Below are 1,092,917 nucleotides of genomic sequence, written 5' to 3' on the forward strand. Positions count from 1 at the left end.
CTTTTTTCGAAAAGATTTAATAGGAAGTCAGATCGACTGGAAGCCGATGAGTTATATACAATGTATGTGTATGTCTATTAAACGAATTGTAATCATTTCCGGATATTTCCGTTTTTCTACCCTGAACAGGGTATATTCAGTTAAGTTTTCCACGAAGTTTGTAACACCCAGAAGGACACATCGGGGACAATATGAAATATACATATATACACATAGTATGAATGATCAGCAAGACGTCTGTCCGTCTGTCTATTTGCATAGAAATACGCGAACTAGTCCTCAGTTTCCGAAGTATCGCTCCGAAATTTTCCATATGTATGTATGTCTTTTTCATCTGCAGAACTTACTCATTTGTCAGAACCGTCGAAAACGGACTAATATAGCATATAGCTGTCATACTAACTAATCGATCGCACTCAAGCCCTTCTATGAAAATCTTTAAAATTTAAAAATGTTTAAATTTAGCATGGAGTATTGTCCAAGGCAATGCTAAAATCTCCGAACGAATTGTTCAGATCAGATCACTACAGCATATAACTGCCGCAGAAACTAACCGAAAGTGATCAAAATCATCAATCAAGTTCTTCAATATTTAACCTTGCTTATCATAACTTGAACAGTGTCGACTCGAACAAACAACTGGTATAAATTTTATAAAATAACATGATCTAAGAGAGATGGGAAGCCACTAGTATAATTGACATAATCTAATGAGATAAGAAACCACTGGTATGATATTCCATAGACTGGCATAATCTAATATACTAATAGCGATATAATTCACTAGAATATGCCACTATAATGGAATAACAAACTAGTCTCATGTATTGAATTTAACTCTCTAACTTTATTGTCGCTTTTACTTGCGTTCAAACATAGCGAGCAGAGAAATTGTGAATCGATGATGACTTTTTTTTGCATTCACGCGCAAATCTTTTGAGAAGTAAAGTCTAATTAATAACAACAAACTGATTAGACGTTATCAGTGTGGCTTAAGACCTGTAAAATCTCATACCGACCAGATTTTCACCAAACCTTAATGCCGCTTTGTGAGAACTTGGTATCCTCGCAAAGCTAATGCCGAAGCCGAAGAGTGACTATTTGAAGGCTACTATTGAAATTTCTAGGCGATTTGTTACAGTTAAATAGTGAACACTGTACGTAAAATAAGAAATAAAAATCAAAATTTCGTTAATTAAAAAAATTTCATGTTTGCAGTGATAGACAGACTCTATGTCATTATCATATAACCTTTACCATGACATTCAGTTTTTGCCAAGTCAGTACTCTAATTTATGAGCCTACGAAACACACAAATATATGTACATATGTGTTTAACTTGCCGTCTAAATTAATGTTTGCCATTAAAACAATAAAAACTTTGTAAACAGATAAGAGTTTTTTTTTTTAATATTTTATGATTGTTACAAAAAGTTTGAGATCTCTATCAGCGCATTTTTCATTTGGCCACAAGTATATACGATTACATACATAAGTACCATTAAATATAAGTACGTACAAAGGTATGTTTGTATATAGTAAATATATTGTTGAGTATTTGTTTTGTATGTATATATGATTTAGATAAGAGTTTTTGTATAAATACATATGTATGTATGTATGTATGTATATAATGTAAAAGCATTATAAAAAGCTTAGTAGCCACGCATTCGAAGCATGAAATGAAGCTAGAAATACACGTTAATTTACATACACATAGTATAATTAAATATAATTATATATATGTAGGTGCAAGATATAATTTGATAAAAAATGAGCAAAAAGTGAATAAATTTATAATTAAGTCGTAATAACAAATACGTACATACGAGCTTATTTATTGTGAAAGCTTATTTAATTACTTTAAAGGGAAGAAACTAGCCCCGAAGTAATAAATTTAATAAAAAAAGCAAAGCTCTTTTTCAACAATTGTAAATTGCAAACAAATACACGCAGAAAGTTATATTCTAGATATTTTGTAATACAGGGTGGCCTAAAAAATCTTCAACATTGGAAACAATAGGTATGTAGACCTCGTTCGTCGAAGTTGCGTCGTGTGAAGTTTGATCTATATACATATGTACATATGTATATCAATTAGTATGCGTTTGGCGGCTATTTGTTTACGATCCGAAAGCTTTGCTTTATGCTTCCAATTAAAGTTACGGAATCGATCAGAAAGATAGTAGAGGATTGCAACATCACTTTTGGTTGATGTTTTGGGTGTGAAGCGTCTTAATGCTAGATTCTTATCAAAAGACTTGAATCATTTGCAAAAACGACGTCGGGTTGAGGTCCTAAAAGAGATGCTTAGGACCCCATTGTCATCAAACACATTAGAATCATTTGCAAAAACGACGTCGGGTTGAGGTCCTAAAAGAGATGCTTGACAACATAGCTTAGGACCCCATTGTCATCAAACACATTACTACTGCTGACCAGACGCGGGCTTAGCACGTCGAAATTTTGTAATCATATAGCGAATGGCACTTCAAAAATGTACCGAAACCGAAAAAAATTAAAATTAATTGAAGGCCCTGAAGTCTATCCCAGGCGTGGCTTATAACATAATTATTAGGGGAATTTTGATTAAACATTCGCATGCCCGTATTGGCTCAAGAACCCATTTTGAAGGCGATAATTACGAATTGTATTAAAATACGTGAAAATGTACGATTTCAGGCACCAATTATAAAAAGTATCAATATCACATTGAAGTTTGATTACATCTTCGGAGTTTTTGATTGAATTAATCTGCATATAGCAAAAAGTTAGCAAAAGAGAAGCAACAGGAAATGTCATTGATAAACGGCACAAAGAGAAGTGGACCCAAAAGCGCTTCCTTGTGGCACTCCCGAAAACGCAATGAATGAATCGGATGACACTTCATCGACACTAACAACACATCGTCTATTGTGCAAATATGACTAAATCCACTGCAAGAAGTTAGAGTGAAAACCTGAAGATGATAATTTTTTAATTAATTTTCAAAGGCTTCAGAAATTCAGAGAAGCAAAAATACCAAGTTGGAAATTTCCAGCCAGAAAGAAGGCTTAATATCACTTATCAATATCATCCTGTGAAAACACAGTGTGCCAAAATTTATGGATAAAGAATTATTAGGAAAAAGTGGAACTAGCCGAACACGCTCTTTTCTAGATTTTACAAAGTTCCAAAAGAACTTAGGGTTCGACTTAATGTTAGACTCCGTACTGTCAATAAAACTTTTATAGAGAAACTTATCCAATTCATTAAAAAGAAACATGGAGATTTAGTTGAAGAGAATTTTCTATAGTATTTATTTCTAAGATTTTTTAAACGTTTGAGGTGCTTAGTCTACCATGGCAACTTACGACGTGTGTTTAAAAAGTATCGCGACAGTTTGCTGACAGTTTTCTTCGATTGCATGGGCGTGGTGCATCATGAGTTCTTGCCACGAAGAAGAAGAAGAACGGTCAATAAGGAATATTACCTGAAAGTTATGCGCAATTTGCGCGAAGCAATCCGCCAGAAACGCGCGGATCGTTGCTTGTGCGCGACTTTTTGGCCAAAAACAACACACTAATGATGCCGCAGCCACCGTATTCCCCAGATCTGGCCCCCTGTGACTTTTTCTTGTTCCCTAAACTGAAGAGGCCCATGAAAGGACGACGTTACGCTTCTCTTGACGAGATAAAGACGGCATCGAAGGAGGAGCTGGAGAAGATAAAAAAAATGATTTTTTGAAGTGCTTCGAAGATTGGAAAAACCCTTGGCACAAGTGTATACTATCTCATGGGGATTACTTTGAAGGCGACAAAATAGATATTCATGAATAAATGATCCTGAATAATTTTTGAAAAAACACAAAATTCGCGATACTTTTTGAACACACCTCGTATATGGTTGTATATGATTAACCGTTGTTTAATTAAATCTCAGATTTATTCATACCTCTAAAAATATTTTATTTTTAATTCAGAAATTGGTGATTTTATGGTACCTTATTATCAGTTTAGTTTTAGAATAGGTCAATCCTAAGAAATTCGAAATTTTGTTTTTTATATTAACTTCCTTCCTAATAAAAGAACATTAGAGAAAATCTTGGATATGCATATCAGGGCCGCAGCGCCTACTGGAAGCTTGTCCAAAGCGCAAAACGCATACACTAAAGGCAGATCTACAGAGTTAGCAGCCCTTACGCTAACATTAAACATCGAAAAGAGTCTAGAGTGGCTTGGAGTGATCCTGGACATCTCTGGAGAATTCGATAATGTTTCTACGGAATCCATCTTGCATAGTATCAAGTCAATAAGTGCTGATCCTGCTATACAACGTTGGGTCAGAAGTCTCTTGATATTTAGAAGAATAAGAGCAATTAACTAGGAAGTCTGTTGAGGCATTTTGCAAAGTGGAGCGCTATCTCCACTTCTATGGACATTAGTGAAAAGGAATTAGCCGGCAAAGCCCCAAAGATAGTGGCATATGGAGACGACATCGCCATCTTAATAACAGGAAAAACCTGCACACCGTTACTAGTATTATAATCAACACTCTCAAAACAGTCCAGAATTGGACAACGCAAGCAGGTCTGAGGTTGAATCCAGAAAAAAAAACGGATCTGCTTGTTTGCACTAGAAAGTACAAAAATTGGGACACAGCTATCTCTCAAGGACCGCAACAGGAGAATTTACACATGGAACATTCGGGTGTAGCTCGGTTGGTAATGGCGATTTGACATAATCCTACTTTTCAATTGGGAAAGAAAGTTCAGAGTAAACATAGAAAAGATAGTTGGCGTAAAAGCATGATAGATTCGCGCAACACATTAAACATTTATACGGATGGCTCAAAAATGGAGGTCGGAGTTGCTACGACGATATATTGTCCAGAGTTAGGCATAAAACAGTATTTAAAGCTGCCGGAACACTGCAATTGACGAGTAATTCAAGCAGAGGTCTTTGCTTTTAGGAAAGTCACGTAGCTAGCAATTAGCTGGGCGGAGGTCGAGAGTGTCGCCAAAACCAAACGTCTTCAATACTGAGTGCCAGGCCCCAAAGATATTAAAGACAATGAGATAGTGGTCGAGATTGCCAAGAGTGGTGTACGACTGTCACCCAAAAACGTGAGCAACATTGGACAACTTATGCATTGTCTATACGACGTTTTGAACAAAAGCATGGCAAGGAAAATCAAAATGCGATGGAACGATATAGCCGGGTGCAAAGCTGCAAAAGTCATGTGTGGATCAGAAACACACAAAGTTCCTGCTGGCACTCGATAGAAGGAATGGATTTGAATACACACTGCCCACAGTCTGGTGGCGGCACACGCCTTCAAATCGAGAAAACTCCAGGAAATGTCAATAGCAAGGCAATAAGAAAACAATGGAGCATCTTTTGAGCATTTGTCCTGCATTCGGGAAACTACGCTTTAAGCATCTGGGGGCCTCAAGGTGAAGAGGTATCTTGGGTGAGGCTACAGATTCTGTTTAAAATTGCGTCAAGCAGAGGCATCCTAAAGAATGACCACTCTCATGGATTTCGTAACGGAACTCCAGCTGGTATCGCAAGGCACCGAAACTGATGTATGCGTAACTCATTTGCCTACCAGTCTAACCTAACCTACATAGTATATGTATAGTATGCAGAAATTTAACATTTTTTGGATTTCTTATTAATGACTAGAGGACCCGTCCACGCTTCACTGTGGCTGATACATAGATAATACAACTACTACCATCTATATGATTTCTATAAGTTGGATTATAACTATTAGTTAGTAATTATTTTTGTGCAGCAACTTGTGTTAGTTTACAAAAAAAAAATGGATCATATAGCATTTCGTGTTAATAAAACATTGCTTTCTGAATACTGTTGAATATCCGTATGGGCTCAGGAAATCCACCGTTGAAAAAATATTTGCTAAACTGGAAACAGGCGAAATGAGCAAAGGCACCTGAAAGTTCATAATCCAACAAAAACAACGAATAACTGATTCTGAGAAGTGTTTGAGTGCTCTTCAATCGTAATAAAACCGAATTCTTGCGTCGGTGTATGGCATAAGAAGCATGGCTCCATCTTGTCACACTGGAGTCCAATCGACAGTCATTCTAGTGGACTGCATATGATGAACCGGTTCTAAGGTGTAGAAAGACGAAAAAGTTGGCTGGAAAGTTTATGACATCAGTCTTTTGTGAGCACGTGAACGACTGGTTAAGCCAGTTATAATCTATTCTAATGTGTATTTTCTTCTTCTTAATTGGCGTAGACACCGCTTACGCGATTATAGCCGAGTTAACAACAGCGCGCCAGTCGTTTCTTTTTTCGCTACGTGGCGCCAATTGGATATTCCAAGTGAAGCCAGGTCCTTCTCCACTTGGTCCTTCCAAGGGAGTGGAGGTCTTCCTCTTCCTCTGCTTCCCCCGGCGGATACTGCGTCGAATACTTTCAGAGCTGGAGTGTTTTCGTCCATCCGGACAACATGACCTAGCCAGCGTAGCCGCTGTCTTTTAATTCGTTGAACTATGTCAATGTCGTCGTATATCTCGTACAGCTCATCGTTCCATCGAATGCGATATTCGCCGTGGCCAATGCGCAAAGGACCATAAATCTTTCCCAGAATTTTTCTCTCGAAAACTCGTAACGTCGACTCATCGGTTGCTGTCACGTCCATATAGCAGGACGGGAATTATGAGCGACTTATAGAGTTTGATCTTTTGTTGTCGAGAAATTCAATTGCCTACTCAGTCCGATAGCACCTGGGCAAGAGAATTCCTGCGTTGGATTTCCAGGCTGACATTGTTGGTGGTGAATACTGGTTCCTAAATAGACGAAATTATCTGCAACTTCAAAGTTATGACTGTCAACAGGTGAAAGCCAAGTTACGAATGTTTGTTTGTTTGATGACAGGAGATATTTCGTCTTGCCCTCGTTCACTGCCAGACCCAATACACCAACAGCTGTACACTCTTATAGAAGATGGTACCTTCTCTATTTAGTTCTGCAGCTCGAACTATTTTCTCCAGAAGCAGGTTGAAGAAGTCGCACGATAGGGAGACGCCTTGTCTGAAACCTCGTTTGGTATCGAACGGCTGGGAGAGGTCCTTCCCGATCCTGACGGAGCTTTTTTGGTGTTGCTCAACGTCAGTTAACTCATTTGCCGTAAAGGCCTCCTTTTCCTTTTTTCCACTGCGTATTTGTTGCAGTTATTTTCTAATTCCAAATACTTAAATTGTATTATTTTTGAGGAAGCATCTGTTAAAAATGGTACGCGTATATTCAAATGATTCCTACAAACATGAATTTTGAACAAATGCTTATATTTGAAATATGAGTATTTATGAGTTGTATTAAATTTGAACATAAAGAGATAAAAGGTATTTTTGGATTAATATTACAAATCGGCCTAGCCATTCTTCAGTTATAAATTCAACTTTCTTTAATTACATTAAAATAAACTTTTCTTCAACCGCAGTTTTCAATTCTTTAAGAAAGTTAGATGTCTGTTGGCGTTATAAAAGAGATTCAAATGAGAATTTAAAGAATTGCTTTCTTTCTTTTAATGTTTGTATGTTCACCCATTTCTTGGTACTCATTCAATTCTAAAATCACAATCTGTTTGTTAAAAACTTGAAGATGAGAAAGCTGGCTTAGTTGCCAAATTTTTAATTAAAAAACATGTAAGTAGGTCAAGGATGCAAAATGGCTTCATACATAAATACAGAGATTGCATCATGCATTACATAAAGATCAGTTTCAGATTATTTTGCCTCAGTATTGATTTTTCATTTTTCATTCATCTTATAGGTTAAAGTTTTTAAAAGTTAGTATGGCTTATATAATTAAGTAATGCAATGTATTTAAGTGATCACTAGTTTACCTTACACAATTTAGTAAAATAATGCTTAAAGATAATTTTGTGAAAAACTTAGTTTTTTGCAGATCTGGCAACATCAAATACATATAAACATATGTTCGAAAAGAGAGTCAAGTACATATAGAGAGGTATATTTTTAATCCGTATTTTGTATACTTATGTACATATGTAAGAGTGTATATCTACTTACCGAGCATCATGATGCAATGTCGCATCATTGATGACGTCACACGTAAACCCATTACACCGTGTAGCATACGAGAGTTTTTCTTCTTGCTAAACTTGTCGAACTTAAACTTATTGATCGTATTCACTTTGTGAATAATTACCGCTATATTGCGCCAATAAATGTTCATACGCTTTAGCAAGTGCTTTTGAATGTTCAACATAAAATATTGCGTATGCGCTTGTATGGTGGGTGTGTGGGTGGGCGTGTACGTACCGCCGCCGACGCCGCCGGTTATGCCTACTACGGAACGATGCCGATAGTATGCACACATACGAATGTAGGCGCGATAGTCGCGCTGCCAAGTACGGTGTTGTTGTTGTTTTAGTTGCGCCACCGAACGCGAATGGTGCATAGCACTAACGTAGATGCGAATTACAGTTACAGCGGAACCCAATCGAACTGTGGGCTGCAGTTGTTTAGCAAACCTTTACGTGTGGTTGTTATAATCAGATGACGAGCTCACGGTAAGTGCCGTTAACTTTTGTCGTATTATAGTGTGTTTGTAGGCGCGTCTATAATGTTTGCAGCCAAAAAGTATGCTACAATTTTGCGCTGCTAATGTTTTTCACTAACGTATATATATATGAATATATGTGTGTATGTGTGTGAGACAGTGGGCTTAACAGTCAATTTCGGTACAGAAAATATTGTTACGAGCTTGATTTGTAGCTGTTAAGCATCTAGGTATTTTTATCTGAGATACTTGCTTTAGCACAAACAAAATTTGACATTAAAATGCGTCTATCGCAGAGTTTAAAACACGTTTCGATATATAACACTTGTAACTGGGCTCTCAATATATATTGAGAGTTTTGTTGTTGTTTTTATAAACGGGTATAAAGACAAAATCTAATAACTTATGAAAATGAAATCCTTGTAGCGATGTTCACAGGCCGGTGATGCCATTGAGACTTTGGATTTATTACTGGAGATTCACTTGGTATATATTCTTAATGACAACGCGGGGTGTGGTAAATATTTCCACACACAAAAATTGTTAAAATTAACACTAAAAAGCTTTCAGTTAAACACTTTAATATTGTTATTCGAGCATTAAGATCACATGGAATTTTTTAAGCGATTCAGAAAGCTTTATGACGCTGTGAGGGCATGAGATTTGTTATCTAGCTTTTATTGCTGTAGGATTGATTGGATTAAATTCAAGAATTTCACTTTGTAAAACGGTTGCGCTTTTATTCGATGTAATATTAGACGAAGTCAGCAAATGCACAGCACAGCTGATCCGAATATTCCACGAAAACAAACTTTGTTCTTACTGCAATTGACACTGCAGTTGTCGACGACCTTTGTACGAACTAAACTTCGCGTTTGATTTTGGAATTTTTTTATTTAGATATTTAGCATTGATTTTTGATTGATCCACGTTGCCTTTGGTTGAACGATTTTTTGTTTTTGTAAGAAGCGAGCGAGCTTGCGTATGATTTGCCTTTTGCGATTTGAACACTTTGAACGTAAATATGATACTAAGAATATTGCTGGGAACGTACTCGCTGACAATGGCTGGCTGGTGATAGTGAAATACGAATTCCGAATTCCGAATATTGCGCGTGAATATGAAAGTGGGTTTGCTGTCGTCACTGGGTATAGTTATGCCATAGACAACAAAGTGGTGGGGCTGAAGGCAGCTGAGGCATGTTTGTGCTTCAGTGTGTGCGTGTGTGTGTGATTAAGGTCGCAAAGAGTAAAGACAATATGTGAGAGTCAGTAGACAAGTCACTCTCTCGTTCAACTAAAGGCTTGTGTATGAAAACATATATATATACATATGTATGTACATAGTCACATGCATATAAGCTGTTTATATATCGGCGAATGGTGTGCCACACGAATGAAATTTGTACTTGTCAATTCTAAAAACGTAGTTTTTGAAACAGCAATTGTTTTAAGCTGACCTTGAATCAAACTTTGTTGCTTGGAAAATTTTTTATTCAAATATTTGATATATTTTGACATTTTTGAAAATTTTCAAATAGTAAATTAATTCATATGAAAACAGTTCTTGCTGTAGATTCTATTTTAAGCTGGGATGCAAATCGGGAGTAAAAGTTTCTTTCGAGGAAAGAAAGACGTCATATGTCTTTTAGCCATATATCAAAGAAAAAAACCTTCCTAAGTCTTCTAGCTCTCTATCAAGGAAAGAAATATATCATAAGTATTTTAACATGCTCATTCGTACATAAGATACAGAATCCAAACAACCGATGAGCTTGCTCTTGTGGAGACGTCATTTTCTTTGAAAGGTTTTCTAATTAGTGGTTCGGTAATTTAGGTTCAGCTCTAGAGAAAGTTATTTAAAATGATATTCTAACTCTAATCACCATAATCCACTACAGACTTCAAGTTATGGAAGTAAAATTGTATGAAATTTGACTTGTATAGTCAATTCAAGAGTTTGAGCTACGGAGAGCTTAGAGTTACAGAAGTTAAAATTTTGGAAGTTCAACTGTATTTTCAAATTGTTTTCAAGTTATTAATACTTTTTTTTAAATTTCATGACAATAAAATATTATATGAGAAATCTAAGCTTAGATAATACCGACAGAATTGCGTCTGCTATTAGAAAAATAAGTCTCTGAATCCGAATTGCCAATAGTTTCGGCAATTTTATTTTATATATAATTTATTAATGTTAAAAGCAGATTTCCCTTCTGTATTTTTTACGATTACGGTATTACATAATAGAGATTTTCTAACTTAAGTGGAGCTATCATATGTAGTTCTTCAAATATTCTCTGAGTGCATAGTACAAAAGTACACGACTCGGATTAGCAATGTCATTGTTTGAGCAGACACACTTCAATATCTGCGAAGTTTGCACTTTACTATCCAATTACAATGTATTACCGCAAACATACATATGGATATAGTATATCGATGCCGGAGAGCTGATTACCTGATATTTTTTTTTCAGTAACCCACATTTATTCCTTTGTAAAGGCTAAGGGCATACTATAATGAATAACCAACAAAGATAACAGAAAAAAAATTAAAGCTGGATAAGCTGTAATTGGTTGACCTTGGCACCTTATGGAATATTTTCAATGTTGCCAGCTAAATTTAATTTTTCAAAAGTTTTATAATTCTCGAAAATAGGTGGATTTTGGCAATATACATACATACATATGTATCTGCATAAGTTATAGTTCGGAGGGAAGTTCGAAAAATGTCTTAAACATAAATACTGTCTTTATAGTGGAAGTAGTTTTACAATTCGTAACCGGCATGTTTTATAAAAATTTCGTGGAATTTCGTTATCCCACTGAATTCTTATCATTATTAATTATTAATTTATTAAAACTGTAAAAATCGACAACAAGTATTATCGAAAAATATTAGTATTTAGTATTACAGAATTCATACAATTTGAACAGAACGGTTACCCTAAGTATTGTTGTATAAGTTGAGAATAAATCGAATATTATGCTATGAAAAGTAAAAAAAGGTCTTTCTATCTGTTGAAAAAAATTTATGTCTTAAAATGGAAAAACATATTTTTGATAAGTTGGTAATTAAAGAAAGTACTTTTATTTATATTTTTATCCTAATGTGGCAACATAATTACATATTTATCTCTAACTGCTCATATACCATCTAATCAAGTTCTCACTACTTAATACCAGCACAAATATATGCCATACACATGTTTATTTGTATTCTCATAGAAACACTGCCAAAGTGTTACTCTCCATTGAGAGTGCGAAAGTACGAATTGGAATATTGACTTGCTACTTTCGTGTACCGCTTTGGCGTACTCGTGTTGCTGTGCGAAATCTTTGCGCTTCACGCTTTTAAGTTTTTTCAAATTGTTTAACTTGAGAAATTCAAAGTTTTGTCTTCGTAAAATATCGATACGAATATTCTTGTTTTGGCAGCTCCATACATATGTATGTAGGATGAGAAAATTCGCACTTTTCGGCTGTCGGCGGATAAAGTATAGTATATTGATGATGAAATCGTTTACTTCATTACACAAGACTTGTTAAAAATGTACCTAAAATGTTACATTACACTCTCTATCAGCTGACTACCCATGAGTCACTTTGCTTCGTTGCGTTCGCTGCATTAAAGGCCGAGTGACAATCCGTCGCATTATTGTTGCAGACATTGCAAATATTGAAATTGTCAAATGACGGCAACGAAATACATACTTACATATGTACATATACATATGTATATGTATATAATATGCATTCGTACCGAACTCACGTGGGTTTTGAATTGAAACTCAAAATGTGTAGTGCTCACACAGCCATAAGCAAATAGTATGAGAAAAAAGTGTTCTAGAAAACAGACGATGGCCAACCACTGAAATTAATTAGTAGTTTGGAGAGAACAGGTTTTTATAGTTCGCTGGAGATTTTCAAACCGATTTTTTTTTCATTTAAATATAAATTTAAGAAGTAGGGTAAAAGCTAGTTTAAGTGTTTCTGTCGCAATGGTTGATATTATTCGTATCTTAAAAAAATAATTAAAATAATAACATAATTTTTGAACTCGGAAATGACAGTTAAAGCTAGCTTAAGTGTTTCAGCCGGTATGGTTGATATTACTCGTGTCTAAACAAATTTCTGAGACATAATTTTTGAACTCGAAAATGAAAGTTAAAATAAAGTCATTAATTTTAATAAGTATTTTTGATTTTTGATGTTAAATGGAAATAAAAGTAGAACTATAACTTTTTTATAAGGAAATGTGTTTCCTAATATTTAATATCTTTCTAAAATTTCAATGAAATAAACTTCAACAAATTTATTACAAATCCCTCGAGTATTGACGATAAATGGCTTTAGTTTTTTGATAATTGATTGATTAATTAAACTAGCAATTTATACGAATACTTCAAATTATTCTATATAGGATTTGTTTTCCTTCAAAAATAAAATATTCTAATCATAACGATACCTTTTTTCAAGTCAAATGTAATTTTTCTACTTTCTGCTAAACGCCATACAATCAAAAAGTGAATTCTGAGCTTTGCTATATTGCTGGATTTGAATTTCATTAATGATATTTCATGTTTTTGATTAAATTAAAGGTTAAGCGATAAAGTACTTCTAACACTTATATACTTCTTACTTATATCTACATTAACAATTTTCTTATTTCCATTTGAGTTAATTGACCAAAATTTCATTAAAAAATATTTTTACTTATTATATAATATAATAATATGCATATATGTATTATAATGCAATATATGTCAATATTATATTATAACACCACAATTTTTGCCAATTTGTTTTTGTTTTCTAAAGCTTCATGCAGTGAAGGGTTAAGTTTCAACTTTATTAGCTCGCAAGATAACGAGTTGTATATGTCATGGTATCTTTTGTGTTTTTGTTTTTGACTTTCTACCTTATTTTCTTGAAAGCAAGCTACAACTTTTAAGTTAAAACGCACAATCGCCAAAATTAGTCAGCAAACGCTTTGTAATAAAACAGTGGGCCAGGAGTGTAAAAAATATTTCTAGAATTTTGTGTGTGAATTTTAAAGCACACTGAAAGAGAATTGTAAAACGGTTGTATATATTTGATTAGTGAATAAAGTATAAACATTAAATTAATAATGGAATACCCATGTATGGAATATGGTGTTAAAACAGAAAAAAATTACTGTTTTCCGGCGAAAATTTGTAAAAATCAGAAAAATTCATTTCACCACTGCGCCTACTAGTATAATGTTTTAGTAAAAATAAACATTCACATATAATTACTCAACTCAAAAAACCCTTATACATTTTGACCAAAAAGTTACCCGGAAACTCAAAATATTTTATTATTCATCAATATTTATTCGGTCGCCTTCAAAGCAATCATCACCAGATGTAATACATTTATGCCAACGATTCTTCCAGTCCTCGAAACATTTCTCTTAATCACTTTTGAGATGGCCTTCACCTCCTTCAAGGAATTTTGCTATATCTCTTCGATCGATTGAAAACGGATCCGGATAGGAAATTTTACTTTGAGAAACAAGGAAAAATCACACGGAGCCAAATCTGGTTAATACGATGGTTGCTCGATGGTATTATTGCGTTTTTGACTTTAAATTCGGTCACAATCATGGCTCGATGCGATGGTGCAATATCATCGTGTAAAATCCATGAATTGTTCTTCCACAATTTCGGCCATTTTCAACGTGTGTTTACATGCAAACGCTCAATACGGCAAAATAGAACACTTCATTGACCGTCTGTCACTTCGAAACAAATTCATGATGTACCAAACTACGAATATCAAAAAAAGCAATGAGCATCCTCTTGATTTTTAAGTGGCTTTGGCGTGGTTTTTTTGGAATCGGTTTGTTTTTTTCCATTCCGATGGTTATTGACTTGTTTATATAATAAACTCATAAACCCATTTCCCTTCGGCAGTTATAATGCTCTCCATGAATGTGGGATCGGAAAATTCAGCTTTATCGGGACGATTTCTCGACCGTTTTTGAAGGCTTTGTACCACTCGAAGGCTTTGATAAAACTGAATCATCGAAAACCTTTTCCAACATTCCGCACACGAAATTTGGTTAGAAAATACAATTTGAGACAAATTCTTTGTTCTATATTTTTATCCATCGTACGATAGTCGTGTTCCGACTTAAGCAGCTGCTGTAAATAAACGTGGAGACAGATCGTGCTCATTTTGGGCATAGTAATTAAGGACAATCTGAAAAACTTAGAAAAATATATATTTTTATACCCTGAACAGGGTATATTAAGTTTGTCACGATGTTTGTAACACTCAGAAAGAAGCGTCGGGGACCCTATAAAGTATATATATGTATAAATGATCAGTATGTTGAGCTGAGACGAGTTAACCATGTCCGTCTGTATGTCTGTCCGTCCGTCTGTATATATACGAACTAGTCCCTCAGTTTTTAAGATATCCTTTCGAAATTTTGCAAACGTCATTTTCTCTTCAAGAAGCTGCTCATTTGTCGGAACGGCCGATATCGGACCACTATAACATATAGCTGCCATATAAACTGAACGATCGGAATCAAGTTCTTGTATGGAAAACTTTCACATTTGACAATGTACCATGACCAAATTTGGTATAGATTATTTTCTAAGGCAACAATGTAATCTCCGAAGAAATTGTTCAGATCGGTTAACTATAGCATATAGCTACCATACAAACTGAACACATAGTTACTAAAAGAAATGCACCTGTGAAGGGTATATTAGCTTCGGTGCAGCCGAAGTTAACGTTTTTTCTTGTTTAAATATCATTTATACTTATAATTGTTTGATAATAAATTGAGATTTATAGGCTTGCTTTTGAGATTTTGTTTACTTTTGCTTGGATTTGTTGCAAATAATAGATTTTTCCGAGATTTTGAAAGATTAGATTGATTTTCTACTCACAATTAAAAAAAACATAAATAAATAACAATAAATAATTTTATGAAAATATTCAAAGCTTCGTATTTTGAGGAATAGTAGGAAACGCTTTATTAAATATATAATGAAATAAAATAAATAACAAATAAAAAAATAAACAAACAATAAAAAATTATATAATACATCTTTCAATAAAGTGAAATACTGCATTAGAAAGAAAGAAAAAACTCATTTCACCAATAACTGATGGTACTCGTGCCACTGTAATACATTCTCTTTCTCAAAGCGCTTTTTATTGAGCACAGCTTGGCATTGTATGTAATTTCGTTTAACTGGCGCAGCTGGAGATTGACTCCAGCCACGAATAGTAGAGCAAACGGGATAAGAAACGTGACCCCTGTGCACTGGCTTGCAAGCATGTACATATGTATGTATGCACACATGCTGTGTAAATGTGTGAAACTCAGCTTTAAGTCATAGCTGGATAAATGGACTTGAGTTAGTACGCCGGCGACTCTTGTTGCAGATGGCGAGTGTCGCTCTACAATAGTTGTTGTTATTAAATTTGTAATTAAAATTTATAAAATTGCTGAAATTTTCACTTAAAAAACTAGAAATCAATTATCTTTAATCAACAACAAAGTGCAACAACTAAAGTAAACAAAACAACCGGGCGATTACGTATGCAAAATGTCGCTGACCACACGGCGTGTAATCACATTGCTGGCGCTTATCAACGCCTCGTGCCTGATGCTAAGTGTAAGCGCGACGGCGAATGATGAAATCAAGAATGTTTTAATACTGCTAGCGGATGACGCGGGCTTCGAGTCGGGCGCTTATCTAAACAAGTTCTGTCAGACGCCGAATCTGGACGCTCTGGCCGAGCGCGGCTTGCTGTTCAATAATGCTTTCACTTCGGTGAGCAGCTGTTCGCCCAGCCGCGCACAACTCTTAACCGGTCAGGCGAGTCACAGCAATGGCATGTATGGATTGCACCAGGGCGTGCATAACTTCAATGTGCTGCCCGGCACCACTTCGCTGCCAAATGTGCTCCGCGAAAAGTCCCAGGGACGGATACTTAGCGGCATCATCGGTAAGAAACATGTTGGCGCTAGCGCCAATTTCCAATTTGACTTTGAGCAGACCGAGGAACAGCATTCAATCAATCAAATTGGACGCAACATAACGAGAATTAGACATTATGCGCGTGAGTTCTTTGCCAAGGCGAGCGAGGAGGCGCGTCCGTTCTTCTTGCTTGTCGGCTTTCACGATCCACATCGTTGTGGACATATAACGCCGCAATATGGTGAGTTCTGTGAGCGTTGGGGTTCCGGTGAAGTGGGTATGGGCATTATACCCGATTGGAAACCGATTTATTATGATTGGCGCAACTTGGAAGTGCCGCCGCATTTGCCGGACACGGATGTGGTGCGTCAGGAGCTGGCCGCGCAGTATATGACCACATCGCGCTTGGATCAAGGTGTGGGTGTCGTGCTGAAAGAGCTCGCAGCGCATGGTTTTGACGCCAATACTTTAGTTATTTACACATCCGATAATGGACCACCATTTCCGGGCGGACGTACGAATTTTTACGAGCATGGCGTACGTGAACCAATGATCATTGCGGCGCCAACCGCCCAGGCGCGCCATCATGAGACTACTGGCGCTATGTCTAGTCTACTGGATGTCTTCAATACAGTGCTGGATGTGTTCCACTATTATACACCCACGGCAAATGCGTCCAAAGATGATGCTACGAAATCGTTATTGCCAATACTTTACAAAGAACCGCAACCGGTTGAAAGTGATGCAGTGTTTGGTAGTCAGAATTTCCACGAGGTCACAATGACCTATCCAATGCGCATGATACGCACGCGTCGTTATAAACTAATACACAATTTAAACTTTTGGTCATACTTCCCCATCGATCAAGATCTGTACACATCGCCCTCCTTTCAGCAACTTTTAAACGCAACGATCGCCAAACAATCATATCCATGGTATAAGACGCTGCTATCATATTATGAACGACCGGAATGGGAGTTGTACGACGTTAAAGCGGATCCCTTGGAGCGCTACAATTTATTCGGTAAATCCAAATATCAGCGCGTATTCGAGGAGTTAAGTGCTCGTTTATTTAAGTGGCAAGTGAATACGGCGGATCCTTGGCGTTGTGCGCCGCATGCAGTTCTCGAGGCACAGGGTGTGTACAGAGACAGTCCAGTATGTTTGACTCTAGGCCATGAGGCACTACGTCGCCCACTCACACAATATGAGAAGTATGAGTTGCTGTAATTACACTTATGAAGTTACTGTGAAGTCATATTATATTTATAATACTTTTATATCATAATGTATTTATAAAAATTTCATATCATTAAAAAGATATTATATTATAGCTTATCCTCTGTTTCTATGAAAATTAAATATAGTTGTATATTGTAAATGCCCTAAAATTTGAATTCGCTGCAGCGTTAAGCTGCTTCCAAATTGTTATTTTATGTTAGAATATCATCATTAATTTAGTAAAGTAGGTCTTAAAAATTTTTTGGTGGTGTTTGGTTGTTTGAAAAAGGAGGCGCAAGAGCTTCACGCGCGTCCATCATTAGGTGCATTGCGCTTTTGGTGTTAGCCGGAAATTGGGTTCCAACAAAGGTCCAGCACTACTTTTAGCATACCCTTAATTACTTTTTCATGGTAGCAATCTCATTTTATTTAGAGTTTAGTGAAATTTTGAGTGAACGGGTTCAACACACTTCTTATGATGATGATGAGAAATAGTTTGTTGTTATATTCGAGCTGAGTGATTTTTATACCCTGAATAGGGTATATTACGTTTGCCACGAAGCTTGTAACACCCAGAAGGAAGTGTCGGAGACCCTATAAAATATATATATAAATGATCAGTATGTTGAGCTGAGTCGTTTTAGCCATGTTCGTATGCCTGTCTGTCCGTCTGTATATATACGAACTAGTCCCTCAGTTTTCAAGATATCGTTTTGAAATTTTGCAAAGTTATTTTCTCCTCAAGAAGCTGCTCATTTGTCGGAACTGCCGATATCGGGCCACTATAACATATAGCTGCCATATAAACTGAATGATCGGAATCAAGTTCTTGTATGGAAAACTTTCACATTTGGCAATGCACCTTCACGAAATTTGGTATAGATTATTTTCTAAGGTAATAATGTAATCTCCGAAGAAATTGTTCAGTTCGGTTAACTATAGCATATAGCTGCCATATAAACTGAATGATCGGAATCAAATGCTTGCATGGGAAACTTCCTCATTTGACGATATATCTTCACGAAATTTAGTATAACTTATTGTTCATAGATATAATATAATATGGGAAGAAATTGTTCAGATCGGCTCACTATAGCATATAGTTGCCATACAAACCGAGCGATCGGAATCAAGGGCTTGTATGGAAAACTTTTGCATTTGACGTGGTATCTCTACGAAATTTGGTATAGATTATTTTCTAAGACAACAATGTAATCTCCGAAGAAATTGTTCAAAATTTGGTTGTTTTAGATTAAGTAGTTTAGGAAATATGTACATTAAACTTATTTGAGGGCCGGGTAACGCCCACTTTTTCAAAATTTGTTGGCCACAGATGCCCGTTTCTACTGCGATCCCCTGTGTTAAATTTCAGTTTAATATCTTTATTTATGGCTGAGTTATGGCACTTTATAGGTTTTTGGCTAAAGGCGTTTTGTGGGCGTGGCATTGGTGCAATTACGCCCATCTATGAACTCGTAATTTTTTTTTGTACTAAGGAATCTGCATACCAAGATTCATAAATAAATCAAATCCAACAAAAACTGTTCAAGCCTCTAGATACCAAATATTTGGATCTCAATGTGTGAGATATATGATTAAAATTCAGGGATAGTTTTCTCTGACAATGGTATGTCTGTATGTTAAAACTTGCTTCAATCAGGTTAATATTTGCCTGAGCTCCCATATAAGTAATATAAAGATTTTCGAACTTCCGGGTGACTTTGTACCGCATATATCGGCTAATATTTGAGTTATCTCAACAAAAATTACATAGCATGGTTTACTCATAACATTGTGTCTTGGTGTCTAAAATAGATAAATTTCAGCGAAAACTTGACTTACCGCCCATATAACTAATATCAGGATTTTCGAACATCCCGCTGGCTTTACTCTATATGATTATTTGTTTAGTATATACTAACATGTCAATAGTATTTCCCTGGCTTTGATTCGTGTAAGTTGCAAGAGTATAATATGTTCGGTTGCACCCTAACTTAGCCCTTCCTTACTTGTTCTTAACTAAAAACGGTAAAAAAAACTTTGATAACCTGTGTATATGTGTCTATCTAAGGAAAGTAGAAATTTTAATACGCCTACAAGTATGCTATATTTTACCATGGAGTTACTAATAAGTAAATATATGGTTTATAAAATGAAGTTTACAAAATTTAAGCTGCGAACCGACGGAAGTGTCATACTATTTTATAATTTTCTTAGTTATCTATTTCCCAACAACAAATGTGTTTGTAAATTATAATTGCTAAATATTAAAAAGTGAATCTGCTAAATTAATTATGTTAAATCACCACCTTACTTCAAAGATTCAGAGCTTTGTTAGCAGGTGCCAACGGCATATCCCCAAGGTGTGGTGGCCTAACGTCAACAGCAATGACGACTTATATAATAAATGCAATTTAAAAGTCATAGCTAAAAATATGAAATTTCGAAACACATTTAGGAGATCCCTACAAAAAGAAATCGTTGAATGCGGTTAATCGTTGAACGAACTTAAGATGCCAAAAAACAGGAGCTGATGGAAGATACCGGAAAGGCTGATGATTACTTTCAGAACTGATTAATTCAAGTGCCTAAACGAGTAATTTTCATGCAACAATGAAATCTGATTTATAACTAATACTTTGATTAAAGTAAGAAGAAATACAATTGTACTTAAATATTATTTCAATACATTGTTTTTGGTTTTTATTTCAACAAATTCTGCGTCATTGGTTTAATTAATTCTAATGTTAATATGTTAAGGGGTAATTATTTGAGACGTCATAGGTAAGGATTTTGATACTCTAAACAACTGTAATTAAATAAAATGCATTTCATAAGGATTACTGTACATAAGTTCATCTATATCGAGCCGACGATTCAGACCCAACTGCTCGTTCCAGAGACTGAAATCGGCATCTGCCATAAATGACTTGTAATCCACCGGTGTCCAGCCGCCTAACGATATTTCCGGTGGCATAAACTCACCACTAGTGGTAGAATGTGGTAAGTCAGTATCGAAGAAACCATCAGACATTGCAGCATTGAAGGCACTCATGTCCACCAAAGTGGTGGACGGCAAAGCATCGCTGCTGCTGTCCGAAACATCAAAATCATCCGAGCGCCGCAGTGGCATTGAATAGCCACCAAAGGGCAAAGGCGTAAATGGTGGCGTCAAATCAATTTTCTTGAGTGCCGACTTCGACGGTGCTGTGTGGTAGGAACGCCAGCGTGGGTAATACGACGAGGCCAAGTAGTAGTTCGAGGGCAATGCGCTGGACATATGGGTGGGCCACTTTGAGGGCAACGGATGATAGTAGTTCATTTTCGGGTTACGTTTATGTGGCGCTGCGTGATGTTTCGGCATTGTTGACTTGCGTTTCGGTGGCACTAAATATGAGAAAGGAGGAGAGCTTATTTATGAATACAGTAGCAAATGTTGTCGTGTTTAACTCACCTGTGCGGAAGGTGGCTGATATTTTGGGTGCATTACTCTTCTTCTTAATGTGCGATCGCCACTTTTTGGCATCGCACTCCGCGCAAACGCAAAGCAATACAAGAAGGAGTAGCAGTAGCAGTGAGCTCCGTTGGCAGTTCATCTTACTCCTTGTTTTCGTGATATTGTTAGAAATTTGCACTCAATTTTAGCGACTTACGTGCGTTGGTTTCCTACACTTTTATGTGCGTCTTTATTGAATCCTTGTTATTGATTTATTCATTATAATTGTAATTACTATTTGCAATTCAATTTTATTTACCGCAACTCACGTGTGCTCCAATGCTACGGTCAAGCGCAATTAGTTTTATGATCAATTTCGGCGTGACTTTACACCTGCCTTGCCATGCGCTCCATGTATGAGCCGCTCTGTAGTTGTAGGCAACGGTAAAGCAAATTGTTATTCAAAGGGCGTCAACAATAAATTGGCTGGAAGCCATCGAATGCTTGCCAGAAATTGTGGTGGGTGGATAAACTTTTGTTTTGATGCGTTTTTGCAAATATTTAACTTTCTTCTGTTAATTTGTTCGTGGTAGTTAGACTGCAGGTGCAGTGGGGTGCTTTATGTTAGATAATAAGTTTTTTCTTCTGTTTTTATATAATTTAATAAATAATTCTCTTAAAAAACTTTTCAATTTTCGACTTAATGAATCAATTTTGATGTATAAGTATCCGAAAATCTGAATCTCATGAACTCAATCCTATGTTGAAGGGCTCGCTTGATAGTTGGTCCTAAACGAAACTAATGTATTCATCTTTGAAAATACTGATATTATTAGTCTACTTTTATATCTTCATATTTCCCAAGCATTTATTGAGTTCTAGGCCTAAAACACACTTAAAAATAAATATGCATCTAGTTTGTAATCCCAATTTTAAAGTTAGGAACATTTCTTAGAACAAAATGTGATAAATTTGAAGATATTTCGGGGTTGTGGTATTCGAAGAACTGATAAGAATATGGACGGACGTAAGCATGCCTGTCGAATGAAATTTAAGTGTGCTCTGTCCAATCCACAAAAATGGAAACCCACCAATCTGCGCCAACTACCGTGGTATAAGCCTCGTCAACATCGCATATAAGGTTCTATCGAGCGTCAACAAATTGAGCGGACCTTATCAGTGTGGCTGTAGGCCTGGAAAATCAACAACTGGCCAGATATTCGCCATTTTTTGAAACAGATCCGTGAAAAAAGGAAAGAGGATCGACACACACCACCTCTTCGTCGATTTCAAAGCTGCTTTTAACAGCACGAAAAGCAGCTGCCTTTATGCCACTATGTCTGAATTTGATATCCCCGCAGAACTAATGCGGTTGTGTAAACTGACGTTGAGCAATACCAAAATCTCCGTCAGGATCGGGAAGAACTTCTCAGAGCGGTTCGATACAAAACGAGATTACAGTCAAGGCGACTCCCTATCGTGCGACTCAATCTACTGCTGGATCAAATAGTTCGAGCGGTACTATCTTCTACAAGAGTGTACAGCTGCTGACGTACGCAGATGATAGTGATATCATTGGCCTCAACTTCAGCACCGCTACAAATGGGTCTGGAAGCGAACGAGGGCAAGACGAAATATCTCCGGTCACCAAATAAACAGTCGTCGCACTCGCGACTTGGCTCCTGTTGGCTTGGAATTCGTAAAACCAACGATCCAACGCAGAATAACTCTTGCCAACGTTTGCTACTTCGGACTGCGTAGGAAATTGAGAAGAAAAGTCGTCTCTCGATGAATAAAGACCAAACTCTATAAGTCACTCATTATTTCTGTGCAAAGGCAAGGACGATGACAACATCAAACACGAGTTTTCGAGAGAAAGGTTCTGCGGAAGATTTATGGTCCTTGGCGCATATGGCAATATCGCATTCGATGTAGTTCACGAATTTAGACACATCGGATACCCTGGACAGGTGATGTTGACCGAAAGGATGAATACACTCTAGCTCTGAAATTATTCCACGCATTACGCGCCGGGGGAAGCAGAAGAAGAGGAAGACCTCCACTCCGTCGAAAATCCAGGTGGAGAAGGACCTGGCTACACTTGGAATCCCCAATTTGCGCTAAACAGCGAAAAGAAAGTACAACTGGGGCGCTGTTACTATAACTGCGTAAGCGGTGTCTACGCCAATAAAGAAGAATGTTTTTAAAAAAGAAATAAGTCAAAATTAATTTAGTGTTATGGCCAAGAACTTAGCTTTATTATAAACATAAGAGCTTGCCATATTCCTCCATGACGTCAGTCGTATTGGGCTATATAGATAAACGACCACGAAATTCCACGAAAAAATGCGTTCATAAAAATTTTACTTCAATAAATCCGTCTTGTAGAAACGAAAGATCGTTCACAGCAACATCCACCAATTCAGCTACGAAAAAGTCATTAATAATGGAGCTTTCCCCACTGCATTTTTTTAAGAAATATGAACCATATCCCTCTCTTCATAAGCACACCGCACAGTGACTTTTTGACGATGTTACGACGTCTCAACAATGGCTGGATTATTATCACAACAAATGCGTAAACTATGTTTATTAACGGACCTTTTCAACCAGAAGTGAGTTTCATCGTTGATTACAAATTTCTGATGAAAATAAAAATCTCAGGTCAGCTCCTTTTGAGCCTTAATGGCCATTCGATTTAATTTTTTGCACGAGATCCTTCCGCAAAATCTTTCATAAAGTGGATGGCTATAGTGCCCGCGATGGCGGATAGATTCATTCGGGACTTCTGCTTCACAGCAGCAATAGCGTCTTTGGTGCGCATTATCCACTAGCGAAACCGATTCGACTCTGCTGGGCGATTATGTCAACCAAATATTGGACGCAGCGCGAACCGAACGTTTTGTTATACTCTCGCAACAAAGTTGCTAAGGAGAGTATTATAGTTTTGTTCACATAACGGTTGTTTGTAAGTCCTAAAACTAAAAGAGTCAGATATAGGGTTATATATACCAAAGTGATCAGGATGACGAGTAGAGTTAAAATCCGGATGTCTGTCTGTCTGTCCGTCCGTCCGTGCAAGCTGTAACTTGAGTAAAAATTGAGATATCATGATGAAACTTAGTACACGTATTTCTTGGCTCCATAAGAAGGTTAAGTTCGAAGATGGGCAAAATCGGTCCACTGCCACGCCCACAAAATGGCGAAAACCGAAAACCTATAAAGTGTCATAACTAAGCCATAATTAAAGATATTAAAGTGAAATTTGGCACAAAGGATCGCATTAGGGAGAGGCATATTTGGATGTAATTTTTTGGAAAAGTGGGCGTGGCCCCGCCCCCTACTAAGTTTTTTGTACATATCTCGGAAACTACTATAGCTATGTCAACCAAACTCTATAGAGTCGTTTCCTTCAGGCATTTCCATATACAGTTCAAAAATGGAAGAAATCGGATAATAACCACGCCCACCTCCTATACAAAGGTTATGTTGAAAATCACTAAAAGTGCGTTAATCGACTAACAAAAAACGTCAGAAACACTAAATTTTACGGAAGAAATGGCAGAAGGAAGCTGCACCCAGGCTTTTTTTTTTTTAATTGAAAATGGGCGTGGCGTCGCCCACTTATGGACCAAAAACCATATCTCAGGAACTACTAATCTAATTAATTTTACAGCAAAATAAAAAAATATGTAAATGACGGATAATGAAATCTCGATTATCATGCGAGAGTATAAAATGTTCGGTGACACCCGAACTTAGCCCTTCCTTACTTGTTTTAGTAATAAATTTGCACAATCAAAGTAGTTCTATTAATTATAAAATGACAAATCTAACTTTTAATTAAGTAACAGCTGCCGACTTCGAAAAAAGGATTGCTTCATTGAAAACCACAAATCCAAAAACACACGTTAGTTTGAAAATGAATAAATCGCGGTGTAAAATTGGCTTATATCCCTAACAAAAAAATAATATGTTCAAAGTTCGGTTTTCCGCTGATAAGGTCTTATAGAAGACACCCAAATAACGAGATGGAATTATTTGGGTTTTAGTAACAGTTCAATCTTCTTCCTCGATTATAGGCTGAATCATTTATTTATTATTTATATATATATCAAAGCTTTTTCCAGGTTAGTTTCGACTTCATAATTTAGAATTTGTAGCAAACTTCAAGTAAAATAGATTAGCCAAGATTTATATAATAATACATATATTTTAGAGCTAGGAATGTATAATTTTTAAATATATCAAGATTTAACTTCTCTAAAGACTTCTGGTAGAATTTCGTGTGATACCCCAAAAGTTCGTTTAGAGAAAACTCCGGACAATTGAGTAAATTCTAAAGCTTGTTATTTAAATTTGATTTTCGCCGGACAATATTTGATTGTTTTTGCTATGCGTTATCAAAGTCTTCAACACAAAAACTTTAATTGAAAAAAGTTGGGTAAAGTTGGTAAACAATTTATAGATCCGCATATTACTAAAGCTCTTTTTAGCACTTTGATCTATATTGAAATCTAGTTCCGTAATATAAAACCCTACTTACGAAATCCCAACATCACGACACTCGGTAAATTCCGTTCGTAACGGTTTACATCTCTCACGTCGGTTCGGCGGGAGGGGAGTATTCGTTAATATAATTATTAATATCTAAAACAGTTTTATATCACCTTCAATGTGAATAATAACTCTCCAATTCTATAAATACAAGTTAGTTTATAGAAATATTTGATCATTTTATTAAAATATAGTCTTTTAGTTTCTCTAAATTCGCTCATAATACTTTTAAAAATCAGTTCCAATGCTGCACTTAACGCTTTTGCTCCTAGTAATATGCCGAATTTGAGTAGAGTGGATTAAAATTGTTCGGCAATGTGTAGATCTCATCCGGACGTCCGTTGAAAAGGAAGGGTCGCTTTAGTAACGTCATTTTCGAGTCCTGCTGAAGCGACTGCAAAGCAGACTGAGGTGCTGTCGATGGGCCAAACGCGCCATGTGACGAATAACTGCTCGCAATATTCGCAGCCGTCGGTCTATGAGCGCCGACAAAAGCAAACGCTGAAGATAACGGTGACGGAGGGCGCATACCGAACGGATTAACATTATTAAAGTTAGCGGAGTTTTGAAAATCATTTGGGGTGCCACCCATTTGATAAATATTTGTAGGCTTACCATTCGCCACAAAATTCAGTGGTATATTCAAAACCGGGCTAATAGCAGGTACTGTATATGGTTGGAAAGGGGGCAGGTTAGTATGAGTCGATGTAAAGCCTAGGCCCGGCATGAGCATGTAAGGCATTGGAGCGAAACGCATAAAGTAGATTTGTGAATTACGCGCGGTAGCTGCACTGGGACCACTTGACGGTGTGGTGTCGAAATGTGTAGATTGCGCTCTGTGATCGCCAGCTGCACGGGGCATTGGTTCTTCGATTTCATTACCACTAGGGCCGGCATAACCTGAATAGAACAGGTCTGTGGGTGCGAAATACATCGGAAACGGTATGAAAACTGGCTGCGGATAGCTGAAGAACGGCATCAGTCGAGGTGTCACCAATGGTGGTAGTGCGCCGCCACCACCACCGATTGCACCATAAGGGTTGTAAGGAAAATTAGTCAACATTCCTGGCATATGGGTAAATGGCGGATTGGTTGTCACATATGGATTCCATGGCAAGTTGTTGCCAGTGGTTAAACGTGGTTCGGCCTTTAAGTCACTCAAATATTGATATGGATCATTCAGCTCCTCATCTACGCCAACGTCTTTCATGATGTACTCATGATTGACTGGATTGTTGCTGCCACTTGTTGTTATTGTTGATAGTTGTGATAGTGTTGACAACATTTGTTCCGGTTGTTCGTGTGGACGCAGCTGTGGGTTGGTGTTCTGTTGATTCATGCTGTGATGAATTTCTGCTGCTTGTTGTTGTTGTTGTTGCTGTTGCAGTGGATGTTGTTGTTGCATATGTGCTTGTTGTTGTGCGGCTATTTGCTGTTGTTGTGCTGGATTTTTATGCGTTGACGGTATACTACCGCCAGCAACCTTCGTTGGATTGAGCAGTGAAAGCAAGGTGAAGGATATGAAGAGCAGTGCTCTCAGCGTATAACTGTTTCTTTTAAGTTGCAGGAACATCTTATCGAATTCCCAAGTAGCTGGAAGAAAAATAAAATTTTTTGTTGTCAAAATATCTTTTTTAAAATTAAATTGATTTAATTAAAATTATCGAAAGGTGATGCCGATCAAAATTGCCTTACACGGAAAATTAAAGCGGTTTGGTCAGTCGGGGGCGCTGAAAAAAGTCCTTCCACTGAGGATTTATATGGGGAGAAAGGAAAGCGGGCTCGAGTTTGTCTATGTCAGGCTTTATTATACATGTATTTAATTGGGGAGTTTTACAAGATGTCATCTATAGACGACGGTCTTTCTAAGAACTCGCGCTTCAATATATTCGGCAATTGCTGAATTGCCTTGAATCCAAACGCCGAAAATAACCCATGCCCAATTTCTTGAAGCTTCTTTATTACATAAAAAGTATTCCATATAAAACTTGATTTTGATGGGTGAATTTATATGACAGATCTTTATTACATTGGTGCGATATTGGCGGTTACGAGAAATGCGTAGCTGCTTAGGGCCAAAAGGACGTTTGCAAAAGTTCAGATCGATATTTTAAAAACTGAGGCACTAGTTCGCGAAAAAATAATACGGCTGTGTGAATTGACGTTGAGCAATACCAAAAGCTCCGATCGGGAAAAACCTCTCCGAGCCGTTCGATACCAAACGATGTTTCAGGCAAGGAGACTCCCTATCGTGCGACTACTCTTGGAGGAAATAATTCGAGCTGCAGAACGAAATAGAGAAATTACCATGTTTTATAAGACTGTACGGCTGCTGGCGTAGGCCGATGATATTGATATCATTGGCCTCAACAACTACGTCGTTAGTTCTGCTTTCTCCAGACTGAATAAGGAAGCGAAGCAAATGTGTCTGGTAGTGAACGAGGGCAAGACGCAATATCTCCTGTCATCAAACAAACGTCGCACTAGCGACTTGGCTCCCACGTTACTGTTGACAGTCGTAACTTCGAAGTCGTAGATAATTTCGTCCATCTTGGAACCAGTAACAATAATGTCAGCCTCGAAATCCAACGCAGAATAACTCTTTCCAAAAGATACTACTACAGACTGAGTAGGCAATTGAGAAGTAGAGTCCTCTCTCGACGAACAGAGACCAAACTCTATAAGTCACTCTTTATTCCCGTCCCGCTATATGGTGCAGAGACATGGCCGATGACATGATCTGATGAGTCGACGTTACAGGTTTTCGAGAGCAAGGTTTTGCAGAAAATTTATGGTCCTTTGCGCATTGGCAGATAATGCTAGTGTGGAGATAAAGTTCAAATTTGAAATAGTTTTAAGGTTTAAAGTTTTACTCGTCGAAGATGATTGATCTAAAACGGAATGAACAGGCAAATCAAATAACCAAATTTATACTATTTTTAGAAACCTATAAACCAGTTAAAGTATATTATCTACAGGCACATTCCACATATTACTTAAAAGTAAGATCTGATTGTGGCTCAGATCAGCCCCAGAAAAAAGTTATACTGGATTTCCATACAATACTAATAGTAAAAATACCCGCTTAGCTTTTTTTTATTATTATGTTTACAGTTTTAACTTAAATGAACCTCGTAATTATTCGTATTTAAGTAGTTCAGTCGAAATGCGGAAAATTTTAGGACAGTTCAATAAAATTTGGAATATGTATATACATATATGTAAATGAATGTCAATCTCAATCTATAGTTATACAATATATTGATGACCATATCCCCAAATAAACCATACAAAAACTAAACCCATCTTTTAATGCAATAGCAGCATTGCGGTTTGCAAAATTGCGTATTAAGCAATCTCGTCACGTGACGAATGCATCTGCAGCGATAACCGTAAACAATGATTCTGCGAGCACATTTCGATTAGCCATTGCGTATACTACGTCAGTGCAGTCAAGTCAGCATTTCAATGGCCTGGCCGTGACTTAGCACTTCAAACGGCCCATCAGTGCAAGTAGAGTAATCCTCGATGCTTAAAGCGCGTAAGTCGGCTGATTAATATTTACGAACGTTACTTTTATTTGCATAGATTCGCTGTCTAGTATTCGTGTTTAGACAACTTACCATGTATGCTATGTATGAGTGTGTATGTTTCATATCAGCTATGAGATAATACGGCGAGTACATGTGGGTATTAGCTAACAGTTCATTCTTTACCGGTACAAAATTCATTGCTCTAGTAGACCCGCAACTTTCCTCTGCCTCTTTACGCGTTTCTTTCTCTTTCTCTATGTTTTCTTTGACTATAAGCAAATATGTACATATGTGGGCTATGCGTTCATAATGGCTTGCTGTAATATTTGCTTGATTCCCCTTACGTTTTTACGGTTTTGTGATTATTTTTAGCGCCAGCTATTCTCGAAATTGCCTCATGTAGTGACAAGTGTTGTCACCTGCTTAAAACTAATGCTGTTATATGAGCTGCAAACTTATCATTTGTGCACTAGGGTTGTTCGTGCCTTAAATGTTTGATATCAATATATGTTTTTCTTGCTAAATTGAAGCCTACCATACAGAATATGTGATTAATTATGATTGTTTAAAATTACCAAGTATCTCTTGATTTCCCGAATAATTATTCTTTATATTTCTGTTAGCCATGGTATACGGAAGAGTTTTCTATAAACTTACTAGATTAAGGGGTTATATTCATTTATGACTCTCAAAAAAAAAAAAAAATTTTTTGCACATACATATATCGAATGTATTATATATAAATACTAATACTAAAATGGCTAGACCGTTCGGCTCGAAAATTTTCAAGCCACCATTTTAAAACTATTTGTCAGATAATAAAAGAAGAAATAATACTTTGATCATAATATGGATTTTTTAATTTTTTCCTAAAAAAATGACTTTTTTTGGAAACCAAAATGTGTCAAAAATTAAAATTTCAATAGTTCCTCAAACATTACTTGTATTCACCTATATGTAGTTATAATATTTTCTTTTTTGGTTTTTGGCTTTGAGACAGTTTTAAGTAAAAAGTGCGCGCTCGCCGACAGATGCCTTTTTCAGAGGCCCTCTTGAAGATCAGCTAAGTAAGCGAGGGTATCCAAAATTGTTTCAAATTAATCTACCATTATTAAAGTACAGACAATTTTGTAAATTCAATATCCTTTATTTATATTTTAAATAGAATACCAATTCAAAAAAAAAATAATAATAATAATAATCACACAAAAAAACCCATTTTCCCGACTTGCAAGAATTCAATGAGCAGAATTATTTGCGAATAAAAAATTAAAAACACTTCGTTGGCATATGTGCACCCCTAATGCACTTTAAAATCACGGTATACGACCAATGCAAAATAACTTGCGTGCATGCAACATTTATAAATACATTGCACTGTATCACATAACGACAGTTGCATGTCATTCCTTAGAAAGCTATGTAACCAATTTATTTATTTTAACAGTGAAAATTATTTTTGAGCAATTCATCACATATGTATGTATGTACATAAGTATATCGTCACCTAAAATGCAAAATACCGTCACACCACTTTTCATAAGTTTACATAATAGAAACCACTCATTTTGAAACAAAATTTCAGTTTTGGTTAGAAAATGATTATATATTGGTTATAACTGACAGCGGAAGCTAAAAATTTTATGCATACATGTATGTAATATGATGTAGTGAGTCGTAAACAATAAAAAACTCGTTTTCGATTTTTTGATGAATCGTTGTTCTGCATTTTTGGTAACGATATGTATGTATTGCTTTATAATAATAATAACGTTCGTTTTGTTATAATGGTTGAATATTGTACTACTACCACGGCAGGGGTTGAAAAGCCTTTGACCCAATCAGGAAAGAACTTTTTTGAGTGAAAATATGACTTTATGCAACGAAATCATCTCCTACTAGAGTAATGCATTTGTTTTAACCTTTTCCAATACATCGATGCGGTTTCAATTGCGTGAAGCTTCGAGGCCTTCAAAATAAGCTTTTGCTTCCATCTCGACCTAATTTTAGTATTCTCAAGTCTCGCAAAGAAGAAATAGTCGCTTAAAGCTAAATCTGTTGAATTATGCTCATAGCGAAATTCCATTTGTTTATAGGTCGTGTTAAATGCTGGATAAGTCAGGGGCAATGAGCAATGCAGCAAAGTTTTTTTTTTCATTTGTAAAAAATCTTCAATGATAGCAGCTAGACGTTACTTGAGATGCCAATGATATTTACTAACTCACACATTTCAGCTCATGCACGTGCCAGGAAATAGCTATAACTATTCCAAATCGACTTAAAACTTGCAGGTCTTTCCATTTGAAAGACAACACTTGGGAGTACACCACATATTGTACCAAATCCTCATATAATTACGTACATACGCTAGTTTGGAGAATTAGATATAAGAATCGCACTGAAAATAATTATGAGGGTCGCACCAAGAGACCATCTAAAAACTTGTATATTGTCTATGCTTTGTTATTAGATTATTAGTAATGATTCCTGACGTTTTCACTTTGATTAAGTCTTTTTTGGAAATTGTTATATAGGGTTCCATTATTAACGGGCGGTATTTTCGGAACTCTCTAGAAACTTTTAAGTAAAATTTTTCAAATATATGATCAATTGGAGGCGTTCGTTTAAAAATACATATTATATAAGATAAAATTTTAAACTTGCTATGATATGCTCTATTTCATAATTGATAGTAAGTAGAATAAATGGTTTCGAAAAATCGAATATTTCGGTTTTTGTATTCTAATTTTTATACTTTAAACAGGGCAAATTTTGCCATGAAGTTTATAATACCCAGAAGAATGCGAGGCTTCTATAAAAAATATGTAAATTGTGTTAAAAGAGTACCCCGAAATTATAATTTAAATTCCACGGATAAATGAAAAGTATTTTGCTAAGTTGGTAGAACTGTCCTTAATTATTATGCCAGATATGAGTGCGATCTGTCAGCCAGTACGTTAACACCAGCTACTTAAGTCGGTATACCTCGCTAGTGCGTTGCGATTTTTACATTATATGAAAATATCGAACAAAAAATTTGTCTCAGTGATCCAGTTTAATCAAAAACACAAGCATATGAGTGGTACAAGGCCTTCAAAGATGGTGGAGAGAACGTTGAAGACATGCCTCGTTCTAGACGAACTTCAATCTCTTCAACTGATGAAAATATTAAAAAAAAAGTGAAGGATATGGTGCCTAAAAATCGTCAGGCAAGTGTTAGAGAGATTGCAAGAGAGCTCGGCATCTCTTGAGTCCGTACGAATGATTTTGGGTATGAAACGCGTTCTTGCTCGACTCGCCCCGATAAAGTTGATTTTTTTTTCAAAAAGAGTACCGCAAACGGGTCTCTTTGGACATGCGAATTCCGATCGCTTATTAATGGAGAGCTTTATAACTGAAGATAAGACATGGGTTTATGAGTTTGACATGCAAACAAGTCAACAATTATCGGAATGGAACCCATTTTCAGTCGATCGAAGAGATAAAACAAAATTCACTGAAAGAACTGAAGGCCATTCCAAAAAACGCTCATGAAAAGTGTGTCGAGGACTGGAAAAATCGTCGACAGAATAAATATTGATGAATAATTAAAAATTTTGCGTTTTATTGACAATTTCCGGGTATTTGTACCAGCACGACCAGCAGAAGTCGATTTAGCCATGTTCGTCTTTCCGTTTGTCCATCTGTTGATACGCGAACTACCTCAGTTTTTTGAGATAAAGATCTAAAACTTTAGATATGCTCTTTTATAGCCAAGAAGCTGTGCATTTGACATAACCACCGTTAACAAACAAATATAAAATTTAGCTGTCATACACACTGATCGATTAAACCTAAGTTCCTGCATGGTAAACTTTTTTATTTGACAAAATAATTTAAAAAACGTTTTCCCGTATTATTATCCAAGGGAACACTACAAACTCCGAACACCTTGTTTAGATCAGACCACGATTGTATAAATGTGACATACGAATACACACTGATCGATCAGAACCAAATGCTTGTATTGAAAGCGTTTTTAAATTACGATATATCTTCAAGAAATTTGGCTAGGATTATATTTTAAGACAACGGTGTTTTCTCCAAACAAATTGTTTAGATCAGACTGTTATAGCAATTGGTTGTCACACAAACAGAACGACCCAAATGAAGTCCTTGGAAAACTTGGTTATTTGCGAAGAGTATTAAAGCTTATGCCAGGTGCAAGCAAAGTCAATGTTTTTTCTTAATTATTATCTCTTATCGTATACTTAGTAAAATAATCTTTAAACTTTAAAATATACACACATCCTTCCCCCTTCATAAGATTATAGGCGAAGGAAAAACGATATATTAGAAAGCACTCATATTGAAAAAAAAAATTTCTATTTTGGTTATGAAATGGTTATACATATATTGATTAAATATTGGTTATATCTGATAACAGAAGCTTAAAATTTAATGCATACATATACATATATAATAAGATGTGGTGAATCGAAAGCAATAAAAATCTCAATTTTAATTTTTTGTTGACACATTGTTTTGCATTTTAGGTCACATTATATAAAACCTTTAAATATAAAAAATAATTTTAGAAGAATTTTAAAAACCAAAGTTATGTAAATGTATTTTTCTTCGAATAAAAAATTTATTTCAAAACATAACATTTGAAAAAAAACTTATATTTCATTAGATAAAGGATTATTGTTTCTTTGAATTGTTTAATATTTAGTAAAACTTGTAAAAATTATCACAATGAAATATTTTTGTAAAACACATATTTTACAAATTGCACTAAAATGTTAATTAAATTTTTCAAACATATTAAATTATTTTGTATTTAAAATATAATTATAAACACATTATTTATTTCTCTTCGAATATTCTTAATTTTCATAGAATTAATTGTAAATTTTATTCACCTTTCTTGTAAAGAAAAATATTCCAACTTTCAACACTTATTTGTACACTCGAAAGTACTGCGCACTGCAAACCGCGAAATTAAAATGACTTCACATTGGCGCTGAGACAGTTCTTTATATTTGCGCAGAGGCGCATGCGCAACGTCATCGTGTTAGCACGAAAGGAAAACAGCTGGCCGTAAGATGTGCCCACTTTGATATTAAGACGCGTATTCTTGTAAACACAAATAAACAGACCAATCAAAAGCTCATTTACATGTTTTTAAAGGCAGAAAGCGTGGCTTGTGGTGGTCAATTATGAGGAATTGGGTGGTTATACTGGTAAGTATAAGGTAGAAAATTCTATAAATACAGCTACATACAGGTAGTTGAATGTCATGCGTATATCTGATTACATATACATATATTACACAATATTTTTCTGTACTGATTCCGCTTGATTATTGCAAAATGAGTATTGTTTTCTTTCTGTTGAATATTTATGAAATTTATTGTAAATCTTTGCGAAATTCCTCACCGACAGCGCTGTCGAACTTAGTATAGCTATTAGGAGAAGTTATATTCAGGCGCTCGATTTGATCGTACTTCTTTTCTTCGAATTGCTTCGATCGTCATCGTGCTTTTCCAATCTATAAGGGAAACCTTTCATGTATATCAAACAGCCCTCGTATATTTTCTGGCTTCTGATGGCGCTACAGTGTTCCGCCTCTTTTCTGATTAAAAATGCAATATGATAATATTTCAAATCAAAGGGAGTGACAGCAAATGATTTCTAAGCCTCTTCTTGTTATTCAAAATGTGAAATTAGTGAAAAGCAATTATCTGTCACGAAGGTGTAAAGTCTTTTTATAGCCCCGATACTTTTGTGCATTTCTACGATTTCGTTAGATTATCATGCCATCTTTATTTGATCTTAGTATGCACATGATATTCGTGTTGTCTAAGCCTTAAGTGCAATAAAAAAATTTAAGATGTTGTTGGCGCTAATGAGCTGAAGGTCATTGGCTCTGCTTCGGGCTTTGACGCTTTCCATTAGAACTAGGGCTCTCAAGGTATTTAGTTCAGTGTGGGATTAAAGTAAGAGTGCACGTATTTAATGCATATTGCCAACATAATTGGCATAATTTGCTTTTAATTGGTCTAGAAATGCAAGCCTGGTCATATTTTTATTATTTAAGAAGATATTCTGGTAGTAATTTTTATTCTGTGGTTCTCACAAATTCAGTTAAATTGTTCGCAAATTCCTCATTTTTATCATTATTATTAAGTTTTTGCATTTATTATGAAAATTCGTTTATTTAATTGAATTAGTAATGGCAATGGGGACAGCAAACGACGCCATATTCTCTTCCGCTCTTTTGACATTTCTATTCAATAAGGCTTGCCATTTCATCATGGAAAGATATACGATCCAACAACGAGTCGAAATTATAAAAATTTTCACCGAAATTCGGTGTCAGTGGTCTCCACTTTAAGAGCCCTACGTCCAATTTATGGTCGTCACAATCATCTTGACAACAACAATTGAGTGTCTAATGTAAAAATTTTAATTCACAAGCACAGAAAAAATTTTCCTGTGCCAGTGGGACTAGGAATTGCCCATAGTGTCAAGAATATTGCTGCTACTAGGGAAAGAATTCAGGAAGACCCAAATCTCACACATCGTTCTCAAGCGTCGGGCGTCGTCTGTGACGTCGTTGTGGCAAATTTTGCGTAAAGATCTTGGCCTGAATCCTTATAAGATCAAATTGACGCAAGAACTGAAGCCGCTTGATCACCAGAATCGTTTATGTTCGTGAATTAGGCTGTGTAACAACTTGAAAATGATCCGGATTTTCATCGAAAAATCATCTTCAGCGATGAGGCTCATATCTGACTGAATGGCTTCGTCAATAAGCAAAATATGCATTATTGGTCAGGCAACAATCCACACGTACTACATGAGTCACCATTGCATCCCGAAAAAATTACGGTTTGGTGCGGTTTATGGGCCGGCGGGGTCATGGAATCGCTACCGCTCAATGATGATCGCATATTTTTGGCCCGAATCGGACGATATGGACTTGGACAATCTGTGGTTCCAACAAGACGGCGCCACAAACCACACTGCGAATATCACAATCGACTTTTGGAAAACCAAGGTTGGTGAACGTGTTATCTCACGAAATGACTTAGTCAATTGGCCGCCTCGGTCGTGCGATTTGACGCCGTTAGACTACTTTCTAAGGAACTACGTCAAGTCTATGATCTATGCCAACAAGAAACCGTCAAAAATTGGGTTCAGCGACTGGACTTCTTCTGCAAGCGTACCCTTGGTGGCTACTTTTAGAAGAATTTCTTTTATATCCCAAACCATTGTTGTTTTATTAAAAAATAAACTTTTGTACCGCTTATTGAAAAACCCGTTGTATTAGCTCTAGTAAGGTTGAGAGAGTAACACGACTTAGTCATATTTCATTCCGAGCTATACCAATCGGTCCGATAAGTATTTACCCTATAAAAAAATTTACAAAGTTGAGATTTTTTTCTTAACAAAATCTCCATTTAGCGCGATACATTTGACCCATTGGTGCTCCACCTTCTCTAACACGTCTAAAAAAATACGTGTTCTGGCGGTATTCGAAGTAGGCCTCTGTGGCGGCTATAACCTTCTTATTCGACTCAAATTTCGGTCGGGTAACAATGAATTTTTCAAGCTTGGCAATCAAAAGATCGAAATCTGGAGGATATAGGACAGCAGCTCATATTGTAATTCGGCCAATTTGGTAGTAGCAACGTTCGAGGTGAGGTTGATGCGTTGTCAGAGAACTTTATATATTTTTCAAATGAGATTGTTAATCTAATTATTTGGTATAGTATACATATCTCTATAATCGTTTTTGCCTTTGCCTTTTCCCTGAATATGGTAGCCATTACGTGCCTGTTTTTTCAGAGCAAGTTCGCCGTGTGAAGTCTGCTGGTTAAGCTTTTGTTCAGTCTCTGGTGTATTTCTGACGTATTTCAGAGGGTTTATTTTTCGTCAACGGACAAGAAACTCCTTCAGATTGCGCTTAAACAGCTTCACGAACTACTGTGAAGTGGTCTCACTTTTGTTTTTCTAATTTGGAGTGAGAAAACTCGATATCCAACGCGCCGATGCCTTTTACGTATACAATATTTCGCTATCTTAACTAACTTAAACGGTGCTCTGCGAATACGATCTCGCGGGCTTTTGTTTCGTTTTTTTTTTCAAAGTTTTAGGGACATCTAGACGTCAATAATCAAATACGAAGTACGATCTCGCTGAATCACCGAAAACAGGAATCAAATTACATACCACCGTTGACATTTTTCTATTTTTCTAAAATTCGCCGACATGGTGACATGCACATATGGTCTTAACTTAGCCATGAGTTCGATTCGGTAGGAATCACCGGTCTACGAGATTGTAGTACACGACAGTAAATTTGTTTTGCGTTAGAGCGCCATCGGGTGGTGAGACTAAGTACTTACCAGTCGCTGTCGTAAGATTGTGCTCTAGAACTAAACTCAAAGTCTCGTCGAAACGGGACTACTACGAAGAACTTTTTCTTCGAACCCAGTCGTTTTTATACGGACTGGCAGAAATTGTATTTCCTTTAAGTAAACCATTTCTTAAAGTAAGCGAAAAAAATATAATAATTAACAATAAATAATTTCAAACCATTAGAAGAACACTCGACTCTAGCTGTCAGTGTTCACCACACCTCTCCCCACATTAGATAAAATAAAATGCAATGCCTACGATGTGTCAACGCTCCGCTCAGTGTAATTAGTTGTAGAATGTCCTTGTCCTTGTTATAATGTTAAAAAGCGGCTTGGCATATTTGTATGTATGTATGTATGCTATTGTTTATAGTCAACGTTCGATGCCCTTAAACACACATAATTGCACCTAAATTCCCGCACAGTTAACAATCTAAAAATATCAAGTCGTTTGGAGTGCCTGCTATTTGTGGCACTTCTGTCAAGTCACAACCAAACACACACACGAACATACATACGTATATATGGTACATAAGTATATCACAAACATTCTAACTACATAGCCGGGAGTACGGATACTCAGTGAAAGAGCACTTTTCTAAGCAGAAACCTTCGCACGTGTAGCATTCAGTGAAGAATTTCAATTATCCTGTTTGGTAAACAAGTTCACACAGATCGTTCAAGTTCTTTTGTCAAGCCCTCACTGCGCCCCTCACCAGCGCAGCGGCCCACATATAGTATATGTATATGCCATAAGTACTATAAAGCATGTATGTATGTACATATGTACATATGTTAAGTAGTGCTACAGCAACACCTTATCCTGTCCTTCTGCCTAACGCTTGGGCTTTCTGACAGGTCGGGCGCTCAATAATGAATGAAACATGTGTTGCTTTAATTAAATAAAGTAATTGTCTAAATTCCTAAAGCGAATGATTAATTGACCGTTGCCTCTATTTGTCCTTCTCTCATTAAGAAGCTGCGAAAATATTCTGGATGTGAGTATTATTTGTAATTACTTGGAAGAGTTGCGCTAAATTGCGGCGCAACACGCAGATTTCCATGGTACTAATGCATATGCATATGCATAATTCATTGCACAATCTTATCTGGTTTCTATAAATGTGTTATTATATCACAACTTTGTTGGAAGTCCATAGTATTTGTTAGGTTTTATTAATTGGAGTATTTAGCAGCGAGTATACAATTTGCTGTAGTACTTATAGTATATCAGTGCGCTACAGGCATTTTTGTACAATTGTTATACCCTCGCAACTTATAGCAAAATGTATAATACTTTTGTTCAACTAACGGTAGTTTGTAGCGTCTGTAGTAAAACTGCGTGGCTGTCACTTACGTTAGTCTGTTCGTCTAAGTGTTAATCTGAGTAAAAGTGTTGATAAATTGATAAAACTTAGTAAACCAGATTCTTGTTCTTTTCAGAGATTGTTTTTGCAAATGGGCGAAAGCGGAACACGTCTACTTCCTATATGACACGACTTTAATATCTAGATGATTCTAACTATTGCTTAACATTTTGATAAAGCACTAATGGTGACTTTCATATGTAACAACACGCTTCTAAAAAGATGTAATTAATGAAGAATTAAGTTAAAGCCAGGGAAATACCTTTAGGTGCAAAACGTCAATCAGAGAATCGGCATCCAAGCATTTAAATAAACAAACAACTTACATAGACACTGTCCGACATATTCGACATAAGGTTTGTTAGAAAAACGAAATTATTGGGTAGTCGAAAAAGTCTTTTCGTATTTCCATCAAACTTCAACTTATTTTTTTTTTATATTTATAATGAAGTTTAATGAACCAAATATGTACCATTTTGGTCGACCACTGTTGCCATTTTTCCGCTGGAGACATTATTCCATCAGTGTAAACCTTTTCTGGTTTCTCGGCGAAAAACTGTGACAAGTAATTTTCACAGGCTTCTCCTGAAGCCTGAACTTTACTTCATTACGGGAGTTCTGCATTGATCGAAACAGATGTTAGTCCGATGACGCAAGGTCAGGGCTATATGCTGGATGCATCAAAACTTCCCAGCCAAACTCTCCCAGTTTTTGCCGAGTCATCAAAGATGTGTGTGGTCTAGAATTGTCCTGATGGAAGACGAAGCCCTTACTGTTGATCAGTTCTGGCTGCTTTTTTCGATTGCTTGTTTCAATCTCATCAGTTGTGGACAGTCAAATATATAATCAATCGTTCGACCGGGCGGAGCAGCTCATAGTGGATGATTCCTTTCTAATCCAAACAAACACTCAGCATAACCTTTCGAGGCGTCATTCCTAGCTTTGCGACCATTTGTTGAGCTTCACCACGCTTGGACCATGATATTTTTCGCACATTATTGTCGTATTTGATCCACTTTTCGTCTCATGTTACCATTCGCTTCAGAAATGGTTCGATTTCATTTCGTTTCAGCAAATAATCGCAGATGTTAATTCGGTCTATTAAATTTATCGCAGGCAATTCATGTGGTACCCAAACATCGAGCTTCTTTTTGTATTCTGCCTTTTTTAAATGGTTCAAAACTGTTTGATGATGAATGTTAAGTCTTGGCGATGCTATGGCTGCTAAGTGACGGTCTTGGTCAATATATTCCATAATTTCATCGGCTTTTTCAACGATAGGTCGACCAGAAAGATATGAACTTGGACAATATGTAGTTCCAACAGGACGGCGCCACAAGCCACACAGCGAATGTCACAGTCGATTTATTGAAAACCAAGTCGAAATTTGGGTTCAGCATCTGGACTTCAGCAAGCATACCCGTGGTAATCCAGACAAAAGAAATCGAGTTCCGTACATAATGTCAAAAGAAAAAGTTGTGCATATACATAAGTAGGCACCTAATTCCAAACATTCAGTTCATATCGGCCATTCCGACAAATGAGCTTCTTGGTGAGAAAAGTACGGGTGCAAACTTTCAGATTAAAAACTGACATACTCGTCCCGTACGTATAAGTATATACAGACAGACAGACATGGCTAAATCGACTCAGCTCGTTACGCTGATCTTATATACATATATACACTTTAAAGCGTCTCTGACGTTTTCTTTTTGGTATTACAAACATCGTGGCAAACTTATTATGGTAACATGTTGCATGAAGCTGCAATCACAACAGACAGCCGAACGATTTTCTACTCGGCTTGCACTCCTGCTCTCTGAGAGCATTCGTCAACAACTCGGTATAAGGGAACTGTGGGACAGCATTTCAAACTCCTTACGTACGCTGCAACCGAAACCATTGGTTTTCAGAAAGTGCAAAAGAACACCTGGTACGACGAGGAGTGCTCATCGCAAGTTGCGGAGAGAAAACAGGCTGCCTTTACCTCGCAACGTTACGATCGATAGATACCGAGAGTTGAAGAGGGCAGCGAGACGCATTTGTAGACAGAAGAAGAAAGAGGCTAAAATGCGTGAGTACGAAGAGCTTGATAAGCTGGCCGACAGGGGTAATGCTCGAAAATTCTACGAAAAATGCGGCGGCTTTCGGAAGGTTTCAAGACCGGAGCGTACTCTTGTAGAACCCCCAAAGGTGATCTAGTCACTGATGCCCAGAGCATACTTAAATTATGGAGGGAACACTTCTCCAGCCTGCTGAATGGCAGTGAACGCAGAACACCAGGAGAAGGAGAACCCGATTCCCCAATCGATGACGATGGAGCAGACGTTCCATTACCCGACCATGAAGAAGTTCGAATAGCAATTGCCCGCCTGAAGAACAACAAAAGCGGCAGGGGCCGACGGATTGCCGGCCGAGCTATTCAAACACAGCGGCGAAGAATTGATAAGGTGCATGCATCAGCTTCTTTGTAAAATATGGTCGGACGAAAGCTTGCCCAACGATTGGAATTTAAGTGTGCTATGCCCAATCCATAAAAAAGGAGACCCCACAATCTGCGCCAACTACCGTGGGACTAGCCTCCTCAACATCGCATATAAGGTTCTATCGAGCGTATTGTGTGAAAGATTAAAGCCCACCGTCAACAAACTAATTGGACCTTATCAGTGTGGCTATAGACCTGGCAAATCAACAACCGACCAGATATTCACCATGCGCCAAATCTTGGAAAAGACCCGTGAAAGGAGAATCGACACACACCACCTCTTCGTCGATTTTAAAGCTGCTTTCGACAGCACGAAAAGGAGCTGCCTTTATGCCGCGATGTCTAAATTTGGTATCCCCGCAAAACTAATACGGCTGTGTAAACTGACGTTGAGTAACACCAAAAGCTCCGTCAGGATCGGGAAGGACCTCTCCGAGCCGTTCGATACCAAACGAGGTTTCAGACAAGGCGATTCCCTATCGTGCGACTTTTTCAACCTGCTTTTGGAGAAAATAGTTCGAGCCGCAGAACTAAATAGAGAAGGTAGCATCTTCTATAAGAGTGTACAGCTGCTGGCGTATGCCGATGATATTAATATCATCGGCCTCAACACCCGCGCCGTTAGTTCTGCTTTCTCCAGGCTGGACAAGGAAGCACAGAAAATGGGTCGGGCAGTGAACGAGGGCAAGACGAAATATCTCCTGTCATCAAACAAACAGTCGTCGCACTCGCGACTTGGCACTCACGTCACTGTTGACAGTCATAACTTTGAAGTCGTAGATAATTTCGTCTATCTTGGAACCAGCGTAAACACCACCAACAATGTCAGCCTAGAAATCCAACGCAGGATAACTCTTGCCAACAGGTGCTACTTTGGACTGAGTAGGCAATTGAGAAGCAAAGTCCTCTCTCGACAAACAAAAACCAAACTCTATAAGTCACTCATAATTCCCGTCCTGCTGTATGGTGCAGAGTCTTGGACGATGTCAACAACGGATGAGTCGACGTTGCGAGTTTTCGAGAGAAAAGTTCTGCGAAAGATGTATGGTCCTTTGCGCGTTAGCCACGGCGAATACCGCATTCGATGGAACGATGAGCTGTTCGAGATATGCGACGACATCGACATAGTTCAGCGAATTAAAAGACAGCGGCTACGCTGGCTAGGTCATGTTGTCCGGATGGACGAAAACACTCCAGCTCTGAAAGTATTCGACGCAGTACCCGCCGGGGGAAGCAGAGGAAGAGGAAGACCTCCCTCCGTTGGAATCGGACCAAGTGGAGAAGGACCTGGCTTCGCTTGGAATATCCAATTGGCGCTACGTAGCGAAAAGAAGAAACGACTGGCGCGCTGTTGTTAACTCGGCTATAATCGCTTAAGCGGTTTCTACGCCAATTAAGAAGAAGAGTTGCAAGAGTATAAAAAGGAGTAATAAAATAATCATTTGATTTTTTCCAATTGCCAAAAACCGCTCAAAATTCGGGCTTCTAGAATACTCCACTTGAGGAGAGTAATGGAGCATCTTACCTGGACGATTAAGTGACTGGTGCTAAAATCAATTAAAATCGATAGTCGTTTCTTCGTTTTCCAAATTCTTGCTATACAAGTAGAATTCTTCTGATTTTTCCAACATGGAGGTGACTTATTTGTTTTTCTACAGCCACAAGTTCCATTTTATGCGATATTTGTCATTGTCAACGTTAATCCCCAAAAATGCTTTGGCAAATTTTTTCTTCATATCAGTAATTTGCTTCGTTTAGCCTAAGTATTTATTGCAGTAGTTTAAAATCGTGGCGTGACTTCGCCAAATGTATCTGGTGCTAACTAGTTCTTTTCGTGTAGTCCCGAAATGTATCCATCGTATTAACAGAATATCGTTTTTGTGGGATCTGTGTCCGTTTTAGTCCACAGCCCTTAGTTACAAAAAAAAAACAATTTTTGAAAAAATTGCTATTTATTTTTCATTATAGTCTTGTTTTACACTAGTCCTAACGATGTACCATCTTCGCAGTCATCGTAGATGCCTATAGCACCTTAGATCCACGGTCTGCTAATACGATATTGTGGACTTTTTTCATGTTATCTACATACAAGGTTGCGGTTTTCGAAGCTCCAAGAACAGGAATCGAATCACCAACCTAAATTGATATTTTTGCATATTTTTAAAACCAACAGCTGCTTCCGCACTTGGTCAAAGCACAACGACAAGTCCGCTTAGGCTGAAATTTTGACAGTAGCAGTCTACGATAATATAGTATATTGTCGTTCCCACGACAGTCGGGTGTACATAACCGGAACAGACCCGGATTTTTATCTGGCCAAAAACTGTCAACTCGACAGAATTCGGCCGCTGCAACAACAACAATAGTATATTGTACGATAGTAAATTTTTCTTGCGATAGTGGCGCCATCTGGCGTTGGGGGAATACTTATTATTTATTTATAATATTGGTTGACCCACACTCGTATTTTATTCTATTGTGCCTTAAGAATCAAGAGGGAGTGCTATCAATACAAGTTTCAGTTGAATTTTAGACCAGAAAAAATAAATAATTAATTTCTCAATGTTTTAAGAAATCACCAACTTGACTCGATGAGTTTTTCAAGGGTCACTCTTCGGACTGCATGAAAACGAAATCGGAAATAGGTCAGCTGAAATGAGAACCACCAAATATAAGTAAGTATGTGTGCTTATAATATTTTTATTAGTTCATTTACCAGCGGCTACCGGCGCTTATTGAACTCAATGGGTTTTTAAATGTTTGTGTAAACACTTTTGAACAATTACAGATATATCAACAATTATGTATGAATTTATGTATATATAGAGACTTTTAAATATATACATATATTTGTGCTAATAAGCAAGTACAATACACATTGAACTTACATATTTGGACAGAAATATAAGAAAGTAACAAAATGTAAATAGCTGACGCAATTGTTAAATAAAGAAGTAAAGAAAAAAAGCTGAAAATAAATAACAAAAAGCAGTTCATGTCAAAACCTCCGAAAGTTACGCTTAATGTCATTTGTTGCTTTAAAAAGCATTTAGAACAGTTATGCAGAGCAGAGTAGTAATTGCTTGCGAAAATAAGTACTTGACAAACCACATATGTACATATGTACATATATATGTATGTATATATGTATTTGTGTATTGTTTTTGTATATAATATTTAATTAAGTTCAAGTCCTTAACTCGTGGAGATATTCATACGAAATATAAATTTAACCTTACTATCTTCTTCTTATTATCAGTTAACTAGAACACTTGATAACACCGCGCGTCCATCTACTTGGGCAAAGATCAGCAAATGCAAAAACAAATTGAAGTTTAAAACAAAATTTATATTTTTGCGCGACTCTTTGAATATCTTTTAACTTTTTGTTTATTAATTGTTGTTATAATTTGTTGTTTACTGATTGTAGGGTGCATAGATTGTGAAACGGTTTGCCGGCGAAAGTTTTCCAAGAAGACGAGGTGGCCGAGTGGTTAAGGCGTTGGACTGCTAATCCAATGTGCTCTGCACGCGTGGGTTCGAATCCCATCCTCGTCGAATATTATTTTATTTTATTATTAAAAAATTAGTGTATATAAAAAAAAATATTTAACAGTTTATTTCTCTATTTAAATTATGCCAATCGAAAAACAGTAATTTATGTCATAATGAGACAACTTTAAACTTGTAGAAAGCTTATACATGCACTAAAATATTATAAATATCACTATAGGCAAGTTATTTTTTATTAAAAAGCATTCAAAATCTGGGTTTTACCATAAAATAGCTTTGAAGTTATCACCAAATTCAAACCAATTGTGTTGTTGTCTTCAGTTTTTAACTACAAACATTCAATACATATTTACATACATATGGTATGTACATACATACATACATATATACAGCATTGTATAAAACTTCCGAGCTTTTATCAGCATTATTACTTTAACGACATTAAAGTTGGTTTGTTTTAGAAAACCTTTCTCTTAAATTTTTAATTCTCAAAGTTAAATAAAAATTATTCGACGAGGATGGGATTCGAACCCACGCGTGCAGAGCACATTGGATTAGCAGTCCAACGCCTTAACCACTCGGCCACCTCGTCGTTGTATTCTATTTGACTCGTGTGATTATTTCACAGCAAGCACTGCTTTACCATCAGAAAGTCGGTAAAAGTGGAAGAGATCGTTTATATTATTATTTTCAAAGCAAATAATCATTTTTATATCGGTTATACTATACAACTAAAGCTGCAAGTTTATAAAGCATAAATTCTCAGTTAGTGTTATTTATGTGCAGAAGTGTTAAAATCAGTGATTCTTGATACCTTATGGGAATCAAGGTTTTATTAAGTGTCTCTAAGTTGCACCAAAGAACTTAAAAACAAACACAAACTTCTTCTATGTTCTCTGCTTGCACCGTAGTATACAAGGTGCCTTCCAAAGTAAACAGGACTTAAAAAAATCAGAACAAATGGTTTTTTCGGCAAAATCAATTTATTTCATTTAAAACAGTCTCCTTCAGCTTCAATACAGCTTTTTGCACGGTCCAAAAGCATGTCGAACGAGTGTTTTAGCTCGTTGGCCGGTATGGCCGCCAGTATGCCGGTGCAAGCCTTTTGAATGGCCTCTATGTCTGCATAACGCTTTCCTTTCATGGGCAAATGCATTTTTCCGAAAAGGCAGAAGTCGCACGGTGCCATATCAGGTGAATACGGAAAGTGGTTAATGGTTAAAATGTGATTTTTGGTCAAATAATCGTCTTTCGAATGTTGGATTTCGAACAATTTTTATCGGCAGTCAACTTGTGCGGAACGAACCGTGCACACACCTTTCGTAAGCCCAAATGTTCGGTCAAAATGCGATAAATCGATGGTTTGGAGATGTTCAATTCAATTTCCATGAATTTCAATGATAATTTCGGCTGATTTTTGATGAATTCACGCACAGTTTCGATGGAATTTCCGGTGATCACGGATTTTGATTGGTCCACATGTTGATCGTCATTTATGTCCTCACGACCACTTTGAAAACGTTGAAACCACTCGTGCACTCTGCTACGGGATAGGCAATCATCGCCATAAACTTGTTTCATCAACTGAAACGTTTCGGTAAAAGTTTTACAAAATTTAAAGTTGGCTCTTTGTTCGAAACTCATTTTCGCACCGATAACACAAACATACTGACACTTAAAGCGCAATAACTTCACTTCCAATCAATGAAATGTCATGAAATTCTCACTGGACAATCGATAAAGATAGCAGATTCTAACGCACCAGTCGACATATAGATGGCGCCACCAGGTGGCACTAGAATCAAAAAATCCTGTTTACTTTGGAATGCACCTTGTAATATGTGCTATTGTGGATCATAAGAACCCTTTTTTAAGGTTTCAATATTTTAAAAACAACAATGACTTCGTCACTGAAATTTATCCTAACTTTAAGAAAGTAACGTTTATTATATCAATGATCTGATTTATGTTCATATATTTGTTGTTTCATTTGAATTTTTGTGACCACTATAGACCGCGATATTGTCATAGTTTTAACAATACAGGAGTCTAAAGTCTTGTGGTAGAGACAAAGAGAGAGAAGCATCAATTCCCACTACAACTTGTTCTATGTTACCGGAATTGACCCGGATTTTATTCCGCCAAAACTGTCTTTTCGAAGAACTCTATCCTGTTTGGATCGGTGAGTTTTAGATTAAGTTTGTCATCAGTGCAGTAGGGTTACTCCGTATCCTCCTGACTCGTGCTGGTATTGAGTCCAACTGGGGCCAGGAATTTTTCTGCTGCGTCTTCGCGAGAGAGAAAGAGAAGCATAGATTCACGCATATGAGTGAACTATGAGAATGATAGAGTTAACATAGAGCACACCTAGTGTGAAATTTAAAAAAAGAAAATGCTTTATAATTTTCGATATTTTACATCTTTAAAAATGGGTCTGGGTTTCAAAAATTTTTTGAATTACAGCTTTCCGAAGTGTAGCCGCTCAGTTCTATCAGCTTTAACAGTTGTAAGCATGTTTTCCTCGAAACAGCTTTTACTGAATTTTATGCAGTGATAACGGTAAGACAAATGCTCCGATCATCATGAAATTTACTTTTGCCTGTTTTGTATATACGATCGGATCAAAAATCCTATAATGTCAGGGCAAAAGCGACCAACATGTGACTAACATTCAATTTTTTCTTAAACGCCGCCATTTTGTAAATTTTTTACTTTTTTTTTAATTTTAAGTCATTGTATGAAAGATATTTTCTAGTTTGCCGGCAGTTTTTTATTTTTATGTTTCATTCACAGCCGGAATCGCTGCAGCAGTGGATGAAGAGATCTTTGGAGATATCGTATATCTGAAAAAGTATTTTATTCCGTCATACTAGGAGTGCCCCTTAGCTGAATGCTTTAAGTCAGTTTCTTATATGCAGTCACAATAGTTGGAATTTACTGGAATTCGGAAGTTACAAGAAAAAATAATAAATAAGGAGACATATTTTTATACAACCGAAAGGCTGTAAAGCTCGTATCGCTTGAAGAATTACATATAAAGTATTTTGTGTAAATTTTATTTTATGACGAAAAAGAAGTTGTTATCGAAGGCGTTACACTGATTATGGCGATCTTCCAATTTTTAGGTACTTTTGTGTTTAGGTGCAAAATGTGGCTCAGTTTCGCCGATTTCTTTTCAGCGACTAATATGTTGGGGTAGAAATGGAGAGTATATAGTAAATGACTACGCTATGCGAAGCTCAAAATACGCAGTTTCGCAATAATTTTCTTTGATTTGTAAAACCGAGCATCGGTCGCCGTTGAGTTCACATGGCAACCATTTGGTCGCAATTCCAAATATTCATGAAATACTAAACAATTGTTGTATTAATAATTAATATTTGTTGTAAATTTTATTTACAACTTCAAGTACATGACGTTCGGGTTTTCCTAATTGTAACGATATAGGGTTTTACAAATACTAAATTATAAGTAATAATTTATTTAACATTTAAATATTTAATAAATAAAATAAATGGTGAATAAAAAGTAATTCGACGAGGATGGGATTCGAACCCACGCGTGCAGAGCACATTGGATTAGCAGTCCAACGCCTTAACCACTCGGCCACCTCGTCCTTGTAACAATCATGTGCAAAGTTTTATTTTGTTATTAAGCTGTCAAGTGGCACAACATTGCCGACAACAACATTTGCAAATTCGAATGCTTGTTCAGTAATGAACTTTGTAAAAGCTTTGGTAATAAAATTTAAAATATTCTTTTTCTTGGAAATATTTTAACAAACTTAATCAAAATTGTATATATTTGCTTTTTTCATTCCTACGTATTTGAAGTTTCCACTCTTTCTCAGTTTTTTGTGCTACTGAACAACAAATAAAGTTAGTTCTTTTTAGAAAACTTTAATCAGTTTATTTTATTTTGTTCGATAAAAATATTTCCTATTGGACTGCAAACTATTTCACAATAAATAAACTTATACCATTTAAATTAATGAAAACGTATGAAATGCAATATTCTTATGGCAGTTCAGATCTTCTCCACGTTCTATTTATATTGGGGCAAAAGTACAATGATCTGCTTTGTACAATAAAGCTAAAACAATTTCTAGTCATATACATATGTACATACACATATAAACAAGCTTGTGTTATTTCCTAATTCACTGCTACCGAAACAAATGCCAATGATATTGCCAAAACCAGTACAATCACTTTCCCTTGAGTGCGTTGAGGATCAATCGGAATGCGCTATTGCAGGATAATGCCCAAAACGGCACAGATATTGCATTGGGGACACCTGTTGGGAAGCTCAATAGCCCGCCAAGTGGTTCAAAGCTAATATTTTCATTAAACACTATAACCGGTGAGTAACGATTGCGTACTGTAATAATGAAGAGTGCCAGTGAAAGGATACCTTTCAGTAGATAGCCCACCACAAGTTCAACGGAGGCACCTTTTAAACGCTGCATATTATCTTCACTGCGCAATTTGGACTGAATGGTTTTCAATTCATTTTCGGCACGCATTAATTTCACAGTGTAAGTGTAGTGACTTGTTCCAGCCGAACCTTGGCGAATGCGTTCAACCTTTTCACGGGCCTCTTTTAGCTGCTGTTGCAACTCATCACTGGAGGCAGAACCAGAAACGCATCGGAAAATTTTTGACAGCTGTAACTGTAATAAAGAAATATAGTCTTATTTGATGTATATTGCTGATTCAATGCCGGTGGCACTTGGTTACTCACCAATTTAACCAGGTCGCCTACAATGGTCAACAACAGGCACAGCACAGCAATGGTTACGAAGAGGAACATTATAACAATTTGTGGTTTTGAATGCTTTGGACAGATAGCGTTTATGGCCAGGTGGGTAAATATCGTTGTACTGTTGTTATTTAATTAATAAACGTGATTCCTAAAAAAATATTGAGTATTCTCTTTTGTCTGCTCTTATTTCTGTTTTGGTCACGAAAATTCAATGAATGTTGCCATACTGTAATAATTTTGTTTGGTAAATTTCTTTTACATTTAAAAGCAAATCCAAAAAACGTTTAATTTAATAATATTGTGATTGTAATTATATCCAGCATTCACTAATGAATTGCATAAATCCTGAAAAGTCATTTAAAATTGCAGTTCCAATTATAATTGTATATGTATTTGAAGCATCGCTATGAAATATTGTCTGAGCAACATTTTAAGACCTTGTACAACACTGCAACATATGGTTTTTGTTCGTTTTTTGCAAAACATGTAGACCACAACAAACGTGAAGATTGGGGAAAATTTCGTTGATTTTAGCATAATGACGGATCAAGTGCGCGCGGGTTTAGGTAATTTACCAAAGAAATTTGAATTCTTAACAGCGCCGATTTCTCGGGGATCACTACGTGGTGTGAGGCGGTGCGCCGGCTGCGGCCAGCTGAATGGTGTACGCAGTTCTATTTGTCGAAATCAATTTTGTAAATTACGAAAAGAGGCACTTCGTACGCATATACCATTAGATCCAGTGCAGCTGCAATGTCTGGATAAACAAAAGTCACTATACTCACTACGTAGAAAGGAACAAAACGCACAACCTCGCAACTTTGTGTTACTTACTGCGTCAAGCAAAAGCGACGCGACAAAATACGAATGTTACACCTGCAGTCCAGGTGTACCAACAAACGCAGATCTTTGTAAGCATATTTTAGCCTGTACAACCAAACCAGATTCGCTCCAAAAAGCGGAAGTCTTTACTATTTCCCGTGATGTCTTGTGGAACCTGAATGGCTTAGATAATGAGCATAAGGAACGTTTGTGGAATACATATCAACAAGAAGAGAATAATGTGCCTGCAGTGCAACGAATTTCCAATTCCTTATTTGTAGTCAAATGTGATGTATCAAAAGTATTTCCAGCTGGAAGATTACATGTCACAGCTATCAGTAATGGCTGCTCAACGAAAAAAGGAATATATTCCTGTGCATGCAAAAAACTGAAAATCATTGTTGAACCTGATAATTCGGTTGTAATGCAGGAAGAGGTGTGCGATCACATCTTGTTAGTGCTGGTAGCGGTTTTAAGTAACCGCAAAGGAAAAGCGTTATTTGGAAATTTTGCAAGCGCATTGAAATCGTATTGGATGCCGACTTATATTGAGACGCCAATCGTTGATTCAACACAGGAGGACGCGCTGTTTGGTTTGAGCATAGATATAGGTGGAAACTTTGACATGGGCGGTGGTGATAGTCGACCAGGCGATGATATTTTTATTTATAATAATGATTTCATGTCTGGTGAGGTGAGTCAAAACAAAATACCATGGATCTATATAATTAAATTAAAATATTTATCTTTCTTTAACTACCACGGCAGAATATTCCTGACTTCGAAGACATTATTCTGAGTAATCCCACCAACCCTATAGAACAATTACATAAAAATAATATAATGGATAGTTCTATAGCAATAAATTCTACTACCAATCACAACGATATACTACATCCTGGTGATCCGAATTTAGGTTTAAGCTTTGCTATTACTGCAGAGGACATAGAAGATATCAAATTTCATGACGCTCCATTCATCAATGGCGTAAAATCTCTGTCATCTTCAGCACTATCCAACAATGTTACTACTGCACATTTGGAACTGAGTGATTGCAAAATCGAACTAATGGACCAATTTGAACTAACCGATCAAATTGATCTATCGACAACCGATGACATCACGTTGCAGCAGGACCATACATGGCTAGGTAATGGTATAAGTATATTGGAAGCGCCAATACTAAATAATACCACATCGATCGATAGCTGCGCTACAGAGCCGACAACTCTGGAAACCGCAAATCTAACGCATTCTACAACCATTTATGATAATAATTCGTTATTAAAGTCCAATCACGTGGTCGAGGCACCACCAATCGAGTTACCCACCATTGCAGTGGTCAAGAAATGTCCAGTTAAAGCTTCCGATTTGGTGAATAGTGTAAATACGCGTAAATTTCCACCACTACCGGAAAAGAGATCGATAATTGTTAATGGTGTAAAGCCTTTGGAACAGCATTCAGCACATGGGGCAAGTATAGTTTCAAGTGGCGACGAACCATCGCTAGCCTTTTCATCGTGGTTGGACTATGTCATTGAAGTAATCAATGAGAGTGTTGGTATTGTGGAAGAAAGGAGTGTAGAGCATACGTTCCATGTACATGAGGTTTGTTAACCCCATATGCAATTCAAATAATTTTTTAATTCGGGGTTTTTACATTTTGTAGGAAATATTTGCACACTTTAGCAAAACCTTCTGTACCGGCGTAAAGCTGCGCATGCCTAGCAGCACAACGGTCATAAAAACGGGAAAATACAAAGGACTTATAAAGTACGTTTGGTACTTTACAACTGCATCGACTGTGCGTCGCATTTTCTCCACCAAAAATGTAAGCACCGCTGATAGCAACGAAGGAAAATGAAATAGTGTTACTAATTACACAAATAAAATTTTAATATACAAGTAAAATTTTTTTTCACATTAAATAAATTTTTTTTCACATTAATTAAATTTTTTTTTTCACATTAATTAAATTTTTTTTCACATTAATTAAATTTTTTTCACATTAATTTAATTTTTTTTCACATTAATTTAATTTTTTTTTCACATTAATTTAATTTTTTTTTCACATTAGTTAATTTTTTTTTCACATTAATTTAATTTTTTTTTCACATTAATTAAACATTAATTAAATTTTTTTCACATTAATTAAATTTTTTTCACATTAATTAAATTTTTTTTGTGCTTACATTTCCAGATTTCGCTAGAGACGGAACGCATTTTTGAATACAACTCCGATGGCGATTTTGTGCCATATGTTATAAAACCTATTGCGCCCACTACCGACGGCAAATACAAGCGGGTTTTTCCCAAAATGTCGCTATATAAGACACATATTTGGTTTGAAAGTGGCAGCAGCGTAAGTTTGCAATGTTTTCACAAAGTCCTTGGTCTAGGGTGTTCCATAAAAAGATCATTTACCTTATTTCAGGAATATAAAAATAGTTTTAAACTTGAGTGGCTACCCAGTGCCTTTCCAAAGAGTCACCATGGCATACTGAAACTGGAATTCACAGTGCGTGTACAGGATCCAGAGGAAATGCAAAGAACGATTGCGGGAAAATAAGCGTAGTTATATAGCAAAAGTGTTAAATAATTACCTCAGCAAAGCAAGCTGATAAGTTACGTGATACTCTTACTTCTATATGTATATGTACATATATAGTATATTGAACTGAGTGAAAAATACTAAAATAATAGTTAATAATTTTTCATAGCGCGTTATTTATCAATATCAGTTAATTAATTTCGCTGCTAACATTGATCATATAATTTCCTTTTGTAATTGAATTAAGCAAATTGCGTTATTACTAAATGTTATTGTTAATTTATTTATATTTAAGCGTGAAGAACTTAAATTTTTAAAGACTTTAAAAATAAAGAATATATTAAAACTTAATTATTAATTATTAAAACAACATGTTTATAATGAGTTCCGTTGGCCGGATGCCTTCCTTATGAAAACTGGTTTTCAGAGTTTTTTTTTTGAACTTTAGTAGAAGTAGTTTTCATATATATATATTTTTTTTTAATTTGCTGAATACATATACATATGCAATCCTGTCTATACGCGAACTTGTCCCTCAGTTCTTGAAATAACGACACAAAATTTGAACACATCATTCTTTCTAAAAACTAAGCTCTTATATGAAAAACTGTTTTATTTGAGTAGATATATTTAAGAAACTTGGAATGCATTATTTTTCAAAGCAACAATTCAATCTTCGAAGAAAATGTGCGATCGGCTAACTATAGCATATAGCTTTCATACAAATTGAATTATCAATATGCAGTTCTTGTATGGAAAACTTTTTTATTTGACAGTATGTCTTCACTAAATTTGGCATGGATTCTTCTCCAAGGCAGCGCTACAATCTACGAAGATATTGTTCAGATCGAACTACTATAACATATAGCTGCCATACAAATTGACCGCTCAAAATGAAGATAATAATCTTTTTCATCAATTTTATGTTATAAGAAATGCACCTGTGAAGGGTATTAAAGCAGCGCTGCAGCCGAAGTTAAGATTTTTTTCCTGTTTTAAATAAAAATCACGAAATTTTTCTGATTTATTCTTTTTTAGTTTATTTCATACTTTTATTCATTTCAATTCATGTTCTGTTTTCATTAATATAATATATTTGTATATATACTATATTTATAATGTATATATTTTTATAATTCTTATCTCCTTATGCTTAGCAGCTAAATAATTTCATATTTCAATTCTGTTCCCTCTTTCATCTCTTTATAATTATGTATGTCGCCTGCATTTTGTTTAGTTATGTATATACGTATGTATGTATGAATTCATTTATGCATTTTCGCACAATTTACAAACTATTTCACATCAATACATAAATACATATGTGTTGTATGCATGTATGTACATGGTTATACATAGTTTGAAGCTGAGCAGTTGCAACAGCTTTAAAAGCTTTGCTTTGCTTCGCCAGTCAGTACAGAAAAATAGGCATTGCATTGTAAATGTGTTTGTGCAGAATTTTCATGATTTTTATAAATTTTTTCAATATTTTACAAGTTTTGGTGCGCACACAAGAAACATTCTAATTGTAACTGAAAGAAATTGTGACAGTCGCAGTTGTTTTTGTTGTTGTGTTATGAATATGCTTTATGCTACTAAATCGCTTAGCCTATACATATATATGTTTGTATGTATGTATTTTACATCGACATGTAGATCACATTTTTCTCAATTTTTTAATTACGTTGAATAACCATTTTTTTAGTAATCTCATCCGTATATGAAACTTATTTGTATTATCTGCTAAATAAAAATGTGTTTTCTGTTTTTTTTTTTTACTTTCATTTGTGAACACTTAACACTTATGTATGTACACCTGTATGTGATTATTTTCATAAATGACACGAAAATTTTAATTTTTCACCGTTATTATGATTTAGTGTTGTTGTTGTAGAAATATCAAATTGAGTTTTTATAAAAAATATTTGGTTAAAAAACTTTATTATGCCAAGCTAATAAAAAGCTGGCTTCTGCAGCCCTTTAAAGTTAATTTATTTTTAAATATTAAGCTTTTAAGAAACTTAGTATACATTTAGGATCAAATTGTTGACAACTGGAGCGTTAAGAACTTCCTGTTCAGTAGTTTTCGATATCAAAAGAAGCTGTTTGTGTTTTCAAAAGTTTACATTGCGTAGTTCTCGCAATGAAACTGAACGATGGGCCTCGAAAAGATTCAAAAAAGTTATAGTTTTTCGAAAAACAGAAAAATTAGATTGCATAAACAAAAATCTTATAGTTAAAGAAAGGGTATGGAAGGAATCTGCTTATATTTTTCTTTTACTTAGAATTTCGAATTTTTTTGCTATTATTTATGCGCCGCACAGTATTAAATTTTTGAAAATTCAAAATCTTTCACTTTTAAATTCATATAATAACGGGTGATCCAAGTAGATGTACTTTTTCAAATAGCCTGTTTTTGCCAGATCACACGTGAGTCGCGTCAACTGTCGTGCTATTTTTGTTTAGTATTGCTTGGCATTTCATCATGGAAAGACTTACGCCCAAATAACGTCAATTTTATTACGGAAATTCACGATCTGTGCAGAATGTGTTTCGAGCGTTTTGCTCAACTTATAGACAAAATAATCGGCCTACTGGGCATACTATTGCAACATCATCGCATACTTTGAGACCCAGCATGCATTATTGATAATATTCGACCGAATAGACCACGTCCAGCACGCAGTGAAGAAAATACAAGTATAGCAGCCGTAGCTGAGAGTCTACACGAAGACCGTGTGGAGTCTATTGGGTGCCGTTCGCAGCAACTCTGGCTGACGTATGGAATGACTTGTCGAGATCTTAATTGAAAGCGCACAAAATATAGCTCGTGTAAGAACTGAAGCCGAACTTGACCATCCCAAGCGACATTGCTTTGCTCTAAGGGCTCTTGAAAAGTTCCAAGAAGATCCGTTGTTTTCGAGCCAAATTTTTTTCAGCGATGGCGTCCATTTCTGGCTCAATGGGTATGAAAAAAAACTAAATTGCCACCTGAAGAGATTCAAGAGCTGCCATTTCATCCAGCAAACACAACGGTTCGGTGTGGTTTGTGGGCTGGTGGAATCATCAGTCCTTATTTCTTCAAAAATGATGGCGGTGAGAACGTAACTATCAATTGCGACGGTTGTCGCACCATCATAACCGACTATTTAATGCCTGAAATTGAAGCTCGTGATCTCGGCGATATTTGGTTTCAATAAGACGGCGCCACTTCCCACATATATCGCATCAATCAATGGATTTATTTATATTGGAAGTGAGCAGATAATTTCATGTTTTGGGCCGGTCGATTGGCCACCAAGATCGTGTGATATCACACCATTAGACTTTTTCCTGTAGGGTTATGTAAAGTCTAGAGTCTAAGTATGTGGACAATCCCGCTGCGATTCAGGCCTTGGAGCAAAAGAGCACGCGTGTCATTCGTCAGTTACCAGTCGAAATGCTCGAACGAGTCATCGACTAATCGGACTCAACGGATGGACTATCTGAGACGTAGTTGTGGCCAACATTTGGAAGAGATTATTTTCGAAAAATAAATGCCAAAAAATGTTCCTTCGAATGATAATAAACGTTCCACATTAATTTTTTAGTTTCTTTATTTTTTCTTTAAAAAAAATTAAGGAACCTCGAAATGTATTACCCTTTATCTTGTTTTGTTTTTTTTTTATTTAAATTTGAAAATTGTTTTGCTTCAACTACTAGTTAAAAAAATATAAAATTTTTAAATTATTTTATAATTTATAATTAAACAATTTTTAATTTTTTTTATTTATAATTAAAAAATAAAATAATTATTTATAAATAATTTTTATATTTAATTTAAATATTTTTTTAATTAATTTCAATTTAAAAATTTCGGCCTGTATAAAAAAAAAAAACAAAAATAAAAACAACAATTATTAAATTAAATAAATTAACTGTTAATAATACTCTGCAGTGTTTTATAATATTCTCAAGCGAAAATGAGCTGCAATTAGCTTTAATAATCAAATAATTTTTAACATCTGCTTGTTAAAATTCGCAGTTATCATTACATACATACAAATGCTGACCGTACATTGCCACATACATATATGCATGTGTGTCTGTGTATCTTTAAGCTTTCTGCACACTTGCGACTTGCCAACCATAATTAATGGCCTGCACATTTTCAGTTTTCTTTGCACTTAGCTTAACTTTTTTTTAGTTTTTATACTCCATTTTACAATACATACACAATTACTCTGCTTAATTGCATTCTTTTTTTTACTTAGAGTGTATTTTTTTTAACTTTTTACAAATTCGTTAATTGAAATTGAATTCACACCATTCGTTACGTTACGTTACGGTATCTACGCGCATATATCTACGTGTATAGCTAAGTGTCGGCTATAGCTATGGTATGTATGTATGTATTTACAGTGGTGATTTGCATTTATGCCATCTAGTTATGTATGTATGTATAGGTGCAACTAGAATTAGCACGCAGGCGTGATTGCCTGCTTACCGCGAGTTGATTAAATTTATTTAATTTCATATTTCTTCTTGTGCAATTACTATTTAAATATTTATTTTATTTAATTTTTTTGTTTTAATTTTCTTTTAATTTTTTTGTTTATTTCTCTTGTGCAAAACTACAAAAATGCAATCGCTCATTATTCCATATGTCAACGCTTCTTTACTCACTACATTTTGCGCACTACACTTACATACATACATACACGTTAATTACAATTATGCTTAACCTATGCATTAGTGTTTATTATTTAAACAGCAAACTGCTGCAGTTGTGTAATTGTGTATGTGCACACATATACATTTACATACATATATGTATATAGTATATAGTACATATGTATATGTATAGTATATATGTCTGCTTATGTGTATATTTCCTTAGTAGCTTCTAGTTTACAGTGGTCAAATTTACAATTGTACACATGATTCCGTCTTCGCTCTCTTTATAAATAATTTACTTATACTAAATATCTGTCTGTTTACAGCTTTTATCGTCTAGTTTTACTTTTCCTCTAATTTTTTCTTTTAGTATTTGCTAGTTTTGCGTGACTTTTTTGTGCATTGAGAAACACTACTTTTCGAATTTTTTGTTTTGTTTTTTTTTCTTTCTTTGTAAATATGCCTTTGTGCTGAAAGGAAAAGTATGAGGACGGACGAATATACACAAATGAGAAACAAGACAAGGACACTCAGTAGTTTGACATTTATGTTTGTTATGCAAAATAGTTTTTTTTACTTTTTATTTTAATTTTTATTTTTTTAAGTAGAAAATATTTATGATTCTTATGCATAGCTCCAGGTGAAAAAAGTGTAAATTGTGAAAATAATTTTTGTTGCAATACATTTTTATTGCTGGCATGTGTTCTTCATTTCATTATCTTTTGTTAATGTTAATACTATTTTCATCACACACATAAATTAAAAAAAAAAAACAAAAAATATTAAAAATTCAGAATTTTTTAATATAAAACCAATTTTTGTTTTAATTTTTTAAATGCAATTATTGGAAAAATGTGAAATATATTGACACGAATTTCCCAACAAGCTCATAAATTAATATTTAATAATAAATTATTATTTAATAACAAATTATTATTTATAATTTTTGCACAAAAAGAAACAATTGCCATTTTTAAGACGGCTACAACACTTATATAAAGTAGATAGAAAATAATTATCATAATTAAATTTAATTATTTTAATTAATTATTAATATAATTATATATATTATATTATAAATAATAATTATTGGTATTATAAAAATAACTACAAATAATCAATAATTAACAACAAAATAAAACTTAAAAATGTTTAATATAAAACCAAAAAAAGTAAAATTATTTTAATTATTAAAAAAAAAATACTAAAATAATAATTATAATAATTTAACTTTTTTTAGTTTTATATAATTGAAATTGTGATTCTTATTTTAATTATTAATAATTATAATAATTATTATTTTTATTAAAATATAAATTCTTTTAATAATTACTTATAATCAATAATTATTTCTTTTTTCATATCTAAAAAAATAAATGAAGGTAACACAAAAATATAGATATAAAATGAAATAAGTAAATTATTTAGTTATCTCGTAAAATTTAAATGAAAACAAAACGAAATCAGTTATTCTTTAATTACTGAAGCCTTTGGAAAATATAAATATATTTATTAGCATAGTCATGGCATAAAGAACACCTTAAGTTAAACCTCAATTACGAAAATATAAAAATTAGAAAAAAAAAATTAATTAATTAAAAAAAATAATTAATTAAAAAAATTTAATTTAAAAAATAAATAAATTAATTAAAAAAAATATAATTAATTTTAAAAATAAATTAATAAAATATAATTAATTGAAAAAATATATAATTAATTTAAAAATAAATAAATAAAATAAAAATTAAAATTAATAAAAAATATAAATGAATTAAAAATAATTAAATTATGATTTTGCGACATTCTATATTTAGCAATAAAAGGTGTTTTCTAAATTTGAGTACCGGGCAATAAAGTTTTTATTCAGAGTACCGGGCAATAAAGTTTTAATTCACTTTTGCCTGAGCTTGATATTTTGAGGTTATGCCTTTCATTTTATTTCAATAAGGTTTCAGGTTCGCCTTTTCATGCTGTGATTCTGTATAGAAATTACTTCACGCAGAATGGAAAGTAAGATGTATTGAAAGCCGGAGGCCAGCATAAAGTATTCGTCTCCCTATCATGGTCCAACCTATGTAGAGCTTACTTCCATTGATCATTTTAAAGCAATTTTTATGACTAACCGAAAACCGGAATATTTTAAGCTAAAACTGCTCGACGCTAAAAAAAACCGCTTCAAATGTTTGGCTACGCATACAAACGGAAATTCGAGTCATTTTCGAAATGCTGGCAACATTGTTGTGCAACAATTTACTAAAATATTTTTTTTTGCTGGCACCACAACAAACATATTTGTGTTTGTTCCTTTTTTCAAGATATAAAATAATCAACTGTCGTTTCTGTAAAGAAAATCGTAAAAAGTATTGCGCAATATTTTTTTCAGCAATATCTATTACTGCAGTATATTCTTAATATTCTTATTATATTTAAACAAAAAGTTAGTTGGCATACCGCAATTGAATTGAAATTTGTTTACAATTAAGCAAGATTTTTTTTTTGCCAATAACATGTTAGAAGAAATGCCGTGCAACATTTTCTACTGCAACCTTTTGGCGATATTGATGAAAATAATTCTCATTCTAATTAAAAAAAAAATCCAATAGCTCAAACAACCGTAAAAACTATTGCAATGGTATTTCTTTAGTAAATATTATTGGTAAATGTTGCGCAAAATTTCAGTGCAACATGTTGCAGTTAACAGTAAAAAACTGTAAGTAGATTATTAATAAATGATGTCGATACAATTTTTTTGTGAAACATGTTGCTAGCAAAATTTACTCATATTTTTTACCAGAAGCTTTGAATACAATTTTCCACTTGCTTCCTAGCAACATTTAGCTACATTTGTCTTAAATTTTTTAAAACGAAATCCCTCACAAGCCAGCAATATTTTTATTATTTATTACAAATATGCTGCTAGCAACATTTATTCCATCAAAAGTTTATTTGAACAAAATCTACCAACAATATTTTGATATTTATTACAAATAATTAAGTTTTTGTGCAAAATGTTGCTAGCAACATTAAGTAATATTTGTCTGCAGTTCCTTTGAATGAAATCCTCCATATGCCAGGTATATTTGACTATGTATAACACATTATGAATTTTTTTATGCAACATGTTGCTAGCAACATTTGTAAATATTTTCCTGCATTTTCTTTGAACAAAATTTTCCAATTTCCAAAAATCAAATGACTAATTATTGTATTATAATGAAAGTTTTTTTGCAACATGTTGCTAGCAACATTTACTAATATACGTTTGTAGTTTTTTTTTTTAACAAAATTTTTCATATGCCAGCAATATATGATTATGTATAACTCTTAATGAAAAATTTTTGTGCAACATGTTGCAAGCAACATTTACCAATATTTGCTTGCGTTTTTTTAAACATATTTTTTCACATGCCAGGAACACATAATGAACATTTTTTTATTTCACATAATGAAAGCTGTTTGTGCAAAATGTTGCTAGCAACATTTACTAATACGAACTGGGCGATCCAAGCCCAAGTTGACAGTGCAATCTCGGAAGAAATTGTTGGGATCAAACTAACATAAGATATAGCTGCCGTACAAATTGACAGATCGAAATAAAGTTAAATTCCTATCCTACATTCATGTTTGCGTTTTTTTTAACATATTTTTTTACATGCCAGCAATATTTTGCCTATTTATTATACATAATCATATGAAAGTTCACGAAAGCGGTAAGTGAAATCAAAGAAATTATAATATTTAGAAACACATTCATATAAGATGCAACATATGTATGTATGTGTATGCATTTGGTGGTTACTTACGAGTACTTAACACACAGAAATCAATAAAGTGCATGCATTTAAAGTTGTTGGATAATCATTTTTTTTAATTTGCATATATATATATTTTTTGTATTATTATTTATTTAACATATGAGATGGATTTTATTTTATTTTTGTTTGTGTTTTTTGTTTGTGAATTATGACTATACAATGGTAGGCGTTCAAACGCTTGTGATGTTGATAATTAAATATAAATATGTTAATTTATTTTTTAATAATTTCTCTTTTGCATTTTGCTCGGTATACATTCGCTCATAAGACTAAGACTGGGTGTGTACGAAGATACGGGATAAAAATCATTTGTAAGAAAATTTCCTTGACAAAACTTAATTTTAACACATGCTTTGCTTAAATATATTTAAAATTTAAATAATATAATTAATTTGCAGCAATTGGCTGCAGTGCGTAACACAATAATAAATACGTGGTATAAGTGACCTTAGTTACTTTATTTTTTTAACCATTTACATGGCGAAAGAATATTTAAAAGTTTGCGACAAACTTGTAGGACAATCCCATTGCGTACATAATAAATTACTGAAACTAAATTTATTTATTTTATACATAAATATATGACAGTTGGACAGTTAATTGTAATAAATATAGCATAAAAATATTTTTAGAAAATTTCTAACATAAACAAATGCTTATACATAAACAGTAATTACTTAAAAATATTACTCAAAATAAATATTTAGTAAATGTTTACTGCTCACTTACGCAACAGTGTTGCTCATGTGGAGTACAACTCTATATACTGTTATTTAATCAGCAGTTGACTGCCGTGTTCGTTGAAAAATTTACAATCACGCCTAGATGGGCTCGCGAGCATTTGCGATTTTTCTTTTTCTTTTTCATTTTCATTCTCTTTGCTGTTTTTATTATTTTTTAATTGTAATTTGCATAAAAATAATTTGTTAGTCTATTTATAAATTTCACTTGTTGCTTAATAGCTACCACTTAACTGCTACGCATATTTATACGTACGTTTAATTTAATATATTTATACATATATATTTATATTTAATTTTTTTGCTTGTTTACTTTTTGTAATTCTAACCTACAATATCTAAACTTTGAGCATCTGTAACAGTCGCTGCTTTAGTTGTTGTTAGAGTTGTCATTTGTTTCGTATTAGTATTAGTAGCATTTAATAAACCGTTACCATTACCATGCAAATGGATTTGATTATTATTCCCGTTACCATTACCGTAACCATTACCATTGTAATTAATCGTTGCGTTTGCAGAAGATACAGACGTGTTGGATGAGGATTTTGTTAACGGTGTGGTGGCGTTAACAACACCCATGTTGCAAGTGTTATTTGCATAGGCGTTGTTGGGGTATTGTGGCGGTGGAGGGGGTAACAGTGGTGTTAGGCCATCAATTATGTCATCCGAACAGGGCGTTGATATGATTGAAGCGTTCACGTCAGCGTTCGAATTTAGCGGATCCAGTTGGTGGTCGTGTTGTAGTTGTTGCAGATGTTGATGCATTTGTTGTTGTTGTTGTTGTAGAGCCAAATCCGTTTCATTGCCGAAAGCAGGTGGCGGTGGCGGTAGTGGCATTGTTGTTGCGTAACGATCGATGCCATTAGTTGTTGTTGTTGTTGTAAGGTTTGAATTACCATTCGTGCCATGCAATTGCAGTTCGTCGACGGCGTCAGTTAACGAAGTTAGTTGTGATGGTTGTTGTTGTTGTTGGTTATGATGATGGTGCAGATGAGTTGGTTCATATTGGTGTGGTTGTTGTTGTTCATTAAGGTGTTGGTGTTGTTGTTGTTGTTCCAAATTATTTACAAGAGAAAACCGTTCACCATTAGTGGAAATAGCAGCAATGGAAGTGGGTGTTGTTGTATTTGTTGTATAATGATTTGTGGAAACGGAATCGGTGTTGGTGGTGATAGTGGTATTGGTGTTGGTGTTGGTATTCATATTGGGGTTTACACAATAGGGTATTGTATTATGTTGGTTAGTGGTGTTGGTGGTGGTGGCAGTAGTGTAGGCATTAGTAGTAGTATTAGTATTAGCGAAATTTTCATTATAATTAGCATTACCAATTAGATTAGCATTACAATTGTTAGTGTTGTTGATGCTGTTGCTGTTGGTCGTCATATTGGTCAAATCGGGTGTTGTTGTTGTAAACATAGCCGTACTATTATTGTTTGCCGTTATTGATGCTAGTGGTGCGGCTGGTGATGTTGAGATTGTTGGTGTTGTGCTTGATGCAAATGATGATGGTAATGGTGTTGGTGTTGCTGTCTGTGAGTTTGATGTTGCTGGTGTGTTGTTTGTTGTTGTTGGTGACTGTACTGAATTGAGCGACTGCATGTGTTGTGATGCATAATGAGGTTGTTGCTGTGATGATTGTTGGTGTTGTTGTTGTTGTTGTTGATATTGTAAACTATTTGCGCTCGTATTGGGCGTCAGCGTTGTTGGTGGTGTTATGTTGCCACCACTAGTATCAATCGTTGTTGGTGTAGTGGCTGTAGCAGTCGTTGTTGTTGTTGTTGTAGTGTTTGTTATATAATTTGTATTCAGATTGTTTGTGGTGGTGTTGTTGGTATTGTTACAAGCATTTGCATTTGCATTTGCATTTGCATTTAGCACATTTGTATTACTAATACTATTACTATGGTTTACGCTACTACTATGATTATGATAGACCAAATTATTACAATTTTGTTGGGCATTTATATTACCATTGCTACAGATTTTGCTGTAGAGATCCGGCGTGGCCGTTGTCACATCCTCGAATTCCGTGCGCAACGCTGTGCGTTCGAGCAGTTGCAGGTTGCGTGGCAAAAACGAGAGTATATTGTAGATTAGGCGTATGTCCTCGCTGGATGTCCAAACGCCCGGCCGCTTGTTGTGGTACAGCTTGGCGTACTGGTAAATGCTCGCCGTGCTGCAGTATTCCATTTCCATCGCCAGGGACGAGATGGCGCAGAAGGTGCACGCCTGTGCGCCGCCATATCTGTTTGTGTTGAATTTTATGGTGTTCGTGGTGAGTTTGGTGTGCGATATTTGGCAAAGTTAAGATGGATTCGGCGCAATCGGAAAATAAGGAGAAATCGATTTTAATAAAACAATTATGAAATAATTGATATTCTTTCATCTCAGAAATTCAATTCCGAAAAAGTATAAAACATTTATTACTCCCTATTGTTTAAGGCGCACAATTCTGGTGGGAAATTTTGAAAGCTTTTTGGTCTAATTTTTGTTTATTTCGTTAGTATGTATATGTGCTTTTATAAAAATACGATTGAAATGTGCTCTACCCAATCCACAAAAATGGAAACCCCACAATCTGCTAATCCAACTACCGTGGGATAAGCCTCCTCAACATCACAATAAAGTTCTACCGAGTGTATTGTGTGAAAGATTAAAGCCCACGGTCAACAAACTCATTGGACTTTATCACTGTAGCTTGGAGAATACCCTTGAAAAGAGGATCGATACACATTACCTCTTCGTCGATTACAAAGCTGCTTTTGACAGTATGAAAAGGAGCTGCCTTTATGCCGCTATGTCCGAATTTGGTATCCCCGCAAAAGTAATAAGGCTATGTAAACTGACGCTGAGCAATACCAAAAGCTCCGTCACGATCGGGAAGGACCTATCCGAGCAGTTCATTATTAAATAAGGTTTCAGAGAAGGCGACTTCCTATATCTACTGCTGGAGATAATAATTCGGGCTCTAGAGCTGAATCGAGAAGGTACAATCTTTTATAAGAGCCACCTATTAATATTGATATCATTGGCCATAACAACCGCGCCGTTAGTTCTGCTTTCTCCAGACTGGATAAGGAAGCAAAGAAAAGCGGTCTGGCAGTGAACGAGGGTTAGACGAAATATCTCCTGTCATCAAACAAACATTCGTCGCACTCGCGACTAGGCTCCCTCGTCACTGTTGGCAGTCATATCTTCGAAGTTGTAGATAAATTTGTCTATCTTGGAACCAGCATTAACATCAACAACAATGTCAGCCTCGAAATCCAACGCGGAATAACCCATGCCAACCGGTGTTACTTTGGATTGAGTAGGCAATTGAGAAGTAAAGTCTTCTCTCGACGAACAGGAATCAAATTCTATAAGTCACTTATCAACCCCGTCCTGCTATATGGTGCAGAGGCATGGACGATGACATCTGATGAGTCGGCGTTATGAGTTTTCGAAAGGTAGTTTTTGGTCCTTTGTGCATTGACAACGGCAAATACCACAATCGATGGAACGATGAGCTGTACGAGATATACGACGATATAATACTACAATGGCTAAGCTCATGTACCTTAGCAATAACAAATTTTTCAGTGTGTTACGTTACCGAAACAGACTGAAGAGAATTATGTAAATATTAAAAGCCTAAAGGTTTTGTGGTTAAGCCACCTCTTGCGCACATACTACAAAAGCAAGTTCAATAATTCAACTGCAGTTTGTAATTTCTCACTATACTAGAGTTTCACGAGCATAAATATATCTAAATATTGGCTGAAGAGTGATTCTACATTTATTTCTGTGATACAGTGTGCTCAGAAGGCTTCATCGAGTTTATATAAATATACTGCGCTTATTGAAGTCTTACCTATCCACAACGACGATTGGTCCATTGCGATAATCGGCACAACGTTCGTGTACATCAACAATGAAATCGTAAATACTCTTCGGATTCGTCATCTCCGGCCAACTGGGACAGTGTAGCATTTTCACATTTAGCTCGTAATCATCTTGTATCGATTGTATGACAAAATCACGACTAACATAATCGCTTTTGTTCGTTTTACGTAGAAATTTGACGCGATAGTAATCGCTTTCGATGGGTTGCGTGTCATCTGGCCAAAATTGTGCGAAATTCTGCAAAGCGAGATAGTATAGTATATAGTAGATAGTATAGTATAGTAAAATAAACTCCAGCTAACAACTTACAATCTCGTCCAGCGACGACAGCAGTACAATGGTCTGCGCATTATGGTCCCACACCATTTGCCAGAAATCTTTCATGGTATGCGACATCGGATGTTGTGTGACGATGAAGTCACGTAAACGCCGAAAACCGTGGAGCCACGACGCATTTATATAATCGCTACCCTCCTCGCCCGGTTTGGGCGTCAGATGGACACGACTACTCTCAATGGGGAATATGGCACCACGATTTTTCACCGAATTCACCTGCTTCATCGCAGATGCAATGTGTATGTCTTTCGTTTGGAATTGTATAATATTTTTGTACTGCTGCTCCAGATATGGTGTGCAGTTCTTCAGTTCTTCGATTTGCTCGGTACGCAAATTTGTTTCGCCCGAGGCAATCGCCTCGACGAGCGCATCGTGTATGAATATATATTGCTCCTCGGTTTGTACGAGGAAATTACGCTGTATGCGTATGTGTCGTAAGAAACCGAATACGTTTACGACTAATTTCTGTTGTATTTGCTTAAGCATGGCGTCCAAGACGATGTAGGTGCCGGTACGACCAACACCGGCACTACGAGCGCGCAATAGAAATAAATAATAAAAATTGTAGTAGATTCTGATTGGTTTTATATAGAAGCGTACTCACCTGCAGTGCACCACAATGGGACCCGCATCGTCCGGATTCGCAGCGGAGGATTTCTTCACAAAGTCCAACACTGGCAGTGGATGATCGGGTGTGCCGTGATCGGGCCAATTTGTGTAGTGGTACTGATACACGATTTTCTCCGCATTGCATTGCTTCTTTTTCTTTAACTATAGAATATATTAAAATCTAATTTGAGCGAAAGAACTTTCAAGCGTTGTGTTCATACCTGTTTTACCTTCAAGTGCTTGATTTGTAGCGTACGCACAGTGTAGGTGGACATAACCTCCTCATCGACCATTTTCACTTGTATAACACCATAGGTCTCGACGCCGTCCTTCGGCCAATACATATCGCATTTTCGACGACCGCGCTCCACCAAATTGGTAATCATAACAATTATGGACACACGCTGCTCCCAAATCATGCGCCAGAAGCAGTCGAATGTGTCTGGCAGTGGACCCTGCGTGCCGATGAAGGCGCGCGATTTCTGATAGCCATCAATGAAATTGGCATTAATGTAGTCAAGATTCTTTTTCTGTCCGGGCGTGGGATGCAGGTGTACGCGACTGTGATCGTCTGTGTGTTAGAAAGAAGTATGTAGTTTTGTTTACTTCATAAGAGTTAAATATTGCGACTTACAGGCTGTTATATTGAGATAGCGATTCTTGCGCTTGTTCTCTGGATGCTGGGAATGTTCGCAGGGTAAATCATCAATCGACTCGTTTTGGATCGCCTCGTATTCGCGACTAAAGCCGATATCGCCGTCGGCATGCAGCGAGGCCACATGCTTGGCGAATTCATTGACCGGCACAGCGGCGCGTATCTCACCGGCCACCTCGACGGGTGCCTCCCAGTCGACTTGCGGCAAGTTGGGATGGTGTGGCGGGTCGTCCAAGTAGTAGTAGGCGGCATGGAAGCATTTCCTGCTGGAAGAAAGAAAATGGCGAGTAGACAAAAAGTGTTAAAATTATTTAAATTATTTAGGCGAATCTAATGTAAAAGTAATTAATAATGTTCTTAGTAATATTTTTTATTTTTTTATTTTATATATCAAGAAATAATAAACCAGAAGAATGAAATGATAGTTTATGTTGAATCACACTACTGTCCAAGAAATACTTTGCCTCTTACATTCAGATGAATCGGATTCGATATTTCGTTTTGACCTCACGTGGAAAACTACGTGTCTGCGGGTTTTAGAAATATGCAAAAGAGCAATATCGGTCGGTGAATTGACTCTCTGTCAAAAAAGAAATCGCTACGTGGCATCACAGCAGACTTAAATGCTATATACGGTGATGGCTACCATGGAGAATAACGGGACAAAAGTTTACAACCTCATATTAATGGACTGCCGACTGCTCAAAAACCCTGGACAAAAAGCGCAACCGTCCGCCCGCAGTGTGTGACGCTATTTAAGCGTAATCCCGAAAGAGTTTCTGCGTAGTTTTGTTATCACTGACAAAATATGGATGCACTGATGCACGCCAAATTCCAAGGAACAGTCGAAACAGTGGACTTCACCGGTCGAACGTTCACCGAAAAAAGACGAACACTAGCTTATAAACCAGAAAGTGGATGTCCTCCGTTTTTGGGGCTCATAAGGTGTGAATTTCTTGAACAAGGCCAAAACTGACTCTATTATGTAGAAATATTGGGTAAATTTAGGTACTGAATTGCAGAAAAAACCGTTCCATTTGGCGAAGAAAAAAGTGCGCTTTTGCACTTCTGCCAACGACACTACCGGATAGCTCGAACTAGCTTATAACCTGCTACCTCATTCACGGTACACTTCAGATTTGGCCAAGCGTTATATTTTTTGGTTCCAAACTTGAAAAAGTCACGGCCGGAAGGAAATATGTGTCAAATAAGAAAGTGTTTGCCGTCACGGCTTTCTTTGAAGATCTCCAGAAAACATACATATCTCTTAGACCAGTTAAAAATTTTTGTTGCAGAATCGCTGCATTAAGTCTAACGATTTAAATCTGAAGTACACAATTTTCATATTGGTACTCGATAGCACAGACTGTAGGAACATTATGGCAATACTAACCGGTCACTGTCTGATGGCGACACACGCCCGCAAAATGGAGCTGACAGACCGAGAAGACTGCAGGAAATACCTAGAGCAGGGCAGCAGGGAAACAATGGAGCATCTCTTGTGCACTTGTCCCGCATTGGCAAGACTACGCTGTAAGCAGCTGGGGTCCCCACAATATTAGCCTGCCAAAATAAACTAACCTAACGATCTAAGAGGATATTATGTTGAGAAAATATATCAGAATTTTTCAAACATTTTCGACTTAATTTGTAAGCTGAATAAATATGAGACCAGTCACCTATTTAAGACCGAGTTTTCGTCTCTTGGCCTTACTTCGATCATTCTGGAAATTTGGCCTAAAAATATTGGAGTGCCAACATCCTGCACTCAACGCACTCCTGAAGTGAATAACCTCTACTCATGTTTATTATACTCATATTATGTAAGTACGAATATACAAATTGATTGATAATTATTGCTGTGTCTGTGATTTTTTTTATCTTTATGTGAGTAATTGTGTTTGTTTTTGCACTCAAATCGATTTGTATGATTCTTTTTTAATTAATTGCTTATGCGCGAGGTTAATGTAGCGCATTTAATGGCTCGCGCAATGGCAACATGATGAATGCAACATCAAAGTGCGAGCATTTATGCAAATATTTATATTGCGACTGAAAGGCTTTGAGTGTCTCGTGCAATTTCATAAGTAGCCAATAAGGCAATGAACCAATAAAGGCTTGACTTAGTTTATTAACCGTAATATTTAAAATAATAAAAAAAGTAACGCGGTAGATATGTATTTGCGCAAGCATACACACTTACAGACTTTGATAGCTGTACTTAGAGCAGATTAAATGACATTAAATTGCCTGTAGAGCTGCAAGTGCGCCTCAACAAATGCTGCCATTCAGCGAAATATCATAAAATAAAATATATATGTATATATGTATGTAATGGAGTGTATGTGTTTCGGTGTTTGTGCAGCCACCTGTTTGCCAGCGCGCTAATGATGGGCAAATGCACGCAAAAAAATATTAAAAATCATACTTGGGGCATCTAAGTAGTAGCTGAATGCATATAACTGTATAAATATTAAGGGGGTATTCTGGTCTAGAAATTAAAAAAAATCGAAATTTTTTTTTATGTTTTCAAAGTTTAACTATTCAAGAATATGTGTACAGTAGGATTTTTCAAAATTCTAATTATTTTCGGAGATATAGGCATTCTTCTGACCCGGCATCCAAACTGGTTCGGCCGGAACTAATCGAACAAAAGACTTTACGCGAAACTTTAAACGCGTTTTTCTCAAAACTGACTTTTTCGGAACGATACCCACGATTTCTCAGGTTCTACCTGACCGATTGACTTAAAATTTTTATAGAGTCTTCTTTATAGGCTTGTCTATGGTTGGAACTAGCCCCATCCCCAAATTTTAATTTTTATTATTTTTAAAAAATTCGAAATAGTCAGAAAAAGTGATCCAAAAAAACTTTTTTTTTAGGCAGTCGCCATTTTGTGAAAAAAATTTTTACCATTTTTCCGTAGTTCCGGCCATTGCGACATTATTCTAGATTAATAATCTTTTTTTTTTTTGGTTTCAGATAACTAGGAGGGTTGAAATCATGGGTATGGTCACGTGGAAATTTTTAGAGACCCCCCACTTCGTCAGCTCATAATTTTTTAAATTTTTTACTTTTTTTAGTTTTTAATTTTTTTCTGCACTTTTCTAAAAATAAAAAATAAATAACAAAAAAAATTTAATGTAATGTAAATATTAATTGCCTTTTTTTACGACACTTTAAAAAATACCTGAAATGCATGCTTCTAGACCAGAATACCCCCTTAATGTATGTAAGTATAACGGTTTGTATATATTAAGTTGTGGTGAGTTACTAGAACACAAAGCTGGCTGAATAAATGCGCTTTTAGCAAATGAAGTGTAATTTTTTATAATCTGAATTGAAATAGCAGCGTTGAGATACAAGAGATGAGCAAAAACAAGGAACAAAACAAAAAGCAACAACAAAAAGCTAAATAAAAATGTATAAACGCAATTATTGGGTAAAGCGCTCCCTAAGCACTCAATTAAATGAGGGAGAAAAGCGCTGATAATGTGGAAAGTGGATTGAATGGCGTTTCATATTTTTTTAATAATCTTTTTCAGCAAGCGCATAGCATAGAAATAAAAGAAAAAATAATAAAAAATAGTTGCAATTAGTGTAGTTCAATTTTTATAATGCCCACAATGCGCATTATATTTCCCATTCATGTAAAAGTCATTATGCGCTAAAATGGTGTAACGGTGTAAGCTGCAAATTAGACCAGAACGAAATAGGACTCGCGAGGATTCAGACAGGGTGCGCCAGAGTGGTAACCAACCACCAGCGCCACCAACAAAATGCTCAAATTAATATTGCTGATTTATTGTGCTGCTTAAAATTTGCCTAATTCCTCATGTCATTGTGCGTGTGTGTGTGTGTGTGTGCGTGTGCTATGTAAGCCGAGTTGAAGCCGTTTTTTGGGTTTGACAATTTGATTATGTTAATTATGGGTTGACGTTTTCAAAGCAGCCATTTTTGCTACACTCACTGTAATTAAGTAATAAAAATTACTAAATGTAGAGCAGCCATTAGATTTTTAGCTCATTACAAGCGCCAAAGCGGGCGTATTAAACCTGAGAGAGTACACTAATTTGACAGGCATACATAATGGTTTCTGCTGACTTCCGGTGCAGGCATATATATTTAAAATATGAAATGATACTTATAATTACTTCCTTTTTGTTAGATGTTTCAGCTGGATAACTATGTGTGTGTCTGTCAAATAAAATTTGAGAAATGCTCTAAAGGTGGCGCATATGCATAAATCACTAATGAATTCCGTTAGTTTATAGTGGAGTTCAAGTTTAAATTGTACTTCAAAGTTTTTACAGTTAATTTATATTACTTTTAATGATGTTTGCAAGGCATTAATAATCTTAAGTTTAATATTTATAGCACGTTGTTTATGTTTTATAGTTGTCGTTGACTGAATGTTACTCATGCGACATGGCGCACCTTCTACATATACAGCTGTTGACAGCTAATTAGAAACGCTCCCTTTTTTGTAGGTGGCTGATGAGTATATTGATACAAATTTTTAATATACCGTTATTTATATTCCTAAAAGTCTTGCATTCTTCGTGTTGCTCTATTTACTACTAAATTCACTTAGTTTTTTTAGTTGTTAAGTTAAAGTTCTTTTATTTTTTCCCCAAATAGCAAATGCGTTACGATTTATAAGGTGAATTAAGTGCGACAGCTAATTAGAAACAGTTGTTTAAGGAATTAAAATTCCTCAAGATGTTAATTTTTACAAATAATATTATTGATTTCTGGTAAGGGTGTGTTTCAAAGTTCTGGTTTAAAATATATTAAAATAATGGGTTGTCAAAAAAGTCTTGCGGTATTTTTATTGATTTTTTTTTTTTATTGAAATTGAAATGAATTTTTGATGACTCATGCCCAGCTCTTTGACCGATGCTACGGCTGCTACTATGCCGGTCTCTTTCGACCAATTCAGCGATTTTATCGCAATTTTCGACGACAGACCTTCCGGAGCGTGGCGCACCTTCGACCACCTCTACACCAGAACGTAAACGTTGAAACCATCGTTGTGCGGTGGAAATGGAAACTGTATCGGGTCCATGAACTGCACAAATTTTATTGGCGGCTTGAGATGCATTTTTGCCTTTATCGTAGTAGTACTGTAAAATATGCCGTATTTTCTCTTTATTTTGCTCCATGTTTGCGACACTATAACTCACGAACGACTTAAAAGAAACGACAATCAATCAAACACGTGTTAGCGCGTGAAATGAGCTTTCAAAAAAGGTATAGCATGAGCCGATGCGACGAATAAAACTAGAACTACGCGCTTTCAGCGCCAACTAGTGAAAATACCGCAAGACTTTTTTGACAACCTAATATATTATTCAAGTTTATTAATGAGGATAAGCTGCAGCTGTACACCTGCCTTACGTAGTTACATTTTTGACTTTCGTCATTCTGGAAAGACGTACAAACATTTTCGAATCAGGTCAAATGCTCAAAAGAAATTGTTTTCAATGCCCATAAGCATTGACGGTATTTTTTCCTGGAATGGTATAGGTTCGCTCCATATGACTGATGGAATTTTAAATAAGAAGAAATATGTCGACATGCTGAAAAATTTCATTCTGCCATGGACTAAGGACAATTTGCCTGTTATATGGAAATTCCAACAAAATAACAATCCAAAGCACACGGCAAATTCCAGGAATGTTTTGAAGTGGCCTGAAGAGAACACATCTGGGTCGATGTCAAAAAAGCTGTAGGTATCAAAAATATCACAAATATAGATGTTATTTTTGATGAAATTAGGACGGCATGTCAAGCAACACTAGTGGTGCGCTGTCAGAGTCTTATAACGTCAATTCGCAGTGGATGTGAAGCAGTATTAAAGTAAAATGGTTAAGCAACAAAATACTAACTGAAAGTAAGCAATATTTTTTAATAGTAGAATTTTTTGCTGATAAAAAATGTTCGTTTCTAATTAGTTGTCGCACTCAAATCGTTGATTCCACACAATTTTGTTAAAATCTTCAAAAAAAAAAACGGATTTTTAATTAAAATTTTTACTATTAGAGTTTAAGTTTAATGTAAGTTTCAATAAAGTGCGTGAAAAACGGTAAAAATAAGTAATTTATTCGAAAATAATTTCATTTACTTCAAAATAAGTCGCATTTCTAATTAGCTGTCAACAGCTGTATATGTATATAAATTATTATTTATTAATTAATTTAATAATTTATTATAGTGCTAGATTTTGATTTTAAAACTAATAAGCGCCAAAGTTCGTAAATAAATCAAAACTGATTAACTATTTCAATATTATCGCATTTAGTATAAATGTAGGTGCCCTACATGGCGTATGAGTAACATAAAGAATAAACTTAATTTGGAAACTCTATGCAATAAATTTTAAATGCATACAAAAATGAAGGTTTATTTGTCTTTTGGATGATAACATATACGAATATGTATTTATTAAATAAAAAGAATTTTGTTATGTTTGCTCTCCAAAGATTCCCTAATTTATTATATTTCATTTCATGGAATCAAAAGCTTCCTATTCCTGAAATTGTAAATGGACAAATACTGTGTGAGAAGAAGAAAATACACAACAGTTCAGAAAATAACTGTTTTATGGAGTTATATTCACTTGTGAATTAAAAAACAAAAATAATTATTTGCATGAATGTACATATTCTCTGCAAATAAGAGGTAGATCCGGCAAATAGTTTCGAAGACATGAGCGTATTTTTAAAAATTTTGGAAATTATTAGTTCCCAAATTTTATACGGGTTTTTTCGCGAAACTCTGTTTTTAGAGTCGGTAAGGAAAATATGGGGCAAATAACAGATTTCAAGACCAGAGCATACTCCTGTAGAATCCCCAGAGGTGATCTAGTGACTGTTGCCACGAGCAAACAAAAATTATAGAAAGAACACTTCTTCAGCCTGCTGAATGGCAATGAAAGCATATCATAGGAGATGGTTAACCCGATTCCCTAAACGATGACGATAGAACGGACGTTCCAGTCCGACCATGAAAAAGTTCGAATAGCAATTAGCCGTCTAAGGAATAACAAAGCGGCGGGTGCTGATGGATTGCTGGCCGAGCTATTCAAATACGTCGGCGAAGAACTATTATATCAGCTTCTTTGTCCACACAAAAAGGAGACTACAAACTGATTGGATACCGAGCATATCAGATTATAGTCCACAGTTTACAAATTGATGGGACCTTATCAGACCTGTTAAATCAACAACCGACCAGATATTCATCATGCGCCAAATCTGGGATGAGACCCGTGAAAAGAGAATCGATACACACCACCTCTTTGTGATTTCAAAGCTGATTTTGACAACACGAAAAGAAGCAGCCTTAATGATATGCCGATATGTCTGAATTTGCTATCGCCGAAAAACTAATGCGGCTGTATAAACAGACGTTGAGCAATACCAAAAGCTCCATCAGGATCCTCTCAAGACGTTCGATAAAATAATTCAGACAAGAGACTGCAGACTTCTTCAACCTACTTCTGAAAAAATAATTCGAGCTGCTTAATAGTGAAGGTACCATCTTTCACAAGAGTGTACAACTGCTGGCGTATGCTGATGATATTGATATCATTGGCCTTAACAACCGGGCGGTTAGTTCTGCTTTTTCTAGACTGGATAAGTAAGCGAAGCCAATGGGCTTGGTAGTGAACGCGGGCAAGACGAAATAGCTCGTCAAACAAATAGTGGTCGCACTCGTGATTAGGCTTCCACGTCACTGTTGGCAGTCATAGATCCGAATTCGTAGATAGTTTCGTCTATCTTGGCACCAGCACTAATATCAACAACAACGTCAGCCTCGCAGAATAACTCTTGCCAACAGGTGCTACTTTGTTCTTAATAGGTAATTGAGAAGTGAAGTCCTCTCTCGACGAATAAAGAAAGTTACTTATCATTCCCGTCCTGCTATATAGCAGAGAAAGGTTCTGCGTAAGCGGTGTCTACGCCAATAAAAGAGAAGAAGAAGAAGTATCCAACTAGTCTGCAACTAGTGCTTTGGCTACTGTTATAACTCGTTGTCAAGCCACATGTTCAAGTACTTACGAAACATTTCATATTTAAAAGTTGGTAATACTATGACTAAGCTCGAGCACTAGAGTTGTGTGATAGCTGTTTTTTCGGAAGCGTTTAAATAATGCATAGCTTGACTCAACATTCAAATGTGCGTTACAAGCGCACACATACACGTACAGGGTCTTTGCAATGTGGCAAATTTCGCATTTAAATCGCTCTATATGTGCATACAGTTATGTACGCCGAAAAATGAAAGCTTAATGTGCATACTTAATCGCAGGTACGCACACACACATACACACGTATGAAAGTTTCTCTCATTGCTAGTGTGTGTGTGTGTGTAGGTGGCTATGAATATTTTTGCATATGTTGTTGCTGTATTTGCATGTGCATATAAACGAGCGCAAAAAATCCACTTCCACACGCTGATCTGCATATCAGTTTGCCAAGTTGTAATTTAGCATAAAAATCGCTTTCATTTACTTTTTCCTCACCACTTGCCACTGCAGCGCAACGTTTTATCCTCACTCACACACACGCATACACACATGTGAATATGAGTTTTTCTAGCAATTTGCTTTTGTGTGGTGCTCGTCTCCGCTGAATATACTTTCATTCATATTTTGCATTTTAATTTGCGCCATTATTGTGCGCTTAAAAAATATTATACCTGTGCGTGTGTGTGTGACTGCTTGCAATGCAGCGCTGGCTGACAGATAAAGACGTTCGTCAATGCGCTTGGCTGTGTGTGTGTGTGGTGCTTGGTGAATTTTTGTCATTAGCATTTTTATTCCAAAAATTATGTTGTACTCAAAATTGGGCAACAAAAAATTGTAAGTAACAAGAAGCGGCGAGAGAATTGGAAATTTTAGATAATGCATACATATTAGACTTTAGAAGAGAGGGGTCGGTCAAAACAATCGATTACTATTTCTTCATTTAACACTCTGAAAAATTGGTGGCTAGACTCCTCAGGAAAATTCTCTTCAAGTAGGCTTTCTAAATGTTAATAGAATAGTCGTTGTTGTTGTTGTTTTTCTCTTTTTATTTTATCCTTATTATTGGAATGAAATTTTCATATCTCAGTTTCAATTATTTGAAAAAAAAATATGTTCTTCCTTATATTTCTAGGAAATTGAATTCTCTACATTAAACGTACAACGAAGTTTGTAACACATAAAAGGAACGTCTGATAAATGTATGTTTATATGTATATAAGCTGAGTCGGTTTAGCCATGTGTGTCTGTCCATCCCTCAGTTTTTGAGATATCGAACTGAAATTTTGCTTACATAAATTTCTCTTGGCCAAACCGCCCGTATCGCACCACTACAGCCTATAGCTGCCAAACAAACTGAACGATGAAAACCAAGTCCTTGTATGGCAAACTTTTTTCCAAACAATATATCTTGAAATGATGAAAACCAAGTCCTTCAGTATGGCAAACTTTTTTTCGGAGATTATTTGAGAAGATATATATCTTTCGTGAATATATCTTGTCAAATGTGAAAGTTGTCCAAAAAGAACTTGATTCCGATCGTTCAGTTTGTAAATTATTTTAGTGGTCAAATCGGCCGTTCCGACAAATGAGCATAATGACGTTTGCATATTTCAATATATATATAAAAACAGAGAGACTTGTATATATACAGACAGACGGACAGACGGACAGACAGACAGACGGACATGGCTAAATCGACTCAGCTCGACAACTGATCATTTATATATACCCATCAAAATCAAGTTCATTTATGGAAACTTTTTCAAAAAAAAATATTATCCAATAAATAAAATAATATTAAAAAAAAAAAATTGGACAATATTATAGCTTCATGTAACGTTTTTTCTTGTTTTCGTAAACTTAAGTTCTTAAAGAAAAAAGTTTCTTTAAAAAAAGAAAAAAATAATCAATTTTTTTAATCCACTCTACATCTTATTTAGGAATTTTTCAGATTATTTGTCAAATGATTTTTTATCGTTGATTATAATTTATTGCTATACATATCTACTTCATATGTACAAGTATGTTTCATTTATAATATTATTATATTCATATTTATAACTAATTACTTTTTGTGTCTCTTATTTCCTACACGGCCTCAACTCGTTGCACTTTATTTTGACAGATAAGAAGACAGTAAATGCAACTTGTGTTAAGAAATATAGCAGCTATCTCAGTGTTACCTCAGATTAATGATGAAATCATTTGATCATACAAATTAGTTCTGGGAAATATACAGTACAGCTCGCAAATGATTTTTAAATTATGAAGAAATACTCATTGATAAATATCATTAGCTTGATTGCAGCACTCATTTGGTTGCACCCGTTAAATAAATATAGTTGTTATGTAAATTTATTATAATTTGTTGCCTTACTGATTTACTTTTATACATTTTCCTCGGAAAAGTGACATTCATAATTTTAAACTGGTTTTCGTGTGTAAATCGGCGATTGAAAGCTATGAGACAAGTAGATGAAGGCTTAGAAATTTATAAAATATTAAATCGATTTGCGAAATTTATGTATATACGAACTTCTTAAAGCTCCAAACTTGTTCGTAGTGGTAATGTTGAATTAAATATTTTCTAAAGACAATTTTTATTGAATCTTTGAACTTTGACATCATATTTTTCGGAAAAATCAGGTTGAAAAAAAATTTTTCAATATTTTAGGAAATGTTAAAATTTAAATTTAGAAAAAAAAAATAAAAAATTACATACTTTATTTCTTCTTTTTTGCTTATATTTTTACGTGTAAAATATTTACAAAGAAAAAATGTAAAGTAAGGATATGCTAAAAGAATATTAAACTTGTAAACTATAGTTTTTGTAATATTTTATAGTTTTATTATTTTAAATTAACCATTTTTATATTTTTTTTTAAATTAGAGAAATTATTAAAAAATTATTTAAATTAATTTTAATTAATTTTTTTTGTAATTTTAGTTTTATTATTTTTTTTTAACGAATATAATTTTTTTATTTTTTAAATACTTTTTTAAACAATTTTTTAATTACAAGTCAGTCTATTTTTTAATATTCTCCAGTAAAAGAATATTAAATTTGTAAATTTTTTTTAATATTTAAAATTTTCTAATTTTTGTATTTTTTGAAATAATTAAAAGAAACTTTGTAATAATAGAGTTTTACTTTTTTGTAATGTTTTTTTTGTGTAAAATATTTTGTTGTTGTTGTTTTTTAAATCAGAATTTCGCATTTGTTTATTTTTTATATACTTTTCTCTTATAATTTTTTTATGAGAAGTGACTATGTTTCCAAATTTCTAAAGCAAGCTTTTATAGAAAAAATATTTAACTAATATGTTAAAGGAACATTAAATTTGTTATAATATTTTAATTTTTGAGTTAATTAAAAACAATATGTAATAATACATTTATACTAATGGAAGATTTTTTTTATATAAAACTTTTTTTTTTAATTTTTCTTATTATTTTAATTTTTTATTATTATATTTTAATTTAATTTTGTAACTTTTTAAAATTAAAAATTTTTTGGTAAAAAATTCGCTATTTTTAGTGTTTTAACAAAGCTATTATTTTAATTTTTTGAATAATAAATAAATGTGTAAAAATATACTTTTACTTAAATTATAGAGGTTTGTTTTAATTAATATTTTTTTAAATTTTTTTTAATTATTATAATTAATATTTAAACTTTTTTTTTTAATTATTATAATTAAATTTTTTTCGTAATTTTTAAAAATAGTTTTTTGGTTATTTTAATACATTTTTTTTTAAATTAATATTTTATTATTTGTTAACATATTTTTCACTTAAATTCAGTATATCTCTTTATATGCAATTAAGCAAGTTTTTATAAAAAAAATCAAACAGTACTTTTATAATCTACTATTCCTGTATTAGAACTTTTTTTAAGTGTAAGTCAATGTAGGTTTATAAGAAAAACCATATTATAATCCAATTATCCGCAAACTAAAATTTTTTTCCTTTAATAAATTAAGTAAAGCCCTCAAATGTATGCTATGGTTTTTAAGGCATGCTAATAAAAAACTTAGCGATTTCAATAAAAAATATAAATAAATTAAAAAATTCGCAAAATAAAAAAATTAACCGATCAGCCGATCATCCGAATTACTTTTACATCTCAAAAATTATTCTCACCAAGTTAAAAAAACACACGCTTGAAGTGCAAATAAATAGCTCATATCTTCCCTTACTAGGTATTTCAGTTTACTTAGTGAAAGTGCACTAAGATACCGTTAGCAACATTGTTTCATTTGCAGTCATATTAGCGTGTCTAAGTTTTATTATTTTGCTGCTTAAAACCAAAGCCGTAGTAAGCTCATAATCTTTTAAGCTCAACAATTGATGAACTAATAACTGTTAAGCTGTTTAACAATGGAATCTAAACTTTTACTTCGCACCATTTGGCTTAAAGTTTCTTGAGGAAGCAAAGTTTTTACATAAATATTTATATAAGAATTATGAAAAAGATAAGAACAGTTGGCTTAGAAGGCAAGCGCAAGCGGGTGTTTGGCGGTTAGTGACTGTGCGGGAGGAATTGTATGAGAAAACACAGGGTTAGGTGGAAAACTTAAAGCCATTTACCATTGCCAAATGAAAGTATATGAAAATGCATATTTCGGTTAGAGTTGAGGTTTTTCGATACTGCAGCAAGTATATATGTACATACATATATAGTATATAAATTTATACGCAAATCAAAGTAGTAATCTGCCGCAGTTTGCGGTTTTTGTGCTGGGAAGCGTCAATGTGGTTGTTTTTAGGAACTTCCAGTTGCCGGAAAAGTAAAAGATTGGGTTTCAAGTATTTAGGTGTGGTATATAAAGAAATTGTTCTGCGGCTTGGGAGTACTTAAGGAAATCATACTTGTCAGCCATAAGTTTTGGAGATATAATACTTGGTTTATTTTATATGTATGCGTGTATGTGCATGTACAAAAGTAAGGAACGTAATTTGTGCATAAATTCGTTCATATTTGTTTGCAATCCTTAAATAGTTTAGGGTCTTTTGCTATTAGTTATCAGTTGACAGTTATAGGGAATAAGTGTGGGTCGCAGAGCATAATAAAGCTGAATTATTTTCTATACTGATATATATGGCATGGAAAATATTTTTTTTCATCTTTTAATATTAAATAATTAATTAATTAAAAAAAAATATAAAAGAAAAATTAATTAATTAAAAACAAAAATAGAGAAAAAATTTAAAAGGCAATTTAATAAATTAATTTTTAAATGTTCATTTTTAAAAGTTTCCTTAAATTAAAAAATAAATATTTTTAATTAAAATTAAATTAATTAAAATTTAAATTATTTTTAAAAAAATTTCATAATTTATTTTTTATTTCATAATTTAAATATTCCAAAAATTAAATATTAATTAAGAAGTTAAGTACTTAAAAAAAATATATACATATAGAGAAAAAAAGTAAAATAATTTTTATGAAAAGAAAATATTTTTCATAATTACTTTTTTTTATTATTTTAAAAATCTTTCATGATTTATTTATTTATCGTTATTTAAAAATTCAATAAATTAAAAAAAATTAAAAAATAATTAAGTACTTAATTAATTAAAAAAAAATAAATTGAAAAAAATTAAAAACGTAAAAATTTAATAATATATTTTTTTAATTTCCCTATATGAAAAACAAAAATATTTTTCATAATTTTTTTCATTATTTCAAAATTGCAAAAATTAAAAAAATTCAAATATTATAAAAATAATTTAAAAAAAATAGGAATAGCTGATATTTATAGGAGCTTTTTATAGTTTTAAAAGAATAAAGAACAGTTATGACAATCCTGATGGGAGAATGTATAACAGCTCATATATTTTGAATATTGAAAAAAAATCCTCTGTAGTATACTTTTTGTCTGACATACATATGTACATATATTAAATAATTTCTTAATTAACCACAAATCCCGCCATATACAGCACAATTTATGATAAATTAGGATGCATTTGAACCCTTTTAAGACATTTACGATTAAATTTTAATAAATGTAACACTTTCATAAACATTTCATCCCGAAAGTATGCAATGATATGCACAAAAAAAATTTTTTTCTAAATAAAATTAGCAGTTTGCTTGGACATCAATATTTATTGCATTTCTAAAGGTTAAATAACCAATTTTTTATATTTTTGTTGATAAATTTTGTTGAGAAAAAATTAATTTAATTAAACTTTACAAAGATAATTATGAAGAAAATGCTGTTGCGCGCTTAAGTTGTTAAGCAAATCTTCGGGGGAGGAATTTGAGCTTAAAACATTTTTCACGTCGCTTGTAAATGCCAAAGGGAAACCCTGTCGGTGCCGTATAAGATATATTAATATATGTGTATATAAACTGTCAGCGTGAAGAGCTGAGTCGATTTAGTCATGTCCATCTACCGATCGATCTGAAATTTTTTACACGTCCTTTTCTACCCAAGAAGCTGCTCATTTGTCGGAACCGCCGATATCGGACACTATTCACATAGCCCTTGTATGAAAAACTTTTTTATTCAACACGATATCTTCACAGAATTTTGTGCAGACTATTTTCCCAGGCAACATTACAATTTCCAAAAATATTGTTCAGATCAGACCACTGTAGCATATAGCTGCCATACAAAGTGAACGATTAAAACATGAAATGCAACTAAGAAGTGTATTATTGTTTTTTTTTTTTTAATTAATTCCATAAAAAAGGCTATTAATGACCACCCTAACTTCTTCAAACTTCCTTCACATTTCTTTACAATTAAAAGTATTTTTTATTTACATTAAAAATACATACTCTCCAGTAATCATTTCCGAAGAATTACAAAAACGCATTAAAAAGCACTTTAATTAAATTTTTACAAGAAAACTTCCCCAGAAGATACGAAGAAAAGAATAACAATTGTTGTCGTTATCAGCGCCGGGCAAGGTAAGCGTTGGAACAAACATACATATATATACATATATTTATGCGTATTTATATTTTGTATGTATAGATGAAAGTGAGTTAGCACACCAATGTGTGTGTGTGTGTGTTGATATGCCTGATGTTAATATATTTTTATATGTTCAACATTCGTACCTACAAGACAGCCGTAAACTTTTATCTACGCATATTGTCTGATATTTGTTGTTTATTTTTGTCTGTTATTTACACATATTAACACACATGCATGCATACATACATATGTATATGGTATATGCAAATTATATGGAGAGATAAGAAATCGTATGGAGAGAGAGACTGTGTGATTTTGCAAATGCGTATTTGATAACAAAACTCACGAAATATTGACATAATATTTTAGTTAGTGTAAGTATAAAGTATATATATATATATTATGTATATGCTTAAAAATTTCATAAATTATAAACTAATTTCACCAGCTATGCTTTTGAATGTCTTGTTTTGCTATTAAATGTTTTTTTAGTTACTGCGCATTAAAGTTGTTGTTTTATTCTTAGAAAAATAACTAATTGCAAAAACAAAATTACGTAAATAGTGCTAATGACAAGTAAATAAGAATATAATTTTACAAACGTCAATACATAAGTATATATGTATGTTTAGTACCTGACAACAATATGCAATAAGTAGATTCAGTTATATGTACTTACATACATATATAATATATACTTAATTATGTACATAACAATGCATTATATATACATACATATATGTATCTGTACATAATAATTTTCGAAAAATGCGCATTTTCGCAAATATACATACAAGTATTTGTATGCGAGTATTTATTTAGTTTGTTATCGCCAAGCAGCGATAAAGACTAAGCGTGTGTATATGTGTGCGAATGTAAGTAAAAATATATGCGATTCTTTCTAGTTTATTAAAAAAATAAACAGCTTATCATATCTGCTTGAGTTGCCTTAATTAATATTACAACTCTCTAACCCTACTTAGCGCGCACCCTTGCCTTAACGCGCTGTATTCAATATGGGTTAGCCCCACACCTGGCGAAATGTTGCCATGGAAATTTTATGATTTCATATAACAATATTCAGTTGAAGCTTTAATATCGGCATGCTAGCTAAAATAGCGTAGTTAAGAGGCACATTATTGACCGCTTCGCTGTCACGTGACACAAGTTAATACGTATGCGCTGCATTTAGTGGATATGAGTCACCGAAAAGTACATACAACTGCGCGATTTATTACCGGAGGAGCGGATATTTTAAATTGCCTTAGGAAATTGTGAAAATACTTGGAAGAGAGTGTATAAGTAAACGATAACTAATTCTGCCTGGTATCCCTGGAGGTAACTTCATCACAAAGGTGGAATTATACGCGTACGCAGGCAGGGATATACATATACATACATGCATGTATGTAAATATATAATATGTTTTTAGCGGGGAAAACGTTCAGTCTCGTTCTGTTAATATGCTCTGCATGTAAAAGTCATATCAATTCGCTTTTTTATAATTATATAATCAATAAAGACTTATTGCTTTGAAAAACTATAGGTAAATACACATATGTATATGTATATGTATGTATATTTTTATATGTTTATAATTGGATATATTTTCAATTGCCAATTACGAAATGTATGTCAGTGCTGATATCGATAAATACCAAATATTTTTTTTTGTATGATATGTAGATAGTATGAGAAATAACTATATAACCGTATAAGTTCCCACTGATATCGAAAAGTGTATTTTCAATGACTTTCGTTTGGTGTTAATAACTTAATGATGAATTATGGCTATTAAAGGGTGCGCAGCAGAGCGTATCGTGTTATATATGATAGGCACAATCAACAATAAACGCAGATGGAGCGCCATTTAAAAGCGATCAGCGCCACTTAAAGCGGTCGACAGTAAAGCAAGATCATTTTAGGGCGTTAACCGGCTTACGAGTATAATTGAGCTTACAGAAGCAATTGTTGCACTTGAACGCCTTTATTAGACAGTTAATAGGGAAATTTGAATTTTAAAAATTAAGTCAAAAGCTTTTATTAAAAAATTTTATTTAAAAAAAAATTTATGCTATTAATCTATCTATTATTACGTACGAATTATAATTTAAAATATTATAATATAGCTTACATTTTGCCTAAAATACTTTGCATTATATGAAAAATATACACTTTCCTCACAAGTTCTAGTTAGTTCATATTCTGATATAAATTCAAATATATTTGAATAAAAAGGTAGTAATATATATGACAATTAAATACAAACCCTAAAGGTATGCTATGTATACTTGACAATGAATATTTTATTTCTTAAAAAAATTGGTGCGATAGTTCAATTTTGATTAAAGAATATTGAAGTAAGAGTATTGTAACATAGCTCAAGTGAGTATTTGATAAGGCAGTGATTGACAATATTTCGAAATTGGTAAAAGTATGTTAATAAAAACTGAAATCATTAATACTATGTTTGGACCGACATTGAAAACATTTTGAAAACACATTTGTATGTTGTGAAATCTAAGTTGTTCGGACCGACAATGTGTGTTTTCGATCAGTTTTCACTGACAACTATCAATAGCGGCATTCTCCTGCTCTTGTAAGATTGCACGATGACACAAAACGCAAAAATCCTATACCGAAATTTGTAAGGCCAAGAGAGCACCCATTGCAGAATCTAGTCATATAAGTATGACGGCACGAAAATAAACGTGGGGTTTGGTCTGACATATTTATAGCCATTGCAAATAATTTTCTGCGTGTGTTTGTTGTTGTGCCGTTGCATCAAGAGGAAAATTCTGCAATTTCTGCACCGTGCAAGGTTTTGCAAGAGCAAGAGAATTCCCCTAATTTTTGTATATGGAATGTAAACAAATATCAAGTGACAATTTAGGGCCGGCAAAATATGTTATCCAAAAACATCGATTAAACTAGAGCAGGCACCGATTATAATGAGTGGAATGTAAATTTTCAAGTAGTTTTCAGCGAAAACTGTGTTTTCGTTTGACAGATTTTACATGGACAAAAACACAAGTTTTCTTGCGAAAACCAGTTTTTCCCACGAAAACATGTTTTGAGTTAAGAAATCAGCTAGTATCTGTTATCAAGTGAATGTCAGACATTCCATGCTCTATTGAAGCAGTTTTAAAAAATACCAAAAAATATGGAAATAAAAAATACTTTGTATACTCTTAGGCTGACATTTATAAAATCTAGCAATATAATGATCTGAAGCCAATTCTCATTTAGCTATAAATTTATAAAATAAATTTTATTTATTATTTTTTTTAATCTACTCTTTTTTCTCCCTTTTTTAATCTCTTATCTGTGTTTAGTCTAGTAAAATCTGCATAGCTATGTTTGTAGGTTTAGTGAGCACCCATGGCATTTACATAATACATAATAATAGTAATTGATGACAAAATTAATTCAAAATTCTACGGCTGAGCAACGACAATGTTATAGTTTTATGCTCTAATAAGCGCATTATGACCCTTGAGTATCAAAATATGGCTAGAGTGCCAGACACAGCAAAAAAAGCAAAAAAAAAACGAAAAAACAAAACAAAAGCTAATAAAATGCAAAAAATTAAAAAAACGACAAGCAACAAAAGAATATTTGTATGTAAAAATATAAAATTGGGTAAAAACAAAACTCAAAAGCTAACCAGAAAACAAAAAAAAAAAAAAATAAAAAACAAAAGCCTAATGTATGTAAGAATAAACAATTGGGTAAAAACAAACAAAAACAAAACAAGAAGAACAAAAAAAAACTAAAAAAGCAATTAATAAAAAAACCAATAAAAGCATAATTATATATACATATATAAGAATAAAAAATTGGACAAAAAATATATACATATGTAAATTTAGGAGTACATGCGCACTCAGGCGGGCAACGAACGACACACTTACGTGAACCAATTTCCGCGCTTCTTTTTCTTTTTATGCTGCGTAGCTTCTAAAACAGACGCACGTTTTTCCGTCATTTCGCGGCAGCCGCAAGTAAATTGCGAAGATTTGAATGAGTGTCTTACGTTGACTGCACTTGCGATGCTCAAAAACAGCAATTTATATATACACACATGTATGTATGTAAGGGCATATGGATGCAAAAATATTTAGGTCTCCGAGAGTAAATGCTTTGAGGTCTAATACATATTTTTTTATATTTTGTAATTTGAATTTGACTGCATATTGTTTGTATGCACTGTATACATTTTTGATAAGTATTTTTACGTTTTTGGTTTTTCAATATTTTGTATTTTTTTTTATTTTTTTCAAACTTTATTTTAATTTTTTTTTAAGTTCAGTTAATTTTTTTATGTTATTTTTTGTTTCAAATTAGTTGCACATTTTTTACATGCACTGTATGAACTATTTACGACAACTTTTATGCTTTTTTTAAATTTATTTAATTTTTTTATAATTAATATTTTATTTTTTTTCTCATTTTGCATTTCACTTTTGAAGTTTTTTATGCATTTTACCTTGCATAACACTTTTCCAACTGATATTTGCACCCTTATATATATACATATATATATATGTATATATTATTTTTGGTTTTCTATTGCACTTGCATACAAAATTTAGAACAATTTTCTTCGGAAATTTTGTGTATTTTTACAGTGAAACATTGCGTCATTCGCACAACGTTGCACGCCCAGCAAACACTAACAATAACAATAACAGTGGGTTGTGAAAAACCCAGGCAACTCGCAGCGCTCGTATAAACAATAAATAAACAGCAAAGTTTACACGACGCGTTCACAATTCTAAATGCTGGCTGCCATTCGGCGAGCAAAAGCGAAAAGTCACATTCAGTTTCGTTGCATGTGTGCGAAAAAATCCACCCAAAAAAAAAAAACGGGAAAAAGATATAAACAAAAGCCACAGAACACGCAATAAACCAACAAATACAACAAAAAGTCAATATAATAGTAATAAACAGATGCACGTCAAGAAAGAAATGTGCGTACACACTTTTTACAACAACAATTTTGACTTTCGACGCCAAGTTGGGCGCGGACCACTGTGGGTGGCTTCGAGCGGCGGTCCTACAATTTGCGCCGTTTCTTTGTTGGTATATCTGACGAAAAGTGTGTCATTTATTACAAAAGTCAACACAGCACTAACACGCTCCCACTCGCGTATTCAAGTGTCACTACAAACGTCCCTCAGACTCAGATGGTCAGGTAGTGTTACAACAAAGTGACAATTGGCGCGCACAAATATTATTATTAAGCGTAGAAGTTTTGATAGTGCACACGGCGCAAATTTCAATTGTTAACTAATAAGCACGATAAAGATTTGAGAAACGATCACCAGTGGCTGCGGTGTCTCGCTAGCTGATTATCAGCGGACCAGAAAATTGCTGAAGAAAAGAGCGGACCGGCTGGGAGCTTGTGAGAAAAGTGCGCCACTCATTATGCTCCCTATATTGGAGCATTAAGAAATGAGCACAACGAAATGATTACTTGAATATACCGCGATTAATAAAGATTTAGAGGCAGGGAGCAGGTGTGGGTGACTAAACTAACTGAAGAAGTTTGTTATTCCAATAAGACTATTCAATTACTTTACTACAAAGGTGCTAGAAATATTTATACAAGTATCTACATAAGTGTACGAGTGGTAAACGCTCTTATTCTCGTACTGACGTACATTTAGTCACTCTCACGACAGCGTTTGGTGCTCTTTGTTTCTGCTTGGCGGCGTGAAAAAATGCTTTGCTTGTCGGCTCGCTAAGTGTAAGAGTGTTCTCGTTTGTTTGTATACTCATGTAAGTTAATATGAATGACGTCAGTGGCATGGGAGGTGAACTGTTGGCGTTCGGGCGGCTCGTAAGATCAGCTGTTTCAAGAGAATGGAGGGCAATCCGCAAACAATGCTGCCGACTTGTTTGCTTTTTTGTTTACTTGAAACGTTTAACAATAGTTATTGTGGAGAATGAAATTTAATAAATATGTGTGCTATTTTGGGGAAATAATGGCTAAGAGAATGAAAATATATAAAAGAAAGATTAACTAGTATGTGTAAGTGTATAAGAAAGATAAAATAAATTCATACAAAACTGAAATGGGGACGAATCAATAAAGTAATGATTAGTTTCAATTATAAATGACAATAAAAAAAGGTTAAAGTGAAAAAAACAAGAAGAAATGTGCACCGAAGCTATAATACCCTTTGCAGTGACATTTTTCTATAGCACAAACTGAATAAATATGCTATAGAATCACGATCTGAAAAATCTCTTTGGAGATTGTCTCGCTGCCTTAGACAGAAATCTATGCCTAATTTCGTGTAGACATCTTGTCAAATCAAAATTTTCCACACAAGCATCTGATACCGATCGTTCAGTTTGTATATATGTATGCTATATTTGATCCGATATGAGTAGCTTCTTGAAGAGAAAAAGTCATGCACAAAATTTCAAATCGATATTTCAAAATGGAGCGATTAGTTCGAGTGTATACAGGCCTAAAACTCTCCGCCATTAAATCCACAGCGACCATATTCACTAATTGGATGAAGGAGTACAGATTTGACCTCAATATTGTAGTCCATGGCGTTAAAATTTCGATTCTCAAAAACTCTAAGGTTTTAGGTGTGTCATTCGACAGCCTGTGCTCTTTCACTTCTTACACGAACGCGATTATTGCCAAAGTACGAAGCCGAAACAAAATCCTCAAGTCGCTAGCTGGCGGCACATGGGGAAAAGATAAAGAAACGTTGTTGGTAATCGGCCGCTGCTTAACTACGGCGCACCAATATGGTCGCCTGGATGCAGGGAAACGCAGACGAGTAAGAAGAATGGGATGCTTCTTGATGTATCTCATCGAACACCTGCACAGTGAAGCCCGCATGCTATCAGTTAAGGAGCATAATGAACTCCTCTACAGCAGTTTCTGCTGAGGTACTTTCGTAAAAATCATCCCGGCCTGTAGCGGAACCGTCTCTTAGGACTATCAAGAGGTCCTTCCTCAACTACGTCGGCGACATAAAACTATACGCCGACCAGACTTCGGACGCAACAAGCTTCAGACATGCAATGGCCGCAAATCACTGTGAAGCCATAAACACCTTCACCGGCTCTTTCTCAGTGAATGGGGTACACAGAGTCAAACTAGCACACATTGCAGACGACGAGCTCGAGTTATAGAGAGAATCGAGAGTAACCCTTGCGCAGCTTCGTTCTGGATACTTTAGCAGTATGACATATCAAATATATGTCCAGCGTGCAATGAGTCCCCGCATGACATTAATCACCTCTTTGCATATGAAGCTAACCCTACACATCTGACACCCCTATCTCTATGGTCTGACCCCAAATAGACCAACCCCGGAACGCAGTAAAGAAAATATGGCAGCCGTAGCTAAAAGTGTACACGAAGGCCTTAGAGAGTTTATTCGACGGCGTTCGCAACAACTCGGACTGACGTATAGAACGACTTTGCGCATTTTACTTAGAGATCTTAAATTGAAAGCGTACAAAATACAGCTTGTGCAAGAACTGAAGTTGCTAGATGTTCTTAAGCGATAACGCTTCGCTCTACAGGCACTTGAAAAGTTCAAAGAAGATCGACGCTTCATCATTTCAGGCTCAATTGATATGAACAATCAATCGGTTCGGTGTGGCTTGTTACAGCATCGGTCCACATTTTTTCAAAATGACGTCGGTGAGAACGTAACCGTCAATGGCGACCGTTATTAGTCATGATAACCGACTATTTGGTGCCTGAAATTGAAGCTCGTTATTTCGACAACATTTGGTTTCAACAAGACTTCATCACTTCCAATACAACGCATCAATTAATGGATTTATTGAGAGATCACTACGCATTGAGCAGATCATTTCACGTTTTGAGCCGGTCGATTGGCCACCAAGATCGGGTGTTATCATACCGTCAGAGTTTTTCCTGTGGCGACTTTTGAAGTCTGAAGTCTATGCAGACAATTCCGCTTCGTTTCAGGCCTTGAAGCAAAACATCACGCGTGTCATTCGCTTGTTACCAGTCGAAATGCTCGAACGAGTCATCGAAAATTGGACTCAACAGATGAAACATCAACGTTCGAATTTTCTTTGGAATTATAATAAGCATGGGGAATTAATGATAAAATTGAAGTTTCTGTGTTTCTTCTTTAAAAAAGTAGGGAACCTCGAACTGGATCATTCTTTAAAATTTCAAATCGATATCTCAAACAGTTTTTGAGTTACAGGCTTCCAAAGTGCAACCGGACACTTGACTTTATTTTCGACCTAGGACCTTTCGACCTTATAGTTCCTATCTTATAGTTTAACGTTATAGTTTAACTTTGCGCATTTATACCATATAGGGTAACACGCATTGTGTTTGACAAAATGATATGAGAAGTCAGATCTAACGAGAAATATTGCTAAAATAAAATTTTTTAAGTTTCAAACGAATAAGGAACACCTTAAACCAAATTTCCTTCATTAATGTAAGTCAGGCGGCTTAATTCTCCAACGAATATCTTAAATTTGCTAGCTTATTCCAATTGTGAGATTTAGCACAGTAAACAGTTATTCCTTTTTGAATCTTGTTATTATGTTATCATTTTCTTGTTTCATTGACATTCTTTCATTACAAATTCTACTATATTTGTTTCATTTACACGCTTTTTCTTCTGCTTAACTGAAGCTGTCAATGTCAATCTGTGTAAAGTCTTTTGCTTGAAAATTTGAACCAAACAGAAATTTTGCAGATATTCGTATTTTCACACAGTTCTTTAACTTTTCGCCGATATTTTTTTCACATACAGACACGCGCACTCACGAATATGTGCGCTTATATGTGTGAGTGCACATGTGTGCTACTTTGAGTTCCCAACTTTCGCAACTTTTTTGGCGCGCTTATCTCAAAGCAAGAATACTAAAAGTACCTCAAAAAAGGAAAAATATATGTATATGACAAACTTCTTTGATAAAAGTTGGGACTGTGGAAAAAATGTAATATTTACCACCTGAAATGGAAATGAAAAAGTTGGCAGCAGCCATTTTTGTGCAATGACGTGAAGAAAATAAAGTTGATTGGGTTTTGTTTTCGTTTTTGGTTTGTTTCTTTTGAGGTAAATAACTTTAAATGTAATATGCTTGATGAAGTGGTTACCGTTATAGGCATGTGGAAATGTCTGTATGAATGTATGGTTTTTAAATTTGTTCGGATATTGGCATATTAAAAGTAGTTGACAGTATTTTATAAATATAAGTGAAATTTCGAAAAATTTAAAAAAAATTTCGAATTAGAAAAAAAGTTTTACAAAATACGGGCTTTGATATTGACGTATCGAATTTTATTCTATATAAAGTGAATTTCACAACAAGCACATTGTGCCCCATCGACGTTCATGCCTATGCGAAAACACCACTTAAACGACTCGTAGCTGGTAGAAATCCTGGTGAGTCGGTCGGCTATGGTCAGGGATAGGAGGCTACTCCATTGTGCGTTCTCCTAGTGGATAGCTGGTCTTCAGAGGAGATTGGTTAGCGTTGGGCGACTATTATTTCATGCGTTGTCGTAATATCTTCTAGTGAATTATTCGCTCTTAGCAAGTTTAGGTTCTTTAGGGTCATAACTAGTCATTGTGGCATTGGTGTGCATGCGGCAAGTTTGAAAATCTTATGTCTGATATATATAAATGCAGACGCGGTAGAAACCGTTCTACAATTCCTTTTTGATTTTACTGCCTATGCGAAATCACCACTTATACGACTCGGCGCTGATAGATAACCCGGGAAGCTAGTAAGAATACGAATAAAACGTTTAGGCAGTTTTGTAATAGCTCCAAGTCACTTTGTCGACTTTAAGATCTGATATATCTGCATATTGCAGACCTAGTGCGTTCTCCAGCTTGACGATCTGCCATAGAACTCTTGCAGATATCCCTGTGGGTCAGTTGGAACACAAAAGCAAGTGGAACACAAAGAAAATGTCTTAATAGATTTAAAATGGCCTCAAGGCGCCTTGTCGTTTTATAAGATCTCTTGCATCCGTATAAAGTACTCCAAGAGCGATCTCCTACTTGAGGATCAAAAATAGAACCTAACATTACTTAATCTAACGCAGACCATATTGCTCTCATTGCTAATATTAAATAATCTAAACTAAAATATTAAACTGATATACGTATTTTTGTCTGCTTTCACTTGAGTTGTATAACGATTCTACATTCAATTCACTAATTAGACGACTACCGGCATAACAGAAGATACATATTTCCCATTTAATATTTACAGAAGTGGCTTTCATTAAAACTTAAGTGTATTTTATCTACACAAACGTAAGTACGCAATTGCCTTTTCTCGAAGAAGCCTTTAATGTAAATTCCCGCATTTTCAAAGCTTATGCAATATTTTCCCAACCTCTTCGCTGACCAGCAGCCACTTGCTTTTGTTTAACCTTTTGCCGGAGCAGCTGTCTATTTACAGTACACTTCTGAGGCGAGCTTAATTTTCTTATTTTATCCTTTTGAAAAACTCACTTATGTATATACTATACCTATGTATATGTACATATATATATATATTTTATATATAAGCGTCTATAAATATGTATTAAAATATTGTAATTGTAAAGTATTTAATCAGTAGGAGTAATGCAATTAGTTGATGATTTTCAGTTTTCTTTGCCACGTCCACCAATTTACACAGCAATCAACGAGCTGCAACTTCGAAATGTTGTTCAAATGCGCTTCTTTGAACTAAAGAGTTAAATGAAATGTTTTTTATTATTTAGTTTCCATGCTGATTTCATATTTTTTACTAATATTTTACGAAAACGCAATTTAGTCAATTTGAAACGCCACGTTGGAGTGCAATAAAAATAATGAAACTGTAATAAAGAAGCAAGTTTTGAGAAAGTTGCCATAAATACAAATAGCACTTGAATTGTTGAAGTGAGTGCGCTTTGCACTGGTTTTGCCTGAACGCTTTGGCTTTGTCGGCGAAAGTGCTGTGTACAAAGGAAGTCTTCTATACGGTTACATTTGGATGAGAATAATTTGTGGGGTCAGCAAAGTTAAGTTCATTGATTTGTTGGAAATAAATTAATTTTGGAAAAGATAAGTATTTGAAAAAAATAATTAACAATAATAATATTAGGCACTACATATCGAGAATATATTATTAAAAATTTATGAACATCTGAATATCAAAAAAAGAAAAAAATCGATGCTTTCATATAACGGGCGATCCAAGTAGAGGTACTTTTTTCAATAGCCTTTTTATGACTGATCACGCATGAATCGTGTCCAGCTGTCATGCTGATTTTATTCAGTCTTGCTTGGCATTTCTTCATGGAAAGACGCCTTACGCCTGAACAACGCTTAACATAATCGTCCTACTGAGCGTACTATTTAAAAAATCATCTATCTTGAGACCAAGCATTCATATTTGAATAATCTTCGACCGAGTAGACCACGCACAGCACGCAGTGAAGAAAATATAGCAGCCGTAGCTGAGTGTGTACACAGAGACCGTGGAGAGTCGATTCGGCGCCGTTCGCAGCATATCGGATTGACGTATGGAATGGCTTGGCGCATTTAACGTCGAAATCTTAAATGGAAAGCGTACAAAATACATCTTGTACGAGTACAAGAACTGAAACTAATCGCCCTTCCAATTTGACATCGCTTCGCTCTATGAGCTCTTGAAATTTCCAAGAAGATCCGAAGTTTGGATCCAAATTTTGTTCAGCCATGAGGTCCATTTTTAGCTCAATGGGTTTGAAAAACTAGTTTATTGTGCTTTGTGGGCCAGTGGAATCATCGATCCAGGCCTGGGAGCAAAATATCACGCGTGTCATTTGCCAGTTACCAGTCGAAATGCTCGAACGAGTGATCGGAAATTGGACTCAGCAAATGGACCATCTTAGACGTAGCCGCGGATAACATTTGAAAGAAATAGTGTTCGAGAAATAAATGCCAAAAAATGTTCCTTCGAATGATAATAAACATGGGGAATTAAAATTGAAGTTTCTGCTTTTTTTCTTTAAAAAAAAAGTAGAGAACCTTAAAATGGTATACATTGGTTGCTTGTTATATTTCGTGATTGGGCAACACTAGTGTTATAATCTGGCTACTCACAATCTCACAACTTTATTGTAAAGTTTGACCTTTTTGATGTTATACATATTCACAATGTTTTGACATACGGGCGCTATTTGTGTTGTTTACAGTAACTACAAATATTCAACTCGGTTAAAAAAATTTAATCAAAATGCGAAAATTTGCTCGCGATTAATTTTTACAACTTTAACTCATCAACAGTGCATCGATGAATTATATTAAATTTTTGGCGAAGAAGCTCCATCAAGGACTAGTGTTTGTACGTGGTATGGTGAATTAAAACGAGCTTGTAGATCACTTCAAGGCAAATTTCGAGAAGGTCGTTCAAAATAAGTTGCGTTCTGGAAACTATTGATGCTGTGCTCAAGCTGACATATTGAAAGATTGTCATGTGATCCGTCATGAAATTGAGAAAACTATAGGCATTATTGGGATTCAATATCGACTGGAAAAACGTAATTTTTCATCCTGATCTTGATGCAATTTAATTTAAGTTGATCTTCAATTTAAATTTATTTTTAAAATGGTAGAGCATTACTTCCTTTAGGGTTTTTGTTGTTGATAAATGCAACTATTTCGGTGTGCATTACAATCTCCAAAATTTAATGGAAATTATCAATAAAATTTGGCTTTAGCGGTGGAACAAAAATTGAGACTTTCTGACATTTAGTAATCCAAATTAGAATATTAAATTAAACCCATTAAAATTTTAAGTATGGCTTTACCGTCACTTTGACATTTGTAACCCTATTCAGTTAATGAGAATGATAACTGACATTTAGCACTTTATTCAGCTAAATTTAGCACTTTATTCAGCTAAATTTAGCACTTTATTTAGCTAAAATTCAGCACTTTATTCAGCCATCATTCTCACGAGCGGAATTAGCGCAAAATGTGAAAACGTCTGCTTAATTTAATTACTTATCACTTTTAGTGAATTATTTATGTAAATATATATGTACGTATATATACAGGAGCACCACTTACCTCCACAAGAAGAATGCCATTACGATGAGCACAATGCCGAAGCAGCTGAATATGATGCCGACAAGTACAGCGAGATTATAATCATTGTGGGATTGACGTAGTAGTGATTGAATCTTTTCACAGTTGGGATGTAAGGAAATCTGGAAAGAAAAAATTTATTTTGAATTATTTAAAATTGGAAAATGTTAAAATCGCACTTTGTGATTAAATCGATTAAATCGTTTTATATCGATCTTGGACATTTGTGCCAACATTAACCCAACAAAATATTTGTAGAGATCTGTTTGCATCCAAAATTTATTCTTAACTGAAAATGTCACTTTTTTAAAAAGCCAAAAATTGGATTGATACTTGGATCGACTCGAAAGATGATTAGTTCTTTCGTCACGGAATACGCATGCTGCCAGAAAGATGCTCAAAAGTAGTAGCTAGCGACGGCCAATATTTTGAATAACATTTTTATAACTGTTTTTATACAATAAAGCCTGAAATTTACAAAAAAAAAAACGGCGGAAGCAAAGTTGTAGACCTAATAGTTAGTATTTTTATAAAAACCATTACTAATAATCTTGAAAGTTTTATAGTTTAACCGTGGTTAATTCGACATATTTTATTGATCTAGAACAGATTTCCTTGGAGTAAAGAAAAATTTAAGTCACCACTTGTGCATTATTTTCATAAGTAAACATTTTCTGCTCAGTAACTCATTAACAACTGAATTTTGTGGAAGCGAGCTGATGAATTCTATGGTTTTCGATACCGAAAGCTTTCACGCCTTTCTTTAGTCCAGAGTTCTTGCTTAGCGATAAATTAAAACAGAAATAGTTTTTGATATGGATCTAAAAATATAACATAAATGCTTAAAAATAACAAACACAACCATATGGAATGAGATTCTAAATATGACAACTAATTATCCATGATCTGGTAATCAAATAAATTCGCCTCCACTATTTTCGTTGTTCCCATGAAGGCGCTTAAAGCAATTCCAGGTTAATCGCAAATGTCAACACAACTGCCACAAATTTGAATCTGCAAGCAAACTGTCACCACAACCACCAACCGAAAACAAAGCCGAGAGCGCTATTTAAAGTACGAAATTGTTGTTGTAAATGCGAAAGAATAAATTAAATGAGTGCGAGCGCAGGCGGCGAGTGAGTTAACTGCTGTTTTTGTTGGCTTCAATGGCGGTTACTAAGTGAAACGGAAACACAACACGGCGGCGGAAGGCTACCATGACCGGAAGCGGCAGAGATTTATGCGCAAGAAGGTTGCCAGCAAAAAACCATAAAAAAAAATTAAATAAATAGAGATGCGCGTGTGATGCCGAGGAAGAACCCAGCTCCCTATTAGCAACGAAGCAGGAGCGCAACTGCTTCTATATAAACATCATTAAGGCATATTATTTGGCTTTTTAGCGGAACATGTTGTGGTTTTACCGTTTGTTCCGTTAGATGTATGAGTCATACATAAGAGAAAATATTACTACGACCATTAGACTGCGGACGCAACCGACCAGCAGCCAGCGATCATCCCGGCAGTTGGGAAGCGCTAACGGTTGCAGCAGCTGCGGCTGAAACTATGGCAACTTCTACGAAAGCGCTAAAGCGGTTGTAGGCGATGTGCCGTCGCTTAGCGCCAAAAGAGAAAGCAAATAGAGATAGCAGTAGCGCGTAGGAAATGACGTGCCACACAAATGGGCAATAAAACAAGCAAATGCAAAAAGGCGAAGAACAATAACTACACGAGCAACGCATCCCGGCCATAGCTTACCGCTCGCTGACAGCAATAACGGTAACAACGGCAACAAAACTGTATAAATTTGTACAAGTGGCAGTAGCAGACGGTCGCGTCAGGTATGCTGAAGGATTATGATGAACTTTTGGTTGCAAAAAAAAACTAAAACAACAACCACAAAAATATACAACGACTAGATTACATATTTGCAAGGCGGAGTGGAAGCCCAACTGCGGCACAGCTAACAGGATATGAAAGCAGTTGTAGCGGTTATAAAAAATTGCTCGCTTCATGAGCATAACTGTAAAGGTGTGTGTGTGTGTGTGTGTGGGAGGAGTGCTACATCGTTACGGTAACCGCTACGTGGGTTGAAATAAAATAAATGTGAAAAATGTGGAAAATTACGCTTCAAAATATATTGCATGTTCATAAGTTGTCAGCGGCAGAGATGCGGTGCAGAGTGGTGATGTAAGACAACTATGGAGGACTTAAAAAAATATGAAATGAATAAATAAATAAAAAGTTGTATGATCGTGAATTTAAGGTTTTATATACATAACTGTTTTGTGCATATAGATTTTTATATATATGCACATTAGGGTGGTATATAAGAGTATGAAAAAAACCGAAAAACCGCAAATAAAAAAGTTTTTTATACAAGAAGTTGATATTGATGGCATGGGAGTTAGTCAACAAACTATTTTAAACCACCTGCAGAAGGCTGGCGATGTTTGGGTGCGAAAAAAAAAAACCTGGATCAACGCCTGCGATAATCTGAAACGGAACGAACTCGGCCCAATTTTGAAGCGGATGGTGATTGGCGACGAAAAATGGATCACATACGACAATATCAAGCGAAAACGGTCGTGGTCGAAGGTTGGTGAATTGTCCCAAACAGTGGCCAAGCCGGGATTGACGGCCAGGAAGGTTTTGCTGTGTGTTTGATGGGATTGGAAGGGAATCATCCCATATGGCCAGATGCTTAATTCTAACATCTACTGCGAACAATTGGACCGCTGAAAGCAGGCGATCGACCAGAAGCGTCCAGAATTAGCCAACAGGAAGGGTGAGCGTTGCACCAGAACAATGCCAGACCACACACTTCGTTGATGACTCGTCAGAAGCTACGGGAGCTCGGATGGGAGGTTTTATCGCATCCACCATATAGCCCGGATATAGCGCCAAGTGATTACCACCTGTTCCTGTCCATGGTGAACGCCCTTGTTGATGTAAAGTTGAACTCAAAAGAGGCTTGTGAAAAGTGGCTGTCTGAGTTCTACGCAAATAAGGAGGAGGGCTTCTACGAGGGTGGTATTGTGAAGTTGCGTTCTAGATGGAAACAGATTATAGAACGAAATGGCGCTTAGTTGAACTAAGTCCGATCACTATAACACTGCTTATAAAGCATTGAATAAAGAGCAAAAAAGCGGATGGGAGATATTTGACAACCTTATATAACAAGATTTATTAATGATATCTGCGATCATAAATATACTATATGGGAGCCAAAATTTTCATGTAGTATCTCTATTAAGTAAGGATGGATGTATAAGGTAAGGAGGATGGAGTCATGTGTAGAAGTTCACGCAAGTGAGGAAAGTTCTCTGATCGCCTTTATCTTGGGAGTGGCCAGAAAGGATTCTTTTACATATGACTAAAGCAGCTCACGACTTCCGGTCTTTGACCAAGTATCCTCTGGGTAGCCTAAGAACATCCGTTTGAAGGCCAGGTAAAGTGAGAAGGCGAAACAGCCCCTACATAGGGTTGTGCGCTGGGTTTGGGACCCGCCACGTAAAAAACACCCCCAATGAAAAGTAGCAACCAGCCTCGGATGAGAGACCCCTCTTTTGATGACGACCATGGCAAACGAAATAAGGACTACGAATTGAGGGCATGCATCTGGAATGTCCGGTCCATTAATTGGGAAGGTGCCACTGCCCATCTGGTTGATGTCCTCACGAATATCAAAGCTGCTTTCGACAGCACGAAAAGGAGCTGCCTTTATGCCGCGATGTCTGAATTTGGTATCCCCGCAAAACTAATACGGCTGTGTAAACCGACGTTGAGCAACACCAAAAGCTCCGTCAGGATCGGGAAGAATCTCTCCGAGCCGTACGATACCAAACGAGGTTTCAGATATGGCGACTCCCTATCGTGCGACTTCTTCAACCTGCTGCTGGAGAAAATTATTCGAGCTGCAGAACTTAATCGAGCAGGTACAATCTTTTATAAGAGTGTACAGCTGCTGGCGTATGCCGATGATATTGACATCATCGGCGCCAACAACCACGCCATTAGTTCTGCTTTCTCCAGACTGGACAAGGAAGCAAAACAAATGAGTATAGCAGTGAACGAGGGCAAGACGAAATATCTCCTCATCAAACAAACAGTCGTCGCATTCGCGACTTGGCTCTCACGTCACTGTTGACAGTCATAACTTTGAAGTTGAAGATAATTCGTCTATTTAGGAACCAGCATTAACACCACCAACAATGTCAGCCTGGAAATCCAACGCAGGATAACTCTTGCCAACAGGTGCTACTTCGGACTGAGTAGGCAAATGAAAAGTAAAGTCCTCTCTCAACGAAAAAAACCAAACTCTATAAGTCACTCATAATTCCCGTCCTGCTATATGGTGCAGAGGCTTGGACGATGGCAACATCTGATGAGTCGTCGTTACAAGTTTTCGAGAGAAAAGTTCTGCGAAAGATTTATGGTCCTTTGCGCGTTGGCCACGGCGAATATCGCATTCGATGGAACGATGAGCTGTACGAGATATACGACGACATTGACATAGTTCAGCTCTGAAGGTATTCGAGGCAGTACCCGCGGGGGAAGCAGAAGAAGAGGAAGACCTCCACTCCGTTGGAAGGACCAGGTGGAGAAAGGCCTGGCTATGCTTGGAATATCCAATTGGCGCCACGTAGCGAAAAGAAGAAACGACTGGCGCGCTGTTGTTAACTCGGCTATAATCACGTAAGCGGTGTCTACGCCAATTAAGAAGAAGATCTCTATTAAGTAATACCCGCGAAGAGTTTGAGATAAAAAATTCTATGTATACAATATTTTAACTATATTTAACGACCACCCTCATGCGCTTAGTCCGCATAGAGGTTAAATCTCACCATAATGAGTGCCTGTCAGCCTTTCTGTTTAAAGCTAATATGAACAATCACAGGTCATTTTGTGCAACAAAAAAACAAATATTTTTATTAAATCAACTGCACTTAACATTTGTCTGCAGCTCCTGTGCTATATTAAGTAGAATAAATTGGTCGGTCGTTGCCATAAAAATAATTCTTTCCAGCATGACACCAGTCTGTAGTGAGCTTTTTCTACCCCCAGTAACTCTTAACTGCTTTAGTTTATTTTATATTCATTTTCTAAGTTTTTCTGTGAATTTGATAATTTGTTTGTAAGAAGTAGTTATTATACTTATATTATATAACCACTCTCTTCTCTGCTTATTTCCCTAAAATTTCCCTGTTTTTATGTATAAATTTTTTGAAAGCTTATTGCTGATGACTCTTTTAGCGTTAGCTGCGTGATTGTACGGTTTATTAGCGTCAACTCATAAGCGACAACTTAAGCGACTGCCATTGCCGCAATTTCCTTAGAAAAAAAGCGTTTAAGTGTGTGGAATGGTTTGATGATTGATGTGATGTGTTGTGATGACATGCTGTGGAGCTAGCGGTAGTTTATTGCCATTCAAATTTTTCCACTTTCATACCTGAATAAATGCGAGCATTATGGGGCACACACAAATTGTTGGAAACACCTATGAATATACTAGTATATGCAGACATATCTAAACATATTTTCCGGACATTTGAAGTTGATGTGTTTTTGTAAAAATTATTGCATAATATTCCATCGAATAGACCCCATCCAGTACGCAGTGAAGAAAATACAGCAGCCATAACTGAGAGTGTACGCGAAGACCGTGGAGAGTCGATTCGGCGCCGTTCGCTGCAACTCGGACTGGAACGACTTGCACATTTTACGTCGAGATCTAAAATTAAAGTCATATAAAATACAGTTTGCGCAAGAACTGAAGCCGTTCGACCTTCCCAAGCGACATCTTTTCGCTCTTCGGTCTTTTAAAAAGTTCTAAAGAGATCCGACATTTTCCATCAACTCATTTTGCTGCCAGTTCATTCAGAAAAAATAACGGTTTGGTGTGGTTTGTGGGCCGGTGAGAACATAACTGTCAATGGCGACCGTTATTGAGCTATGATAACCGAGTATTTCATGCCTGAAATTGAAGCTTGTGATCTCGTCTACATTTGGTTTCAACAAGACGGCGTCACTTACCACCCATTGCATTAATCAATGGATTTATTGTGAGAACACTTCGGTGAGCAGATAATTTTACTGTAGAGATACGTAAAGTCTATGCGAATAATCTCGGTTCGATTCAGTCCTTGGAGCAAAACTTCACGCATGCCATTCGCCAAGCTTGAACGAGTCAAGGAACATTGGACTCAACGGATGGACCATCTGAGACATAGCCACGGCCAACATTTGAAAGAGCTAATCTTCTGAAAATAAATCCAGAATAATGTTCTTTCGAATGACAATAAGCATTCCTCTTTAAATTTGAAACGTCTTTGCTTTTTCTTTAAAAAATAGGGTACCTCGAAATGGATCACCCTTTACAAGAATTCTTCTTAGGAAAAGAACTTCACTCAAGAGCTCGAATATATGCTTTGGTATATAAAATGTTCAATTATATTTGATGGATTCCTTGAGATGAAACTCGAGATTTATTTCATTTTAATCCGAAACCTGAAATCTATCGCAAAATAAAGTATTAAACTTTTGGCCATACTGTATACTTCCGGATCAAGAGTACCGCAAAAGTCTTTGAAATCACTGACATTTATTTAGCTTCATCTGAGAATAAAATATACATATCCAAACAAACACAAACAAATTGAAAGGCTTGGCACAGAGCAGTGAAATATCCGAAACATCCATTGAAATGGGTTAAGGTCAATCTAGACTGGCATGGGGATGCAGTGAGAATGCCTGGTTTTTCATTTTAAAGTCCATTTGTAAAAATTGCAAAAACTTATTCGAACTTTTCAGAGGCTAAGCCAAAATTTCGCGATTATTTAACACTTGAAAATATCGTAAGCCTGAAAATATAAAACTATAGGGTATGACACATATTCCCATACATAGTAACAACTAGAAATTTGTACAGTCCGAACGAGTCGTTTTCATTATAAACAAAAAAAACTAATTAATTCTAAGACTGGATAAAATAGAGCAAAAATATAAATTTTTTCGATCACAGCGCCATCTATCTTCTGAACACTTGATTAACGGTTAACTTTGATAAGCTTTAAATGTTAAGTTATTAGATAAAGAATTATCATCATTTTGTCTGAATTGCATAATATAATACAAAAACTTCACAAATATTTATCCAAAATATATATTCAGACACATATTTCAACAGTTTGAGTCAAAATCTTATAACTTAATCATACTTGTCTTCGAATATTTGCCTCTGTACGAAATTGAAATATTTATCGAAAGCTTACGCCCGCTGACCCAAATATGTTGACAGGTTTCGTGAGTGTGCAATAACAAATTCTTTTTTTACCATATGAAATTCAGATATTTTGCACCATTCACCGACCATTTCGCAGATCACTTATTTTTTTGCAACATAATCCAAGGAAAGCACACAAGTTATAACGGTTACAAACAAAGCCAAACGAAGTTTAGTTGGCGTGACATTTTATCCATATTTTTGCCAACTTTATGCCGCCTGAGTTGCACTTTTACACTTTCATCCTTTATTTGGCCCTTTCGTGCACATTTTTCTCACACTTTTTTCTTACAGTTCTAGAAATTGTGCAACTTTTTCATATCCACACACCGTTAGCGGAGTTTTTCAGTGAAATTTATTTTAGACAAGCAGCTGATATCTCAGAGAGATAGCAATATGTCGGAGCATGTGAGTAGAAAAACAAAAACCATACCAAAGAGTGACGAGAAAGACGGAGCCTTGGTGTGGCAAATGGAAATATTTGTGGCGCATTCTTTTATATATATAGTTTTCGTTTCCTTTTTTTGCTTTTGCAAGTTATAAGGTAAGCTCGTATAAGTTAAGTTTCAGCATTTCGGTGTGCCTGACATTGTGAACTCTTCTAAGTGCCGTAACAAACGTGTAAACATGGCTACGTATGTATATTATATTTATTCATAACTGTTCTTTTTTGTTCGTTTTTCACAGTACTTACCTTTCTCGGTTCGGAATATTTGCCCAGTACGATTTTCTTTGGATTTATTATGCTTAGAGTTGCAGCTGCAACTCTGACTTCATACTCCGTGTGTGTTGTTATATTTTGTAGTATCATCTGCAAAATAAATCCAAAAAGAAAGAAGAAGAAGTATCAGTAAATCAGAAAATATGAGTTGAACTCTCCAGAAGATATGGTTGTGTATGTGCATATAGAACATGTGAAATGTGAGTCGGTGGCGCAGGCAAGAGTTACAAGTAAAGTATCGCTCTTTATTTATATACATATATGTGTGTGTATGTTGAGGCAGCATAGCTGCAAGCTTACAATATATATAGTAGCACTAATTTTTTTGGCATATTCACTGCTTTTGCTGAAACCGCAGTGAGAGAGATAGTCGTCAACATTGGTGAGACTTATTTTATTTTTATTTTATCACTTTTATTTGCTTAGGAAAAATGAATAAATATGATATACATACAAAATTCTGTGAATAAAGCAGTTATTTGGTTTCTGCGCCGAAAAATATGCAATGATCTTTGCACAATCACAAATAAATATACCGATGTGCGCATGGAATCAGTACATCTTACTGCGCGTGTGTGTGTCTGGTTGTGGCTTAAAATTTAACCGCAAAAGATTTCCAGAATTTAAGTGAGTATATATATATAAGTGAGGAAATATATATATATATATATATATACCTGTATATAAATATGTGTCGTTTTGATATACTTTTATAAAGCGAGTCGAACTGAAATCATTTTTGATATTTACTCTGGGTCTCAACTCTCGGCTGAAGTAATATTAAATTTTATAGAAAAGCGATTTGCTCCTACTAAATTGAGCGAAAAAACTCGGCCAAAATATTACATTGAATTCTTCACACACTGATATAGTGAGTTATGCTCGCTTATTGACGTTAGTAAAAATAAATTTTGTATTTATAAAGCTTCAATGCAGTCAAGTGCCATATTTTTAGCAAATATAAATCTGTTTTGTGGTTTTTGTGGCTGCAAATAAATTGTTTATTTATGTTTGAAGGATGAGGATAAAGGATTTTCTAAGGTCGATGTTTCTTCATGTTCCTGTTTGTGTAAAATAATATGGTTTTTGTTGCAATAGAAAGTTTTAATTGTTATCATACATATACCTATGTATATATAAACATAGAGACATTGAAAGAAATAAATAATATTGCATTTTATATTCTCTGATTTTTTTAACTAAAAATTTGAGGTACCCTTTTTGTAATGGAAATTTATTTATTTTAGTGGAAATTGCATCAATAATGTACGTTCAATTAATCAATAATGATGGCAAAGAAAAAGGTTTGTTTTATATATTTTCTTTAAAGAAAGAAATAAAATAAAATTTATTTACTAAAAGGTATTCTGCCAAACTATACAATATATTTGTGTTGATAGCAAATTTACAGGGCCCATTGTGGCAGCATTATAAATCTGTATATCAGGTGACATAAGGTTAAGTGTGGATTTTAGTAATAAGAGGGCTGCTATATATATTCTGGCCTAGGGCAACACTAAGTGTTGTCAGGTGCAATCTGACATTTCCATTGGAAAGTTTGACATTTTTTAGCATAACATCACTCAGAATGTTTTGTCATTTAATAGTGAATTGTTTTATTTACAGTGAATTAAAAAATTCATCTCGGCCAAAAAATGGAATTAACTCGTGAACATTTTTGTGCGATCATTTTTCACAACTTTCGACGTGGATTATCACGACAAGAGTGCATCGATGAACTAAAATCTTTGTATGGCTATGAAGCACCATCCTATAGCACTGTGAAAAACTGGTACAATGAATTCAATCGTGGCCGACGCTCGCACAAAGACGAATTCCGTGAAGGTTGTCCAAAAACAGCGGTTGTGCCAGAAAACATCGATGCCGTACGTGAACTGATAATGCAAGACCGTCATGTAACATACCTTCAGATAGAGGCATGCCTATGCATTTCTCCCACCAGCATACATTCGATATTGCATGCACACCTGGCCGTAAAAAAGGTTTGTTCTCGTTGGATCCCGCACAATTTGACAATCGCTCAAAAAAAGGCTCGTGTGGATTGGTGTAAAGAAATGCTGAAAAAATACGATCGCGGTGCTTCAAAAGACGTTTATAAGATCGCCACAGGTGACGAATCATGGATCTATGCGTATGAACCCGAAAAAAACAGCAATCGACAAAAAAAAAAAAAACAAAAAAAAAGATTTTCGTTGATAAATATGCCTATTTACATTATTAGGCCAGAAATATATATAGCAACCTACGTATGAACAAGATAACATTGAAATATAAGTATCCTTTCCCTCCTATTGATGATTTTCTAGATAGGCTAGCAAATAAAAGTATTTTCTCGTTATTGAATTTAAAAAGTGCGTTCTATCTCGTAGAAATGGAACACCGAACAAATTTTTACCGAACATAGAGTATGTTGTAAACAATACGATGCATTCTAGTGCACGTACAACTCCAAGCGAACTATTTGACACGTATTTACTTAGAGATGTCGAGGGATTTCAACTTAGCCAAATTCCATATGAAGGAATATGGGAAGTAGCAAACTTGAAGCCTTGGTTAAAGCATAGTATTTCTAATGAAAGTGTAATCGGGATGATTACAAGTCAGGACGGTCGAACTGTGGCAGCGTTATATGTGCACCAATACGACGCTAAGTAAAGGTGTCGAGAATAGCTAATCGCGAGCGGTGCTCTTGAATGAGAGCTAGATACTACGGCAGTGAATACAGCGGATAGCAACCGAAAAACCCATAGCACTATTATGGAACACTCCATCTCTAAAGCAGCCATGAGTACCCACCAAAATACAGTGGTTGCTAAGGGAGAGGGTCAATGTAAGCAAAGAAAGAAATAACTAAATCAAGTGAAGAATAGCCAGTACCAGAGGATAGTCTTTCTATTGGGTAAGATTGCTAAAGACCAGGCTATGGAAACCTCAATTGACAATGAGAAATTAAAGCGCCAGAAGCAGATAGTGGAGAAGTACGAAAGCTTCCTGAAAAGAAAAGAATAGAAATTGCTTACAGAATAAAGCGATGGCAACTCTGCCAAGAAAGTCGAAGCAAGAGGGAACAGAGCAGTACAGTGCAGCAGCAGCAATGCACTTCTGTGTTATGATTAAAGATAGTGTGCAGATGGCCAGCTCTACTTTAGTGGCTCATAATCACAACAACAAACATTTTTAAACCACTCAAATTTTAAATTCACTATTTATATATGGACATAATAGATGATGCATGCTGTAGTAAAAAAAGGAAACAAAGATAATTTCTCTTTATTTCTGAAGTTAGTTCTCGTTGCATTTGCTTGACATTTCATCATGGAAAGCCTTACATCTGAACAACGTTAACAAATCGATTATTTTTATTATGAAAATTCAAGTTCTGTAAAGAATGTGTTTCGCGCGCTTCATTCTACTTATGGTCAACATAATTGGCCTGCTGAGCGTACTATTCGCAACACCATCACCCGTCTTGAGACCCAGCATTCATTATTGGATAATATTCGACCGAATAGACCACGTCCATCACGCAGTGTAAAAAATATAGCAGCCCGTGAGAACGTAACCGTCAATGGCGACCGTTATCGCGCCATGATTAGCGACTATTTGATGCCTGAAATTGAAGTCCGTGATCTCGGCGACATTTGGTTTGGTGCCACTTCCTATACTACATCGTATCAATCAATGGATTTATTGAGGAAACATTTCGGTGAGCATAAAATTTCACGTTTTTAGTTGGTCAATTGGTACCTCGAAATGGATCACCCTTTAGATAATAATGAATACTCGTGCCAGTCTTTTAGGAACTCAAATATAACAACCTAAAATATCAAATAGAAATTCTTTAAAAAAACTGTTAAAAACATGTAAAAATTCAGAAAACGCTTGCTTCATAAAAAAAACGGCATTTCTTTTCCTTTCTTATATCTTTCCAATAATAATTTCAATTAACTCCCTACTTTTCGACTATCCATCGCCCTGCTTAAGACATCTGTATCACTATCAGCACATAATGCATTAAATTTGCCGCATTTAACTCAACACCATTGACTTACCGCTGTTTCCAGCTCCTTTGCCGACGCATTGATGCGTATGTCGCGATGGTTGTCTTGGCCCACCACACGTGTTTTAATTATATAAAAATCGATGGTGTTGTAAAATTCGTGCGGTCGCCGCCAGCGTATGGCTATGGCGTCCTGCGAGTGACACGTCAGGTTAACCACATACGGTGGACTCGGGCCGGCGACATCGGTGCGCTGTACAATTTGGTCGGAGGGGTTGCCTTCGTTTTTCATGGTGAACGCCTGGACAATGACACGGTAATCGGTGAATGGCTCTGCAATGAAACGGCACGAAGGGGAAAAGAAAAGCGTTAAAAAAATTATATAATTACAATTACAAGGGGAATATGTAAATGGTTGCAAAGCCATTATTATTAAATTGATATTAAACTATTTTTAATATTTTCAATGCGAACAATGGAGTAACGAATAACTTTCATATTTGCTGTGTATGTAAATTTAAAATTTTTTGTATGGATGTGCGGTTGAGAATTTATTTCAGTCAATGGAAAAAGGGTAAAATATTACATGTAAAGTAAGTGCCCAGAAGGGATTTGTTTCTTTTTCAAACGTTTTAAAGCAATAAAAATAAAGATGATTTAAATATAAATAATTACTAATTTCCGAAAATTTTTATTCTTTGGTTCATTCAGGCTTCTCTTGAAGCCAACTTTACTCCACTAAGGGAGTTCGACATTGACCGAAACAAATGGTAATGCGATGGTGCAAGGTCAGGGCTATATCGTGGATGCATCAAAATCAAGCCAAGCTCTCCCAGTTGCCGAGTCATCAAAGAAGTTTGTGGTCTAGCGTTGTCCTGATGGAAGTTGAAGCCCTTTCTGTTGATTAGTTCTGGCCGTTTTCGCTTGCTTGAATCTCATCAGTTGTTGACAGTAAAATGTAGAGTTAATTGTTCAACCAGGCTGGAGCAGCTCATATTCCTTTCCAGTCCCATCAAATACCCAGCATAACCTTACGAGGCGTCGACCCTGGCTTTGCGACCATTTGTTAATTTTCACCACGTTTGGGCCATGATCTTTTTCGCACATTATTGTCGTATTTGATCCACTTTTCGTCTCCTGTTAGCATTAGCTTCAGAAATATTTCGATTTCATTTCGTTTTAGCAAAGAATCGCAAATGTTAATTCGGTCTATTAAATTTTTCACAGACAATTCATGTGGTACCCAAACATCGAGCTTCTTTTTGTAGCCAGCCTCTTTTAAATGGTTCAAAGCCGTTTGATGATGAGTGTTCAGTTCCTTAGCGATATCGTGGCTGCTTATATGACAACCCTATTCAATCTTTTCCATAATTTCATCGACTTTTGAACGATAGGTCGACCAAAACGAGGTGCATCTTACACATCGAAATTTCCAGAACGGAAGCGAGCAAACCATTGTTGTGCTACACGAACTGATACAGCATCGTCTCCGTAAACTTTACAAATTTCATTGGTGGCTTGCGTGGCATTATTTCCTTTTTTAAACAAAAATGTCAGAATATAGCGAATTTCTTCAATACTTTCACTCATTTTTGAACAGCTGCAACTTCTTTTCGACTTCCCCGAATTAATTTGCCAACTTTGTAGAATATACTTTTTTTGAAATATTGTATACCCGAGGAATTTAATTACAATTTCCGGATGCTTTTTGTCACAATGTACATATATCGAAACTGATTTCTTGCATTTAATTAAGCTTAATTTAAATTTAAACACATATGTTGGTTTGATAAATAGCTCATAAACCTAAAGCTGTGCAAGTACTGAATCGTGCTTTTTCAACTTGGGTTGTGGGTTGCTGTTATAGGTTGTTGCCTTAGAGGAAATATTTATTTGCAAACTTTGAAATTTTTTTTTTTTAATTTTATTTCTGTCTCTTAGAACAGCTTCCAAGCTTTTTTTGAAATATACATACATATAATGGGTTGTCAAAAAAATCTTGCGGTATTTTTATTGAATTTTTTTTTTATTGAAATTGAAATGAATTTTTGATGACTCATGCCCAGCTCTTGACCGATGCTACGGCTGCTACTATGCCGGTCTCTTTCGACCAATTCAGGGATTTTACGCAATTTTCGACGACAGGACTTCCGGAGCGTGGCGCATCTTCTACCACCTCTACACCAGAACGAAAACGTTGAAACCATCGTTGTGCGGTGGAAATGGAAACTGTGTCGGGTCCATAAAATGCACAAATTTTATTGGCGGCTTGAGATGCGTTTTTGCCTTTATCGTAGTAGTGCTGTAAAATATGCCGTATTTTCTCTTTATTTTGCTACATGTTTGCGACGCTATAACTCACGAACGACTTAAAAGAAACGACAATCAATCAAACACGTGTTAGCGCGTGAAATGAGCTTTCCAAAAAGGTATAGCCTGACCCGATGCGACGAATAAAACTAGAACTACGCGCTTTCAGCGCCAACTAGCGAAAATACCGCAAGACTTTTTTGACAACCTATTATATTTTTTATTTGAATTATATAATAGGTGTTTCAATAGGGATGTCACAAAAGTAGTTCGATAAGGACAGCAAACGACGCCATAGTTGTTCGCGCTCTTTTGACATTTATCTTCAGTAAAAGATATACGTTCCAAAAACGAATCGAAATTATTAAAATTTACTACAGAAATTCGAAGTCAGTGAAAAAATTTGAATTCACAGGCACAGTACAAAATGCTCCCGTGCCAGTGAGACAAAGAATTGCTCATAGTGTCGAGAATATTAATATATAATTGGATGATATGGACGGCGTCACAAGCCACACAACGAATGTCACAATCCATTTGAGATACAATGAGGTACACTTGAGTTCGGACCTGATTCATATGCGGTGTGTAAGAATTTTCTCGCAACCATGAAAACTACGTCCTCTGCATAGGCAATCACTCGGCAGCCAACTTGTTAAAGTTTGTTCAGAAGATCATTGACAACCTTGATCCAGAGAAATGGCGGTCAAAATTGTTCAACTACTCTTACAGACGCATCGACTTTCGGCAAGAGCCTACAGTAGCATTGATTATATTGACTAGATGTAAGCTTAATTTTTGGTCTTGCTTCCGGTAACATGATTATGTGTACAAATGACGTACATATGTACATTGTACATTAAGAAATTAGTTTCAAAATTTGATGAATTGGACGGAAATTTTATTAAAAAAAACAATATAGATATGTATTTGCTCTCACAAAGAGTCGGACATGACAATTTTGTAACTGTGCACACATGTTTACGTATGAATTTACACATTTGCTCAGAGAGAGAGAGAGAGAGAGTGTGAGTACAATGAATTATTAAAGAGCAATAAATTCAGAAAATGTTGTATTTCGGGTTAACCGTCAACTTTATGAATTGTTGTTATGCTTAAATATGCATTTGCTATTGTTATTGTACAAGTTTTGCACCTGCTATTGTTGTTGCCGGTATTTCTCCATTTCCCACTGATTTTTCCCATTTGTTTTTTAATTAAATGAAAATTTTAACAACATAACAGTTAATGCGGTTGCAAGCATGCCGCCTGCAATTTCGACTCAACAGTCAACACAGCAGTCAATGGAATTCCTCATGCGTACAACAGCAACAGCAAAAATTACAACAATTACTCGTGCCGGTGAAAATGTCAGCGATAATAACAAGTCGCAATTAATTTAATGTTGAAAAATGTCACTCGTTTAATAAGTGTTTATGTTAAGTAGCCAAACAAGTAAGCAATGAGTGGCTAAGTGGATGTGGCTAAAGGGAAGTCAGTCGATGGACGCGCACGGAACAGGCGTATGGGTAATGAGTGTCAATGTACGACAGGGCGTATGAGCGATTTTTTAATAATTTATGCGGCGAGTTTGCAGTTGTTGCTGCAGCGAATGGTGTGTGTGTATAACATGTATATATATATATATATATAGATATATATATGTGTGTGTATGTATATTTTTTTGTGTGCGTATATATGTATGTATGCATGTATATGTATGTATGAATGCATGTATATATTTACATGTATATATACATATGTGCATGCCATTGCATTTATTGCTCAATAAAGCTATGCTTGCGCCATTCGAGCTGCCAATGTGGACTGACAGCTTTTGCAGCAAATGCAAAAAGGTTGTCAAATTAAAGTGCATAGCGCGCAGTGCCGCCAACCAGCGCGCGGAAATGTGGCTGCGCGTGTCTGCGTGTTCGCGTCGTGTCAACAATACCATGTCCTGTTAATTATGGCAGTGTATGAGTGCAGTTGTCAATGAAGATAAAGTGTTGCATGCGCAAATAACTCAACTCAAGCAATGTTTGCATGACAGAAATATTTAAAAGTTGTTGCCGAGTATGCGCTTGCATGTGTGTGTGTGTGTGCGTTTGCGAAATGCATGTTATTGCACTATTGGAGTGCCAACGTTGCCACATGCAACTTAATGTAATTAAAATATGCGCGCGCGGTTTGTCACCTATAAAATCCGGCGAACATGCGAAAGCTGACAAAGTATAGCGTAAATATACATAAAGCAAAAACAACAAAGACAATAGATGTGAAAATATTTAAATGAAAGCAATACTAGGCAGGCGGCAGGTATTTTAATTTTAAAAAGGTAGCATTTAATAATTAAAAAATCTCTGTGCATTGCGGCAAAGATAGTTTCAATTTCAATTACAAACGCGAATGTGCATATTTACATACATACATATATAATGCGTACACATTGACGCTTGTGCGCGCGCATACATGACAGCGCTGGGCGTAATTAATTTTGATAGCGCCGAAAAGCAGACTAAAGCAGCACAAGCAAGGCAAAATGAAAGCGGAGTGGTAATATTTTATTAAATTGCAGGCGAAAAAAGTTGGCAATGTTGAAATTATAAAATTGCATTGCAGCATAAGTGCATGTGGCAAGTTTGTGTTTGCTTGTTTGCCACGCATAATGTGTGCCCGCATGCGTGTGTATGTGTGTGTGCGCAAATATATGCTGTCTTGATGAATGCAAAGGCATGCCGTTAGTAATTAATTTCACATTGCATCAGCGTTTGCTGGGCGCAAACACACGCATGCAAACATATATACAAAAGCATACACACACATACATATAACATATACAAAAGCATACATTTACATACAAGGGTAGACAAACACATACATACAAGCATATACAAATTTACATATACCACTACTACCATGCCCCCAACTCCTCATATGCAAATTACATAAGTGCTTGCCTTTTCACAATAGTTGCACTTGAGCGCCTTCACAGCCGCCATTACTGCCAATGCGCCCCCCCACTGTCACTCACACCGCTTTTGTTTCCTTGTTGAACTTTCCAGCATCTTTGCTTTGTCGCAAATTTCGTTAGCAATTTTTTAAACTCCCGTTTTCTCCGCTGCCGCGCTGCTGTCTTGCAGCTGCATGAAATTGCATATTTTTCGGCAGCGGGTGCTGCACCACACTCACACACACACACACATAGATGCAGACGCAACCGCCCAGTAACAATGCATACAGCGTGACTTTTCTTTATAAGCGCTTTCTTTGCTTATTTTTGCGCTTTCTGGCGAGGCAAATTAATTACTAGCATCGCGCTCCAAGCGCCGCGCGCCGGCAGACAGCGGATATGTACATCACTTATGCAAATATGCTTTGACAAGCGGGCGCAGCACGAGCTGCATATTCACTCATGTATATGTGTGCGTTTGAGTGTGTGCGTGGATGTGCGTCGCATGCTGTTGTGCATGCAAATTTGTCAGTTGCAAATTAATTTTATTTTTCTTTCACATAAAAGTAAATTAAAACGGCTGAGAAGACTGACGGCTGCCGTTGGTGTTGAATGACGCCAGCTTTGTTGTTGCTGCTGCTGTTGCAATGTGCGAAGTTGGTGGCATGACGAAAAGTTGCGCCAGTTGTAGTCGGCTTTTGGGGGCTGGGGTAGCTATTCGTTGGGTGGCATTAATTATATTCGAGGTTTTCATTTAAAATTGCATGAGGCCTCATTATGAAAATCTTGTAAACTCACTAATAAAGTCTAAAGAGTGTACCGGCAGAATTATAGTTCTTCAACCGTTTCAGCAGTTAGAGCTGTAAGACCATATAGGTTCTCAACAAAAACTTAGTCTAAAGCATCTTATCGCTCGTGAGCGAAAAATTTGTGAAATAGAGTTCGGAGTACCAAGTCATATCCCTTGGCACCAGATCAGGAGTATTAGTTCAACTGAACTATTTAGAAAAGTTATTCTGAATAAAAGCCACAAACACACAGTCTAAAGCACCTTATCGCTCCAGAGAAAATATTATTTAAATGTAACAAAACTTCCGTTATAACCTTGACAGACGGCAGTGTAATCCGGATTAACTGCGCACTTAATCAGATCCAAATTTGTAGGTAACAGACGGCAGCTATGCGAGTTTGAAACTCTCGTAAACAGCTCATTGTCATTTTTATAATATTTTCAATGAAAATGGTTAGAAGATAAACATTGCGCTTGTTAGCCGACAACTTTTTACTAAACCATTTTTTATTAAAAAAGCATATCAACACGTTATTTTTAAAACTGCAACATAATATAATATAACATAAAACTTATCGTTTTATTATTGAAAATTTGAAATTGTTGTCAGTGTTGCTTGTTTTTCATTCACAATGGTCATTTTTAACAATGTTGCCAACGACAATGCAGCTAACTCTGTAAAGTTTTGAAGATTAAATGGGATTTAGCAACGGAATTATCTTAATGTAGTTAATCCGGATCAAAGCTGCTGTCTGTCAATGCTATTAATGAATACAGTTTGATGACCCGCCCGAGCCTTGAGCAATATGATCTGTTTTGTCCGGCGAAGAGTTGCATCGAAAGGCATGTGCATGAAGAGAGTTTTTTAAGTTGAAGAATATCGCGAACCTTGAACAAATATTAGCTTGTTCGTACTGTCTAGAGATCTGTAAGAGTATTAACTCGAACTTCTTCGAGCATCAAACCATCGTACGGAAGCCAAATTTATAACCTCCGGTCTACTCTTCAATGAGTGCTTAATAATCGGATGAACTTTTCGATACACGAAATTTGTAAAAATAGTAAGAAATAATAAAATAATATAAAAATAGTAAGGAATTGTTACTGAAAAAAACTGATGAGTACTAGTCTATATATGATAGAATGTAAGTCTAATCGGATGAGCTGTTTGAAGAAGCAGATCTCATCTGCGTTCAGTAGAGCTCATATTCTAGAATAAGTATACTTATAGGGATACTGATAGATGGGCAGCGCTCTTGGAGAGTTCGAAGTGCAAAAGTTATTTTTATTTTAACACAACTAGGGAATTTTCTTGCTGTTGGTGTAGCGTGTACCTAAGCCCTGTTTGGAGGACAGTGCAAACAAAATCAACTGTTATCGAATCACTTAGTCGTAGATGCTGGAAACGAGCTGTTTCGAAGGAGACAGATGAAAAAGAATTAATTGAAATCATTCTTAATGGGACATGCAAAAGTATGGTTAGTGTCATAGGTGAAACAAATGTTTAGTGTGTCGGGGTATACTCTGCACAGGTAGGAGTTCAACATGCCAAAGTATACTGAGCAAAGCGAGGCGCTTCTAGCGACTTAAGAATCTTGTTGCGCCTTTATAATTTGCTAATGACCGCGGTCGTGTTGGGAACGAAGAAGTGTGAACTTATCAAACGTAACACACAAATTCTTGAGGTTGTTTAGTGTCTGGATTTAACGTCATCGAAAAAATTGTTGACATGAATCCTTTGTCCAGCTGGTGAATATGGTTGGGAGAGTTTTAGGCTCCTTTAAAAGCAGGGGTCTAAGCTATTTTGAGAATTTTAATATCCGTTGCTAATAATAAATTTCTCATTCCTCTCTTTAATGAAATAGAACTTTATAGAGATTTTGGCAGATAATATTATCCCCCCACAAACCACATTTTAATGATGTTCTGCAATAGCTATTGCCTAAATACATTTAATTTAGTTTAATTGAGTAATTAAATTAAATATTTAAGAGACTTAAAGCAAAGAACTTTACTGAAATTTCAAATTACTTCATACTATATTATGGGTCGAAATTTAATGCAAGGAGTAATTAAGTCAGAAAAATATACAAGCTCAACTTTGCACATAAATATTCCAAATAAATCCAAGGGTTTCTCCATTGGGCTTTTATATCGCACTTCATTTTATATCACACTTGTTACATAAACGTCAACACTAACATTCAAGTGTAATAGTAATATCCAGATCGACTTAGAGTCAATTAGGCGCAAACGCTAATCGACTTAATGTAGACTTTTTCCATACCAAGTTATAATTACATCAACGTCAATAAAATCCCGAAATAACAGCAGAAAAGCAAAAAAAAAACGGCAATTAAAGAGCCAAAATGTCGCCTTCAATGTCACTTCAAGCAATAATTGCAAAACTTAGCACGCCTAAAAGTAGGCACTTCGACATGGCAATACAATAATACAATTCTCGAGTATAATAGTAGAGGCTTCAACAATAGCAAAAGCAACAACAACCACAGTAGAACACCCAAAGCATCAACAATATCCGAAAAGTTATAAGTATTAAGTGTGCGGCTTTCGCTTGCTATTTTACATATTTTGTTCCGAACTTTCAAAGCATGATGGCTGAACAGGGTGCTGTTGAGGGGTGCCGCTTTTAACAATTTGAAATTGGTGGCATTTCTGGCGTCATTAACAATTCATCACATAATTGCCTACTTGAGTTGTGGATTGTCGGCGAAAATAATAGCAAATCGAAGTGAAATATTGGTAATTAACAGTGAAAGCTTAGGGAAAAGTGCTTTTACAGGCAGTCGAAGTTGACTAAGAGCCGCCTTAGCGCACAGCTTTTGTGACTCGTCAGTGAAAAGTTAAATTTTGACAAAGAATATTTTTTAAAGTTTAAACGTTGGTTGTTGGGAGATTTGTAGGAAGTCGGTTAGTCTAAGCGCTTAAACTCAATTACCATTTGGGTGATATATCTGAATATTTTCGAAATTGCTTTTGAAATGAATAAAGAGAATGCTGAATGTGTTATTATATGCGATATTAACGCTGAATGTGAAATTGCTGTGATAATCTGTTATTAACATAAGCTACCTGCTGAATAAGTGCTCCACTTACTATGTGACATCATTCATATGAGTTCTGCTATTATATTTAATATTGGAGATTAAGCCGCATAAACTGTACTATATCGTTAGCAAAGTAAATATATTTATTATATGCACGAAAACGCAATGAGAATTTTTCCGTTGATCTATTCTTTTATGAGTCACAACATTATAATATGGTTGCGGATTGCTTGCGTTTGATATTCAGCGTATAATATTCACTCATAAAAATACAACTATTTACATTTTAAGTAGGAAACTTGACCAAAAGTAATGCTGAATTATATTCAGCGCTTGCTGAATTGATATTTTGGCACGGAAATTGAATGTTATATTGGAAAATTAAAGTATATTTAATGTTCGTACATGATTTTTGTTAATAAATAATAATAATAATTTTCTATAGTAAAAAAGTACTGCTAAGTAATACGCAGCGCATGCTGAATTGGTATTTTGGCACGGTAAATTAAAGTTATTTAATGCTCTGATATGATATTTGTTCCTAAATAATAATATTCGGAATTTCTGTAGTTATAAAGACAGGTAAATAGTTTTTTAAAAATTAAAAACAAAACTAAATTATATTCAGCGCTTGCTGAATTAGTATTACTTATATTCTCATTTATTTTTGGTTGGTAAATACTACTCATCGGACTATGAAGATGTTTAAGAAGCAAAGCTGAATTATATTCAGCGCTTGCTGAATAGTTTACTATGTAGTCTATTAGTTTTTTGGGGCTGCAAATTTCTTGCAAATGAAAAATGCAAATTGCATTCTGTAAATAATATTCATTTCAAAGTAAAAGTCATTAAATAATATTCACAATTTAAAAAGTCACTTACTTAAATTAGGCAGCTCGAAAATGATGAGCGAGTCCTGCGAGTTGCGTGAGTTCTTCATAATTTCCACACCAGTCTGATTATCGTGTATGTGAAAGACATGGTAGCCAGCGATGGCGCCATTTTGATTTTTTGGTGGATACCATGACATAGTGATGCTGGTCGATGTTACATTCAAAACGGTTAAATTCAATGGTTTACTTGGCACTGGAATGAAAAAAAAAAATAGTTGTAGTAAATAATATGTTAAGAAGTAGATTTTGTGAAGGTAATATCATTTAGCTGAAGTATACAAAATCTCAAGTGAAATGTGCTCATTTAATGAGCTTTTAACGGCTGCTTAAGATATGTAGGATAAATATTGTAATAAAATACACCCATAGCTTTTGGTTCAGAAAATCTTTTATAATTCAGTAAAACAAAAAATTCATTCATTACCATCGAATTTTTTGAAATTCTGAAACGTTCATATTGTATATAGTATTTACAAAGCTTTTTCAGATCCGACCTGAAGTCTCTGGCTCAGGTTAGAGCTTTTAGTAGGGAACATCTTAAAATGCTTTTTAATTTTGCTGAAATTTATGTACCAATTTGTATCTAATGAAAAGTTAATAAAATCAATTCGATATTTTTTTGACAGCATGAGAAGCTTTCACTATTTTTTAATTCAACTGAAATTTCAAAGTTTTTATTTGTAATAGAGTAGGTTTTGTGTGAAAGCTTTCAGGGGGACATCTTAAGCAGCTTTCAATATTTGCTGAAATATGCCTCATAATTTTTAATAATCTAATGAAAAGCTCATTAAAGCACTATTCTTAAAAATTGTGCTTCGTATGTGCTTTTGGTAGCACGAAAAGCTTTTACGATTTTTTAATTCAGATGGAATTTAAAATTTTTTTATTTGAAATAAGTAAGGGTTAAGTATTGTTTAATTTTTTAAACTCATGTACATATTTTGTGCGAAAGCTTGCGATCATATTTCTCTTATGGTTTTTAATTGGGTTTTGCGTCACTGAAAGACGTTTCTTAAGCTTTCAACGGTTGTCCAGAGATTGGTTACTGTCGCTATAAATAATATATTAAATGATTTTTAAGAGCTTTTAACAGAACATTATTATATATTTAAGCGGGCTTTGAGTGTTCAGCTAAAAGCAGAGTATATTTGTGTGAAAGCTTGAGAGCAAAAGCTTTTAAAGCGATTGTCCAAAGCTTGATTACTGTAACAGTAAATATTAATTTATTTGACTTTTCTGAAGTTTTAACAAACTAATGTCATATATTAAGAAGATCCTCTAATATTTGTTTAAAATTATATTTAAAATATTGTACTATATTTAAGAGTTTGGTAAAAAAGTTGTTTTTGTAGCACACCCTATGGGGATATGCCTTAAAACAGAAACAAAATATTTTCTGTACATTGTAAATATCTAAATATTTAAGTACCCAAGTTCGTATACAATATCTTGATAACATTTGTTTATGCTTCTAACAAAAACAAAGCAGCTTCAAAAAGCTTCAAATTTGTGGCTTTTGAGTGCTTTAGGCCTTTGAACAACAAACGAAAGAGAAGGCTTGACTAAAAATACTTTAAAAAGCTTTGTGAAAAAAATCATAACAGAATTTAAACAAGTGTCCTTTCGTACGAATATGAATATATACATGTATTTATTATATATGTATGTATGAGTGTGACTGTTTGAGCAGCTTCCTCTTCAATTTAGTTTGACTGCATCGCAATAAAAGTCAATAGCATTTGCTTAAGGTCAGCGGCTGTAAAGGTTATAGAGCATTGTAAACAAGATAAGGACGCACTTGACTATTGAGTTAAAAGGTTAAAGCGACACACACACACACGCACACACCAAAGTGTGCAGCAAAGTCATTTCCAAAAGCCTTAAGTAAACGAATAAAGCGGCCAAAGATAACAAAGCACTGACAAGTGACTAAAATATTTGAAGGCAGAAAAGAGAAATAGAAAGAAAAGCAAAATTACAAGAGAATTTTAAACAATTCACTTTATATGCTTTGAATTCAATTCTTTCCGTCGCTACTATTTTGGGGAAGCTGTTACTGTAGATGTGAGCTTGTGAGCTGCTATTTGGTGACTGGTTAAATAGAACACGCCCAGCAACAACAACGATTTCATTTTGAAAGCGAGTGGAAAAATCATTGAGTTGACATGGAAAAGGCTGTTGCCAGAGGAATAATAATGAAGTGAGACGGGGAAGCGTGCAGAGTGGTCGAGGGAAGCTGCTAAGGAATTGTGTAGGCGTAGGGTTAGAAAGCGCAGCGGCACAAGGTCGTTTACATGGTTTGTGGACAGTTAGCTATAGAGAGAAGACTATACGGCCTGAAGCCACTTATGTACATATATACAGATATATGTATGTGTGTTCGTGTAGGCTGGCAAGCAGTCAAGCAAACAGCCAGTTGAATTGATGAGCGAATGGCATAATAAAATATTACTGAATGCCATTGCATATTTTGTGGCGTTTAAGCGAGGCAAGCGCTTGCAAGTAGTGCTTGTGTATGTGACAGTGTGTTTGCTCAAATGAAATTGCGCATAAGGCGGCGATCACAAAACGAAGCAGCAGCAGCAACAATTGTATATTTGAAGGCCGTCAATGAGCTTTGGACACATTTCGTAGTTGGAAATCAAAATTGAATTTTTTTCCGGCCACGACACAACGAGTTTGCTTAGTAAGCTATCAAATATTTAATCAGTTCAAAGTGAGTGTGTGTGTGTATGTGAGTGCGAGAAAGAGTATGAGTGTGTATAGTGTGCAATTTTCAAATTAAATTCCAGTCAACTGCAACGAATGCTTAGCAGAAGGCGGCGGCGTGGAGGCGAAGTGAGGGAGCGAGTGCTGCTACAACAAATATTTAAATAGATAAATGCTCAGGGATATGCACAAGCTTAAGTGTGTGTGTGTGTTTATGAAGCCAAGGCAAGGTTTGGCAATACGGCTTTACTTGCGAGCGCACTTCTTTCAACGAAATTGATGAAAAGCGGCAACGTGAAGAGTTGTAAGCCCTGGCTGAAATGGCTCAAATGGAAATGGCCAATTATATTTCCTTTGTGCAAGGATCAAACGAAGTCAAATAATCGAAGTGGTCATCATTTACAGCAAGAGGCTACTGTAGAGAAGGGGCGGGGAGGGGGGCGCAGGCCGTGCGGCAGGAAACAGAATATGTTGCATAAGAGGAAAAGGCGATTTTAATCAATATGTTATTGTGCACATGAGCAAGCATACACTCATGTATATATACACATACATATGTAAGCCTCATGCACTTGAGCCAGCGCTTGGCGGTGATCAGTGGACAATATCGTAAAGGATAAAATACGTTTTTATAAAATTGAACGGAAGCGACGTGTGAAGCAAGCAAGCATTCGACATGGAAAAACTAAAGCTAACGATTTCAATGCAAAAACAACAAGAGCGCTAGTGTTTTTTTATAGTCTGTATGAAAGCTTATGCCGGTGAGCACTTTGACACACACACATATATGAGCTTTCACTGCGCGCATGTACATGTATGTGTAGGTGGCGTAGATGTAAAACTCTGAGTGCAAATCCAATTCCTTTGAACGAAATATACCTATATATACATAAATATTGGATTTCTGCGTCCTATATACATATACATATAAATATATATTTATATATATATACAAATATATATATAGACAAATTCATTTATAAGCTCGCGTGTAGTTGTGTACCGCTGTATTGGCACCATGCCACGGCGGCAGTTGCTTGAATTTCATTTATATGACAAATGAGCGCTGCTCCGTAGCCGTTCTGCAGGCGGGTCAGTGCACCAACACAAATACAGCTTCGGAAACACCAATAGCCATTAGCATGTAGATGTGTTTGTTTGTTCATGAGATATTTGCTTCGATTATGCATATAAAAACGGTATAAAGAATCTATCCGCTGTTCTTCTTTGAAGCGCTTACATGGGCGGCAGCTGATAAAAGGAGCAAAAACTATGCCAACCAGGAGAAGATAGGTATACGTAATAGTATTATGATTCAATTTCTGGTTTTTTCACAATTATGAACTGTAATTAAAGCATGGTCCTATGACAGGCACGAAAATGATACAGTTCTCGACTTCAGCGCAAAAAAATAATAATTAAATTTCTATTTGGACCAAATTATGTATTTCTGTCTTTAAATTAAAAAAATATACATAATTTTTCCAATATTTCGACATTATGTTGAAAATACACTGTCCTTTTGCATCTTTTTCAGTATATAGTAGTATGTCATTTATTTGAAGCGCGAAAAATAATAATTTTTTCACTCAAATTATTGAACTCTGGGTTTTCAATAGTGTTTTTGTGAGCAGTTCTTATTCTTACTTAAGTATGAAGAAAATTTCCGCGGAAAGCCATCTTTTTTGGTGGAAGTTTATGGTGAATATGCTCTAGCTGAGCGAACATAGGTATTTACAGGACTTAAAATTTGTGATTTTGGCTTGGAAGTCGAATAACGTCTAAAGCGATCCAAAAAGTTTGAGGATCAGAAACTGGAAGTTTTAGTCGTTTCAGATTGTTTCTTAACAGAAAAAGACTTTGCAGAGTCTTTTGGAGACAAACAAGTAACTATTTCAAAACGTTTCTTTAAAAAGGCCATCTAGCGTTCGGGTGCCATATGAATTTAAGCAAAGACACTTTGAAAACTGATTTTGCATGTCTGTAATGTTGCTGTAATGGTGATGAAGAATGGATCTTGCAAGCGACTTAACCCTAAATGCAAAAAATCATATGTGAAACCTTGCCAACCAACCAAATCAAAGACAATGCTGAGTACCTAAAACGCCAAGGCAATGCTTTGTATTTGGTGGGATCAGCAAGGGCTGCTGTAGAAACCCAAAAAAACTGGGTAAAACTATTTATCAGAAACGCTACCGATACTAATTCATCATATTGAAGCGAGCGATTGCCGAAAAATGAACGGAATTTGCGAATAGACACGAGGTAATAATTTTCCATCATGATAACACTCGGCCTAATGCTGTAAGAGCAGTTAAAAACTATTTGGAAATCAGCGACTGGGAAGTTGTAACTCTCCTGCCTTATAGCCCAGACTCTTTTGATTACCTTTTACTCCGTTACATGCAGAACGCCTGCACTGGAATATATATGCGGTTGACCCTAGCACATGGTATCAAAAATTGGCTTGATTCATGCTTGACAGTCTGGCAGGTACGAGAATAGTTATAGACCGAATATTATTTTAGTTAACTTATTAGATTTCATTTTTATACCAGGCTACGTAGTTTCAGAAATGTCCGTCTGTCTATATATACGCAAACTAGGGCCTCAGTTTTTGAGTCGCCAAGAAGCTGCGCATTTGTCGGAACCGTTGATAGTGGACCACTATAGCATATAGCTGCAATTCAAACTGAACGATCGGAATCAATTGAAGAGGTATCTCCACGAAAGTTGGCAGGAATTATCAAAGATAGCAGCGTAATCTCTGAAGAAATTGTTGTGATCGGATTACTATAGCATATAGCTGCCATACAAACTGAACGATCAGAACTAAGTGCTTGTATGGAAAACTATTTCTTTTGAGAAGATATTTATTATCAAAAGTATCGGTGCAATCTCCGAAGAAATTGTTCGGTTTGGATCACTATAGGCTATAGCTGCCATACAAACTGAGCGGCCTAAATTAAGTTCTTTAAGGGTGTATTCTCATGTAATCACTTCGAAAAATCGATTTTTTTTTATATTTTGACAGTAAAACCTATTGAAAACATGCTGTGAAAAATTCAGTATTTGATAAGTTACAGCTCATAGTCGCCGACGTGTCGTAAGCGACTGTCTACCAGGCGCCATGACAAGTCTGCATTTTTCTCGAATCATCGTTTTCTGAAACTGTCATGGCCCTAAAAAAAAAGTATTCAACCGATTGCTTTAAAATTTACATATGTGCTTCTACTCATTTATAGTTATCGTCCCTATCAGAATTGTTTATTTTCGAAAATATTTTGATATTTTTTAAACGATTTTTAACAAAAAAAAAATAAGATTTTCGTGACTTTTTTTGAAGTCCGACATTTTTTTAATGAAGTTGATTATATTTGGTAAGGACGATAGCTGCAGAACTACTGAATAATCATCCGTTCGACTTTTTTATTTCAGTCAGCATGAACAGCCGCTATCACCATGACCAGTGAACTACTGTTTTTTGTTGGGGACTACTTTGATTTAAAAAAAAAATATATATTAAAAATGTAAAAAACGAAAAAAAAAATTTTTTTTGTACAATTCAAAATACAAATAAAAAATATATTAAAAAATTAAAATGATTGAATTTTGTTGTGGCATAAAAAAAATTTTCCTAAAAAGTGATAAAATGTATGCGTTCAAATTTAGATGAGAGGTTTTTTAATTAATTTTAATTTATTTAATTTATTTTAATTTAATTTAATTTATTTTAATTTAATTTATTTAATTTAATTTTATTTTTGTTTTATAGCTTACTAGAGGTGGAACCGAAGTTAAGATTTTTTTTTTAATTTAGATTAAGTAGGTTTTTTAATTAATTTTAATTTATTTAATTTATTTTAATTTAATTTAATTTATTTTAATTTATTTTATTTTATTTTAATTTAATTTAATTTAATTTATCTTACTTCGTTTTCATTAATTTATTTTTTAATTACCTTATTTAAATTATTTTACTCATATTTAAATAAAAATGTGCTTCAATAATGCCCATTCTCCGCCCACTGTGCGCTAACTGGTATGGACAACTTTCAATAAACTGCCATTGCTAGTAATCTAAGGAAGCGTAGAATAAACGAGCAATGGCAGCGCACAGTCGGTTGATCGCACAGAAATAAAAGAAATGCATTTTTTATATGCAATTCAATAAATCCACAACACACAACGAATGCGAGAGCAATTGAAAGAACAGGATGAAAGAAAAAGAAAAGAATTAATTTAGCACAGAAGGAATGAAAAAATGTGGCAAAAACTGCAAAGCAACGGCAGCTTAGCTCGGCTCGGCGTCAGCGATGGCGAAAGGAGTGGCAAACACGTTATAAATGCAGCACACACACACACACACACACGTGAACATATATGCACGCGGGTGTTTGCTTCTACTCGTTTGCGCTTGAATGGAACGGAAACGGATGTGCAAATTTATAACGGCAACAGGAAATGGTATTGAATCAGCGCGTCATTTGTGCACAAGTGTTGCAGCAAAGTGGCTGTTTGCTCGTAGCTTACAGTTCGTGTGGCAGCGTGTGGCATGCGGTGTGCGGCAAGTGGCGCATACGTGGCGTTCGTACGTGGAGCGACCAATGAAAAATGTATCAATGTATGTATATGCGGCTGTTGTTGGTCTCGAGCTGACTAACGGTCAGGCACTCAGCGGCATCCTTGGCACAAACGCACACATGCTTAAACAAACGTAACGATGCGGACGCACAAACTCATACACACAAGAGAAGGTAACACGCCTTTATACAAGTACACCAAAGAGCGTATATATATATATATATATATATATATATGTGTGTGTGTGTTTGTTTGCATGTGTATTGATACAGTCAAATAAACATTGGCGTTGCAACAAATGACAGCTATATTTACCTGGCTGCCGTTACACACATACTTTCATATGTGTATGTTTGTGTTGGTTCTTTGGACCGTTGGGGAAAGAAAAATTGAAATTAAAATCAATTAAGCAATAAATGAAGCACATTTGAATGCTGCACATGCCGCATACACTACTTACCCTCCCACCCCAGCCATTTGTGTTTTTGCATGTTTTTGCTGCACTTCTTCGTTTCTTTTGCTGTTTTCTTGCTCCGCCGTTGCCTCTTATTTGATAACCACTCTTAGAACAAACATACATGCATACTGTGATATAGCAGCGAAAGCATTGTGGGAAAAAATCGCAAAAATACGGGCAACTTAATTTCAGCTGCCCCACATGCCACAACAATCGAATGCATTACTAACGGCGATTACGACTTGGCCATTCAACCAATCAATTGCAGGCAATAAGCGCTGACCTCAAGTAGCAAAACTACTCACACACATACATATAAGATTATGCATATGCTATGTGACTTTCTCTAGCGCTGCTGTGGCAAGCTCTATCTGTTTGTGCTTAGCAAGCGATTTTTTTTATTATTTTAAAATTCAATGCGTTGTGGCAGCAAGGATATCCTTGGTGCTTTTTCATTAATTTCTTTATTCTTTACTGTTATCTCTCTTTATGCTCCTGTTAGTTGATCATTTATCTCAGTTTCTCATAAATATTTTCGAATTGCTATTGGCAATAATTTTCTGAAGCAGTTTTAATTTTATCATTTTACTATTTCATAGCTTTTAATTAAATTAAGTGATATTTAAAGCAAAAATTGAAAGAATTGCCAATCGCCAAAATTTTTATTATTTTCGTTAACAGTTTTGATATAAGCAATTATGTATGCTATTTGAAGATAGCTGGTCAATAGAAAAGTCTCGGGCTGGCACGTATGTATATAGATAGCACTGCTAGAATTAAATTCATATGAGTTTTAGTTAGCCCTAACCTTCAAAAGGCGCGTTGGCAGCTGTCGGATCATTATTTAATAAATTAAATCTTATTGAGGGAAGCAACTTTTGTTATTGTGAAAAAAAAAAAATTAAAAAAAAGAAAACTCGCGGAAAAAATACAATTGAAGCAAAAACTTGACTTTATGACGATTTTCCGGACACTGCTCCAAGGAAACCAATCATCAAGGTAAAAAAAAAGTACAATGAGCATCGAAGAGAGTGAACGCAGTGGCCGCCACAAAGAGGTTGTTACCGACGAAAGTAACAAAAAGTCCGCAAAATAATGTGGGATAACCGTAAAGTGAAGTTGTTCGAGATAGCAGACACTCTAGATATAATAAGTCAACATGTACATCATATTATTCACGACTATTTGGGTAAGAGAAAAGTCCGTGGAAAATGGGTGCGACTTGAGCTTACTTTTGACCAAAAACAACGAGGAGTTGATGATTTTGAGGAGATGTTCTGATATAATAAACCGAGTTTTGGCGTTGATACGTAAAACGGAATGAAACATGGCTCCATAATTTCACTCCGAAGTCAATCGACGGTTATCTGAGTGGACTGCACACGATGAACCCGCTTCAAAGTGTGAAATATCATAATAGTTCCCTGGCAAGGTTATGGCGTCGGTATTTTGGGATGCACATGGAATAATTTTTATTGAACACCTTGAAAAAGGAAAGACTATTCCATAGTTTTACTGGATCATATGTAAGGCGAAATCGCCGAAAAACGGCAGCAGTTGAAGAAAAAGAAAATGAAGACAATACACCGAGTCACAAGGAGTCAAAAGTTAGTGAAAACGATGTCACAATTCCATGAATTGGACTTAGAATTTCCTCCGTATTCCCATTTTCACCAAATCTGGTCCCCAGAAACTATTTTTTGATCACAGATCTCAAAAGAATGCTTGCTGGCTAGATTTAATTTTCGTCGAATGAAGAGCTGATCGCCGAAATTGAGGCGTATTCTCTTCTCTTCTTTATCTCATCTTTTGTGTACTTGTCTCGCATTGGCCACGCTATAAGCATCCGGGAACCCCACGGTATGATACACGGCAGAAGGTATCGATAGTGAGGCCACAGAGTCTGTTGAAATTCACGTCAAGCGCAGGCATCGCGCAGTATGACTACTCCTCATTAGCCTAGTAACTGAACTCCATCTGGTATCGCAGAAGACCAAAACTGGTCTATGCGTGGCTCATTGGCCCACCAGCTTAATCTAACATAATCTAGAATTATAAAGTAAATTCTTTTACTTTCTTGAACCCTTTGAGTCAGTACTCGAAAGTAGTTTTCTCAGTTCTTAATTTCTTTTCGAGAAAGATGGTATTTTTTCAAATTGTTTAAGAAATTTATTGCTATCGAAAATACTGTTTCAGAACAAATAATTGAAACTGAATATAGTGAACTAATAACTAATAATTGTATTATATTGGCGAATAGCACATCAACCGAGACATTTACATACGAAAACAAATGTTTGCAAAAAACAAGAAAAACGTGAAAATGTTGCACAAATTACAAAGTTTCATACAGAAATATTATTGGTGAACCTACAGTTTGAGCTGAGCATACTATTGATGATAATATACGATTCTAATTAACTTTTAATTTATTAATTATTTGGTTTTAATTGGTTTTTTAATTAATAATTAAAAGTTATAACTTCGATTTGATTTTTAATAAATTTTGAAGGCAATTAATTTAACAGAATTGTAAAAAACAAGCTCATTAATGATATATATTACATCATTACATAAGTGTTTGTATGTACATCAGGGTGTCCGTTAGGTTCCAAGTTGATTATTTTCCACTTTTTTTAATTTAAACCGTTTTTACTTTACAAATATATATTTAACATGGAAAATTTTTGATATTTTGCAATACATTTTTTAATTTCAAAGAAAATAAATCTGCAACCCTGAAAAATGATATTCTACTAATAATTCTCTGCTCTACAAACAAGGTCTAAATGATTTTTTCTATATAAAATATGCCTTTAAGTGTTATACATCAAATGCACTGCGCCTCAGTAAATCATCAACTGAGAATTCACCCAGTACACCAGGCCGTATGAGCAACATAATATTTATAAGTCACTTGTATGAGTGCTCAGTACATTTAAAAGTTATAAGCGGTACAAGTTATACGTCATATGTACTGAGGGTCAGTAATTCAGTAATGGAGAATTTATACGGTACACCATGTCGTATGAGTAACATAACATTTATAAGCCCTTTGTATGAATGGTCAGTACATTTGACACATAACTTTGACTGAGTATAACTTAAAAAAAAAAAATTTTTATGGGAAAAATCACCAAATTCTGTTCTGTAGAATGAAGAAGTTTGTATTAGAATATCAATTTCTCAAAGTTGGCGAGTTTCTACGCTAATGAAAAATAATAAAAAAACCCATGTTATATACATACATCTATGGAAAGGGAAGTATGATTAAAATTGAAAATAAAGCCAGAAACTTTACGGGTCGTCTGCAAAACAAAAGATCAGCTTAGAAAATAACTTATACCCTAATGTACATATGTGTATGCATACTAGTATATATATATACATATATATATGTGAGTGTGTAAATGCGTTTGTATTGAATTTGTCTGTATAAATATGAATACTTCAGCGAATGTGAGTGTAACAGCACAATTACACCGATAATGCGCTCAAATAATAAAGAGACAGAACAGAAGCAACAATAACAACAATTAGCTGTCATTAAAGCTAACAAGCTAACAACAAGGCTGACAACTCAACAAAGTGTCACTCAGCTTGCACCAGCATTTATTTAGACCACACCGCCTTAATTTATATATGGTATAATATGTATCCACACACACTCACACATTTCTTTCGTTTGTTGTACGCATTTTTGTTTGTCCGCTCGGTTGACGGCAAGCGTTTTACGTGACATTTTAAAGTGTTGCTTGGGTATTAATGTCACAGCGGCTGACACGCAGCGAAGCAGGATGATCGCAATCAAATAATACCACGGCGGAACAGGGCGGGAGAAGTAGAAGTAGTAAAAAGAAAAGCGGGGCATTGAGTTGAGCAAATAAATTCGAACAATAAGAACAATGGCAACATTTTAATCGCCGACAAGTGAGCAAAAAGCACATAAAAACATTAAGACACAGCTACAAGTGCAGATAACGGTAATATTAAGAAATGAAATAACGGTACATAAGAATACAATAAATGCATGCAATGTAAGAGAGTATGGCTGTTGGTATGAAAATAAAGGAAATACATTGTTAACCGGTTGAGAAGTACAACAGCAAAATGATAAGCTTATATGTATGCAGCGGTAGCTGACTGCTAACGGCTAACGGTAGCTAGGTAGCAACAACTCCAGCTCATACAATAGAACGCACATTGCAAGCAACGCATCAAACAGTAGTCCATGGCAACTGCAGTTGATGCCATCGTGACATTTGTTCGCCTCCCAACTGGCAACTCTCAACTGACTCTCGACTGTCATGACACATTGTCATTGTTGTAGAGATGCTTTTAATTTGCCTGCGACAAGCTATGGCAATGCGAGCAGTATTGTGGCTGGACAAAGCTGCTGCTGGAGGGGAAATACGTGTATAAAGTTAAGAGGACATGCGAGTGAAGCGAGAGTCGGTGGTTGATGCACTGGTAATAGGAATGACAATTACACTTTAGGGCTTGTTACATTGTCATTGTACAATTTGCTTTGCTATTGCACTGCACAGTGGTTGTGTGTGTGTGTGTGAGTGTGGGTGTGGGTGAGCTTAGTAGTCAAACAGCTTTAGTTAGCTGTCTCACATAAATGACAGAAGTTATGACTTTACAAAAGAGCAAACAAATTAACGAGCAGCGAAAAGGGTTTGATGGCGAAAGCTGAATGATGGAATGTGCACAAAGAGCTGCAAGAAACTGAAATTTCTACCGAGATTTACGGTTTCTTTAGAAATTGCGCAATAAAATAATTTCTTAATTAATTAAAGTAAATGATAGATTTGATAGCAAAATAACCCGTGCGAAATTTTGTAAAGATGTCTTAACAAAGAAAAAAGTTTTTCATACAAGAACTGGATTTTGAGCGGTCAGCTGTATGTTGCAGTGATCCGATTTCGGCGATTCCAACTAAGGAGCAGCTACTTGGATAGAAAAGAACATGTGAAAAGTTTCAAATCGATATCTTTAAAACTGAGTGACTAGTTCACGTACATACAGTCAGATCGTTTGGCGATTCGGCTTTTCACGCTTACTATATATTATAGTATCTCATATTTTAAATCAGAAGAGAGTATAAAAAATCTAAATCTGAGTGACTTTTGCATATGTAGTATACGAATTAATAATATGGGAGCTACTAGGCGCATGAGTAACTTTTCATGTATAGGAAGTAAATTCATAATCAAATATAGTCTAGATTTAGGCGTTCATAATTCAGTGAGGTAAATCACAGATTCACGTAATCACAAACGTTCTAGAACGAAATGTGTTAAAATTAAAGAAAAGTGTATCAAAAGGGTAAAAAAGGGTAAATTACAGACTGCTCAGTAAATTATTGTGAAGGAGCTAGGCTTTGAGAAATAAAAACAATATGACCTTAGTGAAATACGGTTGCAGTAAGAACTCGCTAGAACATATTTTTGTAGAACAGATTTCATGATTAATTTTTAAGTTATTGAAAATACTTTCTCATTGCATCTTATCTGAAAGGAGGGGAGTAGGAATAATAAAAGCAAGTATACTAACAACCCACAATACGCTAACAGGTCTCAAATGGTTAAAAATAAGTTAGTGATTTCTTATAGTAGCTATATTAATCTATATTAATCTTTTTCTCCACACCAAAACGTACCAGTGGAAGTACTAGGTATGGACCGGGTTTGTGGAACACTATAAAAATTTCAGATAGCTGTAGTATTCAGACCACTTGCTGGAGGAATCTATTTAAAGTTTATAAGCACACAATTTTAAAGATAAAAGCAACAACAAATTGGCTAATATTGAAGCATTACATATTTATTGACTTAACAGGTTTCCAAGAACGGTATGAGTACTCTCTAAAATGTATTTTATAAAACTATATTTTCGGTAAATTTTTTTTTAAGGCAAAGGCATTACATTTTTTTATGTTTCCTTGAGAAAAATATAAAACGAACACTTTCTTATAATTTTACTTCTTCTTCTTTATCGGCGGCGCACCGCTTACGCGATTATATATAATTTTACTTAAGACACTTATATTTCTAGCATCTTTTTACTAACCAGCCATCAGTTTGTTCCTTGAAAATACAAAATTTTTATATGTATACTATATGTGACCTGGTCTTAGGTGTCAAAAAATCAATTTTCACTTTTCAGTTGATTCGGATGGAAGATGAGATGCTTTTTCACGTGATAGAATTCAAAAAGTTTTCGCACGTTAGCTCCCTTTTCGTAGACCAGGTCACATATATCGTCAAAATGGAAAACAACGTATCAACAAAAAAATCGAAATCGAGTTTTTTATCGCTCACGATTCACTAAATCACATCACAAACATGTAGCATAAAATTTTCAGCTTCCGCTCTCATATATAACCAATATATAACCATTTAAAAAAAAAAAAAAACTTTTTTTTCAATATGACTGGTTTCTATTACATCGTTTTTTCTACGCCTGTAAACTTATGGAAAGTGATGTTACGTTATTTTGCATTTTAGGTGACGTTATAAAAGAACAAACTGTCATCTTGTTTATCTGCTTTTTGGACAACAAACTTTACATTTACTCCTTACCTTTGCCTTTTCCTGTTATTTTACGAGGCACTTATGACAGCGCGTTTCCACTTCGTTTGAATAAATATACATAAAAACGCGACAGAACCTTTTCCAAACGTTCACAATAAAGAAACTGCTTATCGGCGTGAGCACACATACATACATATGCACACACATGCCTACTCCCAGCTGTATGGTACATAACACTTGACAAGCTGAGAAGGCTTGCTTGTGCTCAAAACTAATTAGATTTGTATTTTCTTTAGCTCGCTCAAGCGATAAGTCGCGTGTTTTTTTACGCTACACGTTTGTTGTTTTTGTTCTTTTGTTTTTTTTTTTTGTTTTTGTTCTCTTTTGCTTATGCGCATACTGCTTTTGTTCGAGTGAATCTTATGGCAACACCTTATCCCTTGGCAATAGCCACTGTCACGGTTGTCATGGAATTCTTTAACGCTTTACTCATGTGTATGTGTGCGTGTGTGCGTGTCATGTGTCCTTAGCTGGTGTTATTTGTATTTATTACATTTTAGATTTGCTTTTGGCAATTAGCTGTCTCCAAGCAACAATTTTTCTGTTCATGTAGATGACTACCGCATTTCTTTTGAATTTCTCAAATAATTGAGAAATGGCCCAATTTATATTAAGTCAAAAAATATTTGTATGCGCGATTCTTTTATTATTGTGTTCTTAAATAAGAAGAAGATAAGCGTTCTTTTTATTTCTTTATGAATTTGTTTACTATAGTTTATCCCTTTTTTTACACTCCTTTTGATTTTTTTGGTTTTTACTACGAATTGCTATTTTGATAGCTTTGAGGGGTGCAGGTGTGTTTCTGATCGGATCACTATAGTATATAGCTGCGGTACAAATTACCCGATAAAAATTAAGTTCTTATGCGTAACTTCTTTGTATGTGAAGGGTATTATAGTTTCGGTGCAAGCAAGCCGCTAACGTCATTACGTATTCATAAAATATTAGGTAGTCGAAAAAGTATTTTCGTATTTTGTTAATAGATGTCTTTGCAGTCGTATATCTCCAGTGCTACCAAGCATATTGTATAATATAATATAATGAAGGAAAGGTGAGCCTTTAAGCTTCATTTAAATAAAAAAAATTAAACTCGATGAAGTTTACAACTGTTCAAAAATGAGTGAATATAATGAATAAATTCGCTTTTTTTTAAATTTTTGTATAAAAAAGGTAAGAATGCTATGCAAGCCACTAATGAAATTTGAGAAGTTTACGGAGACGTTGCTGGATCAGTTCGTGTAGCACAACAATTCGTTCGAACGCTTCCGTTCTGGAAATTTCGAAATTTCGATTTACGTTAAGGAAGTTTTACACTGATGGAATAATAACTCTAGCGGAAATTTGACAAAAAGTGTTCGCCCGATATGGTACATATTGGTTGAGTTATTTGTTAATATAAGTATAAAAAATAAGTTGAAGTTTGAATATAAATACGAAAAGCCTTTTACGAAATACAAACACGTCGCTCTCTCTCCGGTTTCGGATGGGTTTCAACCTGCTATGAGTTTCTCTATTATTTTATCATTTTTAAAGGCTACTTCACTAGTCTATAATTAATTTTTGAGGCAAACGTTATGAGCGCTTACAATTAAACTTTCTATAAATAGACTTTTACGAAAATTTTTTTTACAAACGATTTGAGTTAGGCTTTCGTTATGACAATAAGGCGATTTGCTTGATCTCGGCTGATTTTCGAATCCCCTACCCAAATGAATGTCACATTCACGAGTGATGCCCTTTACATATAAGCCAATTTCTCAAAAATAGAAATTTTGAAATTTTGTACTCTTCATAAAACACATATACGCACACATAGCCATGTCGGCAAGACAAATGCCACTGCAGGAGCATTCACATCAACAAAAAGCCATGATTTATTTGCAATTTTAAGAGCAAAGACGCCATATGTGCAAACAGCTATGATCTATCTGCAAACAGCAAGTGTGCTTCAAAAACATATTCAAAAATTCCGAGTAATCTTAAGCACAAAGATGCAAAGCCAGCGCAGCAAGGACGCAGCATGCAACATTTTACGCTTCAAGGTGGCAAGCGTCAAGACAAACGGGACAATGGCACAGAGAAGATGCGGAAGCGCCAAACCAACAGTATACACAAGTAATTACATACAAACAAGTGCAGGCGGCCTTTGAACACACACATCGTTCATACATATAAAGGCGTGTGAGTGAATGTTTGCTGGAGTGCTTAGCAGTTTTGTCTGTGTGCGTGTGTGCGTGTAGAGGATATGCGCCGGATATCACTGGCAGCATTAAATTTCATCAATGTCACGTACGTTGCACCAGCGGCCATAAACACACTCACACACACTCACAAACACACATGCAAAAGTCGAATTGAAAGAGTCTTTTTCTGTGTGTTGTTTTTTCTAACTAAAAAGCACTCCTGCAGGAGCATATGTCCTGGCGGCAGTCGAGTGTGACATGCAGAGCTCGGTTGACAAGTTTACACACACACACACACACACACGCATAAAATACTTGGTAAATTTCAGCAGTGTGCGTGTTTGTTGTGTTTGTGCGCTGATGCAAACGAGGCGGCAAACAAAAAGTCTGCCACTAACTAACCGGCTGGCTACACAGTCTCGAGTTGCTGGCTCGCCGTCCGTCCGTCTGGCTTGCTCTTTGACTATTGCTCTGTTTGGCTGGTGGCTTCATGCAAACTTAACAAGTCTCGGTGACTAAACAGCACCGCATACTCGTAAATAGTGAGTGAACAGCAAAACGCTGAGCCAAACACCAGCTGACGTCGCCACATTTGCCTGCTGATTGCTGCCGTCCTCTGTTGCCGGCTGCGACGCGCTGGTGTGGGATTTGTCCTTTTTCCGGACTTTTACTATATTTTTACAGCGACTTTTGTTATTGTTGTCGCTAGTGGCATTGTTTTTGTTGTCATTATTTGTTTACTTTGAGGCAAGCATGCGTGGAGGGTTATAGCGACTCGGAAGGTGCGAGGGACAGAGCTTTACTTTGTTGTAAAATATTTGGATGTGAGTTGTAATATATGTATGTGTGTATGTGTATGTAGTTGTAGTGTATATGCAGCGCTAGGGCGGAAGTTATTTCCATCAACATGTCACTGAATTTCTATGTAACGGATATGTCATGATCCTCAAGCCTCGGCAGTAGCAGCGGCAGCATCAGCAACAACAGCGCTAGCGTAGGCGTGGTAAGCGTTGACAATGTGGGCGCTATTTTTCAATCAACATGAGTTGAAACTGCAACAACAACAACAACAATTCACTTTATTGCCAACACTCAGTGTCCGTTGTAGGTGGCGATATGGTGCTTTCAACTCATACATATATATATATGTCTACATGTGTGTGTTTGCGTATGCGCGCGTGTGTGTGCTGTCGTTGTGACAAATTCGTTGATTGTTGTTGAAAGCAGTATAGACAATAAAGCATGCTTACTCACACATACACACACACATATACTGGCTAAAACATCCTGTACATATTTTCGAACAATTACGTCGCTAGCTGACTCAAGTGGACCTTTGCAAAGTTGCAAGCGCTTTGTTGTTTTTAAATTTATTTTTATTCTGCGAAAATTGTAAGAGGTTCATTTTGGGTATCAAAATAATTGCTTTTGATTTTATTAGAAGGGTAAATGTATTTTGGAACATTAATCTAATAAAAACATTTTCGAGAGAGAGAGAGAGAGTTGAAGAGGGGTAGAGTAAGAGCAATATTTAAGACGTAAAGGCACATGATCACTCAGTTATTGTAAACGTTTTAGGTTTCTTTAAGGCTGAATACTTAAAATAATTTTTTTTTTTGTGGAAGAATTACATAATTTGTGTATAATTTATTTGCATGGTCATACGAGTCATTATTTTGCAATGTTTAAGGAAAAAGTAAACAAAAGCAAGACAAAAAGGTTATTTCCGGTTATAAATATATGGGTAAAAAGTACTTTATCTACGTTTTGATAAGTCACTTTCTATGCCAGCTATATGCTATAGTGGCCCGATCTAAAAAAATTCTTCGCGGATAACACCGCTGCCTTGGAGAATAATGCATGCCAAATTTCGTGAAGATATCTTGTCAAATGAAAAAGTTTTCCATACAATGACTTGTGTTAAATCTATCATTTTGTATGACAGCTATATCGTATAGTGATCCGATCTGAGCAATTAATATGTATAATGTAACATTGCTTAAAAAAATAATCTGTACCGAATTTCTTGAAGATATCTCGCTAAATAAAAGAGTTCTCCATACAAGAACTTGTTTTTAATCGTTCAGTTTGTATGGCAGCTATATGCTATAATGGCCCAATAACGGCGATTTCGACAAATGAACAGCTACTTGGTGAGAAAAAGCCATGTGCAAAATTCCAGGTTGATGACTTAAAAACAGAGCGACTAGCTCTTGTTTAAAAGATACAATACTTCTCATCAATAATGTATCTTTAAAAAATGTAGTATACAATTAGGCGGATTTCAAATATTAGATATCAAAGACACACACCAAAGAAAGATTAATGTCCGCGATATTTCGAGCAGTTTTTGGTTCTATTAAACATTTATTTTCCTGAAAATGATAAAATTTACTGCCGAGTTTATTGTGAGGTCCTTTCGAGCCAAAGTATTTACCTAAAAAGGATGGTGTGTGCTTTTAAATTTACTCTAGAGGGGCTTATATCGCTTCACTTTTTAACATAAATACCAACGCATGGAGGATAATTGATAGCTTTATTTAATGTTTTGTCTTTACCTGTAACTTTTTTAAAAAATCGCTTCTTGATGTTGGCTTTTCATTTAGTATTGTTTAATGTATGTGGTTTTTTATTTAATTTAACAAGTTTGTACTTTCATAGAATAGAAATTCACCCCGGGGGTATGCGTGTCATGCATATAAATCGTCATTGCATTCTGTGGAAATTCAAAACCTCAAAGCTGCCCTTGAAGTTTCAAAGAAATATGCCAAAAGTTGAAATTTATTAATAATTCGGATGAAATGAATTCTTCGCAATTTATTAGAAGGCTCTTGGAAGAATATCTGAATTCTACATAAATGATATGTTGAAAACAACATACATATAAGCACTCGTAGAAGCGTGACGAACACATTCGAGGAAATTAACTCGGCAAATACTCGGCACAAATCAGCAGCAGTTGAAACCGCAGACATCAAATGGCGAGCGATTTGTATACAAATAAACCTACATACATGTTACATATAGTCATATATATTATATATACATAAGTATATTTACCTCCAATGCAAACATCAAATCCTCAAAAGATGTCTTCTGCAGATAGCTGCCTCTTGTACTCAAAACCACAGCCTACCGCATAGAAGCAGCGACGCCAGATTAAGCAACAAAGTTGTAAAAATTTAAAAGTTTCTATATTATACGCGTGTGTGTGTATGCGTGTTGTTGTAAAATAATAAGCATTCTGGAAAGTTGAGTTTTAGCAATGGCTGCAAATGACAGTGAAATAAATGAGGAAATGATGACATGACTTGTGGGTGGAGTGTTTTGCTGGCAAATGCTCTGTTGTGAACGTTTGCAAAAGCGCAACGGCTGACCAAGTGCCACTAAGTGGGTGTAAGTGTGTGCGTGTGTGTATGTGTGTGGGTGATAACTTCTACGTGTGAAGTGATGCGTTCACTGAAAATGAGATACAAGCCGGCTGGCAAGTCGATTCATAACTTTCAAGTTGCATGCTGCAGATGTGGCATAAGACACATGCTTATCAGTGTTGATGTAGCATTTTCACTTGAAGCATACTTTAAGGCGTACGAGCACAGTGTTGCTACAGCAAACAAATTTTTGATTAATTGTCTGTATGCCGATGTTTGTGGGAAGCTATAGTGTTATTTCAGAGAATTGCTTGTGGCGTGTCAATTTATGCGCCTAAAAGTAGATTGTGTACTTAAGAAGAATTGTTATTGGGCTCAAAAAAAGCATTGCTGAGTTTATAAAAAGGTTTAAAAATTCAAAATATTGTATGTTTCGGTCCTCAGTTCTAATATTTTAAATATTTTCGTTTATTTTTTTAATAATTATTTTTAAATTTTATTGCACTTATTTTTACACGTAAATCGATTTTTTAGCATTTAAAAAATTTATATATTAACATATAATTCAAAAATAATTAATTTGGATTTGTTGCAGTTTTTCCGATTGATTTTTTGAGATACCAAAACTTGATCTTTTGAAATTTCCACTTCGAAATGAAATTGCGCTAGAGTTTTGAATTTAATATCTAACCTCTAATCTCATTTTATGTTTTGATTGCAACTATTCATTACAGAAAAATCGATATTTTATTAAAAATATTATCGAAAAAATCGAATGTCTGAATATTCGATAGAAATATTACACTAATACACTTAATACTTAATTTTCATTTTTGGAAAAAAATTGTATTTATATCGTTAATGAATTTAAAATTTTCGAATATATCACAGTGTCGAGAAAAATTATACATGTTATTTCCGCAAAAAAATATGTTTTAAAAAATAGGAAAAGAAAAAAAATTCCATCAAAACTTTCGTTAAATCGCATATATAAATGTAAATAATACGAAAAAAGTATCGATATAATTATCGATTTTTTTTTCTTGAATAATCAATTTTTTTAATTCGAAATTCATGTTGTACGGAAATTTTCTGAAACCAAAAATAAATAAATCGGTCAATATATCTCTGTTCTCTAAAGCTATATGTAGGGAGAAAAAGTATCGATAAAATAATCGATTTTTTCTTGAATAATCGAAATAGAAAAAATATAAAGTTGAAATTCATGTTTTACTGAAACCTCTTGAAACTAAAAAGAAATAAATCGGTCATAAATAAACCATTTGATAGAAAATATATCTCTAAAACTGTACATATTGTTTAGCTGAAAGTGTATGTAATAAGATATATATACTACTTATTTATTTTTATTAGTTTTTTATGCCATTCGTTCCACTGTATGCAGCACCGCTGTAATAGGCAACTCATAAAATGTCTTCTTAACTTTATGCTTAGACTTTGTTATGCAATTTACGGAGTGTAACTTGCCACGACACTGCATCGGCCACAATTGCAACTTCAACACGTACAACAACTTGCCGCAAATCTTTGAAAAGCCGTTATTTCTTCGAAGCATAGCACATGCTTATATACTGCGGAGAAGAATGGCTGGACTTAAGAAGTCAACTACTTCAACGTTCGTCTGCTGAAGACAACACCAACACATGCAAACACACACACACATTCAAATACACAAATCACACCAGCTATGGAGGGATTTTAAAGTTTTTGCTACTAAACTGGCGGCTAACTGACTGTCCATCAGAAGAATTAGCATCTGCTCGGTTGCACGCATTGCTCGCCAGCTGCCACGGCTGACTGCCGTTCGCTACTAAACTTTAAAGTAACAACAAATTGAAAACGCAGCATTTAATTAAATTTTTGTTTTTTGGTGAAATTCATAATTTCCGCACATATTTTTCTGACACGCCTTCCAACATGTGCGTTCTTCATAAATTAGTTGCTAAGCACTTTATTTTGTTGGCATACTTTTCGCTCAAAACTGTCAGCGCGCAGCTGGAGAATGGACGAAAAAAAAAGATTGATTGCAAACACAATTATACAGCGATGATGGGGCAAATAACTACGCCGACAAAGCGCTCAAGAAAAGTGTGCGAAAAATTCTGGAAATAAAATTTTATTAAAATTAGAAATTTGCTATTTTTTTTGTACGAATTTCGACAACTATTTCCATTTATTTCCACTCCCAGTCCTTGCCATTTGACCTGAATCGCTTGTGTTGACGTGTTGCCGAGCTGGCATTGCATGAATGAGTCGAGTAACTTAACTTCTGACACGCTAGCATTCTCTTCATTATTCATTCTTCTAAGTGAAATATCAAAAGAACAAAACAACAACAAAATGTTGAACGCCAACTTTCCATAATCGCTTGCACACTTCCACAGAAAGTGATAAACAGAATAGAGTTGCCAGCATAACTTTTTATTTTTCCACTAAACGCTTACTTTTGGAACTTTTTTGATATTTCTCGGTTTGTTATTTTGTAGAATTTTTGCCTCAGTTCCCCAGCAGCGGTTGTTACCAACTTTAGTCTTAACTTTTTTTTAGGAATTTTTATACTTTTTTATTAGGACCAAGCGAAAGCTTCGGTGGTCCCTTGTACTTATGTATGTAGGTCCTGCGCCTTTCTAGCATTCTCACCCCAGCCAACGCCTAAGTTTCTTAATCTCTTTGCTAAATCCTCCATCCACCGCGTTGTTGCTGTGGCAATCATTTGTCAAATATTTAGCACAGTTTGTTGTTGACAACGCAGATGAGTCTCTCAAAGTTTGTTCTTTTGTGTACTTTACTTTTTTTACAGTTCTAAATGTGACAATTTATGTATTTATGCGGAACATGGTCATTAAGGCACATACATATATATATATACAAGTATGTAGGTATACATATTTAAAATGAAGTGGAAACAAGTTTGAAAAGAACCCTTAAAATCCTTTCCCAACATTATTTTATAAAATAAAAATTTTACATTTGTTATGTTTGATTTGTATATAGATATGCACACAAAAAATTAATCGATCTTTATTTGTTATCGATTTTTAACTCTAATCGAAAACTTAATATCTGCTTGATATGCGTATAAACATATGTATATATATGTACGAACAAATTAATCGATATTTGTTTCTTATCGATTATAAACTCTAATCGATTGTTTTCGCAATATATTGTATAGACATATTTTTTGTTTAGTCGACAAGAAAGTGTAACAAAATTTAATTCTAGAACCCTCAAACACAGTGAAAATGCTGTCCACAAACAAGGGATGGGTAACATATCGTAGATTTAATATCGATAATTATAGCAAAATAAATAATCGCTCTAAATACATTCCGAGCATTCTGTAAGAACCAACTTTATACACGACAGCAAAGAAATTACAAAATAATTTTATCGAAATCGAGTTCGATAAACTGACAACAATAAACATCGAATATCGATTTATAACTATTTGAAATATTTATGAGTTATTGGCAAATTTCTACGATTTATTTAAAAGTATTTACCTGATTTTATGTTTAAGGAAAATAAATGGATATAAAAAACTTATTTAAGCACAATTTGTGAAAATAATCAATAGTGCTATACAACTAATACACTTGATGTTTACTATTGATTTCTGTAAATAACTTTACTTGATATTTTTAATAAATTGAGCGTTTGCGAATATTTTGCAACAATGAGAAATATTATACATGTTATTTAACTGAAAATATATTTCTCAAGCCATAGAAAGAGAAAATAATTTCGATAATACAATCTACAAAAAATATCGATAAAAATAATCGACTTTAAATTATCGAAAGAGAAAACATAAAATAAAAAAATTACGTTAAACTGAAAGTTCAAAAAATTTAAAAAATTAATCGATAAAATAATCGACTTTTATTTGAAATAATCGAAAGAGAATAAATATTAAAATGGCAAGTCATGTTAAAATGTAAGTCTAAAAAAATTAATCGGCCAAATAATTCACTTTTCTTTTGAATAATCGAAAGAGAAAAATATTGCGATAAAAATTCATGCAAACTGATTGTTCAAATAATATAAAGAATTATCGATAAAATAACACAGTTTTCTCAGAGTAATCGAAAGATAAAAATATTGAATTGAAAATTCATGTTAAGCTAAAAGTTCAAACAATATAAAAATTATCGATAAAATAATCAAATTTTTGCTTAAATAATCGAAAGAGAATAAATATAGCGATGACAATTCATGTTAAACTGAATGTCCAAATAATCTAAAAGAATAACAATAAACACTTTTATGGAAAATATAGCCTCAAACAATATGTAGAGACATTTTTTTTTGTTTAAATTCTTGTTAATCGGAAGAAAATGCCATGCTTAGTATAAATCTGTGATTTTTTTCCTTAATAGTACATGCAGAGAACGTACATTTATAGAGAAGGTTCAGGGTGTGCCGATTGTCAAAATGTTCCTCTTTTTGGAGGGGTTGAGTTTTCTATTAGTGGATTTCACCGCACAAATATTATTAGCGGATTTCACCAATATTTAACATGGAGGGGTCGAAAATAACAGAATTGATGTTCTCTGGTACATGGCGAATTAGTTTTGCCAGAAAACAATTAAAAAACTATTTCTTATGAATTTTTCCAATTTATGTATATTGATATTTTTATTTTTTTGCAAAGTAACACAATTTTTCACATTCTTTGAGAACAATGGGTGTATGTAATTTAACGAGAAGTATAAAAATGTTTCAAATAAAATTTATAATGTTACTAAGTTTAACAAATTAGTCAATATTTTAGATATTAGAAGACGTTGTGATCAATATTTGGTAAAACAGTTTGCAAAAATATTCTTCTTTCGCTGTCTACATTTCTGTGTCACAGTCGAGTTTCAGTAAACATATTGAAATTGATGTATTGTGACACTAAGCGCACAAGAACACTGATATAAATAAATAAATGCATATTGATGTTGCCCAAAGTGTGGACTAAGCCCGCTTTCGCACACTCATAACAGACAAAATTGACCACTCTTTAAAAACAACAAATAAATAAAAAAAAAACGTTACCAAAATACACCGTTACAGCTTACAGCGTTGTCACAAGTGTCTCGCAACTTCATCTGCACTTCAAGTGAAGCCAAGTAAATCGCTGATTGCACCCAACGACTATTGTGGACAAACATTTCGCTGTCAACTGCAATGGCAACATGTTACTCTTCAAGTAGATGCCGGCCAAAATAAAACTAAAAAAAACTTACAAAAATAAAGAAAAAATTATAAAAAAGTAACAAAAGAGAGAGAAAAAACTGACGAGTGCCAAAAAAACACAAACAAAGTGACGGCGAACGAAAGTTGTCAGTACTGAAGTGCCATAAGCGTCAGGCACATGTAGTAACAAAGTGGGAGTAATGAAAATTTGGCAACTGCAGACACATACGCACATATACTCATGCACTACCGGGCATGAACTTGCTAGCAAAGGCAGTCACAGCTTTGCCGGACCATCAGCGCTGAAGTGTCAACATCATTTTTCAAAATATTGCAGACAAACAGCCACTTGTGTGTGTAGTATATATGCAGTAGGAGGGTGTGTGGCGGCAAATAACCGGTGGAAATCAAAGAAAAAGTAATGCTAAAAAAATAAAAAAAAAATTAAATAAAGCACGTAGCGGTGTGAGGCAAGGCTGCCGTTATAGTGGCGCCACAAACACTGCGTGGAAATATTATATACATATGTATAACTATTGCATCAGTGTTTGTGTGTGTAAGTTTGTGCTGTTAATGACCATTACAATTTTTTTTTTTTAGACAAATCAGCTGCGTTGCCTTAAGTCGACACTTGATTTTCTCGATGTCACTATTTATAGCTGGAGTCTAACATTGGTGCAACTGACATTCCGTTGTATCATTTGTATTTATGTATGTAATTACGAAAATAGCTGTAAAAATCAAATATTTGTCTCAGTCTTATGTCATAACACTTCGCTTTGGCGCGCTTTTTAATGCAAGCAAATAGTTTCATATCATACATATGTACGTACATATATACGTGCGTGTGTTTGTGTTTGACATAATCGCTTATGCTTTGTGCTGTTTTTGTTTTTCTAAATTTTCCCTATCACTTGCCACCTCATATGAACGAAAGCTGCTCGACGAACGCGTGAAAATTAGTAAAAATAGCATGAGAGAAATAAAATTATCGCAGCTACAGCTGCAGCTGTTTGTGTGCATATGTGTGTATGCGCATATTTTTGTGTGCTTTCTGCAATGCAATTGGGAAGTAACGGCAATTTAATTAACTGCATCTTAAGTGTGTGCGACGAAAAAGCGCAACAACACAGCGATTTGCCAGTAACAGCCATCGTTTGTGGTTTTTGTAATTATATGACTTTTAACTAATAGACTGCAACAACAAATGTTATATATATATTAGCACATCTGTAGAGCGCGCACTTCTGCAGATGTTAGGTCTCGATGCATTTCCGCCTTTCGTTATAATTATTTGTTGTTGTATTTAATTTGGCAACACAGGGTGCTCATTGGCATCTGATTTTTTACAAAATAAAGTTATGTCATAAATTCGAATTGAAATTGAAAATGTTTACTAATATTAAAATTTTAGTATCTGTATAAATTTTATTTCACTTGAATTAATTTTTTAATTGAGTGTGTAACTACAATGAAGAGCATTGTATATTAAAATTCGAAAATCGAACTAATGTGGAAATTTAAATTAAAATTGGTGTTTAAAAGTCTTTTGTTATTTAAAACTGCCAACAAAAATTAAAAAAAAAATCTGTCAATTTAATCGGTAAAAAATTTAAATAGGTGGCAACACTTTTCAAAAATATTTTCAGCTAAAAGCCTCATTCGCTTTAGCCAATGAGCGCAGCAATGTTAGTTTATTAATTTTATTAACGGCTTAAATTTTTTTGAACAGGTGGCAGCTCTTTTCATTTTTATTTTTATTAGTAAACTTGTGGAAAAATCTTAACTTGTTACTCGTACTTTAATAATTTATATAACTCAAATATTATATTGGATTATATTAAAAAAAGAAAATTGAAAGGTGGCAACCCTTCCCAAAAAGTTTTGTAATTGCATGCATTTTTACAAAACTTTAATTTTAAATCCATACAGTAATAATCACTAAACTTATTCAACATTATGTATATAAAATTTTTGAACAGGTGGCAGCCCTTCTTAAAGGTATTTTTAACAGTAAGTTTGTGGAAAAATTCCTAATTTGTTACTCATACTATAAATATTTATATGTATAACTCAAATATTATATCGGATTATTGAAATTATTGAAAGAAAAAAATTGAAAGGTGGCAACCCCTCCCAAAAATGTGTGTAATTGCTGGCATTTTTACACAACTTTAATTTTAAATCCATCTGTAATAATTCGTTTCTCATATATTATTGAGGAATTATAATATTTCAACTGGTGGCAACCTTTCGCCAAAGTCTTTTCAAATATTTTCAAACATTCGCTAAATTTTTATATTAAGCTATACTAATATACACATTGAAATAAGCAATTAATTTCTATGAATTGAAATTTGTAATTTTAAAATTTTTATTTAAAATATCATTTCAAAATCTTTGAGTTATAATTTTGAAATAGGTGGTAACCCTTCTGAGCATTATTTCAAATGCTTGCACCTGAATCTTTTTATTTATATTGTTATTTCATAACTCATTTATCATAATTATTTCAGTGAATGGAGATGTTTAAACAGTTGGCAACGCTAACGTAAAGGCTTCCGTTAACATCCGTTGATTAGAACCCATATTGTAGTATATTTTTATATAAAATTTTTTATGGCTACAAGTTTTTAATTTTTTCTACAAAAATTCACGAAAAAAGCTTTTCAAAAACATGCCGCTATATTTTTATATAAACATTTTAATATTTTTATGACAAGTTTTTAAAAAGCTCTTTCAAAAATTTGGAATTTAAGTGGCTGGAAGCGGTTTTCAAAATTCTATTTCCGATCTAAAAGTAGCTTTCATGCATGGATATACCTTTATAAATTCAACCCTCATTAAAGCCTCAACCTTTCAGGCAACCCGCAACTGTTAATTAGGAGCAAAAGCAAAGCAACATAAAAGAGTGATTAAAAATAAGTAATTGCTATTTGAGTAACACTTTCCGTAAATAAAACGCTGCAAACACGAAAGCGGGTAGACATTTCGTTAATTGCTTTGTGCGAATGTCAACATGAATTAAGCGAGGCGAAAACCGAGAAAAAAGCTCAACAAAAGCACACGGGAAGTGTAAGAACAAAGAGCAACTGCCGTTATAGGCAAGTACATAAATAAATAATACGATTGGTGTTGTTGTTAATGCTGACAAGTTCATCGTGATCGCTTACACCCGATAGCGTAGCCAGCCGCGCGGCGCTCGGCGGGTGTTAGCGTGTTGGAGCGTACGCAAGGACCAAAGTTTGTCAACGCTATCAAAATCATATTTTATGTGACGCGTGTTGTTGTTGTAACTCAGATTTTGTTAACTTCAACATGTTGTAGCGCACTTTTACGCATTTCGCGCCCGCAAGTATGCAACGACTATGGAGAATGGCATGGAACGACGCGGCACGGCATGTGGTTTAGTTGCCGTTGCCACTATGACAGAATGTCAAATCATTTACGCAAATATTTTGCTGGCATTACGAAGCGGTGCACGCAGAACTTACGGTTATTTCACCAGCATTTGTTGGTCGCATTTGCGGCTGCTAATTGGCGCACCGTTCGGCGGGCGAAACCGTTAATTAAGTGTCGCTCGTCGTGAATCATGCGATTTGCGTGGAAAGCGTGAGCGTGGCAGCAGTGCGGTAGCCCAGGCAGCTTTTGAGTTGTGGCAGCTGATAAATATTTGGCATACCGCAACTCACACGCACATAGCAATACACTCATTTGAGTGTAGCATACTTTAGGGCGCCGGTTTGTTTTGCATTTACCATATTATAAACGAACTTTTCAGCCCGAAAAATCGACACGATAGAGGTGGAGTTGGCGTGCGCTATAATATACTCGCCTATACACACACATATACAAGCACACAGACATACACTTCAGCGAAAAGTTGTTAACAAGCCTAAAATTATGTTATATTTTGCTGTATGTGGAGGCTTTCCTCCGCCGGCGCGCACAACAACGTTTTACGTTTGTTTGCTTTCGCTTTTTCTCATGCATATTAGCTAGTTAGTGCCGTTATTTACCGTTAAACACATGCATGTAGTACTTGTGTGTGGGTCTGCATGTGTGCGTGCGTGCGCCGCAACTTTCTGTTTACCCTTTAAATTTGCGCTTTATTTGTGGGAATTATTATTGTAGTTGGCGCAGGCATAAGCGTTGTTTAGTTTTCAAAGTTGCTTGCTTGGTTTATGCGCTGCCGCAACTTTCTTGCTGAACATGCAAATATTTTGGTTTGGTGTAAATTTGATTTACGGAAATGTGTACCTGCATGCCGCTCGCGCCAAGCAAATTAGCATACAAATAGGTGCTTGGAAGGAATATGGTGTGTAGTTAAGCATAGATTAAGGAAAACGTTGAAATGGAAGGGATTTTTTAAGAAAAATAAAATAAAATTTCGCGTATTTTACTTTTTGTACTCTTGTAACCGGTTGCCACAGAGTATTATAGTTTTGTTCACCTAACGGTTGTACGGTTGTATCATCAAAGACTAAGCGAGATAGATATAGAGTTATATATATATGTATATATAAATGATCAGTATGGGATTGCGGTATTAGGGGCATCTGTGGGCGAAAATTTGTTGAAAAAGTAGGCGTGGCCCCGCCCTCTAATAAGCTTAATGTATGTACATATCTGCTAAACCATTAAAACTACAATAACCAAATTCGCCCATCACAAATTATAAGAACTACTACCGAAGTAGTACTACTCTACTCTACTCTACTCTGCTTACTACTCACATAACGGTACAGTACTAAAAGCGCGAAAAATCAATAACTAAATTTGCCTACGACATTAAATTTTACTACCGAGATGAAATGAGAAGGCTTTATGAGAGCCGGGAAAAAAGTAGACAATGGGCATGACACCGCCCACTTTTAGATGAAATCACATATCTGTGGACCCGAACGACCGTTTTTGACTGCATTTAGTCGTGCCCTTCCCCTCACATACTCATGTCATAGTACGAGAAAGGGTAGAATCGGACTAAAACCACGCCTACTTCCCACATAACACAATTTTAAAATCCTTTTAAGAATTTAACCTTTCGGTATACAAATCAAGAAGTAATAATTCCTTAAAAGTTTGCCAACTTATAACCAAAAATTTTTCAAATCCAACCAAAACTGCTCAAGCCCTTAGGTACCGAATATGTGGACCGCAGTATCTATGGTTGACTTTTGACAGAAAATATCATTCAATATGTGAGATAGGTATACAATTGAAATTCAGGGAGTATCCTTTCCTGATGATAGGTGGTAGTATATTTATCTTAAATATAATAGGTTGTCAAAAAAGTCTTGCGGTATTTTCGCTAGTTGGCGCTGAAAGCGCGTAGTTCTGTTTTATTCGTCGCATCGGGTCATATATTTTTGGAAAGCTTTATTTCACGCGCTAATATATATTTGATTGATTGTCGTTTCTTTTAAGTCGTTCGTGAGTTATTGCGTCGCAAACATGGAGCAAAATAAAGAGAAAATACGGCATATTTTACACATTTTGATTTTTAGATAAAATTTGTAATTTATGGACCCGATACAGTTTCCATTTCCACCGCACAACGATGGTTTTAATTTTCGTTCTGGTGTAATGTCGAAATGCGCCAGCTCCGTGGCCTGTCGTCGAAAATTGCGATAAAATCGCTGAATTGGTCGAAAGGTAGTGTATTGTCAAAATGAGTCATCAAAAATTCATTTCAATGTAAAAAAAAAAATTGAAAAAATACCGCAAGACTTTTTTGAAAATATATAAAAAATGCAATATTGATTTTTAATTTTTTGAATTAGCAAAAGCATGGCGAAGTTTAAATTTTGTTCATTATAAAAAAGCATTAAAAAAGGATATAAAAAAATGCAATATTGGTCATTTAAAAAAAGCTGATTTATAATAAAATTAAAACAGGATATAACAGTCATATAAAACTGATTTATACATATTTATTGTACATATATAATTGATATAAAGAGTATGTCTCTAAAGACCATTCCAGATTCAAGCATCTAGTAATTCCACTTCCGTTAAATTCGAAACTAGTTGATTTGCTTGAGTCAGGATGCTATTTGCAAGGATGTTTCAGTAAAGTTTAGGACAAATCGGCTGCTCTACTGTGTTCCAACTAGAAGTGAAAGTCATTCAAATGGAGGTAGAGCAAAATACAGTCAAATAGGTGTCTAATAACAATGAATTTTAAGAAAAAATAGTTGAGCTGAGGACTTGATGTCTCTCTCTGTCAATAGCAGCAGTATATTTTTTTCGCTTTCTCCTCTCGCTATTGATAAAGTCACAATATACACATTTGGCAGCAAACTTCGTCAGGTGTCACTCTGAAGCTGATTCCAGAGATTTCTGGTCAGCTTGTTACAACATATACGACATAAAGTAACATGAATATGTGAAAGTTTGATGAACAACTATTTCCATGCATTTACAATTGCATTTTATTGAAATTTTGGTTTTTTACTGAAATTTTGGTTTTTTGCTAAAATTTTTGGTTTTTACTGACACCGCAGCTCTTGACGTTACAAAAGAGTTGCTCCAAAGCTAAATGCGCACCTAACTTTGACAGCCATTTTTAACTTTACCTAGTCTCTAGCATTTCCAACGAATTACCAAATCGCATACCTTATAAATGTATAATGATCCCAAAAGCATTAAATTCAACGCCGTTGCTATTTTTTTTTCAAGTATTATTCTTAATTGTTATTTTTTTTTTAAGCACAGCCTTCAATCAAAAATTTATTTCATAAACAACCGCTAATCGTCACGCCGCATATTAAAAAAGTAATAATAATAATTAAGTATAGTGATTAAAAAATCTAATTTATTGGCAAATGTGTGAACAAAAAGTGTGAAAGAAGCGGTAGTTCCTCAATAAAGCAATTGAGAGCTATAAACGGAAGTGTACATATGTATGTAATCGCGAGTTTGTATACAAATACAACGCCGTTGTTTCTCAAACGGCAAGCCAAATATTTGCATAAACAAATGGTAAACAAATAAGCAACAAAAACAAATCGCAACGCAATTATGGACACTATACTCACAACGGCACGCCCCACTCTAGGAAAGTTCACTAACAAAAATGGCATAAATAATAAAAAAATATATATTTAGCAAATTAACTGAAATAAAAAACAAAACTATATATTGCGTTGAATATTAGTGAAAGAGAAATTAGAAAAAAAGTTATTGTGAAATGGAATAATCGATAAATAGAAACAAAATCGATGAAATGGCTGTGAGCTTTATCCGATCTCAAGTGTTGGTTGGTATTTTTGATCTTGATAAGACATTAATCGCACGCAAATGAGTTGTGTATATATGTATTTTTGTGAAATTAAGGGTTTTTACATTGCTAACTTAGTTTAGATGCAAATGAGTTATTTAGGCATTAGGCATACAACACCGCCCTCGAGTATAATTTATGAATCAGAAAAAATGCGTTTTTTGCTAAATTTTTTCTAAAGAGGCATATTATTTAATAAATAAGTACAACTAATGTAAATTAACGGAATTTAAAGAATTTTATTAATCGACGATTTCTTTAAATTTGGATTTCTTAAAGACCACAGTCGATCTACGAAAACGGGTTTTTGGGGATGTGGAAGAATTTTTTGCTTATAATTATCTCCAAACCAACAAAATTTATTATTATTATAGATGAATGCGGGAAACGATAGAGATACTGGTAAAATTTCTAATTAAAACGTAAGCCACTCACTTACTGCTGAGTGGCTTCAAATCGAAATTTTTATTGAAAATCTTATTCCAGCGATAAGTACCTAATGAATCTATCTAAGATGATCGTGATCGGAAATTTCAAAACGAGCAATTCAGCCGTTTCTGTGAACTATTACACCGAAACAATGAGATATTCGATATATATAAGGAGCGTTCCAAAGTAAGCAGGACTTTTTGAATCTAGCGCCCCCTGGTGACGCCATCTATATGTCGACTGGTGCGTTAGAATGTGCTATCTTTATCGATTGTCCAGTGAGATATTCATGACATGTCATCTATTAGAAGTGAAGTTATTGCGTTTTAAGTGTCAGTTTGTTTGTGTAATCGGTGCGAAAATGAGCCTCGAACAAAGAGCCAACTTTAAATTTTGTTTTAAAATTGGTAAAACTTTTTTCGAAACGTTTCAATTGATGAAACAAGTTTATGGCAATGATTGCCTATCCCGTAGCAGAGTGCACTAGTGGTTTCAACGTTTTCAAAGTGGTCGTGAGGACATAAATGACGATCAACATGTGGGCCAAACAAAATCCGTGATCACCGGAAATTCCACCGAAAGTGTGCGTGAATTCATCAAAAATTAGCCGAAATCGTCATTAAAATTCATGGAAATGGAATCGAACATCTCCACAACATCGATTTATCGCATTTTGAAAGAACATTTGGGCTTACGAAAAGAGTGTTCACGGTTTGTTCAGCACAAATTGACTGACGACCAAAATTGTTCAGAATCCAACACAAAAATCACATTTTAACCATTAGCCACTGGTTTACTGTCAGAAGCGCTCTATCAACTCCAGCTTCAGACTTCTTTACTATTGCACAGCTTTCCAAGCCGAAGTTGCAGCCATTAAGGTAGCAGTAGATTTACTACTCCTGAGTGCAGTCTCCTTCAGAGTAGTGACCATGCACTCAGATAGCAGAGCGCCCAGCCTTGAACTCATGAACAGGGCCAAGCAGTGCCTAACCTCGCTCTCAATAGCATCGAGCGTCTTTGTTATAAAATTGGTATAAGTGCCAGGCCACAGCGTAATCGCACGAAATCGTAGAGCTGATGAGCTAGCAAGAAAGGCACCCTAGAGGCGCTATCGGTAGAATGGATGTGGATCGGTGCTCCCGTTTGCTAACTTAAGTAAAACAATTTTCTCATATGTAATTTATGTTATTTTATGTTAACTCTGTCATGTTATGTTACGCTATGTTATGTCATGTAATGTTATGTTGTATTATGTCTTTGTATATTAAATTATGTTGGGCTATAAAGTGTTGCGTGTTGTAGTCTTTTATTTTGTATTAAATTATGCTATGCCGTGTCAAATGTTATGCTATGCAATGTAACCCTGTGTTATGTAAATTCGGTTGTTTTATTTTAGATTTGTTTATTTGCATTCTTATTCTTGCAAATTTCGTCTCACACACTTATTTCAATAACCCTTCTGATATCTAGTATTCCACTAGTTTCAAACAATTCATAGACTGATTTTAAACATCGAAGTTTTTACTGCTGAGTATTATTCAGTTGAACAGTATAAGTGCAGTACAATCATTATGCCTGCGGTAAGCCTTCAAACTAGTTAGGAAATGTATCATTTTGTAACTAGAAACAGAATTGGACTGAATATCAAAGCTTTATATCTAACATAGAAGTATTTTCGTTTCGTTATATTACGTATTAGACCAATGGCTTTGCTTCATAATCTAACTAGAAATTTGCGCACCAACATCTTGAACTGATTTGCATGGTTTATACTTTAAACCGATGTCTGACAATTGCCATAATAAAAATTAACTGGTTATTACCTGGTAATTACCTAGAAAAAATGCAGTCGGTTGATTAGTTGCACTTGCAGTTCAGCTGGAAACTAATACTAGTTCTAAAGTAAATTATTACTCGCTGGCTTGACTGTCGGGTTCATAAGAATTTCAAATGTGATGTATGCTCAAGTCTAAGTTTTTATATAAAAAAAAAAAACATAAAAATATATTTATTTCATGCACTTCATTTGTTATGCAAATTAGAAGCGCGGCAGCAATTCGAAACGCTTGAGAATCTCTATTGTTGCGCGCGTCGCAGCTATTTTATATGCGTTATGAGTTGACGAGCTTTATTGACAATCCATCTAAAGTGCATAAATCAATACTCGTTTGCTGACTACATGTTAAATTGTTTGTGTGCTTGTTTATACAGGAGAAGAGTGAAAATTGTTTATATATATATATATATATATATATTATATACGCTTACATACATGTCGATATAAATGTGTAATGAGCAAATGATAAATGCATGTAACAGATTTCATAAACAACTGACAGCTTCAAGTGCACTTCGGAGATCAAAGGCGATGTTGTAATGATTCCGAAGGCGGTTTAATTGTAAATTGTACTTTACGTAAGATATTCGATAGTAATTTCAAAGCGTATTTACGTGCATATACATACATACATATACCATTTTTGTAATTATATGTATATGTATGTGAAATTATAAATAAAAAAGTTCAATGCACAAAATTTAAAGCTCAAAGCTCAAAAAGCTTTTAGGAAATTGTTGATTTCGTAATTACTTATAATATATTTTTTAATATTTTGATATTATATAATTTTGTTTACGTAGTATTAGAAAAAAAACAACAACAAATTAATTAATTTTTTTTTGCTTATGTAAGGACGTTTATCACAATTTTTCAACCATTTTAGCGTTTGAGATCTAGAAAAATATGGAAAGTCGTTGTTGTTGTTGGTTTAGCGGCTTAAAATCAACTCTTAATCTGTTAGGAAGTTACCGGCGAGATGTAAGCTTTTGAAATCTTTTATTGTTTGTCGTTGGAGCGGCTGAAAATCTTTTTTATTACTTTAGCAGGATACTGGTGAGTTGAAAGCTCTTGAAAGCTCTTATTTTTGTTGTTTTAGCGGCTTAAAGCCATCTCTAAACATTTTAAGAGGATACTGGGGAGGTGAAAGCTCTTGAAAGCTCGTATTTTTGTTATCATAGCGACTCAAAAACCATCTCTAAGTAATTTGGAAGGATACTGGCGAGATGAAAGCTCTCCTTCGGACATGTAGCAGTATGTACATTGACTTGGCGGTATGTATCTGAGTCGGTTTCGATTATAAAAACTGATTGTCGTGGTAACGGATATAAAAGTTGTTATTTCGCAACAGCAACTATATATTTTTCAACTATCATTTATGACAGCGAAGCGTCAAATTTAATTAATTTAAACTGATTATGCTAAATGACAGCAAAGTAAACGCTCTTTGTTGCTTCCAACTAAATACCAATGTCTAATAAAATGAAACCACCAATGAAATAAAAATGCAATAAATTTAGGGAAAAAACTTATTTATGACGCTTTGCAGCTTGACACGTAGTTTAGACCAAGAAAAAATATACAAATAATAGCGTTCAGAGAAATACATATGTTGAAAAACGTTTGAAAAAATTCGCATTACAAGCCCGTCGCGCTCACAGCCTTGAACTTGATTGTAAATTTGTGCAATTGAAATTTTTATTATTCGAGCGTATTACGTGTTTACACTTTTTACGTAGACTGTTAATTCAAATAATTGCTTGTTTGCCTTTTTCTTGCCTTTTTGATGTGTGTAAAATATGCTGTTGTTGTTGCTTTTGTTTTCACATTTTGGGCAATTCATCAGCCTTTGTCAATAAACGTTGCGTTCGCTCATCTGTTAACGTTGCCGCCAAGCGCGACGGCAAAGTAAATTACGCGACATGCATGGCGCACACACACGCACACACGCATATGCATACATGTGCGTATGTATGTGTGTATATAGTAAATATAAAATCGAAATGTTTTTCTTCATTTCGGTCATGAAAACGTGCTTTGAAAGTTTAAATTGCTGCCAGCCGGTGGGTTAGTATGACACGGCTGTGCCCAGACGGCTTGTGGCATAGCCACATTATATTTTTATTTGAAGAAAGGAAGTAATAGAATTACACAGCTATACATATGAAGACGGGCCGTTAAATATTATGGCGTATAAATGCATTTATAAATCTTTAAAAGATCCAATTACTTATCTTGTGGGTAGTATACTTACCCCCTCTACATGAAAGAGAGCAATCAACTGTTTAAAAAGTAATCAATTAGTGGATTTCGAGATGCAACATTAACAGTTTTCATTGCATGTTGCAGTAATAAATATAGAAAATTCCAAAATTTGCACAAAGTCCTCTTTTTCCTAATTTCGTAGCGATTTTGCGGTTGAGCATCGAACTTTACTGCTAATAAAAATTCGAAATAATACTTTATCTGCTGTAACCCGGTGCTTATTTTAGATAAGGACATAAGAATTTATATTCAAATATTTATATTTCTTGGGAGCAATTTACAGCTAGGCTATTTCTCCAATCAAAAATCAGTGAAGCTATAATGCCCTGCACAAATACAAAAATTTCTTACAAAAAACTTGATTTCGATTGGTAGCTTTGTATGGTAACTATATGCTATAGTGATCCGTTCTAAGCAATTTGCTCAGCTTCTTGGTGAGAAAAGGAAGTGTGAAACATTTCAGCTCGATATCTCAAAAATTCAGGGACTGGTGTGCGTATATACAGACAGACAGAAGTGCATAACTAAATCGATTCGCCACGTACGAAAAAAATCATCCTTACCAAACAAAGTACTTTCGTCTTATATATTGCTTTTAGAGATATATCTATTCCCCAATGGATTGAACAATAGAAACACTCTCTGATCAGTTGACAGATTGTATTAACACAAATGTCTAATATTATATTATTAACACACTCCGAGCTATAACATTTGATGTTTTAAGAGGATCAACAACAAAACTAGAGAGGACATTCTCATGGAACTAGGGAGAATACAATCTGAATACCTGTCTGAACTAGCTAAAAAGTCATGACTCTCGACTTTGGGAGACTTTTTAAGATAATAAATGATATGACAGCTTTCGATGTATAGTATTTCAATAAAAAGAATTTATTAGCCAATGGTTAAGAAACAAAGTTCTTGTTATAACGGGTGCGCCAAGTATAGGTACTTTTTTTAATAGCCTTTTTTCGACAGATCATGCGTGAGTCGTGTCAAGCTGTCATGTTATTTTTGTTCAGGATTGTTTGGCATTTCATCAAGGAAAGACTTACGCCTGAACAACGTTTACAAATCGCGCTTCGCTCAACTTATGGTCAACATAATCGGCCTACTGAGCGTACTATTCCCATAGCATTCATTATTGGATAATCTTCGACCGAATAGACCATGTCCGGCACGCAGTGAAGAAAATATAGCAGCCGTAGCTGAGAGTGTACACAAAGACCGTGGAGAGTCAATGCGGTGCCGTTCACAGCAACTCGGACTAACATATGGAACGACTTGGCGCATTTTGCGTTGAGATATTGAATTGAAAGCGTACAAAATACAGCCTTTGCAAGAACTGAAGGCGCTCGAGCTTCCCAAGCAAAATTGCCGTATTTGGTACAAAAGGTACCATGAAGAGTTTGAAGAGCTGCCACTTCATCCAGAAAGTAAAACGATTTGGCGAATTGGTAACCGACTTTTTGATGTCTGAAATTGAAGCTCGTGATTTCGGCCACATTTGGTTTCAACAAGACGTCACCACTTCCCACAGATCGCATCAATCAATGAATTTTTTGAGTGAACTCTTCGGTGAGCAGATGATTTCACGTTTTGAGCCGGTCAAATGGCGACAAGGTCATGTTATATCATACCGTTAGACTCTTTCCTGTGGGATATGTAGAGTCTAAAGTCTTTACGCACAATTCCGCTTCGCTCAGGCCTTGAAGCAAAACATCACGCGTGTGTTCGAATGAGTCATCGAAAATTGGACTCCACGGATGTACTATCTCAGACATAGCCGCGGCCAACATTTGAAAGAGAAAATCTTCAAAAAATAAATGCGAAAGAATGTTCTTTCAAGTGGTAATAAAGTTTCTGTGTTTTTTCTTTAAAAAAGTAAGAACCTTTGCATATATTATACAGTATCCAAAATTCGAACGATATATCTCTCATCACTTTTGCTTACTAAAACTCAGTAATACAAAGCCATTCTGTTTTTTATTAATTTTTTTTTTTTTGGGAAATTGCTGAAGTCATATTTAAAAGATTTATCAATAATTTTTCCTGCGGCAAAGTTAACACACCCTGGCTGGTTAAAAATTTAATTAAGTCCTGGACTGACTGTCGTGGAATTGCAATCGGAGGTCTATGGTGTCAAGAGATGGCGGTCGCTTTGGTATTTGAATCTCTTATGCCTATCACTTTGGTAGCTTACGATATCAGCTAAGTATGACAAAGAGTTGGAAATAATAGCGCTTTGTGTACTTAGTATTAGTTCTAGTTTCAATTCAGGGATCTTAGAAAACAATTATCTGATTGCTGGCAGAATTCTTAAAGAATATAATTTTTCTTAAAGGCGCTCTCTGAGTTGACCTTTAGTATAATCTATAAGAAGTTGCGAGTTTTACTTTTTTTGACTTTTAAATAAGTGAACTTAGTGTTACATATTAGAACGAATTTTAGATAAGCATGTATGTATGTCAAGGTTAAGAATATAATTAGTATGTTTGCTTTAGTGACCAAAATTTTAAGCCAATATAAATTTTTGCGATGAAAATGTAGACCAACATTCACAAGGTCCATAAGCCGGACTCTGTTTGTTGAATTATTACTCGCAATTATTTTCTATATTTTACTATTTTTTTAAGAAACTGGCGCAGAAAACGGGCTTATTGTTCTTACTTAAAATATATAAAAATCACTATGAAATTATATTATAATTTAGAATCTAAATCTGCCAATTCAGTTAAGGAGTTGGAGTGTGTTGTCATCTCAAAAAGTTGCCTTCGTACACTTTTAAACAAGTTAAAACGGATAACATTTTTCAGTCGAAATAATATTTATTCATTTAATGTATTTTATGACAGAAATGCCTCCTCAAAAATTCACAGCATGCGTTATATGTATGTGTGCAGTTGCTTGTAATAAAATCGTTGCGGCAATAAACTTGACCTCTACTCCAAACGCATTAAGCTTTATAAATGGAAAAAAGTCATTGGTGTCTAAGTAATTGACTCTGAATATGATATATGTACGTAGATATATGTATGTATGAGTAGGTATATTGATGCATTTTTGTACATTTTATGGCGTGCATATGTTGGTGGGCAATCACTCTGTAATACAACTTTGTTTAATTGGCTATAAATCACGCAGCCAATTTGTAAAACCAAAACCATGAAAAAAAGAAAAATAAACAAGAAAAAAATACAAAGAATTAAACATTAATAATTCATATGTCTAAACAATAAAAAATACTAAAAATTTTACACAAATTGCGCAGCCTAAGTGCAACGGCTGTTTCGCTTGAGTTTAGTGCAACAGAGTTGAGGTTATACTTATATAGATTTTTTTTTGTGCCTCGGCGCACTGGCTACATCTGTGCAAGCTTTTTTGCCCATTTTTATTTGTTTCTGCTTTCGATTTGTAAACGCGCCACTAAAATTTAATTGCTTGGAAGACCCTAAGCCGCTCGTACAATAAATAAAACACGCTGTCGATGGCTGTGCGATGACATTAAGCACTTAAACCTAATGACTTCATAGGCGCGCTCACAAACAAATACAAGTATATGTATGTATAAACGGTACTATATGTACGCTCTCATATATATATTGGGTATATAAAAAAAATGGGTCTATCGTGTCGCACACGCCACTCATGCCACACATTACGACCCGACCACAGCCAGCAGCATGAAATTGAATTGAGTGCATCCGAAAGGCTGAGCTGGTGGGTTGTATCAGTGAATCACAACACTAGGCTACACTACATTTATTTATTTAGTTGCTGACATATTAAGTCGCAAGTCAATGCTCATGCGAACATACACACATTCATGCATATACATAGTTATATACATATTTATTTAAGTGTTTATATTTTTAGTAGCGTGTAAATTAGTTAAATTGCCTTTTGTGGTCGCAATAAAGCTTATCTCGCTGCTCGACGAATTTTAGCGTTAAATTGAGTAAACCGGGCGAATGTGGGGTTCACCACATACTTATTAGTGGGGCAGCGTAGTGGATTTGCTTATCTATAAACAAAACAATTTGGGTTATTCTTGAAGATTTGGTTGTTTTGTGCAAAATTAGTAATTTCCCATATCTCTCAATAATTCTCCCACTAATTTTTTCACTGTAGCTGACCTTGGTGTTAATCGTTCAGTTTGTATGACAGCCATATACTATATATGATATATGTATATGACAAATGAGCAGTATTTTGAAGAGAAAATGACGAAAGCAAAATTTTAGAACGTTGTCTCGAAACTGAGGGACTAGTTAGTATATATACAGGTAGACAGACATGGCCTAGCCGATTCAGCTTGTCATGCTAATAATTTTTATACCGATATACTATACATACTATACTTTATAGGCCATCCAAAGTTTTCTTCTGGGTGTTACCAACTTCGTGGTAAACTAATATATTATGTTAATCATATGACGACTTTGTCATCACTCAAAAGTCTCTCTCAGATCTCCAGGTCTACTAAAAAAGTGCTTATTATACCGAAACGTCTCACTGGAAAAGCATTCAGTTAACTGTCTCACAACACTACTGTGTATTTCCTAGATGACAGAATAGAATTAGTTATGACAGAGCAGTATTTGTTGTGCTTGAAAATGTCAGTTAGGTGCGACATTGCATAATCGTAGTATCAGTTATGTTGAGTGTTTATGTTCAAGCGCTTCAGTTATTTTTAACGAACATAGTTTCGATATTGTAACGAAGTTAGTTATACGTAAAGCGGTTTTGTAGGACTTGAACTCTAATCTAGTTCCTGAACGATATAGCAATGCACAACCGATTATAAGAACTAATATATAGAAAACTAAATTCTCATAAGAGCCATAAACCCTTTGGAGACAGGTAGCACCATCCAAATATTTGATGATATCAAGTTGACAAGAAAACTGGCTGTCATTTTAGATCAGTAGGCTTCTAGATGCGTGCCTGTTCGAAGCAGAGGTTGTTTAGACTGTCCTGTATAGAACAAACCATGTAGAAAATGTTATAATTGTTGGAGTGAGAATTATGAAAATAATAACTGACGGTGAAAATGTAACTTCGTCGAAGCTGTCAACTATAATTTGAATATTCAGTTGCTTAATAATAGTATATTACAGAACTAAAAACCATATTTAAAAACTTTTGAACGAAAAAATGCTAGAAACCATAGATCTGATTACTGGAACAATTCTACAATAATCAGAGGAGTTCTCTGAAATTAATTTTGGTATAATCCATTAGAAATTGCGACAGCTTTACTTTTTGTTGACTTTTAAATAATCGTTATTCAAAAACAGTTTTCATTAAGAACTCATCCAGTTCCAAAAGCGTGTTTAGATAGTAAACTTAGTCAATTATTTTTATTTCGTATTATTAGATGCCAACGGAAGTTCTGAATGTTTTGATTGTAAGGGTTAACTAAAAATAATGACAGCACCAAGAGATGACTTTTGGAGAGCTCGAGTGCTTTTTTTGGAACAAAATAAATATATATTGTTGCCCAAGCATTCATCTAACAGAATAAAAGGGCTGCTGTCATGTTAGTAAAGTGGTCACTGACAGTTCGGTGACAATACGTTATAGAAAAGAATAGTCATAAAATATGTTCTATAAAAATTATCCAATCCGCTGCCTATGTATTTTTGTATATTCAATTAATAGAGCAGCAAGTTCTTAAAAATCTTTGAGAAAAGAGATTATTTTATTGTAGAGAGCATTACTTGCAACAACTGACACAAAAATTGCGAGAAAATAATTACGTTTGTAATTATAATAGGAATTAAAAAAAAATGTAATTATAAAAGGAATTAATGCTTATACAAGCAAGCTAAGCAAGTAAGAAAAGTGAGTATAATCTGTAGAAGAATCTACTAGGTAAGCATAGAGCGGCTTTATCAATATTCTCCATTGTGTATAAGCTTAAAGTCAATAAAATAAATTGCAGATAGTAGACTTGCATCCGCCAGTGGAATTGAGTGACTCAGTAATTCTATCAACAATTGTTGTTTTGTTAAGCAACAACAGAGCGATTACAAATGCAACGATTTATTGTACGTTGAAAGGCAGCGAATGCACTTTGAATGCACATATTTATCAACTCAGAACAAACATTGTGTGCATATAGGTACTTATGTATGTGGGTATGTATGTATGTATATAATGGTATATTTTAATGCAACAAAGCTTATGGAAAAATAAATTATAATAATCAATTGAGTATAATGCAAATTCTAGAACTGTTTGTGGTGGCGATTGCAACAGCTGCTGAATGACATGAGGATATGTATACCATATACTATACATATGTATGTATATCTATCCTCACCTAAAATGCAAAATAACGTAACATCACTTTTCATAAGTTTACAGGCGAAAGGAAAACAATATAATAGCAAGCACTCTTATTGAAATAAAATTTGGTTTGGTTATAAAGTGGTTATATATTAACGTTACATATTAGTTGAAAGGCATATTGGTTATATCTGACAGCAAACATTGTGTGAAATTTTTATGTGGGTAGTACATATGTATATAATGGTATATTTTAATGCAACAAAAAAAAATAAATTTAAAAAATACTGAGTATAATGCAAATATATAATTTTGCTACCTAAAAAATCCTGGTTCTTACATACATTACAACCTCACTAAAATGCAAAATAAGTAACATCTTTTTAAGTTTTACGGCAAAATTGGTTGTGAATAAGACCACATCTTTTGAAGTGACCATTGGTTTGGTTATAAAGTGGTTATATATTGGTTACATATTAGTTATATATTGGTTATATCTGACAGCGGAAGCTGAAAATTTTATGCTACATAGTACATAGTACATACTAGTAAAAATATTTAAAAAATACTGGAAAAATATAATTTTCTGCCTGAAAATCCTGGTTCTTTCAGTTTAAAGCCGACTGAAAGCTTGGAAAATTGATTGTGAATAAGACGACATCGCTTGAAGTGACCATAAATGATTTTTGGTAAATATCTTTTATAGTTTACCAACTTACTCCCCAATATAAAACATTTTTCCAAACTATTTTTTACAGCATCATTTCTGGGGACCTTAAAATCTATAAAAGTTTATAGTGACATCTTTTCTTCCGCTACTTTCTGCACCCCATGAGCATCATTACGAGGTTTACGAACAATATTTCAATGCTTAAAATTCCAAAATATTGTAAGTACTGCGTGGTTATAGCACACAACCACTTTATATGTACATATATAGTCAGTAAGTAATTTTATATATATCTAGGTAACTAGTTACATTCCTGTCCATATAAAAAATTAAAGCTTTATTGATAAATTGTTGCGCTTTGCATGTGAATTTGCATATTTACCGTATTTATCATCCACAGCCGCATATGGCGGTGTTGCATCACCTGACGTAGTGGCCGTCTTGGCATCCTCATCGCTAAACTCGAAGCCGGTAATGCTGCCACCACCACCACCGCCAGCACCGCTATATAAATCGCTATCCAAACCGCTGGCGGGCGCAATATTGGCAAAAGACAGCGTAGTGGGTGGCACAAGCGGTTGATCCTGCTGCTCCACGGAAGCGGGCGAGGTGGGCGCAGCAGCTGGAAGTCGATAATCAGTCTCAACGGTTTCGCTATTATCGTCGGCGACAGCGGCGAGCACATTTTTGGCGTCCAAGCCGACGCCATTCACCGCATAAGCATTCACATCCAAAATATTGCTGATGGTCGTTGTGCTGCCGTCCTCATAGGCTAGTTTGCTGTCAGCAATGCTGGAATTTGGCACTGAATTGGGTGTTGTTGGTGCTGGTGTCGGTGCTGCCGTTGGTAGCGCAGCTGTGGGTGCGATGGTGAATGGTGATGGTGACGACAGTTCTGGGTCGATGGCGATGCCTGCAGCGTTGGCGCCGCGATGTTCGGCGATAATGGCGGCAAAGAGCAGCGAATTGAGTAGTAGGCGTAGGCGCGCAGCATAACGTGGGCGTGGCATGTTGAAATGCTTAATTGCTGGCTGAATGGCTGGCGGTTTGGTGTGCGTCTAATGTGTCGTTTGTTGGGTGGGCGCTTGAGTTTGTGCTTTCGTTGCAGGTTGTGACGGTTGCTATAGTGTGGGTGTGAGTGATCGTGCTGGCGTGTTTAAGGTTCGAATGCGCACGCTGCTCGTTGTAAGCACTCGTTGAATTCGTTGCGTTTTTAGTAGCGTATCATTTTGCACTTGAACTTCACTTGAGTTTGATTTCTAGGAATTATTTGCTATATTTTACTGTGTTTTTATGTAATTACATATACATATGTATATATGTAAACATTTACTGCCGGCTTTCTGCTTGCAACTGTAATGTTGATAAACACAAACTAAATTATGCACAATTTTTAAAAAACGATAAAGCAAACACGGAACGCCGAACGGAAGCGTTTGTTATTTTATAGTGCATCAGTGTCAGCGGAAGAAGAAAGAGAAGAAGTAAAATAAAAAAAAATATACAAAACCACCGCGCATTCGCGACACTTTGTCACTGCGCGCTGCATGCGCTTTGTAATACGTTTTTCTTGTTGCGCGTTCACGTGCGCGGCGACGCGGCGCGGCGCTTTGGCGAGTGTGATGCGTAACCGCCATCAGCGCGAAAGCTAACTGCGCCTGCTTGTGCACATAAAAATATACATTAATACGTTTCAGTTATCTGCGCTTATGCTGCTTGCTCATTAAGGCGAGCGCGACCGCACACTTGCCACAGCGCGATTGTGCGCCGCGATGCGCGCGCTGCTAGTTCGTCTGATTGGTGTTTTGTCGGCAGCGCGCGTGACTCACTTGGCTAATTGCCCTTTTTACGAGCGTTTCGCTGCGGTTAAATTCACTACAGTTCCAGTCGCTTTGATAATTTCTGCTTTTTATTGCGGTATATGTATGTATGTATAATCATTTTTATATTTCTTCACTTCTTATATGCGTGCTTTTGTTGGCGCTTTTGTTGCTGTCGCCTTCCGCGGCAGTTTATTAGTTAGTTTTATTTAGCAACTTTTCTCTTTTGTTATAATATTTCACAAAGTTTTTATTTAGCTTTTAAAGTTCGTTTGGGTTCAATGGCAGCCAGGATCGCAGATATTTGCACATGGGGTCTCATACGCATTTTTAATATATTTTTCTTTGTGGTTAGGTAGAAAGCTACGCTCAGCTAAAGAACGTATGCATCCGCTGCAAAAAGTGGCATGACGCTTCCGAAGATAAAATTATTATAAAGAAGTAGAACGGGCCATGTGTGTAGCAGATGTGTTTCGAAAGTCGTGTGCCCGCGCATTATACTGCTATTTTTGGCTTGCTGTTTTATTATTTATGCTCATACCTCTTTTCGAATATTTTCGCCCAACTTGAAATCATTGCAGCAAAATTGTATGTATGTCAATATTCAAGCTCATATTTTTAATTTTTAATTACAAATATAGTGTCCGGTTAACACTAGACCACAACATATTATTAATGAGCATGAAGTTATTAACACGTTCTTACTAAACCGTTTTTATATGTAAGAGACTCAATGCTTTCGTGTAGTAAATTAAATGTCTCGATATCAAAACTTTAATTCTGATCATCGATATATAATGTCTCATGCAATTACCGTCCGAAGAATACCAAAGCTGCGGAGCCGGCAAAGCTAATCAAATACTGCGGCGAAGAACTGATAAGGAGCATGAATAAGCATCTTTGGTCAATATGGTCGGCCGAAAGCATGCCCAACGATTGGAATTTAAAAGAGCTCTGCCCAATCGCCAAAAAAAGAGACACCACAATCTGCGCCAAATACTGGGGAATAAGCTTCCACAACATCGTATGTAAAGTTCTTCAAGCGTATTGTGTGAGCATCAAGCATCGTCAATAAACTGACTGGACCTTATTCGTGTGCCTTCAGACCTAGAAAATCAAAAACTGACTAAATATTCACCATGCGCCAAATTTAGGAAAATACCCGTGAAAGGAAGATCGATGCACACTACTCTTCGTCGATTTCAAAGCTGTTTTTGACAGCACGAAAAAGAGCTGCCTTTATGCCGCGATGTCTGAATTTGGTATCACCGCAAAACGGCTATGTAAACTAACGTTGAGCAAAACCGAAATCTCCGTGAGGATCGGAAATGACCTCTCCGAGCCGTTCGATACCAAACGAGGTTTCAGACAAGGCGTTTCACTATCGTGCGACTTCTTCAATCTGCTCCTGGAGTAAATAATTCGCTCAGCAGATCTGAACAGAGAAGACACAACCTTCTACAAGTGTGTACAACTGCTGTCGTACGGCGATGACATCGATACCATTGATCATAACAACCGCGCCGTTAGTTCTGCTTTCTCCAGTTTGGACAAAGAATCGAAGCAAATGGGTCTGCTAGTGAACGAGGACAAAACGAAATATCTCCTGTCATCAACAAACAGTCGTTGCACTCTCGACTTGGCTCCTACGTCACTGTTGACGGTCGTAACTTCGTAGGTGTAGATAATTTCATCTATCTTGGAACCAATATTAACAGCAAAAACAATGTCAGCCTCGAAATCCAAAGTAAAGTAACTCTTGCCAATAGGTGCTACTTCAGACTGAGTAGACAATTGAGAAATAAAGTCCTCTCTCGACTATTAAAGGCGAAATTCTAGAAGTCAGTTCAACGAAGTAAGACACAGCGGCTACGCCTGCTAGGTCTTGTCATTCGAATGTATGAAAACGCTCCTGCTTTCAGAGCATTCGACGCAGTGCCCGCGGAGGGAAGCACTCCGCTGGAAGGACCAGGTGGACCTGGCTTCACTTAAAATCTCCAATTGGCGCCAAACAGCGAAAGGGAAGTTCGACTGGCGCGCTTTTGTAAACTCGTCTATAAGCGCGTAAGTCTACGCCAATAAAGAAGAAGTTGTCACGCAAAGACGGAGTTTAGCGGAAGCAGGATATTATTTTTCGCAATTGCTACTCTTGGTATGCTCTAATATACTGAATTATTGTTCTTCAATAATATAATATAATAATATAACCTAAAATTTCATATATTTTCATTAAAGGCTTTTCGGTTGGCATTTGAATCTTTTTTGTCTATTTTATTTAAACATTAATTTATAGCGGATTTTATATCAAAATCTAGCGAACTCTTAGAAGCTTCCAGCATTCTTCATAGAAAAAAAATATTACTAAGAAATAAGAAACTCAGAAATAAATATTTTGCTCGAAACTTTTAACAAATTGTTCGACACACCTTACAAATACTGCCTTCATAAGTATAAATTTATAGCTTTAATTGCTTTTTCGCGCCAAATAATATATAACATATAAAAGTATATATGTCTGTCTATACATAAGAACACAGGTGATTTGCCGGCCTTCTTCATTTAATGCGGATATGAAGAAGAATTAGTTACACAGTAGCTTAACAACAGCGTAACTGATGGGACATGAGTCGAATTTTAATTCCACAAAATAAATGGCGAATGGCGAAAAATGCGACTCAAATCCGGAAGTGTGTATATATTCATAGAACAAAAAATTGTAATTGTATGTTACACTAATGATGTTTAGTGCTACGCAATTATTTTCCTAGAACTATGTAATTATGTTCCAAACATTATGTAAATTAACATAACATAGTAAGTAAAAAAGTTGAAGCAGCTTAGTAAGAAGCAAGCAATGAAACACTTTCGCTTCGCTTTTCGCTAGAATTGTGATCATTACCTGACGCATCGCACATTGTTGTGATTAACGCTAAAGCAAACCAGTTACGAAAGCTTGTTTGTAGCATTATTTTTTGCATTTGTTGTATTTATTTTCATTACAAACTAGTTGCTCTTTACACGCTCTATAATAAGCGCAACCGCAAGTGTCTTCTTTGCATATGAAATGCTCGTCAAATGAGCTTATGTAAGTCAAACCTGTTTTTAATTTGTTTCAATTCTCCGTGGAACGTAAATCACGCGCTAAACAATAAAAGGTTTCTTTATTACGCGTTGCGTGGGTTCAAAATTGCTCGTTAAAAAAAAAAAAAACTATTTAAATGAGCATTTAAAATTGATTGAATGGTATTAGATTTGCTGTAATCATTGATACAAATATACCTTGAGGGCTTCATTAACTTGAGAGCTAACTTGAAATCGCCAGTTTGCAATGACAGATAGCTGTCAAAAACAATTGATTTACAGACAAACAAAATTGACATTCATTATGACTGTTAATAGGCAGTTTAAAGTTTATAGACAATATGTACTAAGTATATAATTAAAATTCATTATTTATGTACATACAACTGTATTTACGGCTCATACAAAATATGGTGTACTTTGAGGTATGGTGTTTCCTAGAGGGATAGCCGTCAAACCAGCTGTCAAAGTAAACGAATTCGCTTGACATTCAGAGTAATTGTGCAAATTATTGCGCAAAAAAAATACAATCAAACATTAAATAAAAATTATATCTGAACCATTGTTTATGTGCACAATGGTTAAAAGTATCCAGTGAAACCGTCGACTTAATTCAACGATCCTATTTGGTACTCGATAGAAAAGACTATAGGAACATGATCGGAAAACTAACTGGTCACAATCTGGTGGCGGCATACGCCCGCAGAATGGGGTTGACAGTTCGAGAAGACTGCAAGAAATGCCTAGAGCAGGGCGCCAGGGAAAGAATGAAGCATCTCTTGTGCACTTGTTCCGCATTGGCAAAACTACGTTGTAAGCATCTGGGGTCTCCACAGTATGATGCACTGGAGTAGGTCGCAGACTCTGTTACAATTCGCGTCAAGCGCAGGCATTCTAAACGATGACTACTCTTCTTGGACTTAGCAAGTGAACTCCTTCTGGTATCGCAAAGAACCAAAACTGGTCTTTGCGTGGCTTATTGGCCAACCAGACCTAACCTAACCTAATTCAACGATCTTTTGGAGGTGAACTTGGTAATTTACCACTAAAGTTACATGTTTTCATGCTTTGCTCTGTGTGTTACTTCAAGTCAAGAGATCAGATTTTAATGTTGGTAACTGTGCCATAGCACAGGAGTCTGCATAATCCTTTTTTGTTGGCCAAATGTGTACGTGTTCGACTCCGTTATGGAGTAGTATTTGCCGTCTACTTCCAAGGCATTGATCTCGTCGTATGAAGTAGCTAAAGTGAGTTTACTCAGATTTTCACATTAGACTTATTGATAGACCAATTATACTGGAATCACGATCCTTGGCTGTAAATAATTTTCATCGGATTTCTTGAATTGATTTATAGGACTCTATTAAAACAAAGTAAAGCGATAAAAGGTACTGAAAAGAGCCCAGTAATCTGTGGAAAGAAAATATGTAGTCTTAAAAGGTCAGCAAATTGTTGAGGAGCAATAAAAGAAGAAGTAGATTATGTCAAGTTAAGGACGAAATGAGCTCTTTCTTGGAAACATTGTACGAGTCTATGGTAAGCCACTTTAATATAAGTATTTGTTTACAAGAAAGATATCTTGCCTTGGAATTTAAGATCTGTCTTTTGTGTAAACCGCTTTTCATTTTCAGTTTTAACAACCAAAATGTCGTAACCTTTGGAAAAGATTGGGTGCAAAGAGTTTATTTAGGAGCTTCCTCAGAGGGGTTTATAGACTAGCAGTAGTCGCTGGAGTAGAGGCGCAGTGAGCTTTTTCACGAATTGGTGGAAACTACGAGGGAAAGTTGGAGGGCGAGTCTTTTGTAAGAAGGAGCTTTAGACTACTGGACTACTGAAGTGTTTTTTAGGCAGAAGTGGTAGCTTTTAAGGTAGCAGTAGATTTACTGCTTTGGAGTGAGTTTCCTTCAGGAAGGTGAGCATACACCACGACTGCAGAACGGCGATATTAGCAATGAGCTAGCTATTTATGCGCTCGAAGTTAGTCAAAGAGAGTTTGCCCTCACTGGAAATGTGATAGCATCATGCCTCCTTATCAATACACTCGTTTCGGTGCATGATCACAGCGGAATCGCTGGAAACAGGATATCCGATGCACAAGCATGATACCCGTACCTAGCTTTCTTCGGAGTTGGAATGCGTCGGATCTCCGTTGTCAACTTGAGCTCTAGCACTGTACCTATGGACCTCACGTGCGCTTCGCATACGTTGGTCTATGACCAGCTCCTATGCGACTGTCAGATCTTTCTGACCTAGAGTAGAATGTAAGGGATAAACAAAGTTCCTTTTGCAGCAATGGTAAGAGTTCTAACTGTACATTGTCCAATAATAATAAGAATCTATTCGGATGCAAATTAGAAAAGTTGTATGGAAGAAGATGAGATGGAAAATCCAGTAGCTTTCTCCTCAACAGTGTAGCCCTTGCGAGACTGAGACTGAGACAGCTCGGTACTCTTACCTGCAGAGAACCAGAAGGCATTAGCCGTGTCAACAAATTTGTGATCGGTTCAAAGAGCTTTGTCTATGGCGCTATAAGGGTCTTTAAGACAAATTTTTATAAGAATTCTAAGTATCATTATGGACCACCCAAGTAAGATCTCCTTTTTAGGGGTGACCATTTAACCTAACTCCAACATAAGCTAACCTCATAGACGAAATCGCGGAGGTATATTTCAACAGACAATCGACTATCTATGAATTATTGCTAAATATAATATTTGTGCTCTTTCAGGCGAAGAGCGGAGAGCAGCGTCTCAATCAGAGAGTCTTATGTCTTAATCTCGATTAAATGAACATTATATTGATTTGTGGTCTAACTAGAAACAAACGAATGATAACAGAGAACTGACGAATAAGTATTATTGAGTTGAAAGATGAAGGAAGATAGAGATTAGAAAAAATGAATATGGAATTTCGATTTCATAATAAGTTTCTTTGCCAAAAAAAGTTTTGCCAAAAAGAATTGGACGTCGTTGAATGATCTGCAATTCAACTTGGTTAATTTAATTGAGTTCAAATTTGATTTGTCATCAAACTTGCCACAATATGGAAAAACCATTTCAGTTTATTAAAATAAATTTAAATTAGCCACACTTTACCCCTGCAGCAATGTTTATCAGCTCAACGATTGATAATTACTTGTCATGTGACAGAATTTGCGCGAAGTACCCCACAACAAAGGAAGCGCCACCACAATTGGGCGGTGATTGGGGCATGAATGGCAGGCCAAAACTGTCAGTCGATTGATAAAAATCAAATTGCCTAAATTAAATTTAAGCGGCAACAAAATGAAATTAGTCGACTTGACATGTTGATTTTAGTTTTAATGTTTGAAAATGCCATTTGTTTTGTTGTTGCCCGCATTTATGCTATTATATTAATTAATAATAACAAAGTGACTTGCTGTTTTGCCGTTTATGGAAATTGCATTAAAAGAACGAGCGCAATGTTTATGGTTTGAATTATTTTAATGAAAAATGAAATTCAATTGTTTGCCATGGAAAAACAACGGCAATAATTGAATAAGCTTATGAGCTGAGCCGGCTTTAAATGGAAATTGCAATGCGAATTTAAACGAAATTCAATTAGTTTTGTTAAAAATGAAATTTGTCTTTTTATGCAAATTGCTGGCATAGAAGTTGACTGCAATGGCGTTCTTTGAAGTTAACTGCAAATTAAGTTTGTTTTGCGTCTATAAGACTTGTCAGCAATTAGTGCACATATTGAGCTTTCTGATTGGCTATGTGCGTATGTATTTAAAATATAGATATACAAATATAATTACATATATACATATACATATGTTAGTATATTCGTAACGGCTCATTGAGAATTGTTATTTCAAAAATAGAAAATAGTCTCTTGCATTATAATTATTTTTGTTGTCCAAAGCTCGCCGCGGTTGTTGTTGGTTTTTGGGCATTTTTTCCATCCGCTGATTGTTTTGAACTTCTTTATTGTTTTTGAATATTGACATAATTTCTTCATTGCTTTCGCCATTCGCTTTTGATTATTTGCTTTCTTTGCGCTTCGCTTTAAAATACAAATTTTATTTACTTCGCTTTGTTCGCTTTCTACATTCGCACATACTCTGACTTCACGCTTTCTTGTCTTGCATTTGTTTACGAAAGTTGGTGGAAAATATTTATAAGCATTTAGTTTTGTTTAACAGTAGTTTTTGTTGTTCTTAAATTTGTTTATGTATTACACATATGAAGCAAAAACATCAAAAAACTGACGTTTTAAGTTCATGCACTCGATTAGCTTTGTACTTTCTGTTTGTATACATACATGTATATGTTTATATACAATGCATCCATTGTTTATAAATATTTTATTTGAAACCGGAATATTTGGTCTAATTTTTAACCAACTACGGAATTTACTGAGATATTGAAAATCTTTGTTTTTTCATAAACTCATTTACACAATGACGACAGACTGCAAACTTGAAATATTAAAATACTTCTTATGGGCAGTGTTTTTTGACAGCTGCACGACTAAACTGCATTTATCCTCCTATTTTTGCCAGTGACGTGAGTTGACAGTAGAATGGAAGATAGAGAGAGGAGGTATTGTAAAATTATTCACAGCTCAAACTTGAATTTATTTTACAAATAAAAGCATAAAATAGCTATATTATAGCTCTAATATCATTTGTAATAACAATTGATAATTTAAAAAAAATATTGACCTATTTACGTGATAAGAAATTTCACTTTGAACAAAATATTAAAATTTCATTGAAGTGGAAGGTATTAGTATGGCGAAATTGTGTACATGCAAAATGGACAACTGCGTTGTTTTGTGTACATGCCGGCCATTGTGTTGTTGTTGCTTCTCAAAATGTACATGTAGTAAGATGAACAACGACGTTTTCAGTTCACTGTCGTGCCGCTGCAGTCTGTCGTAGCCATTGTGTTTGCACTTTGAGTGACCAGATATTCATCATGCGCCAAATCTTGGAATAAAACCCGTGATGAGAGAATCGACATTCAACGTTTCTTCGTCGATTTTAAAGCTGGTGTTGACAGCACGAAAAGGAGCTGGCTTTATGCCGCGATGTCTGAATTTGGTATCCCCGCAAAACTAAGAAGGCTGTGTAAACTGACGCTGAGCAATACCAAAAGCTTCGTCAGGATCGCGAAGGACTTCTTCGAGCTGCTCGAAACCAAACGAGGTTGCAGACCAGGGCAGACAAAGCGACTTCGTCTAGTGAGATTTCTTCAATTTACCTCTGGATAAAATAATTCCAGCTGCAGATCTGAATAGAGCAGTTACACTCTTCTATTAGAGTGTACAGCTGCTGTCTTACGACGAAGATATTGATATCAATGGTCTCAACACCCGCGCCGTTAGTTCTACTTTCTCCAAAATGGATAAGGAAGCGAAGCAAATGGCTCTGGTAAGGAACGAGGGCAAGTCAAAATATATCCTGTCATTGCGACTCACGACTAGACTCCCTCGCCATTGTTGACTGTCATAACTTTGAAGTTGTAGATAATTTCGCAACCAGCATTAACACCAACAACAATGTCAGCCTCGAAATCCAACGCAGAATAACTCTTGCTAACAGACTTCAGACTGAGTATGCAATTGAGAAGTAAAGTGCTCTCTCGACGAACAAAGACCAAACTCTACAAGTCACTCATCATCCCTGTCCTGATATATGGTGCAGAGGCATGGACGATGACAACATCTTATGAATCGGCGTTACGAGTTTTCGAAAGAAAGGTTCTGCGGAAGATTTATGGTCCTTTGCGCATTGGCAATGCCGATTACCGCAGTCGATGGAACGATGAGATGTACGAGATATTGACGACATTGACATAGTTCAGCAAATTAAAAGACAGCGGCTACACTGGCTAGGTCATGCCGACCGAATCGATAAAAACACTCCAGTTTTGAGAGTATTTGACGCAGACACGCCGAGGAAAGTTGAAGAAGACCTCTACTTCGTTGGAAATACCAGTTGGAGAAGGCGCTGGCTACACTTGAAATCGCCAGTTAGTGAAAAAGAGGAACGACTGGCGTGCTGTTGTAAACTCGGCTATAACCGGTAAGCGGTGTATACGCCAATAAAGAAAGGAGACTGAGATACGCAGATGTTACTGAAATCGTAGGCCTTAACAAAACGGCCGTCAGCAGCCTTTTCAAACGTAGAAAAAGAAGCAAAAGCGGTTGGTCTTGTGGTGAATGAGGGTAAGACAAAGTATTTGGCGGCCACATACAAGATTTCATCTTGGGAGCTACGTCACTCTTGACAGCTATAAGTTCGATTAAGTCAAGGCAATTGAGAAACATATCCCTTCTTCGCCGAAGAAAAATTACACTCCATCCTATGGAAGGAGAACGAAACTATTCTTTCGTGCTCTCGGCCCAGACCAACCCTCGGTTATAGCGTCAAAGAAAATGATGAATAAAAGTTAATTGGCACTACTTAACTGTTTTTTTTTTATATTAAAATATTACACAATAGCCGTTTCTGACAAATGAGTAGCTGCTCTGGGGGGAAAGGCAGATCGATATCTCAAAAACTGAGGGACTAGTTCATGCATATACCGGCAGACGGACATAGCGGAATCGACTCAACTCGTCAAGCTGATCATTTAGATATATGTTTTATAGGGTCTCTCATGTTTCCTATTGGGTATTACAAACTTCGTAATACATATATCCGCTTTTGAGTGTAAGTCTAGTGGTAACGGCGAAAATACCAACACAGTTAGAAATTGCTTTGGTAAGTAGGTTCATTAAGTCATGACAATTTTGGGTAATTAAGTCTGCTGTCTGCTTGAAATACATAATTTACTATTTTGTACTATGAAGACTTCTCACCAAGATGTTTACTTTGACAGCAGAAACTTGCATCGAACTGTTTCAAAATTCGTGATTGCTTACTAGCTTATGATTATATGCTAACTGTAGAGATCTAGTGATTTCGTTTGAGGCTGCTTTAACTGCTTCCTACTACTACTCTACGTACGTAGTTCCCCAATAAGAACTGAATTTTAAAACTTAAATCAAGACCTCAACTTGTCTCAAGTTTTTTCGAGTAAATTTTCTTATACTGTTTAAGAAACTCAATTTTGTCTATATGTTAAAACTGAGAGCCTTATTCTTCAAACACTTTGAGATATTTCTTCACATTAGACCAACTTCATAAGCAGGAACACAATATTGCTGCTGTGCCTCGTTCCAATTGGAAAGCCGAAATTTGTAGTTTTTGTCTTACAAAACTTTTTGAGTTTTTAATGAACTTCATGGTAAGCTCTCCAAAACTTTGGGGCACACAAATAGCGAGACTTTTCGCCAACAATTCACGTTGGTCTTGTGTCTGTTGGAAAGGTCGCCAGAGGCTGAAAATATGTCAAAGGTCATGCAACCCATGAGGAGCTATTGTGCGCACATAAACTCGTGCTCACACATACACTAGCGTCCATGTGTATGTGTGTATATGCATTAGTTGCTGCTGCAGTGCATTGCCATCAGATTTGCATGCCTATCGCCAGTATCGCAATGCGGAAAATGCGGTCGAACGTGGAAGTAAACTGCGTGTGAGTGCAGCTGTGTGTCTGTTTTTGTCGCTGTGTAGGCTGTGATGTGCAAAAGCAAAAAGGACTCAACAACAAGGATACCGAATTTGACAGCGAGCGCACAATTTGACAGTTGTGCTGTGGCAAAGAACGTGAGAGCGCGAGCAAGTGTGAGCGCAAGAGCGCAAGAGCGCGCGTGCAAAGTGAAATGTCAGAAATTAAGGCGTTTGCCCTTTGCAAGCTGACTAAATTTAACTGTGCGAATCTTGCTTTATCATTTGTTGTTTTTTTTCTGCTTGGGTTGCCATTGTTCAATGCAGCTGTTATATGAGCTATAATTTCGCACACAAATGTTTTTTCAATTATTTTTTTGCTTTCGAACTTTATTAATAATCTCTTTAAATATCACATTTGCAGCTTTTTTGCTTTTACTGTCGGTCGCCGACACTTAATTGATGTCAACTAATTGACATACTCCACTTTGTATGAGATTTTGCTTTTTATCAAAGTCTCGCCTAACCTCAACTGTCAGTTATGTGTATGTATGGCTGTGTGGACTTTGGCGATTAATGTCAATAAGCGATTTTCCTCGATACGGACCAAAAAATTATTGTGATAAAAACAACAAAGAATGGCAGTTATTTATAGATATGTATGTATATACATACATATGCATATATATGTCAGTACATATGTATGTATACGGTATATATGTATGTATTTTTATATATTATATGCCAATCAGAAAACGCTTGAATGGTAAAGATAAACAAGAAAGAAAGCAGCAAAGAACATAAGAAGACTAGTATGTCACTAAGAAGAGCTGAAAGCAACAGAAAAATAAGTTGAAGTAGTAAAAGATACTAAGCAGACTCTGACAACAATGCGAAGAAGTAGCGGCAAACGCATTCTCAAGTTAATGATCAAGCAAAAATAATTGCATGAAACATTTTGTAAACATAAACCAACACCAAGCAACAACAACAATAGCAAAAAGTAGACAATTGCTGCTTCCAATGACTTCGCTTGCAGAGCGAATTCAACTCTAAACTCTGTATGAGAGCACGCATTGCAAGAGATAGAGAGAGATGACAACAGAGCACGTGCAACACGCGGCATGCGGCAGCTGCATGCGTTAGAGCAAGCTGTATGCGAACTTTAATTATTGGCGACTCTTTTATAACATTGTGTGTGTTTTTTGTTCCGGACTGCAGTATTACTGGTGCCAAACTGGTACTTTTCGTGCCCGGAGTTGACAGTTCTTTTTATTGATTTCTTCAAAGGTACACAAAAACCCACTGAAAATTTCGTGCAGCGGCAGCGACTGTTAGGCGACAGCGCCGGGGCAGGGCAGCGCGTTTAGGTAGGCAGACAGCAGGAGCGTAAGAACTTTTATCAACAACAGCAACAACAGGGCACATCGCCTGACCAGCCGTCTGCCAATTGCTAGCCACAAACAAAAACAAAATGAAAATCGACAATAACAACAACAACAAAATAAAGCTGTGAGCTGCATCACTGAATTCTGGTTACCAAGCGCCAATTGGGCGTGCAGTCCCACAGGCTGCTACACAAAATTCGAAGTTTTTTTCGTTGGTCCAATGCAGCGTGTGGGCTGCGCGTTGCAGTTGCTAACGGAAATTGAACACTTTATTGCTTTACTTTATTAATAGCAGTACTTAGCGCGGCTTTTCATTTACTTTTCACTTATTTTAAGCACTTTCTTTGATAACTTTAGCATTTTGCTGCTTCACTGTGCTTCACTCTGCCTCACTGGCCGCAGACAGCACCGAAAGCAGCCAACAAAAGCATTCGTAAACGCACACACACGCAAACTTTTGTTGAAATCTGCATTTATTACCATTTGAATTGACTTTTGTTTCGCTATACCGTTACTATTGGCCAGCTAATTTTCACATATCCATTTAGAGCTGCTCTTTATTCACATAAATTGTGTGTATTTTAATGAAATTCTTTTCGCCTTTGTCTTCTAATGTGTACACTTTAATGTTTCACACTCATACGCGCACAACAACAACAACATGGGCACAAGCGTTGCTATAGCGCACACTAACGTTCTCTCTGTGTTTGTGTATGTGGGTGTGCGTGTATGGGTCTCTCTGTGACAGCTTCCTTAAATTGCTGGTTGCAGGGCGGCTGATTAAGCGCACGAGAAAAAAGTTGACTGCATGCACCTCCTGCTGCTTGGGTCGCTACACAACAACAACAGGCCTAGCAAAAACAACAACAATCTACACTAAACTTCACTTTTCACCGTTAATTCACACACTTTTCGCTACTTTTCTGCACTTTATCACCGAATTAATGAAACATTTGCCTCAATTTTACGATTTTCACATTCATCCAAACTGCGGATTTTGCTCGATTCACTCGAATTTCGTGCACACAATGCGAAAAACGCCTTTGGGAAGAATTCATCCACGAATTCTATATACACAATCCAGTCCTCCGCACACAATTCTTCACTTCACTTTGTACAATTGTACGACAAAACAAAAAAAAACACGATTCACTTCTCTTCGCTTCCTCGTTTTCGTATGCTATGTATGCGCTGCGCAGCGTTTGTGAGGCACTAAACGAGTCACTCAGCAGCGAACATGTGCAGATACACTGTTGAGCGGTGACCGTAGTCCAGCAGCGCGGCGAAATCAACTGTGCGGTTAATTCGCCGCAACCGACAGTTATTTATTTGTTGCTCCAGTGCCTGTGCGTTGTTGCTGTTATGTATCTTCTGTGTTTGTGTTGGCTTGTGACTCTCTCTCTCTCGCTGTGTATCTGTATCTCAGCGTGTTAGGTGAGAAGTCATGGGCGATAAATTCACTCTCGCCGTGACTGGTCTAATCGGTTGTGCGTTGAGTTGATAACAAATTTGTCTGTTTACAAACTTAACGAAACGAGGCGAAACGTTTGCACTGTAGCAGCTGTGTTTAGTTGGCACACCGAATTTTCTTTTACTAAGCAGTTAAGATATCAATAAGAAATAATATTGTATAAGTAGTATGTACATATTTTTGGAAATAATAAATACTAGCGGTACTTATTTGACTTTTTCCTATTACCTCGTATGTGTTTTGAGGTGAAAAATCACTATAATTTTGGGTTAAAAGTGCAAAAATCAATAGATAAACGATCGAAAAGTAAACATTAAAAATAACATTTAAAATTTTTTTAGTAGTTTTTTGTTAAGACTTTTTTAAATCACTATTTATGTACTTATTTATGTAAATGTGTGAATTTCGAGGGAGTATTATTTTTAAAAGCAAAATTTAGTTAATTCAAAATAAAAAATTCTAATTAGTTAATATTTTTAAATAAATTGATTTATAAAATACATTTTCCTACTGCTTTACGAAAGAAGACCTTTTTGTAACTTTTGTGAAAGTGATTCCGGAAACACACATAATTAACATGGCCAAATTAGTGTTTAATGATATTAAATTAATACAATGTTTCGGAAATATAAGCAAACTTAAGGTTTTTTTTAATAAAAAATGAGTTTTAATATCCGTTTAAAATGATTTAAATATTCGAGTATTGCTTCGTGGTTATGTCTAATTTATTTTATAATTATATTTTATAAGCAATTTTCAAATGGTTCTTAAACTGTCTATTTACTTTGTTTCTTATACAGTGCTTTAAAGTAAAGAACTTAATCTTTCAACTTTGAAAAAACAAATTACATTTTATGTTTTATTGCAAAAATCGAAAATTGAATATTTAAATTTAATTAAAAATTTCAATTAAAATTCTTTATTGCAAAAATTTAATATAATAAATTAATAAAATTAAAATTAAAAATTTAAAACTAATTAAATTAAAAATTAATTTAACAAAAATTAAATTTTCAGTTTTAGTTAAAAATTAAATTGTAAATTTTTGGAATAAAAATTTTTAATTCAAATTTTATGCTTCTATTGAAATTTTTTATTTAAACTTAATGTTTAAAAAACAATTTCAATTAAAAATTTATTTTTTAATTAAACTTAAATTTTCAATTTTTGGTTTTCGCTGTAAAAATTTTTGATTCAATGTTTTTTTCAAAATTGGAAGTTATTTATTTATACCACGGTTCATTTAAATTAAATCAATTTTTATTCAAAAATAAAATTTTCTATTTTTCTATTAAAATTTTTGAATTAAATTTAAACTTTTTTTAATAAATTTTTTTATTAAAATTAAAATTTACATTTAAAAAAAAAAATTCAATTAAAAATTTATTTTTTAATTAAACTTAATTTTAAATTTTCGGTTTTCGCTACAAAAATTTTTGATTAAATTTTTTTTTCAAAATTGGAAGTTATTTGTACCACGGTTCATTTTAATTAAATTAATTTTTATTCAAAAATAAAATTTTCTATTTTTAGAATACACATCTTTAATTGAAATTTTTTAATTAAATTTAAAATTTTTTAATAATTTTTTTTATTAAAATTAAAATTTTCAATCAAAAAAAAAAAAATAAAAGTTCAATTAAAAATTTAGTTTTTAATTAAATTTATATTTTCAGCATACAAGCGCGAAATAATTTAAATTTAATTTCAAAAACATATTTTTTTCGTTTTAATTGTAAATTTGCTATTCATTTATATAGATTTTTTGATATTTTTCAGTTCGTTCTTCAGAATCAACATTTACATTTTTAACTTTGTATTCGATTTTTGGGTTTAAAAAATTGTTTTTAATTTTCCCCAAAAGGTATTTGGTAAAGGAATTAAAACTTCAATTAATTTTTTTTTTATTGTAATCCCAAAAATTTGAATTTAAAAAAATTAAAATAAAAATTAATTGAAATTTGAATTAATTTATATTTTTAATTAAAAGATTTACAAAGAAAGATTTCGAGATGGATGTTATCAGTATCACAGAAATTTGCGTTTCTAGAGGTTTTGAGAAATCTAAGTCACCATGTATCCAATTTCCTAAACTTTTTGTGTTTCCAGTGGTCCAGTGGAATAACGGCTACTGAGTAGTTTTATGGGGAGTCTACTCTATCACGTACACCGGTATTTGAATGGCATAAAGCGGTCGGTGCCGGTCACGAAGTCATCGAAAAAACATGCCAATTTAAAAAATTAAAGCAACTTTGTTTGAAAATCAACGAGATAACATAGGATCTCAAAATCTCTTATGAATAGACTGAATACATTTTGGTTAACGTTTTGGGTATGAAATGTGTCAATGCTAGAATCCTCCCAAAAGACCTGAATCTTTTGCAAAAAACCTTTGAGTAAACATCGCAAAAGAGATGCTTGATATCGCAGCTGCGGGTTCTACATTCAACAAACGCATCATCAATATTAACGGCACTTCGGTTTAGGAATATGACGTCGAAAATGTCAATAATCTAGCCAATGACGACTTAAAAATGAGTCAATAACGAATAAACCTAGCCAAAGCCGCTCAAAAATCAAGGTGATGTTTATCGTTTTCGTTAATTACGGTGGTGAGGTTCACCATAAACACGTTCCACAGGGAGGCATCCAGGTATCTGGACAGTAAATTCATGGATTTTGCACCACGAAAATACACCGTCATATTATGGTATGATTGGGATTGATTTTTTGGATAAATATGAAACGAGCGTCCTCGCACTGCATTTGAATTTTTCAGATTAAGTTCTCGGCAATTTTTTTGTTTTCGAAACTGAAAATCTTCTTCTTGAAATGCGTACTGAAGCCATTTAAAGGAAGGTATTGAAGACCATATAAAAATATATGTAAATATATTATAATAAAAATTTTATAAAAAAAAATTGCTGAAACTTAATCATTTTTAAGATTTTTGAGTTTCCGCATTTCTCTTAAGCTTTGAAAAACTTAAACATTTGTACTACATTTTCAGGTCTGATTCTACATCTTTGATCGTTTGAAATAATAGTTTATTTCACCATACTCATACTTCTAGAACTCGTATACTGGAACAGCGCTGACAAAGTTAAACTAAGAACCAAATTGTGCTCAAATCTTCATATTCGAGATAAGTCACTTTCCATAAGCGCATGAACACAAAGGTGACAAATAATTGCTTCCAAAAATAAATGTCTGCATGTTTAACCGGTATATATTATAGCTCCTGACTAGGAGAATTATTAATAAATTATGCAGGGCAGGGATATTAGGCAATTAATTTGTTATCAACTAACAAGCCAGCTTTCTTTTACACCAATTTCATTTCTACAACTACATGGCAAATCTACGTAAATATTACAGGTGCATGCAATATAATCGTTTGACACCATGGCATATCGATTTATGAGCATGTGTTTGGAGTAGTGTGTGGGAATAAAAACAAAAATAAAGCTGAAAGTATTTAAGTGGTTATTCACGTCACCATTGCACGCATTTTCATTATCATTTCATGTGTTTTCTACGCTAATGGATTGCGGAAGTGATTAAAAAAACCCCATTTAGGTAGGGGTTAAGTTCGGAAGCAGTCGAAATATTGTAGATATCGTAGGTTTTTATAGTCAGCCAAGAGGAAACTGTAATATTCGGCGTATGGAACAGGAATAGGAAAAGTGAGGACCGATTTCGTATATATTTGAAATCATATATTCAAAACAGCTGCCCACTTCTTACCTATAAGTTGATATATGTACATATGTATAAAGTCTACAGGCAGGACGTGCGTCGTCATATTCGTTAAATGCGAGCTAATAAACTTAATCATAGCTTATGGTTGTTTTTGGATTAAAGTTGACTCAAATGATGACCAATGCTTCAGTTATCTATTCTGACTCAAAGTATGCTGATGGGATTCAAATTGACCTTCTTTGGAAAGTAGGACCTGATTATAGTCCAAATTCGGTCATTTTAAATAAATATAGTTAGAATTTGTTGAATCGAATTTGGACCAAACCCGATTAAATATTTTATGACATATTAAATTTAATCAAAAAGAAGACGCATACCATAGCATTAATTCGAAAACCAAATCAACAAAGTGCCCTGCAGCCATTACGAATCGGTTTTGGCGTTTAATTTCTATTCCCAGCTCAGTGGGATATCTGCAAGCGTGAGCTCTCAAGTGTTTAATTCTTGCTCTCACAAAGGCGGGTTAATCAAAAAGGAAGAGTTGAGATGTTTGTACCTCATCTTCTTTCAAACAGTTTCTACAACTGTCATACAATAAGATGCCCAACTATATCGCGTGGGCGAAATAAATTCTGAAGCTTTTGATGGCATAGCCTTACCATGCTTCATTTGCTAGCCTTGAGCGTACGGTTAATGAACTTAGGTAGAGTATCACTGTTCTACTACTAAAGTGGATAGTCACCTCTCTGAAAGTGACTTTACTTCAGAGCCGTCGATCTACGGACACTGTAATGTTTGAAAAAGGCTGCAGTAGTAAGGAATCCTGAATCCAATACTGATGGATAGTTGCCTGCAGTAGACGCTGTCACCTACCTGCAGCTCTGCTTTAGCGGCTTCTACCTACCCATAGATATCATCCAAAGGTATGTGAGCGGAAATCAAATGATCCAAAATATCTCTTATGAAATCAAAGCGGCTGATATTTCTTAAGAGTTCTGTCACAGGTTTACTTAGAAAGCCAAGTCAATTTATGGCTATTTCTATGGGCGCTAAGTGCAAAATGACATTACGTGACATGGTTGGTGTGTACCTTGGTGCACGGTTCAGGCAAGCTAAGGCAACTATATTACCTTAGCCACCATAAACCAACATAAAGTGCTTTCGAAAGTATTTTCGAATTTTCAAAAAACTATTTGTAACTAAATCACACAATATTAGCTGTGCTTTTGAGGTCAAAAATATATTGTAGTACTTCCTTCTTGGCATGACTGTCTAAACCGGCGCTAAACTTATACTCATGCTTGTCTATGTGTGCGTGCATAATTGTACTATTAGCGTCATATTGGTTATTAACATGAAAGTCAACATACACAAACACATGAGAGAACGGAGCTACATAATGTCGCCTGTATGTTGTTGCTGCACTTTAACAAAGTCTCTTTGGCGCATTTATTAGCTTTTAATGGTGGGACAGTGCGCAGCTGGTGAATTAGCGTACTGATGGTGACCAGACATGACAAAGTCTAACAAGTGTCTTTTATTGGGTATTTAGTGCTATTTAGCAGTTATCCACATAAACTTAGAGCATTTTTAATTTTTATATTCAAATGGCGCAAAGGACTTTGTGAACTGTCAGCGGTGAAGTCCGTTTCGAAATATGTATGATGTGTGTTCTCAGTGCAGTTGATTTGCTGATGAAGTCTTTTGCGACAATTAACTACGCCAGTTAATGGTTTATTATTGATTGTGTGAGCGCTTGGTGCGCAGTTAAGAGCGTTGCCCCAACACGACAACTAATGTAATATTAATGATAGTCTGGGTGAGGACGCTAAATGTGGTACCATAGTCGAAAAATTAAGCTGGCAGTGAGGAAAATCTCTGCAGCGGGTGGAACTGTTCAGATTGACACCGAATTGTAGTCTTCTGTTCTTACAATTTGTAGTAAACGGTCTTAATCAGCTCACTGGTCAATTAGATATCTGTCTTTGTGAACTATTGTGATTTCAGTGATCGTCCAAGAATAATTGGTTCAATGAACGTGAAAGATTACAACATGTGAGTCAAAAAGATTTGACATACCGATGGGCGGAAAAAATTCCCGGTAAATTTTCGACTATATTAAGGAGCTTTCACACATTTAAACATGTGTGAAACTTGATCCCATATGTCAAAACGACGCGAAAAGTTCGTCTGGTATTTTTTACGATGGACGTAACTTTGAACAACAAGTTCGCTTGAAGTTTTGTTGTTTCAATTTAAACACGGCTACAGAATCATTGGAAATATAGCAGAACTGTTTTGGGGAGTCTACTTTATCAAGAACACAATCGTTTGAGTGGTAAAAAGCATTCAGTGAAGGTCTTAAGGTCAACTAAATCTTGTCTCTTGCGAGTCGTCCATATCTCTCCGATAATTATTGAATAAGTGAAAAAAATAGCACTTGAAAATGCCATCAGAAAAATAATAGAGGATCTCAACAAGTGTTATGTATCGAGTCATTACATTTTGCTTAATATATTGGGTATTAAGCGTGTTAATGCTAGAGACGTACTAAAAGACCTGAGTCTTTTGCAAAAACAACGTTGACTAGATAACGGAAAAGAGATCCTCAACAGCGCTGCTGGCATCTCAAACGCATCGTTACTGGTGACTAAACGTGGCTTTAACATAATATATCCAAAAATACAGCGAATAGCGCTCCAAAAAAAAACCGAAACGCGAAAAACTAAATTTCGTATCCCTCTTTGAGGGTCATCCCAGGCAAGGCTATTTTTGTTCGAGCGTATTTGATCAGCTTTAAAGGAGAACTGAGAGCTGGCGACTAACGTCCTGAACTTGTGTGGTTGATTTCAATGATATGATATGACTATTACCATTCTATGCAACTAAAAGTTGGAAGAATATTAATATAGATCAATAATGGAAAAGAATAAGAAGGGTAACTTTGGAGTAGCCTTCTAATTATATAGGCTACTACTAACTGTATTGCATCTACCGTGAATTGTCAGGGCAATTTCAATTAATATTTATGAGCCTGGTCATTGCAATAGAGACCTCGATTTTTCAACTTGGACAACAAAACTACCGGACTTTTTTGATGCCCAGCAATACTGAGAACAAATCGCTTTCAATAATCGACGAAGCATTTCGACCATATAACAAATTTGTTATGCCATCTGTCGGTACTGCCTGTACTAGCAGGACGGGTGTCACTAAAAGCGATAACGATATACAAAAAAATTCATGAAACGACTGATAGACGGATAAGGATGAGATGGAATGTCATAAGACTGTGCAGTATCACTGAAATCATGGGCAAGAGCACCGAAGGAAAACCCGCATGCTTTTTACACGGTCTCGAAAGGACTGCAGGACGATTGTTGGTCTAAAGACAGGTCACAACCTACTGGCATCACATGCGAGCCGGATGAGCCGTTCCCACGATAGTCGGGTCTAAGTAACCGGAATGGACCCGGACTTTTTTCTGGCCAAGGATTGTTAACTCGGCACCATTCCTCGAAATTGCTTCAGGAATGTTTTGTGAAGCTACAAGAGCAACAACAACCGCCGGATGAGCATAAATAACGATGACGCATCCGGCAAATGCAGGTCAGCAGATATGAGAGAAAAGCTAAAACTCCTCCTATGCCTCTACCCAGTATTATCTACAACTCGTATTAGATATCTAGCAGCTTCGTAGTTCAAGATTCCAGACAAAATATCAAAAATTGATATCAAGTCACACTTAAAGTCCCTAAAAAGCGTTGACGTACTGTTTGACGAATATTTCACCTCAAATATAACTGAACCTCTATCTGACATTACTAAGGACCAGTAGATCTATGTGTGGCGTGACAGCCGGCCAGTATAACGTAACCAAACCTAATATCGATTCTAGTCAAATCGCCTGGTTCAGTGAAGATTTGACTACTGAAATGTTTCAAGCTTAGTCTAAGGTAAGCTGGACACTGAGAAGATACACCGAGCAACGGAATATAATCTCAATTTAATACTCGCGTTACATTAGCAATGTAGCATATGATCTTGGGGTCAATAATCTCTTGTATGGATCAAAAGTACTCAAGAGAGATACTTTCAAGGTGTTTTTAAATTTTTATATTGGAGAGTATTATAAACCGAAAAATAAAAATGAAAATAGATGATATGATAATGAAATATAATTACAGGTATCCGAATAAATCGAAAAAGTCGTTTGAGTTAAAAAATACTAGATTAAACTAAGCGTTATTTTATTTTAAAAGCATAAACAAAAAATTATAATAATAAAGCAACATTCTACCTGCCATAAAATCAGGGTTCTTAAGAAAAGAAATAAATTTTCCTTACAAAGAAAGTAATAAGAATGAAAAATATACCCCTCAAATAAGCAAATCATTTTTGTACACCTTTCCAAACACTAATTAATTGCGGCATAGCAACACAGTTATTGCTAAAAATAAAGAACCTGTGAAGGAGGGTGTTGGCCGCAAACTCCAGTAATTTGCCCAAGGTTGAAAAATCTAAGTGAGTCTAAGCGTCATTATGCGTTTGGGGGCATTGCGGCGAACCGCAAAGTAATGTTGCAGCGCTTGTCGCCGTTTAGGGGTTAGCTAAATAGCCGTTAAAATGCAATAAAAACAACAACAACAACAACAGAGAATTCAAGATAAAAATAGGCCTACACCAAGGTGCGAGCAGCCATGCAAACTCATTAAAATAAACGTTAATCCAAGAAGTGGTAATGGTAATGGAGAAAGCCAGGTGGAATGGCAAGGGAAAAAAGTAATAAAAATAACAACAACAATAAAATGTGCTAGTACATGTTGTGTAATAAAAATATTTGTTTCGGAAACGTGAAAATAGTCAGAAACATTAAAAAAACAACAACAGCGCAAACCAGAAGTATTGTAAATGTGAAGGCGCAACGCCTTAAGGTAGGCCACAAAACAGGCAGCAAGTACGGGCGCTGAAAACAAGGCAGGCGAAGTCAGCATGAAATGAGTGGCGAAAATGCAGTCAAAATGTTTGATTGTATTTTTATGAGACCGGCGCTACATAGCGCCAACAACAACAACACACAAAGTAAAGCTCATTTCCTCTCATTTACATCGTTACACCTCAACGGCGTCATCGTTTGGCCCAACATTTGTACGACTGCGGTGAGACGCGTACACTTTGACGCTGTTCAGGAAATGTTATATTGCGTAAGCGCAGCTCGCGCAACAACAATAACAATTAGTGTACACAAAGCTGTGTTGCTTGTGCGGCAGGTAAAATTGGTAATTAGCGTACTTTTATGGCAGACTGTGCGAGTGTGCTTTAAGCGGATTTTCATTGCAGTTTCGGTAGGTTACTGAAATTTCCTTCCTTTGCCTTCATCATCATTTTCGTGTGCCTTGTATACCGTTCCGTTTGGTGTGTGTGTGTGTTATGTGTTTTATTTTTTTTTCAAAGCTTAAGTTCTTTCCGCCGAGAGCGAAAATTTATAAACGGGTATATTTTGATATAATAAATTGAGAGGCCAAAATAGCTTTGAATGTGTTTGCGTAGGCGGTAAGGTAATTTAAAAATTTTAATATTTATTTTACCGTGCGCTTATAAAAGTATTATTTAAGAGCAAAAACCAAAAAAAAAAGAAATATTTCGACTTTTAAACTTAGATTTTTTATAATTTTTGCAAGGTGTATCCGATATAGCATGGATGGTGTGTGACTTAGATAACCCACACACACCACGCGCCTAGTTGTATGCTTTTATTTTTAATATAATTTGTATACTAACTGCTTGTTTTTAGTCTATACTAGAAAAAAATTATATATAAATATGAAATGATGCTTTGGATGTCTATCAGCGCTTTATGCGGCTGCATGTTTTTAATATTTCTGCAAAATTGTAAAAAAAAAAACTGTGGTCCTTCACTGTGCGAATGAAATGATTAATTAAGTAGTAGCGATTTTAGACACACGTTAATTTTGATATAGATTATCTTACTTACTAGTGAAAAGCTTATTCCTGGAAAGGTTGAATGAATGAAAAGTAATTATTTTATCTTCACTTACGGAAAAACACTGTTTAAATTCAACTACGTTCAACTACATTTCACTGATAGTATGTAGAATTACTTAATTTATCTTTAAAAGATTGATTAACAAGGAAGAAATTCTAGCTCTTCTACACTATTTAAAATAATGCTTCAATGAATAATGGAATCTCAAACCTCTACTAAAAATAAGTTATAATGGTTTAGAAAAAATAAAATTTAGTACTGGTACGATGGGCAGTGCAGTGTCATAGTGGAGAGAAAACACATTGCCTACTCTGCATCGTTACAATGTATCGTACAGTACGTACGGGATAGAATAGATACCCAGAGTTGTAGAGAGAAGCGAGACGCAATTGCAGAAAAAAATGAGAGGGGCCAAAATGCTTGAGTACGGAGAGCTTAACAAGCTGGCACAGGGGTAATGGTCGAAAATTCTACGAAAGATGCAGCGAATAACAGAAGGTTTCAAGACCGGTGCATACTCTTGTTGTATTTGTTGACTGACGTCCAGAGCATACTAAAACTATGGAGGGACCTCTTTTAAAGCCTTGCTGAATGACAGTGAAACACCAGAAGATGGTGAACCCCACTCCCCAATCGATGACGAGGGTGCAGTCGTTTCATTGCCCAACCATGAAGAAGTTCGAATAGCAATTAGCTGTCTGAAGAACAATAAAGGGGGCCGACGTGTGCGAAAGATTAAGGGGCTATACCAGTGTGACACTTTCAAAAAAATTTTTTTTTTTGCTTTTTCGATAGTTTATATATTCAGAAATATCCTGTGAAATCGGCGAGGTCGTATCTTAAATAGTTTTTGAATGGCAGCGTTCTAAATAGCGACCGCTCAGAGGTGCAAACATATATAAGTGAAACTTTAAACGCGTTTTTCTCGAAACGACATTTTTCAAAATTGCTGACATTATAACTCAACGAGAAATTAACCGATCGACTTCAAATTAAAACTGGATATAGTTGAATACATTTGCTATACAATAGACTACGATCTTTTTGATTGGTTGAAAATTGTCAATTTGGCATTAAAAAAACGAATATTTTTTTCGTAAAAAACTATTTTTTTTTTCAAAATTACGCAATTTTCTTAATTTTTGATATTTTCCAAAGATCGTAGTTCATTGTATAGAAAATATTTAAGTTTAATAAACATTTTGAATTTTTTTGTTTCAGCTACTCAATCGACCGGAATCATGCCAGCAGTTGAGGCACTTTTTTTTCGGCACTTCCGCAGACAGCACATAACTCCGTTATTTTTCAATATTAAAAAAAAAAAAATTTTGATATAGCTAAAAATATACTTTATTACGTCCATAGAATGTCGAAACATTCAATCCAGTACTTTTTTTTTTTTAAATTCACGAAAATCGCCTAATTTTTCATGCGTCACACTGGTATATCCCCTTAAAGTCCACCGCCAAAAAACTGATTGAATCTTATCAGTGTGGCTTTAGGCCTGGAAAATCAACAACTGACCAGATATTCACTCTGCGCTATGAGGATCGACACACACCACCTCTTCTTCGATTTTAATGCTGGTTTGACAGCACGGTTGTATAAACTGACGTTGAGCAATATCAAAAGCTCAGTTGGGATCGAGAAGTACATCTCCGAGCAGTTCGATACCAAACGAGGTTTCAGACAAGGAGACTCCCTTTTGTGCGTCTTCTTCAATCTACTCCTGGAGAAAATAATTCGAGCTACAAGTGCTGTCATACGCCGATAACATCGATCGTAACAACGGCGCCGTTAGTTCTCCTTTCTCCAGACTGGATAAGGAAGCCAAGTAAATGAGTCTAGTTGTGAACGAAGGAAAGACGACAAACAGTCGTCGCACTCGCGACTAGGCTCCCACGTCACTGTTGACAGACATAAGTTCGAAGTCGTAGATAATTTCGTCTATCTTGGAACCAGCATTAATAAGAATAATTCTTGCCAACAGATGCTACTTCGGACTGAGCAAGCAATTGAGAAGTAAAGTCCTCTCTCGACGGATAAAGACCAAACTCTATAAGTCACTCATTATTCACGTCCTGCTATATGGTGCAGAGGTATGCACGACGACAACATCTGATAAGTCGACGTTACGAGTTTTCGAGAGAAAAGTTCTGCGGTCCTTTGCGGATTGGCTGTACGAGATATACAACAGTATTGACATAGTTCAATGAATTAAGAGATAGTGGCTACGCTAGCTAGGATATGTCATTCGAATGGATGTAAACACTTCAGTTCTGAAAATAATCGACGCAGTAATGGCCGGGAGAAGCAGAGAAAGAGGAAGACCTCCATTTCGTTGGGAAGACCAAGTGGAGAAGAATCTGGAAAATTCAATTGGTGGCAACCAGCGAAAAAGAAGAGGCTGTAACCGCGTAACAGTTGTCTCGGTAACAAAGAAGAAGAACTAAGGATTCAAAAATTTACATTCGTACTATCATGGGATTATAGTTCCTCTTAGTTGAGTAATCAGTATCAGGGTCAACGATCCAAAATGGATTAAATATTGCTTTGTGTGAACCGGGTTATCTTATTTAGATACTTTTGCTAGAGTGTAAGCAAACAAAGTGATTATCTTCAAAGTTTCAGTTTATTGCATTTTTTGGCTTGCAATATCCTCTAATCCTCGAGCGATTAAAAGTGCTACAAAAACCCTGGGTACAAAACGAAATAAATAAATCGCTTTTAAAATCTCCTTTAATTTTAAGACTCAAAGAAGTCGTGAGAATTAGTGAAAAGAACAGCCACTTACCAGAGTTAAAGTAACTTAAAAGTAATGTGTGAAAAGTATGAAATTGCATTACTGAATACATCCCAACAAGGACTGCGTTTCGGGGGTGGCATTCAACTCACAAATGCCTTTTTTTAACTTTAAAGCCTATTAAAATTATACAAAAACAAATAAGCACTCAGGGAACAAATAACTGTAGTAATAAAAAGGGAAGTGAAGTGAGAACAATGGAAATGGTGTATGCGATAGAGAAGAGCTTTGTTTGTGTTTGTATGTGTAGGACGTGGGGGAGTGGCAGCGAATTGCCGCTGCAAGCTGCTGATATGACACATATAAAAGGAAATTACGACAAAAATTAACAAGCAATATATTAGAGGGAAAATATTTTATTATTTGACATAATGGACGAAATTTTATTGTGCCCGAAGCGGCGCAGTCGCTGTCGCAGTCGCGTTTTTATGATAAACTCGTCATGTGCGCTGAGACAAAAGGCTGCGTGTGGTATGTTGTGGAAGGGGGCAGGCGGGTGTAATGGAGAATACACAAATAACATGCACATGTTTCGCTAGCACAAAGATGAACACACACACACATGCACACAAACGAATCATTGCGAAAAATTTATTAATAAAATATGTAATTTTATCTCATTTGGCGCACACATTCCGCTTCCCAGCAGCGCCTGCTTGCCCACCAACCCACTTGTGCACTTAACGACCCATTATTTAATACCTTCTCGTATTCGTCAACGAAGGCAGTGAATTTGTTGTTGCTGCAATATATGAATTTTTACGACGCATAAGTAACGGACTGCCAATGTGCAACTTTATAGATTCGACTGAAAATGTTTATGTTTTTATTAAAGGCGAAGTAATAAAGCAAGCAACAACCAACAACAATATCAAGTGAAAGTATGGCGCCAGGGAGCGGGCGGTATCAGCAAAGTGTGCAGTGCTGGCGGCAAGGGAAAAGTCAAAACATAAAAATACCGTTATGTCGAAAACAATCATGAGCCATCACTGACCATAACCACTGCAAGCAAAACCTTCCTTGTTACGTGAAATCAGTGAGCGCGGCGTGTATCAAACATTCGGTGGCATGTGCAGCCAATCATTCAGTCAGCAATGCTGGCGTTTTCTCTGCGCTTTCGTAAGCTATAAATCAGCTGGCGCTTGGCTTGCAGCTGTCAGCACTTTTATGTTTATAACTCCCACCACACAACGCCCGTTTTGCAGTAAAGTTTTTTTGCGCTTTGATCACTTTATGAAGCATGATGGTGGGGACTACTCCCACTATTCAGGGTAGCGGACCAAGCTGTGTAGCTTATTACCACTTTTACTTTTTCAGTTTGCCTTGTAAAGATCATACATATTACTTTTTCTCTTAAGCAACCATTTGGTCAGGTGAAAAGGACATTAAAACTGTTTGCTGTCGTTTCAGAATTGGTTCGTAATGTATTTATAGCGTTATGTAAGAGCAATGTAAGAGCATTTTATTGCTTCATTACACACCAAAAATCGAGCCTGTAATCTCTAAATAAGTAAGTTTTGCTAACGGTACACATAATTTGCGCTTTCATTATTATTTTCGTACTTGATTTAAGTGGGTAACCACTATGGGCAAAAAATAGTAAGACTTTTTAATTTAAATATATGAATATATAATAATAATAATTTTAAGATATTTTTCAAGCTTGGTATGACTGTCAGTGACATCTATTCCAAATCTCATTTCGGACTAATCATTAGTGTTTAGTATACGTTTGTCTTTCCCAAGTACATTAATTGCAATTTTTTCGAATTTCTGGTGCCGAAAGATTTAGAATGTTGGAAAAGACCTTCGGTGATTGTTTGTCGCGAGTAAGTGTTTTTGGTTGGTACAAATTATTTAAAGAGGGTCGAGAGCAGTCGTTGACGATGAACCATGTCCATGGTGGCCTTCAACATGAACTGATGATCAACAAAATAAAGAAATTGGTGCTTGAGAATCGACGATTAATAGTCTGGCATCGTTGAAGCACTGGAAGGATCACTGAAAACCATTTTGATTGAACATTTGGACCTAAGAAAAGTGAAATCACAATCGCTTTCAAAATCACTAAATTTCTTCAAAAAACACCATCGCGTTAACCTCTTTGAAACAATGCTTTCGGAATACTATGATGTCCGCATACACCCTGGAAACAGACGATCCATCGGCAAAATATCGTGGCAAAAGTGAGTCGATGACGAAAAGCTGGTCAAAAATCCAAGTTATGTTGACAGTTTTCTTCGATTATCGAGATGTGATGCACTCCGAATTCCCTCTGACTGCCCAAAGTATCCACAAGGAATATTATTTGAGTGTTGTGCGTCTTTTGTACAAAGCTATTCACAACAAGAGGCCAGAATTATGGGCCGACCACTCTTGGTTTTTGCACCACGACAATGCAGCGTCGCATACTGCATTAGTTCTTCTTGAGTTTTTCGCAATTTTTCAATCAATATCGTGCCGCAACCACCGTATTCGTTTGATATAGCTTCGTTTGACTTCTGGCTATTCAGCAAACTCTAAAGACTGCTTCGGGAGAACCGTATAGAGTCAATTGAGGGCCATTAAACGTAAATCGCCACGAGAACTAAAGGCTGTTCTAGAAATTGACTTTAAAAATTTTTCGAGGAAAAAACGTTAGCGCAATGTGGCAATGTGGATTTGACCCCGTGAGAGTTTTTTTTATTCCTCGAACTGAAATTGCCGCTCCGTGGAACCCGTTTTCAGTCGATCGAAGAGTCCGAATCCGAAAAATTGCTTGTGAAAAGTGTTTCGACGATTGGAAAAATCGTTGGCATAAGTGTATTATATCTGGTGGGAATTACTTTGAAGGCGACAAAATAAATATTGGTGAATAATTAAATTTCTTGCGTTGTATTAACAATTTCCGGGTACTCACATGTTTTACTCCATTATTTTGCGATCTTACTAAGGCAGTTCACAAACCTGAAATCTTAGCCGCGAATGTCAATTAAGGGGTTATATGGATTATACGGTTAAAAAAACTATTTGGCTTTTTAATTCTATAACATCTCTAGACTATTGTCTTTAATTCTTTAATTGATACGTTTGCAAGAAGTTCTGCTGTCAACTCGGGAGTACCTTTTTTCCGAGAGCTTGCCGGATTTGACATCGCAATGACCGAGTTTGGCATAATTTTCTTTGAAATTTCCACAAAACCTTTGTAATATATAGTAAGTATCTTTCGAATAATTATAAACAAAACTCATGTAAGCCTTAATAAATAAGCTTAATATCACAGTATTGCTGTGGGTTTCTATTATTTTGCAGCACAAAGTTTTAAGTAGAAACGAAGATATAAACTATATAAAATGATAAAAAATAAATGGCATTATCGCCAACAATTTTCCTTAACTGCTTTTGTCAATATATAATGCTTATGAAATACATATGTATATATGATTGCATGAGACTCAGCTACTACTCGTTGCCAATCATGGTTATTAATCAAAGCAAATACTCGTTATCTGGAATTGAATCACATAATTAGTATGACAAATTGAACGCTTAAACTATTCAAACCGTTTTAGCTCGCTCATAATTCAATTGTATGATGTGAGCACTTTTATGAGCATTGTGACCGATGACTTATGGGAACTAATCATTGCTACGATTGTGGCAATGACTTGGCATTCGAAATGAAATTTTCTGTGAGCAGAGTTAGTATCGAAAATATGCGTAGGAGTGAAGTAGATAGGGTTTTGACGCTTCAGGGACATAAAATATTTTATAAGAATGGAAAAGCTTCGTTCGGATCGAGAAGCACCTATCAGAGCCGTTCGATATCAAACGAGGTTTCAGACAAGGCAACTCCCTATCGTGCGACTTCTTCAATCTACTGCCGGCGAAAATAATTCGAGTTGCAGATCTGGACAATGACAACATCTGATGAGTCGGATTAAGGATTGTTCGAGAGAAAGGTTTTGTGGAAGATTTATGGTCCTTTGCGCATTGGCAACGGCGAATACCGCAGTCGATGGAACGATGAGCTGTACGAGATATACATAGGACATAGTTCAGCGAATTAAGACACAGCGGCTACGCTGTCATGTCGTCCGAATGGATGAAAACACTTCAGTTCTGTTGGAAAGATCAGGTGAAGAAGGACCTGGCTACACTTGGAATATTCAATTGGCGCCAAACAGCGTAAACAGGTCTAAAGCGGTGCCAATAAAGAAAAAGAAAAGTTCGGTTTGATTCTACGTTCTCTTTGGGAGCTTGGCTGAAGTAGTTGCGTGGCCGAGGTTGTGAGAGCAAACTTTATATAACCATTGAACAGAAAAATTCCATTTCCGAACATTAGATAATAGACATATTAATTTTAAATAGAATAGAAATCGAGCGGTATAACTAATCAACAACAAAATTACATTTAATAATGCTCCTAAATACGTTCACTGTGAGAAGGCTGAAGTGATCTGAGCCCGAACCAACAAGCAACATATAATCATATAACAACACTAAAACATATGTAGGCACAATACCGCCAACACACACACACACACACACACACTACTACAACAGCAGCATACAACATTGCTTCCGTAGAATCGCATGTTGTTCTCATTTACTGTTACATTTATGGATTCTGTGGCATTGTGACAGCTTTAAGAATTATGATGATGCTTTCTGGACAAAGATCGTACGTTTCCCGCTTATTCACACACACACTAACACCAACAACGCCACAAAAGCGGCATACTAGTTGAAGCGCCGCTGGGGAGTGGCTGGGTCGCAGGTTCCTCGCCGCAGAGCGAAGGCTTGAGCCGCTTATGAACTGAGCTAGAATTTTAAGTAATACCGAAGCAACAACAATGCAAAAACACGCGAGCGCCAGTAAACCTCAGGGACTGTGCCAACGCGCAGTTGAGCGTTGTGGGCGCGCGGGTATCTACGCCAGCGTATTGGTGTGTATGTGTGTGTGTGTGTGCGCTGACGGGTGTGTGTTCGTGACTATGTTTGCAAACTGACTTTTGATTTACGTTTTGTCATTAATCCAGTGCAACATAACGGCGCGAGTTTTGTGTTGCACTCGCCAGCTTTGCCAGTTCTTAGCGTCCACATTTCATTTTGCCCGCATCGTGTGGCATGTTGCTATTAACTACTGTGTGCCACCGCTGCTGTTGCAGGATACTGCCTACATTGTTGCTGTGCTGTTCTCCTTATTGTTGTTGGTACTTACATGTGCTTGTTGTTGTTGCTGCGCAGGGCGCGCTCTGAAATAAACACACGAGTCGTTACCCATACATTTGCAGTTGTGTAGCAACGGTAATGTAACGTTACTTGCGCCGCATAGCAGGTATGTTGCATGCAACGCATACCTGCAACATAGCATTTGTGAAATGAAGTGCGCGCCGGGGCAACCAAGTGGATGCGCGCCAAGTTTTGCGTGCGCTGGTATGGGTGTGCTTGAAATGGAGCGCACACCGTTACGAACTGCCATTCTTGTGCCTGTAAGTGTATGTATATGTATGTGAGTTTGTGTAGGTGGATATGCTGCAACAAATATTTCTTGTTGTTGTGGATACTGCGAGTGCCTTAGCGCATATTTTCAGTTCCATTGCGGGGAGTGCTGGCAGCTGCACTTCTGTTGGCAGCGCATATATTTACCTGTGTGTGTGTGTGTGTATGCCGTTGCAGGAAATTATGAACACACCTGCAAGCCGTGGCAATTGGAGTGCAGTTCACCCACTGTTGTTTTACTCCGAATGTATGTTTGCCGTTGTTAGTGTGTGTGTGTGCGTGTTTGTGTGCTCGTTTATTTGTGACTCGATCTTTGCACCAAGCCCGCATCCGCTCCACCCCCATTGATGCTCCAAGATTTACAACTGAAATTGCTCTGTCGGTTTAATTTTCCTGTTGGAATTTATGGTCGGTGGCTTAGTGGCGTTACGCCAGGTAAATACAAATTAAAAGTGCAGCCGAAAACCCGAGGCGCACACTCAACGGTACACAGCACGGCAGTGCATAGCGGAAGTGGCTACAAAGCCACACATAACTGTATTTATACATAGGCAATAAGTACTGCATATTAACGCATAAATTCAATACCCTCAACACACACACACACACTCACGCATATTTTCTTTTCTGTCTTTACACGCTCACACTAATGCACTTAGCATTCGCATACTTTACTGCTGCGTTTATGTGTGTGCTTGGCGTATTATGCTTAAGCACTGCGAAAACTTGTTGGCGCTCAACCGCTCACCCCACATGCTCCGCAGCTGCCTGGCATTTAAAGCATTGTTCAATTTTTATGAGATTCCCAAGTTGTAATTACTTATTGCAGCGTGAAGTATGGGAGAACTTCGCCTGGTCAGTGGCAATGTAGTATTCATTCCTACATATACACTGATATACTTATATATATAAACACATACATAAACACATACTTCCTTGTGCTTATAATGTTTAGCTTACCTATTGGCGTGTAATTCACTTAAAGTGCTTAAATTAATGCTGGTTTTTTACTCTCCTACTGCCTTGACGTTAGCTGGCTTAATGAAATTGCCGGCACAAGCTCATATTTAAGCGCTTGCTGCGAACTTTACAAATAATTTAATGGTTTAGCTACGTGATGTAGCGGCTATCTACCGCTTCTGCTTATTAAAAGTATATATTGAGAGCTTTTTGTCTTTCCTTGTCTAATAAATAAATGGAAACGCAATCCTTTGGGAGGCACACGCGACTGTGAAAAAAATCCCAAGACACTCATGGGCACAATTTTATTTAAAACTGAAATGATTACATTTTTATACTCTCGCAACAAAGTTGCTAAGGATAGTATTATAGTTTTGTTCACATAACGGTTGTTTGTAAGTCCTAAAACTAAAAGAGTCAGATATAGGGTTATATATACCAAAGTGATCAGGGTGACGAGTAGAGTTGAAATCCGGATGTCTGTCTGTCCGTCCGTCCGTCTGTCCGTTCGTCTGTCCGTCCGTCCGTGCAAGCTGTAACTTGAGTCAAAATTGAGATATCATGATGAAACTTGGTACACGTATTTCTTGGCTCCATAAGAAGGTTAAGTTCGAAAATGGGAAAAATCGGCCAACTGCCACGCCCACAAAATGGCGAAAACTGAAAACCTATAAAGTGTCATAACTAAGCCATAAATAAAGATATTAAAGTGAAATTTGACACAAAGGATCGCATTAGGGAGGGGCATATTTGGACGTAATTTTGTTGGAAAAGTGGGCGTGGCCAGGCCCTACTAAGTTTTTTGTACATATCTCGGAAACTACTATAGCTATGTCAACCAAACTCTATAGGATCGTTTCCTTCAGGCATTTCCATATACAGTTCAAAAATGGAAGAAATCGGATAATAACCACGCCCACCTCCCATACAAAGGTTATGTTGAAAATCACTAAAAGTGCGTTAACCGACTAACAAAAAACGTCAGAAACACTAAATTTTACGGAAGAAATGGCAAAAGAAAGCTGCACCCAGGTTTTTTTTTGAAAATTGAAAATGGGCGTGGCGTCGCCCACTTATGAACCAAAAACCATATCTCAGGAACTACTCAACCGATTTCAATGAAATTCGGTATATAATATTTTCTTAACACCCTGATGACATGTACGAAATATGGGTGAAATCGGTTCACAACCACGCCTTCTTCCAATATAACGCTATTTTGAATTCCATCTGATGACTTCTCTGTATAATATATACATTAGGAACCAATGATGATAGCGGAATAAAACTTTACACAAATACGGTATTTGAAAAATATGTAAATGACGGATAATGAAATCTCGATTATCACTTTATCATGCGAGAGTATAAAATGTTCGGTGACACCCGAACTTAGCCCTTCCTTACTTGTTTTATTACTTATTTTCCTTAAAATTACATATTTATGCGTAAATTTCGAGGCTATTGTAGATATCCGGCTTTAGGAAAATCTAGAGTTAACCGAAATTGTCATAACGTTATGTTTGTATACATAGACTCAATCAAGGCGTTTGAAAGAGCTTTTGGATTTTTTTCAGTCAAATTAATTATTCTCTCTTTAAATACAATATTTTAAATAGGGATGTTATTTTAACGACTTGCAGTGCCTAGTTTATGGCTAGAATTTATCTGAAAAGCAAATTTGAGATTTATTAAGAACTGGAACCACGCTTCACTGTGGCTGATACATAGATAATACTACTACTACCATCTATATGATTTCTATTAGTTAATGAGATATAGCATTTTTGTGAAGCAACTTGTGTTAGTTTACAAAAAAATGGATCATATAGCATTTCGTTTGTTAATAAAAATTGCTTTCCGGGAAAATACTGTTAAATATGGGCTCAGGAAATCCACCGTTGAAAAATATTTGCTAAGCTGGAAACAGGCGGAATGAGCACCGGGGACAATGATAAAGAGGCGAAAGCTCTGCGCAAAGTGGGTGCCTCGCAAATTCATAATCCAACAAAAACAACGAACAACTGATTCTGAGAACAGTTTGAGTGCTCTTTAATCGGAATAAAACCGAACTTTTGAGTCGGTGTGTGAAAATAGAAACATAGCTCCATCATTTCCCTCTGGAGTCCAATCGACAGTCATTTTAGAGGACTGCACATGATGAACCGGTTCTCAGGCGTGGAAAGACGAAAAAGTCGGCCGGAAAGGTTATGACCTCAGTCTTTTGGGATGCACGTGGTATAATACATACTCAACGACTGATTACTGAGCCAGTTATAATCTATTTCACTGCGTATTTGGTTGCAGTTTTTTTCTACTATTCCAAATACTTAGTAATTACATTGTTTTTGAGGAAGAATCTGTTTAAAATTGTACGCATATATTCAAATGATTCCTACAAACATGAATTTTGAACAAATGCTTATGATTTGAAATATAATTTTTGTATTTATGAGTTGTATTAAATTTTGTCATAGAGAGATAAAAGGTATCATATGTCCTTATACTGGTTCTAACCTACCTCTCCACCAATCTTCAGTCAAATCGGTTCAGCCGTTCTTGAGTTATAAATGATGTAACTAACACGGCTTTCTTTTATATATATATATATAGATATGCTGAAGATAATAGAACTCAAGTCATTGATACGACACACGTAAGAGAGAGCTTTGTACATAATTTAGAATCAGTAATGCTAATGCTAATCCTAAGCCAGCTGGACTGAAATTGAAAGCATTTTGAGAGCTTTTTGAAGCATAATTTTTCAACTTGGTTCATTTTCCTTGATATGTACAGAACTTTTGAAGAGGGTGGCACTGGTATGCTACTTTCGCAACGCATGAACAGCTCTCGTCTAATTTTCAAATCTATATCATGTTCCGTTTCTTTTATATCATAAGAGCACCGAATCTTCTGAAAAAGATTATTCGTGGACACAAAATATAAAAGTAATAAATAAGGAAGGGCTAAGTGCGGGAACATTTAATACTCTTGCAATAATCAAAGCCAGGGCAATATTTTAAGGTACTTTAATATCTAAAACCACACCATATCATATAGATTAAAGTCAGCCGGATTTTCAAAAATCTTGATATTAGTTATATAGGCCAAGTTTTCGCTCAAATTTATCTATTTTAGGCACAAAGATACATTGTTATGAGTAAAACACGATCTCTTATTTTCAATGGGTTAATTCACATATTGGTCGATATATGCTTTGTACCGCATGCCGCACCGTCAGCCGGAAGTTCGAAAATCTTTATATTATGTCCGATTTTATATTAGGTGCGATTCAACCCATTTTTGACATACAGACAAACCATTATAAGAGAAGGATTATCCTTTAATTTAATTTCAGTTAGATATTTCACACATAGACCGACATTTTCGGTCAGAAGTCAACTATAGGTACCGGGGTATAAATAGAGGGACTTGAACAGTTTTTATTAGATTTGAAAAATTTTTGATCACAAGGTGTCTTTAGCAAAGTTCGTGCAAAGTTTTATCCCGTTATATTCATTGCTTATTGATTTGTGTACTGGAAACTAAACAAATCAAGTAGAATTTAAAATTGTGTTACATATATGGGAATTAGGCTTGGTTGTTGTCCATTTCCACAATTTGATATAAGAATGTAAGAAGAATGCCTCGTACTAAATTTTGTCAAAATCGGTCAGTCGAGTCCCGAGATATGGGATTTCACCAGAAAGTGGGCGGTGCCATGCCTATCGTCCAATTTTCGCCCCAACTCCCACAAAGCTCTCTCATCTCCTCTCGGTGGTAAAATTTAATGTCTCTGGCATATTTAGTTATTGATTTATCGCGCTTTTAGTTGTTTGTAACAGTACAGTTATATGATGAGTGAGCGGGTTATCCCCCGATTTCATCTACTTTCAAACTGTCGTTAGAAATTCTTATTGTACTCAGCAAATTTGGCTGTTGTAGCTTAAGTTTATATATAGCTATATATATATATATATATATATATATATATATAGTATATATTATGTGCTTAGTTATGGTACTTTATATGTTTTCGGTTAATGGCGATTTTTGGGCGTGGCAGTGGCCCGATTACGCCCATCTACGAAGTGGAAACAGATATCTAAATTTTTACTCAAGTTACAGCTTGCCTCGGACGGACGGTCAGATAGACAAGATTTCAAGTCTCTCGTCATCCTGATCATTTATATAGTATAAATGTATATAACCTTATATAATATGTATGTATATAGTATAACTCGTTTAGTTTTAGGTGATACGTACAACCGTTAGGTGAACAAAACTATAATACTCTGTAGCAACTGGTTGCAAGAGTTTAAAGATAAACCCAACACACATTTTATAGACAGTTAACTGTTATCAAAAAATAAGAAAAAATGTTAACTCGACTGCACGGGACTATTTATAACGGTTGATCGCGCTTCGCTCAATTTATGGTCAACATAATCAGCTTACTGGGCATACCATTCGGAACACCATCATTCATCTTGAGATACAGCATTCGAGAGCAACCTTAAGATATTCAAGAGCTGCTATTCCAGCACGAAAAAACAACGGTTCGGCGTCGGGCCGGTGTAGTCATCGGTTCATATTTCTTCAAAAATGATGCCGGTGAGGACCTTTAAAAATACAGAACCATTACCTAAATATCAAAAATGGTGTCTATTAGAGTAAATTGTTCAACATTTAGCAATTCATAATTTTAATCATTGATTTGTTCAACGAAAGTGCTTAAAAACAACAACAGTTGAAGCATAATCCTTTCCAGAAAGTTTTAAAGCCATTCGATGGTCCATGCAATCAACCTTCAGCGCTTTGTATACCAATAACCCCTTTAATACCTTTAAAATTAGCACAGCGTTGAACCATGAGTTCATCTCACTGAAGAAGAATTGGTGTCAGCATTAGGAAAGTGCATTAAAGGTGTCAAAAGCTGTAAACAAAAAAGTGCAGAAAGTTTCCTAAGAAAAAAGAAAATAATTTCAAAACAAGAGAAAGTACAGCCATGTAAAGCGAAACAGCGTTTAGGAGCAGCGAAGAATGCAAACTTTTGACCAGCAGCGAGAAAATCACATTAGCCCCAGATTTTCCACAGCAACGTGCAGGAGATAAAGACGTAGAGTAAAAATCGCAGAGGCAGATATTTACGAGATGCGCCATTATTTGTTGTAAAAAAAAAAAACAAAGAAGGATAAATAAAGCAAAACTCGGTAAGGTAGCACATTGTTCAGATTGAGTCGGAGTTTCCGTGTTAAATAATTTTGCTGGTGATGTATTTAGTAGTGTAATAATGGTTTCTAATCAAAAAGTTAATGGCTACATGAATACTTAATTTAGAAAGAAATTGAGTACAATTTTTATGCAAAGGCGTTTTGTGTTTATTTAGTCGTAAATAGCTTGAATTAGCTCTTAATTAGAAACTCAGAATATTTGGTATTCGTTGTTTCGATTGAAATCTTAATTGACTCCATTAGCTACACCAGTTTCTTTTGTATAATTTTTTTAAGATTTAAAAAGTGTTAAATGATCTCAATTATATGGTAAATTAACCAATAAATTACTTAATAAAAGCTTAACTGGATGTAAGACGAGTTTCAAGAAAACACTTTACGAAATTATTTTAATCGCAATAAATTGATTTCACCTCTCAGTTACGATTGAGTCAATTGAAATCCTAATTTTTAATTTTTATTGAATCATTTAAGCCTATTTTTGTAAGTGCTGTTAAGACTAACTCAATTGAAAGCCACTCAATTAGGGATATTACTGAATACTCAATCAAGATTAACTTAATTGAGTCTTTTTCTCGAACAATGGACTTGATTACCAAAAGTAAATTAAAAAGCATGATTAATACAATCTATGATACTATTTGTAAGGTCTTTTAAAACTGACTCAATTTAAAAATTAATTTATACAATTTGGACTTATTTTTCTAAGTTCATTTAGGACTAAACCAATTTACTCAATTAGGAATGTTATTTGAACACTCGTTTAAGATTACTTTAATTATGTTTTACTTTGTAACAAAGTCCAACAATATTAACAAGTTCTATTAAGATTGACTCAATTAAAACTTAATGTACTCAATTAATAATAATGTTACTTTAATTAAGGTTTATTCTAGACTTGCTTACCAAAACGTAAGTAGAGACATAATTGACTCAATTTAGATCGATATTTGTAAGTTCAATTGCGACAAACTCCATTAGAATATTAATTGATTCAATTTAGGCTGATATTCGCAAATAGCATTAATACTAACTCGTTTATAATCTTAATGTACTAAATGAGGAGTATTATTTGAGCACTCAGTTAAGATGAATTTAATTTAGTTTTACTCTTTAACAAAGGATTTGCCTACCAAAAGTTAAATAAACCCTTATTGACTCAATTTGGACCGACTTTAAAAAGTTAAATTGAGATAAACTCAATTAAAGTATTAATTGACTCTATTTACACCGATATTTGTAAATTAAATTAAGTAAATGTCAATTTAAAACTCAATTTAATCAATTAACTCAATTAAGAATTGTATTTGTATATTCAATTGTTCAAATTAAACTATAAAACGAAGGAGTTTCTTACCAAAACTTTTCAGAAACACAACGCCAAAGTACCGTAATAGAAGAGGCAATGTGTGGACACAGCGCAATATGGGGCAAAAACTCTTATGCAAATGCATGGAAGCGACATCCAATGCAAAGCTGAGCTGGCCTCACAGAAAAATGCGCCAGAACATGCTGCCGCTGTCGGCTGCTGCCCGCTGCCTGACAGTCTTTTATCCGTAGCAGATAAGTGATCGCTGACCCCCCACATCCGCAAGGTGCATACCATTTGCATAACCTTAAGCGGCACAGACACGGCGACAAACACAGCTGTCGGGCGGCTAAGCGGCTGAGTGGCTGCGAGTGTCGTGCGCGTCGACGCCGGAAAGCGAAATCTGTGACACGACAAAGATTATGTTTGCCCTAATTTCGTTGAATGCGCTTTTCTTGCCGCTCAAAGCTGCTGCTGCTTGGCATTTTTCTTGAAATTCTCGCTGCTTTTGTTGTTTAGATTCGCATCTTGTGAAATTTGTTTTGCTTTGTTTGTTGTAACTATTTTTCCTTGTGTTTTTTGTTTAAGTTTTTTTTTTTGTAATTTCTACGCTTACTCGCTATTTGTGCGGGAATTTCTTTGCTTTTCCTGCATTGCACTCTCGACATTAAATTCAATTCACTTGCCTCTTGCTTTGGATATTAGACCAACTGGCGTTTTCTTCAACCGTTTTTCTAGTTGTCGCTTATAAATACGCATACATACATATATGTAATATACAGTTAGGGTTGGGATGCAAACGGTAAACGGAAATCCGCCTTGGTTCGCCAGGGTTGCAATTGGAGCAAGGATGGCCGCAAATTTGACGTGGCAGCTCATATGCCTGTATATTGTATGTGCGAGTGTGTGCTTTGCTTGGCTGGTGTTTTAAGAGAATAATAACAGTTATAACAATAACGGTTCAGACAAGTAGCGGTAAGTATGCTTACCTAAACACATATTTCTCTGTGTGCTCCTTCATGCTGCAGTGCGTGCTCAGCAGGTTGAAGGTGAATACCAGAAGAAGGTCGCCGTCGCATGCATTTCTTACACACACACACACACACACTCGTATGCTGGCGCACGCAAGCACATGCTGGGTAATCTTCACATTACAGTGTAGCAGTTAGTTCCTCTCTTTAACCGCCACGCATAGTGAAAAAAGCGCTTTTTTGCCTCCAACATTTGCCACACACACGCACAGCAATTTCTACTTTCACCTTTTATTGCAACAGCTCTTCGGGTAAGCGCCTCCAGCACTGCCATGCAGCGTATTAAGTTCTCTGCTTCACTTGATATTTCTCCGTTTTAGTAAACAATTTTAATAATAGTCTCAATGGCTTCTAAATTGTTGGTTACATTTTAAAATGTATAAACACACCTTTGGTTTCAAGAAAAATGTGTGTGTGCCTTTGTGTGTATGTGTGTGTGAAAGGTTAAATGCGCTGCTTGGTACTGCCAGTTGAAAGAAACGATTGGGCGTATGCGTGAACACAGCAGGATGCACGCGATGAGCAGCACATTTAACCGATTACAACACGAACACACATACACAAGTATGTACTCATATATGCTTATATATTTACTTATATTCACTTCGTATGTACAGCAGGAAGTGCTGAAAGTACAAGGAAAAGTGTTTAGGAAATTGGAAGGTATTTGCAAGTGTTCAAGGTTATGATCTTCTCAGAAAGTGTTATTATTGAACGGTATAATTTTAGCTGAACTTAAAAGAAAATTTGTATGCTAATGCGGGCAAGGAACGCAAAAGCAATGAAGGTGGACATATGGTTCAGTGTTGGTTTAAAGTATTCATTATATATTGGTCTAGTGGAAAATACAACATTTTATAGTGAAGTAGGAAGCAATTACTAAATCGAAAACACTCACTTGAAACAGACGATTTTATGCCTTTTACTACGAGTTTGATCAAAAACAATTATATTTCTCTGAATTTTCTTTTAATATTATTTATTTTCTTTAAATGTTATTCTTAATCCAAAAACTTTATTTTTAAAGCAGTACACTTATATTAAAGTTTATACTACAAACATATATTTATAGAATTCAAACTTAGGCAAACTTTTTTTTAAACGAAAATTTAAATGTTGCCTAAATTTAGGAGAAATTTCATACAGCTCAAAGAATAGTGTACAAAGTAGACTAAAAACATGCACATAACAATTTTGAATGATTTGGGAAGGACATAATCACATTAGAAAATATATTGCACTATATTGGGTTGCTAAAGAGAAGTGGGACACTTCTCCAGACTACTGAATGGCAGTGAAAGCATAACACCATGAGGTGGTGAGTCCGACTAACCAATCGATGACGATCGAGCAGACGTTTCATTGCCAGACCATGAAGAAGTTCGAATACAAAGCGGCGGACCGATATATTACCGACCTAGCTATTCAAACACAGCGGCGAAGAACTGATAAGGAGCATGCATCAACTTCTTTATAGACTATGGTCGGTTGAAAGCATATGCTCTGCCTAATCGACAAAAAGGGAGACTCCACAAGCTTAGTCAACTACCGTCGAATAAGCCTCCTCAACATCGCATATAAGGTTCTGTCGAGCGTATCGTGTGAAATATGAAAGCAAACGTCAGCAAACTGATTGGACCTTATCAGTGTGGCTTTAGATCTGGAAAATCAACAACTGACCAGATATTCACCATGTGCCAAATCTTCGAAAAGATCCGTGAATAGAGGATCGTCAGACATCACCTCTTCGTCAATTATAAAGACGTCTACGACAGCACGAAGAGGAATTGCCTCTATGCCGCTATGTTGTGCAGCACCAAAAGCTCCATCAGGATCGGTAAGGACCCGATATTGATATCATTGACCTCAACAACCGCGTCGTTAGTTTTACATACTTTCTCCAGACTGAATAAGAAAGCGAAATGTATGAGTCTGGTTGTGCACGAGAGCAAGACAATATCTCTTGTTATCAAACAAACAGTTGTCGCATTCGCGACTTGGCTTGAAAGTCACTGTTGACAGTCACAACTTTTAAGTCGTAAATAATTTCGTAAATCTTGGAACCAACATCATCACCAACAACAATATCAACCTTGAAATTTTGCCAATAGGTGCTACTTTGGACTGAGTAGGCTATTGAAAAGTAAAGTGATCGGTAACGTGCAGATTATTGTCAGGTCTTTTTCGAGATGATCACTACATGCAAGCCTACCTCGGTCAGCTGGCCAACATCTAATAAGGCGCTTGAAGCAAATTTAGCTCCAAAGATGCACGCGGTCAACGAACATGAGAGTATCACAAATGAAAATCTGATTTGGTCACCGTTGAAGAAGTTTTTAATAAGCAAAATTACAAAATCTCCACCAAAGCTATTAAATGGATCTTCCAGCAAGATTCTGTTCCAGCTCATCAGACAAAAACCACCCAGCAGTGGTTTAAAAAATCAATATTCCTCGTTACACAGCTGCAGACGATTAGCCGTCTGAAAGTCCAGATTTTAATCCAGTCGACTATGGTTTGTGATCAGAGCTGGAGAACATGGCCTGTTGAATACCCCACAGATAACTGGAGAGTCTCAAAAATATTACGTTCGAGTAGCGTTGTCAATATTAACAGAAACTGTGCATGCTGCTGTTGTTCAATGACTGAATCATTTGAGGGCAAGATTTGTGATAGCCAAAGCTAAATTAAATTAGCTTTAATAAATAATTTATTTTAGCTTAAATTGAACGTGTAACAGAACTTTTGGCAGGGCTAAGAATAACACTTCTTATTGATGTAAATCTATGTACACACATAGTACATATAAAGTAAAATTTTAAGCCTAAGCCTAACAGTCTAAATCGTTTGTTCAAAATATTTAAAATAAACAATTTCCTGAATTAATTAAATAAATTTTCATTAGGAATCAGTAATTTAATTCTTCGAACAATTAACGACGTTTTTTTTTTAAATAAAATGAAAAGAAATAGTGTTGGACTATAACCGAGTTTCAATTTTCATGGAAAACGCGCATGTCTAGCATATGCACAAACCTACAGCCACGCACAAAAAACGCTTCAAAAGCGATCTGCCACATCATAAATATTCCCCTAGCTCTTCGCAGCAATCGGCGCTGTTCATAAAAAATAGTTCCGTGGTTTTTTTTTGCAGCGCGGGCGATAAACGAAGGGGATGCGCATGACAATACTTATACTTCCTTTAATGTATGCTTGAATGCATATGTGTGTGTTGTGCTGCTCATACCAATATGGCAACGGATGTGCCGTCAATGCCAACAAAAGCATTACAAAATCGAGAATGGCGTGTAATTTTAAATTTCAATGTAATATTTTGTGCTTACAAACGCCGTGACGAGCAACACCAGCGAGGAAGCTTCCTTGTATGCACACATATTAGAAATGCCATGCTAGAGGTGCCAAGAAAAATTGCGCAAACCTACAAATTTGCTTACAAATGTAAGAATTATTATTTTGTTAGCATTTCTAATAAAAGCGCTTAGTATTTTACAGCTACTTGCCTTATTATTGTTAGATTTCGAAGTATTATTGGAGCACTTGGAAATCTTTACTTTCGCTTACAGCGACACAAGAAGGATCGCATTGAGTTAAAGTTTTTAGTGCAAAGAATGGCATAACGTCATTTATAGTGACGAAAAAAAGTTCAGTCTAGATGGCCCTGATAGTTGCAAAAGATATTGTAGAGATATACGCCAGGATCGGCGATGCTGTTATAAGCGAGGTTTGGGCGGTGGAAGTGTGTTGGTATGGGCTGCGTTCTGCTATAGGCGAAAGTGCTATATCTCTACCCTAATGAATGTTTAAATGTGTGTGGGTCTCCTAGAGAGTGAGTTAATAGAGTTTGGTGGCAATTTGTATGGCGACGACAGGACTTTTCAGAAGTACAATGCATCAATACAATCAGCTCAGGTCACCAAATCGTTGTTTACAGAGTGCAAAATACCGGTATTGGACTGGTGCCTTAAGTCCGGACCTGAATCCGATTGAGAACCTTTGGGGTATCCTGTCTGCCAAAGTGTTCAAGAACGGTAGGCAGTATGAGCCAACAAGGAACCTTAAAAAGGCAATAGACCAATAATGGGCCAATATTGATACAGTTCACCTTAAATCCTTGTTGGATACCTTGCTTTCCCGACCTAATTCCGTAGTACTGAATAAAGATAACAATATACATATTTGTACATAACCATTAATCATATTAAATAAGGAAAAAATCGAATATTTTTCGATTAAACGAAGCTTAAAATATCACCTTTCCAACACTATATGATGACACAATGTGACTCGTAGGACTGGAGTTATACGACTGCAACGACATTTATTGACAAAATACGAAAAGACTTTTTGGACTACCCAATATATTTGTAATCACGAAAACACAAGATGCACATATAATTCTTTTTATGAGGTATTAAAATGTTTTTCCTTCGCCTCTAAACTTAGGAAATGCGAAGTTACGTTGTTTTGCATTTTAGGTGACGATGTACAATAAACAATATATACAAACCATACTTTTTATTTTTTTTTATTTATGTTTGTCTATTTGTAAACAATTTTATGCAGCGCATTTTAAACGCTTCGATAAAAAGCATATTATTTTCCCGAATGTCATTTAAAGCGTAATAAATCGCTTATAGCTAACGGAATGTTACAGTTGATGAAGCGCGTTCGCGAAAAATGCATTCAAATACCGGAAATATAAAAATAACGCCAAGATATTGATGGCATGCTGATGGACTTTCGAATCGGTGTATGAAATGGTGATAATATAAAAGAAATAATATAAATAAATAAAGGAAATAAATAATAACAAAAAAGGGTAGAAAAAGCAAAAAACGAAAAATTAATAATAAATAAATATAACATTAACGAAAGTACTATATTATTAACAAGTAAGGAAGGGCTAAGTTCGGGTGTCACCGAACATTTTATACTCTCCCCCACGCCACGCCACGCCCATTTTTAATTTTTAGAAAAAGCATGGGTGCAGCTTCCTTCTGCCATTTCTTCCGTAAAATTTAGTGTTTCTGGCGTTTTTTGTTAGTCGGTTAACGCACTTTTAGTGATTTTCAACATAACCTTTGTATGGGAGGTGGGCGTGGTTAATATCCGATTTCTTCCATTTTTGAACTGTATATGGAAATGCCTGAAGGAAACGACTCTGTAGAATTTGGTTGACATAGCTTTAGTAGTTTCCGAGATATGTACAAAAAACTTAGTAGGGGGCGGGGCCATGCCCACTTTTCCAAAAAAATTGCGTCCAAATATGCCCCTCCCTAATACGATCCTTTGTGCCAAATTTCACTTTAACATCTTTATTTATGGCTTAGTTATGACACTTTATAGGTTTTCGGTTTTCGCCATTTTGTGGGCGTGGCAGTGGGCCGATTTTGCCCATCTTCGAACTTAACCTTCTTATGGAGCCAAGAAATACGTGTACCAAGTTTCATCATGATATCTCAATTTTTACTCAAGTTACAGCTTGCACGGACGGACGGATAGACGGACGGACGGACAGACAGACAGACAGACATCCGGATTTCAACTCTACTCGTCACCCTGATCACTTTGGTATATATAACCCTATATCTGACTCTTTTCGTTTTAGGACTTACAAACAACCGTTATGTGAACAAAACTATTATACTCTCCTTAGCAACTTTGTTACGAGAATATAATAATATGTCGTACAAAATTACCCGATGTTATATTATTTTCCATGTATATATAACGGGTGATCCAAGTAGAGGAACTTTTTTCAATAGCCTTTTTTTGACAGATCGCTCATGAGTCGTGTCAAGCTGTGATACAATTTTTGATTATCAAGGAAAGAGTTACGCCTGGGCAACGCTTACAAATCGATCAACTATATTACGAAAGTTCACATTCTGTGAAGAATGTGTTTCGCGCTTCCCTCAACTTATGGTCAACATAATTGGCATACTGAGCATACTGTGCGCAACACCATTTCCCATCTTGAGACCCAGCATTCATTATTGGATAATATGTATTCGACCAAACAGACTACATACAGCACACAGTGAAGAAAATATAGCAGCCGTAGTTGAGAGTGTACACGAAGGCCGTGGAGGGTCGATACGGCGGCGTTCTCAACAACTCGGACTGACGTATGGAACGACTTGGCACATTTTACACGGAAATCTTAAATTGCAAGCGTACAAAGTACAGCTTTTGCAAAAACTGATGCCGCTCGATCTTCCTAAGCGACATCGCTTTGCTCTATGGCCTATTGAGAAGTTCCAAGAACGACGCGGAGCAACGTGAAGAGATGAAAGAGCTGTCATTTCATCCAGAAAAAACGGCATATTTCTTCAAAAATGATGTCGGTAAGAACGTAACCGTCAATGGTGACCGTTATCGGGCCAAGGTAACCGATTATTTGATGCATGAAATTGAAGCTCGTGATCTCGGCGACATTTGGTTTCAAAAGGACACATCACATTAATCAATGGATTTATTGAGTGAACTCTTCGGTGAGCAGATAATTTCACGTTTTGGGCCAGTCGATTGGCCACCAAGATCATGTGATATCATATCGCTAGACTCTTTCCTTTGGGGATATGTTAAGTCTAAAGTCTATGCGGACAATCCTGCTTCGATTCAGGTCTTGGAGCAAAACATCTAGCATGTTATTTGCGAGTTACCAGTCGAAATGCTCGAACGAGTCATCTAAAATTGTACTCAATGGATGTACAATCTGAGACGTAGTCGCGACCAATATTTGGAAGAGATAATTTTCAAAAAATAAAAGCCCAAGAAAGTTCTTTCGAATGATAATAAAAGATAGGGAATATCGAAATGGATCACCCTTTATATTATAAATGATCAGTATGACGAACTGAGTCGATTTAATCATGTCCATCTGTCTGCCCTTTTCTTCGTCTGTCAGTGTATGAGGGAAATATTGATTAGTCTTTGAGATATCGATCTAAAATTTGGCACTCCGTTGAAAAAATCTGTTAATTGTCGGAACCGCTGATATCGGACCACTGTAGTATATCAAGTTTTCAAAACTTTTTTATTTGAGACGATATCTCCACGAAATTTAGTGTCGATTATTGTCCAAGGCAAGGATGCAAGCTCCGATTAAATTATGCAGATCAGATCACTATGTCTTCTTTGACAACTTTTTATGTTGTGAAAGATATTCTAGCTTCTGTAACCCAAGTTCAAATTGTTTTTTGTATTGTTTATTCTTGAACAAATTACAGAGCACTTGATCTTCTTTAAATATTTGACGTTTTTCAAAAGGGATGTAACTTTTTTCGGGTATGAATTTACCTGAGTCCCAAATAACAGATTTTTTATTCATGTTTTATTTGTTGTTTAGCAAACTTTTCAGATAACAATATGACTCATTGAGGCCTCATCAATTCTACAGAAAACTGTGAATTTTAAAAAAATTTTGAAAAGAGCCCATAAAATTCTACTTGCATCAATATTTTTGCCCACAGCAATATCACAGGATTTTAACAAGTAAGGAAGGGCTTAGTTCGTATGCAACCGAACTCTTGCAACTTGCAGTAATCAAAGCTAAGGAAAAACCTTCCTAGACAATGGTAATTTTGTGTATCACAAATGGGTTAAATGGGGTCAATACTTCTCTGTGCCCCCAGGGCACCTGCAACTTGCCATGAAATTTTCTTTTAGAAAAATAGAAAATATAAACGAAATTTCTGAAGAAATGGGAAATAGATACTATATTCATCTATAGTATTTACTATCTTTACACAAATATTTTCCAGCTGAAACTCCAAGCACGTACATCACACCAAATCGCCGACTTGCCATCACCGCGCAAAGTTTCAATTGCTTTAAGCGCCACGTAGCCTACAAAGGCGTCAATAAATGTTAAGAGCAGTTTGCAGGCGGAAGGCTAGTAAAAGTTATTGAAAAAAGGGAGAATCGAAAAAAAGTAAAAGAAAGAAGTGTTAAAGAAATATAAATAGGAAATTAGTGAAAATATAAAAGTTAAAGAGAAGCAGGAAATGCGCTTTATTAGCGAAAAGGGCGCAAGTGCAAAATATAAAATGATTGTAACCTTGGGTGAAGTTATATTAAACTTGCTGAGCAGACCCGCACACACACGCATATATCTTTCAGAGCAAAGAGCACGAAATTCTGGCGTGATTCTGATTTTATATTTTATAATCTATTTTTAAATTTTGTTTTTGGTTCGGGATTTCAGCGTAGTTTTGTGTTGATTGCTTGGTCTAAGAAAGTTTCAGTGCCAAACTTCAACACACTCGTGGCGTCATGAGCACTCTACCAGCAAGCGTATATAATTTATGTATATGTGCGTGTGTGTGTGTCGCGCACACGAAAAGTAATTAGCCAGCACTGAAGTTGTGGTCCGCTGCGGGTATATATGCAGGTCTGGTTACTTTTGTGTGCATGTATGTGTGTGCATCTATTTGTGGGTAAGTGTGCATTTTACTCTGCGTTAGCGCTATTTGCCAACTTTTACATCGGATGTGTTCTATGTCAGCCGCAAGGGTGCAGGAAAAAAGTCAAAAGTTATTGGGCGCTTAGCAAAAGTTTTAGGTGCTTATGGCTTTCTAATGACTTATTTCTAATTTTTGTGCTTTAAAGTGAACGGGTTGAATTTGGGAAAGTGTGCGGCAATATATGAGCTTAAATATTTTTGTTGTAAATAATACTTTAATGATTTTTTTAGGAATTTTTTCTGTTGTACAAGAGTGCTTAAACGTGGCATGTGGCCTTTAAAACCTTACGTTTTCGGTATAAAGTATTGAAATTTATACTCTTTATATTCAAATTGTTGAAGATAAAAAAAAATATTTTGAAATATACTAAAAATTATATTATAACTATTACATAATAATTTCTAATATTTTAATATTTTTTTACATAGTAATAAAAAAGATGTTGTAAAAATTACATTCGATTTTAAGAAAAATGGCAAAAATATATATTAATAATTTTTATTAAAATTAAAAAAGAAATATTTATTAAAAAAATTTTGAAACCGTTAAAACTATTTCGATGTACATATATATTATTTATATACATATATAACTATTTGCAAATAGTGTTTTTCTACATTTATATTGATTTCATCTGCAAAACTTTTTTTAATTTTTTCGAAAATGTCTTAAATTTATTAATATTTAAAATTTTAATATATTTTTTTTATAGAATATTAAAAAAAAATATTCTTTATTATTAAAAAAAATTAGGAATAAAAATAAAATATTTTTGTTAAAAAATATTAGAAATGGTTAAAAAATATTTTAAAAATTTTAAATATTTCAATACTTAAATTTAATTTAAATACTATAATATGAAAACCTAATTTTTAGAGAGCTCTTGGTTTTGAATTTTGTTTTTTTTTTACATACTTAGATATATATTTCCTTTTCTTTACAACTTTTAATTAAAAATAATAAAAATGCTTAAAAAAATATAAAAAAAAATTAATTTTTATAATTTTAATATTAAAAACTTTTATTTTTTTTAACCAAATTTCTGGAACTATGAAAAGCTAATTAAATGAACTCTACCTTCTGAAGACTTTTGAAACATATTTTGATTTTTTTAAACCTTTGTACAGGTTTTTGAAAATGTATAGTTCTAATAACTAATTTAGTTTTCTACAGAAAAATTATTATAATTTATATAAATTTACTATTAAAACAAAAAAAATTAAAATTAAATTTTTTTTTTTTTTGTTAATTCTATATTTTTTCTTCACAAAGTTCTTAAAACTGTGAACTAATAATTATAAAATTTATTATTAAAAAAAACTTTTAGTTATGATTTTTTATACATGCTTATATATTTTTTTAATTAACAATTTTTATTAAGACATATTTAAAACATTTTAAAATTTCAAATTTATAAAAAAATATTTTTATTATAAAATATTTTTTTATATTAAATTTTAAAAATATTAAATTTTTTGATATATTAAAATTTATAAATAATAAATTATTTTTAATACTAAAATTGTTATTAAATTTTTTTATTATATTTTTATCAAACAAAATTTTAATATTAAATATTAAATTTTTTAATATTTAATTTTTTTGTTAATATTAAATTTTAGAAATATTAAGTTATTTTTATTTAATTTTTTTTTTTTAATAATAAAAAATTATATTTTTTCTAAACTAAATTTTTGAAACTCTGAAAATATTTTGAAAAGAACTTTAAGTTTTGAATTTGTTATTTTTTACACTCATATCTATTGTTTTAAAATTTTCTTAATTGCAACATATTTTTGCTATTTTACTGCTATAGAAAAGAGATTGACTTTGTTGAAGTGTGACGAGAAACATAAAGTGAATGATATACTATAATATATATGTATGTATGTAAACATTTTTTATTATAAAATTTGTTTGTAAATAAAATTATTAATTTCTTATTAAGAACACCATAAGAGTTGCCTACAATAACTAAAAAATTATTTCAAAATCACGCTTAGTATCCGCAGCAATCAATTGTATTTCAACAGGTACATACTATAAGTGTGAATCTGTACGTTTCATAAATTTAACGGCATATGCAAGCGCTCCCAAGGCCTATCTAACAACTTAGCATACGAGATTGGTTACTAAGGGGTTTTGCCTAAGACATTGCGTTGAGCATTAACTGTGTGTTGGCGCGCTCACCCTAGCTTGACCCAAAAACACTTAACTACAGCTGAACTATACTCGCACACACGCACACGTTCGAACAAATGCATTAATGAGTGCGTGCATGTGTGTGTGTATGTCGTGAGTAAGGCAAAAAAAAGTTCTCAAAGCAATTATGCAACGTACAACGGCCAAGATTTACCTACTTCTGCCAGCTAACACCCTAGTAACTGTGTATGTGTTCGAGCCGTGCTGCCATCACGCATACGCACCGTGGCACCAACACCATCTTTGGCACGCTGTTAATGACAGTTTTATTACGATGCTGACCGAAAGTGGTAGCTGCTGGGTGGCAAACACGGAACGTGCTAAGTGCACACACACACACACACTACTACGGAAATAAGCGAAATTGCAAACATCTAGATATGTTCTGCTTGTGTGGTTGCAAGTGATGCTGCTGAGTAGCAGAGTTGCTGCTAAGTGAAAGTGTCGAAGTGTGAGTGCGAGTGCATATATGTATGCCTATGCGTGTGTGCTTGTGTGTGTGTGGTTACACCTGCATATGCTCAACGAATCGTGTTTGCGAATTTCAATGCGAAATGAAAGACTAAAGAGCCTCAAAGTAAGCCTGTAAATGTGTCTTTCAATATGTGCTGGGCGTGTATGTGTTTGCGCATCAATATTTGCTTGGCCGAGTCTAGGTAAATGATTGAGCGAGGCATGTCGTCGCAATGCGTGTGCCATTGGCAGATTGGCAAATCATCGGCAAGTAAGATTAAAGCTTTCAATTGCCTAAGAGGCTGGCACAGGCCTCTGCATGCATTGCCGTGCAAATGCTGAGGTGTAAACAAAGCACACACACGGGCGCGCACGCATATCGACACATATTAGACCGTGTCGTCGCTTGAGAATGGGGCCTTTGTTTCGCACAATCAATGTATCGGCAGTCACAGCAATATTTCCATTTTCGATTTCTTGCTCCATTTTCGGAAGTGCACCTCAGTGTTTGTGTGTTTGAAGGTGAACGCAGTAATATGCCATAGTGTTGGTTCTGGGAATTTTGTGTTGTGTAAGGCGTCGAAGAATAGCAAATTCCATTTCCTTCTGCGGACTCGTTTCGGATAGCGTATTGCATATGAGTTTTGAAGGGCACTCTGGATAAAATTAATGCGGCTGGGCGGTCAATTAGCTTTTAGGGAAATTTTTACATATATTTCAGTTAGTTGTGTCGTTTGGTGACAGTTGTGGGCTATGGAGTTAGTAAAAATACGTAATTTGTTGGCTCATAATTGCGGAAAATATCATTAAATGGAATTTAATGGAATGCTCTCACCGCTTTGCACGAGTATTACTGTATGCTCTGAGGTTTCTATGACAACTCTTTTCGATAATGTCAAGTTTTTGGAACGCTAGTTAATTTACATACTCGATATTGTTCCATTAGTTTTTAAAAAATTACTAGTTGTTTCTGAAAATTGTTTTAAAAACTTTTACATGAAATTAGTAGCACCATATTTGTGAAAAAATAGTGATCAGAATAATTTGATGCTAAAAGGGAAGTTAAATAAGTTAATGATATTTCTTTGATTAATTCTTATCCGGTTCTTGAGCGCAGTTCAAATAAACTGGCATTTATATCAAATTAGAATCGCTTTTAGAATGATTGAATCCCTGATAACGTCAAATTTACGTGACGTAAATATGATATGTAACTGACTGACATTTATCGTGATAACTGTCAACGAATGACAAATGCTACGTGTCACTTGTGATCTGTCATGTCAAAATTGATATGGTAGATATTAACGCCAGCTGTTCTTTTTCATTTGTCAGTTGTCATCTGTCAATGATTGAATCCTTGATAAAGTTACCTGGTGTAAATATTTTATGTTAATTCTGGAAATTTGTCATCTGTCATATCTTAGCTATCATATATTTACTGTCAAATCTCAACTGTCAAAATTCAGATGGTAGATATCAAGTTTTAATTGTCATCTGCATATGTGAACTTTGAAATATTATATCATTAACACCAGCTGTTTTTTTTTATTTGTCAGCTGTCATCTGTCAATGATTGAATCCTTCATAAAGTTACCTGTTGTAAATATTTTATGTTAATGACGGTCATGACAACTGTCAAAGAATGACAAACGCTACGTGTCACTTGTCATCTGTCACTTCTTAACTATCATTTAACGTCAACCCTCAACTGTCAAAATTGATATGGTAGATATCAAGTTTCAGCTATCATCTGCATATGTGAACTGTGAAATATTATCTCATTAACGCCAGCTGTTCTTTTTCATTTGTCAGTTGTCATCTGTCAATGATTGAATCCTTGATAAAGTTACCTGGTGTAAATATTTTATGTTAATGACGGAAATTTGTCATGACAACTCTCAACGAATGACAACCTTACATGTCACGTGTCATCTGTCACATCTTAACTATCAGATATTTACTGTCAAATCTGAACTGTCAAAATTCAGATGGTAGATATCAAGTTTTTGTTGTCAATTGCATATGTGAACTTTGAAATATTATCTCATTAACGCCAGCTGTCATTTTTCACCTTTCAGCTGTCATCTGTCAATTTCCAGCTGTCATTTCCAATTTACCATATTAGCTTTTCAATATAAAATAGCACATATGTAGACTTGAATTACATCTCTTTGACAATCTCTTTTTTACATCAAAAGTGGCTTAAACTCAGGAAAAAGCTTTCCAAGCAAATTCATAAGCTGGTAAGAGAGAGTTGAAATATTTACGCTCCGTTACATCGGGCACACGCTTAGAAATAAGCACAATTGAAAATTCAATCAGCTCTAGAGAATATGCAGGATGGAATAACTAGTCACTTGGCACAGTCGGCAACAGCATGAAGCAGTGCCACTGCATATGTAGACCATGTGAACAGTGACAGAGCACAATGTAGACAATTTGAGTGAAAGTTCTGAAAACTGTGGTTGTTGTTGTCTTTAACAAAACCGTATAAAATCGTTTTCGATGTGTAAAATTGCTACTTGCTGTGCTGTCATTCATTTAGCTCCCTCGATGCCGGTTATGCCATCGAGTTTGTCAAGACTTTAGTCTGATCCACACACACAAGAAAACTAAGAAAACACTGACGAATTGTTTGTTGCATAATCGGTTTGTTGCATGTGTGTACTGGTCAGTCATCAGTTGACAATTCCTCAGTTTTGTTCTGTGCTCACCACTCAGATGCTAATACTGACATAGCTTTTCCTGCATTCTCAGCTCACCTTAGTGCCACTATCTTGCTTTGTACTGGTACTGTTATTCCTGTATTGCTTTGCTGCGTCTTTATTAAATTGCTGCAAAATGTCTACTACTACTACTGCAATTCTCTATTGCTACAATTGCCAGACATTGGATTGCGGCAATTTGTTTGTTCTCGGAATTGGCGTGGTCCACTATGATGGTGATGGTGCTCAATCTACAATCACACTTGTCGTTGAATTCATAAAACACTGTCGCATGCGTCATATATGTAACGTGCAGCATGCCACATGCAGTTATTGCTCGTACTATCTCCGTATAGTGTCGAAATGTGAAGTGACCTTTGGCTTTTGGTAAAATGTTGAAAAATTGATATGCAAATATTTGGCATAAATGTTATGTGAAAAAAGTTTACAGTTATGTTGGCTGTTTTGGTGTTTACTCGCCAGTTAACTCATGCAAATTGGCATTGGTATAGGAAATGTTATGTTAGAAAACATTTTTGTTGTATGATACGATGGCGAATAATTGTACAAAAAATATCGCCGGAGCAATATATATGAGAAAAATGTTGGAACTTAGAAAAAATGAAACTAATTTAAATACGAGAGTAGCGGAAAAATATCACCAATATTATGATAAAGTTGGAACTTAGAAAAAATGTCACTAACATCACACTTTTGAGTCAAAGTTGACTCCTTTTTAGGTTACATAAAAAAAATGTGTTGTCAATGAATTTATAGGCTGATTATCAGACCCCATGACACCCTCAAATGTAATGTGGTAATGTCGAGCTTTTAGTTACATGCTTCTTTGGAGCAGCCAAACACACTATCGAATCATAATTCATGCAAAAAGTGATATTTTAAATATTGAGAATTTGGTTCAGTATAAAGCTTTTTAACTGTTTGTACTTGAGGAAGTGGAAAAGAGCAGTTGTGCAAACTAAAAATATTTCAATCCATAACACTCAATTGCGGTGTTACTTTTCTACATATTTTTGAATTATATTGTATAAAAGTCAAATTACTTTAAAGAACTTAAAGCTTGGATATAGTTAAGCAAAGAGACTTTGTGAAAACTTTTTTGAAAAATCCTAGAGTAATAAATGAAAGCAATTTATATAGAAGAAAATAATGATTACAGTATTCAATAGATGAGATAAACACACGCTTGATGTGATGGAATATTGGTGATCTACATTCAAATATGATGCGACAGCATTATCGTCATTTGGATGTCTTCACGACCGCTTTGAAAACGTTTTTCATAGAACCACTAGTGCACTCTGCTACGTTTATAGGAACATAAACTTGTTTCTTCAATTTGAGGGCAACTTCGATAAAAGTTCAAGAATTTTAAAACATCCAAAGCCCACGTCTTTCGAGACTCATTTTCTATATAACACCTAAACAGGATAGTTTAGCAACAAAATTCACCACCACAGTCACTAGATATAGAAAAGAAAATAATGGAAATATGACAGCAGCAGCCTATTAAATGTTGTTCCAAAAACTGCCGCGTTTTTTGAGACTGGCTTGAATAATTCCTCCAGACAATGAAATTTCTTGCATGGTATAACTGAATATTCAGTTGAACTTCAATGACCCGACGTCAACAAGCAGTAATCAATGCCGGAAATGAAGCAGCGCAATAACAAGATTTAATAAAAAAATATATTTGCAGAGCAATTTTTCGATTTTTATGGTTGCTGTATGGAGAATTTTTCGAGGTGATTTTTATGTTTTCGCTTTCTGTTTTTGTTATTGCAATGAATTACTTTTTCTGTATCGCCAATTGGCTTCTTTAGCAATGTCTTCAATATTGACAAGTCACTATTTGGTTTTTGTAATAGATTTAATAAACTCGTAGAATCGAAATCTTCAGATGACACAATCAGCATATAAATGAATGCTTAGTGCGACGATTTGAGTTGACTTAGCCAAGTCCGTCGGCGGTGTGTATAGTATATATACTCATACGAACTAGCCTCTGGAAATTTGTACACATTCTTTTCTTTCCAAGAAACTGCTTATTTATCTGTACCTTTGAAATCGGTACAGTATAGGATATGGCTACCATATAAACTGAATGATTGCCTTGTATGAAAAACGTCTTCATTTTTCGAGATACCATCATAAAACATGGCATGTTGGCTATAGCCGAAGGTAAGTATACAATCACCAAAGAAATTGTTCGGGTTGGATCACTAAAGGATATAGCTGCCATACAAGCTGAACGAGCGGAATCCAGTGCTTGTAAGGAAAACTTTTTCATTTTATGAGATATCTTAATGAAATTCGGCTTGGATTATTGTCTAGAGCAAGGGTAAAATTCCAAAAGAAATTGTTTAGATAGGACGACTATAGCATAAAGCTGCCCGGTAAAAATCAAGTGCTTGTATGGTAAATTGTTTTCTTTGTGAAATGTGTTATAGCTACGGTGCAACCGAAGTTAACGATTTCTTTTGTTTGTTGATTTTTACTATTTTTATGGTTTTCTCATACCAATTTATTTCACATACTTGTTCATGAATAAATATTTTACCCAATTTAGACGATCTCTAATGAATTTATACCAAATATTCGAACTTAATGCAGAAATTGCATTGAAATTTCCAAGCTCTTTTATTAGTTGCAGCCGAACACTTTCTCTGTTTATTAAAAAGTACAGTTAAGCTGATTTCCATGCCCACTTCACAATGTACATGTGTCTGTGTGCAACTTCTCTTGTGTTGCTCATGCGAAGCTCGAAATTTATTTGGCAAAATAGCTTACGATCATATGCCAATTCTCCGGCCAATAAACAAAAGAGCCTCACACACATACACTCAAACAGCAAAAACAAAAAAAGTGAAAAGCAAAATTTGTGTGCAAAAAAATTGCAAATGCATTAGCACACAGAAGTGTTCATCAGAATTCTCATAAGTATTTTTGCCAACGCCGCAATATATGCAAATATTTCCTGCATAAAACTGCAATTTCATACGCTCCCCGGGTGGTGTGTGTGTGTGTGTGAGTGTGTATGTGAAGTTCTGGTTGTTGCAACGTGATGTATGAGAATTTTCGAATTTTTTTGCCAATCCCTTCACATTTGCGTGCAAAGTACTGCCGCTCATGCACTAAGTGCATAAGCAGTGGCCTGGCGCCGATACGCAAGTTGGGGGCATAAAAGAAGCGAAGTGCAATGTGCGAATGTGTATGGGTTAGGGTGAGTGTGTGTGTGTGTGTGAGTTTATGAATGTGGCAAGTACTTCATGCATTCAGTAACTTTAGAAATATACCAAATTTTCGATATTCTCTCTCGCAGCGCCAGCAATGGTAAACACATACCGACAATAACAACAACCAGCAAGAATAGCAAGCACAACAAGTACAACCAACTTAACCACAACTCGATAATACAAGTTGAAGAATTTTGCATTTACTGCTGGCAATGCAAAGCAAACCACCGTTACGGTGGATGCTACCAACTTGCGAAACATTTTACGAGAATTCACAAAAATCCATCATCCAAAATTCTTTTTCCTGCTTGCTTCCCTCTTTTGCGTGCTGCTTGACTTTCATGCGCCCTGTCACTTGTTCTACACGCACTCAACTATTTATATATACACACATACATATACACGCACACATACAAGCATACTTGCATTCATATTTTCGGTTACTTTTGAAGAGTATTATGGCAGTGCATTGGAAATCATAAGCATGTGCTCACAACTAAAACTTTATAGCGTGCATGTGTGGGTGTGCATGTGTACCAGCGTTTATTGTAAGCATGTATGTGCGTGTGAGTGGGAAACAGACGCAAATGCATCATTAAAGTTCAGCATTCCGGCCACTGCTGTTATGTTAATGCTTTCGCATACTTTCGCATAACACAGCTCAGCATAGCAGACGAACATGATTTTTTTATATATATATAAATATAAATATGTATATGTTTGTGTGTGCGGGCAGATTTCACAGCATTTGGTGTTGCTGGCTTGCACTTGGTTGGCTGCCGTCGATGGCTAAGCGTTGAAGCAACACAGTTTGCTGTTTTGAAGTCATACGTCAAAATATGAATCGGTATTTATGCAATGAGCTGTAGTTTTCTGTGTGATGTGTCACAAAACTTCAATGGCAAATGGGAATGCATATTTTCAGATTTTATTTTTCGAGATTTATGGTTTAGGCACGTGGCAAAAACAACAGTAATGAAAAAAATAAAAACCAATGAAGGAAAATGCAACGTCGAATCTTTGAAAATGGTATACCTTTTAGGTATTTGTTTTAAGAAATTTTTTATTAATTATCCTTAGGTCACCAAAACCGTCTTTAGTCACTAGTTTTTGAATAAAACACTTTGCGAACAATCTATGTCGAATTTCTCTACTCTAATTTGTCGAATAAAGAAGTTTTCCATACAAAGAATGACTTTGAATCGGTTGTTGTTGTTGTTGTTTTAACGGTCATCTAGTCCCCGTTATTGTGGTAATAATTATTTAAGTTGTCGTCGACGTCATCTAAGGGGAGGCCCAGGAAACGTGCTGTTTCGACGTGAAAACCCAAACGGAAAAGGGTGTCAGATGAGTGGAGTTGGCGGGGCGTACAAAGAGGTGGCCAATGTCATGCGGAGACTCATTGCAAGCAGGACATATGTTGGATATGCCGGAGTCCATTCTGAACAAGTAAAAGTTTAACCTGCTAAAATATCCAGAACAAAGTTGCGCAAGGGTCTCTCGCTTTTCTCGCGGTAACTCGAGCTCTTCGTCTGCAATGGGTGGTTATTTGACTCCAAGAACGCCATTCACTGGAAAGGAGTCGGTGAAGGTGTTGTTAGCTTCACTGTGAATGGCGGTCAGTACCTGTCGGAAATTAGTTGCGACAGAAGTCCGGTCGGCGAATTGTTCGATGTCGTCGACGTAATTGAAGAAAGGTCTCTTGATGTTTCTAGGAGGCGGGACCGCTCCAAGCAGTTGGCGGCAGGGGTGATTTTTGCAAAATCATCGCAGCAGGAACTGCTTGGAGAGGAGTTCATTATGTTCCTTAATTGCGAGCTTAAGCGTCTCACTATGTAGATGGTAGACATCAAAAAGCATTCTGTGGTCGTCCGGAGTGCAGTGTTCTGGCAGGTCTGCAGCTTCCTCATCTGCGTTTCACTGCATCCAGATACATAATTTGAATCGGTCAGTTTGTATGGCAGTTATATGCTATGGTGGTTAGATCTGAACATTTTCTTCGCAGATTATAGCGTTTCCTTTGAAAATAACTTTTGCCAAATTTCAGAAAGATATTTTATTAAACAAACAAGTTTTTCGTACTAAGACTTGGTTGGGACCGGTCGGTTTGTTTGACAGCTATCTACTATAATGGTTTGCAATCAACAGTTTCGAGAAGTGAGCAACTTTTTGTACAAAAAAGTCAATATCTCAAAAACTGAGCGAATAGTTCAGTCACATATAGATATATGGACATAAGGTCATGGCTAAATCGACTCAGCTTGCCACGATGATCATTTGTCTATATACTTTATAGAGCCCTGATGTCTTTCTGGGTGTTACAAACTGAATGTAAAATTTAATATTACCTTTACAGGTTATTTGAATTTGAGTGGAGTTTTAATTTTGAGTAGAATCTGACACCTACTTTTGGTTTTACGAGGGCTGCTATATATATTCTGGCCTAGGGCAACACTAAATGTTGCCAGGTGCAATCTGACATTTCCATTGGAAAGTTTGACATTTTTAGCATAACATCACTCAGAACGTTTTGTCATTTAATCGTGAATTGTTTTATTTACAGGGAATTAAAAAATTCATCTCGGCCAAAAAATGGAATTAACTCGTGAACGTTTTCGTGCGATCATTTTTCACAACTTTCGACGTGGATTATCACGACAAGAGTGTATGGCTATGAAGCACCTTCCTATAGCACTGTGAAAAACTGGTACAACGAATGCAATCGTGGCCGACGCTCGCTCAAAGACGAATTCCGTGAAGGTCGTCCAAAAACAGCCGTTGTGCCAGAAAACATCGATGCCGTACGTGAACTGATAATGCAAGACCGTCATGTAACATACCTTCAGGTAGAGGCATGCCTATGCATTTCTCCCACCAGCATACATTCGATATTGCATGAACACCTGGCCGTAAAAAAGGTTTGTTCTCGTTGGATCCCGCACAATTTGAAAATCGCTCAAAAAAAGGCTTGTGTGGATTGGTGTAAAGAAATGCTGAAAAAACACGATCGCGGTGCTTCAAAAGACGTTTATAAGATCGTCACAGGTGACGAATCATGGATCTATGCGTATGAGACCGAAATATGAATTCAGATTTATGTTAGCAAAGTTCTTTGAAGCTTATGGTTTACTTTTATTTAAGCTTGAGTCTATTTTTTGTTGAGTTTGAAATTATTCTTTAGTTGAAGTCTAAATATGTGTATTTCTCGAATTTAAAATGATTTGAAGTGAAGTTGGATTGAATTGGGATTAATATGATATTTGGGTTGACTTTTGGGTGTTAGGTTGTATTCAGAGTAAGAAACTGCGTGAAGTTAAGTTTTGGTTTCATTTAAATTTTTCATTTGAGTTCAAACTTGAGTGGTATTCTGTACATTAGTCAAGTAATACACATTTGAGTATTGAAGTGTAGCGTTTAAGTTTATATTTCTGAGTTAAGCTTTAGTTGGTATCTTATTTAAATAATTTGTTTGCGTTTTTTTATAATTTTGACAGTTAATTCTTCCACAAGCAAGGTTCAAGTTACGTTTGAACTTTGTATGCAGTTAAGCTAGAGCTTTAATACTAGTCTATATTTGAGTTAATGTCTGAACAGTTGGTTTACTGTTTTTAGTCAGTTTTAATATTTCATAAAATTTAATTGAATATAAGTTAAAGTTAACTCATTCACTTTTGAGCTTGAGTTGATATCGAGTTTACATTAATTTGGGTTTTTTCTGTAAATAAATTGATATTTTATTTTCATTGTAACTATTTATCTACACCAGCATAAGCATTTATGCCACTCATATCCAACACATTAACAACCCTCAATCACCAGCGTCAACCGAATTGTCAAGCAGGAAAATTGCAAATAACTTATGAGGGATGAGTGTGCACAGAGCCGGTGATTGACATGTGTTGAGTTGCAGAGACAAATTCCTCAGAAGCCAGAAGAAGAGATAAACCCTCCTAAGAGTCCCACAGGCCAACTGGGTGGCTGCAATGATTGTCATGTGGCTTGCTTGTTGGTCAATCATTTATTTGAAATTCCAAACCGAAAGTTATACAACTACTCACACACACACAAACACACTGCTACATATCAAGCGTACAATAACTTTGGATATATGTCTAGATTTGGCAATTTCAAGCAAATATTCAAGAATTTTTTTTGGTTGTTGCATATTTGTTATGAAGGCGCTGCACATTGGCAATTCACTGCAATAACTGAAGTCATAATTAACTCTGCTGCCAGGAATGCATCCAACGTAATCAATAATCGAATATTGCGAGAATACCAGACATTATTAGAGCAATAAATAATGCGACTAATTGACACATACGCATTTGTCTGGGTGTAGGAAGTTGCCGCCAGCAATTGTTGTTGCTGGCAAAGTGTGTAGGTGTCAGGCGAGAATTATTGTTCGAAAGTAGCTTTTGTGGAATAACATGGAATTAAGAAAAGTTGTGTGTACTATGGCAGCAAAGTCATTGAAACTGGTTATTAAAATGAATATTATATTCTTCCGAGGAAATTCTAAATGATTGTTATTATATGGAAGAGAAGATTGCTTAGTTGGAAACAGTTATTAGTTATAATTAATTAAATGTATAATATTTTACAGCAAGAAAAATTATATGTATATACATATGGATATGAACGTGCACCATATGCATATACATACTTATACTTATGTAAGTTGAAAAATATCCAAGAAACAACATCTAAAAACAAAATGAAAAAAAGTGTTATAGGAGGTGTCATTATAAACGACTGTTCCCTTAAGTTAATTTAACTTATATATTTTAAAGGAGTGTATTCGAAAAATTGAGCAAAATGTTGTTTATAGCACTTATATTTAATTTTCTTATTAAAATTATTAAGAATTTCTAAACTGAGATTTTCTTAGAAAATCAATTAAGTAGTAGTTTATATGGAATCGTGTATTTTATAAAATTTATGGAGAAGTCAAATGAAAATTTTGTATATTTCTTCAACATTAGACACTTTTTTAAAGATGTAGATGCTTAAAAAACTGCCACAGGCAAAGCTTTTTTTTCTTTGTTACTTAAACATGACTTCGTTGTGGATTCTGTTATGAACGAACTTTAGATGAAAATGCTTAGTTTTAAGAATGTTAACAAATATAAATCTCCCAGAAAAATGTTTCATAGGCGCCATTAATTTTTATTTCGATTTTCGTAGAAGAATTTTGCTGTATATAAAGAATGTCTTTAAATCTGAGGAAAATTGTTTAGTATGCAGTTAGAAATATCTTATTTAAGTTATTAAGAATTTATAAATAAAAAGAATTTTCTTAGAAACAAAAGTGAAGAGTTTATATGGCAAAAAAACATTGAAAGCTTCGAACAAATAATCGGGAATGACGAAGTTGGTGTTCACTTACTTTTGAGTAGAGTAGTCCGAACATAAAAATATCGCTAAGATTTTGATCTTTAAAGAGGTCATAGAATATTCCGTTTAAACTATGCAACCCCAAAAGCAAATGCCTGTTACATAATTTCTATAACATAAACAGGGTATATTAAGAAGTTACATGGGTTTACGGGTTTCAAAAAATCGATTTCTATTCATTGCCTTATTAATTTCTACAAAAACCTCTAGAATATTGTCCTAAATTTTCAAATGTCGATCCGTTTGAAGCTATTTGGCAAGATTTCCTCGAGAACCACTCAGAAATTGTTTAGAAAACTTTGAAATTTTACAAATGTCTTTAATACGAACCTTGGTGGACTTAGATGAAGGATTATTTTCGATACAACTATTAAAAAAAATGCCTCGAAATTTGAATTTTTTCAGTTTCATTTGTTTTTCCTTCGTCCAAGTTCTAAGTTAAGGTTTAAACTAAAACACGTATTTTTTCACTTTAGATGATCCTTTATAAAGTTATCCCGCCAACGCGGGTGCATTTTTTTCCGAGGTATCACCGGAAATATCGTCGCAATGGCCGAATTTTTTTAAATATTTTTTTCCAAAAATTTCAGAATTTCTTTGTTAATAGTATGTGTTTGCAACAGTAAATAATAAAATTTCATTTTTTATATGAGAAAAAAATTTGTTAAAATGGCTGTTTTTTACCTTTCAGGTTGCCATGATGTTTGTATATATTTAAATGATCAACTTGACGAGCTGAGTAGATTTAGGCGTGTTCGTTTGTCTGTATATATTTCAGTTGGTGAAACTTTGCAGCCATCGTCTTCTCAACAAGCAGCTCTTCGTTTGTTGGAGTGTAAGATATCGAAATCACACAAATTAATCGAACAAAGTTTTTAAAGGAAACCTTTGAGACCGCAAATGAGAAAGCTCGTTCTTTGCGGGAATAAGACATTCCAAAAATTAGAAAAAATTGATGCAGTATCTAAGCTACAACTGCTGAATTGTAATCACAAATTGAAGATAGTGCCGATAATTGGTAAACAACTTTATGCAAGGCAGCATTTTTTATGGGGATCAAGCGAAAATTTTAGCCGAAGTTTTTGCGCAAGTTTGCTTGATGCTTCAATATGGATAGTTTTCGCAGATTCTTGTTTCAGTTTACTTTCCCCGTAGCTTTTTTTTTGAAGTATCAAGACACAAATTATTTTTTTTATATCTTGTTGGACATGAAGTATTCATTTACAGCAAAGTTCAGCCAAAAAAGACGCACTTTTGGAAGAGACAGTGTAACTGCATACAAGTGGCCCTCAAACATGCACAAGCACATATGCAGATTGGCCTTAATATGCGGAGAGGCTATCTAAAATTGCCAGCTTAATTGTTTAATTAAATTTTAGCTGCAAGTTTTCGAGATGTCACTTGCCAATAACCGGTTGCTCATATAAAAGCCAATATTTAGTATTTATGTGTGTGTATATAAGCGCTTCCGACACGGCGGCAAATGCTTTACAGCTACACAACGACAACTAAAAGGTGTAAAGACGCTGACAAAATGTAGTTGTCTCCCAACTCAAGCTAAACGCCTTGAAAGTAGATTAAACAGCTTAGTTGGCTGTTTACACTAACACAGACGTACATATGTATTTGAAATTATATGTGTGTACCAGATGTAATTTTGTGTCTGCATGTTTGTTTCGTTGAAAGCGAGGGGGCATATGAGCAGCTTGTCGTTGCTGCTAGTTTTTTTCGAGATAACTAAATTTGTTGTTGTTGACATTTTATGTAATTCACTTTGCTGTGACTTCAGTTGTCTGCTGTCTGTTGTCGCCTGTCGTCTGTTAGCTGTCATTGCATGTATGCCCACATATAATTATTGTTGTTGTCGTCTGCTAAGTTGTTGTAACTTTCGTCAAAGTTACGCGTTGACAGCATTGATTGCCGTTGCGAAAATTTTGTCGCCACTTACACGGGCTTAAACGCTTAGATAGACACAAAAACAATATAATATCTTTATATGTATGTGCGCATGTATATATATTTACATATATTAGGGTGTCCGTTATAGTTCAAATTGTTTTTATTTTCAGTTTTTGCCTAGCTTAATGCGCAGTCAAAGTTATACATGAAATCTAATGAGCATTCCTATAAGTGATTTATATGTACATTTAGTGTTGCTCATACGCCATGGTGTACTATATGAACACGTTACCTTTGAAGGGATAACTTTAAATCTTTAGAACGGAAAATTTTGTTGTAGAATATAATTCTTTTAAAGTTGTAGAATTATTTGCTTTGAAAACAAAAAAATCTTTGCAAAATATGAAAAAAATCCGTATAAAAGGAATTGGGTTTAAATTGAAAATAATAAGTTTGTCTACTTTGCTTAAATTTATAAGGGCTTAACTGAAAGTTCAGGCGGCTTTTGTAAAAACAAGAAAAATCATTGACTTTGCTTACAACGAAGCTATATCACTCTTCGCAATTAAATTTTTTTTACAAAAACTTAATTTTAATCGGTCAGTTTGTATGGCAGCTATGTGCTATAGTGATCCGATCTGAACAGTTTCTGCTGAGATTGCACCATTGCCTTAGGTAATAAGCAACGCCAAATTTTTTAAAGATACCTCGTCAAATGTAAAAGTTTTCCATACAAGCACTTTATTCCGATCGTTCAATTTGTATGGCAGGTATATGATATATTGGTCCGATTTAAAAAAAATTTTCAGAGATTGGAGGTTGGTTGCTCAGGACAAAAATCATTGCTAAATTTCGTGAAGATTTTTCATCAAATGAACAAATTTTTCATATAAGCATTTTATGCTGATCGTTCAATTTGTATGACAGGTATATGCTATAGTGGTCCGATATCGGTTGTTCTGGCAGATAAGCAGCTTCTTGAGGAGAGAATGACGTGTGTAAAATGCCAGATCGATATCTCAAAAACTGAACGAATAGTTAAAGTATAAACAGACAGACGGACATAACTACATAAATAAATTATGCTCGTCATGCTGATCTTTAGTTATACATTTTATAAGGCTTTCAATGTTTACTTCTAGGTGTTGCAAACTGAAGTCAATTTGTGAACTAACGTACACCCTAATACACACATACATACTTGTGTGGGATGCTCGTCGATTGACAGCATATGTGCGTATTTCACACATAGAAAATAACGCCCGCAATGTCTTTATAGATATATGTATCGAGACTTAGTTATCTATGCTTATATGTAAATACGTATGAGAAGAGACATGCATATTTCACGCATACGTTGCAAATTATATGCGTGCTGCTGTGAATGCTTAAACAGTTGACGCCGGAAGAAGTCACAAAGCCACCGCCACAACCCGAAGTTACAAAAGGATAATAGCAAAGTTGAGTTCGAGCGACAGATTTGCGCACGACAGATTTAGTTGCGCTAGGTTAGCAAGCAAGCAAGTAACTTGAAATGTTTTACTTTTCACTTTGTTTCGTCAAACTGTTTCACTGGCTTGACATCTGGACAAGAAACCTTTTTTCTATGCAAACATATATACTTGTAAATACATATATGTTTACGTACATACAAAAATAGACTTAAGTGTGTACAGCAATCCATCAAACTTGCATAGTTTTTGTCAATCACGCGCCGCCACTTGCTCTCATTTGTCTTCTTCGCTTCATTCTGTATTTCTTTGTATGCTGGCCCCACCACATGGCGTATACGTAACATATGAGCAGCGTTTGCTGGGCACCGCCTAAGTGTTGAAAGTGTTGTGTGATAATTACTTACAGCTTAGTTTCGCTTTAACACAATTTGATTTCCGCTTTAATTGATTGAAGTCGAATTCATTAAAAGTTTAGTTTCATAAATTAAAAGCAGTGCGGCGCGTTTAATCAAGTGACTCAGAAGGCACGATGCAAGATTTTGGCAATTCATTTAGTCGCTTGTTTGTCTGGAAGTTGGGAACACCATTAATTAAATTAAATTTTGACATAAAATTAAGATATTCACAATTTCAATTAAGCACCAATATGTAGGTGTGCGTGTGTGAAATGTTTGGAAGTGTGGTGTATTAAGTCTAAAAGGAAAATTAGTAGGCACTAAATAGTTAAATTGGTGAGAGTATGTTTTAGTAGAGCTCTAGTCACTGAGGTTGCCTAGCAAATACTGAATAATTACTAAATTATTTATAGAAGGTGTATTATCTGATCAAATTTGAATCGGACTGATCCATTTAAACTGCGGTGCAAAACGATTCTCTAATTTTTTTGCTGACACATATCATTTAGTTCGTGAAGTCATCGAAAACTTCCAAGCAATCCATCCACACCTGTTAATGACGATTTATGGTAAATGTTTTGGGTATGAAGACCTGATAATATTGCAAAAGCGACGTCGAGTAGAGGTTGCAAAAGCGATGCTTAACAACGTTTCACTGAAAACCATCTTAGCTCAAGCTTAAGGGGGGGGTACACCTCTAGAATTTTCAAAAAATGAAAAAAACAATTTCGCTCTAATCAATTGAAAACTTATTCAAAAATATAGTCCTGAAGTTTAATAGGTTTACTCCGAATATTTTCGAAGAAATATGCCCCGCAACAACTGCACTTCATGCAGCGGCTGTATAGTAGCAAAACTTTGTGGCTCGTCTCCACGAAACTAGCTGTTTTTATCTGGCCGTCAGAATTGCGAGCGAATTTACTTGAACTAAAGCGTATTTTATAGACAATTTTATACTGAAGTGCGTTGTTTAACTAACTCGAAAAACACAAGTAAACACAGCACTTTTTTTACAAAATCCAGGCCCACATCCAGTATTTTTCGAAATTCTCAAAACCCTCTACTATGTACTTAAAAAAAGCTTTTAGATTAGAAAAAAAATACTTTCTTCGTTTCAGATAAGAAGCCTAGCAAGGAAGCTGAAGCCCACAAAAAATGTCATTCAATGGGATCGTTGATATTCGCGCCATTTTGTTTATTTTTGTTGCATAAAATAATTTTTATTTTGTATAATAATAATTTCTCTTAATATATATGAAAAAAAATCGGAGGTGATCTGTTTGGTCCCATAATAAAAGTGGAAAAAATGGAATGAAATGTGTCAGTCCGAGTCATATTTGATCAGAAGCTTTTTTGAGGGCATATTCTTATTGAATTGAGTATATTTACACCAACAATGGTGATACTGCTTTAAGTGAGTAATCACGAGTTTTTGTCATGAAAAAAATTATGACCAAATAAAATTCGGTAATTCGAAGTTGTTTGCGAAAGAAAAATAGCCCAGTGAATTCAAAAAGCGCTTTGATGTTGTATATAATCTTCTTCATTATAAATTGCTCTAAGAAGTTTCAGGCCCATGTGCTCCGCCGAATAACGTCAGAAAAGTGTGAGATTTTTTATTAGGAGACCGCTGATTGAATGATGTGGGGAGTTAGCTAAGACAGTAGGCGTCTCAAACGAACACCTGGGCTAGTCACGAGAGCCAGTGAGCACGATGAGTGATACCTTTGCCTAGTTAAGACAACATGCGCAACTAAGAGATCACTTCCAGCATAAATAAAAAATAAAAATATACCTTAGCTGCCGAATATGCTTCGAAGAAGGCAAAGATTTTCCTATTGGCTGGAGGAAGGGAGGTGACTACCGAGTTCAGAGAGTCAAAAAAGTGTTGTTTCCCCATGACTACTTATCACCACAGTAAAATCATTTGAATTAGGCTACGAACTGCTGCCTCAACCACTGTTTTCTCTTGATATGACCTCGTGCTGTTCATTTGTTTTGTTTGCCAACTTGTAAAAGTCTCTTGCTGGGTAAAAATATGAATCAAGCGAGGAGGTAACCTACTTTACCGATCTCTAGAAGTGGTGTAAAGAAGTTAGAGCATGAGTAGGTGTGTATTGAAGACAAAGTTGAGGAAAAAAATTACAGTTTTACCAAATTGACCATCTTTTTTGTATTTTAAGTAATTATTTATTATTTTTAATGTGCAAATGTGTGAATAAGTGGTAAGGGATAAGAAGTACTAGGTAAAATGGAGTAAAGACTGTTTAACTATGTTGTTGTTGAAAAAATTCATTTTGAAATATGGAATTAAACAATTTTCCAATTTGAGCAAAAAGTAAAGAATTCTAAAAGAAAAGTTAATATTTATTTAACCAGATCTTAGAAAAAAATACATTAAGTGATACAAAATTCTATAAAAGATATGTTTTTACGCTATATACTGAACAGGGTATCTCAGGTTTACCGCGAAGTTTGTAACACTGACTGAGCCGAATTGATCGCTTTTTTCTGTGTCAGTTTGGAAAAGAAGTTCATTTCTCCGAACCACTAATATCGGACCATTACAGTTTGAAATAAAAATAAATCAGTCGGATTGGCATCAAAAAAGTTTGTTTTATTTCAAAAAAATACTGGAAATTAATGTATCGGACGGAATAATTGATTCTGAAACGTGATATCAGTACACCTAAATCCACTTTCTTTAGTTACTCGGTTCCATGGGGTTATGGGTTTCAAATAATCGATTTTTTTTTGTCTGTCTGTCTGTCTGTCCGTCTGTCTGTATATATACGAACTAGTCTCTCAGTTTTTAAGATATCATTTTGAAATTTTGCAAACGTCATTTTCTCTTCAAGAAGCTGCTCATTTGTCGGAACGACCGATATCGGGCCACTATAACATATACCTGCCATACAAACTGAACGATCGGAATCAAATGCTTGTATGGAAAACTTTCACATTTGACAAGATATATTCACGAAATTTGGTATATGTTATTTTCTAAGGCAACAATATAATCTCCGAAGAAATTTTTCAGATCGGTTAACTATAGCATATAGCTGCCATACAAACCGAACGATCGGAATCAAGGGCTTGTATGGAAAACTATCGCATTAGATGTGGTATCTTCACGAAATTTAACATGGATTACTGCTTAAAACTGTAATAAAAACTTAATATAATCTCCGAACAAAATTGTTCAGATCGGCTTACCTTATAAAATATAGCTTCCATACAAACTGTTTTACACATAGTTAATAACATGGAAATGCACCTGTGAAGGGTATTTAGCTTCGGTGCAACCGAAGATAACGTTTTTTTATGTTTTCTTATTAAATTTGCAAAAATCTTTAGAATATTGTTCTAAATTTTCTAGCTGATTCGAGTATTAGTTTCGGAGATACAGTTTTGAGAACTTGTGCGCTCGAGGCTAGTTAGGCTAAGTGCGCCGTCTTTAAACGCGTTTTTCTCGAAACTGTGGTTATGCAGTCGATTGGCAAGATTTTTCGAGAACTGCTCAACCGATCTTCATGAAATTTTACACATATCTCACATGGGTCTTTGAGATACAATTTTTAAAGACATGGATGAAGTATTTTTTCATTGGAATACAGTTATTTAAAAAACTATCGTGAAATTTTAACTGAAATTTGCATTTATTTGTCAAAATGTCTGTGAAAACTCCAATTTTCATTTTTTTTCTGTCGTCCAAGTTCTAAGTTAAGGTTTCAACTAAAATACGGAATTTTTTCACTTGACATGATACCGTAAAGAGTTATGCTTCCAACGCAGACGCATCTTTTTTCCGAGGGGTCAGCGTAAATGACTTCGCAATGGCCGAGTGTTTAAAATAATTTTTTCCATAAATATCACTAATTTTTTTTCAATAATGTATGTTTGTAACAATTAAAAATTCGAATAAAATATTTAGTTTTTTATATCAGAAAAAAACTGTTTAAAAAGGCTGTTTTTTTACACGAAGAAGCCCATGTAACGCTTTAAAACAAAGCATGTATTGATCAGCTTTATCTATGTTTAATATTTACCAAAGTCAGCTTACTTTATAAGAAAAACATTTTACAGTTAGAAAAAACTCAAAATAAAACGCTTTAATTATTATTAGCGGTCCATTGTTTGTATATATTTTTTTAGCTGCAGCCACTAATGAAACTAGATGTGCTTAACATTAATTAATGTGCACTTTCTGAAAAGCTTAATTTGTTTTTTGTGCGAAAGCCAGAAATATTAATTAATATTAATTTTGATATTTTGTACGCTTTAAGTGCGGAATACATTGAAATAATGAGCACAATGTATTTCAAGCTACAAATCTATGCATATGTGTTAAATATGCTGAAGGAAAACATGCATAGCTTTCAATTTGTGTGCGTGTGCGTCGTTTTTTGTTCTTAATTAAGCGTTAATTTTATAATTTATGTTTATAAATTGACTTTGTGCGGGTGAAATTTTCATAATAACTGTGTGCGTTGTTAGTTGGGTGGATGTGATGATGTAATGCCAACGTTAAGCTAGCACGCACGCAGCAACACCAACAACTATATTAAGTGGAGCAATTTATGGAAAATATGTGACTGCCACGCCACGAGCCTTTCAAATTAAAGTTATTATTATTTCGTATATCTGCATATATGGAATGTTTACTTGCATGTGTGTGCGTTCGCTAGCTTTCTATGCAACGGGAGCGCACACACTACAAAACGACTGCTCAAAGCAATAGGGATAGTGACTACTTAGCAACGCTTATTATTATGTTCATTTATAATTATTAGTTATTAGCTATTTTTTTCTTTACGGCCGGCCTCTGCAGGTGAATTATTGCCTGACGCCCACATTTTTATTTGCGCTCCTACACCTGATACATGCATTCACTGTCAATAACTAATTAAATACTTGTTGTGGTTGCGTGCGCCGGGGCGTATGAGTGTTCACTTTTTCGCCATTCTTCGCTTGCCGCGTGTTTATCTGTAAGTGTGTGTGTGGATATGTGTGTTGGTGGCGCCGGCCTAGCAGCGCGTAAATCATTTAATTATCATGTTGACATTTGTGGTAGCAGCGTTTTTGCCACGCACTACACACACACACATATATATATTTACACAATTTTTTCCACTGATTATGCGTGCACTTGCAGTTGTTGTAGTTGTGTGCGCCTATGTCAATATTGATGTGTAAACATTTCTTACAAATTAGTAATTCAAACCGCAATTTTTAGGTTTGAGAGATTTGGGTAAATGTAACAACGCTATGTTCATGCATGTATGTGTGTATGTCTGTGTATAATGTGTGTGATGATACTAAGTAAATAAATGCTGGCGCAATATTTTTTAGTTATTTGATTTTACGCCTATATACCCACATCGCACACATATACACTTATATGCTTTCATGCACACACACACACGCATATATAATAACACACATACAAACACTGGCATTAAAGTTGCACGCACAAAAATTGCTTTAATTAGAGTTTAGAATATTGCTTTGTCATTAAGTGTGCGTCAGAACGTCATTAAGTGTGCTTAAAATAAAACCGACTGACAATTAATGAGTAGATTACATAGTAAATATTGTATGTAAATCACCTAATTAGTACTTAAACGGTAGTGATGCGATATGACACATTAACTTATGAGGATGGCGTGCAGCAGCAATCAATTTGGTTTTAATATTGGAATTTTAACATTTTTTTTTGTTTTCGAAAGTTCTAATTTTTTTAATGGAAAATAGAAAAATCGATTTAACATGGCGTCATATTGTAATCATATGGTCATATAGGGTGGTCTTTTCGTATTTCTCTTTAAACTTCAACTTATCTTTTTATACTCCCGCAACAAAGTTGCTAAGGAGAGTATTATAGTTTTGTTCACATAACGGTTGTTTGTAAGTCCTAAAACTAAAAGAGTCAGATATAGGGTTATATATACCAAAGTGATCAGGGTGACGAGCAGAGTTGAAATCCGGACGTCTGGCTGTCCGTCCGTCCGTCTGTCCGTCCGTCCGTGCAAGCTGTAACTTGAGTAAAAATTGAGGTATCATGATGAAACTTGGTACACGTATTTCTTGGCTCCATAAGAAGGTTAAGTTCGAAGATAGGCAAAATCGGCTCACTGCCACGCCCACAAAATGGCGGAAACCGAAAACCTATAGAGTGTCATAACTAAGCCATAAATAAAGATATTAAAGTGAAATTCGGCACAAAGGATCGCATTAGGGAGGGGCATATTTGGACGTAATTTTTTTGGAAAAGTGGGCATGGCCCCGCCCCCCACTAAGTTTTTTGTACACATCTCGAAATCTACTATAGCTATGTCAACCAAACTCTACAGCGTCGTTTCCTTCAGGCATTTCTAAATGCAGTTCAAAAATGGAAGAAATCGGATAATAACCACGCCCACCTACCATACAAAGGTTATGTTGAAAATCACTAAAAGTGCGTTAACCGACTAACAAAAAACGTAGGAAACACTAAATTTTACGGAAGAAGTGGCAGAAGGAAGCTGCACTCAGGCTTTTTTTAAAAATTGAAAATGGGCGTGGCGCCGCCCACTTATGGACCAAAAACCATATCTCAGGAACTACTCAACCGATTTCAATGAAATTCGGTATATAATATTTTCTTAACACCCTGATGACATATACGAAATATGGGTGAAATCGTTTCACAACCACGCCTTCTTCCAATATAAAGCTATTTTGAATTCCATCTGATGCCTTCTTTGTATAATACGATAAACATTAGGAACCAATGATGATAGCGGAATAAAACTTTACACAAATACGGTATTTGAAAAATATGTAAATGACGGATAATGATATCTCGATTATCACTTTATCATGCGAGAGTATAAAATGTTTGGTGACACTCGAACTTAGCCCTTCCTTACTTGTTTATATAATATTTATAATTAACTTGAATGAACCAAATACGTACCATTTTATCGACAACTTTTGGCCATTTTTCCGCTAAAGACATTAAGTAATTTTTACAAGCTTCTCCTGAAGTCAACTTTACTTCATTAAGGGAGTTCTTCATTGACCGAAGCAAATGGTAATCCGATGGTGCAATATCAGGTTTCTATTGTGTATGCATCAAAGCTTTGCAGCCAAGCTCTCCCAGTTTTTGCCGAGTCATCAAAGATGTGTGTGTGGCCTAGCGTTGTCCTGATGGAACACGAAGCCATTTCTCTTGATCTGTTCTGTCCGCTTTTTCGATTGCTTCCTTAAATCTCATCAGTTGTTGACAATAAAATGTCATCTTTTTCTTTTTCGTTGTAGTTGATCCACTTTTCGTCTCCTGTTACCATTCGCTTCAGAAATGTTTCGATTTCATTTCGTTTTAGCAAAGAATCCCAGATGTTAATTCGGTCCATTACATTTTTCACAGACAATTCAAGTGGTATCCAAACATCTAGCTTCCTTTTTAAGGCAGCCTTTTTTAAATGGTTCAAAACCGTTCGATGATGAATGATAAGTTCCTTAGCGATGTCACGGCTGCTTATGTGACGGTCCTGGTTAATCTTTTCCATAATTTCATCGACTTTTTCAACGATAGGTCGAGCGAGGTGCACCTTTCACATCGAAATTTCCAGATTTTTTTGATTAAATTAAACTTAAAATCTTACCTTTCCAACACTATACGGATTGTGGTTGTTAACACTGGAGATATACTACTGCAGCGACATCTATTTACAAAATACGAATCGACTTTTTCGACTACCCCATATATAATTATGATTATCAATATTTAGAAAAGCACATGTAAGTAGAAGCAGTTTATATGGGCCATTCCATCAATTGGCGACATGGTTTTGTACCCGTGGGTCTCCGATTTTGACGAAACTTTTGAATATCATAATATAGACCAAACTAAGAATATCTGTAAACTTTTTAGTGGTCAAAGTTGCTCCATTGTTTTTTGGCGCGCAATTCAAATTGAGATCAAACAAAAAAAAATGACTATTTCTTTTATTTTTTAACGACCTCAAAATTGAGTGAAAATAATTTTGAAGTTATTATATATATATTATATATATTATAAACAATCAATACACAAATGGTCTAATTTGTTAATTTTTGATAGAAATTACAAAAAAGGAAGTGACATCAAAAGTTATGAAAAAAGTAAGGAAAAATAGTGAGAATTTTTTTCTTTAAGAAAAAATAAAGTAATAATTAAGAGTTGCTAATTCTTAATTTTAGAGCCTTTTTGGCTATCTGCTAATGGTTAAACACTTTAGTCACGTTACTACACATTTTTAAGCTTGAAGTTCCTCTCATAATTTCATTAGAATGTTAACGATATACATACTTGTATAACAGGCTAAATGAAAAGCCCCGGCCTGACATATACATAGATGATGCTGCTAGATTTAAATCTGTATGAAGAGTGCTAAATCCATATGATTTTAAGTTAGCCATAACCTTCAAAAGGCGCTTGTATAAATTTGTAACTACTCGGCTCATTATTTTGGGAATGCTAACATTTTGAATAAAGCAACTTTTGTGATTGTGGAAAAAATGGATAAAAAGGAATTTTCTATAATATATGAAATATAAAATATTTTTTGAAGGGAAAAAATGCAGTTGAAGCAAAAAATTGTCATGATGACGAGTTTCTGGACACGGCCTCAGAAAAAAATCAACCACCAAGGATTGTTGTGCTAAGTTTAGACGTGGTGAAATGAGCATAAAAGACTATGAATGCAGTATATGTAGAGAAGAGGTTGCTTCCGAAGAATACGTCAAAACAGTTCACAAAATGATTATGAATGACCGAAGCTAAAGTTGTTCAAGATAGCAACTACTCTGAAGATATCAACTGAATATGCGCATCATATCATTCACAAATATTTGGATATGAGAAAGCTTTGTGCAAAGTGGCTACCGCGCGAATTAACGTTTGACCAAAAACCCCGAGGATTTGATGATTCGGAGCAGTGTCTGGAGATGTGCTGGCGTAATAAACTCGAGTTTTTGCGTCGATATGTGACAATGGATGAAACATGGCTCCATTATTTTACTCCGAAATCCAATCGATAGTCATTCGAGTGAACTGCATATGATGAACGCCGCTCCAAAGCGTGAAAAGACGCAACAGTCGGTATTTTGGGATGTGCATGGAATAATTGTCATTGACTATGTTGCGTTGGAAAAGGAAGGACCATCAACAGCGACTATTACATGCATTTATTGGACCGATGAAGGACAATTCAGCAAGACAATGCACAGCGTCACAAGTTAGGGAAAACGATAGCAAATATCATATGAATTGGTCTTCGAATTGCTTCCGCATCCATCTTATTCTTCTGATCTGGCCCCCATTTACTATTTTCTGATTTCAGATCTCAAAAGAATGCTCGCTGGGAAGAAATTTTCATCAGATGAAGAGGTGATCGCCGAAACTGAGGCATAGTGTGAAGCAAAAGACAAATCGTAATACAAAAATGATATCAAAAAGTTGGAGGGTCGCTGTAACCAATGTATCACTATTGAAGGGAACTACCATAAGGTGAGTAAAGAAAATGAATTTTGTCAAAGAAATATGTTTTACTATGGTCGTCCGGGGACTGTTACACACGTATAAATTTAATTCTTTATAATTTCGAATTTTACAAATATTTTTGTAGTTAAAAAAAAATATTTATTTTATATCGTAGGGTAAAGTAATATAAACATCAAATAGGGGACCTCATCTCCAGTAGCAACAGACCCTCTGGATTCGGTAGAGGGCATTCCTAGCTAACGAAAGAGCGGCTGGTCAGTTCTCTCCGAGCACCTGGAGAGTCAGAACAAACATTTGTGACGTGTTTCTGTGAGTGGTGCAAGCCGAAAATGCAGCGTTAGAGCAGAGGTACGCGATTAAATTCTGTGTGAAACTCGGTAAATCAGCGACAGAGACGATTAATATGATCAAGCAGGCTTACCCAGATGTTGCTTTAGCAAGAAGTGGTGTGTTTCGGTGGCACCAGGCCTTTTTGGGAGGCCTGGAAGAGGTCGCTGATGAAGGCCGGAAGAATGAGTAAATCCAAAGTGAAAACGATGCTCATTGTCTTTTTTGACATCAAAGGCATCGTCCACCATGAATTTATTCCTCCTGGACAAACCGTCAACGCCAAGTTTTACGTGGAAGTCCTGAGACTCAAACGAAGGGTCAATCAAGTCCGACAAGACATCGCAATTTAATTGAAGTAGCACCACGACAACGCCCTGGCTCACGCCGCCTTTATTGTTAACAGTTACCTAACCAAGGCCAGCATCCCAAAGCTCCCGCAGCCGCCCTACAACGCAGATGTGGCTCTCCCTCACTTTTTTTGTATCCTTGCCTGAAAAAGCCGATTAAAGGTAAGCATTTTGAGACGACAGAGGGGATCCAAGCAGAATGCACCTCGGCTCTCAAGTCCATTCCGGAAAATGCCTTCCGTGAAATCCTCAATGCTTGGAAATAGCGCTGGCAGCGCTGCATCAACGCAGAAGGAGCCTTTTTTGAAAGTCTTTGAAGAATTGTAACGATTGGTTGAATACATTTTTTTAAATCGACTCAGTCCAATTACTTTCCAACAAACCCTGTATTATTGAGAAAGTCCAGTAGAGAAATATAATTTACTACAACGTCCTCCCACAAATGGAATCTCGTCCTATGATATTAAGGCGTCACTAAGGGAAGGGCAATTCTCGACAGCTCATATATTTTAATTGGGTCCACCTAATTTAGATAGACACAGAGGCATAGCCTAAGATGATATATAACCAAGCTCTTTAAAGAAGAAAGAGTGTAGAAGCCATGTGTCCTCGCTAAGCTGGATAATTATTTGCCTTTAAATGTTAAAGAAAACCATTCACTTAAGTTATGCGGTAGGATTCTTGAGGAAAGTCATTACAGAATAAGTAGACATTTATATAATATGGGAATCATACCTTCTGCTACATGGAAGAAACTCCAGATGACCTGATTTTCTTGCTTTTGTCTAATGGTTGGTTCGATGTATTAATTCAGCGGGCTGATTACCAACATCGAAGGACCGGCAGAGAAGAAACAGAAACTTTTAATGTCGATAACACTGAATATCTATCGACTTACTAGCATTTGAAAGGAAGACAATGTAGGCGTTGTAAGAACAAGGAACAAATTGTCACCACCACAAAAGAGAATGAATGATGTCATGCTTCAAAACGAGGAAAACTGGAAGAAAGTGAGCATTGATATAGAAAACGTTCTATTGGTAAAAAAATAGGACTTGGAGGCAGGCTTTAAGACAAAAAATATGCAACGACAACTTAAAGAAATAGAAAAGCGTTACCAGGATGAGCTACGGTCCTTTAGAGGAGAGTTTTATTGACTTGCCTGTGGCACCTGCCATTGATATAATGATACAATGATGATGAGAAAGGCATTTTTCTCACCATCATCCGAAAAAAACCAAAAAACCTATCTTTGAAGTAAAAAAATGATTTTGATGACATTATTTAAAAACAATTGAAAAAATTTTCCATTTGTTGATGATTTTCATTGTCGCTTAGCCGTTTGAGTGTTCATAAATGTTAAAATATCATAGTTATAAAAAATTAGAGATAATTTTTGCTTAGAAGTGCTTAAAAAATATTTTTAGAATTACCAAAAGCGATTTTCTTTCACGAATAAATCCTGCTTTGTTGTACACAAGCAAGAAAAGCAGCACTCAACAGTGAAGACTTACCTGAAAATATAAGAAAAAACATGGAAATATTAGTAAGTAAATAGAAAATACAACAAAAGACAATAAAAGAAGTGAAGTAGTTAAGTGAAACGAGCTCAGAATCTTTTATTTGAATGAAATATATATAAGTATTGGCAAAATCCACTTAGGCTTTTCTTATTATTTTCCAAAAATAAAACGGCAGATGCCGACGCGCTTGCCAAAAACCAAATATTTGAGTAGAAGAAAGCAACAGCGTAAATGCCCAAAATCAAATAAACAAATACAACACAGTCACACGCACACAAACATACATATATGTACACACGCAGCCGAAGCTAAAGTGGCGATTCTTGTTACTTGTTTGCTTGCTTGTAAGCGTTTATGGGTGTGAGCTTGTTGTGCTTATTTGCTTGTTTGTTTCTATATTTGTATGTGTGTTGGCGTGCATGTATGTTAGTGTGTGGGTGTGTGTGTCCTTGCAAATTCTTTGAGAGTTTACGTTCGAAATGCGATATTTTCCAATTTATTTCACTTTTTATGCGATTGTTAACGCGCACGTGTGCAAGTGTGTGTGGGTGTGTGCGTATGTAACGGTATATTTGGAAAATTTCGAAAGCACTGAAATCAAAATGAGAAAAGGCACATGAAAAGAATTTCGAAAGTAAAGCGCACAAGAAACTCACTAGCTTATGGCAACTGAGCAGAAGGCGCGGGAGGAGCGACGACGCGGCGCGGCGGTGAGTAAACGAAAAGTTGAGCCGACATATAAGTGCCAAATCAATGGCATAGTAAATATTTGCACAACTTAAGCGGATACTGCAAATAAAAAAAACTCAACTAACAAGAAGTGAAAACAAGAAAAAAAGAAGAAACGAAAAAAGTATGAAAAACGAGAAAATAAAAAATTGGAGCAAACAGAGAAAATCGCAGAAATGGGAAATATTGGCAGCAACGCGACGCAGCGCCAACTTTTTAGTGGCAACAACAGCACGCGCGGTGCAGCAGTCGCCAGATCGCTATTTGGCTGTGTAGGCGGCATCAAGAGATGAAGAAATCATATTGGAAATATAGTTTAACTGTAAAGCGCATGGAACAGGCAATTCGAGTAAGCAGTTAACGGTAAGGAACGTGTAGCGGAATTGTAACTTTTTAAATTGTGTAGCAAAATGAAGAGGCATACATACAAACACGCAACATATACATATATTCATGAATGAGAATGTTTGGGAAAAATGTTGAAAACAAAAATTTTACGGTAATTCTTAGAGCTTCAAGCTAGTTATTGCCTACTAACTCATCTGCGTGCATTAGCAAGCCCACAAACTCATATATACGTATGTACGCAATATCATTCCAGCGTTTGTCATGCTAAGCCACAGTACACAAGTAGCACAAGCAGAAAGCAGGTCTCTAGCACACACAGTTTCCCACATATGTCCATATGAAGCTTTAAAGCACATCACTTACATATGTGCATGCAATTGCAAGCCGCCGCGCGTGCTCTTTGCTTCAAGTGCCGCAGCTCATTTTTATTGCTCGTCGGGGAATATTTCTTCGCTGGCGCTTAGTTGCCGGAAGAAATCTATTGCGTCAGTGGCTAAGTGAGCGTGGCAAATGTGTAAATTTTCTCAAAAGGAGGCAGAAAAAGAGTATGTATGTGTGTGAGTGTGTGAGCAAGGATGCTTCAGCGCGAACGCATGGAAGTGGGTGAAACGGCAAACATATGCGGATACAAGTCGGTGTGTATGCGTATGTATGTGTGTGTCTTAATTTGCGTGACAGCTTTGCGGCTAAAGTGACTTAATGCGAAAGTCGGAGAGTTAAAAAAGTGGTATTTTCACAAAGACTTTGCAAACTGTTTCAAAATAATTTGGATGTGCAGACTTTTTTCAGCTGATGTTAGCGCCAACTGTGTGTTCAACAATACATTTGAACACTGTTTTTATAATCTCGAAGCATTTTGTCCAAATCTTAACAATATTGTTATATTAGAAATTGCTAAATATAATTGATATGGATATAGAGTTAAAATGATCAAATTTTGTATTTCTTAACAAATTTCGTGTGTGGAATTGTTTCGAATGTTGCGTACAAAGCCTTCAGAACGATCGAGATATCGTTGAAGACATGCCTCGTTCAGAATGACCTTCACTCACTTCAACTGATGAAAATATTTAAAAGGTGAGGGATTTATACTTGTAAGTCGTCAGGCAAATGTTAGAGAGATGGCAAGAGAGCTCGACATCTTTCGCGAGTCCGTGCGAATGATTTTGGTGAATGTTTTGGGTATGAAACGCGCTCTTACCTGACTCGTCCTCGTAAAGCTGAAGTTTTTTCAAAAAGAGCACCGCAAACGGGTCTCTTTGGATATGCTTGATCGTACGAATTCCGATCTCACCTTCATGGAGAGCATTATAACTGCCGATGAGACCTGGGTTTATGAGTTTGACAAGCAAATAACCCAATATTCAACTGAATGAAGGGAAAAGACGAGCCGAAACCAAAAAAACCACGCCGAAGCCGCTCAAAAATCAAGGTGTAATTCATTGGGTTTTTCGATTTCGTGGTTTGGTGTATCATGAATTGGTTCCGGAAGGAAAGATGGGCAATAAGAAGCTCACTTTGGCCGTATTGAGCCGTTTGCGTGAGAACATCTGTCCGAATCTAAAGTCAAAAACGCAATGAATATCAACGATCACACACCATATTCACCAGAATTGGCTGCGTGTGATTTTTTCGTGTTCTCCAAACTGAAATTGCCGCTCCGTGAAACTCGTTTTCGGTTGATTGCAGAGATAAAACAAAATTCGTTGAAGGAGCTGAAGTCCACCCCGAGCCGGTGGCAGCTTTTTTTTAGTAATAGATAGCTTTAAGGATAATAAAACGCGATTTTCGTGTTTTTTTGGGAGTCACGTTGTTTAAGAAATAACTTAAACAGAAGTGTGCCGTTCTTCGAAATACCTCCTGAGAACCCCCGAAAAAAGGTCTCTAGCGGTGAAGAAGATTTATTTGCTTAAAGTTATCGCAAATTCAAGAGCCAAACTCATTTATTAAAACAAAAAATAAGTATATAAAGATGATGATGGAATGACTAGACACAATTCTGGTTTTTGACAAAGTTTCAGCTTACCAATACAAAGTCGTTTTTTTTTTAATTTTACACTTCAGAGTGGCTTAGAAATCGAAATTATTATAAAAAATTTTATTTTTTCGATAATTACTTGACAACTGTATCTAGAGAGGTTGTGTCAAAATTTCAGTCAGTTGGTACAACTGTTTCGGAAAAACTTTCTTCAACAACTTTGATGGCAGCGTTTCGAGTGAAACGTATTTAGAATTGGAGAACTGTTTACAATAAGTTAATTTTTTTATGTTTTTAGTTATATTGAACATTTTAGCTTTCCTTTTGTATAAAAATTGAGGAAGTAATATATTATTATGCCCTTTTACAAAAAATTTTGCAATTTATATATAGCTTTTAAGCATTTATATTAGCTAAAGGGGAAAATATGCAAGATAACTTCGGCATTTACTTATGTAAGTCACATTTCTCTTATGAATTATTATTTTAATACTCCGCAGCTTCAATAAAACACCTTAAGTGTTAATAGGTTATGCATATGCATGTGTTGTTTGGCTGTTTATGTCATATAAACACACACAACGTTAAACTGTCGATATGCAAATAAATACATATATATACATCCACACATATGTGCATGTGCACACACACCTTAAAAAACACATTGCCCGGGGTCAATAATAACACCATTAAAATATAATCTTTTACGGCGCACTATCGCATTGCCCATCACTCCTCACTCAGTGAGTTTGATTTATTAAGCGTACATATAAATAAGCCACGTAAAATATGCCTGCAACAGCTATACAACAACAAATAACACGCATAAATAAACTAAAATTCGACAAAGCCTCACAGCGGTGTTTCATGGTGCAGCGCAGCGCACTCCACACTTTTTAATGTTCTGCCTGCCAGCACGTATACGCCGTGGCGCACAAGCATGAATCCCCGAACCAACGTGCCTCCGCAGCGCTGGAGTTTTCGCTCTTGCGCCACATTTACACATTGAACTTTGATTTATGGCATTTTATGCTTTATTATAAGTGATCAACTCATAACCATTAACGAAATGTGAGCGCCATGAATACTGGTGGGAGGGCATGCAGGGTATTTGTATGCGCGAATTTATAGTTGAGCGCATACACATGCAAATGTTTAGTTATTTGTATATATAAAATACGCAATTCGCATGCAGAAGGTTTCGTATTGACGCAGAACAAATCTGGTTTGGCGCATCCATCTGATGTGACACAACAATATATGTATGGATATGCAATGAATATATTTACGTATGTAGCGGCAAACGCGTATGGTAGCTTCAGCTGCGTAGCGCTTGAGCTTCATGCACTTATTTGTGGTTTTGAAATACTTTTGAATTTGAATTTTGGCTGCTTCAAAACGAGTTTTATGTGTTGCTCTGCGCGCGGGTGTGGGAAGCTAGCAAGTTTCTAACTTTGAAGTTACGTATACGCCGTGTATTGCACAGAGTATAAGTACACAGTCATTGGTAGTATTCATAGTTAGTTTTTGTTATTGGTATATAGAAATGTTGCATAATCATATATATATCCGAGGTTGCTGAAAAATATTTAGTGTCGATTTTTTTTTTCAAACGTTCACTCAGAATTGAATATTTATACCTGATACGAGTACTCTAGCAGTTATCGCGTATTTTAATGAATGCTTCGAAGAAAGTACGTTTAAGTAGTCACATCAAACAAATTAGTATTACTTTGAAAACAGAAAACTTTCCAAGTTGTGTCTATGGCATGTCTTAGACTGATACAGCAACAAAAAATATAAATAATAGCAATGTTTCGCGTTGATATATAATATTAGCCGAGATGAACAGAAAAATATTTCCCAACAAATTCCGTTTTTCAGCAATATAAAGCAGATAGACTTCATTTGAATTTAATTAAACTATTTAATACCGACTGAGCTAGATTATGTATACAAATAGTCTAAGAAAATACTAAAATGTGCAGATATTAGACTGTTTAATACAATATATACACTCAGAAGCTCATGTTCAGCTTCCAAGCTCTGCCACAAATTACTTATGAATTTATTGAGTAATTTTTTCATAATTATAATTTTATAATTTTGACGTTTTCCTGCTAACTAAAAAAGTTTTTGAGGCAAGAACTTTCTTTTGATCGTTTAGTTTGTATGGTAGCTATATTATATTAACCTACTCCCAACTCAGGACTCTCCCACGGAACCACCGGCTAGGTATTATTACTTCGTGGGATGGACAAGACTTTTAAGTCTCCTCTATTGCGCGGACTGACGGACGCCTAGTCTGTTGAAAAGATCTCAGTTTGGTCATTATGAACGCTGATGCTTCGCTGACATCTTTCCATTTATCAGTCGACTGACTCATGAGTGTCGTCAAGTTATCGACGGTAAAACTATCACCGAGTGTGGTTTCTAGCTGTTCCCTTGTATTCGAAAATCGAGGGCAATGAAATAATACATGCTCAGAGTCTTCTATATACTCTGTACAAGTCGGACAGTTCGGACTAATGTCATTGTGGAATTTGAAAAGGTAGTTTCTAAAGCATCCATGTCTACTAAGTATTTGGGTCAGATAGAAATCTAAGTCCCCATGTCGTCTGTCTATCCACGAGTGGATGTCCGGTATAAGTCTATGGGTCCAGCGCCCTTTGAATGAGAAATTCCACCGCTCCTGGCACATTTAGTACTCTTGTTTGTCTCCTCTGTCTTTCCCGATACTGTTTTAGGTGTTGATAATTGATTTAGAAGCTCGAGTTCATCTCCCTGGGTCAATGGGCTGCATACTGGCTAATACTTCAGCAGCGTCGGTTGATATAGTAGTCCCGAAAGACTTATTATCCGAATTGCAGAAAGCCTATGCACTGCAATTATTTGTTTTGCCTACGCTTTTATATCCATTGCCTGTATCCATACTGGTGCCGCATACAGTATTACGGAACTGATTGCTTTCGCTATTAAGAATCGCCGGCTGGAACGCACACAGCCTCTATTGGCCATCATTCTCGATAGGGCATTATAAATTCTTTTTGCCTTGGCGGAAGTATACTCCAAGTGTACTTTAAATTTTAATTTGGAATCTAATATTACCCCCAGATACTTCAATTGCGGCTGCGAGGTAATCTTGCATTCCCCTATGGTGAGCTCTATTCGTTTTTTCCTCCGTCAGTTTCAGACTCATAGAAGAGAACCATTGGCGTAGGCTATTTAAGCACTCATTACATTTATTTCTCAGGTCGGCTGATTGTTTGGCGACTGCTACCACCATGAGGTCGTCCACATAAGCTACTAGTTTCACGTCTGTTGGTTGCTGTCTTCTTAGAACCCCGTCATACATAAGGTTCCATAATAGTGGGCCTAACACTGAGCCTTGTGGTACTCCACTTGAGATAGAGTAGCTCTTGGTGCCTTCGTCCGTCTCAAAAATCAGCTTTATGTTTTTAAAATAGCTCGTTATTATGTTTATGAGGTATTCAGGGGCCCATATTTCATCCAGTGCTTTAATTATGTCTGCCCATTTGCTGAGTTGAACGCATTTTTGACATTCAGGGTAATCAGCGCACAATACTTTTAGATGCCACCTTTCCATCTTTTGCCACTTACTGCACATTTCGCAATATCGACGACTTCTCGTAGTGCGTCAATAGTGGATTTCTTTTTTATGAAGCCGTATTGTCTCTCTGATAATCCGCCGGCTTTTTGGATTGCTAGTTCCAAGCGGTTTCTTACAATGCTTTCGTACACTTTCCCAATCGTGTCGAGCATGCAAAGAGGTCGATATGATGAGGGTTCTTCTGGTGGCTTTTTTGCTTTGGGAGTAGAACCAGGCGCTGAATCTTCCACGGATCGGGGAACACCTCTTCTAATATACACGCATTGTGCATGTTAATAAATAAACTGGGTCTAAGAGTTATGGCTTCTTTAAGGGCTCTATTTGGTATACCATCTACTCCAGGCGCTTTAGAGTTTTTGACGTTTTTCGCAATTGCCAATAGTTCGTCTTCTCTGACTAATAGGGGTGGCTCCGTAGCTTCTTGTGCAATAATCTGCGCTAAGTTGTGTGCAGATATTTTGCCAAATAAGAAAGCTTTCCATACAAGAACTCGATTTTCATTCGTCACTTTGTATGGCAGCTATAGCTTACATTGGTTCGATTTTAACGGTTCCAACAAATTTGCAGCTTCGGGTCGAGAAAATAGCCTATGCAATATTTCAGATCGATAACTCAAAAACTGAGCGACTAATCTCATCTGAAACCTGTTGGTGCTTAAATTTCAGTTCTCTGTAATTTGAACCTGCATTACTACGTAGTATATTAATTTTATTAATTTGTTAATAGCGATAGCCTATAAAATGACGACGTATATGAAATTTAAGCAGCTTAGTCAGCTTATGAAATACGTGAACATATTATGGCGGAAGGGATTACCTTGGAAAAGTTTAAAAAAATAACAGTATTTTTATTACATGCAAACCACAAACCTGATAATAACGGTATATAAATATTTTAAAAAAATATCGAAGTGACTGATTAATAAAAAAAATTATTTAAATATTAAAAAACAAAAAAAAAATTTAATATTAAAAAAGCTTTGTTTTTTATTTATTTTTTTGAGTGTAAAAATTTTATTATTTCGTTACTCATCAATTTCCATAACAAAAATTATTTCATTGGCTATGTAAACTGTTGCCTTAAATTCACTTAAATATTTCCACAACGCTGCTTTTCCATACCCCGTCAACCAATAAACATACACACACACACATATACATACACATGCTAACTTCTTTTAGCTGCGCGGACAGCCTGCCACTTGTGGCGAGACAAATTAAATTTTCACCGATAGCCAAATATGATAACGATTTCACAACTTTTATATTTTAATAGGAAAACAGTAGGTGCAGGGCGGGGTAAGGGTGCTGTGGTGGTATATATTACATAGTGGTTGTTGTTGCATGCATTGTCTGTGATTTTTGTGTAATTTGTTTTTTATAACTTTTTGTCCCGAACTTTTTGAATATTTTCAGTGCACACGCCCACAAACACAGAAGCAGCGCCGGTGTAACAAAGTTTTGAAGGCTGTTGAAATAAATGTGAACAGAAAATAAAATCAATTTTTGACACGCAAATTATTTTTATTTTCTTCCTTTTTGCTGTTCACCCATATACTTGTATGTTTGCTACATTTTCAAAGAGTTCGTTACCACAGCAAGGTGAATGAACAAAAGCGAGTGGAAAAATGGAAAAAAAAATTTAAAAAAATATATATAAAAATTGGGGAAAAATACCGCTATTCAAGCTCAAATTTGGTTTTATGAAAAGTCGTATGGCAGCCGACAATTTTTTCCAATCATTTCATCAATCAATGCAACCTGGTGTGGTGGTATGAAAGTGCGGCGCAAAACTTTTTTAATTTGAAGATGTATTTAGTGGATGTGTGGGTGTGTTATGCATGTAAGAGTAAGTGTATGTATGTATGTATGTATGTATGTATGTATGTATATGTATGTATATTTATATGTATTTGTAAGCATAAAGGCACCGCTATTTATATGCACCTTTGAGCAGCATAAAGTGGAGGTTACCTTCCGTTATTGATGCCACGGTGCCATACTCTACTTACGATGCTACTTCGGCTCGCTTGCACCTGGTGAGTTGAAGGCAACTCGCGGCGCTCGGCTTAAAAGAGGAGTGAGTGGCGCTGCTGGTTTAATGAAAAGTCGAAAGCAAGTTCACAGCAAGTTGAAGAGCAGTACACACTAACACACACCCACAAATTACACACCCACGAACTATACACCCACAAACTACACACACACACACACACACACACACACACACATACACACCAAGAGCATTGTGAAAAAATCAGTAATTTAAATAACAAAAGCGGCAAATTCAATTTGAAAAGTTCATTGGTGATTTCGAGCCACCTCAGCGGCAACGAGCGCCGTTGACGTCGACGCTATTGCCCCAGTTTTCATGTTTGCAATTTATCGTCGTGTGCGGGCTTCCTCTGTACCGCCTTTATCTCACCGTAGCAACGCTGCGCATATCTATTTCGATTTCTTGCCGTCTTTGAATTCATTTGAGCTGAGCGTAATTCGCTTTTGTAAGGAAACAAGTAGGCAAATCGGATACAATAACAGAAACAAAAACAAGTGCAGGGAAGAAATCAAAAAATAGCGCATGAATGCCAATCAAAAGAAATATTCTTGAATTAAAGCGGGGAAAAAAGCGAAATTTTTCATACTGATTTCAATGATTTCAAAAAGTGTCTTAAATAAGATTAAAACGCGCACAGCTGCAAAGCTGAACATATTTTCTCACTCCACTGCTGATGTTGCTGATTCTTCTTTACTTTATCTTTTCCATTTTCAAGCATTCTTTCACCTGCTTGCACACGCACACGCCACCAATGGCAGTCAAAGTCCAAAGAGGCAGCCTGGTAAGCGGAAGAGGAAGGTACATACCATACATATGTATGATGTGTGTGCGTGCGCACATGTATGTGTATTAGTGTGCCATTGTTGAATGATGACAAATCGAAAATTAAAGCCACACGCTTTGATTGAAATCGAGTCAGGTTAATGTCAGGGAAACTGAAACTCAAGACTTCAATGAGGCGACGAGAGCGGCGTGGTAGAGCATGTGTGTAAAATGAACGTGTGTGTGTGTGTCTCAAATATGGTACACACACATAAATATTGTACTGCGCTTGTGTTTGTTGAAATAAAGCTGTCAAAAGCAAGCCAATGTAATTGTGAATTTAAATATATTTGAAATATATTATTCTTAATTTGTACAGTTGCCATTAGTGATGCCACCATGCTGCGTTTTTACTTTTATGTTTGCGAAAAACATTAGGTTTGTAAAGCACTTGTTTATTGAAAATTAAATTGCTGCTTCAGCTTCGCTTCGGTTGCAGTTCAAGTAATAGAATAGTTCCAAGAAAGGTTGTGTTCAAAGCAATGTTACTCATACGCCATGCTGAGCCACTTGAGTTATGGGTTTGAATTCCATGAATAGGAATTTCGTGAAAGTTTCCGCACAATATAAGGTATTTGCTCAAAAGTTCGTAAGCAATTTTTTTGTTATTCATTTGGTTGGATTCGTGGAACTTTTTCATTAAGCATCACTGCGTGTCGCTTTTGCTGAAGTGTGAAAAATTATGGCTTAAATTGATTGAAACAAAATGCCATACCTTGAACATAGTGCAATTAATACAATTTCTTTTAAGAAAAATTTTCCGTATTATCGTTTGAAGTTTTTAAAAATATGCAAAATAAAATTCTATTAAGTTTTATATTGAAATTTTTTTCTTAATAAAAGCTAGAAATTAAAAAAAAAATTAACTTTGATTTGAAAGCTATATGTCAAGCTTTTCTTTAATACTATTCTTATGTCTGCCATAAACGAATTATAAATTTTCTTACAACAATTTTCCCAAACAATCCAAAAGTAGAACTTCATACCGCAATTATATATCAATTACATAAACGACTTTTAGCAGAGAATGAAGAGTGAATTGGTTTAGTAGTGAATGACCAACGCAGCTCTACTTACTTTTAAACTAATGACGATAGTTAATATTAATCAATAATGTTCAACGGTTCAGGGCGCTTGAAAAGCCTACACTTGCTAAAAGTCTTGAACCGTTAATATTGCCAATAAATGTATGGCAGAAAAGTGTGCTCTAAGGCTCAGAGAAACTCGGTATGCAAGGAGCATTCCAAAGTAAACAGGACTTTTTGCATCTGCTACCTTTATCGATTGTCCAGTGAGAATTTTCATAACATTTTATTGATTGGAAGTGCAGTTATTGCGTTTTAATTGTCAGTATGTTTTTGTTATCGGTGCGAAAATGTGCTTCGAACAAAAAGCCAACATTAGATGTTGTGTTAAGATTGATAAAACTTTTACCGAAACGTTTCATTTGATGAAACAAGTTTATGGGGGTGATTGCCTATCCCGCAGCAGAGTGTACGAGTGGTTTCAACGTTTTCAAAGTGGTCGTGAGAACATAAATGACGATCAACATGAGGGTCAATCAAAATCCCTGATCACCGAAAATTCCATCGAAACTGTGCGTGAATTCATCAAAAATCAGCCGAAATCATCATTTAAATTCATGAAAATGGAATAGAACATCTCTAAAGCATCGATTTATCGCATTTTTACCGAACATTTTTGCTTACGAAAGGTGTGTGAACGGTTTGTTCCGCACAGATTGACTGAGGACCAAAAATTTATCAGAATCCAACATTCAAAGGATGATTATTTGACCAAAAATCACATTTCAACCATTAACCACTCCCCGTATTCACCTGATATGGCACCATGCGACTTCTTCCTTTTCGGAAAAATGCATTTGCCCATGAAAGGAAAGCGTTATGCAGACGTAGAGGCCATTCAAAAGGCTTGCACTGGCATACCTGCCAATGAGCTAAAATACTCGTTCGACATGCTTTTGGACTGTGCAAAAAGCTGTATTGAAGCAGAAGGAGACTATTTTGAATTAGTAAATTGATTTTGCCAAAAAAAAATTTCTTCTGTTTTTTTTTTTTAAGTCCTGTTTACTTTGGAAAGCACCCTGTACAATACGTCAAGAGCGTTACAATCGATGAAAGACCGCAAGCAGGCAATACAATCGCAGAATTTATAAATATTTTGAGTCAAAAAGTCTGTTGAGTTGACAGGCCATGCCAACTGACCAGAATAAAACTGATTCGTTAGAGAACAATGTCACAACCAGTTCTCTGCATGGAGCTGAAACGTGGACTATAAGCAACAAAAAAAATACCAAATTCGTCAGATATACTTTTGGGCCACTTAGAAGCGTGCCTGATGGAAAGACGAACTTGAGCAAATAATTAGAAGCTAATCATTAAAACACTAAAAGGAAGATGTCAAGCTTATATGACAAGAATGGACGTTTAAAGAGCTCAAAGGAAAGTGATGGGTGCGCAAGCATTGACCAGAAAAGTAAGAGGGTGTCCAAGGTCGAAATAGATGGAGATGGAGATGAAAGAAATTCCATCATGAAAAACTGTAGAAAGACGATGAAAGACAGAGTAACATGGAAGCATCGTTCAGCAGTTCGAGAACCACAAAGCCCAGTACAGCCAAATGGCAGCGATGAATAATAATTGGGTGAATTGAGATTACTATTTAATAACAAAATAAAAAGCAAAGCTGCATTTCCGTAATTATGCTCCAACACTAACTATCTTAAACAAACATAGTATCGAATAACCAATAAGCATCTTATTATTATTATTTGCATAAACTTTATATAATTATTTGATGTCCGAAGTGAGAAATTGACGCCATATATGAACTGAACTCGTGCATAGAAATATACTATATACGTAGTTGTTGTTTTTGTTGAACTTTGTGGCCACAAAACGAATTACAGCATAATTGCGGCCAATCACCAAAGGGCTGACTGCCAGTGTGGCAGCACAACAACAAGAACAATAGGCAAAAACGAAAAAGAAAAAAAGAATCGCTAAGGAAGTGAAAGCTTAATTTTCTCGCCTCGCAGCAAAGGCATATATGAGCATGCGTGTGCGTGTGTGTGTGTGAGGAGAGAAAAAAAGGAACATAAATTCAATTTGCCAGTGAATAACAGTAAACGAACTTATATGCGCTTGTATGGGTAATCACAAAATAGCAAACATACGAGTCATTTTGTATATGTAGCGGATGTGTGTGCATGTATGTGTGTATATAAGCTTACATGTGTATGTGTATGGTTTCGCTGGCGCCTTTAATTGAATATTTCTCGTTTGAGTTTTTGTCCTGCTCGGCTGGGCATTGTGTGAAAACTCAATTTGCAGTCAACGAATCGAGCGCCGTAGGCCAAAACCCGCACACACGTATACACGCACGCACACATGTACGCAAGAAGAAATAATTTCGAGCATTTTGTAAAATCAGTTTCAGAGCGTGCATGCATGCATGGAAATACATGTGTGTGTGTGTGTGTATGCATGTGGGCCTCGTATGCATGTGAGCTTCAATGGGTGCGTTTGTATGTTCACGCATTAACTTTGTGAATTTATGCGAATTCTGTGTCAAGGACAATTGTGATTTTGTATGCTTTTTTATGCTTACGCAGCTTTATAGCTGTATTTGCTGTAGTAAGCCCGATGAAGCGTCGTTTTGTCGAAAATTTCAGTTTATGCCGAACACTTAACTTTGCTTACGCTCTTAGTTGGCTCACAAATTAAGGTCAACTAAAGTGCGGGCATTGATTGAGCTTTAAGCTTTTAAAGTTTATCAACAATAAATGCAAAAATCTTATGAAAATGAACCATTTCAAAGAATTTTAATAATAATAAGTCAATATGTTCATTATATTTCCAGATTCTTTAGTATTTCGTTGAGCTTAAAAGCTTTCAAAAGCTTAAGAACGTTTAAAAATATATATACAAATTAATTTCATATATTTGATATGAAAATCAAATTTAACTTACAGTCTGTCGTTGCCGCCAATATATTTTTAAAATATTTTCAATATTTTCTAAAAATGTTTTCCAAGAACAACAATTAAAAATATGGAAAAAATAATCAAAATATAATATTACTGCACTGCTTTGATAATATTAAGAATTTCACTCAAAAACACATTCGCATTTGTATTTGTCTATCCGAATTTCCATTTATGTTCGCCAAAATCCTTGAAATCGTATAACGTTAATAAAATATTTTCATATGTAGTCGACTTTATGACGCTTCACAACGTTTAATTGAGTTTTGCGATACCTTTGACTGTTTATTTATTTAAAATACAGCAGCAAAGCTGGCGCGTTTATGTGACTTTATTTGTTTTGAGCATTTTATTTATTTACTCTATCCGATTTACAAATTCAATGTGCTTTATTATTAAAATCCTGGCTGTTATGTTGATAGAATTTCCAAAAATACCAATTCTATTTATTTTGTTAGGTGTAATATTTTTCGGCAGTGAAAAATTGCAGTGTTGCATTTATGTACGATAAAGAGGCTGGCGATATTGAAAACGGACAGCAACTCATACACATATGTAAGTATGTATTTAAAATGTAGGTATATATAAATTGTAGGTCAAAAATGTATTTCATTTAACGGCCTGAAAGCACGCTAAAGGAATATTACATTAACAACTGCGGCTATATTTACTGTTATCAGTATAGTTTTTCTTTTTTGACAACGTGATGCGTCCATATACTCGTATACATGTATGGGATTTAAATTTAATATCAGTTAAGAGCATCCCCAGAACTAATATCAATGCAAAAATCGACTTTTATAACCTGAAAACTCTTCAAGCATTTTTGAATGCTTGTCATTCGAACCTCTGGAAATATAAATAACAAAACACAAATCACAAATTAGAACTAGAAATTAAGATTACAAATTACGAATTACAAATTACGAATTACAAATTACAAAATTACAAATAACAAATTACAAAGTACAATTTACAAATTATAAATTATAAATTAAGATTACAAATTACAAATTTATAAATTACAAATTACAAATTACAAATTACAAATACAAATTAAAATTGAACAATATTTTTATTTTTTTTATTTAAAATTTTGGCCCTTGTGTAAAACAATTTACTCAATTAATGTAGCATACCTTTAGCTTGCACGGACGGACGGACGGGACGGACAGACAGACATCCGGATTTCGACTCTACTCGTCACCCTGATCACTTTGGTATATATAACCCTATGTCTGACTCTTTTAGTTTTAGGACTTACAAACAACCGTTATGTGAACAAAACTATAATACTCTCCTTAGCAACATTGTTGCAAATTACAAATTATAAATTACAAAATTACAAACAACAAATTACAAATACAAAATAAAATTAAACAATATTTTTAATTTTTTAATTTAAAATTTTGGCCCTTGTGTAAAACAATTTACTCAATCAATGTAGCATACCTTTAGGCGCTAACGTAGTTTTCACTCATTGTGCACTGCGAAAATTGCGTTCCACACATTCTAACGAATTAATTCGCATATTTTGTAAATTTTAATAAAAATATTTTGCCACTTCGTTGATTGCCTGAATTCTAAAAAGCAAACAAATCCCAGTAACCACACATACACACAGGCGCATATTGCACGCCGCGATTATCAAATATTCCGCGAATCATTCACATAAATGCCAACACTTAGTCAATGAATTCACCACTTTGCAATTGTGTGGCAAGTTCCGGTCGTGCAATCGCAGCTGGCGCACAGGTGTGGCATACCCGCACATGCGTGGGTGTCACCTGCTCTGCTGCTTAAGCATGCTACTGGCTGTTGCAGGCAGCAAATTTGAAATTTGAATTTGCTTGCCAAAATTATGAAAAAATAAGTAAATAAACAATAAAATAATAAATAAATAAATAAACCATCGATAGCTTTAAATTTATTTTGCAAATACAAAATACAAAGCTGCGCCGTCACGCCGGCAGTAAATGAAATATGCAAAAATTGAATAATCTACGCCTGTCGCGCATTGTCTCGCACGCCTGTTTCTAACTGTATTGTCGATCTATAAGCAGACTGCTGCCTCAAGCTATTGTCGCACATATGTTGTAACTGTGTCTATTTGGCTGTGTGTGTGTGTGTTTTTGAATTTGCATTTGCGTTTGTTTGCGGTGGAAAAGACCGCGTCGACATCTGTCAGCAGCTACAACAATAACAATAATAACATATAGTTATTTGTTGTAGGATTCTAGCAGCTTTCGTGTTTTCTCGGCTACAGACGTGAAGACACGAAATTTATATGCATATACGATAAAGCAACCGCTTGAAGTGCTGGTTTACCACAAAGAACGCCACCGTCAGCACGCTGGTGACTTGAGTAGCAAATCTATACGCAAAGGGATGTGTGTGGAGGATTTAGGTGTGCAAATATTTGTACAGATATATATATAGTATATATTTATATGTATATGCGAGTACCCGAGTAAGAAAAATTAGTTAATATTCCAATGTAAAAATGAAAATCGGTGTATTCGAAGTGGGTGTTTCAAAGAAAGCAATCCGTATATTCAATCCAATTTTGCTATCATATCAGTTTTGAATTGGAGGTCTTATGTTTTATTGAGATTGACTACAAAATCTTCTTTTTATACTGCTATATTGGGTTAGGTTGTGTTAAGAGGTCGTTTCTAACAGAGATTCCACTTGGAAAACTTGGAATGCGGGTCCTTTGACCATAAATTCAAAAAGTAGAGACGCTAGTCAATATTATGTCTCACTGAGTACTATCGAAGACCTTGGTCGATTTCATGCCACCTTAGCGCAAAAAAGAATATCTTAATTTTCATAATCTTTACATAGATAGCTACCAAGTACTGTTCGACATATGGAAGAACAAAGCAAAGCAAGAGGAAAATCAAAAGTTTCTTGGTAAAAGAAAAGAGAGGGTTTTTGATTTGATTTTTCGATACTTAAACGGATGTAAAAGAGCACGTTGTGGTTTATGAAATTTGGTCTAATGAAGTCATATTAAGGTTTTTGAGCAATATGTGAAGAACTTGTAACGACGATTAAAGATAGAGCATCCTTTCCTTACTGTTTAGGAGCGGAATCGTGCTAAGAATATTGGTAAAGGCCTTCGGTGATAATTGTATTTCGCGAAAATAAACTATATCCAGGAAGGCCATCAACATCAACTGACTGAACACGTCAATAAAATAAAGGAGCTGGTGCTTGAGAATCGACAATTAACTGTCAGAGATCTTAATGGCATTGTTGGAATATCGGCAGGGTTAGTGAAAATCATTTGAACATAAGAAAAGTGAAAGCTTGATTAATTCCAAAATCTCTTAATATTTTGGAAAATCAGCGTCGCCTTAACGTCTGTGAAACAATACATTCCGAATACTTGGTTATCATGTGTTATTATTGGTCATCAGCCTATGCTTCCGACTCGAAAATAGATGATCAATTAGTGAGTTGAAGTCGAAGAAACCATATCAAAGCTGGTCAAAAAAGAAGATTACGTTGACAGTTTTCTCCGATTATCGAAGTGTGCTGCACTCCGATTCTCCGCCAATCGGCTAAACTGTCAAGAAGGAATACTATTTGAGTGTTATGCGTCGTTTGCGCGAAGCTATTCGTAAAAGGAGTACGGAATTATGGTCCGAGAACTCTTGGATTTTGCACCACGATAATAGATCGTAAATTTTTCGACCAATATCTTGCTGCTATCACCGAATTCGATTGATTAAGCTCCGTAAGACTTCTGGCTATTCAGCAAATTCACACGACCGCTTCGGAGAAACCGTTTTGAGTTGATTGAGGACATTAAACGTGAAGCGCTACGCGCATTGAAGGCTATTCCGGAAACTGATTTTAAAAATTGTTTCGAGGATTGGTGAAAGAAGTGTATGTATTGGGCCCATGGAGAAGTACTTTGAGGTGGTCGACATAGATTTTGAAGAATAAGTTAAGAATCTTAAAATTACAAACAATTTCTTACTAGTTTTTGCTCATAGTACCTTACGAACGTTTCAAAGCGCTCGATAAACCTTTGCTTATTATCGAGTAGATCAAAAATTTTTTGTCGGATGTACTTAAAGTTTTCTGAGAATGTCTCTAAGATATGTATTACGCTTTAAGAAGATGTAAAAAAGTATTTTTTGGAAACTCTTATTACGCGGCAGGACTTTAAGTCACTTGGAAAGTTCCGACTACTGCGAAAACTTTTAATTCATTTTAATAGTTTTGACTGATTCCGATATTTATTTTCAAGTTATCAGAATTTTGAATAGGTTTCTATGTAGCAGCTACAAAGTTCTTGGGTCACTCCGATCTTGTGAACTTATGTTCCGTACAAACTTTAAATAATCATTGGTTTACTAATTCCAAATTGATTTTTAAATTATGTATTCATTTAAATAATGTTTTTTTATGAATCAAAGAAATTCCCAAAATAAATCTAAATATTGAACTAAATGAACAGTAGTAAAGAAATAATAAAAAATCAATATAATTTTAGCACAATTTTGAGAGATTGAGTCTTAAGTAAAATTACGAATTCTTCGTTTTTCGTAGTTAGCTTTTAAAATGGAAATAGTTGCCCTCATATTCCGAATTCGATCTTACTGAGGAGGTTATTCATTATAGTATGTAAGTTTTAAGAAAAGCCAAATACTAATATGATAATACATAAAATCTTTCTCTGGGGTTTATATGTATGACCGTTGCTATAAGCGATCAAAGGCGAATTTTTGAAGAAAATAAAAATTTCCCTACTGGGTATTTTACATACAGAAATAACCAAATGCTCTCAAGAACTGTGTGTCTACGCTTTGTCGCGTAGCAGCGCGCAGCTAAATAAACAGCGCAAACGCCATATTGTCATATGTTTTATCATGAATTTTGTATGATTTTTTGTCTCTCTCTCTCCTTAGCCATGCACACATTTCGCACTGATTGCCGTTTGCATTGCTGTTGCTTTTATTTTTGTTTGCACAAAATAATATTTGGTTTGCATATTTTTCTAAAATCAAATTCCAAATTTGCGTTTATCAAATTTTTTGCTTTCTTTTCATTTTATTTTGGGTTTTTTCACACACAAACAGTATTGCCAGATTGCTTGCTGCTCGCCCACACGTCGCGTAACGGATGCGATTGAAGTGTTTTTGCATTTTGTTGTATTGAATCTGCCGGCGTCGTTATCATTGTTTGACGCAGCGTTTTTGTCGCATTAGCGTACGTGAGCAAGGCCAAAAATACGGAAAGGAATGGTGGAGAGATTTGACAAAAAAATAAAAAACAGAAAAACAAATAACAAAAGAAAATAAATCAGTGTTAAAATGAAATAAGAAAAGTAAGGAAGGGCTAAGTGCGGGTGTAAGCGAACATTTCATACACTTATACACTTGCAACTTGCAAGGATTAAAGACAGGGAAGCATGGAAGTACTTTCAGATACAGAAGGCCTGTTAGTTATATGGGGTCTAGGGCAAGATTTCACCTCATTTTTTCACTCTCTCAATTTTATTCTTCTCTGCTTTTACACTTCTCTCAATTTTATTAAGATAACTCACATATTGACTGTCATATTTGGTAGAAAGTCACCCGGAAGTTCGAAAATCTTTATATAAGATATATAGGGGACTCGATCCAAACTATTTTTGATACACAGAGATACTATCATCAAGAAATGGCTTCCTCCAAATTCCAATTTTATATCTCACACATTGACCGACACTTTCGGTAAAAAGTCTACTAAAGGCTCAGTATTCGCTACCCATGTGCTTGAACGGTTTTGTTTCCGTTTCAACAATTTTTGTCATTAAGGTGACATACTTCGACGGCATTATTTGTGCAAAGTTTTATCCCGTTATATTAGTTGCTTCTTGATTTATACACAGGAAAGTTAAAGAATCAAATGGAATTAAAAATGGTGTTACATGGCAAGTAGGCGTGGCTGAAATCCGATTTCACTCATTTTTGCACTGTAATATGGAAATCTCAGGAGTATGTCATGCACCGAATTTAGTTGACATCGGTCGAACGGATCTCCAGATATGTGTTTTTTCACCTAAAAGTATTTTCCTACATTGACCATCACTCCTTTAAAGGCCTGCTTTTAGCAGTTTTTAACAGTACCGTTATATGGAGAGTCAGCGGGGTTACCAATCGATTTCATCCAACTTTACGCTGTCAGCAGGAGTTCTTATCACATTTGCGCTGGGTGAACCTGTTTGTTGTATATTAAGTGGACATGTACATCTTAAAGAGCGAACTTTTGTATAACTTTTAAGCTCTCTGTAATTTTTTATAGAGTCCATAGGCGATTTTCAAGCTTTTCATTTAAAATGTAGTCTACTCTAAGGCGCGTAGTGCAAATTATTAATTATTCAAAATTTTATACATAGGAACTGCTTTTCAGTTTTTTCTCTGAAAAAGATATAATCTTTTCAGTAACCCCTAAAACTCTCTCTCCTGCAAATTTAACTAACTCACTTTTTGGATATAAAAAATCAAATATATATAGTCAAATTCCTAACCTCCTCATTTTATATCTGCAAAAATAAAATTCAGGAAAAAAAAAAAAACAAAGAAAGAAGACCTAAAAACCTCGTCAACAAATATTTCCCCAAAAGAAATGTAAAAGAAGCCCAAATGAAATGAAGAAATGCTCAAAATTGTCAAAGCTAAGCACATTTCGTGTGAAGTGCGGAAAACGATATCTTCGGCAAGTTAAAATAACGCCGCAACACACCAGCTGCTGTCACCGCGCAGCCATGTATTATGTGTGCGCTGCTTCGCCTAAGCGTATGCTTCAATATTTTCTGCTTCTCCTTGTCTGCTTATTGATTCGGCAATATGGCAGTGTTACAAGTGATTGCTTTTGTTGTTGCTATCTTAGTTTCTATGTCACCACAATTGAATTGAAATTTGAATATCCGCGAGTTTTGGCGCGTGTCTACACTGTCATAGCAGGGCTGCTTTGAAATCGCATGCGGGGTAGGGTGCTCCTTCGACTATTTGCTCGTAGGTTTTTATGTTTTCTTCTCGCAATTTTCGAAACACATATACGTAATAGATATATATTTAGTGCGAAGATGTGTAGGCTGCTATTCTACAATAAGTTAAGGCGAATACTTATATAATAGATGCATGTGTGTGCTTATTTGCCGCAATCTGTTTTATTAAATTTTGTCTTGAACAAAAATGTGTTTGAATTTCACTTCAATGCTTTTTTTATTTATTTGAGATTTGGCTTCGATAAAATCGTATAAAGTTGAGCAGTGTCTGGTTGGCAGGTGCAAATATTTATGTCTACAAGTATTTTTTGGTTGTTTATTTGCTTATCTGTTCAGCGTGTTTATGTGTAATCTATGTTAAAAGATGTGTGTTCCACTGATAAGAAATTTGAGTAAGATATCTTACTTTTAATTGAACTCTAATATCAAGCCAAGAAAGATTTCTTCTGAAACTTATCACGTTAGCTTTGGCCTTCAAGAGCAATTTTATTTATTAAATATGCTTTGGATAAAAGTTCTCAAATAGTTCTTAAAGTAAATTTGGAAAAATTTTTGTATACTCTATCATATTATAAGTCATTTTTAGCAAGTATGCATTGTGAAAAAACAACAAAAAATTGTAACTAAATTGCCCAGGTAAATAATATTTAAAAAATGTATTTTGCGAAGTTGCTAGGACTGTCCTTATTTGCTTTGACCAGACTGACACCACATTCATTGAGAGCATTATAACTGCCGATGAGCGTTGGGTTTAGGAGTTTGACATGCAAACAAGTCAACAATCATCGGAATGGAGGTGGAAAAAATGAGCCGAAACAAAAAATCCCATGCCATGGTTTCGCAACGGAGAGACAGGCGGCCGTATTTAGGCGTTTGAGTAAGAACATCTGTACAAAACGTCCGGAATTGTGGAAAAACAATTCATGGATTTAACACAATGATAATGCATCATCGCATCGAGACACGATTTTGAAGGAAATCAAAGCCAAAAATATCATCGGTGTGTTTCTTAGCTAACTACTAGCTAACTACTAATACTATTTTTTAACTAACTTTTAATCCAACGCCCAGCTTTAGGCAACGGCAAACAGCTGGTGAAACCAACTTTTGCAGGACAATAATAAACATTTGAACCAATCCATGAAAAATATACTACTTCCGAAAATCAGAAACTATCATACTCAATTTGTATATAATTGTATCAATAATTAATAGTTAAACAAGTTTGTTGTAGCGAAAAGGTGCGTGGCTTAGCTAACTACTTACGCAACGCCCAGATGTAGGCAACGGCAAATAATTTTTGAAGTTATTTGGTAAAATTACACGAAAATTTGAAAGAAATCATGAAAAATATGCTACTTTCGCAAATCCAAAACAATATCAAACTCAATTCGTATTTAATTGTACTCATTATTTGTATGATTACATGCGATATTTATATGCAACCATAAAACATAGCCAGCTATAATTTATCTAAATATATTCGAAATGTACGATTGCTACTCCTGCATTCACAGTTCTCATTGCATTCCTTTGGCATCCGTCAAATTACTTTTGCTAATTACACATTGTATTGCATTACAGAAAAACATTTGTTGTATTAAATGGCAAATGGAAGAAGAAACAGCAGCTAAAGAACTAGTGGCTGCAGAGGTAATAGCGGCGGTAGCAGCAGCGGAGTACAAGCAAAAGCAGAAGGAGGAGTATAATAATACACAGTATTGTTGTAGAAGAATAAATGCATTCGCATTAAGCTTTGCGCGTCGGATTTCAGCAGCTAAGGAATGTAAACCACCGAAGTAGCCAATAAAATCATAGCCATTGCAATTTGCAGGCAACCAGCACATGCACACACACACACTCATACATGCGCAGACAAACGCATACATTGGCAGCTGTAAAAGGACGACAACAATGCCACTGCGTTGGTAACAAGAAACGCTACAAAAACAAAAACAACAACAGCAACAAACAACAATAATGTGGAACAATGAGTAATAATCGGCAGCGCTGCTAGGTAACTTGAGTGAAACTAGCGCTGACGGGGGCAGAGGCAGGATCTAAGGGGAAATTGCACTTAGCGGCAGTGTCGCTACACATACATTTACAACCATACAATGTTGCCACACACGCTGTGTGTGAATTGTGCGCTTCGTGCATTGGTATTTAGTGCATTTTTATATTTATTTGTTAGCTACAAATCTTCGCTTTCACGAAATAAATTCCAATTTCAGTCCGCTGCCTTCCTAAGGTCCGAATTCCGGCAGCGCAGCAGCGGAAATGCATCAAATGAGAAAGTGCAACAAAAAGCTGCAGTGTGGCATACACGCACAGCAGTCTATATTAGTGCAACACTAAAGTTGCGCAGCGCAAAAGTGCCGCCCAGCAACAAATATTTCGGGAAATCCAACATTTCTGCCCAGTGAAGCATCTCGGTCCATTTGCTTTTTCATTTGATCGTAAAAGATTTCGCTCAGCCACACCCCACCCACCACAATGCAGCAGAGCTGCGTGCAAAAGCTGAGCTTTTGCTTGTTTCGATCACAGGTTTTGTTGCATTGTTAGGTATGTTGGCGTACGAATGCTCGGTTGGCAGAAAATTGATATTAAGAGGTGAGCATATTAATTTTCGTATATCTTTTAGTGTGAGTTTGGGCCGGATTACCATTGTTTGTATTGCCTGTATCCCTGAAATAAGTTTGTTTTAAAATATTTGATAAAGCTCGCAGTGACCTCAATTGGCTGCACTAGCCGCTTTGAGGCTTTGTAATGGATATCCTTGAGGGGAGAGCAAAAGTGTTCCTGTTTAGAAAGCAAGATTTTGAGTTAAAAATTACTAAAATATTAATAATATTGTGCTAGCTTTTGAATTTGTTGTATTTTAACAGATTTTTTTACTTGAACTAAAACGTCTGTAAAGAGATAATAGTATATATATGTATATATATATATATATATGTGTGTAGAAATTTTGAAAAAAAAAACACAAGTAATTGAGAGCTAAGTCACCCGGTAGTTTGAAATTCTTTTCTGATTCTTATCGATTTTCTGATTTTCTCATACAAGGTACATGGGGGCTAGATAATATTTCGACCCAATTTTTTTCTCTTTCGGCATTAGAACATATCTTTATCAGAAATAGAGCTCTCTGAATTTCATTATGAACCCTCACATATTGACCACTATATAGGTTATAAAATCAAGCGTTTTAGGTGCAAGGGAATTAAACACTAAGTGTTGCCAGGTGCAATCTGACATTTCCATTGGAAAGTTTGTTTTGTCATTTAATCGTGAATTGTTTTATATACAGGGAATTAAAAAATTCATCTCGGCCAAAAAATGGAATTAACTCGTGAGATTTTCGTGCGATAATTTTTCACAACTTTCGACGTGGATTATCACGACAAGAGTGAATCGATGAACTAAAATCTTTGTATGGCTATGAAGCACCATCCCATAGTACTGTGAAAAACTGGTACAACGAATTCAATCGTGGCCGACGCTCGCTCAAAGACGAATTCCGTGAAGGTCGTCCAAAAACAGCCGTTGTGCCAGAAAACATCAATGCCGTACGTGAACTGATAATACAAGACATACCTTCAGATAGAGGCATGCCTATGCATTTCTCCCACCAGCATACATTTGATATTACATGAACACCTGGCCGTAAAAAAGATTTGTTCTCGTTGGATCCCGCACAATTTGACAATCGCTCAAAAAAAGGCTCGTGGGGATTGGTGTAAAGAAATGCTGAAAAAATACGATCGCGGTGCTTCAAAAGACGTTTATAAGATCGTCACAGGTGACGAATCATGAATCTATGCGTATGAGCCCGAAACAAAACAGCAATCGACAAAAAAAAAAAAAAAAAAAAAAACATTTTCGTTGATAAATATGCCTATTTACATTATTAGGCCAGAAATATATATGGCAACCTACGTATTAGGTATACATCTCGTTTATTGCTTTTACATCTTAAATTACTGGAAAATCGACGGTCCGTTCTCTGCCTTTCGTTTGTTTTCAATGCAATTAATGGAGATATTGACTGCCCCTATTTATTAGGGAAAATTAATTTCAATACTCCTCAGCGTTGTCTCAGATCTATTTCCCCATTTAGTTATAAAAAAAAAGTAAAAAGCTTGGGGAATATGCTCCTCTCAAGCGTGCTATGCGTGAATTCAACTCGATTTCTCACTCAAGGGTTTCACTCATTAATATCCTTAATTCTGTTTTTCAGTTTAAGTTATCTACTTGTGTAATTGTAATATAATTAGTTTAGAACTCTAATTTGAAACCTAATTCTCTTTTAGTCTGTAAGAATTAATGTTCATAGACTTAACTAAATAAAATAAATAAATAAATGGGAGCTAAAACGCAAACACTTGTTATTAGAGCAAAAGTATTCTCCCTGAATTTCGATTCATAGACAACCGTTAGATTAACCGTTAGTAATATCACCGAGTTCCACATATTTGTTGTCTGGGTTCTAAAAATGTTACAGTTCGATTTCGAAAATTTTGGGACGTAAGATAAAATACTTATAGGGCATTATTTGTGCAAACTTTTTCTCTGATAACTTCATTAATATTTGTTACGGATAACAAGTAAAGAAATCAATTAAATGTTTGTTATATGGAAAGTAAACATCGCGATGTTGTCAAACGATTTAGCCCATTTTTACAGTGTTTAATATATACACACCAATTTGGGTTAGAATTGGTCGGGTAGTTAATGATATATATGTAAGATTTCACCTAAAGGTGGGTGCTGCCTCGCCCGTTGTCAAATTTTTCCACTTGCTGCGATTAATCCTATTCTAACAGCTTGGATGTACAATTTAATGCTTTTGGCGCAACTATTCAGTGAGTTATCGCACTAATAGTAGTTTTGAACATAATCGTTATTTGCAGTGGGCGTGAATTAGGCTACACGCAACTACAAAGAAAAAATTTAATATTAATATACAAGGTCTGTCGCAAAAGAAACAAGACTGTTAAAAAAACAACAAAAAATTAATATTTTTCAAAAGTTATATTTTTTATTCAAAGTAGTTTCCTTGTGCTTCGATACAGCGTTTAGCCCGGTCAATTAGTATTTCAAATGAGTGTTTAAGGCCATTTTTCGAATGCTCTTGAGATATCGGTCGGCGCTTTTGGATAGCTGAAATGTCCTGTAACCAGTGTCCTTTCATGGGTGTGGGGCATGAAGTTTTCCAAATAGGTAAAAATCACAGGGTGCCAGATCAGGTGTGTAGGGTAAGTGATTTATGGTTAATATGGAGTTTTTTTCAAAAAATCAGTGACAAGCGTCGATGATGACACGGCTTTATCGTGCAACAGGCGCCAAACGGTAGCGGTCGAGCACGACGAATGCGTGACAAAAGACGATTCATAACACCAAGGTAAAACACAGCATTAATCGTTTGGCCACGGAATCGTAAAAACAAATCAGCATTGTCTTTATTTTTGACTTCTCAAGACGACCGACTTCTGATCGTCACAGAGGTCCTCACGACCTTCTTCACAAGTTTAAAACAAAATTTAATATTTGCTCTTTGTTCAAAATGCACTTTACGACCGATGACCAAAAGCTGCTGTCACTTTTTGATCGATAACATCGATTGTAGTTATAAAATTTTCTTAAAATTTTTACGAAAAGTCAACAAGAGATCGAACTTTTTATTTCAAAAAAAAATATTTAATATTAATATATATAGTATGTATATTTTAGCTAACTCCAATGACAAATACCCATTTTTTTACGGAGTGTGGATATTTTGTAAGAAAACGATATCTTTGAAAATGCTGCAAACAGGTTTTGGTGGGTCTATTTTGCTACGAAGCCAAGTACTGAAGTGACACAAATCATTCCGTGAAGGTTATGAATTCCTAAAATTTAGCTCATGCTAGCCGCATGCCACTCATCCACCCCTGTTACTGACGATAATATCAAAAAAGTGTTGTAAATTGTAATGAGTTGGCCTCAGAGAGATAGCAGAGGATGTCAAAATCTCTTTTGAATCGACTCAACAAATTTTATTTAATATTTTGGGTATAAAACTAGTTAATAGCAAACTCGTACCGAAAGACCGAAACTTTTTACAAACACGATGACTAGTGGAGAAATCAACATCCATCAAACTCATTATTACAGTTGTCTGGACGTGTTTTTATAAACATGATGTTGAAACTGTCAAACAGTAGCGAATAGTGCTCCAAAAAAGTGCAGAAATCAAAAAAAACCAAAACCCGCTGAAAGCACTGAAGGCTAACCCAGCCGAGACTCATACCAAGTAAAACTGGATTAAGCTTTGGTGTGCTCGACTATTTTGAAGTTACTTGTTTAGTATGATTGTAACCGGGTCAAATTTGATCACATAAAATATCCGAGGTGTTATTTCTCTGTCAGCTTGACTTTAAAGTGGGCCTTTCGTAAAAGTTTCGTTTAGTTCTTACACAAGAGCTCCAAGGATAATTACATTTTTCGGTCTCTTAGGTCGACCTTACAAATGTATACCATATGTGACTGATAATTTTAAAAAATACCACATTTATGAAAGTAGGAATTTACGACTGTCAGGCTCTGATAATATGAAAGAAAGCAGTTAAAAGATGACTTTAAATTTAGAGTTAGGAAGTTGGTTGTAGGGGTTTCGTACTGCTGTGAAAGAAAAATTATAAAACGGTTGTTCGAAATGAGTATGATTTTTGAAAACTTAAAAAAACTTTAAAACTCTCAATATGTATTCAAAATTACTAATATGTTTAATGAAAGGTAAAAAGAAAGCGCTGCAATGGAGGTATGAAAGCTTCCTATAAATGCGAAGAAAAAAATCAGATTTTTTTAAAAGAGGAGTATTGATTTTTAAATTAGGAGTAGGCCACCATTCAGTGTAAAATTTAAAAAAAAATTACTCCATCTGCTGCCAGCCTTTTCTTCAACCGTTGCCTTACGCTTCTGCTATTTTAAGCAGCACTACAGCTCGTTGCTTCTAACTCGCATCCTTGAAATGTCAAATGAGCAAAGTTGCTGCTGCAAATATAGCACAAAATTGCTAGCAACTTATCAGAGTAGTTAGTTTTCTTTGTTGTTATTACGAAATGTACGCTGGTGCAAGGCTGCAGCAGCCAAAGCAGCGTCGCATTAAATATTGATGCCGCTTCTATAATGAGCGAGATTAATTTGCAGCTATTCGTTTGTGATTTTTTGCACATTTTGCTGCGTCATTTGCTGCGCTGCCGTACTTTTGCAAAATTCTATAAAATGCGCACGAGTTGTCGTGCTTCTATATGCTGCCATTGTAGTTGTTGCAACAGATTTGTAAGCTTATGCGCGCGGCAAAGTTGCTCAAGGCGGCTGGCGTATAGCTGTTCTCTTATGCATTCTTGTTGTTTTTCTACATGCTTTGTTTGTGTTGTTGTTGTTGTTGTTAGATGTTGTCGCGTTCAAGCAACTGCATATCAAATTAATTATCGCGCGCGTTGTGCGCTAAGCAACGCGCACGTTAGGAACCTTCTCATTGTTATTGTTGCTCTATCTGGCAGTAAGCTTTAGCGCTTTTCACAGCTTTAGAAGTAAAGTACGCATTATCGTTGCATCATTTTATGCTCATATCCTTTTGCGCTCGCCATTTATTGCTTTGCAATAGATCTGCGCGTTTCTTCGCCGCTCGCTTGTCCGCACATTGCGCGCTTTGCTGCGAACAACGATCTCGCTTGTATTTTATTCTATTGCGCTGCGCGCCCATTGTGTGCTTTTGGGCGCACTACAGCCGCTGGCGACGGGTAGCTGCTGCCAGCCGCGATAAAATGCTGAAATTGATTGCGCGCTTTTGTGAGACTTACATTGGAACGTCGATTTTGCTGGAGACCCGCCACTTCCGGCCACTTTAAGCGCTGTGTGCTTGCTGCTGCCGCTTTCAGACTCGTTTCGTTGCTTCTTTCTCGGCGTGAATCCCTTTTGCTCTGCGTATATTTAGACTTTTGTATATAGTTGATGATTTTTCCGCGCGTAAGCATGATTTATTTGCCGCTGCCGCGTCGTTTTGTGTTGCCAGTGTTGCCGGCGTTGAAAGTTTTCAATAATTTCTGCGCAACTGTCAAATTAATGGCGCTACAAGACGTGCGTTGTAGTCATCAATAAGCGATACGCGCGCGTTTACTAGTTATTTTGCTGTTTTGCGCGACTCAAAGGCTACGCGATTTTATTGCTGGAAAAGCTGTGTGGATTTATTACACTTAACTGTACATTTGAGACATGAAATCAAATGCTTTTGGCTTTCACAAGTTAAAGTTTGCGCTAAGCGAAGTGAACTAAAAATGTATTGAATTGCAAACTGTACTCAGTTTATTTGCTATTCAACTGGAATATCCGTTTCCGCTTCCGCTGTGGATTTCTCGCTTGTATGCCTGCGCTTGACTAAAGCGAAGCTGAACTGAACATTATTAATTCTAATCCGCTTTAGTCAATTTACCAGCATAAATTCGACTGCAAACACAAATCTTTGTTCAACTCGCACACCCGTAGGCCTTAACTACACAAATACCCACGCATACACAAACGCCCACACACATGCATACGCTTACAATGCATATATGAACAAAGGCATAGTAGTATATAGTTGAGCGCTTCCCAAAAGCCTATTCAAACAATTGCCACATTCGATTTGGCTCTGGCAGTTGTTTGTTGCTGCGAAATGAACCTTCGTAAAATAAAATTTAATCTCTTCAGGAATTTTCCAATCCAATTTCAAAGCAATTGTAGAATTGTATATGTAGAAAAATTGCCATCGTTATGAGTTAGGTGGAAAGTTGTGCAATACTAAAGATGGCTAGGTTTATAGGTTCATGCTATACATAAGCCACCTAAAGTAGAAAGAGTGGATTTAGCAGCAATGCTCCACTGAACTCCTCCTCATAATTCCTTAAGAATACATATAGTTTTATACTTATACCAAAAAAAATACACATACATGAAGGAAAAAGTGTGTTGTTTGGCATTTTTAGCTTCCCTATTAAGAACTCTTAATTGCTTCGGTATAAAGAAGCTTTGTACCTTATCATTTCTTTTCGTAGAATTCTATTAGATTACTAGATAACTGGTGGTTTGAGGTTACCAAAATGCTCAACAAAAGCTGGACTTTAAGGGGTGAAGTTTCTCCAGAGTTGAGCTCTATTGGCGAATTTTATCAATATTTTCAACTGAACTCAATTAGCTTACATTGAATTTTTAATAGTTAACTCAGTTTAAGCTAAATTTTAACTTCATAATCCCAGGTTCTTGAACTGGTATTATTGGCAACTCAAATCAAGTCAACTCAACTGAACTTAATTTAATTTTCAACTCAACTTAACTTAATTTAATTTTCAACTCAACTCAATTTAATTTAATTTTTTAACTCAACTCAACTCAACTCAACTCAACTCAACTCAACTCAACTCAACTCAACTCAACTCAACTCAACTCAACTCAACTCAACTCAACTCAACTCAACTCAACTCAACTCAACTCAACTCAACTCAAATCAACTCAACTCAACTCAACTCAACTCAATCAACTCAACTCAACTCAACTCAACTCAACTTAATTTAATTTTCAAGTCAACTCAACTTAATTAATTTAAACCAACAATTATTAATTTCAGCGCAATTACCTCTCCGAAGCAGTCATAAAACTTTTATAACTGTGTGAGCTCTGCGACTCCGGCTAGTGGAGTCAGTTATTAACCTTCTTGACTGGTTTTAAAAACTTAAATCACTTCCGGCTGACAAACACCTGCCTATCATGGACGCCTGATGCTAATTTTCAAGCACATAAAGAAGCTTAATGCGCTGTGAATGTAAACAGCTGTTGCATATTGATTTGTACCCCGCACGTCGCTGCTAAGCCAATACATTCATTGGGTAAAGGATGAACTAAAAGAAAGGGTTGGAGTCTTAAGTAAAAAATCGCGGATTTGAAACTTTTGCCGCAGTTAATTTGAATTCTCCGCCGCCACTTTCCACATTTTGCAATAATTTTACAAAGTTTGAGGGCTCAGCGAGTGACCGCGAGGAGCAAGTCAGTATAAATACATATATATATATATATATATATATATATATATATATTATATGTATGTATGTAAGTATATTGCTTGCGGCAGCTGCTAGGGTTCCTTAGTTAGCATGCATTAACCAAAAGTTTTTGTTGTGGTTCGCAATTTTGCTTTGTTAACTGTTTTATTATTTGTTGAGTTTTATAATAGACCTTCTGTTTCCTTTATTGTGTCTATTTTTGTACGTTCCGTCTATGCTTTGAAGTTATGCCTTCATTGAAATGTTAAAATTACCTAAATAAACAATGCCCATTTTTAAATTAAGTTAATGCAATTTTCTCGAAATTTGCGCAATCATTTTCCACGCATTTATTGCGCTTCGTTTGTTTTGTGTTTCCGCTTTTCCTTTTATTGGCATCGTTTTTACAGTGTTCCAGTTTATAAATTTTTTGCGAAAAATTTGCAAAGAGGTTTAATTTTTTTCTTTCACCTACACGTACACATTTTGAGGTAGAAACTTTGTCTTCATAGAGTAAAAACTAAATGAAGTCAGTTTCATTGAGGCTTCTACCAAATTATTTCCGATCTGTCTTAGGCGAGTCCTCTAATTGTATTACTTTTTTTTAGATAGAAATGATACCTATCGCATTAAAAAAATTCGTCTTTATATTTCATTGAATTCGAGTTTATGAAAACAAATCTGGTGGTTGACAAAGAAGAGTCCGAAAAGTTGTACCTAAAGCCATCTCAGATTGGCTAACGTAAAGCAAAGGGTGTTAGTATTAAAATATCAACCGTAAAAGGTTTTGTGGCCTTTGGAACCTTCCGGCGAAACATGGATCATTTGAAATACACTGGAGGCCGAGAATTAGTCCGAATGAGTTCTGATGTCGCTTCTTAGGTTGATATTACCAATTACATCTTTAATAAGCAGCGCTTGGAGCAACAATTTTTTCATTCTTTAATTAATACCGCAGAAGAGAAATGCATTAAAAGAGATCGACGTCTATTTTTATTATAAATATAATATTATATATTTATATGTTGTAAAAGGGAGGAGCCAAACTGCAGACGTTAGCACTTGAGCCATCATTAGGCCCATTGAGCTCTCGAGTGGTAACTAATTTAGTATTATTGAGCAACTCAGTGGATTTGGTAAAATATCTTAACCTGATTTTGAGTTGGAAAAATGGGAACGGCGGAACATATTGTGTTTAAACGGCTGAGAGCTGGGCGTTCGTAAAAGTATTGTACTAGCGTCTGATCATCTATGATGCATGCTTTGCGTTCCACCAAGTATACTTTACCAATTTTTTGAAGATGAGATCTCAGGGCTGGGTGTCCTGTGATGATCACTAAATAAATATCCCTAGTTACTTATATACCGCTTGCCTAAAAGTAGCAGCTTTTCAGCATATCGATCATTAACGCTACTCTAAACCACCTTCGACCTGAGGTAGCTCTCTAAGAACCATTGTTTTAAGTAACACTTTGAAAAGCTGAATGGTCTAGGGCTGCCTAGGAGTACTGTGTTCCTGGCTCCGCCGAGCGGGCCAACTCGTTTGCCTTTCCGTTTGGTTCTATTCCTATTCCTATTATAGTACCTCCGATTTTTAATTGTCGAATGGTTATCTTCTAGAAGGTAAACCATCTGGTTAGAGCAGATACTGTGAATTCTAGTTATTTAGTTTGAAGCCACTTTCTGCGTTTGAATTACTACAGAAGAAGTCCGTTCCTGTTCTTATTTCACGCTTTGATCCATCATCACAGAAACAATATTTTTTCTTCTTCCTTTTTACTGGCGTAGACACCGCTTACGTCGTTATAGCCAAGTTAACAACAGCGCTTCATTCGTTTCTTCTCTTCGCTATTTGGCGGCAATTCGAGATACCAAATTGCTTCCACCAGCGGGTACTGCATCGAAAACCTTCAAAGTTGCAGTGTCCTCTTTCATACGGACAAAATGACCTAGCTAGCGTAGCCGCTGTTTCTTGATACGCTGAATGTCGCCGTATATCTCGTTCAGCTCATCGTTCCATCGACTGCGGTATTCGAAGTTGCCAATGCGCAAAGGGCTATAAATCATCCGCAAAGCACTGTGAGGACCGACTCATCATAACGGAAATAATAAAAATGCCTTAGCTGTGTTTAATTCTCCATAGATCACCCTTCCTCGGTCGTTTTGCCAATTAACGCCGAGAACTGCAGCCAGTAGAGACAAATACCACGGCATGATAGACTTGATGTTTCTTAAAAATTGGTTATACCAGAAAAAAGAAAAACTCAAAGCATTTCTCTCAATGCTTTTAAAGTTTCATTTTCTCATTCTGCTTTATATTAAAATTGTTTCTGAGAAAATTAGTTGCAGTAATCTTCCACTGTGCGCTCGCCGGGCCTGCCATATATTACATAACCGACCAATTTGCATATTTCGTCACAAGAAACAACAAAAACGAAGCGCAAAATGTACAACACAATGCGCAGTTAAATGAGATACACAAAAGCGTTGCAAATTTGCTTATGCTCCACCTTAATGTACGAGTATCCCGCAGATAACCTGCAGCAGGTGCTTGACATTTTGCATTTGCTAATAAAGCAAGTAATTGAATAAAGTATAATGGCCGACATAATTGGCACTATTTTTGAGGCGACCCCACATGACGCCTGGCAAAGGATTAAAGTGCGCTAAATATGCTAATTGCGAATGGCAGGGACGGAGCGGCTGCCGCGTGCCGAAACCATGCAAATAAAAGCGAAGTGAAAAAACCACTGAGACGTTAATTCGTTTTATGCGGTGAGAAATGAGAAATGAACCCTTTTCATGTAGGATTTACGCAACGAGCGAATGAAATGGCGGCCAACCGAGAGTTGACGGAGGATTTAAATGCATAACAAGCGCCAAGTATTGCTCGAAACCGCGCGCCGAGCGACGTGGCCGTCCTGGGAATGCGCTGTTCGGGGGGAGCGTGCGCAAATTCGCCATTGAAGGCATCAAAAGTTTTCGGAAAGTTTTCAATGCGCTTTCTTTTTCGCTTCTTTTCATTTGGTCTACCTAGCGCTTGTTGTTTTTGTCTTTGCCGTGTTTACCTTATTTTGTCATTGAGTTGCTGGTCGACCGAGTCGTCAGCGGAAAGTTAGTTAGCAGTAGGTTTGTGGGCTTAACGCTTGGTTGCCTCCGCAGCACTTTCGCATCATCATCATTGATGAAGAGGTGAAGAGGATCTTCTTACCTTTTCTGCTCGAAACATTTGGGGCAGATTGAGGGCATATGGCAGAAGTGATGGTTGCCTCCATAGCTAATGGGATTAGCGTTTGAATGCGGTGCGTATTTAAATAAATTAAGTGCTTTATTTAAGCAGATAATATTTGCTAGGTGGGTGTGAAATTTACGCAAGTACTGTTATATGCGAATGAAATGCGAAATGGTGCTGGAAAGTGCTCGTAAAGTGAATGCAAAAGAGTGATTAGAAAAGTATAGGGCTATAAAAGTGGGGATTTAGGGTTTTTGGAATAAATTACACCTCTTCGATATCTTTGAAGAATTGTTGAAATTTTAGCAAAATATTATATTTTTCTGATGTCTATCGTGGATACTAAAATTTGGACTATTAACAAATATAAATAGCTTTCTGTAGTCGGGTACGAGAATAGATTGTTTATCTCTCGGTAAAAAAGATAATTTTAAGAAAGAGTTTTCATACGAGTAATCGGACAGTCGTAATCTATAGTTAAAACTCTGTATAAGTTAATTATTTGTCAGCTCATTGGAAGAAAATTAGCAGTATTCGCTACATATTTGTCATTCTGCCTTGAGCGGTTTCCATTCTGCCTTGAGTGGATATTGTCCAATGCGCGTTCATGCGCTAATGTTAAAAATTTTGACGAACGCTAGTTGTTAAAGTTGTATGGAGGAGTGTGAGCTGGAAATATGCAGGCCCTTTGTACTAAATTAACCAGCCTTTGCAAGACTAACCTTCAAACATCTTGGCAGTACTATCTTCGGCGAACCAAGAGGCAAAGCTGAAACTGTCATTGACCGCCTCAACAAATTTGTGGGCAGCTCTAAGCGCTTTGTCGATTCGGAAGGGTCTTATGTTCTATTATAGCATAGGAGTTTTTTAGGTAACACAACGCACCGTTGTTACAAGCTGTCCAAGTGAGATCCCGGTCAGCAACGACCTCTTAACCTAACCTAACTCTGAACATGGTATATTGTATATTGTACATGGTATAGTGTGGCGCGAACACCCTGAAGGAAGCATTGGAGACCCTATAAAGAACATTTATAACCTATATGCGTGATCGGCTAAGTCGATTTACACATATTCTTCTGTCCGACCATCTGTCGGTCTATACAAACACGAACTAGTATCTCAGTTTTCGAGGAATCGAATTGCACAAGTCGTTTTCTCACCAAGCAGCTGCCCATTCGTGAATAATATTAAAGTCTCGGTGCCGTGGAAGTTTTTTTATTTTTGTTTTTGAATTTAGAAAGCTTAGACAACTTGACGCATTGGCGTTACTTTTTGTTAACATATTGTTATGAAAGTATTTGTGAAATAGAGAAGGAGTTTCATTACGATCCACTGTGAAGGATTTAATAAATTTAGAATCTGCCGGTGAATACTTGGTGAGACTTTTGGCTGAGTTTGAATGATGGAATGAATTTATTTATTTATATCGGGTGATTTTTTAAGAGCTTGATAACTTTTTTTTTAAAAAAAACGCATAAAATTTGCAAAATCTCATCGGTTCTTTATTTGAAACGTTAGATTGGTTCATGACATTTACTTTTTGAAGATAATTTCATTTAAATGTTGACCGCGGCTGCGTCTTAGGTGGTCCATTCGGAAAGTCCAATTTTGGGCAACTTTTTCGAGCATTTCGGCCGGAATAGCCCGAATTTCTTCGGAAATGTTGTCTTCCAAAGCTGGAATAGTTGCTGGCTTATTTCTGTAGACTTTAGACTTGACGTAGCCCCACAAAAAATAGTCTAAAGGCGTTAAATCGCATGATCTTGGTGGCCAACTTACGGGTCCATTTCTTGAGATGAATTGTTCTCCGAAGTTTTCCCTCAAAATGGCCATAGAATCGCGAGCTGTGTGGCATGTAGCGCCATCTTGTTGAAACCACATGTCAACCAAGTTCAGTTCTTCCATTTTTGGCAACAAAAAGTTTGTTAGCATCGAACGATAGCGATCGCCATTCACCGTAACGTTGCGTCCAACAGCATCTTTGAAAAAATACGGTCCAATGATTCCACCAGCGTACAAACCACACCAAACAGTGCATTTTTCGGGATGCATGGGCAGTTGGCCACCAAGATCATGCGATTTAACGCCTTTAGACTATTTTTTGTGGGGCTACGTCAAGTCTAAAGTCTACAGAAATAAGCCAGCAACTATTCCAGCTTTGGAAGACAACATTTCCGAAAAAATTCGGGCTATTCCGGCCGAAATGCTCGAAAAAGTTGCCCAAAATTGGACTTTCGAATGGACCACCTAAGACGCAGCCGCGGTCAACATTTAAATGAAATTATCTTCAAAAAGTAAATGTCATGAACCAATCTAGCGTTTCAAAAAAAGAGCCGATGAGATTTTGCAAATTTTATGCGTTTTTTTAAAGAAAAAAGTTATCAAGCTCTTAAAAATCACCCGATATTTATTTGAAGACTCTATCAAGTGCAGTTTTGAAGAAAAATATCTGCACTATGGGTCGGGTTATAACACATGCGGCAATGCCATCAGCCAAGCATAGAGCCTGGAAAGAGTGAGAGTAAGGGTTGGAACTTGATGTAGGATAGTGTAAAGCGGCGCCGAATTCGATGTTAGGTATCAAGTCATAAAGGTAGTTGCTTATGAAATTACCTAAAGCGGTCCACTACTTGTAAGTTTGAATTCTAGAAGAGGTTTTGGAACGGTTTCTCTTACAAAAATCCGGAGGAAGCCTTTAGCTAAAGAAACAAACTCAACTTAACCCCGCATTTATACTATTTTCGCTCTAATGTGTTGGTAATGAAGCCACTTTCAGAAGAGATTCCTCAAAATTTGGTCAAGCTTGTCTCAGAACTCTACAAAGCGGCCCAAGCTAAGAAAAAGCGCTCCTTGCTTAAAACCCAGTTTGTTTAAATATTAGGGTTAAGTACTAACTATGTGTATAGTGGACCCGACACGGTCCGTGGGCGAATAAAAAATAACGTTATAATTGTTTAGCTATGCTTTGGGCCAACATTGTAGTGTTAACTCACTAACGAACAAGGTTGTACTGAGAGTTTTAACACCCTGTTTAATTGTAAGCTTCTAAAAGCTTTTCTCGTGCATAGCGTAAGAAACTTAGCGCAGAAATCTGATGGACCAACGTGCAACCAGGTCACAGAAAATGTTTCATATGCGTCGCAAATTTGCGTTGCTTTTGTGCAATTTTATAAAATACCGTTATGCTGATTTTATGCAATTTTCTGCAACGCCAAACACGCTCGCTCCCTTAGCTAAGCAGAAACCGAGCTGCTAATGCAAATCCGCAATTGAATAAATGTATGCGAAATGTTTGCTTTTGCACTGAGTCCTTTTTCGCAATTTTCGCACTACACTAACAAATACATACATACATTTGGAGAGTATTATAAGTGTACGCGCAAAGATTGTGCTCACCGGTCATTTCATTTGAATGACCACACAGAAAAACATTTCTTTACAACACCATTGAGCTGCGCTTTGACAATTCTTCAAGCATGTTAACTATTATACATGCCTTCCCGCGCTCCTCTTAGCGCTCTTCTATACGCCAATGCGAATATTTGCATTTGTACAGCATGCACCATCGACTGAACATCGTTTTACACGAAATGCTGACACACACGACGGACATGCGGCGGATAGAAAGGATATAGAGGATATTGCTAAATAAGATTTGCACTTTTGTGCAAAGAAATCTGCATGCAAACACTTCCGCCGAAGAAGTGGCATAAGCTCAAAGGACACTCGCAGCGTGTAACTCACAAGGCTGTGATACTATGCTCGGGCATATCTGTAAATATATATGTATATGTAAGACATATGTAATGTAATATGTTTGGAAATTCTTTGCGAAATTTCTTTACTTGCAAGTATAAGTTCCACTTCCGCTGTGTGTGTGTTGTACATGCTTATGTGTGCTATGCAAACCGGTCCAAGTCACCGCAAAGCCATACAAAGGTGAGGTTGCAAGCAGAGCTGAGCTGAAAGGCAAAGTCTTCCAGGCGAATGCATTTACTGGAGGTTTCGCAAAGTCTTAGTGGCTTGTGCAAGCCAGCCGAGGCCATTTAGTTAACGACATGCAAATGCCTACCAACTATGCGCTTACATATAAATATATGTACACCTAGATATATGTATATGTAAATTACATATGCATTTCGGTATTATAATTTTAATGCTCGACGCAAGTCTGTTGCACATTGTAACTTTTAGCTGGCTTTGCATAAACCGGGCAAACATTTATGCAGAGTTTTGATGAAGTGAGGTTATGCTTATATTTCACACACTCACACACAGACACACAATACTAAATATAATACGGGCTATAATGACATTCTTCTGAATGGAAATAAGCCTGGGATTTAAAAGAAAGCACTGCACCGTAAGTGAAATATTCTAAGACGAGCTGTATGCAGACAATAGGTACAAAAGGGCAGAGGCTAATGTGTATGCTAATCGTTACCTGTGTGTTACGGTACAAGCGTAATGGCCAAAAGCTAGTCTTGCTTTTCCTATAATCTCTCGACAATGTTTATAATTTTGTATTTTGAAGCCAAAGGTAGCATACAAAATACTTAAATGAACTTTTATTAAGCTTTTAAATGCATTTGGTTCATGTCTTTGCTACAAGTTATTGTGTCTTAGCGATCCAATGAGCTTGAGCGCTTTTTCGATCAACGTTTGAGTTTCTATAAGAAATTCCTTCCCCGAAGGAAAGAAAAATCGGATTACATTTTGTCTTAGTGCCTTGCGAGCTTTAGCTTTGAACTCTGCCAGAAATACTTGGACTGTAGTTCTTCCACATTAAATGCGCTTTAGCTGCACCGGGCTCATCGCCTCCAATAAATTTTGCCTTTCTCGAGTTGTGCGTTGTTGACAGAAGAAAAAGTTGTATTACTATGTCGATATTTCTTTCCTGTTCATTGCTCTTTGGCGAGACTAAAGTTGAAGCGACGTGGATCTTATAATTGTATGCCCCTAGGTGAATTGGTTGTAATCGGAATCAATTTGGCTATGTAACCTAATACGCCCTAACTAACTAACCTAGGCTGGAATGTAAATATGGTTAAGGGGTTACAGGAGTTTACGGGATCGAACTTTTTTATTGTCTTATTAAATTTTACAACAACTCTTGACAATAATTAACAATAAAAAATGTAATAAAATATTAAATTTTTTATATGAGAAAAAAAAATGTTGAAAAAAGCCCGTTCTTTACTCTAGGAAACCCATGTAGCCCCTTAAGCTTCAAACTACTGTTATTGCTCCCGCTTAAAATGCTGTTGGATGGCAGTTCTTGGCAGATAGCAATTTATACATCTCTGTTATATAGTCTCGACTGTGCTCTAAAATCAAATTAGAGACAATTGTTTAGTTTACCCGTTTGCCTAATGACCAAAACTCTGTGGAGCTTTTACTTGATCGGTTTTTAGCCACTTGTGTCTCAGTCTTGACTGCAATAAATGACCAAAGCTCTGTGAAGCTTGTACCTGATCGGTTTTTAGCCACCTGTGGCACAGTCATGACTGCAATAAAAATAGCCAACATCTGTTTATAACAACAACCAACCATTTGTCAATGATTTGTCTGATCAATAAAAATTTGGGAACTTCTAACATATTTTGCACATGTCAAATTAAATAGTGCTAGTTTGGTCTTGCTAAACCACATATATCATTTACTTTTAAGTCCGTTGGGAACTTTTGGAGATTTCAAATGTGGTCAGTATACCTAAAATGAAGTTGCGACATTTTAGCACTGACTAAAAGTGAAGGCGCCACTTAAATTATTGCATAATATTTTCAATGCTGCCCATCCAGCTCTTGTCCTCGATTGTAAGTACAGAATATTATTTGCAGTACAATTCTCCTAATCGCTGTTCATTACGCTGTGGCCGCAGCAAAAATCGCCAATCAGTCAACCGATTACACTCTTCCACCAGCATTCGAGAATCAGTCAACTCATCGACAACTCAGCGACCAGCGTATTCATTCAGCCAGTTAACAGATAACAGACAAGCATTGGCAAATAGTAATGACGTACACATTTCCAACGTCATTCTCATATAAGCACACACACACACACACACACATGCGTCTATATATGTAAGTAAGTATGTAAATGTATTGACGCTGATGAAATTAAAACACTGCAGCGCAAAGAAGAACCACGAGAAGAGAGAAAAAATAAACTTGCTCGTGAAATTGACGACGCAATGACAATACCAATGACAGTGACACAGCGCAAGGCCGACAGGAAGATAGCGACGACAAATAATAGTTGGGCCGATTCATGATGGCGCGCAAATTGAAATATAATAAGCAGACATATGGTGTAAGTGAATTTCTGTGACCCAGGGAAAAAATTGTAGTTGAGGAGGAGAGTTTTTGTGGGGCAGAAAATATGAATAGAAGCATATGTGTTGATATGTGTGTATGTTCGTAACTATATGCGATATCTTCGTTTTTGTAGCCTAGACCATCTGCTGCTTAAGATCAGATTTCTTTGCTTTATTCCGTTAGTCTCTCATGTGGCCGTTATATATATCGTGTTCGTGTTTGTTCGGCGGTTTGTTGGCTGTCACGGCTGACAGTTGGCTCGTCATATCAATTCTGTGCAGACAAACGTTGAGACACACACATACATCTCATGTTGACATTGACAGGCAGCGTTGTAAAAATAAAAGTTTCATATATTCATGCATACATGCAGTTCGTAGAAGCGCTCGACAGTGAATATCAGAAACTTTTTCTAAGACAAAATTTCATTATCAAAAGGTCTTATTTTGGGTAATTGTGTTACAGTGACTATATAATAATGCTTTTATTCGGAAAAAGCGTTAAAGGAAGTTGCGGTCTCATGTGATACTAATAAATTTTATATATACATATATTTTTTTTTTACATTTATTAATTTATTTAATTTATATATCGTCACCTAAAATGCAAAGCAACGTATCCTCAAAAAAGTCGGAATTGAGTTTTTTATTGCTTACAATTCACTACATCATTTTAGATATATTTATGTAGTGGTTTCCTATCCTCCATAGCTTCACTTGACAACGAAACCCCGCAAGGGTCTCCATTATCCGCTTTCCATTTTATAATAGCTTTCGAAGAGATTACTCAACTCATTACAACCATCGCGGCATCGAGTGCCAGCTTTATGCTGACGATGTAATTTTCTACACAAAGAATGCAAACCTCACCAATACAGCCCATCTGTTTGAGAATATCTTATCCGAAATTTCGACATGGTCCCTATCATCAGGAACTACTATCTCTTACGAAAAATCAAAAACATTACACATTTGCAAAAAACGAACATGCTCAGGTTTACTAACCTATTCCAATCTACACCAAGGCTCTAGTGATTTCCAAGATCGACTACGCTCTACCTATCTTCGGCAACTGCCCGGTTTCTACAGTGAAAATACTCTCCACCCCTTACCATGTGGCCATGCGCAGAAGCATTAGAGAATTTCCAACAACACCACTAAAGAATCTCTTTGCTGAAACTGGCCTGCCAACTATAATAGACAGGACTATCGACTGCACCAGACGTTTACTACCAAAGCTTCTGTTCACGACAGAACACTATTCTTGCCAAAGACGTCCACAATGCTCTCTCGAGGAAACGGAAACCTAAGTGCTTGTCAGCCATCGCGCGATGCGTTAACTTCGCCAGGCAACTTGAGTTACCTTCCTATAAATGTTCTCTTGGACCTGAAACTCGTCCACAATGGATGATAAAAAATTCTTCCTTTGCTATTAAGACCCTGCAACTGCCGAAGGATAAGACCTCAAGCGAAAAATACAGGCAACTCTTCGCTTCGGAGAAGTCAAAATACTCCAGTTACGGTTGGAACTTTATATACACCGACGGCTGAAAAACAGCAAACAGCTCAACATTCGCAGTCACAAAAGAAAATGGTGACTTGATTCGACACGGCACTCTCCACACAATATGTTCGTCGCTTTATTAGAAGCAGTTACTTATGTAATTTACACCAGGGGAAAGTATGTCTTATGCACCGAAGCAAATCTTGCATCGAAGTCATAGAATCGCCAAAATGAAATAGTCGCCATACGCAACAATCTTTTGAAATATCCAAACAAGCTGAAACTGATGTGGATCCCGGGGCACACAGGGATATCCGGTAATGAAAAAGCAGACGCAGCTGCGAAAAATGCAGCAAATACACCAACCATAACTTTCGGTTATTTCACAAAACAAGACATTATAACTGAGATTACACGCCTAAGGAAAAAAGCAGCAAAAGATAATTGAAATGGATACATTCATCACTATTCTAAAATCAACCCGTTCAGAATTAAGCCGACCTACACTGCCGACATCTCCTTACGCGCCATCAGGCCCTTTACCCGCTTACGTCTGGGACACACCATAATTACACACGCTTATTTATTGCAACGTGCCCCTCATGGTAACTGCCCATTCTGCGACGAAAACGTAACGTTAGAACACATATTAACCGCTTGCCCTATAACTGCAACAATTAGACATGAGATTTTTAATTCGGCGGATCCATTCCAGCTTCTGAATGAGCCCACAGCTAAAAATGTGAATATGATTTATAATTTTCTTAAGGAAACAGATCTACTTCGACGAATATAAAGATTTATAGCTACTCTAATTAACTCACTAACCCTACTTCCTAAGTTCTAATCTATCATTTCACTTCTGTTTTAATATTACATTAAACATACATATGTATGTAGCATAACAGACAGTGCTGCTGCTGCTAGATATTTATTTGTAGAATATTAAGTATTGTACAAATAATTTATAAAAATAAAAAAAATAAGAAATATTTATGTAGCATAAAATTTTCGGTGAAAGATATAACCAATATATAACTCAAATTTTGTTTAAATATGAGTGGTTTTGGTGGTGGTTGGTTGGATAATATGCACTACAGTTTCATTTGTGAAGGATAGCGAAAGTTAGTTTTCATTAGGGTTACATTTTTTGCTTTTAAATATCGGACAGTTTATCAGAGCCAACTTTGAGGAAGAAGTAAAATTTCCGCTGTATAGTAATATAAGAATTACTGCGGTTGCTAGTGAGCGATAAGAAGTTAATATATCTCCCAAACCACTTAAATCAAAACAACAAAATTTTCTCAGATCAAATGTTTTTGTTATCCCCTCCGAGTGAGAAAATTGCTGAAATCGGAAAATAATCTCGCCTACTCCCGATAGAGAGGTTTTGTTAAAAACTACTAAACGTGAAATAAAGTATAAATAAATACGAATACGAGAAGCTTTTATAAGAGCCGGTGTCAAAATAGACCAATAGGCTGGCACCGGCCACATTGATGTGATATTACATATTTCTGGACCTAAAAATTCGGTACGTGTCCTGTTTTTGTGCTACTCTGTCTTTCTATTTTTAGTATTCAGAATTTACCAACAAATAGTAACGACGTAAAGAAAGAAGTGAAAAATGGGTTTATGAATTAATGAGAAATCATTTTGTCCAAGAGAAGGACTTCATTTGAACTAGCGGCTATAAACTGCTATTAAAAGGGATACGTTTTGGTTAAACCTTGGCAAATTGTGAAGAGATACATATATATATATTAGGGTGATTCAAAAAAATTTTTTTTTTCGTTTGGTACTCGGAAAAATAGGTTCCTAGACACCTTTAAGAAAGCCTCTCCAAAAAGTTCTAAGAGTTTCATCATTCAGTTTTGATTTTTTCATTATCAGATAGAAAAATATATATCTCGCTTCCAACTACTTGAAATAATATCTTGTTCCTTAGATTTTGTAGGAAATTTACTGCTCTATAAAAATACGCTCTTATGATTTTTCGATTAAGTTCAGCGTTTACGAGATATTCATCGTCAAACATAAAATGCATATTAATGTGGATCAAAAAAAAAAATTTTTTTTTTCGTTTGATACTCTGAAAAATAGGTTTCTAGACACCTCTAAGAAAGCCTCTCCAAAAACCTAAGAGTTTCATCATTCATAATGATTTTTTTCATTGAGTTATAAAATTCGTAAGAAATAAAAAAATTTTCCCAAAAATAATCGAACTTCAATCGTTAATTAATATCTTTTAAACGGTTAGGTTTACGAAAAAATCGTGGACACCTTTTTTGTAGAGCATTAAATTTCCTATAAAATCAAGGGAACAATATATTTTTGCAAGTAGTTGGAAGCGAGATATAAGTTTTTCTATCTGATAATAAGAAAAAATAGAAAACTCTATGTAGGAGGACCTGAATTTTATTTAATTGAGAAATAAAAAAAAGTTCAACAACCGCTGTGAACCCGTATAGGTTTCTGCTGACGAATGTTATTACAAAATAATATTTTGTGTTTCAAAAACTATCCCTAACGCTATTTGCCGATATCTGTTTGTCTAGTATGCTCTTTGTTACATATTAAATTGGTTGGGCTTTAGAGTATGCTCTTACCGCATGCGCAGCTTATAGGTTATTTATTTATTAAATTGATTTTGATTAATGGGGAAAACGATTATGTAGATACGCACCGATAGTACAGTATCGCAAGCTACTGCTGTTGTAATCGCCGACTAACATTCATTCGATTTCTCAGCCAAAGAGATGAAGAAGTCTGTAACAGACATAGCACTCAGAAGCCTAAAAGAAAATGCTGGAGAAGAGAAGGTGAGGTGCTGGCAAGGCTAAGAAAAATCTGTCGAAATGGACGTTGGACCGACTAAACCCCAACATTGAGTCCAAAAAGCCCGAGCACAGCAGCGTTAAAGACTCCAAAACTCTATATTCTAAAATTTAAAGGACTAAACAAGCGCATAAAAAACTGCGTAGAGCACAAGGAAAGGGTTTGGCGACAAATATTGGTATCAAGAAAATGCAACTAGTCACTAAATGCATTCAGATCATTACAAAGGTAAGAGCAAAAAACAAAGGTCCACTCTCGATGTACTAAAAGAAGTTTTGGCACTGCAAAATGTGCAGTAAGTGGCAAGAGATGGTGAAAGGTGGTGAAATGGACAAACATATTCCAGGTTTTATGGGAAATACGCGCCCCTCAGTACTTCATAAATATTGTTGTTGAGTTATTTTGAAAATAGGAAGCTGATCCGCGAAACCAATGAAGGCAGCAAGAGCTACCCTATTCCAAGTGAACTACTACAAGGTTCTCTATTATGCTGTCTTTTATGGATACTCGTGTATGATAGAGTGCTAAGAACACAACAACCAAAAAACGTTAAGCTACGACCGTATAGTTGTAGCAGTAGCAGTATGACCTCCAAAATAAATGTAATCAATGCATAAATGGTCTGCGCCAATGTTTTGTTTTTTTTTTGAGTTTGGAACTGAGCATTTGGGAAAAAATAATTCTCAAGATTATTTCACAGTCACAGTTTAATCATTTATCGGTAATATTGGACACCAAACTGAAATTCGACGAGCACTTGGCATACACAGCAAATAAAGCAAATAAGATTTACAATGCCTTATCAAGAATGATGGAAAATAGAGGCTGTGTCAGTCCGTATTTTTCGATGTACACGGAGTCCATAAAAGCTCATACTATAGAAAAATATATAGAAAAAGAAAAAAAAAAAACGTATGGGCGGTGTTTTTATATTCTCCGAACTTAATACTTGACGTTAGACGAGGAGATCTTGACGATAGGAGTTTGTTTAGTTTCGATTGAAGTTCCGCACTGACATCGGATTCAGGGCTGTTCGACGCTTCATTTTCATTGAAACAAAAAAAAAAAGAAAACACAAAAGTGCGTGTCTTCCAAAAACTAAATTTCTGTTTACATAAAGAGGCATTTCTCTCAATTACTATATGCACTACAATTTCATTTAATTTTTGAATATCCCTTTCATTAAATGAGAAGTGAGTCAACATATTCGAAACATTAGTAAATTACATGAATTATAATTAGGCTGAATGTAAAAGTTTTCCAAAAATGTATGCCCACATTTCGACAATGTTGAAAAACTATGAAGTGTATTTCGCATAATTAAAAATTAAAACACATTTTGTTATAATAACTCAAAGTAAAATGAAAAAGAGAAATATTTGAATATAAAATATGAAGTCAAATGCATAGAAATTGCCGGAAATAGTATTAAGCACACAACTCAAAGAAAACAAATACAACTAGCATGTAAGGTAAGCCTTTCCGCATACGCCACACCAGCTTCATACGTGGATAGCATGTGCTCATACTGATACAAGCACAAAGCTGAATTTGTGGTGAAAACAAGTTTTTGGTCCGAACATTTTCTAATTGTTATGAAATGATTTTTCTTTTAATTAACTTCAAACTGCTGAATGCATTTAATTTACTGTGAAATTTACATGACTCACATGTCCAGGAAATTGCCTAAAAGCAGACGCTTACACAACTAGACATACTTACTAGCAAATATAAATATATAAAAGTGTGTGAGCGTATGTATAGAGAAAAGCACATTAGTGTGTGTGAATGTGTATGAGTGCCAGCAAGCATTGATTTCTGAAAGCTTTTCAATGTTTTTATATTAAAAACTAATTGATCGGAGCAATAAGCGAGCGGCAAGAAATAAGAACTGCCAACCATCGAAAGGAGGGAAAAGCTGACTATGACAAGTGATTTGTTTTAATTTGTGATGGAAATTGAAAAACTCAACCAAAAATGAAAAAAAACTACTAAACTTTGAAGAAGCAGCAAAGCCAAAAGAGTCGAAAAATGTGTGTTTGCGCCTGGAAGCATGCTACGGCAAATATGATATCATGCAAATATGCATGTGTGTGGACTGTGGCAAGTGTATATGCGTGTATTTGTAGGTGTTTAGGCATTTTCATGCAGCACCATCACAATTTATGCTGCTCATTGAGCTTTTGAGAGCATGTAGACGTGTGTGTGTGTGTAATTTTTCTTTGTATTTTGCTTGTTTATTTGGTTTCAGTGCTTGTGGTACCAGGAGGACATGCTGCATGTGCACGACAAAGCCCTAGATGGCCATAGAAAATATGTAGAACTTAATGAAAACGCCGGACGATGAGCATAAACATGATGCACAGACATTTAATTTGCGATTTTATAGCCGGAGAGAGACAAAAGAGAATGTGGCAGAAAGATATTGAGGTGGAAAGAGTTAGATGAGAAGAGGCATGGAGATAAAGGTAGAGATGTGTAGAGATATGGTGCAGCTGCATGTGTGTGAGCGTGAGTGTGGCAAGCAAGTGTTTAGTGCTTAGTGTTTTTGCTTGCACATAGTGGACGCTAGATTGTGAGGTGTAGGAAGTAAAAAGTGTAGGTTGTCGACTGACTTGCAGGAAAGTTTAAAATTTTCACAAAAGTGATTTTGAAATACACACACCGTTACGTGACACTTAAAGTTTGAAACGCCTGTTGGCCACAAACACCGTACATATGAACGCTTGGCGCTGTGGTTAGGCAAGTACAGTTGTATAGATACAATAAAGCAACAGCAAAGCGTCGCCAGAGTTTCACTTTAAGTGCGCAAAATTTAATTTAGGAAAAAAGTTTATTTAATTTATTGAGAAAAATTATTTAGTGAGAAGTAGCGGCGGTCGCTTTTAATTAAAGACAACAAAATGCGACTAACCAAAGCTGGTGAAAGCGGAAGACTTTTCAAGCGCTTGAAAACAAATTAAATGTAATAAATCTGCCGCACCACAAACGAGAGTGGAATAAGTGAAGGAAATAGTGTAAAAAAAGAGACGAAACGTTAACTTCGGTTGAATCGAAGCTAGCATACCCTTTACGAATAAAGTGTTTTATTACAAGAATGCAGTTTTGATCCTTCAGTTTCTATGACAGCTATATGAAAAAGTGGCCACAGGTCAGTGAGACAAAAAAGTGCCTGTAGTGGCGAGAATATTGCTGCCGCTGGCGCATCACTTGTGGAAGACCCATATCAGTCTCTCACACGTCGTTCTCAAGCGTTGGGCATATCTGTGAAGTCGTTGTGGCGAATTTTGCGAAAAAATCTTAAAATACACCCTTACAAGCTCAAATTGACGCAAGAACTAAAGCCACTTTACCACCAGAATTGTCGTGTTCGTGAGCAACTTAGCAACAACTTGAAAACGATTCGGATTTTCATCGAGAAATTATCTTCAGCGATGAGGCTCATTTCTGGCTGAATGGCTTCGCCAAAAACCAAAATATACGTTATTGAGCAGACAGCAGTCTACACGTACTCCTTGAGTCACCATTGCATCCCGGAAAAATTACGGTTTGGTGGGGTTTATGGGTTGGTGTGGCTTCTTTCGTGGTGGTCAAGACCGGCACGTTACTGTGAATGTGAATCGCTACCGCTCAATGATAACCGAATATTTTTGGCCCGAATTGGATGATATGGGTTTGGTATGTGGTTCCAACACACGCGCCACAAGCCACACAGCGAATGTCACAATCGATTTATTGAAAATCAAGTTTGATGAACGTGCTGTATCACGAAATGGCTCAGTTCGGCCGCTCCGCTCGTGCGATTTGACGCCGTTACACTATTTCCTGTGGGGCTACTTCAAGTCTATGGTCTACACCAACAACCTAGCAACGATCGATGAACTTCGTACAAATATCGAACCTGGAATTGCAGCAGAGTCGGCCGATATATGCTTGAAAATCGTCGAAAATTGGGTTCAGCGTCTGGACTTCTGCAAGCGTGCCTGTGATGGCCATGCAAAAGAAATCGAGTTCCATACATAATGCCATCAAACGTTCTTCAACACAAATAAAGCATTTAATTGATATCCCAAACCGTTTTTGTTTTATTTATTTTTTATTGAAAACCCCGTTAGTTTCAAGAGTTTTCGACGTTTCTTTCTGGGTATTACTAACTTCGCGGCAAACATAATACACTCTGCTGTGTTCAGGGTATAAAAAGGTCCAATTAAATTCACACAAATACTGTTGCAAGTGCATTTATTTGCTTCGTATTTACTATGTGCGTTTTAGTCCATAAATATTCCAAATATGAGCGCCACTTTTGTAGTTCTTTCATTTTTAATTCTTTTAGTGAAGTTTATTGTCTGATTTGAAGAGTCGCTTGTGCAAATTTGTTTTTATTCCTCAAGCATTTGCGAGCGGATATTTTCATATGAAATATTTCAATATACAATTTCATATTTGTTTCAGTTACTGTAAAAAAGTTAAATTGTACCAACATGCACATAAAAACAATATATAAATCAAACAAGAAAATTTACATATGAAATGAAAATAGTTTGCTATTTTGTTACTTTTTTTGCGATTTTTTTTGGTTGTCCGTCTAGTGTTACAAATAAAATATTTGCACAAACACTGCCAAAGCAAATACAAGTTATAAACGTGTGCTCATGCGAAGAACTGCACTTGCACAACAAAAAAGCAACGAAAACTGCAGAGTATTTACAAATAAAGCACAAAAAAGTGTAATAAATAAAACAAATTAACAAAAAGCAAATATTTACATTTTTAACTGTAGTTATATTTAGCAGAAAAGTCATTTGAGTATATCTGTGCGCACTCAGAAATGCAGAGGAGATTCGAAATGATTTTTTCCACGTGTTTTTTTCAGAGGCTTTCAATTTTGAAATACAACGGGTGATTCAAGAATAAAATACCTGTTCAGCCACCTTTTTTTGACAGATCACGCGTGAGCCGTGTTATGTTATTCTTGTTCAGTATTTTTTGGAATTTCATCACAGAAAGACTTACGCCTGAACAACGTTTACAAACCGTTCAACTTTATTACGAAAATTCTCCTTCTATGAAGAATGTGTTTCGTGCGCTTTGCTCAACTTATAGTGAACATAATCGGCCTAATGAGCGTTTTACTTGCAACATCATCACCCATCTGGAGACACAGCATTCATTGTCGGATAATGTTCAGTCGAATAGACCATGTTCAGCAAGCAATGAAGAAAATATAACAGCCGTAGGTGATGGTGTACACTAAGATCTTGGAGAGTCGATTTGCAACTCGAGCCGACGTATGGAACGACTTGATGCATTGTACGTCGAGATCTTAAATTGTAAGCTTACAAAATACAGCTTGTGCAAGAACTGAAGCCGCTCGACCCCCCAAGCGGCATCGCTTCGCTCTATGGGTACGTGAAAAATTCCAAGAAGATCCGATGTTTTCGAGCCAAATTTTGTTCAGCGATGAGACCTATTTCTGGATCTTCCAGAAAAAAATAACGGTTTAGTGTGGTTTGTGGGCCGGTGAAATCATCGGTCCATATTTATTCAAAAATGATGCCGGTGAGAACGAAACCGTCAATAGCGACGACGGTTATCGCACCATCATAACCGACTATTTAATGCCTGAAATTGAAGCTCGTGATCTCGGCGACATTTGGTTTCAATAAAACGGCTCACTTCCCACACATCGCATTAAACAATGGATTTATTGAGAGAAAACTGTGGTGAGCAGACAATTTCACCTTTTGGGCCGGTCGATTGGCCAACAATATCGTGTGATATCACACCGTTACGCTTTTTATGTGGGGAAATCTTATGTCAAATCAGACAATCCCTCTTTCTTCATTCGCCAATTACCAGTCGAAACGCTCGAACGAGTCATCGAAAATTGAACTGAAAAGATGAACCATCTGAGACGTAACCGCTGCAAACATTTGAAAGAGATAATCTTCAACAAATAAATAACAAAGAATGCGCCTTCGAATGATAATAAACATTCCCCTTAAATTTTAAATTCTGTGTTTCTTCTTCAAAAAAGTAGACAACCTCGGAATTGATCACTTTTTATAACAGAATTTTAAAGAACAGAAGATTATCGTCGCTACTGCGCGTATAGCAAATTTATATTTCGAAAAGCCCATTACACTTTAAGAGATTATATGTTTACACTTGTGAATTTAAAAAATCGATTTCCTGTTTTGCATGAATGCGAGATATTTGTGAATATTCTTTCAATTTAATGTTGATCTGACAAATAGTTTCTGAGTTGATATTTTTAACTTTTGACTTATGAACAAAATTTGTTAAAGGACAGATTTCAGAACGCCGTAAATATACTGTAAATATACCTGTACTTAGAAGAAATATTCACTAATACTTGCCGTCTAGTGTAGCTTAAAAATTACTTACGATAAACAAAGTTCAATAACGAAACCGTTGAAAAGGCCGAGAGTGTGTGACCCGACTAAATTTACGGTTGAAGTCTTCGCTAAATTTTCCTTGTTAGATTGAAAATCGCTTTGTCTAAGGCTTCGATATGATTCCGACCGTATTATGCTCTCCCAGGGGGCCTAGTCGCGAGTGCGACGACTGTTTTTCGGCCACAGGAGATATTTCGTCTTGTCCTCGTTTACCACTAGACCCATTTGCTTCGCTTCCGTACCCAGTCTGGAAAAAGCAGAGCTAATGGCGCGGATGTTGAGGCCAATGATATCAATATCATCGGCATACGCCAGCAGCTGTATACTCTTTTATAAGACTGTACCTGCTCGATTAAGTTCCTCAGCTCGAATTATTTTCTCCAGCAGCAGGTTGAAGAATTCGTACGAAAAGGAGTCGCCTTGTCTGAAAATTCGTTTGGTGTCGAACGACTCGGAGAGGTCCTTCCCTATCTTGACGAAGCTTTTGGTATTTAGACATCGCATCATAAAGGTAGCTCTTTTCGTGCTGTCGAAAGCAGCTTTGTAATCGACGAAGAGGTGGTGTGTGTCGATTCTTCTTTCACGGGTATTTTCCAAGATTTGGCGCATGGTGAATATCTGGTCGGTTGTTGATTTTCCAGGTCTGAAGCCACACTGATAAGGTCCAATCAGTTTGTAGACGGTGGGCTTTAATCTTTCAAATCTTTTTGTTTGAATAGCTCGGCCGGCAATTTATCGGCCCTCGCCGTAGAAGTACAAATTAACCAAAATAGAAATATCTTATCTGTTACGTCTTCTAAGAAAAGTCATTGTTTCAGGATTCTTGAAAGTGAGCAGAAATCCATTTTTATAAGACTGAACTGCAATTTCTCAGCAGTAAACTATTGAATGTGTCTTATAGAGGTATACAAATTAAATCATCGCCAAACGACCGGATACGGTAATATCTGCTTGAGTCCTGACGCATAAATATTCCGAACCTATAGAGAGTTACCACTAAAAACCATGGATCAAACTTGCTTTTAAAATCATAAAATGTTTGCGAGAGTTTAAGTTTGTCAGTAAGAATTTTAAAATACTACGAGTATAATGCAATATTTGTACAAGATTATTCATCGATTTGAGGAACCGCAACTCAACTTATGTAAGTACGGACCAAAACGACGTGAAAATAAGTTGAAGATGCTGTAATTAAATGAAGGTGAACAAGTGAAGCCAAACCTAAATTTACCACTCACTTACTAATGCTCCAAGCTTGTGTACAACTACAAGTGCAAAACTAAGTATTTTACGGTTTGTCCACTTCTGCCACTTGTGCCACATTTCATTCAGTCACTTTCAAATGCTTCGGTTAAGTACACCGCAACACACCACTAACCGTGCGCCACACCGCCAATAACTATACTTCTCACATAAAACCTCTGCTCGTATGTATGTATGCATGATGTGTGTATATGTATGTACGTGAGGTGAGCAAAAAGTTTGAACGCAAACGACGGTAACGTATTGAGCGCAAGCTCAGAATGAAAGATGAAACAATTTATCAAGTTGATGGATTTTAAAACCGAGACCACCATTTCATTACGAAAATTAATATACGCTTAAGGAGATAGAGGTAGCGAGTGACAGAGAGCGAGTAGTTGCATTTAGTCCCCTCCAATGGCTCCCTGTGTGTGTTTGTGTGCATGTGTGTGTTAAAAGGTGAAGGTGTGAAAAGAATTGGTGGTTAGTTGGCATGTTTGTTGTAATTGCGAGTTGTCGAAGATGTAATTTATTCCGGGCGTAATGAGCTTTAAATGAAATTAAATTTATAAAAGATAATGAACATAAAATAAGTAAAACGCAACAGTTTGATAATGATATGTTATGGCAAGGGTATGATGAAAGATTAATTGAGATCTATCGGCAGCAAGAAGAACTGTGAGAATTTTTAAGCAGGACCACTAAGTTACTTCGTTAATTAAATATACTTTCTATAACAGCAAATTGATTTGAAAGGATTGATTTGTTGGAGAAAAAGATATATGTAAATATTTATCGTACATCTTGAGACTGTAGATGAAAATAGGTGATGGCTTCAAGATTTACGACTCCGAACAGATAATGTTCTTTTGCTTTCAAACTTTTATACCTTACAACAAGGTCCTTAAAAAATCTTGTAGGTATATGTACGGAAGTTAATATATAGTATTTTAAAAATCGTAGGATATATGTATATATATATTAGGGATATACTGCCCTAAGTTAGGTATTAAGCAGCCTTTAAACTGCTTGGACCAGTATATTTCAAGCAGAGGTTTTCTCAATAGGAAATGCTACTGAGCTAGCCCCTAATGCAACAGTTAATATATATGCGGACAGCCAATCGAGCTAATCCACTCGTTTCGCATATCGGCTAAAAGCGTCTTATATAGCAAGGTAGTAGTGGAGAGTATCGCCAAGAAGAAACGGCTTAACTTCTACTAATTACCAGGTCACAAAAGCATCTGTGGTAACGAGATAGTGAACGCGATAGCCAAAGAGATGTACGTCTGTCATCCGATAACATTTCGCACATTGCTGAACACATCCATTGTCTATACGACGATCTAGACCGACATCTAGTGATGAAACGATATGCGAATTTCCTACAGGCACTCCATAGAAGGAACTGCAAGAATATGGTTGGAATGCTCATTGGTCAGAGTGTGTTGGCGGCGACAGCAGAATGGGGCGGACAGATGGAGAAGACTGCAGGAAATGTGAAGAGAGATAAAAAGAGTGAAAGATAACGCTTCAAGCTTTTGAGTCCAACGAAATGGGACACTGGAAGAGTTAATGAGACTGCAGGGTGGTTTAAATTGGCTTCAAGCAATAGACTTCCAGGGTAACCTTACTTAAAATTAATAATCGGCGATTTATTTAAAATAATTTGGATTTCCTTGATCCTGCAGGTGCTCCGAAGAAACGTATCTTTTGTTGATAAAGAATTTTCTGCTTAAAATTATATGAAATTCAAAAATTTACAAATTTATTAAGTATTACTATAAATGAATTCAGCTAATGTTAGAACTTGTGAAATTTTGATTTGTAGAAAAGTAGCAGCTTCCCAAAAAAAAAAAAAAAACTTCTATGGGGAAATTATTATGAAAAATCTGACTTCTTCGATCATTATCTGACACATTTATGGTATATAATAATGTCGTTTGAAATTTTCAAATTGATCCGTTGAGTCGTCTCGGACAAAATTTTCCACACCGACTTAGGAAGCAGCATTTTGAAACAAATGCGTTCAAAAATTTGGAGCCGATAATGCCAGGTCTAAATATTCTTACAAATACGCTCGTATCTTCGTAACTATTTGCCGGATCAATTTGAAAGATCGAAGAATGTTCACAAATTTATGTTTATATGATATACAAAGTGCGTTAGAATCTGCTGTCTTTACTGATTGTCCAGTGAGAATTTCATGACATTTCATTGATTGGAAGTGAAGTTATTGCATTTGAAGATGATTGCCTATCCCGTGGCAGAGTGCACGAGTGGTTCAACGCTTTCAAAGTAGTCGTGAGGACATAAATGACGATCAACATGTGGGCCAATCAAAATCCCTGATCACCGGAAATTCCATCGAAACTGTGCGTGAATTCATCAAAAATCAGCTGAAATCATCATTAAAATTCAGGGAAATGGAATTGAACATCTCCAAAACATCGATTTATCGCATTTTGACCGAACATTTGGGCTTAAGAAAGGTGTGTACTCCGTTTGTGCCGCACAAATTGACAGACGACCAAAAATTGCTTCAGAATCCAACATTCGAAAGGATGATTACTTGACCAAAAATCACATTTGAACCATTAACCACTCCCCTTATTCACCTGATATGGCACCGTGCGACTTCTTCCTTTTCGGAAAAATGCATTTGCCCATGAAAGGAAAGCGTTATGCAGACGTAGAGACCATTCAAAAGGCTTGCACCGGCATACTGGCGGCCATATCGGCCAACGAGCTAAAATCCTGTTCGTCATGCTATTGGATCGTGCAAAAAGCTGTATTGAAGCAGAAGGAGACTATTTCGAATAAAATAAATTGATTTTGCCGAAAAAACCATTTGTTCTGTTTTTAAGTCCTGTTTAATTTGGAACACACCTTGTACATGCAAAAACTTATCGAAATTGGAAAATTCACGGTATAGTAAACAGCGCCAGAAGGACCTAGGATCCCAAAGATTTTTATTTTCCAAAAATATTATTAAAAGTGTTCTATTCTTTTTGTGGTTAAATCTTAAATCAGGTTTACGGAAACCAAATAGTAGAAGGTAGTAAGGGTTCTGAAGTTTCTTCTGTTAATAAGCTACTTGTAGGCTCTCTCTCGAGAGCTAGTGCAGTTAGTACTCATATCTAATGCTTGGTTTTGGGTCAACTATATTGGGCTCTTGAATGAAAGGCCGGAATTGTTGGTAACAAAGTATCACCCAAGCATAGGTATGAGTGAAGACAACAAGCAACGCAAAAACGGAAAAGACTTTCTTTGACGTTTGCAAAACAGCAACTCGTTTTACAAGAGCATTAATTTCGGGCGTAAACCATCTTGAGAGCAAATTCGTATAAAAGGTGTGCAAGTAATCCTCAAACAACAACAAACGAAAAACACTGGGAATTCGGAAGCAAAAAGAAGGTACACAAAACTACGAACCAAGAGTCGAGTCGGTTGAGTGCCCACAAAAACCCGTGTGTTAAGTAAGTATTTCCGGAGTCGCTCGCTGTCAGAAGCTAAAGAAAAGTGCTAGAGGCGTGATTTCGCCACACAAGTGTGCAAGTTAGCCATAACTGTGCTTGTGCATATATACATATATGTATTGGTGTGGCACTAGTTCATTAGCAAAAACAATATGCCTCCAGATGCATATTCAAATGACATCCTTTCGAGCTCAACCCGAACACATACACACACAAACATACAAATTTGTTGCACTAGCAATTGTGGGCGGCGTCTTTCAACGTTGTTGTTGTTGTAGTCTTTTGCTTTTTACGGTTACTTCACAAGTTTAAGTTTTACTAAAATTAATTACACCAAACGCTGAGCTGGCTATAAGAACACGTGCATGTGTGTGTTTAGGTGTTTATGTGTGCGTATTCATTAGCGTTGCGCGTAGAGACGTCAAAGGCGTTAAGGCAAGCAAAAATGGTGGGCGTCGAAATGCAAAAGCTACGAGCGTTTACTTTGTGACACGAAGACGCGATAGTGTCTTCCGAAGGAGTAATTACTTTGTGTATATGTGTGTGCATGTTTGCCTTTTTAGGATGATATATTTTTGTGTGTGCGTCATTCGTTTGGTAGTTGTTAGCTTTATAGCGGTAAATAATGGTTTGTTGCAAGCTTTATGCTTATTCGCCACTCGCATTGCCAACTATGGTATTGCCGGTGCTCGGCAAACCAGGTGCTGCATGCAAAGAAATAAAAAAGTACAGTAAAGTGAAGAAAAGTAGCTGCGAAAAACAGTATGCGGTTGTGTTTGTGCTAGCGGGCTAAAAAGGCAATAATACTCATCATGGCCTTGCCGAAGTTGTGGTATGTACTGCAATGGTGAATGTTAAAGTAACCGCAAAAGTTTTTACGTGCTGGCATCAAATGGATGTGAGTGGCAGTAAGAAGCGTAAGAGGCAGTTTTAAGGAGCTATACTCACTAGAAGGAACACTACGAATAACGAGGGTACATTTACAGTTTTGCTATAACAATTACGTGGTTGGGATGTTATAGAGTTTTCATCTTAAAATAATTTACAGTAGTGTGAAAAATATTTATTTACTTAAATTATGATTAATATTTTCTTTTATTTTAGCGTTAAATTTAATTTTTAAATAACTTTTATTTTTATTTTATTTTTTTTTTATTTTTGTTTTTTTCCATTTGCTTTAAATTAACTTAATTTTAATTTGAAATTTCATTTTAATGTTAGTTTTTTTCAAGTTTAATTTTTTTTTCTTATTTTTAATTTTGATTTAATTTTTGCATTAAATTTTACATTAATTTTAATATTAGTTTTGGTTTCAAATTTAATTTTTTTTTATTTTATTATTTTATTTTTAATCCTAACTTTAGTATTATAACATAGTTTTAAAATCAATTATATATTTTTTTTTAATTTTAGTTTTATATTAATTTTAATGCATATTTAATTTTAATTTCTGTGAATTTTATTCTTATTAATTTAAACTTAAAATTTATTTTAAATTTTAGTTTCATTTTTCATTTTAATGTTAGTTTTAATATTAATTTCATTTTAATTTTCTTTAATTTTATATTAAATTAATAATAGTTAATTAATTAATTAATAATATTACGACTACTTTAAATTGTAGACGTCATTTTAATATGTATTGTAATTTTACCTTTAACAAAATCTAATTTTAATTTGCTTTTATTGGTATTTAGTTTTATTTTCAGCATTCATTTATTTTTATTTTTAATTTTTTATTATTTAATTTTTATTTTAAATTTAAGTTTCAGTTTTGATCTTAATTTAAATCAAAATTTTGATATGAATTTGAATTTTAAATTTAATATCATTTTTAATTTAAGTTTTAATCTTAATTTTTCTTTCATTTAATTTTTACTTTCATTTTTAATAATTTTATTTTTATTTTTATTCTTAATTTCTATTTTAATTTTCATATTAAAATTGGTATTTTAACTTAATTTTAATTTTTAATTAAATTAAACTTTAATATAATTTTATTTTAATTTTAATTTCAATTTCACTTTTAATTTTAGTTTTTGTTTTAATTTAAATTTAAATTTAATTTTGATTTTAATTTTAATTTTAACTTTGATTCAAGTTTTAGTTTTGATTTTAGTTTTAATTTTTATTTTAAGTATAATTTTAATTTAAATTTAATTTTAATAATTGTTTTAATTTTAATTTTAATTATCCTTATAATTTGAAATTGAATTTTTTTTTTAATTTTAATTTGAAATTTAATTTTAGTTTTAATTTTATCTTATAACATTTTAATTTTTTTTACTTCGAGTACCCTTTCCTTAAGGATAAAAATATGAAATTCTTTACGTAATTTGTCTTCGTTTCATCGCTCATCCTCTCTCTCGCTTGACAAATAAGTGCATCTGTATATTTAAATTCGTGTAAAAAATTTTAAGAGCACAATTTTTATGGCGTTGCACTCAGTGCTTTTTACAATATTTCTTCTTTTTGTGGTTTTACTTCTTGTCAGCATTCGTTAAATGATAAACCGCATCGGAAAGCTAAAAATGCAGCATGCAATAAAAAATAGTGCAGTAATAAAGACGCAGCATGTAAAAAAGCCACAGTCAAAAACCGCGCAAAAGTCACAAATTGAAATGTACACACACACGCACAACCATACAGTAAAGTGAGTACAGCAGCTCCGCTAAAATACGGGAAATTAATGAGCAAAAACTACAATTAAAAGGTGCAAAAGAGATAGTGAAAAAATTAAGAGGTTGTTAAATACGATACGAGCAATAAGTGCATGTTGCCAAGGGTGATTAGTTGCCACCGAATGGCGGCAAGAAAGTTGCAAAATGTTGCTATAAACCAAAATGGCTGGCAGTGCAATGTCGCGCGGCCATATAAACATGTATGTGTGGGTGTAATTTAAGTCTGAGGTTTAAATTTTTTTAAAGTACAATATTCTTAAAGCACATGACTTCAAAAAATAATTGTAGAATTCCAAGTGAAACAAATGAAGTTGATATAAATAGATAGATGGCACAACAGCTGATCGATTTGATTACCTCGACAATAATAAGAACATACTTAACCTCAAAACTTCAATTAAAATCAGTCTAACCTAATTTAAGCGCAGAAAATATATTTGATTTTTCTGTTATTAATGGCAAATAATGTGTGGAATAAGATATCCGGCATAAATACAATATAAATTTCTTACGCAGCCTAAAGGTAGGCAACATTTTATGAAAGATATTTTTATTTTTATTTAGAGTAGAATCAAAAAGTAAAAAAAAAGCAGAAAATAAAATACTATGGAGTTATAATACCGTGGTTTTTCAATAGGGATAGTATTCTGTAATGTTTTCAATTTCATCATGAAAAGATATGTGCATGAACAACGTTTAGAAATCATTTAAATTTATTATCAAAATAATCGTTCTCGTGCAACTTAATATCTAAGTGGCTGTTGTGTCCTTTCAGCTATACTATATTCACTCTAGTGGTGATGTCTACGTCAATAAAGAATAATGTTCAAGCGCCAATAAGACCAAATCCAATTCGAAATGCTGTCGTGAAGGCAAGTGTTGCTGAAGACCGCAATTTGTCGATTCTAAGACGTTTTCATTAATTGAGACTGTCTCAACCACAACGGCGGATTTGTGAAAGGATTTGGCTTGCATTCGTATAACATTGTTCTCACTCAAGAACTGAAGCCATTGGTTTGCTGTAAATATTCGAATTTGCTGCTTAAAACAATAACGTTTTTTTTAAGAAAATCATCTTCACCTATGCGGCTCACTTTCAGCTGAGTATTACGGTAAATAAACAAAACTGTCCATTCTGGTGCAAAGACAATTTGCATAATATTTATGAAGAACCATTACATCCACCTAAATAGACAGTTTGGTGTGGCGGTTTTTTGTGGTGGTATGAGCACTCCGTACTTCTTTCGAAATGTAGCTGATGAAACCGTTACTGTCAATCGAGAGCGGTATAGATCGGTGATTATCAATTTTTTATGGCCGCAGTTGGAAGAAGTTGGGCTTGACAACATCTGGCTTCAATAAGATGAGGATACGTTCCACATAGTCGACAACAACCGAACTATTGCGGGGAAAGTTTGGAGATTCGATTGTTTCAAGAAATTGTGACATTGAATGGCCTTAAAAAAGTTGTGAATTTACGCCATTAGACTATTTTTGTAGGGTTATTTCAAATCATTGATCTTTAGCCAAAAGACGAACTCCTTCAAGCATTAGAAGTCAATATTGTGCATTCTATTGCATACGACTTCATTTTGTGGACAAAGTGCTCGAAAATTGGGTTCGTCGAACTCATTATTATGTTATATTAGGAGCTTAGTTGTACCGATTGTAATTCACTTTAAACAAAAACCATTTAAATTTCCTTGACAATAAGTGTGTGTGTTTTTTAAATCATATCAGCTCACAGTGAACAAAATATAGCAGCTCTAAGTGAGAGTGTACATGATGATCCTGTAGAGCTTATTGCGCGCCTTTAGCAGCCACTTAAACTGACGTATGGAGCAAAGTACAAAACACAGCCATGCAAGAACCGAATCGGCTCGACCTTTCAAAGCTACATCGGTTCGCTGTAATGGCTCTTGAAAAGTTCCAAGAAGATGCAACGTTTTCGAGCAAAATTTTGTTCAGTGATGAGGCCCATTTCTGGCTCAATGCGTATGTAAACAAGCAAAACCGCCGCATTTTGAACGAAAAGTAAGGAGCAACAATTTCATACAGAAAAAACAATGACTTGGCCTGCTTTAATCATCGGCGCATATTTCGTCAAAAATGATGCCAATGAGAAAATAACCGTCAATGGCGACCATTATCACGCCATGATAACTGACTATTTGATGGCTGAAATTGAAACTCGTGATCTCGGCGACATTTGGTTTCCACAAGACGGCGCTACTTCCAACACATCACATCAATCAATAAATTTATTGACAGATCACTACGGTGCGCAGATATTTTCACGCTTTGAGATGGTCGATTGGCCACCAAGATCATGTGATATCACACTGTTTGACTTTTTCCTGTGCGGATATGTAAAATCTTAAGTCTATGCGGATAATCCCGCTTCGATTCCGGCCTTAGAGCAAAACATCACGCTTGCCATTCTCCAGTTACCGGTCCAATTGCTCAAACGAGTCATCGAAGATTGAACACAACGGATGGATCACCTGAGTCGTAGCTGCGCCCAACATTTGTAAGAGAAAATCTTGAAAAAGTAAATCCCAAATAATATTCTTTCGAATGATAATGCCACAGACTAATGAAATGCTTCAAATGTTTATGGCCGACATTTCACTCTTTGAAGGAAATTCATTTCACGAAACATAAATTTATGATACTCTGCTTCTACACCACAATACTTTATAATATATGACGCACATATGTGTACCGTTAGTTTTTTATATATTACATACCACAGAGTATAAAAATGTGAATAAGGAAATGTTGGATTGTAAAGTTTGCAATGGAAATTCATAAATATTAAAACACTGCACGCTTTTTCTGCGCATAATAAATTTATTAAATATAAACTATTGCATTCGGCATGTCAATAATATGGATATAATTTTTTATTGGAATTTTACTTTGCCGCACTGCAAAGGTGCTAGAAAAGCTGACGTGGCGCTTGTGGAAATATACGTTTTTATGTGTATGTGTATGGGTGTTTACACGCACATGTCCAGCTAACGGTGCAGCAAAAGGTCCGAAACTGAAAAAACAAATATCGGTTGCGCATTTCTGGAATTGCGTACAAACTTCAATTCAGGCATACAAGTATGCGCCATGGGACACCAGGTGGTATGAGCAACATTTAAAAATTGTAGAGCGCTAGCTGGTATGAGCAACACTTGAGTAATGGCGAGCGCATACTTAAAAAAATATGCAATAAATGCTTATAAATATATTTGCTTACGTATGCAGTGGCAAAGATGTGAATTATTTTTAGAAAAGTCGAAGAAATAACTGACGCGTATTTATTTGCAAAAAGACATGAAGAAATAGTTTTAAAATATGCGCAAGGAAACGCACTCAGCTATATGGCCACACCTCAACATTTGCTGCACTCAATGTAATGCGTAATCGCAAAAAAAAGCAAACAAAAATAAATAAAAGCTCATAATCTGTTATCAAGGAAATGCACATAAAGGTATTTACTGATTTACTGTGCCACAGCTTTTCTTAAAGAAAGCGTAGAGCAGCAAGAATAAATTTTTATAATCCTTAATGCGCTTCAGAAGTTTAATGTTTTCGTCTACATAGTGGTGCGGGTATAAATAAGCGCGCCAGCTGCCACAAAAGTTGACGCCGTAGGCAACTGCGAAGTTGCGAAGAAACCCAATATAAAAGTAAGCAACACAAAATAAGACGACAAGGCACTGGAAATAAGCCCACTTTCGCTGCCGTAAATCTTTTGATGCGGCTGTAAAAACTCTTCATTATTATGCCTTTTATTATTTACCCGTTTCCATTATATTTTCGCTTTTTTCGCCCTAGCTCCTCGCATTATTTTTCCACGCATTTGCTTGTGCGCCCAAAACAAAACAAAAAACGGCGAAATTAAAAAGATAAAGAATATTGGCACAACGGTTAATGCAACAACGTGCAACTCGTTTATGGCATCTTCACTTTGGCGCGCTGCCAGCGGGACTGCAACCCGCGTCCGACGATAATTACGCCTCATTATGCTTGTCAGTGGCGGCAGCGATATTTGCAAGTTGAAAGTAAATAAATGTGTAAACAAAATAATAAAAGAAAAGCGAGTAAATTTAATGAAATGGAGTTAAGTGTTTCTGTGGGGAATATATGAAAAGAGAGTTTTTTGCTTTATCGCCATACTTACGGTTATTTTTATTGCTTTATTCGCGTTGCATGCATTCGCCTGTGTGTTTATTTAATTGAATTCGCTGTGCAAAGTATAATTATACTTTTAACAAGTGCAAAAACAACAATGTTGCTTGTATTAATTGCGGCCTACCAAGGTTTCTTGCGTTTGCGCGCCTTAAAAGAAATCAATTTACCGCACTGCTTTTGATATATTTAAAGGCGTAATTGATGAAAACAAATATTTGTTGTTGTAATTTGTAAGTCGTCTGTTGCACGGCTGAAAGTGTTTCGCAGCATTGAGTGCGTTTTCATTTGAAGATTTGTCGCTTAAAGAAAGTTTTTGCTCACTGCGCCGTAAAGTATGCTATGATTTGTATGAATATTGCGTTTGCAGCGCGGAAATAGTTTCGAAATGAGATGTGTAAAATGCGGTAGAGAACTCACTGATTTTAAGACATAAATACACCTTTGGTTTGTAGTAATAGTCCAGAGTGTACTCAAAAAATCTGAAGGAAAACTTTGCCACTGATGTGCTAAGTGGTCTGTGGGGTCTTTCAGGTGTGATGTTTACGATCTCGAGTTTAAAAACTTTACACCAAAATTAGCAAGAAAAATCCTCTAAAATTACAGCTTCAAAATAACTGTAAACTAGTGCCTTTGAGTAATATCGAACGAATTTTCTGATGGTCACAAAAAAATTAGTATTTGACTCAAGCCAAAAGGGGTTAAGAAATAAACCTAGTTGGCTAATATTTTCTTTATATAATGATAGTCTTATGGTTGCATTAAAAATATAAACCAAATCAAACGAAGAAAAAACGATTGACTGGTGTAAGTCTCCGCTAAATTACACATGCAGCCTAGATGTAGGCAATAACTGTTTTACAGCACGGGTTAATTGTCAAAATAGTTCCAATTTTTAGCGAATTTCAGTGAGAGCTGCAAGAGTACCGAATATTAAAGATAAGAGAAAAATTATAAAGATACAGGAGGACCCAATACTGCAGATTAGAGGAAAATTATAGTCTTGAAATAAAAGCGAGACTCATTGCCATATTGTCTACTTCCAGACAACTGTGTTGTCTACTTCCAGACAACTGTGTTTTGGCTTGGGCGGAAAACTATGTGCAATGACCAGATTATTAAATGCAAAAGCAAGCATGACCGAAATAAAGAAGTGTACGGTAGAGTGGAATGTCGTTTTTAAGATCCTTTATTAAAATATGAAAGAAAATTTACATGCAACATACTGTGAAGAACTTAGATTCAATAGTTATTAAAAGGTAAACTTTTGTTAAAATTTCGCAATAAAGATTTGCAAACAAAAGCATCGTTATGCTAATGTTTGTCACCCCGATTTGAATATGCTTTCAATGCAAATACTCTAAGGCTACTTGAGAACTCCATAACACATCACACTGATCCGGCATTTGTTTGGCATAAGCTGCGCGGCTTACAAAAGCCTCAAAACCACTCCCAACAAATTTATTAGCACTTAAGCATATTGAGCTACTTGCCAGCGCTTCGGCTTGTAAAACAACGGCAGCAGTGAGGGCGTAGTGGGACAAAAAAAGTGTGAGAGCTGAGAAAAGTTATTGAAATTAAGGCGCTTTTGACACCGCCAAATGACAAATCCATCAGTTGAATGCCAAAAGTCACAAATATATGCACACATACACACGTGCATAAATATGAGTGCGCGATAGGGAGAGTTGACACTTCATGACTGTGTGACAGCTGTGACAATTGTGAGCTTACGCCGCAGCCGCAGCCAAGCCGCCCAAGACACGCTGCCGGCCAAAGCGTCAAGTTAAGCTAAACTTTTTGTTGCACGAACAGCTTCTTTCTGTTTTTCTTGTGCTTATGCGCAGCAATAACGGCATTTACCTACTTGATTTCTTTTTTTTGAAATGGCGTCAGCGGTGAGAACAAAATACGGACCCTTTAATGTGTCTTGTATATGTGTGTATGTATGTGGTGGTGTATGTGGCGAATACTTGTGGGTGTAAGATAAATCCGCTGACGCACACTCAACCGCGTTTAACGGTAGATCTTAATGTTTCTTTTTGGCCTCTCTGCCAGCCGATGTGCTAACGTGTTGTTGCTGCTGCTGTTGTTGTCTTATTTCTTGTTAGCAAAGCAGTTTACGCAAAAGCTTTTAAGGGATTTTTGGCTGTTGTGCGCTTAAATCAGGGATCAGCCAAGTAAGAAATACGGTAATGAGTTTACATGGCAAATAAGCCATGAACCACCAAGCGCTTGCATTCGAGGGTGCGGGGACTTCAATGCTGCATGTAGGCGGAGTAGCACATCCGCGTTTGCTCATTACATACCCACGTATTTGCATTTGATGTATGTGCGCCTTAAATCTTAAAATAATTTTAATATTTTTCTCCACACTGCCTTGCAAGCGTTTGTTTGTATATGTGTGGGTGCGTGTTTGTGCGAGTTTCGAAATATTTTCTTTTTACTTCAAGTTAGCCGTTGTTTGTGTTTCCTTGTCATAATAGCATGTGATTAATTGCGGTGTCTAGCGGCAAAAGCTCATTACGGCCGCAGGGATGGCATCATTAAAAGTTGACTTTGTCGAAAAATAACTGTTAATGCTAGAAAAGTGCAAAAGAGTCACATTTATATTTTCATATTTGAATGTTTTTTGGTTTTTTGTTGCTGTAATGTCTATTTGGAGGTAGTACTTGGTTCTTCGTGTGGGTTGCTTTGAATTGTATATTAAAAGATGAAATTATTTTTAACGGATTCATGCCAACATTATTACAATTTCTTGGATCTCTGTTTGTATAGAGTTAATGTTAATAGCTTTGAGACGCTTAATTTGCAGAGTAACTATCAAATACCTTCTTGAAGTTAGCTAAAAAGCCTAACTTTTTTTAGTACAATACTAATTACTTACAAAGAAATGAAGAAAAAAATTGTGAACGCAATTTTAATTTATAATATTGTGTCATAAGTAACTGATAGGTACAAGTTACTTATTTTGAAAAGTTTTCTAAAAAAATATAATCAGGCTTTGTGACCAAAAAATATTAATAGTAAAATATTTAATTATTCATCAATATGTATTTTGTCGTCTTCAAAGTAATCTCCATCGGATTTAACACATTTATGGCAACGATTTTTCCAGTCCTCGAAACACTTTTCATAACCACTTTTTGGGCTGGACTTCAGCTCCTTCAGCGAATTTTGTTTTGTCTCTTCGGTAGACTGAAAACGAAATCCACGAAGCGGAAATTTCTGTTTAGGGAACAGGAAAAAATCACACTGCGCCAAGCCTGATGAATTATGGTGGTTGATCGTTGGTATCCATTGCGTTTTTGGACCAAAGAGACTTGTTAATGGTACTATTTTTGAAAAAAAAAATCAGGTTTATCAAGACTAGTCGAGCAAGAACGCGTTTCATACCAAAACTATCCACCAAAATCATTCGAACGCACAAGCGAGAGATGTCAAGCTCTTTTGGCATCTCTCTAACACTTTCCAGCCGATTTTCAAGCATCATATCCCTCACTTTTTTAATATTTTCTTCAGTTGAAGGGGTCGAAGGTTGTCCAGAACTAGGCATGTCTTCAACGACCGGATACTGACTTAAGGTGTATTCATAAAATGTTTTCTTATAACGACGAACCGTATCACCAAAATTGCCTGATTCATTATTAGACTATGTCGAATCGATGAATTATTTTTTCCCAGACTGGTGTTCGTATGAAACTTGATATCTTTATATCAGTGAGAGCTTGTTCGTCAACTTTTTACTTACAAGTTGAACAATATTTGAGGCGATTTGTCCAACCAAAAAAAAATTAGAAACAAATTAGCTTGAAATTTTGTGTTTTCAATGGAATAATAGTTTCCACTCAATTTATTCCCGAAGTTTTTTATTTATTACGAAAACAAGTACTTGACTGGCACAAAGCTTTCAGTGACGGTCGTAAACTCATCAAAAACTGGCCTCAGGCAAGTCGTCCACTCACCTTCCTTAATTACTATTACATCGAAATAGTTAAGGAAACAGTACTTCAAAGTCATCGTGTTGACATTAGAGAGTTTGTGGAGTATCTGAATTTTCATTATAGAAAGATTCAGCACATTGCGATTAATGTTATGGGTATGAAGCGAATCAATGCTGGACTTGAATAATTCGGTAAACCGCGCCGAGTAGAGGTTTCCAAAGAAATGCTTGATCACTTATATTATTTGAGGGTCCTACGTTCATAAAACGCACGGCGGCGAGATGTGTGCTTATGAATATGACGTCTAAAAGGCTCAAAAAACTGTCAAATGGTGCTCCAAACTGAGCCGAAATCATAAAAACTAAAATACGCTGAAGTCACTGAAAGCACTGAAGATCATAACAGTTGAGGCTTATGGAAAGTTGGATTAAGAGTTAGTGTGTGTTTGCATCGACTCAGTCGTTAGCCTTTTTTGTCACTACCCGTCAAAGTTGTTTACCTTAATTATACCCTGAACAGGGTAAATTAAGTTTGTCACGAAGTTTGTAACACCTGGAAGGAAGCGTCGGAGACCCTTGGTAGATATACTTTATAATTGATCAGTATGTTGAGCTGAGTCGATTTAGCCATGTCCGTCTGTCTGTCTGTCCTTTTGTATATATACGAACTAGTCTCTCAGTTTTTAAGATATCGTTTTGAAATTTTGCTAACGTCATTTTCTCTTCAAGAAGCCGCTTATTTGTCGGGACTGCCGATATCGGGCCACTATAACATATAGCTGCCAAATAAACTGGACGATCGGAATCAAGTTCTTGTATGGAAAACTTTCACATTTGACAATGTATCTTCACCAAATTTGGTATAGATTATTTTCTAAGGCAACTATGTAATCTCTGAAGAAATTGTTCAGATCGCTTAACTATAGCATATAGCTTAGATACAAACTGAACACATAGTTACTAAAAGGAATGCACCTGTGAAGGGTATAATAGCTTTCGGATGCACCGAATGTTTTTAACGTTTTTTCTTATTTTTGGTTTGTATTATTACATGACACCCAAAGTTAAGTCGATAATCAAATAAAAAAACGACGTACTTAATACTAATAGCTTAGGTTATATTAAGTTAAATGACCGTTAATAATAGGATCTTACTTGGACAGCTTAGAACGTCAGTTCTTTGCAGTACCTGAAGGAAACTGCTATAAAGGATCACAAAACGGATATCGACAAATCGCTATGAACCTATCACAAATTTGATGAGTAGCTTAATGTCAGTTTCGCCTATTTCTACTAGTTCGCCGAAGATAAGACTAAATATAAGAACCACTGCTAAAGCACTTCAAACATAATGTTTCAGGAAATGCGTCGCTTGTTCTCGTTACTCAATTTTAGATTGAGCTACTAGAGAAGCTATTTCTCACACCTCTATACATTACAAAAACCCACAACTTAAACTTTGGTTCATATTTCGATAGCTTAGATATTTAAAAATTATCGCCCAGAAATAATTTTTTAAAGTAACCCTATAAGAATAATGCCAAAATTCTAATGTTGCTCAGAACTGTTTTTGACTGACCACGGGTTAGAAAGAAGATAATCAAACAAACTCTAAATTGAGGTCCAATTTTTTATAATATTGACCGGGCGTACTAATTTTGCCTCGAAGTTTGCGTCAACATAGTATCTGAGACTTGTGCAATTCTGTTTGGTTGAGAAATTTTCGGAAAAATTCGACTTTCAGACAAAATTGAAAAATAAGCTCTAAAATTTTAAAATGGGAACTTTGTATTTCAATTTTTGATAGAAATTTCTATTAAGTTAATCGGAATGGAGAAACTGTTGTTACATTAAAAAAATTTGGTTATAAAAAATATTTTTCTTTACCTTAGTCCGGTCAAAATAAACAAATAGTAAGAATGAAGTTATGAATTTACAACAAAGGTTCAGAAGGATAGCTGTAAGGAAATCATTCATAGATAATTTCATCAACTATCATTTTTGCTTAACTTTATTTTTTACCTATTTTTTTCTACAATTAGCAGAATAAAAATCTATGTAATTCTGATATTTTGAAAAGCCATTCAAAAAATTTCCATTCAGACTTAAAAGAAATTTTCGAAAATATTAAATTCGCATTTCAAGTGCATTTTTGTACGGATTCAGCTAATCCATAATCTTCCACCAGCATATTCCACGTTGGTGGAAACCAGTCATCGAAAGGCCACAAATATAATCTGAGCTGTAAACAAGAGATAAACATCACCCCACCATTGAACTTTGCCCAGACTATTTTTGCTCATCCCACACTTTTGGCCCAAGGACCTTGGCCTTAGCAAACCACCAACTGAAATTAATATGTAGAGTGTGAGAATTGCGGCAGGCGAAACAGTTGGAGTGAGGGGAAAGAGGGAGCAATTGTTTTTGTTTTGCTTGTTGCATTATTGTAGCAAGCATGTCAACAGTTACAGTTACTCGCTGCTGACTATTAGCCGCACTGCTTGGCAAAGACCTTCACTCCCGAATGCTGAAATACAAACTTGCCGCAAAAGCCAACCGAGCAAGTGTGGTGGCATGGATTATGGTGGCATGGATTATGGTGGCTCATAATACAGCAATAAGGCAACAAGGCATTTGTGCATTTTCAGCAAATCTATAAGAAGGAAAATATTTCAAAGTTTTGTCAACAAATGTGATACACATCTTAAACAACGGCACTTTCGAGTTGTGAAATCGATGCTTGAAAGGCAACAACAAAAAAAATGTTGTTGCAACATAGTGGTCGCAACAGCTAAACAGCTAGGCCAGAGTAGCAGTTACGACTTTTCGAACCTGAAAGTAATACGCCTGTATCCTTTAAGCTGCACGTGGCGCACTTACACACACACACACACCTGCTTTTGTGCCTTTTACCTTGTAAAATGAAATTCAAAGCGCAAACAAAACCAAAAATGTGGAAAATATTTTGAAACCTGCTTTGACACATTATAGTTTTACTTCTCATAGGCAAGTTATTGTTTGTTTATGGAAAATGTATATGTGTGTGTGTGTATATGTGCGTGCTCCAACATTGTTTAAGTAACTGAAACAGTCTGTTCATGCTATTTGGCAGCCAAATGTGGCCGCAACTAATATTTACTACTATTTTTGCTTTTTATTCCCTCTTCTTATACTCTAGTGAGTATATTAATTTTACCACGAAGCTTGCAACACCGAAAGGGAACCCTGTATGTTGGTTTATTGTCGAAGTGGTCCCTAAATTTTAAAGATACTGAACTGAAATTTTGTAGATCTCCTTTTTCTGCAAAGAAATTGCTAATCTGCCGGAACCGTCGATATCGGACCACTATAGCATATAGCTGCCATACAAACTGAATGATCGGTATGAAGTAGTTGTATGAGAAACTTCTTTATTTGAGAGAATATCTTCATGAATTGTGGTATATATTACTTTTCGATATAACGGTACAATCTGGGAAAAAATTATTCAGATCGGTCTACTATAGCGTATAGCTGCCATACAAACTGAATGATCGGTATTAAATAGTTGTATGAGAAACTTCTTTATTTGAGAGAATATCTTCATGAATTGTGGTATATATTACTTTTCGATATAACGGTACAATCTGGGAAAAAATTATTCAGATCGGTCCACTACAGCATATAGCTACCATACAAACTGGTCGATCAAAATCGAATATTTTAGTCGAAACTTTTTTATTTGTGAAGAGTCTTATAGTTTCGTTGCAACCGAATTTAACATTTGTTTTTTGTTTTACTAATCTTTGTCTTCTTCTTCGACTTCCTACCTTGACTTCTTTTTCCTATTTATTATTTCCGTTAGTTTTGTTGCCAAGGGCGTTTTTCTTATATCTCAATTGTCAGCGTGTAGTCTGCAGCTCTTTTTAACTTTTTGACATCCTCGTTGGCACTTGCTTTGTTCTTATTGTTGTTGTTTTGATATACACACATCCATACATGCAAGCAGGTATTTATTTTAGGCCTTGCAGGCAGGCAGTTACATCAAGCATTTGCAAGGATTCTTTAACTACGAGTATTAGCACATAAGAACGTAGACATTTTGCGTCGACTGTGCTTTGCTCACATATACACCAACTCACATATACATACATATGTATATGGGAAAGGGTACAAAATTTGTGCCTGTGTGTGTGTGGCCACTCATAGTTCAAAGTGCGCTGCCCATATTTGTTGCAATACAAATACAATGCGAATAATACACAGATAAGCGGGTCAAAGGGCATTTACTGTTTGTTAAGGTTGGCTGGTGGGTGTGGCGTATTGTGTTGGGGTGTGATGTGTTGAGGTGAATTAGTGGGGGTGTTGAGTGTTTTTGTTACTTAAGCAAAGTGACATAAGAAAACAGTTTTAGATTTGTTGCTTTGCTTTTATTGCTACTTTGTTGTTCATTTTGCTGCTGTTGTTGTTGTTGTTGCTTCTATGCTTATCTTGACATTGTGCTGCTACGTAAACATTGCATTGAATAATGGCTTTGCATAATGCTTTTGAAATGTTAATTTCTATTTTTCAAGACTGTAAGTTCATTTTTGTGAAAGCTTTGATTGTCGAGAATTTTCGGAAATAAATAATGTATATTTTTATTACAAAACTGTATACATGTACAATATGTATGTATATGGAATGTTAAATTTAAGATATGACAGTGGTTTGAGGCGAGTGATTTTGAATGTTGGCGTTAATATGGAGTTCACTTGATATATGTATTTTAGGACATTTTAGGAGTAATCCACGAAATTTTGGATTTATTTAATATGTTCGCTTTTTTTAGAAAATTGTCGGAATAATTCGGAAATATATAGAGTTAATTGAAAAGTTTAATAAATTTTCGGAGTAATTCGGAAACTATGAAATTGCTTTGGAAAGCTCGTTGTAGTCCTTTAGGGAGTTGTCAGAGTAACTAATAAATGCTGTACGTTCTTTTAGGAAGTTGGATTGGAATATTTTATAAATTTTTCGGAGAAATTCGGAAACTATACAACTTCCTTGTAAAGTTCGCATGAAATATTTTAAAGATTTTTCGGAAGAATTCGGAATTATAAAAAGTTCTTTGGAAAAAGTACTTGGATTATTTTAAGAAATTTTCTGATATATTCCGAAATATTAAAATTCCGTGGAAAGTTTACTTGTAATATTTTGGGTACCCTTCAGAGTAATTATGAAATATAGAGAGTTTTTTGTTAGAAAGTAGTTTTGGAATATGTTAGGAATTTTTCGGAGTAAAGCGGAAACTATAAAATTACTTTGGAAAGCTCGTTTGAAACATTTAAGAAATTTTCGGAGTAATTCGGAAATCTTAATTTTTTTGGAAGTTTCGCTTGGAATATTTTGGAATTTTTTCGGAGTAATGCGGAAATTTTGAAAGTTCTTTATTTGAGAAACTTTTCGAAAATATTTAAAGTATTTTGGAAATTTGAAGTATTTTTGCTTAATATTAAACATAAAACATTGTTATTATTTCCTAAAAAAGTGCAACTTTTAGAAGACCAGGGTATTAAATAGTCAAAAAACTAATGAAAAAGTAAAGAGTAAAGATAGAGCAAAGTGAGGCTGTGATTAGGCAGAGATATGTTATGAGCAAAGAGAGACTTTGATTGGTCGAAGATATGTGATGAAGCTTGTTATTGTTTCCATATATTGTAGAGCCTTGTGAAACTGAAGTTCCAATGAAATTATTGGTATGAAAGTATCTGCAATCGTTTAGGTGTAGAGCAAGCAATGATGAGATGAGTTATTTTTCCAGATGACTAACCAAATAAGAAGTGTAATTTTAAGGAATATTTTATAAATTTTTATAAGAAGTTGTAGATCGGTTCACTGTCCTACCAATGCAAAGCGGATATGCAAATCCATGTACATCGAGAAGCAGATAACAGAAAATAGCGGAAAGAAAAAAGGTAGAGTTAGGTCCAAAAATGTGCGAATATCATAAATTTTACGAAGGCAAAAGTGACTGCACAGCCGAAAAGAACTTTCATGTATATTATATGCGACCAAGGACTCTTAATTCGGAGGCGTTCGAAAATCATCATTATCAGTTTAATATTTTATTGTTACAGATTCTGATGTGATTTTATTCAGCTCAGGCCAGATGTAAGAAGTCTGCAAAAAGTTTCAATTTCTCCTTCGGTTTTGCCAATATTTCGAATTAAAAATTATCATCTCACTCACCTCCTTCATCGGTCATGACCAGTATGGTGGTTTCCGGCCCCAAGCCTTCCGGATTGAACACTTGCACGGTGACTTTGTACTGCGTATATGTCTCCAGATTTGTAATTTCATGACTCTGCAATGGAAACAAGATAAATTGCAAGTTGGCAAAACATTTAGAAAATTTCAAAACACATCATTAAAATTATGTGTCAGAAAATGTGAGATATTTTCGAGCAAATTACAACTAATTACTTGCACAACCAACGTTTCGAAGCCCTGGCGTGATTACGTAAAGCCCATTACAAATGCTCCAAGCCCAAAGAGCAAATGCTGTTGCTTGGCTACTTTCATGCTGCTGAATTAAGGATATGCGTGTAAGCTTTAATTTTGCTGCCAATGCAACAAGCATTTTCCGTTATGCGCATACACAACTACACACACATAAGTGCAATGTAGGTACTAATGTTAGAAAGGTACACCGGCAACTGGTGCAGACTAAATGAGAAAACCCGAATTTTAACTGGCCAACCATAAAGTACGTAAGCTCATTTGGTTAAGCAGCTCATTCAGAGACAAAGTGCGGACTTAAACCTAAAATGCACACACGCTCACACTTACACACTTACATGGAAATTAAATAGAGGTAAACAGTGTGTGGCCGCCACCACCGATTTGCATTAACACTGTTGTGCGCCGAAAAATATAAACTAAAATTTTACTCGCTTCGGCTGTGGCTTTAGTATCTGTGTGCCTTGCCTGTTCTCAGTGTTGTTGTGGGTGCACACACTTAAACACATACACACACACATAGTTAGCAGTTTGTGAAATAGTTGGACAATTTCAATTTATGCGACTAGCTGGTAAATTAAATTCGTTAAAATGTGTGCAAAACGTTGGCCGTAGCCGCTAAAATGCGAGGAAAAATTAGTATGGTATATAGTATAAAGAAGGCAACCACACATCTATTGACACGCTAGTGCAGCGCAGCTAATGCTAAATTTTCATAGTTGTGTTTGTTTTCGTTTAGTACGGCAAATACACCAGCTTAAGTGGTGCTAACAGTCTTGAAAATTAAAATTAAATTTAGCTGAAAATGGTGGTGTTGGCGCCCGAAAGTATGCAGAGAATGTTGAATTTGTGAGGAAACTAGTTTTTCGCTGTAGCCAGTATTCGGTTTGTAATCATTATCATAGTAATTACCACAAATTAATTACATTACTTACTTAATTTGCAATGAATATAACACTGTAATGATTACCTATTTTACATACATATGTAGCAACTTTTCAAAGTAATGATTATTTCCTGCCATTACTTATTTAATGCGAAATAAATTTTACACTTTAATAATTATTTATTAATCTGTATTTGTATTACAACATAGCAATTATAGCAAAACAGGGGTTACTTATTACCATTACTTAATTAATTGAAAATAAATGTAAGACTGTAGTGTATTTTTTAATCAGTATTTGTATTCATTACATAGTAATTATGGAAAAGTAATGTTATGCATTACCATTACTTAATTAGTTGAAAATATATATAATGTTGTACTGATGATCTATTAATCAGTAATTGTAAAGATTATATAGTACTTTTTTTAGATTATTGGAAAGTAATGATTATCTGTTACCTTTGCATATTTAATATTTAATGAATTTAACACTGTAGTGATAGTTTTTTAATCACCATCTGTAATCATTACCTAGTAACTATTGTAAAGTAACGATAATTTATTACCATTATTTACTTAACTTTAAATAGTTATAATACTGTAATAATTAATTATTAATCAGTATTTGTAATCATTACATAGCAATTATTTTAAAGTAATAAATATATATTACCATTACTTTTTTAATTTTCAATAATTATAACACTGTAATGATTATTTATTTAGTTCTAAACACAGCACATTAGTAATTATATATTACCATTACTAATATAGGTAAAAAATTTAATAGTCATAACAATTATTGCAAATTAAGTAAAATTTTACTCTCTGAAGTTTAAGTAAATATAAAAAATAAGCGCTTATTTATTAAGAAATAATTAAATTTGCATTAAAGTAATCTCTGCTCAATAATAAGAAGTCTTCTCTTACCTTTTTTGTTATAATTACTTTGAACTAAATACGGACTATTAGCTAATACTTTTAAGCAGTAGTCAACCAGTTTCAAACAATGGAAATACTAAATACACACAAGTAATGGTAAGTAATGGCTTATCAGACATTACTGCTGAGTAATTAATATTAATTACTTATACATATGAGATATAGCATAACTAAATACTGCAATAAAAGGCAATTCTTAGATGTCACTTCTGAGATATATTAATGTTAAGTAATTGCATACTGGTATTTATTAGGTAAGTTAGTCATCACTAGTAATGATTACCAAGCAATTAAAGCGTAAAATCAAAAACCGGAAAATAATCAGTAGTAACTAATATCTTACTTCAGTCTATAATATATACATAATATAATATATACATATATTAGAGTGATTCAACAAAAAAAAAAAATTTTTTTTCGTTTGGTACTCGGAAAAATAGGTTCCTAGACACCTCTAAGAAAGCCTCTCCAAACATGAGTTTTTAATTGTAACGGCAAGGTCCTCCTACATACAGTTTTCTATTTTTTCTTATTATCAGATTGAAAAATTTATATCTCGCTTCCAACTACTTGAAAAAATATCTTGTTCCTTGGATTTTGTAGGAAATTGAATGCTCTACAAAAAAGGTCTACTATGATTTTTTCGTAAACCCAACCGTTTAAAAGATATTAACGGTTGAAGTTTGATTATTTTTGGGAAAATTTTTTATTTCTTATGAATTTTATAACTCGATATATATATATATATATATATATATATATATATATATATATATATATATTATATATTATTATACATATATCATATATATATACTTATATACTTTTATAATTAATTCATATAATAAACTATTCAATCCAGTGAAAATTTTATTTGCGTTTTTGTCGGTATAACAATCCAAGGGATTATAGTTGAAATTTAATTTTGAATATGTTCATACAAACAAATTTCATTGGAAAAAGTAACGAATTTAAGGCTGTTTTCCTAACGTCTGATTACCAGCCTTTCTGTGCAGTTAATAGAGTTATCCGCTTAATAGATTGTACTTAATAAACATTAATAATAAGCATGGTTAGAGGAGATGTCCGCTTATTAGAGCGTCCATTTAATAGAGTCTTCACTGCATTTTTCATTTATGAATTGTTTTTACTATCCTATCTTCTAAGTTGGTCCAAACTCGACACAGTGTATTAAATTTTACTAAAATCGGTTCAAAAGTTTATCAGTCCATCGCGGACAAACAACGTGACACGTACTTTTTATATATAAAAATAACATAAAATATATTCAAAGAGTAATTAAAGCAGTTATTGTTATGTAGTCGACAATGATTACTTTTCGTAAAAAATATTTGAATTTTTCACAAGTCAAATTCATTTGTCTTATTTTATTAGTAATTTATTAATTTTATTAGAAAAGTAATTACTATAAAGGAATACGTAGTAATTAGGAATTTTTAAGTATTCAAAAATTGCATTTATTAATTAAATATATTTACTAACTGGTGAAAATAACAATTACATTTTTATTTATGCAAATTTCGGGACCCATTTTTAGTAAATGTAAATTACTTAACAATAATTAATTAAAAGTGATTATTTAGTGAGTTGATTAACTAGTGAATTTAAAGAACATTAAATTAAGTACCATGTTTTTATTATCTCATATCCATAAACCCTACATATGGGTGTCTAAATAACTTTGCAGGTATCTAACCTTTGAAATTTGTCAGAGCGCCATACCCATGGCTAAGCCGTAGTTCCAGTGCATATTTACACCCCTCTATAAAAATATTTCCAACTCATATCTGCCAGTTTTTGGCGAAATTTTTGCAGGTGCCATACGCTTCTTGTAACCTGAATGCATTTGCTATTTATTCGCTAATAAATGTGGCGTTATCTAAATCGTTGCGTTATCTTGCTATATTCGCATATTTTAATTGGAAAATCCTAACGGCTGCGAGCACAATATTTTTCTGCACTTGTATGGATCTAGGTGAACACACAAACGCTCATATGGTTTATGGGAAGTGCTATCGCGAAAGGGGCATTGTCTGAATTTTGGCCGAATATTCGTTATTTTTATTTCCGAAAGCTGCACTTCATATTAGAGATTTGCAACTTTTTGATAACTCGTTATTTATTTGGACAAACTAGTGCATATGCGCGCGCCTGTGTGTGTGTGCGTGTGGGATTTTTATGTTGCGCAAAAATATAGAATTTTTCAGAGAACAAAAAGCGCTTTCGATGTTAACTATCGCCTATATAGTTGCAACGACATGTATGCGAGTCGGTATGCGTGTGTGTGTGACAAACTCATCGTATGCCGTGCACTAACACACTCTCGCAGTCTCACACATGCAGCAGACATTATTAAAAAACAGTTTCACAGCCGGAAAATATGCAATGGAACGTGATAGTAGTTTAGTGCGGCTGCAGAATCTTGTAGATATATATAGTCAAGGTGGCAGTTTTCGACTTTTGTTGCATACAGACACACGCGCCACGTTTGTGCTCGTGTTGTTGTCGTTTTTGGGCTGTGTGCGCTCGCGCGCGTTTGTCTGCTGTGGAGCGTGAGTCACAAGCCAGCAAAATGTTGCGATAAAAAATTGAAGTTGCACGTTTTCGCCTCGCAGGGTAATATTTCAGCATCAAAGTGTTATGCAAATAAAAGGCGAATAGATGCAAAAAAACGACAAAATGTTGGAAAATAAAGTAAAAATAAAAAATAATACAAATTTTGTAGTAAAAATGCGCACAAATGCGCAAGGGCACAAACAATCAAAGTGCATGCGGAAGCGTGTGTAAAAAAGTAGTATTCTATAAAATAAAAGCGGCTGCCGGCAATAAAAGCAGGCAAAGCGCAGCGAATGGCAAAATGAAAAGCGTGCGCTAAAGGCGCGATGAGTGTGCGCTTTTACGAAAAATATGCACTTGGGAGCGCTTTGCGGCGCCTACATGCAGACGAAGACGTGCGGTCGGCAGCGGTGATGTGTATTGGCGCAAAGGCGGCTCGTTACCCTCAGCCGCGCTGCTGACAGTGCACCCTTCTTCAGCTTTGGCGCGCGTCGCCGATATGAGCTGACAACCCCCCGCTCCGCTGCTACTGGTACGTGAGTATAATCGCTGATAATTTTCGGGATATATGGTAAGTGCGATAAGTTTGCAATTGCACTGGCAGCAAGGCAGCAAATAAAGCGCAAAATATATGTAAAGTGGAGTCGCGGAGGCAATAAAGCGTTCGGTTGCTAACAAAGCGCCTAACAGAGCGCATTAGTCTCCATGTGAGTGAGCTGTAGTATGAGCGGCAAGGAGACGAGTTGGTGTTGCATTAAATTTAGAGCGTTTGCGTTTGTTAACCGTGCTTTATGTGCTGATATTTAAATAGACTTGCAAATGCAAAAGGTGTAGCTGAGAGTTGCATGAACAGTTATACTTAAAGAAATGTAGTGGGAATGAAAAAAAAGTGGCAAGTGCGATGCTTTCCATTAACTATTTCTTACAGGTATTTGCTCTGAAATTGCCAAAAAATGGCAGAAACTGCAATACAAAAAAAGAAATGGCATCTAAAGCATTTGCTAAGAACTTTTGGTCTCCTTAGAATAGTTAAGCTTTTCTTGGCATAATGCTAAGAAATCGAAATTCGAAAATCCATTTTCCTTCGCCATGTCAGTTTTTACCCTTGCTCAGTAGAGAACGATGATAGTTTTCGATATTAACAGGCTTGACTAACTTGTCATTAAGAGCACCGTCAGACTTATTATATTTCCAGTGTGAGTAGAGCCGAACCAATTTGTAGTGCTAGAAAAGAATCCCACTTTTCATTGGACTAACAGAGTTCCGTAGATAAATTTAACCTCATTGAAATATTTCAAATATTTGACTTCCATACAGTATGGAACTGAGGCCAAGTAATGTCGCAGTGTCCAAAAAAAGTAATTAAAAGTACCAATTACAATGGTCTGGTGGCGTCAAATGCCTGCAGAGTGGGGCTGATAGATCAAGAAGATTGCACGAAATGTCTACAGCAAGGCACCAGGGAAACAATGCAGCAGCTCTTGTGCACTTATCGCGCATTGGAAAGACTACGACTACTGGAAGAGATACCGATAGTGAGGCCACAGAGTTTGTTAAAATTCGCGTCAAACGCAGGCATCCTAAAGAATGACTACTCCTCATGGATCTAGTAACTTATCTCCATCTGATACCGTAAAGAACCAAAACTGATCTATGCGTGGCTCATTGACCTACCTGATTAACCCCACATAACCCGTTACCAATTTAAAAAATTTACTAACCAATTTGGCATTCAAGAGATCCTTTAAAGAAAAGGTCTAATCGATCATTTTATAGTTGAAGAAGTGATCACTCGGAGCCTTATAAATGAAAACTAATGATCGGTAGTTGGTTTTCTCAATAGAAAGGTTAATGAGTGTTAAGTTCGTACAACTTTGATCAAACTCTACTTTTGGAATTCAGAGAATATTACTGCCAAGTGTGGTTACAATATCATCTGAGCAAATTTGACACGGATCGGTTTAACTTGTGTATTGAGGAGTCTACTTTATCAGAAATGTTAGTATTTCAGTGCCACAAAGCATTCAGTGAAGTCATCGAATACTTGCCTCATGAGAGTTGTCCGACGATTATATCAAACAGTTAAAGAGGCAGTACTAGAATATCATAGCGTTGGCTTCAGAGCAATAGCACACGGTGTCAACATATGATATATATGGATGAACTCAATGCTTTGAATATGAAACGTACTAAAAGTCCTGAATATTTTGCAAAAAACGACGTCGAGTAGAGATCGCAAAGATATACTTGCTGAGGACCCTACATTCAGCAAACTTATTATTACTGGAAACCAGTCCTGGGTTTATAAATACGACGTTTTTCAACAACTATGCGATTGGCGCTTCAAAAATGAACAAAAATCGAGAACAACACGTCAGAGCTCATGAACATGGAATGAACACAGGATGAGACGGTCAATAAGGTATACAACTTGGCTTTAGAGGTCTCAACTACGTCAATTAAAAGTCATTCATTGAAGGCACTAAACGTCATTCTACAAGTGTATGAAAAATTGGAGTAAGCACGGTCATGCTAGTATTGGATCAAAAGAAGCCAAGTTTGAAAGTAACAGAAAAGTGTGTACTAAAACGCATGATGATGACGAGACAAATTTGACCAGGTAACTAGGTAATCGATTGACAATTATACGAAAATAAAGAATTAAAGCTTTTCTTTAGTATTTAGTAAATTTGTTACATGTATGTGAACTTAGTTCTGCCCAATCCAAAAAAGGGGAGACCGCACAATCTGCGCCAATTACTGTAAGGTAAGTCTGTTCAACATAGCATACGTACTGTGTGAAAGATTGAAGCCCATCGTCAACAAACCGATTGGACCTTATCAGTGAGGCTTTAGGAATGAAAAATCAACAACTAAACAGATATCTATCATGCGCCAAATCTTGGAAAAGACACGTGACACACGCGACACACATAACCTCTTCGCCGATTTTAAAGCTGCTTTTGACAGCACGAAAAGGAGCTGCCGCTATGTCTGAATTTGGTATGCCCGCAAAACCAATACGGCTGTGTAAGGCTAAGGTTGAGCAATACAAAACGCTTCATCAGAATCGGGAATGAACTCTCCCAGCCGAAGGTTTTAGATAAGGCGACTGCCATTCTGTGACTTCTTCAATCTACTGCTGGAGAAGATAAGGTACAGGTAAGAGTGTACAGCTGCTGGCGTACCTCGATGATATCGATGAATTGGCATCAACAACCGCGCCGTTAGTTTTGCTTTCTCCAGACTGGTTAAGGAAGCGATGCAAATGGTAGTCAATGTCAGCAAGATCCCCGTCCTGCGATATGGTGCAGAGGCATGTGCGATGATAACATATGATGAGTTTGCGTTAGGAGTTTTCGAAAGAAAGTTTCTGCGAAATATTTATGTTCCTTTGCGTTGATAACGGATATACGACGACACTGACATAGCTCAACGAATTAAGAGACAGCGGCTTCGCTGGTTAGGTCATGTCGTCCGAATGGATGAAAACACTTCAGCTCTGAAAGTATTCGACGTAATAACAGCCGGGGGAAGCAAAGGGAGGGGAAGACCTCCACTCCGTTGAATAGACCAGGTACAGAAGGACTTGGCTAAACTTGATATCTCGAATTGGCGCCCATTGCGAAAAGAAGAAACGACTGGCGCGCTGTTGTTAACTTGGCTACAACAGCGTAAGCGTTGTCTACGCCGGTAAAGAAGACTCAATATACTCAGTGAGTACCACTTACAGTTAACAGTTTTCACTTTCCGTGGTGAAGAGTCTACTAGCAATATCATTATGTGTTGGTATTAAAGTCCACACCAAGATCAGTTGAGTCTATTTACCCACGTGGTTCCGGATTTATATTCAAATATGTTCCTCAAAAATATTTGGAGAATGCATTATCCGAATGCATTATTATGCTTATCCGAAGACTTAAGAAGGCCTGGCGAATAATTCTACAGAACGAAAAATAGCAGGAAAAATTAAGCGCAACTTCTTACTCAGAGCAAGAAATCGTTTCCAATTGGTTTATTTTGTGAAATTTGTTCAAGGTACGTGGGGTAGGTAGGATAGATGTCTTATCATACACCAAGGTATCAAATCTACAAGAACTTATCCTTTTCGAGCACAATTAAAGCCTGAGTGTAACTCTTTAAGTTAAGTTGAACACATCGCGTTCATTTTCGAACCTCTTCCGGAGCCAATATTCATGAAATGTCTTTTCTATGTTCTTCGCTATTTTTGTTGCTGTTGCTTATTTTATCACGACTGCAATTGGATTTGCACGCGATTTCACGAGATACACGTAAATTACCTTTTAATATTAGGTACATGAGCCCGTTTAGCCATTTGTAGGCGCTTAGCGCGGCATTTAACTAAGTTGTCAACATAAATGCCAAAAAAGCAAAAACAAAAACAAAACAAACAACAAAAGCACCGAAAGCACCAGGCCTTAATGCCGAAACAACAATGGCATAAATCCACAGCGATCCGCGACGGCAAATCCAAACTAAACTACAAAACAATAGCTACAACAATAACAGTAACAACGCCAACAGCAAGTGTTGAGAACAATTCAAATTGCCACAACAACACTGCAACTGTCGGAGCAATAAGAGCAAACAGCTTTGTACAGCCCATGAGCTGGCGAATCAACGAACGACACCGGAAATTGTAAGTAAAACTTTTTAGGCTTTGAATTTTAGGGGCCAAATGGCTGACTGCACACATACAAACTTACAAATAGACACACCGACAGACTCACGAGGTGAAAGTACGATGTGGCGCAACTAAATTTGTGTGAGACAGTTGGTGTGAGTGAGCTGAGAATGGCAGTGACAGTATCGTTTTTGGCTAACTACAGTTTCAGGCCTTCGGTGTTGGCGGTCGGACGGAAATTGTGGCTGCGACGACCGTGTCAGCTGTGAATTTCATGTTAGTATGTAGACAGATTTCTAATGTGGGTGTGAAGGTGATGGGTTTTGCGCCTCGGTTTAGTAACCACATCATCAAGCGGATGTATCACAATGTCCCGGTAAGAGCTGAGAGTGATATTGGCTTCCATGATTTTCGGTTTAGAATCGCGTTGTTTTTCACTATAACATCGGTGGATCAGTAGAATAAGAGAACTCGAGTGTTGCATATATACTTTCGTGCTTTTTGTAGAGTATCCTGAACCTAAGTAGGTCAATTAAGGAACAAAAAGCGTTGGAAGAGATCCGACTAAGTAGGCAATTGAGAAGTAAAGTCCTCTCGCAACGAACAAAAACAAAACTTTATAAGTCACTCATTATTCCCGTCTTGCTATATGGTTCAGAGGCATGGATGATGACATCTGATGAGTCGACGTTGCGAGTTTTCGAGATTAAAGTTCTGCGAAAGATTTATGGTCCTTTGCGCGTTGACCACGGCGAATATGGCATTCGATGGAACGATGAGCTGTATGAGATATACGACGACATTGACATACATAGTTCGGCGAATTAGAAAACAGCGGCTACGCTGGCTAGGTCATTCGACCCAGTACCCGCCGGGGGAAACAGAGGAAGGATAAGACCTCCACTCCGTTATAAAGAGCAGGTGGATAAGGACCTGGATTCGCTTGGAATCACCAATTGGCGCCAACTTGTGAAAGGAAGAAACAACTGGCGCGCTGTTGTTAACGCCAGTAAAGAAGAAGAAGATCTGACAGCTATCTTCTTAGTAAATTTTTTACTTCCCAATAAACACTCGACGTTTGTATATATAAAATTTAGAAGATTTGGACGAACCTTGTTGTACAACCAGAAATAACTAAATATGTCCAAGTCTCGAGAAAAGAGAGTAAGACAGGTCTGTAGACTTTTCTCTTCATGATCTCATGGTATTTATCCTGACATCGATTGTTGTGACCAGCAGTTTTAACAGTTTTCTAAAATCTGCTTAAGTTATGAAAATGAAATTGAAAGGACGCACCAAAATACTATTGAATTATCTTACACTTTGGTATGTTTTGTAAGTGACCCGGTACCCTCCCACCACTTTGTAGTGCCCTGGAACACAATTTTAACACTTTGAATAATTTGGCGCGGTAACACACCCGAATGGGTTAGTTACATAGCTTGCTGGGTATAAGACACCGAAGCAAGGTCTTGCTGGTCGATTGCCTTCAGGTAGGTAGAGTTGAAAAAGTTTTGTTCGGAACGTGGGGATGTACCGGTGGAGGCATGCCTTGTTCGCGCTTTTAGTTGGCTGTCAGATATTTACGCGACGACGGCGACGACGCCAACGGTGACACCGACAATGACAATCAAATGAAAATAAATGACATTCACGGCTGACAACACGGCCTGCCAGGCGCGCGAGCACCTCATCGCTTGTCGGCCTGCAAGTGCCGTCGGCGCAGGTGACAAACGAGCCAATGTGACGAGATGTGAGCGGTGATACATGCGCGCATTTGCGTTGCCGGCAATTGTGCAGCCACAATGAAGCGCAACGCCTCCAAACACAAATGCTACGCAAACATTTGTTCGGTCGTCGCTCGTTGGTTGTGTGTTTTATGAGTAAAGCAACAACCTAACCTAAGGTTGACATTTAGCGGTTGAATGATAGGCCTCTTTAGCGCGTTGAGCTAAGCGTTGCATAGCCTACACCATTTGGTTACGTCAAATAAATTTCATGAAGCTCTCTTTGGTTTAATCCTATTTTGTTCCTTTTGTCAATATTCGAACCATTTTCATGGGGAATTTTAGAAAATGCACTTACCTCGACGGTGCTGTCGCGTATGTAAATCTCCTTGGTGTCGTTACGATCTCGTGGTCGATATGTTATGCGATAACCGAGAAACTCGCCGAGTATTGTGTCGGCTGGCGGTGGTTTCCACGATATATACACCGATGTGGACGAGGTATTGTGGGCGGTCGTTGGTATTGGTTTGCCAGTTGGAGCTGAAATGAAAAAATTTAAGTGGGTTCAGCCAATAATCAAATGACAATGGAAATGAACTGGGCATAATAGTCTACTTGTATAGGATTACCTTGTATTATTTAAAAAATAAGTAAACAGAGTATTTATGCCAAAAAAGAAATATTTTCAGTAAAAACAAGCAGCTGTTTCGAAGTACCACTTGTTAGCTAATTTTTAAAGGTCATATTAACGGATGTTTGCGTTATCTAAGGCATACTTTGTTCGATATTCGTCCCTTAAGTCTCAGTTAATAATCGTACATTGTAAGGTTATAATACCACCCTAATTAGCTCTTCAAATCTCTGGTGTGATAGTCTCTGTCGGCAACTCGATATGACTCTTTATTGTACTTGGTTGATCTTTCAAAGCAACTATCGTTCAAGTTCTTGCAACTCTTCGGACTCGAAATGCAGCATATATTGGTTCTCCTATTCGAACGACAACGAACCGCTAACCAAAACAAATCTGAGTTAAGAAGCTTTTAAGTTAAATATCTATATTTCTCGAATTTGGGAAGTTCTTAACAAATATTAAGGCCTTATCGAGCCGAGTATCAGTTCTTATCTCTAGATTTTCTTATTTTTTTTGGAATTGATATCATAATTAGTTGAGCTACCGCATATCTAAAGCTCAAAGCTAGAATACTTATGGAATCAATCAATGAGAATTCAACAATTACGATAAGAGTCGAACCTTTGGGTAGTAGTGGAGACCCTTCACACTTAAATATTCTCGTTTCATTGTAGCGTTCAAGCCATTTGGTGCCCCCACGAAACCAAATACTACCCTCCTTTTTTATAGCTAGTTCAAGGTTTGGTACCTAACGGATTCCTAGAATTCTAAGTCGGGTTTGCGATAAAGCTGGACATTACCAGAGAAAGTGTAGATAAGTTGCGATATACCCTTCGAGTGCAGCTGCGAAAACTATTTTTATAGTGCATTACCATTTTTAACGTATGTTCTCCAAATGGAGAATGCTCCGTCTGCGTATACTTTTCCTGGGCCTATTTAATAAGTTCTTAATTCCTGTCTTATCATATTTTGGTTATATCTACTTCGCTATCGGATTTGTCTAGAGAGGCTCTTGACATGGCCAAGTCATCTGCGTTTTTGTTGCCGAAAATGTTGCTGAATGCCTTGTTTTAGGCATATTGTGAGGTCAACTCCAACAAAGCAGACTAGTTGGCCATGTCAGAAGCCTTCCCATATATGTACACTATGCTGATTTTAACCTTTGGTAACTATAAGGCTGCAAATGTCGCTGTACTATTTGTGTACATTTATGGTAGCTTTTTGAATTCTCCCGCAGTTATTCAATAGGACTTCACAGGCTTTCTTTTTGTCTAGTGCTTCCACTTGAATGATTCCTGCTTTGGTAAACGGATAGGTAGAGATATATCAATATCATCGGAGTATACTCCCAACCTTACTCCGCAGTCCACATTTGACCCGTCGGCATGGATTGAAATGGTATTCTCCTCCCTTACTATACATCTTCTCTATTCAAGTCCAGAAGGTGTTCTCAAATGGAAGTAGCTATTGAAATCCAACGTTGAAAGTGTGTATTTATTTTAAATTATTTTGAGCTGGCTTAGAATATCGATATGTCTATAACATTTGAAGTTAAATGCATACACAGTGAACAATTGGAATACTCGAAAATTAGAAATTCTTTTTTTTATGGTCAATAATCCCTCGCAACAGCAGTAGTTAACAAATTCTACTTTAATAGCAATGTCCTAAACTCCGTTATCTTTACAGCAACATCAAAATAAAATATATCTGTACAGAAAACATTTTAACTTCTTCATTAAACCCAAAACATGTGACATTGAACCCAATTAAGATTTTTTCCTTATCTGCTCAGTTTCGTATAAATTTTTGCATTCTTCTCGTATTCCCTAAAATACGAGTAATTTTGTATTCTGAGTGGCGTCGTTGTAGTTTTGCGTGTCGCGCTGTCAAATTTGCACGCGTCGGCAGAAGTTACCTGCGCAGTGACTGGCTTCCTGCTGCCAGCAATACTTTTTCATTCGCAATTTTTATCCATTGGCCTGTCCCACTTTCCCTTACACGTGCCTTAGTTTGGGAATTTATTGCGACGGTGAATGAATGGCTCATTTGGTTACCGCGATCTCTTACTTTTCTTTTAGTGTCGGCGTGGTTGTTGGTTGAGTTTTGAAGTTGCTGCGCATTTTATGGTGCCACTCTCCCTACCCTTGCCCTATCAATTCATTTATGTGCTCGCATTTACTTGAAACTCAAGTTGCTTGATAGTTATTTTATTATATAAACTTCATTTGGACTTGAGCTTGCTATAATGCTGTGCACGCCTCGCCTATCTCTTTCTCTTCCTCCTTCAAGTATACATTTTAATGAATTTTGATTATAAGTGTGTCGCGTGAATGAGTTTCTTAAAAGTGTTTGTGAAGCTGTTTTCATTATTTGGATAATTGAGGAAGGCAGTGACTTTGATAGAATGTCTCTACATGCACTCTCTCATATTTTTTTTGCACTAAATTCGAGTAGCGGGGATATATGACATATCTAATAGCGAATAAATTTGGTAACAGCTGAAAATTTGGTATATATTATATAATACAACATTGAGAACCTTCAAGTACTTTTAGTTACCGCCTGAACTGAGTAATTATCTCTTTTACAGTGTTTCAATTAACTGTATTTTATATTATAGCGAATAAATTTATATTTTCAACATCTACCGAGTAACGTGTGAGACCAACACACGAGAATTTTATATCAAACTTTTTGAGATTCTGGAACATAAATGTTCCTGAGATAATCAGTTACAGTAGGAATCGCTTTCATCAACGACTGTCGGAATGAGTCCCGTCTACACCAAAAAGCTCGTAGTGATCTACAAATGGATTTCAAATTGCACTTAACTCTGGTCGCTTCGACTGAATTCAAAGACCTTAAAGAAATTAATAATGCAAGTCAACTAGTGTGGATTTTTTCTAAAATCTCATCATCCTCCAAAGAACATCTCCAATATTATTTCAGGTGATTATTTTGTTCTCAGAAGGTATCGAAACTAATAAGCCTTATACTAAGGAAGGGTTCGGACTATGAAGTTCTAAGTAATTGGAGATCCAACTAATTTAAAGGAGTGAAAAGCTCCCAAAGTTTAGTTTCAAATGGACAGGACTTAAGTCAACTCACCTGTTTTACCAAGAGGTATCGGCGTTTTGAATAGTTTTATTTAAGAAAGCAATGGTAGAGCGATTTTTACCATTGAAAAAAAGCTTGCTTGAAATTTTGTGTTTCCTTTGTAAACACAGCTAGGTAATCGATGACAATGTGGGAGAAGTATTTTAACTCTATTACGAAAAAAGTATAAAGTGAAAGTCCTGCAGTCATCGAAAAGTTAACTCATGCTTGTCGTCCATGCACCACTACTAAGGACGATAATATCGCAAACGGTTTAACAAACAGTGCTTAACATCAGACGAAGAGCAGAATGAGAGGTAGCAGAGAATCTCAACATGTGGCGTCATAGAGATTTAACAGAAAATAAGCCGAAACTTCACGAAGTTCTTATAAGTAGAAAAATATATGGAAAAATGCAGTTTTGGTCTTTTATTAGCTGAAGAACCTATTTTGATAATAAATATTTGCATTAAAATACGCGAAAAAGTAGGCTTTGTTTCAGTCCGGGTAAAGCTGGTTCAGATGTTTTAATATTTTGTATAGGAACTATTCTTTTCAGAGAGTTTGTGAAGTTTATTGCTTTTCGATACTTATCTTGTGTCACCAAAAGGGCATTTAGGGTACCCTAACTCAATCAATACAAACCACAAAGGGGTTGAACTTTTCCTACTTTCCTTGACTACTTCCTCTCGCACCGCACATTGCGTCACTTTTATAGTATAATTTGTATAAATCTGACCTGTTTGAGCTCGACGTTTGACTTCCCTGCAAGGAGTCACGTTGATTGATTGATTGGCCTAGCTGCTTTTTAGACCCATAAAGCAATTGAGAACGGAAACTCAATGTTTCCTGAAGGCAAAATTCAATTTGGTCACTAAGTATCAAATGATATTTCCAAGCAAGTTGAACTTCTTTCCAAATTAAACTCGATACAAAGGCCAAACAAAGCAACACAGCGCACAATCGCATCAACGCGAAAAGGAAGGGACGAGCGTGTGAATGCCACTTCTTCTTCTTCTTTGACGAAAGCATGAGCACAAAAGCCGAAACTTTTTAGGAAAATATGTGTGTAATTTGCATCGTTTCTAATAAACGGAAGCTCATTCTGGCATATTCAACTGACACAAATGCTTGTGGCAAGTACCTACCAGCACAACAACAGCAACAGCGCGCACCGACGTAAGAGCACACGGATTTGAGTGACAAACAGTGGCAATATTTGTGTGCTTGACTGCTTGACGTTGCATGCGTGAGGACATTTTCCACCGCCGGCATGCGTGCACATACATATGTGTGCTGCGCGTGTGCGTGTGTGAGTCGGTGTGCGGCAACAATGAACACCTTAATTGTTGACAAAGTGGCAGCCGCAAAGAGCGTAAACGAACGTTTTGCTGGCAACTCAAGATGGTGGCAGACAACAGCATGCTGGTCGTGTGGGAGATAGTGAGTAGATACAACAACAACAACAACAACCACCAAAATGTATAAGAACACTGCAAACACAAGCAGAATCAAGCAACCGTTATTTGGTCGCCAGGTGAGGAATCGTTTTGGGAATTAGGTGGGTACACAATCATGTGCGGCACGTATGTGCTTGTGAGTGTGTGTATGGTGCCACTAAATACCACAAGATTCTGTCACACACGCACACATCTACGAAATATTTCGACTTCTTGCAGCGCTTGTGTGCTTGCTGTGGAGGTGGCAAGCAACAGCTGAATACTTGCTGAGCCCCCAAAGCTTTGTTGTTGCCACTTCTGCTGCTTTTGTCACGACAGTTGAGCCTGTCACACGCTAATGACGCTTCAATGCTCTTGCTTTGGTGTTTGCGGCCATTATTGCTGCTGCTGCTGCCATAATTGTTGTAGTTGTTGTGATCATTGATGTATTTGTTACTATTGTTGTTGTGGCATGCGGACAACTTACTGGCGAGTGACTTCGATTGCAGCTGCGATATATTGTTGCAGCTTTACTATGGCCTCGAGTTGCTAGGCGAGTGAGTTGTCATTTTAGTGTATTCACACACATGAAGACATACGTGTATTTGTTGCGCATTGCACATACTTCATTGAATCATAACATTTCGCTTTATGTGCGCCAATTCGCTGCGTACGCAGGTGATAAATTTGCCCTTTTGTATACAAACACACATACATACACGAATATATATGTATATATAGTATATGAGTTCTGTGTGTGGCTTTCCAGCTACATTGTTAGCTTTTATTGTTGATTTTTGCTGTCAATTGCCAGTTATTGCTGCCATCCATGGCTGCATCGAGCATCAAGCGCCTTTGCGCTTTTTCCGCATACCCGCATGCATGTGTATATGTATGTGTATATGAGTAGTGTTATTTTCTTTTGAAACATATTCATGTGGCTCTTTGTCGTTACTTGTTACTGTTAAATGTTTGGCTGCTCAATTAAAGTCACAGAGTCAACGAAATTGTCTTGCTGTTAAGCTTGTACAAAGGATTCCAGAAATTATTGCGAAGTCATGTTTTCATTGCATAGCGGTGAAAGCTAATTGGTTGTGCTTTCATGTAGTTCCGTAGTTTATGAGAATTCGCTACTACTTGCTCTGTTTATAATAGTTGCATTGGTAAAGAAGCGCTGGGTAACCTCCATCAGGCATTTGGTTAGATGTTCCTCCATATTTTTCTTTCTTAACAAGCTTGTGGTATAATCGTCTTAACATTTTCCCAACCTTAGGCTACTGGTGTCCGAGTTAATGAATTTAAGAACTTATACCGATGAAAAGTTATCTGAAGGATGTATTCAGTTTGCCGCGTTCAAGTATACAAGTAGTAAGTTGATCTACTTTACTTACAGCTTTCCTTCGCGAGTATTCAATAATATTCTTACATCTTGGAAAATCGCTCAAATTTAAGTTATCAGTCATGTTCGTAGTTAATCGTCATGATTCGTAGTTATTCGTCCCCGCTTTCAGTGACAGGTAGCAAAACTTATAATTATTTCGGGTAGACTGTCGACTTTTTGTTGGATCTGACGGTGTCTTTACAACAAACAGGCGATCAAGCTTTGATTGCCATGCATAATTAACGGTAGTTGGACCTGCAATATTAGTTATTCAAAGTCCTCCAGAATTATTTTGAAAAGTGGAGTATAGTCGAAGAAGATTGTTGCCATACATACGATGAGCTCGTGAAACCCTTGGGAGTCACTCAAGGCGTCAATTTGAAACGTTGAAAGCAGAAGGACACCTTCAAACGCAAGGAAATTGGTTAACCTACTATTGTGGTTAAAAAATAATACAACTTTTTAATTTAAATTTCGATCTCAAACTCATTCGTCGAAATAATATGATTATAGGTTAGTATGGCTGTCAGCAATTGTTTTGAAAAATTACGTCGAACTAATATCTGTAAAGCAATGCTTTCCGACTACCAGAACGTCATGAACCTTATTATTACTAGCGATGAGTCAGGCATCTATACTTGCGACCCGGAAACAGACGATCAATTGTCCGAATATCGTGGCAAAGGTTAGCTGAGACGGAAAAAACTACGCCAAAGAACGTCAAAAATCAAGTTTATGTTGACGTTTTTTCGATTATTGAGTTGTTGTGCACGCCGAATTCCTTCCGACCGGCCAAACTGTCAGCAAGGAATACTGTTTGAGTGTTTGTGAGCTTTTCGCCAAGTTTTCAACCAGAATTGTGCCGCAACCACTGCATTTGCCTGATTTAGCTCTGTGTGAACTCTGGTCATTCAGCAAACTCAAATGACAGTTTTGAGGAAACCGTTTTGAGTCAATTGAAGACATTAAACTTGAGTCGCTATGCGCATTGAAGGCTATTCTGGAAATTTAACAACTGTTTCGAGGATTGGAAAAGACGTTGGCACTAGGATATGAGGGACAAGGGGCATTATTTTGAAGGTTAATTAATGTAGTAGAAATGGAAGGCAGGAAACGTTGAAAGATGGTTCTGTATCTCAGTAACGTAACGTCTAGGATATAAAAGAATAACTTTTTGCATCGCTCTGAGACTGGTAATAAAAATCGGATTCACTAGGACAACGAAATGTACAAAATCATATTTGAACCTTAAACAACCAGCTAAATCAACGAAAAAGCCGGATATCCAGTACGCCAAGGTATTTTCTGTGTTTGGTGGGTTCAGAAGGGCGTGCTTTATTGTGAAATCATTAATGTGGAGTGTTCAAATTGAAGAGAGCGTTGCCGAAAAATACCCGAAATTTGCAAAAAGGCTCGAGCCAATAATTTCCCATCATGACAGCGCTAGGTCACGTGTTGTCAGAACGGTTAAAAACTATTTGCAAGAAAGCGGCTATTAATTTTGGTATCACCCTTAAAACACACACCGTGCCCCTTCTGACTACCACTATTTCCAGTCTATGCACAATGACTTTAGTGGAATACGATCACATGAAAATATGGTATCAAAAATTTGTTTGATTCATTTTTGGTTGAAAAGCCGGATATGTTTTTTTAGGATGGAATCCACAAATTTCCAGAAAGATGGGAAAACTTTATTGCTTCAGGTTGACAGTGTTTTAAATACTAGCCAGGGATGGGGCACTCTTGGAATGGGACCAAACTGAATCTCTATAGGCGTCGTGCGTTCTAGTCCTGACCCTTGGAACTCACGTGCGCTTAGCAAACGCTGGTGGACGACCCGCTTCTGTGCGACTGTAAGATTCTTTTGGTTCAGAGTAGAATACAGTATTTGCCTTTAACAAAGTTCATCTTACCACAATCGTCTTACACGACATTGTCCAATAGGCTGTATGTCTGCCCATAGATGAACTAAAGGCTAAAGATTTTGACGGCGTAAGTTGACAAAGTTGAAAGAGTTTGACGTGAAAATATCTAGGCACATTCTTTTCCATTGTTTAGCCTTTGCAAACCTAATGCTAAAATATCTTGGTATTGCCTCTGATGAGCCAGGAGACGTAGCAGAAAGTGACACCAGTAATTTATTAATTTGCAAAGTTGTTATGATTTCTTAACCAGAAGTTTTAGGTAACACAACGGACCAGCGTTCTAAGCGTTTCAAGTAAGATCCCTGTAAGGATCAGCCTTTCAACCTAACCAAATCGAACCTGGCTGCATTATGGTAAATTGTTCCTTACTACATAAATGTTGAAAAAATAAATATCAACTTGCTAACTGAACTAGTATCTTTTTAAGGAAATCATAATTCTTCATTCTAGCTTTCTATGAATACAATTAATGTCACAGAATTCCTATCACTAAAATTTTTTCATTTAGAAGTCCTGCGAATTCGATAAACTTAATACAGTTACGTAATAATTTAGCATATCCATAACCTCCAAGGTTAGTCGCAAATGTTGCTATATTCAAAACCGAAATTTTTGGTTCTATAGTGTACACTGTTTCAGTTCTTTATATCTAGATTTAAAACTGGAATGACGTATATCATATCATGCAAATTAGTTTTCAATAAAAATGCTTTAAGTGGTATGTATATACTTACCCTCGCGCAGTGTGACAATGTAGTAGGATTCCTTGGACGGTGCGCTTATACCCAACTTATTGACCGCCAGCAAGCGAAAGCTATAAACGGTGAAGGGTATTAGCGCGGTGACTTGATATGATGTCTGATTTGATTTGGTTAAAATTTGCGGTACTTGATCCCAAGGTCCATTTTCACCGACTCTGAAAAAAATAAAATTAGTTTTATTATTTTTTGTAAAATATTATATATTTGTTAAGGTAATTCATAACTGCTGCTTTGGTGGCATTTCTTTGCATGTGATTTTGTGTTATATCAAGCTTTATAGAGATGAGTATGTAGTATACATGTTTACCCTGAATATAAAAAATATATATGTCAGTCAGCATTGACAGTTCTTGCCAGTGGCGAACGCAGGAAAAAAATTTGGGGGGGGTTTTAGGTAAAAAGGCAATGTTTCATTATTTTATTCACAAATTGAAGTCTATTTATTTTGGGCCATAACACTTAAAATCTCGTCCTCCGTCACGTCTATATCTCTATGGATATTCAAGAGAGCCATTCCGTTCAGGCGTGCTTCTCCAGTTTTATTTCTTAAATGTGTTTTAAGCCTGCGAAATGAGGAAAACGAGCGTTCACTTGAAGCGACAGATATAGGGATTGTTGCTCCAATCTTTAAAAAACGATGCACTAAAAAAGTTTTGGATCTCTTTGTTTGATTTAACCAGTTCCTGAAAATATATTCTAAATTTTAGTTAGAAAATATAATCTGAAGAAAAGATTTTTAACCTTTTCCACATTCTAAATTCAGCAAATGAAAAACAAATAATAAGTAAAGTTGTGTATCTAATTCAGACCAGTTTTTTCTGGTTGTTTTTATTAAAAAGATAGACATTTTAGTTAAGACACTCAAGTATTTTTTTGCAAATAGCATACTTTTTTTTAATTTAAATTTATTTCACAACAGTTTGCTCATGGAACGAAAACTGAAAGTCATAATAAATGAGTTTTTATTTTTCCTTTATTATGATTAACAATAAACTCTAAAAAATAATAGAAACCTTATTGGTGACTTTTCAGTTCAGAACTAATTTTGAAAAGAAGTCCATTTTCGACTCACAACTCCCCTCAAATCTAAAAAAATCCAGTTCAGCAGCCACAGAGTTATAAGGCAAGCTCATTACTTTGAAGCAAATTAAAAAAATGTCTCTGTCCAGTTTATATTTTTCTGGGTTTTTTAATTGGCCTACATTCCCACAACTTTTTAATACTATCCAGATACAATAGGTTTGTTTTTAGTTTAACATTTTCATAGTTTCAAAAAATTAAATTCTATCAGCAGAAAAGTATCAAAATAGGCCGTTTGTATATCCAGAATATACATTGTACATACTAGGGTGTTTTTCTTTATTTGAACTATTAATTTTTTTCAATCCCGTCACGAAATTTCCTTGGAAATACTCTAAAAAAATTCCCTGAAAATTTTAGCCCTTAATATTAACATTAAGAACTGGACCAAGGCCTGTAAAAATTTTCCATAGAAAATACACTACAATCGTGATTTTTTTTCTTTAAATTCCTACAGATCAGAGGTATTTTATGGCATCGCTTTGACTTTAGACGCATATTTCTCAGAATTGTTCACTCTACAAAAGTGCCCAGATCAACATAGTCGTAACTCACACCGGCGAGGTAGTACGGGGCTCTAAACCGGATTTTTCCATGAAATTCGAATTTTTTTGTATATATCTCGTTAATGACAAGAGCAGTAGGAAACATGTTCATCACAAACTTGTAGGAATTTTATTTGCTTTGAGATATTCAGCTTTATAAGTAAGTGTTTATAATATTTTCATAGATGGCATGTAATAAAAAAGCTGGTATTTTGATTTTTTCTTTAAGAAGCTGCTCATTTTCGGAACTGCCCATATCGGACGACTATAGCATAGAGCTGGCATACAAATTAAGCGATAGGTTTCAAGTAATTGTATTGAGAAATTTTTCATTTACGAGATATCTTCAAGAAATTTTGCATGGATTATTCACCAAGGCAATGTTGCCAATTTTGAAGAAATTGTTCAGTTTGAATCACTATAACGTATAGCTGTCATACAAACTGAACGATAAGAATGAAAGTCTTAAGAGGAATCTTTTATATCTATTTATAAAGGGCATTATAGCTACGTTGCAATCGTCGTTATCGCTTTTTTCAAATTAAGCGATGTATACTGAAATTTTTATGATATTTTTTGTATGAAAAATAGTAATAAATTAAACTTTAAATAACTGTGAAAACTTTTTATAAATTATTATCTTCACTTTTAATGATGACAACTACTTTAGTCAAGTTTTGTGAGCATTTCATTACTGCCCATATTCAAACAAAAAAAAAATGTTTTTTTATTCGAATTTTTTCTTCTTTATCAAATGAAATTGAAATGAGATTAAAAATTAATTTCTATAAAGTCACTAATATGCTTATTATATATAAAATATTTTTATTATGCAGCGATTATTATGTTAATGTATTATGTACCGTTATTAGACCATAAACCGAATGCTTATGACTAATTCAAAAAGTCGCGCTTTCAGAAGAAAATCAAATAAAAATTTGCTTGCAAATTCAATGGAAATGTCTGCGCGCGGATTTCATAAAAGAAATAAACTTATAAAAGAATATCAACATGTCCACAGCATCAAAGTGAATTAAGCAGCGAGTGAATACAATTTTTAATATGCATGTGTGGTCAAAACACACACACACACACACATCCACGCAGACTCTCACAAAACCGCATTTAAATAAACTTACACGCGAGCTTGAGCATGAAAATAATAAATTCCATTAAAATATGTTACCAAAGCAAATGCATGTGCATTTGTGTGTGTATGTGTGCATGTGTGGGTGCATGAAAGCAGCGAGTGAGTCGGTGCATTTAGTAATAAGTGACGCCAACAGTGAATGCAATAATTTTGAATGAAATCAAAACATCCACAGAAACACACACACAGCCGCGCTTGGAGGCACTACCACGCACACATGCACACGTGTATGAATGTGTCTGCATAATAAGCTTTGCTGAATAACCTGCTTTTATAATTATTTAATTTTTCTTTTGCCACTTTCATATTGTATATATGTCGGGTATATATGTATACATATATGTGACTAATATGAAAATATTTGGACTTTGTGAATAACGGGTCGCTATGTGCGGGAGGTGAGAGAGCTGCAAGTAGCAGTAACAAAGCTGTGGGCGATAACGTTGGCGACATTTACATGCGCGTATGATTTATTGAAAGTCACATAATGGACATAAGGGTGGTTGGTTTTTTAATAAACAAGAAATATAAGATTTAAAAAAAAACATGTTATTACAAATAAAACAATTTAAATTCTAATACAATTAGTTCAGTTATTTTTCCAAAAATATTTTAATTTAGAAAAATATTTAAAATTAATTTTATCATACTTAAATGGTCAACCAGCAAACTATATCGAAAATGTTTGTCATAACTATTAACTATTTTTCTTGTTAAAATAAAGTTAGAATAATCTTAATGTTTAAAAATTTGAAAAAGTGTTTCGAAATTGCTTCAAATAAACTAACTTCACACTTATAAACTAAACAATACATTTGAGAGTCAATTAAGAACTTTTCGTAAATACTCTATGAGCAAAAAATAGTAAGACTTTGCTCATAATTTTAAAATTCTTAAGTTTTTCTTCAAAATCTTTGTCGACCGCCTCAAAGCAATCTTCCTTGGCCACAATACCCTGGTGCCAACGTTTTTTCCAATTCTCGAAACAGTTGCCAGTAGTAAATTTCCGGAATAGTTTTCAATGTGCTTAGCGACTCAAGTTTAATGTCTTCAATTGACTCAAAATGGATTCTACGGAGCTGTCGTTTGAGTTTGCTGAATGAGCAGAGTTCACACAGAGCTAAATCGGGCAAATGCGGTGGTTGCGGCACGATTCTGGTTGAAAATTTGGTGAAAGCCTCATGAAGAATCAAAACAGTATGCGACGGTGCATTATCGTGGTACGAAAACCTAGAGTTTGGGGCTCATAGTTCCGGCATCTTTACACGAATAGCTTCGCGCAAACGATGCATTACACTCAAATAGTATTCCTTGTTGACAGTTTGGCTAGTTGGAAAGAATTCAGAGAGCAGCACACCTCGATAATCGAAGAAAACTGTCGACATAACCTTGATTTTTGGCCCGCTTTGTTGTGGGTTTTTTCGGCTTGGACTCACCTCTGCCACGATATTCGTCCGAATAATCATCTGTTTTCGGGTCGTAAGTATGGATCCAAGTCCAATCGCTAGTAGTAATACCTTTTTTAACATCCTGGTAGTGGGAAAGCATATATTTTCAAAGTCCTTAACGCGATGCTATTCTTCGGAAAACTTAAATGATTTTGGCACCAATCGTGATTTCAAATTTCTCAGGCCAAAACAATCGTTCCAAATGGTTTTCACTGATTCTTTCGATATTCCAACGATGCAAGTAAGATCTCTGACCGTTAATCGTTAATTCCCAAGCACCAATTCCTTTATTATATTGACATGTTTTTCAGTTGTTTACGTTGAAGGCCGTTCTCGACCTCTTTGAATATTTTGCACCAATCAAAAACACTCGCTCGCGACAAAGAGTTAACGCCGAAGGCCTTTTCCTACATTCTGAACTTTCGGCACCAGAAATTTGATTCCGCACACAAAATCTAATGGAACTTCTTTCTTAAATAATTTCACTCTTCGTAAAAGTCGGCGAATGCACTTTATTTATTACAGAAAGGCAAGCGTACACCAAATACTAATGACCACTTTGACTTGACATTTTGCACAGATGTCACTAAAGATCATACCATCATCGTAAAAAAAATTTCGACTAATAGGTTTTCATCAAATTTTAATTAAAAAGTCTTACTAATTTTTGCGCACAGTATATAAAAAATTATACATTTATAAGTACACCCCTAATACTTGAAAATGTTAGGTTATGAAAAGCTTTATATAATTCTCATACGATTTTCTCTTTGTATATATGATTTTCGGTTAGTATAACAATCACAAAGTTTATAGAGCATCAGCTGGAGGAATGATTTGGTAGGAGTATACCTATATATTTAATGTATTTGCCATGGAAAGCAGACACCATTCATCCACAAATGTGAGTTACTTACATGCAATGCATTGCTAGTGGAGGTAAAGCTGCTATTATAATTTTTTGTTAATTATTTTATTTTAATTCTATATCTTTTTACTACTTCAAGTTGGCTTTGAAATATGCTGGGACCTACAGCTTGCATTATATACCAACTGATTGCAGCATGTATATAGCATATTGACAGGCGCACTAGCACTCTTGTGAAGCTTTCAAGCCAGCTTAACTTTTTTATATCTTTCTCCAGTTTTATTGTTGTTATTGCTTAAATTGTGTTTGATAAAAACTTGAGCGTTTCAGTTCATTATTTCGCCTGTGTGGGTTTTGGTTTTCTTTGTTTGACGATCCGTCTATAAAATTTCATGCCGTCATAGAAGCTTTCAGGGTGATTAAGGACTTTTGAATTTTCAAATGTACTTAATTAAAAACAAATGAAATTGGTGAAGTAAAAGCAGTCTTTGAACACAGTTTTTCATACGAGCAGACATTTGCTCGCATTTAAATGAAAAAAAGAATACTTTTAGGTGAGGATTTATTTGCCCAAAGTTAATCATAAAGATGAAGATCGACTACATGACTACTAACTAAACTTCTTTTTTCATTTGCACAAAATATTATCATCTGAAGAATATGTTTGAAGCTTTCGCTACTGCATACTTTTCACAAAATTTGCGAGATGAGTTGAAGCAGTTAAATTTTTTTACTCTACATCCATTGCGATCTAAATAGTCGCACCTAAGGATCTAACTAGTGCACTAGAAATTGCATTATCTACCACATATACCAATCGTGGGCAAACACACTTACTTTATTTGTCAAAATTTCGTCTCGGTCTAAAAGCTAGACCCATGTATATGCAGTTAGTGACACAGTTGTTTTATATTATGAAAGTCGCTAAGGGAGTACAGCTTTCACAGTTCTGCTATTTTTCACTTACTGGAGCTAAAACATTCGCTCTCTGATGTCATTTCGTGACAGTGAACTAATTTTTTTAGCATATGTTTAGGATTATCACTCCAATGAAGATGGGTTTGCAACTTTGCTAGATCATATGTTCAATATAATAACGCGCCTGAATGTATACTTCTGTTTATTAGTATATTATTATAATAGTATAATCGAAATAAACAATTTTTCAGGAACTTCTTTATTAGTATTAAACACGTGATATTCTGCCAATAATATGTCAGGACCCGTTCACTTGAATAGAAAAATGGCAATGTGGATTTTATGTAAAAGTTGGTTGTGGATCAGCAGCAAAATAATATAGAGTTTGCAAAATAAAATTTTCAGTAAGTCCATTATTTTGATAATGTATCATAGATTCCTTGCTCTCTTATCATTTTATTATGCTATGTTACTAACAATAAAAATAATGCATTTTAAACAACACAATTTTCGCAACGTTTTGTAGTTATTTATAACCTCAATCTACATAAATGTTTATATTTGACTACGCCCAGCTGATTATTCAACCGTAAATGCCCTTATTGTTAATGTTCGTAAATCACAGACGCCAGCTTGTTTATGTCCCACATGTAGGCTTTTACCAAACCTTATAAAAATGTCTGTTTGAAAGTCTAAAATATGCCTGCATATCGTCATGCCAATGCAACATTATTATTGGCGCTTGAGTGCATAAATAGGTTGAGCTACAATGCTGCAACATGCCGAAAAATGCTCGCAACGAAACATTTCTTATTTTGTATTTACATTTACTGGCGCACTGAATACTTTTTTCATCTTGCTTCGCCTTCATTTTCTGCATTTTTTTCTTCTTATTTTACAACCTACATATTCGAGCTTTTTATTATGCTTAAGCTATTTATGTATGAAATCCAGTCTCATATTTGGTGGCATTGACTTGAAGAGCGTTGGAAATTTTGAATTTAAATAAGGAGCTGAGAACCAGTGAGAACATATACATATAATTGTTTTATAAGAATTTTAAGCTAAATTTATAAAGACCAACTATAGCTATCCGTAAGCCCAATTGGAAAACTTCAACAGTTTTGGCTTTTATAATAAGCTTAAACGGCAAAGTTGTTAATTGCCTGCCAATTAGTAATTATTTAGTACTCTTATGATACAACCAACCATGTTTTCAGTGGTAAGAGAAAACAAATCATTAACAATTTCATGGTATTATTGTTATTGTTAGATTTCTGTTAAATTTCCAAAACTATTAAAAACAGTTGACACAACTAATTGAACAAAATTTACAATAGGATTAATGTTACAATCACAAATTTAATTAAAATTATATCGCCTTAAGATTTGCAGTAAAAATAATAATATTTTTCACTACTTTTCACAAAGAATGTAACAATTAAGAATTAATCCCGATTTATTTTGCCAACCAATACTAATTGTGCAGGCTTAATTTAGTCCATCAGAACAAAAATTTAATTGACTCAATTTATATAAATATTTTTGTTAACAAATAATGTTCTATATAGACTACATTTTATTGCGGCTCAATCAAGTACATGAACGCAAATTTAACAGCCTCAATTAAAAAAATGTAAGCATTAATAATATTCGATTTAAACTAAATTGTGCATGTTTAATAGAGTGTGTGTGAACACATATTTAGTTGACACAATTAACATTTTTTTCTCAAACAATAACAATTTCCATTTTAGACTAATTGTCTGAGCTTAATTGAGTGGATGTGAACAAAAATTAAATTAGCTCAATTAAAAAAAATTATAAAACTTACAAAATTCGAAGTTAACTGGAGTAATGCTAATTGTCTGAGCTTAATTGAGTGGATGTGAATACAAATTTAATTGACTAAATTAAAAAAAAAATAAAAATTAAAAACTCGAATTAGACCGCAGTTATGATAATTATGCATGCTTAATTGAGCGCATGTGAACCAAAATTTAATTGACTCAATTTAAAGCACATTTTGATTACAGTGATACTATTTTGCATACTTAATTGAGTTTACGTGAACAAAAATTTAATTAACTCAATTAAAAAAAGTTCAAATATTAATAATATTCGATTTAAGCTACAATTATAATAAATACGCTGGCTTAATTCAGTTTATATGAACACAGTGTTAATTGACTCAATTAATATTTTTCAGAAACTAATAATATACGGTTTATACTACAATTATATTAATTGTGCGAGCTTAATTGAGCGTATAAAAATAAAAATTTAATTGACTCAATTTGGAACGTTTTCCAAAAATTAGTAATATTCAATGTTGCGCGAAGTATTTCTTCAAATTTTATCGGCATATATTTTCAAACAATTATGATTTGATAGTTATTGCTTTTCAAACAGTTATGATTTTATGGTTATTTTCGCTAGAAATCAAAAGCGCTGTTTTTGGCAAAATAATATGAATCGACTATAAATAAGCAGAAAATTTGAGTTTTACAGAATATTTTGAATTTAACATTAAAAAATGGAAAATTATGAAAAGAAAAAAAAATTTGAAGTATTGTACTAATTTGTTGTTATAATGTAACCTTATATCAGCATTTTCATTTTAAAATATGTACACAAGCAACAACAGCAGCTTAATCTTTTCCCACAGGGTTGCCATCATTCTACATTTGTGTGGGCGCTTGGCACAGTGACATACAAAATGAATGCGCACCGATACCTACACACACACACACACACACAACTTTGTACGATTTTTGCATCCACGCCACTGCTACGGCCCCACAGGCAGCCTCCAGCGCAACATCGCTGAACATATTAATTAAAATGAAAGTCATCACGTTAGCTGCTGATACAACTGATGATGGCGTATGACGCTGATGTCGCCAATGTCGCCGCTGGTACACTGAACTGATGATGTAGCGTCGTTGATGGATTGGCGGGAGCTCTTAGCCGCACACACACACACACTTGCTTGCGTGTATAGTCAGCGTGTTGACAGGCGGGAGCAACAGCTATCGCAAACTCCCGCTATCAACTTTAATGATAATACAACGATTTTCTTGTTGTTTTTGTATTATTTTTTATGGTTTCGCTTCAGCGTCTCTAGGGGAGCTGCTGCTTCTGCCGCAGCATTAAATTGCAACAAATGCGTGTTGCAAGTTGCAACTGAGTTACTCGGCAGTGTCGCATAAATGTATGCAGGCAATGATGAAAGTGCTACTAGCGTATGGTGTGGTGGGGGGGAGGTATGTTTGCATGCCTGAGTGACTGCGCAATGCCTTCAATATCGTGGTGCTCACTCATCGCTTGCATAGCTATACAGTTATCAAGCCGCTATGCTGTTGCATGCAATACACCTTCTGTTGCATACAAATGCCAGCACATTACGTTTATGTGGCTACGCGCTTCTGAAGCTGTTGAATGCAAAAATGAATGTGTAAGTGTGTGAATGAGTGTGAGTGTGGTAGAATAGGTGTGCACCATGCAATTGTGCGGAAGTGTAAAAAATGCTGTTAGAAACTTAAATGAGAACTCACACATACGCTTTCAAGTAAGCAGTGGAAATGAAAACTTTTCTGAGTAAGCCAATAATTTGAGTATCTTTAGTAAATTATATGCTGTGTACATTTATAATTTATTTGTAAACCTATTTCACTTAGCTATTAGAGAACACTCCGAGGTGAGTAGAAAGTGAAAAACTTAACATTCTGTATAATACGAGTATAACAGACAAAGAAAATCGTTTATATAATTCTATATTTCTAATGCATACAGGGTGATTTGCAATAATATTTGGTATCAAAATCTTGGTAGACGGCAACTGTGGTTTCTACATTTTTCTGAGATGAAGATAATGGAGCTTAAACGCTAAGCTCTATATGGCGTTAGCAGCCCGCTTCATTTATACTATACATTTACTAGATACAGCGTTTCATCACTTCAATATTCAGTCAGTGTTATGTGTCAAGGTTAAAAAGGCCAGTTTCATACTAATTTTAGAGTTCTCGTAGGAGATTCTCAATGTACACATAATTGTATACATGAACTTCAAAGACACAACATATATGGACTGATAGACCGATATAAGTTCTCTGAAAGGAAACACACAGGTTGATAGTACAAGGAGCATTCCAATGTAAGCAGAACTTTTTGAATCTAGTGCCCCCTGGTGACGCCATCTAGTGCGTTAGAATCTGCGATTTTTATCGGTTGTCCGGTGAGAATTTCATGATATTTCATTGATTGGAAGTGAAGTTATTGCGTTTTAAGTGTCAGTATGTTTGTGTTATCGGTGCGAAAGTGAGCTTCGAACAAAGACCAACATTAAATTTTGTTTTAAAATTGGTAAAACTTTTACCGAAACGTTTCAATTGATGAAACAAATTTATGGCGATGATTGCCGATCCCGTAACAGAGTGCACGAGTGGTTTCAACGCTTTCAAAGTGGTCGTGAGGACATAAATGATGATCAACATGTGGGCCAATCAAAATCCGTGATCACCGGAAATTCCATCGAAACTGTGCGTGAATTCATCAAAAATCAGCTGAAATCATCATTGAAATTCATGGAAATGGAATTGAACATCTCTAAAGCATCGATTTATCGTATTTTGACCGAACATTTGGGCGTACAAAAGGTGTGTGCACGGTTTGTGCCGCACAAATTGACAGACGACCAAAAATTGCTCAGAATCCAACATTCGAAGGACGATTATTTGACCAAAAATCACATTTTAACCATTAACCACTCCCCGTATTCAACTGATATGGCACCGTGCGACTTCTTCCTTTTCGGAAAAATGCATTTGCCCATCAAAGGAAAGCGTTATGCAGACGTAGAGGCCATTCAAAAGGCTTGCACCGGCATACTGGCGGCCATACCGGCCAATGAGCTAAATCACTCGTTCGACATGCTTTTGGACCATGGAAAATGCTGTGTTGAAGCAAAAGGAGACTATTTTGAATAAAATAAATTGATTTTGCTGAAAAAACCATTTGTTCTGTGTTTTTCTTAAGTTCTGTTTACTTTGGAACTCACCTTGTACAATGCATTAGCTGGTGATATGAAAACTTATCGAAATCAGGGATACAAATTGGGCGGATGACCATTTTCTAATAACTAATTAGAGATTCCCTCGCCGACGATTGGAATTAGGGTGTGCTCTGCGCAATCCAAAAACAGGGAGACTCCACAATCTGCGCCAACTACCGTTGGAAACGCCTCTTCATCGCATATAAGGTCCTAATTAGTAGAGGGCGTACTGTGTAAAATATTAAAGCTCACCGTGAACTAACTGGTCCAATGAGAGTGGGTTCAGACCTGCTAATCAACCGACCAGATATTCACCAAGCGCCAAATCTTAGAAAAGACCCTTGAAAAAAGGATTCACACACACCAACTCTTCGTCGTTTTCAAAGCTGCTTTTGATAGCACGAAATGTAGCTGCCTTTATGCCGCGATGTCTGAATTTGGTATCCCCGCAAACCTAATACGGCTGACGTTGAGCAATACCAAAAGCTCCGTCAGGATCCGGAAGAACGACTTCGGGCCGTTCGATACCAAACCGACATTTTACACAAGGCGACTTCCTATTGTGTGACTGCTTTAATATAATGCTGGAGAAAATAATTACAGCTGCAGAACTTAATCGAGCAGGTACAATCTTCTTAAAGAGTGTACAGCTGGTGGCGTTCGCCGGGGATTTTTATATCATTGGTCTCAACACCCGCGCCGTTGGCTGTGCTTTTTTCAGCCTGGATAAGGAAGAGAAGCAAGACGAAATATCTCCATTCGTCAAACATACAGTCGTCACACTCGCGACTTAGCTCTCACGTCACTGTATAGTACAGAGGAATGACCGCAGACAACATCTGATGAGTCGACGAATTAAAAGATAGCGTCTACGCTGATTAGGTCATGCCGTCCGAATGGAGGAAAACACTTCAGCTCTGAACATATTCGTCGCAATACTCGCCGATGGAAAGCAGAGAAGAGGAAGGCCTCCACTTCGTTGGAAAGACCAGTTAAAGAAGGACCTGGCAAATATCTCTAAGACTAAGAGAAAGTCTACACTGGGTAATTATGTCGTCCGCGAAAATCTTGTGAATGACGTTAGAATTGAATAAATTTATAAGTACGGAATTTGCAATACCTCTGTGGGAGAAGAAGACCTCTCAATTGGCGAAAACTCTTGAAGACTAAACGTCAATAATTCAACAAGGCTCTAAGAACAGTCCATTCCTTTCTAACAGTCTCGGTTGTGAATGTACTGGTAAGAAGAAATTAGGAATTGAATAAATTTATAAGTACCCGGAATTTGTAATTAAATTCTCTGTGAAAATGATATTTCAAGAAAATATATTTTGCCAAATTGGCAGATAATATTGGCGAGTAATTAAATATTTTGCGTCTTATTTACAATTTGCGGGTACTTTCTTGTCATAATGTATATTAATAGACCAATCATATACCTCATCACCTACTTACCGGGTTTCAATAACGAAGTGCGTCACTGGTGCATTGCGTGGATGCTGAGAATGCGCCCAGGAGAGATTCACAGAACGCGATGTGAAGCTAATTAGCAAAGGTCGCTCTGGTGGATCGGGAACGTCTGTAATTAATTCACATAAAAATAAGTGTACCAGAAATTACAAATGTTGTGGAAGGAAATATGGAATATTCAAATATTTATAACGATATTACCAATTAGAATACCAATAGACTACTAATCCTTTGAAAGTTTATTATATAATTATGTAGCTATAGCCATTTAGACTGGGTCTAGCAGTTTAAATTTCGGTATAATTTTTGTACTTTCATCAGATTTTAGTTTCACTCACCTTGCACCAGCAGATCCACAATCGCCTCCGGTATATGACGATCATTGACGAGGCAAAAATATTCAGCGGTATCGCTGGCAATGGCAGGATTAAATTGTAGACCAAAATTGTCCGAAAGAAGTTGAATCTGCAATAGAGAAAGAAATATATTATTGATTGAATATATATTTTCGAGGTCGATGTATTTTTCTAAGCAAGGTATTCTTCAAAATGTATTGGCGTCTATTAATATATCGTGCTCTGAAAAGTTTCAAAAGTTTTGTCTGTGCCGCTGATATGATGAGTAGTAATTCGATTGAATTCCTCAACAGTTTTTGAATTAAGCTAATATAACTTGTGACTACAGAATATTAAAGACTTGAATAAAGTAACACCTGAAACAAAATATACAAGTAAATTTACACAAAGTGCCTTGAGTTAGGCCAGGAAGTATTTCGTGACCACACATGTGCTGAAAGCGGACGTTTGCTTGCTGAGTTCAAGGCCGGTATTGTGGCACTGTTAGGGGATTGAAGATACACCTCACCTTGAAAAAAGCTACATTTTGGAGCAGCACAGAGCAAGAGTTTGGTGAAAGCTTCCAACAGAATACTTTCCCTTCAAGCTTCCTCTTCAAACTTGATCCATTTGTATAGAAGTTTGATGTGTGTCACTTCTCCTACAACTGAATCCTACCCACATATGTATATCCCGGCGGACGTCTGCAGAGAAAACCCACCAGGAGTAGACTCTGCGATGCAGTGGCTTAGGTTCATGAAGCAGTCGAAGTGAGTGATGACTCAAGAGTGGCCCGTAATACAAAAAGACGAACACAAAGTCAAATGACGGGGAAAGTTGGGGTCTGCGACCACTTTTCGCAACTGATCTGCTATCATAATCATAGATGTAAATAACATGATATTAAGCTTTCAACTAATCACTCGACCTGCCAACGTCCTTTTACTACGAAATAATCGTTTAGTGGGGTCTCTTTTTGCTTTGAGAAAACTTCTCACAGTAGCTGTATGTATTTCAACACCGTCAGAAATTAGGGATTTCAACGAATATAAAGCTTATCGACTTTTTCAAAAAATCTCACATTTTTGGGTAACAGTTTTCGGTTGAAAATTATTGAGAAAAAAGGTGTTGGAAGGACTAAAAATATTTTAAATAAAGAATACAGTGTTTTTAAGGCATAATTCAAAGTAATTCCCACCAGATGTAATACGCTTATGCCAACGATTTTTCCAGTCTTCGAAACACTTTTCAAAAGCACTTTTTGGCTTCAGTTTCTTCAGCAAATTTTGTGTTATCTCTATGATCGACTGAAAACAGGTGATTTTCGAGTGGCCTTGGCGTGATTTTTTTGGTTTCCGCTCATTTTTTTCCCTTCATTCCGATAATTGTTGACTTGTTTGCTTGTCAAACTCATAAACCCATGAGTCATCGGCAGCTATAATACTCTCCATGAATATGGGACAAGAATTCGCACGAACAAGCGTGTCCAAAGAGACCTGTTTACGGTTCAAATTTAACAAAAAAATCAACTTTATAGGGACGAGTCGAGCAAGAACGCGTTTCATACCCAAAATATCCACCAAAATCATTCTAACGGACCCGCGAGAGATGTCGAGCTCTCTTGGCATCTCTCTAACACTTGCTTTATGATTTTCAAGCATCATTTCCTTCACATTTTTAATATTTTCATCCGTTGAAAAGGTCGAAGGTGGAACGAGGCATGTCTTCAACGATCTCTCTCGACCGTCTTTGAAGGCTCTGTACCATTCTTAGGCTGGTGTTTTTGATAAAACTGAATCACCGCAAGCCTTTTCCAACATGTGCAAACATTTTGCACACGACATTTGGTTATACATGGTCTGTCGCAAAAGAAAGAGAACTTTTTAAATATAACTGTTTCTGGTGGCGTCACCTATTGGTGGGTATATGAAATAAAAAGTTTGATCTCTTGTTGACATTTCGTAAAAATTTTAAGACAATTTGATAACTACAATCGATGTTATCGATCAAAAAGTGACAGCAGCTTTTGGTCATCGGTCGTAAAATGCATTTTGAACAAAGAGCAAATATTACATTTTGTTTTAAACTTGGGAAAACGTTTACTGAAACATTTCAAATGATGAAAAAAGTGTATGGTGATCAGTGCCTATCCCGTAGTAATGTGCATGAGTGGTTTAAGCGATTCCAAGAAGGTCGTGCGGATCTCTGTGACGATCAGAAGTCGGGCCGCCCAAAATCAGTGATTACCCAAAATAATTTTTAAAAAGTGCAGGAATTTATTAAGATTGAGCCGAAATCTTCTTTGCGTTACATGGAAATGGAGTTAAATATCACCAAAGACTCCATTCATCGCATTTTGATAGATAAATTGGGTCTACGGAAGGTGTGCTCCAAGTTTGTTCCGCACAAATTGACTGAAGAGCAAAAATTGCTACGAATCCAACATTGTAAGGATTTGATTAAGGAGTCGAGAAAGGACATAAACTACAAATATTCGATTGTGACTGGTGATGAAACGTGTTGCTTTCAATATGATCAAGAAACCAAACGTCAAAGTGCCGAATGGAAGCATCCAGACGAGCCATCACCGAAAAAAAGTCGTCTTCAGAAGTCAAAAATAAAGACAGTGCTGATTTGTTTTTACGATTCCGAGGGCATTGTACACCGAGAGCTCATCCCACCTGGCCAAACGATTAATGCTGTGTTTTACCTTGGTGTTATGAAGCGTCTTTTGCCACGCATTCGTCGTGCTCGACCACAATACCGTGAGGCAGGGTCCTGGCGTGATTTTTACCTATTTGGAGAACTTCATTTGCCCACGAAAGGACACTGGTTTCAGGACATTTTAGCTCTCCAAAAGGCAACAACCGATATTCTCAAGAGCATTCCGAAAAATGACCTTAAACACTCGTTTGAAATACTAATTGACCGTGATAAACGCTCTATCGAAACACAAGGAAACTATGTACTTTGAATAAAAAAATATAACCTTTGAAAAATAATAATTTTTTGTTGTTTTTTTTTAACAGTCCTGTTTCTTTTGCGACAGACCTTGTAAATAGAAAATTTTAGACAAATTCTTTGTTGAATATTTTTATCCATTTTAAAAATCGCAAAGCACTACTGTGGTGTACCGACTTAAGCAGCTGCTGTAAACAAACTGGCGGACAGATCGCGCTCACATTTGGCATAGTAATTAAGGACAGTCTTATCAACTTAGAAAATAATATTTTTTTGAAATATCATTTAGCCGTGGAATTTAATTACAAGTGCCGGTTGCTTTTTTATCACAATGTAAATTTACTCCTCAAGACACTATTAAATTCGTATTTAAGTTAATCATGGCATTTAATTAGAGAAAATACTAGTTCATGCAAGCACTTCCACTTCTCGAGCTTATGAATTTCTGATTACTTTAAGCAATTAATAAATATGCCATTTAACTTTATGGCGAATGCAAAAATAATCAAATAGTCGAGCAAACACGTTGCAAGTAATAAAAGTTGCCAACCTAACCGCAACCGCTTTTCAAAAGTGCAACAACAACAACGAAAGGAAAGCGCCCACGAAAAGGGAAAGGGGAGCAAACCCAGTGAAACCGCCGAAGCCAGCAGCGCGCTCTTTGCTTAACTGCACAAGTTCGAAAACTTTACATTGCCTTTGAAATTAATTAATTAATGTCAAGTAATTTTTCATGCAACCAACACGTGTGTGTGTGTATGTGTGTGTGAGTGGGCCTTTGCATGCGCGCGACAGCGATAATAATTTTATGCCGCTTGCAAAGCCACAATTGCACTTTCCGCCGACAATTCTTATACTCTTATCCTTAATTATGAAGCCGAGCACACTTTGGCAAGTGGCAAGTGGCAAGCAGTGTGCAGCGCGTAACAGCGGCAGCGGCAAAGCCAAAGCCAAAGCCATTACCACAAGCAAAGTACGCGGCAGGCAAATCAGAAGCTGGCAAACAAGTAAATTGCAGCGGGGAAATGATAAGGCCCGTCGAGTTGCAGCAACACAAACACACACACACACACAGGCACACATGTGAGTAAACTTTTTATGGCAAGGCAGAAAATACGAGAGTTTACATTTGCCAGAAATGCCACACCACTCGCTTCCTTTGCGCCCTTGTGGCAAGCATTAGTTAGTTGCAGCAACGATTGCTTGGCATACGGCCTTGAGCGCAGGAAAAGAGAGCGGCACTTGCAACATGCAATAAACACACAAGCAGTTATGGAAACATATATACACACACATATGTACATTTTTATTGACATTACAAATGTTTGTATGTATGTGGGCTTTTGCAGGAATTTCAAAATTCGAAAAGTTTGCGGCGCAAAACGAAAAAATTAACTATTTACCGCTGCCTTGAAAGTTTCGTGCAACTGTTGGCTGGTTATACGGCTCCGACTTGCTTGCACGCCTCGCTTGCTAACTAGCTGACTAGACTACTTGCCTGCCCGCCTGACTGGCTCACTGGCTCACCGGCTTGCTTGCTTGCTTGGTTTGGTAGCTGACTCAATGTCTGGCTGCCTGGTTGCTTGCCTGCTAGCGGCTGCCACGCCAGCTAACGGTAATATCGGTAAGTAGGCTGGACGGCTTTAGTAGCCTCTCGAAGGCGTCGTCGTGTGTGGAGTCAAAGCAAACTGGAGCATAATTTTGAAATTACCTACATATATGCCGGGCGCATTCACCTTCATCTCATATCAGCATCCACACTCACACATGTACCATACAATCACATGTATGTGCATTTAAGCTCCTCATGGTGCGCTTAAGCTCACCGCCGGATGCACATGTGAGCGCGCTAGTTAGCGTTGAGTAGAAAGCTGTTAAGATAATTGATGGCAGAAATCCGCCACTGAGTCAGTTAGCTTCCATACATATACCTATGCCTTCAGTGCTGTGACAGTACCCAGCTTTAGACTGTCTACAACAACACGAAGTCTTGCTTATTGCAATATAATTTTCTATTTGAATGAAAACTTCCACACGGTCATATGCGGGATATAGCTATAAATGCAGATATGTGTAGACATGACTACTGTATGGTGGAAGACAGTGTAGCAGTATCGATTTTTACTCCAACTGGAGCAGTTATGAGGAATAAACAGTGATATTGCAGCAACAAACTCATTAGGAATGATCAGTGAGTTTATGAGGAGCGATCACTCACATATGATTAAAAGAAACAATTGAGGCTCCATCAGTTAACCTATCAAGACTGAGCATACCTTCATTTCATAACAAAGTAACAAGACGATCGATCTGAAGAATTTTCTCAAAAGACATCCATGTTTTGGACTATTAAAAAATATAAAATGAACAAGCGCCAAAAAGTTTTCAAGCATTGCTTACATAAATAATATATCAAAGATTCTGCAAGAACTGTAGGATCGGCCACGTTATCGGTTTTGTGTGATCAATAACGTATCTTCATTTCCCTACAACTTTGCGTCAGAAATTTAATTTAATATTAGAGATAACTGAAACATCAGCTTTGAATGTGCACGTTTTCGAAATTTATAGTAACATTGATGATATGGTCAGTATTTCGAAGAATTTTCTGAAGAGTTTTTGAATTAGACAATTAACGTGTGATCCAAGTAGAGACACTTTTTTCAATAGCCTTTCTTTTGACAGATCACGCGTGAGTCGTGGCAAGCTGTCATGTTATTTTTGTTCAGTATTGTATGCCATTTCATCATAAAAAGACTTTCCCCTAAACAACGTTTACGTATCGCTCAACTTTATGACGAAAAGTAACATTCTGTAAAGGATGTGTTTCGCTCGCTTTGCTCAACTTATGGTCAACATAATCGGCCTACTGCGCGTACTATTCGCAACACTGTCGTCCATCTCGAGACCCGGCATTCATTAATGGATAATATTCGACCGAATAGACCACGTCCAGCACGCGGTGAAGAAAATATAGCAGCCGTAGCTGACAGTGTAGAAGATCGTGAAGAACGTGAAGAGTCGGACTGACGTATGAAAACTCTTGGCTTACAAAATAAGCTTGTGCAAGAAATAATTTTACTCTATGGGCTTCTGAAAAGTTCCAAGAAGTTTCGACATTTTCGAGCCAACTTTTGTTCGGCAATGAGGACCATTTTTGGCCCAATGGGTATGTAAACAAGCAAAACTGCCGCATTTTGGGACGAAAGGCAAACTGAAGAAATTCAAGAGCTGTCGCTGTGTGGGTTTTGGGCCAGTCGAATCATCGGTCCATTTTTCTTCTAAATGATGCCAGTGAAAACATAACGGTCAATGGCGACCATTTTCGCGACATGATAACCAACTATTTGATACCTGAAATTGAAGCTCGTGATTTCGGTGACATTTGGTTTCAACAAGACGGCGTCACTTCCCACCAACGCATCAATCAACGGATTTATTGAGTGAACTTTCTGTGTGCAGATAATTTCACGTTTTGGGCCGGTCGATTGGCCACCAAGATCGTGTGATATCATACCGTTAGATCTTTTTTGTGGGGATATGTTAAGTCTAAAGTATATGCCGACAACCCTGCTTCGATTCAGGCCTTGGAGCAAAACATCGCGCGTATCATTCGCCAGTTACCAGTCGAAATACACGAACGAGTCATCGAAAATTAGACTCAATGGTTGGATCATATAAGACGTACCCGCGGCCAAATTTTAAAGAGATAATCTTCGAAAAATAAAAGCCGAAGAATGTTTTTTCGAATGATAATAACATTCCCCATTGAATTTGATGTTTCTGTGTTTTTGCTTTAAAAAGGTAGGGGATAAGGAAATGGATCATTCCTTGAAATTGATCAGTCAGTTTAGCGGTGATATTCAAATCTGTGTCGTTAAATATATGTATATAGAGCAATATCGTATATCGTATTTTCAATAGTAAAGCTTCAGATACAACAAAATTGAAATAATTAGTGATATGATCAGTGAGATGATAGTCAATTCATAACAAGAAAATACTTTTGAATGCGTCATGTTTTCACTTTTTGTTAACAACTTTGTGAAATGATCATGGGGTATAATTTTAATGTTATGACTAAAATCTATTTATATTATAAGTGACAAGTCTTTTCCTGTTTCCAATGCTATCACTCTAATTTTCCTGCAGGGTCAGCAGCCGCAGCAAAGGTGTGTATGTAAGCATGTATGCGCCTTTCAACAATTTTAATGTTCATCATTACGGCAAATGGTTTAAAAGTTTTCGGGCCACATTTATTACCTTGGCTTCATTTCATTACACTGCCTGCATGGAGATACCCTTCCTTTTACCTACGAACTGCAGCACTAAATCCTAACAGGAACTATTTTAAAAGTGCACTTGGGAGTTGCACTGTGCATTGGCAAGTCTTGGCAGACATTCTTCCAGCACACGACACTACCAATGTCACGTGCATTTAATTTTCCGGTCACACACACACGCACATACATATTTATATACTATATATTTATATGTATGTTATGTGGTTTACATGCCCTGTGGCAAGCATGTGTTAAATAGCATACTGGGACACTTAAAATTGAAAGCAGCAATACTCGTAGTGTTGAGCAGGAGACTCCACCGCAAGCAGCCTGCTCGCACATTCCTCTTTCTCCCTCTCCCCAACATATTGCATTCCTTCATTACAGGCGTCGCTTATATGTTCAGCATAGCAACTGCCTTGCAAGCTTTAGTTGTGTAGCCACTGCAAGGTCCGCCTTAAAAACTTTGCACTTTCGAGTCATTTCGATTATTCTACACCGGCAGCAATTGCAACTTTGCCTATAATACTTGCCGCTGCCCGGACTGCCGTTTAAGCTTAGCCCAGCCCAGCTCGGCCCGGCTCCGTCCAGCCGGCAAACTTGTTTAAACATGCAAGTGCGTCTTCTCACCTTTGCTTGTTATATTCCTTCCGTTCTTCCTTCCGTGCGTGCTGGTTTCGCCGTTGGCTCCGACCTTCTTTCATTTTTGAGCTTCGGTGCTTTTTTCTTCGGCCGCTTGGGAAGCTATTAACTTTTGTTTTATGGACTAAACTAATGATTTGTGTACACGGGTTTCGGTGAACTACCGCTGCCACACACATTCAAGCACATGCGACGAAGACACGTCGCCCGAGTTGCTGTCAGCAGCTAATCTTAGGTATGTGGCAGTGGCGCCTTAATGCTATTACCAAGTAACACGGTAAACTAACAGCGGGTATTAGTTGACAGTCTTACATGAGATATGTCCACGTTGGAGTTGATTTAGTGGGATAAACGTGTTGCATGTGTTGGCGACGAAGTGTTTTGTGTGTTCAAGGTATAAAGTCGTTAGAAAGTTTTGTGTAGTGAGACAGGATTTAACGCTTCTGTGAGTTCTGTGAGGACGATTTTTAATATTTTTTTGGATTTGCAGTCGACGCTTTCTAACAAATATTATAATTTGCATTATATTGCTTCTTAAACACATTAAATCTTGAATTAGATGGCCGAGATTTTTTTCCGGGAGACCACGCAGTCCGAGAAGTAAAGCTCAGGATTTTTTTCCACGTGGAATGCTCCAAAATCTTTTAAACAATTAAGAATCCTTTAAGCATAAAAATGACAACACGTTGTCAATATTATCAGGTTCATATTGATCGGAATGCAGAGGCGGCTGTCATCCAGGCAACAGTAGATGTACTGAACTGATCAACAAATTTCTTTAGAGAACGGCTATACTTGTCTTGTTGATAGTGTTTTCAAGACTAGTCAGGAAGCCTTTGACTTCTTTTTTAGTAGCATCAAGCGAATTTTTAAATCGACTTTTTTGGTTTCTGCCTACTTTTGGAATCTACAGAGTCGATGAGCTTGCGATCCAATTTCATAAAATTGGATATGAGTATTGGATATACGCTACTTTTTTGTGTCCTAGCGTTGGATCTGTGGACCTGCCGTAAATTTGAAGTTCATTTCATCGCAATTGTAGGCATTTTGGCTGAACACTGTCTAATAGGCGCACATTCAGTGAGGCGCATATCTTGACGGACGCAAATTACCAAAGTTGTACAGTGAAATGCGGGGTGAAATCATCCAGGCATTATCTTTTCAATTAAAACTGTTCTAAAATTGCATACAGTTAGTTATAGCCCTAGTTGGATCCCTAGTTGATTTGTAACTTTATGCATCCTCCTTAAGAAGAGATTGATATACATTTAATTGCACAATTTCTATGATTTGTTTTCTCTTTTCATTTCTTCCTTACATTCCTAACTTCACACACTCTCTCAACCATTCTCCTCCTTACTTCTACATACATATATTCTCAACCATATATATATATGTATGTATATATATATTCTGTAAAACTTTATAAAGATTGTAGATTATTTACTTACTCTTGGACTATGTAAATGTTGTATCCGATTAGCGAACTGCGCTATTGTTGTTGTAGAGGTCTTCCAGACCAAAGTATCGACCAGCGAGTGCTCCGAAACGCCCGGACAGAGAATTGTTACATTCTTGCCTGCTTCGGCGACGACGTTCACATATTCTAAATTTGTTACATCTGAAAATAAAAAGTAAAGCGATTTATATATTAGCATTAGGAAGAATTAGACAACTTTTATTTGTGGATCTTATAGATATCAAATGGTTGACAAAAATGACTGGATAACTGGTTATCGAAAATTCGATAATCAATGGTTATTATTCGAAAACTAAATGCAAATAAGTGGAAACCACGAAACTTTAATAGCCACTTCTTACACCACGGTGATTTTGAAGAAGACGAATCAGGAATGTGGGTTTTCACAAGCTTCTCCTGCAGCAAGTTTTTCACCAGAAAAATTATTCGCCATTGATAAGAACAGGTAATATCACTGAGTGCCAGGTTAATGCTATAAGGTACATACATTAGAATCTCTTAATCAAGCTTCCAGCTGCGCTCGTGAGCTGTTATCGATATGTGTGACCTGGCTATAACCCGAATCTGAGATAAGAATTCGGCAGCAAAGGGAACAACTTATAGCAACTTCAATATTGTCAACTGAAAATTTCACTTTTTGAGCCGAATTCTCGATATTTGCGGGAAATTTTGCTTTTCTTTTTTAATTCCAAGAAAAGTGCGGCTGAGGCTCATCGAATGCTTTCGGATACGTACGGTGAGGCTGTCCTAAGTGAAAGAACATGTCGCGAATGGTTTCAATGTTTTAAGAATGGTGATTATGAAGTCGAAGACCGGCATGGTGGTGGAAGCATTACTCGACCAAGATACGTTTCAAACCCAAGAGGAATTGGCCGAATCGTTGCAAGTGACACAGCAAGCCGTATCAAAACGCCTCAAAGCCATGGGGATGATTCAGAAACAAGGAAACTGGGTTCCTTACGACTTGAAACCAAGAGATCTCGAACAACGCTTCTTTGCATGTGAACAGCTGCTTCAAAGGCACAACCGAAAGGGATGAGGAAAGCCTGGACATGCCTCTACGTCCACGGAAAAACCGAACATTCACGGCGCCAAGGTCATGCTCTGCATTTGGTAGGACCAGCTGGGGATATATATTATGAGCTGCTAAAGTCAAGTGAAACCATCACAGGAGATCGATACCGAACGCAATTGATGCGTTTGAGCCGAGCACTAGAAGAAAACGGCCACAGTACGAGGAAAGACACATTAAAGTCATTCTCCAGAATGATATTGTTCGGCCCCACGTCGCAAAGGTGGTCAAAAAATATTTGCAGGCGCTGAAACGGGATATCTTACCCCACTCGCCGCATTCTACAGACGTGGCGCCATCTGACTACCACTTATTCTGATCGATGGCACACGGTCTAGCTAACGAGCACCTCAGTTCTTATGAAGAAGTCAAAAATTGGATTGATACTTGGATCGACTCGATAGATGAGGAGTTCTTTCGTCACGGAATACGCATGCTGCCAGAAAGATGATTAAAAATAGTAGCTAGCGACGGCCAATATTGTGAAAAAGATTTTTGTAACCATTTTTATACAATAAAGCCTTAAATTTACAAAAAAAAACGGCGGAAGCAAAGACTAATAAATAATTCTACTTAAACGTGTTTTTGTGCAATCTCTAGTATCTGAGCAATCAAAATTGTGTTCACACGACTGTCGGACTGGACGATTTTGATTATGTTATCGATATATTCGTCTACGGGGTTCAAATTTGGTGCACTTTTGATATCAAAATTACCAGAGTGGAGTCGACAAAACCAATATTGTCGGTGAATTGTTATTGGGGTAAAATTACCAGTAAAACTATATACATTTTCAGTCGCCTGGTTTAGGTTTTCGCATTTATCGAAGAAAAAATGTAAAGTATGGAGAATTTTCTCTTTTCTGGAGTCCGTTTTTGACGAGTGCTCAAACAATACTGGGTGAAGCAATCAGAAAACTGTCTGGGAGGAGTTTCTACTACGAAATTTTATCTTTCCAACGTCATCTGGCGTCCTTCAATCACACTTAAGCAATACGTAAAAAAGATTACCTCAGTCATCTATCGGAAAAATAATGGACTTGTTTTTACTAGTCGATATACCTGTATTAATTATCCCACATCACGTGCTTTTATTAGTAAACTTATTTATAATCCCAATGATTTTTAACACACATACACATACGGTCGACCACTCCCACAATAACTTTACGCAAGAATTTGATCGTAACCTAACATTTCCCAATTTCATTACAGGCAATTGAACACATTTTGAAAACTGGATTTGTAAATGTCGAACGAAAATTGCAAATTTAATATGCAACGCACAGCAATTCGGAACTAATGAGTGCAAAATGCCCGCACGAAACAGCGATGAGTAATTAAAAACTGCGGCGAGCGGGAGCGGTAGCGTGTGGAAGCGCCTAAATTATGGCCAAATGACCAATGAACAAACCCAGCAATGACAACAATCAACTCGGCAGGCGACTGCACAACTATTGACATTTAGGTTTATGACAAAAACAACAATCAAGCGAAAGCAGGCGGCCAAAGCAATAACACTGCGACGGTGCGTTGCGCTATGCAAATGTTTGTGGCTTAAATGTGACACGCGCGACAGGGGCATGGGGTGAGCGCTAGCGGAGTGTATGTATTATTGGCAACATAAACACAGACGCGTGACATATGACAAATGACAGACTTGTATTCCGCTTGGCACAATGACAGCGCGCGCAACGAGACAAACCAATTTCGCTTGGTGTAGCGTGTGGTGTTCGGCGTGTGACAAGTCGGACTTGCAACACCAAAATAACGCAAGAAAAAAGTAAAACTGGTAATAATAATTGAAATATCCCGCTATCCGCTACGCAAAACGGGCGCGGCAAGCGAAGGCGGCATAAACCTGGCAGCAGCGTGAAGATTTTAAATTGAAAAACGATCAGGAAATTAAACTCGGCTACTCATCAGTTTGCACAAATCATAAATTTTCCAAAATCATCACGCAACCAAAGGCGAATCAATTGTGCGGCTGCAAGCGCCACCGTGCCACCCACTCGTCACTATGCGTACTTGTATTTGTGCAACGGTGTCTGCCTGCAACAGTGTATCGCTCTGCCACGCAGATGGGCAATGCCACAGCTGCCATTCGGTGCTCGGCGCCACCGCAGCTGGCATTCGGCAGTTTCAGCATTTTTCGTTCGAAAGCCATAAATTACGCAAAGTCCGACCGCAGTCAGCATTCATGCGTCTGTGTCTCTGCCGGTGTAGGTGTGTGTGTGTGAACGGTGGTTCGCTCGTTACAACGAGGACAATGCGTAGTCTGTTGGCTGGTCGATATGTCGGTCGGTTGGTGCATTGGTTGGGCGCCCATTCGGTTATTTAGTTAATAATATGCAAAATGCTTTGGCTTTCGAATTTCAAAATTCAAATTTCATTGTGAAATGTGACCAAAATGTTGCTGAAATTCGTGTGGCAAATTTACGAAATTTTCACCACAGCGAAAATTTCCAACAAAAAAGTATGCGAAAAAGGTGAGCGACAGCGCAATATTTGGCAAATTCCATAGCGAAAGCTGAATTCAGCGCCCATTTCGGCAATCACCTGATGACAGGCATTGTGAGCACATTAATTTGGTTAGAATTTGACTATGACATTGCCTTTCCCTCGGTGGGGTGTGGAGCTTGGCTTGCTGATTTTGTTGGAAACTTTTATTGCTACTTCAGTGGCTGTTACCTGTGCGTGGTATTAGTATTAGTTTCAGCGCTAGCTCTAATGTTTTCAAGGATTCAGTAATCACAATTTAGGCGGAATTTAGTTCCGAAGAAAAAGTTGAGTTCTGGCAAAAGTAGTGACTTATACTCCTAATTTATATAGGAAAGCAAAGAAACTTAACTTCGGATATGAAAGTTCAACTATATATGTATATAATTGCTTGTATTGCGATTCTCTGTTTGACGCTTTGCATCTTAAGTTATTTCCGTAGCTTTGATTCCTGCAACCTTCTTATAGACAAAATCGCGGGACTCATTCTGTTTCTTTGTCTGCGAGTTCTAAGGTTAGGTTAGGACCATAATACTTGGAATATATAAAACAAACTACATTTTATCTAGTAAACCTAATCGCAGAAGACAACTCTGCTGTTGATTTCTGTTCTGTTCCTGAAAAATGTGGTGAGATTTAAATCAGAAAACTTTTTTCCTCGGACGAGTTTGTCTCTTTACATATCTATTAGATTCAATCTTTCCACTCTGATCTCGCTTATGTTTAAAGAACATCTGAAGATCGATTTTAAAACCAAACATAACCTAAACGAGAGGACAAATAGTGGCTGCCCTTATTGTCTTAAATGTAATATTACATAAGAACTCTTGAATGGAAAATTTTTTAAGAATAAAACGAATATGATGTAATTGTGGTCCTTACTCTCACACTATGATAATAAGTGAAAAAATACAGTACTTTGTAGTCATACAGACTTAGTGTTTCTTCTCTCCACGTCGACTTAGAAGCGATGTTCTGTTAGTTTTACCAAACTATCTAACGATTTTTCGGAAACAGATCCATAAAGCTTATTTTGAACTAATAGATTTCTAAAAGCTAGACCCAAATACCCATAAAAGTGTCTGATGGAGCTCATAAATTGACTTCTAGTCGCCCACACGCACGTAGACCAGTACGATAGCTCATAGCGTTATAGAGTAATTTTCTGATATTTCAGTAAGGAAACTTTTTACAAAAAACTACAACGAATATTCAACCAAATCTCCGAAGACGGGAATGCGTGCACAAACTGTACTACTGTCAGTAGTAAACAAAAAAAACGTTAACTTCGGCAGCACCGAAGCTAATATACCCTTCACAGGTGCATTTCTTTTAGTAACTATGTGTTCAGTTTATATGGAAGCTATATGCTATAGTAATCCGATCTGAACAATTTTCTCGGAGATTATATTAAGTATTACCTTAAGCAGTAATCCATGTTAAATTTCGTGAAGATACCACATCAAATGCGATAGTTTTCCATACAAGCCCTTGATTCCGATCGTTCGGTTTGTATGGCAGCTATATGCTATAGTAATCCGATCTGAACAATTTCTTCGGAGATTACATTACTGCCTTAGAAAATAATCTATACCAAATTTCGTGAATATATCTTGTCAAATGTGAAAGTTTTCCATACAAGCATTTGATTCCGATCGTTCAGTTTGTATGACAGCTATATGTTATAGTGGTCCGATATCGGCAGTTCCGACAAATGAGCAGCTTCTTGAAGAGAAAATGACGTTTGCAAAATTTCAAAATGATATCTTAAAAACTGAGGGACTAGTTCGTATATATACAGACGGACGGACGAACGGACGGACATGGTTAAATCGACTCAGCTCAACATACTGATCAATTATATATATACTTTATAGGGTCTCCGACGCTTCCTTCTGGGTGTTACAAACTTAGTGACAAACTTAATATACCCTGTTCAGGGTATAAAAAGGTAACAAGGGTAGTGTTGATGGATAGAAGATGTATACAAACTTTGACTTCAAAACCCGTATCTATTAGAAATACTCAAAAGTATTCGACCCAGACACGCATGCTACAAAAATTGTAGAAGTACTCACTGATTCCATGTAGATATTCCGAAATCTTTGCAACCGCAAAATACACCAATTGCCTAAATGTAGGCAACAAAAAAACATTTCTCTGAAATTATAATATATCTTTCGCAACTAGACATTAAAGAGTCAAGGCTATACGCCTCTTTAGCAATTTCAATTTCCCTAAAGTCGTAAATGCAACAAAAATTCCAAACGGCATCAAACTTATGGCGCGCAGTGTAAGTAGTTGTCATTAGTTGCAAGTTGCAACCGCGCACTAATTAGTGTGCCACACATAGAGCACAATGTCAGAGCCATGTTTACATACGGGAAATGAAAATAATTTCCATCTTGTCAGAATGTGTGTGTGTGTGTGCGTTTTATTTAAATTCTCGCCTTTTTGAGTGTGTTTATTTTTGGTTTTGTGTTTTTGTGGCGTCGAGCGAATTGCTGCAGCGCCAGAGCAACCGCATTAAAACGAATGAACGAACTGGCAGCCAGGATGCATCCTGCAGATTTGGCGCGATGCCTTGTTCATAGCTGCCCGACTGTCGCCTCTATTACATGGCATGGAAAATCAAGCTTTTCGGTTGCCACTTTGGCTTTGGTTTCTGCTTCTGCTTTGAGTAGAATTAAATAGAAACAAAAAATCGCCGTTAACAGCTGAAAATTGCATTTTTGATGGGACGCGTTTGAGTCGTGATGAGTATGTGCGTGTGTGCGATATCAGAACACTAATACCCTCATCAGCAGCTTCTCGGCTAATACGACTACTTTACGGCTATTTTCACTACCATCACTGTTGCTACTAATTACTTTCACATTATGCAGGCTATTTCGTTTTAATTACAAGAAAATCAGGCATCCAGCAGGAGATAGAGTGTAGCATACGAACAACAAGTGTCAGGAAGCAATGGCGAGAGGATGCAGTAAGCAACAGATATTGACAGTGATGACAAATGTAATTTGTAATTTGTTATTTGTTATTTGTAATTTGTAATTTGTAATTTGTAATTTTTAATTTGTAATTTGTAATTCGTAATTTGTAATTTGTAATTTGTAATTTGTAATTTGTAATTTGTAATTTGTAATTTGTAATTTGTAATTTGTAATTTGTAATTTGTAATTTGTAATTTGTAATTTGTAATTTGTAATTTGTAATTTGTAATTTGTAATTTGTAATTTGTAATTTGTAATTTGTAATTTGTAATTTGTAATTTGTAATTTGTAAATTGTAATTTGTAATTTGTAATTTGTAATTTGTAATTTGTAATTTGTAATTTGTAATTTGTAATTTGTAATTTGTAATTTGTAATTTGTAATTTATAATTTGTAATTTGTTATTTGTAATTTGTAATTTATAATTTGTAACTTGTAATATGTAATTTGTAGTTTTAATTTTAATTAATTGTAATCGTAACTATACTTTTAATTGTAATTTCAAATTTTACATTATTTCCTATATTTTGTTATACTTTTTGGCCTTAAATTGACAACAACACTATCAAATTCAACTTAATTTCATTTTCGTTTCAGTTTTTTCTACCCATGCCACACTGCATTCATGCGCTATACTGTACAAGTATGTATATTCACAGGTAAAAACATGAAAACTACCTCGCCCATAAAGTCAACGCTTCCGGCCCATAGTTTTGCGGCAGCTGAAGAGTTGAAAGCAAAGCACTCATGAATGTCGATTCTGCGACAAGGCGTTTCATATAAAAATTACATTAAAAGGAGAAGCAGAAAAAACCCTTAAATATACAAGAAAAACTGTCAAACAAGCAAAAAAAGAGAGGAAACACACACACACATGTACAGTACGTATGTATATGTGCATTGCTGGCCGCCCGTATTATTGTTTTGCTGCGGTCGCCTCTTAAGCATTTTTAATTTTTTCGCTTATTTTTTCGTGATTTCTTCTCTTTTTGCTGCGGACATAAACTGGATCACTTGCCAGCTTGTTAGCGCGCTTCATGTTGCATGTTGCACGTTGCCCATTTTCGTGGATTTTGTGTATTTATGCGCTTGTGTGGCATGTGTGTGTTTATTCTTAAGGTTGTAAATGTAATTAAATCTCCATTAAATAATGTTTACGTGCCCCAAATTGCAGCTGCAGTGGACACTCATACAAGCGCACGCAGCAGTATTAAGCATACCTACAGCGGTGAAATGTTTACCGTATATGTACATACATATACAGTATATGTATTCTCGTACGGCAAGTGCCGTTACAAGTGCCTCTGTATCTGTTTTTATCACTGTATATGAGTGTGTGTGTGTAATGTTCTCAACTTTGTATATAGGCTTACCGCTGCCTCAACGCTCATTACGGCCATCGGCTTTAAGTTAAGAGAACAACAAAATGGTTTAAGAAAATTAAAAATATCTGCAGTAAAACGAGTTGACGCACATTTGTATACGAAATTTTTTTCGACATTCCCTGGTCCATCTGAACATGCAACAAGGTAGAGCAAAAGAGTTTACCGACGTTTTCGAGCAACAGAAGTCAGCCTGTATAAGGCAGAAGGAATTTCGTCACTCATTTTCCACTATTAAGTTTGCCATGAAGTCTTTAATAGCCAGAAGGATATTTGATCTCTAACTTTTCAATTATTTACGTCTCTATGCCCTCACAGCATTGTAGAACTGGCACTGGAAGTACCAAGCGTTATAAGCAGTCACCTTCTTTGTAGCTCAATGGTACGTTTATAATAACGGGTATATAAATATTTGGAAGCCAATTTACTTACAACTCCAATTTTTCAGATAAAAGTGGCTCCGGAAAAACTTCACTAGTCAATAACAAATAGGCAAACTGAAAGGAAAGCTCCAAATTTTCAGTATAAATCTGATCTCAATATTTTTAATGGTATAAATTCGAATATTTGTCTACTTCAGAATTACTATGTTTATAAGATAGTGATAACAGAACTTCACCACCCTCACAAAATGGTAGAGGCTGATAGATATCTCAAGGACAAGAAGAATACTTCATAAAGGTGGTTTTGAAGTTTGTACTTCTGTATTGACCCAACATCGTTTAGACTCAAAAAGCTTATGATTTTCAGAAGTAAGTAATTTTTCATATCGTACTACAACAAACAAGTCAGAGTTTTTAAGTCTTGGGTCACCAAGATACCTCACCCTATGTCAATGGTGACTTATATGGTTAAGAGCCCTTGAAATCCGAGTCGAATAATTCATTTATTATGATTTTACAGAAAAGAGAAAAAACAAAATCTTATCAGACTTTAAGTATGGTTTGGGATAGTACTAAAAAAAAGTTGTTTCGGCATTCACTACATAGGAACTAAATTAAGACCACACCATTAGATCAAGAGTGCATAAACTGATTAGATCGCCAACACAACTCTCTCATTAAAGAAATGTTTAGCCCAGTTCAGTCACTGTTTTCAACTTAAATGTCTTACCTTTAATGTGAATTTCATGTCCGTTAGTTGCACTTAGATACCCATTTACATAAGTAGTTAAAAAATAAGCAGACGTGCATTTAATGTAATCAAGTTAGAGTTGATTCAACTGATTACCTTACGCTTGAATGCAGTAAACATATGATATTCTCACACTACGCCTCAACACACATTTCACAGCAACACATATCTCATTTACTCCGGAACAACGTTGAAAAATTTAATGAATCAATTGCTGTTGAATTCACAAAAGCAACAAAACCGAAAATCGTGCAAAAAATCTGACACATTAACAGAATTGTAAGCGTCAGGATCAACGAACGAAACGAAAGCGAAGCGTGGAGCTCAACAAAAAATAAACAAATAAGCGTTGAATGGCATCAAATGAGATTAAAAAGAATTTGTATCTTTAAAGAGCGTTGGATTTTATCTTTTTCCATTGAAATAATAACGCCTTTAATGAATTGAGGGCCAAGAAGGCTTTGAGTGCTATGAATGGTAAGGGGATAAAAAAAACAGCAGAAAAGTGGCATGAATTGTTAAATTGTACTAATTAATCATTTTTACCCGCCACCAAGAGGGTGGTATTCCCGATTGAGTGACAACTTGCGATAAAGACATTAAAATGTAAAAGGAACCGTGATAAATGTCACTAAATTGCAAATTTTAACGCACGAAAGGGGATGCTTCAAGGCAGCTGATTATTTTCCAGGAACTGTGCGGGCCAAAATTTAAATATTTGCGTAATAACTTAAGTCTTTAAAGTTCGGTAAAGGGAGAATACAAATTTCCTGAAAGAAATGCAAATAGCACAACATTTGATGTTATTTGTATTTGTAATTTGCATAAAAAATTGGCTCACCCTAATTTGTCATAGATACAGCGCTTCCTTATGCGGCGGAGAGTGCACCCCATGGTACATACTTATATTATATGTATATATATATTTTTTTATATATACATAAATCAGTTTACTACACTAAGCTCTGTGTTGTAACAGCGCTTAGGTTCGTTCGCCGAGAAATCACATGTGACGATAGAAATATATACGAGGGATGTAGCATAGGCCGGTGAATTTGTTGATTTAATATTTGGATCTTTACAACTGCATACAATGTTATATCTCTTGGATGTTATGATGAAATTATAGATTCGAAGACGTAACCCTAGTAGCATATCAGATACTCAAAAAGTCAGCCTCAGAGCTTTTCGCGACCTTTTCTAGACATGCTTACCCAAAATAACTCATAATTGATATCTTAAATTGAAAGCGTACAAATACAACTTGTGCAAGAACTGAAGTCACTCGACCTTCCCAAGCGCTTTCGGTTCGCTCTTGTATAAGCTCTTGAAAAGTTCCAAAAAGTTCCGACGTTTTCGTGCCAAATTTTGTTCAGCGATGAAGTCCCTTTCTGGCTCAATTGATATGTAAACAAGTAAAATTGCCTTATTTGGGACGAAGATCAACCTGAAGAAATTCAAGTGCGGCCATTTCATTCAGAAAAACAGCGGTTTGGTGTGGTTTGCTATCGCGCCATGATAACCGCCTATTTGATGCCTGAAATTGAAGCTCGTGATTTAGTTTAGGTTTGGTTGGATTTAATGAGAGAACATTTCGGTGAGCAGATAATTTCATTCATTTTTGTAACAGTATCACCTTCATATTATTTCTAGCTCATGCAATGCATTCTTTCTGTTAGAATTGCTGCCTTCCCTCCCATTCCATCAAATATAAAATCATAAACTCAGTGTCTTATCACGCGACCGCCGTAGCAAGTGTGTTGCATTATAAAACTTCATAAGCGTGTAAAATTAGAAGCGGGAAGCGCCCAATTAATAAAGCTAGTGATAGCTCCAAAGCTTTAAAGACACCCTCTTGTAGCGCATCTTCGCGAGCGCTTCCATGTATGTCTGTGGTTGTGTGTTTGTTGCAGCGTAATCCTGCGAACTTGCACTTGTGTTCTACAAATCGCGCACATAATGCACTTTAGCGCGATTAAACTCGCTGCTTTGAACATTTATAAGTAAATACTTTAACACTTTGTGACATTTGTAGCTTTTTAGTGCGAACTGAGATGTTGCAGCTAATTTGAAACGGATGGAAACGCAATTTCATAAGAGATTTTTTCTCTGAAATTAAGAAATAGATAAATAAATGATGCTTCTGAATCATTAGTTACAAAGTTTAACGGTTTTTAATAGCTTTTTGTTATTGTGCAGGATTGCAATGTGACAGCTGTCAATCATAGACGTCACAGTTGTTAACATGATTGCGTTGCAACTTTAAATGTGGCGAAATTTTAAATTAATTTAAAATGTTAAATAAAAATTAATAGTAAGAAAAAATATATTACTAATATTAATGCAATAGTAATCAATAATGGGTTGTCAAAAAAGTCTTGCGGTATTTTTATTGAAAATTGAAATGAACTCATGCCCAGCTCTTGACCGATGCTACGGTATTTGAGATTTTATCGCAATTGGACAGGCCTTCCGGAGCGTGGCGCATCATCGTCCAAATCATCTTAAACATTGGAAATTCATCTATTTTTGGCACAAAGATACTCTGTTATGAGTAAAACACGCTCTCTTATTTTCATTGTGATAACTCAAACCGCTATATGCGGTACAAAGTCACCTCGTAGTTCTAAAATTAGGTATATGGGGGCTAAGGGAAGAATTGGTCCGATTAAACCCATTTTTGACATACAGACAACCATTATAACATAACCATTGTCCCTTTATTTCAATTATATATGTCACACAATGACCGACATTTCCGATCAAAAGTCAACTACTGGTACTGTGGTCCACATATTCGGTACTTAGGGCCTTGAACAGTTTTTATTGGATTTAAACAATTTTTTGTCGTAAGATGGCACACATCAAGGGCATTAGTAGTGCAAAGTTTCATTCCGTTATATTAATTCTTTCTTGATTTGTGTACTGGAAACTGACTGAACCAAGTGGAATTTAAAATTGTGCTATATGGGAAGGGGAAGTAGGCGTGGTTGTTATCCAATTTTGTCTATTTTCATAATGTAACATAAAAATGTAAAAAGAATGTCAAGTACTAAATATTGTCGAAATCTGTTTGGTCGGGTCCCGAGATATGGGATTTCACCAAAAATGGGTAGAGCCAATTCCGTTGTCCAATTTTCATACCCGCTCCTATAAAGCTCTTTCATACCATCTCGGAGGTGAAATTTAATGTCTCTGGCATATTTAGTTATAGATTTATCGCCTTTTAGTAGTTTTTAACAGTCCGTTTTATGGGCAGAGCGCGGGGTTATCCTAAGGTTTCATCTATTTTCACACCGTCGCAAAGTGGTCGGTCTTGTATGGAATGAGCAGCCAAAAATACTTCCATTGCCTATATAAAAGTGAAACTTTTGCCAAAGCTTTTTAAAATCTCCCTCTCCCGTTTCCAACTTTGCCACCCCCCAATGGTAAAAAATTTTAATTAATTATATTAAATTAAAAAAGTTGATAAACGAAAAAAGGAATTTTTTGAATATTATTCAACTAAATCAAAAACTGATTTTAATAAAATTGGTTTACTTTTGCATAATGGTTTCTTTGACTGGTGATGAAAGGATCTAAGCTCAAAAGCAAACGGTTTAGCAAGTCCTGATTTGTAGCGATCCGTTAGTTCTTTCGTGTATGATGGAGTCGGTACACCTTAACATCCTTATTGCTTGACTCAGCAGATTCTTATGAGCGATGTTATGACTGACGAAGGAAGATTTAATTTGAAGTCAATTCTTTTCGAAAATCTAGCGCAAATCTAGTGCATTTAGGTTTTATTAAACTGATTCCTTTTGAAATTGAATTCGAACAGGATGGCAATAGCCGGTGAACGAAGGTCTACAGTTTTTCCAAATTTGTTTGTGCTCTTCATCATTTGGCGATTTTATTATTAGTTGTAGAGGGACATACAATCTCGTGACAAATAAATAATTGTCTTCCAAATTATTATTTTCAAATTTCTGCTAATATATTCGCTCTGGCCAGAATTGCCATCAAAGCCACATATTCCTATTCATAATAGGTAATTAGAGGACTCATTCCGTTCATTAATTATATTTGAAAACCAAAATTCAAATATGTATATATATATGTATGATGAAAAAAACATAAAAAACATAAAATATTCACGATTATATGCATACAATAATTTTTTTATCTCAAATTCAACATCTGATTTTAAGACCTTTATTTGCTCAGGATAACTGTTTTTCCTTAAAAATGTTATCATAGCAAGGTAAAAAGTTAATGTTAAGTTTTTTGTTAACGAAGCTTCTAATAGGTAGATACTGAAGCTTTATTAAATTTGCTTCGATGATAAGTGATATTTCTTCACACATTTTCCAAACACCACAATTCAAAAATATATAGACGTGAAAGTTTACACCGATATGATGTGCCTAAATAAAAGTACGTACTAAACAAACATTTGATAAAAGTAAGAAAATGATAAAATGAAAACCAAAGTTCAAATATGTATGATGAAAAGGAAAACATAAAAAACATATAAATTATTCACGAATATACATACACATAGTATATAGTACATATGTATATATAACCCTATCTCTCTACCTTGCTTAGTTTTATGTGATACATACAACCATTAGGTGAACAAAACTATAATACTTTGTAAGAAGTGGTTGAAAGATATAAAAATAAATGACAAAGAATGGTCTTCCGAATGATAATAAACATTTTTCATTAAATTTGAAGTTCGCCCGTGGTGCAGATTTCTTCAACTTGGTGGATAAGTACTGATTTTCGAAACGAAATAGGGTATTTCCGTCTGCAAAATGTGAAGCTTGGCCCACACACTACTATTACTGCGCCACTGTCGAGCTATAAATTAGTTCCCTGTTTGCTTTCTATCACAATTTGGAACGGTTTTATGCCAAAGCTGTTCGAAATATTGTTAGGATTCTTCGGTTGGACAGTTTGTTATATTTTTTTATGGAGCTTGTTCCTTTTACCAGCGATCTTCACTCCCAGACGTCAATTCACCGGAACCGGAAAATTAACAAAAGGAAAAAAGTGCGCCAAAACAAAAGCGAACCATTGTTGTACAAAAATTAGTCACCAAAAAAGACACAAAGGCCAAGCGGAAGGGGTGTAACTCAAGCTCTGCAGCCCGCCACAGAAGCACTTTGCAGACAAAGTGAGCCTTTGAATTTGGTGTGCTTCAATTGGCAGCCACGAGAGTAGACAAGTAAACAAAATACCACACAAAAAGCAAAAATAAGGGGCAAGCAACAGAAAAAGCGTTACAACAACAAACGAAAAGCAACAACAAAAACAAAAATATGTTACAACAACAAAAGCAGAAAAGTTTTACAACAACAACAAAAATGATGTAACAAAAACAGAAAAGTGTTACAACAACAAATGCAAAACAACAACAAAAACAGAAAAGTGCTACAACAACAAAAATGAAACAGCCAAAACAGAAAAATGCTACAACAACAATGACAGTGGTGAATCTTTTGTAAATTGCAAAGCTTGCACTTGCCACTTCAAAATGATTTGTGCGCCAATTGTTTATTGTTGTTGTTTTGTTGCGATTGGTGCCAATGATATGGCACACTTGAAAATTGCCAGAGAAACGATTGAAATCGAGCGCACGCGAAACCACTTAAATTTGATTGCAACCCCAAAAGGGCAAAGACGCACGCATACACACACACTCATACTCATTAGCTGCGGCATAAAAGATAGACAAAAGAAATTAATATTAATTGTGTTATGCTTATCATAATCAAATGCGAGCGAGATCAAAAATCAGCAGCAGCATTTCCGCTGAGCCTCGCGACAGACGCGCCGGTGGTTGCAACACCCTTGCGAACGCAGATTGTTGTTGTTGGTTGCGCTATTCACCAAGGCAGCGCTTAGTTGTGCTCGCTGTGCAAGGGTTCGATGCATCCGTATGTACATCTTCACGACTGATTTCACTCGCTAATTGGTGGTAGTAATAACAACAAAATAATGTTGCGTCGCAAGGCTGCAGGACGCAGCGGTGCATGCCGCGCATACAAGCGCAAAGTACACATGTACGAGCAGCACTACAAGTAATTTGTGTTTCTACTTTGTCGGCTGCTTCTGCATCAATTTGCTTTCTGTGTTATGCAATTATAATATTTTCATGTTTTTGCTGTCGTTTTTATTGTTGTTGTGCAGCTTCTCTCTTTGCACTTCCTTTGCAAAAGCGCTAGGAAATACCACATACATTTAATTCGAGCATCTGTTGTGAATTTGTGAAAGCTTTCGCTGCGCACAAAGCCTCAAAGAGGCACCGGTTGTTAGGGAAGGGGACGACGAAGTCCAGGGGTGTGAGGTGTTTACTGCTAAATGAAATAAATTTTACAGTTTATTGGGGTGGTATCCATTAGTAACATGAAATTGGATTATAAATAATGAATAGCAATAAGGCTGCATTATACGTTAATCGGGCGGAAGCTTATTTGCAGGCAGGGTTGCAATTGAACTCAGTGAACAAGAGCTGCGATTGTTATTTATTTATTGATTTTGGTAATCTGATTTGCGCGGTGCTTTGTACTAATTTTAGTTGCAACTCCACACGATTGAAAGCAAAAGTCTGTGCAAAATAATTGTTTTGACTGCATTTAGAAGTATCTCAATGGGCTTAATGCAACACTGTGCCAAAAGGATTCCATTGTAGGTATTAAAATTTCTTTTCCAATACTTTTAATGTCAAAAAGATAGCAGAGGGTCTTAACATCTCTTATGAATCAACTCAACACATTTTAGTTAGTGCTTTCGGTATTAGACGTATCAATACTAGACGCGTACCAAACAGCCTGAATCCTTAAAAAAAAAGACGTCGAGCAGAGGTCGTAAAAGAGATGTTTGGCAACGTAGCTGAGGACCCTACATTTATTAATAGCATCATTACTGGTGACGAAATGTGGGTTTATACACATTGCATCGAAACAGTCTTTTGTTATTGTGAAAAAAGGGTAAAAAGGAATTTCGCATGTTGATAAATATTGATTTTTGAAGGGCAGAAATATAATTGAAGCAAAAACTTGGCTTGATGACGAGTTTCCGGATACTACCTTAGGAAAATCAATCATGGAGTATTGGTATGCTATGTTTAGACATGGAGAAATGAGCATCAAAGACGGTGAACGAAGTGGATGCCCAAAAGATGTTGTTATCGACAAAGACATCAAAAGATATCAAACATTCCCGAATATTTAGGTATGACAAAGCTCTGTGCAAGGTGATCCCACCAGAGCTCATTATCACGAGTTGACGATAATAAATCCGAGTTTTTGCATCGGTATGTGAAACATATACATTCCACTCCAAAGTTAAATCGACAGTTATCCGAGTGAACTGTACACGATGAACCCGCTCCAAAGCGTGGAAGAACGCAACAGCCGGGCAGCATTTAAGGAAAAGGAAAAGCTTAACAAGACATGCACGTCTGTATTTTGGTATTTTCAGCACATATCCACCGTACTATTTTTTATCAGATCTCAAAAAAATTCGCTAGTAAGAAATATTCGTTGGATGAAAAGGTGATCGCCAAATAAAAGACCATCTACAGCTACTATTACACAGCTATACTTGAATAAAAAACAAGAAATGAAAACTATGGTGTTCCCATGTTTGGGAGATTTCGATGTAAAACTTTTGGCCCGGTTTTTATCTCCCGATATTAGATCCCTCTAGCTTAAAGCTGCCATTCAAACTGGACAATCTTTATCAAGTTTTCTGGCGTTTACATAACGGAACCATGCTTACATAACTTAATTGTTTCCGACTTTTCAAACCTTACATAATTTATTGATTACTCGAAGCTTTGTTTAATAGAAGCTACGAGCCTCTTAATAGTACATAATATTGTGTTTGGTTGCTTCAGAACTATCTATAATCTCGATTTCTGTTAACATTTGCAATATTTCTAAAATTTTTCTAGAAAAACTTGCAATATTTATTTATTTAGCCAATTAATACCAACCTTAGGCTATTGCTTTCACAACTACACCAGTTTCGGGAGCAAATCGCTTTGACTGTTGAATGACTTGGAAAGTTTGCATTCAAGATTCCCACTCACAATACCACTATACCACCAAGCATCTTTGCCATTACCGTTATGGCATTTGTGGTACTTGTAACAATGGTTGTTGGAATTATTATGACGTTTTGTAGTTGTTATTGTGTGGGCACTGCCACAAGCGGCCGAGCGCTGTACACTTTATGCAATTTGTTTTACTAACGCCATGTACCGTTATACGCTTGCAAATGACCAAAAGTATTATTTTGCAATTTAACGATGTTCCTTATTGTTGTTGGGTTTCTTACAAGTCACAACACGTTTGGACGGCAGCAACGCTACTGCTATATAGCTGCCACTTCTTCGAGTTATCTGCTTCGTAGCAGAGTTCTTGTTGCTTGGCCATTTGTATTGCCATTTCGCTTTGCGTCAACTTAAAAGCCACTTCCGTTACGTCTCGTCGTTTCCGCTAATTCGCCGTTTCTTTAGTCGGTTTTCATTTACTGATTCATTCATTTCAATTTCCTGCTCTCCACTCCCATCCACACTTTGCCATGTCACCCCTCTGCCCGGCGCTTCCTTTACTCACTGTTCTTCCACGACTCCACCTTTCTGTTCCCTTTTGTTGCCGTTTGCCACTCCAGCGATTTACTTTCACTCAGCCACTTTCAATTGTTTTCTTGCAACATTTTCCTATTTACGTTTTTTGCTTTACTCAAATTCTGCGCAGCATTTTCGCTATTTAATTCTCCTGCCTTCGTGCGCTCGCCTCGCCAACTTGAGCTTCCTGTCGGCTAGCCGTAGCTTATTGCAGTATGGCTGCCAGCTTGAAGCGGTCTCCTGGGGCAGCAAGTCCAAGTCATTGCTTCAATTGTAGCAGCAGAATTGGCTTCCGCTGTGCCCCGTGCCAGTGCCTTCGGTTTTGTTCTTTCGCTGCTCTTACTACGGTTTCTGTGTGTGTTCGTGCGCTGTTAACAGATACTTCTGAGGCAATCGTAAGCGGATGTGCTGCTTGAGTGCGCGCCGCTTCTAGTCCGCCTGTCCGATTTTTTTTGCGCGCCCACGAAGTTATTCTCATCTTTTTTGCTTATTTTCCCATGTGGGGGGTAAGGGGATATTTTACGAAAAGGGTGGGAATTGAGATTAGGTGTTGGTACTAAAAAAAGCGTGAAACTACACAGTTATTTAAGGATTTTTACCAAGTGAAAACTAAAAATTTTTAAACATTTTTAAGTATTTCATTAAACTTCTTGTAATATAATAGATTTTCTATATAAACCAGCTGAGAATTACAACTAAAACAGTTGAAAATTCAACTAAACAGTTACAAAACAATTTTTATTATGATAAAATACTAGTTTTTTATTTGTGTACCTTTTTCCTCTTTGGAGAACTCCTATTAAGATTATAACGGTATTAAGGAAGACTCGCAGTGAGTAGCGTTCTAAGTAAATTCTGTTGTAATATCTTTATTTTATTCGAAACTATATACCCTAAACTAGTTATTTTTTTAATAATCATAAGAAAAACGAAACGGTTGCCTACATTTAGGCGCATTTATAATATAATATATCTTCTTAAAGAAATGCGCAAGTTCGGAAATGCAGGTAGCACACTAGCTTGATTAGCATAATTTCAGCACGAAAAACTGTTCGATTGACAATTTTTTGTACGTTGCATATATGTGTTGCCTACAATTTGGCGCAAAGTACAAATTACGAATATGAAAGGTATAGAAATATAAACAGTAATTGAATTAATAGTTTTATTTTTTTTTTTCATAAAATTTGAGACCCCGCTTACTAATTTATTACTGTGATATTCCTCGCAATTTCCGAAAAATTTGGTCTTATAATTTTTTACTAAGGTTATTAATATACAAGTAAATCCAAGAACTAAATAAATTCCTCTTCAAAATATATAAAAATGCCATTTTATAAACTAAATAGCGATTTTATTATTATTGTTTTAAGTGAGAAAAATTCAAAAATGTTTTGCTTTCAGTCAACTTTCTCCCAGCTTGCCCCAGCGTTTATCCTCTTAATTTCCGAGATAATGAAAGTGCACCCCAATCACACTCTTCCCACAGTGGCTCTTAACAATGCAACTTTGTTTCCTGTGTTGCCAACGCAACATAAATTCTGCGCAATTTTCTACGAATCTCTTATTTCAGCTTCTTGGCTGTGCTGCAGCAAGGCACCCGGGTCCAACAAGTTTTGTATATCACATATTTTATTGCACCCCAGCGTTTTGTGTCGCTTCGCTAAATTTACGCGCTCGGCATTCGTTGCCAAGCGAGTTGAAATGTCGACCATGCTGCCACATTGTTTGGCAGTACCATACAATCAAAGCAGCGTAACCAAAGTGGTGTGTGGCATGTGGCATGTGGCATTTTTTCAAAGAATTAAAGAAGCGCTTAAGATATTGGCTATAACAATTGCTTGCTTTGTTGCAAATTCATTGATTTTCTATGCTCAAATGGTTAAATAATGGTGGGAGAGTTGGGGGAATGCTGAAAGGGAAATAGATAACTTAAGTGGAATGTAAAAAGCTGCCACCTATTGTTGTGTGGCGCTGCCAAGAAGACTTAGTGTTATTGGTTAGTAACTAGATATCATCTTGTAGTGGGGCTACTTTCTGGTACTCTTCCGCATATTCTGCAACATTAATCCGCAGTAATGATCATTAGTAATAATCGTCAGTACTGATAGCCACTTGGACTGCTTGTCAGTTCTAACTAGTCATTACAAGTTGTAAAAAGCTTCAAGTTCAATTCAATTAATATTATCATGAGGCTTTACTCTTGCTTGTACTTCGATGAGAGCTAACTTTACAAGGAGGATGTACTATGGGAACTGCACGAAAAAATTCGAAAAGTTTGATTTTCGTAAATCAAAAATGTGTCCTTGTTTAGAACCCCATAATTATGCTCCCAGATCAAAATACAACCTCTAGTTAGCAATATTATATTACCTTTTCTAAATCAATACTAGAAATGAGCTTGAGCTTACTTTACTATTGAAAGCAGTTGAGTAAATAACACAACCATGAACGGGCTCTCTGAGAGATTACAGTGTGTTTCCTTCTATCGAGTTCTGGAGAAACGAATCTTTACTCCTAAGGTAGGTGTGATATTCAACGCTTGGCTAAGAATAAACTTAAGACTAAACGTTGATACAAAATTAGATCTTTTGGCTAATATACTTGTTCATCTGTTTCAAACACTAAAGACATAAAATATATTGTTAGTGGGATTTTTGAAATTGTCAGTATTAGTTTTAATAGATCAATCGGACCTTTCAAAAGATTTTCAAGGTTATGAATCACAAGCTTTATTCTTATACTCAGATTAATGATCTGTATAAGTCTCTCCAACTTGGTGACTGTAGTGTCTATGTAGTTATATACTTTGCCGACAACGGCATAACCTCTTATGGATGGAATTTTCTCAATGTAGTGTCCGTAAATTTGCTTCTCGAAATCACGGAAACTCGCCATAAACTATTGTTTCAGACTACCAGTGGTAGTTGTACGGCTTCGAAGTGCAGCTTCTTTCAGAGTGGATTCACTCCGACAGCCGAGCGACTACTATACTGGTTTTGAGCTCGCTGACTGTGCGCACAAAACTAGTCAAAGCATGACCTCATTAGCAATAGATTCAAGCTTCTAACATACTAGATTCATATGGGTGCCCGGTCACAGCGAAATCGCTGCAAACTGCAAAGTCAATGAGCTGGCTAGGGTGGACACATTTTCCCAAATCTCAGCCGTTTGGAGTCGAGTCGGTTCTCCGATCTCTGCTTGCGTTCCGGCATTGGACCTCCAGTGAGCTCGACGCTGGTCAACGACTAGAAACTATGCAACTGAGATATTCTTCTGGCCCAGAGTGATCCGTAAGGGTTCATCCAAACTGCTGGCTCTTGGCAAAGTCAAACTCGAGACAATTTTAGATGTTCTGACTGGACGTTGTCAAATAGGTTTACATGCGATGCGGCTAAATATTCTGTCGGACGCTCTTTGACAAAGCTGTATGGAGGAAAGCGTGTTAGAATCATCCGGTCACATTCTTCTCTATTGTCTAGCTTTTGCCAGATTGAGATTGAAATGTCTTGGTAGGCACACCTTTGGCGAACTAAGCGAAGTTTGCTAGGATTGATATAAACAAATTTGTGGTAGGCTCAAAGCGCTTCGTCGATCTACGAGAATCTGCTAATCCACTTTTCGGAGGAAGAAATGAATATCAGTACAAGTGAGATCCATCGACTTTGGTTCAACCATACCTAGCCTAACCTAAGCTGTATTCAACTTATACTATTTTTATTATCGCTAGAAATGTTTGACACACTAAGCTAATAGGCTCCCTTTTGGGATTGAAAAAAGTGAACAAAGTTTATGCTGTAAAAGCTCGAACGGCGCCAATTTCGATTTAAATTTAAGTGTTTGAAAGAGATGTTAAAAAAACGATTTATATTACCATATGATGTGGAGATGAAGAATACTTAATTAAGAAGGCAATGTTTATTTTTGCTTTATCTCACAAGCGGCATACTAGTTGTAGTGTGAAAGTAGTCTTGGGAGAAAGAAAATCGGAAATCATCGTAGCTTATGGCGTCAGTTGTTGTGACGATGCATCATTTTTTCGTAAACTCTTAGAGCCCACCAAGAATATTAAAGGTAATTACACTCATTTATAAATACTATAATGCAATTAAATACGTACAGAACATGGATACCGGCAGTAGTACAAAGTAGTAGGAGGGTTCTATCCCTTAAAAGCGTTAGTTAGTGCGCTGTACGAAGTGTGAAGCTGGGCAACGACGAGACGAATCACATCCGCATTCATTCATGAAAATTGAAATTCTGTCAAAGTAGCTGAGTAATTATTCAATCAAAAGTAATGCATTACATGCGTCGTGGCACGTGTCCGCCGCAGACAAAACAACGGTAATGCGTGAAGGAAAAGTAGCGTGAAGTTCAGCCGAAAAGCAAAGATGGACTGAGACAGATAAATAAACTGTGGGCACACAGAGCGTGTGATGGATAGACGAATAAGCGTAAGTGGCATAAGCATGCAAAGCTATCAAACAAGTGGCAATGATTACTAAGTAACTGTATAAACGTGCAAGTATCTAGGTTAGTAAACAGTGCAGTATGGAAGTATAGAAATAATTAATTATAGAAATATGGAAGGAAGACAGTATTTAAATAGAAAAGAGTCACATGGTGATAGATCAGACACACACAGAAGGTGTTTGATAAGAGAAGTCAGTTTTACCATCAAAAGCTTGCTTATTTGTTTCGCCATTATCTAACAAATGTGAAACAAGAAGTGCATAGACCCCTCTTGCATAAAAAATATTAAGTTAGAATTTTTTATAAAGTGTTCTTACTCGTATATAACGCCTCAGCAAACAGCCTTGTTGTAAACTTTGCACCTCTACCAATAATTTCACGATCATTTTGCATCAATTGGTCACGATTACCAACTTCTAGACGACCTGACTCTTACCTTATAGTCAGACGGCATTTAATCCGTTAACTGCGCACTTAATCTATTCTTAAAATATGCGAGTTTAACTCTCATAAACACCATTGTCCTTTTTATAATATTTTCAATGAAAATTGATAGAATCAGCCGACCATTTTTAAACATTTTTTATTACAAAAGCATATCAACACATTTTTTTAAAACTCGACATAGAATTTTTATATTAAATTTTTGATAAACAGGTATAGCTTGTAAGTTTGCAATGTTGCACACACAGAAGGGAAGCAACGGTTGCAGAAAATATAAAATATATACATATAATGCCGTCTGTCAGTGCTATTAGTCGCCATTCAGCATGATATATTAACATGTGCTATGTCCGTCTGTATCGACAGCGAAGTATGCTTATAGTAAGTCCCACATTTTTGATATAATGATACAAAACTGAAAGCTCTTGCTTACTGGTCCTTTTGTTTTTGTGATAGAAAACTAAAATTTTGCGCACATTCTTTTCTCTTCAAGAAGTTGCTTTCCTGTCTGAAACGTCGATATCGGATCACAGCTAATTCTTAGATGTCACACAAATTGAGCGATCGGAATCAAGTGATATGTAGATAAGAAGTCTTTTTAGTCGAAGAGATACAAGTATCTTCACAAAATTTAGCAGGGGTTATTGTCTGAGGCAGTGGTGCAATCTACAAAAAAAAAATTTCAAAACGGATCACCATTGCACATAACTGTCAAGTCTTTGTATGAAAAACTTTTTTATTTGACGAGATATATTCACAAATTATGGCAGGGATTATTTTCCAAGGCATTCCAAAATGTGTGAAAAAAATTTCAGATCGGACCAGTATACCATATAGCTGTCATAGAAACTGGACTGTAGGTATATATTATCAAGAAAGAAAAGATGAGACTCGCTTTTCGTTTGCAAAACGAGCAGATCAGCAGCAAAAGCGGCACGTACGCACGCTTACACACACGCACACGCACATACACAAATAGATATCCGCTGCGATGTGGATGAGCAGCTGAGTGGAAAGAGCTTGTGTGAATGGAGGCGTGTGCCGCCAGTGGCGTGCTCACGTACGCACAAGTAAATAGGATGTAACAACTGTTACAACAACAACACGAGAAATCAGCAACAACTGATAATACACACAAAACGAAAACCAAACCAATGAAAATCAAAATAAATAAATTTTAGCTACAAGCCAAAGCAAAACCTTTTTTTTTACTCTTTATAAATGCGTGTGTGTGTGTGTGTGGGCACTTATTATACATTGTAATCGTAGACAGCCTTGTCGTGCACCATGCCAAGTGTTTGCCGCGTTTACGTGTGTGTGTGTGCGCGCTTGTGGCAAGTTGAGTGGCATGCAGCATATCCTTTTACACGGCTGACTGAAGTAAATAATAAAATTATGAAGTGTGGCAGCAGCGTTGAGTTGAAATGTATACTCAGGCAGCAGTGTGGGTGCGAGCGGCGCGCGGCGGAAGCACCAAGTGTATTACAAAATATTATTTTATGTTGTTGAAGCTGCTGCGGCGGCGGTTGTGTCTGGCAGGTATTTCAGCTGGTGTGTGAAGGAGGTTTGAGTGCACTTCAAAATTTATGATTTTTATAAGAGGCCGGAAAGCGCCAGATGATTGTAAGTATTCAAAATGCTACAGAGCGGAAACAAAGTTGCGAATGCCAAATAACTGTAGCATATTTTCAGAAATGCTTATCGATGAATTTACTGTTATTATCATAACAAACAAGCTAAGCTGTCATATCGCTCACAAATAAAAGATTTTCCATACAAATACTTGATTTATAATGTTCAGTTTGTACGACAGCTATATGCTATAGTGCTGCGATCTGAACTGTTTTATGGGAGATTATAGCGCTGTATTTGGTAACTATCTCTGTTAAATACTATGAAGATATCTTGTCATATTAAAGAGTTTTCCGTAGAAGTACTTCAATTTGATCGGTCAAATTGTATAGCAGCTATATGCTATAGTAAACCGATCTTAACGATTTCTTCGGAGAATATAGCAATAGTTAGCATAATAATCTGTGCTAAATTTCGTGAAGGTAGCTTTCCAAATAAAGAAGATTTCCCTACAAGGATTTGAGGTTGATCGGTCCGTTTGTATAACAGTTATATGATATAGTAGTCTGATGTTGACAAGCCAATCAACTCTTGAAGAGAAAAGAAGGTGTGCTAAATTTCGTATCACTATCTCAAAAACCGGCTGACTAGTGCGCGGTATAAACGACATATAGGCGGAAAGACAGATGGATACAACTAATTCGTCTCAGCTGAGTATTTATACCGTATAGCCATGTTCAGTATTAAATTTTATATATGTAAATATAATATAAATATACGCATAAATTAAAAAAAAAAAACACCACAACACCAATACATACATACCCACACATTTAATATAACGTTGCTGAGGCTTCCACTGAAAAAGAAACCAATGGAGAAAAACCTCCAGTTATTTTTGCATCCACGCAGTTGAAAAAAATTCCACGATTTTTATGTAAATAGCTCTTAATAAGCAGAAATGCGTCTGCACAACCTTGAACGCAAATACATACACAACACAGAAAGGCATATCTCGCCCACGCATTCCTCGAAATCGGTCCTACGGCTCGTATATTTGCATACTTAAATATTTCGCTGGAATTTAATGATTTTTGTGCGTGTTCGCTTCTGTAACTTGATGATTTTCTTGTAAATTGCGTCCCATTGACACACACACATATATTCATTTGTACACACATACACATACACATTCATATACCGCAGGCAGGGCTGCATTGTCGGCTGGGTGTTGAATAAATACGATTACAGGAAATATTTGAACAAAATTAAAGCATCTCTTAAGCGTTAGCACGCGCTCCCGCAAACATTTCTCAGCTAATTTGACAATTTTCATTTCAACTAAGCCGCGGATGTATAGACTCTAGCGTATGAGATTTCATATTCGTATAATTATTATGGCAGTGGCATTTGTAGATAGCTGAAGTATGGAAATTAAAGACTATTTATTCGCGTGGGAGTGCTTTTGATCCGCTAAATTGCAGGTACAGCCAGTTCTTCGCTCTTAACTGCACAGATAAATTACTACTAATACGCTACTATAAATAGCTGAATTGTGAGATTATGGTAAATTGATTTACTTTCAGATTGATGATGAACTATCCGGAAATTCGGTTCAGGTGCATCCAGTTGTTATTTAAGTAGTTCCAACTGACTTTTGTGCGAGGTTTAGCCTCTGGATAAACGAGACAGTCGGACTCAACGATATTTTCGACAATTGACCTATAAGCAAGGAGCATCTTTGATATCAAAATTACCGGAACAGTTTTGATGGAAACAAAGTTATTCTAAAATAAATGATATACAAGGTTCGTTCCAAAGTAAACAGGACTTTTTGCATCTAGCCACCCCTGGTAGCGCGATCTATATCTCGACAGATGCGTTAGAATCTGCCATCTTTCTCGATTGTCCAGTGAGAATTTCATGACATTTCATTGATTGGAAGTGAAGTTATTGCGTTTTAAGTGTCAGTATGTTTGTGTTATCGGTGCGAAAGTGAGCTTCGAACAAAGAACCAACATTAAATTTTGTCTTAAAATTGGTAAAACTTTTACCGAAACGTTTAAAATGACGAAACAAGTTTATGGCGACGATTGCCGATCCCGTAACACAGTGCGCGAGTGGTTTCAACGTTTTCAAAGTGGTCGTGAGGACATAAATGACGATCAACATGTGGGCCAATCAAAATCCCTGATCACCAGAAATTCGATCGAGACTGTGCATGAATTCATCAAAAATCGGCCAAAATCATCATTGAAATTCATGGAAATGGAGTTGAACATCTCCAAAACATCGATTTATCGCATTTTGACCGAACATTTTGGCATTTTGGCGAAAGGTGTGTGCAAGGTTTGTTCCGCACATATTGACTGACGACCAAAATTGCTCAGAATCCAACATTCGAAGGACGATTATTTGACAAAAAATCACATTTTAACCATTAACCACTCCCCGTATTTACCTGATATGGCACCGTGCGATTTCTTCCTTTTCGGAAAAATGCATTTGCCCATGAAAGGAAAGCGTTATGCAGACGTAGAGGCCATTCAAAAGGCTTGCACCGGCATACTGGCGGCCATACGGGCCAACGAGCTAAAACATTCGTTCGACATGCTTTGAGACCGTGAAAGAAGCTGTATGGAGACTATTTTGAATAAAATAAATTCATTTTGCCAAAAAAAAAACATTTGTTCTGTTTTGTCTTTTGGAACGCACCTTCTATTATCATATACGTTATTCATATTTTGAGCAGCCTGGCTTGCGTTTTCGTCTTTATAGTCGATTAATTTGCACTTTACTTTACACGAAGCAATTTTCGAGCCAAAAAAGTTAGAAAAAAGACTTTGAAATCAATATTGGCTTTCAGAGTTGCAGCATATAGTAGAAAAATCAAATGTTGGTTATGCTTAAGAATCCAAGTTGATATTAAGAAGAAAATTCGGAGCAAATTTATCGATATATAGAAGCGTTATCGATATTGTTGGTTATGGCAAACAGTAATTATTGTAACGATTGATTGCGATTCTACAATAATCCGAGAACTGTTTTCTGTCACTAATAATCAAGATAAATTTAAACACCAATCGATATATTATTCGTCTTTTGAGAGTAAAAGTTTTGAGAATTAGCAATGAATCAGTTAGCTCTCTTTTAATTGAAAAATGATCAAAATCACAATGGTTTTTTGTTTCTAATCGTTTTCGAGATCTCTTCATGCATATAAGTAATTTTTAGAACATTTTTTTTTAATTGTACTGAAAAATGGTTCTAAAAGCAACTCGAGGTCTCTTGTGCATATAAATGAACATATTTGCGATGAAATGAAGTTAATTTCAATAAACCAGTTATGAATATTATCGAACTAGGTAAAGGGTGGATTTCAGAACCATATAATTATGATTTGAAAATAACTCAATAAGAAAAATTATTTTCTTTTGGGAAAGCCGATATCTGGTTTTATGTTATTTTGGTATCACCGCTGAGGTAAAGGTTCCACAAACAAAATTCGTGGTACAAAAACTGTCGGGTAACATGAGCACCATCTGATCCAATTTGACCCAGCCTGGTCTATTTAACTATTTTTTTTTTTTTTTTGTGTGGCCAAGGTTTGATTACCATGTAACAGTAAGTGTGTAGCGGCTGCCAATTTTTGTGATCTGAAATGATTGTCGATTTTTACCATGAAAAAATTACCTTATCAGCAACACAAATATTTGAGTGGCACAAAGCATGTAATGTGTGTCGTTCATCCACCTTTGTTAGTGACGATAACATTGATAAAGTTAAAGAAACAGCGCTTCAAAATTACCGTGTTGACAGCAGAGTGATAGCAGAGGATCTCAACATCTCTTATGAATCGATTCAACACATTTTGGTTATTCTTTTGGGTATGAATCGTGTCAGTGGTAGGATTAATTTTTGCAAAAACCATATTGAGTAGACTTGCAAAAGCGATGCTTGACAACGTTGCTGAGGACCCTACATTTATTAAACGCATTATTACCAGTAACGTGACATGGTCTTATGAATTTTCGTATAAAACTTACTAGAGTAATATATAATATATTTCATTTAACATCAGAAGGTACAGATGAAGCTCACTGACACTTTAAAATATAATATTTTGGCGTAAGATTTATTTATGAAAAATTAGGGGTTTTTTCCATATTCTGTCAAAAAAAAGGTCAAAATTAAATATTTCCAATGAAAGAAAATTAAGTGTATGTTGTGATATAGGAAGATAAGTTAACACCAAATTTTATGAAAGAAAAAAGTGTTCAAAATAAAAATAAGCAAATTAGGAAGGACCAAATTCGGGTATAACCACTTTAAAATTCTCACAATTTAGAAAAATCAAAGACGTGGAAATGACTTTTAGATGTTGCAAAACTTTATAGTAAGCAAGTAAGGAAGGGCTAAGTTCAAGTGCAACCGAACATTTTGTACACTTGCAACTTGAAAGAATCAAAGCCAGGGAAATACTTTAAAACCAATAAATATCAATCATATAGAGTAAAGTCAGCCGGATGTTCGAAAATACTGATATTAGTTATATAGGGGTTCGGCCAGGTTTTCGCTAAAATTTATTTATTTAAGCACAAAGATTTGGATAAAACACGTTCTCTTATTTTCATTTGGATAACACACATATTGGCCGCTATATGCGGTACAAAGTCACTCCGAATTTCGAAAATTTTTATATTAGATATAGGGGGCTATGGGAAGTATTGGCTCGATTCAATCCATTTTTGACACACAAATATATGTACTATTATAAGAGAAGGATTATCCCTTCATTTCAGTTATATATATGACACACTCACCGACATTTTCGATCAAAAGGCAACTACAGGTGCCGGGATCCTAATATTCGGAAGGGGCTTGCAGTTTTTATTGGATTTCAACAACTTTTGGTCATAAGGTCACGCACACTAAAGACATTATTCGCGCAAAGTTGTATCCCGTTATATGAATTGCTTCTTGATTCAAGTGAAATTCAAAATTGTGCTATATGGGAAGTAGGCGTGGTTTATGTGCGATTTCGTCTAATTTCGCAATGTAACATAAGAATGCAAGGAGAATGCCATGAACTAAATTGTGTCGAAATCGGTTGGTCGGGTCCCTAGATATGGTGTTTCACCAAAAAATGGGTGGTGCCACGCCATCGTCCAATCTTCACAACAGCTGAACTAAACTATAATACTCTGTAGCAAGTGGTTGCAAGTGTATAAAAACGTTGCGAAATATGGTAGTTCAATACTCAATATTCGACTATGACAATATGTTGCGATAGCATAAAAGCTCAAAACTTGGTTATTTAAATTTTTTTAAAACAATTTTACGATTATGTGAAAAAAGTGTTTATGTAAAAGTAACAGATTGTTTCATTAACTAAAACTTTGCATTTAAAATTTTTTTTTGATATTACTCGTAGTTTTTCCGAAAATCGCAATTAACCGTTTTTAACCCTTAAAAACTCAAACACGCCTCTTCTCTTCCTCTTGCTGACCATATATCTCCCGTAAATTATTTTTCCATTTATTTATGTTATTTTATCTCTCCTTTCCACCTACAATATTTTTTTATTATCCACCCCGGTCTGAATGTAATTTTATAAATGTAAATGCTGCTTCATCAGAAAATAGTTGGCTTAAATATCTACAAACTGCTTTAAATGTGCTCCCTTTCATGCAACATATCCTATATCCCTTCACATATATCCGCAGCTAATAATTTTACGTAACAACCTTCACAAAATGACGCTTTCATTGAGTTAGCTGCGTGAATTTAACAGTTAATTCGATGAATAAACCGAAATTAAATTTTGCACTTCGAAAAAGAGTGAAATTTTAAGCGCTCACCGCCTGCATTGTCCACGCCACACATTATGATTTTACATTTTGTCATAAATTTGCGTATTATCCACATATTCATTGACTGCAGAATTTAATTTGATAAATCTCTCGTATATCTGGCTTAGCGCTTTTGTGCCATTTAAGCAGCCTTTCAATGCATAAAATGCAATTGTTTAGCTGCAAGCGGATAGTTTCGGTATTTCGGTAGTATTTGGGCAAAAATATGGCTGCACTAAATAGCGAAATCCATTACTAAAACCAGAATGCTACTAAATCACTTTGAAATATTCATTTGCCCATTTTATTGCCTTTTTTTTAATGGTGGCATGCCACCACCCGCGCCCCACTGCACTGACGCTGGCACTGTGTGCATGTGTGAATGTGTTTGGCCTTGCTGCGCCAACACAAGCAGCAGCAACAACAGAAACAAAGCCAAACAAATAGATATAATTCAAATTTTAAATAGCCACACTTAAAGCTGTCATTAAATTTCAAAATGCTGCAGCAGCAGCACAACAATGGTGAAAATAGACAACGCACACACCGACACATGCACACACACACATGGTCGTGTGCGAGTGTCTGGTCTGTCCTGCTTTCGTGTTTGTTCATCCAATCTGGCTGCTAAATGCCGGTTGCTCTGCAGCTGTGCGCCGTTGTAGGTGCAACGTATTGCTGGTTGTGTGCGTTTATGTGTGTGTGTGCTTTGGCGGCCGCGCCAAGTTTGCCATTGCCAGGCGGCTGCCACTGACAGTGCTCGTTGTTGTGCAATGACTTTCGCTCCAAAACCGACGGAAATGATAAATAGGACAGACTTGGCAAGCGAATGAACAGCAAACACACACCCATACATAAGCACACACACACACACCTACTTGCTGCCAACACAACAGCCAACGGGGCAGCCATGCAACCAAGCGACCAGGCGACCGACTGACTCAGTGTATGTGCAACAGCTGTTGTTGCTGTTGTTTTTGCATGTGCTGTTGTCGTTTTGGCCTTTGTTGTTGTCGCAGTTGCTGACTCTGCAGTTACTGTTGTTTGTTGTTGGTGTTCGTGCTTGTTGTGCTTTATCAAAGTGGGTCATTTGGCTGCACAACACAAAACTTCGGAGCGCACACACACACACACACACACACATTTAAAAGTGCACATTAAAGCCACTATATACTTGTATATGTTGGCTGGTAAATAAATGTGGCATTGTGCCACAACGGCATGACTGCCACCAATTGCTGCGCGCACAAAAGCGCACATTTAAGCATAATCACACATACAAACACATAGAAAATCATATAAATACCTTGCATACATATATGCCGCGCATAACGGTAAACACCCACAACTGTTGTGACAGGCCGCACTTGAGCATAGCGAATGAGCTGTTCAAGTATCGATTGTGATTGTATCCCATTTTTCCTGCGTCCTTCACTCTCGCCACACCCCTCTCGCTCCTTCGCTCTCTCTCTCTATATATATATATATGTACTCGTATATATCGCTCCCTCGCTGCTTGTGTAGCCCGTAAATAAGCGCAGGACGTTCTTGAAATGACTTTAAACGACTCGATTTCATTTTTATTCCGCCGCTATGAAGCTGCATCCATTTGCAGGCGTTCGTTTTCAATATTGTTTATTGTTATTGTTGCTTCAGCTTTTACTTTTCACTCGTGCCGCACCCTTTGCATCACTCATTGCCATGCCGTCTGCTTTATTTGTTGGTATTTATTGGTTCGAAATTCACTGTAACTTCACTTCGTTGCACTTCACATTGATTTGCGCTCGCCTTTGTTGTTGCACCCACTGCTATTATTGTTGTTGTTGTTTGATATATACGCATTTTTGAGCTATTTGTTCTTTAACTGCATTGTGTTGCGTGCATTGTGGCATGCATTTGTATGTGTTAAATGCTGGCGAAAGCATTTTCCCTCAATCATCAGCGCTCTCCAATCCGCCTTCCTTCAACCGTTCGCTGGCTTCTGCTTACGCACTTACAGTTTTATTGCGGTAGTCGTGTATTTCCGTTTCACTAAAACTACTATTATGCCTGGCTTTTCATGGATTTTACATTTTCTCTTAATATGTTTTTACTCCTTTTCATCTCTTTGCTTCTGTAAGGGTTTTCCGACTTTAGTTGCACAACTTTTTGTTGTATATTTTCACGAAAATATCTCAGAGCTTCTCAGTAAATCATTTCAATTATGTTTAAGCTTACGAACTTTCGTCGGAAGTTGGGTTAAGGTCTGTAGGTTCTATCCCAATAAATCCGCTAAATGAAAGCCTTTTATAAGGCAGAAACATAGTTTTCACAAGTGCAGAACTTTGCCAATGGAACATATATAGAACCATAGTATATACAAGTATATTCCGTCTCCCGTACATATACAGAACCATAGTAAGTACTTATATATTCAAGTATTCCCTCTCCTATCAAAATAACTCAACGTTGAGAACCCTCGTAATAAAATGTGCTCTCCTAATATACAGAATATTCATTTATTGTTGATCGTCAATCATCCAAAAGTTCGAAGTCAGGAATCCTATATGCAAAGTATATTTGACGGTGGATGTTTCAAAAAGCATTGACGACATTTTCTTAAAATCAAATTGAAATTCTCAGGTGAGCAAATATAATTTCTTAGTGATCTGTAATAGAAACTCTGATTCTAAGATCAAATATCTTTTTAAAAGTGATTAATCCATCAGCAACGAAGTTAAATGATAAAGTCAGACCTCGCATAAAAATAGCTTTGAACTAAATGTCTTCGTTATTTCTTTTTCTACAACTGATTGTTTTTTTCCAAAATTATACTACCGGCTCTAATATAACTTAAATCCCATCAGCAAACTCAAAACTTAAAGTCTAACAGCTCGAAACTTTATGCTGGTTCTGATACCTCACCCAGGAAACCCGGCAGCTTTGAGTAATTGAAAACTATTGCTATACGAAATAAGTAAAGGGAAAGAGGGGAATGCAAGCAATTTCTTATACTGGGGCTACGAGGTGGAATTTGTGGTTGCTCAAGGTTACAGGTTAACATTTTGGTGGTTTCAGTAGTTCAGACGATTTTTTTCTACTCTTCTCTCGAAAAAGAACACTATATAACTAATGAAACCTTTTACTCTAATATGACCGTTTTTCTTGTCTTTGATTGTTTTTCATGAAAAGGCTTAGACGTTCTCAAAAGTGTGGTTTTTGCTAGTTTCAGGTTTTTCTTTATCATTAGAAGTCAATAAAAGTGTTTTTTCGATGTTATCATGAAATGACAATACCTAGTGTGTGGAAGGGGTTCTGACGGTCACTCTACGGGATCTCTAAGAGTCTATTGAACTGATACTAAACCATCCAGAGGTCTACTATTCACTGCGCACCAAAAACGGCGGGATCTATTGGCTGTAGGAGAATTTACGTATACAACATTCGGGTAAAGTTCGATGGGTAATGAAAGTTTGCCAAACCGACTACATAAGCCCACACTTCCACTGGGAAAGAAGGTTCAAAATAAACATAGAAAAGAAAGGTCAGAGGAAAGATATTTAAGCTGCGCGTAACACATTAAGTACTCATATGGATGGTTGGAAAATGGAGTAGGGAGTTGATGTGCAGATACAATGTCCAAAGATAGGCATAAGACAGCCTTTTCATTTGCCAGATTACTGCAGTATATTTCAAGCAGAGGTTTTTGTGGTTGGGCAAGCCACGGAGCAAGTCTCTAATGTATGAACAGGCCACTCAACAGTCAATATCTACGTAGAACAGTCGAACAGCTATCAAGGCACCAAACTCGTTTCACTTATCGATCAGAAGTTTCCGGTGAAGTATGGCAGCAGTCGAGAGTGTCGGTTGGAACAAGCAACTTCATTGCTACTACGTGCAAGGTCACAAAGGCATCGAAAGCAATGAGATAGTGAGCAAGATTTCCGAAGTGGTGTACGGCTGTCATCTGATAAAGTATCACACATTGATGAACCCATCCATTGTCTATATGATGATATAGACAGGAGCATGACAATGGAGTTCAAAACAATATTGAACGATTTCCGGGTTGCAAAACTGCAAAAGTCGTGTGTAAAGCGGTAAATCAGGAAAACGCGAAGCTCTTACCGGCATTCGGCAGAAGGGGCTGTAGGAACATGATTGTAATATTCACGGGTAGCAGCTCATGCCTGCAGAATGGGCTTGACAGAAGAAAATTTCAAGAGCAAGCACAAGCGAAATAATGGAGCATCTCTTGTGCATTTTTTCAGCACAAGCAAGGCAACGCTTTAAGCATTTGGTGGCCCCACGGTGCAAAACACTGGAACCTATTGAAGTTCACGTTAAGCGCTGGCATTCTGATGGATGGACTACTTCTCCTTAACTACGTAACGACAACCCATTTAGCATCGCTAAGGCCCAACACTGGTCTATGCGTGGCTCACAAATTTAACAGACTAAATTAACCTTACACTGAAAAGAAATATGTTCGCTATTAAATCCACTTAAGAAGACAAAGTTTTAAAATTGTCATATTGTATCGTTGCCTTCTTCGAAAAGGAAGCTTGGCTCAGCAGTATATTTCTCGTTTTGCAAATAAGCTAGACCCTTCAGTTGAGTTTTAGGCGACACCCTTCATGTCAGAAAACCGATATTTTTTCAATAAGTTCCAAGAATTATGAAATATTAAGAAAACAACTGCAATTCATGTTGTTTATGTGGAATACTGGAGTGGTTTCATTAATCATTCCCAGAAAAATTATATGTTTTTGTGGAAAAATGTGAAAAAACTCGTTCAACATCGCCCACAATTCATATCATTTTCATTTCTGTGTAAATAGAATACCGGAAGCCAGGGTATATTTACTCTCTGAAAAGTGGAGGATAGCAGAAACTTTTCAACTTTAATTAAAAAATTATTTGAAAAATCAATGAATAAATTTAATTTGCTGCAACATTGCCGTATTTATTTTTTTAATTTTTTGTTTATTTAAGTTTTCGTTAAACCACAAATTGCACTACGCAGCACTCTTCATTATCCCATTGTTGCCCACACGCTCTCTTTCTCTCTCTCCTTCTCTCACTTTTTCTCTCACTCCCACTCTTTATGTTAGCAGAGCAACGTGCACTTTCGTTGCCTGCCATTGATGGCCGTCTAAGAAATTCAATTAATTCTCAACTTTCAAAAATAACAAGAGCGAAGCAAAACAAATGCGGAATGCGTTGCACACAACAGACATGCAAAAATAGCAAATGCAAAATAATACCAAAAAAAACTCAAAAAATCTAACTGCAAGCAGCAACAACAACAACAATTGGAGCAGATGCATCGGATGCCGAACTAAAAAGAATTTGCAAAATTAAATTTTAACCAAGACAATGCCTGCGCCAACTAACAGCAAAACAATACAACACTACAACAACAACATAACAATGGAGGATAGCTTGCAGCACACGCTGTTGTTGTTGTTGTCGTCGTGCAAAATCAAACTTTATTTGAGGCAACTAAATTAAGAAGAGACAAACAATGTCGCTGACACTATTGTTCGGCCAAGCAAGGCAAAACTGTACGGGGAGCGGCGAGCGCATAGCAAACGGGGGCATTGTCAAGTGGCAAGTGAAAGCAGTGAAAGGAGCTCCACTGCAAATGAACTAGTTAAAGTGTAAGCAACAACAAGAAATGGAGCTGTGAATGCAACACAAATTGGGTTGTCTCTCATTTGCATACTTCGCTGGCTGGGCCTGACCGTGCCACCTGTTTGTTATGCTTATATTTGTGTAGAGCAAATCGGTAACAACAACAATTACAACGCATATCAATATTTTAAGCAGATTTTAGTGGCTGCTGTTGTTGTTGCTGTAACTACAAATTCTACTTTAATATTCGACGGAACTGTAACTCACTGTGTCATTCTAAGTGAGCTCGTAAAATTGTGATGAGTAGCGCGCGGGTAGAAGTGTTTGACACGGTAAAAGATTCTAAAAAAGATGTTTTTATCCCTTTATCTTTTGGGTAGAATTTAAAAATGAGCATTCTTTGAAGTTATGGAGATTGCTAGATACCGATACCGGAGATTGTTAAACTGTTTTCTTGTCACCTGGATAGCACATTGTAATAGTAAATTGTGTTTTGCGATCCCGCAAATTTTCGGGATTTTAAGAATAGCGAAAATTTAAAAAACATATTGCTTGTTATCTTTTGACCACATTAAAGACAGGGTTCAAAATCTTAAAAAATTTCGTTGTCTAGAAATATATAGAATTTGCTAAGCCGTTTGTAGTAAACAGTGTTCAAAATCCCCAAATTTTTTTATAAAAACGATTTTAAATTTGCTAAGCCATTTTCATATTATGTCTTTAGCGCATTAAGGACAGTATTTAAAATCCCGCAAAGTTTTGTGATCCCGAAATATCTTAGCTTAACAATTTGCTAAACGCTTACCGGTTATCTTTATAGTATATTAGAGGCCGTGAAGTCCCGAAAAGTTTCGGGATCCCGAAATTTCGGGATTTAGAAAAATTTTAAAATTGCTAAATTGATTTCTTGTTTTCTTTATAGTATATTAAAGGCAGTACAATCCCGAAAAATTTCGGGATCCTGAAATCTCGGGATTTAAAAAGTTACAAAATGTGCTTAACCATTTTCATGCACTTTGTTTGTTAATATGGATTTTGTTTATTTTGAAAATTTATACTTAGTATCAAATAGGTTTAAGTTGCGTGGACCACGTTTAATTACTGAATGATTGTTTTGGTGGTTTAAGTTGGTTAGCTCGGGTTTTTAAATTACTGCATATTTGTTATATATGTATATACTGATTAAATAATGTATGTAGTTATCTCTAGAACACAATTTAAAATCGGTAATGTGACCTTCGTTCTAATTAAAAATTAATGCATAGTAAGCAGTTTCCGTTTTTACTGTCCTGTTAGTGTTTTACACTCCACACTCTTAAAAAAGCACTATCTATCAACTTAAATAAAAAGACACACTCAAACGCTCATTTATTGCACCCACATTTATCACATGTTTATTGTTCCGCTTTTTGTTACACAATTTCGCTTTTATTTATTTTACAGAGACATACTTTTAGGCGCACGCACAGGCGAATTGTTCACATATCGTCATTACGGTTCGTTTTCATTTTGAACATTTTACGCTTTACTTTCACTCAACTTTACAAGTGGCATTTTGTGTTATTGTATTTGATTTTATTTGTGGCAATGTTGCAACATTCACATAGAAAATTGCGAATTTGTGGCTGACAATTAAGCTGAAAGTAAGATAAATTGTTTGCTTAATATGAACAACGAAAGTTGTCGCCGGCGTAGAAATAAACGCAACGCGAAGATAAAGTAAGGAGAGATACAAATTGAAGATATATATTTTTGGTTTTATTTGGAGACATTTAGAGAGGAGTAGGAAAGACGCAGTAGGAAAACTAAAGCGAACTTTATTTCGAAAGCAAACAAATTTTATGCTACAGTTTAATAACTTAAATTTAAAAGTAATTTTTAATGGAGAATAAATATGTTTACTTATTTTTTTGAATAACAAAAAAAAATATTTCAAATATATTTATTAAGGTTAACTCGCTCCCTTTCTTTCTTAGTCTCATTGGCCCTCTCGTTATAACTTAGCACAACGTCGCACAAAACTCCCACAACTTTGCTGAAAACCGCCATACAAATCAACTAAAGCTGCAACAACAAATTCTTGGTGTACCAATCTAACGAAATGGCAAACAAAATGGCGCCAAGACAAGCATACAACAATGCATTGTTATACCAAAAGCAAAGCCGTAGAACAATAAGCCTGAGTAACAATTCCATTGCCAAATCGACTACAATAAATGCGCTGCCGTTTCACATTTAATGTGTCTTAATTTATTTTGCGGCCGACTCAGCTATCAACAAACATATGTACATTATATATATATGTATATATAATGTGCTCTTTGCGCTTTGCGCTTAAGTGTGTGCTACAAATTCAAAAGCGCCAGATAAATGCAACTAATATCTCTTCAAGTGTTACAAACACTCAAATCGCCTTTAGTACATAAATACTTATATAAGCTGTATAAATACATATATAGCATATATATATATACAATATATATAAGCCAATAAACATATAAACACTTAAGTACTCGGAGATTGTATATCTTTATAAAGCCGCCACTTCAGACGATAGCAGTCCATGTCGTTTAACGCACTTTGTTGGCCTCCGCACTGCCACGGCCTCGCTGCTAGCTAAATAGAGTTGAAAGGCGCTGGTCCATATTTACACTAAATCGTTTGGAATTATTTATGGATCATAAGCGGTGACAATTATTGCTAAACTCTGTCGAGCGAGCAGCTGGGCAGGATATTTAGTGGTTGAAAAAAAGTATTGCAAAGAGCATAAGCAAGTGCCGGTGTGGAGAGAGTCGTGTGGAGGGTAAGCGTTAGTAGCTTGCGAATAATTTAGACGCTCAGATATGCTGATAATAAATGACGTAATACTGAAACAATTAAGTTTATTAGCTTAACTGTAACTGCATACATTTATTTCGACTAAATGTGGATGCATACTTTGGTGGAATATTCTAAGGAATATTGTTTTCTTTTTTTTATGCTCCGTTGCGGAGAATTCAAATTAATCACCATCTTTTATGATGGCGCCTCCTTTGTGTATTATGTGCTATGTTTAGTATTTCGAAGCGAAAATATTATTTGTAATACAAATCAATAATTTGGATACTTAAGCTGACCGAACAATAAGACAAGAAATTTTGGAGAAAACATGTTGCTGAATTTAAATTGGAAATTGTCATAATTATTTAAAATTTTTTTAAGTATTTCGAATCAAGCTAATTTTTTTCCGGACAATGTAGAAACATGCCAAAGTGTGGGCAACGTCTTAATGTAATGATTTTAACTGTGTTGTGGCCTACCTTTGGGAGGCTGTTAAGTAGTTAGGGTAATCCGAATACGCCAAAGTGTAGGCAACACTTTGTAATGATTTTAACTGTGATGTGGCCTACCTTTGGGAGGCTGTTAAGTAGGTGGGGAGAATTCGAATACTTATAAGTATTTTCTAGCAACCTATATGAATTAGGCAGATAATATAAGATATAATTAGTAAACCTCCAGCCAGCCGATTTTTGACATAAATAACATGTTTGATCAACTTTTAACTTTTTTATTATACTTTTTGATGTATTCTGTAAATGTGGTAAAGTCAACTATGTCGCTACCACTTTTAGTTGCTGGAAGAATTAACTTCAAGACCATCGTGTTTATATTACTCTGAGATAACACTTTATAAGTGTTTAGAAAACAGGAAAGAGTAGTACATTTTTTTAATATTTTTTCGTGCGAATTACTATTGTCGACTTAGAATTAGACTTGCAGCTTCATTATAGACTCAGCCCTATATTGTAAAATGTGCACATATATAAGTGAAACTAAATCAATCAAGGATTGTTTAAAATAAACTTAAATATTTTCTTATTTTTAGACATTTTAATTTTAAGAAAGTTCAATAATTATCTTAAAATGCACATGCGCCCTGGTATATGCTAAATTACGCGAAATCAAAATATGTTGCCTACATTTTAGCGCTGAAGTAAAAGAAAAAAATAGAAAAACGAAAAATTCTTTACGAATTTTGGTAAACAAGCTTAAAATTTTCAAGTTTTGTATTGAAAATTTTCAATGTGTCTGCAAGTTGTTCAAAGTAAAAAATTTCTAAATAGCTTCACCATTTATTGTACGATAAAATATACTGTTTTGATTGATTGCCAATTGTATCAATTTTAAAATATCTACCATAAATTACGGCCATTTCTCATTATCACATTTTTTCGCATGCAACACTTTTCTATTATCAACATGTTGCGAATGTCAACAACACCAAGCGAAAATGTCAATAATGTTTTACCCACACTAGTGTCCTTGTGTTACATGTCAACACTGGCGTGGTGTGGTATTTATATACGATTTGATTGATGGATGAAGGATCTAAATACAAATATATATATATATATAAAATCAGTACATAAACACTGTGTGTAAACGCATAACTAATATGACAGGGACTTAGTGTCCCAAAAGTATGTCAGTGGTGTAATTGCGCGCACTGTGTCATATGAGCTACATATGTAGGCATATTTATGAGGCGCAAATCACATTTCATGTGAAATGGGTACAATATGCGATATGAAGTGGGTATATAGAGAACTTATATTTAGATTTTCTCGACTTCTTTTGTATGCTATTTATAGTGCTAGTTATTTAAAATTCAGAATTGAAATTTTTGATTGTAATTCAGAATGAATATGTATAGTTTGTGAGTTAGTTTCATATTTTCGAGATTAAAATTTCGGGATCCCGAAAAATTTTGGCATGTAAATTTTCTTTTCGTATTCAATTTTTATAAAATTGAGATGAAGCGAGTTTATAGGAAATATATTTTAATATTCTTGGAAACTTTTGTAGTTTATGGTATTGGAACACTATTTAATATTCAGGATTAATTTTTATAGTTGCACTTCAGATAATATTAAATAGTTTTTGAGTTTTATATTTTCGGAAATTTCGAGAATACAATTTCGGTATCCCGAAAAATGTTGGTAAGTCATATTCGTTTGCATACACAATTTTCGAAGAAATTTTGAAGAAAATTTTTGTAGAGAACATATATTTTGATTCTCGTGACTGCTTGTAATTGCCGTCATATCAAAATCATATTAAATAGTGTATGAGTGTCACATTTTCGGGATTTCAGGATTGAAACTTCGGGATCCCGAAAATTTTACGTAAAAAATGGTTTTCGATGATTGCAGTCCGGAGTGCTCTTGAGCATTTTATGAGATTAAACATTTTCGGGATTTCGGGATTGACAATTCGGGATCCCGGAAAATTTTCGCAAGTGAAAAATATATTTCGCACATACTTTTACAAAAATACAAGTATTTAGTAAAATTTACTGCAGATTTAGTGACGTGTATTGCGGGATTTTAAGTTTTAAAGAAAAGCTTTGTTTGTGTTTGTTTTTTAAATGCAAAGAGATATGTGTACATTTATAAACATCAGAGTCGCGGGTTATACAAATTTTAATAACTGGATTTTTAAGCATTTAAAAAGTGGTTTTCGACATTTTCTAAATAATAAAATAGAAAATTGTAAATCATCGTGTTTCGGGATTTAAAAAATTTCGTTTCGGGATCTAAGATTTCGATTTCATAGATTTCGGGATTGTGTAATTTTTTGTCGCGAGCAATCTGTGCAAGTGACTATTTGTAAAACCATATTAACAAGAATAAGGACACGTCATATTTCACTTAAGTATGTATTAAGTGCTATGCGTATGTATGTACGTATATTTTATATGTATGGGTGTATGAGAGTGTACAAACTCTCTTCCGCATAAATTATGTCATGTAGCACTTTAAATGTAAATTATTGTATTAACTATTTTGTAGTGTCATAATAATAATGACGACAACGAGCACACACACAAGCACACACACATATGTATATCATGTTGCCGCCACACATGCGCATATAATTGTATGTGAACCTTTAGCTGGCTGTGACAACAAAAGCAGTTAAAGTTATATGTGGCAGTTGCCATAATCCAGCAACTGCAAGAGATACCGTTGAGCACTGAACAATCTTGTTGTTATGATGGCCTGAATTGCCGTTGAAAAGCCAACGCACACATGCATGCTAGCGTACATACATATAACTATGAATGTTGCTGAACTCGCTCCAATGGACAGTCATTTGTGTGTGTATGCGTGCGTGTTTGCGTAAGTTCAAGTAGTAACATGGACAACATTGTCAGCGGCAGCCAGTTGCTTGTGTCAAGATGACCACCACTAACGGTTGTTGCATCAAACAGCTACATTGGCAAGCTTGCTATCATTTGGTTACATCAACGGCGTGTCATTTGCTGGAGCGTAAGGAATGAGCGCCCAAGCTGGAAGAACTTTGATAAGGACACTTCCTTAAAGCATATTAATCGATATTTCCGATATATAAACGATAAATCTAAACACCAGACTCACCAAACTGCAGTTTTTCAGCCTTAGCCACCGCTTAAAATTCCAATCTTCTGTGTTAGCACCAACACCTCAACGATTTCTTACAGGGTTTCGAACTAAAACAATACATTTAATTGAAAGCAGTTTCACTGAAGCATACATTTAGGCGCACCAACTTGTCTTCGCACTTCACTAAGCATATATTTAGCCACAGATAGGGACCACTGCATTATTTAAGTTATATTCCCAAAACACACACACATACACTCGCACAGATCAAATATACATATGTACATCTGCATTTATGTAAATGCAAATTAGTTTGTATCTTCATTTAATTTATTGTCTTCGGCACAAATTGCTCACAATTCGTTGCAATCAACGAACTAATTTGCAAACTGATTCATCGTATCGGAAGAATTTAGTTTAAAATGCATTTAATTGGCTGTCAGTTATTTGTAGTAATTTCACGTTCTGCTGATAATTATTTAATTTATGTTTGTTCTGCTCACATTAGTATTTTAAGAGTTTATTTGACAAATGTGATTTCCGTCTACGAAGTTGCCTTCAACAGTGCTGCGACTTCTGGGAGCTATAATACAGATTTATAAAAGCATACTTCTAGGCGCAGATTTTTGATTTATTCATACTGGCACTTTATAGAAAGTTTGAAATGGAAGGGTGGGCTCTGAAATCAAAGGCGAATACGTGGGGCTTCTTACGAAACATGAAAGTTTTACGAAATTCGACTTTTGGTTTTAATATTTATTATTTTCCGGGACTTTATGGTCATCTTTCTAATTATTATGATATATTTGAAGATTTACCGTGATTAAATGGGTCTTCAATTTTGATACTGCGCTCAACTGGCAACTGAACGAGATTTGCAATGCGTAGTTGTTGGGTCTCCGGAATGTAGGTGTCTGCAGGGAAGTTGCTATAGACTCTGATAGCAGAGCGGCGACATTATCTTTGATAGCACTAATCGTGCGTTAGTTAAGGAACGCTTAACCTCACTATCAACACTATCAACACTATCGGGTCACTTTGTGCTAAAATTGGAATGAATGACGGAGCATAGCGAAATAACAGATATCTACAAACCTGACGAGCTGATAAGAAAAAGCATCTACCAATAGAATGGCAACACGTTGTAGCTAAGCTGTATACGTGAATTTTAACATTTGAAAATTAGGCTTCGTGGTTGTAGGGCTAAGTGATCTAGTGCATTCTTTTCCCCCTATAATGAACCTTTATTGTAGTGCTTCTAACAGTTCATTGTTCAATTGGTAAGGTTGCTTGTTGTAGAAGCTATTAGAAAGAAAAGAAGGCAGGAACATCTCTAGCTTCTTCGATGAAAAGAGTTAAACATTTTCAGTGACAGATCTCCCACCTTAAAACTGAGCGGTGGGTAATGGAAATAAACAGGCTTGAGTCGGCCTCAAGGGTCTTTATAACTCATTGAATCTGATTACAGCAGTCATATTTTCGGTCTTCGCAAGGGTATGTACACCTATGAATACACCTATATTATACGCTAATGTATGTATGTCATTGAGCTATGTACACATGCTATGAAATACATATATCCTATATTAATAAAATAAAATGTATTTATGTCATTGAAAAAATTTAAATGTTGACCGCGGCTGCGTTGATTCGTTCTTTTGTTTTTTAATAGCCCTGCTTAATGTTGTCTTCCAAAGCTGGAATAGTTGCTGGCTTATAACACAAGTCTAAAGTATATAAGTGGTGACCATTGACATTGTAAATTGTAAGGCCGAAGTTTTTTTGACAACAAGGTTTCCCACTTTCATAGTAAATTGTAAGGCCGAAGTTTTTTTTCCGACAACAAGGTCTCCCACGATAATGAACACTTCCTTTCCTTTCTCCTAAAATATTTGTGAAGGATTTTGGGCTCTCGAAATTGAAAATTACGATTTTCGCTTAAAACTTAAATCCCTCAAACTTAGTGAGTAAAATGTCTGAAAGCAATGCACTCACCAGCTATCGAAATATTAAATCGAAAAGTTAGGAAAGAATTTGCATCAACTTTGATATGAAGCTTTGTGGTCAGTTCAAGCACTGCACGTTATTCGGGTGGATTGAGACCTAGAAAGCTTTATATAAACTTGACAAAAATCATATTTTAAGTTTCGTGTAAGTCTCTAAAGCAGTAGATTGAACATGGTCCGAATTATTAAAGAGTAATTGTTAGAAACTCTCCGAGCGATTGAATTCTAAACTGGATGACGAGTTCGTTAGTGGTATATTAAGTTTGAAACGAGTTTGTTACATCCAAAAGGAAACGTCGCAGACGCTGTATAAAAATATATACAGAAATGATCAGTGTGACGCGCTTAGTATATTCAGACATGACGTGATAAACATTTAAACGGCCTGCTTATCATTCAGTTTTTGAGATATCGATCTGAAATTTTGCACACGTCTTTTCTCCCAAAGAAACTTTTTACATTGTCGGAACCGCCGAAATCGAACCATTTTAATATATAGCTACTAAACAAACTAAACCATCAATCTCAGGTCGCTTTATCGAATATTGTTTTATTGCTTAAAAATATATCTTCACGAAATTTGGCACGTATAGTATTATTGTTCAGGGTCAAGCTCAATCTCCAAATAAATCATGCAAAACGCGCCAAATGCGTAAAGATGTCATATAACCTGATCAATCTTATTCCAGTTTTTCTATGCAAACTGTTCTACTTGACGAGATCTTTACACGAAATTTAGCGAAAATTATTGGCCAAGGCAACGGTATAATCTCCAAGCCATTTGCTCAAATAGTATATAGCTACCACACAAACTAAACAGATCAAAATCAAGTTCTTGCATGACAACGTTTTTATAAGTGAAGAGTGAAGGATATTATGGTTCTTACATATGTAGGCGCAATCTGCTTTAACTCGCTTAAGCTGTTGTTGGAAAACTCTTTCTAGCAACAGAGGTAAATCAATAAATCTTCAATGTAGGAAGATTATATTCAAAAGTGGTACCTCAGAATGGCTACAGAAGCAAGACATGTTTATGGAACTTTTTCGTGGAGAGTTGGTGGAAAGCGTTATGCACTAAAAAGAAGTCAATATATTGGATAGTCGAAAAAGTCTTTTCGTATTTTGTCAATAGATGTTGTTGCATATAATGTTGGAAAGGTGAGATTTTTGGCTGCATTTAAACAAAAAATTGAATTCGGGGAAGTTAAAAAGAAGTTACGGCTGTTCAAAAATCAGTGAAAATGTTGTAGAATTTCACTTTATTTTCAAATTTTTGTAAAAAAAAGGAAAGAATACAACGCAGGCCACCAATTTGTTTATTTATTTATTAGCATAATTAAAAAAAACAAAGTACAAGTTTGATTAGCAATACGAAAAAACTTTTTCGACTACCAATTATTTTGAAAGTGCGGTTTCGCTTGATTACGCTTTTTTCGGGAATGGATGTACATATTTTGCTCCAAGAGTTTGCATTGCAACCGGACTAAAGGTCCAAAGTAAAGTGCGGCTACACCTTCACAGAAAAGACCGCAAGTGAAAAGAACTTAATTTGAGCTCACGCAAGTGTAGAAAGAGTTTTTAATCACTGACATATCAATCATATTGTATATTTGTAATACATGAATACTGTTCATATGTATAAGAAAAATTCTACTAAAATTTTTTCAGCGCTTAATTTTTGTCATTGCAACTGTGTTCTCACATGAAAATATTTATGCTCGATTTCTTTGCACTTTAAATAGATTTTTAGTAAGTTTCGCTTAAACTGTTGTTATTAATAGAAGCCAGCGCTTCTAAATATATGAAAGGGCATTATGTTTGCACCGGCAATTTACCAGCTTAGTAGCCTTCATCATCAATATTATTTACGAAATTTCGAGTCAACGACGCGTGTAAGTGAACTCAATTGTGGCATTTTGTTTTGTGTGAAATTAGCATACGATTGCCATGCTGTCATGCGCCGATTAGCATAATGTTACCTTTTCAAATACACATACACAAACACATGCATATGCACTGCTATATTTTAATAATAACGGTATCATTGCAGTAAGCAAAAATCATTGAGACAATATTACTATTATTATTAATAAATAGATAACGGCAAGTAATAGAGCAGAAATTATTGGAAAGCATTCACTAAATGCGCATGTGTGTGTATATGTCCGTGGCTGTGTGCGTGTGTGTGGCAAATACACTTGTAATATGTAAATAACTGTATGTGTGTGTGCCAGCTGAAATGCAAATGAGGCAGCAATCAGTGGGACAGACAATTTGCATATGCAATTACAAGATATCGGACAACTGCATGCATATGCATATATAAGTGTGCGTGTGTAAGCGCATTTGTTTGTGTGGTTGATCAGATTATTGATATTGGTAGGCATAATTAGACTACTTTCGTTTCCTAAAATATTTCTAGTTGAGTATGCATGTGTGGGTTTTTTATATAAAATGTATGCTTACATACATACATATCAAATATCTCCCTTCTGCTTGTTTGCTCTTCATTCAATCCTTTATAAAAAGCGTTACAGGGATCGGACTTAGTTCCAATATGTGCCGTTTCGTTCGATAATCTGTTTCCATCTAGAGGGCAACTTAATTATACACCCCTCTTAGAAGCTCCCCTCTTATTTGCGAAGAACGCAGACAGCCACTTTTCACAAGCCTCTTTTGAGTTCAACTTTGCACCAACAAGGGCGTTCGCCATGGACAGGAACAGATGGTAATCACTTGGCGCTATGTCCGCGCTATATGGTGGATGCGATAAAACCTCCCATCCAGCTGTATGTGATCCATTTTTCGTCGCCAGTCACCATCCGCTTCAAAAATTGGTCGAGTTCGTTCCGTTTCAGCAGCATATCGCAGGCGTTGATTCGGTCCAAAAGGTTTTTTGCGTCAAATCATGCAGCATCCAAACATCAAGCTTTTTTTTGTGTATCCAGCCTTCTGCAGATGGTTTAAAATGGTTTGGTGACTAACTCCCATCTTCTGGGCGATGTCATGAGATGCCACATGCCAGTCTAACTCGATGTTTTCCATGATACGTGATAAGTACCATACCTCAAAACACCATTAATCTCACGGTACGTGTCGCTAGCGGATTTGCCTTTAACGAAGGAAAACTTTAAAATAGCGCGAATTTCGGCGTAAGTGAACACCATGATTACACGTCTATAACTGTTGAACGCAATATCCAAACTAATCATGCATAGCGTCGTTTCGTAGGTTATGTCAAGACCTTTCAAAGATGTATGGTATTGCCAGATACATACAAGCTCTGTAGCGCTTTACACATAGCCGCGAAATTCAAAAGACAAGAAGGCGGAAGAGATATTTGACAACCTAATATTATATATATAGTATATATACATATATATGTTTATATGAGTATATGTTAGGGTGGGCAAAAAAACGTTTGTCATTTTCCTCTTTATACTTCGTTGGTAGACCAATGAGTTCTCTACAAAAATCTCTTACAATTATAGAAATTATGAAGGAACAGAAGTATAATATATTGAACTTAATCTCTTCAAAAATTTTTGGGCGGTGAGGCTTACAAAAAGGAGACTATTTTTGTAAACAAAGCGATTTTCAATATTAAAAATCGAAAAAGAAAAATGCAAATAGTTGATACTGAGATATAAAGTTTTTCTCTTAATAACAAGAAAAGAATAGGCAACTGGCGAAGTTCTTACTAATATGAAGAACTCAGAAATTGGAACCGATTCAAGATGCACTAAACCACGAATATCGAAAAATACATTGAGCATCATTTTAATTTTTGAGCGGCTTTGGCGCGATTTTTTGGTTTCGGCTCATTTTTTTCCCATCATTCCGATGATTGTTGACTTGCTTGCAATTCAAACTCATAAGCCCATGTCTCATCGGCAGTTATAATGCTCTCCATGAATGTGGGATCGGAATTCGCACGATCAAGCATGCACACAGAGATTTGTTTATGGTAGGCTATATTTTGAAAAAAAATCAGTTTTATCGAGACAAGTCCATCAAGAATGTGGGTCATAACCAAAATACCCACGAAAATCATTCGAACGAACTCACGGGAGATGTCGAGCTCCCTTTCCATCTCCCTAACACTTGCCCGATGATTTTCAAGCACCATATCCTTCACCTTTTCAATATTTTCATCAGTTGAAAAGGTCGAAGGAGGAACGAGGCATGTCTTCAACGATCTCTCGACTGTCTTTGAAGGCTTTGTATCACTGAAACATGTTAAGTGTTTTTCAACAATGACTACACACACGAAATTCGGTTAGAAATACAAAATTTGAAAAAATTTCCTTTTTGATATTTTTATTCATTTTAACGTAATACTGATGTGTACCGACTTAAGCAGCTGTTGTAAGCAAACTGGTTGAGAGATCACACTCATTGTAATTAAGGATAGTCCTTTAAATTTAACAAAATACGTTTTTTTAAATATCATTTACCCAAGGAATGTAATTCTGGATCAAGAATTGGTATGTTAAGCTTAGACGTGGTGAAATGAGCACCGAATGCGACGACGTAAAAGCGAGGGCGAAAATCCATGAAATGGTCTTCGAATTGCTTCCGCGTCCACCATAGGCCATTAGATGTGACCTTGAACGACTATTGCCGGTTCACTGATAGCAAAAGAATGCTCGTTGGGAAGAAATTTTCGTCATATGAAAAGGTCATTGCCAAACTGACGCCTATTTTGCAGCAAACGGAAAATCGCGCTACAAAAATGATATCGAAAAGTTGCAAGATCGCTCAGTGTATCACCTTCAAGGAAATTACAAATCGTCACCCAAAATGTAAAACAAAGTAACATAATTTTTCATTTCATTTTTCATAGAAACCACTCATATTTAAACAAAATTAGAGTTTTGGTTACAAAATGGTTATAAATTGGTCCGAAAACGATTTTCAATATTTTTTCTGACGATACGTTGTTTTGCATTTTAGGTGCCGATATGTTGAATAAACAAACGAATTTTGCCAAAAAATGTGTTATACTGTGGTAGGCCGGGGACTTTTCACTTGACCTGTTGTGTATGATAAAATTTATATATACATACTAAACATACATATACAGAACTATATATTTACTTATATACTATATTTAAATGCGAAGAATCGTTCAGTTTGCTGGGTTTGCCTTGATTTTCATATTTGCATTCTACGCTCTAACGGTATTTGCATAGATAAAATACTAAGTTGGTTAACTAATAGGTTGGCACAAGAAATGGAATATGTTAGATAATCTACAAAATGAGATGCAGAACTGCTTAAGTATGTAAAATACATAAGCTCACACATATTGTAACAAAAAATTAAACACATATAAATTACCATACACTTGTTCTTTACACACAACCAACAATTGTGGCCTAGTTTCTCGCCACATACATAAAAGAGACATGTGTATATATGTATGTGGGTGTGTGCGCTCAAGCGAGATATTTAATGAAATATTAAACTACAGATACTGGCAGCACTCTTACATACACACACATAAACGCATGCAAACATACATATGTACACATGCACTCGCCACTCGCCACTCGCCCATGGCACGCAAAGCCGATTAATTCTGCTAATATATCAATGTAAACAAGCAATAAGCGCTGAATGGTAGTATATGGCAAATGGCAAATGACACAGTGGCGACCGCCCACAGCATAAGTTGGCACACAAGCATATGTAAATACATACTTACAAGCGCTGTGTTGCCAATATATCTCAGCCAATACACTTACCGGCGATATTTGCGGGATGTAAACAAATCAAAAACACCTTAAAAGTCCATCAAGCGCTGTGAGCGAAAAGCAGAAGACACAAAACAACAAATACTCTCCTCAAATACATACATATGTATGTATGAATATATTGTGCTTGGCAAAGGTGTGTGCGTGTTGTTGTGTGCAACGCCTTGTTTTTGTTTGACGGCACGCAAACAAATCATACATCTTGGCGTAGAAAAAGATGCAGAAGCAGAAAGGACAAACAAAACGGCAAAGCTGTTTGTTCATGCGCCCATAAATATGCTTTATGTGAAGGTAAACACAACGGCATGAGGTTCTGTGCGTGCGTGTGAGCGAGGGTTTGAGTGCAGGCATTAAAGAAATTGCTAAGGCGTCGGAATGCGACGATTCGGGACTACTCGCTCGGGATCCCGAAATGTCGGGATTTGTGGAAACATTAATTTATTTGTGTGCATTAATGTTTAAGCAAATTATTTATGTAAATAATCCCGAAATTTTGTTTCAACATCAAGATACATACATATGTACATATGTATGTACATATGTATGTATGTACATACATAAGTGACCATATTAAATACTTTAGAAATTTTGTAACGATGTTTTGTGCAGGCATTAAAGAAATTGCTAAGGCGTGGGAATGCGACGATTCGGGACTACTCGCTCGGGATCCCGAAATTTCGGGATTTGTGCAAACATGAGTGTATTTGCGTGCTTTAATGTTCAACAAAATTATTGATAAATAAGTTAAATATTTAGTTAAATATTCGGCATCCCGAAATTTTGAATCAATGACAAATATGTTAAATTTGTTTTGAATTTTACAAGTTTATTAAGCCCGTTTATTAAATTTTTATACAAACTATTTTTGCAAATTCATCATATAAAATTTGTGAAATTTCTAGTTGTTGTCATTCGGGATCCCGAAATAAATGTTTTTTTCAATATCATAAATGTCGTCTCTGCTAAATATTTTAGTAGTTTAGCAACGTTAATATCTTTTTTTTATTTTCATACAAATTGTTTTCGGGATCTCGTAAGCGGTAATTTAATTAAATAAAGTTAAGTATATGAAAAATATTTATAGCTAACTAATTGTGTTTGTGTATATTCAATAAATTCATTTTAGTAACTTCTAAAATGTCGCAAGTTATGACTTTTATAAAATTCGGAATCCCGAAAAGTAAATTTTCAATCCCGAAATCCCGAAATCGCAAAAAAAACTTCACGACTGAATGTCTACGCATTTGCGCATATTTATCTCTCTTATTTGTGTGCAAGTTTGCCTTTGTCTGCTCTTAATATATCATTGTATTTGGTAAAGCTGTTTGTTGTGGACGCCTTGTCTTGTGTCTTTAGGCCACATAGTCAACATTATTAATGGCCCGTAAAGCAGCGTGCATAGCTGCTGGAGCTGCGACATCCTTGAGCTACCTGCAAGCTCCAAAGGCAAGCCTTTAACCTACATAGTTCAGCCACTTTCATTTCTCTTTTGGCTTTTGCTTTTTTTTTGCTTTTTTTTCTCCCTCTACACTCTACACTTGCATAACTCACGCTTATGCTCTTTGTCGCACAAAATTCGCACGCACAGTTTGCACAGCTTTTAACGAGCTTGGCACACTTTGGCGTGAAAGAAGTCGATATTTTGTTTTTGTCTTGTTGGGTAGGTGTTGGTCTGCATTTATCACAGGCAGGCAGCGATTATCTTAACTGCCAATATGTATGTTTGGAAGTTTGGATATGCTATTCCATCATCGTTCGCTCACGCACTCTTCTGTTTAATGGAAAACGAATCCGTATCAGAGCGTTAGCTGCGTCCTTGACATGCGTGTGCTTAGCCGTCCGTCTTTATGAACACGGCAACTGTATTTAATGATTTGTTTATTGTAAGTCAATGCATTTTAATGGCCGTAAGTCCACGTGGGTCCATTAAACTGATGACAGCAGACAGTGTTAAGATTACTTATAGGCTTGAGGGACTGAAATTTCCGTGACATGGTGAACTTAAAGCCACTATTTTTCACATAGAATCCTAACATTCAACAAAAATTTAAAAAAAAATCATGAATTTCCAACTTAAAGAGTTATTTCACCTTTCTATATCCTCATTGCATTTAAATTCCAGCAAAATTCAACGACATACATATTCACCAAAGCCTTTAATATCGACCCACTCTGTTCAAAATTTATGCCTATGTGCCCCTTAATCTGGTTTTAGGTCGTTAATGTAAAGTTTTGTGGTTTGCTTTTAGGCGCTCAGCTCTTCATAATTCAAATTAGTAATAATTTATTGCATAATTAATCAAGTGAAATGATAACTCACATGCGAAGTTGCGCACAAGCACCGACACCACATATGAATTGTTGTGTGTGGGCCCAGCTGAGAATTAATTTAGTTTTTGGGGTCCAAATTTTGGAGGTGTGTGTTTGTTAATTATAAAAAATTATGTAGCACACATGGATATACATATATTTTTAGTAACATATATATTTATCACAACTGTGAGTTTGCATCTGAGGACTTTTAGTTTAGCTGTCATACATTTTTTTTAAATTCGTGCGCTGCAAAATGTAGGCAACACTTTTCGTTGTTAACAGCTTTTGAGCTAAAATTTTTAGTATATCATGCATAAATGAAGGAATTTATGCATTTTGAGTATTGGCGAAGATGTTTGGCTGCATTAGCAATTATATCTTTAACAAAGTTTTATTGAAGTAGCATAATTTCAGGCGTTGTTGTGTAGTTTTGAAAAATATGAGCGATTTGGGTATTACCATTGCTTGCGCTTGAAACTTCTAGTTCATTTTTGCCAATTTATCACTTTAAGCTTATCAATATGAAAGCTGTTATATGCCACAAACAACCGTTATGTCAACAAAAAGGTTATGTTTTAGAGCAATATGTGTTGGGAGAGAAAAAAGAAGACTCGATTTTCATATAAATATATATCAATACTATAATATGAATCTTATGCAACCATAAAAGCGAAATATTGAAGAAATCTTCTTGCACACTTAAATTATGGTAAGTCAACCCGTATTCGAATCATTCCAACTACACTAATCGCGCTAAGCAACCGAGTCAAGTCAAACGTAAGGTCATTAGAGTTACGGAAAATCATAAAATCCTCTAGCCCGAAATCATTACACTAATCGCAAGTAAATCAGCATTAACATTGAAATGTTAATTAAGTCAAAGCACCCAAGCGCGTGGCGTATAAATCAAATGCCTGATTTCACAGCATCAACAGCTCGCTGCCCACATCTTTACACTTCACTTCAGCTATTTCAAAGATATTTTCTAATAGTCTTCATTATCTGATTGTGTATTTAACTGTCTGCTGACTTTTCAAAGTCGTTGCCACTCGAAATGGTCGCTGATAACCTTTTCGTAGTAATTTGCTTGGGCCGCTCACCTATTTAGGAGCGAGCTTCAATCGCATTTTTATAACGGTTTATTTGAGTTTGTTGCGCTTTGTTGTTGTTGTTGGCACCACACCTTCACTTTGCTATTGCTTTTTTCATTTGTTGTCTGCTTTCCTACTTTGTTTCAGCTAATTGCATACAATTAGAAAAGTTGCTCATACCACCTGACGCACCGAATACTCAGACAGCTCAATTGCTGCTCCACTCTTATTGCTGCTTGTGTGCGCGCGTGCCTTTGTGTGTTTGCTCAATCTTTGTAGCTCTTTTGCGAATTAATAAATGTTTTCAATATTTTAGCACACGCACACAAGCACACTCACACTAACACTACTGCAAGCGCTTTCAATACAAATTGTACGCAATTCTGTGGCAATTCGTTGAGAATGTCTGCAAAATTTTCCATTTTCTTTGTATCTATGCTTAATTAATTTTTTGGGTGTGCACTTGAGTGGAATATCCGTTGAGCATGGAAATACAACGTTGTCTCTAGAGCTACGCTAAAGGATAGCTGAATTGTTTGAGAACTGAAGTGTTAAATATTCCTTGATATTTGATTTGCGTGTTGAATTTTAATAAAAAGCAATAAATGGTATTTTGCATAAAATTGCATTAATCAATTGCAAACATGCTGATAGCAGGCAAGCATAAATATCTGGCGTAAATGATATGTTTGACATTTTCTCTAAAATAAAGAATGTTCATGGAAAATTGCAAAAAATTGTTTTTCACTTCGGTCGAATCATAAAAAATTTACATTTGGTGCGGAAAACTTGTTATCTATTTATTTGGAACGTTAGAATCAGAAAAAATTTATATATTTATTTAGGTAAAAGTTTAGTTTTCGGGATTTCGAAATATCGGGATTGGAAATTTTATAATAGAATTTTTGTAACTTTGTTTAAAGTTTTGAATTTATTTTAAAAATATAACAGAATTTTCGGGATCCCGAAAATGTCAGTAGTCAAAAAGTTGCTATAATAATATATTTTTTATTTTGTTAAAATTACAGCAACAAGTTTTGAATTTATTTCAAAATTGTATTCGAATTTTCGGTACCCCGAAATTTCGGGACTCAAAAATTTGCTGTAAAATATTTACTACTTAGGTAAAATTACAAACAAACTCGGAATTTATTTTGAAATTGTGGATGAATGTTCGGGATCCCGAAATATTGGTATTTGGAAGTTTGCATAAAAATTTAAATTTAATGTGAATAAGATACCAGAAAAACAAATTTTAATAAAATAGTTGTGAAAGTTTATAAGGCTGAGGTTGTAGTTCTGAAACTAGGGTTACAAAATTTGCAATAAATTTAAAACAATTGGAGATGTATCGCAGTACTTTCATATACGCTAAGACGATAATTAAATTTGGAACACATTTTATATCATTTGTAAATTGAGTTCGCTCCATGCATAACTCAAGTTAAAATTTCATTTTATTTTTATATACGCTAATATATTAATTATATTTTGCAACAAATTTTGTATAAGTTGCAAATTGAGCACGAAACATGCGTGTCTAAAAAAAAAACTTCGGGATTCCGAAATATTTCCTTTCACTTTTTATTCGCTTATGTGATATTTATAATTTGCAGTAAAATGTGTAATATTTACAATTTTAGTTCGAAACATGCGAACTCGTAGGTGAAAAATATCATTTCGGGATCCCGAAAACTTTCGTTGATCTGATTTTTGTGCATGTTTGCGACTACATATATGAAAAGTAAGAGAGTTAAAGTGAAAAATAAATTTAAACGCATGTCTGATTTTCGGGATCCCGATTACGAAAATTTTCGGGATTAATTTTTAAATTTCCTATTTCTTCATCAACAACAATCAACAGTAAAATATACTTTTCCAGCTTCCAATTACGTTTCTTTAATACATACATACATATGTATGTATGTACATAGATATTTCTGTTAAAATCAAATTTCACTCGAATAAAGCCGACACTAAGCTGAATTAGATAATACTAAGCTACCCAACCCTGTTTATCAATTATTTATGATGAAAATTGAGGTGTAAATATGTAACAGTGAGTATGCCAACAGACTTAACATTTTCAACTTAAAACTTAAACCAAATTAACACTTGCCGTTTTCACGCCATTTTATATTTACATTTCTTACAGCAACTTCGACGTCTAGCCGCTGCCATAACTGTATAATAACGTTAGTGGTTGTGCACGCTTCATTACTTGCTCGGCAGCGTCGGCTTCTTTCGTGCATTATTGGCCTCCTCGGCGTCTATAGATTGGCTCTATGGTATTTGATCCCTACACGCACACACACACACACCTATTCGGAGATTTACTCCAGCAAGTGTCGGCCATTGTGGCGTGTTAAACTTATTAGCCAGGAAATATTGCCAAAGTAAAACTTAATTAAAATTGATAGAATTTTACATGAAAAGTTAATTACAATATCGAACTTGCAACAGTCGGTGAACGGCAGGTAGCCGCTTTCGTGTGGCAAAGTGAGAATATTTGCTTAAGAAACGCCGACTACGAAAGCTTACTGAATAAAATATTTAGTAGAAGTTGAAGAAAATTGGCTAGATTGGCTTAAGTGAGTGGTTGCCTGGAAAGTATTGTCTGTAGACGTGCGTGTTCAAGTAGTTAGAAGTAGGACTTGATTGTGTTAGTTAGGTTGTGTGTGTATATATTTTGCTTGAATATTAAATTAAATAAAATTTATACATATTTTGGTACATAATTTAATTTACACCTATTATTTATCACGTTCACTAATTTTCTTAATATTATAAAAAGTGTATTAATAAATATTCTATACATTTTGCCAAAAAAGCACGCGGAAATTGTAAATACATATATAGTATATATCTTATTTATTTCTTTTCGATATAACTATTTCTTATGTCTGAGTATATTTACAAAAATATTAATATCTTCGAAAAAGTTTATTAAAAGAAGCATACCTGCCGGCGCCAAAGAGAATATTTATAACTATTTGATTATGCTATAAACATATAACTAGACAAAAAACGATTCGTCTCAACTGTAAGCTATAACGTGATATATATTTCTAGTTACACTCCCCGATCCCGAAAATCGGGATTCAAATTTCGGGATTTCGAATTTTAGAATTAAATTAATTTTGGCACCATTATATCCGAGGAAAATAGTTAGTGAGCAAAACTACTGCATCTAACTTAAAAGAGATAAATAATCATCATCACAAATATTGAAAATAAGTTCAGATAAAGATTTGAGAAAAATATCAGAAAATAATTTAATGGTAAGCATACTCAACTTAAACCAAATCAGCTTAAAAATGTTTACCTTTTATGCAGTTTATAATTTTTTTGCCAATCCCGAATGCCATGACGACATTCGGGATCCCGCATGTTATTTATAAAAATGTATAAATACCATATTTTACTATTATGAATATAAAAATTTTTTTTACAGCACTATGTTTAATTGGTGGCTAAATTACTAATGCCATAATTCAAAAATTCGGGATCTCGAATTACCAAATTAACAAATATTAATTAATTTCATGGTTTTCTATTTTAAATCTTTGCTTATAACATTTGATTTCGTAATAGAGCTGTAAGGGATAAATCCCAAATTATGATAATTTTTTAATTCGGGATACCGAGTTATAAAATCTTTTAACATTAAAAAATTTCATGGTTTTCAAATGTGCACCCTCACTTAGAACATTATTTCCATAATAAATCTGTTGAGACTAAATCCTGATTATCATAATTCATAAATTCGGGATCTGAAATTAACAAATTGCTAAATATTTATTAATGCCTTAGTTTTCGTTTGCAAACCCTTGCTAATAATATTTATTTACATAATAAAGTGGCGTTTTAGAGCGGGTGGGGATAAAATCCGATTGACACAAATCAAGCATTCGGGATACCGAACTACAAAGTTAGTAAAAATTAACAAATTTTAAACATTTACTTATAACATTTAGTTCCATAATAAAACTATTGGAGCTAAATCCCGAGTTAAGAAAATTGCTTAATTCGGGATTCATTGTTTTTAATTGCAGAACGTTGTCAATAACATTTATTTACATAACGTAGCAGATGCGAACAAATCCCGAATTTCAGAAATCATTAAATCGGGATCCCGAATTACCATATTATTAAATACTAACAAATATTATATTTACTATTGCAAACGATTGTTTAAAACTGGTGATGTTAAATTCCGAATTTTATAATTTATTAATTCGGGATCTCGAGCTACTAAACACTAATGGTCTACTTTTCAAGGAAACTGCCTGTTATACTAAAGTATGTCTTAACAATATTTTTTATATAGAAAGATAATAGAAGCCAAAATAGAGTTTGAAAAACAAATATACGCCTTGAAGTATGCTACTAATTTTTATGCTTTTCTAAAAGAGAAATATAGCACAAAGTTTATTTCATACTACACATATTAGCTTTTATTGGAATTATAGTATTTTCCTACATTAAAATTTTATTGTTCCGGTAACAGTAAAATTTACTACTGGGTTAAGATTCGATATGCATTTAAAAACAAATAAAAAAGCCGAACACATAACCTCATTGCGATTGAAATATGGCTCAGCGCATTACTTAAAAATTAAATTCCAACCAAAGAGAGTGGCAGAGAGGAAATGACAACAGCGTCCACGCACACAACTACTTAAGTGTGAGTGCATACATACACACGCGCACACACAAACAGCAGCACTAAAGCATACACATTTGATGGGAAGCGAAATAAGCTACGCTTGGCTGCACATTATTGTCCTTGACGCACCATAATTACCAAGAAAATCAGAGCGCTTGATAATAGCATTGCGGCCATTAATACACAAGCGCACATATGCATACATACACACAAATGTATAAATAATATCGTATGTATTGTCAAGCGTGCGTGCGCGTATGTGCCTGCAGGCGAACTTGCAGGAAGCAAGTGAAATGGAGAAAGTAAAAAAGCATGCGAGCCCGAAATTGCATCCGCTACCAGTGACAAGCGCTGAAAGGGCGACACTGCACGAGCGACTATAGATGACACACACACACACACACACGCACATACGACATGTGGACACTGCAAATGCACGCAGCTGCGTAAATGCATTTTAAAGCGCTTAAGAAATGACAACGAAAGGCTTTTTTTTGCATTTGCGGATGTATGAGTGTGTGCGTGTGAGTGCTCTTGCATGTGTGTATGGGCATGAAGGAGACATGTAGGTATTAACGAAACATATACATGTGTGTGTGTGCGAACGGCATTTTTCTGCGGAGTTTATTGAAAATGGACCAGCGCACACATGCAAATACAGAAACAAGCGATAGGAATACAGCTGTTGACAGCTAATTAGAAACGCTCACTTTTTTGCAGGTGGCTGATGAGTATAATTTTAAAAATTTTTGATATACCGTTATATATACTCCTTAATGTCTCGCATTGTTCATGTTACTCTATTTACCGCTAATTAGAAACAGTTTTTTAAAGAATTAAAATTCCTTCTGGCGCTAATTTTTATTAGCAATATTATTGATAATGAAATGATGAATTGAAATATTGGTAAGGGTATGTTTCATAGTTTTGCTTTAAAACATATTAGAATGTATTGTTCAAGTTTTTTAATGAGGAAAAGCTGCAGCTGTACACCTACCCGTCGCAGCTACATTTTTGGCCTTCGCCGGTCTGGAAAGACGTGCAAAAAAATTTCGAATAAGATCAAATGCTCAAAAAAATTGTTTTGAAAGTGCTTAAGCATATACAGAATTTTAAAACTATTTTCAATTCAATTGCACGCAAAGAAACAACCCGAAAAACTTCAACAGAAATACACCGCAGAATTAATACTATCGCCCTAAGAGACCCAAAATAAAGTTCCACGGCATTCAACGGGAAATTCAAGACGAATACAATGTCCAAATATCCAAGAGAACAATTGCCCGGCATTTGGTCGAATCTGGACTTCACGGCAGGGCAGCACGCAGGAACGCACTTCTGACTAAAAATTGTAGAAACGACGCGTAGACTTCGCCAACTCTTATTGGTCTAAGATAAGAAATCGACGGAGGTTTGTCATGTGGAACGATATAACAAAAATTAATCGCTTAAGACCTGATGGTCGAAGGAGGACCGTCCAATAATTAAAGAATTTAATTCTCGATATGTTCCACGCGTAGTTGAGTATGGGGAGGATCAATCATGGTGTGGGGATGTTTTATCTGGAATGGTGTTGGTCCACTCCATAAGAATGATAGAATTTTAAACAAGGAGAAATACGTCAACATCTTTAAAAATGTCACTTTGCCATGGGCTGAGGAAAATGTGCCTGTTATAAGAAAGATAACAAAAGTTGAAACAAAGTTTTCTAATGAAAATTCTATCAATGTTTTGGAGAGGGAATCGTCCAGCCCAGACTTAAACCCTAGAGAACATCTCTGGGTGATGTTAAAATAGACTCATGCACCAAAAATATCCCAAATATGGATGTTCTTTGTGATGAAATTAGAACGGCATGGCAAGCTACACCATTGGTGCGCTGTCAGAGTCTTATAACGTAAATTTGGAATCGATGTGAAGCAATATTAAAGTAAAAGAGATAACCAACAAAATACTAACTGAAAGTAAACAAGTTTTTGTAATATCATTATTTTTTGTTGATAAAATATTTTCGTTTCTTATTAGTTGTCGCACTCAAATCGTTAATTCCACATGTTTTTGTTAAAAACCTTAAAACAAAAACGAATTTCGGCAGAAGGCCTCGTAGCCAGTGCTGCGTTCATGTATTTATATAATAAAACTCTTTTTGTTATATGAATTATTATAAATAAATAAATAAAAACACGAATTTTAAACAAAATTTTCACTATTAGAGTTTGAGTTTAACATAGGTTTCAATAAAATAGGTGAAAATACAATAAATATACGTTATTTATTGGAAAATAACATCATTTACTTCAAAATAGGTGTCGTTTCTAATTAGCTGTCAACAGCTGTATGTACGTATATATGTATATTATAAGACATATATGTATTAATATGTATGTATATGTATATGTGTGTGACAGGTATGCCAGCTCGTGCGCATGAAATTATTATTGATGTGCATTTGCGGACCCGAAACGCCCGTCATCAATGGCTGGCGCTGCAACGGCACAAAACAACAAATTGTATGTGAAGGCAAGGAGGCTGCACTGTGCACCAAATACATGCGTGTTGTTATAGTTGATTACTTGCTATGCAAAGAAAAAAAGAAAAAAGAAGGAATTAAGTTTCCTTCATAGCCGCTACTGCCCCTCCCAGCTTCGAGGCCATTGTTTGTGGGCGCTTGACAGCAAATATCCCGCAGTTCGTGGCATTTAAGTTGGCAAACAAATAAGTAAAAAATTGCTTCATGCAAATACACGCACTCCCATACGTACACACACGCATACATATACAGATTTATGGCGACTTACAGATATACAGACTCACACTCACACAGCTATGTCCGCCTTTTTATATGTTTGTATTTGTAAATAATTTTATTTTGATATTTTGTTTTTTTACACGTTTACGTGTGTACATGTGTATGCGAGTGTGTGTGGGCGCTCGTGCATGCATTTTTCCGCTTAAGTCAATATGCAAATATTTGATCACTTCCATTGTGTTCGGTCAATTATGAGCCTCACACCGCGCTGCCGCTGCCTTGCCAGTAAATTTCCGTTATTTAAGTCACATTTACTCGTTTTTTAGTCTTCTTTTTCAGTTTCTGAATTGTGCTCGTGCCGTTACAGCGTGTTGAAATAAGATAAATAATCGCGCACAATGCGAATTTAATTGTTTTAATGTGTTTGTAAGTGATTTTTACGTGAGATTTGAAGTGTACACACACATTAATATATTTGTGGATAATTTTCCATATGTATTCCGCTTATATTTGCTTTGTTGTTGTTTCATTAAAAAGTATCAAGCATGTGTACCAGCTATTAGCCGCTATACAGTGTAAATATGTGCTTACATACATATGTATGTTCGTATGTAGTCCAGTAGCGAAAATAATTATTTGTTTGTTTTGAATGCATAAATTGAAGACTAAATGTTGTGATGAGTTTTTCTTTCTTAAAACGTATTTTTTGGACAATAAGCAAAACGTTTTCATTCCAAAAATATTTAGAAATTAAAAAAATCGATAGATGGCGCTATTCTTAGATAACGTCTACAAAGTGCTAAGTTTATATAAATAATTTTTCGATTTCAATAATTGTGCAAAAATTTTCTTATTTTCTCAATATTATTTAATTTCGCAAGTATGAATTGGCAACGGAAGCCTAAACCAGAGTATAATCATATGGAAGTATACAGCTATCATTAGACCAATTCTTACATATAGCGTACTGATGTGGTGGTGGTGGGCGGGAGAATATGACGTCTGAAAATTAAATGGATGCAGTTCACAGCCTGTGCAGAGGTTTCCGGGTCATGTCCGACTGATGGACTTATATTCCCCCAGCGGGCAGAGGGTACAATTTGCTTCGTTAAGGTATGCCCGTCGTAAGGGGCGACTAAGATCCGATATGCACTCCATCTGTTATTTGGCTTGCCTCGAAATTTCAGCATAGTCTTGTCAGAAATAGTGCTGTAATAATCTGCTTGAACTGATAGTGGTTACTCGAAAAAGTCCTTTCGTATTTCTAATCAAATTTCAACTTTTGTTTTTTTTTGTTATTTATAATGAATTTTGGTGAACCAAGTATGTACCATTTTGGTCGAACACCTTTTATCATTTTTTTGTTAGAGGCATTATTCCATCAGTGTAAAACTTTCCTGGTTTTTTGGAGAAAAACTGCGACAAGTAATTTTCACAGGCTTCTCTTGAAGCCAACTTTACTTCATTAAGGGAGTTCTGCATTGACCAAACCAAATGGTGGTTCGATGGTGCAAGATCACACTTTTCGTCTCTTGTTACCATTCGCTTCAGACATGGTTTGATTTCATTTCGTTTCAGCAAATAATCGCAGATGTTAATTCGGTTCATTAAATTTTTTACAGAAAATTCATGTGGTACCCAAACATCGAGCTTCTTTTAGTAGCCTGTCTATTTTAAATAGTTCAAAACCACTTAATGATGAATGTTAAGTTTTTTAGTGATGTCATGGCTGCTTATGTGACGGTGCTGGTCAATATTTTTCATAATTTTTTCGACTTTTTCAACGATAGGTCGACCAGAGCGAGGTGCATCTTTCACATCGAAATTTCCAGAACGGAAGCGAGCAAACCAGTGTTGTGCTGCACGAACTGATACAGCAGCAATCATTTTCATACAGAAAGTAGCAACAGTGACTTCCATGCGAGATTACCCGCCAGAAGTGAATGGAGAATAGATTTAGTAGGAGAGGAGAGTACGACTGTAATTTTTACCGACCAGTCCAAAGTGCACTGCGTAGTAGGTAGGGGGGTATGCTTTAAGGGTTTCGATATCTTTCTCTTCTTCCGTCTACCAAACTCAGATATCATCTTCCAAGTAGGCGTACTAGCAATAGAAAAGTTCTGTAGAGTTCTACTGAATAACTACGTTAGGATACAGAGCGCAACCATATTTGGTACACAGCTAGTCAGGCGGCTTTGTTAGCCATGTCGTCGTTGATGATAAACTTCAGCGTCGTCAACAAATGTAGAAAGGCTTTAAGCTCACTGGCAGGTCAACTGGACATGTTCATAATTTGGGCTTGCGGCCATAGGAACATTTTCAGCTACGAAAAAAAGAGTCAAGCCAAGTCGGGTGTTTCTCTCTACAAGTCAAGAGGGATGTAAACAGTTGGGGAAAAAAGAGTCTGTGCAACATTTCAGAGTTATATCTTAAAAACTGATGGCCTGAAGTGAGAATCCGGGAGGTCTGCAAAATGCACTTCAACAGCCGTTTTGCCCTCATCATTTGATGAAAAACGCTTGCCACGCATACATCTTTTGAGTGCTGGAAGCAAATAGAAGGCGCTGGGGGCCAAATCGGGTGAATACGGCGATTGCTCCAACAATTCGAGCTTTAATTCATGGATTTTAGCAGTTGTCAAAATGTTCTTTTGACATTTGACATTGTAGTGCTGATTATAGCGACAACTTTGGATTTTTTTTGTTGTTCATGGGATCAGAGTCCCATATTTTTGAACACTGATTCTTATGTAAAATTGAACGAGGAATCGAATGAAAAAGTCAATTTTGAAAAAAAAAAAAAAATTGGGGGAAAAGCACAAAAAACGGGATTTTTGGAAAAAAATGTTTTTTTTTGGATTTTGAAATTTTTTTTGGATTTTGAAAATATTTTTATCAGAAAGCTGAGATTTTTTTACATAAAATTGGATAACTGCAAAATTTTTTTCACTCAATTTTGAGGTCGTTAAAAAATAAAAGAAATAGTCAATTTTTTGTTTGATCTCAATTTGAATTGCGCGCCAAAAAACAATGGAGCAACTTTGACCACTAAAAAGTTTACAGATATTCTTATTTTGGTCTATATTATGATATTCTAAAGTTTCGTCAAAATCGGAGAACCACGGGTACAAAACCATGTCGCCAATTGATGGAATGCCCCAGATGCATTACTCTATACCTTTCTCGCTTAGTTTTAGGTGTTACATACAACCGTTTGGTAAACAAATCTATTTTACTATATTAAAACATATTGCAGGAGTATAATGAATGTAGAGATTGAACAAAGGACTCTTTGTGTATCTTGCAGTTCCCAAGCTTAATAATGTAGCTTAGTGTTTTGTACAACTCATTTAATAACAACACATTTGCAGCGTCACTCCTTATTGATTTCTCGGGCCTAAGTTTGTAGAACCCAACAAAATAACTGGGAAGAGAAACCTTGCACATGTCTTTAGGATACGATGTATGCAATTATCTTTGGACAAAGCTAGCCCAAAGCAACTCATAACTCACAGTCATGGTATCAATTCAATCGAAAGTTTGTTCAAATATTAAATTCAAAAAATTTTGGAAAATATTAAAGCAAATATATATCCGTAATTTCAAATAATGTCTGTATTTCATTTGAAACTGTATTCCAGTTGCACTGAAATTAGCCTCTACAATAGCTTGCTTTATATTTGGCATTGTCTGACAAGCAATGAATCGTATTTAATTTTCAATTATTACGCAGCGAATGCGTTTGTATGCGTGTATAACTTGCGCTGGTTCACAAGGCTGTGAAGGCCTCTTGCGCTATTATAAGCAAAGTGGCTGTGTCTCCATTGAACCGGGTCATTGTGCTGCAATTTACAGGCACTTTGTGGTCGCTCACAATCAAAAGTGCTCGATACCAACGCACTCACACACACGCACACACACACACTAGTACAAAGTAGTCATATGTTGCATGCGCAAAGCGCTTGTTCGTGCTACTGATGATGTTGCATGCCACAGCGGCTTAAATAACGCCGCAACGCACACACAAGTGCAAGCGCATATTGCAATGTAATAGATTTTCCGGCAGAGCTTTGTATTTTCAACAACTAATTACAGCAATAGGAGCCACCGCATGGAGCAACAACAGCAGCAGCAGCAGCAGCAGAAGCAGCAGCAGCCGAAGGACAAATGCGCCGAAACCGTTGAAATTTGCTGCATTCAGCATATGCATACAGTTAGATATTTGCAAAGCAGCCATGAATGAGTGGCAAAGTGCGCGCGTTTATATGCCTGTGTGTGTATGTGTTTGTGTGCGTGCTTTTGCAGTTTTATTGCTTCATATTAGTCGTTCCGCAATTTGTTATGCAATGAAAAATGCATGCAGCTGCTGCTGTTTGTTGAAAGCTTTTGTTTTCCATACTCACACAAACACACACGCACACATACAAACAGACTAGCACACGCTCGCTGCTTGGCTGCCTGGCTGGCAAGCGTGGTTGGTGCCTAGTCGCACATGGCGTATACGCAACATTGTTATCACACACACGCCCTCTCACACATTGTTGATTTATTTTCCTAATACCCACAACAACAGGTGTGCAGCTTTTATTTTTCATTTGTTTGCAAACTAATTCGGAAATAATGTTGGCTGCTGTATATATGTGTGTGTGCGTGTGTGTCGGCAGCAACGCTCTGCGCTTGTTGGGAATTAGTGGGAATGCTTGTGAACAAATACTCTACATATGTCTGCGTTTGCATGTGTCTGTGTGTCTGTTGGAGCAATGTTTGTGTTTGTTTAAGGCAAATTGCTGCTAATTAATTAGCTATTGCATTTGAAATGTAATAGAAATACACAAATTTGAGCTAACACATACTGAATTTTTAATTAAATATATTTTTAATTTGACTGCAAAATTAAATTTTGTAATTAAAATTTAAAAATTTTTACAAAGAGATTTTTTAATAATTACAATTAGTGCTTGTTATTTAATTTTCACTAAATTCCACTTCCACTAGAAATCTTCTATTATTGGATTAGCTCGTCTTATAAATAAAGTGCGTATACAGCGCCATCTAGCGACTTCATATATAAAGTATGCGATCCAAAAATATGTATGTTACTTCGACCGATTTTAGTTGGTACCTAAATTACTATATTTTAAATTTAATATACAGATAATATATATGTATATGGGCCATTCCATCAATTGGCGACATGGTTTTGTACCCGTGGTTCTCCGATTTTGACGAAACTTTAGAATATCATAATATAGACCAAAATAAGAATATCTGTAAACTTTTTAGTGGTCAAAGTTGCTCCATTGTTTTTTGGCGCGCAATTCAAATTGAGATCAAACAAAAAAATGACTATTTCTTTTATTTTTTAACGACCTCCAAATTGAGTGAAAAAAAATTTGCAGTTATCCAATTTTAAGTAAAAAAACCTCAGCTTTCTGATAAAAATATTTTCAAAATCCAAAAAATTTTCAGAATCCAAAAAAAAAACATTTTTTTCCAAAAATCCCGTTTTTTGTGCTTTTCTCCCAATTTTTTTTCAAAATTGACTTTTTCATTCGATTCCTCGTTCAATTTTACATAAGAATCAGTGTTCAAAAATATGGGACTCTGATACCATGAGCAGCAAAAAAAATTCAAAGTTGTCAAAAATCCCATTTTTTGTGCTTTTCCACCAACTTTTTATGAATGAAGACACTGATTTCCTCATTAATTCAAGTCTAAGAATACAATTTACATGTTTACCTCCTTCACACAACCTTGTAAGCGCCGTATAGCGACAACTTTGCATTTTTTTTGCTGTTCATGTAATCAGAGTCCCATACTTTTGAACACTGATTCACAGAACAGTTCAAATATGTCAAACTCTTTTAATTTGGTAAGCAGAGTATCACGAAGACCCGAATGAGTCCATCCGCGCGCAGCAATTGAAACTCTAACTATACACTTTATGAAAGATTACGGAAGTATCTTGATTTGTGGGCGTTCAAAATCCAACCATCATGCGCGTCGCACCTTCGGTCAATGGGGCCAAATCGAGATGGCCAGATTCAGACCCCGATTTTCACAAGAAGATTTTGTACAGCAGTGAAGCTCACTTCGACTTAAATGGCTATGTTAATAGAAAAATTGTTGCATTTTGGAGTACGCTATGAGCAAATAGCATCCATATATTTTCAAAAATGGAAAACACTATAGAGTCATGGTTAAATACCTTTTTATAACTGAATCGGAGGTTTCCAATAAAACGGCGCAACATACCATACAGCCAACGGAAAAATCAATTTATTGTAGCAAAATTTTGAGGAGCGCTTTTTTACTTGCTCAAAATATTAAAAAAAAAACTTTATCTTTTTAATAAAGTTAAAAAATAAAGTTAATAACATAAGATTACATATATGTGTTTTATTTCTAATTGAGGTATCTTTTTTACAGAAGCACTGGCAAAAAGAAAACCTCTGTTTATTCAAGGATGGCTTTAGTAATATGTATGTCATGCTGTAGTAGTGCGATTGGCTTACGCTATATGGCGTTAAGAAGACAAGATTCCATACGAAACAAACTTCTCAGGGAGTTTTGCGATAGTCTAACTGATTATTGTCTCAGCACGCAACAAAGATAGACACCAGGAAATAGAAAATTTGTCATGTTTTACATTTTTTCTTCGGTTAAGTGGAAAACGCAAGCCAAGCGGCTGTAAAAGTGATTGGTTTTTATGGTCCTGCTACTGTAAAAGCCATTCACGAGTAATTTATATTTCCGTTCAGGTAATTTTGATATCAAAAATGCAACTCTTCCTGGAAGGCCAATTGTCGCAGCTAAACATCGCACAAAACAGCAACCGAACTCTTATCCCAATATTCTCCGCCAATATTTAGAAAGACATCTCTTATTATGCGCAATTCTTCTCGCCAAGTGGCACCAGAACACAAACTCAAGCAGTTGATTATTCTACTTGTTTTTATATTGCCAAAGATATGGTACTACCCACTTTATGGTGAATATATAAATTTTATTCTCACAAACTGCCTCACCTAAGTAAGTAAGATAATGAAAGTCGAAATGAACTCTCGGTCTTTCTTTTACTGTATATTCGGCTCAACTTCAAACATGCAGTTTGCTCAGTCGGCCTTTAAGTGTAGCACCTCATTAGACAGAAAACTAATGAAAGAAATGAACTAAGGTTATATAGCAAAGTTAAACGGTAAAACAAATTTGGAAATTGATTTTATCTGTTGGACAGGTACAAAAACGGCTAAATCGAGAAGGAGACGACAGAGTTGTTCAATTCGTATACTTTACTTGCGCTACTTTTAACCCTACGTTCTAACCGAAGTCGAAAGAAATTTTTAAAGTTTGAAAAGCCAACTTTATGAAAATGTGATGATTATCTTTGAGAAACAAAAATTAGTTGGTGCAATTTTAGTTTGAATGAAAAAACGTAAATTCCTATGTTAATTGTATGGGAACCTAAAAAACAAAAATAGCGACCTCTTAGAGTTAAGCTACAGCGCCTGGCTTGAGGGAGGATTTTTTGTTTGTCAATCACTAGCATTTGATGCAGTAAGAGTAGAAAAAAAATTCAAAAATTTTTTTAAAGCACCCTAATGCATATTGTATATGAAGCCAAGTAAATGGACGTCAAAACTTTCTAATAGTCCCAAAAATCGTGAAAGCCATTTCATTCAACAATTCAAGGTATAACTTACTTTTAGATAATATAAATTATGTTTGAGGGAGAAATCTTAACTATGACTTCAGAAATTCGTTGAAGTGGATGTGGTATGAAAAGAAAAATTTGGTTATTTTCCTGAATTCGGTATGTTTGGTAAATCGTTAGAATAATTATGATGCACATTACTTGGCTTTTTCCTCTAGCTCTAAGTTTCTCAAAAAAAGGTAAATTCTTATAATGTTCAGGGTTGGATCAGTTACAGTACCCCGCCAACCTATTAAAAACCAGGAAAATTATTCATATAATTTCGCGTTCAGTGACAAATTTTGTGTTTTTTTTTATTACAAACATTTTTAAAACTTTAACAATGTTTGATATCACTACAACTAGTTTCAAAAACTAACGAGCAGTTTGATTTGAATAACTTAAAAACAAATTACATAGTCTTAAATTAATAGTAATATTCATACATATACGGTATATAATTATCTCCTTAATATTTTAGCTTCCAACTAAGCTATGTGGTTTTTTATGACATAATCGACTAGAGAGGCATGTGTCTAAAAGAAGATTTCTCGTCTCTTCGTTCACATGTGCATTAAGCCTTTTCTAGTGGGCATCTGCCTGACTCCTTATTTCTTCGGCGACTGTATTCATCCTTAGGTCTCGATGAATATCAGCATTTCTGCAGTACCAAGGAGCATTTACAATGCCTCTTAGCACCTTGTTTTGAAAACGTTGTATAATATTAATACTGCCATCATTGGCACATCCCCACAGTTGCGCACCATATGACCATATCGGCTTGATTATTTGTTTATAAAGAAGTAATTTGTTGTGTATGGACAGGTTTGACCTTCGCCCAATTAGCCATTTCATTTTCGACAATTTCAGATTAAGTTCAATCCTTTATATTTCCATGTGATGTCAAGATATTTAGCTGTATTTGCATATGTTATGCAGACATATACGAGTAGAATACTTATAGGTTGACAAATAATGCAAAATTTATTGTAATATTTATTTGAAATTTCATTTTTTCATAAAATTTGGAAAAACCTAATTTTTTTAGTATTTGCTTGACAAACTTTTATTTTTAATAACATCCTTCACTATTTGATGCTTACTATTTAAACAATTCTTTATCATTATTTTTAAATCTGGATCACTTAGCCATACATCATTTATGTTATGTTTGATTGCGGCTAATATGGGATTTCTACGGGAATATACCTTCGATTTAAGGAACGTCCAATAGTTTTCGATGGGGTTTAAGTCGGGTGAATTGCCCGCCCAAGGTAATATATAAATATCCAAGTTGTTCAGGAAATCAGTTGTTCGCCGGGAGGGGTGGCAAAGCGACCCATCGTGCATATATTTGTATTGGGCTACTAGAGAGTTCAGTCTTGCCAAATATGGTACAAAAACATGTTGAAGTACATTGATGTAATGATCTCTATTCAGCATTCCCTTAATAAAATAAATTGGTCCAGTACCTTCCACCTGGAGCTCCAAATCATATTTTATAGTTTTTAGATTGCAGTTCTCCGCATAACGTTCCCGCGTTCTATGTCCCACAAATTGTATGGTTTCTGTCACTGCTTGTAGCCGGCGTTTGTCGCAAAAGATAATCTTTGTTAAGGAGAAAATCACTCAACTTTCGGTGGTCGTTCATAACTTTTTATGTTTAGCTGGTTCCAATCCACCTTTATGTAGTTCTGATGAAGCCTGACCCAATTAACCTGTTGATTTTTCATTTGCTTGCTCCATTTTGATTCCTTTGCTGGACGGCGGCATTTTAAGTCTTTTCCTGAAAGATGTGTTCAACTGTTCTTTAGCTCCTTTGTAATTTCTCTAGCTGGTTTGCTGCGCGATTTCAGAGTGAGTCTCCTTACTTTAGGTCGAATGCGCTCAGACATTTTCCCATTTTGGGCAGCATCTTGCCGCATACTTGTGCGACCAACGGCGCCATTTTTGAACGTGTGCACAATTTTCGTTACTCGAGTAACAGTAGCTGCACTCACTCTAATTTTTTTTTGCTATTTTTTTATAGGATGCACTTTTTTCTTTTTAAAGTGCAGGCATAGCACTTCTGGCTTCGTTTGAAGTGTCTGATTTTTTGGCTTTATGAATACATAAATGCAGTTTACTATTTTCCATTAATTTGGAAAGAAAAGATAATACCTCAGTATTTATTCTTTATAAAATTATCTCTTGAAATAGCATTTTTTGCAGAGATGGTGTCGTGCTGATTTGACCTTGATTCGACTTAGTGAAAAGTCACATTTTTTTATCCACCTAATGTCCGCTTAATTAAAGACAAATGCAAGTTTTAAGATAGCATGGAACGCACTTAGTTAAACTTATGGGTACCACCAAATTTAACGAACTTTTGGCAGTGCGACCGCAAACATTTGCCAGCTGCCAGTAGAGAGAATCCAAAGCCACACAACATTTTAGTGCTTAAACTGAGGGATATTTAGGTCATATGGAAATGTAGCATAGCAGTGCAACAGCTGCAGATACAATAATACAAACAGCAATGAAGCTGCGCTGAAATGAAACTAAAATTCTGATACTATATTCACATATGACGAAATATGAAATACTGTTGGCGCAAATATAACTCTCTGAATGCATGCATCCTCCCATGCATTTGTGTGGAGGCAGCAAATATGCATGCTGAGAGTTTGAATGTTGACGAATAGGAGATGAATGATGATGCTGCAAGCATGTATGTACAAAATACATACATATGTACATACAAGCAAACACAAAAATATATCAGATTTGAGATTTTAGCATTGTATGTTATGATTGCGGCAACAATATGGCACTAAAATGTAGGCAAAACTGTAATGCGCTGAAAAGTATGCTACGGCAAAGCAGAACAAAGCATTTAACCGAAAAATTATGCCAAATTTGACGACAATGAAACGGAGTGATGAAGTGCTTATAAATAAAAAAATAGAAATAAATAATAGTAATAAAAAATATTACACGTGGCAGCAATCAGAGTACACCGAGAAACGATTATGAATGTAATAAAGAAACAAAAGAGTCATCAAAATATAAACAGCACACTTGCTGTCGCATGAAAAATTGCCAAAAAAGCAGTGCTGCATGAAAATATGGATACAAATAAGACAAATATGTTTAGAAAGATACTTGACGGTGGCAACGTAGCAGCTGTCTAGGCAAAGAGTGGGCAGCAGATTGCGTCAAATTGTCGACACAAAATTTATCAGCGAGAAAATTGGCATAATAACAACGAAAACAATATGCTAGCAACCAACGCGTTTAAGCGAGTTTAAAGAACAAACAAAAAAAGAATCTTAACTTCGGTTGCACTGAAGTGTGAATACCCTTCACAAATACTTAATATTTTGCATAAGAACTTGATTTTGATCGTTCAGTATGTATGATAGCTATATGCTATAGTCGTACGATCTGAACTATTTTCTTGTATATTATAGGGTTGTCTTGAGGAATATTTTCTGCGAGAATTAGAGAAGATAGCTAGTTAACTAAAAAAGTTGTCCATAAAAAGACTTGATTTTGATCGTTCAGTATGTGTGGGAACTATATGATATAGCAGTCCGATCTGCACAATTTTTTCGGAGATTACACTGTTGTTTCCAGTAATGAGGCATACCAAATTTTGAGAAGATATATTGTTAAATAAAATAGTTTTTCCTATAAAGACTTAATCCCGATTGTTCAGTTTGTATGGCAGCTCTACGCTATAGTCAACCGATTTGAACAATTTCTTCAGAGATTGCATTATTGCTTTAGAGAAAAATTCCTGCCGAATTTCGTAAAGATATCTTGACAAATGAAAAAGTTTTCCATGCAAACACCATTGTCCAGGGTATAAAAATACATACATAAAAATGATGAAAAGTAAAAATCCGAATTTTTAGCCCGTCAACCTCTTTAGAATAGAAATTTTCGTGCTATTTTTAGAATATAGAGTCAAAATATAAAAAAAAAAATTTATGTCAACGTGATTTTAGTCAAATATTTCGCTCCTCGGTCGTAGGCGCGCACACAAAACAACATGCGACAGCTGCGTGCCACATATTGGGGACATGTAAGTGAAGCACACCACTACACAGACGCGCACACACTTACAGCTGGCATTGTCTCGCCATGTCGTTCCATTTCCGGCAACACCATTTGACTGACATTTGCTGGCAACAAAGTGACACATATACACACACGCACATACACGCGCAGTCGCTTTCTCTTAAATGGAGTACTGCGTCACACACATACACACACGTACAGTCCACCAATGCTACACAGAAAGCACGCGGTTTTTTATGGTCGCCGCTAAAATGTTGGCCTTACCCACTAAATTACACTTACAACATAGACCGGAGCTTTTTCATAGATATGTCTAATTCCCATTAGCTGTCGCGCTGCTGCGTGGCCAAAAGTGCGCGGCTCGTGCAACATGGTTAGATGCAACAGTCCTACGGTCGCAAACACAAATAAAAAACCAAAGAGGCAGCAGATATTATCACAGCGTTAGTGTGTGTGTGTGTGTGTGTGTCTGTGAGTGAGAGTGTGGGCTGGAATGAAAAAAGACAGGCTCCAGATTAGCTGAGCACGGGAAATGAAAACAGCGGAAACACTAGACAGCCGGAAAGCGGCAGCCTGACATTTGAAGTGGCACTTAGTGGTAGCGGCAATGGCGGCTGTGACGGCAGGCGCGGCTCCACGGATGTTACCAGTGTGACGAAAACATTTGTGCTTTGATGGACATGTAGGACCACTTGCTGCTCTTTATGTTGCGAACTTAATAAATTTGCCGTTTTTATGTGTTAGTGTATTTATTTATGTGAAGGCAAGTAAAGTTTCGGAGTTTAGCTGACTTCGGTGGTAACTGACTTTAGTGGTGGTATATAATTCATGCTTTAGGCATAGAGCATCACTCCAATAAAAATACTCTTAAATATTGCTGTTTATTACTAAACTAAATTTTTTGGGAGGACGGCGTCAAGTGTAGAAGTTAACGCAAGTGAGGAAAATTCTTTACATATGGCTGAAGCAGTTCACGAGTACCGGTCTTGGACCAAGTATCCTCTGGGAAGTCGAAGAACATCCGTTTGAAGACGAGCTAAAGTGAGAAGGCGAAACATTCCTTACACAGGGTTGTGCGCTGGGGTTGGGACCCGCCATTTAAAAAACAATACGAATGAAAAGGACAAAACAGTTTCGGATGAGAGACTCCCCTTTTGATGACGACCATGGCAAACGAAATAAGGACTACGATTTAAAGGCATGCACCTGGAATGTCCGGTCCCTTAATTGGGAAGGTGCCGCTGCCCAGCTGGTTGATGTCCTCGTGAAAATAAAGGCTGACATCACCGTCATCCAAGAAATGCAATGGACGGAACGAGGACTGAGGCGAGTAGGTCCTTGTGGCATTTACTACAGTGGCCATTTAAAGGAGCGCAAATTCGTTGTGGGATTCATGGTGGAAGATAGACTCCGTCGCCGAGTACTGTCATTCACCCCGATCGATAAACATCTAGCCACCATCAACATATCGCGGATCTGCGCACACGCCCCGACGGAAGAGATGCCTTCTATGAGAGAGACTCGACTTGCACTTCAGCTCTCTGAGAGCACTCGTCAACAACTCGGTATAAGGGAACTGTGGGACGGCATTTCAAACTCCTTACGTACAGCTACAACCGAAACCATTGGTTTTCGGAAAATGCAAAAGAACAGCTGGTACGACGAGGAGTGCCTACCACTCAACGTTACTATGGACCACAACACGTTCGGGATGGGATTGAAACCTAGAGCTGAAGAGGGAAACGAGACGCATTTGCAGACAGAAAAAAAAGAGGCCGAAATGCGTGAGTATGAAGAGCTTGATAAGCTGGCCGACAGGGGTAATGCTCGAAAATTCTGCAAAAAAATGCGTCGGCTAACAGAAGGTTTCAAGACCAGAGCATAATCTTGTAGAACCCCCACAGGTGGTCAAGTGACCGCTGCCCATGGCATACTTAAATTATGGAGGGAACACTTCTCCTGCCTGCTGAATGTCAGTGAAAGTACAACGCCAGGAGAAGTGAACCTGATTCCCCAATCGGTAATGATAGAGCAGACGTTCCATTGCCCGACCATGAAGAAGTTCGAATAGCAATTACCCATCTGAAGAACCACAAAGCGGCGGGGGCCGATGGATTTCCGGCCGGGCTATTCAAACACGGCGGCGAAAAACTGATAAGGATATATGGTCGGACGAAAGCATGCCCAACGATAGAAATCAAAGTGTGTTCTGCCCAATCCACGAAAAGAGAGATCCCAACAGCTGCTGGTGTATGCCGATGATTTTGATATCATCGGCCTTAACACCCGCACCGTTAATTCTGCTTTCTCCAGGATGGATTAGGCAGCGAAGCAAATGGGTCTGGTGGTGAACGAGGGCAAGACGAAATATTTCCTCTCAACAAAAAAACATATGTATGTAGTTCAGCGAATTAAAAGACAGCGACTACGCTGGCTAGCATCCCAAATGGACGAAAATACTCCAGCTCTAAAAGTATTCGACGGGGAAGTAGAGGAAGGGGAAGACCTCCACTCCGTTGGAAGGACCAAGTGGAGAAGGACCTGGCTTCGCTTGGAATATCCAACTGGCGCCGTGTAGCGAAAAGATGAAACTACAGGCGCGCTGTTGTTTACTCGGCTATAAACGCGTAAGCGGTGTCTACGCCAGAAGAAAAAGAATTTTTTGGAAGCTTCAGTACCACTTAAGGTTGTTAAAATCCAAGAAGACTACCTAAAATCGTATTTAGTTTGATATTAAATAAAACCACAATTGAGCAGCCTCATTTATGTGCACGCAATTACATTGATATGGTGCTATTTTTTTCTTACAGTATAAGTACATTGAAGGTCATGGATATGAAAAAAACGTAATTTTTTGTATAAATTTAAATTATAAAAGTAAACCCTAAACGAAACTAAACAAATTTAAACAGGTAAACTGAGATGATTACGATTTTAGATCTGTTATGAGGATTAGGGGTACATTTGAGGTTTATATATATATATATACATATATATATATATTTGTGAGACATTAAAAAAAAAATAAATTAACTATTCTTCCGATAGCAGCGTCCAGTTATCGCCAATAGAAGACGAATTATTTCACTTTAAAAGAGGCTCCCCAGAAGTTTCGGCGTTGGAAGGTTTTTATGCTTACAGTGTTGACCTTATCGCGGCATCAGGCTTCTAGACATTACATTTTAAACAAACTGATTGGATCTTATCTTATTGTTCCTGGAAAATCCACTATAGACCATATTTTCACAATACGTCAAGTCCTGCGTCGACCCCTATTAACTTTTTGTCGATTTCAAAGCAGCTTTGGATATCACTGACAGTACTCACAGAGTTTTGTAGAATGACACTAAGCACTACTATCAGCTTCGCTAAATCGGCAAGGACCTCTCCGAGTAGTTTTTAAAAAGGGACAAATTATGTTTACTGATTCTATCACTCCTTCAGCTAAAATATTGTCATAATAATTTGTTTTCAGTTTATGGATAACTTTAAGCAGCAAATCTTCTTCACCGTCTGACACCTTTTTTCGGAGTCTTCTGGAAATTGGCGGTATGAAGGGAATTAAAAATTTTTCAAAATGAATCGCCGATTATTAAAGTAGATTATTTTCAATAAATGTGCATAATTTTTTCGTTAACAAATTTACAAAAAAAATTTTTTTATAATTTCAATGGGTTATAACCTCTTAAGAGCGATATGAAGGCAAGAAAAGAGCTCTCATAGACAAAGTTGAAGATAATATCATGGACATTATTTTGGAACTTGCTTTGATAGTACTTAGGTCTTAGGCTTCACTGTGTATTTAGCCTTAAAATGCGAACGAAAAGTATTGATAATATAGCTCAAAATCACAAAATCAGCTTAACTTACTTAATTATTCATCTGAAGTAATCTATAGAGTCAGAAAACCTTTGCATTCAGTTCACTTACCTGAAAAGAAGGAGAAAAATGGTAATCAGCAAAGCAGTTAAAATTTTAATGCAACCTTATAAACTAAAATACAAACATACATGTGTAAACAGGTATAAAATTAAAATTATAAAATCGCAATAAAAGTCTCCCTCATTTGAGCGGAAAGTACCGGCGGTAAAAATAGTTTCGTACACCTGAGGAAGTTGCAGCATGTGGCGCAAGTAACAACACATGCACATTGCTGCAAACAGCAAAAATAACAGTAAAAAAGAAGTAAAGTGAAAAATTTGCGCAAAAACACACACACACGCGCACAGGTATTTGAAGTAACTATTGTTGTTTTTTACCTTAGAGTTGTTGCCACTCAAGTTACAGCTCGAGACTGTGATAGTTGCTGGTGCGCCTTTTCTTCTGGTTGTTGTTCATGTTTTTGTTGCTGTTGGGCAACTGAAATAGTTTTGCCAACATTAAAATGCAATTTAATGCACCTGCGGTTGGTGCGAGCAGCGCATAAAACTTTATGCTGCTGCGGCGTAGGCGACCTCATGTGTCTGACGCAGTTAGTTAGAGTGCGCGCGCGTATGTGTGAGTGTGAGCGCGTATGTGTGCGCTCCCAAGCTGGCTTGAGGGAATGCGAAAAGTGCATTTCATAAGTTTCAACTGCAACCGCACGCACACTGACGCGCACAAAAGGCGAGCCAGCGCGCTTGTCTATATGCATAGAAAGCATGTGTGTTTGTGTGAGTGTGTGGAAACTAGTAAAAACAACGCAAACACATGTGTAGATACAGCAACAAACATTAGCGATTTCATAGCAGCAGCAGCGCTGTCACAACGGAAGCGCTAACCACACACTAAGCTACACAGCAGGCGAACACAAGCACACACACATGTAATTATATGTGGTTATAGCATGTCTATGCGCATGTATATGTGAGTAAGCACTTGAGGCGCAGCATGTGTGCGTACTAATAGCGACTTTAATGCGCTTTCCTATGAGCGACAGCATGGCACTTAGACTGCTGCGCTCATGTCTCTACGTCACTCATCGGGGCAGCGCGCGCCCTGCTCACGAGCGCCGTATAACAGACGCGCTTTTCATTTTGCTTTACACACTAGCGCTAGCACTGACTGTCGCTTTAGTTTTGCCACTCACATTCTCGCATTTCTCACCATTTCTTGTTTTTGTTGTTGTTGTTGTTTTTTTGTTGATTTTTGTGTTTTCGTATGTTTTTGCCGCGTGCAGGCATAATAAGTATTTGCATTTTGCAAGCGTATGGTGTGTTGGTGTGCGTTTGCCTTTAAGTGTTTGCGAATTTGTTTGTTTTTGCAAACGTTTACGGCGCATTCTGCTTCATTTGTGCCGCCCATGCGTGTGCATTTAAAATTTATTGATAAAACTTTGACAAACAAAGCGCGCCGCGCCTATGCAAGCAGATTACTTAAACACTTTACACTTTGCTCATTGCAAATGCCGACACACACAAATACGCGCACACCAACAAAGCAAGTGTGAATTTCGCGTTAAATAACGGTAAATGTTGGCACTAGTTTTATTCATAGGCCGTCGCTGGCTTCACTGTTATCAGTTACTGCAAGTTTTCCAATTTTTCAAGCCCATTTCTGCCGAGTGTGAGGCGACCATGGCGCATGAGTAACGTTGTTCGAATCCGTGTGTTTGCAATGCAAAGTTTCATGGCACAACAAAGCGCCGCAAAATGCCTACTTATGGTTATATGGTCTGCGTGTACATATATTCCACATTATATTGTTGTGTGTGGGTGTGCTTCTGACAGTCTCGTTGGGCTTTTGTTGTCAATTTTTATAGTTTTATTTGATTTACCCTCTGGATGCGGTAATATTTCGTCTTAATTAAATTATTATTTTTGGCTAACTTGGGCAAACTAAATTCAAATATGATTGTTTTGACACTTTTTTTAAAAAACGTAGCTAAAAATACAAATTCTTTGTCTGATAAAAAATAATTTCTCAACATTATTTTGAGATTGGGTTATCGTCTTAGTAGATAAGAAAGTTCGTTTTCTCTTCTTGCTTGCAGCTGCGGCAACTACTGCTATAAGGCAGGCACAGTTTGTAGCTGTAACGTTTGTAGCCACATAGTTGTAGCTGTAAGTTTGTATATGCAGTTTCTGTGCCTGGATAGCAGGCCGTTTGTTCTATTCCTGTGATGTTGCGAGCATATTTGTTTTGTTATCTGGCAACTTGTGATAGTGTCTGCTCTCCTCAATTCTGTGCGATTTGTTCAAACTGCTTATAAAGCTCCCTTTTGATCGTTCCTAGCAACTATAGTAATGGCTGCGCTTCGCACTCGTCTTAAGTGGCTTCTAGCTATGCAAACTCGTCCGCCTTTCCGTTGCCGAGAATATTTCTGTGGCCAGGAATCCAAATTATGGATAAGTGGAGTCTCTGCTAGTGAGCTTAAAGCTTTCCTGCAGTTGTGGACTAAGTTTGCATTAATCTGTGTTGTCCACAAGGCAAGTAAAGCCGCTTGGCTATCCGTGTATATGGTTGCTTTCTGTGTCCTCCCGCAGTTATTCAATAGAGACGATGGTGACTGAGTATGACAGGTGGATAGGGATAAAGATTTCAAGATCATTGAAGTATACTGCCACCCTCACAACGCAGTGGATTTTGATCGTGCCAGTGTAGATAGCGGTAACATCCTTTTCCCCCACTATACCTCTTTAACATTCAGTTCTATAAAAAATCCTCACCTCAAAGGGCCCATTGAAATCTAACATTGGGAGAATATAGTCTGATTTACTTATATTTATATTTAGCTTGTTTAGGATGGCGCTATATCTGTACTCTTTTCGGTTCCGTTCGAATCATTTTGGTGGATATTTTGGGTAAGAAATGTGTTCTTGCTCGACTCCTCCCGATAAAGCTGATTTTTTCAAACAGTGTACCATAAACAGATCTCTTTGGATATACCTGATCGTGCGAATCCTGATCCCACATTCATGGAGAGCCTTATAATTGTCAATGAGATTTGGCTTTAAGAGTTTCGACATGCAAAAAAGTCAAAAATCATGGGAATGGAAGGGAAAAAACGAGCCGAAACCGAAAAAGAAACAACCCAAAAATCCTCAAAGAACAAGGTTATGCTGATTGTCTTTTTTTATTTGATTTGATCTACATATATGGGGCTTGTTAAAATCTATTTCTAGACTTTACACGTCTCATTTTAGTAGCTGATTTTACAAAATAATTTCTCAACAAGCATTATTCCTTCAGGTCATGCAAGAATAAATAATTTGTACTTTTGGCGCAGTTTCATATCTCATTCTTACTAAATATTTAAATAGATGCACTTTTCCATAAATTTATTGAAACAGCAGCTGTTAGTAATAAATAATTGACTTATCAATTTTTCAATCAACAAATTTCTAGAGAAACGTGAAAGAGTGCAGATAATGGTCGGCGGATAGAGAACGAGTAATGCATAAATTAATATATATATACTAGAAGACCCGCCCGTGTTTTACTGTGGCTGATACATAGGTAGTACTACTAATACCATCTTTATGATTTCTATTAGTTAGATTATAAATATTAGTTAAGGAATAATCGCATTTTTGGTGAAGCAACAAAAATGAATCAAAAAGCATCTCGTGCGTTAAGAAAGAATTGGTTTTTGAGGTAAAAATACTATTGAATTTGGGATGTGCATCAGTGAAATCAATCGAGTCCAATCGATTGTCAGCCTGGTGGACTGCATATTAAGAAACGGTTCTCAAGCGTGGAAAGACAAAAAAATCGTCTGGCAAGGTTATGGCATCAGTCTTGCAACGCTTCGAAAAAATTTCTGTATATCTCAAATTTTAATAGACCTTTTTATCAACACTTCAGTTATGCCGCTATTTTTTTATGTCAGATCTTTCGCAATTTTAAATTGCCTGTCAAGATACCCCCTCCAATAGTTAGCAGGTATGAAAAAAATGTTATAGCTACCCATAGATGTATTGAATAACCCAATTTATTACTTAAGAACGAACAACTCTGTCCACGTTATGAAAACTGGGCTACATATGTCGCCTTTTACTTTGGCATCGTTTTGTTTATTGCACGTTTACGCCAATTTAAGGTTTGAATATTGGATACTGCGATGGTAGCGCAATCTATCGGTCAAACATTCCAAAATTAGCAATTGATTACAAATGAAAAATTAATTAAATAAAACATTTTCCAGTGGACCAAATTGTGAATCTAAACCATTCTTGAATCTCCTTGAACACACACAAAAAATTTCATCAAAATCGGTCCAGCCGTTTAGGAGCAGTTCAATTACAAACACACGGTCAGAAGATTTATATGTATATATAAAGATAAGTAGATATATACTATGTATGAATGTATTTACTAATATATAGTTGTATAAATAGCAGCAAAACAGAAAATGGGAAGTGACAATTCAACAAGTAATTGCTCACTGAGTAAAGGAAACTGTAAATAAAAGAAAGTTTCGAAAGAAAATTTGTGCCAGATTCGTTAAATGCCAGCGAATCTGATGACAACAAAGGCTACTTAAGTGAGTGCTAAGAAAAAACCAGTAAATAAGCGACACAAATTAACAACAAGAGCAACAAAGTGCTAAATGGCCTGAATAAGTGTGTAGATAAATGAGTACGCAACTGAAAAGTGAAGAAGCGAAAGTCGAACAAATCGAAAAAAAATCAAAACCGAATATTATAAAAAAGTATTCGAAAAAAATCAAAGCAAAAAAATTAACAAAAAAGTTGTAATAACCAAAAATGTGAAAGAAAAGATTAAAATTAAAAAAACAATAATAATCGAAAATTTGAAAAAAATAAGAACTCCCAAAAACAATATTTATTTTCAAAATTCCAACAAATTGCGCCACTTAATAAAATGCAGAAAGCTTTCAATAAGCGTCCGCTCAGCAAAATCGCTGTGAACACATAATAAATATTAGACAACACAGATGCACCAACAACAACAGCAAATGCCGACCTACTATACGTACTACTACTACCACAGCCATAGCCATAAACGAAAAGTTGCATATTTGCAGGCGCGCACGCTGAAAGCGAATGTGTTTGTCATGGATTCGCAGCTGCAAAAGCGGCAAGGCAGGAGATAACAGAAGAGACACCACTAGCAAAGTGTGCAAACGGAGCAAAGTGTGTGAAGCGAGAACGCACAAAGCGAAAAGAAAAACGAAATTTAATAAAATGCGAAAAGTATATTATTAAGCGTGCGCTGGCGGCAATGGGCGCGTAACGGGCGGTAAGCCAAAACGGAATTCGGCAAGCGCAGTTTGACAGCGTTTTACTCAAAAGTGCGCACAATTTATGTGCACACACACACACGTGCCCACAAATGTTGTCTGGCTGCGAAGAAGCGGAAATGCAGAGGAAGCTGGCAAACAGCAACAAGGCGCACAGTCAACGCTGCGGGCAAGTGCAGCAGGAGCGTGACGACACGCAAAGGAAAGTTGAAAAAGAGAACGCTTCTAAGAATAACAGGCAACGCGCAGCAGCAACAACAACAACAACAACAGCCGAAACAACAAACGACAACAAAACTTAAATTGAAGTAATTTAAGCGCAGTTGCAGGCTCCACGCTCCAGACACACGCACTCAAAGGCAGTAACGCACATAGCGTTGCGGCGGCGGCGTACTGGGTCACAGCGGTGGGAGGCCGATGCTTTTGTGACAAGTGGACAAGCAGATAAGTTTAAAATGAGGCCGCTCAAAGCGCTTAAAGTGGGCGAGCTGTGGCAGGCTGTGAAGGGCAAGAAATTGAAATTTAAATTGAAAACAATTTATATATACTATATATACGTAGATATATATATTTGACCGAAAAAAGTGACTATTTACACAGTGGCTGTTGGTCGTCAAGCATTATAAAATGGCGGAAAGCATAATAAGAATTAGTTTTCAATAGTTTCTGTTGAACTCTTCAGTCAATCGTTTACTATTTTTTCCAAGTGATAGTTAAGACTAGTAAGTCTATGGACATTGCTTTAAAATGCTTCGTTCATTTGCGTTTTATAATGGCAATTTCAGATTACTGGAAAAATGTTTATTGTTTTTGAAAAAATGTAATTTTTGTTGTTACTGCTCAATCACTCAGCATATTTCAGTTTAATAGCACAACACTTAAGAAAAAGCATGATTTTCATTTTTGGTGCGTGTCTTAGATAAAATTCCACATCTCCTAAATGTAGGCTACGTTAAATTTTAGTACGTTTTTGCTATATTAAATTGAAATAGGTCTCCAAAAAAAGTGTAGGAATGAGCCGAAAGTAGATGAGCCGGCATTTGTTTGAGGAAAATGCCGCTTGTTTTCAATTTGAATTCCACACAAAGAGAGATATGAGTCAGTGACAAAATGAAATATTTTACAGTAGTAGAAGAGTATCTGGTTCAATACTACACTAATAGCAATTAGTACTAATATATAACAAGTATGGTAAGGTGAAGCAATTTATAACAACTTGCGGTTGTTGCTTATTGTACGAAATAACATTACTTTTAAGAACACATTTCGGTATTTCCGGCTTTTTAAGCTTAAGTAATTAAAAAGACTAGTCTTCGAAAGACCGATTTCTTACATAAAAGACTTAAAAATTTGCTAACAATCCTTTCGACCGATAACCAGCAACACAGAACTTCTTCCTGGCCCAACAAGGGTCGAATTTGAGTTTCGCTGTGATTCTAAAATTTGAGAAGTTGCAACGTATAGTAGATTTACTATATATTCTATATACTATAAACAGTTTTGTGGAGAAAATATTCTATAAAACAATAAATATTCTATTTCAAGTAATTTACAATTTATTAAATTTGAACCGAAAGCAAACCGAATCTTCGGAAAAATCGAAAAACTTTAATTTAAAAGTATTTCAGTGTCACAAAGTATGCAGTGAAGGTCCTGAAGTTATCGAAAACTTGCCTCATGCGAATGGCGCATCCACCTGTGTTATGATGATAACATATTGAAAGAAAAAGTGCTTGAAAATCGTTCTATTGACATCAAGAAGAAAGCGGATGGTCTCAGCGTCTCTAATGGATCGACTCAACACTTATTGTTTAAAGTTTTTGGTTGGGAGTGTGTCAATACTACAATCATACCAAATGAGCTGTTTCTTTTACAAAAAAGACATCAAATAAAGGTCAAGGGAGATGCTTGACAATATAGCTGAGAACCTACATTCATCAAATACACCATTTCTAGATATGCGTTTTTGAATGCGACGTCCAAAATGTGGCTCTAAAAATGAACTGAAACCGGAAAAAATCAGAATTTGCTGAAGGCACTGAAGGACATCTCAGCTAATTAAACGTTGGTGTGTTTGTAGTGATCCTATTTTGAAGGCGATAATATTTGTTTATTAAAATATGTATTTGAAAATGTTATGTTTTCATCACTCCGGCTTAAATTTGATCACATGTACATGTACCCACAAATATATTTATGAGAATATTATTTGCGAAAACCTTATTCAAAGCAAAGAACAATCATTTGTATTTCTACAATGTTACTTCCAAGAATGGACCGCTCACTGAGATATAACTGCAAGCTTAGTGCATGCTTAGACTGGATTTGGTGGTGAAATAATCTTAAATGGTGGAGTAGAGCGAGATTCTGACTGACAAGTCGTATCGATTTAGACAAATAATGATTTAGAAAATATGTTAAAAACTTAGTACTACACATTAGTTCAGATAGTGCTAAGTATGAGACTTAAAAAACTGAAGATCTGACTTGCACCTTTCAGAATGGGTTAACTCGTCTTTTACGATAAATTTATTTGCCAAATAAATTCCATTTGAGCCAAAAGGATTCGGGCTTGCAACCGTATAAAATTGTTGTCGCTCAAGAATTGAAGCCGCTGGACCCACGTAAATGTCGTGAATTTGCAGATTTTGGCTTAGAGCAACGTGAAAACGATAACGATTTTTTTAAGAGAATCATCTTCTCCGTTACGGCTCACTTTCAACTGAGTGCTGCAGTAAGAGAACAAAACTGTCGATTTTGGTTTCATAGAAAATCCACAACTTATTCATGAACAATCATAACATCCATCTAAATTGACAGTTTGTTGTGGCTTTTGGTCTGGTAGAATCATCGATCCGTACTTCTTTCGAAATGAATAAATTCGATTATTTCAAGAAAGTTGTGATTTGACACCGTAAAGCTACTTCTTGTGGGGTTATTTGAATTCATTGTTCATTAGCAATACACCAGACTCTCTTGAAGCTTTTGATGTCAATAATGTCTCGATATTGAACACGCTATTCATGACATACGACTTGATTTAGTGGAAAAAATACGCGGAAATTGGGTGCATCGAATTCGTTCCTGCAAAAGCAGTTTTGGAGGCCTTTTGAATTTTGTTTTATTCATGGCTTAACTATATCGATTGGACTTCAAGTAAGAAACATTTTAATTTCCTTAGCAATTAGTGTGTGTTTTCTTCTAGGAAATCATATCACACTTATTGGAAAACCCAATGCTAAAGACTTTCAAATGAAAATTTTATAAACTTACTTGTTTTCTGTTGAATTGTAAATATCAAATTTAGAATAATTGAATAAAAATACATATTTATTTTATAAATTGCTTATGTTTAAAAATTGTTCGATTTTTCGAAAATTAATTTTTAAAAACTTGCAACGCCCACGGCAGCGATCAACTACACGCATTGGACATTATGCGTAAATTAATACCTGTTATAACTACCACGACCATACATTATTGACTGCATGCGTAATTAAGCGACTAAAAGCTGGTGTAAACTGCCAACCGAACGGCGAACGGCGAAGTGCGACGCGCCGCACGCTCACCGAACACACATACGCACGCACCGCAAGCGTTGTGAACGGCCAGCAATGCGAATAATTAATCGTGTAACGCCCGCAATAGCAAAATCATGATTGCCAACAACAAAAACAACAGCAGCTACAAAACGAAAAAGCTTGCGAAAAAAGCGAGGTACAAGTATGTGGCAGCTTGTAACGCGCTTGTTGACATAAATACTACTATTTCGGAACACACACAAGTAATTGCTACTACAACAACGATAAAAACAACATGAACAGGAAAAACATGATGCGGCGCAGCTGCAGGCGAATTAAATGGGTCAAATGGGGAGGCAACGCGTCGAAAGCGACATTTGGGTGAAGGTGAAGTGGACGCGCCCAAGCGGCATAAGTAACTAAAACAGTTAGCGCGCAGCAGCCAAAGTGCGCATGGGGGAGACGGGAGGCATGTTAGTGCCTGAACCACTTATTGGCGGCGCGCACGAGTAATGAATGGCCATCAATATGCACAGCGCAATACAATAAAACAACCATAAAACATTACGCATTGACACTTACTACATTGAGGTTATGTAACATATGTATGTATGTCTAGATATCTGTAAATGTATGTACATATGTATGCACGCCATTCGAATTTATAAGCGTCCATACTTCATCTTAAGGCTCATTGGCAATGTTGCCACCTGCTAACCGCAATCAAATTAATCAAAAACAAAGCACTCACAAACACACACCCACGCAAGCGCTTGTATGTGCCTTTGTTATGATTCTAGTATGTATGTATGTGTATTTAATGAATTGCTTCAACTAAATGTACGCCCACTCGGCTGCGCACACACACACACATTTTGGCTGTTCAACGTGTGCTTGTGTATGCGTGTGTGTGTTTGTTGCTGTTTGTGCAGCTGTCACCGCCGCTTGTTTGCCAATTTGGTAGAATTTGTCGATTTGCGAAATCGTTTTGCCACGAGCCGCCTACTTGCTAATTTACCTCATGTCATTAAGGTATTACAATGGCCCGAAATCGATTACATATTTACACAGTCATTGTGTGTGCTTTGGCAGCGCACAACTCACAGTCGGTGAGTGAGCGCCGCAGAGCATATATGAGTAGGTGCCTAATTGTTGTTGGCCGAGTGTCTTGCATTGCCTTTCCGGTATCCATTTTATTCATTCATTAGTTTATTTGCTGATTATTTGCTTGATTGCCTTGCAACCACAGCTTCGTCGGCTGCTTTAATGCATAAAGCTACGAAATTAACTGTAATATCTGTAAGTGTACAACAATCGCTCGCTCACCACCAATATCATGCTAGCTCACTCACTCAAACACTCAATTAAGGATTTATCGGTTTGCGGATATTTGTGTGTAAAATACACTACATTTACTGGCTCATTTGTTTGTGTGTGTGTGTGTTTGAGTTGTATGCATGCATTTGTCATCTTACTGTGGCATTTGTGACAATTGCAACAATCAAGTAATATGTGTTTAAGCAATCACTGCGCTTTCAACAGCAAACCAACATGAACACACAGACACTTAAACAACACATATACCATATATTAGGGTATGCCCTATTTTCAAAGTCTATTTTTCATACCCTGAGCCCTAAAGGAAGCGTCGGAGTTCCTATAGCATACATATCGTCACCTAAAATCCGAAATAACGTCATCTCAATTTTCATAAGTTTACAAGCGAAGGAAAAACGATACAATTGAAAGCACTCATATTCAAAAAAAGATTTGAGTTTTGGTTATAAAGTGGTTATATATTGGTTATACATTGGTTACATATTGGTTATACCTGATAGCAAAAGCTTAAAATTTTATGCTACACAAAAGTAATTTGATGTAGTGAATCGTAAGCAATAAAAAAAATTATATTGTTTTGGTTATAAAGCGTAAGCAATAAAAAAAAATTGAGTTATATATACATGGTTATACATTGGATTATACATTGAATCGTAAGCAATATAAACAAAATTTGAGTTTTGGTTATAAAGTGGTTATATTGGTTATATATTGGTTATACCTGATAGCAAAAGCTTAAAATTTTATGCTACACAAAAGTAATTTGATGTAGTGAATCGTAAGCAATAAAAAAAAATTTGAGTTTTGGTTATAAAGTGGTTATATATTGGTTATACATGGGTTATATATTGGTTATACCTGATAGCAATATCTTAAAATTTTATGCTACACAGATGTGATTTGATATAGTGAATCGTAAGCAATAAAAACAAAATTTGAGTTTTGGCTATAAAGTGGTTATATATTGGTTATACCTGATAGCAAAAGCTTAAAATTTTATGCTACACAGATGTGATTTGATGTAGTGAATAGTAAGCAATAAAAAACAAAATTTGAGTTTTGGTTATAAAGTGGTTATATATTGGTTATACATTGGTTATATATTGGTTATATGTACTGATAGCAAAGGCTTAAAATTTTATGCTACACAGATGTGATTTGATGTAGTGAATAGTAAGCAATAAAAAACAAAATATGAGTTTTGGTTATAAAGTGGTTATATATTGGTTATACATTGGTTACATATTGGTTATACCTGATAGCAAAAGCTTAAAATTTTATGCTACACAGATGTGATTTGATGTAGTGAATAGTAAGCAATAAAAAACAAAATATGAGTTTTGGTTATAAAGTGGTTATATATTGGTTATGTCTGAAAGCGTAAGCTGAAAAGTGTTTGTTACATATTATACATACATATATGTAGGTCCTATGATGTAGTGAATCATAAGCAATAAAAAAACTTATTTCGATTTCCTGATGTTACGTTGTTTTGCATTTTAGGTGACGATATACTTATACTTACTTGATCAGAGTGACGAGTTGCTATTTCCTATATCCTGTCTGTCAGTCTGTATATATGCGAACTAGTGCCTCAGTTTTAAAGATATCGTTCTGAAATTTTGCCGACGTTATTTTCTGCCAACAACGCTGCTCTTTTGACAGAATAGCTGATATCGAACCACAATAGGATAAGACTGTCATGCCAACTGCCTGGTCAAATAGAAGTCTTTGTATGGACAACTTTTTTATTTCAAAAGATTTATTCAAGAAATTTGGCACGAATTATTGCCTTAAGCAGCGCTACATTATTAAAAGAAATTTCGCTCTTCTGACTTCTATGGTATATAGCTGCCAGACAAACTGAATGGCCAAAGTCTGTTTTTGTAAGGACAATTTTTCTATTTGACAGTGTATCTCCACGAAATTTTTATTAGATTTTTATTCATAGCATATCTACAAATTTCGAAACAATTGTTCAGATCGAGCCACTAGATCGTATAGCTGCCAGACAATCTGACCGATTAAATTCAAGCCTTGCATGGAAAACTTGTTTATTTGATAAATTATCTTCACGAAATTTTGCACATATTATTATCCAACCCAGCATATATCTGTCATACAAACTGACCGCTATTACGGTTTTTCTTGTTTTTGTTTTGCAAATCTTCTTTCAATTTCAGTTTTAGTCCTAAAATATCGAATATAAAGAAGCACTTTAATTTACATATTTAAAACTCTATCAATGATTTTTCTTTTCCCATTCATATAATATGCGATTTTTTGATATTTTGCATTTACTATATACAACTTGGGGCTGCACTATGCCTGAAGTGCACCATGTCGTATGAGCAACTCAGTACATTTGATACATAACTCTGACTTTTTAAGCTCTTTTTTGTAGGGAAAGTGATTAAGATCTTTTCTGTAGAGCATTTTGTACAAAAGAAAAATCAACTTGACAATTAACGGTTACCCTAATATGCACACATATATATTAACACACACATTTCTACCCAAGCACAAAAGCAATCTGCTCATCTCATCAGCTGTTTGAGTAAAAATATATTCACACATATAATGTGCAGAGACATAGTTTTGTTGCGCAAAGTAATGAGTGCGCATTTACCGTTATTCAATCTGTTATTAAAGCTTAATGGCGCTTATTTGTGCAACAGCCAGCGTGCAAATCGGACTTTGGATGACTGCAATTGGCAGCAAATGATTGAATTTATTTGCATTCAATACAAATGCATGGCTATTTGAGCATAAATATATATATATATATATATATATATATATATATATATGAATGCATGTAATCATTTATAATTAAGTATATAAGCCTTTGTACATGTGTGTGTATATGTGCAGCACTGCATGAAATGATTACCTCATGTTTGTGCCATCAGCATTGTGGTAATTGTCAGCAACAATTACAATTATATCTAAATTATTTATTTCTTGTGGCAAGTATATTAGAAACTAATTGCACATGTGTAATTGAATATATCACATGCATGAAAATTGATTTGAAATTCAATTTTTAATGAATATCTAAATTACCACAGGTGATAAAAAATATATAACAAGCTTATTGTAGGTAAAGATGGCTTAAGAAGAAACTATTTAAATAAAAAATAATTAAATTGATATTAAAAAATATTTTTAACAAATTTAAAAAGAAGTAATAAGCAATTAATTTGGTTTATTTGACTTTTTGATTTCAGTTACTGAATAAATTTTAGTTCTGAAAGCCCACTACAGCAATTGGTTTGTGTGCAGAGTAGCGAATCTAATATATATTCATACGAAATTTTTAATAAATAAGTAAAAAATCGCAATAAATTCTCCTTACGGATTAGTTTGTAAAAGAAATACTTCATAGCAGCAAAGTATTTATAACAAAAATATTTGTGCAGCATGGCGTATGAGTAACATTGCTTTATTTTTAGTCTATTAATAATAATAATAAGTTACACAAATTGTAATATTGCAGTTTGAAAGACGAAATAATATAAACTGCGCGACATGTAGACGGTATAGTTAAGTGCAGGTGTTGTGCTTAAGCACAAACGCAGGGATTTTAATGATTTGTTCCGTTTGCAACGCTAGAAAAACAATTTCAGCTACCTAGTGCAGCCTGTACGTACGCCAGTGACCGGCAAAGGGTGACACATTTACCTAGTGAGGAGAATTTTCGCCAACTGCCACGTTTCTGGTGGCCTTAGGCGACTGCCTGACGAAAGTTTGTGAGTGTGTAGGTTTGTTACTTCTTCACAACTTAACGGCTGGGTTGATTTGAATATAACTTGGTATGGAGTTAGCTGATACGCCTAGATTAGCATATATACATTTAATAAATCGATGAAAGTTACGAGTAATAAGTGAGCCATAAGTTATAAGCAACCAAGGAACGGTGCACCCACAGACTAATTCTGGACATCCATTCGTGGAGGATAGATAATATGGGACCAAGACTTCCACCTAACCCAAATACTCAGTGGACATGGTTGCTTTAGAATCTATCTTTTCCGATTTTATCACAACCTTTTTATGTACCTTTCAAGGTGTATAAAGTGCATAAAAGAATATTGAACTGACAACCTGAAAAATACTATTAGGAATTGCCTTGTTCCTCACAAGTCTGCAGAACTGATGGGACTTTCAGAGTTTAATAGCCTAGCGCCGTTACTACTACATGGTGCACTCAGAATTCCTTCCGACGAATGAAACTGTCAACAAGGAAAACTATTTGAGTGTTATGCGTCGTTTGCGTGAAGTTATTCGTAACAAGTAAGGAAGAGCTAAGTTCGGGTGTCACCGAGCATTTTATACTTCGGGATGATAAAGTGATGATTTTTTATCCGTCATTTACATATTTTTCAAATACAGTAACAATCCGATATCATCATCGTTAATGAATATATTATACAAGGCATCAGATGGAATTCGAAATAGCGTTATATTGGAAGAAGGCGTGATTGTGAACCGATTTCACCCATATTTCGTACATGTCATCAGGTTGTTAAGAAAATATTATATACCGAATTTCATTGAAATCGGTATAGTAGTTCCTGAGATATGGTGAAATTGGTCCATAAGTGGGCGACGCCACGCCCATTTTCAAGTTTTAGAAAAAGCCTGGATGCAGCTTCCATCTGCCATTTCTTTCGTAAAATTTAGTGTTTTTGACGTTTTTTGTTAGTCGGTTAACGCACTTTTAGTGATTTTCAACATAACCTTTGTATGGGAGGTGGGTGTGGTTATTATGCGATTTCTTCCATTTTTGAACTGTATATGGAAATGCCTGAAGAAAACGACTGTATAGAGTTTGGTTGACATAGCTGCAGTAGTTTCCGAGATATGTACAAAAAACTTAGTGGGGGGCGGTGCCCAACGTCCAAATATGAAACCTTTGCGTTTCACTTTAATATTTTGTGGGCGGGGCAGTTGGCCGATTTTGCCCATCTTCGAACTTAACCTTTTTATGGAGCCAAGAAATACGTGTACCAAGTTTCATCATGATATCTCAATTTTTATTCAAGTTACAGCTTGCACGGACGGACGGACGGACAGACAGACATCCGGATTTCAACTCTACTCGTCACCCTGATCTCGTTGGTATATATAATCCTATATCTGACTCTTTTAGTTTTAGGACTTACAAGCAACCGTTATGTGAACAAAACTATAATACTCTCCTTAGCAACTTTGTTGCGAGAGTATAAAAAGAGACCAGAATTATGAGCCAACAACTCTTGGCTTTTGCACCACGATAATGCACCACCGCATACTGCATTGATTTTTTGTGAGTTTTTCGCCAAAATTTCATAGGCTTAGAATGAAAATTCTCCGTTATATAAGAAAATACAAAAATACTGTATAAATCTCTCTTCTATCAACCATAAGTTGATCTTTATCAAGCCCGAATTTTAATTGCCGAGTACTAAAAAAGAAGTTTGTACATCATTCCTAAGTTAAAATCCCAAAACCCTCGCAATATTGATAAATAATAATGGTGTTTTAAAAAAAAGTAATAATTTTTGTTAAAATAAATTAACGAGTGTTCTGAAAAGCAGCCAACTTGTCGCATAAACATAATTCCCCCACAGGTCAGACAAAGGGGGTTCATGAGAGCTGTTTGTAAACCGTTAAGGGATTGAGCAAAATGAAAAACTCTTTAAATCACTAGCATATTATAGTTAATTGCACTTTCCCCTCAGTAGTTGCGCTTTTACGCATAGTTTTCAAAAAGCCATTTGTCGAGCACATCTCCCAAATGCATTTGCAACACTCTGTCAGCCCTTTGTCAAAGTTAAAGTTGGCAAAACAAGCGAACCACAGCCAGTGGAAGCGCTGAGCTTGCGGTCAAGTCTCGATGCGAAATGACAAAATAATTTCGAAAAGGACAGCAAACAAACCTCAAAAAGCATGGAAGACAAACAAACCCCAAAAAGCATGGAAGACACAAAAAGAGTCAATGGGAAAAAATCACTTTCCACTTGCGCCAAAATCAAAGCGACCAACAACAAAGCGAGGACTCCAAAAAATTGCGAAAAATTTACGCAAACTTTTAATGTGAACGCACAAAGCAGAACTTCACGCTAATAATGACATCGTTTGTTGCAGCGTTTTGTGGCACGCCAAGAGACCAGCGCTCCACATATATATACACAAACTAGCGGAGTTGAAGCAGCGCAGCGTACCCTTATCAAATGTGACAGCAGGCCAAATAGTTCGTACGCAAAGCAACCCTGTGCCGAGATTCGCATTGCTTTTGTGTAGACCGTTAGCCGTGCGGCAGCTGGTGGTTGGCGGCATGGCGGGTGTGGCGTGAGCAACGCATGGCAGTTCATTTAAGTTGCAAATGCAGTCAGCGCCAAAGATAACTGTGCAGCACTCAAACAACTGTTTGTAACGCTACAATGTTGTTATTGCTTTAACAATTTAAGAAAAAATGCGAGTGTGTGTGTGAGTGGTTTGTGCGTTTTATTGCTGTGTAGCGTCTCCATTTGGTGGCAGTGCCATTGATGAAGGCGATTTGCGTGCGCATATGTGGCAGTGAAAGCGCATTTACATGCACACACACACAGACACAAGCACACACACACTGTATTACCAGTTGCAGTTACGTTAAATAAAAACTTTCGCCGCTCTCGCCGGTTGTGGCTTCGCACTGAAGTGTCTACATTATTCGCAGCTTATCGCTGTAATATTTCTGTAAGCTCTCAGTCGCTTTTTTTTTTTTGTTTTTTGTTTTAACACTCACATTTGCATATGCACGACGAATGCCAGAGCTTTGCTTAACATGGTGCAGGCAGAGTATTGCGCGCTGTTCGCTTGTTGTAATTGTGGAGGAGAATAGTGAAATGGCGCTGCTTTTGTTCAAAGTTCTACGAAAGATAACCGTTAAGTGTGAATTTTTTTCTGTTTTTAATACTTGTTTATAAATGTGTAGTTTGGCTTATGGTTTGTTCTGAGAAAAATATAATTAATATTAAGTGGGAAATCAGTTCCTAGTTATGAAGTATCCCCGCAATAAGATTCAGCATGTGACTTCGAATCGGAGTTGGCTGTCATCAAGGTAGCGCTAGATGTTTCCTTCATAGAGGCTTGCACTCACTTCGAGAGCAGAGCGCCGACATTGCCCTTGAACTCGCTAACAGTGCACTCAAGACTTGTCTAGAAGGCGTTAGATCTTCTCAGCAATTACATTAACTTACTTTGTTATCCGACTTTTTCAAGGAAATTGCTGGAAACTGGGTGCTGAGGAACCACTTTTATACCCATTTCATCAGCTTAGGAACTATGTACATCGGTACATATCAAATCAGTAATTGCCAAGGCTGTATTAGCAAATTGCGAAAGCATGCGCAGGAAGGCGATTTGGTTTATTCTCAACTGCTCGATTTTTTGCTAGAATGAGGTTGAAATTTCTCAATAGGCACACTATCGGCAAACCTACAGAGGTGGCTGGGATTGATATAAAATTAGTTTAGGTTAGGTTAGGTTAGGTTAACTTAGAGAAGGTTAGGTTAGGTTACGTCAGGTTAAGTTAAGAGGTCAGCTTAGAACGCCGGTCGGGTTGGTACCTAAAACTACTAAAAACTGTATCATATGACTTTTATAGATCGACAAAGCGCTTTTATCCAAACACAAAATCGCTGAGATGGCTACTATCAGTTTCGGCTATGGCTACTGGTTTGCCGAAGATAAGATTACAGCGATGTTTCGCCTTAATCTTGCAAAGGTTAGGGTTTAGTTCTTTATCATAAATAACTTAAAAAAATGCACAAACAAGAGTTTGATATAAATAGAACTTAGAAAAATTAACGATATCTCATTATCTAGACTCAAAATTATAAGAAAAAACCGTTACCATATATTTCCACCGAAATTCTTAAATATTGCTTTTCAAAAAGCAGTTTCAGAGATATAAAGTGTGAAAATGTTGGCTTATATTGGTTTGACACGCCCCTTTTATGCAATAATCCCACTATGCCGTTGATTTTTCATAGAGCTCTGCAGAGATGCACAGTAAAAAACTTCCATTTGTATGAGAACTGCCTTGACTTCTTTCACTTTAACCCGTAAAATTCCGTCATTACATTCAGAAAGCTTAAGTTTGACTCTACGGAGGATACGCGAGCGTGGGATCACATTTTGTAAAGACAAGTCCTTTGTGAGAAAGTAAGCTTTTAACGTTGAATTTGGATTTCAGTCAGGCCGGTCCAGTTTGGCTGATAATATGAGATCCAAGGTTCATGTTATGCCGTGTTCTACCTCTTATTCTTCGTCAGAACGTCATTTACTTGGCAATCGATAAGAAATTTAAGATTTCCATATGGACTCCAATTGTTTAATAAACCGTTACGACTTCAGCAATTAATTAAATGATAGATCAGCTGATGCACAGGCATTCATTAGATGTCTGTATTTATATTCGGGCCAGACATATCTTACGGCACTAAAAGTTTTACTGCATTAGAGCTTAGCAAAGCTTATGGCATCCATTTGAGTGATATTGGGACAAAAGTTAGTCAGCGCACTGAAGAATTTCACTTCATCTACTGATTACAATTATATGGAGATTGCTGCAATCACTTCGAAGCCTGAAAGCCCAATTGACGGAGGCTTTCCGAAAATAGTCGGCCCAACTAATATTTTCATTAAGCTCTGACTTATTAGAGAGAATATACCACCAACTTTCACTTACAAAGGAAATACGCTACCAGTCTTAGGCTCGGCAACAATTTCCCTACTTTTTGATCTGAATAGCGTCAGGTCTCGATTGGTGTGAAAGTCCCTCAAATGCATTATGTCATACTGCAAATGCTGGATATCGTTCCACAACCAACATATTCGCCTGATTTGGCTCTGAGCGACTTCTGTATATTCAGTAAACTAAAAATGCTAATATGAGAACGCCGTTTTGTCCTGACTGAGGAGATAAAAGCCGAACTGAAGAAGATCTTGAAGGCTATACCGGAAAAGCCTATTCCAACTGTTTCCAAGACTGGAAAGTGTTACTAATAGTGCATTTTATCGGAAGAGGACTACTTTGAATGGATGAAATTGATTTGGAAGAATAAATAAAGAATTTGCATTTTATAAACAAATTTATCTTACTCTTTGAATTCGTTTAATACCTCAAGAAGGCCAGCTTTAAACCATAACGCACAGCTCTCATTCAATACTGAGAGATCTAATTAAGCAACCAAAGCTTTTCACAGGGTTCAGTTTGCAATTTAAAAATGAGTTTAGCGCCAAATGTGGTCGCTAATCAACTTTTCAAATATTATATTCTGTCGAAAATGATTTATTTACGATTTTTCTACATTTTTTTATGTAGCGCAACTTAATAAACATAATTTTTTGATTTCTGTTCTGGTGCGTAAATATATAGAGAAGATGGGTTTCCAACTCGTCAACACACCACATATATCTGGCCGTGTGAAAAACATAGCATTTCCCGATTTCCTTGTGTCCTGTTGATTGTCAACGCAAGGGCAATTTTCCCTGGAAATTGAATACGTTTGAAATGAAATGGCTGTCCCTTGTATTCGATAACTGCGTCATAATCATTCGGGTTCCATTACACAGTTTCGGCGCATGAAGATTGTGAAACATAATAATGACAGATCCAACTTTAAGACGCAAATGATACTGGGGCATACCAAGGCTCTCCAAATTCCACTGGATAATTTACGGTTTCGTTTTCCTTGTCAAGACGATCGATCGATTTATATGAGCACAAACCTCCCGGAACTTGACTTTGAATCTTCCAGTTTAAATCACTAACATCGGTAATTTTGGCAGCTAAAATTGCACGTGCACTCAAGCAATCGTAGTTACGATAATTTGGCCAATGTTCGGATAAACATTCGTGATGAGTTCATCTTCCGTTGAAGTGAATTGACAAAAGGGAGGTGAAATCGATATCAAACCACTGGAAGTATCAACCGAAATTTGCCCATTTCCAATTCTTAGCGAATACAATGTAAAATGTCATCGGCAATGTCATTTTTTCGTATCCCATAATTAACGCGAATTGATCTTCGCGAAAAGTATGCGAACTTCAGTGGCATGCGAAGTACTACCGCATTGTCCTTCGTCTGTTTCCAGTGATTATCATGTTCCAGCAAATGCTACTGCTGGCATGCTTCTCAAAATGTTGCACACACTGTACCATTCACAATACGCGATGACTTAAATGAAGTTGAACCGCGAGACGCAAAACAGTCGGAAAACTTTCATGAATTGCAAAAGTAAATATCCTACAAAGCGCTTTATTGCAGTTCACATATCGACCCATTTGATACTGCTGATCTCATATCGTTCAAGGCCAATAACCGCTATGTTGCTTTCTTTGGTGCCGTACTTGCAAACGTATTTGATCGATTACACCAATCTGCAATATTCAACATTGACATGAGTTTTGAATGTGAATTAGACAAAAGTGGCGAATATGGTACGACCCATGTGTTGTCAACTTCGATGTGTTGTTAACGTCGATATTCACGCCTCTAAATGCTAAATGTTCTGCCATTGTCGTCTGGTGAGTGACGCCGATACAGTTAATATCCATCATTTCCCATTCCCGTTTCCGAAAGAAAAGCACATGAGTAGTGTTTCGTGCATTTATTGTCAAACATGCAAACCAAAGTGGGATTGTAAGGTTCGCAAGGTCCATGAATCATATTGGTTTTCACCACTTCGTATAATTCTGGATCTATCTCTGAATCAGGAATTTCCGCTGAAATGATTTCATCAATTTGATCTGGTGTAATCACCATCCGCATCCAAAGAAGAATGTGTGCGTGCGGCAAACCTCTTTTTTGCTACTCAACAGAACACATTCAGCATCTAACAGCATCATATATACCATAGGTTGCTTCAAGATAAAGACCATCAAACATCGCAGCTATTGTTTAAAAAGTCGTGCTGTGATATCGTTACGATCGCTAGCTGATTGACCGCGATCCATAATTCCGCACGTATGTCATCGCATTTTGGGAGTACTTCTTGCCTTTCTTTGGGCTGCCATACGTTGATGGCAAAAAGAACGCCGACCAATATTAGCGCCACCTCTTCGTGGCTTCGTAACAAATTTCAATCTGTAATTGATCACATCGTCTCAAACATACATAAAGTTTTCACTGAATAATTTTCAATAATTTTTCCTTTGGATAGCCGGAATAAAAAAGTAAGCGACCGCAATTGAACGATTCAAATAATTTACAAATCAAAATATTGAAAAACAAAACAAACAAAAATTGAAAAAAATGTGTATGGAAAATGTTACTTTTTGGGATTGTCCAATTTTCCGACTTCTCCTCATGAAAAGTATAAGGTATTTTGTTTCTAAACCTTTCCCGATCCACAACAAACAACCTTTAAAAATTTCATTAAGATTGGTTCAACCGTTCTCTTAGTGTTACTAACAAACAAACATTCATATTTATTGTAACGTTTGTATGGGGAAAAGAAAAGAGCTGTTTTTAGGGGTTTTCCGAAAACTATTCGAATTTTTCTCGCCGTAAAAACCATCCTTGAACTTCAACAAACATTTAAGAAAAAGAATTGGCCAAATTGGTCCAGGCGTTATTGAGTTATGCGCGTACATACATTTTTGGTATTCATTTTTATTTATATAGATTTTTCTTTCCCTTATCACTCACAAGCCGAATAGCACAGGAACCGAATCAAAAATATTTTCCAGCTACGAGGCACTGTCATACGCACCACTACACTACAACAATGTAGACGCGCATAATTTGAGAGATTTTCCCGTCATTTTGTATCACTAAATATTCTTCTAACTAAATTATGTGCACATCGCAACCGTCAAGCGCACCATCTCACAACCACCCCCGCTGAGCCGGCAGTCATGCAATTATACAACATGCAACACAACAAATTGCTACTTAGAAATTAGGTACTAAGTAATGTGATGTAACTGCATGAGGGGGGGGATCAGGAAGGACGTCAGGTTGCTGAATGTAGGTTTGTGGCGCATGGCGTATACGTAATTATTTGCTTATGAATTCTCCTCTTTGGCAACGCAATGCCGGAGCGACGCAAAAAGTAGCGCACATGTGAAAGCAAGAGCAGCAAACAACAGCAACAACAACGGAAACAGCAAACAAACACACCAACAACAACGGGCTGCACACATCCAGCAAAACAATGATAGCAACAACAACTAACATAGAAGCATAGCTTGTAGACGCGTGTGTGAGGCAGTATAGAGCGCGCCGATGTGCATGCAACAGCAACAGCTGCCTGCAACAACACATTTCCGCACCATTCTTATCTAAAAATTTGCAGAAGGCATTGAAGCGCGCGCTCATGGCAATGCAAATGTTGCCAATGTGGCATCATCAGCCGGCTGTGTTGCAACATTGCCGGCATGGCAAATGCGTGAAGCAAATAAATTTCTATGCGTACACCCTGTTGTGTGTGTGTGTGACGCCTCTAAGGGCGCTTATTGCCACACACATGAGGCAACATTGTAGCTGATGAAATGACACTTTCTGCTGCGTTGCCCACACGACACGGCGACAAACAAAGCACGGCGACTATGCGTGCAACATTTCCTACAAACTCCCACTCAATTGCCACACCACCAACAAAACAACAACAGCAGCAAAATAAGCAACAGCAAGAAACGCCGTTAGTAAAAGGCGCAGAAGTGTGTCAGCGCGCGCTTCATCAGCAATGACATTAAATGTTGCGTTGCGAAGTTCTGCAAAATAAAATTAAGTGCAAAGTGATAGCGAGCGCCGCGCACCAGCATTTCGGTGCCAATGCAGGCGTAACGGTTGTTGGTGTTGCAGTTGTGCTGGTGTGAATATGGGCAATTGTTTGTGGCTCTGGGTAGTCCAATTGTGTCGACAGCAATTGTGACAAAGTGGGTGCGCATGTTGTTGGCGTGAATTTAGCAGCGTTTTTGAGTTTATAAGGAAGTAAGGAAGGGCCAAGTTCCGGTGTAGCCGAACTTCATTTAAAAAAGAAAAAATAGCACATAGTTTGACTAACATAAACGACTCAAAGTCAGGTGGAAAGTTTTAAATTACTATATCGGGTATATTGAGGTTAGGGGAAGGTCTACACTGATTGAATTGACTTTCGCAATCCTAGAAACAAGTATACAGGAGAACTGCCGAATTTTATGTTCAATATAATCCGTCCGAAAATCCATATATTTGTTATGCATATAAGGACTACGGATGGTATTATTCCCTACTTTACCCATTTTTTACAAGGCCACATTAATTTTGCGGAAATATATTGCTAGAATAACGAAAATCAGTATAAAGTATAGTACATGGTAGCTGGGGTAATTCGCAAATTAATCTTATCCTAAGCGATGTATACGGTATAAAGACCAACATTTTCATTTCTGGCATATAAATATAATAGACGCAATGCCACAGGATAAGAGCGAAAATATGCTCTCTGAGTTGTACTAACATATCCTATCCATTGACCCATCTATGTGATATAAACTCAACCGGAAACCCGAGTATCTCTATTTTAGTAGAGGCTAGGGTAGGTATTATTGCCATTTTACCCATTTTTGACACAATGACATATAACTTTTGGGAAAATATTCTTCTGAATTTCAATAATAAGTTTCATAGGGTCACCGATATTTTGTGTGAAAAATCAATCTTAGGCACTTTCGTCCACGTGTTCGTTATCTGGGGATTTGAAGAGTTAAAGTCCGATTTTGACCGTTTTTAGACGTGAACATCTTACAAGTTACTATGAGTTCATTGCTGATTGTTGCAAATGCATAAACTTAAGTGAAAGCATCATATAGAGCTTGAAGTTTTAATATATTGGTAGTAGGCGTGTTAATGTTATCATTTTACCCATTTTCATAATGTGACACTAAAATGACGCCGTAATGTTATGCAACGAATATCGTTGAAATTTGGCGAAGGGTACCTGATATGTATGACTTCACGTAAAGCTGGGCGGTGCCATATCCCTTGCCCAATTTTGGCATCGGCTTCTGTGAGACTTTTCCGCATTATGAAAGATGAAAATCTGTATGTCTGTGAGGCGTTTATTTATCGAATTTTCGCTCATTTAGTTATTATCAAAATACCCGTTAGATGGGGAATGGGCGTGGTTATCGTCGTTATTACAAACAACTGTTAGGTGAATAAAACTGTTATATTTACTCTGTATCAACATGTAGCGGAAGTATAATAAAATACAAATACAAAATAAAAAAATTTAATTAAAATGAATTAAGTTTAAGTAAAAAATTCATTTAATTATATTAAATAAATTAAAATAAAATATTTAAGTTATATTAAATTAAACTAAATTAAAATAAAATAAAATAATTAAATTTTATTAAATTAAACTAAATTAAATTAAATTAAATTAAAATTAAATTAAATTCAAAATAAATTAAATTAAATTAAATCAACCTAAATTAAAATAAACTAAATTAAATTAAATTTATTAAATTAAATTAAATTAAATTAAATTTAAACTTAAATGAATTTAATTAAAATAAAATAAAATTATTAATAATCACTTTAAATGTATTTGTAGGCAGATCTAAATTTTCTTTTTCCAATTATGTTAGGTTTCTTCAGTGGTTCATATACCGAATAATAAGGTCAATACCACACTAGCTGACAGATGTATATTTATGGAAGAGCAAAAAGTTTTTAAGTATTTCATATTAAAGTAAATTATATTATAATGCGACCTTATTATTAAAAGTAATACATTCCTTTATGATTAAGTGGTAAAGTCACACATTTTTAAGAGAGGCCTCATATTATTAAACCGAATATAAAATAATAAAAAATTAATTATTGCGCAAATTTTTTAATAAGCGAAAATAATATGTATATACAATGCTCATTATAATCAACAAGCCGTGGAGTCTTCAATAAAGATTATGATTATGGCGAAAATTTCATTGTCACACGCATGAAACGGCAGTTCACCGCATACAGCTTCAAGCTATGAAAAGCGCTTGGCTAATGTTGTTTTAAATTTAATATCTTAAATTAAAATAATAACTTGAATTAAATATAATTCTGTTGGCATTAATACAGACTACATCTACATTAAAAAGTCACTGAAATTATTATAAGTTTTTTGCTGTTTTTTGCCAGCGGAGTTAACACTATAACGCTTGTCGAAAATGAGCAAAGAACTCACGAAAAATTTAAGCGGCCGTCGGCGCAAATGAAATTCCAACGTAGAGCGATAAATTTGAGGAGAAATAAAGTCTTATCTTAGACATAATTGGATATGTTTCACTTTTTAACTATTGAAAAACAAAATAATATATAAATTTGGTATGGTGTTAGTATAATTTTCGGAAAATTTTAAGAAATTACTCAATTGGACTGGGAAATGGATAAATGGAATTTAACCTCAAAATATGAATGTAATTTGTAAATTTTTATAAAAGTATATAACTTTTGTTTGAGTTGAAACTGAAAATATCGTAATATCGATTATATCTATAAATTTATCAACTAATTAAAAGACAGAACTGTCTTTTAAAAAAAATTATGCTTTGCAAATTTCGACAAAATTATCGGTTTGTCGATAATTTTTGTGCATTTATCGATTACTTTTCAGTGAATTTTCATTTTAGAAATTATACACATTGAGAGCATAAATTTTTTTAAGTATCGATATTATTTATCGATATTTATAATCGAAAAAAATGATATAAAAATTGAAGATATATTTATTTGATTCCCACAGTTTATTTAAGCAACAATTTTTAGCGACAACTTATTACCCACAATTTTCAATCGATGCCTTATGACTTACTACAAATATAATCGATAACTTTTAAACCATATTTTTTACAGAAGTTTGAGCTGCATCAATTATACTTACTTACGATAAATCTTAATCTATACTTTTCGATGTCTTATTTGAATATTATCGATATTTAGGTTTAGGTAATAGGTTTTTTCGATAAAAATGTTTTTCAATACTTATTATAGTATATTTGGTGAAATAGTAATTCTTTAGATAAAACTTTTGCAAATTACTTGGAAAAATTTCAGTAAATGTATCGATATTTCGATAATCGAGAGAATATTGTTTTGTTATTGTTATATGGATTAATAATCGATGTTTCGATTAAATTTAAGTCCTACGATAAGGATTAAATTACAGGGCATGGATTAGTTGGTCATTTACTTTTCAATTAATTCAAAATGCTTTTTAAATATATTTGTTTAAAAGTATTAATGCTATATTAAAGTTACGACATCTCATAAGTTGTGATATACTATAATCGTCATATCGATCATTTTATTATAGAAAAAAAAATATTCAAAATAAACTTCTAAGCTATTTACAATACTATCGATATTTCTAAAACGATTTTTTTCGATAATATTTCTTATTTTTAAAACTTTTTTTTTTAAGTATTTTGTGATATATTACTGTAAGTATAAAAAAAAATTCAAATTATTTTGAAAAATTTTAGTAAATATATCGATGTTTCGATAAAAATTAAATTCTACGATATCGATAAAAATAACAAAACATCAATTGTATTGTCGTGAAGTTTTCGATTTATTCTAAAAACACATTTAAGATATTTTTTAAAAATTACTAATGCTGAATTTAGGTTATGGCATCTCATAATTGCCATTTCGATAAATTTACTTTCGGAAAAAAGAATTAAAATAACCTTCTTTACTATTGATATATGATGCTAAAATATATTTAAAAAACAATACTAACGATATTTTCAAATCTGTTTTCTCGGTAGAAATGTTTTGCGTTATTTTTTACTTAGAAAAACTTTAGCAAATTTTTTGGAAAAATTTAAGTATACATATCGATATTTCGATAAAAGATAAATTGTACGATAACGATAAGTTCAATTATATTGTCATAAATTTATGGTTTGATTGGAAATTATTTATATCTACAACTGCAATATTCTTTTAGAGAGTAGATATGTGACATTTAAGTAGACCTGGTATAATACCGATAATTTTACTATCGAAAACAATATTTAACACAAACACGTAAATCATTTAGTTTATTCACAAAAAAAAGTAATTTCAAGCTATAAATCTTTTTGAGTTCTCGTTGCGTGTGTCTGTTTGTAAATTCATGAATTTAGTCCAAAAATATGCGTTAAGAAGTATTTTAGTCTACACATTTTATACAGCTTTCGTTTTATGTATTATAAATATGACATAAATCGATATAATTGATTTATTATTTTCTTTTTTGAAATGATTTTATTAAATTTAATTTTTCCTTTAAGAAATACCCAGCAACCACAAGAAATAACACCAACATACTTACTAAGAAATTCGTGTACCACAATTTACCTACCAAGCCACTTCACTCACCCATAAATGCATCCCTGCCTTGGCAAATATTTGTTTATTTATTCACGGCGCGACGCTGCGGTGAATATTGCGTTTGTTGGCAAAGCCTTTGACGACGTGTCTGACATATGTGTAATCATCTAACAAACAAATACAAACACACACAGCCGCCTAGGAGCACAAATAGAGGCACAAATATGCTATTTCAGTAACCGCATTTGTTTGCCGAAGTAAAATCACAGGCTCAAACACAGGCATCTATAGAAATGTAGATAGATTTACTCATATGACAGCCGATGTGTGTGTGTTTTTGGTGTGTTTGCGCTTTGCTGGCTAAAAGGTGACATTTTTGATTTTGATTTTCGACAATCGAACTCGCACGCAGCGCAAATTGACAGGGAAGATATGTGATTCAACACAAGAACTGTGCCACGAACGAATAAACCGGGCACATTTGGGTAGGTGCAGCTTTTGGTAATCAATTTAAACAGTTACTACATAGAACACCCTTCAGAGAAAGCTGTTTATATGTGGTCTGAATCTACTGAAAATTTAAAACTAGTGCTCATCGACAGATGGCGCTGTAATTCAAATAGTATACTTTAATAAATTTAAGGCTTCAATGGACTTCTTTTGCTAAAAATATTTTCAAAATATTTTTAAGCATTGAAAAGTTGAAAACTAGTCAAGAATAGGAGCTCCTTATTATACTCATGCGTTTTGCTGTATCGCTCAAATATAACCGATTAATATTCCTACAGGGTGTCTATAGGCTGGTGTTTGAAGCAATTATTCACTGAACGACATTCGCGCTCAGCAACATTTGAATACATAGCGGCCGCAGGCATGCTTAGACACATATAGCCAATTTAGGTGGAGAATATATTTCCAAAAACAAGCAGCTACCAACAAACTCACACGCATACATACACACATGTATGCAATTAAGTCAATTTACTTTATTGACTGTTTGATTTGTGACAGTCAAAAATAAAGGCAGACAATTAAACGTCATCACCCAACTGACAGCTCATGCATCGACGCAGTCAATACATATATACTCGTATGTATGATTGATTGCGTCTATTAGCAAGTAAATTGATGAAATTCGATGGTGTATTGGCGGAAAAATTTTGTCCAGGTATTTACTCACCAATATGTCATAGGTTGTTTAATCAACGGCCGAAAATATAATTAGCGTTTCGGAAAAATATTTTTTTTTCCCCGATTTTGTGACTTTCATTGACATACAATGATACACAATAATATATGTACATGTGTGTAAATATGATTGAGCACTAATGCTTGAAGGCTTCAATTAAATTTTGTTTGACAACAAACTAATAAGTTTGATTTAATTGATGTTTTCATATTGGAATTAGTTACTCATATTCAAGCGATCAAGTAGACGCGTCATTAGTTTGACATTTATACCCTGAACAAGGCATATTATATTTGCCACGATGTTTGCAACACGCAAAAGGCAGGTTTTGAGGAAGAGTTTTGAGAAGTAGGAGAAGGCGAGTAGCAAACATTCTACACATAAACAGTATTTTCGTAGAATGCACAGTGACTTTGGAACATACGTGTTCAAGTTCAGCATTTATGGAAAATATATATAGTATGTGGTGATGAAAGAACAGAAAACGAACGAGATCAATAAATACTACCCTGCCTTCAACTACGAATTTGAAGATTGAAGAGAAAACTCTTCCGAAACTGTGTTACGAGAGCAAGAGCTTGGCATCGCCCTAATTGCTTGCGTTTTGTTCACAGATGTCGCTTAATTTTAAGAATTTGTCACAGATTTATTCCTTTCCTTTCCTACCTTCAGTTGGCTGTTTTTCTCTTTCTGGCTTCCAGTTATCGACATCAACAGCGAAAACAACTAGAAATTACTTATAAAAGATGTAAAGACGAAAGCAATTACTTTGAAGACTCATAAGAGATACTGTTAATTGATCAAATATAGGATTTCTGACCAATGCTGTGTCTTTTAAGCGGATGCAGCCGTCATAAAGTTAGCAGAAAATCTGCCGCTGCGGGGAGAAAAACTTTTTCAGAGTGGTCACTAGCCACTCCGATGGTAGGGCAGAGACATTAGCCTCGAATCAGAATGTACGCTTACGACCACTATCTGTAGCATCAAGTTATTATATGATTAAACTGGTTTAGGTGCCTTGCTAAAGTGGTTTTGCAGGAAACTGTTAGGCTGATGAGCTTGCTAGGACAGCTACTGCAGTCTCAATAACTGCGGTATGTGAGCGAATTTTAGCTCCGTTGATTTCTTGTGGACCTGAGACCAGCTAAGCAAGCATTGCTCGACAATCAGCAGTTATGAAAGATGCTTCTGGTCCATGGCAAATCATAAGAGGTGTAGTAAACTCTTCGCTCTCAGCAAGATACAGCTTTTAATGGCCGTAGGAGATCTGATTGGAAACTGTCCGGTCTTTAGAGTCTCATAGTCTCACAAGGCTAAGGGAACCTAAATATTCAAAGCAGGTGTAAGGAATGCAGAAAAATTATAAAGTTTCTGAAATAAATCTGATCGAAGATACAAACTATAGGTTCTATATTTCCATTTTGTGAAGAATAAGCTGCAAAACTTAATCGAGCAGGTACAATCTTCTATAAGAGTGTACAACTGCTGGCGTATGCCGATGATATTGATAATAGAAAATTTCGTCTATCTTGGAACCATCGTAAACACCACCAACAATGTCAGCCTGAAATCCAAGAGTTATCCTGCGCTCTTGCCAACAGGTGCTACTTCGGACTGAGACTCATGTTGTCCGAATGAACGGAAACACTCCAGCTCTGAAAGTATTCGACGCAGTACCCGCCGGGGGAAGAAGAGGAAGAGGAGGACCTCCACTCCGCCGGAAGGACCAGGTGGAGAAGGACCTGGATTCACTTGGAATATCCAATTGGCGCCATATAGAGAAAAGAAGAAACGACTGGCGCGCTGTTGTTAACTCGGCTATAATCGCGTAAGCGGTGTCTAGGCCAATAAAGAAGAAGAAGAAGAAGAATAAGCTTCGATTAGAGTCTAAAATTGATATTTGTGGTCAAGTTAATAATTCTTAAGCGTAGCAAGCTTTTCAGCCAACTTATTTTCAAAAAAGTATCTACTAGTCACATCACATACGACACATACGATGGAACGATGCGCTGTACGAGTTATACAACGACACTGACATAGTTTACCGAAGAAACAGCGGCTACGCTGGCTGGGTCATGTCGTCCGAGTGAACGAAAACACTCCAGCTCTGAGAGTGTTCGACGAAGTACCCGTCGCTGGAAGCAGTGGAAGAGGAACACCTACACTCGACTGTAAAGACCAGGTGGAGAAGGAGCTCGTAATCTCCAATTATCGCCAAACAGCGAAAAGGAAGAACGACCAACGCTCTGTTTTAAACTCGGCTATAACCGCGAAGCAGTATCAACCAAGAAGAATATCTACTAGTCACATCAAAGGAACCTGGTTCAAGTTGGTAAAAATATGATTTTTAATTTTCGATATGAGGAAATGAACACGTTCTTAGCAGCTAAGTGTCTTCCTATATGATATTGGCAAACATTTGGTGGTCTTCTAATTTTTCTCTTGTGGAAGGTGGATCCGTGTTACTCATGGTCTTCTAACAAATACTGCAACTCGTCTTCTTCTCTCTTGTTTGATTAGCTGTGTTCGTATGATTGTTAGAGAACTTTTTGCTAGAATCATGACCTGAATTTATCCTCCTTTGGACATTCTTAGATCAAAACCTGCACAGTAAATATTTATACACCACACTGCCACAATTTCTACCTCACGTGCTCGATGACAGCAACAGTACTGGGAAGAATCAGCAGAAAATTTCCTTTTAGCATGACTTTTGCTTCATGCACACAAAAACCTTTGTGACTATCATGTCTTATTGTTGTTGTCAACTACAACACTAGTTGTTGTTAATTTGGTAAACAGCCTGTGCCGAGCACGTTGTGTTTGTTGTTGTTGCCTACGACATGACTATAAATATGGAAATTTCGCAGTTATAACGCAATTCTAGAGAAATCCGAAGCATTTTCCCACGGCGGCGGCGCACCAAAGCAACCGGAGCGCACAAACAAATGAGAAAAACAATACCGAAACGGAATTCATAATTGAGTTTTCGCGCAACGCGCCGCCTCAACGCCGAGCTGTCTGCCAAATGCATATTAGAAATTGTGTATTTTTGTGAAACACCGACGTTAGTCACACACACATGCATACATAGACATGTGCGTGAGGTTTGTGTGTGACGGCATGGTAATGTTGGCAATTGCGGTGTAGACGCGCGCACATACACACCTATGTACAGAGGCAAAGAACTCAGCAGACTTTGCGGTAGAGTTCATTTGCATAAACACACACACATACATGCACATGATGCGTGAGCAGGCGCGAGCGAGTCAGTCGAGTGACAAGTGGCGGCGACTGCGGTGCGGCACAGCGTTATAGGCAGTGGCAGCATTGGCGCGGCTGACTTCAAGCCATCATTTGCCTGCTGATTGTAATGCGGCTAAGAGCACACACTAACACACACACACACACACACACATGTATATGCATATCACCATACGCGTGTGTGTGTGTTGCTGGGCTTGTTTGCGTCAAATGCCAGAAACACCGCAATGTCACATATTGTGCCACAAACGTGCATGTGGCAAACAAACATACACTCCTACATAAACATGGCAACACGTGACACTACCGTTCGCTCTAGCGCCAACACCGTGCGCTTCCCGCCTCACATTCCTCCCCTCCTCATTGCCAGCGACAAACGCGCTGCGCGTTTAAGAATTCAGCGACGCGCGCTTGCCATCAAGTGATCTGCGTGTACGTGAAATTAGTCATATGTGTGAGTGACACACTCACACACGTACACATGCTTGAGTGTTTGTGTAATGACAGTGAATTATGCAAGAGCAACGCCTGACGTGCAGCTGCGTAGATGCGTCGGTTTCTGTTTTCTTTCATTTTGCGGTTCTAAGCAGTACTCTGGCGCCTTCTGCTGCCGCCGCTTCGCCGTTATGTCAGTCTGTCAAACATATCACCTCACTGTGGTGAATTGAAAATATCACAGCAACTTGCCAGCACAGCTAATCATTAAATAATCATAGAAGTTTTGCGCTTTTTCTTGGGACCTGCCGTCGCAGGTGTGACACAGATGACGCGGTGTCAAGTTCAAGGTTCAGGGATGAAGCAAGCTTCTAAGTTATTAAAAAACGGTGTAAAGAATGTGTGGTAAGGAAGCACAGTTTTTGAGACGTGCTGTTTACTTTTATGCAATGAAAAGTTGTAAGTTGTTGTGTTTACTGAAATTTAAGACTGTGTAATTTACGCAGAGAGCAAATATTTTTAAAAGGCTATTGGTATATTCAAAAATTCAAAAATGTGTTCTTCAAATTTGAAGCTAAAGTGATGTTGGGTGCTAAGTTTTTCTGATTTTCCCCAAATATGTGGAGCCAAGTTTATGGCAATGATTGCCTATCCCGTAGCAGAGTGCGCGAGTGATATCAACGTTTTCAAAGTGGTGGTGAGGACATAAATGACGATCAACATGTGGGCCAATCAAAATCCGTGATCATCGGAAATTCCATCGAAACTGTGCTTGAATTCATCAAAAATCAGCCGAAATCATCATTGTAATTCATGGAAATGAAATTGAACATCTCCAAAACATCGATTTATCGCATTTTCACCGAACATTTGGGCTTACGAAAGGTGTGTGCACGGTTTGTTCCGCACAATTTGACTGACGACCAAAAATTGCTCAGAATCCAACATTCGAAGGACGATTATTTGACCAAAAATCACATTTTAACCATTAACTACTCCCAGTATTCACCTGATATGGCATCGTGCGACTTCTTTCTTTTCGGAAAAATGCATTTGCCCATCAAAGGAAAGCGTTATGCAGACGTAGAGGCGATTCAAAAGGCTTGCACCGGCATACTGTCGGCCATACCGGCCAACGAACCAAAAACATTCGTTCGACATGCTGTTGGATCGTGCAAAAAGCTGTATGGAGACGGCTGTATTGTATTGTATGGCTGTATTTTGAATAAAATAAATTGATTTGTTCTGAAAAAACCATTTTTTTTTTAAAGTCCTGTTTACTTTGGAACCCACCTTGTATGAATATGACCTGTTTGACATTAAAGACTCAGTTGTTAGAATTACAAAATGCTTAAAGGTATTAACTTGTTTGGAAGCTGGAAACATAACGACGCTACTCTTTATATATCAACGATTTAATTGTGTTGAAATTCCAAGAACTTTCCCATGTATATACAGAAACAACAATATAATAGCAAACGAAATTGCTCATTAAGAATCTAAACTATCTTCAGAGAGTAAAATTTAATTCTAAAAAATTTTGATTGTTTCTTGACATAAAGCCACGTAAGCTTGGTACTTACTTAGAATGATGTTAGAATTTTTTAACCACAGTTTAGACACTAAAATATTTGGTTTTCCAACAGCTTAAAAAAATATATATTTTTCATATGATTTTTTTGTTCATTGTACACAGAAAGGCTGCTTCTTGCAAGTGAAATAAGGATTTCTTGTTTTTTTTTTCTTTTGAGAAAACATTTTATGCAATAAATAAATATATACACAAATAACATGTGCAATAACAGAATTTAAAGCACCATAATAATTGATTCATTTTGAAAAATTTTGCATTCTTTTGGGCGACCATCGAATAAAGATGCCAGGGGAACTTAAGTCCCAAAACGAAAAAAAATTTCTAAAACTGCAAATGAAACAGGTAGTCATGGAAGATTTAATAAAAAATTTCAAATGGCGACTTTCGAAATTTCAGTGGCTTAAATTATTATCAAAAATCTTTGCGCTTTTATCATTAATTATCAAGTATACCTAAGAGGGTCGTTTGAAAATTTCAAATCGATCGGTACAGCTGTTACAGAGAAGTTTTCTGCTCCGACTCTGAAAACAGTGTTTCGAAAAAAGCGAGTTAAATATATTTAAAAAATTTTCCAACTTCCGAAACTATCGCCAGATTGATGAAAATTTTGTGGAAATTATTTTCAAATATCTGTGTATTCGGTATATATGAAAACCCAAACCTTGATTTTTTTAAATTTATAATCGGGTATAGTTTCTTTAGCAAGTAGTAGTAACAGCCTACCTTCGTGGCTAAAATTTAGTCGATAATAGTTTAGTATAATCGATTATGTATAACTAGCGCTGATTACAAAAATTTCCACTTTCCGCCTTTATTAGACAATATATCTGCTATAAAAATACACAACTCAAAGTATGCTGAAACTTGCCTCAAGCATCTACTATATCTCCATCCGTTAATGACGATAGCATCGAAATTTAAAAAAAACAGTGATTTTTAAGCACGTCTTGCTGGCATACGAGAAATAAAAGAGCATTTCAATATCATTTATAGTAAGATTCAATATATTTTGGTTAATATTTTGTGTATAAAGTGCTAGACTTGTACCAAAAGACCTGAATCTCTTTTATAAAATGCTAGAGAGCGTAGCTGAGAACTCTTCATTTAGCAAAGGCATCTAAACTGGTGACGAGAGCTGGTTTGTTGAATATGATTTCAAAATTCTTCAACAAACCAGCGATTGGCGTTCTAAAAATTAGATTGTGTTATTCAAATAAGTGAAAATGCGTCAGTCCGGGCTAAATTTGATCAGCTAAATACTGCATTCAAATTCCACTTTATTGTTGTTGCAGCAATTACATACTACAGCATCTACTAAGCGGCTTATTTACAAATTTTTAAAGTTTCAAAACGGACAGATTTTATGTGGCAGGAAACTAACAAATCCGTTTACGAAAATAACGCTGCCAAATCCACAAAAAGCTGCTATTAGACGAAAATTGTATTAAATAATTCTTGAGTAAAACATAACTAGCTGTGTAGGTGTGTGTGGCAGGAAGAAAAATGCAGGTAATTGCCAATTCATTTGTAAGAGTGTATGTGTGTGTGAGCATCAATAAGCAAGCACTTGCAGGCATATGTGTGTAAGTGTGTGTTCAGAATGAAAAGAGCTTACTTACACATAAACAATAAGCCAAGCTTTTAGCATACTTAAGGCACACATACCCACTCATGCACACAAACATGAAGATTTTCTGCAATATACTTACGTGTGTGTGTGTGCATAAGTGGTAGTGGTGAAGAATTCTATTCGACGATAACAACAATCATTATTGGCAATAAATATGAGTTGACCAAAACAAAAAACACAAAAGAAAAAAAAAACATAAGAACAACAACAACAAAGGCTTCAGGACTTCAACAGCATTGAGTTTATGGAAGCACACGCCAAGCCAAGGAAATGCAGCAAGATGTGAGTTGTTGTTGGTGTGCAGTAGCAATTGATGAGTAACTGTAGTGTGCATATGTTTGCATCGTTGTATGTATGTGTGTGTTTCTGAGCCACTCCTGCTAGTTCATCAATAAAGACGGGACAAATTATGCTAAACAAGAACAATGAAGTTCACAAAAACAAAAAAAAAAACAAGTAAAACAAAAGGAGTCAGAATACAAAAAGGATAATAATACTTTATATGGCAACCACCACACACACACATGCACATGTGATAATACCGCACATATACGCAGAAGCAAGCGCACATCTCTAATGGCAGTCAATCGATCCGTCATAGCTCATATGACTAGCAAAAGGACGGACGAATTGCACGCTAAGGGAGCAGAATAAAAAGGAGCAGAATAGAAATGCAAATAACAGTAATAAAACTGTGGACCACAGCAGCATTATACAGGGTGTAAATCAATCAATAAACGCCCTACGGACATGCGGATTACAAATGCATGACTAAATGACTGACTGCGCGATGTGTAAGCGGATGCTGGACCCGGCAGTGCGGCTTCTATGCTTAAACAAAGCAAGCGCCAGGCTACGCCAGGGAGCAAGTTGTGTAGAAGGCAGCAAGGAGTAGGGACCGCAGCGGCCAAAAGGAATTGAGAAGCATTTATTATTGGCAGTGGCGAGCGCTCATTGTAACGCTTAAAGTGTAGCCAGTGTGTGTGTATGTGTGTGCTGTAGGGACAATCAGCAAATAGAGATAAGAGCGTGTAATTTAAGGCAGCGTACACAGAAGCGTTGCAAATATAAGCACAACCATATACATATATGAGCGCATGAATGAACAAGCAAATGTATTGATGTATATGTTTACTCATACATATACATATGTACGTGTATATAAAGATGAAAATGTAGCAGTACTATAGTAAACGTTCTGTTTACATATTTAGGCATAAGCTTCATAGCTGAAAAATGCAGAGAAAAACACATATACATACATATAAAATATACCGTTGTTTATTTTTGATTTCTTTGCGCTTTTACACACATCCTTCGCTTGCAGGAAGGCGTAAATTCATGGTTAAACATAATATCCAAGTAACAATGAGCACAAATCTCCATTGAGTTAGTTCCCAGAAATCTATTTCGGTTTGTATTACAAGGGTTAAGGTTACTCATTTGTATTGTTGCTTGTAGTGCTAATAGAATATGAAATGCTCAGAGCAATAAATTTTATTTTTCGCGTGAAATTCAAGCGAATTCATGGATACGGATGATGATGGCGAGTGGCCTTTACTTGGAATCTCATTGACATATGTGTACATAAAGAAGAGTAACAAGTAAGGAAGGGCTAAGTTCGGGTGTCACCGAACATTTTATACTCTCGCATGATAAAGTGATAATCGAGATACCGTTATTAGCAACTTTATTGCGAGAGTATAAAAATGATGCCCTCTGAATTACATGAAAATATCTGAGAGATTTACCGATATTTTCGGTGAAATATTAGGTTAGGTTAGGCACTGAATTCTTCGTGTTCGATATCAGGGACCTTGAAAATTTATAGACCGATCACGACAATTCAGCTCAAATACCGTGTTTGTGTAAAGTTTTATTCCGCTATCATCATTGGTTCCTAATGTACTATATATGTATTATACAGAGAAGGCATCAGATGGAATTCAAAATAGCGTTATATTGGAAGAAGGCGTGGTTGTGAACCGATTTCACCCATATTTCGTACATGTCATCAGGGTGTTAAGAAAACATTATATACCGAATTTCATTGAAAACGGTCTAGTAGTTCCTGAGATATGGTGTTTGGTCCATAAGTGGGCGACGCCACGCCCATTTTCAACTTTTAGAAAAAGCCTGGATGGAGCTTGCATCTGCCATTTCTTCCGTTAAACTTAACGCTTCTGACGTTTTTTGTTAGTCGGTTAACGCACGGTCGGTTAACGCACTTTTAGTGAAGGAAGAGCCGAATTCGGTTATAAACGCACACATCATACTCTTGCAACTTGCTGAGATTAAAGCCAACTAAATACCTTCAGTTGTTGGCAATACTGAAAAATGTAGCGAAGGAAGTTGAACCTCATTGTTTGACGAAATCGTGAATGGATTACAATTAATTAATTCCATGTACTAACAAATTGTGTACTCGGTTTCATTAAGGTATCTCTAATACCAATCACCAATCTATTTGGACTAAAGTCAGCTGTATATTCGAAAATCCTGATATAAGTTCCTATTTCCTGGTCAAGTTTTCACGCGATTACTTCCATTTGATGCACAAAGATGCACCCACAGAAAGTATTATATTCATCCAATTTTCGACATTCAAATATACATTCTTTACAAATCTAAACAAAATATATTGAGATTATCAGGGTTTTGGACAATAATCCACGACAAATTCCGTCCAGTTATCTTTTTAGTTAAAAAACGTTTTCCACACAAGGAGTGGCTCACTTGTATGACAACTATACACTATAGTATTCGGATCTAAACCATATGCTCAAATATTGTAATACCAGCTCGAATAAGAGTCCGTGCCAAACTCTGCGAAAACATCTGGTCAAGGACTTGATTTCGATCAGTTTGTATGGCAGCTATATGCCATAGTTACTCGATATCGGCGATTCCGACAAATGTGCAGCTGCTTGAGGAGAGAAGGATAGGTGCCAAGTTTCAGATCGATAACTCAAAAACTGAAGCATTAGTTTGCGTATATACAGCTCGTCACGCTGATCAACCATATTCAAAGCTTTGAACTTTCGACCACCGAAATATCTTATGGGTAATGGCGAACTTGATTAGTCATGTTTTGTGATTCTTCAACATCTCGACGATTCTTTGGTTATGAGATCTTCTCTGAAGATATTTATGAAAGTTCATTGTATTTCATAGTATAACAGGACTTCACTTTATGAGTATTGGGTTTGAAACTTGGTTAAAATGATATTCACAATTAAAGTGTGACCAATTATATTTGAAGTGAAGAGTTATGTTTTATATTTATTTCTAACACTTAATCGTCATATATCTGCTAACAATCAGCCACCGAAACTTACAACCCAAACAGAGGTCTGAACCTGATCACGACTTTCAAGCAAACACCAGCTCTGCATAACAAAAATGTTTGTGTTAATGGAATATCGTAAAATCAGTTGTCATAAATCTTAAATTTAAACTTCAAACACAAATTTTCGGTATTATATTTACAACAAATATTTAAAAATTCTGTAAAATCCTCTACAAAAAGAGCCCACTTAAAATCGTACAACGGAATTTACGCAAACTGATTAGCCACTAACTTCAGCTCTTGTAATTAAACTGTGGCTTTTCGTGCGGCCAAGCAGTCAGCTCAGCTGTGAACACTCTCAGCGCCGAGCGCAACCTCTAAGCAAGCGAATTGAATATGTGGTCGACCGAATTGAGTAGTTAAGCCTGTGGCGGTGCGTGCAACACAGACAGTGGCCACCGCAGCGCCGCCTCAACTATCAATGGAATTGCGATGTGCCCGTGGGCAATATATGAGTGTGTGTGTGGTTAGGTATGCATATAATTGATATATATAATATATGTAATGGTATATAGTATGTATATATGCATATGAGTACATATATAGACACACAGTTAAAAGCTTTACAGCGAAATTCAGCCAAAGCCCGGCCATAATCGCGAGAATCTATTACACCAAATGCCGTTAAGTACTCACACAAATGCCAGAACACAGACGCGAACGTATATTTTACATATATATACGAATTGAAGCTTTTGTATATATTTCACTGCCTACATATAGGCGCTTAGTACATAAATTTGTCATTAAGCATAACTGGCCAATAGAAGATAATACGATTACAATTCGAAACGTCACACTGCACACAATACTACTGCAAAAGACGCTGACAATGATAATGATAAGCCATTTTCTGCTATCGCTTTCATGCCGAGGCTATTGCGATGCCATGCTGATGTTGGCGGCGGTGATGATGATGCTGATGATGACGCTGGCGATTGCGTTTCGTGCCACATGCGACTGCCATTGACAAAATGTCATTGTTAGCACATGGAGTGAATGCCGTTGGCCACGAAATCAATTCACAAAACGACCTGATTTCAGCTGCCGATGACATTTGCCTGCGGTCGATCACTTATGTGTCACTGCGAAGGCAAGTCTTTACACAAAATTGTATTTGCATATGTGTATCGCTCCTCGGCAGCATAGAATGCTGTGGAATAAATGTGTTAGTTAAAGATTTGAAACATAAGTAGCAAAGGCCTAGATAAGCGCTTGTAATTGGTCGTAAGTAGAATGAAACTAGTTATTTAACATATATACTATATAATTGGTTTTTGCTTAAAAAAACTGTACTTTTTCTAAAAGTTTAATATTTTTGATTAAAAAAAAACTCAGAAAAACTATTTCCAAACTAGTCCACAACTAGTTATTATTGGATCAGTTTCTTATTTTCTCGAAAAACCGTGAAGTATCGTACTGTTTCACAAGTTCATATATTTCTGCAAGTCTATAAACATATGTACTATGTATAGCCATCTGAGCGTTTCTAGTATCGTCATTTGAAATGTCCATTCACTTGTACTCATAACTCAAAATTAATTGGGCATTTAATCGGCTGGCCATTTGACCACAATACGCGCAGTTAATTTCACATAAGCCATACGAGTATGTATGCATAAGTGCTTAGCTATCTCAAAACCAAATATATATTTGTTTGCTATCAATATAGTATATCTGGGGAAAGCTTCAAGCTTTAAATTTTCGGCATTTTTCGGTTAGGTTTGAATTTTGCAACACCGAGATCTGCGAGTTCTTTAACAAATAATACATGATACATGAATTATGAGTAGAGTCATGAAGTGCTAGCTATTTTGGTGAGTAAATTTTAAGCAGATCCCCCTTATAAGTTGGAGCTTTGGAAGCTTAAAAAGATTTCAAACAAAACACGTTTGGTTTTAAGTGCTCTCTTTAGAAAACTGTTGTAGAAAAAGCATTATTCTTTGTCTACATACTCTTAATTGAAGTAAAGTGAAAGTTTTATAGTAAAGCTTTTTAGAGCTTTTTTGTTTTTTTCTATTGCGTAAAGTTTTAACTTTAGAATCGATAAAACTAACGATTAGCTGTTCGCAAAGATCGTTATTTCGTTTCCAGTTGTCAATAAGTAAGTAAGCTTTTTAAAGCTTTTTTGTTTTTTTTTCATTGCTTAAAGATTTAATTTTAGAATCACTAAAATTAATGAGGTAACAAGCACTAAGTAAACTTTATCAACTTTAGGTAATTAGGTTGGTAAGGGATTTAACAATGATAATGAAATCTTTTTTTGGGTTTCTTTCTTCCCCGATGGACAATGAGACTAACGCTACAGCTGGCATAGCGAATATTACACTACAAGAACTTTTATCTGTCAAGAGCTTTTATTCGACTATATATATATTCGACTCCAGCATTGACTTTTTCTATCTCGAAGTTATTCTGTGCTATTGCAAATAAAAGAAAATAAAATTTTGTAATAAGTAACCTAAATGAAAATTCTCACTTGGGTTTCTAAACCTGCACAGCATTTTCACTAGATTTGCATTTAAGACTCTACTCTGTTCTGAACGAAATTTGAGGCAGCCTTTTATACTTTTGTGCTTTAAGATAGCTTTACTTTGAATTTGAGATAGAAAGTCTTCGAAAGCTTTTCGAAAGAAACATTTTCATCGATTTATGAGATCTTTCTTCAAAAAACTGCCAACTCACGAAACAATAATATTTTGCGAATAAAAATTTAACGAGCACATTTTTATTGCCGACTACCGTGACACAAAAGCCACAATTTAATGATTCAGCACTCAATTCATATCGTGAGGTAGTATTTAATAATCTTACGCAATACAATGTTGCCAATTTTATGTAGCCAGTAAACACACTTTCGGATGGCAAAAAGTGAAATGCGAAGCAGATTGAGATATGAGTGCAAAAAACGCACTTTCAATGCACTAAAAGACACATACACAGAAGAAATGAAGAACAGCCACATGCCGACACTTGCGCGCCACTAGCGCCACGATTCAGCATTTAAGCGGCAACTTTATGGTCAGCTGATTATAACTTTGAAAGCCAACGATGACGATGACTTGGGTGTCACTTGTGTACATAGAAAACACGCAAGTCGACGAGACTATTAGTTGCAAGTGAATTGGCGTACGTGACCGTTGCAGTAGTGCGCGCCACGCAGGAGAGCAGCAGTCACAGGCAGAGCAAGGAGAAGTGGAAGTAAAAAGCTCGCATGACAGTTGAATTATATTCGGTCATTGCAGCAGTTAAAGTGCGCAACTATTGCAGTTTATTTGGTTGTAAAATGCACACACACGCACAGTACACAAACACTCACACTAACATATCTACTGAAGAAAGCAATACTTAATTGCCAGTGTTTGCGAATGTGGCAGCGCTGACAGGAAAATACGAATTTGAAGACTTCATTGTCACTCAGGCGTAGGAGGTTTGTAAGTGGCAGAACACAAAGAGAGAGTTTGCGGTCAGAAAACGTTTTTCTTAAATTATTTAAATAAAAGAATTTAAATTTAAGGCCTCTAATTAAACATTTAAGAATTAAGGTATATTTGAAAAAATATGAAAATTTGCACTTTATTTGTATTTTATATTTCGGAAAGTAATATCTAAGCACTTGTTGGTTGGTTGGTTGGTTGGTTGGTTGGTTGAAAAGGATGCCATTTGAGCGCCAGATTACAGGGCGTCGTATCTAGCCCCATTGGGATCCCGGCTGGTAACCAAATTAAGCCTTATCCAGCAACTCAGTAGATTTGGCAAAAGCAAAGCATGATTTTTTTCACCCCAGCTGTCCAACCTCTCTTATACTGAAGCATTGGTAACCTGTGAATATCTCGTCTTATCCGGCTGAAGACTTGGCATTCGCATAGATAAAGCTTAAGCGTCTCATTATCTTCCGCGCATGCTCTGCATGCCGCTGAGTCCACTTTTTGTGATCTTAAGAGTAGGGCCCTGTGATGACCTCTACAATGTTGCTAAGCCCCCTTTTGCCTTAAAGTAGAGGTGGTCTGTCCACCATTAAAACTACCCCAAAGTAACTTCGTGGTATACGCTGAGTTGTTAGTGTACCAAGATCTGAGCTGTTCCTGTAGGGTCCATTATTGCGAACAACTCGTGAAGGAGCTCGATGTCCTGGGGCAGCTTAAGGGAATTGTAACTCTAGCCACGATAGAGCCTGCTCATCCGCCTTTTCATTTCCTTTTATTCCTATATCGCTTAGTACCCAGATGATATAATATTAACCGAGTTACCTACAGATTGTCTAGTTACTCTCTGCTTACATAATATAACGCAGTGAGACTTAGTATTATGCCACGGATGCCCCGCGGATGCCGCTTAGCTATCAACAAGTACAGCACTTTTTTGAAAATGACAAAGCCGTATGTTAGTATCACACGGTTGACACTTGTGTGGAGTCAATGGTTAATTTGGGTTCATAAGCCACATTTTGCGGCAATGGCTCTTCAGCAGCAGTTCTAAGTTCGAAGAGCTTTGGAACCACGGTCCTCTATGTGTTCTTTTAAGCTTCGTTTTTTATCTGGGATAACTCCGAGATATTTGACAGAGCATGAGAGTATAATAGTTCTAACTCCTAAAGAAGTGAGATTGACATACGAAGTATTGTAAAGTGAATTCGTTCTCGTTGGTGTGGGACTTCGTCAAAATATGCCTAAATATAGGCAACACTTTGAGCTTTTTTCAGAGCGCAAATATTAAGCTCGGTTCGAATTTCTTTCACAAAGTAAATATTTACAACAACAAGATGATGCTTTCCAACAAAATCGAACCTTTTCAATCAAAAATGTATTTCAGTACACCTAAAAAATTTTTGATTGACCACCACACCGTTTACAGCAACTTTGTTTAGACACGTTTTAGAGTTTACACATATTTGCCTTTCAAACTCTTCCACACTCCATCATTTCTGTTTGCGCACAAAAAATCAGCACCCACGCAAACATACCGCAAAGGCTGGTTAACATGCGTCAGTATTGACATTTTGGTAATGACAAGCCCAACACCCAAATATGCAAACACCCCGCCCCCGGGTGTAATATGTGTGGACGCGTGCAAACATTCGTCAAAATTTTCCAAAAATTTAAATCAGCGCGTGCAGAGCTTTCGTTTGCGCAAACATCAAATCATCAGCGTCGGGACAACGCGTAACAGCGCGCTGCGGCGCGTCAAAGTCAAGTGAAAAAATGCCATGAAGCAGCGCAAATTTCGGTGCGCCAGTGTGTGCGCGTGTGTGTAAACATTGTGTGACTGCTGCTTTGTGACACAAAAATCATACACTGATGCATAAATATTTCGTGGCCTACTTCCTGACGGCCCCCCGCCTTGCTACCGCTCCTGCTGCTGCTGCGCGCCCACCGCTCGGCGTTTTTATGCCAATTACGTGCCAGGAATGCGTGAATTTCAGCAACGCGCATAGCGAGCGCGTGCATCAGTCAGCGAAAGCGCCAGTCATTCACACACACACACCCATACAAACGCATACGCGCGTGCGCTTTGCTCGTGTTGCCTTTCAGTTAGTCATTGCCGCTTTTATTGAATTCGCCCATACATTGTAATGAGCGATAAATGATGGATGGCGTTATTGTTGTTGGCTTTTAAGCGCGTATGAAAAATTTCTGCATTTCGCTGTCGCGGCGCGCATTCAATCGAGTCCAATGCGCGCCACTTTCAATTCTTATGCTTTTGTTGCTTCTGTTGTTTGCTGCCTGCTTTGTCACGCATCGGTTTTAATGTCCGAGTTGTAGAGATAAAAGCGAACTTATGTTCGTCGTTAAAAGAATGAAATAGTCATTACAGACGCACGCTCTAATTTCAGCGCAAGAAAAATGATGGACTTTTTTCATTTGGATTTTTATGCCGCTCGCGATTTTCTTGCATTTGTATGCGAATTGCAGTTGCGTGTACATTATTTCATTCGCATACAAAATATTTCTAGCGTCCTTTGCGGGGACGCTTTCCGCATTACTTGCAGTAGTTTCATTGCATGCCGCATAAATCTATAAACCCTTTTTATTGCACAATATTATTACAGTTTGATGACAGCAAACGTTTCATGCCAAAGTAATTGGATATGCGCTGCGTGACTGCAGACGAAGATGACTTGAATAATGGATCAGAAATATATGATGGCGAGCAAGTGGTTAGAGACTATAGAGTATTTTAGATTTCTAAAATGTCTCATGATGACTAATGTCTCGAAATGACTAAATAGTAGGTATACATACATATGTACTATATACTATATAAATATAATTATATTAATATTTTTCAAAAAAATTTCCAACTTTATTAATACTTTCATTTCTAACCATTGGCAGATACTTTGAAAAGTTCCAAATTTAAAGAATTATTTATTTATGAAAATATGGTGGCAACACTTACAAAAATATTACCCATAAAAACTTTTGTTTTTTCTATATTTTGTTTGTATGTATTATAAATTTTGTTTTATAAATGTGTTAATAAAAAAATCGAATATAATTTAAACAGGTGGCAAGACTATACCAACTTTATATTTTTTTGAAGCTCGGTAATTTATACATAATTCGTGAAAAATAATTAATTTTTCTTAAATAAGCAAAAAAAATATTTTTAAAAGGTGGCAACTCTTTACAGCAAATATTTGTTAAGCTTCTATATTTTTTCTACACCTATTTTATCGTTTGCTTATAATATTTTTTTGGGGTATTTAAATTTCCAAACGAGTGGCAACCTTGTTAAAAATTGCACTTTCAAATTTAGATAGGTGGCAATACTGTACCAAGTCTTTATCTGTTGAAGGCCCAGTTATTTATACTCAATTTGTAACAACTCATTGTTTTCTCCAAATTAAAAAAAAAAAAATTAATAAAAAAGGTGGCAACTCTCCTCAAAAAATAATTTCAAGTTTCCGTTTTCTTAAACGTCCTTATTTTTTGACACTTAGTTTAGAGTTTGTTTATCATAAAATTTTTTTGTAAATTAATTTTCGAAATGGTTAATAACTTTATTAAAAAATTCCCTTTCAAACTTAGATAGGTGGCAAGGCAATTGCAACTGTTTATACTTTTGAGGCGCTATAATTTATACTCAAATTCTAGCAATTAATAAATAAGTTTCGAAAGTTTCAATTAAATATTTTCAACAGGTGGCAACTCTTCCCGAATTTTTTTTTAATTTTCTGCTTTCTTTAGTTCTCATATTTTTCTAACTTTATTATGGCGTTGGTTTTTAATAAATTTTTTGTAACTTTAAATCTCCAAACGGGTGGCAACCCTTAACTTTTTTTTTGCAAATTCGTAAACATGATTTTATACCACTAGCATTTAACTCTGACAGATAAAAGCAAGCGCATGGAATCTCATTTCATTTGTATTTGATGATAAGGTGTCGAAATTTCAAAAAAATTTTAAATCATCTACAAAATACTATTTCTGAGTTGCTTTTATGCCGACAACTTTTTATTAACTCTATCAAAGTTCCCAGCTTCTTCAACCAAAATCCAAAAAATTGCTTTATTGCTGATATGCGACTGATATAAAACCCTTTAGGCTGGTCAGAAAAGCGTTATTAGAGTTAATCACTATAAATGTTCCTCTCAACATCCCTGCCATTTAATTACATGATCTCTGGAAGCTTAGATTTCATTCTCAAAAACCTAATTGATCTCTTTAATGCAACTTTAAGCTTATACCAAGTTCATACAGGACAATTAGCAGAGACAATTACGGTGTTAGTTTTTCATATATTTGGTGTTCAAATCTCCTAAGCCTAGTTTAAATAATTAACATTTTCCTTAAGCAATAACTTACTTTTCTCATTGCACAGACTATGAAGCATTTCGAGCGGATGTTCCTTCAATTCTTTGCCAACTAAGAACTAATTGGACAATTAGTTAATGTACAATTTGGTAAATGGAAAACAATTAAGTTTTTACTTGCTGACTTATAAGTGTGTTTTGATAACCGTTACTCACAACTGACAACTCACAAAGACTTAATGCTAGGTTTTCTTCTAAGCAGTTGGCAGACTTTATTGTCGAACTGGATTCAAAGTAATATTATGAATCGAGAAGTGTATAGCCCTTCACACCAAGATAAGTAATTTTCGAGTTTCTTAATAGTTTTAATATTTACTTATGCTTATCGTAGGCTTTTTTTGAAAGAATAATTAAATGTTAAAGGGACCTATAAGGCTATTTCAGGCCTCCTTTACTCTTATATAAGCTTCAGGTACAAAAAATTAAGTCCAAATGCACAACTGTGAATGAAAGTATGCACTCTCCAATTTCAAAATTACATATATTCCCTCACAAAAGTCTTATGTGCCTTTAAATACACACAATTTCATTTTGTAATAAGTTATGGTGCTCCCCGTACTTTTACCAAAGGACCTTTGGCGCTTTCGAAAGTGTCTGATGCAAAAACTTCTTAATTCGCTTAAGTCAAGGTTGACAAGAGGCTGTCATACGCATACACATATCTGCACTTACGCACACACAACAACAACAACAACACAAACAACGCCAACATGTGCGTGTGTTTACTAACACGACTTACTTAAACGAGAAAACAAATCAGAGGCGAAATGAAAAACGCAAATTAAAGCCGCCGAAAAGTACGCAATGAGGTCAATAAAATGTCGAAGCAGAAGGAACTGCAAAGAAATAAACTAGGCGACAGCAAATGTTGCACAGTGCGTAGCTAAACCCAAGGAGCTGGAAGTAGCAACAATGAAAAGAGACAAAAAAACAAGAAAGAAAGTGGCGACCGGTGGAAGTGAGCGACATCAAACGGAAAGGCGAAACGGAAAGGCAGAAAGCATGTGGTACCATAGGAGGGGCACACGTGGGCGTGTGAAAAGTTGAGCCCAAAAGCAAGCGAAAATGCGTGGGAGGGATTTATGTAAAGCAAAATTCGAAGAAAATATACAAAACCCGCAATAGAAACGCAAAGCAAGGAAGCTGTGCTACACGCGAGGGGCGAAACCGGAAGAAATCTAAGCATTTCATTGCGTGAGAATAGTGGCGAGCAGAACCAAGCTGTTGGGACAGCGTAGGGATCAGCGTGGCAAGTTAAGCCACGGCGAGACAAGGCAACCAAATTCAAATTTATGGACGCTGTCGCGAGAAGCCACAAGCTGTGGCGAGTATACGGCAGCGGGCATATGTGTGAGTTATGTATACTATACGTGTGTTTATCGGTATCTGTGCGTTAGACTGGTTAATGAAAAAATAAGGAAATGTTCTTGGAGACTCATCAAGCGATTTTTTTAAGGGATTCGGGAAAATATAGAAGACTAATTTTTTTCGGCGATTATTTTACATATTTTCTCCCCGATGGAGGTTGTTGCATAAAATTTGGGATATCAGCTGTAGCCGGTTGTAGTTTTTTGAGCTTGGACAACTATTCTACAAGTCTTAAACAGCCAAAACGTCGACTAAATTCATAACCAATATCTACGACTAAAGAAGAACTCGCCGTTCCCTTGACAGTCGGGTCTAAGTAACCGGCAAGGACCCGCATTTTTATCCGGCCAAGGACTGCCAACTCGGCTCCATTCCTCGAAATTACTTCAGAAATGTTTTTTGCCGCTATAACAACAACAACAACTAAAGAATTTCTATATTTTTAAAGTTCTGTAGAAACTTGGGACTAAAATCGAAAAATCCCCAAATAAAACAGTAAAAACTTAGAGGTTAACGGTTATCAAATCGAATAGAAAATTACGCTAAATTTAAGTACCACCCTAATATGTGTGCCACACATGAGCAGCCACACCGCAGAGTGAGATGTGTGAAGACTCCACGACAAAAGTAAGATTTTTTTCCGACTGCGCGAACTTTTTGACACTTATTACGACGAACAAAGTTTTCACTTGCGAATATGAAGCGAAAACAAAATTCTTTGCACAAGAACACAGTTGAGCGGCACGTAAAAGTAGCGAAATAAAAAGCGTTCGCGGGGCATAAATGCACTTGGAAAAGATGGCAAATAGAAATAACGCTGATAAATACGCAAACTTGATAAAAATTTCCAACAAAAACAACGCATTGAAATGTAAGCTGAATGCTTAGAAATGACAATGCGCCCAAAAATATGCTATACACCGAGTGCTCGGCAATCACAAGCAAATTATCGAGCATAAAAACCAAAGTGTATGTCGCAACAAACTCACTGTGTGAGGCGCCTACACAACAATAACAATAAATGCGAAAAATAAATGAGAGAATGCGCATAAAAATGCCTACACGCCTGAGTGTATGTAAATTTGATTGAGTTTATGAGCGCGCGCACACACGCACATGCGAGAGAGTGTGTGTGTTTGACATAAAATTTTATTTGCACACTCGACACTTTATTGCCATACACAAACACATATTGGCAAAAGTCACACACAGCGACAGAGAGCGCATTACACTTAGGCACATGGCATACATTTGGGCGCATAAAAGTGACTGTCACAGAGACAGCCATCATTGCCGCTGATGCCTATCTGCTTATTTATCTTTATATGGCGTTTGTAATGAGTAGAAATTCAAATTTAGTACACACTCCTGCCACAGAAACAAGCAAATAAAGAATCAGCGCTGCGGCATGCGGCAGACTCTCAGGCGACAGCAGCAGCTGCGCGTGTGTGCGCTTTAACTATTTAGCTCGCTACTTTGCGATAAGCATACACCTACTTATTTCGTTTTTCCGTTTTTGCATTTTTAACTAACCGCGTGGGCGTGGCAAGACTTGCTCATTACACGCCGCCAGACGCTGGTGCTTGTGTCGGATGTGGCAACGCTTGAGCGACAATCCAATTTCGTTACACTGCTGACTGATGACTTTGATGCTGTCGCTAGCAGCTGATAAGCGTGTGCGGCGCGGCGCGGCGCGGCTGCTTTCATGTTGATTAAATTATAAAAATTTACTTACTCAACTGCCGCGCGAGGCGTCTGTGGCTGCGGTGCGGTGGCTAAGGTGTCGCATGTGGTGTATGCGTGTTGTTGTTGGTGGCACGGCACACTGGGGTGTCGCCTTTTTATTGCCGGCAAATTTTCACATTTAAATGTGTGCGCTTTAAGTGTGATTGGCGTCATTTATTTTGACTGTTTCTGGTTTCCTCTCCTTTATGGCCGTGACAGTCGTACGTGGCAAAAGTAACGGCAATTTTATTATTTTTATTTATTCGTCTCTCTTTTTTGCTGCATATGCTTGCCACTTTCCGCTTAATTTCTATTTGAGCTTGGCTTTATTTGCTGGCGTTTTTAAAGTCTACGTTTTATTGCTGTGAAATCATTTTAAATTGATTTTAAATTGAATTTGTCTGCTTTGCAATGAAATACCGCACAGATCTATGCATGTACACATATTTTTATGCGCTTTCGTTTTCATTTTCCAAGCATTTTATGCAGTGCCACAGTATCTATAAAAATTAAACCCAAACGGCGTGTAGCTGTGTCGTCTTTTAGGCGCACAGCCGTGTTTTATGCTCATTGTAGATCACTTTTTTACGATTTCTCGCAACATTTGCGATAACGGTAATGTGTTGAGTAGAGAACATGTACAGAAAATAAAAAAAAACATTCAGTAGTCCATTGCAATTGCGTTAAATGGCAATGAAGTGAACTTTGCCGAGCACAAAATGGTCAGATTTGACTGACACTTGCTGTCAGTTGTCACATAATTTCAGCAAACAACAATTTTACAACAATACAATGTTATTTTCTTAACTAAATTTAGCTACTTTATTTAAGAAAATAACATTGTATTGTTGTAAAATTGATGTTTGCTGAAATTATGTGACAACTGACAGCAAGTGACAGTCAAATCTGGCCATTTTATGGACACAAATATTTGAAGAGTCTTAAATAAAAACGGTTTCAATAAAGTGAGGTTAATTCAGCCTTGATGACCTAATTTCATACAATTCAGTATTAAAAATATTAATATGTTGCAAGATATGAACATCCAGCGAAAAGAAAAATTTAAAAATAAGTATTTTGGCTGTATGAGTATTCTTTAAAAGTAAAGGACAAGTTAATAGAAACTAAGAGATTTTGCATTACGCTCAAGTATTTTTAAGGTTAATCTTACATCTAGAAGAAGGAAAATGTACTCAGAAGAATCACACGATAATTGTCCCGCTATAAGCATCTGGGGTCCCAACGATATCATACACTGGAGGAGATGCAGATAGTGAGGCCGCAGGGTCTGTTAAAAATCGCGTTAAGCGCAGGCATCCTAAAAGATGGCCACCCCTCTTGAGGCTAGGAACCGAACTCCAACTGACATTGCAAAGCATCAAAACTGGTATATGCGTGTCTTATTGGTCTACAAAATTCAACGAACATGAACTAAGCTATGTTTTATGGCAAAGATGCTAGTGTTGTAAGCCTTATGCTCTTATAAGAAAAAGCTATGAAAGCCGGTGACCTCTTTTAGTGGAACGTATAACTTTATGAAATATTGCATATATATTATATAACGATATCAAATTCAGTGTGACTCTCTTCCTGATTTCTAATGAAAATTTGATAATATCGATCTTCCGATAGATATAAAATCATTACTTTGCGAGTGTGAAGAAAATAATATACAATTCACCCAGTGTTAAATTGGAAGCGGCATTGAGGATGTTACGAAGTACTACATTGTCTAAGTGGAACATTAATCGTCTTAAAATCATCAATTAATCGGCTTTCTCTCATTTAAAACGCTAATTTATTTTACTGCATTAATTCTTAAACGAATTCAAATCGAGTTGAAACTGTAGTACAACTCTGCGGGGTTGTTGTCCGGACTGGAAATTTGGCTGTGTTTAACTCTACGGGTTGTTGTCCAGAATGTAAATTTAGATGTGTGCATTGATAGATCACAATCAGCAATCAGCTATGAAATTTAATCATTAAAAGAAATACAAAATTAAGAACATCTGCAGGTATAGCCGCTGATCGTTGATCGAGCATTTAAAACGCTAATTTGTGCGAAGGGTAAAATTCCGCTATCTGGTTACTCATATATTATAAAGAAGGCATCAGATGGATTCAAAATAGCGTTATATTGGAATTAATGTATTCAATTAATTTGGCTGTGTGATCCGAATTTCAAGTCCTGAGAAATGATTTTTGGTCCATATGTTCAAAGCGCCCATTTTCATCTTTGAAAAAAAAGCCTCAGCTTAAAATTTAGTGTTTGAAGGCGATAAAGTTAACGCAATGAATCCCCTGTGGGCGGGAGCATGGGCTCGCCAGTGAACTGATATCAAAATGCCTGAAACAGACAAAAATGATCATAGCTATAAACTTTCCGATATACGTACAAAAAACTTAGTAGGGGCGGGGCCACGACCACTCGGAACAAAAATTATCTAAAATGCCCCTCAATAGATTGGGGCTCACTTTAATGAGATCTATTGCTCGATGCAGTGGGCGTGGCGTTGGCGATTTTCGAGCTGAAAAGTTCTGCGAAAGATTTATGGTCCTTTTTACTCAAGTTACAGCGCACGGACGGACGGACAGACGGACGGACGACGACAGACAGACATCCGGATTTCGACTCTACTCGTCAACCTGATCACTTTGGTATATATAAATATCTGAAGACAGTTTTACGCTGGCAAACAACCATTATGTGAATGGACGAAACTTACTCCAGCACATGTTGCGAGAAGTATGACGCAGTAACCAGCCGGATAAAGCAGGTTGTGCGAAGAGGCAAGACCTCCACTCAATGCATGGAAGAGACCAATTAATTTGAAGTGACATCTATTACTTTTGTCCAATGAGGATATCGCGGGAGCATTGGCGCCAGTGACAGCATCTAAACAAACAAAAACGATCTGATTTCGCGCTGATTGTTGAGATCTATTGCTCGATGCAGGAACTCAGCGATCCTTCGGTGTCTACAAATTACGAAAGAAACGAAAACATGCATTTTCACATACACGGTCTATGTAATGCAGGTCTATTGTTGACCTAATGGCAGGTCACAACTTACTGGCATCACATGCGAGCCGGATGAGCATAAGTAACGACGATAAGTTAAGAAAGTACTTCACTGCATGAGAGAGACGCTAGAACATTTCCTATACTTTTGTCCAGACTTATCTAGTATTCGTTTCAGTTGTAAAAGAGCTTCACGTTCCAATAGCATTTCGCTCGAGTCGTGTCAAGCTGTCTGTTATTTTTGTTCAGCTTATTTACGTTTGAGCAACGTTTACATATTGTTGTCAAAATTCACGTTCTTAAAAATATGTTTCGCGCCGTTTCAACATAGATCAACTTTTCGTCTGTTGATAGTACGATTCACAACACGATCACCCATCCTGAGATACAGCATTCATTATCGGATAATATTCGACCGAATAGAGCACTTCCAGCATGCAGTAAAGCTATATTTTAGCAGCTGTAGCTGAGAGTGTACACGAAGATCGTGAAGAGTCGATTGAGCGCCGTTAACAGCAATTCGGACTGACGTATGGAACGACTTATCGCATTTTACGTCCAGATCTCAAATGGTAAGCGTAAAAAATACGGTTTGCGCAAGAACAGAAGCGGCTCGACCTTCCCAAGCGACATTGCTTCGCTCTATGGGATCTTGAAAAGGTCCAAGAAGATCCGACGTTTTCGAGCAAAATTTTTGCAGAGATAAGCCCCTTATGGCAGAAGGCAAGCAAAATTGCCACATTTGTCACGAAAAGCACCTTGAAAAGATTCAAGAGCTGTCATTTCATTCAGAAAATGTTTTGTGAGCCGGTGGAATTATCGGTCCATATTTTTTCAAAAATGATGCTGTTGAGAACGTAACCGTCAATGGCGACCTTTATCGCGTCATGATAACCAACTATGTGATGCCTAAAACTGAAGTCCGTGATCTCGGTGACATTTGGTTTCAACGAGGAAACTTTTCGATTTATGCGTGATCCGAAGCCGCTAAAACAAAGAAAGACTCTTGGAAGTTAAAGTTAAGCTCGGCAAACTCTGAATTATTATTTGTGATAACCAATTATTATTATTATGTGGGAATATGGATTGAATTCAAAAATTAAATTGCTGACCATTAGAAATAACTTTGATTGATCTTAAAGTTTGCCAGCAAATTTTAGCACTATTTTAAACTCAGCTCCCTAAAAAGACTAAATGATATCCCCAAAAGCAAGGACATTGCAATTAAATAGATATCTTCATACCTCTGTCGCTTAAATCACTATAAATAACAAATTCCCAGCACTGAGCGGCAACTGCGACATTTTGCCAGAGTTGTCAAGGCAGCCTCACCGCACTTCCGAAAGTTTGCAACAACACCCGAGCGCACAAGTTACAGAAAATCTTTGGTGCATGTACACGCATATAAACAACTATCTTTGATTGTAAATGTATAGGTGCAACCTATACACAGACATACACGTAAAATTTATTGAATGACTCAAAATAGTTGCTTACAACTACAAATGCAACGCCGTGAAAGCTTTTACGATATTGCTTAGCGGCAACCACAAGCCAAGCACCCATACATACATACATATACAATACATATGTAAAGTATATTTGCAGTATACAGCTTTGCCGCGCTTTCATCATCGGTTCGACAAGCGCTTGTTGCATAGTTTTAGGATAATAAAACTGATCGCTGAAAGGTGCAAGTTTCTTAAGACGCGCCACAGCGCCACAGCTCGTTGGGCGTCGGCGACTTTATTGATTTTTTATTTATGTGAGTGTTGTGTGCGTATGTGTGTGTGCGCTTCTAACTGTAAATATAGTTTGTAAAGTGTGTTTGTGCGCTGGCAGCGCAGTTTAAATATTAAAAACTTTCATTCAACGTTAATGCTTCGTCTGTCGTGCTTGTTTGTTTGTTTGGCTGTGGTTGCTGTTTTTTTTTTGTTGTTGCTTTGCTGGTTTCTCATTTTCCAGCAAGTTTATTTCCATCAACGCAGTTGCTGTTGATTTAGTGCCAAGCGAAGAGTGAATGTCCTTGCTGCTGGCTTTGGCGGTGCTTTTCATCGTAGTTGTATGTGTATGTGTGTGCGTATGTATGTGTTTGCCTTATGAATTATTAGCACGTAAATGTGTGTGGGAGGGTGGTATAGTTATTAAAAATCTACATAAAAGAAATTACTATTTTATGGCGAGCAGTAGTTGTGTGGGTGCAAAGGAAAGTGTGAAAATATTTTCACCGGAGGTTGGGGAGATGGAGCCTTTGATGGAGCTTCTCTCGTGGGTATGCTTTGAAAAGTGTTTTTTTTTCAACTGTCAGAGAGTCTGTAAACAAGAATGTCAATTCCCACGAAAGCCAGTTTTGTTTTACCGGAAATGACCTGGATTTTATCTGGCTAAGTTTTAGATCTGCTTCTCTAAGGTCAAAAATAATAGTTAGTGAATCAACCAATCGCAAATTTTTGAGAAAGCGAGAAGAGGTCCAGCATGCGGTTTGTATATGGACATTTAGCCGTGTTTCGATTACGAATATCTCTTATTTCTACTTTATCTATTGCTAATGAATCTATTATCTTGAAGAGTATAGAAATCATGAGCAGCTTAACTAATTCGATTATAAGGCCCTCTAAGCAATATGGTTCTACTGAAAATGAAGCCAAGTTTTATTTTTTTTAATTAGTGACCTAGACGGATAGAAGGAAGGTGATTTTGGTATCTAGTTTTGCTCAGAAGACAACACATCCCACTCGCTTAGGGGTATATTAAGTGTGTCACGAAGTTAATACCGACAAGAAACGTCGAAGGCTCTATAAAGTATACACAATAGTACATAAATGATCTACTTAACGAGCAGAGTCGAATTAGCTATTTCCATCGGTCGGTCAGTCTGTCTGCATTTATAGGAAGCATTTCCTCTAGCTGATCGATTTTAATCAAATTCTTGCACGGAAAACTCTTTTATTTGACAAAATAGGTTAGATTAGGTTAGGCAAAAAGGATGACATTTGTGAGAGCACGAATAAGACGCTTGTTCATTGTGATGCTTTCTTAGTACGGATAAAAAAGTCTATCGTATATCTAAAAAGCGCCTAGAGCAAGCCATAAATTTTTTGAGCTAACTAATAATTAATAATTAATCTAAGCAATTCAAGTAATTCGAAGGGTTCATAGAAAATATGACAGTCAAGATGCTTGAACCTAAGCCGGACGAAAGCTAAACAGTGCAGGAAAAAGTGTCTAGCTGTTTTCAGCTCCTCATCCTCCCAGCCACTTTGACAAGTTTGATTCTCTAAAATCTTTGGTCTCATAGCGTGAGCGCCAATGAGACAATGTCCTATCATTGCAGCCGTGTGAATCTTTCTAAAAGCTAGCAGTTCCAAGGACTCTTTGTTTTCCACTCTGGGCTAGAATGCTTTCGAAATCCCAGAAGTTCTAGTTGTTGATCAACGCTTACTGAGCTCGCGTCAGGCACATAGGTTCGAGTGCGCTCGAGTGCGAGGGAAACACTTGCTCTTTCCCATCCTAATGGAATTTGAGTAAGAGTGCATTTTTTAGCGCGCCAAATTAAATACGGGAAAGTTGTAAAAAGTTACAGCTCTTCAAAAATGAGCAAAAATAATGAAGAAATTCGCTATATTTTGAAATTTTTGTATAAAAAAGGGAAGCTTACGGAGACGATGTATCAGTTCGTGTATCACAACAATGGTTCGCCTGCTTGCGTTCTAGAAATTTCGATGTGAAAAATGCACCTCGCTCTGGGCGACCTATCGGCCAGCATATGCAGCATCGCTAAGGAACTTAATATTCATCATCAAACGGTTTTAATCTATTTAAAGAAGGCTGACTACAAAAAGAAGCTCGATATTTGGGTACCACATGAACTGTCTATGAAAAATTTAATGGAGCGAATCAACATCTGCGATTCTTTGCTGAAACGAAATGAAATCGAACCACGTCTGAAGCGAATGGTAACAGGAGACGAAAAGTGGATCCAATACGACAATAATGTGCGAAAAAGATCATGGTCCAAGCGTGATGAAGCTCAACAAATGGCCGCAAAGCCAGGATGGACGCCTAAAAAGGATATGATGACTGTTTGGTGGAATCGAAAACGAATTATCCACTATGAGCTGCTCCAGCCTGCTCGTACGTTTGATTATACATTTTACTGTCAACAACTAATGAGATTAAAGCAAGCAATCGAAAAAAAGGCCAAAACTGATCAACGAAAGGGCTTCGTCTTCCATCAAAACAACGCTGATAAACACATATCTTTGATGACGCGGCAAAACTGGGAGAGCTTGGCTGGGAAGTTTTTAAGCATCCACAGTAGAGACCTGATCTTGCACCATCGGATTACCACTTGTTTTGGCCAATGAAGAACACCCTTTATTGGGTAAAGTTGGCTTCAAGAGAAGCCTATGAAAATTACTTGTTGCAGTTGTTCGCCGAGTAACCAGAAAAGCTTTACACTGATAGAATGATGTCTCTGGCGGAAAACTGGCAAAAAGTGGTCTACCAAAATGGTACATACTTGGTTCATCAAAATTCATTATAAATAACAAAAAAAATAAAAGTTGAAATTTGATTAGAAATACGAAAAGCTTTTTCGACTACCCAACACATGTATATATATATGTATATTGAGAGAAAGATATCAAATTTTCCTACACAATTTAAGAATTCAGTAAATTTTTCTTCAACAACATATGCTTCAAATATTAATCTTTATATTATTTTTATGCTCAGCAATAAAAAATTTCGATGCTTGCATTAAAAGTAAATATTTTTTTGTTCTAATTTTCACTTTTCTGATATTTTTTGACAGAAATTACTCAACTCATCATCGACGTGCGTTCAATTTTGCATTTTCCATCGTTACAAATAAACTTTGAAATTAAAAATTTTAATATTTTCCTTCATCTGCTTAAGCACTCATCGAAAGAAAATATTTTGTTTGAAAAAGCAAGTGAATAAAACTGCACATTGAATTGATTTATGACAGCCTAAGGACCAGCTTTCAAACAAAACTGAATTGCTACAAAAATTTGCATACCTAAATACTATTGCTGGCATACAAACACACACACACACACACTTACACATATATGTAAAAACCTTCCGTCATAGCTTTGAACACGCACAAATTGCATAAGACGAGCAAGAATTTAATATCACTCATTTGCATATTTACATTTCCGACAAATTAGTCAGTTGGGAGCGAGGACACAGATTGACTTCGCCGGAGATATTAATGAATGAAATGTTTACATAACGGCTCACTATGCCGGCAACATTGTATGAATGGCTGAGCAAGCGGCAGTGAGCAGTAGTAAGCTCAGAATATAACTAATGGCTTTCTGACAGACACAAACACATACACATATATATATATTTAGTGGCGTATGTGCTTGTCGGAAGTGACATATTTGCTGGCATATACATATATAAATAGACTACAACAAATATTTTGACAACGAAAATAGCATTCATTCAAGCTAGAAATATTTACACATACTTATATACATACGTGTGCATATATAATTGCGTATTTACAGCATTGGCGTACATATGTTTAGTTACATATTTATATGTGTTGATATTTTTAGTGTCGTTATTAAATATTTTAGTGCGTCAGTGAAACTTTTTAACACAAATTTGGCAACGAGGGATGAATTAGTCATGAAAGGGTTTATATTTAGTTAAGACAACGGTTTTTTATGCAGTTTGTACATATGAAATTATAACGGGTTTCTTGCGTAGAACTTGGCAAAAGATACACTGAGTGTATGCCTGTCAAATTTTCAAGTTTATCCTTTGCTAAACTGGTTTTGGCACAAATTGCGAAAAACCTCGTCAGATGGGCTGTGGTCGATATAGTTAGAAATACTATATTTACGGTTCGACTTCGAACATTTTTAATTAATTTATAAGGTCTGTGCCAAAAAGTAATGCGCCATAAAAAACTGGAAATCATTTATTTCCAATTCACAGCTTTGGGCTGTTTAGAAATATTTTATATATTATACATATATATTAGATATATTTGCGACATAACTTCCAAGTATGGCAGAACTGGTAAAGGAATCCGGCAAACATTTGGAAAGTGGATCAAGTATCAGAAATGATCTACAAATATAGAAAAGTTTATTAATTTTGAAAGTATTTGTATTCGAATCGCAATTCCAATTATTTATAATTTGGGTGTGTGTCTTAGCTAAAGGATTTTTCACTGTTGTAAGCACAATTTTGGAAGGAATATACATATATGCATACATATATGATAAAAGAAGTGCTTTAGAAGAGTTAATACAATCGATAACAACTATTTTTAACGGCTTAGCACAATAGGCCAAATGAAAAGTCTCCGGCCCACCATAGTAAAATATATTTTTTGGCCAAATTCATTTTTTTATTCAACATAGTATCTTTCAAGGATGATATACTGACTACAGTGACCCTTCAACTTCGTTTTTTTTTATTAAACTATTACTGATTACAGCGACCTTCCAACTTTACGATACCATTTTTGTACTTCGATTTGTGCTTTTCTTCAAAATAGCTGTAAGCCTTAGTTTCGACGATTTCGACGATCACATTTTCATTCGACAAAATTTCTTCGCGGCGAGAATTCTTTTGAGTTGTGCGAACAAGAAATAGTCGCTGGGGCCAGATTTAGATAAAATCGAATCCCAATTCAGGCATTGTTGTCATCGTTTTCACTGACTTGTGACACGATGCACTGTCTTGTTGAAACAGCGCTGGTTTTCTTCAAATGCGGCCATTTTTCAACGATTTCGTCCTTCAAACGATCCATTAATGTTATATAATAATCGCTGTTGACAGTCCTTTCTTTTGCAAAGCCATTTCGTATAAAATATTATATGCGCTTTCCAAAATGCGGACACCATAACCTTGAGAGCCGACAGCAATGTTGTACCACCCTTAGGAATAGGGCATCAAATGGGTTTTTTACTCGGATGAAGATGTCGATTAGACTTCGTAGTGAAATGATAGATAGGTAGATAAATATCGAAGATATTTAGGTAGGTAGATAAAGGGGTCGGCAGAACATCCTTGGCCCCGGGCGCCCGAAGTTGTAGCTACGCCACTGTCCAAAACTATTTTGTGAACTCATTTGATGTTTTCTTCTAACAATCTCTTTTGGGCATTCACCATTTTTCGTGCTCATATAGCTTCGTTCAAACTTAGCAAATCACTTTTTCAACGGTTTATTTCTCTGGTGCAGAGACCATCTACTGTTGAGCAATTCAAACCTTGCCTTCAGCAGTATTTTTTTCGTGTAAAAAGCAATATTTTATTGCAATAACAAAAGTTATTTCACTCAAAATGAAATAACTCCCAAGCGAATGATCCGACAGCTGTCAAATTTATACATGCGGCTTTTTAAGCACATTTTGAATGTTAGGGAGAACTAAAATAATATGGAGTTAATTCCAGTAGAACCATCTATGTGGCATGCCGGGGACTTTTTAATTGACCTGGTGTAACTAACAAGCTTTAAAGTGATTATTAGTAAAAATTAGATATTTTTTCAATAAAAAACATGAAAATCACAAGTTTGTGTGACTTTTAAAATCAAGAAAATTATTTCAAAATAAAAGTAGAGACAATAACTATCTCCAAACTCCAAGAAAAAATGCTGAAATGTTTTAGTTCAAAAGTCTTTATAGTATGCAATTTGCTGAAACTCGAAGAAGAAGAGTAAAACACTGAAAACTTTCAACGTACTTTATGAATGTTTTAAGCTGATTATTACTTACAGATAAGTTAGAGCTTGTCATATATTGAAACATGCTGCCAAATAAACATATTTTATTTTCGCTGAACTAAAATAAAATCTTCAAGTTTTGGGTATGTGTATTTGCTAAAAACATAAGCGCCCAAGTGTAGGCAATAATTGATGCCTTTTTTGCCTTAAAGAAGCTTGCCCTTAAAAGTAGGCAACATTTTATACAAATATAGATTTGTTCAACGCAATTTACAATACAGCGTTACATAAAAGCATGCTTTGCGAATAATTCATAGAGATTGGCGTAACATGATGTGAAGGAAAATTAAACGCAGAACGGATACAATTTATAATGAATGAAATTCGAGCAAATATTTGTGATTTCTTAATTTTATGATGTTAGAAGATTATAAATGACAGTGTTTCTATTGCTAATATTAAGAAAATAAAATAATTACAAATACTCAATAAAAGTAATAAAACATAACCTTAATTTTGGTATGCTAAAAGTCAAGTATTGGGCTCCACAAAAGCAGCTTTGACTTTAATGTCAAACAACAGCCACAATTGACAGTTATATGCCTACTTCACTTCTACTTAACTGACACAAAAGCTGCTCGAATATTTATCGGTACAACCCCACATATAAAAAAATAATGAAAACATCGAGTATAATATTTTTATGCGTATAACACTCATACTAATACGCACGCACACACTCGCAACGCTGCGGAAGTCATCAAAAATGTAATGCGTTCAAACGCCAACGACCTCATCATTTCCAGAGCGCACACTTAGCTCATTCAGCGGCGCTTCATTGTTATAAGAATATATGAATGTGCTGCTAAAAAATACAATACACCAGCACACAGGCACACACACACAAACGCAGCGCCGCAAATTCAATAAAAACATGCTGAAATATTTTATGCCAGGCCAAAAAGAAAGTGAAGAAGAAGAAGAAGAAAAAATTATATAAATATTAAGTGGTAGTCATATAAAAGAAAATGAAATTTCCTTAACCAAATATGCCGAGGAATAATTTGTAGAGCAACGTCGAAATAGAGAGCCAGCCGGCCTGACTGAAGAGCGCACGCTGTGCGGCTTGTATCTGGAAGCAGAAAATAGAGACGAAAAAAAAAAAAAGTAAATTCCAGCAGCTCATTGCTGCCACAACGGCCAGCGGCAAAATTTGTGGGTAACAGTAATTTGCTTTACTGCAATATTTAAATGCTAACCGCTAAGGCCACACCTCCCGCCTCATTTAACCTGGACGCAATAATTTCTTTTATCATAAAATACCCACGCCAAGGGTTCGGCACAATTTCGAAATCCCAGAAATCGAAAAATGTGCAAGGATAGAATAGAGCTGGAAGCTGCAGGAAAAAAATAAAAAAATGAGAAAAAATATATTTGCTATGAGCACAGCAGATCTACATGAAAATAGACACGCACACACTTACATAAAAATAGAAGGATATGCCCTTGCAGCTTGCAGTGTTGCCGAAAATTGTTCAAATCATGCGGAAATGTGATTGCATGCACCGCAGGCTAAACTTTATGCATGGCAGTAGACTCACCATGCACACACACACTCGCGCCCATACACTTATACACACACTCATGCATGTAATAACAAAATTTGGAAACCAATTTATGCTGTGGCTAAAAATGCGGCCGAAATTCATGAGCCTCCTTGAAGTGGTGAGCTGCTGTATGTCTGTGTGTTGCTTTATGCTGGTGTGTTGCCGCCGAGCTGTGGTGTGTTGCAGTATGCTGTAGTCGGTGGTGTCAGGTGTGGTATAGCATTAATTTTTCGCTTCTGGCAAAAGTGGCTGCTCCTTCGAAGGAGAGTATACATATGTACGTTGGTAAAAAGAGTTTTTTGGAGTGAAATGCTGATATTCAGATTTTTTAGAAATTTTTATTTTTTCATGAGTAAAGTTAAGTAAGGCGGTTGGCTATTTGCTTTTTCGTTTATCTTAATATTGAAGGCAATGTCATAAATATATTATAGATATTATGTGGACTTCAGAAGGCGTAAGAGTTATGGATTTAGAAAATTTCTGTTTTTTTTTTTCAAAAAATAAAAATTAAAAAACTCGTTTAATCAGTGGCTACACCACTGTGTGAGTGGTTTTGTAGATTTATCTTGCTTTAAAGTATTTAAATTTTCAAATTTAGTCTGCGTGCTGGACTTGTGGCAAAATTGTGGAAATTAAGTTATTTTATTTCACGGAGAAGTGTCAAAAAAGTTGGCACTTTAAGAAACTCTAAAATTTGCTCTCAGCTAAATTCTTTAAAGTTGACTCACCAGAGTCATACTGGGAACATGGTCATTCTATAACGATTTGATTCCCTTATCCTGAGACAGACTTATTGCATTTTCGTCTACAGGCATCCTCACTTATACTTAATATTGAATGAATATTTCGTCTCGTATTCATATGTGATTAATATTTCTTAACAAAGCTTAAGATTCGAAACACTTCAGGGCGTTTTACAAATATCACCTGTGGAAAAAACTGGTAGCATTGCACTTTTTGCCTGAAAGGGTTATGTAAACGAAGCGTGCAGCATAGGATACATCGAAGCTTAGAGTGACTTGTTGTTAATCAGCCATCTTGAACCCAGCATTCATTATTGGATTATATCTGACAGAATAGACCAAGTGCAGCACGCAGTGAAGAAAATATAGCAGAGGTAGCTGAAAGTGTACACGAAGACCATGAAGAGTCGATTCCGCGAATTAAAAGACTTTTGCGCAATTTACGTCGAGATCTGAAATTGAAAGCGTACAAAATACGGCTTGTGTGAGAACTGAAGCCGCTCGACCTTTCCAAGCTTCGGTCTATGGACTCTTGATTCCAAGAAGATACGACTTTTTCGAGCCAAATTTTGTTCAACAATGAGACCAATTTCTGGCCCAATGGGCTTGTAAACAAGCAAAATTGCCGCATATGGGACGAATTGCAACCTGAAGAGATTCATGAGCTACCATTTCATACAGAAAAGAACAACGGTTTGCTTTCATTTAAGGGCCAGTGGAATTATCGGTCAATATTCCGTCAATCGCGATCGTTATCGCGCCATGTTAACCGACCATTTGATCTCTGAAGTTGAAGCTCCTGATCTCGGCGACACTTTGGTTTCAGCAAGACAGCGCCACTTCTCACTCATGGCATCAATCAATATATTTATTGAGAGAACACTTCGGTGAGCAGATAATTTTAAGTTTTGGGCCGGTCAATTGGCCACCAAAATCGTGTGATATCACACCGTTAGACTTTTTCCTGTGGGAATATGGAAAGTCTAGAGTATATATGTACATATATCCGGCTTCGATTAAGGTCTTGAAGCAAAATATCACACGTGTCATTCGCCAGTAACCAGTTTAAATTGTCGAACCAGTTGTGGCAAATTGGACTCAACGGCTGAACTATCTAAGATGTAGTCGCGGCCAACATTTGCAAGAGATAATCTTCAAAAAATAAATGACAAAGAATGTTCTTTCGGTTGATGTTAAAAATTGCAAATTAAACTTGAAGTTTCTGTGTCTTTTCTTTAAAAAATTAGGAAACCTAGAAGTGGATTACCCTTTAATTGCCGATTATGACCTATATATTGATTCGGGTGTGATGAGCGACCATATAGTCGGACCTACGCAACCGAATCTTAGCCCGATGGATATCCAGCCAAGGACTGTCAACTTTTCGACTTTCTCACAATTTTATGGTGAATTTTTTCTGTCACGAGATCATCAGCAATAAACGTCTAACTATCCCAGCTGTAAGTATAATTCTTCCAATCTTTATCTAACATCTGACACGAAGTTAAACTACTTCGTAATTTTTTTCTGGTTATAAAAAAAAAACTGTAAAGGCAATTTCAACATGACTATTTTTAAGGATCCTAAGCAGAAGAATACGACTGAGAGTATTCGATATTTTATTTTTCATTGATGCAGATTATTTCATTGATCTACAACTCTTTATCTTTTATTAAAATTTGAAAAAAATTGTTCTGAATATTAAAAAACACGGACGTTTTGCCGTGGATGAAACCTAAGAAGCTGTACTAAAAGCTATTCTAAGCAGAGTGACCTACAGTCATAAAAGAACATTTTTTTGAAAAATGTTAGGGTAGATAAGTTAGATCCCTCATAACAAAAAACGCGGCGTTGCATATAATTTTTGCTTTACATAAATTTTTTAGTGGTTTTTGATCTGTTGAAACTGAATTTTAGATCACAACAGAAAAATGTTTGAAGATAACTCATGTACAGGTTATCTGATGCAGCTCATTGCACTAAGCGGTTACACTTTAGAAGGCTGTAACTCAAAAACTATTTGAGATATCGATTTGAAACTTCAGCTTGTCATTTCTAAAACTATAGCTTGTCGGAATATGAAAAAAACTTTATTATTTTGAATTTGAAAGTAAAAAAAATTTTAATGTCTAGAGAAAAAACTGCACTGCATTAAAAGTAACATTTCGCTTAAGACTGATGAGAAAAATTATCATATTTTAAATTTCTAGTTTCAACAAGTTTCTTTTCAGCTTCTTTGGCGGCATTTGACTTACTCCTTCCATCGTACCCCCACATTTAAACAACAAAATTATAGTTTATAGTTTTAGCTCTGCACGCCATTCAATATGCGCCTCACAATCACCCACTAATTATGTAAATTTAAACATAGGCTTCGAAGTAGCGCCAACGCCTAAGTTTGCCGGTAGTGACACGTCCACATATTTCCTTTGTTTTATTTCACTTTTTTCTTCTGCTGCTTATACTCTGTGATTTACGCTTTCAACCCATTTCTTAGAGCGCAGCGCACGGCTCTAAACTCCAACTGTGCGGCCTAGCGTAGAGGAAAACCGACAATCTTGGCGCACAGCTTCTTCACAAGCGACCAATTATGCTGTCACTGGCAGGCTGGCTCACGGGCAGAGGAGCCTGTCTGAGACCGTTGAAGTATGTCTACAATTATTCGCACTTCGCTTATGTGCGCATATTCCAATTAAAAAGTAGAGAATAAAAAAACCAAAAACAAAAAAAAATACAGCAACAACAACACAGCGAGAAGTACACCACTTTTAGAGGAGTGTGGAGGAATACACATGTATCCACAGTCTTCTTAATTTCAGCCACACTCGCATTGTCTGCGGCAGCAAAGAGCGAAGAGTTACGCCCCGCGCAACGCCAAAAGCTTTTTGCCTAATGAAAATTAGTATTTTGCCGTTGAATGATTTTGCTGCTGCCTCAATACTGTGGCTTTGTTGTTGCATTTGAACGCATAAATTTTGTGCACATCTCCCTTGCATGCATGTATGTATGTGGGTGTGTGAGTGAGTGTATATATGTAGTTGTGTGCAACTGTCTGCTAGTAACTCTCGCAGCGGGCGGCAAAGTAAATTATGACATTTAAGCTGCTGCGCGACTTCCTGCTGCCAGTGTCAAGCCAAATCCATTGCCCTGCACCTCAGCTACATGCTACATACATACATACATACATATGTGTGTGACAATGAATTCAGTTTCAGCCCTGTGGCAGTGAGTTTTTGTTCCTGCATTTTAAATTCTTCGCCATTTCACTTAAGGTTTTACGATTTCGCCATTTCCATTTTCATTTCGCATGCGAGCGGCGGCCATACGCTTATTACTGCTATTGTTGTTGCCTATTTTGTTGTTTTTGTAGTACTCAGTGTTAGCCAAAAACTTGGCTGGCTATTTTCGCCCGACGAACCTCAAGCCAAAAGGCAATTCAACAAAGCTTTAGGTGCGTCACAGCCGCTTTCAGTCCTCCCCTCCCGCCGCTTCCCCGCCACCGCTGTCACTTGCCACCATACAATCGCATGTGGCGCTTGCAGCTTACTACCGCATACCTTTACTGTTACTTCGGCTGCGTTTGAAAGCTTTTAATTTAAATCTGCTGTTAGCCAAGTGAAACAAGGAATTTCGCCCGATCTTCCCGAGTTCTTTTCCCTAGTCTATGTTATGTTCTCATTGCTGCTGTTGTTGTTGCTACTGCTGGTTTTGCTTTCCAGCCGGCGGGCAGTTAGCAGCCCACTGCCGAAAAGAGCAATGCCGCTTGAGCGCCAAAACACACACACACACACATACATACAAGCAAGCGCCGCTGCTTTACCTGCGCTCTGCTATGGAGTGAGGTTCTTGTTGTTGCTGCTGGCGCACGGTGTGTGGGTGGCGACGCGCCAAAGCCAGGCAGTCAGTTCAAATGGAAAAACAATCCGATTTATGGCATTCGGAAACAGATTAAAATCCTCGGGGTAGATTCTATTCTATTTAGGCAAAAATATGTGCTTGTGTGTGTGTCTGTGTGGCAGTGTGTGTTTTGCGCGTTTGTGCCTTACAAATTCGCAAATGTTGCCGTTGCATAGTAAATGACTTTGACCCGCTCGCTTCTCACCTCCCCGAATGCATGTTCGCTTGTGGTGCGGGCAATTTCGATTTTGTAATGGCAACGCGCTTGTGTGTGTGTTCGTATGTGTGTGTTGCGGAGTTGAAAAATCGAAAGATTTAATAACAAATTTCGCTCGCAGCTGAATTAGATTTAAATATCTGCCAATGGCTGTGAAAAAGTGTTTTGCTGATTGCATTTGTCAGGAAGGCAGTGGTGGAGCTGCTTGATAATCGGCAAATTCATGCTAAGATTAGAGTTTTTAATAACAGTAATTGATTATTATACTTGCATATACATTATTTATGTGTTAAAAATTTATGAATTTATTTTAAATAGCGATAAAATGTAAAAAAGGAAAATTAAAAAAACTGGAAAACCACTTTGAAGCTTTTACTTATAATCTCCAGTACAAGAGCTTTCATCGAGCTTTCGCTTGATCCTAATTTCTTCTTCTTCTATATTTCTTTAAAGCCACCTTAAGGCTTTTACTAATAAACTTCACTACAAAAAAAACTTGAAAACTTTCATTGAGCTTTCGCTTAACATTAAAAGTGAGTCAAAGAAGGAAACTTATATTTATTGTAATATAACATATAACTTTACTTCAACCTTTATAATACTTTGAAGTGACTTTGAAACTTTTACTAAAAATCTACATTACGAAAGCTTTCATTGAGCTTTCGCCTAACCTTAAAAATGAGCCAAAAAAAGAAACTTCTGTTTGTTGCAATACCTCATATATCTTTTCACATTGAAACTTACGCTTATAATCTTTATTACAAGCACCCTATAAGCTTTCGCCTGGTTATAAAAATGTACTAAAACAAATGATTTTATTTGTGTAATATGTCACATAATTCTTTTCCATTTTTTTTTTTAATTTTTGAGATCCCTTTAAAACTTTCACTTACACACTTCATTGCAAGAGCTTTCATTGACCCTTCACCTCATTTTAAGGTTTAAGTTGAGAGAAGATGTTAACTCAATTTGAGAAACTATACGCATATGAGAGTTAACAACTATTTATGGTCCTGCCTTGTCACTTTATCCTTTATTGCTAGGCTTCCGCCATACTGAGATTGAAATATCTCGGCGGACCTAAAGAAGTGGCTTGGGTCCATTTTAATCGCCGCAATAAATTTGTGGTAAGCTCAAACCGTTCATTAATAGTAATCAATTTTAAAGAGTTTGAATTTCATCGACAGTGTTCAACCTTACAACTTAACTTAACCTAACCTTCATTATTTGAACTTGTATTGGCTCTTCGGAAGATTTGAGATTTTTCAATTCTTCAGAAATATTATTAAGCTGAATGAAAGGTACCCCTAATCTAAATTAATGTTTAGTATTTAATGAATACCATAACCTTCGAATACCACAAGCTTCGATGCAATTTTTTATAAACATTTCTTTCATGAAACTCTTACTCAGCATACCGCTGTTACACGGCCAAAGCTCGTAAGCTCTATAAGCTTCTGAAGCCGCAATGTGCTTTTATCGGTTTAAAAAATTACTACATTGCTTTGAAAACTTGAAACCTTTAAATTTTATTTAAAGCGATTTTCAACAGCTTTTGTAGAGCTTTCATATGATAAGGATAGTCTTATCAAGCTCCCATAAATAGCTTTAAATTTTTTATTATAACTTCATTAGGTTCGATACACTCTTAAGTTTTCATTGAAACTATCACACAAACTTTCATTGTTTCAAACCTTCGTACATATTCGAATTTCACAGAGCTTTCATATTTCTAGGAAATTTGCATTTGAAGAAAGTAGAAGTAAAATCTATTAAAAATATCATACATTTTAGACTAATTTTCATGAAAATTCGTTATTTTTCACATAGTTGAAATATTTATGGTACTTTAGCAACATTTGCTAGTTTTTTAGAAAGAATTCGGATATACAATTTTCTACAATGCCTTTCAGAAATTAAAATTAATGTCGAACCAAAAGATTTTGTTGATTTTCACTTATAAAATAGTCATTTCATAAGCTATTTGACAGAACTTTCATGTTTTCCAGAGACTTTGCCTTTGAAAGCTTTGAACTTTGCTCTTAAAAGCTTTGAGCTTTCACGAATGTTGCCTTTTAAAAAGTAAAAGAGTATCAGTTACACTTTTTACGAATATCATGATTACAAAAACAACAATTAGCAATGAAAGTTTTACGAATTTACATAAGCTTTCATAAGTTTTCAATAATGCTTTTAGCCCTCTTTAGTTAAGATTAAAGAAACGAACCGAAAATAAATTAAAAACTGTTTCGAGAAATACGAATTCATGCAAAATTAAAATATTTTTTAGTATTTTCCTGCAAACTGCTCTTTTTTAGATCTTGTAATGAAAATCATTTGCCATTTTGGTAAAACTAAAGAATTGTATTTAAAATTTTACCAAGAACTTTAGCTTTATATAAAAATCTCTAACATAATTTTAGAATTTATAAGGTATTTAGAAAGCAATTCACTACTCCTATGAGCTTTGAGTATAAGCATATTCTTAATCGATTGCGCCTAAAAACATGCTCTAAATTAATACCTCAACTTACTTTAACGACTGTTGGTAAAATAATAATTTTTAAATGAAAAATATAAATTGCGACATGAAAATTTTTAATGAAATTTTAAAATTTTTCTTTAAGTTTCAACAAAATTTTTCCTTATACATATACATATATATATTTATATATCTATTATGTAGCATATATTCTGATATACAAATATATACTCTCTCCCCCACTACCTTCCAAAGCTCAACATAAATTTCCCTACTGAGTGACTAATTTTTCTGCAGGCTTCATTTCATTATGCCACTTTCCGGAATTTCCCAAAATTAATCGAAGCCTTAGCCATTTTGTGTACTCCCGCCGGCGTGGAATTGATTGATACGCAAACGTGCTTGTTTATCAGCTTTGCCATCAGCGTGAACATTACTCCTTTAATTTGCCAGCTCGAGTCTGAGATCTGTGCTTACTGTTGGCCAAAGTACTGGCACTTTGGTTGACAACTACAATGTTCATAAAAAAGATATAACATTTGCGCGCCGGCATATCGACTTGTACGTGTGCGCATGTGTCTGAGTGTGCTTGTAAATACATAAAACTTAGATTTTTATGTACACGAAAGTAGATAAGGAAATATTTATGCGAAATAAAAACTTTTAGCATATTTCACTCGTGAAGGACATTAAAAACGGTCGGCATTTCTTGCGTAGCTTCCTTTGCACTGCCCACCCCCCCTCACTTACTGCCGCTCATTATTATTTATGCTAAACTTTGCTTTGCTCTCCTGCAGTTGATATTTGTCTTTGCTACCCGTTCCGCTCGTGCTCGGCTGATGAAGTCCTTCGGCGTGAATATTTAAATATGCTTTGGGTCCTAATGCCTTCGAGAAGTTGTAGTTGTTGTTTGTTTGGGCTCATAAAATGAAGTGGCGCTGGGTAATTGTAAGAGTAAAGTGGATTTATGTTGCAAGCGTGTAAAGTTGGCAAATGAATTGTAGGCGCTGCTGGCGCTGACTAGGCCGTAAGCATAAAGAAATATTTTTTCACTCTCTCTTCTCCCAACTCACTCTCACTAATTTATGTGTGGGATAAGAACTGTGTACCAAAGGTACTAAATTTAAAAAGAAAGTTGTTTGATTGCGAGAATTTTCTAATTTCCTGTTGGCTTTCCTTCAGATATCACAATGAAATCAAATAATGTCATTAGGAGCGTAAACAAATTAAAGCACAGAAATGAGGGTTACGTGTGGTATAGTTAAAAGAGAGTTCCTAATTTTGCATCTTTAGATTGTTTTGTTTTTGATTTTGTTGAGAACTTTAATATTTTTTGCCATAAAGCAAATTATAATAAATAATAATTCTGAAGACTTACACTTATATTTGCATAATATTAAGCTGAGTACAATGTATAGCAAAGACACATTTTGTGGACGAGGGTTCTGATCACGGTTAAATCACGAAATCATTGCTGTAGTGTTTTTGGTAGACTACCTTATCATGAATACAAGTATTTGGGTGACACAAACCATTCAATGAAGGTCCGTGAAGCCATCGAAAACTTCCTTCATGCATAGTCGTTCAAAAAATTTAAAAAAACATGCTTTAAAATCATCATGTTGGCATTAAAGAGATAGAAGCGGTTCGCAACATCGCTTATGGAGCGACTCAACACATTTTGGTTAATGTTTTGGGTATGATGAATGTCAATGTGACCTAAATCTTTAGTAAGAACGATGTTAAGTAGGAGTCGTAAAGAAATGCTCGACAACGTAGTTGAAGACAGTATATTCATCAACATGACATTGCTGGTGGTTAGGCTTGAACATATGAATATGACGTCGACATTGTCTAACTATCTAGCGAATGACGCACCAAAAATTCGCTGATGGCACTGAATTCCATCCCAGGCGATGCTTATAACAAGTGGGTGAAAATTGGATTGAGCGTTAGCCTACTTATATTGTCTCAGTATGTTACTTGGAAGACGATAATAAAGAATTGTATTTAAAGACAGGAAAATGTATTTTTTTTCCAGTCGGTGTCAAATTCGAGGAGGTATATACATATAGTATGTGTAAGGAAAAATATAGAATACCTTTATAGCTGAGACTTGATCTACTATTTAAACATTAATACTTTCTACACTTCATCCAAGGTATTGGTTTTCATACAGTTTTTCTAAGCATTCATTAGAAATCGACAATGTACCATAAAAAGTTCCCAAAAGTTTTCAAAGCACTTTCTAGATACACGAAAGCTCTACATTAGGCAAAAGTGATTGAAAAGTTATAACAATGAAAGATTTTGTGTTGGCTTAGAAAATCTTTTAAGCTGCCACAAAAAAGTTTGAAGTAAAAGTTTTCAAAGCCCTGAGAGTTATTTGATAAAACAATAAAACTATATATCGGGCTTTAGAAACTTAGCTTTCGAAGCGTTGTAAAATTTTTATGATATATATTGGTTGCTTAATATAGCAAAGATTCAACTGTCTTGGGTAGGGAGTCTTATTATTTAATTACACTAACATGAAAAATTTAGAATGCCATGATTTCAGATCATGTCCAGGTCTGTTATAGAATTTGTGCAAGAAACCTTTTTTCGACCACAAAAATGTATGGTGTTTGTCGCTCTTCTGTTCTACAATTTATGCTTACTCAAGATGATATCATATCTATGAAAAAATAACTCAGCCAAAACTGAAGACCTTAATATGTGGTTGCCATTGCGTTATCCATGAGTCTACAGTTGTCTGATTCTATGATTTCTTGATTGAAAATGAAGTTTGAAAGAGTTGGAGTTTGAGATAAGAACTTAAATATTCTTAGAATGAAACCAAGTAAAGATTGAGATATCTCAATGAAACTTAGTTCCTTAGTACAAAAACAAATTACGAGTTCGTAGATGAGCGTAATCGGAATACTGCCACGTCCCACAAATCGATTTAAAGTCGTAATTTGTTACAGAGGATCGCAATACTAAAGGACACAAGGCTCGCCTTCTACCAAGTTTAAGCTAAAATAACCAAATTTTCTGAGTGCAAATCTTATAAAAACTTCTGCGTCCACTGCACAGTGCATAAATGCGTATAATCGGAGGATAATCCCGCTCACTCCCCATATAACGGTACTGTTAAAAACTACTAAAACTTCGATAAATCAAGAACTAAATATGCCAGAGACATTAAATTTTACCACCGAGATGGTATACTATAAAAGAGCTTTTTTGAAAATAAGAGCGTATTTTACTCATAACAGTGTATCTTTGTACCAAAAATATATAAATTTGTGCGAAAACTTGGCCTTGCCCCTATATAACTAGTGTCAGGTTTTTCGAACATCCTTCTGACCTTACTCAATATGATGGGTTTTACACCTTAAAGTATTTCCCTGGCTTTGATTCGTGCAAGTTGCAAAAGTATAAAATGTTCGGTTGCAGCCGAACTTAGCCTTCCTTACTTGTTCTTATAGCGTTCGACACTAATCTATGCCTAGATTCAGGGCGATATATGTAATGTCAAAAAAAGTTTCAATAGAATCACTTGATTTTCATCGATCAGTTTGTATAGCAGCTATTCACTGGTTCCGACAAACGAGCAGCTTCTTGGATAGAAAAGAACGTGAACAAAGTTATGGATCGAAATCAAAAAAACTGACTTATATGCTCATATACAGCCGAACAGAGAGACATGCCTACATCGATTCAGTTCGTCACGCTGATTATTATACCCTGAACAGGGTATATTAAGTTTGTCACGAAGTTTGTAACACCCAGAAGGAATCGTCGGAGACCCTATTGAGCTGAGTCGATTTAGCCATGTTCGTCTGTCTGTCTGTATATATACGAACTAGTCCCTCAGTTTTAAGATATCGTTTTGAAATTTTATAAACGTCATTTCCTCTTCAAGAAGCTGCTCATTTGTCGGACCACTATAACATATAGCTGCCGGAATCAAGTTCTTGTAAGGAAAACTTTCACATTTGACGTGGTATCTTCACGAAATTTGACATGGATTACTGCTTAAGGTAATAACATAATCTCCGAAAAAATTGTTCAGATCGGATTACTATAGCATATAGCTTCCATACAAACTGGACACAAAAGAAATAGACCTGTGAAGGGTATATTAGTATCGGTGCAGCCGAAGTTAACGTTTTTTCTTGTTTATATTTACACTTTATAGGGTTACCGACGTTTGCTTTTGGTTCTTTATAGTCACAAACGTTGCACAAACATGCTCGACTTTGACCAAGAAAATCGCAAAGACGTGAGTACTTAAAAAATTCCCTTTCACTATTTTTTTTGGTGCATTTAATCAGTATTACAAAGATCCTGCAATATCTCATGCTGCTGTAAATTTTCGATTTTCTCACTCCTAGACGCCAAACGCTGCCACCATCAATTTTTACTTCCACTCTCTCTCTCTCTCTCTCTCTTTCTCACTCAAACGTTGATTTGTATACGTTATCTGCAAGCACTTCAATCACTTTCGCAAAACTTTTGCTTCAAAGCCGCTGCTTCATTGCGGTTTACACACTCGACTGCGGTAATACAAGTACTACTTACAGAATCAAAACAACAATGGCAACAACAACAGCGTCGTGAAGTATACGAAAATCAACAATTGATAGCTGCTATTTATTGTGATCCACTGCCGTGGCAGCCACAACTCTTACGAGAAGCATTTACATGCACACACACACAGATACAATCTCTAACACATAAACACACACACACACACATATGTATGCAATGTGGCAGCAAACGCGGCATTGAGTAAATACGCTCGACACTCGTAACGGTTGTTGAAGCTGATAAACTTTCGACTGCTCCTAACTTGACTGATACACTGACTGACTTTTTGTTGCTGTATTTGTTGTTGTTGTTGTTGTGGCTGTTGCTGCTGTTGTTTATCTTATTTTTGATATTATCGCAGTGCTTAGTGTTGTTGCAAGGCTTTGTTGTCATTCTTGTTATTGTTGTTGCTTGACATTTGACAGCAACCAGGCTGTAACTTTTATTTCATTTGCTCTTCTTGTTGTTGTTGATGTTGCTGTTTTGTTGTTTGGCACTGGCACCGCTTCATCAGCACTGCGGCAAGCCATCTAGCAACTGGTGCGCTATCGTATTTACTCGCTGTTCACTTCATTGTTTGCATTATCGATAAGGCAAGTAAAATATTACATTTCAATGTGTTTGCCTGTGGCGCTAAGCCCGCATACTCACACATACAGGCATGCATATACATAGCTGTATATTTTCATATACATAGTTGCAATTTATGCTACTGCTGAGGCACACACCGATTTATAAATGCTCCTTGCACACCTTTATTTGTATATGTGTGAGCATGAGCCCACAAACATGTATATACATATATATTATAGTTGTATATATATTTTAGTAAATTACTTGCATATTTATGTATTTAATGGATGGTGTGTAAACTCTCATTTATTTTATATAGGAAATGTGACAAGCGTTCCCGTTATGAGGTAAATTTATCACCCAACTCCACTACTTCTCTCTCTCTCTCATCTCTCTTTCTGCTAGAACTCCACTTAACTATAAGAACTTTTTAGGAACTTGAGGAAGCTATTCTTTGCTGTAAAATATTTTAAAGGCCTTGGAAAATCAAGCCACCCTTCATAAGAAGTATATTTTCAACGAAAAACCCTGGTGAAGCCTGTCGCACAACACTAATGTCCAATAAGGGTACATACGGTGAGAACAGCAATTTTAGCTGGCCAATTGTTAAATCAGTCTCAAAGAAGGTGAAAAACAAAAACAACAATCACTTTCATCTCGACAGTCCAGCTTCGCAAGATTGAGTTCAAACCTACGGTGAGCCGTGTAAATTGCCTGGAACTGATATTAAAAAGCACAAAAAAGTTGTAAGGCTTAAGCGTTTCTTCATTATATAAGGGTCTCTTGCCGCGTATCCAACAGTTCACAAAGTTCACGAAGAACTGTTGTTTCATGGTATCCATTCCGGATCTGTCCAGCGGGATCAACCCTAAAACCTAACCTAAGCTAACTTTGGATTATGCTGATGGAAAGAAACTCGAAAAACATTTAAGAAGCATAAGCCACTACAAAAGAGAAACTATAACGACCCGTATCTGCTTTCAACAGAGTTTGCTACAACTTAAAGCTCTGATTAAGTAAAATTTCTGTAATCGGAATGTGGCTTCCATGTTTAGGATAATTTTTACACATAAATTTAAGCATTTACGAGCGTGGTCGTGATCATTCTATAATGTTTCTTACATATAAATTTAATGATTAAGCGCATTTACGTATGTGGAACGAATGTGGATTTCATCTCTTGATTTTTTGTTTAAAGATCACACTCATGAATTCGCGTTTGTATAGCAAATAGTGCTTACATGTTTAAAAAGTCCATACCATCCTTACTCAGAGATACGGTTGAATTAGGTTAAATTGTCGTCAATCAATTTTTTACAGTTATAAGAAATTTTGTCAAATTCTTCTTAAAATTCCATAAAAAAAAGATTATAACATGGAATCCACATGCGATCCACACGTGATCCACATTGAACCCACATACGATCCAAATACAATCCACATATGATTCACACAAGGAAGCACTTAGACTCAAGAATGGTTCCCAAAATTTTACCTTTGTCTGTAACTAATGTCACGAATCTGATGGAAAGTATTTCTTGTATTTATTCAAGAATACTCAGCTGTTATACCAGCAAAACAAAATAGACTGAATTCAGAAGTATACAATTATAGCTTCCAATTTTAAAGCTGATATCGGTTTATATACATAATAGCTGCTATTTATCAGAAGGGGCTGCCAAAGCACCCAAATAGAATTTTCAGAAAATGTGTCATGACATATACGACTTATAAAAGAAACTCTGAAGTCAGCTAGTATAAAGAGATATACTTGTATTATATGAAAAGATTGTTGCTATAGAAACAATAATCTTCTTTGTTCCATCCCTTTCACTTTAAACCAAACAATAACAAAGATTATTTGTGGACTTACAACCGGTAAATTGAAAAGTCCTTGGCCTATCATGGCATATAAATGTATTATTTTTTTGGCAAAATATTGTATAATTTTGTTTTTGTTCTATACACTGAGTACTACACTGATTATAGTGACCCTCCAACCTACGATACCATTTTCGTTTTACAATTTTTCCTTTGCTTCAAAATTGGACTTAGTTTTGGCGAACACCTGCTCATTCGACGAAAATTTTTTCCCAGCGAGCATTCTTTTGAGACCTGAGAACTGGAAATAGTCGCTAAAGGCAATATCTAGAGATAACTGCATACGTAAAGCAATTCGAAGACTAATTCATGAATTTTTGGCGTCGTTTTCACTGACCTGTGACCCGGTGCATTGTCTTCATGAAACAACACTTTATGTGTCAGACCGTGGATTGAACTGTAATTTTAAGTACGAAAAAAGAAAAATAAGAAGAATCTTATTTAAAAGTAAAATGTAAAATGGATTCCCTTGGAACCACTGTAAAGTTAGCAAGTCTTGGAAAAAGACTCATTACACAAAACTAACCGCATCTACAAAGAAAAATGATGAAGGCAATAACTTGACTTAGATTGCTTAAAGTATGCAGTCTTGAATGGAAACAAAATGGAAATACTTTTCAGAAAAGAAGTCTTAGAAGAATATTTATCACATTATCTCAAAAAAAATTTCTATAAAGTTTGACCCTACTTATATAATTGTTTTCTGAGGTCCACCTTTTGGAAATCATTCGAACATATTGATTATTTATCGTAAGTGCAACTCAGCACATCTCTCTCATATAATAATAAAGCTTATAACTCACAATTCTTTAGAAAAACCTGAGATGGAACATGGAAGTTCTCATGAGAGTCGAACTTTACTAAAGACAACCGTTTCTAACGCTTCCAAATCCGAATTAAGTATAACCAGAAAATTATTTCTTGATTATCTTACCGATTGGCTCTTGAGTATTAATTACAAACAGACAGATGTGAAGCACCTTACCTCCACATAACACCATTAAGCGTCCTTATCAGTTTTCAGCATGTAAAACATTTCAATCTCAAACTATGAAAGGAGGCAGCGCAGAAACAGAGTTCTGCATGTGTCTGCACCGTCTTCCGCCTGGATTAAATATGAACCTCTCGCCAAGAAAAAACAATTCATATTTATTTTCACTATCAAGTAGCTGACTGATAAGCGCACTTACAATGTCTGCCTTGAGGGCAACAGCCGAAGCGAGAACAATTTTAATAAAATATATCTGCGCCATAAATAAACAATCCGAACATTTATTTTGCAAAATGAGAAATCATTTAAGATGCCATTTAATATGCTCGCAGTGTCTTACAAAACAAAGTGTTGTTCGCACCCACACACACACACACACACATCCACATACAAACACATGCCGATTCACACACCTTGGCGCTTGTAAATACCGACCACTCATTTACCCGACCATTTTAATAAATCGCCAAACACACACCAACACACCCAACACAAGAACAGTTATGTGTGAGAAAAAAAGGAGCGAAAAAAATGCAGAGAATGAAATGTGCACTCAAGTCGAAACCAAAGAACAAATGAAAAGGAATTCTGAATTATGTTTATGTATTTTATGTGTGTTCTGTGTGTGTGTGCGTGTGTGTTGGTGGTGCGAGAAAACATTTTATGGCCATAAATAATCTGCAGGCGTTAAATATATCAAATTCGTATTTTCTACTTGCTTCGCTGGAATGAGCGCAAAACGAAAGGGGGCTATAAATACCAAAGGCCCCTACACGCCCACTTTCAGGCGAGGTTAGGCGCTGCAGTTATTTCGTAGAAAGCAGGGATATTGTTTGTTTAAATTGCTTCACCTTCGTGCACTTTTTCGATTTTATATTGCCACTCGTGCGTGTCTTCAGTCAATATTAAACTCGATGCCTTCTTCTACGTTTGCTTCTGGCTCTGCTGCTGCTTTCTCTGCCACATCTTCGTCTTCGTACATTTGCTCCTCTTCTAAGTGCTTGTCTACCTACATACATATGTATGTATATTCATTTAACCAGCCCGTAGTTTTACTTTCGGTTTATAAATCAGTTTTTATTGTTGTTGTTGCTGTACAACGTTGTCACATTTTGTGATTTGTGTCTATATTTGTTTGCTACACGCTTAACATCAATCTTCATATTTATTTGGGGTAAGGCAGAGTTGAAAATGCGTCCGAGAGAGAATTTGAAGAATTTCGAAAGTTTTTCTTCCAAAATTATTTTTTGCTTGTAGGTATATATACTATATGTATAATATATACACATATTTTCTAATTTTTATAAAATATTTTTTTAACATTTTTTGAATATTTTTTTGTTTTTTTTATTTTTTCTTTCAAATTTGTTTTTTGAGATTTTTTATAATTTTATTTTCAGTTTTATCTGAAACTTGTTATTTTTGTTTCGGTAAAAATGTGTACAAGGAAAAAGTTTAACTTTTTCTATTTCAAGAAATATTTTTAATCCAAATTTTCAAGCGAATTGTGCGGAGAATTTTTAATTTTTTTCTAAAACAAACTTTTTGCAGGCAAAAAATTTATTTTGAATGTCATAAGAAAAGTTTGAATTTTTAAATTTACCACAAAAATATTTTAAATATATTAAAATACTATATGTATTTCAATACAGAGAAGAAATTTTATGAATTGAATTTCTTTTCAAAAGTTTCCCTTTTTTAATTATTGCAAAAAAAAAAACAAACAAAAAAATTGGAACCTATTGAAATACTGTATGTACTAAAATTAAAAGTCAGAAAGGGTGTTTGATGAATTAAACTATTTTTATTCCAGTTTGTTATGAATTTATAATTTTTTTTTAATATTTTGTCAAAAAACAAATTAATTTTTAATTAAAAAGGTGTTTTTTTAATTAAAGTTTTTTTTATTTTAAATTTTTTTTTAAATTCAAATAATTTTTACCGATGGTTTTCTTAATTAAAAAAATGGAATTTTTTCTATTAAAATAAATTTATGAATTTCAAATTTTTTTTCAATACTTTGTAATAAGAAAAAAAATATTTTAATTAAAAAGGTGGTTTTTTTTAAATTGTTTTAATTAAAAAGGTGGTTTTTTTTAATTCAATTTATTCTTTTTAGCTTTATTTTTTTTTAATTCATATAATTTTTTATCGATTTGTTATTTAATATAAAAAAATTGGAAATTTTTTGTTATTAAATTTTTTTTGTGAATTTTAAAATTTTTTGCAATGTTTTGTCAAACAAAAAAATATTTTTAATTAAAAAGGTGTTTTTTTTTTGAGTTAGTTGTTTTTAATTAATATTTTTTTTTTCAAATTTAAAAAATTTTTTTTCAATTTTTTTTTATATTAAAAAATCTGGAATTAAAAAACGTATACATACGAAGAAATGTGTACTTAAATACAAAGTTAGAAGCGATTTTGAAGACTTTTAAACATTTTTTTTGTTAATTTTTTAGTTTTTAATTTTTATATCATACATTTTTTATGAATTTAAAATTTTTTTCAATGTTTTTTCAAATTTTATTTTTAATTTATTTTTTGTAATTTAAGTTTATTTGTTTTGATTTTAATTTTTTTTTAAATTCAAATTATTTTTTTTGTTAATTTTTTTTAGTCTACGAAAAAATTGGACTTAAAATATAAACAAATATGAAAAATGATACATATTTTATATTTAGAGAGTTAGTTTGAGAATTTTAAAATTTTTTTTCAAATATTTGTGTTTTTTCAGAAAAACTGAAATAAGCCTTTTAATAATTGTTAAATAAAAAAATTCAAAAAAGTGTTAAAAAGAACTTTTTGGTAACTACTAAAACACTTCATGTATTTATATACAAAGTCAGAGGAGGAGTTTGAAGAATTAATTTTTTTATTTTATTTTGAATATACAAAATAATATTTTGAATATTTATAATAATAAATAAATAAAATTTGAATTCTCATTTACATTTTACAATACAAAATTTCAGTAAAAAAAATATTTAAGAAAATTCATTTAAAATTTCCTGCAGGGCGTGCTCCATACAACTTATGCCCATTTGTCCTTCACCAACCAGTTGATTTGTTTGTTTGCGCACAGAAGTGTTGATATTATGATATATCCAAGCGCAAAGTTGTAGCAAAATGCAGGCATGAAAACAAACGGGATTTAAGACGTATGGGAATACCGACAAAAGCCTTTCCAGACCATTAAATAGTTTATGTGTGTTGCCGAGAAGAGAGCGAGAGAGCAGAACTAACACATTAGGTGAGGCAATGAGGTGTATATGGGGTATTATTCACTTGCTCCTACATGCTCCATATGATAAAACCAAGTGGCCCGTCTGTCCGGCTGCTCATGAGTGTAGGTATGTGTGGGAGTGGTCGGTGCGCAAATGTGCTTTGTGCAAACAAAGCCATTGCAAATGATATTTTTGGGTCAACAAAAATTTGGTCACTGTTAAATTTATTAGGTACATAAAAGGTGCCTGTTGCGCTCAGGTGGCTAGATAACGGGTCAGGCGAGATTAAAGTGCTTGCTGGAGTGTGTGTTCGTTTGTTGATTGTTAGTGCGTGGGATGCTTTGTGAATTTAAAAATAGTTGTAGAGCAAATCCCTTTAAAGCACTTTGCTTATGTAATGAGGTGAGAGTGTTTTGTATAAATAATTGCTGGGTTCTTTTCACCCTAGGGAGGAATCGTGCGATCTATTTTTTTTTTTAATTGACCATTCTTAAGTTCACTGATTTTACTCAAGGAGGTATAAAGGGTCTCTGTGTTATAAGGGTGATAAATGCTAAGCCGTACAAGACTAAAGCAAGCTCCTGAAGAGCAGTAGTCAACGTTTCCAGCTTAAAGGTTTTGCTCTCTCTCTATAATGCATCAAAAAGAAGAACATGCTGATATTGCAGCACTTGCTTGAACTTCTTCTTAGCGTTAAAGCCGACACTCGTTGTCCAGTTGGAGTTCAGTGGATCTCCTGTAAATCGCACTTTGCAAGAAGGATTTCGCAGTCACACAGGAGTTAGTTGCTGATTAGCGTCTTTCAAGCTTAAGGCGAAGTCCAGAAGTCCAGCGTTAGAACACAAGAGTACAAAGGAGACCAACTAGAGAAGAGAGGAAAGATACTATCAAAAGTATGGAAAGATACTCCTTAACTAACTTTGGGTGCGCAGTGAGCGAGTTAAAAGCTAGTTATGCCTCTCTCTCCGGTAACTTAAATTTTGGAAGAAAAAGTTCTTTGCACAGAAAAGGCTGGAGGACCTTACGTACGAGTTTCGACCCATCCGTAAACAAACGCTCACTGCGTCTCTACTTCTTAGTTTCACCATAACCATATATCCCTCGTCGGTATGTAGTCAGAGAAAATGCTAACGGAAGTACCCTAAGCGAAGCGGTAATTTCAGTTTACCTGAATTCAACAGAAGAATGTGGGAACTTCTGAATTTCTCAGTATGGACTCCTTCACGTTCTCAGCTTCAATAACTCATATAGATAGCCTCAAAGCAATGCACCTTCCGGCTGTATTGAAGAATGCTGGGTAAAAAATCCTTAATGTGGTTAGAGTTCTTAGGTTAAGGTAAAAATATACAAGATCGCCAAATTTTCAGTTATTTCAATTCACAGCCTGACTCTGAAAACCTCAAGTGATATAATTTGTCTCTCAATGTCATGTCGAATAGAGAAGAGTGTAATATTTTCCGTTTCGAAAACATCAAACTACCCTAAGACCTATCCAATATCTTGAAACAGGTTTTATATCTTGGAACAGTTTAGCCAAGATCTCATTGAAACATCTCAAATCAGAAAAGTTTCTTTCAGTAACTTTCAAAATTCAACAAATACTATAAAAGTAACAATTACTCTTTATCGTGAAAGAAATGTCGGAGACCTCTTAGAGAGCGTTAGTTTCTCTACTCTTGTAGAACCCTAAGAGGTGATCTAGTGACTGACCCCCAGAACACACCGAAATTATAGAGGGAACACTTCTCCAGATGGCAACTGCCAGAACAATTTTCGAAGTAAAGTCCTCTCTCTACGAACAAAGACCGGAATCTAAAAGTCACTTAACATGGCATGGTTGTCATTGTCTGATGAGTCGACGTTACGTGTTTTCGAGAGAAAGGCTCTGCGGAAGATTTATGCTCTTTTGCGCACTGCCAACGGCGAATACCGCAATACTTTAACTTTAAGAGTATTGCACGCAGTTTCCTCCGGGGGAAGCAGAGGAAGACATCCACTCCGCTGGAAAGACCAGGCGGAGAAGAATCTGGCTACACTTGTAATCACTAATTGGCGTCAAACAGTGAAAAGAAAGATACCGCATAGGTGGTTTCTACGCCAATATAGAAGAAGAAATCCTCAGTTTTTGAGATATCGATTTGAAACTTCTCACACGACCTTTTCTATCAAGTAGCTGCTCATTTATGGGAACGGCCGATATCGGATCATCATAACATATAGCTGCCAAACAAACTGATCAATGAAGCTCAAGTTCGTGTTAGAAAAACTATTTTATTTGGCAACATATCTTCACGAAATCTGAAAAGGATCATTATCTTAGGTAGTGCTACAATCTCCGAACATATTGTTCAGAACAGATCACTATCGCATATAATTTTCATACAATAACTTCTTATAGCATCGTACTCCTTTCGCCCAGCCGAAGCTGCCGCTTTTTCATATTATCTTACTAACTGTAATATACTTGATCAGTTATAATAAATTTCTTTCTTGGCTGAACTATATATGGTTTAGAAAAGCTTTACGCAGTGGAAATTGAACATCTGAAAACAATCTCAAATGCTGATTATTCAGCCAATATTTGGTTGATTATTGATGCCATTATATCTATTATTAGCATTCTTAGACGTCTGTAAGAGAATAACGAAGCGAGAGAGAGAGGGAGACATTGCAATGCAATCTAAAATCTAATTTATTGCCATTATATTGAATGCAATCAATACACCATTTCTATTGCTGCCTCAACCAACTGTGAATTACCGAAAGCCATGTGGCACACATACACCTAAAGTCACGTGTATGTAAGTGTGTGTGCATTTGCAGACTGACTATGCTAAACTAAAACGCCAACAATCAAAGCCAATAAAGAAAAACACAAACAACAGCAAAAAAACTAAAAAAATACAATAACTGTATTGTTGCTGTTGCTATTGTTTTCTATTATTTTTGTTGCTGTTGTTGTTTTCCTCCATTTGTGGTATGTCTGCAGCTCGTTAGCGCATACTTGGTGCAGTGCCAAATGGCTTAGCAGCCAGACATCGCCGCACACACAAACACACATACACATGCAATTGCACACTCACGTACGCGACAGACAATCAGTTAGAGCTAGCAGTCGGCTTAGTGCTTAGCCGGTGAGTTGGGTTGCTTAGTGAGCCAAACCGAGTTGCAAATGCACGCCTCAAGTATTTAGTAGGACACGCCTGGCGCATCAGCCGCTCGTAATGGATAATGTGCACCAGCGGCGGCGGCGGGAGGGAGGCGTTCGGAACATTGCTTGTGTCAGAGGTTGCCAATAAAAATTGATGTACTGTCGTAAACAATGGTAAAAGCGTAACAGCGCAGAAAATAATGAATTGCCAAGCGAAATAGCAGTACCGATATCAATACCATTACCATTACGAATACCGATACCAATCCCAATACTAATAAATAAGTGTTTTTGTGAAAGCAGCTGTATACTTGTATGTACCTATATTTTCTTGTTCTTCAAACGCGGCCGTTTTTCGGCGATTTCATCCGTCTAACGGTCTAAAAACTATATGTATCGCCCTATTTTTGCAAAGTAGTCAATAAAAATTATTCCATACACATCCCAAAATACAGACGCCATAGCCTTGCGTTTTACCACGACTTGTCCTGTACTGTTGTATATGAGCAATTGAAAAGTACTGAAGCCTCTCACCTATAGTGGTATTCTGACTTTGTGATACAGTAGTGAAAAGAATTGTGTTTCTTGCGATTTTTGTATGTCGGAGAAGGCTCTGAATAACCACATCCGTTAAGCAGCTAGAACGTTCTCGAAAAACGGTCCTCATCGGCAGCTGCAATGCACTCAGGAGAACACCAACAATGGCATTGAATGTCGTCCGACATTGCCGTGCTTTGCGGCGAAGGCTGCTGTAAGACTCAAGGATGCTGGGTGTGTGAGTGGTCCTACGGAGGGACATTGTGAAATAGTCCGCTTCTTCGATTGCATCCCTGATAACCACTGCATCGCGGAACCTTCGCTGGACGGTTCCTACTCTGCGCACTTAGCTGGGAGGAATGTGGGAGTGAAGCCACTGAAGAAGAAGTGCCGTGAGCTTTACAAGCGGATATGATCTTTGAAGCAGCTATGGTTGCCATCAAGGCAGCCATAGATGTACTGCGCCAAAGTGCAGCTTCTTTCAGTGAGGAAGTGAGTGCATTGACTTCGATAATAGAACGGTTATACCGGTCCAGGGCACTCTGACAGTGCAGCCAAGACTAGTCAAAGAGTGTTTGACATCTGTATCAGTCGAATGAAGGTACTTTGTTATCCGACTTCTTTGGTTGCCTGCTCACTGTGGTGGTGTCAGATACTGCAAAGTCGATGAGCATGCTAGAGATGACAATAATCTCAATTTCATCAGACTTTCAGATTGGCAACGAGTGGGCACTCCGCTGTCCCCGTGTGCTTTTGCGTTGTCGTTGCCATAAAAAAATAGAAATTATTCAAAAAAAGTTTATGTAAATTTGTATTTTTTTTAGAGTTACCACGTATTTTTTTTATTTTTTTGTTTGTTATAAAGAAAACTCTTGCATTTTCACGCAATAATGTGTAACAGAAAATAATTAATTTTTTTCATTTAGGGTTGCCACTAATTATTTATTTTCACTTTTCGGTTACAGTAAAAAAATAAACCTGTACAAGCATGTAAACAAGAAATTATAAAATTTTTTGTTTATGGTTGCCACCTGTATATTTTTTTAAATTTATTAATTTTTTGCTTAAATCAAAAATAATGCATTTTCACGACACAATGTGTACAAGAAATTATGCAATTTTTTTTTAGGGTTGCCACCTATTTTTTATAATTTTTTTTTTTTGTTAAACTCACAAATTCCGCATCTCCACTTTCATTTTATTAATTACGTAGGAGTTTTACTGCTGCTTCTTGCTGTCAGTTATATTTGCTAACGATTCAGCCACACTTCACTCTCCACAGCAATTGGCTGTTATGAAAATACATTTCATTCACGAATTTTAATTAAATCAGTTTCACAAACTTTGTCACTTTTTTCAAGCGAAAATAAAACGCAACGAATGTAAACATTTGCCAGCATTAAGAACAATACAACACAGACACCAGTGCATATAACGCTATAATTGCATGCATGTGGCAAATACAGTTGAGTAGTTATTGGTTTTGTTGATAGGAACGTGCACATACAATCATACCATATATTGTATATTAATGATATGTGCTGGTGTGCGTGTGTGTGTGCCTGCATTTATTGCCAAATTCTATTCTCACAAAATGCAACGACTACCGATAATTGTTGTTGCTAGGAGAGAATGATAATTGGCGTAAAATATTTTCTTTGTACGAACTGCATTTAAAATTTTTTTTGCTATTTTTGTTGTTTTGTTGCTTTTGCAATATCTTTTCGCCAATAAAATCTACTAACAAATGAACTTATCAACTTCGATGGCAATTTATTAATATTGATTGCTTTTATTGCTGTTATTGTTGTTTTTTTTTTGTATATGTGAATTTTGCTTTCATTTGTTGTAATTGTTGATTCCTGTTTTTATTTATTATTTTTTGCTTTTTTTTGGGATTTTGAAATTTTTTATTTGCCTGCCCTTTGATTGCAATTCATTTGCATTTCATTGCGTGTATGCGTGCGTGCATATGTGTGAACTTTTCGTACATTTTCCATAATTGATTTGTTATATTCTAATTAATAAAGCTAAAGCGCTCTTTTGTTTGTATTTATTTGCCAATTCGCCAAGTGGCGCTGGTTTTTAATTAAAATCACTACTTTTGAGGCTTATTGACTGACTAATGTTTGCTAATATTTTAATAATTTATTTATGCAAATTTTCTAGTATGATTATTTTATTTTATTTTATTCATTTTTTCAATTATTAACAGGTTCCGTAGCCTTTGCTGTAAGCACCAAAGCGGCAGCCTATTGGTGTGTGTGAGTAGCGCGGCTTCGCTGTGTTTGGCATTCAATTAAAGGCTGCACGTTTGATTTTAGCTTGCAATTACCAAATTACTAAATATAATTATACACGTATGTATATGTACATACGTGTAAATAACTCCGTTATGTTTAATGTGTGTGAAATTTAATTAACAACTAAAGAGCTTTTGAATTATTCACAATTTTGGCAGAGCGAAAGGAGCCTTTTGTAAAGTATTATGTGTAGAATATTTTTCTTTTGTGTTATTACAGAAATAATTACCGTTATTTTATATAATTATTTGTTAAATAATAGTAAGTCTAGACTTATTATTTCTGTTTCAGCATATTAAAAGTGGAATATGATACACATACCAGTAAAAAACTACTCTTCATATGGAATCGTTTAGTGAAGAAGGGATCTATCAATGTCCTTAAAGCTGATCTGAGTGCCTATTTATGAGCCAGTGAAGCAATATCAAAAAACTTATATCAAAATAAAAAAAAAAACATTAATTTCTGTTGCCCAGAAGCCAGAATACCCTCATTCATAAAAGCACTTGATTTTCAGCGTTCAGTTTGTATGACAGCTTTACGCTATAGTGGTCTGACCTGAAAAACTCTCTTCGATATTTTAGCGTTGCTTTAGGTAAAAATCGAATTTTCATTAAGATATCTCATCAAATAAAGAGTTTTCTATACAAGAACTTGATTTCGATCGTAGAGTTTATATAGCAACTAAGTGCTATAGACCGCCGATCACAGAGATTCTTTAGAGATTTTATCATTGTCTTGGATAATAATGTATGCCGAATTTCATGAGATCATTCTGTTTGTATAGCAGCTACATGCTACAGTGATGCCATCTGAACACATTCTTCGAAGCCAAATTTCGCGAAGATATCTCGTCAAGCTCATAAGTTTTCTATACATGCACTTGATTTTTTCTTGATTGTTCAGTTTGTATAACAGCTATGTGCTATATTACAATAAAGGAAGACGAGCTGACCCGTTCGGGACAACTGGAGACACAATCCCCAATGGGGTAGCTTACCAAGTCATTCAGAACCTTCAAGTGTTGTTTGAAGCAGTGGATCCTACAGGAACACCTCTGGTCTTGAAACACCAGCAACACAGAGCATACTACAAAGTTACTTTGGGGTAGTGCTGATGGTGGACAAGCTGAAGGGTTGTTTGATGCAGTGGACCCTACAGGAACACCTCTGGTCTTGGAACACCAGCAACACAGAGCATACTACAAAGTTACTTTGGGGTAGTGCTGATGGTGGACAAGCCAAAGAGCTTCAACTTTTAGGCAAAAGACTATTTAGACACATTGTAGGGGTCATGAAAGGGCATCTACCCTTAGGATCCCACCATCAGAAAATGGGAAAAATGGATTCAGCGAAATGTAGGGCATGCGCAGTGCATGATGAGGCGCTGGAACATTGTCTATGTGAATGCCTAGCTTTCAGCCGGATGAGAACAGACATATTCCACAAATCCCAATACTCTACTTTAAGAGACATTAGTCAGCTGGGGTGCAAATGAATCCGAAGTATCATTTACAGAGTGGCTGTATAAAGCTTAAATTGCTTACCTCCCAGGTGACAATGGGCCTAACGCTGGCATTCTGCATTTCTTATGCTGTTTATTTATAGACATTTTTATAGAATTTCCAATGTTTTAGAATATATTTAAGAATAAACTTCATATCTTTACGGTGAATATACATATTTGAAGTTACATACGAATTTGAAAAGGCGTTTCAGAGTGCTTGGAACTACAAGACAAAACCTAAAACGCATTTTTCTCAAAATGGTGTTTTTAAAGTCGGTGGCCAACAATACTCCAAAACGGCTAAGCCGAGATTCAAATTTTAACACGACCTTCTTAAATATGGTTTTATTATTTAATCGATGATTTTTTCTCACCGTCAATAATTTTGTTTATTCAACATAATATGTACCCAAAACTCATCGGATAAAGATACCCCTTAAATGGAGACAAGTTTCTCATAAAAAATTTACATTTTCCAAGTAGTGTTCCAACTCTATTGACAGTTTTCACAGACGCGCACCCTAACAAAAGTGAGTTTGTCTTCATCGGCTGCTGAAACTTTAAAGGCGATTTTCTCGAAATACTGTCTTCAAATCAAAAGAGAGAGAGTTCATAAACTTTTTGACGAAACGGCTAAACCGATTAAGTAAAAACTTTCACCCGATCTCCTTAAATTTATTTGCTAGGTATGGATCGAAGGAATCACTTTTGTTGATAATTTCGATTTTTTAAGTCAAAATTCGGCTGAAGAAATGAAAAATCAGACTTCGGAGACCAATTTCAGATATTGAATAAACCATAAAAAAATGGCCGTCATGTTATTTTTCTTCTGTATTGTTTGACATGTCATCATGAAAATACGTTCACCCAGCGTTCAACTTTATTACGAAAATTAACTCGGCAACATTTTCCAAAATTCTTTTGAGAATATTTAGCTCATAGTAAATTTGGGACCGCTTATGCTCGGAAATTTAATTGAAAGTACGAAGAAAGACAAGCATATTGTTTCGGCTAATAATGATACCAACTCAGAAAATATATTTCTTGAGTATCCTTAATATTCCACAGGCTCCCTAGCTTGATTTCTTTGCCAAAAAATTTCCAACTTAGACATTTGACGGTAGAAAAATTTACTTCAAACAACTATACACTTGAATTAGTCACCGCATCCTGAGGTTTCCACATCATCTTTTCTAGCAATTGCTACTGTTTATAAAAGTAGCAAAGTAACTGACCTTAAGAAGGAGCAATAAATATTCTTATGCTTCTATCACGGTGTTTGTGAATCACAAAGTCCAAGAGATTGCTTATACTCTGCTTAAGTTCTTTGTAATTTCTACAAAGAGCCACTTTGTAGTAGAAATAAGTTTTCAGTGTAAGCGGATTTAAGGCAATTTGGTCTTGCCAACAGAATCACAAACCAACCATCGGCAACAACTATTAACCAGATCAACTGGCGGGTATGGGAGAAGAAAAACCGATAATAGAAATATATAAAGTGCCATTGGTTCTAAGGAATTTGAAAAAATATAAAATGTTCGCATATGTATTGCTTTGGAGTGGTATACAATTGGTAGATATACCAAAAAAATTTATTATATAATGTCCTCATTAAGAAAATCCTGTTTGAGTAAGCGCTTCGCATAAAAATCTAGTGTTTTCCACCAAGCGCTTCACCATTCAACAATCCAATTTCGATAAATCTTCCTCGATTACGACAAAATTTATGAAATTATTACCCTTTGCATTTATTGCCTGGCACTTAATATTAAATAGGCTTAAATCATTATCGACATAAACAATTCCACAAATTAATTTTCGCCACACATACAACCCACCAACGCCTTACAAGTATTTGCACAGACATATGTGCAAAAAACACACATACACAAAGCTGCGCATAGCGATATCTTGTTTTTGTCTAAGCAGCCGCTGTCATTCTGCATAGACACGCTAAATTTGGCCCTGTTGGCATATTAATCTGCATATCTATCAAATCGCTTGCCAGCGCAATTTTCCTCCTTTCACTCTTTTTCACTTTGTTTTTGTCGTTGTTGTTGTTTTCTACCTTTCTTTTGCAATTTTGTTTTTGACAAGCGAGCGGCCGACAGCTGCCGTTAGTTTGGCATATTTTGACAGTTCTCAATAAGGTCTGAGCAGGAGTCTCCATAGAAATTTGTAGATATAGATACATATATGTTCTGGCGTATTTGTGCCCGCTTAAGGCCTAAAATATCCGTAGAGAGCTCGGATTCGATATTGCGCTTACATAGTGCTATTACTTGCCACTAACAGCGATAGTGGCGGTGGCAGCAACAACAGTTGCGAATGACAACGCAGCTGGTTGATGGAGAGAGAAGCGTGTAGTCGCTGACAATTTTTATTGTTGTTGTTGTCTTCTTTTTGGAAGTGGAGGCAAGGGAGACTCTGCAACATTGTTTTTTGTTGTTGTTTTGGCTTTATTTTACGTTTTTTTTTGTTGTGGTTATTTTTGTTGTTGTTGTCATATTTTGCAGCTGCCTTCGAAGACAACTGAATTTCTTGCTGCTAATATATTATTTTTGTTTTTCATGTCGTTGTTGCTTTTCGTGTTGTTGTTGTTCTTTTTCATGTCTTTGTTGTTTTTCATCTTGTTGTTGTTTTTCTTGCTCTTGTTGTAGTTGTTTTCAATTTTGTTGTTGTTGTTTTTTTCATATTGTTGCTGTTTTTCTCTTTCCCCCACATCGTGTGCGGCATTCGACACTTGCTGGCGGCAAACTGCGGAAGTAGCAGCAAAATGCCACATATGTGCACTTTCGACCCCTCAACTTCCCCCTCTTCGCTCCCCTTAGCAACACCACTGCTTGTGTCTTATTTATTTCTTTCCGACTAGTTAGCGAAAACAACGCTTATCTGTTGGCTGGAATTGGCAGCAGCAGAAGACAGCCGTAGCGCTTGTGAAATTGGCATGTGAGCCTTGTTGTTTTTGTTCTTATTGTTGTTGTGCTTTTGTTTCCAGCTCCATGCGTATTTATTTTGACAGTTTTTCGGTTTGTTTGCCACATTTTTTTGGGCTATTCCTTCTATTACTTTTATTAGTTTTCGCCGCTTTTTTGCGGTCGCCATGACTGCACACACATTTGTGGCACAAAACACTAACACATATACACAGACACATACACATATACACAGTAGAATAATACTAAAGTGTGCGTGCTATTAAATATTAAAGCGCACTTTTCGCATAAAATTTCCTCGCACAAAACAAATTTCCACTGCCAAACTGTTTGCGCGCCTAAAAGCGCGCCACCATATCGCCGAAAAACAGCTCGATTTCAATATTAAAGCGTCGCATTTGAATTTATTTGAATTTAAAGCGAAATTTTCCGCCCGCGGCCCGTTATTTGTATGCAAATTTTGCAGGCCAACACTTCCGCGTTCGCAGCTGTGCGATTTTCGCGTTTTAAATTTTGCATTGAATATTCAATGGTTGGCCTGCCCAGGCGTGTGAGCGTGTGACGGACACGCAGCCACGCCGCTACGTATAACGGACATTAATATGACAATCAAATAATAAATAACAACAAATGCAATAGCGCAAATAATGGCGCTAGATGGTGTGAGGACATGAGCCTGTTGATGTGTGTGGGGTTGGGTCTCTGTGTGGCCAGTTCCAAATCGATATTTACATGTGCACTTTTGGTCAAAACGGTGCAGTGGGTGCGGCTTAGGGTTTAGTAAATGAATAAATTAGTGAAATGCTGGCATTTTATTATGCTGCGCTAAGTAAATGAAATTATTGGTTCAACTCAATTACAGTGCGCGTTCGGTACGGCTGGCACAGTGGGGAGGTGCTGTGTAAAATGTGAAGAAAAATATTTCTTTTTTGCTAGCGATACTCCATTACAAGATAAAACGTTAACTTCGGTTGTCCCCAAATTCTATTTGCCTTCACAAATACATAAGTTTCCATGTGCACGTTCCCTTTATATTGCAGCTGTATGCTATAGTGTTCCGATCTAGATCATTTTTTCGTAGGTTATATCTTTGGCTTATATAATAATACATGCAAAATTTTGTGAAGATAGCTTATCAAATTATAAAAGTTGTCCATACAAAAACTTAATTTTGATCATTCAGTTCGCATCGGAGCTATAACTTATAGTATTTTAATTTGAAATATTTTCTTGGATATTGCAGCGTTACCTTAGAAATGATTTGTGTCAAATTTCGTGAAGATATCTCGGCCACTAAAAAAGTTTTCCCTACAAGTATTCCGATCGTTAAGTTTTTATCGCAGCTATATGCTATAGTTTTTCGATTTTGGTTACTCCGAAAAATTTTTGAAAAAATTTAGCGCGATAACTCAAAAATTGTCGGACTAATTCGCGAGTTCGCATATATTAGTAGCGGATTCAGAGGGGAAATGGGTGAAATTTCCCCCCAAGGGCTTAATGGCTTATTAGTAATTTTACTACTCTGTAAAAATAAACAGAAATATAATTAAAAAATTTGCCATTTTATTACAGAAACAAAACTAAAGACTGTCTCCATTTTTTAATATAATAAATAGTGCTAAGATACCACTGAAATTACAAATTGTAGCAACGTATGTATATTAAATTGTTAGTAAATCCAATCAGATCCGTAACTGAAAGTGCTAAATTTGAAGCGGCGCGGCTTGTTAGAGAACTTGAAATAGATGCGGCATTCAGCTCCATCTGTGGTATGTTCCGCGGTTTATCCTCCAAATTTTCCAATATTGAAAAATTAGTAATTGAAAAAATAATGAAACAGCGAGAAAAGCAACGATACTCATCGCTGCCGTGTCCAAATTTCAATTTACAATTTTGATTTTTTTCCTATGTGACTTATTCACTCAGCGTGATTCTTCAGAAAAATACGATCGATCTGGCGAAGGCATCAAATATGACAGCTACGCTGCTTGTAACGTTTCGAAAATGAAGGCAAAAAGCATAGGAACATTTTCGAACGGAACGGAGCAGGAACGAAAAAACGGAGGCAGAACTGTAAAATGACGAAGAAAAACCAAGAATCTGCGACCGGCAAATAAAACGCGAAATTTTCTGCATTAAAACTTGCGAAAAATACTATATCGTCTCAGTGTACGTGCCTCTGTTGGATACAATCGGCGAAGATTTTAAGACGCGCTTTTCCAGAGAAGTATTGAATGGATGTCAACTGAGTTTGCTGCTTTCAGAAAAAGTATGTGTTTTGAAAACCAAAGAAATGGAAAATCTTATTGACTGCTTGATAGATAGATTCAAAGGCCCATTGGATAATGACAACGTTGACGACGTTTGAAGCCCAAAGGTGAACTCGAACACTGGCAGTGCCATTGGGGGCAGAAGCAAAAGTCAAAAGACAACAAGTTACGGGCTTAGGAAACGTTGGTGAACTGCGATGTAGACCTATACCCCTTAATTCATAGTTTTCTTCGCATATTCTGCACACTTTCTTTGACGAATGCGTGATCTTAACGCCCTTTTTCGACACTTCGCCGCATAAAAATGTGGCTGAAGACGAACATGCTTCATGTGGCTTCAAAGGTGATCTCTTAGAACAAGCGAGATTGAAAATGGTATAATGTGAGAAATGTCAAAAATGTCTCAAAGCTGTATTCTTGGAAAGCTTTATCATGATTGATATATATATTAATGATATATTCATTTATTCTTGGTGCGTATACTGGGAAGTGAAAGTTTCAAATGATTTTGCGCATTTTCACACTGTAATATAAAAATATCAGAGGAATGTCATGCACCAAAATTTAATTGAAATCGATCCGGCGAGTCCCGAGGTATGTGCTTACCTCTGATATCTCGCAGTGAGGTAGATTTCCGAGGTTAAAATTGTCTTAAATCCAAAAATCAAAAGATTTTACTATTGCTATAGATGCATTCAGATAAAGATGGAAGAAGTAGTAAAAAATTTGTATTTTGTTTTGTCAAAATGGCGGCTTCCCAAAATAGGAAAAAATTTACACTTCAGAGTGGCCTAGAAACCAAAATTACACTACTCAACAAATCTGACGGAAAAATTTGCGACTACTGTGCTAAGAGGTCAATGCTTCGAGAAATATGCTTTTCAAGTTTCTGGAGCTGAAAGACTGAATAAGTTGTCGCTTCTGCACGTATTGTAACTAATCTACAAATTCACATATAAAATAAGCCACCGAAAAGTATTTGTGCAATCCAAAGGTCACTACGAACCACTGTACTCAAGTACAATGACCGCAGAATGCTTAAATTGTATAAATAGCGAAAAGTATAAGTCAACGTTTGAAAATAAACCAATAATATAAATAAAATTTTATATTATGTGGCCACGTTAGGAATATGTCTGAATGCAACACAAAAGGTCGATAGGCCACCGCCTCCCTGCTACAAACACACACATCCACCACGCACATCTCTGAACTGCATAGCAAGGCGTAGGACAACATAACTGAAGCGATATTGTAAGCGTAGTCGTCTGCTTTGCGTTCGTAAATGGCGCTTAACTAAAATTGTTGACATTACAGTGAGCGCTCACAATGCGCATTTAATATGAATAATTAAATATGGCAACGCGGCTGTCCAACATGAAGCTCATCAATATTGGTGTGTGGGACGGTTGCTCCCAAGTGGCAAATGGCGCTCTGCGGTGCCGCGTTACAGCGGAATTTAGTAAGAATACTTGTATGTATGTGCGGGTGTGTGTGTGTGTGAGTGTGGATATTAGTGTGCTTCATTTTCCAATTAATTATTTAAAAAATAAAAGCGTCAAGCGTTATTCAATGAAAAGCGATTAGTTCGTAATACTAAAGGAGCTCGGCAAGAGCTGCACACAAGTGGTGGCATAAGAAGCAAGGTATGGCATAAATAATAGTTATAATATTGCCATTAGTTTATTAGAGTCAACAGTCGAGGCGCAAAATAGTGCGACTATTGAAGAAAATGCTATTTCGCACAACTTCGATATCGGTGGTACCGAGATATAAGGAATTTTTCGGGGAACAAAGGACATATGCATACAATTTTCAGCTGCCGCTGTAAGATATAACCAATATGTAACTACTATATAACCAATATATAACTAATATATAACCAATATATATATAACTAATATATAACCAATGTATAACTAATATATAACCAATATATAACTAATATATATAACCATTTTATTATCGAAAAGGATTTTAAGTTATTTTGCATTTTAGGTAACTTTAAATTCTACTTAGTAAAAATCTTCCCTTTCTACACTAAGGTTAGAAGCATACTGGTTATCCTGCTGATACTCATAGTTAGTCAACTTAGAAAACGTGAAAGGTTCATAACGTTCCAGCAATTCATACATTTTTCGTTCTTATAAGGAATTGCGAATCAAACTCGTTTAAATTTGAACTCTCAGTGATGCAGAAAAATAAGCCAACCTACATACATTTTACATTTTTTCGAATTTTTGCGATAATACAAGATCGGTTCTTGCTGGGAAATATACCAGGAAGATAAATATACATATACGACTGATCTCAGATTATCCAAGCGTGCTAATACAGAATTAAAAATATCACTAGTGTAGTGAAAAATGTATCTGGCATCGTTGGAATATGAGAAGGATCACTGAAAACCATTGTGAAAGATCATTTCAGTTTCGGTTGGTTCCAAAATCACCCTATGTTTTCGAAAAACAGCGTCGCGTTGACGTCTATGCAGCAATGTTTTCCGACCATCAGGATGTCATGAAACGTATTATTACTTGGTATGAGCCTTGGATCGATGCTTATGACCCAAAAATAGATAAACAATATCGTGACAAAGATGAGCCGAAGCCGAAAAAAACCACGTCAAATCAGTTCAAATATTAAGGTTGAGTTGACAGTTATTGTATTGCGTATTTTGGGGATATTTTCCATACTCATTATTATTCTGATTGAAACCACCTACACATCGCGACAGTAAATTGTCATAGCTGAGCTTTTCACAAATTGGCTAGCTTCTAAAACATGAGCAGGTGTGGGAGAATAATTGTAAGTATTTAAAAAAAAATTATCAAATTTTCAAAAATGAAAAAAATACAAAAAATATAAAAAAAAACGGCCCACTCCGGAATTAGCAAGAATAGTTGTCAAATTAATTGAAGTTTTTTTGAGGAAAAAAAAATAAAAAACAACTGACGATTTTACATTAAAAAAACAAATTATTTTATATAATTGATCGTGTTAAATTTTTTTCGTGTATTTTTTCGAAAAGTTCATTCAAAAGCAAAAATTTAAAAAAAAAAGGTCCCCAAAGTCAATTTCTACAAAAGTTATGGCTATTTGAAAATAAAAAAAGCCATTTTTTTGAAAAATTCATAACTTTTTTGAAGTTGGACAAAAAATTTTGAAAAATTCTCAAAAATGTTTTTCAAAGGGTAGAAAAGGATGGATAAGTTTCAGCAAAATCTAAAGAGGTCGGGTTCAAAAGTGATCGATTTGGTATGGAATACCCCATATATAGGTGGCAAGCTCTGCTACCAGCGCCGAGAGCTTGCGGCTACTGCTGGCTACTTGCTCTCGAGCATCAAAGAGCGCCCGAGTTCGAAAGTATTTGTCGGATTTACTTTGAAATTTCAGAGAATATTTTCAAGACATTATACTTTTAGAAAATGCAAGAATATTTTTTTTAATGCTAACTGTCCCTAACTCCTTAACACAGATCTAACCTTAAGCTGATTTTGGATTTCTGATATGACGTAAGCTCAATAATCTTTTTGATTAATATATATACGAGTCTTGAAAATTTCGTGTTAAGTTATGCCTTTATAAATAACATACTAGAATTTCACATCGATATTTCAAATATTAAAGCTAGTAAAGTGCTGGCTAAATTATATTTTTTTTTAACAATTTTTGATATATTGTCGACTTCGGCAAAAATTCTCGTCTTTTAGATTGCTACACCAAGTCTGCCCCTTAAATACGGTATAATAAATTTTTTACTTGTTTATATAATAATTTTTATTATGTAAGCTTTAATAAAAAAACAAAACAAAAATAATAAAAAAAAAAAAAAAATTTTTTTACTTGTGTTGCAATAATTTTCGCGCACACTGTATGTAACTGCTATGCGCTGTCGAAGTGCATTTGAATATACACACACACACACACACGCTTAGGGCCATTGTGTCTGTGTGCTGTCATAACATTTTAATAACAAAAATAGAATTGAAATTGAAAAGAGAAACGAAAATAATCTAGTTATTAGTGGTAAATTGAATTTGCTAACTGACAGTTGAGTTTCATGTACGTACATGCAGTTGCAGGTATTTAGCTGATACATGAGTGCGCTTGTGGTAATAAAGTAAAAAATATACAGAGAATGGCTAATAAGCATTTACATAAATTTATTGTTGTTATTTCACTGATGACTTTATTGAAGCTTGTAGCACGAACATAAAAAGTGATATGAGCAAGGGCGCTAACTATTAAGCGGGCATACACACATACATACATACATACATTAATATAAATATGTATATACATATGTGAGACATGGATCAATAGCTATTATGCTTAGTAGCGCATTTATATAAATAAATTGATAAACTCTACTATTATGTGGTTATGTATATATCGTCATCATATTTACTACTACTACTTAAAGCGGATCGATTACATTTTATGCTTCAAATATCGGCTCTGAAATGTTACTAATTGGACAACAGCCAACGGTACTGTTATTACTGAAAACCTATTTGAGCCTTCATGACGACCACCATACATCCTTAGGTAGAAACATATATACACATATATACACACATATATACACATATACACATATATTTATAAATACATTTTCATTTACAGCGTTGCACATTCACAAATCAATGAGTTGTTAGCGAACAATGACGAGCTAATTAATTCCCTCAAGTGTTTCCTTCGTCATTGTCACAAAGCATTTGCTGCTGAAGTAACTATTTCAGTGGGGCATGAAGCGTAGCCATATGATAAGTATGGTAGTGTTCTGCGCGCTTTGCTGCTGCAAGTCATTTGTGTGTATGTCAACAGTAACGGTGTAAAGAGTTTATAGATTAGTTTATTACTGAGGACTTAATTTGTATGTTTTTTAATGAGAAAATAACAAAAATAGAATTGATATCCGTGAAAAATAGAAACGAAAATAATCTAGTTTTTAGTAAATTTTCATTGAATTTTGTCCGAACGTTCAGTTTGTATAGCAAAATGCAAGAAAACTGCCTTAAAAATATTAAAAAGGTTGCTGTGAATAAATATAGTAGTTCATTCAAATGATTTATTTTCACATATATTATATCCCGCATTTTTGCAATCAACTGTCATAGCTTAAAAGTATGAGCTGTGAACACGTCTTATAACCTCTCTGCGAAACAAATCTCTATCTTGAGATCTCGAGCCAATTATTACGGGGAATGTCGGGCCACATAGTTTTTTACATTTGACATGCTAACTTCATATAAGTCATTTTTTTCAACATATGGCGATGGCGTTTTCTACGATAATAATCTATGTTAAATTTCATACAGATAAATGTCAAATTCCGAACGTTCAGTTTGTATAGCAGCTATATGCTACAGTGATCCTATACCTGCCATTCCGACAAATATTCAGCCTCTTGGTGAGAAAAGGTCGTGCTGAAACGAACCAGATTGATATCTCATAAGTTGAGGGACTAGTTCATATATATCAGACGGATATTACTAAATCGATTCTGGTCGTCATGCGGATCCTTTGCACATATATTATATATATGTACATTATGGGGCCGACGTTTGCTTCTGGGTTTATTGAGGCAGGGTACCCTAGCCCCTCTATCAGTAGAATGAGAACTGGTCGGTGGTACCCTCGCCGCCTGTGTTCCACTACTGGATAAGTGGACTTCGTGGGAACTTAGCGAGCATTAGTATCGGCTCATGCGTTGTCGAAACAAACTTTTGGTCCAGAATCGATCACAAGCGATGCGAGCGTAGTGAGCTCTTTGCCCTCAGTAAGCCTAACCTCTTACTAGTTGTGTGGGTTCAAATAGAACATAGCCCCAACGGCGTCCTTGCTCTAAGGTTGAGGATCTTACACGATGTCAGCTGCAGAAAGGCGAAGTCAAATCAACTCAACAGTTTTTTCTTGATTGTCCCGCGTTTTTGAGATAAAACTTAAACACTTGGGAGCACATAATTTCAGTTGTCCCAACGAACTCGAGGAAATAGAATAAAGGACTACATAAAGGCATCTACAAGTATAGTAAGTGCGATCAACCATCAAACCTAACCTAACCTTTCTTCTAGGTGTTACAAACTTCCTGACAAAATTCAAAACGACAACACTGTTCATGGTAACAAATATTGAGGCACCGTTTTGAACAATTGATATACATATATTTCCGACATCATTTAATAGTAACAAATATTGAGGCACCGTTTTGATGAATTGATTGATATACATATATTTCCGACATCATTTAATAGAAAGGAGGTGTAACAAATTCGAGAAATTAATATTTGAAAAATCAGTTGATGTCTATGGAAGATGAGAAAGGAGGAAGATAAAATAAAATTATGATATAGAGCGAAAATGGGAGAAAGCGGGAAAGGTGGAGAAAGATAAAGTGAGAGAGGAAGAGCAAAGAAACAGTTGAAAAAGAATTCCAAACCATTCTGGGTACAAATTAGGCTAGAGAGCGAAAATTAGAGAGAGAGAGAAGAGCAGGGAAGCTGTTCGAATCATATTGACTGAATGAAATCCTTGTCAAAGGATTATCTTTTAAGAAAAAGTCGTTTGAAATATAATTTACACAAAAAAGTTTAAATTCTCTGTATGCGAGTGGCTTTCGAAAGCACAACTCAAATAAAATTAATCTGTACTACTGTGGGCAAAAATGGTAAGACTTCTTAATTCGTTGAAATATTTTTCTTCTAGGTTGATAGAACTGTGCGACATTTTATATCAAAACAATCATTGGTGTTTCGTACACGCTTGTCTTCTGAAGTACATAAAGTGCATATGGCGATCTTTACGATGTTTTTTGTAAATTTTGTGTGTGGAATCAAATTTCTGGAGCCAAAACGTTTAGAATGTTGGAAAAGACCTTCGGTGATAATTTTTTGTCGTGAGTTAATGTTTTGATTGATAAAAATCATTCAAATAGGGTCGATGAGGCGTTGACAACAAACCACGTCCAGGACGGCCATCGACATCAACTGACGATCAATACGTCAATAAAATAAAGGAATTGGGGCTTGAGGATAGATGACTAACAGTCAGAGATCTTACTGGTATCATTAGGATATCGTTTGGATCAGTGAAAACCACTTTGAAAGATCATTTGGGTCTAAAAAAAGTGAGAGCGCGATTGTCATAGCGTTAACGTCTGTGAAACTACGCTTTCCGACTACCAGAATATCACATTAGTACTGGCGATGAGCCTTGGATCTATGACCAGGAAATAAACGATCAATCGGCGGAATATCGTGAAAATGTTGAACCGAAGCTGAAAAACCCACCTCAAAGCAGGTCAAAAATAAGAGTTATGTTGACAGTTTTCTTCGATTATCGAGGTGCGGTGTACTCCGAATTCCTTCCGACCAGCCAAAATATCAACAAAGAATACTATTTGAGTGTTATACGTCGTTAAAGGTTTCTGGAAGTTATTATTATTTTTTTTAAAGCTTGAAATATAAGTTATGCACTGGTATAAATACCGTGAATCCGACCCAGCTGGCAGGCATAATAGATTTATTTATCAAGGTAGCTGTTTTGCTCAAAAAGTATAAGTCGAGAAGTTCTATGTCATCGCCTTTAAAACATTGAAATAATCTAATCCATGTTTAGCAATCGGGGGCCTAATTAAATTATAATCAGAAGAATAAGTACGGAATAAATAGATAAAGTTGCTGCGACGAATTTCAGAGAAGAATATTTATAAATGACATTCAGAATTGGCTTTTCTAAGTAAGCTCTTTGGATTTATGCTGATTCCATTTGTCGCCGGCATCTCCTGCATTAGGTCATATTTGATGATGTGGAAAACTGAGTAAACTTATTATTAAATATAATTTTTCTTGTCATTTAACTAGCCGTTATGAAAGTAGACAAATTTAATTCCACCCAGTGTATGTAAGTGAATTGACGGAAACACCGTTAACTGCCCTGCTCGACAAGTTTAATTAGCATCGAAATGCATTATTTATATATTAAAAGCGCTGCCTTGAATTGATTTGCAGTAGTTTAACAGCGTAAATGCTCGCTCAACAGGACAAAAAATATTTACCAAAGCACTCACCTGCACCAAATACATTGTCATATATACATACATATGTATGTGTGTCATCAAATGCAATTATTTTTGCGTTAATTTTTGTATTGATTTTTTAAGTTATTTAATTGGAACTGTTTAACAATATTGCATTGTTGTTGTTGTGCGCTTTTTTATTGCATTTGTTTTTTTATTGTTGTTGATTTTGCAATGTTTTCTGACATTTCGCACATGTCTGTAAATGCATTATGCAAAATGTTAATTTAAATGACAAATATGTGCACGTATTCATTACTTGTAATTAATATTTGTTTACCGTTATGTAGGCAATCATGTAAGTATGAAAAACAGCTACTACATTTACACGAGACGTATAGACATACTCTTAGGTATAAGTAGGAAGTGTGGATGAGGTTCGTGGTACATAAAATAATCACCACAACTTTACAAGCAACATAGTACAACCGTTGAAACATCAGTTGAAACGTCAGTTGTTTAATGGCAACTAATTCGCTTATCGCAGAAACGGAGTATAGCTGAAGTCCTGTCGAAAAAGGTTTACGGTTTGACAGAGAACGTTTATACCCATTCTGGACAACGTATGAAACAATTACAACTCAACTACAACTGCAATTCAACTATAACTACAATTCAACTATAACTTAACGTTACAATTCAACTATAACTTAACGTTTTTAATAATATAAAACGTTAATACCATTTCTCGAAAACGTATATAACAATTACAACGCAATTACAATTACAACTTAACTACAACTAAACTCGACTATAACTAAAAAAATGTAAGGTGTAACATAGAACGTTAATACCATTTCTGGACAACGTATATAACAATTACAACCCAACCACAATTACAACTCAACTACAATTACAACTCGACTATAACTACAACCGGTGGAAGCAATAACTTATTTTTCGGGCAATCATCTGCCGCTTTAAAAATTCCAAATGAAGTATAACTACAACCAACAACATGTTTAGGTAAATACGAGATATCTGAAAAAGGTGTACAATTTTTATAAAAATTACAACGCAACCATAACAACAACCAACGACTGGAACTTATGTGAAAGCGATTAGGAAAGGCAAAACTTTCTTAGGTGATTATCCAAGGCTTTTAAGGATTCCAAATCAACTATAATTACAACCCATGAACTGTTTAAAGCTATCGAAACAGCAAATTTTTGAGTAGTCAAATATTAAAAGCCTTTAGAATACGAATAAAATTAATTCTGAAAATAATAAGTCATTAAAGCTGTAGAAAGTATAGCAAATAGAGAGATTACGACTGAGGTTGATTATGACAAATTCACTGGATATGATTTGCATAGCATTGTGGTTAATAATAGAACTTCTAGGTTGCGTTTATAACATGTTAACTGATTGTGTCATACCTTATGCATACGCAAACCTGGTCTTCATGTGAAAAAAAACGTAATTTCTTTACATTTGGACTTACTTTATTTCCACGAAAACTATATACAGACTTAAGTCTTCATAAATCAAGTTTGTAAGGCAATAACAAAGAATATAACTCGCCCAAAGTTCACACTTAGTTTTTTTGGTTTCTGGAAAGCTTGAAGATACCTAAAGATAAATACAGATGATGAGTAGATAGATACAGACAGTTAGTTGAACCATTTGGCATACTGTTTCAACTAAGTAGCTGTTTTCAAACAAACAATTTTTTCTGCGCTTTCCCTTTCCGATGGTGCGATAATTATTAGGTAAAAACCTTTCAAAAACCTCTTACTCAACAAAGCCGATAAAGGAAGTTAACCGTCACCTCTTTTTGATATGACAGATGTCTAAGGTTCTTTCACTGCATAAAATAAATTGTAAGTGTTTTGTTGGAATCCATATTCGCCAAAATACCATAGGTTTGCTTATTAAGGCCGCCAGATAAGCAATTTATATTTGTACAACTGATCAGCGAGACGAGTTCAGTCGACTTAGTCTCTACATCTAGTCTCTCAGTTGTTGATTTAACTATGCATAATTCTGTACAAGTCTTTTTCTCCTCGAGAACCGGCTCATTTGTCGGAACCTTACTATGGCACCACTATAAGTTATAGACTTCATACAAACTGACCGAATCTAATCTAGTCTTTATGTGGAAACACTTTGTATTTGTTGATATATCTTCACGAAATTTGGCACCGATCATTTTCCTAGCTAACGCTAAATAAATTTGGTAAGTTTTTTCAATTTGAACTACTATAGCATATAGTTGCCATACAAAGTGATCGACCAAAATAAAAACCTTGTATGGAAAACTTTTTTATTTGACAAGATATCTTAACAAAATTCGTCATGGCTTATTATCAAGGGCAACCGCACAATGTAGGAAGAAAAAATTTAAATCGAATTCGCTAAACATATAGCTGCCATGCAAACCGACCAATCAAAATCCATTAATTGTAGAGATATTATTTTTTCTGATTTCTTTTCTCTTGTTTGCAAGTACTTGCAACTTTTTCGTTTTACAATTATTTATAAGCAGGGAATTTATGAAATTTTAAATATTTTTTAATATAAATTTTATCAAGAATTTTGCGAGATCAAATTTTTGTTGGAAAATATTTTTAATTTTCTGCCAAATATTTTCCATTTTCTGTTAAATATTTTTAAGTCAGTGTTATGAACAATATATAAAGCTAAATTTCGTGCCGACTGCGCTTGGAAATCCAAACCAAAAATTGAAAATATTTGCACTTGCAGAGGAAATATGTAAATCGAAACGACTGCCAAGACACTATTTGTTGCAAGCAACAAACTACCGTTATATTTATATTAAAAATAATAATTTCACCGAAATGGCTTTTATTGGACATTTTTTGTAGCAAAATTCCATCTAAATATTTATGCAGCATTTTCGTTCATATTGCAAGCCACATGAGCACCCGGGCGTATACGTAACTTTTGTATATGCATATGTATATGCATGTAAATATACTATTGTAAATAAACTACCACACAAGCAATCAAAAGTAATTTTATGAAGTAAAAACAAAGTAACGGTTAGCCATGTTGGCAGCAGAGTTACCGCTACCGCTATGCAAACGCATACACCAGTGGACTGTGGCGCAGCCCAAAAGGTCGCAGTGTGTGTGCTCTTACACATGCATACCGTTATTTGTGTATTATTTGCAGCGCAGTGTTGATGCCAAGAGTGCTGGTGAGCAGCTGCGCAACGCTGGTTGTTTTTCGCTCGGTCGAAAAATACAAACACATATGCACACATACACTCGTAAGCACACACGTGGGTCGTGGGCAGCTACCGCAAGTAACCAACAACAACACAGACAATATAAAACTTAAAATATTAGTTTCATGTGGGCCACACACACACACAAATACATTTACTTTGCCGTTAGTTGCCACACTCAGGCGTAGAGGTCCGTTGCCTTCACTTACACGCTGTAATTTCGTGCACCGAACGCCATGCAACCATGCGTGGTCACCGCTGCGCACCTGTGCCAATGTGTGTGTGGGTGAAAATTAGCAAACACTGTGTCGCATCATTGCTAAAAATGCTTAATTATTCATTAGTCGAGCAGCCGTGCAAATATTGGGCGCTCCTCCGCCCGCCACAGTCATGCCAAGTGCAGAGCGGGCTTTCAATGGAACGCTCACAACAGCGTTGAAGCACTTGCAACATGGTTGTATGTGCCACGTACAGGTGATTAAAGCATGAGTATGTGTGTGAGTGGAAAGTTTGCTTTTGTTTAATTTACATTTACGCCGCAAGCAAATTTTGCATTAGAGAGTGTCGCATCGCAAGCCTTTTTGTGCGCCTGTGTGTGTGTGTGTGTGTGTATGCCACCGTTTTGGTGTGGTTTGGGTCTTATGCAAGTCTGTGTATATGTGTGTATGCTTTCGCCACTACCTGTAATGGGCTTAAGTGATTTTATTAATTTGATTGCACAGCAGCCTCACACCAACTACCGGCTGGCCAATGGTTAGTGCAGAGTGTTCGCAGCTCACACGCAAGCACACATGCCTACATACATATATGCATTCATTAGCGGCGTATATGCTTGGTGTGAAATACCGTTAGATTATAGATTACAAAATTGCTGCTCGCTGTTTGGCGCTCAAAAAACATTTCAACTTCAATTAATTTTAGTGCAAAATATTTTTTTTTACATTTCATGTTATGTAATTACCGTTAATGTAATTTAATGTCATTAATGAGGACGGTAATTAAGTGTATTAAAATGTGTTAAGAGGTTTTTCGTTATATTTGTCAGTTTATGTTTGTGTTTTCTTATCGTGGGCGCTTACATTTTGTAACTCTATGCCTACGCTCTACGCAGCTTCTCGTAAGCTGGTAAGATATTTTAATTTTCGTTGCATACTTTTTGCCGATTAGGAGGCTGGAAATATTTCGAAATTCTAAAAAATTTGTATTTATTAATGTTTACCGAATGTTTGACTAATAAAAGGTTTTAAAGTCCAAAAGTATGTATTTCTTCTAGATACAGACTACTTTAGCATATGAGATGATTCAATTATATTACTTTCCATACTTTCCAAATGTTATGCGATCCTAAAAGAAGCATCGCAATTGTTTTGGGATCACTTATAAGGAGGCCTATAAGCTGAAATAACATTTAGTGTACCAATCAGAAAAAGAAAGTATTCTTTCGAACGGTAGTCTTCAGCACTCTTTACAAAAGTTTATTCCTAAAATTATATGGACTTATAGCTTCGAAATCAAACTTATAGATGGCGACAGAAATATCTAGAAAATAACAAACAATTTTCATTAAGGAATATGTCGGAAGCATCAATTGGTTCTTGAAAATTTGCTTCTGTTTTGCCTCGGAAATTATTTTTCATGTACATATTTTTTATGAAAACTAATTTTTTCATGAAATAATAAGTCAGATGATCCAATAGAGGACGAGGTGAACTAAGTTTGTAGAAATCTGATGCTTTTAGGCTCCACTAGGGTTCTGTGTAACGAGCACAAGCTTTCGATACCGCCTAGTAGAAGCCGATACAAGTTTAGAGAAGTATATAGCTAACATCGACCAGTTTGTACCAAGAAAAAGCTGAAAATAAAAACAAAGGTAACAGTGAAAAAAGTGAGAAATTCTGCGACCTACAGAGTACGTTTAAAAGTTGAAAAAGGTAGGTGTCTTAGCTAAGTTGAGTCCACAACCTTACACAGGAATATTTTAGTTTGGCCTCTACGTTGTTTGAATCTTTAATAAAAAATGTTAAGCGAAGATTAAGTTTAGCAATTTTTAGTTTTTTGAAGGAGAACTGTTGCCACCTTATTTTTATTTTTAATATAAAATAAATATTTAGAATTAACAAATAGAATAATATGGAAAAGTTAGAAAATGTACTATTGATTCCTGTGGAATAAATGAATAAATAATAAATGTTTAATATTTAAAATAAAATAAATTTACAAATTAATGAATATTGCAGCAACAGATTTGTAAATTCTTAAAATTCTTGAAAAATGTTGCGAAATTAATTATTTTAATTTTTAAAATTACTATGTGTTTAGAAAGAGTTGCCACCGTATTATTATATTTTTTATAAAACATATTTTTTAAAATTAATAATCATTATAATATGGGCAAAATTAAAAAAATACAGCTTTATGAAAGGAAAGCGTTGCCACCTTTCTTTATTTTATATAGACAAATAATATTTTTTAAATTAATTAATATTACAATATTGGCAATCTAGCAAATGTTCCATTGATTTTATTATATGTATGTATATGTATGTATGTATATGTATTCTTCTGACGTGTTGCCACCGTGTTATAATTTTTTATGTAAAGCATATTTTTTAAAATTAATAATTACTATAATATGCGCAACATTTTAAAAAATACAGCTTTTTGAAGGAGAGCGTTGCCACCTTTATATACACAAAGATAATTTTTTGAAATAATTAATATTGCAATATTGGCAATCTAGCATATGCTCCATTGATTTTAATTGTATATGTATGTATATGTATTCTTGAGAAGTGTTGCCACCGTATTATTATTTGTTAAATAAAGCATATTTTTTTAAATTAATAATAAGTGTAATGTAGACAACAAATTAAAATATACAGCTTTGTGAAAGAGAGCGTTGCCACCTTATTAGTGTTTCTTACAAAAAATATATTTTTGAAATTAATACATTGAAATAAGGGCCTCGAAGCAAATCTGGCATTGATTTCTGTGGAGTATATTTTTCAGAAGGGTTGCCACCTGTTTGAATTTTTTTCTAAAAGTAATTTTAATAATTCACTGCTTAAAACAGTCTCAGCAAAGTTTTAGTTCTGTCATGCAAAGTTTTTTAATTTATTATTTCAATTTTAAGCTTTAACGCTTCAATTATTTTTACTGACATGCTGCGCATTCACTCATCGTTGTTTGTTATAACTTCTTGATTAATTAGTAGCATATTTCCACATTTTGATTACTTGCAATTACAATACAATTATTTTAAACAATTAATTCCGCCACGTAACCTATGCCATAAAAATTATTTATCTTTGCTAACACATTCATCATTAATTTTTTCTAGCTCTCATATATGTGAGTTTGTGTGTTTTTGTCTGAGTTCGGCGAAAAAATTCAATTACTTCCATGTTGATACCCAATAAATTAAACAAAAGTCAATGAAAAAAAATCTGCTGCAACGATTACAATAGAAACAGCAAGTGGTGGCAGCGCAAAAACCCCATCAAATGCAGCAAATGGCCTAACAGTGCAAATGCAGTACAAAGGAAAAGCAATAAAAAATGGCAAAACAAAAAGCAAAAGTGCAATTGCACATTTTGTGGGCGAGAACGTGCAAAGCGCACTTAAATGCTGGAAATTTACTTTAACAGCAAGTATTTAAGTAGCAATACGCTGCAGCAGAGGACAAATTGCATATGTTTGCTGTGTGCACACACAAGCATACACACCCACAAACACAAACACCGACAAACAGCCAAAAAAAAAGAGCGTTATTTTTCTGCACTACATTTTTGCACACTCACTGGACAGACATGAAAATAGTTACATGTATAATAAATATTTTTTCTGCCGCTTTTGTAGCTATTTTTCTGCTTGCCTGCATTTAGGCGCCGCCGCTGTGCCTTTTTCATTATGGCGCCATTGCAGCGTTTGTGCAACTTTGTTTGTGCGCCATTCTGCTTGCTTGCACCCACTGGCTGATGTTAATTGTCGTTATGGTTGTTGTTTTTGGTGTTGTTGTTGTTGTTTTCGCCTACTATGTTTGGACACTTTTTGTCCAGCATTTGCGCCGACATTTGGCCTAATTTCTGCGGTTGTTTTGCGGCGATTTGTTGTTGCCGCTGCCATTTTTTGTTGCCTACACCATGCTGCAGCAGCACTTGCCGCGCGCCAGGGCCAAATTAGTACATGTATTTCACGTGAAAGTGACAAAAGGAATTGCATTCCTTCGAAAACATGTGTCTGTCGGCCATTTTAATTTACTTTTACAAGCTTAAGACCTTAATAAATAAAAAAAAAAAACATTTTTTGAGGCAATTGGCGATCGAGAAAAGTTGGAGTGCTGCATTTTAGTGTTTTTGTGTTTCAAATGCTTGCAACCTTTTTTAGATACAAATTAAATTAAGCATTTTCTTTACACATTATTACAAAATTTCCTTTTCAATCTTGAATTTCACCACGAAATTTCCCAAAAAGTAACCTTAAGTGTGTTCCAAAAATTTTTGCATAAAAAACTTGTGCGCAGTCTTTATGCATTTGGCGTCGCTCTCTCAAGGTTTATTGCTTTATTTTAGGCGCATCGCCATTGCTTTAAATACATTTCTACTTTGTACGTAACGGTAATTGTCAAATCAACAATATTGCGTAATTTATAAGTACTGTTTAACTCCTAAAATTATGCATGCAAAATATCTTAATTATCTCGATGGCAGAATTGCTCCAAGGTAGTTTGCATTTATTACCATAATTATGGTAATTAATACTTTTTTACTGTTTCGTTTGAATGTGGGAGTATTTATGTACAGTATGGTGCAATTAACTTTTATTGACAGATTGTAAATTGAGCTCCCAGTAGATTAGATAATTAGGACAATATGAAGCAAATTCTCTTCTATTTGAGGATAAAAGAGATGAGAAGTAATTTTATTTGCAATTTGTAATTTATAATTTTTTATTTGTAATTTGTAATTTGTAATTTGAAATTTTAAATTTGTAATTAGTAATTTGTAATTTGTAATTTTTAATTTGTAATTTGTAATTTTTAATTTGTAATTTGGTAATCTGTAATTTGTAATTTATAATTTGTAATTTGAAATTTGTAATTTGTAATTTGTAATTAGTAATTTGTAATTAGTAATTTGTAATTTTAATTTGTAATTTGTAATTAGTAATTTGTAATTAGTAATTTGTAATTTGTAATTTTTAATTTGTAATTTGTAATTTGTAATTTGTAATTTATAATTTGTAATTTGTAATTTGTAATTTGTAATTTGTAATTTGTAATTTGTAATTTGTAATTTGTAATTTGTAATTTGTAATTTTTAATTTGTAATTTGTAATTTGTAATTTGTAATTTGTAATTTGTAATTTGTAATTTGTAATTTGTAATTTGTAATTTGTAATTTGTAATTTGTAATTTATTAATTTGTGATTTAATAATTTGTAATTTTTAATTTGTAGTTTGTAATTTATTAATTAGTAATTTGTAATTTATTAATTTGTAATTTGTAATTTTTTAATTTGTAATTTGTAATTTGTAATTTGTAATTTGTAATTTGTAATTTGTAATTTGTAATTTGTAATTTGTAATTTGTAATTTGTAATTTGTAATTTGTAATTTGTAATTTGTAATTTGTAATTTGTAATTTTTAATTTGTAATTTGTAATTTGTAATTTGTAATTTGTAATTTGTAATTTTTAATTTGTAATTTGTAATTTGTAATTTGAAATTTGAAATTTGTAATTTTTCTTTGTAATCGCCAGTTATTTTACTAGTAATTTACCAATAAATTTACTAATATTTTTACCAGTAATAATTTTACAAGGGATTAATCAGAAGTCATTACTTGCTGGTTACTTATTTACGTAATCTGAGGTAGACTGGTAAACTCGGTTATCATTTTTGACAAAGAACTTTAATTACTAATACTTTATTATATGTTAATATTGGACAAGTAAAGTACAACATAAAATAATGACAAGATCAGGATGACCAATAAGTACTTTGAAAAGCAAGTAATTCAAAATAATTATCGATTTTTCGAGGACTTTTAAAGAGGTTGTTGTTTTTTACTAATAAGAGAAGCCCAAAAATTATTGTGGCTGCAACTTGGTGAGATTTAAAATGCTTTTGGGAAATATTGAGCGTAATTATACCATAATGTCTATCTAATAGACAGAAATCTTGCTTGAACGCCACGAGTAAATTATTTCTAAAGAGCTGAGATTTTTCAAAAGCGCTTGGTGTGCTTTCTCCTCCCACCATGAATACTGATACAGCAGAGATTCTTCCATAAAAATAAATTTCTAAAAATGTTTACTAAAATTTTTACTAAAAATTTTCCTAGAGGCATCACGCTCTATCATAAATAATAATTTCTTATGTGTCACCACTAATATTTTATGCAAATTTAATGACAACACATATTTAAAGGCGCTTAAGCACATAATGAACTTTCTCCGAAGAGCCCACAAAGTAGTGAGAAAAGCTCCTGACATAAGCGCATTTGCAGAGTGGGCGAGGTGGCGAGTGACGCCCACACTGCGACTGGCACTGAGGCTCCAAAATTAAATGTAAGTTTTGCGAAAGTAATAGACCCTGTTAAATAGAACGTAAAGCGACTCATTGCGGTGGCAGCAGGTGGCGCACGAGTCACGCCGGTGTTCGTGTGCGTGTGCGCACCGCCTTACAATCACACGCAATTGAACACTTAATTAAAAATTCCGCGCTGTAATTGTAAGTTAATTAGGAACACAAACAACAAACGACGCAATACCATCTTCATATACATATGTACATATGTATATATGTAGCTTAATAAGTACAGCAGCGGCGAAAAGTAAACATACTGGTGGGTAGAGTACTTCGGTAGGGTGAGGAGGCAGAAAGCAGCAGCGAAAAATTAGCAGAAAAATGCTTAAATAAAATGTTAAAATTGAATTATTGTTCTTGTTGTAACTGTTCACTCACCAAATATGCGGCCCGCTTGACTGCCCAACGGCGCTGCTGTCAGCAGCAGCAACAGCGCAGCAAAACCATAAATGATGAGGCCGAGATGATTTTTATATTTCGCCGAAATGCGTAGCGTCATCTTGTTGTTGTTGTTGTAACGACGTTTTGTTGCTGCTCAATTGGCTATTGGCTAGATGCGAAGTGGCAACTCACGCTCACGCACCCACATGCGGCACTTACAAACACACACTGTTGCGTACTTCTGGCAGCTTTTGTGTGTGAGTCTGGGAGTTGTTGCTGTTCGAGGTTCGCTGTTGGCCACCAAAGTAACTTGAGTGGGCACTTAAAATGCCTCTTCCTTGAATAGGTGAAATCTATTTTTTTGCTTTTAAATTTTTATTTTTGTTTTCCACTTCCACCGTTTTTTGTAGCTCCGGCTTGTGCTGGCGTTATTTGTGGCAGTGTCCGTTTTAAGTTGTTTGTTTTTGTTATATTTTTATGGCTTCTACTCGAATTTCACTTTTTGTTGTTTTTTTTTTTTTTGTGTAATCTAATGGTTCCTCCTATTATTGTAATCGTATTTGCCAAATTAATTTATTTGCCTTTTCTTCCGCTCGTTTTTCGCTTCACATAAGCTGTTTAGGCGTTTAATGTATTACAACAACTTTTTATGAATGGCATTTCATTTAATTGCTAATGCGTTTTTTTCCGTTAAGTTCTCAGAATCCTGAAAGTAAATCGATAGAGAAAAATATTTTAATATAATATGTGATTATTTTTTTATATTCTCTAAATTTTTTTACGCAAAATTTAAATGACGAAAAAAAATGTAAAAAAAATTTTATTGCTAAAAAATCTATTGTCAATAATAATTTGCTAATGTTGATTGCAGTGGCAGCACGGCTGACTTTCGGGAAAGGACTTCATAAATTAACTGTAATTTGCCACCACTTTTTCATCTGTCAGTTGTAATTTTTCACATGTTACTACTTGACATATATAACTTGTCACTTGTCATGTGATATCACATATCACATATCACTTGTCACTAATTACATATACTATAAATGCTCATTCTAATTAAGGGGTTGCATTGGCTTTCTTGGGTAAAAACAGCATTTTTTCAACAACATTTTTAAAAAATAAAATATTTTGTTAGAATTTTTTATTGTTACAAACAAACACTATAAACAAAGAAATTCTGAAATTTCTGAAAAAAAATTATTTGAAACTCTGCCCTCGAAAAAAGATACGTCCTCATTGGCAGGATAACCCCTTAGAACTTAAGCAAAGGAAACAAGTAAGGAAGGGCTAAGTTCGGGTGTCACCGAACGTTTTATACTCTCGCATGATAAAGTGATAATCGAGATTTCATTATACGTCATTTACATATTTTTCAAATACCGTATTTTTGTAAAGTTTTATTCTGCTATCATCATTGGTTCCTAATGTATATATTATACAGAGAAGGCATCAGATGGAATTCAAAATAGCGTTATATTGGAAGAAGGCGTGGTTGTGAACCGATTTTACCCATATTTCGTACATGTCATCAGGGTGTTAAGAAAATATTATACACCGAATTTCATTGAAATCGGTAAAGTAGTTCCTGAGATATGGTTTTTGGTCCATAAGTGGCGAGGCCACGCCCATTTTCAATTTTTAAAAAAAGCCTCGGTGCAGCTTCCTTCTGCCATTTCTTCCGTAAAATTTAGTGTTTCTGACGTTTTTTGTTTAGGCGGTTAACGCACTTTTAGTGATTTTCAACATAACCTTTGTATGGGAGATGGGCGTGGTTATTATCCAATTTCTTCCATTTTTGAACTGTATATGGAAATGCCTGAAGAAAACGACTTTATAGAGTTTGGTTGACATAGCTATAGTAGTTTCCGAGATATATACAAAAAACATAGTATGGGGCGGGCCACGCCCACTTTTCCAAAAAAAATTACGTCCAAATATGCCCCTCCCTAATGCGATCCTTTGTGCCAAATTTCACTTTAATATCTTTATTTATGGCTTAGTTATGACACTTTATAGGTTTTCGGTTTCCGTCATTTTGTGGGCTTGGCAGTTGGCCGATTTTGCCCATCTTCGAACTTAACCTTCTTATGGAGCCAAGGAATAGGTGTACCAAGTTTCATCATGATATCTCATTTTTTACTCAAGTTACAGCTTGCACGGACGGACGGACGGACGGACGGACAGATAGACATCCGGATTTCGACTCTAACTCATTTTTCATCACTTTTTGTATATATAACCCTATATCTTGAGAATTTTTTAGTTTCAGGACAAACAAACAACCGTTATGTGAACAAAAAATATAATACTCGGTCCTCGAGCAACAGGATTGTTTAGAACTTAAACGAGTATAAAAAAATGAAAATTGGATTTATTTTTTTAAATTTCTCTGAAAAATTCGGAACATTTCTTTTCAAATAGTGTAACAGAAAAAATCATTAATTTAAGTCTTTAAGAATTTATTTCAAAAACCTGTGTTAAATTTCATGAAGGACGACTGAGCAGTTCTCTATAAGTCTTGCAAACCGACTTCAATAACAAATTTTCGTGAAAAACGCATTTAAAGACCGCGAACTTAGCCTAGCTAGCCTCGAGCGCACAAGTTCTCAAGACTGTATCTCCGAAACTATTACTAGGATCAATTTGAAAATTTGGAACAATATGCTAGAGATGTTGTAGAATTTAATAATATAATATTTTTTAAACCCGTAAACCCATTTAACCACTTCAAAAGTCACAAGAAATTATCGTGTCTTGTCTCTACTTCCTGGGTAAAGTTGAGAAACGAAATGTACAGCTGGAAAAAATGCAATACCAAACTCGTGTATTTTTTAGTGAAAAATATTTAAACTTCATACAACTCCCTCCTTTGATGTCGGTCGCCTTGTCGTGGCGAAGGGGCTTAAGTAATAGTAAAGTGTGCATCCCAAAGATAACGCACTCTGCTCTTAAGAACTAAGAGGGACACCTCATAATTAGCAGAATAGTGATATGGTTGAATAAGCCCCAGGTTTTACGCCCATCTAGTAATGTGAAGTATGAGGATGCCCGCACCAGCACCACCCTAAGCCAAGGTGTTGAGGTACCCGTGCCGATGGCTGAATGGTCAGCGGGCGGTAATGAATAGCTAATCGCGAACGGTCCCCTCCGATGCCCGGGCGAGGTCGGAGGTATAAATGCCTTCTATATGCATACTGGCTCTGCGGACGAGTGACCAACCCTTTCCGGCTTACTCGTGGGACCAAATATGAACGATACAAACAACACAGCAACAACAACGACCAAATTGACGACGACAGCAACGACAAAAGGGAACGATATGACTTATAGGAATCCTATAACGGAAGAGGACGAATTACTCACCTCCAGCCAGGAGACGAGTAAAAGTACTGCCGGACATACCAGTCAAAGTATACAGGTAGATACAGCAGCGAAAACAGCCAATCTAAGGGAGGAAGCGTCCAGCTACAAAGCTGTAATGAGCACCAACCAAAGTGCACTGGCGGCTAAAAGAGAAAACAAAAAGAAGCGCAAGAAATCCCAGAATCAGCTGAGGAAAAACCGGTACCAGAGGGCAGTCTTCATACTGGGAAAGATAGCCAAAGACCAGGCAGCCGGTACCCCAGTTGATGAGGCAGAAACAAAGCGCCTCAAATCAATAGTAGAGGAATATGAGAGTGAACAAGAGAGCAATTCACAAAAAAGGAATCGCCCTATTACAGAACTACAAGAAACTCTGCCCAAAAAAACCTAGTCAGAGTGAAGGTGAACACAGCAGTACAACAACGGCAAGGCATTTCTGCGATGTAGCCAGGGATAGCCTGCAAGTGGCCATCATAGGCGGGTGGATATCGACGTCAGATTGTCGAGTATGGTGCTAAGCTTTGTACTCGACAATCCTGCGGGTTCTCACCCGGAGTTTGACTCCTCTGAGACCCTCAGGAGTTACAGAGTCATCAAGTGCGCGGACCAGGTCTCTCTAGATTTCCTGACGGGTAGTGTTGGCAAAATCAGCCACGCCTTTGAAGGCCTCCAATTGAGGCTTATACCCGCCAGGAACGTACCGAAGAGATCTCGTGAGCAGCCAGGCGAAAAACTCCTGGCGTGCATCAAGCTGCAAAACAAATCTATACCTGGTATAGATGAGTGGCAGCTGATCAAGGAGGAAAAACCGAACAAAGCAAATAGACCAATTCTGGTGGCCATTTGCGATGAGTCCATTGAGGCTCTGAAGAAGATTGACTATAAAATCAGCTTCGGAATTCACAAGGCCAGGCTAAAAATCTTCCAAGGCGACAAAGCGGCTGACGAAGACGACACGGAAGAGGTCGACGACGTCAGCCAGTTCTAAGGAATGTGGGCATCAAAGAAACCCGAGAATGCCCAATAACTTAAGATGCGTACAGATTAATCTGCAGCACTCGAAGAGTGCTACAGCGAATCTGACAACCCTCATAATCGAGAGGGGCATAGACATCAGCATAATACAGGAGCCGTGGGTGAATGAAGACACCATTAAAAGGTTAAACAGCAGCAACTACTCGTATAATCTTTTTTACATACGAAACAAAGGTAAATCTAGAGCACATATTACTATAGTCAACTTCCTTAAAATTATTGGAGTAGACCTTATAGTGAATCTAGTCTGTAACCGATTTAAATTTTTTCTAAGGTAGAAAAAAGGACCATTTGGAAGATCGAATGCACAATAAACAAGAGTACAATTACCCTGTTGACTTCTAGCGGTTATAGAACGAAAACCAGGCAATATGTTCGAAGCATTTGACAATGTCTTAGCTGGATTGTGGATCAACATAGGAAGATAATTAATATATTTTTGGCTAGTTTCCCAATATATGAGATGTAATTACAAGGGATCATAATGGTAGGATACAGCTGTAGACTACAGATTATTTAAAAGTTTGCATGGCATCGCCCTTTAAATGGCTTAATGTACATATCTTCGAAATTGCTTTACCCAAATCAACCAAACTTTGGTGAATATAAACTTATTTAACATCTCTGGGAAATTTGATAAAATCAGGTAATAATCATCTTCACTCCTCATATAACTTTATAGGGCTTAAAAATTGGACAAACTTTTAAAATTAATCGGATTCTTTAACTTTAATGTGAACTTATGCCGAACTTGTGTCTCTTATAGCTTTTTCCCACAGGAGTTAATTGATCAATCAACCGGCTCTTTGCTCGATTAAAGCTAATTTGGATCACTTTACCATACAAAAAAAATCTTATTTTCCTACAATAATTCTTAATCGAAATGCAATTGAGTTGAAACTGGAATGCAAATCTGCGGGTTGTTGTCCAGACTACAAATTTGGCTGTGTTTAACACTAACGGTTGCTGTTTGGGCTATATATTTGGTGTATTGATAAAATAGCAATCAGTTCATAAATTTAATAATCAGGAAATAATATAAAATGAAGAACACAAGCAAATATAACAGCGGATCGTTAATCCAGCCTATCGCTGATCGAGTGCGAAAGGCAAAAATTGGTTTCTCAAATATAATCTTAATGTACCAAATTAATTTGGCTGTGCGAAGAAACTTTACCCCTTATATACAGGCCGGCCTTATTTAGGTAGCTGTTCACAATAAAGGCGGTGTGAGCCGGGGCAACTTCCAATCGACTGCGATGACTTGTCGGACCCGATTGACCGTTTGTTTGAGTCCCTTGAGAACTTCCATGTAAGACTTGGCATTGACGGTTTGTACAGGAGGAACAAATTCATGGTGGACGATGCTTTTGATGTCAATGAACATCGTTTTCACTTTGGATTAGCTCATTCTTTCCTTTTTTTGGGCGAGGACGACAGCGACCTCTTACCGTCCCTCCAAAAAAGCCTGGTGCCACCGAAACACACCACTTCTTTCTAAAGCAACATCTGGGTAAGCCTGCTTGATCCTATCAAGCGTCTCTGTACATTTTTGACTTATACCACTCAGACTGTTTGACTTTATACAAAATCTATATATTACTCTTTCTAGTGTTCTCTGTCTAGTGTAAAGACGTGAATTGTTTTCGTTTTAGTTGACTTTGATTCGTTTCCATTATTTCACTATATCCAGAAATCTATTTTAATGAGAACAAGTAAGGAAGTCTAAGTTCGGGTGTCACCGAACATTTTATACTCAAATGATAAAGTGATAATCGAGATTTCATTATCCGTCATTTACATATTTTTCAAATACCGTATTTTTGTAAAAGTTTTATTCCGCTATCATCATTGGTTCCTAATGTTTATAACTCGTATTAACAAAGAATATCAGATGGAATTCAAAACGTATATTGGAAGAAGGCGTGGTTGTGAACCGATTTCACCCATATTTTGTACATGTCATCAGGGTGTTAAGAAAATATTATATACCGAATTTCATTGAAATCGGTTTAGTAGTTCCTGAGATATGGTAAGTGGGCGACGCCACGCCCATTTTCAATTTAAAACAAGAAAAAACGTTAACTTCGGTTGCAACGAAGCTAAATACCCTTCACAGGTGCATTTCTGTTAGTAACTATTTTCAGTTTGTATGGAAGCATATTTAGTAATCCGTTCTAAACAAGTTTTTTAGAGATTACATTGTTGCCTTAGAAAATAACATATATCAAGTTTCGTGAATATATCTTGTCAAATGTGATAGTTGTCCATACAAGAACTTGATTCCGATTTCTTCAAATTTCTTCGTTTTGTGTTTCGTGAATATATCTTGTTCAAAAACTTGATGATCGTTCAGTTTGTAAGCTATAATAGTGGTATTGGCCGTAACCACTTTTGAAGAGAAAATGATTATTTGAAAATAAAAAACTGAGAGACTTTCGTATATACAGACGAGGTGGGGACATGGTTCGACTCAGCTCGACATACTGATCATTTATATATATTTTATATGGTCTCCGAAACGTCTTCTGGGTGTTAAAAGCTGCACCCGACAAACTTAATTGTTCAGAGTATAAAAAAGGCTTGAGCTTCTGCTTCCTTTAGTATGGTTAGTCGGTTAAAGCACTTTTAGTGATTTTCAACATAACCTTTGTATGGGAGGTGGGCGTGGTTATTATCCGATCCCATTTTTGAACTGTATATGTATAATGCCTGAAGGAATCGACTCTATAGAGTTTGGTTGACATAGCTATGTAGTTTCCGAGATATGTACAAAAAACTTAGTGGGGGGCTGGGCCACGCCCACTTTTCCAAAAAAAATATGTCCAAATATGGCCCTCCTTAATGCAATCTTTTGTGCAAAATTTCACTTTAATATCTTTATTTATGGCTTAGTTATGACACTTTTCGGTTTTCGCCATTTTGTGGGCGTGGCAGTGGGCCGATTTTGCCCATCTTCGAACTTAGCCTTCTTATGGAGCCAAGAAATACCTGTACCAAGTTTCATCATGATATCTCAATTTTTACTCAAGTTACAGCTTGCACGGACGGACGGACGGACAGACAGACATCCGGATTTCGACTCTACTCGTCACCCTGATCACTTTGATATACATAACCCTATATCTGACTCTTTTAGTTTTAGGACTTACAAACAACCGTTATGTGAACAAAACTATAATACTGTCCTTAGCAACATTGTTGCGAGAGTATAAAAATAAAGGTTTTCAACAGGAATCAAATTTCTAAAAAAAACAAATTTCAGTCCAGATTCCACATGAAAATTACTTGATATCGAATCTCGAACCCATTCTTTACTTCTCGAATCCACTGGCAGGACAAATTTCGTGGAACAAGTACCAAGCCCACCTTGGAAAGAAAACTAGAAAGTGATAGCAACCAATTCTCGCTAAAAACACACACAGCCAGAGGTCAACGCAAAAGAAAGTATCTAAAAAACATAAATAAATTTCAGGAAAGTACAAAAATTAACTGAAAGCTTGTTAGTAAAAAGTTTCGAGGCTGCAGCAGCAAACAGTCGCTGCAAACTTAAAAAATAAAATAAATTACATAACAGCGCAGGAGAGGCGAAAAGCGCAATCGGCACATAATGCCACACACACCAACAAACGAGCACACAGCGGCAGTTGCAGAGCATGCTCCGGCGTTTTGCCAGCAGCTGAAAAGTTAATTGGCGGCTTTGGAGTGGCGCTGCGCTGGCAAAGTCGTGAAAATATGCCGCCACAGCGCAACCAGGTGCTATATTTGCGCAACACACACATGCACATACAAGCCGCCACCGCCACCGCCGCTTCACGCGCAATTTTAGTGTCTTCAAATTCTTTTTAACAGTTGCGAAATTTTTGGCGCTAACTTTTTGCCCACATTCATAATGCACACACACACACACACATATATGTATATAGGTATATATACTATATATATTATTTTTTGCATGAAAAATCTGTTGCAGCAAAACATTGCATATTTTTGGACGACCAACAGCTGCGTCAACAAGCGCCAGCTAGCAGCAATGGGCACCGCTTTTTTGCTCTTTTTTCAGTTTATTTTTTTCTGCTTCATTATGACGCCCAGATGCGTGTGTGTGCGTGAGTGTGGCTGTGTGTACGCCTGTGGCAACGCTGCCGGCGCAGCCGTTCGCCACTGTGGCATATGTTTGCTGCCGCAACTGTTATTTTTGTTGCCTTTGGTATTGCATGTAGCGCGCTTTGCCACTGTAGCAACTTACAGAGTGCTGGTTTTTGTTCTTGTTGTTGCAGTTAAGTTGCTCGTTGGCGGTGTAAGTGTTGCTGGTTGCACTGCACTTGTTTCATGTTTGGCGGTTGCCACCGATTTGGAATTCTTTTTCATCCGTTGGGTGTTTTTTTTACCTGTATGAGATGATTTCTGCGTTTTTTAATTTTTTTTTAATTTTTTATAAATTTTCTTGCGACATAGTTTTTTTGTAGCTCATATTAGTTGTATGTCTTTGTTGGAGCCTTGTTGTTGGTTTTTGACAAGTTTTAATTTTTATTTAATTTTTCTGTATATTTTTCTATACTAAATTAGACATACTGAATATTTAAACGTTTGTTAGGTTGACCCAACCTCATTTCATCCCAAAAAAATTCATTTAGAAATAGTCAAGCTTTACATATTGCCTAAAGATCTTAAGCATATCTTAAATCTCTTAGGATTTTTTTTTTATACCCACGTGGCTCTGAGCCAGCTAATGGAATGAGAACCGAGTTGATGCCGGCGAAGTTTTATAACAGTTTGGCAGTCAAGAAATATGCGCTGAGTTAGGATTGTCTCGTCTTTCCAAGGACAGCATTTAGAGCTAACATCTGGCAGCATTTCTAGCCTCACCAGCCTCATCTCAAATATTTCCATAAGCCAGTGGCCAGTTACAAGGCTCAGAAATATATTTAGACAAACTTCGCCAAAGGCAAGAATCGCTTTAAGTCTTTTGCCAGCAGCGCCTTGCAACATTACTTAGGTAGGTCATTTCAAATCCATTACAAGAGCTTGCGCAACGCTTGCTTAGCTTACGTAAAGCAAAAGACAAGTGCTATTGAATGGTTAATATTTCCAGAATGCTTGTTTAATCTACTATTAATAGTTTTTCCCAAACGTCTACGGTTGTTGATAGAAAGAGGAGTGACCGTCCTCGCGTAGTTTGAGCCAGTTTAGTCATAAAAGCTGTTCGCATGTGCATACGCAGTAATGTCCTTAGGAATTAGAAACATATCTCAAAGATGATGGATATATCGTCCAAATCAATGCGAAGACTTATTCGATATAACCTCCACATGAAAGCCTACCGTCGGTTAACTGATCAACTTCTGACAACGCGCTTGAAGCTTGAAGCAAATTAGACCCAATAGAGGCAAGCGCCTACCTCAGTGGCACACGGTCAACGGTCATGAAAGTATTTCGTCACGTTTGAAAATAAGTATTTTGCAAAGGTTTTTGATAAACGAAACAACGAAATCTATGTAAAAACTTTCAAAGGTGCAAAAAATGTTATTCCAAGGGTTAAGCGTGGTTACTATCCAACCTCTCTAATGGTTGGTTGGTTAGTCTAGTGTAAAGGTGTTACACATATTCACTTCTGTGAAAATGGTTGAAACTGGAACAAAATTATGCCATCACTAAGTTTTAGAAGGCATGGTTTAACAGCATTGCAATAACCGCTGCGATGTAAGGAATTGGCTCTTCCAGCAGACGAAGCAAAGCTACACAGCAGTGGCTTAAAATAAATATTTTTGGTTTCTTAGCTCCAGTTAATAGGTCATCTATGAACCCAGATTTGAATCCTTTGGACAACAGTTTGTGGTCGGAGTTGGAGGAGCTGGCCTGTCAAATACTCGAAAAAAATTTTCGGAGCCTTAGAAAATCTTTGGTTCGAGCAGCGTCGTTATAACCAACCGAAACTCTGCAAAACCATGAATGCAGAAATAAAAAATAGTAAAAGAAAATAAAAGTAATAAAATAGAAATAAAAATAACCTATCAATATCAAATAAATTATTATTGAACAGCCACAAAACGTGCTACATTTCACACTATTGATAGTGTTGTCTTCAAGCATTCAAGCGCTTTATAATTAAGTTACGTATACGCCACCGTCGACAGCAGAAATAGCCACGTTTTTTTTTTATTCACTCAGAATTCTGAAGAAAAACTACATCAAATATATGATACTATCACCACCTACAAGCCTGACAGTCTTGACAGCTGTCTCTGGAGACTCGCAACCTCACACCGGTTGAACTGAAGTTCCGGTGAATAGGCCACAACAAGTTATTTACCTCTAATAGCTGAGCGCAATACATTCCTTGACAGCGCTAAATATGCTATCGTGAGTGTGTAATTGATTGTTCGTTAGCAAACTAATTGAACTTAGGGGGAGTATTTATATTTATATGTATGTGTGTGTATTGGCTTATTTATTGATTGGCTGGAGAATAGAGAACTCACCTATGTAAATTCGTATATGAATGATATTCTAAATATGTAGATAATTAGTAATTGAAATACATATATGCTATACAACAACAGTATTTAAAGATAAACCCACGGTGCTTAAAGTACATAAATAGTAAATTATACATGTTTTAAATACATATATACTATATATCACACTGAACTGAATTCTCAATTCTACATGTCTTTAGATTTAAACCACGGCCACCACGAATCTCTCCAAAGTGCCAAACCCAATGAGCAGATTGAAATGAACTTCTAGAGCTAACTGTTCCCCATGGTACCAGATTTAAGTCTGCGGTCAGACCTTGTAGTTTTCGCTACTACCAGTTGAGCACCCAACAAACTCAATGACTGCTGACATTTGTCGCTTGAACTTCAAATGTCTTTTCATTAGATGGAATCTCTTTCAAAGTCTATAATAACAATCCAGGCTGAGTATTAAGTAGGTACTATTTCTTTCAAGATTATGCTGAAATTTCGAGGCAAGCCAACTAACAAATATATTACATATTGGACTTTACTCGCCTCATGCGATAGCCGCTGGGGTATACATATATATTATATCTTTATTTCTACCAAAAATATACTCAAATTACTTCGAGCTTTGCCAGAACCCTGATTTCTGGAACTTATGTAGTACGTGAATTGGTTCTTTCAATAGTATTTAATGAATATTGAGTAGATTTCTAAAATAAATAAATCTACACTGCAAATTGAAAAATATTTCAAAAAATTATCAATTCGATCGGTCAAGTCGTTTCGAAATAAATTTCGAGTAAAATGTGTTTAATGTTTTGAGAGCCGATTACACTAGGCGTATACGCGTATACGGAATGTTCTACGGATCATTTTAAAAAACTGTGCCTAAGAGACTATGGATCTAAAACCGGTTTCAAGCCAGCAATTTTAAGGCGAAGTTTTCTAGGCATTATAAAGCGTTTTTGTCAGTTTTTGAGATATTTGAATATAATTTAATGCGTAGAAGCCTTTTGATATACTTTTGATCATTTTTCGGAATTCTCATTATCACTAAACTATATAACATATATCCCATCCAACCGATTATTCAGATCCTTTAAACTTCAGCTTAAAAAATCGGGTTTAGAGCCATAGTCTCTTAGGTAAAGATTTTCAGAATGATCCGTAGAATAATTCGCATATGCTTTATGGTAAAAAATCGGTCCGCTCTAATATACATTCGATACATCTGCAAAGCAAAAATCGATTTTTTTATGTTTTCAAGTATATGGAACTACCTTATTACTGAGCGGAGTCAGTCACTCACATATATACCACCTCTTGAGCTAAAATTTCCCAATAATGATTCGAAAACTACCAAATAATTACTACAACTAAATGTTGACTTATTTATCGAAACATAACCTCCAAAGAAGTAGTGACTCAACATAACCACAACTAAGTGAAGAGTTAAAGGTGCCAGAACGGCCTTAAGTTGTGTATAGAGTCTGTTTTCGTTAAAGAAACGAAAAGCTATTCTCACATCTGTAAGTAACGATCATCAACCCGAAGGTGGAACATTTGACAAATCAACACTCCATCTTCTAACAAAACAATGGGCATCAGAGTGACCAAAGCAGAAAAAAATGCACAATTAAACGCTCGATATGCTGTCATTTTCAGCGTCCATTGTCTGCGCCACCAAAATGAAAAAGTGCAAAAATCAACCAAAAGTTAACATTTTCACCACGAGAAAGAGAAAAAAAAGAATAAAAAATAAGTCCAGCGCAAAGCCGGAAAAATGAGTTGAAATGCCAATGGCCGATTAAAATAAAGAAAAATATGACACCGAAGCGAAAGCAATTATTGTGAGCCGTGGAGCTTGCCGCTAAGCAGGCAAACGTTGTAGCAACAGACGTGAAAGACGAACAAGAGGAAGACGAGTTAAAAGAAGTCAACGAGCTGGCCGGCGAAACATGCACAGCAACGAACATGGCCGAGTTGGGGCCGCTTGTAAAGCATTGTTACGAATAACAACGGCAACAACAGCAGAACGCTGAAGAATACCAAGACAGCCGATAGAGAGGAGTACGGAACGTGCAAGCGAGCCAGTTGGTCGGTGGAACCAACGCCAGCCATAAGATGACTAAAGACAGACAGAAGCACGATGACGAGAACTTCCGCGGTCAAAGACAAAAGCTGCAAATGAGTATGAAGAAAAATTAAAGACACACACATGCCCACACACCCACACACTGAGAGGGTGTAGGAGAAGTGAGAGCAGGCGTAAAATATGTAAGAAATAACAAAGCAGCGGCGCTGGAAAGCAGAAAGCATAACAACCCGTGTATAGTGTGTATGTAGGTATGTTGTGCATGCAACGAATGACAATGCTTAAGAAACAGGTCATGTCATAGTGCCGTACACACGGACTAAATGCTGCTGTCGTCAGCATAAACGACGAATGAAAAGACATCAACATCCGGTCTGTTGGTGGATGAGTTGAACGCAACGCTTTGTGGATCGAGTTGGAGGCGTTGTGTTGGGCATATATATAATTGGTGTTATGGGATGCATGGGGATTCAGGGGTGTATGCACAGTGACTACAAAAAGTAGAGGGAAGTATTTTCGAAATCTCATCTCTAATTTTTCAATTCGGAAATGTTTTTTAAATATAATTTCTAATAGGAAATAAATTTAATAGAAATAAATGAAGACAACGAATTTTTAATTTTGAAAATTTAAAAGTATATTTTGAAATAAATCAGAATTGACAACATGAATTTTTCAATTTTCAAAATTTAACACACACGCATCAAACACCGAGATTTTAACGAGACGACTCGTAATGTCAGCTAATATTCACCACCCAAACCATCAAAAGGGATTGATCCGACTTAATCATTTTATTTTCATTTTTTTTTCAACGCAATCATCAACGCAAATTTCCTATTAAAAACGCCAAGTGACGGGAGTGAAGTGAATCAGCAAGTTCGTCCACCGTGTGCAGCAGTTGACACATAGAGTATATATACATATATACATCAATTTTGGAATCAAATAAATTTTAATTTTCGATAACGAGTGTGAAAAATTAAAAAGTATACTAGCATACGTTACTTCTTAGAAAAAAAAAAAACATTAACTATGGCTAGCCTTCACATATGTATGTATATTAAAGTTTTCTTACAAGCACTTGATTTTGTCGTTCAGTTTGTATGGCAGTTATATGCTATAGTGATCCTATCGAAATAATTTCTTCGATATAACACCTTACCCTTGGTTAAAAATCTATACCAAATTTCGTGAAGATAGCTTGTCAAATAAAAGAGTTTTTCCTACACAGAGTTCATTCTGATCGTTTAGTTTGTATGGCAGCTATATGCTATAGAGCTCCGATATCATTGATTCGGACAACTGAGTAGCTTTTTGGAGCGAAAAGTATGTGTGCAAAATTTCAAATCGATATTTCAAAAAAATATATACAGACAACCGGACGTATAGACGGATATTGCTAAGTCAACTCAGCTCGTCAAGATCCGCAGTTTCCTGCTGGGTGCTACAAACTTCGCGGCTAACTTAATATACCCTCTTCAGGGCATACAAATTATAAATTTAAAATATTTGTAAACAGATGGCGCTGTAGGTAAGGGTGCTGTTTAAATCGTTTATTCTCCGCGATACAGTTTCCTCAAAAATATTACTTCAAAAGAAAATAATTAAAATTAATAGACCTCAATAAAAAATAAGATTTTACGATTTTAAAGATGCCAACTAACGGTAAAAACCTAAAAAATAAATGTATGTTATTATCGTTTGCATACTTTTAGGTGCACAATGATTTTTGTTGAATTTTCAAAATAAAATCTTAATTAATAAAAATTTCTGATGAGAGGAATGTTGGTACATTATTCTAGTTATTCAAGTAATTGTGTTTCATTATTATGTAAGAAGTCATAACTTCTCTTGGCAGAAAAATGGAGTCTAAATATATACATATCTTTTGACATGAACTCGTATAGCTTAGAACTTAACTTGAAAAGTTTGTAACTTACGTGTTGTTATCGGTATATCGTATATAGTATTGTTTATATTTATTTGCTCAATGAGATGTACTCTTATAAAGGATAAGACTAACTGAAAATTCCAAAAAAAGTTTTGAAAATTATTTGACCGTAAATTTTTGGAATCAAAACTGTATAAAAACTGAAATACAGGCCGTAAATACACCTCACAGTTGTGCCACAACTTTATCTACACTTCCCGGTATGTGAAACTCTTTTACACGCCACGCTTTATTTGCGCCATGAAGAATTATGTAAGTGGTTCTAAGTACACAGTTAGGGCATATACTAAATAGTTGTAGAAAATATATAAAAATAGGAAAAAAAACTGCGTGCAAATACTTAAGAAGACATCGTAAATCCGTTTGGAGACTTACGGCTGGAATGGAGACGTTGTCGTTAGCGCTGACGTTGACAGCGGCAACTATGGTGTCACTAAACTGGCACAATGACGGCACAGTGGCAAGATATGTCTAGGTTTATGGTTTTATTTTGGATACAAAAGTGGAAAGGAGGCTCTTATTTGAAAGAGAAAAATGTTTAGTAATAATTTATTGAGAGTGCATAACTTAGCTTATAACATACACGCGCCTTAATGTAGGCAACAAACAGGTTTAATTTAAAATTAATTTAATTTAACTTCAGCATATTTCTTCGACAAATTTTTTTGTTCTTTATTATGTTAACTTAATAATTATGCCACATAATTTAACAAACAAATTTTGACTAAATTCGACCAAGCTCCGAATTTAAAAGTAGTGTACATTTGTAAATATTTAATTAGCAACACTTGGTATATGAAATTTTCAACTATTTCAATTCACCATTTTGAAAGAAAATTTTCTTCTCACAGCGCATTAATTTACAATAAAATTTTGTGTAAATAAATAATGAAGTTATTTTAACATGAATTCAGACAATAGCTCACAGTGCCTATTAGGTTGAATAAACAGAAGAAAATTCATGACAGCAGAGCTAGAAGTTGTTAATCCAAAGCAAATATGCTTAACATAAGACAACAAGAAAATAAGGCTAAAAGGAATAAAATGAAATAAGTACGACAGTTAGGCCGTAAAGCTGATAACAATGAGTGAGCGACGAGTTTTAGTAGTTTTTGTATACCAATATATATTTATATAAATAAATTTATATATGTATTATATACATATATATATATAAATAAATGTTTATATATATAATTTTCTCTAAGAACATTACTAGCTGTATGTGCTTAGATATAAAAGTACAATTACAAATACAACCAAAGCGATTTATCAACAGGCATTAAGCTTAGCTAGACTCAAGCCAATAATGCACAACCAAGTTTTTTATTTCTTATGACTCATAAGCATTAGGGCACTCTACAAAATTTAATATTTAATTGAAATTTAGTTTCAAAGCAGCAAATTGTCACTCTGGCCATTAATATTGAGTTTTTTTTAGAATTTAATGCAAATATGCATTTTCTTGGCAACGCTCTGGTAGTCTTAATTCTCTACGCACACTCATTGAATATCACCCTAAATGTAGGCAACATTTTAGTATATCAAACTTAGAGCAAAGAAATTCATTGTTAGCTGGCACTAAAGCAAAGTTTTTGTTTTATAAAGTCTATATTCAGGCGTAAGCATAATAGCTTAGCCAAGTCGCAAACCAAACTAAAATATTCTGCTTAGAATAAAGTTTAGAGCAAAAGAAATTTTCAACACAAATTTGTTAATTTTTAACACATATCATTAGTAAATATTGTAAGATATCTGGATTTAATTCAAGTTCAAGTTATGTTTTTAGAAACATTGGGTTGAAAATAGTTTGAAAAACGTTAATGGAAATATTTTATTAAGAATTTTACACAGAAAGGCAAAACAAAGCGAAAGGCTTAGGTAGAGAGATTAGCATTCAGCAACGGTTTTCGTTAATAAATAAAAATAAGAATTGAAATATAGGCAAATCCATATAGAATACATTAAATCAAGCCCGATAAATTCAGCACGAGAAAACTAATGTACGATATTGTACAAAGATGATCGAGAGATAGTTGAAGACAAGCCTCGTTGTGGGCGACCTCGACCTGATGAAAATATTAAAAAAGTGTAGAATGTTGTGCTTGAAAATTGTTAGGCAATGGTTAGAGTGATCGCAAGAGAGCTCGTCATCTCTCGCGAGTCAGTTCAAATGATTTTGGTGGATATTTTGGGTATGAAACTCGTTCTTGCTCGAGTCGTTCCGATAAAGTGTGTATTACATCTCGTGGGGATTACTTTGAAGGCGACAAAATAAATATTGTCGAATAATTAAATATTTTGCGTTTTGTTTAAAATTCTCGAGTACTTTTCTCCGAATGTAAACAAATCGTTGAAGGTTAGACAAGGAAACGAATCAGAAAATGTCATTAAGCCGTAGCTTAGAAGTAAAACAACAGAGAAACTGATGGACACTAGTCACAGTTGTTCATCAAAAGACCTTTCCGAGAGTATAGATACTTTTTTACTACTACCATAGAGAAAAGAAACTATTTAGTAGGACGAATCCATGATAATAGTTATAGTTATAGCCTTTTTAGTATTAAGGGCGTAAACCTCTGCTCCTGAAAGTAAAAACGGCTCACGGTTTCCCAGCATTCGGCCATGAGCTTAGCGGCAGAGAAAGGTAGATACTATTTCTTTGAAAGCGGGTTTAAAATGAAAGGGCGTACTTGAAGTAAACTATAATAATAGTGAAATATGCATCAATACACGGAAGTAACATAAATGTAATCACGATTTCCCACGGCAGTTTGATCTTTTTCGTGTCAAAAACTGATGTCTCGCAAGTATTCTTCAATACTAAGTATTGAGTCGAACAATAAAATGGATTGCAGTAATCCGTATTTTTCCATGGCAATCGCCTTTATTTTTCTATTGAACTAGCTCAAGCCCGTTTAAGTGGCTACGTTCTGTTGGAAATTTCAAAAATTGATTCCTTTTGTGCTTATACGTCCATAGTTAATATATTTGAAAATCTTCTTCGAAAATTTGAAGTGTCTCCGGAAAATTATTTTAGAGATAAGAGCTCAGATCGATCGACTTTTTCACACGACCTTCTTAGCATTCTTACCTTATTTGTGAGATAATGATAAAAAACAAGTAAGGAGGGCTAAGTTCGGACCGAACATTTTATACTTCGCATGGTAAAGTGATAATCGAGATTTCATAATACGTCATTTACATATTTTTCAAATACTGTATTTTTGTAAAGTTTTATACTCGTATTATTACAGAGAAGGCATCAGATGGAATAAAAATAGCGGAAGAAGGCGTGGTTGCAACGGATTTCACCATATTTCGTACATGTCATCAGGGTGTTAAGAAAATATTATATACCGAATTTCATTGAAATCGGTCTAGTATCTCTTGAGATATGGTTCTTGGTCCATAAGTGGGCGGCGCCACGCCCATTTTCAATTTTTAAAAAGCCTGGGTGCAGCTTCCTTCTGCCACTTCTTCCGTAAAATTTAGTGTTTCTGACGTTTTTTGTTAGTCGGTTATCGCACTTTTAGTGATTTTGAACATAACCTTTGTATGGGAGGTGGGATCAAAAACTGATGCCGGTTATTATCCGATTTCTTCCATTTTTGAACTGTACATGGAAATGCCTGAAGGAAACGACTCTGTAGACTTTGGTTGACATAGCTATAGTAGTTTCCGAGATATGTACAAAAAACTTAGTAGGGGGCGGGGCCACGCCCATTTTGCCAAAAAAATTACGTCCAAATATGCCCCTCCCTAATGCGATCCTTTGTGCCAAATTTCACTTTAATATCTTTATTTATGGCTTAGTTATGACACTTTATAGGTTTTCGGTTTCCGCCATTTTGTGGGCGTGGCATATATCTTCGAACTTAACCTTCTTATGGAGCCAAAATACGTGTACCAAGTTTCATCATGATATCTCAATTTTTACTCAAGTTACAGCTTGCACGGACGGACGGACAGACGGACGGACAGACAGACATCGGATTTCGACTCTACTCGTCGCCCTGATCACTTTGGTATATATAACCCTATATCTGACTCTTTTAGTTTTAGGACTTACAAACAACCGTTATGTGAACAAAACTATAATACTCTCGTTAGCAACATTGTTGCGAGAGTATAAAAAGACTTTTGATACTCATGTTGATTTTTAAGCTGAGCATACTATTCGGAACACCATCACCCATCTTGACACCCAACTTTCATTATTGGATCTTATTCGACCGAATAAACCACGTCCCTAACGCAGTGAAGAAAAGTGAAGAAAATATAGCAACCGTAGCTGAAAGGGTACGCAAAAACCGTGGAGAGTCGACTCGGCGCCGTTCGTAGCAACTCGGACTGACGTATGGAACGACTTGGCGCATTTTAGTTCGAGATCTTAAATTGAAAGCGTAAAAAATACGGCTAACATATGCAAGAACTGAAGCCGCTCGACCATTCCAAGCGACATCGCTTTGCTCCATGGGTTCTTGAAAAGTTCCAGGAGCCAAACTTTGTTCAGCGATGAGACTCAATGAGTATTTAAACAAGTAAAACTGTCGACTTTTGACGAAAATCAACCTGAAGAGATTCAAGAACTGTCATTTTTTCCAGAAAAAGTAATGGTTTGGTGTGGTTTGTGAACCAATGGAATCATCGATTCGATTCAAGCCTTGGAGCAAAACATCACGTTTTTCATTCGCCAGCTACAAGACCATCTGAGACGTAGGCGCAGTCAACAAAAAATAAATGCCGAAGAATGTTCTTTCGAACCTCGAAACGGACCGTTATTTTCGGACATAAGATAAGTTATACTGAAGCATGAAAATTAATAAAAATCTTTTTGTTGGCCAAAAAAACAAATAACCACAAAGAGAAATCGTTGCCACAAAGAAACTTTCTCAGAAGATTTCAAATTCTAAGCCACCAATATTAATTTAATATTTTGAAGCTAAGACCACACGCACAGCAACTCAAAGCAACTAATCATCGCTAAGTACAATCGCTACATATTAAAAGCGCGTGGATGCCACAGATTTAACTTAAAGCAACACAAAACATTTCGCCAAAATTTGCTCAAAACCTCCCGCTCCCGCAATGGGAAGAATTTCAAAGCAAAAACCAAACCGGACAATTTTGCACGATGTTGCATGCAACCAACAATGGACGATGTTGACAAAAATGATTGTGATCACAATAATAGTCAGTGGCAATAATGGTGGAAGTGTTGCAGCTGATGACGATGCTGCTGCTGCTGCTTATGAGCAATTTTAAGGCTGCTGTTAACAGCAAAAGCAATAACACCAACTAACAAACGAACGAATGAACGAGCGAACGAACAAACAAACTGAGCCAAAGCCGTGTAATTTAGTTATGGTGCAACAATAGCAACAAAGAAATGGCGAAGACGAAAAAAAATGAAAAGCAGATTTTAAGGCGTGTTTACAAGAAGAGGTTCAAGCAGCAACAATGACAACAACAAACACAACAACAGTAAACAAGCGCAACAACAATAGTAGCAGCAAAGACTGCAATACTTGAGCAGCTGTAGCAAGTAAGCAAACAGACAAATGTTGCAGCAACGAAAAAATCATTGTTGCACGAACGATGCACACACAAATAAATGCACTAGAAGGCCGTATATGTGGTACGCACATGCACACAAGCAGTTGTGCGTGCAAGGAAAACACTATTTTGCCATGTTGCAAGTGCAAAAATATAAGCAAGTAAATAACAACAAAAAGTGGCAGGTTTTTTTGCCTTTAGTGATTGCCCCCAGGACGTTTGCGAGCATATGTGGGTATGTGTGTGCGTGTGGCGCTTGTGACCAGTGTGCAAGTGACATACATAGCCACCGTTGTTGCAAGTTTGCACTATGTCATAAGTGTTTGCTTAGCCAGCAGCCAACAGCAACTATTGTTAGTTGTTGTTGTTGTTGCACATTTTCATACATCTATATAAATTTATGTTTATATTTTGTTTTTGCATTGTTGCGTACCAACTTGCAGCATATGTTGCAGCAAATGTTTTGTCATGTTGCATGACCGCCTTCGTGTGCAACAACCGAAAAAAGCATACAGTGCAAACAATGTAAAAACTACAAGTGACAACACAAAATTTAATGAAACAGTTTTGCAACAACAACAACAACAACAAGAGCAACATCAACAAAAACAACAACAACGACACGTTGAAATACTCGTAAACCTAATTCTAAGCAAATACATAAATGTTATGGAATTGAATAGAAAGAAATAACGGTACTAACAATAACAATAACAATAATAAGAGTCATAAATGAAGACGCATGTGTGTAGGTGCATGTGGCAACTTGCAACACTATTATGCGTCACACGTCTCAAAGCAATTGAAGTTGATGCTGCAACTGTTCGTGCAGCAAACAAGCGCAGCACCCCACACACCTTGCCACAAGCACGCGCACACACATATGTAGCGAAATGCATGCAACACAAGCACATTCGGTTATAGAGCGTGCCACTCGCACTCGTAGGTGTGCTGCTTGCCGCCATTGTAACCGTATATTGATGTGTGTGTATCTGCACGTATGTTTGGATGTGTGTGTGTGTGTTTGCCTTTCTTGAAGCGCCCAGCGCTGCCCGGCCAAACTTTGCCCTGCCAATTCACATTTGTCTGTTGCACGTTTCGCAAACATATTTGCACTTACATAATTTTCGTGGCACCTTCATGGGTGTGCATGTGTGTGTGTGTGGGTGAGTTATACTTTTCTTTTAAAATCTCATTGCACACGACAACTTCGCGTGCCATCAACTTGAAGCACGGCGAATGCGTCCGAAATGACGCCGTACTTTCGGCTGGGTGGGGCGCACAGTGGCATAGATGCTACAAAACATTGCTTGAAAATCGACGTGTTGGCATCTGAGAGAAAGCAAATGGTGTGAATATCTCTAATCAATCGAACTTAACAAATTTTGGTTAATGTTTTGGGTATGAAGCGTGTCAATTCTACCATAAACTTTAATCAAAAGTCTTGCATCATTTGCAAAAAAGACGTTGAGCTCAAGCCGCAGATGAGATACTTGACAACGTAGCCGAGGTGTCTTCACTCATCAAATGCAACGTTACTGCTGACAAGACGTCGGTTTATGTATATCACGTCCAAACTCTCCAACAATCCAGCGAATGGCACTTCTAAAATTAGCCGAAACCGAAAAACTCTTCTTTAAGTCGGTCCAAAATTAAGGTCATGCTCAGCGTATGATTTTTTTACCATAAAGAAGTTGAGCGTGAATTTCTTCGTAAAGGGCAAACGGTCAATAAGTAATGCTAATTGGTCAGTTAGAGGCATCTACGGGAAGAAACTCATGGTAAACGGCCATAATTGTGAGCAGAAAATTTATGATTTCTTCACCACGATAGTCTGCTTCACATTGTAGCATATTTATGACCGAGTGTTTGGTCAAATACGAATCGAGAGTCATTACTCAGCCACCAGATTGAAATTAGGATCGCTGTGACATTTTTCTACTTTCGAAACTGAAAAATCCGCTTCATTGAATGATTCTATAATAACCAAAGAGGATGTTCCTCTTCCACAGTGAATGAGCATTAAGTGAGCGATTTCGTTACTTATTTTTTAATAAATTGCAATATTTTTAGGTGGCAGAAGTAACAGGAGTGTCAATTTCGTCACATTTCGTGATTCAAGACATTTCTATCTTGAAATAACTACGAGTATTTAGTTGCAAGTTCTGCTCTTTTCTCAATTTGTTAGAAAATCGTTTAAAGAAAATGATGTTACTGTACTATTATGAAAATTCTGTTAAAGTAATTAAAAAATACATTATATAAGGCACAGAAACATGGACGATGACGCACAGAGATGAGAGAGCACTTAGAGCATTCGGGAGAACTGTTCTTCGTAAGATCTTTAGCACGATGCACGTAAGCTATGAATGCCGATGGAGATGGAACCATGAATTGTATGCGCTCTATGGCAACATGGATATAGTTAAGCGCATAAAAATTCATCGAATAAGCTCTCGTTCGCATAGAAGATGATGCTCCAGCGAAAAGCTTCTTCGATTCGAAAACAATGGGTGAACAATGGAGGCAAGAGCGGTCAAGACCTACCCACAGTTTTAGTGTCAAAGAAGAAGAGGTTTGGAACGCTTAAAGCTGAAAGAAATTTGAGATTTGGACGGCATAGTTGCTGTTATTGTAAGCAATCATATTTCCATTGGAAAGTCCGGAAATTATTCGCATCACTTTTGGGCCACTTTAAGATTGATGCATGTAAATTTTTTTAACTGAAAATTCACAAAAAGTAAAATGTAATAAAAAAATATAAATATTTGCATCAAAGCTTGAAATTGAGCTCAATGGAAACAGCAATTTTAATTACAGTATTTAAATTCGTGAAAAATAAAAAAAAGTTCATGTCTATTTTTTTCACTTATTTTTAGGTGGTGGGGTATAAAAATTGTCGGTTAGAAGATTTCAAAGTCGAGTCAGCATTTTTGAAATATATTTTTGACATCAGTAATATTAGATTTTTCAATAAGTTCAATTTCGAAATTTTCGAACATTTTTAAATGCCAACCGCTACAAAATTTCAGAACCGAGACGAGTTTTTTAATAAGATTTGAAAGTCGAGTCAGCATTTTCGAACTATAATACTTTTTTATTCAAACATTTTTGAAGACATAGATATCTAAGATAAGTAATATACATACATACATACATACATACATATGTACATTTCTGCAAAAGGTACAACTTCAAATTTTTTGGACAAGCTTAAATGTCAGTTGCTACAAAATTTAAAAGTCGCGTCAGCATTTCTGAAATACAATTTTTTTATTTTTTTTACGATTTTCGAAAATATATTTTAATTTCGAAAAATTCGAACAAGCTTAAATGGTAGTAGTACAAGACTTCAAAGTTGGTTCAGTATTTTTGAAATATAAAATTTTTATTTTCGAAAACATAAGGAGCTAGTAATATTATTTTTTCAATAATTTCGATTTCAAAAATTTCGAACAGGCTTAAATATTAATTTTTACAAGATTTCAAAGTCGAGTCAGTATTTTTGAAAAAAAAAATATTTTGTAAGATTTTCGAAAATTTTCGAATAATATTTTTTATTGTTTTTTTTTTTTTTTAATTTTGAAGAGATAAATATTTAAGATAAGAAATAAACATTTTTCCAATTTTCGATTTTCGATGAGCTTAAATGGCAGTTGCTACAAGCTTTCGTGGTCGAGTCAGTATTTTAGATATATAAAGTTTGTACCTTTTTTCAAAATATTCGGAGATATAAACTGCTGACATCAGTAACATTATTTTCCTCATTAAGTTCCATTTTGAAACTCGAAGAGTTAAACACTTAGTTTACTTTGAAAATTAACTTCGAAAGTCGGAAACATTTCTCTTTTCCTTACGACGCCATCCTTTGAAATAATTGGTTTGGTCCTACACCCAGAAAAAAATTGATTTTGTCATATAATGATATACATAAATTATGGAAGTTTTTCGAATAATTTATTCGTGCTGTATGCACCAAAGCCAAGACTCACCAAGTTTTTATTGGTCAAATGTCGCACAATCTTTAACTAATAAATTTAAAAAAATTTAAAAAATATTTAAAAGAGACGAAAAAGGCTCAATTTTTGGAATTTCTGAATTAAATATATAAATATATCTTATAGATATAATTAAGAAAAATCACATACTCTCTGAGTAAAAATGTCTATTAAACTTGAAAAAAATTAAACTTTAGAGTGTGAAGCCTAAAACTATGCTTTCCCTACGCTAACTGCGAGGCACATCCAATTTCGCATTAACTCACACACTGTACTTGCACACAGCCACAGCAAAAGCGAACAATATAAATTTTTTCCACCTCATTCGACATGCAACACACACGTTCTAATAGTGGATTATGTGATGGGATCACATTTATTTACTCACACAGCACTTGCAACACACACACAAATACAAATAGCTGCTTATGTGTGTGTTAGTGCAGCTTTGAATAGTTGTCGCTGCGCTTATTATTATTATGAGTATTATTATCGCTGTGGCAGCACCTTGCAGCACAAACGCACAACAACAACAATGGGTGATTCGCGCGACTTTGGAGTGAAAATGAATTTCCTTTTGAAAGGTAACTGCATTTAAATGCCTTAAAGCTGTGGCTTATGCCAAGCAAGCTTATTTCTAAAGCACGGACACACAAATATATATGAATAAGCACTCACACATACACAGTTAAACACACACACACAGGCACACTTGCGCACTAACACACCGTCAGCCAGCTTTTCGTCTTTTAAATCGCTTAAGTTCGCCGGCGTTTTCAATTTTTGTTATTGCTGTGCTCATACTGTTGTTGTTGTTGTTGTGCCGCTTTCTTGGCCATTACATTTAAAGTTTCCTCTGGAGGTCACTTGGCTTTGCTTGTTATTACAAGTATGAGCTTTTTATTATTGTCGAGTTGTGTTTCTGCAACAATGCCGTATTATCGCTGCGCACTCACTGTTCTGCCGCTGCCACAGCGCCAAGTTGCTTGCCTCCAATGGGCTGTGTGACTCTGCGGTTGCGGCAGTGGCCGCCTTGCCACTTAACGCGCAGCCATTTCATTGTTGTTGCGACTTATGCTCGCCATTATGGCAAGTATGTCGGTTTGTGGCAAGTGTGGGCCCTTAAAATGTTGCACAGCCAGAGAGCAACAACAATGCATAAAGGAAGTTAAAGAAAAGCGCTCAAAATTAAATTAAATAAAGTGAAAGCCGCTGGCCATACTGGCGCAGCAAAATTTTGAGCACATTATTTTTACCGTTACTGCCATGTTTGTTTGTACGAAATCGATATTTTGCTTTGTTAACATATTTATATACCTTTCCACATATATACTATTTATACTTTTCTGTTATAGTTTATTTCTGTTTCATTTTATTTGACTTCATCAGAATGCTCTCGGCATGTATTGCTGCGGTTTTACTTCTGCAGCTGTAAATTTATTGTTTGCCTCAAGTTTACAATTTGAGCACGTGCCACAAATTTTAAAATGCTAGAAATTGCAAGTAGTTTACCGTGATTTGACCACATGTTGGCTATGGCGGAGGAGCATTCGTCTTCACTAACACAAACACTTCACTCCTTCAGCACAAACCTCTCGACTCTTTTCCTGCTGCTTCTTCTTTTTTTATACTTGAAGAAGAAGATTTTCAAGCTGAAAGTGGCCGCTTGTTGCTGCTTTTCTATTTCTATTCATTGTATAGCAACTATCATACTTGAGGACCCAGCAGTGTGTCGTGCAACATTTACGTGATTTCTATGATCTAGCACGTTATGTCAACAAGCGCATATTAAGTTTACAAAATAGTCACAAACTGCATTAAAGAGTCTATTTTAAGACTTATAAATTTATTTTTAAAATTTTCCAAGTTTTTTCCATAACATTTTGGTCATGAAAAAATGGTTTATATGAAAGGGTTTGGGGCGAAAAACAGTGGCGAATAATTAACACTATATTCGTGCGATTTGCCAAGAGGACGCGTAACTTGTTCATTTTTCCATTGTTTCAATATTCCGAAGACGAGTTAGAAAGCTAATATCCTTGCAGGTCTTACTCAGTACAAATCTTTCACTTGAAGCGTAAACAAGAACAATTTTTTCACTCAAATAATATGTCCAACTTTGTTTTCTTTTTTTCACGACGAGTTCTCTTTCATTATTTCATCAAAAAAAGGCTTCAGTCGCAAATCAGCGTATTTTGATGAATATGCTCTAGCTGAGCGAATGCACCAAAAGTCGTATACACGATAAAAAAATGTTGATTGAAAGACGAAGAACGTGCTGGCAGGCCAAAAAGTTTGTAGAAGATGAAGAACTAGAAGTATTCATTACTCGATGAAGATTGTTGCTGAAAAAGTCGCAGAATATTTTGATCTACTCAAAACGCAGCCATTTGAAAACATTTGAAAGCAGTCGAACACAGGCAGAAATTGTATGTCATATAAATTGAAGCCAAGAGGCATGGAAAGACGATTTGCATGTCGTAAACGCTATTTAAATGCTACAAAAAGAAGTCGAGTTTACATTGGACTGTGATTTGTGAAGAGCAATGAATTCATTACTTCAAAAAATCATATTTAAAACCTGGCTAACTAGCCAAATCAACGGCAAAGGCAACTATCCATGACGCCAAGGTAAGGCTCTGCATTTGGTGAGACCAGAAGAGCTTGCTGTATTATGAGCTTCCTAAACTGCAAGAACCACTAATTGTAAACGCTACCGGAAACAACTCATCAAGTTGAAGAAGTCAAGGAAACAGTACTTGACAATCGTCGTGTTGGCATTTGAGAGAAAACAATGGTCTCAACAAATCTAATCAATCGACTCAACAAATTTTGGTTACTGTTTTGGGTATGAAACGTGTCAATTCTACCATATATTCTTACCAAAATACCTGAATGATTTGCAAAAACGACATTCTTAAACTGCGTGAACCATTAATTGTCAACGCTAAAACTATTTAGAACACAACAGCTGGAAAGTTTTACCTTGTCCGTCTTATAGCCCAGATCTTGTCTCTACCTAGCACTTTTTGTAGTAGTCGATACAGAATGCTCCCACTAGCTAACTAGCTGCTATGTTTCACAACAGTACAGGGTACTGCAAAATTGGCTTAATTCAATATTGGGCGACAAGCCAGCGCAATTCTTCTGGGATGGTACCCACAAATTACCAGAGAGATGGGAAAATGTTACAGCTTTTGATGGATGGCAGCAGTAGTAGTAGGTAGTAGTAGTGCTTTGAATGTAATTATAATTGGAAATAAATGCTTTTTTCATTAAAATACATTAAAAAATTTTACAATTACACTTGAATAAATATATTTTTGTACCTTTGATTGCCCCGTAAAAGCCAAGAAGAGATAATTTGTAATTTATTATACTGAAGGAAACTAAATTATTATATTGCAGGAAACTAGGGAAGATGGAGCCATGTGTAGCGTATATACTTCGGAGTGGCCAGAAACGATTCTTTCACATATGGCTCAAACAGCTTACGACTTCCTGCTGCGTTTGGGACTATCCACTTAAGAAAACAGCCACAATTAAAAGGACACAACCGAATAAGAGAACCAAATAGTAACTCAAGTAACCTAATAAAACAAACGAAAACCTTAAACTTATTATTTTTTTTAATTTGTACTAAATCATTATAGTTATGTTAAGATATTCATATATATGTATATAGAGAAAAGTTTCCTTTAAATGGAATGGAGCTGTTGAAAATACACAATCTGTTCACTCAATACATTTTCTAAAAATAAGAAAGATAGAAGCATATTTTAATAAATATTTAAATTTTTTTAAAGAAGTGAAAGACTTGAAGGCGTTTTGTTGATGCATGACTGCCAGCTATTGGAGTTTTCTGGCTTTAGAAAATGTTTGATGTTAACTTCACTGTCATAGAGATTAGCCGTAAAACCTAAGCTGCTCGAAAATGTTATTATTTCCATAAAAAATAAAATAATTTTGGTAGATTCCATGAATCTTCCTCATAACTGCAAACGAATCAGAATTGTAAGTCATGCAAAACATTGAGTTTTTCTATCTTTCATTCTAACTTTTTTTTAGAACACAATCACACTTCATTATATACGAAAAGAAATCAAATAAATATTGCTTATAAAATTTTATCATTTGTCTGATTCAATTTTAGAGCATATTAACTAAGCTTAACGCAGTACGCTCTGCCACCAAGGGGTCATCACAAATTGGCAACAGCTCGACTGATAATTTACGGTTTACAGAACACAAATGTCAATTTTATTTAACAGTTTTCCAATAATATTGTTAACAATTAGCTAAAAGTATGTTAAATGAACGTAAGTCTCATTTCTAAAACACCGTCTTGCAGAAGACAAATAAAGTTTGCAGGAAACAGACAATGCACAAACATATACTAAGATTATGGGGGGAGCCAGCTTCAAAAGAGAGGCTTCAAAAAATCGATTTTTTGGAGAATTTTTTTGGGAAGGAAAGAAGTAATTTATCTGAGCGATATTTCTAGCGTTTATTGTTATATATTTAAACATTATCTGGAAATTTTTTGAATAAGAAATCTTTGATATTCTGCCTTTGGGCAGCAATTTAACGATGCATCTCGCATGTTCATTTGCCGGACGGCGGGCAGGATGCAATATGCAAAAAATTCAAAGAGATTCATATTTGTTCATAATGTATCTTCTAGTTCAACTAAGAAAATTCCAAAAAAAAAAAATGTAAAATTCTAAAAAAGTTTAAAAATTAAAAAAAGTGGTTTTTGTCCTAATAAATTTTACTTTATGTTGTTTAAAAGTATGTTCGAACTTGACTTTTCTTAGCTTTTTTTAGTTTAAATAGAATATAATTTAAAGCCAAGGATAATAAACTTTGCCCCAATTTCATACGACGTTTAGTTTTTCTTCTATCCTGCCCGGCAATTAAGAAAAATCGTAAAAATGAAAAGCCGAGAAATCGCTTACTGTCCAAGCGCTCATATATCTGCTAGAAGCTCGGTCACTATTTCCCTTCTACCTTCGACAATATTTCGAATTCCCACCTATAACTTTGAGGACATATTCTTAGATAATTTTTAAAGAGATTTTGGCAAAAAGAAAAATTCGATTTTTTGAAGCTTCTAAAGGCTCCACCCTTAAGGTCTTAAATAACAAAACCGAAACTCTAAGATTAAAAAATTTAATTAATTTTATTTATTAAAGCAGAAAAAGTGCGTAGAGCACCTGACAAATGCTACGTTTCTTGTATATTTAAGAAGTTGAGCCTATTCTTCAAAAAAAAAAAAACAACCTCTTTTAATGATTACACTTGGCACTTTAGTAGCCGAAAAAGCAGGCCACCAATTCCTGTGACCGTTCAACAAAAATCTCGCTTTTTTCGAATTTTTTCCTTTATAAAATTACACTGGTTTACAGTCAGTTTGCGACTGTGACGTTGGAGGCTGTTTCTTGCTGATTTTGGGTTGCTAGAACCGAAAATGATTGTAAAAATATCCTAAGACGTAGAATTTTCTGTGTTGTAGACCTACTGGTACTTAGTAGCTGAAGTATTTTTCATACAGCACGTCAATGCTCTTTGCGAACTTTAAGAGCGGTTTAATTCTAATTTAGATACTTTATCTAGTGCTTTGAACCACGAAAGAGCTCTTATGCTTCTGCCTAGCTTTATTTAAAAATCGTTTTAGACATATGTATGTATATGTAGATAGGTGATAAAATATTTATGTAAATGATCAGAATGTTGAGCTGAGTGGATTTAGCCATGTCCGTCTGTCTGTCTGTCCGTCTGTCTGTCCTGTATATATACGAACTAGTCCCTCAGTTTTTAAGATATCGTTTTGACATTTTGCAAACGTCATTTTCTCTTCCAGAAGCTGCTCATTTGTCGGAACTGCTGATATCGGACCACTATAACGTATAGCTGCCATACAAACTGAACGATCGGAATCAAGTTCTTGTATGGAAAACTTTTACATTTGAAGTGGTATCTTCACAAAATTTTGTATAGATTATTTTCGAAGACAACAATGTAATCTTCGAAAAAAATGTTCAGGTCGGATTACTATAGCATATAGCTGCCATACAAACTGAACGATCGGAATATAGTGCTGATATGGAAAACTTTTGCATTTGACGTGGTATCTTCACGAAATTTGACATGGATTACTGCTTAAGGTAATAAAATAATCTCAAAAAAAAAATGGTCAGATCCGATTACTATTGCATATAGCTGCCATACAAACTGGACACATAATTCGTAAAAGAAATGCAACTGTGAAGGGTATATTAGCTTCGGTGCAGCCGAAGTTAACGTTTTTTCTTGTTTTTCATTTTACATAATTCCAAAATAAGCTACAAAACGTCTAACCGATGATGATATATTTAGCTATAAGTATGTCATTATTGAACATTTTTCCCATCTTTGAATTGTTTCTCATCTAACTTAGAAAACCTTGGAACATTTGGTGATATTCTTATGTTCAAATAATCTACTGTATGGGTAAATATCACTAATTTTTAACTCGTTTGAAGGCTTTCAGAAATCTATGTGAACAAATCTGCACATATCGCCAGGTTAAACCTCTAGTTTTGCCGACATTGTTTGTATATTAAGCACTCAATTCGTTAATAACTTTTGCAGTCATATATATTAATACTGATATTTTTTATCACCTAAAAGTAGGCAACATATGTATGTTCACTATTTTAAGTTATATGTATTTTTAGTGTTAAAATTTATTAAATATTATGGAATATTTATTAATTATGGAATAAGTTGGCTACAAAAACTAGCGAAAACATTAACATTCACAATAAGTTGGCATAATTGCTGTGAGTGAAAACGAATGGCTGTCTAAGTTTCAACACAAAGTTCACAAAATTAACACCACTATTTAGCAAGTAGCCAGTACTTTAAAAAATATTTTGCAACGACAAGCAATACGGAAACGTATAGGCATGATAACGAAGTGGCATATCTTGAGAGACATAACTTCGTTGGCTGAAACCACAAATTTACTTTTAATTTCTGTCGAAACAAGTTTTTTCGTTTAAATAAATATTTTTGCCTTTGCGCTATGTAAGCATTTGTTGCACAAATACAATTGCATTAACATTTAGCGCATTGCTAGAAAAATACCACTTTTTTCGCCAACTCATGGTGGGTAGGAGAAACTAATTTAGGCAAAAGCTTTCAAAAGTGCCCATAAAAACGCCAAACCGACAAAGGCTTATTATTTACAATAAATTTTTTGAGTTCCACTTTCCTGCTTGCCCGAAAATGTACACAAAAATACAAGCATTGAATGTTTGGCACTTTTTCCTGCCTACGCGGAGTAGACGAACGTTTGAGTGAAGCGCAGAATTGCTTTGCATAGAGAAATCGCGAACGCCGACACTTTTGTTGGCAATTACAGTGAGTAATATTTACGACTTGCAGCCGCGACGTCGTAAAACCGCAATGCAACAATACAGTTACAAGCCAAACAGCGAAAGCATGAAGCACAATAACAACAACAACAATGAAAAAATAACAATAATAGCCTAAAAGCATGACCACAGCACAGTAAACATTGAGATAACCCAGCTGACGGGGCAAGGCGCGGCTAGTGCAGGTGAGAGTGGAGGGAAGCGAAATTAGCAAATGCAGACAGCAGACAGAACAGGCTGAAGGGCACGGCAAGCATGAGAGATGGGTGGGTAGTGGAAAAGTAAAAAGTTAAAAGTAGAAAAAAAATAAAATAAAATTGAAATTTAAATAAAAAACTAATTTCAATAAAATAAAAAACAGAAATTAAAAAAAAATTATAATTAAAAAAAATAAATAAAATTCAATGTTGAAATGTTCAAAACTAATTAAAAATTAAGAAAAAAAATTTTAAATAATAAATTAAGGAAAAAATACAAAATATTAACAAAAAAATTAACAAAAAAAAATAATTTAAAAAAATAAAAAATAATAAGAAATGAATAAAGATAAAAATAAAAAATAATAACAATAAAAAATTAGTTTAAAAAAATAATAATAAATTATAATTAGAAAAATTTAAATATTGAAAACTAATAAAAATTAAAAATTAATTTAAAAAAAATGAAAAAGTAAATAATAAGTATAATTAAAAAAAATAAAATTCAATTAAATTGATTTATTAAAAACTAATTAAAAACAAATAAAAAATAATTAAGAGAAATAAAATAATATATTAAGATAAAAATAATAACAATAAAAATGTATTTTAAAAAAAAAAATAAGAAATTAATAAAGATAAAAATAAAAATAAAATAAAAATTAGTTTAAATAAAATATGTGAAAGCAAAGAGGAGAACAGCTCGCAAATCGTTTAGTGGCACAATTATTTCCATGCTTTTAAGCATGCTCATTTTTATTGCACCATTTCCATTTCCGCTGCCATCATTGCCACACACAAACACGCATAAAAGCACACAATTACATAGAGAATGCTTTCATTTTCATTTACAGTTCAGTTGCAAGCAGTGATCTCCTTTAAATTCACTTATTTTTTACACAATTTCGTTTTTTGTGGATTTTTTGGCATTTCTTTTTCACTTCCGCTGCCCTCTTCACTTGCCTGCCACAACAATTTAAATGTGTGGCAACGAGTTTAGCACATTATTAGGCATAAAGGCAGCCGGCGAGCAGCAGCGGCACGCGAACACAGAGACATTAAATGAGAGACGCCTAAATGTATGCTACGCCACGCCGCAACTATGTGCATGTAGGCGTGCAGTTAAGTGCCTATGTGTGTGAGTATGTATGTACGGGTGTGTGTGCTTCGCATAAAGACGAGCCGCAGTGTTGCCAAATGTTGACTGCAATTCCAGTGGCAGTAAACCGAAATGGAAATTCTGCCGAATTTGGGTCAAATGCAAAACAAGCTGAGGGCGAAACAAATGCCAGGCAACAACAACAACAAGCACCACAACAATAATGAAAACATACCTAGCTGAAGCTAGAACAAAAAATGCCCGACAAATGTAATGAATGAAATGCTTTAAACAGCAGCAAAGCTGTCAGGCGGAGGCAAAGCGGCGGGCCGGAGCGCGGCAGAAGGCAAATAAAATTGCGAAGTGCAACGGGAAAGAGTCAAAACAAGTAAGAGCGAGCAGCCCCAGTAGACAACTAGGCAAGTAGACAGTCAAACTGGAAGACAGACGGACAGACAGACAAGCGGTGGAGTAAGGAGGTCGTCAGCGAGACGGGCAGGAAGCTAGTCGCGAAGGCAGACAGACAAACAGGCAGGCAGTCGGGCAGCCGGCAGCAAGGCCAATTTAGCAGGCTTTGAGGCGTGTAGAGGCAGCCAGCGTGGCAGGGCACACACTGCATGAGAGGAACGGAGTACAGACAGCGCGCCATCAAGTGAGTGGCATATAACAAATTGAAACTTAAACCTCGAGTGAGGCATATGCCACTTGCCGCACACCACATGCCACATGCCACAGCCACAGAGGAGCTTTTGTTAGCGCTTAAAGAGACACACTGTTGTTGTTGTTATTGGGAAAATTTGTATGTTGTTGTCGAAATGTTGTTGTTGCTGTTGCAAAATTATAGTTTTTTATGTTGTTGTTGGAGAAAACATTGCCTTGTCTCAAAAATACTTTTTTGCTGTTGTTGATATAACAAATATTTTTGTTGTTGTTGCAAAGAAATATTTGTTGTTGTTGTTGTTTGCAAAAATACTGTTATTCACAAAAACATATTTTTTTTACTGTTGTTCGAAAAAAGTATTGTGCTTGTTGTAAAGAAAGCTTTGTTGTTGTTGTCGTTGTTGAAAAAACCGTTACTTATGCCCAAATGGAAACTTTAAGCGGCAGCAGACAGTTATATAATCCACAAAATATGTTATATATGAAACGATTGTGGTTGCATGAAGCTTCTGAAGCAGTGATTGGGCGGGCGTTATGCGCGCGGAGTGTCGCACGAGCACTTTCTTTGCGTAGAGCAAAATACTACAGAAGCTTAAAAGCAAAAACCGGCAAAAATGGCAGATCTAAGTGGCAAAAGCACCAAAAGCGGGTGAAACAATCAAAATAATGAAATGTAATAAAATGGAAAATGGCGGAAAAGTGCAAAACTCTGGCAGCTTTTATTAACAATTTCGTGAGGCAACCATTTTTCGGCGCGCAAGCAATCGTGGCATTGCAAAGAAAGGAGCGGCAGCAGCAGAACGCATTTGGTAAATAGCAAAATAAGTGGCAAGCGGAAGAGCCGTTAAAGGAAAGTGTGCGCGCCACACAATGTTGCGGACAGATGTTGCTGCCGAAAAAATGAGCGCAAAGTGCGCTGCCTGCCATTCTATGGCGACTATCAAGGCGAAAAGATTGCCATTTTATTGTGCTGTTGTGCTGCAGACTATTGTAATGCCGCTATTGTTTGCTTTTGTTGTGATTATTTTGTGTAGATTTTTTTGCATTTGATTTTGTTGTACACCCGCCGTTGGCTTAGGTCACGCCCGGACTAACTACTTTTTGCAGTTAGAATTTTTTCAATTTTTTTTTGGAATTTATCTTCCTTTTAATGCGCCTTATTTTTTCACGCAAATATTTTTATAGGGATCCCCCTCTCAACACTTGCCCCTCCACTGAACTAATGCTTCAACAGCGTGCTGCTGACCATAGCAAGCATTTCGCATGCAAGCTACGCGTAAACTACACTAAATGGTGATTTTTCTTAGCAGCATTTTAGGCGCTTAAGCGTAGCAAATCAAGTTTATACGCGCTAGGCATGCAAGGCACACAGTAGCTGGCGCTGAAGACAAGTAAGCATAGAAAATTTATGCGTTTGCTTAGCAAAACTAAATTTAGTTGTTGCAATTGTGGTTAAAACTGTTGTTGTAGTGCAGAAAAATTTACTGCAGCAAAATTTAAAACCGAAAATTACAGTTATCCATTCGTTTAGGCATGTGGCATGTTGTGGCTGCATAATGCAAGCCAAAACGGCAGAAAAAAGTGTTATGTAGTGCAAAGCGCCTTAAAGTAGGCAACAATTAAGTCATAAATTTGGTAGATAGTTGAAATCTTAGGCAAAGAGTTAATTATATATTTGTGAATTATAAGCTTGTGTTAGTGCAGGTCATGCTTAACTGTTGAGTTATGGCTAAAGCCTTAATGTATGCAATGTAATTTGCAACACACAGTTTTATCAAAAATGTTCAACACATACTTCTCATTATCAGCTGCATAGCATCTGCTTAGCTGGATTACGGCTCTTTACTAGCGCACAATTTGCAGCTGTGGCACAAGCAAATAGCAATTTTATGTTGCGCCTAAATGTACACTACATTTAAAGCACTGTGTGCAAGAATTTTTTTTTACTTTTTATCACCAAGCGTAGCTTTAAACACTAAGATATAATAATTTTTTATGTATAAAAAAATGTTTATCAGCTTTTCTTCGTTTATTACGCGCTTTCCACAACACTTTTCACTATCAAAAAATTTCCCTCGTTTCTTAACTTTTCTTGCACAAAATTTCTTTACTTCTTCATAACTTTGTGCTGCATAAAATCACTCGCATTTGCATGCAATCAAAAAAGCAGCACACACTATATAGCCGTCTTTTTAACGGTAATTGTGATAAATGATAAAATTTTGACAAGCAAGTTGATGCTTTTGCTGGCGTTTAACTCGCGCGCGCGACATGGAAAACGACGAGGACGACGACTACAGCGGGACGACGACGACAACTACGACGACGTTACACACACAGGACGCGACCCTTTTGACGCACATCCTAACGAGCGCACAACAAACACGAAACTGAAGCAGTCATTCATTCGTTTTTTTACACCCAGCAATACATAGGCGAACAGTCCGTTTCCAACGCATGCCGTTTCAACCACCATTGCATTCCGTTTGCAACATTTTTGCATTCGCCTTTGGTCAGCCACAAAATCGTAACGGCGCTCGTTTCTTGCACAAAATCTAGCCAGCTCTTTGCCAGCGCCAAACAGTGCAACGTTGCTACGAATACGAGTCCTGCCGATAGTGTTTTCGCGTGAAACGTTTGGTGGTTGGAACACGTGTAGCTGTTGAGCAATGGTAGTTCTATTTGCTGTGGTGGAAATGCGTTAAGCTGCTGTTGTGGCATTCGCATTCGTTCCAATTCGCAAATGTTGCTACCGAGAGCGTGACAGTGTGCAAGAGCGCCAGCGAGAGAGCACAAACTTGGAGCGTAGCAAAGAGTATAAGAGCGGCTGCAACTCACCACAAGAACTCCGAAAATGTACACAGCTGATAAGACTTTGATAACACAAGAAATGTTAATGTATGACATCTTCGTAGTAATGAAATGCGAATAATTGGAAATGAAACGTTAACCGTTATGTTGAAAATGATAAGAGGTATGGTGAATGGTTTACATTTTCGTAGTAAATATCGAAAAGTGGGGAAATGCTTAGCGGTTAACAGTTTGAAAGGAGAATACAGGCGTACGTTTAAGAAGGAGAAAAACTCGAAAGTGGTGTATATTTTACTGAACAATGAACGCCTTTAGCTTCTTATTCTTTTCATTCCACTGATTTTATGGACTACAAAAAAATCGTTTAGCTATATAGCAATGTGAGCTCATAAGAACAACATATCCAACTGAATTGATCTGAGATTTTGAGGGAAGGTGTGGAGGTCAGATGCGCTTCTTAAAGAGCACAAAAGGCTTACAGTGTCAAATACCGACATTTCCAAAGCTGTCAGTAGCCATTTTACAATTTTCTGACCGTATTACAAACTACGTGAAGACCTAGCACAGTATTTTTCTCTGAATATTTGGCTTTCAATGAAGCAAGACTTTTTTCGGAGTTGGTCTTTTGAAGTGAAGATAATTCGCCAGCGGTTGTTGGAGCGCCATTACATCCTCAAAAAGTAATGTTTGGTATGCTCTTTGGACAAAAATTTTGTTGTGGATGACCATTGGTTCCAATAAAACCAATGAAAAAATTAATTCATTTAAGAAAACTATTGGTGAACGTATTATCTTGCGTCGTTTTAACACCGCTGGACTATTTTTCGTGAGGTTATGTAAGATCAACTGTCTACGCAGAGAAGCCCGAGACGAATGATACCTTATAAAACTATATTCGGTTTGTTATTGCTGGCATACGGCCTCAACTGTTACAAAAATAAAAAAAACATAAAAAACTAAACTCGACGTTATAAATCTTTGACGATTTTTGCAATGAAAATACGAATAAGACTTGGTTACTTGAACATCCATAAGCTCTCAAATAGTAGCAATATGCTTCTTGCTGGAGTATGAATGAATCGAGGAAAATTAACCACCTACACAACTAGTTAATGAAGCGTCGGCCGCCCAGCCGTCGGAAGTGGAGTCAAACTTCTCAGAAAGCCACATATGTAGAACCAAAATATTTTTTTATTTTTTTTTATTTATTTATAAAAGCTTATACAATGTTAATAACATATGTACAACCTAAAACGTGCAGCGCTAGCTTCAGAGGCTATCAGCTGAATATAATATTAGTGAATCTTAGTAAATCAAGTTAACTATCAAAGGGTTTGAGTATAATTTTATGGCACAGTTCGGGTCGGTGGAGGAAAATAGAGAAATATAAAGATTCCCAAAATGCTGGTAAGACGATAACAGTAAGGCTCATCTATAGGAATGTGTATCAAGTCAATTAATAGAAATAATTGAAGAAGACAAACTCTCGACCAATATGACAGATATTACAACTTCAAAACCTACTACTACTTATTCATGCCATAAATTCTGTTACAAAGCACAGAATGCATTCTGCAATGCTTCGCATAAAAAAGGGTCAATTTTTTTATTATAACTTGTATGACTTGATTTCTCATATATAATAATTATTATGATTATAATCAGTTCCGTACTTGCTTACGATTATTAACAATAGCCTAGAAAGCAAAAAAATGGTATTGCGGTTATTGCAGAAGTTTGGAAAAGTGATATTTATGAGCTTTTCAAAATACTTATTATTGGGTAGACGAAAAAGTCTTTTCGTATTTTGTCAATAGATGTCGTTGCAGTCGAATATATCCACAGTCGCAGTCGAATATATATACCAATCACATTTTGTCATACCATATAGTGTTGCAAAGGTGAGATTTTAAGCTTAATTTAACCAGAAACAAATTAAATTCGGGGGAGTTGAAAAAAAGTTACAGCTGTTCAAAAATGAGTGAAAATAAAGAAGAAATACGTTATATTTTGAAAATTTTGTAAAAAATGGAAGAATGTCACGCAAGCCAATGAAATTTATGAAGTTTACGGAGACGATGCTGTGTCAGTTCGTGTAGCACAACAATGGTTCGCTGGCTTTCGTTCTGGAAATTTAGATGTGAAAAATGTACCTCGCTCTGATCGACCTATTACTGAAAAAGTCGATGAAATTGTGGAAAAGATTGACCTGGACCATCGCATATGCAGCCATGATAACGCTAAGGAACTTAATATTCATCATCAAACGGTTTTAATCCATTTAAAGAAGGCTGACTACAAAAAGAAGCTCGATGTTTGGGTACCACATGAATTGTCTGTGAAAAATTTAATGGACCCGCGATTCTTTGCTGAAACGAAATGAAATCGAACCATTTCTGAAGCGAATGGTAACAGGAGACGAAAAGTGGATCCAATACCACAATAATGTGCGGAAAAGATCATGGTCCAGCGCAGTGAAGCTCAACGAATGGTCGCAAAGCCAGGATTGATGCCTAAAAAGGATATGATGACTCTTTGGTGGAATTGGAAAGGAATCATCCACTATGAGCTGCTCCAGCCTGGTCGAACGATTGATTCTGCATTTTACTTTCAAAAACTGATGAGAATGCAAGCAAATAAAAAAAATGGCCAGAACTGATCAACAGAAAGGGCTTCGTCTTCCATCAGGACAATGCTAGACCACACACATCTTTGATAGCTCTGCAAAAACTAGGTGAGGTTGGCTGGTAAGTGAATAACACCAAAAACTACGTTAGGATCGGGAAGACCTCACCGAGCCGTTCGATACCAAACGAGGTTTCAGGCAAGGCCACACCCTTTCATGTGACTTCTTCAACCTACTTCTGGAGAAAATAATTCGCATAATAATATAATAATAATTTCCAGAACTAAACAGAGATTTTTTCTATTAGAATGTACAGCTGCTGGCTTATGGCGATGATATTGATATCATTGGCTTCAACAACCGCATTGTTTGTTCTACTTTTTCCAGGCTGGATAAGGAAGCAATGCAAATGGATCTGGTGGTGAACGACGGCAAGACGAAATATCTCCTGTCATCAAATAAACAGTCGGCGCACTCGCGACTTGGCTCCTACGTCACTGTTGATAGGTGAAGTTGTAGATAATTTCGTCTATATTGGAACCAGCATTAACACCAACAACATTATAAGTCTTAAAATCCAGCTCAGAATCACTCTTGGCAACAGGTGCTATTTCGGACTATCTGATGAGTCGGATGGCATTGCATTGGCAAAGGCTTCGAAATATACGACGGCATTTGCTCTGAGAGTTTTCGACGCAGTACCCGCCGAGGGAAGCAGAGGAAGGGGAAGACCTCCACTCCGTTGGAAAAACCAAGTAGAGAACAACCTTGCTCACTTGGAATCTCCAATCGGCGCCAGATCGCGAAAAAGAAAAACGACAGGCACGTTTGTGGTTGAGTCTTGTGTGAAGACATTAAGCTTCTCATTTCTGTGAAAAAGAGGTTAAAACTGGGCAAAAATATTCAAGCAAGACACTTTAGAAGGCGTGATAAAGCACTTAAGCAATATCATGAATTGGATCTTCCAGCAACATACTGCGCCAGCACACCAGACAAAAACCACCCAGCAGTGGCTTAAAAGAAATATTTTTGGTTTCTTAACTGCAGTTGATGGGTGGCCTGGAAGTCCAGATTTTACCACATTGGGCTACAGTTTGCACTCACAGTTAGCGACCATATCATGTTGAGTAATTGGAGATACAAAAAAATCTTTGGTTCGAGCAACATCGTCAATACCAAGCGAAATTGTGCGTGCTACTATTGATCAATGGTAGCATCGTTTGAGGGCGAGGTTTGTCAAAGTAAAAAGTGAACTTTTCGAAAACAAAATCTTGACAAATGTCACTTAATATATGCATTATTGAATACAATTAGCTTTATTAAAAAATATAAAACTATAGTTTCATTTTTTTGGCGGATTGAACTTGGAGCAGAATTTATGGCGAGATTAGCTGGATTATGCAAGCAACTCATATGAAACATAACCTGGTTTCAAAGTCATGTGAAAGGACGTGGCATCGACAAAATATTAGCTTCGATCCATAGATTTCTTATAGAGCTTCCTTCGCTGAGTGCATTCAAGTATTCAACTGAAGTTGGCTAATTTCGATATTTGCTTTTGTAATGGCAGTTGTAATTGTTATTTTATATTATGAAATCCATAAGCGGTCCTAGCTGAGATTTGGCTTTGTGTATATGTGCATACATATACAAACTGGAATAATACCATTTGTAGCAAGTTCAAGTGCTGCGCACAGCACGCATGGCACAAACTAAATTTACATAAAACTGACTTTCATTAAAGGCAATAAATCACATTAGTACCACTAAGCAACCCCTTTTAACAGCTGGCAACTACATACAGCCAATTACATAAACTCGAGCGCATTAAAACGGCGCACTCGAAAGCTTGCAACACCAGATTTTTATTCACTAAAATACTTTTTTGCATACTTGTGTGTGTCTGTGTGTGTGAAAACTTCACGCATACTTCCATACGCATATGCGCGCCTGTGCCAATGTGTGTGTGCTAGTAATACAGCTTGTAAGCGGCACTTAAGAGTTGACAGCAAATTTTTGACTTTCCCCTAAATTAGCAGCGAATTTGTGCAACGCAACAATAACAACAACGCATCGCAAAAACACGCTGTCAACATGACTGGATGACAGGCGCGCCGGCTGGGCGGGCCAGCAGCCGACGAACTAACCGATTGTGTACTACCCGAAATTATGGCCATTTGGCTCTATGAAACCCATCAGGCTGATTGCTGGACTGGCTGCTTCTCTGCCTGCCTTGCTGCTCTGCCTAACTGCCTTGCTTGCCTGCCTCGTGCGCCTTTTGTCTGTCTGCTCTAATTGTTGGTGGGCTTGCTTGTGTGCTGCTGCTGCGCGCTGTCACCCCTAAATCGCTGACAATTACGAAATGCAGCGGAAATTAGCAAAAGAAAAGGGAAAATATGAAAAATCCGCGCAGCCAAACTGAATCGAATGAAAGCGAAACTGATGCGTTACAAGCCTAATAAAAATTATGAACAAAAGCGATGAAAATGCGTGCCACACAAACACACGCACACACACATGAAAATCATGGAGGGAGATTATACAAGGCAGCGGAATATATTAGCGCTGGTGCCACATATACATACACACACATACACATAGAGAGAGAAACACACACAAACAGCCACCGTAAATCAAATTATGTTGATTGGCGAGCTGAGCGTAGTAGTTGTTGTTGTTGTATTCCTTTTTTTTCAGCGGTTATCTAAAAGTAGCATAGCGTCATTCACTTGGCTGTCACTGTGGCGCTGACACTTCACTGCGTTGCAAATGTGTGCAACCAATGCGTAGCAAATTCGCCAGCCACAACACTGACAAAACAACAACACGGCGCGGCAAGCGAGACTGACATGTCGAGCGGTGCGAGGGGAGCGTTTGACAATCAGTGAAGTGATTTGTTGATATGTCGGGGAGAAATTGCAACTTTCAGTGTGTTGTGGCAAATTGGTGGCGAAGGCGTGGTGTGCGGTGCTGTTCATTGTCATAGAAAGCTATCAGAAAGATTTTTGTTCTAGATAGTGCGGTGAATTGATGGCAATGTACGGCTAGTTTGAGCAATTTAGTGCAATAGTTGGTTAATTAAATGCAGTCGCAAGCGAAAAGTGAATTTTTTTGTTGCAAAGGACTGACAAGTGGCCTTTAAATTTATTTTTCTGTCAACGTAAATATACGACGATGAAAGATATGCCAAAAATTTCAACGTTGTCAGCAGCTTGTGGGTACTATGATATCTGCGGCTTTATCACCCTTCCTCAAACATAATCTTCGCGGCTTTCAGTGTCAACGGAAATTAGTGCCGCTTCCATAAATTACATTCGGGCATCGCCTTAAAGAACTTTAACATAAATAGTTCAAGCCCAGTATAGAAGAAATCCAAGTAATATTCCAAATTGATAAGAAGAAGAAGAACTCTAGTAATAGCCACAGCAATTTGTCCCTTGTTTTATTCAAATTACTAAATATCTTTGTTCACCTTGGGTTTCGTAAAGTCCAACTAAATTTCGCTTTACATTGCGACAAAAAAGTATCCGGAAATTTGTAAATAAAACCTAATGTAATTATTCATCAATATTTATTTTGTTGCCTTCAAAGTAATCTCCAGCAGATGTAATACACTTAAGCCAACAAATCGTTGGATCTCGAAACACTTCCCATAACCACTTTTTGGGTTGGCCTTCAGCTCCTTCAGCGAATTTTGTTCCATCTCTTCGATCGACTGAACACGGGTTCCACAGAGCGGCACTTTTAGTTTGCAGAAAAAATCGCACGGAGCCAAATCTGGTGAAAACGGTGGTTGGTCGATGGTATTCATTACTTTTTTGGTTTTAAATTCAGACACATTCGTGGCTCGATACGATGGTGTATTATCATAGTGTCAAATCCATGAATTCTGCTTCCACGGCCACAATTCCGGCCGTTTTCGACGGATGTCCTCACGCAAACGACTCAATATGGCCTACTAGAACTCCTTATCGACCGTGATCAAGCATGTCCAAAGGCATCTTTTTACGGCACATATTTTGAAAAAAATTCAGCTTTATCGGGACGAGTCAAGCAATAACGAGTTTCATACCTAAAATATCCATTAAAATCATGTGAACGGACTCGCGAGACATGCCAAGCTCTCCTGCCATCTCTCAGACACTTGCTTGACGATTCTCAAGCACCATATCCTTCACCCTTTTAATATTTTTATCAGTTGAAGAGGCCGAAGGTCGTCCAAAACGAAACATGTCTTCAACGATCTCTCGACCGTCTTTAAAAGCTTTGTACCACCTGTAGGCTTGTGTTTTTGATAAAATTGAATCGTTATCATATAATTTACATTACAATTTCGTGGTACTTTTGTGTCACAGTGTATACTGAGTTGCTAAGTTAAAGACTTTAATGAAAATATTGCCGTATGTGACGACAGTAATTTTTTTTTCATTTAAAATGTTGAACTTTCCATTAGCATTAGTACAAAATGTGTTGTGATAAAAATGTTGTGACTGGTGATGAAAAATGTATCCGTTGCGACAAACCTAACCTAAAAAATTATATGCGAAGCCTGACCAAGCAGCCAAATCAACCACAAAAGTCATGACGCCAAGGCAATGCTCTGTATTTGTTGAGCTCTGAGGAGAGCGCTGTACTATGAGTTTTAGAAATAATTAATTTTAATTAATAGAGAACGTTACCGACATCAACTCATCCAATTCATGCATTGCTACTGCCCAAAAATAGCGGAAATTTGCGACCATCCACTAGGCAATAGTTTGACTACATAACAACGCTCAGCCTTATGTTGAAATATAGATTAAAAACTATTTGAAAAACATGGTCTTTTACCTCACCTGTCTAATAGCCCAGACCTTGCATCTTCTGCTTACAATTTGTTTCGGTTGATGCAGTACGCCTTAATTGCAATACGGTTCACATCAGAATAAAGTATCCAAAACTGGCTTGATTTCATCATGACCGCCAAGCTGGCACAGTTCTTTTGGGATGGACCCCACTAATTGCTAGAGAGATGAGAAATTTTTATGGTTTCAGGCCGGTAATGCTTTTATTAATATCTGCAGGTGTATGGTTTCAACAAAACTGCAAGTCTCCACAAAATTAGATTTATTGACTTTCCCAATCTTCAAACTAAATATCTTTGTAGAAAAGCTAGGCATAATGGAAAGAGTTGCTCGAAAAAATAATGATACACGCAGAAAAAGATTTCAAGCTTTTCTTTTAGGTTCGTTTTTAATTAATCATCCCTTAGCTTAAAATATTTAGAAATCATAATTTATGGAGAAGATCGGAACTTGCCTTGCAAATTTATGAGAAATCTTAACCACACATCCAGCAAATAAATTAGAGATTAGAAACTGAACTGCAGCTAACATCTAGACACTACGCTTGTCAAGGCTAAGTTACTTAAGAGTTTTCAGTCCAAACTCCACATTCCGAACTTAGGAGCTACGCCGTATCGACTACAGTATTGTACATAGTATTTGAGCAAGAGCTTATCTTTTTCTCGATCACAGGACCTAATCTTAACAATGTTAATTTTGCTGTTAATAGGATATGACCTCCTGGTGGTTGTTTCTACACTCATATACCGAGGATGAATATGTGGACGGAGTGAAGTCACTGGAGAGGACGCCTCTGAGTTTGTCGACGGATGAGTCGAAACTAGAAGGGAAGGTTGTAGGGGAAGTCTTCTAATAGGAGCTCTCCACCAAGCTTAACTTTAGACTACCGGACTACAGCAGTGTTTTTCTTACAAAACTGGCTGCTATCAGTGGACTTACAGCTCCGAAGTGCAGCTTATTTTATGGAAATGAGTATTCTCTCCGACAGCAAACCGGAGATACCAGCGTTGAGCTAGCGAACTATGTGCTCAGTTTTAGTCTAGGAGTGTCAATCCTTTCTATACTAGACTAACATCAAGCTACTTCATTATCAGCTTGTTTGGGTGGCTGATCACAGTGGAATCGCAAGAAGCTGCAAATTCAATGCGCTAATAAGACGGAAAGCCTTTCTCTGCGCACATCGGAGTGGCATTGTGTTGGATCTCTGTTGTTATTTTACGTTCTAGCGCTGGATCTATGTTCAACTTTTAGTCGACTGCGAGATCTTTCTGACTTAGAATAGAAACTATGAGATCTACTTAGTTAATTATCGCAATCGGAGGAGTTCTTACAGAACATTTTCCAGGATGTTTAAAGCATAAAAACTGAACGGACGCAAGATTTGAAAGTTGTATGGAAGAAGATGGGATGAAAACATACGGGTACTTTCTTCTTCATTTTTCAGCTTTTGCAAGGCTGAGGTTGAAACATCTCCGCAGTCATACCTTCGACGAACCAGGAAACATAGCCGATTCTGACAATACCCACCGCAACAAATTTGTGATCGACTCAAAGGGCTTTGTCGTTATATGAGTGGCCTTGTGATCAATTTTATTGGAGTTCTAGATACCACAATTAACCGGCGTTATAAGCAAATTGAGTGAATTCCCTGTTAGGATCGACCTTTTAAGCTAACTTAAGCCCATTCCAACTATCTTTGCATGATTAGACCGGTTTTTTAACTTAATTATTTTCTCATCTCCCAGACTTGAATTGTCTTTTGAGGCAAAATTACTGGATGTATTCATGCCACCATAACTAGCTTTACGATATAAATAATGTCTTCTCCATTAAATCAGATAACATTTTCCACTTTGCAATACTTCTCTCTATGAGTCCAATGATCTCATTTATTGAAGTTTTCCTCCTCCCTTCCTCGGTTTACCTATCCACATTTGATGGAAAATACGCGTGCTTTGCCTTTCCAATCACAGTCGTTTTCCCTCCTTCACCTAACACTGGTCATAATATCATTCTGTGCTCACAATGCCACGCTTAGACTGGATTAAATAATATTGCCCTACATTTAGGCCATAAAACCATTATATCCCCCTCATTATATGTCTAACGAAGAAAGCATTAAATAAATGTGGAAAATATTATTAAGAAAAAAATCCGCATATGTTCCATTTAATTGATGCACTGCCTGCTGTCGCCAACAACAGCAACGACAACACCTTACTCAGCAAATCCTTCAACTCGCACACACTCTCAGCGCTTGGCAGTGGAGAGGGCAGTGGGAGGCGGATGCTGTTGCAGTAGTTGTTGGCACGTGGCTGACAGGCATCACTATTTCAACGCGCGTGTGTGTTGGATAGCATTTTTCCACATTTATTACATTTCGCCAGTACCGTTACTCTGGCAGGCGGTTAATATGTTTCTGGTTTCATGCAGAACACTCTGTACTGGTGTTAGTGCCGGCAATGTGTAGGTTTGTGTGGATGTTCACAGTTGTTGTTGTGATTGCTTAACCACTCATTCAACCAACACACTACTCGAGCAGGTACTCAACACTCACTTGCCCACTCATAGACTCCTTCGCTCACTCGCTCGGCCGCCTACTCACTTGTCTGCGAGCACTTAAAGTTGATGAGTCTTGTGGGAGGGGGAGAGGGGAGTTTGGTCGAGTTGCTTGAAATGCGGAATGTTGAGAAAGATGTTGCAATTGTTTGTCGGCATGCATGAAATGTAGCGGAATTAAGTGTTTGCAGAAAATTAAAGAAAAAATAATAATTTTTGAAGATAAGTTGCGCTGATTCTGAAGTGGAAGAAAAGTGGACTTTACCACAGGCCCACAGATCGTAGTCTTGGACAACTCAAAGCAGCATTAATTCTATATATAGTTTTGAAGGTTGATCAGCTAATATTTATTTAATTAAAGGGGTTGTGTTGCATGTGATTTGGAGATCAGTGATATGGAGACCAGTGATACTCAAACAGCAAAAAATCATAAACTTTGCTTTTGTAAAAAAAATTTCCGTTGTGAGATCGGTATAGCTGAAATCATAAGAGTTGTTCAAAATTTCTACGTGTAAGAGAGGGATTAGATGCAGATGGATTCTTCTTATATATTTCGGTTCATATTTACTTAAGTGATTAGGGCAAGGCCCGATTTCTGTTTGCACAGAAAAGTTAAAATAATGTTGAGCAACATGTTGCTGAACTTTGTGTACCAACATGTTGCTAAGGTACAATGTTGAGAAACATTTTCTACACCTAAAAAATGCTAAAAAAATAAAAAAAATCGTAAGTTAAAAATATGTGTTGTCATATAGGTTGCAGAGCTTTAATGTTGCAAAACATGTACCGAATCTTTTAACTCGTTTCAAAAACCTGAAATTAAGATATTACATTACTAAAGATATCTCAAAATGTCACTAAAAATATAACCATTGATTTTGAAGCGAAAGAAAAATGGACTTAATTTTAGACCGCCAGAACGCTAAATTAACACTCTTCTTATCCATGAAATATCTCGGAACATGTTAAGCGAAAAGTGTTTTGAAAACGCAATGATGACATGGTCTGATACTTAGCTTGCACTCAAAGTTCACAAATAATGTTGCGCAACATATTGATGAAATGTTTAGATCATGTTGTTGGGACACAATGTTTATAAACATTTAGTTAAACATAACCAATACAAAACTAAACCACTCCCAAAGTCGAAATGTTTGCGTGAATGTTGCAAAGTTATAATGTTGCTAAACATGTTGCAAATTAAATGTTATATGATGCTTCATAATGATTGTATATATGTTTCTGTATAGCAGAACAGGATAGGTACCAAAAAAACTTTTATATATATTCAAATGTTATAAAGAAAATATATGTACATAGCGAAACATGTTGCTAAACTACTAATGTTTCGAAGAAAGATAACATCGAAAAACTCAACATGTTGACTATTAACTGGACGGCAGTCGTTTGCGAAATTTCATAAAACCCAACAGAAAATAAACCCTTAATTAATTAGAAAATAAAAAGAATAGTGCTATAAGTTTCCAAGATGTTAATTAATAAAAATGAATAATCCAAACTACATGTTGCTAAGGAAAAAACTAAACATGTGGTAAACATGTCTTAGAACTTGTTGCTAAACAAGTAATGTTGACAGGAGACGAAACATAATATAAAATAAACAAAGTTTATAAACACTTACCACACTACAAGTACTGGCGTAAAAATATAAAAATTCCTAAAAAAGTTAATAAAGAAACTTATGAAAAATGTTGCTGAAACATGTTGCTGGAAACAATGTTTTCAAACAATAGTTTCTAGTAAATAAAGTCTTAGAACTTGTTGCTAAACAAGTAATGTTGACAGGAAACGAAACATAATAGCTAAACATTTTGTTGAAAACATTGTTACCAAACATGTTGCTTGATATAAGAAAAATATTTTTGCTAAATTATAATCCAAACTACATTTGTCCAACAACAATGCCGCTGAAATAAAAACTCTTAAAAATTGTAGAATTAAATAAAGAAACTTATAAAAAATGTTGCTAGACATTTTGCTGGAAACATTGTTACCAAACATGTTGCTTGATACAAAAAAATGGTTTTGGCAAAATTATCAACAAAACATTTTATAAACCTCAAGAGAAAGACTATAAAATAACTTTTAAAAATGTTGCGCAACATTTGTCGCACAACAATGCCGGTAGAGTAAAAATTCTAAATAAATTGAAGAAATAATTAAAGAAACTTATAAAAAATGTTGCTAGACATTAGCTAAACATGTTGCTGGAAACATTGTTACGAAACATGTTGCTTAATATAAAAAAACGTTTTTGCTAAATTATAATCCAAACTACATTTGTCCAACAACAATGCCGCTAAAATAAAAACTCTAAAAATTGTAGAAATAAATAAAGAAACTTATAAAAAATGTTGCTAGACATGTTGCTGGAAACATTGTTACCAAACATGTTGCTTGATACAAAAAAATGGTTTTGCAAAATTATCAACAAAACATTTTATAAACCTCAAGAGAATGACTATAAAATAACTTTTAAAAATGTTGCGCAACATTTGTCGCACAACAAATACCGCTAGGCCAACCTGAATTTCCCGAAACCTTTGCTGATACTTGCTAAAAACTAGAAACATAATTTTAACGCTTTAAAGCAGATTCTCTCCACTGAAGCTTTCATTTCTGTGAGCTGCCACACAACTGCACTTGTCGAAATTGTCCAAACAGCGAAAAATATCAAATGTGTATAAATATAAGAAATTCGAAATAAAACCGAAACTATAGTAATATCGAGAATTGTTCAACGTCAAAGGCGTGTGAAATGAGTTGTACGAGAGAAGGCGATGCCAATGACATTTGACAGTGATTTATGTGCAAAGCCAAAGTGATAAGCGTGCGAGAGCGGAGCTGCAACAGCAACACCAACGCGCACACACACACACACTACGAAAACACATATGTGCATTTTCAAGTGATATTTGTAGCAAAACTAAGCAATGGACAAAGATTTTTTGTGTGTTGTTGCAAGAGGCACGAACGGGAAACGGCGCTGGAAAAAGTGAGAGTAGCGGAAATTGCTGAGATATCGCTTTTGAAACTTTAAACAAATGCATGTGCATATGTGAGTGCATCTATGCGAGTGTCCCTGTGTGTGTATGTGTGCGCTAGCAGAGATAAATAGAACAGACATTAGTGAAAGCTTTCAACATTGCGTGTTGGCATGCAACGTGCTCGTTTGCCGCAAATGAACTTTTTACTTTTTCACTCGTGCACGTGTAGTTGTTGTTGTAGGGTTTTTACTCTTCTTTCGACAGACATAAACTATTCATGCATTTTGCTGGCGCTATTAAGGCAAGAAAAATATGCTTTTTCTATGCTTACGTGTGTGTGTTATGTGCAAGACGTAATGGCTCATAGCGAGAAAATATTGAAATTATTGCTAGAAATTTGCTATAGCACAAACGCCACACACCGCGGCACCCCGGTAGATTATGTCATGGATCCGGTTGCAACATTTGCCGCTTTGTAAGAAACGTTTTCGGTTTAATTTTCCAGATGTTGCAATTTTTGTGGCATGCAACAAAGGTTTTTTGTGCGCATTTAGTGTTGCTTTTGGATTTTTTGCGTGAAGGAAGAAAGATTTAGGCGTTATTGTTGTTTTAGTTTTTTTGTTGTTGTTGTACTTTGTTCTTATTGTTGTAAATTTTTTGTTGTTGTAATTTTTTTCGTATAAAATTCTAATCGGTATTGTTTTTTTGCTTTTGTCGTTGTTTAATTTTTTGTTGTTTTTGTAATTTTGGTTGTTGTTGTATTTTTTCCCGTTATTATTGTATTTTTTGTTGTTGTTTTAATTTTTTCTATTGACTGCCTTGTAATTTATTATCAAAACCTTATCGACTTCGATCGACTTCCGAATCAAACTCATTTAATTTGAGGCACACTGCCTGACACTTGCCACATGCCGCATGCAACTGCATATATTCACAGTTTGTGTACATTGTAGCGGTTAACGTTACACGCAGTTGCTGTGATACACACTCCTAATCCAATATTCACGGTGTGTGTGTGTATGTCCCGTTAATCTCCGCTCTGAGCGCTCATAGGGGTGTGCCTTTCAAGCGCCTCTTCACGCGCGCTGGGGTGTTAAATTGTTAATCGACCTCTAACTGTGACACAATACAAACGCATTAACCTGATGTCAGGCAGCATCAAATCATCAAAATCGAAATTGAAATCGACAACGAAATCGCCGCTAGTGTTGCATGAATGTTTGCACTTTTTTATATGCGCTCATGCCACATGTACTGTTGTTGTTGTTGTTGTTGTCGTTCTTGCAATAGCATGGTTGTTGGTTGCGCAAGGCAAAACGCTCGGGGTTGTAGCTGTGTAAGCGTAGCAGCGTTACAGTAGTAGCCGCGAGGGTAGAGCACACACACACACACACACACACACACACACATACATACATGTATGTAGTGGTGTTTGTGCACTTTGTCTTTTTGAGTGCAGCCTGCGGCGCTTGCCAATATTGCTGTCAATTGGATTAAAAATACGAAAAATGTTTTATTTCATTTGAAATCTCGTTACAACAACAGTAACAGCAACAACATATGTATATATTGTTGGGCAGCATACGTTGAAAGGGAATTATGTTGTTAATAAAGCACAAAAGTGTAATAAAAAACATTGATTGGCATATTCGGTGGTGAGCGCTTGGTGCAGCTGTTTGCATTGAGGGTTTTTCGGTGTAAGTCCCATGTAAAAGAAGAAGAAGAAAAACGCGCAGGAGCTTATTTAATCACGCCAAACTGTTGTTCGACGTTTTCCTTTTCGCTTTGCAAGCTTTCAAATAAAGTCCACTCATCTACTTTGTTGGCTTAATTTGACGGTAAAAAGATACCGTTAACCAAGCTTTTGCGGCGCTTAAATGACCATAATCGCCTTTGTATGCACGAGTATGTAAATAAGTGTGCTTACATATACACCTGCATTACATTTATGAGCGCCAAATATGGCTTATAGAGAAAGTAGGTTTGCGCGGGGGATCAAGAGAGGCAAAGATCAATATCATTTTTTTACATTATAGAATTACATATAGGCTGCACACTTATCTTTGTCGTTAAGTAAGGAGAAAGTCCCCGATATCACTCTCAGTAACGTACCAACGCCTTGGTTGACTGATCTCAAATTGGATCTTTTGATTTTAATTGGGAGTCGATATTGAATATGGTCAATCACAATGGACTCCGGAAAGACAAACTTGTTTCAAGGACATCTTCAACAACAGCAGTCTACCCATACAGTACAGCATTGAATGGCTCCATATAAGACCGAAGGTTTTCCAATGAAGTTTTACAGAGATCTGAAATTCTATTAAAAGGGGGAACATTAGGAAGCTTTATGATAATACTTCAGTGACCATAGAGGCAGGCTCACTACCTAATGGTTCCAACAAACATGGTTTGAACATAGGTTCTGAAGACTTATGGTTCAATACAGACCAGTACAGTCAAACTGGTAGAGAGCTAGAAGTGCTAACCATACGGTTCAGTAGTGTGGACTTTAAGAGCCTTCCTAACAATAGTTTTGCAATATTCACTAAACCACAAAGTTTGAAAATAAGAATTACGATGTGCCTGTTAGAGAATTTTGAGAAGCTCTCAATTTTGAAAACGACCACAGAAGAATACGGCAAAAGGCCATTACCAATAAGATACCGCTTTCTCTCTAACCTAGAGCTATTCTCAAACGAGCGACATTTTAAAGAACTTCAGCTCTGGATTACAAAGCGGCAGCCACTTAATCCGAACATCTTAGTTAGTCTTAGTCTTAACTTAGAATATACATATAATTTCTATGCGCTGATTTTAGAAACCACATCCAGGTTCTGATACAGTAATTATATGAATTACTGCGTTCTTTAGACTAATAATGGTCTGTTTATATCCCCTTTCCTGCACCGGGTCTTTATAATAGGATAGAATAGCTATGTAAGTGTCTACTCGCAGTCATGCCACTAGACATGTGATGATAGTCAAAATACAATATTTTAAACTACAATTATCAGTCAGAACTGTTACTAATTCCTTAAAATGATTTTTAAAGAAAAATAAACCGTAAAGAAAACGAAATCTGTGAAAATTTCCAATAGAAAATGGAAAGCTGCTGCATAATCAGCTCCATTCTGGTTTACTTCAGTATTTCGCAAAATAAAAATATATACGAAAGCTCAACCCTCGAGCTTTCACCGAGCTTTCTTTCGCAAGATATAATCAGCTCTTGTTTTTAATTAAGCTTAGTCCAGCTTACTTATTTTTAATATTTTTACGACGGAAATATTGAAATATTGTCTTTGGCTCGAGTCGAAGACGAACAAAAACTGCGCTTCTATACTCCGAGTAGGGTATATTATGTTCGCAATAAAATTTGTAATACTCGAAAGTAAATATCGGAGACTTTGTTACATAAAATATCTACAAAAAGATGATATGACGAGATATGACGAGCTGAGTCGATTTAGCCATGTCTGTCTGTCACTCCGCTTGTCTGTATATACGCGAACTAGAACCTCAGAGACGCCAATGGGTCTAGTAGTGAACGAGAGCAAAGCGAAATATATCCTGTCATCGAACAAACAGTCGTCACATTCGCGAAATGGCTCTCAGGTAACTGTGTGGTAGTCATAACTTCGAAGTCGTTAATAATTTCGTCCATCTTGGAGCCCGCATAAGCACCAACAACAATGTCTTTCTCGAAAAACAACGCAGAATAACTTTTGCCAACAGTTGCTATTGCGGACTATGTAGGCAATTGAGAAGTTAAGTCCTCGCTCGACGCACAAATACCAAGAAGCATGGACGATGACAACATCTGATGTGTCGGGATCACAAATTTTTGAGAAAAATGTTCTGCGGAATATGTATGGTGCTTTGCGTATTGGTAATGGCGAATACCGCAGTAGATAAAACAATGAGCTGTACGAGATATAGGACGCCATTGACATAGTTCAGCGAATCAAGAGATAGCGGCTACGCTCTCTAGGTCATGTCGCCCGAGTGGATGAAAACACTCCAGCTCTGAGAGTATTCAAGGCAGTATCCAGAGGGGGAAGAAGAAGAAGAGGAAGACCTATGCCCCTTTAGAAATACCAGTTAGAGAAGGACCTGACTACACCAGGAATCTCCATTTGGCGGCAAACAGCGAAAAGGAAGATCGACTGGCGCGCTGTAGACTCGGAATGCAGATAGAACTGAACTGAAACCGTCCAGTCAATATCGAAATCAAGTTCTCGTTTGAAAAACTTAAAGTATATAATTCTGAAGGGAAGTTAATATTTTTTCTTCTTTTGCTTTCGGATTTTTCAATAAATTCGGAAATTGGCTTAAAAGTTCCGCCGAAAGTCACAAATATTCCTTAAAGAAAACTATTAAATTCGAAGCTTTCATTTTTCTTTTCTGCATAGTGCACAATTGTCCTCTACTCGACTCCGTCAACTCATATGAATAGTAAAATAAGGAAGTGATAATTGTATTTGACAGCCCGGCGGGAACAGGATATTTTCGCTCCCTACCCGCCGCAGTGCCGACAAGCGATGCGCAAGCCGCGCTGCATACTCATTTATATTCATATAAGTTTACATGCGTGCAACTATATATATGTGTGTGAGAATATATTTGCGTAGAATGTGCGATTTTTAATCTCCGCACGATGCGGGCACGTTACGCAGGCATTCCCAGTGCGCCGCCCATTGCGTCAATTGAGGTATAGCTAAAGGACGGCCGCCAGTCGGGTGCATTTATTACGGTAAATGCCAATGAATAATGATGCGAATGGTGCTCGCGTGAAAGAGGAAGCAGCGGCGGGAGAGCATACTCATGGTGCTGGTGGTGCAGTTGTTGCTCTCAACGAGTAAGCCAATTTGGTGAGTTCGCTATGGGAGGCCATTCAACCGGCGTACGTGTTTGTCGGCGCGACGGTACGTCATTGTGGCGCCGCGATTTCAAATTTCTTTTATCCTTTTTTAAATATATTGAATGCTTACACCTTTTTTCGCAATTATTTTCGTAAGTCTTCTTGTACGGTTGTTGATTTCATTGATTTAACACCGCTGAGTTGCACTCATATTTGGGAGGGCTCGAGAATGCAGCATGCAGCAGGCGGATGCTTATATTGGGATGGGCTTGCTGCGTTGTAATGAAATTCTTCTGAAAGAAGGCAGTGGACAGTAGGAAGCTTCAAGGCAGCGTAATCTACTTTGCATTTGTAATATTGCATTTTGTAGTAAAATTCTTATTACAACTTTAATTTTGTACAAAGAATATCTTCAAAAAATTTTTATGCAAAAACTAGATTACATATTGCGTTAGATTCGTCTAGATAGTTTGATTGGTCCTCGCACCAAAAGCAACGCAGAGTTTCACTTGGGCTGTATGGGCTGGTCCTTTGTGGTTCCCAAAACTTCTAGATATGGATTTCCAGATACTTATTAATCGACGAAATTATCCAAAATTTAGCAATCTCACCAGTTTCGCCGATAATGTATTTACTGAGACGTTTCGAATCAGTCTGGCAAATCTTGAACAGTAAAGAAAAAAGTATCATATATTCCACTCCGCCTTTTTCCACAGAGCTTCAGTAATTTGCGTCCGCCAAGATCTCCGTAGGCAAGTGGACAGAGTTAAGTCAGAATACCTAACTCGACGGCAAGATTAACCTTACTAAAAGCAAGTAATTCATATAACCTTTAGAATCTCATGTTGGTCCAAAATATCTCACAGCCGCGCAGGTTTTAGTTGTAGACCAGCGCTAGTGAAGCGCACGCAAGGTCCATAAATCCAACGCTAGAGCGCAAAAGCATAGTACCAATTCGTTACCAATATGAGGAACTTGGGGTGTGCAAATGGGGTCTACTATAAGTTAGTTAGTTAAGTTTTGCGACTTTGCAGTTTCTAGCGCGTCCGCTGTAATCTGGCATCCATACAAAACCTTAAAAATATACAAAAGTTCAATCCTAATCGAATTTAAAATTGTGCTATATGGGAAGTAGCCATTCAGCGAAAAGTGAATGAATTTTATGAAAATGGCCATTTCGTTTTGGACCTATTCACCGAGAGTGTGCCCGCCTAAAGGTGGTTCAGCTTCATTTCTTGCACGAGTTGAATTTTGTAAGCCCGCGAACCAAGAGCCTTCCGCAAAACCTTCCATAAAATGTATGAGCACAGCTCCAACTGCGCGATGGCAGATAGACTCATTTGATCTTCTTATTATACTGTGTTCTACAGCAACAATCACGGGTTCGGTGCGCACTCTAAAGCTTCTCTGCAAATACGCATTAACCATTAGAGTAAATGTGATGCGGAACTGATTTAGGGTTGGTTGAGTTATCGACTCTGCTGAGCGATTATGTCCCACGACGTAAGTCTGTTCATTTTGAAATAGCTAAGAAAACGGGGTAACAGCTGTGGAAAAAGCCAACATCCAAGAAAGCATTGCCTCATTGAAAACCACACGACTAGAAAAACAATCATTATTATCTTCCTTTTTTTCATTTCATTGACTCTATTCCGCTAACTCATTTCTTCCGTGCCCATGTACTCAAGTAAGAAAGGAGGCGCACCTAACTATTACGGTTGAATATTGGACTTCCCTCACTGCCAGGCCCCTCTCTGTCTCAGTCAAAAGAATGGAATAAATACTGAATTTGAACAAATTCCCAAAACTTTCAGGCGCATTTTTCGGCTGACAAAGAGCATGCTCTTAGGAATCCTACAAATGCTGGGAGATATATACGAAAATCAGCTCTCTTCCTACCAATACCAGGCATTATCTCTGTATAAAGTACGTTTGTCTCAATAAAAGGGAGCTCACAACCATTCTCTTGGTATTAACACTGGCACCAAGGCACTTATGATAAGCAGACGCCTAGCTGTTAGATCCTGGGTCTGCAAGCCAGGTATCATCAGGTGGCTGTATACCATGATAATAAGGCCTATTGTCACTTATGGAGCGGTTACTTGAGTATCGAAGCCAACACAGTCTTCGGTAGACCTTCAACCAACGAATCTGAAGTGACTTGCCTGCGTTTGCGCTTCAGGGGCACTTAAAGTTATGTTGGGGCTCATATCGCTGAATCTAGATATCAAACAGGCATACCATTCTGCTCATGGCAGTAAAGGGTTTTGACAAAGGGAAGCTATTGTCGTCTCAACAAATGAAGGCCTAGCCAAAGACACACTACTGACCCGGCTTTCAAGAGACGGCATTACGAAGAGGATAAACTTCACAAAGACGTTTAGAGTTACTCTTGGCAGCAAGTAGTTGTGGAATGATTTCACGCTCAACCAATTACTATCCAGTGATACAGTGACTGCGTACCTAACTATCCATACTAATGAAATGTTTTCCGACCATCTTTCAAACTAAGTAACTAAGTGTACTAAAAGCGACCTCAGCTTATGAAGTCAAATCGCAATTAGTGGAGGAATGTGTAGGAAGGCTGAAGCGCTTATCAGTTTGCCACCGTGTACACCTGATCTGTATGTACTCTGCGGCGGCTTCCACGATGATGTGACCAGAACATGCATTGCGTTTGGACGGAAGAGTGAGTGGGGAGAGAACGGCTGCAGCAGCAGGTAACAGAAATGCATCACACCAAGTTAATATTGAGAAGTTAAGACCTAGCAAGGCTCAAGAAACTGTGTAAACTGCCTGCTTGACGGCAAGAAACAAGAAATTCCAGAACACTTGATTCTAGAATGCCCAGCAATTTGTAGAAGCAGGTCCTAGGATCCATCTACGTGGACAGGGATCACATCAACCCCATCGAGCATATCATTACTTAACCGCATTCATCACTAAGATTAATACGAAATGAGTACTTCTTGGAGATTGAAACAGAGACAGAAAGTGGCAACATACATATTGAAAATCCGGTGCCAACCGAGCAATTGGGGTACTGATTATTCTTCATTCATGTACATTCGAATCACCTTAAATTTTTGAAGTTTAGAGGTATTCATCAGCAGCAATTATGTGCAGCAAAGCAAAGACCTAAACAGAATACATTTATTTGCTGAACACGAAGTTTTGTTATGAACTCGTTAAAGTTTTATCTAATCCATGGATTGATAGTCAGTGATAATGAAGCTAAGCTCAGTCAATGTGCTGCACATTATTTAAAGCGAAAGCTGCCATGACAGCTCACTTTACAGTTAGAAACATTAAATATATTACGGTACTCATGTATAAATTTCCTATTTTACGAGCAAAACCGTAGTTGAGTGGGAGTATGTGTGGATGTCGAGGTGATAAAATGAAGCATTAAACTCCTAACTACAAACACAAACGCTCGCAATTGCCGAGTGTTCGGCAGCCACGCACAAAACCAACGAAATTTAATGATTTTTAATGAGGTCGTTTCATAGTCGAATAACAGTTTTACGGTTTATTTAGAGAGCGTATGAGCACCCACGGGCACCATCCAACCGCATATCACTGATGAGAGGGTGAAGGGGTGGGGGCGGAAGGTGTTTGCATTAAGTTAACTGACATTTGCCGCCGACACATGTTTTCGTTAATTTTATTGACCGTGGCATTTCGAAATAAAATTTCCTTATACAAAATTATGGCCACACATTGCGGCGTGTGTGCACACACACACATGTTTATGAACGTTTAGGCATGTGTGTATGTGTTGACTGCTCTGAAGGGGCTTTAAAATTTTATGACAGCAATTATTTGGACGTTGACTGTGCGGCTTTCGCTGAAATATTTCAAATTTATTAAATACATTTATGCACGACGATGCTCGGTGCGTGTGTGTGGGTGTGTTTGTGTCCCTAGCGGCAAAGTCGTAAATTACAATTAATGCCTGTTACGTGTATTTGAACCGTTATTAGCGCCAGCTAATGCGCTTAAACATCATTAAACAGTTTTTGATTTTTTCGCAGAAGAGAAAACGGAAATTAAATATTAAAAACGCCGCTGGTTAGAGCCACAGTCCTTTTTTTTGCCAACAGTTGCATTTATATGCAGATTCGGTGAATATTCAATGCAAACTTTAAAAGAAAATTTCCGCCAGTTCACATTACTCTTAAGGAGACACTGTCGGGAACTTACCATCAGCGCCAGTTTCGCTTACCGACCACTGTAGCATCTTCCAAGCGGTGGTGGCTGGCATAAGGCTAGCTGTAGATCTTGCTGTAGATCTATTGCTCTGAGTGGTGTCTATCTCCGGTTGTATGGTAGCGATATTAGCCTTGAGTTCGCTGTCTGTATATCCTCAAAACTACTGAAGAGATGTGTAGATTCTTAACTCTAACAGCGAGAGCTTGCCAGAACAGGTACTCAATAACCGCGGAATGGAAACAGGTAGGGGTTTCGTTGGCTTCTGGTGGCTCACTACTGGTGAAATATCAGCAGTTGTGCAGTCTGAAGGTCCTTCAGGCCCAAGGTAAGCCTTAAGAAGTCTAGGGAACTCTTTGCTCTCAACAAGGTCCCACTTTTAGAAGTTCTAATTGAATACTGTCCGACGGAATTGAATATTTCATGGAATGCCGATTACATAAGCTGTCTGGAAGAAGATGACATAGAAACATCTGATGGAGGCAACATCAAATCTATGTGAAATAGCGGAAATGTAATTAAACAGCTGCTGGCGTATGCCGATGATATTGATATCATCGGCCTTAACACCCGCGCCGTTAGTTCTGCTTTCTCCAGACTGGACAATGAAGCAAAACAAATGGGTCTGGCAGTGAACGAGGGCAAAACGAAATATCTCCTGTCATCAAACAAACAGTCGTCGCACTCGCGACTTGGCACTCACGTCACTGTTGACAGTCATAAGTCGTAGATAATTTCGTCTATCTTGGAACCAGCGTAAACACCACCAACAACGTCAGTCTAGAAATCCAACGCAGGATAACTCTTGCCAACAGGTGCTACTTCGGACTGAGTAGGCAATTGAGAAGCAAAGTCCTCTTTCGACAAACAAAAACCAAACTCTATAAGTCACTCATAATTCCCGTCCTGCTATATGGTGCAGAGGCTTGGACGATGTCAACAACTGATGAGTCGACGTTGCGAGTTTTCGAGAGAAAAGTTCTGCGAAAGATTTATGGTCCTTTGCGCCTTGGCCACGGCGAATATCGCATTCGATGGAACGATGAGCTGTACGATATATATGACGACATTGACATAGTTCAGCGAATTAAAAGATAGCGGCTACGCTGGCTAGGTCATGTTGTCCGAATGGACGAAAACACTCCAGCTCTGAAAGTATTCGACGCTGTACCCGCCGGGGGAAGCAGAGGAAGAGGAAGACCTCCACTCCGTTGGAAGAACCAGGTGGAGAAGGACCTGGCTACGCTTGGAATATCCAATTGGCGCCACGTAGCGAAAAAAAGAAACGACTGGCGCGCTGTTGTTAACTCGGCTATAATCGCGTAAGCGGTGTCTACGCCAATTAAGAAGAAGAAGAATTAAAAATGAAAGCAGATTTGTGACAAGTTCACGTTTAATACTGTAGTACGTTCTATAATGGTCGGACAATCACCAAATTTCGGAATTCCGAAAAATATCGATAAATTATTCGATTCTATTACGGGGCATAATAAAATAAAAATCCACAAACTCGTATTGGTGGACCGCGAATTAAAGCAAACAGAAATCTTGGATATGTCAAAAGACAGATTGAGTCAGATCTTACATTAAATAGTGAACATGAGAAAGCCGTTGGTGTGGTGAGTGCCGTGTTTGCTCGCTCTGGATTACAAGTGCAACCGTCAGGCCACTTCCCACTTCTAGTAGTGTTTGCCGTGCTTTGAGCGAAATTTTTAGCAGTTTTTGTGATGTTTCGGGACCGTTGACGCAACATAGATTTACTAGTATACAGCAAAGACCAATGAACGGTTGAAAAATGTCTTTCACCCTGCGAATCTGATAAAAAATGTGTGATAAGACTACTCTGCCGAATTGTTGGTCTGATTCGACTCCCAGTTGCAGAAGAAACGGACTTGTTTGAAGATGAAAAAAATTCTCTTCCACAATGTTGATCAAATTACGCAACGGACTTATTTGACATCTGTAGTACTCTTCAGGTTTGGCACCGAACGACCTTTTGATGTTAAAGAATGGGTAAAAGTCACAGGGTGGGCAGAAGTTTGGGTTTTAGACGGGTTAAATAAACTCGTTGGGTAAAGCGCATTGGGCTAAAAGAAGGCTATATCAATATGAGATGAATCTTAATTTTTCTAAAGTTTTAGTTGATATAAAATAATATTCCATGTTTAAGTTTTCAAGCAGTATTTGTGACTTGAAGAAAATCGGTTAAAAGTACTTATGCGCGACTCAATAAAACCGGAGGTGTGCGATCGTAGCAGAGAAGGTGAAGCCATCTCAAATGTTCGCTCACCCCACCATATTTAAAAAGCGGCGGCCAGGATTGGAGCGGTCTGGAAGGCAGCCAGACTAAAAGCGTTGGCTAAAGTGGTTCTTTCACTGCATCATCGGACGCGCCTAAATTTTCTGTAGGACGTTTTTTGCCAAAGCTGTATGGAAGAAGGCGATGTAGAAGCATCTCCTCACTTCCTCGTCCATTGCCCGGGTTTTGCCAATCTGAGATGGAAATAGCTCGGTAGACACACCTTTGGCGAACCTCAAAGGAGAAGGAGAAAGAAAAAATGTCCAAATGAGATCTGTCGATTGCAGATCAGCCCTTCGACCCAACCCTAACCTAACCTAACATATGCACGAGGTCTCTCACTCAAATAATATTTATAATAAGAAAGTGATACTTGAATTTGATTCAGGACTTATACTCAATCTCTGGCAAAGTGTAACAAACTAGTTGGTTTCCTAAGCAGACTAGTAGTCGCGCTTTACAGTAAGTATAAACTAAAATCAACAGGCATTTTCTTGCTTAACTGCCATAGACACGGCACCAATACATATGCACAACCGCACAATAACAATAAAAACACAATAAGAAAATAGAAAGAACGCAAGCCAACGACATTATGCTGACAACTGAAACCGGTACCACAAAGCAAACAACACCAACAGACAACAGCCACAATAACAACACGAACAACAAACTAAACAGTAATAATTGCATTGGTTAGCAAGAATATACAATACAACAACAAAAGCAACAACCATAGCAATAGCGAAATTAGAAAACGAGTCGTCGCAAACACACCGTGTCCCATCGTGACGACCACAATAGAGAAAACAAAGTGCGTGAGTGTGTTTGTGTTTGGATATTGGACATTTCATTTAGTTTTATTAACGGGCGCGCATTACACGCTTGCTAAGCGTTTGCGGCTGTTTTGTGCGACGCTGTATTGTTTCACTGCACCGTTAGCACACATACACGCACACATTCACGCAAGTGGAGCTTTTATGCTCATGTACGGAGGTTTGTTGCTCTTGCGCCTAAGTGTATGCTAGCAATTGAGTGCCGGAGGAAATTAGTTAAATGTTGCTGCAATTAGTATGACCAGCTGCTTTGGCCTTTTATTTCAGCCCGGCTTTAGCGCTCTGCCATTGTTTTTGTTGGTCCTGCTTCAACTTATTTCAAAATATTATCATAGTCAGCAGTGTGCTTATGGTGGCTTCAGCCACTGTTGTTACTTCTGTTGTAGTTGTTGTGGCATAGCAAAATACTAGCTGAATGTGGAAATTCACAACAACAACAAAATACAACAACATACGCCACCGTAGTTCTGCGTTTGCAAACTCTTGTGGCAAGCAGTAGATACGGGTACGTGTGTGTGTGTGTAGGAATAAATGTGGACCTTTGTATTTCCATATTGCTGGCGGAGTTTAAAAGCTTTTAACACACGGCTACTGTTTGCGGTTGACAAGAATTCATATTTAATAATATAATTTAATTAATTACCATCCAAAGTGCTATAGAGATACCCCTGAACCCTTTTAGTGTAATTTTTACTATTTGGAAAATTCAAAAATAGTCGTGTGTATATGGAATAGCGGTGTTATAATATTGGCGTTAAGTTTAACACATAATAATACTCAACTTAAAACTTAAAAGTGAAAACTTAAACTTAAACTTAAACTTTAACTTTAACTTTAACTTAAACTTAAACTTAACTTTAAACTTAAACTTAAACTTAAACTTAAACTTAAACTTAAACTTAAACTTAAACTTAAACTTAAACTTAAACTTAAACTTAAACTTAAACTTAAACTTAAACTTAAACTTAAACTTAAACTTAAACTTAAACTTAAACTTAAACTTAAACTTAAATTTAGACTTAGACTTAAACTTAAACTTAAACTTAAACTTAAACTTAAACTTAAACTTAAACTTTAACTTTAACTTTAACTTTAACTTTAACTTTAACTTTAACTTTAACTTTAACTTTAACTTTAACTTTAACTTTAACTTTAACTTTAACTTTAACTTTAACTTTAACTTTAACTTTAACTTTAACTTTAACTTTAACTTTAACTTTAACTTTAACTTTAACTTTAACTTTAACTTTAACCTTAACCTTAACTTTAACTTTAACTTTAACTTTAACTTTAACTTTAACTTTAACTTTAACTTTAACTTTAACTTTAACTTTAACTTTAACTTTAACTTTTTAACTTAAACTTAAACTTAAACTTAAACTTAAACTTAAAAACTTAAACTTAAACTTAAACTTAAACTTAAACATAAACTTAAAATTAAAACTAAACTTAAACTTAAACTTTAAGTAAATAGAACTTAAAACTTAATACTTAAAACTTAAAACTTAAAACTTAAAACTTAAGACTTAAAACTTAAAACTTAATACATAAAACTTAAAACTGAAATCTTAGAACTTAAAATTTAAAATTTAAAACTTAAAACTTAAAACTTAACACTTAAAATTTAAAACTTAAAACTTAAATTTAAAACTTAAAACTTAAAACTTAAAACTTAAAACTTAAAACTTAAAACTTAAATTTAAAACTTAAAACTTAAATTTAAAACTTAAAACTTGAATTTAAAACTTAAAACTATTTTTATATACTTCAACTTCTCCCACATTACTAAAGGTAAATTGAAACACACTAACGATAATCAGTTTTACACTCCAAAATTTACTTCCAAAACTTCTTGTACCAGCAGCTTTGTGAATTTAAGATCACAATTAACACTTAACTACAACTAATTAATGAGCAAATATTTGCTTGCAGCAAATTCAAAGGCGTCAGCAACTTTTTGTACTAAATTTTGAAGCGCCAAGCTCCCCACCGCCACAGCTGGTGGCCCGCATATTGAGGTTAGTGCTTTGATTGCTGATTAATTAAAATGTTTTAATTTATATTTTTGCGCACACTTACACACATATACTCGCATCTCAACTGTTGATTTATGCGTGATTGCTCATTGATGCTCAAATTCCACTGATTTGCTGATTATGCAATTTGCTGTTAATAGCTAACAATTATATAAATTATTAGAAATGAGATTTTTCATTTCAATTTAAATATTTACCAATTATTATATAATATATTAAATATTTAAACAGGGATATCATTATCAAGTTATATTTAACACGAACCGCAAAGTCGGTGGAAAAGTGGGTCGGCTTATTTTACGTGCCGCCTACTGAAACCATTTCGATCTGAGACGGCTGGTATTGAATCGGAAGACCCGTAAATGTCCCAAACCCCTAACGTATAACCTTCGACATTGATGGCAGCGTGATGAATACATTCTGGGGTTTTTATCCTTCGAATATTTTGTTTTTGAAAAAGGTCATCCACATTGACGAATAAAAATGTCTGCCTTCAAAAATTTATCTGTCTACAGGCGTTATTAAAGTTGTATAATTTTCTAGAGCTTCATCGATATTATGACCTCATAAGTAAGAAGTAAGCAGCTGTGGTCAACTCCCTTATGGCCAAACTCAAAATTCGAACCTGTACTGTCCACAATTGGACCGTCTGAAGGTAGCAATTCCAGGAAGCGACCAACTTCGTCACAAAAAAAGGAATTTCGTTTCATTAGGATAGCTTTAAGCCAAAAATATCAACAGTGACTCGCCAGAAGCTCTGAGAACTTGGAGTTGGACGGGGCCACTTTTTCAAAATTTGTTGCACACAGGTTCCCCTTCCTACTGCGATCTCCTGTAATTGCAGCAATGTAATATTTTCAAATGAGCCAGCTTATGTATTCTACAAATCACTTGAGATGTGTTCGGCCCAGAAAAAAACTAACAAAACGACAATGACTCGAAAGCAAACGCTGCAATCAATAGAAAAAAGAACACTTTCTTCCTACATTAGATTGTCCTCCGCAATTACCTTGAGTCAATCCAATAGTGAACGTTTGTGCTTCAATAAAAGCCAAAACATTCAGAAAACTTTTAACGTTAATAAAATATTTCATTCGGCTTCGCCCACATACCCCCTTTTGATGACGACCACAGCAAACGAAATAAGGATTATGATTTGAGGGCATGCACCAGGAATGTCCGGTCCCTTAATTGAGAAGGTGCCGCTGCCCAGCTGGTTGATGTCCTCGAAGAAGGCCGACATCACCGCCCGCCAAGAAATGCGATGGACTGGACAATGACTGAGGCGAGTAGGTCCGTTTGGGCATTTACTACAGTGGCAATATAAAGGAGCGCAAATTTGATGTGGGGTTCATGATGGGAGAGAGACTCCGCCGCCGAGTATTGTCAATCACCCCGGTGGATGAACGTCTAGCCACAATCCGTATAAAAGCGAAGTTCTTCAACATATCACTGATTTGGGTCCAAGCCACGACGGAAGAGAAGGACGATGTGACCAAAGATGCCTTTTATGAGCGCTTGGAGGCCGAAATGCTCGAAAATTCTACGAAAAATGCGGCGACTAAAAGAAGGTCAAGACCGGACCATACACTTGTAGAACCCCACGATGTGATTTAGTAACCGATGCCCAGCTCATACTAAAATTATGGGGGAACACTTCTCCAGCCTGCTGAATGGCAGTTAAAGCATAACGCCTGGAGAAGGCGAACCCAAATCCCCAATCGACGACGTCGGAGCAAACGTTCCATTGCCCAACCATGAAGAAGTTCGAATAGCAATTACCCGTCTGACGAATAAGCAAGCAGCGGGAGCCGATGGATTGCCGGCCGAGCTATTCAAACACGGCGGCGAAGAACTGATAAGGAGCATGCATCAGCTTCTTTATAAAATATGGTCGAACGAAAGCATGCCTAACGATGGGAATATAAGTGTGCTCTACCCAATCCATATAAAAGGAGATCCCACAACAACCCTGGGATAAGCCTACTCAACATCGCGTATAAGATTGTATCGAACGTATTGTGTGAAAGATTAAGGCTCACCGCCAACAAACTGATTGGAGCTAGAAAATCAACAACCGATCAGATATTCACTATGTGCCTAATCTTGAAAAAGACCCGTGAAAATATAACCGACACTCATCACCTCTTCGTCGATTTCAAAGCTTTGACAACACGAAAAGGAGCTGGATTTATGCCGCGATGACTGAATTTGGTATCCCCGCTAAACTAATAAGGCTGTGTAGACTGACACTGAGCAACACCAAAAACTCTATAAGTTACTCATTATTCCCCTCTTGCTATATGGTGCAGAGGCATGGACGATGACAACATCTGATGAGTCGACGTTGCGAGTTTTCGAGAGAAAAGTTCTGCGAAAGATTTATGGCCACGGCGAATATCGCATTTGACATAGTTCAGCGAATTAAAAGACAGCGGCTACACTGGCTAGGTCATGTTGTCCGGATGGACGAAAACACTCCAGCTCTGAAAGTATTCGACGCTGTACCCGCCGGGGGAAGCAGAGGAAGGGGAAGACCTCCACTCCGTTGGAAGGACCAGGTGGAGAAGGACCTGGCTACGCCTGAAATATCCAATTAGCGCCAACTTGAGAAAAGAAGAAACGATTGGCGTGGTTTTGTTAACTCGGCTATAACCGCGTAAGCGAAGACCGTAAACGAAGAGAGGAATATGGACTATTTTATTGTGTATATGGTATCAGCTGATAATGGAAAAGAAAACTGTGAACATTTATGCGTCAGGAGAAGTTTGCACGCGTGCGAAGTAAGAGGGCAATTTAAAATTGTGAATACAAAATTCAACGCTGCTTTTAAACGTTTAAGCTGTAAATGCACTGCCATGTTATGTACGTATGTATGTGTATAGGTGATAAATTTGTTTGTATGTTTCCACATTGAAAATGCTGCTACATGCAACTTTCCAACTAATTTAATTTCCTTTTAATGTGCAAAAAATAATAAAATGCGATAAGTGGCAACTACGTAAGCAAAGCGGCAAGTATATAACTGTATATGTATGTGTGAGTACGTAGATTTGCATCTGAAACTGCAGCGCAGCGGCAAATCGCAGGCGGCACTTTGGCGCGAAGTTTCGAGTGGAGTTGGGAGCTGGCGCAATTGGCGCGTAGCTGAGCGCATTGAGCAGTGGCGAGGCAGCTTAATCTCGCTTAATTTAATAAAACATGCGCAACACTATTGCAACACACACATATAAATATATATATGTATATATGCTCCGCTAAATGCACACACACACACAGATACGCGAGTTGTAAACTCGAATGTGGGACATAATTGCATGTGTGTGAGGCTGATTACATATATGTGTGTGCGTGTGTGTGTATGTGACTGCACGCCATTAAGCCACGCTCATTATCCTTAGAGAGACAGTAAGTGGAAGACTTCGTACACTTAGCAGCGCTCAACCGTCGCTTCCCTTTAACTCAACCACTCGGCATCACAACCTTCTCACCACGCTTCCCCACGGCTGCGCTGCTTTCACCTCACACTTAGTTAAGTCAGTTTAGTTCATTGCAGCAATTTACGCTTTTAAGCTGTCGCCGCCGAAAACTACTAACGACAAAAGTTATAATTGCATAAATGTGACACACACGCACACGCACACATACCCGCACACAACTGCATTTGCATGTAAATACACGCGCATATTTGAATGTATTTGCTGGCTCATAAGCATTTTGCACTACCTGAGATACATTTATTTATGGCACAGCAACAAAGTTACCGCTGCTGTTGTTGTTGGTGCTGTTGTGGTTGCTGCTCTTGCATTTTGCCGCTTCCTGTTCGGCGGGCGCGCAAAGCAAGTGTCAAATGCTTAGACTTTTGTCGCACCGAAGCTGAATTGTGCACATGTCTGTTTGTAAAAATAATTTTAATTTTTAAAGCGCACTAATACATAGTCACATACATCGGTGTAGGTGTGACGAAAGTGGTTCGAAAAGTGGGCGTGCAGTTCTGAGGACATATGGCTGCCGGAAATGAGGCATAAATCAAATGAAAATATAGAAAAAGGTACGCAATTGCTTACGAAAGTCATGTGAAATGCTTCAAGGTGATGACCCAGTAGGAAATTGAACCTAGTGGAAAATTATTTTAATACAAAAGTAATAAAATATATTTTAGTTTAAGATATAGAACTAATTTTCTGCTGATAGTGAGGTGTTATTGAAATTGTTTGAAAACTTAAAAAAAAAATAATAATAAGAAAAATTAAATAAAAAGCTACATTATTTTTGTATTACCTTTCAACAAAAAATTTTATAATATTTACATATATAGTAATCATTTTATGAAAGAATCCATTACATACTGCTGCCACAAGTATTCTGAGCAACGATATGTGAGCAGGGGCGTTATCGTGGTGCAAAAGCCAATTTTTGTTCTTCCACAAATCCGGGCGTTTCTGGCGGATTGCTTCGCGCAAATTGCGCATAACTTGCCAATCGATATGTTTAGGTCCTCAGCAACTTCTCTAACGGTGATTCGACGATTGGCCAATACCATTTTCTCCACTTCATTATTTTTTCGTCTGTTGTTGAAGTGCTCGGGCGTCCGGCACGCTCTCCGTCGTTCACATCTTCTCGGCCTTCTCAGAACATTTTGTACCACCGATAAACATTGCTTCGGTCCAAGGTAGCTTCTCCGTATGCCACAGTCAACATTCGGAATGCATCCGCGCACTTAATTTCGTTTTTCACACAAAATTTGATACAGGTTCTTTGATCCATTTTTTTGAATTGGTAAAAATCGAAGACGATCCAAAACACGTGCAAGCAAGGCAGATGTCAACAATTAAATTAACATTCAAATGGCCGAGCTTGTCGGCATAAGTGAGAGACATGAGTACCAACATAACGCCACAAAAAATTCGAAATTCGAATATACGTAACCCGCGAAAATTCAAAATTAGCGATACTTTTCGAACACACCTCTATATGGTGCAGAGGCTTGGACGATGGAAACAGTTGATTAAGTTTTCGAGAGAAAGGTTCTGCGAAAGATTTATGATCCGTACGAATTATGAGAAAGCGGCTAGGTCATGTTGTCCAAATGGATGAAAACACTACATCTCCAAGAGTATTCGATGCAGTATCCACCGGGGGAAGCAGAGGAAGAGAAAGACATCCACTCTGTTGGAGAGATCAGTTGGAGAAGGACCTAGGTCAGGAAATATATACTTGAAATTCGATTCATTGATGTGGAGGTAAGGATCTAAGTCTAAGATTTCTTTTGTCTGTGGAAAGCTCGGTAAACTGTTTATTAGACTTCATAAGCACATATTCCTGTTTTGATTGTTAAGCTCCCGTTCTCGGAAGGCATTCTCAAGCAGTCGTTTAATTTCATGCATCTTAAAGTCATGAACTCTTTTTACTCACTGACCAAACTTTATAAAAATCGAGAAAATAAAAAGAAAATTGGAAATACGAGAGTTTTTCAATTCGATTTCTCATTTCTTGAAAATATCTAACAGAAATTACACCAGACTGTTCCTGTTGACCCTCATATTCTCCCTTCGCAAAAACCTGCTAATCTTAAGTGTGGCATTGTGTCAGTAAAGAGTGAAATCTCAACACAAGGGCTTAGCGCTGGATTGCAGTGCAACCCTCGCTTTTAGCGCCACAGCGCACCCCACACACACACACACACACACTTGAAATAAGAAATACAGCAGCGAACCGGCACTTTTACACTTCAACCACTGCACTGAACAACAACAACAATGCGGAGTATTTTGTCTTTGACTTCGCCGTCAGTCGAAAAGTCACTTAATGCATTCATTCGCTAAATTACCTCAGACCGAGTGCATAAACGAGCTGGCAATAGAAAAACTTCTGAAATAAATAATAATTCTAATCATATTGTTAGAGCGGGAGTTCGCTTGAAGTGCGGAAGTTGGCAACGCCTGCAAGTGTGGCGTTAATAAGCTGGTGTGGTATGCCTGTATGTATGTATTTTTTTATTAAGCAACAAAGTAAGTGAATTGCCGATTTCGTTGCATACATTTGGGAGGGCGTACATTTGACGTACTTGAAAGGAGTTGCCGCGTGTTGGGCGTAAACTTCCCAAAAAACACGACCCTGTTGCAGAAAGGTTATTTAAATTTTCATTTCAATGCAGCAGAGTGAAAGTTACAACAACTTTTCGGAATATTTTTAATACTTTCTCTCAGAAATTTAATAAAACAAGCACAATCGGCTGCAACGAAGCTATAATACCCTTCATGGGTGCATTTTTTATAACATGAAAGGGTATAAAAAGGTTTTTAGCTTGATTTGCATTGATTAATTTGTATGACAGCTTTATGTTATAGTTGTCCGATCTGAGCAATTTCTTCGGAGATTGTAGCAATGCCTTGTACAATAATCAGTGACAAATTTCGTGAAGATAGCTCATCAATGAAACAAGTTTTCCATACAAAAACTTGATTTATGATAGTTCAGTTTATATGGCAGCTATATCCCATAGTCATCCGATATCAGCGAGTTCGACAAATGAGCGATAGCTTAGAGAGAAACAGGCGTATGCAAAACTTTGGTGTGATATCTCACGAACTGTTTGAATAGTAGTCCTCTATTCAGGGTATAAAATATTTTAAACAGCTCAACATTTAGCTATTTAGAGTTTAAAGCAGTTTTCCTTAATTATTTTCCGAAACTCAAATATACACACATACATGCATACATACATGTGTTTTTTATACATGTGTTGGGGCACCTGTTTCTGATGGCCGTAGAATTTTGTTTTAAGTTCGCTTACCGAACAGCAAAAACATTGCAAGTTTTGCATGCGAGCGCTTGCCTCAAAAGAAAAAAAAGCACAAGCTCACATGCAAACAGTGTTGCATGCAACAAAAACAACAGTAAACATTTTAGTTTGCATTTAACCATTTGAGGGAGTGGCAGTCACACCCTCGGGCCAACTGACCAGCACCGCACAGCCGATCTGGCCAATTACAACTGGCCAAATGCCAAATGCCACACACACACACGCAGTTCCACAACAACACATGGCAGATATACATACGTTTTAAAAAGTGGTTACGCAAAATTAAGTAGCAACCCAGTGTTTGTCTAGTAAGCAAAAAATAACGCGAGAATAAAAATATTTTATATATTTCTACATTTCAAATGAAATAAAAAATCTGTTCAACCAATTCTGACAAATATTCGTGGCATTCGCGACTTGGCTTCCCCGTCACTTTTGATAGTCATAACTTCGAAGTCGTGGTTAATTTCGTCTATTTTAGAGCCATTGTTAACACCCACAACAATATAAGCTTTGAAATTCAATGCAGCATAAATCTTGCCAACAAGTGCTACTTCGGACTGAGTAGGCCATTGAGCAGTAAAGTCTCTCTCGACGAACAAAGACCAAATTCTACCAGAAACTAATCATCACCGTCCTGTTATATGGTGCAGAGATGGGTGGTGGAGAGATTCGAGGAGTTCCGCCCATTTATTCTTGGGTTTGATGGGGAAGCTGAGAGAAATTCGCTAATTCAACAAGCCCACCTCCAAGTTAACGGTATCATTCGAAACTAGTATGATAAAGCACTAGTTCTGCAATGAGAATGATCAATAATCTCAGCAGTGATTACGGTTGTCAGAGCTTTAAAATAGACTTAACTGGCCGATCCAACGTCATTTTTACTATTTTTATACTCTTGCAACATGTTGATACAGAGTATTATAGTTTTGTTCATCTAACGGTTGTACGTATCACTAAATTCTATTCGAGGTAAATACATATGGGGTTGCACCATACATTGTGAGAAAAATAGTAATTTAAACTCCGGGTTGTCTAGGAATATCTGTCAACCAGTTTGATTAAAGCAGCTGCTTAAGTCGATTCATTTTTACAATGGACAAAAATATCGAATAAAGAATTTTTCTGAAAATTTATTTTTATAACCAAATTTCGTTTGCGTAATCGTTGCGAATGTTAGAAAAGGCTTACGTTGAATCAGGTTTATCAAAAACACAAGCTAACGATCCAAAGAGATCGTTGAAGACATGGCTCGTTCTGGACGACCTTCGGCCTCTTTAACTGATGAAAATATTAAAAAGGTGAAGGATATAGTGCTTAAAAATCAGTCAGGCAAGTGTTAGAGAGATGGCAAGACAGTACGACATCTTTCGCGAGTCCGTTCAAATGATTTTTATACTCTCGCAACAAAGTTGCTAAGGAGAGTATTATAGTTTTGTTCACATAACGGTTGATTGTAAGTCCTAAAACTAAAAGAGTAAGATATAGGGTTATACATATATATCAAAGTGATCAGGGTGACGAGTAGAGTTGAAATCCCACAAAATGGTGTTGAAAGCGAAAACCTATAAAGTGTCATAACTAAGCCATAAATAAAGATATTTAAAGTGAAATTTGACACAAAGGATCGCATTAGGGAGGGGCATATTTGGACGTAATGTTTTTGGAAAAGTGGGCGTGGCCCCACCCCCTACTAAGTTTTTTGTACATATCTCGGAAACTACTATAGCTATGTCAACCAAACTCTATGGAGTCGTTTCCTTCAGTCATTTCCATATACAGTTCAAAAGTGGAAGATATCGGATAATAACCACGCCCACCTCCCATTCAAAGGTTATGTTGAAAATCACTAAAAGTGCGTTAACCGACAAACAAAACACGTCAGAAATACTAAATTTTACGGAAGAAATTGCAAAAGGAAGCTGCATCCAAACCTTTTTTAAAAATTGAAAATGGGCGTCGCTCACTTATGAACCAAAAACCATTTCTCGGGAACTACTCCACCGATTTCAATGAAATTCGGTATATAATATTTTCTTAAAACCCTGATGACATGTACGAAATATGGGTGAAATCGGTTCACAATCACGCCTTCTTCCAATATAACGCTATTTTGAATTCCATCTGATGCTTTCTCTGTATAATATATACATTAGGAACCAATGATGAAAGCGGAATAAAACTTTACACAAATACGGTATTTGAAAAATATGTAAATGACTGATAATGAAATCTCGATTATCACTTTATCATGCGAGAGTATAAAATGTTCGGTGACACCCGAACTTAGCCCTTCCTTACTTGTTATGAATATTTTTGGGTATGAAACGCATTCTTGTTCGACTCGTCCTGATAAAGCTGATTTTTGTTATCAAAAAATGGACCACAAATAGATTTCTTTGGTCTTGCTTGATCGTGCGAATTCTAATCCCACATGGAGATCATTATAACTGCCGATGAGACATGAGTTTATGAGTTTCACATGCAAAAAATTCAACATTCATCGGAATGGAGGGCAAAAAACCACGCCCAAACTGTTCAAAAATCACGGTAATGCTCATTGTTTTTCGATATTCGTAGTGTTTGGTGCATCATGAATTTGTTTCGGAGGGACAGACGGTCAATATGGAGTTGCGTGAGAACATCCGTCGAAAATGGTTGGAATTGGGAAAGAACAATTCATGGATTTTACACAATGATAATACACCATCGCATCGAGCCATGATTGTGACCAAACTTAAAGCCAAAAACGCAATGAATACCATCGATCCACCACTGTATTCACTAGACTTGGCTCCGTGTGATTTTTCCTTGTTTCCCAAACTGAAATTTCCGCTATGTGGTACACGTTTTCATTCGATCGAAGAAATAAAACAAGATTAGCTGAAACAGTTGAGGGCCATCCCAAAAAGTGCTTATGAAAAGTGTTTCGAGGACTGAAATAATCACTGGCATAAGTGTACGACATCTGGGGGGAATTACTTTGAACACGACAAAATAAGTATTGATGAATAATTAAATAGTTTGCGTTTTATTTACAATTTTCGGATAGTTTTTTGTCACAATGTATATTTAAAATGAAGATCCTTTCCTAATGAAAAATATTTTAAAAATACGGACTATATTATGGACCTGCAGCCATTTAGATTATCCCAGCTCTCATATTCCTAATATGATGACTTTAAATCAATTTATCACATCAAAGATATAATCGTTTCTATGATAGGATGCCACAAAAATTAAATCCGTTCATTTTGTAGTTAGCATTAACATTTAAACGCTTTTCCTTTAATAGGTCTTCTCCACTAGAGAAATGTTCTTATAGAACCTATCTCCTTGTTCGCCATTCACAGCAACCAAATTTTTCGGAAAGTAGTCCAGATTAGAGTCCTGCATATGACATAAGCATTACACCCTACAGCTTTGTATGACATTGTAAGTTCATTTATTAAGTCTTCGTAATTTTCCGATCTATGGTTTTCACGTTGACGACGAACCACGTTCAGGACAGCCATCAACATCAACAGATGATCCACTAAAATAAAGGAATTTTTAATTGACAATCGACAATTAAAAGTCAGAGATCTTACTGTCAGAAGACTTAGCGAAAATCATTTTGAAAGATCATTTGAGCCTATGAAAAGTGGGTGCACGATTGTTTCCAAAATCACTCACTTTTTTCGAAAAATAGCGTCGAGTCAACGTCTGTGAAACAATGATTTCCGACTACCAGGATGTCATGAAACATATTATAACTGCCGGTGGGCCTTGGATCTATACTTATGGCCCGGAAACAGATGCCTAATCGACTTAAAGGTAAGCTAAAGCCGAAAAAACCACGTCAAAGCAGGTCAAAAACCAAGGCTATGTTGCCAGTTTTCTTCGTTTATCGAGGTGTAGTGCATTCCGTGTAACTTCTGGCTATTCAGCAAATTCAAACGACCGCTCCGGGGAAACCAATTTGAGGCAATTGAAGAAACTAAACGTGAATCTATGCGCCCTGAAGTTATTGCAGAAATTATTACAGAAATTTAACAACCGTTTCGAGGATTGGAACGTTGGCGCAAGTGTGTTGGGGCCAAGGGAGACTACTTTGAGGGGGACCACATAGAATTTGAAGAATAAATTAAGAAATTTAATATTATGAACAAAGTCTTACTATTGTTTGCTCATAGTAATGTACATAAAAGTTGTTTTTATTTTTTTTTTTTTTTTTTTTTGAGTAAAGGTAATTTAAAACAGCTTCTTCAACACAGAAATATAGTTTTTAATCTCTCTTAAGAATTTCCAACACTTTATGCAACTTTATGACATTTCCTCGGTTTAATACCGCCTGCAGTGCATTGGGTAATCGGCCACACACCCATATTGACCCAACTCAACAAGCTGGTAACCTTTAAATGTCACTGCCAACAACGGCATACACACACACAAACATGTGTATACACATACATATGTATATACAATGGTAGTTGGTGCGGTTGTTTGTGGTCGGAGAATGTGGCACAAGTAAAGAATAAGATGTAAATAGTCAAGGGAAGAAATCTCAGTGTGTGTCTTGTTTAATTTAGCAATTGTGCTGTGGCAAAAGGCTTGTTCAGTGACACAAGCACACATATTTTCAAATTCTGAGCAACACATACATACTCAAACATATAGATGTACATACATGCCACACATTCATATAAATGCTCTGCTGTGCACACATTGGTGACCAAGTTGATATTTTGTTAACCGATTTTACATGCGGCCGCACACACACACACACACACATACATACTTAAACTTCTTACAAAATACTTGCAAGCTTGCTTTCTTGTTGCTTTTGTTCTTGTTGTTTGGCCTAAGAGTTCATTTGGCTATTTTTGTGACACTTGTCATAGACCATATTCTATACAAATAACTTGCGCCTGTATGAGTGCAAAGCCATGCATGTATGTGGGTATACTAATTGCATGAACATGTTAAGTCCATTGTAACTGTAAAAGCTGCAAGCCGCAAAATGGAAAGAGAAAAGGCATACACCATATATGCCGGTATGTTTGGCTTGGCATGCTAGAGACACGATTGAGCAAAGATTCAGTTGAGCTGATGATGAAATGCTGGGTAGTTGGGCAAATAACAAGAGCTGAGTGTAAAAATGGAGAATTATTGAGGTTAGGGTTAAATGAATAATGGCAAGAAACGAAATGGCCTTCAACATTGTTACAGTTTTTATTAGCCTTCAAATGGTTATATCGTGTATGCGGCTAAGAATGAAGGGTTTCACGAAGAAAGAAAGTTATAAGAGAATAATTGTAGGGTGGTAAGGGGGTTATTTTTTCCGACATTGTAGAATTCAACGACGATTTTTGTTGTAGTTGTATAATAGTTGTAAAATTTGTAACAATTCGATCTAAAAGACATATAAGGCCGATGTCCGTAGAACGTTATGAGAAACCTGAATGCTTTCGCCCTCAATTGTTAAACGGATGAAATGAAAGTTTCTGGAACACTCAAAATACAAACTAATTACTCTTTATTGATGTAGACACCGCTTACGCTGTCATAGCCGAGTATAGAACAGCGCGTCAGTCGTTCTTTCTTTTCGCTGTTTGGCACGAATTGGAGATTCCAAGTATAGCCGGGTCCTTTTTCATCTGGGGTTTCCAACGGAGTGGAGGTCCTCCTCTTCCTCTGCTTTCTCCGGTGAGCACTGCGTTGAACACTTTTAGAGCTGCAGTGTTTTCGACATGACCTAGCCAGCGTAGCAGCTGTCTCTTAAGTCGCTGAACTATGTCATTGTCGTCGTACATCTCGTACAGCTCATTGTTCCATCGACTGTTGGAAGTGCCGTGGCCAACGCGCAAAGGATCATAAATCTTTCGCAGAATCTTTCTCTCGAAAACTCGTAACGTCGACTCATCAGATGTTGTCATTCTCCATGCCTCTGCACCATATAGCAGGACGGGAATGATGAGTGACTTGTAGAATTTTGTCTCTGTTCGTCGAGAGACGACTTTACTTCGTAATTGCCAACTCAGTTCGAAGTAGTACCCATTGGCAACAGTTATTTTGCGATGGATTTTTTTGCAGTTGAGTCTAGTAGCGAATGGATGACAGGAGATATTTCGTCTTACCCTCTCTGAAAGCTACTTTGGTATCGAATGGCTCGGAGAAGTTCTTCCTGATCCTAACGGAGTTTTTGGTATTGCTCATTGTCAATAATAGTTTTGCGGAAATACCAATTCAAAAATCAAAATACAAATAGGGTTGAGCATAGTTGGCGCAATACTAGCTACCATATTAGAGGTCGAGGCCTTTCCTTTGCCGCACTTTGAAACTGGTAACTTACGATAGTAGTGAGCACTGAAAAATTTTTCGTGAATTCTGCTTCAAACGGTAACGGGTGCATAGTTTGAAACTTTCAAATTATCGTTGCCAAAGGAGTTATATAGCCAAAAAATGCTCTTTACGGTACTTAAACTTGGTCAATCCCGATAACGTAAAACCAGTGGCTTACAAAAACTCGTTTCCCGTGTCTACCATTAGACAACTTCGTTGAAATTAGTCCATATCTCCTCCAAAACAGGATTGTAGTTGCTAACCAACACAATAACAACAAAGCAGTTTAAATTGTATCGTTTGTTAAAATAAAATTGCAACACAGGGTTTGTCCGGAAAGTTATAGGACTGATTTTCATCCGCCGCGACTGTACTTCGGAGAGTGCGTACACCGACTGGATTCGGAAGAGGGCGTTCCTAGCTAACGAACGAGCGGCAGGTCAGTTGTCTCCGAGCACCTGGAGAGTCAGAACAAACCTTTTCGTGCGACGTGCTTCTCTGAGTGGTGCAAGCTGAAAATGCAGCGTTCGTTAGAGCAGAGGTACGCGATTAAATTCTGTGTGGAACTCAGTAAATCTGCGTTAGAGACGTTTTATATGATCAAGCAGGCTTACCAAATGTTGCTTTAGCAAGAAGTGGTATGTTTCGGTAGCAGCAGGCTTTTTGAAGGGCCGGAAAGAGGTCGGTGATGAAGACCGTGCTGGGAGACTTGCGACTGCTGGTTGAAATTTCGGCTCGAGCGGATCTGGTAGAATGGCGTAAACCTTCATTTTAACATACTCCAGAGAAAATAATCTAGAGGTGTTAAATTCGCTGATTTTAGCTGCCATTTTATTGTACCATTTCTCGAAATTAACCAATCGCCAAACTTTGCATGCAATGGATCCCAGTTTAGCCGTTAAACATGAGGTGACGCTCCGTCTTGTTGGGAACAGAGATCGTACGTCTTGATTTCAGCAAATTCCAGGAAAAAAGTAGGTCAATATCGTGATATATATATATATGCTCACTATTGATAGTAACGGCATTTCCTGCTTCATTTCGAAAGAAGCCATTAAAACAGAAATGGGACTTACCTGAGAAGATGATTTTTCAATGAAAAAGGTCGTTGGCTTCCATCAATTCCAACTACTAATTGGTAGAAGTATTATGATGACCATGGTTTGCGCGAAGAGCTTTTACAGTAGCCACCGGAGAACGTGAATTTGCGAACTAATCTTTTGCCAATTTCCATGCGTAATACCAAGAGTTTGACACAAATCCATAAAAAAACATGGCCATGTCAAAATCACGCCATCTCTATTGGTAGACGCTATATACAAAAAATATATTTTGAACACGTAAAGAAGGGCTAAGTTCGGGTGTAACCGAACATTTTATACTCTTGCAACTAAAAAATGTAATGTTACCAGTGTTTCATTACGGTTCCTTACATACAATCACCAATGATATGGAGTAAATTCAGCGAGATGTTCGAAAATCCTTCTAATAGGTACATGTGTAAGGGCTAGGTCGAGTTTTCGCCAAATTTTATCATTTTTGGCACAAAGATATACTGTTATTAGTAAAAAAATATCTTTTAATTTAATTAAGATAATTCACATATTGGCCGATATGTGCGGTATAAAGTCAACTGGAATATTAGGAATATGGGGGCTCAGGGAAGTATAGACCCGATTTAACCCATTTTTGATACATACATAGGCATACTATTATCAGGAAAAGATTATCTCTGAATTTCGATTATATATGTATCTCACATATTGACTGATATTTTCGGTCAAAAGTCAACTAGAGATACTGGAGTCCATAGGAATGTGAGAAGAATGTTATCGACAAAATTTTGTCGAAATCGGTCGGATGAGCAATTTTGTACCCCGGCTTCATCAAAGCTCTCTATACCATCTCGCAAGTAAAACATTATATCTCTGGCATTTGATTTCTTGCACTTTTAGTATTTTTTAACAGAATCCTTATATGAGGAGTAGACGGGGTTTCCTTCCGATGTCCTTCATTTTTACAATGTGGGTATGGGTGCTAAAGAAATTTGCATCTTATGTGGGTTTACATTAAAAAAAATAAAGGGCGGGCCACGTCCACTTTTTGAAAATTTTTTGTCCACATGCTATTTTCCGCCCCAAATTACAGTTCAATATCTAAATTTAGTGCTTAGCTACGGCTTTTTATACATTTTCGATGAATGGCGTTTTGTGTGCGTGGCAGAGGTCCGATTACACCCATCTACGAACTCGGCCTCCCTTTTTTGCCAAAGAACATGTGTACAATCACTTGATCTCTTAATTTTTTCTCACGTTACACCTTGCACGGACGGACGGACGGTTTAACAGACAGTCTTTCGGAATTCGACTCATCTCGTCATCCTGATCATTTATATATATACATATATATATGTATATATATATAACACTATATCTATCTCGATTAGTGGTCACTGGGCCAGGACAGGCGATTCAACGTCATAAAATAAAGTGTAGCGCGGCTCGCTCGTTCAATTCTCTTCCTACGATGGGGTCATGTGATGAATTGTATATAAATAATATGCAAAGTTCAAAGGTCACATCTCATCGTCCATATAGGGAACTCTTCCTGCCTTCCAAGTGGGATGGCAAATGGGGTGCTCTGTTAGTAATATATTGTGTATGGTATAAGAATGTGCGCTTATTGAAAGACCCTACAAATTGAGAATTTTCGCGAATTATATAATGGAGAACTATTTTGTGGTTTTGAAACTTTTTATGCCCTGAACAGGGTATATTAAGTTTGTCACGTAGTTTGTAACACCCAGAAGAAAGCGTCGGAGACCCTCTAAAGTATATGTATATTAGTATGTTGAGCTGAGTCGATTTAGCCATGTCCATCTGTCTGTCTGTCTGTATATATACGAACTAGTCCCTCAGTTTTTAAGAAATCGTTTTGAAATTTTGCAAACGTCATTTTCTCTTCAAGAAGCTGCTCATTTGTCGGAACGGCCGATATCGGACCACTATAACATATAGCTGCCATACAAACTGAACGATCGGAATCAAATGCTTGTATGGAAAACTTTCACATTTGACAAGATATCTTCACCAAATTTGGTATATACTATTTTCTAAGGCAATAATTTAATCTCCGAAGAAATTGTTCATATCGGATTACTATAGCATATAGCATCCATATAAACTGAACACATAGTTACTAAAAGAAATGCACCTGTGAAGGGTATATTAGCTTCGGTGCAGCCAAAGTAAACGATTTTCTTACTTTTATTTATTTTTATTTTTATTTTTTCTTCTTTTTATTTTTTTATAAAATGTTAAATTTTAGTAATATTATAGATACTCTCTTTTATTAAACTCAAGGTCGAAAACATTTATTATAAGCCTATTAGTTCCATACGGCAGGTATCTGGAAGCTTAAAGCTTTCACAGCGTTTTAAATCAGCTTTTTAACTCCCTACTGACTGTTAGTTAATTCTTACCGTTTAAATGCACTTTAAACGCAATAATCGATAATAAATGTTCAAATTACAGTTATTTTAATTAATTCCCCGAAGACTGCCCACAGCGATTAAGTCACTCTTTTTGTCTTTGCATGCCTTTCATCCCGTTACAGACAATTTCACACAAATGTATCTGCATTCAGTTTAATTATTGCCATGGCCATTTCCTTTATTAATTCACTTTGCTTGAGAACAATACTTTTATAAAGTTAATTAAATCCAAGAGGTGCACACCAACAACATACATATTTCATACATTTTTGTATTCAAATGTATATATACATTTGTATATATGTATGTATGAATGTATATATGTATGTATGAATGTGTATCCAAACAATCGCGTTGAAAGTGACAGCATAAATGCTTTTATTTGACCCCAGGCCTTGCTTGACCTGTGGGCTATTCGCCCACTGAATATTTGTTGCAGTTGTTGTTGTTGCAACAATTAAAAGAAGAAGCGACAGTAATAAAGCCATCAACTGACACCTTCGATCTCATTAACTCTCCACACAAGCGAGAAATACTGAAGCAACATATGAGTAGCAAGCGTGAAGGTGCGAAGCTGCGAAGAAAGTTGCGTTAATTTATAGGGTAATAATTGCAGACTTCATGTAAATATCAATACTTAAAACTGGCGCTTAAAATGTGGTTAAGAAAATGTTTAAATTTAATGACTAAAGAATGTGGACAAGCAGCCAACAACAGAACGAGACACTATGGTAATGAAAAGAAACATTAACTTGGTGTGCAGCGAAGCTGTAATACCCTTCACAAAAAAGTTTTCATACAAGACTGGTCTTTGTTTTTCGGGGATTCTATCGTTACCTTGCATAAAAATTCACTGAAATTTCCGGGACGACAGCTCGTTAAAGCTTTCCACACAATGACGTAATTTTGATCGGTACAATTACATGGCAGCTATATGCTATAGTGGCCTGATCTGAACATTTTCTTCGAGAGTTATACCCTTAGCTTACGCAATCATCCATGCTGAATTTAGTGGAGATATATCGTAAAATAAAAAAGTTTTCCATATAAAGACTTCAATGATCGTTTTTTTTGATCGTTCAGTTTGTACGGCAGCTACATGCTATAGTGGTACGATATTGTCCATTCCGACAAATGAGCAGTTTTTTGGTGAGAGAAACCCCTGTGCTAAATTTTAAATCGATATCTCAAAAAGTGAGGGATTAGTTCCAGCACATATCGACGGAGAGACCGACGGAGATGACTAAATGGACTCTACTTCATTGCAAACATCATATACCATATGCAGAGTATATAAAAAACGGTAACTTTACATAATGTCATGAAAAACTGCTTATTTTAGAGAGCACAGTTTTTACGGTTATTTAAATATAGATCTCAGCCTACAGCGTATATGTAAGTGGGTGTGAATAAACCTGTCCATCGAAGCCGTCTGAATTCAATTGTTTAACACACCGACACATACACGTAAACATATGTATATGTACGTGTGCATATACATATATACATATATATACATATATGCATACATAAATATATCTATGTGTATTTGTACCATTGTTATAACATCGCTGGATTGTCACTGTATAAACGCCGGCAGTCATCGGTTGTCACCACACAAGCGTGTCGTCTGGTCAATCGCATGTCAATTGTCATGGCGCGGTCGCTGAGGCTGACGCTGGCGGCGGTCATAGTAGCAATGCGGGGTGGTGGCGTGAAAATTGCGTTGTCAACGATTAACAGTAGCAACAATAACATAGCGTGCAAATGGAATTGGCATACGCAAACAACGCCACATAAAAGCGATGTAAAATGAAGACAAGCTTATTCAATTTTATATGAACACATACTTACACATGCATGAGAATATATATTTACATACAGAGATCATTTACAGTAATGAACTTAAGAACTGAAATGAATCTGGCATTTCTGAGTGATGAGAAAGTCGAGAAATTCTTGTAAATTGTTGTTGTAGCCTAGTCATATTCGTATTGACGTCAGTGATATGCAAAATTGTACGTAACACTGTGCATCAGAAAGTGTAGACCACAACCTTCAAGTACAGTTCAAAGGTATAAAGCCCTCACTCACATTGTTTGAAGGTGTCTAATCAAAAGCAATCTACTAACGCTAAGTTATTGTTGTTGTTTTTGAACGCTTTATCTGAAGTAAATGATGCCCTGGTTATATGGAACCAATTGCTTTTGAAGCTTAATTTGTCTTGATTTTGCTATGTCGAAAGATTTCAATTTAAGGTACTCTCTGCCACCTTTTCGGATCTCCTAACTGATCACAGCGCAGTTCTGCTCGAAATAAATACGCCGGTACTCGCAATGAGTAAACCCACTAGAAAACCTGTCAAATATTTTAAATTATAGCAAATGGCTAGAAGACAATGTGGACTCCAAAATCATCGTCATTTCCTCTGGGGCAGATATCGATTGTGCTGTGGAAGTCTTGACCAGTAGCATACACATTGCTGTAAGTACGCCAAAAGCTAGAACCGCACAGACCGTCCACAAGTGAGACAGACATCTCTGGTCCAAAGGGGTAATGACGAAGCTAAGAGAGAACAGATGTCTTCAGCATGCATGGCAAGTCAGTAGAAATCCCAATGCCAAAATACTTCTCAATAGTGCAATAGCGCTAGGAGCTGAAGCATGCTCTCTGGAAATTGCGCAACAAGTCTCTAAAGACGTTTCGCGTTGCTGCCAAACCAGTTGATACAACAACCAATCTTTCGAATGCGACTAGAGAAAACATTGAGCCGATATCTAGATGACCACCAGTTTTAAACAGGTGTTAGTCACACACCTCTGAAACACGTTTACTCCTAAGATCACTATCCATCACTAACTCTTGCAATGCAGCAGTCAGCAATGTTTTGTATGTTGCTTGTCAAATGGAATATCCGATTGCTGAAATAGATGTGACAGAAGTGCAGGAGGAGATCAAAGTATTGGCGATAAAAAGTCTCCAGTTTATGACAGAATTAATGCGTTTATCTTAAAAGCGCTACCCGAAAACGTAATCAGCATGATTGTCAAGCTTTTTAACTGAATCCTCAGACTTTATCAATTGCCATTACAATGAAAATGTGCTGAGGTTATTTTTATTTATAAACCCGGAAAACCGAAACATTTGCATAATTCTTATCGATCAATTAGTTCATGGGTAATTATCTCGAAAGTATTCGAATGATATTTTCAGGCAGGCTTTTGCCGGTGTTGGAGTGTAGAACATCTTATAACTGATACTATGAAAAATAATAAATACTGCTTTGCTATGTTCCTTGATTTGACAAAGAGCATCTAGGCCTATTATACAAATTAAACGAAAAACAACCAATGCCTTATTATTTGCTGCTAAAGTCTTACTTGCACAATTGGACGTTCTACGTTTGATGCCGTGACGCTGAGTCGGATTTGAGACCTGTTCGTGCTGGCGTGCCCTAAGGCAGTGTATTCGCCCATGTGCACTACATTCGTTATACGGCAGACCTTCCAGTGATCAACTCTGATTCTACAATGATGGCAAACCATGCTGATGAAATGAGAAGGTTATCTTAATATACATATACATATATATCTTCAAGAAAAGTTTAAACAATTAGTCATCAATAGATGCTATTGTAAAGCTCATTTATCAATGGTTGAAATAGATCAGTATAGCAAAATTGTAGTGACTTCTATCTTCAAATGCTAATGGCATGGTATAAGACGAGACATTCTATACACGTTGACACTTTAAGCGAACAACATACGCTCCTTGAACAAAGCTAGAAATCTGCCTTTATTATTACGAACAATACTAAGAAACTCATGTTCGCGCTTTCATAAAATAATAAAGGGAACAATGATTGATCGTTTTCAATACCACGAAATATCTGATATGATCCACTGCGATATGTAAATCTCTTCAGTATTGATCTAAAATGCTATTAAAATATACGAAAGCGTCTTGGGCCTGCACGAATTTCGTGAGGCTGTTATCAATTCAAACTTTTTGGGGAGGTTTGCCGAAAATATGACTGCTAAGTTGTTTCAACCTCAATTTCGCAAAGCTGGACAATGGAGGAGGAAATGCCTGGATATTTCCACCTCCCCTTCCCACATCTAGCTTTTTGACTAGCTTTGATAGTACTGTCCAGATAATGTCCAGTGAGACTTACGATTGCGTCAGCATGATCCTAACTGAGAGCAAGGGGTTCAGTTGAAGGCCTAGAGATCTAGCGCTAGAACGCAGGAGGACAACGGAGCTCCAACTCGTTGCATAAGCAATATGATTGGGGCAAAAAAAAAAAACAGATAGCACTGTCACGAACTCATCGGTTTTGCAGTTTCCAGCGCTGCCACTATGACCATGTACCTAGACGAGTGCACAAATTTTTGCTTATGAGGATAGTTACTAAAGATGAAGAGAGAACATTTAGCGCAACAAATGAAACACTAGAAACCATTACAGAGATAGAGAGAGTAACATGAGATGAGTAACATGAAATGAATTAAAGGCGACTATGCATTATTTTATCACTTCCTTTTAATCAAGCTCTACTAAATAATATTCTCTGCTAAAACAATTCACTTTTTGAGGTTAGTAAGTTCTCTAGCAAGAACAGGTGGTGTGTAGCTAAGAGTATATCTCTGGATCATAACGCATACATATTCCTCCCAATGAATAATTTCTGGCTCTACCACCAGCCAACTCATAGCTAAGAAGGTCCATCTAAACACTAGGTAAAACTTCGTATAGATATATTGACCTAAAAATAATACTTTCAAATGAATTTTATGTTCCCACTGAAGACTCAAGCCTATTATTTGCTCCATTTTTTGGCACACTTTCCCGATGTTCAGCGCAAAGGAGAACCCAAAACAGATAAATAATTGTAATTTGATTTGCACAGCGCGAACTTGAACTCAATTTGTGACGGTAAATTAAAAACCACAAGAAAGACACACAAACACAAACTCACATGTACACACACATGCACACACACGCTGACAAACACATGTAAGATGAAATTGAAAAAGTAGATAAACGAGAGTTTCCTACAGCAAAGTTTTGTATGACTTGTATGGCAGCAGTGCAAAAAAAAAGCGAGTGCCACATGGAGCAAGGGGCGGATGGGGCAGCAGATTGCTTGCAACTTTTCATATTTATCTGGCAGCAAATGAAACGTAACGGCTGCGCTACAAACGCCGAGCAAAACTCTGGCTGAGCGCGGCGAACATAAAAAACCATTAAAAATTGTAATAAAATAAAATAAAACACAAACAACAAATACAATTGCGCGAAATGAAAATAAAATTTGTTGCATAAAGCGCAGTTTGAGGCAAATGAAATGTTTGCAAAACACTTGGCGCAAGTTTATCTGATTTGCGAAACTTGCGAGGAGTTTGTTACAATTACTGCCAGCACGAGGGTGGTTGGGCAAGTCTTGGAGTTTCCGAACATAATATTTAACATGAGAGAGACGCTGGAACACATCTTACGTCTTTATCAAACATTATCTACTCGGCTTAAGTATCTAGGAGCTTCGGAGATCAAAGAACTGGACGAACTATCAAACGTAGACATCAAGTCGCTCTTAAAGTTCACAAAAAACGTTGACGTCCAGCTTGCATTACTAAGGACCTGTAGAGCTCTGAATGGCGTGATAGTCAACCAGTATAACCTAACTTACCCTGATGGTATCAAATGACTTTTAGCTCTGTGTGTTAAACTTCAAATTTAATAAGGAAAGTTTATTTTCTTTCGAGAGAACATTCCTAGGCATTTATTTTATGAAGAATATCTCTTTGAAATGTTTGCCGCGACTACATCTTAGATGGTCCATCCCGTCAGTGCAATTTTCGATGGCTCGTTCGAGCATTTTGACTGGTAACTGGCGAATTACCCACGTGATACTTTGCTCCAAGGCCTGAATCGAAGCGTTATTTTCCGCATAGACTTTGTACTTTACATATCCACACGATCTTGGTAGCCAATCGACCGGTTCAAAACGTGAAATTATCGGCTCACCAAAGTTTTCTCTCACTAAATCCATTGATCATTTGTGGGAAGTAGCGCCCTATTGTTGAAAACAAATGTCGCCGAAGCTTCAATTACAGGCATCTCATAATGGTTATCACGGTGCGATAACGGTCGAAATATGGACCGATGATTCCATCGGTTTCAACGTTTCAGGTTGCTCTTTGTTCCGAATTCGGTAATTTTGCTTGTTTACATACCCATTTAGCCAGAAATGTGTCTCATCCCTTAACAAAATTAGGCTCGAAAACGTCTTCTTGGAACTTTTCAAGAGCCCATAGAGCGAAGCGATGCCGCTTGGGTAGGTAGGTGGAGGGGCTCCAGTTTTTGCACAAGCTGTGTTTTGTATGGTCTCAATTTAAGATCTTGATAAATGCGCCAAGTCGTTCCATACGTCAGTTCGAGTTGATGCGAATGGCGCCGAATCGACTCTTCCACAGTCTTCGTGTACACTCTCAGCTACCTCTGCTATATTTTCTTCACTGCGTTCCGGACGTGGTCTATTCGATCGAATGTTACCCAGTAATGAATACTGGATCTCAAGAAGGATGATGAAATTGCGAATAGTAAGCTCTTATATATATATCCAGGAGGTTCCAAAACAGCAAGCCCCAAAAATTCATGTTCTCATATTACAAAATATTATAAATTTCCCCTCCCAGAAGTGTTTCCAAAAAATGCTTAATTTCTCCAATTTCATAGTTTTTCCTTTTTCTGCAGTGAATCCCTTTTTAAACTAAAATTTCTGAAATGAATGTTGTTCAGTAGTGTCTTTCAAAAGCGTAACGTCATACCATGGACGATAACTAACTCAGATGAGAAATTACTTGAAATTCGAGAGAACTGTTCACCGCAAGATCTTTGGAGCCGTCAGCGTGAAGGATGGATATCAAAGAATATGGAGCCACGAACTACATATAGTTAAGTCCATAAAAATCCAACGATTGATTCATGTCGTACACATGGCAGATGATGATCCTGTGAAAAGCTGTTTAAATTCGAGACCCAAGAGTTGAAAATGAAAGCAAAGGCGTCCACGCATCCAATGGAAGGACCAAGTGCCTGCACTTGAGATTTACAACTGGGGTGGCCACGCAAAGGATAGAAACAACGTGTGAAGTTTTGTATTTTCAGCACAGACCAACCCACGGTTGTAAAGCCAAAGGACAAAAATGAAGAAGAAAGGTCATAGCGTTGCATGCTTTAATCTTTTGATGACGAATGAAGTTCATTATGGCCCAAATAGTACTCCAAATTCATAAATGTCAGAGTTTTATAAAAGTTAGAGATTTTATGGGGATGGATTCGCAAGATGGTGGAGCTGACTAACAGGTCTACATAACCGAAATGGACTTCGTTATTTATCCGGCTAATGTTTAGAGCTTTCCTTGAATAATATTTGGGAAATATTGTTTTGTCGCTAAACGATGAAATATGTATCTTTAGTGCTCATCTCTTAATATAATTTACATTTTCCATCGATCTGCTGAAAAAAATTGTTCCCTGGAGTAAACGCCATTGTTATGTAAGAGTTTAGTTACTGGATAATTTGAGATTATCGTACTCACAAGATACCAAAAAAACTTTTGATTAAATTTCATCAATTTAGTTTACGAGCTCTAGTTCTTGGATCTCTACCATTCGAACAAATTCCTTCGACTGTTAGGTCAGTAGAGCTCAGCTGTGTCTGGGACTACTTTTATACTCTCGCAACAATGTTGCTAAGGAGAGTATTATAGTTTTGTTCACATAACGGTTGTTTGTAAGTCCTAAAACTAAATGAGTCAGATATAGGGTTATATATACCAAAGTGATCAGGGTGACGAGTAGAGTCGAAATCCGGATGTCTGTCTGTCCGTCCGTCCGTCTGTCCGTCCGTCTGTCCGTCTGTCCGTCCGTCTGTCCGTGCAAGCTGTAACTTGAGTAAAAATTGAGATATCATGATGAAACTTGGTACACGTATTCCTTGGCTCCATAAGAAGGTTAAATTCGAAGATGGGCAAAATCGGCCAACTGCCACGCCCACAAAATGGCGGAAACCGAAAACCTATAAAGTGTCATAACTAAGCTATAAATAAAGATATTAAAATGAAATTTAGCACAAAGGATCGCATTAGGGAGGGGCATATTTGGACGTAAATTTTTTTGGAAAAGTGGGCGTGGCCCCGCCCCTACTAAGTTTTTTGTACATATCTCGAAAACTACTATAGCTATGTCAACCAAACTCTACAGAGTCGCTTTCTTCAGGCATTTCCATATACAGTTCAAAAATGGAAGAAATCGGATAATAACCACGCCCACCTCCCATACAAAGGTTATGTTGAAAATCACTAAAAGTGCGTTAACCGACTAACAAAAACCGTCAGAAACACTAAATTTTACGAAGAAATTGCAGAAGGAAGCTGCACCCAGGCTTTTTTTTTAAATTGAAAATGGGCGTGGCATCGCCCACTTATGGACCAAAAACCATATCTCAGGAACTACTAGACCGATTTCAATGAAATTCGGTATATAATATTTTCTTAACACCCTGATGACATGTACAAAATATGGGTGAAATCGGTTCACAACCACGCCTTCTTCCAATATAACGCTATTTTGAATTCCATCTGATGCCTTTTCTGTATAATACATATACACATTAGGAACCAATGACGATACCGGAATAAAACTTTACAAAAATACGGTATTTGAAAAATATGTAAACGATGTATAATGAAATCTCGATTATCACTTTATCATGCGAGAGTATAAAATGTTCGGTGACACCCGAACTTAGCCCTTCCTTACTTGTTAATCTTAATTTTTGCTTCTTTCATGCCTTATTAAGCCATCCTCGTAAGAATTTTTTAGCACTATTTGTACACCCATTTTTCTCACTTAATAAAAACTGACTGCAATTTACTCAAACCGGATCGGCATACTTTTCTCAGATAGATCAAAATTTGCCACTCAACTCGCAAAGAACCAAAGAAAAAGCAGCGCAGCTCGTTCGGCGGCCAAGAAAGTAACGAAACCGCTACGGAGTGTCAAGCGTTTGCCAAGTAGGTTAATAAATTTATATCACTGCAGTCCATCTGCGCCGCAACTTGTACGCCAAGTGACTCAAAGGAAACTCATCTCTACTTTTTTCCCAAACTAACAAACTTAATAAATAATTTCAGGTTCCCCAAAAAAAAAACAAAATGCACGTGCACACGAACACAGACGATGTGTGCGCATGTGTAGCAAGCAATCAACTTGCCTGCCTCAATTTTATACGTTATTGTGTGGCATACGAGGTGAGCGGTGCTGCAGTTGAGTCAGCGCGTCGTTACAGTGCTTTTGAAAAGTTCGCAGTTGGAGTGCCACTTGCAAGTGTGTGTCTCTGGTCGTGCGCACGGGCATGTCGGTGTGATATACATACATATGTAAAGGTATTGCCATACTTAAATTTGAATCTTCATAATTAGTTGCGTGCGCTCATCGAGTGTGTTTAAGATAAGTTGGTAGAACAAGGTTAGCTGCTGCTGTATATAATTACAGTTATAAGTTTCTTTGTTTGTGTGTTTATCACTTGTGTGAGGGCGATACGCCGCAACGCATTTCGTAAATTAGAAATCCCTCTAAATCCCCAAATTGTTAATTAAAGTGCAGCATACACCTAGATGGGTATATACTTAGATACAAAAAACACCCACACATACACCTAAATGCACAGTTATACACAATAAACAAAATATATTGAAATCTGCATTAATTCGATGAAGAAATTATTGCGGGTGCTTAACTACGTTCGGTAAAAAGTCCACTATAGGTACTAGGATCCAATACCTATAGTTGAACCCTGTATCTAGTATGGGTACTAAATTTTGTCGAAATCGGTCGGTCAGGTCCCGAGAGTGATTTCCTTAAAAGTGGGCGATGCCACGCCCATCGCCCAACTTTCACAATGGCTCCTATAAAGCCTTTTCATACCATCTCTCAGTTAAAATGTATTGTTTCGGAGTAATTAGTTATTGATATATTGGACTTTTACTAGTTTAGAACAGTACCGTTATATGTCGAGTGAACGGGGTTATAGTTCGATTTCATCAATTTTTCAAATTTCGTTCTTGCAGTTGTTAGTTTAGTAGATATGTACATTAAACATATTAGAGGGCGGGCCATAACTACCTTTTCAACAAATCTTTGCCAACAGCTTTCCCTTGATACTGCAATCCCTTGTGTCAGGTTAGAGCTTTATATCTTAATTTAATGCTTAATTATGACACTTAATCATTTTTCGGTTAATGGCGTTTTGTGGGTGTGGCAGTGGTCCGATTACGCCCATATACGAACTCGAATTTTTTTTGTGCTAAAGAACGCACATACTATGTTATTTATTTATTATTAATTCACGCCAATCGGCTTTGTACAGAAAAATTTAACATAAATAAGAATAAAAAAGAAGGCATACCCATGACTAGGCAAATCACACATCAATGATACAGTATTGATACAGTATTGATACATTATTAATTAGCACCATTAATTAATTCCTTAACCCTAGAGACGTAGCTCGCATATGTACAACCAAACATATTAATATTTTCATAGTGTCTATTGACTAAGTCTACAACCCTGCTCCTCGGTCCACCCCGCACGTAGTTCTTCGATGAGTTGATTGTTTTTAACAGTCTGTGCGACCTCAGACCAGGCATACGGCCTACGATGCCGAATTGTTCCAATATTTCCGGAGAGTCGATTAATCCATTTAGTGATTTAAAGGCAAACAAGAGATCTGATACTTGTCTCCGACTCATCAGGTCACAAATCCCAAATTGACCATGAACCTCCTCCGAGCCTCCGACCCATCCTTTACGTCCCAGGAAGTACGCGACATATTTACAGAGTTTCTTCTGCACTCTCTCCACTTTGTCAATGAGGCAGTCGGTATGGGAGACCAAACCACTGAACAGTACTCCAACATCGGACGCACCAAGGTCGTGTACAGCCTTACGAACGTATCAGCATTCCTGAAGTCTTCACCACATCTGAAAATGAACCCAAGCGTCCTGTATGCCTGTGATGTAATTTTGTCAATGTGCCCGGTGAAATTTAGTTTGTCGATCATGACACCAAGATCTTTCACAACTGTGACTTCTTCTAGCTGATGATCAGCAATACGGTAGACTGCTGTACGACGACTCAAGGACCGTGACAAGAACATCACCACGCACTTTTTCAAATTCAAACTTAATTTATTTTCGTCGCACCACTCCTCAAGTCTATCGAGGTCTTGCTGTAATGCGCTAACATCATCCTCAGTGCTTATCTTTCTGAATATCTTGAGGTCATCAGCATAAAGTAGATAGTACTACGACATTTTGGTCCCAATGTCGTTTACAAATATGCTAAACAGCACTGGCCCCAGATGGGAACCCTGTGGAACCCCGGACGACATTTTAAACACGGACGACACATAGCCATTGACTCGCACCTGCAGAGATCTCCCAGTCAACTACGAGTTGAACCAACTCAATACGTTTCCTGCCACTCCGTACCGATCCATCTTTTCTATTAAGAGCTCATGATCCACCATGTCGAAGGCTTTGCTGAAGTCCGTGTAGATAGTGTGAACTGTTTCACCATTGTCCAACGCTCTCAGTACGTGGTCGACATACAGGTAAAGGTTTGTAGTCGTAGACCTGCCGCCAAAGAACCCATGTTGCTTGGTCAAGATTGTATTCTTGAAGGCGAAATTCACCTGCGGTAAAACTAGTTTCTCAAACAACTTAGCCATTGCCGGTTGTATGCATATTGGCCTGTAGTTGGACACCTCAGATCTCGACCCTGCCTTGTAAATAGGACAAATATACGAGCGTTTCCACGCCGTCGGAAAAATACCCATCTCCAGTGATTTACTAAAGATGTGGGTTATTGGTTCGGCCAGTCCGACTGCACAGTTCTTCAGTAAAATGTTTGGTAGTCCATCTGGTCCGGCTCCCTTCTTTCCATCTAGTTTGCACATTTGCTCGTACACTTCATCGAAGCGGATGGTGAGTTCCGATAGTTTCACATCGTAACTAGTCAATGTTTCCGCAGCTTGAGCTGTGGGCATTGGTTCCCCATTGTCATTAAGTTTCCCCGCATAGATGCTACCAAAGAACGACGCAAAAAGATTGCTCACTTCCCCACCCGTCGTAGCTACACTATCTTTCCACGACACGGCGGATGGAATATCCATATTGTTCCGTCTCCTGCTTTTGATGCATTTCCAGAACTGACTCGTGTCTACCCGCACAAGCTCCTCCATCCTGGACGTGTATGCGCTGTAACACCCTTTGCCGATTCTTTTGCATTCCGATCGCAACCGACGAAAGACATTGTAGGCGTAACTGGTTTTTAATATTTTGTATGTTGCATGCGCATCCTTTTTCTGCTGTATTTTTCCTATCAGCTCCCTAGAAAACCAGCATGGATAGTCGCTTTTCCTGTTCGTATGGACAGGAACAAATTTATGTTATATCTAGATATCTCAATTTTTACTCAAGTTACAGCTTGCACGACGAGTCTGGGTCTCGTAGTGAACGAGCGCAAGACTAAATATCTCGTGTTATCAAACAAACAGTCGTCGCATCCGCGACTTGACCCCAACGCCACTGTAGATAGTCATAACTTCAAACTCGTAAATAATTTCGTCTCTCTCGGTATTAAGTACCAACAACAATATCAGCCAAAAGTCTTGCCAACATTAGCTACTTCGGACTGAGTAGGCAATTAAAAAGAAAGTCCCTCTACTACTATACTACTCATTCTCGCCGTCCTATTATATGGTGCAGAGGCATGGACGATGACAACATTTGATGAGTCGACGTTACGAGTTTATGAGACAAAGGTACATATTGGCAACGGCGAATACTGCAGTCGATGGAATGGTGAGCTGTGCGAGATACAGGGTTTGCCCGGAAAGTAATTGGACTGATTTTCTTCCTCTGCGACTGTGCTTCGGAGCGCGCGCGCACCGACTGGATTCGATAGAGGGTTTTCCTAGCTAACGAACGAGCGGCAGGTCAGTTGTCTCCGAGCACCTGGAGAGTTTGGACAAACCTTTTCGCGCGACGTGTTTCTGTGAGTGTATATGCTATTAAATTCTGTGTGAAACTCGGTAAATTAGCGATACAACATCTTTATTCAACATATTATAGAAAAACTCACTCTAATATTGCCCAGAATGAAGTCGTTTGAGACAACCGGAAATGTCCAAATATAACTCAAGAACAAGTTTTCAGAACTCTCAGATCATACGAGCTCTATCTATGGCAGTCTTCTGAGGGTGGAGATTACCGGATGTAGCTGTAAACGTAATAGTCTGGTCACTAAAAAAGTACACAGTCGTAAAGAAGACAATACATATTATAAAACCTTCGAGATCAAAACAACCTATTCAAGGAACATCAGTTCCTGTTAAAAGGTATTACCAGGTAGTTTTACTAAAAATCTTATATAAAATGCTTCGAAGTTTCAGATGCCGAGCTAAAAGAATTCAATAAGTAATTTTTACTTTGCTAATGTTAGTATGCCTTAGACTAAGAACATAGTGAAGTGAAGATTAATGTGAAGGAGTTTACCTTCGCTGTTATACCTTCAAATGAAATCTGACCCGGAATTATTTTTTTTTATATTTTTTTGAAAATTCTTTTTATCGTTGTGTTGTTTGATCTTCATACGACGCAGAAAGTTTTTGGTGATTTTCACCATAATAAACATATAAACATGTAAATACAAATTGGCTTGAATTTTTGTATTTTCAATGCAATGCCGATCGATATATATTAAAATGCGGCTACGGAGTCGTTGAAAATCCGGCAGAAGGGTTTTATTATGAACACGAGTAATTATGTGGCACAAATCATTCAGTGAAGGTCGCCAAGCCATCGGAAATTTGCCTCTTTGAGTTGTTCGTTCACCTCTGTTAATGACGGTAACATCGAAAAACTTAAATAGACAGTGCTGGAGACTCGTTAGTTGGCATTAAAGATCGTTTATGTATGTTAAGTATTGTTAAATATGCTTGGTAATATAGCTGAGGATCCCACATTAATCAGACAGATCACTACTGGTGACGAGACATGGGTTTATAGATACTAGAGGTTAAACTTTCCATAATAATGGCTTATAACAAATATAAGGAAAATTGTATTAAGTTTTGTCAGGCTACTTAGGCTAAGGAAACGAGTGGAAAAAGGTAGTAAAAAGCTGGATGTAGCTGCTTCAAGATACTTCTATAATCTCCTTTTGAATCCGTGATGAGACTTACAGCTTTCGTTAACTGGGAAATATTCGCTCCACGATAACTAGAAAAAGTTTTCGGCAAATCTATACCATAAACTGTAAGTTGCCACAATGCAGCCTTGCCATATGCAACGAAAATGTGTTAGCACGGCTGCACTTACGCAACGGGCTTAAACTTCGAACACATCATGAAACTTTTTTGTGTTTTGCACGCGCTTACCTTTGGAATCCCTCAAAGACACCTATGCACACCGAAGTTACTTGTGCAACACTGAAGTGGCAATCAGAGCGTATTAAGCGTAATCCATGACAGTGGATTTCGTGTGCTTAAGTAAATTAAGTGCTAAATTTTTAAGCAAATATGATATGAGCGCTTTGAGAGTGTATGCGCGTTCTTAAATTTGTGGGGTAAAGCAAAAGTTAAGCGAAAGTATTGTGAGTCACTATAAAAATTGTAAAGAGGAAAACATGGAAGCAGAGAATGTTGGAGAAACTGAATTGTATCCTTCAGTCCTGTATTTCAAGGTCTTTTTTCGTATTAACAGTTTCTAGAGCGGCTTTTGGCTCGCATTAATCTAACAAAAGTTTTTTGGAGCAACAACACTCAGTGTTTGTGAGTCAAGAGATACTAAGTGAGATTAGCATTTCTGTAGGTCTAAACCTTTTGACTACATTGTCTTATAGGATAGAGCTACTTTTTCAAAGTACAATTTTGATATCTCCAACCAAATCTGGTTGTTAACTGTCGAATTTTCAAAAAGCGTTGAAATTCTATGATTCTTCTTTACTTTCTAAATCGATTATAAAATGTGAGAAACTCAGTGATCTCTGTACTTGGATGATCCTAAATACCTCAGACCTATATTTTTTATTCTTTAAAATGCAAAACTATTATATCCAGTCTTGAGTCCAGGACAAATATTTCGCGCGACAAAGAGGCAATCTTCCGAGTAGCACACACCGGGTCTCCTCGCCCAAAAAGGGAAGTATGAGCAAATTTAAAGTGAAAACGATGCTCACTGTTTTTTTTTTGATATCGAAGGCATCGTCCACCATGAATTTGTTCCTCCTGGACAAATCGTCAACGCCAAGTTTTACGTGGAAGTCGTCAAGGGACTCAAATGAATGGTCAATCGGGTCCGACAAGACATCGCAGCCAATTGGAAGTTGCACCACGACAACGCCCCGGCACACACCGCCTTTCTTGTGAACAGCTACCTAACCAAGGCCGGCATCTCAACGCTTCCGCAGCCGCTCTACAGCCCAGATGTGACCCCTCGAACTTTTTTTGTTTCCTTGCTGAAAAGACCGATGAAAGGCAAGCAGTTTGAGACGACAGAGGGGATCAAGCAGCATGCACATCGGCTCTCTAGGCTATTTTGAAATGCCTTTTTATGCTAATTGAAACGAAAAGGAGCCTTGGTTTTAAATAATTAACGATTGTTTTTAATCGACTCAGTCCTATTGTTTTTCGAACAACCTCTATATACTGAACAGGGTATAGTAAGCAATGTCAAGGAGTTTGTAATATCCAGAATCATTCGACTGTTTGCCTGTCAGTATATACCCGAATTAGTCCCTCTGTTTTGAGATATCGAACTGAAATTTCGAATATGTCCATTTCTTCTCAAGATGCTGCTAATTTTAGTGAATCGCCGATATCGGACTACTATAACGATCAAAATCAAGAACTTGTGTGGGACACTTTTTTATTTGACGAGGTATCTTTACGAAATTTGGTATCAACTATTTTCTGGGGTAAGGGTACATTACCCATCAAAACAAATTGTTAAAATAGCACCAACAAAGCATATGACTGTCATATAAACTGAAGAATCCACATCAAGTTCTTGTATGGATACTTTCGTATTTGTGAAGGGTACTAAAGCTTCGGTACAATCAAATTTATCGACTTTCTTGTTCTTAATTACTCTTGCCACATCGTTTATACACCCCTCTCCCGCATTCGCGTCGTACCTTTCACTTGCCTTCTTTCCTTACTTCCCACATAGTTTATTTGCTTTGGCTTATTACCGTTATTGAACGTGTTAAAAGGAATGAACCGTTCAAATGCACGTTAGTTGCACCATCAAAGTCACGATTAACCACCTCAAACCGGAAACGGATGCATTCATACACAACACGACGCTAAGCAACCTTGTTGCACCATAACATAATTAACCGCAACGAAGCCGACACCAGGAAATATGTGAATGTTCATAGCCCATTGACGGTCTTGTTGTGCACAATAAGTTCTAGAATACTCTTGTTTAATCAGCAAGCAACGATTTGCCATTTGAAGGTGGACGGCGCTCAAGACAAATGGCGGCCGGCTCTACGCCTATTTGGCCCATTGGCAGCAATCGTCATTTGCATGTTAATTTAACGCAATTTCATTGTCGCTTGTTCGCCTGCTCATTAATTCGTTTGCTTTCCCATTTGCATTCAGCACACAAACCACATACAAACAAACATACGTACATACATACATATGCATGCTCCTGGCGTCTGGTGAGCGATGACGCGCAAAATGTGCCGTTTGCCTTTCTCGTGCTGTTCGTGGTACGAGTATGACTTGAAAAGGAATTACTGGCAGGTGCTTTTGTCATAATTTGTAGCGTGATTTTTTATTTACTCACTGACACACACATACACACATGTACATGTATGCTTTGCGTTAATTAAGACAATTACGCCAGAAGCCATGTGGTTCGCGGCGGAAATTGAAAAATTCTATAATTGCAGAGAAATCACAAAGTCATTTATTATTTGTTGTAGAATGTTGATAGCTTTGCCAATGGGTGGTTAGAGAAAACACATTTCTTCACATTTCCTCTTAAGGATATACCAAGTAAATTATTATGCTTATATTTCTTCCAATATTAGAATTATAATTTAAGTCAAATAAGAATCATTGTCTGAGTCCCGAATTTTCGGGATTTGAATTTTTGGTATCGAGTTTTCGGGACTCAGAACTTGAACAATAAGTATCGGTTTCAAATTGTAATATAACTATAACTTTATAATCCCGATATGCTTTTAAATATGGATGCACATACATATGTATGTGTGTAGTATATAAAAATATAAAGGAATAAGTAAATTAATCTTAGATAGTACATATGTATGTATATAAAAAATAGATGGCAGATTTATTGCTTAACTATACATATGTATGTGCTATAATTTAGGTCTAAGGCAATCAATTAGAACCAAATTCTCTTAGTCCCGAATTTGTGGTACTCCCGAATCAGTAAGGAATTTATTTATTCCAAAATTTAAAAAAAGTTGGAATATATAATCTCGAATTTTCGGGACTGGAATACAAGTATAATCTCGAATTTTTGGTACTCCCGAATCAGTAAGGAATTTATTTATTTCAAAATTTAAAAAAAGTTGTGAGTCCCGAAAATTCGAGATTGGAATATATAATCTCGTATTTTCGGGACTGGAATATATGTATAATCTCGAATTTTTGGTACTCCCGAATCAGTAAGGAATTTATTTATTCCAAAATTTAAAAAAAGTTGTGAGTCCCGAAAATTCGAGATTGGAATATACATATAATCTCGAATTTTCGGGAGTAATGAATTAATAAGAATTTGATTTATTTTATGGTTAGAATATAAGTTGATAATCCTAAAATATAGTAACTCATAAGTATAATCTCGAAATTATGGAGGTCACAAACTTTTAAAATTTTTTTCGCTATTAAATTTCTAAACCAATCAATCGATTTAAGAATTTTTATATAAAAAATTAAGCAATTTTTGAGTAACTAATGGAAGAAAGATATGATCAAGTTATAGTATGATAGGAATCTATAAAAGATTTGTTTACTAGATTCTCTATCAGCTTTTCTTATAGACGCTGTTGTATAAAAGACTTGCGGAACTTTCAAGACAAATACCTAACTTCTTCCCGCTAAACTAGCTCACAAGAGAGAGACAGCCACGTTATCTGAACAAGGACAAAACTGTTAGTTATCTATGCCAGCATGATGGAAATAGTATATCCAACAGTGATAACTAAGTGTTTTGTTGTATGAACCATAGAAGTCGCTATTGGTACTCTTTACTCAAGTTCATAAAAAAAATTAAGAACACAAGGTCTGTCGCAAAAGAAACAGAACTTTTTAAATATAACTGTTTCTGGTGGCGCCACCTATTAGTGGGTATATGAAATAAAAAGTTCGATCTCTTGTTGACATTTCGTAAAAATTTTAAGACAATTGGATAACTACAATCGATGTTATCGATCAAAAAGTGACAGCAGCTTTTGGTCTTCGGTCGTAAAATGCAAAGAGCAAATATTAAATTTTGTTTTAAACTTGGGAAAACGTTTACTGAAACATTTCAAATGATGAAAAAAAGTTTATGGTGATCAGTGCCTATCCCGTAGTAATGTGCATGAGTGGTTTAAGCGATTCCAAGAAGGTCGTGAGGACCTCTGTGACGATCAGAAGTCGGTCGTCTTCAGAAGTCAAAAATAAAGACAATGCTGATTTGTTTTTACGATTCCGAGGGTATTGTACACCGAGAGTTCGTCCCACCTGGCCAAACGATTAATGCTGTGTTTTACCTTGGTGTTATGAAGCGTCTTTTGTCACGCATTCGTCGTGCTCGACCACAATACCGTGAGGCAGGGTCCTGGCGCCTGTTGCACGATAATGCGCCGTGTCATCGGTCGACGCTTGTCACTGATTTTTTGACAAAAAACTTCATATTAACCATTAATCACTCACCCTTCTCACCTGATCTGGCACCCTGTGATTTTTACCTATTTGGAAAACTTCATTTGCCCATGAAAGGACACTGGTTTCAGGACATTTCAGCTATCCAAAAGGCGACGACCGATATTCTCAAGAGCATTCCGAAAAACACTCATTTGAAATGCTAATTGACCGGGCTAAACGCTGTATAAAAGCACAAGGAAAGTACTTTGTATAAAAAAAACTTTTGAAAAATATTAATTTTTTGTTGTTTTTTTAACAGTCCTGTTTCTTTTGCGTCAGACCTTGTATATAGAGCGAAATCATTGAAAAGTACAATTAAATACTACTTGTACTTCCATTATAATTAGACCAGTAACTAGTATTTGGTCGAAAATATCAACATGGAGAGGACCTTTCAAGTCAGTGAAAAAAAACATTTCAATAATACTTTTACAATAATAAAACCCCTGACTTATTAGAGGCGAAAGACCAAGTAGAGTTATTCAGAAGAAACAAACGGATTGAAGCAATATATAGCTAAGTGTATTACCTCGACTATTGTCGAATGAGCCACCATCGTTTTGTTGCTTTAAAATGTCAGTTACAAGGTTTCCAGCGTTCCAAAGTAAACACATTTTTGAATCTAGCGCCCCGTGGTGGCGCCATCTATATGTCGCCTAGTGCATTTGCTATTTTTATCGATTGTCTAGCGAGAATTTCATGACATTTCATTGATTGGAAGTAAAGTTATTGCGTTTTAAGTGTCAGTATGTTTGTGTTATCGGTGCGAAAATGAGCTTCGAACAAAGAACCAACATTAAATTTTGTTTTAAAATTAGTAAAACTTTTACCGAAACATTTCAATTGATGAAACAAGTTTATGGCGATGATTGCCTAACCCGTAGCATAGTCTACGTGTGGTTTCAACGTTTTCAAAGTGGTCGTGAGGACATAAATGACGATCAACATGTGGTCCAATCAAAATCCGTGATCACCAGAAATTCCATCGAAACTGTGCGTTAATTCATCAAAAATCAGCCGAAATCATCATTGAAATTCATGGAAATGGAATTGAACATCTCCAAAATATCGATTTATCGCATTTGGCCGAATATTTGGGCATACGAAAGGTGTGTGCACTTTTTGTTCCACACAAATTGACTGACGACCAAAAATTGTTCAGAATCCAATATTCGAAGGACATCATTAAAGCGGTCAAAAAGGACAAAAACTTCCTTTCAATATTTTGGGTGAATATTTTGATCTGGAAAAGTGACGATGATTCCAACGTTCCACCCGGTGTTAATGCGGTATTCTATCAAGTTTTGAAGCGTTTGGTGCGCCGTATTTGAAGTGTTCAGCCCGAACCGCGAAGATGAAATCGCGCAAATGGAGTTCAAAACGTTGGAAAAGTGATAGTTGTTTGTCGTACATTTTTGATTGGTACACGTTTTATCAAGAACGCACCATCGACGACGAGTCGCGTCCAGGACGGCCATCAAAATCAACTGATGATCAACACGTCTATAAAACAAAAGAATTTCGTCCATTAACGTTAGTGATCTTATTGGCAAATATCGTATGGGTGAAGAAGATTGAAAGATTATTTGTTAAAATCACTAAATTTTTTGAAAAACAGCGCGTGACGTCTGTGAAACAATGTTTTCGTCCATTCTTTAACAACTCTTTTGCTTCCGAAATTTAAGGCTTTATGTATAAAAACGCAAAAATGTTATTCAAAATATTGGTGCGCCTGTTACTTTTGACCATCTTTCTGGTAGCATACGTATTCCGTGACGAAAGAACTACTCATCTTTCGAGTCGATCCAAGTATCAATCCAATTTTTGACTTCTTCATAAGAACTGAAGTGCTCGTTAGCTAGACCGTGTCCCCTCGATCGGAACAAGTGGTATTCAGATGGAAACGTCTGAAGAATGCAAGATCTCCCATTTCAGCGTCTCCAAATATTTTGACCACCTTTGCGACGACGAGAATTGTCATGCTGGAGAATGACTTTATCGTGTCTTTCCTCGGACTGTGGCCGTTTTTCTTTTAGTGCAAGCGCATCAATTGCGTTCGGTATCGATCTCCTGTGATGGTTTCACTTGGCTTTAGCAGCTCATAATATATCACCCCCAGCTGGTCCCACCATATGCAGAACATGGCCTTGGCGCCGTGAATGTTCGGTTTTGCTCGAGAATCCAGTCCATGACTTTCTTCAGGATTATCGTAGTGATCCATTTTTCGTCGCTATTGGCGATGCCCATTTTGAATATGCAAACAATGCCGTTCGACATCTCTTCGTGAAGAACCAGATTTCTGAATCATCCCGATTTTGAGGCGTTTGATACGGCCTAAGTCAAAAGCTAAAGCGCATCTTTGATCGTCTCCAAAATCTTCTTCCACCACCATTTGTTTGACTTCATAATCACATTCTTAAAACGTTGAAACCATTCGGACAAGTTATTTCACGTCACCGTACGTGAAACACTTTTTTGGATGTTTTTTCGTCTACCAGGATTGACTTTAACAACTATTTTTGTTACTACCAAGGATTAGAGAAAACGTGGGCACAAGTGTGTTGTGGTCAAGTTGGACTTTTGTGGGTGACTTTTTGGGGACGTCATAGATTTTGAAAAATAAATTAAGAACTTTAAAATGGTGAACAAAGTATTAGCTCAGAATAGTATGTAGATACCATAGAAACTAACCGATCAATATAAAAATAAAGATCTTTTTATACCCTGGTATAAGGGATGCAGCTGTGACAGACGTTATCGGTTCAATGTAGCCGAAATTAAACATTTTTCTTGAAACTGGCTCAAAAATATAGGTTAGGTTAATGTAAGAGGTCGTTTCCTAAAAGAAAATATCTTGATAATACATTAAATTAGGGTGACTAGTTTTTAAGAGAAAAATATTTCAGATATTGCGATTGAAAATTAGGGCTTTCCTGAAATTAGTCAAAAGAAGGTGAAAATATAAATCGTTAACATCAAAATATTGCAACGAAAACCAAAAATTTATTTTTTAAGAAACGTGTTTGTATTAGAAAAGTTATATATCATCTCAAAACCGACAATTTTGCCCTTAACTTGTTTCCATTACTCGTAGTTTTGTTAAAAATCGAGATATGATTTTTAATCCTTAAAAATTCAGCCACACCTTATCCTTCGTCTACTGAACCTCAGATCTCCTTAAAATTTCAACTTAAAAATAAAGTTTTCTTTAAATTTTTCTTATTTTGTTTTCCGTGTCTGTTTCCAATGGTTTTCAACTTACGCAAATTTTTTGTAGTTTTTTTAATATATCCAAAGGCTGCAGCATTGACCTTTATATTAATAAATGTTGTTTTTATATTGAATAAGAAACCTGCGGCCCAATATCACATATGTGTCCGTATATTTAATTGTCGTATAATATCACAAGTTCTCTGGTTCGACTAAGACTAGTTTCGGAGTAGTTAGTTTTCCCTTAGATTATTTAATTTAGACACTAATACAAGATTTATAATACTTGAAATATCTTTTAATCCATAATACCGCCTCTCTCTTTAAGACACAGTCCCTTTCATCGTCTTTGCTGCTAGTCATTTATTAAAGACTCGCATTAACGAGTTTAAGCAGTCGCCTTTTGCCTATAAAGTCCTTCATCTGTTGTGCGCATTATGTGACTTTGTCAGCATTATGTGATTTTCCAGCAATGCGCCGCCTGCTAGCGCTCCCTGCCGGGCGAACAATACACGCTTTAATTGTCTGCGACAACTACACAATCTACTGACCGTTGTCAGTCAACTACAACACAAACACACACATATTGCTTGTCGTTGTCAGTCAGAAACTGTGTGTGGGTATAACTACATACTCTTATAGATATATACGCGTAAACATTGTTCTGCGTCGTTGACAACAACAACTGGAGACAAGTCATACTGAGTCGTCAAACACGCCTACGAATGCAAGTGAAATTGGTAAGAAAGTTGTTGGTGTGTGTGTATGTATGAAATTGTGTATGTTTGTGTATCATCATGTTGCTGCAACAATAGTGTCGCCCGGTCCGCTGCTACAAGCGAGTGTGTGCGCTGTCGGGCGTTAGTTCCAACTTCTATCGCACGGATCCATCAGCAAAATTTCACATTAATGCCAAACGAAGTGAGTGACGGAGCGACATGCCGGGCAGTCGAGCGTGCGGGTGTGTAAGTGAGCCAGCGTTTGTTGCTGACAGCGTTGACAAGGTGCGTATATGCACGCACACACACACACATACACTCATATACATATAATGTTCCGCCCTTCCAGCACTGCGTGGTTGATGAATTGCAGCTGACAATCAGACGGACAGTTGAAGCTGCGGTGCAAGCAGGGACGAAAGCAGCAGTGTCTGAAAGTAGGAAGTGAGTAAGTGAAGGGTTAAGAAATAAAGAATGCTCGACAAGGCGCTTCCTTAAACACACACACACAAACACACACATAGAAGCGAGCGCTTGTCGTTGCCACAATTTCTTGCTAACGCAATGACAACAATGTACTTTACAGTAATAACAACAACAACCAACAACAACGGTGACGGCGGCAGCCAGCACAATGACAGCTATAAAATTTTGTCGACAAGTCGTCACTGTATTGACGCATCCACAGACGGCAGTGAGTTGGCTTAAAATCATTTTGCCTTAAATGCCGATGAGTGCTCGAACTCATACTTTTCACCTCGCCCTTGCATGGCTTTCAGTGTTGCCTGTCGGTATGTGAAATTGCAGGTGCAACAGTGCGTATGATGAATATTACAAAGTTCATTTCTGTAGACGCACCAGTAGGTGTGTGTGTCTATGAAATAGTGTCTCCAGACGTTTTTGAAATCAATAACGCACAGTGTTTTGGCAATGATAACGATATTCCGTTAAAAGTGTTGACGTTGATTTGCAATATAATAATTTTTTTCTTTCTCCTAAAATTAATGGTATTTGTAATCCACAAAAAGTAAAGTTATGTAGAAGGGCAAAAAATACTGTACCGATCCCGAATCCCGAATTTCGGGATTTGCATGATTCTAACCTTGCAAATTTATAAAACGTATGTCTGTATACATATATGACTTCATGTTTTCCGATCCTGAAAATCCCGAAACAACAATCCCGATTTTCGGGATCGGAAAACATGAAGTTATATATAAAGACATACGTTGTACGAAAATCCCGAAACAACAATCTCGATTTTCGGGATCGGAGAGTGTTGTTATATTTACTTTGTATAAATTTCAAAAGCTCGGATCATGTAATCTCAAAAATGCAATCCCGCCAATCGGGATTAATTTCAATACCGAAAATCTGATGCTATGATAGACTGCTTAAACAACTCTCTGGTACCACCTACTGTTTCGTACTACTACTTAATATAACACTAATGAAACTAGCTCTATTTACGATCAAGTTACGATGCCTGAATATCCGTGATAAAAATTTAAAAACTTCTTACAAAGAAATATCTTTTTCGAAACTATTGGTTTGATCAGCTCTCTCAGGGACCGCACGAATTATCTTGAGATAGTCTAGAACAGCAAACTGCTGTGGAAGTATAATGTTGAAGAAAGAGAAAGAAAGGCTAGCAATGCCTTATATGCACGTAGGCAGATGCTCGGCGCAACCCGGGGGCTCTCTCATGCACTGGTGCTATGGCAGCTATTGTAATAATGGTTTTGCTCTACGGTGGTCGGTAGGCTTACCGAAATCCAACTACCGGAAACCAAAGGGAAGGGTTCAGAGGCTCGCTACGCGGTGCATAACGGGAGCTTTTAGAACAACTCCAACTTAAAAACTACGCAGCAAACTCGGCTGCAGGAGAATTTACATATAGAACTTTCGGGGGAAGCTCGATGGCTAATGGCGGTTGTACAAGCACCGACTACATGACCCCACATTTCAATTGGAAAAGAAGGTTTAAAGTAAAGATAGGAAAAGATGCCTGGTGTAAAGGTATGTTAGCTATGCGCAACACTCTAAATATCAATACGAATGAATCAAAAATGGACCATGGAGATGGTGCGGGAATATACTCTCCAGAGTTAGGCATAAGGCAACCTTTTAAGAGGCCGGATCACTACAGTACACCTGCAGCAATCAAGGCAGTAACCTCATATCGCATATCGGCCAAAATAGTCTTGGGAATCAAGGTATCAATGGAAAGTATTACCAGAAGCAAGGAACTTCAGTTCTGCTTCTTACCAGGATACAAAGTCGGGGGCAATGAAATAGTGGACAAGATTGCCAAGAATGATGTACGGCTAATATCCGAAAACGTGATCAACATTGGGAAACCCATGCATTGTCCATTTGGATTGAATCATGGTTAAGAAAATCCAATCTCGAACGAGCTACCTGAGTGCAAAATGGCAAAGATCATGCGCAAAATGGTAGATCGAAAGTACGCAAAATTCCTATTGACACTCGAACCTGACTGTAATGAGATGATGGGAGTACTAACTGGTCACTGTGTCAAGAAGACTACAGGAAATGTCTGGACAGCAAGGCACCAGGGAAACAATGGAGCATATCTTGTGCGCTTGTCCCGCATTGGCAAGACTACGCTGTAAGCAACTTGGATCCCCAAAGTATGATAAACTAAAAGAGGTGTCGATAGTAAGGCCACAGAGTCTGTTGAGATTCGCGTCAAGCGCAGATATCCTAAAAGTGACTACTCATAATGGACCTAAATACTCTTAAGCTGGACCTAGGTACTCTTGAACTCCATCTGGTATCGCAAAACAGCAAAACTGTCTATTTGGCCAACCAGACTAACCAGACTAAAAAGTTCCCCAACTAAAAAATTTAAAACGCGGTATTACTTGATTCACGTAATTTTAATTTCACTTAAGAAGTCTTGTAATCTGGGAGCAATTTATTTTTTACTTTTTAGCAGGCAGTTACAATTTTTTTATACCCAATCGTGCCGACAGACTTACCCACTGTGCACAGACTCAAAGTGCTTGAAAATAGGAAAAAATAAAATCGGGAACGCATTCTTGTGTTGAGACAATGTCTGAACTATTAATTACATTACAGATGAGCGCAAGCAAGCAAGGTAAGAAGATGATGCGAAGCGACTAAAAGAAAAGTGCAGATTTATAAAATAAACTAGGCAAAAAAGCGCAACGAAAAACCGAAACAATTTGAGAAAGCTAACTCTAGCTTTAAAGTATGCTTAGGAGTAGAGGAAAATCTCCGCTACACTCCACAGCAACCCTTCCCAACTTGGCAAAACGAACTAGAAATAGTATTTAGCAATTTCCTTAGCACACTTTTATTAGTTCCACCAAAGTGATTAATTAAATTGTAAACTTGACTCTTTACAAAGCAGCGCGCGACCAAGAAAGTTTTTCCACTGCCAGCGACCTTCTGCTATTTTCGTTTTAATTTTTCTTTCTTTCGTTGGGCGCGAAGAAAGTTGCACACGAAGAGAGTGGCCAGCAGAGAGTAGCGAAAATTAGTGGCTACTTAACGCAACAGGGTGCCACGGCATGCAAGTGCCCGACCGCCCGCCAATGTGCTGCTCCGCCAGCGGATGCCATTCAGGCGGAAGTCAGCAGCGTCAAAGCGTTTCACTCGCGAACAGCTGGAATTTCAGCAAATTAGATGTGCTCAGAGCTTAAGAGTGCGGCAAAGTGGTGGCGGCACGATGCGTGTGGTGTAATGCAACAAAATGTTGGTCAAATGTTTGCGCCATGTGGCACACACACAAATGCCCACACAATAGGCAGCAGTCCCGGCGAGTTGCTGGCATGCCAAGAGTCAAGCGGAGTGAGACAATAGTTGAGGATATGCGTGACTATGTGTGTGTGTGTGTAAATGCTTGCCAGCTTGGCATCTTGCGGTGCAAAGACGCGCTATTGTGGCCACGTTGACTCTCAAAAGGATTCCGCTTGTAATTAATTTATTTTCAGTATAAAATAGACAAAGTTGTTGCGCACAAAAGTGCCTCTGCTGCCAAGAGACAATGCACACGGTCGGATCAACAAGGTGTGACCGGATGAGAAATTGGAATTAAATATATTTAAAGAGTGAGAATTTTGTAATTTGTTTGAAAGACAATGTCTTTTGTCACCACACTTCGTATCTACATATGTAACCTCTTTATACATATAGTAATATATATTTGTGCTGAAAAGTTCGTCTCATATCGATGAGATGAAGTCATTAGTAATATCCACCAAAGCTGAATAGTTCATAATATTCCTATGAGAGGCAGTCACACTAGAAGATTTTCCGATGTTTCTTAGTTGAACTTGCACTTACAAAAATTTAATTACCGATGGGGTCTCTCAACCGAGGCTGTTTTCTTCTTTTCCTTGGTAAAATTTTTTACGTGGCGGGTCCTAAACCCAGCGCACAATCCTTGGGGGGGATTTTTCGCCTGCTCACTTTAGCTCGTCTTCAAACGGATGTTTTTCGGCTACCTAGAGGATACTTAGTCAAAGATCGGAAGTCGTAAGCTGCTTGAGCTATATGTAAATTAATCGTTTCTGGCCACTCCCAAGTGAATGGCAATCAGAGAACTTTCTTCACTTTCGTGAACCTTTACACATGGCGCCGTACTTTTTATTAAGCAGGTTATTATTTAAGTTTTTTAAAAATGAAAGCTTGGGATACCGAAAAGAGAATTTGAATAGTGCAGCGGTACCATGCTTAGTAGGCCGTCATTTCCGTCCAAAGGGATTTCTGACGGTATTGTGGCGGCAATTCCTCGAGTAGACGGATAATATGGATCAACATGCTTGTCGAATCTGAAAGTACCGTAGGAAGACCGTACCATCGATGTTCAAGAAACAATCACGGCTGTTGCATCGTTATACCTTTCGGTAATGTTGATATCTTCATACCTCACAACAACAAATTTCGTTGAATAATCTTCAGTTGTACAAAGTACAAAGGAGGCGGTATATTAGATTTTCAGAGAAGGGTTGTTCTAAATACATGTAGCCAATTGAAATTCTGCATCACACATACTAATGAAGATGCTATTGATATCGATTGTTAGATGGACCTACATAAGTCTAAGAATTTCTTAGGAATACATTATTTTTTTTTAGAATAAGAAAATAGCTTCAAAGTTTGAAAACTCATGTTTAGAAAACTCAGCTATACCATCTAATGTCAGTCTCTTGGCTAAGTTCGTGAAAAAAAGAGTTTAGAGTAGGAAGTTTCCTCGATATCGAGGGGCATTCAACAATGTATTGCCGAAAGTGGACATTAGAGCTCTAAATAGGCTTGGAGTAGAATCGAAGCTAGCCATCTTATCTTCAATATTCTCTGCGACAGAACTAACATGGTGTTGTGAAGCAGTGCGCCACAGGGAAAGTACAGGGTTTGTCCGGAAAGTAATAAGACTGATTTTCTTCCGCCGCGACTGTACTTCGGAGCGTGCGCGCAACTAGAACGTTCCTAGCTAACAACCGAGCATCTGGTTAGTTGTCTCCGAGCACCTGGAGAGTCAGGACAAACGACGTGTTTCTGTGAGAGGTACAAGCCGAAAATGCAGCGTCCGTTAGAGCGATTAACATATATCTTTATATATATAAATCTTCTGACCGTGTGTTTGTAATGGAACTGCTCCTAAACGGCTGGACCGATTTCGATGAAATTTTTTGTGTGTGTTCAAGGAGATTCGAGAATGGTTTAGATTCACAATTTGGTTCACTGGAAAATGTTTTTTTAAATTAATTTTTCATTTGTAATTAATTGCTAATTTTGGAATGTTTGACCGATAGATTGCGCTACCATCGCAGTATCCAATATTCAAACCTTAAATTGGCGTAAACGTGCAATAAACAAAACGATGCCAAAGTAAAAGGTGACATCTGTAGACAAGTTTTCATAACATAGACAGAGTTGTTCGTTCTTAAGTAATAAATTGGATGATTCAATACATCTATGGGTAACTATAACATTTTTTTCATACCTGCTAACTATTGGAGGGGGTATCTTGACAGGCAATTTAAAATTGCAAAAGATCTGGCATAAAAAATAGCGGCATAACTGAAGTGTTGATAAGAAGGTCTATTAAAATTTGAGATATACAGAAATCATTTTTAAAGCATTGCAAGACTGATGCCATAACCTTCACAGCCGATTTCTTAATATGCAGTCCGCCAAGCTGCCAATCGAGTGGACTCGATTGATTTCACTGATGCGCAACCCAAATTCAATAGTATTTTTACCCCAAAAACCAATTCTTTCTTAACGCACGAAATGCTTTTTGATTAATTTTTGTTGCTTCACCAAAAATGCGATTATTCCTTAACTAATACTTATAATCTAACTAATAGAAATCATATAGATGGTATTAGTAGTACTACCTATGTATCAGCCACAGTAAAACGTGGGCGGGTCCTCTAGTACTAGTATATGTTTCTTAGATATCCAGGTAAAATAGCAAAAATAGACATAAAAAACTTCAGCAGATTTGTGATTGGCTTAGGACGTTTTGCCGAGAGCCGTTATTCAACTACAGGAGTTGTTTGGTTTCGCTTCACAAAGGACTGAGCACAACAGTCTAAATGTGATTCCTCCGGCACGCCGAGGGATCAGACATCTAACATAACCTAACCTAAAGGGTGGAATTTGATCAGTTAGTAGCAAACAATGACCTTTGAACAGAATACTTTACTTTACTATGTCAAAACCAGCATCAAGAAATAAATAAATGTGAGTGCTTTTAAGGCAAAACAGATGAGCACGATTTATATTTTATTGTTGTAGATGATTAACAGAAACATTACGATGAAATTTTAGTGCTTTATAACGTCCCTGCAATCACTTCAATAAATTTGTGGAGAATCATAGCGACTTCAAACAAATAAATTCAATTGTTCCCTAATGCAACATTGCCACACCTTTTTCGTCCTCCCTTTTGTGTCGCTAAGTAGGAGTTGCAACACTTAAATGCCTCTAAGCGTAGATTATTAACACTTTATGCAAAAAGACATGCAGTAAATACAACAACTAAGATGTATGGCATGCAAGCATGCAAACGCGATTACCAACAGATCAAAAAAAAGGTAAAAAATTTTCAAATTCAAAACTGACTTCACACTCGCCGGCTATTTACGCCGATTTTAATATATTTTCCGTTGATTTTTTGCAAGTTTGTTTTTGTTTTTGTAGTAAGCGACTTTTGCCAACAAACAAATGCGCACTTCATTGCGAATGATTTACGAATTAGCCGACGCACGTTATGCGAACGCTCCAGGGGTGGGAGATGGCAGAGGTAAGAGCGGAAGAGCGGAAGAGCAGCGCAAAAACCGTTAGCAACAGGCAGCGGGCGCAATGTCTGCGCCAAAGCAAACAAGTGAACATATGCAAATGTTCAGAAATATATCAGCGAGCTTACAGTTGTATGTGAGAATGCTTGTATGTGAGTGTGTGCGTCTGGCTGTGTATGTATATCGCGTGGTGTTCAAAGATTGCTCGCAAGGATTGCGCGGATTGCCATGTAAAAAGCATAAAATGTGAAACGAGTCAAAAGGGACTCATAATTCATCATAAATCAGCGAACCGAGCGGAAAAGCAAATGCCAGCAAAGGCAAAGATTCGAACACACGCACACTCTTACACATATACATACATACATGCACAGGCACATGGCAGCGCAGCCAAACGCCCGCACTTCGATGGAGTGAATTGTGCAATCGCATTATCATTGAAAGGCATGAGACCACATAACGTGGCATAAGCAAATAAACGGGCAGTTAACGGTACACAACATTACGTGTGTGCCTGTGTGCGTGTGTACATGCAAATAAATACTTGTATACCCTGAGCAACAAGCACAAAAAAGCACCGTCCATAAACATTTTTTATTAGTGCTTTGTGTGTGCGTGTGTGCATGCGTGTGTGTGAGAGCTGTATGCTCGCATTTATGGTTATATATTTGAGGTTATTGATAAAAGCCAGTAACTTCCACACATTCATATTTGAAGTGCTGTTTGTGTAGAGGAGAGTGCCACAGCGCATGCGCAACTGTCTAATAGAATCACTGCTTTGGGAATAGTAAAAAGGATATACCAAATGAATGGCAGATATATTTATTGGTCACGTGAACATACATACAGGGTGTTCTATAAGGTTAGCATGTGAAAAAATTTATATAAAAGAAAGTAAACAACAAGAAAAAACTTTAACTTTGGTTGCATCGAAGAAGTTATAAAATCGTTCACAACAACAAAAGAACTCTATACAAGTACATGATCGATTAGTTTGTATGTCAGCTATATGCTACAGTTATCTGATCTGAACACTTTTTACTGAGCTTATAACGATGGATCCAACGCTTCGTTCAACTTATGGTCAACAAAATCGGCTTACTGAGCGTACTTTTCGCAACGCCATCACCCATCTTGAGACCCAGCACTCATTACTAGATAATTTTCGATCGAATAGACTATGTCCAGCACGCAATGAAGAAAATATAGCAGCCGTAGGTGATAGTGTACACTAAGACCGTGGAGAGTCGATTTGCAACTCGAATCGACGTAAGGAACGACTTGGCGCATTGTACGTCGAGATCTTAAATTGTAAGCGTACAAAATATAGCTTATGCAAAAGCGCGAGCCGCTCGACCTTCACAATCGACATCGCTTCGCTCTTTGGGCTCTTGAAAAGTTCCAAGAAGATCCGACGTTTTCAAGTCAAATTTTGTTCAGCGATGAGGCTCATTTTTGCCTCAATGGATATGTAAAGAAACAAAATGGCCGATTTTGAGACGAACAATAACCTAAAACGATTCAAGAGCTGCCATTTCATCCAGAAAAACCAACGATTTGGTGTGGTTTGTGGTCCGATGGAATGTGAGAACTTAACCTTCAATGGCGACCGTTATCGCGCCATGATTACCGACTATTTGATGCCTAAAATTGAAGCTCGTGATCTCATCGACATTTGGTTGCAACAAGGCGGCTTCCCAGACATCGCATCAATCAGTGGATTTATTGAGAAAACCCTTCGGTAAGCACATAATTTTACGTTTAGAACCGGCCGATTGGCTACCAAGGTCGCGTGATATCACACGACTTTTTCCTGTGGGGATATATAAAGTCCTTGAAGCGAAACATCACGCATGTCATTCGACAGTTACCAGTCGAAATGCTCGAACGAGTCATCGAAAATTGGACTCAACGGATGGACCATCTGCGACGTAGCCGCGGCCAACATTTGAAAGCGGTAATGTTCAAAAAAGTAAATACCAAAGAATATTCTTTCGAATGATAATAAACATTCCCCATTATATTTTAAGTTCTTCTTCTTCTTCACTGGCGTAGACATCGCTTACGCGATTATAGCCGAGTCGACAACAACGCGCCAGTCGTTTCTTCTTTTCGCAAGGAGACGCCAATTGGAGATTACAGGTCCCTCTTCACCTGGTCTTTCCAAAGGAGTGGAGGTCTTCCTCTTTCTCTTACTTTCAGAGCTGGAGTCAAAGGGCTTAGACCATTATAAGCCCAACAGATGTTCGGGGCCAGCTTACACCTTTTTGACATATGCTGATTGTGACGTAGTAAAGTACGTCGAAATATTGGCGCAAACTGTTATTCACCGGAAGGCTCTTCGCTCTCTCTATCATATTACAAGCTCCTCAGATTTCCTATTTTTAAATATTTTCTCTATTTATAGCATACTCGTAATGGCCAAATTCCAAATGAAAGTTTCTCGAGAGCTCTCCTCTCCAATTTGGGTTCCAAAGTTCTTCGTAATTTTGATATTTAAACTTAGGTTACCATTCATATTACGGAATCAGACAACTCTAGTGATGCAATCTGACAACTCCTAACTTTATCGTAAAGTTTGACGAATTTTTTATTTCACATACTCAGAATGTTTTTACATACCAGCACTATTCGCTTTGTTTACAGTAACTTATAATTTAACCGCGAACATTTTCGCGCTATTACTTTTTAACAACTTTCAATGTGGTTTAACTCAACAACATTGCATCGATGAACTTCAATGTCGTGGATCAACACAAGACAAATTTCGTAAAGATGCGGTTGTGACCTATCATGGAACTGAGGATATTATATCATTAATGAAAAAGCATACCAAAATTTGTTCATGTTGAATCCCACACAATTTGTCAATCGCTCAAAAAAGGCTCGGGCCGATTGGTTGAGGGAAATGTTAAAATAAAATACGATAACAGAAAAAATACGATTGGTTGAAAACTAACCGCCGAAGGCCGATTACTCTAGATTCGTTAACAATGAATATTTTGGAGACATCTCAATGTGGCTTACAAAAGTGCTTCGACAATTGATCAAACGCATGCAAAGTATATAGCTCAGAATGGAGAATAATTGGAGAAATAATAAAACAATTTTCAATGAATAATATTTGTTTTTGTTCTTTAATCCCAAAATATAAGATTCCGGTCTTGCAAATATGCTCGAGTACTTCTAGGCTAGTGTCAATTAGAGTATGGATATGGAGTTGATCACGATCCTATTGTTAGGTCATAAGATTAAAACTTATGATTCTCTTTCAATAATAAGACCTTAAGACTTGTAGAGCTTTCTAAGACAAGGCAGCATTTTAGTACAATATAAATATATTATTTTTGGAAAGTATCTCCTGGTCTCTCTTTGAATGGAATCAAGTGATATGATAATAAGACAATCTAGGCTATAGCAGAAGCACAGAGAATTATAAAACTGATGAGATTGAGGAAGGAATACCTCAGTTTTACAAACAGTGGAATAAAGACAGGTCGGAGCTAAGCTGCCTTCGGGATGACTGAGCCGCATAAGAGCTCGGTGAACGCTAGTCAACTAAGCAACTACGCAATCGTAAGGTCTTTCTGACCCCATGTAAATCGTACGAGCTCACTTCACCATCAGAAAGGTTCAGATTTACCTAGTTGTAAAGGTTTTTAATAGTAGTTATCTAATGGGTATATAGACAATAATGTTAAAATCTTATAGGGCGCTGTTTGCTGAGTTGCCTGGAAGCATTTGTCGATATATAAAATCTAACTGCAGCAGTTTTCTGACTGCACGAAGGACTGTCATTAACATTTCAAGTTTAACTTACGTCTTACGAATTACCCATAGAACATAATATTATCTCAGCAGCCTGGAAACTGTATAATTTTTAGTTGTTCATCGGAGCAGTGATATTATTTAACTACGGAGAACCGTTTCCAATAAAACTCAGAAAAAACTTTTTCTTTTCTTCAGACCGAGTCTCCAGCGTTTGCAATACTATATGTGCTCCCAATGACGTATATTCATATGATATGAAATATTTAAGTTCAAGTATAACTAATGCCCAAAAATAGACATATTTCCTAAACTATAACCCCACCCACTCAATCAAGCATTTGCCTAAGTATCCAAGTAAGCATGAGCATAAATACTTATCTAGACACCAGTTACATTAGTCTCGTCTGGTTTTGGCTCATTTACCATAGGCCTAACTATGTTGGCGGCAAATCAGTATTTCGCAACGGAAGTCGTAGCTTTAACGCGATTTGGCAATTCACCACCCATGCCACACACACGCACATCCACATAGATTTGTACCAAGTCCTATCAAGGCCACCCCAACCGTACGTCGATGCCTTACCACTACCGAAATTAGAATTTGTGTGGTTATTGTACCAAAATGTATGGTCACATGTAAACATGCAAGGAAACAACATGGCAAAAGTGGGAGAACGGTGGTAAACATTAGTAACGGAGCCACAATTTAGGGCGCTGCTGGCAAAAGGATGGAATATCGCGATAACTGGCACTGTTGTGTGTGTGGACGGGCCATCGAATTGCGAACGAATTGGGCAAATTGCAGCGAATTACCAACTAATATACAGGCAGTCAGCCAGCAGAAACTTTGCGGCACTTGCGCGTACGCGGCAGCCCGGCCTCGAGGAGGCGGCAGCAACTAAAGTAATCAAGGAAACGAAAACAGGAAACGCCGCGGCAAAACAGGATATCTTAATGAAGTATCGATTTCTTTTATGAGCTTTGCGCCGCGCCAACACATACATACATACATAAGGAGGCAAGAGCATACATTACAATTGTATTAGCCAAAGACGCGCGCTCAGCAGCGCTCGCTCCTACCGCGCACCAACAAGGCATATGAAATTCAGCGCGCGATTCTAATACACTCCACACCCAGTGCCTGTGCGCGGTGAGTAGCAGTGGGGTATGGAATGATAACTGTGGATGGATGGCTTGATTTGCGGCCATCAAATGTTGCCAAACGTATGCGGCGCGCTGGCAGCCAGGCGGCCGGCCAGCACGCGTTTGTGTGCTAGACTGCCGCTGGGAACCGCATTAATGACGTCCGGCGCTGTTGGGGAGTATTGGTAATGAGTATGCTGTCTGCGCCTGCCACTGTCTGTTTGATTGAGAATTTGCGCCGAAGATAACGTGAATGCCACAACAGCAAAAACAACAATGCAGACAGTATGCGGTGAAGTGATGCGAGTGGCCACGGCAAAGGCACTGACAAAAACTAAGAGGAGTTTGGTATGACAGGCCGTTGAAGTAGCGCTAGCAGCAACAACAAGTATACACACACATACATACACTAGCCGGCAGAAGTATGCGCGTGATAATAAGCATAGCGCTGGCTGGCATTCAACGGGGTTACACGCGCTAGTAGTATATGTGGCAATGTGGTGATAGTGGTTGTATCGCGACCCCAGCGGAGCCGCGCTGCCAACTCCCACAAATTCCCTGGAGTCGCGTAAAGCATTTATTTTGATTTTGTTACATTTGCTCGCTTTGTCTGCTGTAGCCGGGAACTGGATGTGCGCGCGTTCGCTTGCAATTTCGTTAAGGGGCTCACAAGTCGTTGGCAACCGCCACCTATTTCCCTCCACATACAAAGTACTATTTTGTTTCTTGCGTGATATTTTTTATTTTGTTTCCGCACTTTGGCCCTTCGCGCAAATAGTTCAGTCAATTTCGGTTTTAACTTTTCGCTGCACTTGTTGTTTTTGCGGTTACAAGTTTGCGGTTAAACGTGGAATTTTCGGTTGTTAGCGAGCGCGCAAAAGAATGCACGTCACGGCGATGTGATGCGGTGCGGGGTCTAGCGGCGCATATGGGAATTGAGCTGCTTTGGTTATTTCCATCTATTTTTTCCACTTTTTTCTATGCCTTGGCTTGGCCACCCCACCCTGTCTTTGCGGTACAGCCTTTTTGCCTTCTATATCAATTTTCTCTCACTCGTGCGCTTCCTTTGGCTTGCTCCAATGCGGTTTATGCCCAAAACAGAAATTAGTTTTTATGCCCGCAGCAGTAACTTTGCTGCTCTTGTACGCGACTATGTATGTTGATGGTAGGAGTGCTGGTAATACATCCCCGCCCCCCCGTATTTCTAAATGTTGGCCACAATGCTGCGGCCGCAAAGCCGAAATGTGGCTGAGTGGTAACCAAAGCGTAGCAGTGCCGATGAGTGACTGTTGAGCTGCCAAAGCGGATGAGCTGCCACAAACAAACATTATACCGATATTATATGTAGATATACTTGCCCACTCTTGTTACCATGGAAAACTATAAACACTTACACAGACACAGATCGAGCTTTTTAATAAATGTATATTTTATATATGTACATATGTATGTATGTATGTAGTATTGACATATGTACATATGTACATACATATGTACATATTATATATGCCAATAAATTGGTTTATGTACATATAAGCATCTGCAAGTAAGCCTCAATTACAATTTCGGGATTTGTAAATAACGATTTCGGGATCCCGAAATTTCGAGATTTCAAAAGCTTTCACACAATATTCAAATATGCTTCAAGAAGAACTAGTGTAAAATTGAAAATCCCGAAATCCCAAAAATCACAATTCCGCGATTTCGGGATATTAAAAGTTTCGACAGAATATGTATTAAAATAAACTTAATGTTAAAATATTTTTTAAATCAAAAAAATAGGAAAAAGGTTGAAAATCTCGAAATCCCGAAAGTCGTAGTCTCGAAATTCTGAAAATCCATTATTCCGAAAATTCGGTACAAGTATGCAGTACAAATTTTCACAAAGTATTCAAATATACTCAAAATATTTTAAAAAATCACGCTAACTAATTATAATTTGAACGTGCCCCAGTCCCACAATTCGTAATCCCGAAATTTCGGGACGTTAAAATTCGGTATATTACAAGTTTTTCAAGTTCATATTATAAACCACCGGAACTAATTATAAGTTGCAAATCTCGAAAATCCCGAAATCGCGAAAATCGCAACTCCAAAATTTCGGGACGTTAAAATGTGCGCAAGACCTGTTTTGTATAACACAGTAGCTTCATTTTCTAATATCAATATATCTATTAATCTCCGTGCATATTTACAATCACTGATGGACATGTCCATAATACATACACACATACAAGTATATACTGCCTTGCATTACCGTGATGTGCTTGCGAAATCACAGAATTATATCAGCGCAAAATCAAATCAAATTTCGAAATGAAATAAAACTAAATTACAAGTGACTCCTCACATTGTACACAAGAGCCGTTGCCAAGTAGCGGGTAAGAGGGAGTAGCTATCGCCTATAGGCACAGTCAACTCTCATACATTCCTCACACACACACACACAAACATGGACATGGACGAGTGCAAGTACATTATGCATTACATGAATTTGCAATAAATCTTAATGACTTTTTTTCATCGCCGCCAAACACCATTAGTGGCTGATCGAATTGATTACCGTTAGGCTTGCTGGTTGCTGGTCGGCTATTTGGTGGATCGGTTGATTGGTTGCCTGGGCATTTGGTTATTTCCATTACAGTGCAGTTATTTCATTACTTTGGCGTTGTTATATTTTACTACCACTAAATATATAATATGTACATATGTATGTACATAAATATATATATACTTATATATATATACATATGTATATGCATAAAGGCATGTGGTGTAATATCCTTTGTATTTTTGGACCATTTTAATCTGTTGATGTCGTTAATATTTTGTTGTTGATTATAATGAAATTAGTGGAATGACCATCACTTTTAGCGATAACTGTTACTGTTTTGGTAATATTCGTGCCTTCAAAATTTTATTTAGCGATGCTTGCTGTTGAGAGCATAATGTTCGTTTAACTCATGTTAGGTAGTTATTTAGGCCAAATCGCGATTACATGAAAATAACAGTTTCCATTTTTTTAACAATAGTGTGTCCTCCAAAGCTCAAATGTGCTTTTAACTTTGAAAAGCTTTTAAGCAAATGGCAATCAGCCTATCTGTGGATGTTTATGTCCAAAGAGATTATAATGAGACAAAGAATTTTATTTGCTTAAAATTCTTTGGCTATTTTTGAGGCTTGACCTTTGGCAACCATAAAAACGTTATACTACAAATCACTTTAAGATAATTGTTAACCTCGTAGAAATGATCGAAAGTTTGTACTAATATGTTATGAGCAAAAATATGATCTTCATTTATACCGGAAAGGTTAATCTTCTATCAAAAAAGCATATAGTTAATTAATCACCTTAAAATATAACGACACGGCATATGGATGACGTTCTTCTAAGACCCGGGCACAAAACGTTCGGTTCATATTCTTTTTTACACCCTGGTAACAATCTTAATTCCATTATTTGGTACCGTTCAAACAGTTATGGTTAATATCAGTTCGAAAAACGGCTGCTGGGAAAGCACAGATCATTTTATATGCATTTACATATGTATCTTCAAAACTATTTAACCGATAGAACTAAGTTCGTGCAATAGTATGTGAGAAATCAGACTAAAACCGAAGTAGGCGAACTACTTCATAAATGGGAATATTTCTAATATCTTCTGATTTTTTACGGAACTATAGATAAATGAAGCAATAATAAAGATATGAGGTATTTCAAATTTTTTTTTCACGAGTAGGAAGCATCGAAAGCCTGAATGCCATGTCATTGTTTAACTTCAATCCGAACTAAACATATTGCTGTCTGGTACCGATCCCTCCGGTACCACCGTTAAGTATTAAGTCGGGAGAATGAGTATTACTCATACGTACATAATGATCCTAATGCATTCAGTAGTAAACTGCATTTACTTCACCCTACCTCGGTTTGGCTCATAACCCGTCTTGTTCAGTGTTTATCACCAAACCCTTCTCGTCTGCTCCAATCATGGTTTGTTCGTCCCGTCTTAGTTGTCCGTGGCATTTTGTAGTTCTCTTTAACGTTGTTGCTCTCCAGATCTTTGCTGTTCCATTATTTTGGGTGCTATTTTTCACATGACTTTCCACTAAGCGAGTGATTCCACTATTTGGTACACTGGGTTTTCTGGGGTTGGGTCTATCCCGATTGGATTTTTCTAAATTTGCCTTTCTTGGTCATGGAATAGCATACATTCTTGATGGCCTCGCCTCAGCAATAATCGCATATGTCGTTGGCTTCGTTCTTGAATTGCTGCAAATATAATTTAAAAAAGCCGTGTGCTTCATCCTGCAATCTATTTATCCATGGCTCAGTGTTAGGGATTTGTCGAATATCTAGCGAACATTTCGGCTGTCTTCCAATTGTTTTTGCAGCGCTTCACCGCACCTGTACTGGCTTTCTTATTCTATCGTTTGTTATTCTATCGTTTCAAGGATATATCAGCTCTTTGGCTAAAAGATCTCATGGATGTAAGCCCGCGATTACTGGAGCAGCATCTTCAGATACCGTACGAAACGCGGATCATACTCTTAATGCGCAAATGGTGTATGTGGTGTTTCGGTTGAACCGAAGCTATAATACTCCTTACACGTAGACTTTGTAACATAAATGGTAGAAAGCGATCTTTATCTCGATTTTGATCGGAAAGCTTTAATGACTATATATTTTAGGGGACCGATATCGGCGGTTCCGACAAAAAAGCAAGCTTCTTGGGGAGAAAAGGACATCCGACGAGTGATATCTAAAAGACCTGATGAACTAATTCGCGTACATACTTAGTCATGCCATGAAGAACAAATTCGGGTAAAAAGAGCAGCTTTTTTCTATTTGTATAACAATCAGTTTAGCGTTTGTCTTCGCGTAAGTATGGAAAAAGCTTAAATGAATTGACCATGAATAACCATTACATTCCCCTAAATTGTGTGTGGTTTTTGGTCTGGTGGAGTCATCGTTCCGTAGTTCCTTCGAAATGAAGCTGGTAATGAAAAGCGGTGTAGATTGGAATAAGTTGATCTTGAAAACATCTGGTTTCAACCAGACTCTCCTCAAGCTTTAGACGTTTTCACTGCTCGTCTTATTCGTGACATACAACTTGATATAATGGAAAAAGTACTCGAAAATTGGGTTAACCGAATTCGTTCCTCCAAAAGAATTCTTGGAAGACCATTTGAAAGATGTAATATTCAGAACTTAATTGTATCGATTGTACTTCTTATTATGTAAAAAACATTTGGATTTCCTTCAAAACTTTTTTTTGAAGCACTCTGTATATATTCTTCTTTTAATTTTACAACATCTCTCTTGATTTTAATAATAAGACAAGTGTCTCTAGTGGACTCGGTGTATCGCAAGCATATATCAAATTACTTTTCGAACCTAACCTCACAAATTTCGACGAATACTTAAACGTATGGATAACAATAGAAAAACGTAATAGTTAACCAACGAGCAGAAGGAGACAATAACACAATTTAAGATAAGCGCCAAATTTATTATTAGAGCAAAGAAGCAAAGGAGCCAATGAGGCCAATAAATATTAACACAGTAACTGATTAAAGCAAAATCGCTCGCAGCGCTGAAAGGAGTTGACCTGCCGGCATTTGCATGTTTGTGCGATGAGAGAGAGCAAACTGCAGAGAAGACAATTGGCGTGAATGCCGAATTTGACAACTTAAAGGCTGAGAAATGGCAAACAAAAGTGTTGAAATGGCCGGCGAAAGTGATACACTGCCCAGTGAAGTGAATAAATTAAGTGCAAGGGAGAGTGTAAGAGCGAGGTAGGGAGCTCATGTCGTACAAATAAATACAATGACAGCCAGTCAATGTGGAGGGGCAGACAACAGTGGGTTAAGTCGGGCGGCAAGTGAAGCTAATAGCATGCTTAGTGGACATTCAAGCAAATAAAGGCTTAGACGGTTTTCACTTAATTACATGCGTGCGTATACAGCCGAAGGCAATTACAATTACAACAGCAATAAAAATGACGCGTCCTACGCCTCGAGCTATCGTCACGAGCAGTTGTTGTCAACACAGGAGGCTCTCCGGCGCCGACGTCTCAGTCTCTGCATGGCAGTAAAGCAAACGTTATCACGTGAACAACATTGGTAACGTGTTAAGCGCCTGCATGTGTGTATGTGTGTGTAACTGTTTGTGAGAGTGAATGTGGGCTTGTAGCCTTCGGCGGAAACAGGAGTTGCTACAAGTTGAGCTGCTTTGTACTCGGCGGATGTGTCCAGTGGCTATGCTGTTGTTATACTCGCAAGCAAGTTCATGTGTGCTTGCATATCTACTCTTATGTATGTAGATATGTATATATATATATGAGTATGTGTGTGCTGTAGACTGCTATCACTGTTGGTGTTTGCCGTTTGCTATCTCATACATAAGTACTAACGCTTTGATACAAAGTAGCTATATACAGCTGTTTTCAAATTATTGGAAACTAAAGTTCTATCTTTGTACTTTCGCAATTTATGTCGATCACAGACGAAATAACGGTACATTATTACGTTAGAGGGTCAACTTGATTCAGGAATATAAAACCGACCTGTCGATCATCACATGATTGTGGCTGGTCTTCATGTTTACATTTCCCGGAAGAAAATATTAGTGAATTCCAGTCAATGAATGTGCCGCGTAGAGCTCATAAAGCGATGAAACAAAGATTAACCGACTTGACATACTAACCTAAATGACTAACCGACATTTTTCTTGTCTTATAACCAAGGCGATGGAAATCAATGATGGGAAGGATTTTCAAGAAATGAGAAAACGTCGAAGAGCCTTTAAAATATATACATTTAAATGAGAATCATGATCAGCTGAGTAGATTTTGCTATATCCGCCGGTATATACACGTCCTTTTCTCTTCAAAAAGCTAATTAGCTGTCGAAAGCACCGATATCGGACCACTATAGTATATAGCTAAAATTAAAAATAATAAGTAGGATCAAAATCAAGTTCTTGTGTAGAAAACTCTTTTATTTGACAATATAGGTAGGTAGGTCGGTATAGTGACTGTCTGACGACACACCTCGTCCTTTATGAGGCCTTAAATTGCAGCTCTTAAATCTCTTCAGGTTGTTTGGGTGCTCTGGCTAGTTAATCTATTTCACAGTTACCATGGATCACTATGTTCTGGAACTAATCGCAGGTTTATCGTGAAATACGATGTTAGATTCGCTCAGAGATCACGGCATGATTTCACTACCTTTGACGAAACCTTAAGAGACTTCACTGAATTCAAAGCCATTTGGCCATCTGATCTATGTCAATTTCGTCATATATCTCGTAGAGACCATCGTTCTATCGACTCAATCTATTAGATTTTGGCATCGTCCATGCCTCTGCACTATACAGCAGGACGGGAATGATGAGTGACTTTTAGAAGGATATTTTGGTATTGCTCAACATCAGTTTGCATAGCCGTATTAGTTTGCCGGGATACCATCGCGGCATAAAGGCAGCTCCTTTTCTTGCTGTCAAAAGCAGCTTTGAAATCGTCGAAGAGGTGGTGCGCGTCGATTCTCTTTTCACGGGTATTTTCCAAGATTTGTTAAGGTCCAATCAGTTTGTTGACGATGAGCTTTAATCTTTCAAACAGTACGCTCGATAGAACCCCATGTGCGATGTTGAGGAAGCTTAGCCCACAGTAATTGGCGCAGATTGTGGAGCTTGGGCAGAGCACACTTAAATTCCAATCATTGGGCGTGCTTTCGTGCGACCATATTTTACACTTATCAGTTCTTCTTGGCCTGTAATCCATCGGGCCCTGCAGCTTTGTTGCTCTCCAGACAGGTAAATGCTGTTCGAACTGCTTCATGGTCGAGGAATGAGTTACCGACGTTAATCCTCATTTGGGTCCCATCATCCTTTTACAGGTGTAAAGTGCTGTAGCTGCTTCAAGGGTATAATTTGGGTTTCCATGAAAGATTGCTGCCTAAAATTAGTCTCCCATTGACAAGGTATCTTTGCGAATTTTGGCGTGTATTATTATTCAAAGCAACGGTATAGTCTCCGAAGAAATTGTTCAGAACGGACTACCATAAGTTGACAGCAGCTGTATGTACATACATATTTCTCGCTATGCATTCCAACAAATGTTACTTTGCTTGTTATTGTAGTTGTTGTTGTCGCTAACACAATTTCCTTACGCGCACTCAATCGACTGACTGTTTGGCTCACGAATGTCAGTTGACGCTACGTGCCATGATATGGTATATGTGTGTGTATGTGTATGAGTGCAAGTAAACAAATGTAGCAAAGATAACAGAAATGCCAACACACACAAGCACATACATGATATTGCATATATATGTATGTATGTGTGTGTGTGCGTGAACTCTTTGCTGCTCATTGTGGCAGGTTTACTTGCGGTTAGTAATTTCAGGTTAAATATTCTGCCCTTTAAGTAGCTGGCGAACACAATAAAGCCAATCTAACACACGCACACACATATACAATGGTAAAGTAGTACATACACATACACACCTATGTACATATACACATACATACATGTAAATGCGACTACTAGCACAAATAATAGACAAACAATTGTGTGTCTGTGTGTGTGTGGGTGAATATGTGCTTTCGTAGACATAACAAAAACAACAAATGAACGTACAGATTACCAAAGCAACTAACGGTAATGTAAACGATAACTGCTAATTTCATTGTATTCACTACACTTCCCAGGGGATTTGGGAGAATGGGGCATGGGCGACGCTACACTGGCGCCGCTGGGCGAGTTCTTTTCTATATGCGTGTGTGCGTGTGTGTTTTTGTACACACCTGCAGCCAGTTGTGTGTGTGTGTGTGCTGGTGTTTACTTACAACCACATTTATACAGTTTCTTCGCTACTTTTTCCCGTCAAGGTGTTTTGGCCAATGAATTGGATTGAAGTGACAGACAGACGGACAGACTGTTAGCACATTGCGAGCTGGTGCCTATCCATCATCTAAGCGGTGTACGGACAGACATGTAGATAAACAGCAAACGAATTTGTAATAAACATGACATTTGCTTATGAATACACAGTGAAGCCATATACATATGTATGCACAGGTGTATGTGAGGACATTTGCGATTAGCCGACCAACCATAAATTAGTTAGCGATAAAATATGTTTATTTGTTGTTTGCGTGAGAGCAAATGTTTATGCACTGCTAAGAGCTTGCTGATAAGATTTATTAAGAAATCATAAATTTACAGTTATCAGAAATTCATTTTCCACACATGTGAGAAAGGATTTATATGAAGTTTAATAAGTAAGGTAGTGTTAATTTCGGAAGCGGATGGCGATGGTATTTGATCTATGTAAATACGTGGGAAACCGGTATGTGGAGAGTCGATTCGATGCCGCTCGCAGCAACTCGAACTGACGTAAGGAACGACTTGGCTCATTTTACGTCGAGTTCTTAAATTGAAAGCGTAAAAAATGCAGCTTGTGCAAGAACTGAAGCCGCCTGACCATCCCAAGCGACAACGCATCGCTCTATGGGCTCTTGAAAAGTGAAGAAGATGTCGTTTTTGGGTCGGTGGAATCATCGGCCCATATTTTTTCGACGTAACGACCGTTATCGCGCTATGATAACCGACTATTTGATGGCTGGTTTCAACAAAACTTCCGTCTTCTGTCTTCCGTCTTTCACAACATGATCGATGTGATTGGTGGCTTTTCGATCCGGAGAGAGCCAGGTAGTTTGATGTATCTACTTGTGCTGGAATCTAGTACCACAGATACCCATATTTCTGGCCCCGGCGTAGTCAATCAGCCTCAACCCATTTGGGCATGTTTCGTCGTAGAGACTGAATTTACCGATCATAGTGCCAAAGATACCTTCTTTGCCCACCCTGCCGTTAAAGTCGCCAACCACGATTTTGATACCATGACGGGGCAGCTCTCATAGGTGCGCTCCAAGCGCTCATAGAAGGCATCTTTGGTCCCATCGTCCTTCTCTTCCGTCGGGGCGTGGGCGCAAATCAGCGATATGTTGAAGAATCTCGCTTTGGTGCGGATTGTGGCAAGACTTTCATTCACCAATGCTCACCAAACTTGCGCTCTTTTATATGGCCACTGTAGTAAATGTCACAAAGACCTACTCGTCTCTGTCCTTGTCCCGTCCATCGCATTTCTTGGACGGCAGTGATGTCAGCCTTTATTTCATCAACCAGCTGGGCAGCGGCACCTTCCCAATTAAGGGTCCGGACATTCCAGGTGCATGCCCTAATATGGTAGTCCTTATTTCGTTTGCCATGGTCGTCATCAAAAGGGGGGTTTCTCATCCGAGGCAGTTGGTAATCTTTCATTGGGGGGGCTTTTTACGTGGCGGGTCCCAAACACAGCGCACAACCCTATGAGGACATGTTTCGCCTTCTCACTTTAGCTCGCCTTCGAACGGATGTTCGTGGGCTACCCATAGGATGCTTGGTCAAAGACCGGAAGTTGTGAGCTGCTTGAGCCATGTGTAAAAGAGTCGTTTCTGGCCACTCCCAAGTGAATGGCGATAAGAGAACTTTCCTCACTTGCGTGAACTTCTCCACATGACTCCATGGAACAGTTCGAATAGCAATTAATCGCCTGAAGAACAACAAAGCGGCGGGGGCCGATGGATTACCGACCGAGCTATTCAAACACGGCGGCGAAGAACTGATAAGGAGCATGCATCAGCTTCTTTGTAAAATATGGTCGGACGAAAACATGCCCATTGATTGGAATTTAAGTGTACTATGCCCAATCCATAAAAAAGGAGACCCCACAATCTGCGGCAACTACCGTGGGATAAGCCTTCTCAACATCGCATATAAGGTTCTATCGAGCGTTTTGTGTGAAAGATTAAAGCCCACCATCAACAAACTGATTGGACTTTATTAGTGTGGCTTTAGACCTGGCAAATCAACAACCGACCAGATATCCACCATGCGCCAAATCTTGGAAAAGACTCGATGTCTAAATTTGGTATCCCCGCTAAACTAATACGGCTGTGTAAACTGACGTTGAGCAACACCAAAAGCTCCGTCAGGATCGGGAAGGACCTCTCCGAGCCCTTCGATACTAAACGAGGTTTCAGACAAGGCGACTCCCTGTTGTGCGACTTCTTCAATCTGCTGCTGGAGAAAATAGTTCGAGCTGCAGAACTCAATCGAGCAGGTACAATCTTTTATAAGAGTGTACAGCTGCTGGCGTATACCGATGATATTGATATCATCGGCCTCAGCACCTGCGCCGTTAGTTCTGCTTTCTCCAGGCTGGACAAGGAAGCACAGAAAATGGGTTTGGCTGTGAAAGTTCCTGTCATCAAACAAACAGTCGTCGCACTCGCGACTTGGCTCTCACGTCACTGTTGACAGTCATAACTTTGAAGTTGTAGATAATTTCATCTACTTAGGAACCAGTATTAACACTACTAACAATGTCAGCTTGGAAATCCAACGCAGGATAACTCTTGCCGACAGTTGCTTCTTCGGACTGAGTAGGCAATTGAAAAGTAAAGTCCTCTCTCGACAAACAAAAGCCGAACTCTTATAGAGTCACTCATAATTCCCGTCCTGCTATACAGTGCAGAGTCTTGGACGATGACAGCAACCGATGAGCCGACGTTACGAGTTTTCGGGAGAAAGGTTCTGGCATTGGCGATGAGCTGTACGAGATATACGACGACATTGACATAGTTCAGCGAATTAAAAGACAGCGGCTACGCTGGCTAGGTCATGTTGTCGGGAAGGATGAAAACACTCTAGCTCTGAAAGTATTCGACGCAGTACCCGCCGGGGGAAGCAGAGGAAGAGGAAGAGCTCCACTCCGTTGGAAGGACCAAGTGGAGAAGGACCTGGCTTCACTTGGAATATCCAATTGGCGCCAAGTAGCGAAAAAAAGAAACTGCTGGGGCGCTGTTGTTAAATTGCCTATAATTGCGTAAGCGGTACCTACGCCAATTAAGAAGAAGATTCTTCAAAAACTAAATGCCACAGAATGTTCTTTCGAATCATAATAAACATTTCCCATTAAATTTGCAGTTTCTTTGTTTTTTCTTTAAAAAAGTAGGAAACCTCGAAATGGATCACCCTTTGTTTTATTATATTTTTAATAAGGTATACCCTGTTCCCTTCAGGGTGTTACAAACCTCATGGCAAATATATTCTGTTCATGGTATGCCTACGTCAAAGTCAGCAATTATTCGGATGTGTGAGCATTGCGCGGCCTCCTAACTATATATTTCACTATTCCACTAAAGCTGTGTTAACCAAAATTGCCGGTATTAAGTTTTCCAAGCATCTTTCATAATGTATGGAAATGATTTCTTATCTAAAAATTTTCAAAATCGGCCATAACTGTTGAACTCTACAGATATATATGTTGTTGTTGCAATTTCTAACATAATTTGATCTCGGAAAACATTCCTGAAGTAATTTCGAGGAATGAACGAGTTGACAGTCCTTAAAAGTGAAACATGAAACATGAGGCGGTGCACCATCTTATTGAAGAGATCATCCGCGTCGATCTCACGAAATTTCGAGAAAAAAGCCGATCAAAATCGATCTATAACGTCAAGGATTGCATTAACTCGCTGCCTATTGCACCAAGCTACTTTCAGATAAAATTTGTCTGAATACCTGGCCACCTGGCCGGAATCGTTGGGAATTATAAAACCGAAGAGCTTGTATGAAAAAGCACCCATACCCCTCTCGTCGTGTACGCGTACGCTAGATCTATGTACCTCATGCGAACTCAGTAAGCGTTAGTCAGCAACCAGCACTTGTAGGGTTACGAAAGCCTTCTGGCTTCTCTGATAGATATCCCAACTGGACAATGCGCCATTGACATTCACGTTATCAGGCTATAGACTTCTAAGTTGCAGGGAGTAACATTAGGAGGAAATATACTGACACTTATTCCTTCACTGTTCAGCTTTCGCTAAGTCTAAAGTTGAAGCATCTTTTGATCCATATCTAAGAATTTTTGGCATCTCAACAGACAAGCGCCTCTAGCAATATAATTGAAATTATTCCTGGTCTCACGAAGGTCAGCCTAATTATCTAAACTAACAAAGCCATTAACATAGATATTTTGATTTTTTCGGAAAACGTGAATTTCCGTAATAAACCCGGACAATTTCCAAGCGTGGCGCGAAAGTGAAATGGCAAACCTTACCACCAGACTTAGACCACCAAATAATATCCATGTGCCTTGTCTTATTGACACGATTGAAAGAGAGATGGACACACAGTCGGCAGAAGGGTGGCAGGGAGCACAAATAAGAGAACAAAGTCCGCCTCCATTAAAGATATTTGAAACTTACCAAGAAAAGGATGAAATAATGTTCTTGGAAGAAAGTGCCTTCAAGTCGGAAATTTGTCAGAACTTTACAAGCAGAGAGGGTACAGTGTTTTTCCTTTCAATCAAAAGTACCCTTCTGCACCTGTTTTATGGATAGTCTTAAACAGAATGCCGCAAATTAAAAGCGGACTATTTCTAATATAATTTAAGCAGAATATTTTTCATACAAAAAAACGGTGCTACAACGATCTCAACAACTATTAGCCACAGTTACACAGCAACAGTAATTCCGACCACTTACATAATTCCTGCGCTATTCCACGAAAACGCGCGACATGACTTTACGTTTTAGGCCAAACTACGAAAGTTCGTGCGCCAAATTCGAAAATAGAAATTCAATTTCCTGTCTGAAATGAAATGACATGCACATTCCTAATTCTACGAAGAAATTTGCATTTAATTAGAACTACCGCACAACAATAACAATAACAATGGCGCACAATTCGTATAAGTGGCATTCAGAGCGACGAACAATACGACAATGCAACAATGAAATAATTTCAACTAATTTGCAGAACATAACACGAAACGAATGCGACATGCGACATGCAAGTCATTGTCGAATACACACACAAACATATTCACACACACACCTACACACATACATAAACATATATGCACATATAATTTCCAGCGAATTAACGGCGAACAATTGCTCAACTTCCCACAGCAGCAATTTCCCAAGCAACATACGCGAGATACCAAAGCCTCCGAAATTGCCGATTTATGCCGCTAAGTTAACTAAATTCCGTTACATTGGAGTGAATGACAGGCAGCAAGAAAGCGAATTTAATGAAAGTTCGCCACAATCGAAGCGACTTAATGAGCCGAAACCGCAGCAATCAATTCTACATACCAACAAACAATAACAACAATTTATTGTTTATGCACAACAACAACAAACAGCATATGTATAAATAAATGAACCTAATAACCAACTAACTTAATGCCAGTGAAACGCTGATGCTTCGCTGACATGGCACAAAAAACCATATGCCAATGCGACAGTTATGCACCAGCGGGGTGTGCTGAGTGGTGAATGTTGTATTAAATTCCATAAAAAATGAAATGTCATAAATGTGATGGCGAAAAGTTTGCAACCTGCTTTGAAGAATGGCGTTTTAATACACACGTAAAGCGCGACGGGAGTTGCCAATTTTTTCTGTGTGTGTGTGTGTGTGGCAATCACATGCATATGATGGTAAATTAAAGTTGAAAGGCTCACGTGACACAGAACTTATATAATGTTGTGGCCAACACCAATTGTTGACAGCTCAAATGACGTACAGTGGAAATCATTACAGTTTGTTGAAGGGAAAATTGTAGAATTGTGATTGATATTAAAGAGACTCAATTTAATTAGTAGAAATGAGCGGTGGTTTGAGAGGTTGGTCATAAGTGATTCATATTTTTTTCAATCACAAAAAATTCTCTAAATTTTAAAACATTATAAAAAAGCTGATAGCGCCGCAACTTGTTGCACAGAATATAAAAGTTTTCTTGAAAAATGTTTTTTTGTGGCACCAAGAAAACCGATGTAGGAGCTTTCTATTATCTATCAAAATGATGAGGATGATCAGAGTTTCATTATATATTTCAGTCACTCGTTTTGCTTTCTCGTTTGTGCACGGCAATGAGACCTTCTTCTTCTTCTTTACTGACGTAGACACCGTTTATGCGATTATAGCCGAATTAACAACAGTCCGAGGCTGTCGATTAGTTTTCATTGATAGTGTTTTTTACGTGGCGGGTTCCAAACCCAGCGCACAAGTCGGTGGAGGGGATGAATCGCATTCTCACTTTATGTGATGTTTTCTGTCTACCCAGAGGATACTTGGTCAAAGACCGGAAGTCGTGAGCTGCTTGAGCCATATTTAAAATCGTTTTTGGCCACTCCCAAGTGAATGGCAACCAGAGAACTTTCCTCATTTGCGTGAACTTCTACACATGACTCCATTCTCCCAAACTGAGACCTACTAATACAAATTGCAGTTAGCCCGATTGCTCAATCATTTTTGTGAATATACCTGTAGTTAGTAGTTGAAAATTCTTAAACATAAATTAACTTTTATAGATTCAAATAAACAAAACAACAAACACATTTCGATAACTGAAAAACTCCAACCCAATCCAATAGTATTCCTTTTCGACAGTTTGGCTGTTCGGAAGGAATTCGGAGTGCACAACTCCTCGATAATCGAAGAAAACTGTCATCATAACCTTGTTTTTTGACCTGCTTTGGCGTGGTTTTTTCGGCTGCGGCTCATCTTTGCTACGATATTCGGTCGATTGATCATCTGTTTCTGGGTCGTAAGCATACATATATTCACGACTCAACCCCAGTAATAATATGTTTCATGACATTTTGGTAGCCGGAAAACATTGTTTCATACACGCTAACGGGATGCTGTTTTCCGAAAAAAATTGTGTGAAGTTGGAACCATTCATGCGCTCTCAATATTTTTATAGGCCCAAATGATCTTTCAAAATGTATGTCACTAGTCCTTCCAATATTCCAACGATAAAAGTAAGATCTTCAAAGACGACAGTGTTAATCCGGCTTAACTGCGCACTTAATCAGATCCAAATTTGTAGGTGACAGACGGCATAGCTGCGAGTTTGAAACTCTCGTAAACAGTTGATTGCCATTTTTATAATATTTTCAATGAAAATGGATAGAATATAAACATTGCGGTTGTTAACCGACCAAGTTTTACAAAATTAAATGGGATTTAGCAACGGAGTTATCTTCGCTAACTCCTCCATTAATCCAGATTAATGCAGTGAACTTTTGGCACCAGAAATTTGATTCAGAACACAGAATTTAATGGAACTTTTTAGTTGAATAATTTCACTCATCATAAAAATCGCCGAAAGTACATGCCCTCAGTAAGGCTAGCCTCTCCGTAGTTTTGGGGCTTTTAGTCAGAAAAATGTGTCAAAATTGTATTAAATTATAAAAGCAAATATGTGCCTTGTTGCACGTAATATAATAGTTTTGTTAAGCTGGCGGTTTTTTGTGGCACAAGAACCAGAATGAGATAATTCATTTTGCGTTTATTTTAAAATTGTTCAGTAAGTCATATAAAGTTACAAGCTTTTGTTTCATATTTGGGTTCCGAAATTTTCTAAAATATGTTCATAATAGAAGGGGAGCCCAAGAGGGGATTTTTGCAGTTACTTAAGCGTGTCAGAAAGCTTTATGGGAAGAATCATTTCACCTTTTTATGTACCCCTACCAAATATGAGCCCTTAATATGGAGGCGTGCGTTGGAGGGAGTTCGTCAGATTAGAGAAAAAAAATCGATCCTTCGGGAAACTCGAGCGCGTAAGATTAAGAGATGGTAAATTAAACACATGAAGACGAGTGTATATTTCAATATTCTGACAGTTTGAGGGTGGCTTAGAGAAATGGCAGGGTGACAAATATGTAAAAAAAAACGTCACCTTGAAATACTCGAGCGCGATAGATTTTTGTTTCATTTTAAAGATAATTCTGTCAGAATCACGAAAATCATATAATCTGACAGTTTCCGTGGGGCGATGCAGGTAAAATCGTCGAAAAAGTCAAGTGTACTGATCACCAGAGCGTGGTTGTTGTTAGTAGATGCTTTTAATTTATTTGTATATATATATATATCATATATATGTGTCATATGTATCATATATGATACATGGACGCTGTACACATGGTACAAGAAAATAATTTTGTATCACATGTGATACATTGGACAGGGAACCTGTTAATTAGTTTTTTTTTTTTTTGCTAACAAAGTCGTCGCCAAAGCAACGGGTAAGTGCCGCTATTTTTTTGTTTTTATAATCAATCTTTCTAACATTCATTGTAAAAATGAGTGACGTTAGTGCCAAATGTGTTTTCTGTCGCGAAGAAACGTATGAAAAAATCAAAAAGTTTACTCCACAAACTCTAAATAAGTGTATAACTGTTTTGGAGTATCGCAAAGTGAAGCCGGTTGTCAGGAAGTTCAAGAAGTGGAAACCAGCTTCGACGATGACTTGAATGACGAAAATTTACAGGTTTTTTTTTTTTTTTTAATATTTATATCTATTTTCATATTAATAAATTATACAATTTTGTACACATATATATGTATACACTGTTTTTATTACATCCTGTAACAAAAATAAGAACCAAACAGAATTCTTCTACTTTTAAATCGTCAGATTAAAGATATGCCTCTATATAATTGTCAGATTATCTTTTGGGAAGACTCTGGCATCAAGTTCATCTCCCTGCATAAAAATCTGACGCGTTCGAGTATCTCAAGGTCACCTTTTTTTTACAACTTTTAAAATCAATAAATGACCTTTGGCCACGTCGAAATTGTCAGAATTTGAAATGGCACACTTTTTAGAGGTTCATTAACATTCGCTTTGAAAATCTGACACGCTCGAATAACTTTTTTTTTTTTTTTTAACCTCTCATTACGGCCCTCAACCTTGAATTAATTGTCAGATTAATATATATCGACTATCAGAAATACAATGCGCGTATATGCCATAAATGACTGACGCGCTTGAGTATTTTTATGTGACTGTTTTTTTTTACATTTTTGAAAATAATTACCCGCTCTTCTCCCCACTAAAATGGAAAACTTCACATAGACTTTCTTTTTTTTTAAACGTTATCTTGACAATCTAGTAAGTCTCAATGACGCTCCAGTAACTGCAAATTTAGCACTCCGGGCTCCCCTACTATAAGTTTATGTGTAGATCTTGATCGCTCTTGATGGGAACATTTATCTTTATTCTATATAACAAGTAAGGAAGGGCTAAGTTCGGGTGTCACCGAACATTTTATACTCTCGCATGATAAAGTGATAATCGAGATTTCATTATCTGCCATTTACATATTTTTTAAATACCGTATTTGTGTAAAGTTTTATTCCGCTATCATCATTGGTTCTTAATGTATATATTATACAGAGAACGCAACAGATGGAATTCAAAATAGCGTTATATTGGAAGAAGGCATTGTTGCATATTTCGTACATGTCATCAGGGTGTTAAGAAAATATTATATACCGAATTTCATTGAAATCGGTCTAGTAGTTCCTGAGATATGGTTTTTGGTCCATAAGTGGGCGATGCCACGCCCATTTTAAATTTTTAAAAAGATCTGGGTGCAGCTTCCTTCTGCCATTTCTTCCGTAAAATTTTGTGTTTCTGACGTTTTTTGTTGGTCGGTTAACGCACTTTTAGTGATTTTCAACATAACCTTTGTATGGGAGGTGGGCGTGGTTATTATCCGATTTCTTCCATTTTTGAACTGCCTGAGGAAAACGACTCTATAGAGTTTGGTTGACATAGCTATAGTAGTTTCCGATATACAGTGGTGGCCATAACATATGCAACTAATACATTAGTTTAGAAAAAGTGTATATATTTTACCAATAATCTTTGCAAACCGTCGATTGGATATGAAATTATTAAAATATGGTATTTTTACTTTTATTTAACGATTTTAAACAATAAAATTTCATTCATAAAAAAGAAATAAAAATACCATTTTGATTTCAACTCTAAAATTACGTGGACAAAACATATGCAACTTTTTGGAAACAATGGTAAATAATAGGATTTACTAATATTTTGATCCAAATCCATAGTTTTTTTATCACTTCCGCACATCTTATCGGGATTGAGGCAATTAAATTGTCTATGATTTTCATCAGAATCAATTTCCAAGCTTCTTGAAGTCCTTTAAAAAGTTCATTGCTATTTTTAAGATTAGTCCTATCTACGCGCTTGTTAACCAGCTCCGTTAAGTTCTTAATAGGGTTAGGATCAGGGTAATGTGGTGGCCTTTTCATAACATTAACGTTGTTTGCTTCAAACCAAGACTTATACTACTTTAGCCGAGTGCTTTGGGTCATTGTCCAGTTGGAAGTCACAACGGAATGGCATTTCCCATCTAGCATAGGGCAACAATATACTCTCTAAAATACATTTGAAGTCGTATTGATTCAAAATTCCATTAATCTTATATAATGGCTCGATACCGTTAGCAGAAAAGCAGCCCCACACCATTACATTTCCTCCACGATGCCTTACTGCTATCTTGCAATGACGAGGATCATATTTTTGATTTACTGGCCTATGCACATAAGACATTCTATCACTGCCTATTAAGTTAAACATTGACTCATCACCGAATAGAACCGTTTTCCATTTACTAATTGGCCAACTTAGATGTCCTTTGGCGAATTTCAAACGCTTAGCTTTTTTTTACTGAAACCGTCGATTTGTACTAGGGACAACCGCCTCTTAGGGAAGCTTTTAAGAGGCGCCTACGTACACTTCTTGTGGATATTTGCAAATATAAATCTTTAATTATTTGTGGTGAGACAATTTCAGGATTTTTTTCGCTAGTTGTACTATTGAATTGTCTGTCCTTTGGCTCGTTTTGCGAACGCGACCGCCTCGGTGTATAACAAAAACTTCTTTTGTTGTAACGATTTTTTGATTATTCGTGAAATTGTGCTTTTGTGCATTTCATATTTTATAGCAATGTTTTTTTGTGCCATTCCTTTCTCAAATTCAGAAATAATTCTCTTCGAAAGTTCAATTCCAAAATTGTTTTTCGCCATTGTCAATAAAACAAAAAACACGTTTCTTTGGCGGAATTAACAAAATAATTTATTTACAAAAACCAACGATATTCTATTATTTATAATGTGGAGCCACAATAGTAACAGAAAAATACCGCTATAATAGCGTTACTTGAACTCAAACTCGGAGTTGCATATGTTTTGTCCACGTAATTTTAGAGTTGAAATCAAAATGGTATTCTTATTTTTTTTTTATGAATGAAATTTTTTTGTTTAAAAACGTTAAATAAAAGTAAAAATACCAAATTTTAATAATTTCATATCCAATTGACGGTCTGCAAGGATTATTGGTAAAATATATACACTTTTTAAACTAAACTAAAAACATGTATTAGTTGCATATGTTATGACACTTTATAGCCACCACTGCCCATCTTCGAACTTAACCTTCTTATGGAGCCAAGAAATATGTGTGCCAAGTTTCATCATGATATCTCAATTGTTGCTCAAGATACAGCTTGCTCGGACGGACAGTCGGACAGACGGACGGACGGACAGACAGACATCCGGATTTCAACTCTACTCGTCACCCTGATCACTTTGGTATATATAACCCTATATCTGACTCTTTTAGTTTTAGGACTTACAAACAACCGTTATGTGAACAAAACTATAATACTCTCCTTTGGTCAAAATTAGTAATTTAAGCCATTTAAGCCCCGCGGAAGATTCCTTATTAAGTTGTACCAAGTTGTACCATATGCCAGTTAGTGTATTCGTGGCAGTTCGAAAATGATTTTGGATGACCGCAAAATGGTGTTGATCGATATACTAGCTTATATTCTAAAAGGCTTCAAAAATATCTGGCTATACGAAAGCACTGGGAGCCGTTGGTGGGTTCAATCAGCCGATTCGTCATGTTACCCAACACTGATATCGAACTATAAATTGCATGATTTGAGATTATTATTGCCGCATTCCTTGTATTCTCTAAATCCGAACTCAGTGAGGAAAATTTTGAATCCACAGACACAGTACAAAATGTTCCCGTGGCCGTGAGACGAAGAAGTGCCCGTAGTGTCGAAAATATTGCTTGCTGCTAGCGCATCAATTGAGGAAGACCCAAATCAGTCTCTTACAAAGAGATCACTACATCTTCTCCGATGGATTTTGAGCCAAAAGGCTATTGCGACCGCGCATGTACCAATGGCGGCCCAGCGCTGGTCAAGCTCCCAGTCTAGCTATATAGTAGTAGAACACAAGAGGATATGTGAATACCGACTCGCCCCCATTCCAATGATAGCGGTTCTAGGGTGCATTTTCTTGCTAGCTCATCATCTTTACAGTCGCCTGCGATACCCCTGTGGTCTGGCACCCAAACTAGTCTCATCACAAAGTGACTCGATGCCATTGATAACGAGGTTAGGCATTCCTTGAACAACTCTGAAAGCACTATTAATGATTTCCAGGCTTGTGTCGCTGCTCTGCTATCTAACTGGATGGTTATTTCTTTGAAGGCGTATGCACTCCGGAACCTAACTACTAAAAACTACTAAAATGGTATCGAAGTAGGCGGTATTGCCCTCAATGACCACTGTGTTCCATGATCAGATAGAATTTCACAAAAATTTATAAGAACTTTTCATTAAAAAAAAAATAAAATTTTTGCTTTTACTAAATATTTATTTTCATAAATACTTCACATGAAAACACTATGCCAGCCATGTATTTGCGATAACCAATCAAAACCTACAACAACAAAAACAAATAAAAACAACATACCCACACAGACGATAATATATACTAAACTAGTGCAAAACTACCATAAAAGAAATAAATTGTGCGAGTAAATTTTGAACGATAAAAGACGCTATAAACAAAACGGGAATGATGGCATGGCATGAACGCCTTAAAGTATGCTTCACACAACAACAGCTATGACAACTAAAACTGTGTGACTGAGGAATAAAACAGAAGTGCTGGAAGTAATAGAACAAGGTACGTAACTCTTTATGGGCTTTTATGGCAGCTGCACCCAGCTCAACTCACCGCCCGCACCCAAGCTTACCATTTACAAGTCGTTACGTGCCTGTAAAGTGCGCATTCAATAGCAAATAAAAATTGTAACAACAAAATACCTTAACTGCCACAAATATGCGGCGTACATATTTTATGACACTGCCAACGGACACGCATATGCTAGCTGCTTTAAGTGTGGGTGCACACACACACCGCTGTGTAAGTGCCACGTGCGCTTGCTGCCGCAGTCAATCAAGCCACAACGGCGCAAAGAGTCAAAGCTGCCACCAACGCAGGCGGGTGGCACGGCATTTCTATTGCCAATTGCCAGTTTTTTTTGCAGCTTTAACTAACTCTGATATGCGTCCTACGCCCGGCGCTATTTATGCGCATAGTTTGTTGGCGACTTAGGCACTTTTATTATTAGCCGCAAATCGCTTGCAACATGGTGGAGGCGTGTGGCGCTTTCGAATTCATGCATTTCCAAGCGACTATCGGCCGCGCCGACCAAGTTTATAACAATGTCGCGCTAATAACAACAATAACGCAAACAAAAACAATACATATAAAGCAACAACAACAATGGCCACTACAAATGAGCAGTAAATAAATAATAGAGTGTTATTAAAAGCAGTTAACGAACAATGCGCGGCAGCAGTTAAAGTAGATGTGCACACACACATACAGTTATATAGAAATGCAACGGCAATTGCTTGTTACAACGTTGCAACTACCTGTGGCTAAGTTTATTGCTTGCAACAATGCAACTTCAATGCTTGTACAATAATAAATAAATAGAGTCGCCTGACCCCGGTTTATCCGTTAAAGTTGATCCTCTAACCTGAGCACCGTTACAGTAACTACAACTACAAACACATGTTGCAAGTCTTGCCTTGCTACTTGCAAACTGTATGAGTAAGTGTATAAACTTCAAAGTTATTTTTAGCTCGCAGCTCAAAGTTTTTATGAGTCGAAATAATGAGGCACACAAGTATATGAATACACACACACACATAAACACACAATCGTCTAACACAATAAATAGTCTCGGCAATATTTGCTCCGCACTTTAATGCCGTCAATACAGAGAGCTTGAGTATAGTTATAGCTGCAGTTGTTGTTGCATTGCTGTTGTTGTATTGTTTCTTGTTGTTGTTATTGTTGTGCAAGGTGCAGTTATTATTCTTCATGTTGTTGTTATTATTGTTTTTGTTGTTGTTGTTGCTACTTTTGTTGTTTTTATTACCGTTTTTGTTGTTGTTATTGCTACTTTTGTTGTTGTTATTACCACTTTTGTTGTTGTTGTTGTTCTTACCACTTTTGTTTTTGCTACTGTTCTTGTTCATTTAATAGTTCTTCTTCGGCGCTTGTTTTAAGTCTTGCCTCTAAGTGTAATGGAGTAACCGTAAAAGGCAAAGTTCAAGCACATGGCGGTAATCTATAACGGTACTTGTTGTTGTATTGCAGTTTTTGGCACACAGTTTGTTTGGTATTTTTATTTACTGCATACATATATTCGTTTTATTTTATGCTGCGCATCTTGCGCTGAGAAAATGCTACGAAACCAATAAATCGTTTATGCGGCCGAAAATGTTTATGAATCTCCTGACAGCTGAGCGCTAAAATTTGTTTATCTGCTTCCAGGTAAATAACATAAATAAATTTTGGATTAGTGTAAGCAGCACTTTTATGGAACACTTCGATGACTGAAAGGTGCGCTTTACATAATACACTTATTCTTCTTCTTTACACACCGCTTACGCGTTAAAGCCGAGTTTACGACAGCGCGCCTGTCATTCCTCTTTTTGTCTGCTTGGCACCAATTAGAGATTAAATAGCCAGATCCTTTTCCACCTGGGCTTTCCCATGGAGTGGAGGTTTTCCTCTACTTTCCCCGAATCGAATACTTTCAGATCTGGAGTGTTTCCATTCATTCGGACGACATGACCTATCCAGTGCAAAATCATTGTCTGAAACAACGTTTAGTATCGAACAACTCCAAAAGGTCCTTGCCGATCCTGACAGCGCCCTCGGTATTGCACAATGTTAGTTTACACAGTCGTACTAGACGCTGCGCTTTAGTCTTTCACATAATACCCTCATTAGGACCTTATATGCGATATTGTGGAGGCATATCCCACGGTAGTTGGCGCAGAGTGTGGTACCCCCATTTTTGTGAATTGGGCAGAGCACATTCAAATGCCAATAATCGGGCAAGCTTTCGTCAGACCATATTCTACAAAGAAGCTGATGCATGCTTCTTATCAGTTCTTCGCCGCCATGTTTAAATAGTTCAATAGTGGAACGTCTGCCCTATCGTCATCGATTGGGGAACCGAGTTCAATATCCGCTTTCACTGCTATTCAGCAGGCTAGAGGAGTGTTCCCTCCATAATTTTAGTATGATCTCTGGGGGTTCTACAAGAGTATGCTTCGTTCTTGAAACTTTCTGTCAGTCGCCGCATTTTTTTGAAGATTTTTCGAGCATTATCAAATTCTCCGTATTCACGCATTACGTAAGAAGCTTAAAATGCTGTCCCACTGATCTCTTTTCCCGAGTTGCTGATGAGTACTCCTTGAGAGCAGGAGTGCAAAACCTTGTGTTTGTTGACGTGCGTGTTTTTCTGCACAGAAGCGGATGCGTATATTGCTCCAACAAGATAGTGGGGTGAGTCAATGCTAGGAACTTGGAGCGTAGTAGTAAAAAGGAAACCATAATTTTCTGCAATAGATGGCTGTAGTAATCTATCGCGTATTTATTTTCGAATACTTTGCACTCTGGCTAGCTGTAAAACTATACATTGTGACAAAAAAGTACAAAATTGTAAATAAAACGCAAAATATTTTATTATTTATCAATATTTATTTTGTCACCTTCAAGATAATCTCCACCAGATGTAATACACTTATGCTTTTGCGATTTATCCAGTCCTGCAAACACTTTTCATAAGCACTTATTGGGATGGCCTACAGCTCCTTAAACCATTCGAACTTCACATTTTTAATATTTTCATCAGTTGGAAAGGGCCAAGGTCGTTCAGAACGAGGCATGTCTTCTATGATGAACACTTTTGAAGACTTGTACCACTCGTACGCTTGTGTTTTTGGATGGTCGTAAGCCTTTTTCTACATTCGCAATAACTCTGCACACGAAATTTGGTTAGAGATACAAAACTTGGGACAAATTCTTTATTCGATATTTTTATCCATTATAAAAATCGCAAGGCATTACTGAGGTGAACCGACTTAAGTGGGGAGATACCTTTAGAATTTTCAAAAAATTAATAAAATTTTTCTGCTCTAATCAATCGAAAGACTATTCAAAAATATAGTCCCGAAGTTTCATTGGTTTATTCCGAATATTTTCGAAGAAATAGGTCCTAGAATCATTGCAATTCATTGCTGATCCTTAAATTTCATTGTGTATCATTTCAGCCTTCTTACGTGTGACTTGAAATCTTTTCTTCCGGATAAAACGTTTGGCGCGTGGTCTATTTTACCCATCGACTTCCTGTTTCTCGAGCTATATCCGAGGACTCTTATGGAAAATTGACCTAACGCCACCAAGCTTTCCACAGTTATGAAGAACAACAGCGGTCCGCCATATGAAATCACCGTATAGCAGTTGAGTTAAATTTAATAGGTGACAGGAACCATGTGGATCCTAAAACCTTCTTACAAGTGTAGAGAGCACCAGCGGTCGTCATTCTCTTTTTACACATCTTGTGATTGCTTGGTTCAGTAATGATTCAGCCAGCGTCAAAGATGAGCACCAGTAAAAGTAAAGTACGCTATATTCTATATAAATGATAATCGGAGAATGCCAACTAAGTAAAAGGAAATAATATTAAAGACTAAGAGTTAGCAACACCCGAGAAAAAGCGACTAAAGTATACAAGAACTAAAGGTTCTTTGATGTCGAATTACGATGCATATTTGCTTGCAGAAATTTTGATTAGGGCTAGAAACTAACTGTAGAAAAGGTGAAAGCGGATTGCTAAAGCTTCACTGACTTATCGGTTGATTCTTGTATGCCTTCTAGTAAGTATTTGAATACCTCACATAGTCAGCTCATATAAAATTAGGTAAAACTTTCTCAGTAATCGAGTTAAACTCACGTACAGCTCGCTTGAGAGGGGCATAATCTGCCAATTTAGTTTTCTCATTTTTATTGCAAAATGTGGAAATAGATCTGCGACAAAGCTGAGGAATATTAAAATTAATTTTTTCTAATTTATAAGGACAGCCATAACCTCCATTAATAATAACACAATCAAGTGAAAGAATCAGAGAATGGACCGTCGATTTAAGGGGCGGAGGGCTAATTTAGAAAAAATCTTTTGAACGCGTTCAATTCTATTGATTTAGGATAGACAGTCATAAAAACTACAACGTCACACTGAAGTCTTACTACATCTTCGAAGTTTTTGATTACTGTGAATATTTTTAAATCATCTACATACTGCAAAAATTTAGCAAAAGCGAAACAGCAGGAAATGCCACTGATAAACAGTACTAAGAGAAGAAGACTTAAAACACTTCCTTGTGGCACTTCCGATGACGCAATGAAAGAATCGGACATCAACAACAACAACACCACGTCTATAGTGCCAATGTGACTTGATCCACAGCAGGACGACAGAGTGAAAACCTAAAGAGCATAACCTTTTAATGACAATATTGTGTGAAACTTTATTAAAGGCTTTAGAGAAATCTGGATAAACACGATTTACTTGAAATCTAGCGGAAAAGTGGACATGCAATTACCACCCAAAACGGTAAAACTTTACACACTAGTGCGACCACAGACAAACCCATGCTGATTGACGTTAATTATTGATTTAAATGCAGAAAATAACTTATTTTTAAAAGAGCACTCAAAAATTTTTAAAAAGGTAGAGAGTTTAGAAAAGGCTTTTTATGATATTCTAAATCCTTTCTATCACCTTTCAGGATAGGCGTAATGAATGTCAATTTCCAGTCTTAAATAAAGTTACCAGATGACAGAGACTTATAGAAAAGAAACTTGAGAGGATGAACAAATTTCAGAGGATAAAGTACAGGCGGCTGCCCATCACGAACAATTTTGAAAGAAAACTCAATATCACAAATAGACTTGTAATATCATCTTGCGAAAGGCACAGTGTGCCAAAATTTACAGATGAAAAATTATTAGCAGAAAAAGTAGAAGTAGTACCACTAGTAGCTGATCTTATACATAAGTTAATTTGAAGAATTCAGCAATCAAGGTGGAAAATTCACCAGGAGTGTATGCCAACTTAGTGAAGGCTAACATCACCGCCGTCCAAGAAATGCGATGAACGGGACAAGGACTGAGGCGAGTAGGTCCTTGTGGCATTTACTACAGTGGCCATATAAAGGATCGCAAATTTGGTGCGGGATTCGTGGTGTGAAAGAAACTCCGTCGCCGAGTACTGCCATTCACTCCGGTGAATGAACGTCTAGCCACAATCCGCATCAAAGCGAGGTTCTTCAACATATCGCTGATTTGAGCCCACGCCCCGACGGAAGAGAAAGACGATGTGACCAAAGATGCCCTCTACGAGAGCTTGGAGCGCACTTATGAGAGCTGCCCTCGCCACAATATCAAAATCGTGCTTGGCGTCTTTAACGCCAATATAGGCTAAGAAGGTATCCTTGGCACTACGGTCGGTAAATTCAGCCTGCACGACGAAACATCCCCAAATGGGTTGAGGCTGATTGACTTCGCCGGGGCCCGAAATATGGTTATCTGTAGCATAAGAAGATTCATCAAGCTACCTGGCTGTCTCGAGCTACCTGGCGGATCGAAAAACTACCAACCAGATCGATCATGTTGTGATAGACGGAAGACACGTCTCCAGTGTTTTAGATGTGGAATTTAAGTGTACTCTGCCCAATCAACAAAAAGGGAGACCCTACAATCTACGCCAACTACCGTGGGATAAGCCTCCTCAACAACGCGTATAAGGTTCTATCGAGTTTATTATGTGAAAGATTAAAGCCCACCGTCAACAAACTGATTGGACCTTATCAGTGTGGCTTTAGACCTAGCAAATCAACAACCGACCAGATATACACCATACGCCAAATCTTGGAAAAGACCCGTGAAAGGAGGATCGACACACATCACGATTTTAAAGCTGCTTTCGACAGCACGAAGAGGAGCTGTCTGTGTAAACTGACGTTGAGCAACACCAAAAGCTCCGTCAGGATCGGGAACGACCTCGAAGATACCAAACGAGGTTTCAGACAAGGCGACTCCCTATCATGCGACTTCTTCAATCAACAGAACTTAATCGAATTTATAAGAGTGTACAGCTGCTGGCGTATGCCGATGATATTGATATCATCGGCCTCAACACCCCGCCGTTAGTGCAGCTTTATCCAGACTGGACAAGAAAGCAAAACAAATGGGTCTGGCAGTGAACGAGAGCAAGACGAAATATCTCTTGTCATCAAACAAACAGTTGTCGCACTCTCACGTCACAGTTGACAGTCATAACTTTGAAGTTGAAAATAATTTTGTTTATTTAGGAACCAGTATAAACACCACCAACAATGTCAACCTGGAAATCCAACGCAGAATATCTCTTGTCAACAGGTGCTACTTCGGACTGAGTAGGCAATTGAGAAGTAAAATTCTTTCTCGACGAATAAAAACCAAACTCTATAAGTCACTCATTTTTCCCGTCGTGCTATATGGTGCAGAGGCTTGGACGATGACAACAGCGGATGAGTCGACGTTGCGGGTTTTCGAGAGAAAAGTTCTGCGAAAGATTTATGGTCCTTTGCGCATTGGCCACGGCGAATATCGCATTCGATGGAACGATGAGCTTTATGAGATATACGACGACATCGACATAGTTCAGCGAATTAAAAGACAGCGGCTACGCTGGCTAGGTCATGTTGTCCGAATGAACGAAAATACTCCAGCTCTGAAAGTATTCGACGCTATACCCGTCGGGGGAAGCAGAGGAAGAGGAAGACCTCCACTCCGTTGTAAGGACCAGGTGGAGAAGGACCTGGCTACGCTTGGAATATTCAATTGGCGCCACTAGAGGGAAAAGAAGAAACGATTGGCGTGCTGTTGTTACTCGGCTATAATCGCGTAAGCGGTGTCTACGCCGGTAAAAAAGAAGGAGGATGCCAACTTATCAGCTCAGCGTTAAGCGGAAGGAATGATTGAACACCCTTTATAAGTTTTACAAAGTTAAAAAAAAAACTTAGGGTTCGAACTAATGTTAAACTCCGTGCTGTCAATAAACATTTTACAGAGAAATTTAACCAAATTTTTAAACAGTTTTGTGTAGCGTTGAAATTGAACAAAGAAGGCATGCGCTTTTGTTTAAGAGAATTTTCTGTAATATTTATGTTTAAGAGTTTTTTTAACCGTTTGGGATCATTAGTATACCAAGTAACTTTTAGGGTTATCTATTTTTAATATATATAGGCATTTCACAACCAAAACTGAAATTTTGTTTCAATATGAATGGTTTCTATTTTGTCGTTTTTTCTTCGCCTGTAAACTTATTAGAAGAGATGTTACGTTATTTTACATTTTAGGTGCTCATATTTTGTTATAAAAGCAATAATATATAATAGCGAAATTTTATATTATCTAATATATAATTATATACATATATATATATATATTGAATGCTTTATATCTCTTCAACCAATTGAAGCAAGCAGAAGTTTGTGTTATATGCAAAAATTCTAAACTCTGCTAATGTAGATTTAATTTATGCAGTGTCATATCACAATGGCTTTTCGGAAAATCTGAAAACTTTGTTGTTGTGCAAGTCAAACTCATTAAAATTAACACTTACCACTTTATTTCATTTTCCACATTTTCATTCGCCTTTACACCGACACTGCCATGCTGCTGTTCCCTCGCTGCTGCTATTGGATGGGTTATTGTAACCGGAAAGACAGCTGCTGGCCGACCTCATTGTTTCAAGGTAGTCATCCGGTGGCGCCAGCTTGTTATCAACATTTTTTCTGCCTCTTTTACGGCTTTTTACTCCGCTTTGCGCTTTAGCCACTTATGCTGCCTTTTCTACTTTACTATTTTATTTTACTTTTGTTTCTTTTGTTGCACTGCTAATTTTATACGCTTTGCAAGCAATAAGCGCTGATTACAACGCCTCCATAGTCCACCTACTCGGTCAGCAGCGGCAACGCCGCGCCGTTGTTATTGCTAGGCAGTGCAGCGGCGGTTATGTAACAGCTTTGTGGGCAACCCGGCTGCTTTGCATAGCCAACACAAGCTTACTTCGGCTAGGCTGGTGTGTGTTTGTGGCATGCAACGCAAAGAACAGCAGACTAGCGACTTAGCGGGTAGCGGCGCTGTGCGGCGGCGCAAGATTGCATTAGCGGAGCTGACACAGCAAGGATAAACGTCAAATTCATTTCGCTGATGAGTCCACAAAAAATTAGTACGCCGCCCGCACACTTGCCACCAACAGCAACACTGTGTTGCAACATTATGCACACCAATGGAGTTATAAAAACGCAACAAAAACAAACAGGCGCAGAAACAATGCGCGCTGCCGCGATAGCCAACGGCCTTAAAGGCGCGTGTGTTGGTGCGTTGGTTAGCGGAAAGCTGCTGAGGCAGGCGCAGCAACAACAGGAACAACGTGAATATGGTCACCAACACAGCTGCAACGCCTGCAATGTACGAAAATGTGAAATTAAAAACTTTCAATTGTGCTGGCAAAACTCTGCAAATACACGTAAGTGTGTTGGTGCATGCATGTGTATGTGCGTGTGTGCGTGCGCATGCTTTTTTGTTAGTGGCATAAAAAATGCAAATAAAGTCATAAAAAAGGCATAGCGTTGGCAACTTAACGTTTTTCATTAGCACTAATTAATTTAAAATCATTTTTCACCAGCAAACCGACTGAAAGCAAAGCGCCTGTTTATTTTGCGCAACTACTTACTTAGTCGCACGGCAGTCGTTTGCATTGCTTTTAGTGCGTCAAGCGTGGCAAATGTGCGCAAATTCTTTTCATATGCATTTTGGCTCGCTTGTGTTGCCATGCTACATACATATATATACAACTATTAATAACGGCATATACATATATTTGCCGATATTAAAAAATACTTAGCACGCGCTGCCTTTGAATAAAAACTAAAAAAAATCAGAAAGTATTATAATTAAGCAGCATACAGGCAGCAGGCGTACAAAACACACACCTACACATATTTATTTACACATTTATGTATACACTCACATGCCAGCATATGCCTGCGTTGGCGGCAAAAAAAAAAACTAATTTACTTTATAACTCGCAACTGCCTTTATGTTTAATAAATAAATTTTTATTTTCATAAATTTCGCAATCCTTTTTTGTTTTGTCACTTTTTCCAATTTTTCCAGCACGTTTTGCATATTAATTACGTTGAAAGCATATTCATGCACAAAACTCGCCATGGCAAATGTTGGTTTGCGTCTGTCAATGCGCTAATTAATATTACTCATACGCCGTGTAGTGCTATTTGTGACTTGAAATTGAATTTTTGCACGCAATATTGCCAATTCGGTGATTTACTCTTGCACCGTTTGGTTTATGATTTTCATGCATTTCATAAAAATGTTGCTTTTGCTACACAAATTCATATTTCTATACATTTTGTCGTTTCTAGGTATGCTTGTGGCACCAGCGCATTATAATGGATCCAATAGCCATTAGTTTATATAAATTTTTGGAAAAAAATAAGAAGTTTGAATCATAAGAGCATACATTTCAATTTTTCATATTCAATATAATGTGTTTTATGCAAAAATATTTGAAAATGCGTCAGGCTGCTGGCACCTCAATTGATGAAGGGAAATTAAATCGACAAAAGTTATTGTGGAGAGTATGTAAGCTATGAAAGCTGAAGAGGAAGCAATTCGAAACTCCCATATGACTGTCATAGACATCAACTGCACCTCACTGAACAGCATACAGAAGAGATGGATGTCGCTAAAATTAGCAACGCCATCGAAGGTGTCAAATTCAAGCTTATGCCCGCCGCGGATATCCCAAGCAGGCCGCGTGCTTGCATTTGGCTGACCCCTCTGGAGGAGCCAGGCAAGAAGCTTCTGAGATGCATCAAGCTGCAGAAAAATTTATACCAGGTATAGATGACTGACAGCTGTTCAAAGAGGAGAAAGCCAACAAAGCAAGCAAATCCATACCGGAGGCCATTTGCGAGGAGTCTTTAGGGGCTCTATCAAACGCTAATTAATCTGGAGCACTAAAACAAGTGCTACAGCAAATCTGACAACCCTCTTAAGTGAGAGGGGCATCGACATGAGCTTAATCCAAGAGCCCTATCGTAACTATAGCACAGCAAATAACACGGTGGTAAGTGTAGAACATGACGGAGGTTACTTCTTTCTTTCGACAGTGACGTGCCACCTACACCCCTAGTAAGATTAACCGAGGAGAACAGACGGGAGTATATCCTAATATCATGTGACGTCAATGCGAGACATACCGTATGGGGAAACAACAACGCAAACGACAGGGGTGAGTCGCTATTGCAATTTACTTGTATTTCAAACAGTAATCTAAGTATATGTAATAGGGGTGATCAGCCTACATTGATTTACCAAAGTACGTCAAATTCTTCTGGTCAGAAGAAGTCTTGGAACTCACGCTATCAACAGAAACAGAGAGCTTGGTCGTCGATGACTGGAGGGTGTCCATTTATGTCGGATCACTGCTGGAAACTCTTCAGCATTCGGGAGACATCCGATACTTTCCTCCAATATCGAAAGCTCATGAAAACAGCAAGGGGATCTACCAAGATAGCAACAGTAAGCTTAGAAGGTTCAATAATGCAATCAGTAATTCGGAAGAATTAGATACAGGGATGGAAAAATTTACACCGTTAACCGTTCTCAAAAAGAGGAAGAAGCTGGAAAATAGTCAAAGTTATATTTTTCCCTAAACCGGGTAAAAGATCATAGGAAAAGGGAAATGATTTTAGACCCATAAGCCGCACATACTTCAAGCTGAATATTCTATAAAGGCTAGTGAATTTGCACATAATATCAATCCTAGCGGGCAACTTATCGAATGCACCACATGCATATATTAAAGGGCGATCAACAGAAACCGTTCTACATGGAGTGATAAATATTATTGAAAATTATTGATTCAGCGGCAAGAAAAGGCTACGTCAGCAGAGGCACCACTCAAGAAAGGGTCCTTTCCCCTCTTTTATGGGTAGTGACGCTGAATGGAATATTTTTTAAACTTTATCTGTACCGACGGATCTAAAATGCACTACGGAGCGTGTGGTGCTCTATTGAATAACTGCTGGAGGATACAGATAACAACCATATACACAGATAACAAAGCAGCACTGCTGACGTTGTCGACGACGATAATTAATTTCAACGTAGTTAGCAATTGCAGAATGGCTTTAAGATCACTGGCGAGTCAACTCCACATGTTCTTAGTTTGAATGAAAAAACAATCGACTTAAGCGATTAGCCAAAAGTGAATGCAAAAAACAGTGATCAGCGATGGAATTCAAACGTAATGATGTGATTGCTTTATATTTAGCTGGAAAATCACAGCCAGCAATTGTTCGTGTGCTCAAACACCTTAATGTGAATAAAGTTTTTGCTTATCGCACCATAACTCGTTACAATGATACTGGTAGCATCGCAAAACGCAGTGGAGGTGGTCATCAAAAGACTGCAACGTCACGTGAGATGGTTCGAAAAGTGAAGAAGCGACTTGAGCGGAATACCCGACGAAGTGCCAATCAAATGGCCTGGCCTCAAAGTAAATGCGACATATTATCGGGAAAGTGTTCTGGAGGCTGCTTTGAAGCCGTGGGCAAACAAACATTTCGGTCGCAAACCATGGAAGTTTCAACAATACTCAGCACCGTCTCATAAAGCGCGACTGAACCAAGAATGGCTGAAAAACAATGTTCCGAACTTCATTACGACCACACAATGGCTATCGAATTCACCAGATGCGAATCCAATGAATTATTCTCTTTGGGCCATTTTGGAGAGCAAGGTCCGAAGTAAAAAATACACCAGTCTCGACACGCTGAAGAAAGCCATTGTCCGTGACTGGGCCAAAATACCGGCAAGTCACATTCGGGCAAGGCCATAGTTAAGGCAAAAGGTGGTCATATCGAGCAAAAGTAAATTGGTCCTGAATTTATGATTATTTTCACATATTTTGTACTTTAAAATAAATAAAAATAATTTTCCAAACCGAATTTTAGCTTTTCTAATTACACTTCGAGTGCCGGACCCTGTACTACATCCGAGAATAGTATTTTCAGGATTACAGCAACTATAACGCCGCTAATGGTTCGGCCCTATAACAATTTTTGCCGCAGCTGCACGATACAAGCGGCTAAGGAAACGGTATTTTATTTTATCTGTGAATGTTCAGCTCCAGCACAAACAAAATATAGAATATTTAGAACACATCAGGCACCTAACTTTGAATGGCTGTCCACAAAAAGCATAGCGCACATAAGTAGTTTCATCGAAAGCAGAAAGTGGCTTGAGAGCAAAGATTAAATGGAATAGCAAGTTTATAGAAATCTGACGATACTTCATCAAAATGGCACATTCAACGCTTCACACCTACCTACCTAACTCACCCTAAAAACCGTTCTGATTATTTAAAGAAGGATTACGGGCTATAGCTTCACTCTTGTCTCGCATGGAACCGAAATGCTAAAAATCGAAATTAGAAGGAACCCTAATTTCATTTTAAAATGTCAAAATTAATGAACCATCGGCTTTATCCTGTTTAAATATGAACTGTTAACTCTAACATATTCCTTTTCAAATAAAATCAATTAAGAAAAGCCATAGTTCGGGTGCAGTCAGACATTACCTAATTTTAGTATTTGTAATAATTTAAGTCAGGAAAATAATTCAAGTACAGTAATTGCTAATAGCTAACAAACACAATGTCGAAATAGAAAAAGGTCTGGACCGATTTCAAAATATTTGAGCCAAAATTTTTTTGTTTTGAATGAAATATTGTTACTTAGTTTCAATAAAATGTCTGTCATAATGACCGGAACCAAAGTTGGAAAATCCATTGATTAGGCTCATGACATCTAGACGAAATAACAAACCGGTTTTATCCTTTTTTAGCACTAATACAAGTATATCTCTCTGAGGAAAATTTTTTCTCTTACTTTCGGTAAGAAAATTCAGACATGAACTGATATTGTTTTCGGACCTACTCCCATGTATTGGACCGAAACTAAAGCCCGTTTTATATCGTAATAAGTATAAAGTATAAATTAAAGCATATCGTTCTAAAATATTCAAGCAAACTTGCCTTACAGCCACAAGTATTTAAAGCAACACACCTAAATTCCCAAGTGTCAACCGTACGCATATCAAATTTTTATAATCACTCAAGAACTGGCAAAATGACAGAATACGGTGGAGTAATTAAAACCAAAATATATTCAAAAATAAATGATTAAATCAGTTAAGCTAAGAAGATTTAGTTCTTATAACTGACTGCAAGCTCACTTATTAAATTTTGAATAAAATTTAAGTGCTTCTCAACACAATATATCCACAAACATGTATTTAAAAGAACTTAAAGCGTATCTATGCTATACAAATTAATTTGTTTTTACATAAATCACAACAACAACAAATTATTTCACTGTCGATTAGCTTGTGAGATTTAAACTGTTGACAGCAACAACTCAGCTTAATATTCATTTATTTATACATTTTTTGTTTTCAAAACTTCCCCCTCAATGTTCCGTGTTGGCAGCCCCTCAGGCAATTACGAGCAGACATTTCTAATAACACCTGCTTCAAAGAATGGAAAAGAGAGTCTTTGAAAAAAGTTACAAGACGAAAAATTACAATTGTTAATACTGCACGGACAAAAAAACAGCGCCACTCGCACACAATGTTACGTATACGCCCGCGTGGCTGACCCTGAATAAGCAGCTGCCGCAGTCTGGCACTTTGCTGTGCGCCTTAGTGGTGAGCGTACAATGAATTGTTTATGTTTTCTGGTGACACCTCGCGCAACTATTTACGCCTGGTGTTGAATGTCGCAACAAAACACCCTGTAGCGTCACCACCAACCCAGCGGTTCTTCCCGCTTTTGGTGCTTAGAAATCGCGCTGCTTTTGCTGTCCACATTTTAATGGCAGCATAATTTTTCGTCTTCAGCTTATTTTCTAAAGCTTTGCTTAAACAGTTTTTTAAATCACAGCTAAATACACACAAACAAACAATTGAGTTTTTTGTGTGTTTCGTTCAAAGAAATTTCTGCCGTCTCCTTTCCATTTCGGTGAGATAATTGTGAACTGCGTTTGTGTATATCTCTGTGTGTATGTGTGTGTGTGTGAGTGTTTGTGTATATGTATGTCGTTGTACAGGTGTAAGGATTTGCTAAATTGTTGTCGCATTTGTTTTGTTTGTTTGCTTGCGTGTTTGCACTAATGAGTTTGACATTGTTTTCCCTCATTAGAGAGTTGAAGTGACTGCAGACTTTTTAAGTTCTAAGCAACAAAAGCTTCCCGTCAATGACAGGTTTGAGTGCTTGGGGCACAACAAAAGTATTTTAGAGTGCCGTTATATGCGCAAGAAAATGTTTTCAGTGAAATTAGATTTATTTATATATGTATGTATGTAAAATAAGTTGAAGGTGAAGACATAAGGAATTAAAGTGGGAAAAATATCATTATAACTATTAATTTAACTCTAGAACTGAACATAGTTCCAAAAGCTAGTTTTTTTAAATCTCCTGTCAAAGTAAGAACCTCAAAGTTTTTCAAATTACTTCAAAATTCTACAAATCTTAAAGTATTCAAAGGGAAAAGAGATCATTAAAGTAAAAAATTCCTTGACAGCAAAATACAATAAATTCCTGCTATACTTTTGAGACCAGAAGTCAAATTTTTTTGGCATTGAACTGAGAAATGTGGTAACTGTATTTCTAATGTGTCTTCATTAGGTTATAGATTATTTGTTTTTACTTTATAATATCCTCTCTTTACAATTGGCTTTAACTTTTAACAACTTTCATGAACATTTGTGAGATTTACAAAATATTTTAGCAGCCCATTTTTGTAGAGAGTTCAATTTTTTACCAATATAAGAGACAAGATATCTGCCAACCAATTTTTCACAGTAAGTGGTTTAAAAAAAGTTATTAATTTTGTTGACGCACTTCGCTCTACTTTAATATATTTTAAATTATATATTAGCTCACATACCTATCTACTACTAGTAACTAAGGATGAAAATCAGGATTTTTAGAATAATTAGTGAAAGTGAAAGAATTTTTAATTTATATTCCTAATGCTCTACCCTCCTAGTATTATATTTTTCAATTGTGCTATAATTTTGAGGTGTGCGACTTAGATGAAACGCATTAACAATACGCCAAAATGTAGGCAACAATTTTTAATTTTTTTTTAAATTGGCGAAGGAGTTAAGGAAGTGATAAAATAAGTTCAGTTTCGATTTGCTTTCTCGTAGTTTCTGAGAAAACACGCCTTGTAGTAGGCGTATTAAAAGGATATGTAAAATTGATGCTGCTAACAAAAACGTTATACATATTTCAATTTATATTTATTTACTATTTGTTTAAATATTTATTGATTTATACTTAAAATTGATTTAAAGAATGCACTTTTACTGTACATGGTCAAATCGCCAACAATGCGATAAGAGTAAATATATTATCGCATAAAAATTGTCAAAGTTATATGCAGGAAAAAATAGTAGAAACATCCTAGTACTTTCTCCTATAGTCTACAGATTTTGGAAGACTGAAGATGAAACATCTCGGCCGTCATACAAGCGGCGATTCAGGAGAGATAGCTAAAAGTGTTTTTATTTGTCTCGAGAAATTTCAGGTGACCTCAAATAGCTTTGTCGAATTATGAGAGTCTAAAAGATCATTATAAAGATGATTTTGGTAGCACACGGACCGACGTTCAAAGCTGTCTAAATGAGACTTCTGATGGCTATTGTATCAGCATCGACATTTTTAACCCAACCTAATCTAAAATTGGTTTTGAAAACTCTGAGGAAGAGTTATTTGTCATAATTTAAGTAGGAAAAATATTTCCAGTCCAGAAATTGTTAAATAATTATAATCATCCTAAGTTATGGAAATCATTATCTAGTTATATATGGGTGCGTACAAAAGTCTGTGTTTCCATGTGTTCTCGAAATATTGATATATTTCAGATATCTTCGTAATCGATTGGTGTTTTTCCTTATATTCGATGTCAGGGGATTGAAAATATTTTTCACCATTTTTAGAGAAGATTTACAGAAGTCTAGAAATACCACTGCCACGCCCACAAATTGCCATTAACCGAAAACACATAAAGTGTCATAACTTCGCACCTAATTAAGATGTAAAACTGAAATTTGATACAGAGGATCGCTGTAGCAAGGGGCACCAGTGGGAAATTTTTTTGAAAAAGTTGTGGTGACCACGCCTTCTAATATTGGGTTGTCAAAAAGTCTTGCGGTATTTTTTTTTTATGGAAATTGAAATAAATTTTTGATGACTCATGCCCAGCACTTGACCGATGCTACGGCTGCTACTATGCCGGTCTCTTTCGATCAATTTAGCGATTTTATCGCAATTTTCGACGACAGGCCTTCCGGAGCATGGCGCATCTTCGACCACCTCTACACCAGAACGAAAACGTTGAAACCATCGTCGTGCGGTGGAAATGGAAACTGTATCGGGTCCATAAACTGCACACATTTTATTGGCGGCTTGAGATGCATTTTTGCCTTTATCGTAGTAGTACTGTAAAATATGCCATATTTTCTCTTTATTTTGCTCCATGTTTGCGATGCTATAACTCACGAACGACTTAAAAGAAAGGACAATCAAACACGTGTTAGCGCGTGAAATGAGCTTTCCAAAAAGGTATAGCATGATCCGATGCGACGAATAAAACTAGAACTATGCGCTTTCAGCGCCAACTAGTGAAAATACCGCAAGACTTTTTTGACAACCTATTATATTTAATGTGAATATCTACTAAACCACCAAAACTACAATAGCCAAATTTGCTGAGTACAAATCTTATAAGAACTTCTACCGACAGTGGGCTGCAGCTGAGAGCTGGTGTGAAAATTGGACGATGGGCGTAGCACCGTCCACTTTTTGGTGAATTACCATATCTCGGGACCCGACCAACCGATTTCGACGAAATTTGGTACGTGGCGTTCCTCTTATATTTTCATGTCACATTGTGAAAATGGATGAAATCGGCCAACAACCACGCCTACTTCCCATTTAACTAAATTTTAAATTCCACTTGAATCGTTCAGTTTCCAGTACACAAGTCAAGAAGTAATTAATATAACGGGATAAGACTTTGCACTACTAATGTCTTAAGTGTTTGCCAACTTCTGGCCAAACATTTTTTACGTCCAATAAAAACTGTTCAAACCCTAGGTACCGAATCTGTTGACTCCAGTATCTATATTATACTTTTGACCGAAAGTCAAAAAAGTCTTGCTGTATTTTCGCGAGTTGGCGCTGAAAGCGCGTAGTTCTAGTTTTATTCGTCGCATCGGGTCATGCTTTACCTTTTTGGAAAGCTCATTTCACGCGCTAACACGTGTTGTAGTTTCTTTTAAGTCGTTCGTGAGTTATAGCGTCGCAAACATGGAGCAAAATAAAGAGAAAAATACGGCATATTTTACAGTACTACTACGATAAAGGCAAAAATGCATCTCAAGCCGCCAATAAAATGTGTGCAGTTTATGGACCCGATACAGTTTCCATTTCCACCGCACGACGATGGTTTCAACGTTTTCGTTCTGGTGTAGAGGTGGTCGAAGATGCGCCATGCTCCGGAAGGCCTGTCGCCGAAAATTGCGATAAAATCGCTAAATTGATCGAAAGAGACCGGCATAGTAGCAGCCGTAGCATCGGTCAAGAGCTGGGCATGAGTCATCAAAAATTCATTTCAATTCAAAGAAAAAAAAATACAATAAAAATACCGCAAGACTTTTTTGACAACCCATTATATAATTGAAATTAAGGGATAATCCTTCTTTGACAATTGTATGTCTGTGTGCCAAAAATTGGTCGAATCGGGCCAATACTTCCTGGGATCCCATATTTCTAATATAAAGATGTTCGAACTTCCAGGTGACTTCATGTTGAATATATCAGCCAATATTTAAGTTGGAGAGCGTGTTTTAATCTTGACAGTGTATTCTTGTGCCAAAAATGGAAAAATTTGAGCGAAAACTTGACCTAGCCCCCTTATAACTATTACCAGGATTTTCGAACAACCGCCTGCCTTTATGATTAGTTATTGTATGTGAGGTACCTTAATGGTAATAATCAATGGATAATAACAGGTCAATACTAACCCAAACTTCTAAAATCAGGCAAAAGCATTAATGTGGAATGCTACCGATAAGAACTCATCAAATTGAAGCGTGTCATTGCCGAAAAATGCCGGAAATTTGCAACTAGACACAAAGCAATTACTTTTCAACACAACAATGATCGACTAAACGGACGAGCTGCCAAGGAAATGCAGAGTAGCCCCGCTATCAGTAGAATGGAAATGGGTCGGTGCTCCACTTCCCATTCTGTAGTGCTGCAGAATAGTTGTTCTCAGCCGGTGATCAAACCCTAGATCGAACCAGTTAAAAGTTAAAAAACGATTTGCAACACAGCGACTGGAAAGTTTTACCACACCCACTTTATAATCCTTCTCTTCTTTAAGCATACCTCATGGATATTTTCGTATTACTGAAATTGAAACATAAGAAAATAGTTGTGCGTACGTATGTGTGTGTGGCACGCAAACTTCATGTCATTTGTCAGCGGCAGCAGCCACATACAGAACAATGCTAACGCACATGCGTAAATGTGCAACGGAACATATTTGTATGATTTTATGAATTCTCACGCACGAATTTTGTTGTGTCAGCTGCGGCTGTCACGTGGCCATTTATCCCAGCAACACAGTCACAATGTATCCTGTGTCACTCTCGTTGTTGCTGCAGACATGTTAACAGCTGAGTTGCCATAGTAGCAGCAGCCGCAGCAGCATGTTGCATGCTTTCATCATATTTGACGCACGGCAAAAAACAATAACAACAAAACGAAAGAAACCGAAACAAACACATTTACATGGCCTTTGACATAGGCGGCAAGCAGGCAAATGCCTTAACTCAATTTATTTATGCTGCCACTTGGATGTGGGTGCGCATGTGGCATGCTCTCTGCATTTGTTCTGCTGCCGGCGGCGCTAGCTTCATACATTAGTCTAAACATCCTTGCAACTCGGTTTTTACTTCGCTGGCATCCTTCCGGTGCGCCGCCGGCCAAGACAGTATTTGCATTTGCAACAAAAGGAACAAAGCGACGGCGGCGCAAAGCATAAAGCATAAAGTGGCAAATGTGTGTGCCACACAACAACTTGCTTCGCTTGTTATATACATTACACGCGTTATTGTTGTTATTGTTGATCTGCCGCATTGTACATTTGGTTGCAGCATTGGCAGTCATAAATAAAATGAAATGTACCCAGTCGTGGCTGGCAACTTGCAACAAAAATATTTGCACGACTAGCTGCCACAGCCGGCGCCGCCCTCGTCCGCGCGCTCCCCACATATCTCTCCACCATCATTGTCAGCTTGTGCTTTGCTGCTGCCGGTGTTGGTCATGTTGCATACAACATGCGTGCCACTTGCTATTTGCTGTTCACTGTTAGCTGTCGGTACATGCTACATGCAACGGTACTATTTTGTGCAATAATATGTTTTTGTTATTGTTGTTGTTGTTATAGATGTTCTTGTTGTTGTTGTTGTTGTCGTCAAAAGACTCAGTCGCAGCAATCGCAAGCTTTCGCGCCGTTATGGTTTTTATTGTTGTTGTATTGTAGTGTTTGTTGTTGGCATTTAAAATGTCACCACTTGTATGCGTGTGTGTGTGTGTGTATGGGTGGGTGCGTTTAAAGAAATACAATCGACCATAAATATATACGGACAAAAGCCCAACAACAATACAATTCAAGCTCAAAGTGGCTGACGGGTGGAGGGGGTGTTGAGGTGGAGACTACACGAGAAAGCGTAGCAGCATTGCACAACGCGAGCACCGTTAGTCTATACTCCTTTATCACACACACACTTTCTACATCGACTGTGCATGACTTTGCAATGTTGTTGTTGTTTTATTGTTGGCCGGGAGCATAACGTTTGTGTCGCTGACATCTAATCCATTGCCCTCAGCCTTAGCCACGTGTGTGTTTTGTTTATTTGACATATTATAGCCACTTTGCCGTTGCTCACTTTGTCTCCCTCGCACACACACCTGCGCACCTTCACTCGCATAAGCATATGTTGTTGTTGTATTTGCATTGTGTGAGATTTTCTTGTTCGACTTCGGTATGTCTGCCTGTCCGCCGCAAAAGTGGTAAATAATTTCGCTTAACTGTCAAGTCGTCTGCATTCATAAAATAACTGTACTTACCGAGGAATTTTGACTACCTTCCCTCACATATTTGCTTAAATAGGACAATGGAATAGCGTACAGCAATAAAAATGCAATAAAATAGAAATGATTTCATGGGAGCAAATAAATTAAAATGGATTAGAAGATTAGAACCAAATTTTAATATTTTTGTTTTCTTCGAGTTCATGCTTACAACATTATTATAAGTCCTTGGTATTGAGTAAGCTCATTTCCTCATGGCGCGCCACAAAAATGGCATTGGAACGAAGTATATCAATTTATCTCTGATTTCCGAAAGTCAATTAGAAAAGCAAATACTGAAAAAATGCGCTCATAGTGAGGTGGCCCGCTACAATAATGAAAATTTTTCTTGTTGAAATCTAATAATCGGTGACTTATGGAACTGGCTGTAGTCCAACACACAAAATATTTGGCTCACTTGACATAAACCGAATGGTGTCAATCGACAGTCAAAGGAAAAAAGAGGTGATGGTAACAGGTTTCTAGGCAGCTTGGTCCTCATAGCCAGAACGGAACTGTGCCCGTGCGCCTATGCAAGTCTAATATGGAAGAAACTTGATGCTAATGAGGTCGTGACTAGTTTTGAGCAAACAGTCAGCGAGCTAAATGCCAGTAAAACAGCTCGGCTATCGGAGTGAATACACATCTCTGTGAATTAAGCTGCTCTTTGGGGCAGTACATCTACAACTATCTTAATGACAGCAACCTCCGGTTGAAAGACGCCACAGTGGTCTGTTAAAGACCAGAGTTGATGGAGAGCTCCCGTCAGAAGACCTCCTAGCATCCTCATCTTCTATTTAATTGGCGTAGACACCGCTTACGCGATTATAGCCGAGTTAACAACAGCGCGCCAGTCGTTTCTTCTTTTCGCTACGTGGCGCCAATTGGATATTCCAAGCGTAGCAAGGTCCTTCTCCACCTGGTCCTTCCAACGGAGTGGAGGTCTTCCTCTTCCTCTGCTTCCCCCGGCGGGTACAGCGTCGAATACTTTCAGATCTGGAGTATTTTCGTCCATCCGGACAGCATGACCTAGGCAGCGTAGCCGCTGTCTTTTAATTCGCTGAACTATGTCAATATCGTCATATATATCTCATACAGCTCATCGTTCCATCGAATGCGATATTCGCCGTGGCCAAAAACCGTAAATCTTCCGCAGAACTTTTCTCTAAACTCGCAACGTCGACTCATCAGTTGTTGTCATCGTCCAGCCTCTGCACCATATAGCCGACGGGACTTATACGAATAGAGTTTGGTTTTTGTTCGTTGAGGGAGGACTTTACTTCTCAATTGCGGATCAGTCCGAAGTGGCACCTGTTGGCAAGAGTTATCCTGCGTTGAATTTCCAGGCTGACATTGTTGGTGGTGTTTACGCTGGTTCCAAGGTTCCCCCTCATATCTTCCTTTTTATCCGTGAAAAAGATCCTCTTCTCTAACGACTTTGTCCTTGCCATAAAACCCTATCGTAATATCAGACACGTTCGCAGCCGCAGCTGATAGTGTACACGAAGATCGGGAGAGTCGATTTGACGCCGTTCGCAACAACTTGGACTGACGTATGGAACGACTTGGTGCATTTTCCGACAAGATTATAAATTATAAATGTATAAAATACATCAAGCGTCATACAAAATATATCACACCGTTAGACTTTTTCCTGTGGAAATATGTAAAGTCTAAAGTCTATTCGGACAATCTTACTTCGATTCATCCCTTGGAACTAAACATCACGCTTGTTATTTGCCAGTTACCAATTGAAATGCTCGAACTAATCATCGAAAATTGGACTCCACGGATGGACCATCTGATCAACATTTGAAAGAGATAAATATTCTTCAAAAATATATGCCAAAGATTGTTCTTTCGAATAATGATAATAGTTCCCCATTAAATTTGAAGTTTCTGTGTGTTTTTCTTCAAAAAAGGTAGAGAACTTCGAAATGAATAACCCTTTATATAATGCGTTCAAGTCACGAATATCGAAAAAAAACCAATTAGCATATTACTTTGTTTTTTAAGCGGCTTTCGCGTGATTTTTTTTGCTTCGTCTCCTTTTTTTCCTCCATTCTGATGATTGGTGACTTTTTTGCATATCAAACTCATAAACCCATGACTCAACGGCAGTTATAATGCTCTCCATGAATGAGGGATCGAGATACGCATTTTGAGAAAATACTCCGCTTTATAGGGACGAATCGTGCAAGAACACGTTTCATACCCAAAATATCCACCAAACTCTCTTACGAGAGATGTCGAGCTCTTTTGCCATTTCTCTTACAATTGCCTGACGAGGCATGCACCACATTCCATACTTTTTAATATTATCGTATTTTCATCAGTTGAAGGTCGTCTAGAACGAGGCAAGTATTCAACGATCTCTCGCAAGTCTTTGAAGGCTTTGTACCACTCGTAGATTTCTGTTTTTGTTAAAACTGAATCACCGCTAGCCTGTTCTAATATTTGCAATGATTCCGCACACAAAATTTTTGGTGGAGATAAAAAATTAGTGACAAGTTTTAGGTTCGATATTTTTATCCATTAAAATTGCCATTTTGATGTACCAACATAGGCGTAGTATTAACTGAAAAATAACATTTTTTTGAAATATCTTTTAGAGGGAAATTTAACTACAATTTCCGGGTAAATTTTTGTCACTTATAACTCTTAGCTATTAACTGTTGAGTTTATCACTTTGGAAGCGTGCAAAGAAACTTTTCTTGACATCTAATGCAGGAACATCAATCAGAAAGCCTAAAATATGGGCTAATAGCAATATATAGAAAGCTAATATTTTTTCGGAATAATTTGAGAGTACCTTTAATCTGCATGACCTCTATTAACTGACGATGAGTTATTTGTAGAAAAAAAAGAAATTAGCTCTAAATACAAAACCAGCTGGATTTGACCTTAACACCAGCGAAATACTAAAACAGCTTTTTTAAAGTATTATTTATTCCAAGTAAAATTACTGCTATAATTAAATTTCTGTCCGGCCAATACATTCATAGAAAAATTGCTTACTGAGCGAGCAAACAATATAATTGAGGAGATGAAGCTAATACTGTTGCAAAATCCATTTTTTTTGATTTCAAAAAGAAAAAATCTCATTCTTCTATTGACTAAGTGCATAGAAGTTTTAGTTTTTGAAAATGGTTTTGAAGAAAACACCGACCAGTTTGAACTTCTAGTATACAAATGAGAGGCTGCTCAAGTCTTAGCACTGTAGCACACATCCAGTTATTTCAAAAAAAAAAAACTCTTAGGATGCACCGTCAATGCGCCTTGATATATTCGCAGCCATGATCTTGAACGCGAGCCGGAAATTGACTCAGTCGTCGCATCAATCCACAAATAAGCCAGGTCTCATATGGAAAGACTTACTGACCATGTGAATACTGAGGCCTCAGCTCTTGTCGCTCGAAGCAAATGGAAAGAAAGAATTGAACGCCATTCCCATGACAGTCGCGTCAAAGGTCAGAAATTTGTTTGTCGCTCCAACAACAACAACAGATTAAGCGCCTAATGCAGTGACCAGTCTCTCTGCTATTTTTTCACGCAGAAACCATTAAGTTATTTGTACTCGATGAGGAATAAATTGTTCTTAGTTTATATTATGTTAACCAGTTTTAATGACAATGAAAAACAAGGAAGAGGGAGCTAAGTTCGGGTATAACTGCACATTTCATACTCTTGCAACTTGTAATGATTATAGCCAGAGTAATGACGTCTACAGCAGCAAACAGGGAGGGGAGAATCAAAAGCATCACAAGGTAGCAGCAGCCCTCGGTTTTCAAGTTTAAGGGAACAGCTGAAAACTTCGAGTTCTCTGTAAAATGAAAAGCTTTCAGCAAAGCGTCAGCTCTAATTTGTCCGTCAGTCTGTGCTCCGACTTTCGAATACTTCCTCCTATTACAAAAAAATAGCCTTCAGATACATAAGGTTTAGTGTCTAGGGTAAATTTTCACCCAGTTTTATTTTTTCTAAACACAAATATGCACCGTTATTATAAAAACACGATCTCTCAATTTTATTAAGATAACTCACAAAAGTTCGAAAACCTTTACAATAGTTACATGGAGACTGAAAAGAAGTATAGACCCAATTCAAACCATTTTTGATACACAGAGATATGAGTATCAGGAAAGGATTTTCGCAAAATCTTAAATTTATATCTCACACATTGACTGATGTTTGTTTGTAAAAAGTCAACTATAGGCTCTGTAGTCCACAGATTCGAGATTTAAACAACTTCAAAGGCATTATTCGTGCGAGTTTTATCCCGATTTGTGTACTGGGAAGTGAAGGAATCAAATGGAATTTAAATTTGTGCTTTATGGGAAGTAGCCGTGGTTTCACTCATATCCACATTGTTACGTAGATATATCAGTAAAATGTCACATACCGAATTTGGTTGAAAATCGGTTGGGCGGGGATCGAGATATGTGTTTTCACCTAAAAGGGAACCCGTCGTTCAATTTTGATACCAGCTGTAAAGGGCTCCCTCATACCATCTTGGAGATGAAATTGAATGTCTTTAGTTATTGATTTATCACGCTTTTAGTAGTTTTGAACAGTACTGGGGAGTGAGCGGGGTTATCTTCCGATTTCATCCATTTTCACACTGTCGGTAGGCGTTCTTATATAATTTGCGAGGCCTGTGAGTGACATCTATGCTAAATTTCAATTAATATTTGAGATACGCGTCGTTTTGTCAGGCTCTAAAAGCTTATTCTTCGATGTTTACTATGTCTGCCATTATTGAACAATTGCACCATCTTATTATCCGTGATCATTTCGCAACATTTTCAACTAATATCGTGCCACAACTGCTGCATTCGCCTGATTTACCTTCGTGTAACTTCTGGCTATTCAGCAAATTCACATGAGCACTCCGAGGACACCGTTTTAACTCACTTGAGAATATAACAGCTGAATCGAAGAAGGCTCTGATGGCCATCACGACGGAGGTTTTTTCCAAGTTCTATGATGACTGGTGAATTCGTTGGCATAAGTGTATTGCAGCGGGAGGGGTTTACTTTGAAGGAGATGAAATGGACAAAATTCAGCTTTCAACTTGATCAGATGGCGGACCACGCCCACTTTTTCAAAATTTTTGCGCCACAGGTGCCCTAGCCACTGCGACTTGCTGTGCTAAATTAGAGTTTCATTATCTTATTTTGGTGCTCAGTTATGGTACTGTATACATTTTGGGTTAATGATATTTTGTGGGTGTGGCAGTGGTCCGATTACGCTCATCTACTTACTGGTACTTTTTTTATCAAGGAACGCGCATAGAATGTTGCCTCAATATATCTCAATTTTTACTCAAGTTACACGGATGGACGGACAGACAGTAACTCGGATTTCAAGTCGTCTCAGCATACTGATCATTTAAATGTATACATAAATCCCTATATCAGTCTCGATTAGTTTTAGTTGATGCATACAACCGCTAGGTGATAGTTTTTTTCTATACCAACATGTTGCAAGCGTATAAAAATTTGTAATTTTAAAACCAACAAAGCTTCAAGCCACCATCTCAGCACACCGACCACAAATTAAACGTCATCTTCCGACAAGCAAATGTGTAAGCTTATATGTACATAAATGTATATGTGTGCGTGTGTGTGAAGGCACTTTCACTATTTTCCAAACACAAGCACTTCCATCTTAATAAGTTCTAGCTGAACAAGTATACGCCACGTTGAACATGCAAAGTTGCATGTTGGGAATTCTTTATCGCTTTGTCGATTTGTGTCGCTTACTTTCAACACTTCGTCGCATTCTTTGTGCCGCAACTCAACGCTGCAGCAAACACACACACATACACATACATAACTGAGTTGTGTGCAACGGAGGCACAACAAGCGTGGCGTTCACTCATATTTGCGGACACGTGTGTGTGTTGGCTTGTGAATTTGCAGGTAAATATTCGTACTCATTGCAGCACAGTAACTACATAAATCGACTTTTATAGCGAAATGACACTTGTGTCCACAAACATAAATTAGTCGAACTGGTGCAGTAGTTCAAGTGTGCTAATACATACTGTAGTGGCGGCACGGAAAACAGAGATGGACAGAGAGTGTGAGAGAGCGGCAGCGTGGAGGGGTGTAAAAGTTTGCGGACTTGGCAAAGTGAAGCGCGTCAACACGTCAACACTTCAGTATTAAGTAGTCGCTTTGTGTACTCAGAAGTGAAGCTTAACATTTTAGATTACTTTTTTATGACTTTGCTGTTGTTGTTTGGTTTTTAATTTTTATTTTCAATTTTTTTTTTTTTTTTGCTGTGTGTTTTTACTATTTTCCATTTTGTGTTGTCACTTTATGAGTTTTATAGTTGCTGAACATGCGCCCCAACGCGTCGAGAAGGGGTTGCTGTATGTGCCACATGCCACATGCGACGATGCCACCCAGTGCCGTTACGGAAGCACGTTGGCAAAGGTGAAACTTCACTTTATTTAGCACATGAATTCATTTAAATTTTACAATTTACATGCAATAATGCTGCACAAACAAGCCAAGGTGCACACGTGTCTACAGACATTAAGAAGGTGTGTGTGTGTCTGTGTGTGAGTGAATACACATACATATATGCATGTAAAGACCAGCCATATGCACCCCAAGTGTTGTATGTTGCGACAGGACTAATAATCATAAGCGTCAAAATATTAAGTGAAACAACAAAAACAACATAAACAACAATAAAAGAAACAACAAAACCAGAAAAAACAGCATAAATGCCGTCATAAAACAAAATATTTTTCACACGTCGACACACCGACGGACGTAGCGGCGGACAGACGAATGGACAGACGCTCGTGGCAGGCGCTGGATTTTCAGCGCTCCGCATTTCATTGTTTGCTTGGCAGTTTCTCTTGTTCGTGCTGTTGTTGCGCGCCTGCTTGGTCATACATCATCTCGAGTCGGCAGTGGAGTGTTATATGCATATTTGTGCCTGTGTGTGTGTGTGCTGCCAGCCGGATGCGCGAGTTGGCCGCAACCTGGCGCCTTGTGGCACAGACGTCGTCCGTTAGCACTTGGCAGCAATGTGCCGCACTTTCACCGCTCTTTGTTGTTGTTGTTGTGTATGTTGTTGCTACTAATGTTGACGATAAAAATCTCAGACATTCATGTAATCGCCAAACATTACAAGCTACATGAAATGCAAATGGCGGCGGCGAAAATAAACAATCTTAATTTGTTGTGAGCATACAGTGGGCGAAGAAAGTTGTGGTACGTGTGTTAATAAATTTGGAAATTTATATAATTTTAGTAGGTTTGTTGCAGAAGAGATTTCTAATGAGTGAATTTTTATACATAGATTATTTTATGACATTTGAAGTCAGAGTTAAAAAAAAAAAACGCAAAATTTTTAATTTTTTTTTTGGTTTCAGTGAAGTTAAGAAATTATAATGCTGATAAATACAACTATTCTGCAATAATCCATCATACTTCGTTAGATTGTTTCAAACCGTTTTTGCGTTTTTTTTTTGTTTTTAATTATATGTGTCGCCTAAAGGTAGGCAACATTTGCTAAGCTAAATTTTAATATACACAAATATTTCGTTTATTAAATAGCGTTGCATAAGCTGATTAAAAATATTTATATTTTTTCTTGACAAAATAAGCAACCAAATTGATTATGACATTGTTTCAGCACAAATGTAGGCAACGTTTTCTAAGGAAATTTTGATAACCAAAAGTTCAAAGTATTGACCATTGCTTTTCACATATTTTGGCAACCTCTTTTGAAGCAAACCAATCAGACACACAATTTTCGAAGTGCTGCTCAGCCAATACGTGTCCCATCGATAAAAACAAATGGTAATTGCAAGGGGCCAAGTCTGGTCAACATGTCGGGATGGATAGTAGCCCCCAACCAAATACTTTGTTGAATTCTGAACCGATTTTACTTTGTGTGCAGCTGCATTGTCGTGTAACAAAATTGCTTTGCCGTACCTTCTGGTCCTTTCTGGTCGTTTTTCAATCAATGCATGGCTCAAATTGATCATTTGTTGTATGTAGCATTTACTAGTAACAGTTTCAGGCTTAAGATGCTAATCTTATTCATTTTGTATCCACCAAACACAGAGCATCACCTATCTACCGAATCAAACTGTTTTTTGTTGTTGTTGTTGTTGTAGCGGCAGAGTTCTGCGGTCGAAGTTGATGGTTGTCCCGGATTAACTCATGATTTTCATCCTTAAGGATTCTTAAAATTAATCCATTATATTTGGTCAGTGACAATTCGATGCCAAACTAACTTTCTTTCGTGTCTTTGATGCAACATTTCTCAACTGTTTTTCGGTTTTTTATTTGTCTTTCATTCGATTCATTCGACACCCATTTCCTACACTTTTGTATCTTTTCTATAGCATTCAAATGGTCTGAGAATGTTTAACATTTGCAATATCATCGTCACGCAATATTGCTTGCAGTTCGATGTCTTCAAACTTTTTGTCGGTCTTCCAAGTTCTTTATTCCTCACATCAAAATCAGTATCCCTGAACCGTTGAAATCATCTTATGCATGTAGCTTCTGATAGAGCATGATCACCATTTGGCTAAACAAGCTTTCAATACGACTCTGCAACACTTTTCTTCAAATGCAAACAAAAGGTTTATGCTTTCCGCAAATCATCACTTTCACACTCCTTCTGTTTGAGGTATGAAATTTTTAATTCAATGCTCATTGAAGAATAAACTTTGCGCATACTTTTCGCCTCATAAAAATAATATCTCTATACTTGTTGGGTCGTCGGCTCAAGTGTCAAGTGACGAGGCAAGAAATATATTTTTATAACGAGTATTTGTAAGCATAAGTCCTGTCTCGTTAGACCATCTTACGTCTGCTAAAAACAGCTGTAAGTTCATTCGCATTACGATTAATATCAAGACTCTAAAATAGAATTCGGAAGTTCGAGCTTTTGCAAAGGTACCAATTGTTACACCAATTCTAGTAAAATCTTTCTTCAATGTGGCTGACTTCTACAGCTTCTCTTTGAGATTGTCTGTCGGTCATTTTATAATCTACTTATATATACTTCCATGAGAATATACAAGACAGAATTGAACTGGAATTGCCCAGTGGAAGACCGTGAATGGATTTTTTTACTATCCTAGGTAAGTTAAGATAATTTCGTCAGTATCAACACCAAAAACAATGTCAGCCTCGAAATCCAACGCTGAATAACTCTTGCCAACAGGTGCTATCTACTTCGGACAGAGAAGGCAATTGAGAAGTAAAGTCCTCACTCGACGAACAAAGTCGAAACTCTACAAGGCACTCATCATCTCCAATAACTAATAATAATAATGATGAAAGCACTCCAGCTTTGAGAGTATTCTACGCAGTATCCATCGGGGGATGCAGAAAAAAAGAAAGACGTCCACTCCGTTTGAGAGATTATTTGGAGAAGGACTGCTCTTGGTATCTCGAATTGGCGCCACATTGTAAAAAGATGAAACGACTACGATATCTACGCTAATTACGAAGAAAAAGATAAGTTAAGACAACTTCCGAAATAAAGCCAACTACGTGACTAATCATCTGATCGAAGCTCGACTGGCAATATCTCATTTGTAATTTTTGAAAGGTATCCGTAGAAGTCTCTCGAGACATATCTTAAATCTTTTTAATGGTTCCTTACAAAGCGACGCACATGGGCGCCAGCACGCAGTAGGTCACACTTATGCCATTTTTTAGTCCATTCTGATCACGGATAGTCTTCAATTTAAGCCTCATCCAGCAACTTCGTGGATTTGGTGAAATAACTGATTCTTTTCTACACCAGCTGGCCAATATATCTATAATTCGAGCATAGTGAGTTGAGCCGTTTAATATATCCTGTCTCTTCCGGCTGAAGGCGAAGCATTTGCAAATTTTCCAATTTTCCGAAAGTGGAATTTTAAGGGTAAGTGCTCTCTTATATCTTACTAAAAACTAAACAAATAGCTAGCACCGAAATTTCTTAAATTTATTAATCTGTCATATCTTCTAAACCCAAAAAAATATAGTGTCCATTTCTGTACTTTTCGACACCACTGTTAATCTATCTATCAACGTCTGCATAAGCTTACCGGCAATACAGGGTGCAAATAAGTATGTGCGTAAGGTAGCAGGAACAAATGCCGTACGTTTAGTGTACTTAACTTCCGTTAGAGGTGCCACAAAACACACAGGCACACAAACACACCTACATACGTACGCACATAGACTAGGAATAGACTGCTGCCTGCCTACTTATGGTCGTCGCTGTTTCCTCAAATATCAGCAACAACAACAATAACTGTAAAATAAAAAGTAGCGGCGTGTTGAGAGACATGTGTATGTGTCAGATACTTATGTAGAATCGGGAAATAATAATGAAAAAGTACGCGCATATGTGCAGCAAGATATATCCTTTCACCTGGTTGCCTGCCCAGCGCACAAGCGGCTTCGTTAGCGTGGCCGTCGCTTGCAGTGCATACCCGCAGAGTAAAAAATACAAAAAGCAAAAACGGAATATTTATTGCCCAACGATTTTACATCGGTTTGTGAGGCCAAAATGTGAAAAATATATAGCGAAAAAGGGTGAAACGAGAGAACTGAAAGGCAGCGCACAGCGAATTTTCAAGCGGTTCACCGTAAAAGGCGCAAAGGCGTTCTCATTTCTGCTCACACTCATTTTTTCGAAACAATTTTTTATCGCGTTGCTAGCGAGTTGTGCATAAGTAACAATCACAAAAACAACTGTACTTCGATTTTTTTTTTGTGAAATAAAAATGCGTATTTGACTCAATTCGAAACCGGTATATTGGCGTTAGTGCAGCGGGCCTTTATTGGTTTTGTGTGAGCACTTGAGTGTATGCATGGATGGCTGGGTAAAGCTTTAAATTTCCTAATAAAGCTACCAGTTTTTAGTTTTCATAGGAAAAGTCAATAATTACCCATTTTATCTTAGCTCCATGCAGCGGGCAATACATAAATCGACGCATATCTTTAAACTCAGATAAATCGTAAAGTTACTTTTGTTGGAAAGGTTTTGTCTCTTCGTGTGATGATTCTACGGAAATTCGAGATTTGAAGAAGACTATGTCGCGGTTATAGCCGAGTTAACAACAGCGCGCCAGTCGTTTCTTCTGTTCGCAACGTGGCGCTAATTGGAGATTCCAAGCGAAGCCAGGTCCTTCTCCACCTGGTCTTTCCAACGGAGTGGAGGTCTTTCTCTTCATCTGCTTCCCCCTGCGGGAACTGCGAGAACTGCGTCGAATACTTTCAGAACTGGAGTTTTTTCGTCAATTCGGACGACATGACCAAACCATCGTAGCCGCTGTCTTTTAATTCACTGAACTATATCAATGTTGTCATATATCTCATACAGCTCATCGTTCCATCGAATGCGATATTCGCCGTGGCCAACGCGCAAAGGACCATAAATCATCCGCAGAATCTTTCTCGTATCGCCGACTCATCAGTTGTTGTCATTGTGCATGCCTCTGCTCTATATAGCATGGTGGGAATAATAAGTGACTTATAGAGTTTTGTTTTTGTTCATCGAGAGAGGACATTACTTCTCAATTGCCTACTTATTCCGAAGTCTTTATCCCTTCTGGAAAAAGCCGAACTAACGGCGCGGGTGTTGAGGCCAGAAACTTATGTAGATAGCAAAATAAGTTGTTGTAGTCAAGAACGCTTGTTACCAGGTACGGACTATAAGATGAATGGAAATAAGATGCATAAGAACCTCATAACTAAGCTGCGGGAATCATAGGCCAGTCACGACAGTTGTGCGTGACATGACGTTGCCCTGATGAAAGACATTTCGCCTCCTGTTGGATGCTGTTATTGTTGTAGCGGCAGAAAACATAATTAAAGTAATTTCGAGTCATTATACCGAGTACATTAGAAGTCCAACTTAAGAGATTGAACTTTATATACCATAAACATAAACATGAGATTTACAACATTTTGCTGAGTTCCTCTCTCGGTTTCCATGGTGACACATAACAAATGAATGGTCCAAACTAGATTTGTGAGAGAAATTTGTACATAGCAGAGATACACCGAAGTTTTGCTTTTAGCAGAATGATGTCGGGAACTGAGGTAGACTCACAACCTGCGAAATGAGGTTTTCATCGATTCCAACAAAAATTCTTGTTCTATAACAAAAAATATGACAATGTTCTCCTTTGAAGTTTCGAGAAATAAGTAATGCTGCGGTGGTCTGAATTAAGTTAGTAAGTATTTAAAGTGCAGACAAATTGGTGTGTTCAGTGTCTGTCATGCTAGAATTTTCAGCTATCCGGAAGTTGCTTAAACTTTAGTGTTGAGCTGTTTAGTCGAAGTGATCGACATCTATTACGTCGTCTTTTTCGGACTTCGACTCCTCCATTTTGGCTTCTTGCACCTTTCCGCAGCAGCACCAGCACTAGTAGCTGGATCAGAGGAAACAGTAACTAATTTGATGGAATTCTTCATGAATTTTTTGATAACATGATGATTTCTTTGATAACAGCTTCCTTTCGATGGCAACAGCAGTAACAAATAGATTTTTGAAACCATTGGCAACACTGGGTGTGGCCGAAGCAATAGTTGGTTAACCCATCTATACTGTTACAGCGGCCAAATTGGCAACGCCAGCTTAGTATTACAACTTAATGTCCAAGATCTCAGGTAAAAAATGGAACCAGAATCGTATACTTTGGTTACCGTCAAGAGTGAAATGTTCAACATACAAGGTCTGTCGCAAAAGAAACAGGGCTGTTAAAAAAAACAACAAAAAATTAATATTTTTCAAAAGTTATATTTTTTTATTCAAAGTAGTTTCCTTGTGCTTCGATACAGCGTTTAGCCCAGTCAATTAGCATTTCAAATGAGTGTTTAAGGTCACTTTTCGGAATGCTCTTGAGAATATCGGTCGTCGCCTTTTGGATAGCTGAAATGTCCTGAAACCAGTGTCCTTTCATGGGCAAATGAAGTTTTCCAAATAGGTAAAAATCACAGGGTGCCAGATCAGGTGAGTAGGGTGAGTGATTAATGGCTAATATGGAGTTTTTTGTCAAAAAATCAGTGACAAGCGTCGACCGATGACACGGCGCATTATCGTGCAACAGGCGCCAGGACCCTGCCTCACGGTATTGTGGCCGAGCACGACGAATGCGAGACAAAAGACGCTTCATAACACCAAGGTAAAACATAGCATTAATCGCTTGGCCAGGTGGGACGAACTCTCGGTATACAAAACCCTCGGAATCGTAAAAACAAATCAGCATTGTCTTTAGTTTTGACTTAGGAATACGACCGACTTCTGATCGTCACGGAGGTCTTCACGACCTTCTTGGAATCGCTTAAACCACTCATGCACATTACTACGGGATAGGCATTGATCACCATAAACTTTTTTCATCATTTGAAATCTTTCAGTAAACATTTTCCCAAGTTTGAAACAAAATTTAATATTTGCTCTTTGCATTTTATGACCGATGACCAAAAGCTGCTGTCACTTTTTGATCGATAACATCGATTGTAGTTATGCAATTGTTTTAAAATTTTTACAAAATGTCAACAAGAGATCAAACTTTTTGTTTCATATACCCACCAATAGGTGGCGCCACCAGAAAAAGTTATATTTAAAAAGTTCTGTTTCTTTTGCGACAGACCTTGTAATATATTAAGCAAAGTAACTTCTGAGCTACCAACTTCCTCTCCAGACACCATCAATATAGGCGGCTTGACACCAAATTTCGAGCAGCAGAGCGTACATCATCTGGTAAAGGCCATCACTTGGAATTTACGCCTGAGATCGTAATAATTCGGGTTGTCAAAGGAACAACGAAGCAGACCCTTATCTTGGAGCTACCCCAGCTACAGAGAAAATACCGCAAGTAAACTGTTTATTAATCATGTTTGATTACTCAGAAAATAATTCTTTGTATCCTTGATTATGAAATTGAAACTTAACCAAAGACAGGAAAAAACATTAACTACGGGTGCTCTGAAGCTATAACACTCTTAACTATTAAAATTTTCTTGAAAGAAATTGATTTTGATCGCCCCGTTTGCATGACAGCTACATATATACTATATGGCTACGATATCGACAAGACAAACAAGTGGGTAGTCTTTTGGAGAGAAAAGTGTGTAAATTGCATACCGATAACTCACAAACTGAGGCACTATTTAGCGTATATACAAGCAGACGGTCAGAAAGAAGAACTTGGCTAAGTGGACTTAACTCCTGAATCTTTTATAAATATATTATATGATTTCCTACTTTTTTGGGTCTCACAAGCTTCGTGGCAAACTTAATGCACCCTGTTCCGGGCATAGTAATTGAAACCAACCATTAAGTTGTATTCCACCTTCAAATCACAAAAATCTCCGACTTCTCCGTCCAATTTTGCAGCATGAATAAATGAGCTGAAGGGTTCTCATTTCCAAAGATTGCAACAAATACTTTCTTCCAATGCGGAAATCAGCAAAAACCCTGCACCCATTAAGGTAAACACATAAATATTCTACAGACATTGCGCCGGCCACGTGAGTAGGTGTAAATGAGTTGCCGACGAGTGAGGCGTCAAAAGTTGAGGCTCGCTTTTAGCACCTCATTTCAGATAACAACAACAAGGTGAGCAAAACTCACACACGCCTCACCAGGGCTCGCGTGCAGCTGAAATCAGAATATTTGTTTGTGCGAAAATAAATTACACAAACAAAGCATTTGAACTCCGAAATGCCTAAAGCCGAAAGAAGGAAGCCAAAAAATGAAATAAATAAGTAAAAAGCAATTGAAAAAGAGCCGATAATGGCAGTGCAGATTCACACATATTACATATATAGTCAGATACACATATGCTCTCATCTATATGCATGCATATATGTATATGGTGTATAGTGCCAAACGTTGAAGCTTCGGTTTAAAAGCGCTGCCTGCTCATCCAGAACCGGATGTTGATTTGAGGCGCAATCTGCATTTACGTATACATATTTATAAGTGAGCACCTGTTTTACTTACACGCACACATACATACATACAAACACATTTCAGTATATCGGCCGTATAACGGTACATGTCCGTAATGTTTAATCCACAGCGGCAAAGTTAGAACGTTAAATTTGAAATTGATTTGTTATTCATGGCGTTGACTTATGGACTACAGTTTACCCGGCAAACGCACTCACATACATATACAAACACACACACATACATACAAATATACATGAACACATATAAAAGCCGAAACTGTAGCTGATACATGAAGCATTATTTGAATTGAATGTAATTTAATGCGAAGCCTATAAGCACATACACACACACACACACATATATTAGAATGGATTTACCGTTCGCCAAGGATATGCATAGAAATGAGCGAGCAATCGATATGCGTGCGAACATTTGCAAATCCCAAATTCTAGCTGAGGAGCGTAGTTCATGCGTACGTCTGAGAGGTTCATCCAGGGCTCATTTGTGTGTGTGCGTGTGTGTGTGTGGGATCAGACCATGTCTTCGTATCCATTAACGCGTAGTGAATTTAATGCCAGGCATTCGGCAGAAGCCTAAATTACTTCGCTTCCTTAAGTTTCGCACACACTTGTTGACTTTATTGCAGTGCCATCAGCAAATAAAATTTCATTTGTGAAATTGAATGAGAGTGCGAATTGGCAATTTTTCGATGCAATCATTTTGAGGTCGAAGATATGAATGAATAAATTTAAAAGAAATTTGAAGAAGACCACTTGTTACTACCGAAATTTTATATTAGGAATCAACCGCGACGCTCACTTGTGAAGGCTAACCTTGATATACCAAAATGTGTACTGTTCTGAGGTCCTGCTTAGTTTGTCATAATTCCTCTATAAGAAAGACTCTTTGCATAATGTAGAAACACCTCTATTTCCTCTTTACATCATCGATATCGTTAAGACCTTGCTTAATATAGAGGGAGCTTTCAATAATAATAATGCCGGAAACAGTCGTAACTGCTCTGTACGGTTTTAGGGTTGAATCAAAACTCAAACACCACATTTTCAGTCTTCGGTGCGATTGAAACTTAATTGAGCAACGCCCTGCTCGGCGAAATGTGACTAGGACTACTGGAATTCGCTCTCCTCTTCTATGAATCTTGGCTGTAAACAACCTGCTCAAAAAACTTGAGGATCCTGGCTGCCGGGGGATGTAGACGATGTAGCACTTATGATCAAAGTTCCTGAGCATCGTATACGAGCTGACGCAGGGGTATCTCAGCATCGTAACAAATTGGGCAGCCGGAAGTGGTCTTGCCATCAACCCAAATAATATTGAAATGCTTTTATTTACCAGAAGATTCAAGATGCCGTTGGCAGCGCTGCCGCAAATTGGAAGCATCTGTCTGAAATGGCGGATACAGTGAAATATTTAGGACTTAGGACTTTGGATAGGAAGCTTTCATGGAAGCCGAAGTCGAGTCAAAGAGAGAGCAAAAAATGCATTAATTCCCTTATACTGCTGTAAAAGAGACATTGGCAAAAAGGGCCGTCTCTCACCGAATGTAGTCCTCTGGCACTACGACACCATAGTCATGCTCATTATCTTTTATGGAATCTTTATATAGTGGAGTGCTCTAGAAAATACCACACTTGCCAAGAAACTTTAGGGCGTTCAACAGGCGGCACTCATCAGCATGTATAGTGTACTAAGGTCCACGGCTGCGAAAGTTGCTGTCAGACTCAGAGAATCAAGGTTCCTAAATGAAAACATGTCTGAACCATCGAAAATCCTCACACAGTTTGACTTTATAGACTTTAGACCGGCGAGGGAGTTATGAATAGGAGGAAGCCGTTGGAGGATAGAGTATCTATGTATTCCAGTTTCAGACTTCCTGACTATTGCAGCCTTTTTCAAGCTGAGGTTACAGCCATTAAGGTAGCGGTAAATTTACTGCTCCAGAGGGTAGCCTCTTTCAGAAAAATGGCCATCCACTCAAAAAGCAGGGCAACGATACTAGCCTTATTAACAGTGCGTTCAGGGTTGGTCAAGGAGTGCCTAACCTCGATATCAATGGTATCGAGTCAAATTTTAATACGACTAGTATGGGTGCCAGACCACAGCGGCATCGCAGGCAATTGCAAAGCTGACGACCTCACTGGGAAAGTTATCCAAGAACCGCTATCAGCGGAATGGAATCAGGTCGGTGCTCCCGTATCCTCGTGAGTTCTACAACTAGATAGTTGGGCTTCGCGGTAGCTGTCGCAAGATCCTTCTGACCAAAGATCGATCGCAAGAGATTTAGTGATATCTTTGCCCTCAGTAAAGTTAGCTTCTCCCTAATTATGGGGGTTTTCACAGGTCATATCGGCGTCCATGATCCAAGGCTGATAATCTTAACAGACGCCAGTTGCAAAAGCTGTATGAAAAACGACGAGGTGGAAAAGTCTCAACAATTCTTTTATAACTGTCCCGCGTTTGGGAGGTCAAAGCTTAAACACTTGGGGCGCATAATTTCTGACATCCAAACGAACTGGTAGGGGTGACACTATGCAGAAATAACTGACTGCCAGTGCCTCCGTCCCGTTAAAACCCTGCCAAAGTGACCTCCTTTTGCACTGGCCGACGAACTCTTCATATGGGCGACCAACCATTGCCTTGATTTTTTAACACAACTTTGCGATTACGTACCAGGGAGGTGGATATTGGCTCTGAGTTGGGACCTCTAAGTATGGAAATTGAACCACAAAAGCAAGTAAGTGGGTTGACGTACGATGGAATCGACCTCTTCAAACAAAGACAGTGAAAGGGTATCGAAAAATAAGAAGTAACGGCAGCGAAAAGGTTAAAATCTGATCATCGCTTAGCAATAAAAATCTTGGAGCGCGACGATGTTTCACAGAAATTTGAAAACTTTACTAGTGAACTTGAGTGGACCAAGAGTGTGCTGAGCAGAAAAGATAAACACCGAGCAGGATACAGAACCAACGTTTAGCAAAATTGCTAAACTTGCAGGCTCCATTGAGCTTAGGGTGTTTTACCGTAGCAGAAAGAATGAAGGCGGCTATATCTCCAGTCTTCATGAAGGTGGTCAAGAGAAATCCCGAACCACATCACTGGCCAGCTGCAGAAGTGTAAGGGAAACTTGTCAGTGATTTGACTAGAGCCAAAGTTTCATGGGAGGAAAATGAAGTGGAAACATCTAGGTATTTTCTACTTTAATTTCCAGCTTTCGCCAGACTAACGTTGAAGGATCTTAATTACCATACTTTCTACGAACCGCTCGAATTGGCTCTAGTAGATATTAGCCAGCTCGATAAATTTTTGGCTGAATCTAACTTTTTGCAGATATACAACGGAATTTCTGATCCATACATAGGAGTTCTGCGCATCACAACGGACAAGCATCTCGTGCAGTCTATATGGGAGTAATCATGGTCTCACTAATATCATCGTATTTACAACTAAGGGGTCGCACATGAGATGCTGGGGAAGGTAGTTGAGGATCCCACATTCAACAAACGCATCATTACTGTTAAATGGGTTTAAGAGTATGACAACAAAACTGTACAACCGTCTAGCGAGTAGCGCTAAAATGAGCTGAAATTAGAAAAAAATAAAATTCGCTGAAGGCACTGAAGGCCAGCCAAACCGAATATCGAGCTTATTCTAACGGAGAATGATTTATAAATTAGTTTTTAGATTATTATGAATGCCAAATTTGGATAACAAAGAAAGAAAAAGCAGTCAAATATAAGCTTCTACTCAAAAAACATAGAAAATTTTTTTATATACGGGAGATGAAGAATTTTTGGGTCCGAAAGTCAACGTAAACAGTTCACTGCTATTTATGAAAGTTATCAAATAAATTTGTAAAGCTACAACACCAACATTTTAGATTTAACTGAAATTTTTAATAATGAGAATAAAGAAAAAAATTCACCAAAAGGTTTGTTTTTGAGTTTCCGTTCATTCTAAAAATACAATATCCTTCTCATTTACCTACTTTCTTCCACCCTCTCTGGGTCTTTCAATAAATACGCTCAATCTCCTTTGACCTTCGCCACTGGATTGTAGCCAAATGACGTCATATACACATTTAATGCTTATACATATGTTAATAACGGTATATTGGACCCCTGGCTGACGCATCAAATAACTTCCGCTAAATCTTATCCTTTTATTTCCCAGCCTATACACACACAAACATCCGTGTAAATAAAATGTAAATTACATTTTGTGTTAATTTATTCAAAACGAATGCGAAAACAAGCAATAAACGAAACAACAAAAGCAAAAACAATACCAACAGCCACAAAAGCGGAGAGTGATTTAACAAAATTAGTTGATATCAGCGGCATAGCATCTTCCCCAAAAGCGATAGGATCTTTACACTTACCAAAATTAATGCAAATACTTCTGCAGCATAGCATACAAACAGGCGCACAAGGAGGGTGTAGTGAGGTCAAATAAATATTTTCCTTTGTAAATAAAAATAGTAGCGGTAAAAGATTGGAATGCGCTGCGTACAATGGAAATGAAAAGGGATAAGCGAGTGGCAAAGCGAAAAAGAGAGGCTGTGAGTGAGTGCAGACACAGACAAACATGAAGGCATGAACTCTTTCAAAGCATGGGTCAAATGAAGGCGCACACACAAATACTTATATAACTGATATTACATACACATACAAGTGTGCGAGTGAGCTATTTCATTTGAATTACAGCGGTCGGACTTCGGTCGACAGTCGTAAAGCTAAGCCGATAAGCATCTATGTTAACAGCGCTTGGACGCGGCCGGACAACCGCTTTCACACATGCAACATTTGTATTTCTGTGCATGCTCAGCAACATACATACAAACAGTACAAACGATGCGCACAAACACATGCAAAAATTGCCATATTTTATGTCAACCGACTTTGAGAAAAGCAAATGAATTAAAAGCAGACAAAAATGATACTCAAAAAAAGAGGCAACAGATATTAAAAACAAAAATCTGAGAAAAGGATGATGAAATGTCAATGGATAAATTTTGAAGCAACAGTGGGGACCTGAAAAAAATGTTAACCTAACACAAGATAACGATTCTTTATTGCAAAATAACGCTTGAAAAGAGGGAGAGCAAATGCACTGCCATTTAAAACAAAAAATTTGGTTTCTTCCTACAAAAACAAAATTTGAATTTTTTCTAAAATGAAATTTTCTAAATTTTATGTGCCAGAAATTTTATATTATATGTATTAGCTGACCCCGCAGTCGTTGTCCTGCGTGAAATTATGTGTTTTGAATGAAAAGAAAGTTGAACTTATATTGTGTTGAAAATCATTTATTTGCGATTATTCAAAATTTTTTTTTAATGCAGTTTGATAAAAAACATTTTTTGGTTTCTGTTTCGGTGCGTAAATGTACAGAGAAGATGGGTTTCCAGCTTGTGAGCACGCCACGTATAGCTGACCGTGTGAAAAACATAGCATTTCTAGATTTATGCCACACCCTTCTTGCGACTATCCTTGTGTCCTGTTGATTGTCATCGCAAATGCAATTTTCCCTGGAAACTGAATACGTTTGATCCGAAATGGCTGTCCTCTTGTATTCGATAACTGCGTCACAATCAGTCGGGTTCCATTACTCAGTTTTGGGCGCATGAAGATTGTGAAACATAATAATGACAAACCCAACTTTGAGACGCAAATGATGCTGCGGCATACCAATGTTCTCCAAAGAATTTAGAAATTTTACTGAATAAAAAGCACAAACCTCCCGGAATTTGACTTTGAATCTTCCAGATTAAGTCATTAATATCAGAATTTTTGGCAGCTAAAATTGCGCGTGTACCCACGCTATCGCAGTTACGATAATTTAACCAATGTTCGGATAAACATTCGTGATGAGTTCATCTTTCGTTGAAGTGAATTGACAGAAGGCAGGTGAAATTGATATCAAACCACTGGAAGTATCAACCGAAATTTGCCCATTTCCAATTCTTAGCGAATACAATGTAAAATGTCATCGGCAATGTCATTTTTTCGTATCCCATAATTAACGCGAATTTGAAGGCTGATATGTCGAAATGATCTACGCGAAAAGTATGCGAACTTCCGTGGCATGTGAAGTAGCTATCGTGTTGTCTATCGTTTGTTTCCAGTGATTATCATGATGCAGCAATTGCAACATGCTTCATGCTGGCATGCTTCTCAAAAAGTTACACACACTGTACCATTCACAATACCCAATGACTTAAATGAAGTTGAACCGCGAGACGCACAACAGTCGGAAAACTTTCCTGAATTGCAAAAGTAAATATCCTACAAAGCGCTTGATTGCAGTTCACGTATCGATAATACTCAACATTGATATGAGTTTTGAATGTGAATTGGACAACAGTGGCGAATACGGTACGATCCATGTGTCGCCAACTTCGATGTGTTAATACCATCGATATTCACGCCTCTAAATTGATTGCTAAAAGTTCTGCCATTGTCGTCTGGTGAGCGACGCCGATAGAGTTGATATCCATCATTTCCAGTTTGTGTTTCCGAAAGAAAAGGACGAGGATAGCGTTTCATGCATTTATTGTCAGACATACAAACCGAAAAGATGAACCATATTGGTTTTCACCACTTCGTATAATACTGGATCTTTCTCTAGATCAGAAATTTCCGCAGAAATTATTTCATCAATTTGATCTGGTGTAACCACCATCCCCATCCAAAGAAGAATGTGTTCGTGCGCAAACCTCTTTTTTGCTACTCAACAGAATACATCCAGCATCTAACAGCACCATATATACCATACGTTGCTTCAAGATAAAGTCAATCAGACATCGTAACTGTTGTTTGAAGAGTCATGCTGTGACATCTTGACGATCGCTTGCTTATTGACCACGATTCATAATTCCGCACGTATGTCATCACATCTTGTCTTGGCCTGTCATACGTTGATGGCATAAATAAGGCCGACCAATATTAGCGCGACATCTTTGTGGCTTCGTAAAAAATTTCAATCTGTAATTGATCACTTTGTGTGAAACACACATAAAGTTTTCTCTGAATAATTTCCAATATCTTTTTTTTGAATGGCCGGAATAAAAAAGCAAGCGACCGAAATTGAACGATTCAAATAATTTACAAATCAAAATATTGAAAACAAAAAAAAAAACAAAATTAAAATAAAAAAATTGTATAAAAAAGTTACTTTTTGGATTTGTCCAATTTTCCGACTTTTCCTCATGAAAAGTATAAGGTATTTTTATTTCTAAACCTTTCCGATTCACAACGAACAACCTCTGAAAATTTCATTAAGATTGGTGCAGCCATTCTCTTAGCGATACTAACAAACAAACTTTCATTCGTTTGTATGGGAAAAAGAAAATTTAGGGGTTTTGCGGCAGTTATTCGAATTTTTCTCGCCTTAAAAACCATCTTTGAAGCTCATAGTGGATGCTTCCTTTCCAATCCCACCAAACACTCAGCATAAACTTTCGAGGCGTCAATCCTGGCTTAGCGACCATTTGTTGAGTTTTTCCACGCTTGGACCATGATCTTTCTTGCACATTATTGTCGTATTTGATCCACTTTTCGTGTCTTGTTACCATTCGCTACAGAAATGGTTCGATTTTATATCGTTTCAGCAAATAATCGCAGATGTTAAATCGGTCCATTAAATTTTTCACAGACAATTCATGTGGTACCCAAACATCGAACTTCTGTTTATAGCCAGCCTTTTTTAAATGTTTCAAAAACATTTGGTGATGAATGTTAAGTTCCTTAGCGGTGTCATGGCTGCTAATGTGATGGTCCAGGTCAATCTACTCAATATTTTCATCGACTTTTTCAACGATAGGTCGACCAGAGCGAGGTGCATCTTTCGCATCGAAATTTCCAGAACGGAAGCGAGCGAACCATTATTGTGCTACACGAACTAATTCAGCATCGTCTCGGTAAACTTCACAAATTTCATTGGTGGCATTCTTCCCTTCCCTTCCCTTTTTAATACAAAACTTTCAAAATATAGCGAATTTTTCACACAAAGCAAAATCGGTTCAGGATACAAACAAAGTACTTGGCTGGAAGCTGCTACCCATGCCGCCGTATTCGCCAGACTTTTCCGCTATAATTTTGTGAATGTACAACATTTTCATCTATTTATCAAGTAAAAATATTTTAAAACCCTTTTTTCAAGTTTTAGAGGAAGGAGAGTCCTAAAAATACCATTGGGATATTAAGAAACCATATTTTTCAAGAAGCAGTAGTTTCAATAAAAAATTCACAAATTCAATCTCCGAAATGCGTAAATTTTCTTTGAAAAAATTACGGTCGCCCTCATAGCAGTTTTTCACATAATAAATATTACATTTCCAAATACATTCATAAAAAAACTGATTCACAACCCCTCATATTATAGTTATTATTATTAGTAGCCAATTGAGGGGCAAACAAATGTGGCATGTTGCCACTTCGCTGAATTTATAGCATATAAACTCGCTTAAGTGCACTGCCCAGTTGAATGATGTTCAGCGAATCAAAAAAAGCACAAAAAATAAAATGAAAATTATTTGTTAAATTACTCACTTAAATGAAGTAGATAATGAGCACGCGAACCGCTGTGCGAACAAATTGAAAGTAGGTTAAAAAGTGCTCATTCACACGCCACGAATCCACTGCGCCCCAAACAGCGCTTGCCACATTCCACATCCGCCTCTCATTCGCGCCCCTCCGAGCAAGAGTGCTGTTTTATTCCAGTAAATTAGTTTTCCTACTTCAATCGTGCAGCTTATCGATTTCAATTTAAAATTGTGCTTTAAATGAGTTCGTTCCTTTTTTTCCTCTTTCTCTCTCTCTGCACTTTTTCTTCGCTTAAGCGCTTGATTTCGATTTTGATTTTGCATCATTTTACTTTCCGTTCATTCATTAATTGTTTTGCCATACAACCGACTCCACTACGCCGCCCCCTTTGCCCTGCATCAAATCTAGTTAATATTTTGAGTTGCTGTTGTTGTTGCTGGCGCTTTGCTCGCTCTCACAGCGGTTACCGACTGCTACGAAAACGATGGTTGTTTCTCATTTAATGCAAAAACTTTATCGTTTAATTGAATCGGCAAGGGACCGGTGCTGGCATAACCTTACATATAAACGTAACCATACCCATACACACACTCATACTCATCTACTCACTTCTACCTAAGCATAATCATATTTGTATGCTCTCACAGCTTTTCATGGAAAAATGTGTTTAAATTCGATTCTTGCTCCCCTCATTTGAATACACGTGCTGCTGCTTTGGCTACATAATTTCACTCAAACACACACAGTCATACACATGTACATGTATTATGTATTGTTAATTCTTAAAGTCTCAAGGACACTGCCAAGTATCGAACACTTGTATTACAATCGAGTGGCCGAAGAAATTCATAATTGTCTTTGCACTCTTGGGGCAAGCAATCAAAAACATCCATATTTACATAAATATTCGGTTTTATTGCGGTGAACTCTAAACGCCTTTGGGTCATTGTAGGTCAACAAGCGCCTGCGTTTACCTTTTGTGATTTAAGTTTGAAACGCATTAAGACTTACGTCAACAACTTTATACTCTCGATGTGGTTAGGCATTCAGTATATTTATATATTTGTAACTATTCCGAGCAATTTTTGCATCAAAATGTTTGTAATTAAAGCCCAAGTTTGATGAAATGTTCTTATAAATAGATCTAAATGATTTTTTTTTTAAATCTCTCCTCAAAATCTAGGGCGATCATGAAATTAATATATACATATATATATATATATATATTACTAAATTTTGCATATATTTATTCTAATTATTTTAAATTTCATTTTACGCATAAATTATTGAACTCATTACTACTAAACACTCTGTAAGCGCCTGAGAGTAGGCATCACTTATTTTCTTCTAGGCCAAACCGACTCCTTCAGCATTTCATTTTAAGTAAATGAACATTGAAATAAATTTAAAAGCAAGTGAGGCTAAAATCAACTACCATATGAATTCCGAAATTTTGGGTTCACAAAATTAATTTTTTCGGGATCCCGAAAAAATTTTCATATACATTTTTATGAATGTAAGAATTCAAATGAAAATAAAAGTAAATCACACTTAAATCAAGTAGTATATACATATATCCTTGGAGAATCAGAAATGGAAATTTCGGGATCCCGATGCATTATTTTTTGTGGAAAAACTTAAAAAAAATAACTTAGTTTACTCAAGGTAGCACCACTACATTAACTTTTAAAACTAAAGATATTCGAACTTACACAGTTTTCGTTAAATTTAAATTCCTTTCAATAGATACCTAATAATATTGTAACGTGGCTTAGAGTCTTCCCAAATAAATGTGACCTTTAGCTTTCATTGTATTCCACATCAAATCATTGAGAAGACTGCCGGTAAACTATAGCCTTTGTTAAGCTAGTATAAATCATACATTTTTAGTTATACCTGCCTTGAAACACCAAGCAATCCAGTTCCACTCTCCAAACACTATTTTAGAATTTTCGGTTTATTAAGCCTCTAACTTAATAATCTTAAGAACTTAAACCCGTAAAGTTCAAGGATAACAAACCTTCGCTTACTTTAAGTACACTTAGGGAAATCAAGATGAAAGGTGTGTGCACAATAAATCCAAACAGAGTACTCATTGACGGGGAAATAGAGCATAGCAATGATAGATTCAGTCTGATGAAGAACGAATTTATTTGAATCGCTTGACTTAATTATGTTTACAGCAAATACAGTTTTAAGACTTTTCAATAAATCAAAAATCTTACTTATAACATAAACTAAAAACTGAGATAAATTTTATTGCAAGGATGAAGCAAATGTTAGTATTTAGTACTGAGCAGTCAAAACATAACATCTCATAACAACGATCGTATCCGAAAATCAAAAAATTGGCTTTTCATTTCGAATGGTGGCACGTTCGATTCACCGTAGTAGCTAAAAAATAATGACTTTACACTAGAAATCAGTTGCAATCCTTCAAGTATATTATTTTTAGAATTCACCAAAAAAATATAAGCATTATTAAAATAAATATTATAAATATTTTTATGAATCGTCCTAAGTTGTGACCTTCAACTAGCGCAAGTCGCATTACGCATTACCCCATTCCCTGATTCATGAAAAGGAAAGTCATTATATGTGTTATATTAGGGCTGAGGTAATTCGTGCACCGATTTTATACACTTTCAGCGTTAATGTAGTATGCAGATACAACACTGTATTTTCTAAGATATTCTACATATTGACCGATAGATACCCGTACAATATAAACAGTATATTTCGGGGAGGAAGTTCGAACTCTTTCTATTAGGTATAAAGTAGCTAAGGGTAGTATTAACCCGATTTTAACCATTTTTGGCATTATCACATACAATTTGAACAGTTGTGGCACAATCTTCACAGTCTATGGTAATAAGAAGCCTAATAAAATAACCTAATAAAGTATTTGTGTAAAGTTTTATCCCCATATATTCTTTACTGCTTGATTTGTATACTGGAAAGAAAAAAGAATCACATGGAATTTATAATTGTGTTATATGGGAAGTAGATATAGTTGTTGTTCCATTTCGCTGTAATATAAAAATGTCAAGGTAATATGGGTTGTCAAAAAAGTCTGCGGTATTTTTATTGAATTTTTTTTTTATTGAAATTGAAATGAATTTTTGATGACTCATGCCCAGCTCTTGACCGATGCTATGGCTGCTACTATGCCGGTCTCTTTCGACCAATTCAGCGATTTTATTGCAATTTTCGACGACAGGCCTTCCGGAGCGTGGCGCATCTTCGACCACCTCTACACCAGAACGAAAACGTTGAAACCATCGTTGTGCGGTGGAAATGGAAACTGTATCGGGTCCATAAACTGCACAAATTTTATTGGCAACTTGAGATGCATTTTTGCCTTTATCGTAGTAGTACTGTAAAATATGCCGTATTTTCTCTTTATTTTGCTCCATGTTTGCGATGCTATAACTCACGAACGACTTAAAAGAAACGACAATCAATCAAGCACGTGTTAGCGCGTGAAATGAGCTTTCCAAAAAGGTATAGCATGACCCGATGCGACGAATAAAACTAGAACTACGCGCTCTTCAGCGCCAACTAGTGAAAATACCGCAAGACTTTTTTGACAATCTATTATTATGTGCACAATTTGGTTGAAATTGGTAGAGTAAGTTCTGAGATATGTAATTTTACCTATAGTATTACTCAAGTAAGCCGAATCAATGCGAAGATAAATAATTTTTAACATGCGAATATCATGTGAATGATTCATCCGAGAGTTGAAGAGAGAAGCGAAACGCATTTTCAGACAAACAAAGAAAGAGGCCGAAATATGTGAGTTCGAAAAGCTTGATAAGCTTGCAATCTACGAAAAGATACGGTGTTTAACAAAAGGTTTCAAGACCGGAGCCGAGCCGAGGTATTCAAATACGGCATGCATGAGTTTCTTTATACAATATGGTCGGACGAAACCTTAAATATGCGTCAACCACCGTAGAATAAGCCTCCTCTACATCGCATATAAGTTTCTAACGAGCATACTGTGTGAAATATTAAAGCCCATCGTCAACAAACCGATTTGAACTTATTAGTGTGGTTTCAGGCTTGGAAAACCAACAACTGATGAGGTATTCATCAAATGCCAAATTTTTACGGCAGTGTAAACAGTGAGCAATAACCAAAAAAAAAAATACTTCGAGATGCAGAGCTGAATGGAAAAGGTACAATCTTCCACAAATGTGTACAACTGCTGGTGTACACCGATGACATCGACATCAATGGCCATGGCAACCGCGCTGTTAGTTCTAATTTCTCCAGGTTGGACAAAGAAGCGAAGCAAATGGTTTGGTAAAGAACGAGGGCAAGTCGAAATTTCTCGTGTCATCAAACAAACAGTCGTAGCATTCGCGACTTGGCTCCCACGTCACTGTTGACAGTCATAACTTCGAATTCGTAGATAATTTCATCGCGTTGTTAACGCCGCATCGCCGCAGTCGATGGAACAAAGAGCTGTAAGAGACATACCCAAACCCCTGTGCCCAAAAAATAAAGTGACATTTGAATTTAAACTACGCGCGTCGAAGGATTTGGATTTTTTTTTTTTAGGTTGGTAGTACTGTCAGTCACATTTATAGTACGACGACATTGACATAATACAGCGAATTAGGAGACAGCGGTGGAGGTCTTCCTCTTGGAAAGATCAGATGAAGAAGGATCTGGCTACACTTGGAATCGCCAATTGGTGAATATAAAGAGGAAGAAGAAAATTATATTTAGATATTTTATATATTGCGTAGTCGAAAAACTATTTTCGTATTTTGCCAAAAAAAATATGTCATTGCATTCGTATATCTACAGTGGTACCAATCACATTGCATCATAGCATATAGGGCTAGAAAGGTAAGATTTTAAGTTTCATTTAATCATCAAAAATGAATTCGGGAAAATTGAAAAAAAGTTACAGCTATTCAAAAATAGTTGAAAATAATGAATAAATTCGTTATATTTTGAAATGTTTGTATAAAAAAGGGAATAATGCCAAGCAGCCACCCATGAAATTGTGAAGTTTACGGAGACGATGCTGTATCAGTTCGTGTAGCACAACATAGAGTCGCTCGATTCCGTTCTGGAAATTTCAAAATTTCGATTTACACTGGTGCAATAATGTCTCTATCGGAAAAATGCCAAAAAGTGTTCGACCAAAATGGCATATCTTTTCTATTTATTTATTAGTATAAATATAAAAAAAATAAGTTGAAGTGTGGCAGAAATACGAAAACACTTTTTCGACTACCCAATATTATTCTTTAATAGGAAGAGCGAAATAAATTATATGGCAAAATATTTTGACTCATATTGAAGCTTCCCTAATTAATTATTAAAATAGGATTATAGACCAGTTTTCATAATCTAAATCGAAATTGCCTACAATTTGTAAAGAGTTTCACTTTCATGGCGGTTTTATAAAACCGCAAGTTTTTTGTTTTCACTCTCTGGCACACTTTCGGCATACTAAAAACCACAGATAGTACGCTAAAGGCTCTAAAAAGAGGTGCAAGTACTTCAAAATAGACAGTAATAAATTAAAAAAATATGAAAAGGTAGTAATAAAAATTTTTTAGACGCTTTTTTAACTTCGCAACTTTTTTTATTTTTTAAATATTATTTTCTATACATTTTTCACGTAAAAACTTTAAAATTGGTTCTAATTAAAGCCATTCTAACAGTAAATTCGTTTTCCATACTGCCACTTTTCAAGCGAAAGGTGCGAAGCAAAAAATAATTATTTTCAATTAAACCCATTTCAATTAAAGTGACATAAATAAATCTTTTTTCGCCGCTTCCGAAGCTCGTTTATTGTTTTCAGCGCCGCAACAAAGTACACAAATTACAACAAAATAAATACGAAATTATTATTATTTGCCGGTGTTTTTTTTTTTATTTATTATTATTGCTGTTGTTGTTGTTGCAGTAATAATGCTGAATGTTTTACAGCTCATAATCGGCGATGTTATCCGGCGTGTGAAGCGCGGAAAATCCTAAACTCACACAAATACGAACGAGCATCGGGAAGTGCGAGTAAACGTGCGCTTAATGTCGACTTTCATAAATCATAATTTAATTTAAAATTAAATGCATTGTAAATAAAATAAGCAACCAACAACAGCAACAACGCAAACCGTATTCATAAGGGAAATAAAGTGTGTGTGTGTGTGTGTGTGGAGTGAAAAAAGTGCGCGAAGCGAAAATAAAGTGAAAACGGCGGGCGGCAGTCATAAATTCCGATTTCGGCTTACAAACAGAATTACAATGATTACCAGCTGGTGGAGTGAGAAAAAAGTGCGCGCTCACACTAACACACACACACACGCGCGCGCGCAAATACACAACAAGCGCGCAAATAAATATGGCGGCGGACACTAAGGGGCGCGCGGCAGTCGTAATCGGCTAAAAAGTTGAACGCCGGATTTGGGAAAAAATTCACGAAAAATATGCTCAAAATAATGGGTGACAACGGCGAAAAGTATGGCATGAATATTTGAAAACAAATAAAATGGAGAGAATGAAAGCAAATCAAACCACAACAGCAATCGCAGTAATGAAAGTGCCCGAACAACAACAACAACAACAACAACAAAATAGCAACAAATGCAAAAGGGCAAACGCTTAACTTTTCGTAAACACCTTTTCCGGTTGCCACTACAGTACAAAAGCGCCGAAAAACGCGCAGACAAACGCGCCCACTCTCTCTGTGTTTGTGGGGAAATGCGCCGCAACAAAAACAAAGAAATAAAAAAAGTAAACGCTTTTCATTTTAAATAAGCACTAAAGACAAGCGTTTATGACCAACGCTTTGTGGCGCGCGCGTGCGACGGGCGTATGGCGCGTCCTTGTTGCGCGCTGTGACAGCGTCATGCGGAAACAATGAGTACGGCCGCGGAAGGGTAATAAATTTAAATGCGCAGCGCCGCGACAAACTCCACTCGCATTTCCTGCGCCCCACCATCAACTCTGCTAACCTTCCTTCTCCACTCGGCTCGTCGAAGTGACACTTTTATCCTTTTTATTTGCGCGCACGCATCGCCCGCAGCTAATCACTGCCAGTCGCTGGACAAGCGCGCATTAGCCGCCGCTCTCTCTCTTTTTGTGTGTTTGCGTGTGTGTGCGTGCACGACGCACATTTGTTTTGCTGCGTTCTGCGAGTGGCGAAAATATCGCCGATTTAACGTGGCTTTTGCTGGCGCGCCGCCTGTCGGCAGTGCGTGCCTTTTCACGCTTTCATATTCATTACTCTTCCTGTCGCTTTTGGGCTATTTTTTGCCTTCATTCCCAATTATTTTAGCGCTTTTTGTTGTTGCTGTTATTTTTTTGCGCTTTGTTGTGCATATTTATTGGGAAATTTTTATTAGCTGCGAATTTGTTGTGCGGCACACAGCTTACGTAATTTGGAAAAAAGCCGCTGCTGTTGCTGTTGTTGTATTTTTTCATGCCCAACTTTTTTGGATTCTATGTATTTTATTTTTCATTCTTGTTGCTGTTTTTTGCTGCGCTTTGTTTGCATTAAGTGGTTTGGTCTTTTGGTCCTTTATTTATTTTTGCGTTGAAAGTGTGTGGCAAGTGCCGCAGTTCGTATGATTTATATTTTTAATAAGCCGCCGCACTTGGCACTGATTGCTTTTCGAAAACTCACAGTGAATTGTAATTACAAAAGCGCAAAAGGGTTTTGGCGTTGTTTTGTTTTTGGCTTTGTTATTTGATAAAAAAAAGTGTATATTTATCCCTTTCTTTGTCTATTTTTGTATTGTTGAACAAATATCTGCCGGATTAGCGGAGGCGACAAATAAAACTCGGTAGTGCAGTGAAATTTTTGATTCAGTTGTTTATCAACGGATGTTCAATATTATAACTGTACATCACTGCAATTTTACTTGTGAGGACTTGTATACAACGTACATTCCCTCGTTAAGGAGGAATGGCCAAGGTAATTTATACTACTACGAGTATGAGCAAAAAATAGTTTGTTCATAATTTTAAAATTTTTAATTTATTCTCCAAAATCTATGTCCTTTCCTTGGCCCCAATACACTTTGCCCACGGGTTTTCCAATCCTCGAAACAGTTGTTAAAGTTAATTTCCGGAACAGCCTTCAATTCGCGTAGCGACACAAGTTTAACGTTCTCAAACGACTCAAAACGATTTCCCCGTTGCAGTCGTTAGAGTTTGCTGAAAGCTAGAAGTCTAAATCAGGCAATGGCAATGGTTGCGGCACGATATTGGTTGAAAATTTGGCGAAAAACCAAGGCTTGTCGGCCCATAATTTCGGCCTCTTTTTATAAATAGCTTCACGCAAACGACGCATAACACTCAAATAGTATTCCTTGTACCTCGAAGGAACTCAGAGTGCACCAAAACTTGATAAGCTATCAACATAACCTTGATTTTTGATCTGCTTTGACGTGGTTTTTTCAGCTTCGATTCACCTTTGCCACGATACTCGACCAACTGATCATCTGTTTCCGGGTTGTAAGTATAGACAAAGACTCATCGCCAGTAATAGTACATTTCATGATATCCTGGTAGTCGGAAAGCATTGTTTCACAGAGGTTAAGGCCATGATGTTTTTCGAAAAAACTGAATTGATTTTGGAACTAATTGTGCTTTCATCTTTTTTAGCTCCAAATGATCTTTAAAAATAGATAAAGGAAAGAATTTTCACTGATCATTCTGATATGTCAATAAGATCTTTGATTGTTAATCGTCGATTCTCAAGCACGAATTCCTTTATTTTATTGACGTGTTGAAACATCAATTGATGTTGATGTCTGTCCTGGACGTGGTTCGTCGTCAGCGCGTTCTCGTCTCTCTTTGAATAATTTATACCAATCAAAACACTTTCTGCCGACAAACTATTACACCGAAGGCCTTTTCCAAAATTCTGAACATTTCGGCACCAGAACTTTAATACTTTTTAAAGTCTTACTAGTTTTTGCTCACAGTAATATACCAAAAGGCAATTGAGCGCTCTTAAAGATCTGGTCATCTCCGAACCTCGGCTGAAATTCATTGAACAGATGCTACTGGGCAGGTTCATGATTTCAACGTGGGAAGTTTCAATGATGTGTAGATCTGTCCACAGAATTCCAGAAGTTATGCCGCCATTAATAAATGGCTATCATGCTATTTCGCACAAATTTTATGTAGGAAGCTATCATGGGAACTTAGGTAAAAAGAGCACTTTATACCTATAAAAGGATCAGACTAAGGGAATCTTCCATATTAGTTAACTTAAAGTTAAGCGGCATTCTGATATTCTTAGCAAGTTCCTGTGTGTACCCAAAACTAGAGGATTTTTGAAATCCATTAGAAAACTACTTAAATTCTGTCCCGAATCTTTCTTTCCTCTCCAGAGAGAAGTGGGATATTTACGGGCAGATCAAAACTGGATAAACGAGTGGGAGATGGTGTTCATTCAGCAAGTTTAGACTCTAGAATGGCCTTCCTGCTACCATATCACTACAGAAATCACAGCTGTTAAAGAAACCCTCTTGTTCTGAAAAAGAGGATGCTTAGGACAAGAAATATATTTCTATATTCACATACATACATCCAAGCAACTTTGAGATCAATAAAGCCCTTTAAGATGATGTGGAAGAATGTCTTGATCTGTTAATGGAAGTAACATCCAATTTCACGATTAGCCGCAACTAACTAGACAGAACAGGCAGCACCCTACAATTAAGCTTCGAAAAAAAAAAATATATAGTATATATGTAGCTCTGGCAATTATAAATATTTAATCGAGAAATGTCTTAGTGATAATACCGAGTGTCAGTGGTAACAATCATTGACTTGTTCAACAAGCAGAGAAAAGTGACATGAGTTTAGGATTATTTCATATTGAACAGGAATGACATAAGAGCTCTTTACTCTCCAACACTGTCTGATTGGTAGACATGCCAGCAGACTGTGGATACCATTCAAATATTATTGCATAAGCTACGAAGAGGTAGAAGAAGAAGAGACAAAAGAACATCGTCTATGTGTATAGGAAAAAACCGGGACTATGGGTGGCGCCTTCCTTGACGATGTCTCAAAAGTTGCTTATATAAAACTGTTACAACTGAAGAACTTCATGAAGACCACAGATTGGTTCGGAGAGAAACTGGTAGAGCTTTAGTTCCGGTGGTCTCACAATGGACCTCCTAAAGGCCTTGATGTCTCGTCCGACATCTACCTTACCCACCTACTATTATACAATAGATTACTATTAAGTATGTGGCATTTTCTATAAGAATAAGTTAATATGAAACCCATATAGTTACTATCTTAAACCTATATAGCAATAATATTATATTTTCTAGACTTTTTCCGAAGACTATTACTTCCACACTAATAAGTTTTCGGTTACTGTTTTTGATTAAGAGTGTGAGAAAGGTATAACGATGAATATAAATGCTCTGCAAATAAATATTTCTCTTAAATCCACGATCGATGATCATCGGATATTCTTACATAAACGCCCCAATACGGCCAAATATAACTTCTTATTAGCCATCTGTCCCTCCAGAACAAATTCATGATGCACCAAACCACGAATATCGAATAAACAATGAGCATCACCTTCAATTTTGAACGCTTTAGCGTGTTTTTTGGTTTTCGTTTCCCCTCCATTCCGATGATTGTTGACTTGTTTGCATGTCAAACTCATAAGCCCATGCCTTATCGGCACTTATAATGCTCCCCATGAATGCGGGGTCGGAATTCGTAAGATCAAACATGTCCAAAGAAACCTGTTTATTGTACTATTTTTGAAAAAAAAAACAGCTTTATTGGGACCAGTCGAGCAAGAATGCGTTTAATACCCAAAATATCCTCCAAAATAATTCGAGCGGACTCTCGAGAGATGACAAGCTATTAACCTATGGTGTAGTGATATGGTATGGTACAGGCTTCATTTTTTCCTAATAAATACTACACCAACCAAGACTGTGGAGGTTACCACATACAAGTGAAGTATGAGGCAATGCTTATGCTTATGATTTTATGCCATTAGAGCCAAGCTAAGCGTCACTACGGACATGGCTAAGCTGATCCAGGCTATTCAGTCCCTCGATGGGTGGTTTGAATGCAATGGATCCTGAAGGAACATCTCATTGCTTTGAAGACAAGCAATGCAGAGCATGCCACAAAGTTACATTGGGGTAGTGTTTGGATGGATCAAAGAGCTCTTACTTAGTTACATAGTAGGGGTCATCACATGGCACCTACCCTTAAGATCGCTATTTGGACGGAATGGATTTCAAGAAGAAATCAAGACTCTTTAAGCCCCTCAGAATCCAGAAAAGGAATTATGTAAAGTACAATTGTTTGCCGTAGTTGTCAACTTTAACAAGATTGAACTAACGTCAGTATCAGTGATGAGTGCTGTGGGGAAAAGATCCTACTTTGTGGTAACCCATATTAATATTAATCGCCTCAGATCGTGAAAATATCATTTATTGAGTCAACTGGTTACTGCGTCAAGCTACTTTTTAGAGCGGAAACTTATAACATCTGAACATATTTGACACGGACTTGTCTATATAAACTGCGATTTGTACCATAGAAAAGGAAAAATGAAATTAAGTTCCTATAGAATCATGACTACGAAATCGTTGTATTGGATATGAAGCCTGTCAATGCTAGACTCCAAAGTAGCAAAATACCAGAATATTTGCAAACATGACCTCAAGTAGAGATCGCAATACAGATGCTTGACATCGTAGCTGAGACCTCATATCAAACAAGCGCATCAGTACTGGTGTCGAGAGGTAGGTTTATGAATAGACGTCGAAACTGTGCCACAGTCTGGCGAATTTCACTCCAAAAATTAACCGAAATGGAAAAGAATCGCTAAAGATATACCAGCCGAAGCTAATGAAAGGCGTGGGGAAAATTTAATTCGGCGTTAGCAGGTTTCTATTGGCTGAGAGCCTATTTTGAGCACGATAATAAATATTTGAATTAAAATGCGTGAATATATAGCATTTTTCAGACAATCCGTGTCAAATTAGATCACTTCTTGATTAAATTTGTAACCTCATGAACGCCAAAAATGTGTCATTTCATTACCTGTTTTGTATTTCATTTGAAATTCAAATCTTTTTTTATTGTCTTATTAAATTCTATAGCACTTCTAGAGTATTGTTCTAAATTTTCAAATTGGTTAAAGTAATAGTTTTGGAGGTACAGCCTTGAGAACTTGTGCGCTCGAGGTTAGTTGGGCTAAATGGGCCATCTTTGAACGCGTTTTTCTCGAAACTGTGTTTTTGAAGTGGGTTGGCAAGATTTCTAGAGAAGTACTTCATGAAATTTCACACAGGTCTTTGAGATGCAATTCTTAAAGATTTGGACAAAATGTCGCTGCGAGCTAAAGTGAAAAAGCGAAACATCCACTTCACAGGGTTTTGCGCTGGGACCGGCCACGTAAAAAATGCCCCCAAAGAAAAATTTCTAAGAGCCTCGGATGCGAGACCCCCCTTTTATCGCATTCGATGGAACGATGAGCTGTATGAAATATACGACGACATTGACATATGTAGTTTAGCGAATTTAAAAACAGCGTCTACGCTGACTCGGTCATGTCGTCCGAATGGACAAAAACACTCCAGCTCTGACAGTCTTCGACTCAGTACCCGACGGGGGAAGCAGAGGAAGAGGAAGACATCCACTCCATAGGAGGGACCAGGTGGAAAAGTACCTGGCCTCGCTTGGAATCTCCAATTGGCGTCACCTTGCGAAAAGAAGAAACGACTGGCGCGCTGTTGTTAACTAAGCTATAATCGCGTAAACAGTTTCTACGCCATTCAAGAAGAATACCATCTATCTCTGAATAACGAGCATCTCAAATATATTTCCATTAAGAGCGAATCGGCATTTACAGTTATCTACATCTTACGACAGCTGGTCTATCAAAATCGACTCTGTCTGTCTTCTGCTGGCCATTGAAGAATTTCTGGCTTAGTTACTTCACAGATATTTCACTTAAATTCGCACATTTCCTTGGAGACTTGAATTTATTCCCAGAGTATTTTTATGCAATTTCGGCATTTTCTATGCGCTCGAGCAGAGACACTCACTGCCCAAAAGGGAAAGGAAGTGCGATACTCGGCAATCTGGTAAATAGGAGTATTCGAGCATGGCAATAGGAACTAAATAAAGATGTGGATGAGCAGTTGTTTTTGTATTTGTGATGAAGTAAATACAATGTCGAAGTAAAAGGGTAAAACGAATGTCCTTGAATTACTTATGCGACGCTACTAAGGAAACCGGAGACAATAAACGAGTTGACGAGTTGGAAAAAAGCTAGAAACAAAGAGCAGAACACGCACACACACAAACACACAAACTTGCATATTTTTAAGAAAAGCACAGGAAGACAACGGGGATAATAATAATAGAGGCGAAATGAATTGCAATGAATTGCTACAAATTTATACCCACACACATACACACACGTACGCATACATACATACACACTTAAAGAGTGCAGTGCTTGGCGAGGGCAATGGCCAAGGCCCTGCGCTGGCAGCGAATGCAAAGGCACGAAGAATGGAAAAGGAAATGCTCGTGCATAAAAAATGGCGCAGCAGAAATCCTTGAAGCGAAAGAGCGTAAGCATTAAAATGCTGACAAAATGCGTAGTGACATCAACGAGTGACAGCCACAGCAGCAGCGGCAGCGTCAGCGGCAACAACAATAAGAAAAACCAAAACTAGTACATAAAGACTAAGTATAGAGGGTGTTGGAAGCAAATAATAGCAACGGCTGCAGAAAAGGGCAAAATTACAATTTTTATAAATTTAAATGTAGGCAATTTGTTACGGTCGCCGCTCGGCAAACGCCAAGTAACTGGCAAGAAATCAGAGTGTCTAAGGGACACCAAACGCCTACACGCACACATACGGGGCTAAGAAACGGGTAGCAGCTAAAGTGTTAGCTGGCGGAAGAGAGGCGTGGGGCAGAGAGCAAAAAAGGTTGTTTAATTTAAGAAATTAAGCCACTTGTCCACCAAGTGTTGTCCGAGTTGGTGGTGGCAGACGTCCGAGTCGTAGACGTGCCGCTTGCGGTTAAGTAATAGTGAGCAATATGACATTTGTTGTTGCAGTGGGGTGAGCGTTTTTCTGAATATATATATTTTTTATTTTATTAGTACAATAGTTGAAAGAATATGCGGATTCACTTTTCTTTTTGCTCGGAGGGACAGCGGAGAATATGGAAAAAACAAGAAAAAGGTTCGGTTGCACCGAAGCTATAATACCCTTCACAAATAAAAAAAGTTTTCCATGCAAGAGCTTCGATCACACTGGTCGATGATATGGCAGCTATACGCTACAGTGATAAGATCTAAGCTATTTCCTGGGAGGTTGCGCTTTTTTCTTCCTCTTCTTTATTGGCGTAGAACCCCTCACGCGGTTATAAACGAATTTACAACGGCGCGCCAATCGTTCTTCCTTTCCGCTGTTTGGCGCCAATTGGAGATTCCAAGTGTCGCCCGGACCTTCTACACTTGGTCTTTCCAACGGAGTGGAGATCCCTCTTCCTCTGCTTCCTTCGGCGTGTACTGCGTTGAATACTCTCAGAGCTGGAGTGTTTTCATCCATATGAACGACATGACCTAGCCGCTTGTTCCATCGACTGCGGTATTCGCCGTTGCCAATGCGCAAAGGACCATAAATCTTCCGCAGAACCTTTCTCTCGAAAACTCGTAACGCCGACTCATCAGATGTTGTCATCGTTCATTCCTCTGTACCATATAGCAGGGCGGGATGATGAGTGACTTGTATAGTTTGGTCTTTGTTCGTCCAGAGTGGACTTTACTTCTCAATTGCCCACTCAATCGAAAGTAGTACCTGTTAGCAAAAGTTATTCAGCGGAGGATTTCGAGGCTGACGTTGTTGTTAATGTTAGTTCCAAAATAGATGTAGTTATCTAGAAGACTGTACATTCTCCCAGCTCTGCAGCTCGAATTATTTTCAATAAGAGTTGGTCGAATAAGTAAAAGTAATAAAGTAAACAGGATCGGGAGTCGCCTTGTATAAAACCTCGTTAAATATCGAACGGCTCGGAGAGGTCCTTTCCGATTCTGACGGAGCTTTTGGTACTGCTCAACGTCAGTTTACACAGCCGTATTAGTATTTCGGGAAAACCAAATTCAGACATAGCGGCATACAGACAACCGGTTTACGTTCTGTCTAAAGCTTTGAAATCAATGAAGAAGTGGTGTGAGTCGATCCTGTTTTCACGTGTCTTTTCTATGATTTGTGACATGGTCAATATCTGGTAGGTCGCACAATTGGCTTACACATTCCTAATGCCAAATTTCTTAAAGATATCTCATCAAATGAAAATATTTCCACACACAAAATTGTTTTGGGCCGATCAGTTTGCATGGCAGCTATACGAAAGGGTTCGGTATCGGCAGTTCTGATAAATGAGCAGCTTCTTGAGGAAAAAAATATAATTTCGAAATTTGAGATCAAAATCTCAAAAACTAAGGTATCATTTCGCGTATGTACAAAAGGACTTGACTAAATCGACTCAACTCATTATGCGGATCATTTATGTGGGATACATTTTATAGAGTCTCCGACGTTTCCTTCTGGATGTTACAAACTTAAAATACCCTGTGTAGGGTATAAATACAACAATTTCGGTAAGTTGAGATGCCATTATCAACTTGATGCATATATTTTAAATAAGGGTGGATCTCACCGACGTATTCAACCCTTTGAGTTTTCATAGATTGAGATATCCCTAGAACCCTACTTATGTGGTAGAAAGCTTGAATGCACTTTTATTATCTGCCCTAGAGTCGTATTTTTAAAAACTTTCCTGAACTATAATTACTGTGAATCCGACCTTTACACAGAACCATATTTTTTCTCTGGGGTCCCCTGTAAAGAAACATTATCTGCACTATAACTGCTTAAAACTCCAACATATCATAGAGTAAGGTCTCCTGAAAAACTGGCATGCAGTTAAGTTATTCTAGGCACCACAAGCCCATAGGTTGCGATCTCTTCTTTGTTCCATCTCTAGAAAACTTGTTTGCTCTATAGAAACTTCGAGTAAAGCAATGTCCTGAAGGTCGAAAGTGTCTAACAAAGATCGCTAATTCCCGCGAAGCTCATCTGCACTGTAGTCGACTTAGTTTGGAAACCCAAATAAGTTTCAGAAAATATAACTTAAAAGCAAGGGTTATGAAATAGTGAAACCTTCTCCAATCTGCAGCATTTTTAAAAGGCTTTAGATCCTTTACTGGTAATTCAATAGAAAAAAATGGAACGAGTTGCGTTACGGAACCGTTTTTGATACTGGGCAACCCTGACTTATATAGCTCTGAGGGATTAGCTGGGCCTCACACTAATAGTCTTTTAAAAATGAAAGATCAAATATCTATGCCTCACCCACCACTTCATTTACGCTCTACATAAGCAGGGTATACATAAAGTCAAATACACCCCGGTAGCTTAGCCTACTTAGACATTCTACTTTGATCCCAACATTTCATACATCTGTTTGTGTACTGTCCGTCCGATTACATGGCAAAAATATGCAAAATTAAACAAAATGGAGAGTTACGCTTTGCAATGAAAGCGCAAAGACAATACAGTTACTAAAACAACAACAACAACAACTGCGCTCACTACTTTCTCCGCACCATAAGAAGGCGAAGAAGCACAGCGACGCTCATGCAAATTTATGTCAGAGCAGAAAAATATTAGGTTTTCATGTCATAAATGATATAATTTTATGTAACAACAACAACAAAGCATAAATTTAGCACGGGTGTAAGGATGCTAGTGAAGGAAGCAGCGGAAGAATACAAATTTACATACTTTTCTATGTATGTGTGTGTGAAGCGTCACGGTTTTATGCGACTACAAATGGATATGCTCCCACATGCTTTTACCCCGCCCCGCCTACTAGCGTTAGGTCCTTCCCGTTATGCGTGCTGGTCATTTGAAGCATTACTAAGGTTTTTTTGTTGTTGCATAATAAAGAGTTTGCAATAAATTTGCTGCTCCGTTAGCGCACACAACAGAATAAACGTTACATAGCCATACACAGACTCTGCTATATACACATAGTAAGTAGACACCCTTTTCTCCCTCTACTTGGCTTGTTTGTAGATATAACTATGCGAGCGCTTTGCAGTTTTTCTTTCCACTAATGTCCTCTTTTCAATTTGATTCCTTTTCATTACACAGCGCGACAATAAAAGAAGAAGTTTGGACCACTGCGTAGTAATTAACTCAGTTATTTTCCATACAACAACAATAAAATGCACATATCCATTAGAGTAAACAGCTTTGAGAAATTATGCCGTTAGAAAGAAATGATAATCTTTGGATCTTCCACCAGGTCCAGCAATATTTTTTAGAAGAAATCAGTTTTTAGCGAATTTTCGAAGAGATTATAGAGGCGTTTGAGAATAGTTTGGCAAAATCTTGATGAATTTCTGCCCATTGTTTATTTTATTTTTTTAAGAGAGGAAATTTCCCAAGAGAAAAATCTTAGAAAACTCGTTCTAGTATGTGATTATTATGGCAATTCAGTAAGCTGTCTCTAGTCACTATTTGAGACTTCTTTATGACTACTGGCTGCAGGATAATTTACATATAGAACCTTCAGTATATGATCCCACATTTCAACTGGGAAAGAAGGTTCAGAGTAAACATAGAAAACAATGGTTGGCGTAAAGATATCTTAGCTCAACACTCTAAATATTTATATACGGATGGCTCGAAAATGGAGAATGGAGTTGGCGCGGAGTTATACTTTCCAGAGTAAGGCATAAGGCAGCCTTTTGAATTGCCGGACTACAGCAGTATATTTCAAGCTAAGGTCTTTGCTATTGCGGAAGTCGCGGAGCTGGCCTCTAATACACCTGGGCAAGGCAGTAACTTCGTGTCATATATCGGCCCGAAGTGTCTTAGGAAGCAAAGCAGCAGTGAAAAGTGTTGCCAGAACTAAGCAAGTTTACTTCTACTGGGTGCCAGAGCACAAAGACATCGAGTGGACGCGATTGTCAAGTATGGTGTATGGCTAACAACCGCAAACGTGATCAACATTGGAAGGCCTATACATTGTCTAAACGACGATCGATCTGGACAGAAGCATGGTAAAAAATTCAAAACCCGATGGAACGAGCTAGCTGAGTGTAAAACTGCAAAAGTCATGTGCAAAGCGCTAAATCTGCAGTACACATAATTCCTTATTGGCTAGTGAAAGAAGAGACTAAAGGAACATGATCGGAATACTAACTGATCACTGTCTGGTGGTGACAAAAGCCCGCAGAATGTGGCTTACAAATACAGAAGACTGTAGGAAATGTCTAGAGCAAGGAACACAGGAAATAATGTAGCATCTTTTGTGCACTTGTTCCATATTGGCAAGTGTACGCTGTAAGCTTCTGGGATACCCACAGTATGATACACAGGAGGAAGTATCGATAGTGAGGCCACAGAGTCTGTTAAAATTCGCGTCTAGCGTAGGCATCCTAAAGGATGACACTACACCTTGTAACTGAGCTCCATCTGATATCGCAAAGAATCAAAACTGATCTATGCGTGGCTCATTGGCCTACCAGATTAACCTATCCTAACGTATCGACAAGTTTATATTCAAGTAGGGTTTATATACATCTCTAAATAACGAAATGATACGACGATATTGACATAATTCAGCGAATCAAAAGACAGCGGCTGCGCTGGCTAGGTCCTGTCGTACATATGGACGAAAACACTCCAGCTCTGAAAGTATTCGCCGCAATGATCGCCGAGGGAAGCAGAGGAAGAGGAAGACCTCCACTCCGTTGGAAAGACTAGGTAGAGAAGGGTCTGGCTTCGCTTGGCATTTCCAATTGGCGCCATGTTGCGAAAAATGGAAACGACTGGCGCGCTGTTGTTAACTCGGCTATAATCGCGTAAGCGGTGTCTACGCCAGTAAAGAAGAAGAAGAAATAGCGAAATGTGAAAGCTGATTAGATCTGTTCGTTTTCAATTGATAGATTTTTGTGACTTTCGCGTACTGAATTGCAAAATCGTCTCAAGTCACAAAAATTGTCTCTAATCAAAGTACAGAATTACGATATAAATATTAATATGTGACCTGGTCTACGGAAAGGGGGCTTAGGTGTCAAAAAATCAATTTTCACTTTTTAGTTGATTCGGATGGAAGATGAGATGCTTTTTCACGTGATAGAATCCAAAAAGTCTTAACTTGTTTGAAAGTTCCCTAAAAATGTAGAGAAAGATTAAAAATACGAATGAAAACAAGACAACAGCAACTGCGCGGTATTAGAGTAAACGTCACTACTTCAGTGTTACTTTTTTAAATGTTCCACACTAGCAACTTACACGATGAACTATAATAATATTCCGACCAAAAACAACACTTACTGGACGTCCTTGAAGCCTCTGGAAAGGAGAACAATTAATGAGATAACGAGAAACTGACGAAACGAGTTGTTTATTTTTAACAGCTGTTTCCCAGAAAACTAGTTTTCGCACGTTAGCTCCCTTTTCGTAGACCAGGTCACATATAATGAGACCAGGTCAGATATAGATACATGTATAATTGAAGTATTGGAACTGTAGATGTCGCTCGAGCAAAACAAATTTATTGTCTCTACTTTCTTTCCCACTCTACCACACGCACCCTACAGATTATATTTTAAGACTAAATGCTGGCCGATTAAAAAAAATTCTTACATAGAAACTTTTTTATTTGTGAAAATTGTGAAGTATTCTATCCTCGGCGCAACCGAATTATATACATTTTTCGGAATCTTGATCAAATTTTCTTCATAGAAATTTGGAAAGAGTTTAGAGTTGAAAGTTTTTTTTATAATACGAAAAGCTGCTTGTTGTAGAAACGGACCTAGCTTTCGTTGTATAAATTATTGCTGCGAAATTCTCAAATCATTTATACTTTCTGGCGACTTTATTTAACCTACTTATATCGACCAAAAAAGCAGAGTTCACGCATTTCGTATAGTCTTGCTCAATTTATGGCACTTTATGACTTTATGAGCCGCCCCACAACAGTCAAAAATACCGAGAATTATAACAAGTGTACAAAGAAAGCGCCCAATTACTAGTAAGACAAAAATAAGCATCGTAAAAACATAAACAAAGTAATAAAGCAATAAAGCAGCGACAGAGTGACGCAAAAGCGGGTGGACCCACACGCCAGAACCACGCCAACGCTACGTACCTAGAAAGGAGGCGAGTAGCTAAGCCGGAAACTAGGCAGCGACTACCCAATGTGTTTGGATAACACTTTATTAACTTGGCATATTGATTTCCTAATGACAAAACTTTATTACTTAATTAATAGTCGCAAGCTAAACTTCCTGCGACACGAAACATTTACGCCAAATTGTTGTTGTTGTTGGAGCAGCGCTGCGCGTCGTCCACTGTAAATCCCAGTTAAGTCAGCGAAAAATTAAATTAGCCTCAAGTCGAAATGAAATTGAAGCCGATGCTTATGCGGCTGCGTGTGCGTGTTTCCAAGTCATTTACATATGTACATATGTATGAGTGTGTATGGGTGTGTGTGCACAAGAGACGTGTGGGACACGTGTGAAAGTTTCGGTTTGTACTCGGCATTAAATGGTCGCCAAGTTTAGACGCCGCACCAAGCATCCAGCAGGCAAACAACAACTTGGTGCTGTCGTGGTTTTGCCCCCTTCTTTCGTCGAGTAACACTGGAAATTGTATAGCAGTGTGCCAAGACTCATGTGTTTGTATGTGTGTGTCGGCACGCAGACCATATGCTTTGGGTATGTGCGTTAATCCAATGTCAGACTATAAATTAGCTTAGCTTAAGCATATTACTGGCATAAACGCTTATTTCAATATGTCAAAACGTTTTCATACACACACACACACACTTACGCAAGTGCATAAAATTCTCACGCACACACTTTTGCATTTGCTACACAAAGCATTTGCAAAGTTTTCATGCTGTAGATTATTACAATGTGTGCCACTTCTAATGTCCGCAAGACACTAAGCTAACCGTTTATCTAGATTTAGCCGTTGACAGATGATGAAAGTTGTCCACTGAATTTCAAACATTTTGAATTTATTTTAAAACCAAGAAAAAATGTTAACTTCGGTTGCACCGTTGCTACAATACCCTTCACAAATGCAAAAGACCATACAAAAACTTAATTTTTGATTGGTCAGCCTGTATGACAGCTATCTGCTCCCTGGGTCCGGTCTGAACAATTTGCTCGGACATTGTACCGTTGGTTTGGATAATAAGCCGTGGAAAATTTCGTGAAGATTTCTCATCAATTAAAAAAGTTTTCCACACAAGAACTGGATATTGATCGTTCAGTTTATATGAGCAACTCCTTGGAAAGAAAACCAAAATGTGCACAATTTTAGATCGATATCTCAAAAACTGAGGGATTAGCTCGCGCATATACCGACGGACATGGCTAAATCCACTTAACACGTCGTCTGTTCATTTGTATATAATTTTTAGTGTCATTTTACACCTTCTCCAGTTTTTCCATAGCTTCCGACGCTTCCTGCTGGGTGTTACAAGCTTCGCGATAAACTAAACATATCCTTTACTGTAACTTTTTTCAACAGAGACAGGGCTACGTAACGACGGTCACCACAATAACCTGCGTTATGCTTACAAAAATAATAACATAGAACAAATATTTTCATAAAAAAAAGACGCATAAATATTTAGGCCCACAGTTCACATCCATAATCTCTGGAATAAAACGGACGATATTGAGATCAACAATGTATTTTAAGTAAAGTGAAAAATACTAACCCTGATCAGAGCTCATTAGCAGCAACCAGCGTATAGCAAAACGAGGATTAGCTAAGATTGATTCAAAATTTACTATAAAATGCTTCTACAAAACCAATAAAGTTTAGAAACAATTTCGTTAAAGTTATAATTGGCATATTAAGCAACAAAATAAGCATAATCCTTCTAGGTGAAAAGCATTCACCAAACGAACATTCTCAAAACATATATTAATATATAAGGTATATATATATGTACATATGTATAAATTTATAATATAATAACTAATATCTGTACAACACAATACGCGTGAAGTGCTTACCTTGAAATTTGCGTAGAGGAAGTTCAGGAAAACAGCAGCAACAGTTTGAGACTTCTGTGACAAAATGCATAGCGGGTGCAATGCCTGCAGTTGCTGCCGCATAATGATTTCAAACCACTTTTACGATTTATCACATATTTTGAGCTGCAAACACTACAACATCACTAAATCAAACACAACAAACACTTTTAAGCAAACATTTTCACTTTTTAATAGTCAAGATTCACACAATTTAACAAAATTCTATTTTCAACGATAGAATTACGCAAACGTATGATTCCCGCTTCCGCAGGATATGTCAACTGGCTTTTGGCGTTGTTTCTCACATTCGTAAACCGCTTTGCCAACATCTCATTGTACTTTCTTGTTTATGTCGCTAAATATACAATAATGAAAATTTGTCTTCAAATTTCATACATATTAAGGAAATACTATTTAATTATGGTTAGAAATATTAGTTTCTGGTTACGAATATGAAATTAGCACGAATATTTCACACCCAGAAAATTAATTATATTAGAATTTTCCCAGAAACTTTGTTGCAACTCTGTCTTCCATTTGGTCGGCATAGCAGTGCAGTTAATTGTCAACGTGTATTCTGTCATTTTACACTTTCTCCAGTTTTTCCATAGTTTTTTTTTCCTCATAGAACGAATTTCACGATTGTAGCAAAGCAAAGCGGTTCTCAATTAAGTAAGCATGCAATATATTTAATTAAATTTAGTGTGTTCGGTGAAAAAGTAACATTGAAGCATATACTTCCAATTACTTTTGAATATTGTTGAAAATTCTAATTATAATTATTTCAGTTAAATTAACCAGTACGCTTTCAACTGTGGCTGTGTGTTTGTGTGCATCAATTGATTCACAAAAATTGTGGCAACAGTAAGAAAAAATTTGGAAAATGAGATTCAAACATTTTATGGGGCTGCATTTAGGCTCATTACTAGTTATATTACTTCTGGCAAGTTCGCCCCTAGTACGAGCTGACGTGGAGCAGGACTTCGCAGATGAAATTGACGATGATGGCAAAGTAGAGGATGTGCAGGTAAGCGCAACAAAGTAGTACAAAATTTGCCATGCATAATATTTCAATTAATAAAATGAGTATAGCTTGCAATGTAGAAAAAGAGGGCCATTGCCACCTTTGTTCTATTGCAATAGCGCACATGTGATGCCATCACTGATAAAGCAACCGGCAGCGCTGTTTTCTACTTCTGTATATGCATAAGTGTGTATGTACGTTGCTACTATAATTTCCCCTGCAACGCCTTCAATAGTAAACCCCTGTCGTATAGTAGTTATAATGTGTTCTATACCACGTCATGCCCAATGTGTATGAGGGTACTTTGATACTAATGGCAGATTAAGGTTGGAGCTAGGAAAAATAAAGCACATTGTGATAGCTACTTCTGTGCGTTACCAGTAAATTGATGCGTAGAATTGTTGACACGAGCATAATGATTTTGTATTTAAATGCAACTATTTCCTAACAACATAACCTCAATTTTGATGTTTTACAGTGATTTTGTTGCTTTAATAAAAATATTTATGTTAATGTGTATCTGTGATTAACAATTCACTTTAAAAGTAGTTAATGTCGGAAGTAAAATGATAAGATGTAATATTATGTTATACATTTGGATTACGTTATGACTCCATACCGAAAATATTGAGACTTGCTACGAGGAGAATATTTTCCGTTTACCAGATTTGATTTTGTGTTGGTGCTAGGAATTATATTGATCAATGGACTTTGTTGTTCTGAAAAACACCAGTATCTATAGAAAACAACTATAGATTTATCAAGCTATGCAATAATGCATTCTAAGTGTCAGAGTTTTTTTTAATATAACAATTATTTAACAATTATTTTACTTTTTCTGTTAAATTAGTTTGTCGCTTTGCATGTTATTAATAATATGCAAACATAAATGCATATATGTATGTACATATATAAACATCCGGCGTATATATCAATTGCATTGCCAAGCGACGGTTTTTTTTTTTTTTTTATTATGCTGTTTATGACCTGAACAAGGTCAGTTTTTGGGATACCAATCTTAAATTTTACACATGTTTTTTCTACTAAAGGAGCCACTCTGCTAACGAAACTGTCGATATTGGAGCACTAAAGCTTATGTCTGTCGTACAAACTGAACTGCAAAATAAAGTTCTTTTATGGAAAATATTGGAAGCTTCTTTATTTATGAAGTGTAATTTAGAGAAACACATATTTTATTTATAATTAGGAAATAATATTTATGGCCGCAGTTAAAAGAAAACTTACTAATGAATAAAAAAAAATAGAAATGATAGAAATATATCGATTAAATATTTACAAAATTATATTAATTGAGCTCAAACAGAACACATAAAAGATACAGGAAGTACCAAGAGAAGTGTTTGACAGTCACTCGCAATGTAACTATAACTGAAATTTGTTTAAGATCTTTCTATAAGCATAATATTTAGCGAAAAGTCGTATCAGTTTATGCAATTAAGCTAGAACCTGGCTATATTCAATATATTATTAATTGTGTTATTGTGTTTAACTGCTACTATTTTGTTTCCACCATAGGATGACAATGAGCTGGAAGAAATTGTCTACGAAAGCCCCGTTTATGATCAGAATAAATTCTACTTTGCCGATCACTTTGACGACATCGCCGAATCTCGCAAGCGTTGGATCAAATCGGAAGCAAAGAAAGATGACATCGCCGAAGAAATTGCCAAATATGACGGCATATGGGAGTGGGAGGCACCACAACGAATCGTATCCAAGAAAGACATTGGTCTCGTACTCAAATCGAAGGCGAAACATGCAGCCATTGCTTCAAAGCTTAACAAACCATTCACCTTTAAGAGCGACGCACCACTCGTAGTGCAGTACGAAGTAACTATGCAGGTTAGTAAGCATATGTGTAAATCAAATGCTAAATCCATTGCATCAGCTATTCTGTTACATGCACATATTTACTAATGTGATATAATTTAATTATACACCGAGTACATTGACACTTCTCTCACCCTACAATGTAGTCATAGTAAATTGACCCACCACATTTCGTGTACTTATTAATTTTTTTCGTTTTCAGGACGGCCAAGAATGTGGCGGCTCATATATCAAGCTACTTTCACATGGCGTACATACAGAAGACCTCAAGAAGGTAAACATTTATTTGGAATTTTGATATATTCCCTCAGTTTCATATAATGTATTATTTGTTACTTTATAGTTCAACGATAAGACGCCATACACCATTATGTTTGGACCAGACAAATGCGGCAGCGATATTAAACTACACTTCATATTCCGTCATGTTAATCCAATTAATGGTAGTATTGAGGAAAAGCACTGCAAAAAACCAAAGTAAGTTTAGCAACAGGAAAGTTATCGATTTTTGAGCACAAATCGTAAATATAACAATTACAGTTAGTATTGCTAGCACAATTTATGACAGCAACCACAAACAATAATTAATGCCAAACATTAATTTTGCTTAATTATTACCGCTAAGTGTATAAATGACATGTTTACATGCTCTCCTAAGTATAGTGATGTATTGATTTTTTTTAATCACATTTTATGTGACCGCGTGCCGGCCATTTACACCTGTGTGTTGCTATAAGCATATACGCCTTATCTACATATCTGTTTACATGAGTGTGCACGCCCCAAACTTTTAAGGTTCAGGCAAAGCGAAACTGAAAATGTAGTGAAAGTGCATATGAAAGTGTGAAACAAACAAATTTATGAAAACAATATTGACGTTTTCTTTTTTAAATTGTATTTATTCAGAGATCGCTTAGAGGAGCCATTCAAGGACAAATTGCCACATCTCTATCAATTGGTGATACGTCCAGATAATACATTCGAAATAAGCGTCGATCATAAAGTAGTGAATCAGGGTTCTTTGCTCTCGGAGTTCGCGCCACCAGTTAATCCGCCACGTGAAATTGACGATCCCGAGGACAAGAAACCAAAAGACTGGGATGAGCGTGAAAAGGTAATTACAATTTTTTTTTTTTGCTTCCCACTCCCTCATTTATTTTCAATTATCTTTATTTTCCTCTACTTATTAGATACCAGACCCAACCGCTAAGAAACCAGCAGATTGGGATGACGATGCACCACCACAAATACCAGATCCTACAGCTGTTATGCCTGATGGTTGGCTTGAAGAAGAACCTGCCATGATACCTGGTAAATTCAGTTAATTAAAACTATTTTTTTAGCCTGAAAATAATTTTTATTTTATCACAAAAGATCCCACAGCCGTCAAACCCGAAGACTGGGATGCCGAAATGGACGGCGAATGGGAAGCACCAATGATTGATAATCCTTCTTGTGAAAAGGCCGTCGGCTGTGGTGAATGGAAAGCACCGCTCATACCCAACAAGGAGTACAAAGGCAAATGGCGTGCACCACTCATCGACAATCCAAATTATCAAGGCAAATGGGCTGCACGTAAAATACCCAATCCCGATTACTTCGAAGATCTCACACCATTTAAGATGACACCTATCGTAAGTGCAAAACAAAATTATTCAAAATAACATAATGAATGATTTTTTTGTTTGTTTGTTGACAACTCATCAAGTAATTGTTTTCTTATCTACTATTTTTCGTCAACAGTCAGCTGTGGGCCTTGAACTTTGGTCGATGTCTGACAGTATTTTGTTTGACAACTTGATTGTCGCTGACGATATTGAGTTGGCCAGAGATTTCGCCGCCAAAACGTTTGATATTAAGCGTAAATATATCGATAAGGAGTCGGTAAGTGTGTTTCGCATGAAGTGATAATTAATATCTTTTTTATCAGCATTTATCATACATTAATATATTTTAAGCGTGTATATTTCTACAATAACTAATAGTTACATTTCTAAATTTAAACACAACCCAACTAAAAAAAAAAAAAACAAAGAAAACGCTTTGGCATCGTCTGATGAAGCGTATAAACTACAAGCCCGGTTGGTGGGCTTTGTACTTCACATATTTGCTCATACCGGTTGGCTGCTACGTGTTCTATTTATACGGCCGTGCTAAGGAGGTGTTAAGAGAACTTTTTTTAACATAACTTAGCTTTTGTATTAATGAGTGTTGTTGTAGTAATAGTTATAAAATAGACGCTCGTGTGAGTGTTGTTGTAGCAATAATTATAAAATTGAGGCTCGACAAATTGTAGCATAACTTACCTTCATCTTTAATGTAAGCTTCATAACCTCAAAAAAAATACTTTGTACATATTTTATTATTTTTAATTTTGCTTCACCCTTTTTCATTTTCTCTTTCTTTGTATGTGGCTTGTTGTATTTGTAAACGATTGCACCAAATTGTAGGAGACATTTTTCAATAAAATCGTATCATTCTTCAAAGAAAGCTCTTGGGCTTGGCGTGTAGCAATTGTATTAGCTGGTGCCACACCACTCTCACTCACATTGTATCGCTTGTTTAAGAGATCCGGTTCCAAGGTAAATGCCAAGCGCTAGTACTAAGTGTGCACAACGTGGTTTATTTCTATTTTGTATAACATACTTTCGGCAAATTTTGTAGGAGTCCGGTTCCGATGCTGATGCCAAGAAAACCGATGCCGTGCAACCTGACGACGCTGCAGCCACTTCAGGCGGCGACGCCGACAGCAGTGCCACTAGCAGCAGCAGCAACAATGTATCTAGTCCTAAAACAAAAAAGTCTGATTTAGATGTTAAAGATGAGAACGAAGAGAAGGAAGCTGAGGCTGCAACAGCCACAGCTGCTGCCACAAACAGCGGCAAAGAATCACAAGATGATGACGCTGAGGAGACCGTCACTGGGGTGAGTCTTAACTTATTAATGTGTTTAGTTTTTTTTTCACTATTGTCCGTTTCATTTATATTACAGGAAACCACGACGAAGACCGCACGCAAGCGCCGCGTGCCCAAAGATCAGTCTTAAGCCAAGCAGTCGTTAGCTTGGGAAACGCAATACAAAAGAATTCCAAAAAGCAAACATTTAAATAAATTTATAGTAGAATGTGCAGCAGAAGAGTTGTTGGCGATGAGATGCGTAATGGTTGCAGCTCTTTGTGTTCGTAACATGATGCGGCATGCATTTGAATTTTTTTTAGTTTAGTTTATGATTTCTCAATTTCCAATTTCAGCTACTATGCATAGTGTAAGAATGTTTTTTTTTTATTTATATGCGTATACTTGTAGTTCAATTGATATGAAATGCAATGTTTTTTGTTTTGTTAGTTTTTTTTGTTGCACGTGAAATGTTAATGCGCGCCACAAGTATGTCTGTTCTGGCAAACTCATTGTACATGGTAAAATGTACGCACGTGCAAAATACGTACACCAAATAGATGTATATTCTTGGGGAAACGGCCAGTAGTTTATACAAGTATGTGAAAACTTATAAGTTAAATCCAAAAAAAGCATGTTCGGTCTGCTTCGATTTCGAAATAATTTTCAAATTATATAAAGAAGTATTAATTAAAGAAAAATATTTTAGTATTGTTTGTATGCAGTTAATTTCCAAGTGCAGCATTATTCATCACAAGAGCAAAAAATATATTACTTTCTAGTAAAATTATTCTAAATTAATAGAAAAAATCTCCACAACAAATATGAAACGAATAGTGTAGCCTAATGTTAGCAGAACTATGGGAAAACAAACAAACGAAATATTATTTTAATTTAAAATGTATGTACTTTGTATTAAATGCGTATTAATTGTAATATTAATTAACGCCAATAAATATAAAAAATAAAAGTTCACTAAACAAGTGTTAGCTCATTTAAATAAGACCTGCTTAATTCAACAACATAAAAATGTAGTAACAAAATTCAAATTTAACTAAATTATGATATTCACATATTTACACTGAAGTTCTAATAGGCACTTTAACAATACTGCTTCACTTAAAAGTATTACACAGTAATACTGCACGAAGCCAAATACAATTTCTTCCTATATCACTTCTTCCATTTTTAATTTAAACTTTATAAACTTCTTTTTCTGCTACTCTGCAATTCAACTCAAAATACCACGCTTGAGTTTAGCCAGTAACACTCACACACACTCAATATTCCTGCGAAAGCGCAATGTACTCCAGCGCTGGCGGCAACAACTTTCGTTTACGTCCCACGCGCCCGCCAGAAGAGCAAGGTGTTCCTCCACCTGCCTCCAAATGAGTGTGACCCGACATTGAGTTGCGTTGTGGTGCATCTGGTATCAACAACGGTTTCGCTATCTTATTAGGCGGTGTCCTTGCTTGCGAACCACTTGTTGCCTTGTTGGCGCTCTTTGTTTTGCCAACAGCTTTCTTGCGTTTAACTGCAACGAATGTCGCATCTGCGCTACCGTTTCGCCCTCCACTTCGTTGCATTTCGCTAGCAATAGTGTTGCTAGTGGTACTTTTCTTCGTTTTTGCTGCTATCCGCATGGTGCCAGTTAAACCTTTACCGGACACGTTTATTAGCGTGCCATCGACCAATTGTGCACGCAAATGCGTTCTAATCAAGTTATTCCGTTTTGAACTCAATTCAAACTGATATTTCTCGCTAATGTACTTCTTCAGCTTATGTAATGAGAAGCCGCGGCGGGAACTTAGCGAGAGTGTAGCTTCTTCAACCATTTTCACAGTTGTGGGCAAGTGTGGGCGATGCAAGCGTGTGGAAGTTAGTGTTTCCATTAGCGTTGAATGCGCGTTTGGTCTCATTAGCTGCCTCTTATTTAATTGCTAAACTATAAAATATTAATATTATTTATAGCATGTAGTAGCACTTTGTTTATTTACAAATAAATAAACGGACTATTTGACGAAGTCAAACGAAGTCAAAGGAGTTAATGAATAATTTCTTTTAAAGAAAATGAAAATAACGGCGAATGGGTGGAAAGCTGCGAGTATGTAATGACGTGTGTCATAAGAAAAAGCTTAAAATTTGTTTCCTTTCAACCAATCTTTTTCAGCCCTTGTACAGGGTTATCCATGAACATCTGTCTATATATACGCGAATCTCGTCCTAGTCTAGTAGTTTTTGAAATTTTGTACATGTTGTCTTTTCCTCCCACCGAAGCGTCGATCGTTGGACCACTAGAGTATTTAGCTACCATACAAACTGAACGCTCAAAATTCAATATTTGTATTGAAAACTTTTGTATTTGAGATATTATATCTTCATGAAATATGGCATGGATTATTTTCCAATACAAGGGTACAATATCCGAAAACAAATTTTCAGATCGAACTCCTATAGCATATAGCATATAGCTGTGATATAAACTGAGTTCTTGTTTGAAAACTTTTATACATATGTATATGCGAAGGTTGCAGTCGAAGCAAACTTTTTTTCTTGTTTTCACTAAATGCAGATGCTATAAAAATTTTTCATAATAATGCCATAAAAAATTGATCCTTAATGTGGATTAATGTGCATTATATCGCTAATAAAAAAATTCAGATACGCTTTAGTATGTACCAACGTTTTTTATTTTTGTGTTACCCTAATATACATACGTACATGTACCACTGTTGTTTTCATTACATCAGCACTGCCATATCGACTTGCAGACAATTCGAACGGAAGTGTCAGTGAATTATTAATATTTGTCAATCAAAATTGCGTTTTCCCACACAAAAATTGAAAATTTAGTGAAAATATTTATAATTGTGGAAATAATATGTATAATGTGTATGTGTGTGTCAATATGCAAGCTTAAAAAGTGAAAGTGTGCAATTATCGCCTGAAATCAAGTGCTTACAAGCAATCACAAGTTTTTAGGAGCTTCGGCCGGCGTTATGCGTTGTTCTCCTGTCTTTAGTGATTACATCTTCAATTGCCTCCGCTTCAACTGCATACAAGGTAAGTGAATTTTCATATTAATGTTATTATTTTGTAGTATGCAACTAATATTTTTCTCCAACTAATTTAGGTAAATTCTAACCTTGTTTATTTAAGAGGCGCATAAAATTTCTATAACCTCGGTCCAAATGGTTTTATGTTCAAAATTCATCTTCGCTGTTAGTGTTATTCGATGCTAAATTCATAGAAATGAGTGCATTTTAGGTAAACCATATCAAAACAAAATAGTTTTCGGACTTAAGATTTTGGCTGTTAGGAAAATATATCAAAATCTTATTTAGTTTATTTAAACAATTGATGATAATAACAAACATATATGTATATATAATATTGTCAGTTCTACTTTGTAGAGCTCATATCTTCCCTGACAATACCATAACAGTGACCTTCTTTTAAATTACTGTGTCTTCTGCATATGGAAACTTTTTTAATAGAACCCTTATTGCTCTTATCATCTATTCTCAAATATGTATAGCTTGAATCAGTATTGTTTGAATACGAGTCAAAGATGTACTCCAGCAAGAGCAAATACGACATATTTAGTACTATTTAAATAAGGCTGGAAAAGCTTCTTTTATGGATGCTATCCAGGCAGCGCAAAAACTTCGAAGATCGAACTTTCATCGTTGATTCGCTGCTGAATCGCAACAAAAGCAATAAATTTCCGAAGCAGATAGTAATGTGTTGTTGAAAAGTGGTTAACCGTTAAAATGTGATTTTTGGTCAAATAATCGTCCTTCGAATGTTTGATTTTTGGCAATTTTTGGTCGTCAGTCAATTTGTGCGGAACAAACCGTACACACACCTTTCGTAAGCCCAAATGTTCGGTCAAAATGCGCTAAATGGATATTTTGAAGATGTTCAATTCCATTTCCATGAATTTCAATGATGATTTCGGCTGATTTTTGATGAATTTACGCACAGTTTCGATGGAATTCGCGGTGTTCCGGTGGCACTCTGCTACGGGTTAGGCAATTGTCGCCATAAACTTGTTTCATCAATTGAAACGTTTCGGCAAAACAAAATTAAATGTTGGCTCTTTGTTCGAAGCTCATTTTCGCACCGATAACACAAGCATACTGACACTTAAAACGCAATAACTTCACTTCCAATCGAAGAAATGGCATGAAATTCTCACTGGGCAATCGATAAAGATAGCAAATTCTAACGCACTAGTCGACATATAGATGGCGCCACCTGGGGGCGCTAGATTCAAAAAGTCCTGTTTACACATTTTTGGGGTTCATGAGGGTACATATTTAATTAGGAAGTGATCTAATTTAACCCGGATTGTCTGAAAAATGCTATATTTTCACGTATTTTAATACAAATATTTAATATCGTGCTCAAAATAGGCTCTCAGCCAATAGAAACCTGCTACCGCTTTATTCAATTTTCCCTACGCCTTTCATAAGCTTCGGCTGGGATATTTTTAGAGATTTTTTTTTCCGTTTCGGTTATTTTTTGTAGCGCAATTCGCCAGACTGTGGGACAGTTTCGACGTCTATTCATAAACCTACCTCTCGACACCAGCACTGATGCGCTTGTTGCAAATGAGGTCTCAGCTACGATGTCAAGCATCTGTATTGCGATCTCTACTTGAGGTAATGTTTGCAAATATTCTGATATTTTTCTACTTTGGAGTCTAACATTGACAGGCTTCATATCCAATACAACGATTTCGTAGTCATGGTTCTATAGGAACTTAATTTTTTAATTTTTTCGTTTTTTTCCATGGTACAAATCGCAGTTTATATAGACAAGTCCGTGTCAGATTTGTTCAGACCTTGTATTACGATACCATCAAGCGAAAACTTTCAAGATCGAATAGCGATGACCAGGTACAAACGGTGTACAAGCCAGGATTGACTGCTGTCAAAGAAAACATTGTTGAAGTAATTTGAAGGAAAGCTGTCGGTTTGACAGTACTTGGCTGAATAAAAATAAGACTTACTTAGACCCAATTGTCACAGGAATGGAAAAGGAGTTTATTGTATGTTTGGTGGAAATCATACTTGTATATCATTAGCGACGCCGCTATGGTCAAACTATTAATTCGGATGTGTACTGTGAGCAATTGGACCGTATGAAATAGGTAATCGTTCAGAAGTGGCTGGCATTGGTCAATAGGAGAGGATTTTGTATTTCGTCAGGTTAACACCAGGTCTCACTCATAGATAGTGGTTCACCAGAAGCTATGGCAGTCTGGTTTGGAGGTTCTTATGCATCCACTTTATAGTCCGTAACTGGCAAGCGATTACTTTTGCTGGTACAAAATTTGCCTCAAGGGAACTTTGTGAAAATCAACTTTCCCAGTCCTTTGCCAATACGGACGAGTATTGCTATAAGAGTGGCAATAAAAATCTTTATATGCCAATAAGTTATCGAACAATTTAATGCAAAAAAAAAATAGATTTATTCTTACGAGACTTTATAAAAACGTCATATCTATATGTACATAAATATACTAACGTATGTATGTATGTGTAGGTATGATTAAATTTTTGGTGTAAAATCTAATGTCATGTTTGTATTTACCCTTATATCTCCTTTATTGGTCAACCATTTAAGCCGCTTAAAATTCACATCTATAAGCAGCTTACATATTTATAAGCCAAATGCCTCAATTTTCATTAAGTCCAAATTTACAAAAGTCCATTTGTGCCTACTCGTGACATTAACTGCGTAATTTAACACAGAAGTGAGTAGCAAATTAAATGCACATGTTTAACATATATTTGTATATATGTACATTCATATACATACATGTAAATGTGTATGTATATCAGCATTATATATGTATATATGTATACATATGTAAGTATCAGAGACATTACAAAATTCAGTTGACTTCCAAACATCGGCGCGTTGAGATTTTATCAACACACAGTTTAATTGCTACTTCATACACACACCCACAGCTACATACCTATGTATATGTTAACATGCATTTGTTCCCATGTGACTTTGTGCCCCAACCGCCTCCAATTAGTCAACGCACAGCATATTAGTGCGCGGCTTTTACCCTTAGCTTCCTCTGTATGTGCGTGTGTTTGTGTCTATTGTCCTTGTTATATTTGATTTTACTTTTATTTTTCAGATAAACATTTAAGGGTTTTTTTGGTCATAGAAAATTACTTTTTCTTTTGCTTCATCATATTCCCTTTGTGATATGAGCACACATATTGTCTGCGGAGTAATGAAATTTTTAATGAAAACAAGTTTATTTTTAATAAAATAACCAAACATGCAGAGAAACACACGCTTAGTTAGATAGTAACTCGGGACTTTGATATTCTCGCTCCCTTTTGACGACCTCTGATTGTAATGGAAAATGAAAGTGACCCATTCACACACACTTTGACGGATTTACAATTTTCATTGTTGCCATTTTCAGTAGCAGATTTTGCTAGCAGCTAAATATTTTACTCAGAGTCTGAAGTTCTGAATTTTGATTTCGTTTCCTTGTCAGTTTTAACTTACTTGAGAGACCTTAAATTGATGAACAGTAGCATCCCCTAAATTATTGCTAAGGAGAAGGAGAAAGGGGCAAATAAAATCGGGAAGAAAAATAAGAAACTTCTCAGAGCATAACGCGTCCAAATCACATCTAAAAATATAATGGTTTAGAAATACTGCATACTCACGCCTTGAAGATTCTTTCAACCTTACAACCTTTGGTAAGAGGGGTAAAGTGGCTGTCTGACGACGCATCAGACCTTTAGAAGACCCATCGGAAAACCACAGGGATTAAAATCTCCTCACTCTACGGTCTCCTCTACGAACCACCCTGTACTCTTGTTGAAACGTTTTATATGTGCAACGTCCGAAATATCGACAAGAAACCCTCGACTGGTAGTTTGTATACTTTTCCCTCCCTTTTTTCTTTTTTCTGGACTCTAATTGTAGTGTCGTGCCTGTTCTAGTTATCTCATCTGCACCACAATTACCAGGAATATCACTCTGTCCTGAAATCCATCGCGGATTCAACGTGAAATGTTATGTTTTATCCACTAAGCGATCAAGGCGTTCTTTCACTATCTTTGATGAAACCCTACGAGATATTAGTGATTTCAAAGTCGCTTCACTATCTGGTTCCAGCTCAAAATTGGCTAGAACCGTTTTCATGTAATCAGTGGAATCTTGTAACTCCTTTTTAAACTCCTCATTGGTTGGCCATTGTAGCTGTACCCTTTTCAGCAGGTAAGCAGCACGACGCATCGACCTGGCTGTCGCGCGGACATCGCCCTTTAAAATAGACCATTCTTTGAGAAATGCACTACTGGCAGCTCAATGTTTGGCATCTCCTCTCTTTCCCATCCTTGTAACAAAACTTTCGCTAACGGTTTGGTTCCGGCTGCTGCTGGTGTTGTTGCCTACCTGGGGCTACACTTTGGTTCAACTTCAGGGTTGGTACAAGCCTTTGCAACTAGATAAAGCTTTGTGACGGCTCTCATTTTACACGCTATTCTTTCCTGGAAACGACAACCCCTACGGTTTTATAACAGCGGATCCGATCTGCTTTAATTTTTTATTGCTTCTGGTTCATACTTGTAACTGGACCCACTAGTGTAGGGGAAAGGGTAGTAGGGTTATAATTTTATGGTGGGCGCCAGGTATGCGTAAGATCCGTTCGGTACTAGGCTATTTGGAGGCTTCCAGCAAGGTTGTACTTCGGCACGGGTCGCATGACACCTTGATAAAGCCAGTCGTGTATATTTCCAACAATAGTAAGGATACTTAATTGAATGCTGTGCTATTGAGGAGCAAGGACCACCCATCAAAAAAGTTAGACCTTACCTAGATACCTTCGAACTGGAAGAAGGGTGAACTGTTACCAGTCCGTCCCTGGTATCGTCGTGCTAGTGGAGTATCTATTACCAGTCAGCATTCCAGGGGAGGATTCAGCGGGTAATTTTAGCCGATCAAAAGAAGAATAAAGATCCTATTTAAAAAACGGTCAGTCTTTATATTGAAAGTCAATGCTAGATATCTGAAACCCCTAACCACTACGAAAGTGATCGTAAATAAAGCATTTAAATTCTAACTTTCGATGATCGTACAGAAACTATCGATTAATAGACATAGTTTCATAAAAATATCGATAACTTTCTATTCTTACCGCGATAAATGGTTACGGTTTCAACTCCGCATATTATTTATAAAGAAAAAATCAGTGAAATGTTTGACGAACAAAAAGTATGTGTCTTCGTTTTATGTGCAATCCAAAAAAACCCATCTCTCTTTAAAAAAAATTATCAAAAAAAATTGTTTATTCGAGTTACAGATCCTTCTCTTACTATCGATAAAAAATCGATAATTTTATATATTTTCAATCGCCAATTTATGTTATCAAAGATAATTGGAGATATCGATTTTTCAAGAATACAGATACAGATTCTCCTACTTTTGATAAAAAATCGATATTTTAATATTTTTTATTCGATACAATAAATATCGGAAATTTCACTTAATATTAAAAGTTATCAAAAATAATAATTTTTTCGAGATATAGATTTTTCTCTTACAAACGATAAAAAATCGATAATTTTATATATTTTCAATCTCCAATTTATGTTATCAAAGATTTCAATTGGAGATTTTGATTTTTCAAGAATACAGATACTCTTACTTACTTACTTACTTTCGATAAAAAAATCGATATTAATATATTTAGTTCGATACACGCTAAATATCGATATTTACACGTGATCAGCGCTGTTATCGTACATTGTAATCTTTACACATAAAGAAAAATAAAGATACCTTGGTTATATAATATGCTTTTATTTTCAAAATCGTTTCAGCTTTCTCTTCTGTTCCTACTTCCAAATAGTATAGGTTTCGTTCTCCATTTGGAAGCCGAAACCGCCTTCGTATCGCTGCAACTTGTATTCACATGGCTTTGGATCCAGTTGCGTAAAACAGCAATATTACTATAGACGCCAGGGTACTTCCGAAGGCCACACCCAAAACCATTCGAGCATATACCCACTTGTTCGCCTCCGACCACCAACGGCCCACCAGAGTCGCCTTGGCATGCGTCCTTACCACCCTGTGGCACGCCAGCGCACAGCATACGTGGTGTTATTCTCCACTTGTTTTTGTACAACAGCAAGCAACGCAGTCGCATTATAGTATACACATAGACCGCATGCAAACGACCACGAACTCCCGCCTGCGTTTCACCCCAACCCACAATACTGGCCCGACTACCGAGCCTCGGCCTATTTACAGCCAATTTGATACATTGCGCACTTTTGCCGAACGGTATGCTTTCGGCAAGGAAAAGTAAACCAACATCGTAATCCATATTGATATTACTGTAATCCGGATGCATCTTAAAGCTTTCCACTTGTATAACATTACTCGTTGCACCCTGTATATCAGTTTCACCATATATTATGCTATATTTGTGTGGTTGTTTTTCGCGTTCCAGGCAATGCGCTGCGGTCAGAACAACTCTCCGGCTTATAATACTGCCGCCACACTGAAAGCTTCCCCATATTTGCACTGCGACTAGATAGGGATATTGCTCGATGGTCACCACTTGACCGTTAATAATGCGTGGTTCCACTTTTTCGTTAACATTTAACCGTGTGCCATCTGGCTCGTATGCACCGCTAACGGTTAATGAGACCGTGAGCACAGCAAGCGAAAATGTACGGTGAGACATTTGTCGGCTAAACTAAATGCTTTGTGACTGCTTTATACACCGGCATCGGTTTTTATATGTTCTAGGCAGTTTCAAACTACTCAACTATTCTAAATTTTAATTACTAATTTCTGTGGAACTGTAGAAATGTTAAGTGTCATAAGTCATACTTAGCCGTGCTCATATTTGAGATTATTCGTGCTCAGTAGTATTCTAGAGTTATGCAACACTATAATTTAATTCCTCTATTTTTTGTAATGGCGCTTTTTGAGTTTTCAGGGAATGCCACTTTCAATTTTCGACTTCCCTGTAAGCTAAGTTTGAGCTCTGATTCACCTGGCCAAAATAAACAGGTAAAAACAAAAACAAAGTTATTCAGTTCAGTGACATAACAGCATTTTTAAATTTCAGGGTACAGGGTATATTAAGTTTGCCACGATATTTGTAACACCCACAAGAAATTGTTGGAACCTCTATAAAGCATGTACTATATACTCGTAATATAACTCGGCTATAATCGCGTAAGCGGTGTCTATGCCAATTAAGAAGAAGAAGATATACTCGTAAATGATCAGGGTGCTGAGTTAAGCTAATTTAGTCATGTCCGTCTCCCCTTCCGTCTGTATATACGCGAACCTGTCACCCAATTTTTTAAGATATCGATCTGAAATTTTACACACGTCCTTTTCTCATCAAGAATCTGCTCGCTTGTCGGAACCGCCGATATCGGACAACTCTAGAATATAGCTGCCATATAAACTCACAGATCAATTTCAAGTCCTTGCATGCGAAGCTTATAGCATCGCTATAATTTCCCAACAAATTGTTCAGACCGGCCAACTCTAGCATATACCTGCCATATAAGCCGACCGATCATTAAGATTTATACCCTTTTGGGTTAAAAACATGTACCTTTGAAGGGTACGTAGGATCGTCTTTAAAATTTCGGGATTTGGCAAGTCTAGTATTGAAATAAGTAACTCACAACTTTATCATAAAATTTGACATTTTGTTGATATACAAACTCAAATTGTTTGTTTACAGTAACTTAAAATATTCACTTCGGCCAAGAAATTGAATTAAATTGATGAAACTTCATCAACTATCAGTATTTATCGATGACAATTAAGGTCGTAGATCACACCAAGAGATTTCGTGGAGGTCGTCTAAAATCAGCTCTTGTTCCGGGAACTATTTATGCTGTACCCAAACTGATATTTTAAGATCGTTCAAAAAATATGTTTGCATTGCTTCCAATTACGTCTATGGAAAGATTATAAATCTTGAATTTCCGCATATTAACCCGAAAGTAAAGAGCAGTCAATCTGTGTTTCAAGACAAGAGAAGAATCCAACAAAAGCAAATGGATGTCTATTTTTTGAAAAACTGGACATGCCGCAATTATACCACTAAAACAACAACTATAATTTTGAGTGGTTCTCAACTATTTCTTTGTCAGTTGTCTTTCAAGAAATCCGCGAAACCAACCGCTGAATACGGTTTCACCTCCACAATGCTGGCTCTCACACATCGACTGAAACAACATCATTTTTGAACACTCAAAATATCGATTTCATGAATCATCCTCCGTATAGTCCTGACTTGTCACGGAATTACTTCTTTTTTCCCATACGTTAAAGATAAACTAAGAGATCGCTTTGACTAATCGAAACCAGTTATTGTCTAGTTTTAGTTAGGTCCTTGACAAGCTCTCGAAAATAAAAAATATATACTTATTTTTGAAATATAATAATAAAGTGGCGTTGAAGGAATGAAAGGAAGACACATAACTGTTTGTGAATGTATTTTGAATCGCTCAGCATAGATCGAAGGTAATTCTCACATGAGAGCGTAACATAGTGAATTCCAGACCTATCGGCAAACCTTGAGAACTCCAAAAAATATATACTACCTAAGCTATTTCGCATGATTCTTATTGCGGAAGTTGATGTGAAATTGTCGAATGACAAGAAGGCTATATCAGGACTTTAGTTAAATTCCTTAACCCTGGACGGGCATCGTCGAATCGACTAACAAAGCACGTCCAGTGTTAAAAGCCATCTTTTTTGTCTGTCCAAGTCTATGATCTGGTGACTATTCCAACATCTAATTTCTACTAGTATTAACTGAGTTAGCCTAAGTCAGGTTATCTATAACTTTTAATTTACAAAAAAGCCAAAATAAAAAAATTATTTAGTAATATCGAATTATAACAAACTACTTTCCAACCCATCTGCTCTCGGGAGACAACTGACAAAATCGTATATGCCAAATTCCAATTTAATATGACATTTATGCCTCACAAGGCCTCGTCAACTGTCATTTCGATTGCGAGCAAGCCATTTGTCACGAAAATGCACTTTTTGCAGCTTTTACACACAAACCGATTTGTACATCAATATATATGTATACATAAGTATACAAGATTTTGCAAAAGTTTCAACGGAAATTTACTCTTATGCAACTAGACATACACGTTTATCAGCGTATATTGAATTATAACGAGCAGCATGTCAAGAACATTGAAGAAGCGCCATTGTATAACTGTGTATACGTATGACAAGTGTGTGTTGCAAAGTCACTGACTTTTGTGCGCCCAAAGCATTTACAAAAGCTACAGTAAACTCCACTTAATAGACTCCCAAAATGTAAATGGTTATACCAACAACTTGGGCTAATGGAGGTGGTTCCTTTGCGGAGACGCCGTTCCGTTCGCTTATAAGTTATTGACATTCAAGTAGTTTAGACTACAACGTCTCTGAAAGCTCGCTGATCCGATAGTTTTCCATCGACGTAGTTTCAAATACATAGATCACTACAAGGTGTTTTAATTTGTTTTTGGTGGGGCTTATAATCTGTTGAACCTTATTAAGTTATAACTTCACAAAAAGAGCTGAACTTGTTGATATTCGATTTTAACTTGTATAGATCTCACGTTCCTCACGGGTTTTTTTCTCCTATGGTATTTGGATCCACTGCAAAGTTTGACTTTAGTCATATCGACTCGGTGGTTGCCGCTCCATTTGCCAAAACACAGTAAAAGGCATTTTGATCATATTTGTGTTGCTCGTCGTAACCTTAACTGGCAAATGGAGCGCTTAGGAAGTGGGAGGCATAGTCAAAAGACTAAGGGATTCTCTCAAATACTGTTTAATGGTAGAAATACATTCTGAAATCGTCGATCGTAAGGCTTATAGAGTATGAAAATTTGTTTACATTGGTTGAAAATTTAGTATCTAAACTGAGACCCGAGGGATGACTATCTCTTCTGTTAGCATATAAACTTAATTTCGTATTTTTCCAATTTTTTTTTATTTAACATTAGGTTTAATGAGGTTCTAGGCAGAGTAACCAGAGTACAAATTTGTTCGCAAATCAATTATATTTTTTTCATTTCTCCATTATATTCGACATTGCAATGTCCCAGGGAGCTCTGTAGGTTAAAAAAAAAAATCCAAAGAAACGAAAAAGAAAAGAAAAGCAAGAAAAAACCTAAACTTCGGCTGCACCGAATCTAATATACCCTTCACAGGTGCATTTCTTTTAGTAACTATGTGTACAGTTTGTATGGAAGCTATATGCTATAGTATTCTGATCTGAAAAACTTTTTCGGAGATTATGTTATTACCTTAAGCAGTAATCCATGTCAAATTTTGTGAAGACATCACGTCAAATGCGAAAGTTTCCATACAAGCCCTTGATTCCGCTCGTTCGGTTTGTGTGGCAACTATATGCTATAGTGAGTCGATCTGAACAATTTCTTCCGATATTACATTATTTCTATGAACAATAACTCATACCAAATTTCGTGAAGATATATCGTTAAATGAGGAAGTTTCCCATGCAAGCATTCGATTCCGTACATTCAGTTTGTATGACAGCTATATGCTATAGTAAGCCGATCTGAACAATTTCTTCGGAGATTTCATTGTTGCCTTTGAAAATAATCTATACCAAATTTGGAGAAGATACATTGTCAAATGTGAAAGTTTTCCATACAATAACTTGATTCTGATCGTTCAGTTTGTATGGTAGCTACATGCTATAGTTAACCGATCTGAACAATTTCTTCAGAGATTACATTGTTGCCTTAGAAAATAATATATAACAAATCTTGTGAATATATCTTGTCAAATGTGAAAGTTTTCCGTACAAGAACTTGATTCCGATCGTTCAGTTTGTATGGCAGCTATATGTTATAGTGGTCCGATAACGGCAGTTACGACAAATGAGCAGCTTCTTGAAGAGAAAATGACGTTAGCAAAATTACAAGACGATATCTAAAAAACTGAGGGACATGGCTAACTCGACTTAGCTCAATATTCTGATCATTTATATATGTATACACTTGATAGAGTCTCCGATGCTTCCTTCTGGGTGTTTCAAACTTCGTGACAAACTTATTATACCCTGTTCAGGGTATAATACAAGAAGAAAGTTGTCATATTATAACAAAAACAAGAACATAGAAAAATAGAAACCTTGACAGCTGCTGGGCCGAGATTCATCACTAATATATGGCGCGCCACTACTAGTTTGATGAAAAAACTATCTTTATAAAGATTTCGCTTGATTTTCAACAATTTTCTTATGACTAGCTGTCGGCTTGTAGAAACAACTACAATTTCAATATTATTTTGGCACTGCAGCCAGTTGTAAACCACGAACTATTGGTCGCTTGTCACGCACAAGTACACTGCCTCGAGTGTTGCTTTTTAAAAGCACAAATAATATTATGTATTCTTCTTCGAGGAGCAAAGTAGGCTATAAGACAATGTGACATACATTTAATATGGGCTAGAAAGGTCCTTTACCAGTTTCCATTTAAATTGTCTCCCAGCGGGCACAGTTGTATTTAATATCTTTTTGTATATACTTGTATGTGTGTGTCAAATATGTCCTTGGAGGCAGGCTTTCCTATTTCCGTGCGTCAATGGCAAAGAGAGTGTGTGAGTGTGTGTAAATCTGTATGTGCTGAGTCCATTTCAAGCGATTTATTGCCATCACATGTCGAATGTGTTGTTGTTATTTATTCATTTTTATTATTATTGTTTCTTTGCGCTTTTTGTTGCCAACATTTCTTCTTGTCTACACCCGCAACGAAACACAAGAACGAAGAAACAAAACTTTTGACTGCCGTGTCTTGAAAGCAAGACTTCCACACACAAGTCAGTATATGTATGTATGTATGTGTATTCAAACCTCTTGCGCACTCGACTTTGTCCTCGCCTGTGCATCTGTGAAATTTGCGGAATTGTTATTTTTGCTGATATTACAAATGCGTCAGTAAACAAGGTTATGAAAATGACAAATCGTTTGTTGACATTTTACTGGCGAATTTATGCACACACACACACACACCCATATGTCTGTGGCGGCGTCCGTGTCCGTGTGTGCTTGCGGTCATTTGTCTCAGCACTAATGTTGCCGCTCCATGGAGGATTGCTTCGACTCCCACTCCTCATCTCATGAGGCTGCTTCTGCTTTGCTAATGTCACTGCTGAGCAAAGTTGGCTGCCGTTGACTGCTGCTGACTGTTGACTGCTCCTCGCTAACCGAAAGCAGCTGTTCGCCTACTTGTAGCTGCCCAGAGATTATAATATATGACATATGAAAATCATTTAGCCAAGTGTAATGAAGTTAGGAGTGAATTTTAAGTGCAGCAACCACATACAAGTACACTCATACATTCACACGGTTATATGGTACGTAGCGCAGTATAGATATTAACGGTATATTTGCAGGTGGGCGTGGTGCTTCCATTTTTATTTGCGTTAGGAAAAGTTTCAATTACCATTTAAATAGCACATGGCAATTTCTTGGTGCCCCTAACGATGTGTATAGCCTAGCGTTGTCCTGTTGGAACATAATTGCTCTCTTACGGTACAAAGTAATTGTTCATTTTAGACGGTGGCTTATTTCCGACGGTCCAATTATTGAATATACAGGTTCGAGTTAAGAGTTTGGCCGTAGTTGAGGGATCCTTAGTAGATTATACCAATCCCACCAAATCCACAGTCAACATCCTGACCATTAATCCTGGCTTTTTCACCGTTTGCGTCATACACCACTATTCGATCGCAACCGTTTTCACTTGACGCTCTCTAGATGCGTTAGTTTTTATCAGTAGTATTTATCTGATTCGGACATGGATCGGTTTTTTGCGCTAATTCTTTTAATGCATTCTTGGAAGATGTTGATGTGAACGACTTTGGTTCTAAAAAGACGGCTGAATGGCACTCGAAGATGCAATCAATTTATCGAACGAAACTTTAGGTAAGCATTAGCCTGGATCGTGTGCTGTTATAGACGAGTTTGCAACAGCGCGTCGATCGTTCTTCTTTTTCACTGCTTGGCGACAACCAGGTCCTTCTCCACTTGGTCTTTCCAATGGAGTGGAGGTCTTCCTCTTCCTCTACTTCCCCGGCTGGTACTGCGCGGAATACTCTCAGAGCTGAAGTGCGTTCATCCATTCGGACGACATGACCAACGATATAAATGTCGTCGTATATCTCATAAAGCTCATCGTTCCGTCGAATACGATAAAACGCGTAAAAGACCATACATCTTTCGCAAAACCTTTCTCTCGAAAACTCGTTTCGTCGACTGATCAGATGTTGTCATCGTCCATGGCTCTACACCAAATAGCTGGACGGGAATGATGAGTGACTTATAGAATTTGGTATTTGTTCGACGAAAGAGGACTTTTCTTCTCAGTTGCCTACCCAGTACGAAGTAGCACCTGGGTAGTATGCGTTCGATTTCGAGGCTGACGTTGTTGTTGATGTTAATGTTGGTTCCAAGATAGACGAAATTATCTACGACCTTGAAGTTATGACTGTCAATAGTGACGTGGGAGCTCAGCCGCGTGTGCGACGTCTGTTTGTTTGATGACAGACGATATCTTGTCTTGCCCTCGTCCACTACCAGACCCACTTACTTTGCTTTTTTGTCCAACCTGAAGATCTACTCAGCTTTGCAGCCCGTATTATTTTCTTCTGCAGTAGATTGAAGTAGTCGAACGATAGGGAGTCTCCTTGTCTGAAATCTCGTTTGGTATCGAACGGCTCGGATAGGTCCATCCCAATCCTGACGGAGCTTTTGCTATTGCGCAACGTCAGTTTACACAGCCGTATTAGTTTTGCGAAGATTCCAAATTCGGACAGCGGCACATATGTTTCCTGCTGCCAAAAACAGCTTTAAAATCGACGAATCCGATCCTTTTTCACGTTTGACCCATGGTGAATATCTGGTCGATTGTTGATTTTCCCACCTCACTGATGAGGTTCTATAAATTTGTTGACGGTGGGCTTTAATTCATTCACACAGTACGCTCTATTCTATAGAGCTTATGTTGAGGAGGCTTATTCTACGGTAGTTGGCGCAGTTTGTGGCGTTCCCTTAGTGTGGGTTGAGCAGAGCAGACTTAAATTTCAATCATCGAGCACGCTTTCGTCTCACCATATTCTACATAGAAACTGCTGCATGCTCCTTATCAGTTCTTCGTCGTCGTATTTATTCACCTCTGGGGATTCTATCTATTTACTATACATCAAGCTGTCAAACAAGCCACTTTCGTATAAAGTTTTATTATGCTCTCACTAATATTATTATTTACTTCTGATGAATTCCTTCAATCCTAATATCAACTTGAACACACAGTTCATCACTCTCCGAGTCAGACCAAACTAATATAAACCAAAAATATTTCATTTCGGTTTGCCCGGAAAGTAATAGGACTCATTTTCTTCCGCCGCGACTGTACTTCCATTGGATTCGGTAAAGGGCGTACCTAGCTAACGAACGAGCGGCTGGTCAGATGTCTCCAAGTACCTGGAGAGTCAGTACAAACATTTTCGAGTGACGTGTTTCTGTGAGTGGTGCAAACCGAAAATGGAGCGCTCGTTAGAGGAGAGATACGCGATTTTTACGTGGTGGGTCCCAAACTTATCGCACAACCCTGCGGAGGGGATGTTTTTTGAATTTTTGAATAACGTAAACACAGGTCCCCTAGACTTTTTTGTTTCCTTGTCTGAAAAGGCCGATGAAAAGCGAGCATTTTGAAACGACAAAGGGGATCAAGCAGCATGCCCTCGGCTCTCAAGGCTATTCCGGAGAATGCCTTCCGTGAGGCCTTCAATGCTTGGAAATCGCGCTGGCAGCGCTGCATCGACGCAGAAGGAGCCTAGTTTGAAAGTTTTTAAAGAATTGTAGCGATTATTCAATAAACTTTTTTTAATCGACTCAGTCCTATTACTTTACAGACAAACCATGTAAAGGAGCTTTTAGTTGTTGGTGAAATGAGATCGGACTATAAAAAGAGAAAATGAGTCAAAGTGGGTGAGAAGATTAGCTTTTTACTACTATGAGCAAAAAATAGTAAGACTTTGCTGTTTTTTTTTCAAATGTTGTCTCCCATGACCCCAAGAGACTCATGCCAACGTTTTTTCCAATCCTTGCGACAGTTGTTAAAGTGAATTTCCGAAATAGTCTTCGATGCTCATAGCGATTCACGTTTAATGTCTTAAATTGACTCAGTCGTTTGACTTTGCTGAATAGCCAGAAGTCACGTCGAGCTAATACAGACGAATACGGTGGTTGCGGCACGATATTGTTTGAAAATTTGGCGAAAAGCTCACAAAGATTTAATGCAGTATGCGACGGGATGTTATCGTGGTGCAAAACCCAAGAGTTGTCAGTCCATAACACCGATATCTTTTTACGAATAGCTTCGGGTAAATGACACATAACACTCAACAGCTTGGCTGGTCGGTAGAAACTCGGTAGGCAACTCATCGCGATATTCGTAGAAAACTGTAAACACAACCTTGATTTTGACTTGCTTCTACGCGATTTTTGCGGCTTCGGCACACCTTTGCACGATATTCAATCGACCGAATCGTCTGTTTCCGGTCGTTAAGATAGATCCAAGTCTCATCGCCAGTTCTCGACGCTCTTTGAACAATTTATACCAATCAAAACTACCTGCTCGCGACAAACATTTATAACCGAGGGCCTTTTCCAACATTCTGAATTTTCGACACTAAAAGTTTGATTCTGCACACAAAATTTAATGGAACTTCTTTATTGAATAATTTCACTCATCGTAAAAATCGCCGAATGCACTGTATGTATGTACTTCAGAAAGACAAGCTTGTACTAAACTAATTTTGATGTGAGATTTGACACTGATGTCACTGACAGTTATACCAACAAAAAAGAAATATTTCGGCGATTTTAATCAAAAATTCACACTATTTTTTGCCCACAGTAGTACGAAAGCTTTACTGCTAAACTTTAATAATAAAATTTTCCGACAATTTTATTTGAAAATTCAATAAAAACAGCTAAAAATTTAGCAAATATTTTCATCTGCAGTATGAACCGAGTCGATTTAGAACTACTGAAATTTGATTATAACAGCTTATAAATAACACGAAAAAACATAGCCGAACATAAATCGCATTGTCATTAGATTTTCGGGAATTTGAAACAAAAAAACAAAATAAATCATAAATTTTTTATCAACCGCCAATCTCAATTGCCCATCAACTAATTTAGTTTAAGCGACAAAATAGTCGAATAAATAAAGCAATTACGAGTGACAGTGTAGATACTAAAAAACACAAAAAAAACGACATAAACAACACACAGGTTTACGCACACAAACATATACATATGTAAATACACATGTGTAAGAGGCGACACGTGAAAAAGCGCGCAGTCACGCAAAAACATAGACAAATGCCGGAATCCATCAAAACAATTTGAATCGCATAAAAATAACACAATATTAACGCGAGCGCCGAGGGAAAATCACAAAAAGCCGGTTGCACACACACCCAACTAAGCACAGTTATGTATGTGGTAAAGGTAAAAATTAGAATAAAAATAGCAAAAATAACTAAATAACAGCATTAACTCAATCCTTCAGGGGAAAATATAAAAAAATGCTTACATGTATGAATGGTATGCGTGTGCGTGTGTGCAAAAGTTAAAGCGAAATGTTTTCAAAACATTGACGAATGTTCATATATTCATAATGAAAAGAAAACAAAGCAAGCGCCAAAGAGTCAATAAAAAATATGAAAAAAACGGCGAAAAATCACAAAAAATAATTCCCTAATGTAACAACACTGTTGTTGTCATAAATTGCCGTCGGACTTAAAATGATAACAAATAAAATCAAGTCACTTATGTTTTAATGCGCGCACATAAACACACTCACGCGCGGTTTAGGGTATAAAGCGAAAATATTTTAATACAAAAAGTTACAACTAAACTAAAACAAACACATACATACATATATGCGTAGAGTAGCGTGCACAAAATTAGAGATAAATGCATAAAATTTACACCCAGAAGGCTACAATGACAGTTAGCAACGAAGGCAAAACAAACCATTAATAACCCACACAATATTTTGTATACAAGTCCAAAAGAAACAGGATAATATTTTTATAATGCATATAAATATTGATCAGGGTGACGAGTAGAATCAAATCCGATGTCTGTCTGTCTGTCCGTCCGTGCAAGCTGTAACTTGAGTAGAAATTGAGATATCATGATGAAACTTGGTACACGTATTCCTTGTTAAAAAAAAAAAGATGGGCAAAATCGGCCCAAAAAATTAAACCGAAAACCTATAAAGTGTCATAACTAAGCCATAAAAAGATATAAAAGTGAAATTTGGCAAAAGGATCGAATTAGGAGGGGCATATTTGGACGCAATTTTTTTTATTCAAAAGTAGTGGCCCCGCCCCTACTAAGTTTTTTTGCACATATCTCGGAAACTGTCGCAAATAGAGTCGTTTAGCAGGCATTTAGCAAAGTTCAAAAAAAAAAAATCGGATAATAACCACGCCCAAAAAAGGTTTTTTTCACTAAATTTTACGGAAGAAATGGCAGAAGGAAGCTATTTTTTAAAAATTGAAAATGGGCGTGGCCACGCCCACTTATGGACCAAAAACCATATCTCAGAAACTACTAGACCGATTTCAATAAATTCGGCATATAATCACCCTGATGACATGTACGATATAGGGTGAAATCGTTTAACCACGCCTTCTTCCAATATAAAGCTATTGAATTCCATCTGATGCCTTCTCTGTATAATACGAGTATAAACATTAGGAACCAATGATGATAGCGGAATAAAACTTTACAAAAATACGGTATTTGAAAAATATGTAAATGACGTATAATGAAAACTCGATTATCACTTTATCATGCGAGAGTATAAAATGTTCGGTGACATCCGAACTTAGCTCTTCCTTACTTGTTCGGAATGCTCTTGAGAATATAGGTCGTCGCCTTTTGGATAGCTGAAATGACCTGAAACCAGTGTCCTTTCATGGGCAAATGAAGTTTCCCAAATAGGTAAAAATCACAGGGTGCCAGATCAGGTGAGTAGGGTGAGTGATTAATGGTTAATATGGAGTTTTTTGTCAAAAAATCAGTGACAAGCGTCGACCGATGACACGGCGCATTATCGTGCAACAGGCGCCAGGACCCTGCCTCACGGTATTGTGGTCGAGCACGACGAATGCGTGACAAAAGACGCTTCATAACACCAACGTAAAACACAGCATTAATCGTTTGGCCAGGTGGGACGAACTTTCGGTGTACAATACCCTCGGAATAGTAAAAACAAATCAGCATTGTCTTTATTTTTGACTTCTGAAGACGACCGACTTCTGATCGTCACAGAGGTCCTCACGACCTTCTTGGAATCGCTTAAACCACTCATGCACATTACTACGGGATAGGCACTGATCACCATAAACTTTTTTATCATTTGAAATGTTTCAGTAAACGTTTTCCCAAGTTTAAAACAAAATTTAGTATTTGCTCTTTGTTCAAAATGCATTTTACGACCGATGACCAAAAGCTGCTGTCACTTTTTGATCGATAACATCGATTGTAGTTATCCAACTGTCTTAAAATTTTTATTAAATGTCAACAAGAGATCAGACTTTTTATTTCATATACCCACCAATAGGTGGCGCCACCAAAAACAGTTATATTTAAAAAGTTCTGTTTCTTTTGCGACAGACCTTGTATATTCCTTAAAGAACCGGATTTCGACAGGTTGGCTTGTACGGCAGGTACTGCGTCGAATACTCTCAGAGCTGGAGTCCATTCGGACGACATGATCTAGGCTCTTAATTCGCTGAACTATGTCAATGTCGTCGTATAACTCGTACAGCTCGTCGTTTCATCGACTGTGGTATCCGCCGTTGCCAATGAGCAAAGAACCATAAATCTTCAGTAGAACCTTTCTTTCGAAAACTACTAACATCAACTCATCAGTAGTTGTCATCCTCCATGGCTCTGCACCATATAACAGGACAGGAATAATGAGTGACTTATAGAGTTTGATTTTGTTCGCCGAGAGAGGACTTTAACTCTCAATTGCCTGTTCAGTCCGAAGTAGCATCTGTTGGCAAGAGTTATGCTGCGTTGCATTTCGGGTCTGACATTCTTGTTGGTGTTGATACTGGTTCCAAGATAGATGAAATTATCTGCGACTTCAAAGTTGTGACTGTCAACAGTGACGTGGGAGCCAAGTCGCGAGTGCGACGACTGTTTGTTTGATGACACCAGATATTTCGTCTTGCCTTCGTTCACTACCAGAACCATTTGCTTTGCTGCCTTATCCATTCTGGAGAGAACAGAACTAACGGCGCGGATGTTAAGGCACTTATAGAAGATTGTGTCTGCACGATTAAGCTCTGCAGCTTGAAATTTTTTCTCCAGCAGTGTATTGAAGAAGTCGCACGATATGCTGGGATCTAGTACTGCAGATAACCATATTTCGAGCCCCGGCGAAGTCGATCAGCCTCAACCCATTTGGCGATGCTTCATCATGGTGGCTGAATTTACTGACTGTTGTTGACAAGGATAGATTCTTTGCTCACTCTGGCACGAAGCACGATTTTGATATTGTAGCGAATACAGCTCTCATGGGTGCACTCTAAGCGCTCATAGAAGGCGTCTTTGCTCACATCGTCCTTCTCTTCCGTCGGGGCGTGGGCGCAAATCAGCGATTTGTTGAAGAACTACGCTTTAATGCGGATTATGGCTGGACTTTCATCCACCTTGGTGAATGCCAGTACTTGGCGATGGAAGCTCTCTCCCACCTTGAATCCCAAAACGATTTCGCGTTCTTTATATGACCACAGTAGCAAATCCCACAAGGACCTACTCGTCTCAGTCTTTGTTCCGTTCATCACATTTCTTGGACGGCGGTGATATCAATCTTTACACTAAGTAGAACATCAACCAGCTGGGCAGCGGCACCTTCCCAATTAAGGGACTGGACATTCCAGGTGCATGCCCTTAAATCATACTCCCTAACACGTTTGCAGGGGTCGTCATCAACTTATCCGAGGCTGTTTTTTTCTTTTCAAATTCAGCGCACAACCCTGGGAAGTTGATGTTTCGCCTTCTCACTTTAGCTCACCTTCAAACGGATGTTTTTTGGCTACCCAGAGGATACTTGGTCGAAGACTGGAAGTCGTCAGCTGCTTGAGCCATATGTAAAATAATCGTTTCTGGCCACTCCCAAGTGAATGGCGCTCAGAGAACTTTCCTCAATTGAATTTTTACACATGGATTCATTGTCTATTTCGTAATTGGTATTTAGTATATATGGGATATACATACATATGTAAATATATGATTTCTTCTCAAAAAAATTGTTATTCACTAAAAAATTGTATACTAAGATGAAAATCATACGAAGATGATACATAAAAATTTTTTTGAAAAAAGTTCATTAGGAATCGTCACTGTTCATATTACAGTGCACAGATACTGTAAAAAAAGATTGCAAAGAAAACTAAAAATAGATTAAATAAAATTTAGCTAACTTTATTGAATAGAAAAAATTGTTTATTAAAACATCACCGTTCACATTGCAATGCACGTATACTGTACATATTTTTTCCCAAATATATATTTTCATATATGCGTCAATAATGAATATAAAAAAGCGCTCATTCGTTGTAAATCCACTGTTGACACCAACCGGCGATGACAAAGTCGTGACAGCAACACCAACAATTGCAACAACAACAACTCAATAGTGACATTTCAGGCGAACGACTGCAACTGTGACAGCAACAGAAGTACTATCTGCGGAAAAAATCTAACTGACAGCAACAAAGGCAATAAAGTGTGCAAATAAACACACAAATATATGCTGGTATATGTATGTGTATGTAAAAGCCACTTTATATAAGTATGTGTATGCATAAGTACACACCTACAAAATGGGCGAAAATATTTGCGAGAATGTACACATATTCGGCGGGCTAAATAAGGGTACAAGCACAAAAACAGCGGATAAGCGCCGAAAAGCAGGCTTCATTTTGCACAGACACACACACACATACACACATGTTCATATATAATATATTTGTTTGTACATGGCTGTAAGGAAACGCAAAAGCGGCCGCACTGACAGAGATATTATCGATAAATATCAAAATGTATAAATAACGGTGAAGGGTTGCCAATATGCATGTGTGTGTGTTTATTCACATGCTGTTTGTAAGTGTATATATGTGTGCGTATATGGCGGATAGTGTTTGCATATTCAGTCCTCACCTGTCCTTTCAGCGGCGAAAAATATTTAAAACGCCGAATTCGTAAGCTTCAGCGAGTGCTGCGCAGGTACTGCATGTGTCTGCATATATATATATATATTTTTGTGTGTATATGTGTGTGTGTGTGTGTGTGTGTGTGTGTGTGTGAAAAGTGAAGTCCTGAAGTTGTCGCAGGGCGTATTAATATTTATTTAACAGCACTCACCTACATAACGGTAAACGCATATGCACTATAGGCGACCAGAAGTATAACAACCGCGTACCACACACATATATGTATATGTATGTACATGCTTGTGTGTGCGTGTGTGCCTTCGCCTGACACTTACCTTTAATTTTATGGGGTCTTCGGAGTGTTGTCAGCGTTTGTTTTTGTTAATCGTGAAAGAGTGTTTGCCCACGTGTGTTTTTATACTGTCATATATGTATGCACACAAACATACAGTACAACCACCTACAGCACACACACATACACAAACACACCGACACACCGTTGGACATGCGAATTGTCATCAATTTGATTTTATCTGCACAAAAGTGTTGATGTTAAAAAAATTAAACTGCTCCCTGGCTTATAAACAAACAACAACAACAATAACAACGCAGCTAGCACAATGCGAACATAAAAGGAAAACAAATTGCCTTTTTGTTTGCAATGAGAGTTGTTGTTGTTTACAAGCTTCGGTTATTATGAAAACGTGTTTTATTGTTGTTGTTTTTATTTAAATATTTTTCTCAGTAAGCTCTATTCCCAACAATACTACACATATCTATGTAGCATATGATCAAATATGACCCGGACTAAGTAAGTAGTAAGCTCTATCTCCAACAATACTACACATATCTATGTAGCATATGATCAAATATGACCCGGACTAATCCATACAAACTGCGCGCCTACCTAAAAACATCTTTCTAGATTTACAGAACCTTTTTTATGTTCGTCTGAAGTTTGGTCTCCGCATGTGGTCTATAAAACATCTTTTATGCGAACTTATGGCTTTATTTAGGAAAATAATCAACAGCAACTATGAGTCGAAGTTTTCTTGTTGACGTCTCGTAGGTTGCACAGATACAATTTTTCGTACTGTTGAACGTCCTTAAAAGCAAAAGGTGGTTAAGGGAGTACATGGTAGAGTGAGGAAATTTTAGTTCCGACAGTTTCACAATGGACCTCCTAAAGGCCTTGGTTTGTCGTTAGACTGCCGCTCTACCCACCTAACTTGCTCCCCAGTAAGACAGTGCTTGAAAGCTGTTTTTTAAGACACAAAAGTTTGCATAGCGATTTTTACCATAAAAATGAATAACGAGTTTGCTTGAAATCTTGTGTTTCCAATGGAATTACGGCAATGGAACCGCTGAAAATATTGCTAAACTGACACTGGGAAATTGGATTGTTACTTATATTGGCTCGAAAAGAGATTATTTTGAAGGCAATAGTAAGGATTTGTATTAAAAATTTTTTTTTATCAGTCCGGGTCAAATTTGATCATATGTAAATAAAGAGTACACCTATGGGTCGATTTATAGGGAACCGAAAAAACGGGAAATGTCTCACGGATTTGAACAACTTTGCCTAAGAGACTAAGACTTGGTCTAAAACCAGTTTTGAGCCAGTGATTTTTAAGGCGATTCGTAGCACATTAGCCGCACAAGCGATTTTATAAATTTAAATTTAGTTTTTTTTTCAACAGTCGGGGTCAAATTTGATCAGATGCAAGTAAATGGTTCATACATATGTAGTATATACAGTAGAGCGGGTCGATTTAAGACAAACAAAAATATTATAAATTTAATTTAAGTTTTTTTTTTCATCAGTCCGGGTCAAATTTGATCAAATATAAATAAATGGTACATAGCGTGTCGATTTGTAGGAAGTCAAGAAAACGGGAAATGTTCTACGGATCTGAAAACTTTGCTTAAGTATGGGTCTAAAACGGTCTCGAGCAAGACGATCTCCCGAACATTTCTCGCATATGCGATTTTATAGTAAAATCGACCGACACTAATGTACAGGCACGTAGTTACCTATATATTTATTTATGTATATACATATACTTGTCCGGATGGACGAAAATACTTATCTGAAATTTATTTAAGTTTTTTCATCGGGGGAAGCAGGGTCAAAAGATCAAAGAACCAAGTGGAAAGGACCGGCTAAATGGAATATCCAATTGCGCCACGTAGCGGAAGTCAGAAACGACTGGCGCGCTGTTGTTAACTCGGCTATAATCGCGTAACTTTGCTAACCAATTAAGAAGAAGAATATATATGTATATACTTTTCTAAAATTCGTCACATTCTAGGCCCAGATTTGTGCAAACATATACTTATGTATATACATATGTACTTACATATGTATACACTAGGGTGCACCTTAGCTATACGGGGGAAAAAAAATATAGCGTACAGGGCATCACACCCCCCCAAAAGTTGAATTAGAATATAATATTATGTTCTGCAAAAAAATTTTGGCGATTGGATAATTCTAAGACGTGCCGCAACTAGGGTAAAGTGACCATGTTATTCAAAATTTGTAAAACTATCCTATAGTATACACACACAAGCGCATTTGCGTGAAGAGTTCATTTAATAAACCTTCACGCCCATGATCAAATTCGGCTTCTAAATTTAACGATTTCATTGAAATTTTAATGAATGCATAAAACTTTATTGCATTTGATTTGTAATTGGGGCATTTTCACAGCCAAAGGCATGCCAATTTTTTCACATAGAAAATACTTACATATAAATAGTAGCAAAAATGCATGTAGTTAGGGTATATAAATATGAGTATGTATGCATATTAGGGTGTCCGTTATTTCTCAAGTTAATTTTTTAGCATACGCACGCTGAAGTTTCAGTTTTTGGCTTCAAAAGTCGTCCAACATAAAGAAACTTTTTAATCTAATCCGAAATCATTTTACTTTCCCCATACATTTTGATTGGTCATATCAAGTCGTATGTCATGAATAGCACCTCCAATATTGACTTCTAAAGCTTGAGGAAGAAGTAGTCTAATGGTGTTAAATCACAACTTCTTAGAGGCCAATCAATGTCACAATTTCTTGAAACAATCGAATCTTCAAACTTTTCTCGAAATAATACGGTTGTTCCACGTGCTGTGTGGCGCATAGCCTCGTCTTGTGGGAACCAGATGTTGTCAAGATAAACTTCTTGCAATTGCGGCCACAAAAAGTTGGTTATCATCGATTTATACCGCTCTCCATTGACAGTAGCGGTGTCACCAGCTTCATTTCAAAAGAAGTAGGGACCGATGATTCCGCCAGACCAAAAATTACATCAAACTGTCAATTTAGTTGAATGTAATGGTTGTTCATGGATATAAATTTTTGGATTTTATTTGCGCCAGAATCGACAGTTTTGTTTATTTACCGCACCACTCAGTTGAAAGTCAGCATCATTGGAGAAGATGTTTTTTTTTCTTTAAATTGTTATTGTTGTTGTTTCAAGGCAAAATCAGCAAATTCACGCCGTTTACGGTGGTCCAGAGCTTTAGTTCTTGAACAACAACAATTTTGTACGTATGCAATGCCAAATCCCATCTCAAACTCCGCTTGGTTGTGGTTGAGACAGTCCCAATTCTTGAGAACGTCTTGACAACGACAAACTGCGGTCTTCAGCAACACTTGCCTGAACGGCAGCAATATTTTTAATATTTCGAGCGGTTCTTTGTCTTATTGGCACTTGTACATTTTGTAAAGAAAATGTGCGCTCGAAATTACGACCTTAAAATGGAAAAACCAAATATGATTTAATCATGGTTTCAGTGCCGAAGCGCTTTTTAAAGACGAATAATGTTCTTAAGGGGTTATATACAGTTAGAAGGCAAAACAAAGCGATTTTTTGAGAATTTTTTGCTGAGAAAACTTTAAGTTTATTATAATCTGAGTTAAGCAAATCGAAGAAATAAGCAAAATAAAACTTTTTGACAGAATGCTGGTTTCTAAAAAAATTGATTTTTTCTGAGAAAATTTTCGTAATTAAATTGCTTATAAAAAAAATTTATTCTTTAAAAAAGATGTTTATATTAGTTACGAGCAATAATATTTAAGAAGACCGTGTTAAAATTTGAGACTAATCGGTGTAGCCGTTTTCGAGTAATCTTGGTCATCGACTCAAGCACTCTGAAACGACTTTTTAAAAATGCTTGAAACTTCGAAAATATTGACAATATGAAATTTTCTGTGTGTATTCCTAAATATATGTCCATTAAGAAAATAAAATAAAAAAAATAATTTTTTTGAAAATTCTAAGCCCTGAGAAAATTTATAAATTTGAGAAAAAACCGACACCCTAATAAATATAATTTTATTTATATTTGTAGCTTTTGCTTATATTTAGCAAATATTTCCGCTGTTTTCAGCATTCCAGTGATTTGCTACAAAAATGTATGTATTTATACATATACATATATATATATATATATATATAGGTTTGTATGTTTGTATCTGTATGTATATAAGCGCATGTTGCTGCTGCATGTTTGCAATCACTGGCATTTGCATTTTAGTCAATTAGCAATTATTATATTAGGCAGTGCATAAAGTGTTGTTTATTTAGAAAAATACTTCGCTAAATTCCTGGCATAAAACTGAATTTAATGCGTTTTAATTTTATCACAAAAAAAACGTGAATTTCATGTAAAATATGTTATAATTTTTTTAAAGGCTAAAGCAAGTAACAGCTCGCTAAATTTTAAATCGCCATCAGTTTTATACTTAGCAAAGCTTTTTTTCCAGTGACCGCTTATTTGTCGTGATAAATTTGCTAATAACGGAGGACCCAACAAGTGTTAGTATGTTGTAGTTTTTGTTAAGGCGACTAAGCAATCCTGATCACAGACATATTTTGTGACATATGAAATATAAATAGATGCCCACAAACGAATTGTTCAGCAAGATCCGGCCATTGAGATAGAGTGTTCGATGTATAAGCATGTGAGTGGATTTATGCAGACAGTTATTTTACTGCAGACTTTTATGTGGAAAATACGTTAGTCTATCGAGGTTATTAGTAGGATCTTAACTTACTACGGTATATCGCTTGAAATAAATATCTGCTCATGATTTCTTTGATAAAAATCTAGAGTACATTTCTTGGAGAGAAGTAAACTGGGTTCGTATACGTGTTCGGAGATATGCGAAAAGTTTTATCTCTGTCCTAAGGTCTGACAAGACCCTAATCCCAATCAATTTCCGGAATAGCCTTCAATGCACAAAGTTAAATCAGGCGAGTATGGAGATTGAGGCTATCGTGCCTTGCCTTGGTTAAAAATTTGGCGAACAACTCACGAAGAATTAATGCAGTAGGTGACGGTGCATTATTGTGGTGCAAAAACTAAAACTGTTGGGTCCATAATTCCGACCTACTTCTACGAACAGTTTCGCGCAAACGACGTGTAACACAGAAATAGTATTCTTTGTTGACAGTGCGGCTGGTGGGAAGGAATTCGGATTGCACCACACCTTGATAATCGAAGTCATCAAAACCCAGATTTTTGACCTGATTTAACGTGGTTTTTCGGCTTCGGCTCACTTTTGCCTCGAAAATTGGTCGATTTATCATCTGTTTCCGGGTCGTAAGCATTGCTCCAAGACTCAGCGTCAGTAATAATATGTTTCATAATATCCTGGTAGTCGGAAAAGTCCTGGTAGTCGGAAACCATTGTTAGCGCGACGCTGTTTTCGAAAAAATTTAAAAAAAAAATTTAGTGATTTTGGAACCAATCGTGCTTTTACTTTTCTTGGGCACAAATGATCTTTCAAAATAGGTTTCACTGATCCTTCAGATATTCCAACGATGACATTAAATTCTATGACTGTTAATTGTCGATTCTCAAGCATTAATTGCTTTATTTTATTGATGTGTTAATCATCAGTTGATGTTGATGGCTGTTCTGGACCTGGTTCGTCGTCAACGCGTTCTCGACCCTCTTTGAATAATTTGTACCAATCAGAAACACCTGCTCGCGACAAAAATTTATCACCGAATGCCTTTTCCAACATTCTGTATGTTTCGGCACCAAACATTAGATTCCGCACACGAAATTTAATGGAACTTGTTTGTAGAATAATTTCATTCATTACAAAAATCGTGGAATGCCTTTCATGTACTTCAGAAAAACAAGCGTATACTAAACACTAATGATTATTTTGATGTGAAATTTGACACAAATGTCGCTGACAGTCATACATGGTTTGTCCGCAAAGTAATAGGACTGAGTCGATTTAAAAATATTATTGAACCAATCGTTACACTTCTTTAAAAACTTTCAAAATAAGATCCTTCTGCGTCGCTGCCAGCGCTATTTCCAAGCATTATTGGCGTCACGGAAGGCATTCTCCGAATTAGCTTTGAGAGCAGAGGTGCTTGGATCCCTTCTGTCGTCTGAGACAAGTAAACAAAATAAAGACCGGGGGGCCACATCTGGGTTGTAGGGCGGCTGCGAAAGCGTTGGGATGGCGGTGATTGTCAAAGTCACAAGTCTCCCAAATCGGTCTTCATCAGCAATCTCTTCCCGACCCTCCAAAAAGGCCTGGTTCCACCGAAACACACCACTTCTTGCTAAAGCAACATCTGGGTAAGCCTGCTTGATCATATAAAACGTCTCTGTGTACCTCTACTCTAACGAACGCTTGCAACACTCACAGAAACACATCGCGCGAAAATGTTTGTCCTGACTCTCCAGATGCTCGGAGACAACTGACCAGCCGCTCGTTCGTTAGCTAGGAACGCCCTCTACCGAATCCAGTCGGTGCGCGCACGCTCCGAAGTACAGTCGCGGCGGAAGGAAATCAGTCTTATTACTTTGTAATTAATTGTACCGTCGGAAGAAACGACTGGTGCGCTGTTGTTAACTCGGCTATAACCGCGTAAGCGGTATCTACGCCAGTAAAGAAGAAAATCGCCGTGCCAGTAATGATCAAGCTCAATGCGAGCGAGCGAGTCCAAATTTTAAATGCTTTTTTGGTCCATATGTTAGGACCAATGCGTCGACTTATCTCTTCTAAGGCTTCCAAGGCGTCAATCATGCCAGACTTAACTGCGTAGATAAGCGATTTCACATTATAGCCCAGCGGTATGAAATCGCACAATCTTGGAGGCCACGCCTCAGGCCGACAAGAAAAAATTGATTGTCTCGTTGAATGTAGGTCGTCCTCATGATCATCCTCCAATTCAGGGAGGATCTTTCTACTTAACATATGATCGTTCAACTGATGATCACTACTATTATAGGACACAATTTACTTCCCGTAGTTTCAGATAAATAACAAAGCAATTAATATCATAGAAACTAGTCGATTTACAATTATTTAAGAAACCAACTCAATTCATTTTATTTGCTGATTTGCTGAACTTTAACATATTGTCCTTGTTATCTGGCGGTTCACAATTGCTGTGTGCGCAATGTTGGGCGAGAAAAAGGTAAAACTTTACGACATTCAGCGTTCAATACAAAGTATGTCACAGCTATACTTATCTCCCGCTGCTGGATTTTACTAACACTACACCATCAATCGTAAGGATATATGCGTGTAAGAATATATGTGCTGGCCTAGACAAATTTCAAGCTGTTTCACGCGCGGCAAACAAATTTCTTACGCAAACAAAGCGTGGGGGTTTTCGTGTTTTTTCTTGGCTTAACGACGTAATGTCTTTGAAGATCTGCGGCGTGTGGATGTAATGCGGTTAAAGTCGACTGCAGTGATAGGGTAAAGTTGAGAGGCAAAAAACAGCTGCTTTTTAGTTTAGGCTGAGCCACACATACATACAAAATGAACATATGTATGTGTGTATGTGTGTACAAAGTTGAGTTCTATGACAATGTCAAAGGCGCTGAGGAATCAAAGAGACGGAAAAAAGCAATAATATCAAAGCACGTGACTTGCTTACCATGCAGACATTGGTCGGTGATGCGGCGGAGCCTTAAATAATCATATGTTGAAATGCTTCGGAAGCAATAACAAAAAAACTCTATGGAGTGTTGCAAAGTAAAGGAGGGGGGGTTGAAATACAAAGTGAAATTGTGTTACAATGCTGCAATGCTCGTTAACTTTCTATTATTTTGTGTATACTTTATATGAATGTGGGCGAGGTAAGCAATTTTAGCTTAACGTATCTGAATCATGATTTTTTAGTCAAATATTTCAATCAAGTGTGCCGTTTTGGTATTGTTTCCATTTAAATGATTGCATGTATTATTATTTTTCCTTTATCTGTTGTTTACTTATGGTTATGCGAAATTTTCAAATGGGTTGCAAGAAACAACAGTTGGTAACGAAGAAGGGAGAGGCTGAAAATACATGTAGCTATGTATGTACAAATGTGTATCAAAAGATAATGACTATAGTGGAAACTTACAAGAGGTAGAAGAGGAGGAGACAATTCAACATCTTCTATATAATTGTAAGACTCTATGTAAGAGTCACGGGTTGGCTCAAAGAGCCAATAGAGTGAGCGGACCTTAGTAGCAGTGGTTTTACAATGGACCTCTTAGTCTCCTGTTACCATTCGCTTCAGAAATGGTTCGTTTTCATTTCGTTTCAAAAAAGAATCGCAGCTGTTAATTCGGTCCATTAAATTTTTCACAGAAAATTCATGTGGTACCCAAACATCGAGCTTCTTTTTGTAGCCAGCCTGTTTTAAATGGCTTAAAACCATTTGTTGATGAATGTTAAGTTCCTTAGCGATGTCATGGCTGCTTATGTAACGGTCCTGGTATATTTATTCCATAACTGACGATGAGACTTTTTCAACGATAGGTCGACCAGAGCGAGCTGCATCTTTCACATCTAAATTTCCATAACAGAAGCGAGCGAACTATTGTTGTGCTATACGAACTGCTACAGCATCGTCTCCGTAAACTTCACGAATTTCATTGATGGCTTGCGTGGTATCCTTACCTTTTTTATAAAAAAAATTTCAAAATATAGCGAATTTCTTCATTATTTTCACTAATTTTTGAACAGCTGTAACTTTTTTTCAACTTCCCCGAAATTAAATATTTTTTTAGTTAAATACACCGAATTGTTCGAAGCTGTTCCAATAGCAAACAAAAACTATAAGCCGCTTAGGTCCCAGAAAAATCTCTAATAGAGAAATAGAAAAGCTTGCAAATGAAAAAAGGCGTGCAAGACGTGAATGACAGATAAATCGTTCCCCTTCCACTCAGCTTCAATTAAAATCTGCTGTACGTAAATTAAAAAAGCGCTTAAACGTGAGGAAGAATTGGAAACCGAAATGTATATAAAGAAGCTATGTCCCAATTCAAGCAAGCAAAATTCTCTTTGGAAAGCCCAAAAGTCCATGAAGCCACCAACTGACCCCAACATGCCTATACGAGACTTGGGTGGAAATCAAAGTGACGAGGAAAAGGCTAATTGTTTTGCAAATCACCTAGAAAAGGTATTTCAACCTAATTTGCCAAGGAAAAACTTTAAGCTGTCAATCTTAACCAACACAGCTAAAGAGTCGCTCGAGTCTCTTAAGACTTCACCTTCTGAAATGATTGGTATCATCAAAGAACTTAATCCAAAAAAGTCGCCGGGACATGATAATATTTCGTTTCGGATACTAAAGATGTCTCCTTTCCTCCACGAAAATAATACAATACTAATGCATCAATTCCGATTTCATGCGAAACACGGCACAATAGAGCAAGCCAATAGAATTACTAACGAAATAAGGAATGCATTTGAGCACAAATTCTACCTTTAGAAATGTATAAAACACTGAAGTCTTATTTAACTGATAGACAATTTATTGTGAAATTAGGAGATTTCATATCTGATGAAAGACAGATAAGGGCAGGTGTACCACAGGGCAGCGTTTTAGGCCCAACTCTATAAATCATATATACAGCAGATCTTCCAACAGCTAACAATGTATTAACTTCAACTTTTGCGGATGACACAGCTATAGTGAGCCGTAACAACTGCCACATTTTAGCATCAAGAATAGTAGCGGAGCATTTAAGGTTTGCCGAAGAATGGCTAGCGAACTGGCATAAATGTGAATGAACAGAAGTCCATTCAAAAATGTGCCCGACAGTAAAAATAAACAATATTTTAGTATCCCAAACGAACGAAATAACATATCTTGCTATTCACCTAGATAGAAGGCTCACGTGGAGAAAACACATCTCTAGTAAAATAACATGTATGAAGATTAGAGCTGCAAATTTAAATTGGCTTTTAAATAAAAACTCTAAACTTAGCCTAGACAACAAAGTGATTTTATATAATGCGGTCATAAAGCCGACTTGGATGTATGGCATTGAACTATGATATAATACAAAGGTTCCAATCGAAAATGCTTCGAACAATTACATGTATGTATATACATGCGTAACGAAAATATCCATAAAGACCTTGGTATTTCTATGGTAAAGAAGAAGTAGAAGATAGCAGAATGAAATATACATCTAAACTCCGAGATCACCCAAGCCCTTTGGCTAATGCTTTGGTACATTCCTACGATCAAACACGCGATAAAAGAAGAGATATGCGTACTAAGAAGAAACGTATCACCAAAACAGCTCAATCACTTGCTTGAGCCTGTCTAGTTTTTAAATAGATTTAAGATTTTATAAATTTAAAACGCTTTAGAAAAAAGCAGATCCAATAAATAAAAATGATATTGACAAAAAAAACCCATTGACAAAATAGTAAAAGGCTTTTTCGACCATTCAATATATGTAACCCTATATCTATCTCGCTTGGTTTTGGGTGATATGTACAACCGTTAGGTGAACAAAACTATTCTACTCTGTAGCAACATGTTGCAAGAATATAAAAAAGCTGTTTTAAAATGTCACATTCTTCAGTTGACGTTCGACATTAAGCGGATTGGATAGAATAACATTTTGTCGCCAGATTGTATTATAGTTTTAGGACCCTAAACAAAAACAAAAAAGACAAGTTCATACTTTTTTCGGCTGCATTGAAGCTGGAATACCAGAGGTTCACGTTTTCCAAACAGGGACTTGATTGTGATCGTTCAGTTTGCATGGCAACTATATGCTATAGTGATCCAATGTCGCCGGTTTTGACAAATGAACGGTTTCTTGGGGTGAAAAGAACGTGTGCAAAATTTCTGATCTATATCCTAAAAACTGAGAAACTATTAGGTCTAACACTTTGCTTCCGCAGTTTTCCAATAGTTGTCTCTAGAGTCAAGCACTGGTCGATTAAATCGTTTTATATCGATCTTGGACATTTGTGTCAACACTAACCCAACAAAATATTTGTAGGGATCTGTTTGCATCCCAAACTTATTGTCAACTGAAAATGTCACCTTTTGAGCCGAATTCTCAACATTTGCGGGAAATTTTGCTTTTCTTTTTTAATTCCAAAGAAAAGTGCGGCTGAGGCTCATCGAATGCTTTCGGATACGTACGGTGAGGCTGTCCTAAGTGAAAGAACATACGGCGAATGGTTTCAACGTCTTAAGAACGGTGATTATGAAGTCGAAGACCGGCGTGGTGGTGGAAGGGAGAAGATTTTCGAAGATGCTGAATTGGACCTAGATGCGTTTCAAACCCAAGAGGAATTGGCCGAATCGTTGCAAGTGACACAGCAAGCCGTATCAAAACGCCTCAAAGCTCAAAGGGTTCCTTACGACTTGAAACCAAGAGATGTCGAACGGCGCTTCTTTGCATGTGAACAGCTGCTTCAAAGACACAACCGAAAGGGATTTTTACGTCGCATTGTAACTGGCGCCGAAATGGGTCCACTACGATAATCCTAAGCGAAGAAAGTCATAGGAAAAGTCTGGACATGCCTCCACGTCGACGGCAAAACCGAACATTTACGGCGCCAAGGTCATGCTCTGCATTTGGTGGGACCAGCTGGGGGTGATATATTATGAGCTGCTAAAGCCAAGTGAAACCTTCACAGGAGATCGATACCGAACGCAGTTGATGCGTTTGAGCCGAGCACTAAAAGAAAAACGGCCACAGTACGAGGAAAGACACGATAAAGTCATACTCCAGCATGACAATACTCGGCCTCACGTCGCAAAGGTGGTCAAAAAATATTTGGAGACGCTTGTTCCGATCGATGGCACACGGTCTAGCTAACGAGCACTTCAGTTCTTATGAAGAAGTCAAAAATTGGATTGATACTTGGATCGACTCGAAAGATGAGGAGTGCTTTCGTCACGTCAAAAGTAGTAGCTAACGACGGACAATATTTTGAATAATATTTTTGTAACCGTTTTTATATAATAAAGCCTTAAATTTACAAATAAATTCGCGTATATACAGACAGATGGACAGATGGACATGTCAAAATTTATTTAGCTGGTCACGCTGATCATTTATATACATATTTTATAAAGTCTCCGGCGTTACCTTCTGCGTGTTAGAATAGAATTGATAATAAATGCGGGTTGTACCGCCACCAAAGGTCTATTGTGCTCTCCCCTAAGTCACAGCAACTCGCATAGCCCAAGCACATTGATAAATTCCTGCTATGTGCTATTGAGACGATGTTATTCTGGGTGTTACCAAGGTATAAAAATATAATAATTATTTTTTTGAAAATCCTGTATTGGTCGAACCCTTAACTGCCGACGAACTACTTAAGAATAGCAGCTTTTGCTTGCAATTTTATCTGACAGAGTTCGTTGAAACCGCTCAATATTTATCGAATTGTCTATGCAAATAGTTATATAGCATTTTTGCTTTACTGGTTAGTTTCGCTAGCAGGTTGTTGCTGATAGTTAGCTAGCAGAAAAATTGACAGCCATTCTGAGTTTATCTGTTTCGAGTTACTTTTGAGCTATATTTTCTAATACAAATTCCATTCGCTTTGACAGTTGTCAAATTGCGCTTTCAAAAAATCTTCGTTTTTACTTCAAAATATGTAAACTAAACTTCACAAAGAATATGCTGCTATCAGTTAACCGAAAAACATACTTTCGTTCATCAACACAAATGAAAAATTTGGCCAAAGCAGCATTTCGATAACATCTTCTGCTCTGAGAACTAATGCTGCGTGCTCATTTTCATATTTTCCGCCATGACATAACTGACAAAATCCATATGAGAAGTCATTTTTCCTCAAGCAAGTGCGAAAACGCCATATACAGGCGCCGAAGAGGTAGTGGTGCATTGTGTATGTGTGTGAGGGAGTGTGGATGTGCGTGAGTACGAGTGCAAATGTTTATTGGTATTTGTGTAAACTTATTTATGATTTTTTATGTGTGTGTGGGCGGGTTCATTTGTTCGCCATTTACGTGATAGATCTGAGCACACACACATACATACATCGACCTATAAACATACACACATACATATGCACTTGATTTACTTTTGCCAGCGCATTTTCCCGCTACTTTTTTACTCACTTTCGAGCGAGCGCTGGTTTTTTCTGTTTTGCTCTCCAAATTTTGTGCTTCTCTGCATTTTGACATTTTGTGCATTCTCATTGTGTTAATGTGACAAAGTGACAAATGAATGCTTTCCGTTGCGATTTTTTCCAACTGTCATTTAATGTATGCGATAATATTTTCACTCTTACTTCAAGCGTGGCGCGGAGCTTTTGCTCTTGTTGCATTGATTCGATTCACATTTCAGCAAGAAAATTTCCTTTTTTTGTTGTTGCTTGTGAGAAATATATTATACAACAATACAAACAACGGCAACAACAAAAACACCATAAACAACAGCAGCAACAACAACACCATAAATAACAACAACAACAACAAGTAAAGAATATACACTTACAATTTAGCGCGCAAAAAGTGTCGAGAATTGGTAGAATAACTGTTTAGATGCCGCCATCTTTGCCCCCCACCGCTGCTGGAGGTTGCTTAATGCTGTCGGCGCCTTTTTGTGCTGCTGGCGCTCGCTGCTGTTGCTGACGCCATTGCTGTTGCGGCGATGTTATGTTGTTGCTGCCGGTGGCAATGTCGCTGCTGCTAATGTACCTATTATTGTTTAGCGCTATTGTTGTTGTTGTGGCAACTACTACAACTGCTGCTGGTGCTGCTGCTGGTGTTGTTGCTCTTTCATGCTGCATGACAGCTGGTATAAATGATGTTGTGAATTTGTTGCTGCTACTTTTTCTGCCACATCATATTGTACTCGTTTATTTCAGCAGCTTCTTTAAGTTCCACCGCTACTTCTTCCTCTTCTTCTTCTTCTTCAACTTTTTCAGCGCCTCTGAGTTGTACTTTGTTTGTTTATTGTCTGTGCGCCAGTGTGTGTTTTGCATAAAATGCTATAAAAACCCAGCAGCAACAACAACAAGCTGCGAACTTGGAAAAAATATCAAAAATACCACAACAACAACTGCAAATTGAAGTGAAGATTGATTTATGTTGCGCGAAAGCATTTGTAAGGGCATATCAACAGACTACTAGTCTGGGTAAGGGCCAAGTGTACAGTTATTCTCACGAAAACTCTCAATCTGTTCGCAACATAGCTCTAATAGGACTCTCTCTAGGTTTCGAATATACGAAAATTAGATTTATTTAATTAAAAAAATTTAGGAAAATTTTTTAGGAATTACTTAAAATTATTTTAAAATTAAGGCAAAAAATTGTTGAAATGAGTGGCAACCCTAGACAATTTTTTTTTAATTATTAAGAATTGTAAATGTGATTCAATTATTATCTTTAGATTTTCATACAATATTTTTTGTTAATTTCATCCTTTTTATACTTATGTACATACATATGTATATGTATATGTATGTACATATATATGCAAATTTAAAATTTAATATGTACTGCTCTTAAATTTTTTATTGTTTAAAATTTTTAAATAAAAAAATAAACTATGATAAATAAATATAGTTTTGTATCTGCTAAAAAAAATAATTTTTAATTAAAATTTTGTGGCAACTCTATTTACAAAAACTCATTGATATTTTTTAATTCCTAAATTAATTCAAAAAATATATATTTTGTATATTCAATGCAGAACTGAACACTGTTTACCTCTTTTTAATTTTGAATTAAAATTTTGTGGCAACTCTAATTACAAAAACTTGCGTACCACTCAATGATATTTTTTAATTCGCAAATTAATTAAAAAAAATACTTTTTGCATAATTAATAAAGATTTGCAGACTGTTTAAATTTTGTCCACTGAAATCTTGTGGCAACTGTACCTGTAACTGTTTTCGTATATTTTTAAAACCAAAAATTAAATGCACTTGACTAAATGCTGAAATTATTACTAAAAACCTTATATTTGTAATGTCGACCTATCGTGCATTCTTAATGCCATCTGGCAACTCTGTTTGTTATAAAAAAATAAAAATTTGTCGAATTACTGTTAGAAATTGTTTTATATAGTCTACTTCAATTCACACATTATTTCTGTTTTTGAGACATGATTTAATGAAATTCACGTGGCAACTCTGCTCCAGAATTATAGTCGCAACATTGTTTAGATTTATAATATCTAAGTTCCGAGCTAAAAGTTAAATTTTTTACCGAAAATTCGATAATATAAACTAATCGTATTTCTGATACCGTGGCAACTCTACTTCAAAATTATTTACGTAACATTGTTTAGATTTATAATATGTAAATTCCGCGCTAAAAACCTTATTCTCTCCCAAATTTTGATAACACAAACTAATTTTAAGTATAAATACGTATGGCAACACTGCCCAATTTTTTTTAGTTTATATTAAAATTACCATGTTATCTTAGAAAGCCTTTTAATCTCTTCAACTATTAGTTTAACTGTGTATAGAAATAATTGTCAAATAAATTTATGTGGCAACTCTACTCTGTACAATTTACTTAATTTTGTTTCTATTGATAATATCAAAATTCCCATCTTGCATTGAATTTTTTACTAACTAATTGATAGATAAGTTTAACTAAAGATGCCTTCCTGGTTTTATATGGCAACTCTGTTTAATTATTTTTAAATAAAAATTAATTTTTCTTATTATTTAAAAAAAAAAAATATTTTATCTTTACTCCCATTCAATTGCACGCTAATTAGCAATATTTTTAAATAAAATCGTGTGGCAACTCTAATTCAGAATTTTTTTTTAACTGATGACCTCAAAATTTCAAGCTAAACATTAAATTTCTGTATGTCCGTAGCCATATATTTCAGGTTAGGTTAGATCGCAGGGTTGATCCTAATCGATGCATCTCAATTGGACAAATCCTCGTCCTTTGCGTTACCCACAAACTCATAAAAGTGGATCACCAATTTCGTTTTGAGTTAACCATATATAATAATCCTATAAAATAAGTGGAATTTATCAGATTTTAGAAAATTGTATAGTCACATATCTTCATCTGTGTCTTTCAGCCAAAAACCTTGTAAAATGTTCATATTTAAATTTCGATATGGCAACTCTTGTCCGAAATATTGTGCAACTAAGCACTTCGTGGGCCAAAAAACTATTTGTTTCCAAAACTTATTGTGAAAATTAACATAATATTGTAGCAACCAGAGTTACCAACTGTTGGCGAAAGTGCAGCAGCAAAAAAGCGCAACAGAATCACAAATAAATCGCGAAAAAAGAAAAAAACAAAAAAATTATTTGCTTATAAACAAACAACGACAAATTGCACATAACCGAGTGTGTAACTGTAACTGACAGTTTGCCTACATTATGCACACGTATATGAGTGTGGGTGTGTGTGTGTGTGTGAGGGAGAGTTTCTAACACTGCTTGACATTGCATTTTCCAATTTGACTGTTGTATGAAATGTCAACAATGTTTCTTGCCATGCCATCTTCACCAAACACACTCATATTTTTGTAAGTACATACATATGTATGTATATGTGTGTGTGCATTGTTTTTGTATGCACCAATCTTATTTTTGTTGTCGACGACTTCTTACACTTTGACTGCATGAAAAATGATTTTTCGACGACAATCTCCAGCAGGTGGAACTCAGCTGATTTCTCCGGCACATTGCTATTGTTGTTGTCGCTTCACCTTCTTTGTTGTTGTAGCTGTGTCTGTGTTCCGGGTTACTTTGTCGTTTATACTCATTGTTTATTTGACTATATATTCCTAATGTTTGCAGGCATTCGATGATATCCTTCGAAACTAATTCAAGAGACTTTTCAGTTTGACTTTGCAAATTCCTTCTGCCTTTTTCCCATTTGCATCGCTGCCATTGAACATTGCAAAAGGAAACTGTTAAAGATTTATAAGAAAGCTGCACAAGGCCAACAACGAAGTGGAACGTTGTAAAATGAGTTACATAGAAGAGAGAGGGAGAGTGGGGTACCAAAAAAGAGATAATAGAAAATGCCAAATGTCACTGAGTTTTATTATAAATGGTACGCAACATTTGCACCGACACCGAGTGGGCGGGCAAGCTGGCCGTTTTGATGTTTTAAAAGTATTCCAAGTTTGTGATGAAAGTCACAGTGTACTTGAATTATTATTTTGTTTTTTGGAATTTGGTTTTTGCTTACTTAATCGTAAAACTTATACTTAAACTTAATGTAAACTTACACTTTAACTTAAACTTAAATTTAAATTTAAACTTTAACTTAAACTTAAACTTAAACTTAAACTTAAACTTAAACTTAAACTTAAACTTAAACTTAAACTTAAACTTAAAATTAAACTTAAACTTAAACTTAAACTTAAACTTAAACTTAAACTTAAACTTAAACTTAAACTTAAACTTAAAATTAAACTTAAACTTAAACTTAAACTTAAACTTAAACTTAAACTTTAATTAAACTTTAAACTTAAAATTAAACTTAAACTTAAATTTAAGCTTAAACTGAAACTTAAATTTAAACTTAAACTTAAACTACTTTAACTTTAATTTAAACTTAAACTTAAACTTTTTACCTTTAAACTTTAAACTTTAAACTTAAATTTAAATTTACCTTTAACTTAAACTTAAACTTTAATATAAACTTAAACTTAAATTTAAATGTAGAGTTAAATTTAAACTTTAAATTAACTTTAACTTTAACTTAAACTTCAAACCTTAAATTTAAACTTAAAAGAAACAAATTTTTACTTAAACTTAAATATAAACTTCAACTTAAACTTAAGCTTCAACTTCAACTTAAACTAAATGTAGAGTTAAATTTAAACTTTAAAGTTAACTTTAACTTACCCTTAACTTGAACATTAACTTTAACCTTAACTTTAACTTAAACTTAAACTTAATGTAACTTTTAACTTTAACTTGAAGTATGTGTGTATTCGTAAACATGTTACATTTCCTGGTTATTCCTATTTATTTCTCTGTTACTTTGTGGCGTCTTCTCACAATTACTTGCTTAATTATAAAGATAATCGTCCAGCAAAGTAGCACAAATATCTAAGTGTCTATTTACACGAACACACACACACCCTAACTTTCCAGCGAGCAGTGTCTCCATGGTGGACATTAATTCCCGAATCGTCGCACTGTCACCGCGTCAGAGAAGACCAGAGCGCTGACATCTGTGCCGGCCAAATGGACCGAAGACACGAGTGACTAGCTGATTGCTAAGCTAGCTAGTCGTCGGATGTTTCTATGGATGTGTGTGCCTTTATGTATATCTGTGTGTATGTGTGTGTAGCGGTCATTGTTGTGGCCGCTCTTCTTTGCCACTGCGGAAGTCCTTAATGAAGTGTGCTGCGTAAGCACAAAATTATGAGACTTGCGGTCGCTCGGACACCCGTTGCCATCTTGACAGCGTGCCACACATATACTTATATATATATATATATATATATATTTGTGTATGTGTGTGTGTGTGTAGTTACGCCATGTCGTTGACCAAGCGGTTGACCGAGAGCGGTTAGTTTGCCATCTGCGGCAAGGGCGCTTGGTGGCCAAAGCATCCGCTGTGTAAGTGTATGGCTGACTGGCTTTTCCAGCTCATGCTCAACTTTGTAGGATGTTGTTGTTTTTTTGTTGTTGTCATTTTTTGTTTCTGCTGTCGCATGCGATTTACGCTTCGCTTTGCCGTTGTTGACCTGATTTTTGTATTATAATTTTGCGCGTCACACTAATTTTATGCTAGAAAAAATCACATTACAACACACATACATATAAACGCACACACACATGCAGATAATTCATTTAACACGCTAAGTATGACAGAAAAACTAAATTGTCAAAAAAAATGTTGGCTGGCTAAAAAATTAATGCTCGTAAATTTGTCAAGTTGCATGATTTTTTCTAGTTGTTGCTGTTGCTCTTGCTCTTGTTGTTGTATGCATAATTTTTTTGCCGTAAGTTGTTTTTATGGAATTTAGCAGTTAGTTCGACATTAGCGCACACACATACTCATACATACACATATACATATATTGGTATTAAAGCCTGACTGAGGTTAAAGTTAAATTCGGACGGACAGACTGACCACTCAACTCAAAGGTGGGCGGCCGGAATCTGAATGAATGACAATAAATCGTTATGGCGCCGCCTGGCATCGTAAATTCAACGTGCGATGACATTTTTCCGGTAATTTTTTCCACATTGTTTTTCTTTCGCTTACTGCTTAACGGCATTTACGTTTTTTGCGGTCTGCCAGTTGTGGTCAAATTTGCGGATTTGTGGAAAAATTCTCGCTCACGAAAAAAAGTGTTAGTGCATGAGAATTTGGCATGGAAATTGTTTTAATTAATCTAATTCAATTAAGAAACAATTTATGGCATCTCGTTTGTAGCTAAAATGTTGCTATGAAAATAAAAGGTTTACTAACCACGAAGGGGAGGAGTTGCGGTTTTGAACTATTTTTTACTAAATTATTAGATACGCCCTTTTATGCTATGGATTTACGGTGGAAGAAGGTAAAAATGTAGAGATTTATCTCTTCGCCTGTAAAGGTTTTGAGTAAAATTGCATAACTAAAAAAGTAACTTCCCGCCAAAAGCTAAAACTTGATATAAGTACACGAAGTGCTCTGTTTAAGTAGTTGTCTGACAGGACAGCTCTTCTTTAGTTTTAAAACTAGGCAAGTATGATTTCTACTTTATTGGCGTAAACACCGCTTTTGCGATTATAGCCATTATCCTCTCTCGACGAACAAAGACCAAACTCTACATCTTACTCATCATCCTCGTCCTGCTATGTGATGCAGAGGCGTAGCGATGACAACATCTGATGAGTCGGTGTTACAAGTTTTCGGGAGAAAAGTTCTGCAAAAGATTTTTGGTTCTTTTCGCATTGGCAACGGCGAATAATGCAGTCGATGGCACGATAAGCTGTACGAGATGATCGGTTTGCTTCAAGAGACCAATATTTCTATTGGCACGGTAACCTCGAATCGCCAGAAAGGTGCCCAAAATGTGTAGAAAGCAATGGTTAATACTTTTACTAATAGGTTTATTTTACTATTTTGTTTTATTAAAATATCTTTTTTAAATTTCCCTTTCAAAATGAGTATTTCAGTACAGCTTGTATATAAATGATCACGTTGACGATACGAGTCGAGTACCGGATGCATTTCTGTTACATGTGTTCCTTGGAATCGAAGGAAAACCGTATTCTCGGAACTACTAAATCAATATCAACAATATATGGTGCATAATCTTTATATGTGACCTGGTCAAAAAGGAGCTAACGAGAAACTGACGATTATTTTTAACAGCTTTTCCCAGAAAACTAGTTTTCGTCAATCTTTTCCATTTTTGGCAACAAAAAGTTTGTTATATATAAATCTTCTGACCGTGGGTTTGTAATTGAACTGCTCCTAAACGGCTAGACCGATTTCGATGAAATTTTTTGTGTGAGTTCAAGGAGATTTGAAAATGGTTGCGATTTACAATTTGGTCCACTGGAAAATATTTTTTTAAATTAATTTTTCATTTGTAATTAATTGCTAATTTTGGAATGTTTGACCGATAGATTGCGCTACCATCGCAGTATCCAATATTCAAACCTTAAATTGGCGTAAACGTGCAATAAACAAAACGATGCCAAAGTAAAAGGCGACATCTGTAGACAAGTTTTCATAACGTGGACAGATTGTTCGTTCTTAAGTAATAAATTGGGTGATTCAATACATCTATGGGTAGCTATAACATTTTTTTCATACCTGCTAACTACTGGAGGGGGTATCTTGACAGGCAATTTAAAATTGCAAAAGATTTGGCATAAAAAAATAGCGGCATAACTGAAGTGTTGATAGAAAGGTCTATTAAAATTTGAGATATACAGAAATCTTTTTGAAGCATTGCAAGACGGATGCCATAACCTTGCCAGCCGATTTTTTTGTCTTTCCACCGTTTCTTAATATGCAGTCCGCCAGGCTGACAATCGATTGGACTCGATTGATTTCACTGATGCACAGCCCAAATTCAATAGCATTTTTACCTCAAAAACCAATTCTTTCTTAACGCACGAAATGCTTTTTGATTCATTTTTGTTGCTTCACCAAAAATGCGATTATTCCTTAACTAACTAATACTTATAATCTAACTAATAGAAATCATATAGATGGTATTAGTAGTACTACCTATGTATCAGCCACAGTAAAACGTAGGCGGGTCCTCTAGTATTATCATAAAATTCTTAAAATACAAAGTGAAAAGTGAATAGAAAGTGAAGTGGGAAAAGCTGTAATCGGTCTTCAACCGCGCCTATTTCCCGTATATCAAAATTTCAAATTCAACCTGCTGCTTTTCTTTTCTCTTTTTTCCAGAATATAAAACAGCAGAATAAAATTTTAAACAAATAGTGTTTAGAAACCGAATTATAAATTTTCAAACTCCCGCCGCCGATCGCAGTGCCTTTGTCTGATCTTATACCGAAAACATCGTTCAATTTGTCGAGTTTATTAATGAAATTCTTTCCTAAAAGGCCCATATATTGAATTCAAACATTTTAGCTTCCGGTTGACCACCGAAACATCTGCAAATATGCCTCCAACTTCGATGTTTGAAAATTGCGAGAGTACATATTGTTCGGTTCCACTCGAATCTGGTACTTACTCTTGTTTTTGTTTTTGTTTTTTATATACTCTTCATTGTTGTTACTTGTTGCCTGTAAACTTACTATTATCGCGTTGTTGTAGTAGATAATATTCCTGACATGAAATTTCTTACTGGACATTGAAACGAATGCGTTACAATTATTAAAATAAGACTTCTTCTCTCAAACAGTGGGTGTTCTATAGATTATTATAGTCTTGATTTCTCACAAAAATTTCAAACAGTGGGTGTTCTATAGATTATTATAGTCTTGATTTCTTACAAAAATTTGGTAGGAAATGGGGTTTTTCGTATATACAGTTGTACTTCCTTAACTCGAATCACCATAATCCACAACAAAACTTCGAGTTAAAGAGACGTTGAGTTATGGAAGGAAATTCGTATGAAATTGCTAATTCATGTGTTCGTGTTATGGTGAACTTCGAGTTATGGAAGTTTAACTTTATATGGTTTTATAAAATATTTTACAGTTGGGCTTTGCATATGTCTTAGTTTTTCTTAATAACAAAAATTTAATGACAGCTTTTGAGTTGAAGAAAGTTTCATAAGCATTTCATAGGTAAGTTCACAAAGAAAACAGAGAGAGAGCGATTGTTCATTAATTCTATTTTATTTTATTAGTAGAATCTACTACCGCTACGTGGCTTTGAATTCTAATCGAGTCCTCAGATCTAAACGCTCGTTTTAGTAGAGAATCACATCTCTTAATTTCAATAATGATTCGAAGGCCAGCGTCTCAAAGTAGTCACTGGACACCGCTCTAGAAAATGTGTTGCAACGAAGGGTAAAATCGTTCTCTCTATGAACAGAAAATGCGAAAAAATTGTTATGAATAGGTAGCCTTTAATTCAAAGTAGAAAGATACTACTTGATGAAAGCGCCTTTCGCCTATAGATATTTAAGAGCATCGCGAAGATGCAAATCGCCAAAATTGTGTCTTTTCAACTGTCCAGCTTTCGCTTGACTATGCTAGGAATATCTTGTTTATCCTGTGAACCGGAAGAATTTATACGAATCACTATTAGACATCTCAATAAGTTTGGGTCTCTTGAACGTCACTTCGGAGTTTTATTATCACAAAGCAGCGGTTCTTCTACTGCCACGTGAGTTCACTGCAATCTTCGTCGTCATCTAAGTTCCATCATAAAAGAAACATAATGTCAAATCAAATCCACAATACAAATCATCTGTCTTCATGGCTTTCTAATCACATTTAGTTTTGCATAATTTTAATTAAAGGTACTGTTAAGAAAAGCCTCATCTTCATTTCAGTCACAGTAAAAGGTCAGTACGTCAGTTTTGACATATTTGCACCTTAGCACCCTTAAATCCTTGTATATTTAAATACGTATGTACGAACATCTTTCAAACCACAAGTAATTTGACCGAAAGGTCATCTCCAACCTTCAGCCAGCAAATGTTGTGCTTTTAACGCAATTAATGATTCAAATGCTAACAACCGTTATCAGGTAGGCTCACCTACTTTTGCCCACCAACTAACTGGATTTATGTATGTATGGAAATGTATTGTAATTGTGAAAAAGGAACTAGTTGCGGTGTAGTTTTGAAGGTGTTAATGTTTTTTTAGAAGCCAAAGCTGAAAAAAATTAAATGTTACGAATATAAAAGATAATTATGACTTAAAAAGTTAAGAGCTCTAAGAACAATGCTCGATTTTGTCATTTGGGGTTTCCTATGGCTACTAATGGGCTTATAACAGTATTGTTGCTTAGAAAAAATATTGAAAAATGTAAGTTTTTGTTGAAAGCATACATCATATCTAAATTTCTAAACACTTTTCTGTCGAGGTACAGCCTCTCGTAAAAATAAAGCAGCAATTTAGTAAGTCTTTAGAATTATAGCGGCCACCTTTCATGCAAAAATATTGGCCTAACTGCCCTCTATGATGGTTATATCTACCAAGTTGCAGTAAATTTCTTTTGCCAGCATAAATAATCCATAGGGTTGCCACAATTACCCATACACACTAAATGCCCCAAATTTGCTTGAGAAACACATATGAATGTGTCTATTAAGTGCAAAGACGGTAGTACTTATAATTATGTGTTATTTATGTGGCTAAAGTTTTTTGGCGTCTACAAAGCCATTCTTATTCATTAACCATAAATTATTCGCACAACATTTTCGCAGCCGGAAAATCCATATTGATTTGGGTTTTACAAATATTTGACGAGCAACTAAGCTTTGGGTTATGTTCAACATACTACAAGTATCTATATGCATAGGTGTTGTTGTTTGTGTTTGTGTATAAGGATCACCCAAACTATTGTGTGTCGGCAGACGCACTAATAGTAAATCTTACCAAGCTTTGTGTATCCGAAAAGTTCTCGCCAACATCCCTTTTACTCTGTGGGGATTCAACAAGGCTACCTTGTCTGAAGCGGGTATTTACCTAATTCTTCCTACATTCACACATACATATGGGAAGAGCGATGTATTGAATGTGTGCCTATGTTTATTTATTTGTCATAGTGAATGTGTTGCAAAGTAAGGTTAATAACAACAATTAACCGAGCTTAGGCCGCATTGTGAACTTACTAATTGGCCGGGGAATATGACTTTAAGGGTCGGCTAGACCAAATTGTACATTGTATACATGCATACGTACCGTTATCTATGCATGAGTAGGTGTTTTACTTCACAAATTAGATCAGGAAACAGTTTTATTTATTTTCAAATTCAAAAGTGATTACTTTCCCTCAACAGAGAAGCTCTCTGTTTTACTGTTGTTGTTATAGCGACAAAAATTATTCCGAAATATTGTGTAGGGAGTTATTGAGTTCATAGCCGTTAAGTGGATAAAAATCCGGTACTGATCCAGTTATGCAACTTACTTAAGTAAAAATTAAGATATTTTGATGTAACTTAGTACACAAGTTCCTTGGCAAAAAAGTTAGACGGAGTTCGAAGATGGGCGTAAACAGAGCATCATCGAAAACGTATAAAAGGCCATAACTAAACACTGAATTAAGATATAGAACTGGCACTGGAGATCGCAGTAGCGAGAGGCATTTGTGGGCTAAAAATACTAAAATACCATAACAAGATTCGCTCACGCTGAATCCCTTTAGCGCCCCTATCGATACTGCAAAAATGCGTGAAATCGGTAGATAACCCCGTTCACTCCTCATACAAGAACGGTACTATTGAAAACTACTTAAAGTGCAATAAATCATCGACTAAATATGACTGAATCAAATAATTTTACAACCGAGGTGGCATGAGAGGGTTTTAACGGAGCCAGGGTAAAAATTGGCCGATATACGTGGCATTCCCCACTCTTAGGAGAAATCACTTATCTTGGGAGCCCGAAATTCAGACAGAATCCTTTCCTGATAATAGTAACTCTGTGTATCAAAAATGGGTTGAATCGGATCAATACTTCGCTGAGCACCCATATACCTAATATGAAGATTTTCGAACTTCCGGCTGACTTTATATCGCATATATGGGCCAATGTGTGAGTTAACTCAATGAAAAAGAGAGAACGTGTTGTACTCATAACAGTGTATCCTTGTGCCTAAAATAGATAAAATTTGTTGAAAACTTGACCTACCCCCCATATAACGAATATCAGGATTTTCGAACATTCGGCTGACCTTGTCCATGTGACTGGTGCTTTTAGGTGTGGCATGTTAAGGTATGTGGTATCCGCTAAAATAGCTAAAATCGTTTCGATACTAAAGTCGATACTTAATATGAAGTTTTGCCAGCACCTGAAGGAATTTTCTGGTCTTTGATCAGTTGCAAGTTGCAACAGTATAAAATGTTCAATTACAACCGAGCCTAGCCCTTTCTTACTTATTTTAATATAATTTTAGTTGACTCGAACTAAAATATAGCAAAAAAACTAAGTCAAAATTAATGGCCTTAAATAAGTCAGGAATATTCCAAATCAGATTGTAGTTTATTAACGATTTTTTGGCTTAATGAACACTTAGTTCTTTCACAATGTTACAAAATTTTACCAGCGCCTAAACTAATATCCGGAGCTTTGATTCAGGCGTGTTGTAAGAGTGGAAAATATTCGGTTGCAGCCGAACTTACATCTTACTTACTTGTTTATAAATGTTTATTAACTTTTATTATATCTAATATATCTTTTTGGAAAACCGGCAGTAATGACATATTTTCGGGCTTTTTAGTCAGCTTCGCTCGTACTTCAATGCTTCTTTGAGTATTTTATACCAATAACCTCTTATGAAAATTACCTTGTTTAACCATTCGAGTTCAGTTATAAGCGCCTAAATGGTGTTCACGCCAATAAAGAAGAAGAATCCTTCACTAAGAGGCAATCTTAACATAAACGCAAAAAATTCTTAAACCACGATATTTCCAACAAAAATAAATATTTAAGATAAAATATATTTATATATATATGTACATATATTTGAATTTCAAACTATCATTTTTTTAGTTACATATATTTTGGCTTTACTTTATTTTTTCAAATTTTAGTCAAACATTTAAAATTATCAAATTTGATTTTGTTACAAAATACTATTTCATAAAATATGATGAGAACCTTCTCTACTCATTAAATTTTCTTACCACAAAAGATAACATAAAATAAATGACACAACATCAGGGGAAAGATTTCGAATGTTAACAACAGTAAGTTAACCTTAGAATTTCACCACAATTAGGGAGGATTGATAACATTCATTGCAGAAATGTGTGGAAAGTTAACAGCGAAACGGTTAACAGCGTTAATTCGCATTTCGAACGAGTTCACGTAAACACGAAGGGGAAGCACGAAGGCTGCAAGCTAAATATAGAACACATCAATTGGTATGCGAAACACCATATATGTATGTATGTATGTATGTATGTAGGGTGGAGTAAGTTATGTTAACACATGTTTAACATCTGAACTAATGTTTAGTGTGAAGTCCATTTGGATGGAGCTGTGCATACTTTTCTTAACTTCTTTAAATAATTAAATCAAATCTTGCTCTGGAACAAAGGCTTCTGAAAAATAACCAGTTGAAGCATAACGCCCTACATACTTATATATAGTATTTTTGAATATTAACCAGTTAAAGCATAAACAGCTTTCGGCACAAAAGATTTGTGCTCATTCAGTGATCAGGGTTTACTTGTTATATATGATCACAATTAATTAGCAGAAGTGATTCGATATCTCCAGCCTGCTGAATGGCAGTGTAAGCCTAACGCCCGGAGATGGCGAACTCGATTCCTCAATCGATGACGATGGAGCAGATGTCCCATTGCCCGACCATGAAGAAGTTCGAATAGCAATTGCCCGTCTGAAGATTAACAAAGCGGCGGACCGATGGATTGCCGGCCGAGCTATTCAAACACGGCAGCGAAGAACGGATAAGCAGCATGCATCAGCTTCTTTTTAAAATATGGTCGGACGAAAGCATGCCCAACGAGTGGAATTTAAGTGTGCTCTGCCCAATCTACCCCACAATCTGCGCCAACTACCGTGGGATAAGCCTCCTTAGAATCGCGTATAAAGTTCTATCGAGCGTATTGTTTGAAAGATTAAAGCCCACCGTCAACAAACTGATTGGACCTTATCAGTCTGGCTTTAGACCATGGAAAATCAACAACCGACCAGATATTCATCATGCGCCAAGTCTTGGAAAAGACCCGTGAGAAGACAATCGACACAAACCACCTTTTCGGCGATGTCTGAATTTGGTAACCCTGCAAAATGAATATGGCTGTGACTCAACTGACGTTGAGCAACACCAAATGCTCTGGCAGGATCGGGTAGGACCTCTCCGAGCCGTTCGATTTCGAGGTTTCAGACAAGACGACTCCCTTTCGTACGACTACTTCAATCTGTTCTTGGAGAAAATAATTCGCGTAGCAGAACTTAATCGAGCAGGCACAATCTTCTATAAGAGTGTATAGCTGCTGGCGTTTTATTATTAATATATTTTGTCTAAACACCAACGTCGTTAGTTCTGCTGTCACCAAACTGGATAAGTAAGCGAAGCAGATGGGTCTGGCAGTGAACGAGGGCAAGATGAAATATCTCCGTCATCAAACAAACAGTCGGCGCACTGGCCACTTGGCTTCCACGTCACTGTTGATAGTCATAACTTCGAAGTTGTAGATAATTTCGTCTATCTTGAAATCAGCATCAACATCAACAACAACGTCAGCCTCGAAATCCAACGCAGAATATCTCTTGCCAACGGGTGCTACTTCGGACTGAGTAGGCAATTGAGAAGTAAAATTCTTTCTCGACGAATAAAAACCAAACTCTATAAGTCGCTCATAATTCCCGTCCTGCTATATAGTGCAGAGGCTTGGACGATGACAGCAACCGATGAGTCGAAGTTACGAGTTTTCGAGAGAAAAGTTCTGCACTGTTGTTAACTCGGTTATAATCGCGGAAGCTGTGTCTATGCTATGTATGCTGTGTTTATATATATATATTATATTATATTATATTTATGATATCTCTTTTGATGCTAAAATGCTTATGATACATGAGATGCCAATCTCACAAATCTATGACGCGAAATCTCAAGAACTTCTATGGGCCTACTGGTGGAAAGAGATTCATATTTTAAATGACCTTTACCTGAAACTAATCAAGGAGGAAGAGCACTAGCTCAATTGGGGTTTTCAATAAGCCTCTATTAGGAAGTGTATGAATATTTGTCTTCAATAAATCAATGTGTTTTGCTCGAAGATTCGACTTCACCTCAGGTGAATGTGTGGGAAATGCCCAATGTACAATATTATTAATGAGTAAGATAGTCCCATTCAGTGCCTTACGGGAAACAAACAATGCGACCAATTATACAGGGTTGTACAAATGTAAAATAAATATTGACCACGAATTACTAACAGCATAGAGAGAACACACCATATTTTACAGTTTTTTTGTCGATAAAGACGAAAACGCAAGCCAGCGCGTTTCCAAGTATTGAAGGCGTCACGGAAGGCATTCTACGGAATAACTTTGAAAGCCGAGGTGCATGCTGCTTGAATCCCCTTTCATCGGCCTTTTCAGGCAAGGAAACAAACACGTCTGTGCTGTAAGGCAGCTGCGGAAGCTTTGGGATGCCGGCCTTGGTTAGGTAGCTGATCACAAGTAAGGTAGGGTGAGCTCGGGCGTTGACGTGGCGCAACTTCCAATCGACTGCGATGTCCTGTCGGACCCGACTGACCCTTCCTTTGAATCTCTTTAGGACTTCCACGTAAAACTTGGCGTTGAGGGTTTGTCCAAAAGGAACAAAGTCATTGTGGACGATGCCTTTAATGTTAAAAAAGAATATGAACACCGTTCTCACTTTGGATTTGCTCATTTTTCCGGTCTTCATCAGCGACCCCCCTCTTCCCGGCCCAGGATTGATGGTCAGGAAGATTTGGCTGTGTGTCTGGTGGGATTGAGCTCATTTCTTACGGCCAAACTTTTAATTCGAATTTGTAATGCCAAAAACTGAACCGTCGGAGGTAACAATCGCCCAGCAGCATCCAGCTTTGAGTACTTCTTTTTTTATGGCGAATGATTTTTCTGGTGAGAAATTCTCTTCAAGAAAAGCTTGTGAAAATTGTTTGTTCCGTTTTGTTTTGTTTATAGGTAAGGGAGTTTCTTTCATAAAAATAATTTTGTATCTGAACCACCCTTTACCTAACAATGTTATAGCAACTAGCCAAATCCAAGCATTCATTTACATACGTGCATCTGGTACATACTCCACATGCTCTCGCATGGGTTTATTGACTAGGCATTTCGCGCACTAAAGCGAATAACGGTACTCGATATATTGTCAATGCAATCAGATATGGCCAAAAATTAATTGCATTGCCTTGCTGCACTCGCACGGCAACCAAAAGCCGTCTATCTATGAAAACACTGCATATATATTATACATGTGTATACGTTTATATGTATGTTATTTATTATTATATATATGTATGTATATTTAGACAGTTGACTATCCTGACTCTCACCTTAACGCTGGTCTATCTAATCTTAGGAGGTCCTCGTGGCTGAGTGTAATTTATATGTTGGCACAATAACAATGGCGCTCACAAACACACACCCACAGGCGCACTGAGATCTGCACATTCGTCGGCGCAAGCCGCTGCCATTCATTACACAAATTACCTTATAGTATATATGCTCGTGTGTGTGTGTGTGTAAACACGTTAGCAGACGTTGATATCTAGATATAGCAATATCTGTATTAGATTCCATGGTGAGAACTATTTCAACGTCAACTACTACCATACACTCACATATACATACGCATATGGTATATGCATGCGTTTGCGTATGCGTTAGTCTACGTCTTGACTTCTCTGGAAAGTGGGTCACTATGCCTACGGCGGTTGAACTTAACGGTAAGCTGACTCCACTTTATTGATTTCACTTTCACAAAGTCATAGATTTTAATGAAATATAGCTACTTACATACACATACACATACACACACACACACATACTTGTAAGTGTAAAACTATGAGAGAACTTCAGGTGCAAGTACTTGGCGCGATAGGCGCAGCTGGGCATTTCAGGCTTGACAAATTAGCTCTACGTCCGAAGTGCTGCGACTTTAAGGCACAGTGGCCAATGAAACTATTCGGGTATGTGTACTTCTGTCAAAGAATTCAGTCGGGATATTTTAAAGCATTCATTTTAGGTATAATGGGTTGTCAAAAAAGTCTTGCGGTATTTTTATTGAATTTTTTTTTTTTTTTATTGAAATTGAAATGAATTTTTGATGACTCATGCCCAGCTCTTGATCGATGCTACGGCTGCTACTATGCCGGTCTCTTTCGACCAATTCAGCGATTTTATCGCAATTTTCGACGACAGGCCTTCCGGAGCGTGGCGCATCTTCGACCACCTCTACACCAGAACGAAAACGTTGAAACCATCGTTGTGCGGTGGAAATGGAAACTGTATCGGGTCCATAAACTGCACAAATTTTATTGGCGGCTTGAGATGCATTTTTACCTTTATCGTAGTAGTACTGTAAAATATGCCGTATTTTCTCTTTATTTTGCTCCATGTTTGCGATGCTATAACTCACGAACGACTTAAAAGAAACGACAATCAATCAAACACGTGTTAGCGCGTGAAATGAGCTTTCCAAAAAGGTATAGCATGATCCGATGCGACGAATAAAACTAGAACTACGCGCTTTCAGCGCCAACTAGCGAAAATACCGCAAGACTTTTTTGACAACCTATTATATATCGCCAAATTAAGTACTAACCTATGTCAAAAGTCTGAACTTTTCGTTATGCGAGAGAGTTCATTGTGGCGAAATGTTAGAAGAAAAAGTAAAATCCGCCTTCTTGGCAATCGCTTATCATCACTTCCCTTTGAGTCTCAAAAACTCTAAAATTTCAGAAAGAACATAATGGAGTTCGATGATCTTTCAAGCTGTCGGAGTATTTTTCGAACATTTCGGCTTGCGACATAGTTTCATCTAACGGGCCACAAATCATCATCTAAGAGCGCTACGACTATGACGACCATAAATTGGACGAAGCGTTCTTAAAGTTGAGGCCACTGACTCCGAATTTCGGTAGTATATTTTAATAATTTTGACTCGTTTTTGATTGGAATATCTTTCCATAATGAAATGGCAAACCTTACTGAAGAGAAATGTCAAAAGAGCGGAAAAAATATGGCGCCGTTTGCTGTCCCTATCGGTCTACTTTTGTAGCATGCCTATTGAAGAATCCGTTATATGATGTCTGTTGCGGTTCTTTTTGTGGGGACTTGTTGCCTCTTGAATTATTCATCACAGTGTTAGCAGCCAAAGAGTTGATGAGAAAGGCTTAACGTCTATGAAAGAATTGCTGATAGCCATCAAAATATTCAATTGTGTTCAATAACTAAAGTGAGCGGACTTACGTGACAATACTATGCTTCAGAACTTTTTTAGAATCTGTTTGAAATCAGTATAAATTCTAAATTTACTAAATTGCGAAAAAAAGTGTCTGACTGAATTTTCAATTGGTTATTGTCTTATATGTCTGGACACACCTTTAAGTAGTTTGACAGGTCTTAAAAGGAATCCTAAAAAAAATATCTCAGAACATAATAAAATGAAATATATTCAGAGATCGCTCGATGTAGATTCGCTCCAATCTGAGATATTCTTAAAAAGCTGAAAGACTTAGAAATAATGAGAATCTATGACCTTAGGAAATCGATAAGTTCTTCTATATCCTCTAGGATTTAGTGTGTCCAATTTGCGGTCCATGATATTTTAATGATTAAACTTGAAGTATGTAGAACTTCTAAGGTAAGTAATCTATGTTTGCGAAGACGAAATATCTCGTGTCATCAAACAAATAGTCGTCGCACACGCGACTTGGCTCTCACGTCACTGTTGACAGTCATTACTTCGAAGTCGTAGGTAGTTTCGTCTATCTTAGAACCAGTATTTACACTACCAACAACGTCAGCCTTGAAGTCCAACGCAGAATAACTTTTGCCAACTGGTGCTACTTCGAACTGAGTAGGCAACAGAGAAGTAAAGTTCTCTCTCGATGACCAAAAACAAGACCCTATAAGTCACTCATTATTACCGTCCTGCTATATGGTGCATAGGCATCGATGATGACATCTGATCTGATCTGAACATCTGATGAGTCGACGTTATGAGTTTTCGAGGGAAAGATTCTGAGGAAGATTTATGGTCCTTTGCGCATTGGCCACGGCGAATGTCGCATTCGATGAAACTATGAGTTGTACGAGATATACGACGACATTGACATAGTTCAGCGAATCAAAAGACAGCGTCTGCGCTGGCTAGGTCATGTTGTACAAATGGACAAAAACACTCCAGCTCTGAAAGTATTGGAGGCAGTACCCACCGGGTGAAGCAGAGAGAGGAAGACCTCCACTCTGTTGGAAAAACCAGGTGGAGAATGACCTGGCTTCGCTTGGACGTTGCGAAAAGAAGAAACGACTGGCGCACTGCTATTAACTCGGCTATAACCGCCTAAGCGGTGCCTACGCCAGTAAAGTAGAAGAAGAGCAGTCAAGCCTCATCTATACCTTAACCAAGCCAGGGTCTGCGAAATGCTACTTTGATGTTTACTTAGAGATTTCGCAAATAACTGTGAGCTCAAAGTTGGTCAAGAGATGTCTCTTCTCACTATTAATAACATAAAGCTACTTCATTATCAGACTCGTTTGGCTGCCTGGGCTCTTATCGGAATGGGAACGTGTTAGATTTCCGTTGACATCTTGCGCTCTAGCACTGGACGCAAGGTTCGTTGGACAACGACTAGTTTCTGTACAAGTGTGATATTTTTTCGCCTACAGTAGAACACAGGACATCTGCTGAGCTACTTGCCCTTAGCAAAGCTCATCTTGCCGCAATTGTAAGAGTTCTTAATGGATATTATCCAACAGCCGATCATGCGGTGAGGCTAAAAGTCTTGTCGGATAAGACGATGTCAACGTTGTATGGAAGAAGGTGAGTTAAAAACTTCCAGTCACTTTCTTCTCCATTGCTACTACATGAATTATAAAGGTCTTATGATAAAAACCTTCTATGATGACGCAACGGACCGGCGTTGTAAGTAATCCAAGTGAGATCCCCGCTTGCCTCTTAACCTAAATTAAACTGTAGTTCTTAGCGCAAATGACTTCTACAGACTGTAAGCGCTGTGGCTGATAATCCTGATTACTACGATATAACTGTGTATGCTTTCACAACTTGTTTGACCGTTACTCCACAGGAAGTTCTTTAACTCTAGTAGCGGTCAACAAGTGATATTAAAAATATTGTCATAAAAATGTTTCCTAAGCAAGGCAGCCATTCAAGGGCAGCTATTTTTATACCTAGATTAGGATAAATAAAGTTTGCCACCAAGTTTGTAACACCCAGAAGGTAAAGTCGGAGACGCTTTGTGTATTTATATAAACGATCAGTTGAGCTTTAGCCATGTTTGTCTATCCATCTGTTCGTCTGAATATACGCGAACTTCTTCATCCTTCAGTTTTCGAGATATCAATCAAAAATTTTGCACACGTCCTTTTCTCTGCAAGAAGGCGCTCATTTGTCAGACCACTATAGTATATGGCGGCCATACAAACTGACCGGCCAAAGTCAAGTTGTTTTATGGATTGGGTATTCATCTTCATGAACCTTCCGTGAAGGGTGCAGCGGAAGTTAACGTTTTCTTTTGTTTTTTATACCCTGAACAGGGTATATTAAGTTTGTCACGAAGTTTGTAACACCCAGAAGGAATCGTCGGAGACCCTATAAAGTATATATACAAATGATCAGTATGTCGAGCTGAGTCGATTTAGCCATGTCCGTCTGTCCGTCTGTCTGTATATATACGAACTAGTCTCTCAGTTTTTAAGATATCGTTTTTAAAGTTTGCAAACGTCATTTTCTCTTCAAGGAGCTGCTCATTTGTCGGAACGGCCGATATCGGACCACTATAACATATAGCTGCCATACAAACTGAACGATCGGAATCAAATTCTTGTATGGAAAACTTTCACATTTGACAAGATATATACACGAAATTTGGTATATATAATTTTCTAAAGCAACAATGTAATCTCCGAAGAAATTGTTCAGATCGGTTAACTCTGGCATATAGCTGCCATACAAACTGAACGATCGGAATCAAGTTCTTGTATGGACAACTTTCATATTCTCCAAATTGGGTATATGATATTTTCTAGAGAAACAATGTAATCTCCGAAGAAATTGATCAGATCGGTTAACTATAGCATATAGCTGCCATATAAACTGAACGATCGGAATCAAGTTCTTGTATGGACAACTTTCCATACAACTGAGCACATAAATGCACCTGTGAAGGGTATTTAGCTTCGGTGCAACCGAAGTTAACGTTTTTTCTTGTTTTCCATTGTTTTTATTATGTTTTGAACTTACAATCATAGTAATTTAGCATTAGGGAATGATTACCAGAAATTTATGCTAATATCAGCTTGCCAAGTTCGAAATGTTCCATATTAAAGTCACTCTCCATCAATTTAAACTTTAATGAAACCATATAACCGATATTTGTAATGAGAGCACTGCGCTTTCCTTTGAGAAACTTTTCCGAAATCGAATCGCGCCGCGCAATAAACTTTCACTCTTTTCACAGTATTTTTTTGGCAAATAACCGCAATATGTGCGACTACTAGAGTAGACCTATATTAGAAGCTTTGTCGGCTTTACCATAGTCCGAATATATATAAACATATATAAAACAAGCATATCTTATAGGTATATGTGTTAACATGACTCAAATTGCAGTTGCAGCGGACTCATGTGAACATAACCTCACTTGTGTAGAGCTATTAACACATATATATACAAATATATGTATATATAAAACTATATACATCCATATATAGTACATGCATACAGTTGCATATTTATAGTGAAAGCTATGCCATGCATTTATGCATTCTAATGTGTGATACACGCACATATATACCCTCACATACACAGCCATCTAAGCGAGTTTGTTCAGGCATTTGCCAGGAATCATCATCTTGGATTGTTGCCACAATTTTCACTTTATAACATTTTCCGGTTGTCTTTCACTTAATTTTTGTTTACTAGCAAAGCCACGCACAGCGTTGTGGGAGTTGGCAGTGAAGCGAAGAAAGTCTACTTTGGTTGCCAGAAAGGCTTTACTTGTAGCGAGGCGAACGATACACGCTTCTTATCATGCTTTGGCACTTGGTGTGTGTTGGTTGGTGACCAAAACTGCAGTTCGTTCACTTGCATTTATGTACAAATACCGTTATATAGAGCTATGTGTGACCTCATGTACAAGTATGTGTTTGTGGAGACTCTGGGGTGCCTTGAAATTGTTCAAGTTTTATGTTTAACTCTTTTCTGCTCACCTTAGAAACATGGACTTTAACACATACATACGTATGTATGTGCAATACATTAAATTTTTTACTTGTCTAAGAGTTAGAAGCACAAACCATGCAAAAAATGCGACAAGTCCGGAATAAGTCCGCGATTCGTCGCAAAGGCACATGTGACTAATACCACTTGTGCGACAAATTTAAATATTGCGTTAGTTTTGGGACACCATATTCATTTACTTGAGGATATGCTCTGAAAATTTTTAAGAATTTTTAGTTTACTGTAATCGGCGCCCAAAATTTTAAAAATGTTTTTCCAAAATTTTGTCTGGTTTTTCGATCATTTGCTGCATTCTTCTATAAAATAACATTTTTCTTTTATTTTATGGTGTTGAGATAATTTTAAGCAGAAAAGTTTTCACACTGCCTGATACTGATTTCCGGAGTTCCTCCTGCAGACCGCTTAGGGGATCGGATTTTTCAAAATGTATGACGATATTTTTTCTGATGTGCAAGTGGATATAGCCTCTAAAATCCCACAGAAATCCTATTAATTGGTAGTCGAAAAAGTATTTCTAATTAAACTTCAACTTTGTTTTTAAATTTATAATGAATTTTAATGAACCAAATATATACCATTTTGGTCGACCACTTTTTGCCATTTTTCCGCTAGAGACATTATTCCATCAGTGTAAAACTTTTCTGGTTTCTCGGCGAAAAAACTGCGACAAATAATTTTCACAGGCTTCACTTGAAGCCAACTTTAGTCCATCAAGGTAGTTCTGCATTGATCGAAACAAATGATAGTCCGATGCTGCAAGGTTAGGGCTATATGGTGAATGCACCAAAACTTTACAGCCAAGCTATCCCAGTTTTTGCCGAGTCATCAAAGACGTGTGTGTTCTTCTGATGGAAGATAAAGCCCTTTCTGTTGATCAGTTATGGCCGATCATTCGACCAGGTTGGAGCTGCTCCTAGTGGATTATTCCTTTCCAATCCCACCAAACACTCAGCATAACCTTTCGAGGCGTCAATCCTGGCTTTGCGATCATTTGTTGAGCTTTTCCATGCTTGGACCATGATCCTTCTCGCACACTATGGTCGTATTTGATCCACTTTTCGTCTCCTGTTACCATTCGCTTCAGAAATCGTTCGATTTAATTTCGTTTCAGCAAAGAATCGCAGATGTTGATTCGGTCCATCAAATTTTTCACAGATAATTCATGTGTTACCCAAACATGGAGCTTCTGTTTATAGCCAGCCTTTTTTAAATGTCTCAAAACCGTTTGATAATGAATGTTAAGTTCGTCATGGCTACTAATGTGACGGTCCTGGTCAATCTTTTTTATAATTTCATCGACTTTTTCAACGATAGGTCGACCAGAGCGAGGAGCATCTTTCACATCGATATTTCCAAAACGGAAGCGAACGAACCATTGTTGTACTACGCGAACTGATACAGCATCGCCGCCGTAAATTTCACAAATTTCATTGGTGGCTTGCGTGGTATTCTTCCCTTTTTTATACAAAAATTTCAAAATATAGCGAATTTCTTCATAATTTTCACTCATTTTTGAACAGTTGAACTTACACTTTTTTTAACTTCCCAGAATTTAATTTTTTTTTTGGCGAGCTCTAATGGTCGATCAGCGACTACTAAACGCGTGCGAGCTCTAATGGTCCAGTTCTAGAACGCACAATGCCAATGAAGACCCAACTTGGTACCTTTGCAATATGAACGAGACAAAGGTACCACTTCTGACTAACTCGTCGGCATTGCAGTTGCCAGCGGTTCTGCTATGACTAGGTATCCAAACCAGTCTGATGATGGAGTAGCTGGATGCATTGTCCGGTGAGGAGAATGAAGCTTATAGTCTCAGCTTTCCAAAAATATATATGGTAAGACACAATTTGGTAGCACTAAATATATACGACTCAACGACATCTGTTGACCAAATACGAAAATACTTGTTCGACTACCCTAAATCTATGCTAGCAAAAAAAGTTAAACTGTTTTTATTGCTCAAAGTGACACTAGTCTGACACTATACCTAGTCTGACACTATACCTGCAGCTCCTGCTCAGAAGACCAAGTTAAAGTCATCAAAAAGCATTTCCGATTCACAAGAGCAGTTTCTTTTCACCACCAGGGGAAAATTTTGAAAAAAGAGGCTTTTCTAAATTTCCCAGCTAAATTCATGTGCGTGTAGGTGCTGTGTTTTGTTTACTGACTTGCTTGCAATTCAGAAATGACTATTTGCCGGAGCTCAGGCTTCCCCAATTGATATGCCACACATTTTGTCTCACACATCACTAAAAAAGCATTTATTCGGGGATGTAGGCGCAAATAGACAAGCCAATACACGAAAGTGCATAGATAGATATAGTACATACATACATATATATATACATATATATATTTCTGTGTATTTTCGGTTAACTAGGTCAGTAGCCTTTGTTTTGCAATTCAATGTGTCTCACAAATTTCGACTTCTGTGTGTATATGTGTACCACTCGAGAATGAGCACATAATATTCAGCTAAGGTAGCAGAGTTAAGGCGTAAAGAATAAGTTTAGCAATGTCTGTTTATAGTTTCTAAGACCGTAGCGGAGTTTCGTATAGTTTAGGTTAGGTTAGGTTATACAGGTTAGTGATGATCCATTGAAAGACTTTTTCATCTTAGCTGTGCGAGATAGACTTTCACTCATACATTGTCTCCTATAACTCTCTAATTGTTAAGCTAGCAAAGAGAGCAACACGCTGTGTCAAGAACCTTCCAAACCTCAAACATTACACTCTTGTTTCTGCTGTTATAATACATTTTTCTGACTTATCCTGCAACCATTGCGTTGTGGCTCTTCAGCTTCTTCAAATATAGCGCTTACTAAGAAACCTTAGCAACTCTGATTGTACTTGAATTGGTCTAGGAAGAGTGCAACCGTCAAGATCTCTTACAGAATATTCTAGCAGCTACTTACTAATGATCGCTCTTAGCTCTCACGAGAGCTACTAGGTATATCGGTAATTTATATGTCTCGCCCGAAGCCTCGAACCACCTTACACGTTTCTGTGAACAATTTATTTATGCCTGTGTGTGTATTCATTTGTGTTTTGACTGCATCGGCATGTGCCACTTGTGATGTTGCCACATTTTGAAATTGTTTTCACTACGCTACGGACAATAAATACAGTTATGTACATATGTACACATACGAGCATATCTATCTGAAAGAATTTATTTTTATTGGACTCACCGCTACCAGTTTACGTGTGTATATGTATATATTTATATTTAGTGTATTGTATTGTTTCTCTGTATGATTACCCTGTAGGAAATTTAATTGCATCTTGCCTTAAAAGTTGTTAGTTTACCACTTCTGGACCTTCTTAAGTGGCTGCACTCGGTCTACACCTTCCGCTAGCCACCTTGTAATCAGTTAGTGACTTCTGGTTAGCCTTATAAGGTATAAAGGTTAGTTACCGGTTAGGTTAAGTAGAGATGTCGATCGTATAACGGATCCCTCTTGGACAACTTTAAAACCCCCCCGTTGTGCTACCTTAAAATAGTATGAAGGATGAAGTCATTTGTAGAAGTTCACGCAAGTGAGGAAAGTTCTCTGAGCGCCATTCACTTGGGGGTGGCCAGAAGCGATTCTTTTTCATAAGTTTCAAGCAGCTCACGACTTTCGGTCTTAAGCCAAATATCCTCTGCGTAGCCAAAAAACATCCGTTTGAAGGCGATCAAAAGTGAGATGGCGAAATATCCCCTCTCCAGGGTTGAGCGCTTGGCTTAGGAGCCGCCACGTAAATACACTACCAATGAAAAAAAAGAAAACAGACTCGGACAAGAGACCCTCCCTTTAATGGCGAACCGTGCAAACATTAAGGCTTCCGCTAAAACTCCTATATAATAGATCATAAGCTCTTGAGACGGCTAATGTAAGTTTCAGCTAAGTCTCTTGGTTTATCGAAGGTAAGACTGCTGAGATGTTCCAATCTCAGTCTTACAAAGGCTGGCCAGTAGAGGAGAAGGTGCCTAGATGTTTTCACCTCACTCTCCTCCACCTTACTGCATGAATGTCTATGTCCAGTAAGAAACACTACGATTTCGGTTAGATGAACTTTGCTGAGGGCAAGTAGTTAAGAAGATCTCGTGCGTTCTTTCCAAGGCCAAAAAGATCTTGCAGTCGCACAGGAATAGCTCGTTGCTCAGCGACTACTAAACGCAAGCGAGCTCTAGTGATCGTCAAGCGACTACTAAACGCAAGCGAGCTCTAATGGTCCAGTTCTAGAACGCACAATGCCAATGAAGACCCAACTTGGTACCTTTGCAATATGAACGAGACAAAGGTACCGCTTCTCACTAACTCGTCGGCATTGCAGTTGCCAGCGGTTCTGCTATGACTTGGTATCCAAACCAGTCTGATGACGGAGTAGCTTGATGCTATTTTCAGTGAAGATAGACACTTCTGGACAAGCTTGCTAGCCTGCTTTTGGAGTGCCAAAACGATTTGCGAACATTCTATTACCTCTATATCCTTTCTGTCCTTCCGGCTGCCTTTAGGTCATATATTTCGATCAGTATTAGAGATATTTCAACGAAATAAACTGGATTTTGTTTTAACGCTTAAGGCCGCTTGTTGCCAAAATGGGGCGAAATCGGTTAATATCATCCCTTAGCCGTCGTAGATGTTACATTCCTACAGGGCTTATATGATGCACCTCTCCACATCTGTATACTTGTATGTGTGTCTCACTCACTCTAACAGCCAATGTTTTTTCTTCTATCGCACCGGTAATTGTCATTGAATTTTTATTGTTGTGGTTGTTGCTGTTTTTTTGTTGCACACACCCACATTGAGCACATTTTGTGCACAAAATTTATGCAATTGCACTTTCTTGCGGTTCGTTGAACTTCGTCAACTTTGACAAATTTAAATTCCGATTCAATGCGGGAGCATATGAAAAAGTCATTACAACTCAACTTAATTGACAACAATACGAAAGTGCTCACTGCAGTATAAAAACACAAATAAATAACAACGATAAATAGTTATAGCCGTGCAACAGCAACAATGTCAGCGCTGATGATAAAATTGTCAAAAACTTTGTATTTATAAATGTATGGCATGAGCTCAAGACCCAGTCAGCTGCTCTTTGTTCCAACTGTCGTCCTCATCCTCACACTTGCTCTTCATCTCTCTCTCTCTCTCTCTCTCTCTCTGACCCACACTTTGACTAATGATTCTCCTAACAAAAAGTAGCAATGAAATGCTTTGGCAATTAAAATTTTGCTCTTTCACACACACATACATATGTATATGAAATATATGCTTACACACACTCACCCAGCGGCAGCACGTGGGTCGCACAAATGCCCCAAATAGATTACGTGCAATGAAAACTCAACTCAAATAAACATGAATCCATGCACATTCATTCACTTTGTAATTCAGCCAAATCACCCGCCGCCCAACCGCATCTGCGCCCCACTGCGCCTTGGGGTATGCTTTGGAATGCATTCATCGTACTTCAGGTCAGCTATAAATGTTTGTTTGACTTCTGCTGGTTGTGTGCGTATGCAAATGCTTGTCAAATGTCAAATATAGGTAAGTAGCAAATTACATTTGTAGTATTTTACAGTTATGTGAGTGTGCCATCTCAGCAATGGCACTTGTTGTTGCACGCACAGGACACTTACGATTGCCTTTTAGCAGTAACTTGAACGAGTGCTTTTGCGAAAATTTGTTTGCTGTCAGCAAATCGGTTTAAAGGAGATTTGTGCAATTACATCTATATATATATATTTATATAAGTATATATGCAATTAGAGCAAACTATGTAATTGTCAGTTGTTGTGTCCGTTTTGTTTTACTAAAAATTGCTGTCTAAATTATATACAGTTATGAAGTTTGCTTTGAAATTTGATACTTGATATTTTGCCGAAAGTTTGTCAACTTGAAGAGTACACTTGCGGATTTCCAGAAAATGAAATATATATTAGAATGCGTTTTATTTATTTTCTTAGAACGTTAAGTAAATTCTACGCATTTCATTAGTGAATTAAGTCAATGTCCATGGTTAATGCTTTAAGCACAATTTGAAAATATGTATGTCTATTTATCACTTGTAACAGGAACACCTAGTGTTTCAGCCTAAAAAAGACCATTTTTGAGAATTAAGAAAAAGCTACTGTATTTTAAGAATTTTTTTTTTTGAAGAAAGTTAAATGGTTTTAGAGTTACTCCAGAGAACTAAAATATGTTCTACTGCTGCAATGATTGCGATCTGCTTTGCAGACAAAACCGAAAAAACTATTTCCCTTTTTGGGCGGTCAAAATTCGATTTTCGGCGTGGTCAACGCGCAAAGGACCACACATCTTTCGCAGAACTTTTCTCTCGAAAACGCGTAACGTCGACTCATCAGATGTTGTCATCGTCCATGCCTCTGCACCACATAGCAGGACGGGAATAATGAGTGACTTATAGAGTTTGGTTTTGGTTCGTCGAGAGAGGACTTTACTGCTCAATTGCCTACTCAGTCCAAAGTAGCATAGGATTTCAAGGCTGACATCAACAGTGACGTGGGAGCCTAGTCGCAAGTGTGACGAGTGTTTGTTTGCTGACAGGAGATATTTCCTCTTGCCCTCGTTCACTGCCAGACCCATTTGCTTCGCTTCCTTATCTAGTCTGGAGGAATCAGAACTAACGGCGGTGTTGAGGCCAATGATATCAATATCATCGGCATACGCCAGCAGCTGTACACTCTTATAGAAGATACCTGCCTGCTCAATTAAGTTTTGCAGCTCGAATTATTTTCTCCAGCAGCAGATTGAAGAAGTCACACGATAGGGAGTCAAGACCCTAGGTATCGAATATGTGGAGCCCCGTATCTATAGCGGACTTTTGACCGATAATATCGTTCAATGTGTGAGATATACAATTGAAATTCAAACACAATCCCTTCCTGACAATAGTAATTCTGTGTATTAAAAATGATTTGAATCGAGTGAATACTTCTCTGAGCCCCCAAATACTTAATATATAGATTTTCGAATTTCCTGTTTTTATTTCCTGGCTTTGCTTCCAGCAAGTTACAAGAGTATAAAATGCTCAGTTGCACCCGAACTGAGCCCTTTCTTACTTGTTACGAATAGCTTCGAGCAAATGACGCATAGCACTCAAGTAATATTCCTTGCTGACAGTTTGGCCGGTTAGAAGAAAATTGTAGTGCACCACACCTTGATAAGCGAATACAATTGTCCACATAATTTTGACTTTTGACCTATTTTGACGTGGTTTTTTCGGCTTCGACTCACCTTTGCCAATAATTTAATTGATATATTGACGAGGCGAGCTTTATGTTGGTACTTGAAAAAGCCCCGGTTCCTCTAAAACAGTTTAATTAGCTTTCAATGGCACAACTATTTTCAAGGAAATTTCTTAGGTCTGAATGCCGAATAACAATTTGAGAAGTTGCTGAAACCTTCAACTTCTCAATAGAACGAGGTAACCATTGAGCTATTTCTTTTTTCCAAGTTAATTTTTTTTTTTGACTGCTGTGGTTCGATTTATTCTCAGTTTGGTTTGCTAGATCACACATCGCGCGCTGTTTCAATTATCGGTCTACATAATCGCCCACCAGAATTGATAATTCGAGCAACCACAGATTGGTTTCACACCAGGGTTACTAAAGTGGATAATGCGCATCCTCAGAGACGCTTTACAATGCCCTATACGAATACGCTATTGCCGCTGTAGAGCAGAGTACCGAGTGAGTCTGTCCGCCATTCCGCGCAATAATTGGACTCACTGAATGGAAGATTTCGCAGACAGATTTTGGTTTGAGGGCTTACGAATTCCAAACCGTGCAAGAATTGCAGCCGAACGACCAGCAAGCATGTCGCAGCTGAAATGAACCCAAAACGAGAAGCCATCCCGGTTATTATTAGAAAATTTGGTTCAGCGTAATGAGCAAACTGGTTTGGAGGAACGATAATCTACAAGCTATTGTTGAGATGCCGTTGGATCCCCACAGCTTGGTGTGCTCAACGAGCAGAGGGTATCATTGGTCCATATATCTACAAAAATGAAGCCTGCATTAATTCTAAAGTCAATAACGATCGGTATAAAGACTTGATGCATGACTTTTTCGAGCCTGTATTGGATGATGATGATGTGAACGACCTTTGATTTCAACAAGACTGCGTTACATCCAACTAAACAATAATTTTTTTGAAGAGAAACTTTTGGTGAACGCATTATCTCTCGTCATGGGACTATAGCATAACCTCCAAGATCTTGCCGTTGCCGCCGGGGAATAGAATATTCGTCGCAGTTTTGAGGTTGCGATTTTGAGGTTATGGTGATATATTCAAGTCAGTTTTTGAAATGGATGAAAAATTGTTATTCAGTATATTGCCGGAAGAGATCTTACACACTTATAATATCTCTGGAGTACTATTGATAAAGCAAAATTTGCTCCAAAGCCTTTTCAAAATCGGGGTTAAAAAATAATAGTAAGCCACAAATACGGCTCGTGATTTAATCATTCCTCTTGTATGTTTCATGAGACAGGAAGCTGTCTCTGAACTTAAGATTTGACTAATTTATTTTCATATTTTCCGAAGAAGAATCAATCGAATGCAGTTTTAATCCAATTAATCAAGCGAGGGGTGTAATTCGACCGTGATATATATGTTCCTTCGAAACTCTATGAAATAAAAACAAAAAACCTCAAATTCTTCAAAGCTTCACTAAAATAAATACATTTTGGCGTTACTGTTCCGAATTTTGATAAATTTAATTGACGTCACCACAAAAATAGCTTCCTCCATACTCACCTTAATAAGCAGCCAAAGATATACCTTACTAAGAAATAATAATTTAAATTTTCATTACATTGAACAGAATCATTTCCACGTTTTCCACCACCCGTCTGCTCGCCGCCATGAAATTACATTTTCTAACCAAATAATGAAGTGACTTCCACCAAATCAAGTCATTCAGATAATTTCCATTCAATTCTCGGCATTCCGGAAATCCCCAAACAATATTCAATTTATTTCCATACAACAGCAGCGGATGTAGCGAAAATAGTGCGAAGAAAAGCCGGGCCATTCGCCAATTGAATGAAAAGGGCGAACGATTTGACAGCAACAAATTTGCCAAGCAGTGAACCAAATAAATGCGTAGGTCGCCGCCGAGAACGGCAACAGCTCAGACGCAATAAACTCCGCTACAAAGCGTGTACACAACATAATAATAATAACAATAGCAACAACAGACAAACTACTTTGGCAAGAGTAGCCAGATTAGAAGCACTTGATTGAAAAGGAAAGCAAAAAATATTAAAGGGTACTTCTATTAGGGCGCTTAGATACAGAGAGAACACTGAAGAAGCTGACTTTTTGGTTTATTGTAAGTGATTTAAGGAACTTTCGAGTTTTGGTGGACTTAGGCTTAACTATTATTGAGACAATAATTCTTAAGACTTTCAAAACTTAACTTAACTTAAAAAAAAAATGATTAAGATTTCGTCTTTACTGGAATCGAAATCCCAACCAAGTGCTTCTTAACTTTGAAAAACCATATCCTCCCAATATTCTATAAAGTTGTCCATCGTCATGTCAAAGAAACTGCTGCTCTGTGGAAAATATCCTAATCATTCAGTGGAAATAGATGTTGATATTTCATACCGTTAGCCTGAAAAACCGCAAGATACGGATGCATTAGGTTCTTAACAAGTAAAAGTAATGACTTTTATGGAGATCGGCTAAACGAGACGCTTTTAAACCCTTCGGTTAGTTAGCCTGACGTAAACTGGCGAGTTCCGATAAATGAGGATAATATTGGTGGCCGAAGCGAATTGTAGAGAACCAAAGAATGGTAATTTTTCAGCTTGAATGAGATCCGAACATCGATCCAATGAGATGATCTTAAACCGTTCGCAAAGTAAGCCTGCTATTAGTTATCATGTTCCGATAGGTGATGATAAAGTTGGTGGCCGAAGCGAAACCTCCCGAATCCAAGAATGTTGTTTTTTCAGCAAAAATTGCGATGTGCTGGAATAAGGTCCGACCGGAATTTCGGTCAGCTTTAAATCGGCACCTAATACTTGGGTTTGGATCTTTCTTATTTGTACTGAAAGATCAGGAAAGATGAGGTCAGCAAAAATTACGATCTGATCGAATAAGGTCCTAACTTCGGTCCAATGAGACGATCTTAAACAGTTTGGATGGTAGGTTTGAGGCCTTTTGAAAAGTGAGAATAGTACTGGTGACAGAAATTAACCTTCTAAAACGCGAGAATTCTGATTTTTCATGCAAAAATGCGATCAATTTGAATAAGGCCGTGCTTCGGTTAGCTGTCTCATTAGTTTGACTCCAGACCTTTTAGTTTGGTTTGTAGGAATTTTTTACTGAAAAATCACGAAAGACGAAGTCCACTTTGAGTGCTCGTATATGTAGCTCGATAACTTTTGTATTGTCTTGATTTTTTTAGGCTTTGGAAGCCTTTACTTCGGATACAACATTCTCGAATACTTCTTTTTTGAAAAATGGGTCGATCCCAGGTACCTTTAATGTAACTTGACCTAGTTGGTCTCAAGCTGTAGCTTCAAAGTCTGAAAAGACGACTTTGACAATAAATTCAACCAAACTGTCCAAACAGAAGACCCTTTATACAAACTAGTCGGCGAAAGTATGCAAGAAAGTGCGTGTAAGTGACCAGCGTTGCTGAAAATAGCAAAATGAAGACTTCGTCGCACGCGACTACCAAGACATGATAATGTAAATATTCTCACATTTGCAAAAGCGATACAACAACACACAGGCTTAAAAGAACACACACACACAAACACAAGATTCGCGCTGAAATACCGTACACCTACGAAAACAAACTTTAAGAAGGATATTCGAGTAACTTGTAAGAGGATGCCGCTTGTAATGGAGCAGGCGGCATAACGGTGTCGTTTGTTAGAGCACAACTTACGAACTTAAGCTCCGGCTCGCAGCCAATATATAGAATACAACTTCACAGATCTACACAAGTAGTATCTAGTTGTGAGCTTGTATCGCTCTGTTGTGTGTGTGTGGAGAGGGGTAAATTTCTAAAGTATTTCGACACCTCCCCCCCTTCTCAATTCGTGTTGAATGCATACAATTTGCCCGCAGCGTGTATTCGGTTCAGTTCATTGATTACATGCTCGATCGAATTTTGAAATGTGTCACAGACGCTTTTGCAAATTAAGACCGGAGCAGCAGCCAACAAAAACGGAGTCCGGAGGCGGCTGCAAAAGCAAACGAAGAAGCGCAAAGGCGAGCGCACGAGACGACAGAGTGAATCTCGTTGGACTGTGTAAAATATTTGAGATGAACAAATGAACAAATAAATGAATTAAAGTAAAAAGAGTTGGCTGTCACTGCAGCGTCTCTCCCGCTCCCCTGCTATGCACTGCAGCGCGCTGTAAGTGCCAAAGGATAATTTGACTCGACCTTTAGTTGTGTCTTTTGTGAGTGGGTCTATACAAATCGATTGAGCTCGTTCAATTATAGCTTAGTATTGTTGTTTTAAGAATTTTGCAATTTTCTAATTTCTTTTTTCTTTGCTTTTATTAATCATTTTCATTTCATGCACACACACACATACATAGAAGAGATAAATTGAAATTAGAAAGCTTGTTGAACACAGACATAAAATTATTAGACTTTATTTCTATTTTGCCAGCTTAATTGAGAAACGGCATTGACGATTGGAAGTGCAAAACAAAGAAAAACATAGAAACGACAGTTCTTTTGCAGCCGCAATCGAAATAGAATTTGTAGGCGGCAGAACACACGATATACTTGGTGCACGATGAATACAAAGCTAATTGTGGAAATAGTAAAAATAACAGGGCATAGCAGCAAGTGGTTGGTGAACGGCCATATGGAAGTGACAGGCTGAAGCAATATACAAAGTGTGTTCCAAAGTAAACAGGACTTAAACAAAAAAACAAGAAAAAACGTTAACTGCGGCTGCACCGAAGCTAATATACCCTTCACAGGTGCATTTCTTTTAGTAATTATGTCTTCAGTTTATATGGAAGCTATATGCTATAGTAATCCGATCTGAATAATTTTTTCGGAGATTACATTGTTGCCTTAGAAAATAACATATATCAAATTTCGTGAATATATTTTGTCAAATGCAAAAGTTTCCATACAAGAACTTGATTCCGATCATTCAGTTTGTATGGCAGCTATATTTTATAGTGGTCCGATATCGGCAGTTCCGACAAATGAGCAGCTTCTTGAAGAGAAAATGACGTTTGCAAAATTTCAAAACGATAACTTAAGAATTGAGAGACTAGTTTGTATATATACAGAAATACGGACGGACAGACGAACGGACAGACAGACAGACGGACATGGCTAAATCGACTCAGCTGAACATATTGATCATTTATATATATACTTTATAGGGTCTCCGACGCTCCTTCTGGGTGTTACAAACTTCGTGCCAAACTTAAGATACCCTGTTCAGGGTTTAAAAAACAGAACAAATGGGTTTTTAGGGAAAATCAATTTTTTTTTTATCAAAATAGTCTCTTTCTGCTCCAATACAGCTTTTTGCACGGTCCAAAAGCATGTCGAACGAGTGTTTTAGCTCGTGGCCGGTATGGCCGCCAGTATGCCGGTGCAAGCCTTTTGAATGGCCTCTTTTCTCTGCATAACGCTTTTCCGAAAAAGAAGAAGTCGCACGGTGCCACATCAAGTAAACCCCGGGAGTGGTTAATGGTTAAAATGTGATTTTTGGTCAAATAATTGGTACTTCGAAAGTTTGATTTTTAGCAATTTTTGGTCGTCAGTCAATTTGTGCGGAACAAACCGTGCACACACCTTTCGTAAGCCCAAATGTTCGGTCAAAATGCGATAAATCGATGTTTTGGAAATGTTGAATTCCATTTCCATGAATTTCAATGATGATTTCGGCTGATTTTGTTGAATTCACGCACAGTTTCGATGGAATTTCCGGTGATTACGGATTTTGATTGGCCCACATGTTGATCGTCATTTCTCACAACCATTTTGAAAACGTTGAAACCACTCGTGCATTCTGATGCGGGATAGGCAATCATCGCCATAAACTTGTTTCAACAATTGAAACGTTTCGATAGAAGTTTTTCGTATTTTAAAACAAAATTAAATGTTGGCTCTTTGTTCGAAGCTCATTTTCGCACCGATAACACAAACATACTGACACTCAAAACACAATAACTTCATTTCCAATCTATGGAATGTCATGAAACGCACTGGACAACCGATAAAGACAGCAGATTCTAAGGCACCAGTCGACGTATAGATGGCATCACCAGGGGGCGCCAGATTCAAAAAGTCCTGTTTACTTTGGTATTCACCTTGTATTGAAGAGCATAGAATTGTGTTGGAGTAAAATACTGGAATATCGCAATGCTTAAGTAACCTTGCCAAGACTGCAAGTACCATATATTCGTGTGCTGTTCGTCATTTCACGATACCAATGGTGCACGACTAAGTCTTCACTTACATATATGCGCAACTAGTTCTGCCCACTATAAGCTAAAGCTTCTAGAAACTGCAGAGGTAGCCAATCGAACCTCCTGGGTTCAGAATTCTCGTCGAACTGAGTTTGTAAGCTTACTGAGATCTCTTTAATGACCGAGGCTCTATAACTCTCTTTACCACACCTTTTTGAGAAAAATATTAAAAAATTCTGAAAACCAAAAAAATCATAGTAACTATGTACAGTTTAACAGGTAAATAAAATTAAAAAGTAGCTTTGCATAGTATCGTAACTTTTTCTTTTTGTAATTTTTGAGACAACTTGCCATAACAATAGACTTCTGTGGTAAGTAAGGTCAAATTGTCATTTAAAAATCTATTTTGTTTACGGAAAGAATGTTATTTTGCGGACAAGTCGAAAATATTTTGGAAGGCCCTTGGTGATGAAACTATAGCATAACAAGTAAGGAAGTGCTAAGTTCGGGTGCAACCGAAAATTTTATACTCTTGCATCTTGCAAGAATTAGAGCCAGGGAAATACTTTAAGGTGTAAAACCAATTATATAGATTAAAGTCAGCCGGTTGTTATTCGATTTTATCCATTTTCACAATGTGACATAAAAATGTAAGAAGAAAGCCACATACTAAATTTTGTTGAAATCGGTGTATCCCGAGATATGGGATTTCATTAAAAAGTGGGCGGTGCCACGCCCATCGTCCAATTTTCACACTGGTTCCCATAAAAATCTATCATAATATCTCGGTGGTAAAATTTAATGTCTCTGGCGAATTTAGTCATTGATTTATCGCGCTTTCAGTAGTTTTTAACATTACCGTTATATGCCGAATCAGCGGAATTATCCTCTGATTTCACACTGTCGGTAGAGGTTCTTATAAGATTTGTACTCAGTAAATTTGGTTGTTGTAGCTTAAATGGTTTAAGAGATATGTACATTAAACTAGTTATAGAGCGGAGCCACTCCCAATAGTTTTTGCTGACAGATGTCTCTTGCTACTCTTTATATCTTAACTTAGTGCTTAGTTATGGCACTTCATATGTTTTCGGTTAATGGCGATCCGTGGGCATGGCAGTGGTCTGATTACGCCCATCTACGAACTGTAATTTTTTTTTGTATTAAGGAATCCACAAACCAAGTTTTATCGAGATATTTAACTTTTTACTCAAGTTACATACGCACAGACGGACGGACGAACAGACAGATAGTCAACAGAATTTCAACTTTTTACATAACCCAAAATCTACCTCGCTTAGTTTTAGGTGATACGTAGGGAAATGAGAACGCGTTAAAGACAGACCGGGCTCTGGACGACCATCAATCTCTACCGAAAATGGGCACTACCAAAAAATAAAGAATTGGTGCTTGAAAATCGTCGATTGTCAATTAGAGACCTAGTTGATAGTGTTGGAATATCATTTGTCTTAATCCAAACCATTTTGAGGAATGTTTTGTGACTCACACGAGCTAAGTTTTCATTGGTGCCAAAATCACGATAATGCACTATGTCATACTGATTTGGTTCTTCGCCTGTGTTGGTTTATTCAGCAAACTCAAAAGGCTGCCGTTTTGATACGATTGAGTAGATAAAAATCGAATCGAAAAAGATTCTGAATGCTATACCGAAAAAATACTATTCCGACTGTTTCGAAGACTTTTTTCAGTCCAAGTTGACGACAGTGAGTTTTATCGGATGGGGTTAATTTGAAGGGAACAAAATTAATTTAGAAGGGTAAACAAAGAGCTTAGATTTTCTAAAACAATCACCGTACATTTTTAACACAGTGGCATATATTTTTATACCACAAGAGAGCCGAGATTTAACCAATATAAAGTCTACTTGAATAAAACCGTATATTTTGACGTGAAAATATGGATTTTCAGTATTAAGGAGAAAAAATAAACATACAGTGTGTTTGGGAAGTAAGTTTACACAAATTTTCTTAAAAAAATGATTGAAAAGGTAAAAATAAAAATCCACAAACTTGTATATTTTAAATTTTCACATAAATTTTGAGGTTAGGTGAAAAAGGTGTGTATACAAAAGTTGTAAATCTTTTCATTGCCTGTAATTTGTATTTTCGCTGCAAATCGAGACACATCGTTTTTAACCCTTAAAAATTCAATCACAAGTTTATTCTTCCTCTGCTTGACCTCAGATCGCCCGCAAATTATGATTTCTCTCAGTTTTACTATTTTATCGGCACTGCTTTGAAGATGATATAACCAATTTTAAAAACACACTTAGCAAATAGACAGAATAGACCAGCGAACTGAACGTAGTACCTAACTCAAGACAGCGTTCTTGGTGCTTATACCTGGCATATTTGAAGTCCAAGGCAGAGCGTGCTTGAAAGGTTGGCTTCAGAACCTTAGTCGAATTCATATTTATTCTATTTAAAACAGTTACTGTTGCATTTTGCAATCGATGTAGAATTCAGCTCAGAGACACAATTAGAACTCCATGTATACTACATAATCGTCTTACTTATATTGTTAGTGTGTGACTATGAGATCTCGTGTACCTCGTGTATGCTGCTTTAAAATAAAAAAAAACTGCGGAATGGACTTAAAGGATCGCAAACTGTGAAGTATATCGATTTTATGACCGGAAGTAGTGAGCTGCTTGAGCCATATGTAAAAGTATCGTTTCTGGCCACTCCCAAGTGAATGGCAATCAGAGAACTTTCCTTACTTGCGTGAACTTTTAGGCATGACTCCATCCTCCTGGAAGATTTATGGTCCTTTGCGGATTGGCAACGGGAAATATTGCAATCGATGGAACGAAGTTGATATCGATATTGACGATAGTTCAGCGAATTAAGAGACAGCGGCTGCGTTGGCTAGGTCATGTTGTCCGTATGGATGAAAACATTCCAGCCCTGAAAGTATTCGACGCAGTACCCGCCGGGAGAATCAAAGGAAGAGGAAAACATCCGTTAGAGAGATCAAGTGGAGAAGAACCTGACTGGACTTGGTATCTGAAATTAACGTCAAATTTTTAAAAGATGAAGCGATTGGCGCGCTGTTGTTAACTCGGCTGCACCTGTGTAAGCGGTGTCTACGCCATTAAAGAAGAAAAATATAATGCCTTCTTCCTTGGCATTGTCTGAGCTTCCACCTAAAAACATGAAATCTTCGTATCAAAGCAAGCTCCTTTGGAAAGAAAAAATCTGCTTACTTAATAAATTCAATTTAATCAGTCTGTGACACAGATAAATAATTCATTGCAAGCAATCAATCTCAATATCCGCCAAATCCGTTCTTTGACTCATATCCACTGAGTAACTTTCACAACCTCTAACTTCATATGCTTGCCGCTTGCTATTAGCTTTATGAGCAATATCCGGCGCAATTCGGCAGCCATAACTTCCAATAAAAATATATTCGTAACCCCATCGCACAGCCATAAAATGAACGTCTGAGTTTGCTAAACACTTTCCTCAAAATAAAACGCTTTAACGCTCGTCGAAGGTGGCTGTTATTGAAATCGCCGGGTTCCACCGTAAATTAACTAGGCATTCAACTTTTACGCCTTTTGACCCTACATCTGACCCTTCGGCAAATATCGAAAGCAGTTTGAGTTGACTTAGCAGCCACCCACATGCAAACACACACATTCGCTCACACGACTACGCTTCCAAATTGGCAGCTTCTTCAGCAAACACGACGGATGTGCGAGCGCAAAGAAAATGTAAACCCAAGGATAATGACGCCATTGACACTTAAAAGCAAATTTTCTTCAACATTTTTATTTCACTTAGACGGCTGGCTTTCATTTCTCTTAACCGGTTCGGGCATTTACTCAGTTTGTTTGACTTTGTCACGCTCGCGCGAGATACAAGCGCTCAACAGACAGCTAATAGTTGAGGAAAACACACACGTTTACATTACAAATGGGTGTATATACGTAAGTATATATGCATAGTTTTGGTTCTCCGCCCACACGGCGGTCACAAATGCAATACTACGGAAAACCCAAAATCTGCTCCCCTATTAGAGTGGTCGACTTACGTTTTTACACTTGATAAACTTTATTGTTTCCAAGCAATTTAAGATTTCGGCTCGACTAACGTAACTGTTTGTGGGGGCATTCTATGCGACGCCTCACACATACATAGTCCTTCACATGTTTGTATGTAGTTGGCTGACAATTGTCATTCAAGCGCACCCTTCAATGAATGCCACTCACAATAACCGCATTTGCAGTCGATTTAAGACAAATTCAAAATAATTCAGTTAGTTTGTCATTGTTCATTAAATTTCGATGGTTTTTTGACCTCATTGCTAATGGGCGACATTTTGTTGTAAAGAGGAGTTGAAAGTTGTTGTTGAAATAAATATGAATAATATCTAATAGTAATAATTTGGTGCAAGAGGTGTCGCGTCGGCGAACGAAAATTGAATAGTCGAAAATTGAATAGTCGACGACCTACGACTATCCGGATACTGCAAACCGAATATTATTTTTCAAATAATACTCTATCCGGTTAATCCGGTTAATCCGCTTAGCCAATTAGCCAAATACCAAGAGCTCTACTTTCTATGTACGTATCTCTTAACTTTTTGGAACTTGAATTTTGACAATTTAGTGCTAGTCTTCTTCAAAACTTAAAATTCAAATTCGATATATGATACTAAAAGTTTGTTTTTAACTAATCGATATTCGGTATTTCAGATTTACTTAAACAAATTACAATCCCGACTGAATACAACTATCGTAAATCGGTACTTCCACTGATACTATTGAGTAATATGTTCTTAGAATAATTGTATCGACAATTTCTACCCGAAATCGGTACTAAATTACATAATTAAATAATTTGTACCTAAAATCGGTACCAAAAACGGTAACCTGATACTACACAGAAATAAATTTTACGAAAATGTCACGATAATTGATCACGAAATTTTGTATCTAAAATCGGTACTAAAATACAGGCATCGTTCATCCCTACTTTGTCTGGTATTATTGAGATATGTTTAGATTTATTTATTTTTGAATAATTAACCAAAACAATTTGTACCTAAAATCGGCACTTATTGTATACTGGTTTTATAAATTGCTTCTTTTACTGGTACTTTACAGAAGCAACATTTTTGCAAAATTAACCTAGACTTTTTTACATAAAGTCGGTACTAAACTAAGGTACCTTGGTACCATATAAAATTATTTTTTTCAAAATTGACTGAATATTTTGTACCTAAAGTCGGTACTAAAATACAGTAAACGTAAGGACGATACTTTCTCTGGTACCCTGGTACTACACAGAAACAAATTTTACGAAAATGTGACAAAAATTCATCATTAAATTTTGTATCTAAAATCGGTACTAAATTGCATGTATCGTTAATCCGTAATTTGTCGGGTACTACTGAGATATGTACACATATGTTACGTATGTATATACATTTTGAATAATTAAAGAAAACATTTTGTACCTAAAATCGGTACTTATTATAAACTGGTTTCATAAATTGTTAATTTTACTGGTAACTTACACAAATCCATTTCTGTAAAATCAACCTAGACATTTTTTACCGAAAATCGGTACTGCTATAAGATACCCTGGTACTATACAGAAATATATTTTTCGAAAATTGAGCGGGAAATTTTGTACTTAAAATCGGTACCGAAATACAGGTATCGTAAAACGATACTGGTACTATACTAAAATACATTTTTGGAAAATTTACCTGGATATATTGTACCTAAAATCGGTACTAAAATACAGGTATACGTAAATACAGTACTTTCTCTGATTTTATTGAGAAATATACATATTTTTGATACCACAATCAGCTGTATTCTCTACTTAACCATCAATTTTGCCAACTAACACGCACCCTACAATTCAATCTAAAGGTTATGCAGGGCGTATGAGTAACAAAGTTTAAATTCTCATCAAATTTTCCGCTAGAAAATAATTTCGAAGGAGAAAGAAAATCGATTAGCAGGAAAAAATTACTAATTGCTTACTTCTTTACAAATTATATACCTTTTTTTCTGGCATCAACACTTGGATGTAATATACGAAGTTACATGCAACAGCGCCTGCCACATTACACAAGTGTTGTATTTGCAACAAATTTGCACTTGAATTTGTGTATCATTTGGATGTTGCCACACCGAAAGTGAGAAAAACACAAACGCAAATAAATGCGAACAAACAAACAACAAACATACATACTACCACTACATACATCTACATACCTACTCAGCCATGCTCGCACAGACACACACATACGCGACATGTGTCTGCTTAAAACTAAAGCAAAGTCAAACATCAGCGCCAACACAAATAGTTTCACACACACACACACACACATGCAAATGTGCAAATAGCGAGAATACAAAGCGAGACAGCGTCAAACTAGCGGCGCAATTGCATAAAAGAAATTTACTGAGCAAATACGACAGCAACAGGGTAAATAAAATCTCTTTTGGTTAACAACACTTTGCCACCCGGCCCGGGCCATGCCACGGCTGTCAGCCCGCCGCCGGCAGCCTGCTAACTGCCGCTATTATTGCTGCTGTTTGTGTACGCCGCACAGCCCTTTAACGGAACAACAGCCAGGCGATGAGTGGGGACTGCCGGGGGAGTGACACGCTTTATGTGTTTTTGTTTGTGTTTGCCACTGCAGCAGTTGTTGCTGTTGCTGCGGCTGATGATGTTGCTGGCACCTTTGCATTTGCGGCGTAAGTCCAGCTGTACATATGTGTTAGGATGTGTGTGTGTGTGTGTGTGGCTAGGTGTTTGCAATTTAAAATGTGCGCTCGCGCTTTCGCTTTAAAATGACGTGCAAATGTTTGCTTAACGTACTTTTTATTTGGCCATTAGGCAAAAAACGCTGCAACACACGGCTATTCAGCACACACACACGCTCACAAATACCAATGTGTATGGCTGTGTGAATGGGCGTTTGTTGCGCGCCGTAACAGGTGACAATTTGTTTATGCGCAAAGAAGTTACTTTTTGATGGTTCGAGCCGGCGACACTTGACGCTGATGGCTTAAAATTCACTGTCGCTGCGGCGCTTGTAATTCTATGTAGCATACATTTAGGATGTATTGCCACTTCGCTAATTTCACAGCTGGTGCAAACAGCGACGTTTCGTTCTATTTAGTTTTATTTAAAGAAATATATAAAAATGATTGAACTAAGCGGCCATACTTCAGAAGCCCGTATCTCAAAAATGATTAGAACGATTTGAGTTAGGCTAGATTAGGTTAGTCTGGCATTGACGAGTTTTGGTCTTTTGGAGTTCAGTTACTAGGTCCAAGAGGAGTAAACATCGCTTAGGATGCCTGCGCTTGACGCGAATTTTAACGGACTCTGTGCTCTCACTGTCGATACCTCTTCCAGTGTATCACACAGCAGGGAAATCATATGCTTACAGCGTAAGCATTACTCTATACATTTCCTGCAGTCTTCTCGATCTGTCAGTCTCATTCTGCGAGCGTGTGTTGCCACCAGACAGTGATCAATTAGTATTTCGACCCTGTTCCTATAGTCACTTCCATCGAGTGCTTATAGGCATTTTTTCTAGTAACGGTGCTAATGGCTTGCTTAGGGAAATCATTTGGCTTTTTTGATATGGAAGAATTTTAACTTTATTGGCACCAGTAGATACCGTGAACTTCGACGTTTATTTATGTATTTGGCTTCCTTTTTAGAGAATTTTTAGTAATTAACCCTCCAAATACCTTTCGGAAATATTTTTAATTCTTTTAGAAACCATCTTAACCACTTAAGGGGTTAGGGGTAGTTAGAATTTTCAAAAAATTATTTTTTTTTGCATTTTCGTTAAGTGTAATATCTTAAAAATATTCCCTGAAAATTTCACGTTGATCCGATAATTAGTTTTTGAGTTATTCGACAAATAACAAGGAGAGCTCGGGCACTTCAAAGCGCTAGTGTGAAACTTTAAACGCGTTTTTCTCAAAACTATGTTTTTTGAACCGGTGACAAGTGTAACTCGAAAATCGCTTCAGTAGATTTTAATGAAATTTCTACTGCTTTTATAATACATAATAAACTCGGGCCTGATCGAAAGATTTTTATTTTTTCGAAAATTTCGATTTTTTAAGACCAATTAACTGCTGATTTTTTCGAAAAAATTAAAAAAAAAAAGAATTCCTGAGGCCGCCATTTTGTTAATTTTGAAAAAAAAAAATAAAATCCTTCGATCAGGCCCGGGATTATCTATTTATAAAACTAATTTTTTTTTTGTCCGATTGATGATCCGATGAATCTCCAAGGAATTTTGCTTGTCACCGCAAGTACCTTTTTTTGGAACAGGGTCAACACAAACAACTATAACTTTGGAAATTAAACTTTTTTTTTGAAATTTTCGTGACTTCAAGTCAACACATCCTATAATAATGTCATATTACTACTTTTGTAAAATAACATGATTAAATAGCAAAAAAAAAAAAAATACTGAAAACTCTCAATTTTTCGTGGCTCTGACTACCCCTAACCCCTTAAAGCATTTTTTCTCAAATTTTGTACCATAGAAATAAGAGTGCTATTAGATTCTGTGATTTGGATTGCTCTCTCTTACATGAAAATGTAAAAAAGTACAAATAATGACAATCGACATTAAACGTAGTTTTCCATACTTAAGATACAGCTGTCGTCTGTTTAACTCTGCCTGTCTGTGTGGACTGCCAAATTGCAACTTCTAACTATCGGCGATTTTGCTTCGAAAAGCAATAACAAATCTTAGAATGCCTTCCCGCTTCCGCGCCGCCATTTAAAGACATGCCAGATCTTGTTTAGCCCAGTCGCAAACCTTGAATAGAGAAACATATAGCACTGATTTATAACCCTTGGATAATACCAACAAATTAATGAACATGTTTACTACATTATTCGGTGTAAAACGAAGTTCTCGCTGTTTTTTCTAGTGAAAATGCAATATTATTGTAAGGAAATGCTTCTAAATTAATTATTGAAGTATTGTTCATCGCTAGTCATAACTGTTTCCCATCTTTCTGGCAAAGCTCGAATACCATTGCGTTAAAACTCTTCATCGTCTGCTGCTATTCCAGAACCAAACCATTTTTCGTTGTTAGTGGAACTGCTTCTGAACTAGACCATGTGCTATCAAACGAAACAAATAATAATCGGAAGGTAATATATCTGGGTAATATGCTAGGTGCGGTAGGATTTTCCTTTTAAGTGTTTCCAGGTAGGTTTTAACGGCTTTGGTAACGTGAGGCTGAGCGTTGTCATGAAACAGACACTTTTTTTCGTGGCTCTCCTGGTATTAAGGGCTCTCTTTGCGCAGTGCTCGGCTCAATCGAATCAATTGAAGTCGATGCCGTTCCTCATTGATAGTGTCGCGTGGTTTCAGTAGCGCATTATAAATATCGTCGGCCTGGTCCCACCGTCGGTTGGTTTCATATAATAAGGAACCCAAGTTCTTTGTTTCTGAATCAATCTCAGCATGTGTAGTTTCTTTGAAATGGCTTGACGGGTGATTCCAAATGAAGCAAGCTGTTCTTCTTGCGTTTGACAAGGATTCTCATCGAGCAACGTCTCCAATTCATCGTCTTCAAAGTTTTTTGGCACTACTTCAGGCGAACAGTCGTTAATATCGAAATTGCCATCTTTGAAGCGACGAAGTCAATCATGGCACGTGGTTTCACTTGGGACAGTAGCTCCGTGAACTTTTTGGAGCTCCCGATGCGCTTCAGTCGCCGATTTCCTTGACTAAAAGAAGAAAATTAACACTTCCCGCAAATGGCGATTATTTGGCGAAAAATCGGACATATTCGTACAACCAAAAGTATATGACTCACAAACGAAGTCACTAATGTGGAAACGCAGTTTCTTTTTCATATCTAGGCTCAGTTTTTCACGCTTTGGTCATATCAAAATCGATCACAATTAACTGCTGGAGCCCTCTATTGATTGCCTATTGATTGAATAGGGAAGATATTTGTCTCATATAATCAACACTCATCAAATTAAGCACAAGTATGTTCAACAAGTCTAAACACATCGGGTTAAAAATACTCAACACAATGCCTTAACCCTTAACACTGCAATGACTTTTCATGTTTACTAACATTTAATCTTGTTTTTTCCTGAATGAAATTATTACAGCTTAGTGAGGCCTAACAAAGCATTAGAAATATAATAGTTGTTGTCCAAACTTTGTCGCAACCTATTGAAATTTCAATTAGTTCTAATGGGTTAAGCCATCAGCTGTTAATTGACAACCTCAACCGTTAAGTGATTAAACTAAAGCCATCAAAACAAAAACAAATCACGACCACAGCAGATTGACGACAATTCTTGCGCCACAAATCTTCGCCTCTTTTTGTTTTCGGCTATCGTTCATTATTTGCAGCAATGGCTTGCGGTATTAAATTTTGAATTCCCACAACAACAAAGGCGAAAAAAGTTTCGGCGCTCGTTCGAATGACTTATTGCAACTTCAGTAATTTTATTCTGCCCAGAAAACAAAAACAAAAACAAAAAAACAGAGGGTGTCAAAATAATAGGTATAAATATATAAATAAATGAATAGCGCAACAAAAAGCCAAATACAACAACAAACTGCGCATTTCCGCGTGCCGCTTCAGAAAAATGGGAAATAATTCAAACTTAAAAAGCGTTAAAAGCGCACTTAAAACTTACAATACGTGCCACAATTGTGCCGAGTGCTGGAAAAAACTATATAAAACAACAACTACGCCAACAAATACAAAGCAAAATAACAAAAAACAACGAAAAAAAGTTGTGACAAACAAGGCCAAAGCTGTTCAAACTCAAATTGGCAGCGATAATCGGTTTGTCATGGCGCAGGACGCAGACTACGTAGGCTCACAAACGCACACACACATATACATCATGTATATACTTGTATATGTATTGTGTATGTGTATATACAGTTACAACTTTGTATAGGTGCGGCGTGTTGTGCTGTTTATTAGCGCATTTTGGCTTGATTTAAGGCGTTGAGTAGGCTTTAAGTAGCCCGAACCTGGCCGGCGACTTTATTCGTGACGCTCTAACGGTAATATGAGCACGAAGTTGAAATGCAAAGCTTCTTTTGAAATCAACATTTTTTTTTATCGCTATATTGATGTCACTCATTATATATATATGTACATATATATACATACATATATCATGTCTGTATAAAAATATACCACTTTAAGCATTCACTAATTTTTTCTACTAAAAGCAAAATAAACAACAACAAAAACGTCAACTTCGGCTACACTGAAACTACAATACCCTTCACCGGTGCATTTCTTATAGCATGAAAGAGTATAAAAAGATCTGTATCTGCATTTTGATAGGTCAGTTTGTATGACAGCTGTATGCTATAGTGATCCGATCGGAAAAATTTGTTCGGAAAATTTTTATGTTGCCCTGCATAGCACTTTCTGTCAAGTTTCGTAATGATATATCGTAAAATAAAAAAGTTTTCCATATAAGGACTTAATTTTGATCGACAAGCTAGTATGACAGCTGTATGCTATAGTGATCCGATCTGAAAAATTTGTTCGGAAAATTTTTACGTTGCCCTGCATAGCAGTTTCTGCCAAGTTTCGTAATGATATATCGTAAAATAAAAAAGTTTTCCATATAAGGACTTAATTTTGATCGACAAGCTAGTATGACAGCTGTATGCTATAGTGGTCCGATCTGAAAAATTTGTTCGGAAAATTTTTACGTTGCCCTGCATAACAGTTTCTGTCAAATTTCGTAATGATATATCGTAAAATACAAAAGTTTTCCATATAAAGACTTAATTTTGATCGACAAGCTATTATAGTATGACAGCTTTATGCCATAGTTATCCGATCGGACAAATTTTATTCAGAAAGTATTGAAGTTGTATTAGGTAATAATTTATAACAAATTTCATCAAGATATCTTCTCAAATAAACAATTTTTCCATATAAGGACTTGAATTTGATTGGTCAGTTCGTATGACAGCTATATGCTATCTGAGGTCCGATATCGGCAATTCCCACTGAAAAGCAGTGTTTTAGAAAGAAAAGCATATCAACAAAAATTCAGATCTATAACTCAAAAACTAAGTGACTAGTTTGCATGTATATAGACGGAGAGTAAGACAGACGGACATGGCTAAACCGACTCAGCTCGGCATGCTTATAGTTCATACATTTGCTTTATAAAATCTCCGACGTTTTCTTCTGTGTATTACAAACTCCTTCGCAAGCTTAATATACCCCGTAGATGGTATAAAAACACATTCAAAAACTCCAACTGAAAACGCACTCCAGTGGCATATTGTAAATGGCCGCAATAATAGAGTTTACAACAATAGCAAAAACATCATAACTGCTATTATTGCAATACAAATTGTATACATCCACGAAAAAAAAGAAAAAAATGGCGAAAAAAGTGCGAGGCATAAAACTTCCGAAAAATTAATGGTCCAACGAAAGTAAACACCAAATTGTATGGCGAATCTGTGGCAGGCAAGGCGAGCAGCAATAAAATGCAATGGGGCAGACGCGCCAAGGCAAGTTTGCGCCAACACACACACGCACACACACTAATGAAAAACTACACAGACTGCCAAAACCACAAAAAAGGAGCGTTGCCAGCGACTCCAACGCTTTGGCACTTCAACACTGTGGCGGCTGGGTCCATTGCGTTTGGGGAGCGTCGCTGCCACTTGCCATTTGCCACTACGCCCAACAGCTTGGCAACTACGCGCAGCTGGGTAGGCTCTCGTTGCTTCGAGACGTACGCTCGCTGCTCCGCCAAACTTTCAAGACGCGCACAACAATTCGACGGCAATTCGAGTAGGAAATCCCCGAATGCAAATAATAATGTAATTGCCAACAATTTCTTTTACTTTATTGCCTTGTGTGGCTGAAGACGGCCAGACCGCCGAAAAACGATAAGAAAAGCAAAAAAGCAGAAGGCACGAAATAATGAAAAAAAAGATTGCGATGAGAAATATGTGGCAAAAAGTAGTAAAGTGAAAATACACAAATAATGCATCAAGCCATGAAAAGTAATCGATTTGCGCCGCTGTGTGGCTCCTATTGGCACTTCGATGCTTATTTCATTGTATTTAGGTATTTATGTTTATTTCATTGGGTAGCCATTAAAAAGTTTACGTCAAAACTTTTACATTTGGCTCCCGCAATCGATTGACAGTTTTTCGCCAATTTCCAAAAGATTTCGCATTGTTTGTGGCTGCCCCATCGCCGGCATTTGATTAAAAGATTTAGTGGGGAAAGGTGGAGCAAAAAAAAAATAAAATTTGCGCAGTAATAAAACAATAAATTGAAGAATTCTTAAATACAAATAGAGAACAAAAATCGTATACCTGAACTAACCGTTAATATTCTACACAAAAAAAAAATTGCAATACACGAACTTGATTTTCATCGATTAGTTTGTATGACAGCTATATGCTATAACGATCCGATCTAAACAATTTGTTGGCAGATTGTACCGTTGCCTCCGGAAATAACTCGTGCCGAATTTCGTGAAGATATTTCGTCAAATAAAAAAGTTTCTCATACAGAGACTCGATTTTGATCGGTCAGTTTTTACAGGATGTATATGCTATAGTGGTCCGGTATCGGCCCTTCCGACAAATAAGCAGCTTCTTGGTAAAAAAAGTACTTGTGTAAAATTTCAGATCAATGACTCAAAAACTACGCGACTAGTTCGCTTATACCATATACACCGAAAAATACGGAGCTGCGGACATTAGAGCGGTTTGATTTACAGGGAGCCAAAAATATGGAGAAATCGCATATATGGGAAATGCTCTACGGATAATTCTGAACAATTTTGCTTAATAAACTATGGGTCCAAAGTCAGTTTCGGGCCAGCGATTTTTAAGCCAAAATTTGAGTGAAATTTTGATCGTCGGTTTTTGAGATATTCGAATGAAGTTTAATACATACATAAGCACAAAGTGATATTTTATTGATTATTGTGTCGGAAACGGTCAGATCGGACAACTACATCACATATCTTCCATATAATTTGTTTTTCAGAGTTTTTAAACTTCACCTCGAGACGGTTCGTTGACCTATTTTGTCTTAGGTAAAGTTGTTCCGCATGATCCCTAACACATCTATCGACTACGCGATTTTAGAGAACAAAAATTGACCCACTTTAATGGACATGGGGAAAGCGACTCGCCATGTTGATCATTTCTATATAAATTTTATAGGGTTCTCGACGTTTAATTGTGTACAAACTTAGTTGTAAACTTAAAATATTACCATCTAGAATGTATATACCACAGATTCCAAATCTCTTCCATATACCTTATTATAGTCTTATCCAAAAACGTTTCGTTTGTAGAAATACTATAGATTCTACGTTTTTATAATCCCTATTTAGCATTTTTAGGTGTGGAACTTTGATAGAAGTTAAGCCAAAATGTAGGCAACGTCTTATTAATTTGTCTATGTTTAGGCTGCTCAGCTGTAGAATTGTATAAATATAGGCTATATGGACAATGGATGTTCATTTACTAATACTTAAATTTTGTTTAGAAAAATTGTTTTAGTTTATTTTTAAATTTGTTATTTGTCTAAAATTTTACTCAATTTTACTTCTTATATAAACGAATACTTATTTAATGAATATAATTATATGAAGAAATATTTTCAAATTACCAATTTATAAAGCTTCTTATACGAATTTACAATTTCTAAGTTATCCAATGCAAGAAGTTTTGAAAAAGGTAGTCTGGTAATGTGTATTAAGTCCCAATCATCTAAGCTACAATGTTTGCTACCCTAAAACCTTAGAAGTAAGAAATAAAAATGGATTTATTCTTGGATTTATTCCGTAGATACTTGTATGAAAAATATGACTGGTTCTATTAAATTCCTCAGTTCTGCAACTTCTTTTATCCGTATGAGAGAAATATTTTTAATAAAAGTCTGCAAAATTTTCGAGGTTTCGACTGACTGTTTCAAACGCGGAAACAAAAACAAAGGTCACTGAGCCAAAACAGAGAGAGGCAGAGACCTCGCGGGTTGTCATAAGTTGTTGATTTTTTAATCCACAATGTTTCGTGCAGTATGAGATGCTAACCGCTTCAGTGAACTCACTCAAATCCAATCGGTTTGATAATATGAAATCGTAGATATTTTGTTTGTTATTCTTCAATCACTTTGAAAATCTTCAATCACGGTGTCCGATAGGTACACACGCGGTACAACTAAATGTTCTGTCCTACGCCTTTTTGTCAAAGCTGTATGCAGGAAGACGAGGTGGGATCATCTTGTCACTTTCCCTTCTATTTTCCGGTATTTGCCAGGTGAACATCAAAATATCTTCGTAGGCTCACCTTTGTAGAACCCAACGAAGCGGCTGGGATTGATATGAAGCGACTTAATACATTTGTGGTAAGCTCAAAACGCTTCGTTGATCTATGCGGTGATGAGTTTTCTGGAATTTTTCGGTAACACATAGGACAAATATCTGTTCAAATGAGATCCATTGATTTTGGATTGACTCTATGACCTAATCTAACCTGTAAAAAAATGTTTATTGGAGAGTTGTTGGAAGCCAATATGGTTATAGTGGGAGCCTATTTTAACGGGTGAGTCGTTCAAGCTATTATGTTATTTTTGTTAAGTATTGTTTGGCATTTAATCGGGGAAAGACTTACGTTTGAACAATGTTTACAGGCTTCGCTCACCTTATGATCAACATAATCGGCCTACTTAGCGTACTATTTGCAACACCATCACTTATCTTGAGATCCAGCACTCTTTATTGAATAATTATTGATCGAATGGACTACGACTAGTGTTTCCACGAAGACGTGGAGAGTCGATTCGTTCACAGCAGCTCGGACTGACATATGGAACGACTTGGCGCATTTTACTTCGAGTTCTTAAATTGAAAGCGTACAAAATGCAGATTGTGCAAGAACTGAAGCCGCTTGACCTTTCCAAGGGACATCCTTTCGCTCATGAAAAGTTCCAAGAAGATCCGATGTTTTCGAACAAAATTTTGTTCAAGTAATGTGACCCATTTCTGGCTCAATAGGTATACAAGCAAGCAAAATTGCCACATTTGGAACGAAGAGTAACCTGAAAAAGAACTGCCATCTCTTTCAGAAAAAACAATGGTTTGGAGTGGCTTGTGAGCCGGTGGAATTGTGGGTCCATACTTCTTTAAAAATTGTTGCCGGTGACTGTCTTGGCGAACGGTATCGCGTCATGATAACCGACTATTTGATGCTTGAAATTGAAGCTCGTGATCTCGGCGACAATTGGTTTCAACAAGACGGTGCTACTTCCAACACATAGCATTAATCAATTGGTTTATTGAGAGGACACCACGGTGAGCTGATAATTTCACGTTTTGGGTCGGTAGTTTGGCCGCCAAGATCGTATGATATCACACCGTTAGACTTTTTCTTGTGGGGATATGTAAAGTCTAAAGTCTATGCGAACAATCCCGCATTAATTCAGTCATATACCATGTCATGCGCCTGCTATCATTCGAAATGCTCGAATGTCATCGAAAATTGGACTCAACGGATGGACCACCTGAGACGTAGCCGCGGCCAACATTTGAAAGAGATCATCTGCAAAAAATAAATAACATAAATATCGTTAAATTTGCAGTTTCTGTTTTTTCTTTAAAAAAGTAGGCAACCTCAAGGGTTATCCCTTTACCATTTCAGTACGGTACTAAGGCTGGGCTGAGTAGAGTATCGAACTTCTCACTTAATTCAAAATTTTTTACTGAATTTATCTTGCTAACTATCTGACGATTTCAAAGTGTAGTGTACAGCCTCACTCATTGAATCATCAATTTGATCGAGTGTTAAGCGATATCTTATCGAAATTTATTTGGTATATCGATTATGTAATAAGAATCAAACTTGATGTAGAGATTAAGCGGCACACTTGTTCCGTTATTTGAAAAGCGCCTGCAAATGTAGAGTCTAAAAGCCTAGTTAAAGAGTGACATTGACTCACCCGTAAATACGAAAAAACATGAAAATAACGGTTTTTTTATTAGCCACCATAGAAAGTGTTGACAGCGTGCGCATTTTCATGTTCACTTGCTTTTTGCGACGTTTTGGCCTTTGCTCCACTTTCAAGTCATAAAACTCACACAACGACAAAGGGAGTGAGAGCTTTAGCAAAGCAAGTATGTACATATGTGTATGAGTGTATGAGTGTGTGGCTGAGCGCGTGCTAAGTCCACGCCTACTTTCATGAGCAACTCTGATGCACGGCTTTGAGCTGTCAACACTGTTTGACGCTGCTGACACACACACCCACACACACACAAGCGAAGAATGCCATTCAATACAATGTGACAGCAGCACAGCTGGCGTTTTGCCGTTTCCTCGCTTTTGTTTTCAAGCTGAATAATTTTTTTTTGAGATTTCGGTTTCGTCGCAAGGACTTACTTGCCATTTCATTGACTGTTGTGGCATATTTACAAGTGCCATTGTAAATGTGCTTGTGCGTGTGTGTGTTTACGTTCGCATTTTATTATGCTAACAAGCGCAAAAGTAAAAGCGCTGAGTGAGTGAAAAATGGTGATGGCGTCCGTTTGTTGCCGGAGGTGGTGCTTACTACATGCCACTCGCATGCGATAGGTGTATGCGTGTGCATATGTATGTGTTTATATGCATGTATGTCGTCATTAATGCAGTCATATATGTTTGTAGTCCCGTTGTCCCTATATGTGTGTATGTTTTCGAAACTGTTCGAATTTCTACTTTCTTTTATACACATACACCCCTTTGCTGTTCGTAAAATCGTAGTTTTTTACAGTTAATTTAAACAAAATTCAGTTACGCCCCTTGTCATACAATATGGAGTTTATGTGGAGTATACGCGGGTGAATATTATTTTTGCACATATTTAAAATGAAAAAAATTATAATTTTCATTACATTTCAGTATTCGCAGAAATTTTAATGTTGGAATATAATAAAAAAGTTAAGTTACTGCAGAAAAGCTATAATACCCTCCCGAAATGCAATGTTTATAGCATAAAAGGATCTTTATCTAAAGGGTGATTTATTTCGAAGTTCCCTACTTTTTAAAGAAAAAGCACAGCAACTTCAAATTTTCGCGATAACGGTCGCCATTGGCGGTTACCTTCTCCTTCTTCTTCTTTATTCGCGTAGCCGAGTCAACAACAGCGCGCCAGTCGTTCTTCCTTTTCACTGTTTGACGCCATTTTGAATTGAAGATTTCAAGCGACGCCAGGTCCTTCTCCACTTGGTCTTTCCAACGGAGTGGATGTCTTCCTCTTCCGCTGCTACCCCCGGCGGGTATTGCGTCAAATACTCTCGCAGGGCAGCAATAAGGAATGACTTATAGATCTTGGCATTTCTTCGTCAAGAGAGGACTTTGCTTCACAATTGCCTACCCAGTCCAAAGTAGCACCTGTTGGCAAGAGTTGTTCTGTGTTAGATTTCGAGGCTGAAGTTGTTGTTGGTGGTAATATTGGTTCCAAGATAGACGAAATTATCTACGACTTCGAAGTTATGACTGTCAACAGTGAAATGGGAGCCTAGCCGCGTGTGCGACGATTGTTTGTTTGTTGACATGAGATATTTCGTCTTGTCCTCGTTCGCTGGAGAAAGCAGAACTAACGGCTCAGTTTTGAAGCCGATGATATCAATATCAGCGGAGTATTCCAGCAGCTGTACACTCTTATAGAAAAATATACCTTGTCTATTTTTATTAGTTTTGCGGGAATACCAAAATCAAACATCACGACGAAGAGGTGGTGTGTGTCGATTCTCCTTTCACGGGTCTTTTCCAAAATTTGGCGCATGGTGAATATCTGGTCGGTTGTTGATTTTCCAGGTCTAAAGCTACACTGAAAAGGTCCATTCAATTTGTTGACGGTGGGCTTTAACTTTCACACAATGCGCTCGATAGAACATTATATGCGATGTTGAGGAGACTTATCCCACGGTAGTTGGCGCAGATTGTGGGGTCTCCCATTTTGTGGATTGGGCAGAGCACACTTAAATTCCAATCGTTGGGCATGCTTTCGTCCGACCATATTTTGCAAAGAAGCTGATGCATGCTTCTAATCAGTTCTTCGCCGCCGTATTTGAACAGCTTCGAATCCATCGCCCCCACCGCTTTGTTGTTCTTCAGGCGGGTAATTGCTATGCGAACTTCTTCATGGTCGGGCAATGGAACGTCTGCTCCATCGTCATCGATTGGGGAATCGGGTTCTTCATCTCCAGGTGTTGTGCGTTCACTGCCGTTCAGCAGGCTGGAGAAGCTTTCCCTCCATAATTTTAGTATGCTCTAAGCATCGGTTACCAGATCACCTCAGGGGGTTCTACAAGAGTATGATCCGAGCCGATGTTAGGACCGCGGAGCGTACGCACATCTAAAACATTGGAAACGGGTCTTCCGTTTATCACAAAATGATCGATCAGGTTGGTGGCTTTTCGAACCAGAGACTGCCAGGTGGCTTGATGAATTTTCTTGTGCTGAAATCTAGTGCTACTGATAACCATATTTCGGCGAGTCCCTGTGGACTGCTGAGGCTTAGGTAACAGTTTCGTGATGTATTGGAACACTTGGTATTTTTAAGCGTGATAAATCTTCTACGACCCCTAAGCACTACTAGTTTGTTAGATACCAAGCACCACAGTAGCTCATTTCCGACGGCATCGTCAGAAGTTGAGACAAACGGGACTACTTAGTCGAACAAAAAAATAAAAAGTATTATTATCCAGCTTCTTTAGCGATACTTGAAAGTTAAATGGAAAGTATGGTAAATAAAGTTTCTAGTAAAGAGATTTCCAAACAAAAGCCTGGCGATTTTGTAGTGAAATCAAAAAAATTTTCTTTTTTTGCCGTTTAATATAAAGAATTTAACTTTCTACTTATTTTAATGAATTTAAGCACAATTTCAATATATTTGCCATTATTTTCTTAGTTTTCCACGGTTAGATATTTATTTATACACTATCATATATCTAATATTTAAAGCTTTGCGCATCCATAACTCAATGCGACGAAGCGCAACGAAGTGTAAAATTGTTACTGTTTTTATTGTTTTGCATATGAAAAAGTCGGTGTGCAAATAAAGCAACATATACAAGTGTATCTATCACTTTACAAGTTAGCTTGTATTGTCAGTGCGTTGAAAAAAGAAGTTGTTCTACATGCAAGCCTGTGAAATTTTGAACTATCACAAGCGACTCTTCGCATTGACGAAAAATATATGTACTAAATGGTTTAGTTTACGTAGAATTTGCGAAAAAAGATAAATTATGCATGAGAAAAAATTATATTGGCTATGTGTAAGCAAATACTTAACTAGTTATGGAACTAGTTACTTTGAGACCCATATATAAAATTATTTAAATTGCTTCGCATTACCTCAAAAATAACAAATATGCAAAAATAGATACTCATATGTAAGTAGATATATAACTAGTTACGCAACTAGTTACTTTTTACCATACAACTAAGATGGTCCAAACTACCACGCATTTGATAAAAATTATTAGTTATATACGAGAAAATGCATGCCTAATTAGATACACTACTTTTCCAACTAGGTACTCAACTAGTTACTTTGTGCCATATAACCAAAATTGTTGGATTTACTTAGCATTTCGTTAAAATCATTAATTATATGTGAAAAAATGTCATACATAATTTGATACAAATCTAGTTGTACAACTAGTCACTAAACCACTTACTATGTGCCATATAATCTATGTTTACAGTAAGTGCTAGAGATACAACTAGTAGTAATTATACAACTAGTCGTTGAGAAAAGTTGTCTCTGGCATGTATTACGTTTTAATCATAGATTTCACATTCGATTAGCACTCCACTATTTCCTTTTTCTTTGAATAAATTAAAAAAAAAAAACTATTTCGTTAATATGATTCGTTAGAGAATAACGCAATTTCTTCTAATATTTTGATATAAATTTGAGATAAATAACTAAATGAAAAAAACTCACTTCTATCACAATTCACACTAAATTTGTTTAATTGCCCAACTAGTTCCACGGTAACCAGTTACCCTCAACTTTACAAACTTCTCTAGTATTCCTGCTATTATCAGCATAAGATATAAACTTTTGTTGCAACCTACGTTTACGCAAACTGTGTACGGTACATTTTTTCCATACTTGCTGCACCTGCCACCACCGTTTCGAGTCTTCGCATAGCGGCCGCCGCTCCGCAGAATATCAAAGCTTATAAAATGCAACAGTAAAACAAAAATGAAATGAAAACAATTCGCAACAAAGTATTTTAGTTGAGAAATAAATGTTATTAATTATATTTTCATGCCTGAGCGTTTGCGGCGTGGCAGCAGCATTTTGCTGCAACAAAACGCTCATGCTTCCTGTGCGTCGCTTCCTTGTGGCAATATCTTGCTTTTGCTCGAAAATAATACTTTTTACCGTGCATCGGGAAAATGAGTTTTCTAAAAGGATTAAAATCCGGTGTAAATACACACAAACACAGAAAAAGTGGTGTGCGTGTGTATATTTCTTTTATTTCTTTTTCATGAATTCTTTGTTGAGAGCTTATTTTGTTTGAGTAGACACCTATAACGGAGCTAAAAGCAGAAAGCGAAGTGGAGCTCAGGTGATTTGAATGCCTGTTCTACTCGAATTTATTCCCTCGTTTTTTGCGCTCAACAACTTCGTTGATTGTTGTGTGATTTTTGCTTCGCAAGACTTTGAAGAATTTATGTAATGCAATTCAAAGAAAAAAGATTCCAAAAAAATGTGGAAACACTTGTATACTTAAGAGCAACACTTAAGTAAATTGGTAGTCCTTTGTCAGCAAAATTTCTGTTAGGGAACAAGAGAAAATTTAAAAGCTTTTGGTCAAATATTTTGCTATAAAAAAGGAAAAACCAAAAGTTCTTATCGACTTTGCTGCCGTTAAAATCATGGACCCAATTGACCAAATAATTGTCGTGTGCATTCATAAATGAGATGTGTCAGACATAAACTTAACCGAGGAGACTGAATGTAATACAACAGATCAATTGAAAAGTCTCCTGCCTGATACATTGATGGCGCTCCTAGAATTAAATCCATCGATTTTTAGTCAGCCCTAACCTATTAGCAAGATCGATCGCAAGGGATCTAGTGATCTCTTTGTCCTCAGTAAGGCTAGCCTCTCTCTAGTTGTGGAGCTTTTAACGGGCCATTGCTTTCTTAGCGTCCACACAGTGAGGCTGGGCATCTTACCAGATGCCATTAGCAGAAGCTGTATGGAAGAAGATGAGGTGGAACCAACTTAACACTTCCTTCTTGACTGTCCCGCGCTTGGAAGGTCAAGACTTAAACACTCGGGAGCGCATACCTTCAGATATCCCACTGATAACCCAGCTGGCGGGAATGGAAATTAAACGCCTGTGCAAATTTGTATTGGCTACTAAGCGTTTTGCTAATTTATAGTTCGAATATAGGAGTTCTTCTTGTTTATGGCATCACAGAAGACTACATATATAGTAGTACACGTGCTATCTTTGATCAGCCATATAACCTAACCTAACCTATAAAAGAAGACCGCCCAAACGCGGGACAATCAAAAAGGAAATGTTGAGTTGCTTCCACCCCAACTTCTTCCTCACATATCCTCAAGATTATATAAGAAGTAAAGTCAACCGAATGTTTGAAAATGCTGATATTAGTTATATGGGGACTAGAACAAGTTCTACCCGATTTTATCCACTTTAGGCGCAGAGATGCACCGTTAGGAGAAAAACACTCTCTCTCAATTTCATTACTGGAAGTTCGAAATCGCTATATACGGGAGCTAAGGAAGGATTGATCAGATTCATGTAACATACGGGCATATTATAATTATAGTAATATAATTTATGTTATATCACTCTCACATTAGCCGATATTTCCGATAAATGTTCGCTGTAGCAACCGTGATTCACATATTCGGTATCAGAAGTGCTACTCGTTGAAAGCTTCATAACGATACAATCTTCGGTGCTTAATTTGTATACTGTAAAGTGGAAGAATCAGATTGAGTTTAAAGTTTTATTATAGGGAAAGTAGGCGTGGTTATAGGTCTATTTCGGACTGGAATAAAGTAATGTCAGGGTAATACGAGGGCTGCTACATATATTTCCGGCCCAATAATGAAAATAGGAATATTTATCAACGAAAATGGTTTTATTGTTTTTCAAAATATTCTCCATCAAACCAATTTTCGAACACTTTTTCCACTCGGATTGAGACACCTCCAAAACATGGTTTTTGAATGCTTCAACAGCATCTTCTGGCGACGAAAATCGTTGACCACGCAATATTTTCTTGATGTGTGGGAATAAAAAGAAGTCATTGGGTGCCAAGTCAGAGTTGTACGGCCGGTCAAAAAGGCGCTGGTTTGAGCCGATGTGTGAGAGCTCGCATTGTCATGGTGCACAATGATTCGTCTTCTCTTGTTCGTCACATGACCAGTTTTGCCGAAGAAACAGGCGACCATTTGCTTCGAAGTGCTTCTTCCACGAACAACTTTCGTTGGATTTGGCTCGTCTTGGAAAACCCACACGATCGATTGCTGTTTTGTTTAGATCCATGATTCGTCACCTGTGACGATCTTATAAAGGTCTTTTGAAGCACCGCGATCGTGTTTTTTCAGCATTTCTTTACACCAATCCACACGAGCCTTTTTTTGAGCGATTGTCAAATTGTGCGGGATCCAACGAGAACAAACCTTTTTTACGGGCAGGTGTTCATGCAATATCGAATGTATGCTGGTGGGAGAAATGCATAGGCATGCCTCTATCTGAAGGTATGTTACATGACGGTCTTGCATTATCAGTTCACGTACGGCATCGATGTTTTCTGGCACAACGGCTGCTTTTGGACGACCTTCACGGAATTCGTCTTTGAGCGAGCGTCGGCCACGATTGAATTCGTTGTACCAGTTTTTCGCAGTGCTATAGGATGGTGCTTCATAGCCATACAAAGATTTTAGTTCATCAATGCACTCTTGTCGTCGAAAGTTGTGAAAAATGATCGCACGAAAATGTTCACGAGTTAATTCCATTTTTTGGCCGAGATGAATTTTTTAATTCCCTTTAAATAAAACAATTCACGATTAAATGACAAAACGTTCTGAGTGATGTTATGCTAAAAAATGTCAAACTTTCCAATGGAAATGTCAGATTGCACCTGACAACACTTAATGTTGCCTAGGCCAGAAATGTATATAGCAGCCTCCGTATTATGTGCCGAATTTAGTTGAAATTAGTCGAGTAGATGCCTAGATATGGGTTTTCATCAAAAAATGGCAGTGCCACACTCTTTGTCCGGTTTTGAAACCGACTCCTATAAAGCTTTAAGATCTTTGTATCACGCCGAGTGCAAAATTTAGTGTCTGTAACGTTTTTTCATTGAGCTGTTTTAGTAATATAATAACCAATAATATAACCATTATATGTGGAGTTGGCGGGTGTTATCATCCGATTTCGCGCGTTTTTTAAATTTCAAAGGGGGTGTTGAAACGATTTGTCCTAAGTAAGTATGATGGTTTTAGCTTAAGTGATTTGGGCGACATGTATATTAACATTATTAAAGAGCGGGGCCACGCCCACTTTTTCAAAATTTTTAAACCCACGAATGCCGCTCGTTATTGCGATTCTTATTAACAAATAATAGCTTTACAACTTATTGTGGCGCTTAGTTAAGACGTTTTATAGGTTTCCGATCAAATGCGTTTTGTGGGCGTGGCAAATAGCTTACTTGTTTTAAATTCAATTCTACTCTTCTAGATCTAATTACCTTGCTACAACCAATAACCCACTTATTGCTTAACTTTTCAAATTGCTTCCAAAAATATGTTGTTTCACCTTGTAGTTAAATAGTTTGACTTAAATATAAATTTGATGGCAACCCTGTTGAATTATTTCACGTTAGCGCATAAAATTTCTCATTCAAATTAAAATTTATACATGACATTTTTTTCACTTCAATTTTATTTTAATTCATATTTAGGTGGTAACTCTGTCTATGTATTATGGTTATAAACAAAATATAAATATTGCTGTGAACAAAAGTATGGGAAGTAAATATGCAAACAATATCATTTGGCTTTTTATCATACCATGCTTCTATTATATTATTGTGGCAACCCTGTTTTTGAACATAGCTACCAAAAAGGTAACAACAAAATTTTTGAAAACTCTGGCGGAACATATTTGAATTTCATTCGTGTAAGGCAAGAACTCTATGAAGCCAAAACTGGTGTTTTTTTAATTAATAATTTGTTAATAAAAAATATTTCTTTTGTACATATTTGCATATTTTCGTATTAGGTGGCAACATTGTCTGTGAATTTTTTTTTACGTAAACAGTAGGAGCCTTTTTTACTCTCGCAACAATGTTGCTAAGGAGAGTATTATAGTTTTGTTCACATAACGGTTGTTTGTAAGTCCTAAAACTAAAAGAGTCAGATATAGGGTGAGTGAGTGATCAGGGTGACGAGTAGAGTTGAAATCCGGATGTCTGTCTGTCCGTCCATCCGTCTGTCCGTCCGTCCGTACGTGCAAGCTGTAACTTGAGTAAAAATTGAGATATCATGATGAAACTTGGTACACGTATTCCTTGGCTCCATAAAAAGTTAAGTACGAAGATGGGCAAACTCGGCTCACTGCCACGCTCACAAAATGGCGAAAACCGAAAACCTATAAAGTGTCATAACTAAGCCATAAATAAAGGTATTAAAGTGAAATTTGGCATAAAGGATCGCATTAGGGCATATTTGGACGTAATTTTTTTGGAAAAGTGGGCGTGGCCCCGCCCACTACTAAGTTTATTGTACATATCTCGGAAACTACTATAGCTATGTCAACCAAACTCTACAGAATAGTTTCCTATACAGTTCAAAAATGGAAGAAATCGGATAATAACCACGCCCACCGCCCGTACAAAGGTTATGTTGAAAATCACTAAAAGTGCGTTAACCGCCTAACAAAAAACGTCAGAAACACTAAATTTTACGGAGGAAATTGCAGAAGAAAGCTGCACCCAGGCTTTTTTTAAAAATTGAAAATGGGCGTGGCCTCGCCCACTTATGGACCAAAAACCATATCTCAGGAACTACTAACACCCTGATGACATGTACGAAATATGGGTGAAATCGGTTCACAACCACGCCTTCTTCCAATATAACGCTATTTTGAATTCCATCTGATGCCTTCTCTGTAAAATATATACATTAGGAACCAATGACGATAGCGGAATAAAACTTTACAAAAATACGGTATTTGAAAAATATGTAAATGACGTATAATGAAATCTCGATTATCACTTTATCATGTGAGAGTATAAAATGTTCGGTTGAACTTAGCCCTTCCTTACTTGTTTTAATAAAGTGTTTGTAATGAATATTCCCTTTAAACAAATTTGAGCTCTATTCATTATGGCTGGCAAACCTGTTGATGATTTATGCACAAATTTAAGAGCAATTTTTTAATTGCTTTTTAGTGAGTATATCGTTTGAACATATTTAATTTTTTTTGTATTATATGGTAACCCTGTCGATGATTTATGGTCAAATTTAAGATAACTTTTGTTAATAAATGGTTTTTAGTGAATATAACGTTTGAACATGCTAAATTTTTATGTATTAGGTGGCAACCCTGTCAATGATTTATGGTAAAATTCATGAGAACCTTTGTTAATAAATGATTTTTAGTGAATATATCGTTTCAACACATTTTATTTTTTATATTAGGTGGCAACACTGGACTTTTAATTTCGATTATATTTTGGTAATACGCCCAAATATAATATTTATTTATAATTCATATGAGTTAACATCATACATATGTATGTATATTTATGAGGATTCAAAATGCATATATTTTTAGGCATAAATTTTCAAAACCTTAAAGAGGACTGAAGCATGCGTTTAAATTACAATAAATACAATGGGGGACTGCATTTCACCACAAATGGAATTTAAGCAGCCACGCCGCCCTTACACACACACGCACACACATGTAGCCACAGAATTGACCCAGATACATACATACGTTTATATACGTATATGTATGTATGCCCAAACTTCATAACGCTCTCATTCATATTTAATGGCGATGTATTATTTCCTTTCAATTAAACAGTGAAATTTAATAGTTTCATTGCGAGTTCATTTTCATTACGATTTCCTTTTCTGAAATATTTTTAATTTTTTTGTTTTTGTTTTGCAGCCCAACGCTTACAATGCAACAAACGAAAGGCCACTCGAGTGTCAACTTTTATTTGAGTAAGTGCCCAGCATTGAAACATATGAGTGCAAATACGAGTGAGTATGTGTGTGTGTGTGTGTGTGTGTAAATAGATGCACTTGTGTTTGTGTCCATTTAATATTAATACTTCAATATGAGTAAGTACAATAACTGCCAGCAACGACCATAAGTAGCCGGTATAAATGGTTACATTTCACAATTTATATTTGTCGGTTTCGGTTGATGATGGAGCGCAACAACAATGCTGTTAATATTTAAATACGAATATAAATGATTGTCATTTAATGCTGCAACAATAAATATCAGAGCACTTACGTTCATGTATTTATGTAAGAATGCGATAAATATATAAAAAATATATGTGCGTAGTGAATGCAGCAAGTTGAAGAAGCTTCTTTCAAATTTTTCAACTTTAAAAGGTCACATACTTGGTAATATGAGCGGGATAATATACGGCCCTCCGAAGACGTGCGCATCCTTGCACATGCAAATATTCGGCTTCCGCCTAAAAGCAGCTGAAATATTTGGAGAAACGTGCAGAATGTTTAAATAGAGCTTTTCATTTTAAAAAGCTTGCATGTGAAGAACTAATATTAGCTGTAAATTCCACATACTATAAGTTTTAAGTGACACCGTTAGAGAAACCATCCGAATTGTGAAGAAATTTTAAACTTTGAGTAAGCTCCAAAAAATAGTGCACAGTTAGAGCTTTTAAGAAAGCTTTTTAGAAGGTATCAACGGAGAGCGTTAAAGGCTTCAAGTCCTCATGGCGTACGTAAACGTAGCCAATAGTAATAGATGATTCAGGTGTTGGCTATAAGGAATTTCTAGAATGTTACACAGGCGCAAATAAAAGCCAGAAAAAGTCTTTTTTTGTGAAATTTTTCGACAGAAGTCCGAGTCACAGAATCACGAACGTCCATAAATATAGAATGTATGGCCAGGAAGCCGGGTCTTAAGAGGCTTTGGATTAGCTCTGAAACCATGAGTAAGCTGTTATTGCGGAAACATGCATGTATCTTTAGCTTTAGCGTATGCCTGGATGAAAGTCGGGTCCAGACCACCCTATTCCCTTCTAACAGATACATATACGGAAGATTACTAAAAATTAGTCTTATAAGTTTAGTCACTGATTTCCCTCCTATATGTAGAAACCGAAAAAGTTGTGACCTCTGCTATCCATTATCGTATCCCTTATTCATTTGGAAGTTGGAGATACTTTTTTATCAGAGTTTCTCTTCTGCTTTATTGGCGTAGACACCGCTTACGCGGTGTTATCCGAGTTTCATACAGCGCGCCAGTCGTTCTTACATTCCGCCGTTTGGCGGCAATTGTAGATTAGAAGTGTAGCCAGGTCCTTCACCACCTGGTATTTCCAACGGAGTGGAGTTCTTCTTCTTCCTCCGGCGGGTCATGTATCGAATACTCTCAGAGCTGGACTGTTTTCATCCATTCGGACGACATGACCTAGCCAGCATAGCCGCTGTTTCTTAATTCGCTGAACAGTGTCAATTTCATTTTATATCTGTCATCGTCCAAGCCTCTGCACCATATAGCAGGACGGGAATAATGAGTGACTTATAGAGTTTGGTCATTGTTCGTCGAGAGAGGACTTTACTTCTCAATTGCCTACTCAGTCCGAAGTAGTATCTGTTGACAAAAGTTTTTCTACGTAGGATTTCGAGGCTGACATTGTTGTTGGCGTTAATACTGGTTCCAAGATAAACAAAACTATCTACGACTTCAAAGTTATGACTGCAACAACGACGTGGAAGCCAAGTCGAGAGTGCGACGTCTGCTTGTTTGATGACAGGAGATATTTCGTCGTGCCACCAGACCCATTTGCTTTGGTATTGCTCAACGTCAGTTTTAATTTAGATTAATTAATTTTTTTTTATTAAAACTTAGACATAGCGGCATAAAGGAAGCTGCTTTTCGTGCTGTTAAAACCAGCTTTGAAATAGACGAGGAGGTGGCGTGTGTCGATCGTATTTCACGAAGCTTTCCAAGATTTGTCTCATGATGAATATCTGGTCAGTTGTTGATTTTCAAGGCATGACAGCAACACTCTTAAGAGGCAATCAGATTGTTGACGGTGGGCTTTAGTCTTTCACACAATATGCTTGATGGAATAGTTTCCTTTGTTAAACATCCTGCAAAGTTTTTGCAACTTCTACTGCTGCGGTTGTATGGATAATGGTGACCTCAATACCTCCTCTTAATCAGACTAGCTTTTTTCAAGGCATTCAAATAAATTATTTGGTCCTTTAGTCAATAATACCATCAGAATTTTAATCAAATCAAATCTCCTAGGAAATTGTTGAGATCGAGTTACGATGGAATATAGCCGTCATACAAACTGATCGATCGGTATCAAGCTCTTGTATGAAAAGCTTTTTCTTTTTACGAGATATCTTTTAGAAATTTGCCATGGGTTATTGAATGAGGCAATGGTACAAGTTCCGAAAAAAATGTCTTGTTATTTTTTGCTTTGAAGCTTGCTATTTTCAAAAAATAGTATAAACCTAGGAAATAACTCAACACAATATGTTACACAACATTTTAAGTAGCAGAAACTACAATGTCTATTATTAATGCTGGCATTTTCACCGCTAATTCCCTACAGTTTTTACGCTACTTCTTACTTTTCACACAAATCCTTTCTCGTTTGTCACATTTGTCATTATCTGAACGCTTTGCAATGTGAAATGTACCACACGGTATTAACGGTTCTTATCAAGTCTTTTCTGTAAGTGACAAAAAACCATCTGCACCCAGTGTTGCCATATTGTTGCAATTGTTAATGATACTTTTCTTTGCTTTTCTATGTATTTTGTCACCCTTTTTTTCGTTAGTATTAAGTTTCCTGGTGAGCGCTAGAGTCTTTATCATGCTAATTAACTGTGTTCGTTCATCACCTCTCATTAGTGACCACATTTAAATCTCATTCTCAAGCGTCACACGTAGAGAGTAGTGTATAAAACTATGCAATTAAGAGCGGATTAGGTAGCGTTCTCTTTTGCACATTTCTTAATGTTACATAAGCTGTGACGATAGTGATTTGTGATTATAGCGATGTGGTGTAAGTAGTGATGTTGGCTGTGCTTCATTCTTTGAAGATTTTGCCTGCATGATGAATAGTTTTTTTAATAACGGAGGGTTAATGGAATAGTTATATGACTTCAAGTTATTTTCGGTAGAGTTTCGAAGTGTTCTAAATCATTTAATCAATCTAAAGAATTTATGTGAGGTTTATTCTCTTGATAATACAAATGGTCTTTGGGTTAAATTATAATGGAAAATGGTATGTTATGATCAACCCTCAGATCAGCGGATGTTTGATTTCGGTCTTCGAGAAAAAAAACTTAAAGAATTGAGCAGATATGAACTACTATATTATTCTATGAAAGTATTTCTAGTGTCTTCGGAAAAAAATATTTAAACTAACAAGATCTAGTTGAGATGAGACACAAGAATGAAATGTCATATATGGCTCAAGCAGCTCACGACTTCCGGTCTTAGACCAAGTATCCTCTGAATAGCCAAAAACCATTCGTTTGCAGGCAAGCTAAAGTGAGAACGCGAATCATCCCTCCACAGGTTTGTGCGCTGTGTTTAGGACCCACCACGTATAAAGTACCATCTGCTTACCTTCAAAAATAATAATACAGTAGAGGCGCGCTAATCCGGACATGGCCGGACATGGAATCCGGATTCTACTGTAATCCGGACAGGGTTAAAAAACTCAAAATTTCTATTATGTCCCTTGTAATCCGGACCGACATTCTCTATCCGTATTCTCTAATCCGGATCACATGTTTATTATTCACTACATTCGCTTTTATGCTTTATTGGTTTAAGTTTTTTTGTTTTTTTGGAACATGTGTATTATTTGTTATAATATTTTTCATAATACATAGTTCTGATATGTCTTTGGTAATCCGGATTTCCTTATATTCCGGATAGGGGCCGGTTTTAATTGATCCGGATTAGCGGACCTCTACTGGATGTCGTTACAGAAAGAAATCAGGGGGAGCCAAGACTGTTGGTGGCCGAACAAGGACTCTTATTTCATGTTTGGCCAAAAAGTCAGTCACAATCATCCTAGAGTGTGACGGCGTCAAGACTTTTGGTAAGAATCAAGCAGTTATCCGCCGTTTCATACCCAAACCATTAACCTAAATATGTTGAGTCTGTCCATAATTATAGTAAGGCTCTGCTATCTCCTTCTAGCACTGTTTCTTTAACTTCTTCAAAGAAGAGGTGTATGGGCGACAATGGCATGAGGCAAGTTTTGGATGGGATCCCGACTTTCACTGAACATAAAGTAGACTTACTGCTATAATTTATACGATTCGAAAGCCGTGATTCTACTGCAAATACAAAATTTCTATCAAATTTGCTATTAATTTATTTTTTCGAGCTAAATCAAACAGCTGGCAAACAAAGATTAAAGCACATTTGGAGATCAAACTTAGTATGAACATAAAAAAGGTTGTACCAATCTACGAACAATTTTATTTCCATTTGATCACCTCGCAGGATGTCTTTACTAGATGACGCTGTGGTGTAGACAGATAGGCTTTTGAGTTTTTTGGCTATCCAGAGGATACTTGGTCTAAGACCGGAAGTCATGAGTCAAGTATCTGACCACACCCAAGTGAATGCTGCTCAGAGATATTTCCTCGTGAACTTCTACACAAGACTCCATGAACCAACCGGTCAGGCCGACGGATCTTTTAGAATATGGTCAGACGAAAGCATGTCCGGCAATTGGAATGTAAATGTGCTCTGCCCAATCCACAAAATGGGAGACTCCACAATCTACGCCAACTACCGTGAGATAAGTCTCCCTTACAGCGCATAAAAGATTCTATCGAGCGTATTATGTGAAAGATTAAAGCCTATCGTCAACTAATTGGACTTTATCAGTATGCCTTCAGGCCTGGAAATTCAACACATGACTAGATAGTCATCATAGGCAAAATCTTCGAATAGACCCGTGAAAAAAGGATCGATACACAACACCTCTTCTTCGATTTCAGAGCTGCTTTTGACAGAAGAAAAGGAACTGCATTTATGCCCCTATGTCTGAATTTGATATTACCGCAAAACTAATACGGCTGTGTAAACGAGGTTTCAGACAACATTAATGTCAGCCTCTAAATCCAACGAAGAATAACTCTTGCCAATAGGTGCTACTTCGGACTGAGTAGGCAATTGAAAAGTAAAGTCGTCTTTCGACGAGCAAAGACCAAATGCTATTAGTCACTCATCATCTCCAAAGGATGAAAACTCTCCAGCTCAGAGAGTATTCTACATAATATCCGCCGGGGGATGCCTAGAAAGAGGAAGAACTCTACTCCGTTGGTAACACCAGGTGGCGAAGGACCTGGCTACATTTCTAATCTCCAATTGGCGTCAAATGGCGAAAAGAAAGAACGACGGCCGCGCTGTTGTAAACTTAGCTATAACCGCGTAAGCGGTGTCTATGCCAGTAAAAAAGCATAGCAAAACCAAGAAGTCTAAAAAATACTAAATTTAAATACTTTCATACCAAGTATCGAATTCAAATCAGCTGCTGCGGTCTTTTGCTTTGAAATTATGCGTAGAAAAATGCAGATTTTAATAGCTTCCTTAGACAAGACTATTCTGAAAGGATTTTCGGAAATGCGGCAAATTGAAGACTTCATGCAACATTTTGCTGCATGAATTTTTCCGGATATTAAATGCAAAATGCATGGACGACTGCTTGATGGAGCTCAAAGGCAACTTATTATCAACAGCATTTGTCTACAATTTCGACTCCTTCCGATTTCACAAAGCTCTCTTGCGAATTTTCTGAGCGCACAGCAATTTTCGATGCAACGAAAAAAAAGTAAAATTGAACAAAAAATATATATACGTAAAGGAATAAAATGAAATCAATAAAAAATGACAATATAAGCACAATTTTACTTACACATGAAAAGAAACTTGGCATATTGCAACTTAAATAAGGCACGAGCCATCGATACTACTTGTAAAGAAGAAGGATACTAGCAAAGTTAAAAATAAAAAAAGAAAGAAAAGAACAAAGCAAATGATAGCAAATAAAAGTAGAGCGAGCAACAGGAACAGGAAAGTTGCAAAGAAAATTTATTTGCCATTCAGAGCACATAAAGCATTCATAAATTGCATTAATTTGTGCAGCGAAAGGACGAAGAAAACCAATTGAAATATGCACAACAACAACAAAAACAAGGGTAATAACGGCGGGCAAATGTGGCAAATCTGCATGCATATATGAGCGCGGCAAGAGTGCAGACTGCACGCACAGCCAAAGGCTGCTCAATAACAGCCCTGAAGCGGCGCATAAAAGTATGCTAAGAAAACTGAGAACTCAAGCACTTTTCCTTGTAGTCCTTTGTGTGTGTGTGCTTTATTGCAAATCTTTGCGAACGCCAATATAAGGAGACGCATGCAATTATACATGTACGTATATATATACATACATACATATGTACATATATACATACATGCATACACATATACAAACATACATACTACAACACATATTTGTTACAGGCAAGCGCTTGCTGGCATTTTGTGTGTTATATCGGTAAATATGTATAGAATATTGTGTATATGTACGTAGTTGTGTGCATTGACAAAGCAATAGCTCTAGTATAACCGCCAGCAAATAACGGCAATTCAAGTTGAGTGCATCTTAGCCGACGGAATTCCGCTTGCCACATTTTTTGCCCGTATAGGAAACCTTCAATCGGCAGCGCACGAAATGCTAGTTATTGCTTAGTTGTTGTTGTTGTTGTATTCTTTAGCATATACATATGTGTATATGTAAAAGTTTGAAACTACATTGCAGTGGCTGAAAATGTTTGCCACTCAATGCCGCATATGCTTTGATCGCCCCCTTGCGCTCCGCTCCAGCGCCGCAGCCGGCTTTGTAATGGCGCACAATTGCAGTTAAATCGCCATTGATTGCAATCCAATGAACGAATGTACGTTGCAAGAGATGGAGCATGCATTTACTAATACAAATGCAAAACAACACACGCAGACACAGACACACATGCACATGCACATATGTATGCTTAAATATAAACACATGCCTTTGCTCCTCTGCATAAGCTGAGTTATATTTAACTGCACGTATGTGTATGTATATACATAGGTATGCATATCTGTATATGTGTATGTGTGTGTCGTGACATTACAGGCGGCGCAACATGCTAAACTGTTGATTGAACTCATCAGACTTGCGCGACGCTGTCAGTCGTCGTGCTGTCAATCTCGCTCAACTCAACTAGGCGTATGATGAACGTCGCAACTTTTCAGCACACACACGAACACACTCAGCCATATATGTAGACGGCGATAAACTTGCTAATAGTTGCACAATTATTGCTGGCAGTTGCGCGCCGCATGTGACAATGCTTTGGCAAAAGTTTCGTTCAGCACTTAATTGATTTTATTATTCTTTATATGTCGCTGCGTTGCGCTCCGCTGCTCGGAGCCGTCTCAGCCTCAGCCGCTTCTATTAAAATCACGGCGTTGTTGTTGTTTTTTGTTTTTGCTTTAGATTTTGTCAGATGTGTGTAAGCTATGAATGTCTGCGTGTGTGTGTGTGTCTGAATATGGAAACTCGTTGCGCTCTGCGGGAATTGTCTTTTCATGAACGGCTGTGTGTGTGTGTGTCAAATCACTTACATTTATGTAACTTTAATTGCCCAAACTAGTTTTTCTCATGTCATCATGCAGGCGCTTCATTGTGACGACGTTTTTGGCATAATCAAATTAATATATTCACTGCAGTTATTTTTGTTTGCGCTTTCTTTCACATATTATACTAATTTGATTAATTCTTTTTTTGTTTTTGTTATTTCTTATTCTTTTGCAATTTGTAAAACTTTCTTCTGCGTTTAATGACGCATTTAATGTGATAATAACATTCTTTAAAAAGTAAGGAAGGGCTAAGTTCGGGTGTCACCGAACATTTTATACTCTCGCATGATAAAGTGATAATCGAGATTTCATTATCCGTCATTCACATAGTTTTATTCCGCTATCATCATTGGTTCCTAATGTATATACTCGTATTATACAGAAAAGGCATCAGATGGAATTCAAAATAGCGTTATATTGGAAGAAGGCGTGGTTGTGAACCGATTTCACCCATATTTCGTACATGTCATCAGAGTGTTAAGAAAATATTATATACCGAATTTCATTGAAATCGGTCCAGTAGTTCCTGAGATATGGTTCTTGGTCCATAAGTGGGCGGCGCCACGCCCATTTTCAATTTTTAAAAAAAGCCTGGGTGCAGCTTCCTTCTGCCACTTCTTCCGTAAAATTTAGTGTTTCTGACGTTTTTTGTTAGGCGGTTAACGCACTTTTAGTGATTTTCAACATAACCTTTGTATGGGAGGTGGGCGTGGTTATTATCCGATTTCTTCCATTTTCGAACTGTATATGGAAATGCCTGAAGAAAACGACTCTGTAGAGTTTGGTTGACATAGCTATAGTAGTTTCTGAGATATGTACAAAAAACTTAGTAAGGGGCGGGCCACTCCCACTTTTCAAAAAAAATTACGTCCAAATATGCCACTCCCTAATGCAATCCTTTGTGCCAAATTTCACTTTAATATCTTTATTTATGGCTTAGTTATGACACCTTATAGGTTTTCGGTTTTCGCCATTTTGTGAGCGTGGCAGTTGGCCGATTTTGCCCATCTTCGAACTTAACCTTCTTATGGAGCCAAGAAATACGTGTACCAAGTTTCATCATGATATCTCAATTTTTACTCAAGTTACAGCTTGCACGGACGGACGGACAGACAGACATCCGGATTTCAACTCTACTCGTCATCCTGATCACTTTGGTATATATAACCCTATATCTGACTCTTTTAGTTTTAGTACTTACAAACAACCGTTATGTGAACAAAACTATAATAATCTCACATTAGCAACTTTGTTGCGAGAGTATAAAAATAATAACTAATGATATAGCGCTAAAAAACAACAAAAAGTATCGATAATATGTACATAAACTTTCCTGTATTTATCGTCACGCCATTTTATATTTACAAATACAAAAATTCTTTTTGAAAACCCTAAAGTCCAAGAAGCCACCAATCGACCCCAACATGCCTATGCGAGACTTAAGTGGAAATTGGGCTCGAAGTGACGAGTAAAAAGCTAATTCACGCACAGTTTCGATGGAACTTCCGGTGATTACGGATTTTGATTGGCCCACATGTTGATCGTCATTTATGTCCTCACAACCACTTTGAAAACGTTGAAACCACTCGTGCACTCTGCTACAGGATAGACAATCATCGACATAAACTTGTTTAATCAATTGAAACGTTTAGGCAAAAGTTTTACCAATTTTAAAACAATTTTTAATTTTGGCCCTTTGTCCGAGGCTCATTTTCGCACCGATAACACAAACATACTGACACTTAAAAAGCAATAACTTCACTTCCAATCCATGAAATGTCATTAAACGGACTGGGCAATCGACAAAGATAGCAGATTTTAACGCATCAGTGGACATATAGATGGCGCCACCAGGGAACGCTAGATTCAAAAAGTCCTGTTTACTTTGGAACGCACCTAGTAGAAGCACAACTGCCATTTGTGGCGTTTCATCTCGTAACTGGCGAATAACACGCCAAGGTCTAAATCGTAGCGAGTTTGTACGCATAGACCTTAGACCTTACATATCCCCACAGGAAAAATTCGAACGGTGTGATATCACACGATCTTGGTGGCCTATCGACCGACCCAAAACGTGAAACTATCTGTTCACAGAAGTGTTTTCTCAGTAAATCCATTGATCGATACGATGTTTGGCAAGTAGTGCCGTCTTGTTAAAACCAAATGTCGCCGAGATCCCGAGCTTCGATTTAAGGCATCAACTAGTCGGTTATCATGGCGCAATAACCGTCGACACTAACGGTTACGTTCGTACCGGCGTCATTTTGAGGAAATATGGACGGATGATTCCACCGGCTCACAAACCACATCAAACCGTTTTTTTTTTCTGGATGAAATGGCAGCTCTTGAATCTCTTTTGGTTGCTCTCGTTCCAAGTGTGGCAATTTTACTTGCTTATATACCCATTGAGCCAGAAATGGATTTCTTTACTAGAACAAAATTTGGTTCGAAAACGTCAGATCTTCTTGGAACATTTCATTAGCCGATAGAGTGAAGCGATGTCGTTTGGGAAGGACGAGTGGCTTCAGTTCTTGCACAATCTGTATTTTGTACGGTTTCAATTTAAGATATCGACGTGTGTACTCTCAGCTACGGCTCCTATATTGTCTTCATTGCGTGCTGGGCATGGTCTATTCGGTCGAATATTATCTAATAATGAATGTAAGGTTTGAAGATGGATGATAGGTAGGTAGTAGGCAGATTATGTTAAGCATAAGTTCAATAAGGCGCGCGAAACACATTATTTACAGAACGTGAATTTTCGTTATAAAGTTGAACAATTTGTAAATCTTTCCATGATGAAATGCCAAACAATACTGAAGAAAAATTACATGACAGCTTGACTCGACTCACGCGTGATCTGTCAAAGAAGGCTATTAAATAAAATACCTCTACTTGGATAGAGATTGTACCGTCCAATGCCCAGCCGAGTGCGGTACAGTACATACATAGTTACAAGTATATGCCTGTTTGAACAAAGCGTGACGACGGTATCTTCGAAACCTATCTTCTTGAGTCTTTTCCGACCACTTTACCCATTTAATGATCTTAAATCAAATTTGCCACTTTGTCCACATAAGTCCACATATGCCGGAAGAAGCGCAGCCACACAAAACAGCTTTATAATTTGAAGAATTTAAGTGACCAAAATAGTTCTCAATTTTAAAAATTCATTGCACGATAATAAATTTGAGGAATACGCTTCGCGTTCGCTGGAAGCGACCAACAGCAAATACAAACAAACACAGAGCAGACAAATAAAGTTTCGAATCGAAGCTGTCAACACACTGTTTACCCCGAAACGCTTGCGCCGAAACTCAGCGCAGCGCGAAGCAAACAATGGACAGCAAAGCCAGCGACACACACATGATGCCGCTGCTTGGACACGACGCTGACTCCTGCTGCTGCTCTTCCTCACTGCGTTGTGTGCCTGTAAGTGTCCGTGTGTGTGCCTGTGTGCAGCTGAAATGTTGACCACAATTTAGGACGTGACATTGAATCACTAAATCAGCGCAAAATCATTTGCAGTCAAGCGGCCACGTCGATGCGACAACAACAATGATAACAACAGCAGCAGCAATTGCAACAATTGTTACAAATGCAACTACAAGCAACGAAGCAGTGACGTTATCACGTTCGTTTTTGCGTGTGTGTGTGTTGCATGCCACATCATCCTTATTCGCATGTTAGTCGCCGCCACAGCCGCCGCCGCGTCCATGTTGACCAGTTGTCAGTTGTTGATTTCATTTATGCGCCGCTGCTGTTGCTGATCACCGATTTCGTTGGTCCTTGGCTGATGGTTGATGGCTGATGGCTGCTGTGCGCTGGCTGTTGGCCGGCTAAAAGTGAGGCCAATTGCATGCAGCAGCTGGTGTGCAGCAAGAAAAACGCATGACGTCATCGACGAGGCAATGCGCGCAGATTTCACTTCCGGTCGGTTAACTTTAGTCGCCCAATGCACTCCTGTGTGTGTGTGAGCTGGTGTTTATATTAATGTGCCTGTGTGGGTGCAGATGTTGCCACGTTGCCACGCGCTTAGATTTATTTTTTCAGCCTTAAGCTAATAAATCGTCATGCAGTGATTTCACTTTCAAGCAAAGTTGGAAGTGACTTGCTGCGCTTTTCACAAGCGTTATGTACGAAGTCATGTGTGTGCCACTAAATTTCTCTTTAAGCAATTGAACATCGAATTCGATTAGGATATGACGACGTGACGTGCAAGGTAATGTGTTTGGACACGCTTCTTTGTTGCGAAAAGCAATAGAGATCATGCTGGCTGAGTGATTGATGTGAGAGGAATATTTTCGAAATTGAAAAATATTTTTTTTAAATGATTTTTCGCAAAGGAATTTTGATAAATGAAGTTATTGCTTAGTACAATTCATATATCGTTGCCATAAGTGTGTTACGTCAGGTGGAGATTACTTTGCAGGCGACATATAGCTGCCATACAAACTGATCGATTAAAATCCAGTTCTTGTTTCGAACACTCTTTTCTGCTATAAGAAATGCAACTGTGAAGGGTATCATAGCTTCGGTGCAGCTATAATTAGTGACGTATATCAGCCTATGATTATGGTGGGTGTCCTCATAAGAGACCACTGTACACTGTGTGCATATAATCTCGTTCGCATTCAATAATTAAATCTATTTTGCTTTAATTTTGTTGTAACTTATCTTAAAACAACAACAGAACCATTTGGTGCAATCAAAATGACCAAAAGTGCAAATGCGGTGCGCCAGGATAAAATATACTACAAAGTGAACATGTACATACATACATTTATTTTATATTACTCTTATTAAATTATGAGCATATGTATTATTGAGCAGCATTTTCATATGAACTTGTGTAAAAATTATTCACACCCCCTGCAGGAATTTTAGTTAGCATTGACATTTTGAGACTCTTTTAAGTTTGTTGCTATTTACACATTTTTTAATATTTTTTTACTTCTCATTTTCGCATCTTTCCTTTATTATATATTCTGCTTGACTACTTGTTAGTCGTCTCACACTTGCCAGTTTTTATTAGCCGCTTTCCGACTGTCATCTATTTCATCCAGCTGTCATTTAATACTAACTATCTGTCATATGCTTATACTATTGTAGTTTGTCAGTATTATTTTGACATTTACAAGCCAAAAATGGTTCTTGTGCTGTTCTGTGAAATATCATTTGCTATTTCCTTTAAAATTGTTTGGCACTTTTCGTTTGCTATTTCCCACTAGTTATTGTCAGGTGTGACAGATGATTTGTAACAGATCATGTTTATAATATATTATATATATACATATACAATAACAGGCTACTTTTCATTTATCATCTGTCAGATTTGATTATTACATTATATTTAAAAATTTTTTGTCTTGTCTGTAATTTTCTAGTCAAAAATTTCACCTGTCTTGTCCAATTTTATGAGCTGACATAACTTTATTTGCCTCTTGCTTTGTGTTTATACTTTGAAGTGAGTATATTATTGTTTTGCATAGTTGTTGTTTTTTGCGTTTTTTTTTTAATATAAGGGATAGCTAAAATCTACAATCGGCGGTAGTGACACATAGGTGTCAGTTCTCTGATAAATCGAAAGCTGTCAGCGAAGCGTCAGCACTAATTATGACAAAACTAAGTAGCTTACAATAGATTAGGAGTCAGTCAGTCCGTGCAATACGTAGGTTGCTATATATATTTCTGGCCTAATAATGTAAATAGGCATATTTATCAATGAAAATGGTTTTTTTATTTTTTTTTTGTTTTTTTTTTTTTGTTTTATTTTTTTTTTTGTCGATTGCTGTTTTGTTTCGGGCTCATACGCATAGATCCATGATTCGTCACCTGTGACGATCTTATAAACGTCTTTTGAAGCACTGCGATCGTATTTTTTCAGCATTTCTTTACACCAATCCACACGCGCCTTTTTTTGAGCGATTGTCAAATTGTGCGGGATCCAACGAGAACAAACTTTTTTTACGGCCAGGTGTTCATGCAATATCGAATGTATGCTGGTGGGAGAAATGCATAGGCATGCCTCTATCTGAAGGTACATATGTTACATGACGGTCTTGCATTATCAGTTCACGCACGGCATCGATGTTTTCTGGCACAACGGCTGTTTTTGGACGACCTTCACGGAATTCGTCTTTGAGCGAGCGTCGGCCACGATTGAATTCGTTGTACCAGTTTTTCACAGTGCTATAGGATGGTGCTTCATAGCCATACAAAGATTTTAGTTCATCGATGCACTCTTATCGTGATAATCCACGTCGAAAGTTGTGAAAAATGATCGCACGAAAATGTTCACGAGTTAATTCCATTTTTTGGCCGAGATGAATTTTTTAATTCCCTGTAAATAAAACAATACACGATTAAATGACAAAACGTTCTGAGTGATGTTATGCTAAAAAATGTCAAACTTTCCAATGGAAATGTCAGATTGCACCTGGCAACACTTAGTGTTGCCCTAGGCCAAAATATATATAGCAGCCCTCGTAGAAGGGACTTTAATGTATTTTTCTCTCTCCTGAAGTAATACATAATCAGGTGGACCGTTGGAGAGACATGATTTGCGAGTCGGTTGGGTTTAGTGGATTAAAATTCTTTATCCGGTCGCCTACTATAAAAGGCTAAACCTCTATAAAAAAATTTTAGAGCCATGTCTCTCTGTCTATATATACGTGGACTAGTTCCTCAGTTCTTCAGGTATCGCTTTGATATTTTACACACGTTATTTTCTTGCTAAGAAGCTGCTCATTTGCCGGAACGGTCGACCTCGTACCACTAAAACACATAGCTGTCATATAAACTGAGCTATCGATGTTTCACAGTTCAAGGCAGTGCTACTCGAACGACCAAAATCAAGTTCTTGTTTGGAAGAACTTTTTATTTCACAAAATATCTTGATAAAATTTGGCATCGATTATTTTTAAGCGAATGCCACAATCGTTGGAAATATTGCTCAGATCGGTTTACTATAGCTTACAGCTGTCATACAAACTGACCGTTCCAAATGAAGCTATAGCATGTATTTTTATTTTTATCGTTTCTTTGTCTCCTTTCTATTTGCAGTTTGTCAGTAGTTATGTGATTAATTACTTTTATGTAGCAGTTGTCACTTGTCATCTGTCAAGTATTCCTTGTAAGTAGTAAATAAAAATAAAATATTAATAAAATCTCATATTATTGACAAAAATTGGACTCCTTTGATCTGCGTGAGTGAGGTTATTTGACATTTGTGACTAGTCGCTTGTCAGCTGTCATGGAAAATTTTTAACATGTGATTTTCTAATAACTATCTAACACATTTCACGTGCCAATAGCTATTTATTTATAGCTATTATATTGCTTTTTGGCTGTCAAGTGACATTGTTGACATTGTCATGTCAGCAGTCAGCTGTCATTTGTAATATTTCACTCGCTCTGTACCTTAAGTCTTAAAAGGCTTTTAAATTATATTATTTTTGTACGAAATTTTCCACAAAATTTCCCTGCGGGACGCATAAGTACGACAGCCTGACTGTATGACCCATCCATATATGTACATATATACTAATATCATATAAAAACGTTTGCGCATGTGTGTGTGCTTGTAAATACCTAAAGTCGAATCAATGCAATTTATCAAACCACTTTAATTGCAATATAAGTGTATGCTCAAGTACAAAATGAATGCAATCAAATGTTTACCAATATACATATATATATATGGTACATCAATGTATGTAATGCGAGTTTGTGTGTGTATGTGTATTATTACATAAGCTACTTACAAAAAAGATCGTTGGATGAAGATTGCTGAATATAAAAATTATTTTAATACTTTCATACTCAGGCAAACAACGTTGGGGTGTTCGCTTACATATACACAGGCATTTGTATGTGCGCATATGCATGTATGTATGCGTGTGTGCGTTGGTTCTCAATATTCCAATTTTATATTTTATTGAATTGCGAAAATATTTCACTTCCTACTGCCATTAAAGGTTCCATTATTTTAAGCTCTATTTGTTGTTGCTAGCCATAAGATAAATTATTGTAGCAGCAAAGTGAATATCACACACACACACACACACGCGCGCAAACGCTTGACATAAGTAAATATGATTTTTATTTTCATTCGAAAATCTGTAAAATACTCAAGCAAAGTGCTGGCGATTAATTTTTGCATGTTTGCGCTGCACTTTTGCATTGCAAATAAATAAATAAATTTCATAAGCATTTTAATTGGAATTCAATTTGCCTGCATTGTGCTCTAATTTCGGCTTATCTTGTAATTAAAGTTTTAGTTTAATTTTCGTTTCGTTGAATATGATTTTTTGCAGTTTTGTTTTTTGAAGATTATTTGCACTGCTTTGTCCTTTTAAGTTTTGTTTTGTAAAACTCTTTTTGAGAGGAGAAATTGTATTTGCACTTTTTCAAATATATCGTCTCGTCCGGATACTTTCACAACAAAGTAACTGTGCTTTTTGTAATTTTTTGTAAACTTGAAAAATATTTTCACATAATAAAATCATCATAAAATACTATAAATAATATTTCACATCATCATGTCACGGTCGCAAATTTACGATGTGATTAAATATTACTAATGTATGAGGCGAAGTATGTAATAAACTGATAAACTTTAAATAATCACATTCACATCACATCACGTCACAACACTAGATCTTATAACATAATATAGCGAATATAGTGTGTGACAATACATCACATGATGAATCACATCATTATACCAGTTTTGGAAATTAAATATGTTATATGTGCCCATGATTTTGAAAGTGGTATAAGTCATATTTTTTTTGTTTCGAGATATTTGGAGTTTTGTATTTTAAAGGATTAAAAAATATTCTTGCATTATGGATTATGATTTTTCGACAGTAAAGTAGTCCCAACAAACAAATATTTATTATGTTTGTAAAATGTATAGCCATTTTTAAAAGAAAATGTGGTTTTGAAAGGTTTAAATGACCTGTACCACTTTCAAAATTAACTGCATGACTTTATAAATGACTTACTATACCATCAATGAAACAATTTTATTAGTAATTAACATTTTATTCAAACTCATTTCAATGTGACTAAGTAAATTATTCATTAGTATTTAGGGAAACAAAGTGTTTGCGAAAAATTTGTGGAATATAGGGTAGTAGGTAGGTAGATCCATCATATCTTTACGTTTTTCTTTTGTTATTGGTCTAATGGTTGTGCATAATGGAAGTAAATCAATATTTCCGTATATTCTAGGTCTTCCTTTTTTAGGTGAGAGGGCTAATACTTTGAATTAGGAGTTGTCATCCAAGGAAATTTTATAAAACATCTTATATGGGGCATTTTTTAGAAATCTGATCCATTGTATTTTTAACCAAGGCACAGCTTCTCCATTGATGCTTTTCTTTCTATTATTCGTTGATTCTTTTAATTGTCTTGTAGAAATAAAATCTTTTTGATCCATTTGTACTACCGAAAATGGGTTTCTCATCTTGCATGATTTTATTAAATTATAATAATGCTCAGGGATGTATAAATAATTCGATTTTTTAACTTTAGTTTCTATCAAACCAAAATCGCGATCATTTTTCAGAAAAGAATGGCCGGATACCATAAATTTATGATCCATTGTTTCAACATTATTATCAGATGACTGAACAATTTTTAACCATATTAAAGCTATGTTAATGTTTCGATTTTGTCCTGAGCAGGCATCACTGTAAGCTATTATATACTTTTGAGTGGTAATGTCCCGCTTTAAGATGCAGGACGCAACTTCCTGTGATCCTCTTGAGGCGATTGTTTCATCCCATGCATACATTTTAGCATTTCCATTGTGGAAATTATGAAACCCTAAATTGTATACATACATGTTGCGCTTATAGTAAGCTACTGAAACAGACAGTTTTGGATAAGGAAGCGCTTTCTGTAGGTCAAATGTGAATCCGTAATTTTCACTCGGGTTATCTTTTGTTTTTTGTATGTCATCTGTTAAACTTTTTCTAGCCTGTTCGGCACTTTTAAGATGTGAATCATGAATTTCCATAAGATGCAACTTCTCGTCTTCATTACTGGATGCTTCAATTTTTAGTTTTATCGAATCACATTTTTGGCACGTGTCTTTACGAGGAGTATGAAAATTTAGGTTGAACTCAGTATTAAATATTTTTCTATAAGTCCACTCCTTTACACATGATGTATTATTTTCATCACATTTTTCCACATATAGCCCATACATTTTTCGAATATCTAAATCAGCACTTAGATACTTTCGACCTGAAGTGTGATGTGACCAGGTCAGATGTGATCGCTCTCCCATGCTGGAAAACTCAGAATATGATCTCGTACTACTTTAATTTTTTCTTCATCTGTTTTTCTAGATGAACTAGCCATTTTGCCACGACCATCCATTCCAGGTGTTTCAGAATTTAAGGCACGGCTTAATCTTCCGTTAGATATTTTGAAAGTATCCAAAAAAAAGGTTTTGCAAACAGAAACTTCCGAACTCATACATACATATAGATGAAACTTAAGACTCCATTTTGTGATATATCCTTTGTGATTTCTGGGGCGTTTTTGTTTTATTGATTGTTTTCTAATCAAACCATACAGAAACATATTCTGTTTTTCGAAACTTGCTAAATTCCAAAAATAAACAAAATTAGCTTTCCTGTCTTCATATCCGATTCCATTTAAACACTTTTTGGAACAAAGACAATCTATATTTTCGAAAAGTTTAGCACTCACGGGATTAGATTTCGATTTAGATTAGATTTTTTTTGTTTCATATTCCTCTCCACGATTTCTCTTCATTTTTCTTATATTTTGTGCATAATTCTGTTGATTGCGTGTCCTCTTTCTTGATTTCAATTTGCTTTCTTCCATTTGTAAGGGTTCCGAATTCACTTTCAAACTATGAGCTGATTCATCAGAAGACAACATCATTCTTATTCGTTTCCATTTCTTGGGAGCATTACTTATATTTATTCGCTGTAAAATGTCTACAATTAACTTTAAATAGTAGGTTTTGACATTAAGAGTTTTACTTCATCATACCTGAACCACTATCTGAAGACACAACAAAATTACTTTCTGAACACACTGACTTATACCACTATCAAAACGAACAATATCTGTATTTCAGTTAACAACTAAAAAATAAACACATTTTAAAGAGTTAATTTGCATGGCTGCTAATCTCTTCAGATTATGTTATTTTATTAAGATTTGATAAGTAAGAGCTGATAAAGTAGATTTTTAAAATTTTTGACTTATACCAATTTCAAAATCAAGGGCTCATATATGAGAAATCTGTAATAAAATGAAATGTAAGAAAATGGTAAAATCACATCACATCGCATGATCATATGTATATCATCACTAATTGTCATATACGACAAGGTATCACGCCTACATCAAATCATGTCACTAGATGACATAAAATTACTAGTATAATGTTATCATGATTACATCTTTTAACCACACTAGAAACAAATATGACCAATATACCACATCGCATCACCTCGAACAGAATCCCTTGATTACTTTGTTTCTGTTACGGGTGAGCGAGTGGAAAATGCCTTCCGCACAATCAGAGCTATCGTCACAGCATCGTTATGTGCCACTTGGAGATCACTAGAGAGCTGGAGGTTATGTGAGTCAAGCCAAGTTTGCGTCTGAATCATGACCAGATTCAGCTTTCTTCGGTATTCCTCTGTGTTTCAGGCATTGCTTACTGCTGCTATGTCGTCCGCGTAGCCAATTAAATATGTTCCGCCTGGCATTTCAAGTTTTAGTTTTCCGTAATAATTAATGTTCCACAGCTCTTGACCTAAAGTGACCCTTGTGCTGCTCCTCACGTAACTTCTCTTTGTCGTGGTCAATCTCCAGTCTGGTACAGCAGTTTTCAGTTACTAAGATAGCTCAGCACTCATAACATTGAGATAATCGGGGATTCTAAAGTTTATTTCTCAAGCGTCGATCATATCCGTCCATTGAAGGCGTTTTCAACGTCTAAAATCGCCAACAGTATTCGCTTGTATTTCGGGCATCTAAGCTGTGCGCTTCTACACCATCAATGACGCTTCGGATAGTATCTAGAGTTATCCTTCCGAGTCTAAAACCGTGTTGTTTGGGGGCGAGTCGGCCAGCTTCATTGATAGCCATTGATCGCCGCTTCCAGTCTAGGTTTAGGTAGACTTTCATTGAGCTTTCCCGCTATGTCGAGCATTCATAGTAGGCGGTATGCTGATGGCAAGCAGGTATACCCTTTTCTCTTACTGATTAGGGCAAGTCGTTGTTGTTTCCAAATATAAGGAAATATTCCAGCTTCAAGGCAGGCAATGTACGTGTTTAAATTCTAGACAACTTAAAATAACTAAATTGTATCACATCACTAGTTCATGGGATTTCACCAGGATATCTCACCACTATACGAACACCATCATATGATGGATTGACATTCATTACACAATTTCGCAACAGTAGGTCAGTATGTCACGTGACTAGACTACTTCACAACTCTGTTTAAAAAATGGAAAAAACATCGATCCTGCTAATTACCATTACTGTTAACCGATACACAGAATTTTCTTTAAAAAACATTTATATTATGCGTGTGTGCTTCCCAATATATTATAATTAATTTCCATTCAGCTACATCATATCATTACTTCAATGCGTCACATCACTATGGCAGCTCATATGTGGGAAATGTACTAGGCACGAAAACAGTGATATGGACGTGGACGCCTTGGCCTTGCGGGTTTCGAGTCAATAAAAGGTGAACCGAATAGCTTGTTGTTGGCAATCAAATCGTAGGAAACTCTTTATGCAGAAATAGCAGAAACTGACCCATAATGGGTCCATCTTAAAAACCTTTCCCTGGAGTAATGCGAAAGCTGGAAAAAAGTCTAACGGTGTGATATCACGCGTCGTTGATGGCCTATCGACCGACACAAAACATGAAAATATTTGCTCACCGAAGTGTTCTCTCAATAAATCCATTGATTGATGCGATGTGTGGAAAGTGGAGCGGTCTTGTTCAAACCAAATGTCGCTGAGATCACAAGTTTCAATTTCAGGCATCAAAAAGTCGGATACCGTCACGATTGACGGTTACGTTCCCACCGGCTTCGCTTTGAGGAAATATGGCCCACAAATCACACCAAATCTTTGTTTTATCTGCATGAAATGGCAGCTCTTAAATCTCTTCAGCTTGATCTTCGTTCCAAATTCGACAATTTTGCTTGTTTATAAACTCACTGAGCTAGAAATGGGTCTCATCGCTGAACAAAATTTGGCTCGAATACGTCGGATCTTCTTGGAACTTTTCCCGTATAGCGAAGCAATGTCGCTTGGGTAGGTCGAGTGGCTTCAGTTGTTGCACAAGCAGTATTTTGTGCGCTTTCAATTTAAGATCTCGTCGTAAAATGCACAAAGCCATTTCTTTCGACAGTCCGGGTTGCTGTGAACGGCGCCGAATCGACTCTACACGGTCTTTGTATACTCTTTAAGCTACAGCTGCTATATTTTCTTCACCGCATGCTTAACGTGGATAATGAATGCTGGGTCTCCAGAAGGGTGATAGTATTGCGAATAATACGCTCAGTAGACCGATTATGTTGGCCATAAGTTGAGCGAAGCAGGCGAAAGACATTCTTTACAGAACGTGAATTTTGGTAATAAAGTTGAACAATTTGTGCCTGCTGTTCAGGCATAAGGCTTTCTATGATAAAATGCCACAGAATACGGAACAAAAAAAACATGACAACTTGACAGAACTTGACAGCATGATCTGTCAAAAAAAAGGCTACTGAATAAAATACTTCTACTTGGATCAGCCGTTATAACCAAATACAACTCTCTACCCTACCTTAATACAACTTTGCAGTGGCAAAGCGGCAAGGCGGCTGAGACAAATGCGCGACCATAAAAAAATCATTAAATTAACTTAAGCATAAAGCAGGCAACAAATGAACGGAACACGGAGCAGAGCTAACAGAAATCGAGGTGCAGACTGCAGCGCTGCTGTTGAGTAAAAGGGAGCAAATCAAGAGGCAGACAGGCAAAAGGGAGCAGTAGCGGTGCGAGGCAAGCACTTCGACTAAGAAACGCGCAGTGACGCTGACTTCCAGCGCTCGGACGCTTTGTAAATTGAACCAATTTATGGTTATGCGCCGGCAAATTGCAATTGAAATGCGAATATTTGAGATGTCGCCGCATCCAGTTCCAGTTCCAAGCCGGCGAAAGGAGGCCAAAGGAGCGCAAGCATATAAGCGACGGATGCGTGCCTCATTGATTCGCAGATTCAATTCTATTTGCTTTATGCATTTGTGCATTTGCTGCACGTTGGAAAAAGGGAGCAAAATTTGTTTAAAAAAACGGTGAGTAATGTGATACTTGTTGTTGCAGTACAAATCGAATCCAATTGTTGTAGCTGCTGCGTTATGTTGGCTGACCGACCGACTGCACTTACGCTTGATTTCATTTCGGAATACTTTTTGGTCAAACAAAATTGCATTTACCTCTCATTTTCTATCTGCCTCTGCCTCTCTCCCTCCCTCTTGCTTGCAACTGGAAATTTAATTTATTGCATTTTAACCAAATTTCCGTTAAGCAACAATTGCTGCCAAGCGCTCAGCTGGGACACGGCTACAAAGTAGCAAAAAATTACAAAAATATACTCTTCTTTTTGCATAAATTTGTATGTTTGTATGTATATAGCCTCCTAAATGTATGCTTCTGTGTGTGCCACTTCATTTCAAATTGATTCGCTTCTATTTGTAGCATAGTTCAGGGCGCACTCCCAACCACTCAGAACGCACTCCATTGTTTGCATTTTTCCTTGCTGCGCTTACTTGTGTTTGTTGCACTTTTGATCGCATTTGTATTTTGCACTTTACCGTAATTTATTAGATTGCTAACGATAAATCTTTCGATAAGAAATCTGTTTATAAATTTTAAGGACATTTGCACATGATCTCCATTGTGCTCATTCAATAAAACTCTCGAGCAAGCATCCTCTGTGTTCACATATGGAGTTGGGAGCTGGATTTAAGTATACATGAGTGTGAGTGTGTTTGTGCTTTAAGTGCACACAAATGCAACTGGATTTGCTCAGGTGTAATGGCATGACAAGCGTACACTTCGTTAAGAACACGTAGACACTGAAATTGCAGATAATGTAGCTATTTTTGGAGTAGTTGGTAACTAGTTTCATATTAGCGAGAGTACAGGAAACTACAAAAGAGGTCGTTAAACACTAAAAAATACCACGAATATGCTGGATACGCTATGTTGTCCGCTACTGATGATGATACTCCAAGGAAAAGTGCGTTTGAATCGAAGCCCATGAGTGAACAACGGTGACAAGGGTACCCAAGCATCCATTGAAGAACCAAGTGCATAGGCGGTCTGTCTGAACTTGAAATATACAGAGTTTGTCCGTAAAGTAATAGGACTGATTTTCTTCCGCCGCGACTGTACTTCGGAGAATGTTCTTGAATTCTGTCAAACTTTTGATAACTTTCTGAAAGGACTGAGTCTTTAAACTAAATGATTATTGAGTTTCTCGCTAAGACAGACAAGATAATACAAAAGGGATTTTAGCTGCTCAAAGTTGATTCAAAAACGACATAAGTAAAAGAACCCAAGTTTTCTTAGTTTATCCGAGTCACGTAGAGTTTATCAACACAAAAATCAGTTTCATACTTGTAGTTCTCCGAATAAATGATCTCCATTTAGCTTTCTGATCCAACATCTTTTTATCGGAGATGATGCTTTAGAAATCGATGTCAGATCTCATTGTTTCGCTCTGTCGATGATTATGAATAGATTCAGCAGAAAGTGAAAAGGAAGACGTAATAGTTTGAGGTTAATGAATTCTGTCTAGATTTTCATCCATTGCTACGTTCTAATATCTCGGGAGTATGTGGTAATTCTCGCACCATTTTCAAAATCAAATTCGTTTACAGCCAAGAAAAACGAAGTTTTTTCATCCTTTAATAATTTCAAAGTTGTGATTTAAGTAATTTTTTTCATATAAAAAACGAAATATTTCATTCAAACCTGTTATGACTCCAAAGGCAAATTTTTACCAAGCTTTTGTAAAATTTTCAAAGGAAACCGTTCAAAACTCGTCCATTACGACGTTATTTCCGGCAATTTTTCGAAAAACAAGAGCCTCCACGTTGACTCCAGAAATTCTTACACTATCATCAAAAAAAAAACGTAATTTAATCAAACGATCATAAACTTCGTATTGAACGAAGGAATAAAAGGAAAAATTTTATTTCTGCAGACCTTTTTACAAAACATGCGAATTTTAGGAAAAATTCTCGACGTTTTTCTTCATAATTATAATTCAAAATCCTTCGTTCAAGACCTGTTGAACCACATGTAGCTCGAAAACCTGTCTTTGAAAACACAGTTTAAACGCGTTTAAAGCTTAAGTGATTATATAGCTCAGCTCAAGCGCTCATTTTTTCAAGGCAGTATCTGCAAAAATATTACTTGGATGGATTACCTTGAGAATTTATGACAATATTCTAGATAATCTACAGAGAGGTTTTCGATCTACAAGCCAAACTTTCAGCTTAAAAATCAGTGAACAGTGTGAAAAACAGGTTTGAAGTTTTATACGAATGTTTCAGAGTGCCCGAGAAGCTATTTATCGTTTAACGCTATACGTGTTAGACCGATTTACTTCAAATTTTCAGATAATATTTCTAAGGTATTATTTAAATAAAAGCAACAATTTGTGAAAATTCTGATAATCTCTAACACTTTAATGGGGATCCCTAACGATAGCAACCCATTTAATTGAAAATATTGTCAAAAAAACGTCACTGTTTGCAAAACTGGTTAAAACCATAACTAGAAAGCTTTGCCTTACACGCTTTATAGCCCAGACCTTGCGCCTTTTGACTAACTAAAATACGGTTGACATCAGAACAGTTCCTTCCGATGAGACAATTTGAATAGTGAAAAAATGTATCATAGTTTTGAAGTGTTCGTAGCTTCACAGGATTGCTATCTAGACGACCCCTTTTGAAAAAATGTGATTACGAAAATTGGTATGTCTGAAAAAGATTTTCGTTTATCTTTCCCTCTTTTCAGGACTACAAACTGGCCTAACGCCTTCACTTCGCATCGCATCTTTTTGAAGAACCGTAACCTCTCTAGCCTTTAAAAAATATTGAATTTTTCTCTTGAAAAGTCTTCTCAGTTCACTGGGACAATTTGTAGTTACTTATCTATACTTCAAGTTTAGAAATAGGAAAAAGTGCAACACGCCTAGCGTGGAACTAGCGCTGCGCGACAGCTGGCAAGCGCGCCTACATTTTGAGTGTCACACAATGCCAATGCTGCCACGCTGAGCATATGTTTGCACAAATACGCCATAAATATGCTCAAGTGTTTATAAATGCGCATAAAAGTAACTACCTACGACTAAATACGAACACAAACACATACACACACAAACACAAACACACACACACTTAAGTACTTTGTTAATTTGTATGCAGGCATTGGCACGGCGCATTTACTACTTTATATCCCTTTTATTGCTTCCTGCTATTGTGAATTGGCATTTAGCGTGTGGCGTTTGTGCTACATTTACTTATGTATGTGTGTTCTCACGTAGTTGTGTGTGTGTGTGTGTGTTTGTGTTGGCATTTGTGTGCAAACTTAAAGCTTTCATTTGATGTAGTGTGCTGACGACGTTAACTCACCGGCTGGAAGCAGCATTGGCAACAACAACAGCAACAAAAACAAAAACAACAATAATAACAACAACAACAAAAACAACACTAATTACAATGAAACAACAAAAACGTCAACAGCAACAAAAAACAACAACAACTGAAACGACAACAACAACTAAAACGACAACAACTACCAAAAATGCAACATCCAAACGACAATTGCAACAACAACAACAAGAATAATTACAACAACTACAAAAACACATGATTCAAACGACAAGAAAACAGCAACAACAAGTAAAACTAATAACAAAAACAACAACTAAAACGACGACAACAACAACAAGAATAATTACACAATCAACAAAAACAAAAACACAAGATTCAAACGACAATGAAGACAACAACAAAAGCAATAACAACAACAACGCCAACAACAACAAACACAGCAATAATGAAAAACAATAACAACGACAAAAACGCTTTTGAAAACAGCAACAACATTGATAAAATTGACAACAACAACAAAAACAACAGCAATACAATTAATTTTAGTTGCAACAACAACAAGAACAGTAATAAATAGCAAATGTTTTTCCAACGCTTTAAGGGTTGCCAAGCATCCACACAAATTAACATTATTGTTATGAGCTCAGCGCACCTACACTAATATACGGGCTCACCTACACACACAAACATTCATAGGAATTTGTATATGTACATACATACATATATATTTATGTGTGTATAAGCATGTTGGCTTACTTTAGCGTTACAGTTATCGCTGATGGCAAAGCGTGTACAACAAAGTTTTCGTATTGTATAGCACATATGCAACAACAACAACAACATAAGCGCAAGCATTTGTTCATTTGCCAGTTGATTTCCACACAAGAGCACAAATTCACACATACATACATATATGAGTAGTTTGTATAAGTATGTGTGTGCATTTATATGCAAGTATATACATATGTACATGTAGGTGTGTGTGTGTGGCGGTGCGCCAGCTGCATGTGCTTGGCACAATTGTTTCCACTTGTGAGACACTAATAAAATTAATCTCAGAATGTGTATTCAGCTAACGTTTAGTTGCAAATAAATCTGCGCATACACACACACACACACATACAGACTCGTAAACAGTTATCCAGTTTAAATATGTGTATATGTGTGTTAATAGTTGGCTGACGACTTAGGCAATGTCCCTCGCACGCTCCAGTAGCTTCTCAATTTTATTGCATATTTCTATTTGTTATTGCCGTTGTTGTTGTCATTGTTGCTGAATTGGCTTCCAGCAATGTGAAAAACGATAATGGAAACTAAATTCCAAATGCAACTGTTGGTTGACGCTGGCAATTGCACACACTCACTCATACACATCCACCTGTGTGCTTCTGTTGAAAGCCTACTTTTGCTTTTACTTGGGTATTACGCAAACACACACACACACACACACACATTTATAAATATGTAGATCAGGTTAAAACGTAAATTGCTTTAATGGAAATTGTTCAGTTAATCGTACATTTTGTGAAACACTTAAGTAATTGATTTTTATGGCGGCTTCTATAATGAAATGTATGCCTTAAAGGAATTGAGAATATTTTAAAATTTTTTATTACAATAAGTTGTAATTCAGATTCACAAGATTCCAAACTGCAAAAAAAAAACAGTTTTTTCCAAAGGAGGGAAGCATACTATTTAGTTTTATTTTTGAGATAATATTCAACCTTTTAGTGAATAACTCAAATCGAAGTAGAAAGAAATAATTATTTGTTGTTCCATTGTCATTTTCTTTATATGTCGAACTTCTTGCATAATCTATTGAGAAAAACAGAAATTTGTACTAAAAACTCACTTGCTATCGAATTGGTGACCTTTTCCGAGGTCGACTTGAGGTAGCAAAAGATATGCTCGACAACGTAGCTGAGAGCTCTTCATTCATTAAAGCCATCATTAATGGTGACGAAACGCGGATTTATGAGTATGACGATCCAAAAAAGGTGCTCGAAAACTGCGCCCAAAACCTAAGTAGAATTAAATGCGCTAAAGCCGTTAAGGCCATCACAACTGAGGTTTATAACATATATACGGAAAATCGGATTAAACTCAGGAGTCAAATTTGAACGACTGATTTATATTTAAATAAGTGAAAATTAAGTTTTTTGTTTGTTAATCCTGGTGAAATTTGTTGATATGGTACTTACTCAAAGTCAACTATATTTTTCGGATTTTCAGGTCAAAACTGATTCATGATCTTGAAGTTAAGGGATATCTTTTTCATTCGGGCCCTAAAACCTTTTCAGAGGTTATACTTTGCTACGAAAAAAGTACCCGGAAATACCTAACCTAAAAATTTAATTTTTCGTCAAAATTTATTTTGTCGCCCTCAAAGTAATCCCCACCAGATATAATACACTTATGCCAATGATTTTTCCAGTCCTCGAAACACTTTTCATAAGCACTTTTAGAATGACCTTCAGCGAGTTTTGTTTATTTTTCGATCGACGGAAAACGAGTAATTTTGATTGGAGAATAAGAAAAAATTTCACGGAGACAAATCTGGTGAATACGGTGGTTGATCGATGGTATTCATTGCGTTTTTGGCTTTAAATTCGGTTACAATCGTGACTCGATGCGATGATGCATTATCATCGGGTAAAATCCTTGAATTTTTCTTCCACAATTCCGGTGTTTTCGATGATGTTCTCATGCAATAGCCTCAATACGGCCAAATAGAACTCCTTATTGACCGTTTGTCTTTCCGAAACAAATTCATGATGCAACAAACACGAATATCGAAAAAAATAATGAGCATCACCATAATTTTTGAGCGGTTTTGGGTTGGTGTTTTGGTTTCGGCTGGTTTTTTCCCTCCATTCCAATGATTGTTGACTGTTTGCATGTCTAAATTATAAATCCTTGTCTCATCGATAGATACTTCCACAGGGTTTGTCCCGAAAGTAATAGGACTGAGGCGATTAAAAAAAAAAGATATTGAACCAATCGTTATAATTCTTTCAATGCATTGAAGGCTTCACGGAATACGAGGTGTGTTCAAAAAGTATCGCGACAGTTTGCTGACAGTTTTCTTCGATTGCAGGGCGTGGTGCATCATGAGTTCTTGCCACAGGAAAGAACGGTCAATAAGGAATATTACCTGCAAGTTATGCGCAATTTGCGCGAAGCAATCCGCCAGAAACGCCCGGATTTGTGGAAGAACAAAAATTGGCTTTTGCACCACGATAACGCCCTTGCTCACACATCGTTGCTTGTGTGCGACTTTTTGGTAAAAAAAAACACACTAATGATGCCGCAGCCACCGTATTCCCCAGATCTGGCCCCCTGTGACTTTTTCTTGTTCCCTAAACTGAAGAGGCCCATGAAAGGACGACGTTACGCTTCTCTTGACGAGATAAAGACGGCATCGAAGGAGGAGCTGAAGAAGATAAAAAAAATGATTTTTTGAAGTGCTTCGAAGATTGGAAAAACCGTTGGCACAAGTGTATAATATCTCATGGAGATTACTTTGAAGGGGACAAAATAGATATTCATGAATAAATAAATAATTTTTGAAAAAACACAAAATTCGCGATACTTTTTGAACACACCTCGTACAATCTCCGGAATAGACTTAAGAGGCGAGGAGGCTTCTTGGGTCTATCGTCTCAAAAAGGCCTTTCATCGGCCTTTTCAGGCAAGGAAATAAAAAAGTCCGGATGCCACATCTGGGCTGTAGGGCGGCTGTGGAAGCGTTGGGATGCCGGCTTTGGATATTTAGCAGTTCACAAGAAAGGCGGTGTAAGCCGGGGCGTTGTCGTGGTGCAACTTCAAATTGGCTGCGATGTCTTGTCGAACCCGATTGATCTTTGCTTAAAACTTGGTGTTGGCGGTTTGTCCAGGAGGAACAAATTCATGGTGGACGATGCCTGTGATGTCAAAAAAGACAATGATTGATGAATTTGATCATTCTTCCGGTCTTCATCAGCGACCTCTCCCCGGCCCTCAAAAGAGTGCCACCGAAACACACCACTTCTTGCCAAAGCAACATCTGGGTAAGCCTGCTTGATCATATCAAACGTCTCCCAGATTTCGCAGATTTACCGAGTCTCACACAGAATTTAATCGCGTACCTCTGCTCTAACGAACGCTGTGTTTTCGGTTTGCATCCCTCACAAAAACACGTCGCACGAAAATGTTTGTCCTGACTCTCCAGGTGCTCGGAGACAACTGACCAGCCGCTCGTTCGTTAGCTATGAACGCCTTTTACCGAATCCAGTCGGTGCGCGCACGCTCCGAAGTACAGTCGCGGCGGAAGTAAATTCTGTAATGGTCTCCATGAATGTGGGATCAGAATTTGAATTTGTTACAAGAGACCTGTTTACGGTATCCATTTTGACTTCACTCGGTCAGATATACGTGGCCTGCTCACGAGTTGGAAAACCATCTTTTCTATACACCGGAATAGAAACCAAAAAATGTTGTTTATCAAGCTGCGATACATTGAAAAAAAGTGAAATGATAAATTCAACTTTTTCATTTCTAAACACATAATTTCACGCAGGACAACGACTGCGGGGTCAGCTAGTATATATATGTATATGTAACATTTTTATGTTATACATTATGACAAAAAAGCACCTGGAAATTGTAATTAAATTCACCGGGTGAATAATATTTCAAAAAATATATTTTAATAAGTTGGTAAGGCTGTCCTTAATGTCTATGCCAGTTTGCTTACAGCAGCTGCTTAGGTCGGTACACATCAGTAGAGTGTTGCCACATTCACAATGAATAAAAATATCGTTCCGGATAACTTTCGACTTCTTCAACTGATAAAAATATTGAAAAAGTGAAGCATATGGTGCTTGAACATCATCAGCCAAGTGCTAGAGAGATGGCAAGAAAGCTCGAATCCTCCCAATAAAGCTAAATTTTTTTTCAAAATGGGTACCGTAAACAGGCCTTTTGTGACAAATTCAAATTCTGATCTCACATTCATGGAGACCTTTACAGAATTTGTCCGGAATTGGATAATAGGATTGATTTACTTCCGCCGCGACTGTACTTCGCAGCGTGCGCGCACCGACTGGATTCGGTAAAAGGCGTTCATAGCTAACGAACGAGCGGCTGGTCAGTTGTCTCCGAGCACCTGGAGAGAGTTTCCAAATGTATACCATACACTATGCGACTATCCTTCTGTCTCAAATGCAATTTTCACTGGAAACTGAATACGTTTGAACTGAAATGGCAAATCGTTAGAACTCAGAGGAATTCGTAGAATCAAGCATTCTGCCCCTTTGTATTCGATAGCTGCGTCACAATCAGTCAGGTTCCATTAAACATTTTCGGCGCCTGAAGATTGTGGAACATAATAACGACAGATCCAACTTTGAGACGCAAATGATGCGGTGGCATACCAAGCCTATTCAAAGAATTTAGAAATTCCACGATCAATCAATTTGTATGAGCGCAAGTCTCCCGGAATTTGACTTTGAATCTTCCAGTTTAAGTCAACAACATCGGTATTTTTGGCAGCTAACATTGCGCGTGCACTTAAGGAATTGTAGTTACGATAATTTGTCCAATGCCCGAATATTCGTGATGAGTTCATCTTTGGTGAATTGGTAAAGGGAAGATGGAATTGATATCAAACCACCGGAAGTAACAAGCGGAATTTACCCATTTCCAATTCTTAGCGAATACGATGTAAAATGTCTTCGGCAATGCCATTTTTGTTCGTATTCCATGATTGACGCTAATTTGATGGCTGATCATCGCGAAAAGTGTGCGAACTTCATTCCAGTGATTATCATGTTCCAGCAATTGTAATTGTAATTGTATGTATAATATGTATCAAGATATTTCCGAATAGAGCAAGTTCTCGCAAACGGTTCACTGACGAAAGTTGAGAAAAAACTCGTAAATGTTAATTTTGTTGCTGGGGGTGTTTTCTCTGTCTGTACTGTATTCTCTGTGTTGAAATAGACTATTTGGTCATTCTCCAAATTAACTGCGAGACGCACAACAGTCGGAAAACGTTCATGAATCGCAAAAGTAAATATCATACAAAGCGCTTTATTGCAGTTCACGTATCGATCGTATCGTTCAAGATCAGTAACCGCCATGTTGCTTTCTTTGGTGACGTATTTACACACGTATTTTATCGATTACACCAAACTGCAATACGCAACATTGACATGACTTTTGAATGTGAATTAGACAACAGTGGCGAATATGGTACGATCCATATGTTGTCGACTTCGATGTGTTGTTAACTTCGATATTCACGCCTCTAAATTGAATGCTAAATGTTCTGCCATTGTCATCTGGTAAGCGACGCTGATACATTGGATATCATCATAATTCTGCTTCTATCTCTGGATCAGGAATTTCCGCAGAAATGATTTCATCAATTTGATTTGGTGTAACCACCATCCACCATCCAAAGAAGAATATGTGCGTGCGGCAAACCTCTCTTTTGCCACTCCACAGAGTACATCCAGCATCTAACAGCACCACATATACGTTGCTTTAAGATAAAGTTTACAAAACATCGCAACTGTTGTTTGAAAAGTTGTCCTCTGACATCGTGACGATCGCTTGCTGATTGCCCGCGATCCATAATTTCATTCGTATGTCATCGCATCCTGGGAATACTCGATCATGTGCCATGGGCTGTCAATATACATACGTACTTATGTTGATGCCAAAACGAACGCGACCTCTTCGTGGCATCGTAACAAATTTCAATCTGTAATTGAGCACTTTGTGTGAAACACACATAACGTTTTCACGGAATAAATTTCAATAATTTTTTTTTGAATAACCGGAATAAAGAATGCAAACGTAAAATTTGACAATTGAAAAACAAAAGGAAAAAAGTTAAAAAAAAAAAATTTTTGTATGAAAAAAGTTATTTTTTTGGAATTGTCCAACTTTCCGACTTTTCCTCACCAAAAGCATACGGTTTTTTATTTCTAAACTTTCCTCGATCCACAGCGAACAACCTCTGAAAATTTCATCAAGATTGGTTCAGCGGTTCTCGAGCATTACCGTTACTAACAGCATTCATTCGTTTGTATGGGAAAAAGAAAAGGGCTCTTTGTAGGGGTATTTTTCGGCAATTATTCCGGCAATTATTCGAATTTTTTTCGCCATAAAAACCATCCTTGAGCCTCAACGAAGATTTTAAAAAAAGAATTGGCAAATTTGGTCCAGGCGTTTTAGAGTTATGCGCCAGCATTTAAAATCATGTTCGTTTTTATTTCCTTTTTAAAATCGTATTTGAAAATTTATTTTCTTCATAATTTTTTTTTCGGAAAATTTTCCAGAATTTTCTTAAGTATTCTCCTTGTTTGGGCGGAGACCTGTCCGAATTGGTGGTAATCACCGAAATCGGTCTAGGCGTTCTCCAGTTATAAGCGTAGTAACTAACGTCACTTTTTTTTATATATATAGATATATACATATATATATATGTATATGTATATATGATAAAAATTGGTGTTTCCCTGCTTACTCACGCCACTCAATTTGCATTTAAAACATTTTCAATTGTAGCTCCGTTGAAAAAGCAAACACAAGTGATGCACAAAAGCAGGGAATATGCATAAATCAACAATAACAACAACAAATACGTGTCCATATATTAAATTGCTGAAATATGAATTTTTTTACAATTTTTAATAGAGAAATAATACAAAACGAAGCCACGCTTTGGTAACAAAGGCGAAAAATTATTGAAAACTGGTGGCAACACTGCACGGCGCATCATAAATAATAATAAAACTTTTGCAATGAAAAGTTTGCCGAGTGGAAAAGCTGTTGTCGCAATGCCACCATTAAATGCGGCACCACGAAACCATCTTGCCACAAGTTGCAGCCATAACAGCTATGAATGAACAAACACTCTGCATGTGTGTGTGTGGGTAAATACATCACATATTTATTGCATTGCATTGTTGCATAAATGCTGTGGTGAGGCATTAATGAAGTCGCCGAGGATTCGGGATTAAAATAACCTGTTTATTATTTTAATAACGGCTTTTTTACAAGTGGCCAGTTCGTGCCAGTGATTTCAATATTTTGTTCATGTGTGTGGGGGTGTGTGTGTGTGTGCTTGTGTTCCTAGCACGGTGAACAGCTGTGTTACATTTTAATCCATTTGATTATTTATCGACCACAGACGAGATTGGATTTGATCGCAGCCGTATGTTGCACACACACACACACACACACTATATTTTCTATAATTTCGACATGTGTGTGTAATTATTACAATTATTATTCGTAAGTATACATGCGTGGGTTAATTACAACTATGCACGCTTGATTAATATCTCAAGTTATGCACGAAAATTAACGGAATTCTAATTAATTTCTCTCAGATTACATTTACAGTTATATGACTTCAATGTACACTATTAAATAAATATTTAATATAATCTATTGCATTGATAAATATTAATATTTTTTTTCGTTCGATTCCTTATCACTATCTTAGTTAGGTATACAAGGTGCTTTCCAAAGTAAACAGGACTTTTAACAAAAAAAAACAAAAAGAACAAATGTTTTTTTCGGCAAAATCAATTTATTTTATACAAAATAGTCTTCTTCTGCTTCAATACAGCTTTTTGCACGTTCCAAAAGCATGTCGAACAGGGTTTTAGCTCGTTGGCCGATATGGCCGCCAGTATGCCGCTGCCAGTGTTTTGAATGGCCTCTACGTCTGCATAATGCTTTTCTTTCATGAACAAATGCATTTTTGGGAAAAGGAAGAAGTAGCACGGTGCCATATCAGGTGAATACGGGGAGTGGTTAATGTGATGTTTGGTCAAATAATCGTCCTTCGAATGTTGGCTTCTGAGCAATTTTTGGACGTCAGTCAATTTGTGCGGAACAAACCGTGCACACACCTTTCGTTAGCCAAAATGTTCGGTCAAAATGCGATAAATCGATGTTTTGGAGATGTTCAATTCCATTTCCATGAATTTTTATGATGATTTCGGCTGATTGTTGATGAATTCACGCACAGTTTCGATGGAATTTGCGGTGATTACGGATTTTGTTAGACCCATATGTTGATCGTCATTTATGTCCTCACGACCACTTTGAAAACGTTGAAACCATTCGTGCACTCTGCTACGGGATAGGCAATCATCGCCATGAACTTGTTTCATCAATTAAATCGTTTCGGTAAAAGTTTTGCCAATTTTAAAACAAAATTAAATGTTGGCTCTTTGTTCGAAGCTCATTTTCGCACCGATAACACAAACATACTGACACTCAGAACGCAATAACTTCATTTCCAATCAATGAAATGTCATGAAATTCTCACTGGACAATCGATAAAAATAGCAGATTCTAACGCACCAGTCGACATATGGATGACGCCACCAGGGGCGCTAGATTCAAAAAGATTCATGTTTACTGTGGAACGCACCTTATACGTAGGTTGCTATATATATTTCTGGCCTAATAATGTAAATAGGCATATTTATCAACGAAAATTGATTTTTTTTTTTTTTCTCATACGCATATAGCCATGATTCGTTTGTGACGATCTTATAAACGTCTTTTGAAGCACATCGATCGTATTTTTTCAGCATTTCTTTACACCAATCCACACGAGTCTTTTTTTGAGCGATTGTCAAATTGTGCGGGATCCAACGAGAACAAACCTTTTTTACGGCCAGGTGTTCATGCAATATCGAATGTATGCTGGTGGGAGAAATGCATAGGCATGCCTCTATCTGAAGGTATATTACATGACGGTCTTGCATTATCAGTTCACGTACGGCATCGATGTTTTCTGGCACAACGGCTGTTTTTGGACGACCTTCACGGAATTCGTCTTTGAGCGAGCGTCGGCCACGATTGAATTCGTTGTACCAGTTTTTCACAGTGCTATAGGATGGTGCTTCATAGCCATACAAAGATTTTAGTTCATCGATGCACTCTTGTCGTGATAATCCACGACGAAAGTTGTGAAAAATGATCGCACGAAAATGTTCACGAGTTAATTCCATTTTTTGGCCGAGATGAATTTTTTAATTCCCTATAAATAAAACAATTTACGATTAAATGACAAAACGTTCTGAGTGATGTTATGCTAAAAAATGTCAAACTTTCCAATGGAAATGTCAGATTGCACCTGGCAACACTTAGTGTTGCCCTAGGTCTGAATATATATAGCAGCCCTCGTACAGTCGGAAAACTTTTGACTGACTTTTTAATTTAAATTTCGGCGAAAACACATTCGCCGAAATGTTTTCATTTTAGAGATCCAGAGATCTTATTGACATCGTTAGAATATCCGAAGAATCCGTAAAAAATATTTTGAAAGGCCATTTGGGCCTAAAAAAGTGAAAGTCCAAGTTTTGGTCCAATGCTATTAAATTTTTTCGAAGAACAACATCGCGTTAACTTCTGTGAAACAATGTTTTCCGACTACCAGGATGTCATGAAATATATTATTACAAGTGATGAGTCTTGGAGCTATGCTTACGGCCCGGAAATATATGATCAATCGGCGGAATATCGTGGCAAAGGTGCGCCGAAGCCGAAAAAAACACGTCAAAACTGTTCAAAAATCAAGGTTATATTGACAGTCGTGCACTCCGAGTTCTTCCGACCGAACGTTGGCACGAGTATATTGGGGCCAATGAGGATTCCTTTCAAGGATTCCTCCGATCGGCCAAATCGTCAACAAGAAATGTTACTTGAATGTTATTTGTCATTTGAGTGAAGCTGTTCGTAAAAAGAGGCCGGAATTATGGGCCGATAACTCTGGTTTTTCCACCACGATAATGCACCGTCGCATACTGCATTGAGTCTTCCTGAGTTTTTCGCAAAATTTCCAAACAATATCTTGACTCAACCACCGTATTCGTCTGATTTAGCTACGAGTGACTTCTGCCTATTCAGCAAACTCAAACGACCGCTCTGGGAAAACTGTTTTGAGTCCTTCGGCGGTGAAGAATCATTTCGGTTCTTCTAATTGGTCTGGCTCGTTGAGAAGCGTAGATCTGGAATAAAATCTCACGTTGAATCAAGTTCGTTATCAAGCGTATATTTCCAGGTGTTTTTAGGTCTTCCGCGGTTTCTGCTGCCTTGAGTGGGCCCATCTAATGCTTGTGTGGAGATCTCATCCAGTCACTTCCGCAAAGTAACTTAATTTATGTCTCCATATATTCTCTGTTATTGGCGTTTTGTGAGCACCTCACCCTAATCTTTAAAATTCTCCTCAGAAACTTTTTGACAAACACTTTAACCACGTTTGACAGGGGTTTCTAGTAAGTTCAAGTTCGCAACCATTCCATGAAACAGATTTTACATTTGAAGTAAACAACTTAATTTTGGTGATCCTTAATTTGATGCTGAGTACGAGATGGTATAGAGTTGCATAGAGGCAATGAGAGCTTCGGAGATTATGCTACGTACATCGTCGGTTGCATTTCTATGCATTGCGATAATGCTACCAAGGCATGAAAAAAATTTACTTACTTGATAATTGCGGTTTACGCTACGATATTTTCGTTGCTGTTAAGGACATTCATTTTGATTGCTTTGATCTTTGAAGTATTCAATTTTAGACCAAATGTATGTGACTCGGCGATAAGGTCGCTGACATGCCATATTCCCTGGTAGAGGTTAAGCAGATGTCGTCTGCAGAGGCATATTTGGGACATTGGCTCAAAATGAGTTTCCTGTCGATCGTCACTTGTTCACCTTCGAGCCAGTCGACTAGGATGGTTTCGCTAATCCACATTTTCGGAAAAAGTGAGGTTCAGTGGGAAGGTTTTGAGCAGCACAGCGATTATTTTGCAAAGGCCGGTCGATTTTTTGTTATTATCCCGCCGGGGGAAGCAGAGGAAGAGGAAGAACTCCACTCACTTGGAAAGACCAGGTGGAGAAGGACCTGGTTTCGGTTGGCATTAGTTTGAGGCCGTTGCCAATGTGTGCCTGTACTGTCGCTTAGAATGCTGGTTACTTGATAAGTAGATAGGAAGTTACTAAGAAGCTTTTGTACGACTAATTCGTATTCTTCTTTATTGGCGTAGACACCGCTTACGCGGTTATAGCCGAGTTTACATCAACGCGCCAGTCGTTTCTTCTTTTCGCTACGTGGCGCCAATAGGAGATTCAACTATAGCCAGGTCCTTCTCCACCTAGTCTTTCCAACGGAGCGGAGGTCTTCCTCTTTCTCTGCTTCCGCCGTCGCGTACTGCTTCGAGTGCTTCCAGAGCTGGAGTGTTCGCAGAACTATGTCAATGCCGTCGTGTATCTCATACAGCTCATCGTTTCATTGACTGCAGTATTTGCTGTTGTCAATGCGCAAAGGACCATAAATCTTCGGCAGAACCTTTCTCTCGACTCATTAGATGTTATCATCGTACATGCCTCTGCATCATATAGAAGGACGGAGATGTTGAGAGACTTGTAGAATTTGGTCTTTGTTCGCCGAGTCCGAAGTAGCGTCTGTTGGCAAGAGTTATTCTGCGTTGGTTTTCGAGGCCGCCGTTGTTGCTGGTGTTGATGCTGGTCCTTTTCGTGGTGTCATAAGCAGCCTTGAAAAAGTCGAAGAGACCCTCTTTGCCCAAGATTTGGTGCATGGAGAATATCTGGCCAGTTGTTGATATTCCAGGTCCAAGGCTACACTGATAAGGTCCAATCGGTGTTGACGGTGCACTTCAGTCTTTCACACATTATGCTCGATAGAACTTTATTTGCGATGTTGAGGAAGCTTATCACACGATAGTTGGCGAATATTGTGAGGTCTCTCCTGGATTGGGCAGAGCACACTTAAATTCAAATCGCCGGTAAGCAAGTTTTTCAAGCGATCATTATTGGGGGACTGTATTGTATCCAAATTTCTAAAAGAGTTAAATCTCCGAATTCTTTCAGATCGAGCTAGTTAGCTTTTTCTATAAGCTAGAAGTTATTTCATAAGCTAGAGCTCAGATCAGCCCTTCTAGAAATGAACGAGGGACCAACATATAATATTAATTCCATCTAAGACCTTAATTTAAGTTAAATGACTCAGCAAGCGCTTTAAGATTTAACAGCCGTGAGTGCACCAAGCGGCTACAAAGTGGCAAACAAGCGTTCTATCGCCTAATAAGATTGTCGGCTGCAACATAACGGTATTGCGAGCAATTGTTTGCAAGCGTTGCATTGAAATCTATTCAATTTGGGTGAGCACATGTGTATGTGCATACACATACACCAACACACACACATACAAGAAATGTAAACGCATGTAATGGCTTGGCTTTAGGGCACACCAACGTATAAGCGGCATGGAATTAACGGTTAAAATATTGATGTGCTTACATATACAACTACATACATATATATGCGAGTATTGATATGTATGTGTGTGTGTGTGTATCTAAGTATACAAATTAATACGCGCCAGCCTAGCTAAAATAAGCAAACTATTTGCTTAGCGCAATACACACACACTCACACTCATATGCACATTTATTTACTTATATATATAGACATTTAAGCAAATTTGCATTAATTGCATTTTGGTAAACGCCAAACGCTGCGCGCAAATGAGATTTGCACCGGAGCCCTAGCGCCAACTGCCGTCGAATAACTACAATGGCGGCGCTCACAGACCTATACATACATATAAACTTATACATATACATATAAACACGTATATATGTATGTAGATGCGTGTGAGTGCGTTTATTTCATTACGCAACGCGATTTGTGCGCTTTTGCCTTAATAACTGTTGGCTTTGGCTGCGTCGCTTTGCGCTGTCGGAGCACTTGCAGCGCTTCTATGTGACCACAATGGCCCCGTTCCCTTCGCGCCGCCAAAACACAGTCTAAGCGATCATTTGCTTTTAATTTCAACCAAATTTCAACCGAAATTACATTATTGTCCATTGAGCCCTGCGTGCGCTTGCTTTGGAAGAAATGAAATTATCGAATAATATTGCATGCAAGACCTTAAATAACGGTACTGGCGTCAAACTTAAAGCTGCGCCGATATTTTGTGTGCCACACCAACACACTCACACACATATATATGTATTTTTTCTGCAACTATTTGACATGCCAACCGCAAACGTCCTTCGACACTCGCCGCGCCTGCAGCGCTGCTCAATCAGGCTTTTCCAACAGATTCTATTCTATTTTACTGTTACTTCTTTATTTCTATTCATTTGATTTTTGTTTTTTAGTTTTTCGTGTGCTCGTGCACTTTTTGTTTTGCGGCTAATCAAGTCCCCACTCAACGGTACTCACAGCAGTTGGCCATCGCATGTAATGCAAATGGTTAACCTTGATCCACTTGAAAGCTTCGGCTGGCGAACAATGAAAAACAATAAAAAGAAAAGCAACAATAAGCAGAAAACAACAACAAAAAACTAAAACTTGAGAAAAGCTATGGGAAAATACTTCAGTTGTTGCTGCTAAAACATTTTGCTTGCCACAACACGCTCCCACTGAGCTCTTAGCTGGTGGATGGTGGCGCAGCGTTAGTTTCTCAATTGCCAGTAGAACAATATATTGCTTTTTCTGCATTCGTTACTATCGTGCTTTAGTGATTGTTTTTATTGTTGTTGTTGTTGTCCAACTAAAGCAAGTTTTTGTTTTTGCCTTCCTTCTAATTTCATTTGTTCTGAATTTCTCTTTAGAAATTTTTGTTTTGAATTTAGTTTCAGTTTTTGCTGGCAACATGCTTGCGCCCACACACTTGCTCTAACTGCACGCTCGCCCTCCCACTCTATAACCTCTATCTCTCGCTCTCACTCTCCCTCCCTCTCCCTCTCACTCTTTATCTCCCTACAGCCACACCACTTGCCATCCTCCTGCGCCTTGTGTGGCAATTTACATTCCGTTGTATGACTCTATTGTCTTGGGTCACATGGGAATCACAACAACAATGATCAAACTTGCAGTCAATACCAAATGCCGTACAAAGAACGCTGGAAAAAGTATAGAAAAACAAACTTTTTGTGCAAAAAAAACGGTCTTTTATTATTTTGCTTATTGCATTGCTTTGTTTGGTGGTCGGTATTAAGTGGTTAGCATGCACAAACTAAGCCAATAAATAAGTTTTTCTTCGCTGCAAACTATAGAGGGCGGCGAGTGCTGTTTTTCTTATTCTCAGGTGTCTTCAAATGCTTGACAAATATCTTAGTTAGTCTTCAATTTAATGCTTTTTCGTCTTTTTTATTGTGTTAATGTGTTTGCAGGCAACATCATGTCTCTCTAATTTCGTAAACTACGAGCGTTTGCTTATCTCATGTGACACTTGCCATAACTGACAAGAAATATCTATGTCCTTGTAGAAATACCAAAAAATACTCGTGACCGCAATGTCTTTTAAAGAATGATTTTTTCCAGCAATGTCAGTAGTCTAGCCTTTACGTGATCTCATTCTGAAACACGGTTCTTCAGCCAAAGGATGCAATACTTAAATGAAGATATTTGTATGAATATATGATCAAAAGTTTAGGATGTATCTATGCCATAATATATTTTTCTTTTTCTTGAAACACTCTTCGTTTTGTTATTCGTTTCGGCTTGTTTATAGCCGAGTTTGATGCAGATCTTTGAAACAATTTAAACAATCTGGATCTAGAAAGCTTTCAGATTTCTTTTATGATTTACTGGTTGCTTACTTTCAATATCAGTCAACACGTTTCGTGAAAGTGAAGAGGTCTTCGACCGACATCCGCTACACATTCCTACTTTACGAAGATTGTACAGAATACTTACCATTTCGTAAACTAATAACATTGTCTAATGGAGTGGCACCCACGGCATAAAAATCAGCACTACAAACATTTCTTAAAGACAAGTAACAGATATAAGACCAAAGTCGGCCGCTTATGGACTTTGATCTAAAAATAACAAACAAGATGCGCATTCTACAAATCGAAAAAGCGTCCCTGTAGAGCTGGTTAGTAATGGGTGTGTTCTACTATTGGCCGATATATCCAGCATAAAGTCACCTGGAAGCTCGAAAATCTTTATATTACGTATTTGGGGGCTCAGGGAAGTATTGACCCGATTCAACCCATTTTGTACACACATAATTATTATTGTCGAGAAGAGATTCTGTCTGAATTTCAATTGTTTATCTCACACATTGATTGATCTTTGCGGTGGAAAGTCAACTATAGATACTGGGGTCCACATATTCGGTACCTAGGGGCTTGAACACTTTTATTTGGATTTGAACAATTTTTGGTCATAAAGTGGCTTACTTTAAAGGAATTATTAGTGCAAAGTTTTATGCCTTAAAATTAATTGCTCCCTGACTTGTGTAGTACTTGAAAATGAGAATGAAAATGAAATTTAAAATTGTGTTATATGGGAAGTAGGCGTGGTTGTAGGTTCGATTTCGGCCATCTTCACATGTGACATAGGAATATGAGAAAAATGACACGAACAAAATGTTGTCAAAATCGGTCAGTCTGGTTTCGAGATATGTTATTTCAGCAAAAAGTGGGCGGTGTTACGCCCATCGTCCATATTTTACACCGGCTCTCATAAGGCCGAGGTAAAATTTAATGTCTCTGGCGTATTTAGTTATTAACTGCGCTTTTAGTAGTGTTGAACAGTACCGTTATATGGGGAGTGGGCAGGGCTATCTTCCGGTTTTATCCATTCTCACACTGTTGGCAAGAGTTCTTAAAATAAATTGTGCCAAGCTAATTTGGTGTAGCTTTAGTAGTTTTGAAGATATTTGCAATAAACTTATTAGAGAACGGGGCCACGCCCACTTTTTAGAATTCTTTGCCTAAAGATGCCTTTTGCTACCATGATCCTCTGTACCAAGTCATTCAGTTTTATATCTTAATTTAGTGCTTAGATATGGCATTTTATAGGTTTTCGGTTAATGGTGATTTGTGGGCGTGGCAGTGGTCCGATTACGCCCATATACATTTTGTTTTTGTACTAGAAAACCTGCATACCAAGTTTCATTATGATCTCTCAATTCTTACTCAAGTTACAGCTTTCACGGACGGACGGACGGACGAACAGAGAGACAGTCACCTAGATTTAAACTTTTTTCATCATCCTGATCATTTACATACATAACCCTATATCTATCTCGCTTAGTTTGAGGTGATACGCACCACCGTTAGGTGAAGAAACTATAATACTCTATAGCAACACCCTTTACTTTCGGAATTTAAAACCACGCTGGGCGAGTCAGGAATGTTTACTTACCCGATGGTATAGTCTTTACGGCAAAATCTTTATAACTCAACTAGAATGACTACTTTTGCCGGACAAACTTTAAATATTACCAAATTGGTTTTCAGAGGGAACATTACCGAAAATTGGAGAAGAAATCGAAGTGTTATTGCATTATAAAAAGCAAAAGAGAGGGCTCGAGATAAGAAATTGAAGAAATATAATAAGCTTTCCTAGCATACTTAAATTGAGAGAGAATAAGATAATGGTCAGCGGTAAGCAGTTGAGCCTGACCCCTCCATCAAAGAACTTTGAATAATCACTTTTCGGAAACATCTTGGGATATGAAGTAATTACTGGTTCACCATATTGGACTTGGTAACAACATCTTATATACCAATAAAAAGAATGAGGAACAACATCTTTTAAAATTAATAAACTTCGACTAGTTTTCATACAGGTTCACTACTTGAAATGTTATGATATCAAATGCCTTACTTACTTGTGAATATATGTAACTGCTTTAGACATCTATCGCCTTTACTCAAATCAAGCTCAGAAGGTTAGAAATAATTCCCACCTGAATAGTTTAAATTGTTTCTAGAATGATGAATATGCGCCCTCTGTCGGAAAAAAATTTTTCGTTAGTTGGGAAAGTTTTTGAGTAGGCGTATTTTTTCATCTAAAACTGAAATTAAGGGTTTATACGATATTTGCTTAAAGTTGATATGTTTATTTATCGCCAAGAAAGATTTGAACTATGTTAAGGCTTTTCTCTCTTTTCCACTTATTATCTGATTTTCTCTTTTGGCGCCAAACTGTTTTATCCAGAGAGTACTCAACATTTTTTGTAACATATTGGCTAGTGGGTATATGGTTTATAAAGAGAGATCCATTTCGTGGTTCCCTACTCTTTTAAAGAAAAGCACAAAAACTTCAAACTTATAGAGAATGTTTATTATCATATTCGAATTGGTGGTTGCCAACTGTCTAATAATTATTTTAATAATAATTCTATTACTAATTCTAATCACACATTTATGTTTGGAAGATTATCTCTTTCAAATGTTGGCCGTGGCTACATCTCAGATGTTCCATTCGTTGAGTCCAATTTTCCATGACTCGTTCGAGCATTACGACTGGTAACTGGCGAATGACACGCGTGATGTTTTCTGAGTTCTCTCAATAAATCTATTGATTGATGCGATGTGTGGAAAGTGTCGCCATCTTGTTAAAATCAAGTGTCGCCGAGATCACCAGCTTCAACTTCTGACATCAAATAGTCGATTATCATGGCACGTTAACGGTCGCAATTGATGAATACATTCCCTCCGGCATCATTTTTGAAGAAATATGGACTAATGATTCCACCGGTAGCTCTTGAATCTGTTCAGATTGCTCGTCGTCCCAAATGCGGCAATTTTGTATGTTTACATACCCATTGAGCCAGAAGTAGATCTCATCGCTGAACAAAATTTGGCTTGAAAATGTGTTCTTGGAAATTTTCAAGAGCCCAAAGAGCGAAGAGATGTGGTTAGAAACGTCGAGCGGCTTAAGTTCTTGCACAAACTGTTTTGGTTTCAATTGGTCTAGGTAAAAGGAACACTTTTCCACCTTGGTTGGGTTTTGCCGTGCTGTGGATCCGGCCCCGGTGGCAGAGCGACTCCACACTGGATTGAACTTTTCAATCCTACATGCCTTAAGTTTAAACCACAGCCACCTCGAATATCCACAAAGGACCAAGCCCAATAAGCAGATTGAAGTAAACTCCAAGGGCTAGCTGCATTCCGTGGTGCCAAATTTAAGTCTCCGGTCAGACCTTGTTGCTTTTGCTACTACCAGTTGAGCAACCAACAGCCCAATGACTGGTGTAATTTGTCACTTGAACTTCAAATGTCTTTTCTTGTTTTGCAAGAAGTCGATGGAATCTCATTCAAAGTCTATAATATTATTTCAAGCTGAGCAGTATATCACTATTTCTGACATAGACTATGCTAATAGGCAAACTCTACCCCCCTGCCTCCCGGGGTAATTCCATACGTCAGTCCGAGTTGCTGCGCATGGCCCCGAATCGGCTCGGTCTTTGTGTACGCTCTCAACTACGGCTGCTACATTTTCTTTACTGCTTGCTGGACGTGGTCTCTCGGTTGAATATTATCCAAAAATGAATGCTGAGTCTCAAGATGAGTGATGAATAATACGCTCAGTAGGCCGATTATGTTGATCGTAAGTTGAGCGAAGCGCGCAGAACAAATTATTTAAAATTATACAAGCTAATACTAAAAAAAAATACCATTTTTAATAAATTTTTACTGAGATTATTGATACAAAAAAAAAAAATTGCAGAAAATTTTTAAGCTACTGTGTTCTAGTAATCTCCAGAAACTTAGACGCAAAGCCAATAAGGTGCCCAGGTTACAAAAAAATAGACAAACTGTTCGCCGTCTGTATGCAAATATGTGCAACATGAGACTGTTGTGTGATGTAAGAAATAATAGCATCACAAAAGTCCACAAATAAGTATATGGTGGTGCTGTAGAAGTGTATGAAGCAGAATTGAAGTGTTAGCATAAACAAAAAGTAATGCAAAAGTTTTGCAAAGTTCATAAACATGCAAAGTTAAGGGAAAAGCCGAGCAAACTTCATTCTTTTTTTGTGTTTTTTTGTGAAACACTTTCATGACCGGCTTGAAAAAGGGAACAGTGCAAGTAACGAAGCAGAAAGAAAAATCCATAAAAACTGCCACTTTTGACAGGTGAACAACGAATAATGGTATGCGCAAGGTAGCAGAAGCAGAAGCGGAGGCGCGGCAGCTTAGCATTTGCTGACGTAAACATAAGTACGAAATGAATAAATAAATAAATGCGAAATGCTGTGAAAAGCGGTTTAAAGTAACTGTACTTTTGTATTGTTCACTCCATGTGGAGGGTAAACTGTGTGAGTAGTATGTGGCAGCAGGTGCAGAGCAAATTTATGGTAGCATATATGGTGGCATATTGGAATACTGATAAGCAGATTATTCCACAGCACATATATGCGTGTTGTAAACATTTTTTATGTGAATATAATGCATGATTGTTCGATAAAATTACAATACCGTACTCTCTTACTCTCTCTTTGTCGCTCTCTTTCTTTTATGTTAATGGTTTCAGTGGTTTCGAGTGTTTCGGTAGTCAGGCTTCAACTCCAAACTCCTTTTTTATGAAAAATTTTAGTTCATGTTAGTAAGCCAATGTTGTGCTTTCCACGACTGCTCAGCCGCTTATAGTTATACAGACATTTACGTTTTTGTTAGATGATTGACACAGCTTGCTTTCCTCATATTAGTATCCATTAACTAGAATTAGTTGAAAGCGCTGATTGTAAAGCTAAATAATTTTTCGAATCACTCTTGAAGCCTTGCAGCTGCCTGCTGAATTATCTATTCTATTTTATTACTTAATCCATCAGCTCAAGAACGAGCGCTATACTGTATGCTCTCAGGCTCCCAGCGGTCTTTCGGAAATAAATAATAAAAAGAAGGAGAGAAAATCAATGAAACTGCAAATCCATCTAATTTTCTTGGGTTTTTGTGAATATAGTAAGGCTTCATGATTTTAAAGTTATTTTGGTTTCTTCGTATGATAGGAGTTTCAAATACGCTGTTCCACATGGAGTATGCTTTATGACATACTATAAGAACTCCTTCGTCGAAAAAGTCTTATATTTATACTCTCGCAACAATGTTGCTAAGGAGAGTATTATAGTTTTGTTCACATAACGGTTGTTTGTAAGTCCTAAAACTAAAAGAGTCAGATATAGGGTTATATATACCAAAGTGATCAGGGTGACGAGTAGAGTCGAAATCCGGATGTCTGTCTGTCCGTCCGTCTGTCCGTCCGTCTGTCCGTCCGTCCGTGCAAGCTGTAACTTGAGTAAAAATTGAGATATCATGATGAAACTTTGTACACGTATTTCTTAGCTCCATAAGAAGGTTAAGTTCGAAGATGGGCAAAATCGGCCAACTGCCACGCCCACAAAATGGCGGAAACCGAAAACTTATAAAGTGTCATAACTAAGCCATAAATAAAGATATTAAAGTGAAATTTGGTAGAAAGGATCGCATTAGGGAGGGGCATATTTGGACGCAGTTTTTTTGGAAAAGTGGGCGTGGCCCCGCCCCCTACTAAGTTTTTTGTACATATCTCAGAAACTACTGTAGCTAGAGTCGTTTTCTTCAGGCATTTTCATATACAGTTCAAAAATGGAAGAAATCGGATAATAACCACGCCCACCTCCCATACAAAGATTATGTTGAAAATCACTAAAAGTCCGTTAACCGACTAACAAAAAACGTCAGAAACACTAAATTTTACGGAAAAAATGGCAGAAGAAAGCTGCACCCAGGCTTTTTTTAAAAATTGAAAATGGGCGTGGCGCCGCCCACTTATTGACCAAAAACCATATCTCAGGAACTACTAGACCGATTTCAATGAAATTCGGTATATAATATTTTTTTTACACCCTGATGACACGTACGAAATATGGGTGAAATCGGTTCACAAGCACGCCTTCTTCCAATATAACGCTATTTTGAATTCCATCTGATGCCTTCTCTGTATAATATATACATTAGGAACTAATGATGATAGCGGAATAAAACTTTACAAAAATACGGTATTTGAAAAATATGTAAATGACGTATAATGAAATATCGATTATCACTTTATCATGCGAGAGTATAAAATGTTCGGTGACACCCGAACTTAGCCCTTCCTTACTTGTTTTTTTAATTTATGTGAAGCCGATTCTTTATGCAATATTTAAATTTATAAATTTTTTTTGAACCTTCCTTTGGTTGATGTTGGTAGCAGGACAGCTGCTGCCGCATTGAGAGACTTTTTTCTTGTAGGATAGTATTTATTTCGCTCAAAGACCTAGTAAAATCCAATTTGCCTAAGTAGACTTCAGTTTGCATTGCTTCCCGAAATTTATATATATTTTATTTTTTTTTTTAATGAAAAATCCACCGAAGTGTTAGCACCGGTTTTGGAATGTCAAGAAAGTTTCCCTTAAAGCGGCAAACTACCGGAGCTACCTAACGATCCTTCTTTAGAGCAATACCGGGCTTAACCCTTTAAAGCTGCACCACTCCTCCTCCTTCCACTTTCCGATTTAAGAACGCCCGTAAATTATGCTTTTAGTATACCGTGAACAGGCTATATACATACATTGTGACAAATATCAACGCGGAAATTGTAGTTTATATTGCCTAGTTTTGCTAAGTTCGTAGGAGTGTCCTTAGTTACTATGCCAAATATGAACGCGATCTGTTAAACAGTTTGTTTACAGTAGCTGCATAAGTCGGTGCACCAAAAAAATCGAAGAAAGAATTTTCTCAAATTTTGTATTTCTAACCAAATTTCGTTGCGAATGTTGGAAAAGGCTTCCTACGGTAATTCAGTTTTATCAAAAACGGCCGAGTGCTCATCGAAGACATGCCTCGTTCTGGACGACCTTCGATCTCCTCAACTGATGAAAATATTAAACAAGTGAAGGATATGGGGCGTGAAAATCGTCCGGATATGGAAAGGGAGCTCAACATCTCTCGCGAGTTCGTTCGCATGATTTTGGTAGATATTTCGGGTATGAATCCCGTTGCTGCTCGACACGTCCCGATAAAGCTGAATATTTTTCAAAAAGTTTACCGTATACAAGTATCTTTGGACATGCTTGACCGTGCGAATTCATGGAGAGTGTAATGACTGCCGATGAGACACGGATTTATGTGTTTGATATGCTTACAAGTCAGCCATCATGGAAAGGGAAGGAAAAAAACCGAGCCGAAATCAAAAAAACCACGGCGAAACCGCTCAAAAATCATGGTGATGCACAATGTTTTTTTTTCGATATTCATGGTTCGGTGCATCATGAACAGACGGTGAATAAGGAGTTCTATTTTGCCGTAATTCGTGAAAACATCCGTCGAAAACGATCGGAATTGTGGAAGAACAATTCACGGATTTTACGCCTTGAGAATGCAACATCGCAACGAGCCACGATTGTGACCGAATTTAAAGCCAAGAACGCAATGAATACAATCGACCAACCACCGCATTCACCAGATTTGGCTGCGTGTGATTTTTTCTTATTCCAGTCAGTCGATCGAAGAGATGAAACAAAAATCGCAGAAGGAGCTGAAGGCCAACCAAAGAAAGTGCTATGAAAGGTGTTTCGAAGGCAGGAATAATATTTGGCAGAGGTGTATTATATTTGGTGGGGACTATTGTGAAGGCGACAATTTCTCGGTCACAATGTATATAACACCCAGAAGTAAACGTCAGATAACCATGATCAGTATGACGGGCTGTGTCGATTTAGCCATGTTCGTCTGTCTGTCCGTCTGTATATACGCGAACTTGTTCAGAAGTTTTTGATCTGAAATTTTGTTGTGCTTGTTATATTTGCTTCTCTTTCCAGTGAGTTTCATTCTACTATTATTATTTTGGTTAAAAATATATCAACTTTGGTCAATATCTTCACTTTTTATGGCAAAAATTATAATTTTATTGCGTGTGTTTTACTGGCTTTTTTTTGTAATTTTATTTAACTATTCTCACTAAGAAGATCAGGCTTGCATTACAGTGGACAGGGCTTTACCCAAACAGCCATCAACCGGAATTGCCACATACATTGAAACATACATGCCCACAAATATTTAATAATATACTACCTTGGTGCCTTATAAATACTTAAATGTAATATTCATATTTATATATGTATATATGTGTATATGTAAGTGCGCTTGTATATGAGTGCGTGCACATCTGTTGAGCTCTTGGCGTATTTTGTTTGCATTTGGGAGCATATTAATCTCCAGCGACACATCAGCGAAGCCCCAAAGCCACCAAAACGATAACACTGATGGGAAAGGATCAGCGTGCACATACATACACACTTATCCACACACACACACACAAGCATACACAAATGACCAGCGAAATGATACATTAAATGAATGAATGTAAATAAACAATGGCTTATCAAAGTGCTGAGCGCTGGCCGGTGGGGGAAATGAGTCACAGGAAGCGGATATTATATTTGCACCAATACATGCATACATTAATGTCAACATGTGTGTATATGTGTGTTTGGTGGAGTAGTAACTTTATATGTTGCATATAGATACATACATATATATTTGTGTTTACATGCTTAGGCTTACACTTACTGAACGTGCAACAGGCTCAGCGTTTGTGCAACACCATTAATTTATGTTATTGGAGAAATCGAGCACTAAATTAATATTTAATTATAATAACATAGCGATGGCACAAGCGCCTACACACATACTTAGCTATTATGCTTGTTAGTGTTAGTGTTGTTGTTGAAAATTTTGTTGCTGCTCCTTTGGCCACTTCCAATGAAAAATTATTTTGACAGCCATTGTGTTTTTCACAACCACACATACACAATCGTATATGTGCATTAGTCCAGCTCAGGTATATACATATGTATTTATGTATTAGGGTGTTCGTTATTTCCCAAAATTAATTGTTTAATTTTTTTTCTAAAAATTTTTCTAGGAAAACAAAGTATATAAATACAATTTACACCGTGTCTAAATCATTTTGCTTTTCGCATATATTTTACTGGGAGTTTTTGATATTTTGCATTACATTAGTACATTTTCTCCAAAATAAGCTAAGAGATCACATTCTACTACGAAATTGCATTCTCAGAAAAAATGTTTACATATTTGTTCATTAAAACGCTCCTTTAAAAGTAATACGCATTTAAACTTACACAGCAAATATACTTTATACAGTCTGTACACCATGTCGTATGCGCAACATAATTCATGAGGCACTTGTATGAATGCTCAGTACATTTGAAGCATAGATTTGACTGATCATAACTTTTAAAATAGAAGTTTTATACAAAAATCACTTAGACTTTTTTTAAAAAGCGGAAAATTTTATAATCGAATAAGAGATTTTTACAGTTATATATTTATTTGCTTTGAAGATAAATATTGAAATATAAAAAAAATCCCTTATAAACATGAGAAAAGAAACAAAAATGACAGAACCTCCTAATTTTGGATCACTTTTCAGGGCAAAAGCTCAAACTGCACTGGTGTTTCCAAAAAAATGCTATTCATAACATTGCATTTTTGCAAATTAAAATGTTCCTATACAAAAACTTGATTTTGATTTTTCAGTTTGTATGGCAGCTATATGCTATAGTAGTCCGATCTAAACAATATGTTCACAGCTTATAGTGCTATTTTTCGTAATTAGTTGACTTAAATTTCTTGAAGATATCTTGAGAAATAAAATAGTTTCTCATACCAAAACTTAATTTGAACGTTCAGTTTGTATGGCAGCTATAAGCTATAATGATCCGAGCAGTATAAAATTTTCGTGAATTATACCGTTGCTTTGCAAAATAATTCTTGCTCAATTTCATTAATATATCTCATCAAATAAAAAGTTTTCGATACAAAGCGTGGGTTTTGATTGTTCAGTTTGTATGGCAGCTATACGCTATAGTTCTTCAATTTGAACAATTTGTACGGAGATTATGGTGTTGCATTAGTAAAATCTCCAAACCAAATTTCGTGAAGATATCTTCCAAACTAAAAGAGTTTCTCATACCAGTACTTAATTTGATCGTTCAGTTTGTATGGCAGCTATATGCTATAGTGGTCCAATACTGGCGATACTGGCCAATGATAAGTTTATTTGAGCGAAAAGTAAGTGTGCAAAATTTCAGTTCGATGCCTCAAAAATTTATGAAAAGTCAACTTGCCTAATAACGCACACCTTAATAAGTATAAAGCCACACATGCACAACAGCAACAGCTTAAGCACACATATTTAATATTCTACACGCTGCTATAAAGCTATATTATATAATATAATGCCGCATATTTCCAAATTGAGCATTAGTTAGTGTTGTTGTTGTTATTACTTATTACCTATTCGCTATAAGCATTTATCATAGTGTGCTTATATATATTATATGTGTGTGTGTGTGAGTATAAAATATATTTGCCGGCTGTGTGATTACAATTATGATCAGTATAATTGTTATGTTTATTATTGTTGTTGTCATTAATGTTATGACAACATGTAATTACATATATTGGTGCTACAGCCGCCTAACATTAATCAGCTACACACACACACACACACACACATAAATACGTGTAAAAGCAATTGTTAATTAATTATTCTTGTGGAAATTTGGGTAGCTTAGAAGAGTGTCATGTGAGCAATATTGAAAGGCTTTATTATTGCTAGTCAATTGCACGCAAGCGTCATCGTAAGTCATTGAGTAGATCTAATGCTTGTAGACCTGTCATATCCTGTCAATGCCTTTTAAATGGTTAATAGTGTTACTTATATTAAATTTTCTCTATATCTGGCATTTACCTGCGCCTAAAGGTAGGCATTGCCAGTAATTTAATATTTGTTGCATACTTTCGGCAGCAGTTTTGTTTAAAAGGTTTTTCGGAGTAGCTATCTCTATATTAATTCTTTAAAGAACATCTTACTCAATAGTGAGCTTAAATTTTTATCAAGAAATATTAGACAGTTTTACAGCAAATAGTCAACGCAGAGACTTATTTTATATTATTTTATAACACAGATTATTAATTAGACATTGGTTTCGGAATATCTGCCTGATAAATTTATTTGAGAATCAAAACAATTTTATTTCAATTATTTGCTAACCAAAATGCTGCTAAGATTCGCTTTATTACAGTTATATGATCTTACCACTGTTCTGGGTAAGAGTGCTTTTTGCCAGGAGATATTCCTCCATAGATGTGTTCATAAAAAATAAAAATAAAAATACGGAGCCAAGGATGCCGTTATTTATTCTGATTTGACCAACAAACAGAAGGAAACCATAGTGCTCTCCTTGCATGCTGCTTCTGGCGGCAACTTGAAGAAGTACTAGACTAGCAAACTCACTGAACTTGACATATTCTGAGATCTTGTATTCATCGTAAATCTATGACGGAACCAAATTTCTTGCTTTCTGTTAACCTCTTTAGGAAATATTAGAAAGTATCTTAAACAATGTTATGAATGAGTATGCTATTTCTACTGCCAGTCTTAAGGCTACGATTAAAGCTTTGATTGATTTTTTGTGTAAGAAACTGAGTAAATTTTATGACCAGATCGACAAAGATACTTCCAAATTTAGCACAAAAATATTTATACATAATTTCTAAGACTAAAAGCAGCTTCACAAGGCCAGACAATGATACTGGTATGACTAGGTAGGCAAATTCCTATGTTTAACATCGAAATGGGGTCCACAATAATGATGTTTACTGCACCAAACGCATGGCCGTTAACGACTTCATGATGAGCCTGAAACTTATTAGCATGCTAAGTAATAATTGATCAAAGCTAGCAGACAGGTTAGTTTGGACTTTATAACCAATGCAAAATGAGTTATCAGCCCTTCTTTGGACACCTTCTATATAAAAAAAGATTCTGCTTAAGTTATGTATTTTCAAGCGTGGAGGGCTTTAATTTAGGCGGGAGCTTTTTTAAAATCTAGAAATTTGTAAAATAATGTGAACAATTCGAATATCTACTGTACAAGCTTGCATTAATTTTGGAGTAAGCAAACTGGAAACCAGCATCAAGGGCCAGGCTCGGCGATCTAGTAATCAAAGTCTCTTGGAATGAAATCAAAGTCTGCAAGGAGTTCATATTTTCCAGGCTCGCAATTGTTTAAGTACCCAGATTCTCTGCTTCAACTTGCTCCCTGGTGGCGCCATCTATATGTGTATATTGCGTTTTAAGTGTAAACATGTTTGTGTTATCGGTGCGAAAATGAGCTTCGAACAAAGAGCCAACATTAAATTTTGTTTTAAAATTGGTAAAACTTTTACCGAAACGTTTCCATTGATGAAACAAGTTTATGGCGATGATTGCCTATCCCGTAGCAGAGTGGACGAGTGGTTTTAACGTTTTCAAAGTGGTCGTGAGGACATAAATGACGGTCAACATGTGGGACAATCAAAATACGTGATAACCGGAAATTCCATCGAAACTGTGCGTGAATTCATCAAAAATCAGCCGAAATCATCATTGAAATTCATGGAAAAGGAATTGAACATCTCCAAAACATCGATTTATGGCATTTTGACCGAACATTTGGGCTTACGAAAGGTGTGTGCACGGTTTGTTCCGCACAAATTGACTGACGACCAAAAATTGCTCAGAATTCAACATTCGAAGGACGATTATTTTACCAAAAATCACATTTTAACCATTAACCACTCCCCGTATTCACCTGATATGGCACCGTGCTACTTCTTTCTTTTCCCAAAAATGCATTTGTTCATGAAAGAAAAGCATTATGCAGACGTAGAGGCCATTCAAAAGGCTGGCAGCGGCATACTGGCGGCCATATCGGCCAACGAGCTAAAACACTCGTTCGACATGCTTTTGGACCGTGCAAAAAGCTGTATTGAAGCAGAAGGAGACTATATTGAATAAAATAAATTGATTTTGCCGAAAAACCATTTGTTCTGTGTTTTTTTTTTTTTTTTGTTAAAAGTCCTGTTTACTTTGGAAAGCACCTTGTATATAGTAAAGTCAGCCGGATGTTCGAAAATCCTGATATTAGTTTTATAGAGGCTAGGCCAAGTTTTCGCTCAAATTTTTCGATCCAATGTACTAAATTGGCAGTAGCGAAGGGCAAAATATTTTGAAAAACTGGCTATGGTCCCGCCCTCCAGTAAGTTGAATGTATATATCTCTTAAAGTACTAAAGCTACACCAACCAACTTTGCTGAGCACAAACATTATAAGAACTCCTACCGACAGCGTGAAAATGGACGAAATGGGAAGATGACCCCGTTCACTCCCCATATAACGGTACTGTTCAAAACTACTAAAAGCGCAATAAATTAATAACTAATTACGCCAGAGATTTTAAATTTTACCTCCGAGATGATATTCGAGAGCTTTATTGGAGACGGAGTGAAAATTGGACGATAGGGGTGGCACCACCCACTTTTTGGTGAACTCGCTTGTGTCAGGAGCCGACCGATTTCGAATAAATTTAATACGTAGCAATATTTTCATATTCCAATGTCACATGTGAAAATGGTCGAAATCGAACCTACAACCACGCCTACTTCCCATATAACACAATTTTAAATTCCATTTGATTATTTCACTTTCCAGTACACAAGTCAGGAAGCAATTAATATAAACACACACAAATTTGGACTAATAATTCCTTTAAAGTAAGCCACTTTATGACCGACAATTTTTCAAATCCAAATAAAAGTGTTCAAGGCCCTAGGTACCGAATATCTGGACCCCAGTATCTATAGTTGACTTTCCGCCGAATAATGAGTCATTCTGTGAGATGAACGACTGAAATTCAGACAGAGTCACTTCTCGACAATAGGATTTCGGTGTATACACAATGGGTTGAATCGGTTCAATAATCCACTGAGCCCTCATATACCTAATATGAAGATTTTCGAACTTCCAGGTAATTTTATTCTGGATAGATCGGCCAATATTTGAATTATCTCAATGGAAATTACAAAACATGTTACATATAACAGTATATCTTTATGCATAAAATAGCTACAATCGGTTGAAAACTTGACCTAGCCCCCATTTAAATTTTCGAAGATCCAGCTGATTTTGCTCTATGTGAATGGTGATTGTATGTGAGGTACCTAAATGAAACCCAAGGAACATTTTTTTAGTATGTAGCATGATAATAGCGAATAAATAGAACCGGGTCGATACTACCCACACACATATATCGACGCAAAATCTCGGGTTAATTACGCTATGACATGCCCAAACACTGCCCCGAATCATCAGCTCGTCGTTGTTCTTGGTCAATTTTGGGTTTAATTTTAGTAGCGTCATATACATATGTATGTGTCAGGTTGGCAACACCAACTTCAATTCAACAGAGTGTAGTTGAAAGCCGTAATAAGGCTACAATACGAGAAAATTTCTCCTCTCTCCTAGCGTATGTTACATAATCCATGTACAGGAAGCACACGTTGCAAAAACCTGTGCCAGCGCTAATCATGACTGAATCAACCACTTATCTTTCACGCAACCTATTCATGCGAAACGCGCGAACCGTCGCCACCCGCACACCACGTGACGTTCAACTCCTATACAACAACAACAGGAATCGCATGCAACTTCAGAGCTATCTTCGCATGCTAACCGAAATCCCATCGGCACTTTAAATCACTGCGGCGAGAAGCATGCAACTGTAATGGCGTGAAGTGCATTGAAAGATTTCACTTTGAAAATTCCCAAACAGCGCGAACTGATGAGGGCGGCTGCCTGGAAAGGTTGCAAGGCGCTTTAATTCAGGCGAGTGGCAGTGAATGGTTCACTGCACAATTTGAGTGCCACACACACACACCCACACACATACGAAACGTGTGTCTATTTCTGTAATGGCGAAAAGAAAACATGCAGTATGTTGCATGCAACATACCTGCACACATAATGCGCTGCGGATATATAACAACCCTGCATGAGTACATGTGTGCTTGTGTTTGTGTGGTGTGGAGTTGTGCGAATGCGAGCGAATAAAGCCTAATGTAGCAGCAATAAATAAAATTGCCTAGACTGTCTACAGTTTAGCTTGCATTGAGCACGCTGCACGTTGCAACATGTACGTATGCGCGCCACACACGTCGCAAGGCTATGATAATGTCGGCAGCACGCTCTGCTTATCGCTGCCTCAACTCTTTCGCTGGCGTTCAGGTGGAGTGAGAGAGTGATGCTTTCGGGCGCAAAAGGTGTATTGGTATGCATGCGTGTGTGTGTGTGTGTGTGTGTGTGTGCGAGCTGCCAGCGCCTTAAGTAGGTAAGTGTTGGAACTTAGTCGTACTTTGATAAAACCCTTGGGTGCTTATCAAGTGCCTGAATAGTTAGCGGCATCTTTAATGGATTGCAAATCTGCTCTTTGCTTTCGCACGCCTTGTATGTGTGTGTTTGGGCGTGGGTGTGTGTGTGTATTTGCCTGGTTAAGTTGGTTGCAAGAGGCTGGTATAATTTGCTTCGAGCACTCACACAATAGCGCCTTCTTTATTTGTACACAAGCGACTGGCATTCATTCATTTCGCGAGTGTTCGAGTGCATTATGCCACTCCAGAGAAATCACAAGCCGAGCCGTTGCAGTTTCGTTTGGCAGCTCCGATTTGAAGTGCCACTGAAGTATTGTGCGCAAAGATATTCAGTATTATATTAGCCTTGTTTAGGGGTGAGCAGCGGCGGCACTTGAAGTGATGTGCATTCACAAGCCATTGCTTGTCTAAGAGGCACTCGTTGCAAGCAACACTTCGGTACGGAGTGGCACCTAGCGTCTAATTTGCTGTATAAACTGTAAAGTATACAGCTTTTGTTGAAGTTTAAGATTAATAAATATGTGGATATTTGTTCTAAATGGTAAAAAATAATATAGTAGTAATAATAACAAGTTGAACATAACCTAACATTCCCTAACATAACATAAGACATATTTTAAAATATCTAGTTGGTCTTTTGTCAACTTTTTTTTGGCTTATACTCAGTTTTATTTGACTTTGTTTCGCCATACCACTACGTCAATGCCCAAACGAGTCTTTAGTTCGAAGAAGCATGGATCGGTTTCGCACCAAATAGATGTATAATCTGCATCTTCTGGAACGTCGTATAGTGCGCACCAAAGACGTTATTGCTACTGTGGAGCAGAGTATCGAGGAAGACCCGATTGATTCCATCCGCCATCTCTCGCAATATTCGTAGCTGTGCGCATCCACTTTATGGAAGATTTTGCAGAAGGTTTTTGGTTTGCCAGTTTACAAAATCCAACTCATGCACGAAATGAAGCTGAATGATTATCAACCGCGTTGCAGGTTCGGTGAATGGGCATAAAACGAGATGTCTATCGACCCAGCTTTTCACAAGAAAGTCGCATTTGGAGTGATGATAATCAAAAAGCCATTATTGAGACGCAGTTTCATCCTCAAAAAGTCACTGTTCGGTGTGCTTTATGATCAGAGCCGGTAAATACACGGTGATTATAGTCACTGGTGCTTTTTCGCGCCTGCATTGGAGGTGTTTGATGTGAATGCTTTTTGGTTCCATACAGTTAACGAAACAATCAATTTATTTCAAACACAATTTTGGTGAGTTCATCATCTCGTATCGTCGGTTTGGCAATGGAATTTCGAAGTTAAACACCGAGCCGTGGAAAAGAATATTCAGTTAGTGCTAACATGCGGCCTCAGTCCAGTAAACCGTGGTCGAAAATAAGGCCTCTCGTCTAAAACAAAGAATGAGAGTTAGTGTCCTCGCTTACGATAACTTACATACTTACATTTTCAAATTTCTTGATATGAACAATATGAAAGAAAATTGAAGTCATTTCTTGTATATCAAAAGAATACTAATTTTCATGGTTTCAGAAAATAATTGTGATATGAAACTCCAAAATCCTTTTCTGTGATATGTGAAAAATCTCAAGCGTTTTTGGGATGCGAAAATAAATACTTGGGAATGCGCGAATACAATTTAAAAGCCTAATTGCCTGTCACGAGAAATTTTAATATTCCGATAAAATAAAAATCACGTCCGTTGGGTTCAACGTTTCAATTACAATTAATTTTGTTATTTTTAGTTTTAGGTTACAAAAAAGCAAGTCATCGCTTTTCCACGGACCCTTTGTCTTCCATAAGGCATCTCTCAATCTTGTGGTTTTCTATCTAGCGTTTAAAGACACTTCATCTGTTATCTCGGTGGGAAAAAATTGATTACCTTAACATAGCAGCGATGGTACGAAACGACTCTCGCGAGCATCACGGGCAATACTATCTTTGATAGGTTCAATCCTTTCATTTGGGCTTCTTGGCTTTTGGTGGCTATATTACGAGCGCCTTACCAGCTTCAAAAAATCGAACTCCAAATATTAATAATGCTGTTTAGCAGGTGCCCTCTGATCACGATTTTTTCGACAAGTTTTAAAGTACTTAACTGAGGGACTGCTTTTCGTAGTAGAATAAAAGTTAAAGCTTAAGAGTAAACTATTTGAGGTTTTGAAAACATGACGAACCAACTTATTTTGATAGTACCAAAATATCTGATCAAATTTGAAACGGACTGATAAAAAAAATTCACACCTTCACGAATTCCAATACAAATCTTTGTTATTCAAAATACGCCCCACAGCCAGCATATTGTAAGACTCCGCTTAAATGGCTTTCAGTGCCTTTAGCAAATTTATGTTTATTCAGTTTCTGCTAATATTTTAGCGCAATTCGTTAGATTGTCGATAAGCCTCAACATCACTTTTGCATAAGATTCAGAACTTTGTATTCGAGTATAGCATTAGCAGAAAAATTCTTAATTCGTTCCATAACAGATATTGAGGTCCACTGTTGTCTCCCTGGTGCCAGCACAACGATTTTCGATTACTGATTGTTTAAGTTTTTCGCTATTTTTGTGATCAAAAGAGGTGAATGAGAGTGATTCGCATGAGATAGTTTCAATAGTCAGTCCGGTTCAAATTTGATCACATGGTAAATGTGCAGTTATCCGAAAATGTCTGTATCACATTTTGTATATCACTGCAACTGTAACTTTAGCTGCGACTTAAATTAAAAATTGAACTGTAACCCCAATAGTAATTCACCAATGTGGTGTTCAATCTTAGATACTTCTTACAAACATTGAGTGAGAATATACAATTTTTTTTTTAACTCCTCTCGAACGCTTTGAACGCATAGTTGATTGCCTCAATTGTAAAACTTCAAATTTAATTCAGACTTTATGGAATTCTCCAATAAAAGTTCTGGAAATTTTGTTCATAAACCTTAAACTATTTCTATTCTTTTAACTTTAGTTTCAAATCAAAACTGTATTTTAACTCTAAATCTTTCTTTTGCTATGATCAAGACAACACAAAGAGCAAAAAAGTTGCGTGGCTTACGCATTTCTTATTTGAGTTTCTTTTAATCAAAAGTTTCATCAACCATTTACAATATATATTTCTTCATTGTAAACTATATAGTTGGCTCTTCCACTAACTCGGTAACTAAATTCACTCATTTACTTCGCTCTCGCTCACTGACATGCACTCATTGAGTCACTCGCGTAGCCATCAAAGCGGACAAAGTGGTTAAGTGAATTTGCCACTTGCCAGCAACAAAGTTTTCTTACCACTTTACTTGCATTTTTTCCCATGATTTTCATTTGACTTTGTGTTTTGCCCACAATTCTGATTCGAGTAAAACGCAAACACTTTGTGATTTTTTAGTGCCTCTCTCGCTCCCGTTCCTGCATGGTAGCCCCGCTGTCGAGTTACTCGCCATGAGTGGCTTTACCGTTACTAAGTGTTAACAAAGTTGCTGTTGTAACTACCATAGTTGTTGTTTTGTTTTTACAACTGTTGGCTGCACCTTTTAAAACTGCAAGTATTGATTGATTGCTGATGCTGCCACATGCCATGCTGCTGCACCAAACTTTGTGAAAAAACTCAATTTTCGAAAGTCTTTTGTTCTTCGAGGTTTCGTCAGTTTTAAAAGTGTTCTTTGTAACTTTTGTGGTAGTGAAATTAAATCAGTGAAATTGTGTTACACAGGCAGCTGACAAGTGGGAGATTGATATGACATTGCGGCTTGACTTACACTGCTAGCGTATATAAGTGTAAGCTTTAGGCTAGGTACATATTGGAGGAGCGTAAAGAGACAATTCTGAAAAACTAATTAAAACCAGAAGAATCGTTGTTTTCGAGTGAACTGAAGAAGTGGGCAAAATTTCAGATCGACATCTCAAAAGGAAGAGACTAATTTGTATATATACATATAGACTAACTAACCAGACAGAAGGGGACATATATATATATGAATAATGTACTGACATTTTATATGGACATTAGAGCCGATAACTAAAGATAACAGGATTGTTCCATAGATACCAATAAGCACTTATAATTCTAACAGTCATGGCTAATTCTTATAACATCTTTGAAAAGCTTAGCAAGATCCAACAAGTAGACAATAGACACAGTAAGCATTTACTATTATCTTGAGTTTAATAAAAGTTCAACGACTGAAAGGTTACTTACGAAAACTCCAGTGACTAACCTAAAGAAATATTCTTTTTTTAACAATTTTCAAAACTCACTTAAGGAACTTAAAAGTCCCGACCACAGGATAGTCGAGACAGATAATGAGTTATATATATGTATATGTATTAACGATCAGAATGACCAGACTAGTTGAAATTTGGGTGATTGTTTGTCCGTCCGTTCGTGTGGGTGACTTTATGACATACTGTCTATACTGTTCAAAATATAAAATATTATCTATCCTATTTTAACGTATAATCCTCGGATATGTTATGTATAGTTTGGTGTCGACTATGTGTGAAATGTGTGACTATGAAGCCCTAGCTCCTAAACTAAATATCACGATTTTTGTAGCTGACTTTAATTTCTTGGAGATAGTTCTATAGTAGAACTTTTAAAATTATTCGAATAACCTGAAAACCTTACCATTTTGAAACCTGAAACCTTACCATTATTCACGTAGACACATTATAGCCGAGTTTACCACAGCGCCAAGTGTAGCCAGGTTTTTATTCCCATGGTCTTTCCAACGGAGTGGAAGTTTTCCTATTTATCTGCTTCCCCCAGTTGGTACTGCGTCGAGTACTCTCAGAGCTGGAGTGTCTTCTTCCATTCGGATGGCATGACCTAGCCAGCGTAGCCGTTGTCTCTTAATTCACCGACCACCGTCAAAGTCGTCATATATCTTCTACACATCACCGTTCCATCGAATGCGATATTCGCAGTGGCCCAAGCGCAATGAACAAAAAAAATCTCGCATAACCTTTCTCTCGAAAACTCGTAAAGCCAACTCATTAGATGTTGTCATCGTCCATGCCACATAGCATGACGGGGATGATGAGTAACTTGCAAAATTTGGTATTTGTGCGTCGAGAGAGGAATTTACTTCTCAATTGCCTACTCAGTCCGAAGTAGCACCTGTTGGCAAGAATTATTCTGCGTTGGATTTCTAAGCTGACGTTTTTGTTGGTATGGTCTATTCTATTTTACAGCTAAATATTTTGGTTTCATCATAAAGTAGATTACTCAGAACTCTTACGTAACGTTTTCAACGAACCCGTAGCCGTGATTCCATATTGGAAACACAAAATTTCAAACAAACACGTTGTTTAATTATTTTCTCATGGTAAGATAAGTTGGTTGCGTAGTAAACCAACAGCTGCCGAACACCTAACTAATTCACATATGAAGAATCTGGCATGGACTTTCTACATTATCAAATTGGCCTGTAACTGAAAGGCTAAGGAGTTTGCTAGAACATATACTTCAGTCTCAATACATAACTGCGGAATAGGAACGGATAGGAGCTCCGTTGGCTTCTTGTGGTTCACTATTGGTGGTCTTCAGACTAGCTCAGCAAATGTTAGTCAACTACATGCAGCTTTACAGTCGCAACATCATTCAGGTCCTGGGTAAATCGTAAGAGGCTTTCAGCAAATTCCAATTTCCAATGGTTTTCGGACTTTTAACTAGACACTGTCCACCTTATCCTTATCGGAAGATGAGATAGAATAATATTAATAATTACTCCTCAATTGTCCCGATTTTGCCACATCAAGCTAAAAACACCTTCGATCTCACGTTTTTGGACATCCAGGTAAAATAGCGGATATAGAAATAAAACACTTAAGCAGATTTGTGATTGGCTCAGTGCGTTTTTCATCAGACTTCATATAACATTCTAAATGTGAGCCGCCGCCGTGCTGAAAGATCAGCGATCTAACCTATCATAACCATAATGAAGGTTGTATCAAATAAACCGTTATCTCTCCGTCCTTTCTCCTTTCCTCACTGCACGGAACCTAACATTCGCCCCTACTAAATTCACAGCGACCATATTCACTAACTCGACGAAGTAGTACAGACTTGACCTTAATATTGCAGTCGATGCCGTTAAAATTCCGACTTTCAATAATCCTAAGACTTAAGATGTGACATTCGAGACGAGATTGACGAGAGTGATCCTTTCGCAGCTTCGTTATGGATACTGTAGCAGATTAAGCTTCTATTTACTTATCCAAAATCGACCTCGACATATCAAATGTGTGTCCACCATGTAAAGAGACCCGGATGACACTAACTACCACTTTGCATGCCCTGTTAACCCTATATATCTGACACCCCTCTCCCTATGGTCCAACCCCGGAGAAACAGCACGCTTGATGATCTCGATAACAACTTATCTGAACCTTACCATCTTAACGGGGATTAGGTAATGCTACAACAACAACATCAAGGCTACAAATTTGACCAGCTGCTGTATAGGTTATTATGTAAAATATTGCGCTGACATCAAGCTTTTAGTCATAATGTGGTTCGCTCTTAAAAACTAAGAAATCGTCATGAATTAGTGTAAATTATAATTTATTTAATATTGTTTTTTTCTTTTAAGTAATTATTTCAATATTTTTAACGGATTTCCCGACACCAACAATGCATTTGCTGACAACTTTTCCAATTGAAAGCGAGAATTACGCGCATTCACCGGAATTAAATGTGTTCCTCGCGCACCAAAAAAGTTCAAATAAAGACCGCTGAATAGGCCTTACTCAATGCCTTTCAAACGCATACACACACACACACACAAAGCACATATGATTAAGCGGCGCGTACACCACTACGCAACAACAGCCACCGCGGCGAGTTTAAAAAGGATGCCTTAAATTGCTTGCAGCAATGTCGAAATGCATGAACAAATACACACATGTGCGTGGGTGTGTGTGTGTGCTGTTTTTCTTTTCAAAAATCATCGCTTTTAAGTGCACTCAACAGAAACCGAATTTATATTTCGGCGTGGGCCTCCAGCGCAGGGAATCATATGCTTGCATATATGTACATATATACTATATATATACGTATGTATGTATGTCTATGCATAGAGAGAGAGTTTATTTTTATATTATATAACACAAACAAATATGCATTTACATATGTTGCATGCCGCGAGCTGCTTGTTAGCGCCGCAAATCGCTGGAGAGAGGAAATTGCAGCGCCCACGAACGCCACGCGCCACACACCTGCCCCAAAGCGCTCACCACGCATAACTTATTCAATGCGGCACATAGGTGGTTGCACCAGCGCGAATTACAGACACGAACTGCCCCGCCCGTATATGTGTTTGTTGGTTTGTTTGTGCAAGCACTGTGAGAATTAAACTTGTTGCAACCTGTTGACCACCGTGCCACACTAGGTCGCTATGTTGCGGTGTTGCGGCTGTGTGGCCGAGTGGCAGCGTGGCACAATTCATTAAACAGTTTTGCATTATTTAAACTTCCGTTGCGGTCAGCTTAACCGCAGACACTTGTCAGGCCGGAAATATTGAATGCCGTCGGTTAGCGATTTTTCACCATTTTTCTCATTTTTTCTCAATTTTCTTTGCGCTTTTTGCACACTCTCGTAAAATAAAAGCTGCACGCTTTTCATGCCGCATTGAATGCGATTACACTCTGGGTACTTGGCGGCGGTCGGCCATATGCATAAGCTCAACCACCTCCTTTCCGCCTAATTGAGTTGTAAGCTCGACTAAGTCCTTCCCTGATTTGCGTGACACGAATGCCCGATTCGCATGCCATTCTCTGCGTGGGCAATTTATTTTCTTGTCACTTTAAGTTGTGTGCTCGATTTTGGCTGGCTTTTAATCGATTTGTCTTTTGTGTTGATTTATTTGTGGTAAAATTGCGCTTTTGCCTTCATGTTGATGAGATTCTAAACTGATAATCCCTAAATGCCTATGGTTATATGAATTGATTTCTCTTAGTCAAATTAAAAATTTATGTATGGGAAAGAGGAAAGCTTGAACAGTCTCGGCTCCAACCAAGGTTGTGGATTAGACGAGTATTTTGTGGATAATAACTTAGCTGACGGAGACATTAAAACTCGTCTCCGCTTGGCCACACTTATTATGTATGTTTGGATTCTTGCATTTAGCCACAAAAATCGAATGTGATTACCTTTAATTCTGTCTTCATTCGACTTATACTAGTTGCTTGTTCGATTCACCATTTCTCAAGTTCTATCGAATCGAAGCATAAGCCGAAGTTTACAAGCTTGGTCACCTTCTAACTTTCTTTCCAATTTTAGAATTATTATTTTTGGATGATGTGTAGTGAAGTTGGGATTAAACATAACTAAGTCTGTACCCCAGGATAAGATAATATGTTCCAAGTTTTGGGTTTTGGATATATTAAAGTCATTTATAACAATCATTATTTCGATAACCAGTTTTGGCTATTGTTGAGATATAGTCACACCTCAATATGCTTTGGTCGCTTTCAACAAACAATTTTCTAGCTCCTAATACTTCGAAATTTTTCACGAAATATATTAGGTTTTAAAATTAATCAGATTATAGAGGAAAAAATACAAAACGATTATGTGACCGAAACCTTAAAAATATAAAAAGAGCGGATAACATAGTTATTGAAAAAAGTTATTTTCAAAAAGAAAGTTTAAATCATAAAATATCGATAACAATTTATCGAAATATTCAAATGCAAATTTATCGATAATTAAATAAGCAGTCAAAAATTTTAATTTCACATAAATATATAACTTAATAGTTTTTATTGCAAGACAAGTATTACAAAATATCGATTACTGTTTATCGATAAATTGAAGTCATATAATTTTCAGATCAGATTTTTCAAAATTCATACAATAGTTTATCGATAATTATTAAATTATCGAAATTTTAAACATATCGGATAAAAATATGGATAAGTATTGCAAAATATCGATAACTATTTATTGAAATTTAAAAATCAGATGATTAAATTAATTTTAAATGATAATTAGAAGATTAGAGGCAAATACATAAGTCGCCCTGAGTGTTGTTCAGTTATTTACTGAGAATCTATTAATTTATTGCGGTTGTTTTTTATGTCATTCGCAGAGCGCAAACGTCTTAAAAAATTATATATGCACAGAGAGAAGTAATAAACAATTTGTGATCAATTCTTAGCTAAAAGTAAAATTGAGGTTTTTCGATAACATTTTATCGATAACATTTTAACGATAATTTATATAATATTGATTTAGCTATTTTCACAATATCGGATTCATATAAAAAAATAATGACTTTTGTTGCAAGATAAGTATTGATCATTATCGATAACTATTTATCGAAAAATTAAAGTATATTAAAATTAAATGAGAATTAAAAGACTAAATTTTTGAAAAAGTTAAATTATAAAATACCAATTGATTCATAATCTTTACTGTTGCCGAAAATATTTCTGTTGCTAATTTAGCTTCGGAGCATATAAGTCGCCCTAAGCATGGTTCAGTTACTTACCGAGAATCTTGTATTTAATTGAGGTTTTTTTTGCGTTATTAGCAGAGGATCAATTAAAGTCAGAAAATTAGAGAACAATTATGAGCAAAAAGTAAAAAATCTAAATTTTCGGTAAAATTTTATCGATAACATTTTACCTAAAATTTTTTATCGAAAAATTATGTGGCACCGTTAGTTTTAAACGAAGAATATAAATTACCGATAAAAAGCTGTCGAAAGAGTTAAATCATAAAATATCGATAAAATTATAAATTTGGTTTTGATTATATTAATCACAAAATATGGTTGAAAAAAATCAAAAACATAAATTGCGAATATACTCCTACAACAATTTATCGAGGTTTTTAATATGTTATAACTAGTAGATTAGATAAAGAAATGTCAAAATTGGGATGGATGATGATATCAAAATAAATACCACAAACGCCTTTAGTCAAGAAAATAGTTATCGGAAATAATTGATAAAATGTTATCGAAAATAATCGATGAACTTAAAGTCCAATTTTAGTCTATACATACATATATGAAAGATTTATAAATTTATATCTTCAATCGAATCTAATAGTCCATTCAATTTACTACCGAAACCTTCGTTTTTTGCGAGGTTTTTATGCCAGGTGGAACTGCTAATAACAGATTCAATAAGACCGCTATAAAAGTTTTTCGATATCAATGGAATTCTTTATTCCTGTGAAAGTACATTCCATGCCATTATGTATGGAACTCGATTTCTGTTGCATGGCCATCACGGGCCCGCTTGCGTATGTCCAAACGCTAAAATCAATTTTCCACGGTCTTCAAGCATAAACCGGCCAATATTGCTGCAATTTTACGTTCGATATTCTTGCGAAGGTCATCAATCGTCGCTGGCTTGTTGACATAGACCACAGACTTGACGTAACACTACAGGAAATAGTCTAACGGCGTCAAAACGCACACCCGCGGTGGCCAATTGACTGGGCTATTTCTTGAGATAACACGTTCACCAAACTTGGTTTTCAATAAATCTATTGTGGCATTCGCTGAGAGGCTTGTGGTGTCGTCCTGTTGGAACCGCATATTGTCCAAGTCCATATCACCCAATTCGGGCCAAAAATATTCGGCTATCATTGAGCGGTAGCGATCTCCATTCACAGTAATGAGCCGATCTTGATCATCACGGAAGAAGAACGGCACAATGACGCCGCCTACCCATAAACCGCACCAAACCGTTATTTTTTCGGGATGCAATGGCGACTCATGGAGTACGTGTGGATTGCTGCTTGACTAGTAACGTATATTTTGCTAAATTTCGAAGCCATGAACCTCACCGCTGAAGATGACTTTTCCGTTAAAATACGGATCATTTTCAAGTTGTTGCTCAGCTCGATTCATGAACATACAACGATTCTGGTAGTCAAGTGGCTTCAGTTCTTGCGTCAATTTGATCTCGTAAGAATGTAAGCCAATATCTCTTCGTAAAATTCTCCGCACCGACCTCACAGAGATGCCCAACGCTGGAGAATGTCGTGTGAGAGACTGATTTTGGTCTTCCTCAATTGATTTAGCGCATCAGCAATATTCTCGGGCACTTCTTAGTCTCACTGGCTCGGGAACAGTTTTCACTGTGTCTCTGGATTCAAATTTTTCCACTAGACGCTCAATTGTTGATCTGACAGGACGATTATGGCGACCATAAATTGGACGTAGCGCTCTTAAAGTTGAAGCCACTGACTCCGAATGTCGATAGTCAATTTTAATAATTTCGACTTGTTGTTGGCTCGTATACCTTTCCATGAGGAAACGTCAATCCTTACTGAAGAGAAATGACAAAAGAGCGGGAAATAATATAACGTCGTTCGCTGTCCATATTTTACAATTACATTTTGATTTTTTTCTAGATAGTGATTCTAGATGTAAGAATCGGGATATAATTCTAGGCTAATTTGTTCTAACTCTTTTTCAATTTCAGTCTAGAGAATTCGAAATGGAATTTACGATATTAAGTTGATTCGTGAATAATCCTATACTCAATATGTAGTAGTATATCACTATGATGAAAAATCGTCTCTAACTGTTTTAATATTCAACTGCAATGTCACATACAACCATACAATCACCAAAAATGAATATATTTCAATTTAATTTATTGATTCAATGACTCTGAATTGAGCTCTTTGCACTCTCAGTCGACTTTATGTTGCTCCAACGAGTCTTCTCAGGCAAAGAAAATACATCAGCGCTGATAAATGACATACATAATGGCATTTAGTATGTATGTATGAACACATGCAAATGATTGGGGAAGACAATGCGCTCTAAAAGCGTGAAATTTGAAGTTGTCTTCGCAGATAAAAACAAAAAACGAACAATGGCATGAAGAATGAGCACAGCCGATCAGCATAAAATGAGAAAGGCAACTGGAAAATAATCAGGCACGCATACACATACACACACATATATACATATATACAGTATATACAGCTGGCTTAGAGGTGAAGACAAACAACACCCCCACAGCACTCTGCTCCCGCTAACTGCTTGTCTTAACCAATTTCGTGTCACTGCCGACGTACTACTGGCGCTGTTGTCGCCGCTGCCGCTGCCGACGGCGTTGCACCAATTTCAAATTCCATGCATTTCAAATACTCATTCACTGTTAGTTTCGTTTTTCGTTTGTATACTTATTTAAGAGCTAGCATAGTCTCTTCATATATGGTAGATGTATACTTCATATTTATTTCATCCGATTTCGGTTATAACCTTACTTTTATTTTGCTATTTAGCTTTGTAAATAAAGAATTTTAGTTTTCTGTCCGGATTCTGTTTACCACAGCTATGAGTATGTGTGTGTATTTTAGGATTTATTTAATGTGCCAGTGCGTATACGCAACCACATTTCAGTGTGAGAAATAACCAAAGGTTCTATAGATGTTACAGAGTATAATAGGTTTGTTCACCTAATGGTTGTCCGTATCACTTAAAACTAAGCGAGATAGATAAAGGGTTATATATACATATAAATGATCAGGATGACGAGATGAGTTGAAATCCGGGTGACTGTCTCTCTGTCCGGCTGTCCGTTTTAGTAAAAATTGAGATATCTCGATGAAACTTGGTACACAGGTTCCTTAGTATAAAAAAAATCGAGTTCGTGGATGGGCTTCATCGAACCACTGCCACAGCAACAAAATGCCATTAACCGAAAACCTATAAAGGCCGATACGATACTGTTAAAAACTACAAAAAACGCTATAAATTATTAACTAACAGAGACATTAAATTTTACCCGTGAGAAGGTATAACAGGTCTTTAGTTGAGTCGGGGTAAAAATTGGGCGATGGGCGTAGCTCCGCCCACTTTTAGATGAAATTGCATATCTCGAGACTCGGCCGACCGATTTCAATCAAATTTGGTCCGTGATATTTCTTCCCAATTGTAGTATGCCTGTGTGTTAGAAATGTGTTGAATGAGGTCAATACTTCTTTTAGCTTCCGAAGCTTTAATACTCTTAACTAGAATAAAAATGTAGCATTTAAGATACATAAATAACTTGATCTTAATTTTGATCGATCAGTTTGTATGACAGCCAAATGCTATATCAGTCTGATTTGAACAATTCGTTCGGAGCATGTAGAGTTGGCTTGGATCATAATTCTTGCGAAGGAAAGGAAGTATGAAAAATATCAGATCGATATCTCAAATAGTGAGAGATATCCGACAATTTCCTCTGTATGTGCAAAACTTCGTGGCAAACATAATAATGGATTGTCAAAAAAGTCTTGCGGTATTTTTATTGAATTTTTTTTTTTTTATTGAAATTGAAATGAATTTTTGATGACTCATGCCCAGCTCTTGACCGATGCTACGGCTGCTACTATGCCGGTCTCTTTCGACCAATTCAGCGATTTTATCGCAATTTTCGACGACAGGCCTTCTGGAGCGTGGCGCATCTTCGACCACCTGTACACCAGAACGAAAACGTTGAAACCATTGTTGTGCGATGGAAATGGAAACTGTATCGGGTCCATAAACTGCACAAATTTTATTGGCGGCTTGAGATGCATTTTTGCCTTTATCGTAGTAGTACTGTAAAATATGCCGTATTTTCTCTTTATTTTGCTCCATGTTTGCGACGCTATAACTCACGAACGACTTAACAGAAACGACAATCAATCAAACACGTGTTAGCGTGAAATGAGCTTTCCAAAAAGGTATAGCATGACCCGATGCGACGAATAAAACTAGAACTATGCGCTTTCAGCGCCAACTAGCGAAAATACCGCAAGACTTTTTTGACAACCTATTATATCTGTGTATGATGCATAAGAAATATGCTACAACCCGCGATACTATGTTTTATAGTTGCTTTTTTATGAGCATGTAAAATAACTTTGTAATTTTGTGAAAACTGTGAGTCGACAGCCATTTGGCGGATTGGCGTCTGCTGACTGCAATGACCATTCTAAAGTAACAATACGATTTCCATGTTTCTATTGAGTACACAGAGTCTGTTCTTATGCATCATTGCCTTCTTGCAGTATCCAATCATCGTTATTTTGTTCATAAAGCATTTCAGCTAATTTCAGTAATTGCTTTACATTGCTTCAGTTTCGGTTGTTGTGTTAATAATCCATTTGAAACATGATTTATATCGCGAAATGATGTGAAAGAAGTTCAAAACAATGTACCAAATTCTATGCGTCAGCCAGCGCATTTGAAAAGCTTTGTTAGCAAAACGAGAAATACTATATTGTGTATGGGAGTTAGAGTAATATCGACCCGATTTTATCTACTTTTGTCATTAGGACGTACTATTAACATGCCACATTCTAATTAAATGACATTTTTACAAAACAATGAAAGTTTCAGTGAAAATTTCGCAACATTTTACCTTTTCAAATAGTTGTAATCGAAAAAACTCCTTCAAGTTCAAGTCTTTAAAAATTTTATCTCGAAGACCTGTGTAAAATTTCATGAAGATCGGTTGAGTAATTCTCGAGAAATCCGACTTCAAAAATACAGTTTCGAGAAAAAACGCGTTTAAAGCGCGGCGCACTTAGTCCTAGCTAGCTTCGAGCACACACGTTCTCAACGCTTAGTCCTAGCTAGCTTCGAGCACACACGTTCTCAACGCTGTATCTCCGAAACTTTTACTCGGATCAATTTGAAGATTTAGGACAATATTTTGGAGTTGTTGCAGAATTTAATAAGATAAGAAAATTATTGAAATCCGTAAACCAATGTAACCTTGAGGTACCTCACACACCATCTCCTGGAAGTTCGAAAATCTTTATATTAGGCATAGGGTGGGCGCAGGAAGGTATTGATCCGACTCAAACTATCATATATTGAACACACAGAGGTAATATTATCAGAAAAGAAATTTTCTCTACATTTTAATTATATACAAGGTCTGTTGCAAAAGAAACAGGACTGTTAAAAAACAACAAAAATTAATATTTTTCAAAAGTCATATTTCTTTATTCAAAGTAATTTCCTTGTGCTTCTATACAGCGTTTAGCCCAGTCAATTAGCATTTCAAATGAGTGTTTAAGGACACTTTTCGGAATGCTCTGGAGAATATCGGTCGTCGCCTTTTGGATAGCTGAAATGTCCTGAAACCAGTGTCCTTTCATGGGCGAATGAAGTTTTCCAAATAGATAAAAATCACAGGGTGCCAGATCAGGTGAGTAGGGTGAGTGATTAATGGTTAATATGGAGTTTTTGTCAAAAAATCAGTGACAAGCGTCGACCGATGACACGGCGCATTATCGTGCAACAGGCGCCAGGACCCTGCCTCACGGTATTGTGGTCGAGCACGACGAATGCGTGACAAAAGACGCTTCATAACACCAAGCTAAAACACAGCATTAAACGTTTGGTCAGGTGGGACGAACTCTCGGTGTACAATACCCTCGGAATCGTAAAAACAAATCAGCATTGTCTTTATTTTTGACTTCTGAAGACGACCGACTTCTGATCGTCACAGAGATCCTCACGACCTTCTTGGAATCGCTTAAACCACTCATGCACATTACTACGAGATAGGCACTGATCACCATAAACTTTTTTCATCATTTGAAATGTTTCAGTAAACGTTTTCCCAAGTTTAAAACAAAATTTAATATTTGCTCTTTGAAAATGCATTTTACGACCGATGACCAAAAGCTGCAGTCACTTTTTGATCGATAACATCGATTGTAGTTATCCAATTGTCTTAAAATTTTTACGAAATGTCAACAAGAGATCAAACTTTTTATTTCATATACCCACCAATAGGTGGCGCCACCAGAAACAGTTATATTTAAAAAGTTCTGTTTCTTTTGCGACAGACCTTGTATATCATACATAAAAAATATAAAATAATAATTTCTACGTAAATTTCACAGTAGCTGTGCCCCTTTCTAGTATGAAATCTTAAATGGCAAGCTTCTTCAAAACCTAACTTCTAATTTTTATTGCAATTTTTCCCCTTCTTTCATTTTGATGAGCTTAATTTCTTAAGAGTCCCTTAAATGTCGTAATTGTCTTTTGCATTCAGCAACCTCCTTACACAGCCAAACATACACACAGCTGCACACACACATGCTTTGGTGCACCTCACGCCAAAGCCTCACATAATTCCTTGCTCTTTGCTTGCAAATTTCCCATTAATCCTGCTGCGCTCACTGCCACTGTCAGCTGCCTGCCTGCACTAACACAACGACAACTACGATTGAAATTCAAACTCAAACTCAAATTCGAATTCAAATTCAGTTTCAGATTCAACTTTCGATTCGGCTGCAATTTCCGCTCTTACTTCCACACAAATACTTTTTGCAAATCTTTTGGAAATGTTCGACGAGCCACTCCAATTCCACGAACACACACCGCTGCATATATGCTTACACACACATACATACACTCGCATACAGAGCGCCGCACTTCAACGCTCCGCTATTTGGTGGCACGGTGGCCTCGCAAGTCTGTCCAACGGTTTCAACTTTTCAGGCAAATCAACAGTTCGCTCGCGCTGTGTCGCGTGGATTCGGTGTAATATCTATGCCTGTATATGTATTTGTTAGTTTGCTTGTATGTGTGTGTTTGTTTGTTGTAGTGCTGCGCGCACTTGTGCTCGGTCGCCTTGTGGCATGCATCATTGCCGTTTGCCACTGTCAAAGTGAAAGGACGAAATAGAGCAGAACATATTGCAGTGACGAAGTCGCTGAGGAGGAGCGATGCCGGTATGCCAATGCCGAGTGCAAGTAGCGGCGTAACGCCTTGAAGGATAGTTTAGTGTGCGCTTGTAATAAGTAGGTAGCCACGCTTGGCTTGTTTACATCTACACACATGCAGATACATGATATATATACTTGGAGCACCTTTGTATGTGCTTTTGTTTTCGTCTTGGTCCATCTTTCGTCAGCGCAGCACCTTTGTGGGGCATTGAGCGACGACGAGCATTCAATGGTTATAGTAAATGGAAATGTCACTCGTTTTGTTTATGGAAGCGCAAAAACTGCTTTGACAAACACACATACACATGCACATGCCTGACAAACCAAACTTTCGTGTGTGTGTTGGTGTGTGTTTGCTGCTAAAACTAATGCAAGGACATCAGGCAGCAGAGCTTGCAATATTTCAATTTGCATACAATTTGCGGGTGAATGCATTCGCAAGCAACTAAACACACACGCACACTTGCACAGAGATAGTCATTTGTACCCGCGCATAGACACATACTAGATGCAGTTAAGCTTCTGCAGTATGCCGATCTTTTGGCAAATTTCATGGCAACAAATAATCGAACTGTGAGGACAATTCATGCAATTGGCGTAGCAAAACAATCATTGCGCTGACTCGCTGGCCAAAAGTCGGTGCTTTCTCTGTTACATTCGAGAGAGAGAGAGAGAAACGCTTGCAGTCGCAATTAGCATAGTTCGCAGAAATTTAGCTGTCAATTCAGACTTATATAACATAGATAGATAGATATGTATGCAATGTGGTGCTTGCAAATCCTCAGGCAAGTGTTAGAGAGATGGCAGGAGAGCTCGACATCTCTCGCAAGTCCGTTCGAATTAATTTGGTGAATATTTTGGTTATAAAACGCATTTTTGCTCGATTCGCTGATAAAGCTGAAGTTTTTTTTCAAAAACAATGTAACATATAGAGTCTCTTTGGAAATGCCTGCTGATGATGATTAAGAAAATTCCGATTTTTTTCTATGTGTTCAGTTTATATGGCAGCTAAAACTAAGCCGATCTGAACATTTTTTTATGAGTAATCCATGTCAAAAATCGTGAAGATACCACGTCAAATGTGAAAGTTTTCCATACAAGTTATTCCGATAATTCGGTTTGTATGGCAGCTAAAGTAAATCTGAAAAATTTCCGCGGCGATTACATTGTTGCCTTTGATAATAATCTATCTTGTCAAATGCAAAAGTTTTCCATACAAGAACTTTTTTTCCGTTCGTTTAGTTTGTATGGCATATAGTTAACCGATCTGAGCAATTTCTTTTGTTGCTCTAAGAAATAACCTGTGCCAACTTTTGTGAAAATACATTGTCAAATGCAAAAGTTTTCCATACAAGAACTTGATTCCGATCATAGTTTGTATGGCAGCTATATGCTATAGTAAGCCGATCTGAACAATCTTTTTGGAGATTATATTATAACCTTAAGCAGTAATCCATGTCAAAAATCGTGAAGATACCACGTCAAATGTGAAAGTTTTCCATACAAGTCTTTGATTCCGATAATTCGGTTTGTATGGCAGCTATTTGCTATAGTAAGCCGATCTGAAAAATTTCCGCGGAGATTACATTGTTGCCTTTGATAATAATCTATACCAAATTTCGCGAATGTATCTTGTCAAATGCAAGAGTTTTCCATACAAGAACTTTTTTCCGTTCGTTTAGTTTGTATGGCAGCTATATGCAATAGTTAACCGATCTGAGCAATTTCTTCGGAGATTACATTGTTGCTCTAAGAAATAACCTGTGCCAACTTTTGTGAAGACACTTTGTCAAATGTGAAAGTTTTCCATACAAGAACTTGATTCCGATCGTTCAGTTTGTATGGCAGCTATATGTTATAGTGGTCCGATATTGGCAGTTCTTACAAATGAGCAGTTTCTTGAAGAGAAAATAATGTTTGCAAAATTTCAAAACGATATCTTAAAAACTGAGGGACTAGTTCGTCTATATACAGACAGACGGACGGACAGACAGACAGATGGACATGGCTAAATCGACTCAGCTCAACATACTGATCATTTATATATATACTTTATAGGGTCTCCGACGCTTCTTTCAGGGTGTTATAAAATTCGTGACAAACTTAATATACCCTGTTCAGGGTATAAAAACGAGCCGAAAACAAAATAATCAACCAAAGCCCTCAAAATTCGAGGTGAGCTCATTATTTTTTTCGATATTCGTGATTTGATGCATCATGAATTTGTTTTGGAAGCTATAACCTGAAAACTCTACGTGTTCGCTGAAATGCTTAAAGCTTGTATAAAAGAAAAGGTGTTCTCCGACCCGTGACCTTTAAAACCTCTTAGAACCTTTAAAGTACCATCCTCTTGCTACTACATAAACATTAATTAACAGTTTTAAGAAAAACAGGGTCACTTTTAGACACCGATCAAGGGCCACGCCACCAAGAGCTGTTTTATCTAAAACGGGGCATCACAAGGCTCCGCTTATGGAATCTGATATATGACGGAATGCTAAGAAGAAACAACCGGCAGTAGTGAAACTAATCGCATATGCAGACGATCTTATAGTGGAAGCAATGGCTCAAAAACTATATGACCCATGGTACAAATGAAATGATTGCATAAATGGTCTGAGATATTAGTTATCTTCCATGAGTATATATTTCTGGCAAAGCGAATAAAATGACGCAAACAAAGGCGTTCCAGCTGGCGATTTTTACTCTTCAAGGTAATCGATTACGTTATATGCGGCTCCAATTTGGATCTAGGCGCTAAACATTAAAATATATGCTAGAGAAATAAACACAGTTCCTCAGCTGTCGGCAAAAGGAGTTCCGTTTTCGAAAACTACATATGTGCTGAGGCTGTTGAAGTAATAGCCAGTGTGTCGCCACGTTGCCGAATATACCAGTTATCGAAGGAATGATAATGCGACAGTAACGTGACTACCTCACCCAAAGGTCTGTAGGCACACAGACTGATACCGGACAACCATTCATGCACAGACGGAGACGGAAAGCGGATGAAATTTATGCTCTTCGTATTTCAATACTTCCCTCTTCTATAAAAACAAAAAACCCTCTGGGACTTCAGAAAATATATCATTATTTTTTACTTAAAATATTATTTAGTTGGTAGAAATGCGACACAACTCAGTAAAGGCTTTCGAAGAAAAAATACTGAAGACTGCTTCAGAACATATTTTGCACCAAAATATTAAAATATATATTTTTCAGTACAAGTTTTTCAAGTTAGCTTTGAGACTGACCCTGATTAACAAACTCATCATCATCCGACCATCGCACACTTTTTTAACAGATGATTGGTTGGATGAATGAAAAAGAAACCCCAAGCCGCAAGGAAAAGCCTTTACGCAAATATTAGGCCCACAGAACTCACGAGAAACCTGAAATTAAGCCTGTTCCAATACACCAGTGGACTTGGTAATTCGGAGCCGTAAATAACATCCCGTTTCAACCGGCCTGTAGGCAGGGAGTTCGCAATGGTAATATTCCCGCGTTTTATCAAACCTCGCGCATGCTATGTATTTTGGCAGAACCCACTACATACATCTACTTTTTGAAGGTTCGTTATTAGAGGTAGGAGTCCTGTAATGACCCTTACGATGCTACTAATACTCACTTGCCTAAAAGTATGAAATTTGCAGTCCGTCCACCATCAACACGATTGCAAAGCATCTTTGTGGTACCTTTGTCTGCATTGCACGAACTGAAGTATTCCTCAAAGTTTTTTGCCTCAAGCAACCGTTGAAGGAGCGGAATGCTCTAGAGCAGTCCAGCAAGAGATTGTGATCCCTACTGTCCTATTCATATTTCACCACTTAATTCATCGGCGAATACATCGATTTCGTCGTTGGAATTGATGATCACATAATCATTGTTCTATTCTTCTCTGCTGGAGAATGAAAATATTTTGTTTAATTGATTGTTAGTGGTTCTCCTTTTATCGGCCGCGTTGCTAATTTGGACCGAGCTCAAAAAGAAGGAGGTCGACTACAACGGCTTAAAATTTTGTGCCGGCTCTTTCAGCTTTTGATCACAATTCTCTTGAATATGTATTGGCCGAATATCGAGCACAACTATCAAAGCCTTTCTGAAACAGTTTCCATTGCCCCCACATTCCTAGTTCCAGAGGTTTAATGCCCTACACGAATAACCCATATGTTGGTAGATATCTCTGGTGTAGATCATGTGAGGTCTAAGACTTCATTCAGGGCCAAAATACAAGAGTTTCTCGAAAAGTTTTGAAAGCACTGTTCTTAGATGTTTTTTTGCAGCTTAGATTTTCATCTAGAATAACTCCAAGATATTTTGCAGTATTCGATATTGCAATAGCTCTATCTATCAAAAAGGGCCAATTGAATTGAGAAAGAAAATTCTCTTTTCTACGAATCAATAGTCATTTTCTGGCCCTCCACTCAGTTGATGGAGATATCAAGAACGCTCTCTAAGAGTCAGTGCAAACGTTTGAAATTCAGCCTTGAACCATAGACACCAATGTCATCCGAGTAGCGGGCGACCCTCTCCATTGTCTATGACATGTTTATTGCTTAGCATATGACTAAACCGGGCTTCTAGCGAGGTCGATATCAATGGCCAAGCATTAAAGTCAATTTAATTATCATATTTAATTACAACGAACAATAAACCGTTTGGCATTTGGCGTTGCATGACATTGACATAATAAAGCAAACACTCGATTATACCGTTACACAAAAAAGAAAGATGTTTGCACAAATGAATTGTGTGTTTATGTGTATTTTAGTGTGGCATTAAACCACTCATCAAATGTCAGCAACCACTGCTATGTGGCAAATTCCACACATTTTACTTGCCACATGCCCGAACCAACATTTTAGCACTGTCGCTGACAAATACTTCGTCAATAGCATAACTGTAGTTAATTTAATTTGTGAATGAGTTGTCTTTACCGTTATGTTGTTTGTTTAAGTCACTGGACTAAGCACTATCTTAATTAGCTGAGTTGCCACAAAGACATATTTATTTTCATAAATTCAATGAATAAGTAAGAGGGGAATGTAACTTGTTTCTCAGTGAACTGAGAGTAATTCTCTAATTGTGAAGTGAGAGCAGAGTAGGTGGAGTGAGAAATTGAATATAATCTGAGCGAAAATAGAATAATGATAAGAGATTTCCTCATGAAGAAATAGAGAATACGGTAAAAATATATAAGCTAACTGTATGAAGAAGAATAGCAGAAGCATTAAATGAAGTTCGAACTTTACGTGGTGTAGTTAAAAGAAGGGAGACAATGGGCGTGAACCGCGCTCGTTTGGTAGAAATTTCATATGACACAATTCGCTCGACCGATTTAAATAAAATTTAGTTCATAATTTTAGTATTATGTCATCCGATTTGTCCAAAAAGTAATAGGACTGAGTCGATTTAAAAAAAATTTATTGAACCAATCGTTACAATTATTCAAAAACTTTTAAACCAGGGTCCTTCTACGTCGATGCAGCCCTGCCAGCGCGATTTCCGAGCATTGAAGGCGTCAGGGAAGGCATTCTCCGGAATAGCCTTGAGAGCCGAGGAACTTTGGATCCCTTCTGTCGTCTTAAAATGCTTTTCAGACAAGGAAACAAAAATAAAGTCCGGGTGGCCACATCTGGGTTGAAGGGCGGCTGCGGAAGCATTTTGATGCCGGCCTTGGTTAGGTAGCCGGGCCGTTGTGGTGATGCTGCTTCTAATCGACTGCGAAGACTTGTCGGACCCGAATGACCCTTCGTTTGAGTCTCGTGAGGACTTAAACGTAAAACTTGGCGTTGACGGTTTGTCCAGGAGGAACAAATTCATGGTGGACGATGCCTTTGGTGTCACAAAAGACTAAAAAGAATTTGCTCATTCTTGCCTTTTTTGGGCGAAGAGGCCCGGCGTGTGCCACTCGGATGATTGCCTTTTTGTCCCGGGATCTTACTTAAAGATTCATGACTCGTCACCTGTGATTACGTTATTCAAAAATTGGGAGTCACTTTGACACATGTTAAAATTTTCTTGCAATACTTCCACTCGCTTTCGGCCACCACTCACAAAAAACACGTCGCGCAAAAATGTTTGTCCTGTCGTGTTTGACCAGCCGCTCGTTCGTTAGCCAGGAACGTTGGTGTGCGGACGCTCTGAAGTACAGTCGCGACGGAAGAAAGACAGTCCTATTACTTTCCGGACAAACCCTGTATATTGATTTGTGTGCTTTGGCGTTGCCCTAATAGAAAACAATTCCTCTTCTATTGGCCAAAGCTGACCGCATTGCTTCCATCAGACGGACCATTTGTTGACTAAACATCCACGAATTATAAGCTTGACCGCAGAGTAGCCTCGCCAAAGCCACCTAGCCCATAGCGTAACCTTCCTGTCCGCCAATACTGGCTAAATTCTCATATTCAGCATCCTAACGGTACACGATTACGATGATTTTCGCTTGATGTCTCGTACGTGACCTACTTTTCATTAGCAGATATTGTCCGCTTCAGAAATGGATTGTTTTATTGCGATTTACCAGCGATTCGAAAATGGTAGTTCATTCCATGAGGTTTTTAATTCGTGAGTCACCGAGCCATACATCGAACATCTTCCCTTACCCATCCTTATTTACATGATTCTAAATGGTTTTTTATTTGAATGTTCAGCTCCCGAGCAATCGAAACGGTACATTGACTCCAATAGGAATTTTCAAAGTTGTATCAATATTTTTTCCAAATGCTTCCAAATGATAGTTCATTTATTTATCATAAAATGGCCCATGATTTCCTATAACAGTTTCAAATCCATATACGGTTTCTGATATATAGCTCTTCTAAAAAAACGTAAAAGCGGTCAATACTGGCCTTAAGGCCCTTTATAAGGTCCTTGACTCTTTCAAGGTCCCAATCAAGTATCGCTCCAAATACCGAGATAATAGATTTTAAACTTCCCATACATCCAAATGCTGAAAATTGCGTCACTTACCTTCGCTCTCTGACTCTATCGGTCAATATTCGATTCATACTGATAAATTGTGGCAAAGATATCGTCATCAAAATCGGTCCAAAACTTCCCAAACAGCCCTGTAAGCGTTATAATGGTTTTCGTTTCCTCTGTTTCTAATACATTTTTGCTGACATCTAGAAATGCTTTGTCAGCAGATTCATCAGAGATGAAAATATTCCGTAATTTACATGGTACAAAAGCTTTTTGGCCATTCGCTACAATGTGTACTCAGCTTTACTTTCAGATTAATGATTCAGATTAAAAAAATTTTATTTTTCTCAAACAATATTTTAAAAAATTGCGTCTTAATATTTAGAGAGGCTTTCACCGCGACCTAAGATCCATTTCGCTCTAAAATGGCGTCTAATAAACCTTCAAAAAATCTTTAGATATGATGAAATAAAGGGTGATCTACTTCGAGGTTATCTACTTCTTTAAAGAAAAAACGTAGTGGAATATTTACTATAATTCGAAAGAACATTTTTTGGAATTTATTTTTTCAAAATCTTCGTCTCAAATGCGGCAATTTTGCTTGCTTCCATACCCATTGAACCAGAAATGAACCTCATCGCTAAGCAAAATTTGCCTCGAAAACGTCGGATCGTCTTGGAACTCAAGAGTCCATAAAGCGAAGCGATGTCGCTTAGGAAGATCGAGCAGCTTCAGTTCTTGCACAAGCTGTATTTTGCACGCTTTCAATTTTAAACTTCGACCTAAAATGCGCCAATTTGTTCCTTGTGGCAGTCCGAGTAGCTGCGAAAGGCCCCGCATCGACTCTCCAGGTCTTCGTGTACACTTCAAGCTACGGCTGCTGTATTTTCTTTACTGCGTGCTGGGCGTGGATGATGATGTTGCGAATAATACGTTCAGTAGATCGATTGTTGACTATGTGTTGAGGGAAGCGCGCGAAACATATTCTTTACAGAAGGTAAATTTTCATAACAAAAGTCTTTCCATGATGAAATGCCAAACAATAATCAACAAAAATGGAGTGACACTTGACACCACTCACGCGTGATCTGTTAAAATGAGGTTATTGAAAAAAGTACCACTACTTGGATCTTAATTGGCGTAGACACCGCTTACGCGATTATAGCCGAGTTAACAACAGCGCGCCAGTCGTTTCTATCCGTCAATAATATTTTCATAAAAAACTGTAACAAATTTTTGCAACAAAACCATTTATTTGCAATAAAGCTAGAAAAGCATAGTCCATCCAACAACGACTTGTCAATGAAGCCAAATCACCACTGCATATAAAGTATCAACGATAAGCACTTGAATGTGAAGTGCAGCTGCATGTGGCATACAATCAGAATCAAAATCAAAATCAAACTTGCAACTTAACCTCAAACAAAGCAAGCAAACAACTGCTGACACTGCAAGGCAATGAAGGCCATGGAGGCCATGAATACGCTTAGCAGAAGTATAAATATTTCACCAACTGACTGGTTGATTGACAGCTCAACACTGGCAGTGAATAGACCACTATCATCGACACAACTCTGTATGTGTGTATATGCATGTGTGTGTGTGTCCACCTAAATCCCTAGTTCCAAGAATGAATACGCTTATTGGAGTGCTTAACAGCTAGTTTTGTGTGTATGCGTATGTGTTGCAACAACAACAAAATTGTACGTGCATTCTACGGCAAAAATGCATATTGCCCTCGAGAAACACATCCGCTTGCCACTATTGGTCTGATGGCTTGCACGTTTGCTGCTAGTTGATAAGCAAAAAAAACAAATCCAAAACAAGGCGCTCGCCTAATCGGAAGTGAATGTGCAACATGTCTACGGCAATTGCAACCACTGACATCTCGACTATTTATTTGTCTGGCTGCCCGACGCTGAGTTGCGGCGCGTGAGTTTCGTTTAGCCATTTGCTTAATGTACTTCAAGCCCGCGTTTTCAATATTTATTATACTCTCGCAACAATGTTGCTAACGAGAGTATTATAGTTTTGTTCACATAACGGTTGTTTGTAAGTCCTAAAACTAAAAGAGTCAGATATAGGGTTATATATACCAAAGTGATCAGGGCGACGAGTAGAGTCGAAATCCGGATGTCTGTCTGTCCGTCCGTCTGTCCGTCCGTCTGTCCGTCCGTCCGTGCAAGCTGTAACTTGAGTAAAAATTGAGATATCATGATGAAACTTGGTACACGTATTCCTTGGCTCCATAAGAAGGTTAAGTTCGAAGATGGGCAAAATCGGCCCACTGCCACGCCCACAAAATGGCGGAAACCGAAAACCTATAAAGTGTCATAACTAAGCCATAAATAAAGATATTAAAGTGAAATTTGGCACAAAGGATCGCATTAGGGAGGGACATATTTGGAAGTAATTTTTTTGGAAAAGTGGGCGTGGCCCCGCCCCCTACTAAGTTTTTTGTACATATCTCGGAAACTATTATAACTATGTCAACCAAACTCTACAGAGTCGTTTTCTTCAGGTATTTCCATATACAGTTCAAAAATGGAAGAAATCGGATAATAACCACGCCCACCTCCCATACAAAGGTTATGTTCAAAATCACTAAAAGTGCGTTAACCGACTAACAAAAAACGTCAGAAACACTAAATTTTACGGAAGAAGTGGCAGAAGGAAGCTGCCCCCAGGCTTTTTTTAAAAATTGAAAATGGGCGTGGCGCCGCCCACTTATGGACCAAGAAGCATATCTCAGGAGCTACTAGACCGATTTCAATGAAATTCGGTATATAATGTTTTCTTAACACCCTGATGACATGTACGAAATATGGCTGAAATCGGTTCACAACCACGCCTTCTTCCAATATAAAGCTATTTTGAATTCCATCTGATGCCTTCTTTGTATAATACGAGTATAAACATTAGGAACCAATGATGATAGCGGAATAAAACTTTACACAAATACGGTATTTGAAAAATATGTAAATGACGGATAATGAAATCTCGATTATCACTTTACCATGCGAGAGTATAAAATGTTCGGTGACACCCGAACTTAGCCCTTCCTTACTTGTTTTTATTTTATTTTTAACATTTGTATGAGTGGTGTAACGGTAGTTTGTAAGGCGAGGAAATTTTCGTAGAGCTAGCTGGTTAGTGTAAGTTTTAGTGAAATATCTCTTACTTGCCTCAATTCCAAATGTTTACTCTTTGCATGGAAGGGCAAATTTTGCTCACTCAGGCATTGCATCATAAGAGAATTCCAAGCCGTTTCCATAGTACCAAGAGAGATACCAGGAGAGAGCGTAGAAAAGACAGCCTAAAGCCATGCAAACCGCAGATCTCTGAGTGAGCAGCAGATCTAGTTCGTTCTACATGAGCTCCGATACATAGCTTTCTCTTCAGCAAATAAATATTGCAACACTTAGAAGCCAACTGAGTTCACAAAAGAATTCTGGTTCTCTATAGATGAGTGGATATCTTATTAATTCGTTCGTAGACTAATTGAGTTTGATGATTTGATCTTAGCATTGTGGGAGATTGATTTCTCTATGTGAAGAAAAAAAGTTCTCAGGTCATTCTTTGGCTAACTTGATAGGAAACATTTTCTTGGAGACAGTCATAGTGATTTCCTGTTTTTTCGAAATGACTCTAATGTAGTATGCTGTATAGTTGTATACTATATCTGCCAGAATACCAAAATGAGACTCCTGACTAACAGAGTCACTAAATTACGATTGTGACAATTAGAAACATGAGACAATCGTGACAAGCAGAATACCGACATAAGTCTGCCATCAATATCTGTTGCAACTGCTTTTTCGAAAAACTTACAATTTTTTCGAGCACTACTTGTACTAGGCTATTCTAACGAGATTAGACTATATTGCTTGGTTAAATAGTTCTCTTTAGATGTTTTAGAGCACTCGCTTTATTATCAATTGCAATCCGCAGGTAGAACAGTAGAACATAGTTTCAAGTAGTAAATCCTATTCCTATTTCATCAAACGTGTGCTGGTCGCAAAAAAATTCACTTCAATCCGAACTTAGATATACTCGTATTTACATCTGATCGCCGAGCTTTCCTTCTACAACTGCTGCGTCCTACTAAGAATAGTCACGTCTTGCATGTGCTGATGGCTGCGAACGTGCTGCGGTTTAGCAAGTAAACAACACAAAATATATTGCCAACCGTCAATGTTAATGGTGGCCGAAGTGGCTTGGAGCCCAAAAACCGTTAATGCATATCAGCCTATACAACGTTTGGCGTAGTATTTGCTTTTTTATTTCAATATTATTTTATTTTTTGCGGAGAAAAGCTCCTGCTAGAGGTTTTTAAGCAATATGAGATAAATTTTCCGAGTCGTGCCTCAATCAGAAAGTTCGAAGAAATCATATATTTTGATGGTTCAGCGATGAAAGAGGGAGCGGCGATCAGGGGTCTATTGGTCTATCTCTTTGATTAAAGTGTATGTAAACCCACTAGGTGTCCTTTTCACTAATTTACTCACCTCCACTTTATCAACAAAGAATCCAAGTGTACTTTATATTATATTTAAACTGATTGTAATTGATCTGGTATTATACACATCTGTTTACCACTAAGTATATTTATAATAAAAATGTACAATACATGTAAATAAAAGCACTTGATGATCAACGAGACGGTGTCCGTATAAAGCAGAGAGAGATGATGTTTAGGCGCATGTGTACCGGTTGTTGCTGATGTATAGACGATGTGATGTTGAGCTCCGGATTGTTGACGATTCGAATTAACGCGCACAGGATCGGTGAAAAGTTTAAATGTAGAATAGCGTGAGGTGTTATCACGGCGCAGTGTATCGAACGAATAGTGTCCTATCCTGTTGTCCATCCTTTTGTTTAGTGGGTTGTACAGGTGTGATGAGTTGAGTTGGTGCTGTGTTATTGTGTCATCGGCTGTGGTGTATTGTACTGTAGCATTAGGATGCGCCAGTTTTACCGAGTAGAGGGGGTGGATGCTTAACTCATTTAAACATCCTGGGCCCCCTAGGCGAATATTTTGCCTAGTTTTATATACATATATATATGCTGAATCCTGAAAATGCCTTTGGTTTTAAACATAATATTTGTTATTTATTTACTTTTAGGTGCGTATGGTTCGAACCTATATTTTGCGCGTGTATCCGACTTATTGTTATAGTAAACATGTGTATGCGTTGTTTGCGTTTACTCATTTCATTTGCGGTTATTTAAATTTCTTGCTTTATCGGTACCGGGTACCGGTGTTTATTATTTACCTTTCTATGCTATCGGCTTATAAAGGATAGTAACCCCACGCCTGGCTCAGATGTGGCCAGAATGGGTACTCCTTAGCTCTAGATTTAGGACTTTGAAATTAAAGGAATCTTACGAGAGCGAGTGCGTGAATGAGAACGACTTCGATTCCTAGAGTAGAAAAATCTTCATTCATCATAATTAATGCTGTGTAAAGCCGATTTCCCTAACTCACCCATATGAGGAGCGCTTGCATAGATGCGATAAGAGCGATCTTTGGTTTTTGTAAGTGCAGGTGCGTCACTTTATCGCATTGGGAGTATGGGGATCCCTTAACTTCCTTTTGAGATTTTATTTATTTTTGAAAATTAATAAAAATGTATATTTTTCGACTTTTTGATACAACTGTGTATTTTATGTTTTAGTACGTATGCACTAATTTGGCTTTTAGTAGCCCACCACCGCTCTAGGATTTGTTCAGAATATTTTTCACAATCGCACGTGATGTAATTTTTTTTGAAAAGTCTTTTGAATCACATAAAAAGAATAATGATGGAGACGAAGAACCATTTCTTGTTGAAATAAATGAACAAACAACTAACGAAAGAACAACTCAAGCAAATAGCAAGAATTTAGAAAACAAGAATTATGAGCAAGATGGGCGAAATGAGCCAGAAAGCGAGTCTGAGTCCGACTATGAAGAGGTTGCTGTAGGTAACAATAAGAGAAAGCGAGGAAGACCTAAATTCGTACGTTCAGGCGGAGTAGGTAGGCCGAAGAAAGTTTATTGTACAGGCCCTTCTCCGGAGATGCTCAGTTCTTGCACTGTTACCGAGGCACTAAATTCAAAAGAAGCAGATAGCTGGAAAGCGCCAATGTCGGAAGAATACGATTCGTTGATGCGAAATGGAACGTGGGACTTGGTGGATAAGCCAAATAACAGCAATTTAATCGGATGGAAATGGGTATTTGCAATAAATCGCAAACCTGACGGTTCTATTAAGAAGTTTAAGGCGAGGTTAGTTGCACTAGGCTGTTCGCAGAAGTACAACGTCGATTATTGCGAAACATTTGCACCAGTGGTCCGCCATTCCACAATTCGGTTAATATTGGCATTGGCAGCAAGGCATAAGTTGTTGGTCAACCACATTGATATCGTTGCGGCATATCTAAACGGTGATTTGGAGGAGACGGTGTATATATGTCAATACAAATGTTTCAAGATGCAAGCAATCCAAACAAGGTATGCAAGCTTAAAAAGGCTTTGTACGGTCTGAAGCAAGCCAGTCGTGAGTGGAACAAAAAAGTGACGCAAATACTACTAGAATCAGGTTTTAAAAGGTGCAAATCAGACCCATCGGTATATATACGACGTTGTAATACCAAGGTGAGCATTATCGGTCTATACGTAGACGATATGATTTTGGCTTGCTCAAACAAAGAAGAAATGCAGAACATAATAGAAGTTTTAAATCAGAATATTGAGGCGGTCGATCGCGGTCCAATATCTCTTTATTTGGGTATGGAAGTAGAGCGCGATGGTGATCGTGGTGATATAACGATACATCAAACACGATATGCTACGGAACTTATACGGCAGTGGGGCATGACAGAGAGGTGTGAAAAACATTGCGCAAATTTGGAGACAAAAGCGTACCAAAGCTTAATTGGTGGGCTTATGTACCTGGCTATAATCTCTCGCCCGGATATTGCGCATGTGGTGTCAAAGTTGTCTCAGTATAACTCGCATCCGCATAAAGAGCATATGCAAGCTGCTAAGTACGTGCTTCGATATCTGAAGAAATCTCCAAATGGTAAACTTAAATTTTCTGCTAACTTTAAAAATTTTGTATGTTTCACAGACGCAGACTGGGGTAGCGATAGTATAGACAGAAAATCGTACACAGGTTATTTCGTTACGATGGCTGGTGGAGCTATAGCTTGGGAGTCAAGAAAGCAGTCTGTGGTTGCGTTAAGCTCAATGGAAGCAGAGTACATCGCATTGTGTCAAGGTGCAAAAGAGACAGTTTTTCTACGTGGTATGCTTTGTGAGCTGGGTTACACGGACTATACAAAAGGTCCTACTACGGTTTTATGCGACAACCAAAGTGCGCAGTTTATGGTGAAAAACCTGATGGTGCAGAAGCGAAGCAAGCACATCGACATTCGGTATCACTACATCCGCGAGAAATACGATGTTGGGCAAATAGTTGTAAAGTACATTCCAACAAATGAGAGTGCAGCATATATACTCACTAAGGCGTTGGGAAAGCAGAAACATATTTATAATTGCGAATTGATGAACATTAATATATAATTTTGAATTTTTAATACTTTGGCTTGGTTTGAAGGGGCGTTTGTTGAATTCTGAATACAACTCTGCAAACCAATCCTGTACTCTTATACTATACATATGTACATAACTTGTCTATGTACTCTAAAACAGTACATTAGATCATACGATCATTGTAAAACGGCAGTCTGAATAAATGCGTTAATAATATCGGTCACGAGTTTTTCTTTCTCTGCGCGAAAACTTTTACACTATTAAACCGCGTTTTTATATATTAAAATATTTGATGTCCGAATATTTTGTATTTAGGTACACCCTAATACTCGGACTTGTATATACATATGTACTTATGCTTTGTGCGATTGAGAGCTCGTTGAAGAGATCAATGCGCTTTTTACATTAGTATTTGTTTGTATGTATTTATAATTATGTTTTTGTTCTTAAGCAATTGAGAGCTCGTTAGAGAGATCAATTCACTTTTTGTGTGCAATCCTGCTTGTTTTTGTTTGCCAAAGAACAAGAGGTATTGCCGGATAATTGCCAATGGGGACTTAGGATATGTGATTGTACAAATAGGATGTGTTAATATGTATTATCTATAGTTCTCACAAATTATGTATATTTTGTTGAACTGGTTTTTATGAATTTTCTTTTTTTTTTGTATGTAATACAAATATTTTTATTTCGTTTTACCGCTTTTACCTGTGTACGGTATTGAACGATTAGTTATTTGAAATGAATTAAAAAAAGGTAAATAAAAAATCTGGATGAGAAAGATATTGTAAGGAAAAGTTCGATAAAGTAGTACTGCAGGAAACCTAAAATAGATGATCACCTCTACAATTGTGTAACCCTGTCCTTACTCTAAAGAACAGAAATGAAACTGTTGTCCCGTAAATAAGCCTTACTTCGAAAACAGTTAAATGCTTCGTCAAACTACACTCAAAGGTACCAAGCTTATCGTAGTAACTTAGTACATAGAAATACGAATCGTAAAAGAGAATTTTATAAAAGCTTTAGTCACGCTTAACTTCGAAACAGGAGTAAAGATGTCCATACAATTGGTTTAAAAGCACTATGATAATTACCAACGAAGGTTTGTGGGATGAGTTCTTATCCGTATCAATTTCATCTACTACTGCCCTCGGAGTTTTCCAAGTTATCGACTCTGTTTAGTGGAAATCAAACATTTTCTCATTCAGTACATCCTCCCAACAATACCGGGAGATAACTTTAAACCACGTGCGGTTCTCGTGGCCTTGCAGACCTGGTATTTTTTAGGCTAAGATCCGAAGTTTTCATGATTTTACTCGGTTGCATAGATTAAGTTCTATTCTATATTAGTTTCATATATAGTTCCTCCTCAAGTTGACTACATCTTCTGTTAAACAAGTATATTTAGATTACTTATAGACAGTGTTGATAAAAATCTACATTTAAAATAATGGTTTTCCGAGATAGCTAAGTCAGATGGTAGAATGAATGCATGATGACGGTGATTAAAATCCCCTAACTTTATTATGTTCTCTCTGAATCACAATGTAGTCTTGATGAAGCTCATTATTGCAAGTTTTATTTATGCAATTTCCGCTGCCAAGAAAGTAGATCGATGGTTGCGAGCCTTATATCACATTGAAGTTGTTTATTAGTCTCTATTTCTTCTACCTCTTGACATTTTGTACAACAATTGCGCTCCCAGTTTGCTGCCATGTCCGCCAATAAGACAGTGGCCTAGTCCTCCTACTAGAGTTCTTATGTCATTCCTTTTGAAATTTAATAGTCGGCGTGCGTGGCCCACCGTCAAGGATCGTCTTCTCTGAGACTCAACTATATCTTGTTTCTTGCTTAAATATGTACAAGTAGTCAAAGACATATATATTTCCTCTTCTTATTAAATTAATTTAATCTTAATTTAATTACTGTGATCTCTGCATGGGAGACACTGAAGTGATTTGGTAGTCGAAAGGGGGTTCTGGTATATAATTTTGCTGAAAAGACTCCACCTTCTACTGGATTATCCAGCTTTTTTCGTCCATATTGATACTTATCTCTGTGTCTCTGTCCACTTAACACCTTCAACGCGGAGGGTCCCCATACCATAAAGAAGCTGCTCCGTAAAGAAGAAGTAGTAGGCAGAGAGAGGTATTCGCAGCAATTTCAAGGCATGCGCTGTGCCAAGTTGCTAATGTTGAGTTGCAACCTCAGTAGGGACCCTGACCACTGCAAGCTGAAAAAGCAAACAAGCCCAACTTCTTGCGTAAATTCCCGGTTCTGCGACAGGGAGCCTGAAACACTAGAAACACCAGCTAATAGACACTACCAGAAATGTATATAGCCAAATCTTTCTTCCAGAATTTACTAATCTATCCCCAAACACCGAGTTTTCTAGCGTGAGTTCTAAAATTAAGACAATAATGATACCTTCTACATTTCATTGATTCATTCATTTAGAAATCTTAGAGCGCACATTATTAGTGTTACCTTTGACTTGGGTTCGCAGCCCTTTATGTTACTTCAGCTCACCAACTGATGAGTTTATTCTAAGGCTTTGGTTTTCGAAATAAGGAAAAAGTCCAAGTTGGGTACACACCAAGACCACAACATCAACTAAGTCTGCTATTGCATTGTAGGTATCTAAAAATTAAAGTCATTTACTATCATAATTCATCACATAAGCTAACGGTACGCAAAACAAGCGCGCCTCAGATCAGTGCTCAGAGTACAACGATGAATAAATCTCGCCCATTTGGCACCTAATGATTTCATCTGATTTCACTTTTAATTCTTCATTACGTGTGCTCATTAAATTTTATTGCCATACCTCGTGATGCAACAACAACCACAACAACTTTGTATGCTAAAAAGCTAATTTGGCATATTTTCAACATGAAGTGGCAGCCACGCATAGGCAACGCTGAAGTTGGTGAGTAAAGCAGAAATCAGTACATAAAATTAGGGTAGACACCCACGCACTGCGTGCACATGGGTACACATACCCACTCATAAACATATATAATATTAATAGGACAACTCTCAAAGCATCGCTCTTTTGTAGCTTCATCGCAAGTGCGTTGCTGGCTCGTAGCTCCAACGCCGGCTGTTTGACTGCGTGTGTGGGCGTGTTGCGTGCGTCCTCACGCTTGGCTGCCCGCCTGCTACAAAACGGTTAATTAGTGGTATAATTTTTAGCGTTAATGAGCACACTTCGCTCACACATACTTCACAACCAGTTCGAATTTCCGCGCTTACCACGGGCGCCGCCTGATGTTTAGCGTCTTGAAAGCCTCGCCGCAACGCATCTTCCACGCGTCACTACCAGAAATGTATATAGCCAAATCTTTCTTCCAGAATTTACTAATCTATCCCCAAACACCGAGTTTTCTAGCGTGAGTTCTAAAATTAAGGTCGCAAGCGCCACCATTAAAGTCATTAAGTAAGCCACCGAATAGCTGAAATAATAAATGATGTTGTTCGGCGTCGTTATGACCATATGTGGTCTTATGGCAATTTGACTCCATTTTCGCGGTCGCTACACCGAAGTCGGCACCACGTTTCTGCTTTGGCGTTGCCATGGGCGAAGCTCAAGTTATTTGTGCTTTTATAAAATCTGAGCCATCTTTTTTCCGAAGCAGTTGGTGTGGGAACGCGGATATACAGACTTTGAAAGAGCAAATAAATTTTTGGGTCTGAGGCTGGCTGTTTCTTACTCCCGGGAGAATAGAAAAATGGATGCTAATGTCAAGACAAATTTCCAAACCCAGCACTTCAAAGACATTTGGCACCACATTTCATATTATTCGTCAAACAGTTTTGTTATGATGTTAGTTAACAAGAAACTGCAATATAATGAGATCAACGTAAACATATGAGAATCAAGTTTAAAGTTCGAAATACATACATATGTACATATCCACCTCCTTTTCGAGATTAGTTGTGCCACATAAATAAAATAATCTTATTTTCAGTTGGGATGCCTGATATTTATAAACTCATTAAAAACTAAACCAGCTGGTAGTCGAGTTTGAAACCATCAATCTGTTTATCGCAGACGCATACCAAGTCATTTTTATTCGGTCACTGCCATGATATCAAATACTTTCACATTTCATAATCTTGTAGAAAAGAAAGGACTTAAGCTTTGAGCACTAGCAAACGTAAAGTGTTACTAAAAAACCCAGACATTTCAAACTCTCGGATGTGTTCAGAAATAAGTAGAGGAAATGAATGCAAGGCAAGAAATATGTGGTTGGTGCTACAAGTCATATAAAGAAGAGACTTCATATAGCAGTGGTGAAGAAGTCTGCGAATTTCTTTAAAGTATTATAATTATATTTCGCTTAACCAAAGTGGCTTAAAACAAAGACTGGATTTTTTTATTACATTAAGATGTTCTCCAGATCCGTTTAAATTAGTGTTTTCTTCTAATGAAAACCCCTTCTTTATTATTTCTAATGAAGGCATTGACGCGCACTAAAATATTATTCTGGATCGAGATTGATTTTGTTAAAAAAGTACCGACTCAAGAATAAAAATTTAATGAAATTTACTCGATTTAAGAAAATTACAACATAAAATAGGTTTCAAACTAAATGATGGCTGCCACTTGTTTAAAAAGTTTAGAAAAAAACAATAATTTAAAGGAAGTCACTGCAAAATAGGTTTCAGACTAGTAACCATTTTTTGGTCAGGATTGCCAACCATTCAAAATTGAATTTTACAAAGCGCCAAATTTCAAAACAAAACGCCATAAGTTTCAAACTAAAAAAGTTCATATAGCTTCGCCTTAAAGATTTTCGCGGACTAGGGTTGCCACCCGCTTTAAAATTAATTTGGCAAAATAAATAAGGGTACCGAATTGCAATTAGAGTAGGAAATGTAAAAGCGGTTTTAAACTAAAAGAGTTCAAATAGCCTGGCCTTGAAAATATTTGCTCTTTAGTGTTGCCACATCTTAAAAATTAACTTAACAATCTTAAAATTTTAAGAAAAAGACAAAGAAGACAACATCAACTAAGTTTCAAACGAAAATAGTTGATATATAATAGCTTTGCCGCTAAAAGTGTTACGCTGAGAAGAGTCGCCACCTGTTTAATAATTAATTTGACAAAATAAATGTGAGTATAAAATTACATTAAGTGTAAGAAATATGAAATAGATTTTTAACTTAAGTTCAAATAGCTTGGCGTTAAAAACGTACGCTAAGTAGGATTGCCACCTGTTTAAAAATTAAGTTACCAAATTTAAAGATTTAAGAATATGGCACTTTAAAATAGGTTTCAAAATAAAAAAGTTCATATAGCCTTGTTTTTAAAAATATACGCTGGAGAGGGTTGCCACAAGTTTAAAAATTAATTTAACAAAATAGATATGAGTCTCAAATAACATTAAGAGTAGGAAATATAAAATAGGTTTCAAGTAAAAGAGTACAAATTGCTTCGCGTATAAAATATTTAATGTTTAAGGTTGCCACATGTTTAAAAATTAATTTAAGAAAAGTAAAGACTTAGAGAAAAAACACCATAAAATAGATTTCAAACTGAAAAAGTTGATTTATGCTGAGCAGGGCTGCCACCTGTTTAAAAGTTAATTTAACAAATAAATGTGTTATTGCAATATCAAGTCAGATTAACTTAAGAAAAACAAATTTTTTCAAAGTGTTGCCACGTGTTAAATTATTTTGAAATTGAATTTGGTTTGAAGCCAAATATCATATTTTCTTCCCAATTCAGATAAAAGTATTGCGATTCAGATAAAAGTATGCTCTTAATAATAATTTCATCCAAAAGGAGTCTCTCATCCGTGGCTGTTTTTTCTGTTCTTTGGGGTGACCAAACTTTGCGCACATCTCTGGGGAGACTTTCACTTTCAAATTTTAATTGTCTTCAAACGGAGGTTCTTTGGCTACCCGGAAGACGTGAGCTGTTTGTGCCACATGTAAAAGAATCGCTTCTGGCCACTCCCAAGTGAATGGCGCTCAGCGAAAATTTTTTCTCACTTGCTTCAAGGAAAGTAAATAATCAATTTACTACATTTTTTAATGTTAACAATTTATTGTTCTCGCATTTGTTTTGCAACCCTGCGGTAAATTATAATTGGATACTTTAAATATTCTCACCGCGAACCTCAAAGACATGTACTTATAGACCACGTTTGTAGACTTACACACAAATTAAATAAACTTTTTACTTACATGAAATATGCACAAATACAGGTCTGGCCATGCCACATGATATATTCTTATGCACACACTTTTTCTCCACTCTCAAGAATACTAACAAGTAATACAAACAATATGTTACTTACGCCACTTTCACACACAAACAAACAAATTCATTACACTTTCAACCTAACAACATGATTGCCAATTAAAACTGCTTAAATGCGTATAATAATTTTAATTTGTTTTTGGACAAATTGTTGTAAACAAGCACTAAGACAACACGTCACATTTAAGACGCGCCTGACTTCGCCGCAGAATGAAAATAAAATGTACCGCTACGCTCGTAAAGTGCAAATTGATTGACATTTTGGCGTTCGCAAATTAGCTAACGGTAACAAAAACCACAGCCCGAAGCAATTCGTTAACGTCAAGCTCGCATTAAATGCGAGGAAGTGCCAAAACAAAATAACAACTGCACCTGAAGCGACGACAAAGTGTCAGTTAATAGGAGGAATGACAAAAAAACATCGAGTTTGGCTGTGCGTCGCTAGATTAATTTGCATATTTTGATTAGACACGGCGGCAGTGTAGGAAAGAGGTGCACATACATACATAAATTAGATAAAGATGAGGAGCTCCTGTGGATGGCGTGGTGTATATGAAGGAAGCAAGTGAGTAAAAATATATTAAACTTATTATTTTAATAGAAAGATAATATTTTAGGCAAGTTTTGTAAAAATAATTAAAAAAATAAAAAATAAATTTTAAAAATTATTAAAAAAAAATTAGAAATTATATTTTACGATTTAAGTTTTGAATTTGATTTCAAGAAACTATTAAACGTATTCAACCAAAAATCATATTTTTTTTTGTTGTAGCTCGTTGAGTTCCCTACAAATGTAAGTTTTCATTTTTGGCACACAATACCTTTTACAAAAGCCTTAAAGATACAAAAAAAATTAAAACAAAAATTTTCAAAAATTATTTATTAAAAATTTTCATTAAAAAAACAAATAGAAATTTTTCTTTCAAAAAAAAAGAATTATTTTCAAAAAATATTTTATCAAAATTTTTATTCAAACAACTGTTTGCACCTTTGCCTTACTAAAAAGCATATCTCTAGAAATTTTTAAAGCCGTTTCATAATCCCCCAAGGGCTTAAACTGTATTTTGTGGCGGAAAAAAATGTATTATGCCCCTCAACTGCGTGGCAGTAAAAAAATTAAATTGGCCATGTTTGTCCGCTGTTTTGAATTAAGAAAATTACCATAAATAAAGCAAACGCTTACACTTGTCACATACCGTTTTTTCCTGCTTTTCGCTCTCGTCAAGATTTGCATCAGCCATAAATCTTCATTCTCCTCCATTATGACTTAAGAGCGCCTTTTGTGACACAGTTATTATTTATTGTTGCATTCTTGCACGTTTAAGCATTTAGTCGCGTTTATTTCTAGCTGGCTGGTCCTCCTTGTATGACTGCCTAGATTTCTTTATTATAAATAAAAAAAATTGCACTGAAGTGGACGCTGAGCTATTAAATTTGGGAATCTAAGTTAAAAGTAAAATAGGAAGTTGAAAGGCAAAGAGATACAAATATGGCATAGAGAACCACATTAGGGCGGAGCAAACAGGTTTTATGACAAATGTAAAGGAGTTCCATCGCTCGAAGAGAATTTTTAATTCTTTCGTTTCATACGCTAACGGACGTCTGCTTGATAATGCTTCAAAACTAGCCAATACTTAGCGCCAAAACTTGTTCTCAATTTCTGCAATCTTTTCGAACCTTTGTAATTTTGTAAAGTCTATTACTGAAACCAGTAGAATGTAGTAAAAATAGATATTTTTCGTGGCGAAAATAAGAGCCAGAGAGTTGCTGTGGCTTACCTCTCTTGATAAATGGTAGTTCTGTTTCTTTTCTCCGTTCTTCCAATGCCATTTCACATTTCAAAAATTACAACAGAAATTCAACATTTTTTTGTGTTTGTTATCTGAACAGTGAACCGGTGCAAATCTATTGTTAGTGTGGAAAATTTTGGCATGAGATATCTTCCTGAAATTTAGCAAGGCGTATTACCCAAGATCACTTAAGCATACATAATATATATGTAGCTACTTTACAAATTGACCTATCAAAATCAAGTTCTTGTATATAAATTGTTTTTCTGTGGAGGTTATTCTAGCTTCGACGCAATCGGATTTGACCTTTTTTTCTTGTCTTTAGCTAATTACAACAAAATTAATACAACTTGTAGATGGTCGGTGTCTTGGCTCGAGGGTTAAAAAAGAGAGTTTTCACATTAAGAATCTTAATTAGTTTTATAGCGTAACTTAATAAGTGAATTGAAAAGTCCTCGGCTCACTTTTTGGGCAAACTTCGGTTTTTTTATTCAACTTAGTTCCCTTCAAGAGTGATACCCTGATTATAGTGACCCTGCAATCATTTCTGTAGTCTCCCTCGTTACCATTTCAGTAGTATGACTTGCCATTTACTTCAAAATAGGCCTCAGTTGCGCCACTAACTTCTTCATTCGACGAAAATTTCTCACCAGCGAGCATTCTTTCGAGATCTGAGAAGATGAAATAGTCGCTGTGGTCAAATCAGATGGTTTCGGAGGCGATTCGAAGCAACACATTCATTGACTTGTGACACGCTGCTTTGTTTTGGTTGAACAGCAGTTTCGTTTTCTTCAAATGCGGTCATTTATCAGCGAATTCGTCCTTCCAAAAGTCCAATAACATTTTATAATAGTCGTTGCTGGTGGTCTTTCCTTTTTCAAGGTAGTCGATAAAAATTATACCAGTTGCATCCCAAAACACGGACGACATAACCTCGTCAGCCGACTGTTGTGTTTTTCAACGGTTTGGAGTGAATTCGTCATGTGCAGTTCTCTTGGATGACTAACGATTGGACTTCGAAGTAAAGTGATGAAGCCCGAACATGCTCTCTTACTGCTCGAATCATCAACTCGTCGTTATTTTTGGCAAAAAGTGGCACCTGCTATGCTCAGAGCATACTCCTTCCCAAATAATCATTCACAATAATTCCAATATCTAGTGCTGTGATTGACGATAAAAGCAAGCGGCTCCATAATAACGTCTGTTTAATGGAGCAGCGCTACCAGGGAAATGGAGCTCAGAAATGCTAGCAGTTTACTGTTGGAGACCTAAAAAATACCTTAAAGAAACAAAATGTAATAAGTATTTTTTTCTACTTTGAGTAATAATTCCCTTAATGTAGCTGATATTTGTACTTAAAAAAAAAAAATTTTTTTGATGTCAAAGTAAACCAGGGATGTAATTTTTTTCAATCCCCGATTAGTATTTTGATATCAGTTTTCATGAGACAAAAAAGCTAACACTTTGTCAAACTGTGTCCTTAATGACAATTTCCATAATCATAAATTTTGATCTTTCCTACGGAGTTGGTCTTTCCAACGGAGTGGATGTCTACCTCTTCCTCTGCTCCCTCCGGCGAGTACTGTGTAGAATACTCTCAGAGCTGGACTGTTTATGTCCATTCCGGCACCTCTCTCTGCACCACATATCAGGACGGGAATATTGAGTGACTTATAGAGTTTGGTCTTTATTCGTCGAAGAGCTTCACTTCTTAATTGTCTACCCAGTCCGAAGTAGCACCTGATGGCAAAAGTTATTCTGCGTTGGATTTCTAGGCTGTCATTGTTGTTGCTGTTAATGCTGGTTTCAAGGTAGACGAACTTGTCTACAACTTCGAAGTTATGACTGTCAACAGTGACGTGAGTGCCAAGTCGCGAGCGCGACGACTGTTTGATTGATGACAGGAGATATTTCGTCTTGCCCTCGTTCACTGCCAGACCCATTTTCTGCGCTTCCTTGTCCAGCCTGGAGAAAGCAGAACTAACGGCGCGGGTGTTGAGGCCGATGATATCAATATCGTCGGCATACGCCAGCAGCTGTACACTCTTATAGAAGATGGAACCTTCTCTATTTAGTTCTGCAGCTCGAACTATTTTCTCCAGCAGCAGATTGAAGAAGTCGCACGATAGAGAATCGCCTTGTTTGAAACCTCGTTTGGTAACGAACGGCTCGGAGTGGTCTCTCCCTATACTGACGGAGCGTTCGGTATTGCTCAACGTCTATTTACCCAGCCGTATTAGTTTTGCAGGGATACCAAATTCAGACATTGCGGCATTTCGTGCTGTCAAAATGACCTTTGAAATTGTCGAAGGCGTGGTGAATATCTTGTCGGTTGTTGATTTCCAAGGTCTACAGCCACACTGATAAGGTCCAATCAGTTTGTTAACGGTGGGCATCAATCTTTCACACAATACGCTCTATAGAATACGCTCGATTATACGCGATGTTAAGGAGGCTTATCCCACGGTAGTTGCCGCAGATTGTGAGGTCTCCTTTTTTGTGGATTGGACAGAGCACACTTAAATTCCAATCGTTGGGCATGCTTTCGTCTGACCATATTTTACAAAGAAGCTGATGCATGCTTAGTTCTTCGCCGCCGTGTTTGAATAACTCGCCCGGCAATCCAACGGCCCCGCCGCTTTGTTGTTCTTCAGACGGGTAATAGGCATTCGAACTTCTTCATGGTCCGTTAATAGAACGCCTGCTCCATCGTCATCGATTGGGGAATCGGGTTCGCCTTCGCCTGGCTTTATGCTTTATCTGCCATTCAGCAGGCTGGGAAGGTGTTCCCTTCATAATTTTAGCATGCTCTGTCCATTAGTCACTAGATCACCTCTAAGGGTTCAACGAGAGTATGCTTCGGTTTTGAAACCTTCTGTTAGTCGCCGTATTTTTTTGTAAACTTTTCGAGCATTACCCCTTTCGGCCAGCTTGTAAATCTCTCGCATTTCGGTCTCTCTCTTTTTCTGTCTGCAAATGCGTATCGCTTCATTTCATTTTCCTTATAAATATTTATTTAATTACACCGATTAAGTATTAAAGCACTTAGAATTGTTTTAATAAAATAAATTCAAATCGGCAAATGCTAATTGAGACGGCTCATTTGCACCCAATAGAGGACTTTTGTTCCGACAAATAGCGTTTTTCTCCATAAACACACTTCTGGGTCGTTGATTTTAAAACACATGCACTCAGCTTAATTAATTAACAAAGATAACCAGACCTCTTTATATGCATTCAAGTGCACAGGTATTTGAGCTATTTAGAAAAGGCAAAAGGATTTCCCTCAAAGGTATCTGCAGAGCTGTCTAAAAAATTAATGAAAAAGGCAAAGTAAATATACCTATGTTTATACATATACATATATCTACACAGAAAGGCTGTTCAAAAAGGTGTTAATGCATAGGGAACACAGCTCAAATGCTGGGCTTTGCCTTTTACGTCATTAATTTCAAAGCAACTAAACGGCAAAGCTGTTTGTTGTTGTTGTTGTGCTGTGAAAATAAATGATTTTCGTTTGTTAGCGTTTTGTGGTGTTCTTTAACGCCTTTGAGTATGTGGCGCTGAAAACATTAATCAAGTTGGAATCATTTGCATAACATGGTATTGAATCGAAATTGTGAGGCATGTGTGTTTCTAAAATATGTTTTATATATAAGGCAAGTACATACATATATTTTAAATATATGTATATAATATAAGATAACAAAAAAATAAATATTTAAAATAGAACTGATTTTCTAACCATAAATTAATAATTTCTTCTTAAATTGTAACTTCAGAAAGCTTGTTACCTTCTCAGGCTTGTTTAGTACAATGCGCCGAAATGTAGGCATTATTTTCTAAGTCATTTTTTATTTAGTATATTGAAGGAAATTGTAAAAGCTATTATGTTGACACGAAAATGGCCATATACATATGTGTCAATCAATCATATTACTGTCCGCTTTCTTTCTTAATACAGTAAGAAGCACCTTTAATCTCTCCAAAAGCCATGTTTGCTTTCAAGTTTTCTCCGAAAAAAGCTGTGAAGCAAAGACAAAAAAAAAAAGACAAAAAATATACTTTACGAAAGGATAATTTGGTGAAAATATTTTTGTTTGGGCTGAAATTAAAGTGGCAGCTTTCCTTAAGAAGAAGGAGAAGAATAAGAAACACGAGTTCTACGTATACGTTTTATATGCTTCACGCTTCAATATAATAATGTAAGACAGATGAAATGATGGAGTAGTTCATGTTCCGTCCGCTTAGAATAACATTTAGCCCCAAATTTCCAAGCACGGAAGACATTCTCTGGAATAGACTTAAGAGCCGAGGTGCATGCTGCTTGGATCCCCTTTGTCGTCTCAAAATGCTTGCTTTTCATCGGCCTTTTCAGGCAAGGAAACAAAAAAAGTCCCTGGGGGCCACATCTGGGCTAAAGGGCGGCCGCGGAAGCATTGGTATGCCGGCCTTGGTTAGATAGCTATTCACAAGAAGACGGTGTGAGCCGGGGCGTTGTCGTGGTGCAACTTCCAATCGGTTGCGATGTCTTGTCGGACCCGATTGAACCCTTCGTTTGAGTCTCTTGAGGACTTCCACGTAAAACTTGGCGTTGACGGTTTGTCCAGAAGGAACAAATTCATGGTGGACGGTGCCTTTGATGTCAAAAAAGACATTGAACATTGTTTTCGTTTTGGATTTGCTCATTCTTGCTATCTTCATCACCGACCTCCTCCCGGCCATCCAAAAAGACCTGGTGTCACGGAAACACCCCACTTGCTAATGCAACATCTGGGTAAGCTTTTGTCGCAGATTTACCGAGATTACCACGGAATTTAATAGCGTACCTCTGCTCTAACGAACGCTGCATTTTCGGCTTTGTTTGTCCGGACTATTCAGGTGCTCGGAGACAACTGACCAGTTGTTCTTCGGTAGCTAGGAATGCCCTCTACCGAATCCAGTCGGTGCGCGAATGATCCGAAGTACAGTCGCAGAATAAGAAAATCAGTCCTATTACTTTCCAGACAAACCCTGTAATAATTCAATAACTGCGGTGATTGGATTTGAGATAATTTTAATTCTTTTTACTCACCTTCAGACACCTTCTTTCTGTAGTACTCCTGGTGATTGATTACGACATCAAGAGAGCATTAAGTATTGAGATGAAGATGAAAGTAAAGACAAAGATATAGATAAACATGAAGAAAATGGTAAAAATAAAGATGAAGATTAGAACGAAGATAAAGATAAAGATTAAAATAAAGATAAAGATTAAGATAAAGATAAAGAGAAGGACAGAGATAGATAAAGATAGAGATAGAGATAGAGATAAAGATAAAGATAAAGATAAAGATGAAGATGAAGATAAGATAAAGTAAAGATAAAGATAAATAAAATATTATTAGCTTCCGAAAACTGTCTTTACCGCATCACTTATGTACTATTAGTACTTCCTACATCAACTAATTTAAAATATGATGTTTAAATATATAGTAAATATTCAGCAACATTAAGTACAACAAAAATTGCAGCCGTAACAACAAATATGTGCAAAAACCATTTTGAGAGTCATCATTTTTCCAAAACAACCGAACGCTAAGCAAGCGCAGCTACCAAATAAATGTTGTTATTATTGTTGTTGTTTTTGTACCTTTGCTGTTATTATGCAATGCTTCGTTAGAGTCGAAAGCAAAATCATAAGTCAAATTCATCAGTCATTTGCCAACAGCAAGAATAAGCAGGCAGCTATCTCAAGTCATTTGCTGGTATGCCTGTGTATGTGTGCCAATGCACTTGTATGTGAAGTTAAGTGTGTAAACCTAATAGCAAGTTCGTGTTTGCATGCATGCACATAAGTGTGAGTGTGTATGTAAATCGTACGTGAATGTGTCGAAACACTTCCGCTTAGAGTGAAATTACGAACATTATGCGCACGCACACACACTCCCAGTCGCTCATACACGCTCTGCTTTGACTAAATGAATGCCGACGTTTGTGCGCAGTTTGCGATTTTAATGAAATATGCGTTTAGCACACGTGTAACTGCGTGGAAGACGTCGAAGAGGTTATGCAATTGCTCAGGAGTTTTGCCTTGCGAAATTTGTTGTTGTTATGTTTCTTGATAAATGCCGTTGCTTTAGTGTTATTGCATTTTTCGGCACTTAAAATGGTTTTAGCGTTTTTTTCTGCTTCTTCTTTACTTAATGTCTGGCCATAAGCAGGCGCAGGTTTCTTTTCATAATACTCGTGTTTGGCTTATTCTTGTTACGAGTGTTTACGAGCTGTTTTAAGTGACCTTCAAGATATTTGTTAAGCGAAATCACGTTAATTAATTATAATTTTTTTGATGCAGAATAGAAGAGAATATTATGATTCCTTTTAGCACTTCTTCATACAGTGTGAAAATCGAGTGGAGTTAATATAAAGGCGTCAGAAACATCAAACATCACCCAAGATGCCAGGATGGAGGCAGGTACCAAAAGTAGCTAATGGACATAACAGCGCCAAACTTTAGGCAAAATCCCATATCTCAGCACCTACTCGGCTAATTTCGACCGAGTTCGGCACTTAATATTTTCCTGTATCTCTTATGTAACGGTTTAAAACTGATCGACCATAACTGCACAAGTCTCCATTTAAAGAAGATGTTGACCTCAAGGCCTATGGTTGAGTTTTTAGCGAAATTATCGGTCTATCTGTGAGATATATTGGAAAATTCGGAGAGAGGCTTATAATTGGGTCAATATTTTCTCCTTCCCCCATTTATATACATATTTCGAATATCTAATTGTTTTTACACTGTATATATCGGCTGTTGTTGTTATTATAACGGGTACCTAGTGTTCGTTTGGGTGGTAAGGATAGAATGGATTGTCGTCAACGTCATCTAACGGAAGACCCAAGAAACGCGACATTTCGACGGGGTGGGATCAAAGGGGGAGGGGTGTTAGATGAGTGGGGTTAGTAGGGCATTCAAAGAGATGGTCAGTGGCATGCAGAGACTCATTGCACGCTGGACATACATACATATATTGGATATGTCGGGGCTTATCCTGGATAAGTAGGAGTTTACTTGCCAATTAAGAAGAAGAATAAGCAGTTTAACCTGCTACAATATCCAGAACGAAGCTGCGCAAGGGTCATTCCCGTTTCTCGCGGCAACTTGAGTTATTCGTCTGCTATGGGTGGTGGTTTGACTCCCAATATGCCATTCACTGAGAGGGAGCCAGTAAAGGTGTTGATGGCTCCACTGTGAATGGCGGTCAGTGCTTGTCGGAAGTTAGTTGCGTCCGAAGTTTGGTCGACATATTGTCTGCTGTCGTCGACGTAGATAAGGAATGACCACTTAATGTTCTTAGGAGGCGGTTTCACTCCAAGCAGGTGCCTGCAAGGGTGATTTCTACGTAAGCAACCTATCAGGAACCTCCGGGCTGTTCAGTATCCTCCTTAACTGGCAGCATATGGGTCACACTATGTAAGTGTTCGATTGGGGACATCAAGAGGAACAGACTGTCAAAAGTTACACCTAAAATTTTGGAATTATTCACAGTTGAAATCTTGACGCCATCGACTGAAATATTAAGGTGAATTCTGTACTCCTTCGTCCAGTTAGTAAATATGTTTGCCGTAGATTTAGTGGGGGTTAGTGTTAAATTCCATGCACTGAGTGAGTGGTAGCCGTTTACTTTTAAACACTTGCATTAGAGGCTAAGTCGCAGTATTGCGTTGACTTTAAGCCGATTATGTTGGCGGACCGTGCTCTAAGATCCAATATCTCATATATGAACCAAAATATAGTAATGGGGCTAACTGAGTCTGTAGCATATAATAAAATTTAATAAGATGAAGATTGTAATCTTATAACCCTTTCTTCAAATCAGCAATTCTTTCCCAACTTTACTCAATGTAAATTTTCGACTTTTTTAAGTTTTCTTCTTATTTTTTGGTTCTTCTCGTTCTAATTTTTCGCAGTTTGGCTCCAATTGGAGATCCCAATTGTGGCTAAGTTCTTCTCCATCTGGTCTTTTCTCTTCCTCTGTTAGCCCCGGCAGCTACTGCGTCGAATACTCTCAGAGCTAGAGTGTTTTCATCCCTTCGGACGACATGACCTAGCCAGTGTAGCCGCTGTCTCTTAATTCGTGAATGTCGTCGTCTATCTCATACAGCTCATCGTTCCATCGACTGTGGTATTCGCTCTTGATTACTAGGCTTAAATAATTGGTGGAAGTTATTCAGATAAAAGTCTTTAACTTTTTCAAATATGTTGCTGCTAACAGCGACGTAGTTCACTCGTTCACCACAAGACCAAACTCTATCGCTTATTTTTCTAGACTTGTGTGGTATTGAACGGTTTTATAGGTGCTTCCCCGTTTTGACGGAACTAATGGTTGTGCTCAACGTCATGCTGTATAACCGTATAAGCGTCTCAGGTATACAAAATTTAGACATGGCGTCGAATAGACAGCTCCTAGCAGTGTTGTCTAAAGTGGCTTTGAAATCGACAAAAGTGGTATCGATCTGTTTATCAGGGCTTTTCTATAGAACTTGACAATCTTCATATACATATATAAATCTTCTGACCGTGTGTTTGTAATTGAACTGCACCTAAACGGCTGGATCGATTTTGATGAAATTTTTTGTGTGTGTTCAAGGAGATTCGAGAATGGTTTAGATTCACAATTTGGTCCACTGGAAAATGTTTTTTTTTAAATTAATTTTTCATTTGTAATCAATTGCTAATTTTGGAATGTTTGACCGATAGATTACGCTACCATCGCAGTATCCAATATTCAAAACTTAAATTGGCGTAAACGTGCAATAAACAAAACGATGCCAAAGTAAAAGGCGACATCTGTAGACAAGTTTTCATAACGTGGACAGAGTTGGACAGAGGATATCTTGACAGGCAATTTTAAATTCCAAACTATCTGGCATAAAAAAATAGCGGCATAACTGAAGTGTTGATAAAAAGGTCTATTAAAATTTGAGATATACAGAAATTTTTTCGAAGCATTGCAAGACTGATGCCATAACCTTGCCAGCCGATTTTTTTTTGGCTTTCCACGCTTGAGAACCGTTTCTTAATACGCAGTCCACCAGGCTGACAATCGATTGGACTCGATTGATTTCACTGATGCACAGCCCAAATTCAATAGTATTTTTACCCCAAAAACCAATTCTTTCTTAACGCACGAAATGCTTTTTGATTCATTTTTGTTGCTTCAGCAAAAATGCGATTATTCCTTAACTAATACTTATAATCTAACTAATACAAATCATATAGATGGTATTAGTAGTACTACCTATGTATCAGCCACAGTCAAACATGGGCGGGTTCTCTAGTTAGTAATAAAAATGTTCGTCATCAGAACCGACTAAGCAAAATTAAGTTACTAAAGTTAAAACTGTTGTTGTGTTGACAACGTTAAGATGATAGTAAAACTTATTTAAACATCAACGCAGTTCGCAATTTTGCTTTAATTAAATGTTTACATTTCGCATACTCATCGCTTTAATGCTCCTCCACACACGACAACAATTTACTCTGCTAGAAGAGGAGTAATCAAAAAGCACAGGGTGACCTTTCCACGCCACAAAGCAAATATCTTACTCGCCATGACATGCAAGGGAAGAAAGGCAAAAAATAGCTATGAGCATGTAAGCGAGTATGCATGTGTGCGTGTGTGTGTGGCGACATGCTGAGACTGCTGAGATCTTTTCATGCTTCTATTACCATTTTCAATCTCCTGCCCGCAGGCGACGTATGTACAGATGTGCAACTGTGGCGGCTTGTGATAAGACGGCTGACGATATCATAGCTGGTATTTGACTGTGTGTGTGTGTGTATGCTGCATTATAACGGCGTATTACACATGTGGCACGTTTGAAGCGCTATTACATTTTCATTTCCTTCCTAAGAATGATTTCTACGGCGACTTTTTCTGTGTTTTTGTAATTGCAGCTCATATTTTTCCCGGTGGTTAAACTTAAAAACTTTGATTACACAACCTTAGCAACAACGGCACTTATGTATATGTGTGTGTGTGTGTGGGTTTTTTGTAAAAAAACAATACTAAGAAAAAACTCGTTTGTGGCATGTGTCTCAGCGGCGTGTGGGTGAACTTTTTCATTAATTTGATTGAAAATCTTTGACAAATGGCAGGCGGCAGGGCGGTCGAGGGGCGGCAGTCTAGCAAAGCGGACGTAAAATTGAAAACCGATATGCGAGACACAAGCAATAAATATATGTGCAACTATGAGTGGCGCACTCACATACCAACAGAAGCGCACGAGCAGCGAAGTGTAAAGTGCAGCAGCAAATCTTCGAGGAAAAAAGTAGCAAATACCGAAAAAATGCCACAGACGCCATACAGCACGAAAAGCTGGTCCGAAGAGAAAATGTGTAGTCATAAGAAACAAAGTCAAAGTCAAAATTGCAAAAAAAGCAGCAAAGCCGGAAACAGAAATAGACACACACACTAATGCAAAATACTAATACAATGCCATGTTTGTCGGTATGTGGCGGCAGTTGCAGCAAACAGGCTGAAAAACTTATCAAATGAGGCAAGAAAATTTCATTTCACGCACACACACTCATTCTCAATCACATATAATCTCTCTTCACACACACAAACGCACAATTTCTAGCTCAACATAGGCGCATACTCAAAAGAATTCATATGAATGAAGATTTTGCGCTTTCCTCTTGCCGCATAAAAATTACTTACAACTCACCAGCTTACCAGCCGACCAGCGCAGCTACTGACCGTCCATCCGTTCATTCATTCGGCCGACCGACCTTTGGGCCGACCAATGCAAAGGAAGATAAATTGATTTTGTAGATTTTAAAACCGCTGACTGACAGACTCGTTTAATGCGCATAATTGATGGCCGCCAGCCGGCAGCGCTGCCACAACTTAACGACGCACTGATTTCTTTGTATCTCCCGCTGACTTTCTTTCCATGCACACACACTTATACCGAATAGTGTGACTGACCCTGAAGGATGTTTGCATGAGTCCCGGTTGGTAGCCGTTGCCATTGGCATTGGCCCTGAAGGTGCGAGTGGCACTGCATTGAAGTTGTCATCGCTTCAAGGTCATTGCGCTACACGCCAAGCAAATGATTCAGGAAAATCAGTGTGTGCCTTTAGATGGGCAATGAGTCGATAAATGCTGTAGTCTCAATGTTTGGGAAATTTAAGCGAAATCAGGAAACTTGCAATTATTAAATTGGTGCATGAAAAATGCATATCAAAATATAAGAATTTAAAGAAATTCCAGATAATTCTCTAAACGTGTAGTCTTTGCTTTATAAAAAAAAGCAGCTGGCTTTTAAATCGCTTTTGATTTAGAAATAAAGTGAAATTTAGTGAAATCAAGTGTGAGAAATAATATTCTTGCAAAGCTACCTCCCATTTAAGATTATTCAGTTCTTCTTCTTCTTCAGTGGAGTAAAACCGCTTATGCGGTTATAGCCGAGTTAACAACAGCGCGCCAGTCGTTCCTTCTTTTCGCAAGGTGGCGCCAATTGGAGATTCCAAGCGAAGCTAGGTCCTTCTCCACTTGGTCTTCCAACGGAGTGGAGGTCTTCCTCTTCCTCTGCTTCCACCGGCGGGTACTTCGTCGAATACTTTCAGAGCTGGAGTGTTTTCGTCCATTCGGACGACATGACCTAGCCAGCGTAGCCGCTGTCTTTTAATGCGCTGAACTATCTCAATGTCATCGTAGATCTCGTTCAGCTCATCGTTCCGTCGAATGCGATATACGCCGTGGCCAATGCGCAAAGGACTAGAAAAATCTTCCGCAGAATCTTTCACTCGAAAATTCGCAACGTCGACTCATCAGTTCTTGTTATCGTCCATGCCTCTGCTCCATATAGCAGGACGGTGATGATGAGTGACTTGTAGAATTTTTTGGTTTTTATTCGTCGAGAGAGGACTTTACTTCTCAATTGCCTACTCTGTCCAAAGTAGCACCTTTTGCAAGAGTTAGCCTGCATTGGATTTCGAGGCTGACATTGTTGTTGCTGTTAGTGCTGGTTCCAAGATTGAAACAAAGCACGAACTTTCTACGAACATACACATCGCTTTCTTATCCAGTCTGGAGAAAGCAGAACTAACAGTGCGGTTGTTAAGGCCAATGATATGTATGATGTCTTCGGCGTATTCCAGCAGTTGTACACTCTTATAGAAGATTGTACCTGCTCGAGTAAGTTCTGCAGCTCGAATTATAGTATCCAGCAGTAGATGGAAGAAGTCACACGAAAGGGAGTCGCCTTGTCTGAAACCTCGTTTTTTATCGAACGGCTCGGAGAGGTCCTTCCCGATCCAGTTGGAGCTTTGGGTGTTGCTCAATATCAGCTTACGCAGCCGTATTAGCTTTTCGGGGATACCAAATTCAGACATAGCGACTTAAAAGGGTTCCTGTTTGTGCGGTTGAAGGCGGCTTTGAAATCGACGAAGAGGTGGTATGTGTCGATCTTCTTTTCTCTTTTCCCAGATTTGGCGATTGTTGAAAATCTGACCGATTGTTGATTTTCCAGGTCTTTAGCCAAACTGGTAAATTCCAATCAGCTTGTTGACGGTGGGCTTCAGAAACCTCAGTTAGAGTGTCGAGATACCTCAGTCAGAGTGTCAAAAGTACTCCGACAATTGGTGGAAACCAATGCAAGATGAAGAATATTCTGAAAAATAGTCAAGCGATTTTCAATGAATAAAAATTGTTTTCTTCTCTAATCCCGAAATACAACGAGTGATTCAATAAAGGTACATGTGAGTCGTGTCAAGCTGTCATGCTAGTTTTGTTCAGTATGTTTTGGCATTTCATCATAGAAATACTTATGTCTGAATAACGTTTACAAATCATTCAACTTTATTACGAAAATTCGTGTTCTGTAAAGAATGTACTTCTCGCGCTTCGCTCAACTCACGGTCAACGTAATCGGCCTACTGAGAGTACTATTCGCAACATCATCACCCATCTTGATACTCAGCATTCATTATTGGATAATATTCGACCGAACAGACCATGGTCCAGCACGCAGTGAAGAAAATATAGCAGCCGTAGCAGAGAGTGTACACGAAGACCGTAGAGAGTCGGTTCGGCGCCGTTTGCAGCAATTCGGACTGACGTATGGAACGACTTGGCGCATTTATCGAGATCTTAAATTGAAAGCGCACAAAATACTGCTTGTGCAACAACTGAAGCCACTCGACCTACCCAAGCGACATTGCTTCGCTATACGGGCTCTTGAAAAGTTCCAAGAAAATCCGACTTTTTCGAGCCAAATTTTGTTCAGAGATGAGGCCCATTTCTGGCTCCATTGGTATGTAAACAAGCAAAATGGTCGCATTTGGGACGATTAGCAACCTAAAGAGATTCAAGAGCTGTCATTGCATCCAGAAAAAATAACAGTATAGCGTGATTTGTAGCCCGGTGGAATCATCGGTCTATATTTCTTCAAAAATGATGCCGGTGTGAACCCAACTGTCAATGGCTATATGACGCCTGAAATTGAAGGTTGTGATCTCCACGTCATTTCGTTTCAACCAGATGGCGCCACTACCCACACATCGCATCAATCAATGGATTTATTGAGAGAACAGTTCGGTGAACAGATAATTTCACGTCTTGGCCACCAAGATCGTGTCATATAACACCGTTAGATATTTTTCTGTGGGTATATGTGAAGTCTAAAGTCCATGCGGACAATCCCGCTTCTATTCAGGCCTGGGAGCAAAACATCTCCAGTGCAAAATTGGACTCAACGGATGTATCATCTGAGACGAAGCTGGGGCCAACATTTTAATGAGATAATCTTCCAAAAATAAATGCTAAAGAGTGTTCTTTTGAAGGATACTCGTAATAAATATTCCACATTAGGTTTGAAGTTTCTGTGATTTTTCTTCCAAAAGTAGGGAACCTCGATATGAATCAACAGAATAGAGACATCTCTTATGCATAGATTAAAAACATTCGATTAATGTTTTGGATATCACTCGTGTTATCACTAGACTCATACCAAAAGACCTCAATCTTTTGCAAAAACGACCCTAAGTGTGTTAAGTAATGGTTGACGACTTAGCTGCGAGCCTCAAATTCATCAAATGCCTCATTACTGATGACGCGACGAGTGTTTAGGAATTCCTACGCTTTGAAAATGTCAGGCATTTCAAGGTCGTTTATAACCAAAAAAATTAAAATGAATGTTCTCTTTTAAATTTCAGGTGTTAGTTCGCATATCATATATGTATGTATATCCACAAATATTTACATACAGTAACACAAACAAATAAATTCTCAAAACATTTTTATGCATGCCACTCCTCCCATCACCCGCTCGCTCACCAGTTTCACTACAAAATGCACTCACACACACACACATGTATTTATGTCGACATTTGGGAGTATGTACAAATATACCGTTTGCGCGCAAAAAGTGAATTTGCAATGCAAAAATCGGCTTTCTAATAAATGTAACTGTAACGCCGAAAATTATGTCTCCAGGGCTGCCAGCGCATTGTTTTGAGTGAATCTCTTTTATTCGCCCGGAGTTTTGATGCATGAAAGGCATGCATTATGCATACATATCTACATAAATGCATATGTATACGAGTTGTATATTATATATGTATATATATGTGTGTGTATGTGTGTGCCTGCTCCTCGCTATGCGCTCCAAATCCTTTCTACGCTCGCTTTCGTTCGGCGCGCAAGCAAAAAACTGCAGAAATAAGTACAAAAGCACAGCATAGTTAGCCCACTTCAACAACAACAACAACAATAACAGCCAAAGCAATAATATCAACAACAAAAACAGCAAGCAAACAACATTTGTAATGACCAAATAACAATGAAAAGAATGCTTTTGAAATTCCACTCGTGTATTTAGTGGCGCTGAGCGTCGGCTGGCGGGCGGCGCTGCTTGCCTTGCCTCATAAATAATAACAATAAACAAATTTTATCTCTCATGCGTAATTTTAGCATACATACATATGTATATGGATTTTTTTTGCTTATGCTTTCAATTCTTGCTCTTCTCTTATGGCCGCTCACATTTTTCTGCTGTTTGCTTACAACACACATACATGCACAAATACACTTATGAGCACATAAGCAAATTTACACAAATTCCAGGATGCAGCAGCACTTTTCCGCCACTTGCTTTACAAACACACACACACAAACATTTATTTCCTTTATATATGTACGTGCGTGTGTGCCGTCGCCGACTTTTAACGCCTCCCCGCGTTTGGCAAAGTCCTTGCCGAGCTCTTCCTTTGTGTAATTTTTCGCATATTTCGCCGCAGCTCCTTTGTTTAGTTGTTGCCTGCTGCGTTTTGTTTCGATAAATATTTAAAAAGGCGCAACAATGTAGCACTCATGGTGCAAAACGGAAAAAAACGGCAGAGTCCCTGCAAATATGAAATAGAAATGTGGCAGCAAACGGAATATGGTTCATATCGTGCGTATATGAGCGCGAAGGCGCGCAAATGTCGTAAATGGAAATATGTTATGAGGGGATAATGTTAATTTTTAATTTTTGCAGACTTTTTATGGAGAGGTCTTTATGTATGAAATAACCCTGATAACAAAAATTTAAAATTAGTTAACAAAAAACTGCGGCAATGGCAAAAACGAAAGAAACGACGTTGACAAACTTAGCGAGACCTGCGTAAATGTTAAACCAGCTTACGGTAAACCACAGTGGACCGTTCCGGTATATGCGTATGCTTAGTGAAATTTCATATTTGGTTCACTACTTCGACCATTTAAGAGGTTAATCAATTTACAAGTCGGAAAGAAGCCTTTTTTCTGCATTTCTTTTTGAAGGCAGAATTTAAGGTGCTTTATTAATGGGTGATTCATTTTGACAAAATTTTGGTTCTCTTAATACCGTAGCTCATCTCCAAGATGACCTCTAAAAAATTTGATGTGGCGATATGAAATATTTTGCTGCTTCAATGATGAAAGCCGGAAAAATTCTTTTCGAATTTTCATGTACCGATATTTTCGGTAAAGCGTTGGGAATAGCAATTGGGGTCCACATATTCGGTATGTGGGAGCTTGAATAGTTCGGTTCGACATGGACAATTTTTGATCAGAAGGTGGCACATCTCAAAGGCACTATTCATGATTTATATACTGGTAGATGACACAAACTCAGTTAGGGTCGCGAATGACCTCTCCGAGCCGCTTAATACCAAAACAAGGCGACCCTTATCGTGCGACTTTTTCAATATATCTTTGGAAAAACTGCAGATCTGAATAGAGAAACTACAATCTTCTACAAGAGTATACATCTGCTGGCGTACAGCGATGATCGATGGCATCAGTGGCCATAACAACCGCGCCATTAGTTCTGCTTTCTCCAGGTTGGACAAAAAACGAAGCAAATGGGTCTGGTAGTGAGCGAGGGAACTTTTTCCTACCATCAAACAAACAGTCGTCGCATTCGCGACTTGGCTCCCACATCAGTGTTGAATGTCATAACTTCGAATACGCAGATAATTTCATTTATCTTTTAACCAGTATTAACACTAACAACACCGTTAGCTTCGAAATTCAACGCAGAAAAACTTATGCCAAAAGGTTCTATTTCGGACTGAATAGGCAATTGAGAAGTAAAATCCTCTCTCGGCGAACAAAGACCAAATTATACAAGTGACTCATGATGCAGCAATGGCCACAACTTATGAGTCGGTGTTACGAGTTTTCGGGAGAAAGGTTCTGCGGAAGATTTATGGTTTAATACTGCAGTCGACAGAACGAGATATACGACATAGTTCAGCGAATTAAGAGACAGCGGTTACAGCTTTGAGAGAATGTTCTGGCTATACTTGGAATCTCCAATTGGTGCCAAAGTGAACGGGAAAGGGAACGACTGGCACGCTGTTGTAAACTCGGAGAGATGAAACAACCAGATGTAATGCATAATGATGTGTTATATGGTAAATAGGCATGGTTGTAGTCTGATTTTGGCCATAATCCCACGGTAAAATAGGAATGTCAAGATAATATTACTCACCATATTTGGTTGAAATCGATCAACAGAGACCCGTGATATGGGGTTTCACCTAAACGTGAGCGCTGCCACGCCAATCGGCTCCTATAACGCTCTTTCCTACCTTCTCAGATGTAGAACTTTATGTCTCTGATGCATTTATTTCTTTTCACCCTCATCATTTATATTGTTTCGGAGAAATCTCTCTCAACGACTATGAAAACGTTGCTTCGTTAACAATGTATTTTTGGAACCGATTACTGTAAGATAAAAAATTCTCATTCCCATGTCACAACCGGATCTACCATTTTTACGGCACTTTAAGCATTAACAGCAAAATCGAAAGAAAAGTTGTCATATAATATATATATTATTTGGCTTGTAAAACCAAATGATGTTGAAATAGTTATGCAATATTTTCTTACCTCTGATGGGGACTAAAATTGATAGACACGTCATCTAGTGAGCGCTTTTTCATTCTATATGCTGACTCTTGCGTCAGTGGTAGGAGCTCTACAGAGACTAGTAGACCAGGTTATCGTTGAAATGTTCCTAAACATCCTTGTAGTGTCCAGCTTCTGCCGTTATCAGCTGATTAAGCATATCCAGTACCTTTGTTATTCTACAAATCTGTTGCTATATATATTTCTGGCCTAATAATGTAAATAGCATATTTATCAACGAAAATGGTTTATTTTTTTTTTATAGTTTTTTTTTGTCGATTGCTGTTTTGTTTCGGGCTCATACGCACAGATCCATGATTCGTCACCTGTGATGATCTTATAAACGTCTTTTGAAGCACCGCGATCGTATTTTTCAGCATTTCTTTACACCAATCCACACGAGCCTTTTTTTGAGCGATTGTCAAATTGTGCGGGATCCAACGAGAACAAACCTTTTTTACGGCCAGGTGTTCATGCAATATCAAATGTATGCTGGTGGGAGAAATGCATAGGCATGCCTCTATCTGAAGGTATGTTACATGACGGTCTTGCATTATCATTTCACGTACGGCATCGATGTTTTCTGGCACAACGGCTGTTTTTGGACGACCTTCACGGAATTCGTCTTTGAGCGAGCGTCGGCACGATTGAATTCGTTGTACTAGTTTTTCACAGTGCTATAGGATGGTGCTTCATAGCCATACAAAGATTTTAGTTCATCGATGCACTCTTGTCGTGATAATCCACGTCGAAAGTTGTGAAAAATGATCGCACGAAAATGTTCACGAGTTAATTCCATTTTTTGGCCGAGATGAATTTTTTGATTCCCTGTAAATAAAACAATTCACTATTAAATGACAAAACGTTCTGAGTGATGTTATGCTAAAAAATGTCAAACTTTCCAATGGAAATGTCAGATTGCACCTGGCAACACTTAGTGTTGCCCTAGGCCAGAATATATATAGCAGCCCTCGTACTGTCATATTTTCTTGAAAATGACATGATTTCTTACTACAAATGGACGAAATCGAACAACATTACATACTAACCCTCATATAAATAATTTAATGAATTCTGCCTTCAGTTTAACTTGGTAATAGATAGTTATATCGGTCGGAAATACGCGCTACATCAGTCCTTTCGTATTTCTAACCAAGCTGCAACTTATTTTTTTTATATTTATAATTAACTTTAATGAACCAAATATGTCACATTTTGCTCGACTACTTTTTCCGATGATGCAAGGTCAGGGCTATATTGTGGATGCATCAAAACTTACCAGCCAAGCTCTCCTAGTTTTTGCCGAGTCATCAAAGATGTGTGTGGTCCAGCGTTGTCCTGATGGAAGATGAAGCCCTTTCTGTTGATCAGTTCTGGCCGTTTTTTTCGATTGCTTGCTTCAACCTCATCAGTTGTTGACAGTAAAATGCAAAATTAATCGATTGACCAGGCTGGAAGATTCCTTTCCAATCCCACCAAACATTCAGCATAACCTTTCGAGGCCTCAATTCTGGCTTCGCGACCATTTGTTGAGCTTCACCACGCTTGGACTATGATTTTTTCGCACATTATTGTCGTATTTGATCCACTTTTCGTCTCCTGTTACCATTCGCTTCAGAAATCGTTCGATTTCAATTCGTTCCAGCAAGGAATCGCAGATGTTAATTCGGTCCATTAAATTTTTCACAGACAATTCATGTGGTACCCAAACATCGAGCTTCTTTTTGTAGCCAGCCTTTTTTAAATGGTTCAAAACCATTTGATGATGAATGTTAAGTTCTTTGGCGATGTCATGGCTACTTATGTGACGGTCCTGATCAAACTTTTCCATAACTGAAGATCAGGCTTTTTCAACGATAGGTCGACCAGAGCGAGGTGCATCTTTCACATCGAAATTTGCAGATCGGAAGCGAGCGAACCATTGTTCTGCTACACGAACTGATACAGCATCGTCTCCGTAAACTTTACAAATTTCATTGGTGCCTTGCGTGACATTCTTACCTTTTTATTACAAAGACTATAAAATATTGTGAATTTCTTCATTATTTTCACTCATTTTTTAACAGCTGTAACTTTTTTTCAACTTCCCGGAAATTTTTAATTTTTTTGGTATCTTAATTTTGGGTATCTTAATTTTTTACGAACCTTGCTCAATAATATTGCACAGTAATTGGTTTTTAAGATTAAATAAAAATTCTTGCTCAATATTACTGCACAATAATTAATTTTTAAAACACGCTTAAAATTTTTGCTCATTAGTATTGCACAGCAATTAATTTTTGAAATATATACAATTAAATTTTTTTGCTCAATATTATTGCACAATAATTGATTTTTAAAATACGGTTAAAATTTTTGCTCAATAGTGTTGCACAGCAATTAAGTTTTAAAATACAATTAAATTTTTTTGCTCAATATTATTGCACAATAATTGATTTTATTGATTGATAAAATAAGTTTTCTTGCTAAATATTACTGCATAATAATTGTTGTTTAAACTAAATAATTTTTTTTTGGTTAAGTGAAGCTTAAAATCTCACCTTTTCAACACCATATGGTATGATGCAATGTGATTGGTAGCGCTGGAGATATACGACTACAACGACTTCTATTGACAAAATACGAAAAGACTTTTTGGACTGCACAATATTTGAAAAGCCTTTGGTGAGTTCTTTCTTTCATGTCTACACTTTTTTATTTGATTTTTTATCTCTTAAAATCACTTGAGCGAGTAGTAGTAGTAGAATGGGAAGCTGCTTCTAGTAGAGAAATTATCAAAAACACAAATTGCCAATTGTCGTACCCACCTTATTTAATATTTACGCTAACAATATAAATTATATGCGAGTTTCTGCATTCTCTGTTATAATTTTTAACATTTTTTAGCAATATTTGCCAACTATATTATCAGTGCTTGACAGTTAAAATTTTTAAAGAGAATACAAAGGCTGATAAATATAATGATTGCCAAACTAAGCCTGAAACTTTTTCTCAAAGTCAAAATTAACAAAAATAATTTTAAAGCAAGCATCCAGGACAATGAGAAAAATCAATACGATGTACACATACATATATATAATTGTAGCCATATATATGTTTATAACATACACACCATATTGTTATTACTTACATATATACTATATACCTACATTCATATAAAATTGCGGATGAACGTTGCATTTTGTATGAATATTTCATGGGCTTTGTTCCGCAATGTGCATGTATTAGTTTTTGTATGCGTATTTTGGCAAACTTCTGCGCGCCTTTTTCATTTGTGACCATGATGTTTATGTATGATTGTAGTATTTACTTTCCCTTTCGCTACACCCATCATTTTATATGCTTTATATGGTAGCTGCCATTACTTGTGTGCAATGTTTAGTATTTTTTTTTCGGAGTTATAGTAGAAAGCAGCTCAACATTATAAAACTCTGGTTGGCAGGTAATTGGTTACTAGTTGAAATAAGGTCACTCTTCAGCTGATAAAGAGCCAACAACCTATCTGCTCTATTTATTTTCTGATAGCAAATTGTTTATAAAATTTATTTAGCTTTTCTAAAGTTGCCACTTCCGAAGAATTTATGACAATTTTTAAGTTAATAATAAACGTCAAGCTCTTCTACACATCAACTACCACCGAAAATTTACACACAATAAAACCAGTTTCTTCTTAACTGCCACCAAATAATACTGTTTTCTCTCTGCTTGGCTGTGCAACAGCATCCCTTCAAATTACCATGCGAATATTAAAGCCACTTAACTGCTCGCTGGCGTTGTTTTCCGCCGCATAAATGCGTAACATACTTCAAGGCTGTTGCTGTTAACAACACCATTACACACGCAGAGCATTATTAAGACCGTACAAGTGATTACATGCGCCACTTTCGCCATTCAATACTTCCTCGCCGATACAAGCCAGCAAAGAGCATGCCAAAAATGAAACCTTCGCCAAAACAATGAATGTGGCAAACACACACGCACACACACATATCTCAAAATGATGATAAATATGTGCGAAGGCATATGCGATACGCATAAATACGCACAGCAGCAGCATGATGATATGTGTGCACGCCTGCTTTACGACTTCCATATGCCGCCATGGCGTATGCGTAACATTTTGATTGCGCCTATTTAACGGTCGGCGTCATTGAACCATTGGGGTCATATTAATGCCACGCATGGCAATAGCGTTTCAATGGCTTGCCTGCACACACACACACACGTGCGTATATGGATGGACACACACACACATGCCGATGTGCGCTCGTTCGTTTATAATTCATTTATTGGCATAATTCAATATTATTGACAATCTGCCGCCGTCGCCGCCGCTTCTGCTGCCATTGGCGTCGACCCAGCGTCGCGCTGAGGAAGCCTTTTCTGCGGCAGCAGCTGCTAATGATATCTTTGTGTGCGCGCACTTCCTGTCAAGGCTGTTTGCCAATAATGGCAAATTTTTGGGGAGCGGCGAACGGGTGGCTTCGCATCCAGACAGCGCGAGTCGGCTTTGTTGCTGCTGTTAGCGGGTGAATTGCTGCCTTTGGCTTCTGTAAATATTTCCTATTCGAAATAAAAAGCAATTTAATTGTTAATCTGATTTGCTATTATCTTATCGCTCGCACCCTCGCAGCAGGCTGCCAGCCTTGCCGCACACATCCATAAACAAACAACTACACACACACGCAAGTGTTACATATGCGCGCTGTCTACGCGAAATTTAAATAATACGCAATTTTCCATATGAATTTTTAGTATCTTTATTATTTGCTGACGGCAAATTCAAATACAATTTGCCAAAGCACGCGCACGCACACGCTGACAGATGCGCGTATGCAAATGAGCACACCATTTACATATACGCACGCATATTTACTCAATATTTCATACATTACATATTTACTTGTCTGCTTTTGCGACAATTTAATTTGCCGGTGCTTCATTTCGTTTGTGCGCCTTGTTATTATAATACTCATTTCTTCCAGCGTGGGCTCATCCCTGTAATTGTGGATTTCTGTGGAAAATTACGAGATCATTTTAATAAGTGGCATTAGATATGTTTGCTTATGTGTCGCGCTAAGATAAGATGTTTTATGTCACTGCTAGACGGCAGCATTGCTTTTGCATATATGAGTGTGAGGAAAAATGTTGCACGGTGCGTATGAGTAACTTCTTGTCAGTGTCAACAGAATTTTGCAGATTTTGAAAGGTTAATGCCTGCGTAATGGTGGACTTACGTATTTTTATGTTGCATAATTAAGAATATGCTAAAGGAATAGCTTTAATAAAATGCTGTGTGATTTTATTTCTCTTCATTTTAAACTTAATGCAAAGTTGTAAAAATGGAAAGAGAAAGGTAGGTAAGGTCTTGAGTAAAATTAAAAAAAAAAACTTTAACTTCGGCTGCACCGAAACTATAATCGTTTTCACAGGTGCATTTCTTATAACATGAAGGGTTAAAAATCTTTTTTTTTTTGATAGGTCAGTTTGTATGGCAGCTATATGCTATACTGGTTCGATCTAAACAAATTCTTCGGATATTACACCGTCGGTTAAGGCAATAATTCGTGCCAAATTTCGTGAAGATATCTCAAAAACCTGCTTTAGCAAGGGCCAACATTCAACCAAATTTTTCGAAATGAAAAGACCTGCACCTAAAATTCAATAGCCTTCCGGAGTGACTTTAAAAATTCCGATCACCTCTCCACATTTTCTCTTTAGTATTTCTTACTGGATTAGTGACAGTGAAGAAAGTTGTATTGAGATGTTTTTACCTCGTCTTCTTCCACGAAGCTTTTGCAGATGACTTCTACTAAAATTCCCAGCCTTACAGGATGGACGCCGATTAAGCGATAGCCTGTTAAATCCCACACAACTAGGGAGATACTAGCCTTACTGAGGGCAAAGAGATCACTAGATCTTTTGCTCCCAAGCTTTGACCCATCCTTAAACAGCTCACTGCCCCCCTTTGCTCCAATGGCTTCTTCCCATCCCCAACTCCTTCGACGGTATGTGGTCAGAGAAAGAGCAGCTAGAAATCGATTTAACGACTCCATGATTCAAGAGATACGGTATAAAGTCAAAGTGTGTGAGGATTTTCGCGTGTTCAGTCATACATTTAGGAACCCACACCTTCCGGTGATATCTGTGTGCTCTATTCTATATCTACTCCGTTCAACGCTCTCAAGTTTTCTTGTTGTTTTTTCAATAGCCCTACACCATATTAAGACCCCATAGAAAATAATGGGCTTGACTGTGGTGTCGTAAAGCCAGACGACCACTTTAGGTGAAAGACCCCACAATATACTGCCGTAGAGGAGCCATTGACAAGTATGAGGCAATCGATCTCTTTTTCACTCTCTCTTCGATATTCGGCTTCCATGAAAGCTTCCATCAATTTGGAATTATTTGAGAACTAAATTTAAAGTCATTTATTACCAAAATTTGTTTAATCATTGTTGCCACTTTTTTCAAGCAAAGTTAACTAATATCTTCGTAATGTAAGCCGTCAATTTTAAACTATTTGATAAATAACTTCAATCTTGTTTATTAAACAACCCATTTTTGTTCGACGTTGCCACTTTTTTGCAATCGGAATAATAACAAATTGCCAAATTTTTAGAGAAAAAAAATGAACTTAATGAAAATTAGCGCGAAAAATAATTTAACCAGAGTTGCATTTATTTATTTATTTTTCATCAAAATCTAAATTTAAAGTATAGTATAACACAAAAATCATTCAAAAATGCTTTAGACTGAAAATGTTTAATTGTGGAATTTAATTATTAACGACAAATTAAGATATGCTATGTAAGTTCGGGTTGCGATTTATGAAATTTTCTCTTACTGAAAGCTGATCATATTAGGTATGCGAAGCTAAGTTTCATAACCTAAAAAGAGTTCTAACATTTCTATAATTATTTTTTTACAAAGTTTGCTCAATAATATTGCACAGTAACGGATTTTTAAGATTAAATAAAAGTTCTTGCTCAATATTATTGCATAATAATTGATTTTCAAAATACAGTTAAAATTTTTGCTCAATAGTATTGCACAGCAATTAACTTTTAAAATACAATTAAATTTTTTTGCTCAATATTATTGCACAATAATTGATTTTTAAAATAAAATAAATTTTCTTGCTAAATATTACTGCATAATAATTGTTGTTTAAACTAAATAAAATTTATTGTTCAATATTATTGCATAATTATTGAATGTGAAGACCAAAAACAATTTCTTGCTCAATATTATTACATAATAATTAATTTTTAAAATAAAATTAAATTTTTTACTCAATATTATTGCACAATAATTGCTTTTAAAACTAAAATAAAATGTTTTGCCCAATATTATTGTACAATTATTGATTTTTGAAATGCAGTTAAATTGTTTGCTCAAAATTATTGCATAATAATTGTTGTTTAAACTAAATAAAATTTATTGCTCAATATAATTGCACAATAATTGAGTTTTAAGACTAAATACAATTTTTGAGTGCGATAAAATATATATCTAATATTTCCAATTAAGGATTTATCAAGAAATTTTATCACCAATATTTATTAAGTAAAAATACTGTTGGTCAATAAATATTACTAAAGTAACTTCCAAGCACATGCGTATTATGAGAAAGCTTTCAGATTTGACGCGAACGAAGCACGAGCAGGTTAAATATGAATGACGCCATCAACGCAAATAACTCAAAACAGTCGCACGTAGTTATTGCAAGGTAAAGAACTTCACCTTTTGAGTGCTTGGTAAACAAAAGTTTTCGCAACATATAAATCTCTAATACTCTCAATACTTTTTCGACAAATCTGTCCATTCAACAGGAAATAACATTAAAGTCGAGAAAACTGTTACAAAATATGCAAGTGAAAGTTGTTACTTTTACAAAAAAATAAATTCTAAACTTGATCTGGCAAAAACTTATTATACCCAGAGCAACATATACATATATTGCAGGATTGAAGTTTTAAAAGGTACCACTGAATTACTTTAAAAGTGCGGTGTCGAGAAACAGAAAGCTCATCTTAGTTTGTACGAAACTTTTCGGCAGATTTGTTGACTTCTCTTTATCTTAGGTACAAAGAGCCGAAATATTCAGTCTTTATAATTTTTTCCAATTTTTTACCCAAATTATTTAAGGGACATATGTACCTGGTGTGAAAATATAACGAGACTCGTTTATAATAATTTTATGCCAAAATTTTGCCTAAAAGGCTACCACCGCTTCGGTTGCATATCACCACCATTTTGTAATCAAGAAATCAAGAAACGTCACACCAACAAATTCCGTGAAAAAAGTCAGTCAACATCGCATTATAACGCTTGCTATTCATGGGAACAGGAATTCCTGCATTATTTCGAAAGAAATAAGGCCCGAAGATGCTGCCATACCACAATCCGCGCCAAACGGTCACTTTTTGGCGTTGCGATTGCGTTTGCTGAAACACACGAAGACTTGACTCACTCACCCCAATAAGGTCCATTAAGTTTGTTGACGAAGCTATTAAGCTAGAAATAGGCATCATCTAAATAGATAATTTTTCAATAAATTTGAGAAATTTTCGGCGCAAATGCATTTACGCAATAATCTTGGACAATTTAAAAGCGTTGAAGCGTGTCAAGATGAAATCGCAAACGCCTCCAGCTGTCAAAAGCACATCATGCTTATTGGTTGACGCTGCATAGATTTGTAAAAAATCTGAAGTGTTTCATTTTGGATATCACAAACAACGTGACAAAATATATGTATTATGTTGAGGGATACTGAACAATAAAATCGATACTTCAAATAATTTTTGAATTATAAAATATAAACTGTCAGTTAAGTATCTTTATCAATATGTCTTTGAAATTGCTTTTCAAATTTATCCGCGTGATTACTCGAAGGCAAGGGAACCGATCACTATTACATTTTGCTCTTTATATAGTTCTCCCTACAATGACCTACCAAAAAAGCCCCCAAACTTTGGTGTAAATTCAATTTTTTTAAAGCAAATTAAAAAATAGTATTTTTTAATTCCTATTTTGCCCTAAAGCTCCTTCTCTGTTATAATTGTGATAGTAACAATAGCAATATAGCTTCTGTTTCTCGAGAATTCGGAAATGTCAATACATTTTACGTTTTCACTTCCAACCCTTTGAAGCAAGTTAATGTTAATGACTTTCTCATAACACTCATTTGTCCCACGTCATAATGCCTTCCTGAAGATACTGTTATAATATAGTGTTCTCTACCTACTTAAAATGATTGATGTGATATGTATTACGACAATATTTATAAAAAAATATTGCCTACATTTGGGCGCATATGTTTTTTTTTATCAAAGTCGCACACCCGAAGTGCATAAAATTGCTAAACAAGAAATGCGAAAGTACATTTTTAGAGGTACTTACCAAAATAATAATAAAATATTTAGCTTTTCTCGGAATTTCTTTCATATTTTAACTATTTTATCTTTTGACTGTATTAGCTAACTTCTCTTACGAAAATAAAATTATGACAAATACCTTAACATTTACATTTAACTTAACATTTTTATACCCCTAACAGAGATTGTGTGGTTTCTTATCAGAAACCAAAAAAATCAGATTTGATTTTCCCTTAAAACAACCAATGGGTATAAAAATATCGAGTATTTTTAATGGCTGCCAAAACTTTACGCCAACTCAATGCAACACTGCATCGGCTGCAGGAATATTCAATATTTTTCCATACTCAAGCTCTGACCGGAGGCCATACACTTTTGAATTCGGCTAGAAGCGATAAATTAATTTTAGAACAACCAAAATAAGATGAAATAAAGTAGAAGCCGCAATATTACGGAAAAGCAACACACCAACACACACACACACAGCCATATATACGTATATACAAACATAGACAAATATGATAATATGATTTTTGAAGATTTCGTCCGACTCCCCTTGGCAAACACTTGCAGCCAGCGCAGATTGCAATCGAAGCATCGAACAGTTAAGCTTGCGCGCCCGAGGGTATGCTTCGACTGAGTCTGTGCATCCCTGCATGTTTGTGTGTGTGTGTGTGTGTGTGTGTGTGAGCCAGCGCTAAGCCAATGCGCTCTAGTCTCTGCTCAAATTTATGTAGAAAGTTAATTGTTTAGCTACGAACAAAAATTATTACTTAGATCGGTAGCAAGCACTTGAATAACTGTATATGTTCGTAGTATAACTGTACATGTTCGTCGTTTGGCTGGCGATAAAAAAGAGCAGAATTTTCAAAAGCAACAACGACTTGGAATAACTTTTAATATTTGACCACTGAAACTTTGGCAAAGAGATGGCAAAATAAAAAGTCGAAAATATGGCTTTGAACCCGGCAACAGCGTCATATTCGTACACTATGAACACACCCACTCTAAATTATTGCAAAACCTGCACAAGAGCATATCTGTGTGTGTGTGTGAATGTGGAGATGTGCTCACAGCCACGGCTGTCGTTGGCATCGGACGGGACACCCGCTGGCCAGCTTGTTTCAGCAAAGCTGTCTCTCATTCCACCGCTCAGCACACGCCTTACCACTACACACACACACACAAAGCTGGGGGTCAGTCTCCTGTCGCGCTGGTGTATGTGTGTTGCGTGGGTGTGCTGGGTTCAAACTTTTTATGCATGCATCACTATTACTTAAGTACCAGGACTTGCAGTGCTTTTGCAATGGCCACACTTTTGCAGAATCCTTTTTGCAGATTCCGCTTTGCCGGCACTCTCTTTCACTTGATTTGCTTCGGTGTCGCACAGCTTTCAATTTGCTCAGCCAATATCCATTGCTCTTTGATATTCACGCTAATGTTAATGCCACTTTTTTGTTTTGCCTCTTGTAATACGTGGCTGAGGTGGATGCGCTCATCTTTTTTTCAAACTCTGCTTTCTATGCAGCCCTTTCTCTGTGCATTAATTTGTCCCACGTACATGGTTTCCATAAAAATCGCTGAAGTTTGCTAGCACTTGATGACAACGTGATAATATATTCTGCTAGATATTATGGCCACTTTAAGTGTTTGTGTGTGTGGTCCAAAGGTTCGTTACAAATTATTTGAAATCTTGTCGTAACAATTTAATTCGCTCATAATTTAAGGTTTCAAAATTGCAATTTTAATGAAAACTGCTTCGTAGTACTTGAGTTTGAAAGTGGACTAAACAAAAGTTATTGTGATTCAAGCACCTCAATCGTTTCTTCCCTGCGCTATTTGCAGTCATGTTGTGATATCAGGTTCTTCTCCATCGGCTCCTTCAAACGGCGCCAATTCCAGATAACAAATGCAGCCGGTTGCTTCTCCATCTGAACTCACCAACGGAGTAGAGGTCTTCCTCTGCTTCCCCCGGCGGGTACTCTCGAGAGCCAGAGTGTTTTCATCCATTCGGACGACATGACTATGCTGGCTAAGCCGCTTTCTTTTAATTCGCTGAACTATGCCAATGTCGTCGTATATCTCGTACAGCTCATCGTTCCATCGACTGCGGTATTTGCCGTTGCCAATACCCAAAGGAACATAAATCTTCCGCAAAACCTTTATTTCGAACACTCTTAGGGCCGATATCATCGGCTTAAGTACCTGCTCGATTAAGCTATGCAGCTCGAATTATTTTCTCCAGCAGTAGATTGAGGAAGTCGACCGATAGTTAGTCGCCTTGTCTGAAACCTCATTTGATATCGAACGGTCCTTCCCGATCTTGACGGAGCTTTTGGTGTTGCTCAACGTCAGTTTACACAGCCGTATTAGTTTTCCTGGGATACCAAATTCAGATATCGCGGCATAAAGGCAGCTCCTTTTTGTGTTGTCGGAGGCGGCTTTAAAATCGGCGAAGTGATGATGTGCCCATCTTCTTTTCACGGATCTTTTCAAGATTTGGCGCATGATGCAAATCTGGTTGATTGTAGATTTTCTAAGTCTAAAGCCACACTGATAAGGTTCAATCAGTTTGTTGACGGGGGGTTTCAATATTTCACGCGATACTATCGATGGAACCGTATATGCGATGTTGAGGAGGCTTATACCACTGTATTTGGCGTAGATTGTGTGATCTGTCTTTTTGTGGTTTTGGCAGAGCATTTAGTTGTTTCAAAAAAACTTGATGCAGAACGTCGGCCGTGGAATCCTGTCTCTTTGAGCCGCCGCCAATCGTTGATGCCTCCACTATCACTTCTATCTGCTGCATCACTTTGGTTAATTAAGTTCGGTGTCTCTTTGTCGGAAGGCTTTTTCTAGACTCTTTTTCAAGACAAAAGAACCAGTCTCTCGATACTGCATTTCGCTTTAGTAGTCTGCCTGAACCCCACAAAGCCACATATTAGTCTAACGCTTTGTTGCTGCTACGAAAAGGCTATTAGTTGGCATGCTCCTTTATATAACTGAAACTTTACAAACTCTAACTTTAAGAAACAAATTGCATGCCGATCCGATTAGGAACAGCGGAGCTTGCAAGCTTAAATTAAGTGCAACTACCTGAACGTGTTCTTAAGCCCAGTATTGTATAATATATAATAAAATATATTCTTCAATACAGGGTGTTATCATTTGAAGAGCATACTCCATAATTTTAATGCATGTCAATGTAAGCTGTATCTAATTAGAAAGAATGTACTTTGAATATAGCTTTTACTAAGAAAAGAAAGTTCTCATTAGAACGGCTGAGATTATCGCGTAAGCAAATCTCAATGAAGGAAAATACAGCGCATTAATGGAACTTAACTGCGCACATTCTATATTTCCTACTAGTATGTATCAAGGCCTATACTAAGCTATAGTAGTATCGTTGGAAACAGTTTTGATAATCCATTAGAGGAAAATTTCTTAATAATTTGCCTCTCAGGGAACTTTTCCACATTTACTTATTCTAATTCAACGTCCCATAGAATTGGAAAAATGAGACCAAAGACTTCCTGGAAAACTTTAAACTCAAAAGTTTGTGGTGAAAAAAAAATGACAAAAAAATAATAACGTTAGCTTTTAAGGCACTTTTGTACATATATTTTTGTCAGATGAGTCGAGTCTCAGATTGTTGACGGACAGTAATGAATCCAACGAATAATTGATAACCTGTTCGGATGTGAACCGTATTCCGGTGTGGACGTTCTGCATTGACCGGAATAAACGGTAGTCGGAAAAGACAAGGCCTAAACTATAAGGTGGGTAAGGCAAAATTTCCTAACCGCTGTTTTAAAAATATTCTTTAACTGATTTAGTAACAGAAAGCCAGGCGAATGCCGTACGTTTGTTTCTGCTTCAATTTCATGCTTTGTTGTCGGTAGGGTTCACCATTAATGCTTTCGTGCAGTTTTAGAAACTCAGCACGCTTTTCCGATCCCTCTAAATACAAAACATTACCTTGATGTCATGGATATTAGGTTCTGGCATTGATTTTGCTGATAGGATAAGTTTTACAATCCGTTGCCAGTAGAAAATAAAAATAAGCTCTTCTAGTAAAGTGTTAAGATTTTGGCTGAGCACATTTGGAAAGTAACTCTTTTTGATTTCTAAAAATAAGATAAGAGATAAAGGTTCTATGAGTTTACACGTTTACTGCTTCTTTTAGAAGGATTATTTAGACGCCAAGGGTGCCCAAACGGTAGTATAAGAATAAGAACTGTAACTGTAGAAACAGAAAATAGTATTGATTATTAACTGTTTATATAATATTAATAATGTAATCATAGGTTATGGAAGTTGTTCGTGATAGCTGATGGCTTTTAGGTAAAACAATGTGTTAAAATAGATAAAAACCTCACTGAGCCTTTTTCTACTAAACACGATTTTAGAGAGCTTACAATTCAGCAATTAGAGCTTCGATATCCAAATTGTAGTCTTTTTGTCTCTCCTTTTGTACTAAAATGAAGTATATAAGACCCTATTAAATCCTTGTGGCTACAAACATGAAAATATCTAAGACAATCTATCCAAAAACTATATTATTGGAATAGAAACATCTTGTAATCCACTTAAGCCAATATCACCCACACACTCACGCAAATTAACCGTAAATGATGACACGCAATGAACTGTAATAATGTCTATCTATATAATGCACAATTGTCATATTTTAACCCTTTCAGCACATAACCTTTGAGTGAGGACCTTCAAAGTGTCTACTATGTACGTATATATGTATGATGTAAAGCAATTTTCACTGTCGTTATGTGCCGATGACATTGCACGCAATGAAGCACGGCGTAATTGACATGTCATGGCAAATTTATCACACTTCCCGACAGAATAACATAAATCGAAAAGTCGGACTAGACCAAGAAATAAGTGGAGAAAGAACGAAAAAAGTGCTGAAATATAAATAGCAAAATGGCAGAGCAACCAACTTGTCGGTTATTTATAGGTAATCGATGGCAGTAAATCAGAGATAGATAGAATAATTCAAGAAGCAAATGAGAGTGAAATATTCGCTCACCTAAAAAATATTAGTAGAAAGCATTCAGTGTCTCACCAAACTTTTGTAAAGTGCTACTTGTCTCTCCGTGTCTCTCAGTGACTCTCTGTGTTTATATGTGGCGGTTTGCTTTGACATTCTTCTACTAACCGTATCATTTTCATAAACTAACCAAATAATTTCACACATCATTAACATTTTCATTCATCCTCGCATTTGCCTCGACTGGGTGCTTTGTTCAGGAAGACAAAAAACAACAACCAGCGAACGTCTTACACAAAGCAACACACACATTATTAACAAAAGTGAAGGGTTTACCACAAGCTTGGTTAAATTTCGGTGATAGCATTTTGACAAAGTCTTTTAACTAAAACAAGTTTGCGAAAGTTACGAAACTTTGCCGAAATCGAGATGGCTCAACCGCAAGCGTCTTACCCAACTAATGCAAATGCATACGTACACACACATATGCATATGAAGCCCCTCACAAATGTGTGGGTGAAGCCGCTCACAAGTGTGTGCGTGGTTAGGTGCCGCAAGAGAGACACACTCTGTGGTTGCTTTGCAAGCGCTGGTTGAAGCGGCTGCCTGGCGCAGTTGAGCCCACATAATAAATTGCCACATGCAGACACGGCTATCAGGCTGTCGATGATCCTTGAAATTTGACTTGTTGTACTAAGAAATGAGTGACTATTACGGTAATGGTCGTTGCTGCGGCGGAAAGTATGATTATCAAGTGAGTCTTTCTGGTATTGTGGCTGATGAAGCGTATAAATTGGATATTAGAGCGTACCATCAATGTTCGAAGAATATTTCGATGAAATTTGCTCATTAATGGCGACGAACTTAAACTAGTCCTAGTCTTATCCGGCTTCAACCCTGTTTATCATGTCATAAATGTCACTTAAAGAAATAGTTTTAAAGATAACTACAAGAAATCTGAGAAAATGCCATTCGCATAATGCTAACTCTACATTATGAGTACTATAGCAGCTGCGAAGACTTGCCGCCATGGGCATGATCACCAAGGACTCAATATACAGTATTATAGCTAACAAACATACACCGAACTTGACCAGTGGGCAAAGGAATGTCGAGAACGGATTCGAAGAGAATATAAAAAGAACCAACTTTTATGATTGGAGGAAATATCTGGTCTAGCTATCCTTCTCCAACATATACGCCATTCAGCGCCTATTTCCAAACTTGCCGATTTTCGCAGAACCAGTTTACTAGCTTTTAACCGATCGTTAACAAACTTAAAGGATCCTAATTGTACATTTTTAGACCTATGAATGTAAGAAGATACTAGGGACTACATGTCTACTTATATGGGGCCTATCGGCTGGCCTCATGCATTGCTGTTACAAAGCGGTAGTCAAATCAAACCTTACTTTGGACCGCTGTCAGCAAAATCTCCAACGGCACTAGAAAGGTTATTCAATCTACCACCAATCAACATTGCAGTGGAAAGCTTTGCAGCAAAAAGAGCTGGAAGATTGGCGGCGTGAAAGGCATTTTCCACAAAGACCTTCGGATACAGCTCGATAAGAAGGGAATCAGTGGATAAAAAAGACTCTGTATTCCCGTGCTTTCTCTGGGAGATCATGTGTCAAGTTAGCAGGAGCACACGACCCACTAGCGAAATTTTCAACACCTACACGGACGGTTCCAAAAATATCTGATGGAGTAGCCACCGGGATCTATTGCGCGAAGCTCGATCTCAAACGATAGCATGTCATAAGAAGAAGGACGGCTGTAGATGTAGTGCCTGCCTGGAAGCGGACACAAAAGAATTCCGGTATTCAAAAACGCTGATGCTGTCCATCCGTCTGACTACCGAACCAAAATAGAAGTGATTTTTACTCAAGAAAAGCCTGCAATACGCTGGAACAACTCTTATATTTCTAACCAGCCTTCTATAGAACCCGTCTAAGATATCTAGGAGACTCGCAGTTTAAGGGTCTGGTAGTGAACGAGGCAAGACGAAATATCTCCTGTCGTCAAACAAACAGTCATCACATTTGCAACTTAGCTTGAAATCCTAGATAATCTTGGCTCAGTATTAACAGCAACAACAACGTTTGCCTCGAAATCCTAAGCAGAATAAATCTTGCCATCAGGTGCTATTTCCGACGGTTTAGGCAATTGAGAACTAAAGTTCTCTCTCGACGAATAAAGACCAAATTCGTCAAGGCATTCTTTATGCCCGTCATGCTATGTGGTGCAAAGGCATGGACACTGACAACATCTGATGAGTCGGCGCGTTAAGAATTTTCGAGAGAAAGGTTCTGCTGAAGAACGCTGGGGGAAGCAGAGGAAGAGGATGACCTCCGCTCTGTTGGAAAGACCAGGTGGAGAAGGAACTCGCTACACTTTGAATCTCCAATTGGCGCCAAATCTCGAATAAGAAGAACGACTGGCGCATTCGGTTATAGAAGATCAATGAGACTATTATTTATAATCTTCGGTATTTAGAGACCAAAAACTCTCTTCAAATAATAAATACGTTAATTCCAGCATACTGCATATAGAAAGTAAGATATGCAACTGTGTAGAGAGCATATGCCCATCATTTTATTATTATGAAGGCTTAATTTAAAATGGACTTAAATATCTAGCCATAAGGTTCCAAATTAAGAAAACTGCGGGAAAAGCCTGAGATACAATGCAGTTACTCTTTCGTACACACAGTTATGGCAGTGCGTTCATATTTGAATTCTATCCGGCAAACCATTTCGTTTGTAACATACCCACTCTCCCACTGGGCGGAGAGCCATGTCCAAGTAGCAGCACACAGGTATGCTTGCCATAGTCAACTTAGAACCTCTGCGGTACCCCGTCACCGCCTTTACAGTCGTTGCAGTTCCATGGCGAAGCGAAACAGCTGTGACGGCGCGGCGTTGCGGCAATGACTGACGACCACTACATCGCTTAGCGGATTATCGAGACATAACTGCGTCTGTTGGTGCACCAACAAACCGCCGCGACGCAACCAACGTTGATGCGGTGTCTGCTTTTGAAACGCACGCTGATTGTAGCCGCGATCGCCGACTTCCTCTCCGACACATGGCTGCAGCACTACACGAAAATGCGTCGAACGCGTCGAGTTTCTCAGCTTCGCCGCGCGCCTCGGCGCATCGGTGACTACGTGGAGACACGCACCGGAACTCGCTTGCAATTGAGAATTTTGCCGGTGCAGATACCAGTGAGTAACGTCATTTTGGAAGCAGCTAGTCATACGCAGCTGACTGGTGGCATGATTGGCGATGTGCAGGCAAAGCTCGCCGGAGCTTAATGCGCCAAATGCGATGAAGTCATCGTTGGGCAGTCTGAAAGTAATGGAAAACAAGAAATGTGTTTACAATGCCATGCGCACACACAGTTGTACATTGGAGTGAGCTTAGAAAGAATTTTTTTTGCGAATTTTTTGAAAGAGAGAAACAGTATGCCAGTCAGCCTGTTGGCGGGGAGCGGGAGTACATGCTGACTGAAGGCATTTGGCTTACGCACTTGAGTTGCGGGAAAACATTCTGCAAATACCACGAGAATGGCTGGCAATTGAGAACGCGCTTCAACTGATGGCTTTGCTCTGTGTCGTTACTGCTGAGGGGTATATGTTTAGCCGCCGGCTTGGAGGCGTAGAAGAAATATTTGTAGGCGTCCAACCAGGATTCGGCAATGATTTTTGAATTTCTGCAAGAAAAAAGGAGAAAAATTGAAAAATCAAATTTAAATTTTCAAATTTCCTCCAAAAATTTAGATCTTTAAATTCATGATTTTTAATTTAAAAGCAGGTTTACCGTCTGTATGTATGTATTTTTAGTATGTACTTGCATATGTAATATCTATCTAGCTCACCATCACACACACATCTAAGCTTTGCCAGCGTACCTTTGCCTGACCGCTGCCGTGCCTGTGTCTACCCAATGTAGGTTATACTCTTGGGGTCATGAGGCTTACCTGAGATATGTTGTCTGGCTATCGCTGCCATTGGGAAAACGAAATGGATGCTGTTTGCGAAAAATATGCCCGACCCGGCTGCATGGCACAATCTCGATTTGTCCGCCACAAAGCCACAATTTAATGGAGAATTCAATGGACTCGCCACCCCAAGTCTATAAAGATGCAGGAAAATAGAAAAAGAACATATGAAAATGAAACGTTTGTATATATTTACATATGTATATGTGTATGTGTATGTGTGCATAGTATTTTCGTGGCACATTTACACACTCAGTTGCAGTTATTGAGGTGTAAGCTAGTGGAAGGGTTGAATCGATTTTATACAGAATATATAAGTATTTCCATTTTCGCGTAGCTCTTTACCATATATTTTTCTATAAAGGTTAGAATTTATACAGCTTAAGATATGAAGGATTTCAAATGGTTTAGAAAATACCATGTAGCATAAGCCGATAGTACATATAATGCCCTTAATCGTTCACGTCATATATATAATCGAAAGAACAGAAGAAATTTATAAGTCCCTTCCCTACTAGAAATTTTTGAGCCCAAGCAAAGCCAGAAGAAATCTATCCATCTCATCTCAATCTGGCTATGCCAGTGTATGTGATATTATGCCAGTTGCTTGTTCGATTCGCTACGCTCCAAGATATGATAAATCTCTTAATTGCTTGATCCAGTATGAAAAAGTTAGAAAAAGTTGTCAGTCTAGGCAATTTATATACTATAGTTTATTATACTATACCATATAAAGTATGTATGTATATTATTATTATAGTATTTATGTAACATAAAGCTTATATGAAAATATTGCAAATATTGCAGAAAAGAACTCCAACTATTCCAGTACTTTGTCATTACAATCATTATGACAACTACTAAAAAATTAAAGATCAATAACGAAAGAATACTTGCTTCATTTTCCGTTGGTAGTTATATAAACATTGGAGAAGACGAACCCGATTCCCCAATCGATGACTATGAAGCAGACGTTCCATTGCCCGACCATGAGGCAGTTCGAAAAGCAATTACCCGTCTGAAGAACAACAAGCGGGGGCCGACGGATTTCTGGTCGAGCTATTCAAACACGGCGGCGAAGAACTGATAAGGTACATGCATCAGCTTCTTTGTAAAATATGGTCCGACGAAAGCATGCCCAATGATTGGAATTTAAGTGTGCTCTGCCCAATCCACAAAAAGGGAGACCTCACAATCTGCGCCAACTACCGTGGGATAAGTCTCCTTAATATCGCGTACTTATAAGGTTCTATCGAGCGTATTGTGTGAAAGATTGAAGCCCGCCGTCAACAAACTGATTGAACCTTATCAGTGTGGATTTAGGCATGAAAAATCAGCAACCGACCAGATATTCACCATGCGCTAAATCTTGGAAAAGACCCGTGAAAAGAGAACCGACACACACCACCTTTTCGTCGATTTTAAAGCTGATTTTGACAGCACGAAAAGGAGCTTTCTTTATACCCCGATGTATGAATTTGGTATCCCCGCAAAACTAATACGGCTGTGTAAATGACGTTGAGCAACACAAAACGCTCCGTCGGTATAGATAGAGACCTCTCCGAGCCGTTCGTTACCCAACGAGATTTCAGACAAGGCGACTCCCTATAGTGCCACTTCTTCAATCTGCTGCTGGAGCAAATAATTCGAGCTGCAGAACTTAAACAGAGAACAGCTTTTATAAGATTAATGCCGACGATAATGATATCATCGGCCTCAACACCCGCGCCGTTAGTTCTGCTTTCTCTAGGCTGGACAAGGAAGCACAGAAAATGGGTCTGGCAGTGAACGAGGGCAAGACGAAATATCTTCTGTCATCAAACAAACAGTACTCGCACTCGCGACTTGGCTCTCACGTCACTGTTGACAGTCATAACTTTGAAGTCGCAGATAATTTCGTCTATCTTGGAACCAGCATAAACACCACCAACAATGTCCAGCCTAGAAATCCAACGCAGGATAACTCTTGCCAACAGGTGCTACTTCGGACTGAGTAGGCAATGAAAAAGTCGTCTCTCGGCGAACAAAACCCAAGCTCTATGAGTCACTCATTATTCCCGTCCTGCTATATGGTGCAGAGGCTTGGACGATGACAACAACTGTTGAGTCGACGTTGCGAATTTTCGAGAGAATGGTTCTGCGAAAGATTTATGGCCCTTTGCGCGTTGGCCACGGCCAATATCGCATTCGATGGAACGATGAGCTGTACAAGATATACGACGACATTGACATGGTTCAGCGAATTAAAATACAGTGGCTACGCTGGCTAGGTCATGTTGTCCGGATGGACGAAAACACTCCAGCTCTGAAAGTATTCGACGCAGTACCCGCCGGGGGAAGCAGAGAAAGAGGAAAACTTCCACTCTCTTGGAAAGACCAGGTGGAGAAGGACCTAGCTTCGTTTTAAATCTCCAATTGGCGCCACGTAGCGAAAAGAAGAAACGACTGGCGCGCTGTTGTTAACTCCGCTATAATCGCGTAAGAGGTGTCTACGCCAATAAAGAAGAAGAAGAACTTATATAAATATTAATTTTTGGAGTGTATTATTTGAGATTCATGCCTGATTTTCCTTTTTTTATCTAAACATTTTGCCTTCATTCCAATTTTTTACGTTCAGGAAGCATTAATAGGTCTATTGAAGGGCAAATTTTTTTTTGTGAAATTCATTTTGTTTTTATATAACATAGTTTCTATCAAAGGTGACACATTGATTACAGCGATCTTCCAATTTTTCGATACCATTTCTGTTGTACGTGGCCTCAGTTTCGTTAACCACCTCTTCAATGCGAACCCCAATTCTTGGATTTTCGCCATCGTTTTCCCAAATAAGGTTATTTTTCGGCGATTAAGTCATTCAGGTGGTCCAGTTGCTGTTGACGGTATTTTCTTTTTGATATTAGTCAATTAAAATTATTCCATGCGCATTCCAAAATACAGACGCCATAACCTAGCCAGTCGACTTTTGTGATTTTCCACGCTTTGGAGTGGCTTCATCGAGTGCAGTACACTCGGCTGACTGTCGATTTGACTGCGGAGTGAAATTATGGAGTCATGCTTCATCCATTGTCACATATCGACGCAAAAACTCGGGTTCATTTCGTTGTTGCATCTCCAAACACTGCTACAAATCATCAACTCTTCGTTGTTTTGGTCAAAAGTGAGCTCACGCGGCACCCACTTTGCACAGAACTTTCTCATACCCAAATATCCATTACCAATATATCCAATATACTCCTTTGATACCTTTGGAGTGCCTGCTATCTCAAACCACTTCACTTTACACTCATCTAAAATTATTTTGTGGACTTTTTTAATGTTTTGTTCGATAATCACCTCGTTTGGGGGTCCACTACGTTCACCGCCTGCGGTTGCACCACATCTAAACTTAGCGTACCAATCCTTGGTGGTTGATATTCAAAATGATTTCTTTGATGATTTTTTAACAACTGTTATCTGGGTTACCTTAAGCCAGTAATACAGATGCGTCGAACACCTGCTTATCTATGTATACAGAGTCCGAAGTATGAAATTTACCAAATGCAAATGCAAATATTTATCTGATTAACTAAGTGGACGGAATCTCGTCTCTGTAGGGTTCGAAACTAAATTTCAGTACTTAATTCGAAGTCAATATTATTCGTCGATGGCTTTGCGAGACCGTTCTAGGTAGCATCACAACTGGTTATATTTATTCCCCAAATCGTTTAAAGAATGCCTTTTATTGCAAAAATTGGAGTAACGTTAAGAAATTTGGCTAAGGAAGCCGATAGAGATATACATATGGCAACACATAGAAACAAAATTGACCACCAACTAGACGCACTGTCAAACATACTTACCTCCAGTAGTGGGTTGAAGCCATTTAATTTAAAAAACCATTCCCGAGAGATCATGAATATGCCACCAGCAAAAGTAGGGCTTCTGAAAAGTTCAGATCATTAGTAATATTCGCAAGAGGTATAATAAGTTCGCTTAAAATTAAATAAATATTGCACTCATTATGAAAATATTGCTAGGTTAGGTTAATTTGGTAGGCTAATAATCCAACTATACTACAAAACTGTTTTGGGTCTTAGCGATACCAGATGAAGTACCGTCTGTGAGTAGTAGTCATACTTTAGGAGTCAGCGCTTGAACGAATTTGAGCAGGTTCTGTGACCTCATAAATGTTGCCTTTTCCAGTGCTTCATACCGTGCGGACCCCAAACGCTTTAAATGTTGTCAATGCGGAATTTTCCCGGTATTCATGGGGTAGGCTATCATTATAAGATTATATTGGATTTTACGCTTTCTTTATCGATAGAGATAATATATCATCTATATGATCTGTCGGTTATTCAAAGTTAGCTAAGCAAAGCTGTGAGGGGTCCCTAACTGTAAGTTGAATCTAACTGAAGCATTAGGAAATTCAGATCGTCTTAATATAAATTGAAGAATAAACAATTTAGAATTCATAAAATCTTACTTTGTTGGTGCGGCTTATATTAAATATGTAAGTACGAGAGCTTCTACTAATAGATACGAGCTTTTGTAGAATTCCAAAAAACTCGCTGTATTACAATGATAAAAAAAAAATTAAGCCAGCCTGGTGAAATTAAATTCTCAAGAAATCTAAGACGCATAACATGTATGCGTTTTCCAATGAAATGCGCTACAGGCAGCTTAGATGACAGTACTTCTCGTTAAAGTAAATAAACAAAACAAAATCAAATGATAAAGTGGTGTAGGTAAATTACTTGAATGCCGTTGCGGCGGTATTTGTGTCGCGTCGCAAGCGTGCCGCGCCAAATCTGCTGTGCGCCCAACTGAATTGCTGTAAATATGCGGTTTGCTCGTTTAAAGATTCCACGAATGCGCGTTGTTGTTGTGGCTGCTGGTTGTACTGGTCGCGACGCTGTGGCTGTGATTGCGTTGATTGCGGTCGCGGTATCCAATGAAAATGTAAATTCCAATCGAAACCACCCATGAGATTCTTCGAACTCGCCGTATACTCCAATGACTCCGCATTAATGCTATCCAACACAGGGCTGACGGCTGCCGCGCCTATGGCTAAACGCTCCAGCAACGGCTCCAGCCAGCCCACATTAACCTCACAGTGACTGTCGAGAAAGAGTAAATAATCGCCGGTGGCAAGGCGAGCGCCGCGATTACGTGATGCAATCACACCCAAGCGTTGCGTATTACGCGCGCTTTTAATTGTTACTTGCGGCTGTGAAGTAGGCACGCGGCTGCTGCTGTTGCTCGAGTTCGCCGAAGAATGTAAGCTGACATAGTTTGCGGCTGTTGTTGGTGGCTTTGAAGATGAAAAATTACGCATGAATGGCGGTAGCTGGAGTTTAAGCATGGCCGGCAGCAAACCAACTAAACGGGCAGCGGGCAGACATAGCATTGGAAGAAGATGTCATAGAAAACAGTGAAAAAAATCCAATTAAGTATTGTCTATTTTTGCATTAGATATGCCAAGTGTAAGCATGCAAATGTGCGCGCGTGATTTCAATCAAAAATGGCGCAACACCAGCGCCGCGTGCGCGCTCATTTGCATGTGCCGCCATGGCGTATACGCACCATCCGCGCTGCAGTCATCGATCAGTATCAGCTCGTGCAGATAGCGATGCGGCGTGCGGTGATACAGCGTCATTACGGTACGCAAGAGCGCCGAACGTGCCTCATTGTGAAATGCGATGATGATGGAAACGCGCGCGCGTTGCGCGGCCAAATGGAAAGGGCGCGCCGTGCAGCTGCAATGAAGCGGTAGAGGTTGCATTCGCAAATAACGGTTGCTTAGTTTAATTTTTTGTTTAGTACATTTGTAAATTAAAAAAAAAAATGACGTTGCATATACGCACCTGGCGTCACGTGTATCGGGTAACGCGCGCAAGGCGCCAATCGCATCGCTGCGTGCCGCATTGTAATTATAGAATTGCCACGGCGCGTTTAGCGTCTCAGTCGGCGCTGCAGCCAGGAATTCACGCACCGCTATTGCGTACTCGCTAAGCGCGCTCTCCGCGGCAACGGGCAGCACCTGCAGGTGAGAAAAGCACACGTTGGTTGCATGTAAAATAGTTTAAGCGCTAAAGCGTGGAATTAAATCGTAAGTCACAGGAAGATTATAGAGTTTTTTGGTACTGTTGTTGTAATATTTTCTGTCACAATATTTTTAAAAAATTTTTTGACATTTTTAAATATCTTTTTTTTAATTTTTACTTTTTTTGTACTAACATTTTTTTATTATTATATTTATTTTTAATTTTTTTTTATTATTTAAAAATTTTATTTTTTTTTATATTTTAGACATTTTTAAATGTGACTATTTTTTTATTTTTTTTTTGTATTTGATTTTTTTTTTTTAATTTTTTGTTGATTTTTTAATAGTTTTTTTATTATTATTTTTGCACATTTTTCTCTTATCTAATATTCACTTGCGCCTGTTCGTAGCGTTCAACTTGCAGGTCTGCATACTCATACTCGATGAATTGTATGCTGGTGTAGATGCAAGTGAGCAGCAGCAGCGCTATGGGCAGCAGCAGTAGTCGACAATGCCAGCATCGTTTCTGCAACTTCATCACGCATACATTTTCGCCCGCCCAACAACAAATAACACCACGCGCGCGCACTCTGCACTGAATTACTATTAATAAAATTTGCTGTGCAAAAGCAAACGCTCGTCAGTCGCTCGACGCTGCGTCGATCACTTGCCAATATTATCGCAATTCAGCAACTGACTTCGATTCTCCTTCGAGTAGACGCCCCATAGCGCTTAGGCTGCGCGACGCTGCGCTCATAAATTATCTAGCACGATTTTCAGTGCTCTATTTTCCACTTATTTATTTAATGTTAAACTGAAATTAGTTTTTTTTTTTTGTAATTTTTGTCATCCTTTTTTGTTTGCCATTGTATTTTCGTGTTTTTATTTGCATTTATTATTACTTTTTCAATTAATTTTCAGTTGCACAATACTCCGCTGTAGGCTACTTACGCTCCGCTATTTGCCAAACCGGTATCGTGTGTGTAAACAAGTCGATATGTTTGGAAATTATCACCCGTTTATGTCGTCACAATGCCGCGTGTTGTTGCTGTTGTCAAGCGTCTAGCGTCTGCCGTTCGCCGGCGTCTGTTTTTCATTAGTCGTTAGTCACGCGTTTGTCCAAAAGCGACTGGCGCAATGACAACGCCTAGCAGATAGCTTGTGCGTTTGGCCTTAACAGTGAACGCTTTGACAACTGAGATAAGATATTGCCTGCGCCGCGGCATGCGCGTGTGTATGTTTGTGCGCCTGTATCTACATATATAACATATGTTCAGATGATAAATGACAATTTGACAGCATTGCAAGCGTTATATTTGTATTTGTATTAGCCAAGCGCTAAATAATTCGATTGTGACAACTTAAACTAAGCAGAGTTGCCAACACGAAAACAAACAATTTAAATACTCTTAATTAACAAAGCGTTAAAAAACCAATAAAAAATTTTGAATTTTTTTTTCAAAAATCTGGTCAAATTTATTTCTTATTATTAGTCAAAAATTATACATACATAAATACCAGATTTTTACTATGTGTATTAGGGTGGGTCAAAAATTTCGACTACTTTTGTTTGCTTGGTACTCAAAAAAATGGGTTCTTGTTCACCCCCAAGAAAGTCTGTCCCAGTATGAGCTCTTAATTCTAACTGAAAGGTGATCCGTCTTACAGTTTTCCATTTCTTTCTTATTATCAGTTAGAAAAATTCAAATATCGCTTCCAATTACTTGATAAAATATTTCGTTTTTCATACAAAAAAGGTCGCTTACGATATTTTCATAAATCTAACCGCTTGAAAGATATTAACGGTTGAAATTTGCTTATTTCAAGGTAATTTTTTATCTTATGGATATTCATACGATTAAAGGTTATTATTCTCAACATAGACACATAGACCAAGCTGATAGTGACCTACAAATACTAATTTCCAAAGCTGGGAAAAGCTTCTCATTCTATCAATTTCCTTAATCGAGCTTAAATGTCCTTTGACTAAAGTAGACAACTTTATTCGCTTTTAGAAAACAAGTTTTCTTTTGCGTATTATCCCCCCCTTCAGTGTTATCGGCTAAAGACGTAAACATAATAATATCACAAACATAATATTCTGAATACCAGAGGTATAAATTTCAACTCTCTTTATCGTTTTGTAAATAATTATTTTTCTAAACTTCAATACCTTTCCCAATATCTATTTTAATAACGAACGATCTCTATCTCTATCTATATTTGTTCTAGCTTAATATCTGTCACTTTCCCTTATCTTCATCTCCATGTTTATAGCTATATTTACTTTAAACTCTCACATTATCTCTCTTTAACTATGTTTGTCCTTATCTCTCCAATTATTATTATCATTATTTAATTAAAATGATAATATAACTAAACCTTAACAGTACAAAAGTAGCAGGTTTATCTTTCCAAATTCATCCATTCTCACCAAATGGTTCCGATACTGTAAAAGCCAATCAAACGCAATTTTGGTTTTGTCGATTCAGTTCCGGTAACACTTCTTCTTTATTAGCGTAGACACGGCTTGCGACGTTACAGCTGAGTTTACAACAGAGCCCCGTCGTTCTTCCTTTTCACTGTTTGGCGCCAGTTATAGACTCCAAGTGGCGCCATGTTCCTGGTCTCCACCTGGTCTTTCCAACGGTTTGAAGGTCCTCCTCTGGCTCTGCTTCCCCGGCGAGTACTGCATCGAATACTCTCAGAGCTGAAATTTTTCATCCATTCGGATGACATGACCTAAACAGCTTAGCGACTGTGTCATAATTTGCTGAACTATGTCGTGTTCGTTGTATTTCTCGTACAGCTCGTCGCTCCATCGACTGCGGTATTCGCCGTTGCCAATGTGCCAAGTGCCATAAATCTTCCGCAGAACTTTCGTCTCGAAAACTCGTAACGGCACCTCTGCACCATATAGCAGAACGAGAATAATGAAAGACTTATTGAGTTTTGTTTTTGTTCGTCGAGAGAGGACTTTAATCCGCAATTTCCTACTTAGTTCGAAGCCAGGATTGACGGACAGGAAGATTCCGAACACTCGAAGTGTAACCAACTTCAGACCGTTCACGCAGCTGTCGCACTGGAATCAGCTGTTTATAAATTTGCTGAATGACAGTTCGGAGTATTGTTCACAAGTGTACAAAAGCGTTTGCCAAAAGTGAACGCAAAAAAAGTGATCAGCGATGGAATTCAAACGTAATAGTGTGATTGCTTTATATTTAGCTGGAAAATCACAGCCAGCAATTGTTCGTGAGCTCAAACACCTTAATGTGAATAAGGTTTTTGTTTATCGCACCATCACTCGTATCACAAAACGCCATGGAGGTGGTCATCAAAAGACTGCAACGTCACGTGAGATGGTTCGGAAAGCGAAGAAGCGACTTGAGCGAAATCCACGACGAAGTGCCAATCAAATGGCTAAAGAACTGAAAATATCCGACCGCAGCATCCGACGCATATTGAAAAATGAGCTCAAGATCAAGCCTTACAAGTTCCAAAAGGTCCATGATCTCACGACGAAGCAGCAACAAGTAAGACTTGAGAGAGCGAAGCAGTTGCTTCGCTTGGCCGAAAGCGGTCAAATTCTGAACATTGTGTTTTCTGACGAAAAAATTTTTCCAATTGAGCAATTCGTAAACTCTCAAAACGATAGGGTTTACTTGACCGACCGTTCATACGAGAATCTAAGTCATCGGTTCGACACCAGGAGGCAGCAACCGCCACAAATAATGGTTTGGGCCGCTGTCACCGCAGATGGGCGCACTCCAATTGTTTTCATCGAACCTGGCGTCAAAGTAAATGCGACATATTATCGGGAAAATGTTCTGGAGGCTGCTTTGAAGCCGTGGGCAAACAAACATTTCGGTCGCAAACCATGGACGTTTCAACAAGACTCAGCACCGTCTCACAAAGCGCGAGTGAACCAAGAATGGCTGAAAAACAACGTTCCGAACTTCATTACGACCACACAATGGCTCTCGAATTCACCAGATGCGAATCCAATGGATTATTCTCTCTTGGCCATTTTGGAGAGCAAGGTCCGAAGTAAAAAATACACCAGTCTCGAGATGCTGAAGAAAGCCATTGTCCCTGAGTGGGCCAAAATACCGGCAAGTCACATTCGGGCAGCTTGCGATTCGGTTTTTGACCGTCTCAAGGCCATAGTTAAGGCAAAAGGTGGTCATATCGAGCAAAAGTGAATTGGTTCTGAATTTATGATTATTTTCACACCTTCTGTACTTTAAAATAAATAAAAATAATTTTCCAAACCGAATTTATGTATGGCTTTTTTAATTGGTTACACTTGCACCCTGTATAATTTTGGTGATACTGCCTGGGAATCATCCACTGTAAGCTTTTCTTTTACGATCAACTCTTAAGTCGGGCGTGTACTGTTAACTATTTGACAGTCTGTCATCTAGAAGCGCCTAAAGCCAATTTGAGAGAAATTATGTATTTTGCATCAGGACAACGCCAGACATCCCACATCGTCGTCAGACGCGCCAGATACTGCGGGAGCTTAGTTGGCATATTTTCGTTCATCCAACTTTTAATCCGCACCTCGAACCAAGTGATTACTACCAATTCCTGTCTATGGCGTATGATTTCGCTCGTGAAAACTTATCCTCAAAAGAATCTAGTAAAAACGACTCCTCCAGTCTTTCCAATGGGACGAGAAGTTTTATGAGTATGGATCAAAAACCTTCTGTTTAAAGCAAAAATAATTGGCTTATTTTTAGTAGACATTTATATTTAAGACAGTTATATTGCTTTTATTTATAAGCATATCAATTGCGGCTCACCACCTCCTTTTCGATTGTGACCTAAACTCATTCAATATGAATTGGTGCAGGTGTTGCACGCAATCGCTATACGACAATAAAACAAAAGTGAAAGCTGAGCAATAGGCAACTTTCGTCGTTGTGACCCCTGTCATTCATCGGCTCACTCATACCTAGCGCCAGCACCAAGCAGTTAGTCAGCTCGACAAGAGCTTTGTTAATAATTTCATGCAGTTTGTTATTATTTGCACACTATCGGCTTAACAACTAAAGAGTTGCGTGTCAAACATCCGTTTTCCGGTTCGCTTCAACCATTCAAGCATTCTAAGAGCCACTCTGCCAACGGCCAACCGCTTGGCTGGTGTTCATCTGTTCGCCTGTCAGTCTGTCAGCTAGTTTACCGCTTGGCGCCTGCATTCGCTGCTACTTTATTAAATGCCATAAGAAATGTGATTTTTCAGTCTGTTGCGTATTTCCGCTTCCGTTGCACCGCCGGCTGTGCCACAAATACTTGTTGCCGGCTGCGCTTCATTCCGCCAACTCACTCAATCGCCTGGCTACGCACGGTCACACCGGCGCGGAAGCTGGCTGCTGCGGCCATTGTTATCGGCACTGTCATTGTTTTAGTGGCTGAGCACCTTTGTTTACAGTTTTTGTTTTTCATATTCTCTTTTTCCATTGTTGCAGCGCCTTTATTATATTGTTGTTGCTGTTACTGTTTGCTGCTGCACTCGGTTTTATGTTCATTGTAGTCAATTTAATGACACTGAAATATTTTCTTTTCATTCGCTTTTGTTCACTCAACCTCCGTTATACTGATTGGCTGCGTCTCTTAGTCCGCGTTTGGGTTTCCTTCGCTATCTTACCGTAAAATGTTATAATTATCTGATTACCAGACTTAAAAAAAAAAAAAAACACAAAAAGTTACGGAAACATTTCCGCTATAATAACGAAATTAAGAGAGCAGATGAGAAGGCAGAACTACAAGTGTTGCGTCTATGCATAGAAGCTTTAAAACTATCTCCCATATTGGAGAATTTTTTCAAGCGATTTAGTTCTACTCCCTGGTGTTAGACCATACAATTTTCAGAAGTTCGACCGGAATCAAGTTATTCTAAGGAATCGTTTGTACTAGTGAAAGGTGTTATAGCTTCGGAGCAATCGAAGTTAAAATTTTTTGCTGCTATTATAACCGAACTATAGATGATAAAAACTTCCTGACTTTGGGAATCCGCGCCGGTGCTTTTATGGAAATAAGGAAGAGTTGCATTTGAATGTTAGAGAATTTATTAAAAGGAATTCTGCCAAGTAATCAGAAAAGCTGCTAAAATGTGCAACTGAGTGTGAGAGAGAAAGATAGATGACACTGATAGATCTGAGTAGTTGTTTCATCTATCACTCTCTCTCTCTCACACTCGGTGGAGCTTTTCAGCAGCTCGAATCTGGAAGAGAAAAGCTAGCTGAGAGTCGGTGAGAGCTTTGTATTTTCGTTTACAAAAGGATCGACTAAATATTTTGCTAACAGTAGACTTGCCTAATGCAATGTTTGAACTCTGCAGGGTTTGTCCGGAAAGTAATAAGACTGAGTCGATTTAAAAAAAAAATGTATAAACCAATCGTTGTAATTCTTTAAAAACTTTCAAAATCTGCTTCGCTGAAAGCATTGAAGCCGTCACGGAAGGCATTCTCTGAGAGCCGAGGTGCATGCTGCTTGGATCCCCTCTGCCCTCTCAAAATGCTTGCCGTTCATCGTCCTTTTTAGGCAAGGAAATAAAAAAACGTCCAAGAGGGCCACATCTGGGCTGTAGGGCGGCTGCGGAAGCGTTGGGATTCCGGCCTTGGTTAGGTAGCTGTACACAAGAAAGGCGGTGTGAGCCTGATTCTCCAGGTGCTTTGAGACAACTGACCAGCCGCTCATTTCGTTAGTAAGGAACGCCCTCTACCGAATCCAGCCGGTGCGCGCACGCTCCGAAATACAGTCGCGGCGGAAGGAAATCAGTCCCAATACTTTCCGTACAAACCCTGTATGTTGTTTATTCGAGTTGAGTTGAAAACAGCGAAGAAAAGTCGCTTAATGTACATATATATTACAATGGTTCTACTTTAGGTGAGATTATACTAACTGCCTGTCACGCCACACATAGACCTAAAGGTCCTCTGAAAAATCAGATTAAGGTTCACTTTAACGCGAGCTCAAGTTTACGACGTGTAGGATGTCAACACTTTTTGCAAAGTTTAATAGAAGCATCAAGTCATCGGTAAGTTAATTGTGTATCGTTTTTAGCGACTTGCATATGACCTGTTCTGTACTGGGTCGTTAGGCAAGAGGGTGGCACTTTGGCTATTCCCGAAATACCAAACCACAGCATTATGCATCATCCATGTCAGTTCCTCTCCGCCGTATTAAAATAGCTCGGCCGGCAATTCATCGCCCCCGCCGCTCTGCTTTTCTTCAGGCGAGCAATTGCTATTCGAATCTCATCATAGTCGGGTAATGGAACATCTATTCCATCGTCATCGATTGGAGAATCGGGATATTCCACTTTCACTGCCGTTCAGCAGGCTCCGATGCAGATTGTGTCTAGACGCTCATCCACCGGAGTGAATGTCAGGAGTCGACGACTGAGTCTTTCTCCCACGACGAATACCACACCGAATTTTCGCTCCTTTATATGTAATATATTACCGATGTAGTAAATGTCACAAAGACCTACTCGTCTCCGTTCTTGTGCCATCCATCGCACTTCTTGGACGGCGGTGATGTCAGCCTTTACTTTTACGAGGATACCAACCAGCCGGTCATCGGCATCTTTCCAATCTTTTAGGGATTATACATTGCAGGTGCAATCCCTTAAATCATTGTCCTTAATACGTTTGCCGTAGTCGTCATCAAAAGTGCGGTCTTACATGCGAGTCTGTTGTTTCCCTTTGATTGGAAGTGGTTTCTACGTGGCGGGTCCCAAATCCAGCGCAAAACCTCGCCAGGCGACTAGTATAAAGCTTTTTACACTTTTATATAGCGATCCGCTTGAATTCAAGACCGACGCCCGCTGCAGCCGCACCTCTGGTGAACAGACGCTGCAATTAGACTTCAACAAACCCTTAATCCAAATATTTCAGAGGGCTCCGCTGAAGCTTCCTTTCTTTTAGCCGTGACCCCAGGCTCCACACCTGTTGGCTTTCGCATGTTACATAAAGGTTACACATGTTTCCAGAGTGCGCGGAAAGGATGCAAGAGTAAGAATTGGGTATACTACTGTAACTGATTACCCAGAAGCATAACTATATCCCGTTACACGTTACAATGGCTCCTGCAAATGGTTGCATACAAGACATGTGAGCCCGGAATATGATAAACCCTACAGAATAGGTATTTGACGGACTTAAAAAGAAGAAAATCTACATATAGATTTGGGTTGACCATAAAATGAGGTTTATCAGAATATACGTAGTTTATCTTTCAAGGGTATTAAAGGTAAATTTTGGAGATACAACTCAATAATATTATTGGATCTACGGCAGCTCTATGCCATGTGGATTCATGGGCTCTCAATAAAAACAGTGTATGGATCATTTAATTAATGAAGGTCGTGGGAAAATGATTTGCGTTTCGCATTGATTCAGCAGCCATTTTGTTCTCCGGATGTACCATAAGCGATTCTCTCGTGTTCTTAGACACGAAAGTAATGTTAGCCGATGAAAGGATGAGTATCAGTGATACTGAGACGTATTTTGGGGCCAACAACTAATAAATGTATCGCCGGCGGCAACAATTACACATGTTCTGAGACCGTTACATGAATATCGCGCTCTAATGACTGCACTGAGTAGGAAGAGAGCACAAGACCATCTCTTATACCATCAACGTTACTTGAATCCATACACCAAAATGTAATTACACAAATTTGGTTTGTTTAAAGATTTCAAAGTGTTTAGCATTTCCGAATTTTGATTTGCAGCCGGAATACATTACCGCCCACCACATGCCGCTCATTGCTCACTCCATGTAACTTTCCACGTCAATTCACTTGAAACTCTTTTATCCGCATTTCTTGTACGCCGCAAATCTCCATAAAATCCTTGTTTAGGTTACTTTGTTTTAAATTAATTTTCGCAATTAATCTCCGAAAGAAAAATTAAAATACAATAAAAGAAGACCACGGACGGACGGACTCGTGCAAAGGCAGCGGAGCATATCCGCAGCGTTAAGCTTGATGAGCGAAACTTTTCGTAGCCAATTTTAATTCTACGCAGGCTTCAGCTGACCAAAAAATATAATCCAAGCGGCTGAAGGGGGAGAGAGTGGGAAGGAAGCCGATGCTTAAATAAATTCATAAAAATAAAAGGTAAGCGAAAATCAAGGGAAAGTAAGACCGTAAACTAACTGCAAGAAAACTGGAATTCAATAGAAATAACTAAGAAGTGGAAAGCAAAAAACCAAAAAAAAAAAAACAATGCAACAACAAAAATATATGCAAAAATGTGGAGGAATTGAAGAAGAAGAAATCAATTTGAATAATTAAGCGCAAAGTAAACGAAGCAAGCGGTACGGCTGCGGTGCTGCAGGGTGGCAACGCCACTGCGCTGTGGTTGTTGGGCTGCTGGACGCGCGCAGCTCTCCGCCGCATGCATTTCGCATTCTTTCTTGTCTGCAAGCGGCTTTTGTGTGATCAAAAAAAACCAAAAAAACTAATAAAAAATGGCAAAATAGAAAAGGTGAAACCAGAACCGAAAGAATATCAGAATATCTCCGAACACTTTGCGTCTGCTTATGCGTAAAAGATGATAGCGTTGCAAATTTGAATGCGCAGCAAAATAATCAAAAGTGGTGGAGAAAGAATAGAAGGTAAAGCAGAATGCCAAAAAGGATTTGCGCAATGCTATTCTTCCGCTTCAAAATACATTGCGAATATTTGCGGAGCCGCTTTAAATTTTTCATGATTTTCTTATGCTTTTTACACCCGCGCGCAATTTACACCAGGGTATTATAGTTTTGATTTAAAAGCTTTTTTGATAGACACTTTTTTATGTTCATGTTGAGTTTGATCTCCATATGTCAATTAGCGTGTGTTCGGCAGCTCAATGTTTAGAGAGAGTGGAGGCCCTCAACAACTCTTAAGAATCGGCTCAAAATATTTTGGTTAATGTTAGACTTGTAAGAAAAGACTGGAAACTTAAAAAAACATGAGCGAAAAAAGACAGCGGCTGACGTTGAGTTAAAAAGTACGACGAGTAAAAAAGAGGAAGAGGAAGACATGACGTTGGGTGGAGAAGGACCTGGCTTCGCTTGGAATATCCAATTGGCGCCACGTAGCGAAAAAAAAGAAACGACTGGCGCGCTAACAGAAAAAATAATAGAAAAGCGAAAGTTCATGTCATCCCAGTTCAGAGAGAGTGCTTCTAACAAGTGACTTGTATGAAAAATGGACTAAGGTTGACATAGCTTGTATGTAGTCGTATTGACTGAAAAACCTATTTTGCCAATAAATATTAGGAATAAATAACATGCAAATTTAGTTTTCTCCCAATCCGTTAGAAGTTAGGTTAAGTTTGGTTAGGCAAGGCTATTCAACCGATTTATTTTTTTTTTACTTTCTGGTGCATTAATCAAAAGTAACTGATCACATATTAGATAAGCGATTTACTCTTCTTATAGGCGGGTTACTCTAAAATTTTTAAAGGCTATTATGTCCCGTCAATTCTATAAGTTTTCAGAAGCATCGGATATATGATAGTCCTACGCGATCTGAGCTCCCACTATAGGGATCTACAGCGTAGATGACAACGGTTTGCCAAATTACATGCTAGTCGTAATAGAAGCGAAAGCTTCGTAAGCACTTTTTAAGGTTAGGTTTTTATTATATGTAACCTGGTGTACGAAAAGGGGGCTTAGGTGTCAAAAAAAAGGAGAACAATTAATGAGATAACGAGAAACTGACGATTATTTTTAACAGCTTTTCCCAGAAAACTAGTTTCCGCACGTTAGCCCCCTTTTCGTAGACCAGGTCACATATATACACTCAATTGTATCGATTCTATAGTATGAGGATATATTTTCAGAACCGAATCACGTGGTTAAACGACTAACAGGTTTCTCACGTCAGAAATGTAATAGGATCTTTTGACTGTAGAAGGTAGTACTGGGTTGAAATCCGAGTGACTGTCTGTCCGCCCCTCCGTTCGTTCGTGCAAGCAGTAACTTGAGTAAAAATTGAGATATCTTGATGAGACTTGGTACGTGCGTTGCTTGGAAAAAAGTAATGAAGATTTTATAAATTGGTGTCATCGGACCACCGCCGCGCCCGTAAACGCCACTAACCGAATAATGTAATAACTAAGTACTAAATCAACATATAAAACTCTTATTGGGTAGTCGAAAAAGTAATTTCGTATTTTTCCAATAGATGTCGTGGCAGTCGTATATTTCCAGTGCTACCAATCACATTGTGTCACACCATATAGTGTTGGAAGGGTGAGACTTTAAGCTTCATTTAACCAAAAAAAAAAAAATTCGGGAAGTTGAAAAAAAGTTACAGCTGTTCAAAAATGAGTGAAAATAATGAAAAAATTCGCTATATTTTGAAATTTTTATGTAAAAAGGGAAGTTTACGGTGACGAAGCTGTATCAGTTCGTGTAGCACAAAAATGGTTCGCACGCTTTCATTCTGGAAATTTCGATGGGAAAGATGCACCTCGCTCTGGTCGACCTATATTTGAAAAAGTTGATGAAATTATGGAAAAGATTGACCAGGAACGTCACATAAGTAGCCATGACATCGCTAAGAAACGTCATATTCATCATCAAGCCATTTAAAAAAGGCTGGCTACTAAAGGAGGCTCGATGTTTGAGTACGACATGAATTGTCTGTGAAAAATTGAATGGGTCGAATTAACATCTGCAATTCCTTGCTGAAACGAAATGAAATGAAGCGAATGGTAACAGGAGACGAAAAGTGGATCAAATACGACAATAATGTGTGAAAAAGATCATGGTCCAAGCGTGGTGAAGCTCAACAAATGGTCGCAAAGCCAGGATTGACGCCTCGAAAGGTTATGCTGAGTGTTTGGTGGAATTGGAAAGGAATCATCCACTATGAGCCGCTCCCACCTGGTCGAACTATTAATTCTATATTTTACTATCAACAACTGATGAAGTTGAAGCAAGCAATCGAAAAAAGACGACCAGAACTGATCAACAGAAAGGGCTTCGTTTTCCATCAGGACAACGCTAGACCACACACATCTTTGATGACTCGGCAACAACTGGGAGAGCTTGGCTGGGAAGTTCTGATGCATGCACCACATAGCCTTGATCTTGCCCATCGGACTACCATTTGATTTGGTCAATGCAGAGTTCCCTTAATGGAGTAAAGTTGGCTTCAAGGAGAAGCCTCTGAAAATTACTTGTCGCAGTTTTTCGCCGAGAAACCAGAAAAGTTTTACACTGATGGAATAATGTCTCTAGCGGAAAAATGACAAAAAGTGGTCGACCAAAATGGTACAAATTTGGTTCATTAAAGTTCATTATAAATATAAAAAAATAAGTTGAAGTTTGATTAGAAAAACGAAAAGGATAGAGCCGATTTAAAATTAAAAACAAGTAAGGAAGGGCTAAGTTCGGGTGTCACCGAACATTTTATACTCTCGCATGATAAAGTGATAATCGAGATTTCATTATCCCTCATTTACATATTATTCAAATACCGTATTTGTGTAAAGTTTTATTCCGCTATCATCATTGGTTTCTAATGTATATACTCGAAATATACAGAGAAGGCATCAGATGGAATTCAAAATAGCGTTATATTGGAAGAACGCGTGGTTGTGAACTGATTTCACCCATATTTCGTATATGTCATCAGAGTGTTAAGAAAATATTATATACCGAATTTCATTGAAATCGGTATAGTAGTTCCTGAGATATGGTTTTTGATCCATAAGTGGGCGACGCCACGCCCATTTTCAATTTTTAAAAAAAGCCTGGGTGCAGCTTCCTTCTGCCATTTCTTCCGTAAAATTTAGTGTTTCTGACATTATTTGTTAGTCGGTTAACGCACTTTTAGTGATTTTCAACATAACCTTTGTATGGGAGGTGGGCGTGATTATTATCCGATTTCTTCCATTTTTGAACTGTATATGGAAATGCCTGAAGGAAACGACTCTATAGAGTTTGGTTGACATAGCTACAGTAGTTTCCGAGATATGTACAAAAAACTTAGTAGGGGGCGGGGCCACGCCCACTTTTCCAAAACAACTTTATACAAATATGCCCCTCCCTAATGCGATCCTTTATGCCAAATTTCACTTTAATATCTTTATTTATGGCTTAGTTATGACACTTTATAGGTTTTCGGTTTCCGCCATTTTGTGGGCGTGGCAGTGGCAGTTTTGCCCATCTTCGAACTTAACCTTCTTATGGAGCCAAGAAATCGTGCACCAAGTTTCATCATGGTATTTCAATTTTTACTCAAGTTACAGCTTACGGACGGACGGACGGACGGAGCAGACATCCGGTTTCAGACGGTCACCCTGATCACTTTACTAGACTTACAAACAACCGTTATGTGAACAAAACGTTGCGACGGATAATAAAACCTTTGCACGAATAGTGCCTTTAAGGCATAGCACTTTATGACTAAAGGGTTCTCAAATCGAACCAAAACTGTTCAAACCAAACCAAACCCGAACTCAGCTCTTCCTTAAATGATAATAAATATCACTTTATTCTATAATAGATTAACATGTAAAAGGTGTTATATCTTCAGTGCAACCGAAATTAACGTTTTTCTTTTTTGGTTTTTTTTATTTGTGTCACCTTAAATGTAATCGACAAACATCTTACTTTGGAAATATTTTGAAAATATGTATTTAAGATACAATAATACTTATTTTTAATTGTATTCGATTATTTAACACTTGGCTCCACCCACAACTGGATCCACCCCACACTTTTATTAAGAAATAACTTCACTTTGCTTTGTACCGCCTGACTGCACATCTTTACAATTGGCTAAATGACCGAGTTTATGCCAAAAATATTAACACATTTCGCATTTCGTTTGCCACAAAAAGAAAAACAAAAACAATTTAACTTGCCACAAATTTTAATGCAAAATTGTTCTGTAAATAAGCAAATGAATACGTAAATAACACTATTTTGTTGTTATTGTTGTTCTTGTTGTTACATTTCTCGCACATTTAGCGCATAACTCTTTTGAATGTGAGTGAATGTGTGGTTGTGTGCAACTGTATAATTCGGCAAAATTATTTCAACTAATCCCTAAACTCGCTGCGACTGACTTGTTAGCCTTGAAAACGAAATCATTTACGCTGTGTTAAACTTGCGCGTTAATTCACTTAAAATTTGCGCTGCCAAAAAAAGAAAAGCACGCATTAGTATTGTGTCCATTCATAACTGTGAAAGTGTATAAGTGAATTGCACAAAAACGCGGCCGCCGGCGCTGCTGCGCACCGAAAACGATTTAATTTCAAATTTCAGCGAAGTAGACACACACACAGGCACAGACAACATATATAAACATAGAGAGAGCGCTGTGAATGGAAATGGAAAACGGATTAGTCGCTTTGAAATGTAGCGCCGATTTAAAATATGAATTTAATTTATTTCGTCGCAATGCCAGCTCTTAATTATGCGCCCGCTTAAGCGCTTAATCGAAAAAACTGCGACCAAGCACACACACATATGAATGCTTGTACATGTGTGGCTTAGTAGCAGAGTGGTTAGCTTGAGGCAAGTAGTGCGTTTCACCTGGCAACAACAAGCACTCAACTCATCCTCCTTCGGTGGCGGATTACACTTAATAACCCTTGCCCTGGCTCACATTTGAGCTCATTGCTCTCGCTTGCGGCTGTACTTCGGCGAAATTATGAATTAAATTCGTGGTTATTCACCTTCCAATGAGCATTGCGTTAAGCGATTTCTTTCTACATTCCCCGACATTGCTGCGAAATTTCCCATCTGTGTTGGAAGTGTTCACTGACCTTTTTCAATTCACATGCCGGTGCGCTGGTGTTAATATCTTATTTGCACCTAACTCGCTAGCAGTCTATGTAAACCAATTATGCAACATGTAATACTTGTATTACGCTTGGAGTGGACGGAGTGGAGTGTTGTTTTCTGAGTATTCAATTCCGAAAATCCTATTGATTTAGAATTAGCTCTTCATAATGAAAATTTTAATAGTCCACTAAATTTTAGACTCTGTGGTACAGTGAAATATTTAGGTATCATCCTGGATAGAAAGCTTCATGGAAGCCCAACCTCAAAGAGAGAGCAAAACATGCATCGCTTGTTTTATATTGTTGTAGAGAAGCGGCGAGGCGCACTCTCACCGAAAGTGGTTCTTTGGCTCTACGACACCATAGTCAAGCCCATTATGTTCTATTGAGTCTTTATGTAGTGGAGGGCTCTAGAAAAAAACCACACTTGCAAAGAAACCCGAAAACGTTGATCGAGCGGTCGCATCAGCATGTGTGGTCCACTCCAACCATGGCACATAGAGCCCGTAGACATCATCGGAAGGTGTGTGGCTGCAAAAGTTGCTATCAGATTAAGAGGATCTAAATTTCTAAAAGAAGACGTGACTGAACACTTGGAAATTCTCACACACTTTGCCTTCATACCGGCTTACTTGGGTAATGGAGGCGGCGAACATTGGCGACTCCTTCTCTGCCCATATACCGGCATACAGCTTTGGCAAAGGTCGTCTGACTAAATGGTCACACCGCGGGTAAGCCTATTGGACAGTGACCAGTTAAAACAGCTACACTTGTCGTGAAGTTAATATTGCTAAACACAAAAAGTTAGGATGACCTTTTACAGTTCACTTTGGACTAGAAGGATCTCACAGTCGCACAAGTTCTGGTTGTTGACCACTAGACCTCCCTAGATCAAGGCTGGAACACAACTGGGTATCAAAGGTCGACTCGCCTCCTATCGAATGAAATTGGAGCAAAAGTGCCCTACCTAGCAAGTTCATCGGCTTTGGATTTTCCGGCGATACAGCTATGGCCGGGCAACCATACAAGTGAAATATGGAAAAAGCTTGAAGATGTTGTAAATAAGCGCAAGGTGTTATAGCCGCTCGACTTTTGGAGTAAATGCAGACCTCTATGAAGGAGGCTGTACTTCAAAGCAATATATCTACCGCTAACTTGATGACAGCCATTCCGCTTAAAAGAAACTGGTCGGGTAGCCTGAAACTATACTTGATGATGAGATTCCGCCAGCCTACTCCACCTACAGTTCTTATTTTGAGCAGTTCACTAAAAGTGTGCATGTTTTTATACCCTCGCAACAAAGTTGCTAAGGAGAGTGTTATAGTTTGTTCACATAACGGTTGTTTGTAAGTCCTAAAACTAAAAGAGTCAGATATAGGTTTATATATACCAAAGTGATCAGGGTGACGAGTAGAGTCGAAATCCGGATGTCTGTCTGTCCGTCCGTCCGTCTGTCCGTCCGTGCAAGCTGTAACTTGAGTAAAAATTGAGATATCATCATGAAACATAAGAAGGTTAAGTTCGAAGATGGGCAAAATCCGCCCACTGCCACGCCCACAAAATTTCGAAAACCGAAAACCTATAAAGTGTCATAACTAAGCCATAAATAAAGATATTAAAGTGACATTTGGCACAAAGGATCGCATTAGCATATTCGGGCGTAATTTTTTTTTTAAGTGGGCGTGGCCCCGCCCCTACTAAGTTTTTTGTACATATCTCGGAAACTACTATAGCTATGTCAACCAAACTCTATAGAGTCGTTTCCTTCAGGCATTTCCATATACAGTTCAAAAATGGAAGAAATCGGATAATAACCACGCCCACCTCCCATACAAAGGTTATGTTGAAAATCACTAAAAGTGTGTTAACCGACTAACAAATAACGTCAGAAACACTAAATTTTACGGAAGAAATGGCAGAAGGAAGCTGCACCCAGGCTTTTTTTAAATTGAAAATGGGCGTGGCGTCGCCCACTTATGGATCAAAAACCATATCTCAGGAACTACTCTACCGATTTCAATAAAATTCGGTATATAATATTTTCTTAACACCCTGATGACATGTACAAAATATGGGTGAAATCGGTTCACAACCACGCCTTCTTCCAATATAACGCTATTTTGAATTCCATCTGATGCCTTTTCTGTATAATACTATATACATTAGGAAACAATGAATAAGCGGAATAAAACTTTACACAAATACGGTATTTGAAAAATATGTAAATGACGGATAATGAAATCTCGATTATCACTTTATCGTGCGAGAGTATAAAATGTTCGGTGACACCCGAACTTAGCCCTTCCTTACTTGTTTCTTTTTACATTGTAAGATACGAAGATTCACCGGTAGATTTATGGCCCTTTGCAACTACCGCTGACGATGGGCCGTAAGAGATATACGACGGCATTGACATAGTTCGAATGGATGAAAATACTCTAGCTCTGAGGTTATTCGACCCAGTACCCGGCAGGGGAAGCGAAGAATCCAGTCCGTTGTAAAGACCAAGTGAAGAAGGACCTGAGCCAATAAAGAAGAAGAAGATATTTACGAAACTCAGCGAGAAGTGGATTTATAAACAGGTTTCATGACCTCTGAGAATGCCGTTAATACCATACTACACTTAGGAATTCTGTCGCTCCCAAACTAGAAGCAATATTTCTTTATTCTCACCATGTTGTAGATAAATTTAATCAATGAAATTAAGCGCCAACGATTGTCTCCCTCCCGCAGAACAACAACTAAAAGCAATGGCAACATCAAAAGCTTTGCTAGATCATTGGCACCTGACACCGACTGACTGACTGCCTCTCTTCGAGAAGGGTACATATCGACGTCACAGCCCAAAGTGATACCCCAGCGGCTGGCCTCTTATGCTATCTGTGTCAACAAACAGACGAGACGACATTTGGCAGCTGTTGATAGCTTTGACTGACGCTTCGACCATGTTTCTCACCAAAAACAAAAGTAAATTTGTATGAGATTGGGCACTGAGCTTGTGGCGTTTGCAACACTCTGCGCTGCTGTGGACAATTTTGGTGTTATGACGGCTCCGCGGCAGCTTCTGCTGCTTCTACTGCTTCGTCCACAATTTCGTGCTTTTATTATGGCTCACACTCATTGTTGTTGTGTGCTGTTGATGTGTTCATTACTGCTATGCTTGCTGTGACTTCTGCTCCGCGGCTGAGTGGTTATTTTGTTGTTTGCCATTAGATTTTTACTTCTTTTTTATAACGCACATCACACCACCGACCAGTGAGCGTACGAACGCGGTGGGAGACATTTGGAAGCGCATATGCCATATTAGCCAGCGCGACAGCTAAGCAGCTAGCCAGCCAACCAGCCAGGCAATCATCTGAGGCGGCAACAAGCTCTAAACCGAGCGAACAGCAAAACACTCAAATGCTGGCAATCAACGAAATAGCAACAACAAGAGCAACAGCAGTAATTGCGAAGTCAACAGCGTCGTCAGCTCGATTAGTGTAGCCAAAAGTGCCCACACTTGGTGGCATGCCCCTGCAGTAGGTTTGTACGGCTGTAGCGCCTCCGTGGCGGCGGTCCAATGTGAGCCTCGCGCGACGTCCGTGGCAACCACAGCTCATCAGTTGTGCGCTGGAGACGAACGTGTGCAGTTTGTACTCGAAAATCGTATCGAAAGTCGAATTCCCTGTGTCGGAAGCTTTTTCAAGAAAATTCAAAAGGTATAAACAAAAATGAAAGTAAGAGCAAACGTCGGTATCTGCTGGTTGCGCGAAGTAAACAAATAATTTGGTCGCCCAGTCTTGGTTAAGAGCGTCCAGTGCGTGGGCATATTCAATAGTGCGCGTGCTAAGAACCGCTTGCATTGCTGCTGTGCTCGTGCAACGTGTGTAAAATTTAAATCCGCAACTTGCATTCGTGCGCCTGGTCACTCGTTCGCTTGCCTGTTCTTTCGGTTTTGGTTTCGCCTCATTCGCCTTCAGTGTTGCGGTGACAATATGTCGCCCTATTTTTGGCTGAAGTTTGACTGCCGTTGCCGGCATTATAATCTTTATCGTTTTAGCAAACCTCCCGCGCACCCGTCGTGCCTTGGCTCGTGCGCTGTGCTCGCCTCCGTAGCTTCGTCGTTTTATTTGTGGTATGCTTCTGTTTGTTGTCGCCAAGTATTGTGACGCCACTTGTCTGTTGACATTTGCAAAGATTGGCTTCAGTTTCATTTCTGCTGGCTATCTCCGCTTGTTTAGCAACAGCTATAAACAAATACAAGCATTCATACTTATATAATTTATAAGTATATATATATGGTATATGCACTAGGATGGGATAGTTTTCGGCTTGTTTTGGATATTGTTTTCGATAATTGAATAAGGGATATTTGATATATGAGATATATGTTACTTGATATTGGATACTGAATATTGTGTATTGTGCATTGGATGTAGGACACTAGATATTAGATACTGATTACTGAATATTGGGTGTTGGATATAGGATATGAATATTGGATATTCGATAATCGATATTGGATAGATATTGATATTGACATTTCTGCTATTCAAAAGCGAAATTCACCCGCCTTAAAGCATTTCTCCACGTACGAGGTTGGTTAAAGAAGTACTTCATCTACTAAAAAAAAAACTAAAATTTTTAATAACGACATTTATTATTCTTTCTGTTCGACACGCTTGTCTCAGCATTCCTAAAATTTTAATTTAGAAAAGTTAAAAAAATTGCCTTGAAGTTCGCAAAAAAGGCTTGTGGGGTCGTTGACCACCGCATTGGAAATAAAAATCTCGCTCTTCCCGGTTGCTTCGGTACAAGTTTGCTAAGTGAAGTCCACTCTTCGTAAGGTCAGCTGCGCAACGGAAGATCCACGTTTCAACGTGAAATGGCACAGAAAGTTTTTTGAATTTCACCTTAATAGGTTCCAGCACCGTTGTGAAGAGAGCAAATGGGACAATGAGCGCATCGACAATTTTCTCATGCTCGAAACTTCTTGCATGGTGTGACCTACGCGATTATTTACGTCACGTACATACTAAAATATCTCGCTAATTAGGAACTGAATCCGCGAATACGAGATCGTATGTATACTCTAGTACGTTAACCTCAATCATAGCCATTTTCGGGACACTTGGTTGGTAAGGAACAAAAACCAATGTGCAACCACGTTGAAACTCGTTTGAATGACTTTTGCTGATCGCAGTCGTTGGAAAAGAGTGACGGCATTCAACATTCTTTGCATTTACCGAGAGATTTCCTTTCCAAAAACAAGAATTGAAGTACGGTCGATATTATTTTTTCCATTTTGCCTAAAAACAGAGCACGTCCTCTACGATTCCGATTCGAGTCAATTTATAGCAGTCACTTTACAAAAGTATCGTGCGTTTTTTGAGCTAGTAGCGCTTTCGGCCGGCAAGACTAAGTAGTTATCGTACCGCTGCCGTATATATATCACTGTACATGTGTTTGTATATGTGTAAATATGTATATGCTTGAACGAATTTTTTAAGTGAATAACACATACTACACATACATGCATACTTATGGACATTGATTACAGCAATGGCGTTAAATAATATAATAGCAGTGCAATTAGTTCCTATTCAAACAGTATTTTCCATTTAGAATAGAGTCTTGCTGTTCTCAATGTTCTAATCACAAAATGGGTGTTTCGAAATGATACATATGTATATATTAGGGTGGGTAAAAAAAAATTTCTTTACTAAATTTATTTGTTACTCTGAAAAAATGGTTGATAGACAGCTCTAAGAAAGAAGAATCTAAGAAAGATTCGCTTAGTAAGAGATTGTAACTGGAAGGTCCACCGCCTTGCAGTTAATTGTTTTTCCTTAAGATGGCATTTCGAGTATCAACCGAAAAAAGAACATAAATTTTTTTTTACCCACCCTAATACATATATAGATATAAATTCTCGCTGTAGCACTTGGCTAGAATCAGCAACACACAAACGCTCAATAAAAGGCATCTTTTGAGAAGCAACTTAATTTAAAGTGTGAGGCGTATCTGTCGAATAAGGTCTCATATTGCACAATATTAAAATGTTTGCTATACATATATGTATATATTATTTTAACTGTGACACAGCTGGTTAAAATAGTAGCAGTGATAAGAATAAATATATGTAATTATATAAGATAAGAAATCTGGCTTTTAATATGGAAACTAATTTCTAAAACTTTCATTTATGTTGTTGAATATTGTAATAATGGTGTTAATTTCAAAAGTCTGCATTTTAAGTTCAATACGTGATTTTTTAACCGATGAAAATCAACAAAAATCAATAAATGCATGTCCAATTTCAGTTCATTGTTCATCTTATGGACAGACATATATAGCTATATTCCATAAATCACACATATGTATATTAGGCCGGGTCGATTTGTGGGGAGGCAAAAAAATCGCCCATTGCTCTATGAAAATCATATTCTAGGGATCAAAATAAGATACTTTGCCGAAGGAACCATACCTCTGAAACGAATTTTGATGTCCCCCAATTTGGGTCGAACCTTTGGGTAGGGGCAAATTTTGAAAAATCCCACTTTGACCCATTTAGAGTGCTCCAATCGAGTCCAAATGTATGACCAATCCCCACTAACTTTGGACGGCCGATCCACCCATGCCAGTGGCACACCCCCTGGAACTCTCCTGGGGGGTTCCCCATACAATAATTTCAAAAAATAACCATTTTTGGTGATTTACATGAAAAAATCAGCTAAATTGCTATGCTTTTTCTTTATTTTTATTTATTTATTTATAATAATATCTATTTTTTCTCTTAAGAAATTTATTTAGTCAGAACATATGTAAATGAAAAAATACATTGTATATGGTTGGAGTATGAAGCATATGCCGATCAAATTGCAAAATGCCTTAAACAATTTTATAATTCTTTGAAATTAATTATGTTTTGTTTGAAATTCACTTCAATAATGGTGCAGATTTTGCTCAATCAGGATTCATTTATATTTGATGAGTGCATACTTCAAAACAGTTGCTTATTGCCAAATGATAGTTATGTTATATTATCTAGTTTATTAACCAGTATTATAACTATTCTAGCCGAAAGCCCCAGTAGCTAGTGCTTCTTTCCTATCAAAATGTAAAATAATAATTGTATTACTATTTTACATCTAATAATAAAATAACTATTCACTAGTCAGTTCCATACTTCCATTACTTTGTTCAAAATAATATAAGTTTGACGTAAACTAATTATGAAGCAAAGGGGGCTATGCACGTTATTAAATATTCGAAAAAAAAGTTCTTTCCACACAAAACTTAAATTTTCAAAAGTCTTACATTTTATGAGCGCCAATGCGTATACGTGACTTTTTTCAGTAGCATAATATATTATTTGATATTTAGACCCTGCACAGGATTTATTAAGTTCGCTACGAAGTGGATAATGAAACGTCGGAGGTCCTGTAAAATATACATATACTATATAAATGATCAGTGTCATGCCCGTCACCTGGTCTATATACGAACTAGTGACTCAGTTTATTGAGCTATCGACCTGAAATTTTGCATACATCTTTTCTTTCACAAGAAGTTGCTCATCTGTTGGAACCGTCGAAATCGAACCACTATAGCATATAGCTGTCATACAAACTGAACGATCCGAATCAAGTGCTTGTAAGGAAAACTATCTCATTTGATGTGGTATCTTCACAAATTTTGGCATGGCTTATTGTCTAATGAAATAAAGCAAACTCCGAAAAAATTGTTCAGATCGGAAGGCTATAGCATGCAGCTGCCATACAAACTGAACGACCAAAGCCAAGTTTTTTTTAAAGAATTTGTGAAGGCTATTATAAATGCAATGAAACAGAAGTTAACATTTTTTTTCATATTACTGAATATCTGGTGACTACTATGCTTTCATTGAACGGAATATACATAGTTTTTGTTTTGGGTCTTCCTTCTCTTTCAAATTATCAGCTTAAATTGGTTATATACTACTTCCATTTAAGCAAACTTTGTCTTCCAGGGTTCATAGCTAGCAAGCATGCGTATATTTAAAGTATCACACACATATATTCTTTATTTATTTGTTGCTGTTGCTTGCTCAAAACCATACATTACAATTTTCTAACAATCTTTGCTCTCATTTTTCTCAGCTTCATACTCATAACGACGATCTCATATAACAGCAAATTAGCCAATTCGTCGCGAAAGTGGCAATTGCTAGATTTGATTATTACTTGCATGATTGTATGCGTCTGTGTGTCTGTGTGAGTGTGTGTGTGTGTGTGTGTGACTGTATGTGCTGAATTAACTTGATATCTTGATGGTATTGACTTTGCTATACAATTCTATATTATTAACGGGATTTTCTAAAGGACAATGCCATTGACATTGCTGAGATGCTCTAAAGCAGCAACAATGCGAAGCAACCACAAACGCGCACAGTTGTATATGTGAATGTGAATATTTGTGCATAGGTATGTGTGTGTATGCGCGCATTTCTCAATAAATGGTAAACAAAACTCACTTTTTACTGCATAATTCGGATTTTTAACGCTCCTGCAGCCGCACGCTTGTATGTTGTATGTGTGTGTGTGTGTGCATTATGTGCGCTTTCATCAAATCTAATTGAATTTTTCGCTGGCGTCTGCTTTGTGCTGCCACAATTTGTTCACACCTCATTCGCGCACCTTTCAACGAGCAGCCAACATATGCACAAACACACATGCATATATGTATATATAGTATATATGTATATACATATTTTATATATCTATGTGCGCTTGTGTGTGCGCGCTTAATTGGATATTGTTATTTCGGTTTATTGAAGCGCATGAAAAGTGAGCAACACTTTCAATGCCAAAGTGAAGATAAACTTGCCGCCGCTGCCGTCGTGTGTGTGTGTCTAACTGAGCAAATAGCCAACGCGTCGAATTGACTCATTTGAGGATCATCACTTTACGGAGTACATGTCTCTATGCATCATATGTGTGCGTTTGTGTGGGTGTAGTGGTGCGAGCTTGTGTGCTTATTTCACTCAACTTTGCTCGTGCTCCGCAAAATTGTCGATTTCTATGCAAAAATGTATTAATTCATTCGCGAGATGCGGTCCAAAGCGTTAGCACGGCATTGTTGCGGTAACGGTAACTAACTGTATAAGCAGGAACGAGCACAGTGGCGAACGAGTGACGCTTAAAGTGATTGCAAAATTTGCATTATAAGTGCATAGCGCGCGTCTAACGGTATATTTAATATGTACGTGTATATATGCAAGTGTCTGTGGTGACAAACTTTGCTTTAAAAAACAATTTGAGTGGGAATGTTTTAGGTGATAAAAAAAAGCAAAAAAAGGAAAAGAAAAATTGTAAAAAGAAAAACCCAAAATAACAAAAAAATAAAAAATAATTAAAGAAAAGACGAAAAACTTAATTGTGACTTGTAAGTTTACTAAAATTAATAAATAAAAAAATATTAAATAAATAAAAATATGCAATAAAATTGTAGCAAAAAGCACTGAGGTGCTCATTGATTACGTAAGAAGGTGAATTTCAAAATAATTTTTTTTTATAAAAAATGAAATTGGAAATTAATTGAGGCATGCAAAAGATTCTGAAATATTGAAATTAAAAAAAAATGACCAAATTATTATAGAAAAAAATATAAAAAATAAATACAAATATTTAAATAATGTAAACAACATCAATTATGCGTAAATGTAAATAATAACATGACAATTTTAATTTATTTTAAATAAAATATTTTTTTTTTTAAGAAAATGTTACATACAAGTTTAATGAATTCAACCAATGTATATAGTCGAAAAGTCTTTTCGTATTTCTAATCAAACTTCAACTTTTCTTTTTATTTATAATAGTAAATAAATAAACAAATATGGTACCTATTTTGGTCGACCATTGCTTGCCATTTTTCCACTAGAGACATAGTTTCATTAGTGTAGAACTTTCATCAGTGCAAATTGTTATTTCGAAATTTCCAGAATGGAAGCGAGCGAACCATAGTTTCGCTACACGAACTGATATAGCATCGTCTCTGTATATGTATATATATATATTTTTCCCGTAGTTCCTAGGTGGAACATAGGGCTTCTGTAAACTTTACAAATTTCATTGCTGGCTTCCTTTTCTATACAAAAATTTCAAAACAAAGCGTACTTCACCATTATTTTCACAAATTTTTGAACAGCTGTAACTTTTTCAACTCCCCCGAATTAAAATTTTGTTTTGGTTAAATGAAGCTTAAAATCTCATCTTTCCAACACCTATATGACATAATGTGCTTGGTAGCACTGCATATATACGACTGCAACGACATCTATTGACAAAATACGAAAAGTCTTTTTCGACCACCCAATAAATAAAAAGTATAAATATCTCTTCAATTAAATTAGTTCAATTAAGCTTTGCAAAATTATTATTAAGCACGCAGGTAGAGTTGCTGTCTGACAACACACCTAGAAATTTACGAGGTCCGAACTTAAAATGCCCTCACTCTATTGTCTCCCCGCTGAACCAACCTGTGCTTCAAATGAAGTTAAGCAGTACAAAACTTGTTATCTACGCAACCTCTGAAGACCATCAAGCCGATAGTTGAGATTCTTTTCCTATATAATGCTTGGAATTCGTATAAAAAATACTGTATAATCTCCTCTTCTTCTACCTCCTCTCAGCTTACATTTCGTTGTACTCTACTTTAAAAATAAAAAAAACACAGAAACTTCAAATTTAATGGATGATCTTTGTTCCAATTCTTTGGCATTTATTTTTTGAGGATTATCTCTTTCTAATAATAACCGCGGCTACGCCTCAAATAGTCTATACGCTGCGACCAATTTTCGATGACTCGTTCGAGCATTTCGACTATTTTGACTGATGGTTTGCTCCAAGGCCTGAGGTGAAGCGGGATTTTTCGCATGTAGTTACATACATATCCCCACAGAAAAAAGTTTAACGGTGTGATATCACACTTGATCTTGGTAGCCCATCGATCGGCCCAGTTCACCGAAGTGTTTTCTCAATAAATCTATTAACTGATGCGATGTGTGGGTAGTGGCTCCGTCTAGTTGAAACCAAATGTCGTCGAGACACGACTTTCCAGGCATCAAATAGTCGGTTATCGTGGCGCGATAACGGTCGTCAATGGCGGCTACGTATTCACCGGCATCATTTTTGAGCAAATATGGACCGATGATTCCACCGGCCTATAAACCACAACAAACCGTTGTTTCTTCTAAATGAAATACCAGCTCATGAATCTCTTTAGGTTGCGCTTCGTCCGAATTGCGGCAAATTTACTCATTTACATACCCATTGAACCGGAAATGGGCCTCACCGCTAGAGAAAATTTGGCTCGAAAAAATTGAATTTTCTTGGAACTAACGAAGTGGATTTCATATTTAGTAAGAAACTTTTTAATAAAAATAATAAAATTATATTTTCAAAAAATTGGCAGACGAAATAAATTAAAATAAAAAGAAAATATCATGAAATAAAAAGGAATTAAATCAAAAATTAAAATAAAATAAATTTAGTAAAATAAAATAAATTAGAAAGAAATTTATATTTAAATTAATGAGTTAATTTAATTTAATTTATTTAAATAAAACGAAAATAAATTAAATTAAAATGAAGTTTATAATGTCAAATAATGTAGAAAGAAATAAAACGAAACAAAATATCACATATACATTATTCAATTTAATTAAATAAGTGAAAAAATTAATAGGAAAAAATAAATAAAAAAATAGCAAACAAGGCAGTTTTGATAAAAAATATTCCAACTAATATTAACTAATTAAATATTAAAGAAGCTACAGATCAGATTTATAAGGATTGTACCGAAAAGTAACTGCACACAATATTTTATTTGTATCGTAACGGATTTTATTAATTCTTGTTTGTAACTTTTTGGAATAGCAAATAGAAGAGTTTTTATCTACTTTTACTCAAAACTAGTAAAAAAAAATATTCTCTTAATTTATGCCGAATTTTTTCATTTAATTCCCTTCATTAAATTCTGCCCACCTTCTTTTGTAACGGTTCGACTTACCTTAAGCCAGTTTTTTTTAAATTCGTCGACGTTTTCGGCAACTCGATGTTCCTTTTTCAAGTTCCGTTTGATAATTGCCCAATACTTCTTTATCGTTTGGAGGGTTCTCCTCTCTTTTAACAAAATTGACATTATAATCCTTTAACAAAGCCAATGAGCGTCGCGCACTGTGGCTTAATTGGGCCAAAATAATGTTGACACGATGTGTTTTTTATAATATGCTATTAGGCGACGGTTTAGACACACCTTCATATAATTGTCGGCCGATATAGAACCCTTGTGAAAAATGGAGTGGTCTTAAGGCCGCAAGAGCATATAGCCTGCCCGATGAGTATTTTCTTGCCAAATTTTTCTATTTCAATTATTGACACTGACTGGTCGACAGGACTATCTTTTGGTTTTGTATAGAATTGGAGACATGGTAACACTTAACAGGATCTTTTAGCAAACGTTCGTACAACTTCCGTAGCTTTGTTTTCCCTATTTTTATTTGTCGTTGAATTTTTTGGGAATCTTTTGTTTTTTATAAGTTTTTAAATTATTTCTCTGCCTCACCCCTTGAATCAGGGTAGCATCGGTTTTAACTTTTTTGGCCAAATCGCGCACAGACATTGATTTGTTTTGCTTTATTAAGGTCAACACCTTTGCTTCAAGATTTGGATCACTAGGGCCTTTTTTTCGCCCACTTTTTGATACATCTTTAAGAGAACATGATTCGCTGAACTCTATTATCATATTTTTTACACCATTAACTCTGACTTTACACCGTTTTGCTAGATTTCTGTATGACATCCTTTTTTCAGTGCAGTAATTGTGCCTATTTGCCTACACACGTGCTCTTTGATTTGATCCATCGAGAAAATGATATTACAAATTACGGAGAAAAAAAACCTTAGAAGCAGATCGGATCACGCTTTCTAACGGTACTTACCGTAATGTGATCAAACGGCTACTTCATAAGAAATATTGAGTTGAAAGTGTGCAGTTTCTTTTCGGTACAGTCCTTATTTTATGTTTCTTTGAAGTGCATGTACGAAGCGACTTTTTAAACTTGAAATAATGCATGAAGGCAACCAAATATGCAAATAGCAGTGATAACGGTACTTATATTGAACAAAACACTAACATGAAGAACAACAGTTGAAACATGAACTTCGCCGGATTAGCAATGAATCTAAGCTCCAATTTAACAGCAAATCATACTATATATGACAACGACGATAACAACAACAACAACGAACTACATAACAACATAACTGCTCACAACAACTCCTACTATTACACAAGCAATAGCAACAGCAGCAAAATGTTAGAGGCGCAAAACATCACAACGGCATTACTGAATGCCACCACACAAAGTCTCATCGATCCCGAATTCGAACAGTACGAGGAAATCGATGAATTATCACCCGAATTACGCAACTTCGTGCGCATTGTTGTACCCTTCTGTTTTGGCATTTTCGCCGTGTCGGGCTTCTTCGGCAATACGCTCGTCATACTCGTCGTACTCTTCAATCAACAAATGCATTCCACCACAAATCTGCTAATTGTCAATTTAGCCGTTGCCGATCTGCTTTTCGTCGTTTTCTGCATACCATTCACCGCAACCGATTATATAACCGAGTATTGGCCCTTCGGTGATTTGTGGTGTCGTGCGGTGCAATACCTAATCGTTGTTACGGCTTTCGCGAGCATTTACACGTTGGTGCTGATGTCGGTCGATCGTTTTTTGGCCGTCGTACATCCAATACGTTCGCGACAATTGCGCACCGAGAAGGTGACGAAGATTGCAATCGTTACAATGTGGGTGATCATTTTGTCCATATCGTTTCCGGTGCCACTAGTGCATGGATTAACGGTAAGTGATGAGACTAAGATGGTTGAGATATAAGGTATTGTTCTAAGAATTATAGTTTAGATTTTAAGTTTGATTAATACTAGAAAAAGTTTTTCTGTTCCAAGGTTAACCCTTTATAACTCAAATAAGTAAAAACGGAAAAACTGTATCGTTTCCAATAGATTTCGGATAGAAATGAAATACGTGTTTTATAGTTTAAAATATTTTTTTTTATTTGGGTGAAAAACAACAAAAAAGGGGATGTGACAGATATGTCACGTTATGTAACAACGTCTCTAAGCTCATTATATAATAATATTTGTATTTCGTGAATATTTACATGTTTTTTAAGAAGTGTGAAATTCTTTGAAGCAGTTGTTTTGCTTGTTGTAGCAAAAAGCCACACCACATTTTTCACATACCGTTTATGATACTCCAACACATCCAGGACACTTGCAACGAATTCGTTTTTCTGCCCATACCGGCCAGTGTCCAACTTGAACTTGCCTAACTGCCATAAAGGAACATGTTGGGCTGGGCCCTTTTGCTTTTTAGATTGTATCTCCGCTTCAATTCCTCTTCGTTCCTCTAAATGAAAATCAGCAGATGTCAACTGATTGCCCTCTAATTTTTTTTTATGAGCTCTTTTGTATAAGAGCCAAGCATTAGACATTTCAATGTGAAAAAAGTGATAAAATAGACGAACGTGCCATCGCTTGCTTCTTAACAATGTTTTATAACGGCCCATGATGCTGTCAATGAGATCAACCCCACCCATGTGCCGATTATGCTCGGCTACAATATAAGGTCTTTCAATAACTATATACCTTTTGTTTGCCTTATGATAGCGGCGTACTGTGGACTTCGGTAGCTCACCAGCGAAATTAGAAGCAAGAGTTACACTTTTGTTGTCTTTCCAGACAACAGTGGATATATATATTCCTCGCACATTTCCAACATATTCTAAGCTGTGACCACGGCTCTTTTTCGAAATATCCTTATCTGTTGGCAGTTTACGGTCAGGTATCCTATTTCGTCGTATTGTTCCTAAACTAGGAATTCCTTCCTTGGCCAAGTATTCTATAAGTGACAATGACGTGAATTAGTTTTCGAAATAAAGTTTATAGTTTTGGTTCTTTGGAATATTTCTGGTTAGTCTCATGACAACAATTGAAGCAGCACCTAAATCTGGTTCTCCGGGTTTCAAAATATTTTCAGTTCCAGATTCCACTTCAAAACCATACGCGAATCCGTTAGTGTCGCAAAGTACAAATATTTTAAATCCACATTTTTTCGGCTTTTTGGGGTTATATCGTTTTAGGTTATGTCGAGCTTTGGTGGAGCAAATTTGCTCATCTACAAATAGCTGGCTTTGTAGCGGAATTTTTTTGTTTCGTTTAGTTTTGCCAATATTGGTCGAATTTTAAAAAGTCTATCAGCTTGGGGATGATCACGAGAAAGCATCTTAGAATTGTCATTAAAGTGAATACATTGTCTCAATTTTTCAAACTTATTCGCTGCCATTGTTTCCTTTATGAAAGGTGTACCGATTTCGTTATTCCAATGTTTCGTCACTCTCGGGAGGTGCCCCAAAGACATCATGTATGTTATCGCGATAAATTGTTGAACGTCGATTTTGGATACATGGAAACTACATATTGTTGGGATCCTTTTCCCTTATGTATAGGTTAGTTTGTTGCGCAATATCTTTCAATTCAAGAGGAAATATTTTTAGGAAAAACTGAATGGGTGTTTCCAAATCCAAAATATCAGCAGGCAGTTTCAGTTTCCAGTGAAACATATTTGATGTTCGTTTAGTTCAATATTCTTTTTCTTAAAGACTACATTCAATTTTGGTTTAGGGCGATATGACGATCGTTTCTGAGTGGCATTTGTAGGCATGGCTGATTCCTCTAAGCGAACGTCAATATCTTCCGTTTCGTTTTCCAAAAGAGCGTCAATTTGCTCACAATCGAGTTCAAAGTCTGAACTTATATATCGCCCTCAGGATCAAAATCGGGGTCTGTAACGCTATTATCGTCAGTTTCGAACCGATCTTCACTACGTTCATAATCTATCAACTCTTCAAGAATTTTATCAGCAGATAAGTTACGAGACGCCATTTTGGTGAAGTATATAAGAAATCAACACAAACAAATTTTTAGTGACCCTTATTACTCAATGTTACAGAAATGGTACAAACCTAAATTTCACTATATATTGTATTAGTGAACATTTTTCGTATTATAGAAATTAAACATAATAGTGAACTTACCTGGATTTTTCCAGTAAATATTTTATTAAACACTGAAAATTTTCTTATTTTTATCTTTTCGGTAATTGCAAGCACGTGCATTCACTAACTTTAGCACAGCGAAAAAGAAAGTAGAATTTTAAAATTGAAAAATACGGAGTGTGACAGTGCTACTACATCATACTAAAAAGGGAAAAATTAATTTTCCTATGTTTTGTACCCTCTAAAAGGATGTTACAAACCCTTCACATGATGCTATAAAGGGCTAACATAGCACCCCGTTCTGAGGATAAGAGTATTTTTTATACTTGTTAACCTTATCGGTTGCTTCTATTGTACTAGGCCTTCGGGGTAGTTTCAGATGACAAGGTATTAAAACCATCAGTAGACAAGACTGATTCAAACTTTTTTTTTTAAATGTCTAGTAGATGAGTACAATATTCATCCAGGTTGCGCTGCTTCTTCAGATCTTCACTATACTGATAAAAACGATATTGACAAGTATTATTATAGCTAGCTGTAGGCAATATTTTTGGAGATTGTAGCGTTGTCTTGTATAATAATCCACACCAAATTTTGTATAGATACTTTATCAAATAAAAAGAATTCCATACAGAAACTCTATTCTGTGTGTGACAAATATCCTTCGTCCAGACTACAAAAAGTAAATGAGTAGAAAAAGTAAAGGTGAAAGGTTATTCAAAAACTAAGTAACTTACTTAATGCGATCGAGAGAATTATTTACGACTCCAAACTTACAACTGTAAACAGTGGTATGGGAGCCAAGTCGCGAGTGTGAAGATTGTTTGTTTGATGACAACAGACATTTCATCTTGTCCTCGTCCACTGCCAGACCCATTTGCTTTGCTTTCTTATCAAGTTTGGAAAAATCAGAACTAGAGTATGGTACGGCCTGCGTTATAAATAGGGCATCTAATCAGAGGTGGTGCCTTCCATTTCGAGCTTCAGTAACATTAGACATTTTTATTATAATTAAATTACTCAGTATAAAATGAACTACCGAGAAAACCTCGTCTAAAATTTGAAAACGGACAAAATGACGGCATTTAAAAAGTTAAATTTTTCACATAATTTGGTCATTTTAGTGCTGCCTACATTGGACTTTTGATCAGATCAAGAAACTTATATGCTACTGCAATGAAAAAGTTAAGTTAATTTGTTTCAAATTGATTCTCGTCCAATAAGACACACTATTACTGATTGTGGCTGGATTTTTGTTCTCGAAACAGTGCGAATAGGATTTTTCCGGTATGGCTTTCAAGACCTTCTGCCATACTGTTTTTACCCCCTCAATCCGGTTCCGTGTTGGCCTTTTGAGTTTGCCGACTAACCAGAAGTCACACGGAGCCAAATCCGTCGAATATGGTGATTACGAAACGATCTGAGTCGAATTTTCGGCTAAAAAGTCGGAAAGAAGCAATACAGTTACATGATGCATTATCGCAATGGAAAAACCAAGAGTTGTTCGTACATAATTCCGTACATTCCAGTCAAATAGTTTGATTAACGACGCAAAACGCTTAACTGATATTATTTTTTGATTGTTTGGCGCGGCGGAAGGAGTTCATAGTGCACCACACCACGATTATTAGCGAAAACTATTGGTGGATGTTGATGGTCGTCCAGAGTGCGTACGGTTCGTTCTCAGCTCGCTTTGAACTCGTTCTTGTTTTAAGTAGGTTAGGTTTACGTTAATCTAGTAGACTACTAAGCCACGCATGGACCAGTTTTTCTCCTTTGCGATACCAGATGGAGTTCTCTTACCACCTCCATGAGGAGTAGACATCGTTTAGGATGCCTGCGCTTGACGCCAATTTTAACAGACTCTGTGCCCCACTATCAATAACTTCTCCAGTGTAAGTCAAGTACATAAGTACTTTCTAAAGTATAACATATCAAAATATGAGAAAGAAAACTGGATCTATTTTTATTTTAAAATTTATAACTTTTATTGACGTTGTATGATTTTTAAATCACGAAGCAACTCTTTGAAATAAAATTCTTTAAATTATTCGAAACCACAACCAAATGCAAAAACGCTACATTTTCGTGTGGAAATTTCGAATTTCGCGTGTAAATTTCGAATTTAATTTATGGAAAATTTAGATACATAATAACGACAACGATTATTCATTCATCATTAGCAGCAGCATAATTATATTTGTACAAACATACACAGAAAAATATGCCGCGCTATAAGCGTTGGCGCAAATATGATTGGCCATCTTTCAACACCTTTTGTTTGGTTTTCGTATGGAAAATTAAAATTGAAAAATAATTAAAACGAAATAAAATACTTTTGGCAAATTGCTCCAAGCGATAAAAACAACAGAGCATTTTTATGACTCCCACATACATACATATATACAGATGTATGTGTGTCTGATGACAGCTACTCATAGCAAAGCCCCGCATTTGCAGCCTCGCAGCCTCACTGTGAGTATTTGCTTTGACTTTCATTTAGTAGCCGCGTGCAGACAACACATTCTTCAATTTATTGCTTTCGATCTTTGGCACCTTATTCTCCGCCGGGCAACTGTGCAGCAGCTAATTGCCCTACAAAAGCTTAGCCTCCACCCACTGCAGCGGCACATAGCCTCCACACTCACTACCGCTTAGAAGCATGAAAAGCTAGACACTTCTTTCATCGATTAGCCTACCAATTTGCCAAGCAGTCTCGTTCATTCGAACTAGTCATTAGCTCAGCCACGCACCCCATCCAAGTCCACCACCACCCGATCGTATATTTTGTATATTTAAGTCTGCTCAGTGTTTATAATAATATTCTCGTTTTACTTTTCAATTCGTTGTATTTATTTTCACTTGTTGCCTCCTTTGTTGCTTTTTGCATTTGAGCAAAATTTAGAAAGTAGTAAGTTCATTTAAATAAAATTCAAGTATTTATGTTTGCTTCCCGCACACGTGAATTTTATTACAAACACTTGGTGTGGCGCAGCTGGTGTTGAAAGCGCAAACAGCAGAGAATTTTATTGGACTATTCCGTATTAAAGCGAGAATTAATTTTTGCGAAAAGTTTGGTAAAAAAGTAGTGTTTGTTTGGAAAAGTTAGTACAACATACATATATTCTACGAAAAAAAATTTTTTGGAGGAACTTCTTCAATCAAATTTATTTCTTATTTTGTTCCATTCCAAGCTATATTTCCATAAATATATTCCGATATGTGTCAAAGTCAACCGGAAGTTTGAAAATCTATAAGTACTGACCCGATTCAACCTATTTTTGACAAACAGATATAATACATTACTATCAGGAAATGATTTTTTCTGAATTTGAGGTATACATCTCATACATTGACCGATATTTTCGGTAAAAGGTCAACTGTAAGCACTGAGTCCACATGCATATTCAGTGCCTAGAAGCTAGAGCAGTTTTGATTCGATTCAGGCACGTTTTCGTCATAAAGTGGCACATCTCAAATGCACTGTTCGTACAGTGTTTTTTCCAGGTATATTAATTGCTTCTTGATTTGTGTGCTGGAAAGTGAAAGTCTCAAATGGAATTTAAAATTGTGTTATATGAGAATTAGATAGCTGTGGCTGTGGTCCGATTTCGCCCATTTTCACACTGTAACATAGGTATGCCATAGGAATGCTACGTGCCAAATTTGGTTGACTAATCGAACAATTTTGACCCCCGCTCCTTTAAAGCTCTCTTATACGAACTTTTACCATCTCTGACATTTATTTATTGTTTTATAGCGCTTTTAACATGTTAGTTTTTAACTGTACCGTGATACACACAACCGTTAGGTGAACAAAACTATTGGGTCCAAGAAGCCTTTTCGTATTTCTAATCAAACTGCAACTTTTTTTTATATTTATAATGAACCAAATATGTACCATTTTGCTCGACCACTTTCTGCCATTTTTCCGCTAGAGACATTATTCCTTCAGTGTAAAACTTTTCTGGTTTCTCGGCAAAAAAATGCGACAAGTAATTTTCACAGGCTTCTCTTTAAGCCAACTTTACTCCATTAAGGGAGCTCTGCATTGACCGAAACAAATGGTAGTCCGATGTTGCAAGGTCAGGGCTATATGATGCATGCATCAAAACTTCCCAGCCAAGCTCTTCCAGTTTTTGCTAAGTCATCAAAGATCTGTGTGGTCTAGCGTTGTCCTGATGGAAGACGAAGCCCTTTCTGTTGATCAGTTCTGGCCGTTTTTTTCGATTGCTTGCTTCACTCTCATCAGTTGTTGACAATAAAATATAGAATTAATCGTTCAATCAGGTTAGCGAAGCTCATAGTGGATGATTCCTTTTCAATCCCAACAAACAGTCAACAGTCAACCTTTCGAGGCGTCAATCCTGGATTTGCGATCATTTGTTGAGCTTTTCCATGCTTGGACCATGATCCTTCTCGCACAATATGGTCGTATTTGATCCACTTTTCGTCTCCTGTTAGCATTCGCTACAGAAATGGTTCGATTTCAATTCGTTTCAGCAAAGAATCGCAGATGTTAGTTCGGTCCATTAAATTTTTCACAGACAATACATGTGGTACCCAAACTTCGAGATCCTTTTTGTAGCCAGCCTTTTTTAAATGGTACAAAACCATTTGATGATAAATGTTAAGTTCTTTGGCGATGTCAAGGCTGCTTTTGTGACGCACCTGGGCAATCTTTTCCATAATTTCATCGGCTCTTTCAACGATAGGTCGACCAGAGCGAGGTGCATCTTTCACATCAAAATTTTCAGAATAGAAGCGAGCAAACCATTGTTGTGCTACACGAACTGATACAGCATCGTCTCCGTAAACTTCACAAATTTCAGTGGTGGTTTCCATTTTTATACAAAATTTTCAAAATATAGCGAATTTCTTCATCATTTTCACTCATTTTTATACAACTGTAACGTTTTTTCAACTCTTCCGAATTAAAATTTTGTTTTGGTTAAATGAAGCTTAAAATCTCATCTTTCCAACACCATATGGTATGACACAATGTGATTGGTAGCACTGCAGATATATCGGGTGATTTTTTAAGAGCTTGATAACTTTTTTTTAAAAAAAAACGCATAAAATTTGCAAAATCTCATCGGTTCTTTATTTGAAACGTTAGATTGGTTCATGACATTTACTTTTTGAAGATAATTTCATTTAAATGTTGACCGCGGCTGCGTCTTATGGTCCATTCGGAAAGTTCAATTTTGGGCAACTTTTTCGAGCATTTCGCCGGAATAGCCCGAATTTCTTCGGAAATGTTGTCTTCCAAAGCTGGAATAGTTGCTGGCTTATTTCTGTAGACTTTAGACTTGACGTAGCCCCACAAAAATAGTCTAAAGGCGTTAAATCGCATGATCTTGGTGGCCAACTTACGGGTCCATTTCTTGAGATGAATTGTTCTCCGAAGTTTTCCCTCAAAATGGCCATAGAATCGCGAGCTGTGTGGCATGTAGCGCCATCTTGTTGAAACCACATGTCAACCAAGTTCAGTTCTTCCATTTTTGGCAACAAAAAGTTTGTTAGCATCGAACGATAGCGATCGCCATTCACCGTAACGTTGCGTCCAACAGCATCTTTGAAAAAATACGGTCCAATGATTCCACCAGCGTACAAACCACACCAAACAGTGCATTTTTCGGGATGCATGGGCAGTTGGCCACCAAGATCATGCGATTTAACGCCTTTAGACTATTTTTTGTGGGGCTACGTCAAGTCTAAAGTCTACAGAAATAAGCCAGCAACTATTCCAGCTTTGGAAGACAACATTTCCGAAGAAATTCCGGCCGAAATGCTCGAAAAAGTTGCCCAAAATTGGACTTTCCGAATGGACCACCTAAGACGCAGCCGCGGTCAACATTTAAATGAAATTATCTTCAAAAAGTAAATGTCATGAACCAATCTAACGTTTCAAATAAAGAACCGATGAGATTTTGCAAATTTTATGCGTTTTTTTAATAAAAAAAACAAAATAGTTATCAAGCTCTTAAAAAATCACCCGATACATACGACTGCAACGACCTCTATGGAAATACGAAAAGCATTTTCGACTACCCAATATTATACTCTGTAGCAACATGTTGCAAGAGATTAACAATTTGCGAGGAAGATAATAACAGGAGTAAAAGGGATATAAGTTATAATTTTCCGATTTTCTTTATTTACACTTTCGTTATTAAGTATATATGTATGTATTGACAAAAACAAACACTGCTCTCAACATCGTGGATGTTAGAATAAGCAAATATTTATTTGAATTTTGCCTTCCAACAAAGTAAGTACATTGTAGCATTTGCTGCTTATCAGTTGACTATCGAATTGTCGCTACAAATCGTTTTCTGATAACCCCACACCCGAGCATATAAAACTGGTCATTACTTGTTCTAATCGGCTCGCGATGCGCGCTGATTTGAATTCCATAGGTAATTACGAATAAATATTTTTTTGTTGCTCATTAGACTCGTGAGCGATAAGCTAGCAGTTCCAATTATTTAACAGCGTTTTTCTTTTGCTTTTGGTCTCATTAATTCAGGAAATCCAAATAACAAAACAAATGTTTATCTCTCTTATCTCTCATTGTGTGCGAGACGCATATGACAATGCGCTCGTATCTAAGTACGCATTTTGGGTATCTTTGTCGTCATACTATTCATATCAACTGTATATATGGAGGGAAATCATATTTTTAGTCAAATTTAATAACAATTTATTTCGCTCAAGCAACTAAATATACTTTCCATATATTTATATATAGTAGATACGTGTATATATGGGAGAGGTTTGTGCAATAAATGCTAACTGTATAATTCATCAATTACCCGACTTTAATTGGCACTGATAGTTGATCGGTGTGGCAGCCAGGCGATTTCACCATCGCCATTTATTTCAAATTAATTTTGTCTAATGAGTTATTTTATGACAAAGCGTGGCATGGCGTAATGATGGCAGGATTAGTACGAGAAAATGAAATATGCTTTTGGAATGTGGTATTTTTGTGTGTTTATTTTGGCTTTGGGAGCATAATGAAAGCGCTGGTTAGTAGGAAATGTTTTATTATGACGCTAGGTGAGTGACGAAAAAAATATTTAACGATATCCTTGTATGAACCTTTTGAGAACAAGTGGAGACATTTCAGTCAAACTGAAAGATCAAAATCATGTTCTTGTACGGCATCTTTGGTATTTGTGAATGGTATTATAGCTTCGGTGTACCCGAACTTAACGATTATTTCTAAATTATATATTTCCACTTATTACAATATGCGAGATAGTGAGGAAATTCCATAGATTAGAAAATAACTGATTCAGCAAAGAATCAACTGTGATGCAGTCACTAAGATATCTGCGGGATCGCTCAGCGATTGGCGAATTTATCGAGTGTTATTGTAGTGCAATCTAAGAAGTTCTAAGCCCTTATGTACCCAAAACATACTAAAGCAAATCGAAATTGAAACTCGAAGAAGTTGCTCAAGGGCTATAGCTCGCTGAAGAAAAGGCAGAGCGGTTTGCCCATTATTCTTTGAAAAGCTGTAACAGCAATATTGGCTTATGCTACTGCGAAGATCAATAACGAATCAGCTTTCTGCGAAAAATTAATATTTTTTTTTGCTTTGGTTTTGAATAAACAATGATTTCAACTAAAGTCGTTGAATTTAGGTACGCAGTAATTGGACATATTTTTTAGATCAAAAAATTGCCTTCAAAGAGGCATTGACTTAGCTCAATAAATTTGTTGCTAATAATAAAATAAATAGTATTTATTTGACCTACTTACGATTCGATAACGGAGTTGTCTGTCACATTTTTAGTTACTAAAATAGAAATGAGTATATGCCATGCATGTGACTATACATATGTACATACATGTGTGCTGGTATTTTTTTTTAGATCGTTAACATTTTTCCAAAAATAGTAGATTCATAATAATATAAAATATATAAAATTGATAACTTCGCTCACACGAAAGCACTCGTTGGCATATTTATTTTTATGACTTGCCAGGAAAGGGCATTGTGAACAATAAGCCTAATATTTGACTAAGCACATACGTACACACATATATGTCATATATATTTTTATTTGTGATACACGTACATATACATATTTACATACATGTGCTTAATCACAATTAGTTTTTCTATATCATGGCAGTAGTATCGGGGAAGTATCTGTGTGCCGTCACTCTGCCATAAAAGTGTGTTTGATAAAGTGCCAAATCTATTTCGCCCAACACTATTTCGTCGAATAATTAAAATGCATCAACTGCAGACGTTTATTGCCAAGAATTTCCAAAAATAATCAAGTAAATACATACATAAGTTTACATATTTACACATGTGGACGTAGATATAAATCTAGAAGATATATGTGTGGATGTAAATTATTGACTGCATGCGCCATAAAATTGTAATTGCAATGTGCGTATTGGCATACCCTGTAGGAAAAACGCACTCAATTAATTTGTAGTATGCTTCAGTTTTTTACACGATCTTTTCTACTTTTAATGTAAGGAAGAAAGAATTGTCAATTGACGTTATATTCATTCGCTTTATAAGCAGAGTTTCGAACGCGTCCAAAGTAGACTAAACTCCAGTAGAGCACGATGAAATAATAAAAATAATTTAATAATTATTCTTGTCTAGGATTTTGAAAAAATCGATTTTTTTTTGCATATCTTGAAAGTTTAGACTTTCAAAAATATGACCTTGGAAGGATTTTTCAAAATTCGACTTATTTTCGGAGATACAGCCGATTTTGTGACGTGGCGTCCGTGTTCACTAGAATTGTCTCCTATATAATTGTCCCCCTTATGGGAAAGTTCTCCATTTATTTCTGATCAATTTCTTTCTGAATTTTTTCATTATTTTTTCAAATTAACCCTGCTGCTACGAACCTCTTTGCCATTCAAGGCGACACATTCACAATGTATGCTTTCAGTTTATTTACCATAAACTGTTGCCACTTAGGTGAACATTCTCTGCTTCCAAGTTGAAAAATTTGCCTGGCTAAAACACAACTCCCTACAGGGTGCATACAACCAAACATTGTATTGATGTTTTTACAAGAACTCACATCCACACACTTTTCTGTACATATGTGTGTGTGTTGCTGGTGTGTGAGCAAAGGTGTTTTGTATGGCCCATAAAGGTTTGTTTGTAAACATTTCACATTACACGCCTAAATATTTGCTCATCCATAAAGTAGGTGTATATTTAGAGGAAGAAGAAGCTAAAATAAAGAAAAACTTGTGTGCATTTTAGATAAAAGTGCCCGTGGAAATTCATCAAAATGCATGCAAAGTACGTAATTTAATCATTTTCGTTTCAACTTTAGCATTTGGTTTCAAAATTTTCGAAATATCTGCTAAATTATTAAGTGAACTTAAATCGTCAATATACAATACGAAAGCAATTTCGAAATCGACATTAAAAATCAAAATTTTATAGTGATTTTTAGTTGCACAAATTTGGCGAAGACATTGGCAATTTATGGTTATGTTCAAAAATATATATCGATATATTTGAGAATATCGATTACCGATATAAATTTAATGGTTATATGTGTTATCATTGTTGTGGCAAAATTCTATCGAGTTAACCAATTTGGCGAAGACTTTGGTAATTTATCGATGTTTTCAAAAATATACATATATCGATGTATTTGAGATTATCGATTAACGATATAAATTAAATTTTTATATGTGTTGTTGTTGTGACAGAATTCCATCGAGTTAACTAATTTGGCGAAAGCATTGAGAATTTATCGATACTTTCAAAAATATATATCGATATATTTTAGAATATCGATTACCGATATAAATTAAACTTTTATATGGGTTGTTGTTGTGACAGAATTCTATCAAGTTAACTAATTTAGCGAAATCATTGAGAATTTATCGATACTTTCAAAAATATATGTATATCGACATATTTGAGAATATCGATTAAAGATATAAATTAAATTTTTATTGTCTTATATATAGATATAAATTAAAACCGATTGTCTTACGGTTTTTTTTACAATTATCAATATCATTGGTCGGTATACATTATATCCAAAAGTCATAAAAGCCGATATATTTCTAATACCGGTTTTCTGGTTTTATATAATATATGAAAATAATACCGTTAGCTTTCTAAAGCAATAATAACATAACTCCTAAATTTTATATTTCGGTAAGTCAGCAATTCGCCTTGTGACCAATCCAAGTTTGTTCAGGCATTTAATTTCTATTCTTGTCAGCTCGATGAGTTAACTGAAGGTGTGTGCTCCCAATTGTTTAGGCCTTGACTTCGCACACGCGGTACTATCAAGAAGGAATATAAATGTTGTTGTTTGTTAAGATGTTTCCATCACGTCTTCTTACAGCATGGACGCCGTTAGGACAACGGATTCCCACAACCAGGGAGAAACCAGCCTTACTAAGAGGAAGGATCGATTTCGATCGACCATCGGCCAAAAGGATCTTATGACAGTGAATGAAGCGGTAGTGGGCAAGCGTTGATCAAACTCCCTCGAAGCTCAGCTGTTTACATAGTCTTTCAGCCTGAAAGGAGCCACATCGCTGAACGAAATATGGCTCGGAAACATTGGACCATCTCACCCATAGAGGGAGGAGATGTCGCTTGGGAAGATCGTGCAGCTGCAGTTCTTGCACAAGCTATATTTTGTACGCTTTCAAGTTAGGTTCCCAAGGTAAAATGTGCACGCCCGCTCGAGATGCCGCTATATGTTCTTCACTGCGTGCTAGACGTGGTCCACTCGATCGAATATTATCCAATAATGAATGAATATGCTTACTAGGCCGCGCGAAATACATTCTTCTTTACAGAACATGAATTTTCCTAATAAAGTTGAACGATTTGTAAACTTAACAAAAATAATATGACAGCTTGACACGGCTCACGCGTGTTCTGTTAAGAAAAGCTTATTGAAAAAAGCTATGTCTACTAGGATCATCCGTTGTACAGGAAGTGTGCCAATATTGACCATTTATTTTATTGCCACGTATTTCTATTTAAAAATTTTCCGAAACGCTTTCGTAATCACATAGTAAAAATAATTAGCGAACAACCGAATTCTGTTATTTAGTTGCTAACATATTTATTGTCCACACACAACACACACACACTTACTCTTCACATGCATACATATGTACATACATAAATACATGCGAATTTGTAAGCTGAACGTAAAAATGCTAAATATTTGAATAAATCGAAATAAAGCTAATTCGGAGAAAATCCAAATTAAACTAAAATCAAATAAGCTGTTTACATTTTCTCTTTTTTTACGTGTTTTCGTTTTGCAACTCAATTAATGAAAACATTGCCAGCGTGTAAAACGAAAACAAAGTAAAAATTTATGTGAGAAAAATTTTCCAAAATTTTTTAAAGCCTCTATATCGCATTATAATCATTCTGTTGTGAAGTGTGAACAGAAATTATAGAATGAATTTTAAAAATAGCACTTGAGCTGTAATAAAATCATCAAATATAATTTAATAAAATGACTAAAGAAAAATGCAAAATTTTCCAAATGCACTTTTTTAAATATTTGAAATATTATAATTAAGTAAAAACTCAAAAAATCTATAAACAACAATTTACAACTTTAAATGCAATCACAATAATGCAACGACTCATGCGGAAATATGTATCCATATTTAAATATATATTTACCTCAAGCGCTTGTCATTTATGTGCATTACTTAACTCAACTCGGCGGCAATATTTCAGCGGCCAACACTGAATAACTCATTAAATCATATTAATTTCAAATTTCGACACATAATCAGTGGCCATAATATTAATTTCGCTGCGCCGCAGCTTTGTTTATTATAAATATTACCGTGCTTGTTTGTGCATAGGAAACGCGTATGTTGCCATGGCGTATGAGTAATTTATTTATTTGGGCAATAAATGGACATAATTCAATGCGCCAATGCAATTTCAAATGCTTATACCGAAATTGAGGTTTTATTTATATTATTTTATTAATATGCAAGTACGTATGTATTTGATGAGTTTATGTTTATGCATTTACTAGGGTGTGCAGAATGCCTTTTGGACAGAAATAGGAATCGATATTTTTGGACCACAACAGGAAACGGCAGTTTGACACTTCCTTTTCACTATTTTTTATACTCTCGCAACAAAGTTGCTAAGGAGAGTACTATAGTTTTGTTCACATAACGGTTGTTTGTAAGTCCTAAAACTGAAAGAGTCAGAAGTAGGGTTATATAAACCAAAGTGATCAGGGTGACGAGTAGAGTTGAAATCCGGATGTCTGTCTGTCCGTCCGTCCGTGCAGTTTGCTAGGGTCTCAATGATTTCGGAATGGAAACAAATAGAAAATCAGTTGACTCATTGTGGTTCTCTGTTGGACTTTTGGTCCTCAGGCCAACTTAGAAACCTTATTTCATAAGGGTTCTATGGAACTTTTCGCTCTCTGCAAGGTTGAACTTGCAATGGCTGTTGGTGTTCAAGCTGAACACTTTTCGATCAGGTTCATGCAGTAAGACTGAACATCTTACCGGATGCCAACCGTATTAGCTGTTTCGAAGAAGGTGAGATAGACATATCAACTCTTCCTCCTAAATTGTCCCGCTTTTTCCAGCATAAGCTAAAAATACCCTCGATTACATAATTTTGGATTAATTCATTCAGGTGAAACAGCCGATATAGAAATAAAACATCTAGGCAGATTTGTTAGGTTCAGGACCTTTTTGCCGATAGCAAATATACACCAATCAGAGATTTGTCGTAGAGATTCACAAAGCACCGCACTTAACAGTCTAAGTGTGATTATCCGTTCGGTAGAACATTCATCTAACCTAACCTTTATTTTTGTTTAACAAATTGATAGCTGTTTCGAAACCTCAGACAATAAGTAAATCCACAGTTTGAAAATAATAAAACTTTTGCACGAATAATGTATTTAGTGTGTTGCACCTTGTGATCCAAAATTTTTTAAATCCAATAAAAACTGTTCAAGCCCCTAGGAACCGAATATTTAGATCTCGGTACCTATAGTTGACTTTTGATCGAAAATGTCGGTCAATATGTGATACATATAACTGAAGTTAAGGTATAATCCTGCTGTTATAATGAAATTTTTGTATGTCTAAAATGGGTTGAATCGGACCAATACTTCCATCATCCAACATCAAGATTTTCGAACTTCCGGGTGACTTTGTACCGCATCGGCCAATAAGTGAGTTATCCCAATGGAAATAAGAGAACGTGTTTTATTCATAGCAGTGTAATTCTGTGCCTAAAATAGATAAATTTTAGCGAAAACTTTGCCTAGTCCTTATAGTATATCTAATAACAGTATTTTCGAACATCCGACTGACTTTACTCTAAATGATTGGTTTTACACCTTAAACTACATATTTACCTGGTTTTGATTCTTGCAAGTTGCAAGAGTACAAAATATTCGGTTGCACCCGAAATTAGCCCTTCCTTACATGTTTTAAATATTATTATTTTTCTTTAATTTCATGGCAACGCTTCTTTAGTATATTCTTTGTACTCGTACACTTCCCAGTTTAACCAAAAAGTGTAATTGCCCTTAATAAAGTGAAATTTACGATTAAAGCATTTGCTATAAAAGCCAAAAAAATTCCAAAATTCAATGGGGCCTTAAGATCGCTTTTCATTTCGGATTATTCGGACTCAGAATAACTTAACCACAAACAACGCTTTATAAGTGTTCACCTTTTTTGGGTTCATCAGATTATTGTATAATTCAAATTTCAAAATTTTTCGCAAAAGAAATTCTGTGATAATTTTCTATTAAAAATCAGCTTTTGTGAGGTTCTTAGATACACAACTACCTAGCTGAATCTCTTGAAGTCATCAGGAAGAACATTTGACAAGATTTCAGCCAGTATTGCCGAAGTATAATATCGGGTTATCTAATTAAAGGTATTTTTTTCAATAGACAACCAGAATAGATTCAAGAACTGCTATTTCATCTGGAAAAAAACAACGGTTTGGTGTGGTTTGTAAGCCGTTGGTGGTCAATTTCGACCGTTGAAGCTCGTGATCTCGGCGACATTTGGTTGCAACAAGACGGCGCCACTTCTTACACATCGCATATCGCATCAACCAATGGATATTTTGAGAGAACACTTTAGGGAGCAAAACATTTCACCAACATTTCATTGGCCACCATGATCAGGTGATAACACACCGTTAGATTTTTGCCTATGCGGACAATTCCACTTCGATTCAGACCATGGAGAAAAACATCCAAACATTACCAGTCGAAATACTCAAACCAGTCGTCAAGAATTAGACTCAACGGATAAACCATCTGAGAGATAGCCGCGACCAAAGTTTGAAAGAGATAATCTTCAAAAACTAAATGCCAAAGAATGTTTTTTTCGAATGATAATAAACATTGCCCATTAATTTTTTTTTTTTTGGTTTTACTCTAGAAAAGTAGGGAACCTCAAATTGAAAACTGAAATTAAATGAGCTACCGCGTCTGATATGATATATTTACATAATAAATAAACCAGTTGAGAATTATAAATTGAACGTAAGAAATAGTTTATTTTACCAATTTAAAATGTTTCTCCACAAAAAAAGTTCGTTTATTGCCGGTGAGTTAAAACGATTCATATCTCTGTCACTAATTTAACCATTTAACAAGTAAGGAAGGGCTAAGTTCGGGTGTCACCGAACGTTTATACTCTCGCATGATAATGTGATAATCGAGATTTCATTATCCGTCATTTACATATTTTTCAAATACCGTATTTGTGTAAAGTTTTATTCCGCTATTATCATTGGTTCCTAATGTATATATTATACAGAGAAGGCATCAGATGGAATTCAAAATAGCGTTATATTGGAAGAAGGCGAGGTTGTGAACCGATTTCACCCATATTTCGTACATGTCATCAGGGTGTTAAGAAAATATTATGTACCGAATTTCATTGAAATCGATTTAGTAGTTCCTGAGATATGGTAATTGGTCCATAAGTGGGCGATGCCACGCCCATTTTCAATTTTTAAAAAAATCCTGGGTGCAGCTTCCTTCTGCCATTTCTTCCGTAAAATTTAGTGTTTCTGACGTTTTTTGTTAGTCGGTTAACGCACTTTTAGTGATTTTCAACATAACCTTTGTATGGGAGGTGGGCGTGGTTATTATCCGATTTCTTTCATTTTTGAACTGTATATGGCAATGCCTGAAGGAAACGACTCTATAGAGTTTGGTTGACATATCGGGTGATTTTTTTGAGGTTAGGATTTTCATGCATTAGTATTTGACAGATCACGTGGGATTTCAGACATGGTGTCAAAGAGAAAGATGCTCAGTATGCTTTGACATTTCATCATGAATAGACTTACTAACGAGCAACGCTTGCAAATCATTGAATTTTATTACCAAAATCAGTGTTCGGTTCGAAATGTGTTTCGCGCTTTACGTCCGATTTATGGTCTACATAATCGACCAAGTGAGCAAACAATTAATGCGATTGTGACCAAGTTTCGCACTCAGTTTACTTTATTGGACATTAAACCAACCACACGAATGCGTACAGTGCGTACAGAAGAGAATATTGCGTCTGTTTCTGAGAGTGTGGCTGAAGACCGTGAAATGTCGATTCGTCGCCGTTCGCAGCAATTGGGTTTGTGTTATTCGACCACATGGAAGATTTTACGCAAAGATCTTGGTGTAAAACCGTATAAAATACAGCTCGTGCAAGAACTGAAGCCGAACGATCTGCCACAACGTCGAATTTTCAGTGAATGGGCCCTAGAAAAGTTGGCAGAAAATCCGCTTTTTTATCGACAAATTTTGTTCAGCGATGAGGCTCATTTCTGGTTGAATGGCTACGTAAATAAGCAAAATTGCCGCATTTGGGGTGAAGAGCAACCAGAAGCCGTTCAAGAACTGCCCATGCATCCCGAAAAATGCACTGTTTGGTGTGGTTTGTACGCTGGTGGAATCATTGGACCGTATTTTTTCAAAGATGCTGTTGGACGCAACGTTACGGTGAATGGCGATCGCTATCGTTCGATGCTAACAAACTTTTTGTTGCCAAAAATGGAAGAACTGAACTTGGTTGACATGTGGTTTCAACAAGATGGCGCTACATGCCACACAGCTCGCGATTCTATGGCCATTTTGAGGGAAAACTTCGGAGAACAATTCATCTCAAGAAATGGACCCGTAAGTTGGCCACCAAGATCATGCGATTTAACGCCTTTAGACTATTTTTTGTGGGGCTACGTCAAGTCTAAAGTCTACAGAAATAAGCCAGCAACTATTCCAGCTTTGGAAGACAACATTTCCGAAGAAATTCGGGCTATTCCGGCCGAAATGCTCGAAAAAGTTGCCCAAAATTGGACTTTCCGAATGGACCACCTAAGACGCAGCCGCGGTCAACATTTAAATGAAATTATCTTCAAAAAGTAAATGTCATGAACCAATCTAACGTTTCAAATAAAGAACCGATGAGATTTTGCAAATTTTATGCGTTTTTTTTTAAAAAAGTTATCAAGCTCTTAAAAAATCACCCGATAGCTATAGTAGTTCCCGAGATATGTACAAAAAACTTAGTAGGGGCGGGGCCACGCTCACTTTTCCAAAACAACTCCGTCTGAATATGCCCCTCCCTAATACGATCCTTTGTGCCAAATTTCACTTTAATATCTTTATTTATGGCTTAGCTATGGCACTTTATAGGTTTTCGGTTTTCGCCATTTTGTGGGCATGGCAGTGGGCCGATTTTGCCCATCATCGAACTTAACCTTCTTATGGGGCCAAGAAATACGTTTACCAAGTTTCATCATGATATCTCAATTCTTACTCAAGTTACAGCTTGCACGTACAGACGAACGGACAGACGGACGGACGGACAGACAGACATCCGGATTTCAACTCTACTCGTCACCCTGATCACTTTGGTATATATAACCCTATATCTGACTCTTTTAGTTCTAGGACTTACAAACAACCGTTATGTGAACAAAACTATAGTACTCTCCTTAGCAACTTTGTTGCGAGAGTATAAAAAGTGTTCAACGTTATTAGGCTATTCGACCATTCACGGGTGTAACTCTAATAATAAAAATAGGCATTAGAAAGCCTTAGTTGCAGAATACCGTTCTGCCACATAATTTCTCTTTATCCTCTACATCAATCAGCTGTCTATGCCTGCAATTATAATGATCTAACCTCAAAATTGGAATTATGTCGACTCAGATAAATAATTAAAACAGTTTATTTATGTGTTTATATAAATTATGCGCAACAAACTAATTCAAATAAAATACATAAAAATATTTAAAATCTAAATATTCACAATTGTACTTACATTCATCTTCTCCGCCAGAAACTGGAACCGTTTCCAAATGTCACCTATGCATTTTGTACATTCTACGAAGATAATTTGATTGTCAGCCAAACCAGCTATCAGCTGATATTCTTCGCCTGCTCGTATCTGCTGCCGCTCATGGCAATTAGTGGTCTCTATGTGCGGATGATTATGCGTCTGTGGCATCAGGGCAGCGGCGTACAGATGTCTGTGAAATCGCAACGTGGCCGCAAGCGTGTCACACGTCTCGTTGTGGTTGTTGTTGTGGCATTCGCATCGCTATGGCTGCCAGTACAGGTGAGTACCGTTAATGCTACGCTGCGAGCATAATTTACGCTCTACAAATAAAATCACAACAACTAAATGCTTTTATATATGGATGTGTCATGTATTCTGCATGACTCACTTCAGCAATACTTTTGCAGAAGCTTTGCGGAGCTTCGTTTTGTTAAAAATTAAATATTATTTTTAGCAGAAATAACATGAATATATCTATGGTATAAGTAACTAGTACAAATATTGTATTTGCAAGAGTAACTATTCGCAGAATCGCATTTTTGGGTCTTCCAATTGGAACTAGTCCTGTGTTGGAAGGTTTAATATTGACATTTTGACACATAAAGTCAAATTTCGGTCAACCAAAGAGCCCAATAAATTTTGAAGAGCACAAAATAATGGGAATCAGACGTGGCAAATATAGTAGTAATAATTTGATTCCAGGTTGAAACTATAATGTATAAGATTATCAAAACCAAGCTCTCGAAGCTTCTGACGATTCCTTATCTATGCATATGGCCTGGCCTTTGTTTGAAGGAATACAATTCCTAACCGATTGAACATAGCCGGCCACACCTAAGCGGTTGCTTCCTTCAGACGGTTCAATTGCTGACAGCACATGCTCGAATTCAGAGCTTAGCCGTAGGAAAGCGGCACATGGTAGAGGATCCTCTGCCAATTCCACCAGAAACAAAGTAAAAGCTTCCTGATCGTTACACTTAGCTTAAGGGGTTACATTCTTCGGGTAAAAAACAGTCTTTTTTTTTTAAATGTTTTCAAATATAAAATATTAAATATTTTATATTTTTTTATTGTTACAAACATACACTATTAACAAAGAAATTCTGAATTTAAAAAAAAAAATACTTTAAACTCGGCCATTGCGACGACATTTCCGATAACCCCTCGGTAAAAATATGCACCCGCGTTGGCAGGATAACTCCTTAAAGAATCATCTGAAGTGAAAAAAAATACGTAATTTAGCTAAAATATTAACTTAGAACTTGGACGAAGTTAAAAAAAATTTAAATTGGATTTTTTGCAGATAGAAAAAAAATTAAAGTTTCAATGAAAATTTCGCGACATTTTTTTTCAAATAGTTCCAGTCGAAAAAAACGTTCTTCGTACAAGTCTTTAAGCATTTTATCTCAAAGACCTGTGTAAAATTTCATGCAGATCGGTTGAGTAGTTCTCGAGAAATCTTGCCAACTATCTTCAAAAATACAGTTTCGAAAAAAAGCGCGTTTAAAGACGGCGCACTTTGCCTAGCTAGCCTCGAGCGCACAAGTTCTCAAGGCTGTAACTCCGAAACTATTACTCGAATCAACTTGAAAATTTAGGACAATATTCTAGAGGTATAGTAGAATTTGATAAAACAATAAACAAATCGATTTTTTGAAACCCGTAATCCCATGTAGCCCCTTAACTACTGTTTGCTCGGGTCACCAATGATCTCTTTTGACTGTTTTTACTTGAGGTTCTCATAAGTGACCTACTTTTCGTCAACAGTAAATAACTGCTTCAGAAATGGATCGATTTTATTGCGATTGAGCAGCGATTCGCAGTTCAAAACTTGGCGCCTGAGCTTTTTGCGTTAACTTGTTTGGCATTCGTCGAACTTCTTTTTATACATAGCTTTATTTGAATGGTACCAAGCGACCTTGTGCCATGCTTGGTTAGAAACAAAGCCTAGACGAATGTCGAACACAACGACAATTATTTTTTGTCACTACCGTTAGCAGTGGGTCCTTCTAATCGTTCTGTATTTTTGAAAGCGAGAGCAACGGAACGGAATCGACCATACCGAAATTGCGCATGATTGATCCCTTTAACTATCAGAAGCATAAAACCACTTACATTACTAGCCACTTGACTAGCTTTTTTGCCATTGTCGTAAATTAACATATTTTTTCATTTCTTATGTCCCCATTTGACGCGTCTCCAAACAATATTGAGTCGAGCAATCACCACACCGTCTGAGAGTATTCTTTGATACGAAATCTTATGTCTTTAATGACATATTACGCAAGAAAAATAAAGGATTTATTTTTAATAGGCCAAAAATAAGTTTAAAATTATAAGATTTTCAAAAAAAGCTTTTCAAAAGGTGAGATAAATCGAAAATCTTTGCCCTGATACGCGTCATACTCGATAGAAACGAATAAGTTCTAAGTCTTACTATTTTTTGCCCACAGTAGTTTTGGGTATATAGAGCTAGATCAGGGTCTGGATTGATATCATTCAAAGCTATCTGGCGATCAAGCAAACATAATATACATTTATTGTATATATATTTATCGATATATAAAGTATAAAACGAAAATCACCTTATTGGGTATATTGGTTCTAGAAGAAGTATTGAAACGTCTTAATCCAATTTTAGCGACAAGCAATATTAATGTACGAAAAAAAATGTTCAGTAACATCAATAAAATTTCTCACATTTTAAACCGTATTTTCGGCTCAAAATCAGCCGTAGGTACACATATAAAAATAAATTTTTACTCACAGAAACTGTGTGTGTGTAAGCACCACAATTTTTCAAATAATCAGGGCGCTATTCTTGTTTGTATGCCCAACATTTTTTGAAAATAAAACATTAAATATTTATATGCACATAAAAACAATTTCATATATACCCACTCATATATAAATATACACAACTACAAGCATAACCGGCTGATTGCTGGCCAACCAATTCATTAAATGTCCTTTATTTCATTATAATTCCCCATTAATCCACTTTTAAATGCGTCCGCCTATTTACACTGCACTCCAATTTAAATCTTTTTATTTATTTCCACTCGCCCCCGCACACACTCATGCACCCGCCTCACCATTGGTCGTCGCTCATTATCACTGTACGCTTTTATCTCTCATTTCATGTGCCCTCAATCAGCTGATTTTGCTGCTGAAAACGCTCGGCATCTATCATTCGAACACGAAATTCAAACTTCTGCTGCAAGTCATCGCCCAAACGTTGGCCTACATGAGCTCCTGCATCAATCCGTTGCTGTATGCCTTCCTCTCCGACAACTTCCGCAAGGCTTTCTATAAGGTGAGTACCATCATTTGCTGCCGCACTTGATATTTATTATTTATTTATTCATAAATATTAATTGAATTAATTATAAGTAGAGTTGCATTTGTGCTGGCGTAAATATTGTCAGTATTTTTAAAATCCGAACTGCCGGCGATTTATGTCAATAAATATTCGTAAACAAATGTAGCTATTTGCATAACAAAGCGATTACTCACCATTATTCGCAGTCGGTTCGGCTTTATTATTATCGCCACTTTTCACGAGTACTTTTGTGGCAATACTTTTGCGGCTCTTCTTCACTAGGTCAGCATTTCATTTTGTTGAATTGATTGCAGCCACGAGGCTGTTTCTCTTTCTATTGCTGTTTGCTGTTATCGCCCTGTTTATTTCACTTCTATATGTGGCTTTGGATAAATAAGACGAAGTGCTGTTCAAATTTATTACTATAAAGCACAACAAATATTGCATTACATAGAATTTAGTTTATTATTTTCCATTTGTTGATATAAAAATAACGTAAAAATTATAGCTTATTTCTTCTATCGAAAAAGAAAAGTTTCCAAAAATGAAAAAAATGTGCTAATTAGGTTAATCAAGTAGGCCAATGAGCCACGCATAGGCCAGCATTGGTCCTTTGCAATACCAGATGGAGTTCAGTTTCTGGGTGCATGAGGAGTAGACATCCCTTAGGATGCTTGCGCTTGACGCGAAATTTAACGGACTCTGTTCTCTCACTATTGATATCTCTTCTAGTGTATCATACCGTGGGGACCACAGACGCTTACAGCATTACTCTAGACACTGCCTGCAGTCTCCTGATCTGTCAGGCCACTGACCAGTTAGTATTCCGATCATGTTCCCACCGTCTCTTCTATCGTGTGCCAATAGGAATATTGTGTAATTCCGATCTACTGTGTTGCACACGACTTTTGCAGTTTTGCACCCAAGTAGCTAATTCCATCGGATTTTAATTTTCTTTACCATGCATCTATCCACATCGTCGAATAAACAATGCTTGGGTTTCCCAACATTGATCACGTTTTCGGGTACACCATTCTTAACAATCTCCATTATTTCATTGCCTTCGATACCTTTGCGCCCTGCATCCAGTAGAAGTGACGTTTCTTGCTTCTGGCAACACTTTCCACTGCTGCTCTGCTTCTCAAAACACATCTGGTCGATATGCGATACGAGGTTACTGTCTTGATTGCTGCTTGGCTGTCTACGTAGATGTTGACTGTGGAATTGCCTGCAGGTGCATTAGCGACCAGTTCCCTTTTTTCGCAATAACAAAACCTTCGCTTGAAATATACTGCAGTGGTCCGGCAACTTAAAAGGTTGTCTTCAATAAATAAATTGTTTAAACTGAACCGAGCTCTGTTTGTTATCCTTTTGATAAATTGATATACTGAGCATCCTAACCACCTTGTACCTTATTTTCGGTGCGATTCTGGTTTGAGTATCGAACTAATATTTTTTAAATGCCTTCGCAGGCGAAGACTTTCTGCAATATACTTTGGTAGAACACTGTAATTTAATTTTTCCTTGATTTTTTATATAAGTTTAGTAGTCCATCAACTTTGCAACATCTCTCCATTCTATGATCTTCTGAAATCTTGGCATTAACTTATTCTGTTTAGAAGCGAGCATCTCTTCAAGATAGGCAAGGTATCATACTCGGCGTTGTAAATGAACTCCAAACAAGCTGGTATTGCGACTGAATTAAGGAGGTCAACGATGATCTTAAAGCAATGTCTTCATTCCTTTAACCAGAAAGCCAACCGTCAATTAAGGCCAACCGTAGCGCCCATACAAAGTCTCATTGCGTTAGATTATGCAAACAGGCAAATGCTAGACTTTTAGTAGGTAAATTGGATAAAATCATTTGGATACCCTGTCATATAGAAAGAAAAGGCCATTGAAAAGCTGATGAGCGGGCCTGCTTGGGGGCAGTTTGAGGCAAAATTCCCCTAAGCTGCCGCGATCCATTCAGCAGCTTCAAGAATTGTTGGATGCAATGGACCCTAGACAAACACCTCAGATCTTGGAACCCAAAGGCATACCACAAAGTTACTTTGTGCTAGTTTTGATGGTGCGGACGACCAAAAAGCTTCTACTTCTTGGCAATAGGAAGCTTAGTAACATTGTAAGGGTCATCACAGGGCATACATACCCTTAAGATCCCACCATCAGAAAAAGAGAAAAGTGGATTTGGTAAAATGTAGAGCAAGCACGGAGAGTGATGGGACGCTGGAACATAATCAATGCAAATATCCAGACATTAGCCAGATGAGAGGGAACATATTCCACGGCTACCAATACTCCAACTTAAGATATATTGGGCAGCTGGGATGGAAAAGAATAAGAAATTTCACCGAATTCACGGATTTGGTGGAAAAGGCTACTGGAAATAAGCATCTTCTCTGTGGTTCGCGAGGCTCTCTAGCCACGACTAACTCGAATAAATTACAACAGAAAAATGTAGACCAGTTTATGTCGTATCCAGCGTTCTTGGAGGCCATGCCACTGGCCCATAATGTGAGACAATGCGCTATCCGAAAGTTTTTTTCAATAAATTGATTGCTTTGTTGGCTGTATGGCATGTAACGCCGCCTTGAGGGAACCAAAGGTAGTCCACATCAATCCTCCAATTCAGGAACGAAAAAGTCCTTAAACATGTGTCTATAGCCACGAATAAATAAGAACCAATGATTCCATGAGCCCATAAAACACATGACATGAGCATGTAACGGCGTCTCAATAATGGTTTAAATTTTTGATTGACCTTCATAGCTGAACAAAATCTTCTTGTGAACGAACCGAACGTTCGACACGCTTTCGGCTTCATTTCTTGCACGAGTCGTTAATAGACCGATTATATTGCCTTCCGTAAAAGGAAACCCTATTTCAGTATCCAACGCAAGCCTTAAGGCAACTTTAATCCACTGCCCTCCCCAATAGTTGTGTTTAACAGATGTTAAGAGAACTGTCTCTCTAGGAAATCACACGCCTTTTAAAATCAACCTTTTTATATAATTTTTTCAGAAATTGGGTTAATATTAATCAATATGAAATTAAATGAAATCGTCTTCATTAAACTTTTTTAAAAAACTCGAAAATATAAGTGGGTCTGAAGACATATTTTTAGTTAATGATGACGTTGTATTCATATTTCCAAACTGACAATGTAATTATATATTTCTCAAAGAAATCCCTTAATTAATAAACTGTCAGAAATAGAAAACAAAGTATGTTGCGTTTCGTATTTTAAGAAACACAGATGTTAGAGCTCACAACTGCAAGGTCAACTACACAATTGCTTTGCTGGAATTTCTCACTACTTGCGCGGAATTTCCGTTGCGCAGAGGAAATTTCTGTCTTGTCTGTTTTGGAATAAGTTTGCTGGCATGTGCGGGGAATTACGCGAGCATTGAACTTGCAGTAGCCAAAGTATATACATATAGACCGATAGAAATATATTTAAATATGTTCTTATGCATATGTATATGTATGTATGTATGTAATGCCAATTACGCACTTGTATATTTTCGTAAATGGTGTTTCCAGACATTCCCGACTGCACAATTAAATAAAAATTAATATATGGTAATATATGCATATATATTTATGTATATATATTTATACGAGGGCTGCTATATATATTTCTGGCATCATAATGAAAATAGGAATATTTATCAACGAAAATGGTTTTATTGTTTTTCAAAATATTCTCCATCAAGATTTATACACTTTTGCATGCGCTCAAACCAATTTTCGAAGCACTTTTTCCACTCCGATTGAGACACCTCCAAAACATGGTTTTTGAATGCTTCAACAGCACCTTCTGGCGACGAAAATCGTTGACCACGCATTATTTTCTTGATGTGTGGGAATAAAAAGAAGTCATTGGGTGCCAAGTCAGGGCTGTACGGCGGATGACCCATCAATTCGACGTTTTGGCCGGTCAAAAAGGCGCTGGTTTGAGCCGATGTGTGAGAGCTCGCATTGTCATGGTGCACAATGATTCGTCTTCTCTTGTTCGTTTTTCGAATTTCTCCGAAGACTTCAGGCAAACAAATGGTGGTTTATCACTCAGAATTGACCGTACTACGTTGCTCAAGCAGAACAGTCGCCACATGACCAGTTTTGCCGAAGAAACAGGCGACCATTTGCTTCGAAGTGCTTCTTCCACGAACAACTTTCGTTGGATTTGGCTCGTCTTGGAAGACCCACACGGTCGATTGCTGTTTTGTTTCGGGCTCATACGCATAGATCCATGATTCGTCACCTGTGACGATCTTATAAACGTCTTTTGAAGCACTGCGATCGTATTTTTTCAGCATTTCCTTACACCAATACACACGAGCCTTCTATTGAGTGATTGTCAAATTGTGCGGGATCCAACGAGAACAAATCTTTTTTACGGCCAGGTGTTCATGCAATATCGAATGTATGCTGGTGGGAGAAATGCATAGGCATGCCTCTATCTGAAGGTATGTTACATGACGGTCTTGCATTATCAGTTCACGTACGGCATCGATGTTTTCTGGCACAACGGCTGTTTTTGGACGACCTTCACGGAATTCGTCTTTGAGCGAGCGTCGGCCACGATTGAATTCGTTGTACCAGTTTTTCGCAGTGCTATAGGATGGTGCTTCATAGCCATACAAGATTTTAGTTCATCGATGCACTCTTGTCGTGATAATCCACGTCGAAAGTTGTGAAAAATGATCGCACGAAAATGTTCACGAATTAATTCCATTTTTTGGCCGAGATGAATGTTTTAATTCCCTGTAAATAAAACAATTCACGATTAAATGACAAAACGTTCTGAGTGATGTTATGCTAGAAAATGTCAAACTTTCCAATGGAAATGTCAGATTGCACCTGGCAACACTTATTGTTGCCTAGGCCAGAAATATATATAGCAGCCTCCGTATATATATCATTATTATATCCGTCTGTATAAGCCCTGCTACTCATTGCCGTCTATTTGTGGCCCCATTATTTTCATTATTTTCACACAATATCACAATTTGGCAAATTTTTCTGATTGACGTATCGCATTCACGATCTGTTTAAACGTTTTTAATTGATTTGTGTGCGGCGTTAAATGAAATAGCGTGTGAAAGATATATTTAATTGCAAATAAATGAAAATATTCAGACAAGAATGGCAACTGGCATCAAACGGTGCTTCTTCGCGGCGGTCGATCGCTGGACGGCCGCGCGGAGTGGCAATTGGAAAAGAAATAAAAATCTTTAGAAAGATATAAATAAATAGACTTGTAATGGCAATAAATTATGAAGGCGATCTAATGCGTAAGATCTGTAATGTAAACAACTGTGTGTGTATAAATATAGTTCATTTTTAGAATAGAGTAATTGGTTTTGAAAATGATACATTTAGTATACATCTAGTGTTTTTTCGTGTTTTTAATTAAAGTATATTTCAGATAAAAATGGTTGAAATTGAAATGTTCAAGACGCGAATTAAATATCCTTGGTAATGCCTGTTTTCTATAGATATAATTTTCAATGAGACGACCTGTGGTGGTCTTTTAGGTCGTGGAGTCTATTTTTAGTGTGGCTATGGAAGTCGCTTGTCAACGCAATTAAGCTTTGGCAGGGAAAATTTTTCGGGCAATTGCTCAAATGTCATGATCAAATGATGAGGAGTAATCTAGGAAGCATACTTACATAAAATAAAATTCAAATTTCTATTTGTTTGCCGATAGAAACTGACCAGGCTTATGAATGAAAATTACTTTTCGTACCTGGCGATGGTTTCTTGAAACACCGTTGTCCGTCGAGGACCGCTTCTTCTTATTCTCTTTACTATCGTAAACATCGCTGCAGTGGTCATAGCCGAGTTTATGACAGCGCAGAGGCTGTTGTTTCCTTTTCATTGGAAGTATTTTTTTTTTACGTGGCGGGTTCCAAACCTAGGGCAGAATCCTTAAATTAAATATTTTATTAGAATTTACTATTGTTAGAAACATACACTAATAATAAGAAATTCTGAAATTGTTGGAAAAAAATATTTTAGACTAGGCCATTGCGACGTCATTTCCAGTGATCCTTCGGAAAAAAGATCCTTATTGAAGATCATTAAAGTTCTCGAAAAGCCAACACTTCAAAAACACATTTAGATAAAAACGCCTTTAAAGAAAACTAGCTACTCGAAGAAAAGGCTGTAAAAACTAACGGAAAACTTGAAAATTTAGAAACAAAAAAAATTGAAATTTAATCAGAAAAAAAATTCGCGACATTTTTTTAAACTTTCAAATAAACCCTTGTAAAGTTCGGAAAAAAAACTCAAATTACCTTACCAGAATAAAATGATAAACTTGAAGAGGGTTATAGTTCTCGAAAAAGCCCTCCAATTCTTCAAAAATCTATATTTTGAGAAAAATCGCCTTTAAAGACGATATATAAGCCTAGCTAGCCTCAGAGCGAACAATTTGGTAATTCGTTTGTTGATACTTCGTTAACAGGCTTAACTGTGAACATACTTTTTGTTCTACCCCTGCAGTATGATAAATTTTTTTCCGAAACAGCTGATTCAATTTTATTTAAGAGTAAAAATGCCTCAACAAAGTGCAAAATCAAAAATTGTCAGTCATTTAATTGAAAAAATGTGGAGCAGATAAATTTATTACTGGTAAACCCTTTAAATTGATGTAAGAGGAGCAGGAGAACAGCTGTTGTGATATTACCGAGTAACGAAACAATTATCAAGCTTACCAGATGGATAGTTCGTTACTCGGTAGAACGATAGTCTGGCAATTTTACAAAAACAAAAATACATGTAAAAAACTACCGAATAACGACAAAGGAGTTAACAAGGCTGGTCTGAATACCCCTAATGTATATGATAATGCTGAAAAGCCCAACAGCCCTGTCAAATGTGTGATAATGAGAGTTAATATCCACCAATATCAAGGTCGCTAGAGAAGTCGTCGCACTTGGAGATTAAAAGAAGGTTTTGATAAAAAAAAATACTTTGGGTTTTACCTCACAAGCTGCGTAACTGCGAAGCTTAGAAATCTCTGCTGTTGCTCTGCGCAAAAATCTGTTGATGCCTTTTAATCGGCGTCAAATTTATTTGTGAAGTTTTGAAATGAAATTTCGGTCCCTCGTGAGTTTTTTGGGTAATATAGCGGCAATATGGATTGCATTCAGAGAGTTTCATGAGCTGTAATGTTGCTGCATATTTTCATATTGCTTAGATCTAGAGTCAGCGAAATAAGGACAATTCATTTTGACCGCTAAACAATCGTGAGTTTTTAGTTTGGAGCACTCTGAAAAAATCACTGTTTGTGTTCTTTCCTTGATACTTACAGATTTAAATGCTCTGTGGTTTCAGCAAAGAAGATATGAGAGAACGTTGCTCAGTTGCCCGAAAAATATTTCTGTTTTACGCGATAACTCATATGGAACTATTGATGAGTATATGCGCTCTCAAACTACAATTCTTTCTTATTGAAAAAATTGAATGTAATGCAATGTCATACAACCCTCTGAATATAGTATATTTTAGATAGAACGACTTGACAAAAATATTGTTTCCTAAACTTTTGAAAAACCACATTTATTTCCTCTTTATGAAATACCTTCTACCTTTGTGCTCAAAGTTTTCACCCTTAAATCCACTTTAAATGTTTTACGAATACTTGGAAGACCGAAGAAGTTTAAATACTAATTAAAAATTGCATAAAATATCTCGCCAAGTAATCCCTGGAAATTACAAAATTTCCCAACCCAAAAGAGACACCGGAACGCCACCAAAATGACACAGATTCTTTTCAATCATCATGCCATAAGAACAACTTCAGCAATTAAAAACAAATTTAAATTTCCACCGAACTCCTTGCCCGGCTTTTTGGAAAAATATAACCGTCATATTTGTATTTAACGCCAACAGCTTACAACAAGCACGTGCAAATGCCAATATGATACATACAAACATTTTAAGCCAGCTGCTGGCAGGTAAATGATTGCTGTCAACAAGCGCCACTGCGGACAACGGCAACGAAAGTGAACCTACAAAAAGCCAAAAAGGAATCGAAATACTCTCAAGACGCAGGACGGAATCATATATGAAATTGGGTTATGCGAAGGAAGAGTGGAAAAGGCCTGAGTTGATGAAGAAAAAAAGACGCTTCACTCGTGGAGATTTTATTGAAATTCTTTATGTGTATGCATGTATACAAGTATATTAAAGTATGTGTATGTGGAATATTAAGGGTAAAAGTGGCAACGCTAAATGCTTGTAGGAGGAAGTTGTGGCTATAAAGTGAGCATATGAATATAGTAGGGTGGTACTAAAATAATTTTGTATAAAAAAATGAAAAGTAAAATATTTTAGCTGGACTCTTTTTATACTCTCGCAACAATGTTGCTAAGGAGAGTATTATAGTTTTGTTCACATAACGGTTGTTTGTAAGTCCTAAAACTAAAAGAGTCAGATATAGGGTTATATATACCAAAGTGATCAGGGTGACGAGTAGAGTCGAAATCCGGATGTCTGTCTGTCCGTCCGTCCGTCTGTCCGTCCGTATGTCCGTCCGTCCGTCCGTGCAAGGTGTAACTTGAGTAAAAGTTGAGATATCATGATGAAACTTGGTACACGTATTCCTTGGCTCCATAAGAAGGTTAGGTTCGAAGATGGGCAAAATCGGCCCACTGCCACGCCTACAAAATGGCGGAAACCGAAAACCTATAAAGTGTCATAACTAAGCCATAAATAAAGATATGAAAGTGAAATTTGGCACAAAGGATCGCATTAGGGAGGGGCATATTTGGACGCAATTGTTTTGGAAAAGTGGGCGTGGCCCCGCCCCCTACTAATTTTTTTGTACATATCTCGGAAACTACTATAGCTATGTCAACCAAACTCTACAGAGTCGTTTCCTTCAGGCATTTCCATATACAGTTCAAAAATGGAAGAAATCGGATAATAACCACGCCCACCTCCCATACAAAGGTTATGTTGAAAATCACTAAAAGTGCGTTAACGGACTAACAAAAAACGTCAGAAACACTAAATTTTACGGAAGAAATGGCACCCCAATGGAAAGGAAGCTGCACCCAGGCTTTTTTAAAAATTGAAAATGGGCGTGGCGCCGCCCACTTATGGACCAAAAACCATATCTCAGGAAATACTCAACCGATTTCAATGAAATTCGGTATATAATATTTTCTTACGAAATATAGGTGAAATCGGTTCACAACCACGCCTTCTTCCAATATAACGCTATTTTGAATTCCATCTGATGCCTTCTCTGTATAATATATAGTACATTAGGAACCAATGATGATAGCGGAATAAAACTTTACAAAAATACGGTATTTGAAAAATATGTAAATGACGTATAATGAAATCTCGATATCACTTTATCATGCGAGAGTATAAAATGTTCGGTGACACCCGAACTTAGCCCTTCCTTACTTGTTAATAAAATAATTTTGAATACTCTAATTACACATTTATTATACCCTGAACAGTGCAGAAACCTTTGAAAATGGTAAAAAGTAAAAGAATTCATCATAGTTTGAAACCCATTGGAAGCGAAAGATAAAACAACAGAAGTCAAAGGACAAAGGAAAGGACAATATACGTGCGAACTGTGGTCAGGAAGAGGAAGAGAAAGGGGAGGGGCGCGTTTGAATTTTTAAGCGTTAAAAACGGCTTACCTCGATTTACGGCAAAACTGCGTGGCTTAAAGAAAAAATTTCTATGGCAAAGTTGTAGCTAATGAAAATAACTACAACTTTTCTACGGACACGTTTTTCAGGTAACCTCCTTATTTCGATATAAAATGAAAAAAAAATATAATTTTCAAACAAAAATTGAAGAGTCCAAATTTTGTTTTTATTTTTAAATCAGTAAGCTTTATGTTTGCTGAAATCTCGATTAAATCGAATTCTTAATTTCTTTATTTTACCTTTTCATTCGACGAAAATTTCTTCCCAGCGAGCATTCTCTTGAGATCTGGTCCTTCAAATGGTCCAATAATGGGATGTAATAGTCGCTGTTGTTGGCTCTTCCTTTTACAAGATGTTCAATTATGTAAAATTATTCCTTGCGTGTATCCCAAAATACGGAAGCCTTAATCTTGCCACTCGACTGTTGCGTTTTCCACGCTTTGCAGCGGGTTCACTTGCATAACTAACGATTGGACTTCGGAGTGAAATAATGGATTCATGTTTCATCCGTTGTCACTTATAGATGCAAATACTCGGGTTTATTGGCCTTGAACACCTGAAAAGACTGCTCCGGAGTTGAGTGTTATTTTTGGCCAAAAGTGGCAACCACAAAAACCTAATTTGTTGCCAACTTCCACGCCGCTGCTTTGGTGCTAAGGCGAAAGAATTTATCTGAGCCCATTAAAAATTTAGTTTTTTTTTTTTTTAAGACGTCATTAAACTGATTCCAAACAGCACACATTACACCATTTCTTATTAAATTTGTCAAAGCAAATAAATTAGTTTGAAGATTATTTTACTCCATCTCCAAATTGAGGTAAAATTACGCTCCATCGTGTATATAATTTATTAATCTTATTTGTATATATATTATTAACAAATTAGTTTTAGAAAATTTTCATTACTAAAAGTGTTCCAGCATGGTCTCTTTACACTCGAAAATTTAATACTATAAAATTTATGTCTCAGTTATTTTCTGTAACACCCAAACCACCCTAATACGCGAGAAAACACATATTGGCACATAACTGTCAAACGTTTCCTTTCGCTTTCATGCATGAGCACGTGTAATGCCCACGTTCAGCCGCACTTTAATGCGACCCAATTTGGGCCAAAACAAGCCAAGCAACAAGGTTGCATCGCGCACTTTGTTAGGAAGTAAGAAGAAAAAGAAAAAAAAACGACAAAATTAAAACAACAAGGAAGAGAACTTAAATTAGCGCTGAAATCTCTGGTATTAATTTTTGCCACACTTTATGTAAATGCCAAGCGGCAAACTTGACCCAGCTACGTCTTGGCGCGCCTAAAGGAGGTGTCATTTAAAAATACCAAAAACACCACAAACAAAAAAACAAAAGAAATTATAAAGAAAATCACATAAAATTGGGTATTTCTTGCGAAATGCCATGCGGCGCCGCGTCTCTTGCGGTTTGGCACAATCGAATAAGTGAGGCAATGGCTTCTTCGCGCTTCACGCCTCGCGCCTGCCGCCCCTTTTATTTTAACTCTTGTTGTGTGTTTTTTTTATTGTTGGTTTTTTTTCCAACACAACAAATTAATGTAAATTATGTATATGGAAACTTCAGCAGCAAAAAACGGACGCCTACGCAACAACAACTTCTTACCCTTGCAGCGGCCACTTCATAGGTTTACAGTTAACGTTTCCTTTTTCTTACGTTTTCTTGTTACACCCTCAACAGGGAGTTTGGCACGAAGTTTGGCACGAAGTTTAAAACACTCAGTAGGGAATGTCAGAGACTCTATAAAATGTATTTACGGTACGTAAATGATCGGCATGATGAGTTGAGTTGATTGAACGAACCATCTGTCTGGGTACCACATATGCCTCAGCCTGTATATATGCGAACTAGTCCCTCAATTTTTGAGATATCGCCTGAAACTTGTGAACACGTTCTTTTTCGCCTAAGTAGCGGCTTATTTGTCGGAACCGCCGATGGTCCGACGACTATGGCATATAGCTGTCATACAAACTGAACAATCGGAATCAAGTGCTTGTATGGAAACTTTTTTATTTACAAAGATATCTTCTCGAAATTTGATACACATTATTATTAAAGATCTAAATATAATATCCGAACAAATAGTTCAGATCGAAGCACTATAGCATATAGCTGCCATACAAATTGAACGATAAAAATCATGTCGTTGTGTGGATTTTTTTTTATTTGATAAGATATCTGCGCGATATTTTGCAGAAATTATTGTTTAAGTCATGGATATAATCCCCGAAAAATTTGTTCAGATCGGAGCACTATAGTATATAGCCGCCATTTAAACTGAACAATCAAAGTGAGCTCTTCGAAGAAATATTTTGCATTTGTGAAGGATATTATAGCTTCGTCACAAGAGAAGTAAATGTTTTTTCTATTTTATTTTCTTCTCCTTCTGCTTTTTTCAAGTCTTCACTGTGTCTTCGTTTAAGAATATAAGAATATACATATATTCGTAAGATGGGGTTGGCCAACGCTGTCTTCTGCTCTACTTTTGGCTCTGCAACGCAGTTTGCTAGCCTTTGTTTTAATCCCGTTATTTAGAAAATGCGGCCTGTTGGTCTTTGTTATTCCTTAGTGCTGCTTATTGTTCTTATTATACCATTTCGACCTTTTTTTTTTGTTTTTGCTTTTGATATCCCATTTGTTTGCGATTTTTTTCCCCCTTTTTTACTTTCTTTTTTTCTTTACTTATTATTTTTTCTTCTTTTTTTTCTTTCTTTAATTCATATGCCTTTTGCATGTCTTTTTTCGCTTTTCGGCGAAGCTTAAACGAATTTAGTATGCTTTTAATTACTTCTAGTGCATACTTTTAGGCTATAAAGGCAATGAAATCGGCCATTCTCTGCTTTGCATTACTTTCAAGCGCTTTGAATTTCTCACACGCACCCGCTCTCCGCTCGCTTCTAGTCGCTCTTTTGTGTGCTTATGCATTTCTGTTGTTTGTGCGACCATGCCTCTCACGCTGCACTAGAAATGCTTCCGTTATGTTTATACATGTGTGATTTTCGCCTTCAATCACTTTCAATTAAATTTTCAATTCTTTGAAACCACATTAAATGGCTGTTTTTAGGAGCTGTGCTGATGTATGTAAGAAGCGTGCGCACACTCACACACACACACACTTGCATAATTACACTGACACGAGTTTTTCACGCGCTATTTGTATATTTCATAAGCGCATAAATTTCCTGGAAATCATTACAAGGCTCTGGTACTTGATAAGCTGCAAATTTAATAGCGAAAAAGTGAAAACTCTCCACCTCGCGCGCGCTTCCCGTTGCCTTCGCACAACATTTCGCCGCGCCTAATTGATGTGTTTGTCAAGTCGTTAAAAGAAAATTAATTACTCTTAATTAATTTCAGTTGTTGAGCCCATAGAATAGCATTTTTATTTTGCCACTTTGCAATTCCGCCATTCTCTCATTACTTTCTATTATTTGCCACTCAACCATATACACTCACATATGCACGCTTGAGCGCCTAAAAATAAACCGGCATTTGGTTCACTTATTTGCCTGCTGCCTTGTCTCGCAACAGCAATTCAATGAAACGGTGTTGCCACACTTTCCACACAGTTTTTCTTTTATTTGTGCCTCCTCTCCTGCAATAGCGGCCATCTGAGGTGTAAGAAATTTAGTTACTCCGCTGTCCTAGCGATCGCCTGCCACTCACATGTTGTCTGCGGAGCGCAGCGCCGTCAACGCTGGCCATTACTGTCCGCGAGTTTCGTCGGTTCGTCTGCTGAGTGCCGTGGTGGCGGCGTTGTGGCATTGTGGCGTTGTGGCAGTCGGAGACAGGTGTCTGTCGGTCGCGTGGCTGCTAATTGATGCCGAAATGTCCTGCTGTCAACCAACTTTTGTGCCATTTAATTGGCATTTGACTGTTCTCATTCGCTTTTTCATGAATTGCCATTAGTTTCGGTTTTTCCATTTGCTAAAAATTAGCGGCACTTCTTCCCTCTTCTTGCTCAACTTGAGAGCGCAGAAAGTAAGTGATTGTTTGCTGTTATTTGTTTGCCATTATTTGGAAGAGGCGTTTAATTTGACAGTTAAAATTTTGTATTTAAAAAAAAATCAAAGAGAACTTTTTCGTCTATGATGCTTTGATGGAGGTGCCAGTGAAACATGAACGCATCTTTCAAAAACAATTAATCGTTTTCCAAATAAAATAATACTAAATATGAACAAGTAAGGAAGGGCTAAGTTCGGGTGTCACCGCACATTTTATACTCTCGCATGATAAAGTGATAATCGAGATTTCATTATCTTTCATTTACATATTTTTCAAATACCGTGTTTGTGTAAAGTTTTATTCCGCTATCATCATTGGTTCCTAATGTATATATATATTATACAGAAAAGGCATCAGATGGAATTCAAAATAGCGTTATATTGGAAGAAGGCGTGGTTGTGAACCGATTTCACCCATATTTTGTACATGTCATCAGGGTCTTAAGAAAATATTATATACCGAATTTCATTGAAATCGGTCTAGTAGTTCCTGAGATATGGTTTTTGGTCCATAAGTGGGCGAGGCCACGCCCATTTTCAATTTTTCAAAAGCCTGGGTGCAGCTTCCTTCTGCAATTTTTTTCGTAAAATTTAGTGTTTCTGACGTTTTTTGTTAGTCGGTTAACGCACTTTTAGTGATTTTCAACATAACCTTTGTATGGGAGGTGGGCGTGGTTATTATCCGATTTCTTCCATTTTTGAACTGTATATGGAAATACCTGAAGAAAACGACTGTGTAGAGTTTGGTTGACATAGCTGTAGTAGTTTCCGAGATATGTACAAAAAACTTAGTAGGGGGCGGGGCCACGCCCACTTTTCCAAAAAAATTGCGTCCAAATATGCCCCTCCCTAATGTGATCCTTTGTGCCAAATTTCACTTTAATATCTTTATTTATGGCTTAGTTATGACACTTTATAAGTTTTCGGTTTCCGCCATTTTGTGGGCGTGGCAGTAGGCCGATTTTGCCCATCTTCGAACTTAACCTTCTTATGGAGCCAAGAAATATGTGTACCAAGTTTGATCATGATATCTCAATTTTTACTCAAGTTACAGCTTGCACGGACGGACGGACAGACAGACATCCGGATTTCGACTCTACTCGTCACCCTGATCACTTTGGTATATATAACCCTATATCTGACTCTTTTAGTTTTAGGACTTACAAACAACCGTTATGTGAACAAAACTTTAATACTCTCCTTAGCAACTTTGTTGCGAGAGTATAAAAAAGCTCAAATTTTTAAAAAATAAGTGCTTAAACCTTCGGAACAACGTCTGATTGTGTTTAACGTGGGATCCTGCTGTCGACAGCTTAACTCCACGGTGCTTAAAAGCACAACGGATCAATACAATGCGTCGATCAGCGCCCTGAAAATTGGGTAAGCATTTTCAATACCAATTGGCAGTGTGGTATGGACACACTAACCATCTTGGTAGGGCTCGAGGCCCATCTAAAACCTCTGCCGTACTTTGGGTCCGGCACCCGGTTGCAATGCAACTCCACATTCGACTGACAATGTCAGTTCTTCCAGCGATTTGGGTTTTAACCACAGCCACAACGAATCTCCACAAAGGGCCAAACCCAATGAGCAGACTGGAGTTACCTCCAGGGGCTACTGCTCCCCGTGGTACCAGGTTAAAGTCTTTGGTATGACCTTGTAGCCGAAGCTACGACCAGTTGAGCTTCCATACAGCCCTGAACCGGCATGCCTTACCGCGGGTATATTCAGTTTCCCCTCGAACCCAGAGGGGTCCTCCCGTACCCGCAGGGGGAACAGTGCAGGAGACAACATTCTTCAACGTCCGTGTGCTTTCTGAAGATAATCGGTGAATATAATCGGTTTTGTGCTTATTTATATCAAGCCAGCTTGTATTCTCAAATGTCCATCGTTAAGGATCATTGAATGAAAGGATTGTTGTGGATATTATAGCAGCATGCCATTTTTCCAAAAAGTTTTGTAAATCAAATACTATCCTGTATTTCATTAGATGGGACGCCAATGCCAATCTAACTAAGCTGGTTATGCCACGAAATTCACCAGGTTGTATGATTTCCAATGGTTGTATGATGTAAGGCCGATAATGACTTACGGTTTATTGTTATTGTGTCTAATTCTAGTTGGAAAATAAGTATGCGATAAGAAATATAAAAGAGCGAGAAATCACAAAAAGAGCAGCAAGTATTTTCTCAGTTGAGCTCTCGAGCTATATAGACTCAAACACTTAAAATCATTTACATTTACTGGCAAGCGAGATGTTCTGTAAGCAGCTGGCACCGTAGTCAGCTCTTAGACTGAAGGAATCCCCGCAATTATTCGATCTATGGTCTTTATTAAGTTACTGTTTATATCCAATGCCATTGATTTGCGAAGTGTCCTGTAGAATTCAATTTAAAAGCTGGTCGCCAGTATTACCTTTCCTTCCAGAGTAGAGTAGGATAGGGTCGATATGGCTAAGGGCGTAGGAATAAGCATCTATACTGATGGGCCCATATTACATAATCGAGTAGGAGGTGGTGTTTTATCAGCAAAACTAGATACCAAAATCGACTTCCGTCAACCAGACCGCCTGCAATGTGAAGCGGTGGTCACAACAATTAAAAAAAAGCAAACTTTTTGTTCTGACAAGCAGTGTGTTCCGCTATAATAATTATAACAATATTTTCACTTAATGATTCTGAACAATGAGCATTTAAGAATTCGAGCTATTCATTAATTATCTTCAAGGTATATATTTATACATATAGTCACGCGATTTTAAAATACCAGAGTTTATTAGGGTTTCGTTCAAGGTAGTAAAGGAATGCCTTGATCTTATAGTGGATTTAACATTTTGTTTTACGATAGACCCGCAATGGATTCCAGGGCATAGTGACATCCGTAGTAACCGCGAAGCAGATAAACTAATCAGCACAGGCACTACCCTACAATTAGACTTTGGAAAAGAGTTACACTTCCAGATATTTAACCGACACTTTCTAACATAATATTTCTCAATACAAAGCTTTGCCAATACCACACAGTGGTACGGCTTATATGAAGCCGCGGTCGTAGATACTTCCCGTTGAGGTATCTATATGAAATTTTCACCAATAATCAAAAAAATATATTTGAAATTTATAGTAAAAAATTAGCCACATCGAACCACTACAACCTATGGCACACATAGCACAGTAATTGCACTTATGTATATGGCGACGGTGCCCAAAAATACTACTCTAGGTATCGGAGCACCAAAATTTGAAATAAGGCTTTGAAAAAAAATGTTAAATGTGATTTGTAGTTAAATTCTTTCCCCATTCAACCAGCAGCTTTACCTATAAGAATAATATCAAACAAAAAAATCCTGTAGGAAAAAGACAATTTATGTATAAATGGTCTGAATGTAAACGAACTGAATTCAATATGTCGGTATTTGTTATAATGCATGATAGCTTTTGGTTGTGATTAAGTTTACAATTCTTTAATTCCTTATTCTTGAACTCTGCAGCACTTTGATCATCCCTAGCAGTATCGAGGGCATATTCATTAAATTGGTCCAAATTAGTTTTGCACCTCTCGGCAATAGCTTGAAGTATATTAGCATAATGATGGACAAGGTTTTCAATAAGTCCTGTAATTTTGGAAGCCTATTTCGGACTTGAAACAAATTTTCTAGCCTCAATACCATCGTTCGGCGATCCTCTACCTCCATCTGTGGGCTTGTCTACTATTACACCCATCAGCCGTTATTGATTGGACTACATTCCTTTGAAGCTCCGAAATTCTCGATGCAGTATTGTCTAATAAAATTTGCAACTCGATTTTAGCATAAGATTCATCTACAGAAATATTCTCTGGGTATCTGCTTTTTTTGCATTCACTATACTTTGAGAACTTGGAAATAAATCAAAAGATATTTTGGTATTCTCGAAGTTTCTTATACGTAAAAGTCATGGTGTTTAGACAAGGCGGTCTTCATTATGAATGAAATTACTTCATTGGGATCTGGTGCCAAAAAGTTTTGCATTTCGGTTCATTGCGCATCTATTTCGGTCAGATGAGCTTTGCGCCGTTGCTTTGTTCTCGCTAAAGCAAAGCCTTCGCGAAGTCAACCTTTGGACGACTTCGACGAGCGCTTTCCACTATTTGCTGAAATGTATTTTCGGTGGATTTCAATAACAATTAGCTTCTTTACATTCATTCAATCATTTTGGTATTGCAGGGTCAAATATTTCTTCTGAACATAAAGAGTTCCAAAACCACCAATTTGTTTTTACATACTTAACCAATCGATTTAAAGAGTTCGGTCAATTCAGGTATATAACATTTTGACAAACAGATTTTGAGATGGATTTTTTTGATTTTTGACCATCTGTCATATTTTCAATTTGCAAGAAAATAAAATTTTGGGTTACACCAAACTTAGCGCTTCCAATCTTGTTTAATAACTCTGTAAATAAAGTCCAGGATGTAATGAAGCCTATAATCTTACATTTACTCTTGGTTTACCATACAATATACTAACACTATTGGAGCTCTATTGTATTAGGTTGTCAAAAAAGTCTTGCGGTATTTTCGATAGTTGGCGCTGAAAGCGCGTAGTTCTAGTTTTATTCGTCGCATCGGGTCATATACCTATACCTTTTTGGAAAGCTCATTTTACGCGCTAACACGTGTTTGATTGATTGTCGTTTCTTCTAAGTCGTTCGTGAGTTATAGCGTCGCAAACATGGAGCAAAATAAAGAGAAAATACGGCATATTTTACAGTACTACTACGATAAAGGCAAAAATGCATCTCAAGCCGACAATAAAATTTGTGCAGTTTATGGACCCCATACAGTTTCCATTTCCACCGCACAACGATGGTTTCAACGTTTTCGTTCTGGTGTAGAGGTGGTCGAAGATGCGCCACGCTCCGGAAGGCCTGTCGTCGAAAATTGCGATAAAATCGCTGAATGGTCGAAAGAGACCGGCATAGTAGCAGCCGTAGCATCGGTCAAGAGCTGGGCATGAGTCATCAAAAATTCATTTCAATTTCAATAAAAAAAAAAAAAAAAATCAATAAAAATACGGCAAGACTTTTTTGACAAACCATTATGTAGTTAGGTTGTAGAATATATAGTATATGTAAATGTAATACTAATGAATAGACAAGCACATCAGTTATTCAGAAATTTGAGATATTAAGAGAATTTTCATTGCTAACAATAAATTATTAACCAATTAGGCGATTCCAAATAAATTTAAGAGAGGAATATTTCCAACGGTATCTATTTATATGAGCAACTTGCTACACTTGCGGAAAACAACAAAACAAATAGCTAGTCAAAAGTTCTGTATATAAATCTTAATGCAAAGCAAATTTTACATAATTATAAATAGATGCAAACACAGTATATGCTTGCATAACCCAGTTCGAAGATCAATACATGTACTAGTACAACAACAACAGCAGTAGCAAATAAATCATTAATGAATTTATTGTTTATAAAAATTTGGTTATACAACAATATGCACGGCGAGTTAATAACACCGGTGAGACAAACTCTAGAGGGGTGATAATAATTTTCTCGCGCTATTTGAGTGGCAAGGTCTCAAAAGGTTTCGGGAATTGTACAACACTCGGCTCGAAACCAATATTTTTCGAGATATTGAATATGAAAATATTTTTTCCGATTGTCAAAGTTAACCTACAAAAACAAACCCTTCGAGTTAAGGCTTATTGGAAAGCCATTATTATTAGAAATAGTTAACAAAAATTACAAATAAGAACAGCATCTACATTTTGCTTCTATTTCGTTGGTGTATAATATTTTTCGATTTAACTTACATGGAATCAAGGTCGGGTCTTTGCAATTTTCCCTAAATTTCAAAAATTTTCGCCGGATTTTGATCACTTACAACATTAATTTTATACGCTTGACCGAAAGGCGAAGAACTCATTCACGCGGTGATGAAAATTTTGGGGGTCGCAACTTGCCAAATTTGCAGTGATGATGAGGAAGTGGAAATATCTGAGCACTTTCGCCTCCACTGTCCAGCTTTCAAGAGATTTAGGTTGAAGCTCCTCAATTTCCATACATTCTGCGAATCCGGAAAATTGGCTGAAATAGATATTTGCCGCCCCAACAAATTTGTGGCAGGCTGTACGCGTTTTGACGATATGCGACGGTCCTTTTAATCCATACCTAGTAGTTCTGGACATACAACGAACAGACATCTCTAGCTGTCCAAGTGGTATTATTTGTGGCATCGAAAAATCAGTTTATTTACCTAACTTAACCTTGACCGCAAATTTTTATATACCATAGAAATATCGCTTTGATGGCACATAGTTACAAAATATTTTTTTCAAAACACTGCCGATTTAGATAGTTTTAGTTATGCACTATTTATTGTAGCGTCATCTAGGCCTTCGATAGGCAATGCATAACATAAAATATACAATGCAGCCGAAGTTTAATAAATGTTTTCGAAAATCATCGTTAATGCCAACCAAAGCTTGAGAATCACCGTGTATCGCCTAAACCTCATACTATAACCGACTGTAACCGACTCCATACTCGTATGCACGCACATATGTTTATATGTTTATGTGCATTTAGACAAATAGAACATAATATTCGCACGAAGTGTAAATAACATTTAGTAAACAACAACAAATAAAGTGAAAATCAGCACGTCGACAGCAATAGGAAAGAAAACAAACAAAAACGGCAACGCTTTGGCATAATCAGAACACAAATGATGACCAATATGAGTGGTTGGAATCATGCTGCTGCTAAATATTTGTTTGTGGTTATTTAAAGCTTATAAATTCACATAATTGTTGTCGAATTTGTTGTTGTTTTGACTAACTGAATCAGCGAAATTATTAAATAACAATGCCCGGTCCAGGGGAAATATGCCAAACCCACGAAATTAATTGAATATCAAAACTAATTAATCAAATAAAGCACAAACAACAACAATAATAAAAACAACAATCAAATTAGGGGATACCCATTCGGTGTGGAATTTTTGTTTGCTTGCAATAATTCTAAATTGATGAGCAAATTGGTGTTGAGTTGACATAGAGTCTTCATCAGTATGTTTGAGAACCCGTAACTAGCCAAACGCAAGTCTCATTGGCCAACTTTTATAATTTTACAATCTTCAATGTTGAACTGAAACTCGACCACAGTCATCCAAAGCCAAGATTAGAGAGACTGCCAGAAAAGTGGTTACAACCCAGGTATGGGAAATATTTGCCTTCAGAAAAGTAACCGCGAATCAAACTACATGATTTTCGATACCTTAGAGACCGTTTGTTCTCCATTTCGAGCCATATTATTTCAAAACCTTGGAATGAGAGATATTTTTATATATAAACAAGAAAAACGTTAACTTCGGCTGCACCGAGGCCACCCTTCACAGTTGCATTTCTTTTAGTAACTATGTGTTGAGTTTGTATGGAAGCTATATGCTATAGTAATCCGATCTGAACAATTTTTTCGGAGATTATATTATTATCTTATTACTGCTTATGTAAGTTAAGTTTCATGTCAAATTTCGTGAAGATACATTGTCAAATGTGAAAGTTTTCCTTACAAGCACTTGATTCCGATCGTTCAGTTTGTATGGCAGCTATATTTTATAGGTCCATATCAGCAGTTCCGACAAATGAGCAGCTTCTTGAAGAGAAAATGACGTTGCAAAATTTCAAAATATCTTAAAAACTGAAATTTCGTATATATACAGACGGACAGATGGACAGACAGACGGTCTCCGACGCTTCCTTTTGGGTGTTACAAACTTCGTGGCAAACTGTTCAGGGTATGAAAAGCTTATCAAAGAACATGTCTATGAATTCTAGAATATTGAGACGCCGCACAGTGGCACCGCTCCATACATTTCTTGGAAAAAAATAGAAGGAATAGAAGGAATAGTGGTCGTACAACAATGAAACTTTGCAGAAACACTTCTCTGGACTAAATTAAGAAATTTTGAAAAAATCTTGGAAAACCGCCCACTGCCACACCCACCTCCCATATAACTGCAATTGCCAAAATTTTTATTTGGACCTAGGGACTTGAAATTCGGGACACTTCTTAAACTTAAACGCAAAGTGACTTTATTTATACCTTTACCTTGATAAAAATCCAATATAATATGCAATGTTTTAATTGAATATGTAACAGGTGAAAAATTGTGTTAGTTTTTATTTGTAATATTATGCAAGCACCATATATTTAACAATCCTTAGAACTAGGGAAATTTTGTTCGAATGACTCCTTAAGCTGCTTACATATGTAAGGATCCGAAGTTATAAGAAGTCTGTTGAAGACATCAGTATTTGGTGAAATTAAAATCGATGTTACTAAAAGGGACGGTAATTGGCGGTTGTTTTTTTTTTTTTAATTGAAAGTACAGACTCGGAACTTTCATTTTTTTATAGTAAGAGGGCCAAGCAAGGCAAAGCACATAAAGTTTTTTTCCATCAAAAAATGAAAAGTTGATATTTTTTAGTATAATTTTTGAAAAATTATAAAAACTAGCTTCTTTTTTCAATAAATTTTTTTTTATAAACAAGTAGGTGCTTATTTCCAAAAAAAATTAAAGAAAAGCATAGCTATAAACTTGCACACAAAAAAAATTCATTTGGACAATAATCTTAATCTGATTTTATTGAATAACTTATCGACTTCTGTTAGTTTTTTTAACTATAAAACTTCACTGTTTATAAAAAACCTTGTTGAATTTTTGTTATCCAAATATTTCTTTACAAAACAAAATCATTAAAGTTTTGAAATTGGATTCCTATTTTTTCCGCCAAAATGCTACTGTGCGCCGTTTATTCGAAAATAAAAAATATCAAAAATAAAAAATAACATTTTATCTGTTCTGGAACCCTATGCGGTATCCCGATGTGAAAATATATTCTATTCGAAATTCGCATCTTTATTATAACCACCCTGTAGCAATATAAATACTTATATTTTTCGTTTTTTCTTTCTACAACTCAAAAGCTAATGCATATTTTATTCGAAAATGGAACTGAAAATACCATATTCGGGTTGCCGAATACGAAAAATCCGATTTTGAGTATTTTTTTTTTCGAATCGAGTTACAGAATAGGGCGCCAGATCAAAGCAGCAAAATTCGAAATTGCAGAAGGCTTCTTAGGATTGTAGATCTACTCCACAACACTTGAATGAAATTAGTGAGAATTCATCATCTATCAACGCTCTTGACTAAGCAGTTGATTTGGAATTTTTCTTATTCAATTTAGGATTTCATCCATGCTAGGCTGCGTATTTTTCGATACCTTCCTTTATTACAGGTGCTCAACTGATGCATATACTGGCTTCACTTTGTCTGCTTTCCGAACGCCTTACAACGTATTTATTTGCCATTATAGAACACCATACCAACATACCGTATGCGATATGCAGCATTACAACTGCCGTGTAGAGCCAATGGGTTACCCGAGGTATTATGTACACCCCTTTTGGTCCCTACAATCCTTTTACAAGTGGCAATGCTGTAGCTGCCTTATTTGCCGTAATATATTAGTTGTGTTTCCATGAAAGCTTCCTGCGCAAAATAAGTCCCAAGTAGCTTGCTCTGTTCCCTATTGTTAGCCTGGTACCAGTAATAATGTTAGTATAACCGAAGCCATCACAAAATCAGCATAAATCACGACATCTACACCTTCTTGCCTAGATCTACCAACATTTTGTCCATGATTAAGACCCGGAGAAGTTGAGATAATACGCCTCCTTAAACAGATCTGGAAATGATTGAAGCCCCTCGCATAGAAATTATTGACCTTTCCATAAACGTGTGTTCAATTAATTTTCCAGGAGGCTCGGTGATGCTCAAATCCTTAGGTGCGCACAGTATGGCCTTAGGCCGGATGTAATTAAATGTGGTTTCTATGTTTAGGTAGGCTACGAGTGTATTGCCAGCTTTTCTAGGTGTAACTTGCTTCTTAAGTGTATATCTTTCCATCGTTTTTAAGAGAAAAATAATTTGTCTCAAATCCTTTGAATTCGTATCTGAGCTTTTGCCCGCTTTTGGTATATACAATATATTAATTCGACTTTCCTCCATAAGAAAGAAATATTGTTTATTTGCAGCGCCCCTTTAAGAATGGTCTCTGCTAGTCTTATTGTGTTTCCAATGAACACACGGCTACGGTATTGTGGAGAGTGTTCCAAAATTTTTCGTGGGTTCTCACAACCACAAATATTTGAGTGACACAAGGCATTCGGTGAGGGTCGTGAACTTAACGCAAACTCTTCTTAAGCAAGCCATCTGTGCATCTCTGTTAATGATGATAACACTAAGAAAATTAAAGAAACAGAACAGTAAAAAAGTACCTGAATCTTTTGCTCAAAAGACGTCACAAGAGAAATGTTATGAATAAGATAATCTAGCGAATGACATACCAAAAAATGTGCCGAAATTAAAGAAACCTCCTTAAAGCAAAGAATGACACACCAAAAATGTGCCGAAATTAAAGAAACCTCCTTAAAGTAAGTATTTTGCTGAAAGCACCGAAGGCCATCCCAGGAGAGGCTTATAAGAAGTGTATGGAAATTTGCATTAAGCATTTGAGATAGACATAGACTCCACGGTAGTCGGTCCTCTCCTTTGGCTACGACATTTTGCTCAAAGGTTTCCCGAACAGCAACCAGTGGACTGTTGCAGGTGTATTATTTTCTTCAAATTGGTGTAATCGCTTTTACTGAGTGACATTAAAAAACGAAGTAGTAATAGCTAGACTCTTCATTCTTGACAATTCAACAACCGCTAAACTGAGGTTGAAACATCTTAGATGTCATACTCTAGTTCAATTAATTTGGCTGGAATGAAAATTAACTAGCTTAACAGACTTTTGATAGGTCCACAAATTTTTTTGAAACTCAAATGGCCCATGATCTATAGTTAACCCTCATCGCGACCCTCGGGTCTGGCCAGGCATATTTTGTTTTTAAATGTTATTTAAATATATTTAGAGTGTAGCAAACGACTTGCGCTTCCAGGTAGCTTCCTAAAATTTTATTGTCTATAGAATTCTGAAAAAAAATGCAAGGATATCGTATCGAAAAGGACGAAAAATGATATTATAATATTACACCTTAGTGCACCAATGGTGCTTGGCTAGACCCCATATATTTTGTATGAAAATATATGAACTTTGGTATGTTTCTATCACTTCGCACGGTTGATTTATCTGTTTTCATGTTCGTTACATGTCCAAATTGGTTTGCATGTTTATCTAGGTCAAATACTTTAGCCGCTAGAGCGTTTTAAAGGTTAAGAAAAATGTAATTTTTCTCAAAATGTTACATTTTTTGTGAACACTATTGCCATGCCAAGCGTGAACAAGGCAGTCAATTTGATTTCAACCAAATCGAGAGGTAAGAAATTTCAAAAATGTATCTATATTGTACATATATGAGCGTAAATACAACACGTATTTCCATACAAATGTATGTAAACTAGCCTTGGCCTAGCCAAGCACCATTGGTCTCAACTAAGTGTATCAGACCGTTGGTCTCGACCAGGGTTAAGACATTTTGAGGCAATGTTCCAGTGTTTCAACTGTCGAAATGAGTTCCCAGATATATTTGTCGGCGGAAATCAGCTCAAAAATCCAATTTAACCTAAGGTGGTGAATATTTTTAAGAAATAATCATCTTTTCCTGTATCTCCCACTGGGACATATTCGTTGAGATTTATCTGAAGACCCTCCAACGAGGTCATTACATTGAATTCTCATATACTGCATATACTGCTTTTGGACTTCTAAACTTTTTAAGACTTTCGGCTCACCCTGTATATGTAAACAGTTGTATGTTTGCATATTTAAATATTTTTGAAAACGTGTTAATGCCTCAGCTATTATTGCTCTTTATTAAATATACTTGCTCAACATACACAACATATGTTTTCTAAGTGTGTGTGTTTGCGCGTCGACTGTCCGCCTTTTGACACATCATTAATCAAATATAGCGGTGTCGGAAGTGGCAAGCACACACACACACACACACATATGTACAGGGGAAAAAACGCACATAACAAAGACTACGCCATTTACCCATCAAATTTCGTTAATCGTAAGCAGTTAACAGCAACAACAAAAAATAAAAAACACACACCACCACACAGAAGCATTTAATATAGTCATTTATTTTATTCATAACCAACAAGGCGATTTAATATTTGTATTTACTTGCTGATGCATTGTTCATATTGTTGCTTTTGTTTTTGTATCCCTTGCAGGCCATACACTGCTCGGAGAGATATCAGAATTACTCATCGGATTTGCCGCCGCCAAGGCGTACATCATGCGCACGCACCTCGACCACTGGCCTGTGAATTACCTGCAACGGCGCTGACGACGAGAACTGCGCGCACAACAGGGCGTATGAGTAATAAGCGAAAGGACTGCGAAGTGACGCTTCTGCGGCGGGACTCACTGTGGACTGGCGAGTGTAATGATAAATTATGTCGCTTAACGCCAACTTTCGCCGCACATCCGGCGATTTGGGTGAACGAAGTAAATAAATATGTCTATGTATATACATATACGTGTATATATAAGTATGGATTTATGTTTGTAAGAATTTAATGACAACGTATATATAAATAATATTTGTGGGTAGAAAAAAGTATAATAAAAGCTTTAATATTTATAAATATATAAATATGTATTTATATATACATATATGTATATGTGTATATATGTACCAGTATAAGAAATTTTATATTAACCTTATTTTAAAAAGCGAAAGAAAGTGAAATGTGGCAGCGTGTGCGAGATATTCACTTTCTTCTGCCTCCCACTTACTCCCGCTTATTTACCGCAAAATGCGCCATAGGCAATGCAAGTTAAAAGTTTTTAATGCAGCAGCAGCCAATTAACGCCGAACGTGCTTCTTTAATTAAGGCTTACGCTTTCGCGAAGATGATGGAAAATGCGAAAGCGCAGACTAATGAAGCCCTCACACACATATATACAAGCGCATAAGCACAGATGTGCGTGTGCAGTGAATGGAAAGTCTTGCTTGCCTACTTCTAGGCGCTTGCCACAGAATTTCCCATCGGCCGCCTTTAAGCCTTACAGACCCAGTGACTGATTTGTGCGTACGCTTTGTGCCGATAATTGCCGAACATTGACCACTGATGCCCTCTGAAATGCCGCTAATTTGCTTTGCTCGCCACTGGATTGTCGAAATTTCGTTTGACTGATGGAACGAAGCGGACGCTGTTGAAAGTGAAAGCACTGACTCGTGATGAATGCAGCGATATATACAAACAAACATACATATAGTATGTATATACAATTAATATTGTTGTTGCTGCTTTATAGTCGCGTCCCTTTGATTGATGACTTTTACAGTATTATTAGAAGCACTGACATACTGAAACCCAAACACACATATATACACACCAGTCGCTAACGCAAAATAAGCACAATAAAGCAAATCCAAATAAACAAACAATTAAGCATATAATGTGTTGACAGTTAGCTTATTGTAAGCCGTTGTTAAGCTACTTTTTGTAGTTGTTGTTTTTTCCCGCCAAAAAGTGCTGTATTTAACTACTATAACTGTAAATGCTTAAGAAAAATTAAATTTTGTTTCTATAACTTCTTTGATGCGATTATTTTGTAGAAGCATATAAATTACTTAACGCGCCTAATGGCAAAAATATTTAATTTTTCTAGTTTACGAAGATTCGATTTAATGTTAGCATAACAAAACTCTATGTGTATGTGTACATACATACATATACATACATATGAAATTAGATATATATGTATTTATAATAGTTATATAACCTAATAATAAATATAATTTATAGTTAGTCGCTGAGTAATTAAAGTAAAATCTTTATTAATTAAATTAGTACTTTCATGAAAGTTTACAGAAATTATAAAGCATAAAATAAATAAAATAATAAGTAAATGAAAAAACACCTTATGTTAAAATTGCTACCATATATGCACATATATATATGAAAAATTATTATTAAAACATGTAAAAAAAAATTTAAAACTAGAATTTGTAGTGAAAATACGAAATAAAACTTAAAATTTAAGCTAACTTTTATTCATACGTATTTTTTTGTTATTGCTGTTGTTTGACTTAGTTACTTCTACATTTTAATTAAACTAACTCCAAATTAATTAAACTAACGTTGCTACAAACTGGGCGAACGGATTTGCGCGAGGAATACTTTATGGATATGAAGGCCGCCATCAAGTTGACTTAAAAAATATTGCGAGAAGTTATATCCAGATATTATGCATACAGGGTTTGTCCGGAAAGTAATAGGACTGAGTTGAAAATTCTTCAAAAACATTCAAAATGGGCTCCTTCTGCGTCGATGTAGCGCTGCCAGCGCGATTTCCAAGCATTGAAGACGTCACGGAGGGCATTCGCCGGAATAGCCTTGAGACCCGAGTTGCATGCTGCTTGGATACGCTCTGTCGGCTCAAAATGCTTGCTTTAACCTTTACCTTTTCAGGCAAGGAAACAAAAACATGGTCAGGGGACTCATTTTTCCCTTTTTTGGGCGAGGCGGTGTGAGCGCCGTGGTGCACTTCTAATCGACTGTCGACGTCTTGTCGAAGATTCACCCGTCACTTGAGTCTCTTGAGAACTTCTAAAACTTGGCGTTGATAAACAAATACGATGTCAAAGATGAACATCGTTTTCACTTTGGATTTGGTCATCGGGCGAATAACGCCTGTGTGCCATTTATCATATGATCCAACGTCTCTGTCGCAGATTTATCGAGTTTTACACAGAATTTAATTGCGTACCTTTGCTCTAATGAACTCTGCATTTGCGGCTTGTACCACTCATAGAAACACGTCACGCGAAAATGTTTGTCCTGACCTTCCAGATGCTCGGAGACAACTCACCGTTGAGTCGAATTTTTGTTGATTCGTTCGAGCCTTACGATTAGTAACTTGCGAATGACACGCGTGATGTTTTGCTACAAGATCTGAATCGAAGCGGTATTTCTGGCATAGACTTTGGACTTTACATTTCTTCACAGTAAAAAGTCAGACGGTATAAAAAATTTCAAGCGGCTTCAGTTCTTGCACCAGCTGTATTTCGTACGCTTTCAAATTAAGATCTCGACGTAAAATGCGCCAAGTCGTTCCATACATCATTCCGAGTTGCTGCAAACATCGACTCTCCATGGTTCGTGTACACTTTAAGCTGCAGCTGCTATATTTTCTACACTGTCGTCTAGTATTATCCAATAATGAATGCTGGGTCTCTAGAAGTGTGATGATGTTGCAAATAGTACGCTCAGTAGGCCGATTATGTGGACCATAAGTTGACTGAATCGCGCTACACACATTCTTTACAGAACGTGAGATTTCTTAAAAAAATTTAACAATTTGTAAATGTTGTTCAGGTGTAAATATTTCGATGATGAAATATCAAGCAATGCTGTACAAAAATAACATGACAGCTTGACACGAATCACGCGTGATCTGTCAAAAATGCTTTTGAAAAAGCACCTAAATAAGTCTTTAAATTACTTAAAATCAGTTTGTATATGTATGTAGAGTCGAGTTTTTTCTTTTCCTTAACACTTTCCGTATTACCTCATAAACAAAAGAATAATAATACTAAATTTGCAAATTTCTGAAAGTTTACGCCGATCAAAAGCATTTTTACGCACGGATTTTACCTTAGAGCGGGTCTATTTTTTTCTATAAAATTGCGTTTGTGGGAAATATACTATAGATCATTCTGAACCGCTTCGCTTAAGAGACTATGGGTCCGGTTTCGAGCCTGCGATTTGTTCGTTTTTCTAACTCCCTGGGGTTATCATCTTTCAAATATGCGAGGAATTGTTTTCCAAAAACTACATATGTAGCACAGTTACACAGGGAGTGGTTTCACATTTCGTCCATTTTTATAGTGCCGGTAGGAGCGCTTTGATAATTTTGCTTGAATGATTTGGAAAATATGTACTTTAAAGCTATTATAGAACAGCCCCATGCTTACTTTTTCAAAATTTTAAGTTATATATCTTAATTTAGTGCTTAGTTATGGCACTTGAGAGGTTTTCAGCTAATGGCATTTTGTGGGCGTGTCAGTGGTCCAATATCTTGATATTTACTCAAGTTACAGCTTGCTTTCAGCCTCGTCCGCCTCGTCTCGTCATTCTGATAATTTATATATATATAACTCTATATCATCAACTCCAGCTCTGAAAGTATTCGACGCAGTACCCGCCGGGGGAAGCAGAGGAAGAGGAAGACCTCCACTCCGTTGGAAGGACCAAGTGGAGAAGGACCTGGCTTCGCTTGGAATATCCAATTGGCGACACGTAGCGAAAAGAAGAAACGACTGGCGCGCTGTTGTTAACTCGGCTATAATCGCGTAAGCGTCATTCTGATAATTAAGATATATATAACTCTATATCTATCTCGATGCGTTTTAAGTGATACATACTACCATGAGGTGAAAAAAATTAGATTTGGCAGTCCTAAGAGCCTAGCAATTCCTTATATGAGCTTAACTATTCAAACAATTACTTAAGATATGTATGCATTCTACGAAGTTTATAACTGTACTAATTGCGTCGGCTTAAATATTTTTGATAAAACCGCATAGGGAGTTCTCTAGAATTGAGTTAAGGAAGAACCTAATTCTTCCTCGTAATAATATTTACACCCTTATCAGTCAGAGATCTCTTATCGTTATTTACCAAATCCTCTCATTTCTATACACCGAACAGTTATAAGTTAGCTACAGAGTTTATAATACCAATCAGAAAATGTCATATACCGTATAAACACACACCGTATGGCCACACACAAAACTATTGTGGTAAACAATCAAGATGCGTTGAGTGCGCCGGTAAGCAAAAAACATCTGAATGTTTGAAACCCGAGAAACAGCAGCCTAAATGCTGTAACTGTGGCGGAGCACATCCAGCCAACTATCGAGGGTGCCTTGTTGCCAAAGAAGTACAGAAAATACGAGCTAACACAATTGGCCACAAAAAAGTTGATGGTCTATCCCAAAAAGTAGAAGATTCTGTAGACATCAGAACAAAAACCAATGAACATCAACAAAAAGAAGATCTTAAAGTTACAGCTGAAACATCAAACAAATTTACTTTCGCTCATGTTTTAATAGCAAATAATAATGATATTATATCCAATAACAGCATTTTAGCAAAGATCTTACAGAAACTCAACAAACAAGACCAATTCAACACTTCCTTACGAAATCGCTTATGCAAGCTTGAAAAATATCTTTTTAATACCAAGGATGTCTAAATCTATAAAAATTCTTCTATGGAACTTAAATGGGTTAATCAAACATAAGAATGAAATCGAAATTGTACTGAGCTCGGGAAAATAGTGACGGATGTATGATATCGGAGACACATTTTACGTCACAAACCAATTTTAAAACTAAAAACTATGAAACTTACCATATCATTCATATTAGCAATTGCGCCCGTGGCGGAAGCGCAATATTAATTAAAAACACGATTCAACATTTTGAGGAAGAAAAACTTTCAACTGATAAGTTTGAAGCTACAACAGTGACTATTGACGGAGTTAAAAGTCCACTCTCACTTACCTCTGTGTACAGTCCTCCAAGGCATCAAACCCAATTTGAAGACACTTAATAAGCAGAAACAGGTATAGGTTTCATAATGGGTGGAGATTTGAACGCAAAGAACACGCACTGGGGTTCAAGACTTACGACTGCAAAGTGGAGGGAGCTTTATAAAGCACTGCAGTCATCCGGAAGTTACGCATTCCCGACGAACTTACCATCATATCGGCCATCAGATAATCGAAAGATTCCAGACCTGATAGATTTTTTCATTGTGGGCAAAATATCCCGGAACTATTTGTCGATCAATCACGATTATGACCTTAACTCGGATCATTCCCCAATGTATTTAAGCTGTAGTGAATATATTAAATACAGGCCAGTTGGAATCTGAAATTTTACACTTTACAACAGGTATGCAACACGTAGCTTGGAAAAGTACATCGGAATTAAAAAAAAATTGATGGAAACTCTCAATATCCTAATGATATAGGTGAAATAATTAAATTAAAGAGAAAGCCACAACAAACTCACATCAAACACGTTGCACAGCTGATAAATCTATTTTAAATAAAGTTTCTAAAGATCTTAACCGGAAAATTAAGAGGTTTGAAAATGAAAGTTTCGCAAAATGTCTTCGGTCCCTAAGCAATGGAAGAAATTCCGACTACTCTCTTTGGAAAAGCTATAAAAGACTACAAACACCAGAAACTCAAGTATGTCCCATTAAAATAAGTGCTGATAGCTGGGCCAGAGATTCAAAAAAAGCATAAGTATTTTCGGATTATTTAGGGATTTAGGGAAATAAACGCAGGAGTTCCACAAGGTAGTGTGTTGGACACTCTTCTTTATATTCTATTCATGCACAACCGCCAGCAGACTGCAATTATACAGCGTTGCTTGCTGTTGGTAGTAGTGAACACGAGTCTAATTCTAATAGTGGTGCAAGCCGAAAATGCAGCGTTCGTTTTTTCATTTGTGAAACTCGGTGAATTTGTGACAGAGACGTTTGATATACTATAAGCAAGCAGGTTTACCCAGATTTTGCTTTAGCAAAGACAAAGCCTGAAAAGACCGATGAAAGCCAAGCATTTTAAGACGATAGAGGGGACCCAAGCAGCATGCACCTCGGCTCTCAAGGCTGATCAGGTGAATGCCTTCCGTGCCGTCTTCAATGCTTGGAAATCGCGCTGGCAGCGCTGCATCGATGAAGAAGGCGTCTTTCTTGAAAATATTTATTATTTTTAAAGAATTGTAACGATTGGTTCTATAAATTCTTTTTAAAGCGACTTAGTCCTATTATTTTCCGGACAAACCCTGTATAGCGTATGTGAATGACAAAACACGTTTATGGAGTAATTAATATTATATAACCTTTTTACACTCCACTTTATTCTTAACTTAATTACTTCAGCAATGACATATTTGTGGTCCTGCGGAATAACGAAGTTGATCCAACTTAACTTAAGACAATTTTAATTGCCTTAAATTAAAGTGAATATAAAATATTCAAAGAAGTTTCGTAAATTTCAGCGCCACTTCCATTTAATGGACCCCAAAAACTCACCAAGCCACATGCCAGGATATTGCGAGACACTTAAGGGTATAAATAATAGCTGCAAAGACACGCCGCACACACTCACACGATGACAAATACCAATAACAACAATGCAATATCGCAGCTAATAAACTTACCGAAGCGTTTGTTGTCCATGCTGACTTAAGTGACTGCTATAAATGAGCGCATGCGCGTGTGCTTGTGTTTGTGTGCGTGCAACAAGCCTTTTAACCTTTCAACATTAATTTGGATGAAATTGAATGTAAACAGTCGAAGTATCGAAGAAATAAAACACCGAGCCGCCATACTTCGTTTGCGCTGCAACGACATGGCAACACTACACGCACACCCACACACACCCTTGTGCGATCAACAACAATTCGCTTAACTCACATAAACCGCGAAGGTAAACAAATTTATTTATTTTTCAGCGTAAAATGTCAACCGAAAGCTTTCAGCTTCAGCGTCACTTCGCGTACCTGTGTCAGATGACCGTGTACTTTGGGTTGTCCGAGGTGTTGTTGTTGCTGTTGCTGTTGCTGTTGTTCTGCTTAATTTGATATTCACGCTTACTTTGGTGAGCACATTACATAACGACAAGAACAACAACAAGCATGACAACAACAACAAAAACAACAGAATGTGACGACGACAACAACAATAAAAACAACAATAACAGTGACTTCAACTACAATAACAATAATGACAACAACAATGACAACAACCAGTTAGCACTTCAGTCCACTTGCATCATCGCTTCCTCCATCGCGCACTCGAGCACTCTGTGGCCATTAGCTCCGCTCGATGGTAATTGATAGCGTTCGCGTGCCCAGCGGCCGGCAGCCAGCAGCTGTCGCTATGCCATGTTGTATTTGTGCCTCTTTGCGTCAGTGTGCTGCTTCCTGTGTTGTGCGCCGCTATTTTCAGCTGCACCTGCTGTTGTTGTTGTTTTATTCTTTTGCTTATGTAACCGAGTGCCAAAAACACTTCGCGCCGTTTACTCTTGAATTAATTATAACTTCGGATGCAAGTTTTTGAAGTCGCTGGCCCCCTCCTTCCCTGTGTAAATTCACCTCAAAAGCCCGACCATTTTATGTGCTCACATTTAATTTGGTGCACGGCAATGAATAGATAGTTAATAGTTGATGGCACAAGCATGAGTTGGCGGTGAGTGTAACCGAAGATGCAACTCGTTGCTGGAAATGCCTTGACTTACATCTCAAATTGTTGCTTCAGGTCGCTGCAGGTGCGCCGTGACAGCGTAAAAGGCGACGGGCTAAGTAAATATAGCGAAATCCAACGGTATTCAGTGTAACGGTGCATTATTGTTATTATTGTATATGCCTTTGGTGGACTCCGTTTTGAAGTCTTCATCATTTTGTTGGTTATTTCACTTAAAGTTAATTAGCATTAATGTGTTTCTCTGCAGCATAGCTGTAAAATATATAACTGTAAAACACCATCAGCTTGAATTAATTTCTGTTTTAGTTTGGACAAGAGCAGGTAAGTAGATTCTCCCAAAATCACTCAAATCAAGTGAGATGACAGTTGCTACTCGTATGTAAACAAAAGAGCTTCCGAAGCAGATCAAAGCTAACACGATCTTTATAAGATCATAGAGAAGAGAAGTCATAGCCTTTGACTCCAAATCCAGTATTCCAAAGTATAATATTTTGACTCATCCTCGGCAGCGATCACCGAAAAGAACCGTTTCATCTCAGCCAAAAAGCGCCGTTTTTCATTGTGAGATCAGAAGAATGCAGTGCAAGTTAGTGGTTCAGCGAGCAACTTATACTGAGTTTTAACTCTGTTGCTGCTACCATTACAATTAATATCCTTCGACACGAAGTGGTCCAATTGAGTTTGTAGAAAGTAACAGATGCGTCTGATAAGCCCTTTTCTGTAAATTAATCGGCAAAGGCGGTGTTACTCCCACTGATGGTTCTTCTTCTTCTTAATTGGCGTAGACACCGCTTACGCGATTATAGCTGAGTTAACAACAGCGCGCCAGTCGTTTCTTCTTTTCGCTGCGTGGCGCCAATTGGATATTCCAAGCGAAGCCAGGTCCTTCTCCACTTTGTCCTTCCAACGGAGTGGAGGTCTTCCTCTTCCTCTGCTTCCCCCGGCGGGTACTGCGTCGAATACTTTCAGAGCTGGAGTGTTTTCATCCATCCGGACAACATGACCTAGCCAGCGTAGCCGCTGTCTTTTAATTCGCTGAACTATGTCAATGTCGTCATATATCTCGTACAGCTCATCGTTCCATCGGATGCGATATTCGCCGTGGCCAATGCGCAAAGGACCATAAATCTTTCGCAGAACCTTTCTCTCGAAAACTCGTAACGTCGACTCATCGGTTGCTGTCATCTCCCAAGCCTCTGCACCATATAGCAGGACGGGAATTATGAGCGACTTATAGAGTTTCAACAGTTTAAACAGCCCACTGATGGTTAGGTGATTTAATAAAAGCGTTGAAGCGAACCTCATCAAGCTTTGATCTGAATGAGATCTAGGTGAGTCTGCGGATACATGCTGGTCTTGCCGACAATTGACACAGTATTGCCTGTTAAGCTCATGCCAAAGCTAACCAGCAAGCCATTCAGGTATAGAAAGTGGAATTGCTGGTCCTATAAACGCAAAAAAAGCTACCCTTGCCCGTATATTATTGTAAATTTTATCAGTTTTCAATCTTAAAAAAACGCAAAAATGACTACTACTGATAAGAATGAAATTTCTTGAATTGGCCTGGACTTTGTATTGCATTAAACCAACAAACAAGCCAAATATCGATATATTTCCAAAAATAGCTGCCAGACGATCCAAATACTAAATACATATAGGATTTGTCCAGAAAGTAACAGGACTGAGTATATTTAAAAATATGATTGAACCAATCGTTACAAATCTTCAAAAACTTTCAAAATAGGCTCCTTCTGCGTCGATGAAGTGCCGCCAGCGCGATTTCCAAGCACTAAAGGCGTCAACGGAAGGCATTCTCTGGAATAGTCTTGAGAGCCGAGATACATGCTTCTTGGATCCCCTCTGTCGGCTCAAAATGCTTGCCTTTCATCGGCCTTTTCAGGCAAGCAAAAAAAGCCGGAGGACCACATCTGCGCTGTAGGGCGGCTGCGGAAGCGTTGGGATTCCGGCCTTGGTTAGGTCGCTGTTTACAAGAAAGGCGTTGTGAGCCGGGGCGTTGTCGTGGTGCAACTTCCAATCGGCTGCGATGTCTTGTCGGACCCGATTGACCCTTCGTTTGAGTCTCTGTAGGACGTCCACGTAAAACTTGGCGTTGACGATTTGTTCAGGATGAACAACAAGGACAATGAGCATCGTTTCCACTTTGAATTGGGTCATTCTTCCCTTTTTTTGGGCGAATAGACGCCGGTGTGTGCCACTCGGAAGGTTGCCTCTTTGTTTCGGGATCATACTCAAAGATCCATGACTTCAGATTACTCAATGGGTAAGCTTGCTTGATCATATCAAACGTCTCTGTCGCATATTTACCGATTTTCACACAGAATTTAATCGCGTATGACTCCATGATCACTCCATGGGCAAGCTTGCTTGATCATATCAAACGTCTCTGTCGCAGATTTACCGAGTTTCACACAGAATTTAATCGCGTACCTCTGCTCTAACGAACACTGCATTTTCGGCTTGCACCACTTACAGAAACACGTCGCTCTAAAATGTTTGTCCTGACTCACCATGTGCTCGGAGACAACTGACCAGCCGCTCGTTCGTTAGCTAGGAACGCCCTCTTCTGAATCCAGTCGGAGCGCGAACGATCTGAAGTACAGTCGCGGTGGAAGAAAATCGGTCCTATCACTTTCCGGACAAACCCTGTATAAACAAAATATTACCGAAAGAAAATCAGAGAGGTTACAAAATTATAGTAATCCTAACATAAAACAACAACATAAAATCTAACATAATTCCAAAAAAGAATAGGCCTTGCATTTGATATTTACTTAAACAACCAGCTACAGCAGACAGAAAGCTCGAGCTCCTCCCCAAAGCCATAGCAAACCCTGCAAGAGAAAATTTTAGATATTATAACACATTAAACGTTCCTTTTTCGATTAGATTCCGATATATGCAACAAAAGTCTTGCATGGAAAGAGACCCAGGAAGAGGCTAAGCACCACTTACATGTCCACTTAGACCAAATTATCTAAAATTAAATTATCTCGTTTTCTGGTCCTATTGTAATACGACTTCAATAAAATAATGATACATTTCCACCATATAGGGTTCTAGATAACTGCAGGTAAAGGCCTCGTATTGGCTCCGGTTGGGTTCGAGATATTCGCTACAACAACACAGCACGTAAGAATGTCAGTACACCCACAAACTATTGATTTCATATTATGTATTCTGAGTAGGCATTTATTTCCCAAATATTCATATTGAACTAACCTACATATTTTTCACAACCACATACATACATGCCTATCCTGAGAGGTTAAATCCAATATTTGCCTATCAATTTCATTTCATAAACAGCTGTCAATAAATGTCACACCCGGCGACCGCAAAAAGAAATTAAAAATCAAATAAGTTCAGTGAAGTTCCTTTAATCGGTTGAAAAGCATCATTTGCCTCGCCACACACTCACACACCAACACTCAACCACTCTCGCAAATAAAACATGCCCCAGACAAGCCGAACAAGACGCAGCTGTCCAACAAATCGTGACAACACATCCACAGACACATAAACACATCATTGTTGGCTCAACAGTAATTCATTTGTCCGGCAGCGCACACTGCAAAACACCTTGCCCCACCATAGTCGCATGCCCCCTTTGTATGCGGAACAGCAACAAAACCACCTACAATAAACTACCTCGAGTACAATAAACTGTGGAGTGTCAGGAGTGGGGGTGGACGGTTGGCATTGTGGTACTATAACCGATGTGGTGCGGCGGCGACTTGGCCAGCCGAATAACGTCACACGAATCGTATGCTGGTACTACTGACCTAGACTACGTCGACAGCCGGGATTCGTGCACAAAAAGGTGCAAATACGAGTACGAAGGTGCAAACGCACAGCTGCCAGGCGGCCCCGAAAAGAGAGCGAACAACAAAGCGAGCGACTAGGAAACGAGTCGACGATAAGGAATGAAACGGCATGGAATTCGCTGAAGTCCAGTGAAATTATGGTTACTTGGCAGTGGAACATGCGAGTATAAGAGTTCGGGCTAGCAGATTTTGTTGAATGTTGGAGTCTGCGCGCTGCGCATGTGAATACTCCGAAAAGTGTGGTGAATTTCGAAATAAGTTGATAAGTGTTGTTACTGAGTTGAGGTGGGAACGGTATGCATGGCAATGAAATATTTCGAAGTGGAAATGTAGAAGGTGATTGCAAATAGAATTCAGTATTCCGATGAATGTGTTGAAAATTAGATGTGCACACAGCTCGTAGATAAAAATGCAACGGAACTCAGGGTGTAGATATTTTTAGAAATTAATTATTTGTTAGTAATAATCCATTTTTTAATTTATAATGCGACCTACCCCTCTAACTTAAAATAAAACTAGAAGAATTGGTTAACCAACCGCAAAATGTCTAACTCACCCGTCTGTAGGCTAACAAAATCGTCAGCTTACTTGACTTCATCTTTAAAACACCCTCAACAAAATTTACTGGTCTTCCGCAAATCTTCGTCTTGATTGGCGTAGCTTCCGCGGTTATAGTCGACGTTTTCATTGGGAGCGCGGAGGAATGGTTCACCTTCTCTCTTTAACACGCCTTCAATGTTCTTTGGCTACCCAGAGGATACTTAGTCTAATACTGGAAGTCGTGAGCTGCTTGAGCCGCATGTAAAAGAATCTTTTTCTGGCCACTCCCAAGTGAATGGCGCTCAGAGAACTTTCCTCAGCTGTGTGAACTTCTCCACATGATTCTATCCTCCACACATTGCTGTCGCGAAAAAACTTTTATATTTAATACTTACCACAGAAGCACAATGTATTTGAAACCTTTCGACTACAATACATCCAGACTTTATGATTGGAGATCTACACAAATTGTCTGCCCTTTTCCACAAAAATGCAATGGCGTTTTCCAATACTCCATTAGGCGCGTTCTGCAATTTTTATGACCTCTGCTTGAAAGTAGGATTTGCGGCAAATAAGTCTTAAATTAATTTCTTTGAGTGGATGATCTCTAAGTAAGGATGAATCGCTGTCCTTCCATAGACTGCGTATAAGTGTCTCAGCTCTAACGGTGTTAGACATGCTGAAGACTTGAAAAAGAACTAAAACGGCATGTCTATGAACCACCAACTGATCTAAAAAATCCAAACAAGTTGTTGCTTTTGCCGTTTAACTCAAGTCGGATTATCGTTTGACGAGACCTCTCGAACAGCTACATAAGGTCGATTGCGATGTCGAGAATTAACTAACTTTAAGTCCTACAATAAACCCACAGATTAGCAACCAACTGGCCAGTGTTACCTTCAGCAAACCTAGGAGACATAGCCGAAACTGACAGTGGCCGTCTCAACAAATTTCCGGTACGCTGAAAGCGCTTTGCCGATATTTAAGGGCCTTGTGATCTATAATAGAAAAGTTTTAAGTAATATAATGCACTGGCATTCTAAGCTGTCCAAGTGTGATCTTTTTCAGTATCGACCTTTAACCTAAACTAGTTCTTGACCTAGAATAGCCTTGAGAAGTATACAAAGCTTATCGGCCACAACGAATGCAGTCCGAACGGATTTGATGAAATTACTTTACCTCAGTTTTTTTTAATCGAAAACACACTAGAAAATGAGAAAGCGCTATTCACAGAAATACATCGATGGAACGACGGCAAGGAATGTCAATGCATCATAATGAAAGTAAATGTATATGGATGTGAGCTATGATTGACAAAAAGTTGCATATGTTATTTAAAGCGTCCATTAGCTCATTGAATGCGGCATAAAGAACTGTAATTTTACCAACGCCTTCAACAAAGCGGAGCCCGCAAAAGAAAGCCTCCTTCTAATTCAATCCAATATACTTAACTGTAGGTGTACTATATGTATGCACCCAGCCGGAAAGTGCTTTCGCCTTCAAGCATTTGACTCTAATGTAAGTTCCCTTACTCACTCAATCCTCAACTTTGTCATGTAACTAACTGACACATTCAATCTTAAGACAGTCAATAAAGTGATAACCTTGGTATGCATTCTTTTTCACCACTAATGTAGCGCGTGGTTGCCAAAAATCTGCGAGAGTTGACGAAAAGAATTGAAAATATAAACTGGGCCAAATAGTGGCAAAGCAGCTGCTAGTTTGAAGCGCTGATTAAAATCTTATTAAATTGAGGTTCACATTTGTCTAACCTTTTCCTACAGGGTTTATTCCTCACTCAACTCACTCCTACTTTTGCATATGTGCTCATGCATAAAAAATCACTCAGCTGTCTAACTGCCTATCAGATGTTATATTATGGCAAAACTTGAAAATAGCAAATACCCTTCTGTGGCGCAGACATCTTACGCAAAGCTGCGTCAAGCTACCGCTCCTTTACTTCCACTGTCTATTTTTTTGATGCTGCATTATCCAGGCTGCCCTCAATAGATAGCAAGAGCCGCGCATACTTACCACCACTCACTCATGCCACGAGCTACGCGTTCGCAGCATACGAGGCCACAACGCTGCATGTTGACTTCACTTTTCATTTTAGCATTTTGATGCTTCAACTTTCAACTTCTTAGAATTGCGAAGCGAACTTTCAAGCTCACGAATTTCTTCGATATCAAAGGATAGCGAGCCATCAATGCCGGAACAGCGCCAAAAATAATGCAACGCTGTAATGTGTGAGCGAGTAAGAGCAAAGAAGGCAAAAAACAGGAGAAGCGAAGGGCGACGCGGCGCGGGGCAGCAAGTGCAAGAACAAAATGGCCAATAAAAAAGTCAACGAAAAATGCAAAGTTTAACATAAAAGTGGCTCGGTTTGCAGCAAGTTGAAATTAATCATTGTCAAAGCGCATAAATCACCGTTGAACTTTTTTCGCTGCAACGCTTCGTCGGCGCGTCGTTTGTCAGCAGCGCGAACGCGTGCTTTACGTACGACTTTACTTTACGGGTTGTGACGGCAGCACTGCTTCGCTTCGTGTAGCGATGCATACTTATCGCGTTATCCTCGCTCGTGATCGGCGACACATTCGCTGCACCAAGTATAAATATACATACGGACAGACACATATATATATATATACATATATATCGCAACTTTACACTCACGCACACACCACAACAAGTGCAAGTAATTTGTTTTTTTCGGCTTGCTTATCTTCCAGCTGTGACTTCATTACTAAAACATGCTTGCTATGTGAAGTGGTATCCTCGTGAATTACTCGTGAGTGAGTGAGTAGGAATAATAGCAGTCAATCTCTCTCAATTTTTGTTATTTTCATAAGTAGTTTTGTTTTCCCAAACTAGCACTAAAGACACCAATTACCTCCAAAAGCGTTTTACTTTCGGAAATTAGTGAAAAAGAGTGGGAAGAGAAAGAGAGAAGAGTGAACGAAACCATAATTGTTACAATACAAAACCCGAGTAAAAATTTATTCTACTTTTTCTACTAGTTTTCCGACACTTAAATCTGGAATGCCACAGAGAACAGATTGAGGATTGGGGCTTTAGAAGCGATACTCTCCTTACAAACCTAACATGTAGCTTAGAACCAAAGATTAATTATCTTATAGTATGAGAGAGTCTCTTTAGTTCCTTTGTTACCCTAGACACCAACTTTTTAGAAATAAAAAATTAGAGCTTAAAAGAAAAAACATGAACGCTTCACAAATCCTAGAGGTCCCTTTCAAGAATGCAATTGTATGGCCGTGATATGCCAAGGAGACCGATATCGGCTATTTCGACATACATGTTATTAGAGTCTTGAGGAGAGAAGAGCATGAACAAAACTGAGGAACTAGTTGCTGTATATACAGACAGACGGACAGATAGAAAGACATGCGACTCGTCTCTGACGACTACGACTAACAAAATATCTCACAAATATTTCCTTGTCTATTTGAATAAGTTAGGCTAGGTTAACATAACAGGGATCTTACTAGAACTGGAAAACACCGGTCCGTTGTGGTACCTAAAAACTCATATACAAGGTGTGTTCCAAAGTAAACAGGACCTTGAAAAAAAAAACAGAACAAATGGTTTTTTCGGCAAAATCAATTTATTTTATTCAAAATAGTCTCCTTTTGCTTCAATACAGCTTTTCACACGGTGCAAAAGCATGTCGAACGAGTGTTTTAGCTCATTGGCCGGTATGGCCGTCAGTATGCCTGTGCAAGCCTTTTGAATGGCCTCTACATCAGCTACATCGAATTCACAGACAGTTTCGATAGAATTTCAGGTGATCACGGATTTTGATTGGTCCACATGTTGATCGTCATTTATGTCCTCACGACCACTTCAAAAACGTTGAAACCACTGGTGCATTCTGCTACGGGATAGGCAATCATCGCCATAAACTTGTTTCATCAATTGAAACGTTTCGGTAAAAGTTTTACCAATTTTAAAACAAAATTTAATGTTGTCTCTTTGTTCGAAGCTCATTTTTGCACCGATAACACGAACATACTGACACTTAAAACGCAATAACTTCACTTCCAATTGATCAAATCTCATGAAATTATCACTGGACAACCGATAAAGATAGCAAATTCTAACGCACCAGTTGACATATAGATGGCGCCACCAGAGGCGCTAGATTCAAAAAGTCCTGTTTACTTTGGAACACACCTTGTATACTTGATGTTACAATCCTTACAAATTGACTAAGCGCTTTCAGCCTATCACAAATTTGTTCAAACGGCTAATGTCACGTTCGGCTATTTCTTTGGTACGCCGACGTTAAGCCTACCGAGATGTTTCAGCCACAGTCTTGTAAAGGCTGGCTATGAAGGAGAAAGGGCCTGGTTGCTCCCACCTCACCTCTATTTGATTAAGTAGTAGAAGCAGAAATATGACCACCTAATTCGCTACTGCTTCGTGTTTAGGTCTGAGCTTTATAATGAGATCAGCTAATCATATGCTAGATCAAATTTGACGCGGACTCACAAAAAAAAAAACATTCCATGTATTGAAATACAAGTCTTTATTATCGCCTTTAAAGTAGGCTCTTGAGCCAATGCAAGCACTACACTTATTATAAGCCTCGATGGAATGGTCTTCAGTGTATTCCGTAAATTTGGTTTTTTGCGATTTTGCCTCATTTTTGAAGCGCCATTCGCTAGATTTTTGGACAGTTTTGTCGTTATATTCATAAAACCATGACTTGTCGCTAGTAATGATGCGCTGGAAGAATGTGGGCTACGTTGTAAATCATCTCCTTTACTACCTGTTCAAATTTTTTGTTACGATTCTAGCATTGACTCCCTTCATACTCAAAACATTCATCAATATACTTGTATGTTGAACAGATCCGTAACACAAGTTTCTCCGTTATTTTTCTGGTGGCGATGGCGATTGTTAAGCACTGTTTCTTGTATTTCTTCGATAAAAATTTTTTATTTATCCTATTTACGGATCGAGTTAAATTGGATTTTTTAGAGTCAAATGAGATCAGATCATCTAATACAACCGATTTTCATTGCAGCGGCAAAAGTCATATTGAAAGGTACCAAATTTGTGATTAAAAATACCGGCAATTTGTCATCGAGAATGCATGATGGTATTGGTACATTTTGACGTGGAGTTTTATAGCGCTTACACCTATGGGCCGGATTTTTTTGAAAACATTATGGAAACGTTATCTCAGTTGACATTAAGACGATGGAAAATTTTGTGGTTTTTCTCCCGAGCACTCCTAAGGCTGACTCATCAGATATTGTCATTGTCCATGCCTCTGCACCATATAGCAGGGGATGATGAGTCCTTATTCGTCGGTAGAGGACTTTGCTTCACAATTGCCTACTCAGTCCGAAGTAAGTGCAGTAGTGATTCTGCGTTGAATTTCAAGGCTGATATTGTTGTTGGTGTTGATGCTGGTTTCAAGATAGACGAAATTATCTACGACTTAAAAGTTATGACTGTCAACAATGACGTGCGAGCCAAGTCATGACTATTTGATGACAGGAGATATTCTTGCCCTCATTCACAACCAGACCCATACGATTATCTTCCTTATCGAGTCTACAGAAAGCAGAACTGACGGCGCGGTTGTTGAGGCCAATGATATCAATATCATTACCGTACACCAGCAGCTGTACAGTCTTATAGAATATCTCCTTGTCTAAAACCTCCTTTGGTCGTCGAACAGCTCGGAGAGGTTCTTACCGATTCTGACGGAGCTTTGCGGCGATATCAAGTTCAAACATAGCGGCCCTCTATAGTTCCTTTTCTTGAATAATATTATGTTCTATAAATACTGAAAAGGTTGCTCTCGCATAAACATTCTTGACAATGTTCCAATATTCCATTAGGAAGATTCCTGTTTTATTCAACCAAAGTCTAGGGATTTAATTTATCACTAAACTAGTTTCTGCCTCATCGCAGACACGCTCAAAGCCTCTGCTGACATTATCAATGCAAAATCACTTTCCAGCAAAAGTCTATGACTTTCATCAATTGCCCAGGCTATTGAGCTTGAAATTGCTGCCAAGTGAATGGTGCTGAAGTTCACTACATCGCCGCTTGAGTGCCTGCAACATCATAGTGCAACATATTGTTGCAAATGCATTACAACAAAAACAACTACTACACACACAGAAGTATGTCCTCTCTGCTGTTTTGTTGTTGTACAACAGCTACTTGTTTGCAATGATTGTGGTACATTATGACAACAAAAACTACAGCAACAACAAGAACAGGAACATGACGACATACGTTCTATGTATTTTCGCCTGACCGAGCTTTTGTTGTTGTTGTAATTTTCATAAATGTTGTTGTCTTGACAAGACATCTATGTATTGTGTGAGCGCTTGATTTTGCTACAACAACTAAAGTGGTGAGCTTTAAAGCATTACAACAACAACAACAACTCTTATCCCTTCTCCCGGCCAGCAGCTGTCGTTTGTGGAGATGGCCTGCTTAAGAATGCTTGGCTGAGTGAACTTTAAAGGTGATAATTAATTCATAATTCTCCAATGGATCAAGTGGCAATGAGTTAGTAATTCACACATATGGAAACGTGTAGAATCACACAAACACACACTCATATATATAGGCACGGATACTTAGACACAAGTGCAGTGCCTGCTGCAATAAGCACTGCTCTCCGGCCGCACTTCATTCACTCATATATATATGTACATATATACATACATATACATATACATATATACATATGCATATGTATATATATGTATGTCTAAAATAATAAGTATGTATGTATGTGTATAACGGCACATAAGTACGCTTTAAATTTATGCCTTCTGAAGTCCATGCGCGCCAGCCTTTCGAACAACAGAAATCAAATTCCCGCCTCTGACTCTGACTTTGCATGCAAATGTGTTGGTGTGTGTTTTTTGATTGGAGCAATGCATTTGCCTGTGATATCACACACACATATGGAGCGCAATTTCATTTAATTTATACATTAAATCTTATAGAAATACCGGATTTGGAGATTGTTGCTAGTCCATAATGTGTGCGCTGGTCTGTCGGCGTGGTCAACTATTTATTTGGACGCTCTGGTGGATTTGCATAAAGAGTTCTTATTTGTATGCATTAAATTTGTATAGATTATCTTATTATGGCTGTGTGGGAATTGTAAACAATTGAAATTAGTTTGGAATTACGGTAATTAAGTGTATAATTTAATTAACAACAACAAAGCAATTATTATATTTCAGCATTTTTTCAAAATTTTGCATTAGTTTAACCATGAGCAGGCCAAGAGCGACACGAAGTTTCTAACATTAAGCAGGAAATAGAGAGGCTATAGACGATAATCAAACATACATAATATAAATAAGTTCGTATCAAATAAAGCGACTAGAAAAAATAACGGTCTCGTTCTCCGTTTTATTTATTCATATAGTTGCCATAAGAAATGCGCATCTGAGGGCTATTAAAAAGGTGATTCATTTCGTGGTTCCCTACTTTTTTAGTAAAAACAAGTAAGGAAGAGCTAAGTTCGGGTGTCACCGAACATTTTATACTCTCGCATGGTAAAGTGATAATCGAGATTTCAGAATACGGCATTTACATATTTTTCAAATACCGTATTTTTGTAAAGTTTTATTCCGCTATCATCATTGGTTCCTAATGTTTATACTCGACCGATTTCACCCATATTTCGTACATGTCATCAGTGTTAAGAAAATGTTATATACCGAATTTCATTGAAATCGGTCTAGTAGCTCCTGAGATATGGTTCTTGGTCCATAAGTGGGCGGCGCCACGCCCATTTTAAATTTTTAAAAAAAAGCCTGGGTGCAGCTTCCTTCTGCCACTTCTTCCGTAAAATTTAGTGTTTCTGACGTTTTTTGTTAGTCTGTTAACGCACTTTTAGTGATTTTCAACATAACCTTTGTATGGGAGGTGGGCGTGGTTATTATCCGATTTCTTCTATTTTTGAACTGTATATGGAAATGCTTGAAGAAAACGACTCTGTAGAGTTTGGTTGACATAGCTATAGTAGTTTCCGAGATATGTACAAAAACTTAGTAGGGTCCTGCAGATGGTCCATTCTTTAAGTCCAATTTTCGATGACATGCATTTGAACTGATAACTGGCGAATGACAAACGTGCTGTTTTGCTCTAAGGCCTGAATCGAAGCGGGATTGAACGCATTGCCTTGAAACTTTACATACCCCCACAGGAAAAAGTATAACGTTGTCACGTCGCACGATCTTGGTGGTCAATGGACCGGTCCAAAACGTGAAATTATCTGCTCAACGAAGTATTCTCTCAGTAAATCTATTAATTGATATGTGAGACGTTGCGTCGTCTTCTGGAAACAAAATGACGCAGAGATCAAGAGCTTCAACTTCAGGCATCAAAAGCCGGTTATCATGGCGCAATAACGATCGTCATTGCCGGTGACGTTTTCACCGGTGTCATTTTTGAAGAAATATGAATTGATGATTCCACCGACCCACAAACCACACCAAATCATTGTTTTTGTTTCTGGTTGAAGCGACAGGCCTTGACTTTCTTCAGGTTGCTCTTCGTTCCAAATGCGGCAATTTTGCTTGTTTACAAACTCATTGAATGGTCTGCGATCTTCGTGTACACTCTCAGCTACAGCTGCTATATTACCTTCACTGTGTGCTGGACGTGTTCTATTTGATCGAGTATTAACCAATAATGAATGCTGGGGTATTGAATAGTACACTCAGTAGGACCCGAAGCTGAGCAAAGCGCGCGAAACACATTCTTTACAGCACTTGTATTTTCGTAATTAAGTTGAATAAGGGCTGTCTTGTTGGAATCAATTTGAATTTATCATCATTTTACATCATTAATCATGACTCTATTGCGTTTCTCAGTGATTGTAACATTATGGCCTCCTCATCCTTCACTTTTGAAGAAATATGTACTGATGTTGTCTTAAGCCCATAGAATATACCGAACAGTGACTTTTTGAGAATGTAACAGCATCTCAATAGCGGCTGGTGGATTATCGTCACTCGATATGCGACAATTTTGTTCCTTAACGTTCCTCTCAAACCCAATGTGAGCTTTATCGCTGAAAAAAACTCCTTCCTTTCCGAACCTTATGGTATAATGTTCTTTAATCTGCACATTACCCAATATTTAAACAATAATATTATCAATTTTACTATTTAATTGTTATATTTTCCATATTTGTCTTAATATGCAAAAAAAATCGATTTTTTCAAAATCTTAGACAAGAATACCTAAGATTTTGAAAAAATCGATTTTTTTTGCATATCTTGAAAGTTTAGACTTTCAAAATATATGACCTTAAAAGGATTTTTCAAAATTCGACTTATTTTCGGAGATACTGCCGATTTTGTGACGTGGCGTCCGTGTTCACTAGAATTGTCTCCTAAACTTTAAACGCGTTTTTCTCAAAACTGACTTTTTCGGAACGATACCCACGATTTCTCAGATTCTACTGGACCGATTTACTTGAAATTGTCTATGGTTGGAACTAGCCCCATCCCCAAATTTTTATTTTTATTATTTTTAAAAAATTCGAAATAGTCAGAAAAAGTGATCCAAAAAAACTTTTTTTTTCAGGCAGTTGCCATTTTGTGAAAAAAATTGTTCCCACTTTTCCGTAGTTCCGGCCATTGTGACTTTATTCTAGATTAATAACGTTTCTTTTTTGGTTTCAGATAACTAGAAGGGTTGAAATCATTGGTATGGTCACGTGGAAATTTTTAGAAACCCCCCACTTTGTCAGCTCATAATTTTTGAAATTTTTTTCTTTTTTTAGTTTTTAATTTTTTTCTTTGCTCTTCTAAAATTAACAAATAACTAATAAAAAAATGGATAGCAAAAATATTTTTTGCCTTTTTTTTACGACACTTTAAAAATTAACTGAAATTCATGCTTCTAGACGGTATTCTGGTCCCTTAAAGACT

General features: G+C 36.9%; 11 protein-coding genes, 1 long non-coding RNA gene and 3 other non-coding genes across 28 annotated transcripts; 6 read left to right on the plus strand and 9 right to left on the minus strand.

Moving 5' to 3' along the window:
* Window positions 1–15,696: 15,696 nt before the first annotated feature.
* On the plus strand, window positions 15,697–17,849 carry LOC126750956 (N-sulphoglucosamine sulphohydrolase). The gene has a single exon (XM_050460820.1). The coding sequence runs from the start codon at window positions 16,137–16,139 to the stop codon at window positions 17,739–17,741; it is 1,605 nt and encodes a 534-aa protein (XP_050316777.1). The 5' UTR covers window positions 15,697–16,136; the 3' UTR covers window positions 17,742–17,849.
* Window positions 17,850–20,432: 2,583 nt separating this feature from the next.
* On the minus strand, window positions 20,433–21,581 carry LOC126750988 (uncharacterized). Its single transcript, XM_050460874.1, has 2 exons — window positions 21,187–21,581; window positions 20,433–21,119 (listed from the first exon to the last, which is right to left on the minus strand). Exons 1-2 carry the CDS (start codon window positions 21,326–21,328, stop codon window positions 20,548–20,550), a joined length of 714 nt encoding a protein of 237 aa, XP_050316831.1. The 5' UTR covers window positions 21,329–21,581; the 3' UTR covers window positions 20,433–20,547.
* A 4,355-nt stretch (window positions 21,582–25,936) lies between these two features.
* LOC126750967 (uncharacterized) lies at window positions 25,937–27,307 on the minus strand. Its single transcript, XM_050460843.1, has one exon. It carries the CDS (start codon window positions 27,296–27,298, stop codon window positions 25,994–25,996), a length of 1,305 nt encoding a protein of 434 aa, XP_050316800.1. The 5' UTR covers window positions 27,299–27,307; the 3' UTR covers window positions 25,937–25,993.
* Window positions 27,308–44,994: 17,687 nt separating this feature from the next.
* Trnas-gcu (transfer RNA serine (anticodon GCU)) lies at window positions 44,995–45,076 on the plus strand. The gene has a single exon. It is a non-coding gene; the product is annotated as a tRNA-Ser (tRNA).
* A 465-nt stretch (window positions 45,077–45,541) lies between these two features.
* Window positions 45,542–45,623, minus strand: Trnas-gcu (transfer RNA serine (anticodon GCU)). The gene has a single exon. It is a non-coding gene; the product is annotated as a tRNA-Ser (tRNA).
* A 2,942-nt stretch (window positions 45,624–48,565) lies between these two features.
* On the minus strand, window positions 48,566–48,647 carry Trnas-gcu (transfer RNA serine (anticodon GCU)). The gene has a single exon. It is a non-coding gene; the product is annotated as a tRNA-Ser (tRNA).
* Window positions 48,648–48,914: 267 nt separating this feature from the next.
* LOC126750998 (guided entry of tail-anchored proteins factor 1) lies at window positions 48,915–49,998 on the minus strand. The gene is made up of 2 exons (XM_050460888.1): window positions 49,775–49,998; window positions 48,915–49,703 (listed from the first exon to the last, which is right to left on the minus strand). Exons 1-2 carry the CDS (start codon window positions 49,841–49,843, stop codon window positions 49,239–49,241), a joined length of 534 nt encoding a protein of 177 aa, XP_050316845.1. The 5' UTR covers window positions 49,844–49,998; the 3' UTR covers window positions 48,915–49,238.
* Window positions 49,999–50,262: 264 nt separating this feature from the next.
* LOC126750946 (uncharacterized) lies at window positions 50,263–53,483 on the plus strand. Its single transcript, XM_050460804.1, has 5 exons — window positions 50,263–51,311; window positions 51,386–52,225; window positions 52,287–52,448; window positions 52,818–52,979; window positions 53,052–53,483. The coding sequence occupies exons 1-5, from the start codon at window positions 50,334–50,336 to the stop codon at window positions 53,184–53,186; spliced, it is 2,277 nt and encodes a 758-aa protein (XP_050316761.1). The 5' UTR covers window positions 50,263–50,333; the 3' UTR covers window positions 53,187–53,483.
* Window positions 53,484–61,664: 8,181 nt separating this feature from the next.
* Window positions 61,665–581,082, minus strand: LOC126750933 (tyrosine-protein phosphatase 99A). 11 transcript variants are annotated; one of them, XM_050460777.1, is made up of 19 exons: window positions 580,550–581,082; window positions 544,901–545,609; window positions 356,836–357,005; window positions 347,502–347,628; window positions 347,149–347,272; window positions 334,605–334,786; window positions 325,751–325,932; window positions 314,343–314,457; window positions 117,953–118,156; window positions 108,005–108,285; window positions 103,905–104,021; window positions 95,911–96,050; window positions 67,844–68,130; window positions 67,431–67,780; window positions 67,205–67,371; window positions 66,574–67,129; window positions 66,233–66,501; window positions 63,723–64,624; window positions 61,665–62,744 (listed from the first exon to the last, which is right to left on the minus strand). In XM_050460777.1, the coding sequence occupies exons 2-19, from the start codon at window positions 545,019–545,021 to the stop codon at window positions 62,704–62,706; spliced, it is 4,335 nt and encodes a 1,444-aa protein (XP_050316734.1). In that variant the 5' UTR covers window positions 545,022–545,609; window positions 580,550–581,082; the 3' UTR covers window positions 61,665–62,703. The 11 variants fall into 11 exon arrangements, with proteins under 11 accessions (XP_050316734.1, XP_050316733.1, XP_050316732.1 ...); XM_050460776.1 differs by having other exon boundaries at window positions 61,665–62,747; XM_050460775.1 differs by having other exon boundaries at window positions 63,705–64,624.
* Window positions 530,701–531,541, plus strand: LOC126751012 (uncharacterized). Its single transcript, XR_007665844.1, has 3 exons — window positions 530,701–530,772; window positions 530,859–531,208; window positions 531,287–531,541. It is a non-coding gene; the product is annotated as an uncharacterized LOC126751012 (long non-coding RNA).
* A 168,240-nt stretch (window positions 581,083–749,322) lies between the features above and the next one.
* Window positions 749,323–755,489, plus strand: LOC126750951 (calnexin). Of its 2 annotated transcripts, none has more exons than XM_050460811.1 (12): window positions 749,323–749,409; window positions 749,526–749,764; window positions 751,298–751,624; window positions 751,815–751,886; window positions 751,956–752,089; window positions 752,519–752,726; window positions 752,803–752,923; window positions 752,987–753,246; window positions 753,356–753,496; window positions 753,648–753,773; window positions 754,277–754,537; window positions 754,604–755,489. In XM_050460811.1, exons 2-12 carry the CDS (start codon window positions 749,621–749,623, stop codon window positions 754,655–754,657), a joined length of 1,848 nt encoding a protein of 615 aa, XP_050316768.1. In that variant the 5' UTR covers window positions 749,323–749,409; window positions 749,526–749,620; the 3' UTR covers window positions 754,658–755,489. The 2 variants fall into 2 exon arrangements, with proteins under 2 accessions (XP_050316768.1, XP_050316767.1); XM_050460810.1 differs by lacking the exon at window positions 753,648–753,773 and adding an exon at window positions 754,063–754,194.
* Window positions 754,882–756,467, minus strand: LOC126750990 (uncharacterized). The gene has a single exon (XM_050460876.1). It carries the CDS (start codon window positions 756,423–756,425, stop codon window positions 755,787–755,789), a length of 639 nt encoding a protein of 212 aa, XP_050316833.1. The 5' UTR covers window positions 756,426–756,467; the 3' UTR covers window positions 754,882–755,786.
* Window positions 756,468–763,208: 6,741 nt separating this feature from the next.
* On the minus strand, window positions 763,209–764,247 carry LOC126750978 (trypsin alpha-3-like). The gene has a single exon (XM_050460859.1). It carries the CDS (start codon window positions 764,243–764,245, stop codon window positions 763,373–763,375), a length of 873 nt encoding a protein of 290 aa, XP_050316816.1. The 5' UTR covers window positions 764,246–764,247; the 3' UTR covers window positions 763,209–763,372.
* Window positions 764,248–985,458: 221,211 nt separating this feature from the next.
* Window positions 985,459–993,582, minus strand: LOC126750948 (putative polypeptide N-acetylgalactosaminyltransferase 13). The gene is made up of 8 exons (XM_050460807.1): window positions 993,348–993,582; window positions 992,775–992,950; window positions 992,494–992,666; window positions 991,665–992,289; window positions 990,768–990,849; window positions 986,908–987,062; window positions 986,458–986,640; window positions 985,459–986,276 (listed from the first exon to the last, which is right to left on the minus strand). Exons 1-8 carry the CDS (start codon window positions 993,489–993,491, stop codon window positions 985,796–985,798), a joined length of 2,019 nt encoding a protein of 672 aa, XP_050316764.1. The 5' UTR covers window positions 993,492–993,582; the 3' UTR covers window positions 985,459–985,795.
* A 17,794-nt stretch (window positions 993,583–1,011,376) lies between these two features.
* On the plus strand, window positions 1,011,377–1,072,086 carry LOC126750968 (allatostatin-A receptor). Of its 3 annotated transcripts, none has more exons than XM_050460847.1 (5): window positions 1,011,377–1,011,458; window positions 1,020,819–1,021,651; window positions 1,041,222–1,041,500; window positions 1,044,379–1,044,537; window positions 1,070,513–1,072,086. In XM_050460847.1, exons 2-5 carry the CDS (start codon window positions 1,020,941–1,020,943, stop codon window positions 1,070,606–1,070,608), a joined length of 1,245 nt encoding a protein of 414 aa, XP_050316804.1. In that variant the 5' UTR covers window positions 1,011,377–1,011,458; window positions 1,020,819–1,020,940; the 3' UTR covers window positions 1,070,609–1,072,086. The 3 variants fall into 3 exon arrangements, with proteins under 3 accessions (XP_050316804.1, XP_050316801.1, XP_050316803.1); XM_050460844.1 differs by lacking the exon at window positions 1,011,377–1,011,458 and adding an exon at window positions 1,016,846–1,017,165; XM_050460846.1 differs by lacking the exon at window positions 1,011,377–1,011,458 and adding an exon at window positions 1,017,192–1,017,268.
* Window positions 1,072,087–1,092,917: the final 20,831 nt, after the last annotated feature.

Source organism: Bactrocera neohumeralis, chromosome 2, assembly GCF_024586455.1.
Source record: "Bactrocera neohumeralis isolate Rockhampton chromosome 2, APGP_CSIRO_Bneo_wtdbg2-racon-allhic-juicebox.fasta_v2, whole genome shotgun sequence".
Lineage (NCBI taxonomy): Eukaryota > Metazoa > Arthropoda > Insecta > Diptera > Tephritidae > Bactrocera > Bactrocera neohumeralis.

Excerpts from the sequence above, each read along its gene's own strand:
- LOC126750956 (XM_050460820.1), top strand. The coding sequence starts at position 16,137 with ATGTCGCTGACCACACGGCGTGTAATCACATTGCTGGCGCTTATCAAC.
- LOC126750988 (XM_050460874.1), bottom strand. The coding sequence starts at position 21,328 with ATGAACTGCCAACGGAGCTCACTGCTACTGCTACTCCTTCTTGTATTG. Across the intron at positions 21,120-21,186 it reads ATCAGCCACCTTCCGCACAG|TGCCACCGAAACGCAAGTCA; the intron begins GTGAGTTAAACA and ends TCTCATATTTAG.
- LOC126750967 (XM_050460843.1), bottom strand. The coding sequence starts at position 27,298 with ATGTTCCTGCAACTTAAAAGAAACAGTTATACGCTGAGAGCACTGCTC.
- LOC126750998 (XM_050460888.1), bottom strand. The coding sequence starts at position 49,843 with ATGTTCCTCTTCGTAACCATTGCTGTGCTGTGCCTGTTGTTGACCATT. Across the intron at positions 49,704-49,774 it reads TAGGCGACCTGGTTAAATTG|TTACAGCTGTCAAAAATTTT; the intron begins GTGAGTAACCAA and ends TCTTTATTACAG.
- LOC126750946 (XM_050460804.1), top strand. The coding sequence starts at position 50,334 with ATGACGGATCAAGTGCGCGCGGGTTTAGGTAATTTACCAAAGAAATTT. Across the intron at positions 51,312-51,385 it reads ATGATTTCATGTCTGGTGAG|AATATTCCTGACTTCGAAGA; the intron begins GTGAGTCAAAAC and ends CTACCACGGCAG. Across the intron at positions 52,980-53,051 it reads GGTTTGAAAGTGGCAGCAGC|GAATATAAAAATAGTTTTAA; the intron begins GTAAGTTTGCAA and ends ACCTTATTTCAG.
- LOC126750933 (XM_050460766.1), bottom strand. The coding sequence starts at position 545,021 with ATGACGCTACGCATTTCGGCGAAATATAAAAATCATCTCGGCCTCATC. Across the intron at positions 347,629-356,835 it reads AACATTTACATAGTCCAAGA|ATTCAACTTCTTTCGGACAA; the intron begins GTAAGTAAATAA and ends TCTCTATTGCAG. Across the intron at positions 104,022-108,004 it reads CAAAGGAGCTGGAAACAGCG|ATGATACTACAAAATATAAC; the intron begins GTAAGTCAATGG and ends TTTATTTTGCAG.
- LOC126750951 (XM_050460810.1), top strand. The coding sequence starts at position 749,621 with ATGAGATTCAAACATTTTATGGGGCTGCATTTAGGCTCATTACTAGTT. Across the intron at positions 751,887-751,955 it reads ATACAGAAGACCTCAAGAAG|TTCAACGATAAGACGCCATA; the intron begins GTAAACATTTAT and ends GTTACTTTATAG. Across the intron at positions 752,727-752,802 it reads ACTGGGATGAGCGTGAAAAG|ATACCAGACCCAACCGCTAA; the intron begins GTAATTACAATT and ends TCTACTTATTAG.
- LOC126750990 (XM_050460876.1), bottom strand. The coding sequence starts at position 756,425 with ATGAGACCAAACGCGCATTCAACGCTAATGGAAACACTAACTTCCACA.
- LOC126750978 (XM_050460859.1), bottom strand. The coding sequence starts at position 764,245 with ATGTCTCACCGTACATTTTCGCTTGCTGTGCTCACGGTCTCATTAACC.
- LOC126750948 (XM_050460807.1), bottom strand. The coding sequence starts at position 993,491 with ATGAAGTTGCAGAAACGATGCTGGCATTGTCGACTACTGCTGCTGCCC. Across the intron at positions 990,850-991,664 it reads ACCGCCGCAACGGCATTCAA|AAGCCCTACTTTTGCTGGTG; the intron begins GTAATTTACCTA and ends TGAACTTTTCAG. Across the intron at positions 986,277-986,457 it reads AATGTTTTCCCGCAACTCAA|ACTGCCCAACGATGACTTCA; the intron begins GTGCGTAAGCCA and ends CATTACTTTCAG.
- LOC126750968 (XM_050460847.1), top strand. The coding sequence starts at position 1,020,941 with ATGAACTTCGCCGGATTAGCAATGAATCTAAGCTCCAATTTAACAGCA. Across the intron at positions 1,021,652-1,041,221 it reads CACTAGTGCATGGATTAACG|AAACTGGAACCGTTTCCAAA; the intron begins GTAAGTGATGAG and ends CTTCTCCGCCAG. Across the intron at positions 1,041,501-1,044,378 it reads CGCTATGGCTGCCAGTACAG|CTGATTTTGCTGCTGAAAAC; the intron begins GTGAGTACCGTT and ends GCCCTCAATCAG.